General features: G+C 46.4%; 2 protein-coding genes and 3 long non-coding RNA genes across 9 annotated transcripts; 1 reads left to right on the forward strand and 4 right to left on the reverse strand.

The window, feature by feature from the left end:
- Positions 1-149,744: 149,744 nt before the first annotated feature.
- On the forward strand, positions 149,745-429,536 carry LOC140205052 (tetraspanin-18-like). Of its 5 annotated transcripts, none has more exons than XM_072272171.1 (10): positions 149,745-149,912; positions 374,361-374,410; positions 377,572-377,640; positions 379,332-379,438; positions 399,948-400,142; positions 405,100-405,174; positions 409,526-409,624; positions 420,280-420,459; positions 422,566-422,649; positions 428,840-429,536. In XM_072272171.1, exons 4-10 carry the CDS (start codon positions 379,370-379,372, stop codon positions 428,882-428,884), a joined length of 747 nt encoding a protein of 248 aa, XP_072128272.1. In that variant the 5' UTR covers positions 149,745-149,912; positions 374,361-374,410; positions 377,572-377,640; positions 379,332-379,369; the 3' UTR covers positions 428,885-429,536. The 5 variants fall into 5 exon arrangements, with proteins under 5 accessions (XP_072128272.1, XP_072128274.1, XP_072128276.1 ...); XM_072272173.1 differs by lacking the exon at positions 149,745-149,912 and adding an exon at positions 238,761-239,343; XM_072272174.1 differs by lacking the exon at positions 149,745-149,912 and adding an exon at positions 371,109-371,129.
- LOC140205053 (uncharacterized) lies at positions 380,584-392,511 on the reverse strand. Its single transcript, XR_011887738.1, has 3 exons — positions 392,409-392,511; positions 392,048-392,187; positions 380,584-385,124 (listed from the first exon to the last, which is right to left on the reverse strand). It is a non-coding gene; the product is annotated as an uncharacterized lncRNA (long non-coding RNA).
- A 16,714-nt stretch (positions 429,537-446,250) lies between the features above and the next one.
- Positions 446,251-699,033, reverse strand: tp53i11b (tumor protein p53 inducible protein 11b). The gene is made up of 7 exons (XM_072272176.1): positions 698,882-699,033; positions 635,790-635,956; positions 523,246-523,304; positions 519,456-519,504; positions 517,217-517,313; positions 454,250-454,351; positions 446,251-447,428 (listed from the first exon to the last, which is right to left on the reverse strand). Exons 2-7 carry the CDS (start codon positions 635,916-635,918, stop codon positions 447,295-447,297), a joined length of 570 nt encoding a protein of 189 aa, XP_072128277.1. The 5' UTR covers positions 635,919-635,956; positions 698,882-699,033; the 3' UTR covers positions 446,251-447,294.
- LOC140205056 (uncharacterized) lies at positions 615,418-620,499 on the reverse strand. The gene is made up of 2 exons (XR_011887739.1): positions 620,324-620,499; positions 615,418-616,944 (listed from the first exon to the last, which is right to left on the reverse strand). It is a non-coding gene; the product is annotated as an uncharacterized lncRNA (long non-coding RNA).
- A 142,508-nt stretch (positions 699,034-841,541) lies between the features above and the next one.
- On the reverse strand, positions 841,542-854,091 carry LOC140205494 (uncharacterized). Its single transcript, XR_011887857.1, has 3 exons — positions 854,038-854,091; positions 846,487-846,661; positions 841,542-841,733 (listed from the first exon to the last, which is right to left on the reverse strand). It is a non-coding gene; the product is annotated as an uncharacterized lncRNA (long non-coding RNA).
- Positions 854,092-1,153,433: the final 299,342 nt, after the last annotated feature.

Genomic DNA, 1,153,433 nt, shown 5'->3' on the forward strand with positions numbered 1-1,153,433 from the left:
GTACGGTGCAGGTACACCGTGGGTACAGATACAGAATGCAGACTGTAGTCTCACAGTTACAGAGTGTGTACGGTGCAGGTACACCGTGGGTACAGATACAGAATACAGACTGTATTCTCGCAGTTACAGAGTGTGTACGGTGCAGGTACACCGTGGGTACAGATACAGAATACAGACTGTAGTCTCGCAGTTACAGAGTGTGTACGGTGCAGGTACACCGTGGGTACAGATACAGAATACAGACTGTAGTCTCGCAGTTACAGAGTGTGTACGGTGCAGGTACACCGTGGGTACAAATACAGAATACGGACTGTAGTCTCGCAGTTACGGAGTGTGTACGGTGCAGGTACACCGTGGGTACAGATACAGAATGCAGACTGTAGTCTCACAGTTACAGAGTGTGTACGGTGCAGGTACACTGTGGGTACAGATACAGAATACGGACTGTATTCTCACAGTTACAGAGTGTGTACGGTGCAGGTACACCGTGGGTACAGATACAGAATACGGACTGTAGTCTCACAGTTACAGAGTGTGTACGGTGCAGGTACACTGTGGGTACAAATACAGAATACGGACTGTAGTCTCGCAGTTACAGAGTGTGTACGGTGCAGGTACACCGTGGGTACAAATACAGAATGCGGACTGTAGTCTCGCAGTTACAGAGTGTGTACGGTGCAGGTACACCGTGGGTACAAATACAGAATGCAGACTGTAGTCTCGCAGTTACAGAGTGTGTACGGTGCAGGTACACTGTGGGTACAGATACAGAATACGGACTGTAGTCTCGCAGTTACAGAGTGTGTACGGTGCAGGTACACTGTGGGTACAGATACAGAATACGGACTGTAGTCTCGCAGTTACAGAGTGTGTACGGTGCAGGTACACTGTGGGAACAAATACAGAATGCAGACTGTAGTCTCGCAGTTACAGAGTGTGTACGGTGCAGGTACACCGTGGGTACAGATACAGAATACGGACTGTAGTCTCGCAGTTACAGAGTGTGTACGGTGCAGGTACACCGTGGGTACAGATACAGAATACAGACTGTAGTCTCGCAGTTACAGAGTGTGTACGGTGCAGGTACACTGTGGGTACAAATACAGAATACGGACTGTAGTCTCACAGTTACAGAGTGTGTACGGTGCAGGTACACCGTGGGTACAGATACAGAATACGGACTGTAGTCTCGCAGTTACAGAGTGTGTACGGTGCAGGTACACCGTGGGTACAGATACAGAATACAGACTGTAGTCTCACAGTTACAGAGTGTGTACGGTGCAGGTACACTGTGGGTACAGATACAGAATACGGACTGTAGTCTCACAGTTACAGAGTGTGTACGGTGCAGGTACACCGTGGGTACAGATACAGAATGCGGACTGTAGTCTCGTAGTTACAGAGTGTGTACGGTGCAGGTACACTGTGGGTACAGATACAGAATGCGGACTGTAGTCTCGCAGTTACAGAGTGTGTACGGTGCAGGTACACTGTGGGTACAGATACAGAATACAGACTGTAGTCTCACAGTTACGGAGTGTGTACGGTGCAGGTACACTGTGGGTACAGATACAGAATGCAGACTGTAGTCTCGCAGTTACAGAGTGTGTACGGTGCAGGTACACTGTGGGTACAGATACAGAATGCAGACTGTAGTCTCGCAGTTACAGAGTGTGTACGGTGCAGGTACACTGTGGGTACAGATACAGAATACAGACTGTAGTCTCGCAGTTACAGAGTGTGTACGGTGCAGGTACACCGTGGGTACAGATACAGAATACAGACTGTAGTCTCGCAGTTACAGAGTGTGTACGGTGCAGGTACACCGTGGGTACAGATACAGAATACAGACTGTAGTCTCGCAGTTACAGAGTGTGTACGGTGCAGGTACACCGTGGGTACAGATACAGAATACAGACTGTAGTCTCGCAGTTACAGAGTGTGTACGGTGCAGGTACACTGTGGGTACAGATACAGAATACGGACTGTAGTCTCGCAGTTACAGAGTGTGTACGGTGCAGGTACTCTGTGGGTACAGATACAGAATACAGACTGTATTCTCGCAGTTACAGAGTGTGTACGGTGCAGGTACACTGTGGGTACAGATACAGAATGCAGACTGTAGTCTCGCAGTTACAGAGTGTGTACGGTGCAGGTACACTGTGGGTACAGATACAGAATACAGACTGTAGTCTCGCAGTTACAGAGTGTGTACGGTGCAGGTACACCGTGGGTACAGATACAGAATACAGACTGTAGTCTCGCAGTTACAGAGTGTGTACGGTGCAGGTACACCGTGGGTACAGATACAGAATACAGACTGTAGTCTCGCAGTTACAGAGTGTGTACGGTGCAGGTACACCGTGGGTACAGATACAGAATACAGACTGTAGTCTCACAGTTACAGAGTGTGTACGGTGCAGGTACACCGTGGGTACAGATACAGAATACGGACTGTAGTCTCGCAGTTACAGAGTGTGTACGGTGCAGGTACTCTGTGGGTACAGATACAGAATGCAGACTGTAGTCTCACAGTTACAGAGTGTGTACGGTGCAGGTACACTGTGGGTACAGATAAAGAATACAGACTGTAGTCTCGCAGTTACAGAGTGTGTACGGTGCAGGTACACTGTGGGTACAGATACAGAATACGGACTGTAGTCTCGCAGTTACAGAGTGTGTACGGTGCAGGTACACCGTGGGTACAGATAAAGAATACAGACTGTATTCTCACAGTTACAGAGTGTGTACGGTGCAGGTACACCGTGGGTACAGATACAGAATACGGACTGTAGTCTCGCAGTTACAGAGTGTGTACGGTGCAGGTACACCGTGGGTACAGATACAGAATACAGACTGTATTCTCACAGTTACAGAGTGTGTACGGTGCAGGTACACTGTGGGTACAGATACAGAATGCAGACTGTAGTCTCACAGTTACAGAGTGTGTACGGTGCAGGTACACTGTGGGTACAAATACAGAATACGGACTGTAGTCTCGCAGTTACAGAGTGTGTACGGTGCAGGTACACTGTGGGTACAAATACAGAATGCAGACTGTAGTCTCACAGTTACAGAGTGTGTACGGTGCAGGTACACCGTGGGTACAGATACAGAATACGGACTGTAGTCTCACAGTTACAGAGTGTGTACGGTGCAGGTACACTGTGGGTACAAATACAGAATACGGACTGTAGTCTCGCAGTTACAGAGTGTGTACGGTGCAGGTACACTGTGGGTACAAATACAGAATACGGACTGTAGTCTCGCAGTTACAGAGTGTGTACGGTGCAGGTACACTGTGGGTACAAATACAGAATACAGACTGTAGTCTCGCAGTTACAGAGTGTGTACGGTGCAGGTACACTGTGGGTACAGATACAGAATACGGACTGTAGTCTCGCAGTTACAGAGTGTGTACGGTGCAGGTACTCTGTGGGTACAGATACAGAATACAGACTGTAGTCTCACAGTTACAGAGTGTGTACGGTGCAGGTACACTGTGGGTACAGATACAGAATGCAGACTGTAGTCTCACAGTTACAGAGTGTGTACGGTGCAGGTACACTGTGGGTACAGATACAGAATACAGACTGTAGTCTCGCAGTTACAGAGTGTGTACGGTGCAGGTACACCGTGGGTACAAATACAGAATACGGACTGTAGTCTCACAGTTACAGAGTGTGTACGGTGCAGGTACACTGTGGGTACAGATACAGAATACGGACTGTAGTCTCGCAGTTACAGAGTGTGTACGGTGCAGGTCACCGTGGGTACAGATACAGAATGCAGACTGTAGTCTCACAGTTACAGAGTGTGTACGGTGCAGGTACACTGTGGGTACAGATAAAGAATACAGACTGTAGTCTCACAGTTACAGAGTGTGTACGGTGCAGGTACACTGTGGGTACAAATACAGAATACGGACTGTAGTCTCACAGTTACAGAGTGTGTACGGTGCAGGTACACCGTGGGTACAAATACAGAATACAGACTGTAGTCTCGCAGTTACAGAGTGTGTACGGTGCAGGTACACTGTGGGTACAGATACAGAATGCAGACTGTAGTCTCACAGTTACAGAGTGTGTACGGTGCAGGTACACCGTGGGTACAGATACAGAATACGGACTGTAGTCTCACAGTTACGGAGTGTGTACGGTGCAGGTACACTGTGGGTACAGATACAGAATACGGACTGTAGTCTCGCAGTTACAGAGTGTGTACGGTGCAGGTACTCTGTGGGTACAGATACAGAATACAGACTGTATTCTCGCAGTTACAGAGTGTGTACGGTGCAGGTACACTGTGGGTACAGATACAGAATACGGACTGTAGTCTCACAGTTACAGAGTGTGTATGGTGCAGGTACACTGTGGGTACAGATACAGAATACGGACTGTAGTCTCACAGTTACAGAGTGTGTACGGTGCAGGTACACTGTGGGTACAGATACAGAATACGGACTGTAGTTTCGCAGTTACAGAGTGTGTACGGTGCAGGTACACTGTGGGTACAGATACAGAATGCAGACTGTAGTCTCACAGTTACAGAGTGTGTACGGTGCAGGTACACCGTGGGTACAGATACAGAATGCAGACTGTAGTCTCACAGTTACAGAGTGTGTACGGTGCAGGTACTCTGTGGGTACAGATACAGAATACGGACTGTATTCTCACAGTTACAGAGTGTGTACGGTGCAGGTACACCGTGGGTACAGATACAGAATACAGACTGTATTCTCGCAGTTACAGAGTGTGTACGGTGCAGGTACACCGTGGGTACAGATACAGAATACAGACTGTAGTCTCGCAGTTACAGAGTGTGTACGGTGCAGGTACACTGTGGGTACAAATACAGAATGCAGACTGTAGTCTCACAGTTACAGAGTGTGTACGGTGCAGGTACACTGTGGGTACAGATACAGAATACGGACTGTAGTCTCACAGTTACAGAGTGTGTACGGTGCAGGTACTCTGTGGGTACAGATACAGAATGCAGACTGTAGTCTCGCAGTTACAGAGTGTGTACGGTGCAGGTACACTGTGGGTACAGATACAGAATGCAGACTGTAGTCTCGCAGTTACAGAGTGTGTACGGTGCAGGTACACCGTGGGTACAGATACAGAATACGGACTGTAGTCTCACAGTTACAGAGTGTGTACGGTGCAGGTACACCGTGGGTACAGATACAGAATACGGACTGTAGTCTCACAGTTACAGAGTGTGTACGGTGCAGGTACACCGTGGGTACAAATACAGAATACGGACTGTAGTCTCACAGTTACAGAGTGTGTACGGTGCAGGTACACTGTGGGTACAAATACAGAATACGGACTGTAGTCTCGCAGTTACAGAGTGTGTACGGTGCAGGTACACCGTGGGTACAGATACAGAATACGGACTGTAGTCTCGCAGTTACAGAGTGTGTACGGTGCAGGTACACCGTGGGTACAGATACAGAATACAGACTGTATTCTCGCAGTTACAGAGTGTGTACGGTGCAGGTACACCGTGGGTACAGATACAGAATACAGACTGTAGTCTCGCAGTTACAGAGTGTGTACGGTGCAGGTACACTGTGGGTACAAATACAGAATGCAGACTGTAGTCTCACAGTTACAGAGTGTGTACGGTGCAGGTACACCGTGGGTACAGATACAGTATACAGACTGTATTCTCGCAGTTACAGAGTGTGTACGGTGCAGGTACACCGTGGGTACAGATACAGAATGCAGACTGTAGTCTCACAGTTACAGAGTGTGTACGGTGCAGGTACACCGTGGGTACAGATACAGAATACAGACTGTATTCTCGCAGTTACAGAGTGTGTACGGTGCAGGTACACCGTGGGTACAGATACAGAATACAGACTGTAGTCTCGCAGTTACAGAGTGTGTACGGTGCAGGTACACCGTGGGTACAGATACAGAATACAGACTGTAGTCTCGCAGTTACGGAGTGTGTACGGTGCAGGTACACCGTGGGTACAAATACAGAATACGGACTGTAGTCTCGCAGTTACGGAGTGTGTACGGTGCAGGTACACCGTGGGTACAGATACAGAATGCAGACTGTAGTCTCACAGTTACAGAGTGTGTACGGTGCAGGTACACTGTGGGTACAGATACAGAATACGGACTGTATTCTCACAGTTACAGAGTGTGTACGGTGCAGGTACACCGTGGGTACAGATACAGAATACGGACTGTAGTCTCACAGTTACAGAGTGTGTACGGTGCAGGTACACTGTGGGTACAAATACAGAATACGGACTGTAGTCTCGCAGTTACAGAGTGTGTACGGTGCAGGTACACCGTGGGTACAAATACAGAATGCGGACTGTAGTCTCGCAGTTACAGAGTGTGTACGGTGCAGGTACACCGTGGGTACAAATACAGAATGCGGACTGTAGTCTCGCAGTTACAGAGTGTGTACGGTGCAGGTACACTGTGGGTACAGATACAGAATACGGACTGTAGTCTCGCAGTTACAGAGTGTGTATGGTGCAGGTACACTGTGGGTACAGATACAGAATACGGACTGTAGTCTCACAGTTACAGAGTGTGTACGGTGCAGGTACATTGTGGGAACAAATACAGAATGCAGACTGTAGTCTCGCAGTTACAGAGTGTGTACGGTGCAGGTACACCGTGGGTACAGATACAGAATACGGACTGTAGTCTCGCAGTTACAGAGTGTGTACGGTGCAGGTACACCGTGGGTACAGATACAGAATACAGACTGTAGTCTCACAGTTACAGAGTGTGTACGGTGCAGGTACACTGTGGGTACAGATACAGAATGCGGACTGTAGTCTCACAGTTACAGAGTGTGTACGGTGCAGGTACACCGTGGGTACAGATACAGAATGCGGACTGTAGTCTCGTAGTTACAGAGTGTGTACGGTGCAGGTACACTGTGGGTACAGATACAGAATACGGACTGTAGTCTCGCAGTTACAGAGTGTGTACGGTGCAGGTACACTGTGGGTACAGATACAGAATGCAGACTGTAGTCTCACAGTTACGGAGTGTGTACGGTGCAGGTACACTGTGGGTACAGATACAGAATGCAGACTGTAGTCTCGCAGTTACAGAGTGTGTACGGTGCAGGTACACTGTGGGTACAGATACAGAATACAGACTGTAGTCTCGCAGTTACAGAGTGTGTACGGTGCAGGTACACCGTGGGTACAGATACAGAATACAGACTGTAGTCTCGCAGTTACAGAGTGTGTACGGTGCAGGTACACCGTGGGTACAGATACAGAATACAGACTGTAGTCTCGCAGTTACAGAGTGTGTACGGTGCAGGTACACCGTGGGTACAGATACAGAATACAGACTGTAGTCTCGCAGTTACAGAGTGTGTACGGTGCAGGTACACTGTGGGTACAGATACAGAATACGGACTGTAGTCTCGCAGTTACAGAGTGTGTACGGTGCAGGTACTCTGTGGGTACAGATACAGAATACAGACTGTATTCTCGCAGTTACAGAGTGTGTACGGTGCAGGTACACTGTGGGTACAGATACAGAATGCAGACTGTAGTCTCGCAGTTACAGAGTGTGTACGGTGCAGGTACACTGTGGGTACAGATACAGAATACAGACTGTAGTCTCGCAGTTACAGAGTGTGTACGGTGCAGGTACACCGTGGGTACAGATACAGAATACAGACTGTAGTCTCGCAGTTACAGAGTGTGTACGGTGCAGGTACACCGTGGGTACAGATACAGAATACAGACTGTAGTCTCGCAGTTACAGAGTGTGTACGGTGCAGGTACACCGTGGGTACAGATACAGAATACAGACTGTAGTCTCACAGTTACAGAGTGTGTACGGTGCAGGTACACCGTGGGTACAGATACAGAATACGGACTGTAGTCTCGCAGTTACAGAGTGTGTACGGTGCAGGTACTCTGTGGGTACAGATACAGAATGCAGACTGTAGTCTCACAGTTACAGAGTGTGTACGGTGCAGGTACACTGTGGGTACAGATAAAGAATACAGACTGTAGTCTCGCAGTTACAGAGTGTGTACGGTGCAGGTACACTGTGGGTACAGATACAGAATACGGACTGTAGTCTCGCAGTTACAGAGTGTGTACGGTGCAGGTACACCGTGGGTACAGATAAAGAATACAGACTGTATTCTCACAGTTACAGAGTGTGTACGGTGCAGGTACACCGTGGGTACAGATACAGAATACGGACTGTAGTCTCGCAGTTACAGAGTGTGTACGGTGCAGGTACACCGTGGGTACAGATACAGAATACAGACTGTATTCTCACAGTTACAGAGTGTGTACGGTGCAGGTACACTGTGGGTACAGATACAGAATGCAGACTGTAGTCTCACAGTTACAGAGTGTGTACGGTGCAGGTACACTGTGGGTACAAATACAGAATACGGACTGTAGTCTCGCAGTTACAGAGTGTGTACGGTGCAGGTACACTGTGGGTACAAATACAGAATACGGACTGTAGTCTCGCAGTTACAGAGTGTGTACGGTGCAGGTACACTGTGGGTACAAATACAGAATACAGACTGTAGTCTCGCAGTTACAGAGTGTGTACGGTGCAGGTACACTGTGGGTACAGATACAGAATACGGACTGTAGTCTCGCAGTTACAGAGTGTGTACGGTGCAGGTACTCTGTGGGTACAGATACAGAATACAGACTGTAGTCTCACAGTTACAGAGTGTGTACGGTGCAGGTACACTGTGGGTACAGATACAGAATGCAGACTGTAGTCTCACAGTTACAGAGTGTGTACGGTGCAGGTACACTGTGGGTACAGATACAGAATACAGACTGTAGTCTCGCAGTTACAGAGTGTGTACGGTGCAGGTACACCGTGGGTACAAATACAGAATACGGACTGTAGTCTCACAGTTACAGAGTGTGTACGGTGCAGGTACACCGTGGGTACAGATACAGAATACGGACTGTAGTCTCGCAGTTACAGAGTGTGTACGGTGCAGGTACACCGTGGGTACAGATACAGAATACAGACTGTATTCTCGCAGTTACGGAGTGTGTACGGTGCAGGTACACTGTGGGTACAGATACAGAATACGGACTGTAGTCTCGCAGTTACAGAGTGTGTACGGTGCAGGTACACTGTGGGTACAGATACAGAATACAGACTGTATTCTCACAGTTACAGAGTGTGTACGGTGCAGGTACACTGTGGGTACAGATACAGAATACAGACTGTATTCTCACAGTTACAGAGTGTGTACGGTGCAGGTACACCGTGGGTACAAATACAGAATGCAGACTGTAGTCTCGCAGTTACAGAGTGTGTACGGTGCAGGTACACTGTGGGTACAGATACAGAATACGGACTGTAGTCTCGCAGTTACAGAGTGTGTACGGTGCAGGTACACTGTGGGTACAGATACAGAATACGGACTGTAGTCTCGCAGTTACAGAGTGTGTACGGTGCAGGTACACTGTGGGTACAGATACAGAATACGGACTGTAGTCTCGCAGTTACAGAGTGTGTACGGTGCAGGTACACTGTGGGTACAGATACAGAATACAGACTGTATTCTCACAGTTACAGAGTGTGTACGGTGCAGGTACACCGTGGGTACAAATACAGAATGCAGACTGTAGTCTCGCAGTTACAGAGTGTGTACGGTGCAGGTACACTGTGGGTACAGATACAGAATACGGACTGTAGTCTCGCAGTTACAGAGTGTGTACGGTGCAGGTACACTGTGGGTACAGATACAGAATACAGACTGTAGTCTCGCAGTTACAGAGTGTGTACGGTGCAGGTACACCGTGGGTACAGATACAGAATACAGACTGTAGTCTCGCAGTTACAGAGTGTGTACGGTGCAGGTACACCGTGGGTACAGATACAGAATACAGACTGTAGTCTCGCAGTTACAGAGTGTGTACGGTGCAGGTACACCGTGGGTACAAATACAGAATACAGACTGTAGTCTCACAGTTACAGAGTGTGTACGGTGCAGGTACACCGTGGGTACAGATACAGAATACAGACTGTAGTCTCGCAGTTACAGAGTGTGTACGGTGCAGGTACACCGTGGGTACAGATACAGAATACAGACTGTAGTCTCGCAGTTACAGAGTGTGTACGGTGCAGGTACACTGTGGGTACAGATACAGAATACAGACTGTAGTCTCACAGTTACAGAGTGTGTACGGTGCAGGTACACTGTGGGTACAAATACAGAATACAGACTGTAGTCTCGCAGTTACAGAGTGTGTACGGTGCAGGTACACTGTGGGTACAGATACAGAATACAGACTGTAGTCTCGCAGTTACAGAGTGTGTACGGTGCAGGTACACCGTGGGTACAGATACAGAATACGGACTGTAGTCTCACAGTTACAGAGTGTGTACGGTGCAGGTACACTGTGGGTACAAATACAGAATACGGACTGTAGTCTCGCAGTTACAGAGTGTGTACGGTGCAGGTACACCGTGGGTACAGATACAGAATGCAGACTGTAGTCTCGCAGTTACAGAGTGTGTACGGTGCAGGTACACCGTGGGTACAGATACAGAATACAGACTGTAGTCTCGCAGTTACAGAGTGTGTACGGTGCAGGTACACCGTGGGTACAGATACAGAATACAGACTGTAGTCTCGCAGTTACAGAGTGTGTACGGTGCAGGTACACCGTGGGTACAGATACAGAATACGGACTGTATTCTCACAGTTACAGAGTGTGTACGGTGCAGGTACACCGTGGGTACAGATACAGAATACGGACTGTAGTCTCGCAGTTACAGAGTGTGTACGGTGCAGGTACACCGTGGGTACAGATACAGAATACAGACTGTAGTCTCACAGTTACAGAGTGTGTACGGTGCAGGTACACTGTGGGTAGAGATACAGAATACAGACTGTATTCTCGCAGTTACAGAGTGTGTACGGTGCAGGTACACTGTGGGTACAAATACAGAATACAGAATGTAGTCTCACAGTTACAGAGTGTGTACGGTGCAGGTACACTGTGGGTACAGATACAGAATGCAGACTGTAGTCTCACAGTTACAGAGTGTGTACGGTGCAGGTACACCGTGGGTACAGATACAGAATGCAGACTGTATTCTCGCAGTTACAGAGTGTGTACGGTGCAGGTACACTGTGGGTACAGATACAGAATGCAGACTGTAGTCTCGCAGTTACAGAGTGTGTACGGTGCAGGTACACCGTGGGTACAGATACAGAATACGGACTGTAGTCTCACAGTTACAGAGTGTGTATGGTGCAGGTACACTGTGGGTACAAATACAGAATACGGACTGTAGTCTCACAGTTACAGAGTGTGTACGGTGCAGGTACACTGTGGGTACAGATACAGAATACGGACTGTAGTCTCACAGTTACAGAGTGTGTACGGTGCAGGTACACTGTGGGTACAGATACAGAATACAGACTGTAGTCTCGCAGTTACAGAGTGTGTACGGTGCAGGTACACTGTGGGTACAGATACAGAATACAGACTGTAGTCTCACAGTTACAGAGTGTGTACGGTGCAGGTACACCGTGGGTACAAATACAGAATGCAGACTGTAGTCTCGCAGTTACAGAGTGTGTACGGTGCAGGTACACTGTGGGTACAGATACAGAATACGGACTGTAGTCTCGCAGTTACAGAGTGTGTACGGTGCAGGTACACTGTGGGTACAGATACAGAATACGGACTGTAGTCTCGCAGTTACAGAGTGTGTACGGTGCAGGTACACTGTGGGTACAGATACAGAATACAGACTGTAGTCTCGCAGTTACAGAGTGTGTACGGTGCAGGTACACCGTGGGTACAAATACAGAATACAGACTGTAGTCTCACAGTTACAGAGTGTGTACGGTGCAGGTACACCGTGGGTACAGATACAGAATACAGACTGTAGTCTCGCAGTTACAGAGTGTGTACGGTGCAGGTACACTGTGGGTACAGATACAGAATACAGACTGTAGTCTCACAGTTACAGAGTGTGTACGGTGCAGGTACACTGTGGGTACAGATACAGAATACAGACTGTAGTCTCACAGTTACAGAGTGTGTACGGTGCAGGTACACTGTGGGTACAAATACAGAATGCAGACTGTAGTCTCGCAGTTACAGAGTGTGTACGGTGCAGGTACACTGTGGGTACAGATACAGAATACAGACTGTAGTCTCGCAGTTACAGAGTGTGTACGGTGCAGGTACACCGTGGGTACAGATACAGAATACGGACTGTAGTCTCACAGTTACAGAGTGTGTACGGTGCAGGTACACTGTGGGTACAAATACAGAATACAGACTGTAGTCTCGCAGTTACAGAGTGTGTACGGTGCAGGTACACTGTGGGTACAAATACAGAATACGGACTGTAGTCTCGCAGTTACAGAGTGTGTACGGTGCAGGTACACCGTGGGTACAGATACAGAATGCAGACTGTAGTCTCACAGTTACAGAGTGTGTACGGTGCAGGTACACCGTGGGTACAGATACAGAATACAGACTGCATCCTCGCAGTTACAGAGTGTGTACGGTGCAGGTACACCGTGGGTACAGATACAGAATACAGACTGTAGTCTCGCAGTTACAGAGTGTGTACGGTGCAGGTACACCGTGGGTACAGATACAGAATACGGACTGTATTCTCACAGTTACAGAGTGTGTACGGTGCAGGTACACTGTGGGTACAGATACAGAATACGGACTGTAGTCTCACAGTTACAGAGTGTGTACGGTGCAGGTACACCGTGGGTACAAATACAGAATACGGACTGTAGTCTCACAGTTACAGAGTGTGTACGGTGCAGGTACACCGTGGGTACAGATACAGAATACGGACTGTAGTCTCGCAGTTACAGTGTGTGTAAGGTGCAGGTACACCGTGGGTACAAATACAGAATACGGACTGTAGTCTCACAGTTACAGAGTGTGTACGGTGCAGGTACACCGTGGGTACAAATACAGAATACGGACTGTAGTCTCACAGTTACAGAGTGTGTACGGTGCAGGTACACTGTGGGTACAAATACAGAATACAGACTGTAGTCTCACAGTTACAGAGTGTGTACGGTGCAGGTACACCGTGGGTACAGATACAGAATACAGACTGTAGTCTCGCAGTTACAGAGTGTGTACGGTGCAGGTACACTGTGGGTACAAATACAGAATGCAGACTGTAGTCTCGCAGTTACAGAGTGTGTACGGTGCAGGTACACTGTGGGTACAGATACAGAATACAGACTGTAGTCTCACAGTTACAGAGTGTGTACGGTGCAGGTACACTGTGGGTACAAATACAGAATACGGACTGTAGTCTCACAGTTACAGAGTGTGTACGGTGCAGGTACACTGTGGGTACAGATACAGAATACGGACTGTAGTCTCGCAGTTACAGAGTGTGTACGGTGCAGGTACACCGTGGGTACAGATACAGAATACAGACTGTAGTCTCACAGTTACAGAGTGTGTACGGTGCAGGTACACTGTGGGTAGAGATACAGAATACAGACTGTATTCTCGCAGTTACAGAGTGTGTACGGTGCAGGTACACCGTGGGTACAAATACAGAATACAGACTGTAGTCTCACAGTTACAGAGTGTGTACGGTGCAGGTACACTGTGGGTACAGATACAGAATGCAGACTGTAGTCTCACAGTTACAGAGTGTGTACGGTGCAGGTACACCGTGGGTACAAATACAGAATACGGACTGTAGTCTCGCAGTTACAGAGTGTGTACGGTGCAGGTACACCGTGGGTACAGATACAGAATACGGACTGTAGTCTCACAGTTACAGAGTGTGTATGGTGCAGGTACACTGTGGGTACAAATACAGAATACGGACTGTAGTCTCACAGTTACAGAGTGTGTACGGTGCAGGTACACTGTGGGTACAGATACAGAATACGGACTGTAGTCTCACAGTTACAGAGTGTGTACGGTGCAGGTACACTGTGGGTACAGATACAGAATACAGACTGTAGTCTCGCAGTTACAGAGTGTGTACGGTGCAGGTACACTGTGGGTACAGATACAGAATACAGACTGTAGTCTTACAGTTACAGAGTGTGTACGGTGCAGGTACACTGTGGGTACAGATACAGAATGCAGACTGTAGTCTCGCAGTTACAGAGTGTGTACGGTGCAGGTACACTGTGGGTACAGATACAGAATACGGACTGTAGTCTCACAGTTACAGAGTGTGTACGGTGCAGGTACACTGTGGGTACAGATACAGAATACGGACTGTAGTCTCGCAGTTACAGAGTGTGTACGGTGCAGGTACACTGTGGGTACAGATACAGAATACAGACTGTAGTCTCATAGTTACAGAGTGTGTACGGTGCAGGTACACTGTGGGTACAAATACAGAATGCAGACTGTAGTCTCATAGTTACAGAGTGTGTACGGTGCAGGTACACCGTGGGTACAAATACAGAATACGGACTGTAGTCTCACAGTTACAGAGTGTGTACGGTGCAGGTACACTGTGGGTACAGATACAGAATACGGACTGTAGTCTCACAGTTACAGAGTGTGTACGGTGCAGGTACACTGTGGGTACAGATACAGAATACGGACTGTAGTCTCACAGTTACAGAGTGTGTATGGTGCAGGTACACTGTGGGTACAAATACAGAATACGGACTGTAGTATCGCAGTTACAGAGTGTGTACGGTGCAGGTACACTCTGGGTACAGATACAGAATACAGACTGTAGTCTCGCAGTTACAGAGTGTGTACGGTGCAGGTACACTGTGGGTACAGATACAGAATACGGACTGTAGTCTCACAGTTACGGAGTGTGTACGGTGCAGGTACACTGTGGGTACAAATACAGAATACGGACTGTAGTCTCACAGTTACAGAGTGTGTATGGTGCAGGTACACCGTGGGTACAGATACAGAATACGGACTGTAGTCTCACAGTTACAGAGTGTGTACGGTGCAGGTACACCGTGGGTACAGATACAGAATACAGACTGTAGTCTCACAGTTACAGAGTGTGTACGGTGCAGGTACACTGTGGGTACAGATACAGAATACAGACTGTAGTCTCGCAGTTACAGAGTGTGTACGGTGCAGGTACACCGTGGGTACAGATACAGAATGCAGACTGTAGTCTCACAGTTACAGAGTGTGTACGGTGCAGGTACACTGTGGGTACAGATACAGAATGCAGACTGTAGTCTCACAGTTACAGAGTGTGTACGGTGCAGGTACACTGTGGGTACAGATACAGAATACAGACTGTAGTCTCACAGTTACAGAGTGTGTACGGTGCAGGTACACCGTGGGTACAGATACAGAATACGGACTGTATTCTCACAGTTACAGAGTGTGTACGGTGCAGGTACACCGTGGGTACAAATACAGAATACGGACTGTAGTCTCACAGTTACAGAGTGTGTACGGTGCAGGTACACCGTGGGTACAGATACAGAATACGGACTGTAGTCTCGCAGTTACAGAGTGTCTAAGGTGCAGGTACACCGTGGGTACAAATACAGAATACGGACTGTAGTCTCACAGTTACAGAGTGTGTACGGTGCAGGTACACCGTGGGTACAAATACAGAATACGGACTGTAGTCTCACAGTTACAGAGTGTGTACGGTGCAGGTACACTGTGGGTACAAATACAGAATACAGACTGTAGTCTCACAGTTACAGAGTGTGTACGGTGCAGGTACACCGTGGGTACAGATACAGAATACAGACTGTAGTCTCGCAGTTACAGAGTGTGTACGGTGCAGGTACACTGTGGGTACAAATACAGAATGCAGACTGTAGTCTCGCAGTTACAGAGTGTGTACGGTGCAGGTACACTGTGGGTACAGATACAGAATACAGACTGTAGTCTCACAGTTACAGAGTGTGTACGGTGCAGGTACACTGTGGGTACAAATACAGAATACGGACTGTAGTCTCACAGTTACAGAGTGTGTACGGTGCAGGTACACTGTGGGTACAGATACAGAATACGGACTGTAGTCTCGCAGTTACAGAGTGTGTACGGTGCAGGTACACCGTGGGTACAGATACAGAATACAGACTGTAGTCTCACAGTTACAGAGTGTGTACGGTGCAGGTACACTGTGGGTAGAGATACAGAATACAGACTGTATTCTCGCAGTTACAGAGTGTGTACGGTGCAGGTACACCGTGGGTACAAATACAGAATACAGACTGTAGTCTCACAGTTACAGAGTGTGTACGGTGCAGGTACACTGTGGGTACAGATACAGAATGCAGACTGTAGTCTCACAGTTACAGAGTGTGTACGGTGCAGGTACACCGTGGGTACAAATACAGAATACGGACTGTAGTCTCGCAGTTACAGAGTGTGTACGGTGCAGGTACACCGTGGGTACAGATACAGAATACGGACTGTAGTCTCACAGTTACAGAGTGTGTATGGTGCAGGTACACTGTGGGTACAAATACAGAATACGGACTGTAGTCTCACAGTTACAGAGTGTGTACGGTGCAGGTACACTGTGGGTACAGATACAGAATACGGACTGTAGTCTCACAGTTACAGAGTGTGTACGGTGCAGGTACACTGTGGGTACAGATACAGAATACAGACTGTAGTCTCGCAGTTACAGAGTGTGTACGGTGCAGGTACACTGTGGGTACAGATACAGAATACAGACTGTAGTCTCACAGTTACAGAGTGTGTACGGTGCAGGTACACTGTGGGTACAGATACAGAATGCAGACTGTAGTCTCGCAGTTACAGAGTGTGTACGGTGCAGGTACACCGTGGGTACAAATACAGAATACAGACTGTATTCTCACAGTTACAGAGTGTGTACGGTGCAGGTACACTGTGGGTACAGATACAGAATACAGACTGTAGTCTCACAGTTACAGAGTGTGTACGGTGCAGGTACACTGTGGGTACAGATACAGAATACGGACTGTAGTCTCACAGTTACAGAGTGTGTACGGTGCAGGTACACTGTGGGTACAGATACAGAATACGGACTGTAGTCTCGCAGTTACAGAGTGTGTACGGTGCAGGTACACTGTGGGTACAGATACAGAATACAGACTGTAGTCTCATAGTTACAGAGTGTGTACGGTGCAGGTACACTGTGGGTACAAATACAGAATGCAGACTGTAGTCTCATAGTTACAGAGTGTGTACGGTGCAGGTACACCGTGGGTACAGATACAGAATACGGACTGTAGTCTCACAGTTACAGAGTGTGTATGGTGCAGGTACACTGTGGGTACAAATACAGAATACGGACTGTAGTATCGCAGTTACAGAGTGTGTACGGTGCAGGTACACTGTGGGTACAAATACAGAATACGGACTGTAGTCTCGCAGTTACAGAGTGTGTATGGTGCAGGTACACCGTGGGTACAAATACAGAATACGGACTGTAGTATCGCAGTTACAGAGTGTGTACGGTGCAGGTACACTCTGGGTACAGATACAGAATACGGACTGTAGTCTCACAGTTACAGAGTGTGTACGGTGCAGGTACACTGTGGGTACAGATACAGAATGCAGACTGTAGTCTCGCAGTTACAGAGTGTGTACGGTGCAGGTACACCGTGGGTACAGATACAGAATACAGACTGTAGTCTCGCAGTTACAGAGTGTGTACGGTGCAGGTACACTGTGGGTACAAATACAGAATACGGACTGTAGTCTCACAGTTACAGAGTGTGTACGGTGCAGGTACACTGTGGGTACAGATACAGAATGCAGACTGTAGTCTCACAGTTACAGAGTGTGTACGGTGCAGGTACACTGTGGGTACAGATACAGAATACAGACTGTAGTCTCACAGTTACAGAGTGTGTACGGTGCAGGTACACCGTGGGTACAGATACAGAATACGGACTGTATTCTCGCAGTTACAGAGTGTGTACGGTGCAGGTACACCGTGGGTACAGATACAGAATACGGACTGTATTCTCGCAGTTACAGAGTGTGTACGGTGCAAGTACACTGTGGGTACAGATACAGAATACAGACTGTATTCTCACAGTTACAGAGTGTGTACGGTGCAGGTACACTGTGGGTACAGATACAGAATACAGACTGTAGTCTCACAGTTACAGAGTGTGTACGGTGCAGGTACACTGTGGGTACAGATACAGAATACGGACTGTAGTCTCACAGTTACAGAGTGTGTACGGTGCAGGTACACCGTGGGTACAGATACAGAATACAGACTGTATTCTCACAGTTACAGAGTGTGTACGGTGCAGGTACACTGTGGGTACAGATACAGAATACGGACTGTAGTCTCGCAGTTACAGAGTGTGTACGGTGCAGGTACACCGTGGGTACAGATACAGAATACAGACTGTATTCTCACAGTTACAGAGTGTGTACGGTGCAGGTACACTGTGGGTACAAATACAGAATACGGACTGTAGTCTCACAGTTACAGAGTGTGTACGGTGCAGGTACACTGTGGGTACAGATACAGAATACAGACTGTAGTCTCACAGTTACAGAGTGTGTACGGTGCAGGTACACTGTGGGTACAGATACAGAATACAGACTGTAGTCTCACAGTTACAGAGTGTGTACGGTGCAGGTACACTGTGGGTACAGATACAGAATACGGACTGTAGTCTCGCAGTTACAGAGTGTGTACGGTGCAGGTACACCGTGGGTACAAATACAGAATGCAGACTGTAGTCTCGCAGTTACAGAGTGTGTACGGTGCAGGTACACCGTGGGTACAAATACAGAATGCAGACTGTAGTCTCGCAGTTACAGAGTGTGTACGGTGCAGGTACACCGTGGGTACAGATACAGAATGCAGACTGTAGTCTCACAGTTACGGAGTGTGTACGGTGCAGGTACACCGTGGGTACAGATACAGAATACGGACTGTAGTCTCACAGTTACAGAGTGTGTACGGTGCAGGTACACTGTGGGTACAAATACAGAATACGGACTGTAGTCTCGCAGTTACAGAGTGTGTACGGTGCAGGTACACTGTGGGTACAAATACAGAATACGGACTGTAGTCTCACAGTTACAGAGTGTGTACGGTGCAGGTACACTGTGGGTACAAATACAGAATGCAGACTGTAGTATCGCAGTTACAGAGTGTGTACGGTGCAGGTACACTGTGGGTACAGATACAGAATGCAGACTGTAGTCTCATAGTTACAGAGTGTGTACGGTGCAGGTACACTGTGGGTACAGATACAGAATACGGACTGTAGTCTCGCAGTTACAGAGTGTGTACGGTGCAGGTACACCGTGGGTACAAATACAGAATGCAGACTGTAGTCTCGCAGTTACAGAGTGTGTACGGTGCAGGTACACCGTGGGTACAAATACAGAATGCAGACTGTAGTCTCGCAGTTACAGAGTGTGTACGGTGCAGGTACACCGTGGGTACAGATACAGAATGCAGACTGTAGTCTCACAGTTACAGAGTGTGTACGGTGCAGGTACACTGTGGGTACAAATACAGAATACGGACTGTAGTCTCACAGTTACAGAGTGTGTACGGTGCAGGTACACTGTGGGTACAGATACAGAATACGGACTGTAGTCTCACAGTTACAGAGTGTGTACGGTGCAGGTACACTGTGGGTACAGATACAGAATACAGACTGTAGTCTCACAGTTACAGAGTGTGTACGGTGCAGGTACACTGTGGGTACAGATACAGAATACAGACTGTAGTCTCACAGTTACAGAGTGTGTACGGTGCAGGTACACTGTGGGTACAGATACAGAATACGGACTGTAGTCTCGCAGTTACAGAGTGTGTATGGTGCAGGTACACCGTGGGTACAGATACAGAATACGGACTGTAGTCTCGCAGTTACAGAGTGTGTACGGTGCAGGTACACTGTGGGTACAGATACAGAATACGGACTGTAGTCTCACAGTTACAGAGTGTGTACGGTGCAGGTACACTGTGGGTACAAATACAGAATACAGACTGTAGTCTCACAGTTACAGAGTGTGTACGGTGCAGGTACACTGTGGGTACAGATACAGAATACGGACTGTATTCTCACAGTTACAGAGTGTGTACGGTGCAGGTACACTGTGGGTACAGATACAGAATGCAGACTGTAGTCTCACAGTTACAGAGTGTGTACGGTGCAGGTACACCGTGGGTACAGATACAGAATACGGACTGTAGTCTCGCAGTTACAGAGTGTGTACGGTGCAGGTACACTGTGGGTACAGATACAGAATACAGACTGTAGTCTCACAGTTACAGAGTGTGTACGGTGCAGGTACACTGTGGGTACAGATACAGAATACAGACTGTAGTCTCGCAGTTACAGAGTGTGTACGGTGCAGGTACACCGTGGGTACAAATACAGAATGCAGACTGTAGTCTCGCAGTTACAGAGTGTGTACGGTGCAGGTACACCGTGGGTACAGATACAGAATACAGACTGTAGTCTCGCAGTTACAGAGTGTGTACGGTGCAGGTACACTGTGGGTACAGATACAGAATACAGACTGTAGTCTCGCAGTTACAGAGTGTGTACGGTGCAGGTACACTGTGGGAACAAATACAGAATGCAGACTGTAGTCTCGCAGTTACAGAGTGTGTACGGTGCAGGTACACCGTGGGTACAGATACAGAATACGGACTGTAGTCTCGCAGTTACAGAGTGTGTACGGTGCAGGTACACCGTGGGTACAAATACAGAATACGGACTGTAGTCTCACAGTTACAGAGTGTGTACGGTGCAGGTACTCTGTGGGTACAGATACAGAATACAGACTGTAGTCTCGCAGTTACAGAGTGTGTACGGTGCAGGTACACTGTGGGTACAGATACAGAATACAGACTGTAGTCTCACAGTTACAGAGTGTGTACGGTGCAGGTACACCGTGGGTACAGATACAGAATACGGACTGTATTCTCACAGTTACAGAGTGTGTACGGTGCAGGTACACTGTGGGTACAAATACAGAATACAGACTGTAGTCTCACAGTTACAGAGTGTGTACGGTGCAGGTACACTGTGGGTACAGATACAGAATGCAGACTGTAGTCTCACAGTTACAGAGTGTGTACGGTGCAGGTACACTGTGGGTACAAATACAGAATACGGACTGTAGTCTCGCAGTTACAGAGTGTGTACGGTGCAGGTACACTGTGGGTACAGATACAGAATACAGACTGTAGTCTCACAGTTACAGAGTGTGTACGGTGCAGGTACACTGTGGGTACAGATACAGAATACAGACTGTAGTCTCGCAGTTACAGAGTGTGTACGGTGCAGGTACACCGTGGGTACAAATACAGAATGCAGACTGTAGTCTCGCAGTTACAGAGTGTGTACGGTGCAGGTACACTGTGGGTACAGATACAGAATACGGACTGTAGTCTCACAGTTACAGAGTGTGTACGGTGCAGGTACACCGTGGGTACAAATACAGAATGCAGACTGTAGTCTCGCAGTTACAGAGTGTGTACGGTGCAGGTACACTGTGGGTACAGATACAGAATACGGACTGTAGTCTCACAGTTACAGAGTGTGTACGGTGCAGGTACACTGTGGGTACAGATACAGAATACGGACTGTAGTCTCGCAGTTACAGAGTGTGTACGGTGCAGGTACACCGTGGGTACAAATACAGAATACAGACTGTAGTCTCGCAGTTACAGAGTGTGTACGGTGCAGGTACACCGTGGGTACAGATACAGAATACGGACTGTAGTCTCACAGTTACAGAGTGTGTACGGTGCAGGTACACTGTGGGTACAAATACAGAATACAGACTGTAGTCTCACAGTTACAGAGTGTGTACGGTGCAGGTACACTGTGGGTACAGATACAGAATACAGACTGTAGTCTCGCAGTTACAGAGTGTGTACGGTGCAGGTACACTGTGGGTACAGATACAGAATACGGACTGTAGTCTCGCAGTTACAGAGTGTGTACGGTGCAGGTACACTGTGGGTACAGATACAGAATACAGACTGTATTCTCGCAGTTACAGAGTGTGTACGGTGCAGGTACATTGACAGTCTATGACGTGTTTGATTGGAAGATCAATTTTTCATCTTCATTGTACAAGAGATCTGTTCAAGAAACTTATTTTACAGTGGGGTAGATGCCTGGCCGTATATGTTTTCAAGGTTTTGTACCTTTTGCCTGATTAGGAGGGGACAGATGAGAGAATGGCTGGTGTGGGAGGCTCTTTGGTTATGGTGGCTTCTTACCTGAGGCAACGGGAACTATGAACTGGGCTGCATTGGCTTTTCTCTACAATTTCTTGAGGCTTTGGGCAGAGCTATTGCCATACCTACTGGCTATGAGTTCAGATAGGATGCTTTCTATTAGAGCTTTTGTGATGTTTAAGCTGGTGAAACTGCCTTAAACATAAAGAACTACCTACTAACTCTAGTCATGTGTCAATGTGTTCTGCACCGAATGGCTGGGAACGGCAGCACAGAAGTTCCAAATGCTTTACATTGCTGATGCATTTGCATTTGATCTCTTGCTCACACCTGAATTTACTGATGTAGCTACAGTACATCGAGACAGTAGACATAACTTGCTTTACCCCCCCCCCCAACCTTCATGCTAGCTGAGAGTGGTGTATCTCTGATCATCTGCAGCATCTGGAAACAGTGAGGTCCTAACTTCAGAGGCTTTAGCTATTGGTGCTGTCATGGTTGCAAACAGATTGGACAGCACAGGGCAGGCCCATTGATTCCACAGCTAGAAGCATCTTGGATGAGCTCTGCAAAATTCCACCAAAGAGGTTCAAAATTTATGGCGGAGGTGAGATCACAGATGTATTTTCAACATGCTCGGAGAGATTTGTCCTCTGTGGAACCACTGCAACATCAGTAATGTAACTGAAAGTAGAATTGCTAGGTTACTGTGAGGTCCTTCATGGCCCTCTGAGCATTGGTATCCTGGGCCAAGGTGGCAGAACAGAAGAATAAACATTTACAGCAGCACCCAGATGGTCCTGGGAGTTTATGAGTCTTGTGCCAGTGGAAGCTAATTGATAGGCAATCGCACCTTCCCCAGTGGCTGGGGGTCTGCAAGTGTCAAACTAGACTTAGCACATCATTCTATAATTGAAAGGACAGTCATAGAAACATAGAAACATAGAAAATAGGTGCAGGAGTAGGCCATTCGGCCCTTCGAGCCTGCACCGCCATTTATTATGATCATGGCTGACCATCCAACTCAGAACCCCGCCCCAGCCTTCCCTCCATACCCCCTGACCCCCGTAGCCACAAGGGCCATATCTAACTCCCTCTTAAATATAGCCAATGAACTGGCCTCAACTGTTTCCTGTGACAGAGAATTCCACAGATTCACCACTCTCTGTGTGAAGAAGTTTTTCCTAATCCCGGTCCTAAAAGGCTTACCCTTTATCCTCAAACTGTGGCCCCTTGTTCTGGACTTCCCCAACATCGGGAACAATCTTCCTGCATCTAGCCTGTCCAATCCCTTTAGGATTTTATACGTTTCAATCAGATCGCCCCTCAATCTTCTAAATTCCAACGAGTACAAGCCCAGTTCATCCAGTCTTTCTTCATATGAAAGTCCTGCCATCCCAGGAATCAATCTGGTGAACCTTCTTTGTACTCCCTCTATGGCAAGGATGTCTTTCCTCAGATTAGGGGACCAAAACTGCACACAATACTCCAGGTGTGGTCTCACCAAGGCCTTGTACAACTGCAGTAGTACCTCCTTGCTCCTGTACTCAAATCCTCTCGCTATAAATGCCAGCATACCATTCGCCTTTTTCACCGCCTGCTGTACCTGCATGCCCACTTTCAATGACTGGTGTATAATGACACCCAGGTCTCGTTGCACCTCCCCTTTTCCTAATCGGCCACCATTCAGATAATAATCTGTTTTCCTATTTTTGCCACCAAAGTGGATAAATTCACATTTATCCACATTAAATTGCATCTGCCATGAATTTGCCCACTCACCCAACCTATCCAAGTCACTCTGCATCCTCTTAGCATCCTCCTCACAGCTAACACTGCCACCCAGCTTCGTGTCATCTGCAAACTTGGAGATGCTGCATTTAATTCCCTCATCCAAGTCATTAATATATATTGTAAACAACTGGGGTCCCAGCACTGAGCCTTGCGGTACCCCACTAGTCACCGCCTGCCATTCTGAAAAGGTCCCGTTTATTCCCACTCTTTGCTTCCTGTCTGCTAACCAATTCTCCATCCACATCAATACCTTACCCCCAATACCATGTGCTTTAAGTTTGCACACTGATCTCCTGTGTGGGACCTTGTCAAAAGCCTTTTGAAAATCCAAATATACCACATCCACTGGTTCTCCCCTATCCACTCTACTAGTTACATCCTCAAAAAATTCTATGAGATTTGTCAGACATGATTTTCCTTTCACAAATCCATGCTGACTTTGTCCGATGATTTCACCGCTTTCCAAATGTGCTGTTATCACATCTTTTTTAACTGACTCCAGCAGTTTCCCCACCACCGACGTTAGGCTAACCGGTCTATAATTCCCCAGTTTCTCTCTCCCTCCGTTTTTAAAAAGTGGGGTTACATTAGCCACCCTCCAATCCTCAGGAACTAGTCCAGAATCTAACGAGTTTTGAAAAATTATCACTAATGCATCCACTATTTCTTGGGCTACTTCCTTAAGCACTCTAGGATGCAGACCATCTGGCCCTGGGGATTTATCTGCTTTCAATCCCTTCAATTTACCTAACACCACTTCCCTACTAACATGTATTTCGCTCAGTTCCTCCATCTCACTGGACCCTCTGTCCCCTACTATTTCTGGAAGATTATTTATGTCCTCCTTAGTGAAGACAGAACCAAAGTAATTATTCAATTGGTCTGCCATGTCCTTGCTCCCCATAATCAATTCACCTGTTTCTGTCTGTAGGGGACCTACATTTGTCTTTACCAGTCTTTTCCTTTTTACATATCTATAAAAGCTTTTACAGTCAGTTTTTATGTTCCCTGCCAGTTTTCTCTCATAATCTTTTTTCCCCTTCCTAATTAAGCCCTTTGTCCTCCTCTGCTGAACTCTGAATTTCTCCCAGTCCTCAGGTGAGCCACTTTCTCTGGCTAATTTGTATGCTTCTTCTTTGAAATTGATACTATCCCTAATTTCTCTTGTCAGCCACGGGTGCACTACCTTCCTTGATTTATTCTTTTGCCAAACTGGGATGAACAATTGTTGTAGTTCATCCATGCAACCTTTAAATGCTTGCCATTGCATATCCACCGTCAATCCTTTAAGTGTCATTTGCCAATCTATCTTAGCTAATTCACGTCTCATACCTTCAAAGTTACCCCTCTTTAAGTTCAGAACCTTTGTTTCTGAATTAACTATGTCACTCTCCATCTTAATGAAGAATTCCACCATATTATGGTCACGCTTACCCAAGGGGCCTCTCACAACAAGATTGCTAATTAACCCTTCCTCATTGCTCAAAACCCAGTCCAGAATAGCCTGCTCTCTAGTTGGTTCCTCGACATGTTGGTTCAAAAAACCATCCCGCATACATTCCAAGAAATCCTCTTCCTCAGCACCTTTACCAATTTGGTTCACCCAATCTACATGTAGATTGAAGTCACCCATTATAACTGCTGTTCCTTTATTGCACACATTTCTAATTTTCTGTTTAATACCACCTCCGACCTCACTACTACTGTTAGGTGGCCTGTACACAACTCCCACCAGCGTCTTTTGCCCCTTAGTGTTACGCAGCTCTACCCATATCGATTCCACATCTTCCCGGCTTATGTCCTTCCTTTCTACTGCATTAATCTCTTCTTTAACCAGCAACGCCACCCCACCTCCCCTTCCTTCATGTCTATCCCTCCTGAATATTGAATATCCCTGAACGTTGAGCTCCCATCCTTGGTCACCCTGGAGCCATGTCTCTGTGATCCCAACTATATCATAATCATTAATAACAATCTGCACTTTCAATTCATCCACCTTATTACGAATGCTCCTTGCATTGACACACAAAGCCTTCAGGCGCTGTTTTACAACTCTCTTAGCCCTTATACAATTATGTTGAAAAGTGGCCCTTTTTAATGCTTGCCCTGGATTTGTCGGCCTGCCACTTTTACTTTTCTCCTTGGTACTTTTTGCTTCTACCCTCACTTTACACCCCTCTGTCTCTCTGCACTGGTTCCCATCCCCCTGTTGTGAACTAACTTCCTCTCGCCTAGCCTCTTTAATTTGATTCCCACCCCCCAACCATTCTAGTTTAAAGTCACCTCAGTAGCCCTCGCTAATCTCCCTGCCAGGATATTGGTCCCCCTAGGATTCAAGTGTAACCCGTCCTTTTTGTACAGGTCATGCCTGCGCCAAAAGAGGTCCCAATGATCCAAAAACTTGAATCCCTGCCCCCTGCTCCAATCCCTCAGCCACGCATTTATCCTCCACCTCATCGCATTCCTACTCTCACTGTCGCGTGGCAGTAATCCCGAGATTACTTTGCGGTCCTTTTTCTCAACTCCCTTCCTAGCTCCCTATATTCTCCTTTCAGGACCTCATCCCTTTTCCTACCTATGTCATTGGTACCTATATGTACCACGGCCTCTGGCTCCTCACCCTCCCACTTCAGGATATCTTGGACACGATCAGAAATATCCCGGACCCTGGCACCAGGGAGGCAAACTGCCATCTGGGTCTCTGGACTGCGTCCACAGAATCGCCTATCTGACCCCCTTACTATCGTCTCTCAACTATGTACTGTCTGTCCCATGTTAAGTTGGTGATGGACTCTAGATATTGTATATAAGATTTCTGGGTGATCTGTAATGCAACAAACACTGTTATGTGTCTCAGCAAAGTCATATGATACGCTGAGTCCTCTTGTGTAGAACCAGTGTGCGCTCTCTCATAGTGACGGCCGGTTACTCAAGCCTAGTTCCTCACCTTGAGCAGGTACACCTTTAAGCCAAATTCTATTGCACACAAAGTGTACATCATCTTCACAGCCATCCATTATGGTTTGTTGAGATTAAATTTTTAGTTCTCTGAAAGATAATAGACAAGTTGTTATGTTTGCAGTGAGGGAAATGGGTGAGATTAAGAGATGTTTGCTTCCATTATTTCATCATATAAACACCAAGGAGATTGTGGGATTGGGAACAATGGAATATGTCAAAGAGACATAGGTTTGTGCTAACTCCACCTCCAATCAGTGGTATTGAATTATTCTGTCTCCCAGCAGAATTAGTTTAGACCAGTGGACCATGTGGTCTTGTCATGATGATACAACAGGACAGGTGTGTTGCCAAACTGCTCACAAAGGCTATGCCAATCTGATGTTAGACTCCTCCTTGATCTGTGAGCTTTTCAATTCTCCAACCATTTGGTTTTGTCCATCCATCAACTTTTTTTTGCCAAAGCCTGATCTATCAAAGCCTTCTACATTGTGTAGTTTTAGTCACCCTGTCATACGAAAGACACCACTAACTGGAAAGAGCACAAGGATGAGTTACAGGGGTGTTTCTGGGACTCGAGGACCTGAACGATGGGGAGAGGTGTGCAGTTACTGGAACTTCATTTCTTGGAACATAGGAGACTAAGAGAGATACACCTAGAGGCTTAGGAAGTTGTGAAGGGCGCAGGATGCATGCACACAGTCTTTCTTCCAGGGGAAGGGAACAGATAACTAGATGGCATGTGCCTAAGATGAGAGGGGAAAAGTTAAATAGGACCCGAGGGGCGATGGCTTCACACAGAGTGAATTATGAATGTGGAACAAACTTCCAGGGAAGTGGCTGAGATCAGTAAAATAACAAGATTTGGACAAGTCCATGGATATGAAAGGTTTAGAGGAATGCAGGGAAAACATGGACAAGTGGGACTAGCATGGTCCTGATGGAATGAAGGACCTGTTTCTGTGCTGCATAACTCTTTAACTAGTTGTGTCTCCTGCAAAGTGAACTAGTCTGAGAACCTCATGCTGTGAAGATCTGGAATCTTCTGTCCTCCACATACCAATGCATGTTTAAATTGCTTTGATATGTGTGAGGGCTGCAAACATCGGCCTGCAGTATGTTCAGGTACACGGAGTAACCCACTTGACATTGATCTTCAAAACCATCTGCTCCAACTGGCTGTGTGAAGGACTTCCACTCCTCGAGAAAATTGGGAGCTTCAATCCAGCATCTGGAAGCCTTTGTATCATTCTCAATCTTGTTGAATCCTTCACAGGATACTCGAAATGATTTTAGCAGTGATCTCCCACATGTTACCTTGAAGAAGTTCCAGTCTCTCCCAGTGCTGGAGTGTCACCACAGCCAGTTCACTGAACTACAACTGCAGGCTGCACAGAGAAGTTGTACACGTAATGTAAGGTTTCTCTGCCTTCAGTGTAGTGGGTGGTTGTGTTGTTGGAATTGACTAACAGTCCCACAGAACTGACTATTCAAAGGGACATGGTGGTGGTTGTTTTGTTCAGAAGTCCAGCAAAGAGTAATGGGCTTTGTTCGACAGATCTCATTGAGTATAAAAGTGCACTAATACAGGCAGGAAAATGTCTGCTCAGTGAACAGGGGGTGCTGTTCATACGTCAGAGTCAACACATTCCAAATCACTGACTGAACCACACAAACTTATGTGATGAGGCAGCCTTTGCTCTTTTAAAGCAATGCTGTGCTGTGGAGTATGAATCATTTCCACCGAGGTAAAGCAACATTTTAGATAAAGTTTCAGTTTTATATATTTCAACCCATCAAGCTTATGAATATGAATATGTTCCTCAATGTACTGAATTCCAGAGCATCATGTCAACACAAGTGTGTAGGATAATAAACTTCCCCTATCAGGTACTCACTTATTGGAGGGATGAGAATGTTGATCTGCTGAAGAGAAAGTTGTAGTTTTATTCTTTTGCACCTGATCATTGTGTTCTTATATCCCCAATTCAACCTCTGCCCCAAAACCTACATACACACACATAAAACACACATAGACACTCAAACATACACACGTGCGCACACACACATAAAACATACATAGACACTCAAACACACACACACACACACACTCAAACACAAACACACACACACTCAAACACAAACACACACACACTCAAACACAAACACATACACACGAAACACACATAGACACTCAAACACACACACATAGAACATACATAGACACTCAAACACACACACAAAACACATATAGACACTCAAACACACACACAGACACTCAAACACACACACACATACACACACACACACACACACACACACACACACACACACACACACACACACACACACACACACACACACACACACCAGATGCTGAGCTAACATTCAGGAATGAAGCAATCATAAATGAATTAATGTGTTTATGGCAGAACACAGTGAAATAGATTGGAATGAGGAATTCGCCTCCCCGATCCAATAAAGTGCCCTATGCTTCAGAATAGACAGTTAAGATCTTCAGACTTGCCCTAATAAGGCTGCCAGCTATAACTGGGTTAAGACTGAGGCATAGAAATATTTCCATTGTTGCCTGCTGCAGTCAGAGCTGAGGTTAATAGGTTGATTGCTCCTTACAATTCCTTCTTTGGAACGGACCTGGATTGTTCTTTATTAAACCGTTTACACAAAGTCTCTGGTTAATTTCATTTCATTTTATTATGTAATTTCTCAGAGCATGTACTGGAACTAGAAGAGTTGTTATAATTATCTCAGAAAACACACACTTCCTACTACAGCACACCAAAATGCTGAAGGAACTCAGCAGACCAGGCAGCATCCATGGAAATGAGTACAGTCGACCTTTCCGGCCGAGACCCTTCATCAGGACCCTTCCTACTTTAGCAGTTACTGCCATGGTGAAGACTGTCGATCCATTTTCAACAACTGACAAAAGATTTATGCTCAGGAAACATGGTTTACATATACCCACTGGCCTCCTGTATCCAATAAAGTGGCCACTGAGTGTATCCTCGGTGTGTTTGTGGTCTGCTGCCATAGCTCACCCACTTACAAGTTTGACGTGTTGTACAACCAGAGATGGTTTTCTGCACACCACTGTTGCAACAAATGATTACTTGAGTTACTGTCACCTTCCTATCAGTCTGAACAAGTCTGGTCGTTCTCTACTGAACACTCTCATATTAACAAGGCATCTTCACCCACAGAGCTGCTGCTCACTGGATGCTCTTGTTTTTTATACCATTCTCTTTAAACTCTAGAGACTGTTGTGTATGAAAATCCCAGGAGAGCAGCAGTTTCTGAAATACTCAAACCACCCTGTCTGGCACCAGCAATTGTTCCACGGTCAAAAGTCACTTAGATCACATTTCTTCCCAATTCTGGTGTTTGGTCTGAACAAAAACTGAACCTCTTGACCTCTGTCTGCATACTTTTGTGCATTGAGTTGCTGCCACATGATTGGTCGGTTAAGTATTGGCATTAATGGGCAGGTGTACAGATGTACTGAATAAAGTGGTTACTGAGTGTAGAAGCTTTTTGACAAAACATTTACTTGGGATTGATAAATTAAATGAATCTGATAGCTATGTAATATTTTACAATTTCCAGACACCATGAGTCTCTTACTATGGTCTTTCACTGTCCCATTTGAGTTTATATGTTAGATTATTAAATATAATCGTAAAGAAAGCAGCAACTGGATGGAACAAGCCAAGGGAATTACTGGAAATTTCCTTGGTTCACAACTCCAACAAAATTATCAATTCAAAGCAGTGTCAACAACAATCCTCTTCCAACATTGCTTTATATATTTTACCAATCTGAATAATTGCCCTACACCCTTGTCCAGTTTTACTTTTATAATGTTTCAAAGTAACAGACCAATGCAATTCAGAGTACTCCTTGTCTGGTCCAGTGACCAGTTCAGAATCAACTGTATTTTGATGGGTATGGAGAGATTTCCTTCCTGAAAGGGCACACGTAAAGTAGCTGTGAGTTAAGAAACTGATGTTTTCGTGGTCTCCATTGTTTATTAATAGATTTTTTTCTGCTTAATTGAATATTAATTCTGCAGTGGATAAAGCGGTAATTTGAATCCATGGCTCTGTTCACTCATCCAGGCCTCTGGATTAATAGTCTAGCAGTTTAACCATTATGCTGTCGTTCTGTAAGATTACATGGCATCCTTGCAGCAAGGAGTCAGAATTGAGCTTAATACCATCGGTATATGTCGTGAAAAAAAGTACATATATTAAATAAGTAGTGCAAAAATAAAAATTAAAAGATGTAGTGAGGTAGTGTTCATGGGTTCACTGTCCATTCAGAAATCAGATGTCAGAGGGGTAGAAGTTGCTCCAGAATCATTGTGTGTGTCTTCAGGATCCTGTGCCTCCTTCCTGATGGTAACAATGAGAAGAGGGCATGTCCTGGGTGATGGAGGTCCGGACTGATGATGCCACCCTTTTGAGGCATCCATCATTAAGGATGCCCATCACCCAACTTGAGGTGCTGGGTGCTAATATCTCAGATGACCTGGATTCAGTATGCTTATACATTCATGAAGGAAGCACACAACTACCGCTACTTTCTTAGAAACTTAATGAGAGTTGGCATGCCACTAAACACAAGCTAACTTCTACAGATGTGCTGGTAACGGTATCCCGAATGCAGGCATCATGCCTTGAAATGGCAATTTCAACGCACAGGGATACAAGAGGCCGCAGAGAGGTGTGGTCACAGCCCGATCCATCATAGCACAGCCCAGCCCTCCCCATGACTGACAACTTACAACAAGAGCTGCAGCTCAGAACAACAGTGTCTATCATCAAAGATCTCCACCATCCGGCTCATGAACTCGTCTTGCTGCTACCATCTGGCAGCAGATTCAGAAGCCTGAGGTCCCACATCAACAGGTTTTGTAATAGCTACACTCCTGAGTCCTTCAGATCTTGAACTGGTCAGCACAACCCCAGCCCTACCTCAGTAATGGACCACTATGGACCACCTCTTATACAACCACGGACTTGTCTCCGTCTGTGCCTTTGCTTATTTTTTATTATTATTATTTCAATGTTTCCCATCCACTACATAATGTACTGGGTGGGCACAGGAGTACATTCAGCCAGAGACTCATTCCACCGAGATGCAGCACAGAGCGTCATAGGAAGTCATTCCTGCCTGTGGCCATCAAACTTTACAACTCCTCTCTTGGAGGGTCAGACACCCTGAGCCGATAGGCTGGTCCTGGACTTATTTCATAATTTTACTGGCATAATTTACATATTACTATTTAACTATTTATGGTTCCATTACTATTTATTATTTATGGTGCAACTGTAACAAAAAACAATTTCCCCCGGCTTCAATAAAGTATGACTATGACTATGACTTTTGTATAAAAGTCTTGCTTTCTCATAGTCCTTTTTCAATATTTGGTATAATTCATATTCTATGTATTCTCTGTACCTATGTAGATGCAAGCAAGTTTTTCATTGTACCTGCAGCTCACCATACTTGTGTATAGGACAATAAACCCACCTTGGCCTGACTTGCTATTTCTGCATTTCTTATAGCCTTTCACTGAGAGTTGATATGTAGGAATCTGGTGCATTATCCACACTCAGTGGCCACTTTATTAGATACATTTAAACACCGGCTTATTAATGCAAATATCTAATCAGCAAGTCATGTGGCAGCAACTCAATGCATAAAAGCATGCAGACATGGTCAATAAGTCCAGTTCTTGTTCAGACCAAACATCAGAATGGGGAAGAAATGTGACCTCAGTGACTTTGACTGATTTGGAATTACTGTTCACGCCGTACAGGGTGGTTTGAGTATCTCAGAAACTGCTGATCTTCTAGGATTTTCTCGCACAGCAGTCTCTAGAGCTTACAGAGAATGGTGCAAAAAACAAAGAACATCCAGTGAGCGACAGTTCTGTGAGTGAAAAGGCCTTGATAATGAGAGAGGTCAGAGGAGAATGGCCAGGCTGGTTCAAGCTGACAGGAAGGTGACAGTAACTCAAATAATCACCTGTTGCAATAGTGGTGTGCAGACGAGCATCTCTGATTGTATAACCTGTTGAACCTTATAGTGGATGGGCTGCAGCAACAGAAGACCATGAACATATGCTCAGCGGTCACTTTATTACGTACAGGATGTAATACACTGAGTGTCTAAATCTTGGAAAGGCAAAATAACTAATTAAGCAACAAAGTTTTTTTTTAACTCCTTAATGTTTTGTTCTCATCTGCCTGCAGGGTCAATGCTTCCAGAATCCACCGATGGTCAAGATCTTGGTCAGATCCCATTCTCAGTCAAAGCTGCCTTGGTGGCCACTTCCTCCTCAACTCAGAATCTACTTCTTCATCTAATGCTTTGACCAAGACTACATTGTGGTCTAGGGCCAAACTGTACTGGCAGAGCCCAAACTGGGCAGTAACGATTCTTACTTGCTGTTTGGATAGTTATCCCTTGCTCTTGAGAACAAAGATTGTTTGTAAAGATGAATTCTTGTCTTTCTATTAAGGACAATGAATATATTGTCAACAAAATAGTTAAAGTGATCTTATCAGAATCAGAATCAAGTTTAATATCTTCAGCATATGTTGATAAATTTATTAAATCTGTTAGCTTATTTAACTGTTTAATCTATATATTGAATAGATAAATTGAATAAGTAGTGCAAAAAAATAGAAAATAAAAAAGTAGTAAGGTAGTGTTCATGGGTTCAAGCAACACTCACAACACGCTGGAGGAACTCAGCAGGTCGGGCAGCATCTGTGGAAACCAACAGTCAACGTTTCAGGCCGGAACCCTTCGTCAGGACTGTAGGGGGAGGGGGCAGAGGCCCTATAAAGAAAGTGGGGGGAGGGTGGGAAGGAGAAGGCAGGTAGGTTCCAGGTGAAAAACCAGTAAGGGGAAGGATCAAGGTGTGGGGGAGGGGAAGCAGGGAGGAGATAGGCAGGAAGGTTGAAGAAGGAATACGGGAAAGCACAATGGATAGTAGAAGGAGGCGGAACCATGAGGGAGGTGATAGGCAGCTGGGGGAGGGGGCAGAGTGAAAATGGGATGGGGGAAGGGAGGGGGAGGGAATTACCGGAAGTTGGAGAATTCAATGTTCATACCAAGGGGCCGGAGACTACCCAGTCGTTATATGAGGTGTTGCTCCTCCAACCTGAGTTTGGCCTCATCATGGCAGTAGGGGAGGCCATGTATGGACATATCCGAATGGGAATGGGAAGCAGAGTTGAAGTGGGTGGCAACCAGGAGATCCTGTCTGTTGTGGCAGACGGAGCAGAGGTGCTTGACGAAGCGATCCCCCAATCTGTGTTGGGACTCACCGATGTAGAGGAGGCTGCACTGGGAGCACCGGATGCAATAGATGACCCCAACAGACTCACAAGTGAAGTGTTGCCTCACTTGGAAGGACTGTTTGGGGCCCTGAATGGTGGTGAGAGAGAAAGTGTAGGGACAGGTGTAGCACTTACGCTTACAGGGATAAATGCCGGGTGGAAGATCCGTGGGGAGAGATGTGTGGACCAGGGAGTTGCGGAGGGAATGATCCCTGCGGAAAGCAGAGAGGGGTGGAGAGGGAAAGATGTGCTTAGTGGTGGGGTCCTGTTGAAGGTGGCAGAAGTTGCGGAGGATAATGTGCTGGATCCGAAGGCTGGTGGGGTGGTGGGTGAGGACAAGGAGAACTCTGTCCCTGTTGTGGTGACGGGAGGATGGGGTGAGGGCATCATTGATGACGGCAGAAGGGAAACCACGATCTTTAAAGAAAGAGGATATTCGTGGGAGTTGTGTACAGGCCACCTAACAGTAGTAGTGAGGTTGGGGATGGTATTAAACAGGAAATTAGAAATGTGTACAATAAAGGAACAACAGTTATAATGGGTGACTTCAATCTACATGTAGATTGGGTGAACCAAATTGGTAAGGGTGCTGAGGAAGAGGATTTCTTGGAATGTATGCGGGATGGTTTTTTGAACCAACATGTCGAGGAACCAACTAGACAGCAGGCTATTCTAGACTGGGTATTGAGCAATGAGGAAGAGTTAATTAGCAATCTTGTCGTGAGAGGCCCCTTGGGTAAGAGTGACCATAATATGGTGGAATTCTTCATTAAGATGGAGAGTGACATAGTTAATTCAGAAACAAAGGTTCTGAACTTAAAGAAGGGTAACCTTGAAGGTATGAGACGTGAATTAGCTAAGATAGACTGGCAAATGACACTTAAAGAATTGATGGTGGATATGCAATGGCAAGCATTTAAAGATTGCATGGATGAACTACAACAATTGTTCATCCCAGTTTGGCAAAAGAATAAATCAAGGAAGGTAGTGCACCCGTGGCTGACAAGGGAAATATTAGGATAGTATCAATTCCAAAGAAGAAGCATACAAATTAGCCAGAAAAAGTGGCTCACCTGAGGATTGGGAGAAATTCAGAGTTCAGCAGAGGAGGACAAAGGGCTTAATTAGGAAGGGGAAAAAAAATTATGAGAGAATACTGGCGGGGAACATAAAAACTGACTGTAAAAGCTTTTATAGATATGTGAAAAGAAAAAGATTGGTTAAGACAAATGTAGGTCCCCTACAGACAGGAACAGGTGAATTGATTATGGGGAGCAAGGACATGGCAGACCAATTGAATAATTATTTTGGTTCTGTCTTCACTAAGGAGGACATAAATAATCTTCCAGAAATAGTAGGGGACAGAGGGTCCAGTGAGATGGAGAAACTGAGGGAAATACATGTTAGTAGGGAAGTGGTGTTAGGTAAATTGAAGGGATTAAAGGCAGATAAATCCCCAGGGCCAGATGGTCTGCATCCCAGAGTGTTTAAGGAAGTAGCCCAAGAAATAATGGGTGCATTAGTGATAATTTTTCAAAACTCGTTAGATTCTGGACTAGTTCCTGAGGATTGGAGGGTGGCTAATGTAACCCCACTTTTTAAAAAAGAAGGAGAAAGAAACCAGGGAATTATAGACCAGTTAGCCTAACATCGGTGGTGGGGAAACTGCTAGAGTCAGTTATCAAAGATGTGATAACTGCACATTTGGAAAGTGGTGAAATCATCGGACAAAGTCAGAATGAATTTGTGAAAGGAAAATCATGTCTGACAAATCTCATAGAATTTTTTGAGGATGTAACTAGTAGAGTGGATAGGGGAGAACCAGTGGATGTGGTACATTTGGAGTTTCAAAAGGCTTTTGACAAGGTCCCACAAAGGAGATTAGTGTGCAAACTTAAAGCACACAGTATTGGGGGTAAGGTGTTGATGTGGATAGAGAATTGGTTGGCAGACAGGAAGCAAAGAGTGGGAATAAACGGGACCTTTTCAGAATGGCAGGCAGTGACTAGTGGGGTACCGCAAGGCTCAGTGCTGGGACCCCAGTTGTTTACAATATATATTAATGACTTGGATGAGGGAATTAAATGCAGCATCTCCAAGTTTGCGAATGACACGAAGCTGGGCGGCAGTGTTAGCTGTGAGGAGGATGCTAAGAGGATGCAGGGTGACTTGGATAGGTTAGGTGAGTGGGCAAATTCATGGCAGATGAAATTTAATTTGGATAAATGTGAAGTTATCCACTTTGGTGGCAAAAACAGGAAAACAGATTATTATCTGAATGGTGGCCGATTAAGAAAAGGGGAGGTGCAACGAGACCTGGGTGTCATTATACACCAGTCATTGAAAGTGGGCATGCAGGTACAGCAGGCGGTGAAAAAGGCGAATGGTATGCTGGCATTTATAGCAAGAGGATTCGAGTACAGGAGCAGGGAGGTACTACTGCAGTTGTACAAGGCCTTGGTGAGACCACACCTGGAGTATTGTGTGCAGTTTTCGTCCCCTAATCTGAGGAAAGACATCCTTGCCATAGAGGGAGTACAAAGAAGGTTCACCAGATTGATTCCTGGGATGGCAGGACTTTCATATGATGAAAGACTGGATGAACTAGGCTTATACTCGTTGGAATTTAGAAGATTGAGGGGGGGATCTGATTGAAACGTATAAAATCCTCAAGGGATTGGACAGGTTAGATGCAGGAAGATTGTTCCCAATGTTGGGGAAGTCCAGAACGAGGGGTCACGGTTTGAGGATAAAGGGGAAGCCTTTTAGGACCGAGATTAGGAAAAACTTCTTCACACAGAGAGTGGTGAATCTGTGGAATTCTCTGCCACAGGAAACAGTTGAGGCCAGTTCATTGGCTATATTTAAGAGGGAGTTAGATGTGGCCCTATTGGCTAAAGGGATCAGCGGGTATGGAGGGAAGGCTGGTGCAGGGTTCTGAGTTGGATGATCAGCCATGATCATACTGAATGGCGGTGCAGGCTCGAAGGGCCGAATGACCTACTCCTGCGCCTAATTTCTACGTTTCTATGTCTCTATTTGAGATGTCCTGGAATGGAAAGCCTCATCCTGGGAGCAGATGCTGTGGAGACAGAGGAACTGGGAATAGGGAATGGCATGTTTGCATGTGGCAGGGTGGGAAGAAGTATAGTCGAGGTAGTGATGAGAGTCAGTGGGTTTATAGAAGATGTCAGTGGACAGTCTGTCTCCAGAGATGGAGACCGAGAGATTGAGAAAGAGGAGAGAAGTGTCCGAGATGGACCAAGTGAATTTGAGGGCTGGGTGGAAGTTTGAAGTAAAGTCGATGAAATTGATGAGCTCAGCATGGGTGCAGGAAGCAGCACCAATGTAGTCGTCAATGTAGCGAAGGAGAAGTTGGGGAGCAGTACGAGAATAGGTTTGGAGCACAGACTGTTCCACATAACCAATGAAGAGGCAGGCATAGCTGGGGCCCATGTGAATGCCCATAGCTACACCATGGTCTGAAGAAAGTGGGAAGAGCCAAAAGAGAAGTTATTAAGTGTGAGTACCAGTTCCGCCAACCGGAGGAGGGTGGTGGTGGTGGAGAACTGGTGAGGTCTATTGTCCAGAAAGTGGCGGAGGGCTTTGAGGCCTTCTTGATGGGGAATGGAAGTTGTTGTAACGTGGATGAAATTACTTGAGAGACAGTCACTGGTAGATACAAAGCAGCTTCTTTACTCGACGCAACAAGGTACAGCAGGCATCTTATGGACGGAGACGCTTTCTGCAGAAACGTCTGCTAGCTCAATGTGGGCTCGATATTTATATGTAAACACAAAGGCAATTGCTACTTAAAAAGTTATAGACAATGCATAGACAATGCTTCCTTTTGAAGCTACATGCAAAATATCACACCATCCTTTCCTTCTGACGCCAACGTGTCTGAGTTGGTATCCACAGCCTTTAGAAATGTAAGTTAAATCTACAACACGTTTATTTGGCATTTCCCGTGCTAACATAGAAGACAATTAATATTTATAATGTATAGATAACACTGTCTTCGAAACTACAGCATCAGGTCAAACTACCAGAAGCATCTGGTATTTACACCTTTTAGGGAGCCCATTGTGGTGGACTCAATCCACAGTCCTTTGTCAAACAGTTAAAATAGAAGTCTGGTGGCCAAAGTCATTTAAGTGTAAACAAATCATCTACCCAAAAAGAAATCCACTCTAACAGAGGTGTATAAGGATTGGACATCCACAGTGAAAATGAAGCGGTTGGGACCGGGGGACTGGAGTTATTGAAGGGCTGGAGGGCATGGGATGTATCCCGGATGTAGGTGGGGAGGGACTGAACTATGGGTGACAAAATGGAGTCCAAGTAGGCAGTTACAAGTTCGGTGGGGCAGGAGCAGGCAGAAACTATGGGTCTACCGGGACAGTCAGGCTTGTGGGTCTTGGGGAGGAGGTAAAACCGAGCAGTGCGGGGTGTGGGAATTATGAGTTTTGTGGCTGAGGATGGAAGGTCTCCGTAGTTGATAAGGGTGGTGATGGCATGGGAGACAATGGTTTGATGTTTTTTGGTGGGGTCCTGTTCCAGGGGTAAGTAAGAGGAGGTGTCAGAGAGCTGCTGTTTGGCCTCATTGAGGTAGAGGTCTCTCCACCAGACTACTACGGCACCACCTTTGTCTGCGGGTTTGATGGTAAGGTTAGGATTAGCGCGGAGAGAGTGGAGGGCAGTGCGTTCAGAGGGAGTGAGGTTGGAACAGGAGAGAGGAGTGGTGAAGTTGAGAAGGTTGATGTCTGGGCGATAGTTCAATGTCCATTCAGAAATAGGATGGTAGAGGGGAAGAAGCTGTTCCTGAATTGTTGAGTGTGTGCCTTCAGGCTTCTGTACGTCCTTTCTGATGGTGACAATGAGAAGAGGGCATGTCCTGGGTGGTGGGAGTCCTTAATGATGGACGCACCTTTCTGAGGCACCGCTCTTTGAAGATGTCCTGGATACTACAGAGGCTAGTGCCCATGATTGCAAGACTTGTTGTGAAGTAATCCACCAAGGCATTGTGTAATGGTGGTGTTCCTGGCTGCTGAGATATGGATCTCAGGGCCGGTGTGGTAAGTGCAACCGATTACTTGGAAGCAGAAACACGTGCTTCATGCATTATCAGATTGCCTATCGCCTCCTATCGGAAGTGACAGAGAGAAGCTGAATCCATACACAACTTTGTTTGTCTGCACAGCTCTAACCATCCCGGTGAGTTCCCCGTGGTAACAAGCTAAGTAGCCAATGATCATAATTGAACATATGGTGTTGAAACCGCCGTTTTGTTACTGCAGAAGAGCCAGGTTCTCAGATTGTAATATAAAGCAGCAGCAGATGCCTTTCGTAAACATAGAAACATAGAAACATAGAAAATAGGTGCAGGAGTAGGCCATTCGGCCCTTCGAGCCTGCACCGCCATTTATTATGATCATGGCTGATCATCCAACTCAGAACCTCGCCCCAGCCTTCCCTCCATACCCCCTGATCCCTGTAGCCACAAGGGCCATATCTAACTCCCTCTTAAATATAGCCAATGAACTGGTCTCAACTGTTTCCTGTGGCAGAGAATTCCGCAGATTCACCACTCTCTGTGTGAAGAAGTTTTTCCTAATCTCGGTCCTAAAAGGCTTCCCCTTTATCCTCAAACTGTGACCCCTTGTTCTGGACTTCCCCAACCTCGGGAACAATCTTCCTGCATCTAGCCTGTCCAATCCCTTTAGGATCTTATACGTTTCAATCAGATCCCCCCTCAATCTTCTAAATTCCAACGAGTACATGCCCAGTTCATCCAGTCTTTCTTCATATGAAAGTCCTGCCATCCCAGGAATCAATCTGGTGAACCTTCTTTGTACTCCCTCTATGGCAAGGATGTCTTTCCTCAGATTAGGGGACGAAAACTGCACACAATACTCCAGGTGTGGTCTCACCAAGGCCTTGTACAACTGCAGTAGTACCTCCCTGCTCCTGTACTCGAATCCTCTCGCTATAAATGCCAGCATACCATTCGCCTTTTTCACCGCCTGCTGTACCTGCATGCCCACTTTCAATGACTGGTGTATAATGATAACCAGGTCTCATTGCACCTCCCCTTTTCCTAATCGGCCACCATTCAGATAATAATCTGTTTTCCTATTTTTGCCACCAAAGTGGATGACTTCACATTTATCCACATTAAATTGCATCTGCCATGAATTTTCCCACTCACCCAACCTATCCAAGTCACTCTGCATCCTCTTAGCATCCTCCTCACAGCTAACACTGCCACCCAGCTTCGTGTCATCTGCAAACTTGGAGATGCTGCATTTAATTCCCTCATCCAAGTCATTAATATATATTGTAAACAACTGGGGTCCCAGCACTGAGCCTTGCGGTACCCCACTAGTCACTGCCTGCCATTCTAAAAAGGTCCCGTTTATTCCCACTCTTTGCTTCCTGTCTGTTAACCAATTCTCCATCCACATCAATACCTTACCCCAAATACCGTGTGATTTAAGTTTGCACACTAATCTCCTGTGTGGGACCTTGTCAAAAGCCTTTTGAAAATCCAAATATACCACATCCACTGGTTCTCCCCTATCCACTCTACTAGTTACATCCTCAAAAAATTCTATGAGATTCGTCAGACATGATTTTCCTTTCACAAATCCATGCTGACTTTGTCCGATGATTTCACCGCTTTCCAAATGTGCTGTTATCACATCTTTGATAACTGACTCCAGCAGTTTCCCCACCACCGGCGTTAGGCTAACTGGTCTATAATTCTCCGATTTCTCTCTCCCTCCTTTTTTAAAAAGTGGGTTACATTAGCCACCCTCCAATCCTCAGGAACTAGTCCAGAATCTAACGAGTTTTGAAAAATTATCACTAATGCATCCACTATTTCTTGGGCTACTTCCTTAAGCACTCTAGGATGCAGACCATCTGGCCCTGGGGATTTATTTGCCTTCAATCCCTTCAATTTACCTAACACCACTTCCCTACTAGCATGTATTTCGCTCAGTTCCTCCATCTCACTGGACCCTCTGTCCCCTACTATTTCTGGAAGATTATTTATGTCCTCCTTAGTGAAGACAGAACCAAAGTAATTATTCAATTGGTCTGCCATGTCCTTGCTCCCCATAATCAATTCACCTGTTTCTGTCTGTAGGGGACCTACATTTGTCTTTACCAGTCTTTTCCTTTTTACATATCTATAAAAGCTTTTACAGTCAGTTTTTATGTTCCCTGCCAGTTTTCTCTCATAATCTTTTTTCCCCTTCCTAATTAATCCCTTTGTCCTGCTCTGCTGAACTCTGAATTTCCCCTAGTCCTCAGGTGAGCCACTTTTTCTGGCTAATTTGTATGCTTCTTCTTTGGAATTGATACTATCCCTAATTTCTCTTGTCAGCCACAGGTGCACTACCTTCCTTGATTTATTCTTTTGCCAAACTGGGATGAACAATTGTTGTAGTTCATCCATGCAACCTTTAAATGCTTGCCATTGCATATCCACCGTCAACCCTTTAAGTGTCATTTGCCAATCTATCTTAGCTAATTCACCTCTCATACCTTCAAAGTTACCCCTCTTTAAGTTCAGAACCTTTGTTTCTGAATTAACTATGTCACTCTCCATCTTAATGAAGAATTCCACCATATTATGGTCACTCTTACCCAAGGGGCCTCTCACGACAAGATTGCTAATTAACCCTTCCTCATTGCTCAATACCCAGTCCAGAATAGCCTGCTGTCTCGTTGGTTCCTCGACATGTTGGTTCAAAAAACCATCCCGCATACATTCCAAGAAATCCTCTTCCTCAGCACCTTTACCAATTTGGTTCACCCAATCTACATGTAGATTGAAGTCACCCATTATAACTGCTGTTCCTTTATTGCACACATTTCTAATTTCCTGTTTAATACCATCTCCGACCTCACTACTACTGTTAGGTGGCCTGTACACAACTCCCACCAGCGTCTTCTGCCCCTTAGTGTTACGCAGTTCTACCCATATCGATTCCACATCTTCCCGGCTTATGTCCTTCCTTTCTATTGCGTTAATCTCTTCTTTAACCAGCAACGCCACCCCACCTCCCCTTCCTTCATGTCTATCCCTCCTGAATATTGAATATCCCTGAACGTTGAGCTCCCATCCTTGGTCACCCTGGAGCCATGTCTCTGTGATCCCAACTATATCATAATCATTAATAACAATCTGCACTTTCAATTCATCCACCTTATTACGAATGCTCCTTGCATTGACACACAAAGCCTTCAGGCGCTGTTTTACAACTCTCTTAGCCCTTATACAATTATGTTGAAAAGTGGCCCTTTTTAATGCTTGCCCTGAATTTGTCGGCCTGCCACTTTTACTTTTCTCCTTAGTACTTTTTGCTTCTACCCTCACTTTACACCCCTCTGTCTCTCTGCACTGGTTCCCATCCCCCTGTTGTGAACTAACTTCCTCTCGCCTAGCCTCTTTAATTTGATTCCCACCCCCCCGAACCAGTGGTCTACAGTGTCTGGATCTCAGGTCTTAGAGCGCTCTATTGAATCGTCACTCTGTCCAGTTACCGCAGTAATTTCTGTTGCAGGCTTCCAGTTTTATTTGTTTCTTTTAATTTCTTTATGTTATTTCAGTTCTCACCATGCAGCTCCAATTCACCACTTTTCCATCAGCTTCTGTTTCCGGAAAGCTTATTTTTAGTTTGAATAGAACAATTAGAGTTGCTGTCCAAAAGTACAAAGAAAACAAAACAATGTTCTGTGGCTCTCCATTTAATCAAAACTTCAAATTTCAAAGTAAATTATCAAAGTCCATATTCTGTAGGTCGCCATGTACAATGCTGAGATTAGTTTTTCTGCAGGCAATCACAGTAAATACAAGAAAGACAGTAGAATCAGTGAGACTGAACACAACAGGACGGACAACAGTCAATGTCCAAAAAAATCCAACAAAACCGGCAAATTCAAATCGAAAGAGAGAAAAGTGATAATAATACTAAATATTGAAAACATGAGATGAAGAGTCTTTTGAAAGTGAGTCTAGTTCAGTGGGACAAGCTCAGTGATGGTATGAGAGAAGTTGAGTGAAGTTATTCTGTCTGGTTCAAGAGCCTGATGGTTGAGGGGTAATAACTGTTTCTGAAATTGGTGGTGTAAGTCCCGAGGCTCCTGTACCTTCTTCCTGATGGCAACAGTGAGAAGAGGGCATCAGAATCAGGTGTCCTGAAATTTAAAAACGCAAACACGAGGAAATCCTGAAATTTGTTGCCTTTGTGGCAGCAGTTCAATGCAATACACAATAATAGAAAAATCAGCATGGCTTGGGTGGTGGGTCCATGGTGATGGCCACCTCTTTCCTGCAACAGGATTTTGTGTAGATGTGCTCGATGAATTGATGGGCTTTACCCGTGACGGACTGGAGCGTATCCACTTTTTGTAGGATTTTACATTCAAGGGCATTGCTGTTTCCATATTAGGCTGTGAAGCAATCAGTCAATATACTCTCCACCACACATCAATCGAAGTTTGTCAAAGTTTTAGATGACATGCTGAACCTTTGCAAACTTTCCAAGAATTAGAAGTGATGTTGTGCGTTCTTTGTAGTTGTACTTAAGTGCTGGACCCAGGACAGATCCTCTGAACGATAACACTGACAAGTTTAAAGCTGCTGACCCTCTCCACATACCTTTGACCATCTGATAAAGATTGGGTCATGGACCCCTGGTTTCCTTCTCCTAAAGTCAATAATCATCTGCTTGGTCTTGATGACATTGAGTGAGAGGTTCAATATGTCATTTCAAGCATTTCATTGCGATTTTCTCTATTTCTAGTCAGCTCAGTGATTAGTCAGACTATAGCCAGCCATATTTTTAATATAAATTCAGAAGAAAGCAAATCAACTCAACTAGTGTCCAGACATTAATGTCTAACTTACAAGACTGGCCATTTAAATCTCTGTGACATAATTAAATCGCTCAACTGAGTGTAGTATTTGTGAGATTATTATTTATTTAGTTGTACAATGTGGAATAGCCTCCTTTAGCCCTCTAAGCTGCATTGCACAGCCCAGCTATCCTGGGCAATGCAGCTTAAAGGAATGGAGGGTTATGGGTTGAGTGCAGGTCAGTGGGACTAGGTGAGAGTAAGCGTTCGGCACGGACTGGAAGGGCCGAGATGGCCTGTTTCTGTGCTGTAATTGTTATATGGTTACAGTATATGGTGATATACCCTGATCATCCTGATTTAATAGGATATAGCAAAACACTACTACTTTTTTGTAACTAGGCAAACTCACCTTATTTACCAATACCATCTTCAACAAAGCCAATTCATTATGAAAGGATTGGAAAGGTATTTGCAGGAAGGTGATTTTTATTAAATCAACCTCTGTAATTGTGTTGATAAATGTAAATTAAAGAATAACATTTTCAGCCTTTCACATTTTCATTTTAATTTGAATGCTAGGTAATATCTGAACTGACACTTAAAATTTGTTCTTCCCTTTGAAATGTGTCATTTTTGATTAAATCTGCATATTTTCTTAAGACTTTGCAATTACTTCAAGCTGTGGATGTGAGACTTGTGTCATTTCTTACTTACCCTGTGTGATCTGAGCTGTATGTTACCTAAACTTCCTGACTCTGTTTGAGATGAAATCTGGTTGGTGATCCCTCTGTGGTTACCATGACTGCTTTGAATGAGCTTTTATTATTCTTTCACATTTTTATCCATCCCACTTCTTCTCCCTTCAATCGTTCCATTACTTCCTGGCATATAGTTACACCTTCTAACCCCATAGGCCATCTGTGAGCCTTGATGGAGAAGACTGCACAGTATTAGAATTTTCAATCCCTCGATGATTCATAAGTGATCAGTTCAGGCTGCCTCCATGGATCCACTCCGACTGTTTCTGGAGGTTGGTCTCACGTTGGGAGTGGGGGATTTGGGTATGGTGCATATTGAATTGATCAAGTCCAGCTGCTTTTCTCCTCTATCACCAAGGGATTCTGAGGCTGAGTGTGGAGCCATAATGAGCCCAGTGAACAGGTGGTAGTGACGTACTCATTTGGGTTTGCAGCTGAGGTTTTAAACATAGACCAGTCTACTGACTGACTCCAAGCAATTGCATAGTAGCTCATCTGTTTTCTCAGACCAGTACTGTGTGGCATTCTGTACTGGATCTCAACATTTCAGCTTCAGTTTGCATGCAGGGTGTTGGAGATCTGATTTGCCAAACTGTGGACGGTGGGAGTTTGGGGAGGAGGCTCGGTGGATATCTTTGATGGTTGCAGAGCAATTCCAATTTCAATAACCAGATTAATTGGTTACTAGTCAGCAAATCGGTGATTAAAACTAAAACATTTAGTGCAATGTTAGATTCAGCTTCAGATTAATTTTTCACATGTACACTAAAGCATGCAGTGAAATGCATCACCAACTATGGATGTCATGGTCCCGACCGTTAATTCCTCTTATTATCCTAATTCCCTTTTCTCCGTGTTCTCCTGGACTCCTCGATTGCGACACCTGCTTCCTTTCTAAACCTGCTGCATAATAACCCCGGCTTTGCATCCACTCGTTGCCAGATCGTTGCTTCAGCCAGTGTGGTAATTCACGTTCCCAGACGCTTGGAATAGTGTATCCTAAGTTATACTTCAGCACCAAGGTTCCATGTGAAATTCTGTCTCTCCATGTCAAGATACGTATTCTAAGTTTTACTTCAGTACCGAGGTTTACCTATGTAACTCCATCTCACCGTGTTAAGAAAAGTATTATCTGCCACTTGCCATTCTACGCAAGATAAGTGTTGCCTGCTGCCTGTCTCCTGTTTGCCGTTCAACTCCAGCAACGCCCTGTGTCACGAAAAGTATTGTCTCCCGTTTGCCTTTCCATGTAACGCTCCATGTCAAGATTAGTGTTGCCTGCTGCCCGTCTCCTGTTTGCCGTTCAGCTCCAGCAATGCCCTGTGTCTCGAAAAGTTTTGCCTGCCTCCTGCTCCTCTGTCCACCCGTGCTGATTGCCTGTGTTAATTCTGTCTCTCGGCCGCTTAGAATTGTGTATTCTAAGTTTTCTTTCCGCGCTGTTTGCCTGTGTTAACTCTGTCTCTCCGTGTTAATAGGAGCATTGCATGCCGCCTGTCTTCCCGTTCTTCCTTCCGCCTGCTGTTCTCCTCAAGCCACCCTCGCACCCTGGTCTGCATCGCTGCTCTACCTCGTTCCGCCGCCTGTCTACACTCTCTGTTGACTTGGTGGTTAAATGCTGCGTTCCCACCGTAGCGACCCAGGTTCGATCCCCAGCCAAGCCTTCCTCACTCCTCAGCTTTCCTCTGTCTAATCCTCGCTCCCCGGCCTTCCCTGTGACCGTTAATAAACACTTTAGATTACTCTATCTCTGTTTCTGTGTCCTGCATTGGGGTTTGCCCCGTTCCATTGCAACAAAGGATGTGCTGGGGGCAGCCGCAAGTATCGCCACACATTGCTTACACCTCCTACCGTCCATCTCTCAGAGCAGCTGGAATGGAACCTTAGCTGTGGTATGCAAGAGTCACTGTAGGAAGTAGAAGAGAGGAGGTGAGAAAAACATGGACAAACTTCTGTTCGAGTCTGTTCCTGCAAAGCTCAGGCTCAGGTCATGACCCATGAGGCAGAGGGCATGTGAGGTGAGATGGGGAACCAGGCGAAAGGAGCCAAAGGAAATCTGGTGTGCAAATTCTCTGTGAGGCTCAGGTGAAGTCCACAATATGGAAGTCTCCAGTAAAGATTCACCACAATGCACACCATGCTTGTTTGTAACTTCTGGTGTGTTTGACTATAATGCAGGAAATGGCAAGGAATATGGAGAAACCTGTCCCCAGTTTCACACACCAAGTAATGTAGAATGGGGAAAGTATCACATCAATTCAGGAGATGATATGTTCTCTCTGCCAGTTAGTGTCAACACCTCTCCACTGCATTGTCTGTTCAGTCAAATGAGTACTTCCACAAGGGCACAGGTGGAAGCCACATAGATCCTCCATCTCATTGTGGAATCTGACTGACCCCTTAGAGCCCGGCTCTCTGTCTTGACTCATGATAATTGCATAAATCACTGCTATGAAGAATAGAGAGCTGGTCCCTAGCAAACACTGCAGACAACAGTAAGCATGCAGTAATTTGGCACTAATTAGTGTCTGGGTTTTGCACGGGACTGCGGTGCAAACTAGGTTGCTGTTACAGGTACACATTCCTGAGCCTTTCTGTCCCTGTGAGTGTCCTGTGGATTTAGGGGGAAATGAACGTGCTTTTGTCCATCAAGAGATCAGTATTTCAACACATACCACTGTTTCTGTGGCTGTGTCCCCCAGTCTGTGTGCCATCCTGAAACTATCTGTGGTGGAGTACAATTAGTCCAAAGCTGTACTTTCTTGAGTAAGAGTTAACCATGGTCATGGTAGGGTAATGTAATTGGTGGAAATATACATAATGCACGACCACCACCATTAAATTGGAGTTGCATTTTAAGCGGCTGGTTTTGATAGTCAATAAGTTTCAATAAGTGAGTTGCTACAGTTTTTCTGAAACATAAAATGTTTCAGACTGAAATGTTAACTGTTCACCCTTTTCCATAGATTCTGCCTAGCCTGCTGAGTTCCTCCAGCATTTTGTGTGTGTTGCATAAAATGTTCTCACTGTTCTATTTGCAAAAACCTATGCTCTAGGACAATTCCAGAGTTATTGAACATGTCGGTCAAGTTTTGAAACTGCTGGAGTTTTGGGAGCAAAATGCCGTCGGTTGGTTCGTTGAAGTGGAGGCTCGATTTGTGCTTTGGGAAATCTCCACTGACAACACCAAATATTTCTATGTAGTACTGTCACTCAGTAATTCCACTGCTGTGAGAATGGGGAGTCTATAGCTGACGTACCTGAACACGATAAATGTTGATCACTTAAAACCCCCATTTTACAGACTTTTGGACGATTGGAGTCTGAGCGTGCCAAACAGTTGCTTTCCTTGCTCGTCCTCTGCGATGGATCACAAAGCTAATGGACCACATGCTGTCCCTCCTGGAAAATACCCATCCTTGTTTTATTTTTAAAGAACTCTTCAAGGAGAAAATGCCTAATCAAGTTCATATAGCCCGTGCTAATGCACCTGTGAAAAACTATAGAGAGCTTGCTAAAATGGCTGATAGTCTACACTCAGCCAGGCAGCGGTGCATTATTCCTCCTCTTTTCCCTACCTCAATAAACCGGGTCAGCAAGGCTCTCAAGGTAAGGGAGCCTGTGACATGGATGGGAGGCATATGGAGGAATATGGTCCAGGCGCAGGTCAGTGGGACGAGACAGAAAAATAGTTCGGCACAGCCAAGAAGGGCCAAAAGGCCTGTTTCTGTGCTGTAATGTTCTATGATTCTAATCCACTCCTCAACCTTGGTCTAAGAAGGATATCTTTCTGTGATAGACAACTTGCTCATCTGCAACTTATTGGTATGCTGTCCTAGTCTTTAGGAATTACACTAGTGTTTTGGAAATCATTTGAGGAATTATAATCTTTGTTGGAATTTAATTTGCAAAATAAACTAACTCCATTTAAAATAACTGTGTTTAATCTGCTTCTTTAGTTGGAAGTACCCCATCCTTGGTTAGTAGGAGAAACCCACTATTGAAATAATGATTATTGACAGCTACAGCCCCGTAAGAAAGAGATTAAAGTAGTTTAGTGTTTCAAGTTCAAGTTTATTGTCACTTGACTCTACATATATACAACCAAACAAAACAAAATTTTTGTCAGGACTGCACAGGTAGGCATCTCTCAGTTCCACCCTGCTAGCATTGTAATGCCTGCACTCTTCTGTGCACTTTATGCAGTCCTGTGTAGGTCTGTAGTCTAGTGTAGTTTTGTGTTGTTTTACGTAGTTCAGTGTAGTTTTTGTATTATTCATGTCACACCATGGTCCTGAAAAACGTTGTCTTGTTTTTACTGTGTACTGTGTTAGAGTGGATTTCTTTTTGGGTAGATGATTTGTTAACACTTAAATGACTTTGGCCGCTAGACTTCTATTTTAACTGTTTGACAAAGGACTGTGGATTGAGTCCACCACAATGGGCTTCCTAAAAGGTGTAAATACCAGATGCTTCTGGTGCCTGATGCTGTAGTTTCGAAGACAGTCTTATCTATACATTATAAATATTAATTGTCTTCTATGTTAGCACGTAAAATGCCAAATAAATGTATTGTGGATTGAACGAAAGGCTGTGGATACCAACACAGGCATGTTGGCATCAGAAGGAAAGGATGAAATCCGAAGTTGTGATGTTTGTATGTAACTTCAAAAGGAAGCATTGTCTAAGCATTGTCTGTAACTTTTTAAGTAGCGATTGCCTTTGTGTTTAGCATATAAATATCAAGCCCACATTGAGCTAGCAGACCTTTCTACGGAAAGCGTCTCCGTCCGTATGATGCCTGCTGTACCTTGTTGTGTCGAATAAAGAAGCTGCTTTGTATCTACCAGTGACTCTGTCTCTCCGGTAATTTCATCCACGCTACAACATACTGTACCAGCAGTTATGGTCGAAATGACAATAAAAAGTGACTTAACTAGACTTGACCTGGCTCATTTCCAACTCATCACTTGAAGCCGTTTAAACCCAGCTCACATCCAAAGATCGTGACCCCACTAAGGAGCACCAGACCATTGTCTCCCACACCATCACTGACTTTATCCACTCAGGGGATCTCCCATCCACTGCTACCAACCTTATAGTTCCCACACCCCGCACTTCCCGTTTCTACCTCCTACCCAAGATCCACAAACCTGCCTGTCCTGGCAGATCTATTGTCTCAGCTTGCTCCTGCCCCACTGAACTCGTTTCTGCATACCTCGACACGGTTTTATCCTCCCTTGTTCAATCCCTTCCTACCTATGTTCGTGACACTTCTCACGCTCTTAAACTTTTCGATGATTTTAAGTTCCCTGGCCCCCACCGCTTTATTTTCACCATGGATGTCCAGTCCCTATATACTTCCATCCCCCACCAGGAAGGTCTCAAAGCTCTCCGCTTCCTTTTGGATTCCAGACCTAATCAGTTCCCCTCTACCACCACTCTGCTCCGTCTAGCGGAATTAGTCCTTACTCTTAATAATTTCTCCTTTGGGTCCTCCCACTTCCTCCAAACTAAAGGTGTAGCTATGGGCACCCGTATGGGTCCTAGCTATGCCTGCCTTTTTGTTGGGTTTGTGGAACAATCTATGTTCCGTGCCTATTCTGGTATCTGTCCCCCACTTTTCCTTCGCTACATCGACGACTGCATTGGCGCTGCTTCCTGCACGCATGCTGAGCTCGTTGACTTTATTAACTTTGCCTCTAACTTTCACCCTGCCCTCAAGTTTACCTGGTCCATTTCTGACACCTCTCTCTCCTTTCTAGATCTTTCTGTCTCTGTCTCTGGAGACAGCTTATCCACTGATGTCTACTATAAGCCTACTGACTCTCACAGCTACCTGGACTATTCCTCTTCTCACCCTGTCTCTTGCAAAAATGCCAACCCCTTCTCGCAATTCCTCTGTCTCCGCCGTATCTGCTCTCAGGATAAGGCTTTTCATTCCAGGACGAAGGAGATATCCTCCTTTTTTAAAGAAAGGGGCTTCCCTTCCTCCACCATCAACTCTGCTCTCAAACGCATCTCCCCCATTTCACGCACATCTGCTCTCACTCCATCCTCCCACCACCCCACTAGGAATAGGGTTCCCCTTGTCCTCACCTACCATCCCACCAGCCTCCGGGTCCAACATATTATTCTCCGTAACTTCCGCCACCTCCAATGGGATCCCACCACGAAGCACATCTTTCCCTTCCCGCCTCTCTCTGCTTTCCGCAGGGATCGCTCCCTACGCGACTCCCTTATCCATTCGTCCCCCCCATCCCTCCCCACTGATCTCCCTCCTGGCACTTATCCTTGTAAGCGGAACAAGTGCTACAGATGCCCTTATACTTCCTCCCTTACCACCATTCAGGGCCCCAGACAGTCCTTCCAGGTGAGGCGACACTTCACCTGTGAGTCGGCTGGGGTGATATACTGTGTCCGGTGCTCCCAATGTGGCCTTCTATATACTGGCGAGACCCGACGCAGACTGGGAGACCGCTTTGCTGAACACCTACGCTCTGTCCGCCAGAGAAAGCAGGATCTCCCAGTGGTCACACGTTAATTCCACATCCCATTCCCATTCTGACATGTCTATCCATGGCCTCCTCTACTGTAAAGATGAAGCCACACTCAGGTTGGAGGAACAACACCTTATATTCCGTCTGGGTAGCCTCCAACCTGATGGCATGAACATCGACTTCTCTAATTTCCGCTAATGCCCCACCTCCCCCTCGTACCCCATCCGTTATTTATTTTTATACACACATTCTTTCTCTCACTCTCCTTTTTCTCCCTCTGTCACTCTGACTATACTCCTTGCCCATCCTCTGGGTTTTCCCCCCCTCCCCCTTTTCCTTCTCCCTGGGCCTCCTGTCCCATGATCCTCTCATATCCCTTTTTGCCTATCACCTGTCCAGCTCTTGGCTCCATCCCTCCCCCTCTTGTCTTCTCCTATCATTTTGGATCTCCCCCTCCCCCTCCCATTTTCAAATCCCTTACTAGCTCTTCCTTCAGTTAGTCCTGACGAAGGGTCTCGGCCCGAAATGTCAACTGTACCTCTTCCTAGAGATGTTGCCTGGCCTGCTGCGTTCACCAGCAACTTTGATGTGTGTTGCTCGCATCCAAAGTCCTTGTTCACCCATCGAACCAGCCAGCCTCAACTAGTTGCTCTTAGCCTCCAGTTACTTTGCTGCCTTGTTATGTTAAGTACCCATTCTCTCTTGTTTTGTGATCTCTTATGGCTTGTTATTTTATGGTTTATTATCAAAGTGATTACTCATCATTAAATCATCTCTGCTGTTCTGAGTTTGGATCAAGCCTTCTCTACATTTCTTGACAGTTCCTCTGGGCCATGGTTCGGCCACAATGCATATACATCACACACAGCACATCAAACAAAATATTACCACACATAAGTTAATAAAATATAATTCAAAATGCATGTGAGATGCACAGCACAGGTAAACAGTAAGCAGCTCACTATCCTTGTGTTGAGAACTTGGTGATGGCAGGTATTCATTAGTCTCACAGCCTGAGGAAAGAAGCTGTTACCCAGTCTGACAGTCCTAGTCCTAATGCTCCTGTACCTCCTCCCTGATGGTAGTGGGTCAGAAAGATTCAGGCCCTTCATATACAATGCTCTCACTAAATGTCGCAAATAGTGGGGAGGGAGACTCCAGTGATCCTCTCCTCATGAGAATGCACATGATATGGCCTTGTGGTCCAATGCCTTGCAGCTTCCATACCACACAATGATGCAGCCTTATGGGATACTCTCGATGGTGCTCCTGTAGAAAGTTGTTAGAATGGGGACTAGGTGCCTTGCAGAGCTCAATCTTGTATTTGAAATATTACTTGATATAGCATAATTTCCCTGAGGTGAGGATACTAGTGGACACTTATAACAGATAAGGCTTTAGGTCTTCAAAAACTGATGCCTCAAAAAGATGGCATCCATCTTTAAGGACCCCCATCACCCAGGACATGCCTTCTTCTCATTGTTGTCATCGCAGAGGCGGTACATTGTCAACATTTTAGAAACAGCTTCCTCACCTCCACCATCAGATTTCTGAACAGACAATGAATCCATGTATGCTCCCTTATTACTTCTTTCCATCTATTGACATTACTTCCTTAACTTTACATATACAGTGGATTCTGGTTAATTGGGATACATTGTTTCCAGTACATTTTGACCCAATTAAGCGGCTGACCCAATTAGCCAAAGCATCACTGAAATAGTTAAAAAATATATAAAAAGGCACACTACCATTTAACTGAGGAACAAATTATGTATTTAAATGAAATACAGAATAAATTAGAACACTATCAATACTACTACAATACTATTACACTCTATATTAGTTCCTAATAATTATCAGTGGAAGAATTCATCCAGTGTATGCTGCCATGTTCTTTTGATTGACTGTAAATGGACAAAATCAGCAGAGGCACCTAGTTCAGATAATGGACTGGCTTTATTCAACGCTTTCAATGATTGCATCCTCCAATCTTCATTTTCATTGAAACATTCAAGATAATTGTTGATACCTTCAAATTCTTCATAGTTCCTAACTTGTTGAAGTAGTGAAATCATTTCATTTTCACTCCTGGTCATTTCTGCGTGAATTCACAGTGAGCAAAACAGTTCTGAATTGTCATTGCTTATTTCTCACCGGCTAAATCACTGTTTTTTGAATGCAAGCATACACAACTGATGTTGTTTAACAATCGTTCTCTCTAATCATGGTGTAATGTCAGTCACTTGCCCCAAAAGAGTGGCAGAGTGTCCCAAATAAACAAAGGGAACCTTGGCTATTTTCTCAATTAGATTTTGTTCTTTCAGCTGCTACTTAACTAATTAACTAATGACCCAGTTAACTGGAATCCAGACTTTATTTATTCATCCATTCATTCATGTAACTATTCATTTATTTACTTATGTTTTATATACATATTTTACATATAGAATAAATTATAATAAGAAATATATTTATAATTATGCATCATACTGTACTGCTGCTACAAAAAAACAAATTTCACGTCAGTGATATTAAACCTGATTCTGATTCTGATTCTGAGCTCCTGACTTAAGTTTAGGGCTCTAGAACAGGTACACTGAATATCTTTTTAGTTTCAAATTGAAGACCCTCTCTGTTGTGACAAAGATGTTTGACATAAAACAGTAAATCTGTTTCTGTTCCCACAGGAAATACCCAGCCTGACCTGTAGATTTTGCTCTTACTGTATGCAAAGCTCTGTCACAGGAAGACATTATCAAGTGGACATGGGAAAAGACAAAGTTAAACTCAAAAACCTCTTGAAAAATGCAGCATTTCAGCTGGTGCCTGGGAATGGCTGGCCACCGCCACTCATGCTGCGGAAGGATCATTTGGGAAGGTAGTGAACATTGGGTCCACGCATCAGAATGCACAGAAGTCCAGCGTATGAGGCAAATCAAAGTTACTGTTTGCCATCTCCTGCTCCATTTTCCAGAGGCTGCACATCCCACAGTGGCCTCATCAGCCACCTTAGCACCCACAAAACCACAGTAGAACCAGGTCATCCTTAATCCCAAGGGAACAGCTAAGAAAAAGAGTGCTCCCGCACATTGCCCAGATTTCCTTCACTATTGCAGGACTGCATTAATTCATTGCCAATTTGCAAGAAGCAAGCAATAATCCAAACTGAAGATAGAAGATAAAGGAGATGGAAGAGAGAAAGAAGTAAAATTAAACCGGCCAATTGGATTCAGGGCAAATAAAACAAATAAACTCAACAAAATCCCTCTGCTGGCTACAATTACCAGTAATGCTTTTGGTTTAAAATTATGGTTAAGCTGCTGACATTTTTAGTTGTTTTTTTTTCCCTTTTGGACCTGAAACCTCACAGCTGGAGCCACAGAAACAAGTTCATGAGAAATAAGCTGATTGCACTGAACAGTAGCCAGATTTTTAAAAAACCTGTCGCCAGCACTGATTGCAGTATCCATAGAAACTAGGAATTCACAACGACAAAGCATAATTGAATGAGTTCCTGCTTCCGCACTGAGACTCTGCAGGAATTCGAGCGTTTGTATAAGATGGGAGGAAATAGCTACACCAGGGTTTTGCTTTAAGTGGTGAATTGCAAGAAGATCGGCAACTCTGACACACTATGCTACTTTTAAATCAAGAACTTGTTTCTTGATGTAGTGGCATACTACACTGCTTGAAATTTTTGGTTGGTAATTGCATTGAAAATTATTTTACATACGGTTTGGATTCATAGCTAGCACAGTCAGATATGACGCAGGGCAACGTATGCAGCCGTAAAATATCATTGGATGAGATCCTCGGTGTAGTGTCCTTAGGTCACAGTACAACTGCTTCTTCAGTAACTGTGCTTAGGAGATTTTACAGATTATTGCACAGTGTTAAATGCAATTTGCAACTGCTCAGATAACCAAATAGTTTTGTGCAAAGCAACAGGAGTCAAATTATGACAGCTTCCAACTAGAGGAAGTGCAATCGCTTCCCTTTGACATAAAAATTGCACTGTCATGGTTGAACCCTGCTTTGCTAAGACCCAAAGAATCATTATTGACCAGAAGTGCAATCAGATCACTTACAAAGTATTGTGGTTACAGGAATAGGTCAGGGACTATGCAGTCTGCAGTAAGGTACTTAATTTTTCACTTTCCAAAACCATTCCACAACCTACAATGCACACGCCAAGAGCCTGGTTGAATGTCCTGCCTTTGTCTGGATGATGATGAGACCCTCTTTATCGAGTGTCTCTAGAGTTAGGGCTCTTTAGCCCCTTGCTAGCAACCATCGGACTCAGCATTGAGAAAACCACCTTTCCCATCTAGGGTACATATGACTTAGGTCCCACCAAAACTGGGAAGTTGGGATGTCTGGACCACTCAAACCTGTGTGAATACTAAAATCAGCCTGGACAACAATTACCACCTAATTAAATTTTAACAAACCAATCATGGATTACATAATCGGTAACCAATGGAAATGGCACATATACCCACAAACTCACACACTCACCAATCACAAGACACATAAAAGATAAACAATGTAGATCACCAACATTTCATTCATAGGTACACTGATGATGTTGCCTAGCTGGGTAATGAAACATCTGCAAGCTAACAAGCCAGCTCGGCGAGCCATTCAACCCGAGCTACTAATCTTTTCCAACATCTTAAAGAGAGTATATTTACAGATTTCAACTTTGTCGAATAGTTAGTAGGAAAAAGAAAAGAAAACAAATTAAAAGGCCCATTACAGTTAACAAATTCCAAATGTGCACATAAGTTAGAGTCATGTTGAAGTTGTCTTTAACTCATGTACTGGACCCATGGTCTGCGTGAAAACACACACCACCTTCCGAACCTCACTTGAAATCCATCACGAACAAACGGGTTCCACCATGGGAGTATTGGCCCTTCTTCCTCCAAACCATTCATCTGCACAAAGCACCCTGTGTAAGAGGGACAGCAACTTCAGCCATCTTCCCTCCTGTCTTCTCCCGGCTCCCGCCAAGGAGACCTTGACCCACCTCAGTGTCCGTCACAAAAACCTCTCCACCCAGCGTTCTCTAGAACCTTCTCTCAGTTCCACCCTCCTGATTGGATTTCACAACATTCCTAAGCATCCCTTATCTTTAATGGTAACCATACTACAGAAAACCATAACATGAAATACTCTACAACATTAGCAGTAAAATTTTCACCGGGGCATTACAACTACAAGAACCACCAAGCACCAGACTATCTCGGAAAGAGCTCCCCAATTGACTTTCAAATCTGTAAAGCTTTACTATATTGAGGCATGCATATATGACATGGTGAATTAATGACATATGCCATTCATGTACTTGTATATAAAACCCTTAATGAATTATGTAAACAAACAATGAATGCTTAATCAAACAATATATTTACAATATTACTCAAAAATATTACTGAAATATTAAATATGCTACACTCTTCCCTGCTTATTTTGACTGGTTTGGTTAAAGCAGTTAAACTACTAAGAAAACTATCTGTTTTTCCACCTATTGCACTCAATAACACTAGCACTCGCTTTTTATTGGCTTCAAAATACTGCTCAATTCGCTCAATATACATCATCCAGTTATCGCTTATGCAATTGAACGCGCCTATCTTTCTGATGTAGCCAGCCAGTTCTGCTGATTTTTATTTATGATTATTATCACCTGATACTCACTGTTTATGAACCAGCGTATTCCACCTGTATTCTGCCTTTTTTAAAATCGATTGTCCTCCCGTTCTGAAGAATCACATGTTGCACTTGTTTTAAATTGAAACATCTCTCCCCCTTTGCAAAGAGAAAAACATGCTGTACGACAACAGGTAGGTAGTCATCTTGGGTTCATCTTAAAACTACCTCTTCACCACTGTTATGTTTTGTAACTCCAGAGGTCAATTGAAAGGAAAACATGCCTACTTCGTTTCAGTTTAGTGAGGGGCGTCACATACGATGCAGAGCCATAATGACGTATGCCCTTCATGTAGTTCTTACATACAACACATAATGCATTATGTAACCAATCAAGAATGCTTAATTAAACAATATGTTCACAACATTACTCAAATAGTAAATACACTACAAGACCATTCTCCATTGGAAACTTAATTGCCTTTACCATATGTCTGCAAAATGCAGTGCCTGCTTCATGAAAGGTCTTTCATCTCCTGAGACCACAAACTCTACTGTCTAGATAGACACCAGCAGCATGGTGTCTGCATGGGAAGTCTATCACCTGAAAGTTTCCTCAAAGTTGCACACTAACCTGACTTCAGAAATTTGTTATCACTCTTTCATTTAGCTGGGTCACAGTCTGGAACAATAGGACAGTACAACAGCAGTAGCTTCAGCGCATAAACTGCAGAGACTCAAGATGGTGGCTCCACTCCAGTGAGGGATGTACAACAATTTAACCTCACAACCCACCTCATTATGAACTTGCACCTTGTTGTTTAATTGTACTGCATTTTCTCTGTATCTGTTACACCTTAATCTGCATTCTGTTACTGTTTTACCCTTTTCTACCTGAATGCACTCTGGAATGTATGAATAGTATGCAATCCAAGCTTTTTACTGTACCTTGCTACTTGTGACAATGCCAATTCCAACTTCAATCAATAAACATTGCCCCAAATCTCCTATGTGAAAGCTCAGAATTTTTTAGCGTAAGCTGAAGAGCAGCCTTCTGTTGAGATAACCAGACACATGCTGAGCTTGTGGGTTCTCAGTGGAGTTCAGCAGAACAGCATAGACTTCTGCAGAAACACTAGCTGTTGGGCTGGGAAATTTGTCCCCTAAGTGTGACCAGCCTAGACCAAAAGAAAGATGCACTCATCCACGGAATGATAAGTAGACCCTGTTTTTCAATGTATTTGTACGTTTAAATAATTTTAGATGAATTTTAATGTTTAATTAAAAAATAATTAACAATTTTAAATATTTTGTTTTTACCAATCCTCAGGTCTTTTTGCATGTTTGTGAAAATCAGAGACATTCTCACCAATCTCAGTGTCCAGCAGAGGATCTCACCGGCTAGCAGTGCCACTGGCCACCTGTGTAGAGAAACCCTTGGTGCTGTGCTGTGCTGTGTTTTGTTGGGATGCTCCTGTCAGTGAGGAGCTGTCCTCCCAGGGGCCTGTGCTGCAAAAGACAGCGACCCAAAGCGGGGTGCAAACCGTCTCAGGGTCAGCCAATTTTCCACCCAGTTAAAACAAAACGCTACAAGTCAGCTTGAGAGCTGTCTGCACCAAAGTCATAGTTCTCAAGATATATTTGCAATAGATACACAGCAACTCTTAATGAGACAGTGTCAGCCAGGGACTGAAGATAAGAGAGACTATTAATTGCAGTTTAAACAACTGAAAAGAAAATGCAGATATTTTAAAATGGATTGTCACCAGGATCGTGATTAAAAGAAATCAGACCCTTTCTGTGACCTCACTGCTGTTTTCTGCTGTCTACAGCTTTAAAACTGCTGGAAGTCAGGAAGTTACTTGTCGTTATTTTTTATGATATAACTGTATAGGAAAATTATAGGTTTGTGGCGACCCACTTTCTGGCACCCACGAACCGGCTCACAACAGCGCGCGCAGGCAGAGGGCCGGCCCCAAAAAGGGCGCCAGGCCATCTTCACCAGCGGGGGAAAATCCCGCGCTCAGAAAGGGTCTGGGAATATGCATTCCCCACAGCAGTCTCTCCCCAGGGAGGGCAGGAACGGGAAGGCTTTAAAGCAGGCCGCAAAGTTTGAATAAATCTCTTTCATCGCAACCCTAACTCATCGACTCCGTGTGGTTATTATAGCGCTGTGTGTAGCACACCGCTACAATTGGTGACCCCGACAGCCCAAACGATATTTGGACCAGAGATGACCGACACTGCATCTGTTCACACAGTTTCGTTAAAACTGCCAAGCTTCTGGACACTGCGACCCCAATTATGGTTTGAACAAGCAGAAGCACAATTCCACATTCGGCAGATAATCTCGGAGTCCACTCGCTTCTACTGCGTGCTGAACTCCCTCGACCAGGAGACAGCTGCACAAGTTGAGGAGTTTATACAGTTGCCCCCGGAGGACGGCAAATACACAGCATTCAAAGCCCTGCTCATAAGGACTTTTGGACTCTCACGGCGCGAACGAGCACGCTGCTTACTGCACCTGGATGGTTTGGGAGACAGGCCGCCGTCGGCATTAATGAACGAGATGCTGGCCCTGGCTGAAGGACACAAACCCTGCCTCATGTTTGAGCAGGCGTTCCTAGAGCAACTGCCCGAGGACATATGCCTGCTGCTGTCCGACGCAGATTTCAGCAACCCCCGGGAGGTGGCGGCCCGAGCAGATGTGCTGTGGAATGCCAGGAAAGAGAGAAGGGCATCCGTTGCACAGATCACCAAGCCACGTGCCCAACGACAGAGCAGGCCAGGCCCGGCAGCAGAGCCTACAAAACCCGGCGACGGGAGTGAGGAGCCCAACGAACAATGGTGCTTCTACCACCAGCGGTGGGGCACAGAGGCCCGCCGCTGCAGACCACCCTGCAAATTCCCGGGAAACGCCAGGGCCAGCCGCCGCTGATGGCTACGGCGGCTGGCCATCAGGACAGCCTCTTGTACGTCTGGGACAAGCAGTCGGGACGCCGCTTTTTGGTCGACACCGGAGCGGAGATCAGCGTCTTACCTCCAACGAGTTACGACACCCGCAACAGAGAACCGGGAACCACCCTGAGGGCCGCAAATGGCAGCACAATACGAACCTATGGCACCCGCACGGTACGGCTACAGTTCAGCTCCAGCCGGTTCACGTGGGACTTCACACTGGCCGCCGTGGCCCAACCACTCCTGGGGGCGGATTTTCTACGAGCCCACAGCCTGCTGGTCGACCTGCAAGGGAAGCGATTAGTCCACGCCAAGACTTTTCATACGTTCTCCCTGGGTGAAGCACAGTTGCCAGCCCCACACCTGGACTCCATTACGCTGTCCGACGACGAATTCACCAGGGTCCTGGCAGATTTCCCATCAGTACTGACACCGCAGTTCACGGCAGCCATGCCCAGACACGGAGTACAGTACCACATCCCGACCCAGGGACCACCCCTCCACGCCCGTGCTCGAAGGCTTCCCCCGGACAAGCTCCGACTGGCGAAGGAGGAGTTCAAGAAGATAGAGGAATTGGGGATCATACGGCGGTCCAACAGCCCATGGGCCTCCCCCCTTCACATGGTGCCCAAGGTAACGGGGGGCTGGAGACCATGCGGTGACTACCGCAGACTGAACAAGGCTACAACACCAGACCGCTACCCTGTGCCGCACATTCAAGACTTCGCAGCAAACCTACACGGCGCAAGGATCTTTTCCAAGGTAGACCTCGTCCGGGGATACCATCAAATCCCTGTACATCCGGACGACATCCCCAAAACAGCACTTATCACCCCGTTCGGACTTTTCGAATTCCTCCGAATGCCGTTTGGTCTAAAGAATGCCGCACAGACGTTCCAGCAGCTAATGGACGCAGTGGGATGCGACCTGGACTTTGCATTCATCTATTTGGACGACATCCTCATAGCCAGCAGTAGTCGGCAGGAGCATCTGTCCCACCTCCGCCAGCTCTACTCCCGCCTGAGCGAATTCAGCCTTACAATCAACCCAGCCAAATGCCAGTTCAGACTCGACACCATCGACTTCCTGGGCCACAGGATTACTAAAGACGGGGCAACCCCGCGGCCCGCCAAGGTATACGCGGTCCGCAACTTCCCCCGACCCAACACAATCAAAGGCCTGCAGGAATTCGTGGGTATGGTGAATTTCTATCATCGTTTCCTCCCCTCAGCAGCCCGAACCATGTGACCCCTGTTCACTCTAATGTCAGATAAGGGCAAGGACATTACCTGGGACGAAGAGGCTGCAACCGCTTTCGTTAAAACCAAAGAAGCCTTGGCAAACACCGCGACGCTAGTGCACCCCAGAACAGACGTTCCTACTGCCCTCACGGTGGACACATCCAACACAGCAGTCGGTGGAGTGCTGGAACAACTCATCGAGGGTCGCTGGCAACCCCTGGCATTCTTCAGCAAGCACCTACGACCACCTGAACTCAAATACAGTGCTTTCGACTGGGAGCTATTGGCACTATACCTGGTAATCTGGCATTTCAGATACTTCTTAGAAGGTAGGCCCTTCACCGCGTTCACAGACCACAGACCGCTTACCTTTGCGTTCATGAAGGTGTCCGACCCCTGGTCGTCCCGCCAGCAGCGACATCTGTCCTACATCTCTGAGTACACGACGGACATCCGGCGTGTCTCTGGAAAGGACAACGTCGTGGCGGACGCACTATCCAGACCTACCATACAGGTCCTGTCCCAGGGGGCAGAGGCACAGCAGGCAGACGCTGAGATCCCCAGTTACAGGACTGCAGTCTCCGGTTTACAGCTCCAAGACCTCCCCGTAGGCCCAGGTGAGAGGACCTTACTATGTGATGTAGCTACTGGCCAACCTCGCCCCGTCGTCCCAGCAGCCTGGCGCCGACGGGTTTTCGACTCCATTCACAACTTAGCGCACCCCTCCATCAGGACAACCGTCCGGCTGGTCGCCAACAGGTTCGTGTGGCATGGACTGCGTAAGCAGGTCAGTGAATGGGCCAAAACGTGCATGCAGTGCCAAACGGCCGAGGTGCAGCGGCACACCAAGGCTCCGCCGCAGCAGTTCGAACCCACCAGCTGGAGGTTCGACCACATCCATGTGGATATCGTGGGGCCCCTGCCAGTGTCAAGAGGAGTGCGGTACCTCCTAGCTATGATAGACCGGTTCACCAGATGGCCAGAGGCAGTCCCGCTCACCGACACCACCTCCGAATCCTGTGCCCGAGCACTGATCGCAACCTGGGTAGCCCGCTTCGGGGTACCGGCCCACATTACCTCCGACAGGGGCGCCCAGTTCACCTCCAGCCTGTGGTCGGCTATGGCCAACCTTTTAGGAACACAGCTACACCACACAACTGCCTACCACCCACAGTCGAACGGACTAGTGGAGCGCTTCCACCGTCACCTGAAATTGGCTCTCATGGCCCACCTGGAGGGGCCTAACTGGGTGGACGAGCTTCCCTGGGTCCTGCTCGGAATCCGCGCAACGTCGAAAGGGGATCTGCACACCTCGTCGGCCGAGTTGGTGTACGGCGCACCCCTGGTAGTCCCAGGAGAGTTCATACCAGCCCCAAGGGGGCAAGAGGAAGAACCCACAGCAGTCCTGGACAGACTATGTGAGAGGCTCGGTAACCTGGCCCCCATCCCCACTTCACAGCACGGACAGAGCCCGACCTGCGTACCCAAAGACCTGCAGAACTGTAAGTTTCTTTTTGTACGACGGGGTGGACACTGGGCACCGCTACAGCGGCCCTACGAGGGGCCGTTTAAGGTGATCAGGAACAACGGGTCCACGTTCGTGCTGGACATTGGGGGGAGAGAGGAGGTTTTCACGGTGGACCGACTCAAACCGGCCCATGTGGGCTTGGCGCAGCCGGTCCAGGCTCAGGCGCCGCGGCGCAGGGGCAGACCTCCCAAACAGAGGCCGATCCAGACTGTGGACATTGGGGGATGCATCGCCAGTTCTGGGGGGGGGTGCTATGTGGCGACCCACTTTCTGGCACCCACGAACCCGCTCACAACAGCGCGCGCAGGCAGAGGGCCGGCCCCAAAAAGGGCGCCAGGCCATCTTCACCAGCAGGGGGAAAATCCCGCGCGCAGAAAGGGTCTGGGAATATGCATTCCCCACAGCAGTCCCGCCCCAGGGAGGACGGGAACGGGAAGGCTTTAAAGCAGGCCGCGAAGTTTGAATAAATCTCTTTATCGCAAATCTAACTCACCGACTCCGTGTGGTTATTCTAGCGCTGTGTGTAGCACACCGCTACAGGTTGTTATATCAGTCTGGATCAAAGAGTCATGGGGGAATTGCATAGGCAGTTTATGTATCTTCAGAGAATGGCATCTCTTTAGATTCAGATTCAGATTTGCCACTTGCGTTAACAACCAACACACCCAAGGATGTGCTGGGGGCAGCCCACAAGTGTAGCCACGCGTTCTGACACCAACATAGCATGTCCACGATGCTCGGCAGAATAACACAAAACACACCAAGCAACAAACCAATGACAGTGAAGCAAGTCCTGTTCCTCCCTCCCACCCACTCACACATATACACGGTCCTCTAACCCCAGCATTAGGGGTAATTTACAAAGTGACTGCATAGTGACATTGCATGTAAGAGAATATAGGAGTTGTGCAGTAAAGTATTTTGTATTTAGGACATATTCTGGAGTTAGGGTATACAGCAAATATTAACTTCACCAGCAACCATCCTTCAGACATGAATATGGATTGTAGATGAAAGTTAAAATGCAGCCCTGACCAATAGCTTTCCTGGAGCTGTGGGTTGGAGTTGATAACAAACCAGACAATGCTGATTAACATTCTTTTTGGGTGCGAAGGCGCAGGTGTGTGAAAACTATATGTAGTTCAAAAGAAGGACTGTAGAAGCATTGTAGCTATAGAACTGTCCTGTTGTTCTCTTTGATCTTTAGCATATAGAAATATCATGTAATATTGGGTTGGGAGGCCTCTTCCTCCAAGACAGTCTCAATATGATGCCAATTTGTGTTGGCTAATACACTCTTATGCTCATTAGCTTCAGTGTCTCTCTGGTGATTTTGTTCATGTTACAACAGAGGACATAGCACTAGAAGAGAAGAACAATTTGTACTGAAATGTTGTATGCCAATGTAATGAAGAGCATGTCGCACAGAGTGGAACATTGTGAGACCATAGTGACAACTACATTTATTATGATAAAAGGAGAACAACGAGGAAGATACTTACATGAAATGGTGATATTGGAGAATGCTGAGAGTGAAACATGGGACATACTACAGATTTTATGGGAATAAGATATAAGCCTCAAGCCACATGGAAATAGGAGTGTAAATTGTAGAAGAGTGACAGTGGAAATTCAAAGGTTCATTTATTATAATGTATGTATGCAGTATACAACTCAGAAATTGTCTTTTCCAGGTAGGACATAGAACATAGAAATCTACAGCACATTACAGGCCCTTTGGCCCACAACGTTGTGCCGACCATGTGACCTACTCTAAAAACTGTCTAAAATTTCCCTACTGCATAGCCCTCTATTTTCCTAAGCCTCATGTGCCTATCTAAGAGTCTCTTAGAAGATCGTATTGTATCCACCTCTATCACCATTGCTGGCAGTGCATTTCACACATCCACCACTCTCTGTGTGAAAAATTTACCTCTGAAATCTCCCCTATACAATTCCAAGCACCTTAAAACTATGCTCCCTGGTGTTGGCAATTTCAGCCCTGGGAAAAAGTCTCTGACTATCCACACAATCAATGCCTCTCATCATCTTATACACCTCTGTCAGGTCACCTCTCAATCTCCGTCGCTCCAAGGAGAAAAGGCCAAGTTCACTCAACCTATTCTCATAAGGTACACCCTCCAATCCAGGCAACATCCTCGTAAATCTCCTCTGTAGTCTTTCTATAGTATCCACATCCTTCCTGTAGTGAGGTGGTCAGAACTGAACACAATACTCCAAGTGGGGTTTGACCAAGATTTTATATAGCCGTATTGTTACCTCACGGCTGTGGAACACAGTCCCATGGTTGATGAATACCAACAACACCATATGCCTTCTTAACAAAAACGTCAACCTGTGCAGCAGCTTTGAGTGTCCTATGGACACGGACCCTAAGATCTCTCAGATCCTCCACACTGCTAAGAGTCTTACCATTAATATTATACTCTGTCTTCAAATTTGACCTACCAAAATGAACCACTTCACACTTATCTGGGTAGAACTCCATCTACCACTTCTCAGCCCAGTTCTGCATCCTATTAATGTCCCACTGTAACCTCTGACAACCCTCCAGACTATCCACAACACCCCCAACCTTTGTGTCAACAGCAAACTTACTAGCCCAACCTTCTACTTCTTCATCCAGGTCATTTATAAACGTGACAAAGAGGAGGGGTCCCAGAACAGATCCCTGCAGAACACCACTGGTCACCAACCTCCATGTAGAATATAAACCATCTACAACCACCGTTTGTCTTCTGTGGCAAGCCAATTTTGGATCCAAAAAGCAAGGTCTCCTTGGATCCCATGCCTCCTTACTTTCTGAATGAGCCTTGCAAGGGGAACCTTATCAAGTGCCTTACTGAAATCCATATACACTACATCCACTGCTCTACCTTCATCAATGTGTTTTGTTACATATTCAAAGAATTCAATCAGGCTTGTAAGGCCATGCTGACTATCCCTAATCAGATTATGTCTCTCCAAATGCTTCTAAATCCTGCCTCTCAGGATCTTCTCCAACAACTTGCCCACCACTGAAGTAAGACTCACTGGTCCGGAATTTCCTGGGTTATTTCTACTCCCTTTCTTGAACATTTGTAACCCTCCAATCCTCTGGTATTTCTTCTGTCCCTATTGATGATGCAAAGATCATTGCCCGAGGCTCAGCAATCTCCTCCCTCACTTCTCACAGTAGCCTGGGAAATAGCTTGTCCAGATCCGGCGACTTATCTTACTTAATGCTTTTCAAAAGTTCCAGCACATCCTCTTTCTTAATGTCTATATGCTCAAGCATTCTGTCCATTGTAAGTCATCCCCATAAACACCAAGTTCCTTTTCCCTGGTGAATACTTAAGCAAAGTATTAATTAAGTACCTCCGCTACCTCCTCTGACTCCATGCACATGTTTCCACTGTTGCACCTGATTGTTCCTATTTTCACACTGTTCATCAGGTTTTCCTTAATCCTGCTCACCAAGTCCTTCTAGTTGCCCCTTCTAGCTCTCCTAATTTAAATCTTAAACTCCTTCCGTATAACCTTGTAATTTTCTAGAGTTCTGACAGTACCTAGTTTCTTGAACCTTTTGTAGGCTTTTATTTTCTTCTTAACTAGATTTTCTACATCCTTTGTACACCATGGTTCTTTTACCCTACCATTCTATCTCTGCCTTGTTGGAACATACCTATGCAGAACGCCATGCAAATGTTCCCTGAACATTTGCCACATTTCTGCTGTGCATTTCCCTGAGAACATCTACTCCCAAGTTCCTACCTGATAGCATAATATTTCTCCCTACCCCAATTAAATGTTTTCCCAAATTGTCTGCTCCTATCCCTCTCCAGCGCTATGGTAAAGGAGATAGAGTTGTGATCACTACCTCCAAAATGCTCTCCCACCAAGAAACCTGACACCTGACCAGGTTTATTCCCAATACCAAATGGAGTACAGCTTCTCCTCTTGTAGGTGTATCTACATATTGTGTCAAGAAACCTTTCTGAACACACCTAACAAACTCCACCTCATCTAAACTCCTTGCACTAAGGAGATGCCAGCCAATACTAAGAAAGTTAAAATCACCCATCCCAACAACCCTATAATTATTGCACCATTCCAGATTCTGCTTCACTATCTGCTCCTCGATGTCCCTGTTACTATTGGGTGGTCTATAAAAACACCCAGTAGAGTTATTGTTCCCTTCTTCTTTCTGACTTCCACCCACAGAGACTCAGTAGACAATCCCTCCATGACTTCCTCCTTTGCTGCAGCTGTGACACTATCCCTGATCAGCAACGTCACACCCCCTCCTCTTTTACCTCCCTCCTTGTCCTTTTTGAAATATCTAAAGCCTGGCACACTCAGCAGCCATTCCTGCCCCTGAGACATCCAAGTCTCTGTAACGGCCACAACATTATAGTTCCATGTATTGATCCACACTCTAAGTTCATCTGCCTTGTTTATGATACTTCTTGCATTAAAATAGACACATCTTAAACCATCACGCTGAGTGCATCTTTGCTCTATCATCTGCCTACCCTTCCTCACAAACTCATTACAAGCTGTCTCTCCTTGTGCACCAATCACCCCATCCTCTGCCTCTTCACTTCGATTCCCACCCCATCTGCAAATCTATTTTAACCCTCCCCAACAGCATTAGCAAACCTCCCTCCCAAGATATTGGTTCCTGTCATGTTCAGGTGCAACCTGTCTCACTTGTACAGGTCACTCCAGAAAAGGCTCCAATGATCGAAGAACTTGAAACCCTGCCCCTGCAGCATCTCCTCAGTCACTCAGTCATCTGCACTATCTTCCTGTTCTGACCTTCCCCAGCTCATGGCACCAGGAGTAATCCGGAGATTACCACCTTAGATATCCTGCTGTTCAGCCTCTTTCCTAACTCCCTAAACTTACAGTGCAAGATCTCTACCCCTCTCCTGCCTTTGCCATTGGTACCAACTCGTAGCACGACCTCCAGCTATACACCTTCCCCTTCAAGAATATTCTGCAACTGCTCAGAGACATCCTGGACCCTAGCACCCAGGAGGCGACAGAATATCATGGGATCTCTTTTGTTGCTGCAGAATTTCCTATCTGTCCCCAGACTATCGAGTTCCCTATGACTATTGCTCCATCTGACTTCACCCTGGCATTCTGAGGCTCAGAGACAACCATGGTCTGGCTGCTGCTGCCTTGCCCAGATAGTTCATCCCCCTCAGCAGTATCCACAGGGGTATACCTGTTGCTGAGAGGGACTTATCTATTAATTGCTCTGCCTCCTGATGATCCCTAGTTCATCCAACTCCAGCTCCAGCTCCTTAATGCGGTCTTTCATGAGCGGGAGTTGGCTGCACTTCCCGCAGGGGTAGACATCAGGGAGGCTATCAGGTTCCATGAATTCCCACATCCTGCAGAAGGAGCAGTCCATTGTCATAACTCCATTCTGCCTGCACGGTACAATGGGCAACCAAGACCAAATCAGCAATAACAGAAGGAAAAACCTACCCTTCTTACCTGTTTCTTTGGCCTCAGCCTCTTCTCGTCAAAGCCTCTAAGTTCCCACTCTGATGGTAGCCACTCGCTAGACCCTATCTCTTTTTTATCATTTAGAAAAACCCCCACGCAAGGGAAAAAGACTCGCCACATTTGGTGATTCTTCGCCTGCCTTCCGTTGCTACCAAACAAAGAAAACCATGGGAGTTGGTCAAAGAAAAGCATCAAACACCCCTCACACAAAAAAACTAACGAACCAAACAGCAACACGATCATCAAACCCCCCCACACACAAAAAATTCTGCAATAGCAACAAGAGCATCAAACTCCATCCACCGCAGAAAAACAAATCTTACGAACCCCCCACACAAAAAAAAACTAACAAATTGCACCAAATGGCAACGAGAAAGGACGAGTGAAAGCACAGAATATAAAAGACATAAAAATGAAAGAGTCCAGTCCGATCCATAAATCATAGAACTTCAGCAACATCCTCCAGCAGCCTCGAGGAAGAGGGAGACCATTTGAACACAGCAACAGAGATCCAAATTCTGCAGAAACTGACCATAGTATTCCATTCTCCCTCAGATAGGGGTCTGGTAGGACACCGATACAGGGAATGGGGTGGGGGTGGTAGTGGTCATACCAAAATTAGATTAGATTAGATTAGATTAGATTAGATTAGATTATGAGGACACGCAGTCCTCGTTTATTGTCATTTAGTAATGCATGCATTAAGAAATGATACAATGTTCCTCCAGAATGATATCACAGAAACGCAAGACAAACCAAGACTGAAAAACTGACAAAAAACACATAATTATAACATATAGTTACAACAGTGCAAAGCAATACCGTAATTTGATAAAGAACAGACCATGGGCACGGTGAAAAAAGGGTCTCAAAGTCTTGAAAGTCCCATCATCTCACGCTGACGGTAGAAGGAAGAAAACTCTGTCTGCCATGAACCTTCAGTGCCGCAAACTTGCCGATGCAGCACCCTGGAAGCACCCGACCACAGCCGACTCTGAGTCCGTCCGAAAACTTCGAGCCTCCAACCAGCCCTCCAACACTGAGCACCGAGTGCCATCTCTGCCGAGTGCTTCGACTCCGGCCCTGGCTGCCACGCAATAGGCAAAGCCGAGGATCTGGGGCCTTCCTCTCCGGAGATTCTCGATCACACAGTAGCAGCAGCAGCGAAGTGGGCATTTCAGAAGTTTCTCCAGATGTTCCTCCGTGCTTCTCATGTCTGTCTCCATCAAATCAGAATTCTGCACAACATCTTACTTACAAATACAGATATCTTTCACCGGAGAGGCCATGCGCGCTGCGTCGTGCCGCCATCTTCTCCCCCCTCCTGGAGGAATGCAAATTGTTCGAACAGAGGACATAAATATCGATCATTCAAAGTACATTGATTATCAAAGTATGTAATCAGAATACAACTCTGAGATTCATTTTCCCATGGACAGCTACAAAACAAAGAAATGTCATGGAACCCGTTCAAGAAAATATAAAATACCCAATGTGCAAAAAAAGAACAAATTGTGGTGATGGCAAAATGTGAGTGAATAACACATGGGATATCAAACATCAAGCCAGGATGCAGTAGTATTCAGTTTAGTTCAGTTCAGCACTCTGTCACTAGCCCACTAGCGGGCCACAGGGCCATTCGCCGCAGAAGCACGCCAATATGCATCGATCACCCCGATCAAACCGCTCAAAAACAGCAGAAAAGAAGTAGCCGGAATCCAGGAACACATGGAGCATGAACCTCAAAGTGTCCCAAAATGAGTCCACAGCTGCACTGATCAATCCTGCACTTTCCTCAGACAGCAGCTAGTGAAAAGGAGAGGAAGATCAGTCAAGCACAACAGACGGTACTGAACACCCGCCTGTCCTCCGTCTCGTCTTTGTCAACTTCAACCTTGCTTGACGCCTCAAAGGGCGAGAAACAATACAGTTGATAGGCTTATGCCCCATCTCCAGGCTGCACCCTCAGCTCCAAACCTCACCAAACTCCCTCAGAGACAGCAAAGCACCAGTTTGCTGAATCAGCACAGAAACATAGAACATAGTATAGTACAGCACAGTACAGGCCCTTTGGCCCACAATGTTGTGCCAACACTTAAACCCTGCTTCCCATATACCCCCCCACCTTAAATTCCTCATATACCTGTCTAGTAGTCTCTTAAATTTCACTAGTGTATCTGCCTCCACCACTGACTCAGGCAGTGCATTCCACACACCAACCATTCTCTGAGTAAAAAACCTTCCTCTAATATCTCCCTTGAACTTCCTGCCCCTTCCTTAAAGCCATGTCCTCTTATATTGAGCAGTGGTACCCTGGGGAAGAGGCGCTGGTTATCCACTCTTTCTATTCCTCTTAATATCTTGATACCTCTATCATGTCTCCTCTCATCCTCCTTCTCTCCAAAGAGTAAAGCCCTAGCTCTCTATCAAAAACTCACCATCAAAATGTAAATTACAGGTTCCCACAACACGCAGCTTTGTAGCAGAATCGTATTTGATAGAAGAAGTAAAAGAAGTCATTTTGTGAACTGTCTGCAGCGATTCACCATTAGTTACGTTGTTTGCTAGCGACATCCTGAAAAAAAATCACTGCAGCAACAACGGACCAATTGGACCAGCTGAGCCATTGAGTCATAGATCAATTCAGCATGAATACTCTCCCTTCGACCTAATCACCCAGCTAACCAATCCCAATGTCCTGCATTTGGCCCATATCCCTCCAAGACCCATTCCTCAATTTATCTATGGAACTGCTTCTTCAATAATTGGTTTGTTATTTATTTGGGCATATGGAGGCGTAGAGATTAGTGCAACACTATGATGGAGTTTGAAGTTCAACCCTGGGACCCCCTGTAAGGAGTGTCAGTTCGTCTTCCTTGTGGAATGCCGTGTGTTCTCCAAATGCTCCAGTTTCCTTCCACGGTCTAAAGGTATACTGGGTAGGTTAATTGCTCATTGTAAGTTGTCCCGTGATTAGGCTAGGATTAAATCAAGGTCGTCAGGGGCTGCTGGGTGGTGCGGCTTGAAAGGCCAGAAGGTTCTATTTTGTGCTGTATCTCTAAATAAAATTAAAAATAACTAAAAATAAATAATTAATATCACGTGTACTGAGATTACTTGATCCTGATGTAGTTCATACAGATCATTTCATTGCAAATGTGCACTAGGGAGTATAAGAGAAAACTAACAGAATTCAGAATATAGTTTAACAAAGTGCAGTGGAGATACACAATAAGGTGCAAGGCCAATATGAGGTGGATTGCGAGGTCAAGATTCCATCTTATCATTCTAGGACACCGTTCAATAGTCTTATAACAGCAGGATAGAAGCTGTCTTTGAGCCCGGCTGAACGTGCTTTCAAGCTTTTGTATCTTCTTCCCAATGAGAAGGGGGAGAGGAGATAATGCCTGGGATGTGTGGGTCTTTGACGCTGGACAGCAAGTTGTTGCTTCCTCATAAATTCTTTATGGTTATGGTAGTCAGCTTGTTGTTTTAGTTTAGTGCAACCAGGCTAAAAATATTTTGCTGATGATTTTCATTTCTAGTTAGTGTCTGAGGCTTCTCATTTAAGTGTCCAACAATAATCAGCCGGCATTGACAGATTCTAGTTGCTCTGATACCGTTTCTCCATGACCGCAATGTCCTGGTGACACTTTCACCTTGTTCGTCACTGACAGTGCCAAGATTTGCAGGGAAGAAGTCTAAATGGGAAAATGAATTTTAGTGACATGTTGCACTTCAGGATTTCGTATGCTTGACACATGTTGTCAACAGTTGCACGTAGTTCGGTGCTCTGTAGTTGCCAAGAAAATTCTTAACAACACTGTTGAATGCCTTCCAAGTGATTTTCTCGTGTCCCACTAGAAGTTCTTTGAATAGCCTGGCATTGATGATCACTGATGCGGTTCTTTATAGCCATTGCTCCTGCTCTTGGAGCTCACCGACCGGCCATTTTTCAATATCACAAGGATGTGGTTTGGAAGATGCGTGCCTTAAGGGTGAGACCTGGTGGGCGAGCCAATTCCACACTGGTGTAGCCAACGGAGGCACTGCAGGAGAAACAGAACATTGCGAACAGTGGATTGGTTGTTGGAGGCTTATGTCCTCGAGTGATCTCTCTCTCCCAAACAAGAGAAAATCTGCAGATGCTGGCAATCCAAGCAACGCACACAAAATGCTGGAGGAACTCAGCAGGCCAGGCAGCAACTATGGAAAGAAGTACAGTTGACATTTCGGGCCAAGATCCTTTCTCTCGATGGTGGGGGAGAGCTTGCTACTGATTCTCTAGTCGGAGAAGCTCAGAATAAATGTAACGTGGCGGTCTGTAACATCACAACAGTGACTGCTTTGTTGTTCTTCCGTTTTGCTGTGTTGGCACCTCTGTGTCCCTTGTTAGTCAGAGAGAGAGAGCCTGTGGCATGTCGAATTGTCAGGTGAACAATAGATTTTGTTGGACTGCAGATCATGGTCTCTTTTTGGGGGTCTTGCTATTTCTTGCTTGGTGGGTGGTGGATACTAATGCTTCCAGCTGTAGTAAGAGGGGGAGAGGCAGGGGGTAGCGTTAATGCTTTGCTGCTGCTTGTGCATGAGAGAGGGGAGAGGCAGCTTTGTGGCTCTAACATTTTTCTGTCATTCATTTTTTTGGGGTTCTGTTTCATGGATGTCTGTGGAGAGTAAGAATTTTAGGTTGTATATTGTAAACATTCTCTGAAAGTAAATGTAACCATTGAACTTTTGAACCTGTTTGATTTGTGGACCAACAAGAATGTCTTCCTTAATTTTGGCATCAATTATTCTGGGAAACATCTGTCTCAAGTATCAAGATCCTTCACAGAAATTTTTGTGCCTGGTTACAGCAGATTCCATCCTTGGAGTATGGGACCTAGGAATTCTGCTTTAACCTTTGACAAACCCAAGTCTCTGACCAGGTCATTTAACTCAGATTGAGTTATCAGATGAGGCTCACTTGACATAAGGGGTTCAAAATCTGTATCAGTATCAGCGTTGTTTTGCATTCCTGGCTCGTGCATCATGATATCTTTGTCTGCCTCCTCCAGACTTCATCTCTCTGTTGGCTTTGATACTGGAAGATTATCGTCATGTGGCACAGGTCTCATGGCTGAAGGGAGATTTGGGTATTCAATGGATTTTTTGTTTTTAGCAGAGAAACCAGACGCACTGGTCAGACATGAGTAGCAGTCTGCCACATGATTCTTCTGCTCTTGCCATATCATCGGGACAGGGAACGGCAATGACTTCAAAGTATCTCTGAGCCAATCTCTCAGGTCGACAGAGCATATTGCACAACAAATATGAGAAGTGCAGTCTTTGCCTTAGTCACCAATTTTACATCCAAAGTCGAGGTCATAGGCTTTCTGAATAAGAGGGATTATGCTCTGTCTTTGAGATTTAAGTGTGTACTTGCCACAAATATATTGTGGCTTTTGCAACATTGGCAATGCATTTAGCTATCACAAATACTCCTGAAAATACAACTCCTTTACTATAATGAGTACATACAATGTGCTATATGCGAAGAGCACACACGTCAATGTGATTGCAAACCAATATACATGTGAATGCAATGCATAGAACATTGTCCTTGTCTTGCTTTTATAGCCTTTCTAAAATCTGTCATGCCTTGCAGAATCCACCCTGCTCAGGTATGCCTGGACAAGATAGAAAACCTTTCAGCTTACATTGTGGGCAACATTTTAATTGACTTGAATTATGAATTGAAATAACAAATCTAGGCAAATTCAAAAACAATGGGGCATGATGGGGAAATTTCATGGTGATTTTCATAATCAGCAGCCCCAAATGCATGAGATAGACCCAAAAGTATTCAGGAAGGAAAATCTTTGTTGTCCAGTGTTGTGTTGTCTGTTTTGCCAAGGCAGTGAGAAGTGTAAACAGAGTCCGTGGAGGAGCGGTTGGTTTCTGTGATGTGCTGAGCTATGTACACAAACCTCTGCTTTTCCTTACAGTCACTTACAGAGCAGTTGTCACACCAAGCCACGATGCATCTGAATACAATGCTTTCTAAGGCGCCTCTATAAACATTGGGGAGGGTGAGAGGGGACATGCCAAATTTCCTTACCCCCCTGAGGAAGGAGAGCCACTGGTGAGATTCAGAATCAGAATCAAGTTTAATATCACTGGCATAGGTTGTACATTATTTTGTGTCAGCAGTACATAATAAAATAACTATAATTACAACAAGAAATTTATAATTAAATAGACAGTACCAAAAGAGAGAGAAAAAAAGTACGGTAGTGCGCATGGGTACATTGTTCATTCAGAAATGTGATGTCAGTCGGGAAGAAGCTGTTTTAGAAACATTGAGTGTGTGGCTTCAGGCTCCTGTCCCTCCTCCTTGATGGTAGCAATGAGAAGAGGGCATGTCCTGAGTGATGGAGGTCCTCAATGACCTATGCCACCTTTCTGAGACATTGCCTTTTGATGATGTCCTTGATGCTGGAGGGACGGGTATCCATGATGGTGCTGGCAGAGTTGCAACTTTCTGCAGCTTTTTCTGATCCTGTGCAGTGGACCTTCCATGACAGATGGTGCTGCAACCAGTTAGAATGCTCTCCACACGACATCTGTAGTAATTTGCAAGGGTCTTTGGTGACATACCATGTCTCCTCAAACTCCTAATGGAATATAGCCTCTGTTGTGCCTTCTTTGTCATTGTATCAGTACGCTTAGCCCAGGATAGATCCTCGGAGATGTTAATACCTAAGAACTTGAAACTGCTCACCTTCTCAATCTCTCACTGCTATGGTGGAAGTTACCATTTGCTTCAAAACAGCAGCAAGTATACCAGTGCCTAAGAAGAATAACGTGAACTGCCTTAATGATTATCACCCGGTAGCACTCTAATCGACAGTGATGAAATGCTTTGAGAGGTTGGTCATGACTAGACTGAACTCCTGCCTCAGCAAGGACCTGGACCCACTGCAGTTTGCCTATCGCTACAATAGGTCAATGGCAGACACAATCTCAATGGCTATTCACACAGCTATAGACCACCTGGACAACACAAATACCTATGATGCTGTTCAGCAACTATAGCTCAGCGTTCAACACCATCATTCCCACATTCCCACAATTGAGATGTTACAGAACCTGGACCTCTGTATCTCTCTCTGCAATTGGATCCTCAACTTCCTAGCCAGAAGACCACAATCTGTGTGGATTGGTGATAATATCTCCTCCTCGCTGACGATCAGCACTAGTGCACCTCAGGGGTTTGTGCTTAACCCACTGCTCTAGTCTCTCTATACCCATGACTGTGTGGCTAGGCATAGCTCAAATACCATCTATAAATTTGCTGTTGATGCAACAGTTGTTGGTAGAATCTCAGATGGTGACGAGAAGGTGTATAGGAGTGAGATATACCAACTAGCGGAGTGGTGCCGCAGCAACAACCTGACACTCAACATCAGTTAGACGAAAGAGCTGATTGTGGACTTCAGGAAGGGTAAGACGAAGGAACACATACCAATCCTCATAGAGGGATCAGGAGTGGAGAGAGTGAGCAGTTTCAAGTTCCTGGGTGTCAAGATCTCTGAGGATCTAACCAGGTCCCAACATATCGATGCAGTTATAAACAAGGCAAGGCAGCAACTATACTTCATAAGGAGTTTGAAGAGAGTTGGCATATCAACAAATACACTCAAAAACATCTATAGTTGTATCGTGGAGAGCATTCTGACAGGCTGCATCACTGTCTGGTATGGGGGGGGGCGGCTACTGCACAGGACTAAAAGAAGCTACAGAGGGTTGAAAATTTAGTCAGCTCCATCTTGGGCACTAGCCGACAAGGTACCCAGGACAACATCAAGGAGAGGTGTCTCAGGAAGGCAGTGTCCATTATTAAGGACCTCCAGCACCTAGGCGTGCCCTTTTCTCACTGTTACCATCAGGTAGGAGGTACAGAAACATGGAAAACCTACAGCACAATACAGGCCCTTCGGCCCACAATGCTCTGCCAAACATGTACTTTCTTTAGAAGTTACCTAGGGTTACCCATGGCCCTCTATTTTTCTAAGCTCTATGTACCTATCCAGGAGTCTCTTAAAAAACCCTATCGTATCTGTCTCCACCACCATCACTGGCAGCCCATTCCCCGCACTCACCACTCTCTGTGTAAAAGACTTACCCTTGACATCTCCTCTGTACCTGCTTCCAAGCATCTTAAAACTGTGTCCTCTCGTGTCAGCCATTTCAGCCCTGAGAAAAAGCCTATGACTATCCACACGATCAATGCTTCTCATCATCTTATACACCTCCATCAGGTCACCTCTCATCCTCCATCGCTCCAAGGAGAAAAGGCCGAGCTCACTCAACGTATTTTCATAAGGCATACTCCCCAATCCAGGCAACATCCTTGTAAATCTCCTCTGCACCCTTTCTATGGCTTCCACATCCTGGGGTCTGACCAGGGTCCTATATAGCTGTAACATTACCTCTCGGCTCTTAAACCCAATTCCACAGTTGATGAAGGCCAATGCACCATATGCATTCTTAACCATAGAGTCAACCTGCACAGCAGCTTTGAGTGTCTTATGGACTCAGACCCCAAGGTCCCTCTGTTCCTCCACACTGCCAAGAGTCTTACCATTAATACTATATTCTGCCAACATTTTTGACCTACCAAAATGAATCACCTCACACTTATCTGGGTTGAACTCCATCTGCCACTTCTCAGCCCAGTTTTGCATCCTATCGATGTCCCACTGTTACCTCTGACAGTCCTCCACGCTATCCACAACACCCCCAACCTTTGTGTCATCAGCAAATTTACTAACTCATCCCTCCACTTCCTCATCCAGGTCATTTATAAAAATCACAAACAGAAGAGGGCCCTGAGGCACACTGCTGGTCACCGACCTCCATACAGAATATGACCCATCTACAACCACTCTTTGACTTCTGTGGGCAAGCCAAATCTGGATCCACAAAGCAATGTCCCCTTGGATCCCATGCCTCCTTACTTGCTCAATAAGCCTTGCATGGGACACCTTATCAAATGCCTTGCTGAAATCCATACACACTACATCTACGGCTCTACCTTCAGTAATGTGTTTCGTCACATCCTCAAAAAATTCAATCAGGCTATTAAAGCACAGCCTGCCCTTGATAAACCATGCTGACTATTCCTAATCATAAACACAAAATACTCTGCAGATGCTGGGGTCAAAGCAACACTCACAACACGCTGGAGGAACTCAGCAGCTCAGGCAGCATCCGTGCAAACGATCAGTCAACGTTTCGGGCCGGAACCCTTCGTCAGGACTGAAGAGGGAAGGGGCAGAGGCCCTATAAGGAAGGTGGGGGGAGGGTGGGAAGGAGAAGTCTAGTAGGTTCCAGGTGAAAAACCAATAAGGGGAAAGATCAAGGGGTGGGGGGAGGGAAGAAGGGAGGGGATAGGCAGGAAAGGTGAAGAAGGAATAAGGGAAAACACAATGGGTAGTAGAAGGACGCGGAACCATGAGGAAGGTGATAGGCAGCTGGGGAAGGGGGCAGAGTGAAATAGGGATAGGGGAAGGGAGGGGGAGGGAATTACCAGAAGTTGGAGAATTCTATGTTCATACCAAGGGACTGGAGACTACCTAGACGGTATATGAGGTGTTACTCCTCCAACCTGCGTTTAGCCTCATCATGGCAGAAGAGGAGGCCATGTATGGACATGTCCGAATGGGAATGTGAAGCAAAGCTGAAGTGAGTGGCAACCAGGAGATCCCATCTGTTGTGGCAGATGGAGCGGAGATTCCTGTCATTTTATGCCTTTCCAAATGTTCATAAGTCCTGCCTCTCATGATCTTCTCCATCAACTTACCAACCACTAAAGTAAGACTCATTGGTCTATAATTTCCTGAGCTATCTCTACTCCCTTTCTTGAATAAGGGAACAACATCAGCAACCCTCTAATCCTCTGGAACCTCTCCCGTCCCCACTGATGATGCAAAGATCATTGTCAGAGGCTCAGCAATCTCCTCCCCCATCTCCCAGAGGAGCTTAGGGTACATCTCGTCCAGCCCGGAGACGTATCCAATTTGATGCTTTCCAAAAGCTCCAGCACATCCTCTTTCTTAATGTCCATATGCTCAAGCTTTTCAGTCCGCTGTAAGTCATCCCTACAATTGCCAAAATCCTTTTCCGTAGTGAATACCGAAGCAAAGTTTTCATTAAGTACATCTGCTGTACCCTGCAGTTCCATACACACTTTCCCAGTGTCACACTTGATTGGTCCTATTCTTTCACGTCTTATCCTCTTGGTCTTCACATACTTAAAGAATTTTTTGGGGTTTTCCTTAATCCTGTCTACCAAGACCTTCTCATGGCCCCTTCTGGCTCTCCTAATTTCATTCTTTAGCTCCTTCCTGCTAGCCTTATAATCTTCTAGATCTCTATCATAACCTTTTTTTCTGAATCTAGTTTTTTGAAGGATGAAGGCACACTCTCAGCGATTCAAGAACAACTTCTCCCCCTCTGCCACCCGATTCCCAAATGGACATTGAACCTGTGAACACTTCCAAACTTTTTTAATGCATATTATTTCTGGGGTTTTTTGCACGATTTTTAACCTGTTAAAATATTAGTCTACTGAAATTGATTTACTTATTTATTATTTTTTCCTCTTCTTCTATATTACATATTGCATTGAACTGCTGCTGCTAAGTTAACAAATTTCATGACACATGCCAGTGATTATAAACCCGATTCAGGTTCTGATATCCTCTTCTGATCCTGTGATGTGTACTGGTGTGTGTTCCCTTGACTTTCCCTTCCTGAAGTCCACAATCAATTAATGGTCTTACTGCCGTTGAGTGCAAGATTGTTGCTGCGACTCCACCCAACCAGCTGATCTATCTTGCTCCTGTACGTCTCCTCATCACCATCTGAAATTCTGCCAACGATAGTTGTGTCATCGGCAAATTTATCGATGGTGTTTTAGCTGTGCCTAGGCACACAGTCATGGGCATAGAGCGGGATTGCCGACCTTTTTTATGCCATGGACCGCTACCATTAACTGAGGGGTCCATGGACCCCAGGTTGGACAACCATGGTAGACCAGTGGGCTAAGCATGCATCACTGAGTGTGCTACTGTTGACTGCCAGCAGGGAGATGTAATTTCCAATCTGCACCGATTGTGATCCCCCAGTGAGGACGTCAAGGATCCAGAGGATGCAGAGGGATGTACAGAGGCCTAAGTTTTGGAGCTTGTTGATTAATACTGAACATTCAAAGTTCAAAGTAAATTTACTATTAAAGTGCATATATGCCACCATGTGCAACACTAAGGTTCATTTTCTTGTGGGCATTGTCAATAAATCCATAATAGAATAATAACCATAACAAATGATGGGGAAAGTGAAGCTGAGTGAAGTTATTCCAGTGATCTCAGTGAACACACCAGTCAGTTGATCAGCACAGGTTTTTAGCACTTGGCCAGATACCCCATCTGGGCCAGATGCATTTGGTGGATTCACCTTCCTGAAGGCTACTCACACGTTGGCCTCACATCACAGGATCATCAGGTATTATGGGTGTTCGTGATGGTTCTTCTGTGTTTTGATGGTCAAAGCAAACAAAGAAGGCATTGAGCTCATCTGGAAGCGAAGCTCTGTTGTCACCTATGTTGCTTACTTAACTTTATAAAAAGTGATAGTATTCAAATCCTACCACAACTGTTAAGTACTCTTTGTTGATTCAAGTTTAGTCCAGAATTGCTACTTCACCCGTGAGATGGCTTTCCAGAAATTGTACCTGGCCCTCTTGTAACTTCCTTGATCACCAGACCTGATTGCCTCTGATCTGGCCCTTGGTAGATTATGGTTCATGCAGGGCTTCTGGATGGAGGAGACTCTGAATGATTTTGTGGGAATACACTCATCTACGACTGTTTTACTAAGGTCCGTGACAACCATGATGTGTTCATTCAGATCCACAGATGAGTCCTTGAATGTCAGCCTAGTCCATCGACTCGAAGCAGTCCCGTAGCCATTCCTCTGCCTCCCTCAACCAGCTCTTTGTTGTTCTCATCCTCAATGAGGATCAAGAAACTGTAACCTGATGTAGATATTGCTGTTGTCCAAGCCGAGTGGAGAACCAGTGAGATTGCAAGCACTGTAGATCTGTTGTGGTGACAGGCAAATTGCAGCAGGTCCATTTCCTTGCTTAGACAGGCGTTGATTCTGGCCACAACCAACCTCTCAAAGCACTTCATCACAGCATTTGTGAGTGCAACTGAGTGATAGTTACATGAGGCAGCTCACCCTGTGTTAGAGTGATTTTTGGGTTTAGGTCATTTACATTTAGCAAATGGCTTTGGCTACCAGTCTTCTGTTCCTTGAAAATGTATTGTGGATTTAATTTGGAACAATGGATTCCAAAAAGCTGTGAATCCCAGTCCAGACAATGCTGCTGTCTGTGGGGTGGATGCAAATCAGAAGGTGCAAAGTTTATATGTGGTTTCAAAAGAAAGCATTGTCTATACTTTGTAAATATGGATCTGTCCTTTGTGCTTGACACATAAAATATTGAGCCCCACATTGAGCCAGCAGACCTTTCCACCAAAACATCTCTGTATGATGCCAGCTGTACCTTGTTTTGTCGAATAGAGAAGCTGCTTTGTACCTACCGGTAATTTTCTCTGGTGATTTCATTTCACCCAACACCACCCTGCTCTTGGGCACTGGTATGATTGCTGCCCTTTTGAAACAGTTGTGGACCTCTGACTGCAGCAGTGAGAGATTGATAATGTCCATGAGCATTCTACCAGTTGGTTGGCAGAAATTTTCGGTGCCCTACCAGGTATACCAATAGGGCCTGATGCCTTGTGAGGGTTCACCCTCATGAAAGATGTTCTGATGATGGCCTCTGAGACAGAGGTTACAGGGTAACCACATGTTGCAGGGATTTGCACTAGTGCTAGTTTCTTGGTCATGGTGTCTACATGATTGGACCAGGACAGGACTTTGGTGAAGTTCACTCTTAGGACTTTGAAGTTATTAATCCCCTTGACCTCAGCACCATTGATATATATAGGAGCACGTGCACCGCCTCCTTCCTGAAGTCAATGACCAGCTCTTTTGTTTTGTTGAGATAATAATATCAATATAAGTAATGAAGGAGCCATCAGAAAAGGATATTCAAGGATTAAAAATCATCTCTTGGACGAGTGTAGATTCATAAAGGAAAGTCAGTATGAATTTGTTAAAAGCAAATCAAGTTTTGCTTAAATGAGTTTTTGAAGAGGACAATGTGATTGATATTGTGCAAATGTATTTTCAAAAAGAACAAAGTGCCATAAAGTAACTGTTAGCAAAACTAACAAGTATGAAATAAAAGGTGCAGTTGCAGGATTAATGTGTCTACAGCACACAAATTCACAATTTGGAGATGGCACATTCAGAAGAGTGAGAAACAATGAGGTGGGGAATGACAATTCAGAGGGAATAAGTCAGGATGGTGGAGCTAGCAGACACCTGACAGTGAAGTCTCATGCCTGAAAGTGTGAACTGTTACACTTTGGGTGGAGGAATGAGCAGATGCAATATGATTAGAAGGGTAGAATTCAGAAGGAGGTGCACTAATGAAAGAACGGGGGATTTATGTGCAGTAGGACAATTTGAGAAAACAGCTAAAAACGCACCTGGGATTTATGAATAGAAACGAAGAATATAAAAACAAGTAAGTTCTCTCCCAACTTAATAAAACACTGGTTTGGCTGCTACTGGAGTATTGTGTTGATTCTGAGCACTGCACTATCGGAAGGGTGTGATCGCCTGAGAGGAGTTATGAAAAGATTTGCCGAAATGATTCAGAAGTTGTTGACCATTTGTCAACGGAACAAGGTTAGGAAATTCACAACACAAATCGTAATTAATCAAAGATCGCACTTTATTGTCTCTGTACAAACAATAACATAACTATGTTGACCCTGGGCCAACAGCTTAGACATGAATTCCACTGTTTACTCTCCACCCATACACATTCAGACCACTTTTTCAACTTATATCACTGAAATAGGGGATCTCCATTGACCAGATGATTCACCCTTTCTTCACCCAGCCCCTGGGTCTCTTGAGAGAGTTGTCACTGATAGCACACTCGAAGTGTCCACTTTTATACTCGTTCCTTACCAATTCAAATATTGCGTTCCAGTGTCACTGGCGGTAGGTCGTCTGATTGACCTTTAACACCTTGTTATTGGCTCTGCTCCTGCCCAGCATCCATTTATTGCCCTCTTCCCAGCAAGTAACAGTCGGTAACTTATGACTCTTCATTCTCTTCAGTAACCAGAACAGATCAAATCACTCCAGGCAGGCACCAACCCAATATTCACAAACCAGCATGTTATGTTATATCAAAGACACCTCACAAGTAACTTCTCATTTGGAAATGATCTCCAGACCAGCAGATTACCTGAAACATCACTATGTCCACACAGAAAGCAAAGTAATTCCACCTGACAAAATAGAGGATGTAAAACAGTTCCACAAAATGGCAGCCTCCATTTCCAAGCACATGGCAGAAACAAAGACAATTGATCTGTCTGCTTCCATTGTCTTTGACCCAATCGAGTTCAATGTTTAATTTAAATCCACCCTGACCAAAAGTAAGACTTTCAGTTACATGGGAAGATTAAATAGGCTGAAGGAGGAAAGATTGAGAGGAGCTTTTGTCAAAGTGCACGAGACTATGAAGTGTTCTTGAAGGATTCCTCTTGGTAAAGGGTCAAGATAACATAGAACATACAATAGTACAGCACAGTACAGGCCCTTCGGCCCACAATGTTGTGCTGACCCTCAAACCCTGCCTCCCATATAAGCCCCCACCTTAGATTCCTCCATATACCTGTCTAGTAGTCTCTTAAACCTCACTAGTGTATCTGCCTCCACCACTGACTCAGACAGTGCATTCCACACACCAACCACTCTCTGAGTAAAAAACCTTCCTCTAATATCCCCCTTGAACTTCCTACCCCTTACCTTAAAGCCATGTCCTCTTGTATTGAGCAGTGGTGCCCTGGGGAAGAGGCGCTGGCTATCCACTCTATCTATTCCTCTTATTATCTTGTACACCTCTATCATGTCTCCTCTCATCCTCCTTCTCTCCAAAGAGTAAAGCCCTAGCTCCCTTAATCTCTGATCATAATGCATACTCTCTAAACCAGGCAGCATCCTGGTAAATCTCCACTGCACCCTTTCCAATGCTTCCACATCCTTTCTATAGTGAGGTGACCAGAACTGGACACAGTACTCCAAGTGTGGCCTAACCAGAGTTTTATAGAGCTGCATCATTACATCGCGACTCTTAAACTCTATCCCTCGACTTATGAAAGCTAACACCCCATAAGCTTTCTTAACTACCCTATCCACCTGTGAGGCAACTTTCAGGGATCTGTGGACATGTACCCCGAGATCCCTCTGCTCCTCCACACTACCAAGCATCCTGCCATTTACTTTGTACTCTGCCTTGGAGTTTGTCCTTCCAAAGTGTACCACCTCACACTTCTCCGGGTTGAACTCCATCTGCCACTTCTCAGCCCACTTCTGCATCCTATCAATGTCTCTCTGCAATCTTTGACAATCCCCTACACTATCTACAACACCACCAACCTTTGTGTTGTCTGCAAACTTGCCAACTCACCTTTCTATCCCCACATCCAGGTCGTTAATAAAAATCACGAAAAGTAGAGGTCCCAGAACAGATCCTTGTGGGACACCACTAGTCACAATCCTCCAATCTGAATGTACTCCCTCCACCACCACCCTCTGCCTTCTGCAGGCAAGCCAATTCTGAATCCACCTGGCCAAACTTCCCTGGATCCCATGCCTTCTGACTTTCTGAATAAGCCTACCGTGTGGAACCGTGTCAAATGCCTTACTAAAATCCATATAGATCACATCCACTGCACTACCCTCATCTATATGCCTGGTCACCTCCTCAAAGAACTCTATCAGGCTTATTAGACACGATCTGTCCTTCACAAAGCCATGCTGACTGTCCCTGATCAGACCATGATTCTCTAAATGCCTATAGATCCTATCTCTAAGAATCTTTTCCAACAGCTTTCCCACCACAGACGTAAGGCTCACTGGTCTATAATTACCCGGACTATCCTTACTACCTTTTTTGAACAAGGGAACAACATTCGCCTCCCTCCAATCCTCCGGTACCATTCCCGTGGACAACGAGGACATAAAGATCCTAGCCAGAAGCTCAGCAATCTCTTCTCTCGTCTCGTGGGGTAGCCTGGAGAATATTCCGTCAGGTCCTGGGGACTTATCTGTCCTAATGTATTTTAACAACTCCAACACCTCCTCTCCTTTAATATCAGCATGCTCCAGAACATCAACCTCACTCATATTGTCCTCACCATCATCAAGTTCCCTCAACTTGGTGAATACCGAAGAGAAGTATTCATTGAGGACCTCGCTCACTTCCACAGCCTCCAGGCACATCTTCCCACCTTTATCTCTAATCGGTCCTACCTTCACTCCTGTCATCCTTTTGTTCTTCACATAATTGAAGAATGCCTTGGGGTTTTCCTTTACCCTACTCGCCAAGGCCTCCTCATGTCCCCTTCTTGCTCTTCTTAGCCCCTTCTTAAGCTCCTTTCTTGCTTCCCTATATTCCTCAATAGACCCATCTGATCCTTGCTTCCTAAGCCTCATGTATGCTGCCTTCTTCCACCTGTCTAGATTTTCCACCTCACTTGTCACCCATGGTTCCTTCACCCTACCATTCTTTTTCTTCCTCACTGGGACAGATTTATCCCTAACATCCTGCAAGAGATCTCTAAACGTCGACCACATGTCCATAGTACATTTCCCTGCAAAAACATCATCCCAATTCACACCTGCAAGTTCTAGCCCTATAGCCTCATAATTTGCCCTTCCCCAATTAAAAATTTTCCTGTCCTCTCTGATTCTATCCTGTTCCATGATAATGCTGAAGGCCAGGGAGCGGTGGTCACTGTCCCCCAGATGCTCACCCACTGAGAGATCTGTGACCTGATCCGGTTCATTACCTAGTACTAGATCTAGTATGGCATTCCCCCTAGTCGGCCTGTCCACATACTGTGACAGGAATCCATCCTGGACACACTTAACAAACTCTGCCCCATCTGAACCCTTGGAACTAATCAGGAGCCAATCAATATTAGGGAAGTTAAAGTCACCCATGATAACAACCCTGTTATTTTTGCACCTTTCCAAAATCCGCCTCCCAATCTGCTCCTCTGTATCTCTGCTGCTACCAGGGGGCCTATAGAATAACTGCTCCCTTCCTGTTCCTGACTTTCACCCATACCGACTCAAAAGAGGATCCTGCTACATTACCCACCCTTTCTGTGGCTGTAATAAAACAAAGTTCAAAGGCAACACGTGAAGAACCATTTTCACACAACAAGTAGAACAGATCTGAAATGCAATGCCTGATGGGATGAATGGAAGCTCTCAAAACAGGACTAGTTAAGTATTTGAAAGGAAGTAATTTGTTGGGCTACTGGGAGAGAGCTGGGGAAGTGGATAGTTTGAAGCTTATAAAAGCTGTCAAGGACTTGGCAGAGGAATGGGGTTGATGCTGCATTGATTCTATGATTTGGGAAATAATGCAACCCATTGGAATGAATAACATGATATCACTGGACGGTCTGAATATTATTTTATTATTGATTTATTTGTTGAGATACAGCATGAAATGGGCCCTCCAGACCTTCAAGCCACACTGCCCAGCAATCCCCACCGATTTAATGCTAGCCTAATCATGAGTCAATGTACAATGATCAATTAACCTGCTACCCTCTACGTCTTTGGACTGTGGGAGGAAGCTGGAGCACGTAGGACAGGAAACCCACATGGTCACGGGGAGGACGTACGAACATCTTCCAGGCAACAGTGAGAATAGAAATGCAATATGAAAAAATACATGCATGTTGATTAACATCAGGAAAAAAGCTTAGCAAGGAATGTAGCTGAACTGCACAGTGTGATAGTGGCAGTACTGAACAGACTGGATAAAGAAAATACCATCAGGATTAAGGCATTCTAACCCCAAAGTCTACAGTCCCATTCAGTCAGAATGCTGAAGTGAAACTCATCCCCATTTACCTTTGCTTCATATCCGGGAAGTCCTTATCTAACAAAAAAATTATGAGTCTAAAGTTAGGAAAATTCAGCTAATCCAACTCCTAGAACCTTTTGCGAGAGAGTTCCAAATTTGTAATACATATTGTGTGGAAAAAATGCTTCCAAGACAATTTCGGTCAAGATGGCACTGAATTGCTCTTGACATTTCAGACTTTTTATAGCGCAACCTCTAAGCCTGCCTCCAGCCTAGACCTTGATCGACAGCACCTCCAGGCTGAAACTTTTTGTGCTGCCAGTAGAGCCCCAGTCTCCCCTTCCTTTAACACCACTCTTCAATCCCACGTCTCTCAAATCCCACTATCAACCCTTGGGTCCTTGGAGACGCCATCTTCCTCCAAGTCCACCTTCTCTGAATACCCCAACTGTCCTCTCTCTTCAGACACTACCAACTGTTGTAATGCGAGCATTATTAAAAGTAAGTTAATACAAATTAGGAATGGGGGGGCGTGGGTTTACTTCCATTCTTTTTACTTCTGGTGTGTTTTGTATATAGTGTCCCTGCCATGCTCTACGGGTTGTGAAAGCCTCTGTATATACATAACAGTTTTTGACGTTCGAGATAAAATTGTTTCTTTGGGCATGAAGTTGTCAAGTGTGCCTTTTTCAAAGTAGAAGTTACCACACATTTTTGGCGACGAGGTGAACTGGTTTTGTGGATGTGTCGGCATGTTTCAAACTGGAGCAGCAGCGCTGATAAAGGGCCTCATGTTCAGATGGCTATGTTTGGGACTATCGTTGAATTTGTAGAGTTAACGGAGGACTGGTTGGATTCTGAGGAAAGGTTGGGACTCTTTTTCTGTGCTAATGGAATTACTGAGGAGGCTAAGAAGCGCTCTATTCTCCTGAGTGTGTGTGAGGCGACGACTTACAAGCTAATAAGGAATTTAGCCACACCGCGGAAACCAGGGGACATTCCGTTTGACGAACTGGTCAAGCTCGTTGGGAACCACTACAGTCCGAAACCTTCTGTGATAGTCCAACAGTGTAAGTTTCACAGCCGTTTCAGGAAGCCAGGTCAGTCTGTGGCCAATTTTGTGGCTGAGCTTCGGCAGCTGTCAGAGCATTGTGATTTTGGAGCGGTGTTGGATGACATGTCCTGTGATTGATTGGTATGCAGCATTAATAATGACGGCATACAATGCCGCCTGTTAGGGGAAACCCCACCGCTGACTTTCAAGAAAGCCTTAGAGATTGCCCAAGGCATGGAGGTGGCTGCTAATAATGTCAAGGATATCCGGAAAGGACATAGTGGGGGGGGGGGGGGGTCACAGTTGGCAGCAGTGCACCAAGTCAGGAGGGAGACTGGCAAACAGGCAAAGCGGGTGGAATGTTTCTGGTGTGGAGGGACGCACTATGCAAATGATTGCAAATTCAAAGACACTGTCTGCCATGCTTGTAGCAAAAAGGGACATTTAGCTAAAAAGTCCAGAAGTTCAAAGGGTAAGATTAAGCCTTGGGAAAGCTCAACAGGCTCAAGCAGCCACACACCATCTAGAAGATGCAGATGAAGAAGCAGCATGTGCCTACAACATGTTTGGAGTGGAAGCAGATGAGGAACCACCTGAACCATCTTATGTGACAGTCACTGTCAGGGGAAAGGACATTAAGTTTGAGATTGACTCAGGGGCAACTGCATCGGTCATTAGTGAGGGGACCTACAGGAGGACATGGGGGTCCAACCTGCCTCCCATTAGACCATCAAAGCTCAAACTTAGGACCTATACGGGGCAGCCCATACCTCATTTAGGGGTGTTATATGTCAACACTTCAGCTGGGGTTCAGAAGGCTGAAGCCAGGCTAGTGATAGCTAAGGGCAGGGGGCCCAGTCTTCTGGGTCGCGATTGGCTTCACAAAATCTGGCTAAACTGGCATGAAATTAAGTATGCACACACGACGGAGGACATTCTGCAGCGGTACAGTGACGTTTTCAGGGATGAGCTGGGCACACTGAAGGGCATGACAGTGAAACTCCATGTCGACCCTGAGGCTACACCACGTTTTTTTAAGCCCAGGTCGGTGCCCTATGCCATGAAAGGCAAAGTTGAGGAGGGGCTGGAACGTTTACAGAGGCTGGGCATTATTGAGCCTGTCCAGTTTTCAAGGTGGGCGGCTCCCATTGTTCCAGTTTTGAAGGCAGACAAAATGGTGAGGGTATGTGGGGATTATAAGCTTACGGTAAATCAGGTTTCTAGGCTGGAGGAGTACCCATTGCCACGGGTGGATGAACTGTTTGTGACTTTGTCAGGGGGTAAGCTGTTCACAAAGCTGGACATGAGCCATGCCTACCAACAGCTGCTGCTCGACGAGGATTCAAAGGAGTACGTCACAATTAATACGCACAAGAGATTATTCAAGTACCATCGCCTGGTGTTTGGAGTGGCGTCCAGCCCTGCCATTTTCCAAAGGACAATGGACACTTTGCTGCAGGGGATTCTGCATGGAGCAGTGTACCCTGATAATATTTTGATCACAGGGGCTACGGAAGTGGAGCATCTGGCTAATTTAGAACGGGTGCTGAAGAGGCTCTCAGACGCAGGGCAGCGGTTGAAACATGGAAAATGTATGTTCCTGACATTGAGTGTGACTTACCTGGGACACAAGATCACAGCTGAGGGACTTTTTCCTGTGGAGGACAAAGTGAGAGCTATTAAGGAGGCCCCAAGCCCTAAGACTGTCATGGAACTCAGATCATTTTTGGGCATGATGAATTATTATGGCAAGTTTCTTCCTGACCTCTCAAGGGTTTAGACCCCACTGTATAAGCTGCTTCACAATGACACTAAGTGGCAGTGGGGTGAAGAGCAGGAGAAAGCTTTCAAGGAAGTGAAAGAACTCCTCCACTCAGCAAAGCTGCTTGTTCACTATGACCCAGACAAGGAGGTCACTCTTGCATGCGATGCCTCACCCTATGGATTTGGGCCAATTCTCTCACATGTAATGGAGGACCGCTCAGAGAGGCCTATAACTGGTTTTGGTTCACGTACCCTGACAGCTGCTGAGAAGGGATATTCACAGCTAGACAAAGAAGGTCTGGCCATTGTTTCTGTGATCAAACGCTTTCATCAGTACCTTTATGGATGTGTATTTACAATTTATACAGACCATAAACCACTGATGAGCCTGTTCAATGAGACTAGATGCATCCCACTGCTACCCTCAGCCAGGATACAGCATTGGGCTCTTACGTTGTCAGCCTACCGGTACATTATAGTGTACAGAGCGGGTGGGAATAATGCAAATGCCGATGCACTGAGTCGACTACCTTTACCTGAGACATCTGCTACTACATATGTGCCTCCAGAGACTGTGTTTTCATTGGAGAGGCTGTCAGAGACACCTGTAAAGGCGACCCAGATCAAGCAGTGGACAGAGAGGGACCCAGTCCTGTCCCAAGTCAAGACTTTTCCTTTACAAGGTTGGCCCAGAGTCGTGGAAGGAGAAGAACTGAGGCCTTATGCCAAACACAAGACAGAACTCAGTCTGCAGGATGGCTGCATTTTCTGGGGGGCGAGGATCATCGTGCCTCCCCCGGCCGTTCACAGATTGTGAAGGAAATTCATGAGACTCACCCAAGAGTGTCTCGAATGAAAAGCCTTGCATGATCCTACGTCTGGTGGCCAAGAATGGATCAGGATCTGGAGAACAAGGTAAAATCATGCACGCAATGTCAGACTAATCAGAATATGCCACCACCAGCTCCTTTGCACCCATGGGAGTGGCCAGACCACCCCTGGTCTAGGCTACATTTGGATTTTGCTGGCCCTTTTATGGGGCAGATGTTTCTTGTAATGGTAGATGTGCATTCTAAATGGATCGAAGCTCACATCATGAGCAACATCACTGCCCCCTGAACCATAGACAAACTCAGGCAAGTGTTTGCAGTCCACGGGTTGCCTGACACTCTGGTCACTGATAATGGCCCAACGTTCACCAGTGAACTGTTCAGTGAGTTCATGCAGCAGAATGGCATTCATCATATTCTGATGGCCCCTTTCCACCCAGCCTCAAATGGTTTGGCTGAGCGGGCTGTTCAGACAGTGAAGGAAGGCCTGAGGCGGATGACAGGGGACTCTCTTAGCATTCGGCTTTCGTGTTTCCTGTTTAAATACCGCCTCACGCCACAGACTACGACTGCCTGCACGCCAGCAGAGATGCTGATAGGGCATAGGCTCAAGTCAAGATTGGACCTGCTACACCTGGACATGAAGGCAAAAGTGAGACAGACTACTGCGGAAGCATGTTCACCAGTGACTTTGCCAGAGGGCGAGACGATGGCAGAGGGGTCGGGGTTCCCTGAAGAGGATGGACATTCTCACGCAGACACACAGACCTCTCTCATGCCCCCAGAACCAGATCCACCCAAAACACCCTCACCAGCGGGGCCTGCTGGGTCACCGGGGATAGTGCGCAGATCATGGCGCACTCGTAAACCTCCTGACAGACTGAATCTTTGACGGGACAGTTTTTTTTTGTTGTTGTTAGATTGAATGTTGAATCTGTCATGTTTTCCAGATACTTTGTATTGATAAACTGTTGTAGAGATACAAGTATAAGTTTTCAGGGGTACGCAAGTTAGTAGCACCACTGTTTTTATTTCCTAGTTTTTTACATTTGGGGAATGTTGGATTTTAAAGGGGAAGAAGTGTTGTAATGTGAGCATTATTAAAAGTAAGTTAATACTAAATAGGAAATGGGGCGGGGGGTGTTTACTTCTGTTCTTTTTGCTTCTGGTGTGCTTTGTATATAGCATTCCTGCCATGCTCTACGGGTTGTGAAAGCCTTTGTATGTACATAACGGTTTTGACGTTCGAGATAAAGTTGTTTCTTTGGGCATGAAGTTGTCGAGTGTGCCTTTTTCAAAGTAGAATTTACCACACCAACCCTCTTCCCCCCTCTGATTCCAGCTCTCATCCGTGCTGTGTCTTCACAATTCCCTTCCCCTCTCTGAGGCAGACCGTTCTGTCTTCAGCAGCTGCCTCGTCTTTGTACCCCTGTGCCCACTCCTCAGTAAATTCTGTGACCACCATGCTGAGCACTTCTTCTGCTGTCTGTCTCTGTTCCTTCTTCTTTGGCAAGGACTTTCTAGCCCACACCGATGACCCCTTCTCCTGTCTTCAACCCCTTCCTCTTCCTGAACACCCGGCTCTACTGCCTCCTCTGGATATTTTCATTGCTAACTGCAGCCTTAACACTCCTTGCTCCAATTCTAAACTCACTCCCTCCAAACACGCTGCTCTCCCCCTCTCCGCACTAATCCTAACCTCATCATAATCATCAAACCCGCAGATGAGGAGCGGGGGAGGTGCTGTATTGTCTGTGTACTGACCTCTATCTTGCTGAGGCCAGGCAACAACTCTCAGACACCTCCTCTTACTTACCTCTCGAACTGGACTCCACTAAGGAGCACCAGGCCATTGTCACCTGCACCATCACCAACCTATTGACTCCCATCCACTGCCACCAATCTCATAGTTCTCTCACCCAGCACTTCCCGTTTCTATTTCCTACCCAAGATCCACAAACCTGGCTGTCCAGGTAGACCCATTGTTTCTGCATATGCCTGTCCCATCGAACTTGTATCTGCATACCTCAACTCTGTTTTATCCCCTCTGGCCCAGTCCCTTCCTACCTACATCCATGTTGCTTCACACACTCTTGATTTTTTCAATGAATTCAAGTTCCCTGGCCTTGATCACTTCACTTTCACAATGGAATTTCCAGTCCATATCAACACCGTCATCAGTGATTCACTTGTAGTGGAGTATGATTCTTCTCCTGGTGGTTGATCTGGTCCCTTGTGGGTCTTGAGATCACTGAAGAGGCTGATCCATGATCCACAAGTTTTTTTGCAGGGTTGGCAGGTGTAGGTCATTGAATTGGTGGTGGATGTAGCTGATTGGACTTTCCCTGTCTCTCCTTATGTTGAAGCTATTTGTTCTTAGTGGCACACCGGAGGTATTCTTCGAGCTATGCGGTCCCCTCGTTGACAATCCTTCTCCAGCTTTTCCTAAGCTGTGCTAATTTCTCCCATCTATTCAGGTTGATGTGGCACTTCCTCAGGTGTGTCTTAATATTGTCCTTGAACCGCTTTTTCTGCCCTCCAGGAGCGTGCTTTGCATCCTTGAGTTTGCTGAACAGAATTGTTTACGGAGGTGGGAGGCAGGAGTCAGGCATATGGATGATGTGGCCGAGCCATCGCGATTGGAGTTAAGTCACAACTGTGGCTATAGAGTTAATGTTGGCAGGAGTTAGTGTGCCTATTCTTTCAGCTCATTCTCAGAATCTTTTGGAGGCATTTTTTATGGTAAGTTTCTAGGGACTTTATGTGCCCTCTGTATGTTGTCCATGTCTCTGCTCCATATAGCAAAGAAGGGAGGACTTTAGCTTTATAGACCAGAAGCTTAGTGTTGGTCTTGATACCCCGATCATCAAAAACCCTCGTTCTCAGCCTGGCAAAAGCTCCACTCAAACAGCCCTTTCTGTGATTTACTTCAAGGTCAGAGTTGGCTCCTGAAGGAAGGCTGCCAAGATATGGGAAATGATCAGTGTTCTCCAGAGAGATGTTGTCAACTTTGATGGTTGGAGGTTTAGGAGCTTGATCTGAGCAGGACTTGGGTTTTCTTGATGTTTAGATCAAGTCCCAGGAGCCTGTATGGTCGGGCAAAAGAACCCACAATGCACTGCAGATCCTCCTCGGAGTGAGCTGCGATGGCATTGTCATCTGCAGATTGGAGATTCGTGGTGGAAGTACATGGCACCTTGCTCTTTGCCTTGAACCTGTTAAGGTTAAGAGCCCCCCATCTGTCCTAGAGAGAATCTAGACTCCTTTGTGGGAGGTCTTGACCTGTGAAGTGAAGAATGGCTTCAAAGAAAAGGGCAAACAGAGTTGGGGCAATGATGCACACGTGTTTGACCCTAATCTCAACCTTAAAAGGTGCTGTTTCAGAGTCTCTGTTGCTCATATCATTGTTTTTAGAGCTTCAGGATCACACAGGACCTCTATCCTCCATCAGGCTCTGGGCTTCTTTCTAGACAACAGACCCAACCAATTCCTCTCCACCACCACTCGCTATTGTCTGGCAGAACTGGTCCTCATTCTCAATTATTTCTCTTTGGCTCCTCCCACTTCCCTCAAAAACAAAAGCTGTAGTCATGGGCATTCACATGGGTCCCAGCTATGCCCACCTTTTGTCAGCTACATGGCACAGTCCAGGATCCAGTATCACTCCCAAATCTTCCTACACTACATTGACGACTGCACTGGTGCTGCTTCCTGCACCCATGCTGAGCTCATTGACTTCATCAACTTTGCCTCCAATTTTCAACCTGCCCTCAAATTTACCTGGTCCATTTCCAACACCTCCCTCCTTTTTCTCAATCGCTCTGTCTCTATCTCTGTAGAGAGTTTATCTGCTGATATTTTATCAACCTACGGACTCTCACAGCTACCTAAACTACACCTGTTTCCACCTTGTCACTTGTAAAAATGCCATCCCTTCTCTCAATTCCTCTGTCTCCACTACATCTGCTCTCAGGATGAGGCTTGTCATTCCAGAACTAAAGAGGTGCCCTCCGTCAAAGAAGGCATTTCCCTTCCTCCACCATAAATGCTGCCTTCAAATCAAGTTTATTGTCATTTACCAACATACTGTACATGTATAGAGCATATATAACCATAGGGTGTATATAGAAATGAGACAACAGTTCTTTGAAACAGGATGTAAAGCGCACATAACACATGATTACTATTGTGTCATCCACAAATTTGATGGCACGATTTGAGCTGGATCCTGTAACACAGTTGTGCTTCAGCAGTGTGAACACAGTCGTGCTTCAGCAGTGTGAACATAGTCGTGCTTCAGCAGTGTGAACACAGCTATGCATCAGCAGTGTGAACAGGAGTGCCTCAGCAGTGTGAACACAGCCGTGCATCAGCAGTGTGAACACAGTCGTGCTTCAGCAGTGTGAACACAGTCGTGCTTCAGCAGAGTGAACACAGCCGTGCATCAGCAGTGTGAACACAGTCGTACATCAGCAGTGTGAACACAGTCGTGCTTCAGCAGTGTGAACACAGTCGTGCTTCAGCAGAGTGAACACAGCCGTGCATCAGCAGTGTGAACACAGCCGTGCATCAGCAGTGTGAACAGGAGTGCATCAGCAGTGTGAACACAGTCGTACATCAGCAGTGTGAACACAGCCGTGCATCAGCAGTGTGAACAGGAGTGCATCCGCAGTGTGAACACAGTCGTACATCAGCAGTGTGAACACAGCCGTGCATCAGCAGTGTGAACAGGAGTGCATCAGCAGTGTGAACACAGTCGTACATCAGCAGTGTGAACACAGCCGTGCATCAGCAGTGTGAACAGGAGTGCATCAGCAGTGTGAACAGGAGTGCATCCGCAGTGTGAACACAGTCGTACTTCAGCAGTGTGAACACAGCCGTGCATCAGCAGTGTGAACAGGAGTGCATCCGCAGTGTGAACACAGCCGTACTTCAGCAGTGTGAACACAGCCGTGCATCAGCAGTGTGAACACAGTCGTACTTCAGCAGTGTGAACACAGCCGTGCATCAGCAGTGTGAACACAGTCGTACTTCAGCAGTGTGAACACAGCCGTGCATCAGCAGTGTGAACAGGAGTGCATCAGCAGTGTGAACACAGCCGTGCATCAGCAGTGTGAACAGGAGTGCATCAGCAGTGTGAACACAGCCGTGCATCAGCAGTGTGAACAGGAGTGCGTCAGCAGTGTGAATAGTTGTGTGTCAGCAGTGTGAACACAGTCGTGCATCAGCAGTGTGAATAGTCGTGCATCAGCAGTGTGAACAGGAGTGGGCTGAGCACACAGCCTTGGGGAGTGCCAGTTCTCAGCATAATGGCATGAGGGACATAGGTGTACACACAGACTGACTGTGGCCTTATTGTTAAGAAGTCCAGTATCCAGTTCCAAAGGGAGGTTTTGAGACCCAGTGAGGACAGTTTCCCCACCAGCTTCTAGGGCATGGTGTTGAATGGCAAACTGAAGTCTGTAAACAGCGGTCTGGAACATAAGACCCCAATTTCCAGGTGGGACAGGGCAGAGTGGAGGGCAGAGGCTATTGCACATCAGGGGATTGATTTGAGCGATAAGCGAACTGGAAAGGGTCCAGCGTAGCCGGGAGAAAGGCTTTAATGTACTCCATGACCAGCCACTCAAAGCATTTCATAATGGTTAAGGTTAATATCACTGCTTGGTAGTCATTAAGGCAGGTGCCTATTGCCTTCTTTGGCACTGGAATGATGGTTGCCACCTTGAAAACCGAGGGGACAATGGATTGTTCCAGAGAGACATTCAAAATATCCATTGGCACCTCCATCAGCTGGGTTGAGCAGTTTTTCAGAAGGTGGCCTTATCAGGCCCCGCAGCTTTGCGTGGGTTGACTCCGGCCAGGGTCTTGCTCACCTCAGCTTCAGCCAGACGGAGTGTCTGCTCCCCTGGGGGGAGGGGTGCCTTCCTCTCCAGCACCTTGTTCTATTCATTAAACTGGGTGTAGAAGGCATTCAGCCTGTCAGGGAATGAAGCATCTCTTCCATCTAGCACACGTCTTCCCTCACTCCACACTCCCTGGGACAGGGTTTCTCTTGTCCACACCTACCACCCCACCAGCCTCTGCATCCAGAACATAATTCTCTTCAACTTCCACCATCTCCAAGGGGATCCCCCCCCTGCACCTACTTTCTGCTTTCCACGACTCTCTGGTCCATTCGTTCCTCCCCATTGATCCCCATTTACCCTTGCAAGCAGAACAAGTGCCACACCTGCCCCTACACATCCTCCTTCACTACCATTCAGGCCGCCAAACAGTCCTTCCAGATAAGACGACTCTGCACCTGCGAGGCTGTTGGGGACAGCTACTGCATCCGGTGAGACCTGACGTAGACTGGGAGACCGCTTCGCTGAGCACCAATGCTCTGTCTGCCAGAAAACGTGTGACCATCCGGTGGCCACCAATTTTAATTCCACTTGCCATTCCCACTCTGACATGTCCATCCACGGCCTCCTCTACTGTCGCGAAGAGGCTACGCTCAGGTTGGAGGAACAACACCTAATCTTCCGTCTGGATAGCCTCCAACCTGATGGCATGAACATCGATTTCTTGAATTTCTGTTATTGCCCTCCCCTTCACCATTCCCCATTCCTGTTTCCCCCTTTCATCTTACCTGCCCATCTCCTCTGTCTTCTCTTTCTTCCATGGTGTGGCTCAGGCACACAGCACTATGCAAAAATCTTAGGCACATACATACATATACTGTATATAGCTAGAGTGCCTAAGGCTTTTGAACAGTACTGTAGTGATTTTATGCATTGCACTGTATGCTATTGCTGTAAAAAAAACAAATTTCATGACATATGTGAGGGATGATAAACTGATTCTGATATGGGTCTCTATTGTGGACTGAGTGTAGGAAAGAAGAGGTGAGAGGGGGTTCTTTTAATGCTGCTTGGAAGAGATCTTTGGCAAGTCCATAAAATCTGAAGTATTAAAGTCAAGGTTGAATTTATTGTCAGATACACAAGGCATATTGTCAGATGCACACAAACCCCCATTTCCACTCTGGTCTCTCAAATAAAGGCTTGTTGGCCCTCGCTGGCAGTCTCCCAACTCGGCACCGAAAGACCTGCTGTTCTCGGGCTGTGTATGTCTAGAGAATATACACTCTGGTCCCACCAAATCCGTGAGATTGGGATGTCTCTCCCACCCAAGCCCCGGTTTGTGTCAATGCTTTCTGATTTGCTGCCCTGTTACAGCTTGTTGCCAGAAAATAGAAAGTTTGTAATTAAAGGAAGTATATTTATGAATCTTAACTTAACTAAAGAAAAGAAAACAACAAAAAGGGCTCATTATAATTAAACAGTCAAATGTGTACAGGCTGGAGCTCAACTCTTCCAAAAATCATACTCTCCGATCCTCAGTAGACTCCCGCACCGTGCTCCATTGAAACATGATCCCCACCGGTTCTCTCCAGCGTCTCCTCTCTTCAGCTCCCACTGAACGAAACGAAGGCTCAAACCAGTGTCAGGCACAAAAACAAAACCCGCTCTCCCAGCCTTCTCTCCTGACTGGACGGCTCACATTCCTCAGAACCCATTATCTCCAACCATAACCCAAACACTGCTTCTACAGAAAGACCATTACCTGAACCACCCTACAGTGTCAGCAGTGAAACCTGTACCACTCTCCCCCCACCAAAAATAGTCATGTCTTCATGATTCTGGGATAATTTATCATCCCTTCATAAATAACACCTATTTTCAAAGGAACTTTGTGATAACAGGACGTCTGATGCAGGTGTAAATGGCAGTGACACATCTCACCAAGGGGATAGGCATCACACTCTGCTCCTCTGACACAACACAGGCCAGTCTATCTGGGGGTTTCCTGACTCTTTGTGACCTCCTTACCCCATCATTGACTTCAGTTTTAAACACTACCTGGGCTCTTTCCTGTCTACAATGGGAGGCCTCTCCCCATCCATTACTCATGCCTCTTGACAACTCAGGTCCCCTTGTCACTTGGCTGAGCTCGGCTTCTTGCCCAGTTACTTCAGAGTCCAATCTCCTGTCATTGTCAAACCGCAAGCCTGCCTGCCCATTGCTATTTCACCCACATCGGTGTGGGGAGGGTGGGGAATCTTCTTGTCAGTTATTGGGGAGTTTGCAAAGGTCAGCATATACCACACCACCACTTCCTCATCCTCTGAGTCGATATCACATTCAGTGGTCAGGTCCTGTCCAGTCCTTTCTGCTGCTTGTCCTTCGCTTCTTCCACACAACTGCAGAGTCCCCTTACTGGGTGTAGGGTCCAGGTCAGGCTCTGGGTCAACACGTACCCTTTGCCCCAGAGCTAGAAGGTGGTTCTGATGGAGAATTTTGACAGGTCCATTCCCACCCTCTGGTTTCACCCAGAAAAATGGTATGTTTGGCATCTAGCCCTCCGCTACATCGGACGTAGCCGCCCAGCGGTAGGCCAACTTGTGCTTCCCAGGTAGACCCAAATTCTTTATGAGAACTTTGTTTCCAGACCTTAGTCGTGAGAACCTAATCTTTTGATCATACCGCCTCTTATTTCCTTGATTTTGCTTGGTAACTGAGGCTTTAGCTTGCTCATAAGCTCTTTGCAGTTCCCTCCTCATATCAGACACATACTTCAGGTAAGTTTTCTATGGCAAATCTTCCCCGCCAATGTCAAAGCAAAGGTCAACGGGCAACCTCACTTTGTGCCCAAACATCAGATAATACAGCGAGTACCCGGTAGCTTCATTCTGTGTACAGTTGTAGCAGTGGACCAGATGTCCAATACGTTGACTCCACTTGTTGGTATCCAGGGTTCCGAGCATGTCTACCAATGTCTGATTGAGCCTCTCATGCTGGAAATTACCCTGAGGGTGATAAGGCATAGTCCTTAACTTCTCCATTTCAAGCATGGTCAGCAACTCATGTATGAGACTACCCTCGAAATCCCTTCCCTGATCACTATGTATCCATTTGCAGAGACCATAATGAACAAAATACTTTACAATTAACATTTTGGCCAAGATAGACACCCTCTAATGTTTTGTAGGGAAGACTTGCACAGATGTGGTGTAGTGATCTGTAATAACCAAGACATTCGCGGTGTTGCTGGAATCAGGCTCTACTGATAGGATCACATCAGTTCAAGGTACCCCGCGCTCTGCAAGTGGGATAACAGAGCAGCCCGCATAGGCAGCGTCTTCCACCCAATGCACAATTTTCAATACTCTTCGACCTCCAACTTCATTCAGGGCCAGTGGAACTGGTCTCTGAGCATTCCATAGGTCTTTTCAACCCCCAAGTGTCCTGAATCATCATGAAGTGACTTCAACACAATCTTCTGACACCTCACAGGCAGAACAATTGGGAACGCTGAGGCCTGTCGGGAGGAGATGTGACCCGGTATAGAATCTGGTTCCTCAACTCCAGTCTGGACCATTCTCTCCGTAGTAGAGACACCGCAGAGTGTTTCACCTTGTCCATTTGGACCCTAATCCCCCTTTTGCAGCTGCTGACCAAATGATACCAATGCAAGGGTCATCTCACTGAGCGGCAGCCACTTTCCCTGGGCTCAACTCTGGCAACTGCTTTGTATTCAGAGTGGCCAGGTTGTGGTAAGCTTGTGGAATGGCACAACCAGAAGCTCCCAAATGACCCATCGCTCAATCCTGCCCTTGCTTTGCCTCTGACTTCCTCGTGATGGAAAACTGGCACATTGCTTTAACTCTGGGTGCAGGAACGCTCTCCCATTCTTCGCCCCTGCCCAGCTCTTCATGAACACATCGGGACAACGCATCGGCATCAATGTTCTGGCTCCCCGGCCGGTACTTCAGGCAGACAACACTGCCAACCATCAATAGCCTGTGCGATCTAATCACCAAGGTCAGGATACAAGTTACTAGATTGTTGTCTGTCCTCACCTCGAATTAGATAGTCACTCAACTTATCCACCACAGCCCACTTCAATGCCAGAAACTCCAACTTGTGCGTGGGGTAGTTTCACTCAGAGGATGAGAGACGCTGGCTGACAAATGCAACAGGTCTCAACCCTGTGCCCTGACCCTGATACAGAACACCCTCTAAGCCCTCTTGGCTGACATCAGTAAGCAATACATACAGCAACTGGGGGTCTGCAAAGGCCAGCACAGGTGCTTTCAGCAGCAGCTCCTTCAGCAACTGAAAGTCCTCTTCACACTTTGCATCCCATCTTGCTCCAAAAGGCTCTGAAGGGCGAAGATAATGTTTAGCATCTTCTGCTTTTCTTTCCTAAGGGAGAGTAACCGACCAGAAGCTGATTCAAAGGGTGACTCACTTTAGAGTAGTCCTTCACGAACCTCCGATAGAACCCACTGAACCATAGAACACTACAGCACAGAAAACAGACCATTCAGCCCTTCTAGTCTGTGCCAAAACATTACTCCGCTAGTCCCATTGACCTGCATTCAGTCCATAACCCTCCAGACCTCTCCCATCCATGTATCTATCCAATTTATTCTTAGAACTTAAGAGTGAGCCCACATTTACCATGTCAGATGGCAGCTCGTTCTACACTCCCACCACTCTCTGAATGAAGAAGTTCCCCCTAATCTTCCCCCTTTCCCCTTTCACCCTAAAGCCATGTCCTCTCGTATTTATCTCTCTTAATCTAAGTGGAAAGAGCCTATTCACATTTACTCTGTCTATATTCCTCATAATTTTGTAAACCTCTATCAAATCTCCCTTCATTCTTCTACGCTCAAGGAATAAAGTCCCAACCTATTAAATCTTTCCCTGTAACTCAACTCCTGAAGACCCGGCAACATCCTAGTAAATCTTCTCTGCACTCTTTCAATCTTACTGATATCCTTCCTATAGTTAGGTGACCAGAACTGTACACAATACTCCAAATTTGGCCTCACCAGTGTCTTATATAACCTCCCCATAACATCCCAACTCCTATACTCAATACTTTGATTTATGAATGCCAGGATGCCAAAAGCCTTCTTTACAGCCCTGTCTACCTGTGACGCCACTTTCAGGGAATTATGTATCTGAACTCCTAGATCTCTTTGTTCCTCCGCACTCCTCAGTGCCCTACCATTTACTGTGTATGTCCTACCTTGATTTGTCCTTCCAAAATGCAACACCTCACACTTGTCTGCATTAAATTCCATCTGCCATTTTCTGGCCCATTTTTCCAGTTGGTCCAGATCTCTCTGCAAGCTTTGAAAGCCTTCCTCACCATCCACAACGCCTCCAATCTTAGTGTCGTCAGCAAACTTGCTGATCCAATTTACCACATTATTATCTAGATGATTGATATGGACAACAAATAACAATGGTCCCAGCACAGATCCTTGAGGCACACCACTAGTCACAGGCCTCCAGCCTGACAAGCAATCATCCACTACCACTCTCTGTCTTCTCCCACACAGCCAATTTCAAATCCAGTTTACAACCTCTCCATGGATACCTAGTGTCTGAACCTTCTGAACTAACCTCCCATGTGAGACCTTGGCAAAGGCCTTACTAAAGTCCATGTAGACAACATCCACAGCCTTTCCTTTGTCTACTTTGTTGGTAACTTCCTCGAAAAACTCTACAAGATTCGTTAAACACGATCTACCACGCACAAAGCCATGCTGACTATCCTTAATTAGTCCTTGGCTGTCCAAACACTTGTGTATCCAATCTCTCAGAACACCTTCCAATAATTTACCTGCTACTGATGTCAGACTCACCGGCCTGTAATTACCTGGTTTACTTTTGGAGCCTTTTTTAAATAATGGAACAACATGAGCTACCCTCCAATCCTCCGGCACCATACCCGTGGCTAAGGACATTTTAAATTTTTCTGCCAGGGCCCCTGCGATTTCTACACTAGTCTCTCTCAAAGTCCGAGGAAATATCATGTCAGACCCGGGGAACTTATCTACTTTTATTCACTGTGAAGCAACAAGCACCTTCTCCTCTTTAATCTCTATATGTTTCATGACACTACTGCTTGTTTCCCTTCCTTCCATATATGCTATGCCAGTTTCCTGAGTAAATACTGATGCAAAAAAATTGTTTAAGATCACCCCCATCTCGTGAGGCTCCACACATAGACAACTACTTTGATCTTCTAGGGGACCAATTTTGTCCCTTACTATCCTTTGACTCTTAATACACTTGTAGAAACCCTTCGGGTTTACCTTCACATAATCTGCCAAAGCAACCTCATGTCTTCTTTTTGTCTTCCTGATTTCCTTCTTCAGTATTTTCTTACATTTTCTATACTCTTCAAGTACCTCATTTGTTCCTTGTTGCCTATACCTGCTATACACCTCTCTCTTTTCCTTAACCAGATCGCCAATATCCCTTGAAAACCAAGGTTCCCTATGCCTGTTAACTTTGCCTTTAATCCTGGCAGGAACATGCAAACTCTACACTCTCAAAATTTTGCCTTTGAATGCCTTCCACATACTCAACACATCCTTGCCAGAAAACAACTTATCCACTCTTCCCAGATTCTTTCTCATTTCTTCAAAATTGGCCTTTCTTCAATTTAGAACCTTACCTCAAGGACCAGATGCATTCTTATCCATAATTAACTTGAAACTAATGACATTGTGGTCACTGGACCCAAAATGTACGCCTACACATACCCACAGAATCCAAGGAACAAGCATAGGATGCTCACAGTCTGGGGCCTTGGCCATGTTGTCACCACCTTTATCTTTGACAAATCTGTAGCTACTCCAGACTGTGAGACTATGTGCCCAACATAGTCGACACACATTTTGCAGAACTGGCACCTGTTCAGCTTTCTGGTGGTCTAACACCTGCAGTAGCCTCACTTCATGTTCCTCCAAGGTGAACCTGAACAATATGAGATCATTCAGGTACACCAATACCTCAAGCAAATTCATATCCCCCACTGTTTTCTCCATGACACACTGGAAAGTAGCCAGGGTTCCTGATATTCCTTGGGGCATCCTTTCAAACTGGAAGAACCCAAGTGGATATATGAATGCAGTCTTCTCTTTGTTGGCCTCACTCATGGGGATCTGATAATACCCACTCCTCACGTCCAACACACTGAACAACTTTGCACCACTCAGACAGGTCAGCGCATCCTCAATTCTCAGGACTGTATGCCTGTTCAGAGTCTGATAGTCAACACACATTTGTACCTTCTCATTCTTCTTCCTGGTCACCACTATAGAAGATGCACAAGGGCTTCTGAACCTTGTGACGATCCCAGCTGCTGCAGATGCTGCCGAACATCGTCCACCTCGGCGGGTGTCAGTCGCAGCAACCTTTATCTGAACGAGAGGTCCTCTGTCACCCAGATGGTGTGGCACATGCTCTTGAAACAACCCATATCAAATTCATCAGTAGAAAAGACGTCTTCCAGCTTCAACATCTTCTCCATCAATCTCCTCTTCCAACCTTCAGGTACCAAGGAGTCAAAGTTGAATGGCTTGTCTGCCAACTTTCCCTTGCCCGGAGACAGTTTCTCCCCTGCTTGTCTCACAGCGATGCCAGGCATTACCTTCACCGGAAAAAGTTGTGCCATTGCAATTCCACACCTGAGAGGGAGCTCCCTCTCCAAGGTGCTCCTGACAATCACTGTCATCCTGCTTACCCATACAACCAAGCGCTTCTGCAGTTCGGGCCTCACCAGTACCCCAGCAGGTAAGCATGACTCCTCTTCATGGTCTTCCAGAGCACCCACCAAGAAGGCCTCTGCATCAGGCACTCCATGAAATTTGGGGCTTCCTGTTTGTCATAGTCATGGTCATAGTCATAGTCATACTTTATTGATCCTGAGGGAAATTGGTTTTCGTTACAGTTGCACCATAAATAATTAAACCATAAATAATTAAATAGTAATATGTAAATTATGCCAGGATATAAGTTGATTCTGTTGGTGTCTGCTACCCTCAGCCTGCTGCCCCAGCGCACAACAGTGAGTCTCTCCAGGGTCTTCATGATGTGGGAGGTCATTGCCACCAGTCTGTAGTCATTGAGGTCGCTGTGGCGTGGCGTCTTCGGCACAGGGACGAGGCAGGACATCTTCCACAGCACAAGAACCCTCCAGAGCCTCTGGCTCAGGTTGAAGACATGGCAAAGTACTCCACATAGCTGAGGGGCACAGGCTTTGAGCACCCTGGTACTGACACCATCCGGTCCTGCAGCCTTGCTTGGGTTGAGACGTTTCAGCCGTCTTCTCACCTGTAGAGCTGTGAAGCCCACTGTGGTGGTTTCCTGTGGGGAAGGGGTATAGTCATGAGAGCAGGGTGGGGGACTGTGAGGAGGGGTAGGAGAGAAGAGTGGGATATGTGTTGTTTGAGGGCCGACAACAGATAACTCATGTCGGGGATGGGCAGGGGCCACAATGTCAAATCTGTTAAAGAACAGGTTAAGTTTGTTGGCGCTGTCAACACTGCCTTCAGCTCCTCTGTTGCTAGTTTGCCGGAACCCAGTGATGGTCCTCATCCGACTCCAGACCTCTCTCATGTTGTTCTGCTGGAGTTTCCACTCAAGCTTCCTCCTATACCTGTCTTTAGCCTTCCTGATCCTGGCTTTCAGGTCCCTCTGTATTTCCTTCAGCTCCTCCTTACTTCCATCTTCCATTTAGCTAAGATAGACCGGCAAATGACACTTAAAGGATTGACGGTGGATATGCAATGGCAAGCATTTAAAGGTTGCATGGACGAACTACAACAATTGTTCATCCCAGTTTGGCAAAAGAATAAATCAAGGAAGGTAGTGCACCCGTGGCTGACAAGAGAAATTAGGGATAGTATCAATTCCAAAGAAGAAGCATACAAATTAGCCAGAGAAAGTGGCTCACCTGAGGACTGGGAGAAATTCAGAGTTCAGCAGAGGAGGACAAAGGGCTTAATTAGGAAGGGGAAAAAAGATTATGAGAGAAAACTGGCAGGGAACATAAAAGCGGACTGTAAAAGCTTTTATAGATATGTAAAAAGGAAAAGACTGGTAAGGACAAATGTAGGTCCCCTACAGACAGAAACAGGTGAATTGATTATGGGGAGCAAGGACATGGCAGACCAATTGAATAATTACTTTGGTTCTGTCTTCACTAAGGAGGACATAAATAATCTTCCAGAAATAGTAGGGGACAGAGGGTCCAGTGAGATGGAGGAACTGAGAGAAATACATGTTAGTAGGGAAGTGGTGTTATGTAAATTGAAGGGATTGAAGGCAGATGAATCCCCAGGGCCAGATGGTCTGCATCCTAGAGTGCTTAAGGAAGTAACCCAAGAAATAGTGGATGCATTAGTGATAATTTTTCAAAACTCGTTAGATTCTGGACTAGTTCCTGAGGATTTGAGGGTGGCTAATGTAACTCCACTTTTTAAAAAAGGAGGGAGAGAGAAACCGGGGAATTATAGACCGGTTAGCCTAACGTCGGTGGTGGGGAAACTGCTGGAGTCAGTTATCAAGGATGTGATAACAGCACATTTGGAAAGCGGTGAAATCATCGGACAAAGTCAGCATGGATTTGTGAAAGGAAAATCATGTCTGACGAATCTCATAGAATTTTTTGAGGATGTAACTAGTAGAGTGGATAGGGGAGAACCAGTGGGTGTGGTATATTTGGATTTTCAAAAGGCTTTTGACAAGGTCCCACACAGGAGATTAGTGTGCAAACTGAAAGTACACGGTATTGGGGGTAAGGTATTGGTGTGGGTGGAGAATTGGTTAGCAGACAGGAAGCAAAGAGTGGGAATAAACGGGACCTTTTCAGAATGGCAGGCAGTGACTAGTGGGGTACCGCAAGGCTCAGTGCTGGGACCCCAGTTGTTTACAATATATATTAATGACTTGGATGAGGGAATTAAATGCAGCATCTCCAAGTTTGCGGATGACACGAAGCTGGGTGGCAGTGTCAGCTGTGAGGAGGATGCTAAGAGGATGCAGGGTGACTTGGATAGGTTGGGTGAGTGGGCAAATTCATGGCAGATGCAATTTAATGTGGATAAATGTGAAGTTATCCACTTTGGTGGCAAAAATAGGAAAACAGATTATTATCTGAATGGTGGCCGATTAGGAAAAGGGGAGGTGCAACGAGACCTGGGTGTCATTATACACCAGTCATTGAAAGTGGGCATGCAGGTACAGCAGGCGGTGAAAAAGGCGAATGGTATGCTGGCATTTATAGTGAGAGGATTTGAGTACAGGAGCAGGGAGGTATTACTGCAGTTGTACAAGGCCTTGGTGAGACCACACCTGGAGTATTGTGTGCAGTTTTGGTCCCCTAATCTGAGGAAAGACATCCTTGCCATAGAGGGAGTACAAAGAAGGTTCACCAGATTGATTCCTGGGATGGCAGGACTTTCATATGAAGAAAGACTGGATGAACTGGGCTTGTACTCGTTGGAATTTAGAAGATTGAGGGCGGATCTGATTGAAACGTATAAGATCCTAAAGGGATTGGACAGGCTAGATGCAGGAAGATTGTTCCCGATGTTGGGGAAGTCCAGAACGAGGGGTCACAGTTTGAGGATAGAGGGGAAGCCTTTTAGGACCGAGATTAGGAAAAACTTCTTCACACAGAGAGTGGTGAATCTGTGGAATTCTCTGCCACAGGAAACAGTTGAGGCCAGTTCATTGGCATATTTAAGAGGGAGTTAGATATGGCCCTTGTGGCTACGGGGGTCAGGGGGTATGGAGGGAAGGCTGGGGCGGGGTTCTGAGTTGGATGATCAGCCATGATCATAATAAATGGCGGTGCAGGCTTGAAGGGCCGAATGGCCTACTCCTGCACCTATTTTCTACGTTTCAATGTTTCTATCTCTAAACACCCTCTTTTTAGCGTTCAGGATGTCCTTAATGTCCTTTGTTACCCATGGCTTGTTATTTGAATAACAAAGGACAGTTCTTGTCGGAACATTGCAGTCCACACAGAAGTTGATGTAATCAGTGATGCACTCTGTGAGCCCATCAATATCCTCCCCATGTGGCTCACAGACTGCCTGCCAGAAACATTTTCTAGTGCTTGCATGTAGCCTGCGGGAAGTAGCCAAAGGGTCCTAGGTCTTTAAAAAATCTCACTACTTCAGCAGCAGGCCCTCTCAGACTCTCTACCAGTCATTGTCTTTTCACATTATCATTATCTCATCCAGCATCTCCACCCAAGCCTCATATTCCTCCTTCTCCATGGGAGTGAGCTTTGCCCCCAAGATCATTTTCAGTTTATGATAATGAGGACTCTCTGCCAGGGCATTTGACTATCTATTTGCCAGAGATGCAAGGGCTGATACCAACTCAGAATTCTCACCCCTCACTGGAGGACTCATCAGACCTTCCAGATCAGACCACTCCTTCCCCTCACTCCGCAGAAACGAGAGCAACTTGTCTCTAAATTCTGAGCCCCCAGCTACGGGAAAACTCTGCTTCTGAATTGGCACCCTCGCCTACACTCTCCTCCTCTCGAAAAGTATGGACACCCCATGGCCCCCTCTCCTGGGCCCCCAATACTACCAGGCAGATTCATTGCTGTTATGTCAGTGCTAGTCTGAACTAAAACAAAGTCTTTTCCCTCCACGTTATCAAACCTCCACACCATGATCGTAGCCATTCTTAGTGCTTTAACAATACTTAACACCCAAATCAACAATTTATCTGGGCTACGAATATCCACGCCACTCAATACAGACACATTTGCTACCGGTAATCCCATTGATTTGCACCGCTGCTCAACCCCTGCGGCATCCATAATCACGTGTCCTAACCACTTTACTGGACAATAGTTTAACACAGGCTTAGACACACAACCCACTCGATCATTGCTCAGGGCAATCACACAGCATCCAATGAAATCCTTCTGGGACGATAACCCCAAAATAGTCCCCTTTCTTCTTGGGCATCTCAGGAAATGGCTTGTTGGCCCTCGCTGGCAGTGTCCCAACTCAGCACCAAGAAGCCCGCTGTTCTCGGACTGAGTATGTTGAGGGTATACACACTCCAGTCCTGCCAAATCCGTGAGATTGGGATGTCTCTCCTGCTGTGTGATTTGCTGCCCTGTTACAGCTCGTTGCCAGGACACTGAATATAATTAAAGGAAGTACATTTATAAATATTAACTTAACTAAAATTTTTATGTTTCTATGTTTCGAAGGGTTAGTAAAGAAAAGAAACAAACAATAACAGTCCATTACAATTAAACAGTCAAAAGATACACAGGTTGGAGCTCAATTCTTCCAAAAGTCATACTCATCAATCCCCAGTAAACTCTTGCACCTTGCTCCATCGAAACACAGTCCCCACCCGATTGAATCCTACCACCAGTTCTCTCCAGCATCTCCTCTTTTCATCTCCCACCGAACAAAGACAAAGGCTCACACAGGTGTCAGGCATGAAGACCCTGCTCCCCCAGCCTTCTCTCCTGATTGGATGGTTCACAAACTGCAGAAGCTCACAAGCTGCAGAAGGTTGTAAATCCAGACAGTTTCATTTTGGACACTAGCCTACAAAGTACCCAGGACATCTTCAGGGATAGATAGATAGACATACTTTATTGATCTCGAGGGAATTTGGGTTTCCTTACAGTTGCACCAACCAAGAATAGAGTATAAATATAGCGATATAAAACCATAAATAATTAAATGATAATATGTAAATTATGCCAGATGGAAATAAGTCCAGGACCAGCCTATTGGCTCAGGGTGCCTGACCCTCCAAGGGAGGAGTTGTGAAGTTTGATGGCCACAGGCAGGAATGACTTCCTATGACGCTCTGTGTTGCATCTTGGTGGAATGAGTCTCTGGCTGAATGTACTCCTGTGCCCACCCAGTACATTATGTAGTGGATGGGAGACATTGACCAAGATGGCATGCAACTTGGACAGCATCCTCTTTTCAGACACCACCGTCAGAGAGTCCAGTTCCATCCCCACAATATCACTGGCCTTACGAATGTCTCAGCAGTGTCTCAGAAAGGCAGCGTCCATTATTAAGGACCTCCAGCACCCAGGGCATGCCCTTTTCTCACTGTTACCATCAGGTAGGAGGTACAGAATCCTGAAGGCACACACTCAGTGATTCAGGAACAGCTTCTTCCCCTCTGCCATCCGATTCCTAAATGGGCATTGAACCCTTGGACACTACCTCACTTTTTAAAAAAATATACAGTATTTCTGTTTTTGCACGTTTTTTAATCTATTCAATATACATAATTGATTTACTTGTTTATTATTTTTTTCTCTCTCTGCTAGATTATGTGCTGCATTGAACTGCTGCTGCTAAGTTAACAAATTTCACATCACATGCCGGTGATAATAAACCCGATTCTGATTCTGGTTCTTCAACACCGGTTATCTCTCACAATAACCCTAGCACAGCTTCTACAGAAATCTAGGGGTGGTATGATTTGAAGGTCGACCAAGCAGGAACATTGTGGTGTTCTAATAAAGAAACCTCAATTTAAGCGAATGCTGTGTAAATACTGTCCATACATAATTATTGGTTGACAAAAAATAACAGATCATACACCACATAAAATTATAAAGGAAGTCCATTTACTAATTTCAGCTTTATTGAACATTTAAGAGAAAGAAAATAATATTTTTTCAAAAAAGGGCCATTACAGCTAGACGAATCTAAATGTACACATGCCATAGGAGTTTGTCTCTTCCAAAAGCTGGGTATAACTGTTACTCAAGGCGCTGATCCCATGCTTTGCGTGAAAGGACCCACCACAATCCAAACTTCCCTTGAAGTCAATTTCAAACTGGCTCTCTCTCTCTGGACTACTAGCCTTCCTCCTTGGAGCCATTCATCTGCACAAACTACTTCTTGCAACCAGGACTCTCCTTCCAACAGCATTCTGCTGCATCTTCCCTTGTGCCCCATTCTGCAGAACCTGCTAAAAAGACCCCAAACCAGACTACTGTCCATCTGACCTCCCACATCATGAAGACCCTGGAGAGACTTGTTCTGGAGCTGCTCCAGCCTATGGTCAAGCCACACTTAGATCCCCTCCAGTTCGCCTACCAGCCCCGACTAGGAGTTGAGGATGCCATCGCCTACCTGCTGAACCGTGACTACGCCCACCTGGACAAGCCAGCGAGCACCGTGAAGGTCATGGATTCTTGATTACCTGACTGGCAGACCACAGTACGTGTGCTTGCAACACTGTGTGTCCGACAGAGTGATCAGCAGCACAGGGGCTCCACAGGGAACTGTCTTGTCTCCCTTTCTCTTCACAAGTTACACCTCGGACTTCAACTACTGCACAGAGTCTTGTCATCTTCAGAAGTTTTCTTATGACTCTGCCATAGTTGGATGCATCAGCAAGGGAGATGAGGCTGAGTACAGGGCTACGGTACGAAACTTTGACACAAGATGTGAGCAGAATTATCTGCAGCTTAATGTGAAAAAGACTAAGGAGCTGGTGGTAGCCCTGAGGGGATCTAAGGTACCGGTGACCCCTGTTTCCATCCAGGGGGTCAGTGTGGACATGGTGGAGGATTACAAATACCTGGGTTTACGAATTGACAATAAACTGGACTGGTCAAAGAACACTGAGGCTGTCTACAAGAAGGGTCAGAGCCGTCTCTATTTCCTGAGGAGACTGAGGTCCTTTAACATCTGTCAGACAATGCTGAGGATGTTCTACAAGTCTGTGGTGGCCAGTGTGATCATGTTTGCTGATGTGTGCTGGGGCAGCAGACACCAACAGAATCAACAAACTCATTCGTAAGGCCAGTGATGTGGGGATGGATCTGGACTCTCTCACAGTGGTGTCTGAAAAGAGGATGCTGTCTAAGTTGCATGCCATCTTGGTCAATGTCTCCCATCCACTACATAATGTACTGGGTGGGCACAGGAGTACATTCAGCCAGAGACTCATTCCACCGAGATGCAGCACAGAGCGTCATAGGAAATCATTCCTGCCTGTGGCCATCAAACTTTACAACTGCTTGCTTGGAGGGTCAGACACCTTGAGCTAATAGGCTGGTCCTGGACTTATTTCATAATTTATTGGCACAATTTACATATTACTATTTAACTATTTATGGTTCCATTACTATTTATTATTTATGGTGCAACTGTGACGAAAACCAATTTCCCCCGAGATCAATAAAGTATGACTATGACTACGACTATCACAAATCTCTCTACATCCTGCTGTCTAGAACTTTCTCCAAATCCCACCATCCTGGCTGGAATGTTGCGTCAGCCAAAGTTGATCAGCAGGGTTTCTTATCTTAGCTGAAACCAAAACATATCCCAGCACAGCAGACTCCTTTTACAGAAAACTACTAATAGAAACCACCTCACAGCATGGCAGTAGAACTCTTAACCAAGGCCGTGACGAGAGTCCTTGATAAGGATGGCTTGCACCCAAATTCTGAAGTCTATGGGGTAGGAATCGAGACACTGTCTCAAATGGGATCAAGAAACTGAATACAAAACAAATGCTAGCGGAAATCACTGGTAGGCTAACGATTGAGCACTGAACCCATATTCTGGTGTTCCTTAAATAACCAATTCTTGGCACCCAAAACATAATTATCAATTAACAGGAACATCTTAAGCCCTTAAAGAGGCTGTGCCAGCTATCTGTATGCTGGAGAGTTAGTGTTTAAATCTTGGAAGCTGACATGGTTGGGAGCATCTTGTGACAGGACCGCCTTCTCTACGGCCAACTCCTGATGGTCCTGTTGCTTGGAGAGGTGGTGATGGTAATTGTGGATGACAGTTGGATCCAGGCTTCCAGAAAGAGACCCTTCTCCTGGTCCAAATCCCTCCCAGTACACTAGGCATTGCTGAACACCACCAACAGTATGTGAGTCCAAAAGTCTTTTCACCGTGAAGACCTGTTCCCCCTCGATGAACCTAGGTGACGGCAGGGTCAATGGTGGTGTGGCTAAGGGGCTGGTGCAGACAGGTTTTAATTTAGAGATGTGGAAGATGGGGTTGGTCTTTAGGGTCTTGGGGAGCTGCAAGGTGTAAGCCAGCGGGTTTACTTTCCTCAGGTTCTTGAAGAGACCAATGAACTTGGGCACCAACTTTCTAGATTCCATTCAGAGAGGAAAATGATGAGTGGACAGCCAGATCTGTTGCCCAGACTGTAACAGGGTCTCAGACTTCTCCTTCAGTTTGCCTTGGTCTCCATTCTCCGGGTAGAAGCCAGCAAAATCTCTCTTGCCCTCGCCCATTTCTCCTTGCAGTTTTGGACAATATCTTCTGCTGCAGGGACCACAACCTTGGCTTTTTGTTCCGGAAAGAAAGAGAACCAAACTGACAATCGAATGGTGACATCCCATGTGCCGAGTGCTGCAAGGTGTTGTGGGCGATCTCTGCCCACATCAAATGGTCACAGCACTCATCTGAGGCCAGGCAGCTCAGAGTATTTTTAAATCTTGGTTGGTCCACTCCATCTGGCCATTGGACTGCGGGCAAAATCCAGGAAAGGCTTGCTGTTGCCCCTATCAGCTTACAGAAAGCCTTCCAGAAATGTGATGAGAATTGTGGACCACGATCTGAGACAATGTCCACTGGAAATCAGTGGGCCCTGAAGTCCTGGTCCAGGACAATCTCAGCCATTTCCACCACAGAAGTTAGCTTCTACGAGGCAATGAACTTGCAGGCTTTTGAATACTGATTGACAACCACCATGATGACCAACTTTTCTTTGGATAGCAGGAGAGCCATGACAAAGTCCATAGAGATGTGTGCCTAAGGCCTTTTAGGAACGGCTAGTGGGTGCAGGAGCCCTCGAGGTTTGGTACGGGGCTGCATGAGTCAGGCGCACACCTTGCATTTACTGCCGAACTTCTCGTCCTTCCAGGCCACCAATACCACCTCTTGATAAACTCGAGGGTCCTGGCAATCCCTGGGTGTGCAGTCGTTCTTGACGAATGTCCCCATTGCAGTACCTGGGACTGGATGGAACTTGGGACTAACAGCTGACCCAGAATCATTCTCAGGGATCTCTCCTTGTGTTTGGGCCTTGTGAACAAGAATGTCAATTCCCCAGTGAGTTGGCAGTACCATCCTGCTTGGGGCAAAATGGTGGTAGGCTGCTCCTCTCGTTTCGGTTCATCAAACTGAGGGGACAGGGCATCCGGCTTCTTGTTCTTAGACCCTGGTCGATGGGTCAGAATGAAATTAAACCCATTAAAGAACAAAGACCACCTAGCCTGCCTGAAATTCAGCTCCTGGCCTCCTGAATATCGACCAGATTCTTATGATCAGTCCAAACAATAAAAGGGTTCTTGGTCCCCTCCAGCCAGTGACACCATTCCTCCAAAGCTATCTTAACCTTCAGAAGCTCCCGATTCCCGATGTCGTAGTTCCTCGCTGGCGGGGATAGCCATCTGGAGAAGAAAGCACACGGGCGCAGTTTACTGTCTGGAGGTGATCATTGAGACGAGGCTGCACCAACTCAGATGTCTGAGGTGTCTATCTCCTCTGTGAAGGGAAGGTCTAGTTTAGGAGAAACCAAGATGGGAGCTGTAGTAAGCCATTGTTTAAGCTCCATCAAGGCAGACTCCACTTCAGTAGTCCAGACAAAAGGACCTGTGGATTTCTTAGTTAGGGCCATCAGTGGAGCTGCCACCGAGCTGAGGTTCCTGATAAACTTCTGGTAGAAGTTAGCAAACCCCAGGAAAGGTTGGACCTGTTTGATATTGGATGGTGGTGGCCGGTCTGACTGCCTGGGTCTTGGTAGGGTCCATCTCAAGATTACTATTAGAGATAAAATCCAAAAATGAAACAGTCATTACATGAAGTTCAGACTTTCCCAACTTGATGTAAAGTCTATGGTCCAGTAGCCTCTCTAAAACGTCCCTGACGTAGGCAACGTGTTCCTCCACAGACTTCAAGAAGATTAGAATATTATCCAGTAGACAAAGGAAAACTATGGACAGTATCCTAGATCATGTTGTTTATAAAGGCTTGGAAAATGGCCGGGGTGTTTGTAAGGCCAAATGGCATAACCTGGTCCTCATAGTGCCCTGTCTGTGAATTGGATGAGGTCACCCTCCTCGATACAGACTAGATTGTAGGCACCATGGAGGTCTAATTTTGTGAATACCCTCTCCCCTTAGAGCATCTCAAAAGCCGTATCCACAAGAGAAAGGGGGTAGCAGCTCTTGGTCATTATGCAGTTTCATCCCCTGTAATCAATGCACGGCTGCAGGCTCCCATCTTTCTTTTGAATGAAGAACCCTGTGCTGGCGGGTGAGGTGGAGGGCTGAGTGAAGCTCATGGCAAGAGCTTCCTTTATGTACTCCTCCATGGTGTTTCTCTCTGGGCCTGAGAGCACGTACAAACAGCCCCATGGAGGACAAGTGCCAGGCAGCAGGTCTAAGGCACAGTCGTAGGGTCAGTGCGGTGGAGGAGTCGAGGCATCTCCCTTGCTGATGACCTCCTCCATGTCCTTGTAAACAGAGGTGATTTTGACTGGTTTGGGTGTTGCCATCTCCTCCGAACCTTCGTTCGAGGACGGCTCCTGTGATTTCTTTGGTGACAGGGGTGATTCAATGGGCTTCAAAGTCTGCTCTCTGAGCTCACAAAGACCATCCATGCAAACAGCGGCTAAATCAGAGCCCGACGACCTGTTTGTACCCACAGGCAATGGCAGTGAGGCACCACAGAGGGTTCTCACATCCCCGGAACAGGCTTCGAGGATCAGCGTGAAGAAGCCTTTTCCATCCTTGAGACCTGGCAGCTGGTCCCCTTCAGCTTAGCTGCAAGTCTCCCAGACTGCTCAGGCATCTCCTTGGTCTTCTCCTGACCCAGGAATTCCTCTCTAGTTCCTGTGGATTCCAACTGGACTGTGTCGGCCTCGCAATGTCTCGTTGGTCAGAACCGGCTTGTCCGCTCGAGGACTGGTCTAGGTCTCAGTTTCCCTTGAACTGAAGCCTGACCCTTATAGGTCATTGGTCACTAGAGAGTCTGTGTGTCAGAACACCATGCTGTAAACAAAGCCTCATACAATGACCGGACCGAGCAATGATTCTCCCCTCTCTCCAGTCCACCGATGGGTTATACTGGGACAGCCAAGGGTACCCGAGGATCAGGGGTATGAACGGAGAGTCAATAATGTACACTCTCAATGAATGAGGAAGCTGCGGCAAGAACCTGGGTTACCGTCGAATCTCTCCGGGGTTGGACGATGTACTGACCCCAGAGATGATGTACTGACCCTAGAGACGGTGTACTGACCCCGGAGACGGTGTGCTGACCCCGGAGACGGTATGCTGACCCCGGAGACGGTGTACTGACCCTGGAGCAGCAATAACCGGTTCTCCTGACCGACTCTGTCTTCCTCCTTGCAAAATCTCCAGGCTCTGTCCGGAAATATCTTCTCTGTGGCTGGCCACAGCAGACGATAGACTCTGATACCCCGCTGGGTCCATGTTAGTGATGTGCTGAGAATGTGATGAGAATCTGACAAGGATTGGTTAGACCCAAATGCTGGAGTCTCTGAGCCTGCGATCGGGACACGATCTCAAATGGGATCGAGAAACTGAGCACAACGCAAATGCTAGACAAAGTCACTGGTAGACTTACGATTGAGCACTGAACCTCTGTTCAGGTGTTCCTTAAATACTCAATTTCTGGGACCCAAAACATAATTATCAACTAACGGGACCGTCCTAAGCCCTTAAAGAGGCTGTGCCAGTACTCTGGAGAGCTAGAGTATTTACATCTCGGAAGCAGTTGCAAGAGTCTCCTAACACAGGGCTTTACATACTTTTTCTAAGCTATTAATGATCTCAGCATGAATGTATAGACATGTTTTCCAGATGTGTTGATAGAAGAAAAATGTTTTGCTTTGTTGACAAACATTTTGTTTGGGCTGATTGGTTGCAACAGATTATTGAATTAAATGCTTTGAGATGCCCGCAAACACAAAGAAGTTTTGTTGACAGGGAATGCATCTCTTCCTTTCTCTGTCTTTTAAGATCAGTTAAGCTCATAACATTAGCAAAATGATGCAAAGACATGAAAACACAGCATTCTGTTTTGTGCCTTCTGTCTGATATTGACATAGAAACACAAAAAAGACACGTACATTTGAATGCTATTCATAGACTTCACTTCAGCATTCAACACAATCATTCCTCAGAAACTGATTGGAAAGCTGAGCCTACTGGGCCTGAACACCTCCCTCTGCAACTGGATCCTAGACTTCCCGACTGGGAGACCCTAGTCAGTCCGGATTGGAAGCAGCATGTCCAACACCACCACACTGAGCACGGGCCCCCCCAGGGCTGTGTGCTCAGTCCACTGCTGTTCACTCTGCCGACCCACAGCTGTGCTGCAACACACAACTTGAACCACAACACCAAGTTCGCCGATGACATGACCGTGGTGGGTCTCATCAGCAAGAACGATGAGTCAGCATACAGAGAGGAGGTGCAGCGGCTAACGGACTGGTGCAGAGCCAACAACCTGTCTCTGAATGTGAACAAAACAAAAGAGATGGTTGTTGACTTCAGGAGAACACAGAGCGACCAATCTCCGCTGAACATCAACGACTCCGTTAAGAGCTCCAAATTTCTTGGTGTTCACCTGGCGGAGAATTTCACCTGGTTCCTCAACACCAGCTCCATAGCAAAGAAAGCCCAGCAGCGTCTCTACTTTCTGTGAAGGCTGAGAGAAGTCCATCTCCCACTCCCCCATCCTCACCACGTTCTACAGAGGTTGTATTGAGAGCATCCTGAGCAGCTGCATCACTACCTGGTTCGGAAATTGCACCATCTCGGATCGCAAGATCCTGCGGCGGATAGTGAGGTCAGCAGAGAAGATCATCAGGGTCTCTCTTCCCGCCAGTACAGACATTTACACCACACGCTGCATCCATAAAGCAAACAGCATTATGAAGGACCCCACGCACCCCTCACACAAACTCTTCTCCCTCCTGCCATCTGGCAAAAGGCACCGAAGCATTCGGGTGCTCACGACCAGACTATGTAACAGTTTCTTCCCCCAAGCCATCAGACTCCTCAATACCCAGAGCCTGGACTGACACCAACCTACTGCCCTCTACTGTGCCTATTGTCTTGTTTATTATTTATTGTAATGCCTGCACTGTTTTGTGCACTTTATGCAGTCCTGGGTAGGTCTGTAGTCTAGTGTAGTTTTTGTGTTGTTTTACGTAGTTCAGTGTAGTTTTTGTATTTTTTTATGTGCACCATGGTCCTGAAAAACGTCTCGTTTTTACTGTGTACTGTACCAGCAGTTATGGTTGAAATGACGATAAAAAGTGACTTGACTTGACGACTTGACTTGACTTGAACTCACTGAGCACAAAGTGTGAATTTTGTTCGGGTGGGATTCCACATTTCTGGGTTACATTGCCATCTCTGGGTAATGAATACACGACTTATGGATGAATGAAATGCATACTATTGTCAGTTTTAAAAATCTGATGTCCATTGTGACAAACGGCAGATTTAATTTCTCTCCTTTATCTTTAGCGCTTTGTGTTTCTTAGCAGCCTATGTGTTTTGGAGGCTGCTCAACGGAACAATGTGGGGGTATGGTTACCATACTGTGCAATTTTTGTGCACTTTCTGACCTATGGACAAAATTGACTTACAGGGCATCTGTAAAAATACCCAGGATTGGCCTGTGTGTGTATAAATAAAACTAAGTGTTGTCATATAAAAACACAGGATGCTCTGCAGAAGTCTCAGCGATGGAAACCTTGATTTTCTCAGAACTTCAAATCAGAAATTAATATGTAAACACCTTTTCAAGCGAATTAAACTTGCAACAAAATAGGAAACAAGTCCTTGTTACTCTGTGGGCTTGATCACCCTTTTTTGGCTAAGTTAATTTTTAAGCAGTAGTATTTGTTGCAATGCCAGGGCATTGACAGATATCCTACATGCGGCAATAATTGCTACATTATTTCACAGCCTACCTCAGGGGATTGCTTGCAGGTGGGGAAGGCCAGTGGTTTGTTACTATTGATGCATTGATCCTGGAGTCTTCACTGGGTTCATTGCAAGAGCTGAAACAACACAATGGCCAAGCAACAAAGGAGAAGGGATGGGAAGAACCAGGACAGCTTTATCAGCCGAGCACAATGTACTTACCATAGCACAATCAATCACTCTTTAATATCCAGTCAAGTTCAAAGTTCGAAGTACGTTTATATCAAACTATACAACCTTGATGTTTGTCTCCTTACAGACAGCCACAAAACAAAGAAACTCAATAGAACCCGTTAAAAGGAAGACCATCAAACACACTATGTGCAGGAGAAAACCACACGTGTAAACAACAAAAGCAAGCAAACAACTGAAGTTCACAAAAGTGCGTTCACAGTCGCCAAGCCGTTCATCATTGTAGCCGATCCTGTAGCCCGTTAGATGCAGGCCACAGCCTCAGTTCAGTGCAGAGACCAGTAAATCTCACGGTGCACTGGCCCATCCCTTGCCTCCGGTCCCAACACCCTGACCTTTTCCATCTGCCCAGCGCTGAAATCGTCCAAACCTTGGGTCGTTCCTCGCTTTCGGACTTGGGCCCTGCCACCTCGATTTGGCCCACACTGGACCTTTCCAATTTAGCCCAGTGCTTAAATCTATCAAACCTTGGGTCACTTCCTACTCCTAGGCCCGGGCCCGGAACCTTCTGCCTCAACTTTGCCTCGTCTCAGCTCTGCCACATCAAATAGCCTCCACCAAGTCCATTCCAGCAATGGCCAAACATTGGCTTATTCCCTATTCTTGGGCCTGAGCCCTGTCCTGATTCAGCTCATACACATCAAACTGCAATCATCCTGCACCTTCGAGGCTTCAGTTCACACTGCAAAAATGGCAGGTTGTCCAGGCAGTTCAAAAGCTCATCTCTGAAAGGGAAGTTGCACACAATTGATTGCTGTAAGTGCTTACCAAAAAAAATATGTTTTACAAAGTGGTTAGTATTTTATTTGTTTAGTTTGTTACCAACAAGTAGTTGCTGTGCTTTACCAGTGCCAGCTTAAACGGCTGTAAAAAATGTAAAAATGCATGGTGCCCTCTTCCAGAAAACGTAACATATTTCTGTCCTGTTGAAAGGTCATCAATCTGAATGTTAACTCTATTTCCCTCTCCACAGAAACTACTTGACCTGCTGAGTGCTTCCAACTGTCTGCTTTCATGATGCCGTGTACACGGCACTAGTGGGCAGTATCTCAAACAACAATGAGTTGGAGTATGGGAGGAAGATAGGGAGCCCAGTGATATGGTGTCATTGACAACAATCTTTCCTTCAATGTCAGCAAAATAGAGCTGGTCATTGACTTCAGGATGGGGATCAGTTCACATTGCTTCTATTTACATCAATGGTGCTGAGGTCAAGAAGGTCAAAAGCTTCAAGTCCCTAAGAGTGAAAATTATCAATAACCTGTCCTGAAAGCTTTCTAACACCACTACTCCCTCAGGAGGCCGAAGAAGTTTGATGTTTCCTCTTTGGCCCTCACCATTTTCATTGAGGCACCATAGAAAACATCCTATCTGGATATATTGTGGCTTCATATAGTAACGACTCTGCCCTTGACTGCAAGGAACTGCAGAAAGCTGTGGACATAGTTCAGCACATCACAGAAACCAGTCTCCCCTCCATCGACTCTGTCTGCTCTTCCCTCTGCCTCAGTAAAGCAGACAACCTGATCAAAGACCCCACCCACCCTGGATATCCTCCCTTCTGTTCCTTCCATCAGCCAGAAGATACAAGAACCTGAAAACGAACCACTGGGCTCAATGACAGCTTCCATTCCATTGTTATAACATGACACTTGACCTAACAATCTATGTAACTCATTCTGATCTTGCACCTCATTGTTTACCTGCACTGCACTTTCTCTGTACCTGCTGCACTTTATTCTGCACTCTGTTATTGCTTTCCTTTGTACTACCTCAACACAATATGTAATGAAGTGATCTGCATGAACAATATGGAGACAAATTTTTCACTGTACTGGTGTTGTGCGATATAAGCCTTCTATACCTTTTGCCTGACGATAGCACCGAGGGGAGAGCACGGCTCTATGATGGGAGCCCTCGATGAAGGATGCTGCTTTCTTCAACACACTTACAAGGATGCAATGTTAAGGAGGACTTTTCCTGTGATAGACTGGACTGTATACAGCTTTTTCTGTGATGTAACCAGTCAGGATACTCGCCACTGTGCATCTGTAGAGGTTTGTCAAAGTTTTAGATGACATGCTGAATTCTGTTTGTGAAGAAGATTGGAAAGATTGGCCACTTTAAGGGACAAAGTAAAGGCATCCGTTAGTCTTGCGAGACCATGGATCTGTGCCTGGAAAGTCTTCACTCTCCAGGGCGCAGGCCTGGGCAAGGTTGTATGGAAGACCAGCAGTTGCCCATGCTGCAAGTCTCTCCTCTCCACGACACCAATGTTGTCCAAGGGAAGGGCATTAGGACCCATAAAGCTTGGCACCAGTGTCGTCGCAGAGCAATGTGTGATTAAGTACCTTGCTCAAGGACACAACACGTTGCTTCGGCTGGGGCTCGAACTCATGACCTTCAGGTCGCTAGTCCAGTGCCTTAACCACTTGGCCATGTGTCCACCACTTTAAGGGATATGCTGTTTGAAAACACCTCAGGTTGAAACAGGCAAGATCCAGTGTTGTGAATGTCTCCCATTGGCACAGGTTGACAACAGGAGGGGCAGCTGATCCACAACCTGCTCCATAACGGAAGCTGGAGGGAGATATCTCTTTTGACTCTGGGAAAAAGATACCAGCTCTCTTCTTTATCTCATAATGATATCAACCTCTATGAGATCTCCCCTCAGCCTCTACTGCTCCACTGAAAACTTGTCCAACCCTTCCTTACAGCACATGCTCTCTAATCCTGGTAAACCTCTTCCGCACCCTCTCCAAACCCTACACATCTTTCCTATAAGAGGTGGCCAGAATTGTATGCAATACCCCAGATGTGGACTAACCAGGGCTTTATAAAGCTGCAACATAACTTCCTGACCTTTAAATACAAGGTCTGGACTAATAAAAGTAAGCATGCCAAACACCCTCTTTACCATCCTATTAACTTTTGAGGCTCCTTCAGGGAGCTGTGAATTCGGACCCCAAAACCCTTCATTTGGACTGAAAGAATAGAGGAGATAAAGCCAGTATAATGAGGTGAGCAGAAAGAGTGGAACGAGAGCTGGGAGGAGATAGGTGGATCCAGGTGAGGATGAGTTATGGGTAGGTGAGGACAGAAGGTATGAGAGTGAATCTTTTTGAGTAGATGATTTGTTTACACTTAAATGACTTTGGCCTCCAGACTTCTATTTGACAAAGTACTGTGGATTGAGTCCACGACAATGCGCTTCCTAAAAAGGTGTGAATACCAGATGCTTCTGGCACCGTAGTTTGACCTGATGCTGTAGTTTTGGAGACAGTATTATCTATACATTATAAATATTAATTGTCTTCTATGTTAGCACGTAAAATGCCAGATAAATGTATTGTGGATTTAACTTGCAACCCAGACACATTGGCTTCGGAAGGATAGTGTGATATTTTGCATGCAGCTTCAATAGGAAGCATTGTCTATGCATTGTCTATAACGTTTTAAGTAGCGATTGCCTTTGTGTTTAGCATATAAATATCGAGCCCACATTGAGCTAGCAGACCTTTCTACGGAAAGCATCTCCGTCTGTACGATGCCTGCTTGTTGTGTCGAATAAAGAAGCTGCTTTGTATCTACCAGTGACTCTGTCTCTCTGGTAAGTTCATCCACACTACAACAAAGGGATGGAGCAAGAGCTGGGAGGAGATAGGTGGGTCCAGGTGAGGAAGAGTATTGGGTAGGTGAGGAGGGAAGGAATGGAACAAGAGCTGGGAGGAGATAGGTGATCCAGGTGAGGACGAGTTATGGGTAGGTGAGGACAGAAAGGATGGAGCAAAAGCTGGGCGGAGATAGGTGGAGGAAACAAAGGGAAGCAAATAGTGGAGTCTTTTAGGAAAGGAAGGTAGTGCATAGAAGCAAATAGAAGTTCAGAGAACAGATGGGAACAGTGGGGGAGGTGGGGGGAGAGAACCCAGTTCATACGTGTAGGTGATGGACAGATGGAGTGGCTAAGAGAGGGGAAAGGAACTGGGTGAAGGGAAATGTGGGGGTAGTTATACCGAGATCCATTTAGGAGAGAGAAAGGGACAGAGTAGAAGCATATTACCTGAAAGTGGAGATCAAGCATCTACTAACTTTTAATCTGCCCTCAAACGAACATGGGCCCCCAGCTACATCTGCTTTTGTGTTGGTCACATGGAGCAGCCTTTGCTTCAACTCTATTCTGTTGTTGCTCTGCAAATCTTAGTCTGTTATATTGATGACTGTATTTCTGCTGCCTCCTATGCCCATGTGGAGTTTGTTGATGTCACCCTGCCCTCAAAATAAACTCCCAACAATTAATACTTAATGGGTAGAGCACACAAAGTGCTGGAGGAACTCAGCAGATCATGTAGCAGCTATGGAGAGGAATAAAGAGTTAACGTTTTGGGCCAAGAGCCTTCTGATGCACTCTAATTGGTTGCATCACTGGAGGCGTCAATGCACAGGATTGTAAAAAGCTCGCAGAGGGTTACAAACTCAACCAGCTCCATCATGGGCACCAGCCTCCCCAGCACAGAGAAAATCTTCATAAGGGAGTGCCTCAAAAAGGCAGCAAACGTCAATAAGGACCTCCACCACCCAGGACATGCCCTCTTCTCATTGCTTCCATCAGGGAGGAGATACAGGATCCTGACAACATAAGTCAACATTTTAGGAGCAGCTTCTTCATCTCTGCCATCAGATTTCTGAATTGTCTATGAACCCAAAGTCCCTGCTTCACTATTTTGGTCTTGTTTTTCATTACTTATTTACATTTTTATATTTTATTGTAACTTACGGTAATTTTTTAATGCCTTACACTGCACTGTTGCTGTAAAACAACACACTTCATGACATCGGTCAGTGACAATAAATCTGATCCTGAGTTTAGGTCCACAGGCTCCTGCAGCTCCTGTGCTGCTAGCAATGAGAAGAGGACATGCCCCAGATGTGAGGGTCCTTAACCATGGATGAATCTTTTTTGGTGTGCTCCCTCTTGAAGTCGTCATCGATGGTGGGGATGCTTGTGCCCCTGATGGAGCTGTCTGAATCTACAACCCTCTGCAGCCTCTTTTGATCGTGTGCACTGGAACCCCCATAATGGAAGTTCACTTTACACTGAAATTATTAGAACTTGCTGAAAGTTGTAAAACTGGGACAAGAAGCAGGAAACAGTTAAGACAATTAGAGAGTACGCTGCTTATTAATACAGAAAGGCAAATAGGACCATTAGAGCGTGAGTGGGCCAGTGAAGGAGTGGAGCTTTGAGGCTTTGACTCGAGAGATTCTGGCAGTTTTGGCAGTTGGTCTGTGCAATCAAGTCAATCAAGATTTGAATAGATCAGCAGTAAGCCGTTAATTAGACAATCAAGATTTGAATAGCTCAGACTCAGCAGAAAGCAGCTGATTGGGCAGTCGAGGTCAGGTGACTAAACATTTGGAAAAGCTCAAACAGATAACTAGAGGGATATCTCAAGCGAAGCGGCCAGTGCGTGAGTGGGCCAGTGAAGGAGTGGAGCTTTGAGGCTTTGACTCGAGAGGCTTCGACGAGAAGAGGCGGAGGACAAGCTAGCTCGCAATTAGTTTTTACAATGTCTCCTGAGACAGTGATGTGCCTCTCATGTGAGATGTGGCAGTCTTGGGGGAATGCCCCTCTTCCGCAGAGTCACATCTGCCAGAAGTGCATACGGCTGGGCGATCTGGAAGACCGTGTAAGGAATCTGGAGCAGCAGCTGGATGACCTTTGACTCATAAGGGAGAATGAGGCAGTCATAGATGAGAGCTACAGGGAGGTAGTCACACCTAGGCTGTCGGAAGCAGGTCGTTGGGTGACAGTCAGAGGGGGGAAAGTGAAGGTGAGCAGACAGGTAGTGCAGAACACCCCTGTAGCCATTCCCCTGAATAATAAGTTTACCGTCCTGGATACTGTTGGCGGGGACGACCGACCAGGTGTGAGCCACGGTGGCAGGGCCTCCGGCACTGAGTCTGACCCTGTGGTGCAGTAGCATGGGACGGAGAAGAGGAGAGCTGTCGTCATTGGAGACTCTATAGTCAGGGGAGCAGACAGGAGATTTTGTGGACGTGAGAAGGACACCCGCATGGTTTGTTGCCTCCCGGGTGCCAGGGTCCAGGGTGTCTCTGACCGGGTGCACGACATCCTGGTACGAGAGGGAAAGCAACCAGAAGTCGTGATACATGTTGGGACCAACGACATAGGCAGGAAGAGGGATGAGGCCCTGAAGTGTGAGTTTCGGGAATTAGGCAGAAGGCTGAAGAACAGGACCTCAAGGGTGACGTTCTCAGGATTGCTGCCAGAGCTACGTGACAGAGATGGTAAGAATTGGAGGAGATGGCAGTGGAATGCGTGGCTGAGAAGTTGGTGCAGAGAGCAGGGTTTTAGATTTTTAGATCATTGGGATCTCTTCTGGGGAAGGTGGGACCTGTACAGATTGGATGGGTTGCACCTGAAATCGAGGGGGAGCAATATCCTTGCAGGTAGGTTTGTTAGCATGGTTCGGGAGGGTTTAAACTAATTTACGAGGGAGATGGGACCCAGAGCGATAGAGCAGTGAAAGAAGTGCATGGAGTAAAGCCAGATCTAACATACAGAGAGGCTTTGAGGAAAGAGAAGCAGAATAAACAGTGTAAAGACAGTAAGGTAGAAGGGCTGAAATGTGTGTACCTCAATGCAAGAAGCATCAGGAACAAAGGTGATGAACTGAGAGCTTGGATACATACATGGAATTATGATGTAGTGGCCATTACAGAGACTTGGCTGGCACCAGGGCAGGAATGGATTCTCAATATTCCTGGATTTCAGTGCTTTAAAGGGGATAGAGAGGGGTGGAAGGGGAGGAGGGGTGGCATTACTGGTCAGGGATACTATTACAGCTACAGAAAGGGTGGGTAATGTAGCAGGATCCTCTTTTGAGTCAATATGGGTGGAAGTCAGGAACTGGAAGAGAGCAGTTACTCTACTGGGGGTATTCTATAGGCCCCCTGGTAGCAGCAGAGATACAGAGGAGCAGATTGGGAGGCAGATTTTGGAAAGGTGCAAAAATAACAGGGTTGTTATCATGGGTGACTTTAACTTCCCTAATATTGATTGGCTCCTGATTAGTTCCAAGGGTTTAGATGGGGCAGAATTTGTTAAGTGTGTCCAGGATGGATTCCTGTCACAGTATGTGGACAGGCCGACCAGGGGGAATGCCATACTAGATCTAGTACTAGGTAATGAACCGGATCAGGTCACAGATCTCTCAGTGGCTGAGCATCTGGGGGACAGTGACCACCACTCCCTGGCCTTTAGCATTATCATGGAAAAGGATAGAATCAAAGAGGACAGGAAAATTTTTAACTGGGGAAAGGCAAATTATGAGGCTATAAGGCTAGAACTTGCGGGTGTGAATTGGGATGATGTTTTTGCAGGGAAATGTACTGTGGACATGTGGTCGATGTTTAGAGATCTCTTGCGGGACGTAAGGGATAAATTTGTCCCGGTGAGGAAGATAAAGAATGGTAGGGTGAAGGAACCATGGGTGACAAGTGAGGTGAAAAATCTAGTCAGGAGGAAGACGGCAGCATACATGAGGTTTAGGAAGCAAGGATCAGACGGGTCTATTGAGGAATATAGGGAAGCAAGAAAGGAGCTTAAGAAGGGGCTGAGAAGAGCAAGAAGGGGGCACGAGAAGGCCTTGGCGAGTAGGGTAAAGGAAAACCCCAAGGCATTCTTCAATTATGTGAAGAAAAAAAGGATGACAGGAGTGAAGGTAGGACCGATTAGAGATAAAGGTGGGAAGATGTGCCTGGAGGCTGTGGAAGTGAGCGAGGTTCTCAATGAATACTTCTCTTCAGTATTCACCAAGTTGAGGGAACTTGATGATGGTGAGGACAATATGAGTGAGGTTGATGTTCTGGAGCATGCTGATATTAAGGGAGAGGAGGTGTTGGAGTTGTTAAAATACATTAGGACAGATAAGTCCCCGGGGCCTGACGGAATATTCCCCAGGCTGCTCCATGAGGCGGGAGAAGAGATTGCTGAGCCTCTGGCTAGGATCTTTATGTCCTCGTTGTCCACGGGAATGGTACCGGAGGATTGGAGGGAGGTGAATATTGTTCCCTTGTTCAAAAAAGGTAGTAGGGATAGTCCGGGTAATTATAGACCAGTGAGCCTTACGTCTGTGGTGGGAAAGCTGTTGGAAAAGATTCTTAGAGGTAAGATCTATAGGCATTTAGAGAATCATGGTCTGATCAGAGACAGTCAGCATGGCTTTGTGCAGGGCAGATCGTGTCTAACAAGCCTGATAAGGTTCTTTGAGGAGGTGACCAGGCATATAGATGAGGGTAGTGCAGTGGATGTGATCTATATGGATTTTAGTAAGGCATTTGACAAGGTTCCACACGGTAGGCTTATTCAGAAAGTCAGAAGGCATGGGATCCAGGGAAGTTTGGCCAGGTGGATTCAGAATTGGCTTGCCTGCAGAAGGCAGAGGGTGGTGGTGGAGGGAGTACATTCAGATTGGAGGATTGTGACTAGTGGTGTCCCACAAGGTTCTGTTCTGGGACCTCTACTTTTTGTGATTTTTATTAACGACCTGGTTGTGGGGGTAGAAGGGTGGGTTGGCAAGTTTGCAGACGACATAAAGGTTGGTGGTGTTGTAGATAGTGTAGAGGATTATCAAAGATTGCAGAGAGACATTGATAGGATGCAGAAGTGGGCTGAGAAGTGGCAGATGGAGTTCAACCCGGAGAAGTGTGAGGTGGTACACTTTGGAAGGACAAACTCCAAGGCAGAGTACAAAGTAAATGGCAGGATACTTGGTAGTGTGGAGGAGCAGAGGGATTTCGGGGTACATGTCCACAGATCCCTGAAAGTTGCCTCACAGGTGGATAGGGTAGTTAAGAAAGCTTATGGGGTGTTAGCTTTCATAAGACGAGGGATAGAGTTTAAGAGTCGCGATGTAATGATGCAGCTCTATAAAACTCTGGTTAGGCCACACTTGGAGTATTGTGTCCAGTTCTGGTCACCTCACTATAGGAAGGATGTGGAAGCATTGGAAAGGGTACAGTGGAGATTTACCAGGATGCTGCCTGGTTTAGAAAGTATGCATTATGATCAGAGATTAAGGGAGCTAGGGCTTTACTCTTTGGAGAGAAGGAGGATGAGAGGAGACATGATAGAGGTGTACAAGATAATAAGAGGAATAGATAGAGTGGATAGCCAACGCCTCTTCCCCAGGGCACCACTGCTCAATACAAGAGGACATGGCTTTAAGGTAAGGGTTGGGAAGTTCAAGGGGGGGATATTAGAGGAAGGTTTTTCACTCAGAGTGGTTGGTGCGTGGAATGCACTGCTTGAGTCAGTGGTGGAGGCAGATACACTAGTGAAGTTTAAGAGACTACTAGACAGGTATATGGAGGAATCTAAGGTGGGGGCTTATATGGGAGGCAGGGTTTGAGGGTCGGCACAACATTGTGGGCCGAAGGGCCTGTACTGTGTATACTATTCTATGTTCTATGTTCTATTAGTCCCATTTTGAATTCTTTGTACTAATGGTTTAGTTACTTCTCTGTATTGACTAACATTAATGAGAGGACAATTGGACTGTCAAAAGCAGTGAGTTCTGAGCATATCCATTGACCCAAAGCAGTCAGCAGTAACATTCATGCCTCCCTGTATAACTTCGAGAACATGAGAGTGTCTTCCTTGTAACTGCAGTAATGACTGAATCTGACATCCGGTAATAGCTCGGTTACATGCACTCTTTAGGAACATCTGCAAATGTGTATACTATTGAGACACAGGAGCATAATATGCTAGGGTTTACTGACAAGAGGGTGCTGATAATTTGAAATTGCTTCCTTAATATTTTTGATATTAATAAAATGTTCCTTGATATTTTTGATGACTGATAAACGTTCTAAAATACAAAGACAGAAAATGCTGGTTGCATTCAGTAGGTCAAACAGCATCTGGGGGGTGGGAAGGAAGATAAAGTTAATGGCTCATATCGAGGACTCTGCTGAACTGATTAAATGCGTCCTGAGAGAGAGAACTTGTCCCAAAATATTGGCTCATTTTCTCTCTGATCGATCTGCTGAGCGACACCAGCATTTTCAGTTCTGCGTCGGTCTTCTAGGACCCTCTGATTTTTACTCCAAACATTCAACACTGCTCAATTTCAAAAAGCTTTAAAGTGAAGTAAGCTGTTCCAACAACAAGTCTCTTTCATTTATGGATACTAAAAAAGGATTGAGCTTGTCTGGGTTGATCTGCTTTCATACAATCAAAGACTTGTTTTCTGTGCTTCTTGGTATCTTTGAGCCTTGGGGCAGTGATCACTGATGGTATACCAGGGCCAGCTTGACCTAAAGAACTCAATGATGCTTTTGTACTGTCCAAAACCTTGATAGAGCAAAAAGTGAAAACTATTGGGGAATCTAAGTTCTTGAACTCAACCAACACTTGTTTTCAAAGGATTTTCTATCACAAGAAAATATTTTCCTTCTCCAAAATTCCATTTTCTAGCAAAATAGTGAGTTCATAAGGGTATTCATTCTACTTTTATGAGTTTCATAGTTCAGCTCTTCCCATAAGCATCATTCCCAGCACATGATTACTTGTGATTGCAATTGTGTCTGTTGCAAATCCACTTTCCATTTATCAAGATCGTGACAGAATAAAAGAAGGAACTACCTTGGACGCACAGACAATCTTTAATGATGTCAAGTCTTTAGAAACAGTATTGCAGACACCGAGATGGTTTGGAGTATGTGACTGCGGAGGACAGTTAAACTTTAAAATACACATGCATTGTTAAAATTGACTCAAACCAACCGAAGTAACTAGATCCTCTGCACTTTCCTAAGAGGTTGAGAAATTAAACATGTAATGTTTGCAGCAGTCTATGTTGGGGGATCAGTGATGGAGATAGTCATCCACCATCAAAAATCCCCACCATCTGGGCCATGCCATCTTTCCCCAGCTGCCATCAAGCAGAAGGTGCAGAAGCCAGAGGTCCGACACCACCAGGCTCAGGAGCAGCGACTTCCCTTCAACCATTCAGTTCTTGAACCAACTGGCACAACCACAGTCACTACAGTTTAGTAACACTATGACCACTTTGATCATCTTGCACTAAAATTGGTCCTTTTATGCCTAATTCTGTTCTTTGTAAAAGTTGCATAATTTACGTTTGGCTTATGTTTTTCTTGTTAGTGCTGTTTATATGATGCTATGTACAGTACCTCCTGCAAACAAGTTTTTTGTTGCCCTTGTGCAAACACGTACTTGCGCACATGACAATAAACCCGACTTTGACTTTGTGACTCAGACTTATAAATTCATACAGCACAGAAGGGGCCCTTCAGCTCAACAGGTCAGTGTCAAGCTAATCCAATAATGCTTGAGCAACTCAGCAGGCCAGGCAGCATCCATGGAAAAAAGTACAGTGGAAGTTTAGGACTGAACTGAACCAAGGCGGGAGGAGAAGATGGCGGCGTGACACAGCGTGTGCAGCTCTCCGGTGAAGTGATATTGTATTTGTTAAATAGGGTACTGTGCACAATTCTGATTTGATGGAGACAGCTGTGAGAAGCACGGAGGAACATCTGGAGAAACTTCTGAAATGCCCGGTTCCCTGCCGTTGCTACTGTGTGATCGAGAATCTCCGGAGGGAAGGCCTCAAAATCCTCGGCTTTGCCTGCTGCTGGCAGCCGGGGCTGGGGTCAAAGCACTCGGCAGAGATGGTGCTTGGTACTCGGTGTCGGAGAGCTGATCAGAACTCGAAGTTTTCGGACGATTCGGAGTCGGACTGTGGTCGGGCATGGCAGGGAGAGTTTTCTTCCTTCTCCCGTCTGCGTGAGATGTGGGACTTTCGAGAGACTTTGAACTTTTTTTACCATGCCCATGACCTGTTCGTCATCAAGTTATGGTATTGTTGCACTGTTGTAACTATACGTTATAATTATGTGGGTTTTGTCAGTTTTTCCGTCTTGGTCTGTCCTGTGGTTCTGTGATATCACACCGGAGGAATATTGTATCATTTCTTAATGCATGCATTACTAAATGACAATAAAAGAGGACTGCGTGTCCTAATAATCTAAAAAAAACTTTGGCGGGACTGGAGAAAAAAAAGCTGAGGAGCAGATTTGAAAGTTGGGGGAGGGGAAAGAGAAACACTCGGTGGTGGGTGAAACCTGGAGTGGAAGGATGAAGTAAAGAGCTGGGAAGTTGAAGGAGATAGGTGGCCATGGAAGAAAGAAAAAGGGGGAAGGAGCACCAGAGGGAGACAATGGGAGGGCAAGGAGATAAGGAGAGAGAGGGAACAGGATTGGGAAATAATGAAGGGGGAGGTGGTTGGGGGACATTACTGGAACTTTGAGAAATCTATGTTCATGCCATCAGGTTGGAGGCTACCCAAACGGAGTGTACAGTGATTTTCTTCAAAACCTAAGCGTGGCTTTATCACGACAGTGGAGGATGCCAGGGATGGACATATTGGAATGGGAATGGGAAGTGGAATTAAAATGGGGGGCTACTTGGAGATCCCGCTCGTTCTGGCAGATGGAGCATATGTGCCTGGCGAAGCAGTCTCCCAATCTACGTCGGGTCTCACCGATGTACAGGAGGCCACACCAGGTGTACTAGACACAGTAAATGACCCCAAAAGACTCATAAAGGAAGTGTCGCCTGGCCTGGAAGGACCGTTTGTGGCCCTGAATGGTAGTGAAGTAGGAGGTGTTGTGGCAGGTGTAGCTCTTGTTCCACTTGCAAGGATAAGTGCCAGGAGGGAGATCAGTGGGGAGGGACCAATGGACAATGGAGTCGCGTAGGGAGAAATCCCTGTGGAAAGCAGAAAGTGGGGGACGGGAGGGAAAGATGCACTTGGTGGTGGCATCCTGTTGGAAGTGGCGGAAGTTTTGGAGAATTATGAGCAGGACGTGGAGGTTGGTGGGGTGGTAGGTGAGTGTTGTAGCATGGATGAAATCACTGGAGAGACAGAGTCACTGGTAGATACAAAGCAGCTTCTTTATTCGACACAACAAGGTACAGCAGGCATCATACGGACGGAGACGCTTTCCGTAGAAAGGTCTGCTAGCTCAATGTGGGCTCGATATTTATATGCTAAACACAAAGGCAATCACTGCTTAAAAAGTTATAGACAATGTTTCCTATTGAAGCTACATACAAAATATCACACCATCCTTTCCTTCTGACACCAACATGTCTGGGTTGCAGGTTAAATCCACAATACATTTATTTGGCATTTTACATGCTAACATAGAAGACAATTAATATCTATAATGTATAGATAATACTGTCTCCGAAACTACAGCATCAGGTCAAACTATGGTGCCAGAAGCATCTGGTATTCACACCTTTTTAGGAAGCACGTTGTTGTGGACTCAATCCACAGTACTTTGTCAAACAGTTAAAATAGAAGTCTGGTGGCCAAAGTCATTTAAGTGTAAACAAATCATCTACCCAAAGAAATTCACTCTAACATGAGGACAAGAGGAACCCTATCCCTGGTAGTGTGGCGGGAGGATGGGGTAAGAGCAGACGTGCATGAAATGAAAGAGATGCGGTTGAGGGCAGTGTTGATGGTGGAGGAAGGGAAGCCCATTTCTTTCAAAAAGGAGGACATCTCCTTCATCCTGAGAACAGATGCAGTGGAGACAAAGGAATTGAGAAAAGGGGATGGTGTTTTTGCAAGTAGTAGGGTGGGACGAGCTGTAGTCCAGGTAGCTGTGAGAGTCCTCGGGTTTGTAATAGATGTCAGTGGATAAGCTGTCTCCGGAGTTAGCGACAGTGAGATCGAGAAAGGGGAGGGAGGTGTCGGAAATGGATCCAGGTAAACTTGAGGACAGGATGGAAGTTGGAGGCAAAGTGGATGAAGTTGACGAGTTCAGAATGGGTGCAGTAAGCAACACCAATGCAGTCATTGATGTAGCGAAGGAAAAGTGTGGAATGGTCATCAGTGTAGCTTGGAACACAGACGGTTCCACGTAGCCGACAAACAGGCAGGCATAGCTGGTACCCATGCGAGTGCCCATGGCTACACCTTCTGTTTGAAGGAAGTGGGATGAGCCAAAGGAGAAATTATTGAGAGTGAGGACAAGGTCCAATAGGGGGCAGAGAGTGGTGGTGGAGGGGAACTGGTTAGGTCTAGTGTCCAGAAAAAATGGAGAGCTTTGAGGCTTTCCTGGTGGGGGAATGGAGGTGTATAGGGACTGGACATTCATGATAAAAATAAGATGATGGGGGCCAAGGAACTCAAAATCCTTGTAAAGATCAAGAGCATGTGAGGTGTCACGGATATAGGTAGGAAGGAACTGAGCTAGGTAGTATAAAACAGTTAAGGTATGCAGATGTAAGTTCAGTGGGGCAGGAACAAGCTAAAACAATGGGTCTACCTGGGCAAGCAGGTTTGTGGATTTTCGGTAGGAGGTAGAAATAGGAGGTGAGGGGTGCCGGAACTAGGAGGTTGATGGTGGTGGATGGGAGGTCCCCAGAGTCAATAAAGTTGGTGATGGTGTGGGAATAATGGCCTGGTATTCCCTAGTGGGGTCCTGTTTGAGGAGTAAGTAAGAGGAGGTGTCTGTGTCAGTGTTGGCACTGGACCTCAGCAAGGTAGAGGTCAGTACACCAGACTACCACAGCACCCCCTTAATCTGCAGGTTTGATGGTGAAACTAGTCTGTGTTTGACCCATAATCCTCTAAACTAGGGGTTCTCAACCTGGTCTCCACGGATCCCTCGCTTAATGGTATTGGTTCATGGCATTAAAAAAAGGTTGGGAACCACTGCTCTAAACCTTTTCTATCCATGTACCTGCCCAAATACCTTTCAAATGTTGTTAATGTACCTGCCTCAACCACTGCCTCTGGCAGCTCGTTCCATATACTGACTGCTGTCTGGGTGAAAACTTTATCCCTCAGGTTCCTATTAAACATCTACCAGGTAGACAGAGGAAAAGATTTAAAAATGGTCTCTGTTTGAACAAGTGCCATATCCTCTCTGACTCCTGGGCATCTTTGGCCATGACCACACTGAGCGGAGAAAGAGCATTTGTGATGGTATTAGAACCCTGGGTCTAGGATCAGCAGCACACAGAAGTCCTGCATACACAGTCAAAAGAGTGCATCACCTTGCAAACCATCCACCTGACTGTTCCGTCAGGCACCTCCTGCCCCATCTATGGAAGAGTCTGGTGTTCCTATGTGGGATCATTCAGTTGGCTGAGAAACTTCAAAACTAGAGAGGAAGCAAGTCACTTTTGATTCTGAGGGATTGCCATAGAAGAAGAGTAACAGAATGGCTGTCAGTTTATGGGAAGGAAAGTTTTGAAAAAAATAACTATATCACCAGAATATTACAGAGAATATTATTATTCTATGTAAATCATAATTGTGAAACATGATTTGACTGTGCGGAATTACTAAGTGTATAAGGTATAAAATTATATATGGACTAACTAACTATATCAACTACCAGCTGACTTATACCCTCTACACTGTTAAACATCATGACCTAACTTGCCAAAGCTTGACTGGGATGTTTGACCAGATTAAGTGATTCAGGAGGTCAAGGAGAAGGGAGCCATGAGCTCAATGCTGACTAACTCTACCAGACTGCCCAAGGACATTCAGATAACAACATCAGGCACATGAATGCCACTTACTTTGTTACCATTGGGAATGAGGAGATAGGTTAAAGAGAGGACTCCACAGGTGTCTTGAGGGTGGGATCCAATTGAAAGGCAAAGAGCTGATCTCCTGAAAATGTTCTAGTCTATACACAGGATATTGAGACAATGTGGTATAACCAGTTAGGTGGGTAAAGAGGTTCTACATCTACTAGCAATACTCATGAATCATTACATCTGCTAATCATTCTCTTTGTCTCAATGTGTGTTCAAACCAGTGTATCCTAATAATCTGAAGAGACCCTCTTGTCATAGATAGTCCTTTGCATGCTTGTATTGATGCGTAAAGACTTGTAGCTGCTGTTCCTCTGGACTGCCAGTGGTGATTAACCCACAACTGGCAGGTAACCAAAAGCCTGGTCAAGAGGCAGGCATTCAGAGTTTTAAGCACTGTCTCAGAGGAAGAGCAGCAGTCACTGAAGGTAGCTTTGAGAAGGAACTTGGTAGCGTAGTGGTTAATGCAACATTTTACAGTGCCAGTGATCAGTGATCAGGATTCAATGCCCATCTTTGTATGTAAGGAGTTTGTATGCTCTTCCTTTGAATATGTGGTGCTCAAGTGTCCTCCACATTCTAAGGACATATGGATTAGAGTTAGGGTTGGTACTGTAAGTTGTGGGCATGTAATGTTGGCACCAGAAAGATGTCAACACTTTGCAGGTTGTCTCCAACACTGCAATTCTCAGACTGTGTTGGTTGGTGAAGCAAACGATGCATTTCACTATATGTTTTGATGCTTCAGTGTACATTGACAAATAATGCTAGTCTTTGATCTTTAGCATAGGGTCAGCAGAATAGTTAGAGAGTCATACAGAGTTGGAACTGCACTGAGTTCACGGCACCTGTCTGCCCTAATCCCACCTACCTGTATTACATCCATTGCTCTCTATTCTCAATGACTTAAGGACTTCTCTAGATGCATAACAACATCGCAAAGTGGTGATGGCATCTCACTCAGTGGCCTTGTGCAGCCATCATTTTATGCCAGTGGATGGCATTTGTGGAAGCAAGAGATTCGTCCTGTGGCTCCCTATGCAGTCTCCAGCAAGTGCAGAAATCAGAATGAGAATCATTGAGTCCAGTGCAACACGGAGGCCTTAAACAGATACAGAGGTGGTAAGGGATGGTCAGATGATGTGATCTGCACAATATTGTTGTTATGTGGAGTCAGCCACTGACTGAGGAGAAGAAAGAACGAGAATAATTAAGACAAGTGTTGACAATGAGAGGTTCACTTAGAACTTGCCACATGGGTGCAGGTAATCTCCTTTCAGTGGGTCTAAGCAGACACTTCACCATCATTATGGTTGAGTCAATGAAGAAGTCCTTGCCTGCAGGAAGCAGGCTCTGGATAATCTTTCTGTTTGGAAAGATAATTAGTAAGTGGCATTTGTGGCCTAAAGAGGAACAATAACAGTTTGCCTTGTCATTCAATGAAACCTTCCATAGCCTGGTTCCTCACCATCAACATGTTGAGTGTCATCAAAAACCTCACTTGGACCAAAAAATTATTGTACTGTGAGACCATATTAGAGGCTGGGAATTCTGCAGTGTAAGACTCAGATAATGCCTTTGCAAAACCCTTCCAACAACTGGCAAAGTTATGCCACGAAGGGAAATTCTCCACTGCAAAAATAGTGAAATATTTGATATCTTCTAGCATTAAGGAACCTCATTACTGAACAATTCTGAATATTAATTGCTCTGAAGCTCTGATATACAGTGGCTGCAGTGTACATTGCCTACACACCGAGGCGATTTCAACAGCCTTGGAAAATATTCAAGGACAATGTCAACAAATGTATTGGAATCGGAGTTGTGGAATCATAAACACATCTGTGTTCAGTTCTCCAAATCTACACAGGTTACCTTTTTGCACTCTTATCCAATCCTCAGTGCTGGAAGTGGAATTGGAATTGGTTTATTATTGTCTCATCTACTGAGATACAGTGAAAATGTATCTTGTATGTTGTTCAATCAGATCAGATCATTACACAGTGCATTGAGACTGAACAAGGCAAAACAATAATTGAATGCAGAGTGCAGTGTAACAGCTACAGGTGAACAATAAGGGGCAAGATTATAACAAGGTAGATTGTGAAGTCAAGAGAAGAACCTATTGTACCAGAGAATCTTAAAATAGCAGGGTAGAACTGGCATACCCAACTATCTGCCAACTTTACTTCCACATTTTAAGGCAGAGGTGAATTTGCTATTTGTCCCTCTCTTGAGGCTCAAAAGCTGAACACATGGGAACTTTTGGCTGCCTGACAGAAGTTCAGTATGCCTAGGAATTGATAGGAATTGGCACATTGGGATACGAGTATGGTCACTGCTAAGGAGGAGAAGTAGGAGGTGCATACTTACACCGTTTGCACAGCAGGTGAATGTGTGAAGATACTGTCAGGTGAAGGAATGTGAGGAGGAAGATTTGACCTAAATGAAATGAACAGGAGATTAAGGTTCATCATTGAGCATCTTGAATCATTAACCACCCTTACCCACTCCAACTTCAATCCTTCTGAACGTGCAGCAGTCTGCTTACTCAGCACCAATCCTGACCAAATCCAGATACAGGGTCATGAACTGAAACATTTTTCTCCATAGATTCTGCTCGTCCCATTGAGTTCCAGAAGCAGATTTTATGTTGCTCCAGTTTCCAGCATCTGCAATCTCGAGTGTCTCCACGAATAGGAGATGTTGAGAAACACAAGTCACAGCTAAGGGTCTGATGTAAATCAATGAGCTATCTTATTTCAAGTTATTACAAAAAAACAATGACGAATGAAAAATTGGATTTGTTTTTGTAAGCACTATCTTATGCAATAAAGACTGAAGAAATGCAGTGCTTGGCCTTGTGATCACTGTAATCTGGCCCCCAACTATAACATTCTACTGATCCAATATTTAAGACTATTTTACTATCCAGTGCCCATGTTGCTCAATATTCAATAAATGAGTACCCACAGTCTGTAAGAAAATTCTAACTGTAGCCCCCCTGGCAAGCCTCAGGGTTGCTCAACTCGCTGTCGTCGAGGGAAATAGCTCTCGGCCTCGCCAAACTGGGTAATTAAGTTTGTGTGGATGCCAAATAACAGAGAATACACCATATACGATTGAATGAATTACAGTTTATAGATATTACTGGAACTATATGATTAATAGAGATAAAATATAAAAGGAAAATAAAAGGCACCACACTTATCAAAGTTCAATCTCTTCATGCACAAACAGTTGGAGCTCTAGTAACGGTCCTCTCTTCATCATTCGATCCCCTCTGACCACCTCGACCTGCTGCCTGGGACCAACCACAGTGGTCGATCAGATGCTCCACACAAGTCTGTCTCCATCTCCTCTCCTTGCCGAAGGCTCTGGACCTCGGACTTCGGCTCGGGGTCCGACCCCATTAGCCAGCTCACAGCACCTTGTCCATTCTCTCTCTGTCCATCGCGACTTCTGCCCAAAAACCCGCGCATCACAATAGCTTACAGACACTCTAGAAAGAATAACATGGACACCCATTGGCTCATTCACTCTATTATGTGTGCATGCGCCAGTCGTGCATGCAGCCTGTTCCAGCCGTTCCAGACCAGTATCCTTACTTTTTTCTTCTTACTTTTTAACTTACGTTATGTTTTATATTTTTTTTTTGCACGGTAACTCAAGTTGCACCCTCTCTAACATGCTGGTAGAGAGAGTTTTATTTGGGTTTTTAGCGCTGGAGATAGTTACATTCCGACATGTCTCATTAGCAGGACAGAAGCATGGTTGCATTGTTTATTCCAGGGACCAGCTGACTGAACTTATGCCGGTCGGTTTAGCGAGCAGAGCGGCGGACACCCCTGCTGAAATCTGGAGGACAACACACAGAGGATGCATAGGGGGATCACAAAGTCGAGGAAGGAGGACCGGGTCGAGACAACAGAGACTTATGGAGAAGAGGAGTTTGGTGGGTAATAAAATGGATGAGTTCACGGCGCTAGCCAGGCGTCAGAGAACATTTCGGGAGTGCAGTGTTATGTGTTACACTGGAACGGGGCTGCACGAGGACATACCCGATCAAAACTTCTCCATGGACGGCTTCCAGACCATTCGGGCTGACCAGAAGTGCACTGAGAGCGGTAAGCGTAAAGGAGTTGGGTGCTTACTGTTCTGGTTAACAGCAGATGGTGCAATCCTGGTCATATTACGATCGAGGAACGTGTTTGCAGAGTGGATATCGAACTTTTTACTGTTGGACTTCGGCCATATTCCACCGTGATACAACACTTGGCGGCACGGGAGGTCGTTCCTGCCTGTGGCCATCGAACTTGCAGCTCCTCCCGTGGAGGGTCAGACACCCTGAGCCAATAGGCTGGTCCTGGACTTATTTTCCATCTGGCATAGTTTGCATTTTGTTGTTTGATTGTTTGTGGTTTTTGTATTGCTATATTTACGCTCTATTCTTGGTTGGTGCGGCTGTAACGAAACCCAATTTCTCTCGGGATCAATAAAGTATATCTATCTATCTATCTATTATCAATAATATAACCCAAACAAGCTGCTAGTGAGAGAACTTTCTCAGCATTTATCATAACAAAGAAGTCATTTTAATTATAACATAACAAGAAGCCATTTTAATTAGCCTACGCAGTAACATAAAAGAAGAAACCCCTTACACTCTCCCCCCACCAAATAAAGTCATGTCGTCATGACTTCTAAATAACTCGCCAACCATTCCTGCAGACTCAAAAACCCAATCCAGGTACACACAGTGACATTGCTCCCCAAACAGTGGACCTTACGCCAGTCTCACAGGTGCTACACAGGCCAACCTATCTGGGAGTTTCCTGATCCTCCGAGACCTCCGTACCCCCTCACCTAAACCCTTAAGGCTCGGACACTATGGGAGATACCACGGGTCTGCTTGCCAACTCCTCAATCTCTCACTCATGCCTCCACTGTAACTCGGAGCCCCATGTCCCGTGTCCGGCGTCTCGCTTCTTTTCCTTCCTGGTCCTACTGTACTCAGACTGCCCACAGCCAGCCCTCCCCACTACACTTGACTCAGTGGGAGAAGGGTCAAAGTTCTCTTCCTCAATCACGGGGAAGTTAGCGAAAGGCAGCATGTACCACATGCCCAGCACATCATCCTTCGAATCTGTATTCTTCATCATTTCCTTGATCGATAGCTGCTGTTTGATTTTCTCCAACTCAGCAGTTCTGACTCACGCTTCTTGACCATCGCAATCTGGGAAGCAGTTACCCCACCAATTTCTTCCACCCTGACCTGAAAAGCAGCAGTTAAAGGATGTTCAGTCTCCAGTTTTTCCTTCCTGATGACTTCTTCCAGGTCAACTTTCAGTTTTTCCACTTCATTTAAACTGTTGATAGTCACCTTCAGGTTCCTTTCAAGCGTCCGCTTCCCTTTTCCAAGATCTGTCATCAATTGCTTCACCTCCTCAGAAGTGTAGTCAAACTCCCCACTCTGGGCTCACGGTTTTCTGTTGGCCTTAGTCAGACAGCTTCCTTGGTCTTCCCCAACTTGTAAGTCTTCCAATCTTTTCTGGATTGATGTCTTGAGTTTCTGCTGATCCTTTCGAAGGTGGGTCATTGTTTCATCTCTCTGGATTAATTCCTCAGTGCATGACCGCAGTGTCGGCTTGGAATTCCGTTTGACAACCTGGGTTTCCATCCCCAGGTCCACCACTGTCTGTTCAACTGGTATGTTGGGTCATTTTTCTCAGATTGCACCAAACTCTGCCGGCCAAAAACTCCTCCACATTTTACACTTCGCTTCGGTCGCTTTTCTCCGAACTGCCTCTTTCTCCAGACCTGACACTCGTCCAAAGAAGGTTTTAATTCTTTAACTCTTTGTCGCCCGGGCTCAGCCACTCGCCTCGCATCATAGTCCCCCCAGGCGAATTCAAGCTCTAGGCAGTCATCCACATATGCCAAAACTCCATACACCTTCACTTCCCCCAAGGTCTTCCTCATGCCCCGCAGGAAGGTTGCAGGGCTCCAGATATGCCCTTTGGCATCTTTACGGATCGGACGAATCCTAGGGAATCAATAATGGCTGTCTCCTCCTCATCGGCCTCACTCCTCGGGACCTGGCAACATCTACACCTCAGATCCAGCACATTAAACCACGTCCTATAATACACACACACGCTGCCTATGTCTTCCACGGCTCCAGGGTCCAGTTGCCGCGACCTCTCTCTCACTGAGGTGTCTTCAGTGGTCAACTCCCCTCCCTTGTGGTATTTCAGAGCATCTACTAAGAGGGTCTCACCCTCAGATACTTCCCCCAGGCCGTACCACAGTTGGGTCTCATTCAAATTCGGTACCGCCTTAAGGCTGCTACACACGTCCCCACAAGCAGCTCGACATGCTGGGTGCCCAGAAAATGCCCACATGAACTCCAGGGTCACTAACCAATCATTGTCTCTTGGATAATTACTGGCACTGATACCCCAAATCTCCGGTGCCCTTACAGTTTTCATGGGTAAATGCTTCAGACACTGGTTGTAAAATGAAATGTACAACAATTTGACCTGCGCCCCGGTGTCGAGGATGGCTTTAGCATCGCTTCCCTCTATCCATAATGACACCCTGGGGCGTGGTCCCTCTAAGCCTTCAGGAATAGGGTCTTCCCCTTTCGGAAGTTTCTTGGTACATTGCTGGGAACGTGCTTCCTCAGAGACCCCAAGCCGTTCCCCCACTGGGCCTTCACTAAGTTTCCCAACACCTCTCTGATCAGCTGAACAACTGATCCCCTGAAATGATCCCCCTGGCACTGCAAGCAATTTAGCTGCCCTCCTAGCCAGAGAAGATACACTGAAAACTTTGCCCCCTCTTTCAGATAACTGACAGCTGTCACTACGGTGTAAGTGAACCTGACAGTTCTAACACCATCACCAGACCGCCTACTCAAACTTCCAACTAATCCCTGTCACTCTCCCTCAACCAAGCACTGCCACTCATCTAACAACTGAGAGATCAGCTCCGCCCACGTCTTGCAAGCCTCCGCCCCTTTTGGGGTGGGCAATATCCCAAAAGCCAGGCGGAGCCTGCCATAGCTGGAACATTTATTCGCAGACACTATCTCCAAATCAGACCACTCTTTCCTCTCTCTCCCAACAGTATGTACAGCCCGGAGTCCCACCCCCAACTCGTCAGCACTAGTCTGAACTTGAACAGTGACCTCACCCAACGTGCATGCAGCAATAACCAGCAAAAACCCACAGAGACGCACATTACTGATTTAAATAGGGCAACCACACAGCATACCAGTAGATCCAATCCCAGACGAGCCCCCAAATGTAGCCCCCCCCGGCAAGCCTCAGGGTCACTCGACTCGCTGTCGTCTAGGGAAACAGCCCTCGGCCCCGCAAAACTGGGTAATTAAGTTTGTGTGGATGCTGTGTGATGTACCCTACCCCGACAAATAACAGACAATACACCAGATACGATTAAATGAATTACAGTTTATAGATATTACTGGAACTATATAATTAATAGAGATAAAATATAAAAGGAAAATAAAAGGTGCCACACTTGTCAAAGTTCAATTTCTTCATGCACAAACAGTTGGAGCTCTAGTAACGATCCTCTCTTCACCATTCGATCCCCTCTGACCACCTCGACCTGCCGCCTGGGACCAACCACGGTGGTCAACCAGATGCTCCACACGAGTCTGTCTCCGTCTCCTCTCCTTGCCGAAGACTCTGGACCTCGGACTCCTGCTCGCAGTCTGACCCTGTTAGCCAGCTCACAGCACCTTGTCCATCCTCTCTCTCTCTGTTCAACGCACCTTCTGCCCAAAAACCTGCACATCACAATAGCTTACAGACACTCTAGAAAGAATAACCTGGACACCCATTGGCTCATTCACTCTATTATCAATAATATAACCCAAGCAAGCCGCTAGCGGGACAACTTTCTCAGCATTTATCATGACAAAGAAGTCATTTTAATTATAGCATAATAAAGAAACCATTTTAATTAGCCTACGCAGTAACATAAAAGAAGAAACCCCTTACATAACAATTTACCAGGACTTGCTCAAAGAATGTTATCCCTTATCCTGAGACTATGCACACGTGTTCTAGGTCCTTGAGGTTGAAGAAGCAACATATCCTTGAAGAGATCAATTTTCATTCTCCTGAACTCCACTGAGTAAAGGAAATCTTTGGACAAACCCCTTCCCTGCTCCCATGCTTCTCATGCAAGGTACCAGGTCTAAAGCAAGAGGGTTTCTGAAGAACTACATCTGTACACAGGCGATACAAGATAGAGCAGATGCTGGAATCTGGAGTAAGATGAAACAGCAGGTCAGGCAGCATCTATGAACGGAAGTGGGCAGTCCAGCCCTTCATCTGGATTGGTCTGGATGATCAGTAGTCCACAGTTCCCTCACAGGTCCTCATCAAAACGTTGTACAATTACAGCAAGGGTTCCAGCCTCCTGCTATCATGACCAACACTCCACTGAATTCCCAACAATTATGCAAATAAAGGAAGATGCAATGCTAACCAAATTAGTGGGTCGTGTTACTTGAATTAAATCAGATTATTTCAGAGAGCGTTCCAGCATTTTTAATCTTATAGTTTCCTCACTGATAATCATTTATTTCATTAACGGGCTTGCTACATTCTGTTACAAACAACTAATTTTTACAAACACGACACAATCTGCAGACGCTGGAAATACAAGGCAACACAAAATCAAGACGAAGGGTCTTGGCCCCAAACATCAACAGTTTATTCCTTTCCAGAGATGCTGCTTGGCCTGCTGAGTTCCACCAGTATTTTGTGTGTGTTGCAACTAATTTTTAGCTGTGCTTTCCAACATGTATTTTTCCATATATGTAACACCAGAAATTGATTTATAATTTTTCAGCCTATTGGATGATTTAGGTACTTTCTTTTGATTGCCAATACAGAAAGATACTAGCTGGTTTGTTACACTTTATATGAAAGCTTATTAGTGCTTTGTCTCGTGAGCACTAACTTTGTCAGCTATTATCTCTTGGCCAGTAGGATTGTAAAGGTCAGATGTGATAAGGCCCTGACAGATATTCATGTGTATTCCTGCTGCTCTTGTACTGATCAGAGTGTCTCAAGATCTGGTCAGTTGAAGTGCCAGGATATTAAAGCCAGAAAGACAGTTATATCTAAATTGGAGCCCAGAGCCTTCTTAGTAATTAATCACACACCAATATCCTTAGGTCCTATGATGTTGGAAGAGTTGGTTAAAAATTCTGGGCATGGCTTCAGAGATACGAGCCTCATAACTCTTTTTGGCAGTGGATGAATACCCTTCATTTGCCAACATCACTTTTCATACTGTAAAATGTTCATAGCAAGCTCCTCTGCTTACACAATGTTCATATTGCCTTGGATTCTGTGTGCCTACCCTAGGTTTTGAAACTACTAATGAGTGCCCTGATAGTTAGATGCTGGCTGGAAAAACACTAGGAACATATGTTAGCATGGAGATTCCAGGAAATCCTTGCATTGTAATCTAATGTCTTGGAGATTAAGTATGGGCACACCCAGAAACACTGCCAGATAAGACCATACACATACATACTCTACTGGGGAATTCCATCTGTTCCAACAGCTCTAATCCATTTAATGATGTACCTTCTGCTGGGTTTTTCATGCATGGTCTAAGATTTGGGAATAGTTGATAAGTAACCTAGAGGTTACCCCAGTTTAGATAATGCTGGGAATATGCACGCCTATCCCGCAGTTTTCATTTAAATGTGGTGGGTTATTTTGTGCGTAACGTTTGGGAGTTGGAGTGAGAAGAAGGATGGGGTTGATATAAATTGGTGTGTATCACAGAAAATGGTCCAATTAGTGGTGAAGTGTTTGGAGTATCCAAATATTTTGTGCTTTTTCTAATCATCCTGTTTCAAGGTTACTGCTGCAGAGAAGCCTGCCCTCATTTGTTCTCTGTTAACCATTCAACAGCTCCTCTGTTTGTAAATCAGTTGTGACACTCTGCTGTTTGCTCACTAGATCTTCGGTTAAATAGAACACACTTAATGAGTCTGAAGGTTTTCAGTGATTCCTAGTTAACCCTCCAATACCATCCATGGCAAATTCTTGTGTTTTTTTAATCTTCCTTATTATGAGAAGATCATACAATATGTCACATTAATGTTATACCAAACGCATTGACGGTGAACATAAAACTGTGTTTGCCACCTGCTTTTATTAGTGTGACATCCACATTTATGGTATTTCATGGTGTCACCATCGCCCCTTCATGCTCTGAGGTTGTGTGTACCCAGAGCCCTTTTCATTGTGAGCCATTACATTACAATACCAGGCTACTGTGGTATTAACCATCCCGGATGAAAATAAGTTTAGAAAGAGTTCTGCAAAACCATTATAACTTCAAGGACCCATAAAATGATGCAGCATAGGAATAAGTTTGCTGCATTTCTTTGACAGGGCTCTCTCGTTGCTCCCAACCCTCTACTTAATCCAATAGAACTCAAGTGCTTTTATTATAAAACCTGTTTTTAGAAGCTACAGTTCAGTCTGCTGCCATGATCCTTCCAGACAATGTAACCTGATTACATTGGCACTAGGGTAGTAGAGCGTTTAGGACGATGCTATTACAGCCTGGGGCGTGGAATTCGGAACTTAATCGTGGTGTTCTCTGTAGGGAGTTTGTATGTTCCCCCCGCCCCCACCACCACCCGTGGAGTTCATGCAATTCTCCAATCTGCTCTGGTTTCCTCTACAGTCCAAGGACCTGCCGGTTAGTAGGTTGTGAATTGTCCTGTGATTAGGCTAGGATTAAATCAATGGGATGCTAGCAGTGCAGCTCAAAGGGCCGGAAGGACTTTGCTGTGTCTGCGCAACTGCATATCAATTAAATAAAAGCACGCACGCGGGAGATAGCTTTCACATTGCTGTGAGGGAGCGAGAAAGTGCAGAACAATGCACATGCATAGACAACAGAAAAATGTGCATGCGTAGACAGCAGTCCATACGTAGTGCTAAAGGGAGTCATTGGTCTAAAAGAAATCGATCCAACATTATCAGAATCAGAATCAGGTTTATTATCACCACCATGTGACGTGAAATTTGTTAACTTAGCAGCAGCAGTTCAATGCAAAACATAATATAAAAGAAAAAAATAATAATAAATAAATCAGTAAATCGTATTCAGTGTACTTTATACGGTATAAATACATTGAACAGATAAAAATCATGCAAAAACAGAAATATTATATATTTTTAAAAAGTGAGGTAGAGTCCAAGGATTCAATGTCCATTCAGGAATTGGATGGCAGAGGGGAAGAAGCTGTTCCTGAATTGCTGAGTGTGTGCCTTCAGGCTTCTGTACCTCCTACCTGATGGTAACAGTGAGAAAAAGGCATGTCCTGAGTGCTGGAGATCTTTAATAATGGATGCTGCCTTTCTGAGACACCATTCCTTGAAGATGTCCTGGGTACCTTGTAGGCTAGTACCCAAGATGGAGCTGACAAAATTTACAACCCTCTGCAGCTTCTCTCGGTCCTGTGCAGTAGCCCCTCCATACCAGACAGTACTGCAGCCTGTCAGAATGCTCTCCACGGTACATCTATAGAGTGTATTTGTTGACATACCAAATCTCTTCAAACTCCTAATGAAATATAGCTGCTGTCTTGCCTTCTTTATAACTGCATCGATATGTTGGGACCAGGTTAGATCCTCAGAGATCTTGACACCCAGGAACTTGAAACTGCTCACTCTCTCCACTTCTGATCCCTCTATGAGGACTGATATATGTTCCTTTGTCTTACCCTTCCTGAAGCCCACAATCAGCTCTTCCATCTTAATGACGTTGGGTGCCAGATTGTTGCTGTGACACCACTCCACTAGTTGGCATATCTTACTCCTGTACGTCCTCTCGTCACCACCTGAGATTCTATCAACAATGGTTGTATCCTCAGCAAATTTATAGATGGTATTTGAGCTATGTCTAGCCACACGGTCATGGGTATATAGAGAATAGAGCAGAGGGCTAAACACAGTCCCCTGAGGTGCGCCAGTGTTGATCGTCAGTGCAGAGGATATGTTATTACCAATCCGCACAGATTGTGGTCGAGGATTGCAGAGGGGGGTACAGAGGCACAGGTTCTGCAACTTCTCAATCAGGATTGTGGAAATAATGATATTAAATGCTGAGCTATAGTCGATGAACAGTATCCTGACGTAGGTGTTTGTGTTGTCCAGGTGGTCTAAGGCCGTGTGGAGAGCCATTGAGATTGCACCTGCCATTGACCTATTGTGGCGATAGGCAAATTGCAGTGGGTCCAGGTCCTTGCTGAGGCAGGAGTTCAGTCTAGTCATGACCAACCTCTCAAAGCATTTCATCACTGTTGATGTGAGTGCAATAGTCATTAAGGCCTACTTAACGTTTTATCCCTGAACAAATAAGTAAATTCCATCAGTACTTCTTTTTGCCAATTAATGTCAGTCTGTGACTTTAAGCAACTTTATTAAGTTGCCCTTTATTCTTCTCTTCTGTGTGATGAATCCGTCCCCATGACTGGAGGTTCTGGTACCATTGTGGTAAGCCTTTTCTACATACTCTTTGAAGACTTGGCATCTTTCCTCAACTGCTCCTAGAGTTTGTCACCTTGGTCTAGCAGGTATTCTATATAATTTTTAGCAAATCTGAAAAGAAAGGCCTGTCAATAAGGAACAAGTTTTAGAATTCTCTACCGTGGAGTGTTGTGAATACTCAATCTTTGTGTTTCATTGAAACAAAAATTGATGGATTGTTGGTTATTAGAGGAGTTAAGGGAATCGGGATAGGGCAGATAATGGTGACTGACGTAAAAGATTAGCCATATAATCTTGTAGGCCAAGGGAACACATTGCCAACTCCTACTTCTCCGTTCTTAATTTCTGTTGTTTTACGTCATAAATGGGAATCTTAACCCTTATAAGTGAACGGAGGTGACAGAAACCAGTCAATTTCTGAATTTAAATCAATTTCATAGGGCTGTGGGTAAACAATCCTTCGGAAGGTGCCAGGATCGGGATTGAACCTGGGCTGCTGGATTGGAGAAGCTGCAGTACTATCCAACTGATGGGACCATTTTGACTGACATCCAAAGTGGCTCCAAGTTTATAAAGGCCCTACCATGGACTATACCATCTTCACCCGAGCACTGTCAGATCATGAAGCAGCCTGTGGGATGGAATCTGGGGATGAGGGGTAGCAATATGTGATGTGAAAACTCATTGATTAGAGTCCCCAATTCCATGTCTACTCTCACAGCTCTCCGTCTCATGACCATCCCTTGGAAAACACAAAGCACCGCAGAGGCCACTAAACTGAGAGAGGTGAAGAAAATGCTGGAAATGTTCTTCATCAGATATGGCAACATCTGTGGGGAGAGAAACAGGTTTCAGGTTAATGACCTTTACATCTGAATTGGAAAAGTGAAAAAGAGAGTACACTTTAAGAGAGACAGAGAGAATGCCTGTGGTCAGGTGAAGACAAGTATTATCCAGGTAGCACAGTTCTTTCAGTGGTGCCCAGTGAAATCATGACTGATCTGAGAGGGAGGCACAGAGTAGAGGGAAATGAACATGGGCATCCTTTATATTTCTGCAAGGCACGAACTCCTGAGCACTTTGTTGCAAATCATTGGACTGATGAATGGCCTTAATACCTTATTAAAAGCAATGCCTGAAATTTGCAGACCATAGCATAGAACTCATGTGAGTGGACACCCCATCGGTATCCCAGCCTTTCTGGAGCAAAGACCTCATTGTAAAAGCTGGTGATGCTCCTTTGCTTATACTTGTGATGAAAACCACCAACAAAGCCCTTTAGCACATTTGCAGAGAGTGAGGCCAGTTCTCCTTGCTGTTCTGCAACATTTACTGAGCTCTGTGCTGAATCAAGGCTGAGGCTTCCTACTTCCTACTTCCGCTGCGCCATCCAGGCTCCGTGACATTTACTTGACTCTGCACTGAGCTGAGGCTGACGCTGTGGCCTTCACTGGCTGCTCTGCCCTTTGTGTCTATGGGCTCACTTTTGTTCGACATGTTATTTGCTTACTTTTGTTGTTTGCACAATTTGTTTTTTTCTCTCTCCCTGCACATTGGGTGCTTGATAGTCTTTTTTCATGGGTTCTTTCTGGTTTCTTTGTTTTGTGGCTGCCAGTAAGGAGATGAATCTCAAGGTTGTATAAAGTACGAGGGGTGATAGATAAGTTTGTCGCCTAAGGTAGAAGGAGTCAATTTTAGAAAACCTGGCACATTTATTTTTCCTATATTTACACACTTAGTCCAGCAGTCATGGAGCATAAGGATCCCTTCTTTGTAGAAGTCCAGAACCTCCAGAAGTGGTCGACAGCAGGGGTGATTGATAAGTTTGTGGCCTAGGGTAGAAGGAGATGAGTTATTAACTTCAAACTTTCTGCATAATCACTCAAAGAGTTGAACTGCATGTGCATGTAACGAGAGCTGTATAACTCACCTCCTTCTACCTTGGGTCACAAACTTATCAATCACCCCTCATAAACATACTTTGATAATAACTGTATTTTGAACTTTGTCTTTTGACTCGATCGTAACGGTAGAATGAATGATATGACCAATTATAAATACAAGTCTGCTGCCTCGATCCTCAGGAATGCCTGTTTTGAGGAGGTTTATGTTATTAAGAATCTATGTCACTCAACACGGACAGATAACATACTGAACCAGCTTCTTCCCTTCGGCTACTTGATTCTTGCACCAACCTGCAAGGTCCTATTCACCTCCTCAATTTCAAACTATGACTGCTTTGCACTACAATGGACATTTTTGTTGTAATTTTATGTAAGAATTGTGTAGGATTTATGTTTATTCGTGAATGCTGTTTATCTGGTGCTATGCTCCTGTGATGCCGCTGCAAATCAGCTTTTCACTGCACCTGTACATACATGTACTAGTGCAGATGACAATAAACTCATCTTTGACTCTGAAGAGTTCTCCCATCAGGAGAGAAAACTTGCTTGCTCTGCACTGTGTACTCTACCAGCAGTTATGGTCGAAATGACAATAAAAAGTGACTTGACTTGACAAAGACCGAGTGGTGCCTCCTCCTGAGATACTCTTAGCACAAACACCCTTGCAACAGATAAAGTGGGTGAAGATAAGACTAATTACATCGTTTCCCTGTGGTTGTTCTCCATTTGAGGTTGACTTCTGCCCCCGTCTATAGGAAAAGGAGAAATGAAGAAGATGAGATTGGATTCATACCATAGTATCCAGTTCTTGATGTAGGTTTCCTGCAAACCAGAAAAGCTGGAAATACTCAACAGGTGAGTCAGCAACCGCAGTGAAAGACATAACATTGGTGATTCCAATTAATGATCTTTCACTCGAATTTTTACAAATAATATGTGTTGGTAATATTATATTATACCGCTTGACTAATAGGCAAACATATTGGCTTGGCAGCCAAAACATATTTCAATTTGTGCCACTGAATCAATTTGCATCATAAATTCAGCTCAGCCTGGACTCCATCCTAAATTTTAAACTCCCATGATTGCATTGACCCCTCAGGATATTTAAAAGTAGACAGTTGGCCTGTTCTTTGGCTGGAATTTATAAAGGCGCAGTGACTGGGCCAACAGTGCTAGACCACAGGAAGTCTGTAATTAAATGATCTTGTCTCTGTCACCCGCACACAAACTGTGATTGTTCTGACAGCCGTATGGTTTTGGAAAGGCGTGCTGTTTTTATGAGTCTGGAGGCTTCCTTCCACTCCTTCATGTTTGTCTGAGCTCTAGTCCACTCTTTCTCTCAGGCAGTCATGTGAGATTAGTTAGAAATCTTGACATACAGCTTCCTGCCAGGAGGTAGGGCTACTGCTCAAGCTGCTGGACTCGTAGTGTGTGAATGAGCTGAGCTGTCAGTGCACAGAACGGCTGAATCCTGTGTGACTGCAAGTAAAGGACACAGACTTTCACACCAGGGCTAACAATCCACTGTTGCTTCTGCCTCAGCACAGTGCACTGGGAGCTGCTGACCCACCTTCGTTGTAACTGCTGGCAGCAAGAATTGAGACTTCACCGTGACTCCCAAGTGCTGGAGTAATTCTGACATTGGTAAGTGCAAATGACAACAGGATCATGGCTTCATTTCTTGTAGTTAGAATTTTCACACTGATGTAGCCCAGTGTGTGTGCGAATTGTCTGGTAGCTCTGTTTACAGAGGCGTGTTCTCCTGCCGTACTTGTAGGTGTAAAGATTTGTGCTTAATTTTCTTGAAAAATTAATCTGGCAGAAGAAATTATTTGAATAATACAGTCTTGAGACTTAAATGCAGATCCTCTAGATGTGGTGTAGCTCCACAATGTCTAAACGAAGCCTTTATGTTTTTATTTCAAATGCAGAATTAGGGAGATCATACTTGCAAATTTAGTGAAACCTCTTTAAGTTCTATCTGAACCACATTGTAAACATGGTGGGCTGTTGACAGCTTTGTACAGGAGGGAAACGTTATCAGCCTGTTGAGTGAGACAGATTACAAAATCATTTATACATTATGAGCACTGCTTGGTTTGAAGAGGTAACAAAAACTGTTCTGAATATAAATGCTTTGTCCGTAAGAGGTGTACAAACTGAAGTATTGCACCCAAGGTGTAAGGAGGAAAAAGCTGAGGAGCTTTACCTTACTGTGGCTCAGTCAAGACAGTTGGAGCCTCAGTTGCTTAGTTCTATCTCCTAGTGGCTTTATGTCTAGTTCTGGTGCTGATGGAGCTTATCAGGGCTCACTATAAATAGGAGGATGTTAGCAGCTACATACCAGAAATTCATTCTTAATTGATGAATTAAAGGTAATTGCATTGTCTTAACAAAATTCACTTTCATAGCTCCTATTTCAGTAAAGCAGGATGGCCCACAACTGCTACCGAGCTTGTGTGTTTTGTGTGAGCCACTTGCTCAAATTTCTGCCCAGGTTTGGATTCTGATAGAACTCGAGCAGACTGATTTCAGTTCTAATTTACACATTACTATTACTGCTTGTAAAGAGCCCGTGCTGGTGAAACTGTGCTGGGAAAGCTGGAACTGTGATGTACAAGGACCCTACCTAGGTCAAGCCCAGCACAGGTTACTGCTGGAACTTGTGTGGTTTCCTCAATGACATGAGCGTAAGGTTTATTCCAGTGTCAATTACGCTGTTTGGTGTTTTAGTGTTCACTTAGGGGTTGTGGTTTCAGGAATTTGTATCACCATCTGAAAGTTAGTGGTTCAGAACAAACTTTTAACTTCACCACATAAGGGGAAGGCTTCTTGTCCTCAACTGCTCCAAGGTGTCAGTGTCTGGTTTTGGGAAGATTAACATAATTCATAGCAGCAGATGAGGGAACAAACCCTCTTAATGTTTGGATGGTGTTCTTAATGTATTAGTAGAAGGCGTGAAGAGGCTTTTTCCCTCAAGCAGGATCCAAGGATAGATATCCCTGATATCAGTGGAAGAACATAGCCAAGGAAGTCAATGCTAGGTGTGAACCATCAAGAACCTGGAGGCAGGAAACAAGTTTAATAATCTGACCCACATGGTCTAGCTCAGTAAACTTTTCAACAAATCCCATCTCCTGCCAAGTTTCAATAGGTTCAACAGGTACATTTAGTGTCAGGGAAATGTATACAATATACTGTCATAAGGGGGTGGCTTCGAACGGACCCAAGTGCAAGACACAGACACTGAAGTACTAGGGGCAGGGCTAGGATACAGGCTGAGGACAAGGACATGGACACGAAAATCGGGAACCCGGAACAGGACTGGACAAGAGAGCTAGGAGCCTGGGCTTGGACTCCGAGCCAGAGACTGGACGAGGACCCAGTATCTGGGTCTTGCCTCTGGCTCGGACCCCAGAACTAGGCAAGGACGAGGTTTGGCAGGCAGGCAGGACGAGGCTGGAGTCTTCAGGCTAGAGACTTGAGGCGAGGCTTGGCAGGAGGCAGGAGTCTTCAGGCTTGAGGTTAGGCAGGCTCCTCCTGGGCAGGGCGCAGTACTCCTGGGCAAGGCGCGGTACTCCTGGGCAAGGCGCGGATCACCACCCGACGGGGGCATGGGACAGGAAGGGGCAGAACCAACCACAGGTAACGGCAAGACGGCCTGGCTTACCCGACGGAGGCAAGGGACAGGAAGGGACAGAACCAAACGCAGGTAATGGCAAGACGGCCTGGCTTACCTGGGCGGAGGCAAGGGACAGGAAGGGAGCTAGGTACAGGTTGGCTCCGGGACAAGACTGCAGGCGAGATGAGGTGAGAGTTACCAGCAAGACAAGGCAAGGCTTCAGGCAATGCAAGGCGAGGCGAGAACTTCAGGTGAGGCGAGAGTTACCGGTAAGACAAGGCAAGGCTTCTGGCAAAGCAAGGAGAGACGAGAACTTCAGGCGAGTCGAGAGTTACCGGCAAGACAAGGCAGGGCTTCAGGCGAGGAAACAGGAGGCAGGGTAAGGGATACAAGGAGTAGGGACAAGAACAATCCAGCAGCCATAACCTGGTCTCTAAAGGTATTTATGCAGCCAGCCCCAACGAGCATCAGCTGGCTCAATTAGAGCTCAACAAGAACAGAAACAGGGTAGACAGGAAAACCTGGAACAAGGGTCAATAGACTGGACCGTGAACCGGAATATGGACTTCATGGACTGGACCATGACATATACATCCTGAAATTCTTTTTCTTTGCAAACATCCACAAAAATGGAGGAGTGCCCCAAAGAATGAATGACAGTTAATGACAGATTCCTCCCAGCTCCCCCCTCCCATGCACAAGCAGCAACCAGGCAATGAGCCCCCACCAGCAAAAAAGCATCGGCACCCCCACCTAACACTCAACTGTGCAGCAAAGCATCAATAAAGACACAAACTTGCAGTACCCCAAAGACTATTTGTACTCTGCATACCACAGGCTCTCTCCCCCCTTAATTAGGGAAAGAGAGATGTCCTGGTTTCACAGAGAGAGGGGAGATATAACAAACAACTCGTTGATTTATGGTATTAAAAGTCTGTTGCGTCGCTTTTTCCGAGCCCTGTGCCTCTGGGCACACGGCCAACAGAAAACCTGCCACTTCTGATCTTCCTTGTTCTCCCGCGTTGCATCAGTCAGTGGCGGTGACACCACCCCTGAACCAGTGCGCCTCCAGAGCCACGGAAATCCAAACCCTGAAGGCGCACTCGCCTTCCAGACCGTGTCCTTGGCATAGCGAAAAGCAGCCGGTCGTGAGGCCCTGAGAGTGGGTCCCATTCCCGCAGAGAGTGTAACTCCAGGTCAGGGTCTTCAAAAGAAAGTTGAAAAGGTAAAAAAGAGATATCAAAGATAAAAATAAAAATACAGGCAAAGGAATCGCCGTTTATTGCTATCATCACTAAGCTCCACCCTCTTTGCACCATCTTTTACTATAAACGGAAAATACCGGAAATGTAAATCAGTTCAGGCAGCGTCTGTAGAGATGGATGAATGGAGTTAATATTTCATGTTGTCAAATTCTCATCAGAAAAGCCTGATGAAAGGACGTAGACTTGAAACACTAACTCTGTATCTCTCTTCACAGTTGCACAGAATACTTCCAGCATTTTACCCGTTTTAGTATAGATTTAAGCTTCTGTAGATTTTTCTTTCTGGTAGTTGGCATACTGGCCCTCATCAGTCAGGGGACTGTGTATAGCAGCTGGAGTGTAGTGTTCGGTAGCTGTGGCTGAAGACATTGGTGAGGCTGCATTTGGAATAATGTTTACAGTTCTGGTCACCATGTTAGAAGAACAATGTCTTTAAGCTGGAAAGAGTGCAGGGGAAATTACAAGGATGTTGCTGAGACTCAGGGGAGAGCATTTCAGTGGACTTTATTTATTCAAGCATTGGAACGTGAGGAGTGATCTTATAGAAGAGTATAAAATCACGATGGGGCTTAGATAGAATTGACACGTGCAGTCTTTTTTCCAGGGCTGGGAAATCAAGAACCTGAGGGGCAACTTTTTCAACGGGAAGGTACATGGATCAGAAAGGTTCAGAGAAATAGTGGCCCAACATGATCAAATGGGCCTGGTTTAGATGGGAATCATGGTTGGCATGAACCAGATGGGCTGAAGGGCACATTTCCATACTCTGCTCAGACATCACTCATGCACCAAATCTCCACAAGTTAATTACTAACAACTGTTGTCAATCATCGTTCCTATCGTACGCATTCAGCAGCACATCCTTACCCGTGTACCACTGCTCCAACCATCACGCTTTCATCTCTCTGCTTGCTCATGCTCCCAGCTCTCTTAGGTTGCTCAAGCACTGCAGGCAGAACACAAGGGCACAGCACCATGCTTGCTGGTGTTGTCCACTCTCCTGCAGGAGAAGGTGACATACACATCACTTGGTACTGGCGACAGTCAGTGATGTGCCAAACCGCGGGCAAATACCACTCCCTCAGGCCATTGCAGATGATGGCAACCACTACCATTGCTAATCCACCACACAGCCCCTTGTCCCACTGTCACTGCTCATCTTGAAGAAGCAGGTAGTATGTCCCTTCGAATTGCATACTTCCATCAACAAGACCAGGTATTTGTGGCCTTCTCCTTCTGAATGCTTAAGAACGCCTGTTGGTGTACATGGCACTATGACATTGTGTCCATTACGGGGATCTGGCTGTCTCAAGTGTAGGAAAGCCGGCTAATCTTTGTGGGGTTTAAATAGTTCAAAAAGGACAGGGAGGGAGGTAAAAGAGGTGGGGAAATGGCATTGCAAATCAGGGATCATATCACAGCTACAGAACATGAGGAAGTCGTGGGGGGGTGGGATTGTCTACTGAGTCAGTGCGGAGGGGAGTCAGAAACAGGAAGGGAGCAATCACTCTATTAGGAGTATTCTATAGACCTGCCCCACCCGCCAATAACAACAGAGACACTGAGGAACAGATTAAGAGGCAGATTTTGGAAAGGTGAAAAAGTAACAGGGTTGTTGTCATGAGTGATTCCAACTTTCTTAATATTGATCCTTAGTGCAAAAGATTTGGATAGATCGGAATTTGCGATGCAACATGTGGACAAGCTGACGAGAAGAGAGCCCATACTGGATCTGGTACCAGGTAATAGAAAACATAGAAAACATAGAAAATAGGTGCAGGAGTAGGCCATTCGGCCCTTCGAGCCTGCATCGCCATTTATTATGATCATGGCTGATCATCCAACTCAGAACCCCGCCCCAGCCTTCCCCCCACACCCCCGACCCCCGTAGCCACAAGGGCCATATCTAACTCCCTCTTAAATATAGCCAATGAACTGGCCTCAACTGTTTCCTGTGGCAGAGAATTCCACAGATTCACCACTCTCTGTGTGAAGAAGTTTTTCCTAATCTCTGTCCTAAAAGGCTTCCCCTCTATTCTCAAACTGTGGCCCCTCGTTCTGGACTTCCCCAACATCGGGAACAATCTTCCTGCATCTAGCCTGTCCAAACCCTTTAGGATCTTATACGTTTCAATCAAATCCCCCCTCAATCTTCTAAATTCCAACGAGTACAAGCCCAGTTCATCCAGTCTTTCTTCATATGAAAGTCCTGCCATCCCAGGAATCAATCTGGTGAACCTTCTTTGTACTCCCTCTATGGCAAGGATGTCTTTCCTCAGATTAGGGGACCAAAACTGCACACGATACTCCAGGTGTGGTCTCACCAAGGCCTTGTACAACTGCAGTAATACCTCCCTGCTCCTGTACTCAAATCCTCTCACTATAAATGCCAGCATACCATTCGCCTTTTTCACCACCTGCTGTACCTGCATGCCCACTTTCAATGACTGGTGTATAATGACACCCAGGTCTCGTTGCACCTCCCCTTTTCCTAATCGGCCACCATTCAGATAATAATCTGTTTTCCTATTTTTGCCACCAAAGTGGATAACTTCACATTTATCCACATTAAATTGCATCTGCCATAAATTTGCCCACTCACCCAACCTATCCAAGTCACCCTGCATCCTCTTAGCATCCTCCTCACAGCTAACACTGCCACCCAGCTTCGTGTCATCCGCAAACTTGGAGATGCTGCATTTAATTCCCTCATCCAAGTCATTAATATATATTGTAAACAACTGGGGTCCCAGCACTGAGCCTTGCGGTACCCCACTAGTCACCGCCTGCCATTCTGAAAAGGTCCCGTTTATTCCCACTCTTTGCTTCCTGTCTGCTAACCAATTCTCCACCCACACCAATACCTTACCCCCAATACCGTGTGCTTTAAGTTTGCACACTAATCTCCTGTGTGGGACCTTGTCAAAAGCCTTCTGAAAATCCAAATATACCACATCCACTGGTTCGCCCCTATCCACTCTACTAGTTACATCCTCAAAAAATTCTATGAGATTCGTCAGACATGATTTTCCTTTCACAAATCCATGCTGACTTTGTCCGATCATTTCAACGCTTTCCAAATGTGCTGTTATCACATCCTTGATAACTGACTCCAGCAGTTTCCCCACCACTGACGTTAGGCTAACCGGTCTATAATTCCCCGGTTTCTCTCTCCCTCCTTTTTTAAAAAGTGGAGTTACATTAGCCACCCTCCAATCCTCAGGAACTAGTCCAGAATCTAACGAGTTTTGAAAAATTATCACTAATGCATCCACTATTTCTTGGGCTACTTCCTTAAGCACCCTGGGATGCAGACCATCTGGCCCTGGGGATTTATCTGCCTTAAATCCCTTCAATTTACCTAACACCACTTCCCTACTAACATGTATTTCACTCAGTTCCTCCATCTCACTGGACCCTCTGTCCCCTACTATTTCTGGAAGATTATTTATGTCCTCCTTAGTGAAGACAGAACCAAAGTAATTATTCAATTGGTCTGCCATGTCCTTGCTCCCCATAATCAATTCACCTGTTTCTGTCTGCAGGGGACCTACATTTGTCTTTACCAGTCTTTTCCTTTTTACATATCTATTAAAGCTTTTACAGTCCGTTTTTATGTTTCCTGCCAGTTTTCTCTCATAATCTTTTTTCCCTTTCCTAATTAAGCCCTTTGTCCTGCTCTGCTGAACTCTGAATTTCTCCCAGTCCTCAGGTGAGCCACTTTCTCTGGCTAATTTGTATGCTTCTTCTTTGGAATTGATACTATCCCTAATTTCTCTTGTCAGCCACGGGTGCACTACCTTTCTTGATTTATTCTTTTGCCAAACTGGGATGAACAATTGTTGTAGTTCATCCATGCAACCTTTAAATGCTTGCCATTGCATATCCACCGTCAATCCTTTAAGTGTCATTTGCCAGTCTATCTTAGCTAATTCACGTCTCATACCTTCAAAGTTACCCCTCTTTAAGTTCAGAACCTTTGTTTCTGAATTAACTATGTCACTCTCCATCTTAATGAAGAATTCCACTATATTATGGTCACTCTTACCCAAGGGGCCTCTCACGACAAGATTGCTAATTAACCCTTCCTCATTGCTCAAAACCCAGTCCAGAATAGCCTGCTCTCTGGTTGGTTCCTCGACATGTTGGTTCAAAAAACCATCCCGCATACATTCCCAGAAATCCTCTTCCTCAGCACCTTTACCAATTTGGTTCACCCAATCTACATGTAGATTGAAGTCACCCATTATAACTGTTGTTCTTTTATTGCACACATTTCTAATTTCCTGTTTAATACCATCTCCGACCTCACTACTACTGTTAGTACACAACTCCCTGTACACAACTCCCACCAGCGTCTTCTGCCCCTTAGTGTCACGCAGCTCTACCCATATCAATTCCACATCTTCCCGGCTTATGTCCTTCCTTTCTATTGCGTTAATCTCTTCTTTAACCAGCAACCAGGTCAGATGAACCAGGTCAGGTGTCAGATCTCTCCTAGTGACCACAACTCCCTGACTTCTACCACCTATTAGGCAGCAACTTCGGAGCATAAATTGGCAACAGATGTACTCAGGGAAATGCACAATGGAAATGTAGAGATTGTTTAGGGACACTTGCATGGGGTTCTGGATAGGTTCATCCAATGAGGCAGTGTGAAGGAACCATGGTTACCAAGAGATGTGGAACATCCAGTCAAGGGAAGCTGTTTAATGTCTAGGAAGCAAGGATCAGACAGGGTACTTGAGAATTACAAGACAGCCAGGAAGGACCTGAAGAATGGCTTTAGGAGAGCTAGAAAGAGGCACGAGAAGACCTTGGTGAGTAGGATTAGGAGAAAGCTCAAGGTGTTCTACATGTATGTGAAGAACAGGAGGATGACTTCAATGAGGGTAGGACCAATTGGGCATAGAAAAGGAAATACGTGCCTGCAGTTGAAGGATGTAGCTGAGGTCCTTAGTGAATACTTTGTAGATATTTACAAGTATAGTCTGACTAGAGGTATTCAGTGTGGCTTTCTGAGGGACAGTTCATGCCTCATGAGCCTGACTGAATTCTCTGAGAATGTGACAAAGCACATTGATGATCTCAGAGCAGTGAATGTGGTGTATATGGAGTATATGGTGTACATGTGGCAGTTTGATAAGGTTCCCCATGGTAGGATCATTCAGAAAGTCAGAAGACATGGGATGCAGAGAAACTTGACTGTGTGGATTCTGAATTGGCTCACCATAGAAGGCAGAGGGCGGTTGTAGATGAAGCATATTCTGCCTGGAGGTTGATGACCAGTGGTGGACTTGTTCTGGGACCCCTGTTTTTTGTGATTTCATAAATGACTTGGATGAGGAAGTGGAAGGGTGGGTTAGTAAATTTGCAGAAAACATAGAGGTTGGCGGAGTTGTGGACAGTGTAGAAGGTTGTCGTAGGTTACAGTGGGATATTGACTGGTTGCAGATCTGGGCTGAGAAGTGGCAGATGGACATTAACCCTGAGAAGTATGGAAGGTTGAATTTGAAGGCTGAATGGAGGGTTAATGGCATTGTTCTTTGCAGTGCGGAGGAACAGAGGATTTTGGGGTTTATGTCCACTGATCCCTCAAGGTTGCCTCACAGATTAATAGGGTTGTTAAGAAGGTGTATGGTGTGTTGGCTTTCATTAGTCGGTGGACTGAGTTCAGGAGTTGCAATGTAGTGTTGCAGCTCTATAAAACTCTGGTTAGAGCACGCTTGGAATATTGTGTTCAGTTCTGGTCGCCTCATTATAGGAAGGTTATGGAAGCTTTAGAGAGGGCGCAGAAGAGATTTACCAGGATGCTACCTGAATTAGAGAACATGTCTTATAAAAATAGGATGAGTGAGCTGGACTTTTCATCTTTGGAGCAAAGGAGGATGAGAGATGACTTGATAGAGGTGTACAAGATGACGAGACATAGATCGATTGGCTAGCCAGAAACTCTCCACAAGATCGGAAATGACTAACACCCGGGGGGAGGGGGCGTGGGGCATAATTTGAAGGGTGCTGAAGAAGGGTCTTAGCCCAAGATGTCAACTGTTTATTCATTTTCATTTTCATACAGCATTGTGTGTGTGTGTTGCTCTGGATTTCCAGCATCCCATATTTATAATTTTAAGGTGATTGGAGGAAGGTATAGATAGGATGTCAGAGGTAAGTTCTTTACACAGAGAGTTGTGAATGCATGGACTGCCCTGCCAGTGGTTGTGGTTGAGGCAGATACATTAGGGGCATTAAAGAAAAAATTAAAAATAGGCACATGGACCATAGAGAATTGGAGGGATATATATGAGAGAAGGGTTAGATTGTTCTTAGATAGATTAAAAGGTTGGCACAACATTATGGGCCATAAGACCCATACTATGTGTGGTGTTCTATGTTCTACGCTCAGGCTGGACTTGCCAGGAAGGCTGAGGGAGATATCAGAGAGCATGGGGGGGAGACAGTTCTAACCTCACACTTGGCACTAGAACTTGTCCATTCAGTTCCATGTTGGCCCAAGTGGCCTTTGCTTCCATTGCAATGAGCACCTGAATGTGGCAGTGGAGATCCCAACCTCCGCCGAAGGAAGCTTGGTGAACTGCTTTCACCATGGCTCAATAGTTCAGGGTTCAAGTAGCCCGGAACAGAGCTGTGGTCTCTAGCAATCCGGGCTCTGGCCTTCTGCTTGGATGTTTAACAGTCCAGTGTGGACTGACAATGATCCCTGCTATTTACAAACATCTGTGCTCCCTCAGGATGTGACCATTTGTTCGAGTGTGAGTTCAAGTTTATTGTCATGTCCACAAGTACAATGAAAAACTTGTTTGCCACAGTATCATGGGCACATAGGTACGGACAACATGTGGAATATAAATTATACATAAAAGATGCTAAAAAGAGAGGAAAAAACTGCAATGACAGGAACTTAGTGCAAAAAAAGACATAATCAGAGTCAAGTCCATGGTAATGCGAAAGGAGATTTGTAGCGTTCTGTTGCTGAGGTAGGATTAGAGTTGAGCAGGTTATTTCAAGAACCTGTTGGTTGTAGGAATGTAGCTGTTCCTGAGTCTGATGGTGTGGGACTTCAGGATCCTGTACCTCCTGGCTAATGGTAGCAATGAGAAGAGGGCATGGCCCGAATGATGGGGACCCTTGATTTATAGATGCTACCTTCTTGAGGCAGCACCCCCTGCAGGTACTGGGGAGGGCTGTGCCTGTGATGTATACTACTCTCCTCTTGCGTTGGCTGTGTTAGAACTGTCGTACCAGGGCGTGAAGCAACCTGTCTTGATACTTCCAACACTGCGTCTGCAGCAGTTTATGAGGCTGTTTGATGATATGCAGAAAAGCCACTGGCTCACCTACCTTCTGATTGCATCCATATGCTGGGGCCAGCGCAGGTCATTCACTCTTGGATTTAAAGCTGTTTGCAGTCTCCATCTCTGACCCTCCAAGGCGATGCTGGTGTTCGTAGCAGCTCATGCAGACTCCAGGGATGAGAAGTGATCCAAGAGGATCAGAGCTGTCTAAGGCTGTCCCTCACCTCTGCTGTGACAGTGAACAAGTAACAGGGGAGGCTGGAAGTTACTTCATACTGCTTGAAAGTCCCATGTGAACAGATTTTTGTTTGAAGACCGGCTTGTGTTTGTATCAATGGCTGCTATCCACATCTACTGCTGAAAAATTTCTTCAATACCCAGCAACCACCAGCCGCAGACTCTTCCTTTGCAAGTCAGTAGCCTCTGCCAGCAGATCACAGGAGATATAACGTCACAGAATCACACAGCACAGGACCAGGCCATTTGGCCTATCACATCCATGCTAACCCTTCTGCCTGTCGGCACGAATCCCATTTGCCATTGAGAATTGGGATCAGGTTTCATATCACTGACGTACAGTATGTCATGAAGTTTATTCTTCTGTGGCAGTACAGTGCAATGGATAAAAATACCAGAAGTTACAATAAGAGTGTATAATAAATAAACATATTATGCAAAAAGAGGGCAATAGAGTGAGGCAGTGTTTGTAGATTGCTGACCGTTCGGACATCTGATGGCAGAGGGGGAAAGTGTTGAGTGGGTCACCAGGCCTCCCCAGTGGGTGAAGGGCATGTGCTGGATGGTGAGGGGAAGCAGCAGATCATGAAACTTCATATGGAGGTAACAGGGGACTGGCCTTCTGCTGCTACCCTGCTGCACGGGGGAGGGGAGGGGTTTAAACTTGAGTTCCAGGGGGATGGGAACCAGGGCGCCAGAACAGGTAGAGGAGTGGTTGTAGAGAAAGATGTAGATTGACATTCATACAAAGTCAGAAATTAAAAGGTTGAACAAATTTGTAGGAAGACCACAGACTGTTCCAAGAAACATAAGGTTGTTCTAGTAGGTGATTTTAACTTTCCACATATTAGACATCCCACCCTGCAAAAACTCATTTCAGGGAGGTAGCACCATCAATTTGCGGGAGATTCCCAGAACTTCCGGGAGAGGTGGGATGTCTGCAATAGAGTAGCTCCTTAGCAGCTGGCCAGCTAGTTTAAATACTGTTAGCTACGCTATTGAACGAATGACATCTGTTAAACTCACCTGAACATGTCTTTTACATTTTAACCCACCATGGGCAATAGAAAAGTCACTGTTGCAAACAATGCAGTGAGCAACACTGTCATCATTTTTGACCCCTATTAGGCAGGGGTACACTTTAGTGTAGTCTGGGATGATGTATGTTTTATATTTGCTTTTTTTGGAACACTCTGCCACGGCGCGCTCTCACTCTCTCTCTCTCTCTCTCTCTCTCTCTCTCTCTCTCTTGCTCGCTCTCATTCTCTCTCGCTCTCCCCCCTCGCTCGCTCGCTCTCAAAAAAATCCACTTTCGGGATATTGTATATAATTTGCGGGTATCAGGGAGCCACTATCAATATGTGGAAGACTCCCGGAACTTCCGGGAGAGGTGGGATGTCTGACATATTGACTGGGATACCTGCACTGTAAAAGGGCTGGATGGGATAGTTTGTCAAATGTGTTCAGGGAAGTTTCCTTAATCAGTACATAGAAATCCCAGCTAGAGAGAATGTGATACTAGGTCTCATATCATATTAGTTTCAAGGTAATTATGGAAAAGGATAGGTCTGGTGCTTGAGTTGACATTCCAAATTGGAGAAAGGCAATCTTGATGGTAGCAGAAAGGATCTGGCAAAGTGTGGATTGGGACAGGTTGTTTTCTGGCAAAGGTGTAGTGATAAGTGGGAGGCCTTCAGAAGTGAAATATTGTGTGTACAAAATGTGTATGCTCCTGTCAGAATGAAGGGTAAGGATAACAGGCTGCGGGAGACTTAGTTTTCAAGAGATATTGAGGTCCTGAAGTAGGCAGTGCTTAGCAGATATAGGCAGATAGGAACAAATGAGGTACTTGAGTATAAGAAATGCAAGAGAATAAAAGGGCTGAAATAAGGCTTGAGGTTGCTCTAGTAGACGAGATGAAGGAGAATCCTAAGGGCTTCTATCGATATATTAAGAGCAAAAGGATAGTAAGGGACAAAATTGGCCTGCTAGAAGATCCAAATGGTAATCTGTGTGTGGAGTTGAAAGAGGTGGGGCAGATCTTAAATGGGTTTTTTGCATCTGCATTTACTTGGGAGACAGATACAGAGTCTATAGAAGTGAGACAAAGCGGCAGCAAGGCCGTAGACCCTATACAGATTACAGAGGAGGAGGTGTTTGCTGATTTGAGGCAAATTAAGGTTGATAAATCCCCAGGGCCTGACAAGTGTTCCCTCAGACCCTGTGAGAAGCTAGTGAAGGAATTGTAGGGCCCCTAACAGAGATATTTAAAATATTCTTAGCCATGGGTGAGGTGACAGGAGATTGGGAATAGTCATTGTTTAAGAAAGGCTCTAAGAATAAACCAGAAAATTATAGGCCAGTGAGCCTGACATCAGTCTTGGGAAAGTTATTGAAAGGTATTCTAAGGGACCAGATATATAAATATTTGGATAGATAAGGACTGATTAGAAATAGTCAATGTGGCTTTGTGCATGGTAGGTCATGTCTAACCAATCTTATAGAGACTTTCAAGGAAGTTACCAGGAAAGTTGATGAAGACAAGGCAGTGGATGATGTCTACATAGACTTTAGCAAGGCATTTGACAAGGTCCCACGTGGGAGGCTGGTCAAGAGGGTTCAGTCGCTTGGTGTTCAAGATGAGGTAGTGAATTGGATTAGACATTGGTTTTGCAGGAGAAGCCAGAGAGTGGTAGCAGATGGTTGTCTCTCGTACTAGAGGCCTGTGACTGCAAGGATCAATGTTGGGTGCTGCAAGGATCAGTACTGGGTCTGTTGTTGTCATCTATATCAAAGAATTTGATGATAATGTGGTTAACTGGATCAGCAGATTTGCGAATGACCCTAAGATTGGGGGTGTAGTGGACAATGAGGAAGACTATCAGAGCTTGCAACAAGATCTGGACCAACTAGAAAAATGGACTGATATATGTCAGATGGAATTTAATATAGACAAGTGTGAAGTGAGGTTGGATGAGACTACAACTAGAAGTCACGGGTGAAAGGTGAAAGGTGAAAGGTGAAATGTTTAAGGGGAACACAAGGGGGAACTTCTTCACTCAGAGGTTGGTGACAGTGTGGAATGAGCTGCCAGTGAAAGTAGTAGATGCGGGTTCAATTTCAACATGTAAGAGAAGTGTTGATAGGTACTTGGATGAGCGGAGTATGAAGAGCTATGGTCTGGGTGCAGGTTGAAGGGATGAAGTAGGTTAATAGCTCATCAAGGACTGGATGGGCTAGAGGGCTTGTTTTGAGCGGTAGTGCTCTATGGCTCAATGCCATAGAGTGAGATTCCCAGACACCTGGAGAGGAACAGGCTCTTTGACCATAGTCCTTCTCTTGACCTTCTTTGGCCTCCACTGACAATAGGCTTTGAAAGTGATCTCCCACTTCCAATCATTCTGGAGGCCCAGCGAGATTGCAGCTAGATTTCTGTAAATTTGTGAGATACCACAACTCCAACAAAATCCAACCAACTCATCAGTTCAACAGAATGTAACCAATTCAATTCCCGCCACTGTCATAAACCTGCAACCAATCAGTAACAATTCTTTCAGAGATGTGAGTCATCTTTCTTTTGTTTGGATTTGACTTCCCATGCATTGGATACATGAAAGTTCTGTGACTTGCTAACAAGTGTTGTCAGGTTGAAGCAATATGAGGACTGATGTCAACAAATGCCTACTCCTGATGGTTAGTTTGAAGGACAGCACCGGGCAATATGTTATCTGAAACGAGAACACACAGCACTGGAAAAATAGTGGAACAAAGTTGGTTAGAGATTAACTTTATTTGTCACATGTACATCAAAACATACAGTACTTTTTGTGTTAATGACCAACACAGAGTGAGGATATGCTGGGGGCCAGTCTACAAGTATTGCCTCACTTCCAACATCAACATAGCACGTCCACCACTTAGTAACCCTAACACGTATGTCTTTGTAATGTGCTGGGGGGGGGGGGGATCCAGAGCACCCACAGGAAACCTACACAGCCAAGGGGACAATGTTCAAACTCCTTACAGACAGAATTTAACCCTATCACTGGCACTGGCTGGTGTTCCACTAACCACTATGCTCGTGTGCCACCTCTATTGTAGCTAGGTGCACAGGGTCCTATCAAAAACTACAAAGATGGTTAAAGACACAAGAGGCTGCAGATGCTGAAATCTGGGGCATATTACAAGCTGCTGGGGGAGCCAGAGTATCAGGCAGCATCTGGAGAGGTAAATGAGCAGTCGTTGTTTTAAGTTGAGAGCCTTCTTATGGACTGTGACAAATTGCCATGCTGCCTGCTCTTTCCACTTCCTCTTAGCTCTAATATTTCATTAGAGAGCAGTGATATCAGGGTCATCTTCTGCTTCACACCAGCCGCCAGTCTTCCATTGATTCAGTGAGCCAGAACACACACTACCGGCTTACGATGGAGCTGCTGAGGGGAAGCAACTACTTACTGGCAGTTTTGAAAGCAAGACATACAACTAAATACTTTACTAATAACACTTTTCTGTATGGTAAATCAGACATCCCACCTCTCCCGGAGGTTTCGGGAGTCTCCCGCATATTAATAGAGGCTCCCTGATGCCCGCAATTTAAATACGATACCCCGGAAATTGATTTTTATTTAGAGCAAGAGAGCGCGAGAACGAGAGAGAGAGAGAGAGAGAGTGCGCGAGACAGCGCCATGGCAGAGTGTTCCAAAAAAAGAAAATATAAAACGTACGTCACCCCAGACTACACTAAAGTGTACCCCTGCCTAATAGGGGTCAAAAATAATGACAGTGTTGCTCACTGCACTGTTTGCAACAGTGACTTTTCTATTGCCCGTGATGGGTTAGGACCGTAAAAGACATGTTGAGGTGAGTTTAACAGGTGTCATTCGTTCAATAGTGTAGCTAACGTTATTTAAACTAGCTGGCTGGCTGCTAAGGAGCTACTCTACTGCAGACATTCCACCTCTCCCTGCAGTTCCAGGAGTCTCCCGCAAATTGATGGTGCTGCCTCCCTGAAATGAGTTTTTGCAGGGTGGGATGTCTGGTAAATGATCAACACACACAATGAAGAGATGGGTGAAGGTGAGACTGAGTCGAGATCGAAGAGTGCAGGTGTGAGAAGTTGGAGCAAGGTCGAGGCATTTTTGAGACAGGGCCCTGGGGCCTGCTGAGTAGGGAAAAGTTGTAGCATAGGACAGGCAGCTTCGAGGCCTGTCCACCTAAGCCAAGGGCGATGTTTGATTGATTAATGTGCCAGGCTGACTTAGAAAGGTCGGGGCAGGCTGAAGTGTGGCAGATGGGTCCAGGCCCAGAGCGTATCGGCATGACAGGGCCCAGGCCTTAGTGCGAGGAATGACCTGATGTTTGGATGATTTAAATGCCGGGTCCAGATGGATTGAAAAGGCAGGGTGTCAGCACCAGAAGTGAGGCCAATTTTGCTCGCTGCACCGTGATATTTACGTGGCTCTTCGTGCACTGAGGCTGAGGCTGTTGGCCTTCTCTGGCTGCTCCGAGATTCACGTCTGCGGGCTCTGCGACACTTTGTTCTTCTGTGTGAAGAACTGAGGGCTGAGGCTGTCGGCCTTCTCTGGCTGCTCCGAGATTCATGTCAGCGGGCTCTGCGACACTTTGTTCTTCTGTGTGAAGAACTGAGGGCTGAGGCTGTCGGCCTTCCCTGGCTGCTCTGAGATTCATGTCAGCGGGCTCTGCGACACTTTGTTCTTCTGTGTGAAGAACTGAGGCTGAGGCTGTCGGCCTGCTCTGGCTGCTCCGTCTTTGTGTCTGCGGGCTCCGCGACATTATGTGATGAACTGTGGGTTCTTCTAGGATTTTTGTTCTGTCTTGATGAATCTCAAGGTTGTATAATGTATGCATACTTTGATAATAAATGTACTTTGGGCTTTGTAGGGAGCTAACAACCCTACACCCTTTGAATAGTCCTGAAATACTGTCACGGTTATGTCACCTTAAATATTCTTGGACATCCCAAATTCACTCACCTTTTGAACTGGAATCCTTTTTTGCCATTAAACCAGGCCCATAAACAATAAAATTGAGATTGAATGAAGAAAAAAGAAGACTCAGCAAGCATTTTTAAAATATATTGAGGGCAAAAGGGATCTATCAAATAAAATGCTCTCAATTAATTTAATATTCTATTGCTAACAGTTGCTATCAATCAAAATTTTGCCTCCAAGATGACAGAACCAATTGGAGTCCTAAACATTAGACAGAATTTAACAACATAATTGGATATAATTGAAATTCCTGATTGGATGGGGCCTGGTCACATGCAAACATTAAACACACCCATTCGCTTCAGGGAGCTTCTACATCGGATATCTTCAGAAGCACAGTCCTGTTTTATGTGTAAATCTGACTGTTCTGCTATGACACCCCTCTTGTCTTTTAAGCCATTTTTAAAATGTTAATTTTTGTCCGGGCTTTGGACACAAGCTGTGATATCTGCTTCTAATAGGGTTGGTGTCACTTTGTCTTTGATAACATTGTTTTGAGGCACCTAGCAGCCTATTACTATATTAAAGGCCTGACAGAAAACGTGGTTTTAAGATGAAACAATTAAGTGTCAGATCTCACACTAATCGGAGAGAAATCTCACCATTCATTTCTTGTGACCCCGCAAGTGGAACAGATTTATCAGCCTTCAACTGCGAGAGCTGAGCAAAGGAGACAGCTTTCAAAGGGCAGAATTTCCAATGAACAGACCTGTCTGTCACATTTGAAAGGTTTTTAATGGGTAAATTCCTGCAACAGCCAGTCCATGAAAGAAGTGATTGTATGTGTTGTGAAAGGTGGGGCAGTGGCAACTGCTGCAGAAAAGCTTTATAGGTTCCTGGCAGGGTTGGGAGCTGTCTCAGCACATGGCTACGGAGTCTGCTGAAAACCCTCATTAGTCCAGGCTGGCTAAGTTCATTGGAACAAACTCTGAGCTGATTGTGGACTTCAGGAAGGGTAAGACGAAGGAACACATACCAATCCTCGTAGAGGGGTCAGAAGTGGAGAGAGTGAGCAGCTTCAAGTTCCTGGGTGTCAAGATCTCTGAGGACTTAACTGTCCCAACATATTGATATAGTCATAAAGAAGGCAAGACAGCGACTATACTTTATTAGGAGGTTGAAGAGATTTGGCATGTCAACAAATACCCTCAAAAACTTCTATAGTTGTACCGTGAAGAGCATTCTGACAGGCTGCATCACTGTCCGGTACAGAGGGGCTACTGCACAGGACCGAAAGAAGCTGCAGAAGGTTGTAAATCTAATCAGCTCCATCTTGGCTACTAGCTTACAAAGTACCCAGGACATCTTTAGGGAGCGGTGTCTCAGAAAGGCAGCATCCATTATTAAGGGCCTCCAGCACCCAGGGCATGCCCTTTTCTCACTGTTACCATCAGGTAGGAGGTACAGAAGCCTGAAGGCACACACTCAGCAATTCAGGAACAGCTTCTTCCCCTCTGCCATCCGATTCCTAAATGGACTTTGAAGCTTTGGACACTACCTCACTTTTTTTAATATACAGTATTTCTGTTTTTGCACATTTTTAAAATAATTATTCAATATACATAATTGATTTACTTGTTTATTTATTATGTTCTATTTTATTTTTTTTCTCTCTTTCTTTCTGCTAATTATTTATTGCGCTGAACTGCTGCTGCTAAGTTAGCAAATTTCACATCACGTGTCAGTGATAATAAACCTGTTTCTGATTCTGATTCTGAGTGTTTGAGATATCCTATCATTTCCTGCAATGAAGCATTTTCTCAAGGGCACTCTGTCCTGCAGACACAGGAATACTGTGTCCAAATCAAAGCCTCAGCCACAAAACTCTCCACTCACAGAGAGTCTGTGCTAATCCATAGGGCGCCAGGTAGCGTAGCGTGACTATTCCAGCTCAGGGCGTTGGAGTTTGGAGTTCAATCCCAGTATCCTGTAAGGAGTTTGTATGTCCTCCCTGTGGGTTTTCTCGGGGTGCTCCACTTTCCTTCCACAGTTCAAGGATTGATAGATTAATAGGTCATTGTAAATTGTCCTGTGATTTGGTTGGGGTTAAGTCGGGAGTTGCTGGCCGTATAGCTCAAAGACCTGGAAGACCCTATTCCATCCTGTACTTCTAAATAAAATCACCACCAGACATTCCCATCAATCTTCTCTGCCAGAGACACAGAAGAGTCTGCAGATGCTGGAAATCTGCAGCATCACACACAAAACGCTGGGAGATCTCAGCGGGTCAGGCAGTATCTATGGAGGGAAATAAACAGTTGTCAGGACTGGAAAGGGGAGGGGCAAGGGGAGGAGTTCACCCTGGTAAAAAGCTTGAGAGCATCAGAAATGACAGAGGGGGAGCAGTGAGACAGTTTCTTATAGGACTCTCAGTGAGAAGAGGAAGAAAACTTCTTCGGGGTTGGCATACCTGGAAAAAACTTCACAGTGGAGCAGCAAATCAGAGACACAAGCTGTTGTGGTGTGGGCGAAATCACCAGAGAGACAGAGTAAACCCTCGGGATTAATAAAGTATATCTATCTACGTTACTGGTAGATACAAAGCAGCTTCTTTATTCGACACAACAATATACAACAGGCATCATACGGACGGAGACGCTTTTGGTAGAAAGATCTGCTGGCCCTGTGATGGGGCTCGATATTTATTTGCTAAACACAAAGGACAATTCCTATTTGCCAAGTATAGACAATGCATAAACAGTGCTTCCTTTTGAAGCTATATACAAAACATCACACCTTCTGACTTCATTCTTTCCTCCTGACACCCGCATGTCTGGGTTGGTACTCAGCCTTTAGGAATGCAAGTTAAATCCACAATACATTTATTTGGTATTTTACTTGCTAACATAGAGGACAGTTCATATTTATAAAGTATAGACAACATTGTCTTCGAAACTACAGCATCTGGTCAAACTACGGCATGAGCAGCATCTGGTATTCACAGCTTTTAGGAAATGCATTGTTGTGAACTCAATCCACGGTACTTTGTCAAAAGGAAGACTGGTGGCAAGCCATGTAAGTGTAAATGAATCATCTACCCAAAAACTCACTCCAACTCAAGCGACCCTGCAGATACTGGAAATCTTGTGCAACACACACAAAATGCTGGAGGTCCGGCAGCATCCCCCTCCCCAGATGTTCTACTAATTAACAGTGTGCATCAATCTGTAACCACGTGTAGCTGGTCCGAGAATTGTGACAATTCTCCACCCACAAAATCTATTACAGACTGCAACAATGCAACATCAACAGTGGTGCTGGATGTTCTGCACAGAACACCTTACATCAGTCTTGAACCCATTGGAGGCTTATGGCCACAGGGGCTGAGTCGGTGCTGGTAACTTTGTTATTTGTGATTTATATAAGTGATTTGGATGTGAATGTACAAGACATGTTTGGTAAGTTTGTGAGTGATAATAAAATGAGCAATATTGTGGACAGTGAAGGTCATGAAAAACTTCAGTGAGTAATCAACCCAATAAGTGGGCCAAGGGAAGGCAAATGGCTTTCAGTTTGGGTAAGTGCCAGGTAGTACATTTTGGTAAGTCAAACCAGGGGAGCGTTACTCAGTGAACAGTTAGGCTTTAGGGAATGCTGTAGAACAGAGGCACCAGGAGTTAAAGTGAGCAGTTCACTGAAAGCAGCTTCATAGGTAGACAGGTTAATGAAGATGCCCTTTGGCACACTGACCTTCAGCACTGATTGCAGGAGATGGGACATTATGTTGCAGGTGTACAGGATGTTGGTGTCCCCTTATAGGAAATATGGAGTCAACCTGAAGAGTGTAGAGCAGATTTAGGAGGATGCTGCAGAACATGAGGCCTGATTTACAGGGAGAAGCTAGGTTTTTTCATTGGAGCACAGGAGAGTGAGGGGTGACCTTACAGAGGCATATAAGATCATGAAAAGTACTCTTAAGGCTTGTACCTTCAAAACATTAAATTAATTCAAAGGAAGGCACAGGAGTCCAGGAATGTGGGTCTAACTTTGAATTTACTTTAAGTGAGGCATGTATGTATCACATGGTAGTGTGATGACATATGCAATTAATGTATTTTTACATAGAACTTGTAATTTTTTAAAGGAGTAAGAATGCTTAATCAAACAATATATATTCAAGATTAATCAAATATTAATGAAATATTAAATATACAGCACTTCTCCCTGCTTAGCCATAACTCTAACTCAATATAAACACAGTATACTATATAATACAGCTTGGGTATTAAAAACACAGCAGCCTCTCTTCCACCTCAGGTGACTGAAGCCCCCAAATCCTCAAGACCTTCTACATGGGCACCATTGAGAGCATCCTGACTGGCTGTATCACCACCTGGTATGGGACTGCACCAACCTTGATCACTGGGCATTGTAGAGAATGGTATGGACAGCTCAGTGCCTCTGTAAATCTTAAATTGTTCCATTCAGGCCTAAAGATTTGATCACTGTGGAGGATTTCTTACTCTTGTAGGATAATGTCTTACTGCTTGGCAAGTAAGACTTGTGGCTGTTCAACAATTTAAGGTTCTGTGGTCTCCTCCATAGTGATTGCAGGAGTTAACGCTGAAACTACGGGAAATGGCACTGACAGCTTTGGCCACCTTTCTTCTCCTTCCTTTTCCTTCTTGTGGTTTGTGCATCTTGATCTTAGGAAGATACATTTAGTTCACTGGAATATTATCTTACTCATTCTTATATTGCTCTCTTTATGATCTGATATCTCCTGTTCCCTCATCCGTAACATCATCTGATGAATCCTCTGTTTTCGTGTCTCCATTGACTCCTTTCTTTTGACCTTCCATTCATCCAGCTGGGCTTTGGTCTTTGCATCCACTTTTACAAGCAGCTTTTTGTCTCCCACTTGAAACTCATTTAATAACATTAATACACACAGAGTAGATTCTGGTTGTTTATACTCTCAAAAGCTGAATGCTTGCAACTTTCCTGAAGCTCCCTGAACTCTCTCCCAACTTAAAACCAAGCCACATTTCACAAGTAAATGTCTGATTAACATATCAGAAACTTTCTCAGATATGTTGCCAGCAAGAACTGTGGTAGTGGGACTACTGCTTTCATCACCACCACAATTTCTCTGAGCAGCATGGTCCTTCCTTGGTCCAAAATGCTTTCCATCCAGACACACAGAGGGTGGAACCAACACATGTTTATTCTCAGTTAGGAAACGATTCATGGTGACCAGCATAGAGACAGTTGTGGCATCATCCAGTACCATTCTGAATTTGCTTTCAGTTGCTGCATTGCAGGAGATGTAGCATGCAATTGGTGGATGGATCTCCAATCAAGTTGTAGTTGTTTCAGCCAATCACATCCCCACAATGCTGGCCCTACTGTTTTTACCATGTATAAGCTCAATGTGGTTTGTGGGTTGTTGTATTTCACTGTTATGAATGTTATTCCCACAGGAGTTATCTTTTCTCCAGTATAAGTTTTTAATTGATATCTGCAGGATTCAGTTTGGTGTCTTTGAAATGCCGTTCAAGCTCATTTTGTGGAATGTCTGAAACTGCAGAACCAGTGTCCAATTCCATTTCAATTAATCTGCTGTTTACTTCTGGTGTAAATCATATTGCTTGTACTGTGAATCTCAACTGTACCCAGTCCTGTTTCACTCTCATCAGTATCAGACTTTTCATCAGCTGCATGCAGATAATGTTCTTTTTGAAACTGCAACTTAACTTTTTATCTTTTTCTCATTCCTGTGCAGTCCATTTATTTCTGTCTGCTCAACTTGCTTTTTGTATGTGTCCTAGTTTATTGCATTTTCTGCAAGTTTTACCTTTAAATCTGCAATTGTTTGGTGTATGTGAGCCCCTGCCACAATTGTAACACAATTTGTTTGGCCAGGCAGGTTTCTGTTTAGATGCTGCAATTTTATTCTTGCTCACTTTCATTCCTGACTGCAACTCAATTGTGTCTCTGCGGTTTCTATTGAAACAGTGATTTCAACTGTTCTTTTGAATGTAAGTTGTTCTTCAGTTAGGAACAGTTTTTGAATGCTTTCTTATAAGATTCCAACAAACCAAACAATTTCTCACTGTATCATTAAGCCCATTACTGAGGTAGTCAGCTATTTCTGCTTTTTTAATAATGATTATTATCACCTGGTACTTACCCTTTATGAACCCAGAAGTTATCTATTTGCAGCATTTTTTTTAAAGCTCAATAGTGTCTTCCCTTCTGGAGAAAATGTGCTGCTCTGTTTCAATGTTCCTTGCTGCCTTTTTATTCAGTTTGAATGTCTCACTGCACTTGAGGTAGCTGCCTTGGATTTGTTTTAAAAATATCTTCTCACCAGTGTTATGTTTTCTAAATTCAAAACATTAAACTAACTCAAAGGAAGATAAGGAGTCTGAAATGCAGTCTAATTTACTTTAAGTGAGGTATGTACGTATGACTTGGTGTTGTGATGACATATGCAATTAACATATTTTTACATATAACCTGTAATTAATTATTAGCAAACAAGAATTCTTAATCAAACAATATATACTCAAGATCACTCATATATAATTGAAGTATTAATACACAAGTACAGACAGGGTGAATAGACGTTAGTTTTTTGTTCCCCTTCCCACCGAGGATTCAGATTTAAGGTGAGAGGAGAAAGATTTAAAAGGAACCTATGGGGCATTTTCATTATAGAGGCTGGTGTGTATGGAATGAGCTGCAAGAGAAAGTGGTTGTGACACAAACAGGAATAACATCTGAATGTTTGCATAAATAGGAAAGATTTAATGGGGTATGGGTCAAATACATGAACTTAGTGGACACCGTGGTCAGCATGGGTGAGTTGGGCTGACTCTGACTGTATGACAGCTTGTAATCTACCTTTAGTTATCCTCACAAACAAAGAGCTCTGTACATCTACAGTAACACGTATCCCACTGAGTAAACAGAGGCTTTGCACTGATTGCAAGATGGCAAGAATCCAGGACTTTGCAGTTACTTAAGGGACATTCCAAGTTTCAGTGTCAAATACCAAAAATAGTTCAGGTTTGACCTGCAGTGGCTGATGGTCTAGTATGCTGAAGTGAAGCTTCCTCTTGTCAAGAAGGCTGCAGCAGTCCACTGCACACACTGCCCAGGATACAGAATCAGAATCAGAATCAGGTTTATTATCACCGGCATGTGACATGAAATTTGTTAACTTAGCAGCAGCAGTTCAATGCAATACATAATCTAGCAGAGAGAAAGAAAAAATAATAATAATAAATAAATTTTAAAAAATAAACAAGTAAGTCAATTACGTGTAGTGACTAGTTTAAAAAATATGCAAAAACAGAAATACTGTTTATTAAAAAAAAGTGAGGTCGTGTCCAAAGATTCAATGTCCATTTAAGAATTGGATGGCAGAGGGGAAGAAGCTGTTCCTGAATCACTGAGTGTGTGCCTTCAGGCTTCTGTACCTCCCACTGATGGTAACAGTGAGAAAAGGGCATGCCCTGGGTGCTGGAGGTTCTTAATAATGGATGCTGCCTTTCTGGGACACCACTCCCTGAAGATGTCCTGGGCAGGATGGACATTTTGACAAACTCCTACCCTTGCAGAAGGATTGAGTTTCAGAGTTGTGGAGAGGTAGATCATAGAAACAGATTCTTCATCCTAACATTTCTTTGTCAACTCATTTACACAGATATGCCAACTGATTTAATTACTCCATCGATTTAACCCCCCCCCCCCCCGATTCTATCACTCACCTGTAGACTGGTGGTAATTCACAGTAGCCAAATAACTCACAGTAGCCAGTTAGCACGTGGAGTGGCTGGGGAACAAATAGCAGAGGGGAGAAACTGGAAGGGGAAAGGAACCTATGGGAGTCAGACGGTGACCTGAGGTTTGAAAATGTGATTGGGGGAGTGAGTGGGGAAGAAATGAGTCAGTAATTAGAGGGTTTCGCTGATGATCATGGAAAGATGACTGGGAAGTGGTGGGCAGGAGGAGAGTTGATGGGCTGAATGGTGGTGAAGCAGGGAAAGGCTCTCTGTGGGTGGTGAGGGGAAATGAATTGGTAGAGGGTATGAATGGGATACTGGTTGTGAGATGTGTAACATTAGGAAGCTAAGGAAGCTATCTCAGTGGGCTAAGTGTGGTGTTAATGACATGCCAGTGGTGACCCAGGTCAGGCTGGGCCCCTGGTTAAGGCCAGCGCCAATGTCTCACCACCTTGCATGTGTGGAAGATTCTTCTGCAAATGGTGTCAGATGGGTGCCACACATCATCTGACATCATTGAGTTTCGGCAGTGGTCACTGTATGTGATGTACACAGAAGTACTGAGAACTACTGTGTTCTACAGTCGTCTTTGATTCAAACATGGCCCAACTATTTGGGCACCTATGAGTTACTTGGCTACTTAGCCTTGTTGAATAAACGAGAACTGTTGCAATGTCACTTTAAATAAGCAAAGAGCATCAACAATTGCATCCATTAAAATAGTTTTAAACTGGCAGTGTGCAGAGATGCAACAGCTTCTTCAGCTTCCACTAATAGTGTTAGTTCCAATGCTTAAATAGTGTTTCAAAGCTTCTAGTCAGAGATTTCAGTCAAGCAAGGCTCTGCAAATACAGCACCACAAATTATTTTTAATCCACTGGCAGCAGAGTTAATAATGACGCTCAGTAGACTCAGGGTTCTCCAGGGACCAGACCCAGCAGCAGCAAACTGGCCTCGGCGGCTCAGCCGAGGGAGAGGCAGATGCAGACAGTATGAGAGGAAGCAAACGCACAGCAAACGGGCCAGGGCATTATCCAGGGTGAGAGCTAACCCAACTATCCCAGCTGGTGGTTCCATCACTTTTTCTGGCCAACGTCCACTCACTAGAAAATAAAATGTACTCACTGAGACCGAGAATGAACACACAGAGAGAGATGAGAAACTACTGCATTCTGGTTTTCACTGAAACGTGGTTAAACAGCAACTCAGTGTTTCAAACTGACAGGATGTCCCTGTTCTGTGTGGATAAGAACTCCCTATCAGGAAAATCCAACGGAGTTGACTCTACATTAACAAAGGTTGGTGCACAAACTCAACTGTATTTAGCAGTCATTGTTCTGTGGCAATTAAACACCTTACAATTAAAAGCCAGCCACATTACCCGCTCAGGGAGTTTACTGTTGTGCCCTGAGCAACAATGACAAGGATGCACTGGGAGAACTTTACCACATTCTGACGGTCACTTCATAATTGCAGGAGACTTTAATCAGGTTAACTGACAGGACATTTTACCCAAATTGCGCCAACATGTCATCATGACCACCAGGAGAACAAACAGACTGGACCATGTTTATACAAACAGACATGGTACAGACATTGACATCCCAAGCGCTCATCTTGGCCTTTTCGACCACAACTCCATATGTTAACCCCAGTGTACCAGCTGCTGCTGAAAAAGAAGAAACCAGTTACGAGGATCATCACTGCATGGCCTAATGAGGCAGTCTCTATGCTTTAGGTCTGTTTTGAACCTCTTCATTCGGCCAGGGTTTCTGGCTGGGCATGAGATGACCATTCTGAAGTTGTCCAAACACTTACAGATGTAGCTGGTGACAGCTGATGCTTTTTCCTCAAAGTCTGTGTCTTCTCCATTTATGGCGGCTTTCTTAAACATCTCCTGGCAGATGGAGAAGGCACAGACCCTGAGGAGTATGTCTCATTGTCAATGGCTACATCTGTAAGTGCATGGATGATAACAGTACCTCAGGTAGGATCATCTCATAGCCCAACCAGAAGCCCTGTCTGAATGCAGATGTGCACTGCTTACCAAAAGCCCGGGGCACTGCCTTCAAGTCTGGAGACAGAATAGCTCTCAGAGCAGTCATGATGCTCTTATCTTGGGCATTAAGAGGGCAAAGACCGCCTAGGCAGCAAAATCAGGAACACCTGACCGATAATGATTTGTAGCATATGTGGCTGGGTATCAGGATCATTACTGACTACACAAGGAAAACAGTGTGGACTGTAGCAGTGATACCTCTCTCCCCGATGCTCTAAGTAACTTTGAGGCATGTAACACAATGCCAGTCACAAAAGCTACCCCGCTTCCTGGTGTGCGCACGTCTGTAACAGCAGCAGACGTGAGAAGGACTCTGCAGAGGATCAGAGGCTGTTGGGCCAGACAGCATCCCATACTGAGTACTCAGGGAGTGCTTCACTGACATCTTCAACATTCACTCAGCCAGACTGCTGTCTCTTTATGCTTCAAATCAATTGCCGTCATCCCTGTACCAAAGAACTCAACGCCTTCGGAACTGACCGATTGCTGCCCAGTGGCACTGACACCGATCATTATGAAGGGGTTTGAATGACTGGTAATGGCACACGTCAAAAACTCCATTCCTTCCACACTGGGCACTCACCAATATATTTACCAACAGAACCGCTTTACAACAGATACCATAGCATCTGTCATGCACCTGGCCCTGACACACCCAGAAAACAAGGACACTTATGTCAGAATGCTGCTTCTGGATTTCAGTTCGGCATTCAACATTGTCCCTTAGACTTTGGTGAGCAAACTCCTACTCATTGATCTAAATACACCACTGTGCCTAACCCGCAGACCTCAGAGTCAGGATGCCCAACTGCTCCTCCCTACCCATCGTCCTCAACACGAGAGCCCCCCAGGGCTGTGTGCTGAGCCCATTGCTGCACACTCCGCTCACACACGACTACATGGCCAAACACCCCAGTAATCACATTGTTAAGTTCACCGATGACACGACAGTGGTGGGGTTCATCACCAACAACGATGAGATGTCCTACATTGAGGAGGTGGAAGAGCTCGAGGCCTTGTTCCAAGCAAGTAGCCTCTTCCTCGATGTCAACAAGGCAAAGGAGATGGTTATAGACTTCAGGAGAACTCACACCACTCGCACCCTTCTTTACACCAGCGCTTCTCATGGTCACAGAACACATCCTACACAATCAAGAGAGCTCACCAATGCCTCTTCTTTCTGAGGAAGCTGAAGAGAGCCGGGCTTTGCACAATATACTCATTCTACATCTACGCAGTAGGGAACATCCTATCCTGTTGCATCACTGTATGGTACGGAAACTGCACTGCAGCGAACAGGCAGGTTCTACAACAGGTAGTCAAAACTGCCCAACACATCACAGGCACCATCGACAAATACACAGAGAGGTGTTGGAAAAGGGTTGACTATATTTATTTCTTCATTTAGAGATACAAGGCAGAATGGGCCCTTCCGGTCCAAAGAGCCACACTGCCCGGCAACCCACTAGCCTAATCACAGGACAGTTTACAATGTCCTACTAACCTACTAACCAGTACGTCTTTGGACTGCGAGAGGAAACCAGAGTACCTGGAGGTAACCCGCACACTTATAGGCAGTGCGGAACTGAACTCCTAGCTCTGGAGCGCTGCGAGCTGTAATAGTTTAATGAAAACCACTATGCTATCCTGGAGCATCCCACCCACCCTGCTCATGGACTACCATCACGATGCTGGGAATCTGAGCATCTGCCAGAAAAAGCAGGATCTCCCAGTGGCCACCCATTTTAATTCCATTTCCCAATCCCATTCCGATATGCCCATCCATGGCCTCCTCCGCTGTTGTGATCAGACCACACCTAGGTTGGAGGAACACCTTCTATTCTGTTTGGGTAGTCTCCAACCTGATGGCATGATGGCATGAACATCGATTTCTCAAACTTCTGGTAATGCCTCCCACGCCCCTTCATCATTTCCCATCCTCTTTCCCCTTCCTCACCTTATCTCCTTGTCCGGCCATTGCCTTCCTCTGGTGTTCCTCCTACACCCCCCCGCCACATTTTCTTTCTTCCATGGCTTTCTGTCTCTCTCACCAATCATCTTCCCAGCTCTTTACATCATCCCTCCCCCTCCAAGTTTCTCCTGTCACCTCGTGGTTCTCTCTCCCCTCCCCTAATCTTTTAAATCTCCTCCTCAGCTTTTATTCTTCAGTGCAAACAAAGGGTTTCAGCCTGAAACATTGACTATACCTTTTTCCATCGATGCTGCCTGGCCTGCTGGGTCCCTCCAGCATCTTGTGCGTGTTGCTGCTGGTGGACTGTCTGCCCCACTCCCACTGGGAGAGAGGGTACTTGTAAAGTTTAAGGGAATGGTGAATTCTCAGATCCCTGTAAACAATGGATTCAATACTGACTATGTCTGGGACTGCAGTGCGTTTAAATAATGTCTCACAGCTGCCTTCTTTGGAGCAAGATAAGGGTTAAAGTTCGCCCAGATCCACATAAGATGTCTCTGGGTTTTTCACACCTTTTGATTTTGACAAAAAGCAGTACCTGATGGAAATTAGACAGAACATTCCTTTTTATATAAAGCATAAATTTGACAGATGTTCTTATCTTTGTAATTAAGTGTGGCTCCAGAAAACCAGGTAGGACATTCTTTTCTTTAATTAAGGTGGCTGGAGTGTCTAACAAATTGATTGTACTTTTGTATCAGTAGTCCATTGATTTGGCTGGAATAGTTATCAAACTGATTGTTCTTTTGTATCGGTGGCCTTATAACTTCTGACAATTCTGACATCGGGCAGTGAACTTGTAGAGCCGACGGGGAGATGAGAAAGGGTCTCTCCCTGATGTCGGGTCCAAGTTCACTCACCAGCTGAGCTCGAAGAAATAAACGGGTGAAAAAATAAGTAACAATCTTTTTGTACTGTCATTATTTGATCCAGCAAAGTTATGTTTACAGTACAATGGGACCACCAGACTCAAAAATAGTTACTTTCCCCAAGCAGTAAGGCTGATCAACACCTCCACCCAGTAACCCACCATACCACCACTTCTTTATTATTTCCTCTCAGTCATCTTATGTTCAGACACTCCTGTACCTAACATCTCTTTAAGTGTATACAATCAATTGATGTATATAAGCTATCTCTTTACATGCAATCAGTCCATGTATAGAAACAATCTTATTGTGGATTTTATATTGGTTCTTTATCTTATTGTGTTTTTGTGCTGTGTCGGATGTGGATTAGCAATTATTTTATTCTGCTTTACACTTGTGTACTGGAAATGGCATTAAACAATTTGAATCTGATTCTGAATCTTGCATCATTAACCAAAGTCTCTGACCATCTGGAACATGCCCCCTTCTCTTTCTCACCTTCAGGGAGGACATTCAGGAGTCCAAACACCCACACTCAATGCTTCCGAAGCAGTTCCTTCCCCTCCACCATCAGATTCATGGTCCAGGAACACTAGCTTTTTTTTTGTACTATTTATTTATTTTATTTTTATTGTAGTTTACAGTAATGTTTATGTCTTGCACTGTACTGCTTGGAGTATACAACCCTGAGATACATCTTTCCACAGACAGTCATGAATCAAAGAAAATGCTGGAGCCCATTCAAAGAAATACATCAAACCTATCCCTCACATGAAATATACAAATCGCACAAATGGTGGTATGGGCGAGAAATACAGAATATAGAACACAACATTGAAAGAGTTCAGGCATATTCAGTTCAGTTCAGTCTAGCTCTGTGTCTACGGCTGCCACAAAACAACAAATTGCATGGCATATGTCAGTAATAATAATCCTGGTTCTGAAGAGTGAGCAATTTATTTTGCACAGAGATGAATCAACCAATCTGAGTTCCTGAGTACCTTCATTTCCCCTCCCCTTTCAATACTATTGGATTTTACTGTACAGAGTTCACAGAGAATCTTGACTGAAAAGATATTCCTGTGCATTTTACATGATAAAAAAACATGATTATTGAATGCTGCAGAGGGTGTTCTGTAATCAAAGCTTAGATGCTGTTTAAAAGCAGGATGCAGTAGAGTGGAAGCAGCTTGGCTTTAATCAGGTTGTGTTTTGAAATGTTTCAGGGAGATTTCAGCTGCTTTCTATTCCTGTTTAAGGATCTGACACCTTTGAAACTGCCTGAGCTGGGATCCCACTGTGAGGGACCAGGCAGGAATGTGTAGATTAACATGTTCTTTGACTTTACTTGTCAGTCATTAAAGCAGAGTGATCAGAGCACTGTATAAAAGGTGAACAAGATTACACCACTGAAAATAGACAGGATCAAGGAAAACTGAATGGTGAACCAAAAACAGTGCTTCTTTTATTCAGTAGTGTCAGATCCAATATCAAGATTTTTTCCATTCAATATTTTTGACAATACTCAGTAGCAAAAGTCATCTTAAATTCTGTGGTCCTTAAATAAGGCAGGAAGTTGTTCATGTGTGTGTGTGCGTGTGTGTGTTTTTGTGTCTGTGTATATATGTGTGTGTGTGTGTGTGTGTGTGTGTGTGTGTGTGTGTGTATGTGTGTGAGTGTGTGTGCGTGTGTGAGTGTGTGTGTGTGTGTGTATATGTGTGTGAGTGTGTGTGTGTGTGTGTGTGAGTGTGTGTGTGTGTGAGTGTGTGTGTGTGTATGTGTGTGTGTGTGTAAGTGTGTGTGTGTGTGTGTGTGTGAGTGTGTATGTGTGTGAGTGTGTGTGTGTGAGTGTGTGTGTGTGTGTGTGTATGTGTGTGAGTGTGTGTGAGTGTGTGTGTGTGTGTGTGTGTATGTGTGTGAGTGTGTGTGTGTGTGTGTGTGTGTGTGTGTGAGTGTGTGTGTGTGTGTATATGTGTGTGTGTGTGTGTGTGTGTGTGTGTGTGTGTGTGTGTGTGTGTGTGTGTGTGTGTGTTGCTCTACACCAGGTTCCCCACAGGCTCGACAGAGTGACGGGGGGCTCCACTGAATGGATTTAAAATATGCTGATGCAGGGACATACACACCGTGCATGCACACAAGTACATGTGCTCCACAAATGTACACAAAGGCACAGACTATAGCATACGCAGACACCCTGTTCCCACACACGTAGTTGGAAACAAACATGTTATACTTTTGCCTACCCCTCTAATCTAGGTATACACACTCCGTCTTCTCTTCATGATAAGCACTTCTTATTTTTGGTCAGGGAGCTAACATAACCCCTCCTCCCAACATGTTTCCCCCTCCTTGAGAATCTCATTTAAATCAACTTTTAAAAGAATAACAACTTTTCAAAGACAGTTGATGGGCAGATGGATAGGAAAGGTTTAGAAGCTTATAGACTCAATACAAACAAATGGTAGTAGCTTGGAAGGTCATCTTAGGCTTCCCTCTTTTCCACCTCACTTTAAGATGGAAGGAAGGTTCCTGATGACGTGAAAGATACTTGGGCAGAGAACATTGCCTTAAAAACATGAGAAATATGAAAAGACTATTTGGCTGTTCGAATCTATTCTACCAACCTTCAACAATTTCTTAAACCAGAGGGTAGTGAATCTGCAGAATTTTGTTGCCACAGATGACTGTGCAGATCAAGTCACTGAGTATATTTAAGGCAGATGTTGATAGATTCTTGATTACTCGGGGCTTAAAGGTTATGGGGAGAAAGCATGAGAATGAGGTTGAGAGAGATGATGGATCAGGCATGACGGAGTGGTAGAACATACTTGATGGGCTGAATGGCTTAATTCTGCTCCAATGTCATGGTCTTATGATCTGAATGCTGTTTTCTTGCAATATCTCCAAATCTTCACTTTCAGAAATCTATCAATCTCTTTGAATGAATCCACAACCACAATTCTCAACCTAGAGAACTACAAAGAGTTGCTATTGTCTGAGTTTAGAGGTTTCTGATCATCTCAGTTTCACATGATGCCCCACTGTTGTGAGGTTGAGTCACCTGGTTGTGAGTTTCCAGCCAGGGGAAATACACTTCCTTCACCTACCCTGTCAAACTTGTAAGAGTTTTGTGAGCATCAATCAGATCTGTGCTTATTCTCCTGAACTCTAATTTTAGATTAGATTAGATTATGAGGACACGCAGTCCTCTTTTATTGTCATTCAGTAATGCATGCATTAAGAAATGATACAATGTTCCTCCGGTGTGACATCACAGAAACACAAGACAGACCAAGACTGAAAAACTGACAAAAACCACATAATTATAACATATAGTTACTTTTCAAATCTTTTTATTGTTATATTATACAAAAGAAATAACATGAGTACATTGAAGTAACAATACTTACAACGTCTCAAAAAAGACATTATCTTAAAGATTGAAAAAAAATTTTGTGATAACAAAAAAAACCTACAAAGCAGAAGAAGTGAGAAAAAAAAGAACCCATTAGATGCACAACCTCGGAGCCATGCATCATACAAAAAGCTTCTAAAAATAAACATCAAACCGCCAGCAAGAAAAGAAAATATACTAGAAGATTTACAATTAGGTCGTGGAAACAATCTACCAATTAGCTTAAATGATAATAACGAGCAAACGAGCCCCATCTTTTCTCAAAATCAAATAAAGGTTCAAAGGTTCGACTTCTAATTTTCTCCAAACTAAGACATGGCATCACTTGATAGAACCATTGTGACAAAGTGGGAGCTGATGTATCCTTCCACTTCAACAAAATGGCCCTCCTAGCTATCAATGTAACAAATTCAATAACATGTTGGTCAGACACAGAAATACCATGAATATTTTGAGGAATTATTCCAAAAAGCACAGTTAATTTATTAGGTTGTAGATTAATTTTAAGTGCTTTAGGAATTGTTGAAAAAACCAACTTCCAGAACTGTTCCAATATAGAATAAGACCAAAACATATGTGTCAGTGTAGCTATCTCAGTTTTACATCTATCACAATGACTATCAACATTAGAAAAGATTTTAGAAAGTCTCTCCTTCGTCAAATGATAACAATTTTAAATTGAATCAATGAATGGCTAGCACAAATTGAAGAAGAGTTAACCAACTTCAAAATCTGCATCCAATCCTCCATCATAAAAGTCAAATTGAGTTCCTTTTCCCAATCCTGTTTAATCTTAGATAAAGGACGCTTATCCCACTGTAATAATAAATTATAAATTCTTCCAATAGAACCCTTGATCGAAGGATTCATACTCATAATAGTATCTAACAGGTCAGCCTCCAATATGTAAGGAAAATTACTTAAATATTTTTGTAAATAATGTCTAACTTGAAGGTATTGCAGAAAGTGTGAGTATGAAAGAGAATATTTATCAATTAATTGTTCAAAAGACATCAATCTATCTTCTTTAAATAAATCCAAAAAAGAATTAAAACCTTTATTTTTCCAAAGTAAAAAAATTGGATCACTCAAAGAAGGCTTAAAAAAGTAATTTTGATAAATTAAACCACAAAGTTTAAATTTTTTAAGATTAAAAATATTGTGGAACTGGAGCCAAATTTGTAAAGAATACTTAATTACAGGATATAGGTTTAAATTAACAACTTTAGCTAATTGCATAGGTAAAGCAGCTCCCAGTAACAAGGTTAAATAAAACTGTTTTACAACTTTCAGTTCCAGGTCTACCCAAATTGGCTGATCGCTCTTATCAACCCAATATAACCAAAAGGACATGTATCGCACATTAACAGTCCAATAATACATTCCTAGATTAGGCAAAGCGAGACCTCCATCCTTTTTCAATTTCTGTAAGTGACATTTACTAGTTCTTGGTTTTTTATTATTCCAAATAAAAGATAAAATAATAGAATCAATTCGATCAAAAAACTTCCTAGTCAAAGAAACAGGAATATTCTGAAATATAACATATAGTTACAACAGAGCAAGCAATACCGTAACTTGATGAAGAACAGGCCGTGGGCACGATAAAAAAAGTACAAAGACTCTCGAAAGTCCCATGATCTCACGCAGACGGGAGAAGGAAGAACACTCTCCCTGCCATGCTTCTAGTGCCGCAAACTTGCCGATGCAGCATCCTGGAAGCACCCGACCCCAGTCCGACTCTGAGTCATCCGAAAACTTTGAGCCTCCGACCAGCCCTCCGACACCGAGCACTAAGCACCATCTCTGCCGAGCGCTTCAACCCCATCCCCAGCCGCCAGCAACAGGAAAAGCCGAGGATTTGGGGCCTACCCTCCGGAGATTCTCGGTCGCACAGTAGCAGCGGCAGCGAACCGGGCATTTCAGAAATTTCTCCAGATGTTCCTCCATACTTCTCACGTCTGTCTCCATCAAATCAGAATTGTGCACGGCCCCCTATTTAACACATACGATATAATTTCACCGGAGAGGCCGCGCGCACTGCGTCGCACCGCCATCTTCTCCTCCCACCTCCCAATATGATGATACACATCCAGCATATTCAGTTTATCCTCAAAAGGCTAACTTAACATCCAGGAAACAATGCAATGAATCTTGCCTATGTTCCCCTAATGCAACTTTTTCGTAGTAAGGAGACTTAAACTGGACAAAGTATTCCTTACGCAAACACAAGGAAATCTGCAGATGCTGGAAATTCAAGCAAGACACACAAAATGCTGGTGGAATGCAGCAGACCAGACAGCATCCATAGGAAGAAGCACAGTTGACGTTTTGGGCCGGTATTCCTTATACAGATTCATCCACTGCAGTAAGATATCTTTGTTCCTGTACTTGAACCTCGTTTAATTAAGGCAAACACATCATTTATATTCACAACTGATTCTGGCACCTGGAATCTTGTCACAGTGTGCACCCCTTTGAATAGCACCTTACCCACTGTCCTCCCATTGAAAAAATACTCTGCAGTACTCTACTGTGATAGCCATCGTTGTCATGATTTTTAGGTGAATCAGGATGGTTTTGGGGGTAGTGCTGGGAGGTAGGGGTCTAATTAGGCTTTTGGGACGAGATGAGGGGGAGTTAGAGGTCGGGGGCAGTAAATGAAGAGAAAGGGTAGGAGACGGTGTGCGGGTCAAGGAGATGCCAAGCTGCAATGCCCATTGATATCGTGGTTCAGACAATTTTTTACAATTTTTAGGGATGGTTTGGGGGTCAGTGCAGGGGATTAGGATTTAAGGACAAGGATGAAAGAAAATGAAGAGTCAGGAACAGGTAGCGGTCTGCACGGACTGATGGTTGAAGGTCAGCAATCCCAAAGATCAGGATAGCAGGCAATGGGGAAGCCAGCAGTTCCCCGGGTGGGTGAGTCCCGAGTCAATGATCTATCCAGGCAGGAGTCATGAGGGTGGGTGAAATCTCATGTCACCTGGGTCAGAGGTCCATTAAGTCAGGAAGTCAAAGCCCAAATATTAAACTAACATTTGGCGAAGTCTGTAGGTCAGGCCCATCATCAGCAGATCCAGGGGTCAATATCCAGAGGTCAGTGAAATCTGGAGGGCATAGCTGAAGGTGAAAGTCCAGAGCTTTGTGTGCCCAGAGGGAAGAAAACTCAAAGGTGGAGGACCAAAACCGGCGAGTCTGGAGGTAGAAGCTGAGAATTCGGGGCCAAGGACTGGAGGCCTGGAGGCTGTGTGGGAAAGGGACTTGTTGTGCTGTTGTTGTTTTGTTCGTGCTGATGAACATGGTGAGCATGCTGTGTTTGGCGCTGGAATGTGTGGCGACACTTGATGCTGCCCCCAGCACATCCATGAGCGTTGGCCGGTTATTAACATAAAGGATGCATTTCACTGGATGTTTCGAAGGACATGTGATAAATAAATCTGAATCTGAAACTGGAAATATGAAATTAGATTCCATCTGCCATGTCTTTGCCCACTCACTCAGCTTGTCCTTATCTCCTTCTCCCTTCTGACAATCCCACCTTGTTGGTGTCACTAGTAAACAGGGTCCCTTCAGCTAAATGTTTGAAATAGATTGTCAATAGCAGGAGCCCAGGAACTGGTCCTTTACTACCTCTGATGTAGCCCACCAGCCTGAGAAAGATTATTTAATCCCACTTTTTGCTTTCTGTCCAATGATTAATCCTCAGTCCATGTCAGCGTATCATCCTTGTCCCATGTAGATGGACCTTCTGTGTGGAACATTATTGAGAACTTCCTGAAAACCCAAATGCACTGCCCTCCCTAGTTTCCCCTATCTCCCTATTTATCTATTCAATGTTGTATCTTCAAAGAACACCAGTGAATCAACCAAGACACAAGAGATTCTGCAAATACTGGAAATTGTGAGAAACACGCATAAAATGTTGGAGGAACTCAGCAGGTCAGCCAGTATCTATGGAGAGAAATAACCAGTTTTCTGTGGAGTGAAATAATTACTGTTGCGACTGTCTAAACCTGAGTCACACTGTAGCTGGAACTGGCAAATATAAACATCTCTATTCACACAGCACACCACCAGGGGAGAGGTTGTCCAGGAGAATCCTGAGAAATTGTTTTATACTTCAACATAATGAACGATTAACTACAGTTTCAATTACTATAATCACCTACTTAACTTTAACATTGGGAATATATTCAGGTAAAATTACTGAATTACATATTTACAATGGCAGCACTTCCCAATGAGAGAATATTCAATACTGGTGTCTGTTCCAAAGCATAAGGGATTCTGCAGAGACTGGAAATCTAGAGGAACTCACACAAAATACTAGAAGAACTCAGCAGGTCAGGCAGCATCAATGGAAAGGGATAAAGAATTGACATTTTGGGCTGAGACATTTTAAGACCGTAAGACATAGAAGCAGTATTAGACAATCAGACCATCAATTCTTCTCCGCCATTCCATCATGGCTGATTTATTATCCTTATCAATCCCATTTTCTTGCCTTCTCCCCACAACCTTTGACACTCTGATTAATCAAGAACCTATTAACTTTCACCTTAAATATATCCAATGACTTGGCCAGCACAGCCATCTGTGGTGATGAATTCCACAGATTCAGCACCCTCTGAATTCTCAGGATCTTGGTCCAAAAGTCATACACCCAGAATATAGACCGTTAGAGTAGAATTAGGCCATTTGGCCCATCGAGTCTGCTGCACCATTTAATCATGGCTGATCCTTTTTCCCCTCCTCAACCCCATTCCCCGGCTTTCTCCCTCTGCTGCCATGTCCAATCAAGACCCTATCAAGTTCTGTCTTAAATACACCCAATGACCTGGGCTCCACAGCTGCCTGTGGTAACAAATTCACCACCCTCTGGTGAAAGAAATTTCTCTGCATCTCTGTTTTATATGGATGCCCCTCTATCCTGAGGCTGTGCCCTCTTGTCCTAGACTCTCCCACCATGGGAAACATCCTTTCCACATCTACTCTGTCTAGGCCTTTCAACATTCAAAATGTTTCAATGAGATCCCCCCTCATCTTCTAAATTCCATTGAGTGCAGACCCAGACCTATAAGTGTTCCTCGTTTGATAACCCTTTCATTCCCAGAATCATCCTTGTGACACATCTCTGCCCCAAGCTGTCCTTCCAGGTGAGATAACACTTCACCTGCAAATCCGTTGGGGTCTTCTATGATATCCAGTGCTTCTGATGTGGCTTCCTCTATCTTGGTGAGACCCAATGTAAATTAGGGACCACTATATTGAGCACCTCCACGCCATCGGCAAAAGCGGAATTTCCCGGTCGCCAACCATTTTAATACCTATCCCCATTCCTGTTCCAACATATTGGTCCATTGCCTCCTCTTTGACCACGATGAGGCCACTCTCAAGGTGGAGGAAAAACACATCATATTCCGTCTGGGTAGCTTCCAACCTGATGATATGAAAATCAATTTCTCTTTCCAATAATTTTTATTTCCCTCCCCTTTCCCACTTCTTCCATTCCCCATTCTGCCCTCTCAACTCCCCTCCTCACCTGCCTATCACCTCCCCAGGTACTCCTCCTTCTTCCCTTTCTCCTATGGTCCACACCCCTCTCTTATCAGTTTACTTCTTCTCCAGCCCTTTACCTTTCTCACCCACCTGGCTTCACCTGTCACTGAATTGAATTGACTTTATTTTATTTCGTATATCTTTCACACACATGAGGAGTAAAAATTTTTATGTTACATCTCTGTCTAAATGTGCAAAGTGCAATCATAGTAATTTATAATCGTTTAACATAAATAGAACACTCAATGTAACATAAAAGTACACTCAAATCAGGCCCTTTTCTCACACCTGTCTTTGTAACTGTCCTGAATCATGGGAAGTTCACATCTACAGATGCTCTGGGCTGTCCGCACCACTCTCTGCAGAGCCCTGCGATTGAGGGAAATACAGTTCCCATACCAGGCAGTGATGCAGCCAGTCAGGATGCTCTCAATTGTGCCCCTGTAGAAAGTTCTTAGGATTTGGGTGGCCGTACCACACTCTAACAACCATCTGAGGTGAAAGAGGCGCTGTTGCGTCTTTTTCAACGCACAGCTGCTGTGTACAGACCACGTGAAGTCCTCGGTGATGTGGATGCTGAGGAACTTAAAGCTGTTTACCCTCTCAACCCCAGATCCATTGATGTCAATAGGCGTTAGCCTGTCTCCATTCTTCCTGTAATCCACAACCAGTTCCTTTGTTTTTGCAACATTGAGGGAGAGGTTGTTTTCTTGACACCACTGTGTCAGAGAGATGGCTTCTTCCCCGTAGGCTACCTCATTATTGTTTGAGATTAGGCCAATCAATGTAGTGTCATCGGCAAATTTAATTAGCAGATTACAGCTGTGGGTGGCAACACAGTCAAGGGAATACAGGGAGTAAAAGAGGGGACTTAGGACATAGCCCTGAGGGGCTCCTGTTTTGAGAGTCAGAGGGGTAGAGGTGAGGGAAACCACTTTACCATCTGTCGGCGAAATGACAGGAAGTCCAGGATCCAGCTGCACAAGATAGAGTCAAAGCCGAGGTCTCTGGGCTTCCTGTCAAGCCTGGAGGGAATTATGATGTTGAACGCTGAACCGTAGTCCAAGAACAGTATTCTCAAATAAGCATCCTTCTTCTCCAGATGTGTAAGGTCGTTGTGTAGAGCAGTGGCTATTGCGTCATCAGTTGTATCAGTAGGCAAATTGTAGGGGGTCCAGTGTGGATGGTAGCATGCTGCAGATGTAGTCCTTGACCAGCCTCTCAAACCATTTGCTTATTATTGAGGTGCGTACGACAGGACACCAATTGTTCAGACATGTTACCTTGGTCTTTTTTGGTACAGGGACAATGGTGGATCATTTGAAGCAGGAGGGCACTCTACATTGGGAGGGGGAGAGATTAAAAATGTCTGTAAACACACTTGCCAGTTGTCCTGCTCACATCCTGAGTACTCACCCTGGGATGCCATCCAGTCCCGCAGCCTTGTGACTGTCCACCCGTTGGAAACATCTGTGTACCTCAGTCTCAGAGATGACCAGGTTGCAGGTTGTAGCGGTGGCTTTCCTCAGAGGCTCAGAGTTAGCGACATCGAACTGAGTGTAAAAACGATTGAGCTCATCTGGGAGACAGGCCACGATGTTGGCGGCACCACAATGTTTGGCTTTGAAGTCTGCGATGGTATGTGAAGCCACCACTCGCCACCATTCACGTGTGCCATTTGTAGTGTATCTTGACTCATTCTTCTCCCTGTATTGTAGTTTTGCAGCCTTGATAGCTTTGCACAGTTCATAGCTGCTTTTCTTGAGCTCCTGCTGATTGCTGTGTCGCGCAGTAAGTGTTGCTCGAATGGACCATTGATCCACAGTTTCTGGTCCGGGAAGACCCTGACCGACTTCTTCAGGACCACATGGTCAATGCAATTCCAGATGAAGCACGTGACTCCATCCGTGAACTTGGAGACATCCTCATCACGGAAGACATTCCAGTCGACGTCATCGAAGCAGTCCTGCAGCATGGAGACTGATTGTCGGACCATCAATGGATGGTTTTATCTATGGCCGCCTCTTGTTTCAGCTTTTGCCCGTACATTGGCAAAAGCAGGATCGACGAGTGATCTGATTTTCCAAAAGCTGGGCAAAGGAGAGCTTTGTAGCTATCATTTTCTAGTTATCCTTCTTCCTCTCACTCTACCTTATTATTCTGGCCTCTTCCCCCTTCCTTTCCAGTCAAGAAAGGTCTCAGTCCGAAATGTCAACTATTTATTCATTTCCAAAGGTGCTGCTGAGTTCCTCCAGCATTCTGTGTCTGTTGCTAAGTGCATTTTGCTCAGGAAACACCTTTAACAAAGTGCACATAGCGTGAACATTTATCCATTGTTTTCTCCGATGTATATCCGATTGTTTCACAGTGAAACAATGAGAGTGATGGCTTCACTCAACACCAAGTCTCAGTTGGAAGTTAAACTGTATTTCCTGAAGACTGGTTCTCATTTTTGTTCATCCATAATTATGTTTAAATAAATTTCATAACTGGAGAATAATCCTATCAATTCCCCTTTATAGATGCTGCCTGACTTACTGAGCTCCTTCAGCATTTTGTGTGTACAGATGCCCCCCCCCCGCTTTTCGAACGTTTGCTTTACGATACCTTGCTCTTACGAAAGACCTACATTAGTTACCCGTATTTGCTAACAGAAGGTGTTTTCACCGTTACGAAAAAAGGCAGCACGCGAAAAAAGGCAGTGTGCGCCCCGAGCAGCCAAGCTCCTCCCCCGGAACTGCATTCTAGCCAGCATTGCTTAAACACGTGCCTGTGAGCATCTGTGCTTTATGTCGATTTATTTTGAGCATCCGTTTGCAAGATGAGCTCTAAGGTGTCGGAAAAGCCTAAAAGAGCTCGTAAGGGTGTTACACTTAGCGTAAAACTAGACATAATTAAGCATTTCGATCCTGGTGACCGAAATAAGGACAAAGTGAGTTTGGCTTGTGGAAGTTGACGAAGATGATGTTGAAGAGGTTTTGACATCCCATGACCAAGATCTGATAGATGAAGAACTGATGCAATTGGAAGAGGCAAGTGTTAGAGTGGATTTCTTTTTGGGTAGATGATTTGTTTACACTTAAATGACTTTGGCCACCAGATTTCTATTTTAACTGTTTGACAAAGGACTGTAGATTGAGTCCACCACAATGGGCTTCCTAAAAGGTGTAAATACCAGATGCTTCTGGTGCCTGATGCTGTAGTTTCAAAGACAGTATTATCTATACATTATAAATATTAATTGTCTTCTATGTTAGCACGTAAAATGCCAAATAAATGTATTGTGGATTTAACTTGCATTCCTAAAGGCTGTGGATACCAACCCAGACATGATGGCGTCAGAAGGAAAGGATGAAATCCAAAGGTGTAATGTTTGTATGTAACTTCAAAAGGAAGCATTGTCTGTAAATTTTTAAGTAGTGATTGCCTTTGTGTTTAGCATGTAAATGTCGACCCCACATTTCGCTAGCAATCCTTTCTGTGGAAAGCGTCTCCATCCATTAAGATGCTTGCTGTACCTTGTTGTGTCGAATAAAGAAGCTGCTTTGTATTTGCCAGTAACTGTCTCTCCGGTAATTTCATCCACGCTACAACAGCAAGGATAACAATCAAAACCGAATGCAGTAGCGAAAGACTAAAAGTGAAGTCGTCCAGGAACTGAACGTGAAGCAACTGTGTGAGATTTTTGCTGCAATGATAAAGTATGAATTTTGAATTTTGAAAAGGTACGTAGGTTTAGGGCATATTTGCAGGATGGTTTGAGTGCTTACAAGTAGTATATGATAGAAAAATGCGCGAGGCTCAGCAGTCAAGCATACTGTCGTATTTCAAGCCTTTCACATCACCCACAGCAGACGACGAGCGTCGACCTTCGACATTGAAGCAGGCAGACATAGAAGAAGATGACCTGCCTGCCCTGATGGAAACAGACAACGATGAGATGACACCTCAGAGTCCCACCACCCCAGTGGTCCCATCCTCCGGGCCGCGGACCAATACATTGCCGCGAAGCATGCAGCGGTAGCCGGGACGCACCCAGCACATCTTTAAGAAAAAAGCCGAAAAAGACATGCTAATTAATTAGGTGTCGCCTGGCACGTAAATGTCGGCCCAGATCAGAGGTGATTGCCGATTGCGTCGCCTCTGATCTGGGCCGACATTTACGTGCCGGGTGGCACCTAATTAATTAGCTTGTTTATTTCCGCTTTTTTCTTAAAGATGTGCTGAGTGCATCCCGGCTACCGCTGCACGCCTGCATGCTTCACGGATCGGTATCGATCCGCGGCGTGGAAGTTGGGGACCACTGCACCACCCCAACCTCCGACGACTCAGCCTAACACACCATCATCAGTGTGCTCTGCGCTGTCTTCCCGATTCCCTTAAGTGACACTACACTGTAGATACATTATTTCTACTTTATATAGGCTGTGTATTTTTATGTGTTATTTGGTATGATTTGGCAACTTCATAGCTTAAAGGTTACTGGAGAGAGTGTTTCTGCCGAGAGTGCTTACGCCGTGTTTCTGCCAAGAGACTTTCGCTACGGTGGACAATGTAGCAATGATTGTAGAAAAGTATTTCTACTTTATATAGACAGTGTATTTATCATATAATTCCTGCTTTTACTATATGTTACTGTTATTTTAGGTTTTATGTGTTATTTGGCATGATTTTGTAGGCTATTTTTGGGTCTGCGAATGCTCACAAATTTTTCCCATATAAATAAATGGTAATTGCTTCTTCACTTTACGACATTCCGGCTTATGAACCGTTTCATAGGAACGCTCTACCTTTGGATGGTGGGAGAAACCTGTATACCCTTCAAAAACCCTTGCTGAGTCTGCTCAATCATGCTATTCCTTTTAGTTACATCCTGGGACTGGGATAACTGACCTCCAGCAATCTTCATTTGTTGCGTGCATGACTCCAATTACCTCTGCTTTAGGTCTATTGACATTTTATTTTACTGAGATACAATGGCCCTTCAACCCACACCGCCCAGCAACCCCCGATTTAATCTTAGTCTAATCATGGGACCATTTATTATGACCAGTTAACCTACCAACTGGTACATCTTTGGACTGTCACACCCAGAAGAAACTCACGCGGGAATTGAACCCATTCACTTGTACTGTAAAGTGTTGTACTAACCACTACGCTACCACACCATTTAGTCTGGGGCAGTCACTCTCACCTCTGGAGTTAGTCCGAGTTGGGGCCAAGGTTGTGACAGGGGTCTGAAGCTGGATGATCCTAGTAAAACCTAAACCAGCAGTCAGTGACTTGGTTATTGGAGAGTAGGTGGTGGTGGATAGCATTCATTAATACTTTCGTTGCTTTGCTGACGGCTAAGAGTAGACTGATTGGCTGGTAATTGAACAGATGTGTTTGTCCTGCTTTTGTGAACAGGTCGGACCAGGGAAATATTTACAACGTTAGGTGGAAGCTCGTGTTACATGTTAATGAGATTGTGTGTCTAGGGATGCAGTTAATTCCCGAGTTCAAGTTTTCATTTTTACAGCTGGCCTTTATCCTGTATCTGCTACCTACAACTGTTTATTAATATCATAGAACATAGAATACAGCACAGAGCAGGAACAAACCCTCTGGCCCATGGTGTTCTGCTAAAATAATTATCAATATCACAATCAGGTTTAATATCTCCAGCATATGTTGTGAAATTTGTTGTCTTTGTGGCAGCAGTACAATGTAATACACAACAATGCAGACAAATGTGAATTACAGTATATAAATATTAAATTAAACAGTGCAAAAATAAAAATAGAAAAGCAATGAGGCAGTGTTCATAGGCTAATAAAGCTAATGATGCTGAATTTCACTAATCCCTTTGCCTGCATATGCTCCATATCCCTCCATTCTCAGCACAATCATGTACCTATCTAAGAGTCTCTTAAAACCCTCTATTGTATTTGCCCCTACGACTTCTCCTGACATTGCAGTCCAGGCACCCAGTCTCTATGTAAAACAAAACTTGCCCTGCACATCTCCTTTGAACTTTTCCCTGGGAAAAAGATACCAGGCGTTTACTGTATCTATGAGTTTAAGAGCCGAGAGGTAATATTACAGCTATATAGGACCCTGGTCAGACCCCACTTGGAGGACGGTGCTCAGTTCTGGTCACCTCACTACAGGAAGGATGTAGAAACTATAGAAAGGGTGCAGAGGAGATTTACAAGGATGTTGCCTGGATTGGGGAGCATGACTTGCGAAAATATGTTGAATGAGTTGGACCTTTTCTCCTTGGAGTGATGGAGGATGAGAGGTGACCTGTATAAGATGATGAGAGGCATTGATCATGTGGATAGTCAGAGGCTTTTTCCGAGGTCTGAGATGGCTAACACGAGAGGGCACAGTTTTAAGGTGCTTGGAAGAAAGTACAGAGGAGATGTCAGGGATAATTTTTTTATGTAGAGAGTGGTGAGTGTGTGGAATGGGCTGCCGGCGACGAAGGTGGAGGTGGATACAATAGGGTCTTTTTAGAGACTTCTGGACAGGTACATAGATGTTAGAAAAATAGAGGGTTGTGGGTAACCCTCGGTAATTTCTAAAGTAAGTACATGTTCAGCACAGCATTGCGGGCTGAAGGGCCTGTATTGTGCCGTAGGTTTTCTATGCTTCTATAATCTTGTAAAGTCAAAGTCAAGTTCAAAGTACATTTATTATCAAACTATGAATGCTTTGAAATTCATCTCCTTAGAGGCAGCCACAAAACAATGAAAGCTGGGATGGCAAAATGATTAAAAGCTCCAATATGACTTGTGTGTTTAATTTAATGGGAAGATGTATTCATTTTCTAAGTCCATTCTGCATCAAAGACTGGACTTAGTGGCTTATTACTTCAAGCATGGATCACAATCAAAAGAATTTATAACAAGAACAAAATGTGCTGAATCTGCAGGTCAGGCAGCAACTATGGAAAGAGAGGCAGATTTAGCATTTTAAGTCAAAGACCTAAAACTGCAAAGGAGATATTTTAAAATAAAATTTAATTTTAATGGAAGTTTATTTCTTTTCCCCAGCTCTGATGCAGGATCCTTAACCAGATACATTAACACTTTTTCCCTTTCCACAACCGTTGCCCGACTTGTTGAGTATTTAAGGTATTTCACATCTCCAGCATTTTTTTCTTTATGATAAAGGAGTTATTGTTATATTTTGTCACTCCAAAACACAAATCTAATTGAAAGAAAAACATGGAGCTGGGAGATGCATGTCTACTTCTTTTTTCTCACTTTAGAGAACCGCCGCAGATGAGGGGTGGCATGACGATGTATGCCATAACTGATGCTTGGTTTAAAGAGTCCACACGTGTCCTGCTATGAGCCCATAATCTTCTAAATTTTTTTATCACTGTCTTGAGATTTTGGAAATGCTCCTTGTCATCCTTACTGGTAACAATGATGTCATCCAGGTAACACTGAGTGTCTGGGCAGCCTTGCGGTACCTGGTCCATAGCTTTCTGCCAGAGTGCAGATGCAGATGCTGTTCCAAAAATAAGCCTATGTTAGCGATAAAGCCCTTTGTGAGTGTTTATGGTGAGAAACACTTTGAACACTTCTATCTTCATCTGTAGGTAAGCTTCATAATTTTGTATACCTCGATCAAATCTCCTCTCAGTCGTCTATGTTCCAAGGAATAAAGTCCTGACCAATTCAATCTTTCCATATAACTCAGGTCCTTCAGAAACATCCTTGTAAATGTTCGCTGTACTCTTTCAATCAATCAAGTTGCAGTTGTCTCAGCCAATCACACCCCACTATGCTGGCCCTCCTGCTTTTACCTCATAGAAACCCATTGTGGCTTGTTGGTTATATTTCACTGTTATGAATGTCAGTCCCACAAAAGTTATCTTTTTTCCAGTTTAAGTTCTTAGTTGGGTACCTGCAGGCTTCAGTTCAGTATCTTTGAAATGCTGTTCAAACTGAAATTGTGGAATGTCTGAAACAGCTGAGCTAGTATCCAATTCCATTTTAATTAACTTGCCATTTATTTCTGGTGTACACTATGGTGCTTATCTATTGTTAGTTTTCATAATGTGAATCTCAAGGCTATGCAGTCCTGTGTCACGCTCATCATTATCAGATTTTTTAGCAACAGCATGCAGATTAGTGCTCTTTTTGAAACTGCAACCTGATTTTTAAAATCTTTTTCTCTTCCCTGTGCAATCCATCAACTTCTGTCTGCCCAACATGCTCTTTGTATGTGACCTACTCTGTTGCATTTTCTGCAAGTTTTGATTTTATTTTATTTTCGAGTTGCACTGCCCGGCAACCTTTGACTTAACCCTAGCCTAAAGACAGGGCAATTTAAAATGAGTAATTAACCTACTAACTGGTACATCTTAATCAAACAATACATTTGCAATATTAATCAGATAGTATTGAAATATTAAATACACAACATTTATGCCCTGTCTTAGAGAAGAAATACACAAATATTGAAAAATGGAAGCAGGAGTAGCTGATTTAGCTCTAAGCCTGTTGAATTGTGTTGGGCACGTGGTTAAGACATTTTTCTAGTGATCTCAAGGTCGCTAGTTCGAGCCTCAGCTGTGGCAGTGTGCTTGTGCCCTTGAGCAAGGCACTTAATCACACATTGCTCTAGTGTCTGTGCGAGGAGTGGCGCCCCACACAGACTTCCAACCTGCACCTTGTAAGGCATGAAAATGCCTGACGCAGGCCTCTCATGGTCTGAGTCGATGTTCCCTCCCCTCCCCTCCCTGTTGAATTGAATTGACTTTATTACTTACATTATCAATATACATGAAGGGTAAAAATCTTTACGTTACATCTCCGTCTAAATGTGCGATTTATAGTAATTTATAATAAATATTATGTACAACAGGATAGTCAAAATAACATAGAAATACATCTTTATCAGCATGAATTAATCAGTCTGATGGCCTGGTGGAAGAATTTGTCCTGGAGCCTGTTGGTCCTGGCTTTTATGCTGCGGTACTATTTCCCGGATGGTAACAGCTGGAACAGTTTGTGGTTGGGGTGACTCGGGTCCCCAATGAGCCTTCGGGCCCTTTTTACACACCCGTCTTTATAAATGTCCTGAATAGTGGGAAGTTCACATCTACAGATGTGCTGGGCTATCCGCACCACTCTCTGCAGAGTCCTGTGATTGAGGGAAGTACAGTTCCCATACCAGGCAGTGATGCAGCCAGTCAGGATGCTCTCAATTGTGTCCCTGTAGAAAGTCCTTAGAACTTGGGGGCTCATCAAGTCAAGTCAAGTCAAGTCAAGTCACTTTTTATTGTCATTTCGACCATAACTGCTGGTACAGTACACAGTAAAAACGAGACAATGTTTTTCAGGACCATGGTGCTACATGAAACAATACAAAAACTACACTGAGCTACTTAAAACAACACAAAAACTACACTAGACTACAGACCTACCCAGGACTGCATAAAGTGCACAAAACAGTGCAGTCATTACAATAAATAATAAACAAGACCAAACTTCTTCAACGTCTGAGGTGAAAGAGACACTATTGTGCCTTTTTCACCACACAGCCGGTACGTACAGACCACATGAGATCCTTGGTGATGTTTATGCCGAGGAACTTAAAGCTGTTCACTCTCTCAACCCCAGATCCATTGATGTTAATGGGGGTTAGCCTGTCTCCATTCCTCCTGTAGTCCACAACCAACTCCTTTGTTTTTGCGACATTGAGGGAGAGGTTGTTTTCTTGACACTACTGTGTCAGGGTGATGACTTCCACTCTGTAGGCTGCCTCATTATTATTTGAGATTAGGCTAATCAGTGTAGGATCATCAGCAAATTTAATAAGCAGATTGGAGCTGTGGGTGGCGAAACAGTCATGGGTATACAGAGGGTAAAGGAAGGGGCTTAGTACACAGCCCTGAGGGGCACCTGTGTTGAGGGTCAGAGGGGCAGAGGTGAGGGAGCCCACTCTTACCACCTGCCGGCAATCCGACAGGAAGTCCAGGAACCAGCTACACAAGGCAGGGTTAAGGCCGAAGTCTCTGATCTTCTTTTCAAGCCTAGAGGGAATTATGGTTTTGAATGCTGAAATATAGTCCAAGAACAGCATTCTCACATAAGCATCCTTCTTTTCCAGGTGTGTAAAGACGGAGTGTAGAGGTGTGGCTATTGCATCATCTGTTGATCAGTTGTGTTGGTAGTTTTAGCTGGATGGTGGCACAGTGGCATCAGTGCCGGACTTTGGAGCAAAGGCTCCCGAGTTCGAATCCAACATCCCTTTCCATCCGTGCCAGGTTGAGCATCGAGCTAGCCACTTGGCCTTGTAAAAAACAAGGGTTGAGTCAGGAACATTCATACAGTGACCTGGTTAATCCGAAAGGAGACCAATCCTGACACTACGTGCCAGACAAGAATGGCTGACTGTCTGGTGCGACATGCTAAGAAGGAAGTTGTGTCGGTAGGTGGATTGTAAGGGGTCCAGTGTGGGTGGTAGCATGCTGCAGATGTAGTCCCTGACCAGCCTCTCAAAGCATTTGCTTATTATTGAGGTGAGTGCAACAGGACGCCGATCGTTCAGGCATGTGACCTTGGTCTTTTAAGGTTCAAGAACAATGGTGGATGTTTTGAAGTAGGAGGGCACTCTACACTGGGAGAGGGAGAGGCTAAAAATGTCTGTAAACACACCTGCCAGTTGTGCCGCGCACACTCCGAGTACCTGCCCTGGGATGCCGTCCGATCCCGCTGCCTTGCGACTGTCCACTCGCTGGAAACACCTGCTTACTTCATCCTCAGAGGTGACCAAGCTGCTGGTCGCATCATCTGCAGGTCTCCTCACGGGCTTAGTACTGGTGACATCGAATTGAGTGTATAAAAGATTTAGCTCATCTGGGAGAGAGGCATCGATGTTGGAAACTCCATTGCGTTTATCTTTGAAGTCTGCCATGGTGTGCAGACCTTGCCATAAACTGCGTGTATTGTTGGTGGAGAGTCGAGTCTGAGTTTTGTCACTGTATTGTTGTTTTGAACAATCTATAAGATTTTGGGAGTTGGCTTCCAGCAAAATGGCGGCATGACTGGTTGCAGCAGCTTCTATGGGGTCAACAAAAGGTGCTATTGTTTTACCTAAACGTACACCTAATGAGCGCAAGGTCCTGCTACACGTTAAGAACTCAAAGCCCTGTAGAGTTGCTCACTGGTGGAGGTAACAAAGGAGCTGTGCAGTGTACTGCTGCCTGAGCTGATGGAGGCTTACAGTGGCCGTCGTGGTCACTTGTCTTGTGATTGCAGGACCCCTTTGGACATTGGTCATCTAGTACGGTGCAAGTTCGATTCGCTGATTAATAGGATGTGAGCAGGGTGGATGGAGGGGTCCTGGTCCTCGATCGCAGAGATGACTGGGTCTGAAGCTATAGTGTCGCAAGTTTGCAGTCACCTGGAGTGAGGGTCAAAGCCATGAGACATTAAGACATAGCAGCAGAATTTGGCTATTTAGCCCATCGAGTCTGTTCCGCCATTCAATCATGGCTGATCCTTTTATCCTCTCCTCAGCCCCACTCCCCAGCCTTCTCCCGAAACCTTTGCTGCTGTGTCCAATCAAGAACCTATTAAGCTCTGCATTAAATGCACCCAACGACCTGGCCTCCACAGCTGCCTCTGGCAACAAATTCTGCAAATTCACCACCATCTGGTGAAAGAAATTTCTCTGCATCTCTGTTTGAAATGGACGCCCCTCTATCCTGAGGCTGTGCCCTCTTGTCCTAGACTTTCCCACCATGGGCAATATCTTTTCCACGTCTACTCTATCTAAGCCATTCAACAATTGAAAGATTTCAGTGAGATCCCCCCACCAAACCCATCCTTCCAAATTCCAGCTATCAAACGTTCCTCGTATGATAACCCTTTCATTCCAGAATCATCCTTGTGAACCACCTAGACCCTCTCCAATGCCAGCACATCTTTTCTCAGATGAGGAGCCCAAAATTGTTCACAATACTCAAGGTGAGGCCTCACCAGTGTCTTACAAAGCCTCAGCATCAAATCTCTGCTTTTGTGTTCTAGACCTCTAGAAATGATTGCTAACATTGCATTTGCCTTCCTCACCACCTGCAAGTTAACTTTTAGGGTGTTCTGCACAAGGACTCCCAAGACACTATGCATCTCAGATTTTTGGATTTTCTCCCTATTTAGAAAATAGTCTGCACATTTATTTCTACTACCAAAGTGCATAACCATGCATTTTCCAATATTGTATTTCATTTACCACTCTCTTGCCCATTCTCCTAAACTGTCTGTCCTTCTGCAGCCTATCTGTTTCCTCAACACTACCTGTCCCTCCACCACTCTTCAAATTTGGCAACAAAGCCATCTATTCCAGGATTCTAATCATTGATATACAGCATAAAAAGTGGTCCCTACACCAACCCCTGCGGAGAACCACTAGTCACTGGCAGCCAACCAGAAACGGATCCTTTTATTCCCACTCTCTGCCTTCTACCAATCAGCCAATGCTCTAAACATGCCAGCAACTTTCCATGGGCTCTTAACTTGGTAAGTAGCCTCATGTGTGGCACCTTGTCAAAGTCCTTCTGAAAGTTCAAACTTACAACATCCACTGCATCCCCTTTATCTATCCTACATGTAATCTCCTCAAAGAATTCCAACAGGTTTGTCAGGCAAGATTTTCCTGAAAGAAACCATGCAGACTTTGTCCTATTTTGTCCTGTGTCACCAAGTACTCCATAACCTCGTCCTTACCTGGCATATGGTTATATGGTTATATACATCTTCTTAACATCTTCTCAACCACTGAGGTCAGGCTAACTGGTCTATAATTTCCTTTCTGTTGCCCTCTCCTTTCTTAAGGAGTGGAGTGACCTTTGTAATTTTCCAGTCCTCTGGCACCATGCCAGAGTCCAATGATTTTTGAAAGATAATTTCTAATGCCTCCACAATCTCTACCACTACCTCTCTCAGAACCCTACGGTGCAGTTCATCTGGTCCAGGTGACTATACACTCTTGCCTTTCAGCTTTTTGAGGACCTTCTCCCTTGTGATAATAACTGTAGTCACTTCTCTTCCCTCACACCCATCAACACCTGGCACACTACCACAGCTTTCCACAGTGAAGACTGATGCAAAATACTCAGTTAGTTCGTCTGCCATCTCCTTGGCCACTGCTATTATTTCTGCAGCCTCTTTTTCTAATGATCCTATATCCACTCTCCTCTCTCTTTTATTTTTTACATACCAGTACTTGAAAAAGCTTTTACTATCCACTTTGATATTGTTTGCTAGCTTGCTTTCATATTTCATCTTTTCCCTCCCAATGATTCTTTTAGTTGCTCTCTGTAGATTTTTAAAAGCTTCCCAATCCTCTATTTTCCAACTATTTTTTGCTTTGTTGCATGCCCTTTCTTTCGCTTCTACATTAGCTTTGACTTCCCTTGTCAGCCATGGTTGTACTATTTTGCCATTTGAGTATTTCCTTGTTTTTGGAATACACCTATCCTGCACCTTCCTCATTTCCCCTAGAAACTCACCTCATTGCTGCTCTGCTATCATCCCTGCCAGCATCCCCTTCCAATTTACTTTGCGCTTCTCCGGGGGTGGTGAGGTACAGTGTCCAGAACAGAGTCTGAGCCGCCCTCCAGGGTTTCTCACGGCAGGGGAGAAGTTCTCTCGTGCCTGACTGCAGATTTTTTAGCGGCACACAACGGACTCAGGCCTCACGCTGTGGGGCCGCTTGCTTTTCAGCTGCCAGAGGGGAGGCCTCTGAGCCATTGTGCTCTACCAAGGGCAGTGTCACGCAGTTCTGATGCCTGAAGATTTCAAATGAACTGAGGGATCTGGACTATATGCAACACACATCAAAGTTGCTGGTGAACGCAGCAGGCCAGGCAGCATCTGTAGGAAGAGGTGCAGTCGACGTTTCAGGCCGAGACCCTTCGTCAGAACTATATGCATATACATTTGTCTGGCTGTGTTTTTACTAGTAGTCTATCTGGACTTGTATACAGGTTTCCCCCACCATCCGAAGGTAGAGCATTCCTGTGAAACGGTTCATAAGCCGAAATGTCGTAAAGTGAAGAAGCAATTACCATTTATTTATATGGGAAAATTTTGTGAGCGTTCACAGACCCAAAAATAACCTACCAAATCATGCCAAATAACACATAAAACCTAAAATAACAGTAACATATAGTAAAAGCAGGAATGATATGATAAATACACAGCCTATATAAAGTAGAAATACTTTTCCACAATCATTACTGCACTGTTCTCCGTAGCAAAAATCTCAGCAAGTGTTGTTGGCAGAAAATCTCACGCAAGTGCTCTCCAGTAACCTTTAAGCTATGAAGCTGCCAAATCATACCAAATAACACATAAAAATACACAGCTGATGTAAAGTAGAAATACTTTTCCACAATCATTACTGCACTGTTCTCTGTAGTGAAAATCTCACACAAGCACCGTCGGCAGAAAATCCCACAAAAGCGCCGTTGGCAGAAACACTCTCTCCAGTAACCTTTAGGCTATGAAACTGCCGCTGTGTACATACATCTACTGATGCTTCTGGACACATCTTCAGTGATGTTCCTGGAATCATCGGGTGTTTCGGGTCTTTCAACATCATACAACCTCCTCCAGCTGACCCAGTCGGGGCTGATCAGACCCCAGCTTGTGTCCAGATGGCTAGCTACTTATGACTCCATGGCTCCCCTCTTTTGAGCCACAGCCATCTTGAGGCCCTCTCTGCCGCATCAGTGGTACTGCAGATGGCTCTCCTCTTCCTCTCTCCCTCAATGCCCAAAATGCTGAAGGATCTAGCTAAGGAACGGGCTATGAATCCCCTACAACCAACCTCCACTGGGAGAGACTCGCTCTCCCATCCAGCCTGCTGGCAGTTGCTGACCGTTCCTGTGTACTTGGAGAGCTTCCTTTCAAAGGCCTCTTCCAAGCTATCTTCCCATGGGACTGTCAGCTCCAGCAGCACCACTTGCTTCATCAACTCAGACACTAGGACAATGTCTGGTCACAGGGTGGTGGCTGCGATATGGTTGGGGAACTTCAGCTGCCCTTCGAGGTCCACCAACAGCTGCCAGTCCCTTGCGGAGGTCAGAATGCCTGCAGATGTTCTTTTGGCAGGTATTGGCTGCTCACCAGCTCTGACAAAGGCAATGGTCTGCTTGGAGGGTCGGGACCGCTTCGCCCACTCAACTCCTGCGCTGACGGCTTTAGCGATGGTCTTCAGGACCTGATCATCCCTCCACCTGTACCGTCCCTCACCAAGTGCCCTTGCATAGCCGCTGAGGATGTGCTCCAGGGTTCCTCGCTTGCCAAATCATACCAAATAACACGTAAAAATACACAGCCAATATAAAGTAGAAATAATGTATGTACAGTGCAGTATCACTTACCGGAATTGGTTCAGCGCCGAGCACACTGATGATGGTGTGTTAGACTGAGTTGTCGCAGGTTGGGTGGTGCAGTGGCCCCCACTCTCCAGGCCGCCAACCGATACCGAACTGCGAAGCATGCAGGGGTCCAGCGGTAGCCGGGAGGTACACAGCACATCTTTAAGAAAAAAGACGAAATAAACATGCTAATTAATTAGGTGCCGCCCGGCACGTAAATGTCGGCCCAGATCATTGCCGATTTCCGATTGCGTCGCCTCTGATCTGCATTCTCCGTGAATTGGTATCTGTCCATGGCCCGGGGGTTGGGGTAGTGGGACACTGGAGTGTCATCTCGTCGTCTGTTTCCATTAGAGCATGCAGGTCATCTTCTTCCATCTCTGCCTGCCTCGATGTCGAAGGTCGAGGTTCGTCGTCTGCTGTGGCTGATGTGGAAGGCTTGCTTGACTCCTGAGCCTTGCGCATTCTTCTATCATACGGTTCTTTGTAAGGACTCAAACCATCTTGCAAATATCCCCTAAACCTATGTACCCTTTCAAAATTAAAGTCGTACTTTATCATTGCAGCGAAAATCTCACGCAGTTGCTTCAGTTCGCTACTGCATTCGGTTTTGATTGTTATCCTTTCTTCTTCCAATTGCATCAGCTCTTCATCTATCAGTTCTTGGTCATGCGATGCCAAAACCTCTTCAACATCATGTTCGTCAGTTCCACAAGCCAAACTCACTTTGTCCTTACTTCGTTCACCACAATCAAAACGCTTAATTATGTCTAGTTTTACACTAAGTGTAACACCCTTACGAGCTCTTTCAGGCTTTTCCGATACCATAGAACTCATCTTGCTAACGGCTGCTCACAGGCATGTGTTTAAGCAATGCCAGCGAGAATGCTTTTCCTAATCCGCGAGAGAGCGGCTGCTCGGGGCACGCGCTGCCTTTCTTCGTAACAGTGAAAACACCTTCTGAAAGTGAAAACAGGGAACTAATGTAGGTCTTTCAAAGCAGTGAGGTTTCATAAAGTGCACGTTCGAAAAGCGGGAGACACCTGGACTGAGCCTCAAAACCATGGATTCAATGAACTGGAGTTGGGAATTGAGGCAATGATTGGGCCTCAAAGCCATGGTATCACCTAGAGGGCCAGGCTGACAGATGATATCGGTGGTCTGGCGGAGGGTCTGGACTGTGTACATGTGTGTGTAGGTATGAGACGTGAATTAGCTAAGATAGACTGGCAAATGACACTTAAAGGATTGACGGTGGATATGCAATGGCAAGCATTTAAAGATTGCATCGATGAACTACAACAATTGTTCATCCCAGTTTGGCAAAAGAATAAATCAAAGAAGGTAGTGCACCCGTGGCTGACAAGAGAAATTAGGGATAGTATCAATTCCAAAGAAGAAGCGTACAAATTAGCCAGAAAAAGTGGCTCACCTGAGGACTGGGAGAAATTCAGAGTTCAACAGAGGAGGACAAAGGGCTTAATTAGGAAGGGGAAAAAAGATTATGAGAGAAAACTGGCAGGGAACATAAAAACTGACTGTAAAAGCGTTTATAGATATGTAAAAAGGAAAAGACTGGTAAAGGCAAATGTAGGTCCCCTACAGACAGAAACAGGTTAATTGATTATGGCGATCAAGGACATGGCAGACCAATTGAATAGTTACTTTGGTTCTGTCTTCACTAAGGAGGACATAAATAATCTTCCAGAAGTAGTAGGGGACAGAGGGTCCAGTGAGATGGAGGAACTGAGCGAAATACATGTTAGTAGGGAAGTGGTGTTAGGTAAATTGAAGGGATTAAAGGCAGATAAATCCCCAGGGCCAGATGGTCTGCATCCCAAAGTGCTTAAGGAAGTAGCCCAAGAAATAGTGGATGCATTAGTGATAATTTTTCAAAACTCGTTAGATTCTGGACTAGTTCCTGAGGATTGGAGAGTAGCTAATGTAACCCCTCTTTTTAAAAAAGGAGGGAGAGAGAAACCGGGGAATTATAGACCGGTTAGCCTAATGTCGGTGGTGGGGAAACTGCTGGAGTCAGTTATCAAAGATGTGATAACAGCACATTTGGAAAGCAGTGAAATCATTGGACAAAGTCAGCATGGATTTGTGAAAGGAAAATCGTGTGTGACGAATCTCATAGAATTTTTTGAGGATGTAACTAGTAGAGTGGATAGGGGAGAACCAGTGGATGTGGTATATTTGGATTTTCACAGGAGATTAGTGTGCAAACTTAAAGCACACGGTATTGGGGGTAAGGTATTGATGTGGATAGAGAATTGGTTAGCAGACAGGAAGCAAAGAGTGGGAATAAATGGGACCTTTTCAGAATGGCAGGCAGTGACTAGTGGGGTACCGCAAGGCTCAGTGCTGGGACCCCAGTTGTTTACAATATATATTAATGATTTGGATGAGGGAATTAAATGCAGCATCTCCAAGTTTGCGGATGACACGAAGCTGGGTGGCAGTGTTAGCTGTGAGGAGGATGCTAAGAGGATGCAGGGTGACTTGGATAGGTTGGGTGAGTGGGCAAATTCATGGCAGATGCAATTTAACGTGGATAAATGTGAAGTTATCCACTTTGGTGGCAAAAATAGGAAAACAGATTATTATCTGAATGGTGGCCGATTAGGAAAAGGGGAGGTGCAACGAGACCTGGGTGTCATTATACACCAGTCATTGAAAGTGGGCATGCAGGTACAGCAGGCGGTGAAAAAGGCGAATGGTATGCTGGCATTTATAGCGAGAGGGTTCGAGTACAGGAGCAGGGAGGTACTACTGCAGTTGTACAATGCCTTGGTGAGACCACACCTGGAGTATTGTGTGCAGTTTTGGTCCCCTAATCTGAGGAAAGACATCCTTGCCATAGAGGGAGTACAAAGAAGGTTCACCAGATTGATTCCTGGGATGGCAGGACTTTCATATGAAGAAAGACTGGATGAACTAGGCTTGTATTCATTGGAATTTAGAAGATTGAGGGGGGATCTGATTGAAACGTATAAAATCCTAAAGGGATTGGACAGGCTAGATGCAGGAAGATTATTCCCGGTGTTGGGGAAGTCCAGAACGAGGGGTCACAGTTTGAGGATAAGGGGGAAGCCTTTTAGGACTGAGATGAGGAAAAACTTCTTCACACAGAGATTGGTAAATCTGTGGAATTCTCTGCCACAGGAAACAGTTGAGGCCAGTTCATTGGCTATATTTAAGAGGGAGTTAGATATGGCCCTTGTGGCTACGGGGGTCAGGGGGTATGGAGGGAAGGCTGGGGTGGGGTTCTGAGTTGGATGATCAGCCATGATCATAATAAATGGCGGTGCAGGCTCGAAGGGCCGAATGGCCTACTCCTGCACCTATTTTCTATGTTTCTATGTTTCTATATATATATTCTACCTCCTTGTATTTTTAATGATATTCTAGATGGGATTGTTGACTTGTATGCATCGAGCCATGGCGTCACAGGGGTGGGGGGAGTTGGGTCTCTTGGCTCATATTATGTGATTGTGATCTTGTGTGTGATTGTTGGTAATGTGTCTTTGCACCTTGACCCCATAGTAAGGCTGTATTGTTTGGCTGTCGACATGAGTATTCATATCTGGTTCAATGACAATTCAGCTTGAATTGAATTGAATGAGATTTTCTTCCTCAATATCATGTTCCCACTTCCTACTCATACAGTATACTCCATCTCCTTCTTAAGTATATGCAGTGACTTTGCCTTTACCATCTTCTATAGTAGAGAGACTTGCAGAATTTATCATCCTCTGAATGAAGACATTTCTCCTAATTTCAGTTCTGAATACTTTACTCCTTTTCTTTGAATTGTTACTGCTGATTCTAGAGATTTCCAGCCAGAGCAAACATCCTCTCCACATCCCAGACTGTTGAACCTTGTCAGAATTTTGTATGTTTTAGTGAGATGCTTGGAAGTAGGTATAGAGGAGATGTTGGGGTAAGTTTTTTATGCAGTGAGTGGTGAGTGAGTGGAATGGGCTGCCGGCGGCGGTGGTGGAGGCAGAAACGATAGAGTCTTTTAAGAGTCTCCTAGATGGCTCCATGGAGCTTAGAAAAATAGAAAGCTATGGTAATGCCTAGGTAGTTCTAAGGTAGGGACATGTTCGGCACTGCTTTGTGGGCCAAAGGGCCTGTATTGTGCTGTATGTTTTCTATGTTTCTGTAGTTGACACAATCTCTTCCTATACTCAGTCCCCCATCCTAAGGTACTCAACAGGGGCGCTAGCTATCAGGGTTCAACACTCAGTCTTGAGACTTGGTTTTTACACTGTTCACTCTGCTGACCCACGACTGTACAGCAGCACACAGCTCGAACCACATCATCAAGTTCGCTGATGACACAATCTTGGTGGGTCTCATCAGCAAGAACGACGAGTCAGCATACAGAGAGGAGGTGCAGCGGCTAACGGACTGGTGCAGAGCCAACAACCTGTCTCTGAATATGAACAAAACAAAAGAGATGGCTGTTGACTTCAGGAGAGCATGGAGCGACCACTCTCCGCTGAACATCGACGACTCCTCCGTAGAGATTGTTAAGAGCACCAGATTTCTTGGTGTTCACCTGGCGGAGAGTCTCACCTGGTCCCTCAACACCAGCTCCATAGCAAAGAAAGCCCAGCAGCATCTCTACTGTCTGTGAAGGCTGAGAAAAGTCCATCTCCCACCCCCCATCCTCACCACGTTCTACAGAGGATGTATCGAGAGCATCCTGAGCAGATACGTCACTGCCTGGTTCAGGAGTTGCATCATCTCGGATCGCAAGACCCTGCAGTGGATAGTGAGGTCAGTTGAGAAGATCATCGGGGTCTCTCTTCCCGCCATTACAGACATTTACACTACACGCTGCACCCATAAAGCCAAAAGCATTGTGAAGGACCCCACTCACCCCTCATACAAACTCTTCTCCCTCCTGCCATCTGACAAAAGGCATCGAAGTATTCGGGCTCTCACGACCAGACTGTGTAACAGTTTCTTCTCCCAAGCCACCAGACTCCTCAATACTCAGAGTCTAGACTGACATCTACATCATTTATTATTACATTGTAATTTGTCCTCAATTGTGCCTATTGTCTTGTTGATTATTTATTGTACTGCCCTGCACTGTTTTGTGCACTTTATCTAGTCCTGTGTGGGTCTGTGGTCTAGTGTAGTTTTTGTGTTGTCTTCCATAGTCTGGTGTAGCCTTGTGTTGTCTCACTTAATCTAGTGTAGTTTTGCGTTGTTTCATGTAGCACCATGGTCCTGGAGGAACGTTGTTTCGTTTTTACTGTGTACTGTACCAGCAGTTTATGGTCGAAATGACAATAAAAAGCGACTTGACTTGACTTGACTTGACTTGAAGGGCGCAAGTCTAGAGGAACAAGTCAAAGGACGATGGAGAGGTAGAAAGGTGGGTTAAGGTCCAGAGTTTGGGGTCCAAACTATTGATGGCAGAGCTGTCTAAGGTGGAGTTATTCAATATGAGAATGATCAAACCGTAAGAATTAGCACAATGTCAAAATTTCAGGAAGTACAGAACCAAAGAATCAGAATCAGAATCAGATTTATTATCACCGGCATGTGACGTGAAATTTGTTAACTTAGCAGCAGCAGTTCAATGCAATACATAGTCTAGCAGAGAAAAAGATAAATAAATAAATAACAGTATATGTATATTGAATAGGTTAAAAATTGTGCAAATACCAGAAATAATACATATTTTAAAAAGTGAGGTAGTGTCCAAAGCTTCAATGTCCATTTAGGAATCGGATGGCAGAGGGGATGAAGCTGTTCCTGAATCGCTGAGTGTGTGCCTTCAGGCTTCTGTACCTCCTACCTGATGGTAACAGTGAGAAAAGGGCATGTCCTGGGTGCTGGAGGTCCTTAATAATGGATGCTGCCTTTCAGAGACACCACTCCTTGAAGATGTCCTGGGTACTTTGTAGACTAGTACCCAGGACGGAGCTGATTAAATTTATGACCCTCTGCAGCTTCTATTGTGACAGACCTCCTGGTTCATCCATGGCTTTTGGTTTGGGAATGTACAGCAAGTCTTTGTAGGCACACACTCATCCGAGCAGCTTTTACTGAAGTTGGTAACAACTGCAGCATACTCATCCAGATTCGAAAGATGAATCCCTGAATATGGTCCAGACCACCGATTCAAAGTCCTCCTATGCTTCCCTCGACCTCACCTTCTTGGTGTTGCAGTCTCCAGTCTCCGCTCGGGGAGTAGAAGTACATCCAGGTGATCAGATTTCCCGAAGTGTGGGTGTGGAATAGCACGGTAGGCATTCTTGATGGTGGTGTAACAATGGTTCAGTGTGTTGTTTCCTCTGGTATTGCAAGTGATCCATTGATGGTAATTGTTTAATGATTTTTTATCAGTCTGGCCTGGTTAAAATCCCCCAAAATGATGGTGAAGGTGTTAGGGTGCGCTGTTTCGAGCATGTTGATTACAGCTAAGAGAAACTGCAGAGAAAGGAAGGGAAAAGTCAGTAAACCGTTTAAAAACAAGAAAACAGGGATGAGAATGTTAAAACTGTGGAACTGCTGGAACAACCAGTGATTATAGAGGCAACATGTACGTAACTAAAACATGAAGCAAGTTATCAAATGGGTTGCAAAATTTTAGACAACCTCAGAAATGAGATATAGAATAGTCTGCAATGACGTTATCCCATTTAGGTGCAGGATTATGTTTTCCATCTCTGGAAGAGAGGAGAGATATAGCCATCACTATTCAATGGGTTGGGTGCTATAACTATGATCTTTGCTTCGTATCCTCAGATCTGGCATATAGTGCCTCCTTTATGCAAAGTTAAATATGCCTTGTTGGTCTTATTTGCCTTTTGTATGGCAAAGTTAAAATGAAAGTTGAGTTTGTCATAGACACAAGTACATGAAAGTCTCACTTGCAACAACATCACAGCATATAGCGTTATAGACAATGCACAGAGAAGAAAAACACAAACAAAACATAAATCACACAAAATTATATAAGCAAGAACAGAATTTGGGTCCATTATGTTGAAAAATGGTTATGGTCTTGCTATACTGATGTAGTGATTAGGGTTATGCCAATTGGTTCAGGATCCAGATGGTTGAAGGGAATAACTGTTTTGGGTCCTGGTGGTGTGGAACTTCGGGCTTCTGTGCCTCCTACCCAATGGTAGCTGTGAGAATATGGGATGGCCTGGATAGTGGGGAATCTTTGTTGATAGATGTTGATTTTTTAGGGTAGAGCATGGTGCAGATACCACTGATAGTGAGAGGGATGTGCCCGTGATATATTGGACTTAGTCCACTACTCTCTGCAGCATATTATCTTCCTGTGCATTCGAAATACCATGCAGTTTCTTATAGTTTATTCCATAGCAGAGAGTGGGTATCAAGATCTCCTTGTCCAACAAGCTGGGGGTGGTGGGGGAGGGGGAGGGATGAAAATTGGATTAAAGTTCAATCCTTTTCTCTGAGGCAGACGAAAGAATAGAAAAATATTCTGGTAGAGACTTTTATTTTTAGTTTATTGTATTGAGATACAGAGTGGGATAATCCCTTCTGGCCCCTCGAGTCACGCCACCCAGCAGTGTCCTGATTTAATCCTGGCCTAATCACAGGACAATTTACAATGACCAATTAACCTCGCAACTGTTACGTCTTTGGACTTTGGGAGGAAACCCATACAGTCTTGGGGAGAACGTACAGGCAGCAGTGAGAATTGAACCCTGGTCTCCTGTGCTATAAAGTGTGGTGCTAACCACTATACTGCTGTGCTCGAAGGGTCTCGGCCCGAAACGTTGATTGTACCTCTTCCTATAGATGCTGCCTGGCCTGCTGCGTTCACCAGCAACTTTTATGTGTACTGTTGTGCTGCCCCTTTTGATTCAAGGTGCAGGAATGTCTTTGTTTGATGTCTAATGTAAACATTGGGAATAGTTTGTTTCTCTGATAACATTTAGCATCAGCAGTCTGAGATATAAATCCCAATTCAAATATTTGTAGATGTTTGAAGAATGAAGACTCTCTGATGTCTCTACCAAAGGTCTCAAAGAAACCTTGAACTGCATTAATTCCCTGTAAGACTTTCAATGAGTTCTAATGAGGTTGGTGATTAAAAGTGTAAATTTGAAAATCAGTGTAATTTGGGTAATTTGCTCACCCTTTGAGGAGATAGGTTAGTGCCAAGATGCCAGACTGCACAAACACATTGCAAATTAGACAGAGGCTTAGAAGTGGAGAAAGGAATTACCCCCCCCCCCCACACACACACCATGATCTCTCACCACTCCCAAAACTCCCAACAGAGTGAGTGATAACTGGATATCCAATTGTGGGAAGAGCAGAGAGATTCGTATTATTGGTGAGCATGTTGCCAGACATCAGAAAAAAAAGTTGCAACAACTCTTGAATACAGAGGCGAACCAGTTGTGAGTTATGAGTTATTCCAGAACAAGTAATTCAGGAAAACAACATTCAGATTCTAGGAAGAGACTTCCAGTGCACAGTTTAAAAGAGGGCCGTCTCATAATCACTCCCAGCCTTGTATGTTAAACAGACCAACAAAAGCCAGATCAGGGATTTAAACATGTGCAATATGCAGGAGGGAATGGTTCAGGTTCCTGGACCAGGTCGGATTAATAATGTTGGGATAAAATCAAAAATTTGCCAGTATGAAATTAATTATTACTGTACTTGTAATAATGAGCAAATAATATCAAAGGAATTGAAACAACCATTTTAGCCCTAAAAGTCTTTTTCTATTACAGATAGTTCAGCTGTGGAGTATCTATTGATATGCACCTTCATTTTGAACAGAGCAGCTCCTTTTATAGAATTTTGAGTGGCTTACTGGTAACATCCGAATCTCAGAATTAAATTATAGGTTTAAAGGGCTCTGGTTGTTTGCACCAAAAAGAACTGCATTTCTAGTAAATAAAACATTGCAATTGACAGTTAAAACGGAGTAGAAATTTGCTGGGAGCATTTGGCAAATGAGCAGAATGTTAAAAAGGAGCATAAGTCGGTGCTTGGGATAGAAATTGCATCAAAGGTCTGCATTCGGTACACTGGGTTGAAGCTTGCCGTCGGAGCGCTCATAGTGTCTGATTTTAGCTTGACTGGCTTGTACCTTCTCTGGTAAGTTAACTGACTATGTGATGTGATAGCAATGTGAGCAGGGTTGCAGAACAGCTGGGACGTGAATACTGGAGAGCAGGGTATCTCTGTAATCAATCAGAGTTGAGGAAATAGTGATGCAATTGAGTAAGTTAGTGGACTAATAATTAGAGATTTGGAGCAATAACTTTTTTCAAGTCCAGACACAGCAGCTGTCGGATTTAAATTCAGTTAATTTAATAATCCGGATCTAAGTTTTTAATAAAATCATCTGGTTCCTGCTTATAGAGGAAATGATCTGTTCTGCAGGGAGGAAATACGTTGGGCTGAGGTTCTAGGGTAGCTCCAGGTGCTCCCTCATTGTCACCAGAAGACTATGCAAACTGATGAGTGCACATTGGACAGTTGCAATGAAGTTCACTCATAAACCTTCAGAGCCTTTGTTTCTGGCAGTGATTTCTGGTACTTTTGCTCTATAAAAACAATCTGACCTGCTGAGATTTTACTGTTTTTCTTGCATTTGTTTCAGCTTTCCAGGACCTCAAAGGCGTTCTTTATTTACCTCATTCTTTGACATTACGTTGTACATAATGTAATCAGCATAATATAGGAGACAATTCTAGACTGAAATGCTCTGTTTAGTCAACAGACCATGAGACCATTAGACTAGAGTAAATACTGATCATATTCCTTGGTGTGAGCAGTTAAAAGAACTTGCTATCCCTGTCTGGTTGGCCCAGAGATGTGTGGTATGAAATCAGCATGATCAAAATGGAATTTCCTGTTCAATCAGTTGAGTGAAGCATCAGTGTTTTGACTTTGGGAGGGGCCACACCCCTCAAGCTGCAGCCCTTTAAGAAGGGGTAACTACGAAGGGCACCTGCTAATGTCTGAAGTATGTAGTGTAGTGGTCAACAGTATGTAGCATAGTGGTTAGCAGGATGCAATTCTCTTCACTGCCTAGAAGGAGTTTGTATGTTCTCCTCGTGGCGATGTGGGTTTCCCCCAGGTGCTCTAGTTTCCTCCCACAGTCCAAAGATGCACTGTTAATTGGTCCTTGTAAATTGTCCTATGATTAGGCTGGGATTAATTCGGGGGATTGATGGGGGACAGACAGGCTTGTGTCACACTGTATCTCAATAAATAAATAAATAAATACATAGTTTACTGAAGTTCCAAACTTCCTATGGAAATTCCTCCCAGCTGAAAGCTGTGACTACCAGCCAACTCCCTCTCTACGTGACTACAAGGGTGAGGATTGGAAGGGCTTGTGTGAAGCCAAAACAAAAAGGAGAAAAAACTTTCATAGCAGGCTAAGAAAGTCAAAGCTGCCAAGTTCCTTAAGTGCTCAGAATGACTCTTTCAAATGTTAAAAATGTTAAAATATTTTGCAATTTATTTATTTTGTAATTTATAGTAATTATGTTTTTGCACTGTGCTGCAAAACTAAAACAATGATAATAACCTGATTCTGATTAATGTTGTCAAAGCTACATTATAACGTGATTTAAATTGTTTCAAAATATTTTAAAACACCCTTAAAAGCTTTAAGATATCCAAAGTAAAAATCCATTAGAGATACTTCTGTTAAAATTTAGAAAGTGCATTATTGCTCAAAAAACCTTGCTAAAAGTCGGAACATTATTGGATATTTACCTGAGGTTCTGGCTGCCATTCTCATCCAGTAAATTCATGGGGAAAATGTGAGTTGCTCTTGCCTAGAAAGGGAAGCTTCAGAGTTTGCAATGTGATCAATTTTGCTGAGGTTCCCTTTTCCATTCTGTAGTCCATGTTGAGCCTAACACTGGAGGAAGGACTGGGCCCCTCTACTGCCATAATGAGCCCAAACACAGGGTGGAGGAGCAACAACTTATTTTTCATTTGGGTAGCCTCCAACCTGGCAGTATGAACATTGATTTCTCTGTCTTCCAGAACCATTTCCCTCTGTTTCTCGGCTCTGATCCATTTTTGATTTTTCCTCCATTCTTGTGGCCTTCTCAATCCTTCTCTTTCTTCCATGATCCACCACTCTCTTCTATCAGATGCCTCCTCCAGACCTTTAGTTCTGCTACCTGTCACTTCCCAGCTTCTGATATTCCCGCCCCTCTCCCACTCCTCATCTTCCCCCTCACCTAGTCTCACCTATCAGTTGCCAGATTGTATTCCTCCCCCTCCTCCTACCTTCTTATTCTGGCTTCTGCCCCCTTCCTTCCCAGACCTGATGAAGGATCATGGCCCGAGATGTCAACTCTGTCGATGCCCCCTCACTTGCTGAGTTCCTTCGGCATTCTGTGTGTGTGGCTCAAGATTTCTAGCATCTGCAGAACCTCTTGTGTGCCAAGTGCAAGTTGTTGACAATAATGTCTAGATTTTGGAATCAGCTGTGTTTGCATGGACATGCGGGAGGTGCTGACCACAGCATGTGGTGTTTTCTTATTCAGTTGCAGCATCTGATGTCATTGATAAGACAGCACGTTGTTCATCTGTAATTGCTCTGGCAGATAATGGAATTGATTTGAAGTGTCAACAGGTGAGCCACTCTCCACAGTCTCTTGTTCTTGTAGCTACCGTATTCACTGTTTGTCACAGGCCCTGCTGAACTTGTGGTCAGTGGTGACATCCTCGTTTACCCCCTCACCCCAGGATATTCATGGGGGACTGGGCAGTGGTAATGTCATAGGTCATTTGTTGGAATCTAAGTTGTTTTATTAATGTAATCCCACACTATTTAGGCCAGTGCAAAAGAGGAGGCTATGATTAGAAGTTGACATCGGTGTCACTGAAGGTTAAGGCCAATGTTCAATCAAGTATCGGGAAGTTCCACACGATATATTGATACCACTTAGTTCTCATTCACTGGTGCAGACTGACACTGTCTGACCTGAACTATGGTTAATATCTAATAAAACAGGTGTAGCCAAAATATTTGTGTCTCATTTTTGACTTCTGAAGAACCTTCTAGACAACATCATCTCCAGATCTAGCAATATATTCAGGTGAGTAATTTGACTTTGTGAATCCACCATCACTGAACCTTGGCCAGATTTGTTTTCAAGTACAGCCCAATCCCTTATTGTTCTGACTTTGCACTGAAGTGCCCTCTCACTTTATTAAGTGACACTCAGCCGAATCCTGGAAATGGCCATGTTGACGTAAAAGGGATTATTGAACTGGACTGCTGCAGTAAGGATCTCTCCAAGTTCCACTAGCACTAGCCATTGCCAAATTACCGAAGCATCTTTTGGAAGCTGGGGCCACGGAGCTGAATTTGGGCTGGAGTTGGGAGAACGGGTACAAGCTCAGTTGGGAAATGACTGTGAAGAAGGAGGAGAAAGTGATAGGAGTATAAGCTGGCAGTTGATATGAGAAACCAGGTGAGGGGAAGGTAGTTGGCACCTTTGCTTTGTCCTTGCTAAGGAAGAATCTCCTTTTCAATTTGACCTTCCATTCCCATTCTGACATGTCTGTCCATGGTTGGGGAAGCAACAGGCCATATTCCATCTGAGTATCCTTCTACACAATGGCATGAACATCAATTTCTCTAACTTCCAGGAATTTCTTCCCTTCCACCCCCTTCTCTTTCCATTCCACATTATGATTCCTCTCTCATGTCTTCTCCTCTGCTCAGCTGCCCATCACCACCTTTTGGTTCCCCTCCTCCTTGCCTTTCTTCCATGGTTCATTGTCCTCTGCCATCTGATTACTTCTTCAATCCTTTGACTTTTCCACCTATCCCCTTCCAGCTTATTGCTGCTTCTCCCCTCTCCCACCCACTTACCCCTCACCTGGTCTCACCTGTCACCTGCCAGCTTGTGCTCCTCCCCCTTTCCCCACCTTCTTGTTCTGGCTTCCGCCCCCTTCCTGGTCCTCATGAAGAACCTCAGCCTGGAACGCCCCTCTATTTATGCTGCCTGATTTGTGTGTGTTTCTCAGGATTTCCAGCATTTGCAGAAACTCCTTGTGGTTAAAAGTTAGTGGAGGTGAGCATATCATCCAGTGTTAATGAATGACCCTATCTCTCAAGGAAATCTGTGGTTGAAGTTCAGTGATGTCAAAAAGGACTAAAGTATCGCATCTTTTGTAATCACTGCATGAACTTGGCCTCAAGCAGTTCTTAATTGGCCTGACAACTCCATAAAAAGATGCCTTTGGAGTTCTTCAAACCTTGGCAATTCTCCCTCTTTTCAATTACAGGTGAAAAGAGTGCGAAGCTTAAGGTACCTGTTATATTTCATTTTAGTTTCCATCATTTCCATACGGGAGACATTCGTTTAAATCACAGCTCCATTAAATTAGCCTTGATCCTGACCTCTGGCACTGTCTACAGGGAACTTACACATTTTTTCTGTAAAAAGCATCCATCAGACAGTTTCTTGCCGTGTACCGAAGTGTGCTGGTTGGTTGGTTGATCAACCCCTGTTACATTACCCTCAGTGCAGCTCAGTAGCAGGAAAGCATCAAATGGGCAGATGTGAGAGAGGGTAAGTCACAGGAATATGGGGAGAAAGGAGAGGGTGGTGTGGGACTGATGGAATTATTCTCCTGGGAGTTGTATCGAACTAATGAGTTGAATGGCCTCCTTCTATATCATTATTAGAATTTTTTTCAGAATTATTTTATTTTGCAATGAGATTCCAGCAACGGATTTAATTGCTTAAGTACCTTGGTGTGTCACCTGATCCATACTAAGCTGCAGAGAGAATCAAAGGCACAATATTGAAAAAAAAACAAGCTGAGATTACTTTGTATGTGGCACTTTCCTTGAGAGTTGCTGTTGCAACAGCCTAGCTTGTTAGGCTGCTTGCATGTGTCACCCACCATGGGAAAACTGTCAAAGCTTGCCAGCCGTAGGGTCACTGCCAATGTTTACAGCTGCATGAATCAACCATTGCTCTGAGCAGGAAATTTTTAAATGGCCTGAAAACTACACAGCACGGCACTTTCAGTGACACAAACAAAATGCTGGAGGAACTCAGCAGTCCAGGCAGCAACTATGGAAAAAAGTACAGTCGGCGTTTCGGGCCCAGACCCTTCGGCAGGACTGGAGAGAAAAAGGTGAGGAGTAGATATATCCTTTTTCCTTCAGCCCTGCCAAAAGGTCTCACCACAAAATGCCGACAGTACTTTTTTCCATAGATGCCGCCAGCCTGCTGAGTTCCTTCAGCATATTGTGTGTGTTGCTTGGCTTTCCAGCATCTGCAGAATTTCTCTTGTTTTTGGCTCTTTAGTTGATTTTTTTTGGAATACGCATACCATAAATATTTAGATTGAAAATTGAAAAATTGTATACTTTTGATTTTATCTGTTGATTGGAGGGTATAACTGAAGGGAAGTCAGTGGCAAGGAAGGTAAATGCAATGTTAGCATTCATTTCAAGAGGACTAGAATATAAAAGCAAGGATGTAATGTTAAGGCTTTATAAAGCAATGGCGAAGCCTCATTTGGAGTACTGTGAACAGTTTTAGGACTCTTATCAAAGAAAGGATGTGCTAAAACTGGAGAGGGTTCAAAGGATATTCATGAAAATGATTCCAGAATTGAAATGCTTGTCATATGAAGAGCATATGGTTCTGGGCCTGTACTCACTGGAATTCAGAGGAATGAGATGTGATCTCATTGAAACCTATCAAATGTTGAAGAGTCTCGATAGAGTTGATGTGGAGCAGATATTTCCTATGTTGGAGGAGTCTAGGACCAGAGGACAGGTATCCTTTTACAATGGAGATGAGGAGGAATTTCTTTAGCCAGAGAACGGTGAAGCCATGGAATTTATTGCCACAGGCGGCTGTGGAGGTCAAGTCAGTGGATATATTTAAGGCAGAGATTGATAGGTTCTTGATTACTCAGGGCATGAAGGTTACGGTGAGAAGGCAAGAGATTGGGGGTGAGTGTGAAAAAGGATCAGCCATGATGAAATGGCGGAGCAGACTCAATGGGCCAAATGGCCTGATTCTGCTCCTATATCTTGTAATGAAATACAACAATGGAAATCTTACAAGTCTCATAAACGTTTTCTCACCTGTCTTTATTCCAGCTGTGCAGCAGCAAAGGCTATGTGCTCAGGAGCATTTCATTAACTGTGCAGCCGTGCGCCCTAACTGTTTAGAGGCAACAGTGGTACCATTTGGTTGAAGGAGGAAGGGCAGTCTTGCCTCTGATTTAGAATGCTGCAAAGACTATAGCAACTATATTGAGATGCGAGTTCCACAAGAGCAACCCTGTTGCGAAGTGTTGTGGTAATGATCCACATACCGTGCTGTAGTTGAGTTGGATGGTGTTGATGAGACAGGGCTATGTGTGTGACTGAGCTGTGTTAGGAACCATACCACTTCAAGGAATTGACTAGTGAACTTACTAAAGTCCAAGTTGAGTTTATTGACCTATATGCAAGGACATGTATAGACAGGTAGAATGGAAAACTTACTAACAGCAGCATCACAGGCACATGGAATCATGCAAGCAGCTCTCACAAGACAAACAGAAACTGCACAGCTTTTCCAAGAAGGCCCCAACAAGAACAAAAAAAATCAAAGTCTATTTTAGTGCAAAGTGATGAAAGAGGTCATAGTGCCGGTAAACTGTAGTGACTAGGATTGTGCTGGTTAGTTCAACAACTGAATGGTTGAAAGGAAGCAGCAGTTCTTGAAGCTGGTGGTGTGGGACCTCTGGTTTCTGCACCTCCTGCTTGATGGTAGCTGCAAGGAGATAGCCTGGCCCAGATGGTGGGGATCTCTGATGTTGAATGTTGCATTGTGACGCACTGCCTCCTCATGAAACTATGACAGTGGGGTTGCAGAGGGGTTGTGGAATGTGCCTGTGATATACTACAGCAATAAACTTGGATTATATAGGATATATGTATGTTTATCCTTTCCAGCTTTATAATAACAGCATCATCCTTCTAAATCTTTTCTTCCCTCTCTATTCAATTATTTTTGTTTTAATAGAGTGACAAGAAATGTATAGCATTCCCAAGTACAGTTTAAACAATGTTCAAGGCAGGATTGTTAGGATTCCACTACAATTCTGTCCCTGATAATTGGTGTACTATCTTTATAGCCTTAGCAGAGGCCGTTCAAAAATGAAATAATGAAGTTTCATGGAAAACGTATTTCTATATTCGTGGGAGGTAAGGTCAAACAAGTTCAAAGAGCCCTGAATGCCAAGGGCAATCACAGAAACCAGCTTCTCCTCCACAGACTCTGACAGAATCAGAATCAGAATCAGGTTTATTATCACCGGCATGTGACCTGGAATTTGTTAACTTAACAGCAGCAGTTCAATGCGATACATAATCTATCAGAGAGAAAAAAAATAAATAAAATAAAACATAATAGTAAATAAACGAGTAAATCAATTATGTATATTGAATAGATTTTAAAAATGTGCAAAAACAGAAATACTGTATATTAAAAAATAGTGAAGTCGTGTCCAAAGATTCAATGTCATTTAGAAATCGGATGGCAGAGGGGAAGAAGCTGTTCCTGAATCGCTGAGTGTGTGCCTTCAGGCTTCTGTACCTCCTTCCTGATGGTAACAGTGAGAAAAGGGCATGCCCTGGGTGCTGGAGGTCTTTAATAATGGATGAGACACAGCTCCCTGAAGATGTCCTGGATGCTTTGTAGGCTAGTGCCCAAGATGGAGCTGACTAGATTTACAACCTTCTGCAGCTTCTTTCGGTCCTGTGCAGTAGCCCCTCCATACCAGACAGTGATGCAGCCTGTCAGAATGCTCTCCACAGTACAACTATAGAAGGTTTTGAGTGTATTTGTTGGCATGCCAAATCTCCAACTCCTAATAAAGTATAGGAACTGTCTTGCCTTCTTTATGACTACATCAATATGTTGGGACCAGTTTAGATCTTCAGAGATCTTGACACCCAGGAAATTGAAGCTGCTGACTCTCTCCACTTCTGATCCCTCTATGAGGATTGGTATGTGTTCCTTCGTCTAACCCTTCCTGAAGTTCACAATCAGTTCATTCGTCTTACTGACGTTGAGTGCCAGGTTGTTGCTACGGCACCACTCCACTAGTTGGTATATCTCACTTCAGTACATAGAAATATAGAAACGTAGAAAACCTACAGCACAATACAGGCCCTTCAGCCCACAAAGCTGTGCCGAACATGTCCTTACCTTAGAACTACCTAGGCTTACCCATAACCCTCTATTTTTCTAAGCTCCATGTACCTATCAAGGAGTCTCTTAAAAGAACCTATTGTTTCCGCCTCCACCATCGCTGCCAGCAGCCCATTCTACACACTTACCACTCTCTGCGTAAAAAACTTACCCCTGACATCTCCTCTGTACCTACTTCCAAGCACCTTAAAACTGTGCCCTCTCATGCTAGCCATTTCAGCCATGGGAAAAAGCCTCTGACTGTCCACATGATCAATGCCTCTCATTATCTTGTACACCCCTACCAGGTCACCTCTCACCCTCTGTCACTCCAAGGAGAAAAGGCCAGGTTCACTCAACCCATTCTCGTAAGATATGCTCCCCAATCCAGGCAACATCCTTGTAAATCTCCTCTGCACCCGTTTCCACGTCCTTCCTGTAGTGAGGCGACTAGAATTGAGCACAGTACTCTAAGTGAGGTCTGACTAGGGTCCTATATAGCTGAAACATTATCTCTTAGCTCTTAAACTCAATTCCACGGTTGGTGAAGGCCAATGCACCATATGCCGTCTTAACCACAGAGTCAACCTGCGTAACAGCTTTGAGTGTCCTATGGGCTCGGACCCCAAGATCCCTCTGGTCCTCCACACTGCCATTAATGCTGTATTCTGCCATCATATTTGACCTGCCAAAATGAACCCCCTACATTTATCTGGGTTGAACTCCATCTGCCACTTCTCAGCCCAGTTTTGCATCCTATCAATGTCCCACTGTAACCCTGCATGTCCTGTATGTCCTGGGTACTTTGTAGGCTAGTGCCCAAGATGGAGCTGACTAGATTTACAACCCTCTGCAGCTTCTTTCAGTCCTGTACAGTAGCCCCTCCATACCAGACAGTGATGCAGTGATGTCTACACTTCTCTTTCTTTTAAATCTTTTTATTGAATTAATACACAAAAGGTAAACCATATAGGCACTAATACACTGTTGCAATATAACTTTACAAGAGGTATTAATACACAAAAAAAGGTTAGTACAAACAGTGCAGTTTAGATATAAAATAACAAGGTAATATAATAGTATACTAATTATCATACATATCAATAAGGAAAAGAAAAAAAACCCAAAAAAAACCCACTGTGCAACTAATTTAAAAAGCAAAGCAAAGCAAAGCAATGGGCTAACTAGGTATCAAGTAGAGTTAAACAACTTAAAACAATCACGTCCTCAAACCCAACCTCCATTAAAAACAGTTAAAAAGCAAGAAGGGAATGTAAATATGGACAGAGAGAGAAAAAAAGTTACATTAAATGAAAATATTGAATAAAAGATCTCCAGGTCTGTTCAAATTTAGCTGAAGAATCATAGAGATTACTTCTAATTTTCTCCAAATTTAAACATAGTATCGTATGGGAAAACCAAAAGAACGTAGTTGGAGCATTAGTCTCCTTCCACTGTTGTAAAATACATCTTCTCATTGCCTCAGGAAAGCAGCCAGTGTAATCAAAGACCTCGCCCCAGCCTGGATATTCTCCTTTCTCCTTTCTTCCCTCTCCCATTGGGCAAACGATAGAAAAGCCTGAAAGCTTCGACAGTCAGGCTCAGAGTTAGCTCCTACCCTGCTGTTATAAACGAGTGACAGGGCATGGAAAGCCATCCCATGGACTAAACTTGAATCACTGAAGGATACTCGACAGTTGTGGCAGGACTTGAATGCAACAGTAAATTAAGCAACATAGGTGACAGCAGGGCTTCACTTACAGAAGGTCCAATGCCTTCTATGCTTGCTTGACTGGAAAACATGGAGGAACCATCACGACCTCCCACAGTCCCGATGATCCTTTGTTTTCAGTCTCTGAGGACAATGTGTGATCAACCTTCAGGAGGGTGAACCCACGAAAAATATCCAGCCCAGAAAGGGTACCTGACCAAGTACTAAGAGTCTGTGTTGATCAACTGGCTGGAATGTTCACTGAAATTTTTAACCTCTCACTTTGGCAGTCTGAGGTACCCACCTGCTTCAAGGTTTCGATTACATCAGTGCCCATGAAGATTGTCTCAATGACTATCATCCAGTAGCACGTACATCTAGAATGATGAAGTGTTTTGACAGGGGGTGTTGAAATATATCAACTTCTGCCTGTGAGGCGACTTGGATCCACTCCAAATTGCCTACTGGAGCAACCAGTCCACAGCAGATGCCTTCTCATCGGCTCTTCACTCAAACCTGGAATACCTGGACAACACGATGCATACATCAAGATGTTCTTTGTTGGCTACAGCTTGGCATTTAATACTATTATCCCCTCAAAACTAATCAATAAGCTTCAAGAGATTGGCCTCAATACCTCCTTGTTCAATTGGATCATCGATTTCCTCACTTGTAGACCCCAGTCAGTGCAGATTGGCAACAGCATCTCCTCCATGATCTCCATCAGGACAGGGGCACCACAAGGCTGTGTGCTTAGCCCCCTGCTCAATTCACTTTACATATGACTGTGTGACTAAGCACAGCTCCAGTGCCACATTCAAGTATACCCCACTGTTGTCGGCCAAATCAAAGTGGTGAATCAGCAGATAGGAGGGAGACTGAAAATCTGGCTGAGTGGTGCCACAACAACAACCTCTCACTCAATGTCAACAAGACCAAGAAGCTAATTATCAACTTCAAGAGGAGGAAACTGGAGGACCATGAGCCAGTCCTCATCGAAGGATCAGAGGTGGAGAAGGTCAACAACTTTAAATTTCTTGGTGTTATTATTTTGGAGGACCTGCCCTGGGCCCAGCATGTAAGTGCAATGATGAAGAAAGCATTGCAGTGCCTCTACTTCCTTAGGAGTTTGCAAAGGTTCAGCATGATATCTAAAACTTTGAAAAACCATGACAGATGTTCAGTGGAGAGTATATTGACTGGTTATATCATGGTCTGGTATGGAAACATCAATTCCCTTGAACATAAAATCCTGCAAAAATGAGTAGATACGGCCCTGTCCATCACAGGTAAAGCCCTTCCCACCACTGAACACGTCTACACAAAGCATTCAAGGATTCCTTCTCTCATGTTCTCGGTATTTATTGCTTATTTATTTATTATTATTATGTTTGTTGTCTTTTTTCCAACTGGTTGAATGCCCAAGTTGGTGCGGTCTTTCCTTGATTTTATTATAGTTATTATTCTCTTCTGGATTTATTGCGTATGCCTGCAAGAAAATGAATCTCAGGGTTGTATACATTGGCATATATGTACTTTGATAATTTACTTGGAACTTTCAACTTTGGTTCTTAGTACCAAAAGCTGGACTCTTGATCTCATGATCTACCTTGTTATGATCTTGCACCTTGCACTGCACTTTCTCTTGGCTGTTAACATTTTTCTGCATTGGCTCTTGTTTTGCCTTGTTCTACCTCAATGCACTAGGCAATGCTCTGATCTGTGTGAACATCATGCAAGAAAAGCTTTACATAGTGCCTCAGTATCTGTGACAATAATAAAGCAGTTCCATTCCAGTATTGAGGGTTGGATGATGGTATAAAAAAGGTCACTGTGCATGTTTAGAGAAATGAATGCAGGTGAGTCCCAAGAGGAGCTTGGAAATTGCAAAAAAAGTGGAACTAAAAGGGTGAAATGAAATATTACTAGTAGGCAATATTAAGGAAAATTCCAAAGCATGTTACGTACAGTACCTTAATGCAATAGGGCCTGTGATTTGTGAGTGGAACTGGAGGAGAAGAGGTGTATTAAATTAATACTCCTCACCTGTAGACGCTATGGTAGAGGCACATATGGAGAATCACTATGGAAAATTCAGGGACGTTGATAGTATAGTTTGTGAACCAATTCTGGAACCTGAAACAGAAATTAAAGTGATGGAGGAACTCAGACAGTATCAGTGGAGAGAGAAACCAGGCTGATGATCTTTCATCAGAACCATTGAAGGACTATGTATTGGATATACGGTGGATACTGGTTAACTGGGGCACGTCGGGACCAGTACATTTTAGCTCAATGAAGTAGCTGTACCAATTAACCAAAGTGTCATGGAAACAATTAAAAATGATATTAAACAAGATAAGATGCTGTTTAACTGAATAGCAAATTATGTATTCAAATAAAATACAGAAGAAATTGTACCAATACTGCTACAGGTCCATGAAACTGTGTACTAGTTCCTAATAGTTATTAACAGAGGAATTTCTCCAGTATACATTGCCATGTTCTTAAGACTGATTGTAAATGAATAAAATCAGCTATTGCAGTAGTGAAATCATTTCATTTTCACTCCTGACCACTTCTGGCATTTCCAAGCTTGAATGCTTGAAACTGAAGTGAGCAGGACAGTCACGGCTTATTTCTCGCCAACGATCAGTGACAAAATCACTGCCTTTTGAACTCAAACGCATGCAAGTAATGCTATTTAAAAACCGTTTGCTTTAGGTACAGTGTATTGTCTAACACCCACACGTGTTTGCGACTGACGTTAGTTAGAAGCTGTTCATCCACAATGTCCTGTCCCAATTAAGTGGCATATTGATCCAAATAAAAGAAGAGAACCCTGGCTCTTTTTGTTCTTTAGAGTTGTCCCAAATAAGTGGCTGACCTGATTAAGTGATGGCCCAGTTAACCTCAATCCATTGTATATAAAAATTAATAAGCCCCAGAGGCTAATGAGACCTATCCTACATTGCTGTGCTAGGCAAGAGAAGAAATCACTAAGGATCCAACAATAATTTTCAGATTTACTCCAGTTATAGAAGTCATCTCTGATGACTGGAGAACAATAAATGTGGTACTTGTATTCAAGAAGGGCGGCAGGGTCATACAAGGTAATTACAATCTGGTGTGTCTAATGTCAGTGGCAAGGTAATTACTGGAAAAGCTTTCAGAGATAGGATTAATCTACATTTGGAGAGGCAATGATTGATCAAGAGTCATCAGCATGGCTTTGATCCTGTCTGACACTGAATTACTCTGACTGCTTTAACTCCATCTGTAAGTTTGCAGATGACACTGTGGGCTGTGTAACAATGAATCAGAGTACAGGTAGGAGATAGAGAGCTAAGTGACTTGATGTCATGACAACAACCTTTCACTTCATGTCAACAAAACTAAGGAACTGGTCATTGACTTCAGGGAAGGGAGCAGTGTAGATGCTCCTGTCCACGTTAATGGCATTGATGTTGAGGTTCAGGTTCCTGGGAATGGGCATCACTAATAGCCTGCCCTGGTTAAGGCCAAGAAAGTTCACCAATGCCTCTGCTTTCTCAGGAGGCTAAAGCAACTGTTATGTTTTTTAAATCCCGTTATGGCATTTTTTGGGGTTAACACCTATAGCAAATAACTTCAGCCACCAATCTTTAAATCTGAATATAGATTGTAGATTAAATTTGAAATGCACCTCTGAACAAAAGGTCCGTAAAAGCTGTGAATCACAGACAATGCTGATTAAAATTCATTTAGATGGCTGTGATGTGTGTGTGAAGTGGAAAGTGTGAAGTTTGTCTGTAGTGGCTGCACTGTAAATATGGAATTGTCCTTTGATCTATAGCACATAAAATGTCATGCACTGTTGGGTCAGGCAGAGAAAGCCATGAATAGCGTGTTAGATAGATAGATACCTTATTGATCCCAAAGGAAATTACAGTGTCACAGTAGCATTACAAGTGCACAGATATACAAGCATTAGAAGAGAAGTAAGAAAGAATTAGAAAAAAGTTACTTCAAACAGTCTAACAGAAGGGGGTCATCACTTCCCTGACTATAGGCTGACTCATTATAGAGCCGAATGACCTCATTATAGAACCACATCTATGGAGCAGTTGTTTTAGCCTATTACCAAAAGTGCTCCTCTGTTCAGCCAAGGTGGCATACAGAGGGTGAGAAACACTGTCCAGAATTGCCAGGATTTTCCACAGGGTCCTTTGTTCTACCACAGCCTCCAGTGTGTCTTGTTTGACTCCTATAATGGAGCCAGCCTTTCTAATCAGTTTACTGATCCTGTTGCTATCACCAGCGTTGCTGCCATTGCCCCAGCAAGACACTGCATAGAAGATTGTACTGGTTACGACAGACTGGTACAACATATGAAGGAGGGGCCTGCATACTCCAAAGGGTCACAGACTCCTCAGGAAGTAGAGGTGACTCTGGCTCTTCTTGTACACAGCCTCTGTGTTGGTGCTCCACTCAAGTCTCTCATCCAGGTGCGCCCCCAGGTACTTGTAGGTCCTCACCACATCCACATCCTCACCAACAGTAGTAACAGGGAGCAATGCAGGTTTAGTCTTCCTAAAGTCCATCACCATCTCCTTTGTCTTACTGATGCTGAGCCGCAGATGATCCAGCTTGTACCATTAAGTTGTTATGGTAATGGTACTCTGTAATGAAGGCTGGTTGTTGAAGGTAGATGATTAGTTGTATAACATAGAATAGAAAAAGTATTGGGGAAAATTGATCGAAGGGATCCGAGTTACAGCACAGACATCAGTCCCTGTCGACCCTTCCCAAACTTTTATTGATGCACCAGGGAAAGCACCCAAACTGGAATCAGTTCAACATTCAACACCATCATTCCCTCCAGGCTTGACAAGAAGCTCAGGCACCTCAGCCTTCACCCTGCCTTGTGTAGCTGGATCCTGGACTTCCTGTCAGATCACTGGCAGGTGGTAAGAGTGGGCTCCCTCACCTCTGCTCCTCTGACCCTTAACACAGGTGCCCCTCAGGGCTGTGCCCTAAGCCCCCTCCTTTACTCTCTGTATACCCATGACTCTGTCTTCACCCACAGCTCCAATCTGCTAATTAAATTTGCCAACAACACTATACTGATTGGCCTAATCTCAAATAATAATGAGTTGGAGGAATGGAGACAGGCTAGCCCCTGTTAACATCAATGGATCTGGGGTTGAGAGGGTGATCAGCTTTAAGTTCCTCGGCATACACATCACCAAGGATCTCACATGATCTGTACATACCGGCTGTGTGGTGAAAAAGCCACAACAGCACCTCTTTCACCTCAGATGGCTGAAGAAGTTTGGCATGGGCCCCAAAATCCTAAGAACTTTCTATAGGGGCACAATTGAGAGCATCCTGACTGGCTGCATCTCTGCCTGGTATGGGAACTGTACTTCACTCAATCACAGGGCTATGCAGAGATTGGTGAGGACAGCCAGCGCATCTGTAAATGTGAACTTCCCACTGTTCAGGACATTTACAAAGAAAGATGCGTAAAAAGGGCCTGAAGGATCATTGCGGACCCGAGTCACCCCAACCACAAACTGTTCCAGCTGCTCCCATCTGGGAAATAGAACCACAACATAAAAACCAGGACCAACAGGCTCCGGGACGGCTTCTTCCACCAGGCCATCGGACTGATTAATTCATGATAACACAACTGTATTTCTATGTTATATTGGCTATCCTGTTGTACATCATATCTATTATAAATTACTATAATTGCACATTGCACATTTAGATGGAGAAGTAATGTAAAGATTTTTATTCATGTATATGAAGGATGTAAGTACAGGTTTCCCCCACCATCCGAAGGTAGAGCATTCCTATGCCAAATAACACATAAAACCTAAAATAACAGTAACATATAGTAAAAGCAGGAATGATATGATAAATACACAGCCTATATAAAGTAGAAATACTTTTTCACAATCATTACTGCAGTGTTCTCCATAGTGAAAATCTCACGCAAGCACTGTTGGCAGAAACATGGAGCAAGCGCTCTCCAGTAACCTTTAAGCTATGAAGCTGCCAAATCATACCAAATAACACGTAAAAATACACAGCTTATATAAAGTAGAAATAATGTATGTACAATGTAGTATCACTTACTGGAATCGGGAAGACAGCGCCGAGCACACTGATGATGGTGCGTTAGACTGAGTCGTCGCAGGCTGGGTGGTGCAGTGGCCCCCCACCCTCCAGGCCGCTGAGCGATACATTGCCGCGAAGAACACAGGGGTCCAGCGGTAGCCAGGAGGTACACAGAATATCTTTAAGAAAAAAGCCAAGACAAACATGCTAATTAATTAGGTGCCGCCCGTAATTGTAAGCCCAGATCAGTGCCGATTTCCGATTGCGTCGTCTCTGATCTGGGCCGACAAATACGTGTCGGCAGCACCTAATTAATTAGCATGTTTATTTCGGCTTTTTTCTTAAACATGTGCTGTGTGCCTCCCGACTACCTTTGCATTCTCCGCGAGTTGGTATCTGTCTGGGGGTTGGGGTGGTGGGACACCGGGGTGTCATCTCGTCGTCTGTTTCCATTAGAGCTGGCAGCTCATCTTCTTCTATCTCTGCCCGCCTCGATGTCGAAGATTGAGGTTCGTCGTCTGCTGTGGCTGATGTGGAAGGCTTGCTTGACTGCTGAGCCTCGCGCATTTTCCTATCACACAGTTCTTTAATAAGGACTCAAACCATCCTGCAAATATCCCCTAAACCGACGTACCCTTTCAAAATTAAAGTCGTACTTTATCATTACTCATTTGGTTTCGATTGTTATCCTTTTTTCTTCCAATTGCATCAGCTCTTCATCTATCAGTTCTTGGTGATGGGATGCCAAAACCTCTTCAACATCATGTCCGTCAGCTTCCACAAGCCAAACTCACGTTGTCCTTACTTCGTTCACCATGATCGAAACACTTAATTATGTCTAGTTTTACCATAAGTGTAACACCCTTATGAGCTCTTTCAGGCTTTTCCGATACCATAGAACTCATCTTGCAAACAGCTGCTCACAGGCTCGTGTTTAAGCAAAGCAGTTCCGAATCCAAGGGAGAGCAGCTGCTCGGGGCGCGCTGCCTTTTATCGCGCACTGATTTTTTCGTGTGCTGAACTTCTTTTTCGTAACAGTGAAAACACCTTCTGAAAGCGAAAACAGGGTACTAATGTAGGTCTTTCGTAACAGTGAGGTTTTGTAAAGCGAACGTTCGAAAAGCAGGGGACACCTGTAATAAAGTCAATTCAATTCATTTCAATTCATGGCTTGGTATGACATCTGGTGTGCAAAACAAACCTTTCACTGTACATATGACAATAGTAAACCAGTAACAGTACCAGTTTTTGAGGTGGTGTCTAGCTGTGTCAATTAAAGTGATTGTAGATTTTCTGTTATGTGGACCTCATTCAGTGCTTTGGAAAGGTTGGAACCCATGAAATCCGAGCAATTTATCAGACTCCATCATCAACTGGCTTGGTAATAAGAGGGAGAGATGTTCTTCCGAGGAGACCTATCTACAGTTGGAGGGCACGGGACTAAGGGGGTAGGAGTTCGGAGGGAATTTGAGGTGGAAGATTTTTTACCCAGAGGATGGTTCCAATCTGATGCTACATGTAGAGGTGATGGAGGCTGGTACTCCTAATACTTCAAAAAGCACTTTAAATAGTAAGTAGTCTATGAGTTGTTTATTGGAAAATGAGTTTAATGTAGATGGATACCTGGAGTTCAGAAAGGATGATGGTTAGAATGGTCTGTTTCACCTCCCCCCGGCTCCCCCTCACCACCATTTAGGGCTCCAAGCAGCCTCCTCTATACTGATGAGACCGGACGTAGATTAGGGGACCCATTCGTCAAGCACCTGCACTCCATCCACCACAACAGCCAGGATTTCCTGGAGGCGACCCGTTTTAATTTCATTTTCCATTCCCGTTCCGATATGTTGGCCCACGTTCCCCTATGCTGCTCTGGTGACACCACACCAGGTTGGTGGAACAACACCTCATTATCTGTCTGGGAAGCCTCCAAGCTGATGGCATTAAGATTGAGTTCTCTAACTTATGGTAATTTCTCAATCCTCTCCTTTCTTTATTTATCAATTCCCCATTCTGATGCCCCTCTAAGTCTTTCTCTTCTTCTCACCTGCATATCACCTCCCTCTGGTGCTCTTCCTCCTTCCCTTACGCCCATGGTCCAATCTCTGCTCCTATCAAATCCCTTCTTCTTCAACCCTTTACCTCTGTCACCTATCACTTACCAGCTTTTTCTGTCATCCCCCACCCCCTCATCTTTCCCCCTCACCTGGCTGCTTCACCTCTGACCTACCAACTTGTACTCTCTCCTCCCACCTTCTTGTTCTGGTTTCCTCCCCCTTCCTCTGCAGTCCCGACAAAACGTCTTGGTCTGAAATGTAGACTGTATATTTCTCTGCATTGATGCTGCTTGGCCCACTGAGTTCCTCCAGCTTTCTGCAGAACCTTTTGTGTTTAGCACCTGATTCAATACTGTGCAGCTACATAAATCAAAATGAATCAGCTGTCTGCTTTGTACTTCATGTGTTTCTTCGGGAGTTATCTGAATATAGCAGATATTAATTCAAGCAAGAACCAGAATTCAGTTCTTATTGTAAAATGCAAGCAGTAAATTGAAATTAAATGCACTGGCTGGCCCGCAGATATGGTTTGTAAGATGGTGACCATGAGATTTTTGCATGGGTATGAGTCAAACGTTAGAAGAACGGGGTTGTGTTAATTGGCCCACATTAAACCAGGCAATATGTCACTTGAGTTCAGGCTGGTAGACCAGACAGATGTTATCAATTAGCACATCAAAGATGGTCATAGGTATCGGCAATCAATAGTTTTTGTGTACTTAGAGACAGTCCTGACAACATTAATTTTGGTGTCTGGCTCTCTGTCATCAGAAGTTTCAGAATATTTTTCTTCCAATAAAGGTGTCTGAACCTTCGGAGATGTCTTATCAATTACAATGTGCTTTCACTGGAAATATGTCCCTCAAAGGAACCATTTGACAACACAAGGTATGGAAGTAAACAATGTCATTGTATCTATTGAAATTGTATTGATTCACCTACCTTTCATCTTAAAGTATAAATATGTGATGTACCTTTAGGTCTATGAGCCTCTACAAAGAGTGTCTTCAGGATGATGCCTGCTTGTGGTTGTAGCCCCCCTGGCCACCCTCCGGGTCGCTCGGCTCGCTGTCATGTAGGGAAACAGCCTCGGCCCCGCCAAACTGGGTAATTAGTTTGTGTGGATGCTGTGTGAGGTACCCCACCCCGCCCAAATAACAGACAATACACCAGATGCAATTAAATGATTTACAGTTTATAGATATTACTGGAACTATATAATTAAAAGAGAATGAAGTATAAAAGGAAAATAAAAGGCGCCACACTTATCAAAGTTCAATCTCGTGCACAAAAACTGTTGGAGCTCAAGGACCTTCTTCTTCACCCTGCGACCCCCTCAGACCACCTCGACCGGCCGCCTGGGACCAACAACGGTGGTCGACCAGATGCTCCACACGAGTCCGTCTCCATCTCATCGCCGAACGTCCCGCTCGGGGTCCGACCCCGTTAGCGGACTCACAGCACCTCGTCCATCCTCTGTCTCGCACTCCCGCCTTCTGCCCCAAAACCCTGCGCAAACAGTATCTTCAAATACACCAACACCATAACAAGTATCCCAATTGGTTAATAGCACTCTCTTATCAGACTCTAAAGCAAAACAAGCTGCTAGCGCAAACTTTCTCAGTGTTTAACACAACAAAGCCGCATTCCCCAGATTAACATAACAAAGACGCCATTTTAATTAGCCTCCGCAGTAACATAAAAATCGAAACCCCCTTACATGGTGCTGAATAAAGAGTTCTACATCTCCAGCTTCAGTGTCTCTCTGGTGACTTTGATCACAGTCCAACAGTGCTAATTATTTGCCTAGTCAGCAATGGATGACAGCAATGGTCTGGGTGTGGGTTGGTACTGCAACATAAACTCGTAAAGGTACTGTACAGTAGAGGTTAGAGAGTGTGAGACTGTCCTTCTCGCAATAATCTACACTCCAGTGGATATGGTAATGTACCCAGCTGGTGTGGGGTTCTACTGCAGTAATTTGTTGGGCACTATGCTGTGATGTTTTTTAAAAATTTTATATCGAGATACAGTGCCGACAAGCCCTTCCAGCCCAATAAGCTGTGCTGCCCAGCAAACCACCTGTTTAACACAAGCCTAGTCACAGGGTAAATTACAATTAGCCTACTAACCGATACATGTGTTGTGGGGGGAGCCCGAGCACCCAGAGGAAACCCATATGGTAGTGGGGAGAACACACAAACTCCTTACAGATGGCGCTGGAATTGAACTCCGAACTTCGAAGCCCCAAGCTGTAATAGTGTCATGCCAGCCGCTACACTACTACTGAGCTGTGAGCTTTGGTCGTGGTATTGTACACAGTGCTGAACTGGCTGAGTATTACAGTGGTGAGCCGGAGGTAGGAAGCTACCAAAGCAGACTGCTGTGCTTGGAATTGCATTGCCATAACAATCTATATGTGGGACTAAATTGATGCAGGGCATCTTTTGTTGAGCATAAAGTGAATTGAAAATGGGTTTGTCTTTTAAAAGAAGAATGATTTTTTGTATTTTTCTGCGGAATGTGTCAGTCCAATATTACAGAAGCCAAGTAGCTACCAAACTCTGGCCACCCGTGAGAACTGGCTCCTCCGGGAGTGTACAGAATGGCTGTTGTCAAAGGAGAAGAGAAAGGGCCCCAATGAGAGAAATAATCAGCATACATTGGATTAACTTATTCAACCTGGGATGTTATCAAAATGGTTCCCATGCATCAGAGACTTTTGTATATCAAGCAGCTTGTTTTTGCTGTTCAATTTTTTTCCATAATACACTCAAGATGTTTAACAATAATCGTTTGCAGACACGGTGAAAGGTTGTCTCCAGTAACCAACCAATGAGACTGTCAGTCCCCACTAATAATTGAATAAAGCACTAAATGTAATAATTGAATAAAGCAGTTGTATCTTCAATGAGTCTGCCAGATCTAAACTGTTCACTTATCCCTATTGATTAATATGTTTTGTCTCCACTCTGGTGCCTGACCTTGGCTCTGTTTTACAGATGTAAGCATTGATGTTTAAATGGACTTTAACTGAGGTTGTGGCATTCAGTTGCTTCAGCAGATGCATGCGGTGATATACTTTCTCGATCACTGTATTAGTGTGAAGGGATTGCGTGAGGTTGCTGATGATGTGGATGTAAATGAACTTGAAGCTGGTAACTATCATTACCGCAGCTCCATTGATGACAGAGATGTGTTCACCATCCCACCCTGCCCCTCCCCTCCCCCACTCACTCCCTTAGGTCAACAACCAGTCCTTTGGCCTTGCTGATGTTTTTGTCTTGACACCACGACACAAGGGTCAGGTAGCCATTGTGTGGGCCACACAGTAAAGATGCGCAGAGTGCAGAACAGGGGACTAACCACACAACCGCTGGGAGCACCTGCACTGTGGGTGAGGGTGGATGGAGGGACTGACTGAGGCCAGCTGTTCAGGATGTCTAGAAGCCAGTTACAGGTTGAAGCCCTGAGGCTCAGTGGCTGAATTTGGAGATGAGTTTATTTGGTATTATGGTGTTGAAGGCTGACTTGCGATCAATAAATACTAACCTAACATTTGTATTTTTATTGTTGAGTTAAGAGAGATGCTGCCCTCCGTAGACCTATTTTTCATGTGTATCTGGGAGATTCGCACAGATGTAGGCCATTACTCATCCTTTGAAGCACTTTACTCTAATCATTATTGCAGGTACTGGTCATTAGTAATTGAAACAAGACATTTTACTGTTCTTAGGGCGGTTTCTTTGTGGTCTTTGTTTTTGACTGCAGCTTTCCAAACTTGCCCCTCTCCCAACTGCCCTATCCATCCCCCCCCCCCTTCATCCCCTCTCCCTGTCACTCACCCCTCCCCTCCCCTCCCTTCTTCACACTTTCAGAGCCCGGTATAATGTTTCTCCAAAGAACCTGCTGTGAGATTCTTTCAAGAACATTGCCCTAATGCAGAATATGCCCACAGGCCAAATGCTGAGGAGATTCTAAATTTAAAGTTCAAAGTTCAAAGTAAATATATGTTACCATATATAACCCTGATTCATTTTCTTACAGGCATACCAAATAAATCCATAACAGAATAATAACGTTCAGAGAGTCAATGAAAGACCTCACCAACGTGGGCATTCAACCAGTGTGCAAATACAAAAAATAGAAATAATAATAACTAAATAAGTTATAAACATTGAGAACGTGAGACGAAGAGTCCTTGAAAGTGAGTCCATTGGTTGTGGGAACAGTTCAGTAATGGGGTCAATGAAGTTATCCCCTTTGGTTCAAAAGCCTGATGGTTGAGGGGTGAGAACTGTTCCCGACTGAACCTGGCGCTGTGAATCCTGGGGCTTCTGTACCTCCTTTCTGGTGGCAGCAGTGTGAAGAGAGCAGGTCTCCGCTGATGGGTGCTGCTTTTCTGTGACAGTGTTTTGTGTAGATGTGCTCAGTGGTGGGAGGGCTTTATCCACGATGGACTGGGCCGTATCCACTACTTTTGGTAGAAATTTCCATTCAAGGGCATTGGTGTTTCCATACCAGGCTGTGATGCAACCAGTCAATATACTCTCCACCACACGGCTATAGACATCTGTTAAAGTTTTAGATACCATGCCGAATCTTGGCAAATTCCTAAGCCGCCATGCTTTCTTCGTTAGTGCACTTACGTGGTAGGTCCAGGACAAGTTCTCTGAAACAATAGCACCAGGTGCTGACCCTCTCCACCTCTGATCCTCCGATGAGGACGGGTTCATGGACCTCTGGCTTCCTTCTCCTGAAGCCTATGATTAGCTCCTTGGTCTGTCTAACATTGAGTAACAGCTTGTGGTTATGTCTCCACTCAGCCAGATTTCCATCCCCCTCCAATACGCTGATTCATCACCACCTCCAATTCGACCTACGCTGGCGGTGTCATCAGCAAACTTGAAAATGGCTGGAGGAGCCGAGTGGCAAACATTTGCTCCTCATTTGTATCACCAGCTTTTAAAGTCTGTCTATCAACTCTTATTTAATTGCTAACCTGGGCTTGCCTCTTCCTGCCAGTTTACCTTGCCATTTGTAACATCTACCGGGCAGCATTGTAGTGACCATAGTTACTGCATGGAGTCTATGGAGGTCTGCGACGGGCTGAGGTGTGTGCAGAGCTCTCTGAGGTTTTTCGTGTACATCCTATACTGCCCACCGTTGCAGTGATGATGCTTTCCATTTCCCACATATGTAGCTGATTAGAGAGCGAGGCTGAAACTACACCAGCACCACCTCACAAAGCCTGCCCAAGCACATACCAAAGGCTGAAAATGTCAACTCTCAGCCCGAATAAATGGGCCTAGTTTATTTGAAGTATTCTGAATTGGATTTGCTTCAGGAAAATGAATTCCAAGGTTAAATTGGCATTGTCTCATATCTGAAATGACCAGAGGCAGAAGTCAGATTGCACAACCTGTGATTTCATTGCCATCTGGTTTTTCTTTCATTAAATTTCAACTTCAGTATGCATTGCAACATTAATGGGAAATTACAGCTAAAGTATTTGTAAATTTTACACTGATACATTGACATCATTGCATCAACCACTTCTTAAGGTGATACTGGGCTGATCTCTCATCGTCACCTAACACACATTAAGTCAGCCCTTTTCAAAGCTACTTGACATTGGGTAGACTCACTGGATCTCTCACCATCATCCTGCTGATCCAGTCCTTTTCCTGTCCCGCTTGTCACAACCAATGCTTTCTGTGCCTACTCCTGCCTTGATCTAACGTTGTCCCCTCTTATTCCCCATCTGTATAAGCTGTTCCTAGGTGACATCTGTTACAAGACGCACCCAAGTGCACCAGCTTCTGGGATTCAGACGCTCTAACTCTCCAGAGTATGGACAGCTGGCATGGCCCCTTTAAAGGTTCAGGATGGTCCCACTGATTGGCAAACATGTTTTGGGCATCAAGAATTGAATACTTAAAGAGCACCTGAACTGAGGTTCAGTGCTCAATCGTAAGTCTAACTAGAGATATCGCATCGTACTTGCCTTTGCTCAGTTCTCGATCCAGTTTTATTCCGATCCTAGCCTCGGATGCTCCAGCATTTGGGTCCAAGCCATCCTCGTCAAGGACTCTTGTCACAACATCCCATTTAGTTTCTGATGTGCACTCCTGGTACCAGCTCTATTTCAGTTCCTGAGAAGGCTCAGGAAACTTGGCATGTCCACAATGACGCTCAATAACTTTTACAGATGCACCATTGAAAGCATTCTTTCTGAATGCATCACATATGCTGCTCATCTCAAGACTGCAGAAACTGCAGAGAGTTGTGGATGCAGATCAGTATGTCACAGGAATCAGCCTCCCCTCCATGGACTCTGCCTACACTTCACAGCCATTCAGGAAAGCAGCCAGCATAATCTAACACTCTACTTACTCCTATCATTTTCTCTTCTCCACCCCCTACCCCACCTACCATTGGGCAGAAGATAAAAAAGCCTGAGAACATGTGCTTCCAGCCTCAAGGGCAGCTTCTATCCCACCGTTATAAGACTCCTATACAACAAAGATGCATTCTTGATCTCTTAATTGAACTTTATTTGTGTACCCTCACTGCAGTTTTGGTGGAACTGTAAAATTATATTCTGCATTCCTTGTTGTTTCCCTTCTGTACTATCTCAGTACACTTCTCGATGGAATGATATGTCTGGATAGCTCACAAACAAAGCTTCTACAATATCTTGGTACATGCGACAATAGTAAACTATTTACCCATTACCAACTCTCCAATGGTCTCTGAGCTGCCACATTGATGGGTAAGCTGCATTTCCCCCCAAGCAAAGCAATTGTTTCCAGATCCCATCACAAATTCTACGTCCAGCAATTACATCCTTTTCCTTGGCACTTGACTGAGGCTACACCTCAACGTTCACAGTCTTTTAACACAAGCATAAGAAAATCTGCAGATGCTGGAAATCCAAGCAATGCACCAAAATGCTGGAGGAACTCAACAAGCCAGGCAGCATCTATGGAAAAGAGTAAACAGTCGACATTTCATCAGGACTCAAGACAGAGGTGTATTTCTGACCATAAACCTCCTCCACAAACAATACTATCTCCTTCCATTTCCATAACATCACCTGATTCTTTCATACCTTATCTAATCCACCACTAAAACCTATATCCATGACATCCTGAATGTCTCCCATCTTTATCCATGGAGAAACAAATTCAAAACTTCAGCACCCAGATCCTAACTCTCAGCCAGTTTTCCTCAGTCATCACTTATGGACCCATAGCTGGTTCCAGAGCACCAATGCATTGATCTTAAAACTCGAATCACCTTGTTCAGTCTTTCTGGTTCAATAGCTCAATGGTTCCATTTAGTATCAGGGAATATCAGTACACAAGCTGAAATTCCTACTCTCTACAGACATCCACAAAACAGAAGAACAACTCCAAAGAATGAATGACAGGAAAAAAAATGTAAAAATCCCATGCACAGGCAGCAGCATAAGCATGAACCCTACTCCTCCATCTCCCCGCACCGACTCCAGCAGAAATCATCAGCGTCCAGCACCCATCATCCCTCTTAACTTCCTCCAGCTCATCATCGTTGAAAAATCTGTGAACCTCCAATTCACATTTGTGGCATATTCCAATCTTACTTGTGTTTGCATTGTGAGATGCCTTGAGCTGGCACAGCTAAGGTTCAAGGAGATAGAATGCAGGAAATGGCTACCTAGTTAATTTAGCAACAGTCAATAGGAAATTGTTTGAAGTACAGGTGTCCCCTGCTTTTCGAACGTTCGCTTTACAGAACCTCATTGTTACGAAAGACCTACATTAGTTCCCTGTTTTCGCTAACAGAAGGTGTTTTCACTGTTATAAAAAAAGGCAGCGCACAGGAAAAGCAGACGCGAAAAAAAACCAGAACACCCTGAGCAGCAGCTCTCCCCGAGAACGGCATTCTCGCCGGCATTGCTTAAACACGTGCCTGTGAGCAGCCGTTAGCAAGATGGTATCGGAAAAGCCTAAAAGAGCTCGTAAGGGTGTTACGTAAAACTAGACATAATTAAGAGTTTCGATCGTGGTGAACAAAGTAAGGACAAAGTGAGTTTGGCTTGTGGAAGATGACGAAGATGATGTTGAAGAGGTTTTGGCATCCCATGACCAAGAACTGATAGATGAAGAGCTGATGCAATTGGAAGAGGAAAGGATAACAATCGAAACCAAATGCAGTAGTGAACGGGCTGCAGACAGATAACGATTCACGGAGAATGCAGCAGTAACCGGGAGGCACACAGTACATCTTTAAGGGGCGACGCAATTGGCAATCAGCTCTGATCTGGGCCGACATTTACGTGCCGGGCAGCACCTAATTAATTAGCTTGTTTATTTCGGCTTTTTTCTTAAAGATGTGCCGGGTGCCTCCCGGCTACCGCTGTACCCCTGCATTCTTCGCGGATCGGTATTGGTTCACTGCCCAGAGGGTGGGAGCCATTGCACCACCCAAACTCCGACTCAGCCTAACACACCATCATCAGTGTGCTCAGCGCTGTCCCAATTCCGGTAAGTGATACTACACTGTAGATACATTATTTCTACTTTATATAGGCTGTGTATTTTTACGTGTTATTTGGTATGATTTGGCAGCTTCATAGGTTAAAGGTTACTGAAGAGAGTGGTTTTGCCAACAGCGCTTGCGTGAGATTTTCGCTATGGTGGGCAGTGCAGTAATGATTGTGGAAAAGTATTTCTACTTTATATAGGCTGTGTATTTATCATATCATTCCTGCTTTTACTATATGTTACTGTTATTTTAGGTTTTATGTGTTATTTGGCATGATTTGGTAGGTTATTTTTGGGTCTGCGAATGCTCATGTATTTTTCCCATATAAATAAATGGTAATAGCTTCTTCACTTTACGACATTCTGGCTTAAGAACTGTTTCATAGGAACGTTCTACCTTCAGATGGTGGGGGAAACCAATAATTGTCATCATAGGACACATAGAAAAATTAGAAGCTATCAAACAAAATTGGCATGTTTTGTGGAAGGAACTCCCTTCTGCAATACTACAAGGTCACTCTTCTTCATTGAATCACCTCTTCGCAGGTTGGTCAACAACTTCAATAGTTCAATATTTCTATAGTTCCATTTAATATCAGAATGTATGCAATATACAACCTGAAATTCTTGTTCTTCACAGACATCCATAAAAATGAAGAGAGCCCCAAAGAATGAGTGACAGTAAAAACGTTAGCATCCCAAAGACTCCCAAATCCCCCCTCCGCTGCACAAGTAGCAGCAAAACAATGACCCTCCCCCTCTCCTACTTACTTCAGCACAAAAAGCATCAGCATCTTCCACCCACCAAGCAAGCAACAGCCAAGCCCCCAAGAAACACCATGATCTGCAGTACAACAAAAACTAATCGTTCACCTGACAATTTGACATACCACAGGCTCTCTTTCTCCCTAATAAAGGGACAGAGAGGTGTCACACAGAGAGGGGGAGACATAAACAAAACAACTTGCTGATTTGCAGTGTTAAACTTTGTTGCATCGCTTTTTTCCCCAAGTTCTCCGACTCAAGAATCAGCAAGAAACTCTCCCCCACCAATGACAGAAGGAGAGGGAGTGTGTGCTTCACTGAGTACTGAGCCCCCGACAGCCAATCTGCTTTTCTCAATGCTCCGTTTTCTCCTGTGACCCTTCAGCCGGCGGCACCGGCATAGAATCGTTTTGTCCCCAGGGCTGCAAAGACGTGGAAACCCGAAGGCACGCTCCACTTCTAGGCCACGTCCTTGGGATTTTGAAAAATGGCTGGCTGTTGAATCCCAGGAGTGGGTCCCATCACCACAAAGAACCAACGTTTTGAGTGTAGCTCCAGGTCAGGGTCTTTGACAGAACCCCATCCACCTCAAAAAGGAAAAAGAGAAGCATTAAAGATAGAAATTCAGCTGTTTCCGCAGATGAACTTGAAGAAGTGGCTGTCAATCATCATTGTAGCTCTGCCTACATCTTCTCAGTAAGGCGATTGATAAGATCATCTATAAGGCTTTTTATTGAATTCATTTAGGGGTTCAATACGAACATTCCTCAGAAGCTAGTAAGTAAACTATCCCCATTCATTCTCAACACCTCCCTCTGTAACTAGATCTTGAACTTGTTGACAGAGAGACCTCAGACAGTCTGTCTGTGTTGGCAGCAACAGGCCACTGCTGTTCACACTGCTGTTCACACTGCTGTTCACACTGCTGTTCACACTGCTCTCCACACTGCTGTTCACACTGCTTTTCACACTGCTCTCCACACTGCTGTTCACACTACTGTTCACACTGCTGTTCACACTGCTATTCACACTGCTCTCCACACTGCTGTTCACACTGCTGTTCACACTGCTCTCCACACTGCTGTTCACACTGCTGTTCACACTGCTGTCCACACTGCTGTCCACACTGCTGTTCACACTGCTCTTCACACTGCTCTTCACACTGCTCTTCACACTGCTGTTCACACTACTGTCCACACTGCTGTTCACACTGCTGTTCACACTGCTCTCCACACTGCTGTTCACACTGCTCTTCACACTGATGGTCACACTGCTCTTCACACTGCTGTTCACACTGCTGTTCACACTGCTCTTCACACTGCTGTTCACACTGCTGTTCACACTACTGTTCACACTGCTGTTCACACTGCTCTTCACACTGCTGTTCACACTGCTGTTCACACTACTGTTCACACTGCTCTTCACACTGCTGTTCACACTGCTCTTCACACTGCTGTTCACACTGCTGTTCACACTACTGTTCACACTGCTCTTCACACTGCTGTTCACACTGCTCTTCACACTGCTGTTCACACTGCTGTTCACACTGCTCTCCACACTGCTCTTCACACTGCTGTTCACACTACTGTTCACACTGCTCTTCACACTGCTGTTCACACTACTGTTCACGCTGCTCTTCACACTACTGTTCACACTGCTGTTCACACTACTGTTCACACTGATTGCCACACTGCTCGTCACACTGCTTTTCACACTGCTGTTCACACTGCTGTTCACACTGCTGTTCACACTGCTGTTCACACTGCTCTCCACACTGCTCTTCACACTGCTGTTCACACTGCTGTTCACGTTGCTCTTCACACTGCTGTTCACACTACTGTTCACACTGCTCTTCACACTGCTGTTCACACTACTGTTCACGCTGCTCTTCACACTACTGTTCACGCTGCTCTTCACACTACTGTTCACACTGCTGTTCACACTACTGTTCACACTGATTGCCACACTGCTCGTCACACTGCTCTTCACACTGCTGTTCACACTACTGTTCACACTGTTGTTCACACTGCTGTTCACACTGCTCTTCACACTGCTGTTCACACTGCTGTTCACACTGATGGTCACACTGCTGTTCACACCGATGTTCACACTACTGATGCACACTCTAATGGTAGATCCACTTCTAACTACATCATTGCGTATGCTGACAAAATGACAGTCGTTGGCCTCATCAGCAACAGTGATGGGTCAGCATGAAGAGAAGAGGTAGTGCGGCTTGTGGACTGGTGTGAACAGAGCAACTTGAGTCTCAACGTGGACAAGACTAAAGACATGATTGAGGACTTTAGGAAGGTGCAGGCGAAACACACCCTACTCTACATCAACAGTTCATCCATGGAGAGGGTCTGGAGCACGACGTTTCGTGGAGTAAACATCATGGATGATCTTACCTGGTCCCTCAATGCCACTTACTTATTCAAGAAAGCATAGCAATGCTTCCACTTTCTGAGAAGGTTGAGGCGACAGAAGCTCCCTCCCCAATTCTACCCACATTCTACCAGAGCATCAGTGTCCTGACCAGCGTATCACTTTCTGGTATGGGAATTGCAAGGCATCTGACTGTTAGAGCCTGCAAAGGATTGTGAAGACTGCTGTGAGAGTTCGTCTCCCTCCCCATCCAGCGCAGAAGCACTGCATCTGCAGAGCCCTCAGCCCTCCCATCCATCTCACAATCTCTTTGATCTACCATCAGGCAGAAGGTACTGCAGTGCAAGAACAGGACTTTTAGGCTGGATTACAGCTGCTTCGCCCAGGCTGTGAGACATGAAACCCTACTCTCACCCAGTGTACAATTTTATCACAGCACCAGTAGCCGTAATACTGCTGTATATTTAACTTTATGTTGCAAATACACTTTATGCCTACTTCTACATCCGCAGAATACCTTTTCTTTATCTGCTCATATATTATTTTATGTGTTATACGTGATGCATGCTCTGCGTTTTGCACCTTGGTCTCAGAGAAAAGTTATTTTGTTTAACTATTGGGGAGGCTTTAAACTAGATTTGCAGGGGGATGGGAACCAGAGTGCCAGAGCTGACAGTGTGCCTGGGGTGAAAATAAATGATGTTAAAAGTTCAAGCAAATCCGCTAATAGAAAGGTTGTGAGTGGTGGTAAAAATCTTCTGAGGTGTATATATTTCAATGCTAGGAGTATTGCGGGGAAGGCGGATGAGTTGAGGGCGTGGATTGACACGTGGAATTATGACGTTGTAGCAATTAGTGAAACTTGGCTACAGGAGGGGCAAGACTGGCAGCTTAATATTTCAGGGTTCCGATGTTTCAGATGTGATCGAGGCAGGGGAATGAAAGGTGGGGGAGTAGCATTGCTTGTTAGGGAAAATATTACAGCAGTGCTCAGGCAGGACAGATTAGAGGGCTTGTCTACTGAGTCCTTATGGGTGGAGCTGAGAAACAGGAAAGGTATGGCCACATTAGTGGGATTGTATTACAGACCACCCAATAGTCAACGAGAATTGGAAGAGAAAATCTGCAGAGGGATAGCAGGCAACTGCAGGAAACATAAAGTTGTGATGGTAGGGGATTTTAATTTTCCATATATTGATTGGGACTCCCATACTGTTAGGGGTCTAGATGGTTTAGAGTTTGTAAAATGTGTTCAGGAAAGTTTTCTAAATCAATATATAGAGGGACCAACTAGAGGGGATGCAATATTGGATCTCCTGTTAGGAAATGAGTTAGGACAAGTGACGGAAGTCTGTGTAGGGGAGCACTTTGGTTCCAGTGATCATAATGCCATTAGTTTCAACTTGATCATGGACAAGGATAGATCTGGTCCTAGGGTTGAGGTTCTGAACTGGACGAAGGCCAAATTTGAAGAAATGAGAAAGGATCTAAAAAGCGTGGATTGGGACAGGTTGTTCTCTGGCAAAGATGTGATTGGTAGATGGGAAGCCTTCAAAGGAGAAATTTTGAGAGTGCAGAGTTTGTATGTTCCTGTCAGGATTAAAGGCAAAGTGAATAGGAATAAGGAACCTTGGTTCTCAAGGGATATTGCAACTCTGATAAAGAAGAAGAGGGAGTTGTATGACATGTATAGGAAACAGGGAGTAAATCAGGTGCTTGAGGAGTATAAGAAGTGCAAGAAAATACTTAAGAAAGAAATCAGGAGGGCTAAAAGAAGACAGTCAAAGTGAAGAATAATCCAAAGAGCTTTTACAGGTACATTAAGAGCAAAAGGATTGTAAGGGATAAAATTGGTCTTCTTGAAGATCAGAGTGGTCAGCTATGTGTGGAACCAAAGGAAGTGGGGGGAGATCTTAAATAGGTTTTTTGCGTCTGTATTTACTAAGGAAACTGGCATGAAGTCTATGGAATTAAAGGAATCAAGTAGTGAAATCATGGAAACTGTACAGATTGAAAAGGAGGAGGTGCTTGCTGTCTTGAGGAAAATTAAGTGGATAAATCCCCGGGACCTGACAGGGTGTTCCATCGGACCTTGAAGGAGACTAGTGTTGAAATTGTGGGGACCCTGACAGAAATATTTAAAATGTCGCTGTCTACGGGTGAGGTGCCGGAGGATTGGAGAGTGGCTTATGTTGCTCTGTTGCTTAAAAAAGGATCGAAAAGTAATCCGGGAAATTATAGGCCGGTAAGTTTAATGTCGGTAGTAGGTAAGTTATTGGAGGGAGTACTAAGAGACAGAATCTACAAGCATTTGGATAGACAGGGACTTATTAGGGAAAGTCAACATGGCTTTGGGTGTGGTAGGTCATGTTTGACCAATCTATTGGAGTTTTTCGAGGAGGTTACCAGGAAAGTGGATGAAAGGAAGGCAGTGGATATTGTCTACATGGATTTCAGTAAGGCCTTTGACAAGGTCTCGCATGGGAGGTTAGTTAGGAAAATTCAGTCGCTAGGTATACTTGGAGAGGTGGTAAATTGGATTAGACATTGCCTCAATGGAAGAAGCCAAAGAGTGGTAGTAGAGAATTGCTTCTCTGAGTGGAGGCCTGTGACTAGTGGTGTGCCACAGGGATCAGTGCTGGGTCCATTCTTATTTGTCATCTATATCAATGATCTGGATGATAATGTGGTAAATTGGATCAGCAAATTTGCTGATGATACAAAGATTGGAGGTGTAGTAGACAGCGAGGAAGGTTTTCACAGCCTGCAGAGGGACTTGGACCAGCTGGAAAAATGGGCTGAAAAATGGCAGATGGAGTTTAATACAGACAAGTGTGAGGTATTGCACGTTGGAAGGACAAACCAAGGTAGAACATACAGGGTTAACGGTAAGGCACTGAGGAGTGCAGTAGAACAGAGGGATCTGGGAATATAGATACAAAATTCCCTAAAAGTGGCGTCACAGGTAGGTAGGGTCGTAAAGAGAGCTTTTGGTACATTGGCCTTTATTAATCAAAGTATTAAGTATAAGAGCTGGAATGTTATGATGAGGTTGTATAAGGCATTGGTAAGGCCGAATCTGGAGTATTGTGTTCAGTTTTTATCACCAAATTACAGGAAGGATATAAATAAGGTTGAAAGAGTGCAGAGAAGGTTTACAAGGATGTTGTCAGGACTTGAGAAACTCAGTTACAGAGAAAGGTATTCCCTGGAGCATAGAAGAATGAGGGGAGATTTGATAGAGGTATATAAAATTATGATGGGTATAGATAGAGTGAATGCAAGCAGGCTTTTTCCACTGAGGCAAGGGGAGAAAAAAACCAGAGGACATGGGTTAAGGGTGAGGGGGGAAAAGTTTAAAGGGAACATTAGGGCGGGCTTCTTCACACAGAGAGTGGTGGGAGTATGGAATGAGCTGCCAAATGCGGGCTCTTTTTTAACAGTTAAGAATAAATTGGACAGATACATGGATGGGAGGTGTTTGGAGGGATATGGTCCATGTGCAGATCAGTGGGACTAGGCAGAAAATGGTTCGGCACAGCCAAGAAGGGCCAAAAGGCCTGTTTCTGTGCTGTAGTTTCTATGGTTCTATGTATACATACATGTGTATGGTTGAATGGCTTTAAACTTGAACTTAAAGATTCACATGGAAGGCTGGTCTGAAAGCCTTGAGCCTATCGGATCAAAGGCAAATTGACAAATTGGACCCAAAGTTGGCTTGCTAATAGAAACAATGGGTACGCGATTGGTGGAGCACTGCTTTTGTGATTGAGGTCCGTGACTAGACACGCCCACAGGGTTCAGTGCTGGGACCCTAGCGGATTGTTATATGTACTGTATATAATAATGATTTAGGTATGAACATAGGAGGTAAGTTTAGTAGCTGACACAAAAACTGGTCGTGCTTTTGATAGTGCAGAGGATAGTCTCCGGTTACAGAATGATGTTGATGCAGTGCATGGCAGATGGAATTTTATTTATTTTTTAATATATATTTTGTTGAGATACAGTGCAAAACATGCCCTTCTGTCCCTTCGAGCCACGCTGCCCACCAATCCCCTGATACAATGCCCAACTAACCTACCAGCCTGTATGTCTTTGGACTGTGGGAGGAAACCAGGGTACCTGGAGGAAACCCACACAGTCATGGGGAGATCGTACAAACTCCACACAGACAATGGCGTGACATGAACCCGTGTTGCTGATACTGTAAAGCGTTGTGTTAAATACTACACTACTGCGATGCCCAATGACTGTGAGATGATGCACTTTGGGAAGTCTATTAATGGTAGGACATATAGAATGAATTATAGAGACATAGGAAGTATTGAGAGATGGGGTAGCTTGGTCTATAGGTCCCTAATGGTGGCAGCAGATGTTCTGTAGATAACATGATGAAAAATGTAAATATGATGCTTGATTCATTAGCCAAGACATAGAATTAAAGAACATGGAGTTAATTCTATGACTATATAAAATGAAATGTAGGCTCCAGCAGAGGTATTATTTACCATTCTGGTCAGCACACTGTAAAGAGAATGTGCAAGCGCCAGACTGGACGCTGTGAAGATTTACCAGAGCATTGTCTGCGATGGAACATTACAGTTGTGAGGAAAGATTGGATAAGTTGGGTTTTTTTGTATGGTGCAGAGGAGGTTTTGAGAACCTGAGAGGGGAATGAAAACTGATGCAAGACATAGATGCACGGGTACAGTGGATAGAAAACATAGAAAATAAATGCAGGAGTAGGCTATTCGGCCCTTCGAGCCTGCACCACCATTCAGTATGATCATGGCTGATCATCCAACTCAGAACCCTGTATCTGCCTTCTCTCCATACCTGCTGATCCCTTTAGCCACAAGGGCCAAAGGGGTGCATGGGTGCCAAGGTAACGAAGCAGTTAGTGCAATCACTTTGCAGCGTCTGCAATCGCCAGTCAGGTTCTTTACCCACTGCTGCCTTTAAGGAGTTTGCATGTTCTCCCTGAGACCATATAGATTTCCTCCAGGTGCTCCGGTTTCATCCCACATTCCGAAGATGTATGGTTACGGTTAGTGAGTTGTGGGAGTGCTGGAAGCGTGGTGACACTTGCAGGCCATTCCCAGTACAATCCTCGGACTGTATTGGTTATTGACGCAAAGCAATGCATTCCATTGTATAGTTGACATACATGTGACAAATAAGGCTAATCTTTAGATAGAATGAATGGTGAGAAACTACTCTGCATAACGGAATCTAGAATCAGAAAATATTATTTTAAGGTGAGGAGTTCTGAAGCATTTTCCACCTGAGACGTTATCTGTTTCCCTTTCCACAGATACTGCTGGACCTGCTGAGTGTTTCCAGCATTTTGTTTGAATGTATTCTTCCTTTATATACAACATAACTGCAGTACTTAACTCAAGGAAGAATGTAAATGTGTTGGCAGCAGTTTTGTGATAGTTACCAGACTAATACTTGGACCGGGCAGGGTGCCTTTTGACGAACGGTTGAATAGGCCTTTAATATCAATTTAATACTGAGACAAGCTGTAAGTTTTTCTTACAGAAGGTCTTGAGTATTTGGAATTCTCTCTCTCAAGGTGTGGAGGAAGTTGACTCTGAATATTTTTAAGGCAGAAATAGGTTCTGCCTTATTGATAAGAGCAATGGGAATAGGCAGGCAACAGGAATTCTGCAGATACTGGAAATTCAAGCAACACACATCAAAATTGCTGGTAAATGCAGCAGGCCAGGCAGCATCTCTAGGAAGAGGTACAGTCGACGTTTCAGGCCGAGACCCTTCGTCAGGACTAACTGAAGGAAGAGTGAGTAAGAGATTTGAAAGTGGGGTGGGGGGGGAGATCCAAAATGATAGGAGAAGACAGGAGGGGGAGGGATGGAGCCAAGAGCTGGACAGGTGATTCGCAAAAGTGATATGGGAGGATCATGGGACAGGAGGTCCGGGAAGAAAGACACGGCGGGGGGGGGGAAACCAGAGGATGGGCAAGGGGTATAGTCAGAGGGACAGAGGGAGAAAAAGGAGAGTGAGAGAAAGGATGTGCGTATAAAAATAAATAACGGATGGGGTACGAGGGGGAGGTGGGGCATTAGCGGAAGTTAGAGATGTCGATGTTCATGCCATCAGATTGGAGGCTACCCAGACGGAATATAAGGTGTTGTTCCTCCAACCTGAGTGTGGTTTCATCTTTACAGTAGAGGAGGCCGTGGATAGACATGTCAGAATGGGAATGGGATGTGGAAATAAAATGTGTGGCCACTGGGGGATCCTGCTTTCTCTGGCGGACACAGCGTAGATGTTCAGCAAAGCGGTCTCCCAGTCTGCGTCGGGTCTCGCCAATATATAGAAGGCCACATCGGGAGCACCGGACGCAGTATATCACCCCAGCCGACTCACAGGTGAAGTGTCACCTCACCTGGAAGGACTGCTTGGGGCCCTGAATGGTGGTAAGGGAGGAAGTGTAAGGGCATGTGTAGCACTTGTTCCACTTACAAGGATAAGTGCCAGGAGGGAGATCAGTGGGGAGGGATGGGGGGGACAAATGGACAAAAGAGTCACATAGCGAGCGATCCTTGCGGAAAGCAGAGAGGGGGGGGAGGGAAAGATGTGCTTAGTGGTGGGATCCCGTTGGAGGTGACGGAAGTTACGGAGAATAATATGTTGGACCCGGAGGCTGGTGGGGTGGTAGGTGAGGACTAGGGGAACCCTATTCCTAGTGGGGTGGCGGGAGGATGGAGTGAGAGCAGATGTACGTGAAATGGGGGAGATGCGTTTGAGAGCAGAGTTGATAGTGGAGGAAGGGAAGCCCCTTTCTTTAAAAAAGGAAGACATCTCCCTTGTCCTGGAATGAAAAGCCTCATCCTGAGAGCAGATGCGGCGGAGACGGAGGAATTGCGAGAAGGGGATGGCATTTTTGCAAGAGACGGGGTGAGGAGACGAATAGTCCAGATAGCTGTGAGAGTCAATAGGCTTATAGTAGACATCAGTGGATAAGCTGTCTCCAGAGACAGAGATAGAAAGATCTAGAAAGGAGAGGGAGGTGTCGGAAATGGACCAGGTAAACTTGAGGGCAGGGTGAAAGTTGGAGGCAAAGTGAATAAAGTCAACGAGCTCAGCATGCATGCAGGAAGCAGCACCAATGCAGTTGTCGATGTAGTGAAGGAAAAGTGGGGGACAGATACCAGAATAGGCACGGAACATAGATTGTTCCAGAAAGCCAACAAAAAGACAGGCATAGCTGGGACCCATACGGGTGCCCATGGCTACACCTTTAGTTTGGAAGAAGTGGGAGGAGCCAAAGGAGAAATTATTAAGAGTAAGGACTAATTCCGCTAGACGGAGCAGAGTGGTGGTAGAGGGGTATAGGTCTGGAATCCAAAAAGAAGCGTAGAGCTTTGAGACCTTCCTGATGGGGGATGGAAGTATATAGGGACTGGACATCCATGGTGAAAATAAAGCGGTGGGGGCCAGGGAACTTAAAATTATTGAAAAGTTTAAGAGCGTTAGGAGTGTCACGAACATAGGTAGGAAAGGATTGAACAAGGGGGGAATAGGCAGGAACGCAGTGCTGAGGTTACAAGCAGATTAGCCGTGATCTTATTAACAGGTACAGTAAGCTCGAGGGGTCAAATGGCCCACTCCTGCTCCTGATTCATATGTGTGCTTGATTAGCTGCTGGCTTTCTGAATCACTGATCCAGTGACATAAGTTCAAATCTCACCATAGCAGCTGAGTGAGTTTAAGATCAAGTAATTGAATACAATTTGGGATTTTCACAAACAGAAATAGGTTGGCCTTAGTAATTGGAACAAAAAGCCTGCAGATACTGGAAATTGAAAAGAAAACAGTAGTACGTGCTGCTTGCGTTCAGCAGGTCGGGCGGTATCAAGCAGGAAGAGGAACAGAGTCTTGTTTTGAAGCTACCAGAAGGTGTCAAAGCCCATCTGCTTCGCTAGTTGTCCTTCAGGCAAAAAGTCTGCCATTATTACTGCTTAAGCTGCAGATGTCTCCAGACCCACCAAATGTGTTTGACTCTAAACTGCTCCCTCAGTTCAGGGGCAATTGGAGCTGGGCAATAAATATAGCCGTTGCCCGCGACAAACACAGCCAAGTAAAAAGAAATAAACTGTGCTTGTGGGAATATAAAACAAGGGAGATGGATATTCAGAATCCCTGGGACGCCGGGAATGCTTTTGGAAAAAGTATGTATGTGTTATTTTATGTTTTTGTTTGGTTGTTTTGAGGATTTCAAACTACAGGTGTGATGTAATGGCTGGCTGCTCACTCACATGATTCACACTACAGAACAAAATCAGCCGATTTCCTTCATTTATTTGTTTCTATCATATTTCCAGTGTATTAGTTATTTAAAATTTTATTTACTTATGATCACACAGATTCTCAAGTGACTTTTAACCTCATCTGGCAGTAGTGAGTCTCACTCTCTACTATGTGTCTTGGTAACTCCACACATCTACAGTGAATATATTCAAGGCACGGAGCAATGTGATTCAAGAGGGTTGCTGTGTGATGTTTGTGTGTTCATCACAGCTGAACATTTGGAGATTTTTCTTTAACGCGAGGGTGGGAAACCAAACTATTCCTGCCCTATTTTACAACACAATCCTCCTTGCTTGGGAAGTCAATCAGAATTTAGAATCGTAAAATGAAAGTGCTTTATATGAGGTTGTTCTGTGTTGATAGATGATTTTCTTATTCTGTTAAGGTATTTAATTTATCATAAGATTTTGATATTTCACTTCACCAGAGAAAGTCACACTCAGTCAATCAAATCAGACATCAAAATTCACACAAAGAAATGTCAGTCTGCTGTATTTAAGGGGAAACCACAATTAATATCCTATTCAAGGTTGCTAGGCAACTAAAATACATGAAAAGAGACAGCATAAATATTCACACATTACAATTTGATACACAGCGTGTCTCCTGCCTGAGTAGACTACCAAACAGAGGCAGCTGCCCACTGGGATCGACTGAAAGTGGGAGAAAGAAACCAGTCCACATATGTCAAAATGTCTGATAGTCTCTCAGCATGAGGAGATGGAGTAGAGACCATATGGGGCTGTGTGCTCTGAGAAACAGTGAAGAGTAGGAAAAAGTTTTTGAATCAAACAGTGATGCTGTAGTGATATCAATGACCAGCCTCTGGGAAATTAATCCCAGCTCCTTACCCCACCCTCCATCTCCCATTGATTGGTAACTGAATGGAGCTGGGGAGAAGCTCTTCATGTCTAGGATCTAGTATTCACATAGACTGACATTTTGGGAAGACACAGTCAGTGTATAATTTCAAAAGGAGGACATGGGGGGAAGGTAGTTCAGCATTACCACTGGCAGCAGTTCAGCAGAGGAGATGGATTACTGGAGTTCGTTGCAAAACAAGTCACCGTATTAGTACAACAGTTATTAATCAAAGTAAAAAGGCAGAAAGAGGCAATAAGTACATCAAATCTCCAAGCCATCAAAATATTATAGGACAGAAGGTAGACTTGCAGCACATTGGGGTCCTAATTAAAGCAATGTCAGGCCCATTTCTCAGCTCTTTTCCTATGTGTCTGTTTATTATTCTTCCCCAAGTGCTGGTCACACATTCTTACGAAAGCACTGTATGGCTGTGTTGCCACCATTCCTCCATCCCTGGAATTCCAGATCAAAATGGCTTTTGGAAAGAAGTTTTTCTCACTTGTGGCTTTTGCCAAAAATTTTAAACCTGTGGCTTATCATTGGTGAATGGGAACCGCTTTCCTTTATCTATACTGCATGGCACACCTCTCTCAAATCTCCCCTAAACTTTCTTTGCTTCCTAGAAAACAACCCCAGCTTTTGCAGTCTGACCTTACAGCTGAAATCTCCCACCCTTAGAACCTCTCTGGTAAACCTGTTCAGTGCCCTCTCTACAACTTTCCTGATGAGTGGTGAGCCTGTTGTAGCGTGGATGAAATCACTGGAGAGACAGAGTCACTGGTAGATACAAAGCAGCTTCTTTATTCGACACAACAAGGTAAAGCAGGCATCATATGGATGGAGATGCTTTCGGTAGAAAGGTCTGCTAGCCCAATGTGGGCTTGATATTTTACCTGCTAAACACAAAGGGCAATCGCTATTTAAAAAGTTATAGACAATGCAAAGACAATGCTTCCTTTTGAAGCTACATACAAAACATCACACCTTCTGACTTCATCCTTTCCTTCCGACACCAACATGTCTGGGTTGGAACTCACAGCCTTTAGGAGTGCAAATCAAATCCACAATACATTTATTTGGTATTTTACATGCTAACATAGAGGACAATTAATATTATAAAGTATAGATAATACTGTCTTCGAAACTACCTGTAAACTTCTGGTATTCACAGCTTTTAGGAAATGCATTGTTGTGAACTCATTCCACAGTACTTTGTCAAACAGAAGACTGGTGGCCAAATTCACTTAAGTGTAAATGAATCATCTACCCAAAAACTCACTCTAACAGAGCCCACTCTAATTGTGGCTTGACCAGCACTTTATACAACCTCAGCACCTCCATCCTTCCTTTGGACAAGACGTTTTGATCTTTGAATCCCAAGATCCCCTGCTTTATTGAATTGAATTGAATTGACTTTATTTCTTAGATCCTTCAGGTACATGAGGAGTAAAAATCTTTACGTTACGTCTCCGTCTCCCCCCTGCTTTACCAACAGCTCTCAACATGTGATGCCTCTTTCAAGGATTTACACAATGCTCTCCTTTACAATGGTATCATTTGGTCAATATTGCCTCCCTAATTCTTTGCCCAAAATGTATCCTTCATATTCCTGTATTAAATATCACCTGATGCACCTCTGCCTATTCAGCCAGTCAACATTTTCTTGCAACACACACAAAATGCTGGAGCAACTCAGCAGGTCAGGCAGCATCTATGGAAATGAATAAACTGTTGACATTTTGGGCTTCTTCAGGACTGAGAACAAAGGGGGAAGCTGCCAGTATAAAAGGTGGGGTGGAAGGGAAAGGGGCTAGCTAGAAGGTGATGGGTGGGTGGGAAAGGTCAAGGCCTGGATAAGAAGGAATCTGATAGGAGAGAAGAGTGGACCAGAGGAGAAAGGGAAGCAGGAGGTGACCCAAGGAAAAGTGATAGGCAGGTGAGAAGTAAATGATCAGAGTGGGAAATAGAGAATGGGAGGGAGAATTAGTTTACCGGAAGGAGAATGCTATCAGGTTGCAGAGTACCCAGATGGGATATATGGTGTTACTCATCCACCTTGAGGGTGCCCTCGTCTTGGCAGAAAAGGAGACCATGGACTGACACATTGGAATTGGAATTAAAATGTTTGACCACTGGGAAGTCCCATTTGTGGTGGAAGGTGCAGAGGTGCTTGACGAAGCAGTGCCCCAGATTATGACGGGTCTCTCCAATTGGGAGCACCGGACACAAAGGAACATCTTCTTGCAATCCGATTACTATGAAGCGTATACTATATCTCTATATATTGTGTTGTCCATTTACTTGAAGTTGTTACTTTACACACCCATACCTAACTCATTTTATTTATATATATAAAACCTAAAAGCATTCTGCTAGTTCTGTGGCCTACCTTCTCCATGAATGATTTCCATTCCATTCCTCTTTGCATTCTGCTGAGAATGACCCTTTGATTCCATGTTATTGAGAATTAGTGTGGGGCTTCATCAGGCTCTTTCTGAAAATCAGGTAGGTGACATTACTGTTGCTTCATCAAACAATCCATTGAAGCAGTTCACGTAGTCTTTGGAAAATTGGTTAAGTTAGTAAATTGGTTTCTTACTATCACAGGAACGGAGGTACAGCAAAATAAACCTGGTTTTGCATGCCGGTCATTTCGTTACAACAGTGCACTGGTAGTACAAAGGGAAAGCAAGAACAGAAAGCAGAATAAGGTGTAACGGTAACAGAGAAAGTGCAGTGCCAGCAGACCGGCCCGTAATGGACCAACTTTAATCAGCTTGTAGCTCCTCCCCGATGATGGGTTCTGAAAGGCACAACAGAGATTACATTTACTGGGCTGGGCAACGCACACAAAATGCTGGAGGAACTCAGCAGGTCAGGCAGCATCCATGGAAATGAATAAACGGTCGACATTTCGGGCGGAGAGCCTTCTTCAGAACTGAAAAGGAAGGGGGAAGATGCCAGAATAAAAAATGTGGTGGGGGGGAAGGGAAGGAGAACTGGCTAGAAGGTGATAAGTGAAGCCAGGAGGGAGGGACAGGTAAAGGGCTGAAGAAGAAGGTATCTGATAGGATAAAGGGAAGGAGGATCTTAATAGAAACATACAAAATTTTGAAAGGGATAGATAAGATAGAAGTAGGAAAATTGTTTCCATTGGTAGGTGAGACTAGAACTAGGGGACATTGTCTCAAGATTCAGGGGAGAAAATTTAGGATGGAGATGAGGAGAAACTGTTTTTCCCAGAGAGTGGTGAATCTGTGGAATTTTCTGGCCAGGGAAGCAGTTGAGGCTTCTTCATTAAATATGTTTAAGATACAGTTAGATAGGTTTTTACATAGTAAGGGAATTAAGGGTTATGGGGAAAAGGCAGGTAGATAGAGCTGAGTTTATGGTCAGATCAGCCATGATCTTATTGAATGGCGGGGCAGACCTCGATGGGCCGGATGGCCTACTCCTGCTCTTACTTCTTATGTTCTTATGAGGAGGTGCACCGGGGTAAGTGATGTGAAGAGAGAAGAGGCAAGAGTGGGGAATGGAAGAGGGGAAAGGGGGAGGGAAATAAAAATTACCCGAAGGAGAAATTGATGTTCATATCATCAGGTTGGAGGCTACCTGATCAGAAGATAAGGTGCTGCTCCTCAGGACAAAAGAAGAGGCCATGTCAAAACAGGAATGGGAATAGGAATGAAAATGGTTGGCCAACAGGAAGTTCTACTTTTGGCGAATGGAGTGGCGGTGCTTGACAGAGCACTCCTCCAGACTACATCAGGTCTCATCAACGTAGAGGAGGCTGCATCGGGATTTGCTGGTGAAGTGTTGCCTCACTTGGAAGGACTGTTTAGGGCTCCGAATGGAGGTGAGGGAGGAAATGAATAGGTAGGTGTAGCATTACTGTTGCTTTAGGAATATGTGCCGGGAGGGATATTACTGGCCAAGGGAATCATGGAGGGAGTAATCTCTGAAAAATGGAGAGTGGAGAAGGTAAGGATGTGTTTGGTGGTAGGATCCTGTTGAAAATGACAGAACTTGTGGAGAATGATGTGTTGAATGTGGAAGCTCATGGTGATAATATGAGGAACCCTGTCCCTGTTAAGGTGGCAGGAAGATGGGGTGAACGTGGATGTCCAGGAAATGGACGAGATGAGGATGAGGGCAACATCAATGGTGGAGGAAGGGAAACCCTCTTCTTTGAAGAAGGACATCTCTGATGTCCTGGAAAGGGACGTCTTATCCTGGGAATAGATGCGGCAAAAACAAAGGAATTGAGAAAAACAAATAGCATTTTTACAGGAGATAGGGAGGGTAGAGGTATAGTCAAGATAGCCGTGGAAATTGGTAGGTTTATAAAAAATGTCAGTTGACAGTTTCAAACAACAGGAATTCTGCAGATGCTGGAAATTCAAGCAACACACATCAAAGTTGCTGGTGAACGCAGCAGGCCAGGCAGCATCTCTAGGAAGAAGTACAGTCGACGTTTCAGGCTGAGACCCTTCGTCAGGACTAATGGAGTCCTGACGAAGGGTCTTAGCCTGAAACGTTGACTGTACCCCTTCCTAGAGATGCTGCCTGGCCTGCTGCGTTCACCAGCAACTTTGATGTGTGTCAGTTGACAGTTTATCTCCAGAGATTGAGAAAAGGGAGAGAGGTGTCAGAGATGGGTCAAGTGAACTTAGGGGCAGTTCGGAAGTCGGAGGCAAGTTGATGAAATTGACAAGTGCAGCACGGGTGCATGAAGCAGCACCAAGGCAGTCACCAATGTCACAGAGGAAGAGATAGGGAGTGTTACCAGGGAAGGCTTGGAACATGGACTGTTCCACGTACTCAGTGAAAGGGCAGGCATAACTGGGGGCTATACAGGTGAACATGGCTCACTCCTGAGTCTGAAAGAAGTGCAAAGAGCCAGATGAGAAATTGTTGAGGGTAAGGACCAGTTCTGCCAGATGGAGGAGAGTGATGGTGGAGGAGAACTGCTTGGGGCTTTTGTTGAGGAAGAAGCGGAGAGCTTTAAAGCCTTCTTGACGGGGATAGAAGTGTATAGGGACTGGACATCCATGGTGAAAATAAAGTGGTCAGGGCCAGGGAATTGGTCATTAGTGAGGAGATCGAGAGCATGAGAAGTGTTGCGGATGTCGGTGGGAAGGGACTGAACCGAGGGGGATAGAATGGAGTTGAGGTATGTGGATACAAGTTCAGTAGTGCTGGAGCAGGCAGAGTCAAGGGGCCTTCCCAGGCAGTCAATTTGTGGTTCTTTGATAGGAAGCTGAAATAAAAAGATCTAGAGCAGCTGGCAAACCAGAGTGATGTGTCCACGAAGGGTAGGAGGGTTGGAGCTGGGATAAGGAGTCATCAGTGTGGGCTTCGGAATTCGTGCCAAGGAAGAGGGCTCGGAGACGGAGGTGATGGAAGAAGAGCTTAGCATCATAGTGGGTACGGAACTCACTGAGGTGCAGGCAAAGGGCGACTAAGATAAGGCCCTTACTGAGGATAGAATGCTCCGCCTCAGAGAGGGGAAGGTCAGAAGGAATGGTGAGGATACGGCAAGGATTAGAGCAGGGTTCAGAGGGGGGGCAGAGAGTTGGAGGGGTGAGGATTGGGGTGTTCAGCGAAGGCAGGGTGGCAGGAAGATGGCAACTCAGAGGACCTCCATCTATTGTGCTGAAGTTCAGTAGAGGAGATGGATTACTAGAGAATAAGTAGACAGATTGTGTCACCTTAACAAGAAAACCTGTCTGTGTACCCCTTTGTTGATCAATAGTGTCACATTTCCAATCCCGTGCATCCTCCCTTGCACCTGGGGAGGACTGAAAGAGGATTGCAAGCCCTCACACATCCTCCCCACCCACATCCCTTAGTAATCTTGGCTGCACCCCAACTGGAATAGATCTTTTGTTTACTTTTAACATAATGAGCTTTTCTAGCATGCCTTCCTCATCAGTTTTGACCCATTGTCTTGACTACCTTTCCCTTGGCTGAGGTTTTGGCAGCAGCTTTTTCTTTGGAGCAATACACAGCTCTTGATCAGCTTTCTGTTGTGCATTCCACCTCCAGGTATGGATTTGATCTGGCACCACTTCTTCTTATTTACTTGCCATCCAAGACTTTTAGATTCCCTGCTATGTTAATTGCCATTTCTTACTCTTTTGCCCATTTTCTCTTTCCTTTCCCCTCTTTTACATCATTGCCCTCAGCCTCTCTCACTCAATATTTATCATCCATCTGCTTTTTCCTATTTTCATTTTCTTGCCTCCTTTCTTCATCCAAGGAACTCTGGCCCATGTCCATCTGCCTTTCCTTGTGGGAATGTACTAGGCTTGTGCCTGAAACGTCTGCACCTTAAAAGTCACCCAATATTCCACTCATGAGAGAGATTGTAGATGTCGGAAAGTTGGATCAACCCACCAAAAATACTGGAGAAACTCAGCAGGTCGGGCAGCATCAATGGAGGTATTTCTTGATCTGCTAAGTTCCTGCAGCATTTGCTGTGTGTTGACCCATTCATTCATTACTTCATTACTCTTCTTTTTCCTTCCATTGTCTGGTTCTAATGGTTTACTCCTTTCTCACCCTTTTGATGGTATTTCTCCTCTAACCTGAAGGGCTTACATTAGCTCTCTATAGAAATTAACCTGATCTTATGATCAAATAATTCCAATAAATGACCCAAGTGTTCTTCCACTGGAACTTCATTCCTGGAACCAGATGCCTTCCGTCCACCTATGGAGTAAAACGGATAGTCAATGTTTTTAGTCAAGACTTCATGTCCTGTTGCCTTCATGCCTCAATCCATTTCCCTGTGTAGATGCTGCATGACCTGCTTCTTGTGTTTTGCTCCAGATTCCAGCACCTGCAGTCTTCTCTGTGACCCATTTTCCTTCTTTGATGGTTTCCCATCTTTTATGATTGAATTTATTGTTTTCAGCAGATCTGTTGACAGTCTTGCTTCATGTCCCTGCATTTGGTTGAAACGTAGATGTCCATATGCAAATGTTTCTTAAACTACACTCCTATAGAGTAATTCTAATAATTTCCAATCTTATTATAGATTGGAATACTCTTATTAAAAGTTAAAAAGGGAAATTGTTATTAGTAAGGAGTCATGGATTAGGAAGTGAATATCAGAGCAATGAAGGCAGACCATTTGCCTTCCCCCCCCCCCCCACCTTGATTCATGAGCCTATTCTGGTTGTAATGTGTCATAGACAATCTGTACCGAAAATCCAGTTGCTCCTCTTATTGTTGCACCACTTTTCAGTTCACAGTTGAAAATATGAACTAATTTACCAGAACACAACACACTTGGAAGCCATTTGTCCTGTCCCATGCTAGCTCACAGCAGAACAATCCCATCAATTCCTTCCCTCCTCCTCATTTCCCTGTACTTCTGTAATCCGTTCTCTCCCACGCACTCATCGTTCGATTTCATCTTTGCCACTTACCTACACTAAGGCTAATGTGCATGGTCAGATAACCTACCAGCAATTCTTTAGGTTGCGCTAGGAGACTGGAAGAAGCCCACACAATCATAGACAGGAAGCCCATATAATCTTGGGGAGAATATATAGATTCTACACGGACAGCACTCAAGGTCAGGATTGAACTGGGGTTCTTGGATTTCTGAGACAGCGGCCCTATCTGCTGCACCACTGCGGCACTCCATAACTGACCCATCATCTATCTCCTTTTAGGGAACCATGTTCCTGATTTCAGACACCTAGAATTAGAATCAGGTTTAATATGTTGTGAAATGTGTTAACTTCGTGGGAACAGTACAATGCAATACATAATAATACAAACAAAACTGTGAATTACAGGAAGTATAATATATATAATTGTTAAATTAAATGAATAGTGCAAAAGATAGAACAAGATGTAGTGAGGTAGTGTTCATGGATTCAATGTTCATTCACAAATCAGATGGAAGAGAAGAAGCTGTTCCTGAACTGTTGAGTGTGTACCTTCAGGCTTCTGTACCTCCTCCCTGATGATAGCAATGACAGGGGCATGACCTGGGTGGTGGGGATCTTTAAAGATGGATGCCACCTTTTGAGGCATAGCTCCTTGAAAATGTCAAAGTTAAAAGATCAACGTAAAATTTATTATCAGATGTCACCACACACAACCCTGAGATTCTTTTTCTGTGGACATACTTAGCAAATCTATAGAACAGTAACTGTAAACTGTAAACAAACTGTGCAAGTGCAGATATAAATAAATAGAAATAAATAATGAGCATGAAATAACAAGATAACAGAGTCCTTAAATGAGTGCAGCACCCCTTTTGTTCAAGAGCCTGATGGTTGAGGGGTAGTAACTGTTCTTCAACCTGGTGGTGAGTCCTGTGGCTCTTGTACTTTCTACCTGATGGCAGCAGCGTGAAAAAAGAATGGCCTGGGTGGTGAGGATCTTTGATGCTGCTATTCTACGGCAACGTTTCATGTAGATGCGCTCAGTGGTTGAGAGGGCTTTACCTGTGATGTACTGGGCCAAATCCACTACTTTTTGTAGGATTTTCTGCTCCAAGGCCGTAATGCAGCCAGTCAGCACACTTTCCACCACACATCTATAGAAGTTTGCCAAGGTTTTCGATGACATGCCAAATCTCCACAGACTCCCAAGGAAGTAGAGACACTGTTGTGCTTTCTTTGCACATATTTATATGATGAGTCCAGGACAGGTCCTCTGAGATAGTGACAACTGACCCTCTCCATCTCTGGTCCTCTGATGATTACTGGTTCAATGACCTCTGGTTTCCCTCTCCTGAAGTCCAGTGTCCATGATGGAGCTGACTAAGTTTACAACTCGCTGCAGCTTACTTCGATCCTGTGCAGTAGCCTCTCCCCCCAATACCAGATGGTGAGGCAGCCTGTCAGAATGTTCTCCATGGTACATCTGTAGAAATTTGTGTGTCTTTTAGGTGACATACCAAATCTCCTCAAACTCCTAATGAAATGTAGTTGCTGTAGCTGCATCAATATGTATTTGAGAGCCTCCATGGGTCAAGGCAGACTCTGTGATCTTGCTCTGCTGAGTGTAGAAAGAGAAGAAACTGAAAAAACTGACTTTGGTCACATCATAGACCGATTTGCATCAGTGAAAGCAAGAAAGGTGCAGTTATAATTTTCATGTAGTGCCATAATTTGTGAATTAAAAGATTAATGAGCTTCACTTGTATTTTTGAGCTGATACTATGATAAAGTTACCTAAAAGATGGGTGTCAGATGTTTGGACAGGGATGCAATTTCAGTGCTTGCCATAGGCGCTATTTCCCGGGATGAATCCCAGAATACAGTCCAGTCCACCGATTCAAAGCAGTCTTGTAAGCACTCCTGTGCCTCCATTGTCCATACCTTCTTGGTCCTCACTACTGGTGCTGCAGTTCCTGCCTACACTAAAGAAGTAGAAGTATTGCCAGGTGATCCAAAATTTCCAAAGTGTGGGCATAGGATAGCATGGTAAGTGCTTATAGAGGGAAAGCAAAATATTCCATCTTGGATCTTGTCAATGCTCCAATGTACTTTAAAGTCTGCTCCTCCTGCTTCATCTACTCCTCTTTCTCTGCCTTGCAAAATTCCTTTATCATTTTAAAGATATCATTTAGATCTTTCTCATATTCAATCTCTGCTGTCACAGTCTGTGAATCCAGGGGATCCCAGCCAGACGCAGGCAAATGGGACTGTCAACAAGGAGTTCAGTGAAGAGGGTGCTGAGTCACTGGGTGACTCACAGCAGGTTTCTGCCAAGTTGTTGTCACCTATTTTACACCATCACAGAAAGTTAGCTTTCGCTTCTCTTCCAGTAAACTGTCCCGAGTTCATTCTCAAAATGGCAAAAATCTACAATGCTGGTATAACCACGACAGCCCAGAACAGTCAGGACTGTTGATTTACAAGCTGCAAACAGTAGGAAATTGTCCCCAATCCTTTGTCCGATCAATTTTGCTGTCTCAGCTGGTCAGTTTAATCAGCACATTTCCTTCCCTTCCCTTTGTTAGGATCTGAATCTTTTCTAAACTGGTTAATAATTGCAGAACTGCAATGTCAGCACCCAGGAGACACATTAATTCAGCAAGTACTAAGTCGCCAATGACATGTAAATAATTATGAGATCAGCGCATAGCATGCCTGCTTCCCGTACAGTGAGCCCTCTGCCAGCATATTTGTGAAACCGTGAAGGGCCGAAATGGGGCCTGAGGCCCACCACATCCGTGCGGACTATCGTGCCTATCTGCACGAATCCCATTTGCCTACTCTGGGACCATATCCTTCTATGCCTTGTCTATTCATGGTCATCTAAATGTATTGATTGTACCTGCTTTTAAGAGTTCCCTCTGACAGCACATTTCAGATATCAATCACTCTCTGTGTGAGACATTTCATCACTGATCTCTTCTAAACCTCGTCCCTCTCATGTTAAAACAACAGCCCTTTGTTTTAGACAACCCCTACTGTGGAAAAAAAATTCTGTCCGTCTATCCCATCTGTGCCTGTCATAATTTTATATACTTCTCTCGGGTCACCTCCCAGCCTCCTTCTCTCCAGGGGAGACTAACCAGCCTGATCTATTCCTGCTTATAATTAAAGCCCTTCAATCGAGTCAACGAGCTGGTGATTTTCATTTATACCCTCTCCAGAGTCATAACTATTTTCATGTCCTTTGCAAAAGAGTTTGAGTCCAGAATCAGAGACACTGAAAATCTAAAATTAAAAAGCAAGCTGATGCTGGGAATACTCAATGGGTTAGGCTGCATCTGTAAGAAGGAAATCAGGGTCAGTGTCCATACCACCGACTCAACCTACAAATTAACCTTTAGGGAATCCTGCACAAGGACTCACAAATCCCTATGCATCTCTGATTTTTCAATTTTCTGCTCATTTAGAAAATAGTCTGCACCTTATTCCTTCTGCCAAAGTGCATGACTGTATACTTCCCTACATTTTATTCCATCTGCCAGTTTTTTGCCCATTCTAAGTCCTTCTACAGACACCCTGCTTCCTCAACACTACCTGCCCTTTCACCTATCTTCGTATCATCCTCAGACCTGGCCACAAAGCCAGCAAATCTTTCACCCACATCATTGATATATATAATCACTGAAAAGAAGCAGTCCCAACACAAACCCTTGTGGAACACCACTCGTCACCGGTAGCCAACCAGAATTTAATTTATTCCCACACCTGGTCTCCTGCCAGTCAGACGATGCCCTACCCATGCTAGTATCTTTCCTGTAAGACCAGGGGCTCTTATCTTGCTAAGCAGCTTCACGTACAGCACCTACTGTCAAAGGTCTTCTGAAAATCCAGATAAACAACATCCACTGATTCTCCTTTGTCTACCCGACTGTTATTTCTTCAAGGAATTCCAACAGATTTGTCAGGCAAGAATTACCTTTAGGAAACCATGCTGGCTTTGATCTAGCTTGTCATGTTTCCAAGTACCCTGAAACCTCATCCTTAATATTAAACTCCAACATCTTCCCAACCATTGAGGTCAGGCTAACTGCCCTCTAATCTCCTTTCTTCTGTCTCCCTCCTTTCTTAAAGAGTGGAGTGACATTTGCAATTTTCCAGTCCTCCAGAACCATGTTGAAAGATCATTACTAATGTCTCCACAATGTCTTCAGCTGCCCCTTTCAAAACCCTGGGTATAGTCCATCTAGTCCAGGTGACTTATCTACCCTCAGACTTTCCAACTTCCTAAACATCTTCTCAGTAATAGCAGCACCACTCACTTTTGCCCCAACACCCTCACACTGCTATTGTCTTCTTCAGCGACGACTGATGCAAAACAGGTTTTTCTTCTATTTCTTTGTCCCACATTATTTCCTTTCCAGTGTCGTTTTCCAGCGGTCCACTCTCGCCTCTCTTCTGCTCTATCGCAGTATATGTGATAAAACATTTGGTATCCTCTTTTATATTATTGGCTAGCTTACCTTCATATTTCATCTTTTCTCTCTCTATGACATTTTTAGTTGCCTTCTTTTTGTTTTTAAAGGTTTTCAAAATCCTCTACCTTCCCACTAATATTTGCTTTATTATATGCCCTTTCTTTTGCATTTATGATGTCCTTGACCTTCCCTGTCAGCAGCGGTTGCCCCATCCTCCCTCTAGAATACTTCTTCATCTTTCCTTCGTTCTACTGAGAAGTTGGACAAGCTCTGAAGGGTCAACCTGCTGGAAGTATATAACATCTTGAGGGGCACAGACAGGGTAAACAGTCAGTCTTTTTCCCAGGGTGGAAATGATGAATACTAAATGATAAATCTTTAAGATGAGGGGCAACGTTTAAAGGGGATTTACAAGCAAAGTTTTACAAAGGGTGTTAACCAGAGAGTGACAGGTATCTGGATTGTACTTCCAGGGGAAGTGGTGGAAGAAGATTTCATTGGTGTGTTTAAGAGATATTCAGACAGGAACATCAATGGGCGGGAACAGAGGGATAAAGACAATGTACAATTAGATTAAATATGCATCACAGCCAACAAAGTTATTATGGGCTTAGGGGTTTGCTGTTTGTGTTGTACTGTTCTGTGTTCCCTGTTCTGAGCTTCATTTTCAACTCATGATGATGATGGTCAAAAATCTTCATGCAGGTTTTCACCAAATCTCATGTGCCTGCTGTATTATGGAAGAAAGACAGGCACTTCAAATACTAAACAGGTCAGGCAGCATCTGTGGAGCAAGGAGCAGGCACGGGACCTTCATTGGAACTCCTTATATTCAACAGGGCTTCCTTACAAGTTTCATTTTGTTGACATAGGAGGTTTTATAACTGCCTTTGACACTCCTTGTAAGATGTTTTTCATATTTCTCTTTCGCCGACCTTAATATGGTCTTTGCATCATTTGATTTCTATCGTTCTCCCACAGTCCTGGATTTAGATTAGATTAACATTAGATGGTGCGTATTACAAGACCTGGTTATGTGGCCACTGACGCCAGGCAGACAATCTCTGAAGAATATTGATAATAGCTGGGGTCACTGTCCTATAAAGACACTACCCAGAAGAAGGCAATGCAAACTACCTCTGAAGAAAAAATTGCCAAGAAAAATCATGGTCATGAGAGCAAGATTGCCTACATCATACGACATGGCACACAATGACGGTGATGATGAGCCCTCATTTTGTTTGTTAATCTAATCTAGTGTGATTTGCAGCATTTTGTTTGTTAATCTAATCTAGTGTGACTTGCTGCATTTTGTTTGTTAATCTAATCTAGTGTGATTTGCAGCATTTTGTTTGTTAATCTAATCTAGTGTGATTTGCAGCATTTTGTTTGTTAATCTAATCTAGTGTGACTTGCTGCATTTTGTTTGTTAATCTAATCTAGTGTGATTTGCAGCATTTTGTTTGTTAATCTAATCTAGTGTGATTTGCAGCATTTTGTTTGTTAATCTAATCTAGTGTGATTTGCAGCATTTTGTTTGTTGCTGCTGATTCCAGCATCTGCAGCCTCCTGTGTCTCCTTCAGATTTGATTAGATTAGTTTATTGTCATATTCACTGGAGTGCAATGAAATTTGTTGTTTGCATGAAGCTGACTGACAGAGGAAGTACTATGCAGGGTAATAATAATAAATACAATGGGTAGGAAAGCTGAATGGTGCAAAGGTTGCAGTGCAGTTTGAAGTCATGAAAAGCAAAAATAAAGAGATACTTTATGATGTAATTTACTTAGTTATTGACCAGAAGTGGACCCTTCATCTATTTGGGATAAATACTGACCTATATCATCCCATTAAGATATCAGCACCCATTTCTGAAGAAGGTTCCAGGACCCGAAACATGATCATTGTTTTCTCTCCCCACAGATGCTACCTGACCAGCATTTTCTCTTCAAATTCCAGACTTTCAGCAGCTGCAATCTTTTTTGATATACTTACTGCTGCTTACTTGACCAGATGCCCTGGCATCTGGCACTTGCATTAGGGACAAGGTGATTGTTAGCGGACAGCAGAAGGCGTCCGGATTCAGACACTGGGAAGGCACTGGGTGTAAAAATTTCATGACTCCTGCTTTCTCTGAGATCCTGCTGAAGCTCACCATGGGAGCTGACCCTCAGGTGTAGCCCCCAGAATTAAAGCAGACTGCCTCACCATTTTGCACTGTGCTGTTTGCGGGATCTTGCTGTCTAAAGACTGATTGCTGCACTTGCTGGTTCTACACACATTTGTTGGCTGTGGAGTCTTTGAGTAATACTCATAAAATTGCAGAGAGATACAACATGGAAACAGGTCCTTCCCCCCCACCACCTACCCAGTCTGTGCTGACCACCCTGCACCTGTTTTCACCGTGATCCATCACTAATCCACCCAAATTCTACACTTAACTACACATGGGAGGCCAGCTAACCTACCAGCCCACACCTCTTTGGGACGTGGGGGGGACCCGAAGCCCTCGGAGGATGAGGGAATGGAGCTGTCGGAGAGAGAACGTGCAAACTCCACAGACAGTACCCGAGGTCAGGATTGAAACTGAGTCTCCAGAGCTGTGAGTCAACTGATCTTCCAGCTTCTCCACTCTGCGGCCCAGCCTGTCCTCACTCTACCAGGATCAGCATAGCTGAGCCATTAACCGGTGCTCCAAGCAGCAACTAGTATCCTGCTCTGCGTAACCTTCAGGAGATCTGTACAGTGGAAACCCATTGATGGTTCTGCAGCCCTGTTCTGAGAACCCATAACATTAAACCTCCACTCATGTTCTTGGAAAATGATCTGACTTCTACATAAAGATATTGAGTTACATTGATCAGATTGCTGAAGGCTGTTTGGTATAGTTATCTTGAGGAAAATATATTTTCTAATTAGCAAACCATTTAGCAGGGACAAAAGGAATTTAAATATGTATTATTACATTAGTTTATCTTCTTCAATATTCCTCATGGGAACTCTGGACCAAAGCAGCTTGATTGTAATCTCACTGAAACATGCAGGATTCATACACTGTCTAATGGGGTTGGGAGGATTTGAGTTATAACTAGAGGCTAGATAGGCATGGTCTGGTTTCCCTGGAGTGAGTGAAGCTGAGAAGTGACATAATTGAAGTATAGAGAACTAGGAGAAGTGTAGATCAGGGCAAATAGACAGAGCCTGTTTCTTATGGTAGGGTTTCCTATCTAATACTAGACAGCATAGACTTTAGGTGAGAAGGAGGATGTGTAATGGACACTTGAGGGGTAATTTTTTCTTAGAAAGAATAGCTGGTATCTGGAATGAGTTGTCAGAGGAGACAGGAACTGTAACAACATTTAAGAGGTATCTTTTGTTTAAGATTTGCACTAAAATGGATTGGCATTTTACTTTGTTCTAAATGTGTTTTCTTTACGTTCAAATAGTTTTTCTTGTAAAAGCTGCTTATCTGAAGTGATGTGTCTGTGACACTGCTGCAAGTGAACTTTTCATTGTACTTGCGTATACACATGCTTGTGCATTTGACGATAAGCTCCACTTTGGCTTTGACTTGAGAGGTCCTTGGATGGTCAAAGCATAGAGAGATATGGAATTAGTGGAAGCGAGAGAGATTAATGTAGATAGGGATGCTAGTCGGAATAGATGCAATAGGCTGAAGGAACTGGCTCTGCGCTATGCAGCTAAACAACTCTCTAACCCCAGGGATGATGTTTCCCTTGGCTGCATGTTCTGGAGTTAGAGGTCACACCCTCAAAATAAAAGGACACAGAAGACATCAGATGCTGGAATCTGGAGCAACAATTGAGATGCTGGAGGAACTCAGTGAGTCAGTTAGCATCTGTGGAAGCAAATGGACAAGTTCCTAGTGAAGACAAGGCCCTGATCTCATTTTGAAGTTTTCAATGATTGGTGAAGCTTTCACTGATTAACATGAATATTAATCTATTGTCTGCCCCTTTTAGAATCAAAATGTCCCACACCAAATTTAAAATCAGATTGGTTTCGCTAGCCACTAAGTGTCAGTTGGAAGTTAAATTGTATATCGGTTTTATTTCCTGAAGATCAGTTCTCATTTCTGTTAACCCATTGTTATGTTCTCCCTAATTTCATATATCAAGAGGACTTCCTAACAGTGTAAGCAAAACTGAAGCACTGAAGGAACCAATAGATACCCATAGTAGTGAAATGTAGGGCAAGTTAATATACCCATCCCAATCAGTGCATTGTAGCCATTCCTCTCAGCAACATGTGTACCACTTTGGATACTGCTGAAGAGGGTGATCTATCAGGGCACATCAGCAGCAGCCACTCCACTGGCATTGTGGCTGGCTTTGAGGATCAGCAGGGAAGGGTAAGGTCAGGCAGAGGTCAGAAAGTGATAGGAGACTCAGTAGTGGGGGAACAAACCGGAGATTCTGTGGCTGTGAAAAAGAAGCCAGGATAGTGTGTTACCTCCCAGGTGCTAGGTCCAGGATGTTTCAGAGTGACTGCAGAGTATTCTCAAGGGCTCATAGTGTCATAGTGGTCATAGTGTACTTTGGCACCAATGACATCTGTAGGTAGGAAGAGGGAAGAGGTCCTGCACAGTGAGTAGAGAGAGTTCAGAAAGATGTTGAAGAGCAGGACCTCCAAGGTAGTAATCTCTGAATTACCCCGCTGCCATGTGCAAGTCATGACAGGAATAGGATGACAGTACAGATGAATGAGTGGCTGAGGAACTGGTGTAGGGGACACAGTTTCAGCTTCTTGGCTCGTTAGAACCTTTTCTGGGCCATGGGGTGAGCTGTACAAGAGGGACAGGTTGTATCTTAATGGAGGAGAAACAATATCCTGCAGGGGTGGGGGGGGGGGGGTTCACTAGTGCTACTCAGGAGGCTTTAAACTAGTTTGGCAGCAGGTTTGGGAACAGAGCACCAGGTCAGAAAGTGGAGGGATGGAGAGAAAGATAGATGGCAGGGCTGGTAAAAACAGGTAGGAGCAAAGTAATAGATATGATGGGGCAGATACTGAATGTGTGTACAGGGTATTTTATTGCTAGGAGTATTATGGGTAAAGACAATGAACTTAGAGCAGGGATGGGTACATGGAACTGCAATGATGTGGCCATTACAGAGACTTAGAACCATAGAAACCATAGAAAAAACTACAGCACAGAAACAGGCCTTTTGGCCCTTCTTGGCTGTGCCGAACCATTTTCTGCCTAGTCCCACTGACCTGCACATGGACCATATCCCTCCATACACCTCCCATCCATGTATCTGTCCAATTTATTCTTAAATGTTAAAAAAGAACCCGCATTTACCACCTCGTCTGGCAGCTCATTCCATACTCCCACCACTCTCTGTGTGAAGAAGCCCACCCTAATATTCCCTTTAAACTTTTCCCCCCTCACCCTTAACCCATGTCCTCTGGCTTTTTTTCTCTCCTTGCCTCAGTGGAAAAAGCCTGCTTGCATTCACCCTATCTATACCCATCATAATTTTATATACCTCTATCAAATCTCCCCTCATTCTTCTACGCTCCAGGGAATAAAGTCCTAACCTATTCAACCTTTCTCTGTAACTGAGTTTCTCAAGTCCCGGCAACATCCTTGTAAACCTTCTCTGCACTCTTTCAACCTTATTTATATCCTTCCTGTAATCTGGTGACCAAAACTGAACACAATACTCCAGATTCGGCCTCACCAATGCCTTATACAACCTCATCATAACATTCCAGCTCTTATACTCAATACTTTGATTAATAAAGGCCAATGTACCAAAAGCTCTCTTTACAACCCTATCCACCTGTGACGCCACTTTTAGGGAACTTTGTATCTGTATTCCCAGATCCCTCTGTTCTACTGCACTCTTCAGTGCCTTACCATTAACCCTGTATGTTCTACCTTGGTTTGTCCTTCCAACTTGGTAGAGAGGGGAACAGGAACGGGTGTTTAATGTCCCAGGGTTTTGATGTTTTAGAAAAGACAGAGAGAGAGACAAGAGAGGAGGGGGGAGTTGCACTACTAATCAGAAACAAGATCGCAGCAGCACCCAGAGGGAAGATAATGGAGAGCTCATCCACTGAGTGTACGAGTGGAACTCAAAAATAGGGAGAGTGCAGTCACTCATTGTATAAGTGTACCTACCAATAGCCACCGGGACACTGAGGAACAGATTTGCAAGCAGATTAAAGAAAGATGTAAAAGCAATACAGTTGCTGTTATAGGGATTTCAACCTACTTGATATAAGCTACAACCTTCTTCGAGCAAATGTTTTAGATGGGACAGAATTCGTTAGGTGAATCCAGGAAGGGTTCTTAAATCAACATGTAGATAGTCTAACAAGAGGACCTGGTCTTGGGTAATGAGCCTGGCCAGGTGATCAACATCACAGTAGGTGAGCAGTTAGCGAACAGTGACAACAACTCTTGAAGTTTTTAGATAAGGATAAGTATTGACCTCTTGGGAGAATAATAGATTGAAGCGGAGCAAATTGCAAGAGCGTTAGGCAAGAACTAGGGATATTCAATAGGGAACAGTTGTTTTTGGGCAAGTCCACATCTGGCATATAAAGGATGTTTAAAGACCGACTGCGTAGGGTACAGGACAGGTATGAGCCAGTAAGAAGAAAGGACAAGGATGACAAGATAAGAGAATTTGGATGTTGAGAGAGGTAATGAATTTAATCAAGAAGAGAAAGTCTAGTCAAGTAAATGTTATTGTAATTTAAATATATGCATGTATATAACATATATAACCATATAATGTATATAGAAGTGATACAACATTTCTCCAAACCAGGGTGTAAAGCACATTCGCACACATGACACACAATAACTTATGAAGGTAAGGTTAAAAAAAGAAAAGCATGTAAAGTTTTGGAACCTGGAATAAAGTGGAGTCTGTGAGGGTTAAAAAGAAGCCAGAATAGAACTCAGGAAGGGAATGTGCAAAGCCAGGAGGGACCATAACGAGTCCTTGGCAAGTAGGATTTAAAAGAATCCCAAGGCATTCTATACATTCTATACATAAAGAACAAGAGCATATCTCTAGCACTCACATGGCAGATGGAGTTTAACCCAGCCAAATGTGAAGTCTTGGTAGGTCAAATGCAAAGAGACAGTGCACTGTTAAGGACAAGACCCTTCACGGTGTTGATGAGCAGAGGGATCTGGAGGCCCAAGTTCATAGCTCCCTGAAAGTGGCTACACAGGTTGATAGGGTGGCTGAGAGGGCACATGACATGCTTGCCTTTACTAGTCAAGACATTGAGTTCAAAAGTTGGGAAGTTATGTTGCATCTTTATAAAGCTTTAGAAACATAGAAACATAGAAAACCTACAGCAAAATACAGGGTCTTCAGCCCACAATGCTGTGCCGAACATGTCCTTACTTTTGAAATTACCTAGGCTTTACCCATAGCCCTCTATTTTTCTAAGCTCCACATACCTATCCAGGAGTCCCTTAAAAGCCCCTATCGTTTCCGCCTCCATCGCCGCCGCCAGCAGTCCATTCCACGCACTCACCAATCTCTGCGTAAAAAACTTACCCCTGACATCTCCTCTGTACCTACTTCCAAGCACCTTAAAACTGTGCCCTCTCGTGCTAGCCATTTCAGCCCTGGGAAGAAGCCTCTGACTATCCACATGATCAATGCCTCTCATCATCTTATACATCACGATCAGGTCACCTCTCATCCTCCGTCGCTCCAAGGAGAAAAGGCCAAGTTCATTCAACCTATTCTCGTAAGACATGCTCCCCAATCTAGGCAACATCCTTGTAAATCTCCTCTGCACCATTTCTATAGTTTCCACATCCTTCCTGTAGTGAGGTGACCAGAACTGAGCACAGTCCTCCAAGTGGGGTCTGACCAGGGTCCTATATGGCTGCAACATTACCCCTCAGCTCTTAAACTCAATCCCACGGTTGATGAAGGCCAATACACTGTATGCCCTCTTAACCACAGAGTCAACCTGCGCAGCAGCTTTGAGTGTCCTATGGACTCGGACTGCAAGATCCCTCTGATACTCCACACTGCCAAGAGACTTACCATTAATACTATATTCTGCCATCATATTTGACCTACCAAAATGAATCACCTCACACTTATCTAGGTTGAACTCCAACTGCCACTTCTCAGCCCAGTTTTGCATCCTATCGATGTCCTGCTGCAACCTCTGACAGCCCTCCACACCATCCACAACACCCCCAACCTTTGTGTCATCAGCAAATTTACTAGTCCATCCCTCCACTTCCTCATCCAGGTCATTTATAAAAATCATGAACAGAAAGAGTCTGAGAACAGATCCCTGAGGCACACCACTGGTCACTGACCCCCATGCAGAATATGACCCATCTACAGCCACTCTTTGCCTTCTGTGTACAAACCCATTCTGGATCCACAAAGCAATGTCCACTTGAATCCCATGGCTTCTTACTTTCTCAATAAGCCTTGCATGGGGTATGTTATCAAATGCCTTGCTGAAATCCATATACACTACATCTCTACCCTCATCAATCTGTTTAGTCACATCCTCAAAAAATTCAATCAGGCTTGTAAGACACGACCTGCCTTTGACAAAGCCATGCTGACTATTCCTAACCATATTATGCCTCTCTAAATGTTCATAAATCCTGCCTCTCAGGATCTTCTCTATCAACCTACCAACCACTGAAGTAAGACTCACTGGTCTATAATTTCCTGGGCTATCTCTACTCCTTTTCTTGAATAAGGGAACAACATTTGCAACCCTCCAATCCTCTGGAACCTCTCCCGTCCCCATTGATGACACAAAGATCATTGCCAGAGGCTCAGCAATTTCCTCCCTTGTCTCCCACGGTAACCTGGAGTATATCTCGTCCGGTCTCGGTGACTTATCCAACTTGATGCTTTGCAAAAGCTCCAGCACATCCTCTTTCTCAAGCTTTTCAGTCCGCTGTAAATCACCCCTACAATCACCAAGGTCCTTTTCCGTAGTGAATACTGAAGCAAAGTATTCATTAAGTACCTCTGCCATCTCCTCTGATTACATACACACTTTCCCAGTGTCACACTTCATTAGTCCTATTCTCTCACATCTTATCCTCTTGCTCTTCACATACTTGTAGAATGCCCTGGGATTTTCCTTGATCCTGCTCACCAAGGCCTTCTCATGGCCCCTTCTGGCTCTCATAATTTCTTTCTTAAGCTCCTTCCTGCTTATAATCTTCTAGATCTCTATCATAACCTAGTTTTTTGAACCTTTTGTAAGCTTTTTTTTCTTTTTGACTATATTTTCAATAGCCTTTGTACACCATGGTTCCTACACCCTATCATCCTTTCCCTGTCCCATTGGAACGTACTTATGCAGAATGCCATGCAAATATCCCCCTTGAAAATTTGCCACATTTCCATCGTACATTTCCCTGAGAACATCTGTTCCCAATTTATGCTTCCAAGTTCCTGCCTGATAGCTTTATATTTCCCCTTACTCCAATTAAATGCTTTCCTAACTTGTCCGCTCCTTTCCCTCTGACATTGAGCACATCTACATGGAGCGCTGTTGCAGAAAAGCAGCAGCCATCATCAAGGATCCCCACTGCCCAGGTCATGCTCTCTTCTCACTGCTGTCATCAGGAAGGTGGTACAGGAGCCTCAGGACTCTCAGCACCAGGTTCAGGAACAGTTATTACCCCTCAACCATCTTGCTGTTGAACCAGTAGGGATAATTTCACTTGCCCTATCACTGAAATGTTCCTTCCCTCTCACCATATCCCTTGATGCCCTGACCAAACAGGTATCTATCAACTTCTGCTTTGAATACACTCACAGACTTGGCCTCCACCACAGTTTGTGGCAGAGCATTGCACTGATTCACCACTCTTTGGCTAAAAAGATTCCCTCTAAATGATTACCCTTCACTTCTGAGGCTGTGCCCTCTAGTTCTGGATACCACCATCAGAGGAAAATATCCTCTCCACAACCACCTTATCTAGTCTTTTCAACATTCAGTAGGTTTCAATGAGATCCCCATGCATTCTTCTAAATTCCAGTGAGTACAGGCCCAGAGCTGCCAAATGCTCCTCATATGTAATCCCTTCATCTCCGGAATCATCCTCGTAAGCTTCCTCTGGACTCTCCAATGACAATGCATTCTTTTAAGTGTGGCCTGACTACTGTCTTATAAAGCTTTAGTATTATCTCCTTGTTTTTTTTTTATATTCTATTCCCCTTAAACTAAATGCCCACATTGCATTTGCCTTCCTTACCACAGACTCAACCTGTGAATTAACCTTCTGGGAGTCTTGGACAAGGACTCCTAAGTCCCTCTGCACCTCTGATGTTTGAACCTTCTCCTCATTTAGACAATAGTCTGCACTATTGATCCTTTTACCGAAATGCATTTCCCAACACTGTATTCCATCTGCCACTTTTTTGCACATTCTTCCAATTCGTTTAAGTCCTGCTGCAATCGCATTGCTTCCTCAGCACTACCTACCACTCCACCTATCTTTGTATCATCCACAAATGTTACCACAAAGCCATTGATTCCACTGTCTAAATCACTGACAAACAATGAGAAGTAGCGGTCCCAATACTGACCCCTGAAGAACACCACTTGTCACCGGCAGCGAACCAGAAAAGGCTCCCTTTATTCCCACTCGCAGCCTCCTGCCTGTCAGCCATTCCTCTATCCATGCCAGTATATTTCTTGTAACACCACAGGATTTTATTTTGTTAAGCAGCCTCATGTGAGGCATCTTATCAAATGCTTCCCACTCAATTTTGCCACCTTACATGCCCTTTCCCTGGCTTTTATGCAGTCCTTAACTTCATTTGTCAGCCACGGTTGCCTACTCCTGCCATTTGAGAACAGCTTCTACTATGGGACATATCTATCCTGCATTTTGTGAATTATTCCCAGAAACTTCAGCCACCTCTGCTCTGCCGTCATCCCCACCAGTATCCTCCTCCAATCCACCTGGACAAGCTCCTCTCTCATGTCTCTGTAATTCCCTTTATTCCATTGCGATACTGATACATCTGACTTATGCTTCTCCCTCTCAAATTGCAGTATGAATTCAAGCATATTATGATCACTGCCTCCTAAGGGCTCTTTTACATTATTACACAACACCCAATCTAAGATCGCCTTTCTCCCAGTAGGCTCAAGCACAAGCTGCTCTATAGAACCATCTTGTTGGCTTATCAACCATGGTTGGAAGTTCATCAAAGAGAAGAAAATCTTTGATCTCAAACCTCCACTGCCTTGTGGCTATACCCACTTACAAACAAGAGAACATCTGCAGATGCTGGAAATCCAAGCAACACACACAAAATGGTAAAGGAACTCAGCAGGCCAGGCAGCATCTATGGAAAAGAGTACAGTCGACGTTTTGGGCCAGGATCTTTCATCTTGAAAGAAGAAGAAGAGATGAGGAGTAGATTTAAAAGGTGGGGGATGGGAGGAAGAAACACATGGTAATAGGCAATAGGTGATAAACCGGGGGGGGGGGGGGGGGCGCGGTGGAGGGGTGGAGTACAGAGCTGGGAAGCTGATTGATGAAAGATATAAAGGGCTGGAGAAGGGAGAGGGAGTATCTGATAAGAGAGGACAGAAGGCCATGGAAGAAAGAAAAGGGGGAGGAGCACCAGAGGGAGGGGTGATGAGCAGGTAAGGAGATAAGGTGAGCGAGGGAGAGGGGGCAGGTTGTATTACCAGAAGTTTGAGAAATCGATGTTCATGCCATTAGGTTGGAGACTACCCAGATGGAATATAAGGAGTTGCTCCTCTAACCTGAGTGTGGTCTCATTGGGACAGTAGAGGAGGCCATGGACGGACATTTCAGAATGGGAATGGGAAATGGAATTAAAATGGGTGATCCCACTTTTTCTGGCAGACGGAGTGCAGGTGCTCAGCAAAGTAATCTCCCAATCTATGTTGGGTCTCACTGATGTACAGGAGGCCACACAGGGAGCACACCCTGTACAGTAGATGACCCCAGGTGAAGTGGCGCCTCACCTGGAAGGGCTTTTTGGGGCCCTGAATGGTAGTTAGGGAGAAGGTGTAGCACTTGTTCCACATGCAAGTATAAGTGTCAGGAAGGAGATCTGTGGAGAGGGACAAATGGACAAGGGAGTTGTGTAGGGAGTGATCCCTGCAGAAAGCAGAAAGTTGGGGGAGAGAGAAAAATGTGCTTGGTAGTGGGATCCCCTTGGAGATGGCGGAAGCTATGGAAGAATCATGTGCTGGAGGTAGAGATGGTGCGGTGGTAGGTGCGGCAGCAGGAGGATGGGGTGTGGGCAGAAGTACTTGAAATAGAAGAGATGCAGTTGAGGGCAGCATTGATGATGCAGGAAGGAATGCCCCTTTCTTCGAGGAAGGAGGACAGCTCCTTAGTTCTGGAATGAAAAGTCTCATCCTGAGAGTAGGTGTGACAGAGGTGGAGGCATTGAGAGGAAGGGAAGGCATTTTGACGGAGGAATTGAAAGAAGGGGATGGCATTTTGATGGAGGGACGGAGGAATTGAGAGGTGGGAATGGCACTCATTGTGAAGGCTTCAGGAATAAACCCTGAAGGAAAAATCCGGAGCTGGAGTCCCTAAAGCAGTCCTGCATTGAGTTGAATGCTGACTGCCACGCTGCAGATGCCAAACCGTACCAGTCTCTGACGTTCCTTTGGGTTCATCAGCTGTGTGGAGAGGGGGAGCCTGTGGGCAACAGCTTGCTCTCCGCATTGTACTACCCCAGATTGCATATCACGTTGACAGCTAGGGCGCAGCATCCATGGTCGACCTGACCAGTGGATAGAATCTGGAATAGATTGTTTGAAAGGCTGATGGATGCAGGTACATTTATGAAGCACTGGGATCACCAAGGTACAGCAGGCAACAGAACAAGTGCTTGTCAATGGGGTTAGTTTAGATTGGCACTTGAGAGTCAGCATGGAGATGATGGGCTGAAGGGTCTGATGCAGTGCACTTTGACCTTGACTCTGTGACACTCAACATAGAGTCATAGAAGCGTACAGCATGGAAGCATGGGACTCTTCCATTGTGGCCAAGGTGCCTTCCTCTGAACCTTTGTAAACATTGTAATTGTACCGACCTCTTCCATTTCCTCTTTATACCCACCACCATCTGTAAGGACGTCTCGTCTCTCAGGCCCCTTTTTAGATCTTTCCTTTCTCACCTTTAATCCATGTCCTCTCATTCTGGGCACCCCGTCTTGGGAAAAAGACTATTACCATTTTACAGCGTGGCAAAGCCATCAGTGTGTGTGTGTGTGTGTGGACTATGTAAATTGCACTCTGGAACTCTGATTTTGAAGCTGGTCTGCTTGTTCCCTATTTCTGAAATCTTGGCGGTTTAGTGCCGCCTAAGGCTTCCTGGTGTTTTACCATTGCTACATGGAGTGTTTAGTTTCTTGGAGTTGAAAGCCCAGTTTGTATCTGCACATTGTGGGCAGAACAAATCAAAGAGGAAAGAAAAGTCATTGTGCTCCTTGCCTCATTGTGAAAATCCTACATCTGCTGTGCTTGCGGAGTGGTTCCACATAACCAGCTTTATCTGTGGTTCTGAGCTTTGGGTGTCTGTCACTGAGTGCTCAGGCAGTGGCTTTTGGCAGCTGGCTTGTCATCCTGCTCCGATAATCCTTTGCGAGGTGCTTGCATAAGCCTGGTTGAAAAGCGAACCTCCTGAGCCCCAGCCTTTCCTCTGGTATCTCACTGTTTTACAAGAGTAGGCTGCAGAGCTGTCCTTGCGCCAGGTCATGATGGACTGCTCCTGTCGGAGCTGGCCATTGTGGTGATTTGCCATTGTCTCTACAAGAGGTTGCGGCTGCTTCGCCATGTGTTTGCTGTTAGTGGAGAGGTAGACTGACTCGGAACAATGTTGTGATTAATCTTCGCTGTTTCCTGCAGGCCTTTTTGCTAACATTAACACACTCCATTAGGCAAGTCCACTAGTTTTCCCTGCCAGCTTTCATTTCCCTTCTCTGACTGACGGAAAATTAAATTCTACTGGATACCCCTGTGCAAAATTGCCTTTTTCCTCCATTAAAGTCATTTTGTATCCCCTGCATAATGGCTGCACTTGGAGTACTATATACAGTTTTGGTCACCCTGTTAATACAAAGGATACCATTCTAATTGGCTGCATCACCACCTGCTACTGCACAGGATTGAAATAAACTAGAGAGCTGTAAACTCAGTCACTTCCATCATGGGACCCCCATGCCCACCCAGGACATGCCTTTGTCTCATTGCTACCATCAGGAAGGAAGTACAGGAACCTGAAGGCACACACTCAATGATTCAGGAGCAGCTTCTTCCCCTCTGCCATCCAACTTCTAATGAACCCATGAACACTACCTCACTAATTTTTAAAATTTTTATTTTTGCATTATTTTTTAATTTAACCATTTAATATATTATTATTCTTATAGGCATCCGTTAGTCTCATGAGACTATGGATTTGCGCCTTGGAAGGTTTCCAGGGCGCAGGCCTGGGCAAGGTTGTATGGAAGACTGGCAGTTGTCCATGCTGCAAATCTCCCCTCTCCACGCCACCGATGTTGTCCAAGGGAAGGGCACTAGTCAACACTTAAATATATACTGTACATATATTAATATATAATATTAATATATAATATATATACACTGTAATTCACATTTTTTGACTATTATGTATTGCATCATACTGTTGCTGCAAAGACAACAAATTTCATGACATATATTTCAATGGTTCCATTTAATATCAGAGAATGTATACAATATACAACCTGAATATTTTGTTTTTCACAGACATCCAAGAAAATAGAAGAGTCCTAAAGAATGAGTGACAGTAAAGATGTTAGAACCCCAAAGCCCCCAAGACTCCCCCTCTCCCTCACAAGCAACAACAAAGCAAAGACCCTCTCCCACCCCCACTTACTTCAGCAAAAGCTAATCGTTCACCTGACAATTTGACATACCACAGGCTCTCTCTCTCTCCCTAATAAAGGGACAGAGAGGTGTCACACAGGTGTCACACTGCAACAAGGGAGACTAACAAGACAAAAAAATACACTCGCTGATTTATGGTGTTAAAGTTTGCCATGTCGCTTTTTTCCCCCCAAGTTCTCCCACTAGAGAATCGGCAACAAACCCTCCCCCACCAATGAACGAGAGGGAGCACACGATTTTCCAAGAAAAGAGCCCCCAGCAGCTGATCTGCTGTTTTGTTTTCTCCTGTGAGGCTTCAATCAGTGGCACTGGCTTAGAATCAGTTTGTACCCAGGGCCGTAAGGCTTCAGAACACCAAATGTACGCTCGTCTCTCAACCAAATTTTAGTAATGGTCACAACATCATAGTTTCACGTACTGATCCTTGCTTTAAATTCATCACCCTTTCCCATAATACCCCACGCTTTAAAATATAATGCAAACTACCCAACCCATCATACCTGTTAATTTGATTTTGCCTTTCACTATTTTCCCTAACATTTACCTTCTGGTCCAATCCTTCCCTTATTGACCTGGGGCTCCAGTACCCAGCCCTCTGCAAAGCAAGTTTAAACTGTCGCGAATAGCATGAGGAAACATCCCGGTCAGGATATTGGTTCCCCCCACCCCCCAGTTCAGGTGCTCCCCATTCCTCTTCTACAGGTTACCCCTTCCCCAGAAAATGTTCCAATGATCCAAGAACTTGAAACCCTGTCCCTGCACCATCTCCACAGCTACTCATTCACCAGTGCTATCACCCCATTCCTACCCGCACTAGCCCACGGCACCAGGAGTAATCCAGAGATTACTACCTTGGAGGTTCTTCTCTTCAGCCTCTTTCCTAACTCTATATACTCACTGTGTAGGACCTCTTCCTCTTTTCTGCCTATGTCATTGGTGCCAATATGCACCAAGACCTCTGGCTGTTCATCCTCTCCTTGGAGAATATCCTGTAGCCGCTCCAATACATTCTGGACCCTAGCATCGAGGAGGCAACACACCATCCTAGTGTCTCTCTTGTGGCCAGAGAATCTCCTTTCTGTCCCCTTAATTTTTGAGTTCTCTATAACTGCTGGCTGCTGCTGCCGTGCTCTGATAGGTCATCACCCCAGCAGCATGGAAAATGGTATACTGAGGGGATGACCCACATGGGAACCCTGTACTGACTACTTATCCCTTGATCACTCCTGGTGTTCACCTATCTGCTGCCGGAAACCTGTAGTCTGGGTGTGACCATCTCATCTTCACCCTTCTGAATGATCCTGAGCACATCCGTCTCCAGCTCCTGCTTCTTCACTCGGTCAGTCAGGTGTTGAAGTTGGGTTTACTTTCTACAGACGCAGTCATCGGGCTTACCTCTTCTGAGCTGTGGCTCTGCCTCGTCTCGCTGAAGCCTGTTCAGCCAAGGCCTTCCCACTCTATCAATGGCACACTCTGACAATGGCCGCTCCACTTGAGCCAACCTTCCTTTTATTTGCAGCTGAGTTTAGGCCTCTGACGCTGACACTTCTGGCGCCTGTGCAGTGCACTAAGACTGGCCTTAACCGAACCTACTCCTTTTATACTCTCTCTCCTGACTTCTATACAGCACTGGCAATGACACTCACACTGCACATGAGTCGCTGAAAAAAGTATTGTGAAGACTGACTCTGAGTACACAAATATCCCAACTATTGATAGTATCAGCTATGCCTGTGGCCATGTTTGATGTGTGAAGTGAAAATTTCAGTCTGATCTGCAAGCTTTCTTGAACATTGTTGCAATGGTGCAAATAAAGTAAACTGTAGTTGCCAGGTTGGATGCAGGCTGTTTAACATAACCCCATCATCTAATGTCTGGCTGATGCATAAGAGCATCTCATGGTCACTTCACATTGCAAACCATAACTTTAAGCAGCCAGCCCCCATTGAGGGCCAGCAGCCTGTGCTCTGTGTAATCTAACTGACTACTGTTCGCAACTTACATTAAGAAGCAAAGACAGGTTCTTGTTTGAAGTAATATATGATATCTTAACATAATTCCATATCTCCAGAATGATACCTAGTACTTGAATTATTTTCTCTGGAGTGGCTGAGGCTGAAGGGGAACGTGGTGAAGGTTTGTACAATTACGAGGGTTTAATTAGAATGGAGAATTAGTATCTTTTAACCAGGATTGAAACGTCTAACACCAGAGTGTGTGCCGTTAAAGTGAGAGGGGGGTAACTTCAAAGAAAGTGTGTGGGGCAATTTATTTCTGCAGGGAATGGTGAGTGCCTGGAATGCACTGCCCGGGTTGACTGATGCATTATGTAGGCAGGTGAATATGAAGCAAATGGGGTTGGGGGTTGAAGTGAATATTGTGCACACAGAAGGGACTGGTTCAATTAGGCATTTAATTACTAATTTAATTAGTTTGGCATAACATTGTCTGCTGAAGAGCCTGTTTCTGTGCTATACTGGGCTACGTTTTATTTTCAGTGTTCTGGACTCTATGGTGTTGTTGCACACTGATTAGTGAAGCAGCTGGTAAGGGACCCCTTTCTGAAAGGCGGCTCACTTTTCCACTCAGCTCCTTCGCCGGATGTTTGCCACAAGGACACACAGTCCGGGAATATGCCACGTCTGCATCACTTGGTGCTTCCTAGCTACTGTTGGAGTTGGAGAGCCAATTGGATTAGTAAGTGAGAGACTGCACTGATAGTCATAGTCATACTTTATTGATCCCGGGGGAAACTGGTTTTCGTTACAGTTGCACCATAAATAATAAATAGTAATAAAACCATAAATAGTTAAATAGTAATATGTAAATTATGCCAGTAAATTATGAAATAAGTCCAGGACCAACCTATCGGCTCAGGGTGTCCGACCCTCCAAGGGAGGAGTTGTAAAGTCTGATGGCCACAGGCAGGAATGACTTCCTATGACGCTCTGTGTTGCATCTCGGTGGAATGAGTCTCTGGCTGAATGTACTCCTCTGCCCACCCAGTACATTATGTAGTGGATGGGAGACATTGACCAAGATGGCATGCAACTTAGACAGCATCCTCTTTTCAGATACCACCGTCAGAGAGTCCAGTTCCATCCCCACAACATCACTGGCCTTACGAATGAGTTTGTTGATTCTGTTGGTGTCTGCTACCCTCAGCCTGCTGCCCCAGCACAAAACAGCAAACATGATAGCACTGGCCACCATAGACTCGTAGAACATCCTTAGCATCGTCCGGCAGATGTTAAAGGACCTCAGTCTCCTCAGGAAATAGAGACGGCTCTGACCCTTCTTGTAGACAGCCTCAGTGTTCTTTGACCAGTCCAGTTTATTGTCAATTTGTATCCCCAGGTATTTGTAATCCTCCACCATGTCCACACTGACCCCCTGGATGGAAACAGGGGTCACCGGTACTTTAGCTCTCCTCAGGTCTACCACCAGTTCCTTAGTCTTTTTCACATTAAGCTGCAGATAATTCTGCTCACACCATGTGACAAAGTTTCCTACCGTAGCCCTGTACTCAGCCTCATCTCCCCTGCTGATGCATCCAACTATGGCAGAGTCATCCGAAAACTTCTGAAGATGACAAGACCCTGTGCAGTAGTTGAAGTCCGAGGTGTAAATGGTGAAGAGAAAGGGAGACAAGACAGTCCCCTGTGGAGCCCCAGTGCTCTGATCACTCTGTCGGACATACAATGTTGCAAGCACATGTACTGTGGTCTGCCAGTCAGGTAATCAAGAATCCATGACACCAGGGAAGCATCCATCTGCATCGTCGTCAGCTTCTCCCCCAGCAGAGCAGGGCGGGTGGTGTTGAACGCACTGGAGAAGTAAAAAAACATGACTCTCACAGTGCTCGCTGGCTTGTCCAGGTGGGTGTAGACACAGTTCAGCAGGTAGACGATGGCATCCTCAACTCCTAGTCGGGGCTGGTAGGCGAACTGGAGGGGATCTAAGTGTGGCCTGACCATAGGCCGGAGCAGCTCCAGAACAAATCTCTCCAGGGTCTTCATGATGTGGGAGGTCAATGCCACCGGTCTGTAGTCATTGAGGCCGCTGGGGCGCGGCGTCTTCGGCACAGGGACGAGGCAGGACGTCTTCCACAATACAGGAACCCTCTAGAGCCTCAGGCTCAGGTTGAAGACATGTACTCCACATAGCTGAGGGGCACAGGCTTTGAGCACTCTGGTACTGACACCATCCGGTCCTGCAGCCTTGCTTGGGTTGAGACGTTTCAGCTGTCTTCTCACCTGTAGAGCTGTGAAGCCCACCATGGTGGTTTCGTGTGGGGAAGGGGTATAGTCATGAGAGCAGGGTGGGGGACTGTGAGGAGGGGTAGGAGGGGAGAGTGGAATATGTGTTGGCGGGGGGCCGACAACAGATGGCTCATGTGTGGGATGGGCAGGGGCCACAATGTCAAATCTGTTACAGAACAGGTTAAGTTCATTGGCCCTGTCCACACTGCCTTCAGCTCCTCTGTTGCTAGTTTGCCGGAACCCAGTGATGGTCCTCATCCCCCTCCAGACCTCTCTCATGTTGTTCTGCTGGAGTTTCCACTCAAGCTTCCTCCTGTACCTGTCTTTAGCCTCCCTGATCCTGGCTTTCAGGTCCCTCTGTATTGCCCTCAGCTCCTCCCTATTTCCATCTCTAAACGCCCTCTTTTTAGCGTTCAGGATGTCCTTTGTCACCCATGGCTTGTTATTTGAATAACAAAGGACAGTTCTTGTCGGAACATTGCAGTCCACACAGAAGTTGATGCATCAATATCCTCTCCATGTGGCTCACAGAGTGCCTGCCAGCTGAGGGAGAGATGGATGCAGCTGGGGAGTGAGGGACACAGCTGAGGGAGTGAGGGACACAGCTGAGGTGTGAGGGACACAACTGAGGGAGAGATGGACGCAGCTGGGGAGTGAAGGACACAGCTAAGGGAGTGAAGGACACAGCGCTGGAGAGTGAGGGACACAGCTGGGGAGTGAGGGACACAGCTGGGGTGTGAGGGATACAACTGGCGAGTGAAGGACACAGCTGAGGAGTGAAGGACACAGCTGGGGAGTGAGGGACACAGCTGGGGAGTGAGGGCACAGCTGAGGTGTGAGGGACACAACTGAGGGAGAGATGGACGCAGCTGGGGAGTGAAGGACGCAGCTGAAGAGTGAGGGACACAGCTGGGGAATAAGGGACACAGCTGAAGGAGTGAAGGATGCAGCGCTGGAGAGTGATGGACACAGCTGGGGAGTGAGGGACACAGCTGGAGTGTGAGGGACACAACTGGTGAATGAAGGACACAGCTGAGGAGTGAAGGACACAGCTGGGGAGTGAGGGACACAGCTGGAGTGTGAGGGACACAACTGGTGAATGAAGGACACAGCTGAGGAGTGAAGGACACAGCTGGGGAGTGATGGACACAGCTGGGGAGTGAGGGACACAACTGGCAAGTGAAGGACACAGCTGAGGAGTGAAGGACACAGCTGGGGAGCGAGGGCACAGCTGGGGAGTGAGGGACACAACTGGTGAGTGAAGGACACAGCTGAGGAGTGAAGGACACAGCTGAGGAGTGAAGGACACAGCTGGGGAGTGAGGGACACAGCTGGGGGAATGAAGGACACAGCTGGGGAGTGAGGGCACAGCTGAGGGAGAGATGGACACAGCTGAGGGGGTGCGGGACACAGCTGGGGGAACAATGGAACCAACCTGGGGAAGGGAGAGTAATAGACAGCAGTGAGTGTTACTGACATGATTGGAGAGTGTCACTAGTAATGACAGGGGAAGGTGTTGTGATAAAGAGAACTTGCTGAATGAGACTGAAATAGAAAAGGAAAATTGTAGTAGGTTTATGAGTACAGAAGCAATAGACTCAGTTTGGAGAATGATGCTTCTGGAAGGATTGGGGACATTTGGAGAGATGTACATAAGAAATACAAGCAAGGGGAGACAATTCACTCCATTTTGCCTCTTCTCCCATTCAATTGCTGATCTTTGACCTCAGTGATTCTTTGCTGCAATAACCCCATATCCCTTGGTTCCTTAAATATACAGAAATCTATTGCTCCGTCTTAAATATAGTCAGCAACAAAGTCTCCACAGTTAATTTTTGTGTACAATTCCGAAGTTTCACCATAATTCTGGTTAATGTCTCTTCCTAATTGTGTGCTCTATCTGCACATTGACATTAAACAATTTATGCACACAAATAGCCAGGCCCCTCTATGCTCTTCAATCTCACACCATTGAAAAGGGTTGTTAGGTTAACACCCAATGCTGATCCTGCTGTCACACCACTAGTTACAGCATCATAAAAGAACAAGTAATTCTCATCCTGTTTCTGTCCCTTATGTTCCTACATTCTTAATCACTTCGTGTCGTATCGTATCAAAGACCTTCTGAGGATCTACTGTGCCCACATTAGCCAGTTTAATTCAAAAGGCACAATGATATTCGGGAAGTAACTCAGACAAATTCAAAAGCCATTAATTTGTGACACTGATTTAATTGGTGTGTTTATGTCCGAAGAAAGAATAGGATATGAGGGCTTTTGCAGAGGAGACCAGGGTGTTGTCCGAATTAGAATGTGCAATTCAGAGGGATAGATTTTACAAATTTTGATTGTTTTGTCTGGAGCACTGGAGGCTGAGGGAAGCTGATCAAATTATGAAAGGCAGAGACATGACAGATAATATTATTTTTTTCCTCAGTGTGGAAATGTCAAAAACAAGAGCCCATAGCTTTAAAGTGAAAAGGGGAATATTTAAAGGAGATTTATGAAGTAAATAATTAATACCTGGCAGATACATTTAAAACATTTAATATATTCTTGGATAGGCACATGGATGATAGAAAAATGGAGGGCTATGTGGGAGGGAAGGGATAGATTGATCTTAGAGTGTAGAAGGTTGGCACAATATTGTGGGCTGAAGGGCCTGTACTATGCTGTGGTGTTCTAGGGAAATGCTGCCAGGGTAGGTGATGGAGAAAGATGTGATAGTACTGTTTGCAGCATGTGAACAGGAAGAGAATTGAAGGAAAAGACCACATGCAGGCGGATAAGTGAGCTAAATTAGCATCATGGTCAGCAGAGACATTGTGGACCGAATAGCTTTTTGCTGTGCTGTACTGTTCTGTGTTCTCTGTACTGTCTTGTGTTCTCTGTACTGTCCTGTGTTCTCTGTAGTGTCCTGTGTTCTCTGTACTGTTCTGTGCTCTCTGTACTGTCCTGTGCTCTCTGTACTGTTCTGTGCTCTCCATACCGTTCTGTGTTCTCTGTACTGTCCTGTGTTCTCTGTACTGTTCTGTGTTCCCTGTACTGTCCTGTGCTCTCCATACCGTTCTGTGTTCTCTGTACTGTCCTGTGCTCTCTGGACTGTTCTGTGTTCTCTGTACTGTCCTGTGCTTTCTGTACCGTTCTGTGTTCTCTATACCGTTCCGTGTTCTCTGTACTGTCCTGTGTTCTCTATACCGTTCTGTGTTCTCTGTACTGTCCTGTGTTCTCTATACCGTTCTGTGTTCTCTGTACTGTCCTGTGTTCTCTGTACTGTCCTGTGTTCTCTATCCTGTCCTGTGTTCTCTGTACTGTTGTGTGTTCTATGCATCTACAGACCAGCCATTGATTCCCCCTTATCTACTCTGCTAGTGACAATCTCAAACTGTTTCCCTGTCATCTTCAGCTGTAGATTCTACCTGCAACCAAGCTACTGATATCAGGCCCACTTTCAGAATGTTCTTGTTTTCTCTCCTGAAATTCAGTTGTTTGTTACATTTCAGGATATTTTTTAAATATGTTAAATTTTGTAAGTTTACAGCCATTTGCTGGTTATGCACACCTTTCAAAAGCTTGGAAGTAAATTACCTGAGCACCAGGTAGTTATTGGCCTTCAGTTCTATTAACACCACTAATATTATTTTCTCAACTCGGTTAAACTCATTACTTATTCCAGGAATCTAAAATCTCTGTATCTTCTTCCATGACGACAGACACAAAGTACTTGTTTAAGTTCCCTGAAATTTTCTTGCAGCCCAATATATTTTCTCCTGTTGTTGTCTCTGAGAAATTTGGATGAACATTACTGACATTTTCCTATGTAGCTCTCACATTTTCTCACCAGATTACTGTCCCATTCCTTGCTGTAACTGGAAATATTTCCAGTCCTCAAGATTACTGTTCTTCCTGTCTTCCATAATCATCTTCAACAATCCACAATTGAAACAAATTCCACATCTTTGCAAGTGAGACGGACAGACATATCTAGCAATGGGACTGACACACAGCTGGGACAGGAAGCCTGACAGACAAATCAGGAGTGAGACATTAATTTAAACAGCTGGAAGAGTGAAACTGACAAAAGTGGAATAGTGTGGTTGACAAATACACTTAGTGTGAACCAAACAGGAACAGCAGGGCAGAGGGAGATGGAAGTATACACTGAGGTGAAGGAGTCTGCTAGGCAGCTGAGTTAGAGATAGGCAGATACATCCAGGAGAGATAGACTGACAAAAACATCTGGAAAGATTAAAGGTTCAAAGCTTCAAAGGTACAATTTAACGTCAGGGAAATGTATACAATATACATCCTGAAATGCTTTTACTTCGCAAACAGAGGAATGTTCTAAAGAATGAACAACAGTTAAATGTTAGATCCCCAAAGTCGCCCCCAGCTCCCCCCTTCCATACGTAAGCGGCAGTGAGCAACAGTCCCCTCCCTCCACCGGCAAAAAGCAAGCATCAGCACTGCCACCCAGCACTCAGCGTGAGCAAAGCAACAGCAAAGACACAGACTTGCAGTTACCCCAAAGACTTTGTGTTCCACCCGGTATTCAACATACCACTGGCTCTCTCTCTCCCTAATAAGGGAGAAGAGGTGTCTCCGTTTTCCCAGCAAGCGGGGAGACATAACAAACAACTCACTGGTTCACAATGTTAGAAGTCCCTTACTTCGCTTTTTTAGAATGGCAGCCTTCTGTGAGAGTTAGACTGAGAGACACGTCTGGGAGAGTTAGACTGAGAGACACGTCTGGGAGAGTTAGACTGACAGACACGTCTGGGAGAGTTAGACTGACAGACACGTCTGTGAGAGTTAGACTGACAGACACGTCTTTGAGAGTTAGACTGACAGGCAAGTCTGGGAGAGTTAGACTGACAGACAAGTCTGGGAGAGTTAGACTGAGAGACACGTCTGGGAGAGTTAGACTGACAGACACGTCTGGGAGAGTTAGACTGACAGACACGTCTTTGAGAGTTAGACTGACAGGCAAGTCTGGGAGAGTTAGACTGACAGACAAGTCTGGGAGAGTTAGACTGACAGACAAGTCTGGGAGAGTTAGACTGAGAGACACGTCTGGGAGAGTTAGACTGAGAGACACGTCTGGGAGAGTTAGACTGACAGACACGTCTGTGAGAGTTAGACTGACAGACACGTCTTTGAGAGTTAGACTGACAGGCAAGTCTGGGAGAGTTAGACTGACAGACAAGTCTGGGAGAGTTAGACTGACAGACAAGTCTGGGAGAGTTAGACTGAGAGACACATCAGGGAGAGTTAGACTGACAGACAACTGGGAGAGCTAGACTGAGAGACAAGTCTGGGAGAGTTAGACTGACAGATACATCTGGGAGAGTTAGACTGAGAGACAAGTCTGGGAGAGTTAGACTGACAGACACGTCTGGGAGAGTTAGACTGAGAGACACGTATGGGAGAGTTAGACTGACAGACAAGTCTGGGAGAGTTAGACTGACAGACACGTCTGGGAGAGATAGACTGACAGACAACTGGGAGAGTTAGACTGAGAGACACATCTGGGAGAGTTAGACTGACAGACACATCTGTGAGAGTTAGACTGACAGACACGTCTTTGAGAGTTAGACTGACAGACACATCTGTGAGAGTTAGACTGACAGACACGTCTGGGAGAGTTAGACTGACAGACAAGTCTGTGAGAGTTAGACTGACAGACAAGTCTGGGAGAGTTAGACTGACAGACAGCTGGGAGATGGACCAATCAATGTAAGTTTAGGACTAATTGTCACAACTGGGGATTTGAGTTTGACTCACAACCAGGACAGTGGGACTGACCACATTTGGGAGACTGATTTTGACACACATGGAGTCTGAGACTAGCACACAGCTGGAAGAGTGAGACTAATTCACAGCTGTAGATGTGAGACTGACACAGAGCTGGGGATGTGAGACTGACACAAACAGTGATGGGGAGGGTGGGCCTGACAAATTGCTGGGTGTCTAAGACTGACACAGAGAAGGGATGTGAGACTGACATGCAGCTGGGTGAGTGATGTTGTTTTCACAGTGAGATTAACTGTCTTGGCTGCGTGAATGAGACTGACACCAATGGCTATAGGAGAGAAAGTGACAGAGGCAGCTGAAGATCAAAGGTGTTAACAGCTAAAGCTGAGAATTTGATTTATATAGAGCAGTGACATATCTGAGGGGGAGGCTGGAGAAACCGATGAAGATGAGATCAGTGATGCACAGAGCCTACCGAAGGTTGAGAGACGAATATTGTGTGAAGCGAGAAAGTGACAGCAAAGAGGGACAGTGTGACAGACTGTTAAAAGTGTATGAGTTGATAGATTGAACAGACAGCCAGAAATGGCAAAAATGAGAGGGCATACACTGATGGTGATTGGAGGAAAATAGAGGGGAGTGTCAGAGGTAGTTTTTCTACAGAGAGTTTGTGGAATGTGTTACCGGGGTGGTGATGGAGGCAGATACATAAGGGACATTTAAAAGACTCTTGGGTAGGCACAAGGATGAAAGGAAAATGGACTACTATATGAGAGGGAGCGATTGAATTGATCTTAGAGCATTTTAAAAGCTCGACACATAGCTAAAGGGCCTAAACAGCCTAAACACTAAACAGTGCTGTACTGTTCCATATTTATGTTCTAAGTGTAGAGGTGCCTGTGAGGATGCTTCCTAACGGAGTGTAGATGTGCAAGTGTGGTGGCCAATAGAACAGAAATTCGAATGGGCAGGGAAGAATGCGACTGCAATAAAAATGTGTGCAGGGATTGACATTGCAATAGTGATGAGGATGAAGGAGATGTATTTGCCAGAATATAGATTTACTATATATAAATATATAAGAAGATTGATGTTGGAATAAAATATATTTTATGACTGATATGGGAATAGAAATGCTTTTGCAAGAAGCATTGGTACTGGAAGAGTGAGAAGGATTGATTTTTGTGAGGGAGACTTGTAGTAAAGAATGTGGTTGGATCTGATTGAACTTAGACTGTTGTGAGGGGAACTGCTACTTGGGTAGCCTTGTGTCTGACAAGGGAATTAATAATCTGATAGAAATATGAATGAGAAGGAGAGACAATGGAATTGACATTCAGGTATGAGGGAGAATGGTAAAGTTGTGCTGGATCATGACAATGAAATGAAGATATGTGTGACAGACAGTGACGCAAACATTGTTTGGATGAGGAAGACTGATATTGGAGTAGAGATACTGTGTGTGCAAGAGAATACTGACATAGGTATGTGGAGAGATGTGTGTGCATGTGTGTGTGTGTGATGGACATAGACACCGAGACAGAGATAGACTCACAATCAAGAGAAAATCTGCAGATGCTGGAAATCTGAGCAACACACACAAAATGTTGGAGGAACTCAGCAGGCCAGGCAGCATCTAGGAAAAGAGTACAGACAATGATTCAGACCGAGACTCTTTGGCAGGACTGGAGAAAGAAAGCTGAGGAGTAGATTTAAAAGGTGGAGGAGTGGGAGAGAGATACACAAGGTGATAGGTGAAACTTGAAGGGGGAGGGGATGAAGTAAAGGGCTGGGAAGTTAAAATAATAACAGAATAATAATAATAGAACTGTGGGTATCAGGGAGACTGGCGTTTGATATGATTTGGATATGAGGTTTGGAATGTATTATTGGAATAGTGATATAAGTGAGGTCTGCTGAAAAATAGTGCATGAGGGAGACATGTTGGAAGAGATCTGAGGCTAGTCTCGGCTGGACTTTGAATGCTTTGGGCTGTTGTTCCAATGTAGTGTTGAGTGGTGCTCAGGGCTATCCTGACGATGGTACAGCCTTTGAAATGAGATGCTGCCGAGGTACAAGGGAATTTGTGACACTGTTATGATGACAGCTGCAAGGGTTACTGAAGGGAATTGGTGACCATCTACTCAACGCTGAACGCTGCTGGAAAAGCTAGGAGACCCATGAAAGAAATGTGGAATCAATTCTCAGTTTAGAAAGGGGCAAAGCCCCTTTGTCCTTTTCACTTTCCCCATCACTTCCTTCTTCAGCCTCTGACTTGCCCGGGGTTGCCAGTGAGTGGCACCGGACTGTTGCTCTCACCGGAGGCTCTGCCATCAGCAGAGTGGCTGCTGTGGGAGAAAGGGAAAGCTTCTATCTCTCCCTGAGATGAACTTGTGCTGTGAACAATGAAGATTAGGCATTTCTGTTATCTGTCAGATACCTGCACGACACCTGGCCTTTATCTAATAACCTCTACTCCATCCCACTGGGGCCTGTTGCAGTGATCCAAAGTGTTATGGCAACCAGCCGTCTGGGGATGCGGTTGCTATGGGAACCTCTCTGATAAACAGATGAGGCTGGGAGTGCTGGAGCAGGGAGATGAGAAAGTGCCCATGACTGTGTGTGTGAGGGAAAGCCAATGCACTATCAATAAATTCATTTCCATTTTGAAATGAAATGTCTGCCACTCCAGGCTTACACCTCTGCAGCTGTAAATTGGAACGTCGGTGAGGAGTTGATTAAAGGAGTTGAAAAGTCTGTACTTTGTTCAATAGCAAGTTGATTGTGAAAAGACCAATGCTGAGAGCTTGTTAGTGTTAAGGACAGGAATTAGTTGTTGCATGCCTGGGTGAAACAGAGCAGGACGGAGTTGGAATATATTTTCCTCGGATTGTGAATTGCCTTTCACTGAGCATGAACATTAGTTGGACCAATAATATGTTCCCATTTTCAAAAATACCAAAAGAAAATTAACAAAAGAAAAAGATTAGCTGCATGCCAAAGACTTGCAAAATTACGTGGGAGTAAAAAATACAATGCTCCTGCATCCTTCCCATTACAGGTGCCTTGTGAAGCCAGCTCAGAAAGGAGACATCTTACTACAGCTGGGCACTACTGTTGAAAAATAATCAGTGGCTGGCCACAGCACCTACAGTAATCAAACTGCTTTTGACCTGAGTCTCACATACTCAACACAATGAACATATAATTAACAAGTCACAGTGGTGGTGGTGGTGGTGGGGGGGGGCAGGTTAAAGAAAGAGGTTAATCAGAATTGGTCCGTATTGCATTCTAAAAATTTCAATGCCACCGTACTTTTCTCAGAAGTTATGGTCGCACCACTTTCTGCGTTGAAGTTACTTAGGTTATTTCCATATTTTGGAAGGTATTTCCACCACTTCACAATTCTCTCTATAGCAATAAAGGACCACATTCAGTCCCCTTCTGGTTCTACACATATAACATAGAAAAGTGCAGAACAGGGACTGGCCCTTCAGCGCACAATATCCTGCTGAACCAATTAAATTAGTGATCAAGTGGCTAACTAAATTAATCACTTCTGCCTGCACAATGACCATATAGTTCCATTTGCCTCACATTCATGTGCCTATCTAAATGTATCTTAAAAGTCCCTAATATCTCTGCCTCTACCATCACCCCAGCGAGTGTATTCCAGACACCCACCACTCTCCACGTAAAAAACTTGCCCCTCACATCTCCTTTGAACTTACTTCCTCTCACATCCGGCATTAGACAATTCAGCCCTGGGAAAACGATACTCTCTCTCTGACTCTGTCAACTCTGTCTATGCCTCTCATAATCTTGTAAATCTCTATCAGATCTCCCCTCTGCCACTCCAGAGAAAACAAGCCAAGTTTGTCCAAATTCTCACTATATATAGCATGCACCCTCTAATCCAGGCAGCATCCTGGTAAACCTCTTCTGCACCTTCTCTAAAACCTCAACACCCTTCTGATAATAGGGAAACCAGAACTGTTTGCAATACCCCAGATGCAGCCTAACCAGAGTTATATAAAACCGCAACATAATTTTCTGACTTCTGAATCGATGCCTCACTTAATAAAAATAAGCAGGATTTCTTAACCATCCTATCAAACTGTGTGGTCATTTTCAGGGAGCTATGAACTTGGAACTCAAGATCCTCCTACTCATCAACGCTGTTAAGGGGTTTGCTAACCCACCTATCTACATTTTCATCCAGGTCATTTACATACATCACAAACAGCAGATCTCTGAGAAACACCGCTAATCACAGACCTCCAGCTAGAACAAATCCCATTGACCTCTGACCACTGACTTCTATGAGCAAGCCATTTCTGAATCCAAATGACCAATTCACCATGGATCCCATGCATAACCTTTTGGGTGTATCTCCTCTGAGGGACCTAGTCAAACACCTTACTAAAATCTATGTAGACGATATCCACAGCTCTACCATCGTCAATTACCCTTGTCACCTTGTCAAATCTCTATCCAGTTAGTAAGACTCAACTTGCCCTGCAAAAAGCCATGCTGGTTCTTCCTAATTAGGCCGTGGTTTTGCTCATAAAAGTTATCTCTATGAATTCTTTCCAGTAACTTCTCTATCACTGATGTGAGACTCACCAATCTATAGGTTATAGGATTATCCTTGCTTCACTTCATGACTAATTGAACAACATTAGTACTGGCCAGTCCACTGAGACCTCACCGTGGCTAGAAAGAACACAGTAATGGTCAAGGCCCAATAATCTCATCTCTTGCCTCTCTGAATAACCTGGTGTATATCCCATCAGGACATCTGTGTATCTCTGAGTTTAACCCCACTACCTTTGCCATATAGAATCCATTGACATGTAGTAATTTTCCCTGAGACCTCACCATAGTACTCAGCGTTAGAGTTTGCTAGATGCCTCTCATGTAACGTCACTTGGGACACTTTAACATCAAACACATCATAGACATATGTTGATGTTGTTGTGGTTGCAGTCTCTGTGTTTGTTCTTGCTGTTCATTCTTAAGGCTGATATATACTTCTGCGTCAACTCAACGCTGTAGGTATGGCATAGCTGCGAACCCTTCACAGTGCCCACGCAGATCCCTACTCCGTAGCCTGACACGCACCTCTCCCAAAATGTAACTACGCGTCGTGGCAACACAACAACTGTGATTGGTCCGTGTGGTAGCATCGTATTTCCTCCTACGCTGCAATAGCTTCCCATTGGCCGACTGAAGGGCAGAGAAGGAACTCTGGCTGCAATGCTTTCCATAAAGCTTTACAGACCTCCGAAATTATGGAGGAAACATTTCGCTTTTACGAAAAAAGATGCTCACCTCTTGTTTACCCTGAGAAAGACTACCATGACAATGAAGCCTTGCACGGGCAGGTGTGTGCACATGCGTGACACACCAGCGCACAAGTATAAATGCTCACAACACGCGTAGGTCACTTGTGTGGGTTACGGCGTCCAGTTGACGCAGAAGTATAAATCAGCCTTTAAGAATATACAAAGGAAGAAGCAAGAACCTCTGCGCCATTCAGTAAGATCATGGCTGATCTTTTACCTCTATGCCAGCACTAAGCCCACACAACATACATAAGAATGTGAGAACGAAGATAAGGTGTTGGCCATTCAGCTCTTCAAGCCTTCTCTGCCCATTAAGTAAGATTATAGCCAATCCAGTCTTGAAATTCAAATCACTTCGCCACACTCTCCCAACTCCTTTGACTCCCTCATAATACAAGTTCTGTGTATCTCTTCAATGAATATACACAATGACTCCAGCTCTACAGATCCTTGGGCAGAGAAGAACATCCTCGCCATGTGTGTTTGAAATCAGCAATGGGTTATTATGAAGTGTACCCAGCTGTGACTGTGATCGAAGTTAATGGCAGATACTCTTAGTAAAGGCTCCTGATCCAACATTACAGAAGGGCCAAAAGGCCTGTTTCTGTGCTGTAGTTTCTATGGTTCTATGTATGGTACGTGACATTGTTATATGCTAGAGATCAAAGGTAACAGTAGGACAAATCTATAGATACAATGTATCTACAGCATTTCCTTTGAATTACATACAGTTTTCATCACACCAACACTCCAGACACCTTAAATAAATGATAATCACTGTTGTCTCTGAGCTGCATGAGTATCTCTTGGTTTGAATAGATCCCAGGCTGCAGACCAGGAAACTGCAGGTCAATCTACAATCCATACTCAGATCTGAAGACTGGTTGCTGTTAAATTTAATATTTGGTAAATTCCATAACTCCAAAATATGCCTGAACGTACCCAAGTTTCAGATACCACACACCAAAGGAAACATTTCTCAGCACCCATCCTCTCAGTCTTGTCTCCCGTCCCGCAAAATGTTACGTGTTTCATAATACCTCCTCTCATTCTTCTAACCTCATGGTAAGGATTTACAGACCTTCTCTTCTTCATGCTGGCAGTCCTGAGGCAGGATCTTAACACTCCATCTACCTCCAAAGATGCTGTCTGACCTGCTGTCTGTTTATTCCCTAAAGCTGTTCAGCCATACCTTCATCCATAAGACACTTCCTCCTATGGACAGACTCGTTGTGAACATTACCTGCACTGCTTGCACTTGGAATGCATCCTTTCTTCAAAATAGAGACTAAAACTGGATATAGTCACAATCTGTACACAGTATTACAGGTGTGAACATCCACAGTCAGTACACAGTATTACAGGTGTGAACATCCCACAGTCTGTGCACAGTATTACAGGTGTGAACATCCACAGTCAGTACACAGCATTACAGGTGTGAACATCCACAGTCAGTACACAGTATTACAGGTGTGACTGTCCCACAGTCTGTACACAGTATTACAGGTGTGAACATCCCACAGTCTGTACACAGTATTACAAGTGTGAACATCCCACAGTCTGTACACAGTATTACAGGTGTGAACATCCCACAGTCTGTACACAGTATTACAAGTGTGAACATCCCACAGTCTGTACACAGTATTACAGGTGTGAACATCCACAGTCTGTACACAGTATTACAGGTGTGACTGTCCCACAGTCTGTACACAGTATTACAGGTGTGAACATCCCACAGTCTGTACACAGTATTACAAGTGTGAACATCCCACAGTCTGTACACAGTATTACAGGTGTGAACATCCACAGTCTGTACACAGTATTACAGGTGTGAACATCCCACAGTCTGTACACAGTATTACAGGTGTGAACATCCCACAGTCTGTACAGAGTATTACAGGAGTGAACATCCCACAGTCAGTACACAGTATTACAGGTGTGAACATCCACAGTCTGTACACAGTATTACAGGTGTGAACATCCCACAGTCAGTACACAGTATTACAGGTGTGAACATCCCACAGTCTGTACACAGTATTACAAGTGTGAACATCCCACAGTCTGTACACAGTATTACAGGTGTGAACATCCCACAGTCTGTACACAGTATTACAGGTGTGAACATCCCACAGTCTGTACACAGTATTACAAGTGTGAACATCCCACAGTCTGTACACAGTATTACAGGTGTGAACATCCCACAGTCTGTACACAGTATTACAAGTGTGAACATCCCACAGTCTGTACACAGTATTACAGGTGTGAACACCCACAGTCTGTACACAGTATTACAGGTGTGACTGTCCCACAGTCTGTACACAGTATTACAGGTGTGAACATCCCACAGTCTGTACACAGTATTACAAGTGTGAACATCCCACAGTCTGTACACAGTATTACAGGTGTGAACATCCACAGTCTGTACACAGTATTACAGGTGTGAACATCCCACAGTCTGTACACAGTATTACAGGTGTGAACATCCACAGTCTGTACACAGTATTACAGGTGTGAACATCCCACAGTCTGTACACAGTATTACAGGTGTGAACATCCCACAGTCTGTACAGAGTATTACAGGAGTGAATATCCCACAGTCAGTACACAGTATTACAGGTGTGAACATCCACAGTCTGTACACAGTATTACAGGTGTGAACATCCCACAGTCAGTACACAGTATTACAGGTGTGAACATCCCACAGTCTGTACACAGTATTACAGGTATGAACATCCCACAGTCAGTACACAGTATTACAGATGTGAACATCCACAGTCAGTACACAGTATTACAGGTATGAACATCCACAGTCTGTACACAGTATTACAGGTGTGACTGTCCCACAGTCTGTACACAGTATTACAGGTGTGAACATCCCACAGTTGTACACAGTATTGGGGTTGTGATGTCCCACAGTCTGTATACAGTACTACAAATGTGGAGTCACCACTGCTTGTGCACAATATCATAGGTAATGACTGACCTCTGCCTGTACACAATATATAGGTATTGACTCAATACTCTTTGTACGCAATACTGCTGGTATTGACTTGTCACTGCCTGTACACAGTACTACAGGTATGGCCTCACCAGTGATTTTTCAGTTCCAGTCTAGTCTTACCACCACCTGTATATTGTTCTCCAGGTGTTGTCACCCCACTATCTGTGCCCAGTTTGGCAGGTGTTGTCTCACTGCCATCTGTACAGATTTTTACAGGTGTCATCTCAGCACTGTGTACATGGTTCTACAGCTGTAGTCTCATCAGCACCACAGTTGTATACGTATGCTCTCACCACTTCCTGTATAAAGTCCTATGGCTGTAGCACCACCATTACCTGTACCTTGTACTCAATACTCTAGACATAAGATTCACCAAGTCAGTACTGAAAAGCAGATATTATTTCAGGTCTGGGACTCTCATGGATTCATGTTCAAGGTGAAGTTTATTGTCATCTGATTGTATATATATACAACCAAACAAAACACCATTCCCCAGCCTATGGTGCACGCATAATACATACAGTATTTCACACACAGCACATAAAACTAAATATTACTGCAAATATGCTAATAAAATATAATTCGAAATGCATGTGAAGTGTGCAGCACTGATAAGCAGTAAGCAGTAGACAGCATGCGGTCTAGTTGTGAGACCTTGCTGCTGTTAGGGTATTCAATAGTCTCACAGCCTGAGGGGAGTCTGGCAGTCCTTGTCCTGATGCTCCTGTGCAACACACACAAAATGCTGGAGGAACTCAGCAGGTCAGGCAGCATCCATGGAAATGAATAAACCATCAATGATTTGGGCCGAGACCCTTCTTCAAGACTGGAAAGGAAAAGGGAAGATGCCAGAATAAAAAAGTTGGGGAGAGGGAAGGAGGACTAGCTGGAAGGTGATAGCTGAAGCCAGGTGAGTAGGAAAGTTAAAGGACTGATGTAGAAGAGGGAGAGGAGAGCGGACTATGGGAGAGAGTGAAGAAGGAGGGGCACCAGGGGGAGTTGATAGACATGTGAGGAGAAGCGGTAAGGGGACAGGGTGGGGAACAGAAGAAAATGAAAGAGGGTGGGAAATAAAAGTGATTGGAAGAAGAAATTGATATTTAAATCATCATGTTGGAGGATACCAAAGCGAAATATGAGATGTTGTTCCTCCACCCTGAGAGCGGTCTCATGGTGGTGAAAGAGGAGCTATAGACTGGCATGCCAGAACTGGAATGGCTGGCCACCAGGAAATTCCACTCTTGACATTTGGAGTGGAGGTGCTTGACAAAGTGGCCCCCAATTTACGTTGGGTTTCACCACTGTAAAGGAGGCCACATCAGGGGTAATGGATAGATGGCACTGAACAGATTCGCAGGTGAAGTGTTGCCTCATCAGGAAGGACTCATTAGGCCCCTGAATGGAGGTGAGGGAGGAGGTGAATGGGTAGGTGTGGCACTTAGGTTTCTTGGAGGGATAAGCGCCAGGAGGGAGATCAGTGGGTAGCGACAAATGGACAAGGGAATCATGAAGGGAGCGATCCCTGTGGAAAGCGGAGAGTGGGTAGAGATAAAGATGTAGGGGGAGGTAACGATCCCATTGAAGATGGCGGAAGTTGTGGAGAATGATGTGTTGAATGCGGAAGCTTGTGGTGTGGTAGGTGAGGACAAGAGGAACTCGATCCCTGTTAAGGTGGTGGGAAGATGGGGAGAGTGCAGATGTCCAGGAAATGGAGGAGATATGGGTGAGGGCTGCATTAATGGTGGAGGAAGGGGAAACCCCGTCCTTTGAAGAAAGCTTTTTGATACTCCGGAAAGGAAATCCTTGTACTGGAAACAGATGGTGTGGAAAAGAAGGAACTGAGAAAAGGGAACAGCATTTTTACCGGAGACAGAGTGGGAAGAGGTATAATCAAGTTAGCCATGACAATTAGTCAATTTATAGAAGTTGTTGGTAGACAGCTTGTCCCTTTGCTGGACAGATCAAGGGAGGGGAGAGAGGTGTCAGAAATGGACCAAGCGAATTTAAGGCAGGGTGGAAGTTGGAGGCAAAGCTGACTAAATTGATGAGCTCAGCATGAAGCAGCACCACTGCATATGTCATGCAGCACAGGAAGAGCTGGGGAGCATTACCGTGGAATCTTGGAACATGGACAGCTCTACATACCCAGCAAAAAGGGAGGCATATCTGGGGCCTATGCAGGTGCCCATGGCCATCTCCAGAGTCCAGAGAAAGTGGCAGGAGCTGCAGGAGAAACTGCTGAGTGACGGTGAGCACCAGTTCTGTCAGATGGCGGAGGGTGTGGTGGAGGGGAACTTAATTTCTGCCTGTTACGTCATTGGTGTGTTGGGCAACAGTGAAGGTCTTCCATCTCTGGCAATGTTCAGGGCTTCTCCTCCTAGTTTTCACTACTGTCACTCATGCAGATCCTGGGTGGAGACTCAGGAGTACCATCATACTCTGATGTAGAAGGATTCCTCATTGCTGTTTCAGTTTTGTTTTACCAGTCAGGATTATTAGCCCTGAGCTGAACCCCCGAATCTGTTGACCTGTTTGCCAAGTGACCTTACCATGAGTTCAAGCATTTAATTCCTGATTCCAGCCAACATAGCTCTCTGAGTCATTAAGGCATGCAAGCCTCCAAGCCATGACAAGGATGTGGTCCTTTTGGAAAGGAGGGAAACTGGCTGGATATTTTGTTGAGGAAGAAGTGGAGAGCTTTAAAGCCTTCTGATGGGGGAATAGAAGTGCATAGGGACTGAACATCCATGGTGAAAATGAGGCAGTCAGGGCCAGGGAATTAAAAGTTAGTGAGAAGATTGAGAGCATGTCAAATGTCTTGGAAGTAGGCAGGAAGGGACTGAACCAAGGGGATAGAATGGAGTTGAGATATGCAGAGCCGAGTTGAGTGGGGCAGGAGCACGCAGAGACAATGGGCTTATCCAGACAGTCATGTTTTGTGCGTCTTGGGTAGGAGGTAGAAATGATCAGAGCAGGGTAAGGGAACTCTGGGTTTGGTGGCAGTGGATGGGAGTTCTCCAGAGTTTGTGTCGCAGACAATTTTCTGATGGTCCGGAGTGAGGCTGTTTTCATGGGGAATAAGAGGGGTTGTTTGAGAGTTGCTGTCTGGGCTCAGCAAGGTAGAGGTCATTCCACTACAACAGCACCACCTTTGTTCTGATGATTTGGAGTAGGGCTGTTGTGTTTTGTATGTGTGGATTTCCAGCACCTGGAGAATCTCTTGTGTTCCTGATTGTCCTGTGCCCCCTTCCTGATGGCAGTGGGTCAAAGAGATAGTGGGGTAGATGGTAGTGATCCTCCACAATGCTTCAGGTCCTTTGTTTACAACGCACCAGGTAAATGTCACAAAACGGGAGAGAGAACCCCCCCCCCCCCAGTGTTTGCCATCCACCCAAGTGACTAATAATCCAATGCCTTGCAGTTTCCGTAACACACAATGAAGAAACCAGGCAGGACACTCTCAAAGATGCTTCTTTAGAGAATTTTTACAATTCAGGTGAGGAGCCTTTCATGTCTCAATCTCTTCTGCAATTGTAGACGCTGCTGTGCCTCCTTGACTAGTAAAGAGGTGTTGTGAGTCCAGGTTAGACCGTCTGTTATGTGCACACCAAGGAACTTCGTGCTCTTCACTCTTTCCATGGCAGAGACTTCGATTTTGAATGGAGAATGGTTGACCTGTACCCTCCTGAAGTCCTCAAGCATCTCTTTCGTCTAGTCCACGTTGAGTCTCAGTTGTTGTTCACACACCATTTGTCAGGCCTCTCTGTCTCCTCTCTGTATGCCCACTGTGGTAAACCATGTATATATGTTGTAACTGGGTTACCTGTCTGGACACACCCCTCTGCTGACTGCCCCTGTGGCTCCTCCCACAGAGTCCTGTATAAAGTTGTTCGCCTTGCCCCTCCCCCTCAGTCCGGGGGCAGACACTCACTGTGGAGGTCGTATAAAAGCTTTTCAGTATTTTACCAAACCTCAGTCTTTTGGAGTAATTGAAGGTGCTTCACCCACTCATCAATTTTTGCCAACGAAGCCAACCACTGTTATGCCATTGGCAAACTTGATGACGTGGTGTGAGCTGGAAATAGCAGTGCAGAATTGAGAAAGTGAATAATTAGCCCTGCAGCAGCGAAGGTGGGGGAGGCGAGGGGTGGAACGGGAGGAACTCCTCTGTCAGGGTGAAACAGTGTGGCCTTTGAGGGCATTTAAGCTCCTTTGTCTGCGTACTGTATTGTCAATGCTGTGAATCTGTATAATGTTGATTGTTGAGTAATGAGTTGTTGGGACATGTTCAGCTGCCTTAATGATACAAATGAAAAGAATAGGCAGGAAAGATACTACCAGAAAGAAAGTAGTGGGTTGAAGGAAATGGCATAATTGCTACTCTGAAGTAAATCTGCTCTATATCCAGGGCCCCTACAGAACTGCACTCCCAGCAAGTGTACATATTTGGCACTTTTTTTGCTTTTATTTAGCACTTTACTGCAGAGTGTTACCTTTGAATCCACTACACCACAAATTATAGTGTGGCACTATTTGCATATTGCACTTGACTGACAAATTCCTTTATGAGTTTCAGTGGCTTTGCATTCAAATACTGTGAAATAGCAGTAAATCCTTCTCAACTCTATTAGACTGTCAAAATTTCCATCTCGTCTATGACAGAATCATTAATTCTATGTGAATTATCACTCTAAGGGAAGGAAAGGCCTGCATTTACACGTCACCTTTTGCACTCTCAGGTCAGTTCCAAAACACTTTACATGTATTTACTGACGTGCAATTACTGTTGCAGAGTGCAGTGGCCAATGCACAGCAAGACTCCACAAACAGTAAAGAAGTAACCATTTGATCATTTACTTCAGCTTCTTCCTTCGACTGATAACTATTAGCCAGGATTTGAGGACTTCTTTTGCCTCAACTGTAAAGGGGTAAATTATCTTGATAATGTGTGTAAACTGAGAGACAGTAACTGACTTATTATGCCTCAGAAAAAAGTCAGACAGGCAATCAAGTCCCAACAGAGCATTATTAGACTGTCAAAATTGTTTTTCTTAGGTATAACAGAATTATTAAATCTCATTCTCCTTATCAAAGACAACATCCGGTGTATTGTCATCTGCACAAGTATATGAACGTGCAGGTGCCTGGACTGTTTCGATCAAACTTTCTTGCAGGTGCACCACAAGCACAAAGTAAAGTGATTCTCAGAGTCTGTGTACATCACCATATACTACTCTGAAACGCACTTCCGTGCGGACGTTCACAGGAAATTAGAGAAACACATTACAATTTATGAAGAACTATACTTAAGCAAAGACTGACAAACAACCAAAGTACCAAAGAAAACAAATTGTGCAAATAATTAAGAGATAATAAGAGTGAACAAGTAAGTAAACAATAAGACCATAAGACCATGAGACATAGGAGCAGAATTAGGCCATCTGGCCCATCGAGTCTGCTCTGCCATTCAACCATGGTCGATCCTTTTTTTTAACTCCTCCTCAACCCAAGTTCCTGGCCTTCTTCCTGGAATCTTTGATGCCGTGTCCAATCAAGAACCTGTCAATCTCTGTCTTAAATACACCCAGCAACCTGGCCTCCACAGCTGCACATGGCAGCAAGTTCCACCAATTCCACACCCTCTGTCTAAAGAAATGTCTCTGCATCTCTGTTTTAAAAGGGCTGTGCCCTCTTGTCCCAGACTCTCCCACCATGGGAAACATCCTTTCGCATCCACTCTGTCTAGGCCTTTCAACATTCAAAAGGATTCAGTGAGATCCCCCCTCATCCTTCTGAAATCCAGCGATTACAGACCCAGAACTATCAAACGTTCCTTGTATGAGAACCCTTTCATTTCCAGAATCATCCTTGTGAACATATACTGAGTACTCAGAATATGAATTGAAGAGTTCTTGAAAGCCAGCTGAATGGAACAAGCCTGGACCGTTTCAATGATGTGTGGCTTGGTATTTTATATTCTGTGTCTTTTGCTCTTCTTTGCCATTTGTGTGACTTGTTCTTTTTTTGTGCATTGGGGATTTGGTGCTTTTCTTTGAACAGGTTCTATGGTTTTCTTTCTTTGTTTTGTGGCTGTCTGTAAGAAAGAAATCCCCAGGTGGTATACTGCATACACAAGTTGATAATAAATGTACTTTGAATCTTTTAATCTTTGAAGTGAGTCTACAGGCTGTGGAGCCAGTTCAGTGTTGAGATGAGTGAAGCAATCCAGACTGGATCAGGAGCCTGATGGCTGTAGAGCATTAACTGTTCCTATACTTCAATGACAGGCCCCTGCACCTCCTGTTTGATGGTAGAAGCAAGAAGAGAACATGGCCTGGGTAACTGCAGTCCTCGATGATGATCCTTGTGGCAGTGCTCCCTGTAAATGTGCTCAATGCCGGTGAGGGTTTTGCCTGTGATGGACTGGGCTGTATTGATCACTTTGTTTAGACTTTTCCATTCCTGCGCATTGGTGTTTCCATACCAGGCTGTGATGCTCCAGCCAGGATATTCCTCTGTGCACCTATAGAAGATTATTAAAGTTTTAGATGACATACCAAACCCACACAAACTTCTAAGAAAGTAGAGCCACCGTCGTTTCTTCTTTGTGAAGGCACTTAGGTGCTGATCCCCGGACTGACCCTCTGATATGATAAAGGTGAGGAAATGAAAGTTACTTACCCACTCCACCTCTGATCCCCTAACGAGAGCTGACTAATAGACCTCCGGATTCTTCCTTCTCCAGTCAATAACCAGCTCTTGGTTTTGCTAACATTGAGTGAGAAGTTGTTGTGGCATCATAGCATCATAGAAGCAGCATTCAAAAGAAAAAAAACATAAATGTAAATTACATACATTGTTTTACAATAAATAACACAATTAAAACAAAAGAAGCCCGTGATCCATTTGAGAGCAAAGTGATCGTAGTGTTGCCAACTATAATGATTAGGGTTGTGCCAGTTTGTTCAAGGCATGAACGGTTGAAGGGACATAGCTGTTCTTGAACCTGGTGGTGTGGGTCTTCAAGCTTCTGTACCTCCTGCTCAATGGGAGATGGGAGAAGAGGACATGGCCCGACTGGCCGAATTCTGCTCCTATATTCTTCAGTCTTATGTGGCAGCTTGTGGAGATGGAAAAACACAAGGTTAATCACAATCCTCACCTTAAACCCATTAAAGCCAGCCAGCCATTTGTGCCACCCTCCCAATACTTCCCAAGACAAGGAACCCTGTACATTGCAGAGAACTTCAATCAACCAATTTAAAAAGGGCATCAGATTTCCTTTGGGAGACTTTCAGTGCCAAATACTTTTGTTTTCTGTTAGTGTGGAGAACATAAACCAGATGTAAAATGGACTCAGACAAGTCAACAGAACTTGATAAGAGAGAGGATTGTAATGTAAATAGAAGTGGTGAAGGTTTTAACATCAGCAGAAAATTTATCGCTATTAGCAGTAAGAATGTGTAATGATATCTTTTGAAATTAGTTGTATGAAACCAGAAAGAATTCTTATGGGATCTGTAGGTTAAAGACCGAATTAAGTCTAATGATCAGGCACGTAACTAACGGTAAGTGTTCAGTGAAAGAGGGCTTTAAACTATGCAATAGGGAGGGGGTTGGGGAAACAGGATTGCTTTCATGTTGTGAAAGTGCTACTAGAGGTCAGGTTTGCCTCTGTTTAATAAACTGTACTTTCAGTAATCTTGCTTGAAAGTTAGAAGTAACTTCGTTGTTTTTTTCTATAGACAGCATATAAAACATGATCTCTGCTTCACTGTTCACTCAGAAACTGATTCCAAATTAGTTTCTGATCATCTAGATGAGAAGCTTTAAGTTCCTCTGGGTCAATATCACAAATGACCTGACTTGGTCCAACCAAGCAGAGTCCACTGCCAAGAAGGCCCAGCAGCACCTCTACTTCATGAGAAAACTAAAGAAATTTGGCCTGTCCCCTAAAACCCTCACTAATTTTTATAGATGCACCGTAGAAAGCATTCTTCTAGGGTGCATCACAACCTGGAATGGAAGTTGTCCTGTCCAAGACCGGAAGAAGCTGCAGAAGATCGTGAATACAGCCCAGCACATCACACAAACCAATCTTCCGTCCCTGGACTCACTTTACACCACACGCTGTCGGATCAGTGCTGCCAGGATAATCAAGGACACACTTTTCATCCCTCTTCCCTCTGGGAGAAGGCTCAGGAGCTTGAAGATTCGTACGGCCAGATTTGGGAACAGCTTCATTCCAACTGTGATAAGACTGCTGAACGGATCCTGACCTGGATCTGGGCCGTACCCTCCAAATATCCGGACCTGCCTCTCGGTTTTTTTGCGCTACCTTACATTCCATTTTTCTATTTTCTATTTATGATTTATAATTTAAGTTTTTACTATTTACTATCAATTTGTACTCCAGGGAGCGCGAAGCGCAAAAATCAAATATTGTTGTGATGATTGTTTTCTCTAGTATCAATTGTTTGGTGACAATAAAGTAAAGTAAAGTAGATGTTTCTATTTTGTATAATTGCAGACCCCTTCTTGATTCCCTGACTATTTTATGAAGCTCCCTGGTCTGCGGATGGGATTGTGAAGGGCAGGGACAATGTATGGCAAAATTCTTTGGGTCAGTGTGTTTGGATCTAATAGTTCCAGCTCTACAAACATCCCTCAGTCCTGGGTCTGATATATGATAGGGTGTAGTATATCCCCTTCGAAAAATGCAAGATGAGCAGAAGTCAAAGGAGATTGGAGAAATCTGCAAACGTGAGGAAATCTGCAGAGGCTGGAATTTCAAGCAACACAGATAAAAATTGCTTGTGAACGCAGCAGGCCAGGCAGCATCTCTAGGAAGAGGTACAGTTGACGTTTCGGGCCGAGACCCTTCGTCGGGACTAACTGAGAGAAGAGGTAGTAAGAAATTTGGAAGTGGGAGGGGGAGGGGAGATCCAAAATGACAGGAGAAGACAGAAGTGGGAGGGATGGAGCTAAGAGCTGGACAGTTGATTGGCAAAAGGGATATGAAAGGATCATGGGACGGGAGGCCTAGGGAGAAAGAAGGGGGGATGGGGGAAGCCCAGAGGATGGGCAAGGGGTATAGTGAGAGGGACAGAGGGAGAAAAAGTAAAGAGAGAAAAAAAATTAATAACAAATTAATAAATAAATAAATAAACAAATAACGGCTGGGGTTCGAGGGAGAGGTGGGGCATTAGCGGAAGTTAGAGAAGTCAATGTTCATGCCATCAGGTTGGAGGCTACCCAGACGGAATATAAGGTGTTGTTCCTCCAACCTGAGTGTGGCTTCATCTTTACAGTAGAGGAGGCCGTGGATAGACATGTCAGAATGGGAATGGGACGTGGAATTAAAATGTGTGACCACTGGGAGGTCCTGCCTTCTCTGGCGCACAAAGTGTAGGTGTTCAGCAAAACGGTCTCCCAGCCTGCGTCGGGTCTCGCCAATATATAGAAGGCTGTATCGGAAACACTGGACGCAGTATATCACTCCAGTCAACTCACAGGTGAAGTGTCGCCTCACCTGGAAGGACTGTCTGGGGCCCTGAATGGTGGTAAGGGGGGAAGTGTAAGGGCATGTGTAGCACTTGTTCCGCTTACAAAGATAAGTGCCAGGAAGGAGATCGGTGGGAATGGATTGGGGGAGGACGAATGGACAAGGGAGTCGTGTAGGGAGTGATCCCTGCAGAAATCGGGGGGGGGGGGGGGGAGGGAAAGATGTGCTTAGTGGTGGGATCCCGTTGGAGGTAGCAGAAGTTACGGAGAATTATATGTTGGACCCAGAGGCTGGTGGGGTGGTAGGTGAGGACAAGGGGAACCCTATTCCTAGTAGGGTGGTGGGAAGATGGGGTGAGAGCAGATGTGCGTGAAATGGGAGAGATGCATTTGAGAGCAGAGTTGATGGGGGAGGAAGGGAAGCCCCTTTCTTTAAAAAAGGAAGACATCTCCCTCGTCCTGGAATGAAAAGCCTCATCCTGAGAGCAGATGCAGTGGAGACGGAGGAATTGCGAGAAGGGGATGGCATTTTTGCAAGAGACAGGGTGAGAAGAGGAGTAGTCCAGGTAGCTGTGAGAATCTGTAGGCTTATAGTAGACATCAGTAGATGAGCTGTGGCCAGAGACAGAGACAGAAAGATCTAGAAAGGGGAGGAAGGTGTCGGAAATGGACCAGGTAAACTTGAGGGCAGGGTGAAAGTTGGAGGCAAAGTTAATGAAGTCAACGAGCTCAGCATGCGTGCAGGAAGCAGCGCCAATGCAGTCGTCGATGTAGCGAAGGAAAAGTGGGTGACAGGCACCAGTTTAGGCTTGGAACATGGATTGTTCCACAAAGCCAACCAAAAGGCAGGCATAGCTGGGACCCATACGGGTGCCCATAGCTACACCTTTAGTTTGGAGGAAGTGGGAGGAGCCAATGGAGGAATTATTAAGGGTGTATCATCCTAAAATTCCTATTGGTTAACTGTAATCAACTCTGTGCAGGGGTTTCCAGGAGACCACTTTCATGTCCCTGCTTCATAGAAAATGAGGGATACAAGTTTTCCTTGATAGATAAAGCCATAGTCAGAGAGCATGGAAGCTAACCCATCAAGTTTTCACACTCAGTCATAGAGAGAACACCCGGGACCAGGATTGAACCTTGGTGCTCTTAAGGCAGTGTTAGGAGTTTAGATCTGGTGTAAAGATTCTCTAACTTCAGTAGGCATCGGTCACCTGATAGCTTACCCACTGCACAGTTACTTGAATATAACAAAATAACTGTGTGCTTCATAGGAGTATGATCAAACCAAGGCGAACACAAGAACATTGGGCAGGTAACCAGAAATTAGGTCAAAAAGGGCAAGTTTAAAGAGCATTTTCAGGAGGACAGGCAGGATTAGAGAGGGGATTCCTAAACTTGGCAGCTAAAGGCCCCTATTGAAGGGAGATCAATAAAATTAAAAAATGATTTTGAGCACAGATATCTCAGAGGATTGCAAAGTGGGGGTAATTGTACCCAGCTTTTCCCCTTCTGTATTGTGCTCTGTTCTAGTCTTTGATGTCCAAAGACAAAGACTCAACTGACATTCATTGAGTTTGGGCATTTGTTTAATCTCTGAATATCTGTGGACGGTGTGCTTCCATCCACACCTCCACTGCCAGCAGCAACAAACCTGGACAATTCTGCTTCCCTGCCGTCAGACAAATAACAGCGGCAAGCAGTTGTATACATTATCCCAACTTTCTGACTCCTACAGCACAACCAGTTTCCTAACAAGGTCACCAATTCGATGAGCGTTCACTGAGCTGCAAGCCGTTTCTTTCGGGCATTCTGACAGCCTGTTTGAAAAATGGAACACCATTGCTTCTTGTTTTCTGTGACCTGGTTACGGTGTTTTTCACTGACGATCAGTGAACCGGGTCCTGCGTGTTTTTTTTCCTGATCATCAATACATGGTTGCCTTTATTGATGGTCTCTGCGGTTCGTTAGTGCAATCATTATCTGCTCCTTCAGTCAGAGACATGGCTATGTGAAAGTCAAATATATGAACTTTTGACAGTGAAGGTTATAATTACTGACTAGTATATACATTATTACTTATTAATGTGTTCCTAAATGGCCTCTTCAGTGTTTTCCTGGGACTACTGGATAATTGGAGCCTTTATGAATTATGTCAGGCTGTACCAGAGTTTCACAATAACTGTAATTGGACAGGAGACAGTGCCCTGCTAGACAGCAGCAAGGTAGAGCATTTAGGAACATTTCAACATGCTGTGACAAGTTGTTATTGTACGTATACATCTGGGACAGAGTCTCAATCTGTTCAGTAGATATCCCGGTTGCCATAGAAATAGAAATTCTGCAACAATGTACAATATGCTCCATAAACCAAAGTGTTCAATGTGGGAATACACAAATACCTGCACTATAAATGTTCACAACAAACTAATCCTATGCAGGCTCTACAATAGGCAGTCAAAAATGCCCAGCGCTGGATCAGCACCAGCCTACCTGCCATCAAGGACATATATACAGAAAGGTGCCGGAAGAGGGCCTGAGATATCATGAAGGATCTCACACACCCTGCTCATGGACTGTTTGTCCCACTCCCATCAGGGAGGAGGCTACGTAGCATCCATGTCAGGACCACCAGACTCAAAAGCTGTTAGATTCCCCAAGCTGTAAGGCTGATAGACACTAACCCCCACCACCACTACTTTATTATTTACTGTCAGTCACCTTATTTACAGATACTCCTATACAGTGTGTCAATTTATGGACATACAATCAACCTGTGTTTATAAACTAGCTTATATTATCTTTACTTTTTTATTATTATTATTGTGGTCTTTACCTTATTGTGTTTTTTTGTACTGAATCCACTCCGGAGTAACAATTATTTTGTTTTCCTTTACACTTGTATACTGGACATGAAATTAAATAATCCTGAACAAATATAGCTATTGATTTAAATCCAACTGTAACAATACACAGCCATCGGTTTGTATGGAGTTAGGTGCATCTCAGGCCTAATCTGAATGCTCAAACTGATTTTATTGACTTACAATACTTCTATTGCATTAAATGTGATTGTTTATCTTAACTATGGCCTTTTACCCCTAAAAATAGATTAGCTTCAATAGAAAATTGAAATATTCTTTAGATATATTTATTCAAAGATCAATGAGTGATTGAGAATTAGTAAATGCATCTTGTGAAGTCAGTAAATTAAAAACAATGGCGAGGCTCTGCACATGGACCATTCTCTCACTGTCGGTGGCTGGCTCAAACCTTTTAATTGTGAGTCAGAGCCTGGTGGCTGGTGTGTCAAATTCAAGCAAGGTAAAACCTGGTGTTTATGGGGTCACTCAGAGTTTGCACTCCCCCCTCCATTCTATCCGAAGCATAAGTTGCACAGTGCACCAGTGGTGGCAGAGTGTTACAATGACATAGCTTGCAAGCGGCCCATAACTTGTGCTAAAGCAGGCTTCCCAACCTGCGGTCCACAGAGCCCTTGTTTGATTGTATTAGCCCACAGCATACAAAAGGATGGGAACCCCTGAGCTAAGGAAAGGCCACTTTTCATGAAATATAGAGCAAATGATACTGTCGGATTCCATTGTGAGAAGAATATCCTTTTTTTTCATTATGTGAGTGCCTTAAACCTTGAAACGTCTTTATGGGGATGGTTCTCCAAAGTCATGCACTAACCCAAAGCCAAAATCTGAAATGAAACAGACAGCAGTTGGCTGTATTCAACAGGCCAGGCAGCTTTGTGGAAAGAGAAACAGCTCATGGCTCAAGTCCATTATTCTCATGCTCTTATTTCTGTAATACCGTCCTTTAGAAGGTTTGCTCACAGATAAAGGAAAATAGGGATCAGTGAGAGGCCACATGAGGGAGGTAGTTAGTGAGAGCAACTTGTTGGAAGGGCAAAGTATAGAAACTGGAAAAAGACAATCAGCAGAACACGTTCATCATGTTCAATCCAATATAGCAGGAGAATTAATATTTATGGAGGTATGAATGCAGCATAACTGATTACAAATTCATCCTCAGGGAAAACTTATCATATTATCCTGCATAAACCTTCATGTCTTCATTATAAGCACCACTTCTCAGAGATTTCTCAGCAAGGTATGTAATGAACTGTTGTTAGCTAGTGGTCCAGGACTGACAGGTTTGATCTAATTACGGCAGTGACTGTGAGGTGGGTGTGGCTTAGAACTATGACTATCCCGGTTATGTTCTGTGCAAATCCCCTCATGATGCATTATGATGGAGTAAAATTAATGACAACTCACATTTGCACAGATAAGCATCCACAGGGTTTTGCAGAGATAGAAAGGGAGATATATGTTAGAGTGGTGACCAAAAACTTGACCAGAACATGGGCCGTAAGGAGGGTAATGTACAACAAAATTTAGTGGGAAGTTAGAGGATTGGGAAGCTTTGAAAATACAAAAAAAAAGCCATAAGGAGAGAAAAGATGGAACATGAATTAGCTAGCCAATAATATTAAAGAGAAAAGCTTTTTCAAATGTATGAAGAGTAAAAGAGAGGCAAGAGTGGATATAAGGCCATTGAAAATGACACTGGAGGCAAGGTAATGGGAGGACAAAGAAATGGCAGATGGACTTTAAAAATATTTTGTGTCAGTCTTCACTGTGGAAGACGATAACAGTAGGCCAGAAATTCAAGAGTGTCTGGGGGCAGAAGTCAGAACCACAATCAGCTTTAACATCACTGAAATATGTCATGAAATTTGCTGTTTTGCAGCAGAAGTACATTGCAATACATAATAATGCAAACTTTAAATTACAATAAGAATACGAAGAAGAAAATTAAATTACATAAATAGTGTAAAAAAAGAGGAAAAAATAGTGAGGTAGTATTTATGGGTTCGTTGTCTATTCAGAAACCTGATGGTGGAGGGGCAGAACATTGAGTGTGTGACTTCAGGCTCCTGTACCTCTTCCTTCATGGCATGTCCTATGTGATGGGGGTCCTTAGTGACAGATGCCATCTTTTTGAGATATCACTGTTTGAAGGTGTCCTGGATGCTGGTGAGGCTAATGTCCATGATGGAGCTGTCTGAGTGTACAACTTTCTGCGGCTTTTTCCAGTCCTGTGCAGTGGCCTCCCTTTACCAGACGGTGATGCAGCCAGATAGAATGTCCTTCCTGGTACACCTGTAGAAATCTGTGAGTGTTTATGGTGGCATACTAAATCTCCCTATGCTCTTAATGAAATGTAGCCACTGTTGTGCCTTCTTTGTGATTGCACCAGTATGTCGGGCCTGGGATAGGTCCTCAGAGATGTTGCAACCAGGAGCCTGAGAGTGCTCACCTTTCCACTGCTGATCCCTCGATGCCTGTGTTCCCTCAATTTCCCCTTCCTGAAGCCCACAATCAATTCCTTCATCTTACTGATGTTGGGTGCAAGGTTGCTGCAACAACACTCAGCTAGCTGATCTATCTCACTCCTGTGCGCCCCCGATCACCATCTGAAATTCTGCCAGTGATAGTTGGCATTTGAGCTGTGCCTAGGTTTTGCTATTGTCCACATGATCCAAGGCCGAGTGGAAAGCAAGTGAGATTGCACCTGCGGTAGACCTCTTGTGGCGATAGGCAAATTGCTGCAGGTCCAATCCTTGCTGAGGTAAGAGTAAATCCTAGTCATGACAAACCTTTCAAAACACTTCATCACAGTAGATGAGTGTGGCATTGGGCGATAGTCGTTGAGGCGGCTCTTCTTGGGCACCAATATGATTGTTGCCCTTTTGAAGCAGGTGGAACCTCTGACTGCAGCAGAGAGAGATTGGAGACGCCTTTGAACACTCTCACCAGTTGGTTGGCACAGGTTTTCGGAGCCCTACCTTGCCATCCTGACATTGGCCTCTGAGACAGAAATCTCAGGGTCACTAGTTGATGCAGGGATTCACACAGGTGCAATTTTATTCTCCCTTTCAAAGTGTGCACCAAAGGCATTGAGGTCATCAGGGAGTGAGGCTTTACTGCCATTCATGATGTTAGGTTCACTTTGTGGAAAGTAGTGGCCTACAAACCCTGCCAGAGTTGGTGTGCATCCAGTTCTGTCTCTATCCTCAATTGGAATTAATTGTTCTTGCCATTAAAAAAGCCTTACATAGGTCGCACCTGGACTCACAGTATAGTTCTTGATTAGTGGGATTGAATGCCACGGATTTCGCCCTCAGCAGACTATGGATCTCCTAATTCATCCACGGCATTTGTTTTGGATATGTCTGAAGGCACACAATCATTCAAGTAGATCTTGCTGAAGTTGATGACAACTGTGTTGTATTCATTAAGTCTCAAAGATGAGTCCCAGAGTATTGTCCAGACCACCAAATCAAGGCAATTCTGCAAGTACTCTTCTGTATCTTCTTTGTCCTCAGCACTCATGCTATAGTCTTTAGTCTCTGCCTATACACTGGCAGTAGAAGTACAGCCAGGCGATCGGACTTTCCGAAGTGTGGGTGTGGGCCAGGGATGGCATGGTCAGCATTCTTGATGTTGGTAGAACAGTCACCGAGCATGTTGGGTCCTCTAGTTCCAAAGCTGATATGTTGGTGATAATTGTCCAGAGACTCCTTCAAGCTGGCCAGGTTGAAATCTCCCACAATAACGGGGAAGGCATCAGGAGGCACAGTTCATGCCTACTGACTATGTTGCTGTTATGTAAACGGCAACAATGAAAGAGGCTTTATAAGGAATTGGTTAGACTGCACTTGGAGTATTGTGAACAGTTTTAGGCCCCTTATCTATGAAAGATATGCTGGCATTGGAGAGGGTGCAGAGAATGTTCATGAGGATGATTCCAGGAATGAAAGGGTTAATGTTTGCTGGTTCTGGGCCTGTACTCGCTGGAGTTTAGAAGAGTGAGGGTGGTGGGTGGAATCTCATTGAAACCTATCAGATATTGAAAGGTCTGTATAGAGTGGTTGTGAAGAGAATGTTTCATATAGTGATAGAATCTAGGGCCAGAGAACACAGCCTCAGAATAAAGGAACGTCCATTTCAAACAGAAATGAGGAGGAATTTCTTTAGCCAGAGAGCAGTGAATCTGTGGAATTCATTGTCAGGGACTCCTGTGGAGGCTAAGCCATTGGGTACATGTAAAGCAGAGGTTGAATGGTTCTTGATTAGTCAGAGTATCAAAGGTTACAGGGAAAAGGCAGGAGAATGGGATTGAGAGGGATAGTAAATCAGCCATGATGGAACGGCAACACACATCAAAGTTGCTGGTGAACGCAGGGTCTCGGCCTGAAACGTCAACTGTACCTCTTCCTAGAGATGCTGCCTGGCCTGCTGCGTTCACCAGCAACTTTGATGTGTGTTGCTTGAATTTCCAGCATCTGCAGATTTCCTGTTGTTTGGAGGCTACCCAGATGGAATATAAGGTGTTGTTGCTCCAACCTGAGTGTGGCTTCATCTTTACAGTAGAGGAGGCCGTGGATAGACATGTCAGAATGGGAATAGGATGTGGAATTAAAATGTGTGGCCACTGGGAGATCCTGCTTTCTCTGGCGGACAGAGCGTAGGTGTTCAGCAAAGCGGTCTCCCAGTCTGTGTCGGGTCTCGTCAATATATAGAAGGCCACATCAGGAGCACCAGACGCAGTATATCACCCCAGCCGACTCACAGGTGAAGCGTCGCCTCACCTGGAAGGACTGTCTGGGGCCCTGAATGGTGGTAAGGGAGGAAGTGTAAGGGCATGTGTAGCACTTGTTCCGCTTACAAGGATAAGTGCCAGGAGGGAGCTCAGTAGGGAGGGATGGGGGGGACGAATGGACAAGGGAGTTGCGTAGGGAGCGATCCCTGCGGAAAGCAGAGAGGGGGGGAGGGAAAGATGTGCTTAGTGGTGGGATCCTGTTGGAGCTGACAGAAGTTACGGAGAATAATATGTTGCACCCGGAGGCTGGTGGGGTAGTAGGTGAGGACAAGGGGAACCCTATTCCTAGTGGGGTGGCGGGAGGATGGAGTGACAGCAGAAGTGCGTGAAATGGGAAAGATGCGTTTGAGAGCAGAGTTGATGGTGGAGGAAGGGAAGCCCTTTTCTTTAAAAAAGGAGGACATCTCCCTCATCCTGGAATGAAAAGCCTCATCCTGAGAGCAGATGTGGCGGAGACGGAGGAATTGCGAGAAGGGGATGGCATTTTTGCAAGAGACAGGCTTCTCCCTGGTCCTCCTGTCCCATGATCCTCTCATATCCCCTTTGCCAATCTCCTGTCCAGCTCTTGGCTCCATCCCTCCCACTCCTGTCTTCTCCTATCATTTCGGATCTCCCCCTCCCCCTCCCACTTTCAAATCTCTTACCAACTCTTCCTTCAGTTAGTCCTGACGAAGGGTCTCGGCCTGAAACGTTGACTGTACCTCTTCCTAGAGATGCTGCCTGGCCTGCTGCGTTCACCAGCAACTTTGATGTGTGTTGCTTGAAATTCCAGTGTCTGCAGAATTCCTGTTGTTCATGATGGAATGGTAGAACAGACTCGAAGGCCGAATGGCCCAATTCCGTTCCGATGTCTTATAATCTATGGTCTCATGACTTGAAAAGAGAGATAGAGTAGAACATCTCTGAATCTCTCCAAGATTAATCTAACCTTCCCCTCCTACACAGCCCATAACCTTAGGTTTTCCTTTCATCCATGTGTCTATCTAAATAACCCTAATGTATCAGCTTCTGGCAATATGTTCATAAATCAGACATGATGAAATGGTAGAGCAGACACAATGGGCTGGACGGCTTAATTCTGCTTCTTTGTCTTATGGTTTTACGGTTTTATGGTCTTATGCAAGGGGTGATTGATAAGTTTATGGCCTAAGGTAGAAGGAGTCAATTTTACAAAACCTAGCACATTTATTTTTCAACATAGTCCCCTCCTACATTTACACACTTAGTCCAGCAGTCGTGAAGCATACAGATCTTGGATCTCCAGAAAGTGCCCACTGACGGGTGATTGATAAGTTTGTGGCCTGGGGTAGAAGGAGATGAGTTATACAGCTCTCATTACATGCACATGCAGGTCAACATTTTTAGTGATTATGCAGAAAGTTTGAAGTTAACTTATCTCCTTCTGCCTTAGGCCATGAACTTATCAATCACCCCTGATGAGTTATTGACTTCAAACTGAATGTTTCTACCAGTTACATTACCCTGCACAGGCCCAAGCAGAATTCACTAAAACCGGCACTGTGAGCCTGTCCGGAGCAAACGAGCTATCCGGCTCAGGTCCGATGCTCCATGGACGCAGGAACAGCTGGTGTCTCTGGCTTTATCAGAGGTGCTCATAATCACGCCGTGATGCCAGGAGAGTGATAGCAAAATCCTCCTAATCTTGGTAGGCCACTTTAAGGCAATTTACCCAAATACGTTTACCCCTCTTATCTGTTTCAAAATGTAAGGGCGCCGAAGGGGATGTTGGTGCGCATCATGGCGATGAAAACAAACAGGGCGGAATGAAGATCAAAAGAGTACACCATGATGGGAGGTAGGAATAGAGGAAAAAGAATTGAATTTACTGATGAGGGTGGAACGCAAATGAGAGGCTGGCAAGGTGGTCGTGGCATCAGGAATAAGATCACCTGGCACTCGTAATGCCTGCCTGTGTATCAACTCAGCTGGGCATGACTGCAGGTCCTCCTTAGGAGCAGGACCATCCTCTCCTGTGTTTCTACACAGTCTCGTGTATTGGCAATTGGTGTGAGAGAAATGCTAGCAGTAACTCAGTTCTCTTCTCTCTGTCCTCTCTGCTGGGAGTCAGAATCAGGATCAGATTTAATATCTTCAGCATAACGTTGTGAAATTTGTTAACTTTGCAGCAGTAATGCAATGCAATACATGATAATAGAGAAAATAACTGTGAATTACTGTAAGTATATATGAATATTACATAGTTAAATTGCATAAATAGTGCAAAATAAAAATTAAACAAGTAATGAGGTGGTGTTCTTGGGTTCAAAGTCCATTCAGAAAAAGGATGGCAGAGGGGAAGAAGCTGTTCCTGGATTGTTGAGTGTGTGCCTTCAGGCTCCTGTACTTCTCTACTGATGGAAGCAGTAAGAAGAGGGCATTTCCTGGGTGATGGGGTTTCTTGATGATGGACGCCACCTTTTTGAGACATTGCTCCTTGACGATATCCTGGATGCTGGGGAGGCTGGTGTCCATGATGGAGCTGGCTGAGTTTACAACTCTCTGCAGCTTATTTCAATCCTGTGCAGTAGCATCCCCCCAAACCAGACAGTGATGTAGCCAGTTATAATACTCCCCATGGTATGAGCGTGTTTGGTGACATACCAAATCTCCTCAAGCTCCTGAAGGAATATAGCTGCTTTACAGCTAATGAGACCCATGTAATGCTGGGCACACTGCAAGGCCTTACAATTCTGTGTGAATGACATTGACTGAGTGGCATTGATTCTCTGTTCCCAGAACTCTGAATATTGCTGCTACTCTGTTTCAGATGTGGGATTCTATGCATCCAATCAGTGAACTGAAAACTCCTCAGCTTAACATCTGTTAAATTATGACATCTGTATCAAAGCAGCCCCATCTCTGCCCTGCACCAGCCCAGAGTGGCATTTGACCCCTCGCTGTTCCAATGCAGTGACAGGTGTGCTCCAAGTAAACCACAACTGAAATATTTTATACTTCATGCTTTATTGTCGCCAAACAAATTGATACTAGAATGTACAATCATCACAGCGATATTTGATTCTGTGCTTCCCGCTCCCTGGTGTACAAATTGATAGTAAATATTATAAATTTAAATTATAAAATCATAAATAGAAAATAGAAAATGGAAAGTAAGGTAGTGCAAAAAAACCGAGAGGCAAGTCCCGGTATCTGGAGGGTACGGCCCATATCCGGGTCACCTTTAACATTTAACCCACTTAATTTCATCTAATTTCAATCTCCAGCTACTTCTCTGATGCTTTACCATTGCTTTACCATTGCTCCTGCATTTCATTTACTTCTCCTTCCCTTGCCGGATTGATTAACATGTGTGAGAATAATTCAATAGAAGTCATTGGTGAATCTTGACGTAACAGTGGTGCTGTTAACCTAGAGCTGGAGGATCAGAATCAGCTTTGTTATCACTGACCTGTGTTTTGGAATCTGTTATTTTGTGCCAGCAGTGCAGTGCAATACCTATTGAATTACAATAGGTTTCAAAGGTACATTTAATGTCAGAGAAATGTATACAATATTCATCCTGAAATGTTTTTTCTTCGCAACCATCCACAAAAACAGAGGAGTGCCCCAAAGAATGAATGACAGTTAAATGTTAGAACCCCAAAGCCCCCCCAGCTCCCCCCTCCCATGTGCAAGCAATGATCCCCCCACCGGCAAAAAAAAAGCATCTGCACTTGCCACCGAGCACTCAAGTGTGAGCAAAGCAACAGCAAAGACACAGACTTGCAGTTACCCCAAAGACTTTGCATTTCACCCAGTATTCGACATACCACTGGCGCTCTCTCTCCCTAATAAGGGAGAAAGAGGTGTCTCTGTTTTCACAGTAAGCGGGGAGACATAACAAACAACTTGCTAGTTTACAATGTTAAAAGTCCATAACTTCTCTTTTTTCGAGCTCTGTGCCCAAAGATCTAGGCACACAGCCGTAGATATTCCAACTCCCCCGACGACACACAGGTCTTCTGCCGTGTCACCGACCTTCAATCCACCCGTCTCCAGAGGCCTGAAATCCTAGGCCTCCAAAGCCAAGCCGGACTCTTAGGCCGAGCCCTTGGTGTGCTGAACAACAACGGCCAGTTACGAAACCCTGAAACGGGTCCCATTTCCGCAAAGAACTGTAGTCAGCGTGTAACTCCAAGTCAGGGTCTTCAAAAGAACCCTGAAAGGGAAAAATAAAGGTATTAAAGGTGGAAATAGAGCTGTTTCCAAAGATGCAAGCGAACGAGTTGCCATGTAGTGTCATCATTACTCCGCTCCGCCTCTTAGTTGCAACGTATCAAAATAAAATAATACAGGTGTCGCCCTCTTTTCAAAGGTTCGCTTTACGAAACCTCGCTGTTACGAAAGACCTACATTAGTTACCTGTTTTCGCTAACAGAAGGTGTTTTCACTATTACCAAAAAAGGCAGCACGCACCCCGAGCAACCAACCTCCTCCCCGGAACTGCATTCTAGCTGGCATTGCTTAAACACCTGCCTGTGAGCATCTGTGCATTATGTAGCTTTATTTTGAGCATCCGTCAGCAAGATGAGTTCTAAGGTATCGGAAAAACCTAAAAGAGCTCATAAGGGTGTTACACTTAGCGTAAAACTAGACATAATTAACCGTTTGGATCTTGGTGAACAAAGTAAGGACAAAGTGAGTTTGGCTTGTGGAAGTTGACGAAGATGATGTTGAAGAGGTTTTGGCATCTCATGACCAAGAACTGACAGATGAAGAGCTGATGCAATTAGAAGAGGAAAGGATAACAATCAAAACCAAATGCAGTAGCGAACGGACCGAAAGTGAAATCATCCTGGAACTGAATGTGAAGCAACTGCGTGGGATTTTCGCTGCAATTATTGCAGAAAAGTACGACTTTAATTTTGAAAGGGTACGTAGATTTAGGGCATAGTTGCAAGATGGTTTGAGTGTTTACAAAGAACTGTATGATAGAAAAGTGCGTGAGACTAGCAGTCAAGTATACTGTCGTTTTTCAAGCCTTCCACATCAGCCACAGCAGACGGCGAACCTCGACCTTCGACATCGAGGCAGGCAGACATAAAAGAAGATGACCTGCCTGCCCTGATCGATGAGATGACACCCCAGTGTCCCACCACCCCAACCCCCGGGCCGCGGACCAATGCATTGCCGCAGAGAATGCAGCGGTAGCCGGGATGCACCCAGCACATCTTTAAGAAAAAAGCTGAAATAAACAAGCTAATTAATGCGGCACCTAATTAATTAGCTTGTTTATTTCAGTTTTTTTCTTAAAGATGTGCTGGGTGCGTTCCGGCTACCACTGCATGCTTCGCGGATCGGTATCGGCCAGCAGCCTGGAGGTTGGGGACCACTGCACCACCCCAACCTCCGACGATTCAGCCTAACACACCATCGTCAGTGTGCTCAGCACTGTCTTCCCGATTCCCGTAAGTGATACTACACTGTACATACATTATTTCTACTTTATATAGGCTGTGTATTTTTATGTGTTATTTGGTATGATTTGGCAGCTTCATAGCTTAAAGGTTACTGGAGAGAGTGTTTCTGCCGAGAGCGCTTGCAGAGAGATTTTCGCTACGGAGAACAGTGTGGCAATGATTGTCGAAAAGTATTTCTACTTTATATAGGCTGTGTATTTATCATATTCCTGCTCTTACTATACGTTACTGTTATTTTATGTTTTATGTGTTATTTGGCATGATTTGATAGGGTTTTTTTGGGTCTGCGAACGCTCACAAATTTTTCCCATATAAATAAATGGTAATTGCTTCTTCACTTTATGACATTCCGGCTTACGAACCATTTCAGAGGAATGCTCTACCTTTGGATGGCGGGGGAAACCTGTATAATTAAAACATATTATTATAAATATATTAATATATTTAAAATATTGCAAACGAGGAAAAGTGAGGTGCGGTTTGTGGGTTCATGAACTATCCAGAAATCTTATAGCAGAGATCAACCCACTCCAGAGACTTGTGCAGATGATGTCAGGTGACTGATGACGTACCATCCTTGAGATGAAATGTTAATACCAAGAAACAAAGAGTTGTTCAAACACAAATATCTTGTCTGTCATTTAGCTCATAGTTTGTGTATGATTTTACACCAGTCTTAATGTGCACTTCACAATATTTCACTGCTCACCGTTTGCTTAACACAGCCCGTGACTTGTGAGAGTTGGCATCATACAGCAATCCTGTATGCATGCTTGGGCCAGAACACTGAATTGCTTCCGATGCCTCGCAACAATTTAGTGCACTGTATTTCTGCCGCAAAATAACAAATTTCATGGCGGATGTCAGTGATAACAAACCCGATTCTGATTCTCTGACGCACATCAGGTCCCCACTTTGAGGCGATCAACTCACATTCGTGTGGCCTGAGGATTTTATGAGGAATTCGCGCAGCAGCAATCTACATGAATGATACTGCTCTTGCTTCAGCCATTCTTAAAGGGACCACTCTCCGGGCAGGTCCAAGGCTGCAGAGTCCACCATCTGGAACCACCTTCAAGCAGGTGCCCTTTAAATCATGAGCACACAAGGCTCTGCACCAATAACGTGGCTTGATTGCCTTGCTAGTTAAAAATACAAACCTTTACTTTGCCGAACTAAGAGTAGCTGTTGGAAAAGACATAAAAATCAGGTGCAGCTTGTTCACATCATGCACATATTTGCTGGTCCCGACGTGAGGCAGCATGGGAGGGTGGAGGTGAGCCCATTGTTTTACAGAACCAGCCATCACTGATCAGGGTTCAATTCCCACTACTGCTTGTAAGGAGTTTGTACAGTACTTGTCCTAATGCCATGGTACTACCTGTATGATAGTAGGGGGTCAAAGAGATTGTTGGATGGATGGCATGGATCAGTGACAATGCTAAGGGTCCCTCCGCGCATGTAGTGCTCCTCATCGATATCTGGGATGGGTGGAAGAGAGACTGCGATGAACCTGTCAGCAGTCCTCATGATCCTGCAGTGAGATGCTTTGCAGTTCTCATACCAGACGGTGAAGGAATTGGTCAGTGTACTCTCAATGGCACTCTTGTAAAAATCTGTTAGACTGGGAGGGTGGGGGGGGTGCCTTGCTTGCCTCAGTCTCCTCAGGAAGGGGAGACACTGCTGTGCTTTCTTGCTGAATAGGTGCCATTGATGGATCAGGTGAGATTGTCCATTATGTACACTCCCAGAAACTTGGTGCTCCTAACTCTCTCCAGGGAGGAGCCATTTATGTGCAGTGAGGAGTGGTTAGCCTGCACCTTCCTGATGTCCACGATCTATGTTCCCTAGTTCTGGATTCCTGCAACCCAGGGAAAAGAATGTTATTGTCTAGCTTATCCATATCTCTCATAATATAAACAAAATGTATAGAGTGACACCTCATTCTCCTACATACCAAGGAATAAATACTTAGCCTAGCCAACCTTTCCCTCTGAGTAAGGCTTTAAAGATTCTCTTTGGTTAGATATGGTTCCAGAGTAAGCACAAACTAACACTAGGGAGGAATCTGGACAAAAGAATATGAAATGTAAAACTGGCGCTACTTAACTGACAGTGTTGCTCAGAAAACACAACAATGATGAGGAATGGCAAGTGTTGTGCCCAGAGTTTAATATTTCTTGGTCGAAGAAATTATAAAGTTGTGCTTTTACTTTTCTTGTTTATTTATCTTGGACATCAGGGCTTTACAGGCAAACCCAACATTGCCCACTAAATTGTTATGGGGTCATAGGGTCATACAATTCAGGAAAAGACCCTTTGGCACAACTCATTCAGGCCGATGAAGATGCCTGTCTGAGCAAGTCCCACTATCAACAGCTGGCCCATATGCCTCTAAACCTTTGCTAGCCGTGTCCAGGTGCCTCCCGGCTGCCACTCATTGAGAAGGTTATGGTGAACTGCCTTCTTCAACTGCCGCAGTCACGCTGATGGAGTATTTCCATAGTGCTGATTTAGACCTGTTGATGATGCTGCACCAATTAAACCTTTCCAGGTCCGGATGGTGCATGATTTGGAGTGGAACCTCCAGGTGGAGGTGTCCTCATTCTCCAGCTGTCTTTATGGCAAAAGCTAAGGGTTCGGAAAGTACTGCTGGAATAGCCTGAAATCCAATGTGTGCATTCCCAAGGACGTACACACTGTGATCTCTCTGAGGTAGTAGTGAAGAGAAAGGGAGTTTAGGGTGCTGGATGGGGGCTAATCAAGCAGTCTGCTTTGTTCGGTATGGTGTTGAACTCGAGTTGTTGGCACAATTTTCATCAAAGAAAGCAAAGAGCATTTCATCACTCTCCTGATCTGTGGCTTGTGAGCGATGCTGTGAGGCGTCTGGAGATGAATCACCTGGTGGAGAATATCCAGCCTTTGATCTACTCTGTAACCATAGAATATATAAAGTTGGTGCACCTGGTTTTCTGGCCTCTGTGTCGGCTGATTTCTGATGGAAGCTCATAGAGTCACAGAACTTAGAAACGGGTCCATTGGCTCAACTGCTCCATGCTGACTAAGAGGTCTGTCTAAACTAGCCCCATTTGCTTGTGTTTCATCCATAACCTTCTGACCATTTACCTTTTAAATATTCTAATGTATCTGCCTCAACACTCCCTCTGGCAGCTCATTCCATATTCTGACCACCCTCTGGGTGAAAAGTTGCCCCTCAGGATCCAATTGAAGTCTCTCCCCTCTCACCTTAAACCTGTGCCCTCTAGTTCTTGGTTCTCCAACTCAGGGAAACAGACGGTGTGCATTCACTCTATATTCCTCTCATAATTTTACACACCTCTGTAAAATAGCCCCTCATTTTTCTTGTGCTCTATTCATAAATAGTTCTAATCTGCTCAATTCAGTCCCTCACCTTTGGGCAACATCCTCCTAATTCTCCTTTGTGCTCATCTATGCTCTTCAGTGTGCAATGTTCTGTATTGTTTGGTATTTGGAAGGTGTTTACTTGTAAATCCTTTCGAAAAGTTGTTAGCAACTTCAATTTCGCCAATGTGTGCAATGTATCTATCTATATACTACTTAAACTCTCTTGCTCTGTCTGTCTGTTTGTCTGTTTGTGACCTCCAATTAGCGCAAACGATGCATTACAGCGGAACTTTTTTTTGGCTAAATCAAATTAAAATGCGCTAACTTACAGAATGCAGGCAAAGCTCAGGGTTATATATTCGTATAAAATTGCTCATTCGCCAAGAATCAACAGGCTAGCTTTCACCCGAGACCTGATCGGCCATCATGGAACTCGGGATGGCACAGCCCGACGCATGCACACGGCCAGCCTCAGCAGTGACACCTACCGGAGCAAAAAGGTAGGACAACTTTATTTTGAGGAGTCACATCTTGCTTATCACCATCAGCATGTGCAGAATTGGGACAGATCTAACTGCCACCCATCAATAAGAGATAATTAAATCTTATTGTAATGACGTACTTCGAGACACCCATAAAACCCTTTGCTGCATGTCAAAGGACAGCGGTGACTATATCGCATCCATTTAGGACAGCGTCAACCACACTCATCAAGAATAATCAGCATCCTTTGGTGTTAGTGCTTCCTATCTTCTATCCAGCATTAGGGTTAAAAAAAATGGTCAGCCTAACTATGCCGCATGGATAGGGAAGAGGGACATTATGGTCAAGAGATGTCGCCAAACGTCGTCGGGAATCGGCAAGGAGAGGGAAAGTACAAGAATCGGATGAGGCCAGGGCTGCATGACTCCAGGATCAAAGAGTCAGGACAAAAAAAGATCAGAGGAGGAGAGGCATGCACATCTCCAGGATCAGAGACAAACAACAAACAGCAGAAGAGATGAAGAGACGGGGATGAAAGGACTGCACGTCTCCAGAACATCAACGAGAGGCACAAGGGTGGCAGATAAACCAGAAATGATGCCATCAAAAGTGTCCTTTGTTAAATGAGGAGCAGCTATATTTGCTTTGCTGCGCGTTGTTCTTCTTTAATAAACTGAGGTTTTCTACTTCAGTTTCCAAAGCAAAGCGAAACCAATAGCATTCAGAAAAATTCCATGTTCATTCTGGTCACATCAGACTGCATTACCCTTCTCCCAAATGGTGCCCCAGCGGGTCACCCCGTTGTCTGTTATACTATAAAAACTCTCAAGCTCTGTTTGTGACCTCCAATTAGCGCAAATGCTGCATTACAGCGGCATTATTTTTGGCTAAATCGACTTAAAATGCGCAAACTTACAGAATGCATGCAAAGTTCAGGGTTATATATTCATATAAAATTGCTCACTCACCAAAATCAACAGCCCCGCGTTCATCCGAGAGCCGATGTCAGCCATGATAGAAACCGCGATGTGACACCACGACGCATGCGCACGGCCAGCCTCAGAAGCGACTCACGATGCTCACAGCAGTGACGCCAACCGGAGCAAAAGGGCAGGGCAGCTGTATTTCGAGCGGTCACATTCTGCTTATCACCATCAGCATGTGCAGGATTGGGACAGATCTAAGTGGGACCCCTCAATAAGAGATAATTAAATCTTATTGTAATGACGTACTTCGAGACACCCATCAAACCCTTTACTGCAGTCAAAGGACACGGTGACTATACCACGTCCATTTAGGAGAGTGCCAACCACTTCATCAAGAATAATCAGCATCCTGGAGGCTTTGGTGTTACTGCTTCGTATCTTCTATCCAGCGTTAGGGTAAAAAAGATATGGTCAGCCTAATTATGCAGCGTGGAAAGAGAAGGGGGATAATATGGGTCAAGAGATGACGCCAAGCATTGTGGAGAAGCGGTAAGGAGAGGGAGAGAACAGGAATCAGATGAGGCCAGGGCCGTACGACTCCAGGATGAAAGAGTCAGGACAAAAAAAATGAGAGAAGAGACAGAGGAGGAGAGGCATGCATGTCTCCAAAATGACAACAACTGGCATAGAAGGAGGAGAGATGAAGAGACAAAGGAGCTGAGAAATGCACCTCCCCGGGATCAGAGGCAAAGAACAAACAACAGAAGAGATGAAGAGACGGGGGATGAAAGGTCTGCACGTCTCCAGAATGACAACAAGAGGCACAAGGGTGGCAGATCAACCAGAAATGATGCCATCAAAAGTGTCCTTCGTTAAACGAGGAGGAGCTATATTTGCCTTGCTATGCATCATTCTTCTTTAATAAACTGAGGTTTTCTACTTCAGTTTCCAAAGCAAGGTGATACGAATAGCATTCAGAAAAATTTAATGTTCATTCCGGTCACATCAGACTGCACTACCCTTCTCTCAAAGGGTGCCCCAACAGGTCACCTCACCCCGTTGTCTAGTTATTCTGTTAGAATCAAGCAGTGCAGGAAAGTAGCATCCATCATCAGGGACTTCCACCACCCATGACATGATCTCTTCTCATTGCTGCCATCAGGAAGAAGGTCCGAGACCCTCAGGACCCACACCACCAGGTTCAGGAACTGTTACTACCCCTCAACCATCAGGCTCTTGAATGAGAGATGATAACGTCATTCAACTTCACTCACCCCAGCACTGAAATATTTCTATAACATAGACACACTTTCAAGGACTCTTCACCTCATGTTCTGGATAGTTATTGTTTCTTTCTTTATTATTATTACTTTGTTTGTTTCATTTTGTTTCTTTATATTTACTATGAATGCCCACAAGGAAATGACCCTCAGGGATGAATATGGAGACATCACTGTTCTTTGGTAATAGATTTACTTTGAACTTTGTAATACATAAATAGTGCGAGAAGAAGCAAAATAATGAGGAAGTGTTCATGGGTTTGTGGACCGTTCAGAAATCAGATAGCAGAGGGTACGAAGCTGTTCCTAAAACGTTGAGTGTGTGCCTTCAGGCTTCTGTGCCTCTTCCCCGATTATAGCAATGGGGAGAGGGCACATCCTGGGTGGCGAGGGGCTTAGCGATGGTGACACTGCCTTTTGAAGATGTCCTTGTAGTGCTCCGATGGAGCTGGATGATTCCACAATGCTCTGCAGCTTTTTTTATCCTGTGCATTGGAGTATAATCTGTACACACTTGCCGGCGTCTTTGTTGACATACCAAATCTCCTCAAACTCCTAATGAAGTATATCCTCTGGCATGCTTCTTTGTAATTGCATCTGGGATAGATCCTCAGAGATGTTGGCACCCAGGGACTTAAAACTGCTCACCCTTTCCACTGCTGACCCCTCGGTGAGGAACGGTGCTCTCCCGACTTCCTTTTCCCTTGGCCTTACTGCTGTTGAGAGCACGTTTGTTGTTGTGACACCACTCAACTAGCTGATCTATCTCACTTCTGTACGCCTCCTCGTCACCGTCTGAGATTCTGCAACTAACAGTTGTGTCATCAGTTAATTTGCAATGCATTTATTTTTGCTATCGCTGGACTGGAATTAGCAGTTTCAATGTATTCTGCTCAGTGAATGCTGACTGTGACATCTGACTGGCACATTATGCACGCTGATGGTGACAGCCAGGCCCTCCTCACAGGTTTGCCAAGTAATTCCTGCGCTTGTTATGGAATGTCACAGCACACCAAGCCCACGGCAACTACCAATTGATTACACTAGTCCCATTTTATTCTCCATCAACACCCCCCCATATTCTAATGCACACCTACACAATGGGGGTAATTTACAGCTGCCAATTAACCTACTGACCCACATCTCTTTGGGATGTGGGAGAAGACCAAAACGCCCAAAGGAAAGTCATAAAATCACACATGCAAATTCTGCACTGGCAGCTCCTGAGTTCAAGATTGTACCCAGGTCTCTGGAGTTTTGAGTTAATTCAGCTTGTGTATCTCCACTTCAGAGAAAATGTGTTCTTAGGACTCTTGTAATTTCTCTTAAAATTAACTTTTGCCAATAGCTATGACCTCAACTAGATCAACCGCATTTGTGTCAACAGCGAAACATCCTCTGATAATGTAACAGAGCTGATGGATACTTTGGGAGGGCTCTGGAAGGACTGTATATGTCTACAAAGTATTATCAGGTTCTGAGTAAATACGGGAGCAGGGGACAACAGTTAATCAACACCGAGAAAGGAATCAGACCTTTTATTCCAATAATGCAATTAAGAAGGAGGAAGCCAAAGAAAGAAGACAAGGCAAGGTAAGTTAGTTGTACAACGCACACGATGCTGGAGGAATTCAGTGGGTCGGGCAGCACCTGTGGAGGGAAATGGACAGTTGATACGTCAGGTTGAGACCCTTCATCTGGACTAAGGTATCAGAATTCCTCCAGCATTTTGCTTGTTGCTCCAGATTCCAGCATCTGAATTCCCCTGTGTCTCAGGCTGTCAAACGATAGACTGATTAGATTAAATGGAGAATTCTGAGTACCATACCAAACACACGGTGTTGTTGATCTGGAAAAGCTTCAGAGAAGTGCCCTCCTATTGACTTTCAATGGAAGATGAAAACATTGCAGCAAAACCATAGATATCTGAGAACTTAGAGCAGAGTAACACAGGAACAGGCCTTTCAAACCACGATGTGATGCCCTGCACAAGGACTGCCAAGTCCCTTTGCAAATATAATCCACGTGGTTACCACACTGGGCCTTCTTTCATCAATAAAGTGATGGAAGGTGTTCGTGGCAGTGCCTTCAAACCGTGCTTCCAGCACCACTTGGCTCCTGACCTCTTCCCATTTTAAAGAAAGATCTACACTCCGGAGGTGAGCTGACAGAGACTGTCTTTGATCCCAAGGCAGCCCTTAAACCAGTAATTTCACTTAGTAGGTTTGAAGCAGTTGAGAAATAAAGGGGAAACCTTTCCACTTGCTGTCGATATACCCACCACAAAGCATGCTTTGTTGTAGGGGTTTCATCTCAACCCCAGTGACATTACTGGCATAGTCGCAGTCTTCGCTCCTCAGGTGCTTCTTCAATAATTTTCCTTCTTACCTAGAGATGTTTGGTGATGGTTATACAATTCCGTTCCATTAGCAACTCCAGAGCAGAATTGTACCCAGCTGTTTGCCATTTGCATCACAGTGGGTACAAACAAATAAACAATCTGCTGGAGGTATTCAGCAGGTCGAGCAGCATCTGTAGAACTGTTGATGTTCTGGGTTGAAACCCTGAATCAGAACTGAGACCAGAGAAGGGAGATGGCAATATAAAGTGGAGATGGCAAGTGGTGAGACAGGAGTCCGAGGCAATTAGTGAACTGAGGAGGGATGTAAGAGGACAGGTGGGTAGAGGAGGTGAGGGGGCTGGAGTTGTAACAAACAAATGCGAGATGGAGACAAAGAGAGAAATATGAGAGGCAAATGGGGCGAGGAGGGGAGAGGAGAGAGGAAGGTGAAGGTGGCTACATCGTAACAGCTTTCTCCATGGTAACACTCATGCTATTCAATCAGAAAGTTGTGGATTCTGTCTCCATCCAACTGATAATTTAAGCCAATAGTTCAGTCAAGTATTTTGTTTCATTTCAGATGTGTCAGTTAAGTATTATACTCTACCCACCCTGATCAGGAGTCACCAGATGTGAGGAAACTAAGGAATTGCTGGGATGCGGGATAATTTATTTCCGTGAGCCATTGAGCTTTATCTTGGCAGCAAGTAACATAGAGAACATAGAAAATAGGTGCAGGAGTAGGCCATTCGGCCCTTCGAGCCTGCACCGCCATTTATTATGATCATGGCTGATCATCCAACTCAGAACCCCGCCCCAGCCTTCCCTCCATACCCCCTGATCCCCGTAGCCACAAGGGCCATATCTAACTCCCTCTTAAATATAGCCAGTGAACTGGCCTCAACTGTTTCCTGTGGCCCCTTGTTCTGGACTTCCCCAACATCGGGAACAATCTTCCTGCATCTAGCCTGTCCAATCCCTTTAGGATTTTATACGTTTCAATCAGATCCCCCCTCAATCTTCTAAATTCCAACGAGTACAAGCCCAGTTCATCCAGTCTTTCTTCATATGAAAGTCCTGCCGTCCCAGGAATCAATCTGGTGAACCTTCTTTGTACTCCCTCTATGGCAAGGATGTCTTTCCTCAGATTAGGGGACCAAAACTGCACACAATACTCCAGGTGTGGTCTCACCAAGGCCTTGTACAACTGCGGTAGTACCTCCCTGCTCCTGTACTCAAATCCTCTTGCTATAAATGCCAGCATACCATTTGCCTTTTTCACTGCCTGCTGTACCTGCATGCCCACTTTCAATGACTGGTGTATAATGACACCCAGGTCTCGTTGCACCTCCCCTTTTCCTAATCGGCCACCATTCAGATAATAATCTGTTTTCCTATTTTTGTCACCAAAGTGGATAACTTCACATTTATCCACATTAAATTGCATCTGCCATGAATTTGCCCACTCACCCAACTTATCCAAGTCACTCTGCATCCTCTTAGCATCCTCCTCACAGCTAACACTGCCACCCAGCTTCGTGTCATCTGCAAACTTGGAGATGCTGCATTTAATTCCCTCATCCAAGTCATTAATATATATTGTAAACAACTGGGGTCCCAGCACTGAGCCTTGCGGTACCCCACTAGTCACTGCCTGCCATTCTAAAAAGGTCCTGTTTATTCCCACTCTTTGCTTCCTGTCTGCTAACCAATTCTCCATCCACATCAATACCTTACCCCCAATACCGTGTGCTTTAAGTTTGCACACTAATCTCCTGTGTGGGACCTTGTCAAAAGCCTTTTGAAAATCCAAATATACCACATCCACTGGTTCTCCCCTATCCACTCTACTAGTTACATCCTCAAAAAATTCTATGAGGTTCGTCAGACACGATTTTCCTTTCACAAATCCATGCTGACTTTGTCCAATGATTTCACTGCTTTCCAAATGTGCTGTTATCACATCTTTGATAACTGACTCCAGCAGTTTCCCCACCACCAACGTTAGGCTAACCAGTCTATAATTCCCCGGTTTCTCTCTCCCTCCTTTTTTAAAAAGTGGGGTTACATTAGCCACCCTCCAATCCTCAGGAAATAGTCCAGAATCTAACGAGTTTTGAAAAATTATCACTAATGCATCCACTATTTCTTGGGTTACTTCCTTAAGAACTCTAGGATGCAGACCATCTGGCCTGGGGATTTATCTGCCTTAAATCCCTTCAATTTACCTAACACCACTTCCCTACTAACATGTATTTCGCTCAGTTCCTCCATCTCACTGGACCCTCTGTCCCCTACTATTTCTGGAAGATTATTTATGTCCTCCTTAGTGAAGACAGAACCAAAGTAATTATTCCATTGGTCTGCCATGTCCTTGCTCCCCATAATCAATTCACTTGTTTCTGTCTGTAGGGGGCCTACATTTGTCTTTACCAGTCTTTTCCTTTTTACATATCTATAAAAGCTTTTACAGTCAGTTTTTATGTTCCCTGCCAGTTTTCTCTCATAATCTTTTTTCCCCTTCCTAATTAAGCCCTTTGTCCTCCTCTGCTGAACTCTGAATTTCTCCCAGTCCTCAGGTGAGCCACTTTTTCTGGCTAATTTGTATGCTTCTTCTTTGGAATTGATACTATCCCTAATTTCTCTTGTCAGCCACAGGTGCACTACCTTCCTTGATTTATTCTTTTGCCAAACTGGGATGAACAATTGTTGTAGTTCATCCATGCAACCTTTAAATGCTTGCCATTGCATATCCACCGTCAATCCTTTAAGTGTCATTTGCCAGTCTATCTTAGCTAATTCATGTCTCATACCTTCAAAGTTACCCCTCTTTAAGTTCAGAACCTTTGTTTCTGAATTAACTATGTCACTCTCCACCTTAATGAAGAATTCCACCATATTATGGTCACTCTTACCCAAGGGGCCTCTCACGACAAGATTGCTAATTAACCCTTCCTCATTGCTCAAAACCCAGTCCAGAATAGCCTGCTCTCTAGTTGGTTCCTCGACATGTTGGTTCAAAAAACCATCCCGCATACATTCCAAGAAATCCTCTTCCTCAGCACCTTTACCAATTTGGTTCACCCAATCTACATGTAGATTGAAGTCACCCATTATAACTGCTGTTCCTTTATTGTACACATTTCTAATTTCCTGTTTAATACCATCTCCGACCTCACTGCTACTGTTAGGTGGCCTGTACACAACTCCCACCAGCGTCTTCTGCCCCTTAGTGTTACGCAGCTCTATCCATATCGATTCCACATCTTCCCGGCTTATGTCCTTCCTTTCTATTGCGTTAATCTCTTCTTTAACCAGCAACGCCACCCTACCTCCCCTTCCTTCATGTCTATCCCTCCTGAATATTGAATATCCCTGAACGTTGAGCTCCCATCTTTGGTCACCCTGGAGCCATGTCTCTGTGATCCCAACTATATCATAATCATTAATAACAATCTGCACTTTCAATTCATCCACTTTATTACAAATGCTCCTTGCATTGACACACAAAGCCTTCAGGCGCTCTTTTACAACTCTCTTAGCCCTCATACAATTATGTTGAAAAGTGGCCCTTTTTAATGCTTGCCCTGGATTTGTCGGTCTGCCACTTTCACTTTTCTCCATAGTACTTTTTGTTTCTACCCTCGCTTTACACCCCTCTGTCTCTCTGCACTGGTTCCCATCCCCCTGTTGTGAACTAACCTCCTCACGCCTAGCCTCTTTAATTTGATTCCCACCCCCCAACCATTCTAGTTTAAAGTCACCTCAGTAGCCCTCACTAATCTCTCTGCCAGGATATTGGTCCCCCTAGGATTCAAGTGTAACCCATCCTTTTTGTACAGGTCACACCTGCGCCAAAAGAGGTCCCAATGATCCAAAAACTTGAATCCCTGCCTCCTGCTCGAATCCCTCAGCCACGCATTTATCCTCCACCTCATCGCATTCCTACTCTCACTGTCGATATGGATGTGGGTGCAAAAGAGAGCAGGAGATCTCACTGATAACAATAGCATGGGTGAGTTCTTCAGTATAGTCAAAATCACATGACCCAAACACCCAAGTCCAATACTTTGAAAGCCAAGAATGGAAGAGAGCTTACCAGAGACAGAGAGGTAACCTGTACCTGCGAGAAGAACTCCTTGACTGAGTCACAACTCTTGATTCCACTCCTCTGTACCTTAAAGGCGGCAGTGAGACTGCACCAGATATTGCGTAGTGAAGCGGAGCTGAGGGTTGTAAAGGCAGTTTGCCCTTAATATTAAATCCTCTGGAGTATGGGGCTGAAGTTCTAAAGCTTGGTGGACAGGAACTCAGACATCTTCCCTCTCATATGAGAAAAAGGGAGACAAGCCGGGTAACCTGTGATCGTGGCCAGCTTCAAACATGGACTCAGATCCAGTTGTGGTTATTACGGATGGATTTCCATGAGGAAGGGTGTTACCATGGACCACACCATCCAGGACACACTCCTTTTTCATTGCTGCCTTCGGGCAGGAGGTACAGTGGCCTGAGAACCCACAAATGAAGGCTGAACAGCAGCTTCTCTCTCTCTCTCTCTCTCTCTCTCTCTCTCTCTCTCTCTCTCTCTGCATTACTTGCATTACTGCATTATGTTTATAGTGTTGTTTAAGTTATGTATAATTTATGGTGATTTAAGATTATGTTAATTTGTGTTTGTCATGTACTATACTGCTGCAAGAAGCTAATTTTCATGATATTTACCCATCGTGTATGTCTTTCTACAATAAACTTGAACCTGATCAACCATTACACGTGATCTTTCCAACTTTACCAAAGCCCGTAATTCCATCAACCATGAGTGCTTCTGCAGAATCTTCCTTTTATTGCCAGCCACATTCTCGACACTTGCAAGCCATAGCTGTGAGCAGCAGCACACCGCAGAGCTGATCCTGCTGCAGACGGGGGTCAGGCAGGGATGTGACATTATGCTAACCCTCCTCACACCCTTCCTTATGCCAATATTCCACCCCACCTCAAGCAGCCTTCCCTCAGGAATGGAGCTGATCCATAGACTGTTCACTCTCCATTTGTTCCAGTCCAAAACAAAGAACATGCCAACCGCAGTCACTGAGGTGCTCGGCAAGAAAAACTTGTTTACAGACACGTAGATACATACAACATATAGAATATAAATCATATTATATTTGTCAGAGAGAAAAAGACTGTGTAAAGAAAGACATCAATGCAAATAAAAACACAATCGATCCCACGATCTCACCTAACTTCGCTCTGTCCTTATTAATTCTACACAGAAATATATATGTTTGAAGAAAACAAGCTGTAAATCATAAAGAACCCACAAAACTAACATAAGAAGAAATTGGAGGCATGAAACACCTCTCCCTTGCTCCCTGCCCAGTGACTGGTTTCAGGTAGCAGTAAATCTCATTCTAAGTTACCCATAAATTGTCTCGTGTAAGAAACTTCATAAATGCAGCAGTGAAAATCTCCAAGGTCTCACATAAGCCTCAAAGGTCCACTTTATTACCAATGGTAGTTTAACCTGTGAACCCTGTGTGAATTTACCACTGAAAGCTCTTTGAGGATTGATGGAATTTAGCTGTGCCGACATTGCCCATGTGTTACGAAGCCTCTGCGGTGTGCTAAAGGATCTGTGCTGTGATGTAACGTGATTTGTAGAAGCCATATGGCAGACACATGGCTTTCCCTCAGGGGGCATCAGCAAGAACTAACCTCACTATTGACAACATCAGCTGCTTTAACACTTCAAATGTGCCCACAGACTGCCTGTCTGTCATCTTACAGCTGTCACTTCTGCAGAATTCAACTCAGCCACATAGAGCATATTGATCTCAGTTAAATGGGACATTAACTAAGGAGGGAGCTTATGCTCCATGTAAAGTTCACATCATCAGTTTTTACTTAATGCATCTATTAAAACCCACTCCTAATTGTTAAAGGAAGTCTGTTTTGGATTTTCTGTTCCACTGCTTTGAGGAGATCTAACATTTAGCATCTGCATGGCTGTGAGACCTCATTGTTTGCTGTGAATCCTGACTCAACTGGTGAGCAGGGATCGGCGCTATTTCAGTCCTAGAAGGTGATTTGAAGGCTTCAGTGATTTTAAAATTAATTACCTGATTTTCAATAAACAGAAAGTTATGAAAACAAAGGACAATTCAAGTATACATTTGGGGTTTATAGTAATCTGTTTGTTCAGTTAATAGGTAGTTCTGATTTATAAATGGTGGATTTATGAATTTTTGCTATAATGTATTGTGGAAGTCATAGTAAGATAAGGATAGCCTGGGGCAGTTGTACTCAGGCGAGACCTCTGAAGTGGAACTGCTGGGGACACCTTTGTTTACAAGATGAGATAGGTTGGCAGTGTGTACTCAAGCCAGCTGAGTGAGGTGAGGTGAGGTCTTCCTAAAATGTGGATCCTGTTACACAACAGGGGGTGCCAGACACAGACGAGATAACAGAGTGATGCAAAACATACCCAAAAACCCAGTCTCTATTATCTTTACTCTCTTCAAACTATCATTGGCTGTCTGCTGGAAGTTTTGATTGACTTTATTTAACATCTCTATTGTGAATGGCAATTGATCTTGCGAGTATGGAATTCAAACATGTACAATTAAAAATGATCAATATCCATAACTCATAAGCCAATGCTGTATAAGGATACACATCAAAGTTGCTGGTGACGCAGCAGGCCAGGCAGCATCCCTAGGCAGAGGTACAATCGACTGTACCTCTTCCTGGAGATGCTGCCTGACCTGCTGCGTTCACCAGCAACTTTGATGTGTGTTGCTTGAATTTCCAGCATCTGCAGATTCCTCGTGTTTGCTGTATAAAGGTAGCAGTTTTCTGTTTGGGCTTCAGAACAGTGTGGGTGACAGGGCCCATGTGGTTCTGCTTGTGCACAAGTGAAATAAGAAGGAATCCTTGAGTCATATGTGTGCGTGTGCTCTGGACCCAGTTGTTTTCGTTATTTTATTATCTGTGACATCAGATACTTCGATAATATTGATGACATTATACAAACCAATCTTTTGCTGTAATGTTTAGCTTGCCACTCTCGATCCATTGGAATACATAGTATCAAATCACCTTCGCACATTTTACCCAGCCTTAATGATTTTACACAACATTTACTCAGAATGTGCCCATTTTCGCATTGAGGAATGGCAGTCGTAGGGTATAAACCCATTACAAACAGTGACACAGGATAAACTGTACTTTTGAATAGCAAAAACTTCTTCAGTCAAGTGCAGATGCAAAGCTTTTTTCCATCCGTTGTTTTAGTCAAGACTATAAAATATGAGCAATAATATAACCCCTCCATACTGAGGTATGAACAGACTATTGACTACGTGGTTACTGTAATATGTAACCTTATGTGACTCCAAAAGTTAGTGTAATTGTAAAACTGACCATTAAAGCTCAAAGTAAATTTATTATCAAAGTACATATACAGTATGTCACCCTGTATATACAACCCTGAGATTCGCTTTCTTGCAGGCATTCACAGTAAGTACAAGAAACGCAGTAGACTCCTTGAAAGACCGCACCTAACAGGCTGGGCAAAGAGCCAATGCGCAAAAGACAACAAACTGCAAATAAAATATGAAAAAGAGGGTAAAACCCATCTCTTACTTAAAATCACAGTTGATCCATCAACACATCATCTTATTACTTATTTACAAAATATATATAAAATTATAACATGAAGCATCTTGCAACTAATCTCCACTCACTTAGGTAACCACAATATACTTACCGCAGAGCAGAAAGGATGCCGTTAGCATACGAAAGGATGTAAAGAACAACTGATATTAGACTCTGTAATTGTAAATCAAGTTCAGCAATAAAGCAGAAATCTTTCATATTGTTCTATTGACTACCAAAAAGCATTTGATTCTGCCCTAAGCTCATGGTTAATAGAAGTTTTTAATATATATAAACTATACCCAATACTTGTGAAATCTCTACAAATTCTGATGAAGTATTGGCATACTATAATCACCCTATTTATTAAGAAACTAAAAAGAAGAACCACCGTTATCAAAATAAACTGAGGCATTTTTCAGGTTGGCTCTTTAAGTCCACTATGGTTTTGTCTAGTTTTAAACCCACTCTCTAATTTACTGATTCAGAGAAAAATTGGGTATCAACCAGAAACAATCAAACAAATTAGACAGGATAGACAGGGGCTATAGGCAGGTAGTCACCCAGGGGCCACAGGAGACAGATAAGTGGGTGACCGTCAGGAGAGGGAAGGGAGAGCACCCCTGTGGCTGTCCCCCTGAACAATAAGTACTCATTTTTTGAGTGCTGTTGAGGGCGACGACCTACCTGAGGGAAGCAACAGCAGCCGTGCCTCTGACACTGAGTCTGGCCCTGTGGCTCAGAATGGTAGGGAAGAGAAGAGGGCGGCAGCAGTGATATGGGTCTCAAAGGTTAGGGGGACAGAGAGGTGATTCTGTGGGTGTGAAAAAGAAACAAGGATGGTAGTTTGCCTCCCAGGTGCCAGGGTTCATGATGTGTCTGAACGCGTCCATGATATCCTGAAATGGGAAGGAGAATAGCCAGAGGTTGTGGTACATAGGTAGAGAAAGAGTGGAGGTCCTGAAAGCAGATTACAGGGAGTTAGGAAGGAAGCTGAGAAGCAAGACCTCAAAGGTAGTAATCTCGGGATTGTTGCCTGTGCCATGTGAATAGAATGAGGTGGCAGATAAATGCACGGCTGAAGGATTGGAGAAAGGGACAGGGATTCAGATTTTTGAATCATTGGGACCTCTTCTGGGGCAGGTGTGACCTGTATAAAAAGGATGGGTTGCACTTGAAACCAAGGGGGACCAATATCCTCGTGAGGAGGTTTGCTAATGCTGTTGGGGAGAGTTTAAACTAGATTTGCATGGGTGGTGGGAACCGAAGTGAAGAGGCAGAAGATGGGGAGGTTGGAGCACAGGTAGAGACAGATTGTAGGGAGTTTGTGAGGAAGGATAGGCAGATTTTAGGGCAATGACGCACTCAGCTTGATGGTTTGATATGTGTCTATTTTAACATAAGGAGTATCATAAACAAGGCATATGGATCAATACGTGGAACTGTGACGTTGTGGCCATTACAAGTGTTATGGAAACGGCACAACGAATATCAATCGAGACAGGTTATATGAAAATAACCAAACACCGATAAACGATATGGGAAAAAAGAAAACAAATGAAAAATTTAGCGGGAAGTTAACAGATATGCAGTCATTCACCAACTCGCCACTCGGCTCTGGTTCTTAAAGTGTTAAATGCGAAAACAGTTCATAAAGCGATACAGTCAGATATAGTTCTTAAAGCAATAACTTCGAAAGTCCAACAGTTTTACACATTCAATTGGGGAAGACTTCTCTGGAGAAGGATTTCTTCACAGACGCACCTTTACTGCTGATTTTGTCCACAGGATTCACGATGCTGAAAATAAACAGTTTAAATCAACTGACCTTAAATTCCTTTAGAGAGAGCACCTTTTTGCATGAACCCTTTGCTCTTTCTGGCAAGAGTTATCTCGATGTAGGTACTCCTCCAGCGAAGACTCAATAAGATCGATTCTTTATTAAGCTGCCAAACGATGCCAACTTCTCTCGATCCTTCGATAAATTCTTCACTCTCCCTTCAACTGCTGAAATTGAGTAAATAGGCACATCCAGCCACAAATTTCCAGTCCAAGTAATATGGAATCTTTCAACAGAACGCACAACCATTTTAAAAATGAAACTGCGTCACAAAAACAAACGCAACAGAAACGGAGGCACAGCACATTCTACCTGGAAATCTACAAACTTAAAAACCAACTGCGTCACCTGGGTCAACCCTTATATAGTCACAGGGCACATGTTACCACGTAACCTCACATCGGCGGGAAAATCACATCAGGTGACCTCCAAAAGACCATTACATCATTCTCACAAAAAAAAACAGATCTCCTTGAGCATGTAACACAGGCCCTTGGATGTCTCAGGAGCAGGAATGGCTGCTGAGTGTGCCAGGCTTTAGATGTTTCAAAAAGAACAGAGACGGAGGCAAAAGAGGAGGGGGTGTGATGTTGTTGATCAGGGATAGTGTCACAGCTGCAGAAAAGGAGGAAGTCATGGAGCGATGGTCTACTGAGTCAGTGTAGGTGGAAGTCAGAAACAGGAAAGGGGCAATAACTCTACTGGGTGTTTATTATAGACCTCCCCCCGCCAATAGTAACAGGGATGTCGAGGAGCAGATAGTGAGGCAGATTCTGGAATGGCGCAATTATTATAGGATTGCTGTGGTGGGAGATTTTAACTTTCCTAAGATTGCTTGGCATCTCCTTAGAGCAAGGAATTTAGATGGGATGGAATTTGTTAGGTGTGTTCAGGAAGGTTTCCTGACACAATATGTAGATAAGCCAACTAGAGGAGAGGCTGTACTTGATCTGGTATTGGGAAATGAATCTGGTCGGGTGTCAGATCTCTCGGTGGGAAAGCATTTTGGAGGTAGTGATCACAACTCTATTTCCTTTACCATAGTGCTGGAGAGGGAAATGCTATTTGCTTGTGGTTACTGTTTGCATGATGTTTTTTTCATTGCACATTGGGTGTTCAATAGTCTTTTTTATGGATTATTTTATTTTTTTATGGGTTTTTTTTTGTGGGCACGATGAGGTTTTTATTCTTTGCACAGTGGGTGTTAGACAGTCTTCTTTTCTTTGAATACATATATTTTTTGTATGTGGGTGCCTTTGTTTTGTGGTTGGCTGTTAGGAGACTGTTAAAGCATCTGGGCCGGATGCTTACTGTGGGTTCACCCTCCTGAAGGATGGTCTACCAACAGATTCGGAGACTGAAATCACAGGGTCAATGGGGGCTGTGGGAGCTTGTGAAAGTGCCTGCATGTTTTGATGAACAGAGAGAGCATAAGAGGCACTGTGCTCATCAGGGAGTGGAACCTTGTTCTCACCTACGTCGCTTGGTTTCACTTTATAGGAGCTGATAGTATTGAAGCCCAGCCACGGTGTCGAGCATCCTTCAGTGACTCAAGTTTGGTCCAGAATTGCTACTTTTAATGTGAGATTGTATCTGGACCCCCTGTATTTTAAACACAAAATACTCTGCAGATGCTGGGGTCAAAGCAACACTCACAACACGCTGGAGGAACTCACCAGGTCGGGCAGCATCCATGGAAAAGAACAGTCGACGTTTCGGGCCGGAACCCTTCATCAGGACTGTAGGGGGAGGGGGCAGAGGCCCTATAAAGAAGGTGGGGAGAGGGTGGGAAGGGGAAGGCTGGTAGGTTCCAGGTGAAAAACCAGTAAGGGGAAAGATCAAGGTGTGGGGGAGGGAAGCAGGGAGGAGATAGGCAGGAAGGGTGAAGAAGGAATACGGGAAAGCACAATGGATAGTAGAAGGACGCGGAACCATGAGGGAGGTGATAGGCATCTGGGGGAGGGAGCAGAGTGACATAGGGATAGGGGAAGGGAGGGGGAGGGAATTACTGGAAGTTGGAGAATTCTATGTTCATACCAAGGGGCTGGAGACTACCTAGCCGGTATATGAGATGTTGCTTCTCCAACCTGAGTTGAGCCTCCTGTATTTTACTTGGTTGTCAGATCTGAATGCCACTAATGTGGCTCAGCAGACTGTGGATCTCAGGGTTCATCCAGGGCTTCCGGTCAGGGAAGACTCTGAATAATTTTGTGTGAACAAACTCGCCTATGACTGTTTTTATAAATTCACGTCAACCGTGGTGTATTCATTGAGGTCCTCTGATGAGTTCGTGAACATGGCCCAGTCCAACGACTTGAAGCAACCCCAATGCCGTTCCTCTGCCTCCCATCTAGCTCTTTGTTGTCCTTACCTCTGGAGCCTTGCTCTTCAGCCTCTGCCTGTGTGCAGGCAGGAGGGGGACAGCCAAATGATCAGATTTCACAAAATGCAATCTAGGGTAGGCAGTCCTTATGGTGGTATCGCAGTGGTCAAGTATGTTGGGACCCCTGGTGCTGCATATGATATGTTGATGATAATTAAGCAGAGACTTCTTCAAACAAGCCAAACTGAAGGCCCCAACAAAGATTTAAAAGGCATCAAAGTAGGCTGGTTCAAAGTGCATTACTTAAAGGAAAATTGCAGGGTGCAGACTTCAGAGAGAGTAGATCAGAAGAAGTATATTTAGAAGTTTTGTCAGCTGCCTGCAAAGCATGCTGGGTTTCACCGGCACGATCTTGCATATACTGAGTATGTATTGGTATTGGCTTGGTTTGGTTTATGCCTGTCACATGTACCAAGATACTGTGAAAAGCTGCTCTTATATACTGTTTCTACATATCAAATGCACACGCAGCTAGAACAAGATAAGATAACAATTGAGCTAGAACAAGATAAGATAACAATTAGATTAGATTAGATTAGATTATGAGGACACTCAGTCCTCTTTTATTGTCATTTAGGAATGCATATATTAAGAAATGATACAATGTTTCTCCAGTATGATATCACAGAAACACATGACAAACCGACTTAAAAACTGACAAAAATCACATAATTATAACATATAGTTACAACAGCGCAAAGCAATACCGTAATTTGATAAAGAACAGACCATGGGCACGGTAAAAGTCTCAAAGTCTCTCGAAAGTCCCATCATCTCACGCAGACGATGAACCTCCAGCGCCGCAAACTTGCCGATGCAGCATCCTGGAAGCATCCAACCACAGGCCTACTCCGAGTCCGCCTGAAAACTCCGAGCCTCCGACCAACTCTCCGACAACGAGCACCGAGCACCATCTCTGCCGAACGCTTCGACCCCGGTCCCGGCAACAGGCAATAGGCAAAGCCGAGGATTTGGGGCCTTCCCCTCCGGAGATTCTCGATCGCACAGTAGCAGAAGATTCTCGATCAGAAGCAGGCATTTCAGAAGTTTCTCCAGGTGTTCCTCCGTGCTTCTCACGGCTGTCTCCATCAAATCAGGATTGTGTTAACACATATCGATACCATTTGGAACGGCCGTGCGCACTGTGTCGCGTCACCATCTTCTCCTCCCTTCTACTCCTAAAATAGAATAAAATGTAAAAACTACCAAAAGAGTGCAGTGCAGGTAATGATAAAATGCAAGGTCATATTTCTTAGGGACAGAAACATTGAATTTCAAGGAGCAGAACAACTATAATAGAGGTACTGTGTATCCACAGGGAGCAGCTTGCAATGAGTTGTCAATTCTGGCACATTTTGGAATAAATGTATAACACCAGCATTGCCTGCAAGCATTACCCCACTTCGTCTGTCCCTGCATTGCTTATATATGCAGTCATAACATCGTCTGTGATAACACTGGTACGAGCTCTTTCCCATTTTACGACACGATGCCCAGCACTGGATTTGGGGGTAGGGGAATGGTAGGTGGCGGTGTGTGGCGTAGAGCCACATGGGAAAGGCACTTAATTCTTCATTCATAAATTAAGCAGTGAGGGACTGTGCAGGGAGGGTCGATGTGCACTACTCTCACTAATTAGTGAAAGTTCAGAAACAGAATCGGGTTTATTATCACCGGCATGTGACATGAAATTTGTTAACTTAGCAGCAGCAGTTCAATGCAATACAAAATCTAGAAGAGAAAAAGATAAATATGATAATAAATAAACAAGTAAATCAATTATGTATATTGAACAGATTTTTAAAAAACATGCAAAAAACAGAAATACTGTATATTAAAAAAAACTGAGGTGGAGTCCAAGGATTCAATGTCCATTTAGGATTCGGATGGCAGAGGGGAAGAAGCTGTTCCTGAATCCCGAGTATGTCCCTTCACTGGAGGCACTGGAGGTACTGGAGGTCCTTAATAATGGACGCTGCCTTTCTGAGACGCCGCTCCCTGATGATGTCCTGGATGCTTTGTAGGCTAGTTCCCAAGATGGAGCTGACTAGATTTACAACCCCCTGCAGCTTCTTTCAGTCCTGTGCAGTAGCCCCTCCATACCAGACAGTGATGCAGCCTGTCAGAATCCTCCCCACGATATAACTATAGAAGCTTTTGAGTGAATTTGTTGACATGCCAACTCTCGTCGAACTCCTAATGAAGTATAGCCACTGTCTTGCTTTCTTCATAACTACATCAATATGTTGAAACCAGGTTAGATCCTCAAAGATCTTGACAACCAGGAACTTGAAATGGCTCACTCTCTCCACCTCTGATCCCTCTGTGATGATTGGTATGTGTTCCTTCGTCTTACACACTTCCTGAAGTCCACAATCAGCTCTTTCATCTTACTGCCGTTAATTGCCAGATTGTTGCTGTGGCACCATTCCACTAGTTGGCATATCTCACTCCTGTACGCCCTCTCGTCACCACCCGAGATTCTACCAACAGTGGTTGTATCATCAGCAAATTTATAGATGGTACTTGAGCTATGCCTAGCCACACAGTCATGTGTATACAGAGAGTAGAGCAGTGGGCTAAGCACACGCCCCTGAGGTGCACCAGTGTTGATCATCAACGAGGAGGATATGTTATCACCAATCCGCACAGTTTGAGTCTTCTGGTTAGGAAATCGAGGATCCAATTACAGAGGGAGGTACAGAGGCCCAGGTTCTGCAACTTCTCAATCAGGATTGCAGGAATGATAGTATTAATGCTGAGTTACAGTCGCTGAACAGCATCCTGACATAAGTGTTTGTATTGTCCAGGTGGTCTAAAACCGTGTGGAGAGCCATTGAGATTGTGTCTGCTGTTGACCTATTGTGGCGATAGGCAAATTGCAATGGGTCCAGGTCCTTGCTGAGGCAGGAGTTCAGTCTAGTCATGACCAACCTCTCAAAGCATTTCATCACTGTCGATGTGAGTGCTACTGGGTGATAGTCATTCAGGCAGTTCACGTTATTCTTCTTAGGCACTGGTATAATTGTTGCCTTTTTGAAACAAATGGGAACTTCTGCCCGTGGCAGTGAGAGGCTGGAAATGTCCTTGAATACTCCCGCTAGTTGGTTGGCACAGGTTTTCAGAGCCTTACCAGGTACTCCATCGGGACCTTCCACCTTGCGAGGGTTCACTCTCTTTAAGGACAGCCTAATATCGGTCTCTGAGACAGAGATCTCAGGGATCTTCACAGCTGTAGTTATGTTCTCCCTTTCAAAGTGGGCATAGAGAGCGTTGAGTTCACCTGGTAGTGAAGCATCGCTGCCATTGGGTTTCACTTTGTAGGAAGTAATGTCTTGCAGATCCCACCAGAGTTGCCGTGCGTCTGACGTCACCTCAAAAACATTGTTCAAAATCAACCTTGATGTGTGTTGCTTGAATTTCCAGCATCTGCAGAATTCCTCGTCTCCACAAATCCTACCTGGTTTTTTGGTACAGGCCTGCGTAGCCAGACCTGAATGCCACAGATCTAGCCGTCAGCAGACGACGCACCTCCTGGCTCATCCACAGCTTTGGTTTGGGAACGTACAGTAAATCTCTGTGGGCACACACTCATCTACACAGGTTTTAATGAAGTTGGTAACAACTGCAGCATACTCATCTAGGTTCGAAGGCGTCCAGTCCACAGATTGAAAGCAATCCTGTAGGCGCTCCTGTGCTTCCCTGTTCGTACCTTCTTGGTCCTCACTACTGGTGCTGCAGTCTTCAGTCGCTGCCTAGACTCCCCCTTTCTTTCTCCCTAGGCCTCCCGTCCCATGATCGTCTCCCCTCTCCAGCCTCATATCCCTTTTGCCAATCAACTTTCCAGCTCTTGGCTACATCCCTCCCTCTCCTGTCGTCTCCTATCATTTCAGATCTCCCCCTCCCCCTCCCACTTTCAAATCTCTTACTAGCTCTTCCTTCAGTTAGTCCTGACGAAGGGTCTCGGCCCGAAACGTCGACTGTACCTCTTCCTAGAGATGCTGCCTGGCCTGCTGCGTTCACTAGCATTTTTTGTGTGTGTTACCAAGTAAATTAATTACAGTAAGTAATATGTATATTGACTAGGTTATTTAAAAAATGGCAAAGGCAACTCCTTTTGAGTGGGAGCAACAATCTCCGTACAGCAGACATTGATCAAATGGAAATTTAACTGAAACGATGAATGAATGATTAATAAATGGACTGAAAAATAATATAGTGCTGACAGATGAGAAAGAACAGGCAGTGAATGAGGGAGTGGATGATAGTGAGTGATTCATACACCACTGGAAGGACGGAGAGCTATCAGATAGAGGCTGTGTGGTCGACACTTGACAACATTATAAAGATTAATAAACTCTGACAAATATTGCGTGAATGGCCAGATAACAGGGTTCTACTAGTGAGGAATGTTGGCTAGGTGACAAGTGGAGCTCAGCACTGTTGTTGGGATACAGCAGCTAAAATGTTTCACACCCATCTGTCTGGGATTGATTTGCTTCATCTGAAGGACAGCACCCTTCAGCATCAATAGGACACTTTAACATTTATGCATAGCAAATTGCCTCAGTCAGCAATAAACTTCATGGACATAAGAACATAATACAAGAACTAAGAGAATGAGTATGCTTTCCACAAATCTAACTATATCATTTGTGCTACATCCTCCCTCATCTACTCCACTAGATGCACCCTTGAAGAATGCAATAGATTTAGTCAAGTGTTATCTCTCTTTCATAACTTGACCCTGTTCAGTGGAGCAGCTGATAGAGCTGATGCCTCAATGGGCCGGAAACCCGGGTTCAATCCTGATCTTGGGAGCGGTCTGCACGTTCTTCCTGTGACCACCCATATTTCCCCGGGTGCTTTGGGTTCCTCCAGTATCCCAAAGATGTGCAAATAGGTGGCTGCCGTAAATTATCCTTCATGTGTAGATGAGGGGCAGAATGTGATGGGAACCTGAGGAGAATAAAATGGAATATTAATATTTCATGCAGGCTGTGTCGAAATAGTTGCCTGCTGGTCAACGTAGACTCAGTAGCCAAAGGGTCTGTATCTGTGCTATATGTCTCTCTATATGTCTCCAGTCATCTGTGCTATATGTCTCAGTAGCCAAAGGGTCTGTATCTGTGCTATATGTCTCTATATATGTCTCCAATCATCTGTGCTATGTCTCAGTGGCCAAGGGGTCTGTATCTGTGCTATATGTCTCTCTATCACGTTACTATTTGAAGTGTGTGGAAATCACTTCCTTTATTCCAGATTCCAGCATCGACCCAGCTGCCAATAGTGGGCTAACATGGTGGTGGTTCCACTCCCCCTCCCTCCTTTCCTAAAGAGGGTTTTTCTTTCCCTCACCAACCTGCAGAAACCATTCTAGAATCAATACAACCAGAGCATAGCCACCTCTTTCAAAACTCTGGCAGTACAGCAACACAGTTGGAAAGAGTATGGGAAGTAAAAAGTTTAAAAGTTATGGCCAAGTGGGGCTAGCTTGGATGGCTATCTTGATTTATCAGTTGTCTAGTCCATAAATCTTTTCTGCACAATTTCTTTCCTGGTGTCGATTCCTTCTAATTCCCTGTTTAGATTGGAATTTTGTTCCTCTAATATTTCTGGGAGTTTTGCTGTGCTGTCTACAGACACAAATTAAATTAGTATGGGGTAAGTTGGTTTATTTTTGTCACCGATACGGTGGTACAGTAGAAAAGTTTGTTTCTTGTGCCATCTGTACAGATCATCTCATCACATCAGGTAGCATAGGGGAAAACGAGAACAGAAAGCAGAATACAGTGTTCCACTTACAGAGAAAATGCAGCGCAGTCAGCTTCTTTTGCATTCATTTCACTTTTTTATCATGTAGTACACCCCGTCCCCAAAAACTGAGTTGAGTTGAGCTGTGAATGGGCAAAAACTAAAGCTATCCAATAACTGTGGAGCATCATGGTAGCCTAGTGGTTATTACAGCTCAGGGTGTCGGAGTTTGCAGTTCAAATCTGCAATATGCTCTCTCTGTGACTGCATGGATTTCCTCCAGGTGCTCCGGTTTCCGTCAATAGAAACATAGAAAACAGACAGCACAATACAGGCCCTTTGGCCCACAAAGCTGTGCCAAACACCTCCCTACCTTAGAAGTACCTAGACTTTACCTATAGCCGTCTCTTTTTCTAAGCTCCATGTACCTATCCAGGAGTCTCTTAAAAGACCGTATCGTTTCCACCTCCGGCAGCCTATTCCATGCACTCACCACTCTCTGCGTAAAAAACTTACCCCTGACATCTCCTCTGTACCTGCTTCCAAGCACCTTAAAACTGTGCCCTCTCGTCCCTGGGAAAAAGCCTCTGACTATCCACACGATCAATGCCTTTCACCATCCTACACACCTGCTTCAGGTCACCTCTCATCCTCCGTCACTCCAAAGAGAGAAGGCCAAGTTCACTCACCCTATCCTCATAAGGCATGCTCCCCAATCCTGGCAACGTCCTTGTAAATCTCCTCTGTACCCTTTCTGTGGTTTCCACATCCTCCCTGTAGTGAGGTGACCAGAACTGAGCACAGTACTCCAAGTGGGGTGTGACCAGTGTTCTATATAGCTGTAACATTAGCTCTCAGATCTTAAACTCAATCCCATGATTGATGAAGGCTAATGCACTGTATGCCTTCTTAACCACAGTCCAAAGATGTAGCAGTTGGTAGGTTAATTGGTGTTTGTAAATTGTCCCGTGATTAGGCTAGGGTTAAATAATTAGGTTGCTCATTGGGTCAGAAAGGCCTGATCCATGCTGTATCTTGAAAGAAAGTAACCCAGGGAGGGAGCAGAGGGGGGCCAGGCAACATGCAGGCTATGTTTTAGATAACAGCGAAATGGGGTTAGATAGCATGTGGTGGTTTCAGGGAAGAGTTAGTGGGTAGTAGAGGGGAAAATACTTGACTTAAATCTTTAATAGTGCATGCATTGAGTTAACTGTGGAAGAGAAAAATCAAGAGGGATTTGATTTATTTTTCCAGTGTCAGATTTTCATGCTGTCCTGTGAATATGAGGGGTTAGCCTATTAGTTTACTGACAAAAAGAAAAGACAGAATACTAAAGCTTCAGAGAGCCAGGCAGATGGATAGATTTAACTGTTATAGTCAGATAGCAACTTCAATGTTAGCATCTGGGAAATGTTCAGAGGGAGATTTATGATCAAAGGGAATGCTATCTCGTGCAGTATGTACATGGGCTATGCTTGTTTTCAAAGTGATATATATCAAAGCAGCTTATTGTTTTAAACTACATAAAAACATGAGAGAGAGAGAGAGAAGAGAGATTCTTACAGCATTTTGTGTGTGTTGCTAACAGTCTCTAAGATTTTGTTTGGGATGATTGTCAAGCAGCTGTGACTGGCAGTGCGACAGTAAGACAACAAAGAAGGATTAAGACAGATACTTGAAGCAGAGAATTACTAAAGGAAGGGCAGGACAGCAAAATTTGACCAAACAGCAGTATTGTGAGGCAGGTAAAGATGAGAGAAATGGCCTTTCTTTCTGTTTGAAGGCTAATTCCATAACTTTAATGAATTCTGCGAATTCATGTTCAAAGAAAAGACCATGTTTATAGGAAAGTGAATGCGTGATTCTGACTGCACTCCTTGCAAGAATAATTTTGTCATTGGAAATGTGAGCCTGTGGTAAACGGTGCTCAAGGTGAATTCAAACCAACACACGAACGTTGCACGGTCCATCCAATCCAACCTTGCAACATTTGGTGTCATGTCAGGACAGACTTTGCATTTTTAAAAGCATTAAAGCTCATACTGTTGCTTACTATAATAAAAGTGTGACACGGCCTCCATTCTGGGCAATTTCAATGTCCACACTCAGCAATGGCATTCTGTGGTTCAAGTGGGAAATCCTGAAAGACAAGACTGCCAGACTGTGGCAGGTGGAGATGAATCAACCTGAGAGATAAACTTAGTTGACCCTCATCCTCAGCTGTTTACTGTTTGTTCACTAATACTAGAATAAATGGATTCCTTCGAAGTTCTGCAGACCTGCCAACATCCAGTCATGAATGGCGGTGGTCAGTTAGCCATGTAGCTGGTTTCACTACGTCTACACTGACCAATGGACACCTGTCAGTATTAATCACCTGACTGAGGCACTGAAGAAAGAACTGCCGAACTAGCTGTGTGTCCAGACACTCCGTTCCAGTAGTTTTTGTTTTTGTTTTTGTTTGATTCTGGTCATTTTTATTGAGATACAATGAAGAACTTGTCTTGCATTCTGTTCATACAGATCAAATCATTAAACAGAGCGTTGATTTAGGACAAGGCGAAGTAATAACAATGTCGTACTGAAGTGTAACAGCTACAGAGAGGGGCACTGCAGTTAAACAGTGAGCTGCAGTATTACAACAAGGTAGATTGTGAAGTCCAGTCAAATTTATCTCACTAGGGAAGCATTTTGTAGTCTTATAACAGTGGGATAGAAGCTGTCCTTGAACTTTGTAGTATGCATTTTCAGGTTTTTCTACTTTCTCGCCAATGGAAGAGGGGAGAAGAGAGAATATTCAGGAAGGGAGGGGTGCTTGATGACACCAGCTGCTTTACTGAGGCAGTAAGAAGTATATTTATCTGACACCATGGAAAACTGCCAGGACGCAACTCATGCATAGTGAACAGGACAAGTCGTGTCCTGCTGACTATAACCCAATCAATTCACTCTCAATCATTAGCATGGAGCTGGAAGCAGTGACCAGCAGTGTTCAGTTGGAGGCAGTGGTCAGCAGTGTTCAGTTGGAGGCAGTGGTCAGCAGTGTTCTCAGTGGAAGCAGTGGTCAGCAGTGTTCTTAGTTGGAGGCAGTGGTCAGCAGTGTTCTCAGTTGGAGGCAGTGGTCAGCAGTGTTCTCAGTTGGAGGCAGTGGTCAGCAGTGTTCTCAGTTGGAAGCAGTGGTCAGCAGTGTTCTCAGTGAGAAGCAGTGGTCAGCAGTGTTCTCAGTGGAAGCAGTGGTCAGCAGTGTTCTCAGTGAGAAGCAGTGGTCAGCATTGTTCTCAGTTGGAGGCAGTGGTCAGCAGTGTTCTTAGTTGGAGGCAGTGGTCAGCAGTGTTCTTAGTTGGAGGCAGTGGTCAGCAGTGTTCTCAGTTGGAGGCAGTGGTCAGCAGTGTTCTCAGTTGGAGGCAGTGGTCAGCAGTGTTCGCAGTGGAAGCAGTGGTCAGCAGTGTTCTCAGTTGGAAGCAGTGGTCAGCAGTGTTCTCAGTGAGAAGCAGTGGTCAGCAGTGTTCAGTTGGAAGCAGTGGTCAGCAGTGTTCTCAGTGGAAGCAGTGGTCAGCAGTGTTCTTAGTTGGAGGCAGTGGTCAGCAGTGTTCTCAGTTGGAGGCAGTGGTCAGCAGTGTTCTCAGTTGGAGGCAGTGGTCAGCAGTGTTCTCAGTTGGAAGCAGTGGTCAGCAGTGTTCTCAGTGAGAAGCAGTGGTCAGCAGTGTTCTCAGTGGAAGCAGTGGTCAGCAGTGTTCTCAGTGAGAAGCAGTGGTCAGCATTGTTCTCAGTTGGAGGCAGTGGTCAGCAGTGTTCTTAGTTGGAGGCAGTGGTCAGCAGTGTTCTTAGTTGGAGGCAGTGGTCAGCAGTGTTCTCAGTTGGAGGCAGTGGTCAGCAGTGTTCTCAGTTGGAGGCAGTGGTCAGCAGTGTTCTCAGTTGGAAGCAGTGGTCAGCAGTGTTCTCAGTGAGAAGCAGTGGTCAGCAGTGTTCTCAGTGGAAGCAGTGGTCAGCAGTGTTCTCAGTGAGAAGCAGTGGTCAGCATTGTTCTCAGTTGGAGGCAGTGGTCAGCAGTGTTCTCAGTTGGAGGCAGTGGTCAGCAGTGTTCTCAGTGGAAGCAGTGGTCAGCAGTGTTCTCAGTTGGAAGCAGTGGTCAGCAGTGTTCGCAGTGGAAGCAGTGGTCAGCAGTGTTCTCAGTTGGAGGCAGTGGTCAGCAGTGTTCTCAGTGAGAAGCAGTGGTCAGCAGTGTTCTCAGTGAGAAGCAGTGTTCTCAGTGGTCAGCACTATTCTCAGTTGGAGGCAGTGGTCAGCGTGTTCTCAGCTGGCACTTACTATGCACCTGCCCCTTAATGTCCAGCAAAACATAAACACAAGAGTTTCTGCAGATGTTGGAAATCCAGAGGAACACATAGAAAATATTCAAGGAACTCAACAGGTCAGGCTGTTGAAGAGGAAAGACCAGGAAATGAGATCTTTAGAAAGGGGGGGTGGGGAAATTTACTGGAAGTTACATAAATCAATTTTTCATGCTATCAAGTTGGAGGCTACCCAGACAGAATATGAATATGCTCCTCCAACCTGTGAGAAACCTCATTGTGGCGGCGGAGGAGGTCATGGACCGACATGTCAGAATGGGAATGGGGATTGGAATTAATATAGTTAGCCACCAGGAAATCCCGCTTTTCACGGATGGAGCAAAGGTGCTCGACAAAGTGGTCCCCAAACTATGCTGGGATCACATAGGAAACCGCATCAGGAGCGCTAGACACCAATGTAGAAGAGGTCGTGTCAGGAGAGTCTTTCCCACCTATCACCTCCCAGCTTCTTAATTCACCCCTCCCCCACCCACCTGGCCTCACCTGTCACTTTCTAGCTTCTTCCCCTTTCCTCACCTGCCTCATCTCCCTTCATTTCCGGTCCTGATGAAGGATCTCGCTTTGAAAGGCCAATTGCTTTCATTTCTGTAGATGCTGAGTTACTCCAGCACTTTGTGTGTCTTAGTTTAATGCCCAGTTTGGGTTTCTCCATGACCTCATTTCCTGGTCCAGTCCACAGCTTCAGGTGTCATCAATACCATGATCCAAACGTCTTGGATCAAAGAAATGAATTCCAGGGGAAGAAGAGAGTGCCATTGAGTGTGACAGGAAGGAGCCCTGTAAAAAATAATGAATAGGCATCAAGGGGAATGCACTCCCGAGACTTGTATAGAGGAAGGTGACATGCTTGAACAGAGGAAATAGAAAGAAAGGATATATTTTCCATAGAGTGATCACAACTGTGGTCGTCAGATTGCTATATGAGGAGAGGTGAGGCTGGGTTTCCATTCAGTTTAGAAGCATGAGGAGTGATTTAATTGAAACTTACAAAATTCTGGTACAGTCAGACACCCGGCTGGGGCATCTAGAAACGAGAGTTACATTCTTCACTCAGAGAGTGCTGTACTTATGGAATTCTGCAGCATAGAAGACAAGTGCCTTGATATACTGTTTTTAAGAAGGAAATAGAGAAACAACTTTGAGCACCTCCTCATCAGTTCAACTGTTACTCAACAATCCCAGAATCGGTGGATTCATTCAAAGTTCTGCAGTCATGCCACAGCCCGTCATGAATGGTTCAATAGGGTCAATAGGTCATTTAATGTCAGAGAAATGCATACAATATGCATCCTGAAATTCTTTTTCTTTGCAAACATCCACAAAAACAGAGGAGTGCCCCAAAGAATGAATGACAGATAAGTGTTAGAATCCCAAAGATCCTCCAGCTCCCCCTCCCACACACAAGCAGCAAGGCAACGAGTCCCCCTCCCATCCCCACCAGCAAAACAGCATCGGCACCCTCCACTGAGCACTCAAGTGTGCAGCAAAGCATCAATATTGTCACAGACTTGCAGTACCCCAAAGACTACACGTTCACCTGGTATTCGACATGCCACAAGCTCTCTCCCCCCCTAATAAGGGAAAAAGAGGTGTCCCCATTTCACAGCAAGGGGGGAGACATAACAAGCGACTCACTGATTTATATTGTTAAAAGTCTGTTGTGTTGCTTTTTCCAAGCTCTGTGCCCAGAGAGTCGGCCCCAGAAAGGCTCAGGTCTCTGGACACACAACCCCCAGCAGCTAATCCGTTGCTCCTGATGTTCCATGTTCTCCCGCAACACCTCAGTCACGGGCACCGGCCTAGAATCAGCCAGTGTCCAGAGCTACGGAGTTCCGACACCCCAAAGGTGCACTTATCTTCCAGGCTGCATCCTTGGCCAGTCATGAGGCCCAGAGAGTGAGTCCCATTCCTGCAAAGAACCGAAATCAGAGTGTAACTCTAGGTCAAGGTCTTCAAAAGAACTTTGAAAAGGAAAAAGAAGAGATATCAAAGATAGAAATAGAGCTGTTTCCGAAGATGCAAGCGAAGGAGTTATCGTTAGCACCATCTTGACTTTGCTCCGCCTCTGACGTGGACAATTAAACAGCTAATGGGAAGGGAAGGTTCCAAGTACGTGCAGGTGATATACCTAATATGGCATGGACCTTCGCATAAAGGAAGGATGACTGTGATTGTTGGAGCCTGATTCTAGGCTATCTTTGAAGACCTTCCTTCCACCACAAGGACAGACTGGGGTGGGTGTAGCATATAAACTTCTGGCAAGGTCAGAGAGACAGGATTCAGAGATGATGTACAATGTTCAATTCCATTGTAATACCTGTTCTCTCTCCATACCCCTTAATGCCTTTTGTCTCTAAAAACTTACTGTGTCTATCTCTTTTTTAAATATATCAAGACACTAGATCTGCTGTGGTCTAGAATTCAACAAATCCACCGCCCTCTGAGTGAAGAAACTTCTCTCCATCTGAGTTAGAAATATCTTATCTTGCATTGTGACAGTGTAACTCCAGGTTCTGGATTTGCCAGAGCAAACATCATCTCTCAATCCTGTCTCTCTGACCTTGCTACACCCGCCCCAGACGTACTCTATTCTCCCCTCTCCCGACAGGCAGAACATACAGAAGCCTGAAAACACGTACCACCAGGCTCACAGACAGCTTTTATCTCACTGATATTAGACTTGAATGGATCTCTTGTACAATGAATTGGACTATCTACCTTGTTATGACGTCACACTTTATCATTCACCTGCACTGTGCTTTTTCTGTAGGTTTTACACTTTATTCTGCATTATGTTTTTGTTTTGCCTTGTTCTATAGCGAAACTTTTCACTGTGTCGTTGTACACTTGACATTTATTTATTTATGTACTTATTGAGATACAGTGCAAAAAAGGCCCTTCTGGCCCTTCAAACCATGTTGCCCAGCAATCCCTCAATTTAATGCTAGCCTAATCATGGGACAATTTACAATGACCAACTAACCTACCAACCGGTAGGTCTTTGGAGTGTGGGAGGAAACTGGAGCACCCGGAGGAAACCCACACGGTCACAGGGAGAACGTACAAACTCCTTACAGGCAGCAGTGGGAATCGAAACCGAATCGCCTGTACAGTACAGCATTGTCCTAACCACTACGCTACCTTGCGTAGTAAACCAATACCAATGTCAAGTTTGTAAGTTTAATTTCGATCACCCCTCATTCTTCGATGATGAATACATAACAAGTCATACAGTAGTCCCACCATCCCAGGATTCGATCTGGTGAACTACTGTTGTCTTCCATCTATGGAGAGTGTATCCATTCTCTATGCTTCCCTTGTTTTCAAACCTTATATCTTTATCTGGCTTATTTCTTCAGAGAGCTACTAGTCTGTACGATCAACCTCCACTTTGCCGTAAATTGCTAACCATTGAACTTTCCAATTTGTTTTCCAGAGCTGCCTGGTATTGTTAATATTTACTTCTCCCCATCTGTTGTCTTCTGTGCTTCTTTAAATCTAACATCATCCTCATCACTCTAAAAAGCACAACTCCTAAAAAGTATAACCTCTGCATTTATTCCATTTCCAGTGATCGGCTCCAAATTTGCTGTTGGTTCACCCAGAAGTCTTCTTTCACCTCAAACCTCTGCCCATCTTTCCCATGTTTTGGATGGGCTTTCACTAAAGTCACTAATGTAGTGCTATGTGGCTGGGCATTGGTGATCTATCCCACCCCTGTCTGTTTGCATGATTGACCACACCATTCTCCCTTAACCTTCTCCACAATTATCCAGCTGGACAGAAGAACTTCCGGCACACAGTTACCATCATTTCCAACCACAGCTTAACAAGCATGCAATCAGGTCCAGCCATTGCGCTGGTTATTGTCGCAATTCAATTACTCAGTCAGCAGCTTCATCACTTTCCCTGGCACCAGGTGAAAGTATATGCGTCCTCAGTGGTGTGGTGTGTGTGGCAGCAGGGATCCACACCTCCCTCAGTCTACTTTGCCTCTGTAAAAATGTCGTTCACTCAACTCATCAACCTTAGTCTTTTGGATCTGACAGAACTGAATGGCTGCCCCTCTTTCTATTCCTTGCACACTAAATAACGTTGAAACCTCTGCTACCTATGCACAGGTTCACTCTTTTTCATCTCCACACAACAGTATTATACTGCCGTTCACATCCCCAAGATCTCTGCATTTCATTTCAGCCTGAGTTTTACCCATTTGTCTCAATCAGAATAGCTATCAGGTGTGAAATCCTTAAACCCTCTTTAAATCCCCCAATCTTTCTCTCCTTTTGACCAAACTTTTGGCCATTTGACTCAATTTGCGTCAGTGACAAATGTTGTTAGGCTATACTCCTATGGATTGATCAAGTGTTTTGGGAAAGTCTTTGGGCTAAAGTTGCACACATTGCTGTTCAAACCTTGTTCAATTTCTAAACTATTTGCTGCAACACTGATTTTATACATCTGTGATATTTTCCTGATTTACTTAACATATGGAATGCCAGTTCTCAGATCAATTCACTGCATGTTGCCATCAATACTTACAGATTTTAGAACATTACAACCTACCAACCAGCATGTCTTTGGGATGTGGGAGGAAGCCCAGACAGTCCCAGGAAGAATGTACAAATGGCAGACAGCATGTGACGTTGGGGTCAAACCCAAGTCACTGAAGCCGTGAGCTAGCAGGCCTGGTAATGGTGTTACTACTCTGCTCTCAGATCTCCGGTTTGACAAACCCTAATGGACAAACAAATTTGGTTGAATTTTTTTTTACTAGTTGGCTTCTCTCTGAAGTGTTATTTATTCACATTCTGGTAAAACTCCCTCAACTTTCTTTTCTGACCAGAAACATATTCCCAAAGAGATAGGAGAGACTGCAGATGCTGGAATCTGGTGCTACAATCTGTTGAATGAACAGCATCTGTGGGAGGAAAGGGACAGTCCCCTAGTATGACCTCACAACTCACCTCATTGTGGTTGTGCACCTTATTGACTGACTGCAATGTCCCCTGGTATGACCTCATAATTCACCTCATCATGGCCGTGCAGCTTACTGACTGACTGCAATGTGATTCCTCTGTAACCGTACATTTGTTTCTGCATTCTGCTATTACTTTTCCCTTGTACAGCCTCAGTGTTCTGATGTGATGAAATGATCAGTATGGAGAGTTATGCAAAACAAAGTTTTTCACTGTATCTCAGTACACGTGACAGCAATAAACCAGTTTACCAATTTAAGAACTTTGAGCAGAAATTTTTATCAGGACTAAGAGTGGAAAGTGGAGACGGGAGATGGGCAACTTACTTCCAAAGCCTGATGAATGAACAAATGAGAGACGTGTTTTTCTGTTGAGCTTGCCCTCCATAATTCCATTAATCTCTTCATAGATTCACAGAGTACAGACCAACAGGCCCTTCGGCCTATCAATTCCATGCTAGCTAATGTATACTAATTGTTTAGTAAACATGAAACTTTTAAATGAATTAAACGGTTTTTACTTTGATTTATTTTCCAAATGACAATTGTTTCTAGTTGGGCATAACTTCCAGAATGCAAACTGACAAAATATTTCTGGGCGGTCCTAAAAGTTCCCCCAGGATTCAAGCCACTCCAGGAATCCCAAGCAGCAGTTAGATGCAATGTCACAATGGGGGTGGGGTAGGAGGGGGCTGCTCCAATTATTTTCTACTGGAAGAAATAGATTTCCATTCCTCCACACACTGCCAGCATCGTCTCCTCTGCTGGCCTGTTGCCAGGTAACGCACCATCACAAGTTCAGCAGCATTTGTGTTGCCCCTTGTCGCTGATCCTGATGATGTCACATTGCATTATTTATGTCTGATTTACTGACTAGCAAACAGACATGAAACTTAAAAAAAACTTGAGCCATATGTTTCTGCCTTCCTTCCTTGTTCCCCTCCCACCAACATCCCTTCCCCTACAGCATAGAATGATTGAAAAGGTCACCGAAGCTCTGATCACCGTCAAACTGCTGTACTCGGAGAATTGGAGTGAGGAATGGCTGCTCCAGATTCAGTCTGGTGTAGTGCCCAGGTCTGTCATGACATAACCCGTGCAGGGCTTGTTTAGACGTGTGGTAGGACAAGATCATTTCAATCTTCTCTCTCAGTACTATCACTATTGAGGAGGTAAGATGGCTCTACTGGTAAAAAATTAAATCAAATTCTTAGAGAGGAGGGAAAGAAATGTCAACTCAGAGCATGAGAGGCCTGCGTCGGGCATTTTCATGCCTTACAAGGCACATATTAGAAGTCTGTGTGGGGTGCCACTCCTCGCGCAGACTAGAGCAATGTGTGGTTAAGTGCCTTGTTCAAGGACACAAACACGCTGCCACAGCTGAGGCTCGAACTAGCCACCTTGAGGTAACTAGACGAACGCCTTAACCACTTGGCCACATGCCCAAATTCTTAGAAAGATGTGACATAGGCTTGTAAGATGTAGAACCCTTGTGGGCAGAGTTAAGAAACTACAAGGGTAAAAAGACCCTGATAGGGGATTTCAGTATGCAGATAGATTGAGAAAATTGAGTTGGTGCTGGATTCCAAGAGAGGGAATTTGTAGAATGTCTATGAGGTGGCCTTTTGGAGTAATGTGTGGATGAGTCGACTAGGGAAAAGGCAATTCTGGATTAGATGTGGTGTAATGAACTAGATTTAATTAGGGAGCTTAATGTAAAGGAACAATTATGAGACAGTGATCATAATATGTTAGAATTCATCCTGCAGTTTGAAAGGCAGATGATAAAGTCAAATGTATCAGTATTACAGTGGAGTAAAAGGAGGAGCTAGCCAAAGTTGATTGGAAAGGAAAACTAGCAGGGATGATGGTAGAATAGCAAAGGCTGGAATTTCTGGGAGCAATTCAGAAGTTGCAGGACAGGTACATCTCAAAGATGAATAAGTATTCTAAAGGGAGGATGAGGCAGCCATGCTGACAAGGGAAGTCAAAGACAGTGTAAAAGGAAAAGAGAGGGCATATAATATAGCAAAAATTAGTGTGAAGTTAGAAGATTGAGAAACTTTAAAAACCAATAGAAGGCAACTAAAAAAAGCCATAAGGAGAGTAAAGATGAAATATGAAGGTTAAGTTAACCAATAATATAAAAGAGGGATATCAAAAGATTCTTCAGATATATAGAGAGTAAAAGAGAGTTGAGAGTATGTTGGACTGCTGGAAAATGATGCTGGAGAGGTAGTAATGGGAGACAAAAAAAGATGAATAAACTTAATAAATATTTTGCATCATTGGTCACTGTGGAAGACATTAACCGAATGCCAGAAATTTGGGAGTGTCAGCAGGCAGAAGTGAGTATAGTTGCTACTTCTAAGGAGAAAGTGCTTGGAACTGAAAAGTCTGAAGGTTGGTAAATCATCTGGACCAGATGGATTCTAAAGGAGGTAGCTGAAGAGACTGTGGAGGCATTAGTATGATACTTCAGTAATTACCAGATTCTGAAGTGGTTCCGGAGGACTAGAAAATTGCAAATGTCACTCCACTCTTCAAGAAGGGAGGGAGGCAGAAGAAAGGAGATTACAGCACAGTTAGCCTGACTTTAGTGGTTGGAAAGATGTTGAAGTCCATTATTAAGCATGATATTTCGGGTTACTAGGAGGCACATGATTCAGTAGACCAAAGTCAACAGGGGAAATCTTGCCTGACAAATCTGTTGGAATTGCTGCTAGCGAGTGCAAGAATAGCATGATCAGGCATATTAATATGTGGCTGAGAGACTGGTGTAGGGGCAAGGGATTTCGATTCCTATATCACTGGGGCCTCTTCTGGGGGAGGTACAACCTGTGCAAAAAGGACGGGTTACACCTGAACCCAAAGGAGTCCAATATCCTGGCGGGCACAGGTAATAGAGTTGTTAGGGAGGGTTTAAACTAATTTGGCAGGTGGATGGGAACCGGAATGATAGGGCTGAGGAAGTGGAAAACAGAAATAAATCAAAGATAGTGTGCAACAGAGATTATAGAAAGAACAGGCAGGAGATGAGGCATAATCACAGCCAGTGGCATGAGCTACAGGGCAATAGAGACGTGGTGCAGTTAAAACAGAAAGCAACAAATACTGGACTGAGAGTGTTGCATTTGAATGCACACAGCATGAGAAATAAAATGGACAATTTTGAAGTTCAGCTACAGATTGGCAAGTATGACGTTGTGGCCATCTCTGAAACTTGGCTAAAGGATGGCTGCCATTGGGAGCTGAACGTCCAAGGGTATACCGTGTATCGGAAAGATAGGTTAGTAGGCAGAGGGATGGTGTCGCTCTGTGTATAAGAAATAATATTAAATCATTGGAAAGAGATGATATAGGATTGGAAGGTGTCGAGTCTCTATGGGTTGAGTTAAGAAATGGCAAGGGTAAAAGAACCGTAATGGCAGTTGTATACAGGCCTCCAAAAAGCAGCTGGGATGTGGATTACAAATTACAGCAGGAGATAGAAAAGGCATGTCAGAAGGACAGTGACATGATAATTGTTGGGGATTTTAACATGAAAGTGGATTGAGAAAACCAGGTCAGTGCTGGGTGTTATGCCATGATCTGGAGGTGATATGAGAGCTTAAGGTTAAGGAATCCTTAGGGAGCAGTGATCACAATATGATCGAGTTCACTTTGAAATTTGAGGGGGGAAAAAAATCAAATCCAATGTGTTGGTATTTCAGTGGAATAAAGGAAATTACAACGGCATGAGGGGGGAACTGGTCGTAGTTGACTGGAAAGGGACATTTGCAGGAAAGACAGCAGAGCAGCAATGGCTGCGAAAAATGAGGGAAGTGCAAGACAGGTATATTCCAAATAAGAAGAAATATTCAAAGGGAAGAAGGACACTACTGTGGCTGACAAGTGAAGTCAGAGCCAAAGTAAAAGCAAAAGAGAGGGCATACAAGGAAGCCACAGCTAGTGGGAAGATAGAGGATTGGGAGGCTTTTAAAAACTTGCAGAAGGAAACTAAGGGGGTCATTCGGAAGGAAAATATGAATTATGAAAGGAAACTGGTGACTAATATCAAAGAAATTTGGATAAAGATGACACTCTCAAAACGCTAGAGGAACTCAGCAGGTCATCCATGGAATGGCATCTATGGAAACGATCAGTCAACGTGTCCTGATGAAGGGTTCCAGCCCGAAACATTGACTGATCATTTCCACGGATGCTGCCCAACCTGCCGAGTTCCTCCAGCGTGTTGTGAGTATTGCTTTGACCCCAGCATCTGCAGAGCATTTTGTGTTTTGGATAAAGATGAATGGTGTAGTGGATTTTATTTGTCATATTTGCCATGTGTTTTCTAATTGGTTTCTATCTTGTTTTTAATCTAATTGCTGTGCTATTTTGCAATAGATATCGATCTGTTTTCAGGTTGGGAAGCTGGGTTGAAATGGTTTTCAGGGTGCATCTGACTTATTTTAGTTAAGTGGATGTTCTGGATTCAGTTAACATGGGTTGTGAAGCCTGAAAGTTGATCACTACATGAACATTTGAAGATAGAAATTAAAAAGCACATTTTGAGCCTTCTCAGTTGAAATTAAGATCATTAAAATCATGGATAGTCAGAGGCTTTTTCCCAGGGTTGAAATGGCTAGCACGAGAGGGCACAGTTTTAAGGTGCTTGGAAGTAGGTACGGAGGAGATGTCAGGGGTGAGTTTTTAACGCAGAGAGTGATGAGTGTGTGGAATAGGCTGTGGTGGAGGCGGAAACGATAGGGTCTTTTTAAAAAAAAATAGAGAGCAATGGGTGAAGCCTAAGGACATGTTCGGCACAGCTTTGTGGGCTGAAGGGCCTGTATTGTGCTGAAGGTTTTCTATGTTTCTATAAGATACTAAAAGCATTTTTAAGTATATAAAGGGGAAAAGAGAGTCGAGGGCAGATATAGGACCAATACAAAATGACACTGGAGATATTGTAATGAGAGATGCAGAGATGGCAGAGGAACTGAATGCGTATTTTGCATCAGTCTTCACAGTGGAAGATGCCTGCAGTATACCGGACATTCAAGAGTGTCAGGGAAGTGAAGTTTGTGCAGTGAAAATTAATACTGAGAAGGTACCCAGGAAGTTTAATGGTCTGAGGGTGAATAAATCTCTTGGATCTGATGGAATGCACCCTCGGGTTCTGAAGGAAGTAGCTGGAGAGATTGCGGAGGCATTAACAGTAATCTGTCAAGAATCGATAGATTCTGGCATTGTACCAGATGACTGGAAATTTAAAAAGGGTGGGAGGCAGCAGAAAGGAAACTGTAGACCTGTTATCCTGACAGCAGTGGTTGGGAAGTTGTTGGGATCGAGTGTTAGGGATGAGATTATGGAGTACCTGGAGGCACATGACAAGATGGACCAAAGCCAGCATGGTTTCCTGAAAGGAAAATCCTGCCTGACACACCTACTGCAATTCTTTGAGGAAATTACAAGCAGGGTAGACAAAGGACATGCAGTAGACGTGGAGTACTTGGATTTGCAGAAGGCCTTTGACAAGGTGCCGCACATGAGGCTGCTTAGCAAGATAAGAGCCCATGGAATTACAGAGAAGTTACTAGCATGGGTGGAGCATTGGCTGGTCAGCAGAAAACAAAGATCCTATTCTGGCTGGCTGCCGGTTACCAGTGGAGTTCCATAGGGGTAGGTGTAGAGATCGCTGATTTTTATGATGTATGTCAATGATTTGGACTATGGTATTAAGGGATTTGTGTTTAAATTTGCCGATGATACAAAAATAGGTGGAGGAGCAGGTAGCATTGAGGAAACAGAGAGTCTGCATAGAGACTTAAAATAGTTTAGGAGAATGGGCAAAGAAATGGCAAATGAAATAAAATGTTGGAAAGGGAATGGTCATGCACTTTGGTGGAAGAAATAAATGGGCAGACTATTATTTAGGTGGGGAGAGAATTCAAAATGCAGAGATACCCTACAGGTTAACCTCCAGGTTGAGTCAGTTGTGAAGAAGGCAAATGCAATGTTGTCATTCATTTCTAGAGGTATAGAATACAAGAGCAGGGATGTGATGTTGAGGCTCTTTAAGGCACTCATGAGACCACACGGAGTATTGTGTGCAGTTTTGGGCTCCTTATTTCAGGAAGAATATACTGACATTGGAGACGGTTCAGAGAAGGCTCACGAGAATGATTCCAGGAATGAAAGGGTTACCGTATGAGGAACATCTGACAGCTCTTGGGCTGTATTCCCTGGAGTTCAGGAGAATGAGGGGGGATTTTATAGAAACATTCCATATGTTAAAAGTCCTGAACAGATTAGATATGGCAAAGTTATTTCCCATGGTAGGGGATTCTAGGACAAGAAGGCACAACTTCAGAATTGAAGGATGTCCTTTAAGAACTGAAATGCAGAGAAATTACTTTAGTCAGAGGGTGGTAAATCTGTGGAATTTGTGTGGCTGAGTGGCTGTGGAGGCCAAGTCATTGGGTGTATTTAAGGTAGAGATAGATAGGCTCTTTATTAGCCAAGGTATCAAAGGCTATAGGGTGAAAGCAGGGGAGTGGGGATGACTGGAATAATTGGATCAGCCATGATTGAATGGCAGATCAGGTTCGATGGGCTGAATGGCCTACTTCTGCCCCTATATCTTGTGGTCTTATGGAATTCTTTGAGGAAATAACAGGTAGGGTAGACAACGAGAATCAGGGGATGTTGTTTATTTGGATTTTCAGAAAGCCTTTGACAATAGGTGCCACACATGAGGCTGCCGAAGAATATAAGAGCCCATGAATAGAAAAATGGCTGTCTGCAGGAGGCAAGGAGTGGGAATAAAGGGGTCTTTTCTGCTTGGCTGCTGATAACTAGTTGTGTTCTGCAGGGGTCGATTTTTGGAAATTATTTTTTTCATGTTATGTGTTTTGGATGATGGAATTGATGGCTTTGTGACCAATTTGCAGATGCTACAAAGATAGGTGGAGGAGCAGGTAGTGTTGAAGAATCAGGCATCCTGCAGAAGGTCTAAACAGATTAGGAGAATGGACAAAGAAGTGACAGATGAAATAGTGTAGGGTAATGTAATGGGTGACAGGTAACATATTGTTCACAATTGAATCTATTCAACATAACTCATAAACACCATCATTGAGTTGTGTTCACTGAGACGGTGTCTGATGTAATAGCGTCCGTGTAAAGTGAATGTTTTTGGTTTGTTCAAAATGGGAGTAAAGAGCTGAGGCTTCTGTTAAGCACTTTAAGTGACTCTCACATGTTTTATTCACAAAACCATACATTGGTGATCCTGACGTTCTCCGACAATTCCAGAGTTACTCAACGACACGTCGACCAACTTTGCAGCTGCCGGAGTTTCGGGAGCTGCATGATACTGTGTGGTTTACACAAGCAGAAGCCCAGTTCATGCCACAAGAAATTACCGCCGACAATACTAAATTTTACTGTGTCATAGCATCGTTAGGTAGTTCCACTATAGCCAGAGAGACGAGTCAATCAGAAGACACCACTGCAGGGGATAAATATGTCACTCTGAAAACTCACCTACTACAGACTTTTGGATTGTCTGACTCTTTGTGGGTCAAACAGTTGCTCTCCTTGTCAGGCCTGGGTGACACTAGACCTTCAGAAGTAATGAACCACATGCTGTCTCTCCTGGGAAATCATTATCCTTGTTCTATTTTTGAAGAATTCTTCATGCAGCAAATGCCTGATCCAGTTCACACAGCCCTCATTAATGACCCGTAAAGGACTCCAAGGAGTTTGCTAAAATGGCCGATAGTCTACACACATCTAGGCAGAAGTGCATTGTTCCTCTTCCTTTCTGTATCTGAATAAGCCCTGCCAGCAGAGCCCTCAGCAGACTCACGCCCATGGCTCCGAACCAGACAATGCCCAGTCTAAGTTTTTACCACGCACACTTCAGCATGAACGCCAAAAACTGCTGACCGCCATGCATATTTGACGGTTCTAGAGCATCAGGACATCAGAGGTCTGTGAACACTGCGGGTTCCAGCTGCCAGGGTCATCTACTGGTCATTATGGACACCCTTTCAGGGCGATACTTTGTGTGTTGCACGGGCACTCAAGTGAGTGTGCTGCTGGCATCACCCATTGCCGGATCCTTGCTGGAGGCCAGCAAAGGCAACAGGATGGGACTTTTGGGACACGACACATGACGTTCTGCTTCAGTGGTCAACACTACACTTGAAACTTTGTCTTCACTAGAGTTGCTAGACCTCTTCTAGGTGTGGATTTTCTATGTCGGTTAGTCGATCTTAAGAACTGCCAGTTTGTAGATGCAAAGAACTTTGGTCGTTACCCTGTACCCCCAGTAAATTCCCCACGATGACTATCTAGCGCATGCACCACCACATGTGAATTCACTCGCCTTCTGGGTGAATCCCCAAACCTCACCAAGCCCACATGTTCCACTACAGTCACAAAGCAGGAGGTTGAGCACCACACTTCCACAAGTGGCTCACTGGTCAGTGCCCAGACCGCACTCAGAAAAGCTGGCCAGTGAAAAGGCTAAGTTTGCCCTCAAGGAAAGGATTGGCATCGTATGCAGGTTGGGCTTTACCCCTCCAACGGTGGTTGCCATCCACGCAGGGATTACTGCCACCTTAATGAGGGCACCATGCCGGATCATTACCTGGTCCCACACATCCAAGACGTTTTGGCAAGGTAATTTTTTCCAAAGTGGACTTGGTCGGGGTCAAGAGTCCCTGCATGGAGGTCATTCCCAAAACTGCTGTTATAACCTCAAACTACTTGAGTTTGAGTGCATGCCGTTTGGGGTGAAAAATGCAACACAGACTTTCCAGCGACTAATGGACTCCCTTAAACCATTCAGATTTTCTTTCTGTTTACCTGGATGACATACGTCACCAGTGCATCCAAAACTGAGCACTTATCACATTCCACATACTTTTCAAGCACTTAAGCCAACATTGCCTGATTATTAACTCGAGTTACCTGTGATTGACTTTCTCCGTCGCTGCATCTCTGCAGAAGGGGTGTCACTGTTGCTGTCAAGAGTTGCAGCCATTCTGGACTTCCCACTGCCTCGCACGACCAGAGCATTGCTAGGGATTTTAGGTATGGTGAATTTCTATCACTGCGTCATTCCACCGGATTTGTGGTCCCCTCGTATAGTGCCCTCAAAGGCTGTGCCCCTAATCACAGGCTTGAGTCGCCAGCAGACATGACCAGGGCATTTGACGACACCAAACAAGCAATTTTGAAGATGACCCTGCAGGCGCACCCACTCCCCAACACACCTATAGCCATCACTGCTGACCCCTCCAACCATGAACAGCTGGTTGGAGGCGTGTGGCAGCCGCTTGCATTCTTCAGCTGGCAGCTCACCACCCCCACAGTGTGCCTCACAGCAAGCTTCTCGGTCTCTATGGGCCATCTGCCATTTTTGGGTTTCTACTGGAGGGTCAGAATTTCACAGCGCTCGTTGACTACAAACTCCTCGTGGATGTGATGGTCAATGTGTCAGACCCTTGTTCTGCACGGCAGCATCACCACCTGGCCTACATTTTGGAATTCACAACTGACATACAGCACATCAAAGGGAAAAATAATGCTGTTACTGATTGGCCTCTCTACCAACGCAGAGACCAGCAGACACGCACTTGCTTTTGGCTGATGTCAAGTTCAGGAATGCAGAAGTTTCTTTTCTGTGTGACGTCTCAATTAGTCGTCCTTGCCCCATAGTGCCTACAAGCCGGAGGCATACTGATTTTAACTGCATTCTCAGCCACTCAGAAGGCTTCACAGAAATTGGTTGCTTTAAAGTTTATGTCGCAGGGCCTTAGGAAGGGCGTGCAAGTTTGGAGTGGGGCCTGTGTTGTGTGTCTATGGGCAAAAATTAACTGTCAAGTTCGGGCACCATTGGCACCTTGTGAGGTTCCTGAGCAATAGTTCAACAACGTCAATGTGGACCTGGTTGGTCCCCTCACCACCAACCCCCACCGCAGTTTCACACACCAAGGTGGAGTTTGTCCCTGAGACGTTGGCTCAGGCGTTCATCAACATATGGGTCACTTGGTTTGGCACTCCATCTGATATTTCTTCTGACCGTGGTCCTCAACTTATGTCAGACTTTTGGGCTGCAATGGTCCAGGACCTTGGCACTAAGCTGTATCACCACGGTGTATCACCCGCAGTCCAAAGACCTGAGCAGGTGGTTTCACCCTTCCTTAAAGGCTGCTCTGAGAGCCTCTCTGACGGATGAGTGTTGGCATTATCGTCTCCCATGGGTCCCGCTGGGGCACAGAATGGTTCCAAAGGAGAATCTGCAGTCTTCTGCAGCTAAATTAGTGTACAGCCAGCCACTACAGTTACTGGGTGATTTTATTCCTGACACCACAACTGCCAGATCATGCCCCCGCAATATTCTGCCCTCCTTGCTATCTCAATTCGCTTACACCTATTTCTACCTACCATCATGGCGTACAGTCTCTTGGGTTCCAGTTGACCCACGTTCTACCTCGTTTCTTTTGTCTGCCATGATGCACATCAACTCTGTACAATGGCCCGTTCTGCGTTTTAGAACGGGGCAAATAAACTTTTATTGTAGATGGGAAGGGTAAACCTGTTGTGTTTCTGTAGATTGCTTTAAACCAAGCCGCCAAGACCTGGATGGCTCCACAACCGTACCCCCTACATCATGACATGACCACGTGGTGTCAGCACACCCCTGGGTGAGCCACAGTCACCTGCTGTTACCCCAAACAAGGCACGTAGGACCCAAGCCGGGTGACTTCTACGAGCTCCAGGCAGACTCTCAATGCCAGTTTTGGTGCGCTCTGGGGCGTGGGTGGGGGGAGGGCTTTGAAAGGTAATGTAATGGGTGACAGATGATACATATTGTTCATTATAGAAACTGCTCTGTATAATTCACACAACACCATCATTGAGTTGTTGAGTGCAGTTTAACAGACAGTCCAATGTATTGACAGCAGTGCATTGTGACTGTTCTACTTTGTTGGGAATGGAAGTAAAGGACTGTGGCTTTTATTAATCACATAAAATGACTCTCGAGTGCTTTATTCACAAAATTTTATAACAGTGTAGGGTAGTGTAAGGTCATGAACTTTTGGCATAGACTTTTTAAACAGGGAGCAAATTCTGAAATCATAGGTGCAAGGGTACTTTGGAGTCCTAGTGCAGGATTCCCTAAAGGTTAATTTGCTTTTTCAGTCAGTGGTGTGGAAGGCAAATCCAATGCTAGTATTAATTTTGAGAGGACTCGAGTATAAAAACAGGGATGTAATGGTGAGACATTATAAGGCATCGGTCAGGTCACTCTTGAAATATTGCGAGCAGTTTCATAAGAATGATCCTGGGAATGGAAGGGTTAATATATGAGGAGTGTTTGATGAATTTGAGCCTGTACTTGCTGGAGTTTATTGAAACTTATCAAATGTTGAAAGGCCAAGACAGAGTGGACATGGAGAAGATAGTGAGCGAGTCCAAGACCAGAAGACACAGCCTCAAAAGACACAGGCATCCCTTTCAAACAGAAATGAGGAAGAATTTCTTTAAGCCAGAGGGTACTGAATCTGTGGAATTTATTGACGCAGATTGATGTTGAGGCCAAGTCACTGAATAAAGATAAAGTGAAGATTAATTAGTAAGGATGTCAAAGATTACAAAGAGAAGGCAGGAGAATGGAGGGAATAATAAATCAACCAAGAATGGCAGGATAGACTTGATGGGCTGAATAGCCAAATTCACTGCTATCTCTTATGGTCTCTGGGTCTTATCCCCATATCCCCCTGGAACTCTTATGTCCAGAAACCTATCCATCTACCCTTGGATATTCCTGTCTGGGATGAAGCATTCACTGCATGGGAGACGAACCTCTGCAGTTTCATGTTTATTAACTAATATTACTGCCAATCCTTGAATTTTACTTCAGCAGGGGTCCTTAATGAGAACCAAACTGAGAGCTGTGATGAAGTTAAGTTCTTGAGAAACCTTCATGGTTCGGCAGTACAGGAAATATGTGCAGGATACCTTAAAGATTTGTCTGCTCTGAATTCATCCCTAACTCCATCTGCATTTGCTGATGAAACCACCACACTGCGTCATGTTTCAAGTAACCAAGAGTTGTAGTACAGGAAGGAGACAGAGAGCTCAGTGACAACATCCTTTCCGTCAATGTCAACAAAAGAGCTAGTTATTGATTTCAGGAAAGGTATTGGTGCACGTGCTCCTGCCTACATCAATGCCGTGGAGTTTGGGAGGGCTGGCTGCTTCATGTTCCTAGGAGAGAATAGCACCTGTCCCTCTCCTATTAGGCTGGAGATCTAAACACCTGGAAGCACGTACACCAAGCTCAAGGACAGCTTCTACCCCACTGTAGTAAGAATAATATATGACAAGATGAATTCTTGCCCTCACGATCAACAGTACCTTATTCTATCTTTTGCTGTTTACCTGCACTGCTCTTTCTTTGTTGCTGTTACACTTTACAGTCAGAGTGATACAGTTCTGTTCCTGCCCACTCCCACCAGCCTGCACTTGGTTCATAACCCTCTAAACCTCTCCATCATCTGATCAAAATGGCTTTTAACACTTTGCTAATGTGCCCAGCTGTTTTGTTATGTGCAGTGAACTGACCTGTAAAAACAAAGTAAGCTTTTCATTGAATCTTGCTACATGTGACAATTATATTTTAATTCGAAACTCTCTGAAGAAAAGAATGCTATTGTTGTGGCAATCTCTTAAGTGTCACAACTGTAGTTTGTTGATGTTTATTTATATTTTGATTGAAAGATAGATTTTGTGACCTGCACTATTTAATCCGTAATGGCTAGTTGGAAGAACAAACACATGGTGAAGTGGGTGATATAAAATTTTGCTGACTACCAGAATGATTTTATTGCTGTGGAAGCATTCAGACATTTATAAAGCAGAAGTCAGAGCACCACTGGTCAAATGGGAATTCCAGGGACAATCACCCTTTCCTGCTCTTGCTCTTTTCTGTTTTTGAGCTTGATGTTCTGTTGTAAATTCAGGGAAGAGACAGAACTCTTTTGCAATAGTGCATGAATCTGGTGGGCTGTTGCAAGTGAAGATCGATGAAGATTCGAAGTACTGTCTCTTCAAAATACCCTAAGATATAACTTCCTCTGTCTTCCCCCGGAGTTGTCTGTATAGCGAGGACAGGCATGAATTATAGGCAGGCAGTGAAACAACTCTGGGCTCTAAGTGTTCTCACTTGTTTTGATTGATTTTAAGAGTCACAGTTACTGATATCCTTATTTAGTGTTGCCTCACACAGAAGTTACTTCTAATCTGCCGAAAGGCAGGCTTTTAAATGTTAAAATATCACTGATAGATCCTGGCAGGGTTTTGCCTGCTGTGATCTTATTTGAAGATTTATTTTCGTCTCAATTGGCTGCCACTGCTGGTTCCTGGTGATAAGCAGGAAGTCTCTGATGTTCGCACATTAGTGGCTTTCGATCTGTCACTGATCTGTCAAAGCAGCTGGGTGCGAAGTTGAAAGCAAGATTGGAGTGACAGTGAAAATTTGCCAGGATTCAAGATGCATCGGGGCACACTTGCCTTGTTTGTTGATCTGGCTATGAGTGAGCTGTACTCACAGACAATGGCCAAGGAGCACTTCACCAATAGATGAGTCCAACAACATTAAACACATGAATGAAAATGTTAAAAATACTGCAGATGCTGGAGATAAGATCTAAAGCTGAAAAATATTTGAATCTTTAGGAGGCCAGGCAACATCTGTGGAGAAAGAAACTGTTAAAAATAATTGGTAAATTATTCATCAAATGTTCTGAGGTACAGTGAAAAGCAATGTTTCTCATACCATTCATACAGATCATTTCATCACATCAGTACATCAAGGTAGTGCAAGGGATGAGCAATCACAGAATGCAGAATAAAATTTAACAGCTGCAGAGAAAATACAAATGCAGGGAGACAATAATGTGCAAGGCTACAAGAAGGTAGATTGCGAGGTCAAAAGTCTATTTTTGTACAAGGGGACCATTCAGTAGAGTTAGAACAGTGGGATAGAAGTGTTCTCAAAGAGTTTTGGTCAAAACTGGAAACATTAAACACGTAATGGTTAATAACTCTGTGACGAGAGGTAGTTTCCCCAAAATCTCCGAATGCAACTAGTCTCTTCATGTGCAAACTGAATTCAGGTATTTTTGTTTTCTGTGTGTGGGATTAAAATCAAAGATTGTACATAATATTGTTGAACAAAAAAGCTTTAAGCTCATAATATTAGAGCAGTACTGTTCACGCAAGGAAAAACAGCGTTGACTACCAGTGACACCTCCCTTCCTGATGCTCTAAACAATGATGAGATGACCTACAGAGGGGAGGAGGAAGGTTTTACCGGGAAAATTACCTCTTCCACAATGTCAACAAGACAAAGGAGATGGTTATCTACTTCAGGAGAACTCGCACCACTCACACCCCTCTTTACATTGGCAGCACAGTGGTAGAAATTATGAGCAGCTTCAGACTCCTAGGAATGCACATCTCTCACAGTCTGAGACAATCAAGAAGGTTCACCAACTTTCTGATGAGGCTGCAGAGAGCTGGAGTATACACATCAATGCAACCTTCTACAGATGTGCTGTAGAGAGCATTCAAACATGCTGCATCATTGCATGGTACGGGAACTGCAGTGTAGTTGCTGCACTCATCTGAGAACCCAAACCAGGGTCATTTCAAACTTCATTAAAATAGCTGAAGATGATTGTGTCCCCACAAAATTGTTCAGGGTTTTCCCCAATGAGAAGCCCTGGATGAACAATGAAATCTGGAATCTGCTGAGAGCCAGACCAGAGGTCTTCAAGTCTGGAGATCGAGATTGCTACAAGAGGTGCAGGTATGGTCTCCAGAAAGCATCTCTCAGGTAAAGTGGAGATTCCGGAATAGACTGGACTCAATGAGGGATGCTCAACAGCTATGGCAGGGTTTGAATGCCACAACCTCCTACAAAGCTAAATCTTGCGACAAAGGGGGCAGCAAAGCTTCGCTTCCAGATGAGCTCACTTTGACCACCAGATCAGGGAGGAACCATCACGCACCCCCATGTCTCCCGATGATCCTTTGGTCTCAGTATCTGAAGATGACGTGTGGGCTGCCTTCAAGAGAGTGAACCCAAGGAAAGCATCCAGTCCGGATGGAGTACCCGTCCAAGTACTGAAGATCTGTGCTGATCAGCTGGCTGGTGTGTTCATGGATATCTTCAACCCCTCGCTCCAGCAGTGTATGGTACCCACCTGCTTCAGGCAGGCTTCAATCGTACTGGTGCCCAAGAAAACCATGGTAACCTGTCCAAATGACTATCGCCCAGTGGCAATTACATCCACAGTGATGAAATGTTTTGAGAGGCTGGTTTTGAAGCAGATCAGCTCCTGTCTGAATGGTGACTTGGATCCACTCGGATTCCCCTACTGAAGCAACAGGTCTACAGCAGATGCTATCTCGTTGGCTCTTCACACAACCCTGGAACATCTGGACAATGAAAGTGCATATATCAGGATGCTCTTCATCGATTACAGCTTGGTATTTAACACCATCATCTCCTCAAAACTAATCAGTGAACTCCAAGACCTAGGCCTCAATACCCTTTGTGCAATTGGATCCTGGATTTCCTCACTTTCTGATCCCAGTCAGTTAGGATTGGCAAGAGCATCTCCACAATCTCCATCAGCACAGGAGCACCACAAGGATGTGAACTTATCCCCCTGCTCTACTGGCTTTACACCTATGACTGTGTGGCTAAGTACAGCTCCAACACCATATACAAGTTTGCTGACAACACCACTGTTGTGGGCTGTATCAAAGGGGGTGATGAATCAGCATACAGAAGGGAGATTGATAAACTTGTCTGAGTGGTGTAATAACAACAACCTCTCACTCAACATCAATAAGACCAAGGGACTGATTGTAGACTTCAGGAGAGGGAAACCAAAGGTCCATGAGCCAGTAATCATTGGAGGGTCAGAGGTGGAGAGAGTCAGTAACTTTAAATTCCTGGTTTTCACTATCTCAGAGGACCTGTCCTGGACCCAGCATATAAATACGATTGTGAAGAAACCACAACAGTGTCTCTACTTCCTCAGGATTCAGCGGAGGTTCAGCATGTCATCGAAATCTTTGGCAAACTTCGATAGGTGTGTGGTGGAAAGTGTGCTGCCTGGCTGCATTACGGCCTGGTATGGGAACACCAATGCCTTGGAGTGGAAAATCCTGCCGTGGATTCAGCCCGGTACATCACAGGTAAAAGCTTCCCAACCACTGAGCACACCTACATGAAACGTTTCCATAGAAAAGCAGCATCCATCATCAAAGACCCTCACCACCCAGGCCAGGCTCTTTTCTCACTGCTGCCATCAGGTGGAAGGTACAGGTACCTCAGGACTCACACCGCTGGGTCCAAGAACAGTTACTACCCCTCAAACATCAGGCTCTTGTACGAAAGGGGATAACGACACTTACTTAAGGATTCTGTTATATTGTTATTTCATGCTCGTTATTTATCATTATTCATTTATATCTACATTTGCACAGTTTGTTTACAGTTTACAGTTCCTGATGTTTACAGCTTACAGTTACTGTTCTATAGATTTGCTAAGTATGCCCATAGAAAAATTTTACTTTGAACTTAGAGTAGACAGGAAGGCTTTACAATGGGTAGTCAAAACTGTCCAATGCATCGCGGGCAGCAGCCTACCCACCATCAAGGACATAGATACAGGAAGGGGCCAGAAAAGGGTCAGTAACATCATGAAGGAACCCACCCACCCTGCTGCTGGACTCTTTGTCCCATTCCCATCAGGGAGGAGGTTACATAGCACCCACGCCAGGACCACCAGACTCAAAAACAATTATTTTCCCCAAGCAGTAAGGCTGATCAACACCTCCACCCATTAACCCATCCCTCCACATTCCCACACTACCACCAATATCATTTCCTGTCAATGTCACCTTATGTACTCCTAAAGCTGGTGTCGCTCTGGACATACAATCAATCGATGTGTATAAGCTATCTTATATATTTATATTTTTTGTGTTTTTATTATTATATTCTTTATCATACTCTATCATACTTTTTTGTGCTGCGTCATATCTGGAGTAACAATTATTCTGTTCTCCTTTATACGTGTGTACTGGAAATGGCATTAAGCAATCTTGAACTGGATTTGACAAGTTTGACAAGTTGTAATGTATTTGTTGGAGAAATTAGAACCTGTGGCCAATGTTGCTGAATTATGTGCAATAAGAGTTTTGTGACCTTTTCAAAACATTACTGAATATTTAGTACTTGGAACGTAGCATACAGCAGTTTGTTTTGTTTAACTTTAGGGAGAGTGTTGGGTTTTAATTCTGTGGGAAATACACCAGATCAAATTGGATGTGAAATCTGCTCATGGGAGTGGGTGGATAATGCACAAGTAAATCTTTTGCATTATAATCCAAAGGTGTGACAATGTGTGAATTTATTTCTGGTGTAAGAAAATAAAACCTTTAAACAGGATTTAAGAATAACAAAGGGCAAAGGCAAATTTGGGAAGATTCAGAGTGGATCAGTTAATTTCTCAGATGACCTTTTCCTCTGATATCAATGATGGTGACCTTTAAAGGAAGTGTGTTGCAATGTCTGTTCCTTCTGTGGGGCCTTACTGCAATAATGTGCCGAATGCTCAGAGCACTGCCCGGAAAACACAGAGGGGCTCCTCAGGGTGTGACTCATTTGCTCACCATTCAGAAACGAGGCCACAGTGACAGGTACACATGTGTGCATACACACACACACACAGGAGCACACGTGTGCGCACGCACACACACACACACACACACACACACACACACACGAGTGTGTGCACACATACACTCACACCCACACATGCACACTCACACACACACAAGGGTGCGCACACATACACACATGCACACTCATACACATTCACACACACACGCACACACGCACATTCACACACACACATGCACACTCACACACACACAAGAGTGCGCACACATACACATGCACACTCATACACATTCACACACACACGCACACACGCACATTCACACACACACACACATGCACACTCACACATGCATACACACATACACACACACACACACACACACACACACACACACACACACAAACACTCACACACATCGTTTTTTTACCTGAATCACATTAAATTTTCCTTCATTTGACAATATTTCTCCCTCACTTTTGCCAGTTTTCAGACCCTGTTAACACTGATGCAGTGGACAGAGAAACGTTGTGATTGAGGATCGGATGATCTGCACTGAACCTGAGTGGTTTTATTTCTGTTCAAGTGAACTAGAGACAAACAAAAGACAGCGGTTTAGGTCAAGGAGCCTTCATCAAAATGATGATAACCTCAGTAATCCACCTGTTAAAACAGCAGATGACAGTTAAAGGTCAGGATGTCCCAGTCCTCCTACCTGCCACCAACCATGAGTGCTTACAGCAGGCATCTCAAGGCAGGGGGAAAATGAAACCGACAGTCTTTCTGCAAGCTTTTCAGCTATAATGTAGCACTTTGAGATGTGTAATCCACGCACTGTTGTTGGGAAAGAAGCAGCAATTTTGTGCACAGCAAGGTCTCATGAACACTGAAGTGATTGAAAATGCAGGTGCTGGAAATCCAGTGTGCTAACTGAAGAAACTGCTGGGTAAACTCGGTAGGCCAGGCCTTATCTTTGGAAAGGGAAAGAGTCAGTGTTTCGGGTCAAGGACCCTTTATCACCAGTAAGATACGGTCAGTTTGTTGGATGTATTAAGTTTAGTCGAGGAATAAGTGTTGGCTAGTGCTGGGAGAACTTCCCTGCCCTTTTGCAAACAGTTCAATGCAAATTGCTTATTTATGTTATTTAGAGATACAGCATAGAACAGGCTCTTCCAGCCATTTGAGCCAAACCAACCAGCAAACCACTGATTTAACCCGAGAATCATCACAGGTCAAATTATATTAACCAATGAACCTACTAACTGGTCTTTCTTTGGACTGCGGGAGAAACCCATTCACACATGAGAAAGGAACATGCAGACCTGCTTACAGCGGAAGCCGGAATTGAGCTCTGAGCTCCAATGGCCCGAGCCATAACAGCGTCACACGAAGCGCTACGCTACGAGGGCAACCCCATTTTGCATTGTCCGCACAAAGCAGATGGGTGTGGTTTGACTGCGACAACTTCCCATCCAAAAGGCAAGGATGGTGCAATACTCCCTTAATTTTTCACCGGAAAGTCGGCTGAGATTCATAGTCACACCTCTAGTTAGATGCTTGAGTTATGCTTCAGAAGGCCTTTGATAACCATAATGATGTTGGTTCCATGCATCTGAGCTTATGGATTTCATGTATGATAAAGCTGTGCTGTATTCAATCACCTCAGGATGGTGTTACAGTGGGTTTCTTATCTGAGCATTATATGAAATTCTAATGCTTTGACAATCTGTTTAATCCCTAGGAACTAAATTTTAAGAAATTAATGCAGTACTGTGATTGGATCTACACAAGGTAGGACTTTGTGGAGTTTGGAGGAGGATGTAGAAGGTAACGTGTTTTTTTCTGCTGTTCTCCCTACAGCATTCAACTACTAAAGGAAAACAAACTCAGTCAAGCTAGAAACAAATTAACTCCAAGTGATTCTGATAAGCCAAGTACAAATGTCAAGTGAATAAAGAGTGAATCGCACACCATTTCCTTTTCATTGTGAAAACCCAACTTGTAGAAAAGTGAACAGCTTAAGCCCAGATAAGGCAGGTACTCTAGACCATAGACTAAAATCTGAGTGTGACCGTGTTCACCAGCTGTTAACCAGTCTGAATTCTTTCAAGTGCTATCAATGCTCCCCAAATAAGCAATGTAACAGTCACAGCAAGATGCATGTCACAACTGCTTGTACACAAAAAGATAAAAGAGATATACAGATATACAGTATATATACAGGCTGCATCCCTGTCTGGTATGGGGCGGGGGGGGGGCGCTACTGCACAAGATCGGAATAACTTGCAGAAACTTGTAAAATTAGTTAGCTCTATCATGGGTACTAGCCTCCCAAGCATCCAAGATGTCTTCAAGGAGCGCTGCCTTAGGAAGGTGGCGCCCGTCATTAGGATCCCCGCCACCCAGAACATGCCCCCTCACACTGTTACCATCAGGGAGGAGGTCCAGAAGCCTGAAAGCATTACACTCAGCAATTCAAGAACAGCTTCTTCCCCTCAGCCATCCGATCTGTAAGTGAACATTGAACTCATGAACACTACCTCACTACATTTTTATTTCTGCTATTTTTGTACTACTAATTTTAATTTAGCTATTTAGTAGACATATATACACTTAATGTAATTCAGGTTTTTTTCAGAGTCATACAGCACAGTTATACAGCCTCTGGACCCTCAATATCCACTGTACTCCTCCATACTAATTCTATTTACCAGCACTTGATAATGGCCTTCTATACCTTGGCAAGTGATGGGCTCATCCAGGTACTTGTTAAATACTGTGAAAGCCTCTGCCTCTGCCACCTCTCAGACATGAACCACCCTCTGGGTGAGAACAATCTTCTCAGTTCCCCTCTCTCTCTTACCCCTTCCCTTAAAACTATGCCTTTTAGCTTTATAAAGGTCTGTTATAAAACAAAGGTTTCCCACTATGCGCCCTTTCTTCGCTCTTCATTATGTTATACATCTGCTTCAAGCCACCCCCTTTGCCCTCTCAGCCCCCACTAGTTCAAGGAAAACAGACACAGCCTCTCCAGTCTCTCCTCGTACAGTAAGTGAAATGTTCCACCCAAGGTAACAGCCTGGTGAATCTCCTTTGCACTTTCCTCTGGTGCGGTGACCACTGCACACAAACCTTCAGCTGTGGCCTAACTAACATTTTAAAGCCACACTAAATGCACAAAGCGCGCAGCAAGTCACAGAATAATGAGGGAGAAGGGGAAGAAGTACACGCTGATGGGTGATGGACAGGATCTCCTTGTGCCCACCCCTTTCAATTTGACTTCCTATTCCCATTCTGGTATGTCTGTCCATGGCTTCCTCTACTCTGTCATGATGAGGCCAAACTCAGGTTGGAGGAGCAACAAACACCTCATTTGGGTACCCTCCAATCTGAAGGCATGAGCATTTCTAACCTCTGATAATTTCTCCCTTTCCACGCTTCTTTCTTTTCCATTCCCCATTCTGGTACCCTTCTCAACCCTTCTCTTTTCACTTGCCCGTCACCACCTACTGGTTCCCCTCTCCCTTCCTTGGTCCACTGTCCTCTCCTATTAGATTCCTCCTTCTTCAGCCCTTTACCATTTCCAGCTGTATCCCCTCCCAGCTTCTCAAATCATACCCTCTTCCCCACCACCCACCAACCTCCCCACAGCTGTTTTACCTGTCATCTGCCAACTTGTGCCTCTTCCCCTTCCCCTACTTCCTTATACTGGCTCCTGTCCCCTTCCTTTCCAGTCCTGATGAAGGGTCTCAGCCCGAAACGTTGACTGTTTCTTCCCCTCCATAGATGCTGCCTGACCTGCTGAGTTGCTCAAGATTTCCAGCTTATCCACAAGCAGACGGTTTGACCGTATTTTGCATTGTTGATGCAAGAAACAGAAGCAACATGGGCAGATTGTATTGTGTGCAGCAGATATAAGGACTGGGAGTCTATGTATTGCTGGTGTTGCTGGTGGAAAATGCTTGAAAACAAAATGCTGCAGGGCTCTGGGTTTAGAGTAGGAGAGAGGGGCCAGTTGGATGGTGCTACCAAAGAGCTTCTGCTCAATGCATTTAATGTGGAATTCATGTACACAGACAATCAGTGAAACTGCCCTGAATGGTTTCTTCAGCGCAATTGATGCTACAATGATCTAGGAATGATAAAGAACTGATAATATATTTATAAAAATAGAGATTAGTCACATGTACATGAAAACATACAGTGAAATGCATTAACAACAAACACAGTCCAAGGATATGCTGGGGGCAGCCTGCAAGTGTCATCATTCTTCCAGCGCCACACTGTTTCCAAGTCAAAAAGGTGTGCAAGTTACGAGTGAGCCTGTAGATGATGGTGTTTTCAAGCACTTAGCATTTGTTGTTGCCAGAATAGATTTGCAAGCTATGAGAGTGTAATTAGGATAGCCTAGGTGCATAACTGCAGTGCATTTTGTAAATAGCATCCACTGCACTCATTTTGGAAAGAATGAACGGTTACTGCGAGCTATTGTATGCCGATCAAAACAGTTGATCTCTCGAATCCTGGCTGATGTTTTTATTGTTGTTGAGGCTGCTCTCAGCTAGGGAATTGGAGAATTTTCCTGATGATCATTTTACCTGGAAAAGCTTTGGAGTATCAGGAAATAAGGCACCTGCCTTAGTACATCCAGCCATATACCTGCTCTTGTAGTAGTAATTGGCTGGTTCACCTGAGATACTGAGCAATGGTGACCTCCCCCACCGCCACCCCAGAAAGCATGATGCAGCAATAAGTAATGGATGTGTCATTGAATGTTGAGAATAAATACATAGACTCTCTCTTATTGGAGATGGTAATTTCTTGATGCACGAATATTTCTGGCTGCCTATTGGCCCATGCCTGGATGCTCCCTTGTTTTTGCATATGAATAGGTAAAAGTCCAGTAAATGAAAATGTAACATAGGAAAAAATGGTATTGTCTATCTTGGCAGGAAAAGTAAGTGGTGACGGACTACAGCAGTGCAGAGTGATCTGAGCTCTCTGCAGACGATCTACACAAGGTTAGTATGTCGGCACTGCAATTAATTTGGAATGTTAACAAGATGTCAGAGTAAATTGCAAGGGAAATTGAATGCAAAAGTGGGTGGTTATGGCTTAGTTACAGAGCACATTGATGAGACAATATTTAGAGTACTATGTACAGCGTTTGTCAACTTAACTAATGAGGTATTTAGATCCAGACAGCTCAGAGATGGTTTACTGGACAGGAACCAGAATGCAAGAGTGTCCTCATGCTAGCAGGTTCTCCCATATACACAGTACAACAGATAGTGTAGACTGTAGAGCGAGATGTCCATGTCAAAGTCATATACATAAGTACACTTGAATACAGGTGCAAATGAAAAATGTATTTGCAGCAGCACCACACATCATGGAAGCTACATTCACAAGTAAAACATAAATTAAACATAAATTGTACACAATTTCTACTTGAAAGATCACAATTAGAATAAATTAAAACAAACTCCATTTTAGTGCCAATTGATCAAAGTTGTTGTCGGATTGCTATTGTAGTAGATTAGATGTTACATTCCAGGTAGTGATTAGAGTTGTACAGGCTGGTTCACAAACTGAATGGTTCAAGGTCAGTAGATGTTCTGGAACCTGGTAATATGGCTCCTTAAGCCTCTGTACCTCCTGCCAATGGTAGCTGTGAGAGATGGCATGGGCTGGACAGTGGGGATCTCTAATATAATAAATGTTGCCTTTTTGAGACCAGAACATCATAAGACTTAGAAGCAGAACTACGACATTTGGCCGAACAAGTCCACACCATCATTTGATCACGGCTGATTTGTTTACCCTTTCAACCCATTCTCCTGCCTCCTTCTCATGACCTTTGATGCCTTTACTAACCTAGAACCTTTGCTTTAAATATACTCAATGACGTGGCCTCCACAGCCAAATGTTGCAATGAATTCCACAGATTCACCACCCTCTGGCTAAAGAAAATCCTTCTCATCTCTGCTCTAAAGGGATGTCCTTATATTCCGAGACTGTGCCCTCCTACTATTAGAAACATCCTCTTCATGCCCACTCTATCTGGTCCTTTCAGTGCCTCATGTACAGTAGATACATGATACGAAAGGAAGTTCTGGTGGATCCTTGACTATTGATTTGGTCTAGACTTAAACAGCATTCCCATGATCTTCTTGCTCACGTTAGCTGTTTCAACGCTGAGGATAAGCAGCTCCAATTCAGGATGCCCTTCCTGCCCGTGGCCACAGAACATCACAGACTGTCATCCGCTACGGAGAAAGCAGTCTCTGCCCCTTTACAATGCTGTAACTTGTCTGTAAGTGACAACCCCTCAGAACCAGTGTAAACTATCTCCAGGGAGCACATTCTACATTTGAATCAGGCCACGTAAGTGCAAATCATCTGCTTAGTTTTGGCAAAGTTAAGATGAAATTAAAACTGAGAAAGTGCAGATGTTGAGAAAGTAAAACACAACCAGAAACTGCTGGAAATGCCCAGCAGGTCAGGCAGCATCTGCAGGGAAATAAGCAGTGCCAGCATTCCAGGTCAAAGTCCCTTCATCAGGATGCGTGGTTTGCTTCACCTGAAACGTTAACTTTGCAGACTAAACTGCTGAGTGTTTCTGGCATTTTCTGTTTTTACTGAGGTGAAGTTGTGGTTTCAACTTCTGATACTCGAAGGATAATCGTGCTTCTGTTTGCTTTTCCAACAGGTCCAGACGTTCTTTACAGTGACTAAAGGCATCAGCCAATGACTATTAAGATGGGTCGCTTTGAACGTGTGAGAAACGTGACAATCGCTTTTAGCATTCTGATTTCTGTAAGTACACTTGTGAGAAAGTACCCACTACAGAGCAGACAGCAAGCCTTGTGTCAGCGAGGTGATAGGTCTGGGCAGTGTGGAGTCAGGTTTAAACTCAAAATTTATCTGCTCTATCTAGCCAGCCAGCTCTTGGTCTAACTAACACTGAAAAAGCAGCTATTGTCGATCTAAAGCTTTAAGCGTAAGAGTCAAGAGTATAGTTGTAAGTGTCAGCCTGACTTCCCCAGTTCAGAGTGCACTGGTGCGGTCTCTGCAGATAACAAGAGTCAGCAGCTTACAGCCATCCAGGACTGAAAGATGCTGTCCCCACGGAACAGTGGATTCACTCACTGACCATTTACATTAGACTATGCCTGCTATCCATACTGGAATTGGAGTTGGTATATTATTAACACGCACTGAGATACAGTGAAAAGCTTGTCTTGCATACTATTCATACAGATCGGATCATTACACAGTATATCGAGGTAGACCAAGGTAAAAAATAACAGAATGCAGAATAAAATGTAACAGCTACAGAGAAAGTGCAGTACAGGTGAACAATAAGGTCATAATAAGGCAGATTGTGAGGTCAAGAACCCATCTTATCACACTAGAGAAGCATTTAATAGTTTTATTACAGTGGGTTAGAAACTGTCCTTGAACCTGTTGAAGGAAAGGAGACACAGAATGAAGTTTGGTTGGAGATTCAACTTCTATTTAGGACTGACTGCGCAGGTGAACCATGTAGGGTAGAACTGCCAGCTGATGCCTGTGTCAGTTCTCGTATTGTCATGACTCTAGCTGAGGAAGATAGCCCTGTCTGTAGCTGTATGGGTGTGGATGACCATTTCCCCACGATTAGAGAATCAAGAACTATAGAGACAGGCTTAAGGTGAGCAGAGGGATCCAATAGGAACTCAAGGAGCAGCTTCTTCACCTAGCAGGTGGTCAGTATATGGGATGAGACGCCAGAGCGAGTGGTCCAGGCAGGTACGATAACAACATTTAAAAGACACTTAGACAGGTATATGGCCAGGAAAGTCTCAGAGGAATATTAGCCAAATGCTGTAAATGGGGCTGGCTTATATGGGAATTGTTGTAACGTGGATGAAATCACCAGAGAGACAGAGTCACCGGTAGATGCAAAGCAGCTTCTTTATTCGACACAACAAGGTACAGCAGGCATTATACGAACGGAGACGCTTTCCGTAGAAAGGTCTGCTAGCCCAGTGTGAGCTTGATATTTATATGCTAAACACAAAGGCAATCGCTACTTAAAAAGTTATAGACAATGCATAGACAATGTTTCCTATTGAAGCTACATACAAAACATCACACCTCCTAACTTCATCCTTTCCTTCCAACGCCAACATATCTGGGTAGGTACTCACAGTCTTTAGGAAGGAAGCACGTTGTTGTGGACTCAATCCACAGTACTTTGTCAAATAGAAGTCTGGTGGCCAAAGTCATTTAAGTGTAAATGAATCATCTACCCAAAAACTCACTCTAACAGGAATCTTGGTCAGCTGGGACCAGTTGGGCTGAAGGGCTTGCTTTTGTGCTGTATAACTCTTTGACCATGTAGAGTTCTCATGGAGTCTGCCCATCCTTTCCATTAAGGACTCATTCCACTATGCCACAGGGCAAGATCACAAGGATAAGTAACATGGTCTAGCATTAATGCAAGTAAAATGGAGGTACCACAAGCATCTTTTACTACAGTCTACAACACCATCATGCAGCATACCCCTCTGATTGCCATTATCAGTAGACCACAGTCTACCAGCTACCTGTTGAAGAGTGTTGAGGGTTAGTTCAGATGCAGTGCCAGACACAGCTGGATATGAGATGCCATTTGGTCCATGCCAACCAAGATTCCCATCTAATGTTATCCCATATTCCTCTAATTCTAACAGTGGAGGTAGTAAACTGCAGTCACTGGTAAATGATCCTGTTAGACAATAATGCTAATCAAAGGGATCCAGCTTTCTCATATTCAAAGCCAGCCAGTGCTCTTTCAAGTACAATCTGCTGGAGGAACTCAGTGGGTCAAGCAGTATCTGTAAGAGGTAATTAATCGATGCAGGGCTTCAGCCTGAAATGGTGACAGTTCCTTTCATCCTGAACGTACCTCTTAACCTGCTGAGCTCCCCAGAAGTACTGCAGGGGATGAATATTGCTGTGGTGCCAGTCAGTCCGGTTGCTTTGTCCTGGATGTTATTTGACACTCCATCTTCCGGCATCTGCAGACCCTTGTATCTCCAGCTAGGTGCCATGGGTGAGAGCTGGGGCCGAAAGCACTCACACACAGGCAGGGTCAACACCCGATCGCTGGGCAGTCGTTCAAGCCTGGCTTCTGGCATGACCTGCCTCAAAGTCTTTCAGCCTGTGTGGGAATTCTTTCTTTTATCTGTCACTTACAGGAACTGTACATATGTGGTGAGGCCAGCATTTATCGCTGGTCCCTGCAAGGTGAAGTTGAGCAGCCTTCATGAACTACTGGAGTCCTTCTTGAGAAGGTGCTCCCACGGGGCTGCTGGGGAGGGAGCCCCTGGATTTAGGTCCTATGATGCTGAAGAAACAATGATATGCTGTGCTTCCGAAGCAGGGTGACGTAGTGCTTGGAGAGGGACCTGCAGCTGAAGGTGTTCCTTGACACCTTGCTGCTCTTGTCCTTCTTGGTGGTAGTGCTGCAAATCCAAGAAGTGCTGTCGGGGGAGTCTTGGTGAATAACTGCTGTGCATTTTGTAAATACCACACGCTGTGGCAACCATGTGCCCGTACAGCAGGGAATGAATATTCGAGGTGGTGGACAAGGGAATGTAGTGAGCAATCCCTACAGAAAGTGCAAAGTTGGGGGGTGGGGTGGGGAGGGAAAGGGGTGCTTAGTGGCAGAATCCCTTTGATGTTGGTAGAAGTTACGGAGAATGCTGGGCTCAATTCGAAGGCTTGTGGTAAAGTCGAGGGGTCATTGTTAGATTCTGATATTTTAATCCAAGGTTCTTTCAGAAGTCAGAAAAGAGGCACAAAACTTGTTGCTTCACGGTTGTTTTATTAAGCCTTGATAGAACAAAGGAAACAGGAGCAGAAGCTTATAGACAAAGAGACCAGGGTGTTAAGAAGATGGCGTCCAGCATGGAACACCTCTTTTATACTACATTTGTTGTTCCTTCTCATGCCTTGTGGCACATTGGGCAGCATTTTTGAAATCTCCGTAGTATTTGACCTTTTTTTTTATGAGGCCAAGTTACTAACTCGAAGCTCAACCTAGCATGTTGGAAAATGGAAGTGTGCAAGGAGCTGGCCGGATTTGAACTCCGGACCACTTGCCTTGAAGTCCAGTGCTGATTGCGACAAAACCACTGGCTGGTATCTTATACTACACTGATAAGGAAACTTCCACTCAAATTTGTAGATAAGAATTAACTAATAAGATAGCTCTTATTCAAACAATTTGAGGATCATACCAGTATTATATCAATATAACCACTAGGAAGCATAATAAATTGTTATATAAGTAATGAAATAAAATACAAGCAGATAAGTGGTGGCATCCGTTAGTCTCGCGAGACCGTGGATCTGCACCTGGAAAGGAGTGTCCTCTCCACGGTGCAGGCCTGGGCAAGGTTGTATGGAAGACCGGCAGTTGCCCATGCAGCAAGTCTCCCCTCTCCTCGACACCGATGTTGTCCAAGGGAAGGGCAAGGGCCGATACGGCTTGGCACCAGTGTTGTCGCAGGAGTTGCCAGAACGAGGTTGAAGGCAACGTCGGACTGCCTTAGGGACTCCAGCTCCGGATTTGTCCTCAGGGTTTACTCCCAAAGCCTTTCCCATGAGTGGGTATGGCCACAAGGCAGCGGAGGGTTGAAATCAGAGTTTTCCCTCTCTTAGGCTACATCCACACTACGCCGGATAATTTTGAAAACGCCGGTTTCGAGTAAAAACGATAGGCGTCCACACTAAGCGTTTTTCAAAATATCTCAGTCCACATTAGACGGATATTTGAGCGAATCTCCTCCTACTGGGCATGCGCAGGACACACAGAAAACAAGCGAAGAGGAAACGATATATTGGTGTGCGTCTGTCCAGTTACAGAGCAGAAAAACTTAAAAAGGAATTGCTCTTGGCTCTCGCGCAGGTGGACTTAGAACTAAAAAAAAACACAAATACTGGAGGGTATGGAGGCAACCGACAGGGAGTTCACAGACAGTATGACCCGGCTGACGACGAACATTGAAAAACTGACTAACTCTGTTGCATTAATAAAGCACCTTGTTAAATGTATAAAACGTCTGCATCAGCATTATCTTGTATTTCCATACCATGTTACATTAGGCTGTTACACATCTATTGTCAGAGAAGTACTTGCATAAATAGGTAAACCACCTTCATACAAGCAAGGACAGAAAACAGGGCAAAGTGTGTATACTTATTTATTCAGTAAGCTATGGGTCAAAGTATTTGGTCCCCTTGGCTTCAGTTTCGTTGCCGTCTGTTCTGAAATTGTTAGGTTATGTGGGGGGCTGCGTTCAAGAAAACAACGAAATGCCACACTGCGGCCATCTGTTCCAGCACGTCATGACAGCATTTTCAAATAGTCAAAAATGCTCACTTTACAATTTAACTCTCACGCCATTCACACCGACTGCGTGATATAACAGCCGTATGGCAGTGCTTGCGCAGTACCAAGCAGAAGCAGAAAAAGCATTGTTGTTGTGGTGTTGTCATGACAGCGTTTTTAAATCTCTCCGGTTACCCTGTACACACTACAACGGATATTAGGCGTTTTCAGATTTATTCACTCTGGAGATCGTTTCTGAAAATCTCCGTTTTTGGGAGATGAAAACACCGTTTCAGTGTGGACAGAAGGTCAAAATGAAGAGAAAAAGCTTCGTTTTCAAAATTATCCGGCGTAGTGTGGATATAGCCTTAGATGGACTGCCTTCCCAGGCTGACGAGCTCCACCTATCCGAAGCACTGGTTTTAAGGTGCCAGGACCCACCTCAACAAGTAGATAATTAATTGTTAAACTGCAAAGAAAATAACAAGCAGTCTAATCCAACAATGTCCACTTTGATTCTAAATCACACATGTAGAATTGTTACACCTGCAAAATCAGAGGTAGAAAAACGTGTGGGATGTACGTTAAGTATAAAATAATCAAAAAACAACTTAGTTTAGAAGGTATCAATGGGTATATATTTTTCGTAGTATTCATAGGCTATGTCATGGTTAGGCAGATTAGTAGGCACACAGTAGAGTTTGAACTACTCTATTGATGACACAAATAAAAAAGATATAAGCTATGATTATCAGTATGATCATTAGTACTTGCTGTAAGTCGGAAAATTGGTAAAATATAACAACTAATGTTAGTATATACTTCATAATGTCTGGTAGTTATTGACTTGGTTGAAGAGTTCTGGTTGGTTAGTGATTTGTTCACTGTAGCCCAGCAGTGTAGACACTGAGTCAGAGGTTACTAGCACATTAACCACAGTGCTTGTTGTCTTCGTCGGGTGCCACTTTAGCTCACTTGCAGTGGCTGGCGTGTATCCACTTACTTCTGCCTTCTGCTTTCACCACTGGGTTGGTAATTAACAGCATTTGGCAAGCCTTTCCACCCAGCCTCCCAGTGGACCCACTGGCTAGGAATCAGGGTGTGCCCGCCTTCTGTCGGGTCACTCCAAGCAGCAGAATCCTGTTGAGAAGCAGACTGTATCTCAGCACGTAATAAATCTCACAGAATAGTCAACTAAACTGTCTATCAGCCGCTCTGAGATCGAGAGCTCCTGGCAGTGGCGTAGGATGCCCTGTTACCACCTTGAATGGACGTACACACGTCATTCCTCGTTTGGGGCTCCTCTGATGCTACATAAGACCATAGGAAGTGCCATAGCAAACATGAGAAAATCTGCAGATGCTGGAAATCCAAGCAACCCACAAAATGCTGAAGGAACTCAGCAGGCCAGGCAGCATCCATGGAAAAGAGTACAGTCGATGTTTTGGGCCGAGATCCTTCAGCAGGACTGGAGAAGAAATGCTGAGGAGTAGATTTAAAAGGTGGGGGGAGGGGAGAGAGAATCACCAGGTGATGGGTGAAACCAGGAGAGGGAAAGATGAAGTTGATTGGTGAAAGAGATACAGAGCTGGAGAAGGAGGAGTCTGATAGAAGAGGACAGAAGGCCAGGGAAGAAAGAAAAGGGGGAAGAGCACCAGAGGGAGGCAATGGGCGGGCAAGGAGATAAGGCGAGAGAGGGAAAAGGGAATGGGGAATGGTGAAGGGCTGGGGGAGAGGCATTACCAGAAGTTCGAGAAATCGATGTTCATGCCATCAGGTTGGAGGCTAACCAGATGGAATATAAGGTGTTGCTCCTCCAACCAAAGTGTGGCCTCATCACGAGGCCGTGGAGAAAGATGCAGGTAGACATATTGGAATGGGAATAGGAAGTGGAATTAAAATGGGGAGCCACTGAGAGATCCTGTGTTTTCTGCTGGACAGAGCATAGGTGCTCAGCGAAGTGGTCTCCCAATCTATGTCGGGTCAAACCGACATACAGGAGGCCACAACGGGAGCACCGGATACAGTCGATGACTCCAACAGACTCACAGGTGAAGTGTCACCTCAACTGGAAGGACTGTTTGGGGCCACGAATAGTAGTGAGGGAGGAGATGTAGCTCTTGTTCTATTTGTAAGGATAAGTGCCAGGAGGGAGATCAGTGGGAAGGGATGGGGGGGACGAACGGACAAGGGAGTCGCGTAGGGAGCGATCGCAGCGGAAAACAGAAAGTGGGGGGATAGATGTGCTTCATAGTGGGATCCCGCTGGAGATGGGAGAAGTTGTGGAGGATTATGTGCTGGACACAAAGGCTGGTGGGGTGGTAGGTGTGGGCGAGAGGAACCCTATCCCTGGTAGGGTGGCGGGAGGATGAGGTGAGAGCAGATGTGCATGAAATGGAAGAGATGTGGATGAGGGCAGAGTTGATGGTGGAGGAAGGGAAGCCCCTTTCTTTGAAGAAGGAGAACATCTCCTTTGCTCTGGAATGAAAAGCCTTAACCTAAGACCAAATGCGTTGGAGACAGAGGAATTGGGAGAAGGGGGTGGCGTTTTTACGAGTAGCAGTGTGGAATGAGGTGTAGTCCATGTAGCTCTGAGAGTCCATGGGTTTGTAATAGCCATCAGTAGGTAAGCTGTCTCCAGAGTTAGAGACAGGGAGATCATGAAAGGGGAGGGAGGTGTTGGAAATGGACCAGGTAAATTTTAGGGCAGGGTGGAAGTTGGAGGCAAAGTGGATGAAGTTGACGAGTTCAGCATCTTCCACCTAGCGGAACTTGTCCTCACTCAAAATAATTTCTCCTTTGGTTCCTCCCACTTCCTTCAAACAAAAGGTGTGGCCATGGGCACTTGTATGGGTCCCAGCTATGCCTGCCTGTTTGTCGGCTCCATGGAACAGTCTGTGTTCCAAGCCTGCATTGGTGACCGTCTCGCACCTTTCCTTCGCTACAGTGACATCTGCATTGGTGCTGCTTCCTGCACTCGTGCTGAACTTGCCTACATTCACTTTGCCTCCAACTTCCACCCTGCCCTCAAATTTACCAGAAACTCCGTACAATGCTCTTCAATAGAATTACCATGTTGTTCATTCGTTTGTCCAGTTAATGCAAAGATTTGCTCTTTTGCCTTCTTACTGTCTCTATCATGCTCCCTTGCAGCTCACTGCAACAAGTAAAAGTCTTTAATTGTCCCATGAACTCTTTCATTCACTCACACATTCGATCAGACTGACCATGCTGTCTTATTTCTAAATCACTAGCAGCCATTTTCTGGATATTGATAAAGTTACATTGTTGATGAACTTTGGACTTTTTAAATTAATTTTATCAAACTGTGAAGTTTGATTTAGTTAAGAGCTCTTAGTGGGTTTCACAGCTTTGGCCATTGTTTTGATTTAATACAAATGCACTTTTACTGCTTTGACTGCAATCTCAAAGTATTAATAGATTGCAACCGAAATTTAAAGTTTTCTCACGCACTCCACTAGTGCATGTATTGTGGTACTGTTTGTACGTATTTAAATCTGTGCTCCACTAGCTTGAACATATTTAATTATTCTCACTTGCAACATTTAATATTTTTATCCGTGCTTTGCTGCTTGTTCGATTTTTTTTACCCTCTACCAGCTTGCCTATTTAATCTGCACTCTACAGGCTAGTGTTTCTTTTTACAAATCCTGTCTTTTTTTTCCAAAATAGTAACTTAGCAGTTCCTTACTTCTAACTCCCACCTAATGATATTGAAGCGAGAACTAATTTCCTCTCAGACAGTTTGGAACAGGGGAAATTCTTAACCCATTTGTTGCGTGCTAAAAAATCATCTTTGTCTGCAACTGTTCCAAGTACTTAAGCTTCGTAACCATCCTTTGCTGATTCTCCAACTGTTGGATTCTAATGTTTTAATCCAGGGTTAGAAAACCATAGAACCATAGAAAACCATAGAAAAACTACAGCACAGAAACAGGCCTTTTGGCCCTTCTTGGCTGTGTCGAACCATTTTCTGCCTAGTCCCACTGACCTGCACACGGACCATATCCCTCCATACACCTCCCATCCATGTATCTGTCCAATTTATTCTTAAATGTTAAAAAAGAACCCGCATTTACCACCTCGTCTGGCAGCTCATTCCATACTCCCACCACTCTCTGTGTGAAGAAGCCCCCCCTAATGTTCCCTTTAAACTTTTCCCCCCTCACCCTTAACTCATGTCCTCTGGTTTTTTTCTCCCCTTGCCTCAGTGGAAAAAGCCTGCTTGCATTCACTGTATCTATACCCATCATAATTTTATTTACCTCTATCAAATCTCCCTCATTCTTCTACGCTCCAGGGAATAAAGTCCTAACCTACTCAGACTTTCTCTGTAACTGAGTTTCTCAAGTCCCGGCAACATTCTTGTAAACCTTCTCTGCACTCTTTCAACCTTATTAATATCCTTCCTATAACTTGGTGACCAAAACTGCACACAATACTCCAAATTCGGCCTCACCAATGCCTTATACAACCTCATCATAACATTCCAGCTCTTATACTCAATACTTTGATTAATAAGGGTCAATGTACCAAAAGCTCTCTTTACGACCCTATCTACCTGTGACACCGCTTTTACGGAATTTTGTATCTGTATTCCCAGATCCCTTTGTTCTACTGCACTCCTCAGTGCCTTACCATTAACCCTGTATGTTCTACCTTGGTTTGTCCTTCCAACGTGCAATACCTCACACTTGTCTGTATTAAACTCCATCTGCCATTTTTCAGCCCATTTTTCCAGCTGGTCCAAGTCCCTCTGCAGGCTCTGAAAACCTTCCTCACTGTCTACTACATCTCCAATCTTTGTATCATCAGCAAATTTGCTGATCCAATTTACCACATTATCATCCAGATCATTGATATAGATGACAAATAACAATGGACCCAGCACTGATCCCTGTGGTACACCACTAGTCACAGGCCTCCACTCAGAGAAGCAATTCTCTACTACCACTCTTTGGCTTCTACCATTGAGGCAATGTCTAATCCAATTTACCACCTCTCCATGTATACCTAGCGACTGTATTTTCCTAACTAACCTCCCATGCAGGACCTTGTCAAAGGCCTTACTGAAGTCCATGTAGACAATATCCACTGCCTTCCCTTCATCCACTTTCCTGGTAATCTCGTCGAAAAACTCCAAGAGATTGGTCAAACATGACCTACCACGCACAAAGCCATGTTGACTCTCCCTAATAAGTCCCTGTCTATCCAAACGCTTGTAGATTCTGTCTCTTATTACTCCCTCCAATAACTTGCCTACTACTGACATTAAACTTACCGGCCTATAATTTCCCGGATTACTTTTTGATCCTTTTTTAAACAACGGAACAACATGAGCCACTCTCCAATCCTCCGGCACTTCACCCGTAGACAGTGACATTTTAAATATTTCTGCCAGGGCCCCTGCAATTTCAACACTAGTCTCCTTCAAGGTCCGATGGAACACCCTGTCAGGTCCCGGGGATTTATCCACTTTAATTTTCCTCAAGACAGCAAGCACCTCCTCCTTTTCAATCTGTACAGTTTCCATGATCTCACTACTTGTTTCCCTTAACTCCATAGACTTCATGCCAGTTTCCTTAGTAAATACAGAGGCAAAAAACCTATTTAAGATCTCCCCCATTTCCTTTGGTTCCGCACATAGCCGACCATTCTGATCTTCAAGAGGACCAATTTTATCCCTTACAATCCTTTTGCTCTTAATATACCTGTAAAAGCTCTTTGGCTTATCCTTCACTTTGACTGCCAAGGCAACCTCATGTCTTCTTTTAGCCCTCCTGATTTCTTTCTTAAGTATTTTCTTGCACTTCTTATACTCCTCAAGCACCTTATTTACTCCCTGTTTCCTATACATGTCATACAACTCCCTCTTCTTCTTTATCAGAGTTGCAATATCCCTTGAGAACCAAGGTTCCTTATTCCTTTCAGAATCAGGAAAGAGGCACAAAACTTGTCGCTTCACAATTGTTTTATTAAGCCTTGATAGAACAAAGGAAACAGGAGCAGAAGCTTATAGACAAAGTTGCGTAGAAGATGGCATTCGCAGGGAACAGTTCTTTTCTACTGCATAGATATGGAAAATTCCATTCAAATTTATAGATAAGTGTTAACCAATGAAATAGCTCTTATTCAAATAATGTAAAGAAGCTTCCAGATCCATAGCAGTGTTATGTAAATTTAGCCACTAGAAAGCATAATAAATAGTTGCTTGTATATAAACAATAATATAAAATACAAGCAGATAATAAATTGTAATACTGCAAAGAAAATAACAAACAGAGTCTAGTCTAAGAATTGAACAGTCGGATCCAACACCCTGTTGCCATGAAGGATGGGGTGAGAGCGGCTGTGCAGGAAATGGAGGAAATTAGGGTGAGGCTAGCATCAATGGTGGTGGAAGGGAAGCACCATTATTTGGAAAAGGAGGATATCTCTGATGTTTTGGAAAGGAAGGCCTCATCCTGAGAGCAGATGCAGCAGAGATGGAGAAACTGACAAAAGAGAATGGCATTTTTACGAGTTGGGAAGAATATTGGGAAGAAGTATAGTCAAAATCACTGGGAGAGTCAGTAGGTTTGTAAAAAGTAGATAGCTTTCTCAAGAGATGGAGTTAGAGAGATCAAGGAAGGGGAAAGAGTTTTCAGAGTTTGTTCAAGTAAATTTGAGTACAGGGTGAAAGTTGCAGGCAAAGTTGCTGAAATTGATGAACTCAGCATGGGTACAGGAAGCAGCACCAATACAGTCATCAATGTACTACAGAAAAAGTTGGGGTGCCTTTCCACAGTAGGCTTGGAACATTGACTGTTCCATGTAGCCGACAAAAAGGCAGGCAAAGCTGTGGCCCATGGGTACACCTGGGCATTGGAGTAAGTGGGAGAAGCCAAAAGAGAAATCGATGAGGGTGAGAACCAGCTCTGCCCAACAGAGGAGGGTGGAAGTGAAGGGCTATTGGTTGAGTTTGCTTCCTGGAACAAAGTTAAAAACTTTAAGGCCTTCTTGATGGGGGTAGAAGTGCATAGGGACTGGATTTTTATAGTGAAAATGAGGGAATCAGAGCCATAGTTACTATATTCCCAACGTTTCACTTTTGAAAGCCTCCCCATTTACCAACCATCACTTTGCCAGAAAAGGACCTTTCCCAATCCAAACCTGCCAGTTCCCTTCAGAATTGGCCTTCGTCCAATATAGAATCTCAATCCGAGGACCAGTCCAACCCCCCTCCATAATTATTTGGAAACTAATGGAATTATTATTAGTTTCTCCAAAGTGTCCTGCTACCTACACTACTGTCACATGCCCTTTTTCATTCCTGAGGAATGGAACTGGACAACCAGTGAGCCTGCTACCAATGCTTACTGATTGAAGTTTGCTGATGAGGAAGGTGATTATCCAATTACGGAGCTAGGTACAGTGGCTCTGGTCTTGAAGGTTGGTGATGAGTTTGGATGGAATCATCGTGTTGAACACCAAGCTCTGGTTGCTGATTTTCATTACTTACTTTATTTCACTTGATTGAAAGCCTTGCAAAAATCTAAATACATCACATCCACTTCGCTCCTTCATCTACAGGTTTCCCCTGCCATCCAAAGGTAGAGCGTTCCTACGAAACAGTTCTTAAGCCGGAATGTCGTAAAGCGAAGAAGCAATTACCATTTATTTATATGGGAAAAATTTGTGAGCGTTCACAGACCCAAAAATAACCTACCAAATCATGCCAAATAACACATAAAACCTAAAATAACAGTAACCTATAGTAAAAGCAGGAATGATATGATAAATACACAGCCTATATAAAGTAGAAATACTTTTCCACAATCATTGCCGGCACTGTTCTCCATAGTGAAAATCTCACGCAAGCGCTCTTGGCAAAACACGGGGCAAGCAATCTCGGCAGAAAATCTCACACAAGCGCTCTTGGCAGAAACACTCTCTCCAGTAACCTTTAAGCTATGAAGCTGCCAAATCATACCAAATAACACATAAAAATACACAGCCTATATAAAGTAGAAATAATGTATATACAGTGTAGTATCACTTACGGGAATCGGGAAGACAGTACCAAGCACACTGGTGATGGTGTGTTAGGCTAAGTCATCGGAGTTTGGGTGGTGCAGTGGCCCCCACCCTCTGAGCCGCCGACCGATACCGATCCGCGAAGAATGCAGGGGTACAGCTGTAGCTGGAACACACACAGCACAACTTTAAGAAAAAAGCTGACATAAACATGCAAATTAATTAGGTGCTGCCCGGCACATAAATGTCGGCCCAGATCAGAGGTGATGCAATTGGCATTCAGTCAGGCTCGTGAGGCACAATTAAACTATACTTCTCCTAATGTTCATAAATTCTGTCTCTAAGAATCCTCTCCAATAGTTTAACTACCACTGATTAAAGACTCACTGGTCCATAATTCCCAGGATTATCCATATTATCCTTCTTGAACAAAGGAATAACATTTGCCACCCTCCAACTTCTGGTACTGTTCCTGTGGCTGGTGGCAAAGATCATTGCCAAAGGCACAACAATCTCTTTCCTCATTTCCTGTAGTAACCTGAGGTATATCCAATCCAGCCCTGTTCGGGGAATTATCTACTCTAATGTTCTTCAAAAGTTCCAACACATCCTGTTTCTTAATGGTAACATGATTCAGCACATTAGACCATTCTACATTCTCCTCACGTTTACCAAGGTCGCTCTCACTGGTGAATACTGAAGCAAAGTATTCAGTAAGGGCCTCCCCTACATCCTGGTTCCTCTTTTATCTTTGATTGGTCCTATTTTCACAGTATTTGTCCTCCTGCTCTTCATGTACAGGTAGAACACCTTGGGGTTTTCCTTAATTCTACTTGCCAATGTCTTCTTAAGCTCCTTCCCAGCTACCTTGTAACTCTTTGGAACCCTATCTGATCCTTGTTCCTAAAACTTAAGTACATCATTTGCTTCCACTTGATTAGATGTTCTATATCTCATGTCAACCATGATTATTTCACCCTACCATCCATTTCCTGTCTCAATGGGACAAACCTGTCCAGACCCCCTATGCAAGTGCTCCCTAAACAACCTGCATATTTCCATTGTGCATTTGACTGTGTGTATCTACTCCTTATTTATGCTGCCAAATTCCTGCTTAATAGCTTCATAATTTTCCCTCCCTCATTGAAAATGTTTCCATATTGTCTGCTCCTATCCCTCTCCAAGGCTGTGGTAAAGGTCAGGGTCACTGTCTCCAAAGCGCTTTTCCCCCAAGAGATCTGTCACCTGAAGTGGCTCAATGCTTTGTTGAGTTACCTTTCCAGATTTATTTCTGAGGAAGCACAAATGTTGTAATTCATCCATGAGTGCTTTAATTACTTGCCATTCTCTGTCCACTGTCAAACTCTTAAGTAACTTCTCCCAGTCATGATGCATCATACATTCCTAGTTTCTATTATTTGGATTCAGGATTATTTTTCAATCCTCATTACACAATAGCTATCTAGGATGCTCGAAACTCGTTCTCTAGATGGACCTCTTCATGACTCAGCTCCGATGTACTTCAGGAATACCTCTCATGCATTATCATGGTTTAGAAATGAACTTGTAGTCATATCAACTTGTACTAATTATGGTTGTACTCTTACTGTAATTTAATGTGGATAAATGTGAAGTTATCCACTTTGGTGGCAAAAACAGGAAAACAGATTATTATCTGAATGGTGGCCGATTAGGAAAAGGGGAGGTGCAACGAGACCTGGGTGTCATTATACACCAGTCATTGAAAGTGGGCATGCAGGTACAGCAGGCGGTGAAAAAGGCGAATGGTATGCTGGCATTTATAGCAAGAGGATTTGAGTACAGGAGCAGGGAGGTACTACTGCAGTTGTACAAGGCCTTGGTGAGACCACACTTGGAGTATTGTGTGCAGTTTTGGTCGCCTAATCTGAGGAAAGACATTCTTGCCATAGAGGGAGTACAAAGAAGGTTCACCAGATTGATTCCTGGGATGGCAGGACTTTCATATGATGAAAGACTGGATGAACTGGGCTTGTACTCATTGGAATTTAGAAGATTGAGGGGGGATCTGATTGAAACGTATAAAATCCTAAAGGGGTTGGACAGGCTAGATGCAGGAAGATTGTTCCCAATGCTGGGGAAGTCCAGAACGAGGGGTCACAGCTTGAGGATAAAGGGGAAGCCTTTTAGGACCAAGATTAGGAAAAACTTCTTCACACAGAGAGTGGTGATCCTGTGGAATTCTCTGCCACAGGAAACAGTTGAGGCCAGTTCATTGGCTATATTTAAGAGGGAGTTAGATATGGCCCTTGTGACTAAAGGGATCAGGGGGTATGGAGGGAAGGCTGGTACAGGGTTCTGAGTTGGATGATCAGCCATGATCATACTGAATGGCGGTGCAGGCTCGAAGGGCCAAATGGTCTACTCCTGCACCTATTTTCTATGTTTCTATGTATGCATAGTATCCTGTAAATTACTGTATTCTATATAATCATCACTGTTTGGGGAACTATATACCACCCCCACCAATGTTTCTACCCCTTTCTTATCTTCACCCATACAGATGCTTGGTGCAAACTGACCTTCCTCACCATTGTATTGATTTCCTCTTTTACTAACAATACCACACCACATTCTTTCCCTTATCACCTTTCCTGTTGGATGTTCAGTTCCCATTTTTGATTGCCCTCCAGCCATTTCTCCATAATCAAAAGAGTATTGTCTGCATTTACAACTAATTGCACAGTTATTTCCTCAGTTTTACTCTGAATGCAACATGCATTGAGACATTGCGCCTCAGGCTTGTCTTTTGAATATTCTCAGTCACCATACCATTGTTTGCAGTTTGGGCCTATTTATTTCTTCCTCTTGGTCTCTACACCTTCAGCTTGTACTTCCCGTCTTTCATTTCTATTCCTGTTTCCTCTTCCTCGGTCTCCCTGCTTGGTTTAGCATTCCCCACTCTAGTTTACATCTATCTCGACAATGGCACCCTAGCCATTTTAAAGATAAGCCTCCAGTCACGCCTGGCTGTGACCCATCCTGCCTTACAGCTCCCACCTTTCCAAGGGCTGGACCCAGTGCACTAACAATGCCACCCTCCTGTGTAAATCCAGCAAGAATGCAGCTATTTATTCTCTTTTTCCTGTATTGTTTGGTACAAGGCACAGAAAATAATCCCAAAAGTACTTAATTTAAAGATCGGCTTTTTATTTTAGCTGTGAACGCCTTAAATTTATGTTGACTATATTGCAAGGTGAATGTGAGGTTCTTATTGAATTACAGGATGAGATGAGGTTATTTACTGTGCACTGGACAGTTGAGGTTACAGAAGAGGGTGAAGTCGTGATCCTCTCCCTTCTCCAGCCTGGTATCCCTTTTGCCAATCAACTTCCCAGCTCTTAGATCCACCCCTCCCCTTCCTGTCTTCTCCTATCATTTTAGATCTCCCCCCCCCCCACTTTCAACTCTCCAACTATCTCTTCTTTCAGTTAAGGCTGATTTATACTTGTGCGTACCAGCTTACGCCGTAGCCTACGCAAGTGGGCTACGCTGTTGTGAGCATTTATACTTGTGCGTTGGTGTGTCTGCGTTGCTCTGCAATTCGTGTACGCCACACATGCGTACACACCTGCCCATGCAAGGTTTCATGGCCATGGTAGTTTTTCTCGGGATAAACAAGTTTAAAGCGAGCGTCTTTTTTCGTAAAGGCGAAATGTGTCCTCCGTAATTTCGGAGGTCAGTAAAGCTTTATGGAAAGCATTGCAGCCAGAGTTCCTTCCCTGCCCTTCAGTCGCCCAATGGGAAGCTATCGCAGCTTGGGAGGAAATGCGATGCTACCAAACAGACCAATCACAGTTGTTGCGATCTGCATTGCCGTGACGCGCAGTTACATTTTGGGAGAGGTGCGCATCAGGCTATGGCATAGGGATCCATGTAGACACTGCGTAGGGTTCGTGGCTACGCCGTACCTATGGCGTCAATTTGACGCACAAGTATAAATCAGCCTTTCGTCCTGACGAAGTGTCCCAGCCTGAAACGTCGACTGTACCTCTTCCTATAGATGCTGCCTGGCCTGCTGCGTTCACCAGCATTTTTTGATGTGTTTTGCTTGAATTTCCAGCATCTGCAGATTTCCTCGTGTCTGCGTGAAGTTATTTATTGTTTTACAGGACATGGGGGACGATATTTATTGTCATAGTCAAGTTATAGGGAGATACAGCATGGATGAGTCCATGCTGAAAATCAAGTATTATCTACACCAATCCTACCCTCATCCCATTTTAAACTAGAAAAAAAAAGCTTTGTTTGTCAGATGTACATTGAAACATCGAATCATATTGTGAAATGGATCCAAGACTAAAGCAGTCCCCATATTGAGGTGGCACTGTAGTGTACTGGTGAACACACATCTTACAGTACCCCCGACTTGGGTTCAATTCCCACTGCTCTCTATAAGGAGTTTGTTCGTTCTCCCCGTGACTGTGTGGTTTCCCCGGGGTGCTCCAGTTTCCTTCCAGAGACGTACCAGTTGGTAGGTTAATCGGGCATTGTAATTAAGCTGGGATTGCTGGGTAGCATGGCTTGAAGGGGATACTCCACGCTGTATCACAAGAAAACAAATAAAATTAAGAATATTCCCGTCCGCTGTTCTGTGCTGTATCTCTAAATAACCCAATCTACCTGTGACACCACTTTTTAATTGATTATAGACCTGTATTCCCAGACCCCTTTGTCCTACCACACTTCTCAGTCTCCAACCATTCACTGCGTAAGACCTACCCTGGTTGGTCCTACTGAAGTGTAAAACCTCACACTTCTCTGCATTAAATTCCATCTGCCATTTTTCAGCCTTTTTCTCCAGCTGGTCCAGATCGTGCTGCAAGCTTTGATAGACTTCCTCTCTGTCCAGCCCACCACAAGCTTGCTGTCATCTGCAAACTTGCTGATTCATTTAACCACATTATCATCCAGATCATTGACATAGATGAGAAGCAACAGCAAATCCAGCACCAGTCTCTGCTGCACTCCACTAGTCACAGGCCTCCAGTCAGAGAGGCAACCATCTACTGCCACTGTCTGGCTTCTCCCACGAAGGCAATGTCTAATCCAATTTACCACATCATCTTGAATGCCAAGCGACTGAGCCATCTTGATTAACTTCCCATGTGGGACCTTGTCAAATGCCTTGCTGAAATCAATGCAGACAACATCTTGCCTTCATCAGCTTTCTTGGTAACATCCTCTTAGACATGACCTACAAAACACAAAGCCATGTTGATTATCTGTAATCAATATCTGTCTATCCAAATACTCATATATCCGGTCTCTTAGAATATCTTCCAATAACTTTCCCACAACTGATGTCAGACTCACTGGCCTATAATTTTCTGGTTTATGTTTAGAGCCTTTCTTGAACAGTGGAACAACATTGGCTATCCTCCAATCCTCTAGTACTTCACCTGTCACAAAGGATGATTTCAATATCTCTACTAGGGCCCTGGCAATTTTTGCACTTGCCACCCACAGGGTCTGTGGGAACACTTTATCAGGCCCTGGGGAACTGTCCACCCTGATCTGTCAAAAGGCAGCAGACACCTCATCCTCTGTGTTCTGTACTGGGTCCATGACCTCGCTGTTACTTTGCCTCACTTCTATAGACTCTGTGTCCATCTCTTGAGTAAATACAGATACAAAAAATCCATTTAAGATCTCCCTCACCTCTTTTGGCTGCACAGCTAGATTACTTTTCTGATCTTCGAGAGGATCATCTTTTTCTGTAGAAACCCTTCGGATTCTCCTTTACCTTGTCTGCTAGGGCAACCTCATGCCTTCTTTTAGCTCTCTGATTTCTTTCTTAAATGTCCTCTTGCATTTCTTATGTTCCTGAATTAACTCATTTGTTCTTATCTGACTCTACCTGCTACACACCCTTTTTTCTTAACCAGGGCATCAATATCTCTTCAAGAGTAGGGATCCCTAAATCTGATGTCCTTTCCTTTTATTCCGACAGGCACATACAAGCAAACACAGACACGCGGCTCACAAGAGACGGTTGTTGCTGTGCCCATCTTGTGTGGTGGGGGCCAACTGTCAAAGCCGATTCTCAAAGTTTCTAAATATCAATGATAACTACATCAATTTGAAGCAGAATGAAAGTCCAAATTTGAAGCATTATTCATGAAAAATTAAAAATTAATAAATTCACTTGAAAGCAGGGCTGAGATGAGAAGAAATTTCTTCACCCAGAGAGTGGTGAATCTATGGAATTTTCTACGCAAGAGGGCTTCAGAGGCTCAGCTGCAGACAACATTCAATATGGGGATCAATGGATTTTTGGATATTAAAGGACGCAAGTCATGTAGCGTTATTGCAGGGGAGTGGTACCATTGTAAGAGGTCTGCTATGATCTTATTGCATGAGGGAACAGACATATGTGGTTGAATAGCCTAACCCTTTTTCTTACATGCTGTGGGCCTAGTGCAATTATCTGAAGTAAAATAATTTAAAGCATAATAATAATGGTTGTGGTTCATAGTGGAATCAATGTCACAGGTGGAAACAGGACTGAGCTTCTGCTGGCAGACGTTAGTGCTAAACTAATGCTATTTATATGCTAATGATGAAGTCTTGTACTTTAAATCATCATTGCTCTCGCATCTCATTGGTCTACCTGTACTGCACTTTCTCTGTAACTGTAACACTATTCTGCATTTACCTGTGTGCTACCTTGATGTACTTCAGTATAGAACAGTGTGTCTGGATGAACACAAACAAAGGCTTTTCATAGTATCTTGGTAACATTGATGGTAATGAACCAGTTATCAATTGTGATGTGAGGAGAAAGGGTTAGAAGCAGGACCTCCAGTGTCGTTACCTCCAAATTATTCCTCATGCCATATGTTGTGAGTGTGGAGTTAGGAGGGTACCACAGATCAGTGTGAGGAAGGAGGGAAGGGCACGAGCAGGGCTTTAACCTTTCATGGCAGTGAGACCACGTCAGCTTTTCCGAACCCAATCCGGCTTCTCCTGTGGCCGTTGGCTTGAAACCCCCGGCCCGACGGCCCGACTCAAATCCTCTGCCCTGATGGCCCGACTAGACAACACCGGCCTGATGGCTCAATTCAATATCCCCAGCCCGACAGCCCAATTTGACATCCTCAGCCCAATTTGACATCCCTAGCCCGACGGCCTAATTCAACATCCTCGGCCCGACAGCCTGATTCAACATCCCCGGCCTGACGGGCCGACTTGCCTTCTCTGAACTGTCGGCTGGCTACTCCAAACAATGAGCAGCTCACTGAAGCAATGGACCTGTTGTACATAGTTATTGGGGAAAAGAATAGTCTTACTATGTATAAAAAGACACTTAACAAGGGAAAAAGCACCTTCGGTTGGTCCCTGAGAGGCACTGCATGTATACACACTGCCATCTTACCAGAAGAAGATCAAGGCCAAAATGGTAATTTGGAGACAGGCCAGTTTCAATGGGATAAGAACAAATCTCATTCTGGAAAATTGGAATCAAAACATGGCAGGTAAAATTGTAATTAGGAGTCTTTTTAAAGTGGAGCTTGGGAAAAGTCTAACCGGTAAAGTAAAAAGAAAATCATAAAAGTTCTTTAGAGAAGTGATCAGGGAAATGGTTGTAAGAGGAGGGGGTAGCAATTAGGGGCTGATGAACTAATGTGGTTTGAGAAAGCCAGTGCAGATTTATTAAAGGTAAATTGTGCCCAGATAACTTGATGGACATTTTCAGTGAATAACCTCTCGGTCTTATCACCTGCCCTCTCATTTTTAACTACCCATTTCATACACAATTAATACATCCGGTGATCAATGTTCTGATGAAACTGGAAAACGTGGGTGATGCTGGTGTTGTGTGATGGGGGTGTGATGCTTGCTTTACAGGGTCGGACTGATAATCCTTGTTTTATTGTGTTGCAGATGAGTGGATGCGCCCTGCTTGCAATGGCATGCTTGTTATTGTTTTACCCTGCAGGACCGGGAAACATTATCTCAATCAGCAATGCGATTTTTATTGGAACAGTCTATGCCATAGCCCTGTCTATCGTGTTGCTTGTTCTTGGAATACTCGGGAGCGTTGCCGCATTCCGGGAAAGCAGATGCCTCCTCATGGTTGTAAGTGCACCTTTTCCATTCTGTTCCAGTTTCCAAATCTGTCGCTTTCAAGGCTTAGTGAAATTCAGCTCACCGTAGGCTCGCTGCCTACAGGTGCTGTTGAATATCAATCTCAGACTTGGCTTCTCCATGATATATATGGGGAATAGGAGCATCCTGGCCTCCTGCTGATAGAAGTAGCGGTACGGTATAAAACTGGGATGAAGCTGGGCATCACTGTGATGCTCTTGGCCAGTAGAATGGAGCACCTGGTGGAACAGCTGCCTCATAGCCTTTGCATTCTGTGGCAACCAAGGAAAAGTTTGGAAATTAAGTAGATAAGGACCTTACTGGAATGCCAGGTCTATTATCCATCCCACGTTACCTGTGATCAGCAGATGTAGAGCCAGCTTATACAGAGTCCATTGATATCAAGCACATCCTGAAGGAGAACTCCAATGTATCCTGAACACTTTTGCAAGTGCCCTGAATCTTGTCTTGAGTATTAAAAAAAAGTCATAGATACTTTATCACCAAAGCCCAACCACCCATTTATCCAGCCCTCCATAACAGTTGACAATATCGCCCTTGAAAATGTAGACCACTTTCAAAAGCAGACATCAACTCAGAAATCAATCACTGCCTGAGCTGTGCCAGAGGAGCCTATGCAAGATTAAGGAAAAGAGTCTTTGAAGGCTGCGACTTAAAGGTCCAAACAAAACCTTTGGTCGATAAAGCAGTCATTCATCCTACATTATTGTATGGAGCTGAATCATTGATTACCTACTGTAAGGAATCTGAAAGCCATAAGACCATAAAACCACAAGATATAGGAGCAGAATAAGGCCATTTGGCCCATCGAGTCTGCTCTGTCATTTCATCATAGCAGATCCAATTTTCCTCCCAGCCCCAATCTCCTGCCTTCTCCCTGCATCGCTTCATGCCCTGACTAATTGAGAATCTATCAGTATACACAGAGATTTTGTCTTCACAGCTGCCTGTTGCAATGAATTCCACAGATTCACCACTCTCTGGTTAAAGAAATTCCTCTTCATCTCCATTCGAAAAGGACACCCCTCTATTCTGACGCTGTGTCCTCTGGTCTTAGACTCTCCCACCATAGGAAACATCCTCTTCACATCCACTCTATCAAGGCCTTTCACCATTTGATAGGTTTCAATGAGCTCACCACTCATTCTTCTGAATTCTAGTGAATACAGGCCCAGAGCCATCAGATGCTCTTCATATGACAAGCCATTCAATCCTGGAATCATTTTTGTGAACCTCCTTTGAACCCTCTCTAGTTTCAGCATATCCTCCCGTAGGTGAGGGGCCCAAAACTGCTCACAAAACTCCAAGTGAGGCCTCACCAGTGCTTTATACAGTCTCAACATTACATCCTCGCTTTTATATTCTAGTCCTCTTGAAACGAGTACTAACATCCCGCTTGCCTTCTTCACCACAGACTCAACCTGCAAATTAACCTTTAGAGAATCCTGCACAAGGACTTACAAGTTCCTATGTGCCTCAGTTTTTTAAATTTTCTCTCCATTTATAAAATAGTCAACCCTTTCATTTCTTCTATCAAAGTGCATGACCATACACTTCCCTACACTATATTCCATCTGCCATTTCTTTGCCCATTCTCTTAATCTGTCTAAGTCCTTCTGTAGGCTCTCTACTTCCTCAGAACTACCAGCCCCTCCACCTATCTTCATATCATCTGCAAACTTCGCAACAAAGCCATTAATTCCATCATCCAAATCATTGACATATGACATAAAAAGAAGCTGTCCCAACATAGACCCCTTTGGAACACCACAAGTCACCAGCAGCCAACCAGGAAAGGCTCCCTTTATTCCCACTTTTTGCCTCCTGCCAATCAGCCACTGCTTTATCCATGCCAGAATCTTTCCTGTAACACCATGGGATTATAGTTTGTTAAGCAGCCTCATGTGTGGCACCTTGTCAAAGGCCTTCTGAAAATCAAAACATCAACCAATTCTCCTTTGCCAATCCTGCTTACTATTTCTTCAAAAAATTCCAACAGAGTTGTCAGGCAAGATTTTCTCTTGAGGAAACCATGCTGACTACAACTTATTTTATCATGTGCTTCCAGGTATCCTGAGACCTGTTCCTTAATAATCGACTCCAACACCTTCCCAACCACTGAGGTCAGAATAATTGGCCTGTTGTTTCATTTCTTCTGCCTCTCTCCCTTCTTGATGAGTGGAGTGACATTTGCAATTTTCCTGTCTTCCGGAACCATTCCAGAATCTAGTGATTCTTGAAAGATCATTACTAATGCCTCCACAATCTCTTCAGCCACCTCTTTTAGAACCCTGGGGTGTACACCATCTGGTCCAGGTGATTTAGCTATCTTTAAACCTTTTAATTTTCCTAGAACCTTCTCTCTAGTTATGGCAACTTCACACACTTCATGACCTCTGACACCTGGAATTCCACCATACTACTAGTGTCTGCCACAGTGAAGACTCATGCAAAATACTATTCTGTTTGTCCTCCATTTCCTTGTCCCCCATTACTACCTCTTCAGCATTGTTTTCCAGCAGTCCAATATCTGCTCTAGGCTCTCTTTTATACTTTTTGTATCTGAAGAAACCTTTAGTGTCATCTTTAATATTATTGGTTAGCTTACTTTCATATCCCATCTTTACATTTTTAATTACTTTTTTAGTTGTCTTCTGTTGGTCTTTTAAAGCTTCCCAATCCTCTCCCTTCCCACTGATGTTTGCTCTATTATATGCCCTCTCTTTGGTTTTGACTTCTTTTGTTATCCACTGCTGTGTCATCTTGCCTTGAGAATACTTGTTCCTCTTTGGAATGTATATATCCTGTGGCTTCCAAATTGCTTCTGGAAATCCTAGCCATTGCTGCTCTGCTGTCATCCCTGCCAGTGTTCTTTTCCAATCATTTCTGGCCAGCTCCTCTCTCATGACTCTGTAATTGCCTCTACTCACTGTAATACTGATACATCTGACTTCAGCTTTTCCTTCTCAAATTGAAGGGTGAATTTGATCATATTATGATCACTTTCCCCTAAGGGTTCTTTCATCTTGAGCTCTCTAATCAATTCCAGTTCATTGCACAATCAATTCCAGTTCAAGCTCCGGAACGATATCACCAAAGATTCTTATGAAATATTTTGAGGATCAGCTGGAAGGACAGACGCACTAACACCAGCGTACTGGAGGAGGCCAAAATCACCACGATAAAGCATTCACGTTTCCCCAAACAGCTTCTTTAGTCCCAGTTGAAGGAAAGTCAATGGGCCCCTGGTGGGCAAAGGAAACACTTAAAATATAACTTTAAAAGTATCCTCAAAAAATGTGGTATTACATCTAAAAGCTGGGAAGACATTGCACTCAATAGATACATCTGGGGGCAATCTGTTCAAGAGAGAGCTGTACTACATGAAAGCCACCTCTGCTGTGCCACAGAGAACAAGTGGCAGCTGTGAAAGTACAGACTGAATATCAAAAAGACCCAACCACTAACCACAACCACCACTTACTCTTGCCCACACTGCACCACAATCTGTGGATCCAGGATTGACGTCAACAGCCATCAATGGACAACTGCTTAGTCCATTGATACTCAACGTGAGTGATCATACTACTTTGATTGATCTGTAGTCATACATAGGTCAGGCTGGCTGAAATGACTGATATCACTCCCTGACAGGCTTTACAATGTTGCTGGTTTCCTCATTATTACACTGGGTGTAGCTTCGAGATTTAATACCTTGGATTTAAATTCCCTGGTTGCCAAGGTGGGATTAGAACCAATGTCTCCAGATCAGAGATCCAGAACTCAGCTGTTAGTCCAGGAATTTAGCTGCAACACCACTGTATCTCTAATATTCTTATACCTTATCCAGGAGGTTGAAACGAGGGAGGCTGTGGTTTCCTTTTAACATACTGAACATGGCTGTTGTACAAACCCCTCACCAACAGTGCTGTTATTCAACCACTGAATTCCCAGTCTCCTCTTTATAATGAAGATCTTCTATTGAGTAAGTTTCTGTCCAACTTTTATTTATTCTTGTCCTGGCTCTAAGCATCACTGGCAAGACCAGAACCTACTACCCATCCTGAATTTCTTTCAGCAGGAGGCGGGTAACTGCCATTTTCAACCACTGCAGTCCTTATTGTGAAATGCTCATATGGTGATGCTGGGGGGGTAGTTCCAGGATTCAGATCCAGAGCTTGGAGGGGAACCTATAGGTGGTGGTGTTCCCATGTGCACTAATTTCTTGGTGGTTAAGGTCAGGGTTTTGGGAGAAGCTGTCAGACTGAGAAAGCTGCTGCAATGCATTATGTAAGTGGTACACAATTCTGACACTGAGTGGCAGCAGTGGAAAGAATGATTGTTTAACATGGCTGACGAGTTCCAAATAATTGGACTGTTTTGTCCTCGTGGTATGAAATATCTTGATATGCTATGGCAAATATCCATCATATACTTTACCTAAGCTCTGTAGGGTGTCAAAACATGAATCTGTCAGCTCAGGATTCCCAATCTCTGACCTGCTCCTGGAGTGGTGCTGTTTATGTGTCTGGTCAGGCTGAACTGATCAGTCTATATTGATGGTGAGAACGAGGTGATGGTAATGCTATCAGTTGGTAAGGATAGATAGATAGACTCTCTCGTGCAGAAGTTATCGACTGAACCTGTTGCGGCACAAATGTTACTTGTTACCGAGTGTAGTTAATGCTGCTTCATTCGCTGAGGAGTTGAGTCTGCATTTGAATGCTGTGTAATTACCAGTGAAAATGCAACAATGTGCAGACAAAGAGAGAGTTACCATGCTGAGTCTGTGGATCAACTCCATTTCTATAACAGAAGAGATGGTGAAGGCATTAACATGAAGATCTTTATTTAGAGTTTCTTGTTTTTGTTGTTTCCTTGTTGCCTTGTTGAAGGTGCCTCATGCCCTTGTCTTTTCCTGTTTCAGTGCTTCTTACTGATTCTGCTGATGTGTACGGTCGAGCTCACTGCTGGAATAGTTGCCTTTCTCTTCAGAAATCATGTAAGTGCCCTTCAGATTAGCTAGCCGACACTAAGATCCCAACATGCAGTTGAGCAGAATGCATGGAGAATAACATTGGAATGAATGTAAGTGGGAGGTTGAAGATCAGAATTGACGATGGCCTGAAGGGTCTGCCTCTGTGATGGATCTCTCTCTGAGGCTCTTTTTGATCAGCATGTACAACGTTAGCCAAAGGGCCCCTTTCTGTGCTTGCATAACTCTTTGAATCTGCGATTCCATAATATCCCTGGGACTATGCTTTGAATTTTCTGTTCCAAACACATTTGTGTCTATCAATATGAAATGGGTTTTATTTATCCTGTCACGTACTCCGTAACAGGTTAAAAGAACCAGCAGAAATGGAACACACCTGGAGTCTGGTTTTGCTGTTAATTAACTCTACTTTATTAGTAACTACGTAATGAATTAATATAAAACTAGATAAATCAAACAGGTTAGCAGAGTTTATGCATATATAGGTGTGGAAATATAAAACCCAAGCTTCTTCAAGCTTAGGCAGTAAGGAATACAGTCTTACGATGGTCGGTAAGAAAAGCTCAGTTCAGATGCACTGGTTAATTAATGTGAGATGTTTGTAATCCAAAGGCGAATGTTATGAGAAGGCAATTACGTCGACATTCCACAGATTCCATGACAGCAATACAAGCTAACAATAGTAGTAGGTTTTATCTCCGAAGCTGTTGCACTCCACACACGAAATATCACCGACTGTGATCTTCAGTGAATATCCTTTCAACACAAGTGGTACCACACCCGAATTCAGCTACGGGTTATCCCAAAGTGGTGGCCACAGGATTGTCAAACGGAATCCACGTATGGATTATCACCAACAGTAGCTTATCACAAAGGGGACGCTCTTCAAGGGAACCACCACCCAGACAAGGGTTGACACACCGGTAGATTCCACAAGGTTACCCCAAACACATAACGTGATAGCCACTTATCCAGTTCTACAACGTATGAAATGACTCCAACAGTGATTTGCCACAGGGGTGCCTTTCTTCAGTGAACTACCACACCCAGACAAAGGGTAAATACACACGTGGTAATCACCGAGGTTTTCCCCTCACCAGAGAACCCACTCCCGTGGATTAACTAACTGACAATCACACTTCCGTATTCGAATGGTAACAAACTCACCCTCACGGGCTACTTAGAGAGAGAGTCCAAACGGCAATCTCTTTGTCACTAGGTTTCTTCTGTTTCAAACCTATCTCTCCTATTTTCTCTTCCTGCAAACTTGTTCTAGTTACAGAAAACTTGTGAGCGTCATTTATCAATACTCAGGATCGATCTCAATTCACCCCTTTTGGGCTACTGAAAGTTTAAACCAGCGACTGACTCACTGGTGTCTTCCATTGACCGAATCCATCTTGACTCTAACTGTGTGTGTCTGTGTGTCCTTCTAAATTCAAAACAAGCTGCAGAGAAACCACAACATTGATTGTCCATCAAATAACTCAACCTCTCTCTTTCTGGAGCAGCTCAAACAGTGTCCAAAAGTCAGTCTCATTCTCCTGGCATTTTAAAGTGACAGTCCACAGAGAATATGAACCCTAGGGGTACATAACAATCCACAATATTAAGATACTATCTGTTTCATAGATGTTAAGCAACAGTTGCAGTACCATTGTTTAATGAGCAGCTGGTCTAGTGATTGTAAACAGTTTCATTATTTCTTACGCGACTACAATACTGATTAAACCATTGGCATTGTTTCGTGTTGAATTTGGTACCTCAGGCAGCTATGGAGGCCAGGTCATTGGAGTGTGTTTAAGGTATTTAAAGTGGAGATTGGTAGGTTCTTGATTGGCCATGGTATCAAAGGTTAGAGGGAGAAGGCCGGTGAGTTGGGCTGAGGAGTTGTAAAAAGGATTAGTCATGATTGAATGGTGGACCAGACTCAATGAGCCAAATAGCTTAATTCTGCTGTTATGTCTTATGGTCTTGTGGTATTATCAATGAGGCAATACTGGGAATAACTGGCAGTACTCAACTTCACTTGTCCCATCACTGAAATGTTCTCACAACCTATGGACTCACTTTCATGGACACTTCATCTGATGGTCTCAATATTTTTTGCTTATTTATTTATTACTATTATTACTTCTATGTTTTCTCTTCATATTTGCACAGCTTGTTGTCTTTTGCACGTTAGTTGTTTGTCTGTCCTGTTGGGTGCGGGCTTTCATTAGTTCTTTCTTTTCTTTTTCAATCTTTTTATTGGTTTCATAATGATAAACATACCATAGTATTGATACAAAGTTATTGGGATTACATTGTTATAATTAACATAGTTAAATATAAACCCAGTTGACACATGGGTATTAAACATCCCAATCATACAGGATACAAATATAATATACAAAAAAATAGAAAAAAATCATGAAGAAGGGAAAAAAATATAAAAATATACCCCAAAAGAAAAACTAACTTAAACAGTGTTAATCAACTAAACCAAGAGAAAAAAGACATGGGCTGTTACGTAACATCAAAAAAAAGGAACCATTAGTGTCATTGACTCCGCTCCTCTCAACATATATTGAAAAGAAATAGAATAAGTTTGGAAAAGGTCAAATTACATCATATGGAAGTGTTGAATAAATGGCCTCCAAGTCTTTTCAAATTTAACAGAGGGATCATAAATAACACTTCTAACTTTTTCTAAGTTTAAACACAACATAGTTTGAGAGAACCAATGAAATGTGGTGGGAGGATTAGTTCTATTATGTTTCTTGTGTTTACTGTGAACGCCTGCAAGAAAATGTACCTCAAGGTTGTATATGATGACATATGTGTACTTTGATATAAAGTTACTTTGAACTTTAATTATCATGATACTTTGATAACATGTGACACAATGTTTGCATGACAGTTGCTTCAGCATTCTTTCACTTAATTTCTATTCCATATATTCCCTGGTTCCTTACAACATAGAATGGGATCATTCAGCCCATTGAGTCTGTGCTAGCCTCTCATGAGTGCCTTTCTCCAATGTGTTCCCTGAAACCTGTTCTCTCATTCGTTCCCACCACCATCCCTGATCCTACCACGAGACATCTACGCTAGGGGAATTTACACTTGTGAATTAACCCAACAGCACTGACAACTTTGGAATGTGGGAGGAAATCAGAGCGCCAGGGGAGAAACCATTGCGGTCAAAAGGAGAACGTGCAAACTGCACCGGAGGTAGAATTGAACCTGGGCTTTACCTGCATTGCTCCCCACTAATTGCATTAGCATTTTCCCCCAATATATGGCTCCGTTTAGGGGCCAAAGCTGCAAATATGTATTTGGTACACAAGAGAGATTATGAGAGCAATAGACAAAATGCTGCAGAACCTGAGCAAGTCAGGCAGCATCTATGGAGGGGAATAAACAGCTGAAGTTTTGCGTGAAACCCTCCATCAATACTCTGTAGCTGGTGCCTGCTTCTTTGGTGTCAAGCACTGAAGCCTCTGTTCTAGTGGCTATTCTGTGTGAGCAGGTGTAGCTCTGGGTCTGTGCATGGACAATGGCAAGGGTTTTCACAATTACCTAGTAATGGTTGCTCCTTGCAAAGTATAGTGAAGTTGTCAGCCGTCCCTTATAGGTTTAGCACCAATATCAAATCATTCTTATGACTGTCCGCTGGACCATTTAGATGAGCATTAATGAGCATCATCTGGGGGACCTAATCTGGGCCCAGGCATCCAGCTATGGCCTGACCATCACACAATATAATATTCTCCCTTTAGGGTTCTATTAATATTACTATTACCTTGTTGGCTTAGCCACAGTCTGCATTGATTCTGAATCTTTTTCTGTTACTGTATGTTGTGTGTTACCTTCCTGAATCACATTCAGCATTTTGTTTTGGCAAACGATGCACAGCAGTTCAGGGCTCCAGTGACCTGGGTCCAATGCTGACTCTGTGTGGAGACTGGCCGCTCCCCTGTCACCGCATGGGTTTTCTCTGGGTGTTCCAACTTCTTCCCACGTTCCAAAGACGCGCAGGTCGGTAGGTTATTTAGCTGCTGTAAACTGACACTAGCGAGGAGGTGAGTGGCAGAACCTGGGGGGAGAGAATTATGAGAATACAGGGAGAAAATGAAATGGGATATTGAGTGGGACTGTGAGTGGTTGATGGTCAGTGTGGGCCTGTTTTTCACTGTATCTTCCTATGACTATGACTCTATTCAAAATTAATCCTAACAATCCCTAAGGTTCAAGGTTTATTAGAATACTATTTGCTGCCTGGCATATTTGCATCTTTTTAAAAATTAATTCTGTTGATGTGAATCTCAGGCTGCGATTATTCACTCCATCCTGACGCCATTTTGCTTTCTAGTTAACAAAGAGGTATTTTGAGGACGATCTGGGAGCTCACTACACAGGAGACAATGGGACAAATGCCTACACCAAAAGCAGCAATTCCATCATGATCAGGGTAAGTTCACCTTGCACAGATATATCCAAGTAGGCAATCCCTCTTGCGGATTCGAAGGGTGAATAGTGGGCCCTGGACAATAATGTACTGGTTATGTGACTAGATGGTCAATTGGAGTTCTGGACCATTGTCCGAATCCCAGTATCTCTGCTGGGAAATTTTAAATGATTAGGTAGAAGTGGAGAAGTGGGAATGTGTGAATGACGAAGACAAGGTCCTTGGTTTGTAAAACACCAGAAGCTCTGGCAATTTGATCTCCTGTAGGTGGTGACTCAGGCTTTAGACTGATGGTAATAGCTTACTTTCTGCTTTACACAGATGGACTTAAATCTGCTGAAAGATTTTCCACAACCAGTCAGGCATGTTTTCTCCAATGCCAGGAGAAGGCTGGTCATCAGTCTTTTCACTAACTGCACAAAAACTAACCCAGTTCAACGTTGGGGAAACACTGAAGGAGGTTCACTAGACCATGCTGAGAGAAAGCCCAGGTTGACACAGATAAATTAGCATATCTGACATAGTGGCATCTGTTGCATCCAGAATGTGGCTGAAGATGTTTTCTAGCGCGTGGTCCACTGTGCCTTCTGAGGCCAGCATCTAGTGGACTTGAGCTTTGCTCCAGAGGGCAGAACCCAATGCTACAGTTGACATTTGTATACAAATAGCCCACAAACTGACCCGTTGAAAAAGCACATCCACCTCCTCGTAATGACTGAGAATCATAACTGCAAGAATCTCCATCATGGCCAAGTTCAAGTTCATTGTCATTTGACTGTACATATATATAACCAAATGAAACAACATTCCTCCAGACCACAGTGCACCCACAGAACATATATCACACACACAGCACATAAAACAAACTATTACCACAAATAAGTGAACAAAATATAATTCAAAATGCAGCACAGGTAAACAGTGAATATCTCGCTATCCTAGTGATGAGGCCTTGGTGTGGCAGGGTGCTCATTAGCCTCACAGCCTGGGGGAAGATGCTGTTACCTGGTTTGACAATCCCACTTGTTGTTAGTGTCTCAAAGGGATTGTTGAGTGGGTGGTCAGGATCCTCAACAACGCTTTGGGCCCTTCGTATACAGCACTCCTGGTAACTGTTACAAATAAAGGAGAGGGAGATCCTGCTGATCCTCTTGGTGGTTTTTACTGTCTTCTGCAGGGTCTTACAATTCGATGCCATGCAGCTTCCATACCACACAATGATGCAGCCAGACAGGATACTCTGGATGGTGCTCCTGTAGGAAGTCGTTAGAATTGGAGTGGGGAGCCTCAATCTCCTCAAAGTGTAGATGCTGCTGTGCCTTCTAGACTAATGAGGAGGTGTTGTGGGTCCAGGTTTGACTGTCCGTTATGAGCACACCAAGGAACTTAGTGCTGCTCACTCTTCCCACAGCAGAGACATCGATGTGCAATGAAAAGTGGTCGATCTGAGCCTTCCTGAAGGTCACAATCATCTCTTCTGGCTTGTCCATGCAGGTTGTTGTTTACACACCATTTGACAAGCCCCTCTACCTCCTCACTGTATGCTGACGAGGCTAACCACTGTTGTATCATCACTTGCTCCATCCTTATTTCTCAAAAGTGACCAGGCATGGACCTCCTCCAGCTCTGGACGGGTCCTGTCATCTCTGCCACCTCCACTTCTTGATCACTGATCTGCTCCAGATGATCCAGATCCATCCCTAAACTCGCTTTCCTTCATGCCCTTCTTGGTGGATACAGATGGGAAATATTTACTTAGGACCCTGGCTCCACACATGGATTACCTCCTTAGTCTTTAAGGGGACCCATCCCTTTACCTGGCTACACTCTTGCATCTCACACACTTACAGAATGACTGGGATTCTCCTTAATCGTACTTGCCAAGGATATTTCATAGCTCCTTTTTGCCCTCCTAATTTGTCTGTTGTTCACTCTTACACACGCCATCTTCTTTAAGGCAGTGGTCCCCAACCACCGGGCTGCAAAGCATGTGCTACTGGGCCGCGAGGAAACGATATGATTTGGTGATATGAAACAATACGAGTCAGCTGCACCTTTCCTCATTCCCTGTCATGCACAGTTGAACTTGAACACCCCCCACCCCGTTGGCCGGTCCACAAGAATATTGTCAATATTAAACTAGTCCGCGGTACAAAAAAAGTTGGGGACCCCTGCTTTAAGAGACTGCTTTGATCTGAGTTCCTAAACCTGGCAGTGGGCTTCATTTTATTTCTGATCAAACCATCAGTATCACATGTTATCCAAGGTTCTCTAATCTTGCTGTCTTGTTTTTCACCCTTATCAGATTATCTTAGTCATGAACTTTTACTAATTCTCTTTTCCTAAATAGCAATCTTTTACTAACACATGTCAGCTATCATTTTCCCCATAAGCATCTGCTCCCAGGTCCTCTCTTGCATTACTAAAATCAGCCTATCCCCGATTCAAGAGATTAAACAGAGGGCCAACCTTATCGCTTTCCTTAACTATCTTCAAATTTACAGACTAATGGTGAATCTATCCTAGGTATTCACCACCTGCCCAGTTTTGTTTCCCAAGATCAGCTTGAGTACTGTTCCACCTCAAGTAGGACTATCCACATGTTGTCATGGAAAATGTCCTTAGATACACTTAACAAGTTCCACCCCATTTAAGCCCTTTGCAATACGGCAATCCCAGTAGGCATCAGGAAGGTTAAAATCCTCCACTGCTGTTATACTTTTCTGTGACTTCTTTACATATCCTCTAACTCTTGCCGACAATTCTTAGAGGTCTGGAGTATAACTTCAACAAAGTGATCTCATTTCTTCCAACCCATCTGGCCTCAATGGATGATCCCTCTAGGGATTCCTTTCTAAGTACAGTCATGTTCTCCGTAATCAATAGTGCGACTCCTGCTCATTTCTTTTGAATTTTGAATTGGTCAATGTGTGTCGCTACTTCCATGTGTTGGCACAGGAACTCCTGTGAAGCAAAACTTTTCAAATTTAAGACTATATACAACTAGTGAGATGTGCAGGCAGTTGCAGTTACAGTGCAGGAAAGCATTCCTCTTGCTTGTTAAATTAAACAAGAAAGCAGATGCATAATTTCATCATTGACCCTGTCACCTAAGATAAAATTTAATTATAATTCCAAAAGCATGTCACAGATGATCAAAGATGAACGCTTGACCTGCCAATGTACCTTGTCATTGCTCTTGCATCTTGTTACCTCCCTGCCTTGTACTTGCACTGTAACTATAACATTTTATTCTACGTTGTGTTAGTGCTTTCCCCTTGTACTACCTCAAATGAATTAAGTTTTGAAATGATCTATATGGATGCCATGCTGAAGCAATGTTCTTCACTGTACCTTGGTTCACGTGACAATAATAAACCAACTTTCTAGATTAGATCATGTCTGCAAGCATTTCTGGGTGGGATTGTATCCGTTGGGAAATTAGTCTGGATGTTCCTGTCCCAGTTCACTAGCGTGTGGCAGAATTATCCCAGCATCAGTCCTACACCCTTGCTTGCAGCAGAAATTGGAAATTTTAGATGCAAACTTTGACCCTTATTAAAAGATCACAATAATGCGAAGAGAGTACTTTTAAGGTCTGAAGCACTTCCTGGTTATCGTTGTAATAAAGGCACGTCAGTGGGATTTCTAAATGGGAACCACATCTCTTCCTGTGCAAATCATTTTGTTGCAGCTTTTAACAACGTATTGGGTCAGTTCGCCATTTTCTACTGATTGGTTCAGAAAAGGGTGAAATCCAATTTATGTATCCTCTGCATGTGGGTCTTTGACAGAAGAGAAAATGTAACATTTCTTTTTGAACGTAGTTATTGAAATAGGTAAGACTACTTAACCCCTTGAACTTGTAGTATCAAGGCTAATCTGTGGTCTAAACTGATGTCCTGCCTTTTAGAAACATAGAAACACAGAAAACCTACAGCACAATACAGGCCCTTTGGCCCACAAAGCTGTGCTGAACATGTCCTTATCTTAGAACTACCTAGGCTTTACCCATAGCCCTCTATTTTTCTAAGCTCCATGTACCTATCCAGGAGTCTCTTAAAAGACCCTATCGTTTCTGCCTCCACCACAGCCGCCGGCAGCCCATTCCCCGCACTCACCACTCTCTGCATAAAAAACTTCTCCCTGACATCTCCTCTGTACCCTTCCAAGCACCTTAAAACTATGCCCTCTCATGCTAGCCATTTCAGCCCTGGGAAAAAGCCTCTGACTATCCTTTTCCCCATATCCCCTTAATAAAACTGAATCAAATGGGTTTAAAATAAAGAATTTTCCCAGCATCAACATAATTTCCTGAAGTTTCCAAAATGTCCACCACTCTCTCAGTGCATTACCTCTCCTACTTGTGTTTTTTGCCTCATCGTTGATTCATCAAGCAGCTGCAGAATGAGCTTCTCTCTGTTTACACTGTAAATTCCCATTATTGTCTTGAAATTTACAATAAAATCTGTCCTTAATTATCTAAATTTGCACAATTTTAGTTTTGATAAAGCCCAGCTGTCATGTTGGTGCCTTTGTGTTGTTTTCCATTGACTTGTTCTTTTCATCGATCATGAATCTGATGGAATTTAGTGCTTCCATCTACAATGCTAAGAATGCCATAGGCTTCTGTGCCATCAGCAAACTTGAAAATGTGACTTTCAAAATCATTCATAAATGCAGGGATTTGTTGAGATTCCATAGGTGAACTCCTGCCCACAACAGTGGTGACACAGGTAGGCGGGGGAGTGAAGAAGACTTTTGGTGCGCTGACCTTCAGCAGTCAGGAAACTGAGAATCGGAGTAAGGACACAAAATGCTGGAGGAATCGGCAGGTCATGCAGCATCTACGGACAGGTATAAAGAGGTGACATTTTTGGCCGAGACCCTTCATCAGGAATGGAAAAGAGGGGGAACAAAGCCTTCATTAGAAGAAGATGGGGAAGGGAAGAAGTACAAGCTGGCAGGTGATAGGTGAAGTCAGGTGGGGGAGGGGAATGAGGTGAGGAGCTGAGAGTGAAGAGTTGAAGAAGAATGAATTGGATAGGAAAGAGGAGTAGACCATGGAAGAAAAGGAAGGAGAATGAGCATCAGAGAGAGATGATAGGCAGGTGAATGGAAGAGGTAAGAGGGCAGTTAGAATGGGGAATGGAAAAAGAAGTGGGGGGAATTACAGAAATTACTGTACATGCCATCAGGTTGGAGGCTACCCAGATGAAGTGTGAGGTGTTGCTCCTCCAACTTGAGTGTGGCCTCATTGTGGCAATAGACCAGCATGTCAGAATGGGAATGGGAAGTGTAATTAAAATGGATGGCCACTGGGAAATCCTACCTGTAGAGGCAGATGGAGTCAAGGTGCTCGACAAAGTAGCCCCCAGTCTACATTGGGTCTCAAGGTAGAGGAGGCCGCAATAGGAGCACCAGATAGAGTAGATCAGTGGTCCCCAATCAATCCGTGAAGCATGCAGGGGTGCAGCGGTAGCCGGAATGCACCCAGCACATCTTTAAGAAAAAAGCTGAAATAAACAAGCTAATTAATTAGGAGCCACCCGGCACGTAAGTGTCGGCCCAGTCCATCACAAGGAAAGCTCTCTCCACCATTGAGCACATCTACAAGGAGCACTCCCACAAGAAAGCAGCATCTATCATCAGGGACCCCCACCATCCAGGCCGTGCTCTTTTCTCACTGCTGGCACTGGGAACAGTGTACAGGAGTCTTAAGTTGCACACCAGCAGGTTCAGGGACAGTTATTACCCTTCAATGACCAGGCTCCTGAACCAGCATGGATAACTTCACTCACCTCAACTCTGAACTGATCCCACAACCCACAGACTCAGTCTAGAACTCATGGGCTCAATATTATTTATTTATTTATTGTATTTGCCACAGTAATTTTCTTCTGTACATTGGCTGTGTGTCAGCCTTTGTGTGTAGTTTTTCAATGATTCTATTGTATTTCTCTGCTCTACTGTGAATGCCTGCAAAGAAATGTATCTCAGAGGTGTACATAGTGACATATACGTACTTTGATAAAAAATTTACTTTGTACTTTTGAACTTTGGATGGACAAGGGTGTCACAGAGATAGTGACCCCTACAGAAAGCAGAGAGTGGGCAGAGAGTGGAAGATGTGTTTAATGGTAAGATCTTGTTGAAGATGATGGAAGTTTTGGAAGTTATAGAAGTTATGAATGATGTTCTGTGGAGAACATCAGCATGGCATTGTAGGTAAGGACAAGGGGAACTCTATCCCCGTTATGGTGGTGGGAAGATGAGGTGTGGGCAGATGTCCGGGTAATTGAGCGGATGAGGATGAGGGCAGCATCAACGGTGAAGGAAGGGAAACCCCGTTCTTTGAAGGAGGATACCCCAGATGTCCTGGAATGGCATATCTCATCTTGAACACAGATGCTGCTGAGAAGGAGGAATTCAGCATTTTGTTTGTGTCACTCTGGATTTCCAGAAACTGGAGAATGTTTTGTCATAGTCATAGTCATACTTTATTGATCCCGGGAGAAATTGGTTTTCGTTACAGTTGCACCATAAATAATAAATATGCAGCCCCCCTGGCCACCCTCAGGGTCGCTGGGCTCGCTGTCGTCTAGGGAAACAGCCTCGGCCCCGCCAAACTGGGTAATTCGTTTGTGTGGATGCTGTGTCAGGTACCCCACCCCGCCCAAATAACAGACAATACACCAGATGCAATTAAATGATTTACAGTTTATAGATATTACTGGAACTATATAATTAAAAGAGAATAAAATACAAAAGGAAAATAAAAGGTGCCACACTTATCAAAGTTCAATCTCTTCGTGCACAAAAATCGTTGGAGCTCAAGGACCTTCTTCTTCACCCTGCGACCCCCTCGGACCACCTCGACCGGCCGCCTGGGACCAACAACGGTGGTCGACCAGACGCTCCACACGAGTCCGTCTCCGTCTCCTCGCCGAACGTCCCGCTCGGGGTCCGACCTCGTTAGCGGACTCACAGCACCTCGTCCATCCTCTGTCTGTCTTCTGCCCCCAAACCCCCTCGCAAACAGTATCTTCAAATACACCAAAACCATAACAACCATCCCAATTGGTTAATAGCACTCTCTTATCACCCTCTAAACCACAATAAGCTGCTAGCGCAAACTTTCTCAGCATTTAACACAACAAAGCCACATTCCCCAGATTAACATAACAAAAACGCCATTTTAATTAGCCTCCGCAGTAACATAAAAATCGAAACCCCATTACAAATAGTAATAGAACCATAAATAGTTAAATAGTAATATGTAAATTATGCCAGTAAATTATGAAATAAATCCAGGACCAGCCTATCAGCTCAGGGTGTCTGACCCTCCAGGGGAGGAGTTGTAAAGTCTGATGGCCACAGGCAGGAATGACTTCCTATGACGCTCTGTGCTCCATCTCGGAGGAATGAGTCTCTGGCTGAATGTACTCCTGTGCCCACCTAGTACATTATGTAGTGGATGGGAGACATTGACCAAGATGGCATGCAACTTAGACAGCATCCTCTTTTCAGACACCACCGTGAGAGAGTCCAGTTCTATCCCCACAACATCACTGGCCTTACGAATGAGTTTGTTGATTCTGTTGGTGTCTGCTACCCTCAGCCTGCTGCCCCAGCACACAACAGCAAACATGAAAGCACTGGCCACCACAGACTCATAGAACATCCTCAGCATCATCCGGCAGATGTTTAAGGACCTCAGTCTCCTCAGGAAATAGAGACAGCTCTGACCTTTCTTGTAGACAGCCTCAGTGTTCTTAGATCAGTCCAGTTTATTGTCAATTTGTATCCCCAGGTATTTGTAATCCTCCACCATGTCCACACTGACCCCCTGGATGGAAACAGAGGTCATCGGTACCTTAACTCTCCTTAGGTCTACCACCAGCTCCTTAGTCTTTATCACATTAAGCTGCAGGTAACTCTGCTCACACGATGTGACAAAGTTTCCTACCGTAGCCCTGTACTCAACCTCATCTCCCTTGCCGATGCATCCAACTATGGCAGAGTCATCCGAAAACTTCTGAAGATGACAAGACTCTGTGCAGTAGTTGAAGTCCAAGGTGTAAATGGTGAAGAGAAAGGGAGACAAGACAGTCCCCTGTGGAGCCCCAGTGCTGCTGATCACTCTGTCGGACACACAGTGTTGCAAGCACACGTACTGTGGTCTGCCAGTAAGGTAATCAAGAATCCATGATACCAGGGAAGCATCCACCTACATCGCTGTCAGCTTCTCCCCCAGCAGAGCAGGGCGGGTAGTGTTGAACTCCCTGGAGAAGTCAAAAAACATGACCCTCACAGTGCTGGCTGGCTTGTCCAGGTGGGCACAGACACGGTTCAGCAGTGTTACTGAGGATAAGAGTTGCATAAAGCATTGACAAAGCCACACTTGCAGAATTGTGCATAGTTTAAAGTTGCTGCTAACGTGTGGGTGAGGAAAATGTGGGGAGAAAACAAAAGTGGATTTAATGGTTAGCATGGACTGATGTCCGTAGGGCCTGTGGCTCTACAGGAAATTTACCAGCAGCGAGCCTGTAGGTAGTTAATGGTGGGACTATCCTTCCTGCAGCATTGCGTGCAGTGGCAAGAGAGGCATAGACATAGAACAGTACAGCATAGTACAGGCCCTTCGGCCCACAGTGTTGTGCTGACCTTTTAACCTATTCCATGATCAATCTCCTACACTGCCCAATAACCTTGCGTTTTTCTTTAATCCACATGCCCGTCTAAAAGTCTCTGAGGTGCCGCTAATGTATTGGCCTCCACCTCCACCGCCACCTCCCCCCAGCATGTTCCACGCACCCACCACTCTCTGTAAAAAAAACCTACCCTCACCAAACTTTTTTCACTCTCCTTAAAAGGATGTCTTCTGGTATCCTAGCTTTGTTGTTTTGGCAAATAGGTGCTGGCTATCCTCTTATAACCTTGTACATCTCTATCAAGTAACCTCTGTCACTCTCCTTCACTGTAAGGAGAAAGCCATAGCTCGCTCAACCTTTAGACTGGTGTGCTAAGCTCCAAGGTAGGGGTACGGCAGTCCAAGCTGTGTGACACTGCTTTTTAATACAGCAAAAAGCTTTTGTTTTTTTGTGCCATCCAGACAGATCACTCCATACTTAAGTGTTTTGAGGTAGTAAAAAGAAAGCCAGAGTAGTGTGCCACACACAGTGCTGTGTTCTCAACCCCTCCATTGTTCCCCATGTATTCATGGCAGTGTGGTCAGGTTCCGCTGTCACCCCGCCTACAAGTTTGCAGGAGCCACCACTGTGGAGGCTGGATCTCAAATAACAATGTGGTGGAGCACAGAAAAGAGATACAGAGCCCAATAGTATGGTGTCAGGATCACAATCTTTCCCTCAATGTCAGTGAAACAACAAAGTTCATAAGAGGGCAGAATACTTTTTCCTGTGCGTGTCAATGGTGCAGAGGTGAAGATGGTTGAGAGCTTCAAGTTCTGGAGTGTAAATATCACCAATAATTTGTCCTGATCAAGTCACATAGATGCTATGGCCAAGAAGGCACTTCAGAAAGCTTGGGAAATTGACCATGTGTCCGAGAACTCTCACTATTTTTCACAGAAGCACCACCGACAGCATTCTAACCAAATACATCGCAACTTGATATGGCAACAGTTTTACTTGAGATGGCAGGAAGTTGCAGAGAGTTGTGAACACAGCCCAGTTTCTCATGGAAACCAGTCTCCCTTCCATGGACTCTGCGCTTCCACTTCCCACTGCCTTGGTAAAGCAGTCAATGTAATCAAAGCCTCATTCCCTCCCCCCTGCCCCCCCCCCACCGCCCCCGGCCATTCTCTCTTCTCTCCCTCTCTATCAGTCAGAAGATACAACAACTTGAAAACAAGCACCGCCCGGCACAAGGACAGCTTCTATCCCACTGCTATAAGGTTCCTGAGAGGCCACTTGTGCAACAAAGGTGAACACTTGATCTGTCAGTCTACTTTGTCATGGCATTTGCACCTTACTGTCTACCGGCAGTGCAGTTTCTCTACAACTGTAACATTTATTCTGTTTATTCTATTCCCTCAATGTACTGTGCCTCAGTACCTGTGAAAATAATGAACCGGTATAGTGTTACAGTTACAGAGATGGTTGGCACAGTAGCATAGTGGTTAAAACAGTGCTTTACAGTTCAATTCCTGGTGCTTCCTGCAAGGTGTTTGTACGTTCTCCCTGTGACCGCGTGGGTTTCCTCTGGGAGCTCTGGTTTCCTCCCACACTCCAAAGGCAGAGCATTTGGGAGGCTAATTGGCCATTGTAAATTGTCCCATGATTAGGCTGGGAGATAGTTGAGTGACACGCTGTGAAGGGGTGGAAAGGCTAACGCCACACTTTATCTCAATAAATAAATTACAGTTCAGGTAGACAAAGTAGGTGCAAGGGCCACAGTGAGATAACTTGAGCGGTCAAGAGCTGAAGACTGCATCTTTTTGATAAAGGGAGATCCATTCAGGAGGATAGAATCTGTCCTTGAGTCTTGCTGGTTCGCATTCTCAGACTTCTGTAACTTCTGCCATCATGGCCTAGTTTCTCTGTAAAGGCACCATCTGCAGATGCCCAGACACCTTCAATGAATGCCCTGCTATTTGTTCTGTGAAACTAATTCTCACGTTTGTTTTATTTTAGTTTAAATGCTGTGGACTGAGTGGGCCAAATGATTTCCCTAATGCGGTAAATTTCGTTTTATTGAACCCTACATTCAATGTGCCAGTGGCTTGTTGCAAAAGGAATGAGTCCACACAGAATAGGGAGATACTCAATGTAGTTCGCTGCGTCTCTGGTGATATCAAATTCGTCAACACTCAGGTATGGAAAACACTTATTCCGATCCTTACCAATTGAAAACACTACAGTATATTTTTGCACTACAGTATGTCGTCTGCTTATAAACAAGCTATGTTCCTGATATGTATGTGTAAATGAATGTATTTATGGATAGGAAAGGTTTTAGAGCAATAGGGTCCAAATATGGGGCAATGGGACTACTTGAGGTCACCCTGGTCGGCAGGGTCAAATTGGGCCCAAGTGTCTTTCTGTGATGTATAACTTTATGAATTGCAAATATTCTTAAAGTCAATGCTCACCAACGAAGTTAGAACTGAAGAAATATTGAAAGTCTAAGTGCAAACGAAACATAAAATGAATAATATAGTTCTGTTACAGCACAATAGTCAATTTTCCTAAAAATGTTTACAGTCATAGAAAGTCCCATTATAGCAGAACAAGCTGTAGTTGCCTTTAAGGCACAGATTTAAACATGCTTAGATTATGAGAACACTCAGTCCTCTTTTATTGTCATTTAGAAATGCATGCATGCATTAAGAAATGATACAATGTTTCTCCGGAGTGATATGACAGAAAATGGGACAAACCAAAGACTAACATTGACAGAACCACATTATTATAACATATAGTTACAGCAGTGCAAAGCAATACCATAATTTGATGACGAACAAACCATGGGCACGGTAAATAAAGTCTCAAAAGTCCCCCAGTCAATCGACTCCCGAGTCCCTGATAGCAGCAGCAAAAGGGAGAAACTCCCTGCCATAAACCTCCAGGCACCGACAACTTGCCGATGCCTTGGAAGCAGCCGACCCCAGCCGACCCTGAGTCCATCTGTCTGAAAACTTCAAGCTTCCGACCAGCACCTCCGATACAGCCTCCCGAGCGCCTTCGACCTCGCCCCGGCTGCTGAAACACGCAAATCCAAGGATTTCGGGGCTTTCTGCTCCGGAGATTCCGGTTACTACACAGTAGCAGCAGCAGCGAAGCAGGCATTTCAGAAGTTTTCCATATGTTCCTCTGTACTCTCACGGCCGTCTCCGTCAAATCAGAATTGTGCACAGTCCCCTACTTGACAGAGAACAGATATTCGTCACCGGAGAGGCCGCACACGCTGCCGTCGTGTGGCCATCTTCTCCTCCTCAGTTTATAAATTTATAATCTCAATATGCTCCGATGAATGCAGCCTGCATAGTGAAGTAGTAGTCTTCCCTAATGCATCAGTTGTAAAATCATAGGGTAATCCATGGAGAGCAGAAAGCTGAGGGAGTGCTTGATTGAGGCAAACAAAATTAGTAAAGGTGTAAATAGAGCAGATAGAGAGTAACCTTTCCCTGGAACAGTGATATCTGACCTGAGGGCTTAGGGTTAAGATGGGGGTTGGGGGAGGGTAGGAAATTTAAATGGAATTTGTGCAAGATTTTCCTCCAGCCAGAGGTTGGGCAGCCCAGAAGTGTTACCATGCTCCTGGCATCATCAGAGCATGCTCACAACACACTACCCCATCTTTGGAATCTGGGAGGAAAGCAGAGCACCTAGAGGAAAGCCACGTGTCAGGGGAAGAATGTACAAACTCCTTACGGCCAGTGGCAGGAATCGAACCCCAATCCTACAGTCTATGCTGTAAAGCAAGGCACAAACTGCTAAGCTACCATTCCACCTCTGATTATGAGGGGCAAGAACAGGTTGAATGTACATAGTCTTTTTCCCGAGGGCAGGACATTAAAAACAAGAGGGCATGGGTCTAATATCAGAGGTGAGAGATCTGAAACACCTTCTTCACACAATGGGAGGTGATTATTTGGAATGAGCTGCTGGGAATAGTGGTTGACACCAGCACTTTGGCAACATTTAAAAGCCATTCAGGTAACTCCAGAGAGAGGAGAGGTTTAGAGGGCTTTGGGCAGACAGGACTAGCTCGCTGGGCAGCAGAGTTGGCACGGATGTATGAGGCAGATGGGCGTGTTTCCATGCTTTATTACTCCACAGCCGATTACTGTGGTGAATCCATCCCCTGTCTAGAACTCTCACATTCTGCCCAGGTGGGCATCAATGCCAAGGAATAATAGCCAGAACTGTTGTGACACAACTAACCTTGAAACACCTTTTCTCTTCCCTTTCTCTCAGGGCTGCTTTGATCTACTTTTGCCCAAAGTGGAGCAAACTCTTTACCTGGCAGGAGCTCTGTCCATTTGGATTTTAATAATTGAGGTAATTCTTAAGCAGCGATTGATCCCGGCAATACGTTAGCATATAGTAACCTGAGGACCCACAGCTCAATGTTCAATTCCAGCTTCCCCTCTGATGTCAGCTTCTTGGACTGACCTGAAAATCTCCAACATTACCTCACACTGTATTTCTCTATCTCTCCCTCAATGTGTGCCAGTGCCTTTATGGTTACTTTGTTGTTTATCTTTGTACGTGTCTAAGTTATGTATCACTTATGTTCATGCTAGCTGAAGTCTGTCATGTTTTAATGTACTGTACTGCTGATGCTAATTTTTATCACATTTCTACCCATATGTATGGTTGTGACAATAAATTTGACTTTGACATCAAACGTGCATAATTGTCCCAAGTAACCATCCACAGAGACTCAAGGGATTCTGCAGATACTAGAAGTCTTCAATAGTAGACATTCAAATTGCTGGAGGAACTCAGCAGGTCAGACAACAGTGTCAGCCCAAAACATCAACTGTTTATTTCTCTCCATAGGTGCTGCCTGATCTGCTGAATTCCTCCAGCATTTTGAGTGAGTTTCCAAGTAATCTTATTTTCTCTTTCTGACCTCTCACCTTCATCCCCTCACTTACCAGTGATATGCAGAGAATTTAGACCAAGCCCGGGAAATGAAAATGTCCAGAGGCAATGAATCTTCTCTTCACCTTATTTATTACCTCATCCCCTATCCTCAGCTTATGCAGAGTCTGGACCTGAAACATCAGCCATCCCCAAACCCCTCGAGATGCTGCCTGACCTGCTGAGTTCCTTCAGCAGTTTGTTTCCAGCCTATCCCCTCGTCCTTCTCTAACGAACTATGAATCTACTTAGCTTGTGCAGTCCTTTATGAAGCGGTGACCATCTATCCTCAGCCTTGTCTAAAGGGTAACGTACATCCTGTGAACTCCCTTCCCGCCCTTTATATTTTTAGTTATCAGCCATTTTTACTTCAACTATGATTCTCCTTGTTCTGTGCAATATTAAACTGTGATCATCCCTCTACCCAACTTATACATTGACATACTGTACATCAATGTGCCCTGGCCCTGGTTAACACACCCTGACCGTTGCATTAAAGATGGGTGATCTGACTATGACTTCAACTCCGCATTTTTGTCTACATGTGGTAACCTTTCACTTCCGTGGTTACTAAGTATTCATCTCCATCTACCTTAAAAATATTCTAAGAACCTGCTTCCACTGCTTGCTGAACAGATCCCCAAAGTCTCACACCCTCTGAGAGAAAACCCTCACCTCATCTCCATTTTTAATGGCTGATCCTTTATTTTAAATAGTGACCTCTAATTCCAGGTTTTCCCACACCCAGCCTGTCAACATCACTCAGGATCTTTTACGTTTCCATCAAGGCTTCTCTAATCCAAATGGGTATGAGCCTACCCTGCGTAACCCTTCTTCTTAAGGCAATCTCCCTCTGGCAAACTGCCTCCAAATCATCTCCGTCGCTTCAAGGAGACCAGTGCTAATCCAGATGTAGTTCCAACAGTTTTCTATAACTGACATGTGCCCTCGTACTTTTGCAGTTAATTCCTGTTGCAATGAGCTAGCGTATTGTTCGTCATCATTACGTGCCATGCTGTATGACGTGGGCAATCATGGTCTTCCGCCTGTCTTAAACTAAGTTCGAATAAACTCTTCAAACCTTTTGCCTGTCCATCCCTTGATGTAACTCATGAATGCCATGCGCTACCAACCATGACTGTTTCTTACATCAATTTTTCTCATCACTGCAAAATGTTCAAGCTTCTCTTCCCTCAGTACATGTCCCAGAAATTCCAGCTTCTATTTCCTGATTGATATCAACTCTCTTCTTATTCCGGCTTTACACAACATTCCTTATTTGTTACTCTGCCCTTCCACGATTTTTTCATCATTCTTCTCAAAAACCACATTTCTGCCACTTCAAGTGTTCCCTCATGTTGCTTTGATAATCTCTAGCATTCCTTTCCATGTGTTAGTGGGGAATTAATGTAACACCACAACACTGTTTTGTACCCATAGAAATTATATTATTCTTTAGTATCTTGCTCTAGTACTTGAGTGTGCAATTGGCAATCCCAATCCTTCTAATCTGAACATCAGCCCTACTGTCAGATGCTATCGTGCTCCCTACGTCACTGAACCTCCATGTTTGCTTAATTGTTTTGTTGCCCACTTTCAGCTTGCTTCTCTGTATTTCTTTCTTCTTTGTGATAATCATGCATTCGGTCTTCTTGCAGTTGACAACAAATCCTCTCTTTGCGCTTTCTTCGATGACCTTATCTCATATTTCTTGGAGTTTCTCTTTGGAAGTAGCTCTCAGCATTGTGTTGTCTGTGTATTGTAGGTTGTTCAGATTGTATCATGGCTGGAGTGCTGCTCATTTCTCTTAGAATCTTCTCACTTAAAGGTGGAATAGGTCAGGTGGGAGAACACAATCATGTCTGACTCTCCTTTTAATCTGGACAAAATGACTTCTCTTATTTTCAACATTCTGTTAGCTTTCCAAATTAGATGCAGTACTTGCATAGCAACATGGAAAACCTACAGCACAATACAGGCCCTTCGGCCCACAAAGCTGTGCCCAACATGTCCTTACCTCAGAACTATCTAGGGTTCCATAGTCCTCTATATTCCTAAGCTCCATGTAGCCATCCAGGAGTCTCTTAAAAGACCCTATCATTTTCACCTCCACCTGTTGCTGGCAGCCCATTCCACGCACTCACCACTCTCTGTGTAAAAAACTTACCCCTGACATCTCCTCTGTACCTACTTCCAAGCACCTTAAAACTATGCCCTCTCATGCTAGCCATTTCAGCCATGGGAAAAAGCCTCTGACTATCCACATGATCAATGCCTCTCATTATCTTATACACCTCTACCAGGGCACCTCTCATCCTCTCATCCTCTGTCGCTCCAAGGAGAAAAGGCCGAGTTCACTCAAACTATTCTCATAAGGCATGCTCCCCAATCCAGGCAACATCCTCGTAAATCTCCTCTGCACCCTTTTTATGATTTCCACGTCCTTCCTGTAGTGAGGCGACCAGAATTGAGCACAGTACCCCAAGTGGGGTCTAACCAGGTTAGTGTCCTATATAGCTGCAACATTACCTCTTGGCTCTTAAACTTAATCCCATGATTGATGAAGGCCAATGTACCATATGTCTTCTTAACCACAGAGTCAACTTGCTTAGCAGCTTTGAGTGTCCTATGGACTCGGACCCCAAGATCCCTCTGATCCTTCACACTGCCAAGAGTCTTACCACTAATGCTATATTCTGCCATCATATTCGACCTACCAAAATGAACCACCTCACACTTATTTGGGTTGAGCTCTATCTGTCACTTCTCAGTCCTGTTTTGCATCCTATCAATGTCCCGCTGTAACCTCTGACAGCCCTCCACACTATCCACAACACCCCCAACCTTTGTGTCATCAGCAAATTTACTAACCCATCCCTCCACTTCCTCATCCAGGTCATTTATAAAAATCACAAAGAGTAGGGGTCCCAGAACAGATCTCTGAGGCACCCCACTGGTCACCGACCTCCATGCAGAATATGACCCGTCTACAACCACCCTTTGCCTTCTGTGGGCAAGCTAGTTCTGGTACCACAAAACAATGTCACCTTGGATGCCATGCCTCCTTACTTTCTCAATAAGCCTTGCATGAGGTACCTTGTCAAATGCCTTGCTAAAATCCATATACAGTACATCTACTGCTCTACCTTCATCAATGTGTTTAGTCACATCCTCAAAAAATTCAATAGGCTCGTAAGGCACGACCTGCCTTTGACAAAGCCGTGCTGACTATTCCTAATCATATTACGCCTCTCCAAATGTTCATAAATCTTGCCTCTCAGGATCTTCTCTATCAACTTACCAACCACTGAAGTAAGACTCTTACTGATCTATAATTTCCTGGGCTATCCCTACTCCATTTCTTGAGTAAAGGAACAACATCCGCAACCCTCCAATCCTCTGGAACATCTCCTGTCCTTATTGATGATGTAAAGATCATCGCAAGAGGCTCAGCAATCTCCTCCCTTGCTTCCCACAGTAGCCTGGGGTACATCTCGTCTGGTCCTGGTGACTTATCCAACTTGATGCTTTCCAAAAGTTCCAGCACATCCTCCTCCATGCTCAAGCTTTTCAGTCCGCTGCAAGTCATCCCTACAATCGCCAAGATCCTTTTGCGTAGTGAATACTGAAGCAAAATATTCATCAAGTACCTCTGCTATCTCCTCTGGTTCCATACACACTTTTCCACTGTCACACTTGATTGGTCCTATTCTCTAAAGTCTTATCCTCTTGCTCTTCACATACTTATAGAACGCCTTGGGGTTTTCTTTAATCCTGCCCGCCAAAGCCTTCTCATGGCCCCTTCTGACTCTTCTAATTTCATTCCTAAGCTCCTTCCCGCTAGCCTTATAATCTTCTAGATCTCTATCATTACCTAGTTTTTTTGAAACTTTCCTAAGCTCTTCTTTTCTTCTTGACTACATTTACAACAGCCTTTGTACACCACAGTTCCTGAACCCTACCATCCTTCCCCTGTCTCATTGGAACGTATCTACACAGAACCGCATGCAAATATCCTCTGAACATTTGCCACATTTCTTCCATACATTTCCCTGTAGGACATCTGTTTCCAATTTATGTTTCCAAGTTCCTGCCTGACAGCCTCATATTTCCCCTTTACTCCAATTAAACGTTTTCCTAACTTGTCTGTTCCTATCCCTCTCCAACGCCATGGTAAAGGAGATAGAATTGTGATCACTATCTCCAAAATGCTCTCCCACTGATAGACCTGACACCTCACCAGGTTCATTGCCAGCCTCTTGTTAACCAGGATGCTCACATCCGTCTGTATCTCAGGGCCATGCATTCTTTTACTATTCAGAACAACATAAAGGTTTTTCATTCAAACTTTCTCATTTTACCAGGTTAGACTCCATTTTACCATAAGACATAGGAGCAGAATTAGGCCATTTGACCCATCAAGTCTATGGTCAATTTATTTTCCTTCCCAACTCCATTCTCCAGTCTTTTCCCCTTGATGCCCTTTCTAATCAAGAACCAATCAACCTCCGCTTTAAATATACCCAATGACTTGGATTCCACAGCCCTCTGTGGCAATGAATTCCACAGATTTACTGTCCTCTGGCTGAAGAACCTCATCCTCATCTCTGTTCTAAAGGGACACCCTGCTATTCTGAGGTTGTGCCCTCTGGTTCTAGACTCTCTCATTATTCGAAACACCCTCTCCATGTCCACTCTATCTAGGTCTTTCAATACTAGGTCTATGTCCAGTCATAATTTAGCTCTCTCGCTCTTTGTAGCCTCCCCCAATCCTCACGATTTATATTCTGACTTGTCTTTGTGACATCAGAAAATTCAGCTACAGTACCCCTGGTGCCACCATCCAAGCCATTAATAGTTTGAAAGCATGCACCACTATGCTCAAGGGCAGCTGTACCCCTCTGTTAGAGACCTTCCTCGGACCTCTTGTATGATAAAGGAGAACTCTGGACCTCACAATGTACCTTGTCATGGCCTTTGTACCTCATTAGTCCACCTGCACCGAACTTACTCTGCAAATGTCGTGCTACATTCTGCACTCTGTTATTGTGTTTCACTTCTTACTACTTTGATATACTTGTCTCTTGAAATGATCTATGTGGATGGCATGCAAAATAAGTTTATTCACTGTATTTTGGTACACAATAACTCAATTTTAATTATAACTCAATTAATTACAAACTATGAATATTGAGGCCCCAACACCAATCCCTCTGTGATACAGCACCAGAAACACAATTATGCTTCCCAATAGCCAGCCAATCTTCTAACCAGTCTACTGAGTTGTTTCCTACACCATTATTTTCAGTCATTTTTGACATGATACTTCATAAAAGACCTAAATAAAGTATGTTTAGCAGCTGTGATCCATTTCCCCCCAACTCTACCTGATTAGCCAATGGATTTTCTTTAACACACATCTGGCAGGGATGAACTAGTTCCCAGTTAGCACCCCTTACCTGAAAGGCTGTGCCTCCAACTGTCCTGCACTGCATTGGACAGCATCAGCCTTGACCTTGCCCTTAGATCTGAGCCTCGGAGATCTGACAATTGATGAGCACGCCTCTACTGCAAAAGTAACCCATTTCCTCTCTGTTTTCAGATATGTGTGATGATCTTCACAATCTGGCTGTTCCAACGAGCGTAGATGAGCTTCCCTGGCCCGGCTGTGCTGAGTGAGACCCTTGGACTGTGTTACATGTTTTGATGCTGATGGAGACCGGCAGCAAGCTTGCTTCCCCCTCAGGGACTGGATTCCCTGGGTGGCAGCACTCCAGTGGGATGGGGCATTTCAACTACATAATTGTGAGATTATTAACTGAGAGCACAAACTGAGAGGCTGGACTGGGAACCTCACTGGAAGCAGTGAACAGCCTTTCCTTGTGGGACTAATCGAAAAGGGATAGAGGGGGGCGGTGGGGTAGGCTTGGTGTTAACTTGGTATGTAGCTGACCTGATTTGCTCACAATATTGACTCTCGATTAATATACGAGAGGAAAATCCGATCTCTCTTACAGTATCTATTCTTGACATCTCTCTGAATTTCTGTGAGTTGCTTATAATTTTCTTTTGTAATTTGGCTTATAATTTATAACTTGATGCATTATGTGAAGTATTGCTCCTCCTTTATGACCGACTTTACCTTGAGATGAGAGGGAGAGGATTGCCCACTGCAATATTTCTTTCAGTTTTCCACACGGCCACACAGGAGATCAGTGTGAGTCCTCTTGGACTGGTAGCCAGACCACAATGGGATAGGTGTGGGAGAGAGGGTAGGGTTTTTAGTGTAGGTGTGAGGGAGCAGTCAGATTTTCACTTTGCTGGGATGGGGTGTAAGAGACCAGATAGTTTCCTTCAGGGTGGACGGTGGGAGAAAGGAAGCAAACAACATACAGAGAGCCCTTGTCTGGTGAAGTACACCAGACAGACATAGGGACCAGACAGGGATTCCGCAGTCCGGTGCTTGTGGATTGGGGAGGAGCGGACAGTGCACCCATATTGCTGGGAGAGCAGGCTGAAGATCCTGAGCTTGGACGAGCTGACCGGTACCCTTGGTCTAAGAGGGAAGACGGAGAATGATGAGGAGGGGGAGGGGGAAACAGAAAGGGGATCCTGCCTCTGGAGAGGGGATGTGGACGTGGGAGTCTTTAGACTGGGGGGAGAGGGGAGGGCACACAGAGGTCCCAGTGTCTGATGAATTGGATGGGATTGAGGAAGGGGGCAGAATGAGAGTCTTTGGTCTAGGCAAAGGGCAGAATGGGGGTCTGGTAAGGGGTCAAACATGGTCATCTTCTATGTGAAGCAACAGGTAGAGGAGTTCATGGTCCAGTAGAGGCTATGAAATGCCAAAGTGCTTGGACTGAGGGGCAGATGGGGTTTTTGGTCTGGAGAGGAAAAATTCTCTATGTACATACAGGATACGATATGGAGAAAGTCTCATTAGCATATAGGGTATGACATGGAGAATCAGTCTCAATAGCACAGGGTATGACAGAGTCTCATTAGCAAACAGGGTATGAGTCTCATTAGCAAACAGGGTATGAGTCTCATTAGCAAACAGGGTATGAGACTTTCTCTATAAGTCTCATTAGCATATAGGGTATGACATGGAGAATCAGTCTCATTAGCATACAGGATATGACAAAGAGAATTAGTTTCATTAGGATATAGGGTATGGCGGAGAATTTTTCCCTTTTCCTTGAACAACAAGGAAAATTTTGTTGAGGCAGTATATGAATCCTTCTTCCCAGCCTTTCAAAGACAGTATCGACAACCAGTGCAACAAATAGCATGCTGCACCATGAACTCTCCGGGTCATCAGCCAGGCTCAGCACTCTGAGGTTTCAGTACCATTGGAAGGCCAGTCTCAATTTATTGCCTCTTCGTGCTCCTCTGTCACAGATGATGATGAGTGACGGGCTTCTAACCACTGAAACAACCCTCTACCCTTACTCTCTGACTCTTACTCCAAGGCTAATTTGGATCCAGTTTTCTCAGGATCCCATGGGCCAGAACCTGTTGGACCAGTCTCCCATGTGGGACCCTGCCAAAGGTTTGATTGAGCCCAATTTGGAACTCAAACCTCAAGCAGACGCCCCTCCTTACAGTCGTGTGGAGTCTATGTAAAACAGTGGGCAGGGTGCCCTGGCACCTGCAATGTTGCAGGCACTGTCAAGGCCATTTGCAAGCAGAGTTTTTCTGGAGGTTACCGTAATCCTGCAAGTAATACCTTCCTGTCACATTGATTTATTGAGAGCAATGTGGCAAGGGTTAAAGCAGCAGCTGACTTTGAGGTGCAGAGGGGTCTTGTTCTCTCCAGGTACAGAGTGCATCGTCTTTGTCAGCATCCTGATACTCTCGGCTTTGGCACCATTGCATATTTGCGCTGATCCGGGAGCGAACTGGGATGGAAGGAAATGCATTGATGGGCAGCCATTCCGGTGGGCCAGGTTTGGGAGAAGTCACTGACATCTGACTCACTGTGGGAAGTCACAACAGAGCACTGTGTCCCTGAGTAACACAGTGCCTCAACAACTGGAACCCATCTTGAAAACCGTACAATGCAAACCACTCTTCCAGGGGAGATTGCAAGGAAATGCTTCCATAGTTGCCCATCTCACAGGTGGCTATGTAACCTGCCAGCCCCATGGCAGCCCACCAACAGTTGCGAGGAAGTGGCTCTGTCAGCTGGGCCACCCTGCCTGTGGTTCGGTTCTTTGGCCAAGCCCTGAAATGAACACAGTCCATCCATCAGGATGTTACCAAATGAGGAGGCAGCCCACTCTCTAACCATACAGCTTGATAGCAGGAACAGATTGTTTACCAAGTGCTTCAACAAGAGCTATGACCACACTCCTAATTCCATTGGGTGACACAGTGGGGCACCTGGTAAAGGTGCTACCTCACGGGGCCAGACACCCGGGTTCAGTCCTGACCTTGGCCACTGCCTGTTGTGTGGTTGGCACATCCTCCCTGTTAGCCCTCGGACTTCCTCTCCCTTTTCTGCCAGTATCCCAGTGCCGTGTGGGCCAGTAGGTTAGGTAGATTACCTCGAGTATGTAGGTGGATGGTAGAATCTGGAGAGGGCAGAGCTGATAAGGATGTGGCAAGAATAATAGATAGATAGATAGATATACTTTATTAATCCCGAGGGAAATTTAGTTTCGTTACTTTATTAATCCCGAGGGAAATTTAGTTCTCCTTGACCTCTTTAATCCAGGTCAGCAGAGGATTCTCGTACAAATGGGTGCCTGAGGGATAGGTTGGCTCAATGGGCTTCCAAGGCCTGTTTCTGCTCTCTATCTCTCTGTGACCATACAACTACTTCCCCATTCCACAGCCCTAAGCCTCGTCATCCCCGACTGTCACAATGACCATATTGCAGTAACGAAACATTCTGGCCAAATCCTTAAATGAAACTGTGAGATGTAGCAGACAAATAAATGAACTCACTCTTGTGCTTGCTTTCCACATCCCTTTGCTGTCTCAGTGCTCCACAGAGTATTCCCCTTGGATGGGGAACAGGCCACTTACTCAGTCAGAGGAGATCTCAGGGCGGCTGGGAGGCAGTGCCCCTGATGCAGACACCCCACTCCACACTGTGGCTGAGATAGTGCAATGTGGGGCACCCCACCACGGTCATCCTGAGAGAAGGCTGCCCTGTCCCATCAGCAGACCCAGGGGACCCATCGGGGAGGGCAGGTGGCTGCAGTGTCAAGGGAGGTTTATTCTATGCTGCGACAAGCCAAACCTCCTTCGGCTTCTAAGAAAGTAAAGACACTGACATGCCATCTTTATGATTGCTTCTGCATGCTGGGTCTAGGCGAGGTCATCCAAAAGTTAAATGCTAGGAATCTAAGGTTTTCCACTGCAAATGCAAAGCTGTGCCCTTGACCTTTGAGTGGTGCCTGGTGTTTGGGGCCGCAGTCAAGTGACCATCCCCTCATATGGATCGATCCCTCCGCTGTCCACTGTAGTTCGGGGAACCTTATCCTTTTACTGAAAAGGCTTAGTGCCTTGTGCCAGTGAGAGAGGAAGAAGTACATAGGTGCATGGCCTTTGAGAAAAGTGAGGCTCTGTTGACACTACTGCACTTACTGTCATGTTGTGGAGGCTTCTACGTGTTGGGTATGAGTCCTGGGTAGACCATAAATCCATAAGATTTAGTAGCAGAATCAGGCCATTCAACCAATCTAGTCTTCTCCACTGTTTTTGGAAGCCTCTCAACTCCTATCCTGGCGTGAGTGGACTGCGCATTGGCTGGATTTCTGGCTGATATCTCAGTGCATTAACCTTCGCTCACCTTCCCCATCTGAGCTGGAACAGCTGGGCCACCTTCCTCACCTGGGTATCTCACACTCTCTCCCCCTTTGACCTATTGCCCGATTCCAGGCACAGATCCCCGACAGGCTGTATTGCTGGGGCTTCTGCAACCTACTGTATGTCCTTGCCAGTTCCAGCTGCAGGGATACCTGGCAGGAGAAGACCTTGAGGGGAGGGAGGGCGGTTTGAGTGGTGGGGGAGGAAACGTGCAGTTTGAAAGATTTGGGATGTCAAGGAAGCAAAATGTGAGAAGGTCAAGAGGTCAGTGTTCCCAATCCCAGGAACAGGCCATTCAGCCCATTATATTATGCCAGGCTATTTAATGCCTCCTATTCTCGTCTACCCACACATGGTTCATATCCCCCCATTCTCTGCATATTCATGTACCTGTCTAAAAGTGTCTTAAACACCTTTATTGTATTTGTCTCCACCACTACCCCTGATACTACAATCCAGGCACCCACCACTCTCTGTGTTAAAAAAAAACCTGTTCCACACATCTTCTTGGAACTTTCCCACTCTCGCTTTAAATGCATGCCTTTTAGTACTTGACATTTCAACCCTGAGAAAAGGGTTTACTCCATCAATACCACTCATAATTTTAGAATCTTCTCTCAGCCACTCCAGAAAAAAGCAGGCCGGGTTTGTCCAGCCTCTACTTTTAGCACATGCTCTCTAATCCAGATAAACCTATTCTGCACCCTCTCCAAAGCTTCCACATTCTGTAACAGGGCAAACAGAACTAAATGCAGTACTCCAGGTGCAGCTGAAGCAGAGATTCTTATAAATCGGCAACATAATTTCCCAACTCTCAAACTCAAAGTCTCAACCTATAAAGGTAAGTATGCCGGATACCTTCTTTCCCACCTTATTGATTTGTGGCCAACTTCAGGCACTTGGACCCCGAAATCCCTCTGTACATCAATAGAGTGAGGTGTCATGACATTAACTGAGCACCATCCCACCGCTCTCCAATTAGTTTAGGGAATCCTCTCCTTTTGTGGGAAAAGTTGTGAGCTCTTCTGCCAGTGAGAGAGAGAGTGAGAAATGCATCTGTGACTGCCATTCAGGAAATGTTGGGGTCAAGAGTCAGCACCGGGGTCCTATGCTCAGGTTGACAATGTCAGCATCTAATATGAGGGTGTGGTGGCCAGTATGACACCTGGATAGACCAAAGACCATAATATATAGGAGTGGAATAAGGCCATTCAACTTATCGAGTCTGCTCTGTTATTCAATCATGACAGATATTTTTCAATGTAATTCTTCTGCCTTCTCCCAACAATCCATAACCACTTTACTAATTAAGTACCTACCAATCTCCTTAAGTATACTTAATGACTTGGCTTCCACAGCACTCTGTGGCAATGAATTCCACCAATCCATCACTCTCTGGCTAAAGAAATTCCTCCTGAACTTAGTGCTAAAAGGACTTTACCTAATTCAGAGGCTTTGCCCTGGGATCCTAGACTCCCCTACAATTGAGAACATCTTCCCCAGGTCCACCCTCTCCAAGTCATGCAGTTGTGGACCGCAGAGAAGGACTGGCTGGAAGCTGCTGTTGGCTGGTGACTGAGTGACGACAGAGGGTGAGGTTGACTCAGCACTACATACACATTATGGCCACAAAATGGGATTGGGATTGCTGCATCAATTCCACAAATATCAGGGATGCAGACCCCTCCCCCAGGAACTCCAGAATGCTGGAATGTGTGCAGCTGTTGTAAATACTGAGACACCTGGTTGCCTATGGGCCCACCTCCAGTGCCATGAAATGACCCACTCCCACATTCCAGAATGGAATGCTGGTGGGGGGGGGCACAATTCACCTCCCCCACCCCTGCAGAAGTGTGTGTGCATGTGATAGAGAGAGGGGCATTGTTGGACATGTGTGAGTGTGTGTTTGTGTGTGTGTGTGTGTGATAGAGAGAGGAGCATTGTTGGACATGTGTGTGTGTGTATGTGTGTGCATGTGATAGAGAGAGGGGCATTGTTGGACATGTGTGTGTGTGTGTGTGTGTGTGTGTGTGAGATAGAGAGAGGGGCATTGTTGGACGTGTGTGTGTGAGAGTGTGTGTGTCATAGTCATACTTTATTGATTCTGGGGGAAATTGGTTTTCGTTACAGTTGCACCATAAATAATTAAATAGTAATAAAACCATAAATAATTAAATAGTAATATGTAAATTATGCCAGGAAATAAGTCCAGGACCAGCCTATTGGCTCAGGGTGTCTGAGCCTCCAAGGGAGGAGTTGTAAAGTTTGATGGCCACAGGCAGGAATGACTTCCTATGATGCTCTGTGCTGCATCTCGGTGGAATGAGTCTCTGGCTGAATGTACTCCTGTGCCCAACCAGTACATTATGTAGTGGATGGGAGACATTGTCCAAGATGGCATGCAACTTGGACAGCATCCTCTTTTCAGACACCACTGTCAAGAGAGTCCAGTTCCACCCCAACAACATCACTGGCCTTACGAATGAGTTTGTTGATTCTGTTGGTGTCTGCTACCCTCAGCCTGCTGCCCCAGCACACATCAGCAAACATGATCGCACTGGCCACCACAGACTCATAGAACATCCTCAGCATCATCTAACAGATGTTAAAGGACCTCAGTCTCCTCAGGAAATAGAGATGGCTCTGACCCTTCTTGTAGACAGCCTCAGTGTTCTTTGGCCAGTCCAGTTTATTGTCAATTCATATCCCCAGGTATTTGTCCACCATGTCCACACGGACCCCCTGGATGGAAACGGGGGTCACCGGTACCTTAGCTCTCCTCAGGTCTACCACCAGCTCCTTAGTCTTTTTCACATTAAGCTGCAGGTAATTCTGCTCACACCATGTGACAAAGTTTCCTACCGTAGCCCTGTACTCAGCCTCATCTCCCCTGCTGACGCATCCAACTATGGCAGAGTCATCAGAAAACTTCTGAAGATGACAAGACTCTGTGCAGTAGTTGAAGTCCGAGGTGTAAATGGTGAAGAGAAAGGGAGACAAGGCTCCCTGTGGAGCCCCAGTGCTGCTGATCAATCTGTCGGACACACAGTGTGTGTGTGTGTGTGTGTGTGTGATAGAGAGAGGTGTTGTTGGATATGTGTGTGATAGAGAGAGGTCTGTTGTCGGATGTGTGTGTGATAGAGAGAGGTGTTGTTGGATGTGTGTGTGTGATAGAGAGAGGTGTTGTTGGATATGTGTGTGATAGAGAGAGGTCCGTTGTCAGATGTGTGTGTGTGTGTGTGTGTGGTGTTGTTGGATGTGTGTGTTTGTGTGTGATAGAGAGAGGGCTGTTGTCAGATGTGTGTGTGTGGACCGAGTTGGGGACAGAGAGAGGGGTCACACGTTTTGGGTACGAGGGTGTTGGTGCACGCACACCGCCTGGCACTGAGATCTGTGGGACTGATACTAAGGAGGTGAGAACCATCTCTGACTGGACGTCTTTGCACCCCGGGTCATTGGATATGGCCATCAGTTGTCACTGGTTCTCTCTCCTCCTCTCACTGGTGATATGAAAAAGGCACAACACACATGCACATGTAGCAAATACAGAAAAGAAATCCTGAGGGGCCGTGGGTTTATGTGGAGTACTGTCTAATCTGTGACAAGTGTGGAGTGGTTTCCTGCATCGATGTGATGTGAAAGTAGTCTGTACATGTGAAGCTGTTTTATATATGAGGTGTATGTGCGGCAAGAACTTTGTGGAAGTACAGGCAGTATCCACTCCACTGGTCTCAGTCCTGTACTCAACTCGTGTACTTCAGGGTGGATATGTAGAGCTGATCTCATTATCGTCTGTGTCTGATTGCCTTGTGAAACATTTACAATAAAAAAAGTTATACTGAAGCAAAGTGTCTGGAGCTGGAGTGGTCAAACGTTGAACAGGAACAGGAAGATCCGACTTGCCCCGCCTTTCAACGTGATCACGGCTGTTCTGGCCCCAGGCTCTTCTCCTGTTCTGAGACATCCCCATAACCCCCACTTCCCTGGTAGATTAAAGAACATAGAACAGCTCAGGAACGGAAACTCTGGCCCATGATGTTGTACCAAGCTACTTAAATTGGTAATTAAATGACCAAGTAAACTCATCTCTTCTGCCTACACAATATACATATCCCTCCGTTCTCTGTACATCACGTACTGATCTAAAAGCTTCTATTGTATGTACCTCCACCAGCACCCTGGAATAACATTCCTGTCATCCACCATGTCTGTTTAAAACAAAACTTTCCCCACACAGTTCCTTTGAGATATCTCCTCTCATTTTAAATACATACCTTGTAGTATTAGACATTTTGAACTTGGGTAAAAGATACTGCTGCCTACCCTATCTATGGCTCTAATAATGTAAAAAACTTCTATTGGATCTCTCCTCAACCTTCCCCACTTCAGAGAAAACACCCCTCTCCTTACAGCATGTCCTCTAAGCCAGAGGCATCCTGCTAAGTTCTACAACCTCTCCAAAGCCTCAGTACCCTTCCTATACTCCAGATGCAGCCTAACTGAACTTTTATAAAGCTGCAATGTAACTTTCTGACTCCTGAACTCATTGCCATTTCTGATAATAGCAAGCATGCCATACTCCTTCTTTATCATCCTACCAACTTGTGCAGCCACTTTCAGAGTCATAGACTTGATCTTACTGTACATAAATATATCTAGTCCTCTCTCAGTTCCTGCCTCAACATCTTCTGGGACAGGGAATTCCAGAGATTCACCATCCTCTGCAAGAAGAACTTCCCACATACCTCATTTCAGAATAACCCCCTCCACCCTTGTAGTAGATTCACTCACCAGTGAAAACATCTCAACATCAACCATGTGGAATCCATCAGGAAGTTAAATGTTTTGAGATTATCCTTTATTGTCCTTGGCATTACCCTAATTTCTTCAGCTCCTCATGAAAGGACAATCTTTTCATCCTATGAATTATCCTGGTGTGGCTCTTTTCACTGTCTTTCTAAGGTTATTCCTTCTTAAATAAGGAGACCAAAATTGTGCACCGTAGCCCTGTATGCCCTCACCCTGTAAAATTGTAAACATATTTCCCTATTACTGAACTCCAACCCTCTTGCAATAAAGGCCTAGATGCCATTTGCCTTCCAAATTCTTTGCTGTACCTGGCAAAAAATACTTGGTGATTCATGTACGGGAACATTTCTGCAAAAATTCACCATTTAGACAAAGATCTTCTTTCAGTTTCCTTTAACCCAAGTTCATGATCTGACACTTTCCTAAGTTAAGTTCCATTTGCCAAGATTTCACTCACTCACTCACTCACTCACTCAATCTAACCCTGTTGCAGCCACCAGATATTCTCATTACAACGTGTCTTCCCACCTGTCACAGGTATCACTGACTAGATCCTCAACTGCTGGCGTGAGACACTGCTTATTATGGTACCACTTTCAGAAAATCGTGGACCCATATTCCAGAGATCCTCTGTTCCACTACAAATCTCAGGGCCCTGCCATTCACTGTGTAAGTCCTGTCCTGGTCAAACTTCCCAAAATATATCACCTCACATTTGTATGAGCGAAATCTCTACCTGTCATTGCTTTGCCTTCTTTCCCAGTCCATCTATACCCTACTGTAATCTTAGCCTTAGAATCATAAAAAAATACAGCTTGAAACAGGTTTTTTTTGGCCTATCTAGTCCATCTGACCTACTGAGAATGCCCACTCTCATTGACCCTAGCCACCCATATGCCTACTATCCATATACCCATCTAAACTTCTCTTAAATGTTGAAATTGAGCACACATGATCATTCCACACTCTCACTGCCCCTTGGGTGAAGATGTTTCCCCTCATGTTCCCCTTGAACTTTTCACCTTTCATCCTGCACATATGACCTCTAGTTGTAGTCTCACCCAACCCCAATGGAAAAAGCCTGCTTGCATTTACTGTATCTATACCACTTATAATTTTGTATACTTCTATTAAATCTCCCCTAAATCTTCTACATTCCAAGAAACAAAACCCTAACCTATTCAATCTTTCCTTATAACTCAGGTTCCAGTCCCGGCAACATCCTTGTAAACTTTCTCTGTACTCTTTCAAACTTATTTACATCTTTCCTGCAAGTAGGTGTCTAAAACTTCACACAATACTCCACATTAGTGCTCTCCAAAGTCTTATACAATTTCAACATAACACCCCATGTTCTGTACTCAACACTCTAATTTATGAAGGCCAATGTGCTTTCTTTATGACCTTATCTACTTCAATGAATTAAGGACCTGTATTCCCAGAACCTTTTGTTCTACAATACTCCTCAGTGCCCTACCATTCACTGTGTAAGACCTACCCTGGTTGGTCCTACCAAAAAGGAATATCTCACTTGTCTGCATTAAATTCCATCTGCCATTTTTCAGCCCATTTTTCCAACAGGTCCAGATCCCTCTGCAAACCATGATAGTCTTCTTTGCTGTCCTCTACACCCTCAATCATGGTGTCATCTGCAAATTTGCTGATCCAGTTAACCACATTATTGTTATAGATGACAAACAACAATGGACCCAGCACCAGTCCCTGCAGCACTTCACCAGTCACAGGCTTCCAGTCAGAGAGGCAACTCTCTACTACCGCTCTCTGGCTTTTCCCATGAAGCCAATGTCTAATCCAATTTACTACCTCATCTTGAATACTGAGTGACTGAATCTTCTTAACCAACCTCCCATGCATGACCTTGTCAAATGCCTTGCTGAAGTCCATGTAGACATCATCCACCGCCTTGCTTATCAACTTTCCTGTTAACTTCTTCAGCAAAACTCCTTCAGTTTGGTTAGACAGAACCTACCACACACAAAGCTGACTCTCCCTAATCAACCCATCTATCCAACCCCTGTCTACCCTGACTATCATGTATCCGGTCCCTTAGAATACCTTCCAATAACTTTCCCACAACTGATGTCAGGCTCACCAGCCTATAATTTCCTGGTTTACTTTTAAAGTACTTCTTAAACAGCGGAACAACATTGGCTATCCTCCAATCCTCCAATATCTCACCTATTGCTAAGGATGATTTAAATATCACAGCTCAGGCCCCTGCAATTTCTGTACTTGCCTCCCTCAAGGTCCACTGGAACACCTTGTCAGGCCCTGGGGATTTATCCACCTTAATTTGTCTCAAGATACCAACACCTCCTCTTCTGTAATCTGTATAGAGTTCATGTTGCTTGCCTCACTTCCATAGAGTCTGTGGCCATCTCCAGGGTAAATACAGATCCAAAGAATCCATTGAAGATCTCCCCCGTTCCTTTTGGCTCCATGCACAGATACCATTCTGATCTCCTTGAGGACCAATTTTGTCCCTTGCAATCCTTTTGCTCTTAACATATCTGTAGAATTCCTTCGGATTCTCCTTCACCTTGTCTGCTAGGGCAACTTCATGCCTTCTTTTAGCCCTCCTGATTTCTTTCCTAAGCGTCCTCTTGCATTTCTTATACTCCAGAAGCACCTCATTTGATCCTACCTGCCTATATCTGGTAGGCACCTCCTTTTTTTTAACTAGAGCCTCAATATCTGTTGAAAGCCAAGGTTCCCTAAATCTGTTATCCTTACCTTTTATTCTGACAGGCACATACAAACTTTGTTGTGACATTTTCTCTGACTAGTAATGCCAGCCGCCCCCCTCTTAAATCCATCCTGCATCTAAAAGAATGAAGTCCCGGAATATTGAGCTGCCAGTCCTTCTCCTCCTGCAACCAAGTCTCACTAATGTCTACAATATCATAATTCATAATTCATAATTCCATGTGTTGATCCATGCCCTGAGCTCATCTGCCTTTCCTACAATACTTCTTGAATTGAAATACACACAGCTCAGAATATTAGTCTCAGCATACTCAACCTTTTGATTCTTGACTTTCTCTGAGGTCTTAACAACATCTGTGTCCACAACCTCTCCACTATCTGTCTGGCACTCTGGTTTCCATCCTCCTGTAACTCTAGTTTAAACCCCATCACACAGCATTAACAAACTTTCCCACTAGGATATTAGACCCCTTCTAGTTCAGGTGCAAACCATCCCTTCTGTACAGGTCTGAGCTCCTCTGGAAGGGAGATCAATGATCCAAAATCTGATGCCCTCCCTCCTACACCAATTCCTTAGCAACATATTAAAATGTATGCTCTTCCCCTTTCTGGGCTCACTAGCACGTGGCATGCTAGCAATCCTGAGATCACATCCCTGGAGGTTCTGGCCTTTTAACTCCCTGAACTCACTTTGCAGAACCTCCTCACTCTTCCTACCTATGTCATTGGTACTGACGTGGACAACTATCTCTGTCGGCTCACCCTCCCATTAAAACATACTGAGGACTTGATCTGAGATGTTCCAGATCCTTGAACCGGTGAAGCAACATACCATCTGGGATCCTGGTTCTTGCCCACAGAACCTCCTTCCTGTTCCCTCGACCAATGAATCCCCAGTCACGACAGCTCTTCTCTTATACCCACTTCCTTTCTGAGCCACAGAGCCGGACTCAGTGCCAGAGACCTGACCGCTGTAATTTTCCTCTGCTAGGTCTCCGCTTCGTCGAGCACCTCCGCTCCGTCCGCCAAAACAGACAGGATCTCCCAGTAGCCACCCACTTCAACTCTGCTTCCCATTCCCATTCAGATATGTCCATACATGGCCTCCTCTACTGCCATGATGAGGCTAAACTCAGGTTGGAGGAGCAACACCTCATATAATGACTGGGTAGTCTCCGGCCCCTTGGTATGAACATAGAATTCTCCAACTTCCGGTAATTCCCTCCCCCTCCCTTCCCCTATCCCTATTTCACTCTGCCCCTCCTCCAGCTGCCTATCACCTCCCTCATGGTTCCGCCTCCTTCTACTACCCATTGTGCTTTCCCGTATTCCTTCTTCACCTTTCCTGCCTATCACCTCCCTGCTTCCCCTCCCCCACCCCTTGATCTTTCCCCTTACTGGTTTTTCACCTGAAACCTACCAGCCTTCTCCTTCCCACCCTCCCCCCACCTTCTTTATAGGGCCTCTGCCCCTTCCCCCAACAGTCTGACGAAGGGTTCCGGCCCGAAACGTCGACTCATCGTTTCCACGGATGCTGCCCCACCTGCTGAGTTCCTCCAGCGTGTTGTGAGTGTCACCCCACAAACAAGTGGTATACTTATTATTGAGGGGGATGGCCACAGGTACTCTGCACTGGCTGTTTAACTCCTTTCCCCATCCTGACTGTCGGCCGTTCGCCTTTGTCCTGCACCTTGGATGTAACATCCTCTCTATATGTTCTAGCACCCCCTCAACCTCCCGAATGACCTAAAGTTCATCCAGTTCCAGCTCCAAGTCCTTAACGCAGAGTGTTAGAAGCTGCAGCTGGATGCGCTTCTCGCAAGTGTAGTCTTCGGAGACGCTGGAGGTCTCCCTTCCTTTCCACATCCTACAGGAGCATTATTCAACTATCCTCCCTGGCATCCGTACTGTTCTAACTGTGAAAATATAAAGAAGGAAACAACAAAAAGACAGGGAAATAATTTACCTACAGCTTTTTCATCTTTTCTCAATTAAGACTCTCACCGCTGAAGCCTCATATAAACACTCTTAACACTGTTCACTGTAACAAAGGCTGCTCCGCTTACCCCGCCTTATTTTATTTGTTCTTGCCAATTGCTTCTGATCCTGACTGACTAATGCTCAAGACACCGTACTGCCGCGAATTAATGCCTTATGTACTCAATCGGCAAACCAGTGAGCTACGTCTTCACACGCTTCCGATCGCTGATTGGCTGCTCAGAGTTCTTCACTGACCACTTTAGTGTCATCTGCAGAGTTAATAATCCTACCATTCACACTCTCATCCAAATCGGCATGACACATGACACAAATACGCTGTCATTGAAGTTGGGTGGTTGAGGCCGTGAGGCAGTGACTCCACCAGCTGGTCACTGTGCTGCTCCCTGATTTTATTCCTCATCGTCTTATTGAAATGAAGGATTTCTTGGAAGCAGAGCAAACTATGAGGAGGATGCTAATAAATTTTTAAGGAGAAGATGGAGAGGCTGTTGGAAGTGAAGGAGAGGTGACTGATGTTTTAAGCCAAAGAGATGTAAACTGCAGGGGTGAATTCTAAGAGGAAGTGAAAGTGAACTGTGGGCCTGTGCAAGGTTTGTTGAAAACAGCAGAGCAGTTTAAGAAAGTGGTTCCCCAAACACAGAGGACAGAGGCACACCTGCTCTTACATCAACACAGGGAACAGAGAACATTTACCCAAGCACAGAGAACTGAATTTGTTTCTCCGGTTAGCGGGCGATTTCCCTCCACGCCTCTCTGACGTAGTGGGGAACCGCGTACAAAGCAAGTTACAACAGTGGTTTGCCATTGCCTTCTGCCGGGTGAGTTTCCAAAGAGATCACCAGCTCGTAACCCAGCACGGATGGAAAGCGTGCAGGGGAGCCGGCTGGATTGGAACTCGGGAACTCGGGACCTTTCGTCCCGAAGTCCGACACTGATGCCACTATGCCACCAGCTAGGTCACAGGAAACAGAGAGCTTTTACCCAGGCACAGAGAACCGAGGGCTCTTACACCAGCACAGGGAACAAAATATGTTTACCCAAGCAGAGAGGACCGAGAGCTTTTACACCAACACGAGCAACAGAGAGCTTTTACCCAAGCAGAGAGGACCGAGAGCTTTTACACCAACACGAGCAACAGAGAGCTTTTACCCAAGCAGAGAGGACCGAGAGCTTTTACACCAACACGAGCAACAGAGAGCTTTTACCCAAGTATACAGGGTCAAGGGCTTTTACCCAAGCACAGGAGACAGAGAGTTTTTATTCAAATACATGGGATTGAGGGTTTTTAGCCAAGTAGTACTGAGGACTTTACCCAAGCACAGGTGGCCAAGGGCTTTTCCACAGAGTTGTGGAGTTCAGGAGCAAGGAGAGTCTTTCTAAAACACCAGCCAGAGTACAGTGGGCACTATACTGCAGGGAAGACGTGAGTCAGCTGGTGTGATATACTGCGTCCGGTGCTCCCAATGCAGCCTTCTATATATTGGCGAGACCCGACGCAGACTGGGAGACCGTTTTGCTGAACACCTACGCTCTGTCCGCCAGAGAAAGCAGGATCTCCCAGTGGCCACACATTTTAATTCCACCTCCCATTCCCATTCTGATATGTCTATCCATGGGCTCCTCTACTGTCAAGATGAAGCCACACTCAGGTTGGAGGAACAACACCTTATATTCCGTCTGGGTAGCCTCCAACCTGATGGCATGAACATTGACTTAGAGCTCTAACTTCCGATAATGCCCCTCCTCCTCTTCATACCCCATCCCTTATTTATCTTTTATTATTAATAATTTTTTCTCTCTCTCCTTTTTCTCCCTCTGTCCCTCTCACTCTACTCCTTGTCCATCCTCTGGGCTTCCCCCCTCCCCCTTCCTTTCTCCCTAGGCCTCCCATCCCATGATCCTCTCCCTTCTCCAGCCTGGTATCCCTTTTGCTGATCAACTTTCCAGCTCTTAGATCCACCCTCCCCCTCCTGTCTTCTCCTATCATTTGGGGTCTCCCCCTCCCCCTCCCACTTTCAAATCTCTTACTATCTCTTCTTTCAGTTAGTCCTGACAAAGGGCCCCGGCCCGAAACGTCGACTGTACCTTTTCCTAGAGATGCTGCCTGGCCTACTGCGTTCACCAGCATCTTTTATGTGTGTTGCGATTAATTCACCAGATTGATTCCTCTATTGGGGGACTTCAGTTCACTGGGCAGACTGGAGCAGGGGTCACCAACCTGCCACGGACCAATATCATTAAGCAAGGGGTCTGTGGACCCTGAACTAGAGAATGGGCTGGAACAATGATGTCACTGGGAGGTCTGAGTGAGGCATTTAAAACCGTGAGGGGGAGAGACAAGAGAGAAACTGTTCTCATTGACAGAAGGGGACAAATACTGAGGAACATGGCATGAAAGAGGTTGCTGGAGAGCCCAGAGGTGAGGTGAGGAATGATTCTTTGATGTAGTGAAAAAGTGGTCTGTCAGGTAGACTCGTGTAGGTTTAGAACATGAGAGCGAGGTGCATTAAGACTGGAGGGATTTAATTTACAGGGCAGAGGGGAGGCCAGGGAACAGGAGTGGCTAGATAGGTCTATAACGCACTCAATGGGCTGAATGGCCTGACACTCAGTGGACATTGTGCTCTGTGACCACCGGTGAGGAGTGACTGTCCCGGCTGAGTTGTTTCCGTGGCAACAAAGGAAAGTGAGAGGCGATTTAACTGAGACACAGAAGTTCTGCAGATCCAGACCCCAAACATTGGCTGCTTCTTTCCCTCATTGACGCCGAGCTCCTCCGGCAATCTGAGCGTGTTGCTGGACAGTGTGAACGGGAGGGAAGCCACTGTGGGCAGCGACTGAAAGTTCATTGGTAGTGGGAGCTGTGCAGGAATGGTCTCCACGGTGATGGGGTGGGACTTGGAAAATAAGAAATAGGAGCAGGATTAGGCCATCTGGCCCACTGAACCTGCTCCACCATTCAATAAGACCATGGCTGATCTGGCCATTGTCTCATCTCCACCTACCGGCCTTTTCCCCATAACCTTTAATTCTCCTATTATGCAAAAATCTATCCAACCTTGCCTTAGGGATTTCCTGAGGTAGCCTCCGCTGCTTCATTGGGCAGGGAATTCCACAGATTTGCCACGCTCTGGGAAAAGCAGTTCCTCCTCATCTCCGTCCTAAATCTGCTCCCCCCGAATCGTGAGGCTATGTCCCCTAGTTCTAGTTGCTGCTTGCTGTGGAGGGAGAGACCTCCTTATGTTTAAACAGGAGCCCCAAAAACATAAATGAAGAGCCGAAACCTGCAGGGCTGCCCCCGCAAGTGCTGGGAACTAGGATTCACCGACGTCCCGCCTTGGCTGGCAGGGTCTGGAAGGTCTGAACGGCCTGCCGGCGTGCCGCGAATTTCCATGGCACATTCCTAGTTGTCCACGCAGCTGTCCGGTGGTCTCACACACACACCTGGATAACGCACAGAATATAAGTTCTGTTTTTGCAGAATTTGAATCAGAATGGGTACTAGAGCCAGTGGATCTTAGCAACATTTCTCTCCCAGCGTGAATGGTGTCCCCTACCTCCTGGCGATGCCCTGGGGACGATCCTGCAGTCGGTGGCTCCCTGGCTCCTTCTGATGGAGGGCGAGGGAATTGCAGGTCTCACTGACCAAACCATCCATCGGGTCACATCACAGATTTATTGATCATTTTTGAGGTAAATAAGTCAACACTGTCCATCTACTGCTGCACTTACAGTGGGTAGAACACACACACACACACACAGACACGCGCGCGCGCACACACACACGCACACACACAGACACACGCACACAGACACGCACACACACAGACACACACACTCGCACACAGACACACACATACGCACACACACACACACAGACACACACGCACACACACACACATACGCATTCATGGAATCAAGAAGCGAGAGAGAGAGAGAGAGACGAATACACAATCACACAGACATATACAGGTAAATAGATACACGGCGGTATATGTCCGTTACCGTGTTCGACGATGACAGGGACCCTGGGCGGGAGAGTTTTAAAGTGGAAAAGCCGTTGCACTGGGGCAGTTCCACTCAGAAGTCCGGGTTCACAACTGAGTTGCCGTGTTTGCGACATTGATCGGTATAAACACACACACCAACACAAGCACGCGTTCACAAACATTCAGAATGAAGGCTCACATATAAATACACACACACACACTTGCAAATACACAGGCACCCACGCAGACAGACATATGGCCTTACACACATTTCCACAGACGCGCGCGTGCACACCCACAAACTTACGTGGAATTACACAGTCACGCACGCACGCTTATATGGAATGACATATTTACACAGTCACAAACACACAGACACACTTAAATGGACTTTCACAGACGCGCATACAAACGCACGCACACAGCCAGATCTCTTTCACTCTCTCTCACACACCCACACAGACAGATCTCTCTCCTTCACACACCTGCACAGACAGATCTCTCCCCCACACACGCAGACAGATCTCCTTTACTCTCTCCCCCACCCCCCCTCCACACACACACACTCGAGCGCGCGGAATACACAGTTTCTTAATACAATAGTACGGTACTAGAAAGGCACAAATCCAAGCGAGAGAAACAGAACATGATGCAGAAATTACAAAATAAATCCCCTGACGCGGGGTTCAGAGTTCGCATGGCCAGCGGCTCTTCACACCTTCTTCGGCTTGAGACCCACTTGGTAATAGTAATAGATGCTGATGATGATGAAGAGACCCCGACTGAACAGAAGTAGTGACGCTCCCCAGGCCAGTGCTCCCACTTCAAACAGCGTGATGCTCGTAACTGGAACAGAATAAAAGATCCCAGTGTAAACCTGCGGTGTAGGGTTTCTGGAGCTGGAGTGCCTGCGCCGATCACAATCCAACTTATCAATGAAAGCCGGGTCAAGATGCGTTATTGATAATTACAGTCAAATATACAGCGGTGACATTTTTAAACGTAAATCACACCGTGCTTTAATATCGTGGTCACATAGCGGGTCTTCACATACAATATTGTCTTCATACACGTATTACGAGGATCTTGATTAGCTGGGTAAATAGGCCAGCAATACCAAATGGAGATTTATTCAAATTAGTGCGAGATACACTGAAGGGTAGCACGCCATTGCGTAGTGCTCAGCACAACGCTGTTACAGTGCCAGCGATTTGGATTCAGTTTTGCCAATCTGTGACCAATTTGTACGTCCTCTCCGTAACCATGTGGGTTTGCTCTGGGTGCTCCGGTTTCCTCCCACATTAATTGGTCACGTGTATAATTGGGCAATGTGGGCTCGTAACCATGCTGTATCTCTAAATAAAAACGTTAAAAAACGTTGCATTTTGTAAAGTCAAATCAAGCTGGGACTTTCACAGTGAATGGCGAAGCCCAAGGGAGTTCAGATAAATGGTTCCCTGAAAGTGGAGTTGCAGGGTGATGAAGGCGGCTTAGGCACACTGGTCTTCGCACAGGTTGCAGCGGACAGGACACTGGGGTGGGGGCAGTGGACAAGACACTGGGGTGCATTAGGAGTACCGTGAACAGTTTTTGTCACCATGTTGTAGGGAAGACGTCGTTCAGCTGGAAAAAGTGCAAAGGTTTATGGGAATGCTACCAGGACTTGAAGGCGCGAGCAAAAAGAAGAGGTTGGTCAGTCTAGATTTTACGTAGAGTCTGAGAGGTGATCTTATTTGGGTGTATACAATCATTAGGGGCATAGATAGGATGAATGCACATGGTCTTTTGCAAAAGTTGGAGAATCAAAAACATAGATTTAAGATGAAGGGACAAAAATATTAATAGGAACTCTAGGGGCAACTTTTTAACTTTTTTTTTCATAGTGGGTGGTACATATATGGAACGAATTGCCAGGGGAAGTGAATGGTGAAGTCAGCTACTGTAAACTGTGGTTCTGAAGCGATGGGGCTCTGGCCTGTGGACTTGTGAACTGGAAGGGATTATGTTCAGCAGTGCATCATACCAGAAGTGCACTTCACGCAGACATCTGGATCTGGTGTTGTGACCGGTGACCAGGTCATTGTGTATGGAAGTCATAGCACTGAACTGGTTTTGACACACCTGCTCTACCCAGCATGCACTGATTTACACACATAAAGTGCTGGAGGCAGCATCTATGGAGAGACATGGATAGCTGGCATGTCAAGGCCAAGACCCTTCATCACCGGCTGGTTTACACCCAGTGCACTGGCATCTGGAGCGAGAGACCTGCAGGAAAAGTTGTCCAGCACTGCCATCTGGTGGTCTGATCCTGCCACTTCAGGGAGGGTCCCTCACTGACTCTTCAGAGACTGTGTCACTGTGGTGTGGAAACCCTGTCCAGAGAACAGTCTGAGATCCTGCCTGTATGTTGTACCTGTGTGTACCCTCTCCCAGCTTATCATTACGTTGACTTCCTCTGCATTTTCTTCTGCATTTTTTTACCTTATTCTTCCTCAATTCATTGGGTAAATGATTTGATCTGTGTGAACAGTATTCAAGACAGGCTTTCCACTGTAATAAACCAATTCCAATTCCAAGTCCAGATTGCTGTCTTGATAAATCCAGATAAGCCTACGGACTCTCACAGCTATCTGGACTATTCCTCTTCCCACCCTGTCTCTTGCAAAAATGCCATCCCCTTCTCGCAATTCCTCCGTCTCCGCCGCATCTGCTCTCGGGATGAGGCTTTTCATTCTAGGACGAGGGAGATGTCCTCCTTTTTTAAATAAAGGGGCTTCCCTTCCTTCACCATCAACTCTGCTCTCAAACGCATCTCCCCCATTTCACGCACATCTGCTCTCACCCCATCCTCCCGCCACCCCACTAGGAATAGGGTTCCCCTGGTCCTCACCTACCACCCCACCAGCCTCTGGGTCCAACATATTATTCTCCGTAACTTCCGCCACCTCCAATGGGATCCCACCAGTAAGCACATCTTTCCCTCCCCCCCCCTCTGCTTTCCGCAGGGATCGCTCCCTACATGACTCCCTTGTCCATTCGTCACCCCTATCCCTCCCCACTGATCTCCCTCCTGGCACTTATCCTTGTAAGCGGAACAAGTGCTACACATGCCCTTACACTTCCTCCCTTACCAACATTCAGGGCCCCAGACAATCCTTCCAGGTGAGGCGGCACTTCACCTTGAGTCGGCTGGGGTGATATACTGTGTCCGGTGCTCCCGATGTGGCCTTCTATACATTGGCGAGACCCGATGCAGACCGGGAGACCGTTTCGCTGAACACCTACGCTCTGTCCGCCAGAGAAAGCAGGATCTTCCAGTGGTCACACATTTTAATTCCACATCCCATTCCCATTCTAACATGTCTATCCACGGCCTCCTCTACTGTAAAGATGAAGCCACACTCAGGTTGGAGAAACAACACCTTATATTCCGTCTGGGTAGCCTCCAACTTGATGACATGAACATTGACTTCTCTAACTTCCGTTAATGCCCCACCTCCCCTTTGTACCCTATCTGTTATTTATTTATTTATTTTATTTTATTTTTTTTCTCCCTTTGTCCCTCTCACTATAACTCCTTGCCCATCCTCTGGGTCCCCCCCGCCCCCTTTCTTTCTCCCTCGGCCTCCCGTCCCATGATCCTCTCCCTTCTCCAGCCTCATATCCCTTTTGCCAATCAACTTTCCAGCTCTTGGCTCCATCCCTCCCCCTCCTGTCTTCTCCTATCGTTTCGGATCTCCCCCTCCCCCTCCCACTTCCTAATCTCTTACTATCTCTTCTTTCAGTTAGTCCTGACGAAGGGTCTCGGCTCGAAAAGTCGACTGTACCTCTTCCTACAGATGCTGCCTGGTCTGCTGCGTTCACCAGCATTTTGTATGTGTGTTGCTGTCTTGAAGCCAGCTTTGCTTCCACTCCCCACTCCCCTTCCCTTGTGGTGGAGGCCAGTCGGGAACAGCCTCCTGCCCAGAGTCCCCACACTCCCACGCTAATGAGAGGAGAGAGGATGGGGGAGCACAAGCGATGCTCAGTATCCATACTCAAGGAGACACAAGAGACTTCAGACCCTGGATCGGGACTGAGAGTGTAAAGGAGAAAGAGCCTGCATAGAGAGGTGAGGGGGGAGGGCCGAGACAAAGCTGGCAGGTGTCGGTGAAGACACAAGGGATTTTGAAGATGAAGCTGTCGCTCACAGACTGCTAGAGGGTTGCAGCAGGTCAGGCAGCATCGATGGAGGGGAACGAACCATGGATATTTTGGGCTCAGAATCTTGGTCAGGACTCGGTGCAGATGATGGAGAGGTAGAGGAGGGAAGAGTGGGAGTAATTGCAGAGGTAATAGATGGAGGTTTCAAAGAGCTGCAGGAGATGGAATCTGATCAGAGAGCAAGGTAGAGCATGACAGCAGGTAAGAGAGGGATGCTGGGCAAAGGTGAACAGGGGTGCTGTGGATGGGATGGGGACTCACGTGAGAGGCGGTTGGAAGCAGTTAGGGAGGGGGAAGAGATTGGGAGATGAGCACTGGAGGGGTGGGGTGGGCAAAGTGGGGCAGAAAGAAGTAGTGTGCAAGAGGTCTTGGGTGGATCAGAAGTGAGTGTGCAAGAGGACTTGGGTGGATCAGAAGTGAGTGTGCAAGAGGACTTGAGCGGATCAGAAGGGAAAGAAAGGGATGGGGATGGGGTGTCAGGGAGCTGGTTACATGCATCTGAAGTGTTGGATGTTCATGCTGTTGGACCTTAGACTGCCCAAGCATAATGACTGGGCAGTGGAACACCAGTGTAGAGATGAGGTGTGGGAGGAACACCTCTACACTGAGACTGCTGTCGAGTAGGTTGACTTTATTTTGACAAAGTGGTAGCACTGCCCAGTGTGACATTGGGTTGTCCTTGAATGGAGGGTGGTCAGTTCAGGTGTGATTGGAGTCATGTATTGGCCAGACCAGACCATTTCCTCCTTTCAGTGAAGTTGGTGGGGTTTTTGATCATAAACCACTGGGTTTGCGATCAGTATTAAAATAGGCTAGCTTTATCTTGAGAGAAAAAGAAACAAGATTGTTTGAGATTGGACTGTGCTGCTTCAGTGATCCAGGTTCGATTGCAGCCTTGGGCGTTGTCTGTGTGGTGCTTGCACATTCTCCCAGTGACTGTGAGGATTTGCTCCCAAATCCCAGAAATGTACAGGTGAATTGATTATGGTAAACTCAGATCCTGGAGTCTGGGAAAGGATGGAAAATAAGGTTCGTTGATGGGACTGCTAGGGAAATACAGCAAGTTGAATGCAGAACCAATGCCTCTATCTGTTCACTGAATCCAAATCTTATAACTACATCCATTGTGAGACTGGAGCTTGTCAGAACAGGTCACTGGGTTGCTGGTTAAGTACACCAGTGACAGGCGTTGCTGACAATGGTACAGGCAAAGGGAGCAGAGCAGGAGGGAAGAGACCTGGTTGGCATTCATTAGAGCAGAACGTGGATCCAGTGTGAAAAACAAAGGATTTCTGCTGGAATCCGGATACAATGTGCATGTGCACAAGTTGACTTCTCCACAGGGCAAGGGTGGATTGAATAACTACCTGCCCCACAAGCTCGATGATAATCACCGGCTCATGCATGGTGAGAGTTACCAGAGGAGAACACCTGGTCAGAAGAGTGACTGGGATACGGTGGGAATGGAATACAGGAGACTAGAGTACAGATGTGGTCAGGTACAGGAAACTCGACACACAGAGGGACTGGGGTACCAAAGCCCTCAGGAAAATGGAACTGGGATATATCAGTACTTGGGAACAGGGCACTGGGGTACTGGAATACTCGGGAACAGGGGACTCGGGTATGGGAGTACTTGGGAACAGGGGACTGGGGTATGAGTGTACTCAGAAACAGGGCACTGGGATACATCAGTACTCAGGAACAGGGTACTGGGGTATGAGTGTACCTGGGTACTGGGGACTGGGGTATAGGACTACTTGGATACAGGGCGCTGGGGTACAAGAGCCCTTGTGTACAGGGGACTGGGGTATGGGAGTACTCAGGTACCAGCATCTGGGGTATGGTGGTACTTGTGTGTAGGGAACTAGTGTACGGGAGTACTCGAGTACAGGAGACTGGGGTACAGGATTACTAGGGTACAGTGACTGGGGTATGGGAGTACTCGGGTACTGGGACTGGGTATGGGAGTACTCAGGTACAGGGACAGAGTACGGGAGTACTCGGGTACATGGACTGGGTATGGGAGTACTCGGGTACTGGGACTGGGTATGGGAGTACTCGGGTACTGGGGACTGGGTATGGGAGTACTCGGGTACAGGGACTGGGTATGGGAGTACTCAGGTACATGGACTGGGTATGGGAGTACTCGGGTACATGGACTGGGTATGGGAGTACTAGGGTACAGGGACCGGGGTATGGGAGTACTCGGGTACATGGACTGGGTATGGGAGTACTCGGGTACATGGACTGGGTATGGGAGTACTAGGGTACAGGGACCGGGGTATGGGAGTACTCGGGTACTGGGGACTGGGTACGGGAGTACTCGGGTACTGGGACTGGGTATGGGAGTACTCGGGTACTGGGGACTGGGTACGGGAGTACTCGGGTACATGGACTGGGTATGGGAGTACTCGGGTACATGGACTGGGTATGGGAGTACTCGGGTACATGGACTGGGTATGGGAGTACTCGGGTACTGGGGACTGGGTATGGGAGTACTCGGGTACTGGGGACTGGGTATGGGAGTACTCGGGTACAGGGACTGGGTATGGGAGTACTCAGGTACATGGACTGGGTATGGGAGTACTCGGGTACATGGACCGGGGTATGGGAGTACTCGGGTACAGGGACCGGGGTATGGGAGTACTCGGGTACATGGACTGGGTATGGGAGTACTCGGGTACAGGGACTGGGTATGGGAGTACTCAGGTACATGGACTGGGTATGGGAGTACTAGGGTACAGGGACCGGGGTATGGGAGTACTCGGGTACAGGGGACTGGGTATGGAAGTTCGAGGGTATAGGGGACGGGGAGTACGGGAGTACTTGGATACAGGGGACAGGGTACGGGAGTACTAGAGTACAGGGACCGGGGTACAGGGACTGGAGTATGGGAATACTAGGGTACAGGGGACGGGGTATGGGTATACTAGGATACGGGGGATGGGATATGGGAGTACTCGGGTATAAGGACAGGGTACGGGAGTACTCGGGTACAGGCACTGTATGGGAGTACTAGGGTACAGGGACTGGGTATGGAAGTTCGAGGGTATAGGGGACGGGGAGTTCGGGAGTACTTGGATACAGGGGACGGGGTACGGGAGTACTTGGATACAGGGGACGAGGTACAGGAGTACTAGAGTACAGGGACCGGGGTATGGGAATACTAGGGTACAGGGGACGAGGTACGGGAGTACTAGAGTACAGGGACCGGGGTATGGGAGTATTCGATTACAGGGGACTGGGTATGGGCATGTTCGATTACTGGGTTACTATGATGCAGGGATACTGGGTAAAGGGTGTTAGGATCCAGGTGTACTCTGTTATGGGGTCTGGGGTACAGGGTGACTGGACTATGGGGAGCAGGTGATACAGGTGACCGACTATGTGGGGACAGGGGCGTTGGATTCGAGGTACAAGTGGTGTGAGTGATCTCAGTCGGTTTTTTGTGAACCCACCGATAAGCTGCACGGTGAAGTAACAGGCCTCCGAGAGCAGCGTCCACCGGATCACGACCTTCTCGGCTGTGTACAACGCATTCCACATGATGAGCGACAGGCCTGCAGGACCACACAAGAGGGAGGAGCTGGTGAGACCTATACTCGGGACCCCGCCGTCCACTCCTAACCCCACGTCTGACTCGTGCTTAGCATCGAGACCAATGCTGCTTTCGGTTAACAGTCGGACAGGAAGGCTGGAACACTCAGTGAGAAGTGCGAGGCAAATGGACAGAGTTTGGGAGAGGGGAGCCCAGTTGAAGGCATGGCTGACACCAGATGGGTGAAGGGTTGGAAATGGGGAGTCACTGCTGGAACAGAGAGGACGGGGCGATTGTGGGTGGGTTTGCTACCTGACAGGATGCTGAGATTGGAGGTCCTGAGCACCAGGGACGTTGGCGCTGCAGAAGACACAGCCATTGGTTCACTGACCATGCTGATGGGACCAGTGGGAGCAGGGACGTAGCGGACGGAGGGTGAGAAAGGGGATTCACCCGTGTCAGTCTCTGTGAATGTGAATGCCTCTGCATCCGTGAGAAAGAACCAAAGACCAGCTGAAGCCACTGACTCTGCTCTGGAGAGGGGATGGGCGTTGAGGAGAGGGCAGAGCTGGCCCTGGTTCTAAAGTGGTGAGAGGGACTGCAACAGAGGGTGTGCCTTCGTATTTGTGGGCCCTGAGGGATGTCTGATGTCAGGGTACAGGCTGTTGTGAAATCAGCCCAATCCCCCATCCCCCATCCACCAGAATGGTAGGGTGTGTGTGGAGGGATCAGGGAAAGACTCAGGGTAGGGCAGAGGCCTCCAGGCCATGCTTGGCAACAGCCAGGGGCTCCATGAAAAGAGAGGACCACCTCACGTACAATACCCATTCACCGACCGCCCCTGTTTGAGAGGCTTTGCCGTTCCCACACTGGGACATCAGGCGCCCCAGGACCTGGTGGATGGAAGTCACCCTGCATTCTAACTGGCCATCCCAGAAGGAGATGGAGACCTGTGCTGAATGTGCAGAGAGTGGGTTTATGTGCAGTGGGAATCCCTTCGTAGTGATGAGTGCGCATTATGCAAAGGGAACTGATTTCTGCAACACGTGCAGTCTGCGTAAGGTGCAATGCCCTCTGTCCAGATCAGCATGCAGTGGCATGTGTTTTGTCCACAGGAGAGGGTAGTCAGTTTACACGAAGATAGTGAGGAAGAGTATAGTATCTTTACATTAAAGACGAGTGAATGTTCGGTGTAGAGGGGTTGTGTTAAGGTGGATTGGTCCCTGGACATGGGGTATAGCAGGGCTGTGTTAAGGAGGATCGGACGAGGGGTGTGAAGGGGTTGTGTTATAGAGGAGTGGTTTCTGGACGTGGGGTGTAGAGGGGTTGTGTTATGGAGGAGTAATTTATGGACGTGTGGTATAGAGGGGTTGTGTTATGGAGGAATCGTTCGTGGACGTGGGTTATAGAGGGGTTGTGTTATGGAGGAGTGGTTTGTGGACGTGGGGTATAGAGTGGTAGTGTTATGGAGGAGTGGTTTGTGCACGTGGGGTGTAGAGGGGTTGTGTTATGGAGGAGTGGTTTGTGGACGTGGAGTATAGAGGGGATCTGTTATGGAGAAGTGGTTTGCAGACGGGTGTAGAGGGGTTGTGTTATGGAGGAGTGATTTGTGGTTATGGGTGTAGAGGGGTTGTGTTATGGAGGAGTGATTTGTGGTTATGGGTGCAGAGGGGTTGTGTTATGGAGGAGTGGTTTATGGATGTGGGGTATAGAGGGGTTGTGTTATGGAGGAGTGGTTTATGGATGTGGGGTATAGAGTGGTTGTGTTATGGAGGAGTGGGTTTGTGGACGTGGGGTATAGAGGGGTTGTGTTATGGAGGAGTGGATTGTGGACTTGGGGTATAGAGGGGATGTGATATGGAGGAGTGGTTTGTGGACGTGTGGTATAGAGGGGTTGTGTTATGGAAGAGTGGTTTGTGGACGTGGGGTGTAGAGTGATTGTGTTATGGAGGAATCGTTTGTGAACGTGGGGTATAGAGGGGTGTTGTTATGGAGGTGTGGTTTGTGGACGTGGGGTATAGAGGGGTTGTGTTATGGAGGGGTGGTTTGTGGACGTGGGGTGTAGAGGGGTGTGTTATGGAGGAGTGGTTTGTGGACTTGGGGTGTAGAGGGGTGTGTTATGGAGGAGTGGTTTGTGGACTTGGGGTATAGAGGGGTTGTGTTATGGAGGAGTGGTTTGTGGTTATGGGTGTAGAGGGGTTGTGTTATGGAGGAGTGATTTGTGGTCATGGGTGTAGAGGGGTCGTATTATGGAGGAGTGGTTTATGGATGTGGGGTGCAGAGGGGTTGTGTTATGGAGGAGTGGTTTGTAGAAGTGGTGTAGAGGGGTTGTGTTATGGAGGAGTGGTTTGTGAACGTGGGCTGTAGAGGGGTTGTGTTATGGAGGAGTGGTTTGTGGACGTGGGCTATAGAGGGCTTGTGTTATGGAGGAGTGGTTTGTGGACGTGGGGTATAGAGGGGTTGTGTTATGGAGGAGTGGTTTGTGGACGTGGGGTATAGAGGGGTTGTGTTAAGGAGGAGTGGGTTGTGGACGTGGGGTATAGAGGGTGTTGTTATGGAGGAGTGGTTTGTGGACGTGGGGTATAGAGGGGTTGTGTTATGGAGGAGTGGGTTGTGGACGTGGTGTATAGAGGGGTAGTGTTATGGAGGAGTGGTTTGTGGACTTGGGGTATAGAGGGGTTGCGATATGGAGGAGTGGTTTGTGGTTATGGGTGTAGAGGGGTTGTGTTATGGAGGAGTGGGTTGTGGACGTGGGTTATAGAGGGGCTGTGTTATGGAGGAGTGGCTTGAGGACGTTGCGTATAGAGGGGTTGTGATATGGAGGAGTGATTTGTGGACGTGGGGTATAGAGGGGTTGTGTTACGGAGGAGTAGATTGTGGACGTGGGGTACAGAGGGGTTGTGTTATGGAGGAGTGGTTTGTGGACGTGGGGTATAGAGGGGTTGTGTTATGGAGGAGTGGTTTGTGGACGTGGGGTATAGAGGGGTTGTGTTATGGAGGAGTGGTTTGTGGACGTGGGGTATAGAGGGGTTGTGTTATGGAGGCGTGGTTTGTGGACGTGGTGTATAGAAAGGTTGTGTTATGGAGGAATCGTTTGTGAACGTGGGGTATAGAGGGTGTTGTTATGGAGGAGTGGTTTGTGGACGTGGGGTATAGAGGGGTTGTGTTATGGAGGATTGATTTGTGGACGTGTAGTATAGAGGGGTTGTGTTATGGAGGAGTGGTTTGTGGACGTGGGCTATAGAGGGGTTGTGTTATGGAGGAGTGGTTTGTGGACGTGGGCTATAGAGGGCTTGTGTTATGGAGGAGTGGTTTGTGGACGTGGGGTATAGAGGGGTTGTGTTATGGAGGAGTGGTTTGTGGACGTGGGCTATAGAGGGCTTGTGTTATGGAGGAGTGGTTTGTGGACGTGAGGTATAGAGGGGTTGTGTTATGGAGGAGTGGTTTGTGGACTTGGGGTATAGACGGGTTGCGATATGGAGGAGTGGTTTGTGGTTAAGGGTGTAGAGGGGTTGTGTTATGGAGGAGTGGGTTGTGGACGTGGGTTATAGAGGGGCTGTGTTATGGAGGAGTGGTTTGAGGACGTGGCGTATAGAGGGGTTGTGATATGGAGGAGTGATTTGTGGACGTGGGGTATAGAGGAGTTGTGTTATGGAGGAGTGGTTTGTGGACGTGTGGTATAGAGGGGTTCTGTTATGGAGGAGTGGTTTGTGGATGTGGGCTATAGAGGGCTTGTGTTATGGAAGAGTGGTTTGTGGACGTGGGGTATAGAGCGGTTGTGTTATGGAGGAATGGTTTGTGGACATGTGGTATAGAGGGGTTGTGTTATGGAGGAATCGTTTGTGGACATGTGGTATAGACGGGTTGTGTTATGGAGGAGTGGTTTGTGGACATGGGGTATAGAGGGGTTGTGTTATGGAGGAGTGGTTTGTGGACGTGGGGATAGAGGGGTTGTGTTATGGAGGAGTGGTTTGTGGACGTGGGGTATAGAGGGGTTGTGTTATGGAGGATTGATTTGTGGACGTGTGGTATAGAGGGGTTGTGTTATGGAGGAGTGGTTTGTGTACGTGGGGTATAGAGGGGTTGTGTTTTGGAGGAGTGGTTTGTGGACGTGGGCTATAGAGGGCTTGTGTTATGGAGGAGTGGTTTGTGGACGTGGGGTGTAGAGGGGTTGTGTTATGGAGGAGTGGTTTGTGGACTTGGGGTATAGAGGGGTTGTGTTATGGAGGAGTGATTTGTGGTTATGGGTGTAGAGGGGTTGTGTTATGGAGGAGTGATTTGTGGTCATGGGTTTAGAGGGGTCGTGTTATGGAGGAGAGGTTTGTGGACGTGGGGTATAGAGGGGTTGTGTTATGGAGGAGTGGTTTGTGGAAGTGGTGTAGAGGGGTTGTGTTATGGAGGAGTGGGTTGTGGACATGGGGTATAGAGCGGTTGTGTTATGGAGGAGTGGTTTGTGGACGTGGGGTATAGAGGGGTTGTGTTATGGAGGAGTGGGTTGTGGACGTGGGGTATAGAGCGGTTGTGTTATGGAGGAGTGGTTTGTGGACGTGGGGTATAGAGGGGTTGTGTTATGGAGGATTGATTTGTGGACGTGTGGTATAGAGGGGTTGTGTTATGGAGGAGTGGTTTGTGTACGTGGGGTATAGAGGGGTTGTGTTATGGAGGAGTGGTTTGTGGACGTGGGCTATAGAGGGCTTGTGTTATGGAGGAGTGGTTTGTGTACGTGGGGTATAGAGGGGTTGTGTTATGGAGGAGTGGTTTGTGGACTTGGGGTATAGAGGGGTTGTGTTATGGAGGAATGGTTTGTGGACATGAGGTCTAGAGGGCTTGCGCTATGGAGGAGTGGTTTGTGGACGTGGGGTATAGAGGGGTTGTGTTATGGAGGAGTGGTTTGTGGACTTGGGGTATAGAGGGGATGTGATATGGAGGAGTGGTTTGTGGACGTGGGGTATAGAGGGGTTGTGTTATGGAAGAGTGGTTTGTGGACGAGGGGTGTAGAGGGGCTGTGTTATGGAGGAATCGTTTGTGAACGTGGGGTATAGAGGGGTGTTGTTATGGAGGAGTGGTTTGTGGACGTGGGGTATAGAGGGGTTGTGTTATGGAGGAGTGGGTTGTGGACGTGTGGTATAGAGGGGTTGTGTTATGGAGGATTGATTTGTGGACGTGTGGTATAGAGGGGTTGTGTTATGGAGGAGTGGTTTGTGTACGTGGGGTATAGAGGGGTTGTGTTTTGGAGGAGTGGTTTGTGGACGTGGGCTATAGAGGGCTTGTGTTATGGAGGAGTGGTTTGTGGACGTGGTGTATAGAAAGGTTGTGTTATGGAGGAATCGTTTGTGAACGTGGGGTATAGAGGGTGTTGTTATGGAGGAGTGGTTTGTGGACGTGGGGTATAGAGGGGTTGTGTTATGGAGGATTGATTTGTGGACGTGTAGTATAGAGGGGTTGTGTTATGGAGGAGTGGGTTGTGGACGTGGGGTATAGAGGGGTTCCTTTATGGAGGAGTGGTTTGTGGACGTGGGCTATAGAGGGCTTGTGTTATGGAGGAGTGGTTTGTGGACGTGTGGTACAGAGGGGTTGTGTTATGGAAGAGTGGTTTGTGGACGTGTGGTATAGAGGGGTTGTGTTATGGAGGAGTGGTTTGTGGACGTGGGGTATAGAGCTGTTGTGTTATGGAGGAATCGTTTGTGAACGTGGGGTATACAGGGGTTGTGTTATGGAGGAATCGTTTGTGAACGTGGGGTATAGAGGGTGTTGTTATGGAGGAGTGGTTTGTGGACGTGGGGTATAGAGGGGTTGTGTTATGGAGGAGTGGTTTGAGAACATGGGGTATAGAGGGGTTGTGTTATGCAGGAGTAGTTTGTGGTTACGGGTGTAGAGGGGTTGTGTTATGAAGGAGTTGTTTGGGGATGTGGGTTATAGCGGGGCTGTCATATGGATGAGTGGTTTTTGTCGCGGGCTGTAGAGGGGTTGTGTTATGGAGGAGTTATTTGTGGACGTGGGGTATAGAGGGGTTGTGTTAAGGAGGAGTGGGTTGTGGACGTGGGGTATAGAGGGGTTCTGTTATGGAGGAGTGGTTTGTGGACGTGGGCTATAGAGGGCTTGCGCTATGGAGGAGTGGTTTGTGGACGTGGGGTATAGAGGGGTTGTGTTATGGAGGAGTGGTTTGTGGACTTGGGGTATAGAGGGGATGTGATATGGAGGAGTGGTTTGTGGACGTGGGGTATAGAGGGGTTGTGTTATGGAAGAGTGGTTTGTGGACGTGGGGTGTAGAGGGGTTGTGTTATGGAGGAATCGTTTGTGAACGTGGGGTATAGAGGGGTGTTGTTATGGAGGAGTGGTTTGTGGACTTGGGGTATAGAGGGGTTGTTTTATGGAGGAGTGGTTTGTGGACGTGGCATATAGAGGGGTTGTGTTATGGAGGACTGGTTTGTGGACTTCGGGTATACAGGGGTAGTGTTATGGAGGAGTGGTTTGTGGACGTGGGGTATAGAGGGGTTGTGTTATGGAGGAGTGGTTTGTGGACGTGGGGTGTAGAGGGGTTGTGTTATGGAGGAGTGGTTTGTGGACGTGGGGTGTAGAGGGGTGTGGTATGGAGGAGTGGTTTGTGGACTTGGGGTATAGAGGGGTTGTGTTATGGAGGAGCGATTTGTGGTTATGGGTGTAGAGGGGTTGTGTTATGGAGGAGTGATTTGTGGTCATGGGTTTAGAGGGGTCGTGTTATGGAGGAGTGGTTTGTGGACGTGGGGTATAGAGGGGTTGTGTTATGGAGGAGTGGTTTGTAGAAGTGGTGTAGAGGGGTTGTGTTATGGAGGAGTGGTTTGTGGACGTGGGGTATAGAGGGTGTTGTTATGGAGGAGTGGTTTGTGGACGTGGGGTATAGAGGGTGTTGTTATGGAGGAGTGGTTTGTGGACGTGGGGTACAGAGGGGTTGTGTTATGGAGGAGTGGTTTGTGGACTTGGGGTATAGACGGGTTGCGATATGGAGGAGTGGTTTGTGGTTAAGGGTGTAGAGGGGTTGTGTTATGGAGGAGTGGGTTGTGGACGTGGGTTATAGAGGGGCTGTGTTATGGAGGAGTGGTTTGAGGACGTGGCGTATAGAGGGGTTGTGATATGGAGGAGTGATTTGTGGACGTGGGGTATAGAGGAGTTGTGTTATGGAGGAGTGGTTTGTGGACGTGTGGTATAGAGGGGTTCTGTTATGGAGGAGTGGTTTGTGGATGTGGGCTATAGAGGGCTTGTGTTATGGAAGAGTGGTTTGTGGACGTGGGGTATAGAGCGGTTGTGTTATGGAGGAATGGTTTGTGGACATGTGGTATAGAGGGGTTGTGTTATGGAGGAATCGTTTGTGGACATGTGGTATAGACGGGTTGTGTTATGGAGGAGTGGTTTGTGGACATGGGGTATAGAGGGGTTGTGTTATGGAGGAGTGGTTTGTGGACGTGGGGATAGAGGGGTTGTGTTATGGAGGAGTGGGCGATGGACGTGGGTTATAGAGAGGTTGTGTTATGGAGGAGTGGTTTGTGGACGTGGGCTATAGAGGGCTTGTGTTATGGAGGAGTGGTTTGTGGACGTGGGGTATAGAGGGGTTGTGTTATGGAGGGTTGGGTTGTGGACGTGGGGTATAGAGGGGTTGTGTTATGGAGGAGTGGTTTGTGGTTACGGGTGTAGAGGGGTTGTGTTATGAAGGAGTGGTTTGGGGACGTGGGTTATAGAGGGGCTGTCATATGGATGAGTGGTTTTTGACGTGGGCTGTAGAGGGGTTGTGTTATGGAGGAGTGATTTGTGGACGTGGGGTATAGAAGGGTTGTGTTATGGAGGAGTGGTTTGTGGACGTGGGCTATAGAGGGCTTCTGCTATGGAGGAGTGGTTTGTGGACGTGGGGTGTAGAGGGGTTGTGTTATGGAGGAGTGGTTTGTGGACGTGCGGTATAGAGGGGTTGTGTTATGCAGGAGTGGTTTGTGGACGTGGGGTATGGAGGGGTTGTGTTATGGAGGAATAGATTGTGGATGTGTGGTATAGATGCGTTGTGTTATGGAGGAGTGGTTTGTGGACGAGAGGTATAGAGGGGTTGTGTTATGGAGGAGTGGTTTGTGGACGTGGGGTATAGAGGGGTTGTGTTATGGAGGAGTGGTTTGTGGACGTGTGGTACAGAGGGGTTGTGTTATGGAAGAGTGGTTTGTGGACGTAGGGTATAGAGGGGTTGTGTTATGGAGGAGTGGTTTGCGGACGTGGGGTATAGAGCTGTTGTGTTATGGAGGAATCGTTTGTGAACGTGGGGTATACAGGGGTTGTGTTATGGAAGAGTGGTTTGTGGACGAGGGGTGTAGAGGGGCTGTGTTATGGAGGAATCGTTTGTGAACGTGGGGTATAGAGGGGTGTTGTTATGGAGGAGTGGTTTGTGGACGTGGGGTATAGAGGGTGTTGTTATGGAGGAGTGGTTTGTGGACGTGGGGTATAGAGGGGTTGTGTTATGGAGGAGTGGTTTGTGTACGTGGGGTATAGAGGGGTTGTGTTTTGGAGGAGTGGTTTGTGGACGTGGGCTATAGAGGGCTTGTGTTATGGAGGAGTGGTTTGTGGACGTGGGGTGTAGAGGGGTTGTGTTATGGAGGAGTGGTTTGTGGACTTGGGGTATAGAGGGGTTGTGTTATGGAGGAGTGATTTGTGGTTATGGGTGTAGAGGGGTTGTGTTATGGAGGAGTGATTTGTGGTCATGGGTTTAGAGGGGTCGTGTTATGGAGGAGAGGTTTGTGGACGTGGGGTATAGAGGGGTTGTGTTATGGACGAGTGGTTTGTGGAAGTGGTGTAGAGGGGTTGTGTTATGGAGGATTGATTTGTGGACGTGTGGTATAGAGGGGTTGTGTTATGGAGGAGTGGTTTGTGTACGTGGGGTATAGAGGGGTTGTGTTATGGAGGAGTGGTTTGTGGACGTGGGCTATAGAGGGCTTGTGTTATGGAGGAGTGGTTTGTGTACGTGGGGTATAGAGGGGTTGTGTTATGGAGGAGTGGTTTGTGGACTTGGGGTATAGAGGGGTTGTGTTATGGAGGAATGGTTTGTGGACATGAGGTCTAGAGGGCTTGCGCTATGGAGGAGTGGTTTGTGGACGTGGGGTATAGAGGGGTTGTGTTATGGAGGAGTGGTTTGTGGACTTGGGGTATAGAGGGGATGTGATATGGAGGAGTGGTTTGTGGACGTGGGGTATAGAGGGGTTGTGTTATGGAAGAGTGGTTTGTGGACGAGGGGTGTAGAGGGGCTGTGTTATGGAGGAATCGTTTGTGAACGTGGGGTATAGAGGGGTGTTGTTATGGAGGAGTGGTTTGTGGACGTGGGGTATAGAGGGGTTGTGTTATGGAGGAGTGGGTTGTGGACGTGTGGTATAGAGGGGTTGTGTTACGGAGGATTGATTTGTGGACGTGTGGTATAGAGGGGTTGTGTTATGGAGGAGTGGTTTGTGTACGTGGGGTATAGAGGGGTTGTGTTTTGGAGGAGTGGTTTGTGGACGTGGGCTATAGAGGGCTTGTGTTATGGAGGAGTGGTTTGTGGACGTGGTGTATAGAAAGGTTGTGTTATGGAGGAATCGTTTGTGAACGTGGGGTATAGAGGGTGTTGTTATGGAGGAGTGGTTTGTGGACGTGGGGTATAGAGGGGTTGTGTTATGGAGGATTGATTTGTGGACGTGTAGTATAGAGGGGTTGTGTTATGGAGGAGTGGGTTGTGGACGTGGGGTATAGAGGGGTTCCTTTATGGAGGAGTGGTTTGTGGACGTGGGCTATAGAGGGCTTGTGTTATGGAGGAGTGGTTTGTGGACGTGTGGTACAGAGGGGTTGTGTTATGGAAGAGTGGTTTGTGGACGTGTGGTATAGAGGGGTTGTGTTATGGAGGAGTGGTTTGTGGACGTGGGGTATAGAGCTGTTGTGTTATGGAGGAATCGTTTGTGAACGTGGGGTATACAGGGGTTGTGTTATGGAGGAATCGTTTGTGAACGTGGGGTATAGAGGGTGTTGTTATGGAGGAGTGGTTTGTGGACGTGGGGTATAGAGGGGTTGTGTTATGGAGGAGTGGTTTGAGAACATGGGGTATAGAGGGGTTGTGTTATGCAGGAGTAGTTTGTGGTTACGGGTGTAGAGGGGTTGTGTTATGAAGGAGTTGTTTGGGGATGTGGGTTATAGCGGGGCTGTCATATGGATGAGTGGTTTTTGTCGCGGGCTGTAGAGGGGTTGTGTTATGGAGGAGTTATTTGTGGACGTGGGGTATAGAGGGGTTGTGTTAAGGAGGAGTGGGTTGTGGACGTGGGGTATAGAGGGGTTCTGTTATGGAGGAGTGGTTTGTGGACGTGGGCTATAGAGGGCTTGCGCTATGGAGGAGTGGTTTGTGGACGTGGGGTATAGAGGGGTTGTGTTATGGAGGAGTGGTTTGTGGACTTGGGGTATAGAGGGGATGTGATATGGAGGAGTGGTTTGTGGACGTGGGGTATAGAGGGGTTGTGTTATGGAAGAGTGGTTTGTGGACGTGGGGTGTAGAGGGGTTGTGTTATGGAGGAATCGTTTGTGAACGTGGGGTATAGAGGGGTGTTGTTATGGAGGAGTGGTTTGTGGACTTGGGGTATAGAGGGGTTGTTTTATGGAGGAGTGGTTTGTGGACGTGGCATATAGAGGGGTTGTGTTATGGAGGACTGGTTTGTGGACTTCGGGTATACAGGGGTAGTGTTATGGAGGAGTGGTTTGTGGACGTGGGGTATAGAGGGGTTGTGTTATGGAGGAGTGGTTTGTGGACGTGGGGTGTAGAGGGGTTGTGTTATGGAGGAGTGGTTTGTGGACGTGGGGTGTAGAGGGGTGTGGTATGGAGGAGTGGTTTGTGGACGGGGTATAGAGGGGTTGTGTTATGGAGGAGCGATTTGTGGTTATGGGTGTAGAGGGGTTGTGTTATGGAGGAGTGATTTGTGGTCATGGGTTTAGAGGGGTCGTGTTATGGAGGAGTGGTTTGTGGACGTGGGGTATAGAGGGGTTGTGTTATGGAGGAGTGGTTTGTAGAAGTGGTGTAGAGGGGTTGTGTTATGGAGGAGTGGTTTGTGGACGTGGGGTATAGAGGGTGTTGTTATGGAGGAGTGGTTTGTGGACGTGGGGTATAGAGGGTGTTGTTATGGAGGAGTGGTTTGTGGACGTGGGGTACAGAGGGGTTGTGTTATGGAGGAGTGGTTTGTGGACGTGTGGTATAGAGGGGTTGTGTTATGGAGGAGTGGGTTGTGGACGTGGGCTATAGAGGGCTTGTGTTATGGAGGAGTGGTTTGTGTACGTGGGGTACAGAGGGGTTGTGTTATGGAGGAGTGGTTTGTGGACGTGGGCTATAGAGGGCTTGTGTTATGGAGGAGTGGTTTGTGTACGTGGGGTATAGAGGGGTTGTGTTATGGAGGAGTGGTTTGTGGACTTGGGGTATAGAAGGGTTGTGTTATGGAGGAATGGTTTGTGGACATGAGGTCTAGAGGGGTTGTGTTATGCAGGAGTGGGTTGTGGACGTGGGGTATAGAGGGGTTCTGTTATGGAGGAGTGGTTTGTAGACGTGGGCTATAGAGGGCTTGTGTTATGGAGGAGTGGTTCGTGGACGTGGGTTATAGAGGGGCTGTGTTATGGAGGTGTGGTTTGTGGACGTGGGGTATAGAGGGGTTGTGTTATGGAGGAGTGGTTTGTGGACGTGGGGTATAGAGGGGTTGTGTAATGGAGGAGTGGTTTGTGGACGTGGGGTATAGAGGGGTTGTGTTATGCAGGAGTGGTTCGTGGACTTGGGGTATAGAGGGTTGTGATATGGAGGAGTGGTTTGTGGACGTGTGGTATGGAGGGGTTGTGTTATGGAAGAGTGGTTTGTGGACGTGGGGTGTAGAGGGATTGTGTTATGGAGGAGTGGGTTGTGGACGTGGGGTATAGAGCGGTTGTGTTATGGAGGAGTGGTTTGTGGACGTGGGCTATAGAGGGCTTGTGTTATGGAGGAGTGGTTTGTGGACGTGGGGTATAGAGGGGTTGTTGTATGGAGGAGTGGTTTGTGGACTTGGGGTATAGAGGGGTTGTGTTATGGAGGAGTGGTTTGTGGACTTGGGGTATAGAGGGGTTGCGATATGGAGGAGTGGTTTGTGGTTATGGGTGTAGAGGGTTGTGTTATGGAGGAGTGGGTTGTGGACGTGGGTTATAGAGGGGCTGTGTTATGGAGGAGTGGTTTGAGGACGTGGCGTACAGAGGGGTTGTGTTATGGAGGAGTGGTTTGTGGACGTGGGGTATAGATGGGTTGTGTTATGGAGGAGTGGTTTGTGGACGTGGGGTATAGAGGGGTTGTGTTATGGAGGAGTGGTTTGTGGACGTGGGGTGTAGAGGGATTGTGTTATGGAGGTGTGGTTTGTGGACGCGGTGTATAGAAAGGTTGTGTTATGGAGGAATCGTTTGTGAACGTGGGGTATAGAGGGTGTTGTTATGGAGGAGTGGTTTGTGGACGTGGGGTATAGAGGGGTTGTGTTATGGAGGATTGATTTGTGGACGTGTAGTATAGAGGGGTTGTGTTATGGAGGAGTGGGTTGTGGACGTGGGGTATAGAGGGGTTCCTTTATGGAGGAGTGGTTTGTGGACGTGGGCTATAGAGGGCTTGTGTTATGGAGGAGTGGTTTGTGGACGTGTGGTACAGAGGGGTTGTGTTATGGAAGAGTGGTTTCTGGACGTGGGGTATAGAGGGGTTGTGTTATGGAGGAGTGGTTTGTGGACGTGGGGTATAGAGCTGTTGTGTTATGGAGGAATCGTTTGTGAACGTGGGGTATACAGGGGTTGTGTTATGGAGGAATCGTTTGTGAACGTGGGGTATAGAGGGTGTTGTTATGGAGGAGTGGTTTGTGGATGTGGGGTATAGAGGGGTTGTGTTATGGAGGAGTGGTTTGAGAACGTGGGGTATACAGGGGTTGTGTTCTGGAGGAATCGTTTGTGGACGTGGGGTATAGAGGGGTTGTGTTATGGAGGAATCGTTTGTGGACGTGGGGTATAGAGGGGTTGTGTTATGGAGGAGTGGTTTGTGGACGTGGGGTATAGAGGGGTTGTGTTATGGAGGAGTAGTTTGTGGTTACGGGTGTAGAGGGGTTGTGTTATGAAGGAATTGTTTGGGGACGTGGGTTATAGAGGGGTTGTCATATGGATGAGTGGTTTTTGTCGCGGGCTGTAGAGGGGTTGTGTTATGGAGGAGTGATTTGTGGACGTGGGGTATAGAGGGGTTGTGTTAAGGAGGAGTGGGTTGTGGACGTGGGGTATAGAGGGGTTCTGTTATGGAGGAGTGGTTTGTGGACGTGGGCAATAGAGGGCTTGCGCTATGGAGGAGTGGTTTGTGGACGTGGAGTATAGAGGGGTTGTGTTATGGAGGAGTGGTTTGTGGACTTGGGGTATAGAGGGGATGTGATATGGAGGAGTGGTTTGTGGACGTGGGGTATAGAGGGGTTGTGTTATGGAAGAGTGGTTTGTGGACGTGGGGTGTAGAGGGGTTGTGTTATGGAGGAATCGTTTGTGAACGTGGGGTATAGAGGGGTGTTGTTATGGAGGAGTGGTTTGTGGACGTGGGGTATAGAGGGGTTGTGTTATGGAGGAGTGGGTTGTGGACGTGTGGTATAGAGGGGTTGTGTTATGGAGGAATCATTTGTGGACTTGGGGTATAGAGGGGTTGTTTTATGGAGGAGTGGTTTGTGGACGTGGGGTGTAGAGGGGTTGTGTTATGGAGGAGTGGTTTGTGGACGTGTGGTGTAGAGGGGTGTGGTATGGAGGAGTGGTTTGTGGACTTGGGGTATAGAGGGGTTGTGTTATGGAGGAGTGATTTGTGGTTATGGGTGTAGAGGGGTTGTGTTATGCAGGAGTGATTTGTGGTCATGGGTTTAGAGGGGTCGTGTTATGGAGGAGTGGTTTGTGGACGTGGGGTATAGAGGGGTTGTGTTATGGAGGAGTGGTTTGTAGAAGTGGTGTAGAGGGGTTGTGTTATGGAGGAGTGGTTTGTGGACGTGGGGTATAGAGGGTGTTGTTATGGAGGAGTTGTTTGTGGACGTGGGGTATAGAGGGTGTTGTTATGGAGGAGTGGTTTGTGGACGTGGGGTATAGAGGGGCTGTGTTATGGAGGATTGATTTGTGGACGTGTGGTATAGAGGGGTTGTGTTATGGAGGAGTGGGTTGTGGACGTGGGCTATAGAGGGCTTGTGTTATGGAGGAGTGGTTTGTGTACGTGGGGTATAGAGGGGTTGTGTTATGGAGGAGTGGTTTGTGGACGTGGGCTATAGAGGGCTTGTGTTATGGAGGAGTGGTTTGTGTACGTGGGGTATAGAGGGGTTGTGTTATGGAGGAGTGGTTTGTGGACTTGGGGTATAGAGGGGTTGTGTTATGGAGGAATGGTTTGTGGACATGAGGTCTAGAGGGGTTGTGTTATGCAGGAGTGGGTTGTGGACGTGGGGTATAGAGGGGTTCTGTTATGGAGGAGTGGTTTGTAGACGTGGGCTATAGAGGGCTTGTGTTATGGAGGAGTGGTTCGTGGACGTGGGTTATAGAGGGGCTGTGTTATGGAGGTGTGGTTTGTGGACGTGGGGTATAGAGGGGTTGTGTTATGGAGGAGTGGTTTGTGGACGTGGGGTATAGTGGGGTTGTGTAATGGAGGAGTGGTTTGTGGACGTTGGGTATAGAGGGGTTGTGTTATGGAGGAGTGGTTCGTGGACTTGGGGTATAGAGGGGTTGTGATATGGAGGAGTGGTTTGTGGACGTGTGGTATGGAGGGGTTGTGTTATGGAAGAGTGGTTTGTGGACGTGGGGTGTAGAGGGATTGTGTTATGGAGGAGTGGTTTGTGGACGTTGTGTATAGAAAGGTTGTGTTATGGAGGAATCGTTTGTGAACGTGGGGTATAGAGGGTGTTGTTATGGAGGAGTGGTTTGTGGTTGTGGGTGTAGAGGGGTTGTGTTATGGAGGAGTGGTTTGTGGACGTGGGGTATAGAGGGGTTGTGTTATGGAGGAGTGGGTTGTGGATGTGGGGTATAGAGTGGTTGTGTTATGGAGGAGTGGTTTGTGGACGTGGGCTATAGAGGGCTTGTGTTATGGAGGAGTGGTTTGTGGACGTGGGGTATAGAGGGGTTGTTGTATGGAGGAGTGGTTTGTGGACTTGGGGTATAGAGGGGTTGTGTTATGGAGGAGTGGTTTGTGGACTTGGGGTATAGAGGGGTTGCAATATGGAGGAGTGGTTTGTGGTTATGGGTGTAGAGGGGTTGTGTTATGGAGGAGTGGGTTGTGGACGTGGGTTATAGAGGGGCTGTGTTATGAAGGAGTGGTTTGAGGACGTGGCGTATAGAGGGGTTGTGTTATGGAGGAGTGGTTTGTGGACGTGGGGTATAGAGGGGTTGTGTTATGGAGGAGTGGTTTGTGGACGTGGGGTATAGAGGGGCTGTGTTATGGAGGAGTGGTTTGTGGACGTGGGCTATAGAGGGCTTGTGTTATGGAGGAGTGGTTTGTGGATGTGGGGTATAGAGGGGTTGTGTTATGGAGGCGTGGTTTGTGGATGTGGTGTATAGAAAGGTTGTGTTATGGAGGAATCGTTTGTGGATGTGGGGTATAGAGGGGTTCTGTTATGGAGGAGTGGTTTGTAGACGTGGGCTATAGAGGGCTTGTGTTATGGAGGAGTGGTTCGTGGACGTGGGTTATAGAGGGGCTGTGTTATGGAGGTGTGGTTTGTGGACGTGGTGTATAGAGGGGTTGTGTTATGGAGGAGTGGTTTGTGGACGTGGGGTATAGAGGGGTTGTGTTATGGAGGAGTGGTTTGTGGACGTGGGATATAGAGGGGTTGTGTTATGGAGGAGTGGTTCGTGGACTTGGGGTATAGAGGGGTTGTGTTATGGAGGAGTGGCTTTAGAACGTGTGGTATAGAGGGGTTGTGTTATGGAGGATTCGTTTGTGAACGTGGGGTATAGAGGGGTTGTGATATGGAGGAGTGGTTTGTGGACGTGTGGTATAGAGGGGTTGTGTTATGGAGGAGTGGCTTTAGAACGTGGGGTATAGAGGGGTTGTGTTATGGAGGAGTGGTTTGTGGACGTGGGGTATAGAGGGGTTTTGTGTTATGCAGGAGTACTTTGTGGACGTGGGGTATAGAGGGGTTGTGTTATGGAGGAGTGGTTTGAGAACGTGGGGTATAGAGGGGTTGTGTTATGGAGGAGTGGTTTGTGGACGTGGGGTATAGAGGGGTTGTGTTATGCAGGAGTACTTTGTGGACGTGGGGTATAGAGGGGTTGTGTTATGGAGGAGTGGTTTGAGAACGTGGGGTATAGAGGGGTTGTGTTATGGAGGAATCGGTTGTGGACGTGGGGTATAGAGGGGTTGTGTTATGGAGGAGTGGTTTGTGGACGTGGGGTATAGAGGGGTTGTGTTATGGAGGAGTGGTTTGTGGTTACGGGTGTAGAGGGGTTGTGTTATGAAGGAGTGGTTTGGGGACGTGGGTTATAGCGGGGCTGTCATATGGATGAGTGGTTTTTGTCGTGGGCTGTAGAGGGGTTGTGTTATGGAGGAGTGGGTTGTGGACGTGGGGTATAGAGGGGTTCTGTTATGGAGGAGTGGTTTGTGGACGTTGGCTATAGAGGGCTTGTGCTATGGAGGAGTGGTTTGTGGACGTGGCGTATAGAGGGGTTGTGTTATGGAGGAGTGGTTTGTGGACGTGGGCTGTAGAGGGTTTGTGTTATGGAGGATTGATTTGTGGACGTGTGGTATAGAGGGGTTGTGTTATGGAGGAGTGGTTTGTGGACGTGGGCTATAGAGGGCTTGTGTTATGGAGGAGTGGTTTGTGGACTTGGGGTATAGAGGGGTTGTGTTATGGAGGATTGGTTTGTGGACGTGTGGTATAGACAGGTTGTGTTATGGAGGAGTGGTTTGTGGACATGAGGTCTAGAGGGGTTGTGTTATGCAGGAGTGGGTTGTGGACGTGGGGTATAGAGGGGTTCTGTTATGGAGGATTGTTTTGTGGACGTGGGGTATAGAGGGCTTGTGTTATAGAGGCGTGGCTCGTGGACGTGGGCTATAGAGGGCTTGTGTTATGGAGGAGTGGTTTGTGGACGTGGTATATAGAAGGGTTGTGTTAAGGAGGAATCGTTTGTGAACGTGGGGTATAGAGGGTGTTGTTATGGAGGAGTGGTTTGTGGACGTGGTGTATAGAGGGGTTGTGTTATGGAGGAGTGGTTTGTGGACGTGGGGTATAGAGGGGTTGTGTTATGGAGGAGGTGTTTGTGGACGTGGGGTATAGAGGGGTTGTGTTATGGAGGATTGGTTTGTGGACGGGTGGTATAGACAGGTTGTGTTATGGAGAAGTGGTTTGTGGACGTGGGTTATAGAGGGGTTGTGTTATGGAGGAGTGGTTTGTGGACGTGTGGTATAGAGGGGTTGTGATATGGAGGATTGGGTTGCGGACGTGGGGTATAGAGGGGTTGTGTTATGGAGGAGTGGTTTGTGGATGTGGTGAATACAGGGGTTGTGTTACGGAGGAGTGGTTTATAGAGGTGGGTATAGAGCGGTTATGTTATGAAGGACTAGTTTGTAGATGTGGGGTATAGAGGGGTTATGTTATGGAGAAGTGGTTTGTAGACGGGTGTAGAGGGGTTGTGGTATGGAGGAGTGATTTGTTGTTATGGGTGTAGAGGGGTTGTGTTATGGAGGAGTGACTTGTGGACGTTGGGTATAGAGTGGTTGTGTTATGGAGGAGTGGGTTGTGGACGTTGGGTATAGAGGGTGTTGTTATGGAGGAGTGGTTTGTGGACGTGGGTTATAGAGGGGTTGTGTTATGGAGGAGTGGTTTGTAGACGTGGGTGTAGAGGGGTTGTGTTATGGAGGAGTGGTTTGTGGATGTGGAGTGTAGAGGGGTTGTGTTATTGAGGAGTGATTTGTGGACGTTGGGTATAGAGTGGTTGTGTTATGGAGGAGTGGCTTGTGGACATTGGGTATAGAGGGGTTGTGTTATGGAGGTGTGGTTTGTGGGTTATAGAGGGGCTGTGTTATGGAGGAGTGGTTTGAGGACGTGGGGTATAGAGGGGTTCTGTTATGGAGGACTGATTTGTGGACGTGGGGTATAGAGGGGTTGTGTTATGGAGGAGTGGGTTGTGGATGTGTGGTATAGAGGGGTTGTGTTATGGAGGAGTGGTTCGTGGACTTGGGGTATAGAGGGGTTGTGATATGGAGGAGTGGTTTGTGGACGTGTAGTATAGAGAGTGTTGTTATGGAGGAGTGGTTTGTGGACGTGGGGTATAGAGGGGTTGTGTTATGGAGGAGTGGTTCGTGGACGTGGGTTATAGAGGGGCTGTGTTATGGAGGAGTGGTTTGTGGACGTGGGGTATAGAGGGGTTGTGTTATGGAGGAGTGGTTTGTGGACGTGGGGTATAGAGGGCTTGTGTTATGGAGGAGTGGTTTGTGGACGTGGCGTATAGAGGGGTTGTGTTACGGAGGAATCGTTTGTGGACGTGGGGTATAGGGGGTTGTGTTATGGAGGAATCGGTTGTGGACGTGGGGTATAGAGGGGTTGTGTTATGGAGGAGTGGTTTGTGGACGTGGGGTATAGAGGGGTTGTGTTATGGAGGAGTGGTTTGTGGACGTGGGGTATAGAGGGGTTGTCTTATGGAGGAGTGGTTTGTGGACGTGGGGTATAGAGGAGTTATGTTATGGAGGGGTGGTTTGTGAACGTGGGGAATAGAGGGGTTGTGTTATGCAGGAGTGGGTTGTGGACGTGGGATATAGAGGCCTGCTGGTATGGAGGAGTGGTTTCTGGACGTGGAGTATAGAGGGGTTGTGTTATGGAGGAGTGGTTTGGGACGTGTGGTATAGAGGGGTTGTGATGTGGAGGATTGGGTTGCGGACGTGGGGTATAGAGGGGTTGTGTTATGGAGGAGTGGTTTGTGGATGTGGTGTATACAGGGGTTGTGTTACGGAGGAGTGGTTTATAGAGGTGGGTATAGAGCGGTTATGTTATGAAGGACTAGTTTGTAGATGTGGGGTATAGAGGGGTTATGTTATGGAGAAGTGGTTTGTAGACGGGTGTAGAGGGGTTGTGGTATGGAGGAGTGATTTGTGGTTTTGGGTGTAGAGGGGTTGTGTTATGGAGGAGTGACTTGTGGACGTTGGGTATAGAGTGGTTGTGTTATGGAGGAGTGGGTTTGTGGACGTGGGGTATAGAGGGGTTGTGTTATGGAGGAGTGGGTTTGTGGATGTGGGGTATAGAGGGGTTGTGTTATGGAGGAGTGGTTTGTAGACGTGGGTGTAGAGGGGTTGTGTTATGGAGGAGTGGTTTGTGGATGTGGAGTGTAGAGGGGTTGTGTTATTGAGGAGTGATTTGTGGACGTTGGGTATAGAGGGGTTGTGTTATGGAGGTGTGGTTTGTGGGTTATGGAGGGGCTGTGTTATGGAGGAGTGGTTTGTGGACGTGGGGTATAGAGGGGTTGTGTTATGGAGGAGTGGGTTGTGGACGTGTGGTATAGAGGGGTTGTGTTATGGAGGAGTGGTTTGTGGACTTGGGGTATAGAGGGGTTGTGATATGTTGGAGTGGTTTGTGGACGTGTAGTATAGAGAGTGTTGTTATGGAGGAGTGGTTTGTGGACGTGGGGTATAGAGGGGTTGTGTTATGGAGGAGTGGTTCGTGGACGTGGGTTATAGAGGGGCTGTGTTATGGAGGAGTGGTTTGTGGACGTGGGGTATAGAGGGGTTGTGTTATGGAGGAGTGGTTTGTGGACGTGGGGTATAGAGGGCTTGTGTTATGGAGGAGTGGTTTGTGGACGTGGCGTATAGAGGGGTTGTGTTACGGAGGAATCGTTTGTGGACGTGGGGTATAGGGGGTTGTGTTATGGAGGAGTGGTTTTAGAACGTGGGGTATAGAGGGGTTGTGTTATGGAGGAATCGGTTGTGGACGTGGGGTATAGAGGGGTTGTGTTATGGAGGAGTGGTTTGTGGACGTGGGGTATAGAGGGGTTGTGTTATGGAGGAGTGGTTTGTGGACGTGGGGTATAGAGGGGTTGTCTTATGGAGGAGTGGTTTGTGGACGTGGGGTATAGAGGAGTTATGTTATGGAGGGGTGGTTTGTGAACGTGGGGAATAGAGGGGTTGTGTTATGCAGGAGTGGGTTGTGGACATGGGATATAGAGGCCTGCTGGTATGGAGGAGTGGTTTCTGGACGTGGAGTATAGAGGGGTTGTGTTCTGGAGGAATCGTTTGTGGACGTGGGGTATAGAGGGGTTGTGTTATGGAGGAGTGGTTTGGGACGTGTGGTATAGAGGGGTTGTGATGTGGAGGATTGGGTTGCGGACGTGGGGTATAGAGGGGTTGTGTTATGGAGGAGTGGTTTGTGGATGTGGTGTATACAGGGGTTGTGTTACGGAGGAGTGGTTTATAGAGGTGGGTATAGAGCGGTTATGTTATGGAGAAGTGGTTTGTAGACGGGTGTAGAGGGGTTGTGGTATGGAGGAGTGATTTGTGGTTATGGGTGTAGAGGGGTTGTGTTATGGAGGAGTGACTTGTGGACGTGGGGTATAGAGGGGTTGTGTTATGGAGGAGTGGGTTTGTGGACGTGGGGTATAGAGGGGTTGTGTTATGGAGGAGTGGTTTGTGGATGTGGAGTGTAGAGGGGTTGTGTTATTGAGGAGTGATTTGTGGACGTTGGGTATAGAGTGGTTGTGTTATGGAGGAGTGGTTTGTGGACGTGGGCTATAGAGGGCTTGTGTTATGGAGGAGTGGTTTGTGGACGTGGGGTATAGAGGGGTTGTGTTATGGAGGAGTGGTTTGTGGACGTGGGCTATAGAGGGCTTGTGTTATGGAGGATTGATTTGTGGACGTGTGGTATAGAGGGGTTGTGTTATGGAAGAGTGGTTTGTGTACGTGGGGTATAGAGGGGTTGTGTTATGGAGGAGTGGTTTGTGGACTTGGGGTATAGAGGGGTTGTGTTATGGAGGAATGGTTTGTGGACATGAGGTCTAGAGGGGTTGTGTTATGCAGGAGTGGGTTGTGGACGTGGGGTATAGAGGGGTTCTGTTATGGAGGAGTGGTTTGTAGACGTGGGCTATAGAGGGCTTGTGTTATGGAGGAGTGGTTCGTGGACGTGGGTTATAGAGGGGCTGTGTTATGGAGGTGTGGTTTGTGGACGTGGGGTATAGAGGGGTTGTGTTATGGAGGAGTGGTTTGTGGACGTGGGGTATAGTGGGGTTGTGTAATGGAGGAGTGGTTTGTGGACGTTGGGTATAGAGGGGTTGTGTTATGGAGGAGTGGTTCGTGGACTTGGGGTATAGAGGGGTTGTGATATGGAGGAGTGGTTTGTGGACGTGTGGTATGGAGGGGTTGTGTTATGGAAGAGTGGTTTTTGGACGTGGGGTGTAGAGGGATTGTGTTATGGAGGAGTGGTTTGTGGACGTTGTGTATAGAAAGGTTGTGTTATGGAGGAATCGTTTGTGAACGTGGGGTATAGAGGGTGTTGTTATGGAGGAGTGGTTTGTGGTTGTGGGTGTAGAGGGGTTGTGTTATGGAGGAGTGGTTTGTGGACGTGGGGTATAGAGGGGTTGTGTTATGGAGGAGTGGGTTGTGGATGTGGGGTATAGAGCGGTTGTGTTATGGAGGAGTGGTTTGTGGACGTGGGCTATAGAGGGCTTGTGTTATGGAGGAGTGGTTTGTGGACGTGGGGTATAGAGGGGTTGTTGTATGGAGGAGTGGTTTGTGGACTTGGGGTATAGAGGGGTTGTGTTATGGAGGAGTGGTTTGTGGACTTGGGGTATAGAGGGGTTGCAATATGGAGGAGTGGTTTGTGGTTATGGGTGTAGAGGGGTTGTGTTATGGAGGAGTGGGTTGTGGACGTGGGTTATAGAGGGGCTGTGTTATGAAGGAGTGGTTTGAGGACGTGGCGTATAGAGGGGTTGTGTTATGGAGGAGTGGTTTGTGGACGTGGGGTATAGAGGGGTTGTGTTATGGAGGAGTGGTTTGTGGACGTGGGGTATAGAGGGGCTGTGTTATGGAGGAGTGGTTTGTGGACGTGGGCTATAGAGGGCTTGTGTTATGGAGGAGTGGTTTGTGGATGTGGGGTATAGAGGGGTTGTGTTATGGAGGCGTGGTTTGTGGATGTGGTGTATAGAAAGGTTGTGTTATGGAGGAATCGTTTGTGGATGTGGGGTATAGAGGGGTTCTGTTATGGAGGAGTGGTTTGTAGACGTGGGCTATAGAGGGCTTGTGTTATGGAGGAGTGGTTCGTGGACGTGGGTTATAGAGGGGCTGTGTTATGGAGGTGTGGTTTGTGGACGTGGTGTATAGAGGGGTTGTGTTATGGAGGAGTGGTTTGTGGACGTGGGGTATAGAGGGGTTGTGTGATGGAGGAGTGGTTTGTGGACGTGGGATATAGAGGGGTTGTGTTATGGAGGAGTGGTTCGTGGACTTGGGGTATAGAGGGGTTGTGTTATGGAGGAGTGGCTTTAGAACGTGTGGTATAGAGGGGTTGTGTTATGGAGGAATCGTTTGTGAACGTGGGGTATAGAGGGGTTGTGATATGGAGGAGTGGTTTGTGGACGTGTGGTATAGAGGGGTTGTGTTATGGAGGAGTGGCTTTAGAACGTGGGGTATAGAGGGGTTGTGTTATGGAGGAGTGGTTTGTGGACGTGGGGTATAGAGGGGTTTTGTGTTATGCAGGAGTACTTTGTGGACGTGGGGTATAGAGGGGTTGTGTTATGGAGGAGTGGTTTGAGAACGTGGGGTATAGAGGGGTTGTGTTATGGAGGAGTGGTTTGTGGACGTGGGGTATAGAGGGGTTGTGTTATGCAGGAGTACTTTGTGGACGTGGGGTATAGAGGGGTTGTGTTATGGAGGAGTGGTTTGAGAACGTGGGGTATAGAGGGGTTGTGTTATGGAGGAATCGGTTGTGGACGTGGGGTATAGAGGGGTTGTGTTATGGAGGAGTGGTTTGTGGACGTGGGGTATAGAGGGGTTGTGTTATGGAGGAGTGGTTTGTGGTTACGGGTGTAGAGGGGTTGTGTTATGAAGGAGTGGTTTGGGGACGTGGGTTATAGAGGGGCTGTCATATGGATGAGTGGTTTTTGTCGTGGGCTGTAGAGGGGTTGTGTTATGGAGGAGTGATTTGTGGACGTGGGGTATAGAGGGGTTGTGTTAAGGAGGAGTGGGTTGTGGACGTGGGGTATAGAGGGGTTCTGTTATGGAGGAGTGGTTTGTGGACGTTGGCTATAGAGGGCTTGTGCTATGGAGGAGTGGTTTGTGGACGTGGCGTATAGAGGGGTTGTGTTATGGAGGAGTGGTTTGTGGACGTGGGCTGTAGAGGGTTTGTGTTATGGAGGATTGATTTGTGGACGTGTGGTATAGAGGGGTTGTGTTATGGAGGAGTGGTTTGTGGACGTGGGCTATAGAGGGCTTGTGTTATGGAGGAGTGGTTTGTGTACATGGGGTATAGAGGGGTTGTGTTATGGAGGAGTGGTTTGTGGACTTGGGGTATAGAGGGGTTGTGTTATGGAGGATTGGTTTGTGGACGTGTGGTATAGACAGGTTGTGTTATGGAGGAGTGGTTTGTGGACATGAGGTCTAGAGGGGTTGTGTTATGCAGGAGTGGGTTGTGGACGTGGGGTATAGAGGGGTTCTGTTATGGAGGATTGTTTTGTGGACGTGGGGTATAGAGGGCTTGTGTTATAGAGGCGTGGCTCGTGGACGTGGGCTATAGAGGGCTTGTGTTATGGAGGAGTGGTTTGTGGACGTGGTATATAGAAGGGTTGTGTTAAGGAGGAATCGTTTGTGAACGTGGGGTATAGAGGGTGTTGTTATGGAGGAGTGGTTTGTGGACGTGGTGTATAGAGGGGTTGTGTTATGGAGGAGTGGTTTGTGGACGTGGGGTATAGAGGGGTTGTGTTATGGAGGAGGTGTTTGTGGACGTGGGGTATAGAGGGGTTGTGTTATGGAGGATTGGTTTGTGGACGGGTGGTATAGACAGGTTGTGTTATGGAGAAGTGGTTTGTGGACGTGGGTTATAGAGGGGTTGTGTTATGGAGGAGTGGTTTGTGGACGTGTGGTATAGAGGGGTTGTGATATGGAGGATTGGGTTGCGGACGTGGGGTATAGAGGGGTTGTGTTATGGAGGAGTGGTTTGTGGATGTGGTGAATACAGGGATTGTGTTACGGAGGAGTGGTTTATAGAGGTGGGTATAGAGCGGTTATGTTATGAAGGACTAGTTTGTAGATGTGGGGTATAGAGGGGTTATGTTATGGAGAAGTGGTTTGTAGACGGGTGTAGAGGGGTTGTGGTATGGAGGAGTGATTTGTTGTTATGGGTGTAGAGGGGTTGTGTTATGGAGGAGTGACTTGTGGACGTTGGGTATAGAGTGGTTGTGTTATGGAGGAGTGGTTTGTGGACGTTGGGTATAGAGGGTGTTGTTATGGAGGAGTGGTTTGTGGACGTGGGTTATAGAGGGGTTGTGTTATGGAGGAGTGGTTTGTAGACGTGGGTGTAGAGGGGTTGTGTTATGGAGGAGTGGTTTGTGGATGTGGAGTGTAGAGGGGTTGTGTTATTGAGGAGTGATTTGTGGACGTTGGGTATAGAGTGGTTGTGTTATGGAGGAGTGGCTTGTGGACATTGGGTATAGAGGGGTTGTGTTATGGAGGTGTGGTTTGTGGGTTATAGAGGGGCTGTGTTATGGAGGAGTGGTTTGAGGACGTGGGGTATAGAGGGGTTCTGTTATGGAGGACTGATTTGTGGACGTGGGGTATAGAGGGGTTGTGTTATGGAGGAGTGGGTTGTGGACGTGTGGTATAGAGGGGTTGTGTTATGGAGGAGTGGTTCGTGGACTTGGGGTATAGAGGGGTTGTGATATGGAGGAGTGGTTTGTGGACGTGTAGTATAGAGAGTGTTGTTATGGAGGAGTGGTTTGTGGACGTGGGGTATAGAGGGGTTGTGTTATGGAGGAGTGGTTCGTGGACGTGGGTTATAGAGGGGCTGTGTTATGGAGGAGTGGTTTGTGGACGTGGGGTATAGAGGGGTTGTGTTATGGAGGAGTGGTTTGTGGACGTGGGGTATAGAGGGCTTGTGTTATGGAGGAGTGGTTTGTGGACGTGGCGTATAGAGGGGTTGTGTTACGGAGGAATCGTTTGTGGACGTGGGGTATAGGGGGTTGTGTTATGGAGGAGTGGTTTTAGAACGTGGGGTATAGAGGGGTTGTGTTATGGAGGAATTGGTTGTGGACGTGGGGTATAGAGGGGTTGTGTTATGGAGGAGTGGTTTGTGGACGTGGGGTATAGAGGGGTTGTGTTATGGAGGAGTGGTTTGTGGACGTGGGGTATAGAGGGGTTGTCTTATGGAGGAGTGGTTTGTGGACGTGGGGTATAGAGGAGTTATGTTATGGAGGGGTGGTTTGTGAACGTGGGGAATAGAGGGGTTGTGTTATGCAGGAGTGGGTTGTGGACGTGGGATATAGAGGCCTGCTGGTATGGAGGAGTGGTTTCTGGACGTGGAGTATAGAGGGGTTGTGTTCTGGAGGAATCGTTTGTGGACGTGGGGTATAGAGGGGTTGTGTTATGGAGGAGTGGTTTGGGACGTGTGGTATAGAGGGGTTGTGATGTGGAGGATTGGGTTGCGGACGTGGGGTATAGAGGGGTTGTGTTATGGAGGAGTGGTTTGTGGATGTGGTGTATACAGGGGTTGTGTTACGGAGGAGTGGTTTATAGAGGTGGGTATAGAGCGGTTATGTTATGAAGGACTAGTTTGTAGATGTGGGGTATAGAGGGGTTATGTTATGGAGAAGTGGTTTGTAGACGGGTGTAGAGGGGTTGTGATATGGAGGAGTGGTTTGTGGACGTTGGGTACAGAGGGGTTGTGTTATGGAGGAGTGGGTTTGTGGACGTGGGGTATAGAGGGGTTGTGTTATGGAGGAGTGGGTTTGTGGATGTGGGGTATAGAGGGGTTGTGTTATGGAGGAGTGGTTTGTAGACGTGGGTGTAGAGGGGTTGTGTTATGGAGGAGTGGTTTGTGGATGTGGAGTGTAGAGGGGTTGTGTTATTGAGGAGTGATTTGTGGACGTTGGGTATAGAGGGGTTGTGTTATGGAGGTGTGGTTTGTGGGTTATGGAGGGGCTGTGTTATGGAGGAGTGGTTTGTGGACGTGGGGTATAGAGGGGTTGTGTTATGGAGGAGTGGGTTGTGGACGTGTGGTATAGAGGGGTTGTGTTATGGAGGAGTGGTTTGTGGACTTGGGGTATAGAGGGGTTGTGATATGTTGGAGTGGTTTGTGGACGTGTAGTATAGAGAGTGTTGTTATGGAGGAGTGGTTTGTGGACGTGGGGTATAGAGGGGTTGTGTTATGGAGGAGTGGTTCGTGGACGTGGGTTATAGAGGGGCTGTGTTATGGAGGAGTGGTTTGTGGACGTGGGGTATAGAGGGGTTGTGTTATGGAGGAGTGGTTTGTGGACGTGGGGTATAGAGGGCTTGTGTTATGGAGGAGTGGTTTGTGGACGTGGCGTATAGAGGGGTTGTGTTACGGAGGAATCGTTTGTGGACGTGGGGTATAGGGGGTTGTGTTATGGAGGAGTGGTTTTAGAACGTGGGGTATAGAGGGGTTGTGTTAGGGAGGAATCGGTTGTGGACGTGGGGTATAGAGGGGTTGTGTTATGGAGGAGTGGTTTGTGGACGTGGGGTATAGAGGGGTTGTGTTATGGAGGAGTGGTTTGTGGACGTGGGGTATAGAGGGGTTGTCTTATGGAGGAGTGGTTTGTGGACGTGGGGTATAGAGGAGTTATGTTATGGAGGGGTGGTTTGTGAACGTGGGGAATAGAGGGGTTGTGTTATGCAGGAGTGGGTTGTGGACATGGGATATAGAGGCCTGCTGGTATGGAGGAGTGGTTTCTGGACGTGGAGTATAGAGGGGTTGTGTTCTGGAGGAATCGTTTGTGGACGTGGGGTATAGAGGGGTTGTGTTATGGAGGAGTGGTTTGGGACGTGTGGTATAGAGGGGTTGTGATGTGGAGGATTGGGTTGCGGACGTGGGGTATAGAGGGGTTGTGTTATGGAGGAGTGGTTTGTGGATGTGGTGTATACAGGGGTTGTGTTACGGAGGAGTGGTTTATAGAGGTGGGTATAGAGCGGTTATGTTATGGAGAAGTGGTTTGTAGACGGGTGTAGAGGGGTTGTGGTATGGAGGAGTGATTTGTGGTTATGGGTGTAGAGGGGTTGTGTTATGGAGGAGTGGTTTGGGACGTGTGGTATAGAGGGGTTGTGATATGGAGGATTGGGTTGCGGACGTGGGGTATAGAGGGGTTGTGTTATGGAGGAGTGGTTTGTGGATGTGGTGTATACAGGGGTTGTGTTACGGAGGAGTGGTTTATAGAGGTGGGTATAGAGCGGTTATGTTATGAAGGACTGGTTTGTAGATGTGGGGTATAGAGGGGTTATGTTATGGAGAAGTGGTTTGTAGACGGGTGTAGAGGGGTTGTGGTATGGAGGAGTGATTTGTGGTTATGGGTGTAGAGGGGTTGTGTTATGGAGGAGTGACTTGTGGACGTTGGGTATAGAGTGGTTGTGTTATGGAGGAGTGGGTTTGTGGACGTGGGGTATAGAGGGGTTGTGTTATGGAGGAGTGGTTTGTGGATGTGGAGTGTAGAGGGGTTGTGTTATTGAGGAGTGATTTGTGGACGTTGGGTATAGAGTGGTTGTGTTATGGAGGAGTGGTTTGTGGACATTGGGTATAGAGGGGTTGTGTTATGGAGGTGTGATTTGTGGGTTATGGAGGGGCTGTGTTATGGAGGAGTGGTTTGTGGACGTGTGGTATAGAGGGGTTGTGTTATGGAGGAGTGGTTCGTGGACTTGGGGTATAGAGGGGTTGTGATATGGAGGAGTGGTTTGTGGACGTGTAGTATAGAGAGTGTTGTTATGGAGGAGTGGTTTGTGGACGTGGGGTATAGAGGGTGTTGTTATGGAGGAGTGGTTTGTGGACGTGGGGTATAGAGGGGTTGTGTTATGGAGGAGTGGTTTGTGGACGTGGGGTATAGAGGGGTTGTGTTATGGAGGAGTGGTTTGTGGACGTGGGGTATAGAGGGCTTGTGTTATGGAGGAGTGGTTTGTGGACGTGGCGTATAGACGGGTTCTGTTATGGAGGAGTGGTTTGTGGACGTGGGGTATAGAGGGGTTGTGTTATGGAGGAGTGGTTTTAGAACGTGGGGTATAGAGGGGTTGTGTTATGGAGGAGTGGTTTGTGGACGTGGGGTATAGAGGGGTTGTGTTATGGAGGAGTGGTTTGTGGTTACGGGTGTAGAGGGGTTGTGTTATGAAGGAGTGGTTTGGGGACGTGGGTTATAGAGGGGCTGTCATATGGATGAGTGGTTTTTGTCGTGGGCTGTAGAGGGGTTGTGTTATGGAGGAGTGGTTTGTGGACGTGGGGTATAGAGGGGTTGTGTTATGGAGGAGTGGTTTGTGGACTTGGGGTATTGAGGGGTTGCGATATGGAGGAGTGGTTTGTGGTTATGGGTGTAGAGGGGTTGTGTTATGTAGGAGTGGTTTGTGGACGTGGGTTATAGAGGGGCTGTGTCATGGAGGAGTGGTTTGTAGACGTGGGTGTAGAGGGGTTGTGTCATGGAGGAGTGGTTTGTGGACTTGGGATCTTGAGGGGTTGTGTGATGGAAGAGTGGTTTGTGGACGTGGGGTGTAGAGGGGTTGTGTTATGGAGGAGTGGTTTGAGGACGTGGGGTATAGAGGGGTTGTGTTATGGAGGAGTGGTTTGTGGACGTGGGGTATAGAGGGGTTGTGATATAGAGGAGTGGTTTCTGGACGTGGAGTATAGAGGGGTTGTGTTCTGGAGGAATCGTTTGTGGACGTGGGGTATAGAGGGGTTGTGTTATGGAGGAGTGGTTTGTGGACGTGTGGTAGAGAGGGGTTGTGTTACGGAGGGTTGGGTTGCGGACGTGGGGTATAGAGGGGTTGTGTTATGGAGGAATGGTTTGTGGATGTGGTGTATACAGGGGTTGTGTTACGGAGGAGTGGTTTATAGAGGTGGGTATAGAGCGGTTATGTTATGAAGGACTGGTTTGTAGATGTGGGGTATAGAGGGGTTATGTTATGGAGAAGTGGTTTGTAGACGGGTGTAGAGGGGTTGTGGTATGGAGGAGTGATTTGTGGTTATGGATGTAGAGGGGTTGTGTTATGGAGGAGTGACTTGTGGACGTTGGGTATAGAGTGGTTGTGTTATGGAGGAGTGGTTTGTGGACGTTGGGTACAGAGGGGTTGTGTTATGGAGGAGTGGGTTTGTGGACGTGGGGTATAGAGGGGTTGTGTTATGGAGGAGTGGTTTGTAGACGTGGGTGTAGCGGGGTTGTGTTATGGAGGAGTGGTTTGTGGATGCGGGGTGTAGAGGGGTTGTGTTATTGAGGAGTGATTTGTGGACGTTGGGTATAGAGTGGTTGTGTTATGGAGGAGTGGTTCGTGGACTTGGGGTATAGAGGGGTTGTGATATGGAGGAGTGGTTTGTGGACGTGTAGTATAGAGGGTGTTGTTATGGAGGAGTGGTTTGTGGACGTGGGGTATAGAGGGGTTGTGTTATGGAGGATTGATTTGTGGACGTGTGGTATAGAGGGGTTGTGTTATGGAGGAGTGGGTTGTGGACATGGGGTATAGAGCGGTTGTGTTATGGAGGAGTGGTTTGTGGACGTGGGGTATAGAGGGGTTGTGTTATGGAGGAGTGGGTTGTGGACGTGGGGTATAGAGCGGTTGTGTTATGGAGGAGTGGTTTGTGGACGTGGGCTATAGAGGGCTTGTGTTATGGAGGAGTGGTTTGTGGACGTGGGGTATAGAGGGGTTGTGTTATGGAGGAGTGGTTTGTGGACTTGGGGTATAGAGGGGTTGCGATATGGAGGAGTGGTTTGTGGTTATGGGTGTAGAGGGGTTGTGTTATGGAGGAGTGGTTTGTGGACGTGGGGTATAGAGGGGTTGTGTTATGGAGGAGTGGTTTGTAGACGTGGGTGTAGAGGGGTTGTGTTATGGAGGAGTTGTTTGTGGACGTGGGGTATAGAGGAGTTATGTTATGCAGGAGTGGGTTGTGGACGTGGGATATAGAGGCCTGCTGATATGGAGGAGTGGTTTCTGGACGTGGAGTATAGAGGGGTTGTGTTCTGGAGGAATCGTTTGTGGACGTGGGGTATAGAGGCGTTGTGTTATGGAGAGTGGTTTATAGAGGTGGGTATAGAGCGGTTATGTTATGAAGGACTAGTTTGTAGATGTGGGGTATAGAGGGGTTATGTTATGGAGAAGTGGTTTGTAGACGGGTGTAGAGGGGTTGTGGTATGGAGGAGTGGTTTGTGGTTATGGGTGTAGAGGGGTTGTGTTATGGAGGAGTGGTTTGTGGACGTTGGGTACAGAGTGGATGTGTTATGGAGGAGTGGTTTGTGGACCTTGGGTATAGAGGGGTTGTGTTATGGAGGAGTGGGTTTGTGGACGTGGGGTATAGAGGGGTTGTGTTATGGAGAAGTGGTTTGTAGACGTGGGTGTAGCGGGGTTGTGTTATGGAGGAGTGGTTTGTGGATGTGGGGTGTAGAGGGGTTCTGTTATTGAGGAGTGATTTGTGGACGTTGGGTATAGAGTGGTTGTGTTATGGAGGAGTGGTTTGTGGACGTGATGTTATAGAGGGGCTGTGTTATGGAGGAGTGGTTTGAGGACGTGGCGTATAGAGGGGTTGTGATATGGAGGAGTGATTTGTGGACGTGGGGTATAGAGGGGTTGTGTTATGGAGGAGTGGTTTGTGGACGTGGGGTATAGAGGGGTTGTGTTATGGAGGAGTGGTTTGTAGACGTGGGTGTAGAGGGGTTGTGTTATGGAGGAGTTGTTTGTGGACGTGGGGTATAGAGGAGTTATGTTATGCAGGAGTGGGTTGTGGACGTGGGATATAGAGGCCTGCTGATATGGAGGAGTGGTTTCTGGACGTGGAGTATAGAGGGGTTGTGTTCTGGAGGAATCGTTTGTGGACGTGGGGTATAGAGGCGTTGTGTTATGGAGAGTGGTTTATAGAGGTGGGTATAGAGCGGTTATGTTATGAAGGACTAGTTTGTAGATGTGGGGTATAGAGGGGTTATGTTATGGAGAAGTGGTTTGTAGACGGGTGTAGAGGGGTTGTGGTATGGAGGAGTGGTTTGTGGTTATGGGTGTAGAGGGGTTGTGTTATGGAGGAGTGACTTGTGGACGTTGGGTATAGAGTGGATGTGTTATGGAGGAGTGGTTTGTGGACCTTGGGTATAGAGGGGTTGTGTTATGGAGGAGTGGGTTTGTGGACGTGGGGTATAGAGGGGTTGTGTTATGGAGAAGTGGTTTGTAGACGTGGGTGTAGCGGGGTTGTGTTATGGAGGAGTGGTTTGTGGATGTGGGGTGTAGAGGGGTTCTGTTATTGAGGAGTGATTTGTGGACGTTGGGTATAGAGTGGTTGTGTTATGGAGGAGTGGTTTGTGGACGTGATGTTATAGAGGGGCTGTGTTATGGAGGAGTGGTTTGAGGACGTGGCGTATAGAGGGGTTGTGATATGGAGGAGTGATTTGTGGACGTGGGGTATAGAGGGGTTGTGTTATGGAGGAGTGGTTTGTGGACGTGGGGTATAGAGGGGTTGTGTTATGGAGGAGTGGTTTGTGCACGTGGGGTATACAGGGGTTGTGTTATGGAGGAGTGGTTTGTAGACGTGGGGTATAGAGGGGTTGTGTTATGGAGGAGTGGTTTGTAGACGTGGGTGTAGAGGGGTTGTGTTATGGAGGAGTGGTTTGTGGATGTGGAGTGTAGAGGGGTTGTGTTATTGAGGAGTGATTTGTGGACGTTGGGTAAAGAGTGGTTGTGTTATGGAGGAGTGGCTTGTGGACATTGGGTATAGAGGGGTTGTGTTATGGAGGTGTGGTTTGTGGGTTATAGAGGGGCTGTGTTATGGAGGAGTGGTTTGAGGACGTGGGGTATAGAGGGGTTCTGTTATGGAGGAGTGATTTGTGGACGTGGGGTATAGAGGGGTTGTGTTATGGAGGAGTGGGTTGTGGACATGTGGTATAGAGGGGTTGTGTTATGGAGGAGTGGTTCGTGGACTTGGGGTATAGAGGGGTTGTGATATGGAGGAGTGGTTTGTGGACGTGTAGTATAGAGAGTGTTGTTATGGAGGAGTGGTTTGTGGACGTGGGGTATAGAGGGGTTGTGTTATGGAGGAGTGGTTCGTGGACGTGGGTTATAGAGGGTCTGTGTTATGGAGGAGTGGTTTGTGGACGTGGGGTATAGAGGGGTTGTGTTATGGAGGAGTGGTTTGTGGACGTGGGGTATAGAGGGCTTGTGTTATGGAGGAGTGGTTTGTGGACGTGGCGTATAGAGGGGTTGTGTTACGGAGGAATCGTTTGTGGACGTGGGGTATAGGGGGTTGTGTTATGGAGGAGTGGTTTTAGAACGTGGGGTATAGAGGGGTTGTGTTCTGGAGGAATCGGTTGTGGACGTGGGGTATAGAGGGGTTGTGTTATGGAGGAGTGGTTTGTGGACGTGGGGTATAGAGGGGTTGTGTTATGGAGGAGTGGTTTGTGGACGTGGGGTATAGAGGGGTTGTCTTATGGAGGAGTGGTTTGTGGACGTGGGGTATAGAGGAGTTATGTTATGGAGGGGTGGTTTGTGAACGTGGGGAATAGAGGGGTTGTGTTATGCAGGAGTGGGTTGTGGACGTGGGATATAGAGGCCTGCTGGTAGGGAGGAGTGGTTTCTGGACGTGGAGTATAGAGGGGTTGTGTTCTGGAGGAATCGTTTGTGGACGTGGGGTATAGAGGGGTTGTGTTATGGAGGAGTGGTTTGGGACGTGTGGTATAGAGGGGTTGTGATGTGGAGGATTGGGTTGCGGACGTGGGGTATAGAGGGGTTGTGTTATGGAGGAGTGGTTTGTGGATGTGGTGTATACAGGGGTTGTGTTACGGAGGAGTGGTTTATAGAGGTGGGTATAGAGCGGTTATGTTATGAAGGACTGGTTTGTAGATGTGGGGTATAGAGGGGTTATGTTATGGAGAAGTGGTTTGTAGACGGGTGTAGAGGGGTTGTGGTATGGAGGAGTGATTTGTGGTTATGGGTGTAGAGGGGTTGTGTTATGGAGGAGTGACTTGTGGACGTTGGGTATAGAGTGGTTGTGTTATGGAGGAGTGGGTTTGTGGACGTGGGGTATAGAGGGGTTGTGTTATGGAGGAGTGGGTTTGTGGACGTGGGGTATAGAGGGGTTGTGTTATGGAGGAGTGGTTTGTAGACGTGGGTGTAGAGGGGTTGTGTTATGGTGGAGTGGTTTGTGGATGTGGAGTGTAGAGGGGTTGTGTTATTGAGGAGTGATTTGTGGACGTTGGGTATAGAGTGGTTGTGTTATGGAGGAGTGGTTTGTGGACATTGGGTATAGAGGGGTTGTGTTATGGAGGTGTGGTTTGTGGGTTATGGAGGGGCTGTGTTATGGAGGAGTGGTTTGTGGACGTGGGGTATAGAGGGGTTGTGTTATGGAGGAGTGGGTTGTGGACGTGTGGTATAGAGGGGTTGTGTTATGGAGGAGTGGTTTGTGGACTTGGGGTATAGAGGGGTTGTGATATGGTGGAGTGGTTTGTGGACGTGTAGTATAGAGAGTGTTGTTATGGAGGAGTGGTTCGTGGACGTGGGTTATAGAGGGGCTGTGTTATGGAGGAGTGGTTTGTGGACGTGGGGTATAGAGGGGTTGTGTTATGGAGGAGTGGTTTGTGGACGTGGGGTATAGAGGGCTTGTGTTATGGAGGAGTGGTTTGTGGACGTGGCGTATAGAGGGGTTGTGTTACGGAGGAATCGTTTGTGGACGTGGGGTATAGGGGGTTGTGTTATGGAGGAGTGGTTTTAGAACGTGGGGTATAGAGGGGTTGTGTTATGGAGGAATCGGTTGTGGACGTGGGGTATAGAGGGGTTGTGTTATGGAGGAGTGGTTTGTGGACGTGGGGTATAGAGGGGTTGTGTTATGGAGGAATGGTTTGTGGACGTGGGGTATAGAGGGGTTGTCTTATGGAGGAGTGGTTTGTGGACGTGGGGTATAGAGGAGTTATGTTATGGAGGGGTGGTTTGTGAACGTGGGGAATAGAGGGGTTGTGTTATGCAGGAGTGGGTTCTGGACATGGGATATAGAGGCCTGCTGGTATGGAGGAGTGGTTTCTGGACGTGGAGTATAGAGGGGTTGTGTTCTGGAGGAATCGTTTGTGGACGTGGGGTATAGAGGGGTTGTGTTATGGAGGAGTGGTTTGGGACGTGTGGTATAGAGGGGTTGTGATGTGGAGGATTGGGTTGCGGACGTGGGGTATAGAGGGGTTGTGTTATGGAGGAGTGGTTTGTGGATGTGGTGTATACAGGGGTTGTGTTACGGAGGAGTGGTTTATAGAGGTGGGTATAGAGCGGTTATGTTATGAAGGACTAGTTTGTAGATGTGGGGTATAGAGGGGTTATGTTATGGAGAAGTGGTTTGTAGACGGGTGTAGAGGGGTTGTGGTATGGAGGAGTGATTTGTGGTTATGGGTGTAGAGGGGTTGTGTTATGGAGGAGTGACTTGTGGACGTTGGGTATAGAGTGGTTGTGTTATGGAGGAGTGGGTTTGTGGACGTGGGGTATAGAGGGGTTGTGTTATGGAGGAGTGGTTTGTGGATGTGGAGTGTAGAGGGGTTGTGTTATTGAGGAGTGATTTGTGGACGTTGGGTATAGAGTGGTTGTGTTATGGAGGAGTGGTTTGTGGACATTGGGTATAGAGGGGTTGTGTTATGGAGGTGTGATTTGTGGGTTATGGAGGGGCTGTGTTATGGAGGAGTGGTTTGTGGACGTGTGGTATAGAGGGGTTGTGTTATGGAGGAGTGGTTCGTGGACTTGGGGTATAGAGGGGTTGTGATATGGAGGAGTGGTTTGTGGACGTGTAGTATAGAGAGTGTTGTTATGGAGGAGTGGTTTGTGGACGTGGGGTATAGAGGGTGTTGTTATGGAGGAGTGGTTTGTGGACGTGGGGTATAGAGGGGTTGTGTTATGGAGGAGTGGTTTGTGGACGTGGGGTATAGAGGGGTTGTGTTATGGAGGAGTGGTTTGTGGACGTGGGGTATAGAGGGCTTGTGTTATGGAGGAGTGGTTTGTGGACGTGGCGTATAGACGGGTTCTGTTATGGAGGAGTGGTTTGTGGACGTGGGGTATAGAGGGGTTGTGTTATGGAGGAGTGGTTTTAGAACGTGGGGTATAGAGGGGTTGTGTTATGGAGGAGTGGTTTGTGGACGTGGGGTATAGAGGGGTTGTGTTATGGAGGAGTGGTTTGTGGTTACGGGTGTAGAGGGGTTGTGTTATGAAGGAGTGGTTTGGGGACGTGGGTTATAGAGGGGCTGTCATATGGATGAGTGGTTTTTGTCGTGGGCTGTAGAGGGGTTGTGTTATGGAGGAGTGGTTTGTGGACGTGGGGTATAGAGGGTTTGTGTTATGGAGGAGTGGTTTGTGGACTTGGGGTATTGAGGGGTTGCGATATGGAGGAGTGGTTTGTGGTTATGGGTGTAGAGGGGTTGTGTTATGTAGGAGTGGTTTGTGGACGTGGGTTATAGAGGGGCTGTGTCATGGAGGAGTGGTTTGTAGACGTGGGTGTAGAGGGGTTGTGTCATGGAGGAGTGGTTTGTGGACTTGGGATCTTGAGGGGTTGTGTTATGGAAGAGTGGTTTGTGGACGTGGGGTGTAGAGGGGTTGTGTTATGGAGGAGTGGTTTGTGGACGTGGGGTATAGAGGGGTTGTGTTATGGAGGAGTGGTTTGTGGACGTGGGGTATAGAGGGGTTGTGTTACGGAGGGTTGGGTTGCGGACGTGGGGTATAGAGGGGTTGTGTTATGGAGGAATGGTTTGTGGATGTGGTGTATACAGGGGTTGTGTTACGGAGGAGTGGTTTATAGAGGTGGGTATAGAGCGGTTATGTTATGAAGGACTGGTTTGTAGATGTGGGGTATAGAGGGGTTATGTTATGGAGAAGTGGTTTGTAGACGGGTGTAGAGGGGTTGTGGTATGGTGGAGTGATTTGTGGTTATGGATGTAGAGGGGTTGTGTTATGGAGGAGTGACTTGTGGACGTTGGGTATAGAGTGGTTGTGTTATGGAGGAGTGGTTTGTGGACGTTGGGTACAGAGGGGTTGTGTTATGGAGGAGTGGGTTTGTGGACGTGGGGTATAGAGGGGTTGTGTTATGGAGGAGTGGTTTGTAGACGTGGGTGTAGCGGGGTTGTGTTATGGAGGAGTGGTTTGTGGATGCGGGGTGTAGAGGCTTTGTGTTATTGAGGAGTGATTTGTGGACGTTGGGTATAGAGTGGTTGTGTTATGGAGGAGTGGTTCGTGGACTTGGGGTATAGAGGGGTTGTGATATGGAGGAGTGGTTTGTGGACGTGTAGTATAGAGGGTGTTGTTATGGAGGAGTGGTTTGTGGACGTGGGGTATAGAGGGGTTGTGTTATGGAGGAGTGGGTTGTGGACATGGGGTATAGAGCGGTTGTGTTATGGAGGAGTGGTTTGTGGACGTGGGGTATAGAGGGGTTATGTTATGGAGGAGTGGGTTGTGGACGTGGGGTATAGAGCGGTTGTGTTATGGAGGAGTGGTTTGTGGACGTGGGCTATAGAGGGCTTGTGTTATGGAGGAGTGGTTTGTGGACGTGGGGTATAGAGGGGTTGTGTTATGGAGGAGTGGTTTGTGGACTTGGGGTATTGAGGGGTTGCGATATGGAGGAGTGGTTTGTGGTTATGGGTGTAGAGGGGTTGTGTTATGGAGGAGTGGTTTGTGGACGTGGGGTATAGAGGGGTTGTGTTATGGAGGAGTGGTTTGTAGACGTGGGTGTAGAGGGGTTGTGTTATGGAGGAGTTGTTTGTGGACGTGGGGTATAGAGGAGTTATGTTATGCAGGAGTGGGTTGTGGACGTGGGATATAGAGGACTGCTGATATGGAGGAGTGGTTTCTGGACGTGGAGTATAGAGGGGTTGTGTTCTGGAGGAATCGTTTGTGGACGTGGGGTATAGAGGCGTTGTGTTATGGAGAGTGGTTTATAGAGGTGGGTATAGAGCGGTTATGTTATGAAGGACTGGTTTGTAGATGTGGGGTATAGAGGGGTTATGTTATGGAGAAGTGGTTTGTAGACGGGTGTAGAGGGGTTGTGGTATGGAGGAGTGGTTTGTGGTTATGGGTGTAGAGGGGTTGTGTTATGGAGGAGTGGTTTGTGGATGCGGGGTGTAGAGGGGTTGTGTTATTGAGGAGTGATTTGTGGACGTTGGGTATAGAGTGGTTGTGTTATGGAGGAGTGGTTCGTGGACTTGGGGTATAGAGGGGTTGTGATATGGAGGAGTGGTTTGTGGACGTGTAGTATAGAGGGTGTTGTTATGGAGGAGTGGTTTGTGGACGTGGGGTATAGAGGGGTTGTGTTATGGAGGATTGATTTGTGGACGTGTGGTATAGAGGGGTTGTGTTATGGAGGAGTGGGTTGTGGACATGGGGTATAGAGCGGTTGTGTTATGGAGGAGTGGTTTGTGGACGTGGGGTATAGAGGGGTTGTGTTATGGAGGAGTGGGTTGTGGACGTGGGGTATAGAGCGGTTGTGTTATGGAGGAGTGGTTTGTGGACGTGGGCTATAGAGGGCTTGTGTTATGGAGGAGTGGTTTGTGGACGTGGGGTATAGAGGGGTTGTGTTATGGAGGAGTGGTTTGTGGACTTGGGGTATTGAGGGGTTGCGATATGGAGGAGTGGTTTGTGGTTATGGGTGTAGAGGGGTTGTGTTATGGAGGAGTGGTTTGTGGACGTGGGGTATAGAGGGGTTGTGTTATGGAGGAGTGGTTTGTAGACGTGGGTGTAGAGGGGTTGTGTTATGGAGGAGTTGTTTGTGGACGTGGGGTATAGAGGAGTTATGTTATGCAGGAGTGGGTTGTGGACGTGGGATATAGAGGCCTGCTGATATGGAGGAGTGGTTTCTGGACGTGGAGTATAGAGGGGTTGTGTTCTGGAGGAATCGTTTGTGGACGTGGGGTATAGAGGCGTTGTGTTATGGAGAGTGGTTTATAGAGGTGGGTATAGAGCGGTTATGTTATGAAGGACTGGTTTGTAGATGTGGGGTATAGAGGGGTTATGTTATGGAGAAGTGGTTTGTAGACGGGTGTAGAGGGGTTGTGGTATGGAGGAGTGGTTTGTGGTTATGGGTGTAGAGGGGTTGTGTTATGGAGGAGTGACTTGTGGACGTTGGGTATAGAGTGGATGTGTTATGGAGGAGTGGGTTTGTGGACGTGGGGCATAGAGGGGTTGTGTTATGGAGAAGTGGTTTGTAGACGTGGGTGTAGCGGGGTTGTGTTATGGAGGAGTGGTTTGTGGATGTGGGGTGTAGAGGGGTTCTGTTATTGAGGAGTGATTTGTGGACGTGGGGTATAGAGGGGTTGTGTTATGGAGGAGTGGTTTGTGGACGTGGGGTATAGAGGGGTTGTGATATAGAGGAGTGGTTTCTGGACGTGGAGTATAGAGGGGTTGTGTTCTGGAGGAATCGTTTGTGGACGTGGGGTATAGAGGGGTTGTGTTATGGAGGAGTGGTTTGTGGACGTGTGGTAGAGAGGGGTTGTGTTACGGAGGGTTGGGTTGCGGACGTGGGGTATAGAGGGGTTGTGTTATGGAGGAATGGTTTGTGGATGTGGTGTATACAGGGGTTGTGTTACGGAGGAGTGGTTTATAGAGGTGGGTATAGAGCGGTTATGTTATGAAGGACTGGTTTGTAGATGTGGGGTATAGAGGGGTTATGTTATGGAGAAGTGGTTTGTAGACGGGTGTAGAGGGGTTGTGGTATGGAGGAGTGATTTGTGGTTATGGATGTAGAGGGGTTGTGTTATGGAGGAGTGACTTGTGGACGTTGGGTATAGAGTGGTTGTGTTATGGAGGAGTGGTTTGTGGACGTTGGGTACAGAGGGGTTGTGTTATGGAGGAGTGGGTTTGTGGACGTGGGGTATAGAGGGGTTGTGTTATGGAGGAGTGGTTTGTAGACGTGGGTGTAGCGGGGTTGTGTTATGGAGGAGTGGTTTGTGGACGTGGGGTATAGAGGGGTTGTGTTATTGAGGAGTGATTTGTGGACGTTGGGTATAGAGTGGTTGTGTTATGGAGGAGTGGTTCGTGGACTTGGGGTATAGAGGGGTTGTGATATGGAGGAGTGGTTTGTGGACGTGTAGTATAGAGGGTGTTGTTATGGAGGAGTGGTTTGTGGACGTGGGGTACAGAGGGGTTGTGTTATGGAGGATTGATTTGTGGACGTGTGGTATAGAGGGGTTGTGTTATGGAGGAGTGGGTTGTGGACATGGGGTATAGAGCGGTTGTGTTATGGAGGAGTGGTTTGTGGACGTGGGGTATAGAGGGGTTGTGTTATGGAGGAGTGGGTTGTGGACGTGGGGTATAGAGCGGTTGTGTTATGGAGGAGTGGTTTGTGGACGTGGGCTATAGAGGGCTTGTGTTATGGAGGAGTGGTTTGTGGACGTGGGGTATAGAGGGGTTGTGTTATGGAGGAGTGGTTTGTGGACTTGGGGTATTGAGGGGTTGCGATATGGAGGAGTGGTTTGTGGTTATGGGTGTAGAGGGGTTGTGTTATGGAGGAGTGGTTTGTGGACGTGGGGTATAGAGGGGTTGTGTTATGGAGGAGTGGTTTGTAGACGTGGGTGTAGAGGGGTTGTGTTATGGAGGAGTTGTTTGTGGACGTGGGGTATAGAGGAGTTATGTTATGCAGGAGTGGGTTGTGGACGTGGGATATAGAGGCCTGCTGATATGGAGGAGTGGTTTCTGGACGTGGAGTATAGAGGGGTTGTGTTCTGGAGGAATCGTTTGTGGACGTGGGGTATAGAGGCGTTGTGTTATGGAGAGTGGTTTATAGAGGTGGGTATAGAGCGGTTATGTTATGAAGGACTGGTTTGTAGATGTGGGGTATAGAGGGGTTATGTTATGGAGAAGTGGTTTGTAGACGGGTGTAGAGGGGTTGTGGTATGGAGGAGTGGTTTGTGGTTATGGGTGTAGAGGGGTTGTGTTATGGAGGAGTGGTTTGTGGATGCGGGGTGTAGAGGGGTTGTGTTATGGAGGAGTGGGTTGTGGACATGGGGTATAGAGCGGTTGTGTTATGGAGGAGTGGTTTGTGGACGTGGGGTATAGAGGGGTTGTGTTATGGAGGAGTGGGTTGTGGACGTGGGGTATAGAGCGGTTGTGTTATGGAGGAGTGGTTTGTGGACGTGGGCTATAGAGGGCTTGTGTTATGGAGGAGTGGTTTGTGGACGTGGGGTATAGAGGGGTTGTGTTATGGAGGAGTGGTTTGTGGACTTGGGGTATTGAGGGGTTGCGATATGGAGGAGTGGTTTGTGGTTATGGGTGTAGAGGGGTTGTGTTATGGAGGAGTGGTTTGTGGACGTGGGGTATAGAGGGGTTGTGTTATGGAGGAGTGGTTTGTAGATGTGGGGTATAGAGGGGTTATGTTATGGAGAAGTGGTTTGTAGACGGGTGTAGAGGGGTTGTGGTATGGAGGAGTGGTTTGTGGTTATGGGTGTAGAGGGGTTGTGTTATGGAGGAGTGACTTGTGGACGTTGGGTATAGAGTGGATGTGTTATGGAGGAGTGGTTTGTGGACCTTGGGTATAGAGGGGTTGTGTTATGGAGGAGTGGGTTTGTGGACGTGGGGTATAGAGGGGTTGTGTTATGGAGAAGTGGTTTGTAGACGTGGGTGTAGCGGGGTTGTGTTATGGAGGAGTGGTTTGTGGATGTGGGGTGTAGAGGGGTTCTGTTATTGAGGAGTGATTTGTGGACGTTGGGTATAGAGTGGTTGTGTTATGGAGGAGTGGTTTGTGGACGTGATGTTATAGAGGGGCTGTGTTATGGAGGAGTGGATTGAGGACGTGGCGTATAGAGGGGTTGTGATATGGAGGAGTGATTTGTGGACGTGGGGTATAGAGGGGTTGTGTTATGGAGGAGTGGTTTGTGGACGTGGGGTATAGAGGGGTTGTGTTATGGAGGAGTGGTTTGTGGACGTGGGGTATAGAGGGGTTGTGTTATGGAGGAGTGGTTCGTGGACTTGGGGTATAGAGGGGTTGTAGTATGGAGGAGTGGTTTGTAGACGTGGGGTATAGAGGGGTTGTGTTATGGAGGAGTGGTTTGTGGACGTGGGGTATAGAGGGGTTGTGTTATGGAGGAGAGTTTCGTGGACTTGGGGTATAGAGGGGTTGTAGTATGGAGGAGTGGTTTGTAGACGTGGGGTATAGACGGGTTGTGTTATGGAGGAGTGGTTTGTGGACGTGGGGTATAGAGGCGTTGTGTTATGGAAGAGTGGTTTGTGGACGTGGGGTGTAGAGGGTTTGTGTTATGGAGGAGTGGTTTGTGGACGTGGGGTATAGAGGTGCTGTGTTATGGAGGAATCGTTTGTGAACATGCGGTATAGAGGGTGTTGTTATGGAGGAGTGGTTTGTGGACGTGGGGTATAGAGCGGTTGTGATATGGAGGAGTGGTTTGTGGACGTGGGGTATAGAGGGGTTGTGTTATGGAGGAGTGGTTTGTAGACATGAGGTATAGAGGGGTTGTGTTATGGAGGAATCATTTGTGGATGTGGGGTATAGAGGGGTTGTGTTATGGAGGAATCGTTTGTGGACGTGGGGTATAGAGGGGCTGTGTTATGGAGGAATCGTTTGTGGACGTGGGGTATAGAGGGGTTGTGTTATGGAGGAGTGGTTTGTGGACGTGGGGTATAGAGGGGTTGTGTTATGGAGGAGTTGTTTGTGGTTACGGGTGTAGAGGGGTTGTGTTCTGAAGGAGTGGTTTGGGGACGTGGGTTATAGAGGGGCTGTCATATGGATGAGTGGTTTTTGTCGTGGGCTGCAGAGGGGTTGTGTTATGGAGGAGTGATTTGTGGACGTGGGGTATAGAGGGGTTGTGTTAAGGAGGAGTGGGATGTGGACGTGGGGTATAGAGGAGTTCTGTTATGGAGGAGTGGTTTTTGTCGTAGGCTGTAGAGGGGTTGTGTTATGGAGGAGTGATTTGTGGACGTAGGGTATAGAGGGGTTGTGTTAAGGAGGAGTGTGTTGTGGACGTGGGGTATAGAGGGGTTCTGTTATGGAGGAGTGGTTTGTGGACGTGGGGTATAGAGTGGTTGTGTTATGGAGGAGTGGTTTGTGGACGTGGGCTATAGAGGGCTTGTGTTATGGAGGAGTGGTTTGTGGACGTGGGGTATAGAGGGGTTGTGTTATGGAGGAGTGGTTTGTGGACTTGGGGTATTGAGGGGTTGCGATATGGAGGAGTGGTTTGTGGTTATGGGTGTAGAGGGGTTGTGTTATGGAGGAGTGGTTTGTGGACGTGGGGTATAGAGGGGTTGTGTTATGGAGGAGTGGTTTGTAGACGTGGGTGTAGAGGGGTTGTGTTATGGAGGAGTTGTTTGTGGACGTGGGGTATAGAGGAGTTATGTTATGCAGGAGTGGGTTGTGGACGTGGGATATAGAGGCCTGCTGATATGGAGGAGTGGTTTCTGGACGTGGAGTATAGAGGGGTTGTGTTCTGGAGGAATCGTTTGTGGACGTGGGGTATAGAGGCGTTGTGTTATGGAGAGTGGTTTATAGAGGTGGGTATAGAGCGGTTATGTTATGAAGGACTGGTTTGTAGATGTGGGGTATAGAGGGGTTATGTTATGGAGAAGTGGTTTGTAGACGGGTGTAGAGGGGTTGTGGTATGGAGGAGTGGTTTGTGGTTATGGGTGTAGAGGGGTTGTGTTATGGAGGAGTGGTTTGTGGATGCGGGGTGTAGAGGGGTTGTGTTATTGAGGAGTGATTTGTGGACGTTGGGTATAGAGTGGTTGTGTTATGGAGGAGTGGTTCGTGGACTTGGGGTATAGAGGGGTTGTGATATGGAGGAGTGGTTTGTGGACGTGTAGTATAGAGGGTGTTGTTATGGAGGAGTGGTTTGTGGACGTGGGGTATAGAGGGGTTGTGTTATGGAGGATTGATTTGTGGACGTGTGGTATAGAGGGGTTGTGTTATGGAGGAGTGGTTTGTGGACGTGGGGTATAGAGGGGTTGTGTTATGGAGGAGTGGTTTGTAGATGTGGGGTATAGAGGGGTTATGTTATGGAGGAGTGACTTGTGGACGTTGGGTATAGAGTGGATGTGTTATGGAGGAGTGGTTTGTGGACCTTGGGTATAGAGGGGTTGTGTTATGGAGGAGTGGGTTTGTGGACGTGGGGTATAGAGGGGTTGTGTTATGGAGAAGTGGTTTGTAGACGTGGGTGTAGCGGGGTTGTGTTATGGAGGAGTGGTTTGTGGATGTGGGGTGTAGAGGGGTTCTGTTATTGAGGAGTGATTTGTGGACGTTGGGTATAGAGTGGTTGTGTTATGGAGGAGTGGTTTGTGGACGTGATGTTATAGAGGGGCTGTGTTATGGAGGAGTGGTTTGAGGACGTGGCGTATAGAGGGGTTGTGATATGGAGGAGTGATTTGTGGACGTGGGGTATAGAGGGGTTGTGTTATGGAGGAGTGGTTTGTGGACGTGGGGTATAGAGGGGTTGTGTTATGGAGGAGTGGTTTGTGGACGTGGGGTATAGAGGGGTTGTGTTATGGAGGAGTGGTTCGTGGACTTGGGGTATAGAGGGGTTGTAGTATGGAGGAGTGGTTTGTAGACGTGGGGTATAGAGGGGTTGTGTTATGGAGGAGTGGTTTGTGGACGTGGGGTATAGAGGGGTTGTGTTATGGAGGAGAGTTTCGTGGACTTGGGGTATAGAGGGGTTGTAGTATGGAGGAGTGGTTTGTAGACGTGGGGTATAGACGGGTTGTGTTATGGAGGAGTGGTTTGTGGACGTGGGGTATAGAGGCGTTGTGTTATGGAAGAGTGGTTTGTGGACGTGGGGTGTAGAGGGTTTGTGTTATGGAGGAGTGGTTTGTGGACGTGGGGTATAGAGGTGCTGTGTTATGGAGGAATCGTTTGTGAACATGCGGTATAGAGGGTGTTGTTATGGAGGAGTGGTTTGTGGACGTGGGGTATAGAGCGGTTGTGATATGGAGGAGTGGTTTGTGGACGTGGGGTATAGAGGGGTTGTGTTATGGAGGAGTGGTTTGTAGACATGAGGTATAGAGGGGTTGTGTTATGGAGGAATCATTTGTGGACGTGGGGTATAGAGGGGTTGTGTTATGGAGGAATCGTTTGTGGACGTGGGGTATAGAGGGGCTGTGTTATGGAGGAATCGTTTGTGGACGTGGGGTATAGAGGGGTTGTGTTATGGAGGAGTGGTTTGTGGACGTGGGGTATAGAGGGGTTGTGTTATGGAGGAGTTGTTTGTGGTTACGGGTGTAGAGGGGTTGTGTTCTGAAGGAGTGGTTTGGGGACGTGGGTTATAGAGGGGCTGTCATATGGATGAGTGGTTTTTGTCGTGGGCTGCAGAGGGGTTGTGTTATGGAGGAGTGATTTGTGGACGTGGGGTATAGAGGGGTTGTGTTAAGGAGGAGTGGGATGTGGACGTGGGGTATAGAGGAGTTCTGTTATGGAGGAGTGGTTTTTGTCGTAGGCTGTAGAGGGGTTGTGTTATGGAGGAGTGATTTGTGGACGTAGGGTATAGAGGGGTTGTGTTAAGGAGGAGTGTGTTGTGGACGTGGGGTATAGAGGGGTTCTGTTATGGAGGAGTGGTTTGTGGACGTGGGGTATAGAGTGGTTGTGTTATGGAGGAGTGGTTTGTGGACGTGGGCTATAGAGGGCTTGTGTTATGGAGGAGTGGTTTGTGGACGTGGGGTATAGAGGGGTTGTGTTATGGAGGAGTGGTTTGTGGACTTGGGGTATTGAGGGGTTGCGATATGGAGGAGTGGTTTGTGGTTATGGGTGTAGAGGGGTTGTGTTATGGAGGAGTGGTTTGTGGACGTGGGGTATAGAGGGGTTGTGTTATGGAGGAGTGGTTTGTAGACGTGGGTGTAGAGGGGTTGTGTTATGGAGGAGTTGTTTGTGGACGTGGGGTATAGAGGAGTTATGTTATGCAGGAGTGGGTTGTGGACGTGGGATATAGAGGCCTGCTGATATGGAGGAGTGGTTTCTGGACGTGGAGTATAGAGGGGTTGTGTTCTGGAGGAATCGTTTGTGGACGTGGGGTATAGAGGCGTTGTGTTATGGAGAGTGGTTTATAGAGGTGGGTATAGAGCGGTTATGTTATGAAGGACTGGTTTGTAGATGTGGGGTATAGAGGGGTTATGTTATGGAGAAGTGGTTTGTAGACGGGTGTAGAGGGGTTGTGGTATGGAGGAGTGGTTTGTGGTTATGGGTGTAGAGGGGTTGTGTTATGGAGGAGTGACTTGTGGACGTTGGGTACAGAGTGGATGTGTTATGGAGGAGTGGTTTGTGGACCTTGGGTATAGAGGGGTTGTGTTATGGAGGAGTGGGTTTGTGGACGTGGGGTATAGAGGGGTTGTGTTATGGAGAAGTGGTTTGTAGACGTGGGTGTAGCGGGGTTGTGTTATGGAGGAGTGGTTTGTGGATGTGGGGTGTAGAGGGGTTCTGTTATTGAGGAGTGATTTGTGGACGTTGGGTATAGAGTGGTTGTGTTATGGAGGAGTGGTTTGTGGACGTGATGTTATAGAGGGGCTGTGTTATGGAGGAGTGGTTTGAGGACGTGGCGTATAGAGGGGTTGTGATATGGAGGAGTGATTTGTGGACGTGGGGTATAGAGGGCTTGTGTTATGGAGGAGTGGTTTGTGGACGTGGGGTATAGAGGGGTTGTGTTATGGAGGAGTGGTTCGTGGACTTGGGGTATAGAGGGGTTGTAGTATGGAGGAGTGGTTTGTAGACGTGGGGTATAGAGGGGTTGTGTTATGGAGGAGTGGTTTGTGGACGTGGGGTATAGAGGGGTTGTGTTATGGAGGAGTGGTTCGTGGACTTGGGGTATAGAGGGGTTGTGTTATGGAGGAGTTGTTTGTGGTTACGGGTGTAGAGGGGTTGTGTTCTGAAGGAGTGGTTTGGGGACGTGGGTTATAGAGGGGCTGTCATATGGATGAGTGGTTTTTGTCGTGGGCTGCAGAGGGGTTGTGTTATGGAGGAGTGATTTGTGGACGTGGGGTATAGAGGGGTTGTGTTAAGGAGGAGTGGGATGTGGACGTGGGGTATAGAGGAGTTCTGTTATGGAGGAGTGGTTTTTGTCGTAGGCTGTAGAGGGGTTGTGTTATGGAGGAGTGGTTTGTGGACGTGGGGTATAGAGTGGTTGTGTTATGGAGGAGTGGTTTGTGGACGTGGGCTATAGAGGGCTTGTGTTATGGAGGAGTGGTTTGTGGACGTGGGGTATAGAGGGGTTGTGTTATGGAGGAGTGGTTTGTGGACTTGGGGTATTGAGGGGTTGCGATATGGAGGAGTGGTTTGTGGTTATGGGTGTAGAGGGGTTGTGTTATGGAGGAGTGGTTTGTGGACGTGGGGTATAGAGGGGTTGTGTTATGGAGGAGTGGTTTGTAGACGTGGGTGTAGAGGGGTTGTGTTATGGAGGAGTTGTTTGTGGACGTGGGGTATAGAGGAGTTATGTTATGCAGGAGTGGGTTGTGGACGTGGGATATAGAGGCCTGCTGATATGGAGGAGTGGTTTCTGGACGTGGAGTATAGAGGGGTTGTGTTCTGGAGGAATCGTTTGTGGACGTGGGGTATAGAGGCGTTGTGTTATGGAGAGTGGTTTATAGAGGTGGGTATAGAGCGGTTATGTTATGAAGGACTGGTTTGTAGATGTGGGGTATAGAGGGGTTATGTTATGGAGAAGTGGTTTGTAGACGGGTGTAGAGGGGTTGTGGTATGGAGGAGTGGTTTGTGGTTATGGGTGTAGAGGGGTTGTGTTATGGAGGAGTGGGTTTGTGGACGTGGGGTATAGAGGGGTTGTGTTATGGAGAAGTGGTTTGTAGACGTGGGTGTAGCGGGGTTGTGTTATGGAGGAGTGGTTTGTGGATGTGGGGTGTAGAGGGGTTCTGTTATTGAGGAGTGATTTGTGGACGTTGGGTATAGAGTGGTTGTGTTATGGAGGAGTGGTTTGTGGACGTGATGTTATAGAGGGGCTGTGTTATGGAGGAGTGGTTTGAGGACGTGGGGTATAGAGGGGTTGTGTTATGGAGGAGTGGTTTGTGGACGTGGGGTATAGAGGGGTTGTGTTATGGAGGAGTGGTTTGTGGACGTGGGGTATAGAGGGGTTGTGTTATGGAGGAGTGGTTTGTGGACGTGGGGTATAGAGGGGTTGTGTTATGGAGGAGTGGTTCGTGGACTTGGGGTATAGAGGGGTTGTAGTATGGAGGAGTGGTTTGTAGACGTGGGGTATAGAGGGGTTGTGTTATGGAGGAGTGGTTTGTGGACGTGGGGTATAGAGGGGTTGTGTTATGGAGGAGTGGTTCGTGGAGTTGGGGTATAGAGGGGTTGTGTTATGGAGGAGTGGTTTGTGGACGTGGGGTATAGAGGTGCTGTGTTATGGAGGAATCGTTTGTGAACATGCGGTATAGAGGGTGTTGTTATGGAGGAGTGGTTTGTGGACGTGGGGTATAGAGCGGTTGTGATATGGAGGAGTGGTTTGTGGACGTGGGGTATAGAGGGGTTGTGTTATGGAGGAGTGGTTTGTAGACATGAGGTATAGAGGGGTTGTGTTATGGAGGAATCGTTTGTGGACGTGGGGTATAGAGGGGTTGTGTTATGGAGGAATCGTTTGTGGACGTGGGGTATAGAGGGGCTGTGTTATGGAGGAATCGTTTGTGGACGTGGGGTATAGAGGGGTTGTGTTATGGAGGAGTGGTTTGTGGACGTGGGGTATAGAGGGGTTGTGTTATGGAGGAGTTGTTTGTGGTTACGGGTGTAGAGGGGTTGTGTTCTGAAGGAGTGGTTTGGGGACGTGGGTTATAGAGGGGCTGTCATATGGATGAGTGGTTTTTGTCGTGGGCTGCAGAGGGGTTGTGTTATGGAGGAGTGATTTGTGGACGTGGGGTATAGAGGGGTTGTGTTAAGGAGGAGTGGGATGTGGACGTGGGGTATAGAGGAGTTCTGTTATGGAGGAGTGGTTTTTGTCGTAGGCTGTAGAGGGGTTGTGTTATGGAGGAGTGATTTGTGGACGTAGGGTATAGAGGGGTTGTGTTAAGGAGGAGTGTGTTGTGGACGTGGGGTATAGAGGGGTTCTGTTATGGAGGAGTGGTTTGTGGACGTGGGGTATAGAGTGGTTGTGTTATGGAAGAGTGGTTTGTGAACGTGGGGTATAGAGGGGTTGTGTTATGGAGGAGTGGTTTGTGGACGTGGGGTATAGAGGGGTTGTGTTATGGAGGAGTGGTTCGTGGACTTGGGGTATAGAGGGGATGTGATATGGAGGAGTGGTTTGTGGACGTGGGCTATAGAGGGCTTGTGCTATGGAGGAGTGGTTTGTGGACGTGGGGTGTAGAGGGGTTGTGTTATGGAGGAGTGGTTTGTGGACGTGGGGTATAGAGGGGTTGTGTTATGGAGGAGTGGGTTGTGGACGTGGCATATAGGGGGAATGTGTTATGGAGGAGTGGTTTGTGGATGTGGGGTATACAGGGGTTGTGTTACGGAGGAGTGGTTTATAGATGTGGGTATAGAGCGGTAATGTTATGAAGGACTGGTTTGCAGACGTGGGGTATAGAGGGGTTATGTTATGGAGGAGTGGTTTGTGGACGTGGGGTATAGAAGTGTTGTGTTATGGAGGGGTGGTTTGTGGACGTGGGGTATAGAGGGGTTGTGTTATGGAGGGCTGGTTTGTGGATGTGGGGTATACTGGGGTTGTGTAATGGAGGAGTGGGTTGTGGACGTGGGGCATAGAGGGGTTGTGTTATGGAGGAATAGATTGTGGATGTGTGGTATAGACAGGGTGTGTTATGGAGGAGTGGTTTGTGGACGTGAGGTATAGAGGGGTTGTGTTATGGAGGAGTGGTTTGTGGTTATGGGTGTAGAGGGGTTGTGTTATGGAGGAGTGGTTTGTGGACGTGGGTTATAGAGGGGCTGTGTTATGGAAGAGTGGTTTGTGGACGTGGGGTATAGACGGGTTGTGTTATGGAGGAGTGGTTTGTGGACGTGGGGTATAGAGGCGTTGTGTTATGGAAGAGTGGTTTGTGGACGTGGGGTGTAGAGGGTTTGTGTTATGGAGGAGTGGTTTGTGGACGTGGGGTATAGAGGTGCTGTGTTATGGAGGAATCGTTTGTGAACATGCGGTATAGAGGGTGTTGTTATGGAGGAGTGGTTTGTGGACGTGGGGTATAGAGGGGTTGTGTTATGGAGGATTGATTTGTGGACGTGGGGTATAGAGGGGTTGTGATATGGAGGAGTGGTTTGTGGACGTGGGGTATAGAGGGGTTGTGTTATGGAGGAGTGGTTTGTAGACATGAGGTATAGAGGGGTTGTGTTATGGAGGAATCGTTTGTGGACGTGGGGTATAGAGGGGTTGTGTTATGGAGGAATCGTTTGTGGACGTGGGGTATAGAGGGGCTGTGTTATGGAGGAATCGTTTGTGGACGTGGGGTATAGAGGGGTTGTGTTATGGAGGAGTGGTTTGTGGACGTGGGGTATAGAGGGATTGTGTTATGGAGGAGTTGTTTGTGGTTACGGGTGTAGAGGGGTTGTGTTCTGAAGGAGTGGTTTGGGGACGTGGGTTATAGAGGGGCTGTCATATGGATGAGTGGTTTTTGTCGTGGGCTGCAGAGGGGTTGTGTTATGGAGGAGTGGTTTGTGGACGTGGGGTATAGAGGGGTTGTGTTATGGAGGAGTGGTTCGTGGACTTGGGGTATAGAGGAGCTGTGATATGGAGGAGTCGTTTGTGGACGTGTGGTTTCGAAGGGTTGTGTTATGGAAGAGTGGTTTGTGGACGTGGGGTATAGAGGGGTTGTGTTATGCAGGAATCGTTTGTGGACGTGGGGTATAGAGGGGTTGTGTTATGGAGGAATCGTTTGTGGACGTGGGGTATAGAGGGGTTGTGTTATGGAGGAGTGGTTTGTGGAGGTGGGGTATAGAGGGGTTGTGTTATGCAGGAGTGGTTTGTGGTTATGGGTGTAGAGGGGTTGTGTTCTAAAGGAGTGGTTTGTGGACGTGGTTTATAGAGGGGCTGTCATATGGATGAGTGGTTTTTGTCGTGGGCTGTAGAGGGGTTGTGTTATGGAGGAGTGATTTGTGGACATGGGGTATAGAGGGGTTGTGTTAAGGAGGAGTGGGTTGTGGACGTGGGGTATATTGGGGTTCTGTTATGGAGGAGTGGTTTGTGGACGTGGGCTATAGAGGGCTTGTGCTATGGAGGAGAGGTTTGTGGACATGGGGTATAGAGTGGTTGTGTTATGGAGGAGTGGTTTGTGGACTTGGGGTATAGAGGGGATGTGATATGGAGGAGTGGTTTGTGGATGTGTGGTATAGAGGGGTTGTGTTATGGAAGAGTGGTTTGTGGACGAGGGGTGTAGAGGGATTGTGTTATGGAGGAATCGTTTGTGAACGTGGGGTATAGAGGGGTGTTGTTATGGAGGTGTGGTTTGTGGACGTGGGGTATAGAGGGGTTGTGTTATGGAGGAGTGGGTTGTGGACGTGTGGTGTAGAGGGGTTGTGTTATGGAGGAATCGTTTGTGGACGTGGGGTATAAAGGGGTTGTTTTATGGAGGAGTGGTTTGTGGACGTGGCATACAGAGGGAATGTGTTATGGAGGAGTGGTTTGTGGACTTGGGGTATACAGGGGTTGTGTTATGGAGGAGTGGTTTGTGGACGTGGGGTATAGAGGGGTTGTGTTATGGAGGAGTGGTTTGTGGACCTGGGGTGTAGAGGGGTTGTGTTATGATGGAGTGGTTTGTGGACTTGGGGTATAGAGGTGTTGTGTTATGGAGGAGTGATTTGTGGTTATGGGTGTAGAGGGGTCGTGTTATGGAGGAGTGGTTTATGGATGTGGGGTGCAGAGGGGTTGTGTTACGGAGGAGTGGTTTATAGATGTGGGTATAGAGCGGTAATGTTATGAAGGACTGGTTTGCAGACGTGGGGTATAGAGGGGTTGTGTTATGGAGGAGTGCTTTTGGGACGTGCGTTATAGAGGGGTTGTGTTATGGAGGAATCGTTTGTGGACGTGGGGTATAGAGGGGTTGTGTTATGCAGGAATCGTTTGTGGACGTGGGGTATAGAGGGGTTGTGTTATGGAGGAATCGTTTGTGGAGGTGGGGTATAGAGGGGTTGTGTTATGGAAGAGTGGTTTGTGGTTATGGGTGTAGAGGGGTTGTGTTCTAAAGGAGTGGTTTGTGGACGTGGGTTATAGAGGGGCTGTCATATGGATGAGAGGTTTGTGGACATGGGCTATAGAGGGCTTGTGCTATGGAGGAGAGGTTTGTGGACATGGGGTATAGAGTGGTTGTGTTATGGAGGAGTGGTTTGTGGACGTGTGGTATAGAGGGGTTGTGTTATGGAAGAGTGGTTTGTGGACGAGGGGTGTAGAGGGATTGTGTTATGGAGGAATCGTTTGTGAACGTGGGGTATAGAGGGGTGTTGTTATGGAGGTGTGGTTTGTGGACGTGGGGTATAGAGGGGTTGTCTTATGGAGCAGTGGTTTGTGGACGTGGGGTAAAGAGGGGTTGTGTTATGGAGGAGTGGTTTGTGGTTACGGGTGTAGAGGGGTTGTGTTCTAAAGGAGTGGTTTGTGGACGTGGGTTATAGAGGGGCTGTCATATGGATGAGTGGTTTTTGTCGTGGGCTGTAGAGGGGTTGTGTTATGGAGGAGTGATTTGTGGACGTGGGGTATAGAGGGGTTGTGTTATGGAGCAGTGATTTGTGGACGTGGGGTATAGAGGGGTTGTGTTAAGGAGGAGTGGGTTGTGGACGTGGGGTATAAAGGGGTTCTGTTATGGAGGAGTGGTTTGTGGACGTGGGCTAAAGAGGGCTTGTGCTATGGAGGAGTGGTTTGTGGACATGGGGTATAGAGCGGTAATGTTATGAAGGACTGGTTTGCAGACGTGGGGTTTAGAGGGGTTGTGTTATGGAGGAGTGGTTTTGGGACGTGCGTTATAGAGGGGTTGTGTTATGGAGGAATCGTTTGTGGACGTGTGGTATAGAGGGGTTGTGTTATGCAGGAATCGTTTGTGGACGTGGGGTATAGAGGGGTTGTGTTATGGAGGAATCGTTTGTGGACGTGGGGTATAGAGGGGTTGTGTTATGGAGGAGTGGTTTGTGGAGGTGGGGTATAGAGGGGTTGTGTTATGCAGGAGTGGTTTGTGGTTATGGGTGTAGAGGGGTTGTGTTCTAAAGGAGTGGTTTGTGGACGTGGGTTATAGAGGGGCTGTCATATGGATGAGTGGTTTTTGTCGTGGGCTGTAGAGGGGTTGTGTTATGGAGGAGTGATTTGTGGACATGGGGTATAGAGGGGTTGTGTTAAGGAGGAGTGGGTTGTGGACGTGGGGTATATAGGGGTTCTGTTATGGAGGAGTGGTTTGTGCACGTGGGCTATAGAGGGCTTGTGCTATGGAGGAGAGGTTTGTGGACATGGGGTATAGAGTGGTTGTGTTATGGAGGAGTGGTTTGTGGACTTGGGGTATAGAGGGGATGTGATATGGAGGAGTGGTTTGTGGACGTGTGGTATAGAGGGGTTGTGTTATGGAAGAGTGGTTTGTGGACGAGGGGTGTAGAGGGATTGTGTTATGGAGGAATCGTTTGTGAACGTGGGGTATAGAGGGGTGTTGTTATGGAGGTGTGGTTTGTAGACGTGGGGTATAGAGGGGTTGTCTTATGGAGGAGTGGTTTGTGGACGTGGGGTAAAGAGGGGTTGTGTTATGGAGGAGTGGTTTGTGGTTACGGGTGCAGAGGGGTTGTGTTCTAAAGGAGTGGTTTGTGGACGTGGGTTATAGAGGGGCTGTCATATGGATGAGTGGTTTTTGTCGTGGGCTGTAGAGGGGTTGTGTTATGGAGGAGTGATTTGTGGACGTGGGGTATAGAGGGGTTGTGTTAAGGAGGAGTGGGTTGTGGACGTGGGGTATAGAGGGGTTCTGTTATGGAGGAGTGGTTTGTGGACGTGGGCTATAGAGGGCTTGTGCTATGGAGGAGTGGTTTGTGGACATGGGGTATAGAGTGGTTGTGTTATGGAGGAGTGGTTTGTGGACTTGGGGTATAGAGGGGATGTGATATGGAGGAGTGGTTTGTGGACGTGTGGTATAGAGGGGTTGTGTTATGGAAGAGTGGTTTGTGGACGAGGGGTGTAGAGGGATTGTGTTATGGAGGAATCGTTTGTGAACGTGGGGTATAGAGGGGTGTTGTTATGGAGGTGTGGTTTGTCGACGTGGGGTATAGAGGGGTTGTGTTATGGAGGAATCGTTTGTGGATGTGGGGTATAGAGGGGTTGTTTTATGGAGGAGTGGTTTGTGGACGTGGCATATAGAGGGGTTGTGTTATGGAGGAGTGGTTTGTGGACGTGGCATACAGAGGGAATGTGTTATGGAGGAGTGGTTTGTGGACTTGGGGTATACAGGGGTTGTGTTATGGAGGAGTGGTTTGTGGACGTGGGGTATAGAGGGGTTGTGTTATGGAGGAATGGTTTGTGGACGTGGGGTGTAGAGGGGTTGTGTTGTGATGGAGTGGTTTGTGGACTTGGGGTATAGAGGTGTTGTGTTATGGAGGAGTGATTTGTGGTTATGGGTGTAGAGGGGTCGTGTTATGGAGGAGTGGTTTATGGATGTCGGGTGCAGAGGGATTGTGTTATGGAGGAGTGGTTTGTAGAAGTGGTGTAGAGGGGCTGTGTTATGGAGGAGTGGTTTGTGGATGTGGGGTATACAGGGGTTGTGTTACGGAGGAGTGCTTTATAGATGTGGGTATAGAGCGGTAATGTTATGAAGGACTGGTTTGCAGACGTGGCGTATAGAGGGGTTATGTTATGGAGGAGTGGTTCGTGGACGTGGGGTATAGAGGGCTTGTGTTATGGAGGGGTGGTTTGTGGACGTGGGGTATAGAGGGGTTGTGTTATGGAGGGCTGGTTTGTGGACGTGGGGTATACTGGGGTTGTGTAATGGAGGAGTGGGTTGTGGACGTGGGGCATAGCGGGGTTATGTTATGGAGAGGTAGTTTGTGGACGTGGGGTATAGAGGGGTTGTGTTATGGTTTGTGGACTTGGGGTATAGAAGTGCGTTGTTATGGAGGAGTGGTTTCTGGACGTGGGGTATACAGGGGTTGTGTTATAGAGGAGTGGTTTGTGGACGTGGGATATAGAGGGGTTGTGTTATGGAGGAGTGGTTTGTGGACGTGGGGTATAGAGGGGTTGTTTTATGGAGGAGTGGTTTGTAGACGTGGGGTATAGAGGGGTTGTGTTATGGAGGAGTGGTTTGTGGATGTGGGGTATAGAGGGGTTGTGTTATGGAGGAGTGGTTCGTGGACTTGGGGTATAGAGGGGTTGTGATATGGAGGAGTGGTTTGTGGACGTGTGGTATAGAGGGGTTGTGTTATGGAAGAGTGGTTTGTGGACGTGGGGTATAGAGGGTGTTGTTATGGAGGAGTGGTTTGTGGACGTGGGGTATAGAGGGGTTGTGTTATGGAGGAGTGGTTTGTAGACGTGGGGTATAGAGGGGTTGTGTTATGGAGGAATCGTTTGTGGAAGTGGGGTATAGAGGGGCTGTGTTATGGAGGAATCGTTTGTGGACGTGGGGTATAGAAGGATTGTGTTATGGAGGAGTGGTTTGTGGACGTGGGGTATAGAGGGGTTGTGTTATGGAGGAGTTGTTTGTGGTTACGGGTGTAGAGGGGTTGTGTTCTGAAGGAGTGGTTTGGGGATGTGGGTTATAGAGGGGCTGTCATATGGATGAGTGGTTTTTGTCGTGGGCTGTAGAGGGGTTGTGTTATGGAGGAGTGATTTGTGGACGTGGGGTATAGAGGGGTTGTGTTAAGGAGGAGTGGTTTGTGGACGTGGGGTATAGAGGGGTTCTGTTATGGAGGAGTGGTTTGTGGACGTGGGCTATAGAGGGCTTGTGCTATGGAGGAGTGGTTTGTGGACATGGGGTATAGAGTGGTTGTGTTATGTAGGAGGGGTTTGTGGACGTGGGGTATAGAGGGGATGTGATATGGAGGAGTGGTTTGTGGATGTGTGGTATAGAGGGGTTTTGTTATGGAAGAGAGGTTTGTGGACGTGGGGTGTAGAGGGATTGTGTTATGGAGGAATCGTTTGTGAACGTGGGGTATAGAGGGGTGTTGTTATGGAGGAGTGGTTTGTGGACGTGGGGTATAGAGGGGTTGTTTTATGGAGGAGTGGTTTGTGGACGTGGGGTATAGAGGGCTTGTGTTATGGAGGAGTGGTTTGTGGACGTGGCATATAGAGGGAATGTGTTATGGAGGAGTGGTTTGTGGACTTGGGGTATACAGGGGTTGTGTTATGGAGGAGTGGTTTGTGGACGTGGGGTATAGAGGGGTTGTGTTATGGAGGAGTGGTTTGTGGACATGGGGTGTAGAGGGGTTGTGTTATGGAGGAGTGGTTTGTGGACTTGGGGTATAGAGGGGTTGTGTTATGGAGGAGTGATTTGTGGTTATGGGTGTAGAGGGGTTGTGTTATGGAGGAGTGGTTTGTGGACTTGGGGTATAGAGGGGATGTGATATGGAGGAGTGGTTTGTGGACGTGTGGTATAGAGGGGTTGTGTTATGGAAGAGTGGTTTGTGGACGAGGGGTGTAGAGGGATTGTGTTATGGAGGAATCGTTTGTGAATGTAGGGTATAGAGGGGTGTTGTTATGGAGGTGTGGTTTGTGGACGTGGGGTATAGAGGGGTTGTGTTATGGAGGAGTGGTTTGTGGACTTGGGGTATAGAGGGGTTGCGATATGGAAGAGTGGTTTGTGGTTATGGGTGTAGAGGGGTTGTGTTAAGGAGGAGTGGTTTCTGGACGTGGGTTATAGAGGGGCTGTGTTATGGAGGAGTGGTTTGAGGACGTGGCGTATAGAGGGCTTGTGTTATGGAGGAGTGGTTTGTGGACGTGTGGTATAGAGGGGTTGTGTTATGGAAGAGTGGTTTGCGGACGTGGGGTGTAGAGGGATTGTGTTATGGAGGAGTGGTTTGTGGACGTGGGGTATAGAGGGGTTGTGTTATGGAGGAGTGGTTTGTGGACGTGGGGATTGAGGGGTTGTGTTATGGAGGAGTGGGCGATGGACGTGGGTTATAGAGGGGTTGTGTTATGGAGGGTTGGCTTGTGGACGTGGGGTATAGAGGGGTTGTGTTATGGAGGAGTGGTTTGTGGACGTGGGGTATAGAGGAGTTGTGTTATGGAGGAATGGTTTGTGAATGTGGGGTATAGATGGTGTTGTTATGGAGGAGTGGTTTGTGGACGTGGGGTATAGAGGGGTTGTGTTATGGAGGAATCGTTTGTGGACGTGGGGTATAGAGGGGTTGTGTTATGTAGGAGTGGTTTGTGGACGTGGGGATAGAGGGATTGTGTTATGGAGGAGTGGGCGATGGACGTGGGTTATAGAGGGGTTGTGTTATGGAGGAGTGGTTTGTGGACGTGGGATATAGAGGGGCTGTGTTATGGAGGGTTGGGTTGTGGACGTGGGGTATAGAGGGGTTGTGTTATGGAGGAGTGGTTTGTGAACGTGGGGGAAAAGGGGTTATGTTATGGAGGAATGGTTTGTGAACGTGGGATATAGAGGGGTTGTGTTATGGAGGAGTGGTTTGTGGACGTGGGGTATAGAGGGGTTGTGTTATGGAGGAGTGGTCTATAGACGTGGGGTATAGAGGGGTTGTGTTATGCAGGAGTGGTTTGTGGACGTGGGGTATAGAGGGGTTGTGTTATGGAGGAATAGATTGTGGATGTGTGGTATAGACGGGTTGTGTTATGGAGGAATCGTTTGTGGACGTGGGGTATAGAGGGGTTGTGTTATGGAGGAGTGATTTGTGGTTATGGGTGTAGAGGGGTTGTGTTATGGAGGAGTGGTTTGTGGTTATGGGTGTAGAGGGGTTGTGTTATGGAGGAGTGGGTTGTGAACGTGGGGTATAGAGGGGTTGTGTTATGGAGGAGTGGTTTGTGGACGTGGGCTATAGAGGGCTTGTGTTATGGAAGAGTGGTTTGTGGACGTGGAGTGTAGAGGGATTGTGTTATGGAGGAGTGGTTTGTGGACGTGGTGTATAGAGGGGTTGTGTTATGGAAAAATCGTTTGTGAACGTGGGGTATAGAGGGTGTTGTTATGGAGGAGTGGTTTGTGGACGTGGGGTATAGAGCGGTTGTGTTATGGAGGAATGGTTTGTGGACATGTGGTATAGAGGGGTTGTGTTATGGAGGAATCGTTTGTGGACGAGGGGTATAGAGGGGTTGTGTTATGGAGGAGTGGTTTGTGGACGTGGGGTATAGAGGGGTTGTGTTATGGAGGAGTGGTTTGTGGACGTGGGGTATAGAGGGGTTGTGTTATGGAGGAGTGGTCTGTAGACGTGGGGTATAGAGGTGTTGTGTTATGGAGGAGTGGTTTGTGGACGTGGGGTATAGAGGGGTTGTGTTATGCAGGAGTGGTTTGTGGACGTGGGGTATAGAGGGGTTGTGTTATGGAGGAATAGATTGTGGATGTGCGGTATAGACGGGTTGTGTTATGGAGGAGTGGTTTGTGGACGTGAGGTATAGAGGGGTTGTGTTATGGAGGAGTGGTTTGTGGTTGTGGGTGTAGAGTGGTTGCGTTATGCAGGAGTGGTTTGTGGACGTGGGGTATAGAGGGGTTGTGTTATGGAGGAGTGGGTTGTGGACGTGGGGTATAGAGGGGTTGTGTTATGGAGGAGTGGTTTGTGGACGTGGGGTATAGAGGGGTTGTGTTATGGAGGAGTGGGTTGTGGACGTGGGGTATAGAGGGGTTGTGTTATGGAGGAGTGGTTTGTGGACGTGGGCTATAGAGGGCTTGTGTTATGGAGGAGTGGTTCGTGGACTTGGGGTATAGAGGGGTTGTGATATGGAGGAGTGGTTTGTGGACATGGGGTATAGAGGGGTTGTTTTATGGAAGAGTGGTTTGTGGACGTGGTGTATAGAGGTGTTGTGTTATGGAGGAATCGTTTGTGGACGTGGGGTATAGAGGGGCTGTGTTATGGAGGAATCGTTTGTGGACGTGGGGTATAGAGGGGTTGTGTTATGGAGGAGTGGTTTGTGGACGTGGGGTATAGAGGGGTTGTGTTATGGAGGAGTTGTTTGTGGTTACGGGTGTAGAGGGGTTGTGTTATGGAGGAGTGGTTTATGGATGTGGGGTATAGAGGGGTTGTGTTATGGAGGAGTGGTTTATGGATGTGGGGTATAGAGGGGTTGTTTTATGGAGGAGTGGTTTGTGGATGTGGGGTATAGAGGGGTTGTTTTATGGAGGAGTGGGTTGTGGACGTGGGGTATAGAGGGGTTGTGTTATGGAGGAGTGGTTTGTGGACTTGGGGTATAGAGGGGTTGTGTTATGGAGGAGTGGGTTGTGGACGTGGGGTATAGAGGGGTTGTGTTATGGAGGAGTGGTTTGTGGACGTGGGCTATAGAGGGCTTGTGTTATGGAGGAGTGGTTCGTGGACTTGGGGTATAGAGGGGTTGTGATATGGAGGAGTGGTTTGTGGACGTGGGGTATAGAGGGGTTGTTTTATGGAAGAGTGGTTTGTGGACGTGGTGTATAGAGGTGTTGTGTTATGGAGGAATCGTTTGTGGACGTGGGGTATAGAGGGGCTGTGTTATGGAGGAATCGTTTGTGGATGTTGGGTATAGAGGGGTTGTGTTATGGAGGAGTGATTTGTGGTTATGGGTGTAGAGGGGTTGTGTTATGGAGGAGTGGTTTGTGGACGTGGGGTGTAGAGGGGTGTGGTATGGAGGAGTGGTTTGTGGACTTGGGGTATAGAGGGGTTGTGTTATGGAGGAGTGATTTGTGGTTATGGGTGTAGAGGGGTTGTGTTATGGAGGAGTGATTTGTGGTTATGGGTGTCGAGGGGTCGTGTTATGGAGGAGTGGTTTATGGATGTGGGGTGCAGAGGGGTTGTGTTATGGAGGAGTGGTTTGTAGAAGTGGTGTAGAGGGATTGTGTTATGGAGGAGTGGTTTGTGGATGTGGGGTATACAGGGGTTGTGTTACGGAGGAGTGGTTTATGAATGTGGGTATAGAGCGGTAATGTTATGAAGGGCTGGTTTGCAGACGTGGTGTATAGAGGGGTTATGTTATGGAGGAGTGGTTTGTGGACGTGGGGTATAGAGGGCTTGTGTTATGGAGGGGTGGTTTGTGGACGTGGGGTATAGAGGGGTTGTGTTATGGAGGGTCGATTTGTGGACGTGGGGTATACTGGGGTTGTGTAATGGAGGAGTGGGTTGTGGACGTGGGGTATAGAGGGGTTCTGTTATGGAGGAGTGGTTTGTGGACGTGGGGTATAGAGGGGTTCTGTTATGGAGGAGTGGTTTGTGGACGTGGGCTATAGAGGGCTTGTGTTATGGAGGAGTGGTTCGTGGACGTGGGGTGTAGAGGGGCTGTGTTATGGAAGAGTGGTTTGTGGATGTGGGGTGTAGAGGGATTGTGTTATGGAGGAGTGGTTTGTGGACGTGGTGTATAGAAGGGTTGTGTTATGGAGGAATCGTTTGTGAACGTGGGGTATAGAGGGGTTGTGTTATGGAGGAGTGGTTTGTGGATGTGGGGTATAGAGGGGTTGTGTTATGGAGGAGTGGTCTGTAGACGTGGCGTATAGAGGGGTTGTGTTATGGAGGAGTGGTTTGTGGACGTGGGGTATAGGGGGTTGTGTTATGGAGGAGTGGTTTGTGGACGTGTGCTGTAGAGGGGTTGTGTTATGGAGGATTGATTTGTGGACGTGTGGTATGGAGGGCTTGTGTTATGGAGGAGTGGTTTGTGGATGTGGGATATAGAGGGGTTGTGTTATGGAGGAGTGGTTTGTGGACTTGGGGTATAGAGGGGTTGTGTTATGGAGGAGTGGTTTGTGGACGTGGGGTATAGGGGGTTGTGTTATGGAGGAGTGGTTTGTGGACGTGGTGTATAGAAGGGTTGTGTTATGGAGGAATCGTTTGTGAACGTGGGGTATAGAGGGGTTGTGTTATGGAGGAGTGGTTTGTGGACGTGGGGTATAGAGGGGTTGTGTTATGGAGGAGTGGTCTGTAGACGTGGCGTATAGAGGGGTTGTGTTATGGAGGAGTGGTTTGTGGACGTGGGGTATAGGGGGTTGTGTTATGGAGGAGTGGTTTGTGGACGTGGGGTATAGGGGGTTGTGTTATGGAGGAGTGGTTTGTGGACGTGTGCTGTAGAGGGGTTGTGTTATGGAGGAGTGGTTTGTGGACGTGGGGTATAGGCGGTTGTGTTATGGAGGAGTGGTTTGAGGACATGGCGTATAGAGGGGTTGTGATATGGAGGAGTGATTTGTGGACGTGGGGTATAGAGGGGTTGTGTTATGGAGGAGTGGTTTGTGGACGTGGTGTATAGAGGGGTTGTGTTATGGAGGAATCGTTTGTGAACGTGGGGTATAGAGGGTGTTGTTATGGAGGAGTGGTTTGTGGACGTGGGGTATAGAGCGGTTGTGTTATGGAGGAATGGTTTGTGGACGTGGGGTATAGAGGGGTTGTGTTATGGAGGAGTGGTTTGTGGACGTGGGGTATAGAGGGTGTTGTTATGGAGGAGTGGTTTGTGGACGTGGGGTATAGAGCGGTTGTGTTATGGAGGAATGGTTTGTGGACGTGGGGTATAGAGGGGTTGTGTTATGGAGGAGTGGTTTGTGGACGTGGGGTATAGAGGGGTCGTGTTATGGAGGAGTGGTCTGTAGACGTGGGGTATAGAGGGGTTGTGTTATGGAGGAGTGGTTTGTGGATGTGGGGATAGAGGGGTTGTGTTATGGAGGAGTGGGCGATGGACGTGGGTTATAGAGGGGTTGTGTTATGGAGGAGTGGTTTGTGGACGTGGGATATAGAGGGGTTGTGTTATGGAGGGTTGGGTTGTGGACGTGGGGTATAGAGGGGTTGTGTTATGGAGGAGTGGTTTGTGGACGTGGGGTATAGAGGGGTCATGTTATGGAGGAATGGTTTGTGGACGTGGCGTATAGAGGGGTTGTGTTATGGAGGAGTGGTTTGTGGACGTGGGGTATAGAGGGGTTGTGTTATGGAGCAGTGGTTTGTAGACGTGTGGTGTAGAGGGGTTGTGTTATGGAGGATTGGGTTGTGGTCGTGGGGTATTGAGGGGTTGTGTTATGGAGGAGTGGTTTGTGGATGTGGGGTATAGAGGGGTTATGTTATGGAGGAATTGTTTGCGGACGTGGGGTGTAACGTGGGCTGTAGAGTGGTTGTGTTATGGAGGAGGCGTTTGTGGTTATGGGTGTATAGGTTTTGTGTTATGGAGGGGTGGTTTGTGGATGTTGGGTATAGAGGGGTTGTGTTATGGAGGAGTGGTTTGTGGACATGTGGTATAGAGGAGTTGTGTTATGGAGGAGTGGTTTGTGGACTTGGGGTATAGAGGGGTTGTGATATGGAGGAGTGGTTTGTGGACGTGGGGTATAGAGGGGTTGTGTTATCCAGGAGTGGTTTGTAGACGTGGGTGTAGGGGGGTTGTGTTATGGAGGAGTGGTTTGTGGACATGGGGAGTAGAGGGGTTGTGTTATGGAGGAGTGGTTTGTGGACGTGGGGTATAGAGGGGTTGTGTTATGGAGGAGTGGTTTGTAGACGTGGGGTGTAGAGGGGTTGTGTTATGGAGGAATTGTTTGTGGACGTGGGGTATAGAGGGGTTATGTTATGGAGGAATTGTTTGTGGACGTGGGGTGTAACGTGGGCTGTAGAGTGGTTGTGTTATGGAGGAGGCGTTTGTGGTTATGGGTGTATAGGGTTTGTGTTATGGAGGGGTGGTTTGTGGACGTTGGGTATAGAGGGGCTGTGTTATGGAGGAGTGATTTGTGGACGTGGGGTATAGAGGGGTTGTGTTATGCAGGAGTGGGTTGTGGACGTGGGGTATAGAGGAGTTGTGTTATCCAGGAGTGGTGTGTAGACGTGGGTGTAGAGGGGTTGTGTTATGGAGGAGTGGTTTGTGGACATGGGGTGTAGAGGGGTTGTGTTATGGAGGAGTGCTTTGTGGACGTGGGATATAGAGGGGTTGTGATATGGAGGGGTGGGTTGTAGACGTGGGGTATAGAGGGGTTGTGTTATGGAGGAATCGTTTGTGGACGTGGGGTATAGAGGGGTTGTGTTATGGAGGAGTGGTTTGTGGACGTGGGGTATAGAGGGGTTGTGTTATGGAGGAGTGGTTTGTAGACGTGGGGTATAGAGGGGTTGTGTTATGGAGGAGTAGGTTGTGGTCGTGGGGTATTGAGGGGTTCTGTTATGGAGGGGTGTTTTGTGGACGTCGGGTATAGAGGGGTTGTGTTATGGAGGGCTGGTTTGTGGTCGTGGGGTATACAGGGGTTGTGTTATGGAGGAGTGGGTTGTGTACGTGGGGCATAGCGGGGTTGTGTTATGGAGAGATAGTTTGTGGACATGGTGTATAGAGGGGTGTTGTTATGGAGGAGTGGTTTGTGGACGTGGGGTATAGAGGTGTTGTGTTATGGAGTAGTGGCTTGTAGACGTGGGGTATAGAGGGGTTGTGTTATGGAGGAGTGGTTTGTGGACGTGGGGTATAGAGGAGTTGTGTTATGGAGGAGTGGTTTGTGGATGTGGGTATAGAGCGGTTATGTTATGGAGGAGTGGTTTGGAGACGTGGGGTATAGAGGGGTTGTGTTATGGAGGAGTGGTTTGTGGTCGTGAGGTATAGAGGGGTTGTGTTATGGAGGAGTGGTTTGTGGACGTGTGGTATAGAGGGGTTGTGTTATGGAGGAGTGGTTTGTGGACGTGGGGTATAGAGGGGTTGTGTTATGGAGGAATGGTTTGTGGACGTAGGGTACAGAACGGTTGTGTTACGGAGGAGTGGTCCCTGGACATTGGGTCTGGTGGGGTTGTGTTGAAGTGTGTGTCCCGGGAGTATTAAGAAAGGGTTCTTGGAGTAGAGCTTTGTAGATGATACTTACTGAGCAGGGCTCCTCCATACAGTCTCACAGATATCTTACTGCCTGAACCACCGTCATCAAAGACTGCATCATACAGCCGGTCGGGGAAGATTAGCGCCTGGCAAAAAGACAGGAACATTCTTTCTGACAATGTCCCCGAACAGATGCTCCGGTCTCAGCACAACGAACAGACGATGCCCGTGTTACGAGGACTGTGTATTTCCTAGGTGCTGTAATTAAGAAGCTTAGGGAAAAGACAAGGCACCCCCCATGACCCCAGCTCAGGGAGACCTGAACCCCTCCCAACCTCAGGGAGATAGGCCCACTGGCCACAGGCCATGTGTCGGAGATGGGCTCACACCTCACACGGTCATCACCTTCTCACTGAGTTCCCACAGAAAAGTGCCAACGTAGAGTTGTACCAAGGCTGAAAATGGAAAATGGTTGCACAGCCCTTGGGGACAGACCGGAGGAAGGGAGGAAAATTAGGAAGGAGTTGGGGAATTGGAGAATGAGGGATGTGGGAGTGAGGAGTGGGGAAATCAGGAGGAAGGGGTATTGAGAGTGACGGAGGTAGCCTGCAAGGGAGACTGGGAGTGAGGGATTGAGGTTTAGAGTGAGTGTGGGACACCAGGTATGAGAGAGGGGTGATCAGTGGAGTATGAGAAGCTGTAAGTGGGAGAGGCCATGCCAGATAAAACTGCACATCATGTCCCATAACACTGAGTTTACTACCTCTGAAACAATTAGCTCTCTCAATGAGGAGCATGCAATGTTGTTGAGGCAGGGAGCGTTTTTCTCCTGTTTGTTTCACTTATTTCCCAGAGCTGAGATTTTTAGCGCTGGTGTTTCTGGTTTAAAACTGCCAAAGCATTACAGAACAATATCCAGGTCCCTTTCACTTTGGTGCAGAACACAGCAAAACATGATATTTTAAAAAATGTTGATAAAAGGCGAAATAATACTATTCATTGTGACCTGGATGTCCTTTTGAAAACTCATTGGTGCTGTAAACAGTCAGAAAGGTAGTGAGAGGGGTCAGTTGTAAAGAGTACAAGGAGTGTGTATACACTGGGATTATCTGGACTGTGAGTGTGTGCACACCAGGATTGTCACACTGGGAATCTGTGCACACCAGGATTGTCACACTGGAAGTAGGTGAGCACTACGATTCCGGCATTGGGAGTGGGTGCGTACAGGGATATCCCTCACTGGCACACTGGGACTCCCCGCACACTGAGTGGTCACACTTGCATTCCCCAGAACTGCAGTGGGTGTGCATCTGAATACCCACTTTGCAAGTTGGTGTACACTGGGATTTCCTGCACTGGGAGTGGTATATACTGGTATTTTCCACATAGGGAGTGTGTATACTGGGATTCCTTGATCTGGGAGTGATATATACTGGGATTTTCCACACTGGGAGTGGTATATACTGGGATTTTCCACACTGGGAGTGGTATATACCGGGATTTCACACACTGGGAGTAGTGTCTACTAGGATTTCCTGCACTGGGAGTGGTATATACTGTGGTTTTCCGCACTGGGAGAGTTTTCTACTGAGATTTCTTGCACTAGGAGTGTTATATAGTGGGATTTTCTGCACTGGCAGTGGTATATACTGGGATTTCCTGCAGTGGGAGTGGTATATACGGGTACTTTCCACATTGGGAGTGGTGTATACTGAGATTTTCTGCACTGGGAATGGTACATATTGGAATTTCCCTCACTGGGAGTGGTATACACTGGGATTTCCCTCACTGGGAGTGGTATATACTGGGGTTTTCTGCCCTGGGAGTGGTATATACCAAAATATTCAGCACTGGGTGTGGTACATATAGAGATATCCTGCTCTGGAGGTGGTATATACAGGGATTTCCTGCACTGGGAGTGGTATATACTGTGTGACAGTGTGGACTGACTGTCAGTACACTGTGTCATTTGTGCCAAATGTGAATGTTTGAGCTGATAAAGTCTTCATGATGTGGAATATTTCCCACCCATCAAAAAGTGCTGGAGGAACTCAGCAGGCCCGGCAGCACAGATGCAGCTTTTGGCTCATGAAGTTCAGGATATATTTGGTAATAAGATGACTGCCCTAAATCTCTCTGTATTGGCAGAGTGAATGGACAGAATGGATACAGCTTCCCCACCCACACTGCCACGTGAGACTGCATTCACAGTAATGTCCTGTCCCTGTCGGACAGATCCTTTATCCAGCCTGCGAATAGAGCAGTGGTGACACAGTCACTGTACTCACCATGATGGCAACAACACTGAACATGACGGCTGACACCACCTGCCACAACCTAAATGGAGTTAAACAGACTGATTAGTGCATGCAGTGTGTGACACACACACACACACACACACACACACACACACACACACACACACACTCACACTCACACACACACTCAGGCAATTATATTCATAAGGAAGTTTAGAAGCACAGAAACACATTCAAAGTAACTTTGATACAGATACACGCAAATACATGCACAAACATTAATAAACAAAAATACTCACGAGTACATTTTGGAAAACACAAACAAACACACAAACATTTGTTTCCCATGTGTTTTGGAGTGTTACTATGGTGACTGGTCCCCTCCAATGGAGGAGCAGTCAGTAAGAATGAACTCCGCTATGTGAGTCATCTGGCTCCCGTTCTCATGCTCAGAGCTGGGCTGCCACCAAGCAGCAGGTACCAGCCAGTGCCTGCAGGGGGCAGCAGAGTACACAGCATTCTCCAGCCCAGGCTCAAACTTTCCAACTGATTTGTCACACTGATCAATATCTGGACATTGGATTATGTGAAAGCCTTCTTTATGACAGTAATCGCAGAAAACTTTGCCTTATGACTTCTGGCCAATGGGAAATCATACCAAGCTCCGCACAGACACAACACTGCAGGAGCGCTGCAGGTCAGGCGGCCACCGATGGAAAAGATCACAGTTGACGTTTTGGACCGAAACCCTCCATCGGGACTGGGGAAAAAAATGAGGAGTCAGAGTTAGAAGGTGCGGGGAGGGGAGGAAGAACCACACGGTGATAGGTGAAACCGGGAAGTTGCGGGGGGGGGTTGTGAAGCAAAGAGCCAGGAAGTTGATTAGTGAAAGAGATACAGGCCTGGAGTAGGGGGAATATGATAGCAGAGGACATAAGGCCGTGGAAGTAAGAAAAAGGGAGGAGCCCCAGAGGTGAGAGGGGGAAATAGTAATGAGGAATGGTGAAGGAGAGCTGGCGGGGGGTTATGCTGGGGGCATTACCAGAAGTTTGAGAAATCGATGTTCATGCCATCAGGCCGGAGGCGACCCAGATGAAATACAAGGTGCTGCTTCTCCAACCTGAGTGTGGACTCATCACGACAGTAGAGGAGACCATGGAATGATATGTCAGAATGGAAATGGGAAGTGGAATTAAAATGGGCGGCCACTGGGAGATCCCTTCTGTCTGGATGGCATGAACATCGATTTCTTGAACTTCCCAACCACACTTTGATGAGGCCACACTCAAACTGGAGGAGAAACATCTTATATTCCATCTGGGTAGCCTCCAGCCTTGTGGAATGAACATCGATTGCTTGAACTTCCGGTAATGATCCCCTCCTCACCATTCCCCATCCCCTTTTCCCTCTCTCACCTTATCTCTTTACCTGTCGATCACCTCCCTCTGGTGCTCTTTCCCCTTTTCTTTCTTCCATGGTCTTCTGTCCTCTCCTATCAGACTCCCCCTTCTCCAGCCCTGTATCTCCTTCACCAATTAACTTCCCAGCTCTTTACTTCACCCCTTCCCCACTGCTCCCTCCTGGTTTCACCTACCACCTTGTGGTTCTTCCTGCCCTCCCACCACTTTCTTACTCTAACTCCTCACCCATTTTTCTCCAGTCCTGATGAAAGGTCTTGGTCCAAAACATCGACTGTACTCTTTTCCATAGATGCTGCCTGGTCTGCTGAGTTCCTCCAGCACTTTGTGTGTGTTGCTTGGTTTCCAGCATTTGCAGGTTTTCTCATCCCAGATGGTTCCTCTGCCAAATGGCAGAGCAGTTCGAATAATTTAATTGTGGAGCAGATGCGATGGACTGAATGCCCAACCCTGCTCTACGTCTAATGGCAGGGATGTTCTTTGCCAGATATTCTCCCAGTGACCTCATGATTTGCATGGCCACCATTTCTACGAAGCTGCTGTGAGTCCGGGCTCCAAGCCCTAACCCTAGCATGGAAGAGCACCAGTGGACAGAAAGCACCTTGTGCTACTGTGCTGCGTTTACAGTCACAGAGTTACTGAGTAAGCCCTTCAGCTCATCTCATCCTGCCTGAGATAGTCCCATTTCTCTCCATCTGATCTATTTCCCTCCAAATCTTTCCTGCCCATCTACCTGTCCAAATGTCTTGTAAATGTTGTAATTGCACCATGTCTACCATTCCCTCTGGCAGCACGTTCCACATACACATCGCCCTCTGTGTGAAGAACTGCTTTGGAAAGAAACCCTCCGAATCCTGTATTTTCCTGGTCTCTCACTCCTACTTGAGAGGATGGTGGGATGAGGCAATCTCACGTTTGAGAAGCAGCTGGATGAACACCTGAATCCCAAGTCTCTGAGGACTATGGATAACAGGATGAAGTACGGACAGGTGTTTGCCGATCAGCATGGCAGGATCTGCTTCTGTGCAGTACTAACCCGATGATTCCAACTCACAGAATCATTAAACACAGCAGTTAAAGAGTAAGCCTGCCCAACCTCACCTGATATCAAAATAGCAAACCTCCAAACTCTTCCAATGTATAATATCCTTCCTTTATTAAGGAGACCAATCTGGTACACAGACGTCTGGGTCTGGTCTCGGGTCTCAGCCCGAAACATCAACTGTGCTCTTTTCCATACATGCTGTCTGGCCTGCAGAGTTCGTCCAGCATTTTGTGTGTGTTGCTCGGATTGCCAGCATCTGCAGATTTTCTCTTGCTTGTCTCACCTAATCATTGTTCCAAATGTCTTCTTGGCTAATTTCAGGACTTTTTTTTTTTAATTCAGTTTCTAGGCTTGTTTCTAAGTGTTTCGCTTCAAGTTTCAAATGCACAGCCAGATTTGGCCTGCATGCCTCACATAATTTTGGAATAGGAACTGATTTATTGTTGTACAGTGAAAAGGTCGTCTTGGATACTGCTCATACAGATCAATCGGTACACATTGCATTAAAAGATGCAGAATAAACTGTAACAGCTACAGAGAAAGTGCAGTGCAGGCAAGCCGTAAGGTGCAGGTTCGTAATGAGGTAGATTGTCGGAGTTTGTAGAACTTTAAGCAGAGAGCTGGTGGGATTGACAGCATCTCACTTGGGCTGGTGTAGTGGGAGGAGTAGCCCCTTCACCATTACCTCCATCCAGAGGTCACCGGCAGGCAGTGTTTTGAGGCCTGGGCTGGAAGCAAACAGGGCTAGGAAGTGCCGATCCCGTGGTGAGGTGGAACAATGTGAATGGGGCGGAGGGCAGCTCCTACTCAATTCAGTGTGAACAGCCCCAGCGTAGGAGAGGGAAACAAATCCCACCGTTCTGGCAACACTTACCGAGCGATCACACTAAATGCATTCGGAGATTGAGAAGGTATGGTATGTCACCAAAGACAAATTACTAATATGTAGTGGAGAGCATTCTTACTGATTACATCACTGCCTAATGTGGAGGCTGCAATGCACAGGAGACTGAGCAAGCTCTGTCACAGGCACACTATCGAGGACATCTTCAAGAAAGAGGCATCCAGCATTAAGCTCTGTCACCATCTGGGGCTTCTCATTTCTATCAAGCAGGAGCCTGATCAGCTACACTTAATGATTCTTCCCCTCTGCCGTCAGATTTTTGAATAATCCATCAACTCCGAATATACCTCAAATTCCTTTATTTTATTGCACTATTTATGTTTGTAACTGATAGTCATTTTATACCTTTGGACTTTATTGCTGTTGCAAAACAACAAATCTCACATCATCTAAGTCAGTGATGATACATCTGATCCTGAGTCTGACATTGCATCTGAATAGTGAACATAGTACCTGAGTCCCAAAGGCTCTCGCATAGCAAATTTCATTTCATTACCCAGGACTTGACTGATCTGAAAAAGAAAAGAAATGCAGTAAACAATTTTTGTCTCTTCTTCTGTCACCCAGACCGAATTCCCAGAGTTTAAGGACACTCTGCATTCCCGATCCCTCCACACAAAAGGAGAGTTAGTATCTGACCCCCAAATCCCTGCTGACACTCTCCGGTTTCACATCCCGCTACTGCCTAGTGCTGGACCCTGCTGTTGTTTGCTGAAATGACCTGGTTCCACATTTCTGATATTTCTGATGACAATCTTTTAGATGATCTTTCTGATAGGCGGTTACCCCAGTCATCCATTGAAGTTCTACACAGCTCAGAATCAATGGGCTTTTAATGAGGAAATCTAGGTGCCTGTGTCCTGCTGATACAGTCATTCAGCCTACTCGACATTGAACTCTCAGCTAACCCGCTATAAGCTCCAGTCGGGAAGAGCTCATTTATCCTTCTTGTCTATTAACGTCCATATTGCTTGAGATGATTTTTGATACTGATTGTCACCATGCTTCAATTTTGATATGGTTTTTATTATTACATTAATGCGTTTGAGTTTCTCTTTGACTTCTGGAATAGAGGCTGGTGCTTAGCAGACCCTGTAATAGTGTTTAGTGTTTATTAAGTAAAGTGAGCAACAGTAGTGTAGCAGTTAGTGTGACACTATTACCACTTGGGGCGTTGGGAAGTTTGGTGTTCAGTCCTGGCGTCCTCTGTAAGAGTCTCAGTAGTGTGTATTTTCTCTGGGTCCTTCAGTTTCCTACCACAGTCCAAAGTCATACCAGGTAGGTTTATTGGTCATTGTAAATTGTCCCACAATTAGGTGAGGGCTAAATCCGGGTTGTCAGGTGTTGTAGGGGCGGTGTGGCTCAAAAGACCAGAAGGGCTTCCTCGGCACTGTATCACCAAATAAAAACAATAATAGTTAGTGTCTACAGGGCTTCCTGTGATGAACTGGTAATGTTAATTGCAGTTATGTTGTTGAACAATAATTCTGAATTAAGTTACATAATGGACCATTATGGAGTTATAACATGGCTGCTGATGTAGACTAGCACAGTGTGTGGCATTCTTATCGTTTGTTTCAGACAAATGGACTACTGTCGCAGTCCATTATTCAGATTGTCTAATTGATCAATAATGTTTTATATAATTTGTTAAATAAAGTGTTCCTTGTAAAATAAACCATCGGAAAGATCCTTACCAGGAAATGGTTATCACAGGACAGCCCAACTTTAAACGCATGGACGGAAATTACAATGGACATTTACAAAATGGAGAAGATAACAGCATCTGTTAATCATAGGTTGGAACAATTTTATTCTTACTGGAAAAAACGGTCTAACTACATAACACCTCATAGGCCTGATTTTACTCCCATAATCAATGAATATGTTGTAAAAAAAAATCACTCCCTACTCTGAACATAGTTTTCTTCTTTCGATTGTTCTTTCTTTCCTCTCCTTTCTATAAGTGTATACCTCAGATAAATAGTATGTGGAGATTTGTGACAAATATGATTATATGATACATATGTACAGTATCTGAAATTCATCTTATGGAAATGTTTGTTTGATGATGAAATTCAATAAAAAATAAATTACAAAAAAAAGAAAAGACCATTGGTGTTTATTGGGGTCGTGTGAAAGACCATCGGTGTTTATTGGGGTCATGTGAAAGACCATCGGTGTTTATTGGGGTCATGTGAAGACAATCGGTGTTTATTGGGGTCGTGTGAAAAACCATCGGTGTTTATTGGGGTCGTGTGAAAGACCATCGGTGTTTATTGGGGTCGTGTGAAAAACCATCGGTGTTTATTGGGGTCGTGTGAAAAACCATCGGTGTTTATTGGGGTCGTGTGAAAGACCATCGGTGTTTATTGAGGTTGTGTGGATAGACTTGAGTGGAACACAAACACAGAGGCTGTTTACAAGAAGGGCCAGAGTCACCTCTACTTCCTGAGGAGAATGAGCTCCTTTGAAGTATGCAGGCCTCTCCTTCACGTTCTACCAGTCTGTTGTCGCCAGTACAATATTCTGTGTGATGGTGTGCTGGGACAATGGCATTAACATGGTTAATGTCATCAGGCTCAGTAAAGTGATTAGAAAGGCAGGTCTGTTGTAGGAGTCAAACTGGACACACTGGAGGCTGTGGTAGAACAAAGGACCCTACGGAAAATCCTGGCAATTCTGGACAGTGTTTCTCACCCTCTGCATGCCACCTTGGCTGAACAGAGGAGCACTCTTAGTAATAGACTAAGACAACTGTACAGAGCTCTATACAGGCCATCCTTACCCTTGGCCATTAGACTCTATAATGAGACAACCTATAGCTGGGGAAGTGATGACCCCCTTTCTGGTAATTATTTTTTATTCTTTCTTACTTCTCTTCCAATATTTGTATATTTGTATATCGGTGCAATTGTAATGCTACTGTGACACTGCAATTCCCTTTGGAATCAATAAAGTATCTGTCTATTTATCTATCTAACCAACAGTGCAACTGTTTGCTTCCTGAGGTAATGCAAGGAATCATTGGTTGTTATTGATTGGAAAATTGCAAATGTCACTTCACTCTTCAAGAGAGCGGCAGAAAAAAGGAAATTACAGGGCAGTTAGTCTGACCTCTGTGAGAAAATAGGCCAAATTCAGCATGGTTTCCAGAAGGGAAAATCTTGCCTGACAAATCTGTTGGAATTCTTCGAAGAAATAACAAACAGGATAGACAAAGGGGAATCAGTGGATGTTGTACACTTGGATTTTCAGAAGGCCTTTGACAAGGTGCCACACGAAGCTGCATAACAAGTTAAGAAACCATGGTATTACAGGAAAGATACTAGCATGGATAGACCATTGGCTGATTGGCAGGAGGCAAAGAGTGGGAATAAAGGGTGCCTTTTCTGGTTGGCTACCGGTGGCTAGCATTATTTCATAGGGGTCTGTGCTGGGACCACTTCTCTTTACTTTATATGTCAATGATTTGGATGAAGGAATTGATGGCTTTGTTGCCAAGTTTGCAGATGGTACAAAGATAGGTGGAGGGGCAGGTAGTGTTGAGGGAGCAGAGAAGCTACAGAAGGACTTAGACAGATTAGAAGAATGGGCAGATTGAATTCAGTGTCGGGAAGTGTATGGTTATGTACTTTGGTAGAAGAAATAAAAGCGTAGACTATTTTCTAAGTGAGGAGAAAATTCAAAAATCTGAGGTACGAAAGGACTTGGGAATCCACACGCAGGATTCCCTAAAGGTTAATGTGCAGGTTGAGTCGGTGGTGAGGAAGGCAAACACATTGTTGCATTCATTTCAAGAGAATTAGAACATAAAAGCAAGGATGTAATGTTAAGACTTTATAAGGCACTGGTGAGGCCGCACTTGGAGTATTGTGAGCAATTTGAGGGTCTTATCTAAGAAAGGCTGTGCTTACATTGGAGAGAGTGGAAATTAGGTTCACGAGGGTGATTCTGGGATTGAAAGGCTTGTCATATGAAGAGCACTTGATGGCTCTGGGCTTCTACTCACTGGATTTTGAAGAATGATGGAGGGTCTCATTGAAACCTATCGAATGTTGAAATGCCTCGACACAGTAGATTTGGAAAGGATGTTTCCAATGGTGGGATAGTCTGAGACCAGAGGACACAGCCTTAGAATAGAGGGAAGTCCATTTAGAATGGAAATGAGGAGGGATTTCTTTAGTTAGAGAGCGTTGAACCTCTAGCTAAAGAGGTCTTTGTCACAGGTGGCTGTGGAGGCCAAGTCATTTAGAGTATTTAAGGCTGAGGTTGATAGATTCTTGATTACTCAGGGCATGAAGGGATAAGGGGAGAAGGCAGGAGATTGGGGCTGAGAGGGAAAATGGATCAGCCATGATGAAATGGCGGAGCGGACTCGATAGGCCAAATGTCCTAATTCTGCCCCTATATCTTATGGTCTTAAATCAAGCAAACAGCAAAACTGTAAAGGATGAATTCACTACTCAGTATGTTGAGAGATCAAGCTTTATTAGATCCAAAGATTAGGCAAGGCCAGTATTCTCCAGAGTTTTAAAGCAGAAGAGATGTATTTATCGAAAGATGCAAAATCACTCAGGGGATTCAGGGATAATATTTTCTCTGGCTCGGGTGTCTGAAACTAGTTTCAGAACTGGCCATTTAGGACTACGATAAGAAGAAACTGGTGGCCTACCTGTGGACCTGTCCCCAGAAGCAGGTTTTAAAGGCTGGGTCACTGTTTATTTGGGAGAAAGGCTGAATGTATGTTGGATTTTAAGGGAATCAATAAATGTGGCATTCTTGAAGAAAAGTGGCATTGTGGTAAAAATTCAAGAGATTTTGAAACAAAGCAGTTTGCAAGAGGGACCACAAGTTCAACTCTTGTTTCTGTCTGATATTCTTTATTACACTTTTTGCATTTATCAGGCTCTGTGGTTGACAGTTGGTGTTCAATGGGCTGTTTGTCTTTGTTGTGAAATTGATCTGGCTTGTCTTGGGCCGGTCTTGCTTACTGCCATTGTGAAATAAACCACCCTTGTTCAGTGATGTGTATAGAAAGTAAGTGTTTCATGATGTTGTGAATGGGACTGCTCACGTTTATTGGGGTTGTTTATTTGCTTTCTGCTAGTGTTTAACTTGTCTGTGAAACGGGTCATTAGTATTTATTAGTGTTGTTTAGTGTGGATGTATAATGAACCACTAGTACTTATTTACTACTTTAGCATAGTGTTGGTGTTCAACAGGGTTTCTGAAATGGGCTACTGGTGATTCCGGAAGTTGTGAAGTCAGTATCTAATGATAAAATTCTGTAATTGCTGGAAACCTGATATAAAATGAGTGAGTCAGCAACTCTGGAGCAGTGGGGGAGCCGGCAATAATATCTCAGGTCAAAGACCTTTCATCAGAACCGTTTACCGTTTCCACTGAAAGGTCACCGACCTGACTTTGTTCTCCCTTTCACAAGTGCTGTCTGGCTTGCTGAGTCCTTCTAGCAATCTTCGTTTCATTAATGAACAGAGTGGTCCTAATCAATCTGTAACATGCCTTGAATTACTGGATGTAAGATGCTGCCATGTGGGTTTTCATTTGCTGTGATATTTACATGTTTTGTCATTCACTGTACTTTTACAGCAGGAAGTATTTATTGATCTCCTCGGGCTGATGCAGTTGGTATTTGGAAGGGGCAGTTTGGGAGGTGCCAGCAGCGTGTCCCTGCTGGGCCGTGAAGTGTGGTTATTCAACATCACTCTGTCTGTGCACTGCCTGAGTCACCGCTCGAAATGCAAAGGGCACACTTGCTGTTACCCGTTCACACCATGTCCAACAGAATAACAAGCTCTGAAAATTAACAGTTCAGTTAAATTGTCAATCATGACATTTCAGCTATTGGGTGTACGAGAAGTACACAAAATTATAAGGCATAGAGACAGGGTGAATGGAATGCTTGCAGAGATTTTCTCCTCAGATCATGTGAGCTGGAACTCGAAGTCATAGGTTTAGAGCAGAGGAGTGAAATATTCAAGGGGCACTGAGGGAGATTATCTTCAATTGAGGCTGGTGCGAGTATGGATTGGGCTGTGACCGCAAGTAGCAGACGTGGATTCAATTGAAATATTTAAGAGAAGCTTGGATAGCTACATGGATGAGAGGGGAATGAAGGGCTATGATCCAGGTGCAGATAGCTGGCATCGGGCAGACCAGGCTGGCATGAACTAAATGGGCTGAAGGGCCTGTTTCTGTGCTGTAGAGATTTTCGTGCCATACTCTAACACTAACTCCAAATTAAACACAGTCACGGGCAGTGCAGTAAAAGCTCAGGTGTGGAGATATGGTCCACTCTTTAACTCTCGACTCCCTTCACATAACGAAGCTGCAGCCTGGAAAAGAAACTGGATTTCCCTTTGACCAATTCCATTTAAGTGGAGGCTTCAGAAGAACGTTTTAATCTTTCGAGGTCTGGGTGTCACTGGAAAGGCTGACATTTATAGCCCACCCCACATTGCCATTGGAGGTGTGGAGATTTACAGCACAAAACAAGGCCTGCAGCCCATTGAGTTCATGACAACCCATTTTCACCTATCCTACACCAATCCCATTCCATTCTCCTCAGATTCCCATCAACTCCCACAAGATTCTACCACTCACCTACACATCAGGTACAATTTACAGTGGGTAATTAACCTACCTGCCCTCACACCCGAGGGATGTGGAAGGAAAACCCATGCAGTCACAGGCAGAATACAGACCCCACAGAGCCCAAGATTGAACCTATGCCACTCCAGCCATGAACAACAGCTCTACCAGCCTCTTTTGAAAAGGTGTGGTGGTGGGTGAGGGTGAGCTGGCTTCTTGAAACATTGCAGACTTTCTGGTGAAGTTGCAGAGGAAGGAGTCCCCAAATGTCGACCCAGGAACGATGAAGGACTGGCAATAGATTTTCAGGTCGAGGCAGTGTGCTGACTGGGAAAGGGCCCGCAAGTACTGGTCAAGAGCTATGAGAAAGCATTGTTGTGAGACAACGGGCAAGTGTTTCTGCCCTCTGATTTCCTCAAATAGAAACGAGAGGGGAAGTCGTGACTCAGGAGAAACTTCTTGGTGTGAAACAGCAAAAGGTCTGGAGCTTTATAAAGTGGGATAAAAGTGGCTAAACTCTTGCATGTGAGAAAAAAATTAGAATCAAAATATCATAAGACAAATTTTCCCTGCAAATCGGAAATATAAAAGCTGTTAGAAACGCCCATCAGCAGAGAAGAAGAGGTAACATTTCAGGTCAATAACTCTGAAAGCTAACCCTGCCTCTCTCCCCACAGATGCTTCCTGACCCCACTGTGTATTTCTAGCATTTTCTCCTTTTATTTATAAGTATACCATTTAGAATCAGAATCCGGTTTAATATCACCAACATATGTCATGAAATTTGTTTACCCACGACTGTGTGGCTAGGCACAGCTCAAATGCCATCTATATGGTTGCTGATGATACAACCATGGCTGGCAGACTCTCAGATGGAGACAAGAGGGCGTACAGGAGCGAGATATACCAGTTAGTGGAGTGGTATCGCAACAACAACCTTGCACTCAATGACAGAAGACCCAAGAGCTGACTGTGGACTTCAGAAGGGGTAAGACGACGGAACCCAAACCAATCCTCTTAGAGGGATCAGAAGAGGAGAGAGTGAGCAGCTTCTAACTCCTGGGTGTCAATATCTCTGAGGACATAACCTGGTCCCAACATATCAATGCAGCAATAAAGAAGGCAAGTCAGCAGCTATACTTCATTAGGAGTTTAAGGAGATTTGGTTTGTCTACTAAAACACTCGAAAGCTTCTACAAATGTACCACAGAGCACATTCTGACAGGCTGCATCACTGTCTGGTATGGGGGGGTTACTGCACAAGATCAAAGTAAGTCGCAGAAACTAGTAAAATTAATCATCTCCGTCATGGGTACTAGCCTCTGTAGTATCCAAGACACCTTCAAGGAGTGGCGCCTTAGGGAGGCGGCCTCCATCAATCTGAGAGTTGTATGAATATTTCTGAATATCCTGTGTAACATTTTTACACAGATAGTGGTGGGTGCCTGGAATGCACTGCAGGTGGTAATGGTGGAGGCAGATATGAAAGAGGTGTTTAAGAGGCTCTTGGATAGGCATCTGGATGTACAGAGAATGGCAGTAGATGGACGATGTGTGCACAGGAGGGATCAGTTTAGTCAGGCATTTAAGTACCAGCTTAATCACTTCAGCACAACATCAAGGGTCAAAGGGTGCGGTGTGTATGTTTACACTGTATGTATATGAGCAAGAATTATACAAACTGTCATTTCTCGTGTGGATAATCAAAAGTTATTGCTTATGGGAAAGAGAGGAATAAAGGAATGCAGGGCTGTGGAAGAATTTTGGGCTTCCATGGACACAGAAGGATTGAATGAAATTAACCTGAAGAAAACTGATGTGGATTAATGAATGACAAATATCCTGTACCCAAGCCATCAAGGTAGTCACTAACTCGGTGGATCAGGAAGTCTTTACAGATCTTTCAGAAGGATTTTAATAAGACTCCTCCCAGGAAACCACGTATAGTAAACTACACTGCATGGGTGCTGAGCCTGTGACATTGATTGGAAATTAGGCGAGAGAAGGAGGGAGAAAGATAAGGGATTTATTCCGTGAATGGCAAAATGTGGTGCAATGTTGCTCAAAGGGCTTAGGTGGAACCTCACCTCAAACCTGAAGGTGGAAAGTAGAGTATATCTAAATCTGTCTGATTATTATTGCATGAATGGAGCAGAACACTGTATCCGAATCAGAATCAGGCTTATTATCGCTGAACCGGGAGCGAGGGTGGATCCATCTAAGTGTTGCGCCAATTTAGGAAGGCTGAGTACGGGCTGGGAGTGGCCCAGAGCATATCGCTGCGGTCGGGTCAGGCTTGAGTGTGGGGGTCAGCCCGGAGCCTGGACAATTTAAACCCTGAGGTGAGGGTCGGGACCGGAGGCGAGGGTCTGCTCTGTGACGATTTACTCCGTTCTCCCCGACACCGACACCGAGGCTGTGCCGTGCCACGGCTGCTGCGGGCTTAGTGTCTGCCAGCTTTCTGGCAACTTGCCTCTGTCTGATGGACTGGGACTGAGACTGAGACTACGGGCCCACTCCGGCTGCTCTGCGCTTCAGATTTATGACTCAATTTTGTTCTGAATGCTAATGGTCACTTCATTGTTTGCACAATTCTGTTTTTTTCTCTCTCTCTCCGTGCATTGGATGTTGGTCTTTTTTTTCAGATTGGGTTCTTTCAGGTTTCTTGTTTTGTGGTTGCCTGTTAAGCAGAAGAATCTCAAGGTTCTATAATTTACAGGTACTTTGACAATAAAGGTACTTTGAACTTTGGATATATGTTGTGAAATTAGTTGTTTTGTTGGCAAGAGACAGTACAAGACACAAATGATTACTTTAAAGCCACAATTAAAGAAAAGTAATGTAAAGGAAGAACAGAGAGTTAGTGTTCGTGGGGTCATGGACTCTTCAGAAATCTGCTGCAGAGGGGAATTCTGTAGTAAATTATGGGATGTATGACAATATATCTGAGGAAGAAAACTTGGTCAGCATAGACAAGCTGGGCTGACGAAGTGATTCTGTGCTTTATAACTCAATAATGAAGAAAAATTATACCATACCCCTAATGGTGAAAGATTTGGATTTAGATTCCTATTGCATGATATGTAGGTGTCATCACGAGAGAGTAGCAGATAGAGCAGAGGGCAGTCAGGGAGACAGGGCAGAGGGTATTCAGGGAGATAGGACAGAGGGTATTCAGGGAGACAGGGCAGAGGGTATTCAGGGAGATAGGGCAGTGAGTATTCAGGGAGATAGGGCAGTGAGTATTCAGGGAGATAGGTACAGAGGGTATTCAGGAAGATAGGGCAGAGGGTATTCAGGGAGATAGGGCAGAGGGTATTCAGGGAGATAAGTACAGAGTGAATTCAGGAAGATAGGTGCAGAGGATATTCAGGGAGATAGGTACACAGGGTATTCAGGAAGATAGGGCAGTGGGTATTCAGGAAGATAGGGCAGTGGGTATTCAGGGAGATAGAGCAGAGGGTATTCAGGGAGATAGGGCAGAGGGTATTCAGGGAGATAGGGCAGAGGGTATTCAGGGAGATAGGTACAGAGGGTATTCAGGGTGATAGGTACAGAGGGTATTCAGGGAGATAGGGCAGTGGGTATTCAGGGTGATAGGTACAGAGGGTATTCTGGGAGATATGTACAGAGGGTATTCAGGGACATAGGTGCAGAGGGTATTCAGGGAGATAGGTACAGAGGGTATTCAGGGAGATAGGGCATAGGGTATTCAGGGAAATAGGCACAGAGGGTATTCAGGGAGATAGGCACAGAGGGTATTCAGGGAGATAGGTACAATGGGTATTCAGGGAGATAGGTACAGAGTGTATTCAGGGAGATAGGCACAGAGGGTATTCAGAGAGATAGGCACAGAGGGTATTCAGGGAGATAAGTACAGAGGGTACTCAGGGAGATAGGTACAGAGGTTATTAAGGGAGATAGGTACAGAAGTTATACAGGGAGATAGGTACAGAGGGTATTCAGGGAGATAGGTACAGAGGGTATTCAGGGAGATAGGTGCAGAGGGATTCAGAGTGATAGGGCAGAGGGTATTCAGGGAAATAAGTACAGAGGGTATTCAGGGAGATAGGGCAGTGGGTATTCAGGGAGATAGGTACAGAGGGTATTCAGGGAGATAGGGCAGAGGGTATTCAGGGAGATAGGGCAGAGGGCAGTCAGGGAGATAGGTACAGAGGGTATTCAGGGAGATAGGTGCAGAGGGTTTCAGAGTGATAGGGCAGAGGGTATTCAGGGAGATAAGTACAGAGGGTATTCAGGGAGATAGGGCAGTGGGTATTCAGGGAGATAGGTACAATGGGTATTCAGGGTGATAGGTACAGAGGGTATTCAGGGAGATAGGGCAGTGGGTATTCACGGTGATAGGTACAGAGGGTATCCTGGGAGATAGGTACAGAGGGTATTCAGGGACATAGGTGCAGAGGGTATTCAGGGAGATAGGTACAGAGGGTATTCAGGGAGATAGGTACAGAGGGTATTCAGAGAGATAGGCACAGAGGGTATTCAGGGAGATAAGTACAGAGGGTACTCAGGGAGATAGGTACAGAGGTTATTCAGGGAGATAAGTACAGAAGTTATACAGGGAGATACGTACAGAGGGTATTCAGGGAGATAGGTACAGAGGGTATTCAGGGAGATAGGTGCAGAGGGTTTCAGAGTGATAGGGCAGAGGGTATTCAAGGAGATAAGTACAGAGGGTATTCAGGCAGATAGGGCAGTGGGTATTCAGGGAGATAGGTACAATGGGTATTCAGGGTGATAGGTACAGAGGGTATTCAGGGAGATAGGGCAGTGGGTATTCAGGGTGATAGGTCCAGAGGGTACTCTGGGAGATAGGTACAGAGGGTATTCAGGGACATAGGTGCAGAGGGTATTCAGGGAGATAGGTACAATGGGTATTCAGGGATATAGGTACAGTGGGTATTCAGGGAGATAGGTACAGATTGCACTCAGGGAGATAGGTACAGAGGGTATTCAGGGAGATAGGTACAGAGGGTATTCAGGGAGATAGGTACAGAGGGTATTCAGGGAGATAGGTACAATGGGTATTCAGGGTGATAGGTACAGAGGGTATTCAGGGAGATAGGGCAGTGGGTATTCAGGGAGATAGGTACAGAGGGTATTCAGGGAGTTATGTATAGAGGGTATTCAGGGAGATAGGGCAGAGGGTATTCAGGTAGATAGGGCAGAGGGCAGTCAGGGAGATAGGTATAGAGGGTATTCAGGGAGATAGGTACAATGGGTATTCAGGGAGATAGGTGCAGAGGGTTTCAGAGTGATAGGGCAGAGGGTATTCAGGGAGATAGGTACAGAGGGTATTCAGGGAGATAGGTGCAGAGGGTATTCAGGGAGAAGGGCAGTGGGTATTCAGGGTGATAGGTACAGAAGGTATTCTGGGAGATAGGTACAGAGGGTATTCAGGGACATAGGTGCAGAGGGTATTCAGGGAGATAGGTACAATGGGTATTCAGGGAGATAGGGCAGTGAGTATTCAGGGAGATAGGGCAGTGAGTATTCAGGGAGATAGGTACAGAGTGAATTCAGGGAGATAGGGCAGTGAGTATTCAGGGAGATATGTACAGTGGGTATTCAGGGAGATAGGTACAAAGGGTATTCAGGGAGATAGGGCAGAGGGAATTCAGGGAGATAGGTACAGAGGGTATTCAGGGAGATAGGTACAGTGGGTATTCAGGGAGATAGGGCAGTGAGTATTCAGGGAGATAGGGCAGTGAGTATTCAGGGAGATAGGTACAGAGCGTATTCTGGGAGATAGGTACAGAGGGTATTCAAGGACATAGGGACAGAGGGTATTCAGGGAGATAGGTGCAGAGGGTTTCAGAGTGATAGGGCAGAGGGTATTCAGGGAGATAGGTACAGAGGGTATTCAGGGAGATAGGTGCAGAGGGTTTCAGAGCGATAGGGCAGAGGGTATTCAGGGAGATAGGTACAGAGGATATTCAGGGAGATAGGTGCAGAGGGTTTCAGAGTGATAGGGCAGAGGGTATTCAGGGAGATAGGTAGAAAGGGTATTCAGGGAGATAGGTACAGAGGGTATTCAGGGAGATAGGTGCAGAGGGAATTCAGGGAGATAGGTACAGAGTGAATTCAGGGAGATCGAGCAGTGGGTATTCAGGGAGATAGCTATAGAGGGTATTCAGGGAGTTAGGTCCAGAGGGTATTCAGGGAGATAGAGCATTGGGTATTCAGGGAAATAGGCACAGAGGGTAGTCAGGGAGATAGGCACAGAGGGTATTCAGGGAGATAGGCATAGAGGGTATTCAGGGAGATAAGTACAGAGGATACTCAGGGAGATAGGTACAGAGGTTATTCAGGGAGATAGGTACAGTGGGTATTCAGGGAGATAGGTACAGAGGGTATTCAGGGAGATAGGGCAGTGGGTATTCAGGGTGATAGGTACAGAGGGTATTCAGGAGGATAGGTACAGAGGGTATTCAGGGACATAGGGACAGAGGGTATTCAGGGACATAGGTACAGTGGGTATTCAGGGAGATAGGTACAGAGGGTATTCAGGGAGATAGGTACAGAGGGTATTCAGGGAGATAGGGCAGAGGGTATTCAGGGAGATAGGTACAGAGGGTATTCAGGGAGATAGGTACAGAGGGTATCCAGGGAGATAGGTACAGAGGGTATTCAGGGAGATAGGTACAGAAGTTATACAGGGAGATAGGTACAGAGGGTATTCACGGAGATAAGTAGAGAGGGTATTCAGGGAGATAGGGCAGTGGGTAATCAGGGAGATAGGGCAGTGGGTATTCAGGGAGGTTGGTACAATGGGTATTCAGGGTGATAGGTACAGAGGGTGTTCAGGGAGAAGGGCAGTGGGTATTCAGGGTGATAGGTACAGAGGGTATTCTGGGAGATAGGTACAGAGGGTACTCAGGGACATAGGTGCAGAGGGCATTCAGGGAGATAGGTACAATGGGTATTCATGGAGATAGGTACAGAGGTTATTCAGGGAGATAGGTACAGTGGGTATTCAGGGAGATAGGTACAGAGGGCACTCAGGGAGATAGGGCAGAGGGTATTCAGGGAGATAGGTACAAAGGGTATTTAGGGAGATAGGTGCAGAGGGTTTCATGTGATAGGGCAGAGGGTATTCAGGGAGATAAGTACAGAGGTTTTTCAGGGAGATAGTGCAGTGGGTAATCAGGGAGATAGTGCAGTGGGTAATCAGGGAGATAGGGCAGTGGGTATTCAGGGAGGTAGGTACAATGGGTATTCAGAGTGATAGGTACAGAGGGTATACAGGGAGAAGGGCAGTGGGTATTCAGGGTGATAGGTACAGAGGGTATTCTGGGAGATAGGTACAAAGGGTATTCAGGGAGATAGGTACAATGGGTATTCAGGGAGATAGGGCAGTGAGTATTCAGGGAGATAGGGCAGTGAGTATTCAGGGAGATAGGTACAGAGTGAATTCAGGGAGAAGGGCAGTGGGTATTCAGGGTGACAGGTACAGTGGGTATTCAGGGAGATAGGTACAGTGGGTATTCCGGGAGATAGGTACAGAGGGTATTCAGGGAGATAGGGCAGAGGGAATTCAGGGAGATAGGTACAGAGGGTATTCAGGGAGATAGGTACAGTGGGTATTCAGGGTGATAGGTACATAAGGTATTCAGGGAGATAGGTACAGTGGGTATTCAGGGAGATAGGTACAGAGGGTATTCAGGGAGATAGGTACAGTGTGTATTCAGGGAGATAGGGCAGTGAGTATTCAGGGAGATAGGGCAGTGAGTATTCAGGGAGATAGGTACAGAGTGTATTCTGGGAGATAGGTACAGAGGGTATTCAAGGACATAGGGACAGAGGGTATTCAGGGAGATAGGTGCAGAGGGTTTCAGAGCGATAGGGCAGAGGGTATTCAGGGAGATAGGGCAGAGGGTATTCAGAGAGATAGGTACAGAGGGTATTCAGGGAGATAGGTGCAGAGGGTTTCAGAGCGATAGGGCAGAGGGTATTCAGGGAGATAGGGCAGAGGGAATTCAGGGAGATAGATACAGAGTGAATTCAGGGAGATAGGGCAGTGGGTATTTAGGGAGATAGGTACAGAGGGTATTCAGGGAGTTAGGTACAGAGGGTATTCAGGGAGATAGGGCATTGGGTATTCAGGGAAATAGGCACAGACGGTATTCAGGGAGATAGGCAGAGAGGGTATTCAGGGAGATAGGCACAGAGGGTATTCAAGGAGATAGGCACAGAGGGTATTCAGGGAGATAAGTACAGAGGGTACTCAGGGAGATAGATACAGAGGTTATTCAGGGAGATAGGTACAGAAGTTATACAGGGAGATAGGTACAGAGGGTATTCAGGATGATAGGTGCAGTGGGTATTCAGGGAGATAGGTACAGAGGGTATTCAAGGAGATAGGTACAGTGGGTATTCAGGGAGATAGGGCAGTGAGTATTCAGGGAGATAGGGCAGTGAGTATTCAGGGAAATAGGTACAGAGGGTATTCAGGGAGATACGGTAGCGGGAATTCAGGGAGATAGGTACAGAGTGAATTCAGGGAGATAGGGCAGTGGGTATTCATGGAGATAGGTACAGAGGGTATTCAGGGAGATAGGTACAGAGGGTATTCAGGGAGATAGGGCAGAGGGTATTCAGGGAGATAGGGTAGAGGGCAGTCAGGGAGATAGGTACAGAGGGTATTCAGGGAGATAGGTACAGAGGGTATTCAGGCAGATAGGTACAAAGGGTATTCAGGGAGATAGGTGCAGAGGGTTTCAGGTGATAGGGCAGAGGGTATTCAGGGAGATAAGTACAGAGGTTATTCAGGGAGATAGTGCAGTGGGTAATCAGGGAGATAGGGCAGTGGGTATTCAGGGAGGTAGGTACAATGGGTATTCAGGGTGATAGGTACAGAGGGTATTCTGGGAGATAGGTACAGAGGGTATTCAGGGAGATAGGTACAATGGGTATTCAGGGAGATAGGGCAGTGAGTATTCAGGGAGATAGGGCAGTGAGTATTCAGGGAGATAGGTACAGAGTGAATTCAGGGAGATAGGGCAGTGAGTATTCAGGGAGATATGTACAGTGGGTATTCAGGGAGATAGGTACAGTGGGTATTCCGGGAGATAGGTACAGAGGGTATTCAGGGAGATAGGGCAGAGGGAATTCAGGGAGATAGGTACAGAGGGTATTCAGGGAGATATGTACAGTGGGTATTCAGGGAGATAGGTACAGAGGGTATTCAGGGACATAGGTGCAGAGGGTATTCAGGGAGATAGGTACAATGGGTATTCAGGGAGATAGGGCAGTGAGTATTCTGGGAGATAGGGCAGTGAGTATTCAGGGAGATAGGTACAGAGTGAATTCAGGGAGATAGGGCAGTGAGTATTCAGGGAGATATGTACGGTGGGTATTCAGGGAGATAGGTACAAAGGGTATTCAGGGAGATAGGGCAGAGGGAATTCAGGGAGATAGGTACAGAGGGTATTCAGGGAGATAGGTACAGTGGGTATTCAGGGAGATAGGTACAGAGGGTATTCAGGGAGATAGGGCAGAGGGAATTCAGGGAGATAGGTACAGAGGGTATTCAGGGAGATAGGTACAGTGGGTATTCAGGGAGATAGGGCAGAGGGTATTCAGGGAGATAGGTACAGAGGGTATTCAGGGAGATAGGTACAGAGGGTATCCAGGGAGATAGGTACAGAGGGTATTCAGGGAGATAGGTACAGAAGTTATACAGGGAGATAGGTACAGAGGGTATTCACGGAGATAAGTAGAGAGGGTATTCAGGGAGATAGGGCAGTGGGTAATCAGGGAGATAGGGCAGTGGGTATTCAGGGAGGTTGGTAGAATGGGTATTCAGGGTGATAGGTACAGAGGGTGTTCAGGGAGAAGGGCAGTGGGTATTCAGGGTGATAGGTACAGAGGGTATTCTGGGAGATAGGTACAGAGGGTACTCAGGGACATAGGTGCAGAGGGCATTCAGGGAGATAGGTACAATGGGTATTCATGGAGATAGGTACAGAGGTTATTCAGGGAGATAGGGCAGAGGGTATTCAGGGAGATAGGTACAAAGGGTATTTAGGGAGATAGGTGCAGAGGGTTTCATGTGATAGGGCAGAGGGTATTCAGGGAGATAAGTACAGAGGTTTTTCAGGGAGATAGTGCAGTGGGTAATCAGGGAGATAGTGCAGTGGGTAATCAGGGAGATAGGGCAGTGGGTATTCAGGGAGGTAGGTACAATGGGTATTCAGAGTGATAGGTACAGAGGGTATACAGGGAGAAGGGCAGTGGGTATTCAGGGTGATAGGTACAGAGGGTATTCTGGGAGATAGGTACAAAGGGTATTCAGGGAGATAGGTACAATGGGTATTCAGGGAGATAGGGCAGTGAGTATTCAGGGAGATAGGGCAGTGAGTATTCAGGGAGATAGGTACAGAGTGAATTCCAGGGAGATAGGGCAGTGAGTATTCAGGGAGATATGTACAGTGGGTATTCAGGGAGATAGGTACAGTGGGTATTCTGGGAGATAGGTACAGAGGGTATTCAGGGAGATAGGGCAGAGGGAATTCAGGGAGATAGGTACAGAGGGTATTCAGGGAGATAGGTACAGTGGGTATTCAGGGTGATAGGTACATAAGGTATTCAGGGAGATAGGTACAGTGGGTATTCAGGGAGATAGGTACAGAGGGTATTCAGGGAGATAGGTACAGTGTGTATTCAGGGAGATAGGGCCGTGAGTATTCAGGGAGATAGGGCAGTGAGTATTCAGGGAGATAGGTACAGAGTGTATTCTGGGAGATAGGTACAGAGGGTATTCAAGGACATAGGGACAGAGGGTATTCAGGGAGATAGGTGCAGAGGGTTTCAGAGCGATAGGGCAGAGGGTATTCAGGGAGATAGGGCAGAGGGAATTCAGGGAGATAGGTACAGAGTGAATTCAGGGAGATAGGGCAGTGGGTATTTAGGGAGATAGGTACAGAGGGTATTCAGGGAGTTAGGTACAGAGGGTATTCAGGGAGATAGGGCATTGGGTATTCAGGGAAATAGGCACAGACGGTATTCAGGGAGATAGGCAGAGAGGGTATTCAGGGAGATAGGCACAGAGGGTATTCAAGGAGATTGGCACAGAGGGTATTCAGGGAGATAAGTACAGAGGGTACTCAGGGAGATAGATACAGAGGTTATTCAGGGAGATAGGTACAGAGGGTATTCAGGGTGATAGGTGCAGTGGGTATTCAGGGAGATAGGTACAGAGGGTATTCAAGGAGATAGGTACAGTGGGTATTCAGGGAGATAGGGCAGTGAGTATTCAGGGAGATAGGGCAGTGAGAATTCAGGGAGATAGGTACAGAGTGAATTCAGGGAGATAGGGCAGAGGGTATTCAGGGAGATAGGTACAGAGGGTATTCAGGGAGATAGGTGCAGAGGGTTTCAGAGCGATAGGGCAGAGGGTATTCAGGGAGATAGGGCAGAGGGAATTCAGGGAGATAGATACAGAGTGAATTCAGGGAGATAGGGCAGTGGGTATTTAGGGAGATAGGTACAGAGGGTATTCAGGGAGTTAGGTACAGAGGGTATTCAGGGAGATAGGGCATTGGGTATTCAGGGAAATAGGCACAGACGGTATTCAGGGAGATAGGCAGAGAGGGTATTCAGGGAGATAGGCACAGAGGGTATTCAAGGAGATAGGCACAGAGGGTATTCAGGGAGATAAGTACAGAGGGTACTCAGGGAGATAGATACAGAGGTTATTCAGGGAGATAGGTACAGAAGTTATACAGGGAGATAGGTACAGAGGGTATTCAGGGTGATAGGTGCAGTGGGTATTCAGGGAGATAGGTACAGAGGGTATTCAAGGAGATAGGTACAGTGGGTATTCAGGGAGATAGGGCAGTGAGTATTCAGGGAGATAGGGCAGTGAGTATTCAGGGAAATAGGTACAGAGGGTATTCAGGGAGATAGGGTAGCGGGAATTCAGGGAGATAGGTACAGAGTGAATTCAGGGAGATAGGGCAGTGGGTATTCATGGAGATAGGTACAGAGGGTATTCAGGGAGATAGGTACAGAGGGTATTCAGGGAGATAGGGCAGAGGGTATTCAGGGAGATAGGGTAGAGGGCAGTCAGGGAGATAGGTACAGAGGGTATTCAGGGAGATAGGTACAGAGGGTATTCAGGGAGATAGGTACAATGGGTATTCCGGGAGATAGGGCAAAGGGCAGTCAGGGAGATAGGTACAGAGGGTATTCAGGGAGATAGGTACAAAGGGTATTCAGTGAGATAGGTGCAGAGGGTTTCAGGTGATAGGGCAGAGGGTATTCAGGGAGATAAGTACAGAGGTTATTCAGGGAGATTGTGCAGTGGGTAATCAGGGAGATAGCGCAGTGGGTATTCAGGGAGGTAGGTACAATGGGTATTCAGGGTGATAGGTACAGAGGGTATTCTGGGAGATAGGTACAGAGGGTATTCAGGGAGATAGGTACAATGGGTATTCAGGGAGATAGGGCAGTGAGTATTCAGGGAGATAGGGCAGTGAGTATTCAGGGAGATAGGTACAGAGTGAATTCAGGGAGATAGGGCAGTGAGTATTCAGGGAGATATGTACAGTGGGTATTCAGGGAGATAGGTACAGTGGGTATTCCGGGAGATAGGTACAGAGGGTATTCAGGGAGATAGGGCAGAGGGAATTCAGGGAGATAGGTACAGAGGGTATTCAGGGAGATATGTACAGTGGGTATTCAGGGAGATAGGTACAGAGGGTATTCAGGGACATAGGTGCAGAGGGTATTCAGGGAGATAGGTACAATGGGTATTCAGGGAGATAGGGCAGTGAGTATTCAGGGAGATAGGGCAGTGAGTATTCAGGGAGATAGGGCAGTGAGTATTCAGGGAGATAGGTACAGAGTGAATTCAGGGAGATAGGGCAGTGAGTATTCAGGGAGATATGTACAGTGGGTATTCAGGGAGATAGGTACAGTGGGTATTCCGGGAGATAGGTACAGAGTGTATTCAGGGAGATAGGGCAGAGGGAATTCAGGGAGATAGGTACAGAGGGTATTCAGGGAGATATGTACAGTGGGTATTCAGGGAGATAGGTACAGAGGGTATTCAGGGAGATAGGGCAGTGAGTATTGAGGGAGATAGGGCAGTGAGTATTCAGGGAGATAGGTACAGAGGGTATTCAGGGACATAGGGACAGAGGGTATTCAGGGAGATAGGTGCAGAGGGTTCCAGAGTGATAGGGCAGAGGGTATTCAGGGAGATAGGTACAGAGGGTATTCAGGGAGATAGGTGCAGAGGGTTTCAGAGTGATAGGGCAGAGGGTATTCAGGGAGATAGGGCAGAGGGTATTCAGGGAGATAGGTACAGAGGGTATTCAGGGAGATAGGTGCAGAGGGTTTCAGAGTGATAGGGCAGAGTGTATTCAGGGAGATAGGTACAGAGGGTATTCAGGGAGATAGGTACAGAGGGTATTCAGGGAGATAGGTGCAGAGGGTTTCAGAGTGATAGGGCAGAGGGTATTCAGGGAGATAGGGCAGTGGGTATTCAGGGAGATAGGTACATAGGGTATTCAGGGAGATAAGTACAGAGTGTATTCAGGGAGATAGGTGCAGAGGGTTTCAGAGTGATAGGGCAGAGGGTATTCAGGGTGATAGGTACAGAGGGTATTCAGGGACATAGGGACAGAGGGTATTCAGGGAGATAGGTGCAGAGGGTTTCAGAGTGATAGGGCAGAGGGTATTCCGGGAGATACGTGCAGAGGGTTTCAGAGTGATAGGTGCAGAGGGTTTCAGAGTGATAGGGCAGAGGATATTCAGGGAGATAGGGCAGTGGGTATTCAGGGAGATAGGTACAGGGGGTATTCAGGGAGATAGGTACAGAGGGTATTCAGGGAGATAGGTACAATGTGTATTCAGGGAGATAGGTACAGAGGTTATTCAGGGAGATAGGTACAGTGGGTATTCAGGGAGATAGGCGCAGAGGGTATTCAGAGACATAGGTGCAGAGGGTATTCAGGGAGATAGGTACAGAGGGTATTCAGGGAGATAGGCGCAGTGGGTATTCAGGGAGATAGGGCAGTGAGTATTCAGGGAGATAGGGCAGTGAGTATTCAGGGAGATAGGTACAGAGGGTATTCAGGGACATAGGGACAGAGGGTATTCAGGGAGATAGTTGCAGAGGGTTTCAGAGTGATAGGGCAGAGGGTATTCAGGGAGATAGGTACAGAGGGTATTAAGGGAGATAGGTGCAGAGGGTTTCAGAGTGATAGGGCAGAGGGTATTCAGGGAGATAGGGCAGAGGGTATTCAGGGAGATAGGTACAGAGGGTATTCAGGGAGATAGGTGCAGAGGGTTTCAGAGTGATAGGGCAGAGTGTATTCAGGGAGATAGGTACAGAGGGTATTCAGGGAGATAGGTACAGAGGGTATTCAGGGAGATAGGTACAGTGGGTATTCAGGGAGATAGGTACAGAGGGTATTCAGGGAGATAGGGCAGAGGGAATTCAGGGAGATAGGTACAGAGGGTATTCAGGGAGATAGGTACAGTGGGTATTCAGGGAGATAGGGCAGAGGGTATTCAGGGAGATAGGTACAGAGGGTATTCAGGGAGATAGGTACAGAGGGTATCCAGGGAGATAGGTACAGAGGGTATTCAGGGAGATAGGTACAGAAGTTATACAGGGAGATAGGTACAGAGGGTATTCACGGAGATAAGTAGAGAGGGTATTCAGGGAGATAGGGCAGTGGGTAATCAGGGAGATAGGGCAGTGGGTATTCAGGGAGGTTGGTAGAATGGGTATTCAGGGTGATAGGTACAGAGGGTGTTCAGGGAGAAGGGCAGTGGGTATTCAGGGTGATAGGTACAGAGGGTATTCTGGGAGATAGGTACAGAGGGTACTCAGGGACATAGGTGCAGAGGGCATTCAGGGAGATAGGTACAATGGGTATTCATGGAGATAGGTACAGAGGTTATTCAGGGAGATAGGGCAGAGGGTATTCAGGGAGATAGGTACAAAGGGTATTTAGGGAGATAGGTGCAGAGGGTTTCATGTGATAGGGCAGAGGGTATTCAGGGAGATAAGTACAGAGGTTTTTCAGGGAGATAGTGCAGTGGGTAATCAGGGAGATAGTGCAGTGGGTAATCAGGGAGATAGGGCAGTGGGTATTCAGGGAGGTAGGTACAATGGGTATTCAGAGTGATAGGTACAGAGGGTATACAGGGAGAAGGGCAGTGGGTATTCAGGGTGATAGGTACAGAGGGTATTCTGGGAGATAGGTACAAAGGGTATTCAGGGAGATAGGTACAATGGGTATTCAGGGAGATAGGGCAGTGAGTATTCAGGGAGATAGGGCAGTGAGTATTCAGGGAGATAGGTACAGAGTGAATTCCAGGGAGATAGGGCAGTGAGTATTCAGGGAGATATGTACAGTGGGTATTCAGGGAGATAGGTACAGTGGGTATTCTGGGAGATAGGTACAGAGGGTATTCAGGGAGATAGGGCAGAGGGAATTCAGGGAGATAGGTACAGAGGGTATTCAGGGAGATAGGTACAGTGGGTATTCAGGGTGATAGGTACATAAGGTATTCAGGGAGATAGGTACAGTGGGTATTCAGGGAGATAGGTACAGAGGGTATTCAGGGAGATAGGTACAGTGTGTATTCAGGGAGATAGGGCCGTGAGTATTCAGGGAGATAGGGCAGTGAGTATTCAGGGAGATAGGTACAGAGTGTATTCTGGGAGATAGGTACAGAGGGTATTCAAGGACATAGGGACAGAGGGTATTCAGGGAGATAGGTGCAGAGGGTTTCAGAGCGATAGGGCAGAGGGTATTCAGGGAGATAGGGCAGAGGGAATTCAGGGAGATAGGTACAGAGTGAATTCAGGGAGATAGGGCAGTGGGTATTTAGGGAGATAGGTACAGAGGGTATTCAGGGAGTTAGGTACAGAGGGTATTCAGGGAGATAGGGCATTGGGTATTCAGGGAAATAGGCACAGACGGTATTCAGGGAGATAGGCAGAGAGGGTATTCAGGGAGATAGGCACAGAGGGTATTCAAGGAGATTGGCACAGAGGGTATTCAGGGAGATAAGTACAGAGGGTACTCAGGGAGATAGATACAGAGGTTATTCAGGGAGATAGGTACAGAGGGTATTCAGGGTGATAGGTGCAGTGGGTATTCAGGGAGATAGGTACAGAGGGTATTCAAGGAGATAGGTACAGTGGGTATTCAGGGAGATAGGGCAGTGAGTATTCAGGGAGATAGGGCAGTGAGAATTCAGGGAGATAGGTACAGAGTGAATTCAGGGAGATAGGGCAGAGGGTATTCAGGGAGATAGGTACAGAGGGTATTCAGGGAGATAGGTGCAGAGGGTTTCAGAGCGATAGGGCAGAGGGTATTCAGGGAGATAGGGCAGAGGGAATTCAGGGAGATAGATACAGAGTGAATTCAGGGAGATAGGGCAGTGGGTATTTAGGGAGATAGGTACAGAGGGTATTCAGGGAGTTAGGTACAGAGGGTATTCAGGGAGATAGGGCATTGGGTATTCAGGGAAATAGGCACAGACGGTATTCAGGGAGATAGGCAGAGAGGGTATTCAGGGAGATAGGCACAGAGGGTATTCAAGGAGATAGGCACAGAGGGTATTCAGGGAGATAAGTACAGAGGGTACTCAGGGAGATAGATACAGAGGTTATTCAGGGAGATAGGTACAGAAGTTATACAGGGAGATAGGTACAGAGGGTATTCAGGGTGATAGGTGCAGTGGGTATTCAGGGAGATAGGTACAGAGGGTATTCAAGGAGATAGGTACAGTGGGTATTCAGGGAGATAGGGCAGTGAGTATTCAGGGAGATAGGGCAGTGAGTATTCAGGGAAATAGGTACAGAGGGTATTCAGGGAGATAGGGTAGCGGGAATTCAGGGAGATAGGTACAGAGTGAATTCAGGGAGATAGGGCAGTGGGTATTCATGGAGATAGGTACAGAGGGTATTCAGGGAGATAGGTACAGAGGGTATTCAGGGAGATAGGGCAGAGGGTATTCAGGGAGATAGGGTAGAGGGCAGTCAGGGAGATAGGTACAGAGGGTATTCAGGGAGATAGGTACAGAGGGTATTCAGGGAGATAGGTACAATGGGTATTCCGGGAGATAGGGCAAAGGGCAGTCAGGGAGATAGGTACAGAGGGTATTCAGGGAGATAGGTACAAAGGGTATTCAGTGAGATAGGTGCAGAGGGTTTCAGGTGATAGGGCAGAGGGTATTCAGGGAGATAAGTACAGAGGTTATTCAGGGAGATTGTGCAGTGGGTAATCAGGGAGATAGCGCAGTGGGTATTCAGGGAGGTAGGTACAATGGGTATTCAGGGTGATAGGTACAGAGGGTATTCTGGGAGATAGGTACAGAGGGTATTCAGGGAGATAGGTACAATGGGTATTCAGGGAGATAGGGCAGTGAGTATTCAGGGAGATAGGGCAGTGAGTATTCAGGGAGATAGGTACAGAGTGAATTCAGGGAGATAGGGCAGTGAGTATTCAGGGAGATATGTACAGTGGGTATTCAGGGAGATAGGTACAGTGGGTATTCCGGGAGATAGGTACAGAGGGTATTCAGGGAGATAGGGCAGAGGGAATTCAGGGAGATAGGTACAGAGGGTATTCAGGGAGATATGTACAGTGGGTATTCAGGGAGATAGGTACAGAGGGTATTCAGGGACATAGGTGCAGAGGGTATTCAGGGAGATAGGTACAATGGGTATTCAGGGAGATAGGGCAGTGAGTATTCAGGGAGATAGGGCAGTGAGTATTCAGGGAGATAGGGCAGTGAGTATTCAGGGAGATAGGTACAGAGTGAATTCAGGGAGATAGGGCAGTGAGTATTCAGGGAGATATGTACAGTGGGTATTCAGGGAGATAGGTACAGTGGGTATTCCGGGAGATAGGTACAGAGTGTATTCAGGGAGATAGGGCAGAGGGAATTCAGGGAGATAGGTACAGAGGGTATTCAGGGAGATATGTACAGTGGGTATTCAGGGAGATAGGTACAGAGGGTATTCAGGGAGATAGGGCAGTGAGTATTGAGGGAGATAGGGCAGTGAGTATTCAGGGAGATAGGTACAGAGGGTATTCAGGGACATAGGGACAGAGGGTATTCAGGGAGATAGGTGCAGAGGGTTCCAGAGTGATAGGGCAGAGGGTATTCAGGGAGATAGGTACAGAGGGTATTCAGGGAGATAGGTGCAGAGGGTTTCAGAGTGATAGGGCAGAGGGTATTCAGGGAGATAGGGCAGAGGGTATTCAGGGAGATAGGTACAGAGGGTATTCAGGGAGATAGGTGCAGAGGGTTTCAGAGTGATAGGGCAGAGTGTATTCAGGGAGATAGGTACAGAGGGTATTCAGGGAGATAGGTACAGAGGGTATTCAGGGAGATAGGTGCAGAGGGTTTCAGAGTGATAGGGCAGAGGGTATTCAGGGAGATAGGGCAGTGGGTATTCAGGGAGATAGGTACATAGGGTATTCAGGGAGATAAGTACAGAGTGTATTCAGGGAGATAGGTGCAGAGGGTTTCAGAGTGATAGGGCAGAGGGTATTCAGGGTGATAGGTACAGAGGGTATTCAGGGACATAGGGACAGAGGGTATTCAGGGAGATAGGTGCAGAGGGTTTCAGAGTGATAGGGCAGAGGGTATTCCGGGAGATACGTGCAGAGGGTTTCAGAGTGATAGGTGCAGAGGGTTTCAGAGTGATAGGGCAGAGGATATTCAGGGAGATAGGGCAGTGGGTATTCAGGGAGATAGGTACAGGGGGTATTCAGGGAGATAGGTACAGAGGGTATTCAGGGAGATAGGTACAATGTGTATTCAGGGAGATAGGTACAGAGGTTATTCAGGGAGATAGGTACAGTGGGTATTCAGGGAGATAGGCGCAGAGGGTATTCAGAGACATAGGTGCAGAGGGTATTCAGGGAGATAGGTACAGAGGGTATTCAGGGAGATAGGCGCAGTGGGTATTCAGGGAGATAGGGCAGTGAGTATTCAGGGAGATAGGGCAGTGAGTATTCAGGGAGATAGGTACAGAGGGTATTCAGGGACATAGGGACAGAGGGTATTCAGGGAGATAGTTGCAGAGGGTTTCAGAGTGATAGGGCAGAGGGTATTCAGGGAGATAGGTACAGAGGGTATTAAGGGAGATAGGTGCAGAGGGTTTCAGAGTGATAGGGCAGAGGGTATTCAGGGAGATAGGGCAGAGGGTATTCAGGGAGATAGGTACAGAGGGTATTCAGGGAGATAGGTGCAGAGGATTTCAGAGTGATAGGGCAGAGGGTATTCAGGGAGATAGGTACAGAGGGTATTCAGGGAGATAGGTACAGAGGTTATTCAGGGAGATAGGTGCAGAGGGTTTCAGAGTGATAGGGCAGAGGGTATTCAGGGAGATAGGGCAGTGGGTATTCAGGGAGATAGGTACAGAGGGTATTCAGGGAGATAGGTACAGTGGATATTCAGGGTGATAGGTACATAGGGTATTCAGGGAGATAGGTACAGTGGGTATTCAGGGAGATAGGTACAGAGGGTATTCAGGGAGATAGGTGCAGAGGGTTTCAGAGTGATAGGGCAGAGGGTATTCAGGGAGATAGGGCAGAGGGTATTCAGGGAGATAGGTACAGAAGGTATTCAGGGAGATAGGTGCAGAGGGTTTCAGAGTGATAGAGCAGAGTGTATTCAGGGAGATAGGTACAGAGGGTATTCTGGGAGATAGGTACAGAGGGTATTCAGGGAGATATGTGCAGAGGGTTTCAGAGTGATAGGGCAGAGGGTATTCAGGGAGATAGGGCAGTGGGTATTCAGGGAGATAGGTACAAAGGGTATTCAGGGAGATAAGTACAGAGGGTATTCAGGGAGATAGGTGCAGAGGGTTTCAGAGTGATAGGGCAGAGGGTATTCAGGGAGATAGGTACAGAGGTTATTCAGGGACATAGGGACAGAGGGTATTCAGGGAGATAGGTGCAGAGGGTTTCAGAGTGATAGGGCAGAGGGTATTCAGGGAGATAGGTGCAGAGGGTTTCAGAGTGATGGGTGCAGAGGGTTTCAGAGTGATAGGGCAGAGGGTATTCAGGGAGATAGGGCATTGGGTATTCAGGGAGATAGGTACAGAGGGTATTCAGGGAGATAGGCGCAGAGGGTATTCAGGGAGATAGGCGCAGTGGGTATTCATGGAGATAGGTACAGAGTGTATTCAGGGAGATAGGTACAGAGGGTATTCAGGGAGATAGGGCTGAGGGTATTCAGGGAGATAGGGCAGAGGGTATTCAGGGAGATAGGTACAGAGGGTATTCAGGGAGATAGGTACAGAGGGTATTCAGGGAGATAGGTACAATGGGTATTCCGGGAGATAGGGCAAAGGGCAGTCAGGGAGATAGGTACAGAGGGTATTCAGGGAGATAGGTACAAAGGGTATTCAGTGAGATAGGTGCAGAGGGTTTCAGGTGATAGGGCAGAGGGTATTCAGGGAGATAAGTACAGAGGTTATTCAGGGAGATTGTGCAGTGGGTAATCAGGGAGATAGCGCAGTGGGTATTCAGGGAGGTAGGTACAATGGGTATTCAGGGTGATAGGTACAGAGGGTATTCTGGGAGATAGGTACAGAGGGTATTCAGGGAGATAGGTACAATGGGTATTCAGGGAGATAGGGCAGTGAGTATTCAGGGAGATAGGGCAGTGAGTATTCAGGGAGATAGGTACAGAGTGAATTCAGGGAGATAGGGCAGTGAGTATTCAGGGAGATATGTACAGTGGGTATTCAGGGAGATAGGTACAGTGGGTATTCCGGGAGATAGGTACAGAGGGTATTCAGGGAGATAGGGCAGAGGGAATTCAGGGAGATAGGTACAGAGGGTATTCAGGGAGATATGTACAGTGGGTATTCAGGGAGATAGGTACAGAGGGTATTCAGGGACATAGGTGCAGAGGGTATTCAGGGAGATAGGTACAATGGGTATTCAGGGAGATAGGGCAGTGAGTATTCAGGGAGATAGGGCAGTGAGTATTCAGGGAGATAGGTACAGAGTGAATTCAGGGAGATAGGGCAGTGAGTATTCAGGGAGATATGTACAGTGGGTATTCAGGGAGATAGGTACAAAGGGTATTCAGGGAGATAGGGCAGAGGGAATTCAGGGAGATAGGTACAGAGGGTATTCAGGGAGATAGGTACAGTGGGTATTCAGGGAGATAGGTACAGAGGGTATTCAGGGAGATAGGGCAGAGGGAATTCAGGGAGATAGGTACAATGGGTATTCAGGGTGATAGGTACAGAGGGTGTCCTGGGAGATAGGTACAGAGGGTATTCAGGGAGATAGGTACAATGGGTATTCAGGGAGATAGGGCAGTGAGTATTCAGGGAGATAGGGCAGTGAGTATTCAGGGAGATAGGTACAGAGTGAATTCAGGGAGATAGGGCAGTGAGTATTCAGGGAGATATGTACAGTGGGTATTCAGGGAGATAGGTACAGTGGGTATTCCGGGAGATAGGTACAGAGGGTATTCAGGGAGATAGGGCAGAGGGAATTCAGGGAGATAGGTACAGAGGGTATTCAGGGAGATATGTACAGTGGGTATTCAGGGAGATAGGTACAGAGGGTATTCAGGGAGATAGGGCAGTGAGTATTGAGGGAGATAGGGCAGTGAGTATTCAGGGAGATAGGTACAGAGGGTATTCAGGGACATAGGGACAGAGGGTATTCAGGGAGATAGGTGCAGAGGGTTCCAGAGTGATAGGGCAGAGGGTATTCAGGGAGATAGGTACAGAGGGTATTCAGGGAGATAGGTGCAGAGGGTTTCAGAGTGATAGGGCAGAGGGTATTCAGGGAGATAGGGCAGAGGGTATTCAGGGAGATAGGTACAGAGGGTATTCAGGGAGATAGGTGCAGAGGGTTTCAGAGTGATAGGGCAGAGTGTATTCAGGGAGATAGGTACAGAGGGTATTCAGGGAGATAGGTACAGAGGGTATTCAGGGAGATAGGTGCAGAGGGTTTCAGAGTGATAGGGCAGAGGGTATTCAGGGAGATAGGGCAGTGGGTATTCAGGGAGATAGGTACATAGGGTATTCAGGGAGATAAGTACAGAGTGTATTCAGGGAGATAGGTGCAGAGGGTTTCAGAGTGATAGGGCAGAGGGTATTCAGGGTGATAGGTACAGAGGGTATTCAGGGACATAGGGACAGAGGGTATTCAGGGAGATAGGTGCAGAGGGTTTCAGAGTGATAGGGCAGAGGGTATTCCGGGAGATACGTGCAGAGGGTTTCAGAGTGATAGGTGCAGAGGGTTTCAGAGTGATAGGGCAGAGGATATTCAGGGAGATAGGGCAGTGGGTATTCAGGGAGATAGGTACAGGGGGTATTCAGGGAGATAGGTACAGAGGGTATTCAGGGAGATAGGTACAATGTGTATTCAGGGAGATAGGTACAGAGGTTATTCAGGGAGATAGGTACAGTGGGTATTCAGGGAGATAGGCGCAGAGGGTATTCAGAGACATAGGTGCAGAGGGTATTCAGGGAGATAGGTACAGAGGGTATTCAGGGAGATAGGCGCAGTGGGTATTCAGGGAGATAGGGCAGTGAGTATTCAGGGAGATAGGGCAGTGAGTATTCAGGGAGATAGGTACAGAGGGTATTCAGGGACATAGGGACAGAGGGTATTCAGGGAGATAGTTGCAGAGGGTTTCAGAGTGATAGGGCAGAGGGTATTCAGGGAGATAGGTACAGAGGGTATTAAGGGAGATAGGTGCAGAGGGTTTCAGAGTGATAGGGCAGAGGGTATTCAGGGAGATAGGGCAGAGGGTATTCAGGGAGATAGGTACAGAGGGTATTCAGGGAGATAGGTGCAGAGGATTTCAGAGTGATAGGGCAGAGGGTATTCAGGGAGATAGGTACAGAGGGTATTCAGGGAGATAGGTACAGAGGTTATTCAGGGAGATAGGTGCAGAGGGTTTCAGAGTGATAGGGCAGAGGGTATTCAGGGAGATAGGGCAGTGGGTATTCAGGGAGATAGGTACAGAGGGTATTCAGGGAGATAGGTACAGTGGATATTCAGGGTGATAGGTACATAGGGTATTCAGGGAGATAGGTACAGTGGGTATTCAGGGAGATAGGTACAGAGGGTATTCAGGGAGATAGGTGCAGAGGGTTTCAGAGTGATAGGGCAGAGGGTATTCAGGGAGATAGGGCAGAGGGTATTCAGGGAGATAGGTACAGAAGGTATTCAGGGAGATAGGTGCAGAGGGTTTCAGAGTGATAGGGCAGAGTGTATTCAGGGAGATAGGTACAGAGGGTATTCAGGGAGATAGGTACAGAGGGTATTCAGGGAGATAGGTACAGTGGGTATTCAGGGAGATAGGTACAGAGGGTATTCAGGGAGATAGGGCAGAGGGAATTCAGGGAGATAGGTACAGAGGGTATTCAGGGAGATAGGTACAGTGGGTATTCAGGGAGATAGGGCAGAGGGTATTCAGGGAGATAGGTACAGAGGGTATTCAGGGAGATAGGTACAGAGGGTATCCAGGGAGATAGGTACAGAGGGTATTCAGGGAGATAGGTACAGAAGTTATACAGGGAGATAGGTACAGAGGGTATTCACGGAGATAAGTAGAGAGGGTATTCAGGGAGATAGGGCAGTGGGTAATCAGGGAGATAGGGCAGTGGGTATTCAGGGAGGTTGGTAGAATGGGTATTCAGGGTGATAGGTACAGAGGGTGTTCAGGGAGAAGGGCAGTGGGTATTCAGGGTGATAGGTACAGAGGGTATTCTGGGAGATAGGTACAGAGGGTACTCAGGGACATAGGTGCAGAGGGCATTCAGGGAGATAGGTACAATGGGTATTCATGGAGATAGGTACAGAGGTTATTCAGGGAGATAGGGCAGAGGGTATTCAGGGAGATAGGTACAAAGGGTATTTAGGGAGATAGGTGCAGAGGGTTTCATGTGATAGGGCAGAGGGTATTCAGGGAGATAAGTACAGAGGTTTTTCAGGGAGATAGTGCAGTGGGTAATCAGGGAGATAGTGCAGTGGGTAATCAGGGAGATAGGGCAGTGGGTATTCAGGGAGGTAGGTACAATGGGTATTCAGAGTGATAGGTACAGAGGGTATACAGGGAGAAGGGCAGTGGGTATTCAGGGTGATAGGTACAGAGGGTATTCTGGGAGATAGGTACAAAGGGTATTCAGGGAGATAGGTACAATGGGTATTCAGGGAGATAGGGCAGTGAGTATTCAGGGAGATAGGGCAGTGAGTATTCAGGGAGATAGGTACAGAGTGAATTCCAGGGAGATAGGGCAGTGAGTATTCAGGGAGATATGTACAGTGGGTATTCAGGGAGATAGGTACAGTGGGTATTCTGGGAGATAGGTACAGAGGGTATTCAGGGAGATAGGGCAGAGGGAATTCAGGGAGATAGGTACAGAGGGTATTCAGGGAGATAGGTACAGTGGGTATGCAGGGTGATAGGTACATAAGGTATTCAGGGAGATAGGTACAGTGGGTATTCAGGGAGATAGGTACAGAGGGTATTCAGGGAGATAGGTACAGTGTGTATTCAGGGAGATAGGGCCGTGAGTATTCAGGGAGATAGGGCAGTGAGTATTCAGGGAGATAGGTACAGAGTGTATTCTGGGAGATAGGTACAGAGGGTATTCAAGGACATAGGGACAGAGGGTATTCAGGGAGATAGGTGCAGAGGGTTTCAGAGCGATAGGGCAGAGGGTATTCAGGGAGATAGGGCAGAGGGAATTCAGGGAGATAGGTACAGAGTGAATTCAGGGAGATAGGGCAGTGGGTATTTAGGGAGATAGGTACAGAGGGTATTCAGGGAGTTAGGTACAGAGGGTATTCAGGGAGATAGGGCATTGGGTATTCAGGGAAATAGGCACAGACGGTATTCAGGGAGATAGGCAGAGAGGGTATTCAGGGAGATAGGCACAGAGGGTATTCAAGGAGATTGGCACAGAGGGTATTCAGGGAGATAAGTACAGAGGGTACTCAGGGAGATAGATACAGAGGTTATTCAGGGAGATAGGTACAGAGGGTATTCAGGGTGATAGGTGCAGTGGGTATTCAGGGAGATAGGTACAGAGGGTATTCAAGGAGATAGGTACAGTGGGTATTCAGGGAGATAGGGCAGTGAGTATTCAGGGAGATAGGGCAGTGAGAATTCAGGGAGATAGGTACAGAGTGAATTCAGGGAGATAGGGCAGAGGGTATTCAGGGAGATAGGTACAGAGGGTATTCAGGGAGATAGGTGCAGAGGGTTTCAGAGCGATAGGGCAGAGGGTATTCAGGGAGATAGGGCAGAGGGAATTCAGGGAGATAGATACAGAGTGAATTCAGGGAGATAGGGCAGTGGGTATTTAGGGAGATAGGTACAGAGGGTATTCAGGGAGTTAGGTACAGAGGGTATTCAGGGAGATAGGGCATTGGGTATTCAGGGAAATAGGCACAGACGGTATTCAGGGAGATAGGCAGAGAGGGTATTCAGGGAGATAGGCACAGAGGGTATTCAAGGAGATAGGCACAGAGGGTATTCAGGGAGATAAGTACAGAGGGTACTCAGGGAGATAGATACAGAGGTTATTCAGGGAGATAGGTACAGAAGTTATACAGGGAGATAGGTACAGAGGGTATTCAGGGTGATAGGTGCAGTGGGTATTCAGGGAGATAGGTACAGAGGGTATTCAAGGAGATAGGTACAGTGGGTATTCAGGGAGATAGGGCAGTGAGTATTCAGGGAGATAGGGCAGTGAGTATTCAGGGAAATAGGTACAGAGGGTATTCAGGGAGATAGGGTAGCGGGAATTCAGGGAGATAGGTACAGAGTGAATTCAGGGAGATAGGGCAGTGGGTATTCATGGAGATAGGTACAGAGGGTATTCAGGGAGATAGGTACAGAGGGTATTCAGGGAGATAGGGCAGAGGGTATTCAGGGAGATAGGGTAGAGGGCAGTCAGGGAGATAGGTACAGAGGGTATTCAGGGAGATAGGTACAGAGGGTATTCAGGGAGATAGGTACAATGGGTATTCCGGGAGATAGGGCAAAGGGCAGTCAGGGAGATAGGTACAGAGGGTATTCAGGGAGATAGGTACAAAGGGTATTCAGTGAGATAGGTGCAGAGGGTTTCAGGTGATAGGGCAGAGGGTATTCAGGGAGATAAGTACAGAGGTTATTCAGGGAGATTGTGCAGTGGGTAATCAGGGAGATAGCGCAGTGGGTATTCAGGGAGGTAGGTACAATGGGTATTCAGGGTGATAGGTACAGAGGGTATTCTGGGAGATAGGTACAGAGGGTATTCAGGGAGATAGGTACAATGGGTATTCAGGGAGATAGGGCAGTGAGTATTCAGGGAGATAGGGCAGTGAGTATTCAGGGAGATAGGTACAGAGTGAATTCAGGGAGATAGGGCAGTGAGTATTCAGGGAGATATGTACAGTGGGTATTCAGGGAGATAGGTACAGTGGGTATTCCGGGAGATAGGTACAGAGGGTATTCAGGGAGATAGGGCAGAGGGAATTCAGGGAGATAGGTACAGAGGGTATTCAGGGAGATATGTACAGTGGGTATTCAGGGAGATAGGTACAGAGGGTATTCAGGGACATAGGTGCAGAGGGTATTCAGGGAGATAGGTACAATGGGTATTCAGGGAGATAGGGCAGTGAGTATTCAGGGAGATAGGGCAGTGAGTATTCAGGGAGATAGGGCAGTGAGTATTCAGGGAGATAGGTACAGAGTGAATTCAGGGAGATAGGGCAGAGGGAATTCAGGGAGATATGTACAGAGGGTATTCAGGGAGATATGTACAGTGGGTATTCAGGGAGATAGGTACAGAGGGTATTCAGGGAGATAGGGCAGTGAGTATTGAGGGAGATAGGGCAGTGAGTATTCAGGGAGATAGGTACAGAGGGTATTCAGGGACATAGGGACAGAGGGTATTCAGGGAGATAGGTGCAGAGGGTTCCAGAGTGATAGGGCAGAGGGTATTCAGGGAGATAGGTACAGAGGGTATTCAGGGAGATAGGTGCAGAGGGTTTCAGAGTGATAGGGCAGAGGGTATTCAGGGAGATAGGGCAGAGGGTATTCAGGGAGATAGGTACAGAGGGTATTCAGGGAGATAGGTGCAGAGGGTTTCAGAGTGATAGGGCAGAGTGTATTCAGGGAGATAGGTACAGAGGGTATTCAGGGAGATAGGTACAGAGGGTATTCAGGGAGATAGGTGCAGAGGGTTTCAGAGTGATAGGGCAGAGGGTATTCAGGGAGATAGGGCAGTGGGTATTCAGGGAGATAGGTACATAGGGTATTCAGGGAGATAAGTACAGAGTGTATTCAGGGAGATAGGTGCAGAGGGTTTCAGAGTGATAGGGCAGAGGGTATTCAGGGTGATAGGTACAGAGGGTATTCAGGGACATAGGGACAGAGGGTATTCAGGGAGATAGGTGCAGAGGGTTTCAGAGTGATAGGGCAGAGGGTATTCCGGGAGATACGTGCAGAGGGTTTCAGAGTGATAGGTGCAGAGGGTTTCAGAGTGATAGGGCAGAGGATATTCAGGGAGATAGGGCAGTGGGTATTCAGGGAGATAGGTACAGGGGGTATTCAGGGAGATAGGTACAGAGGGTATTCAGGGAGATAGGTACAATGTGTATTCAGGGAGATAGGTACAGAGGTTATTCAGGGAGATAGGTACAGTGGGTATTCAGGGAGATAGGCGCAGAGGGTATTCAGAGACATAGGTGCAGAGGGTATTCAGGGAGATAGGTACAGAGGGTATTCAGGGAGATAGGCGCAGTGGGTATTCAGGGAGATAGGGCAGTGAGTATTCAGGGAGATAGGGCAGTGAGTATTCAGGGAGATAGGTACAGAGGGTATTCAGGGACATAGGGACAGAGGGTATTCAGGGAGATAGTTGCAGAGGGTTTCAGAGTGATAGGGCAGAGGGTATTCAGGGAGATAGGTACAGAGGGTATTAAGGGAGATAGGTGCAGAGGGTTTCAGAGTGATAGGGCAGAGGGTATTCAGGGAGATAGGGCAGAGGGTATTCAGGGAGATAGGTACAGAGGGTATTCAGGGAGATAGGTGCAGAGGATTTCAGAGTGATAGGGCAGAGGGTATTCAGGGAGATAGGTACAGAGGGTATTCAGGGAGATAGGTACAGAGGTTATTCAGGGAGATAGGTGCAGAGGGTTTCAGAGTGATAGGGCAGAGGGTATTCAGGGAGATAGGGCAGTGGGTATTCAGGGAGATAGGTACAGAGGGTATTCAGGGAGATAGGTACAGTGGATATTCAGGGTGATAGGTACATAGGGTATTCAGGGAGATAGGTACAGTGGGTATTCAGGGAGATAGGTACAGAGGGTATTCAGGGAGATAGGTGCAGAGGGTTTCAGAGTGATAGGGCAGAGGGTATTCAGGGAGATAGGGCAGAGGGTATTCAGGGAGATAGGTACAGAAGGTATTCAGGGAGATAGGTGCAGAGGGTTTCAGAGTGATAGAGCAGAGTGTATTCAGGGAGATAGGTACAGAGGGTATTCAGGGAGATAGGTACAGAGGGTATTCAGGGAGATATGTGCAGAGGGTTTCAGAGTGATAGGGCAGAGGGTATTCAGGGAGATAGGGCAGTGGGTATTCAGGGAGATAGGTACAAAGGGTATTCAGGGAGATAAGTACAGAGGGTATTCAGGGAGATAGGTGCAGAGGGTTTCAGAGTGATAGGGCAGAGGGTATTCAGGGAGATAGGTACAGAGGTTATTCAGGGACATAGGGACAGAGGGTATTCAGGGAGATAGGTGCAGAGGGTTTCAGAGTGATAGGGCAGAGGGTATTCAGGGAGATAGGTGCAGAGGGTTTCAGAGTGATGGGTGCAGAGGGTTTCAGAGTGATAGGGCAGAGGGTATTCAGGGAGATAGGGCATTGGGTATTCAGGGAGATAGGTACAGAGGGTATTCAGGGAGATAGGCGCAGAGGGTATTCAGGGAGATAGGCGCAGTGGGTATTCATGGAGATAGGTACAGAGTGTATTCAGGGAGATAGGTACAGAGGGTATTCAGGGAGATAGGGCTGAGGGTATTCAGGGAGATAGGGCAGAGGGTATTCAGGGAGATAGGTACAGAGGGTATTCAGGGAGATAGGTACAGAGGGTATTCAGGGAGATAGGTACAATGGGTATTCCGGGAGATAGGGCAAAGGGCAGTCAGGGAGATAGGTACAGAGGGTATTCAGGGAGATAGGTACAAAGGGTATTCAGTGAGATAGGTGCAGAGGGTTTCAGGTGATAGGGCAGAGGGTATTCAGGGAGATAAGTACAGAGGTTATTCAGGGAGATTGTGCAGTGGGTAATCAGGGAGATAGCGCAGTGGGTATTCAGGGAGGTAGGTACAATGGGTATTCAGGGTGATAGGTACAGAGGGTATTCTGGGAGATAGGTACAGAGGGTATTCAGGGAGATAGGTACAATGGGTATTCAGGGAGATAGGGCAGTGAGTATTCAGGGAGATAGGGCAGTGAGTATTCAGGGAGATAGGTACAGAGTGAATTCAGGGAGATAGGGCAGTGAGTATTCAGGGAGATATGTACAGTGGGTATTCAGGGAGATAGGTACAGTGGGTATTCCGGGAGATAGGTACAGAGGGTATTCAGGGAGATAGGGCAGAGGGAATTCAGGGAGATAGGTACAGAGGGTATTCAGGGAGATATGTACAGTGGGTATTCAGGGAGATAGGTACAGAGGGTATTCAGGGACATAGGTGCAGAGGGTATTCAGGGAGATAGGTACAATGGGTATTCAGGGAGATAGGGCAGTGAGTATTCAGGGAGATAGGGCAGTGAGTATTCAGGGAGATAGGTACAGAGTGAATTCAGGGAGATAGGGCAGTGAGTATTCAGGGAGATATGTACAGTGGGTATTCAGGGAGATAGGTACAAAGGGTATTCAGGGAGATAGGGCAGAGGGAATTCAGGGAGATAGGTACAGAGGGTATTCAGGGAGATAGGTACAGTGGGTATTCAGGGAGATAGGTACAGAGGGTATTCAGGGAGATAGGGCAGAGGGAATTCAGGGAGATAGGTACAATGGGTATTCAGGGTGATAGGTACAGAGGGTGTCCTGGGAGATAGGTACAGAGGGTATTCAGGGAGATAGGTACAATGGGTATTCAGGGAGATAGGGCAGTGAGTATTCAGGGAGATAGGGCAGTGAGTATTCAGGGAGATAGGTACAGAGTGAATTCAGGGAGATAGGGCAGTGAGTATTCAGGGAGATATGTACAGTGGGTATTCAGGGAGATAGGTACAGTGGGTATTCCGGGAGATAGGTACAGAGGGTATTCAGGGAGATAGGGCAGAGGGAATTCAGGGAGATAGGTACAGAGGGTATTCAGGGAGATATGTACAGTGGGTATTCAGGGAGATAGGTACAGAGGGTATTCAGGGAGATAGGGCAGTGAGTATTGAGGGAGATAGGGCAGTGAGTATTCAGGGAGATAGGTACAGAGGGTATTCAGGGACATAGGGACAGAGGGTATTCAGGGAGATAGGTGCAGAGGGTTCCAGAGTGATAGGGCAGAGGGTATTCAGGGAGATAGGTACAGAGGGTATTCAGGGAGATAGGTGCAGAGGGTTTCAGAGTGATAGGGCAGAGGGTATTCAGGGAGATAGGGCAGAGGGTATTCAGGGAGATAGGTACAGAGGGTATTCAGGGAGATAGGTGCAGAGGGTTTCAGAGTGATAGGGCAGAGTGTATTCAGGGAGATAGGTACAGAGGGTATTCAGGGAGATAGGTACAGAGGGTATTCAGGGAGATAGGTGCAGAGGGTTTCAGAGTGATAGGGCAGAGGGTATTCAGGGAGATAGGGCAGTGGGTATTCAGGGAGATAGGTACATAGGGTATTCAGGGAGATAAGTACAGAGTGTATTCAGGGAGATAGGTGCAGAGGGTTTCAGAGTGATAGGGCAGAGGGTATTCAGGGTGATAGGTACAGAGGGTATTCAGGGACATAGGGACAGAGGGTATTCAGGGAGATAGGTGCAGAGGGTTTCAGAGTGATAGGGCAGAGGGTATTCCGGGAGATACGTGCAGAGGGTTTCAGAGTGATAGGTGCAGAGGGTTTCAGAGTGATAGGGCAGAGGATATTCAGGGAGATAGGGCAGTGGGTATTCAGGGAGATAGGTACAGGGGGTATTCAGGGAGATAGGTACAGAGGATATTCAGGGAGATAGGTACAATGTGTATTCAGGGAGATAGGTACAGAGGTTATTCAGGGAGATAGGTACAGTGGGTATTCAGGGAGATAGGCGCAGAGGGTATTCAGAGACATAGGTGCAGAGGGTATTCAGGGAGATAGGTACAGAGGGTATTCAGGGAGATAGGCGCAGTGGGTATTCAGGGAGATAGGGCAGTGAGTATTCAGGGAGATAGGGCAGTGAGTATTCAGGGAGATAGGTACAGAGGGTATTCAGGGACATAGGGACAGAGGGTATTCAGGGAGATAGTTGCAGAGGGTTTCAGAGTGATAGGGCAGAGGGTATTCAGGGAGATAGGTACAGAGGGTATTAAGGGAGATAGGTGCAGAGGGTTTCAGAGTGATAGGGCAGAGGGTATTCAGGGAGATAGGGCAGAGGGTATTCAGGGAGATAGGTACAGAGGGTATTCAGGGAGATAGGTGCAGAGGATTTCAGAGTGATAGGGCAGAGGGTATTCAGGGAGATAGGTACAGAGGGTATTCAGGGAGATAGGTACAGAGGTTATTCAGGGAGATAGGTGCAGAGGGTTTCAGAGTGATAGGGCAGAGGGTATTCAGGGAGATAGGGCAGTGGGTATTCAGGGAGATAGGTACAGAGGGTATTCAGTGAGATAGGTACAGTGGATATTCAGGGTGATAGGTACATAGGGTATTCAGGGAGATAGGTACAGTGGGTATTCAGGGAGATAGGTACAGAGGGTATTCAGGGAGATAGGTGCAGAGGGTTTCAGAGTGATAGGGCAGAGGGTATTCAGGGAGATAGGGCAGAGGGTATTCAGGGAGATAGGTACAGAAGGTATTCAGGGAGATAGGTGCAGAGGGTTTCAGAGTGATAGGGCAGAGTGTATTCAGGGAGATAGGTACAGAGGGTATTCAGGGAGATAGGTACAGAGGGTATTCAGGGAGATATGTGCAGAGGGTTTCAGAGTGATAGGGCAGAGGGTATTCAGGGAGATAGGGCAGTGGGTATTCAGGGAGATAGGTACAAAGGGTATTCAGGGAGATAAGTACAGAGGGTATTCAGGGAGATAGGTGCAGAGGGTTTCAGAGTGATAGGGCAGAGGGTATTCAGGGAGATAGGTACAGAGGTTATTCAGGGACATAGGGACAGAGGGTATTCAGGGAGATAGGTGCAGAGGGTTTCAGAGTGATAGGGCAGAGGGTATTCAGGGAGATAGGTGCAGAGGGTTTCAGAGTGATGGGTGCAGAGGGTTTCAGAGTGATAGGGCAGAGGGTATTCAGGGAGATAGGGCATTGGGTATTCAGGGAGATAGGGCAGTGGGTATTCAGGGAGGTTGGTACAATGGGTATTCAGGGTGATAGGTACAGAGAGTGTTCAGGGAGAAGGGCAGTGGGTATTCAGGGTGATAGGTGCAGAGGGTATTCTGGGAGATAGGTACAGAGGGTACTCAGGGACATAGGTGCAGAGGGTATTCAGGGAGATAGGTACAATGGGTATTCATGGAGATAGGTACAGAGGTTATTCAGGGAGATAGGTACAGTGGGTATTCAGGGAGATAGGTACAGAGGGCACTCAGGGAGATAGGGCAGAGGGTATTCAGGGAGATAGGTACAAAGGGTATTCAGGGAGATAGGTGCAGAGGGTTTCAGGTGATAGGGCAGAGGGTATTCAGGGAGATAAGTACAGAGGTTTTTCAGGGAGATAATGCAGTGGGTAATCAGGGAGATTGTGCAGTGGGTAATCAGGGAGATAGGGCAGTGGGTATTCAGGGAGGTAGGTACAATGGGTATTCAGGGTGATAGGTACAGAGGGTATACAGGGAGAAGGGCAGTGGGTATTCAGGGTGATAGGTACAGAGGGTATTCTGGGAGATAGGTACAAAGGGTATTCAGGGAGATAGGTACAATGGGTATTCAGGGAGATAGGGCAGTGAGTATTCTGGGAGATAGGTACAAAGGGTATTCAGGGAGATAGGTACAATGGGTATTCAGGGAGATAGGGCAGTGAGTATTCAGGGAGATAGTGCAGTGAGTATTCAGGGAGATAGGTACAGAGTGAATTCAGGGAGATAGGGCAGTGAGTATTCAGGGAGATATGTACAGTGGGTATTCAGGGAGATAGGTACAGTGGGTATTCCGGGAGATAGGTACAGAGGGTATTCAGGGAGATAGGGCAGAGGAAATTCAGGGAGATAGGTACAGAGGGTATTCAGGGAGATAGGTACAGCGGGTATTCAGGGTGATAGGTACATAGGGTATTCAGGGAGATAGGTACAGTGGGTATTTAGGGAGATAGGTACAGAGGGTATTCAGGGAGATAGGTACAGTGGGTATTCAGGGAGATAGGGCAGTGAGTATTCAGGGAGATAGGTACAGAGTGTATTCTGGGAGATAGGTACAGAGGGTATTCAAGGACATAGGGACAGAGGGTATTCAGGGAGATAGGTGCAGAGGGTTTCAGAGCGATAGGGCAGAGGGTATTCAGGGAGATAGGGCAGAGGGTATTCAGGGAGATAGGTACAGAGGGTATTCAGGGAGATAGGTGCAGAGGGTTTCAGAGCGATAGGGCAGAGGGTATTCAGGGAGATAGGGCAGAGGGAATTCAGGGAGATAGGTACAGAGTGAATTCAGGGAGATAGGGCAGTGGGTATTTAGGGAGATAGGTACAGAGGGTATTCAGGGAGTTAGGTACAGAGGGTATTCAGGGAGATAGGGCATTGGGTATTCAGGAAAATAGGCACAGACGGTATTCAGGGAGATAGGCAGAGAGGGTATTCAGGGAGATAGGCACAGAGGGTATTCAAGGAGATAGGCACAGAGGGTATTCAGGGAGATAAGTACAGAGGGTACTCAGGGAGATAGATACAGAGGTTATTCAGGGAGATAGGTACAGAAGTTATACAGGGAGATAGGTACAGAGGGTATTCAGGGTGATAGGTGCAGTGGGTATTCAGGGAGATAGGTACAGAGGGTATTCAAGGAGATAGGTACAGTGGGTATTCAGGGAAATAGGGCAGTGAGTATTCAGGGAGATAGGGCAGTGAGTATTCAGGGAAATAGGTACAGAGGGTATTCAGGGAGATAGGGTAGCGGGAATTCAGGGAGATAGGTACAGAGTGAATTCAGGGAGATAGGGCAGTGGGTATTCATGGAGATAGGTACAGAGGGTATTCAGGGAGATAGGTACAGAGGGTATTCAGGGAGATAGGGCAGAGGGTATTCAGGGAGATAGGGTAGAGGGCAGTCAGGGAGATAGGTACAGAGGGTATTCAGGGAGATAGGTACAGAGGGTATTCAAGGAGATAGGTACAGTGGGTATTCAGGGAGATAGGGCAGTGAGTATTCAGGGAGATAGGGCAGTGAGTATTCAGGGAAGTAGGTACAGAGGGTATTCAGGGAGATAGGGTTGCGGGAATTCAGGGAGATAGGTACAGAGTGAATTCAGGGAGATAGGGCAGTGGGTATTCATGGAGATAGGTACAGAGGGTATTCAGGGAGATAGGTACAGAGGGTATTCAGGGAGATAGGGCAGAGGGTATTCAGGGAGATAGGGTAGAGGGCAGTCAGGGAGATAGGTACAGAGGGTATTCAGGGAGATAGGTACAGAGGGTATTCAGGGAGATAGGTTCAATGGGTATTCAGGGAGATAGGGCAAAGGGCAGTCAGGGAGATAGGTACAGAGGGTATTCAGGGAGATAGGTACAAAGGGTATTCAGGGAGATAGGTGCAGAGGGTTTCAGGTGATAGGGCAGAGGGTATTCAGGGAGATAAGTACAGATGTTATTCAGGGAGATAGCGCAGTGGGTAATCAGGGAGATAGGGCAGTGGGTATTCAGGGAGGTAGGTACAATGGGTATTCAGGGTGATAGGTACAGAGGTTATTCTGGGAGATAGGTACAGAGGCTATTCAGGGAGATAGGTACAATGGGTATTCAGGGAGATAGGGCAGAGAGTATTCAGGGAGATAGGTACAGAGTGAATTCAGGGAGATAGGGCAGTGAGTATTCAGGGAGATATCTACAGTGGGTATTCAGGGAGATAGGTACAGTGGGTATTCCGGGAGATAGGTACAGAGGGTATTCAGGGAGATAGGGCAGAGGGAATTCAGGGAGATAGGTACAGAGGGTATTCAGGGAGATATGTACAGTGGGTATTCAGGGAGATAGGTGCAGAGGGTTTCAGAGTGATAGGGCAGAGGGTATTCAGGGAGATAGGGCAGTGGGTATTCAGGGAGATAGGTACAGAGGGTATTCAGGGAGATAAGTACATAGTGTATTCAGGGAGATAGGTGCAGAGGGTTTCAGAGTGATAGGGCAGAGGGTATTCAGAGTGATAGGGCAGAGGGTATTCAGGGAGATAGGGCAGTGGGTATTCAGGGAGATAGGTACAGAGGGTATTCAGGGAGATAAGTACATAGTGTATTCAGGGAGATAGGTGCAGAGGGTTTCAGAGTGATAGGGCAGAGGGTATTCAGGGTGATAGGTACAGAGGGTATTCAGGGACATAGGGACAGAGGGTATTCAGGGAGATAGGTGCAGAGGGTTTCAGAGTGATAGGGCAGAGGGTATTCCGGGAGATACGTGCAGAGGGTTTCAGAGTGATAGGTGCAGAGGGTTTCAGAGTGATAGGGCAGAGGATATTCAGGGAGATAGGGCAGTGGGTATTCAGGGAGATAGGTACAGAGGGTATTCAGGGAGATAGGTACAGTGGGCATTCAGGGAGATAGGTACAGGGGGTATTCAGGGAGATAGGTACAGAGGGTATTCAGGGAGATAGGTACAATGTGTATTCAGGGAGATAGGTACAGAGGTTATTCAGGGAGATAGGTACAGTGGGTATTCAGGGAGATAGGCGCAGAGGGTATTCAGAGAGATAGGTGCAGAGAGTATTCAGGGAGATAGGTACAGAGGGTATTCAGGGAGATAGGCGCAGTGGGTATTCAGGGAGATAGGGCAGTGAGTATTCAGGGAGATAGGGCAGTGAGTATTCAGGGAGATAGGTACAGAGGGTATTCAGGGACATAGGGACAGAGGGTATTCAGGGAGATAGGTGCAGAGGGTATTCAGGGAGATAGGTACAGTGGGTATTCAGGGAGATAGGGCAGTGAGTATTCAGGGAGATAGGTACAGAGTGTATTCTGGGAGATAGGTACAGAGGGTATTCAAGGACATAGGGACAGAGGGTATTCAGGGAGATAGGTGCAGAGGGTTTCAGAGCGATAGGGCAGAGGGTATTCAGGGAGATAGGGCAGAGGGTATTCAGGGAGATAGGTACAGAGGGTATTCAGGGAGATAGGTGCAGAGGGTTTCAGAGCGATAGGGCAGAGGGTATTCAGGGAGATAGGGCAGAGGGAATTCAGGGAGATAGGTACAGAGTGAATTCAGGGAGATAGGGCAGTGGGTATTTAGGGAGATAGGTACAGAGGGTATTCAGGGAGTTAGGTACAGAGGGTATTCAGGGAGATAGGGCATTGGGTATTCAGGGAAATAGGCACAGACGGTATTCAGGGAGATAGGCAGAGAGGGTATTCAGGGAGATAGGCACAGAGGGTATTCAAGGAGATAGGCACAGAGGGTATTCAGGGAGATAAGTACAGAGGGTACTCAGGGAGATAGATACAGAGGTTATTCAGGGAGATAGGTACAGAAGTTATACAGGGAGATAGGTACAGAGGGTATTCAGGGTGATAGGTGCAGTGGGTATTCAGGGAGATAGGTACAGAGGGTATTCAAGGAGATAGGTACAGTGGGTATTCAGGGAGATAGGGCAGTGAGTATTCAGGGAGATAGGGCAGTGAGTATTCAGGGAAATAGGTACAGAGGGTATTCAGGGAGATAGGGTAGCGGGAATTCAGGGAGATAGGTACAGAGTGAATTCAGGGAGATAGGGCAGTGGGTATTCATGGAGATAGGTACAGAGGGTATTCAGGGAGATAGGTACAGAGGGTATTCAGGGAGATAGGGCAGTGAGTATTGAGGGAGATAGGGCAGTGAGTATTCAGGGAGATAGGTACAGAGGGTATTCAGGGACATAGGGACAGAGGGTATTCAGGGAGATAGGTGCAGAGGGTTCCAGAGTGATAGGGCAGAGGGTATTCAGGGAGATAGGTACAGAGGGTATTCAGGGAGATAGGTGCAGAGGGTTTCAGAGTGATAGGGCAGAGGGTATTCAGGGAGATAGGGCAGAGGGTATTCAGGGAGATAGGTACAGAGGGTATTCAGGGAGATAGGTGCAGAGGGTTTCAGAGTGATAGGGCAGAGTGTATTCAGGGAGATAGGTACAGAGGGTATTCAGGGAGATAGGGCAGTGGGTATTCAGGGAGATAGGTACAGGGGGTATTCAGGGAGATAGGTACAGAGGGTATTCAGGGAGATAGGTACAATGTGTATTCAGGGAGATAGGTACAGAGGTTATTCAGGGAGATAGGTACAGTGGGTATTCAGGGAGATAGGCGCAGAGGGTATTCAGAGACATAGGTGCAGAGGGTATTCAGGGAGATAGGTACAGAGGGTATTCAGGGAGATAGGCGCAGTGGGTATTCAGGGAGATAGGGCAGTGAGTATTCAGGGAGATAGGGCAGTGAGTATTCAGGGAGATAGGTACAGAGGGTATTCAGGGACATAGGGACAGAGGGTATTCAGGGAGATAGTTGCAGAGGGTTTCAGAGTGATAGGGCAGAGGGTATTCAGGGAGATAGGTACAGAGGGTATTAAGGGAGATAGGTGCAGAGGGTTTCAGAGTGATAGGGCAGAGGGTATTCAGGGAGATAGGGCAGAGGGTATTCAGGGAGATAGGTACAGAGGGTATTCAGGGAGATAGGTGCAGAGGATTTCAGAGTGATAGGGCAGAGGGTATTCAGGGAGATAGGTACAGAGGGTATTCAGGGAGATAGGTACAGAGGTTATTCAGGGCGATAGGTGCAGAGGGTTTCAGAGTGATAGGGCAGAGGGTATTCAGGGAGATAGGGCAGTGGGTATTCAGGGAGATAGGTACAGAGGGTATTCAGGGAGATAGGTACAGTGGATATTCAGGGTGATAGGTACATAGGGTATTCAGGGAGATAGGTACAGTGGGTATTCAGGGAGATAGGTACAGAGGGTATTCAGGGAGATAGGTGCAGAGGGTTTCAGAGTGATAGGGCAGAGGGTATTCAGGGAGATAGGGCAGAGGGTATTCAGGGAGATAGGTACAGAAGGTATTCAGGGAGATAGGTGCAGAGGGTTTCAGAGTGATAGGGCAGAGTGTATTCAGGGAGATAGGTACAGAGGGTATTCAGGGAGATAGGTACAGAGGGTATTCAGGGAGATATGTGCAGAGGGTTTCAGAGTGATAGGGCAGAGGGTATTCAGGGAGATAGGGCAGTGGGTATTCAGGGAGATAGGTACAAAGGGTATTCAGGGAGATAAGTACAGAGGGTATTCAGGGAGATAGGTGCAGAGGGTTTCAGAGTGATAGGGCAGAGGGTATTCAGGGAGATAGGTACAGAGGTTATTCAGGGACATAGGGACAGAGGGTATTCAGGGAGATAGGTGCAGAGGGTTTCAGAGTGATAGGGCAGAGGGTATTCAGGGAGATAGGTGCAGAGGGTTTCAGAGTGATGGGTGCAGAGGGTTTCAGAGTGATAGGGCAGAGGGTATTCAGGGAGATAGGGCATTGGGTATTCAGGGAGATAGGTACAGAGGGTATTCAGGGAGATAGGCGCAGAGGGTATTCAGGGAGATAGGCGCAGTGGGTATTCATGGAGATAGGTACAGAGTGTATTCAGGGAGATAGGTACAGAGGGTATTCAGGGAGATAGGTACAGAGGGTATTCAGGGAGATAGGGCAGAGGGTATTCAGGGAGATAGGTACAGAGGGTATTCAGGGAGATAGGTGCAGAGGGTTTCAGAGTGAGAGGGCAGAGTGTATTCAGGGAGATAGGTACAGAGGGTATTCAGGGAGATAGGTACAGAGGGTATTCAGGGAGATAGGTACAGAGGGTATTCAGGGAGATAGGGCAGAGGGTATTCAGGGAGATAGGTACAGAGGGTATTCAGGGAGATAGGTACAGAGGGTATCCAGGGAGATAGGTACAGAGGGTATTCAGGGAGATAGGTACAGAAGTTATACAGGGAGATAGGTACAGAGGGTATTCACGGAGATAAGTAGAGAGGGTATTCACGGAGATAGGGCAGTGGGTAATCAGGGAGATAGGGCAGTGGGTATTCAGGGAGGTTGGTACAATGGGTATTCAGGGTGATAGGTACAGAGAGTGTTCAGGGAGAAGGGCAGTGGGTATTCAGGGTGATAGGTGCAGAGGGTATTCTGGGAGATAGGTACAGAGGGTACTCAGGGACATAGGTGCAGAGGGTATTCAGGGAGATAGGTACAATGGGTATTCATGGAGATAGGTACAGAGGTTATTCAGGGAGATAGGTACAGTGGGTATTCAGGGAGATAGGTACAGAGGGCACTCAGGGAGATAGGGCAGAGGGTATTCAGGGAGATAGGTACAAAGGGTATTCAGGGAGATAGGTGCAGAGGGTTTCAGGTGATAGGGCAGAGGGTATTCAGGGAGATAAGTACAGAGGTTTTTCAGGGAGATAATGCAGTGGGTAATCAGGGAGATTGTGCAGTGGGTAATCAGGGAGATAGGGCAGTGGGTATTCAGGGAGGTAGGTACAATGGGTATTCAGGGTGATAGGTACAGAGGGTATACAGGGAGAAGGGCAGTGGGTATTCAGGGTGATAGGTACAGAGGGTATTCTGGGAGATAGGTACAAAGGGTATTCAGGGAGATAGGTACAATGGGTATTCAGGGAGATAGGGCAGTGAGTATTCTGGGAGATAGGTACAAAGGGTATTCAGGGAGATAGGTACAATGGGTATTCAGGGAGATAGGGCAGTGAGTATTCAGGGAGATAGTGCAGTGAGTATTCAGGGAGATAGGTACAGAGTGAATTCAGGGAGATAGGGCAGTGAGTATTCAGGGAGATATGTACAGTGGGTATTCAGGGAGATAGGTACAGTGGGTATTCCGGGAGATAGGTACAGAGGGTATTCAGGGAGATAGGGCAGAGGAAATTCAGGGAGATAGGTACAGAGGGTATTCAGGGAGATAGGTACAGCGGGTATTCAGGGTGATAGGTACATAGGGTATTCAGGGAGATAGGTACAGTGGGTATTTAGGGAGATAGGTACAGAGGGTATTCAGGGAGATAGGTACAGTGGGTATTCAGGGAGATAGGGCAGTGAGTATTCAGGGAGATAGGTACAGAGTGTATTCTGGGAGATAGGTACAGAGGGTATTCAAGGACATAGGGACAGAGGGTATTCAGGGAGATAGGTGCAGAGGGTTTCAGAGCGATAGGGCAGAGGGTATTCAGGGAGATAGGGCAGAGGGTATTCAGGGAGATAGGTACAGAGGGTATTCAGGGAGATAGGTGCAGAGGGTTTCAGAGCGATAGGGCAGAGGGTATTCAGGGAGATAGGGCAGAGGGAATTCAGGGAGATAGGTACAGAGTGAATTCAGGGAGATAGGGCAGTGGGTATTTAGGGAGATAGGTACAGAGGGTATTCAGGGAGTTAGGTACAGAGGGTATTCAGGGAGATAGGGCATTGGGTATTCAGGAAAATAGGCACAGACGGTATTCAGGGAGATAGGCAGAGAGGGTATTCAGGGAGATAGGCACAGAGGGTATTCAAGGAGATAGGCACAGAGGGTATTCAGGGAGATAAGTACAGAGGGTACTCAGGGAGATAGATACAGAGGTTATTCAGGGAGATAGGTACAGAAGTTATACAGGGAGATAGGTACAGAGGGTATTCAGGGTGATAGGTGCAGTGGGTATTCAGGGAGATAGGTACAGAGGGTATTCAAGGAGATAGGTACAGTGGGTATTCAGGGAAATAGGGCAGTGAGTATTCAGGGAGATAGGGCAGTGAGTATTCAGGGAAATAGGTACAGAGGGTATTCAGGGAGATAGGGTAGCGGGAATTCAGGGAGATAGGTACAGAGTGAATTCAGGGAGATAGGGCAGTGGGTATTCATGGAGATAGGTACAGAGGGTATTCAGGGAGATAGGTACAGAGGGTATTCAGGGAGATAGGGCAGAGGGTATTCAGGGAGATAGGGTAGAGGGCAGTCAGGGAGATAGGTACAGAGGGTATTCAGGGAGATAGGTACAGAGGGTATTCAAGGAGATAGGTACAGTGGGTATTCAGGGAGATAGGGCAGTGAGTATTCAGGGAGATAGGGCAGTGAGTATTCAGGGAAGTAGGTACAGAGGGTATTCAGGGAGATAGGGTTGCGGGAATTCAGGGAGATAGGTACAGAGTGAATTCAGGGAGATAGGGCAGTGGGTATTCATGGAGATAGGTACAGAGGGTATTCAGGGAGATAGGTACAGAGGGTATTCAGGGAGATAGGGCAGAGGGTATTCAGGGAGATAGGGTAGAGGGCAGTCAGGGAGATAGGTACAGAGGGTATTCAGGGAGATAGGTACAGAGGGTATTCAGGGAGATAGGTTCAATGGGTATTCAGGGAGATAGGGCAAAGGGCAGTCAGGGAGATAGGTACAGAGGGTATTCAGGGAGATAGGTACAAAGGGTATTCAGGGAGATAGGTGCAGAGGGTTTCAGGTGATAGGGCAGAGGGTATTCAGGGAGATAAGTACAGATGTTATTCAGGGAGATAGCGCAGTGGGTAATCAGGGAGATAGGGCAGTGGGTATTCAGGGAGGTAGGTACAATGGGTATTCAGGGTGATAGGTACAGAGGTTATTCTGGGAGATAGGTACAGAGGCTATTCAGGGAGATAGGTACAATGGGTATTCAGGGAGATAGGGCAGAGAGTATTCAGGGAGATAGGTACAGAGTGAATTCAGGGAGATAGGGCAGTGAGTATTCAGGGAGATATCTACAGTGGGTATTCAGGGAGATAGGTACAGTGGGTATTCCGGGAGATAGGTACAGAGGGTATTCAGGGAGATAGGGCAGAGGGAATTCAGGGAGATAGGTACAGAGGGTATTCAGGGAGATATGTACAGTGGGTATTCAGGGAGATAGGTGCAGAGGGTTTCAGAGTGATAGGGCAGAGGGTATTCAGGGAGATAGGGCAGTGGGTATTCAGGGAGATAGGTACAGAGGGTATTCAGGGAGATAAGTACATAGTGTATTCCGGGAGATAGGTACAGAGGGTATTCAGGGAGATAGGGCAGAGGAAATTCAGGGAGATAGGTACAGAGGGTATTCAGGGAGATAGGTACAGCGGGTATTCAGGGTGATAGGTACATAGGGTATTCAGGGAGATAGGTACAGTGGGTATTTAGGGAGATAGGTACAGAGGGTATTCAGGGAGATAGGTACAGTGGGTATTCAGGGAGATAGGGCAGTGAGTATTCAGGGAGATAGGTACAGAGTGTATTCTGGGAGATAGGTACAGAGGGTATTCAAGGACATAGGGACAGAGGGTATTCAGGGAGATAGGTGCAGAGGGTTTCAGAGCGATAGGGCAGAGGGTATTCAGGGAGATAGGGCAGAGGGTATTCAGGGAGATAGGTACAGAGGGTATTCAGGGAGATAGGTGCAGAGGGTTTCAGAGCGATAGGGCAGAGGGTATTCAGGGAGATAGGGCAGAGGGAATTCAGGGAGATAGGTACAGAGTGAATTCAGGGAGATAGGGCAGTGGGTATTTAGGGAGATAGGTACAGAGGGTATTCAGGGAGTTAGGTACAGAGGGTATTCAGGGAGATAGGGCATTGGGTATTCAGGAAAATAGGCACAGACGGTATTCAGGGAGATAGGCAGAGAGGGTATTCAGGGAGATAGGCACAGAGGGTATTCAAGGAGATAGGCACAGAGGGTATTCAGGGAGATAAGTACAGAGGGTACTCAGGGAGATAGATACAGAGGTTATTCAGGGAGATAGGTACAGAAGTTATACAGGGAGATAGGTACAGAGGGTATTCAGGGTGATAGGTGCAGTGGGTATTCAGGGAGATAGGTACAGAGGGTATTCAAGGAGATAGGTACAGTGGGTATTCAGGGAAATAGGGCAGTGAGTATTCAGGGAGATAGGGCAGTGAGTATTCAGGGAAATAGGTACAGAGGGTATTCAGGGACATAGGGTAGCGGGAATTCAGGGAGATAGGTACAGAGTGAATTCAGGGAGATAGGGCAGTGGGTATTCATGGAGATAGGTACAGAGGGTATTCAGGGAGATAGGTACAGAGGGTATTCAGGGAGATAGGGCAGAGGGTATTCAGGGAGATAGGGTAGAGGGCAGTCAGGGAGATAGGTACAGAGGGTATTCAGGGAGATAGGTACAGAGGGTATTCAAGGAGATAGGTACAGTGGGTATTCAGGGAGATAGGGCAGTGAGTATTCAGGGAGATAGGGCAGTGAGTATTCAGGGAAGTAGGTACAGAGGGTATTCAGGGAGATAGGGTTGCGGGAATTCAGGGAGATAGGTACAGAGTGAATTCAGGGAGATAGGGCAGTGGGTATTCATGGAGATAGGTACAGAGGGTATTCAGGGAGATAGGTACAGAGGGTATTCAGGGAGATAGGGCAGAGGGTATTCAGGGAGATAGGGTAGAGGGCAGTCAGGGAGATAGGTACAGAGGGTATTCAGGGAGATAGGTACAGAGGGTATTCAGGGAGATAGGTTCAATGGGTATTCAGGGAGATAGGGCAAAGGGCAGTCAGGGAGATAGGTACAGAGGGTATTCAGGGAGATAGGTACAAAGGGTATTCAGGGAGATAGGTGCAGAGGGTTTCAGGTGATAGGGCAGAGGGTATTCAGGGAGATAAGTACAGATGTTATTCAGGGAGATAGCGCAGTGGGTAATCAGGGAGATAGGGCAGTGGGTATTCAGGGAGGTAGGTACAATGGGTATTCAGGGTGATAGGTACAGAGGTTATTCTGGGAGATAGGTACAGAGGCTATTCAGGGAGATAGGTACAATGGGTATTCAGGGAGATAGGGCAGAGAGTATTCAGGGAGATAGGTACAGAGTGAATTCAGGGAGATAGGGCAGTGAGTATTCAGGGAGATATCTACAGTGGGTATTCAGGGAGATAGGTACAGTGGGTATTCCGGGAGATAGGTACAGAGGGTATTCAGGGAGATAGGGCAGAGGGAATTCAGGGAGATAGGTACAGAGGGTATTCAGGGAGATATGTACAGTGGGTATTCAGGGAGATAGGTGCAGAGGGTTTCAGAGTGATAGGGCAGAGGGTATTCAGGGAGATAGGGCAGTGGGTATTCAGGGAGATAGGTACAGAGGGTATTCAGGGAGATAAGTACATAGTGTATTCAGGGAGATAGGTGCAGAGGGTTTCAGAGTGATAGGGCAGAGGGTATTCAGAGTGATAGGGCAGAGGGTATTCAGGGAGATAGGGCAGTGGGTATTCAGGGAGATAGGTACAGAGGGTATTCAGGGAGATAAGTACATAGTGTATTCAGGGAGATAGGTGCAGAGGGTTTCAGAGTGATAGGGCAGAGGGTATTCAGGGTGATAGGTACAGAGGGTATTCAGGGACATAGGGACAGAGGGTATTCAGGGAGATAGGTGCAGAGGGTTTCAGAGTGATAGGGCAGAGGGTATTCCGGGAGATACGTGCAGAGGGTTTCAGAGTGATAGGTGCAGAGGGTTTCAGAGTGATAGGGCAGAGGATATTCAGGGAGATAGGGCAGTGGGTATTCAGGGAGATAGGTACAGAGGGTATTCAGGGAGATAGGTACAGTGGGCATTCAGGGAGATAGGTACAGGGGGTATTCAGGGAGATAGGTACAGAGGGTATTCAGGGAGATAGGTACAATGTGTATTCAGGGAGATAGGTACAGAGGTTATTCAGGGAGATAGGTACAGTGGGTATTCAGGGAGATAGGCGCAGAGGGTATTCAGAGAGATAGGTGCAGAGAGTATTCAGGGAGATAGGTACAGAGGGTATTCAGGGAGATAGGCGCAGTGGGTATTCAGGGAGATAGGGCAGTGAGTATTCAGGGAGATAGGGCAGTGAGTATTCAGGGAGATAGGTACAGAGGGTATTCAGGGACATAGGGACAGAGTGTATTCAGGGAGATAGGTGCAGAGGGTATTCAGGGAGATAGGTACAGTGGGTATTCAGGGAGATAGGGCAGTGAGTATTCAGGGAGATAGGTACAGAGTGTATTCTGGGAGATAGGTACAGAGGGTATTCAAGGACATAGGGACAGAGGGTATTCAGGGAGATAGGTGCAGAGGGTTTCAGAGCGATAGGGCAGAGGGTATTCAGGGAGATAGGGCAGAGGGTATTCAGGGAGATAGGTACAGAGGGTATTCAGGGAGATAGGTGCAGAGGGTTTCAGAGCGATAGGGCAGAGGGTATTCAGGGAGATAGGGCAGAGGGAATTCAGGGAGATAGGTACAGAGTGAATTCAGGGAGATAGGGCAGTGGGTATTTAGGGAGATAGGTACAGAGGGTATTCAGGGAGTTAGGTACAGAGGGTATTCAGGGAGATAGGGCATTGGGTATTCAGGGAAATAGGCACAGACGGTATTCAGGGAGATAGGCAGAGAGGGTATTCAGGGAGATAGGCACAGAGGGTATTCAAGGAGATAGGCACAGAGGGTATTCAGGGAGATAAGTACAGAGGGTACTCAGGGAGATAGATACAGAGGTTATTCAGGGAGATAGGTACAGAAGTTATACAGGGAGATAGGTACAGAGGGTATTCAGGGTGATAGGTGCAGTGGGTATTCAGGGAGATAGGTACAGAGGGTATTCAAGGAGATAGGTACAGTGGGTATTCAGGGAGATAGGGCAGTGAGTATTCAGGGAGATAGGGCAGTGAGTATTCAGGGAAATAGGTACAGAGGGTATTCAGGGAGATAGGGTAGCGGGAATTCAGGGAGATAGGTACAGAGTGAATTCAGGGAGATAGGGCAGTGGGTATTCATGGAGATAGGTACAGAGGGTATTCAGGGAGATAGGTACAGAGGGTATTCAGGGAGATAGGGCAGAGGGTATTCAGGGAGATAGGGTAGAGGGCAGTCAGGGAGATAGGTACAGAGGGTATTCAGGGAGATAGGTACAGAGGGTATTCAGGGAGATAGGTTCAATGGGTATTCAGGGAGATAGGGCAAAGGGCAGTCAGGGAGATAGGTACAGAGGGTATTCAGGGAGATAGGTACAAAGGGTATTCAGGGAGATAGGTGCAGAGGGTTTCAGGTGATAGGGCAGAGGGTATTCAGGGAGATAAGTACAGATGTTATTCAGGGAGATAGCGCAGTGGGTAATCAGGGAGATAGGGCAGTGGGTATTCAGGGAGGTAGGTACAATGGGTATTCAGGGTGATAGGTACAGAGGGTATTCTGGGAGATAGGTACAGAGGCTATTCAGGGAGATAGGGCAGTGGGTATTCATGGAGATAGGTACAGAGGGTATTCAGGGAGATAGGTACAGAGGGTATTCAGGGAGATAGGGCAGAGGGTATTCAGGGAGATAGGGTAGAGGGCAGTCAGGGAGATAGGTACAGAGGGTATTCAGGGAGATAGGTACAGAGGGTATTCAAGGAGATAGGTACAGTGGGTATTCAGGGAGATAGGGCAGTGAGTATTCAGGGAGATAGGGCAGTGAGTATTCAGGGAAGTAGGTACAGAGGGTATTCAGGGAGATAGGGTTGCGGGAATTCAGGGAGATAGGTACAGAGTGAATTCAGGGAGATAGGGCAGTGGGTATTCATGGAGATAGGTACAGAGGGTATTCAGGGAGATAGGTACAGAGGGTATTCAGGGAGATAGGGCAGAGGGTATTCAGGGAGATAGGGTAGAGGGCAGTCAGGGAGATAGGTACAGAGGGTATTCAGGGAGATAGGTACAGAGGGTATTCAGGGAGATAGGTTCAATGGGTATTCAGGGAGATAGGGCAAAGGGCAGTCAGGGAGATAGGTACAGAGGGTATTCAGGGAGATAGGTACAAAGGGTATTCAGGGAGATAGGTGCAGAGGGTTTCAGGTGATAGGGCAGAGGGTATTCAGGGAGATAAGTACAGATGTTATTCAGGGAGATAGCGCAGTGGGTAATCAGGGAGATAGGGCAGTGGGTATTCAGGGAGGTAGGTACAATGGGTATTCAGGGTGATAGGTACAGAGGTTATTCTGGGAGATAGGTACAGAGGCTATTCAGGGAGATAGGTACAATGGGTATTCAGGGAGATAGGGCAGAGAGTATTCAGGGAGATAGGTACAGAGTGAATTCAGGGAGATAGGGCAGTGAGTATTCAGGGAGATATCTACAGTGGGTATTCAGGGAGATAGGTACAGTGGGTATTCCGGGAGATAGGTACAGAGGGTATTCAGGGAGATAGGGCAGAGGGAATTCAGGGAGATAGGTACAGAGGGTATTCAGGGAGATATGTACAGTGGGTATTCAGGGAGATAGGTGCAGAGGGTTTCAGAGTGATAGGGCAGAGGGTATTCAGGGAGATAGGGCAGTGGGTATTCAGGGAGATAGGTACAGAGGGTATTCAGGGAGATAAGTACATAGTGTATTCAGGGAGATAGGTGCAGAGGGTTTCAGAGTGATAGGGCAGAGGGTATTCAGAGTGATAGGGCAGAGGGTATTCAGGGAGATAGGGCAGTGGGTATTCAGGGAGATAGGTACAGAGGGTATTCAGGGAGATAAGTACATAGTGTATTCAGGGAGATAGGTGCAGAGGGTTTCAGAGTGATAGGGCAGAGGGTATTCAGGGTGATAGGTACAGAGGGTATTCAGGGACATAGGGACAGAGGGTATTCAGGGAGATAGGTGCAGAGGGTTTCAGAGTGATAGGGCAGAGGGTATTCCGGGAGATACGTGCAGAGGGTTTCAGAGTGATAGGTGCAGAGGGTTTCAGAGTGATAGGGCAGAGGATATTCAGGGAGATAGGGCAGTGGGTATTCAGGGAGATAGGTACAGAGGGTATTCAGGGAGATAGGTACAGTGGGCATTCAGGGAGATAGGTACAGGGGGTATTCAGGGAGATAGGTACAGAGGGTATTCAGGGAGATAGGTACAATGTGTATTCAGGGAGATAGGTACAGAGGTTATTCAGGGAGATAGGTACAGTGGGTATTCAGGGAGATAGGCGCAGAGGGTATTCAGAGAGATAGGTGCAGAGAGTATTCAGGGAGATAGGTACAGAGGGTATTCAGGGAGATAGGCGCAGTGGGTATTCAGGGAGATAGGGCAGTGAGTATTCAGGGAGATAGGGCAGTGAGTATTCAGGGAGATAGGTACAGAGGGTATTCAGGGACATAGGGACAGAGGGTATTCAGGGAGATAGGTGCAGAGGGTATTCAGGGAGATAGGTACAGTGGGTATTCAGGGAGATAGGGCAGTGAGTATTCAGGGAGATAGGTACAGAGTGTATTCTGGGAGATAGGTACAGAGGGTATTCAAGGACATAGGGACAGAGGGTATTCAGGGAGATAGGTGCAGAGGGTTTCAGAGCGATAGGGCAGAGGGTATTCAGGGAGATAGGGCAGAGGGTATTCAGGGAGATAGGTACAGAGGGTATTCAGGGAGATAGGTGCAGAGGGTTTCAGAGCGATAGGGCAGAGGGTATTCAGGGAGATAGGGCAGAGGGAATTCAGGGAGATAGGTACAGAGTGAATTCAGGGAGATAGGGCAGTGGGTATTTAGGGAGATAGGTACAGAGGGTATTCAGGGAGTTAGGTACAGAGGGTATTCAGGGAGATAGGGCATTGGGTATTCAGGGAAATAGGCACAGACGGTATTCAGGGAGATAGGCAGAGAGGGTATTCAGGGAGATAGGCACAGAGGGTATTCAAGGAGATAGGCACAGAGGGTATTCAGGGAGATAAGTACAGAGGGTACTCAGGGAGATAGATACAGAGGTTATTCAGGGAGATAGGTACAGAAGTTATACAGGGAGATAGGTACAGAGGGTATTCAGGGTGATAGGTGCAGTGGGTATTCAGGGAGATAGGTACAGAGGGTATTCAAGGAGATAGGTACAGTGGGTATTCAGGGAGATAGGGCAGTGAGTATTCAGGGAGATAGGGCAGTGAGTATTCAGGGAAATAGGTACAGAGGGTATTCAGGGAGATAGGGTAGCGGGAATTCAGGGAGATAGGTACAGAGTGATTTCAGGGAGATAGGGCAGTGGGTATTCATGGAGATAGGTACAGAGGGTATTCAGGGAGATAGGTACAGAGGGTATTCAGGGAGATAGGGCAGAGGGTATTCAGGGAGATAGGGTAGAGGGCAGTCAGGGAGATAGGTACAGAGGGTATTCAGGGAGATAGGTACAGAGGGTATTCAGGGAGATAGGTTCAATGGGTATTCAGGGAGATAGGGCAAAGGGCAGTCAGGGAGATAGGTACAGAGGGTATTCAGGGAGATAGGTACAAAGGGTATTCAGGGAGATAGGTGCAGAGGGTTTCAGGTGATAGGGCAGAGGGTATTCAGGGAGATAAGTACAGATGTTATTCAGGGAGATAGCGCAGTGGGTAATCAGGGAGATAGGGCAGTGGGTATTCAGGGAGGTAGGTACAATGGGTATTCAGGGTGATAGGTACAGAGGGTATTCTGGGAGATAGGTACAGAGGGTATTCAGGGAGATAGGGCAGAGGGTATTCAGGGAGATAGGGTAGAGGGCAGTCAGGGAGATAGGTACAGAGGGTATTCAGGGAGATAGGTACAGAGGGTATTCAGGGAGATAGGTTCAATGGGTATTCAGGGAGATAGGGCAAAGGGCAGTCAGGGAGATAGGTACAGAGGGTATTCAGGGAGATAGGTACAAAGGGTATTCAGGGAGATAGGTGCAGAGGGTTTCAGGTGATAGGGCAGAGGGTATTCAGGGAGATAAGTACAGATGTTATTCAGGGAGATAGCGCAGTGGGTAATCAGGGAGATAGGGCAGTGGGTATTCAGGGAGGTAGGTACAATGGGTATTCAGGGTGATAGGTACAGAGGGTATTCTGGGAGATAGGTACAGAGGCTATTCAGGGAGATAGGGCAGTGGGTATTCATGGAGATAGGTACAGAGGGTATTCAGGGAGAGAGGTACAGAGGGTATTCAGGGAGATAGGGCAGAGGGTATTCAGGGAGATAGGGTAGAGGGCAGTCAGGGAGATAGGTACAGAGGGTATTCAGGGAGATAGGTACAGAGGGTATTCAAGGAGATAGGTACAGTGGGTATTCAGGGAGATAGGGCAGTGAGTATTCAGGGAGATAGGGCAGTGAGTATTCAGGGAAGTAGGTACAGAGGGTATTCAGGGAGATAGGGTTGCGGGAATTCAGGGAGATAGGTACAGAGTGAATTCAGGGAGATAGGGCAGTGGGTATTCATGGAGATAGGTACAGAGGGTATTCAGGGAGATAGGTACAGAGGGTATTCAGGGAGATAGGGCAGAGGGTATTCAGGGAGATAGGGTAGAGGGCAGTCAGGGAGATAGGTACAGAGGGTATTCAGGGAGATAGGTACAGAGGGTATTCAGGGAGATAGGTTCAATGGGTATTCAGGGAGATAGGGCAAAGGGCAGTCAGGGAGATAGGTACAGAGGGTATTCAGGGAGATAGGTACAAAGGGTATTCAGGGAGATAGGTGCAGAGGGTTTCAGGTGATAGGGCAGAGGGTATTCAGGGAGATAAGTACAGATGTTATTCAGGGAGATAGCGCAGTGGGTAATCAGGGAGATAGGGCAGTGGGTATTCAGGGAGGTAGGTACAATGGGTATTCAGGGTGATAGGTACAGAGGTTATTCTGGGAGATAGGTACAGAGGCTATTCAGGGAGATAGGTACAATGGGTATTCAGGGAGATAGGGCAGAGAGTATTCAGGGAGATAGGTACAGAGTGAATTCAGGGAGATAGGGCAGTGAGTATTCAGGGAGATATCTACAGTGGGTATTCAGGGAGATAGGTACAGTGGGTATTCCGGGAGATAGGTACAGAGGGTATTCAGGGAGATAGGGCAGAGGGAATTCAGGGAGATAGGTACAGAGGGTATTCAGGGAGATATGTACAGTGGGTATTCAGGGAGATAGGTGCAGAGGGTTTCAGAGTGATAGGGCAGAGGGTATTCAGGGAGATAGGGCAGTGGGTATTCAGGGAGATAGGTACAGTGGGTATTCAGGGAGATAGGGCAGTGAGTATTCAGGGAGATAGGTACAGAGTGTATTCTGGGAGATAGGTACAGAGGGTATTCAAGGACATAGGGACAGAGGGTATTCAGGGAGATAGGTGCAGAGGGTTTCAGAGCGATAGGGCAGAGGGTATTCAGGGAGATAGGGCAGAGGGTATTCAGGGAGATAGGTACAGAGGGTATTCAGGGAGATAGGTGCAGAGGGTTTCAGAGCGATAGGGCAGAGGGTATTCAGGGTGATAGGGCAGAGGGAATTCAGGGAGATAGGTACAGAGTGAATTCAGGGAGATAGGGCAGTGGGTATTTAGGGAGATAGGTACAGAGGGTATTCAGGGAGTTAGGTACAGAGGGTATTCAGGGAGATAGGGCATTGGGTATTCAGGGAAATAGGCACAGACGGTATTCAGGGAGATAGGCAGAGAGGGTATTCAGGGAGATAGGCACAGAGGGTATTCAAGGAGATAGGCACAGAGGGTATTCAGGGAGATAAGTACAGAGGGTACTCAGGGAGATAGATACAGAGGTTATTCAGGGAGATAGGTACAGAAGTTATACAGGGAGATAGGTACAGAGGGTATTCAGGGTGATAGGTGCAGTGGGTATTCAGGGAGATAGGTACAGAGGGTATTCAAGGAGATAGGTACAGTGGGTATTCAGGGAGATAGGGCAGTGAGTATTCAGGGAGATAGGGCAGTGAGTATTCAGGGAAATAGGTACAGAGGGTATTCAGGGAGATAGGGTAGCGGGAATTCAGGGAGATAGGTACAGAGTGAATTCAGGGAGATAGGGCAGTGGGTATTCATGGAGATAGGTACAGAGGGTATTCAGGGAGATAGGTACAGAGGGTATTCAGGGAGATAGGGCAGAGGGTATTCAGGGAGATAGGGTAGAGGGCAGTCAGGGAGATAGGTACAGAGGGTATTCAGGGAGATAGGTACAGAGGGTATTCAGGGAGATAGGTTCAATGGGTATTCAGGGAGATAGGGCAAAGGGCAGTCAGGGAGATAGGTACAGAGGGTATTCAGGGAGATAGGTACAAAGGGTATTCAGGGAGATAGGTGCAGAGGGTTTCAGGTGATAGGGCAGAGGGTATTCAGGGAGATAAGTACAGATGTTATTCAGGGAGATAGCGCAGTGGGTAATCAGGGAGATAGGGCAGTGGGTATTCAGGGAGGTAGGTACAATGGGTATTCAGGGTGATAGGTACAGAGGGTATTCAGGGAGAGAGGTACAGAGGGTATTCAGGGAGATAGGGCAGAGGGTATTCAGGGAGATAGGGTAGAGGGCAGTCAGGGAGATAGGTACAGAGGGTATTCAGGGAGATAGGTACAGAGGGTATTCAAGGAGATAGGTACAGTGGGTATTCAGGGAGATAGGGCAGTGAGTATTCAGGGAGATAGGGCAGTGAGTATTCAGGGAAGTAGGTACAGAGGGTATTCAGGGAGATAGGGTTGCGGGAATTCAGGGAGATAGGTACAGAGTGAATTCAGGGAGATAGGGCAGTGGGTATTCATGGAGATAGGTACAGAGGGTATTCAGGGAGATAGGTACAGAGGGTATTCAGGAGATAGGGCAGAGGGTATTCAGGGAGATAGGGTAGAGGGCAGTCAGGGAGATAGGTACAGAGGGTATTCAGGGAGATAGGTACAGAGGGTATTCAGGGAGATAGGTTCAATGGGTATTCAGGGAGATAGGGCAAAGGGCAGTCAGGGAGATAGGTACAGAGGGTATTCAGGGAGATAGGTACAAAGGGTATTCAGGGAGATAGGTGCAGAGGGTTTCAGGTGATAGGGCAGAGGGTATTCAGGGAGATAAGTACAGATGTTATTCAGGGAGATAGCGCAGTGGGTAATCAGGGAGATAGGGCAGTGGGTATTCAGGGAGGTAGGTACAATGGGTATTCAGGGTGATAGGTACAGAGGTTATTCTGGGAGATAGGTACAGAGGCTATTCAGGGAGATAGGTACAATGGGTATTCAGGGAGATAGGGCAGAGAGTATTCAGGGAGATAGGTACAGAGTGAATTCAGGGAGATAGGGCAGTGAGTATTCAGGGAGATATCTACAGTGGGTATTCAGGGAGATAGGTACAGTGGGTATTCCGGGAGATAGGTACAGAGGGTATTCAGGGAGATAGGGCAGAGGGAATTCAGGGAGATAGGTACAGAGGGTATTCAGGGAGATATGTACAGTGGGTATTCAGGGAGATAGGTGCAGAGGGTTTCAGAGTGATAGGGCAGAGGGTATTCAGGGAGATAGGGCAGTGGGTATTCAGGGAGATAGGTACAGAGGGTATTCAGGGAGATAAGTACATAGTGTATTCAGGGAGATAGGTGCAGAGGGTTTCAGAGTGATAGGGCAGAGGGTATTCAGAGTGATAGGGCAGAGGGTATTCAGGGAGATAGGGCAGTGGGTATTCAGGGAGATAGGTACAGAGGGTATTCAGGGAGATAAGTACATAGTGTATTCAGGGAGATAGGTGCAGAGGGTTTCAGAGTGATAGGGCAGAGGGTATTCAGGGTGATAGGTACAGAGGGTATTCAGGGACATAGGGACAGAGGGTATTCAGGGAGATAGGTGCAGAGGGTTTCAGAGTGATAGGGCAGAGGGTATTCCGGGAGATACGTGCAGAGGGTTTCAGAGTGATAGGTGCAGAGGGTTTCAGAGTGATAGGGCAGAGGATATTCAGGGAGATAGGGCAGTGGGTATTCAGGGAGATAGGTACAGAGGGTATTCAGGGAGATAGGTACAGTGGGCATTCAGGGAGATAGGTACAGGGGGGTATTCAGGGAGATAGGTACAGAGGGTATTCAGGGAGATAGGTACAATGTGTATTCAGGGAGATAGGTACAGAGGTTATTCAGGGAGATAGGTACAGTGGGTATTCAGGGAGATAGGCGCAGAGGGTATTCAGAGAGATAGGTGCAGAGAGTATTCAGGGAGATAGGTACAGAGGGTATTCAGGGAGATAGGCGCAGTGGGTATTCAGGGAGATAGGGCAGTGAGTATTCAGGGAGATAGGGCAGTGAGTATTCAGGGAGATAGGTACAGAGGGTATTCAGGACATAGGGACAGAGGGTATTCAGGGAGATAGGTGCAGAGGGTATTCAGGGAGATAGGTACAGTGGGTATTCAGGGAGATAGGGCAGTGAGTATTCAGGGAGATAGGTACAGAGTGTATTCTGGGAGATAGGTACAGAGGGTATTCAAGGACATAGGGACAGAGGGTATTCAGGGAGATAGGTGCAGAGGGTTTCAGAGCGATAGGGCAGAGGGTATTCAGGGAGATAGGGCAGAGGGTATTCAGGGAGATAGGTACAGAGGGTATTCAGGGAGATAGGTGCAGAGGGTTTCAGAGCGATAGGGCAGAGGGTATTCAGGGAGATAGGGCAGAGGGAATTCAGGGAGATAGGTACAGAGTGAATTCAGGGAGATAGGGCAGTGGGTATTTAGGGAGATAGGTACAGAGGGTATTCAGGGAGTTAGGTACAGAGGGTATTCAGGGAGATAGGGCATTGGGTATTCAGGGAAATAGGCACAGACGGTATTCAGGGAGATAGGCAGAGAGGGTATTCAGGGAGATAGGCACAGAGGGTATTCAGGGAGATAGGTACAGAGGGTATTCAGGGAGATAGGTTCAATGGGTATTCAGGGAGATAGGGCAAAGGGCAGTCAGGGAGATAGGTACAGAGGGTATTCAGGGAGATAGGTACAAAGGGTATTCAGGGAGATAGGTGCAGAGGGTTTCAGGTGATAGGGCAGAGGGTATTCAGGGAGATAAGTACAGATGTTATTCAGGGAGATAGCGCAGTGGGTAATCAGGGAGATAGGGCAGTGGGTATTCAGGGAGGTAGGTACAATGGGTATTCAGGGTGATAGGTACAGAGGGTATTCAGGGAGAGAGGTACAGAGGGTATTCAGGGAGATAGGGCAGAGGGTATTCAGGGAGATAGGGTAGAGGGCAGTCAGGGAGATAGGTACAGAGGGTATTCAGGGAGATAGGTACAGAGGGTATTCAAGGAGATAGGTACAGTGGGTATTCAGGGAGATAGGGCAGTGAGTATTCAGGGAGATAGGGCAGTGAGTATTCAGGGAAGTAGGTACAGAGGGTATTCAGGGAGATAGGGTTGCGGGAATTCAGGGAGATAGGTACAGAGTGAATTCAGGGAGATAGGGCAGTGGGTATTCATGGAGATAGGTACAGAGGGTATTCAGGGAGATAGGTACAGAGGGTATTCAGGGAGATAGGGCAGAGGGTATTCAGGGAGATAGGGTAGAGGGCAGTCAGGGAGATAGGTACAGAGGGTATTCAGGGAGATAGGTACAGAGGGTATTCAGGGAGATAGGTTCAATGGGTATTCAGGGAGATAGGGCAAAGGGCAGTCAGGGAGATAGGTACAGAGGGTATTCAGGGAGATAGGTACAAAGGGTATTCAGGGAGATAGGTGCAGAGGGTTTCAGGTGATAGGGCAGAGGGTATTCAGGGAGATAAGTACAGATGTTATTCAGGGAGATAGCGCAGTGGGTAATCAGGGAGATAGGGCAGTGGGTATTCAGGGAGGTAGGTACAATGGGTATTCAGGGTGATAGGTACAGAGGTTATTCTGGGAGATAGGTACAGAGGCTATTCAGGGAGATAGGTACAATGGGTATTCAGGGAGATAGGGCAGAGAGTATTCAGGGAGATAGGTACAGAGTGAATTCAGGGAGATAGGGCAGTGAGTATTCAGGGAGATATCTACAGTGGGTATTCAGGGAGATAGGTACAGTGGGTATTCCGGGAGATAGGTACAGAGGGTATTCAGGGAGATAGGGCAGAGGGAATTCAGGGAGATAGGTACAGAGGGTATTCAGGGAGATATGTACAGTGGGTATTCAGGGAGATAGGTGCAGAGGGTTTCAGAGTGATAGGGCAGAGGGTATTCAGGGAGATAGGGCAGTGGGTATTCAGGGAGATAGGTACAGAGGGTATTCAGGGAGATAAGTACATAGTGTATTCAGGGAGATAGGTGCAGAGGGTTTCAGAGTGATAGGGCAGAGGGTATTCAGAGTGATAGGGCAGAGGGTATTCAGGGAGATAGGGCAGTGGGTATTCAGGGAGATAGGTACAGAGGGTATTCAGGGAGATAAGTACATAGTGTATTCAGGGAGATAGGTGCAGAGGGTTTCAGAGTGATAGGGCAGAGGGTATTCAGGGTGATAGGTACAGAGGGTATTCAGGGACATAGGGACAGAGGGTATTCAGGGAGATAGGTGCAGAGGGTTTCAGAGTGATAGGGCAGAGGGTATTCCGGGAGATACGTGCAGAGGGTTTCAGAGTGATAGGTGCAGAGGGTTTCAGAGTGATAGGGCAGAGGATATTCAGGGAGATAGGGCAGTGGGTATTCAGGGAGATAGGTACAGAGGGTATTCAGGGAGATAGGTACAGTGGGCATTCAGGGAGATAGGTACAGGGGGTATTCAGGGAGATAGGTACAGAGGGTATTCAGGGAGATAGGTACAATGTGTATTCAGGGAGATAGGTACAGAGGTTATTCAGGGAGATAGGTACAGTGGGTATTCAGGGAGATAGGCGCAGAGGGTATTCAGAGAGATAGGTGCAGAGAGTATTCAGGGAGATAGGTACAGAGGGTATTCAGGGAGATAGGCGCAGTGGGTATTCAGGAGATAGGGCAGTGAGTATTCAGGGAGATAGGGCAGTGAGTATTCAGGGAGATAGGTACAGAGGGTATTCAGGGACATAGGGACAGAGGGTATTCAGGGAGATAGGTGCAGAGGGTATTCAGGGAGATAGGTACAGTGGGTATTCAGGGAGATAGGGCAGTGAGTATTCAGGGAGATAGGTACAGAGTGTATTCTGGGAGATAGGTACAGAGGGTATTCAAGGACATAGGGACAGAGGGTATTCAGGGAGATAGGTGCAGAGGGTTTCAGAGCGATAGGGCAGAGGGTATTCAGGGAGATAGGGCAGAGGGTATTCAGGGAGATAGGTACAGAGGGTATTCAGGGAGATAGGTGCAGAGGGTTTCAGAGCGATAGGGCAGAGGGTATTCAGGGAGATAGGGCAGAGGGAATTCAGGGAGATAGGTACAGAGTGAATTCAGGGAGATAGGGCAGTGGGTATTTAGGGAGATAGGTACAGAGGGTATTCAGGGAGTTAGGTACAGAGGGTATTCAGGGAGATAGGGCATTGGGTATTCAGGGAAATAGGCACAGACGGTATTCAGGGAGATAGGCAGAGAGGGTATTCAGGGAGATAGGCACAGAGGGTATTCAAGGAGATAGGCACAGAGGGTATTCAGGGAGATAAGTACAGAGGGTACTCAGGGAGATAGATACAGAGGTTATTCAGGGAGATAGGTACAGAAGTTATACAGGGAGATAGGTACAGAGGGTATTCAGGGTGATAGGTGCAGTGGGTATTCAGGGAGATAGGCACAGAGGGTATTCAAGGAGATAGGTACAGTGGGTATTCAGGGAGATAGGGCAGTGAGTATTCAGGGAGATAGGGCAGTGAGTATTCAGGGAAATAGGTACAGAGGGTATTCAGGGAGATAGGGTAGCGGGAATTCAGGGAGATAGGTACAGAGTGAATTCAGGGAGATAGGGCAGTGGGTATTCATGGAGATAGGTACAGAGGGTATTCAGGGAGATAGGTACAGAGGGTATTCAGGGAGATAGGGCAGAGGGTATTCAGGGAGATAGGGTAGAGGGCAGTCAGGGAGATAGGTACAGAGGGTATTCAGGGAGATAGGTACAGAGGGTATTCAGGGAGATAGGTTCAATGGGTATTCAGGGAGATAGGGCAAAGGGCAGTCAGGGAGATAGGTACAGAGGGTATTCAGGGAGATAGGTACAAAGGGTATTCAGGGAGATAGGTGCAGAGGGTTTCAGGTGATAGGGCAGAGGGTATTCAGGGAGATAAGTACAGATGTTATTCAGGGAGATAGCGCAGTGGGTAATCAGGGAGATAGGGCAGTGGGTATTCAGGGAGGTAGGTACAATGGGTATTCAGGGTGATAGGTACAGAGGGTATTCTGGGAGATAGGTACAGAGGCTATTCAGGGAGATAGGTACAATGGGTATTCAGGGAGATAGGGCAGTGAGTATTCAGGGAGATAGGGCAGTGAGTATTCAGGGAGATAGGTACAGAGTGAATTCAGGGAGATAGGGCAGTGAGTATTCAGGGAGATATGTACAGTGGGTATTCAGGGAGATAGGGCAGAGGGAATTCAGGGAGATAGGTACAGAGGGTATTCAGGGAGATATGTACAGTGGGTATTCAGGGAGATAGGTGCAGAGGGTTTCAGAGTGATAGGGCAGAGGGTATTCAGGGAGATAGGGCAGTGGGTATTCAGGGAGATAGGTACAGAGGGTATTCAGGGAGATAAGTACATAGTGTATTCAGGGAGATAGGTGCAGAGGGTTTCAGAGTGATAGGGCAGAGGGTATTCAGGGTGATAGGTACAGAGGGTATTCAGGGACATAGGGACAGAGGGTATTCAGGGAGATAGGTGCAGAGGGTTTCAGAGTGATAGGGCAGAGGGTATTCCGGGAGATACGTGCAGAGGGTTTCAGAGTGATAGGTGCAGAGGGTTTCAGAGTGATAGGGCAGAGGATATTCAGGGAGATAGGGCAGTGGGTATTCAGGGAGATAGGTACAGAGGGTATTCAGGGAGATAGGTACAGTGGGCATTCAGGGAGATAGGTACAGGGGGTATTCAGGGAGATAGGTACAGAGGGTATTCAGGGAGATAGGTACAATGTGTATTCAGGGAGATAGGTACAGAGGTTATTCAGGGAGATAGGTACAGTGGGTATTCAGGGAGATAGGCGCAGAGGGTATTCAGAGAGATAGGTGCAGAGAGTATTCAGGGAGATAGGTACAGAGGGTATTCAGGGAGATAGGTATAGAGGGTATTCAGGGACATAGGGACAGAGGGTATTCAGGGAGATAGGTGCAGAGGGTTTCAGAGTGATAGGGCAGAGGGTATTCAGGGAGATAGGTACAGAGGGTATTCAGGGAGATAGGTGCAGAGGGTTTCAGAGTGATAGGGCAGAGGGTATTCAGGGAGATAAGTACAGATGTTATTCAGGGAGATAGCGCAGTGGGTAATCAGGGAGATAGGGCAGTGGGTATTCAGGGAGGTAGGTACAATGGGTATTCAGGGTGATAGGTACAGAGGGTATTCTGGGAGATAGGTACAGAGGCTATTCAGGGAGATAGGTACAATGGGTATTCAGGGAGATAGGGCAGTGAGTATTCAGGGAGATAGGGCAGTGAGTATTCAGGGAGATAGGTACAGAGTGAATTCAGGGAGATAGGGCAGTGAGTATTCAGGGAGATATGTACAGTGGGTATTCAGGGAGATAGGGCAGAGGGAATTCAGGGAGATAGGTACAGAGGGTATTCAGGGAGATATGTACAGTGGGTATTCAGGGAGATAGGTGCAGAGGGTTTCAGAGTGATAGGGCAGAGGGTATTCAGGGAGATAGGGCAGTGGGTATTCAGGGAGATAGGTACAGAGGGTATTCAGGGAGATAAGTACATAGTGTATTCAGGGAGATAGGTGCAGAGGGTTTCAGAGTGATAGGGCAGAGGGTATTCAGGGTGATAGGTACAGAGGGTATTCAGGGACATAGGGACAGAGGGTATTCAGGGAGATAGGTGCAGAGGGTTTCAGAGTGATAGGGCAGAGGGTATTCCGGGAGATACGTGCAGAGGGTTTCAGAGTGATAGGTGCAGAGGGTTTCAGAGTGATAGGGCAGAGGATATTCAGGGAGATAGGGCAGTGGGTATTCAGGGAGATAGGTACAGAGGGTATTCAGGGAGATAGGTACAGTGGGCATTCAGGGAGATAGGTACAGGGGGTATTCAGGGAGATAGGTACAGAGGGTATTCAGGGAGATAGGTACAATGTGTATTCAGGGAGATAGGTACAGAGGTTATTCAGGGAGATAGGTACAGTGGGTATTCAGGGAGATAGGCGCAGAGGGTATTCAGAGAGATAGGTGCAGAGAGTATTCAGGGAGATAGGTACAGAGGGTATTCAGGGAGATAGGTATAGAGGGTATTCAGGGACATAGGGACAGAGGGTATTCAGGGAGATAGGTGCAGAGGGTTTCAGAGTGATAGGGCAGAGGGTATTCAGGGAGATAGGTACAGAGGGTATTCAGGGAGATAGGTGCAGAGGGTTTCAGAGTGATAGGGCAGAGGGTATTCAGGGAGATAGGGCAGAGTGTATTCAGGGAGATAGGTACAGAGGGTATTCAGGGAGATAGGTACAGAGGGTATTCAGGGAGATAGGTACAGAGGGTATTCAGGGAGATAGGTGCAGAGGGTTTCAGAGTGATAGGGCAGAGGGTATTCGGGGAGATAGTGCAGTGGGTATTCAGGGAGATAGGTACAGAGGGTATTCAAGGAGATAGGTACAGTGGATATTCAGGGTGATAGGTACATAGGGTATTCAGGGAGATAGGTACAGTGGGTATTCAGGGAGATAGGTACAGAGGGTATTCAGGGAGATAGGTGCAGAGGGTTTCAGAGTGATAGGGCAGAGGGTATTCAGGGAGATAGGGCAGAGGGTATTCAGGGGATAGGTACAGAGGGTATTCAGGGAGATAGGTGCAGAGGGTTTCAGAGTGATAGGGCAGAGTGTATTCAGGGAGATAGGTACAGAGGGTATTCAGGGAGATAGGTACAGAGGGTATTCAGGGAGATAGGTGCAGAGGGTTTCAGAGTGATAGGGCAGAGGGTATTCAGGGAGATAGGGCAGTGGGTATTCAGAGAGATAGGTACAGAGGGTATTCAGGGAGATAAGTACAGAGGGTATGCAGGGAGATAGGTGCAGAGGGATTCAGAGTGATAGGGCAGAGGGTATTCAGGGAGATAGGTACAGAGGTTATTCAGGGACATAGGGACAGAGGGTATTCAGGGAGATAGGTGCAGAGGGTTTCAGAATGATAGGGCAGAGGGTATTCAGGGAGATAGGTGCAGAGGGTTTCAGAGTGATGGGTGCAGAGGGTTTCAGAGTGATAGGGCAGAGGGTATTCAGGGAGATAGCGCATTGGGTATTCAGGGAGATAGGTACAGAGGGTATTTAGGGAGATAGGCGCAGAGGGTATTCAGGGAGATAGGCGCAGTGGGTATTCATGGAGATAGGTACAGAGTGTATTCAGGGAGATAGGTACAGAGGGTATTCAGGGAGATAGGTACAGTGGGTATTCAGGGAGATAGGGCAGAGGGTATTCAGGGAGATAGGGTAGAGGGCAGTCAGGGAGATAGGTACAGAGGGTATTCAGGGAGATAGGTACAGAGGGTATTCAGGGAGATAGATACAATGGGTATTCAGGGAGATAGCGCAAAGGGCAGTCAGGGAGATAGGTACAGAGTGTATTCAGGGAGATAGGTACAAAGGGTATTCAGGGAGATAGGTGCAGAGGGTTTCAGGTGATAGGGCAGAGGGTATTCAGGGAGATAAGTACAGAGGTTATTCATGGAGATAGTGCAGTGGGTAATCAGGGAGATAGGGCAGTGAGTATTCAGGGAGATAGGGCAGTGAGTATTCAGGGAGATAGGTACAGAGTGAATTCAGGGAGATAGGGCAGTGAGTATTCAGGGAGATATGTACAGTGGGTATTCAGGGAGATAGGTACAGTGGGTATTCCGGCAGATAGGTACAGAGGGTATTCAGGGAGATAGGGCAGAGGGAATTCACGGAGATAGGTACAGAGGGTATTCAGGGAGATAGGTACAGTGGATATTCAGGGTGATAGGTACATAGGGTATTCAGGGAGATAGGTACAGTGGGTATTCAGGGAGATAGGTACAGAGGGTATTCAGGGAGATAGGTACAGTGGGTATTCAGGGAGATAGGGCAGTGAGTATTCAGGGAGATAGGGCAGTGAGTATTCAGGGAGATAGGTACAGAGCGTATTCTGGGAGATAGGTACCGAGGGTATTCAGGGACATACGGACAGAGGGTATTCAGGGAGATAGGTGCAGAGGTTTTCAGAGTGATAGGGCAGAGGGTATTCAGGGAGATAGGTACAGAGGGTATTCAGGGAGATAGGTGCAGAGGGTTTCAGAGTGATAGGGCAGAGGGTATTCAGGGAGATAGGGCAGAGGGTATTCAGGGAGATAGGTACAGAGGGTATTCAGGGAGATAGGTGCAGAGGGTTTCAGAGTGAGAGGGCAGAGTGTATTCAGGGAGATAGGTACAGAGGGTATTCAGGGAGATAGGTACAGAGGGTATTCAGGGAGATAGGTGCAGAGGGTTTCAGAGTGATAGGGCAGAGGGTATTCAGGGAGATAGGGCAGTGGGTATTCAGGGAGATAGGTACAGAGGGTATTCAGGGAGATAAGTGCAGAGGGTATTCAGGGAGATAGGTGCAGAGGGTTTCAGAGTGATAGGGCAGAGGGTATTCAGGGAGATAGGTACAGAGGGTATTCAGGGACATAGGGACAGAGGGTATTCAGGGAGATAGGTGCAGAGGGTTTCAGAGTGATAGGGCAGAGGGTATTCAGGGAGATAGGTACAGAGGGTATTCAGGGAGATAGGGCAGAGGGTATTCAGGGAGATAGGTACAGAGGGTATTCAGGGAGATAGGTACAGAGGGTATTCAGCGAGATAGGTACGACAGAAAGTATTCAGGGAGATAGGTACAGAGGGTATTCAGGGAGATAGGCGCAGAGGGTATTCAAGGAGATAGGTACAGAGGGTATTCAGGGAGATAGGTGCAGAGGGTTTTCAAGACGATAGGTACAGAGGGTATTCAGGGAGATAGGTACAGAGGGTATTCAGGGAGATAGGTACAGAGGGTATTCAGGGAGATAGGTGCAGAGGGTTTCAGAGTAATAGGGCAGAGGGTATTCAGGGAGATAGGTACAGAGGGAATTCAGGGAGATAGGTGCAGAGGGTTTCAGAGTGATAGGGCAGAGGGTATTCCGGGAGATACGTGCAGAGGGTTTCAGAGTGATAGGGCAGAGGATATTCAGGGAGATAGGGCAGTGGGTATTCAGGGAGATAGGTACAGAGGGTATTCAGGGAGATAGGTACATTGGGCATTCAGGGAGATAGGTACAGGGGGTATTCAGGGAGATAGGTACAGAGGGTATTCAGGGAGATAGGTACAATGTGTATTCAGGGAGATAGGTACAGAGGTTATTCAGGGAGATAGGTACAGTGGGTATTCAGGGAGATAGGCGCAGAGGGTATTCAGAGAGATAGGTGCAGAGAGTATTCAGGGAGATAGGTACAGAGGGTATTCAGGGAGATAGGCGCAGTGGGTATTCAGGGAGATAGGGCAGTGAGTATTCAGGGAGATAGGGCAGTGAGTATTCAGGGAGATAGGTACAGAGGGTATTCAGGGACATAGGGACAGAGGGTATTCAGGGAGATAGGTGCAGAGGGTTTCAGAGTGATAGGGCAGAGGGTATTCAGGGAGATAGGTACAGAGGGTATTCAGGGAGATAGGTGCAGAGGGTTTCAGAGTGATAGGGCAGAGGGTATTCAGGGAGATAGGGCAGAGTGTATTCAGGGAGATAGGTACAGAGGGTATTCAGGGAGATAGGTACAGAGGGTATTCAGGGAGATAGGTACAGAGGGTATTCAGGGAGATAGGTGCAGAGGGTTTCAGAGTGATAGGGCAGAGGGTATTCAGGGAGATAGGGCAGTGGGTATTCAGAGAGATAGGTACAGAGGGTATTCAAGGAGATAGGTACAGTGGATATTCAGGGTGATAGGTACATAGGGTATTCAGGGAGATAGGTACAGTGGGTATTCAGGGAGATAGGTACAGAGGGTATTCAGGGAGATAGGTGCAGAGGGTTTCAGAGTGATAGGGCAGAGGGTATTCAGGGAGATAGGGCAGAGGGTATTCAGGGGATAGGTACAGAGGGTATTCAGGGAGATAGGTGCAGAGGGTTTCAGAGTGATAGGGCAGAGTGTATTCAGGGAGATAGGTACAGAGGGTATTCAGGGAGATAGGTACAGAGGGTATTCAGGGAGATAGGTGCAGAGGGTTTCAGAGTGATAGGGCAGAGGGTATTCAGGGAGATAGGGCAGTGGGTATTCAGGGAGATAGGTACGGAGGGTATTCAGGGAGATAAGTACAGAGGGTATGCAGGGAGATAGGTGCAGAGGGATTCAGAGTGATAGGGCAGAGGGTATTCAGGGAGATAGGTACAGAGGTTATTCAGGGACATAGGGACAGAGGGTATTCAGGGAGATAGGTGCAGAGGGTTTCAGAGTGATGGGTGCAGAGGGTTTCAGAGTGATAGGGCAGAGGGTATTCAGGGAGATAGCGCATTGGGTATTCAGGGAGATAGGTACAGAGGGTATTTAGGGAGATAGGCGCAGAGGGTATTCAGGGAGATAGGCGCAGTGGGTATTCATGGAGATAGGTACAGAGTGTATTCAGGGAGATAGGTACAGAGGGTATTCAGGGAGATAGGTACAGTGGGTATTCAGGGAGATAGGGCAGAGGGTATTCAGGGAGATAGGGTAGAGGGCAGTCAGGGAGATAGGTACAGAGGGTATTCAGGGAGATAGGTACAGAGGGTATTCAGGGAGATAGATACAATGGGTATTCAGGGAGATAGCGCAAAGGGCAGTCAGGGAGATAGGTACAGAGTGTATTCAGGGAGATAGGTACAAAGGGTATTCAGGGAGATAGGTGCAGAGGGTTTCAGGTGATAGGGCAGAGGGTATTCAGGGAGATAAGTACAGAGGTTATTCATGGAGATAGTGCAGTGGGTAATCAGGGAGATAGGGCAGTGAGTATTCAGGGAGATAGGGCAGTGAGTATTCAGGGAGATAGGTACAGAGTGAATTCAGGGAGATAGGGCAGTGAGTATTCAGGGAGATATGTACAGTGGGTATTCAGGGAGATAGGTACAGTGGGTATTCCGGGAGATAGGTACAGAGGGTATTCAGGGAGATAGGGCAGAGGGAATTCACGGAGATAGGTACAGAGGGTATTCAGGGAGATAGGTACAGTGGATATTCAGGGTGATAGGTACATAGGGTATTCAGGGAGATAGGTACAGTGGGTATTCAGGGAGATAGGTACAGAGGGTATTCAGGGAGATAGGTACAGAGGGTATTCAGGGAGATAGGTACAGTGGGTATTCAGGGAGATAGGGCAGTGAGTATTCAGGGAGATAGGGCAGTGAGTATTCAGGGAGATAGGTACAGAGCGTATTCTGGGAGATAGGTACCGAGGGTATTCAGGGACATACGGACAGAGGGTATTCAGGGAGATAGGTGCAGAGGTTTTCAGAGTGATAGGGCAGAGGGTATTCAGGGAGATAGGTACAGAGGGTATTCAGGGAGATAGGTGCAGAGGGTTTCAGAGTGATAGGGCAGAGGGTATTCAGGGAGATAGGGCAGAGGGTATTCAGGGAGATAGGTACAGAGGGTATTCAGGGAGATAGGTGCAGAGGGTTTCAGAGTGAGAGGGCAGAGTGTATTCAGGGAGATAGGTACAGAGGGTATTCAGGGAGATAGGTACAGAGGGTATTCAGGGAGATTGGTGCAGAGGGTTTCAGAGTGATAGGGCAGAGGGTATTCAGGGAGATAGGGCAGTGGGTATTCAGGGAGATAGGTACAGAGGGTATTCAGGGAGATAAGTGCAGAGGGTATTCAGGGAGATAGGTACAGAGGGTATTCAGGGACATAGGGACAGAGGGTATTCAGGGAGATAGGTGCAGAGGGTTTCAGAGTGATAGGGCAGAGGGTATTCAGGGAGATAGGTACAGAGGGTATTCAGGGAGATAGGGCAGAGGGTATTCAGGGAGATAGGTACAGAGGGTATTCAGGGAGATAGGTACAGAGGGTATTCAGCGAGATAGGTACGACAGAAAGTATTCAGGGAGATAGGTACAGAGGGTATTCAGGGAGATAGGCGCAGAGGGTATTCAAGGAGATAGGTACAGAGGGTATTCAGGGAGATAGGTGCAGAGGGTATTCAAGGAGATAGGTACAGAGGGTATTCAGGGAGATAGGTACAGAGGGTATTCAGGGAGATAGGTACAGAGGGTATACAGGGAGATAGGTGCAGAGGGTTTCAGAGTAATAGGGCAGAGGGTATTCAGGGAGATAGGTACAGAGGGAATTCAGGGAGATAGGTGCAGAGGGTTTCAGAGTGATAGGGCAGAGGGTATTCCGGGAGATACGTGCAGAGGGTTTCAGAGTGATAGGGCAGAGGATATTCAGGGAGATAGGGCAGTGGGTATTCAGGGAGATAGGTACAGAGGGTATTCAAGGAGATAGGTACAGTGGGCATTCAGGGAGATAGGTACAGGGGGTATTCAGGGAGATAGGTACAGAGGGTATTCAGGGAGATAGGTACAATGTGTATTCAGGGAGATAGGTACAGAGGTTATTCAGGGAGATAGGTACAGTGGGTATTCAGGGAGATAGGCGCAGAGGGTATTCAGGGAGATAGGCGCAGTGGGTATTCAGGGAGATAGGGCAGTGAGTATTCAGGGAGATAGGGCAGTGAGTATTCAGGGAGATAGGTACAGAGGGTATTCAGGGACATAGGGACAGAGGGTATTCAGGGAGATAGGTGCAGAGGGTTTCAGAGTGATAGGGCAGAGGGTATTCAGGGAGATAGGTACAGAGGGTATTCAGGGAGATAGGTGCAGAGGGTTTCAGAGTGATAGGGCAGAGGGTATTCAGGGAGATAGGGCAGAGTGTATTCAGGGAGATAGGTACAGAGGGTATTCAGGGAGATAGGTACAGAGGGTATTCAGGGAGATAGGTACAGAGGGTATTCAGGGAGATAGGTGCAGAGGGTTTCAGAGTGATAGGGCAGAGGGTATTCAGGGAGATAGGGCAGTGGGTATTCAGGGAGATAGGTACAGAGGGTATTCAAGGAGATAGGGACAGTGGATATTCAGGGTGATAGGTACATAGGGTATTCAGGGAGATAGGTACAGTGGGTATTCAGGGAGATAGGTACAGAGGGTATTCAGGGAGATAGGTGCAGAGGGTTTCAGAGTGATAGGGCAGAGGGTATTCAGGGAGATAGGGCAGAGGGTATTCAGGGGATAGGTACAGAGGGTATTCAGGGAGATAGGTGCAGAGGGTTTCAGAGTGATAGGGCAGAGTGTATTCAGGGAGATAGGTACAGAGGGTATTCAGGGAGATAGGTACAGAGGGTATTCAGGGAGATAGGTGCAGAGGGTTTCAGAGTGATAGGGCAGAGGGTATTCAGGGAGATAGGGCAGTGGGTATTCAGGGAGATAGGTACAGAGGGTATTCAGGGAGATAAGTACAGAGGGTATGCAGGGAGATAGGTGCAGAGGGATTCAGAGTGATAGGGCAGAGGGTATTCAGGGAGATAGGTACAGAGGTTATTCAGGGACATAGGGACAGAGGGTATTCAGGGAGATAGGTGCAGAGGGTTTCAGAATGATAGGGCAGAGGGTATTCAGGGAGATAGGTGCAGAGGGTTTCAGAGTGATGGGTGCAGAGGGTTTCAGAGTGATAGGGCAGAGGGTATTCAGGGAGATAGCGCATTGGGTATTCAGGGAGATAGGTACAGAGGGTATTTAGGGAGATAGGCGCAGAGGGTATTCAGGGAGATAGGCGCAGTGGGTATTCATGGAGATAGGTACAGAGTGTATTCAGGGAGATAGGTACAGAGGGTATTCAGGGAGATAGGTACAGTGGGTATTCAGGGAGATAGGGCAGAGGGTATTCAGGGAGATAGGGTAGAGGGCAGTCAGGGAGATAGGTACAGAGGGTATTCAGGGAGATAGGTACAGAGGGTATTCAGGGAGATAGATACAATGGGTATTCAGGGAGATAGCGCAAAGGGCAGTCAGGGAGATAGGTACAGAGTGTATTCAGGGAGATAGGTACAAAGGGTATTCAGGGAGATAGGTGCAGAGGGTTTCAGGTGATAGGGCAGAGGGTATTCAGGGAGATAAGTACAGAGGTTATTCATGGAGATAGTGCAGTGGGTAATCAGGGAGATAGGGCAGTGAGTATTCAGGGAGATAGGGCAGTGAGTATTCAGGGAGATAGGTACAGAGTGAATTCAGGGAGATAGGGCAGTGAGTATTCAGGGAGATATGTACAGTGGGTATTCAGGGAGATAGGTACAGTGGGTATTCCGGGAGATAGGTACAGAGGGTATTCAGGGAGATAGGGCAGAGGGAATTCACGGAGATAGGTACAGCGGGTATTCAGGGAGATAGGTACAGTGGATATTCAGGGTGATAGGTACATAGGGTATTCAGGGAGATAGGTACAGAGGGTATTCAGGGAGATAGGTACAGTGGGTATTCAGGGAGATAGGGCAGTGAGTATTCAGGGAGATAGGGCAGTGAGTATTCAGGGAGATAGGTACAGAGCGTATTCTGGGAGATAGGTACCGAGGGTATTCAGGGACATACGGACAGAGGGTATTCAGGGAGATAGGTGCAGAGGTTTTCAGAGTGATAGGGCAGAGGGTATTCAGGGAGATAGGTACAGAGGGTATTCAGGGAGATAGGTGCAGAGGGTTTCAGAGTGATAGGGCAGAGGGTATTCAGGGAGATAGGGCAGAGGGTATTCAGGGAGATAGGTACAGAGGGTATTCAGGGAGATAGGTGCAGAGGGTTTCAGAGTGAGAGGGCAGAGTGTATTCAGGGAGATAGGTACAGAGGGTATTCAGGGAGATAGGTACAGAGGGTATTCAGGGAGATAGGTACAGAGGGTATTCAGGGAGATAGGTGCAGAGGGTTTCAGAGTGATAGGGCAGAGGGTATTCAGGGAGATAGGGCAGTGGGTATTCAGGGAGATAGGTACAGAGGGTATTCAGGGAGATAAGTGCAGAGGGTATTCAGGGAGATAGGTGCAGAGGGTTTCAGAGTGATAGGGCAGAGGGTATTCAGGGAGATAGGTACAGAGGGTATTCAGGGACATAGGGACAGAGGGTATTCAGGGAGATAGGTGCAGAGGGTTTCAGAGTGATAGGGCAGAGGGTATTCAGGGAGATAGGTACAGAGGGTATTCAGGGAGATAGGGCAGAGGGTATTCAGGGAGATAGGTACAGAGGGTATTCAGGGAGATAGGTACAGAGGGTATTCAGCGAGATAGGTACGACAGAAAGTATTCAGGGAGATAGGTACAGAGGGTATTCAGGGAGATAGGCGCAGAGGGTATTCAAGGAGATAGGTACAGAGGGTATTCAGGGAGATAGGTGCAGAGGGTATTCAAGGAGATAGGTACAGAGGGTATTCAGGGAGATAGGTACAGAGGGTATTCAGGGAGATAGGTACAGAGGGTATTCAGGGAGATAGGTGCAGAGGGTTTCAGAGTAATAGGGCAGAGGGTATTCAGGGAGATAGGGCAGTGGGTATTCAGGGAGATAGGTACAGAGGGTATTCAGGGAGATAAGTACAGAGGGTATTCAGGGAGATAGGTGCAGAGGGTTTCAGAGTGATAGGGCAGAGGGTATTCAGGGAGATAGGTACAGAGGGTATTCAGGGACATAGGGACAGAGGGAATTCAGGGAGATAGGTGCAGAGGGTTTCAGAGTGATAGGGCAGAGGGTATTCAGGGAGATAGGTACAGAGGGTATTCAGGGAGATAGGGCAGAGGGTATTCAGGGAGATAGGTACAGAGGGTATTCAGGGAGATAGGTACAGAGGGTATTCAGCGAGATAGGTACGACAGAAGGTATTCAGGGAGATAGGTACAGAGGGTATTCAGGGAGATAGGCGCAGAGGGTATTCAAGGAGATAGGTACAGAGGGTATTCAGGGAGATAGGTGCAGAGGGTATTCAAGGAGATAGGTACAGAGGGTATTCAGGGAGATAGGTACAGAGGGTATTCAGGGAGATAGGTACAGAGGGTATTCAGGGAGATAGGTACAGAGGGTATTCAGGGAGATAGGCGCAGAGGGTTTCAGAGTGATAGGGCAGAGGGTATTCAGGGAGATAGGGCAGTGGGTATTCAGGGAGATAGGTACAGAGGGTATTCAGGGAGATAAGTACAGAGGGTATTCAGGGAGATAGGTGCAGAGGGTTTCAGACTGATAGGGCAGAGGGTATTCAGGGAGATAGGTACAGAGGGTATTCAGGGACATAGGGACAGAGGGTATTCAGGGAGATAGGTGCAGAGGGTTTCAGAGTGATAGGGCAGAGGGTATTCAGGGAGATAGGTACAGAGGGTATTCAGGGAGATAGGGCAGAGAGTATTCAGGGAGATAGGTACAGAGGGTATTCAGGGAGATAGGTACAGAGGGTATTCAGCGAGATAGGTACGACAGAAGGTATTCAGGGAGATAGGTACAGTGGATATTCAGGGTGATAGGTACATAGGGTATTCAGGGAGATAGGTACAGTGGGTATTCAGGGAGATAGGTACAGAGGGTATTCAGGGAGATAGGTACAGTGGGTATTCAGGGAGATAGGGCAGTGAGTATTCAGGGAGATAGGGCAGTGAGTATTCAGGGAGATAGGTACAGAGCGTATTCTGGGAGATAGGTACAGAGGGTATTCAGGGACATAGGGACAGAGGGTATTCAGGGAGATAGGTGCAGAGGGTTTCAGAGTGATAGGGCAGAGGGTATTCAGGGAGATAGGTACAGAAGGTATTCAGGGAGATAGGTGCAGAGGGTTTCAGAGTGATAGGGCAGAGGGTATTCAGGGAGATAGGGCAGAGGGTATTCAGGGAGATAGGTACAGAGGGTATTCAGGGAGATAGGTGCAGAGGGTTTCAGAGTGAGAGGGCAGAGTGTATTCAGGGAGATAGGTACAGAAGGTATTCAGGGAGATAGGTACAGAGGGTATTCAGGGAGATAGGTACAGAGGGTATTCAGGGAGATAGGTGCAGAGGGTTTCAGAGTGATAGGGCAGAGGGTATTCAGGGAGATAGGGCAGTGGGTATTCAGGGAGATAGGTACAGAGGGTATTCAGGGAGATAAGTACAGAGGGTATTCAGGGAGATAGGTGCAGAGGGTTTCAGAGTGATAGGGCAGAGGGTATTCAGGGAGATAGGTACAGAGGGTATTCAGGGACATAGGGACAGAGGGTATTCAGGGAGATAAGTGCAGGGGGTATTCAGGGAGATAGGTGCAGAGGGTTTCAGAGTGATAGGGCAGAGGGTATTCAGGGAGATAGATACAGAGGGTATTCAGGGAGATAGGTACAGAGGGTATTCAGCGAGATAGGTATAAAGGGTATTCAGGGAGATAGGTACAGAGGGTATTCAGGGAGATAGGTACAGTGGGTATTCAGGGAGATAGGTACAGAGGGTATTCAAGGAGATAGGTACAGTGGGTATTCAGGGAGATAGGGCAGTGAGTATTCAGGGAGATAGGGCAGTGAGTATTCAGGGAAATAGGTACAGAGGGTATTCAGGGAGATAGGGTGGCGGGAATTCAGTGAGATAGGTACAGAGTGAATTCAGGGAGATAGGGCAGTGGGTATTCATGGAGATAGGTACAGAGTGTATTCAGGGAGATAGGTACAGAGGGTATTCAGGGAGATAGGGCAGAGGGTATTCAGGGAGATAGGGTAGAGGGCAGTCAGGGAGATAGGTACAGACGGTATTCAGGGAGATAGGTACAGAGGGTATTCAGGGAGATAGGTACAATGGGTATTCAGGGAGATAGGGCAAAGGGCAGTCAGGGATATAGGTACAGAGGGTATTCAGGGAGATAGGTACAAAGGGTATTCAGGGAGATAGGTGCAGAGGGTTTCAGGTGATAGGGCAGAGGGTATTCAGGGAGATAAGTACAGAGGTTATTCAGGGAGATAGTGCAGTGGGTAATCAGGGAGATAGGGCAGTGGGTATTCAGGGAGGTAGGTACAATGGGTATTCAGGGTGATAGGTACAGAGGGTATTCTGGGAGATAGGTACAGAGGGTATTCAGGGAGATAGGTACAATGGGTATTCAGGGAGATAGGGCAGTGAGTATTCAGGGAGATAGGGCAGTGAGTATTCAGGGAGATAGGTACAGAGTGAATTCAGGGAGATAGGGCAGTGAGTATTCAGGGAGATATGTACAGTGGGTATTCAGGGAGATAGGTACAGTGGGTATTCCGGGAGATAGGTACAGAGGGTATTCAGGGAGCTAAGGCAGAGGGAATTCAGGGAGGTAGGTACAGAGGGTATTCAGGGAGATATATACAGTGGGTAATCAGGGAGATAGGTACAGAGGGTATTCAGGGAGATAGGGCAGAGGGAATTCACGGAGATAGGTACAGAGGGTATTCAGGGAGATAGGTACAGTGGATATTCAGGGTGATAGGTACATAGGGTATTCAGGGAGATAGGTACAGTGGGTATTCAGGGAGATAGGTACAGAGGGTATTCAGGGACATAGGGACAGAGGGTATTGAGGGATATAGGTGCAGAGGGTTTCAGAGTGATAGGGCAGAGGGTATTCAGGGAGATAGGTACAGAGGGTATTCAGGGAGATAGGTGCAGAGGGTTTCAGAGTGATAGGGCAGAAGGTATTCAGGGAGATAGGTACGGAGGGTATTCAGGGAGATAGGTACAGAGGGTATTCAGGGAGATAGGCACAGAGGGTATTCAGGGAGATAGGTACAGAGGGTATTCAGGGAGATAGGTGCAGAGGGTTTCAGAGTGATAGGGCAGAGGGTATTCAGGGAGATAGGGCAGTGGGTATTTAGGGAGATAGGTACAGAGGGTATTCAGGGAGATAGGTACAGAGGGTATTCAGGGAGATAGGTGCAGAGGGTTTCAAAGTGATAGGGCAGAGGGTATTCAGGGAGATAGGTACAGAGGGTATTCAGGGACATAGGGACAGAGGGTATTCAGGGAGATAGGTGCAGAGGGTTTCAGAGTGATAGGGCAGAGGGTATTCAGGGAGATAGGTGCAGAGGGTTTCAGAGTGATAGGGCAGAGGGTATTCAGGGAGATAGGGCAGTGGGTATTCAGGGAGATAGGTACAGAGGGTATTCAGGGAGATAGGTACAGTGGGCATTCAGGGAGATAGGTACAGTGGGTATTCAGGGAGATAGGTACAGAGGGTATTCAGGGAGATAGGTACAATGTGTATTCAGGGAGATAGGTACAGAGGTTATTCAGGGAGATAGGTACAGTGGGTATTCAGGGAGATAGGTGCAGAGGGTATTCAGGGAGATAGGTGCAGAGGGTATTCAGGGAGATAGGTACAGAGTGTATTCAGGGAGATAGGGCAGAGGGAATTCAGGGAGATAGGTACAGAAGGTATTCAGGGAGATATGTACAGTGGGTATTCAGGGAGATAGGTACAGAGGGTATTCAGGGAGATAGGGCAGAGGGAATTCACGGAGATAGGTACAGAGGGTATTCAGGGAGATAGGTACAGTGGATATTCAGGGTGATAGGTACATAGGGTATTCAGGGAGATAGGTACAGTTCGTATTCAGGGAGATAGGTACAGAGGGTATTCAGGGAGATAGGTACAGTGGGTATTCAGGGAGTTAGGGCAGTGAGTATCCAGGGAGATAGGGCAGTGAGTATTCAGGGAGATAGGTACAGAGCGAATTCTGGGAGATAGGTACAGAGGGTATTCAGGGACATAGGGACAGAGGGTATTCAGGGAGATAGGTGCAGAGGGTTTCAGAGTAATAGGGCAGAGGGTATTCAGGGAGATAGGTACAGAGGGTATTCAGGGAGATAGGTGCAGAGGGTTTCAGAGTGATAGGGCAGAGGGTATTCAGGGAGATAGGTACAGAGGGTATTCAGGGACATAGGGACAGAGGGTATTCAGGGAGATAGGTGCAGAGGGTTTCAGAGTGATAGGGCAGAGGGTATTCAGGGAGATAGGTGCAGAGGGTTTCAGAGTGATAGGGCAGAGGGCATTGAGGGAGATAGGGCAGTGGGTATTCAGGGAGATAGGTACAGAGGTTATTCAGGGAGATAGGTACAGTGGGCATTCAGGGAGATAGGTACAGTGGGTATTCAGGGAGATAGGTACACAGGGTATTCAGGGAGATAGGTACAATGTGTATTCAGGGAGATAGGTACAGAGGTTATTCAGGGAGATAGGTACAGTGGGTATTCAGGGAGATAGGCGCAGAGGGTATTCAGAGAGATAGGTGCAGAGGGTATTCAGGGAGATAGGGTAGAGGGCAGTCAGGGAGATAGGTACAGACGGTATTCAGGGAGATAGGTACAGAGGGTATTCAGGGAGATAGGTACAATGGGTATTCAGGGAGATAGGGCAAAGGGCAGTCAGGGATATAGGTACAGAGGGTATTCAGGGAGATAGGTACAAAGGGTATTCAGGGAGATAGGTGCAGAGGGTTTCAGGTGATAGGGCAGAGGGTATTCAGGGAGATAAGTACAGAGTGAATTCAGGGAGATAGGGCAGTGAGTATTCAGGGAGATATGTACAGTGGGTATTCAGGGAGATAGGTACAGTGGGTATTCCGGGAGATAGGTACAGAGGGTATTCAGGGAGCTAAGGCAGAGGGAATTCAGGGAGGTAGGTACAGAGGGTATTCAGGGAGATATATACAGTGGGTAATCAGGGAGATAGGTACAGAGGGTATTCAGGGAGATAGGGCAGAGGGAATTCACGGAGATAGGTACAGAGGGTATTCAGGGAGATAGGTACAGTGGATATTCAGGGTGATAGGTACATAGGGTATTCAGGGAGATAGGTACAGTGGGTATTCAGGGAGATAGGTACAGAGGGTATTCAGGGACATAGGGACAGAGGGTATTGAGGGATATAGGTGCAGAGGGTTTCAGAGTGATAGGGCAGAGGGTATTCAGGGAGATAGGTACAGAGGGTATTCAGGGAGATAGGTGCAGAGGGTTTCAGAGTGATAGGGCAGAAGGTATTCAGGGAGATAGGTACAGAGGGTATTCAGGGAGATAGGTACAGAGGGTATTCAGGGAGATAGGCACAGAGGGTATTCAGGGAGATAGGTACAGAGGGTATTCAGGGAGATAGGTGCAGAGGGTTTCAGAGTGATAGGGCAGAGGGTATTCAGGGAGATAGGGCAGTGGGTATTTAGGGAGATAGGTACAGAGGGTATTCAGGGAGATAGGTACAGAGGGTATTCAGGGAGATAGGTGCAGAGGGTTTCAAAGTGATAGGGCAGAGGGTATTCAGGGAGATAGGTACAGAGGGTATTCAGGGACATAGGGACAGAGGGTATTCAGGGAGATAGGTGCAGAGGGTTTCAGAGTGATAGGGCAGAGGGTATTCAGGGAGATAGGTGCAGAGGGTTTCAGAGTGATAGGGCAGAGGGTATTCAGGGAGATAGGGCAGTGGGTATTCAGGGAGATAGGTACAGAGGGTATTCAGGGAGATAGGTACAGTGGGCATTCAGGGAGATAGGTACAGTGGGTATTCAGGGAGATAGGTACAGAGGGTATTCAGGGAGATAGGTACAATGTGTATTCAGGGAGATAGGTACAGAGGTTATTCAGGGAGATAGGTACAGTGGGTATTCAGGGAGATAGGTGCAGAGGGTATTCAGGGAGATAGGTGCAGAGGGTATTCAGGGAGATAGGTACAGAGTGTATTTAGGGAGATAGGGCAGAGGGAATTCAGGGAGATAGGTACAGAAGGTATTCAGGGAGATATGTACAGTGGGTATTCAGGGAGATCGGTACAGAGGGTATTCAGGGAGATAGGGCAGAGGGAATTCACGGAGATAGGTACAGAGGGTATTCAGGGAGATAGGTACAGTGGATATTCAGGGTGATAGGTACATAGGGTATTCAGGGAGATAGGTACAGTTCGTATTCAGGGAGATAGGTACAGAGGGTATTCAGGGAGATAGGTACAGTGGGTATTCAGGGAGTTAGGGCAGTGAGTATCCAGGGAGATAGGGCAGTGAGTATTCAGGGAGATAGGTACAGAGCGAATTCTGGGAGATAGGTACAGAGGGTATTCAGGGACATAGGGACAGAGGGTATTCAGGGAGATAGGTGCAGAGGGTTTCAGAGTAATAGGGCAGAGGGTATTCAGGGAGATAGGTACAGAGGGTATTCAGGGAGATAGGTGCAGAGGGTTTCAGAGTGATAGGGCAGAGGGTATTCAGGGAGATAGGTACAGAGGGTATTCAGGGACATAGGGACAGAGGGTATTCAGGGAGATAGGTGCAGAGGGTTTCAGAGTGATAGGGCAGAGGGTATTCAGGGAGATAGGTGCAGAGGGTTTCAGAGTGATAGGGCAGAGGGCATTGAGGGAGATAGGGCAGTGGGTATTCAGGGAGTTAGGTACAGAGGTTATTCAGGGAGATAGGTACAGTGGGCATTCAGGGAGATAGGTACAGAGGGTATTCAGGGAGATAGGTGCAGAGGGTTTCAGAGTGATAGGGCAGAAGGTATTCAGGGAGATAGGTACAGAGGGTATTCAGGGAGATAGGTACAGAGGGTATTCAGGGAGATAGGCACAGAGGGTATTCAGGGAGATAGGTACAGAGGGTATTCAGGGAGATAGGTGCAGAGGGTTTCAGAGTGATAGGGCAGAGGGTATTCAGGGAGATAGGGCAGTGGGTATTTAGGGAGATAGGTACAGAGGGTATTCAGGGAGATAGGTACAGAGGGTATTCAGGGAGATAGGTGCAGAGGGTTTCAAAGTGATAGGGCAGAGGGTATTCAGGGAGATAGGTACAGAGGGTATTCAGGGACATAGGGACAGAGGGTATTCAGGGAGATAGGTGCAGAGGGTTTCAGAGTGATAGGGCAGAGGGTATTCAGGGAGATAGGTACAGAGGGTATTCAGGGAGATAGGTACAGTGGGCATTCAGGGAGATAGGTACAGTGGGTATTCAGGGAGATAGGTACAGAGGGTATTCAGGGAGATAGGTACAATGTGTATTCAGGGAGATAGGTACAGAGGTTATTCAGGGAGATAGGTACAGTGGGTATTCAGGGAGATAGGTGCAGAGGGTATTCAGGGAGATAGGTGCAGAGGGTATTCAGGGAGATAGGTACAGAGTGTATTCAGGGAGATAGGGCAGAGGGAATTCAGGGAGATAGGTACAGAAGGTATTCAGGGAGATATGTACAGTGGGTATTCAGGGAGATAGGTACAGAGGGTATTCAGGGAGATAGGGCAGAGGGAATTCACGGAGATAGGTACAGAGGGTATTCAGGGAGATAGGTACAGTGGATATTCAGGGTGATAGGTACATAGGGTATTCAGGGAGATAGGTACAGTTCGTATTCAGGGAGATAGGTACAGAGGGTATTCAGGGAGATAGGTACAGTGGGTATTCAGGGAGTTAGGGCAGTGAGTATCCAGGGAGATAGGGCAGTGAGTATTCAGGGAGATAGGTACAGAGCGAATTCTGGGAGATAGGTACAGAGGGTATTCAGGGACATAGGGACAGAGGGTATTCAGGGAGATAGGTGCAGAGGGTTTCAGAGTAATAGGGCAGAGGGTATTCAGGGAGATAGGTACAGAGGGTATTCAGGGAGATAGGTGCAGAGGGTTTCAGAGTGATAGGGCAGAGGGTATTCAGGGAGATAGGTACAGAGGGTATTCAGGGACATAGGGACAGAGGGTATTCAGGGAGATAGGTGCAGAGGGTTTCAGAGTGATAGGGCAGAGGGTATTCAGGGAGATAGGTGCAGAGGGTTTCAGAGTGATAGGGCAGAGGGCATTGAGGGAGATAGGGCAGTGGGTATTCAGGGAGATAGGTACAGAGGTTATTCAGGGAGATAGGTACAGTGGGCATTCAGGGAGATAGGTACAGTGGGTATTCAGGGAGATAGGTACACAGGGTATTCAGGGAGATAGGTACAATGTGTATTCAGGGAGATAGGTACAGAGGTTATTCAGGGAGATAGGTACAGTGGGTATTCAGGGAGATAGGCGCAGAGGGTATTCAGAGAGATAGGTGCAGAGGGTATTCAGGGAGATAGGGTAGAGAGCAGTCAGGGAGATAGGTACAGACGGTATTCAGGGAGATAGGTACAGAGGGTATTCAGGGAGATAGGTACAATGGGTATTCAGGGAGATAGGGCAAAGGGCAGTCAGGGATATAGGTACAGAGGGTATTCAGGGAGATAGGTACAAAGGGTATTCAGGGAGATAGGTGCAGAGGGTTTCAGGTGATAGGGCAGAGGGTATTCAGGGAGATAAGTACAGAGGTTATTCAGGGAGATAGTGCAGTGGGTAATCAGGGAGATAGGGCAGTGGGTATTCAGGGAGGTAGGTACAATGGGTATTCAGGGTGATAGGTACAGAGGGTATTCTGGGAGATAGGTACAGAGGGTATTCAGGGAGATAGGTACAATGGGTATTCAGGGAGATAGGGCAGTGAGTATTCAGGGAGATAGGGCAGTGAGTATTCAGGGAGATAGGTACAGAGTGAATTCAGGGAGATAGGGCAGTGAGTATTCAGGGAGATATGTACAGTGGGTATTCAGGGAGATAGGTACAGTGGGTATTCCGGGAGATAGGTACAGAGGGTATTCAGGGAGCTAAGGCAGAGGGAATTCAGGGAGGTAGGTACAGAGGGTATTCAGGGAGATATATACAGTGGGTAATCAGGGAGATAGGTACAGAGGGTATTCAGGGAGATAGGGCAGAGGGAATTCACGGAGATAGGTACAGAGGGTATTCAGGGAGATAGGTACAGTGGATATTCAGGGTGATAGGTACATAGGGTATTCAGGGAGATAGGTACAGTGGGTATTCAGGGAGATAGGTACAGAGGGTATTCAGGGACATAGGGACAGAGGGTATTGAGGGATATAGGTGCAGAGGGTTTCAGAGTGATAGGGCAGAGGGTATTCAGGGAGATAGGTACAGAGGGTATTCAGGGAGATAGGTGCAGAGGGTTTCAGAGTGATAGGGCAGAAGGTATTCAGGGAGATAGGTACAGAGGGTATTCAGGGAGATAGGTACAGAGGGTATTCAGGGAGATAGGCACAGAGGGTATTCAGGGAGATAGGTACAGAGGGTATTCAGGGAGATAGGTGCAGAGGGTTTCAGAGTGATAGGGCAGAGGGTATTCAGGGAGATAGGGCAGTGGGTATTTAGGGAGATAGGTACAGAGGGTATTCAGGGAGATAGGTACAGAGGGTATTCAGGGAGATAGGTGCAGAGGGTTTCAAAGTGATAGGGCAGAGGGTATTCAGGGAGATAGGTACAGAGGGTATTCAGGGACATAGGGACAGAGGGTATTCAGGGAGATAGGTGCAGAGGGTTTCAGAGTGATAGGGCAGAGGGTATTCAGGGAGATAGGTGCAGAGGGTTTCAGAGTGATAGGGCAGAGGGTATTCAGGGAGATAGGGCAGTGGGTATTCAGGGAGATAGGTACAGAGGGTATTCAGGGAGATAGGTACAGTGGGCATTCAGGGAGATAGGTACAGTGGGTATTCAGGGAGATAGGTACAGAGGGTATTCAGGGAGATAGGTACAATGTGTATTCAGGGAGATAGGTACAGAGGTTATTCAGGGAGATAGGTACAGTGGGTATTCAGGGAGATAGGTGCAGAGGGTATTCAGGGAGATAGGTGCAGAGGGTATTCAGGGAGATAGGTACAGAGTGTATTCAGGGAGATAGGGCAGAGGGAATTCAGGGAGATAGGTACAGAAGGTATTCAGGGAGATATGTACAGTGGGTATTCAGGGAGATAGGTACAGAGGGTATTCAGGGAGATAGGGCAGAGGGAATTCACGGAGATAGGTACAGAGGGTATTCAGGGAGATAGGTACAGTGGATATTCAGGGTGATAGGTACATAGGGTATTCAGGGAGATAGGTACAGTTCGTATTCAGGGAGATAGGTACAGAGGGTATTCAGGGAGATAGGTACAGTGGGTATTCAGGGAGTTAGGGCAGTGAGTATCCAGGGAGATAGGGCAGTGAGTATTCAGGGAGATAGGTACAGAGCGAATTCTGGGAGATAGGTACAGAGGGTATTCAGGGACATAGGGACAGAGGGTATTCAGGGAGATAGGTGCAGAGGGTTTCAGAGTAATAGGGCAGAGGGTATTCAGGGAGATAGGTACAGAGGGTATTCAGGGAGATAGGTGCAGAGGGTTTCAGAGTGATAGGGCAGAGGGTATTCAGGGAGATAGGTACAGAGGGTATTCAGGGACATAGGGACAGAGGGTATTCAGGGAGATAGGTGCAGAGGGTTTCAGAGTGATAGGGCAGAGGGTATTCAGGGAGATAGGTGCAGAGGGTTTCAGAGTGATAGGGCAGAGGGCATTGAGGGAGATAGGGCAGTGGGTATTCAGGGAGATAGGTACAGAGGTTATTCAGGGAGATAGGTACAGTGGGCATTCAGGGAGATAGGTACAGTGGGTATTCAGGGAGATAGGTACACAGGGTATTCAGGGAGATAGGTACAATGTGTATTCAGGGAGATAGGTACAGAGGTTATTCAGGGAGATAGGTACAGTGGGTATTCAGGGAGATAGGCGCAGAGGGTATTCAGAGAGATAGGTGCAGAGGGTATTCAGGGAGATAGGTGCAGAGGGTATTCAGGGAGATAGGCGCAGAGGGTATTCAAGGAGATAGGTACAGAGGGTATTCAGGGAGATAGGTGCAGAGGGTATTCAGGGAGATAGGTACAGAGGGTATTCAGCGAGATAGGTACGACAGAAGGTATTCAGGGAGATAGGTATAGAGGGTATTCAGGGAGATAGGTACAGAGGGTATTCAGGGAGATAGGTGCAGAGGGTATTCAGGGAGATAGGTACAGAGGGTATTCAGGGAGATAGGGCAGAGGGTATTCAGGGAGATAGGTACAGAGGGTATTCAGGGAGATAGGTACAGAGGGTATTCAGCGAGATAGGTACGACAGAAGGTATTCAGGGAGATAGGTACAGAGGGTATTCAGGGAGATAGGTGCAGAGGGTTTCAGAGTGATAGGGCAGAGGGTATTCAGGGAGATAGGGCAGAGGGTATTCAGGGAGATAGGTACAGAGGGTATTCAGGGAGATAGGTACAGAGGGTATTCAGGGAGATAGGTGCAGAGGGTTTCAGAGTGATAGGGCAGAGGGTATTCAGGGAGATAGGGCAGTGGGTATTCAGGGAGATAGGTACAGAGGGTATTCAGGGAGATAGGTACAGAGGGTATTCAGGGAGATATGTGCAGAGGGTTTCAGAGTGATAGGGCAGAGGGTATTCAGGGAGATAGGTACAGCGGGTATTCGGGGACATAGGGACAGAGGGTATTCAGGGAGATAGGTGCAGAGGGTTTCAGAGTGATAGGGCAGAGGGTATTCAGGGAGATAGGTACAGAGGGTATTCAGGGAGATAGGTGCAGATGGTATTCAGGGAGATAGGTGCAGAGGGTTGCAGAGTGATAGGGCAGAGGGTATTCAGGGAGATAGGGCATAGGGTATGCAGGGAGATAGGTACAGAGGGTCTTCAGGGAGATAGGTACAGAGGTTATTCAGGGAGATAGGTGCAGAGGGGTTCAGAGTGATAGGGCAGAGGGTATTCAGGGAGATAGGGTAGTGGGTATTCAGGGAGATAGGTACAGAGGGTATTCAGGGAGATAGGTACAGTGGGCATTCAGGGAGATAGGTACAGTGGGTATTCAGGGAGATAGGTACAGAGGGTATTCAGGGAGATAGGTACAATGTGTATTCAGGGAGATAGGTACAGAGGTTATTCAGGGAGATAGGTACAGTGGGTATTCAGGGAGATAGGCGCAGAGGGTATTCAGAGAGATAGGTGCAGAGGGTATTCAGGGAGATAGGTACAGAGGGTATTCAGGGAGATAGGCGCAGAGGGTATTCAAGGAGATAGGTACAGAGGGTATTCAGGGAGATAGGTGCAGAGGGTATTCAGGGAGATAGGTGCAGAGGGTATTCAGGGAGATAGGTACAGAGGGTATTCAGGGAGATAGGCGCAGAGGGTATTCAAGGAGATAGGTACAGAGGGTATTCAGGGAGATAGGTGCAGAGGGTATTCAGGGAGATAGGTACAGAGGGTATTCAGGGAGATAGGGCAGAGGGTATTCAGGGAGATAGGTACAGAGGGTATTCAGGGAGATAGGGCAGAGGGTATTCAGGGAGATAGGTACAGAGGGTATTCAGGGAGATAGGTACAGAGGGTATTCAGCGAGATAGGTACGACAGAAGGTATTCAGGGAGATAGGTACAGAGGGTATTCAGGGAGATAGGTACAGTAGGGAATCAAGAAGTCTAATTGATTAATGTGCCATGTCCATGGAAGTGGACCAACACAACCATGGCTTGTCTCGATCAGAATGTTACACTCAGTTTTGTTGGGAACATACCTCAGCAAAGGTTCTTGGAGCAAGTACAAAGTAAATTCACCAAAGTGAAACCAACGTTTAGATTTGAATAGAGAGAAAATTTGCAAGCAAAGTTTCCTTTTGCTTTTGGTCAGAAGATGAGAGGGCTGTTGGTGTGGAGAGCAGAAGGTGAGATGTTTATAATTTTAGTAGTGTCACAAAGGAATACTAGACAGTAAATATAGATGAGAAAATCCAAACAAAAGGAATATAAATTTCACAAGAGCGTCAGGTCAATTTGGAGAGACATCAGGAAGCAATCTTTCAGACAAAATTGAATGAAGATCTGGTATTCTGCTGCAGCTTTTAGTATCCAGACTTACAGTGAAGGTACAGACGGAGGGAAAAAGGAACAGTAAGCAGGGTTAAAAGGAAGGTTAAGGAGGCTAACCAGCCATGATCTAGCTGAAATGGTTAAGTGGCCTTTTCTTATTCACTTACAAGCAAGAGTCAGTGTTTATTCACATCCCGAACTGCCTTTGACAAGTTGTAGTCAGCCACCTTGAACCAGTGCTGTGCTGCAGGTGAAGCTGCTCCCACCATCCTGGTGAGCAATAAGGTCCAGGATTTGGATGGAGCAACGTGTTTCCAAGAAAGAGTGGCACGAGACTTGGGGGGGTGGGGGAGGGACTGTTGGTGGTGGAATTGCCCTGTGCCTGCTGCCCTTGTTCTTCTTGGTGGCAGAGATGGCGATATTTGAGAGCTGCCGCTGAAACAGCCCGGGTGAGCATCAGCAGGGTACTTCGTTGAGGGTACGCGCTCAATGCGCTGACGCCCGAAGGAATGAACGTTTAACGTGCGTGACGGGGTGCTGGTCAAGTGGCTTCAGAGCCATTGGAGCTGTGCTCATCCAGGTGAATGGGGAGTCATCCATTGTACTGCTGATTTGCAGAATTGTGCATTTCCAGTGCATGGGAATGCAAGGGACTGCAGGAAGTTATGGCCATAGCCCTCCCCGCACTACTGAGGGCAGCTGCAAGAGGCACTGCCTCAAGCAGGCGGCATCTATCATCAAGGATGCCCACCATCTGGGTCATGTCCTCTTCTTGCTGCTACCATTGGGCAGGAGGTACCGAAGCTCGAAGTCCGATGCCCCCAGGTTCAGGAACAGCTACCTTCCTGCAACCATTAGGTTCACGAACCAACTTGCACAACCTTAACCCTACCTCAGCCATGGATCATGAAAGACAACCTCCAGCACAACCATGGCCATGTTTCTGATTTTCTTTTTCTTTCTCTCTCTCTCTCTCTCTTTCAAACTCTCTCCCTCTCTCTCTCTTCACTGCCCTGTGTTAATTCATACAGTATATCATCAGTATCATGTATGTTGTTTGGGTTTATGTGTCTGTGATGCTGCTGCAAGTAAGTTTTTAGTTGTACCTTCTAGTACTCGTGCACACAACATGGACTGGAATTGACTTGCTTTTGGGGTGTCAAGAGATTAGCCACTACCTGTGGAAACACAGCCTCTCTCTGGCCCTTGTGGCTGTGATATTCATGTGCTGCACCATTTGGGTTGAGCTTCTGGTCAGCGGTGACCCTCATGGTTTTTGATGGTGAGAGAACCCAGTGATGGTAATACAATTGACTGTCAAGGATAAGGGGTTTGATTCTTTTTTACTGGAGACAGTTGTTACTTGGCACTTCTGTTGTCCCTGATCTAGGTACACAGACTGTCTGTTTGTATGGAGTGGGAAATCAAACAGATTATCTTGTTGTGGTTCCCATGTCTGGGAACCATGGATATTTGAGTCATGTTCATATGAACCATTGCCTCCTTCAGCCTTTTGATTTGTAGTCTAAAGGTAAGAATGACAGTAGTAAACAGAGAGTCTGTAAAAGCTTCTTCATCCATTTTCTTGATAATTACTGGACCTACATTTTAACTCAGTCCTTCGAGTCCTGATAAATCTCCTCTGCACTCCTTCTAGCATCTTTCCTATAGCAGGGTGACCAAAACTGACCACGATATTCTGAAACCAGCCTCATCAATGTCCTGTACAACTGCAACATAGAAATCCATCTCTTACACTTTGAACTCTGACTTATGATGGCCAGCTTTTCCATCACTGTCCATCTGTGATGCCACTTTCAGGGAACCATGTATTTTTACTGCTTAGTCCCCATGTTCCACAGTTCTCCCCAGGACCCCACCATTCACTGTAAAATTCCTACCCCAACTTGGCTTCCCAAAGTGCAACACCTCCAACATCTGAATTAAACCCTATTTATCAATGTGCACTAATGACGAGTTCCATTTCAAGGACCCAGGAGGTTATCCTTAATGTCCCCAGTCAATACGTATCTCTCATTCAACATCACTTGAGAAGGACAACCTGGTCATCACCACGTTGCTGCTCATGGGATCTTCTGTGCTTTGCCATATGTTCCAAATAGCAACTTTCTTTCAGCTGTGTTATAGAAAACATTCTGCTGTAGCGAAAGATGCTTTGTAAATGCAACCCCTTTCATTTGGCTGGCCCACTGTGCAGATTAATGCGGCACTGTGTACTGTATGTCAAGGGAATTAAAATGATCTCGCCCCATAATAAAGGAACCATTCTGGATTGCAGTCAATAACAGAACTGCATTGTGCACACTAATACCTACACAAAGGGGCTTAAAGTGGATTGTATAGATTCATGTGCATTTTACGAGAGTAGTGGATGGAGTCATTGTGCTCTAGATGGTCATTTTACAGAAGAGTGTGTGCGTGTGTATTAAAAAGCCATTAAGTGCTAAAAAAAAGCCTTGAAATAATGTAGAATAATTTCTTCGAAAAACCTGCTGCCCAGATTCTGTGCCAATGAAACAAGAAGTTAATTTCAGCTAAGTGTCTATTTTTACTCTCTGCTTGCACTACTGCAGATTAAGACAAACTGTGTCATTGCTTTACCCTGGTTTCCAACGTGGCCTATCAACTTCCTGAGTGACAAGACAGCATCAAGGGTTTGGCTAGTGGAGTTCTGCTGCTTGAGTCCTTACAAAGGGTCTTGGCTGAAATGCTTGTTCATTTCCATAGATGCTGCCTGACCTGCTGAGTTTCTCCATCATTTTGTGTGTGTTGCTTCAGCTATTGGAGGAGGTCCTTAATACTGTGCTGTTGACAGTATGGAAGTTCAGTTTCAGGGCATGTCCTGTCAAATCTGTCAGAGAACATTGTTGTCCTTGTGTCAGCACATGAACTCAGCAAATGCAGGGTTAATGAATGGCACACAGAGGTTATGTGACAGTATTGGTTAATCAATAACTCATTACTATTTGCTCTCGGCCAAAATAAGCAGATGCAAATTATTTTAGAAAGATATCTCATTGCCTGATGGGATGGTCAAATAATTGGGTAACGGTGCTGGGAATGACTTGGAAGTGTTTGTGAGGAATGGGGTATCGTTTTTGATTTAAGGCAGGATGTTATGTCCATAGCTACTACTCTCTTGTGAGGTACTGCGTATTATACAGATATTTGCAAAATGCTGCATTTTGGAAAGTCAAAACCAGGTTCAAAGTTCAAAGTAAATTTATTACCAAAGTCACCATATACAACCCTGAGATTAATTTTCTTGCAGGCATATTCAATAAATCTATAGAATAATAACTATAATAAAATCAATGAAAGACTGCAAAACTGGGGTATTCAACCAGCGTGCAGAAGACAACGAACTGTGCAAATAAAAGAAGAAATAATAAGTAAATAAGCAATAAATATCAAGAACATGAGATGAAGAGTCTTTGAAAGTGAGTCTATTGGCTGTGGGAACATTTCAACGATGGGGGAGTGAGGGTTATCTCCTCTGGTTCAGGAGCCTGATGATTGAGGAATGATAACTGTTCTTGAACCTAGTGGTGTGACTTTCATAGTGGATGGTAGGGCCCCGAGGGGTATTACAGAGCAGAGTGACCTTGGAGATAAGGTGCATGGCTCCCTGAAAGTGGAATCACAAGTTAAGAGGGTGTTGAAGAAGGCTTTTGGCACCTAGGGTAATGAGTATAGAAGGTGATTTGTGCAAGGCCTCACTTGGACAATTGAGTTTGATTCTGGTCACCCTGGAATAGGAAAGATGTTATTAAAGTAAAAGGAGTTCAGAAAAGGTTTACAAGGATGTTGCCAGGACTTAAGGGGCTGAGTTATAGGTGAGGTTGGACAAGGAAGGACAATTTCTCCTCTTGCTTAGGACACTGAGGACACGTATTATAAAATTATCAAGTTATGAGAGCATTCAGACTTCTTCCCAGGACTGGGAAATCAAGAGCTAGCGAGAACAGGTTAAAGCTGAGAGGGGAGTGATGTAATAGAATCTCAAGGGGCAACTTTTCTTTTTCACACAGAGGATAGTGAGTATGTGGAATGAGCTGCAGAGAACGTTGCTGAGGCAGGTACAATAACAACATTTAAAAGACGTTTGGGGAGGTACACAGATTGGAAAGGTTTAGGGAGCTATGAGCCAAATACTGTACAGATGGATGCTTTGATGGGCATTTTGGTTTCCATGATCATTTTGGCTGAAGGGCCTGCCCTGTGTTGCTTGAATGTAGTATCCCATGCACTGAATGAATTGCAGGGGGAGGTTCAGTGTTCTTCCTGGGGTCCAAAACAGTGATACCAGACTGCAAGTTTGATTGTCAGCTTCTATCCTCTCAGGAAGGCACTGAAAGGACTTCTGGCAGAATAAGTTCGTATCGTCTCAAAATCAAATTAGAAGTCTCCAAAATAAAGCCACAGAAGCTGGAGCAACCCTCCTCTAGGAAATCATTATCATGGTGTTTCACCTCTTTCAGAGCACTGGAAACCTCTGTATCCAGTTGCTTCCTGCATCCTTCCTGCTCTAACCCAGGGGCTACACATGACTCTCTCTCCACACATGCAGCCAGACCCGCCTTTTCGATGTCTCTTCCCTATTAATAACAGCAGCATATCCAAAAGTAATGGTATAATAATGAGTGTTGTGTTGAGTTTGCACTGTATTGCAGATGCTGAAAATCTGAAAAAAGTCACAATGTTGGAAGCTCACGGCAGGCCAGGTAGAATCTGTGGAGAGAGAGACAGCATTACTACTTAGGTCAGGGACCCTTCATCAAAACCCAGATATTTTGATGAAAGGTTTATTTTGTATTTTTTTTTTAGGTTTTCAGAATCTTGAGCATTTTGTGCTTTTGACATGAAAATAATCCTTTTCTAACTTCAAAATCAATTTTCACTGAGCTGGCGTCAATTCACAAGTCACTAGGCCGAGTCTCACTTGCATTTTCTGGAGTGAGTGACATTACTTGGAAAACAATGAGCAAAGAATGAAGCATTGGATGAGACAGTACAGTGATCTGGTCAGAGCCTCATACAGTCTACTGTCATGATGAGGCTACTCTCAGATGGAAGGAGCAACACCTTCAACCTGGTGACATGAACATGGATTAATATTAATTCCCCCCCTTCCCTCATCTGCCTATCACCTCCCTCACTGCCTCTCCTCCTCCTTCCATTTCTCTCACAGCCCACTCTCCTCTCCTATCAGATTCCTTCTTCTTCAGCCCTTTATCTTTTCCACCTATCACCTCCCAGCTTCTCACTCCATACTCCTTCCCCCTCACCTGGCTTCACCTCTCACCTTCTAGCTTGCTGTCCTTCCACTCCACCCCCGCCTACTTACTGTGGCTTCTTCCACCTTCCTTTCACAGTCCTGAAGGATAGTCTCGGCCCAAAACATCCACTGTTTACTTCCATCATCGATGCTACATGACCTGCTGAATCCTCCAGCATTCTGTATGTGCTACTGTTCTCTGATGTAAGGATGGCAGAGCAGAAGAGCCCTGTGTAGCTTGACTCTGTCTCAAAGTAAAGGGTCAGCAGAGATGAGAAGAAAAGTCTTCATCCAAAGGATGGTGAATCTTGGGAATTTCATACTCTAGAAAGCTGTAGAGCTTGGACACTGAGTCATATATTGATAAATCTTACTCAGAGAAATACAACAATAATGAAACCAAGTTTGGGAGCACAGTGGACGGTGAGGAAAGCTATCAAAGCTTGCAGTGTGATCTGGACCAACTGGGAAAATGGGCTGAAAGATAGCAGGTTGAATCTAAGTGTGAGGTGTTGTACTTTGGCAGGACAAACTAGGGTGAGACTTACACAGTGAATGGTAGGGCACTGAGGAGTTCAGTAGAACAGAGGGATCTGAGAACACAGGTCCATTAATCCTTGAAAATGGTCTCACAGGTAGATAGGGTCATAAAGAGAGCTTTTGGCAAATTGGCCTTCATAAATCAGAGTACTGAGTACAGGAGAGGGGATGTAATGTTGAAGTTGTACGAGACATTGGTGAGACTGAATTTGGAGTATTGTGTGTAGTTCTGGTCACCTACCTACAGGAAAGATATCCATGCTTGAAAGAGTGCAGAGAAAATCTACAAGGGTGTTGTCAGGATCTGAGTATTAGGGAAAGGTTGAATAGGTTAGGTCATTATTCCCTGGAGCGCAGGAGCAGTGCAGTAGGGTAGCGGTTAGTGTAACAGTTAACTGTGCCAGCAATCAGTGACTGGGATTCAATTCCCACTGAAGTTACAAGGAGCTTGTGAAATATTTAAGGGACATCTGAGGGGAACCACCTTCTCTCATACGGTGGTGTGAGAGTAGAACGAGCTGCAGGCAGTGGTGGATTCAGGTCTGAATGCAACATTTAAGAGAAGTTTGGATAGATACATGGATGAGAGGGGTATGGAGGGCTATGGTCCCGGTGCAGCTGTTGGGACTAGGCAGAAAAACAGACCGGCACAGATTAGATGGGTCAAAGGGCCTGTTTCTCTGCCCTATGGCCCTATGATTCTTCTAACCAAGTAAACAAGTCCAATGGTTTAGAAACATTATATGGAAATATAGAAAGCAGCAGTTTTAGGTGGAACCCTGGCCACTATTGTATAGGAAACCTACAAACAGACCATCACACAGTGCACACACACTGGCATGGCTATAGTGAGCCAGGCGTGGGATCGGGGGGCCAGGGACTGGGTAATGGTGGGGTCGGGGATTGTGTATTGATAGGATGGGAGTGCAGGGATTGGGTGATGGAGGGGTTGGGACCCAGGGACTGGGTAATGGAGGGGTTGAGAGCCAGGGACTGGGTATCAGAGGGGTCGGAGGCCAGAGACTCGGTAACAGTGGGGGTCGAGGGCCAGGGACTGGGTAACGGTGGGGTCGGGGGCCAGGGACTGGGTAACGGTGGGGTCGGGAGCCAGGGACTGGGTAACAGTGGGGTCAGGGATTGTGTATTGATAGGATGGGGTGCAAGGATTGGGTGATGGAGGGGTTGGGAGCCGGGAACTGGGTAATGGAGGGGTTGGGAGCCGGGAACTGGGTAATGGAGGGGTTGGGAGCCAGGGACTACGTAACAGAGGGATCGGGGGCCAGGGACTGGGTAACAGAGGGGTCGGGGGCCAGGGACTGGGTAATGGTGGGGTCGCGGATTGTGTATTGATAGGATGGGGGTGCAGGGATTGGGTGATGGAGGGGTTGGGGGCCAGGGACTGGATAATGCAGGGGTCGGGGGCCAGGGACTGGGTAATGCAGGGGTTGGGGGCCAGGGACTGGGTAAGGGTGGGATCAGGGATTGTGTATTGATAGGATGGGGGTGCAGGGACTGGGTAATGGAGGGGTTGGGAGCCAGGGACTGGGTAATGGTCGAATTGGGGGCCAGGAACTGGGTAACTGTGGTGTCAGGGGCCAGGGACTGGGTAAGGGTGGAATCAGAGACTGTGTATTGATAAGATAGTATTGATCAGGGGTTGGGGGTCAGGGATTGTGTATTGATAGGATAGTATTGATCAGGGACAGGGTAATGGAGGGGTTGGGGGCCAGGGACTTGGTAAGGGTGGGATCAGGGATTGTGTATTGATAGGATAGTATTGATCAGGGATTGTGTATTGATAGGATGGGGATGCAGGGATTGGATGATGAGGGGATCAGGGGATTGTGTATTGATAGGATAGTATTGATCAGGGATTGGGGAATGAGGGGATCGGGGATTGTGTATTGATAGGATAGTATTGATCATGGGTTGTGTATTGATAGGATAGTATTGATCAGGGATTGGGTAATGGAGGGGTTGGGAGCCAGGGACTGGGTGATGGAGGGGTTGGGAGCCAGGGACTGGGTGATGGAGGGGTTGGGAGCCAGGGACTGGGTGATGGAGGGGTTGGGAGCCAGGGACTGGGTAATGGAGGGGTTAGGCGCTAGGGACTGGGTAAGGGTGGGATCAGAGATTGTGTATTGATAGGATGTGGGTGCAGGGATTGGGTGATGAGGGGGGTGGGGAACGCCCTCATCACCCAGTTTGCAGGTTGTAGAGCTGGTAGAATCCATTCAAATTTCACTGACAGTTTGTTGGCAGTATAACAACCTCGAAAGTAAACAAAACTACCTCAAACACAACAGCATCTTAATCTGTTGAATATGTTGCAGTGTCAAGGCCTTGCTTGTGGCTTTGAATGGATGAAAAGCTTCCGTCAACTGATTTCTTCAGAGTCTGTCTGTATTTATGTGCCGTAGTGGCGGTAGTTCGGTCAGACTGTAGAGCCAGCGTGTGCCAGGTTTAACTAGAACTGAACAACACATAAGCTGTCACCCGTCTGCTGGGGTGCGAGAAGCCCCTTTATGACTCTGCAGGAGCCCTGTGAGTAATCTACTTTGCAAGCTGAACAAACCTCTGTTCTCAGCGCTTGGCTGCACTGCATGCAAGGGATCACTCTGAAAGGTTTACAGACAAGAGTTTGGCTAGCTATCCCAGGGGAGGTTACCTTCAGAGTACTAGAGTTTAAAAGAGTGGGTAATTTCATAGAAACCCACAGAATACTAACAGGGCTGGACAGATGTTTCCAATAGCAAAGACAGGAAAGGGTTAGAAGGATATGGGAGAAATGGGACTAGATTAGATGGGCATCTCGGTTGGCATGGGCCTAGTGGCCCGAACAGCCTGTTCCCATCCTGTGTGATTCTAATCACTGCTCCGTCAATCCACCCTTAAAGTCATGGAAGGTATCAACAGCAAAGTTATCAGAAAACACCCACTCACCCATGCTCTCCTTGGCTCTCGCCGTGATATATTCCGCTCCAGACCTCCGGTGCCCAGATACGGAGCAGACTGATGGATTCCAGTGGTGAAGAGGGAGTGCATCAATGTGGCATTTGAGAGAGTGTGGCACTGACGTGTCCTTGTAAAACTTGAGTCAATGGGCATCGAGGGGAAAACACTTTGAGGGCTGAAGTCATACATCAGAGGAAGGAAGATGAATTCAGTCATCCAGCCCCATTACATCACCACAACAGGAGTTCCTCAGGGTATTGAGCTGGACCCAATAACCTTCCTTCCATCATGAAGACAGAAGTGGGGATCTCGTTCATGTTGTAGAGCCCGAGCCATAGAGCATTACAGCACGGGTCCAGGCCCTTTGGCTCAAGTAGTCCATGCCAACCATGGTGTCCACCCAGCTAACCCCAATTTCCTGCGTTTGGTTCCTCCACCCCATTCCAGTATGTTCCCATTGAAGGGCTTCTTAAAGGATGCTGTTGTACCTGCCTCAGCCACTTCTTGTAGCAGCTTGTTCCATATACTTACCATCCTCTGAGTGTAAAAGTTGCCCTTCAGATCTCTTTTACTGTGTATCTCTCCACTCTCACCCTAAACCTGTGCCCCATAGTTTTGGACTCCTTGTTCTGGGAAAAAGTCTGCTACTATCCACCTTACCTTTGCCTCTCATAACTTTCAACATTTCTGTAAGATCACTCCTCACTCTCCTCCATTCCCCAGCCTGGGCAACCTCTCCCTATAACTCGGGCCCTCTAGTGCTCCTCATTGACAATCAACACAGCCACACCTCAAGGATGCATGCCTAGCCCATTGCTCTACACTTCCTACACTTATGACTGTGTAAGCTAGGCACAGCTCACACGGCACCTATAAATTCACTGTCAACCTCACTGTTGTTGGCACAATCTCAGATTACCCAGGCCATGCTCTCTTCTCGCTGCTGCTGTCAGGAAGAAGGTACAGGAGCCTCAGGAATCACACCACTAGGTTCAGGAACAGTTACTACCCCTCAGCTACCAGGGTCTTGAACCAAAGGGGATAACCTCACTCACTTTACTTGCTCCATCAATAAAATGTTCCCACAACCAACAGACTCACTTTCAAAGACTCTTCATCTCATGTTCTCAATATTTGTTGATTATTTATTAGTCATTGTCATAGTCATACTTTATTAATCCCAGGGGAAATTGGTTATTATTATTTCTTTCTTTTTGTACTTGCACAGTTCGTTGTCTACTGCACTCTGGTTGAACACCCAAGTTGGGCAGTCTTTCATTGATCTGTTATGGTTATCATGAATGTCGGGGTTGTATATGGTGACACATATGTACGTTGATGATTGATTTATTTTGAACTTTGAATTTTGACGGTTGCAGGAAGGGAAAGTCAGGAGAACACACAAACACACACCAGGTTTCATTGAGTGGAAAAGGTGAGCAGCCTCAAATTCCTGGGAGTCAACATCTCAGGAGATCTATTCTGGTCCCCACATCAATGCAATCACGAAGAAGGCTATACTTCATTAGGTGTTTGAGGAGATTTGGCATGTCACCAAATACACTTGCAAAGTTCTACAGATACACTTCTGGCGTAAGATGGCATGGGAGAAGCACAGCAATGACTTTCTTGCAGCAAACAAAACTATTAATCACATCTTTTCTGGAAAATGATCTCTGTAATCAATAGCCTGTAACTTCACTTTTGGAGTTGAGCTTTTGAAATGCCTGTATTTTTGCGGTGTGAACCGAAACCTCGAAGGTGCAGGCTGGTGCTGGAGTGGTGTGTAAGGGTCGAGTCGAGGAGAACGGGAAATGAGTCAATCTTTGGCCATTGCTGGAGCAGACTTGGAGGCGACTTAAAGTGGCAGAGCCAAGGTAAGGCAGAGTTGAGGTGTCCGAGAGCAAGGAACAAGCCAGTGTTTGACCGATGTAAGCACTGGGCCGATTGGTAAAGGTCCAGTGTGGGCCCAATCACGGCGCTGGGGCCCATCTCCGAGAGCGAGGAATGACCCAAGGTTTGGACGATTTAAGCACTGGGCTGATTGGAAAGATCAGGGTGCTGGAGCCAGAGGAGAGGGACAGGTCAGTGTTCAGCTGGCTGCTCCACAAGGTTTACTTGTCTCTGTGCTGAACTGATGCTGTAGCCTGCAACTAATGGGCTCCCAGACCAGCTGTACCTGGCTTTATGGCTGTGAACTTCATTTCTGAATGTTATTTGCCCACTTTAATAGTGTGCACAATGCGTTTTTTTTCTGTACATTGGTCTTTTTTGAATGGGTTCTATTGGGTTTCTTTGTTTTGTGGCTGCCTATAAGGAGACAAATCTCAAGGTTGTATAAAGCATTGGCCCCCAACCTCCGGGCCGCGGACTGATACATTGCCACGAAGAATGCAGTGGTGCAGCGGTAGCCGGGGCGCACCCAGTACATCTTTAAGAAAAAAGCCGAAATAAACAAGCTAATTAATTAGGTGTCGCCTACTGTACGATTAATGTATTGCCTCCATTCTGACTGGTTCCATCACAGCCTGGTATGGAGGCTCCAAAGCACAGAGATTGCAGAGGGGTGTTGACACAGCCATCATAGGAACAATCCTCTCCACATTGACGGCATCCTCAAGAAACTGCAATCCATCATTTAGAACCCTCACTATCAGGGACATGCCCTCTTCTTGTTACTACCACCAGGGAGGAGGTATGGGAGCCTGAGGTCCCACACTCAATGATTTAGGAACAGCTCCTTCCCCTCCACCTGTTTCTGAATGGTCCATGAACCCATGAACACTACCTCATTTTTTGGCACTATTGATTTTTTTGTCATTTATAGATTCTTTTGTTTTTGCACTGCTTTTGCAGGCCAACAAATTTCACATCCTATGTCAGTAATAATCAACTTGATTCAGATTCTGACATTCTCATGAACCATTTCTGCACTCTTTCCAGTTGAACACAGTAACTAATCAGTGTACTAAATGCCATTTTCCCCACCCTGCCAACCTGTGAAACTCCTAGGTCCCTCTGTCATGCAACACTCTCTAGAGCTCTATAAATTCAGCCACCCTGGGGCAGTACAGTAGCCTGGTGGTTTGCACTATGCTGTACAGTACAGGCAACCTAGGTTCAATTCCCACCGCTACCTGTAAGGAGTTTGTACGTTCTTGTCACAACTGCATGGGTTTCCTCCAGGTGCTTTGGTTTTGCCCCACAGTCCAAAGACATACCAGTTGTTATGTTACGTAGTCATTGTAATTAACCTGAGAAATAAGCTAGGATTAAATCGGGGGAATTGCTGGCTGAAAGGGCCAGAAGGGCCAGAAGGGCCAGAAGGGCCTATTCCATGCTGTAGCTCAATCAATAAATAAATCAATAAATAAATTCATAGTTTATAATTCCTGTGCATTACCTCACATTTACCTGTATTATAATCCATTTGTTTCTCCTCAGCCCGCTTCCCGAACTGATCAAGATCTCCTGTCATCTCTTTGAACTCACTATGTTCATTTGCAACTCCTCAGCAAAACTTCCAGGGATGGATAACATCCAAGACAGAGCTTGACCTACACGTGGCATTCAATGCATTCCATCACCAAGTCCCCCATAATCAACATTTTGGGGTCACCATTGATCAGAAGCTCAACTGGAACTGCTACATCATGGCCACAAGAGCAGATTGGAGAACAGGTAGGTGTGATAACAACTCATCTTCTAATGGTCTTTCCACCATCTACAATGCACAAGTCAGGATGGTGAGGAGATACCCACTATTTTCCTGGGTGAATGCAGCTCAGTAAACTCACATGAAGATCAAACTCAGTCATAACAAACCAGGCTATTTGCTTACCTCCATACAGACCACATTAAACACTCACTCCATCCACAAGGTCACACAGTGACTGCAGTGTGTACCACCTACAAAATGCAAAGCAGGGCTTGCTCAGGCTACTCTGACAGCACCTCCCAAACCCATGACCCCTAGAAGGAAGACAGAAAAAGACGGCAGACCACCACAGCCCGCAGGTTCCCTCTCCAGTCATACACCACTCTAACATGGGCATTATGGCTGTTCTTTCATCAGTATTGGGTTTAAATCCTGGAACTCCCTCCCGATCTGCACTGTGGGAGCACTTTTATCATCATCAGAGGTTCTGCCATGGTGGCTCACCCCTAACCTTCCCGTGACAACCAAGGATTGGCAACACACGTTTGCTTTTGCCCAGATCACAACAAATTAATAAATATTATGCCTGTAAGTTGCTTTTATCTGTCTTGTTTTAATGTCTCAACACTACATATAATGTTAAACTAAACGATGTACTGTATTCTCTCTCCCTCCATTGTTAAGTACAGTAAGGTTCCATGAATCCACATGCTTGGACGTTGATGATGCTGGATGGATGTTATTCCAGTTAATATACCAACACACTTTTAGTACAACGTTTTTTCTAGATGTTACACAGAGCAGTAGTATCATAATTTTTCCAGTGAAATGTGGAAACCAGTGTCCCAGTAGGTCAAAGGGAATATGGGAAGTGGGACCCGAGTTTAATTGAGAACTTGTAGAATTAGGGCCCCAATGGAGCATGAGAGCTGCTTCTAGATTTTTCTGTTAGCATCTCAATAGCTTATTATTTTTATATCCCAACATAAGTCATTTTGAAATTTAGTTTTTACTGAGGACACTTAGGCCAAAGTCATATTTTCTATTAAAGAACCCTAATGTCCTGGTTCCCCATTAATACTTATTTCCAATTGCTTATCTAGTAAATGGATAACAATAATGAGCATATTGATCTTTATCCAGAAAGGTTAAATAAACTTTCTCCTCAGTATTTTCAATCTCTAATATCCCACAAAAAAAAAAGAAATTGGAAGAATTGTGCATTCTGGAATAGCAATGCAAACGTATCCTGTTCGTCAATCTCCCGAACTGGATATTTTTGAGGAGCATGATTTGGGAGAGTTATTTCAGACACACCTGAGCATTCTCAGCATACAAACAGAACACTTCAAGTTACAGGCTCTGCATTAAATGGAAGAATACAACTACAGATTGTAAAGATGTGCTTAACTGCTTGTTAGAAGGACCTTAAAAGATGCCATCGATTAAACTTTCAAAGCAAATAGAATTCGCGAATTTTAAAAAGGCATATTTTATTTATTGGCTCTATCATCAAACCATTGAGATTATTAAGCTGAGAATCTCCCACTTTCCCCCATTGCTGGGATCTACCTCTTCCTGAAGCCACCTTTCGAATTGTTGTTCAGAGTGAAGGTCTATCAGAAACACTGTTAGATACACCCGACACTCTCACAAGACCCTCCCAAAAGCTTACTTCCACTGCCAGACCTTGGACTCATCCAATAACATCACATGTATGATATAATATTCCTGCTGCTTCTACAACATCTTGCCTGTCAGCCATGGGAGAGCTACCAGCCAACATCTAGATCAGAGAAGACCAACAATGCCAGAACTGTACAGAATAGGGGGCCGTGCACAATCCTGATTTGATGGAGACAGCCGTGAGAAGCACAGAGGAACACCTGGAGAAACTTCTGAAATGCCTGCTTCGCTGCCGCTGCTACTGTGCGATCGAGAATCTCCAGAGGGGAAGGCCCCAAATCCTTGGCTTTGCCTATTGCCTGTTGCCGGGGCCGGGGTCAAAACGCTCGGCAGAGATGGTGCTCGGTGTCAGACAGCTGGTCGGAGGCTCGGAGTTTTCGGATGGACTCGGAGTAAGCCTGTGGTCGGATGCTTCCAGGATGCTGCATCGGCAAGTTTGCGGCGCTGGAGGTTCATCGTCTGCGTGAGATGATGAGACTTTCCAGAGACTTTGAGACTTTTACCGTGTCCATGGTCTGTTCTTTTCAAATTACGGTACTGCTTTGCACTGTTGTAACTATATGTTATAATTATGTGGTTTTTGTCAGTTTTTCAGTCGGTTTGTCATGTGTTTCTGTGATATCATTCTGGAGAAACATTGTATCATTTCTTAATGTATGCATTACTAAGTGCCAATAATCTAAAAAAATACAGGCCTGGATAGAGCAGACAGAAAAGGATGTTTCCATTAGCAGGAGAGGTCACAATGTGGGAGCACAGCCCCAGAATAAAGGGACTCCCTTTAGAATTGAGATGAAGGGGTATTTCTTCGGCTTTAAGGGAATTAGATTAAGATTAATCTGTCTGTCGCGAGCCTTGTGGCCCATCAGGCCGGTGCTTATGCCGGTTTCCATGCCGTGAAGTGACTGAGAGTACGAGACTCCCCCCGGATAGGACGCCTGTCTATCGCGAGGTTAACCCCCAGCATTTTTGCCGGTACCCATTCTCAGCTGGGTAGACTGGAGCATACTGTGATTAAGTGCCTTGCTCAAGGACACACACTCTGCCTCAGCCAAGGCTTGAACCCACAACCTTCAGATCGCTAGTCCAATGCTCTAACCACTTGGCCCCATGCCACACCTTTAAGGGGATAATTCTGTGGAATTCATTGCCACAGACAGCTGTGGTGACAAGCCATTGAGTGTATTTAAGGCAGAGATTGAAAGGTTCTTGATTGGTAGGGGGTTAAGGGTTACATGGGGAAGGCAGGGTCATGGTGTTGGGAAAAAGAATCAGCCATGATTAAATGGCCGAGCAGGCTTGGTGACCCAAAGGGCCTAATTCTGCTCCTATATCCTCAGCTCAAGGCAATGAGAACAGGGAAGATATTGCAGAGTAACTCCACTTCCCATCACTGAGAGATAAAGCTAGAACGTGTGGGTTATTGTTAAGTATTTGCAAGGACGAATGGTCAGCTCAGATGAACTGAGTTGACCCATCTTCCGCTTGTGGTCGCTCTGTTGTTCAGGAAGCCTCACAGCTGACGGGAAGTCTCCGTCAGTCATAGGAAGTTATGTCACCATCCCAGCAACTTAAGCCAACGAGTAGCTGGGGTATTGTTTTCAATCAGGATGGACCCTAATGGCTTCACAAAACTTAAGGCAAAGACCCCACAACCCTCTGCAGCTACTAGCATAGACTGAGGGAGGACATTGAAAAGTGTGGCACAGACGTGAACCGATAAGGCAGCGGCCTCAGAGCTCCGCAAACCCAAGATCAATCCTGATCTGTGATGCTGTCTGTGTGGGGTTTGCACGTTCTCCCTGGGGAACACAAGATGCTCTCGCTACCTCCCATGTCTTAAAAACATGCAGGTTGGGAATTGTAAAATGAAGGTGAGTGTTAGAATTGGGGCAGGGTCAATAGGAACGTGGACAGGATTAAAGATGGAATTTAGTGTTGTATTGACCTCTAAACCTTCATTCACATCCTTCCTAAAGAGTGTAGCCCAACAGTGTACTGAGTCACCACTTGTGGCCAAATCAGTTCGAGATTTGATCACACAGTCATTATCCTTATAAATCCACACTTATTTCAGAGCCATCTACTATTCAGTCTCCTTTAAGGATTGGTATAAATATACCCAGAAGTCTCTGATTCTGCAAGATTTTCAAGTTGAGATCAGATCAGTTTATTGTCCTAAACACCAGGGAGCAATGAAATTGCTTGTTTGTATACATTTCACAGTGTAAACAGTACGGATGATGACAATCAATACAGTGACGTGTGTGAAACAAAGGAATTGTGCAGAGTACAGTAGTGCATACCGACAAAGTGCAAAAACAAACGGTGAAGTGACAACTTAAAAAACGCTCCATTGCTGCTGCCTGTTCTTCCAAAGCAGATCACTTCACACCTCGGGAGTGTTCCTCCATCACGCCAGCTTCTTTAGAGCTTCCAGGACGCCTTGTTGATTCACTTCACAGCTGCTGCCTTTCCACGCTGGTGGCATATTACAAACTTTGAAGTTCCATTTTGAGAACACAACCTCAGGGCACTATCCTGCTGTCTCCTTATTCCTCCCAGTGAAACCTCCGGGCATTATCCTGCTGTCTCCTTATTCCTCCCAGTGAAACCTCCGGGCATTATCCTGCTGTCTCCTGATTCCTCCCTGTGAAACTCTGGGCATTATCCTGCTTTCTCCTTATTCCTCCCAGTGAAACCTCAGGGCATTATCCTGCTGTCTCCTTATTCCTCCCAGTGAAACTCCGGACATTATCCGACTGTCTCCTTATTCCTCCCAGTGAAACCTCCAGGCATTATCCTGCTTTCTCCTTATTCCTCCCAGTGAAACCTCCAGGCATTATCCTGCTTTCTCCTTATTCCTCCCAGTGAAACTCCGGGCATTATCCTACTGTCTCCTTATTCCTCCCAGTGAAACCTCCGGGCATTATCCTGTTGTCTCCTGATTCCTCCCTGTGAAACTCTGGGCATTACCCTGCTTTCTCCTTATTCCTCCCAGTGAAACCTCAGGGCATTACCCTGCTTTCTCCTTATTCCTCCCAGTGAAACCTCAGGGCATTATCCTGCTTTCTCCTTATTCCTCGCTGTGAAACCTCAGGGCATTATCCTGATTTCTCCTTATTCCTCGCTGTGAAACCTCAGGGCATTATCCTGCTTTCTCCTTATTCCTCCCTTTAAAACCTCAGGGCATTATCCTACTGTCTCCTTATTCCTCCCAGTGAAACCTCAGGGCATTATCCTACTGTCTCCTTATTCCTTGCTGTGAAGAATTAATGAGCACAATTCTGAATTCTGATGATAAACTATTTAACTCACTGCTCTGCTTCTTGTCGATACCAATTTTGCAACAATTCAATCAACGTATCTTAATGTGCTTTAAAAGTTCCATTCTACAGTACAGCCTTTTGAAATTACATACATATTACCCCCATTAACTAATCTATGCTGGCCATCATCAATTCATGAATTCAAGTGGCAATATGCTTTAGTTGCAGTTACTGACTTTGTAGAATTGAGTCATACTGTACAAAAAAGACACACGCCATTTTGCCCAACTCACCCAGGCCCCCAGTATGTCTATCCAAGCTGGTCATGTTTTAACTAGGATTTGCCTACATTGCTTTGAGCCTTTTCTAACCATGTACCTGACGCTTTGATATTTTTAAAACATTATAATTGTACCCCACCTCTACCACTTCCTCTGGCAGGTCGCTCCAACCACCCACTCAAATGTTATCGCTCTCACCTTAAACCTATACCCTTCAGTTTTGGACTCCCCGTACTCTGGGAAAAAGACTGCGACCATACAACTTATCTGTGTCCCTTCATGATTCTATAAACAGTTATAAAGACACCCTCTGCCTCCAGGGAAAACAGTCCCAGCCAATGTAATCTCTCCCTATAACTCAAACCTTCAGGTCTCATGGACATCTTTACAGAGGGGTGATTAATGTACGTAAATGACCATCAATAGGAAGAGACTCCCACTTCCCTGAGGAAAACTGAATAGGCAGGGAGTGGGAAGGACTCTGGAAACTCAGAGATGTTCTGGGGAATATCAAAATGACTACAGTGTAACATGGAATCTGATTCTGGAGGGTGAAGTAGAGATTGAAGTAAAACAAAGTCTAAAGCTGTTGTGAAGAGGGCTGAGAACTGACAAAGGTTGAAACACAGCCGGTGATGTTACACACCCGTTTGCTATTAAGCGTACTTTGAATCTTTGAGGAACACAAAAGAGACTGGAAATGCTGGAATCTGCAGCAAAACACAATGTGCTGGAGGAAAAGCATCCATGAATGGAAAAGGATGGTGGACATTCAGATCGATGAGCCTTGATTCAGGATGTCAATTCAAAATGTTGTTCAGCCCTTTTCCTCCACAGATGCTGCCTGACCTGCTGTGTCCCTCCAGCAGTTTGTTTCTTAGTCCAGATGCAAGGGAGATGGATTTACCCATTTGAGAAAAAAATCAAGAGGGCGAGGATGGAGTCAAAGATGTTTCAGGGCTGCAGAGGCAGTTATCATTGACAAGGGGGACCACTCTAGTTAGCTGCATTGGTATCTACGTACAGTCATTCCCCCATCATTAGGGGTTAAAGGTAGGAGTTTCTGAACTGCTCACATTGCTAAAGCTGTCTAAAACTCAAAATCATCAATTAAAGGATCTGTAGGCTGACTTTCCAAAAAGAGTAACACATCAAAATCAGAATGAGAAAAAGATCCTGGATTTACAGACATCCCACTTATGAATTTTCAATGCTGTGCCACTGACATGCTGGCCTTTTGATTTGCAGAGCAACAAACAATCTGCTGGAGCAACTCAACAGATCCCAGCTAGCCTCTGTGGGGGAAAGGACCTGTTGACGCTTTGACTCTTAAGTGTTGACAATTTCTTTCTCCCCATCAGATTGTTTGATGCTCCAGATTCCAGCATCTGCAGTCCCTCGTGTCTCCCTCAGAATCAGGTTGATTATCACCAGCATGTCATGTGAAATTTGTTAACCTAGCAGCAATACATAATCTAGCACAGAGAGAGAAAAAAATAAATAAACAAATAAATCAATTACGTAAATTGAATAGATTAAAAAAAAACAGAAATACTGTATATTAAAAAAAAGTGAGGTAGTGTCCAAAGATTCAATGTCCATTTAGGAATCAGATGGCAGAGGGGAAGAAGCTGTTCCTGAATCACTGAGTGTGTGCCTTCAGGCTTCTGTACCTCCTACCTGATGGTAACGTGAGAAAAGGGCATGCTCTGGGTGCTGGAGGTCCTTAATAATGGACACTGCCTTTCTGAGATACTGCTCCTTGAAGATGTCCTGGGTACTTTGTAGGCTAGTACCCAAGATGGAGCTGACTAGATTTACAACCTTCTGCAGCTTCTTTTGGTCCTGTGCAGTAGCCTCTCCATACCAGTGATGTAGCCTGTCAGAATGCTCTCCACAGTACAACTGTAGAAGTTTTTGAGTGTATTTGTTGACATGCCCTTGATTTACAAATGCACTTTGTGCCCTAACAAACACACACCAGTTTTTGCCCATATGAAGTACATGTTCAGTACAACACATGTATTGTGGGCTGAAGGGCCTGTATTGTGCTGTAGGTTTTCTATGTTTTCTATGAATACATTGCAGTAAATTCACACAACAAGTTTCGATTTATGAAACAGCACTTAACGAAACGTTTTGTGGGAACTCATCCTTCTCATAAGCTGAGGAATGACTGTGGTTTGGGTACAAACCAAAAGCAAAGTACAGATGCGGAAAAGCTAGGATGAAACCACAGGGTTGGAGGTACTCGGCAGGTCGATGAGTTTTCACTGACACATTGACCCTGCTCAGATCTCCTCTCTCCTGAGATGTTGCCTGATCTCCTGAGTACCTTTAGCATTTTGCATTTCCATATTTGGTACTAACCAAGTGTACTCCAATAGGCATTGATAAATCAGGCTCTCGGGACACCAAGTAAAACAGAGCCCAACACAACTAGAAAGAGGAGTGATAAGCAAATACATCTGAAGAGCAGGCAGTGTACAGAGGCTGCACGGAGAAACTGAAACTGTATGCAAAGAGAAAATATCAGCAGGTGCATAAAAGGGAATGCAAAATTATTTTCTGAACACACAAAAAGTGAAAGGATGTGTAAAGGGTCATTGGGGTTAATTAGACACGAAAGGGAATCGGCAAGCTCAGCAAATGACAGAATGGAAAGAAGGTGGTGCTCTGTCAGAGGAAGAGGGCCACTGGCTTGGCATATTGTCTGGTCTAAGGGTGGTGAGAAGGTACTACCCCAGTCTGACGACTGGCAGAGATGCCCAGGTTATTCAGCACTGTTTATGTTATGAACGAGCTGTTGCCACTACGTATGCAGTGGAACAGCTGGCACAGCTGTCGACTGCCAGCTCCTGTGACCCGGGTGCCATCCTGAATTTGGGTGATGTCTGTGTGGAGTCCGCACGTTCTGCCTCCGATTGTGTCTCTTTCGAATGCTGCGGTTTCCTCCCACATCCCAAAGACGTGCAGGTTAATAGGTCACTGTAAATTGTCTCTCCTCTAAGAGAACCGCAACCTTGTTATGGCTTGGAGGCTTGAAAGACTCAGCAATGCAGAGGGCTATGTTGGCTGAAGTCAGGGCTTTGTGCTTTGGCTCTTGTTAGGGTCACTCATGCTAAACAGGTCAAAGGGTAGAGGCCAAACTAAGAGTGGTCCACCAGTTCTCCAGGCTCAGGGGTTCATCTCAGGGCTAACAACCCTGACTGGTCAAATAAAACTTCCAAAAACAGCAATGAAGAATCTTTCTACATATGAGTGTGATGTATTCCCGAGTCCTTACCCAGAACTTGCATGACTGACAGCAGTGAAAACCGAGAGGAAGCTACCACTGGACAGAGATGGAGGACCCTTCACTGCTGCCCTAAATGCCCGCCAGCGGTGTAACGGGCAGCGAGTAAGTTAATTGTCTCTGGTATGTAGGAGGATGGTAAAACCAGGGGGAGTTGACGGCCAATGAGGAGAAAAATAACGGGATCAATTTGATACAAGCATAAATGAGGGGGCTGGGAGTCAGAAAGGACTTGTTGACTGAAGGACCTGTTTCATTTCATATAATTCTATAACTTGATGACACTTTTAAACGTCTTTGGTTATTGGAACAGTGCCAGGGATTGGATGTTTACAAATGTTAGATCCCTTTTTGATATGGGAGAGACTGACAGACACATCAGTTTTAATGTCGGTAAACTACTAGTGACCAGTGCAGGGATAAAATCCATTCTGATCTGAGAAATGAGGGCCAGCTTAATTGAGTTGTTACAGGCGATTTGCATTAGACTAATTGTATACTTTGGTAGGGGTGGAGAGCTGATCAAGAGAAATTTAGAATGTTCAATGGGACTTTCAAATAACTTTTCACAATGAGGACCAATCATAAACAGGAAAAAATCTGCAGATGCTGGAAATCCAAAGCAACACACACAAAATGCTGGAGGAACTCAGCAGGCCAGGCAGCATCTATGGAAAAGAGTACAATCGATGTTTTGGGCCGAGACCCTTCATCAGGACTCCCTGAAATGGCAGCAAAGTGTCAAAGGAATTGCAGAAGTGCTCGTCCAGCTACTTGGTAAATGTGGTGTGAGTGTGGGGTCCTGATGGGCAAGTGAGAGGGATAGGCTACAGGGGGGTAAGTGTTTGAGTCGGGTTGATGGGATTGTTCTGGAAGCCAGCACAGACCCAATGCACCACATGGCTTAGTTCTGCGTTGTTCAGGAAAAATGACATACAATAAATAAACATGAAATTATGAAAGGATTTGGGCAACAATGACTAATGTCTGTTTTTTTGTGTAAGTGTATGAGGAGCATATGATACCTCTGTACCTGCGCCTGATGGATTCAGAAGAATGACAGAGATCTCATTAAAACTACTGAATAATTAATGGACTGTTTAGATGGATGTGGAGAGGATGTGTCTATTAGTGGAAGAATCTAGAATTCAAGGACACAGTCTCAGAATAATGAGATGTGACTTTTGAACTGAAAAGAGAAGTAATTTCACCGAGAGGATAGTGAATCTGTGGAATTTGATACTGTAGAGAGCTGCGAAGGCCAAGTTATTGGGTGTACTTAAGACAGGGATCGACAGGCTCTTGATTGGTAAGAGAGTTAAGGATTATGGGGGAGAAGGTGGAAGAATATAACCATATAACAATTACAGCACGGAAACAGGCCATCTCGGCCCTTCTAGTCCATGCCAAACGCTTACTCTAACCTAATCCCACCGACCTGCACACAGCCCATAACCCTCCATTCCTTTCCGGTCCAAGTAGGGATTAGAAATAAAAATCAGCCATGGCAGAGCAGACCTGATGGCCTAATTTAGCTCTTATACCTTATGGTCTTAGAAAGGGTTCTTAAAAGGGGAAAATGAGGACCAGAAAGGAACTCCTTCCCACTTTAGGGTTGTGGAACAAGGAATGTGAATGACAAGGGAAGGGCACTATGGATTCTGTGGGTTTGAGCAAATGGTTCAAACTATACAGCCCAGCACCCCTTCAGCAGATCTGACCAACAAGCACCATGTCCTCACTTGGATGGCGGTGAGAAGGGCTCTCGCTGTCAGAGCCTGTGTGTACAGATGACATAGCACCCCCCCCCCCCCCAGTGCATGCCGCCTTTGGGATGGCTGCAGTGGGGGAGACACAGTTACCTATTTCTTTGTTGACTGTGGATTTACTAAGAGGGTGTGGGGAAGGATGGAAGTGTCAGAACCCCGGTTCATCCCTAGAGGTTGCATAGCAGATATTCCAGGGGACACACACTGAGACAGACATCAAGGGCTGCTGGAAGATCATCAGCTCAGCGAAGGACACCCTTTGGCCTGTCTGAAACTTGGTCTTCCAGCACACTGTCAGGGAATGCTACTGACTGGCACTGTTCAGGCTGCAGGAGTCCATGCTGAGGGATGCATGGAAGCCTAGTGCACCCAACGCGACGGCTCTGTGGAGAAGGACCATGGTCGAGGCTCCTTCTGCTACTGTACATAGGGGCGGTGTTCTACGGGGAAATGTTTTGAAAAATGGAAGGGAATTTCACCCCAGGTAAATGATAATTGTGTTTCTTTACAATCTTTTTAAAAAGTTTACACTACTGAATGCACTGAATATAATTGTATAAGTTGTTTGCAGTTTCTTCCTTTGTATATATGCATATAAAGAGTATGCTTTTATTACAAATAAAGAATATTTTCAAAAATTCAAAAAGCAGTTTATATTAATGTGTAAGAGAGAAGATTGGGTAGTTCAGTCATCAGGGCAAGAAGAGCAATGGTTTATAAGTCTGACTTGTGCAAGAAATCCTTATCGCTTTACCGCCCAAGGTGTGCCTGTTGTGAAATAAACAGAATCTGTCAGAGTGAGGGATGTCAGTGCGTACCTTTGGAAATGGTGTAGAGGTCCTTACCTTCGACCTGTGAATCTCTCCATCGTCATCTTCTCCGCCCACACCGAGTATCTTCCGCGACTTCAGGCGGCTCACCAGGTCTGTCTGACTGTGCTTCTTCATCAGGGGTGGGTGTGCTTTGTTGGCCATGGTTGCCTGCAACAGCCACACCTGGTCGTACCCTGGAACTGAGGGACAGAGAGGCCGTGAGGCAGTGGAACTCCGTGCAACCCGCGCTCCGTTATCACTGACTGCTGGGGCGAGGTGACACGCACGTGGTCGGCTGGGTCAGAGGGTAGTTGTATCCTGCAGGAAAATGTCAGGAAATATTAATAACGATGGAGTGTAGTTTCTAGTACTGGTTGCCACACACAGGAAGATTATGACTGCACTAGAGAGGGTTAGGGGCTGCACAGGCAACATTCACTGGGATGAGGCTCTAAAGCGAGACTGGGTTTGTTTCCCTTGGAGCGGAGCAGGCTGAGATCAGACCTGCCAGACATTGACAAGGCTATGAGTTGCACAACGGAAAACATTCTCCAATAGCAGTGATGTCCAAAATCAAAGGATGGAAGGTTTGAGGCCTTTAGATCAGGAGATGCCAACAGCTCTTAGGGAAGCAAGAACTGTGCTTTCCTGCTCCATCGGGAAGGTGAAATGGGAGCATTTTCAGAGAATTTACAGCCGCTTCTGTGATACCAGAGACACGAGGTGCACATGGCAGGGAATTCAGACTACAAATCTACCCTGCGCGTCAGAGACTAGGATGTTTCACTCCCTGAGAGGATGAATGCCTTCTACACCCAGTTTGATACACAGAACAAAGTGTTGGCGAGGAAGGCACCTTCACCCCCAGGGGAGCAGACACTCCGTCTGGCTGAAGCTGAGGTGAGCAAGACCCTGGCCAGAGTCAACCCACGCAAATCCGTGGGGCCCGACAATATACCAGGTCAGCTTCTGAAAAACTGCGCAGCCCAGCCGACGGCGGTTCCGACGGATATTTTCAACATCTCTCTGGAACAGTCCATTGTCCTCTCAGTTTTCAAGGTGGCAACCATCATTCCAGTGCCAAAGAAGGCAACAGTCACCTGCCTAAATCACTATTGTCCAGTGGCATTAACATCAACCATTATGAAATGATTTGAGCGGCTGGTCATGGAGCACATTAAAGCCTTTATCCCGGCTTGCTGGACCCTTTCCAGTTCGCTTATCGCTCAAATCAATCCACTGATAATGCAATAGCCTCTGACCTCCACTCTGTCCTGTCCCACCTGGAAAATGGTGTCTTATCTCTGCTGTTTATAGACTTCAGTTCAGCGTTCAACACCATCATACCCTAGAAACTGGTGGGGAAATTGTCCTCACTGGGTCTCAACACCTCCCTCTGGAACTGGATACTAGAATTCTGAACAGTAAGGCCACAGTCAATCTTTGTGGGCAGCAACATCTCTTGCCCCATTACACTGAGCACTGGTGCTCCCCAAGGTTGTGTGCTCAGCCCGCTGATGTTCACACAAGACTGTGTCACAGGACCCAGCTCAAACCCTGTCATCGAGTTTGCAGATGACAGTGGATGGCCTTATCAAGAACAGTGACGAGACGGAGTATAGAGAGGAAGTGGAATGGCTGGTGGACTGGTGTGAGAAGAACAGCCTGAGACTGAATGTGGAGAAGACCAAGGAAATCATTAGGGACTTCAGGAAGGTGCAGATGAACCACCCCCCTCATCTGCAAATACATGTCTCCTTCCTAGAGGGAGTTCGGTGCACCAAGTTCCTGGGAGTTCACATCACGGATGACCTCACCTGATCCCTTAATATCACCTCCCTGAACAAGAAGGCACAGCAGCGTCTCACCTTCCTAAGAAGATTGAGGGAAGCAAGGCTACGCTCCCCCAACCCCCACCACAATCTTAACTGCTTGTTACAGGAGCATCATTGAGAGTGTCCTGATTAGTTGAATCCTCATCTGGTGTGGGAACAATTGAGCAACAGACCAGAAATCCCTCCTAAGGGCTGTGAGAACAGCTGAGAGGGTCATAGGGGTCTCCCTACCATTCATCGGGGACATTTATTCGCAGCACTGTGTGTGCAGGGCCCTTAGTATTAAGGATCCCACCCATCCATCCAGCATCCTCTTTGACTTTCTACCATCAGCAGGAGATTACGATGCATAACAACAAAAATATTCAGGATGTGAAACAGCTTTGTCCCCAGGCCATTGGGCTTCTGAACTCACTGCCGCATCGCATTTGGAGTGTCACTGGTTAACCTGTTCCATACCTTACAATACTTAATTTATGCCCTTCAGTTTGTTACGTATGTGTCAATCATCCGTAGACTTTATTCTTGCCTTCATAAGTTATCATGTGTTATGTGTACAACTGTGCTTCACACCCTGTTTCGGAGAAACATTGTCTCATTTGTACATACCTTATATGGTTATATACATTATATATGTGTATATAGTTAAATGACAATGAACTTGATTTGGGTAAGGGGCAGAGGGGATCAAAGGGGGAATATTTTCCTCATCTAGACAGTGCTTGGAGCTTGCAGCTTGGAACTGGAAGGCACTGGCATCAGAGTCAGAATATCACTGACATATGCCGTGAAGTGTATTGTTTTGCAGCAACAAATTTCACAGCATTTAAAGAAATATCAAAATAAACTAGAGCAAAAAGAGAGCTACATAGTGAAATGGTGTTCATGGGCCGTTCAGAAATGTGATGGCAGAGGGGAAGAAGCTGTTTCTAACACTTTGAACTATATTGTGCTCTCCTGTACCCCCTCCCTGATTGAAGCAAGGAGAAGAAGGCATGTCTTGGATGGTAAAGGTCCTTAAAGATGAATGCCACCTTCCTGAGGCATCGCTTTTTGAATATGTCTTTGATGGTGGGAAGGCTAGTACTCATGTTAGAGCTGACTGAGTTTGCAACCCCTGACAGCTTTTTCCAGTACTGTCCACGGCAGCTCCATACCTGACAGAGATGAAGCCAATCAGAATGCTCTCCATGGTACATCTGTAGAAATACATTAGAGTCTTTGGTGACATACCAAATCTCCATGAACTCCTAATGAAATATAGCCACTGGCATGCCTTCTTCTTAATTGCATGTATATATTAGGCCCAAGATAGAACTTGAGAGATGTTGATACCAAGGCATTTGAAATTATTCACTCTTTCCACTAAAAACCCTCAGTGAGACTGGTGTGTGTCTCTGAACTTCCCTTTCCTGAAATCCACAATCAATTCCTTGGTTTTACTGACGTTGAGTGCAAGGTTGTTGTGACACCACTCAACAAGCTGATCTATCTCATTCCTGTACGCCTTCTCATCACCATTTGGGATTCTGCCGACAGCATCTGTGTCACTGGCCAATTCATTGAAGCAAGTCCCCTCACAAAATTCAAGGAATATTTAGAAGGGTGTGGCCCAAATGTTGGAGAATGGGATCAGCATAGTATTGATACCTAATGGCCAGTATGGGCCAAGCGGACTGAGGCCACACACAATGCTGCAGGGACTCAGCAGGCCTGAGTAAACGGAGAAAAGGAGTGAACAGTCAACATTTCAGGCTGAGACCCTTTATCAGCATCTTGTGTGTGTTGCTTTAGATTTCCAGCATTTCCAGATTTTAATGTGTAAGTGGACTGGGGGCTGGTTTCCACATTATTTCTCCAGGATCAGGGAAACTTAGTCAGGTTGAGTCTTGGAGTCAGCTGAATGGCTCAACTGGTGATCCTCCTGAGTCAACAGCCTCACTCCCGGGATGGAAACATCTAAAATTTCAGAGGATGATTCTGTGATATTCTGATTCCATGCTACTGTAAGACGAGGCATGAAGTGAGCCCCACTTCCCCTCTCAGAAAATAACCCCTGCATTGGTTTCAAAGAAGAGCAGGCACCATCTCCCTAGACAGGATCTACCCCATAACCACAAGCAGAACTGTCATAGTGTTACAAACAATCTACTGGAGGAATTCAGCAAGTCAAGTTGCAATTGTTGGTGGTGGGCCGGTGGGGGGGAGGAATTGCCAATGCTTCATGTTGAAACCCTGCATCAGGACCCCAAACACTGATTCTCGCCCTCCCTCCCAGATCCAGCTCGACCCTCTGAGTTCCTCCTGCACATTACTTGTTGCTCCAGGTTGCAGCATCTGCAGTCTCTCGTGACTCCTGCTGTTCCTAATTTTAAACTGCTTGCTAAGTTTGCTATGTTGCAGCAATAGCTACATTTCAAAAATACTTCACTGTTGTTGAGCCTTTTTAAGTTACTATTTTAAGCAGTTACTAAAGGGCATCAATTTTCCCTGGAATATTCCCTTGAATGGCTATTACAAACAGATCTAAAGAGCATCTGTGCAACGCTCTGTTGAAGAAATAGCTTCCTACCAAGCTGCCCGGTAATCATTCTCAGCAGAGTCACTTTTTTAAATGAAATTAGTGTTCAACAAGATTTTGTAAAACAAACAGTACAATGATCCATGTAGTTCCACTTTCTTTAGTTAAAGGGACAAAGCAGATCCCAATGAATTCAGCAGATGTGTTGGCATTGAACTGGTTTTGATCTTGAGAGAAGACATCCAAATAGTAACCCTAGAGGTTTCATACAATATGTTGAGGAAGTCAAAATATTAATCTAACTGGAATTATAATTTGGTTCAAAGCTACAATAATTTTGATATTATAATTGTTCCTTTTGGTTTGAAGAGTCCAGGTTCCAGAATGTCTCAAAGGGACTGAAGCTGATTTTTTGGACGATTTAAGTGCCCAGCCAGATTGAAAAGGTCAGGGTGTTGAGGCCTGAGGTGAGGGAAGGGCTCGTTCAACTCACACTGCTCCCCTCTGCACTGAACCTAGGGTCAATGGACAGGACTGTCTTTGTGGACTTCAGTTCAGAATGGTATTGGCACGCGTTTTGCATTTGGCATGATTTGTTTCTTTTCTCTCTGCTCATTGGGTATATGACGGTCTTCTTTTATGTTTTATTGAGTTTCTTTGTTTCATGGCTGCCTGTTAGGTGACAAAACTCAAGGCTGCATAACATATACATACTTTGATAATAAATGTACTTTGAAATTTTGAACTCTGTAATCAATTGATGGAAGAGTCCCAGGGAATAGGGGATGCAGAAGTCTCGAGACAGGGCCACTTCTGGAGTGGGTTGTCATTGGGAGCTCTGCACTTACTCTGTGCACGCAACAGTACATTTTCTGAGCTACAGCCAGAGGACAAATATTCTTTGGACATTGAATATCAGGGTACACTGAAAATTGGATAATCTTCACATAGGAGAGGTGTTGTTATTCTCGATCAGTCTATAGCCCCCCTCCCCCACCAGGTTTGGGATGCTCGTGAGATTTATTCCGTCAGGACTGGAATAATGGGATTGTCGTTGTGTTGACTGTAGGAAATGATCTGGAGAAAAGGTAGAACAACTTAACTAAGATACAATTCTGTGGAATTAATTGCCACAGGCAGCTGTGGAGGCCAAGTCTTTGGGTATATTTAAGGCAGAGTTTGATAGATTCTTGATTAGTCAAGGAATGAAGGGTGATGGGGAGAACACAAGAGATTGAAGCTGAGAGGGAAAATGGATCAGCCAAGATGAAATGGAAAAGCAGGCTCGATGGGCCAAAAGGCCTAATTCTGCTCCTATGTCTTATGGTCTTATAAGAGCCATGGTCCATTGGAATGATGCAGACTAGATGGTGCATGTAACAACCCTACATTGTGGTCAATATCTAACCCCACTCAACAGTACCCATTTATGGGATCTTGCTGTGCATGAATTAGCCTCTCCATTTCCTGTGTACTCTGTGGTTTGCCAGATTCTTTCCAGCTTTCCTAGATGGAGAAAGATGCAACGTAAATCTAAGACTACCCTTTCTTGCTCTTGGAGACTGTCTGTGATCATTGCTAAAGAGTGCTTATAAACACAGAAGTAGCTGCATGGGGCCTGGTCTTGCAATGCAGTTATGGGTATCTCACCCCCAGCATAAGCTTATGGATGACAATAGAAAAACTGGGGAATTGCCAGCCTTTTCTTCCCAACTCTCAGCTGTAGCCCAGTTGCCAAGACAGGATCCTTTAAATCTCTGAAGCTATCCCCTCTCACATTAAACTTGCACCCACTTGTTTTCTATCCACCTACCAAGGGTGGAGGGGAGGGTGAGAAAGATTTTGACCTACCTATGCCTCATAATCATTGGGAATTTGCTCAGGCCACCACTCAGCATCCTTCAAATGGAATTAGCACCGATAGGGAGCTGATGGCCTTTTGACTCCCTGACATCAGCTATGTCCAACAAGACATTATGCCTGGTGATGCAGGAAGCAGTGATGTGCAGGCCTCAGGCATACTTCCAAATTGACTCCAATATTTAAAGGTCTGGCCTCTCGTGAGTGAGAAAGAAACTTAGTGTTCGGATCATATTTAAATTGGAACAACAAACCATCTACCCTTCTCCTCCCGTACAGCTTGCCTTTGTCTCTGTTCTAATTGCATTCACCAGAAAAGAACAGGAAATCATCAGCTTTAGAAAACCAGAACAGGAGGTTTTCCGAGCATATGCAGGGCAAGTTTTTTTTAAAACGCAGAGTGGTGGGTATCTAGGACCCACTGCCAGGAGTGGTGATAAAAGCAAATAGTACAGTGACGTCCAGTAGGCATTTAAAATGTGCAGGGAATGGCGGGGTATGGACCTCATGCAAGCAGAGGGATAGTTTAATTTGGCTGGCACAGACGTCGCTGAAGGGCCGAATGCTCTGCTGTACTGCTTTGTACTCTGACCGTACCAGAGGCTTACCGAACGCTGTCAGCAGTGTTCAACTTCCTGAGGTCCCCTGGGCACCTAAAATTTCAATCTTTCTTCACGTGATCAATTTTGTCAAATGAATCACCAAAACATTTCACTGGAATACTCTGGGCTCTTCCAAAGGCTTTGCTTGCCAGCCCAGAGAAGGATAACACGAAGTAAGTGCCCAAGCCCCAGATGTACACATTCCTCATTGAATTTGCTAGACAAATGTTACCTCAGTTGTTCAACTAAGCAAAAGCAAACATGAACTAACATGGTCAATGCTGGTATATTCATTAGGTCAAACAGCATCCGTGCAGAGAGAAAAAGAGTCATTGTCTCAGGTCAGTAACCTTTTCTCATTGGTGTAGGGGAAGTGAGGGAAACAAAAAAGAGAAACAAAAGAGAAAATGGTTTGGGTGGGTTTAGGTGACCAAAGGGACGGTATTCGGTGTGTTGTATATGCCCACCTTCCCGCCTATGCCATCTGGCAGGAGGTCCCACATCATCAGGTTCAAGAATTGCTACTTCCTTTCAACCATTCAGCTCTTGAATCAATCTAGTCACTACAGTTTAGCAACACTATGACCACTTTGATCACTTTGCACTAAAGCAGGCTTGGACTTTTCTTTCTAATGTTGCTCTTTCCTGTTAAACTTCTGTATAATTTATGTTTAACTCATGCTTTTCTTGTGAGTACTGTTTATATGATGCTTGGCACTTGTGATGCTGCCACAAGTAAGTATTTCATATGACTGTGCATATCAAAATTCAAGATTCAAGATTGTTTAATGTTATTTCTAGTACACAAGTGTAAAGGAGAATGAAATAATTGTTACTCTGGATCTGAAGCAGCTCACCGAAAGCCACAATAAGATAATGAACACAATAAATACATAAGATAGCTTCTATACATAGATTGACAGCACGTCCATAAAGTGACGCCAGGCACAGGTTGGCTGTACATAATGCAACTATGACAGAAAATGATAAAGTAGTGGTGGTGGGGTGGGTCAGTGGGAGGTGTTGATCAGGCTTACTACTTGGTGAAAGTAACTGCTTTTGAGTCTGGTGGTCCTAATGTGGATGCTATGCAGCCTCCTCCTTTTGGGACAAACAGTCCTCGACTTTGACTTTCTCCTTTCCTCATTCATGGCGTCCTGTCCATCACAGTTGGCAGGGTTCTCAACTGCAGCTCCCCACCTTCTTGCTTCTTCCCCAGTACTCAACCTCTTCTCTCCAACCCCCTCAACACTCCTCCCACAGTTAATTGCTCACTGTCATTTTTGGCACGTCTCACATAAACCCAGCCCCAAAGTCACCCATCCCCTCCTCTTCCACCTTTCCAAAGGAATTAGTCATAGAGAAGGGGTGTATTCCTTTATCATGAGGGGAATAGATAGGGTGAATTCAGTCAGTCTTTTCCCAGGGTTGGAAAAATCGATAGCTAGACGACATAGGTTTAAGCTGAGAGAGGTGAGGATTAACAGGAACCTAAGGGGCAACAATTTTATCAATAGAACTTTGCCAAAGTTTCAGATGACATGCCGATTCTTCGCAAATTTTGAAGAAAGTAGAGGCACTGCTGTGTTTTCTTTGTAATGGCACTTGTGTACTGGACCAGGAAAGATCCTCTGAAATTATAACGCTGAGGAATTTAAAGTCACTGACCCTCTCCACCTCTGATCCCCTGATGAGGACTGGCTCATGGACCTCCGATTTCCTACTCCTCTAGTCAATAATCAGTTCCTTGCACTTGCTGACATTGAGCGAGATCTTGTTGTTGTGGCACCACTCAGTCAGATTTTCAATCTCTCTCCTAAATGCTGATTTGTCACACTAAACTTAAATGTGGCATTGGAGCTGTGCTTATAGTTTCCCGCAAACAAAACAAAGGGAAGTGTCTTACCTTTAACGAAGCCTGTAACATATTTTATTGAATTCCAAAACCTACACAACAAAAGCATGCTAAAAACCTTTTACATAGTAAGGTCATGACGAAACCCCAACTCAGTGTCTGTGGTTGTGAATTACGTACATATTCTCCCAATTACATGACCCTACATAGGCCCCCCCCTCCCCCAGAATTCACCAGAACTGGCATTGTGAACCCGCCTGGAGCTCTCCCAGCCCGGGTCCTATGTTCCAGGGGTGGAGGAATAGTAGGTGCCTTTGGCGCGTCCTGAGGTGAGTTGGCATGCAGATGGTCATGCTGTGATGTCAGGGGCACAGCAATGGAATCCTCCAAATCTTGGTGGGCCAATTTAAGGTGATCTACCGAAATATCTTTAGGTTTACCCCCATTATCTACAACAAAAGTCTTTTCTCCCCATTCCAAAACGCGGAAGGGGCCACTGTAAGGGGATTAAGGGGATGTTGGTGTGCGTCGTACTGGACAAAAACAAACGAGGCAGAATGTAGTTCATAATGGGAGGTAGGAATAGGTGAGAAGGAACTGAATTTACTGAGGAGGGTGGAAAGCTCACAAGAGGCTGACCGGGTTGTTGTGGCATCAGGAATGAAATCATTTGGCACTCATAACGGCTGCCCGTATACCAACTGAGCTACGGACGACTGCAGGTGCTCCTTTGAAGCAGTCCTGAGCCCCAACAGCACCCATGGGAGCAGATCAAGCCGACACTCATCAGTCAGGGAAGCCCTCAGAGCAGCTTTTAAGGAGCGGTGAAACCACTTGCACTGCGGGTGAACTGCTGTGGTGTGATGTACCCTAACGCGGAGGTTCTGAGTCATTGCAGCCCAGGGGTCTGATATGAATTGTGGACTGCAGAGAGACAAAATATCAGCTGGGTGCCAAACTGAGTAAGCCAGGTGCTGATGAACTCCTGAGCCATATCTGCAGCCGTTGCTGACGCTAGAGGGACGACCACTGGCCACCTGGTGGTACAGTCCACCATGGCAATGCAGGAAATAGTGGTAGGACCAACAAGGTCCACATTGACATGGTCAAACCATTACTCAGGGACCTCAAAGGTGCCAATGGCTCCTGAATGTGAAGGTTAACTTTTGCCCGTTGGCCCTCCACACAAGCTGCAGTCCAATCACGCACATCCTTTCTGAGGCCATGCCAGACAAACTTTAGTGCAACCAATTTCTGTGAGGCTTTCCGACCGGATGAGAGAGGCCATGTAGGGAGTTGAAAACAGTCCATCTCAAGTATTCAGGCACTATGGGGTTAGGGTGACTGGTTGAGACATCTCACTGGAGAGAAACTCCAGCTTACCTGAACTCAACCACAGGCCCATAACTGCTGTACTGTAAGCCTGGACCTCTGGGACTAGTAACTTGGTCAGCTGCCATGTCAGCATAATCAATCCCTATGTGTACGGCCTCAATGGCTGGCCATAAGAGGCGATCGGCCACTGCATTACTTTCCCCCTTGTTATGTTGTATATCTGTTGTGAACTCAGATATATAGGCCAGGTGGTGTTGCTTCTGTGCAGACCAAAGGTCTGATATTTTGGCCATCGTGTGTATGAAGGGTTTGTGGTCAATGAACGCTGTGAGATGGCGACTCCCCAGAAGAAAACGAAAATGTCGGACAGCCAGATAGAGACCAAGAAGCTCATGGTCAAACGTGCTGTGCTTCCTTTCGGGGAGACAGAGCTGCCGGCTGAAGAAGGTGAGCGGCTGCCACACGCCTCTGACCAATTGTTCGTGCACAGTGGTCTGAAGCATCAGTAGTAATGGCTACCGGTGCACCAGTAGGCTCACACTGAAAGAGCTCATTGGATAACATCAAATGCTCTGGTCACGTCCACTGACCAGTCAAGCTCGTGGTTAGGGGTATTGCCTTTAAGCGCACTATAGAAGGGAAGCAAAGGTTCAGCAGCTCATGGAATGAAGCAGTGATAGACATTCATTATGTCTAAGAACTCCTGTAGCTTTTTAGTAGAGCAGGATGGTGGGAAATCCATAATAGCGACTACTTTTGATGGGAGGGGTTTCACACCTCTGCAGAGATGTGATGGTTGAGAAAGTCAATGGTTGACAATCCAAACTGGCACTTAGCAGGGTTAGTAATCAACCTGTGTTGGCTTAGGGGCTCGAAAAGTGTGTGGAGATGAGATAGGTGTTCGGATTTGGACGCAGTGGTGACAAGTATGCCAACCAGGTAAACAAAAAGAAAATCTAAGTCTTTTAATACAGAGTCCATCAGCTGTTGGAAAGTCTGTGCTGCATTTTTCCATTCAAACGGCATGCTCAGAAACTCAAAAAAGGGCAAACAGGGTTGTCGCAGCTGTTTCGGGAATGTCCTCTGAGCATAGAGGCACCTGATAGTAGCCTCTAACTAGATCGACTTTGTACAAAATTAACTTGTGCCAAGAAGTCCTAGATGTGTGTGACCAGGTAATGACTGGGGCGGGGGGGGGGGGGGGGTGACCTGGTTAGGGCATTATTAATTGCCACGTGGGCAGCAACCATCGGACTCGGGGACCATATGCAGGGGTGAAGCCCAGAGGCTTTTCAATCGGCATACAATTCCGGGTCTTTCCATGTCTGCAAACTCAGCCTTTGTGGTTGCCAGCTTTCCTGGGTCCAGTCTACGTGCATGGGCATGGACTGGCGGTCCAGTTGTGGGAATGTGGTGCTCGACTCCCTGTTTTGGGACTGTCGTGGAGAATGTGGTTTTGGTGAGGTTTGGGAATTCACCCAGCAGTCGAGTAAACTCACATGCAGTGGTGTAGGCACTTGATAGAGTCGAGGCAGGGAACATACTGGGGGAGCAGGATCCAAAGTGCTTGACAACCACAAGCCAGAAGTTGTTAAGATTGACTAACAGTCCTTGGGCACACAGGAAATCTGCACCAAGCAGGTGTAGCCACTTTAGCCAGGACGAAGTCCCATATGTAATGTTGCCCCCTGAAGCAGAGCATCACCTGTCATGTCCCTCAAGTCTGAATCCTGCTTTCAATGTCAGCCTCCAGCGAGGTTTCATCACTCTTTGCCTTCTCATCAACAGGCAATGCCAGCGGCACACTCACTTGAGCACCCGTGTCACACAGGAAATGTTGCCCTGAAAGGGTGTCTGTGATGAACAGTAGACCAGCCTGGCAGCTGGAACCCATGGCGTAAGCAGACCCCTGACGTCCTGATGCACTGGCACAGTCAAGGCTGCCAGGCAGTCAGCACTTCCTAGCGTTCCTACCAAAGTGAGTGTGGTAAAAACACAGGCCCGGCATTGTCTGTTTAGCAGCTGTGGGCATCCTTACATTGGGAGCCTTGCTGACCAGGTTTATGAGGCAGGGGAAGGAGGAGAAATGATGAATGTAGACTATCAGCCATTTAGCAAGCTCCCTATAGCCCTTCACAGTTGCATTAGTGAGGGCTGTGCGGACTGGATCAGGCATTTGCTGCATGAAGAGTTCTTTAAAGATAAAACAAGGATGGTGATTTCCCAGGAGAAGTCCATTAGCTCTGAGGCTTGCTATCATTGAGACTGTTTGGCGTGCTTTGACTCTGACTGTCCAAAAATCTGTAAAAGGTGAGCTTTCAGCAGTCAGTATTTATCGTGTTCAAGCAGACTTACCACTTTTCCCATGGAATTGCTGAGCAATGTCACTACATAGAAATATTTGGTGTTGTTGGCGGAGATTTCTCACAGGGTGAAATGGGCCTCAGCTTCTACAAACCAGGCGACGGAATTTTGCTCCCAAATCTCCAGCAGTTTCAAAGCGACTGCGTTGGCCGACATGTTCAATAACTTTGGAATCATCCTGGAGCATTGGGGTCACCCATGTAGGTTTCCACAAATAAAATGAAGTGAGGAGTTTTATGTTTAATGACACCCGTAACACATTTTATTGAACTCCAAAACCTACACCGCAAAGGCACGTAATAAAACCTTTTACATAACATCATCACGTCAGACAATCCTCTTAAAGTGAACCCCAACTCAATGTTGGTGCTTGTGAATTATGTACATTTCTCCCAATTGCATTGCCTTACATGCTTAGCCTCACAGTCGTGGGTATAAAGTGAGCAGATCGGGGCCTACGCACACAGCCTGACGGTGCCCCTGTGCTGATGGAGATACTGGAGCTTTTGTTGCCAGTCCAAATTGACTGGGGTCTGCAAGTGAGGAAATTAAAGATCCAATTTCACAAGGAGCTACTGAGGCTAAAGTCTTGGAGCTTATTGATTAGTTTTGAGAGGATGATAGTATTGAATGCTGAGCTGTGGTCAATGAAGAGCATCCTGATGTAGCACTTTTGCTGCCCAGATGTTCCAGGTTGACTGAAGAGCAAATGAAATGGCATCTGCTGTCAACCTGCTGTGATGGTAGGGAAAGCGCAGTGGGTCCAGATCTTTTCTTAGGCAGGAGTTGATTCTGGCCATGTCCAACCTCTCAAAGCATTTCAATACAGTGGATGTAAGTGCTACTAGATGACAGTCATTGAGACAGGTCACCACGTTCTTCTTAGGCACTGGTATAATTGAAGCCTGCTTGAAGCAGGTGGGTACCTCAGACTGCCGAAGCCAGAGGTTAAATATCTCGGTGAACATTCCAGCCAGTTGATCAGCGCAGGTTTTTAGTACTTGGCCATGTACCCCTACTGGGCCAGGTACTTTCTGTGGGTTCACCTTCCTGAAGGATGCTCTCACGTCGGCCTCAGAGACTGAGATCACAGTGTCACTGGGGGCTGTGGGACTTTGTGAAGGTTCCTCTATGTTTTGAATGTCAAAATGAGCATAAAAGTCTTTGAGCTTATTTGGGAGTGAAATCTTGTTGCCTCCTACGTTGCTTGGTGGAGTTAGCGTACAAGCCACACTACAGCTATTAAGCATCCTTAAGGCTTTCAAGTTTGGTCTGGATTTGCCATTTCACACATGAGAAATCTGTCTGGAAATTGTACCTGGACCTCTTGTATTGTATCTGGCACAAGACCTGAACGCCAGAGAGTTGGCCCTCAGGAGATTGCGGATCTCATAGTTCATCCAAGGCTTTTGATGGGAAGACTCTGAATGACCTTTGACAGTTTTTATAATATCAGCAGCAAATAGGACAAACCTGCCAACTCAGAGAAACTCATTAAGTTGCATAGTTTAGAAAGAGACCCTTTGCTTTGTGTTATCCTTAAGGGTGGCCTCCATACCAATTCCATCCACTAACACTAGATCTGTAGCCTTGGCTTTTCAAGTGGTTGTATAGAAACTTCTTGAACGCTCTGACAGTCTCTGCTTCCAATACCTACTCGGGTATTGTGTTCTGGGGTTCTAACGTTTTGCTGTCAATCAATACTTGGGATATTTTCTCTCTGTTTTGTGGATGTCTGCGAAAAGTAAGAATTCCTGTATACATTCTCTGCTATTAAACTGAACCATGAAACCATTGAAAATCTCCACCACTTGCATGGACAAATACTTCTTCAAATCCCCTCTAAACCCTCTTCCCCTTATCTTAAATCGACACCCTCTAGCTTTATATATCTCTGCACCAAGGAAAATATCCCTACTATCTACATCCCTATCAGCATCTTTTGTAACTTTTGTACATCATGATCAGGTCATCATAGACTCTAGCTACCCCACCCCATCTAAAGGTGATGCCTCAGGAAGATAGCATCCATTGTGAAGAACCCTCACCGTGCCCTCTTCTCATCACTACCATTAGGGAGAATGCACAGGAGCCTGCAGACCGACACTCAATGCAACACTCACAACACGCTGGAGGAACTCAACAGGTCAGGCAGCATCCGTGGAAAAGATCAGTCGACGTTTCGGACCGGAACCCTTTGTCAGGACTCAATCAATGTTTTAAGAACAGCTTCTTCTCCACTGCCATCAGATTTCTGGACAGTCCATGAACCATGAATGCTACCTTGCTATTTTGCTTGTGTAACACTCTGGTTAAGATTTTACTGCTAATGCTGTAGGATGTTTCATTCAATAGTTTTCTGTAGAAGCAGTGTGTTCTGCTGATTGTTTGTGCTTCAGTTAGAGATAACGGGATGTCGGGTCAGCCAGTCAGGATGGTGGAATTGAGAGGAGGTTCCAGAGAAAGCTGGGTGGAGAGGTTTTTGTGAGGGGCACTGGTGTGGCTCGGGGTCGTTTTGGCGGGAGTTGGCAGAAGCCCGGAGGGAAGATGGCTGAGGATCTGTACAGGGTGCTTTGTGCAGGTGAGTGGTTTCCAGGAGGAAGGGACAACACTCCCGTGGGAGAGCCCGTTTGATCAAGACGGTTTTTGAGCAGCATTCAGAAGATGGTGTGGGCTTTCATGCAGACTGTGGGTCCAGCCCGTGAGTTACAGACAACTTCCAGTTGAGCTCCAATTTCATATGCACATTTGGATTGGATTAGCTCTAATGGGCCCTTTTATTCTTTTTTCTTTTATTTCTTCCTACCAACTGTTCAATAAAGCAGACATTTGTAAATACACTTTCTGTACGCAGTGTATGATCTGTTACTTCTTGCCAGTGGATAATTGCTTTGGGGCAGTAACTACAGAGTACTTGCACAGATTGGGGTTCGGGTGGTCAAAACTTCTTGGTCTAAGTAGCACTCAAATCATGTTGACAGAGTTCGATAAAGGTGGCTTTCTCAGCACTGAGTCCAGTGGCTGTTAACGAGGGGATAACCAGCTGTGTTTCTATAGATACCTGGTAAAAAGGGGTTTCACTCACTTTTTGCACCATTCAATTCAATTTTTAGCTACATTTCTTATTGTAACAGAGTACATTTTTTATGTATTGCACTGTTCTGCCACAGAACAACAGTTTTCACGACATACGTCAGTGATAATAAAGTTGATTCTGACTCAGCCCCATCTACTCTATTGAAAACAAATCCAGCCGATCCTGCCTTTCCTGAAGTGCTCCACCCACTGAAGGTCGCCTCTGCACCACCCCCCTCAGTGCAGACACATCCTTCCTGCAGTGTAACAACCAGAACTGCACACAGCATTCCAGCTGTGCCATCAACAGTGCTATTAATATTTCAGAATATTGTGCTGCAGTTGACAACTTTCCTTTCACCAGTCAAGCATGTGGCCATTATTTATATCATTTGGCAGCAACATTTACCACTACATCATTAATATTTATTCGACAAAAGTGAGGGACCGAGTACTGAATCCTATGGGATCCCACTGCTAATGACCTTTAGATCACAATAAACATTCATCTAAAATTCGGGACACTGAGGCAATGTTGGATCTGGTTTTCTGCTCTCATCTGATTCTCAGCCTGTGATATAGGATCTGGCTAAATTCCAGAAACTACACCACAATTTCTTACAGATGTAATTGATATTCATATTATAAACCACAGCAATGCCTATAAAGTGTCATAGACTGAGCAAGAAATCTCTGCAGACACTCAGAATCAGAGTCAGAATCAGGCTTAATGTCACTGGCATATCTTGTAAAATTTGTTGTTTTGTGGTAGTAGAACAGTGCAATACTTATAATAATAAAAAATCTATCAATTACAATAAGAGAAATATATATATAAAATTTAAATTAAGTAGTACGAAAGGGAATCTAAAAATAGTGGGTTCATTGCCCATTCAGAAATCTGTTGGCGAGGGAAAGAAGCTGTTCTGAAATGTGGAGTGTTGTTGCTACACCACTCAACCAGCTGATTTATCTCACTCCTTTATGCCTCCCCATCACCACCTGAAAATCTGCCAACAACACTGTCACTGGCAAATGTATAAATGACATTTAAGCTGTGCCTGGCCGCACAATTGTGGGTGTCGAGCGAACACAGCAGTGGGCTAACCACGTATCCTTGAGGTGTGCCAGTGTTGATCGTCATCAAGGAGAAGATGTTATTTTTGATCCACACAGGCTCTGGTCTCCTGATGAGGAAGCTGAGGATCCAGATGCTGAAGGAGGTACAGAGGCCCAGGTTTTGGAGCTTGTTGATTAGAGCTGAGGGTGTAATAATGTTGATGCTGAACTGTAATCAGTAGACTGACATAGGTTATAGGCTATTGTCCAGATGATCCAAGGCCCAGCGGAGAAACAGTGAGATTGATCTGCTGTAGACCTATTGTCACGACAGGGAAATTGCAGTGGTTCTGTGCTTCGGCAGAAATTATTCTGGCCATGAGCAACCTCTCAAAACACTTCATCCCAGTGGGTGTGAGTGCAGCTGTGCGATTGTCATTGAGGCAGCTCACCCTGTCTTCTTGGGCTATGGTACGATAGTCACCATTTTGAAGAAGATGGGAATCTCTGACTGCAAAGTGAGAGACTGAAGTGTCCTTAGCTGTCCCACCAGTTGGTTTTCAGTGCCCTACCAGGAACACCGTCAGGGCCTGATGCCTTGCGAGGGTTGACCCTCTCGAAAGATGATCTGACACTGGCCGCTAAAGCAGAGATCACAGGGTCACCAGATGCTGCAGGGATTTGCACAGGTGTAGCTTTATTCTCCCTTACAAAGTGTGCTTAAAAGGCATTAAGCATTATGATGTTAAGTTTCACCTTGTAGGAAGTAATGGCCTTCAAACACTGCCAGAGCTGACATGCATCTGATTCCATCTGTAACTTCAACTGGAATTGCTCTTTGCTCTTAAAATAGCCTTCTGTAGCATTCCACTGGAGGTTCAGTTTCAGTCCGCAGGTCAGGACCAAACAAGTGTTGCCAAAGCATGTGAGTGAGGGGTGAATTATAAAGATGCACAAAATCACGTGGGGCATAGGTGGGGTGAATACACACAGTCCTTCCCCCAGGGCAGGGGAATCGAGGGCATAGGTTTAAGGTAAGAGGGGAGAGATTTAATTGGAACCTGAGGGATAACTTTCTCACCCAGAGGGTGCTCTGTATATGGAATATGGAATGAGCTGCCAGATGATGTGGCTGTACTACATGTCCAAGAATAAGAAAGGTTTTGAGGGATATGAAGCAAATGACACTAGTTTAACCAGGCATCTTGGTCAGAACGGTCTGATTGGTCTGAAGGGCCTATTTCTATGCTATGACTCTCTACCAGTCAGTCTAATCTCCACAAAATTGCCACACAGTTGGAATCTGAACCATTAGTCCAACTCATCCATGCCAAGTGTGGTGTCTAGTGAACAGACCCATCTGAACATGTTTGACTTATACCCCTCTGAACCTCTCCCATCCATCAACTTGTCCAGGAGGACTTAAGTGTTGCTAATGCGCCCACTTCAAGCACTATTTCTGGCAGCTCACTCCAAATATGTCCTATCCTTTGCATGAAGAAGCTGCCCCTAATGTCCCCAGTAAATCTCTTCCCTCTCACCTTAAACATATGCCCTCTTGCTGTTAGCACCCTTTAGCTAGGGAAAAGACCACATGTATTCACCCTGTCTCTGCCCTCATGGTCTTTTATACCTTAAATTGGATGCACAACGTTTATTGCAGAGTCAAAGAAAGCAGCCAGGCCAAGAGCCTTGTAATGTGGCCAACGGACTGAGGGCAAAGCTGTTGACACATTCTATTTTAAGGGCACAAATATCAAGAAATATAATCTGCAAACCACAAACTCTGACTGCAAATAAAGAAAGATAGAAGATACATTTACTTTAAAAGAATGCCTGAATAATTTTGATTCCCTTTCATTGCTAATGAAGCAGCAAACCTGTACTATGGACTGACTGTGTCGTTGCTCATGGGGAAATGAAAGGAATAACTGTCTGGAGTCCTGAAAAAGCACCTCTGCATGAAACACGACTGTTTACTCTTTTCCATTGATGCTGCCTGACTTGCTGAGTTCCTCCAGCATTTTGTGTGTGTTGCTCTGGATTTCCAGTATCTCATTTTAGGAATAACTGTCTGCCAAATTCTGTGCTATCAACTAAGCCTGGCCAAGGTTATGGTCTGTCAGTGAGAGGTTTGGTCCCCTGGTATATACCGCCAATCATCTGTGGAGCGAGTGGCACAAAGTATCGAATGGCAAATGTCGGGCAGGTGCTTGGGTGGTTTGGGCTGGCCCCTCTCTGACAGATCATCTGCAGACACAACCTGATATAGGTGATGACTGTCAAATCAGCAGCCCATGCCATGAGTTTAGCATCTCCCCAAGTCTGTTATGAATGAAAGACTAATCTCTGGATACGGTTCACATACCAGGGAAGGAAACACTCTATTTTGAGAGAATAAAAAGGAATGTGGTCTTTAATAACTATGGAAATGGGGCTGGGGGTGGGGAAGAGAGATATGGCTTTTGGCTGGTTGAGGAGGGCTGAAAATAATTTTCTCTTTCCAAATACACAGTTCTGAATTAGGGACATACAGTGCAGATTTGGCCCACTGAGTCAACATCGACAGAATCCATCCATTAATCCCATTAATGTAATCCCATTAATCCCATTAAGTCTATACCATTTTCCAAACAGCAACGCACTTCAGGCTCTATCACCCACCCATGTCTTAGGCGCAATTCACAGCGGCCAATTAACCTACTAACCCACACAAATGTGATGTAGGATGTAACTGGAGCACCCACAGAAAACACACACAGTCACAGTGAAAACGTGCAAACTCCACTCAGGCAGCACCCAAGGTCAGGATTGACTCTGGACTGCTGAAGTTGTGAGGTAGCAGCCCTAACTGTGGTGCCACTGCGCTGAGGATTGCTTTGACAACTAGGTAATCTACAGTTTCAAAGGCCTTTGACTACACGGTTCCATTTTTAATGAGGCTTCCTTTCCCAGGCTTTAATCTCATCCCCAAAGTTGGAAACACATACTTCTTTCATTGCCGGTTTCACAAGTTTCTCTGTTCTAACTTGCCCTCCCTTCAACCTTCATTACTGTCTGAATTTGTCACGAGTTTACTCAATTTCTAACAATCATGATGTTTTTCTTTCACTATTTATATAAATATACATAAAACAGCCTCAACAGAAAACCTCTCCTTTCACCACTCTTTCCAGCCCAATGTAGCTTCTACATTCTTTTCAATTATGAGACTGTGACAGCTTTAAACCCTAGTACCACCACCTTTGACTTAAGATTTGCTAATATTGTTCCTTGCCAAACACTTCTTGAGGATTCAAACGCCACAAATTCTTCTCACCAATTCCCTCCTCAATATTCTTATAATTGACTTCTGCCATTATAGAGGCGACCTTTTGTTCTTGTGCCTGAACCTAGGGATTTGCGACTTGAATGGAGGCTGTGGCTGATGTTATGCTGGGAAATCAAAACAAACTCTAACACAAATGCAATCCTTAATAGTTTATGAAATCTAGCCAAGAAACATTGTTTCTCAGCTAGAGCACTGCTAATGTTATATATAGTTGTTATCTCTATTTAATCACAGGATATCTGGTTATTGTCAGTTCAAACTATAGTTTGAAACTACAATTCCCACAATCCCCATCTTTTGTACAAATTCAGTGGGTCCTGGAACTCGAGAGTTCCAGACAGACTGTCTACCTTGCCATCTTAAATACCTACCGCAAATATAGTTGAGGAAGATGACAGGAGGAGAAGATGCGTCGCGCCGCCTCTCCAATGAAATGATATCGTATTTTTTAAATAGTGGCCATGCACAATTCTGATTTGATGAAGACAGACGTGAGAAGTACGGAGGAACATCTGGAGAAACTTCTGAAATGCCTGGATCGCTGCCGCTGCTACTGTGCAATCAAGAATCTCTGGAGGGAAGGCCCCAAATCCTTGGCTTTTCCTGTTGCTGGCGGCTGGGGCTGGGGTTGAGGTGCTCGGCAGAGATGGTGCTCGGTGTCGGAGGCTCGAAGTTTTCGGACGACTGAGAGTCGGACTGTGGTCGGGTGCTTCCAGGATGCTGCATCGGCAAGTTTGCGGCACTGGTAGCTCATGGTAGGAAGAGAGTTTTCTTCCTTCTCCCATCTGTGTGAGATGATGAGACTTTCGAGAGACTTTGAACTTTTTTTTACTGTGCCCCTGGCCTGTTCTTCATCAAGTTATGGTATTGCTTGCACTGTTGTAACTATATGTTATAATTATGTGGTTTTTGTCAGTTTTTCAGTCTTGGTCTATCTTGTGTTTCTGTGATATCACACCAGAGGAACATTGTATCATTTCTTAATGCATGCATTACTAAATGACAATAAAAGAGGACTGCGTGTCCTCATATTCTAATCTAAAGCTGCTTCTGGGTTAATTTACATCACTTTTCATTCACAAAGCTCAATGCTGTTCAATAGTACCTCAAGAAAAACTTCCTTTGTTCTGAATGAAATAGCTACATATAAAAAATATTGATGCAAGATGGATATGTGTTTTAAGAATAACAGCTCAGAACCAACCTCAACAACAGCTGCATTATAGTTTGCCTTGTGTTCTCAGTCCATTTAGATCACTATTTAGATAACAAGATCAGGAAGAGACTGGAGATACTACTGCTCACTAACACCTATTTGATTTGGAAGAAATCAATGGACTGACCAGAACAAATTTCAGTGCCACAAGGCACAAGAAAGCAAGCAGAATGTGGCTGACAGTGAATGCATGCATGACACAAGAATTTTACATAATAGCCAATCTCCCAGAGCAATGCACAACAGCTCAGAATTGTTATGGTCTAGTCTTGACAGTTACAATTTGTTTCTGTATCTTTCTCCACCAGTTGGCAGGGGTAATCACTCTTCTGTGGACAATGGTGCCAGCATGATGCAGGCTTTTCTGATGGATTGTAGGAAAATATTGAGCCAGTGTGTAGAAACATACTCTGAAGATTTGATTAATACACAGTGAGTGGAGAATTATATTTTGTGCAGTGCATCGGATAAATTGACCCAATTAATCATTTGACATATGAAATACACAGATATTTTTTGATGGATTATAATTCAAATCGGACATTGTTTAATGTCTATTTCTAATTGCCCTTGAGAATCAAGTAGTGATCACTTTCTTGAATTACAGCAGTCTTTCGAGTGAAGGAACCTACACTGGTGCCAATGGGAAGTGAGATTCAAGATTTAAATCCAGTGATGATGAAGAATTTGAGATAAACCAAATCAGGATTGTGAGAAACTGCAGCTGGTACTGCCCTTGTTTTTCTTGGTGGTTTGAATTTGGAAAGTGCTGTTACAATTTAATTTAATTCTCTCCTTTTTTTAACTGAATAGAGATAGGAAACCTGGAGGGCTTTCCAAATGTACTTTGAACGTGACAGGCTGTGGATGAGAGATGATTTGCTTTTATTTCTTATATAGCACTGATTTGTTGTTTTACAGGGGATGTGAATTATCTCAAAGGCTCACATTTCCCTAAATAGGTTTATCGGCACCAGATGAAGGACGATTAATTAATTTATACAGTTATAAATGTGCACATTGGAATTTATCATGGAAAATTGACAGCAAGTGTATCTAATAAGATATAAGATTTGTAATACATAAATACAAATCAATTATTAGCTTTAGGGAGTTGGGAACACAACTAACCGAAGGAGAAAGATTGAAATAAAGAGATTGAGGCAGAGAAAAGGGGATTGGAATAAGAGAGAGGAAGGGTGAAAGAAGTGGAAAAAAGAGCAAAGCAGGGGAGACAAAGAGGAAAAGAGAGACAAATGGGAATATATTTCAGAAAGGGGAGTCAGAGAAAAAGAGAGTGAGAGAGAAACAGTGTTTGAAAATGTAACAGAGACAGAGAGAGAGATACAATGAGAATGAGAGAGAGAGATCACACAGAGCGTGGGAATAAGACACGGTGCAAGGTGCAAATTTCATTGCACTCTGGTCTAATGTATATGACAATAAACACACCAACCATCGACTATAATAATGTACTCAGCCACCCAGAACATCACTCAGCTTCAATACTACTTTAATTAAAAAGAACCGCCCTACATTTTCCTTCCATTCCAATTTCTGACCACCAATGAGCAGATCTTCATTCCCTAATAACTAAGGTTAACAAGAGGACCAAGTTTCTAAGTCCCAGGCAAGAAGTTCATGACTGAATTCCATTGCCAGGGGGACACTCACTACACTTCTCCCAAACTTCAGTATGATCTAACTGGCAGAAACTTCCTCGTGGGCAGGCCTGGGAAATTCCAGCTAGTTCCTTATCAGTGATCGCACTCTATACTCCACGTTTGAATCATCTCAACTCCGCAAAAGTGAGAGTGTTGTAAAGCCACAATATCAGCTGTCTCCAGTGTGTAGAATCTAGAGGGGCGTGGATGAAAATGTGAAGAGGAAAAAACACAGAGGATTAGTGTAAATAGCACAGGCTCAGGGAGCCAATGGGCCTGTTTGTGTGTTGTATCTCTTGATAACTTTGGATTTTACTGAAGGGAGTAATACAGACACTTTCCACTTATTTTCATAATCTATTTTCACGCCTTTGTGTAGCCTAATAACGGAAATATATTTGTTGCTAAGCTACAAGGGATGTGAAGATAGATTGGGTTGAAGACTTGTGAGGAAGTGCCTAGAAACCTACCCCACCAGAGGGAGCATACTTGCATGACATTATGAGTCACCTCTGATGGTCAAAGCTGCTCAGCAGTAAGATGCTGCATACACTGCATTCCGGCTGCCATCCATAATGAAGGCTCTGCTGCAGCAGGAATCGTGATGTGCTCTCTTACCAGCAGCACAGAACTCATTGGTGAGATTGGCCCCCACCTCCCATTATATACACACACACACACACACTCACTCACTCACTCTTCTCTGGTTGTCCGATGACCATGTCCACTCCTCTAACAGTGAGATCTTTGATGACTCTACAGTCCTATCCTGAACCCACAAGCTCTATTGCAGGTGGGACCATGGCTGCATTTCTCCTGGCTCTCTTCTGCTGTCTTCTGGTTGTTCTTTCCATCTCCAGAATAGGAGCCCCGTCCCTACACAGCTGTCGCCAAGTGGTACAGACAACAGCAACATCCTCCAGGTCCTCAGGTCTGATCTTGCACTTCCTTAAAGCATTCTTCATCTGATCCTTCTTCGGCCTTCCAGCTGAGCGTCGACCATGATGTAGCTGGCTGTATAACACTCTGCGGGGTAGCCGACATGGGGGCATCTTTATCACGTGCACACCCACACACACACACTCACTCACACAGTGCATGATGTAGGAGCTGGGATCTAGCTGAGGAACATGCACTACTATGCTGACCAGAAATGTCTGAATGGATCACTGGACCAGCATATGGCAGTAGACATCTGGCACAACCTCTGCACTGTCTGTTGGCATGTGGAGCTCAGATCAGACTTACTTACTTAGTTAGTGATACAGCACAGAATAGGCCCTGGAAGTTCTTCGAGCCGTGCCGTCTCAGTAACCCCTGACAATCCTGATCTAACCCTAACCCAGCCATGGGACAATTTACAATGACCAATTAACCTACCCAGAATGTCCTTGGACTGTGGAAGGAAACCAGAGCACTCGGGGAAAATCCACACATTCCACGGGGAGGACGTACAGACACTCCTTACAGAACACTGCCGGAATTGAACTCTGAACTCTGAATGACCCGAGCTGTAATAGCAACGCGCTAACCTCTGCACTACCCTGGTGCCCAAGGTACAGGGTAAAGGTCCCAGTGAGTGAAGTGACTCGTTAATCACGGGTCACCACATCAGCAGGCTGGTGTGACAAGGAGGCGAGGGGCAGTGGGTGCCTCAGGCCTGGGAATCGCCAGAGTTTATTACCTTAAAAAGGAAGAATTGAAAAGGTTTGGATTTACTGTATATCCCAACTCCAGATGGACTAAAGCTCTTTCTCCATGTGGGCGAGTCAGCTGGCCAGATGCTACTTTGAGCCTGCTGCACCATTCGTCAAGTTCACAGCTGACCTTGTGCTCAATGTCATATTCCTGTCCTGTGTCCAAATCCTCCCATTCCTTTGGCGTCCAAAAATCTACTGACCTCTGTTTTGAACAAACTCGAGGGATTGAGCCTCCACAACAGAAAATTCTGAAGGTTTACAGTCCTCTGAGTGAAGGCATTTCTCCTCAACTTAGTTCTTCCTTAGCCTGAGTTTATTCTGGGGTTGGTTTTAGACATCACAGCCAGGGACACATCTACCCTGCGGTCACCCTGTCAAGCACTGTAAGAACTCTGCACAATTCAACATGATTCCCTCTCACTCTTCTAAACTCTGGAGTTTACAGGCTGCGTCTCCACAGTCTCTGCACATAAAGCATGACTGACAATAACAGTAGTTGAAACTTTCTTACACTCCCTTGCTGGCAGGCATATTTTTAAATAAATGCACAAAACAATGCACAATACTCCTGGCACAGTCTCACCAAGGCCCTATACAATTACACAAAGGCATCTTTTGTACTCAAATCCTCTCATGATAAAGGCCACTACACTACTTTCCTCCCTGTTTCTACATGCTGGCTGTTAGTAATTGGTTCAAAGGCACCCGAACCACTTTGAACATCAATACTTGGTCACCGGTGTCATATTGGAAACGTAGCAGGGAGATTGCAAGTTATCTTTAACGGCAATGTGAAAATAACCAGACAATTTCTTTTGTTCTGACAATACTGGAGTGTTAAACAATGATCAGGCCATCAGTGTGAGCTCCCCCGCATTTCTCTGAAGCAGTGCCGTGAGATTTGACACATTAGCCGGAGGGCAGATGTTTAATAACTCAGCCGACAATACAGTTCCACGCCACAGTCTAGGGCCAAGATGTCAACCTAGATTTCGTGCTTAAGTTACTGGAGCAGAACTTAACTTGACAACATCCTGCTTCTAAAGTGAGAGAACAGCCAACAGCTGACACCCAGGACAGTCTGCAGTCTTTTGCTTTTGACTTCAGCCTTAATATTCTACGCATGAGGGTCTCCTCAGCAGTCTGATGTTAGACCTGTTAATTTGTCTGACAGCATTGCCACACAATGTGTCTGAAGCATTAATTACTAATGAGATGTCAGGCACTGAGAGGCAGTGGGGGTGTGGGATCGAAACAGCACTGATTGAATTATGAAAGCGCGGAGTGGTTGATTTGTGTAAGCCTGTGGTAGCTTCACAAAAGGCAAAACCTGAAAAGGTTTGGACGAAGATGTTATGCTTTCTGGATAAAATCAAATACAGGAAGGTAGTACAGAAGCACAGCTAAAAGAGCAGCTTCCTCACAGCTTCAGTGAGCTAGACTCTGATGCTGTCTATGTGGAGTTCCCCTGTTCTCTCTGTGAAGGTGTGGGTTTACTCAGACTGGGCCACATGCTAAACAAGTGCAGGGTTGTAGGTTAACTGACCACTGTAAGTGACTCCTGCAGCCACGGAGAAGTGGTGGAATCCAGCAGGAAGTTTATGGAATGTGGAGAGAAGACAATTGGTTGGGGTCGAGTTCGAATGAGAATGCAGCTTGATGCTACTTTCCAGTCCATCAGGAAAATCAGCCTCCCTTCCACTGACTCTGTCTATACTTCCAGTTGGCTCGGGAAAGCACGGATCCTTCCTGCCCCAGCCATTCTGTCTTCTGCCCCACCCTATCCCTTCTACGCCGCTGTTTTATGACTTGAGTGATACAATAAAGATGAACCCTTGATCTCTCAATCTACCTCATGGCTCTTGCACTTTATTTATCTACCTGTACTGCACTTTGAATGCAATATTCTGCATTCTGTTTGGTCTTCCCTTTGGAGTACCTTGACATACTTACGTATTGAACAATCTCTCTGGATGGCATGCAAACCAACAAACCAATTACCAGGGTCGGTATGGACACTGTGGGCTGATTGGCCTTTCCTATGCAGTATTCCTCTATATGACTGACTCTATCCAAAATATGCAACAACCTCTTGAACTTAAGCACTGAATCACCAAGGCAAAGAAGGCAGATTGCATGGTGAGAAACAGAGTTAACAACGCCATTCAAAGATTTTTCCTCCAAAAATGGGAGTGGTGGAGAGAACAGGGGATATATATGACAAGACAGAGACTGAGCTTGTCTCTGTAATATAAATGCTGTTGGTGTTATCTAAGAGATGGAAATTAATGTTTATAGACTACAGCCTCTCACTGTAGGAGGTACAGAGAGAGGTTTTAGAGAGGGAACTGTGAGTTGCAGAACACCACAGCTACTGGGAATGTGAAATAGAAAGGAGTGCTGGAAATGCCCAGGAGGTCAGGCAGCAGAGGTGGAGAAAGAAACATTCAACTAATATTGCAAACAGATAACTTTGGATCAAAGTAGGCCAGTTTCGAAACAAACTGGAAAGGCTGGTTACCTGAAGATTTTTACAGATTGAGTCCCAAAGGTTCCAATGTGCTAACACAGAAGATATATCGAGCTTTATTGGCCAGAAGCAGGAGTGGGGTGGAGGATTACAGTGATACCTAACTGGAGCTCAGAGTCACCCTGCTGACAGGAGGGAGACAGCCACCAATTGGTTACCCAATCTACATTTAGTTCTCTGAGTGTAGAAACCACATCATGAGCACTGACTGAACAAAAGGTCAGAAGATGTGCAAATGACAAGCACTACAATGCCAGGAAAGGCACTCGCACTCAGTGTTCACTTCCACACTGTAGCACTAAGCCAAGGATCTGCGGCCCTTGACTTGGCGAGCAGGAACTAAACTGGTCAGCGTTGTAAGACCAAGCAAGAGAGGGCAGTTAATGCCAAGCCTCGGTCCTAATGAACTGCCTACATAACAGGCATTTGGTTCTTTTGAAGGCAGACCCCTAGCAGAGTCTATGTTATCTCATCGGCTGACAAGTCTATTCCATGCGTGATGTGCGAAGTTCACATCACAGCCAACCTGACTCTGCTCTCCAAGGCTTGGACACCCAGACTGACTCACCTACTCAGTCACATTCTTCTTGTGGAATGTGGTTCAGAGGGATGTGGGCCAAACAGGGGTAACTGGGACTAACTTGGATGGGCACTTTGGTTGGCATGACTGGTTAGACTGAAGGGACTGCCTCTGAGCTCTATTATCCCATGACATTTCAATTTGGGCTTGAATCACCTTGAACAAATTCTCTTCAAGGGGAGTAACGTGAATAAGTATGGAATGAGACAGGTAGATCATCAAACCTGGAATAGTGGACTCAGCCTAATGCATCCCTCACCACCATCGGTAGGACAGAATTGACAGGAGCCACAGCCCCAAGGAGACAACGCCCATCATCGAAGATCCAGGCCACACCATCTTCTTGCTGCCACCATTGTGCAGGAGATACAGAAGCCCGAAGTCCCATGCCACCAAGTTCAAGAACAGCTACATTGGGTTCTTGAACCAATCTGCGCATCCATAGTCACTACTTCAGTATAGAAACACTATGATCAATGAACTTTTTTGTTCTAATTGTGTTCCTTCTTGCAATATCTGTGTATAACTTATGTTTAACACAACTTTTCTTGTGAATGCTGGTTATCAAATGCTGGCTGTAAGTAACTTTTACATTACACCCGTGCATATGACAATAAACTCAACTTTGAAAGCTTTCCTTCTGCACCTTATAAACTGCCGGTCCTGCGATCAAGACTTCACCATAATCACCGTGCTTTATTTCATTGGCTGCCGGCTGCTCCTCTGCCCTTGAATTTTAAAATCCTGAGCTGGTCTTTCCCCACTGTTCCTCACTGATCTTCTTGTATCCCACACCAGCTCACCTGCCTCTGACTGTTTACTGTGTAGGTGATGTTCCTCCTGCCCTGTGCGTTGGAGTTCTATCTCCAGCTAACTTAAGCACATGAAATTTGCCCGCACTGGTGCTGCCTCCTCCATCATTAAGCCGTCTTTTGCAGAGTGAAGTGCTCAGTGCCATACAGGACAATTCCCGCCCGATGGACACACCTACAACCACTCATCCTTTCTGCCACTGACTGGCTCACAACGACTGCAGTGCAAGCACTCTCTACAAAACCCAAAGTTGCTCGCCCAAGCTTATCTAACACCACCTCCCAAAGTCGTGACCTCTACTGCCACGGACACGGGAGGCAGCAGGCAGTTGAGTGTTCTGTCCTCAATTTCTCACCCATCTCCCTTCCACACAGGTAGATAGGTGGTGAAGGTGTATGGCGTGCCTGACTGAGTTTGGGAACAGGAAGTTCTGCTGCAGCTTTATAAAACTCTGGATAGGCAGCATCTGGAGTATTACATTCGCTTCTGGTCACCCCATCATAGGAAAAATATGGAGACCTTTAAGAGGGTGAAGAAGAGGTTTAACCAAGATGCTGCCTGGATTAAGAGGACAGGTGCTACAAAGCGAGGTTGTGATGCACCCTAGAAGAACCCTCTATTTTTCTTTCATCCATGTGTCTGTCCAAGAGGCTCTTAAATACCCCTAATGTTTTAGCCTCCACCACCATCCCTGGCAAGTCATTCCAGGCACCCACAACACTCTGTGTAAAAAACTTACCCCTGATGTCTCCCCTAAACTTCCCTCCCTTAACTTTGTACATATGCCCTCTGGTGTTTGCTATTCGTGCCCTGGGAAACAGGTACTGGCTATCCACCCTGTCTATGCCCCTCATAATCTTGCAGACCTCTATCAAGTCCCCTCTCATCCTTCTACGCTCCAAAGAGAAAAGTTCCAGCTCTGCTAACCTTGCCTCATAAGACTTGTTTTCCAATCCAGGCAACATTCTGGTAAATCTCCTCTGCACCCTCTCCATAGCTTCCACATCCTTCCTATAATGAGGTGACCAGAACTGAACACAATACTCTAGGTGTGGTCTCACTAGAGATTTGTAGAGTTGCAACATGAACTCAATCCCCCTATTAATGAAGCCTAGCATTCCATGGGCCATCTTAACTATCCTATCATCCTGTGCAGCGACCTTGAGGGATGTGTGGATTTGAACCCCAAGGTCCCTCTGTTCATCCATACTCTTAAGTAACCAACCATTAACCCTGTACTCAGCCTTCTGGTTTGTCTTCCCAAAATGCATCACCTCACACTTATCCGGATTGAACTCCATCTGCCACTTTTCTGCCCTACTCTGCATCCTGTCTATATCCTCTTGTAAGCTTTGACAACCTACAGCTCCATCCACAACTCCTCCAATCTTTGTGTCATCTGCAAACTTACTCATCCATCCTTCTACCTCTTCATCCAGGTCATTTATAAAAATCACAAAGAGTAGAGGTCCCAGGACAGATCCTTGCGGCACTCCACTAGTCACCGACCTCCAGGCAGAATACTTTCCTTCCACTACTACACTCTGCTTTCTTCCTGACAAGCCAATTTTCTTTTTTTATCCAAACAGCCAAGGTTCCATTGATCCCATGCCTCATGACTTTCTGGATGAGTCTCTTGTGGGGGACCTTGTCAAATGTCTTGCTAAAATCCATGTAGACCAGATCTACTGCCCTACCCCCATCAATTTCTTTTGTTACCTCTTCAAAAAACTCAATTAGGCTCGTGAGGCATGACCCTCCCTTCACAAAGCCATGTTGAGTAGACTGTACTCCGAATGCTAGTAGATCCTATCCTTAAGAATCCTTTCCCATAGTCTGCAGACCACCGACGTAAGACTCACCGGTCTATAGTTCCCAGGATTCTCCCTATTAGCTTTTTTAAACAAGGAAACTACATTTGCCATTCTCCAATCCTCCGGCACCTCCCCTGCAGCCAAAGAGGATTCAAAGATCATAGCTACTGCTCCAGCGATCGCTTCCCTCACTTCCCGCAGCAACCTGGGGTATATCACGTCCGGCCCGGGAGATTTATCAATCTTGATGTTTTTAAGAAGATCTAACACTTCTTCTTCCTTAATCTCCACATTGTCCAGCACACAGCCCTGTTCTATTTCGACCTCACCCTGATCAAGGTCCTTTTCACTTGTGAATACTGAAGCAAAGTATTCATTTAGGGCCTCCCCAACCTCCTCCGCCTCCAGGCACATGTTGCCTTCTTTATCCTTTAGCGGCCCCACCTTCATTCTTGTCATCCTTCTGTTCTTCACATACGCATAGAACACCTTGGGGTTCTCCTCAATCCTACATGCCAAGGCCTTCTCATGCCCCCTTCAAGCTCTCCTAAGTCCTTTCTTAAGCTCCTTCCTGGCTACCCTGTATTTCTCATGAGCCCCTCCTGCTTCCTGCTTCTTATATCTAACATATGCTTCCTTCTTCTTCTTGACGAGTTGCCTCATGTGTTTCGTCAGCCATGGTTCTCTTTTCCGACCATTTTTTCCTTGTCTCAGTGGGACAAACCTATCCTGAACCCAGCACAAGTGGTCCCTACACTTCCTCCACATTACTTCTGTGCTTTCACCCTTGAACATCTGTTTCCAATTTACTCTCGCTAGTTCCTGCCTCATCCCTTCATAGTTAGCCCTTCCCCAGTTAAGCACTTTCCCATTTTGTCTGTTTTTATCCTTTTCCATAGCTATGCTGAAGCTAAGGGAGTTGTGGTCACTCTCACCAAAATACTCCCCCACCAAGAGGTCTGCCACCTGACCAGGTTCATTACCCAGAACTAGATCCAATATGGCCTCTCCTCTCCACATACCGTGTCAGGAATCCTTCTTGAACACACCTGACAAATTCAGCCCCATCTATCCTCTTTGCAGTCAGGAGGTGCCAGTCAATATGAGGGAAGTTGAAATCACCCATAATTACAACCCTGTATTTCCTGCACCATTCTAAAATCTGCCTGCTTATCTTGCTCCTTGGTGTTCCGAGGGCTATTTGGGGCCTATAGACTACTTGCAACACAGTGATTGATCTCTTCCTATTTCTGACTTCCACCCACACTGACTCAGTGGACACTCCCTCTGCAGCGTCCTTCCTTACTATAGCCGCGATACTATCCCTGACCAGTAATGCTACTTCCCTACTTCTCCCCCCTCTTCCTTTTTCTACCTCCCATGCTATTCCTTTTAAAACACCTAAACCCCGGTACCTGCATCAGCCAATCCTACCCTTCCTCCAGCCAAGTTTCAGTAATGGCTACAACATCGTAGTTCAACGTACTGATCCATGCTCTAAGTTCATCCCCTTTATTCCTAATACTCCTAGTGTTGAAATAGACACAGTTCAACCCCTCTAATTGGCTACATTTATGTTTTGTCCCCTGCCTGTCCTTCCTCACCAACTCAGAACACATAGCATCATTCCCTTGTCCATCTACCCTAATCTCTGCACTCACATTCTGATTCTCACCCCCCTGCCAAACTAGTCTAAACCCTCCCCAACAGCTCTAGCAAACCTGCCCGCCAGGATATTGGTCCCTTTCCAGCTCAGGTGCAGCCTGTCCTTTTTGTACAGGTCAGACATTCCCCAGAAGAGATCCCAAAGATCCGGAAATCTGAACCCCTGCCCCCTGCACCAATTCTTCAGCCACGCATTCATCTGCCATAACTTCCTGTTCCTACCCTCTCTGTCTCGTGGCACAGGCAGCAATCCTGAGATTACCACCCTTGAGGTCCTGCTTTTTAACTTCTTTCCTAACTCCCTATATTCCTTCTTCAGGACCTCATCCCTACTCTTATTTATGTCATTGGTCCCCACGTGGACCACAACATCTTTATACTTTATACTTTATTGTCGCCAAACAATTGGTACTAGAACATACAATCATCACAGTGATATTTGATTCTGCGCTTCACACTCCCTGGATTACAAATATTAAATATTAAAATATTAAAAATACTTAAAATTAGTAAATATTAAAAATTTAAATTATAAATCATAAATAGAAAATAGAAAAATGGGAAGTAAGGTAGTGCAAAAAAACTGAGAGGCAGGTCCGGATATTTGGAGGGTACGGCCCAGATCCGGGTCAGGATCCGTTCAGCAGTCTTATCACAGTTCGAAAGAAGCTGTTCCCAAATCTGGCTGTACGACTCTTCAAGCGCCTGAACCTTCTCCTGGAGGGAAGAGGGATAAAAAGTGTGTTGGTTGGGTGGGTCGTGTCCTTGATTATCCTGGTAGCACTGCTCCGACGGCGTGCGGTGTAAAGTGAGTCCACGGACAGAAGATTGGTTTGTGTGATGTGCTGCGCCGTGTTCACGATCTTCTGCAGCTTCTTTCGGTCTTGGACAGGACAACTTCCATACCAGGTTGTGATGCACCCTAGAAGAAAACTTGCTACGGTGCATCTATAAAAATTAGTGAGGGTTTTAGACCAAATTTCTTTAGTTTTCTCAGGAAGTAAAGGCACTGGTGGGCCTTCTTGGCAGTGGACTCTGCTTGGTTGGACCAAGTCAGGTCATTTGTGATATTGACCCCGAGGAACTTAAAGCTTTTGACCTGTTCCACTTGAACACCACCGAAGTAAATTGGGTCGTGCAGTCCGCTACTCCTTCTGAAGTCAACAACCAATTCCTTCGTCTTGCTGATGTTGAGGGATAGGTTATTGCCTTCGCACCATGCCACCAGCTTCTTAATTTCCTCTCTGTACTCAAACTCATCATTACCCGAGATACGGCCTACAATTGTGTCATCAGCAAACTTATATCTTGAGTTTGATGGAAACTTGGCTACACAGCAGGGGGCTGAGTACACAGCCTTGTGGGGCACCGGTGCTCAGAGTGATTGTAGAGGAGAGCTTGTCCCCTATTTTTATGGCCTGGGTCCTGTCTGTGAGGAAGTTGAAGATCCAGCTGCAGATCTGAGTGCTAAGGCCCAGGTTCCAGAGCTTAGGAATCAGTTTCTTTGGAATGATGGTATCAAAGGCAGAGCTGTGGTCAATGAAAAGGACCCTACATATGCGTCTTTATTCTCCAGGTGTTCTAAGGAGGAACGTAGGGCCAGAGAGATGGCATCTGCCGTTGACCTGTTGCTCTGGTAGGCAAATTGCAAAGCTGACCGGTAGGCTGTGGTTGATGTGTGCCATAACCAATCTCTCGAAGCACTTCATAGCAATTGATGTCAGAGCCAAAGGTCGATAGTCATTCAGGCATGCCACCTTGCTCTCCTTCGGCACTGGGATTATCGTTGCCTTCTTAAAACATGAGGGGATCTTAGACTGAAGCAAGGAGCAGTTGAAGATGTCAGCAAACACTCCAGCTGGCTCGCTTGCACAGGCCTGGAGAACCCGTCCCGGGACGCCATCTGGGCCCGTCGCCTTCCTTGGATTTACCTTCAGGAAGACCCTTCTAACGTCCTCCTCGGTGACGATGAATCTCGATGCCACCAGGTCCGGTTCATCCGGTGGGAGCGGGACGCTCCTCTTCTGTTCGAATCTTGCGTAGAATATATTAAGTTCGTCAGGAAGACAAGCGCCACAGTTATTGATATTCCCAGCCTTTTCTTTGCGCCCAGTGATCTGGCTGCTCACCCTCTCTCCTGAGAATGCCGAGAACTCGATCTGAGATATCGCAGAGCCTGGCACCAGGGAGGCAACAGACCATCCGGGATTCTCGATCTCTCCCACAGAACCTCTTATCTGTCCCCCTAACTATCAAATCCCCTATCACTATTGCTCTCCTCTTTTCCCTCCTTCCTTTCTGAGCTGAGGGTCCAGTGTCGGTGCCAGAGACGCGACCACTACAACTCGTCCCTGGTAGGTCGTCCCCACCAACAGTATCCAAAACGGTATACTTATTGTTGATGGGAACGGCCACAGGGGTGCTCTGCTCTTTCTGTCTATTCCCCTTCCCTCTCCTGACAGTCACCCTGACTTTTAGGGGTGACTATCTTCCTGAAACTCCGATCTATTACTGTCTCTGCCTCCCGAATGATCCGAAGTTCATCCAGCTCCAGCTCTAGTTCCCTAACTCAGTTTAACAGGGGCTGCAGCTGGATGCACCTTTTGCAGGTGTAGTCATCAGAGACAATTGTGCTGTCCCTGACTTCCCATATCTTACAATCACATTACACTTTTCCTCTGAAGTTGCGAGGAAGATTAGGTACTCAGGGATGAAGCCCACTGTGTAAAGGCAGATGAGCACAGTGGCCCTTGTCTGTCAGTTTGCAGCCTGATCCCTGTCTATCGAGCACAAAGGGAATGGTGAAATTCATGAAGATAACATGCTGCACATTTAACACGTAGAATTAACATCCTTGTTGCAGCTTGGCCAACCACCCAGTGAGCAAAACCTCCTGCTACTTGCAAAATTCATACTGATATTCAACACTCTCCCACATTCCACCAATAAAGATTAAGTGATTAGCTTTATTTATCACATGCACATCAAAACATTCAGTGAAATGTGTCAATGACCCACACATTCTGAGGATTCTCCCCGCAGTGTCACCATGTTTCCAATGCTAACATAGCATGCCCACAGCTCTTTAAGCCTAACCCCAAGTGCACATCTTTGGAATGTGGGAGTAAGCTGGAGGAAATCTATGCGGACACAGGGAGAACAAATGGCAGTGGTAAGTGGTGGTCACTGGTGCTGTAAAACTTGTGCTAACTGTGACACTACCGTGTCACCCACAGAATAGCCATATCCTTCTGCATCCTGGTCAGAGCCATAAGCTAACTGATAACTAGCTTGTACTGACAATCGCAAGTTTATAAATTGGTCATTGCCTCCAAAGAAAGGTGTCAATTATGCAAGGAGCAAGGCAGACAGTTGCTAAAGCAACACAGTAGGAAGGACCACATAATTCTCCTGCTGAAATGTACAGCCCTATCCTGTAGGTATCACTCATTTTGCTTTAGGCATTTTGGGATTGCCAATGAAGAATTGCCATGAGCTGGGATTAGTGAATGAAGATGGCGAACTCAGGGCAAACACCTCAGGCGGTGAGCTGGAGGTAGGCCAGACTTAGTGAAAGAACAGGAAATTGTATCTGTTTCACAGGAAAAAGCGTCTATTTAAGAACCCTGTCTTCAAGCCATAGCATCAGAAATTGCTAACTGAAACTATAGCAATGACTCACAAATTGCTCAAATTTTCCACACAAGCTGATAGGTATGATGAGTTTGCCTCCATTCACCAGGGGATAGAGTTCAAACACCGTAAGGTAATGTTGCAGCTCTATAAAACTCTGGTTACACCACACTTGGAGTATTCTGTTCAGTTCTGGTCACCACATTATAGGAAGGGTGTGGGATCTTTACAGAAGATGAAGAGATTTACTACGATACTGCCCAGATTGAAGAACTTGTCTTTTGAAGAAAGCCTCAACAAGCTGGGCTTTTCTCTTTGGAGCAAAGGAGGACTTATAGAGGCGTATAAAATAAGAGGTATTGATAAGAGTGGACAACCAGTGCCCTTTTCCCAGACCGGCAATGGTTAATACCAGAGGAAATGCTTTTAAGGTGAATGGAGGAAAGTTTGTGCAGATGTCAGAAGTTTGTTCTTTTTTTAACCAAAGAGTATAGTGGGAATACACTGCCAGAGATGGTGGTAAAAGCTGATACAATAAGAAGTCTTAAATAGGGACATGGATATAAGGGAAATGGGCTGGGGTGATCGTGGAGTAGGTTTATGTAGGTCAAACAACGTTATGAACCAAAGGGCCTATACTGCACTGCATGCTTTCTGTTCTATGTTCCACATTTTCTGACCAAGGTAACTGTTTAAAAATAAGAAGTTATCTGTTCAAAAGACAGAATGAACATTTTTATTCTCAGAGGATCAGAAAGTAATTTGGCACAGAAACAAGCTCTTTGGTGCACTAAATCCATAATAAACATCATTTGTCGACTCACACTAATTCCATTTTATTGTCTTCACAATCCCATCAGCTCATCACCCCCCCCCCCCCCAGATTTTAATAATCACCTACACACTAGGAGCAATTTACAGTGGCTAATTAACGTTCCAACCCACATGTCATTGTGATGTAGGAAGAGAAGAGTCCCCACCGTCACAGAGAGAACAAATGCTGCACAGATAGCACCCGATGTCAGCATCGAACCTGAATGACTGGAGATGGGAGGAAGCAGTTATATCAGCTGAGTGAGTCTTTGGAAACTTTCATCCTCAAGGCACACTGAAAGCAGTGTTATTTGAGTATTTTCCAGACAGATAGAGTTAGATTCATAATAAGTGTGGGGATGAGACATGGATGGGAATGTGAAACAGAAGTTACAATCAAATCAGCTGTAACCTTGCTTGTTGCTTGAATAGGCTGCAGGGTGAGTGGGTGATTCTGCTCCCAACTTGTGAACATACAAATATAATTTCTTCACAAAGTAGTGAAGGATAGGATAATTCTTGAAGGAAATCAGCTCCAATCACTTGCAGCATGATTGATGGGGGGAAATGGACATTATCTCCATTTAACATGCCAGAAACTACAGGGCTATTCTCCTGCATTAGTTTATGAAACTGGCAGAAACTATGAGATTTCAACATGAACACAGTTTGATGTGAAATTCTGCTGCTGGCAGGTGAAGCTGTTTTATTGCTTCCCCTTCCAGCTCTTCTTCCCTGATCTCAAGGGGAGTCACCTGAAATGGAGACCCTGGAGGGCGCAGATGCTGGAAATCGGGAGCAGTGCACAAAGGCGCTGGAGAAACTCAGTGAGTCGGGTAGCATCTTTGGAGGGAGATGTGCAGGTTGTCCATTTCCTTCCATAGTTGCTGCCCAATCAGCTAGTTTCCCCCAGGGCTGGTGTGTTGCTCACAGTAACTTAAAATAATGAGGAGTTTAAGCCAGTCACAATCTTTTCCTTGCATTAGATCTATGGGTTCTAACAATGCATTAACCGATAATTACTACTGTCAAGCCCGAAGAGCAATTATTTTGTTCTCATGAAAAATGTACTTAAATGAATATTTCAAGATGCAAGTGATTTTAACTCAAAAAATTTAAAATATTTTATAACCGTATCTGCACATTCTAATCTTTATTTAGCAGCTCACATAGATTCACACCTACTAGGCTCCTCAGTCTGTGCCAACCATCCAGGGATTTTGTGCGGGAGGGGAGACTTGTGCCTGCTCTATTTTTGTTTGTTTTTTTTCACAGGGGGAGGTGGAATTTGTGATTGATGATTGTGATGCCTTTCTTTTCTTTCTTGGTTTCATGGCTACCAGGAAAATTGAAGTATTTCAGAGTTGCATACTTTAAACCATCAAATATCCCTCTATATTCTCCCCTCTTTCCGATCATCTCCCCTCCAGATACATCATGCTTTTTGCTCCTTGATTGACAGTAAAGGGAAAGGCGTTGCCACAGGGTAGTCGGATGCTAAGAGAGGAAATTCCTTCCAGGTTAGATGCATGCAGTCTTGCTTAAAGGCTGACCGCAGATTCTGGTCAACAGCACCACTGTATACAGACAATGAAACTCTCACTGTTTCAGCTGGGAGAGAAGGAAGTGTTCTTCCCCCAACGCACAATCACATTTGAATTTATCAAAGAACAATAGTGTGGTTAATTTCTATTTAAATCTTAGCTTTAGTCCTCACCATCAAATACCAGAGCCATATTGAGTGCAGTCTGGATCGTACTGGAGTCTTACTCCAGCAGGGAGCAGATTTATCTCCAGCACGGATTCCCATTTGAAGGTCTTCCCAGAGCCCACTCCAAATCCAAACCCATCCAGGTCATCACCAAGATACAAAACTATTAATTCCCATAACAGGAGTACACAAAAGTTTCAACTCAGTGACCAGAATCTGTGAAACTACTAATCCCAATGGGAATGCTGCACAGTTTGTCTGGTGAACAGTCAGTGAAACCATAAGTTCCAGTGATAAAAGTTACAAAATCACTGATCCTGGTGGCTACAATCTCAGCCACCACTTCCCCGCTGGAGCAGGCAACCCCCAAAAGCAGAGTGGTTTAAAAAGCACTGTTGAGAAACAAAGCGACTGTCTTCACACTGATTGAGGGAACCGATCTCCCGCGGGATTCCAAGTGGAACAGATTCCAGCTGTCAACACTGATAATTGGAACCTGCAGTTCTAGCAGACATGAAGCAGCTCTGAAAAATGAAAAATTGAAAATTTCAAGTTAACCATTTAACTGAGGAGCTGTCAAGTAGTTCTGCTCCTTGTCAAGAGGAATTGTTAATGAAGAAGATACCAGCCTAAACTTTTTAAACTTTTATTGGTCTCCTGGTTATATAGAATTCAACTGTTTAGAAAAGAGAAAACAAGATGAAGAATGCTGCAGAGCTACAGAAACCAGTTCTTCCTTGGTCCTGTCCTGTTCTGCATCCACTGATGCTGCCTGACTTGCTGATCATCTGCTGCTTTCTCTACTGATCAGTATTTCCTAATCATTTGATGTTCTTGTGCGATGGGAAAGCAATGATACAATACCATACTGGCTATCAGGATTCCCAGTATCTTTATCACAGAGGTGGGGGGGGAGAGAGCGAGGACAGAGGGGGGAGGGGGAGAGAGAGGGGGGAGAGGGGGAGAGGGGAGGGGGGGAGAGGGGGAGAGGGGGAGAGGGGAGGGGGGAGAGAGGAGGGGGGAGAGAGGAGGGGGGAGAGAGGAGGGGGGGAGAGGGGGGAGAGGGAGGAGAGAGGGGGGGGAGAGAGCTGGGGGAGGAGAGAGGTGGGTCCTGAGCCAAATAACAGCCTGGGACACAGGCCCGAAGAGAGAGGTGACACACTAGGAAAGTTAATAGTAAGTGCTGCCAGCACAGATCCAGCTAAATACGCATGGATTGATTGTCTGCTCCTCATCTGTGGTTTGGGACATCACTACGATATGTTCGACCTTGCTCAGTGGATTGTTTCCAGATTTCAGTCCTCCGGAGCTACTAATCTGCAGCTGTTGAGACTGTTCTGATGCAAGGTTTAGCCTGAAAATATTTCCAGAATTTACGAAGCAGCCATCAAAACCAGGTATGTACACACGTGCATATGGCTTTTGAAAGCCAAGTTCATGCGCATCCTGCAGTTTGAGAGACTACTGGCAATTCGACACTCACTCCACTGATGTGCCTGGTACTGATCCCAACACAGGCACTTTGGAAAAGATGCCACTCTCTACAGTGATGTGAACATTTCTCTTTAATTTTCAGAGGGGCTGATCTCCTGTCTCCCCTTTCCTTCACCCTTTTCCCACCCCCACTCCCACCACAAACTATTTTTAATTCCTTCCACCTTTCTGCCTTCAATCTTCTCGCTCCCTCATCCCTCCACTCAATCTCCTGCCCGCTGTCTTCCAACACGCCTCCCACCCCGTCTGCTATCCAACCCTCCTTCCACTTTTTCCCCCTTCCATCTTCCAACAGTCCTTTCCTCATTCATCCTCCTTGCCTCTTCCAACTTCCACCTAACTTGCCTGTCCTCCCTCCTCCTTTCTCTATGCCTTCTCGCATCCATCCACAATACCTTCCATTTCCCTTTATCACCATCCTTCAATTCCTCTCATTCTCCCATCCTATCTCCCCTCTTACTTCACTCACGCCCTTTTTGAATCTTCTCTCCCCTCGCCGATATTAATCACAAGTGCACGCAGGGAAGCATGGTACTCACTCCCTGACTGAGGGTTATTTTTCCCTTCTGGTCCAGTTCTCAGAGATAGCCCCGTGCCTTTGGTTGGAGAGTAGGATTAGCTAGATTCCTCTTACTTAGAGATGGTGTAGAAGTGAGGCCACTTGGGCAAGGAGGGCTGGTGAATCAGTACTGTGCTTTGAGATGCCTTTTTGGATCCCACCGCCAGCAGGCCACACAATCCCACAGGTAGAGCCGCTGCCTTGGCTCCAGTGACCCGGGCTCGACTCTGACCCCTGGTGCTGCATTGGTGGAGTTTTCACATCCTCCCTCTGACTGCATGGGCTTCCTCCCATGATGCAAAGCCATACGGGTTGGTTGGTCAGGGGGCCACTGTAAAATTGCCCGTCACGTGTGGGTGAGGGATGGAATCTGGGAGTGGAGAGTGAAATGGGATCGGGGTAGCCTCAGTGTAAATGGGTGGCTGATGACTGCGGTGATAAGCACACAAGAGATTCTGCAGATGCTGGAAATCCTGAGCAACACACACAAAATACTGGAGGAACTCAGCAGGTCAGGCGGCATCTATGGAGGGGAATAAACAGTCGATGTTTCAGAACATTGACTGACAACTTGTGGGGGACTAAAGGGCCTGTTTCTGCATGTGAGCCAATTCAGAATGGGACATGTTTGCCAGTCATCCGTGTGCAATGGAAGCTCAGTCTACACTCTCCATTTATACAGCCCATGCATGTCATGCATGTCTCTCTGTCTTGCCTAATACATCACAGGCACATCTCTCCCCATCTGCCGTAGCAGCAACAGGAGGCTCTACTTGAAAAAGGCAACATCCAAAAATCCCCACCATCCTGGTGAGCCCACCCTCTTGCAGCTACCATGGGACAGGAGATACCGAGATCCTGAAATCCCACACCACCAGCTATTTCCCTTCAACCATTCAGTTCATAAACCAGCCAGCATAACCCTAACCACTGGGTCAGTTTTGCAACACTACAATCACTTTGATCACTTTGCATTAAAATAGTTCACTTCTTTTAATTGTGTTCTTCCTTGTAAAAATTGTGTATAACTGATGTTATATCATGATACATAACATTATGCTATATAATGCTACGTTGCACCTGTGCATACATGTACACGTGCATATGATATAAACTCAATTTTGACTTTGCTATTAGCATCATATAACACAAAGAAAGAAACATAATCTTCCTCTGAATGCCACATGTCATTTGGTCTCTCCCTATCCCACATACTTCCTTTGCACTCAACATGCCCACCCCACTGTACACACCTGCTTCTAAAAGCAAAAGAGTTTCTCTCTTTCCCAGTTTAATGAAGGTTCTCAGATTTGAAACGTTAACTCTGATTCTTTCTCCACAGATGCAGACTGACCTGCTGAGAGTTTGCAGCACTCCATGTTTTTGTTTACAATGAGGGCTGGCCATTGAGAGTGAACCTGCTGACAAGGGCAACCTCGACAAGCCTGGAAACCACAACAACCCCTCGGCTATTTAAGGTTCCCATATTCAGCAGTGTTAACCTATCAATAGCACTGCTGCACATCGCTGTCAGCACACCACTGGTGCCAGCCACCCATCTCAATGATGGCAGAATGTCAGAGCAAGACCTCAGCTCCATAGGCAGCACAGGAAATGGGCACAGCAGGGCATCGGGAATGGCCTATTGTGGGCTGAATTAGTCACAGCACAACTTGGCAGTCAAGATTGTGTGTGTGTGCGTGTGTGTGTGTGTGATGTGTGTGTGTGTGTGTGTGTGTGTGTCTGTGTGTGTGGTGTGTGTGGGGTGTGTGTGTGTGTGGTGTGTGTGTCTGTGTGTGTCTGTGTGTGTCTGTGTGTGTGTGTGTCTGTGTGTGTGTGTGTGGTGTCTCTGTGACTGTGGGTGTACCACTCCACTTTAAGTGCTCATCACTAACCCATGAGTTCGCAAGATGCCGAGAGGACTTTCCACTGACACCTGTGACTGAGGAACACTCTTCCAATGCAAGGGGGTTCTTGTACAAGACAGAGAGGAGGAAGTATTTCTGCTCTCAGAGAATTTACGAAGAACTGTGGAGAAGAAGTCATCGAATATGTTCATGGTGGACATTGGCAGACCTTTGAACATCCAGGGAGATCAGTGTATGTGTGGGGCAGAATGGGAACGAGGTCTTGACGCCAAGAGTGGATCAGCCCTGAATTTATTGAATGTTGGGACAGGAGTGAGGGACTGAACGATCCATTCCTGCTCTAATTTTTCACGGTTTTATGAATACAGGTGGTTTTCAGGAGCTCATGACCAAAATCACACATCGCCAGATAATGTAGCAATGAAATCAAGGCTCTGCCTTCTCAGCATCGTGTTTCCTATAAAGAACAGTTAGCTGCAGAAGGGTGCAATGAAGCTGAGAAACCAGGGCCTTGGCACTTGCTTTTGACCCTGCAAGTTCCAGACAGGCACATTCCTGCTTCCATACAAAGCTAGGAGAGAGATCCAATTTAAATGCATCGTGAGAGGGAGGGGTAGGGAAGGGAACAATCCCAAGGACAGGGTGGCAATTTCTCCTTTGACTAAAGACGCTCCCAAATTCTGATTGTTTGCCAAAACATAATCAGTATAAATTTACCACCGAGAGCACTTTAAAAGTTAAATGCAGCTGCTGGTGCCTGTTGACAGTAAGATGGACATCAGCCACTCCAGGGCCTGTTCTCAACAACAACTGCACCTTGTTGCACCAATCGAATGGACGTTGAGCAGAGATTGTTAGGAGATTGATTATCTCTGGATTACTTAGTTCAGTGGCCTTCGGACACCTCAACAAAGAGTACACTCACAGATATACAGAGATTCTGCGAATGCTGGAAATATTGAGCAACACACACAAAATGCTGGAGGAACTCAGCAGGTTGGGAAACATCTGGGAAGGGAAATAAACAGTCTTATGTTTCTGCCAAAGACTCTTGGCCAAAATGTCGACAGCTTACTTCCCTCATAAATGCTGTCTGAGCTGCTAAATTCCTCCAGTATTTTCCTGCACTGTTAAGGAGTGGACTCAGCTGCGGTTTTATGGAAGAATTGGACTATAACAATGCACAGTGCAGACTGTACAGTTGACCCTGCCAGGCAGCAGCTGCTCTAACCTGTTTTGCCATTTATTGCTTTCCCTGTCACTGTTATCATCTATGAGCCCATGAGAGATAGGAACAGAATTAGGCCATTTGGCCCATCGAGTCTGCTGCACCATTTCATCATGACTGATCCACTTCCCTCTCAATCACATTCTCCTACTTCCTCCCTGTAACATTTCATGCCCTGACTCATCAAGAAACTATCAACTTTTTCCTAAAATACACCCAATGACCCAGTCTCCACAGCCGCCTGTGGCAACAAGTACCACAGAGTCACCAGCCTCAGGCTAAAGATATATTCCACTCCTCTTGAAATGAATGCTATCATTGCATTTACCTTCCTCACCACTGACTCAACCTGCAAATTTAACTTTAGGGAATCATGCACAAGGCCTCCCAAGTCCGTTTTGCATCTTGAATTTTGGAATTTTCATCCCATTTAGAAAATAATCCACACTTTTATTCCTTCTACCAAAGTAAATAAAAACCATAGAAAAACTACAGCACAGAAACAGGCCTTTTGGCCCTTCTTGTCTGTGCCAAACTATTTTCTGCCTAGTCCCACTGACCTGCACACGGACCATATCCCTCCATACACCTCCCATCCATGTATCTGCCCAATTTATTCTTAAATGTTAAAAAAGAACCCGCATTTACCACCTCGTCTGGCAGCTCATTCCATACTTCCACCACTCTCTGTGTGAAGAAGCCCCCCCTAATGTTCCCTTTAAATTCTTCCCCCCTCACCCTTAACCCATGTCCTCTGTTTTTTTTTCTCCCCTTGCCTCAATGGAAAAAACCTGCTTACATTCACTGTATCTATACCCATCATAATTTTATATACCTCTATCAAATCTCCCCTCATTCTTCTACGCTCCAGGGAATAAAGTCCTAACCTATTCAACTTTTCTCTGTAACTGAGTTTCTCAAGTCCCGGCAACATCCTTGTAAACCTTCTCTGCACTCTTTCAACCTTATTAATATCCTCCCTGTAATTTGGTGACCAAAACTGAACACAATACTCCAGATTCAGCCTCACCAATGCCTTATACAACCTCATCATAACATTCCAGCTCTTATACTCAATACTTTGATTAATAAAGGCCAATGTACCAAAAGCTCTCTTTACGACCCTATCTACCTGTGACACCACTTTTAGGGAATTTTGTATCTGTATTCCCAGATTCCTCTGTTCTACTGCACTCCTCAGTGCCTTACCATTTACCCTGTATGTCCTATCTTGGTTTGTCCTTCCAAAGTGCAATACCTCACACTTGTCTGTATTAAACTCCATCTGCCATTTTTCAGCCCATTTTTCCAGCTGGTCCAAGTCCCTCTGCAGGCTCTGAAAACCTTCCTCACTGTCCAATACACCTCCAATCTTTGTATCATCAGCAAATTTGCTGATCTGATTTACCACATTATCATCCAGATCATTGATATAGATGACAAATAACAATGGACCCAGCGCTGATCCCTGTGGCACACCACTAGTCACAGGCCTCCACTCTGAGAAGCAATTCTCTTCTACCACTCTTTGGCTTCCATGTATACCGAGCGACTGAATTTTCCTAACTAACCTCCCATGCAGGACCTTGTCAAAGGCCTTACTGAAGTCCATGTAGACAACATCCACTGCCTTCCCTTCATCCACTTTCCTGGTAACCTCCTCGAAAAACTCCAATAGATTGGTCAAACATGACCTATCACGCATAAAGCCATGTTGACTCTCCCTAATAAGTCCCTGTCTATCCAAATGCTTGTAGATTCTGTCTGTTAGTACTCCCTCCAATAACTTACCCACTACCGACGTCAAACTTACTGGCCTATAATTTCCCGGATTACTTTTCAATCCCTTTTTAAACAACGGAACAACATGAGCCACTCTCCAATCCTCCGGCACCTCACCCATAGACACCGACATTTTAAATATATCTGCCAGGGCCCCTGCATTTTCAACACTAATCTCCTTCAAAGTCCGAGGGAATACCCTGCCAGGTCCTGGGGATTTATCCACTTTAATTTGCCTCAAGATAGCAAGCACCTCCTCTTTTTCAATCTGTATAGGTTCCACAATCTCACTACTTGTTTCCCTTAATTCCATTGACTTCATGCCAGTTTCCTTAGTAAATACAGATGCAAAAAAACCATTTAAGATCTCCCCCATTTCTTTTGGTTCCGCATATAGCCGACCACTCTGATCTTCAAGAGGACCAATTTTATCCCTTACAATCCTTTTACTCTTAATATACCTGTAAAAGCTCTGTACATGACCATACACTTCCCAACACTATTCCATCTCCCACTTCTTTGCCCATTCTCTGAATTTGTAGCCTTCCTGCTTCCTCAAAACTACCTGCCCCTCCACCTATCTTTGTATCATCCACAAACCTGGCCACAAAGCTGTCAATTGCACCATCCAAATCACTGAAATATAACATAAAAAGAAGTGGTCCCAACACTGACCCCTGTGGAACACCACTCATCACCAGCAGCCAATCAGAAAAGACTTCCTTTATTCCTATTCTGTGCCTCCTGCTAATCAGCCAACTCTCTATCCATGGTAGTAACTTTCATGTAATACCATAAGCAACCTCATATGTGGCACCTTGTCAAAGGCCTTCTGAAAATCCAAATAAACATTATCCACTGACTCTACTGTGTCTATCCTTTGTTGTTTCCTCAAAGAATTCCAGCCAATGATTTTCCCTTATGGAAAGCATGCTGACTTTGGTCTATTTTATCATGTGCTTTCATAGACCTGAAACCTCGTGCTTAACAATGGGCTCCAACTCCTTCCCATCCACTGAGGTCAGACTAACTGGCCTACTAGTTCCTTTCTCCTGCCTCTCTCCTTTTTTGTAACGTGGAGTGACATCTGCAATTTTTTAGTCCTTGGAACCACACCAGAATCTAGTGATTCTTGAAAGATCATCATTAATGCCTCCACAATCTCTTCAGCCACCTCTCTCAGGATCCTGTGGTGTAGTCCATCTGGTCCAGGTGACTTATCTATTTTCATATAACAACTGCACTCACTTGTGCTCTCTGACACTCTCGAACTCCTGGCGTACTGCTAGTGTCTTCCACTAAAGATTGATGCAAAATAGTTATTGAGCTCATCCAACATTTCCTTGACCCCACCACTACCTCTCCAGCGTCATTTATCAGGGGCCTGACATCTACTCCTGCCTCTCTTTTACTCTATATAATTGAAAAACTGTTGGTATTCCCCTTTGATATTATTAGCTAGCTTACCTTCATCTTTCATCTTCTCTCTCCTTATGGCTTTTTTTTTAGCTGCCTTGTGTTGTTTTTTTTAAGATCTTCACAATCCTCTAACTTCTCACTAATTTTTGCTATATTATATGCCCTCTCTTTTCCCCATGTCTGGCAGTGGATTCTGGATCAGAACAGCTCATTGGACTGAATTGTGACCATGGGTCATTCCTGTTTCTGCTCCCAACCATCTTTAGTCTGTATCCATGAAGCAGCAGTCCTGTCAGCAGCATCTAGGTTTCCTTTGTTCTCTGTACACCCTGTAGAAGTGATTTGCCAAAATTAGACATTTGAGTTCATAGAAGCATAGATTTCAGCTGAATGCAGCAATTTAGAAGTTGTTTCTTCTCCTCTGAAGGTTGAGAAGTGATGCATCAACTCCCCTTTGAATCTCTTTGCAGGGCAGATGTTGGGTAACACTAAGGCCCAACCCTGACCATGCCCCTGACCCCGCCCGGCTACAGCATGCATGATGTTTTGCAAATTCTTCCTGCTGTGCTGTGAGTTTCTAGTGGCCACTCCGGTTTCTTCCCCCACTGTAAATTACGCCTTAGTGCAAGAATCAAAGGAGAGTCCCACCTCAACCTCCTCTGTTCTGATGAGCAACTCAATTGCTGCACTCAGCTGAAATGTCTCAACTCTTAATTTTCATAAAACCCAAGATCTAATTTTGGTAAACCACTTCTGCATTTGAAAGCTCTGAGATCCTTCCTAAATGCACTGCTCCAAACCAAAGGCATTACTCCAGCTGAGGCCATTCCAGCACTGCATGAAGATTGCTATAACTTGGTATTGGTATATTATTGTCACATGTACCAAGATACGGTGAAAAGCTTGTCTTGCATACTGTTCACACAGATCAGATCATTACACAGTGCATTGAGGCAAAACAAGGTAAAACAGCAAAAATGCAGAAAAAGTGTAGAAGCCACAGAAAAAGTGCAGAGCAGGTAGGCAATCAAGTGCAAGATCATTATGAGGTCGATTGTCAGGCCAAAAGTCTATCTTTTCATACAAGAGGTCAGTTCAAGAGACTGATAGCAGCAGGATAGAAGATGGTATGTACTTTTGGGCTTTTGTACCTTCTGCTCAATGGGAGAGAGGGAGAAGAGAGAATGTCTGGGATGGGTGATGTATCTGATTACGCTGGCTGTTTACTGTGGCCCTAAGACTTCCTTCCATTTCTACTTCAGACCCCTTTTACGGAATGATGTTGCAGCATTTTTAACAAGTTCCTCATCTTCAAAGATTTTGCACGTACTTCTCTTCTTGCTCCTGCACAAACTTTGTTCAGTTTATATTAATCGGTTCTCATCGCTCTCCCAAAGAAAAATGTATTACTTCACTGAATTACGTTTCATCTGTCGTGTTTTTTTCAAATTTTAGAACTTACCAAGATTGGGGAAGTCTAGATGATGAAACATGAGCTAAATCTAACTTAAATCAACTTGGTTTGACCAGCTGCCTCAGAAATTAAGAATATAAGAACCAAGGTATTTGAGCAAATTAGAATTATCTCCTATCAGTACAAAAGTTTTGGTGGTGGGGATGCGGTTGGAGGGGAGGGTGGGGATGGGGTTGGGGGGGAGGGTGGGATTGTGGTGGTGGGGGAAGATGGCAGCCAGAGAGAGGATGCCAGACAAAGGTTCCAGGAGAGGAATGGACAGGGAGACGCTAAGCTGGGGGAGGTCAGATATCAGTCGGGTTTGTGGTGGGGGGGGGGTGTTCCTGATTACCTTGTCAGCAAAGAGGGTGGTTGTGTGAAAAGAGACATTTTGAGAGAGGAAAAGAGAGCTTTTGAAGAGAACACCCACATAGTCATCACAAACTCCCCAGCAGCAGTCTGCACAGAGTCAGGACTTTTGTCTCATGTTAACTCAGGCTTCAACTCTCCATCCAAAACCAGCTTCGGTGATCCCTCAAATACATACAGTACTCCGTGTGACATACAAGCAATTCGTGTGCATGGGTACACCAGCCACTCTGGTTCCTGGTCTTCTACAGGGATCTGAAAACAGCCCTCACTGCACAAAGTTGTGGCAACTCTGGCCTCTGTCATTTGGAAGTTTGACACCCTACTCATTGTTGACACTTCCTTGTTCGCTTTGATGACCAGATGTAAAGTAACTTCCTGTTTGCCCACACGTCTGTCATTGATAGAGATCAGAAAGAGTAGGGTCTAAATTACCAGTCCTTGCTGGGACATCCACCATAAATGTCTTGTGAGCAGAGAATTTATGCATTACTTGTCTCTTAGCCAGTATTTGTACATGGTGCTTCTAAACACCGACTAACTCTCTTCGGGAGTTTCATCTCCGAGATTTTCTACCATTTTCGTTATTCTGAGAGATCTGTGAATTCACATGCAAAATACTGGGGGATATCCAAAGATTAGATAGTATCTACAGTCCTGATGGCCTTGGCCCAAAAATTGGGCTGTTTATTCCCTTCTATAGATGCTGCCTGACTTTCTGAATTTCCCCAGCATTTTCTTTCTCAAGTTTCCCAGCACCCGCAGAATCTTGCGTCTTTTGTTGGATTTATTCCACTCTCTTTTTGTAAACACTGATGTAATATTTCAATCTTCCAGTCTTCTGGCATCACCCTGGTATCTATGGAGAAGTTAGTTTGTGTCCAGACACTACAATTTTCCATCTTTACTTTCACATTAAGTGTTCTCTGTGATCCTGACTACAGTTTACATACTGCGAACAAGCATTTGATGATTTGAATGCTGTGATTAGCGAATGTGAAACAGCCTACCCACCCCCCCAATGATTGTAATCATCGTCAGGGACTTCAATCAAGCTTGTTTGAGGAAATCTCAGCCCAATTTCATCAATTTATCACCTGCAGTACCAGGGGTCCCAACACAATCGACCACTGTTACACTACAATTAGGAGTAGCTACTGTCTCATGCCTAGGTGACATTTCAGGAAATCTGAACACTTCGCAGTCTTCCTCCTACCAGCAAAAATGCAGAGGCTAAAGAGCAAAGCTCCAGAGATGAGGACAACAAAGACGTGGCTGTGGGAGGCAGAGGAATGGAGATAGGATTGCTCTGAGTTAGTGGACCAGGCCATGTTCAAGGATCTGAACGAATGCATTATGTTGTCAGATAAAAACAGTCATAGGTGAGTGCGCCCCCACAAAATCATTCACAGTCTTTCCCAACCCGAAGCCCTGAATGAACCAAGAGATTCACAATCTGCTGAGGGCCAAATCAGTGGTATTCAGGTCTGGCCTTGAATGACCAAGTTATATACAAGTCCAAGTACGATCTCCAGAAAGCCAACTCACATGTGAAGTGGAAATTCGGAACCAAACTTGAATCTCTGAATGATGTTTGACAGCTGTGGCAGGGCCTGAACGCCATCATCTCTTATAAAATTAAAACAATTGACATAGGTGACAACAAAGCACTCCCAGATCAACTCGATGCCTTTTATGCCCGCTTTGACCATCAAAACTTTCAGAAACTCCACAGCGCCCAATGGCCCTGTGATTTCAGTCTCTGAGGCCAACTTGAGAGCATCCTTCAGGAGGGTGAACCTACAGAAATCATCCAGCCCATTCAGGGTACATGGTCAAGTCCTAAAGACTTGTGTTGATCAACTGGCTGGAGTATTCACCAACATCCTTAACCTCTCGCTTTGGCAGTCTGAGGTTTCAAACTTGCTTCAATAAGGCTTCGATTATACCAGTGCCTAAGAAGTATGTGGTAACGTATCATTCAGTAACACTTGCATTCACTGTGAGGAAGTGTTTTGAGAGGTTAGTGATGAAACATATCAACTCCTGTCAGAAGTGATTTGGATCCACTCCAGTTTGCCTACTGTCACAACAGATCAACAGCAGATGACATTTCAATGGCTCTTCAATTAATCTTGAAACATCTGGACAGCAAAGATGCATAGATCAGAATGTTCTTCATTAACTTCAGTTTGGCATTCAATACTATCATCCTCTCAAAACTAATCATAAAGCTTTAGGTGCTGGGCCTCAATACCTCTTTGTGCAACTAGATCCTCGATTTCCTCACTTGCAGACCATGATCAGTGCGGATTGGCAACAGTACCTCCTCCACAATCACCATCAGCACAGCTACACCACAAGGCTATGAACTTAGAGATTGAAAATCTGGCTGAGTGGTGTCACAACAACAACCTCTCACTCAACGTCAGCAAGGCAAGGAATTATTATTGACTTCAGAAGGAGGAAACCAGAGGTCCATGAACCATCAGGGGATCAGAGGAAGAGAGGGTCAGCAACTTTAAATTCCTCAGTGTTAATATTTCACAGGACCTGTCTTGGGTCTGGCAGGTAAGTGCCATTACAGAAGCAAGCATGGCAGCGCTTCTACTTTCTTACAGGTTTGTGAAGATTTGGCATGTCATCTAAAACTTTGACAAACTTTTATAGGTGTGTGGTGGAGAGTACATTGACTGGCTGCATCACAGCCTGGTATGGAAATGCCAATGTTCTTGAATGGAAAAGCCTACAAAAAGTAGTTTATACACTCAGTCCATCATGGGTAAAGCCCTCCCCATCATTGAGCACATCTACGTGAAGTGCTGTCACAGGGAAGCAGCATCCATCATCAAAGACCTCCAGCGTTCAGGCCATGCTCTCTTCTTGCTGCTGCCACCAGGAAGAAGGTACAGGTGCCTCAGGATCCCACACCACTAGGTTCAGGAATAGTTATTACCCCTCAACCATCAGCTCTTGAACCAGAGGGAATAACTTCACTCACCCCATCACTGAACTGTCCCCACAACGTATGGGCTCACCTTCAAGGATTCTTCATCTCATGTTCTCAATATTCATTGCTTATTTATTATTATTATTACTATTTTTCTCTTTCTTTTTGTATTTGTACAATTTGTTGTTTTTTCACATTGGTTGTTGTCTGTCCTTTTGGGCGTGGGTCTTTCTTGATTCTATTGTGTTTCTTGTATTTACTATTGCCTGCAAGAAAATGAATTTCAGGGTTGTTTATAGTGACAATATATGTACTTTGATGATATACTTACTTTGAACTTTGAACATTAACCTAAGATACAGACCTTCAAACCCTACCATTTAATGAACTACTTTCTAATTATTGCACCTTCCTTTATCTGTTTTTATCTGACATACAAATATCTCAATTACATCCTCCATTATACACAACCAGTACCAATCTTCCTGCCATGAAGAAAGATACAACATAAGCAATTTGTGCCTTAGCAATAATCCCTCTCTCCCACGACAATCCATCCTTAACCACCCCTGTCACCAGAAGATTATCTCCATTTTGGCTCCTCTTTTGACCATTTCCATGTAACTTTCACCAGCAGCTTGTCCTGGTCCAACCATGGCCAAGAAAGCACACAGACTTCCTAAGGAAATCTGGCATGTCCCCTAGGAACTGCACCAAGTTTTATGGATGCGCCATACACAGTATTCTATCCAGATGCATTACAGCTTGGCATGGCAACCATTCTACCCCAAACCACAAAATATTGCAGAGAATCGCAACAACAGCCCTATCTATCATGGAACTCAATCTCCCCTCCTGTTAATAGCAGGAAAGCGTAGGATCTGAGGGCACAGCCTCAGAACAAAGGGATGCCCCATTAGAACGAAGACGAGGAGGAATATCTTTAGCCAGAGGGTAGTGAATATGTAGAATCCATTGCCACAGAGGGCTGCGGAGGCAAAGATTTACAGGTTCTTGAATGGCCAAGAGATAGCTCAAGAATGGGCTTGAGCCCAGCCACCCCAGAATCTCACTCTTCTTCTTTTTCTCACCAGGCAGAAGATACAAAAGCTTGAAAACAAGCACCACCGGGCTCAATGACAGCTGCAATCCCACTGTTAGAAGAGCTGTGAATGACTTCTTCTATGATAAAGATGAATCTTGATTTTACAATTTACTTCATTGTGGCCCTTGTATCTATTTGCCTGCCTACACTGCATTTTCTCTGTCACTGCAACATTATATTCTGAACTCTGTTATTCCTTTTCCTCTGTACCACTTTGATGTATTTATTTTTTGCAATGGTCCGACCAGCTGGCATATAAACAAAAGCTTATCATTGAATATCGGCACGTGATAATAATAAACTATTGACCACATACTTATAATTCAAATGCTTATTCAAAACCCTCTGGCTTGCCTTTTCTGTTAGTGTCCAGTCAGTTTCCTTACTCTTTATCACACCTCTACTTTCTATATTCAACCTCAGAGTTTTAATAGAGCTTATATTTGATATATGCCCTTTTTATGCCTTATTTTGTACTTTCTTGTCATAGAGGAGGAGGTATACTTTCCTTGTTTTCCTCATTGGATTGCATCAGTTTCTGCATCCGGCTCGCTCTTCATTTTTATCTCACAACTTTTGATTCCAACCTGCATGGACAGTTTCTTTCTCTCCTCTTTTAGTTAATTATTATTCTATGTTTGATTATTCTTTGATTTTTTTCAATAATTATTTTAAGTAGGACAATATTATGATCACTAATCCCACATATACTTCTCCCTCTGAAGCATGCTCCATTTACTTTTTAATTCCTTCTCAGTTGATTTGGACACACGCTATAACAAAGCTTTTCTTGCAGATATTGCTTTACATGGTTTAGCTTTGTCTAACAGCTACAGGTGCAAACTTCCAGGGCTCTTCACTCAACAGTGATGTTCAAAGTTCAAAGTAAATTTATTACCAAAGTATGTATATGTCACCATATACAATCCTGAGTCTCATTTTCTTGTGAGCATTCACAGTAGATTAATGAACCATTGAAAAACTACATAGAAAAACTGACAAACAACCAATGTGCAACAGAAGACAAACTGTGTAAATACAAAAAAAAAGGAAATAATAAATAATTAATATTGAGAACATGAGTAGTAGGGTTCTTGAAAGTGAGTACATAGGTTATGGAATCAGTTCCTTGTTGGTCGGCTGGTGGTGCAGTGACATCAGCGTTGGACTCCGGAACGGAGATTCCAGAGTTCGAATCCAGTCGGGCCACTCCCGAGTAAGCTTTCCATCAGTGCCGGGTTGAGTGTTGAGCTCGCAACTCGACCTCGTAAAATAAAGAAAAATGCTGCGAAATGTCTGTGCGAGGAGTGGCGCCCTGCACAGCCTTCCGATCCGCGCCTTGTAAAGCATGAAAGTGCCTGACACTGGCCTCTCAGGCCTGAGTCGACGTCACCATCATCATCCTTGTTGAGGTGAGTGAAGTTATCCACACTGGTTCAGCAGCCTGATGGCTGAAGGGTAATAACTGTTCCTGAACCTGGTGGTGTGGGACCCAAGGCTCCTACACCTCCTTCCTGATGGCTGCAGCCAGAAGACAGCATGGCCTGGTGTTTGGGGCCCTTGATGATTTACACTGCTTTTTGTGGCAGCGCTCCTCGAGGGTGGGGAGGGCTTTTCCTGTGACGGATTGAGCTGCCTTATTTTTTGTAGGCTTTTCCATTCTTGGGCATTGGTCTTTCCATGTAGATATTCATGGTCATTTTTTTCTGCTTGCATTATCTCATTGCTGACCAGGTTTCCTGTCCCCTTAAAACTGACTCCAGGAGAAATCGGTGTTAGTTTTTGGCAAAGTGCCAATATTATGATGAGCTGCGCATACTGCCCACTTGCAATGAGTTCAACACAAATAAAAAAAAGGAAGGAGGAGGAGGAGCGGTATGACGGACTTTGAAACCAATACACAAGTTGGGATGCACCTATGGAAAAAGATGACATTGGCTCTCAAGGTCAACCTGTAATGGTCCACACTGTGACAGCTAGTCAGTCACTCTTGTGCTGACTCTCTCTTGCCACTCTACCCAATGTTAAACCTCATCTCTTTCAACCTAGAGCTTCTTAAATCAGCTACCAGTAACAGGGACTAAAGGGCTGCTACCACCTAACCTCACGACATTCTGAACAAAATAGAAGCCCGATACTAGGCTAATAATAAAGAGGACTGGAACATATCTCTTAAACATGAGAAAGACAATGCTGGAAGTCCAAAGCAACACACACAAAAAGCTAGAGGAACTCAGCAGGCCAGGCAACATCTGTAGAACAGTTGATGTTTTGGCTGAAACCCTTCTTCAGGACTAAAGAAGGGTCATGAAGAATAGTCTCGGCCTGAAACGTCAACTGTTTATTCATTTCTATAAATGCTGCCTGACCTACTGAGATCCTCCAGCATTTTGTGTACGTTGCTTAGGAACACACCTCTGCCCTGATGTATATTAAGGCACCACACATGCACCAACTAATATCTTGGCTATTTTTGAATTCTGTCACTGTAAAACGGTTGTGTCATTCCAAGTTCTTGTCACTAGAACCCACTAGAGTGTTTATATATCTTACCCTTACTTGGAACACCTTAACTAACAGTGTGGAATGAGGTTGACTCAGATCAGGCAATTGAGAGATAACCAAATGTCGCCATTGAGCTCCTCGCCACTTGGTTAAAGCATTTGTAAGTGCACCAGTATCCAAACTTAATCCTTCACTGACAGGATGAATAACCCCATTCACACAGCTCCTCTCACTACAACTTGGCACTTGTGGAGCAACCTTGACTCCTACTCACTGATCCACGAACAGAGCACTTGTGCACACCTAAGGCAATGTGGAGATAATCACCAGCCAACAGTTTAGGAGACACTGCTACACTGAGTGGAACATTAAAGTGTCAGAATCAATCATTAGCTCATGTTTGATTTGGAACCAGATGTCACCAGGTTCGGATATGGCCCAAGTGCAGAGTGAGAGACACTGAAGCGGTTCGACATTTCACAGACTTTAATGCGAACAGTGTTAAAAGGAAAAGAAAACAATAAACACTAGGCCAAACAGGGCCGTTAACTAAGCTCGCCAATGGAAAATGAAGCCTACACTGTGGCTGAAAAGAACAACTAAGAATAAAACGAATACCGTTAGTCTTTAGAGTCATTTGACTCGACAGTCCAATTTCTCAGGCAAGGCCGCATGCAAACAGGCAGCAAAGCGTTACTGTGCTGTGTCCAAGTCTTGACAAATACTACGACGGAATGAATGGAGTTAAATACTATCACAATGAAATAATTAGCTGACACATGTATATTCACTAGCCCAACTGCTGTATCTGTTGCGCTTCCGAATCCGTGGTTGTGTCACCAGAATTTGGACCGTGGCTCACCCTTCTTCTACTCGTTGGAAAGGTGGCGGGGAGTTCAAAAGCAGCTAGTGGAGCTGCTGGCTGCCGATGGCTCCTCCATCACTGACCCTGATGGAATTAACAATGAAGTCCGTTCATTCTATCGGTCCTTATTCTCACCTGATCCGTCAAATGCGGAGGCGTGTAATGAGGTCTGGAAGGATTTGCCTAAGGTCAGCCCAGAGGACGCAGTTCGTCTGGATGCCCTCCTGACTCGGGAGGAGCTGTCCACTGCCCTTCGGCAACTCCGGAGGGGCAAGTCCCCTGGTTTGGATGGACTGAGTGTTGAGTTTTATCAGGCTTTTTGGGATGTCCTGGGGGATGATTACAGCCTTGTCCTAGGGGAGAGCCTAGCCACCGGAGAAATGCCCCTCTCATGGCGAAGAGCTGTTGTAGTCCTACTGCCCAAGAAGGGAGACCTCCGCCTGCTAAAGAACTGGCGGCCGGTCTCCCTCTTGTGCGCAGACTACAAGATCTTCGCCCGGGCAATGGCCAACCGTCTGGGTTCGGTAATTGGACAGGTGGTCCATCCTGACCAATCTTACACAGTCCCGGGCCGCTCCATCCAGGACAATGTCCACCTAGTACGGGACCTGATCCACCTACTCCAGGAGACTGGGACCCCGGCAGTGTTTCTTTCTCTTGACCAGGAGAAGGCTTTTGACCGGATGGACCACAGTTTCCTGGTGGGCACCCTGCAGGCTTTTGGGCTCGGACCACACTTTGTGGCCCGAGTTCGGCTCCTGTACTCTGCCGCAGAGTGCCTAGTTAAGATTAACGGATCATTGACAGGACCTACCCACTTCCAAAGAGGAGTGCGTCAAGGGTGCCCCATGTCCGGTCAACTGTATGCGATCTGTGTCGAGCCATTCCTCAGCCTTCTTCGGCGAAGGCTGACAGGTCTGGTTCTGCGCGAACCGGACATGGGGGTCGTCCTCTCAGCCTACGCCGATGACGTACTCCTCATGATGACAGACCCCTGTGACCTGCGGAGGATGCGCGAGTGCCAAGATATTTTCTTGGCGGCATCCTCCGCCAGGATCAACTGGGCGAAATGTTCTGGACTCTTAGTAGGCCAGTGGCAGGTGGACTCCCTGCCGGAGGAGATGGGAGCTTTTGAGTGGAGCACCAGACGTCTTCTCTATCTGGGAGTCTACCTGAGTCCTTCTGGGGAGACCTGGCTGGCGAACTGGCAGGACCTGGAGACAAAGGTCATGGCCCGGCTAGGGCGCTGGTCAGGCCTTCTCAGGGTGCTTTCCTATCGAGGCAGGTTGGTGGTCATAAACCAGCTGGTGGCCTCCATGTTGTGGTACCGGATGGTCACCTTGGCCCCTCCCCGCCCCTTTTGTCGCGAGAATGCAGAGGAAGCTAGTGGACTTCTTCTGGGGAAACAGGAAACACTGGGTCTCTGCAGCGGTTCTGAGTCTCCCAGTAGGAGAGGGCGGACAGTCGCTGATGTGTGTACGCACATGACTGGCGGCTCTCCGCCTCAGGACTCTGCAGAGATTCCTGTACGCCGAGCACCCTCCCAGGTGGCACGTGTTGGCGACTTTCTTCCTCCGGAGGGGCTGCTGTCTTGCCGAAGATATGCAGCTACCGCCGGCGGGCGTCTGCCGTGCTGCTTTGCAGAGGCTGCCAGGCTTCTATCAGGACCTACTGAGAGTCTGGAACATGGTTGCCTCAGGCCGGGAATCCCCTCCTCTGGCAGAGGGTGGGGTCCTGGCCGACCCTTGCCCTGCCCCAACGGATGTCGGTGCGGCTCAGGTATGTGGAACGACTCAAGCTGAGCTGCTCATCGGGCCTAGGCCCCGCAGCCTTACCCAACAGACGAATCCACACAACTTGAGCCATGTCTCATCGACACCCACAATCCCATTCAGGGATGTAGGCAGGAGGTACCTTTATGGGCTGTTGCTCCACACCCTCCACTTCCTAGCCCTTGTCCACTGTCCCGACACGCCATGGCGGTCGGTCTTCCCACCTGGAGGTGAGGGGGATCCCCAATGGAAGTCCCTTTACAAGGGAGTCCTCCCCACGCACCTTGGGGATCTCGGCTGGAGGGTGCTGCACAAAGCGGTGCCCTGCAATAAGTTCTTTAGTCTGTACACGGATCTCCCAGCCGCGTGTCACTTCTGCGGGCTGGAGGAGACCGTGTACCATATGTACGTGGAGTGTGTGAGGCTGCAGCCCCTTTTGGCGTATTTGCGTGGGCTGCTTCTCGCCTTCTGGTTGCATTTCAGTCCCACCCTATTCATATATGGTCATCCAGTAAGGAGGGGGGCACAGAGGGATGAGGATGTCCTTGTCAACTTGCTCCTGGGGCTGGCGAAAATTGCCATCCGTGGCTCCTGGAAAAGGGTGGCAGGAGGTTTTCCCCGGGCGGACTGTCTGGCTATGTTTAGGGGGTATGTTCGTGCCCGGGTGAACATTGAAAAGGAATACGCACAGTCCACGGCGACCGTAGAGGTGTTCCGGGACCGTTGGGCTCCGCAGGGTGTAAATGCCATCATTGATGAGGATGGCAATATATTGGTTTAACATGTATTGTCTGTTTGTAGTGTAGTAAATATGTTAGTCACTGCTTTTGTAAATATTGTATAGCACCGACATTTGTAATAAAGAATTTTGTAAAAAAAAGAAAAAAAAAGCGTTATCAAAAACACATCATACAGTTAGTGGCCAGTTAAATAGGTACCCCTGTACACCTGCTCATTAATGTAAATACCTAATCAGCCAATCATATGGCAACTTAAAAGCATACAGACATGGCCAAGGGGTTCAGCTGTTGTTCAGACCAAACATCGGAATGAGGAAGAAATGTAATCTAAGTGACTTTGACCATGGAGTAATTGTTGACGCTAGACCAAGTGGTTTGAGTATCTCAGAAACTGCTGATCTCCTGGGATTTTCACACATAACAGTCTCTGGAATTTGCAGAGAATGGTGCAAAAAATGGAAAAAAAAAGACATCTTGTGAGCAGCAATTCTGTGGGTCAAAATGTCTTGTTCATGAGAGAGGCCAGAGGAGAATGGTCAGACTGAATCAAGTTGACAGGAACTCAAATAACCATGCTTTAGAATAGTGGTGTGCAGGAGCATATCTGAATGGTCCTTAAAATGGATGGGCTACAGCAGCAGAAGATCACTAACACACACTCCACGACCACTTTACTAGGTACATGAGGTACCTAAAAAGTGGCCACTGAATGTACATTATGCAGAATATCTATATAACTACAGGCAATAATAAACTCCATAGGCAGTCACATTACAGGTAAGTGAACTGAGCAAGTGAAATCTGTGTATTGCTGGACTTCCTGGCTTGGAACTGTACAGCTGATTGCCCATACAAGTTAGCTGTTAGATTTCAGAGAGCATGGGCAGGGTTTGTGGAGTCGCACAGAGGCAAGGTTCAGGCAGTCAGTCACTGTCACACCGACTGTTGCAGAGACCACTCCATGCCTGTCTGTTCATTGTACGAGATTCTCAGCTCTCAATCCACAGAACGGCTTGTGAAGCAACATGGCTACTCAATGAGAGGTGGGGCTTTAGGGAGGGCTGAGGGACAGAGGGAGCTCAGGGCACAAGTCTGGCGGTGGATAAAGTGGTGAGGAAGCCATACGGGATACTTGCCTTCATTAGCTGGGACACCTAATATAAAACATTAATTGGACCACAGTTGCGATATTGAGAACACACTGTAGGAAGGATGTGATTGCACTGGAGAGGATGGGGAGGAAATTGACTCGGATGTTGCCTGGGTTGGAATGGGTTTTAAAAAAGGAGGGAGAGAGAAACCGGGGAATTATAGACCGGTTAGCCTAACGTCGGTGGTGGGGAAACTGCTGGAGTCAGTTATCAAAGATGTGATAACAGCACATTTGGAAAGCGGTGAAATCATCGGACAAAGTCAGCATGGATTTGTGAAAGGAAAATCATGTCTGACGAATCTCATAGAATTTTTTGAGAATGTAACTAGTAGAGTGGATAGGGGAGAACCAGTGGATGTGGTATATTTGGATTTTCAAAAGGCTATTGACAAGGTCCCACACAGGAGATTAGTGTGCAAACTTAAAGCACACAGTATTGGGGGTAAGGTATTGATGTGGATGGAGAATTGGTTAGAAGACAGGAAGCAAAGAGTGGGAATAAATGGGACCTTTTCAGAATGGCAGGCGGTGACTAGTGGGGTACCGCAAGGCTCAGTGCTGGGACCTCAGTTGTTTACAATATATATTAATGACTTGGATGAGGGAATTAAATGCAGCATCTCCAAGTTTGCAGATGACACGAAGCTGGGTGGCAGTGTTAGCTGTGAGGAGGATGCTAAGAGGATGCAGAGTGACTTGGATAGGTTGGGTGAGTGGGCAAATTCATGGCAGATGCAATTTAATGTGGATAAATGTGAAGTTATCCACTTTGGTGGCAAAAATAGGAAAACAGATTATTATCTGAATGGTGGCCGATTAGGAAAAGGGGAGATGCAACGAGACCTGGGTGTCATTATACACCAGTCATTGAAAGTGGGCATGCAGGTACAGCAGGCGGTGAAAAAGGCGAATGGTATGCTGGCATTTATAGCGAGAGGATTCGAGTACAGGAGCAGGGAGGTACTACTGCAGTTATACAAGGCCTTGGTGAGACCACACCTGGAGTATTGTGTGCAGTTTTGGTCCCCTAATCTGAGGAAAGACATCCTTGCAATAGAGGGAGTACAAAGAAGGTTCACCAGATTGATTCCTGGGATGGCAGGACTTTCATATGAAGAAAGACTGGATAAACTGGGCTTGTACTCGTTGGAATTTAGAAGATTGAGGGGGGATCTGATTGAAACATATAAAATCCTAAAGGGATTGGACAGGCTAGATGCAGGAAGATTGTTCCCGATGTTGGGGAAGTCCAGAACAAGGGGTCACAGTTTGAGGATAAAGGGGAAGCCTTTTAGGACCGAGATGAGGAAAAACTTCTTTACACAGAGAGTGGTGAATCTGCGGAATTCTCTGCCACAGGAAACAGTGGAGGCCAGTTCATTGGCTATATTTAAGAGAGAGTTAGATATGGCCCTTGTGGCTACGGGGATCAGGGGGTACGGAGGGAAGGCTGGGGTGGGGTTCTGAGTTGGATGATCAGCCATGATCATAATAAATGGCGGTGCAGGCTCGAAGGGCCGAATGGCCTACTCCTGCACCTATTTTCTATGTTTTCTATGTTTCTATGTTGTGAAGAGGGGTTGGATAGACAGAATTTGTTTACCTTTCAGTGGAAGAGGCTACGAGGGATATGAAGTTATAAGAACATAGATAGTTTAAAAAATCTCCTTAGTAATCTCTGACTGAGGAACAGTAGGCCAGGGATATAGGACAGATTTGAGGGAAATTCTTTCAGCCAGGGGATGGTATTTTGACCAACCCTGACATACCCTGCTCTTGAGGGTTGGAATGTTGTCACTTTGGAGTGCCATGCCATCACCCAGAACACAAACCTTCCTTTGCCCCTCCCCCATTGCATGCTGCGGGGGGGGGGGAGGGAGGGAGTTCCAGTAGGGTAGGGGAATTCACCAAGGGACGACCTACAGCGAGCCTTGGCCTCAGCTGGCACCCTCAACTGTGAGGGCTCAGTGGAATGAGAGTTCATTCAGCTTCACCTCTAACCCACCAACAGTCAAAGCTAAGATGGTCAATCATGGCCTGTTTCCGTGCTGTAATTGTTATATGGTTATAAAATCCGTTACCTCCTGTCACCATGCAGATGACATCACTACTGTTTCATTCGATTTTATGAACCCACTTTTGCCTTAATTTAGAAATCGTGGTCAATACAAGATTTTAAAGTTTCCCCAATCCATTATACTTAAACCGCAGTCCGTTCATTCACAACATATCGCCAAGCCCAACCCAGCAGGTTCATCCAACTCGGTTTCTCATTCATTCTGAAGTGCGCGGAGGAAACTGCAGACCAGACAAGGGGCTCCAAACAGGCACACAATTCTCCTCACAAATACCGCCTATCCCGCCGAACGTTTACTGCCTCTCTCTCCACTCCGGGCATCCCTACCGACCTCAGAGACCCTGACTCATTTTCAGAAATTAAATCTTCAACTGAGAGCGGGCGGATCGTTCGCCGTGCGTGTGCTAGGTTACACCAGTTAGCGAGAGATCGGACCGGTTGTTCTGAAACATTTTGCGGAGTAATGTGGGGAGTTTGTAGTGTTGTCCTGGGCCCGGAAGGAGTGGGACCGCTGCCCCGTGAGGATCCTCGGGCTTGTTGTCTTTAGAGTGTCAGAATAGAGTGTTCTACTTGGGGGACGGCCTGCTCCTGCAGGGAACTCCGGGGCAAGACCCCAGTGGAAACAGCCCATTCGTTACTCCATTAGCGAGGAGCCCCCCAACCGCCCCAGGCGGGCTCTGAGGTGCCGAGCCTCTTCACACAGGTAGCCTTGGGACACATCGGGAGAGATGGGATTCTCAGTCAGGTGGGACATTTCCACGCTCACACGGAGCTACGGGTTTCTAGCACCCGGGCCACACGTCACTCTTTTCTGTGCATCTTGGGCTAAAGGTATACTGATCCTCTGCCCTGCAGTCAGTTGCCTTCTCCGTTACCGTGCGTATCACTTTGCATCCTATAGTCAGTCCCCGTCCACCCTGATCAGAGAGTCACCGAAGTATCGGCCCGATTCCTCCACGCCGACAGCAACGTCCACCTGAACAGGACCCATTCAACCTCATTCGGTGTTCGTCCAATCTTTCCTATCTGGGTACTTATCCAAAAGTTTTTTTTAATCATTGTAATTGTAGCCGTCGCTGCCACTTCCTCTGGCCGCTCGTTCACATTCTGCGTGACAATTTACCCCTCCGATCATTTTTAAATCACCCACTCACCTTAAACTTCTGCTGTCTAGTTTTAGACTCACTGACTCTGGGGAAAAGATTGTGGCAACCTATCATATTTTTGTCCTTCATAACGTTTTAAACTTCTATAACCGCTGGGCAGAAGTTCATCTCTCTTCGCCTCTTTGGAAGTCTATCATTCCTTGTCCTGGAGATGTTATTCTTTATCCGGGAGTTACTCGCTGTTATTTAGGAAACCCTAACTCTCTGTCCTGAAGTCATTCGCTCTTTGTCTCGAAGTCCGTCACTCTCCATCTAGCAATCCGTCACTGTCCGTTCTGCAGTCAGTCGCTGTCCATTGCGGAGTTGCTCACTGTCTTGTCCGTGATCCATTGGTCCCTGTCCGTTTGTCTGCCACTCTCCCTTCCCGGATCCCTTTATCACGTATGCGGTCACTCACTCTCTCTCTCCCACCTCCCTCTCAGAGTCTCTATCTCTCTGTCCCGGAGCCAGTCCACTCTCCTTTCTACAGTTCCTCTCTGAGCGGGAGTTAACGCTACGCTCAGAGCTAGCCATTCACCTTCGTCCTGACCGTCAAACCCCACTCGGTCCCGGTCGCGATCACCAAACTTCGCAACACTTTGCACAAAGCGAAATCCCCGCGCCGGGGTCAGGCTGCACCCACTTTAGCAGCAGAGCTCACTCACCTGGGGAGTGTGGGCACTGGCATACACCCTGCTGCCACTCAGGATCCCGCGACTGCCCACTGCCAGCGCTCAGCTCTGCCTCGCCGCCCACGGCGTCCCGGTGCAATACCCTGTGCCGAGAACAGCGCCCAGCGCACTGAACCGGGGCCGGCGCCAGCGCCGGCGTATTACCTGCAATAGACGCGCACCATAATACCGTAATACCTCCAGTACAAGGGCATTCCAGGGGTGTTCACCTAATAGATGCGCACTCCACTGCTGTATTACTTCCAGGGGCGGGAGGCGAAGAGGACAGAGTAATTCACCCACTAGATGTTCATCGTTGTACCATACCCTTCGATGGAAGGTGGTGGGATGGGGTGCAGATAGTTCAATGATCTGTTTCCCTATGACTCACTATACCTTCGGAACTAGAACAAGATGGCAAAATAATGCATCAAAATCAGGTTTAACATCACCGGCATATTCGTGAAATGTATTAAATTTGCGGTGCAGTATAGTGCAGTACATAATAATAGAAAAAAAGAAAACTGAATTACAGTAAGTATATGTGCATAAAATAGTTAAATTGAATAAGTAGTGCAAAAATAGGACATAAAAAAGTAGTGAGGTAGTGTTCATAAGTTCAATGTCCATTCAGAAAAAGAATGGTGGAGGGGAAAAAGATGTTCCTGAATTGTTGAGTGTGTGCCTTCAAGTTGCTGTACCTCCTTCCTGATGGTAGCAATGAGAAGAGGGCATGCCCTGCGTGGTGGGAGTCCTTAATGATAGACCTCGTATTTTTGAGGTACCACTCCTTGAAGATGTTCTGAATACTATGGAGGCTGGTGCCCATGATGGAGCTGACTAATTTTACATCTCTCTGCAGCTTACTTTGATCCTATGTAGTAGCCCCACCTCCCACCCTGTGTCATGGTCCGGTCTGTGAAGTCCGCATTCTGGTTCACGGTCCGGTCTGTGGACTCAGGACTCTGGGTCTTCCAGCTGTCCCTCGTTTGGTTGAGTTAATCATAGGCACCTGATTCCCATCTTTGGGCTTGGAATATAAGTAGCCTTGGGGTTGAGTGTGGGCTGCTGATTTGTCTTGTCAAGATTCCTTGGGAGCAACCTGCTGGTGGAATGCTAGAGTGGCCACTTGTCATCTTTAGGCCGTGTTGGAGAACCATCACTTCATGAAGCCTTACTGTCAGATTCGGCTGTTTCCTGGGCCAGCTGAGTGGCTGCTAGCCACTCTGAGCTAGGTAGGGATCTGGCTGTTTCCGTAGCCAGCTGAGGTTGCTGGCTGAACTGAGACTCTGAGCTACCCTGGAGCAGAGATTAAACTGTCTGTTGTTTTTTGGTGTTTGTCTCTTCTTGTCCTCCCCTCCATGGGGTAAGTCAGGCTGTTTTGCTGTTGCCCTGTGGGGGAACCTGTCTTGTCTTGTCTTTGCCTCTGTTGGGTAAGTCTGGCCATTCTGCCGTTACCCAACAGGTGGACCTCTCCCACCTTGGTGTGGAGATAAAGTTGAGTCCTGGCTTTTCGAAGGATAAGTCCCAGTTCTATGTTAATGTACAGTTCCCAGTCTGTCTCTGAGTTCCAGCCTCCGAGTTATCAGCCCGCAGCCAGGCCCAAGACCCAAGACCCAAGACCCAAGACCCAAGACCCAAGACCCAAGACCCAAGACCCAAGACCCAAGACCCAAGACCCAAGACCCAAGACCCAAGACCCAAGACCCAAGACCCAAGACCCAAGACCCAAGACCCAAGACCCCAGCCCACAGCCAGGCCCAAGACCCAAGACCCAAGACCCAAGACCCCAGCCCGCAGCCAGGCCCAAGGCCCAAGACCCAAGACGCCAGCCCGCAGCCAGGCCCAAGACCCAAGACGCCAGCCCGCAGCCAGGCCCAAGACCCAAGACGCCAGCCCGCAGCCAGGCCCAAGACCCAAGACGCCAGCCCGCAGCCAGACCCAAGGCCCAAGACGCCAGCCCGCAGCCAGGCCCAAGGCCCAAGACGCCAGCCCGCAGCCAGGCCCAAGGCCCAAGACGCCAGCCCGCAGCCAGGCCCAAGGCCCAAGACGCCAGCCCGCAGCCAGGCCCAAGACCCAAGACGCCAGCCCGCAGCCAGGCCCAAGACCCAAGACCCAAGACCCAAGACGCCAGCCCGCAGCCAGGCCCAAGACCCAAGACCCAAGACCCAAGACCCCAGCCCGCAGCCAGGCCCAAGACCCAAGACCCCAGCCCCCAGCCCGCAGCCAGGCCCAAGCCTCTAGACCCCAACCACGTCCTGTAGCCATGTCATGTCCTTGCCTGGTACCGGGGTCCGAGCCCGAGGCAAGACCCAGGTTCCAGGTCCTTGTCCAGTCTCTGGCTCGGACTCCAAGCACAGGCTGCTGGTTCTTAGCTCCTTGTCTGTGTACCCTGTCTAGTCCATGTCCTGGCCCTAGTCTGCGTTCTTGTCCCTGCTCCTTGTCTGTATCCTGTCACGTCCCCACTCTAGTCAAGTCCTGTTCCTTGTACTTCAGTGTCTGTGTCTTGCTCAGACAGTGATGCAGCCAGTTCGAATGCTCTCCACAGTACATCTGTAGAAATCTGCGAGTGTTTTTGGTGACATTCCAAATCCTCTCAAATTCCTAATGAAGTATAGTCGTTGTCTTGTCTTTGTAGATGCATTCTTACATTGGGTCCAGGTTAGGTCCTCAGAGATATTGACACCCAGGAACTTGAAATTGCTCACTCTTTCCTCTTCTAATCCCTCAGGTCTGGTGTGGGTTCCCTCATCTTACCCATTCTGAAGTCGACAGTCAGTTCTTTGGTCTTACTGACATTGAGTGCAAGGTTGTTGCTGTGACACCACTCAACCAGCTGGTGTATCTCGCTCCTGTATGTCCTCTTGTCATCATCTGAGATTCTACCAACAATGGCTGTATCGTCAGCAAAAGTGTGTGTGTGTGTGTGTGTGTGTGTGAGTGATATTATAGCCCTGCCTAGTGACCGACACAGTCATGGGTGATGAGAAAGTAGAGCAGTGGGCTAAGCACACATCCCTGTAGTGGGCCAATGTTGATTGTCAGCGAGGTGGAGATGTTACTCCCGATTCACACAGACTGTGGTCTTCTGGTTAGGAAGTCGGGATACAGTTGCAGAGGCCCAGGTTCTGGAGATTTTTGATCAGAACTGTAGGAATGATTGTGTTAAACACTGAGATGTTGTCAATAAACAGCATCCTGGCATTCGTGCTGAGGCTAATAGACTCTCACTTTTCTTCCATAAATACCCCCAGTAATTTTCATCTATGGTAGTGCTCCGAGATGGAAGAGCCCTGGTTCATGGGTTCTGCAGTGAATAATGTACAGACTAGGGAATGTTCTGCAGACAGGACATGGGTAGGTCAATGGAGTGTCTGAATAGGAAGTCTGTAAGGTGCTTCTCTCTCTCTGCAGTTTAACTTAGCCTTTGTACCACCCGAGTGCAGTGGAGGATTTGAGCGTTGCGATAAATAGGCACACCCCAATGACCACCCCCATCGTTCGCACAGGACTTGAATCACGCTAGCTTGAAGATGCCTCTGCTGAACCACTACCAGCATATTATCTATAACACCAGAGTAGCCAGCGCACACCTCCATCAAGGGGCCGTGGACAATTCTGATTTGATGGAGAATGGACGTGAAATCACAGAGGAACATCTGGAGAAATTTCAGAAACTCTCGTTTGCTGCTGTCGTTACTGCGTGGTTGGGAATCTTTCGGAGGGTAGGCCTCAAAATCCCCAGCCTTGCCTACTTTTGGCGACCGAGAAGGAGGTCGAATTGTTCGGATAGAGATGGCGCTAGGTACTTGGTGTCGGAGAGCTGATCAGAGCTTGAAGTTTTCGGATGACTCAGAGTTGGATTGTGGTCAGCATGGCAGGGAAAGTTTTTCCTCCTTCTCCCGTCTCGCGTGAGATGTGGGACATTTGAGAGACTTTAAACTTTACTGTGCTCATGGACTCCTTCATTAAGTTATGGTATTGTTGCACTGTTGTAACTATATGTTATAATTATGTGGTTTTGTCAGTTTTTTCAGTCTTGGTCTGTCCTGTGTTTTGTGATATCACACCGGAGGAAATATTGTATTATTTCTTAATGCATGCATTCCTAAATGACAATAAAAGAGGACTGCGTGTCGTCATAATCTAAAAAAGGGCGCCTGTTGAGCCACCCCACTCCCATCCGACTACCTGGCGGTACTTCCACTTCGAGAGCACAGACAGCCTCAAGAGCATTCAGCACTGACAACCTAGCGACCCGTAGAAGTCAGGTACGACCTTTGGAAGGCAACCCTGAGCATGAAGATACAATACTGGATGAAGCTGGACAGATAAGCAGATGCTGTTACTGCAAAAAGCAAATTTTCATTACATTTATACCCTGACTATGTATGTCTATCGTCCAAGGGGACCACAATCTTGTTGTGCTTTGGAGGCCTGCATGCCTCAATGACTGAGAGAGTTGTGCTGGTTGGAGTCAGGGCATTGTGCTTTGGCTCTTCCTAGGGTCACCCATGCCGAACAGGTCCAAGGGTAGGGGCTAGATTAAGTCCTCCAGGTTTGGAGGAGGGGGGTGTTCAACTCAAGGCAAACAACCCTAACCAGTAAAACCGAATTGTAATGGAAACAGCAATGAAGAATCCTACATCTGAGTGTGATGGTATTGCTGAGTCTCTGCCTGGAACTTGCAGAAGTGACAGTGGTGAAAAGTGAGCTACTGACACACTGAAGGAACCACTGAGCATTGCCAGAGATGGAGGACCTCCATGGCTGCCCCGAACGCCAACAGTGTAATGGGCAGTGAGTAAGAAAGCATTTGTCTCTGACAACAGAAATCAATTTGCTCCCTTACCAATCTGAGTGCTCATGGGGCAGAGACCTCCACAAGTACTTCTGGTAGGAGCTCAAAATCAACATAATGGTCTCATATCTGGCATAAAAGCCATGGTCTACCAGGCAGCAAGAATCTTTGCTTTTCTATATACAGGTACTTCTGAGCCCTGGACTACCTACAGTGGGCACCTGTTGGAGAGAGGTCACCAAGGCTGTACACAAAATCCTCCAAACTTGCGGGTAAACAAGCCAATGTCAATTTCAGCACCTAGATCAACTTCTCCACTGCTGAACCAACACTAGTCACAATGATACAGCCAAATCATTCATCTAATTGAGCCAAACCTTCCTGTAATTCCTTGAGAAATGGGGAAATAATAACTATAATATACTCCCACCAGACCAGTATAATTGTTCCAGGATTTATCGTAGAGTCATAGAATCAGAATCAGGTTGTTCATATGACATAAAAAGTGTTGTTTTGCCACAGCAGTATTGTGCAAAAGCATTAAATTGTTATAAACTGCAAAATAAATAAATACAACAAAAAAGGAACAATGAGGTCATGAAATTAAAGATTAGCTTTATTTGTCACATGTACATTGAAACATTGAGTGAAATGTGTCATTTGCATCAATGACTAACAGAGCCCAAAAATGTGCTTGGAGCAGCCTGCAAGAGCCAACATGCTTTTGGCATCAACATACCCCTAATTCATATGTCTTTTTGCAATGTGGGAGGAGACAAGAGTAAATGGAGGAAGCCTATGCAGTCACAGGGTGAATGTACAAGTTCCTTACAGACTACAGTGAGAATTGAACCCCAGTTTTCCAATCGTTGGCATTGTGAAGCATTACACTAATAACTACGCTACAGTGCTGCCATATGATAGACCATTCAGAAATCTGGTCACAGTCGGGAAGTAGCTGTCCAGGAAGGTTGAGTGTGGGTTTTCAGGCTCATGTACCTCCTCCTCAATGGGTAGTAACACAAAGAGGGCATGTCCTGGATGGTGATGGTCCTTAAAGATGGATGCTGCCTCTTGAAGATGCCCTTAATGGGGAGGGTTGTGCTCACGATGGAGCTAGCTGAGTTCCCCAACCCTCTGCAGCCTCTTGCAATCCTGTGCATTGGAGCAAAGTAGCAATGAAACAGGCCTTCCGCTCCATTTGTACAGGCCTATCAATGTGCCCATCAAGCTAGTCCCATTTGCCCACATTTGGCCTGTATCCCTTTAAACCTTTCCTATCCATATACTTATCCAAATTGTCTTTTAATTGTACCTGCCCAACTACTTTCTCAGGCAGCTCATTTCACACATGCACTCCCTCTGCATGATTCAGTTCCCCACAAGTTCCTTTTAAGTAATATCCCTCTCACAGGGCATATATTAGAGCAAAAATTAGTGGGAAGTCAGAGGATTGGAAAGCTTTTAAAAACCAACAGAAGGCAACTAAAAAAGCCATAAGGGGTGTAAAGATGACATATGAAGGTAAGCTAGCCAATAATATCAAAGAGGATACCAAAAGCTTTGTCAGATATATAAACAGTAAAATACAGGTGGGAGTAAATATTGGACTACTGGAAAATGACACTGGAGAAGTAGTAATGGGGGTCAAAGAAATGATGGACAAACTCAATAAGTATTTTGCATCAGTCTTCATTGTGGAAGACACTAGCAGTATGCCAGAAGTTCAAAAGTGTCAGGGGGCAGAAGTGAGTGCAGTTGCTATTTCCAGGGAGAAGGTCCTTGGGAATCTGAAAGGTCTGAAGGTAGATAAGTCACCTGGACAAGATGGACTACACCCCAGGGTTCTGAAAGAGGTGGCTGAAGAGCTTGTGGAGACATTAGTAATGATCTTTAAAGAATCACTTGATGCTGGAATGGTTCTGGAGCACTGGAAATTTGCAAACGTCACTCCACTCTTCAACAACGGAGGAAGGCAGAAGAAAGAAAATTATAGACCAGTTGGTCTGACCTCAGATGTTGGAGTCAATTGTGAAGGATGACATTTCTGGGTACTTAGAGGCACATGGTAAAATAGGCCAAAGTCAGCACGTTTCTTCTAAGGGAAAATCTTGCCTGACAAATCTTTTTGAATTCTTTCAGGAAATAACAAGCAGGACAGACAAAGGAGAAACAGTAGATATTGTGTACTTAGGTTTTCAGAAGGCCTTTGATAAAAGGCTGCTTAACAAGAAAAGATCCCAACATATTATAAGAAAGATACCAACATGGATAGAGCATTGGCTGATTGGCAGGAGGTAAAGAGTGGGAATAAATGGAGCCTTTTCTGATCGGCTGCTGGTGACTAAAGGTGTTCCACAGGGGTCTGTGTTGGGATCGATTCTGTTTACAATATATGTCAATGACGGAATTGATGATGGTTGCGAGGGGAATGGATCAGCCTTGAAGAAATGGCAGAGCAGGCTTGATGGGCCAAGTAGCCTAATTCTGTTCCTGAGTCTTATGGTCTTATGTGCTAATTAACCTCCTAACTATATAATCTTTGGACTGTGGGGGGAAACCAGAGCACCTGGAGGAAATCCCCACTATTACAGGGAGAATGTACATACACCTGACAGACAGTAGCAGGAATTGAACCTGGGTCACTTGTGCTGTAACAGTGTAATGCTAACCGTTATGTTACTGTGCCGTCTGACTGTTGTCCCTGGCATGGTAGAATCTGGAAGCAATTTATGAGAACGTTTAGAAAACAGAATAGTTTAGAGTAGTCCCTTCCTGTTTACCCTGTATACCTCGGATTTTAGACACAACACTGAGTCATGTCACCTGCAGAAATTCTTTAAAGACTCAGCAATCGTTGGATGTATAAAGGGAGGACAGGAGGATGAATACAGAGCCCTGATGCAGGACTTGTCAAATGATGCAAGCTGAATCATCTGCAGCTCAAAAGTAGTAAGACAAAGGAGATGGTGATGGACTTTAGGAAGACTAAGTCTGCACTGCTCCCTGTTACTACTGATGGTGAGGATGTGGATGTGGTGAGGACCTAAAAGTACCTGGGGCTGCACCTGGATGACAGACTTGAGTGAAGCACCAACACACAGCCTGTGTGTAAGAAGGCCAGAGTAGATTGAGGAGATTGAGGTCCTTTGGAGTATGCAGGCTTCTCCTTCACACGTTCTACCAGTCTGTTGTCACCAGTACAATCGTCTATGTGATGTTGTGCTGGGCAATGGCATCAACACAGGTGATGCCAACAGGCTCAGTAAACTGATTAGAAAGGCTGGCTCTGTTATAGGAGTCAAACCAGACACACTGGAGCCTGTGGTAGAACAAAGGATCCTGTGGAAAATCCTGGCAATTCTGGACAATGTTTCTCACCCTCTGCATGCCACCTTGGCTGAACAGAGGACTAGTCTTTTAGTAATAGACTAAGACAACCGCGCTGCTCCAAAGAGTACTACATGAGGTCATTCTTACCCTCGGCCATTAGGCTCTATAATGAGTCAGCCTACAGCCGGGAAAGTGATGACTCCCTTCTGTTAGGCTGTTTGTGGTAACTTATTTTTTATCCTTTCTATTTCTCTTCTAATATTTATATCTGTGCACTTGTAATGCTACTGTGACACTGCAATTTCCTTTGGGATCAACAAAGTATCCTTCTTTCTATCCACAATTAGTGTAAAGAGGTGGCTGATGGCCAGCAGGAAGTCACTGAGCTGAATGGCCTGCTTCTATGCTTTACCTTTGTGTTTCTACAACTATGGTTAAAATATGAAACACTTAAAAATCAATGTCAATATAACAGCACATATTTAATGTGTTGACATTTTAGTGAGTGTAAGTTGTAAATGTAATTATTTCACTCTGCTCCACAGGACTTTATTTCTTTTGAAGAGGAACGGGTGTGGTATGTGTGTATTGGTGTGTAGTTTGTGAGTTGATACTGTGGCATCTGGTTAGCCTGGGAACATGCCTCAGCTATACCCAAGCTCATGACAGCATCAAGCAAACATGTCTTCACTGCATCAACAGCCACGGTTAAGACGTGTTTGCCTGATGCTCATGTGAGCTTGTTGTTCTACACAATACATTGCAGTAAGGACCCAGCATTTCACAGTACTTAGCATATCCATGCCAGGCATTACTTTATGACCTGTCTCTGGGCAGCTGAGAAACGACCAACAGGAGGAAGAGTTTTGGAACTGCAGCTCGTGATACATTCATTCAACCTACATGCTAACTACGTCCATCATACTGAAAACAGCTAGAACGTAAAGCAGGAGACAATGGAGATACTCATCAGATAGGTGTCAGCTGTGCAGAAAGAAGCTAACTTTATACTTTCAAGCTGATGACAATTCCCTCTACAAAAGCTGCCTGACCTGCTGAATGATCTTGATATTTTGTAGTTCTTTGTATCAAAATTTTCATACTCAGCTTTCTGGTGTATTTGTCTGGATTGACTATATTGGATAAATTAAATGTTGCACCCCATGAGGTGTTGCTGAACTGTGGTAAACCATGTATATATGTTGTAACTCGGTTACCTGTCTGGACACACCCCTCTGCTGACTGCCCCTGTGGCTCCTCCCACAGAGTCCTGTATAAAGGTGTTCGTCTTGCCCCTCCCCCTCAGTCCGGGGGCAGACACTCACTGTGGAGGTCGTATTGTACAGCGAATAAAAGCCTTTCAGTATTTTACCAAACCTCAGTCTTTTGGAGTAATTGAAGGTGCTTCATGAACGAATTAAGTACTTGTCAGAGAGCAAGGTGTTGCCAGCATGTATCCTCAAGAAAGACCAATGTTGCCCCAATCTCTCCTGTGCTTGCTAACACATACATCATGTTCAGATTTTCCTTGCTTTTAAACTTCTTTGTAACTTTGCTTCGCCCTGTCTCTGCAAGTTCTCCAACTCCACTGTAGCACTGGTATTCTGACACCGAAAGTGTCCCAGATTGTCATTACTCCAATCCAATGCCATCTATTTGAGATGCATTTTAGCTCTAGATCTCCCCCGGGAAAGAAACTATGTTCCTCTCCACTTGGTAATGAAATAAGTGGATCTGTTGGAGCTATCTCACAAAAAAAATTGCCACGCTCTGATACCAGTTCTCTGGGATATCATGAAATCAATCTTGGTGCCTTTTTGTTCCTCTGCCCTGTTGTCACATTTCAGAGTTGCAGAAAGATACTGAATATTAACAGGCTGCTCTGACACTAATTCTACGTTAATCCTCTGTTATTCCACTCCCCCCATTCCCGTTCACACAAATTCTGTCACTTACTCACACACGAGGGACAATTTTATTTTTGTGCGCCATACTCTGCTAGAGCCTCTGTGACCACTTTTTTTTTCAAGTGGTTGTCTTGGAGGAAAGATTCTGTGAGTGGTCCCCCACGTCCTTCCCACAGCACAGTTTTTTTTTAACGAGGCCAAGTTGCAAGCTTGACACTCAACCCGACACGGATGGAAAGAGTGCCTGGGAGCGGCCTGACTCGATTTGAACTCGGGAACTTTTGCTCCGGAGTCTGGCGCTGATGTCACTGCGCCACCAGCCAGCCAGGGACAATTTACACTGGTCAATTAACCTACTGATCTGCATGCTTTTGGAATGAGGGAGAAATCTGAAGCACCTGGAGTAACCCAAGTATTTGAAGGAAGAACATGAAGACTCCATACAGACAGCACCAGAGGTCATGGCTGAACATGGGTCTGAAAGGTAACAGCTCTGCCAACAGTGCCCTCATTTGCTTGTTAATCCCTTTTTGAAGAAACACTATTTTGAATGCATTGCATGATTGCAACTTGCTTTGTTGCTCTGCAAGGAGCTGGTATGGACTCGCTGGGTTCAGTGGCCTCGTGCTGAACCCTAACAAGCCTATCATTCCTTTCCAGGTATTTCAGGAACCCTGTCATAGAAAACCTTTCATCTCATTGGAACCAAATCCAGCCACACTGAGTTTAGGCTTGAAAATAATGCAACAGGTAATACCTTATTGAAATTGAACCTCCTAATACCACCACAGAACACTGAAGGAACTCAGAAGGCCTGGCAGAATCTACAGATAGAAATGAATAGTTGACGTCTTGGAAAGAGACCCTACATTAGAATAATTCATTCACTTGGGTCATGATGAAGGGTCTCAGCCCAAAAATTAGACTGTTTATTTCCTTCCATAAATGTTGCCTGACCTGCTGAGTTCCTCCAGCATTTTATGTGTGTTGCTGAAGATTTCCAGCATCTGCAGAACCTCGTCACCTAATGTTCTGATGTTCTTCACAAAGGGCAAGATTCAAGTGAGGAGTGAAACACGTGGACAAGGAAGGGGTTCAGTTAGGGTGACTGAGGAATGGATGTAAAGTTGGGATTTTGGACTTGTTCCCCATTGTGTAACCCTACTTAAAGTCTTTGTTTGTACACATGAGCTTAGTAGTATTGCCCTGGTGACTTACTGGCTTCCAGTGCTTCGTGAGCAGACTCACTCATTGGGAATACCATTTAAACCAGGTGCAGGACAGTGATGGTTGTTTGGGAATTTGAGCCCAATTGTACCCAATGTACCAATTATGTTTCAGAACCAGAATCAGGTTTACTATCACCAACTGATGTGATGTAAAATGGGTTGTTTTGTGGCAGTTGTACCATGCAAAGATATAATATCGCTATAAGTTACAAAAATAAAAAAGGAATAACAATGTAGTAATCGTGGATTCATGAACCGTTCAGAAATCTGATGGCAGTGAAATCAGAATCAGGTTTAGTATCATTGGCATGTGTTGTGAAATTTAACTTAGCGGCAGCAGTTCAATGGAATACATGATCACATAGAAAGAAAAAATAAGTACATATATGTATATTAAATGGTTAGGTTAAAATAGTGCAAAACAGAAATAATATTTAAAAAGTGTGAGGTAGGATTCATGAGTTCCATGTCCATTTAGGAATGGGATGGCAGAGGGGAAAAAGCTGTTCCTGAATCACTGAGTGTGTGCCTTTAGGTTTCTGTACCTCCTCCCTGGCAGTCACATTGAGAACAGGGCATGTCCTGAGTGATGTGGTCCTTAATAATGGACGCTGCACTTCTGAGGGATCTCTCCTTGAAGATGTCCTGGATCCAATGGAGCTGACTGATTTTACAACTTTCTGCAGCTTCTTTTGATCCTGTGCAGTAGCACCCCCCCCCCATACTAGACAGTGATGCAGCCTGTCAGAATGCTCTCTACGGTATATCTGTATACGTTTTCGAGTGGCTTAGGCTTCATACCAAACCTCTTCAGACTCCTAGTAAAATATAGCCACTGTCTTATCTTCTTTATAGCTACATCAATATGTTGGGACCAGGCTAGGTCCTCAGAGAGAGTGACACCCAGGAACTTGAAACTGCTCACTCTCTCCACTTCTGATCCCTCTGTGAGGATTGGTTTGTGTTCCCTCATCTTACTCTTTCTGAAATCCACAACTAGCTCTTTGCTTTTACCGACGTTGAGTGCAAGGTTGTTGCTCAATTACCTGATAAATCTTACTCCTGTACGCCCCCTCATCTCCAACTGAGATTCTACCAACAATGGTTGTATCATCAGCATCAAATTTATAGATAGCATTTAAGCTATGCCTAGCCACACAGTCATGGATATAGAAGCAGTAGAACATTGGGCTAAGCACACACCCCTGAGGTGTGTCAGTGTTGTTTCCCAGTGAGGAGGAGGTATTACCACCAACCCGCACAGACTGTGGTCTTCCAGTCAGGAAGCTGAGAATCCTGTTGCAGAGGGAGGTACAGAGGCCCAGGTTCTGTAGCTTATTGATCAGGACTGTGAAAATGATGGTGTTAAACACGGAGCTATAGTCAACGAACAGCATCCTCACATAGGTGTTTGTATTGTCCAGGTGACCTAAGGCCATGTGAAGAGCCATTGTGGTTGCATCTGCCATAGATCTATTGTGGTGACAGGCAAATTGCAATGGGTCCAAGTCCTTGCTGAGGCAGGAGTTCATTCTAGCCATGATCAGCCTCTCAAAGCACTTCAGCATCATAGATGTGAGTGCAGAGGAGAAGAAGCTGCCACTGTTTAAAAAAGGAAGTAGGCAAAAGGCAGATAACCATGGGCTGGTTAGCTTAATCTATCGTTAATGAAGAAATAGTGAGACATCTGGTTACAAGTGATTCCATCAGGCACACGTAGCATAGATTCAGGAAGGGCAGGTCCTGTTTGACAAGCTTACTGGAATTCTTTGAGGATATAATGCATGCATTGAATAGAGGGGAATGGTGGATATTGTATACTTGGATTTCCAGAAGACATTTGATAAGGTGCCTCATCGAAGATTTATCCATAAGAATGCAAGGAGTTGGAGATAATTTATAACCTAGAGAGAGGGCTAGTTAATTATTAGAAGGCAAAGATTCAGGATAAATTTGTATTTGGTATGGTTGGTGGGGTGAGCTACTGCATAAGATCAAAATAAGGTGCAGAAACTTGTAAAATTAATCAGCTTCATCATAGATACCAGCCTCCATAGTATCGAAGACACCCTCAAAGAGTAGTGCCTTAGGAAGGTGGTGTCCATCATTAAGGATCTCCACCACCTAGGACGTTCCCTCTTCACACTGTTACTGTCGGGAAGGAGGTACAGAAGCCTAAAGGCTTCTCAATAATTCAGGAACAGCTTCTTCCCCTCTGTCACCTGATTTCTAAATGGACATTGAACCCAAGAATACTTCCTCACTACTTTTAATTTCTGTTTTTTTTGCACTGCTTATTTTAACTTAACTCTTTAATAGACACACATAGACTTCTTTATCTATACTTATTTATCATGCATTTCATTGTACCGTTAACACATTTCCTGGCATATACCAGTGATAAATAAACCTGATTCTGATTCTCTGGTTGGCTGTCAGGGGCAAGCAAAGTCCCTCAGGGATCAGGTCTGGATCTGCAACTACCCATGATATACCAGACATTAATGATTAGGAAGAGGGGACCATTGTACCGTATCTAGGCCTGTTGATGACAGTAAATTGAGTGGAAAATCAAATTGTGCAGAGGGTAGGGGGAGGCTGCAGAGGATACAGAAGTTCCAGTGAGTGGGTAAGAGTCTGGCAGATAAAATACAATGTTGGTAAATGCATTGTCATCAAGTTTGGAAGGAAAGTTAGAAGATCAGATTATTTAAATGGTGAAAGATTGGAGCATGTTGTACAGAATGACTTGGGTGTGTTTGGGCATGAATCACATAAAGTTGGTTTGCAGATGCAACAATGCTGGCCTTCATTGTTGGAGGGATTGAATTGAAGAGAAGGGAAGTTGACTATACAAGGCTGCTCCTGGACTACTGCATGTGTTTCTTGACTCCTTACTTGAAGAAAGATATACTGCCTTTGGAGGTGGTGCAGAGGAGGTTCACCAGGAGATTCAGGAGATGAGTAGGTTCATCTATGAGGAGAGACTGAGTTACCTGGGAATTTATTTGCTGGAATTCAGAACAATGAGAGGGTATCCTATAGAAACATATAAAATTATGAAATGGATAGATAGGATAAAAGTAGGAAAGTTGTTTCTACTGGTAAGTGAAACTAGAACTAAGGGGCTTAGCCTCGAGATTTGGGGGAACAGATTTAGGATGGAAATGAGAAGAAACTGCTTTTCTCAGGGAGCATTGAATCTATCGAACTTTCTGCCCAGAACAGTAATAGAAGCTACCTCAATAAATATATCTAAGACACAGCTGGATAGATTTTTGCATAGCAGGGAAATTCAGGGTTATGGGGAAAAGGCAGGCAGGTGGAGCTGAGTCCACAGCCAGATCAGCCATGATGTTATTGAAAGGCAGAGCAGACTCATTGGACCTGATGACCGACTCCTGCTCATGTGTTCCTGAATAGTGAATTTTCAGTCTCCTGTAGTGGTGGCTGTCGGCTATATCTGACAACAACAGGAAACCTGTATGGGAGAGTTTTTAAAGTGGAAAAGCTTTTGCACTCTCTTGACTGCAGAGGTCCGAGTCCAGTGGTGGAAACAGCCACCACATCTGTGGTTTTACTTGGTTGCAATGGGTGGCCATGATTTCTTCTGTGCCTTGTTATGCCCTTCGCTCTGCACAGAACTTTGCAGCGCCACCTTCCAGTTGAATGTCACTGTAGATCTCATCCGCCCGGTCCGCCAGAGCTGACTTTACATGCTGGGACAGGCATGTCCCTATCTCACCGGAGCATGAGGCTGGCTACCCTCATCTGGTTTAGCCTGCCTGTGAGGCAGTGTGCGGTAGTGTGGCCACTGTTGCATGCAAACAGCTACTTGGAGCCACAGCTGTGTGTCTGGTGGGGACCAAAGGTGAGTGAGCTGCCCCAGATTGGGCCCGATAAGCTTCTACCCTCCCTGCACATTCATACATCTCAATATCCTGTACCTCCTCCCCAACGGTAGTAGCAAGAAGAGAACATGTCTCGGATGGTGAGCTCTTAGTGCTGGATGCCGCTTCCTGAGGAACGGCGTCTTGAAGTTGTCCTTGATGATGAAAAGGGTTGTTCCTGTGATGCTGCCTGAGTCTACAGCCCTCTGCATCCTTTTCAATCCTGGGCATTGAAGCCTTCACACCGGGCAGCAATGCAAACAGTCAGAAAACTCTCCGCAGTACATCTATAGGAATTTGTACTGAATCTCCTCAAACTCCTAATGAAGTAGAGCTGCTATTGAGCAGTATTTGTAATTGTTTTTGGTGCATTTTGTATGTAATAACTGGCAAGGGGACTGAGTGGGATGCAACAAGCAATGCTTATGCAATGCCTCACAGTGAACCTGAATATACTAACTGAGAAGGTGATGGAAGCCGATTCAAGATTCTGGTATGTTTCACATTCTGGCAATAAAGTGATTCTGATTCTGATGATCAGACAGAATCAACTGAATATCACTAATTATTAATAAAGAAGGTTTTCATTTGCAACAGACAAAGAATATCAGACTGGATATATGGGCACTTCTTGACAGCTCTGATAAAATATGCCTAATGGTTTCCTCTTGTGCTATGAGATGTTGTGATTTTGTGTATTAGGTGATACCTAGTATCCAGACTGATAGGTTTGAATTACAGGACTTAGTCTCACACTATAGAACCTAGTCTCACCTTAGTTGCAGGAGGCAAGTAGCTAGGTGACTGACAGGAGAGGGAAATAGAATAGGCAGATGGTGCAGAGTAGCCCTGTGGCCGTCCCCCTCAATAACAAGAATTCCACTTTAGATACTGTAAGGGGTATAACCTACCAGGGGAAACCCACAGCGCCTAGGTTTCTGGCATTGAATCTGGCTCTGTAACTCAGAGCAGAAGAGAAGAATGGCGGTGATAGGGGATTCAATAGTTAGGAAAACAGAGGAGAGTTTGTGGATGTGAAAGAGCCTCTTGGATGGTATGCTGCCCTCAGGTGGTACAGTCAGGGACATCTCAGACTGGGTCCATAGGGAGAGGGTGAGCAGCCAGAAGTGTTAGCACATATTGGTACCAATAATGTAGGTAGGTAGGAAAAGGGACAAGGTCCTGAGGAAAGAGTATAGGGAGCTAGGTAAGAAGCTGAAAAGCAGTACCTCAAGGGGGATAATCTCTCGAATGCTGGCTGAGGGTAGGAATAGGATGATTTGGCAGATGAATGTGAGACTGAAGAATTTGTGTTGGGGCAGGGTTTCAGATTTGTGAATCATTGCGGGGGAAGACATGACTCAAACAAAAGGGATGTGTTACACCCTGAATACGAGGGGACCAATATCATTGTGGGCAGGTTGCGAGAGGTGCTGGGGAGAGCTTAAACTAGATTGGCAGGATAATGGGAACCAGAGAGGGCAGAAGATGAGGCAGTTGGTGTAAGACTGTCATAGCACATAGACAGACTGTGAAGAAGGACAGGCAGTGGAAGGGCTTAATTTCAGTCAGTCAGATGGATTGAATTGCACCTATTTTATTGTAAGAAGTACGGGAATACAAGTGATGAACACAGAGCATGAGTCAGTACATGGAACTACAGTATTGTGGCCAATACAGAGACTTGGCTGTCACAAAGGCAGGAATGGTTGCTGGATGTTCTGGGGTCTAGCTGTTTTAAAAAGGACAGAAAGAGTGGCATTGCTAATCAGGGATAGTACCACATCTGCAGAAAGGAAGGACGTCTTCGAAGGATCATCTACTGGATCGTGTAGGTGAAAGTAAGAAACAAGAACTGAGCAATCACTCTATTTGGAGTATTCTATAGCAACAGAGTCGCTGTGCCTCATATTGAGAGGCAGATTTTGGAAAGGTTCAAAAATAATAAGGTTGATGCCATGGGTGACTTCTATTTCCATAATATTGATTTGCCCCTCTTCAGTGCATGAGATTTAGTTGAGGTGGAATTTGTTAGGTGTATCCAGGGAGTATGTAGACAGGCCGACTAAAGGAGAGGCCATGCTGGATCTAGTACTAGGCAATGAACCAGGTCAGGTGACAGATCTCTCAGTGGGACAGCATTTCAGAGACAGTGACCACAACTCTCTGACCTTTACTATAGCTTGGACATGGACAGTAGCAAACATTATAGTTAAGTATTTAATTGGGGGAGGGCGAATTATGATGCTAGTAGGCAGGAACTTGAGAGCATGTATCTGCGAAATTCACAATGGAAATGTGGAGATAGTTTAAGGAGCTCCTGCATGGCGTTCTGGATAAGTTTCTCCTTTAGAGGCAGGGAAAGAATGGTAGGGTGAAGGAACCATGACAAGAGAGGTGGAAAATTTAGACAAGAGGAAGAATGAAGCATTCTTTCGAGAAACAAAAGAGGTTTAGAAAGCAAGATTATATAGGGCTCTTCAGAATTACAGGATAGCCCGGAAGGAACTTAAGAATGAACTTATGAGGGTTAGAAAGGGTCATGAGAAGGCCTTGGTGACTAGGGTTAAGGAAAACCATAAGGCATTCCACATGTATGTGAAGAACAGGGGAATGACTTGAGTGAGGGTAGGGCTGATCAGGGATAGGAGAGGAAATATGTGCCAGGAGTTGGAGGAGGTAGGGGAGGTTCTTAATGAATATTTTACTTCAGTATTCATCACTGAAAGGGACCTAGAGGTTTTTGAGGACAAAGTAAACAAGCTAATATGCTAGAACATCATTAGTCAGGGTATTGAGTTCAAGAGCCTTGAGGTAATATTGCAGCTCTATAAAACCTTAGTTAGACCACACTTGGAGTATTGTCACAAACTAGGGAAAATCTGTAGGTGCTGGGAATCCAGGCAACACACACAAAATGCTGGAGGAACTCAGCAGTTCAGGTAGCATCTATGGAAGGGAATAAACAATTGACATTTTAGGCAAGATCCTTCGTCAGCGCTGGAAAGAAGCCAGGATGGGCTTTGTTTGTGAGGAGATTACTAGGCGGATGGAGAAAAAAAAAGTTTCAAAAATATGCTCAAGGCTTCCTTGAAGAAATGCAATGTCCCCACCTGGAAATCTCTGGCCCCCCCGCCTTCTTCTATAGAGCCGGTCGGAGTCCCATTGGTCTAGTGTCTGATTCATAGGCGATGTCAACTGCCCTCCATCTACTTTCACTGGATCCCAGTTCCTACACTCCTTTTAAACTTACCCGGTCCAATGGAAAATTGGAACTGGAACTGAATTGCTTTTATTTTGTCATGGGTACTGAGATACAGTGAAAAGCCTGTCTTGCGTACTGTTCATACAGATCAGACCGTTACACAGGGCATTGAGGTACGACAAGGTAAAACAGTGGCATCACCATCTGGTGAGGAGGCACCAATGCACAGGATTGGAAAAAGCTGCAGAGAGTTGTAAACTCAGCCAGCTGCATCACAGGCACTAGCCTCCCCACGATCAAGGACGTCTTGAAAAGGTGACACCTCAGCAAGGCAGCAGCCATCATTGAGGGGCCACGCCATCCATCTCCATCGTGCCACTGGGCCATCCTCTTTGTTCAAGTCCTCAGTGTGATTTCTATAGCTCTTTGCTTCAGGGGCAAAAGGTCTCACTGGCCCACAGCTGACACCTTTTAACTTCTAATGCAGATTTCCATAATTCATTAATCTTTACTTGCCTTTCTATATTTTAATGCTTCTGTCATTTCTCTGCCTGATCACTCACCCTTTTTGCATCCCCTTTTAACCATCTGCCTTCTTTCTGGCAGCTTGTCGCGACTCTTGTTACAGTGTCACCAAACATTGACACTCATCGTTTACGTTCAGCGCTCCAGATGGGGCGTATGGAAAAGCTAGTGTTGTGACCTGAGCTGCTCATGTCACATCCTTGCAGCTGAACACCAGACCGCAGGGAACTTCACGTCGGCAAAGTGGAGAGTCATTTGATTAAAAATAAGGTTTTCATGCAAGAAAGGTTGACAGGATCAGAGCATTTTCTTGTAAAAGTATACACACTCTGCTTCTCAAACTAGGAATTAAGCTTCTGTGCACAATTACAAATTTTGTCTGGCAGCGTACAAAAGGCATCAAAAAGGCGGAGGTGGCGATGACAATACTGTCACTCCAGGAAGATGACTAAAGAGATTAAGAGAGTTCTGAAGGGAGAGCGGGGAAAAGTGAATTCAATTTTGTTAAGCCGTGGCTGGGCAGGCAAGAGAAAATCAGTCACTACTACAAGAAGGAGAGCAAATGATAGGGAGGCCAAGTCTGGTTAATGCACACAGTTCATTCAAAAATACAAGGCAAAGCAAGGAACAGACACAGAAATCTGATTCCCACAATACTCATGGCATACTCTCCCTCATTGGGGGAGGGATTTGCAAAGTGGAAGCGATAGATAAATAAGTCCTAAAAGAAACTATTGAGCCCTGGTCTCCATACTGACCTCCCCTTCCCAAATCTTCAAGGCAGATTCCCAGAGACAAGTTAAAAATATCTCTCACCAGCCTCATTTGATGATAGTAGGGCAGCAGACAGAACTCGAAGCTATTTAGGTAAGGCAACAGCACAGGATTTCATTTTGGAAAAAGCAAAACTGAATGCCCTTGTGATTAAACCATGGATAATGTTCAGCTGTCAGTGAGGTTGCCAACTGCAAAGTGATATTACAGACGGGCAATAAACTTCTTTTATACACCAAGCTTCAAACTGAGTTCTTAAACCTAATGGGCTAAAATTATGATAATCACTAGATCAACATTTAGCTTGTCATCTTTCTGCAGGTAATCATCTTTTCCTGATTGTGCTACATCTGTCCTTGGGTTGAATCAGTTTAATTATTTTCTAGGTTTTTAAAAAGTGTCTAGATGCTGGAGCTGTAGATTACATCCTTGTTACTAGTGTAATCTAGATGCTATATGGTTTCAAGTGTGTAACATGTTGTGCGTTTAATATTTCAGTAATATTTAAATAATATTGTAAATATATTCTTTGATTAAATATTCTTTATTTACATAATTTCATTATGTTTATACGTATGAAGTATGTGAATGTCATAGGTCATCATGCCACTCCATCATACGTTTGCACTTTGCTCAAAGCAAAAACTAAGTTAGACTCACTTTGTGACCTCCATTGTTTGACCAGTGGCCAGGTGAAGTGTATGACTGGACTAGTATCATCAGAGTTATCAACAATACAGGGATGCATCAAATGGCGACTGGGAGTTATCAACCCAGCTGTACTGGGGAGACAGATTCAGGAGGAGTGTCACTCTGAACATCCTGGGACCATGAGCAGGGTTACAGCAGACAAACGTTTGCTTCACTGGCTGGAATTAGATAAAGACAGTGAAATGGTACACGGATGAGGGCACCATTGGTCAAGATTGTAAAGTGAAGCCAACAAAGTGGCCAATGAGACTTTTCCAAAGGGTACAAGTTGACTAATGTGAAAAAGAGGTTGGTATCAAGCAACCTCATCAATAGTTGCTTGAAATTGGCCAAAATGAAACACGTTGGATCTAATGCTACAACGGAGCTTCAAGTGTACTGGAGAAACTAACCACAGATCAGGGCTTTAATGTAATTTATTTCTGTTTGAGACCTTTATGAAACAGAATGGCAATGGCCACACCATTCTGTTGTCATCTTAACGAGAGTTAAATGGTGCTATGGAGGTAAGTGAAAACTATTGAGCAGTGTTGAAGGAAAATGCACTACAGGACTGTCCAGATATAACAAGAAGATATTGATTGGTAAATCCTTGTCGAACTATAGAATGATGTTACATTTCGTAAACAGTTGCACTCGTGTGGACTTATCAACTTAGGAGTGTTAGAACATAGAACATAGAACAGTACAGTTCAAGAACAGGCCCTTTAGCCCATAATATTGTGCTAAACAAATTAAACTAGTTATTAAGCACCCAACTAAACAAATCCCTTCTGCCTACACAAGGTACATATCCTCCGTTCTCAGCATGTTCTCTGTCGAGTCTGTCACCACTCTAACATCGCATTCCAGGCACCTGTTTTGTATTTAATATTTCAGTAATATTTGAATAATATTGAAAATATATTTGATTAAGCATCTTTGTTCACTTAAATAATTCAGTACGGGATATATGCAAACATATGTCAATTGCGTTCATCATGATGCTATCATCTGATACTTGCACACTTTGCTTAAAGTAAACATAGAACATAGAACATAGAAATCTACAGCACATTACAGGCCCTTCGGCCCACAATGTTGTGCCGACCATGTAACCTACTTGAGAGAATGCCTAGAATTTCCCTACTGCACAGCCCTCTATTTTTCTAAGCTCCATGTACCTATCCAAGAGTCCCTTAAAAGACCCAATTGTATCTGTTTCCATGCACCCACCACTCTCTGGTGAAAAACTTAGCCCTGAATTCACCTCAGTACCTACTTCCAAGCACCTTAAAACTATGCCTCTTGTGCTAGCTATTTCAGCCCTGGGAAAAAGCCTCTGACTATCCACACCATCAATGCCTCTCATCATCTTATACACCTCTATCAGGTCACTTCTCATCCTCCATCGCTCCAAGGAGAAAAAGCCAAGTTCATTCAACCTATTCTCATAAGGTACACCCTCCCATCCAGGCAACATCCTTGTAAATCTCCTCTGCATTTTCTCTATAGTGTCCACATCCTTCCTGTAGTGAGGTGACCAGAACTGAACACAGTACTCCAAGTGGGGTCTGACCAAGGTCTTATAGAGCTGTAACATTACCTCATGGCTCTTGAACTCAATCCCACGGCTGATGAGTGACATCACACCATACGCCTTCTTAACAACACTGTCAACCTACGCAGCTGCTTTGAGTGTCCTATGGACACGGACCCCAAGGTCTCTCTGATCCTCTACACTGCCAAGAGTCTTACCATTAATATTATATTCTGTCTTCAAACTTGACCTACCGAAATGAACCACTTCACACTTACCTGGGTTGAAGTCCATCTGCCACTTCTCAGCCCAGTTCTGCATCCTATCAATGTCCCGCTGTAACATAGAAACATAGAAAACCTACAGCACAATACAGGCCTTTTGGCCCACAAAGTTGTGCTGAACATGTCCTTACCTTAGAAATTACTAGGGTTACTCATAGCCCTCTATTTTTCTAAGCTCCATGTACCTATCCAGGAGTCTCTTAAAAGACCCTATCATATCTGCCTCTACCACCGTTGCCAGCAGCCCATCCCACACACCCACCACTCTCTGCGTAAAAAACTTACCCCTGACATCTCCTCTGTACTTATTCCCAAGCACCTTAATCCTGTGCTCTCCTGTGGCAGCTATTTCAGCCCTGGGAAAAAGCCTCTGACTATCCACACAATCAATGCCTCTCATCATCTTATACACCTCTATCAGGTCACCTCTCATCCTCCATCGCTCCAAGGGAAAAAGGCTGAGTTTACTCAACCTGTTCTCATAAGGCATGCTCCCCAATCCAGGCAACATCCTTGCAAATCTCCTCTGCACCCTTTCTACAGTTTCCACATCCTTCCTGTAGTTGAACCTCTGTCAACCCTCAGACTATTCACAACACCCCCAACCTTTGTATCATCAGCAAACTTACTCACTCACCCTTCTACTTCTTCATCCAGGTCATTTATAAAAATCACAAAGAGGAGGGGTCCCAGAATAGATCCCTGCAGAATGCCACTGGTCACCAACCTCCATGCAGAATACAAACCATCTACAACCACCCTTTGTCTTCTGTGGGCAAACGAATTCTGGATCCACAAAGCAAGGTCTCCTTGGACCCAATGCCTCCTTACTTTCTGAAGCAGCCTTGCACGGGGAACCTTAACAAATGCCTTACTGATATCCATATACACTATATTCACTGCTCTACCTTCAAACACAAAGTTAGACTCACATTCTCACCTCTGGTTTTCCTTTTAATTAGTTTAATGTTTTGGACTTATAAACATAATGGTGATGACAAGGTATTTTTAAAATGAACCTAAGGTGGAATCGTACAAGAAGGCATTCAGAAATGGCTTCTAACTGAAGCACGACTTAGATTGAAAAGAACAGTTGAGATTGCTGTATCAATGGAAACAGCAGACATAAATGCAACTGAGCTGCAGTCAGGAATGAAAGTGAACATGAACAGAAGACAGATGGGCTGAACAAATTGTGTTACCTTTGTGGTAAGGCTCACCTACACCAGACCAATGTAGGTTGAAAGGTGAAACTTGCAGAAAATGCAACAAAGTTTGACACATACAAAAAGCATGCAGATCAGGCAGATAAAATAAAAGCACTGCACAGGAAAGAGAAAAAGGTAAAAAGTCAAGCTGCAGTTTCAACAACAGCACTAATCTGCATGCCGTTGATAAAAAAAAATCTGATGAAATTGACACAGGAATGAGGGCCATTGAGATTTATAATCTGAAACCTAACAGGCCAGCATTGAGGGGACATGATTGACTGAGACAACTACAACTTAATTGGAGATCCATTCACCCATTTGCATGCCACACCCCCTGGAATAGATTCAACTGAAAGCAAATTAAGAAGGGTACTGGATGATGCCACAACTATCTCCATGTTGTACACCATGAACCATTGGCGAGCAGAGGGCAAACGGGTGTTGGTGGCAACCTCTGTACCTTTGGTTGGAAAGCATATTGGACCAAGGAAGGACCATGCTGCTCAGAGGAAGCGTCAAAGTGAGGAAAGCAGTGGTTTGAGTATAACAAATTTTGTAGGCAATATATCTGAGAAAGCTTCTGATATGTTTATCAGGCAGGTACTTGCAAAATGTGGCTTGGTTTTAAGCTGGAAGAGAGTTCAAGGAGCTTCAGGAAAGCTGCAAACATTCTACTTTTGTGAGTATAATGTGCACATTAAGACCTGTGCTGGAGTATTCACTGAGATATTTAACCTTTTGCTTTTGCAGTCTGGGGTACCCAGCTGCTTCAATTAGATTGGTTATACCAGTGCCTAAGTAGAATATGGCAACCTGCTTCAATGACTATCATCCACAGTGATGAAGTGTTTTGAGAGGTTGGTGATGAAACATATCAATTCCTGCATGAGAAGTTACTTGGATCCGCTCGAATTTGCCTACTGGAGCAACAGGTCCACAGCAGATGCCTTCTCATTGGCTCATTGGCTCCTCACTAAACCCTGGATACATCAGCATGCTCTTTATTGATTACAGCTTAGCATTCAATGTCATCATCCCTTCAAAACCAATCAATAAGCTCCAAGACCTCAGCCTTGATAGATCCTTGTGCAATTGGATCCTCAATTTCCTCATTCGCAGATCCCAGTCAGTTCAGATTGACAGCAATATCTCCTTCACAATCTCAATCAGCACAGGTATACCACAAGGCTGTGTGCTTAGCTCCCGGCTCTACTCGCTTTACACTTATGACCGTGTGTCTAAGCACAGCTCCAATGCTATATTCAAGTTTGCTGATGACACCACTGACATAGGCCACATCAAAAGTAGTGATGAATTAGCATATAGGAGGGAGATCGAGAATCTGGTGGAGTGGTGCCACAACAACAACCTCTCACTCAATGTCAGCAAAAGCAAGTAGCTGATTATTGACTTTGAGAGAAGAAAACCAGAGGTCCGTGAACTAGGTCTCATCGGAGGATTAGCAGTGGAGAGGACCAACTTTAAATTCCTTGCAACACATGTAAAATGCTGGAGGAACTCAGCAGGCAAGGCAGCATCCATGGAAAAGAGTATAGTTGATGTTTCGGGCCGAGAAGCTTCGGAAAGACTGGATTCCTCGGTGATTTTATTTTGGATAACCTATCTTGGGCCTAGCATGAAAGTGCAATTATGAAGAAAGCATAGCAGCACCTCTACTTCCTTAAGAGTTTGGCAAGACATCTAAAACTTTGACACATTTCTATAGGTGTCTTGTGAAGAGCAAATTGACTGGCTATATCACAGGCTGGTACAGAAACACCAATGCCCTTGAATGGCAACTCCTACAAAAAGTAGTGGATAAGGCTCAGTCCATCATGGTTAAAGTCCTTTCCACCATTCTGCATAGCTCCATGAGATATTGCAGGAAAGTAGCATACATCATGTAGCATACAGCACCTTGGCTGGCACCAGGGCAGAAATGGATTCTCAATATTCCTGGATTTCAGTGCTTTAAATGGGATGGAGAGGGCAGAAAAAGGGGAGGAGGGCTGGCATTACTGGTCAGGGATAATATTACAGCTACAGAAAGGGTGGGTAATGTAGCAGGATCCTCTTTTGAGTCAATATGAGTGGAAGTCAGGAACAGGAAGGGAGCAGTTACTCTATTGGGAGTATTCTATAGGCCTCCTGGTAGTAGCAGAGATACAGAGGAGCAGATTGGGAGGCAGATTTTGGAAAGGTGCAAAAATAACAAGGTTGTTATCATGGGTGACTTTAACTTCCCTAATATTGATTGGCACCTGATTAGTTCCAAGGGTTTAGATAGGGCAGAGTTTGTTAAGTGTGTCCAGGACGGATTCCTGTCCCAGTAGGTGGACAGACCGACTAGGGAGAATGCCATATTAGATCTAGTACTAGGTAATGAACCGGGTCAGGTCACAGATCTCTCAGTGGGTGAGCATCTGGGGGACAGTGACCACCGCTCCTTGGCCTTTAGCATTATCATGGAAAAGGATAGAATCAGAGAGGACAGGAAAATTATTAATTGGGGAAGGGCAAATTATGAGGCTATAAGGCCAGAACTTGCGGGTGTGAATTGGGATGATGTTTTTGCAGGGAAATGTACTATGGACATGTGGTCGATGTTTAGAGATCTCTTGCAGGATGTTAGGGATAAATTTGTCCCAGTGAGGAAGAAAAAGAATGGTAGGGTGAAGGAACCATGGGTGACAAGTGAGGTGGAAAATCTAGTCAGGTGGAAGAAGGCAGCATACATGAGGTTCAGGAAGCAAGGATCAGACAGGTCTATTAAGGAATATAGGGAAGCAAGAAAGCAGCTTAAGAAGGGGCTGAGAAGAGCAAGAAGGGGGCACGAGAAGGCCTTGGCATGTAAGGTAATGGAAAACCCCAAGGCATTCTTCAGTTATGTGAAGAAAAAAAGGATGACAGGAGTGAAGGTAGGATCAATTAGAGATAAAGGTGTGAAGATGTGCCTGGAGGCTGTGGAAGTGAGCGAGGTCCTCAATGAATACTTCTCTTCGGTATTCAGCAATGAGAGGGAACTTGATGATGGTGAGGACAATATGAGTGAAGTTGATGTTCTGGAGCATGTTGGTATTAAGGGAGAGGAGGTGTTGGAGTTGTTAAAATACATTAGGATGGATAAGTCCCCGGGGCCTGACGGAATATTCCCCAGGCTGCTCCACGAGGCAAGGGAAGAAATTGCTGAGCCTCTGGCTAGGATCTTTATGTCCTCGTTGCCCATGAGAATGGTACCGGAGGATTGGAGGGAGGCGAATGTTGTCCCCTTGTTCAAAAAGGGTAGTAGGGATAGTCCGGGTAATTATAGACCAGTGAGCCTTACGTCTGTGGTGGGAAAGCTGTTGGAAAAGATTCTTAGAGATAGGATCTATGGGCATTTAGAGAATCATGGTCTGATCAGGGACAGTCAGCATGGCTTTGTGAAGGGCAGATCGTGTCTGACAAGCCTGATAGAGTTCTTTGAGGAGGTGACCAGGCATATAGATGAGGGTAGTGCAGTGGATGTGATCTACATGGATTTTAGTAAGGCATTTGACAAGGTTCCACACGGTAGGCTTATTCAGAGTGTCAGAAGGCATGGGATCCAGGGAAGTTTGGCCAGGTGGATTCAGAATTGGTTTGCCTGCAGAAGGCAGAGGGTGGTGGTGGAGGGAGTACATTCAGATTCGAGGATTGTGACTAGTGGTGTCCCACAAGGATCGGATTTGGGACCTCTACTTTTCGTGAATTTTATTAATGACCTGGATGTCGGGGTAGAAGGGTGGGTTGGCAAGTTTGCAGACTACACAAAGGTTGGTGGTGTTGTAGATAGTGTAGAGGATTGTCAAAGATTGCAGAGAGACATTGATAGGATGCAGAAGTGGGCTGAGAAGTGGCAGATGGAGTTCAACCCGGAGAAGTGTGAGGTGGTACACTTTGGAAGGACAAATTCCAAGGCAGAGTACAAAGTAAATGGCAGGATACTTGGAAGTGTGGAGGAGCAGAGGGATCTGGGTGTATATGTCCACAGATCCCTGAAAGTTGCCTCACAGGTGGATAGGGTAGTTAAGAAAGCTTATGGGGTGTAAGCTTTCATAAGTCGAGGGATAGAGTTTAAGAGTCGCGATGTAATGATGCAGCTGTATAAAACTCTGGTTACGCCACACTTGGAGTACTGTGTCCAGTTCTGGTCACCTCACTATAGGAAGGATGTGGAAGCATTGGAAAGGGTACAGAGGAGATTTACCAGGATGCTGCCTGGTTTAGAGAGTATGCATTATGATCAGAGATTAAGGGAGATAGGGCTTTACTCTTTGGAGAGAAGGAGAATGAGAGGAGACATGATAGAGGTATACAAGATAATAAGAGGAATAGATAGAGTGGATAGCCAGCGCCTCTTCCCCAGGACATCACTGCTCAATACAAGAGGACATGGCTTTAAGGTAAGGGATAGGAAGTTCAAGAAGGATATTAGAGGAAGATTTTTTACTCAGAGAGCGGTTGGTGCGTGGAATGCACTGCCTGAGTCAGTGGTGGAGGCAGATACACTAGTGAAATTTAAGAGACTACTAGACAGATATATAGAGGAATTTAAGGTGGGGGCTTATATGGTAGGCAGGGTTTGAGTGTTGGCACAACATTGTGGGCCGAGGGGCCTGTACTGTGCTGTACTATTCTATGTTCTATGTTCTATCATCAGGGACCCCCACCAATCAGAAGATGCTCTCTTCTTGGTTCTCCCATCAGGAAGAAAGTACAAGAGCCTCAGGACTCACACCACCAGGTTCAGGGACAGTTATTACACTTCAACCATCAGGATCTTGAACCAAAGGGGATACCTTCACTTGCTCTATCATTGAAATATCCCACAACCTATGGATTCCTTTTAAGGACTCTTCATCTCATGTTCTTGATATTTATTGCTTATTTAATTATTATTATTCGTAGTAGTATTTGCACAGTTTGTTGTCTTTTGCACACTGGTTGAACGCTCACTTGGTGTGGTCTGTGATAGATTTTATCACGGTTATTATTCTATTGTGGATTTGTAGAGTATGCCTGGAACAAAATGAATCTCAGGGTTCTATATGGTGATATATATGTACTTTGAAATAAATTTACTTTGAATATTGAACTGTGAAAGTTATTGCATGAACTTCAGGTAGAAGGCAAAAAGCTGCTTGTAAAAGTAAATGCAAAGACCAAAGCCTAGATGAATGAATGGAAGGCCAGAAAGAAAGGAGTCAATGGAGATACAAAACCAGAGGATTCGTCAGAGGATGTTGTGGATGAGGAAACCAAGAGGAGATATCAGATCCTCAAGGGAGCAATAGAAGGTTTAGTAAAAGAATACTCAGATAGATTGCTCCTCCAACCTGAGTGTGGCCTCATCTCAGCAGTAGAAACCGTGGATACTTTATACTTTATACTTTATTGTCGCCAAACAATTTATACTAGAACGTACAATCATCACAGCGATATTTAATTCTGCGCTTCCCGCTCCCTGGATTACAGATTGATAGTAAATATTAAAAATTTAAATTGTAAATCATAAATAGAAAATAGAAAAATGGACAGTAAGGTAGGCAGGTCTGGATATTTGGAGGGTACGGCCCAGATCCGGGTCAGGATCCATTCAGCAGTCTTAACACAGTTGGAAAGAAGCTGCTCCCAAATCTGGCCGTACGAGTCTTCAAGCTCCTGAGCCTTCTCCCAGAGGGAAGAGGGACGAAAAATGTGTTGGCTGGGTGGGTCATGTCCTTGATTATCCTGGCAGCACTGCTCCGACAGCGTGCGGTGAAAAGTGAGTCCAAGGACGGAAGATTGGTTTGTGTGATGTGCTGCGCTGTGTTCACGATCTTCTGCAGCTTCTTCCGGTCTTGGATAGGACAACTTCCATGACATCGGAATGGGAGTGGGAAGTGGAACTGAAATAGGTGGCTACGGGGAGATACCACTTTTTCTGGTGGATGGACTGCGGATGGTTGGTGAAAACACAGAAACATAGAAAATAGGTGCAGGAGTAGGCCATTCAACCCTTCGAGCCTGCACCACCATTCAGTATGATCATGGCTGATCATCCAACTCAGAACCCTGTACCTGCTTTCTCTCCATACCCCCTGATCCCTTTAGTTACAAGGGCCATATCTAACTCCCTCTTAAGTGTAGCCAATGAACTGGCCTCAACTGTTTCCTGTGGCAGAGAATTCCACAGATTCACCACTCTCTGTGTGAAGAAGTTTTTCCTCATCTCGGTCCTAAAAGGCTTCCCCTTTATCCTTAACAGAGGTGCAGTCGACGTTTCAGGCCGAGACCCTTCATCAGGACTAACTGAAGGAAGTCTCTTCCTTCAGTTAGTCCTGACGAAGGGTCTTGGCCTGAAACGTTGACTGCACCTCTTCCTAGAGATGCTGCCTGGCCTGCTGCGTTCACCAGCAAGTTTTATGTGTGTTGCTTGAATTTCCAGCATCTGCAGAATTCCTGTTGTTTGCCCTTTATCATTAAACTGTGACCCCTGGTTCTGGACTTCCCCAACATTGGGAACAATCTTCCTACATCTAGCCTGTCCAATACCCTTAGAATTTTATAAGTTTCAATAAGATCCCCCCTCAATCTTCTAAATTCCAGCAAGTATAAGCCTAGTCGATCCAATCTTTCTTCATATGAAAGCCCTGCCATCCCAGCAATCAATCTGGTGAACCTTCTTTTGTACTCCCTCTATGGCAAGAATGTCTTTCCTCGGATTAGGGGACCAAAACTGCACACAATACTCCAGGTGTGGTCTCACCAAGGCCTTGTACAACTGCAGTAGTACCTCCCTGCTCCTGTACTCGAATCCTCTTGCTATAAATGCCAGCATACCATTCGCCTTTTTCACCGCCTGCTGTACCTGCATGCCCACTTTCAATGACTGGTGTACCATGATACCCAGGTCTTGTTGCACTTCCCCTTTTCCTAATTGGCCACCATTCAGATAATAATCTGTTTTCCTGTTCTTGCCACCAAAGTGGATAACCTCACATTTATCCACGTTAAATTGCATCTGCCATGAATTTGCCCACTCTCCTAATCTATCCAAGTCACCCTGCATCCTCTTAGCATCCTCCTCACAGCTAACGCTGCCGCCCAGCTTCGTGTCATCCGCAAACTTGGAGGTGCTGCATTTAATTCCCTCATCTAAATCGTTAATATATATTGTAAACAACTGGGGTCCCAGCACTGAGCCTTGCGGTACCCCACTAGTCACTGCCTACCATTCTGAAAAGGTCCCGTTTATTCCCACTCTTTGCTTCCTGTCTGCCAACCAATTCTCCATCCACATCAATACCTTACCCCCAATACCATGCGCTTTAAGTTTGCACACTAATCTCCCGTGTGGGATGTTGTCAAAAGCCTTTTGAAAATCCAAATATACCACATCCACTGGTTCTCCCCTATCCACTCTACTAGTTACATCCTCAAAAAATTCTATAAGATTCGTCAGACATGATTTTCCTTTCACAAATCCATGCTGACTTTGTCCGATGATTTCACCGCTTTCCAAATGTGCTGTTATCACACCTTTGATAACTGACTCTAGCATTTTCCCCACCACTGATGTCAGGCTAACCAGTCTATAATTCCCCAGTTTCTCTCGCTCTCCTTTTTTAAAAAGCGGGGTTATATTAGCCACCCTCCAATCCTCAGGAATTAATCCAGAACCTAGAGTTTTGAAAAATTATCACTAATGCATCCACTATTTCTTGGGCTACTTCCTTAAGCACTCCGGGATGCAGACCATCTGGCCCTGGGGATTTATCTGCCTTTAATCCCTTCAATTTACCTAACACCACTTCCCTACTAACATGTATTTCCCTCAGTTCCTCCCTCTCACTAGACCCTCGGTCCTCTACTATTTCCAGAAGATTATTTATGTCGTCCTTAGTGAAGACAGAACCAAAGTAGTTATTCAATTGGTCAGTCATGTCCTTGTTCCCCATGATCAATTCACCTGTTTCTGACTGTAAGAGTCCTACATTTATCTTAACCAATCTTTTTCTTTTCACATATCTATAAAAGCTTTTACAGTCAGTTTTTATGTTCCCTGCTAGCTTTCTCTCATAATCTTTTTTCCCTTTCCTAATTAAGCCCTTTGTCCTTCTCTGCTGGACTCTGAATTTCTCCCAGTCCTCAGGTGAGCCGCTTTTTCTGGCTAATTTGTATGTTTCTTCTTTCGAATTGATACTATCCCTAATTTCCCTTGTCAGCCATGGGTGCACTATCTTCCCTGGTTTATTCTTTTGCCAAACTGGGATGAACAATTGTTGTAGTCATCCATGCAACCTTTAAATGCTTGCCGTTGCATATCCACCGTCAACCCTTTAAGTGTCATTTGCCAGTCTATCTTAGCTAATTCACGTCTCATACCTTGAAAAAGGTCTCACAATCTATGTCGGGTCTTACCAATACACAGGAGGACACACCGGAAACACGGGATACAGCAAATGACCCCAAAAGACTCACAGGTGAAGGGTCTCTTCACCTGGAAGGACTATTTGGGGGCACTTGTTCCGCTTGCAAGGATAGGTACCAGGAGGGAGATGGGTGGGGAGGGACGAGTGGATAAGGGAGTCGCATAGGGAGCGATGGAAAGATGTGCTTTGTGTTAGCCTCCGTGTCCAGCACATAATTTTCCATAACTTCTGCATCTCCAAGGGCATTCACCACCAAGCACATCCCCCCTAAACCCCAACTTTCTGCTTTCCATGTAGGGTAATGTAATTGGGAGAAAAGTACATAATTCACAACCACCGACATTGGGTTGGGGTTCACTTTAAGATGCTGGTCTGACGTGATGAGGTGACATGACACTTTTCATCCCTCTTCCCTCTGGGAGAAGGTTCAGGAGCTTGAAGATTCGTACGGCCAGATTTGGGAACAGCTTCTTTCCAACTGTGATAAGACTGTTGAACGGATTCTGACCCGGATCTGGGTCGTACCCTCCAAATATCCTGACCTGCCTCTCGGTTTTTTTTGCACTACCTTACTTTCCATTTTTCTATTTTCTATTTATGATTTATAATTTAAATTTTTAATATTTACTAATTTTTACTAATTTAATATTTGTAATCCAGGGAGCGGGAAGCGCAGAATCAAATAGCGCTGTGATGATTGTACATTCCAGTATCAATTGTTTGGTGACAATAAAGTATAAAGTATAACGTAATCATGTAAAGGACTTTAAATTTGTGTTCCGTTTGCTGGTGTTCAATAACTAAGTTGCTACAGTTTTTCTTAAACATAAAAGCCTCTGCAGATGTTACTTGCGAAAACCTACACTGGTGACCCCAATACCCTAGGGCAATTCCAGAGTTATTGAACGTGATGGCTTTAAAACTGCCGTAGAATTCCATCGCTTGGCTTGTACAAGCTGAACCCTATTCGCGCTATGAGAAATCACACCAAATATCCCCATGTGGTAGCGTCGCTCAGTAATTCCGCGGCTGTGAGAGTGGTGTGTCCTCCCAGAACACGATAAATACTGGTCGCTGAAAACCCACCTTTAACAGACTTTTGGACTATCGGAGTCTCAGTTGTGTCCTTACCGGCCCCGGCGATGCTAAGCCATTGGAGCTAATGGACACAACATGTTGTCTATCCTAGGAAATCACCATCCTTGTTTTATTTCTTAAAGAACTCTTTCATGCAGCAAATGCTTGATCCAGTTCGCTGAGCCCTCAGTAATACACCTGTGAAGGACTATAGGGAGCTTGCTAAAATGGCTGATAGTCTACACTCAGCCAGGCAGCAATGTATCATTCCTTCTTCTTTCTCTACCTCAATAAACCTGGCCAGCAAGGCTCCCAGCGTAAGGGCACCAGCCACTGTGAAATAGACGATGCTGGGCCTGTGTTTTTACCACCCTCGCTTTGGTACGAACGCTAGGAAGTGCTGACCGCCTTGCAGCTTCGAGAGTACCAGCGCGCCGGGACACCAGAGGTCTGTGAACAGCGTGGGTTCATCTACTGTCATTACAGACACCCTTTCAGGGCGATGCTTCCTGTGTGACCCGGGTGCTCGAGCGAGTGTGCTGCCTGCATCGCCTATTGATGTATTGATGAGAAGGGTGAGTGAGGAAAACTCGCCAGGATCCGGACCTTCGGGACGCGACGGGTGATGCTCTTCTTCAGAAGGCGACGTTACACGTGGGACTTCGTCCTGGCTAAAGTGGCTAGACCTCTACTCGGTGCAGATTTCCTGTATGCCCAAGGCCTGTCAATCGATCTGAAGAACTGCTGGCTTGTGGATGTCAAGGATTTTACTCTGCTCCCCAGTAAGTTTCCCACAACGACTCTGTCAAGCACATGCACCACGGCATGTGAGTTCACTTGACTGCTGGACCAATTCCCAAACCTCACCAAGCCCACATTCTCCATGACAGACCCTAAACATGAGATGGAGCACCACGTTCCCACAACTGGCCCGCCGGTCCATGCCCGTGCATGTAGACTGGACCCAGAAAAGCTGGCAACCACAAAGATTGAGTTTGCCAACATGGAAAGACTTGGCATTGCAAACCAGTCGAATATCCCCTGTGTCTCACCCTTCCATATGGCCCCTAAGTGTGATGGCGGTTGCCATCCACATACTGATTACCAATGCCTTAACATGGTCACCAACTCCGATTGTTACCTGATCCCAAGCATCCAGGACTTTTCGGCACATTTAGTTGGAAAGTTAATATTTTCCAAAGTCGATCTAGTTAGAGGCTACCATCAAGTGCCTGTAAGCTTGGATGACATTCCTAAAATTGCTGTGATAACCTCATTTGGCTGTTGGGATTGTCTACTGTATCCAGTGCTCCCAATGTGGCCTCCTGTGTATATCAGTGAGACCCGATATAGATTGGGAGACCGCTTTGCCGAGCACCTACGCCAGAAAAAGTGGGATCTCCCTCTAGCCACTCTTTTCAATTCCACTCCCATTCCCATTCCGACATGTCAGTCCATGGACTCCTCTACTGTCGTGATGAGGCCACACTCAGATTGGAGGAGCAACACTTTATTTTCCATCTGGGTAGCCTCCAACCTGTTGGCAGGGACAGCGATTTCTCTAACTTCTTGTAATTGCCCCCCCTTCCCTTCACTATCCCCATTCCTGTTTCCCTCTCTCATCTCTCTACTTACCTGCCCATCACCTCCCTCTGGTGTTCCTCCCCCTTCCCTTTCTTCCGTGGTCTTCTGTCCTCTCCTATCAGATTCCCCCTTCTCCAGCCCTTTATCTTTCACCAATCACCTTCCAGCTCTTTACCCCTCTCCCTGTCCCTGGTTTCACCTATCACCTGCACCTTGTAGTTCTTTCTCCCCTATCCCACCTTCTTATTCTGACTTCTCCCCTTCCTTTCCAGTCCTGATGAAGGGCCTCAGCTCAAAATGTTGACTATTCACTCTTTTCCTTCGATGCTGTCCGTTCTGCTGAGTTCCTCCAGCATTTTGGGTGTATTGCTTTGGACCTATTGCATCTGCTGATTTTGTCATGTTTGTAAATATGTTGCTTGATTCAACATTCTTGTTTGTTTAAATAATTACCTGCAGGTTATGTGTAAAAATACATGAATTGCTACCATGTGAGACGCGTGGGCCTCGCTTAAAGTAAATACAAAGTCAGACTTGCATTAACGTCTCTCTTGTTTTCATTTTAATTAGCTTTTATGTTTTGAGTTACAAAAGAAAACAGCAGCCACTACTCTCTGTGCACGTCTCCTTTGAAATTAATCACTGACATCTTAAGTGCATGCCCTCTAATATTAGGTATTCTGACCCTGGGAAAAGATATCTGGTATTTACAAAACTTGCCTCTCATAATTTTAAAGATTTCTACCAAGTTCCCCTTCCCCTCTCCTGAGAAAACAACCCAAGTTTGTCTAACTTCTCTTTATTGCATGTGCTTTATAATCTAGACAGCGTCTGGTAAAACTGTTTGCACGATTACCAAAGCTTCCACTTCCTTCCTATATTGAGGAAACCAGAACTGAATTTTTATTTATCTTAGTTTTATTTGGAAATACAACAAAGTAACAGGCCCTTCCAGTCCAACAAGTCTGCACCACCCAGTTGCACCCATGTGACCAATTAACCTTCAAACTCGTATGTTTTGTGACTGTGGAATGTGGAGGGAACCGGAGCACCATGAGAAAGCGCAAGCGGTCACGGCTAGAGAGTACAGACACCTTACAGGCAGTGGCACGAAATGAACCTGGATGGCTGGCACTCCATCAGCACCATGCTAACTGCTAAGCTGCTCCAGTCCTCCAGAGGCAGCCAAAGCAGAGATTTATAAAGCTTCAGCTTGGTTGTGTAGTAAGTGGCACAACGCTTTACAGTACAGGCGACCCAGATTCACCTCCTGCCGCTGCCTGTAAGAGTTTGTACAGTCTCCCCGTGACCATGTGGGTTTCCTCAGGGTGATCTAGTTTCCTCCCACAGTCCAAAGGCGTACTGGTTGGTAGGCTAATTAGTTACTGTGAATTGTCCCATGAGTGGTCTAGGATTAAATCGGGGGGTTGCTGGGACGCGGCTCGAAGGGCTGTAAAGGCCTATATTCCGCACTGCATCTCAATAAATAAATAGTTAACAATAAAAAATTTCCTGACTCTTGAATTCAATGCCTCGCCGACTGAGGGCAAGCATAGCATAGGCCCTAATGTTCCAATTATTTCTCTCTCTCCATCTTAAGTATACTTAATGATTATGTCTTCACCACCTTCCGGAGGGAGTGGGGGTGGGGGAAGGCAGGGAGCTCCAGAGACTTACTACTCTGAGAGAAGAAGCTTCATTGTTCGAAATGACCAGCCCTTATTCCCTCGCTCATAACACTCCTACTGGTGGAAACACTTCAACAATTTCCCTGTCAAATCTTGTATTATACATTATTAAGGACTCCTGACCCTTCTCATTGGTACCATCAGGAAGGAGCTACAGGAACCTAATGACACCCAGTCAATGATCTTGGAACCCCTTCTTCCTCTCTACCATCCAATTTCTGAATAGACAACGAACCCATGAACACTACCTATTATTTTTTCTTTCTTTTTGCACTACTTTTATATGTAATTTTATGATAACATATCATTTATTATTATTATTACATTGTACCGCTGCCATAAAAAACAGCAAATTTCACAACATATGCCAATGATATTAAACCTGGTTCTGATTCTGATCTTGTCCAGTGTGGTTTGAAGATGTTCAGTGATAATTTAACATGAGAATGTAGTTTTGCCTGAGAATACACATCCCAATTAGTGAAAAAGTCTTCAATGATGGGACATAGTTACAATCTAAGGGGTGGTCATTTAAAACTGCGGTACCTCGGGATTTCTTCTCACAGACAGTGATGAGTTCCTGGAATTCCCTAGCCCAGAGAGTTGTGTCTGGATCGCTGGGAGCACTGAACAGGAGGTAGGTACATTTTTGAAGGATCAGAGAACTGAGAGTTATGAGAAGAGGAAATAAGGCTTGAGAAAGACCAGCCAGGATGATACTGAATGCAGAGACAGGTCTGAAAGAGTCAAGTGATCTACTCATTCCTATTTTCATGTGTTTTCATAGGGGGTGGCATGTCCTTGGAATTCTCTACCCCAGAGTCTAGTGGCTGGAATATTAAGAGACAAGGTAAATACATTTGGAACTGCACTGTGACAGACAGGAAGGCTCTGCAATCGGTAATCAAAACTGCCCAACACATCACTGGCAGCAGCCTATCCACCATCAAGAACAGATATACAGAAAGGTTCCAGAAAAGGGCCGGTAACATCCCAATAGGGAGGAGGCTGCATAGCTTCCATGTTCAAAAACAGTTACTTTCCCCAAGCAGTAAGGATGATCAACACCTCCGCCCACTAACCCATCCCTCCACAACCCCAACTACGATGACATTAATATTTTCTGTCACTCACATTATATACAGACACTCCTGTGTCTAACGTCACTTTATGGACATACAATCCATCTAGGTATATAAACTATCTTAAGTATTCATATTGATTCTGTTTTTTATTATTGTGTTCTTTATCTTATGTTTTTTTTGTGCTGCATTGGATCCGGAGCAGCAATTATTTTGTCTCCTTTACACTTGTGTACTGAAAATGAAATTAAACAATCTTGAATCTCAAAAGATTGGTGAACTGAGGGTCTTAAGGAATAGACACAGAAGAGCCTGGGATTGACCAGCCAGGACTCTATTTGGCGGGGGGGGGGGGGGTGCGGGGGGGCAAGTGGTTTATTCCTGTTCTTATTATTTCCTTGCATTTTGATGCTCCCAAATATTATTGTCCCTCCTTGCCCACCTTCAACTGAGCCAACATGTGTGAGGGATCCATTCTGGTGAAAACTTCAGCTCTGTGAGGTGGGCAGTGGGTACTGCTTATGGTCACCCCCCCCCCCACCCAGGTCAATATCACCTTGTGCTCACCATATCGTCAAACCGTTTATGCCCACTCTAGGCACAACTGCATCCAGTGACACTGCACCGCTGAGCGTCTTTGCCGGAGCTCCATTTTGTCCTAAACAACCCAGCTTTCCCTCCATCTGGTTCTTCCCTGCATGTGGAATGAAGCTTGCGGATGGGATGTGCATTTTAACCTGCAGTAGCCATGACTGCTGTCAGCTTTCCCTGTAGTCAGTCTAAGGGTGAAGCATCCAAACGAAACACCTCCTAGGAGCCAATCCATGCTCATTGTTGCTAGTTAATTAGAAAGTCCAGTGACAATCATTGGTTGACTGTTATCCTACACTGACCATAATGAATAAACCTTCCATACTTTGCTTGTACAGTATATGTCCTGATTCAGTTTACCCTTCAACCGTGGTGCAGGATTGAACCAGCTGACATCTCTGACCTTGCCTGCCACTGAACAGCTTTGCACTGACCATTTAATCGGACTTCTGCCTGGATGTTGTGCTGCTTTCTTGAGATGTTGCTGGTATAAATGCCACAAAGGTCCAACTTTCCATTCTTCCCAATCACTTTCATACTAATATAGCTTCTTTCTGTGAAAATTTCCCCTCTGTGTTGAGTTGCTTTGGTTTCAGACTTGCTTGCTGAGGGTATGAGTCCTTCTCTCAGAACTGCAACATTTTGCACTTTAAATTATCACACATGTGGTGAATGACTTCCATTCCATCTATAGCCAAAACTCTCACCCGTCCCACTTAACTCCGGACTCTCCTCCTGCTCTCTGGCTGTATTGTTCTTGGGTCCTTAGCTCCCAGCGGAGCTTAAGCCATTGATGATCTCCTGTCTCCATTGTGCAAAGTCCACGGTATGGTTGGAGTTCATCAATGTTTCTGTAATCCATTGTATCCCCTGTACAGATGAGTGACTGATACTCCCTGACTGTATCAGTGTTTCTGTAATCCATTGTATTCCCTGTACAGGGTATTGACTGATACTCCCTGACTGTATCAGTGTTTCTGTAATCCATTGTATTCCCTGTACAGATGAGTGACTGATACTCCCTGACTGTATCAGTGTTTCTGTAATCCATTTTATTCCCTGTACAGGGTATTGACTGATACTCCCTGACTGTATCAGTGTTTCTGTAATCCATTGTATTCCCTGTACAGGGTATTGACTGATACTCCCTGATTGTATCAGTGTTTCTGTAATCCATTGTATCCCCTGTACAGATGAGTGACTGATACTCCCTGACTGTATCAGTGTTTCTGTAATCCATTGTATTCCCTGTACAGGGTATTGACTGATACTCCCTGACTGTATCAATGTTTCTGTAATCCATTGTATCCCCTGTACAGGTGAGTGACTGATACTCCCTGATTGCATGGTTGGAGTTCAATGTTTCTGTAATCTATTGTATCCCCTGTACAGGTGATTGACTGATACTGCCTGACTGTATGCTGCTCTCATATTGCCCTCACACATCATGAAGACTCTAGAGAGGTTGGTCCTGGCTCACCTCCGACCCCTGGTCAGATCAGCCCTCGATCCCCCATAGTTTGCCTACCAGGAGAATATTGGAGTCGACGATGCTGTCAAATACCTGCTGAACAGAGCCTACTCCCATTTGGATAAGCTGGACAGCTCCGGGAGGACCACGTTTTCTGATTTCTCAAGTGCCTTCAATACCATACAGCTCTCATTGCTGGGGGAAAAGCTCTGTTCAGTGAAGGCTGGCACTTCCATTGTATCCTGGATAATGGACTACCTGACTGGCAGACCAGTTTATGCAGCTTCAGAGCTGTGTGTCAGACATGGCTATATGCAGCACCGGGGCCCCACAGGGAACTGTATTGGTTCCCTTCCTGTTTACCCTGTATACCTCAGGCTTTAGATACAACACTGAGTCATGTCATCTGCAGAAATTCCATGACAACTCAGCAATAGTTGGGTGTATAAAGAGAGGATGTGAGGATGAATACAGGGCCCTGGTGGAGGACTTTGTCAAATGGTGCAAGCTGAATCATCTGCAGCTCAACATCAGTCAGACAAAGGAGATGGTGATGGACTTTAGGAAGACTAAACCTGCTGTGCTCCCTGTTACTATTGATGGTGAGGACGTGGATGTGGTGAGGACCTACAAGTACCCAGGGGTACACCATATGATTGACTTGAGGGGAGCACCAACACATTCTTGAGGAGACTGAGGTCCTTTGGAGTATGTGGGCACCTCCTTCACATGTTCTACAGTCTGTTGTCGTCAGTACAATTGCCTATGCGCTGGTGTGCTGGGGCAATGGCATCAACATGGGTGATGCCAAAAGGATCAATAAACTGATTAGAAAGGCCGGCTCTGTTATAGGAGTCAAACTGGACACACTGGGGGCAGTGGTAGAACAAAAGACCCTGTGGAAAATCCTGGCAATTCTGGACAATGTTTCTCACCTGCATGCCACCTTGGCTGAACAGAGGAGCACTCTTAATAATAGTCGAAGACAACTGCACTGCTCCATAGAGCACTATATGAGGTCATTCTTACCCTTGGCCATGAGTCAACCTATAGCTGGGAAAATGATGACCCCCTCCTGTTAGGCTGTTTGTGGTAACTTATTTTTTTGTTCTTTCTACTTCTCTTCTAAGATTTATGTGTGCGCTTGTAATGCTACTTGTGACACTGTAATTTCCTTTGGGATCAATAAAGTATCTATCTATCTATTGTATCTTGCACTGGACAAAATTTCTTAGCATTGAAGCATCTCAACCCACAACATCACTGTCCATTCTTCCAGAGATGCTGCCTGACCCTTTGAGTTCCTCTAATTTTTTGTGCAAAGCTGCATAGTGAGTGCTAAAAGATGTAAAGCAAATGCATAATCAATAGATCACAGTAACCGCTGTAGATCTACCTTTTGTTTCCTAAAGAGTTATCATTAATGTGAGGCAGAGGTGGTCTTAACCATCGCAGACCTCAGCAGATGAGTTTGACTTTCCTCCTAAACATCCTGCTGATCCTTCCACCTTAGCCTCTCTCAGAATTCCGGAGTTGCCAGTTTCCTGTGTTCTCTGTTCACTCCACCATCAAATACATTGGAGACAACAAACATGGGTGATTGCCATGGATCCCAGTCGTAGAGCTGAAGCTCCAGTTCATTCACCAGGGAAGCAGATGGCATTTGCTGTTGTCAGTAAGAACTTCCTTGCTGCTTAGAAGGTTAAGTCAAATCCTCCAGAGGCTGTGGGAGTGGATTCTTTATTTTGCTTGGTGGTTTTGTTTTGACTGAGAGCTCTGGGTCTTGAGTAGCCTCAGTGAGGGGTCTCTGATTGATTGAGTCCCCTATTATACTCCTGTGAAAGGTGAATAATTCATACCTCCTGGATGTATACTCCAGCAGCACCAATTCATTTGCTGGAAACTTTTCAACACTTGCTTCGTACGTGGGTGAATACGTAAAGGGGCTTCAAATGATTGTCGAAAATGTCCTCACTATGACAGTCCGTCAGGTAAATAAACTGCAGTTTTATAGTGGGTGAAGAAATCGAACCTTCCTCAATGTGAAACAGAAATAGATTTATCTTTCTTTAGAAATATTTCTTACATCTCAGCACAGTCCAATAACAGAATATCATGGTTATTGATTGGCTCCAAAGACATTCTACAAAATGCCTGATATGACCCGTTTCTGCAAGTTCCTGATGAAAGAACATAGACAAAGAACAAAACAATGAGTGAATAATCACAAAGTACAATAGATAGGGCAAACACTGACACAGCAGGGTGGGCCGAACCCGGAGGGGAATACTGACATGGTAGAGAAGAGGTAAACGATCACGACAAACAAGGAAAAGGCAAGTGAAGTTGGGGCTGAGTCGAGGGTCAAAGCGTGAGTGTATGAGAAGGAATTCGAGCAAGGTTGAGGCATTTTCAAGATGGAGTGGGAGCGTGTGGATCAGAGAGAAGGAGGAGAGGTGGATTTGGCCTGTCCACCTAAACTGAGAGTGAGGTTGGATTGATCTAAGCAGCGGGTGGATTTGGAACAGTCAGGTACGGACCGAAATGTGTTAGCGGGGTTCAGGCCTAGTGCATGTCGATGAAACAGCACCAGGGTCCTACAGGGAGGAATGGCCCGATGTTTGGATGATTTATACGCTGGGCCAAATGGATTGAAAAGGCAGAGTGCTGGGACCAGAGGCGAGGTGTTTGCCCAGTTCTGCTCACTGCTCTGTGACGTTAACTCTGCTCTTCACTGCACTGAGGCTGTTCCAAATGCTATTTGCTTACTTTTAGTGCCTGCATGATTTGTTCTTCTTTTCTCTGGGTGTTGGTCAGCTTTTTTTAATGGGTTCTTTTGTGTTTCTTTGCTTTGTGGCTGCTTGTAAGCAGATAATCTCAAGGTTGTAAAATGTACATGTACATACTTTTGTAATAAAAATACTTTGAACTTTGAAGAGAGAACTGTATCAAGGTTAGTTGCCAGCCGGGGTTGTAATGGTGATGTTCCAAATCTTCAACCAGTGGACCACCGGGAGAGGCTTAGGCCATGTGAACCCAAGTGCAGAGGAGTCCGGAGACGTGGATGTAGCTGAACAAAGAATTGTGACTTGTTGATCAGTTTGTAGAGAGCACATGATAGGATAGCAGAATCACTACACACAATGCAGGTACATTCAAGACTGAGCAAAGACCACAAGGGAGAGGGTCCCACATAATGCAAACCGTCTTGCAGGAATGTCCACCATGCCATTCCATAATGCTCTGAAGCATTTCTTGTACAGACTACTCATAGAAACATAGAAAACCTACAGCACAATACAGGCCCTTTGGACCACAGAGTTATGCCGAACATGTCCCCACCTTAGAAATTACTAAGTTTACCCATAGCCCTCTATTTTTCTAAGCTCCATGTACCTATCCAAAAGTCTCTTAAAAGACCCTATCGTATCCGACTCCACCACCGTTGCCGGCAGCCCATTCCACACACTCACCACCCTCTGCATAAAGGACTTAGCTCTGACATTTCCTCTGTACCTACTCCCCAGCACCTTAAACCTGTGTCCTCTTGTGGCAATCATTTCAGTCCCGAGAAAAAGCCTCTCGCTATCCACATGATCAATGCCTCTCATCATCTTATACACCTCTATCAGGTCACCTCTCATCCTCTGTCGCTCCAAGGAGAAAAGGCCGAGTTCACTCAACCTGCTTTCGTAAGGCATGCTCCCCAATCCAGCCAACATCCTTGTAAATCTCCTCTGCACCCTTTCATGGCTTCCATATCTTTCCTGTAGTGAGGCGACCAGAAATGAGCCCGGTACTCCAAGTGGGGTCTGACCAGGGTCCTATATAGCTGCAACATTACCTCTCAGCTCTTAAATTCAATTCCACGATTAATGAAGGCCAATACACTGTAGGCCTTCTTAACCACAGAGTCAACCTGAGCAGCTGCTTTGAGCGTCCTATGGACTTGGACCCCAAGATCCCTCTGATGCGCCACACTGCCAAGAGTCTTACCATTAATGCTATATTCTGCCATCATATTTGACCTACCAAAATGAACCACCTCACACTTATCTAGGTTGAACTCCATCTGTCACTTCTCAGCCCAGTTTTGCATCCTATCAATGTCCCGCTGTAACCTCTGACAGCCCTCCATACTATCCACAACACTCCCAACCTTTGTGTCATCAGCAAACTTACTAACTCATCCCTCCACTCCCTCATCCAGGTCATTTATAAAGATCATGAAAAGTAAGGGTCCCTGCACATCTTTCACTTCCTTGCATTCGGGAGGGTTTAAACTAATTTGCGAGGGGGATGGGACCCAGAGCGATAGAACAGTGAAAGAAGTGCATGGAGTAAAGCCAGATTTAACATACAGAGAGGCTTTGAGGAAAGAGAAGCAGAATAAATGGTGTAAAGACAGTAAGGTAGGAGGGCTAAAGTGTGTGTACTTTAATGCAAGAAGCATCAGGAACAAAGCTGATGAACTGAGAGCTTGGATACATACATGGAATTATGATGTAGTGGCCATTACAGAGACTTGGCTGGCATCAGGGCAGGAATGGATTCTCAATATTCCTGGATTTCAGTGCTTTAAAAGGGATAGAGACGGGGTAAAAGGGGAGGAGGGGTGGCATTACTGGTCAGGGATACTATTACAGCTACAGAAAGGGTGGGTAATGTAGCAGGATCTTCTTTTGAGTCAGTATGGGTGGGAGTCAGGAACAGGAAGGGAGCAGTTACTCTATTGGGGGTATTCTATAGGCCCCCTGATAGCAGCAGAGATGCTGAGGAGCAGATTGGGAGGCAGATTTTGGAAAGGTGTAAAAATAATAGAGTTGTTATCATGGGTGACTTTAACTTCCCTAATATTGATTGGCACCTGATTAGTTCCAAGGGTTTAGACGGGGCAGAGTTTGTTAAGTGTGTCCAGGACGGATTCCTGTCACAGCATGTTGACAGGCCGACTAGGGAGAATGCCATACTAGATCTAGTATTAGGTAACGAACTGGGTCAGGTCACAGATCTCTGAGTGGGTGAGCATCTGGGGGACATTGACCACCGCTCCCTGGCCTTTAGCATTATCATGGAAAAGGATAGAATCAGAGAGGACAGGAAAATTTTTAATTGGGGAAGGGCAAATTATGAGGCTATAAGGCTAGAACTTGCGGGTGTGAACTGGGATGATGTTTTTGCAGGGAAATGTACTATGGACATGTGGTCAATGTTTAGAGATCTCTTGCAGGATGTTAGGGATAAATTTGTCCCGGTGAGGAAGATAAAGAATGGTAGGGTGAAGGAACCATGGGTGACAAGTGAGGTGGAAAATCTAGTCAGGTGGAAGAAGGCAGCATACATGAGGTTCAGGAAGCAAGGATCAGATGGGGCTTTTGAGGAATATAGGGTAGCAAGAAAGGGGCTTAAGAAGGGGCTGAGAAGAGCAAGAAGGGGGCATGAGAAGGCCTTGGTGAGTAGAGTAAAGGAAAACCCCAAGGCATTCTTCAATTATGTGAAGAACAAAAGGATGACAGGAGTGAAGGTAGGACCGATTAGAGATAAAGGTGGGAAGATGTGCCTGGAGGCTGTGGAAGTGAGCGAGGTCCTCAATGAATACTTCTTTTCGGTATTCACCAATGAGAGGGAACTTGATGATGGTGAGGACAATATGAATGAGGTTGATGTTCTGGAGCATGTTGATATTAAGGGAGAGGAGGTGTTGGAGTTGTTAAAATACATTAGACGGATAAGTCCCCGGGGCCTGACGGAATATTCCCCAGGCTGCTCCATGAGGTGAGGGAAGAGATTACTGAGCCTCTGGCTAGGATCTTTATGTCCTCGTTGTCCACGGGAATGGTACCAGAGGATTGGAGGGAGGCGAATGTTGTCCCGTTGTTCAGAAAAGGTAGTAGGGATAGTCCAGGTAATGATAGACCAGTAAGTCTTACATCTGTGGTGGGAAAGCTGTTGGAAAAGATTCTTAGAGATGGGATCTATGGGCATTTAGAGAATCATGGTCTGATCAGGGACAATCAGCATGGCTTTGTGAAGGGCAAATCGTGTCTAACAAGCCTGATAGAGTTCTTCGAGGAGGTGACCAGGCATATAGATGAGGGTAGTGCAGTGGATGTGATCGACATGGACTTTAGTAAGGCGTTTGACTAGGTTCCACATGGTAGGCTTATTCAGAAAGTCAGAAGGCATAGGATCCAGAGAAGTTTGGCCAGGTGGATTCAGAATTGGCTTGCCTGCAGAAGGCAGAGGGTCCTGGTGGAGGGAGTACATTCAAATTGGAGAGTTGCGACTAGTGGTGTCCCACAAGGATCGGTTCTGGGATCTCTACTTTTCGTGATTTTTATTAACAACCTGGATGTCGGGGTAGAAGGTGGGTTGGGAAGTTTGCAGATGACACAAAGGTTGGTGGTGTTGTAGATAGTGTAGAGGATTGTTGAAGATTGCAGAGAAACATTGATAGGATGCAGAAGTGGGCTGAGAAGTGGCAGATGGAGTTCAACCCGGAGAAGTGTGAGGTGGTACACTTTGGAAGGACAAACTCCAAGGCAGAGTACAAAGTAAATGGCAGGATACTTGGTAGTGTGGAGCAGCAGAAGGATCTGGGGGTACATGTCCACAGATCCCTGCAAGTTGCCTCACAGGTAGATAAGGAAGTTAAGAAAGCTTATGGGGTGTTAGCTTTCATAAGTCGAGGGATAGAGTTTAAGAGTCATGAGGTAATGATGCAGTTCTATAAAACTCTGGTTAGGCCACACTTGGATTACTGTGTCCAGTTCTGGTTGCCTCACTATAGGAAGGATGTGGAAGCATTGGAAAGGGTACAGAGGAGACTTACCAGGATATTGCCTGGTTTAGAGAGTATGTGTAGCCCCCGTGGCCAACCTCAGGGTTGCTCGGCCACTGTTGTCTAGGGAAACAGCCCTCGGCCCCGCCAAACTGTGTAGTTAGTTTGTGTGGATGATGTGTGATGTACTCCACCCCGCCAAATAGCAAGACAATACACCAGATACGATTAAATGATTTACAGTTTATAGATATTACTGGAACTATATAATTAAAAGAGAATAAAATATAAAAGGCAAATAAAAGGCGCCACACTTATCAAAGTTCAATCTCTTCGTGCACAAACAGTTGGAGCTCAGGACCCTTCTTCTTCACCCTGCGACCCCTCGGACCACCTCGACCGGCCGCCTGGGACAAACAATGGTGGTCGACCAGATGATCCACAAGAGTCCGTCTCTGTCTCCTCTCCTTACCCCGGACCTCGGACTCCTGCTTGGGGCCCGACCCCGATAGCGGACTCACGGCACCTGGTCCATCCTCTGTCCCTCTCTCCCAAAACCCCGCGCATACCATACCTTACAGACACAACAAAAGCATAACAACTATCCCAATTGGTTCATAACACCTTCTTATCAGTAACGTGATCCAAACAAACTGCTAGCGGGAGGACTTTCTCAGCAGTTAACATAACAAAGAAGCCCTTTCAATTATAACATAACAAAGAAACCATTTTAATTAGACTACGCAGCGACATATAAAAAAAGAAACCCCTTACATATGCATTATGATCAGAGATTAAGGGAGCTAGGGCTTTACTCTTTGGAGAGAAGGAGGATGAGAGGAGACATGATAGAGGTGTACAAGATAATAAGAGGAATAGATAGAGTGGATAGCCAGCACCCCTTCCCCAGGACATCACTGCTCAATAGAAGAGGATATGGCTTTAAGGTAAGGGTTAGGAAGTTCAAGGGTGATATTAGAGGAAGGTTTTTTATTCAGAGAGTGGTTGGTGCGTGGAATGCACTGCCTGAGTCAGTGGTGGAGGCAGATACACTAGTGAAATTTAAGAGACTACTAGACACGTATATGAAGGAATTTAAGGTGGGAGGTTGTATGAGAGGCAGGGTTTGAGGGTGCTTCCCCTTTACACTGGGGAACTGGGATGGAAGGTGTTGCATTAGGCAGTCCCGTACAGCAGGTTCTTGAGCAGGTTCACTGACACCCTGTCCACCTGTCCATTCTATGGGCGGGAGGAGGCAGTGCACCATGCTTCAACGGAATGTCAGAGGTTGCAGCCCGTTTGAGTTTCTGAAGGGGCTGCTGTTGCGGTTCTGGTTGCATTTCAGTCCCACACTCCTCATTTACGGGCACCCAGTTCAGAAGGGGGCAGGTCATGAGGAGGGTCTCCTGGTGGGCTTGGTCCTGGGCCTGGCCAAGATGGCCATTCATTGTCTAGGGAGTGGAACGTGGAGGGCGCTGTCCTGGCTGACCACCTGCCCCTTTTCCGAGGGTATGTCCGTACCCCGCTGCCCTCAAAGAGGGAGCATGCAGTGCAGAAGTCATCACCCTAACATGGCGGTGTCAAGAAAACAACCTCTCCCTCGATATCGCAAAAACAAAGGAGCTGGTTGTGTACTACAGGAGGAATGGAGACAGGTTAACTCCCATTGACATCAGTGGATCTGGGGTTGAGAGGGTGAAGAGCTTTAAGTTCCACAACATAAATAGCACCAAGGATCTCACATGGTCTGTACATACTGGCTGTGTGGTGGGGGAGGGGAACATCGACTCAGACCATGAGAGGCCTGTGTCGGGCATTTTTATGCTTTACAAGGCGCAAGTTGGAAGTCCGTGTGGGGCACCACTCCTCACACAGACACTAGAGCAATGTGTGGTTAGGTGCCTCGCTCAAGGACACAAACACGCTGCCACAGCTGAGGCTCAAACTAGTGACCTTCCAATCACTAGACGAACGCTTTAACCACTTGGCCACGTGTACAACAGCACCTCTTTCACCTCAGATGGTTGAGGAAGTTTGGTATGGGCCCCCAAATTCTAAGAACTTTTGATAGGGGCACAATTGAGAGCATCCTGACTGGCTGCATCACTGCCTGGTATGGGAACTGTACTTCTCTTAATCACAGGTACCTGCAGAGAGTGGTGCGGATAGCCCAGCGACTCTGTAGATGTGAACTTCCCACTATTCAGGACATTTATAAAGACGGGTGTGTAAGAAGGGCCCAAAGGATCACTGGGGACCCGAGTCATCCCAACCACAAACTGTTCCAGCTGTTACCATCCGGGAAACGGTACCACAGCATAAAAGCCAGGAGGCTCCGGGACAGCTTCTTCCACCAGGCCATCAGACTGATTAATTCATGAAGATGCTACTGTATTTCTGTGTTATATTGACTATCCTGTTGTACATACTATTTATTATAAATTACTATAATTGCACATTCGAACAGAGACGTAACAAACATTTTACTCCTCGTGTTTGAAGGAGGTAAGTAATAAAGTCAATTCAATTCAGTCGCAATGGGGGAGTTCCAGAAGCAGTGGGCCCCCCGGGGTATTGACTGTTTTATAGACAGTAGTAACCATAGTGTAATCTGAGTGTCTTGTAAATATTGAATGTCTGTACCTTGTGTATATGTGATGCAAATAAACTTTTATAGTTTTGTAAAAAAAGACAAACAAACAGAGGGAACTTAAACAGAGAAACAAAACAAGGCACAGGTGTACTGATGATTAAAACAAGACAGAGTGAAAATAATCAGGGGAGGAGGAGTGTTGGAAACTGGAAGATCCTGGCAACCCTGGTGATCAGAACAAAGCAAAACAGGAACACTGACAATATACAGCAGAGGGAACACTGACAATGCACTGCAGGGAATACCAACAATGCACTGTTTTTTTTCCCATATAAAATATCTTTATTACAAGTTCACTGCTACAATATATACAAACCAGTTACTAACTACTAAACAAACAAAATTAAGCTGAAGTATTTCCATCTCTGTCAATGATGGTGCTAACCTCCCCCACGCCCCCGCCCCCACCGAGCCCAATGGTCCCGGAACGCCTCAGTGGTCACTGTGGACAGCGCGTGTTCCCTCGCAGTATTTACCTGGGCATGAACATACCCCCTAAACATTGCCAGGCAGTCTGCCCAGTCAGACCGACAATGCACAGTAGGGAACACTGTCAGTAAACCACAGAGAAGTTTGAGAAACTGCTCCCGATATGAATTCCTTATGGAGACATTTCTAAATACAAGAGATTCTGCAGATGTCAGATATCCAGAGTAAAACACACAAAATGATGGCGAAGTTCATCAGGTCCTGCAGCATCTACGGAGAGGAATAAAGAGCTGGCGTTTTCCGGCTGACACCCTTTCTCAGGACTGGAAAATGAGTTGGAAAACAACAGCATAGAAAGGTTATGGGAAGGTGAAGGAGTACCAATTAGTAGGTGATAGGTGAGGTAATACACAAGATGCTGGAGGAACTCAGCAGGCCAGGCAGCATTGATGGAAAAGAGTAAAGAGTCACTGATTTGGGCCAAGCCCCTTCATCAGAGCTGGGATGAAGGAGGAGAGGTCAGTGTAAGAGTGTGGAGGGGAGGGGAGGAAGAGTTGCAAGGTGGTAGGTGATAGGTGCAACTGAGAGAGGGGAGGGCGTGAAGCAAAGAGCTGGGATTTTGACTGGTGAAGGAGATACGGGGCTGGAGAACAGGGACTCTGATAGGAGAGGAGAGAAGACCATGGAAGAAAGGAAAGGGTGAGCAGCACCAGTGGGAGGTGATGGGCAGGTAAGGAGATAAGGTGAGAGAAGGGAACACAAATAGAGAATGGGGAATGGCGGAGGGGGGTGAAGCTGGCAATTACTGGAAGTTCAAGAAATCGATGTTCATGCTATCAGGTTGGAGATTACCCAGGCAGAATATGGAGTGTTGCTCCTTTAACCTGAGTGTGGCCCCATTGAGTCAGTAGAGGAGACCATGGACTGAAAAGTCAGAACGGGAATGGGCAGTGGAATTAAAATGGATGGTCACCAGGAAATCCTGCTTTTTGTGGATCGAGCCAAGGTGCTCAACAAAGCGGTCCCCAATCTATATGGGTCTCACCTATGCAGAAGAGGCTGCACCAGGAGCACTGGATACAGTAGATGACACTGACAGAGTCAAAAGTGAAGTGTGGCCTCACCTGGATGGACTGTTTGGGGCTGTGAGGAAGGAGAAGAATGGGCAGGTGTAATACTTCTTCCACTTGCAGGGATAATTGTCAGTAGGGATATCATATCAGTGGGGAGGGATGACTGGCTAAGAGAATCACAAAGAGAGCAATCCCTGGTGGAAAGCAGAGAGTGCAGAGGAGGTAAGGATGTGCTGGGTGGTAGGATCGTGTTGAAGTTCACAGAGGTTGTGGAGAATGATGTGCTGTATGTGAGACTCATGGGATGGTAGGTAAGGACAGGAGGAACTCCATCACTGTTAAGGTAGTGAGAAGGTGGGGTGAGGGTGGATATCCTGGAAATGGAGGAGATGCAGGTGAGGGCAGCATCAATGGCGGAGGAAGGGAAACCCTCTTCTTTGAAGAAGAAGACGTCTCTGATGTTTTGGTAAGGAAAGCTTCATCCTGGGCAGGTGCGACAGAGGCGGGGGAGCACAGAAAAGGAAAATGGAGATATTTTTGATTTGATAAAAATCATGCAGCTATGTATATTTTTATCAAATCAATAGTATCCTTTCGTTGTCAGTTTCAGGATGTTTCCTCTCTCCTTGAACTTGAGGTATTTCTGATCAAACTATGATTGACTGTTGGCCAATAACCATATCATTAAATTACTGGATTTTGTTCTCCTGTGATCCAGTGTCTATCTCAATATGCCTGTGGTCCTGTGTCTATCACGATATGCCTGTGATTCCGTGTCTATCTCAATATGCCTGTGGTCCTACGTCTATCACAATATACCTGTGGTCTCCTGTCTATCTCGATATGCATGTGGTCACATGTCTACCTCAATAAGCCTGTGGTCCTGCGTCTATCTCGATATGCCTGTGGTTCCGTGTCTATCTCGATATGCCTGTAGTTCCGTGTCTATCACGATATACCTGTGGTTCCGTGTCTATCTCGATATGCCTGTGGTTCCGTGTCTATCTCGATATGCCTGTAGTTCCGTGTCTATCACGATATACCTGTGGTTCCGTGTCTATCTCGATATGCCTGTGGTTCCGTGTCTATCTCGATATGCATGTGGTCACATGTCTATCTCGATAAGCCTGAGGTCCTGTGTCTATCTCGATAAGCCTGTGGTCCTGTGTCTATCACGATATGCCTGTGATTCCATGTCTATCTCAATATGCCTGTGGTCACATGTCTATCTCGGTAAGCCTGAGGTCCTGTGTCTACCTCGATATGCCTGTGGTTCTGGTCTATCTTGATATACGTGTGGCCTTTACCATGTAACTCCTTCATGAAACAATTCACTCTGAGCCTCTAAGATCAGGACATAGTGGTTCTCTGTGTACCACCGATGTCTCAGGTTGCTCTGTGAAATGTCCTTCAACCACTTACATTTTTAACTGGCAGGTGACTGATTAATATCTACTGCATTTACTCAGCAGGAGGCTATTCCGTCTGTCCCGCCTCTGCCAGATCTCAGACCAAAGTCATGAATTATATTCCCCCACTCAGATCCCAGTAACCTACTCCATTTCACATGCCTGTTAGGTTCCACTGCAGTCCCTCACCATCCAGCTACGCTATGGGGAACTAACCAGTCTATCCCCTAAGTTTCAGAGTAGCAGGAGGGAAATGAAACACCCGCTGAAACACATAGTGACGGGGGGAATGTGTAAACTCCGTGCAGACAGCATCGGAGGTTGGCATTGAACCTGGCTCACTGGAGTCTGAGACAGTAGTCCTGCCTGCAGCACCACTGTGCCCCTCACAATCCCCAGCTGGCTCTTGGTTACCCACCTCTCTGATAGAACATAGAACACATAGCAGTACAAGTTCTTCGACCCCTAATTTTGTCCCAACTTGTATAAACCTACTTCATGATCAATCTAACCCTCCCCACCTACACAGCCCATAACCCTCCAATTTTCTTACATCCGTGTGCCTACCTCAGAATCAGAATCAGCTTTAATATCGCCAGTATACGGTGTGAAATTTGTTAACTTTGCAGCAGCAGTACAATACAATACATAATAATAGAGAAAAAACTCTGATTTACAGTAAGTATATATATATTTATCGACTACACAAAAGCATTTGATAAAGTGAAGCACAATAAGTTATTTGAAATATTACAGAAAACTCTAGATCTAGATTCGAAAGACCTCCGCCTAATCAGAAATCTGTACTGGGAACAAACTGCCGCTGTAAGAATAGATGGAGAAGTGAGTCAGTTTATGAAAATCAAGAGAGGCATTAGACAAGGGTGTGTTTTCTCCCCTGATTTATTTAATGTCTACAGTGAAACAATATTACAAAAAATAAGAGACATCTTGGGAACCAAAGTTGGCGGTGAAAACATCAATAATTTCAGATATGCAGATGACACTGTGTTAATTGCAAGTACGGAGGAAGAACTACAAAACTTAATTGATATAATTGTTGAAAAAAGTGCAAAAATGGGTCTATCTATCAATTACAAAAAGACAGAATGTATGGTCATATCCAAAAAGAAGGAGAATCCTATCTGCAGGCTGAGAATAAACGGGAAAGACATAAAACAAGTACAGAACTTTTGCTACTTAGGAAGCTGGGTGAAATCAGATGGCAGGTGCGACATGGACATCAAAAGAAGAATAGGGATGGCAAAAGACACCTTTACGAGAATGAAGAGTATACTGACCAACACTAAACTAGGCATGACACCCCGTCTCAGAGTACTGAAATGTTATGTTTATCCAGTTATGTTATATGGCTCAGAATGTTGGACAATATCTAGTAACATGAGGAAACGAATTGTAGCAGCAGGGACGTGGTTTTTGAGGAGGATACAAAGAATATCATGGACGAAATAAATATCTAATGAGGATGTCATGAACAGAGCAAACACAAAAAGAGAAATAATGTATGAGATCATGAAAAGGCAATGTGACTTCATTGGACATGTGATTAGGAAAGAGGAGTTAGAATGCATGGTAATTATGGGAAAGATTGAAGGGAAGAAAGCAAGAGAAAGACAAAGACAAATGATGATGCAGACAGCAGCCAGAGAACTAGAAATGAATACCAATGAATTGATCCACTTGACTCGAAACAAGAGTGTGTGGGCCATGGCAGTCAAAGCTCAAACTGGGCATGGCACCTGATGATGATGATGATGATGATATATATATATTAAATAGTTAAGATAAGTAAGTAGTGTAAAAATAAAAAATAAAGAAGTCATTCAGGCTCCCATACGTCCTTATTAATTGTAGCAATGTAGGAAGAAGATCAACTTCTTGAGCTTGCAAGTGATGGCGGGCTGAAAAGTATGTTTGACATAACATCTCTGCCAGCATTCTGGATCAAAGTCAAGGCTAAATATCCTGAGATAGCCACGAAAGCACTGAAAACGTTGCTTCCATTTCCAACATATCTCTGCGATGAATTGCGGAATAGACTGGACATAAGGAACCCCGTTCGAGTATCGCTGTCTCCCATCACCCCCTCGATGGGACCGTCTCATTGCAGGGAACAAGTATTCAACCCAGGGCTCCCACTGATTCAGCGATACTGGTGTGTTGTAATGATTTTATATGTTCCTACGGGGAAAATATGTGCTCTGTGTTTAATATCCAAACGTTACTTAAAATGTTATGATGCTATTGACTTATAAATGACTTATATAACCATATAACAATTACAGCACGGAAATAGGCGATCTCGACCCTTCTAGTCCATGCCGAACGCTATTCTCACCTAGTCCCACCGACCTGCACTCAGCCCATAACCCTCCATTCCTTTCCTGTCCATATACCTATCCAATTTTTCTATAAATGGTAATATCGAACCTGCCTCTACCACTTCTACTGTTCGTTCAATACTTACTTCAAGCTCCCCTGTCCTCCCCTGATAATTGATTTATCACTATATTCATGCGAGGAAAATATGCACTGTGTGTTTAATATTAAATTCGTTAGATAAACCCTTTTAGAAATGAAATTGAGTGTATTAGCCACTAATCACCTATATTCCAGTCGTGATTAACACCCCCCCGAACAGAATCGCCAAAAACGATTAGTAGAAAAAAATCGGCACGTACACGCTTGCGCACACAGGTGCCCACGCAAGGCTTCATGGTCATGGTAGTCTTTTTCAGGGTAAGCACAACGTATTTGACTGCTACTCTTGTCCGTTGGCAACCCTACCTCCCCCCCCCAGCCCGTCCACAAGAATATTGTCAATAATAAACCGGTCCATGTGGCAAAAAAGGTTGGGGATCCCTGTCCTATGGGATGGATAGCCAGAGAATACTATGGAGGCTGATGGCCATGATGGAGCTGACTGTTTACAACTCTCTGCAGCTTATTTTGATCCTGTTCCGTAGTGCCCCCCCCCCCACCATACCGGACGAGATGCAACCAGTTAGAAAGCTTGCAATGATACATCTGTAGGAATATGCGAGTGTCTTTGGTGACATATCAAATGTCCTTAAACTCCTAATGGAATAAAGCCACTGTCGTGTCTTCTTTGTAGCTGCATTAATATGGGCCTGGAATATTGACAACCAGTCAATTGAAATTGCTCACTCTTACCATTTCTTCTCCCTCTATAAGTACTGGTGTGTGTATCTTAAATGTCCCAATTGTACCAACCTTCACCACTGCCCCCGAGAGTGTAAACCACTCTGTATAAAATAAAATTTACCTCTGACATCTCCCCTGAACTTTCCACCACTCACCTGAAACAGATGTCCTCTGCTAGTAGACATTGCTGCACCGGAAGAAAGGTGCTGGCTGTCTACTCACCCATGCCTCTCATAATGTTATACATCTCTATCACATCATCTCTCATCTTCCATTGCTCCAAAGAAAAAAGCCCGAGCTCACTCAACCTTTTCTCACAAGACAGGTTCTCTAGTCCATACAGTATCCTGGTAAATGTTAAAATGTGGCATGGGATTCTAAACTACATACTCCCATGATCACTCAAACATTCGAGAGCAACAGAGTCACATAGTTTTTGTCAAATCAGAAATGTCTGTATAGCACACTCATTCTCACACTGCTGGAGAAGTCACTTACTCAAGCAGATACATACACCTAGAGGCAGTACTCACTTATCAATAATGAAATGTGTATTCTAACCAGCCACACAGAGCCTGTTAAACATTGAGCAAAACCTTCTAAATGTTGGTATCTTTGAAAATGGCTTCTTAAGACTGAGCCTCAAAGGTAACAATAGATTTCTTCTATCTGACTCAGAGAAAACATACCCCCATTTTATGCCCTTTTATCTCAAGCTCTTCTTCCTACTGGATGTGAGACCATCCCATGAGCAGTGGATTCCAATTAATTGACAAACAGCGGGAGCAGTTTAACCCAGTTAAGCAGCTGCCCCAATTAGCTGAAGTTTCATGGAAATAGTTAAAAAGCACAATAAAGACAAGTTGCAATTTAACCGAGTAAGAAATTACATGTATTTAAATAAAATACAGAACAAATTAGTACACTATCAATATTACTACATTATTACAACTGTGTATTAGTTCCTAATAGTAATTCACAGAAGAATCATCACTACCATGTTTTTTCTGATTAACCGTAAATGAAGAAAATCAGTGCAGAGACCAAGTGCAAATTATAGAACGTAGAATAGTACAGCACAGTACAGGCCCTTCGGCCCACAATGTTATGCCAACCCTTAAACTCTGCTTTCACTGACTACCTTGACTACAAATAATAGACTACCTTCATTGCCTTTCTGTATAAAGACAAAATAAAAATCAAAATGATTAAAAATCGCTACAACTTGTATTGATGTCTGTCAGTCCAAATGGATAACATAACATAAGCACAAGAAACTGATGCTATTTTAAAACTGTTCACTCGGTAATGTCTAATGGCCATTTCTGGCATCTCCAAGCCTGAATGCTTGAAACCACAGTGAGCAAAACGGTTCTGAATTGTCTTAATGCTTATTTCTCACCAACGATCAGTGGTAAAATCACTGCTTTTTGAACACAAACACACACAACTGACCCTGTTTAAAAACTGCTCGCTCTAAGCACGGTGAAGAGTTGAACGGCCGCACAAGTACACACGACTGACGCTAGTTAGAAACTGTTCACCAACGATCTTCTGTCCCAATTTAAGTGGCATAGTGTCCCAAATAAACAAAAGAAATCCAAGCTCTTTTCTCAATTAGTTTCTATTCTTTAAGAGTTGTCCCAAATAGGCGGCTGCCCAATTAACTGCAATCCATATTGGTTTTTAGCCAGCCAAATGTTCTAGGGAGAAGCACCATAGCTTTTTATACTGTACCTCCTTGTTACTTTATGTCTCTCCTTCTCCTCCAAGACATAATCTTATCAAAAATAACTTTTGATGCTCAACCTTATAGCAAACAATTGCGTTTTATCTTGGCCTTACATTATCTCCTGCAGTGATGAAAAGCATCTTTAAAAATTAATACATTTCAGTTTTAATAGTACAAAAGGTAAACATTTCTCCATTCTGCAATAAAATACAATTACGGTGTAATATGCCTCTCCAGTATTAAACAATATTAACAAAGGCAAATAATTTAAATCGATATAGAAAATACAGTAAACACTTAGCAAGTCAGGCAGAGTCTGTCAAAAGGCAAACACAATTAACGTTCAGGTCAAAAACCCTTCGTAGGAACTTTATTTCAAATTTCGGGCATCTGCAGATTTGTGATATTAATGTTCATTTAAGTCAATTCTATCTATTTTACTGTTTTGGTTTTGTTAGCAGGTCGGGCTGCATCCGTGGAGAAGATCAGTCAATGTTTCGGGCCAGAACCCTTCGTCAGGACTGTAGGGGGAGGGGGCAGAGGCCCTATAAAGAAGGTGGGGGGAGGGTGGGAAGGAGAAAGCTGGTAGGTTCCAGGTGAAAAAACAGTAAGGGGAAAGATAAAGGGGTTGGGGAGGGGAAGCAGGGAGGTGATAGGCAGGAAAGGTGAAGAAGGAATAGGGGAAAATTGGTTTTTCACCTGGAACCTACCAGCCTTCTCCTTCCCACCCTCCCCCCCACCTTCTTTATAGGGCCTCTGCCCCCTCCCTCTTCAGTCCTGACGAAGGGTTCCAGCCCAAAACATTGACCGATCATTTCCACGGATGCTGCCCGACCTGCTGAGTTCCTCCAGCGTGTTGTGTGTGTTGCTTAGACCCCAGTATCTTGTGCTTTCATGGGGGTGATTGGGAGGTGGAGTGGTGAGGTTAAATTTCTGGATTGGAAATCCAAAAGTCTCAAAGAGCACACTCATTTGACATGAGTTCAAATCCACAAAAACATCCGGAGAATTCAAATTAAGTGAATCGATCCGGCATTTTACAAAAATTGGTCTCGCAGATGGTGACCATGAAGCTACCATTAAAACTTCATTGGGTTTACTAATTTCCTTCAGCAGTATAGAGTGAAGCAGGCCTTTTGGCCCATCTGGTCTGTGCATCAACCACCGATTTACACCAGTGCAAACCTAACCTATTTTATTCTAACAACAGGAATTCTACAGATGCTAGAAATTCAAGCAACACACATCAGGGTCTCTGGAGACAGCTTATCCACTGATGTCTACTATAAGCCTACTGACTCTCACAGCTATCTGGACTATTCCTCTTCTCACCCTGTTTCTTGCAAAAATGCCATCCCCTTCTCGCAATTCCTCCGTCTCCGCCGCATCTGCTCTCAGGATGAGGCTTTTCATTCCAGGACGAGGGAGATGTCCTCCTTTTTTAAAGAAAGGGGCTTCCCTTCCTCCACTATCAACTCTGCTCTCAAACGCATCTCCCTCATTTCACGCACATCTGCTCTCTCTCCATCCTCCCGCCACCCCACTAGGAATAGGGTTCCCCTGGTGCTCACCTACCACCCCACCAGCCTTCGGGTCCAACATATTATTCTCCGTAACTTCCGCCACTTCCAACGGGATCCCACCACTAAGCACATCTTTTCCTCCCCCCATCTCTCTGCTTTCCGCAGGGATCGCTCCCTACGCGACTCCCTTGTCCATTCGTCCCCCCATCCCTCCCCACTGATTTACCTCCTGGCACTTACCCTTGTAAGTGGAACAAGTGCTACACATGCCCTTACACTTCCTCCCTTACCACCATTCAGGGCCCCAAACAGTCCTTCCAGGTGAGGCGACACTTCACCTGTGAGTCGGCTGGGGTGATATACTGCGTCTGGTGCTCTGGATGTGGCCTTCTATATATTGGCGAGACCCGATGCAGACTGGGAGACCGCTTTGCTGAACATCTACGCTCTGTCCGCCAGAGAAAGCAGGATCTCCCAGTGGCCACACATTTTAATTCCACATCCCATTCCCATTCTGACATGTCTATCCACGGCCTCCTCTACTGTAAAGATGAAGCCACACTCAGGTTGGAGGAACAACATCTTATATTCCGTCTGGGTAGCCTCCAACCTGATGGCATGAACATTGACTTCTCTAACTTCTGGTAATGCCCCACCTCCCCCTCATGCCCCATCCGTTATTTATTTTTATACACACATTCTTTCTCTCACTCTCCTTTTTCTCCCTCTGTCCCTCTGACTATACCCCTTGCCCATCCTCTGGGTTCCCCCCCCCTTTGTCTTTCTCCCTGGGCATCCTGTCCCATGATCCTTTCATATCCCCTTTGCCAATCACCTGTCCAGCTCTTGGCTCCATCCCTCCCCCTCCTGTCTTCTTCTATCATTTTGGATCTCCCCCTCCCCCCTCCCACTTTCAAATCTCTTCCTAACTCTTCCTTCAGTTAGTCCTGACGAAGGGTCTCGGCCTGTAACGTCAACTGTACCTCTTCCTAGAGATGCTGCCTGGCCTATTTTATTCTACCCAGTTTCCAATTAACTCCCCTTGGACTCTACCACTTACCTACACACCCGGGATAATTTACAATGGCCGATTAACCCATTGACCCATACAACCTTGGAATGTGAGAGGAAATCAAAACCCATGGAGGAAATCCACACAGTCACAGAGAACATGTAGAGGTCAGGGTTGAACCTGGGTCACTGGCACTGCCAGGCAACAAGCTCTCTTTCTCCTCCCTGTGCCTCTGTGCCACCTCGAGGGAAGAAGACTCCAGACCGAGAGCAGATTGATCAATTCAGTTGCACAAGACCACTGTTTCACAGTAGCTAATTAAAAAGGAAAGAGCAGTGGGTGTTGACTTTGCCACCAGATTTTAAGTTGATTCTGCTCAGTTTAATGAACCAAACTTCAATCGAACCTCAAATGCTGCATCTGACACTGAAGGGAAGTAAAGGTGCCAATCTGACATAATATAAATGTTCAATGCCAACAACCAAAGGCATGGTGTCATTATAGCACTATCTACCTGTCTCTGGATTGTTTCAGTAATAGCTATTATAATGCAATGCCCAATATATGAACCTAAATGAAAGATAAATCAGATTACTCAGGCCACCTTAGTGATGATTAATTAACTTGAAGCATGTGAAGCTCGAAGCGTAGATGGTTAATTCCTGAAGCAAAAGGCTAATGATATCATGACAATTGCTACAGTGATTTCAACATGTGTTTGCACTTGTTTGAACTCCTGTACACATATTGATTCATGTCTGTGCATGTAGATGTGTGCACATTGATGTGCGTTTTGCACTTTAGTTTTTCTCTTGATATACTGTCTGGAATGTATTTTCTCCGGGATATCCATCTATAGTTTCCCTTTTTTTTTGTTTAATTAACTGCTGGTTTACTTTATGACGATTTTTCTGTCCTTCACAATCTTGCTTGAAATGTCCTTCTTCTCCACATTTGTAACAGAGAATACCAGGCCTATCCTCAGCCAATTCCAAGCCTACTGTCCCGGGGAGAATGTACAGATAACTTTTAATTAGCTAGTTATCACATGGCCTTGGAGAATGTTCGAAGCCTTGTCCTTGGACACGATGTGGATACTTATTCATATTTAATTTGGACTGTGTTTTCAGGCAGAATTGTTTGGTACCATGAGTAAATGAAGTGAAGCACACCGGATTGATTATGCAACAATAAGCTCCGATGATTCTGTGCACATTATAAGCTAATATCTATGTAATGGGCCATTTTCTTTATTTTGTTTGTTCTAGTTTAAAGTATTTTATCAACACATGTGTATGAGCTAAATTATTGTTTCCTGGTGAGTGTTCATATAAATCATAGCCTAATTTTCTCTTAAAGAACATTCAAATTTTAATGTTTATGTTTACCCAAATCATATTTAGCCCAGACATGTTTATTTATTGGAAATGGCCTTTTCATATGTTATTCCCCATGCATTGAAGAGTTATGTTGCTGTTAGATTGTATGCACTGTAATCGCTAACTCACTATAAGCCTACAGTGGATTTTGGTATAAGGTCGGTGTTTGTGCTGGACATAGCTCCCCCAGCATGGCTCAGAAAGGACAGCTCAACCTTTCTATCTCTTGCCTCCCTCTCTTTGCCATTCCACGATACTGAACAGCACTGATGTGGATTTATTTAGTGACATCCATCAGTCGCTTTTGCTTCCCAGAAGGTCAATAGGAATCACTTCCATTTATCGGTCTGTGGCAGGTAGTGGAGCCGGCAGAAAGCTCTTTTCATCCTGGATTGCATGACATACAAAGTCTGTATCTTCAGCTAATGTACAGATACCAGCAAACTGTCTCCCTTCTTCCTTATTTTTGAGTTAATTTTCTTATTTTGGCTTCCAAACGTTAACTCTTTATTTTGAACCCAAGTCATCCGCTTCTAAAGTCCCATTCTGTGAGCACCTGTTCTGACTAAAGTAGCACAACCTTATTTGTTCTTCAGTATTGAGTAGTACATGGTGTCACTGAACTTGACAATAAAAGCAGTGTGTGCTTCTCTGAGTCTCCAGCTCCTTGCTTGCATGGTGCTCAAGTTTCCATTACTTACATCTCATCCAGTGGCTTCTGTATCACAGGAGGATAACTGACTAAACTGAAATCAACGTGTTCCCAAACATCAGATATATCATGTCACCACTGTGTCAGCCACAGCCTGGAATGCATTGGCAAATTGGTAGCCGGGAATGCATTGGTAAACTGGTAACCGGGAATACATTGGTAAACTGGTAACCGGGAATGCATTGGTAAACTGGTAGCCGGGAATGCATTGGCAAATTGGTAGCCAGGAATACATTGGTAAACTGGTAACCGGGAATGCATTGGTAAACTGGTAGCCGGGAATGCATTGGCAAATTGGTAGCCAGGAATACATTGGTAAACTGGTAGCTGGGAATACACTGGTAAACTTGTAGCCGGGAATGCATTGGCAAATTGGTAGCTGGGAATACATTGGTAAACTGGTAGTTGGGAATACATTGGTAAACTTGTAGCCGGGAATGCATTGGCAAATTGGTAGCTGGGAATACATTGGTAAACTGGTAGTTGGGAATACATTGGTAAACTGGTAGCCAGGAATACATTGGTAAACTTGTAGCCGGGAATGCATTGGTAAATTGGTAGCCAGGAATGCATTGGTAAACTTGTAGCGAGGAATGCATTAGTAAACCGCAAGCCAGGAATGCATTGGTAAACTTGTAGCCAGGAATGCATTGGTAAACTGGTAGCCAGGAATGCATTGGTAAATTGGTAGCCGGGAATGCACTGGTAAATTGGTAGCCGGGAATACATTGGTAAACTGGTAGCCGGGAATGCATTGCTAAATTGGTAGCCTGGAGTGCATTGTGCATTGGTAAACTGGTAGCCGGGAATGCATTGGTAAACTGGTAGCCGGGAATGCATTCGCAAATTGGTAGCCGGGAATACATTGGTAAACTGGTAGCCGGGAATGCATTGCTAAATTGGTAGCCTGGAGTGCATTGTGCATTGGTAAACTGGTAGCCGGGAATGCATTGGTAAACTGGTAGCTGGGAATGCATTCGCAAATTGGTAGCCGGGAATACATTGGTAAACTGGTAGCTGGGAATACATTGGTAAACTGGTAGCCGGGAATACATTGGTAAACTGGTAGCCGGGAATGCATTGCTAAATTGGTAGCCTGGAGTGCATTGTGCATTGGTAAACTGGTAGCCGGGAATGCATTCGCAAATTGGTAGCCGGGAATACATTGGTAAACTGGTAGCCGGGAATGCATTGCTAAATTGGTAGCCTGGAGTGCATTGTGCATTGGTAAACTGGTAGCCGGGAATGCATTGGTAAACTGGTAGCCGGGAATGCATTGGCAAATTGGTAGCCGGGAATACATTGGTAAATCGGTAGTTGGGAATACATTGGTAAACTGGTAGCCGGGAATACATTGGTAAACTTGTAGCGAGGAATGCATTAGTAAACCGCAAGCCAGGAATGCATTGGTAAACTTGTAGCCAGGAATGCATTGGTAAACTGGTAGCTGGGAATGCATTGGTAAATTGGTAGCCGGGAATGCATTGATAAACTGGTAGCCGGGAATACATTGGTAAACTGGTAGCCGGGAACGCATTGATAAACTGGTAGCCGGGAATGCATTGATAAACTGGTAGCCGGGAATACATTGGTAAACTGGTAGCCGGGAATGCATTGCTAAATTGGTAGTCGGGAATACATTGGTAATTTGGTAGATTGGTTTATTATCATCCGAAGTACTGAGTACTGTGAAAAATTTGGTTTTGCATGCCATCCATACAGATCATTTCATGACATTAATAACTTCATTCTGCATTCTGCTATTGCTTGTACTAGGTGGTATAGGGGAAATACAATAACAGAATGCAGAATAAAATTTTATAGTTACAGAAAAAATGCAGTGTCTAGCCATGACAAAGATGATTGTAAGGTCAAGAGTCCATTCCATCTTACCGTACAAGGAGACCACTCAATAGCCTTATAACAGTGAGGGAGGAATTGTTCTTGAGCCTGGTGATATGTTCTTTCATTGCACAGTCTACACACCATCTCAGTCACACTACTTAATTAAGCTCCTGAGAAAATTCACCGCTCTTCGACTTCCGGATTGCTTCTCACAAATGTATTCAATTCAATTCACCCAGATTTAGACATCCCAATGATTCAGCTTGCACTAACAAATCCCCTGACAACTTTGAGGTCATTGAGATAGGCAGTGCAAATATGTCGGTTCCAAGCATGGAAAGTGAATTCCGAAACCAGAATGTTACTGAGGGCTTTTCTCTCAACTATTCTGCATTATCCCTCCTCTGATTAAATCTTTGAGCGCTAACCTTCCTTCAGGGCCGTTCCTGCTAAAATGAACACTAAACGAGTTACTGTGCTAATAACTGCAATTTGTTGCATTGCACTCAACACACAATCCTTTTACCTAATGCAACCATTACCCTTCAAGAACTATAATCTGACCTTATGAGCGTGATGTCCTGGCCAGTGTGTCTCCAGGTTAATAAAGAAACCTTCTGTTTTGAGATAATACTGGAAGCATTGAGAGATATCATGAAGCATGTAATTTAAATGCCATGCAGATGGATCACATGACTTGGAATCTACATATTAACTTGCTGTAGTTGCTGAAGAATGTTAAGGGCAATGAATGCAGCAGATTTAAGAAGATTGCAGCATTATTTTTCTAATTTATTCGAGGTTATGTAAGGCAATGAAACTACTAAACCTCAAAATTCCTTTGAAGTGGCGGCTGTACTGTGATGAACAGGCAAAGCTCCAATGACCTCTGAACTCAGGAGTTCGCTCATTCTCATACACACACATCCACTTCAAGGTTCAGAGATTCTCTTCTGCACACCACTGTTGTAATTTGAGTTACTGTTGCCTTCCTGTCAGCTTGAACCAGTCCGGCCATTCTCCTCTGACCTCTCTCATTAGCAAGAAGGCATTTGCACCCATAGAACTGTTGCTGTTTTTTTGTGCACCATTCTCTGTAAACCATAAAGACTGTTATGCATGAAAATCCCCACAGATCAGCAGTTTCTGAGGTACTCAAACACCTCGCCTGGCACCAATAATCACTCCACGGTCAAAGTCACTTCAGTCACATTTTTTCCCCATTCTGATGTTTGGTCTGAACAATAACTGAACCTCTTGACCTGGTCTGCATGCTTTCACTCTCTGTCACAACATGCATACCCCTCCCCTGCTGTCCTTTCCCTTCACAACATTAACTCACTACTGCTCATAGAGGGTGAGGCCAGGTTATCCCATCTGATGCGCTCTGCAAGACTTGGCCAGGTATGCAGTGCACCAATGGGTTAATTTGAGAGGTTGGCTTTGCATGTGCCTTGAGTGCAAAGGGTTAGACAGTGAACTAATCAATGTGCTTAAGATGATAAAAGACTGATAAGATTGAAAGCCGAGACGTTATTTTCTTTGGAGATCTGTGGACAACTTTTGTTCCACAGTGATCAGTGCTGTGACTTCTGCTGTTTGTGATGCATACAGTATAAATGAATGAAAATATAGATGGATTGGTTCATACATTTTGCAGATGACACAAAAATTGTTGGAGTTGGTTACAGTGAAGAAGGTTGTCGAAAGATACAGCAGGATATAGATCAATGGTAGATATGGGCAAAAAAGTGGCAGATAGATCAAGCAGGAAATGTTGCACTTTAGGAGGTCAAAAAAAAGTGGAAAGTATATAGTAAATAGTATTGGTATACAGAGGGATTTTAAGGTCTAAGTCCATAGCTCACTGAAAGTGGCAACCCAAGCAGATAGGGTGGTAAAGAAGGTGAATGGCATGCTCGAGTATAAGAATCAAGAGGCCATGTTGTAACTGCGTAAATGTATGCTTAGGTGGCACTTGGCATCCTGTGTACAATTCTGGTTCCCCCATTACAGGAAGGATGTGGAGGCTTTGGACATTATATAAGAGGTTCACCAGGTTGCTGCCCGGATTAGAGAGTACTGCATTAGTTACGAGGAGGACCTGGAAAATCTTGGAGTATTTTCACTGGTGTTGGAGGCTGACAGGCAACCTGAAAGAAGCTTATAAAATTATGAAGGGCATTGATAGGGTAACTGTCAGAATCCTTTTCCTAGGGTAGAAGTGTTAAAATCTCAAGGGTGTTGGTTTAAAGTGAGAGAGGGAAAGTTGAAAGGATATGTATGGTGTAAATCTTTTTTTACAGAGATTGGCAGGTGGTGGAAGCAGATAGAGGCACTTAGGAGGCTTTTGGATAGGTACATGACTGTGTACCGAATGGAGGGATCTAGATCGTGTAAAGCAGAAAGGATTAGTTTAATCACCATGTATTCCAAAGACATCATATTCAAAAGGTCTGTTGCTAAACTTTTCTATGGTCTATTATCTTAAACTTGAAGTTAGCCACTTGAGAAAAGAAACCAGGAGTCATCACTTCATTCTAAAGTTGAAAATATGAGCCTAGCTCCACCAAAGTCTACAGATAGAGGAAACATCCAACTTATGAACTTCAGCTGCAAAGGCATAATTCTTTGATTTGGGAGGCTACTTTGACTGTAATGAAAAGTCTGGCACTGTCCACCGCAACATCCCATATGCTATACCAAAATGTATTTTGCCCAGTCCTTTCGATTTGTGAAATTCAGCTTCATCAAACTTTTTCCAACAAATCCTGTTTGTAATTTGAGGAAGGGCTGCATTGAGGTCAGTAGTAATCATTAGTATTCAACATCCTGAATGCTAGCAGTGACATAAGAGCCTAATCTGCATACCTTTTCCTCTCCCTGTAGCAGCTGCTTTACTTGTGTGTTTCCCAGAGTTTACTCGCAACCCATTTCTAGTAAATGTGTCATTTTCCTTTCATCTTCCTGAGAGTAACACAGAAAATTGCGTAGAAACAGGCAAGTTTGGTGTGCTCCAATTTCAGTGAGCATTGGACTTAGACCTCAAAATCCTTCCGTACATCAATGCTCCTAAGAATCCTGCAGCTTACTGTATACTCTCCCTTTATTTTTGACCTCCTAAAGTGCAACACATTCTATTTGCTCCAGCTGCTACTTTTTTGCCAAAATCTATTATTGATCTATATCTTGCTGCATCCTTTGACAATCTTCTTCAACGTAACATCTCCACCAACTTTTGTGTTATCTGAAAAACTTACGAACTGACCCATCTATGTCTTTATTCTCTGCTGGCTCAGTCAGCATCTGGGGAGGGAAACGCTTCACTCAACACGTCAGGTCATAACACTTCATCTGAACTGAAAGAGCTAAGGTTTTTCGGAATGGCAGAAGAAGCTCAGCGGAAATTGAATGCCAGCTCATATTCAACTGCTTGGTAATAACAGTATTAATATCTTGAGAATGATAGTCCTTTCCGGGCTTGGAAACAACAAAACTGATTTTGTTAGTTCAATCACTAGAAATAACCATAATATCTTCCCAATTAAGCATTTAGTTAAAGACACCCTTGGCACACTCTCAGTAATCAGGTAAACAACTGATCAGCAATTGCATGTTTCCCAAACAGCCTCTCATAAGGCGTCCAATTAACACAAACAAACCTCAGTGGAGCCATTGACATCAGTTGTCCTGTTAGGCAGGGGAGCAGGGACAAAAGAAAACTCTCCCAGAAAGGCTGAGCAGGTGATCATAGTTTTTCATTTTATCTCCATACTCGAAGATGGTTTACATTTTCGGTCATCCAGATTTTCCTGGCACACACTCCAATTACTGGTTGCAGGAAACAAAGCTGGGAAGTTGTGCCAAGAGTATATCTCTGCTAAATTCCATGCCTAGGACATGATGAAATAGTCTGTGAAATCAGGAATCCATCTTTATCATATAAGAGGCTGTGAAGGAGTCGAACAGCAAGACAGAAGTTGTCCTTATACATGCCCTTACACTTCCTCCCTTACCACCATTCAGGGCCCCAAACAGTCCTTCCAGGTGAGGCAACACTTCACCTGTGAGTCGGCTGGGGTGATATACTGCGTCCGGTGCTCCCGATGTGGCCTTTTATATATTGGCGAGACCCGACGCAGACTGGGAGACCGCTTTGCTGAACATCTATGCTCTGTCCGCCAGAGAAAGCAGGATCTCCCAGTGGCCACACATTTTAATTCCACATCCCATTCCCATTCTGACATGTCTATCCACGGCCTCCTCCACTGTAAAGATGAAGCCACACTCAGGTTGGAGGAACAACACCTTATATTCCGTCTGGGTAGCCTCCAACCTGATGGCATGAACATCGACTTCTCTAACTTCCGCTAATGCCCCACCTCCCCCTCGTACCCCATCTGTTACTTATTTTTATACACACATTCTTTCTCTCACTCTCCTTTTTCTCCCTCTGTCCCTCTGAATATACCCCTTGCCCATCCTCTGGGTCCCCCCCCACCTCCTTGTCTTTCTTCCCAGACCTCCTGTCCCATGATCCTCTCGTATCCCTTTTGCCTATCACCTGTCCAGCTCTTGGCTCCATCCCTCCCCCTCCTGTCTTCTCCTATCATTTTTGATCTCCCCCTCCCCCTCCAACTTTCAAATCCCTTACTCACTCTTCCTTCAGTTAGTCCTGACGAAGGGTCTCGGCCTGAACCGTCGACTGTACCTCTTCCTAGAGATGCTGCCTGGCCTGCTGCGTTCGCCAGCAACTTTTATGAGTGTTGCTTGAATTTCCAGCATCTGCAGAATTCCTGTTGTCTGCTCCTATGTGCCTATCTAAGAACCTCTTAAAAATGTCCCTAATCTACCTGTCTCTACCATATTCCCTGACAGCATGTTCCACACACCCACCACCCTCTGTGTGTATAAAAATACTCCCTCCAATCATCTTAAAATTATGCCCTCTCATATTAGCTATTTACATGTAGCCCCCCAGCCAACTTCAGAGTCGCTTGGCTCACTGTCGTCTAGGGAAATAGCCCTCGGCCCCGCCAAACTGGGTAATTAGTTTGTGTGGATGCTGTGTGATGTACTCCACCCCGCCCAAATAACAGACAATACACCAGATACGATTAAATAATTTACAGTTTATAGATATTACTGGAACTATATAATTAATAGAAAAAAAACTATGAAAGGAAAATAAAAGGTGCCACACTTATCAAAGTTCAATGTCTTCGTGCACAAACAGTTGGAGCTCAGGACCCTTATTCTTCACCCTGCGACCCCTCGGACCACCTCGACTGGCTGCCTGGGACCAACAACGGTGGTCGACCAGACACTCCACACGAGTCCGTCTCCATCTCCTCTCCTCGCCGAATGCCCCACTCAGGGTCCAACCGTGTTAGCGGACTCACAGCACCTGGTCCATCCTCTGTCTCTCTCTCCCGCCTTCTGCCCCAAAACCCCACGCATACAATATCTTACAGACACATCAAAAGCATAACAACTTTCCCAATTGGTTCGTAACATCTTCTTATCAGTAACGTGGTCCAAACAAACTGCTAGTGGGAGGACTTTCTCAGCAGTTAACATAACAAAGAAGCCATTTTAATTAGACTACGCAGTGACATAAAAAAAGAAACCCCTTACACTCTCCCCCCACCAAATAAAGTCATGTCCTCATGACTTCTAAATAACTCGCCAACCAGTCCTACAGACACAGAAACCCATCCAGATACACACAGCGACATTGCTCCCCAAACAGTGGACCTTCCGCCCGTCCACGGGTGCTACCTAGGCCAACCTATCTGAGAGCTTCCTAATCCTCCGAGACCTCCGTACCCTCTCACCTAAACCCTAAAGGCTCAGACACTACTAAGGATACCTCGGGCCTGCTTGCCAACTCCCCTCTCACTCAGGGCACCATTACAGCTCGGAGCCCCCTATCCCGTGCCTGGGGCCCCACTTCTTTTCCTTCCTGGTCGTACTGTACTCAGACTGCCCACAGCCAGCCCTCCCCACTACACCTGACTCAGTGGGAGAAGGGCCAAAGGTTTCTTCCTCAATCACGGGGAAGTTAGCGAAAGGCAGCATGTACCACATGTCTAGCACATCATCCTTCGAATCCGTATTCTTCCTCATTCCCTCGATTGGTAGCTGCTGTTTGAGTTTCTCCACACTGAAGCACTTAGCCGGGGCTACCCCTTCAGCCTCCTGCAGTTGAGACGTCAGCTTCTTCGGGGACTCCTTCAACCATGGTTCTTAGCCATCTCAATCTGGGACGCAGTTACCCCACCAGCTTCTTCCACCCTAACCTGAAAAGCAGCAGTTACAGGATGTTCAGCCTCCAGTCTTTTTTTCCTGATGGCATCTTCCAGGTCAACTTTCAGTTTTTCCACTTCATTCCCGGGAGGGAGGAGAAGATGGCGGCGCAATGGCAGCGCGCGCGGCCACCTCAGTGATGATGTCTGTTATCTGTCAAGTAGGGGACCGTGCACAATTCTGATTTGATGGAGACAGATGTGAGAACACAGTGGAACATCTGGAAAACTTCTGAAATGCCCGCTTCGCTGCCGCTGCTACTGTGTGGTAACCAGAATCTCCGGAACTGAAGGCCCCGAAATCCTCGGCTTTGCGTGTTTCAGCGGCCGGGGAGAGGTCGAAGGCGCTCGGCAGAGGATGGCGCTCGGGAGGCTGTATTGGAGGGGCTGGTCAGAGGCTCGAAGTTTTCGGACGGATGGACTCAGCGTCGGTTGTGGTCGGTTGCTTCCAAGGTATCGGCAAGTTGATGGTGCCTGGAGGTTTATGGCAGGAAGTTTCTCCCTTTTGCCGCCTGCTATCGGGGACTCGGGAGTCGATCGACTCGGGACTTTGAGAGTATTTTTCTTACTGTGCCCATGGTTTGTTCTTCATCAAATTATGGTATTGCTTTGCACTGCTGTAACTATATGTTATAATTATGTGGTTCTGTCAGTGTTAGTCTTTGGTCTGTCTTGTTTTCTGTGATATCACTCCGGAGAAAAATTGTATCATTTCTTAATGCATGTATGCATTTCTAAATGACAATAAAAGAGGACTGAGTGTTCTCATAATCTAATCTAATCATTTAAACTGTTGATAGTCATCTTCAGGTTCCTTTCAAGCGTCCGCCTCCCTTTTCCGAGATCTGTCCTCCATTTCTTCACCTCCTAGGGAGTGTAGTCAAACTCCCCTCCCTGGGCTCTTGGTTTTCTGTTGGCCTTAGTCAGAACATTCCTTGATCTTCCCCAACTTTTAAGTCTTCCAATCTTTCCTGAATCGACGTCTTGAGTTTCTGCTAATCCCTTTGAAGGTGGGTCATTGTTTCTTCTCGCTGGATTAATTCATCAGTACATGACCACAGTGTCGGCTCGGAATTCTGTTGCTCCTTCTCCACGTTGACGAGCGTGCAATCCAAGTCTGCAATGCTTGTCCCACAAGTGCGGCACTCAGTCTCCGGCCGGCATTTCTGAGCACTCAGTCCAGCGGTGCCAATCCCCTCTCTCTCCTGTGTCTCATTCAGATTGATGACCTAGGTTTCCATCTCCAGGTCCACCACCATCTGTTCCAGCACCAGGAAGTTCAACTGGTATGTTGGGTCATTTTTCTCACATTGCACCAAACTCCTCTGGCCAAAAACTCCTCCACATTTGACACTTCGCTTCGGTCAGCCGGGCTCAGCCACTCGCCTCGCCTCATAGTCCCCCTAGGCGAATCCAAGCTCTAGGCGGTCATCCACATACGTCAAAACTCCACACACCTTCACTTCTCCCATGGTCTTCCTCATGCCCCGTGGGAAGGATGCAGGGGCTCCGGATATGCCCTTGGGCATCTTTTTGGATCAGAAGAATCCCAGGGAACTAATAACGGCGGTCTTCGGCTCGACAGCCGCACTCCTCGGGATCTGGCAACATCCACTCCTCAGATCCAGCACATTAAACCACGTCGTATCATCCACACACACGCTGCCAACATCTTCCACGGACCAGGGTCCAGTTGAATGTTTACAAAATACAATTAAGTTGGTCAGTAAAACCATTGAAAATCTTTTCTTTGTACTTTTGTCAGTTAAGTAAAGGTTCACGTGAATTAACATATCACAGATTTTTGTTTTTATTGCATTTTGGAAAATATCCCAACTTTTCTGGAAATGGGGTTTGTACGTACATACGCGCGTGCGTGTGTGTGTGTGTGTGTGTGTTACCCTCCCTCGCCGAGTTTGTATGCAAACTTGACTCTGGCCGACTCTGCTAACAGCCACAGGGACGCAGCAGTGAGAAGGCCACCTTTCACCTTTCTTAAACAATATATGTCTAGGGTTGGTATGATTAGGGTTCAACCAAACAGGAAAGTTGGGATGTTTTGATTAACAGAACCACAGGTTGAGCGAATGTTGTGTAAATACTGCCCATACAGAATTATCAGTCGGCAAGAAATAGCAGATCATATACTGTATACAATTATTGTAACCGGGTGACCATCAGACCTTACTCAGTATCGTTAAAAGTGTACTTAGGCATCCATCCGGGTAATGCTAGAATAGTTGTCTGTGCCTTTAAGGGAGACGGTGATGTCATTACGCACGTGCGGGATAGTGGGGAGACCATTTTGCTTCTGCTGAAGATACTGGTGGGGCGTTGGAATTGAGTTCCTCCCGGAGACTGGGCATGGTGAGGAAAGGTGAGCATTAATTGACAATATCCATGTGAATCCATTTATGCTTGTTGGCAAATCGAGAATATTGGTAATTTGACATGTTTTACATGTGGATGCTTTAGATTTTCACGAGTAAAGGTGTGAATGCTGGATAGCGTGGCTTGTGCAAAGTTCCTCACCATCCAAGGAGGTCAGTATTCCTGTAATTTAACTACCAGGCATTACCTTGTAAAAGTTGTGCCAAAATGTACCTTTTGTCTAACTCTATTGTATCAGGACTGATTGTGCATGTAACCGCGTAACGTGAATGTTTAGTCTCTGTTCAGCATGTGTGTACATCTAAGATGAGATGTATTCGCTTACATTTTTTGCTGTCATGTATAAGATGCAAAGTGGGTGGGATTCTACTGTTGTTTGTATTGTGTTCCTTTAGAATTGCCACTACCATATGAGTACTGTACCATATTAGTTCTGGTATTTTTTATACTGCATACACAATTCTGTCCATATTCAAGAGCCTGGATCGAAAGATAAACTGAGATTGTAAGGCAAGAACTGGTTGTAAATTCATTCGCTTTGTTTCGCGACCCTCTTCTGGCACTTAAACATCTACAACAGATAAAGGAATTAAAACCCGAAAAAGTATTTGTTGTCCTGAGTGTGTACTTTTCCCTAGGCTACAAAATTATGAAGTGTCTATTTCAAGTCTTTCTGCTGATTGCCTTTCTGTTCTCCTACTTCTGTGCAGACTCCTCATACTAGGTGTAGGTTCCACGTCGGCCTCTGGGCCAATACATACCTCCTGTCCTAGGAGTAAAAGGTGATTCTGATAAAGAATTTTGACAGGGTCATTTCCATCTTCTGCTTCACCCAGAAAACTAGCACATTATTATTAAGGATGAGGTCTCAGGGTACTTGGAGAAAAAAAAGGAAATTGCCTTTTAAACCGAGAGAGCCTAGGCCAACAACTTTTTTTGCTGTTGATGTTTCTGTAGCAAGCAATTTCTTTTTTACAAGTTCGAGTTGCTCGCTCAATGCTCAACCCAGCGCTGATGGAAAGTGAACCAGGGGAGCCGGCTGGATTTGAACTCCGGAGCCTTCGCTTCGAAGTCTGGCACTAATGGCACTACGCCACCTGCTGGCTAGGGTACTTGGAGGCACATGATGAAACCATGGTTTCCTCATGAGAAAATCTTGCCTGACTAATCTGCTGGAATTCTAAAAAGAAATAACAAACAGATAGACAAAGGAGTTTCGGTTGATGTTGTGTATTTGGATTTTCAGAAGGCCTTTGACAAGGTGCCACACATGAGGCTGCTTAACAAGCTATGAGACCATGGTGTTACAGGGAAGATTCTAGCATGGATAAAGCAGTGGCTGATTGGCAGGAGGTAAAGAGTGGGAACAAAGGGAATCTTTTCTGACTGGCTACCAGTGACTCGTGGTGTTCCACAGGAGTCTGTGTTGGAATTGATTCTTTTTACATTATATGACAATGATTTGGATGATGGAGGTGGAGGGGCAGATAGTTCTGAGAAAGTAGAGAGGCTACAGAAGGCCTTAGACAGATTAGGAGAATGGGCAAAGAAATGGTAGGAGGAATACAGTGTCGAGAAGTGTATAGTCATGCACTTAGGAAGAAGAAATGAAAGGGTTTGATTATTTTCTAGATGGAGAGGAAATATAAAAAACAATGAGGCACAAGTGGAACTTGGGAGTCCTCGTGCAGGATTCCCTGAAGGTTAGTTTGCAGGCTGAGTCTGTGGTGAAGATGGCGAATGCAATGTTAGCATTCATTTCAAGAGGACTAGAATATAAAAACAAGAATGTAATGTTGAGACTTTTTAAAGCACTGGTGAGGCCTCACTTGGAGTATTGTGAGCAGTTTTGGGCCTGTTATCTGAGCAAAAATGGACTGAAACTGGAAGAGGTTCAAAGGAGGTTCATGAAAATGATTCCAGGATTGAATGGCTTGTCATATGAAGAGTGTTTGATGGCTCTGGGGCTATCAGAATGAGGGATGACCTCATTGAAACCTATCGAATGGTGGAAGGCCTTGATAGAGTGGATGTGGAGAGGATGTTTCCAATGTTGGGAGAGTCTAAGACCAGAGGACACAGCCTCAAAATAGAGGGGTGTCCTTTTAGAATGGAGATAGGGAGGAATTTCTTTAGCGAGGGAGTGGTGAATCTGTGGAATTCACTGCAACAGGCAGCTGTGAAGGCAAAGTCTTTATGTATTTTTAAGGTAGAGGTTGCTAGATTCTTAATTGGTCAGGGCATGAAGGGATACAGGGAGAAGACAGGAGGCTGAGGCTGAGAGGAAAATTGGATCAACCATGAAGAAAAGGTGGAGCAGACTCGATGGGCCAAATGACCTAATTCTGCTCCTATATCTTATGGTCTTATTTGGCATCTGGCTCTCCACTACGTAAGGTGTAGCCACCCAACGGTCAGCCAACTATGCTTCCCTGGTAGGTCCAAATTTCGTATTAAAGCTCTGTCTCCAGGCATCAGTTGAGAGAACCTAATCTTTTGATCATATCTCTTTGTTCCCTGATTTTTCTTGGTAACAGAGACCGCTACTAGCTCATAAATCTCTGCAGTTCTTTCTTCATGTCAGACACATACTTGAGATATGTCTTCTGTGGCAAGTCTTCACCACCACTTCCAAAACAAAGATCTACAGGCAGCCTCGCTTCACGCCTCAACATCAAAGAGTATAAGAAGCAGGAAGCAGGAGGGGCTCATGAGAAATGCAGGGTAGCCAGGAAGGAGCTTAAGAAAGGACTTAGGCGAGCTCGAAGAGGGCATGAGAAGGCCTTGGCATGTAGGATTGAGGAGAACCCCAAGGTGTTCTATGCGTATGTGAAGAACAGAAGGATGACAAGAATGAAGGTGGGGCCGCTAAAGGATAAAGAAGGCAACATGTGCCTGGAGGCAGAGGAGGTTGGGGAGGTCCTAAGTGAATACTTTGCTTCAGTATTCACAAGCAAAAAGGACCTTCATCAGAGTGAGGTCGAAATAGGACAGGCCTGTGTGCCGGACAATGTGGAGATTAAGGAAGAAGTAGTATTGGATCTTCTTAAAAATGTCAAGATTGATAAGTCCCCAGGGCCGGACATGATATACCCCAGGTTGCTGTGGGAAATGAGAGAAGAGGTCACTGGAGCAGTAGCTATGATCTTTGAATCCTCCTTGGCTGCAGGGGAGGTGCCGGAGGATTGGAGAATGGCAAATGTAGTTCCCTTGTTTAAAAAAGGTAATAGGGAGAATCCTGGGAACTATAGACCGGTGAGTCTTACGTCGGTGGTCTGCAAACTATTGGAAAAGATTCTTAAGGATAGGATCTACTAGCATTTGGAGTACAGTCTACTCAAGGATAGTCAACATGGCTTTGTGAAGGGAATGTCATGCCTCACGAGCCTAATTGAGTTTTTTGAAGAGGTAACAAAAGAAATTAATGAGGGTAGGGCGGTAGATGTGGTCTACGTAGATTTTAGCAAGGCATTTGACAAGGTCCCCCACGAGAGACTCATTCAGAAAGTCTTGAGGCATGGGATCAGTGGAACCTTGGCTGTTTGGATAAAAAAAATGGCTTATTGGAAGAATGCAGAGGTAATAGTGGAAGGAAAGTATTCTGCCTGGAGGTCGGTGACTAGTGGAGTGCCGCAGGGATCTGTCCTGGGACTCCTGCTCTTTGCGATTTTTATAAATGACCTGGATGAAGAGGCGGAAGGATGGGTGAGGTAGTTTGCGGATGACACGAAGATTGGAGGAGTTGTGGATGGAGCTGTAGGTTGTCAAAGGTTACAAGAGGATATAGACAGGATGCAGAATTGGGCTGAAAAATGGCAGATGGAGTTCAATCCGTATAAGTGTGAGATGATGCATTTTGGAAGGACAAACCAAAAAGCTGATTACAGGGTTAACGGTTGGTTACTTAAGAGTGTGGATGAACAGAGGGACCTTGGGGCTCAAATCCATACATCCCTCAAGGTCGCTGCACAGGTTGATAGGACAGTTAAGACGGACCATGGAATGTTAGGCTTCATTAATAAGGGGATTGAGTTCAAGAGTAGAGAGGTCATGTTGCAACTCTACAAATCTCTGGTGAGACCACACCTAGAGTATTGTGTTCAGTTCTGGTTACCTCATTATAGGAAGGATGTGGAAGCTATGGAGAGGGTGCAGAGGAGTTTTACCAGGATGTTTCCTGGATTGGAAAACAAGTCCTATGAGACAAGGTTAGCAGAGCTGGGACTTTTCTCTTTGGAGCGTAGAAGGATGAGAGGGGACCTGATAGAGGTCTACAAGATTATGAGAGGCATAGATAGGATGGATAGCCAGTACCTGTTTCCCAGGGCACGAATGGCAAACACCAGAGGGCATATGTACAAAGTTAAGGGAGGGAAGTTTAGGGGAGACATCAGGGGTAAGTTTTTTTACGCAGAGGGTTGTGGGTGCCTGGAATGACTTGCCAAGGATGGTGGTGGAGGCTAAAATATTAAGGGTATTTAAGAGCCTCTTGGACAGGCACATGGATGAAAGAAAAATAGAGGGTTATGGGGTAGTGTGGGCTTAGTACTTTTTTTTAAGGAATATATGGGTCGGCACAACATCGAGGGCCAAAGGGCCTGTACTGTGCTGTGGTACGTTAGTGTCTAGTGTCTAGTATGGCAAGTATCCAGTAGCTTCACTCTCTGTACAGTTGTAGCAGTGGGCCAAATGGCAAATAGCCTAACTCTAATTTTCTTTTTGCTGATATCCAAGGTTCGAACCATGTTTAACAATGTCTGGTAGAACTTTTCAGGCTGGGGAGCACTCTGGGGTTGATAGGGCATGGTCCTCGACTTTTTGACTCCAAGCATGCTCAGTAACTCTTATTTGAGCTGACTCTCAAACTCTCTTCCTTGAGCACTGCGTGCCCCTCTTCGGAGGCTATAATGAACCAAATATTTCTCCCATCACACTTTGGCAACTGTAGACTCCCTTTGATCCTTTGTGGGGAAGCTTGGGCACATCAGGTGAAGTGATCAGTGATGACCAAGACATTTACAGCATTGCTGGGATCAGGCTCTATGGAAAGGAAATTCATTTACAGTAAATCAAGTGGCCCTGCACACTGTAAATGAGGTAATGGAGCAACTCTTGTAGGTAATGTCTTCCTCCAAGTACGTTGGATGCATGATTTAGAGAACACCTCAGGCTTCATTCGGGGCCAACAGAACCGAGTTCAGACCAATCCATAGGTCTTATCAAACCCCAAATAGTCTGAACCATCATGAACCCGCTTCAACACAATCCTCTGATGCTTCTCAGGCAGAGCCAACTTGGAATACCAAGGCCTGTCTGCAGGAAGCGTGACCCTGTATAAAACCTGGTTCCTCAGCTCCAGTTTGTCCCATTCTCTCATCAGTAGGGGTATAACAGGGTGTTTCATCTTTTCATCTTGGGCCACATCCCCTTCGGCAAAAGCTGGCCAAGTGGCACCTATACAAGAGTCATCTGGCTGGGCGGCTACTCATTCTGCGAGACTCGAGGCAACTGCTTTGTATCCAGAGCAATCAAGTTACAATATGCTGTGGAAAGGCACAACCAGAAGCTCCCAAATGATCCACAGCTCTATCATGCCATAGCCTGCGTCTGATGTCCCCGCTGCAGAAAACTGGCACATTACTTCAACACCAGAGGCAGGAAAGCCCTCCCACTCTCCATCCATTTCCAACATCCCATGTAAACATCAGGAGAACACATCCACATCAATGTTCTGGCTTCCTGGCTGATATTTCAGGCTGAAGTCATAAGCAAACAACATCATCAACCAAAGATGACCTGTGGCTTCCAACTTCGCCAAGGTCAGAATATAAGTCAGTGGATTGTTGTAAGTCCTCACCTCAAACTTGGCACCATATAGATCATCAATTAACTTATCCACCACAGCCCATTTCAATGCCAGAAATGCAATTTGTGCATAGGGCAGCTTGGTTCGGAGGGTGACAAAGTCCAGCTGACGAAAGCAGCAGGTATCAACCCCTTGCCCTGGTCCTAATATAGAACCACCCCCTAAACCCTCACGGCTGGTGTTGGTATACAGTACACAGGGTAACTGGGGGTTTGCAGAGGCCAACATAGGTGCTTTAGTTGGCAACACTTCCAGCAGCTGAAAGGCCTGTTCACATTTTGCCTCTCAACTTTCTCTGAAAGGCTTCAAAGCGCTAAGATAAACTTCACATTTTTCTCCTTTTGTTCTCCTTGCTTTCTTCCCCAATGGAGGGTAAGCATAGAGAGGCTGATTCAAAGGGTAGCTTCTCTGAAGTAGTCCTTTACAAATCTCCCATAGTACCCACAGATTCCACAGAATGAACATAGGGCACTCACATTCCTGGGCCTTGGCCATGTGGTCACTGCCTCTATCTTGGACCGATCCATAGCTACTCCATCCTGTGAGACTTTATGCCTGACATGGTTGACTGACATCTTACAGAACTGGCACTTGTTCAATGACAGTTTTAACACTTCAGCTTTCAGGTGGTCTAGCACCTTTAGTAGCCTCGTCTCTTGCTTCTCCAGTGTAGACCCAAACACTATGAGATCATTCAAGTACACTAGTACCTCAAGCAGGTTCATGTCCCCAACAGTCTTCTCCATGACATGCTGGAAAGTTGTCGGTGCCCCTGATGTGTCCTGGAACATTCTTTCAAACTGGAAGTATCCAAGTGGACATGTAAATGCCATCTTCTCTTTGTCAGCTTTACTCATGGATATCTGATAATACCCACTCCTTAGGACCAGTACACTGAACCATTTTGCTCCACTCAGGCAGGCCAGAGCATCATCAATCCATGGAAAAGTATATTGGTTGGGACTGTACGTCAGTTCAGTATCCGATAGTCCACAGGCATTCGTACTTTCCCATTCTTCTTCCTCTCCATCACTATGGGAGATGTATAGGGATGTATAGATGTATTATTCAGTGATAATTCCAATTTCCTTCAGATTCAGCAGGTGCTGCCAAACACCTTCCACCTCTGCTCGTGCTAACTGTCGAGACCTTTCTCTGAAAGGGGTGTCCTCTATCATTCATATAGTGTGGTGTTAACTCTTGGAGCAACCCACATCAAACTTGCCAGTAGAAAAGACATCTTTTAACTTCAACATTTTCTCCATTTGTCTCCTTTTCGATCGATCGGGTACTGGGGAGTCACCAAAGTTGAAAGACTTTGCTGTTAATTTTACCCAATACTTTTGCAGAACTCAGCACTCTAATTAGCAATTCATCAGGGCTTCGGATGTCCACCCTGCTCAGAACACAAGCATTAGTTGTGGATAATCTCTTTGAATCGCACCAAAGTTTAATCCCTGTGGTGTCGGTAATAGAGTATCTTAATCACTTTCCCCGACACTAGTTTAAGCACATACAAACCGCTTCATCAATTCTTAACAGTAATTACATGCCTTTCAGTGCAACCCGGATGAGCATCCCACAATTGTAACCTCCCCACTGAGATCATATGCAAATTTGATGCGTTAGCTGGCTCTGCTACCAGCCGTGTGACTCAGCGGTGAACAGGCCACCTTTCTTAAAAAATACACGTCTAGGGTCGGTATGATCTGGGTTCAAACAAACAGGGAAGTTGGGATTTTTTGAATAACCAAACTCCAATTTAAGCGAATGCCGTGTAAATATTGCCCATTCAGAATTATCATTTGGTGAGAAATAACAGATCGTACACTGCATACAATTATAAAGAAAGTGTGTTTACTAATCTCAGCTTTATCCAACAGTAATTAAGAAAAGAAAAAAAATAAAAGGGCCCATTACAATTAAACCAGTCTAAATGTGCACGTCGTTGGAGCTCGTTTCGTCCAAAAGCTGGGTATGACTGTTACTCATCACCAATCACTGGTAGAACTTCCCATCTTGCACTCCTTCATTTCCTGAAGCACACCTTGTGATTGTATCTTCCCATCAGATCAAACCCTACGGCCATCTCTCCTGATCTCTTCTCCACACCTTCCGCCAAAAGACCACGAACCCCCGTCCCTCCAGTGTTTGTCACAAATTTCTCTTTACTTAACTCTCTGGAGAACTTTCTCCCAGTTGCACCATCCTGGTTAACTGACACAACATTCCCAAGTTGAACACCATAATCTTTAGCTGAAGCCAAAATATTCTACTAGTAGGACACACTGCTTTTACAGAAAGTTACTAAGTGAAATTTGATAAGTTCCCCATGTAAGGCTTAAACCCTCACTCCACTCAGCCACATTTTCATTTTGTCACAAAGGGGAGATGATGTTGGTGCTAGAGGCATTGAGGATTGCAAAATATTCCATCAAGAAAGAGCAGTAAAGTCAGACCTCCTCATACAATCTCAGTGACAGGTAACTTACAGAATCAGAGTCAGGTTCAATATCACTGGCATATGTCGTGAAATTTGTTATCTTTGTAGCAGCAGTACAAAGCAATACATAATAATACAAAAAACAGTGACTTACAGTAAGTATATGTGGATAGGGTGGTGAACAAGGTTTTTGGTATGCTGGCCTTTATAAATCAGAGCATTGAGTATAGGAGTTGGGATGTAATGTTAAAATTGTATAAGGCATTGGTAAGGCCAAATTTGGAGTATTGTGTACAGTTCTGGTCACCGAATTATAGGAAAGATGTCAACAAAATAGAGAGAGTACGGAGAAGATTTACCAGAATGTTACCTGGGTTTCAGCACCTAAGTTACAGGGAAAGGTTGAACAAGTTGTGTCTTTATTCTTTGGAGCTTAGAAGGTTGAGAGGGGACTTGATAGAAGTATTTAAAATTATGAGGGGGTTGGACAGAGTTGACATGGATAGGCTTTTTCCATTGAGAGTTAAAGGGCAAAAGTTTAGGGGTAACAAGAGGGGGAACTTCTTTACTCAGAGAGTGGTAGCTGTGTGGAACGAGCTTCCAGCAGAAGTGGTAGAGGCAGGTTCGATATTGTCATTTAAGGTAAAATTGGATAGCTATATGGACAGGAAAAGAATGGAGGTTATGGGCTGAGTGCAGGTCAGTGGGACTAGGTGAGAGTAAGCATTCAGCATGGACTAGGAGGGCCGAGATGGCCTGTTTCCGTGCTGTAATTGTTATATGGTTATTATATTAAATAGTTAAATTAAATAAGTACTGCAAAAATAGAAATAAATAAAGTAATGAGATAGCATTCATGGGTTCAATGTCCATTCAGAAATCGGATGGCAGAGGGGGTCGTTGAATGTGTGCCTTCAGGCTTCTGTTTCTCCTTCCTGATGATAGCAATGAGAAGAAGCCATTACCTGGGTGATAGGGATCATGCCACGTTTTTGAGATATCTCTCCTTGAAGATGTCCTGAATACTAGAGGCAAATGCTCATAATGGAGCTGACTAAGTTTACAACTCTCTGCAGTTTACTTTAATCCTGTGCAGTAGCATCCCCCCCCCCCCCCCCCATACCAGTCAGTGATGCAGCCTGTCAGAATGCTCTCCACGGTACATCTGTAGAAATTTGTGAGTGTCTTTGGTGACATACCAAATCTCCTCAAACTCCTAATGAAATATAGCTGCTGTTGTGCCTTTCTTGTAGCAGCACTGATATGTTAATGCTGAGAGATAAATTAAACTGGGATAAATGGTATTTCAGAAACTGAGTACTATACTGACAAAAGAAGGGATTTATCAAAGGATAATTGTTTTGAACCAACTCGATTGAGCTCCTGGAAATAACAGCAGTAGTTAATGAAAGCTGTAATGTTGACCCAGTGCAGGTGGATTCTAGAAAGGTTTTCCAGCTAGGTATTGCATAATACCTTCGGTCATTTTGACTTTAAAGTAAAAACCATTAGATTAAAGCAACAACGAGGGCATGGATATTATATTGAAGAGCGAGGCTAGCGGAGAATAACTTGTACTCATAGAGAGATGCAGCAAGGCAAAAGACTCTTTGGCCCATCAAGTCCGTGCTGAACATCGAGCAAGCATTTACAGCAATCCTACACTAATCCCATTTCATTCTCCCCATGTTCCTATCAATCTCCCCCTGAGATTCCACACTCACCCACACACTAGGAACTAATTAACCAAGCAGTCTGCACATCCCTGGATGTGGGAGGGCACAGGAGACACCTGGGTGAAACCCACATGGTGGCAGGGAGAACATGCAAACTCTGAATGGACCACATTGATTTTCATACTGAACCTTCACTTCTTCAAGAGGCTAAAGAAAGGCGCCATGTCCCTGTTGACGCTTACTAATTTTTATCAATGCATCACAGCTTGGTATGGCAATTGCTCAGCACATGATCGCAGAGAAATGCAGAGAGTTGTGAACACAGCTCAGCACATCACAGAAACCTGTCTCCCCTCCATGGACTCTACCAGTGCTTCTCATTGTCTCAGGAAAGCATGATAAAAGACCCCATCCACCCTGGACATTCTTTCTTCTCCCTCTTCTATTGGACAGAAAGTACAAAAGTCTGGAAACATGTACCAAGATGAGCAGACTGGTAGGTTATAAGACTATTAAATGGTTCCCCATATGATAAGATGGACTCTTGACCTCACAATCTACCTTGTTCTGATTTTACACCAGCACTGCACTTTCTCTGTAGCTGTTACACTTTATTTTGCAATGTTATTGTTGTACCTTGTTCTACCTCAAAGCACTGTGGAATGATCTGATCTGTATGAACAATATGAAAAACAAGCTTTTCACTTTATCTTGGAACATGGGACCCTAAAAAATTAATTCCAATTCCAAATTCTAACAACCTTAGAATCTAGCACAGTTCCCACTGATTGTAAGTAAAGGAAGGAAATTACAAACTACTTAGCTGATACCTTGTCTCAATGGAGAAGTGGCAACAGGGAACTTAGGCAATTAATAATTGGATTGGGCAGAGTAAATATGGAAAGGAAAGTCATATTTGATAAACCTGTTAGAACTTTTCGTGGTTCTAACTAGCAGAGTTTTGTGGTTGCACAGTACTAATTTGTAGTGCTGGCTGTCACAGAGCTCCAGTAACCCCAGGGTATCCTGGCTTCGGATGCTGTCTGCGTGGAATTTATATGTTCTTCCTGTGCCCATGTGGGGTCTGGTATCCTCCCACATCCCAAAGGTACGTGGGTCATTAAGTGAATTGTAGGATCTGGGTTGAATTTTTTGGAATGAAGGGAGAGTAAAAGTGAAATTAAAGTAGGATTGGCATGGATGAGTGGTTGATAGTTGGCACAGACTCAGTGGATTGAAGCAGTGTATGATTCTCTGAAAGTAGAAAAGGGTGAATTTATTGACTTTTAGAAAGCTTTCGATAATGTATCATGAAAAGGTCAAAGTGAGAGTATTTATAACTGGGAGTAATATACCAGGTGGATAGGGAACAGTTGGGTTGGGAGAGCGTCAATAGTGGGATGGTGTAGAGCTGTATGCTGTTCAATTTACCTCACTGATTGGGATGACACTAATGGATGGTGCAAGAGTGAGATATGGGAAAGATTTAACGATGCAGCCTACCAAGTCAGTGGATAATGGAATATAATAACAAAAACAGCATCAGCATCAGCATCTTAGAGGATCTATCCTGGACCAAACAATCATAATGATACAATCATAAAGAGGACACACCAGCAGCTCTGTGCCATTTGGAGTTTGAGGAGATATGGTATATCACCATGGACTTACAGATTTCTGGAGACACATGGTGGACAGCACGCTGACTGGTTGCACCACTGCCTGGAATGGAGGCTGAATTCGCAGGATCTCAAGAGGATGCCAAGATTTGCTCCCGCTCCTTCATGGGCGCAATCCTCTCCATCATCGAGTAAATCTTCAAAAGGTGGTGCTTCAAGAATTGGGATGCTCACTATCCGGTACATGCCAGGCAGGAGTTACCGGAGCCCGAACACTACCTCACTGAGCACTTGCTTTGGTACGATTTAGGTTTTGTAACTTAGAGTAATTTTTATGACTTGCAGTGTACTGTTGTCACAAAGGAACACATTTCATGACATATATCAGTGAAAATCAGCCTGATTCTTTACGTAGTGAGAGATTGCGAAGTGTTAGTGTTCAGAGTTATTCTTGGATACAAGCCACTGTAAATCAGAGCAAGCAGATAGAAATTCAAACAATCTTGTTTTTGCAAGAAGACTTGAGAATGAGTAAAGACACTGACTGTAACTACACAGGGCCCTGGTGAGAGCCCAGCTCAACTGCTGTTCGTTTTGTTTCCTCATGTCCCCTTATGACAGAGAAAGAGGCCATTTGACCCAGTGAGTCCAAGCAGTCTCCTCAGAGCAAGCCTATTCCACCATTACCACCCTGTAAGCTACTCATCTTGCCTGTCCACCAACTCCTCAACCACCTTTTTTGGGGTGAATTTACTGTGACTAATTATACTTCCAACCTGCAAATTGTTGTGATGTGGGTGGAGAACAGAGCAGCTGGGGGAACCTTGATGAGGACAGGGAAGTTCTCGATCCTCCTCCCTCGAACTAATTAACCACCCTGCACCATGACTACGTTATAGTAGTGATCGGGGTCTCCATAGTGAGGGGGACAGACAGGAGATGCAGTGGCCAGGCTGTTGTGCTGCCTCCTGGGTGCTAGGGTCCAGGATGTATCAGAGCGACTGCAGGAGGACAGTGAACAGCCAGAAGACATTGTACAGAAAAGGGAAGAGGTCCTACGTAGTGAGTATATAGAGTTAGAAAAGAGGCTGAAGAGAAGAACTTCCAAGATAGCAATCTCTGGATTTCTCCCGGTGCCATGGGCTATTGCAGGTAGGAATTGAGTGATAGCACAGATGAATGATTGACCGAGAATATGGTGCAGGGGACTGGATTTCAAGTCCTTGGATCATTGGAACCTTTCCTGGGGAAGGGGTGACTTGTACAAGAGGGACAGGTTGCATCTGAACTGGAGAGGTACCAATATCCTGGCCAGGGGGTTTGCTAATACCACATGGGAGAGTTTAAACTAGTTTTGCAGGGAGTTGGTTCCAGAGCACCAGGTCAGTAAGTGAAGAATCGGTCAGGAAGGCAAATGTCAGGGAAAGTGTTGACAGGCAAAATCAAAATAACAGGTATGATAGGTTGGATAGTTTGAAGTGTGTAGATTTTAATGCTGGAATATTATGGGTAAGGGTGATGAACTTACAGCATGGATCAGTACATGGAGCTATGGTGTTGTAGCCATTACTGAAAATTGGAAGACTTGACTTGCCTTTGTGAGAAGGAAAAGATGACTGCCCAAATCCCACATCCATATCTGTTTCTGCCTTACTACAGGAAGGATGTGGAAACCATAGACAGGATGCAGAGGAGATTTACAAGGATGTTGCCTGGATTGGGGAGCATGCCTTATGAGAATAGGTTGAGTGAGCTCGGCCTTTTCTCCTTGGAGAGACAAGGGATGAGAGGTGACCTGATAGAGGTGTATAAGATGATGAGAGGCATTGATCATGTGGATAGTCAGAGGCTTTTTCCACAGGCCGAATTGGCTAGCACAAGAGGGCACAGTTTTAAGGTGCTTGGAAGTAGGTACAGAGGAGATGTCAGGGGTAAGTTTTTTATGCAGGGTAGTGAGTGCACAGAATGGGCTGCCAGTGACGGTGGTGGAGGCAGATACGATAGGGTCTTTTAAGAGACTCCTCGACAGGTATATCGAGCTCAAAAAAATATAGGGCTATGGGTAATCCTAGGTAACTTCTCAGGTAAGTACATGTTCAGCACAGCTTTGTGGGATGAAGGGCCTGTATTGTGCTGTAGGTTTTCTATGTTTTTATGTTCTATGTTAAGCGGAATTGTTCTTAAACACTGCAACAAAACACAAATCCATCCATTGTCAAAGCACTAAGAATAAAATTCCACTAATTATTACATAATATAAGCTTGATAATTGAATCTAACATACGACAATACTTACAACTAAGCAGCTGTAACTCTTAAGTAAGGGTGCACCCCCTTGTTATTACAAAATGCAAGTTATATTTATGCCTTGAATTTTTATGGCCCATCTAGTCCATGCTAAAACCTTTTAAACTGCCTATTATTGTTGCACCCGGACTATAGCCCTCCATTCCCCTACCATGTACCTATCCAAACTTCTCTTAAACGTTGAAATCGAGCTTACATGCATCACTTGAGCTAGCAGCTCATTCCACACTCTCACAGCCCTCTGAGTAAAGAAGGTTCCCCTCACGTTCCTCTTAAACTTTACACCTTTCACCCTTAACCCATGACCCCTGATTGTAGTCCCACCCAACCTCAGTGGGAAAAGCCTGCTTGCATTACCCTATCAACACCCTTCATAATTTTGTATACCTCTATCACATCTTCTCAATCTTCTGTGTTCTATGAAATACACTCCTAACCTATTCGATCTTTCCTTTTAACTCAGGTTCTCCAAGCCCAGCAACATGCTAGTAAATTTTGTCTGTATTCTTTCAACCTTGTTTCCATCTTTCCAGTAGGTAGGTAGGAGCTGGAGTCGGCTGCGCTCAGGATCAGCCAGGAGGCTGAAGATCTTACAGATGGGACTTTTGAGGAGGTGGTCACCCTCGGAGTACAGGCTTCGGACAGTAGATGGGTGACCAGGACAGGTAAAGAGAGAAAGCAGTCCATGCAGGGTTTCCTTGTGGTCATTCCCCTCAACAATGAGTATGCCTCCTTGTGCTGGGGAGGGGATGACCTATCAGGGCGAAGCAGCAGCAGCCACTGTGGCAGGCTCTGAGGCTCAGCAGGGAAGGGTAAAATTAGGCGGTGCGGTAGTGATAGGGGACTTAATAATTAGGGGAGTCAGAAAGGAGATTCTGTGGCTGCAAAAGAGATGGTGCGTTGCCTTCTGGGTGCTAGAGTACAGGATGTATCGGAACTGAGGAGATGGTGCTTGGGTCATTCGAACCTTTTCTGGGGAAGAGGTGACCTGTAGAAGACCTGCACCCTGCCCCCATCATAACCTCAGCCACTCATCTGTGCTATCACCCTATTGCCACCCCCATTAGCCCATGGCACTGGGAGTAATCTGGAGATTACAACCTTGGAGGTCCTTCTTCGCAGCCTCTTTCCTAACTCTATATACTGTACTCACTGCGTAGGACTGCTTCCTCTTTTCTTCCTGTCATTGGTGCCAATATACTCCATGACCTTTGGCTGTTAACCCTTCCCCTTGAGAATATCCTGCATCTGTTCTGATACATCCTGTACCTAGGCATCTAGAAGGCAATACACCATCCTGGTGTCTCTTTTGCAGCCACAGAATCTCCTGTCTTATCTCCTAATTAACGAGCCCCTATCACTTTACCCTTCCCTACTGAGCCTCAGAGGGATGGGTTGCACCTGAACAGGAGGAGAACCAATATCCTGGCCAGGAGGTTTGCTAATGCTACTTGGGAGGATTTAAACTAGTTTTGCAGAGGCCTGGGAACTGGAGCCCCAGGTGAGTAAGTGAAAGATCAGACAGGAAGGTAGATGTCAGGGAAAGTATTAAAAGGCAACATTGAAATTACAGGTATGATAGGTTGGATGGTTTGAAGTGTGTGTATTTTAATACTAGAAGTATTATGGGTAAGGGTGATGAACTTAGAGCCTGGATTGGAATATGGAACTACGATGTTGTAGCCATTACAAAAACATGGTCAAGAGAGTGGCAGGAATGGGTGATTAATGTACCAGGTTTTTGAAGTTTTAGAAAAGATAGAGAAGGAGGTAAAAGAGATGGGTGGGGTGGGGAGAGGAGACATTGCACTACTAATCAGGGACAATATTACAGCTGCTCTCAGGACAGACATAATGGAGGGTCCAGACACTGAGTCCATTTGGGTAGAACTCAGGAATAGGAAGGTTCAATCACACTAATTTAATTGTAGTACAGACCCTCTCAATAGCCACTGGGACATAGAGGAGCGAATATGTAATCAGATTAGGGAAATGTATAAAATTAATAGGGTTGTTGTCAGGTGGGATTTCAACTTCCCTATTGCAAACTGGGATCTTCTTAGTGCAAGAAGTTTAGATGGGACAGAATATGCTTAGTGTACCCAGGAAGGTTTCTTAAAACAATATGTAGTCAGACCAGTGAGTGGAGGGGCTGTACTAGACCTGATGTTGCCTAATGAGTCTGGCCAGGTAACTGGTGTTTCAGTGGGTAGACAGTTAGGTGACAGTGACCACAACTCCTTAATGTTCAGAATAGCTATAGATAAGGATAGGTATATTCATTGCAAGAGAGTTTTAAATTGGAGTAGGGCAAATTACGAGAGCATGAGCCAGGAAATGAGAAGAGTTAATTGGGAACACCGTTTTTTCTGGCAAGTCGACATCAGACATGTGGAGTGCGTTTAAGGATCAATTGCACAGAGTACAGGAAAGGTAGGTTCCAGTTAGAAGGAAGGACAGGGATGGAAAGATAAGAGAACCTTGGGTAACAAGAGAGATGAAGAATTTAGTCAAGAAGAGAAAGGAAAAGTATGTAAAGCTTTGGAAGTTAGGATTAAACAGAGCACATGATGAGCATAAAGAAGCCAGTAAAGAACTAAAGAATGGAATTAGGAAACCCAGAAGGGGCCATGAAAGGTCCTTGGCAAGTAGGCTTAAGGCATTCTCTACATACATCAAGAGCAAGAGGATAACTAGGGAGAGGGTGGGACCACTCAAAGAAAAAGAAGAAAACATTTGCTTGGATGCAGAGTATGTGAGTGAGGCCTTAATAAGTACTTTGCTTCAGTGCTTACCAAGGAAATGGACATGGAGGAGCAGGAGAGTGGCAGTAGAAGACAGAAGGTAGTGGTTGAAGGGCCTTATTCGATATAGATATAGTGCAATATAGATCAGTTTCAGATATGGGCAGGGAAATGGCAGATGAAGTTTAACTCAGAAAAATGTGAGGTCTTGCACCTTGGTAGGAGAAATGCAAGAAGACAGTACATTGTTAAGGGCAAGATCCTTAACATTGTTGCTGAGCAGAGAGTTCTTGAGATCCAATTTCATAGCTCATTGAAAGTAGCTACACTAGTCGATAAGGTGGTTAAGAAGACTTATGGACTGCTTGGTCTTATTAGTCGAGGCATTGAGTCAAATGTTAAGAAGCTACGTTGCAACTTTATAATATTCTGGTTGGAGAACATCTGGAGTATTGCGTACAGTTCTGGTCGCCTCACTATAGGAAGGATGTTGAGGCTTTGGAGAGGGTGCAGAAGTTGTTTATCAGGATGCTGCCTGGTTTAGAGAGCATTTGTTATCATAAGAGGTTGGACAAACTTGGGCTACTTTCTTTAGAGCAGAGGAGGTTGAGGGGAGATCTGATAGAGTCTTATAAGATTATGAGAGACATAGATAGAGTAAACAGGGAGTATCTTTTTCCAAGAGTAGAAATGATTAATACCAGGGGGCATGCATTGAAGGTGAGAGGAGGTAGTCAGGGAATGTGAAGGGTAAGTTTTTTACTCGAGAGTCATGGATGCCTTGTATGGTGAAAGAGGCAAACACATTGGAGGCTTTTGAGAGATGTGTAGATAGGCACATGATTGTGAGGAAGATAGAAGGATATGGACATTGTGACAGTAGGAGGGATTTGCTTTTTAGCTGACCTGGGCCAACATTGTGGGTCAAAAGGACTGTTTCTGTGCTGAACTGTTTTACGTTCCCTTTCAGCCCCGAGGGAGGGTCTCAACTTGAGATGTCGGTTGCACCTCCACAAATGCAGCTTGACTCCTGACTTCTTGTGGTGTTTGTTACATAAATTAAAATAAACTTAATTGTGGAAACACTTGGTGGATGTGTTAGGATTAAAAGGTTTAATGGATTGGTTGTGGAGGGTGGGGGTTGGGGAAATGTGTGTTGCCAGGTGTACACAAGATGAACTCAACTGCCTTTGCCAGATGAGCATTCCAACACAATTCCATCACTCTTGTGGAAGATATTGGTTCACATTTTAGGAAATAGTCCATTCCTGTTAGATATCAGGCGGTGATAGTTGGCTTTGCATTTGTCTAATCATGACAAAAATAATTCTTGTGTTGAAACATGGGTGGTAGTTCTTATTTGGAAAGTGGAAAGGCTGCTTTGTAAGCAGCCTCCTTCAGTAAATCTTATTCAATTTGTTCTGTGCATTCAAAGGCCAGTTTCACAGATCCAGTAACTCACTGCTATCGGGAAAAACATTCTCGGCTCATACGAAATTCTCTTCACTAATTTCTCCAGAGGCAGCAGAGATATCTTTGTGTCCAACACAACAACATTTCTCTGAGCCTTTCTGCTAAATTTTCTCAACTGCTGTGGATTTGCAATGCTTGGGTCAACTTTCACCGTAGTCTCTGCTGAAATACTGAAGGATCGTTTTTTTGTTTATAGCCAAAGGCAAGTTGCAGTTTGGTGCCAAGGGTCATTGAATATCTTTTCCCACAGTTTGGGGCACATTCTTTCAGATGGAAAATATGCTTTAATCCTGCAAAAATCAACAAGATTCTGTCCAGAGATAGTCAAAAAGATGGGAATTCTTTGTCCCCGCTTTCCAGCAACTTAGAACACTCAAGGACAGCAGATTGGTAGGAAATGCATCAGTGTTCCCCAGGCAGTATAACTATGAGAGTATTCTTAAACATTCACTACAGGACACTCCGGGTCAAGTGGAAATTAGCCATCTGCTATTTGTAGACAGTTATGAACAATGTGAGGACTACCACCAATAACAAATAATACACTCACTTGTGTAATCTTTGAGCAGTGGACAATCAGCAATCCGAAGTGTAAGAAGACATATTTCACTCAGGTTCACTGACTGAGTACATAAAGTATCGATTCGCGGCAGTTTAGTGTTTTGAGGAGTGGCAAATCAACAATCGGGATTGATTGGCAAGAACAAATGAACAATAAGGCAGGAGCAAGCAAATCGGCCATTGTTGGAGTGCACAGTGTTAGAGTGGGGCTTCAGCTTTGAGGCTTGAATCAGTGAAGGTGAAAAAGCTGCAGAGAGATTTTCTCCCCCCCCCCCAGTTTATTTGTTTTCCTTCTTTATAACTGTACAGTGGGGATGCCAGGCAGGATAGTTGAATGCTCCTTTTGTGGGATGTGGGAAGGCAGGGAGACCTCTAGTGTCCCTGATGACTTTATCTGTGAGAAGTGCATCCAGCACAATTTTTAACACTCCATGTTAAGGAGTTGGAGCTGGAACTGGATGAACTCTGGATCATTTGGGAGGCTGAGATGGGGTGGTAGGACATACAGAGAGGTAGTTACACTCACGGTGCAGGACACAGGAGACTGGGTGACAGTCAAGATGGAGAAAGGGGTTAAACCCTAATGTAAAGTACCCCTGTTGTCATCCCCCTCAACAACAGGCTCCCACTTTTGATACCGTTATGGGGGGGGGGGTGACTTGGCAGAGGAAAGTCACACTGGCCAGGTCTCTGGCACTGAGTGTGGGTCTGTGACTCAGAAGGGAAGAGGGAGAAGAAGTGAACTGTGGTAATAGGTGAGTTGTTAGCTAGGGGAACAGGAAGGAGGTTCTGTGAACGAGAATGAGATTCCTAGATGGTATGTTGCTTCTTGGGTGCTAGGGTCGAGGACATCTCAGGTTGAGTCCTCAACATTCTTAAGTGGGAGGGTGAGCAGCCAGAAATCATGGTCCATGGTACCAATGAGATAGATAGGATGGGTGACGAGTTTCTGCATAGGGAGTTCAGGGAGTTAGGTGCTAGGACCTCCAGGGTTGCTACCCATGCCACGTGCTAGAGAGGCCAGAAGTAGGAGGATCATACAGTTTAACACATGACTAAGGATTTAGTGCAATAAGGAGGACATTAGATTAACCAAATTAATGAGGTTATATTACAGACTGCCCAACAGTCTGCAGGATTTAGAGGAAAAAATTTGTAGAGAAATTGCGGGCTGTTGCAAGAAACACCAGGTTATTATAGTAGGTGATTTTAACTTTCCACATATTATCTGGGATTCCCATATTGTAAATGTACTAGATGGGATAGCATTTGTAAAATGTGTTCAGCAAAGTTTCCATAATTGGTACATAGAAGTCCCAATGAGAGAGCATGTAATATGTAATCTATATGGAAATGAGAAAGGGCCGGTGACAGAAACTTGTGCAGGTGAACACTTTGCATCTAGTAATCATAATCTATTAGTTTCAAAGTAAGTATGGAAATGATATATCTGGTCCTTGTGTTGAGATTCGAAATAGGAGTAGGGCCAATTTTGGTGGTGTCAGAAATGAACAGGCAAGCGTGGATAGGGACAGGTTGTTTTCTAGCAAAGGTGTACTTGGTAAATGGGAGGCCTTCAAAAGTGAAATTTTGAGAGTATAAAGATTGTATATGCCCGTCAGCTTACAGGTTTAGGGAACCTTGGTTTGCAAGAGATATTAAGGCCCTGGTTAAAAAAAAGGGCATGCATAGCAGGTATCGGCAGGTAGGTACAAATGAGGTACCTGAGGAGTATAAGAAATGTAAGAGAACACTTAAGGAAGAAAGCAGGAGGGCTAAAAGGCATGAAGTTTCCCTAGCAGACAGGGTTAAAGCAAATCCAAAAGGGATTTTTACAGATATGTTAAGAGTGAAAGGATTGCTAGGCACAAAATTGGTCTTCTGGAAGGTCAGAATAGAGCTAAAAGACCTTAAATGGATTGTTTCACATCTGTATGTACTTGGGAGATGGACGCAGAGTCTATAAAAATGAGGCAAAGCAGGAGGAGGTCATGGACGCTATACAGATTACAGAGGAGGAGTGCTTGCTGTCTTGAGGTAAATTAGGGTGGATAAATCCCCAGGATCTGACTGGAAGGTATTCTAAGCAACTAGATATATGAGTATTTGGATAGAAGTTGACTGATTAGAGATAGTCAGCATGACTTTGTGCGTAGTAGGTCATGTGTAACTAAACTTATAGAGTTTTGTGAAGATGTTATCAGGAAAGTTGATTAAGATAAGGCAGTAGATGTTATCTACATGGACTTTAGCAAGGCATTTGACAAAGTCCCACATAGGAGGTTAGTCAAGAAGGTTCAGTCATTTGGTATTGAAGATGAGGTAGTAAATTGGATTAGACATTAGCTTTATGGGGAAGCCAAAGACTAGTGGAGTGCTGCAGGGATCGGTGCTGGATCCATTGTTGTTTGTCATCTGTATCAATAATCTGGATGATAATGTGGTTAACCGGATCAGCAAATTTGCAGATGTCACCAGGATTGGGGGTGCAGTGCACAGTGAGGAAGACTATCATGACTTGCAGCCGGATCTGAACCAGCTGGAAAAATGGGCTGAAAAATGGCAGGTGGAATTTAATGCAGATAAATGCCAGGTGTTGCACTTCAGTAGGATCATCCAGGGTCAGTCTTACACAGTGAAAGACTGGGCACTGAGGAGCACTGTAGAACAAAGGGATCTGGGAGTACAAGTCCATAATTCATTCGAAAGTGGCATCACAGGCAGATAGGGTTGTAAAGAAAGCTTTTACCACATTGGACTTCAAAAATCAATGTATTGGGTACAGGAGATGGGATGTTATGTTGAAGTTGTATAAGGCATTGGTGAGGCCTAATATGGAATACCATGTGCAGATTTGGTCACCTCCCTACAGGAAAGATGTAGTTAAGATTCAGAGTACAGAGAAAATTTACAAGGATGTTGTCAGGACTGGAGGACCTGAGTTATAAGGCAAGATTGAATAGGTTAGGATTTTTTTTTCTTGGAACATAAAAGATCAAGTGGAGATTTGATAGAGATATACAAAATTATGAGGGATTCCTTAAGGTTGTTATAGCCGGGGATGGTAATGGGGACAAGCTTCCACAACCTATTAAATGCTCCCAATGGCGTGCATCTCAAATAGACTCTGACAACTGTTTCTGCTGAGGCAGTCCTAAATTGAGTTCAATATTGTCTGGCAATTCCTGCGATACTGCTGATACCAAACTGTATTGGTCTCTGCCATTCCTTTGGGTTCACCAGATGAGTGGAGAGGAGGAGTTTGCTACATGGGCAACAGCATGCACTCCATATTGTCCTGCCCAGGCTTTTGTATCTAGACAGCTAGGATGCATATCCATGGTTAACCCAGACTGACGGAGGCTTCAGATTAGTAGGGTAAATTCAAGTAGGCCTTTTGCACTGAGGTTGGATGAGACTACAATTAGACATCATGGGTTAAGGGTGAAAGGTGAAAAGATTAGAGGGAACATGAGGGGAAACTTCTTCACTCAGAGGGTCATGATAGTGTGGAATCAGCTGCCAGTGTGAATAGTGCATGCGAGTTCGATTTCAAGCTTTAAGAGAAGTTTGGATAAGTACATAGTGGCATGGAAGGCTATGGTCTCAGTGTAGGTTGATGGGACGAGGCAGTTTAAGTGGTTTGGCATGGTCTAGATGGGATGAAGGGCCTGTTTTGGTACTGTATTTTTCTATGACTCTATAACCTGCTGTTTTCATTACCATTATTTTTTCTCTGCTTGTTTAACAACATCAGAATTTGTATTCATATCATCTGTAATGTCCAACAAGCTTTACTCTGAGATGATTCTTCTTGACTAGTTAATGAAGAAAATTGCATTCCAAGTCCAATATTTTTCCTGGAAGGGAAACAAGTCTTTGTTTTCACTTTAGTCCGAAGGAAATGGGATGTGTTTGTTTAGATGACTTGGTTGGCATGGACAAGTTTGTCACTCTAAGAAAGTAACACAGTAGAACTACATACAGTTTGGGCCCTATTTCTGTTGGAAGCACTTAAGCTAAGTAAAGTGAAGGGGCACTTTGTTGGATAGGTAGATAGATAGCTTCTCCTTGGATTGTCACCTTGTCGTGGTGGAGAAGCTTGTGTGGTCCTGTGATCCCGAGAGCAATGCCATCTGGAGTTACGCTCCTGGTAGGGTCACCCCTGCGGTAAGGTCGAGGGTGAGGTCCCTGACAAAGAACAATCCAACCAAGACCTCAACGGTGGAACAGATGGATGAAGTTACTTCAAACTCAAAGGCTGTGAAGGCGGATGAAGGCTGCAACAAATCCATCAGCTCTAATTGTTGTGGTTTCCATGCCATTGGAATCAGTTGGTTGATTTGTGAAGTATCGTGTGCTTCTTGGAGTGCAACATCAAGTACACGTTAAACAAATACACGCACAGGTGTCTTCACTCTGTGGGCCACTTCTTCAGAACGAAGACCATCATCCTCGACCCTGAGGGATAGCCACGATGATGAGATAGATACAAACTTTATTGATCCCAAAATATATTACAGTGTCACGGAAGCATTACAAGTGCACAGATATAAACATTAGAAGAGAAGTAAGAATGAACAAAAAAAAGTCAAACTGGATGGGTCATCACTTCCCGGGTATAGGTTGACTCATTATGGAGGGTAATGGCTGAGGGTAAGAATGAACTCACATAGCACTCTTTGGGTTTAAATCACCTGGTCTTTCTCAGTTGACAACATACCACATGATTGGCTCAGATTTATTTCCACAGGAACAAACATTTCAGTTGGTAAAGTTATGGCCCTTCAGCCCACCAAAACCATGCCGACCATCAACCATTCATTTTACACTAATTTTATTTTACTCTGTCCACATTTCAGAATCAGAGTCAGAATTGGATTAAATATGATTGACATCTGTCTTGAAATTTATTGTTTTGTGGCAGCAATGCAGTATAAGACATAAAAAGACCAAGTCACAATAATAAATAAATAGACAGACAAGTAGATAGATAAATAGTAAATAAATAAACAAATGCATAAAAGAGTGAATGCATAGTGCAAAAGAAGAATAATGAGGTGCTGTTCATGGGTTCAAGGACCATTCAGAAATCTGATGATGGAGAGGAGGGAGTTGCTCCTGAAACAGTGAGTGATTCCTGCACCTCCTCTTCCCTAATGGCAGTGCGTAGAAGAGGAGATATCCTGGAATACGAGAGTCCTTAATGATGATTGCCACCTCATTGAGGCACTGCCCTTGAAGCTGTGCTTGACGATGGGGAGGCTTGTGCCCATCAAGCAGTTGGCTGAGTCTGCAGCCTCTGCCATCCTGTGCACTGGAGTGTCCATACCAGGGTGTGACGCAGCTAGTCAGAATGTTCTCCACTGTACAACAAACGAATTTTGGTGACATAACAAATCACCTCATACTCCTAATGAGATTAACTTCCATTAACTTCCTCAAGATTTTACCACTCACCCGCTCATGAAGAACAACTTCCAGCAGCCAATTAACTGATAGACCCTGCATATCTTTGGGATATGGTAGGAAACCAGAGCACCCAGAGGAAACCCACACAGTCACAGGGAGAATACCCAAATTCTTTTACTGTCTTGTATAGTTAATGTATAATTTATACTCTGTGTATTGTTTGGACCTACATGCTTATGATGCTGTTGCAAGCAAGGTTTTCATTTTACTTCTATCTCAATTATTTGTGCACAGGACAATAGGCTCAACTAGACCTGACATAAAACTGCATTCACTTAACCTGAAACACCGGCACCCAGTCTGCGTGTGTTACTGGATGAATGGTGATGCTGCTTTACATGATGTGAAGCTGGGTAGGGACTCCATGGCTCGTGTTACATTAGGCTGTTACACATCTATTGTCAGAGAAGTACTTGCATAAATAGGTAAACCACCTTCATACAAGCAAGGACAGAAAATAGGGCAAAGCGAGTATACTTATTTATTCAGTAAACTATGAGTCAAAGTATTTGGTGAGTACATTTCTAACTCTTCTGGCTTCAGTCTCGTTGCCGTCTGTTCTGAAATTGTTAGGTTCTGTGAAGCGCAGAATCAAATATCGCTGTGATGATTGTACGCTCTAGTATCAATTCTTTGGCGACAATAAAATAGTAATAATAATAATAATAAGAAGAAGAAGAAGAAGAAGAAGAAGAAAACAATGAAATGCTGGGCTGCTGCCACTGTTCTGGCACATCATGACAGCAGTTTTAAAAAGCTCCGGTTACCCTGTACACACTGCAACGGATATTGGGCGTTTTCAGATTTATTCATTCTGGAGACCGTTTCTGAAAATCTCCATTTGCGGGGGATGAAAATGCTGTTTTAGTGTGGATAGAGAGTCAAAACGAAGAGAAAAAGCTTTGTTTTCAAATTTATCCGGTGTAGTGTGGATGTAGCCTAAATCATCTTCAACTTCAAATCTCTCCTAGTTGTGATGAAAGAACATCAGTTTAAACTATCTACTCTCTTCCATCAGGGAGGGTGTTGCTTTCTGAGAAATTGGCTCATATTACTATTTTCTATAATGTGAGTTTGTGTCAGTTGTGCAAGAAATGTAAGCTCTGACTAGGTAGTCCCCAACCTGATGACACGGACGTTGATTTCTCCTACTGCTAACCCCACTCTTCTGTTTCCCTACCTCTTTATTTTTCCCCCATTCTTGTCACCCTCACATCCTTCCTCTTCTCATCTCCAGCTCATCATTTCTCACTGATTCCCAACCTCCTCTCCTTCTTCCATGGTCCACTATCCTCCATTCTTGTATTTCGTCTTCTTAGACCATAAGACTTAAAGACATAGAAGCAGAATTAGGCCATTCAGCCCAGCAAGTCTGCTCCAGTTTTACATCATGGTTGATCCCGGATCCCACTTAACCCCATACACCTGCCTCCTTGCCATAACCTTTGATGTCCTGACCAATCAGGAAACTAGCAATTTTCACCCACGGACTTAGCTTCCACAGCTGTTTCCACAGATTCACTACTCTTTGGTTAAAAAAAAAATCCTCCATACCTCTGTTCTAAAAGGTCACCCCTCAATGTAACAGGACTCCAGTCCTGACGAAGGGTCTCGGCCTGAAACATCGACTGTACCTCTTCCTAGAGATGCTGCCTGGCCTACTGTGTTCACCAGCAACTTTGATGTGTGTTGCTTGAATTTCCAGCATCTGCAGAATTCCTGTTGTTTGTGATGTCAGAGGTAAGTTTTTTTACACAGAGAGTGGTGAGTGTGTGGAATGCACTGCCAGCAACGGCGGGTGGAGACAGATACAATACGGTCCTTTAAGAGACTCTTAGATGGGAACATGGAGCTTAGAAAAGTAGAGGGCCATGATGTAGGGCAGCGGTCCCCAACCACCGGGCCGCGGACCGGTACTGGGCCGCAGAGCATGCGCTACCGGGCCGCGAGGAAGCGATATGATTTGGCGATAGGAGTCGGCTGCACCTTTCTTCATTCCCTGTCACGGCCACTGATCAGCTATTACGCATGCGAGGTCATGACCCGCGCATCATCCGTGTCAGGGTGGGAAGGAGATCAACTCCTCGAGCTTGCAAGTGATGGCGGGCTGAAAAGTATGTTTGACATAACATCTCTGTTGGCATTTTGGATCAAAGTCAAGGCTAAATATCCTGAGATAGCCACGAAAGCGCTGAAAACATTGCTTTCATTTCCAACATTTTTCTGCGAAGCGGAGTTTTCTGCAATGAATGCAACGAAAACTAAACTGCAGAATAGACTGGACATAAGGAACCCCCTTCGATTATCGCTGTCTCCCATCACCCCTCGATGGCAATGTCTTATTGCAGGAAAACAAGCCCAGGGCTCCCACTGATTCAGCAATATTGGTGTGTTGCAATGATTTTATATATTTATACGGGGAAAATATGTGCTGTGTGTTTAATATCCAAATGTTACTTAAAATGTTATGATGCTATTGACTTATAAGTGACCATATAACAATTACAGCACGGAAACAGGCCATCTCGGCCCTTCTAGTCCGTGCCGAATGCTACTCTCAACTAGCCCCACCGACCTGCACACAGCCCATAACCTTCCATTCCTTTCCTGTCCATATACCTATCCAATTTTTCCTTAAATGATAATATCAAACCTGCCTCTACCACTTCTACTGGAAGTTCATTCAACACTTATTTCAAGCTCCCCTGTCCTCCCCTGATAATTGACTTATTACTGTATTCATGTGAGGAAAATATGCGCTGTATGTTTAATATTAAATTCGTTAGATAAACCCTTTTAGATACAAAATTGAGTGTATTACCCACTTATCGCCTATATTCCAGTAGTGATTAACACCCACCCCAACGAACAGAATCGCCAAAAAGGATTTGCAGGGTGGGGTGGGGGGGGGGAATCGACAGGTCACGATACGCATGCGCACTGGTGCCCGTGCAAGGCTTCATGGTCATTGTAGTCTTTCTGTGTAAACAACGCATTTGACTGCTACTCTCGTCCGTTGGCAACCCTACCCCCACCCCCCCACCCTGCCCTCGGGTCGGCCGGTCCGCAAGAATATTGTCAATATTAAACCGGTCCGCAAGCCAAAAAGGTTGGGGACCTCTGGTTTAGGGCCCTGAATAGTAGTGAGGGAGGAGGTGTAGGGGCAGGTGTAGCATTTGTTCTGCTTGCGAGGAAGATCAGTGGGTAGGGACAAATGGACAAGGGAGTCACGTAGGGAGTGATCCCTGTGGAAAGCATAAAGTGGGGAGGGAGGGAAAGATGTACTTGGTGGTGGGATCCCGTTGGAGATGGTGGAAGTTTCAGAGAATTTTCTGCTGGACGCAGAGGCTGGTGGGGTGGTAGCCGATAGGCAGGCAGGCATAGCTGGGACCCATGTGAGTGTCCATGGCTAAAACTTTTGTTTGAAGGAAGTGGGAGGAGCCAAAGGAGAAATTATTTACTGTGAGAACAATTCTGCAAGGCGGATGAGAGTGGTGGTGGAGGGGAACTGGTTAGGTCTGGTGTCCAGAGAAAAATGGGCAGCCTTAATGCTTTCTTGGTGGGGGATGGAGGTGTATAGGGACTGGACATCCATAGTAAAAAATAGGATGATGGGGGCCAGGGAACCTGAAATCATTGAAAAGATCCAGTGTGTGAAATGGCGTGGATATAGGGAGGAAGGGACTGAACTGGGGGAATAAAACAGAGTTGAGCTATGCCAATATGGGTTCAACAGATCAGGACAAACTAAAACAATGGGTCTACTTGGAAAAATGGGTTTGCGGATCTTGGGTCGAAGGAAGAAATGGAAGGTGTGGGAACTATGAGGTTGGTGGCGGTGGATGGGAGATTCTCAGAGTCAATATGTTTAATTAAGGCTTCTCCCCCCTTGCCCCTCAATCCTGAAGCAGGGTCTCAGCCCGAAATCTCCACTGTTTTGCGTAAACACAAAATACTCTGCAGATGCTGGGGTAAAAGCAACACACAGAACACGCTGGAGGAACTCAGCAGGTCGGGCAGCATCCATGGAAACAAACAGTCAACGTTTAGGGCTGAGACCCTTCGTCAGGACTGAAGAGGGAGGGGGTAGGGGCCATGTAAAGAAGGTAGGGGAGAGGATGGGAGGGAGAAGGCGGGTAGGTACCAGGAGAAAAACCAGTAAGGGGAAAGATAAAGGGGTGGGGGAGGGGAAGCAGGGAGGGGATAGGCAGGAAAAGTGAAGAAGGAATAAGGGAAAGCACAATGGGTAGTAGAAGGAGGCGGAACCAAGAGGGAGGTGATAGGCAGCTGGAGGAGGGGGCAGAGTGAAACTGGGATGAGGGAAGGAAATTACCGAAAGTTGGAGAGATGTAGAGGAGGCCACACAGGGAACACCAAATGCAATAGATGACCCCAACAAACTCACAAGTGAAGTGTTGCCTCACTGGAAGGACTGTTTGGGGCCCTGAATGGTGACAAGAGAGGAGGTGTAGGGACAGGTGTAGCACTTACACTTACAGGGATAAGTGCCAGGTGGGAGATCCGTGCGGAGGGACGTGTGGACCAGGGAGTCACGGAGGGAATGATCCCTGCGGAAAGTGGAGAAGGGTAGAGAGGGAAAGATGTGCTTAGTGGTGGGGTCCTGTCGAAGGTGGCGGAAGTTGCGGAGGATAATGTGCTGGATCCGGACGCTGGTGAGGTGGTAGGTGAGGACAAGGGAACTCTGTCCCTGTGGTGGTGACGGGAGGATGGGGTGAGGACATCATTGATGACGGCAGAAGGGAAACTATGATCCTTAAAGAAAAAGGACATTTCAGATGTCCTAGAACGGAAAGCCTCATCCTGGGAGCAGATGTGGCAGAGACGGAGGAACTGGGAATATGGAATAGCATTTTTGAAATTGACGAGCTCAACATGGCTGCAGGAAGCAGCACCAATATAGTCATCAATGTAGCGAAAGGAAAGTTGGGAAGCAGTACCAGTATAGGTTTGGAGCATAGATTGTCCACATAACCAACAAAGAGGCAGGCATAGCTGGGGCCTATGCGAGTACCCATAGCTACATCCTTGGGCTGAACAAAGTGGGAAGAGCCAAAAGAGAAGCTAGAATGTGTGAGTACCAGTTCCACCAACCAGAGGAGGGTGGTGCTGGGGAACTGGTGAGGGCTATTGTCCAGAAAGTAATGGAGGGCTTTAAGGCCTTCTTGATGAGGAATGGAGGTGTATAAGGCTTGGACATCCATAGTGAAAATGAAGCGGTCGGGACTGGGGAACTGGAAGTCATGGAAAAGGTGGAGGACATGGGATGTATCCCGGATGTAGTTGGGGAGGAACTGAACAATGGGTGACAAAATGGAGTCCAGGTAGGCAGTTACAAGATTGGTGGGGCAGGAGCAGGCAGAAACTATGGGTCTACCCGGACAGTCAGACTTGTGGGTCTTGGGGAGGAGGTAAAACTGAGTAGTGCGGGTGTGGGAATTATGAGTTTTGTGGCTGAGGATGGAAGGTCTCCAGAGTTGATAAGGGTGGTGATGGTACGGGAGACAATGGTTTGATTTCCTTCTTCACCTTTCCTGCCTATCCCCTCTCTGCTTCCCCTCCACCACCCCTTGATCTTTCCCCTTACTGGTTTTTCACCTGGAACCTACCAGCTTTCTCCTTCCCACCCTCCCCCCACCTTCTTTATAGGGCCCCTGCCCCCTCCCTCTTCAGTCCTGATGAAGGGTCTCAGCCCGAAACTTTGACTGTTCATTTCCACGGATGCTGCCCGAACTGTTGAGTTCCTCCAGCGTGTTGTTTTGACCCCAGCATCTGCAGAGAATTTTGTGTTTCCAATGAAGTTACATTGCCTTTTCATGATCTCATACATTATTTCTCTTTTTGTGCTTGCTCTGCTCATGACATCCTCGTTAGATATTCGTTTCATCCATGATATTCTTTGCATCCTCCTCAAAAACCACATCTCTTCTGCTTCAATTCATTCCCTCATTTTACTAGATATTGTCCAACATTCTGAGCCATATAACATAACTGGATAAACATAACATTTCAGTACTCTGAGGCGGGGTGTCATGCCTAGTTTAGTGTTGGTCAGTATACTTCTCATTCTCGTAAAGGTGTCTTTTGCCATCCCTATTCTTCTTTTGATGTCCATGTCACACCTGCCATCTGATTTCACCCAGCTTCCTAAGCAGCAAAAGTTCTGTACTTGTTTTATGTCTTCCCCGTTTATTCTCAGCCTTCAGATAGGATTCTCCTTCTTTTTGGATATCACCATATATTCTGTCTTTTTGCAATTGATAGATAGACAAAGGTGTGTTTTCTCCCCTGATTTGTTCAATGTGTACAGTGAAACAATATTACAAAAAATAAGAGACATCTTGGGAACCAAAGTTGGCGGTGAAAACATCAATAATTTCAGATATGCAGATGACACTGTGTTAATTGCAAGTATGGAGGAAGAACTACAAAACTTAATTGATATATTTGTTGAAGAAAGTGCAAAATGGGGCTATCTATCAATTGCAAAAAGACAGAATGTATGGTGATATCCAGTAGAACAAGGAATTCCATTATCAGCATTGGCTCAGAGTCATGGTCAAGGGAGAGTGAGTCCAAGGAGGAGGGGATGTTTTCTGTGTCCATAACAACCTGTATTTTCCTGCAGTCACATGCTTGATCATGATGAGGTAGATTATGAAGTCATTATGATCCTGAACCTGACCACGAGAAACTGCCGGCTGAGGCCAGTACATCTGAGTGCTCAAGGAGAGGCTAGTCCCCGTGATTCGGTAGGCTACTTCCACGACATTTTCTTGCAATCACGAACGAAACCAATGGAATTCAGCGAACTATTCCGGCTGGTGGTCCTTGGTCTATTGCTGGGCATTTCTCTCACCATCATCGGCTGGTGGGCCTACGAGAAGTTCATCAAGAAGCGCCCCCGCACTGTGAAAGTCAAGCGGGTACTCGGCACAGCAGAGCCGGTAGTCAGCAAAATAAAGACCAACGCTGAAGAACTGAAGCCAGGGGGCTTTGCTGCACGGTCTGGACCACCGGTCAACAGAATCAGCACCGTGTATCTAGAGGTTAGAAGCCAGAATATGGAGGAGGCGAGTATAGAGTCAGGGGATGGAGGAAAGGAGCAGGGGATCTCGTCACAGGGACTGGCTGATCGAAGGCAAAGTCCTCAACTGGCTCCGGAAGATCTGAGGTTACGTCTTGTACAGGCTCTTAGGCAAACAGAGGCGACTGAACTGGAGCTAAGTCCAGTGGATGAACACTGGGATGGAGAGGGTAAGAGGGAGGAAAATGGATGCGAGGGCAAAGCAACTATCGGAGCTCAGCAGCAGCAGAATGACAAAGAGCGGCTGTGGTGTGGGTGGAGTAACTTCACCAATGTGCAAGTGGTCAAGAGAAGGGTGCGACAGAGCAGGCGAGTAAAATCTGTGGGCAAGAGAAAGAGATCTCTGGAGAAGTTGGCTAGAGAGAGGAAGCGAGTGAGAAAGTGGCAGACAAAACTCCAAAGAGAACTGTCAATAGTAGGGGCGAGAAGTGAAAGGAAGCAACGCAGAGCCTGCAGAAGAGCTCTCCAATGTAGGGAACCGGTGCCTGAAGATGGGTCAATGAAAGTAGGGAAATGGAAAGAGGAATCATTTGGTCCTGGAGGAAACACAGAAGGCTGGAATCCACAATCGTGCGAAGTGGATGAAGGTAAAAATAAATGTACAGGCACAATTGCTGCATTGTTTTTTTACTTAAAGGGGGCTGTGTTCCAAAGACTTTGGGGCACTGGAATATCCAAGTTGTAGAAGGCTACTGATCAAATGCTGATTTCTGGGGCTAGTACAGATGACATCACTGAAATGATGGGTCGAAGGGCCTGTTTCTGTGCAGATCTCTCGATGACATGTCATGACCTCACAGATCCTTTATTTACCTGCAGTCTCCCGCCCACATTAATTATCTCACTCCCCTTGCCACTGGTATGGCACAGTGGCAAGACACCATGGATTTCCTACAAGTTCAACTGAAAGCTTCCAGTCTCCCCCCTTCCTCATATCGATTGTGCAGAGGAGATTCACCAGGATGCTGCCTGGACTAGTTTAACCCATCCTCATGTAGTCTTATGAGGACAGGATGAGCACGCGAGGGCTTTTCTCTTTGGAGTGAAGGAGGGTGAGAGGGGACCTGAGGGAGGTGTACGAGGTCATAACAAACATAGATCGAGTGGACAGCCAGAGATATTTTCCCAGGGTGGGAATGGCAAATAGCAGGGAGTGTACACAGAGAGTGGTGTGTGTGTGTGGAACCACCGCAGGGGTGGTGGTAGAGGCAGATATATTGGGGATGTTTAAGAAAGACCTGTACAGAGCACATGAATGATAGAAAAAGGGAGTGCTCTATCTGGGGAAAGGGTTATGTTGATCTTAGAACAGGTTAAAAGTTTGACACAATACTGTGGTCTGAAGGCCTGTAGTGTGCTCTGGTGTTCTATCCCACTCATTGCAATAGCTTCCCCTCTCCTACCCATTAACACCCTTCCTCTGTCCTCCACTGCTCTCCCCTACCTTCCTAACTCCTGACTACTTACCCCTGCCTCACCAGATCCTCACTCTCCACTTGTCTGTTCCATCACTCCATCCCTCCCTTCCATTCCCCCCTTCACTACCCACTCCTCCCACCCTCCACTTCCCTTCTGCCATCACTCCATCTGATGTGTCCTCTCTGTCTTCCTCCCAAGGCCTCATCAACGATGACGATATTGCAGCCATTCTCAAGGGTAGTCACATGCTGAAGATCAGATCTGCCTCATGGATGAAGTCACGATTTTACAAACTACAAGAAGACTGTTGCACGGTGTGGTGCAGTTCCAACAAGATCCTGAAGTCAGCCAGGAGCCAAATGTGTGAGTGTTGACAAGTCTTGGAGGGATGGTGTGGCAGCAAACATATATTTTTAAAAAGTTTTTACGAAATTGTCTTGGCCACCAACAAGTGCAGGGATTAGTCCTTGATTCCTGGTATGGCACCACGCTGAGGCCAGTAGAGCTACTGCTTCATTGCGTCAGTGACCTGGATTCTATCTTTTATTGATTCTGTTTTATTTGGAGATGGAGTGCAGACAGGTCCTTCTGGCCCAATAGGCCACACCACCCAGCGGCCCACCTGTTTAACACCAGACAAATCACAGGACAATTCACCGGCCCTGCTGTGTTCCTCCAGCATTGTGTGTGCGTGTGTGTGTGTGTGTGTGTGTGTGTGTGTGTGTGTGTGTGTGTGTGTGTGTGTGATATGCAATATGCTCCTCCTAACCCCCTGTGTCTCTCGCCTCCTGGTCCATTTCCATTTCTCTGTTCATCCAGGTTTCCCATAAACATGACATGAGTCATATCCATCAAGCAGGAGCTACAGAAACCTGAAGCCCCACACCTCACAATCCTAATTTCTACAGTTTAGCAACACAATGATGCCTTTCCACAAGAGATTCTGCAGATGGTAGAACAACACACACAAAATGCAGAATGGACTCAGCACGTCAGGCAGCATCCATAACTGTTTATACACACACACACACACACACACACACACACACACACACACACACACACGAGGATGTTGGCCTGAAGTGTTGACTCTTTATTCCTGTCCATAGATGCTGCCTGACCTGCAGAGTTCCTCCAGCATTTTAGGGCACCACAATAGCAGAGTGGTTCGTGTGATGTTGTTGCTGCTCGGTCAGGGATGGGGGGCAGGGAGTGGGCGGGTAACAATTCAAAGTTCAGTACCAGTGTCGTGTGTAAGGAGTTTGTATAGTCTCCCTGTGACCATGTGGGTTTCCTTCTGCTGTTCAAAGAAGGCTGATTGGTCATTGTAAATTCTCCTGTGATTAGGCTGCTGTTAAATAGGTGGGGTGTTTGGCGATGTGGCTTTTTGGGGCAGAGGGCCAGTCCCACAGTGTATCTCTAAATAGGTAAAGTGGGGTGAATAAATAACTTTGTGTGTGTGTGTTACTCTGAATTCCCAGCTTCTGCAGAATCTATTGTGCTTGTGAATCTGTGACTGAATCTCTTGTTCTGATCTCTGCTGCTGTTTTACTCTCTACCCCCACCTGACCCCTTGCAGTCTCGATCGACGACATCAAAGAGTTAAGACCAGGACACCAGACGGAGGGAATGCAGCAGTACGCCATGGAAACACCCAGCGACTGCTGTTTCACAGTTGTATTTAAAGGCAAGAGGAAGAACTTGGATCTGGTGGCCTCCGACGCCAACGAGGCCTGGCATTGGATCCTGGGCCTCTCCAAATTACAGCAGAGACGCTGTAGCAGTAACAAGAGAGAGTGGCTGGTCCAGTATCCATCTGGGAATCTGTCACGGCAGAGCGCCAGGGAGAGAGGGTGCCACTTCCCTCATGGTCTTCAACAGCAGCCCCCAAGTCCACCCCTAGCCCATGCCAAAGGTCAAAGGCACCTCCCCTTGTTCGAACTTTTTGCTGCTTGTTTCCCCTATGTGAGCTGCATTTCCCTCAGGCCCTCAGACTCCTTAGATTCCATTAGTTACTAATGTTTTCAGTATTAGTTTAATAGATAGTCAACCTTTAGGTTTCAACATGTTATAGGTATTATAGGCTAAACTTAATGTTACAGGTGTTTATGAAAAATAAAGTTACTTTAAAGCTCTGAATGAGATACTTTATTGATATAATATTCTTCCAATCAGCAACAAAAATACAATTATTATTTTGTTTTTACAACCAATGCTGATGGTGGATGAAACCCTGTTTGCATTTTAAATGAGTAATGAATCTTCTATTTTGTCCTACCATCAAAGAAGGATGCTTCGTTACACAAGCCACAATATTTCCCGGCGGAATTTTTTTTTCAAAAATACTTTCACCTTTTGTATCTGTCTGCAACTTTCAGGATAAAAGCATTTCCTCACTGGTGTAATCTCACGTGAAAAAGTATGAATATTGAATATACATGTAAAAATAAAATCAGCATTTCCGGCAGGTTCTCAGATAGTGTCACAGAGTCTGAGCAAAGTACAGCACAGAAACAGGCCCTTCAGCCCATCAAGTCCATGCCAATCTATTTAAGCAGTCTTTTCCCATCTATCAGAGAAGATTCACGAGAATGATTCCAGGAATGAAAGGGTTACCGTTTGAGGAACATGTGGCCGCTCTTGGGCTGTATTCCCCGGGGTTCAGGAGAATGACGGGGGGATCTCACTGAAACATTCCAAATGTTAAAAGGCCTGAACAGACTAGATATGGCAAAGTTATTTCCCATGGTAGGGGAGCCTAGGAAAAGAGAGCAGGACTTAAAGATTGAAGGAACAGAGATGTGGAGAAACAACATTAGTCAAAGGGTGGTATGTCTGTAGAATTTGTTGCCGCGAGTGGCTGTGGAGGCCAAGTCATTGGATGCATTTAAGGCCTTTGCTGAGGACAGAATGTTCTGCCTCAGAGAGGGGAAGGTCAGAGGGGATGGTGAAGACACGGCAAGGGTTGGGGCTGGGGTCAGAGGAGGGTAAAGATTGGGAGGTCTCAGGAGGGAGACTGGGGGTTGGGATGTTCAGGGAGAGTGGAGTTAGGGGAGGATGAGGGATCAGAGGAATGGAGGGGCGATGAGGGGTAGAGGGAAGGTTGGGAGTCATGGGGAGAATAGAGGGTGGTGGAGGAATAAGATGAGCGGTAGGACCCAGCAGCAGTAAGAGTGGTCCTGGTCTGGAGAGGGTCAGGACACGGTCCGAGCTGGATCTAGAGCTGGGGCTGGCGGAGCCTGTGGGCTGTAGGGCGTCAGAACTGAGGTCGGAGTCAGAAGCGAGCGAGTCCATGGCCCGCCGGGGGCTGGTGCCCATGTCCAGGAGGCTGTAGTTCCAGCTGGGGTCAGAGTCAGAGGCGGATGGGTCTTCAGCCTGCTGAAGGCCTGAGAAGTCGAGGTCCGAGGGGTCGGGGTCCAGGCTGGAGGAGCTCGTCGTCGTGGGCTTGTGGTCCTTCTTGGACGCGAGGAAGGAGAAGAAATGGCGGTTGGAGGCGTAAATCTGACGGAGAATGAAGTGTAGGAGAGGTCCATGGCAGATGGTTGAAAACGAGGCCCGGAGTGCTGGCAGAGAGAGGGACAGGGCCCGTAGGTATCTCCGCATGGCAGTGAGCGTGGTGTGGAGAATCCAGCGGGAGCAGCAGTCAATAAAATGGAGGTACCCGTGACCCTCGCTGGGCCCAAACTGAGAGGCCTGGAACCAGAGCTGGTATCCCTGCGGTACAAGATGGCGGCGGAGACACATTCCCAGGAAGGAGACTTGGCTGTGGTGGAGAGTCTGGGTCAGGATGTGGTCGAAGAGTTGGAGAGAGACGGAGATCACAGAGGGGGAACAGTGAGAGAGGGTGTCACTGAACTCCCGTCGAAGGGAAGTTTTAAACTTCAGGGTAGGCATACCTCAGACAGACTTCGCAACAGAGCAGCGAATTGTAAACAGAAAATGCTCTGCAGATGCTGGGGTCTAAGCAACACGCACAACATGCTGGAGGAACTCAGCAGGTCAGGCAGCATCCATGGAAACGAACAGTCAACGTTTCGGGCTGAGACCCTTCGTCAGGACTGAAGAGGGAGGGGGCAGGAGCCCTATAAAGAAGGTGGGGAGAGGGTGCGAAGGAGAAGGCTGGTAGGTTCCAGGTGAAAAACCAGTAAGGGGAAAGATCAAGGGGTGAGGGAGGGGAAGCAGAGAGGGGATAGGCAGGAAAGGTGAAGAAGGAAATCAAACCATTGTTTCCCGTACCATCACCGCCCTTATCAACTCCGGAGACCTTCCATGCTCAGCCACAAAACTCATAATTCCCACACCCCGCACTGCTTGGTTTTACCTCCTCCCCAAGATCCACAAGCCTGACTGTCCCGGTAGACCCATAGTTTCTGCCTGCTCCTGCCCCACCGAACTTGTAACTGCCTACCTGGACTCTATTTTGTCACCCATCGTTCAGTCCCTCCCTACCTACATCCGGGATACATCCCATGCCCTCCACCTCTTCCATGACTCCAGTTTCCCGGTCCCGACTGCTTCATTTTCACTATGGATGTCCAATTCTTTACACCTCCATTCCCCATCAGGAAGACCTCAAAGCCCTCCACTACTTTCTGGACAATAGACCTCACCAGTTCCCCATCACCACCACCCTCCTCCAGTTGGCAGAACTGGTACTCACACTTAATAACTTCTCTTTTGGCTCTTCCCACTTTCTTCAGACCAAGGGTGTAGCTATGGGAACTCGCGTGGGCCCCAGCTATGCCTGCCTCTTCGTTGGTTATGTGGAACAGTCTGTGCTCCAAACTTATACTGGTACTGCTCCCCAACTTTTCCTTCGCTACATTGATGACTACATAGGTGCTGCTTCCTGCACCCATGCTGAGCTCATCAATTTCATCGACTTTACTTCAAACTTCAACCCAGCCTTCAAGTTCACTTGGTCCATCTCGGACACTTCCCTACCCTTTCTCGATCTCTCCGTCTCCATCTCTGGAGACAGACTGTCCACTGACATCTTCTATAAACCCACTGACTCTCATAACTACCTCAACTATACCTCTTCCCACCCTGCCACATGCAAAAATACCGTTCCCTATTCCCAGTTCCTCCTTCTCCTCCGCATCTGCTCCCAGGATGAGGCTTTCCGTTCCAGGACATCTCAAATGTCCTCTTTCTTTAAGGATCGTGGTTTCCCTTCTGCCATCATCAATAACGCCCTCACCCGCATCTCCTCCATTTCCCGCACTCCAGCCCTCACCTCATCCTCCCGTCAGCACAACAGGGACAGGGTTCCCCTTGTCCTCACCTACCACCTCACCAGCCTCCGGATCCAGCACATTATCTTCCACAACTTCCGCCACCTTCAACAGGACCCCACCACTAAGCACACCTTTCCCTCTCCACCCCTCTTTGCTTTCCGCAGGGATTGGTCCCTCCGCGACTCCCTGGTCCACACATCCCTCCCCACGGATCTCCCACCCGGCACTTATCCCTGCAAGCCTAAGTGCTACACCTGTCCCTACACCTCCTCTCTCACCATCATTCAGGGCCGCAAACAGTCCTTCCAGGTGAGGCAACACTTCACTTGAGTCTGTTGGGGTCATCTATTGCATCCGGTGCTCCCGGTGCGGCCTCCTCTACATCGGTGAAACCCGACGCAGATTGGGGAATTGCTTCGTCGAGCATCTCCACCCCATCCGCCACAACAGACAGGATCTTCTGGTTGCCACCTACTTCAACTCTGCTTCCCATTCCCATTCGGATATGTCCATACATGGCCTCCTCTACTGCCATGATGAGGCTAAACTCAGGTTGGAGGAGCAACACCTCATATACCGTCTAGGGAGTCTCCAGCCTCTTGGTATGAACATTGAATCCAACTTCCGTTAATTTCCTTCCCCTCCCTTCCCCCAGCACAGTTTCACTCTGCCCCCTCCCCCAGCTGCCTATCACCTCCCTCATGGTTCCGCCTCCTTCTACTACCTATTGTGTTTTCCCGTATTCCTTCTTCACCTTTCCTGCCTATCCCCTCCCTCCTTCCCTCCCCCCACCCCTTGATCTTTCCCCTTACTGGTTTTTCACCTGGAACCTACCAGACTTCTCCTTCCCACCCTCCCCCCACCTTCTTTATAGGGTCTCTGCCCCTGCCCTCTTCAGTCCTGACGAATGCTTTCGGCCCGAAACGTTGACTGTTCGTTTCCACGGATGCTGCCCGAACCGCTGAGTTCCTCCAGCGTGTTGTGAGTGTTGTTTTGGCCCCAGCATCTGCAGAGAATTTTGTCTTTACGATTGCTTAACCCATGCTTGGACTTTGGACAGATTGGCTGTGTGCAGAAATACCAGTACCAGAAAATACCAGTCAGATTATGTTTAGTGCAATGAAAGGCGCAGAATCAAAAATGGTTTTCAATGTTCAAAGTAAAAGTTATGATCAGAGTACATAGAACCCTGAGGTTCTTTTTCCTGGGGGCATACTCAGAAATGTGCAGAACAGTAACAGTAAACAGGACCAATGAAAGAGCAAGAGCATAGAAGGGACAACAGACTACACAAAAGTGATTGCTTTACCCTTCTTCGTAAATGCTCCCTGATCTGCTGAGTTCCGCCAGCATTTCGTGTGTGTTGCTACTTAAAAATATTTGTTCCGTTAATGTCGAACAGTTATTTCTAGCATCTCCAAGGCTGAATATTTGAAACCATAATGAGCAACACAGTTATAAATTTTCTTGCTGTTTATTTCTCGCCAGCTATCAGTGATAAAAATCACTGCTTTTTGAATTAGCATTCTTTGGCCAAATGGACAAAATAACATGAGCAGGTGAAATTGATGCTGTTTAAAAACTGTTCATTCTGTAATGTCAAACGACAATTTCTGCATCTTCAAGACTGAAAGCTTGACACCGCTGTGAGCAAAACCGTTCTGAATTGTCTTACTGCTTATTTCTCGACAACTGCGACAAAAAAACACTGTTTTTTTGAAAAAGAACTCATGCAACTGACGCTATTTAAAATCTGTGTGCTCTAAGTTCAGCGTGGTGTCTAACAGCCACGCATGTGCACTCGACTGATACTAGTTAGAAATTGGCAACCTGTCTTCTGTCCCAGTTAAGCGACATAGTGTCCTAACTAAACGAGGAGAATCCCGGCAATTTTCTCGATTAGTTTATGTTCTTTAAGAGTTGTTCCAGATAAGCAGCTGCCTTGATTAATCGATGGCCCAGCTGACCAGAATCCACTGTATATAAAAACTAAAGAAGAATACAGCCGGGGTTTCTTTTGTTTATTTGGGAGTAATTGGGACGGAAAATTCTTACTGAAGTTTCTAACTAGCGTCAGTCACATGCATTTGCATGGCCATTAGGCTACACCGTACTTAGACCAAACAGTTTACAAATCTCTTCTTTACATTAGTCCTGGTGAAGGGTCTCGGCCCGAAACGTCGACTGCACTTCTTCCAATAGATGCTGCCTGGCCTGCTGCGTTCACCAGCATTGTGTGTGTGTGGCTTGAATTTCCAGCATCTGCAGATTTTCTCTTGTTTGAGTTTTTAAGTTGTATGTGTTTGTGTTCAAAAGGCAGTGATTTTTGTCACTGATAGTTGGCACAAAATAAGCAGTTAAGACAATTCAGAACTGTTTTGCCCACTATGGTTTCAAGTATTCAGACCTGGAGATGCCAGAACTGGCTGTTAGACTAGGAACAGTTTTTAAATAGCGCCTTTTGCATGTGCGTATGTTGTGTTATCTTTTGGATTGATGGATGCCAATTCAAAAAACAGTGATATTTAATAATTTTGTTTTAACTTTATGCAGGAAGAAAATGAAGGTAATCCATTATCTGCAGTAGGTGTCTGCGTTGATTTTGTTTATTTACAGTCAAATTAAATAAGTTGTGTAAGAAAGAGAGCAAAAATAGTGAGGTAGTGTTCATTGTCTATTTAGAAATCTGATGGTGGAGGGGTAGATGCTATTCCTAAAACATTGAGTGCTGGAGGAACTCATTCTTTCAGCATTTTATGTGTGATCTTCTTCCTAGGTGAAGGCTGATGTAAAGTATTCCATTGTTACCTCTATCTCCTGGAGTAAATATCCCTTTCATTCTCTGAACACTCCTACTGCTGCTCTCACAAACCTTTTCCTGCTCCCATGTTGAACAATGCTTTTACATTTAATTTACAGATACAGTGCTGAATAGGCATAGAATAGAATCCCTTTGGGTCTGCAATGTCCTTGCTTATGTTCGCTCTCATTTTCTTTCTTGCTTTCCATCTGAATGTTCCTGGTTCTCACTTATGTTAACAATCTAGTGTCAGTCCTAACCTTTACGTGTGTCTGTCCTTACCTAGAGATAATGCACAGCCAGAGCTTTCTGTACCAGTGAGCAGCCCCGTCCCGCAACTCGCCTATTTAACCCTATCCTCATCACAATAACTAATTAACCTACTATGGAAGGAAACTGGAGCACCCTGAGGAAACCCATGAATTCACAGGAAGAACATGCAAGCTTTTTACAGAGGACACCAGAATTGAACTTGGAACTCTGATGCTCTGAGATGTAATAGATTTGCACTAACCACTATATAATTGTTACTTTTTTGCTGTATTATACGTAGCTTTTCCATTATCCATGAAGCTCTGGATTTAATTTCGTTGCATTTCCCCCTCAATGGGTATTATATAAAGGGTCTGCTGGAAACATCTTCACTGGAAAGGATTCCCAATGTTTCATTACAGTCTCCCCTGCCAAATTTTGGTTCCATTTCAGGTAAGGTAGATTTGTTATCACAATATTGAAACTGGCCCTTTTCCAATTGACTATTTCTACTTTGGAGGGGTCTACCGTACATCTATTTCCACTGTTATGATGTTATGATTGATGTTAACTTGATGTTCCCTCACTGGTACTTGTTTCATTCAGCCTGGCTCAACTCCTGGAACTAAACTCATTGGGTCAGAAATGTACCGACCATGAGTTTTCCTGAACAAAATTCTTCCTCCTTTTGGAATGGCTGTCGTCTCCCATTATCTCTACTGTGTGTTTTTTTTTGTACATCTTTGTAAAACTCCTGAAACCTTAGTCCTGTATATTCATCCCACTCATTTACATCTTATAGAACAGTCCCACTTGTAGAATCTCCCCCACCGTTGCTATTTAACTGTTAAGCAGAGGTCCGGTCTTTGACCATTCCAGCTCAATGAAGTTCTCTCTAATTAATAATGCCACTTCCCTTGCTTCCTTCTCTTTCCTGAACTCCTCATATCTCAACATGTTCTGCCACAACACTGCAATCCCATCTGTTTAATGAAGTCTTGAGCTTCGCAGTCTTGTTCAAAAGTTTTCTTGTGTTTACACTTGAATACTGTTGTCCTACCTTTCATCTTCTTATCTGGTGGTGTCTAAAATTCTTTCTTATACTAGTGACAGGTGTATTCCTCAATCTTTTTCTTCTCCAGTTACTTTCATCTTTCCAGTTCTACCTTTACCCTAAGCATCAGCCAGATTACTTTTACCCTTCCCCACAGCATCAGTGAACTTTCCTGAAGGACTCTGGTTGGTCCTAGCTCCTTTGAAGGGCATTCATTCATTTATCTCATCCCATTTTTCCCCTCATCAGTTCCAATGTCCTAGGTATCTGAAGCCCTTCCTTCTGCACCTCTCTGCAGCCATGAATTTCTATATGCATGTGTACACCAAGTCGTGTATTGGAGGCTCCAATGCATGAGATCACAAGAAGCTGCAGGGGTTGGCAGATGTAGCCCACTGATTCTTGAGAGTTCGGCAAAAACATGTGCCACAAAGAAAAGTGCTAATTCCGTTGAAGATGAATAACATTTTCTTATTTAAAATGATCAGGTTGATCATCTGAGGGTCTTTTGCACAAATGCAACATTTTTTCAGATGTTTGTTTTTAATTTTATAGATTATATGATGGCCCAGTACCCACAAAATCAGTTGTCCTCAGACAAGAGATTATCATTTCAATTTGATAAAAAAGCGTGAAAAAAAATTTAAGATGTATAATATATATGCCAGATGAAAGAGTAGAGTACAAAACCTCTTTAAAACTAAAAGCAGAGAATTTTCAACAATATTTACTCTTATTTTGTGGTTGCTCAAAATGTGTCCCAAGTTTTTGTCAGCACTGTCAGATATTTATAAAAAAGCAATAAATTCAGGCAACCACATGGTCAACTGCATTCCTGAGGACCCCCTTTCCACCCTCCACATCTGCTAAACGCAACAAGGTCAAACAAGCTCCTGTAAGTTTGCTATTTTTTCAATAATTTTTACGTATGTATTGATGGTGCTACTGTCACAACCATGATGCGTCAACACTGTCTCTTTTGTATAGAAAGAATTATTTTAAATTATGTCACAAATTTATGCATTTTTAGAGGCCAGAGGCAGCTGGCAAAAGGGGGAAAACAAGATGGCTCCTGTATACAACTCATGCGTATCATGTAAAGAAGTGTGTTTTTGTCACTACCGTCGGATGTCAACGCCGTCAGGTTTTCTCTCTGACAGTGGTGACATGTGGTTTGACGGTGTTGACAAAAACATCCAAATCATCCTCAATGGAGGCCTATAATTTATGATCACAATAAATAGTAATATGGCTTGTAATGTTTCATTAACCTCTTTATTTATAATATACATAATTTCCCCTTTATTTCTTCCGCACACAGATCTACAATATATCCTTACTATATGTATCCCCAATGACTAAAACCATAAATGAATTTAGTTGCACCATTTCATAATCATTTTATAAAATTTCACCAAATTAAACATCATTAAATTCATAGTAATTTTGCACAATTTCATAGTAATTCCATTAAATTCTGACCTTCCTTTTATGTATTTTAGGAAGTTATGGCTAGGCAGCAGCTATCAGTGGAGGAGTGAAGGAGAAGAAACAGGGAATACCAAAAAAAAAGGAGAGAGAAAATATACAGTGAGCCAGAGTTAAAGGAGGAATACCTGAGAAAGGAAAAGCAAAGATGGAAGAAGAGAGTAGAGGATGGGAAGATAAAAACTCTGATTTGAATAAGAGGGAAAAGAGGAGTAAGAGAAAGGCATGGAAACGTAGACAGCAAGAGTCAAGAGAGCATAAGAGAAAGGGCCCAGAAACTGCCCCAGATAGTCCATTGGATCAGACTATACAGGAGCCAGCTCGCAGTAGGCAGTCTATAGCAGGGGAAAGGGAAAAGAAGAAAACAAGAGCAAGGTACTTGAGAGAGGTGAAAGCTTTGAAAAATAAACTTCAAGAGATAATAAAAGATAGGAACAAACTGAAAAAGTGCTGGCGATGAGAGCAAACTAGAAATACGAAAGATATATCTGCTGGTGTCATTAATTGTGGAGGTTGGCTTGCAGTCATTTATGACCAAAATTGGTGATTAGCAAAGGCTGTCACTGTGGATGCTCATCATCAAGATGTTCAAGTGGAGTTTTTCCACCCTCGTGGGCCCAACACACGCTTCCATCCAAAACCAGGTGGAGAGGATATGTACTCCGTACCAGTTGAAGATATTCTGGTCAAACTGATGGAGCCATCATCACCGGGTCGTGCAAGCAGGACGAGGGAGACCTAACACCTGTCTGCTGAAGTCATGGACTTCATAGAAGAGGAGCATATTAATCATCTAGTTCCTGATAAAGCTGACTGGACGTTTTCAAAGATTTTCAAGCCCAGAAATGGATGGAATTTTTTTTTAAGTTCCTGGTGTGTTTTCTGATAATTATTCTTAAACATTGCAGTTGTACTGTAGTTTTTATTTTGCTGTTTACCATTGTTGTTAATATTTACGGAAGGATAAAATGTGCATTGACAAATTGTTATTTGTTGTACCAAATTGTTAAGTAAAGTTGTTAAGCAAGGAAGCATTGACTTGAGTGGTGAAAAGGTTGGAATTGTTGTAATTGGGCCACTGCCATCACCGTCAGGTCGCGGTCACCACCATCAGGTTGCGGTCACCACCGTCAGATGGGACTTCCTTTGTTTTAAATTGATATGCTTACAATCTGTTGATTTATTAAAGTAATTGTCTCTTTAAAATTAAAAATGTGTTTATGTCCAAAATTGTTATTTTGTTTATTTACTGCTAATGATAAAAGTTGCATGATGTAAGAGTTCTTAAAGGAGTATACGTGAAATAGTATAAAAAATGAAGAAAAGTGAATATTCAACATTTAACTGCATATATGTGTATCTATGGTGTAGACACAATGATTTAAAAGCTCTAAGTCTATATAAGACCAAATAAATAGGAATAATTAGCTTTTTATTGTGTCTGACTGTGTTCACAAAAACTAAGTAATGACAGGAAAAAGACATTTTATGAAAAAATTACAGAATCAGGAGGTTGCACCGAAATATTGCTTGATTGCTGAGACCTTGTTCTATAAACATATAAGTTTAGATTTCTTGACATTTAAAATTTTTTCTTTTCAAAATTAAAACCTGTTTTATCCAAATTCTCAAGAATGAGTGAGCCAGCTCCATCACAGGCATGAGTCCTCAGCATCCGGGACATGAGCTCTTCAGGTGAGCGGTCCAGAGGCCTGATGTCACGAAACAACAAATTTCATGACCTATGTCAGTGATAATAAACGTGATTCCAATTCTGAGCAGAATGCTAAATGACTGTTTTTGAACAATTGTTGGACACCAGCAGAGTGAGTGCACACAAGTGAGCCCATGTGCCAGCAATCCCTTGATGTAAATACCTTTATTCAAAGCTCTTGGAGCAATACGACTTGGATGGAAGCCCTTTGGCCCGGCCACTGCAGGCCAACCATCCATGCTCTTGTGACGTCATTTTCATGAGAACTTGCTACCACACAGACATAGAAATCAGGAGCAGATTTTCCTGGAGCACAGGAAATTGCAAATGTCACTCCACTCTTTAAGAAGGGAGGAAGACAAAATGGAGGAAATTATAGGCCAGTTAGCCTCACCTTGGAGGTTGGCAGTCTATTATTATTAGGTTTCAGGGTACTTGGAGACTAATGATAAAATAAGCCAAAGTCAGCATAGTTTCTGTAAAGGAAAATCTTGCCTGACAAAACTGTTACAATTCTTCGAGAAAGTAACAAGCAGGGTGGACAAAGGAGAGGTAGTGGATGTCATTAACTTGGATTTTCAGACGTCATTTTGATAAAGTGCCTCACATGAGGCTGATTAACAAGATAAAATCCTCTGGCATTACAGGAAAGATAACGGCATGGATAGAGAAATGGCTGACAGGCAGGTGGCAGCGAGGAGGAATGAAGGCGGCTTTTTCTGGTTGGCTGCCACTGACTAGTGGTGTTCCTCAGGGGTCAGTATTGGGACTGCTGCTTTTCACATTATTTGTCAATGATTTAGACAGTGGAATTAATGGCTTTGTGGCAAAGTTTACAGATGATCAATCATAGTAATTTATAATAATTTCTCATAAATGGAACAGTCAATGTAACATCGAAGTACACTCAAATCGGATGGCCTGGTAGAAGAGACCATCCTGGAGACTGTTGACGCTGGATTCGATGCTGTGGTACTGTTTCCCGGATTGTCGCAGCTGGAATCGCTCCGTTCTGGTCGCCTCGCTGTGGAAGGGATGTGGAGGCTGTGCAGAGGAGAGTTACAGGGATGTTTCCCGGATTGGGGAGCATGCCTTGTGAGGGTAGGTTGAGTGAACTCGGCCTATTTTCCTTGAAGCGACAGAGGATGAGAGGTGACCTGATGGAAGTGTGTAGGATGGTGAGAGGCATTGATCGTGTGGATAGTCAGAGGCTTTTTCCCAGGGCTGAAGTGGCTAGCACGAGAGGGCACAGTTTTAAAGTGATTGGAAGTAGGTACACCCTATCCTCGTTATATGCAAGGGATACATTTCTCGAAGTTGACCTATAATGTGAAAACGCATACTGTGAATAATTATTTAAATAGAGAAAATAGGGCTTCCTAAATATGTTTTATCTGTAACTAATTCACATTTTATACCAATATGACACAAAAGTAGTACTACAAGACAAGATTTGTATTATATTTAATCAATTTAAGGTAATATTCAATGTAATAAATCATAGGAAGTTAACATCCGAGGGAGTAGAGTACTCACTAACAGTGGCAGGTGTGTTCGCTCCGGGAGATGAGTGGTTGTTGTGGTGTCGGGCAGCTTTACACCGGTAAGATGGATGGTTGTGGTCCTCAGGATAATATCAAGCCCAGCAAGGGGTGAAGGAAGACTCACAGAACTCTTATGACTGCTGCTAGCAGAAAGATTACAGCGATTTGCATAAAGTGATGAGGGTTGTATGCTTAGCAGCATTTTGTTTTTCAGCATAAATTTGCTTGTAGGGAAGAAGGGTTGACGGCAGGGAACGACTGAAATTCTGACTCCGTTCTAAACGTGGGTCCAAGTCCATCGCCATTTGTGCCAAGTGTTCTGACTTCCAGCATTCCCTCACCATTGGTAAACTCCCGGGATTTTCAAGATCGTCTGTTGTTTGCAGCATCTGAGAGAGAGTTCGCTGTAAGAACATATGCACGCCTTGAATGTGGATTACACCGATCAAGTGGTTGAATCAGCGATGTTGTGTTAAGTGGCAGGAAATGCATTGTTATGTTAGGATGAATGCTGTCCAAATGTTTAGAATGGGCTGGCGCATTGTCAAGCAACAAAAGAACTTTAAAGGCAAGATTCTGTTCCCGACAGTAGCGTCCCACATGCCGCGCTGTTTATAATTTCCAACTTTTTTTCCACTGTTGAAGCGGTTTACTGCCGTTCGGCTGACGGCCCAGGACCTGACATCGGACGCTTAGGAGGAATAGTTAATTAATTCAAGCACAAAATCACTGCGCCGTAGGTAAAACCAACAGAAATTTAAGATCACGCATCCACACTTTGCAAAACCAATGCGAGAGTGGAGGGAGCGAGACCGTGAGGCGCGCGCACGTGACTTGTATTGGCGGGATAGTGGCGCTTCTCATCCCAACGGTGAGACCGTGAGGCGCGCGCACGTGACTTGTATTGATGTGTGAGGCAGTGCTCACGTGACTTGTATTGGCAGGTGAGGCAGTGCGCACGTGACTTGTATTGGTGGGTGGGGCATGCACACGTGACTTGTATTGGCGGGTGAGGCAGTGCGCACGTGACTTGTATTGGCAGGTGAGGCAGTGCGCATGTGACTTGTATTGGCGGGTGCGGCGTTCGCACGTGACTTGTATTGGCAGGTGAGGCAGTGCGCACGTGACTTGTATTGGCGGGTGGGACGTGCACACGTGACTTGTATTGGCGAGTGAGGCAGTGCGCATGTGACTTGTATTGGCGGGAAGGCGGTGCTCCTCGCATTACTGTGAATCCGTACAGTCTGAAGACGCATATAACAAGGATAGGGTGTATGGAGGAGATGTCAGGGATAAGTTATTTACTCAGAGAGTGGTGAGTGCATGGAATGGGCTGCCGGCAACGGTGGTGGAGGCGGATACGATAGGGTCTTTTAAGAGACTCCCGGAGAGGTACATGGAGCTTAGAAAAATAGACGGCTATGGGTAACCCTAGGTAATTTCTAAGGTAAGGACATGTTCGGTACAGCTTTGTGGACTGAAGGGCCTGTATTGTGCTGTAGGTTTTCTGTGTTTCTAGGATACAAAGATAGGTGGATGGGTAGATAGTGCTGAGGAAGCAGGACTTAGACAAGTAGGAAGAATGGGCAAAAAAGTGTTGGGAAATGAATGATAATACATTTTGCAGATAGGAACAATAGTGCAGAGTATTATCTAAATGGGCAGAAAATTCAAACATCAGAGGTGCAAAGGGACTTAGGAGTCCTCATGCAGGACCCCCAGAAGGTTACTTCATTGGTTGAGTCTGTGGTCAAGAAGGCAAATGCAAAGTTGGCATTTATTCAAGGTGAATAGATTATAAAAAACAAGGAGATAATGCTAAAGCTTTATAGGACACTAGTCAGCAGTCAACAATTTTGGGTTCCTTATCTCAGAAAGGATGTGTTGTCATTGGAGAGAGTCCAGAGGAGGTTCACGACAATTATACCCGGAATGAAGGAGTTAACATATGAGGGGTGTTTGGCATCTTTGGGCCTGTACTCACTGGAATTTAGAAGAATGCTGGGGGATCTCATTGAAATCTACTGAATGTTGAAAGGACTAGATAGGGTGGATGTGGAGAGGATGTTTCCTATGGTGGGGGTATCCAGAACTAGAGGGCACAGCCTCAAAATTGAGGGGTGACCTTTTAGAACAGAGGTAAGGAGCAATTTTTTTTACTCAAAGAGTGGTGAACCTGTGGAATGTTCTGCCACAGTCTGTGGGTATGTTAAAGTGGAAGTTGATAGATTCCTGATCGGTCAGGGCATCAAGGGATATGGCAGGCGAATGGGGTTGATTGGGATCAGGGATCAGCCATGATGAAATGCTGGAGCAGATCAATGGGCTGAATGGCCTAATTCTGCTACTATGTCTTATGGTCTTATAGTCTTATTTTGGTCTTGTGTAGACCACACAGAGACACAACAGAGACTGCAGCTGCTAGTCACCTAGAGTAACACCCTGGAGCAACTCAACAGGTCAGGCAGTGTCTATGGATGGAAATGGACAGTTGACATTTTGTGTCAAGATCCTTCTTCAGGAATGGGCCACTCAGTTCCTTGGGCCTGCTCCACCATGCAGTAAGACCATCGCTCATCTAGTGGTACCTCTGTAATGCCACACACCCCTTAATCTTTCACTGCCCCTCTTGAATCTGAAGATGTCCAGGAGAGTCTTGGCTCAACCTAGGGATTCAGTCTATACCCATCCACTAACCTCCCTCCCCTCACCACCCACACCTCCCTACCCCACCTGCCCATCATTCTTCACCTCACCTGGTTCTACCTATTACCTGCAACTACCTTTCTCAAACCTCCCTCTCATCTCTTTTATTCTTCCTTTATGCTCTCATCCCTGACAGGGGGCTTCCAGGTTTAAAAATAAATTTAGTATCAAAGTACATATATGTATGTAACCATATACAACCCTGTGGTTCATTTTCTTGCAGGCATACACAGTAAATCCAAGAACCATAAGAGAATCGATGAAAGACTGCACCCAACAGGGCGGAAAACAATGAGCAAAAGATCACAAACTGCAAATACAAAATAGAAAAAGGAAGAAAAGTATATAAGCGATAAACATCGAGAACATGAGATGACATGTCCTTGGAAGTGAATCCATAGGTTATAGGAACTGTTGAGTGATGGGCAGGTGCACTTTGACTGTCCCTTTGCTGTCTCTACAGAAACTACTGAGATCCCCCAGCAGTTTGCTTTTGGCACTCTCCCAACACATTCAGCTGACAAGTTGAACTCCCTGTGGATGGGTTAGGGTTTATTTATACAATATGAGGAAGAATGTATTGAGATAATGTTAGATGCTCCTCAATCCTGACACACCAGGATCCACACTAAGAGGCATTAACTTGCTCTCATTGAGACCACAGTTGGAGTGGCTGTAATGAGATGATTAGGTTCCAACGGATTGGGAAGAGTATTTCAAGTCTGCTCTTTCTTGTGCGCTGATTTTTTGAGTTTAACTCACTGGCAACCATCTACAATTGTACCAAAAACAATCTGCAGATACTGGAAATCCAACGAAACACATACACAATGCTGGAGGAACTCAGCAGGCCAGGCAGCATCGAAGGAAAAGAGTACAGTCGACAATTTTGGCCGAGACCCTTCAGCAGGGCTGGAGCAAAAAAGATGAGGAGTCAGAGTCAGATGGGTTGGTGGGGGGGAAGAGGAGAAAGAAACACAAAGTGACAGGTGAAACGGGGGGGGGTGAAATAAGGAGCTGGGAAGTTGATTGGTGGAAGTGATACAGGGCTGGAGAAGGGGGAATCTGTTAGCAGAGGACAGAAGGCCTTGGGATAAAGAAAGAGGGAAAGCAGCACCAGAGGGAGGAGATGGTCAGGCAAGGTGAGAGAGGGAAAAAGGGATGGAGAATAGAGAAGGTGGGGGGGCATTACTGGAAGATCGAGAAATTGACGTTCACGCCATCAAGTTGGAGGCTACCCAGATGGGATATAAGCAGTTGTTCCTCCAACCTGACTGTGGCCTCTGCGCGACAGTCGAGGAGGGCATGGATAGACATGTTGGAATGTGAATGAGAAGTGGAATTAAAATAGGTGGCCACTGGGAGATCCTGCTTTATCTGGTGGACAGAGCGTAGATGATTGGCAAAACAGTCTCCCAATCAAAGATGGGTCTCACTGATGGACAGAAGCCATGCTGGGAGCACTGGATACAATAGTTGACCCCAACATACACACAAATGAAGTGTTGCCTCAACTGGAAGGACTGTTTGAGGCCCTAAAGGTAGTGAAGGAGAGGGTGTAGGGGCAGGTGTAGCACTTGTTCAGCTTGCAAGGATAAGTGCCAGGAAGGAGATCAGTGGGGAGGGACGAAAGGACAAGGGAGTCACATAGGGAGCAATCTATGTGGAAAGTGGAAAGTGGGGGAGGGAGATATGTGCTTGGTGGTGGGATATAGTTGGAGATGGCGGAAGTTACGGAGAATTATGTGCTGGATGCGGAGGCTGGTGGGGTGGTAGGTGAGGATAAGAGTAACCCTTCACTGGTGGGGTTGAGGGAAGATGGGGTGAGGGCAGAAGTGTGCGAAATAGAAGAGATGTGGTTGTGGGCAGCATTGATGGTGGAGGAAAGGCAGCCTCATTCTGAGAGCAGATGTGGCAGAGACACAGGAATTGAGAGAAGGGAATGGCGTTTTTACAAGTAACAGGGCGGGAGGAGGTATAGTCCAAGTACTGTAGCTGGGAGAGTCAGTGAGTTTGTAATAGCTGCCTCCAGAGATTGCGATAGAAAGATCGAGAAAGGGGAGGGAGGTGTCAGAAATGGCCCAGGTAAATTTGAGGGCAGGGTGGAAGTTGGAGGCAAAGTAGATGAAGTAGACGAGCTTGGCGTGGGTGCAGGAAGCAGCACCAATGCAGTTGTTGATGAAGTGTAGGAAAAGTGGGGGAGTGACACAAGTGTAGGCTTGGAACATGGACTGTTCCACTTAGCTGACAAAAAAACAGACATAGCTGGGACTTATACAAGTGCCCATGGCCACAGCTTTTGTTTGAAGGAAGTGGGAAGAGCCAAAGAAGAAATTATGAGTGAGGACAAGTTCTGCTAGATGGAAGAGAACTGGTTGGGTCTGGTGTCCAGAAAGAAACGGAGAGCTTTGAGACCTTCCTGATGGGGAATGGAGCTGTATAGCGACTGGACATCCATGGTGAAAATAAGATGCTCGGGGCCAGGAAACTTGAAATCATTAAAAAGATCAAGAGCGTGTGAAGCGTTACACACATCGGTAGGAAGGGACTGGACCAGAGGGCATAAAACTGAGTCGAGGTATGCAGATATGAGTTCATTCAGGCAGGAACAAGCTGAAACAATGGGTCTACCTGGACAGGCAGGTTTGTGGATCTTGAGTAGGAGGTAGAAATGAGAGGTGTGGGATGAGGGAACTACCAGTAGATCCCTGAGCAACCTAAGCTCCTCTGAACTGGGTAGGTCACAGGAAGAACAGGTGGATGGGGTGTCAGTGAACTGGTTCAATGATCTGTTGCCCAGCACTGCTCTGTGAAACATCTTCCGCCCAAGGTCCCCAGTGTACAGGGTGAAGGACCCCTGTAATATGTGACTTCTAATGGGGACCTCCCCCATTGCTGGGTGGTAAAACAGGCCACCATATCATGCCCAGTCAGCATATGAGGGCAAGGAAGTGAAATGTGTGCAGGGGCAGCCCTTACAAGGAACCGCTCTATGTGTTGTGAAATGTTACTGTGGACATATCTGCAAGACCATTCATGTTATGGGGGACCCTTTTTTGAGAGAAAACTTGGACCTTGGGTCCTGTGAGTAATTCCAGCGGAGTAGGGGTGAGCACAGCTAAGGTGCTCCCACATTCCAGATCCCCGCCGATACCCACCGTGACCTCGTTGACCAGCATCTCTCAGAACCAGGGCTCCAGACCCTGCTGGTGCAGGGGCAGCGTGACCGGATGCAACTGAACTCCAGACTTACAACAACTCCCGATAAAACTAGGGCAGTTCCCACAGAGTGGCATGGCTGACGTTTAGCGTGGGGAGGCAATGGTCCGGCAGGGAAAGTGTGTTGGCAGTACTTGTCATTTCAGAGAGTGCTCAGTGTACAGGTTTCTCCACAGGATCCTAACACCCACAGATGCTGCTTGACCTACTGAGGTTCAGCATCTGCAGAAACTCATAGATAGGTACATGAATGTGAGAGAAATGGAGGGTCATGAGCTGTGTATGAGGACAGGGTTATTATCCCTCAGTCATCATGCTCTTAAACCAAAGGGGATAACTTCATTCAACTTCACTTACCCTATCTTTGAAATGTTCCCGCAACCTGTGGACTCACTTTCAAAGATTCTTCATCTCATGTTCTTGATATTTATTAGTATTATCATTTCTTTCTTTTTGTATTTGTACGGTTTGTTTCAGCATTGACTGAGCACCTAACTTGGTGTGGTCTTTCATTGATTATATTATAGCTATTATTCTATTCTGGATTTATTGAGTGTGCCTGTGAGAAAATTAACCCCAGGGTTCTGTATGGTAACATACAGGAGATGTACTTTGATAATAAATTTATTTTGAGCTTAGACTGAGTGTAGAGCATGTTTATATGGGTCAGCACAACTTTGAAGCCGCAGTGTGCTGTACTGTTCTATGTTCAATGAGAGGCATGGATAGACAGCCAGTATATTTCTCCCTGGCCAAAATGGCTAATATTAAAGGGTAGGCATTTAAGTTGAGGAAATTGTGATGTTTTGTAATTCCAAAACATAAAACTAATCAAAAAAAAAGATGGAACTGGGAATAATATGTTCACTCTTTGTTTTTACTTTAGTGAAGCACTCACTTGTGATGTGGTGGTGTGATAACGTATACCATTGATTTGATTAAATTAGATTAGAATAGATTCAACTTTATTGTCATTGTGCCGAGTACAGATACAAAGCCAATGAAATTCAATTAGCATCTGATCAGAAGAGCAAAAGAATAGTATTACTTACAAAATAACTGCGAATAAAAAGTGCTACAGTACACAAATATAAAAGTACTGATACAGTACAATATGGGTGCAATACTGCTTAGCGCTGTGATGTGAGGTTCAGCAGGGTCACAGCCTCAGGGAAGAAGCTCTTCCTATGCCTGCTGGAGCGGGAGCGGAGGCTCCTATAGCGCCTACCAGATGGGAGGAGAGTAAAAAGTCCATGGTTAGGGTGAGATGCATCCTTGATAATGCTTTTCGCCCTGCCCAGGCAGCGTTTATGGTAGATGTTCTCAATGGTGGGCAATTGGGTGCCGATAATCCGCTGAGCAGCTTTCACCACACGCTGGAGTGCTTTGTGGTCCAATATGGGATAATTGCCATACCACACTGAGATGCAGTTGGTGAGTATGCTCTCAATGGTACAGCAGTAAAAGTCCGTCAGTATCCTGGGACAGAGGTGAGCTTTCTTGATGCTCCGCAGGAAATAAAGGCGCTGTTGTGCCTTTTTGATCAGCATGGGGGAGTTCAGGGACCAGGTGAGATCATCGGAAATGTGGACACCAAGGAATTTGAAGCTTGATACACGCTCCACTACAGCTCCGTTGATGTAGATGGGGACATGAGTTTGGCTCCTAGCATGCCTGAAGTCCACAATAATCTCCTTGGTCTTCTGGGTGTTAAGGGCCAGGTTGTTGTCGGCACACCACGTGGCCAGGTGCTGGACTTCGTCCCTGTAGGCCGTCTCGTCATCCCCTCTGATCAGGCCAACCACCATAGTGTCGTCTGCAAACTTGATTATGGAATTAGAACCATGTGCAGGAACGCAGTCATAGGTGAAAAGGGAGTACAGAAGAGGGCTCAGCACACAGCCTTCAGGCACGCTGGTGTTCAAGGTGAGAGTGGAGGAGGAGAGGTTGTCTAACTTAACTGATTGGGGTCTGTTAGTCAGAAAGTCCAAGGTCCAATTGCAGAGGGATGAGTTGATACCAAGCTGGCGAAGTTTGGGGATCAGCTTGGAGGGGATCACAGTATTGAATGCTGAACTAAAGACAATGAACAGCATTCTGACGTAAGAGTTGGAGCTGTCCAGGTGGGTCAGGGCAGAGTGAAGTGCCGTGGAGATGGCATCCTCTGTTGACCTGTTGGTGCGATAAGCAAATTGATGGGGGCCCAGGGTAGTGGGCAGACAGGATTTCAGATGTGATAGAACCAGTCTCTCAAAGCACTTTGCAATGATGAGGGTGAGTGCAACTGGACGGAAGTCATTCAGGCCTGTGGCAGTGGAATGCTTCGGCACTGGCACGATGGTGGCAATCTTGAAGCTTGTGGGGACAACTGCCTGTGCCAGGGACTGATTAACAATGTCCGTGAAGACCCTGGATGTACTTTTACTTGTTTATATGTAAATAACTAAAATGGTTGAGCAAACAATATATTTATAATATTGCTCAAATATTACTGAAATATTAAATACACATCACTCCTTCCTGCTTAGCTATAAATTGCAACTCAATATAGAATGCATTTCAACTATATAACTAATACAACTACTATATAAACATCTATTGTTGCACTCAGGCCTAAAGAGTTAATTGCTGTGGAGGATTTCTTAGTCTTGTGGGATAACGTTTTTCCTCATGGGGTATGGAGATGGGCCACTCTGCTTGGCAGGTGAGACTTGTGACTGTGAAACAATCTCAGGTTCTGGGGTATCCTCCATGGTGGTTGTAGGAGTTGACTTTAGAACTACAGGAAGTACTTCTGACAGTGCTGGACAACTTTCTACTCTAACAATTTACTCTGCTGTTGTCAACTGATTGATGTGTCATCTCCAGATGCCATCAGACGCAATCTCCACTGTGTAGAAATGTAGTCCATTTCTGTCCTTAATCTTTCCAGCTACCTACCTTTAATCACCTGCGTAATCCCTCACTAGGACTGCTTGTCCAGGAGCGAAGCATCAAACCTTGTTTGAGGAGCCCTCAATTTGTCTCAGCTGTTTGTTGTGCATACTCCTGAGACTGGGTTTGAGGAGATCCAAGTGTGAACACAAGGGACAGCATAGCTGGTGAGCTGTTGGTCGTGGAGTGTGCTGCATTGTGATAAGAAAGGAGAAAATTGGTGAGCTTTGGATTCAGTGTAGTGTGTTCTGCTGACATTGCTTGCAGTGTGTTCTTCAGACTCTGGATATATCTTTCAGCCAAACCGTTTGTAGCTGAATGGTATGATGCAGTTGTAATACATACTCTTTTATTTACTCAATTTATTTTCAGGAATGACTGAAACTGTCTGCTACAAACTGTCTGACAAACAGATGCTGAAAATCCAAGCAACACACACAAAATGTTGGAGGAAATCAGTAGGCCAGTCAGCATCTATGGAAAAGAGTCCTGGCCTGAAACGTCAACAGTTCTCTTTTCCATAGATGTTGCCTGGCCTGCTGTGTTCCTCCAGCATTTTATCTGTATCCATTGTCACTGACTAAGTGTTCTGGAACACCAGTTGTTGAGAAGAGGCTTCTCAACACATCAACAGTGTGCGAGACTGTAGCAGAGGCTATTGGGAACACTGAATTCCACTTTGAAGCTGCATCTACTACTAACCAAGAAATTTGTGCCCATGAATAGTCTGGCAAGATCTACATGTATCTTATGCCAGGGCAAAGCAGGTCATTCTCAAGGATGGAGAGGTGTTGCTCTTGGTATCACCTGGCTGTGCTCATATCCCAAACTGTGTATGGTAAGCTGCTGTCCTAGGCCACCAGACAAAGCTTTAAGCCAACAGCTTCATTTTGACCATACTAGATGACTGGTATGTAGCTCCTCCAACATTTCAGCTCTCTGTCACCACAGAAAACTAAAATTAATAGTATCACAGACATGCAATATTACTGAACCATGAGGTGAAGCTTTTAGTTCAAGAAAAGCCTTCTCCATTGAAAAGTAAGATTAAGTTAAAGTTTATTGAGACATTGGGGACCAGTAAAGATGTGAGGGTGAAATTAAGGATGAGGGAGCATATGGCAGTACATACCATGAAGTTAGAATGGAAGGGAGTAGGATAGAAGTCTAAAAATAATCAGGTGTAATATCACTGGCATAATTGGGAATTCATATCTGAACATTTATTCATGTAACAAGTCAGATCAGAAAATAAGGTTGGACTAGGCTGTTGAGAGTGGGAAATGACTCACAAAGTAATACAGAACAGACTCAGTCCCTCCTGGTCATCTGCTCCATGCTGATTAAGGTGCCAGCTATGCTGGTTCTATTTGCCTGTATCCCTCCGAAATAAGACCCAGGCAGCAGATGGAATGATCTGAAGAATGGATGGGGAATTTACAGGAATGCTTGGAGATTTTATGGGGACAGCAAGCATAGATTTTGGGGAGAGAAGCACTTCACGGTCACCACACGTTGATGATCTCAAACACAACAATAATATATTGAATTTCACTGCACTCTTCTACTTGAACATTTTTCATCTTCGCATTCCTTAAAGTTGACCAAGGGCTGTTAACTAGTCAGAAATCATCCTCCTTAATATCATCAATAGTACAGGGTAGGGGTGGTGCGGGAACAGATACACCCAGCCCTAAGGTACCAGGCAAGGTCATTTGAATCCAAACAATTGGCTTATTAATCATTACAGAATGTCTATCTAGTGCTTCCCCTCCCTCCCTCTCCTTTCCATTTTTCCCAACCATGATTGCACTCTCAGTCTACTGTAGAGACACATATCAGAATCGGATTTATCATGGCTCGCATATGTCATGATTATGTTTTGTGGCAGCTGTACATGCAATAGGACCCTAGCTATATACAGTGTATGAGTCTAAGGTTTTTGCACAGTACTGTAAATGCGGTGAGTGGAAGATGGTTACATATGTCTATAAAATCAATCACAGCAACAATCAGGCAGTGAACAGCCCAGTCATTTCCTTTGCTGTGGTATTGTGGGTATATACACACCCACCATTGAAAAAATACATCACAGGTGAGTACTACAGACTGAGCTACCGTGTTTAGGATGGTGCTGGTGAATCTCAGCAGCTTCTGGCCAGTGGCTAACGAAACGAGGAAAACAAATAAATACTTTGTTAATCACACCTTTTCTGGTAAATGATCATCACAAACAATAGCCTGCAACTTCCCTTTGGTCTTGGATGCAGTCTGATGTGCTAGAGGCAGTGGGCCCATCGCCGAGAGTGAGGAACCTAAGGTTCAATTGATTTAAGCGCTGGGCCGATTCGGAAAGGGTGGGTATAGGCCAAATCGAGGCGACAGGATTCAGGGCCCAGGGCATATTAAAGTGACAGAACTGGAGCTTTTGATGATTTAAAGGCTGGGCCACATTGAAAAGGTCAGGGTGTTGGGGCCTGAGGCAAGGGGACGGGCAGGTTCAGCTGGCTGCTCCACAAGGCTTACTCGGCTCTGAGCTGAACTAAACAACAGGGGACAGACTATCTCTGTGGGCTTCAGTTCAGAATGCTATTTGCTTGCGTTTAATGTTTGCGTGTTTGTCGGGTTTTTTTTGCTCATTGGGTATTTGACCGTCTTTTGGGTTTCTTTGTTTTAAGGATACGAATTTCAAAGTTGTATAAAGTATACATACTTTGAACTTTGAACTCATTGCTTACACTTGTCGTACTTTACATTTCTTCTGATTAATCTTTTATTCATTGAAGTACCTTCAGCCAGAGACACCAGATACCAGAAGGGCTTTCTCTGCCCTTCCAGGCCTCGGGGACAGAATTGTGGCAAAGTCCAAAGACCAGAGCCTGGAACATCTTGCTCTTAAATGTCTCAGCTAGTTACTGCAAGGAAATCTCCCTGAACCACATAATCTGCTCTGCCTGCCTTTGATAGAATATGGTGCTTTGTTCTGTATCCAGATGGCCCACTACACACAGGCCGATCAATGGAATATGTGTTCGTCGAAGTTGCAGTAACTGAGTCATGCTTTGCCAATTAGCTTTGGAACAGCCTTAATTGCCTGAGATCCTGCAGATAATAAGCTTACATATCAACAAAATCTGTGGCGCTCTAAAGTCTTTTGATTGCTGCTTGTGCAGAACAGTGTAATACTGATCCTGAGGAAGAATCCAAGTGGCTCCGGGCAGCAGCATGTTTAAGTATTATCCCTTGTTCTCTATTGGTTAGACTTGCTTTGTGTGGGGAGGATTTACTGGTCCAGTTGGGGGATGGTGTTGAATTTCCTCACAGATTTGTCTGCTTATCTTCTGTAACTATAAGAGAGCACAACCTCTGGGGAAACTCTGTAAATGGGAATTACCACAGACAAATGATGAGCTTCCATTGCTTATTACAAATGCAAGAAAATCTGTAGATGCTGGAAATCCAAGGCAAAACACACAAAATGCTGGAGGAACTCAGCAGGACAGACAGCATCTATGGAAATGACATTTTTTTCCAGTGCTGAAGAAGGGCCTCGGCCTGAAATACTATGTTTATTCATTTCCATTGACGTTGCCCGACCTGCTGAGTTTCTCCAGCATCTTGTGTGTGTTGCCTTCCATAGTTTATTTTTTAGTCAGATTAGACTCTGAAGGAAAGAATGATTGAATAGCCTTTCTGCCAGTTAATGTTGGTTTACAACACTCCTGAATGGCCTTGCTCTCATTTCAAGCAACGCACACAAAAAATGCTGGCGAACGCAGCAGGCCAGGCAGCATCTATAGGAAGAGGTATAGTCAACATTTCGGGCCTGGACCCTTCGTCAGGACTAACTGAAAGGAGAGATAGTAGGAGGGAGAGGGTGAGATCTGAAGTGATAAGAGAAGACAGGAGGGGAGGGGTGGATCTAAGAGCTGGAAAGTTGATTGGCAAAAGGGGATTCCAGGCTGGAGAAAGGAGAGGATCATGGGATGGGAAGCCTGGGGAGAGAGAGAGAGAGAGAGAGAGAGAGAAGGGGGGAGGGGAGCCCAGAGGGTGGAGAGCAGGCAAGGAGTTATAGTGAGTGGGACAGAGGGAGAAAAAAGAGAGAGAGAAGAAAAGGGAGAAAAAATGAAAAATATATTTAAAAAATATTAAATAAACAAATAAGGGATGGGGTGTGAAGGGGAGGTGGGGCATTAGCGGAAGTTAGAGAAGTCAATATTCATGCCATCAGGTTGGAGGCTACCCAGACGGAATATAAGGTGTTGTTCCTCTAACCTGAGTGTGGCTTCATCTTGACAGTAGAGGTGGCTGTGGATAGACCTATCAGAATGGGAATGGTACGTGGAATTAAAATGTGTGGCCACTGGGAGATCTTGATTTCTCTGGCAGACAGAGCATAGGTGTTCAGTGAAATGGTCTCCCAGTCTGCGTCGGGTCTCGCCAATATATAAAAGGCCGCACCAGGAGCACCAGATGCAGTATATCACCCCAGCAGACTCACAGCTTTCTCATTTCAGCTCATTTTGTGGTAGGAGATGGTGTCAGGAATAATTCTCGAATTCTGTGCTGGGATTAGCTCTGGATTAACAACACAAAATAAGTGCAGAGGAACTCAGCAGGTCGGGCAGCATCTGTGGAGGGAAATGGACCTTTCATCTGTACTGACAGCTAGAAGGCAGATAAACAGTATAAAGAGGTGGAAGCAAGGCGTAGAGCAAGAGGTTGCAAGTGATAGGTGATAGACACCCTATCCTTTTCCCTCCATAGATGCAGCCTGACCTCTAGCATTTTGCGTGTGTTTCTCTGCATTTCCAGCATCTCAATGCCGGGGATGGAGAATTTCAGTCATGAAGAGAGACTAGATGGGCTGAATTTGTCTAACTTGGAGCAGAGGACACTAAATGGGGGTTTCTGAAAGAGATGCATAAAATTATGAGGGGCACAGATGGTAATCTGTAGGAAAAAACAAAGGCATCAATAACCGGAGGATATTGTTTAGGATAACGGTGAAGAGTTTAGAGGGGATTTGTGGAAGAGATTTTTCACCCAGAGCATGGAAGGAATGTGGAATCCACCAACTGAGAGGGTGGTGGTACAAAAGTATGCAGATAAGCACTAGAATTGTCTGAGTGTAAAACCTAATGGACCAAGTTCTGGTACATAAGTACTTCAGGGTCAGCGTGGAAATAGAGGGACAGAAAGCCAGTTTCTGTACTATATAACTTTATGAGTATATGAGAAGGGATGTCTTCTCTAGTCTCCCCAGTCTTTTGAACACAGTGTATTTTTTCTTCATAACCCTTCATAGACTTAAACACCTCTATCTCCGTAACTAGCAGAGGTAAACTTCATTGTTGAACCACATCTGTCCCCAGTAACTTGTTTGGTTTCTGCTTTGTTTTCTAATGACCCTGCTGTTTTCGGTTCCATTGAGGTGAGATTCCACTCTGTGGGTTGCAATATTAGACTCAAAACCACTTACCAAAAAAAGTCAACCAATATTTATATCAGTCTGCCAGTCAGACTTTTAAATCTGCTGACAGACCTTGTTATCTCCATGCTTCCTTGCAGAGATTCCCACTGGATTTGTTGTCATGTTCACTCTGAGCTGTTGTGTTGGCCGGAGCGCACACCCCTCACTGTCAGTTCATCTGCCATGGTCCCAACTAAACAGTGGCAGGCATCCAAGTTTCAGCGATCCAATTCCCCAGAGTATGGTTAGCTGCTGCTGTCCCTCTAAGACTCAGAATACCAATTATTGCCCAGTAGAGTCCTTCATGGAAAGTCTGTATTTAAAGGCCCTGTGTTGAGCACTCAGTGCTCAATCATAGGTGTTTCTTTTCTAGTACCACTGTCCGTGGTTTCGACTTTGATTTCATTTGTATCGACTTGTTTATTTCGAATCTGAGTTAATTCTAGACATACTCTGCACTTGCGTTCACCATCATCCATAGCTCTTGCGTAATAGCACAATTGAACCATCGTGAGCCAAGCAGGGTATGAATGCTTGTGAACCACATTGGCATACAAGGGAGCATCTGTAGGCAGACATGACACTGTGCTTTCGGAGATCCTTACCACTTTCCTGAATTCTCTAACTCCAGTAGGCAGGATCAGGTTTTGGCTGAAGTGGCTGCCAGCTCTGGGAATGTTCAAGCTGGAGAATTTGTCAATACTCATGAAGGATTGATGCACCAACTGGCTCCCGTGTGGTGCAATGGTAACCCTGATGTATGCTGAAGATCCCTGTTTCAGTGTTCCTTGGCTTTCCAGTTACAGCCATCTGAGTTCTACCGTAAGGTAGCCTGTATCATCTTGTTCCTTTCTGGAAGAACCCTCACCTGGGCCACTGCTCTCTAGGAGAAGGATTCATCCATCTGTTCCAGTGCAGACCTCTTTTCAGAGACTTTGTGGAGGGTGTTCTATCACCCTGCCGGAGGACGTGGGTCTGTGATAAAGCTCCTAACCTGCTGGGGGAATCTGTCTGTGGCCGATTATTCCATAGAATTTCGTACCTTGGCCACAGAGAGCATTTGGAATATGGAAGCACCAACCACTCTATTCCGCATGGGATTGAGTGATGAGCTAAAGGATGCCCTTGCAGCTGAGACCCAGTGGAGGATCTAGAGAGTCTTATGGACCTGGCGATTCGACTAGATAACTGATTAGCGGAAAGGAGGAGGGATAAACGAAGGGGATTATTCCGAAGAGACTCTCCCCACGATTAGCCTCTGTCCTCTCCTATTCTCTGGGCTAGGACTCCTCCTTGACTGCTGTTGATCCTAACCTCTGAGGAGCTTATACAAATAAGCTGGACCAGATTGTCTCAGGCCAAAAGAAAGGGAGGGTACTACATTTACTGTGGAGAGGCTGGGCATTATCAGACTTCTTGTCCCAAGCTGCTGGGAAACTCCAGGGACCATCCAGTGTAGAGAGGGCTGCTAGATAGATGGTTGCTAGCCTCACTCCCGGCTCAGGTCCCGCAAGAGTGATGTTCTCCATGTTGCATTCATGGGGAGACCAACAACATTCCCTAAATGCCTCTATTGACTCAGGTGCAGTGGAAATTTTGTTTTGAATCTCAGAAGATTGAAAATTCCCTTTTCCTGTCTCAACTAGCAGCTTGTTGCCATGGCCCTGATGGGGAGACCTTCGGTGCCAGGTCAAAACAACTACCAAACATCCCCACTCAAGCTCAAGATTGGCCTGCTGTGGAATCAATCCAGCTCCATCTCATTTGCTCCCTAGAAATACCACTCATTCTGGGTCATCCCTGGCTGTTGCCTCGCAACCCGACAGTTAATTGGGCTACTGGTGTCATTCTGGACTGCTCAAACCAATGCAAAAGTAAAATGCCTGAAAAAGAGGCCTAAGACACTTTCTGACTTAGCTCTGCGACAACCCTCCAACAACCTCTGACTATTCTGACATGCCTCTTGAGCTACCTGTTGAACCTTCCCCTTGCTAGAGATGTTCAGCAAGCAAAAGGCCATCACTGTACCACCTCACCAGGACTAAATACCATGGAAAAGCCATGGACGAATACATTCAAGAAGCTCTGGCATCTGGGTTCATTCAAACATCCACATCCCCCGCTGGAGCCAGGGTTTTCTTCGTCACCAGGAAGGATGGTGGACCAAGGCCCTGCAGGGTCCATAGGGGGCTAAGTAAGATCACTGTTAAAAACTGGTACCCTCTCCCTCTCACGAACAGAGCCTTTGAAATTCTCCAGGGAGCTACTTTGCCAACTTCGATCTTTGTATCACCAACATCCTAATCCGCATTTATGTGGGAGATGAATTGAAAATGGCTTTCAACACACTAATGGGCCACTACAAACACTGAGTGATGCCTTTTGCGTTGGCAAACACTTCAGTGGAATTCAAACCTTCATCAATGACGTGCTCTGGGAGATGCTACACCGCTTCGTCTTTGCCTACCTAGACAATATACTCATTTTCCACTGGTTCAGTCAAGAACCCGTCCAGCACATCTGGTAGGCTGTAGGTTCTGAACCTGGGTGGGCATCCAGGGGTAGCTCGCACCCTAGGGTTTGTCAATAGATGTTACTGGTGGCCAGGCCTGACTAAAGACGTTTGGGAATGTGACTTAGCATGTGATGTCTGTGCATAAAATAAAGAAAGTGAGCACAACATCAAGACTCTCCCTATTTCCACTCGCCCTTGGTCCCATATTTCTATGGATTTTGTTACTGGTCTTCCGGGCATTTCGGAGCAATACTGTAATCATGCTGGTCATAGACCGATTCTCTCTTGCTTTGTGCCCCTTCTCAAACCTCCTCTGCTTCCCAGAATTGCTGAGGGACACCTGTCTACACAGTCCAGTGACTTTTGGATGCCCGCATAGTTTGAGGGAAAAAGACAGTACCTCATGAATTGGGAGATGAAGCTGAATTCCTTCATAGGACATCGAGACCTTGAGAGAGGACTTTCACCAGCACCATTCTGATTGCCCTGGGCCATCAGGAGCTAGCTGTAGGAGGGGTTTTATGTCATAGTTCTGGCTGAACAGTGGCAGGCATCCAAATTTCAGTGCTCCAATTCTCCAGGGTATGGTTACCTGCCAAACACAAGAAAGTCAACAGATGCTGGAAATCCAAAGCAACACACACAGAACACTGGAGTGACTCAACGGGCCAGGCAGCATCTACTGAAATGAGTAGACAGTTGACATTTCGGGCCAAGACTCTTCTTCAGGACCAAAAAGGAAAGGGGAAGATACCAGAATAAAAAGGTGGGGGGAGGGGAAAGAGGCGAGCTGGAAAGTGATAGGTGAAGCCAGGTGAGTGGGAAAAGACAAGAACTGGAGAATAAAGAATCTGATCGGAGTGGAGAGTGGACAGTGGGAGAAAGGGAAGACCTCATGCCAAATATCAATTTCTCCTTCTGGTGAACAGATTCTCCCTTCCCCCCCACCCCAGCTTTTCCACGCTGACCTTTCATTTCTACTCACCTGCCTTTCTTTCCTTCCCCTGGGCCCCCTCCTCCGTCTCTTTCTCCTATCCTGCTGAATTTCTCCAGCAGTATGCTTGTTGCTCCAGATTCCAGCATCTGCACACTCTTGTGCCTTGTTCTTAAATGCTTGTGGCACCCGCATGTTAGCTCTCAGTATTTTGTGTATATCAGGCATCATTGAATATCAACATTTCTTTTAAAAACACTCAGTCTTTCTGTGTTTTGTTGTTCTATTGAAGTGGATAACCTTACCTTTTCCATATTAAATTCCATCTGCCCTTTTGTAGCTCACTCACTCATCTTGTTCTCATCTCTAATTTCACTCATTCCCTGTATCACTCATCCCCATTTCACTCATCCCTCATTTCACTCATCCCTCATTTCACTCATTCCCCATTTCACTCATCCTGCATTTCACTCATCATCCCTATTTCATTCATCCCTCATTTTACTCATCACTCATTTCACTCATCCCTCATTTCACTCATCACTCATTTCACTTATCCCCCATTTCACTCATCCCTATTTCACTCATTCTCCATTTCACTCATTCCCCCATTTCACTCATCATCCCCCATTTCACTCTTTTGATTCCATCTCCATTTAACTCACCCCATTTTGCTTTCCTCCATTTCATTCATCACCCCCATTTCACTCATCTTCTTCCCATCTCCTAGAAAGTCTTGTTGCATCTTCTTCATTTCTCATATTTCCACCTAGATTCAAGATGTCTGCAAACTTAGAAATATTACACTAGGAACCCTCTATCAAATTGTCAACATGAATAATGGAGGCTGAAACAGTGATGTCCAGTGTACCCCATTAAATAAATTGCAGGTGACCAATTTGTTCCCTCACTTTACTTTACTGTAAACACAACCAACTCTCAATCCAAGCTGTTACCCTCTAAACTTTTGATAGTTTCAATGGGTCAACTCTCATTTTTCTAAAGTTACACTCTAATATTGTTCGTGAAACTCTTGTGAGGAACTCTGTCAAAGCTTTTTGAAAATTCAAGTACATGAAGCAGTAGAGGTCTCCTCAGTATATATGTAAGACAAAGTTGGATAAATTTTTGCGCAGTAGGAAAATTAGTGTTATGGGGAAAATGCAGGTCAGTCAGATCAGCCATGATCTTATTGGAATGGTGGAGCAGGCTTGACGGGCCAGATGGCCAACTCCTGCTCCTATTTCTTATGTTCTTATATTCTCCCCGGGGCAATGTGAAGGTTCCATTTTTACATGCTCATAAGTCAATTTTGTCTGTAAGTTGTAAAACACATAAAAATCATTTGATATGGTATCAATACCTTCATATATTGAAATAAATGGCATCGGAGGTACACAATGCTGATAAGAAAGAACAGTTACTAAAATGTGGAGAGAGAGAGAGAAAAAAAAGAGTTCTTCCATTCATATGTTAGAAGTCTGAATTTAATAATCTTATGGGACCTCGATTATATGTCAAGGTATCTGTAAATTGTGCGTTCATAACCCAGGGACAACCTGTGCGCTGTTTCTAAACCACCAGCCAGCTATGACACAGACTGCAGTAGATCAGTCAAACATTGCTTTCCTTCAATTAATTGCTAACTGATAAGTGGAAGCCTCCTCAGGATACTTTACTGAGAGCTACAAATCAAAGCTAAGAGGGTGTAACTTTAAATGTAAATTAGTTAAATTTAACTACAAAGTTTAACATAAAACAAGTTCACCCTCTTACTCATTAAAGGCCACTCTGAGGACAGGAATACTCAATTATTGCCCACACTGATAGGGTACAGTTGGACAGGTATACATTGGCAGGGTCTCTGAATCATGAAGGTGGAGTGATACCAGGTGTGTTGTACTGCTGAGCATGTGTCCTGGAAAACCCAGATTAGACAGAAAGCAAAGGTGTGTGTGTGCACAGGAGCTGTGAAGAGATTTGATATTTTTTTCAGTTCTCAGACACCAGGAGACTTTCGAAATATCTTTATTATTATTGCATAGTACAATTTGTCATGCACCAATACAGCGAAAATGAGTTTGCAACTCCCATACTCAATGCTATAAAACAACAAATAAAATAAATAAACAATAAATAAAATCAAGTAACCAGCCAGTACAAGCAATGTGCAGCAGTACAAGAGCGCAACTCAGATGCAGGACAGCCATAAAACCAGTATTAAAGTAGCAATATAACAAATTTATGGATGATGCTTAATCGATTGGTTCAGAGCAATTATAGCTCTGGGGAAAAAGCTGTTTTTCAGTCTGGAGGTGCAGGCATAGAAAATCTTATAACGTCTGCCAGATGGAAGAAGTTCAAACAGATGATTGCATGGGTGTGTATTGTCCTTACAGATGCTTGTAGCTTTCCTTAGGCAGCGAGAGCTGTAGGTGTCCTCCAGGGCTGGGAGATGTGTCCCAATGATCTTCTGTTCCCTAGAGATGACCTGCTGAAGTACTTTCCTATCAGCTGCTGTACAACTGAGATACCACACAGAGATACAGTATATTAAGATGCTCTCGACTTTACTTTATACTTTATTGTCGCCAAACAATTGATACTAGAGCGTACAATCATCACAGCAATATTTGATTCTGCTCTTCGCGCTCCCTGGAGTACAAATCGATAGTAAATATTAAAAATTTAAATTATAAATCATGAATAGAAAATAGAAAAGGGAAAGTAAGGTAGTGCAAAAAAACCGAGAGGCAGGTCCAGATATTTGGAGGGTACGGCCCAGATCCGGGTCAGGACCCGTTCAGCAGTCTTATCACAGTTGGAAAGAAGCTGTTCCCAAATCTGGTCGTATGAGTTTTCAAGCTCCTGAGCCTTCTCCCGGAGGGAAGAGGGACGAAAAGTTGGCTGGGTGCGTCGTGTCCTTAATTATCCTGGAAGCACTGCTCCGACAGCGTGCGGTGTAAAGTGAGTCCTTAGAAGATTGGTTTGTGTGATGTGCTAGGCTGTGTTCACGATCTTCTGCAGCTTCTTCCGGTCTTGGACAGGATCTGTTCAGGTAGACCAGCTTTCTTCAGTGTCCTGAGGAAAAATAAATGTTGCTGTGCTTTCTTAACTATTGTAGTGATGTTAGTGGACCATGTAAGGTCTTCTGAGATATGTATTCCCAGAAACCTGAAACTGGACACTCTCTCCATTATGTCTCCGTTAATGTAGACTGGAGCATACTCATCATCCCGTGACTTTCCAAAATTGATAATTAGCTCCTCAGTCTTTGCTGTATTAAGAGACATTAAGATTGAAGTAAATGATTACTAAAGATGAAAAAAACATATTAACATAGCATAAAATGTAAGTTTGCAGACAGTATGAAGATAGGTGGAGGTGCATGTGTTGTTGCAGAAGCAAGGAGTCTGCCAGAAGGACTTAGACGGATTAGCAGAATGGACAAGGAAGTGACAGGTGGTCAGGAAGTTTATGGTCATGCACTTTAGTAGAAGGAATAAAAGCATAGAGAAAATTCAAAAATCAGACTTGGGATCCTTATGCAAGATTGAATTAACTTGCAGATTGAGTCGGTGGTAAGGAAGGCAAAAGCAATGTTAGCATTCATTTTGAGAGGACTAGAATATAAGAGCAAGGATGTGATGCTAAGGCTTTATAAGGCACTGGTCAGACCACACTTCGGATATCATGAGCAGATGTGGAGACAATGTTTCCTGTAGTGGGGAGGGGGTGCCTGTGAACAGAGGGCATGGCCGCAGAATAGAGGGACGTCCATTTAGACCAGAGGTGAGGAGGTATTTCTTTAGCCAGAGGGTAGTGAATCTGTGGAATTAATTGCCACAGACAAATGAGGTAGCCAAGTCATTGGGTATATTTAAAGCAGAGGTTGACAGGTTCTTTAATTAGCCAATGAGTGAAAGTTTATGGGGAGAAGGCAGGAGAATGAGATTGAGAGGGATAATAAATCAGCCATGATGGATGACGGAGCTGACTCAATGGGCCAAATGGCCTAATTCTTCTCTTAAAGTGGTCTTAAAATCATGTACTACTAATAAAACATTTAAGCAAAGTAAAACATTTTATGTAGTCAATTAGAACATAGAGCAGAATGGCAGAGTACGGACTCCTTGTTCCATGATGTTCTGCTGACCTATTCCGCGATCAGTCTAACCATTCCCTCCTAATTCTCCATCTTTCTTTCATCCACGTGCCTGTCTAAGTGTCTCTTAAATGTCCTTTACATATCAGCCTCATCCACCATCCCAGACAGTATGTTCCAAGCATGCTAACGTAAATCTGTCTTAAAAGAAAACCTTTAACATCTATCTCTCCTGAACTTCCTCCACTCACTTTAAAAGCACAGCATCTGGTAATAGCTGTGGCAGTCCTGAGAAAGTTTCTTGCCCATTCGGCAGGCAGGAAATTCTTACTGGAATGAGTGGGGCTGTCTGAGAGTTCGAATGAAGGTTACTGACCTCAACCATTGATTCTACTTCTCTCCCCACATATGCTGCTCTCTCTTTTGATGTCTGATCTGGCATAAATTGGGATGGTGTTTGCCATGTGTAAGTTCAGCTCATCTAAGGTGCACTGGTGGTCTGATACCAGCTCTGTCATGAGTACAACCCTCCCTACCGTCAAGGAATATTTCGAGAGATGGAGCCTCAGGAAGGCAGCATCCATCACTAAAGACCCTCACTATCCAGGATATGCCCTCTTCTCATTATTACCAGCTAGGAGGAAGTCAAGAGCCTGAGGACCCTCACACAATGATTTAGAAACATTATTCTCCTCCACCATCAGATTTCTGAACATAATTATTCCTCTTCACATTTTATCTATTTTGTAACCTACAATGATCCTTCTGTCGTGCGCGGTACAGCTGCCACAAAACAACAAATTTTGTGGTATATGTCAGTGATAATAAACCTGATTCTGATTCTCATTTCATGACAGAGCACCTGTTGCTCAGAAAGAGGAGTCAGAAGGCCAGTATTAATTAATCCCCAAATGGTGATTCCAGGATGGTCTAGTGGTCAGCACCCCTCAAGACAATGCAACCTCAGTTACCATGCAAAAGCTCTAAAAGAGTTATAGTCTGGGGAATGATTTCCATCTGATGTGGTAGGAGGGAGGGCCTCACGAGGGAGTGACAAGGTTGACTTGTGACAAGGTTGACTTGTGCCCAGTCAATTTCCTCTTTTAGAAGGACTGACGCTGAAATGGTCACTAATGTTCTCTCTGCTCCATGTTGGAAAAACCTACACAGTGAGATCTAATTTAAGTAATCCCAACTCTTGGAGAGAGCAATTGAATCCCACTCCTTCACTTCCTCCCAGCTGCAAATTCTGCCTTTTGGTAGATTTCACCAGTTTTCTTTGCAATATTGTTTTACCATTGTGTGAATAATAACCAGCTTTCTCTCAAGTGAACTTCAAAGTGGAGACAAGAATAGAGTCATTTTAACGGGGAGAATGGTGAGAGATGTTATGAATTAAATGAATTTTAAGAGAATGCAGTGTGAGAGCTAGGAGGGTCTGTGCATAAATCTTTAAATTTATTTATTTAGAGATACAGTGTGGAACAGCCCCTTCCGGTCCAACAAGCCACCGATTTAACCCCAGCCTAATCACAGGACAATTACAGTGGCATATTAACCTACAAACCAATATGTCTTTGGGAAGTGGGGGGAAACTGGAGCACCTGCAGGAAACCCACGATGTACAAACTCCTTACGTGCGACATCGGGATTAAACTCAGAACTCAGCACTCCGATGCCCTGAACAGTAATAGTGTCACACTAACCGTTACACTACCGTGGCGTGCCAAATTCAATGATTCAAGTATTTTTATACATGATCAAGGATGGGGGGAGGGGTGCTGCATATCATATCAAATCTACACTAGTTTACTGAGCAATTCCATTCCCCTCCCAAGTAACTTACCTGTAGCCGAGTGTCCCCACATCCACAACATCTACTCCCAGATTCCATCTCACCTGCTCACAGGGAGCAATCTACAATGGCCAATTAACCTACCAACTTGCACGTCTTTGGAGCATCACGTGAGAGTGTGAGAAGTGCACACGGACAGTACCCAAGATCAGGATTGAACTGGCATCACTGGCATTGTGAAGCAACGCTCCTACTACCTGTGCTGCAGTGCTGCAATTAATAAACCTGTCTAAAAGTCCTGAGGTGTCTTTGGTTTTATAAAAAGCGACAGAGGATGTAAAAACATGGAGGACTTGCTAGACCTTGAAAAATATGAATGGTTGGCTGCCGGCTTAAGTATTGTGTCTAATTTTGGCTCTGCTTGTGGAAAGGAGGTCAATGTCTGTAAGAGGATGCTGAGGAAATTCAATAGGATTTGACCAGGAACTTTACTTCTGTGGAAGCAGCAGAGGCATGTTTAAGCAACACACATCAAAGTTGCTGATGAACGCAGCAGGCCAGGCAGCATCTCTAGGAAGAGGTACAGTCGACGTTTCAGGCCGAGACCCTTCGTCAGGACTCATGTTTACTCTGGGAATCTGAAATGACAGCAAATACCTAGTAAGGAAGGGAAACAGAGCTGACGTTTCTGCTTAATAGGACAAATTAGAACTCATAAAAAAGCAAAGAGACAAAAGGTAGGGAGGGGAAAGGGGCAAGGGAGACGATGAAAAGGAAAGGATGCTTGCCTGTAAGAAAAGAGAACTTGTAACACAGTGGAACAAGAATAGACCAGGTGTCCTCATGAGACCATTCACATTCAATTACATTTTAGCTTCCGATGTACAATTTTAGAAATGCGGAAAAATCCAATGAAACAATGAACTATTGGACCAGGTCGCCAGGTTAATTGGCCAGTATAAATTGCCCCGAGTGAGAGGCAAAACCTGAGGGATGTCGATAAGAATGCACAGGGAATATGTTACAGGGAAAGTTATTCAGGAATGGGACTGTTCTGAAAGCCAGCGTAAACACTATGGGACAAAATTGCCTCCTTCTATGTGGTACGTAAAAACACTAATGTTTGGAGAATTAATCGGAGTTCATGCAGAATTTGGGTAAATCTGCAGTTGATTGTTAGTGATGACCCATTGGCCCAAAGGGCCTGTTTCTATGTTCTATTACTCTGCTTCTCTAGTGAAACGTAGCTAATTGTGGAAAGAATGCCTCCTGCTGTTTTGTCAGAAGCTGCTGGCCAGAGCGCTGGCATCACTACAGCAGGTGAAAGTACCTGAGGCTGCTGAACTTGGGGGATATGGACTACAAACCATTGGCTCAGGATAGCACAGGGGTTCCTCACAGACTAATTGTACTGAGGTAGAGGGAAAAATTTTGTTTTGCATTTTGTCCATGTCTTTCATTTCATTGAGGTGGTACAAGGGAAAAAACAACAGAACGCAGAATAAAGTGTTACAAGGAAAGTGCAGTGCAGGCATGCAGTAAGGTGCAAGGCTGTAACAAGGTAGGTTTTAAGTTCAAGAGTGCATTTTATTGCAGGAGGAGCAGTTCATTAGTCTTACAACAGCAGGTTAGAAGCTACAATTGAACATGATGATGCATTATTCCTGACATTTCCATCTTCTGCCCGCTGTTGGGAGGAGAGAGAAGAGAGAATGTCCAGGATGGAAAGGGTCTTTGGTTATGTTGACAGTGTTTACTGGGGCAGCAGAAAATGTCAACAGAGAGCATGGAGGGGAAGCTGGTTTCCATGATGTGCTCAGCTAAGTTCACAACTCTCTTGGTGATGACCACTTTTCTTGCCTTCATGGGCAGAGCATTGCCATATCAAGTTGCGATGTGTCCGTATAGGATGCTTTAGAGTCAGAGAAAAGTACAGCACAGAAATGGGCCCTTTGGCCCATCATTTAAATGCCAACCATTTAAACTGCCTGCTCCCACCAACCTGCACTGGGATCATCACCCTCCTTATCCCTACCATCCATGTGCCTATCCAAACTATGCTTAAACATTGAAATTGAGCTTGCATGCACCACTTGCTCTGGCAGCTCATTCTACACTCTCACAATCCTCTGAGTGAAGAAGTTTCCCCTCATGTTCCCCTTAAACTTCTTACCTTTCACTCTTAACCCATGACCTCTGATTGTAGTCCCACCCAACCTCAATGGAAAAAGCCTGCTTGCATTTATCCTAGCTATACCCCACATAATTTTGTCTACCTCCATCGAATCTCCTCTCGATCTTCTATGTTCCAAGGAATAACATCCTAACCTATTCAATCGTTGCTTATAACTCAAGTCTTCCAGACCCGGCAACATCCTTGTAAAATTTCTGTGTACTCTTTCAACCTTAGTTACATTTTCTTGTAGGTAGGTGACCAAAACTTCACACAATACTCCAAATTACACCTCACCAATGTCTTATCCGGTCCACCAGAATACCTTCCAATAACTTTCCCACTACTGATGTCAGGCTCACCGGCCTATTAACTCCCTGGTTTACTTTTAGAGCCTTTCTTGAACAGTGGAACAGCATTGGCTGTGGTGCACAAATAAAAATTATTGAAGGCCAGTTTTCTTTGCTATGTCATCTACGTGGTTGTACCTACTCTCTACCCATCTCCAGTCTTGGAGCTCCAACATCAGGTTTCAACTGTAGCTTGTGGCTCTGTAGAGCCAGTTGGCCCCAGTCGAGGGTACATTCCCAAAAGTGAATGAGGAGGGGTAGCAGAAGACACCCAGCCCAATGCAAGCTGCGGGGATGTGCGGTGTGCTGGTGGGCAGCACTAAGTGCCTGTGCTGAACGCATTCATGACTTGCCACCACCTTTGCATGCCTTGGGCATCAGTTTAGAACAAAAGCACCTCTCAAAACCTCTGCTACACAAATGACTTCTACATTAATTAAGTTAAAATTTTTTGAATGTATTTTGTTTTTATGTTTCAGTGGTATTTTCTTATCCTGTAAGTGGTTTACTTTTTGATGTTTATCTTTCATTGTCATTCTTGCCGCGCAACTTCCATTAATAGCGCTTTCATTTGTATGAAGTGTTTTCACGGTGAAACAGCTAATATACTTCACACAATAAATTATGTTTGAAATGCAAAGCTTGTTCTTTTGAAAGAGGACAAAAATGGATTCAGCTTTAAAGTACGATTTTATGACTTCCACTGTGCCAGAGGTAATTACAGCACTAACACTTTCTTCCTTCATGTAATTCAGGCCTTACTTCCAATCAGTACAGCATCAGATAAGATAACAAAAAATGGGCCTCAATCATAGATCCTCTCGCTGAAGATTTTTGCTTAAGGTAGAATTATATCAAGGAAACTTGGATTTTTTGAATGCCTTGAGGTTTCCAATTAATTTCAGTGGGTGTCCTGCCTTAGGTAACCTTAAATACATGCTGCCTCGATATTGATCAGCGAAGACGCTGGCACTAGATGTGTTGGGTGGGAGAAGCTGTGGTGGATGTGGGAGGTTAATCATGAGTCCGAGCCTGGAAATATCGTGGGTTTGCAAGCAGAAGATGAGACCTGAGGAAGAAGCTAGATTGGGGGTTGTGCTGAGTGCTAGGCGGAGGGTTTATGAGGTGGATGAACCCTTCCTACTGTCCATGAACCACAGTCACTGCTGTAAAGACCATTCTTCCTGGGCTTGGCACCTTTGACTGCTTTCATCTGTTGGATTTGATGCTAGCACTCCTATCTCTCTGGATTAGCATTGCCAACACTGACTTCATAACCAGTTCCTAAGGTCTGGGAATCCAAATAGAATCTGTACTGAGCAAACTCAACACCCAAAACAAACCACATGATTACGGGAAGAACATGCAAACTCCACCACTGACAGCATCAGATTTCAGAGCTGAAAGTTGAAAGTTGAGTTCATAGTCATATACACAAATGCATGTATGCACAGGTGCAACAAAAAAAATCTTGCAGCTGCATCAAAGGCACATAGAATCAGATAAACAGCATTCAGAAAAAAAATCAAATTAAACATAAATTACACAAAATTATTACAAGAAAGAATACAATTACAACAAAAGAAACTAGTTTTATTGTAGTACAAAGCCGTCACACTGTTGCTGTACTGAGCAAGGTGGTTCAAGAACTGAATGAGCCGAAGTAGCTCTTCTTAAACCCGATACTTGGGACTTTAGAATTTGGTACCTCTTTTAGGGAATGAGCATCTTGTTGTGAAGTAACAGCTCTGTTATCTGTGGCATTATCCATTGTGGAGGTGGGCAAGATTGTTGATTAGGGCTGCTCCTGTTGGTCCCAGTCACTGGAGAAGTATAGTTTGTGGCGAACAGTTTCCTCTCAGGAGAGTTGGTTCTAAATGGTGTGTGGCACTAGTATAGTTGTGAGATCACAAACAACAGGAATTCTGCAGATGCTGGAAATTCAAGCAACACACATCAAAGTTGCTGGTGAACGCAGCAGGCCAGGCAGCATCTCTAGGAAGAGGTGCAGTCGACGTTTCAGGCCGAGACCCTTCGTCAGGACTAACTGAAGGAAGAGTGAGTAAGAGATTTGAAAGTAGTTAGTCCTGACGAAGGGTCTCGGCCTGAACCGTCGACTGCACCTCTTCCTAGAGATGCTGCCTGGCCTGCTGCGTTCACCAGCAACTTTGATGTGGTTAGTTGTGAGATCAGGTTGGATGGGACAATATTCACAAAGTTAGGAAATCGGGTGATGGTCATGAGAGAAAGAACAGTCAGCGCTGTTAAGGATGGGCACTAAATGTTGCCTTTGCCATGCCCTCCACATTATCTGAACTAATTTTAAAAAGTAGTTCATTATTTCTTATTATTTTTCTAATCTCAAAACTGCAAAATATGCTGCATCAAAACCAGTGCCGACTTTGATCCTTCTCACACAGTTAAACTAGTTCTGGATAGCTGACTGTACAAGGACGTTTCACTTAAAATAAGGCTATAAACCTCATGCTGTTACCCTGTCATGTGGATTTGGTACAGAGAGTGTGTGTGGGGGGTGCAGGGGGTGGTGGGGGTGGTGGAGTTGGTGGTGTTGGCAAGATGATCAGCCTTGTATCTGTTCCTATGACTCAATGTGTAATTGCTTAGGGAGGCAAGGAGTTGGGGGTGATTAGTGTTCTGAGTGAAAACAGTTGATGGGACATGACTAACAGACAATGTTTAAAAGTTTAATATAACCAGTCTGGGAAAGCATTTGCAGAATTGTGTGAAGCTGAGGAGCCGAGTTTAGGAATTTGCGCAATGAAATATAGAACACTTGATCTTAAACTACTTGACAAATCCAGTTTCACTGCCACTTTGTGATGCCTTCTCGAGTTATACATCACAAACCTGAGCAGTTTGTAGGACAAGTGATTCCCTCCTGGAACTGCAGAGATTAGTGAGGTTATCCAGTTGCTTTCCTTTGTGAGGTGCCCAGGTCTTCATTGTGTTGCTCTGTTTGTGTCCCCGCCACAGTCTTCCCTTCTTAGCTTGAGGCTGCTGGACCCACACTTCCCCTAGCTGCCTGTAGGCAAGAAGATAAACAATTGACAACAAACTTGACTTTGCCTTTCACTTTACTCCTGGTGCCCCTATTGGTAAATGTCAGAGTCACTGCATGTGCGTAGGAAATGAGAGAACAGTGCTCCAGGAAGGATCAGTTACGTAGGTAGATTACAGTGGAGATGAAGAAGAGAAACTGACCTTTGGTTCAACTGCTTGGTGTTGGCGTTTGTGCCTCACACAAGCCTCTTCGCAATCCTTCACAGAAAACTCATTTAACATAGACTTCCAGATCTTTCTTCCTCAATAGCTTCCCCAAAAATGTCACTCACATCATCAGAGACTTACAGCGCTGCATTCCGACCACTAGCATGGTAAGCACATGTCTCTCCAATCCTCCACACCTACTTCCCTTCGACCTCTTAGTTCTTGAACCAAATGGCAAAATCTGAATCGTTTCAGTTTAGCATCGCCTGTACTTGTGAATGAGGTAGTAACCTTGACATTGACTTGCCACTGCCTCCTGCAGTCCCTGACCACTGGAGTTACTAGCCCATGGGGACTTCAGAAGGCAGTGGTAGGTTCAAGTCTAGTTTATCATCATCGTCACAAGTACTTCGATACCCAGATGCAATGAAAAGCTGACTTGCAGCTACATCATAGGCACTCTGCCACAGGAAAACAGCATTCACAAGAAAAATTTTGTTCTCCTTTACATTTGCTTACTAGAAATGACATAAAACAATCTAGAATTTTGTAAATAAAGTTCGTTCATTTTAGTGCAAAGTGCCAAAGTGTTGCAAAGTTGTAGAAATCAGTTTGTACTGGTTGGTTCAAGAACTAAATGGTTGAAGGGAAATAGTTGTTTTTGACCTGGTGGTATGGGACTTCTGGCTTCTGTACCTTCTGTCTGATTGGAGCTGCAAGAAAATGGGACGGCCCAGATGGTGGAGACTTTTGATGAAGTGTGGTGAAATCTCCTCCATTTGCACTCCTGATGAGCAGCATAAAAATAATTTAATTGGAGGAAATTAAAGGGACCAAGGCCATTATCACAAAATACCTATCTTGTCAGTGCCAAGGATAAGATTTAGATGTTTAGGATTTACACAGGATGACTCCTGTGACTCCTTGATTTTCAAACTGAGAGGGGTGTGGTGATGGTAGGGTCCCAGCGAGGATTAAAGTGGGGGGGGGCAGAGTAGGGTGTATTACCATCAGGCAGGAGGTACAACAACTGTTAGGATGGGAAACAGCTTCTTCCCACAGAACATAAGATTGCTGAACTCTCTGCCACCGCATATGAATCTCATTTCACAGTCTCATCACATACAAAGCTCCAGTAGCATTAGACTGTTCACTTTTTAGCTTGTATCGTGTATGCACCTTATTATTGGAAATGACTTGGAAAATGTGTAGCTTGGGTGGTTGATGGTTAGGCTGATTTGTTCTCCAATCTTGGCAATCCACTTGCAAACATTTTGTTACCATACATGGAAACATCATCAGTGCACTGTTCATTAGAGGTGTGTCCTCTGAGTGTGTGCCCTCTGAATGACGACATACCACAAGTGAACAGTGCACTGATGATGTCTCCTCACATGTTGACAAAACGTTTGCAAATGGATTGCCAAGATCAGAGATGAACTCAACTCAACCTTACTATTTGTTAATTTATTTGTGGTAATATTACTTTATGTGTGCGTTATGTGCACAGTTGTGCACCCTGGTCTGGAGGAATGTTGTTTCCTTTGGCAGTTTGCATGAGTACAGTTGAATGTCAATAAACTGAACTTGAACTTGTTGGAAGGAACACAAGTAATTTTCATTCAAGTATTTGTCTTTGATCAGTCATCTAGTGAATGGAAGAGCAGGTTTGAAACTGAAACGGTAAGAAGGCCTCCAGTCAACCTTGGGTTTAATCTATGGGCAGTGTTCTGGGCTTTGCACACAACATCCAAGCAAAATCATTTTGCATTTTAATGAATCTTAAAATATTAGAAGCAACATTCTTATCTTAACTTTAACCATCAGATAATGAAAAAGGTGCTTGTTGCCATGGTAATTTGGAATGTTAATTGGTATCCACAGAGGCATTCATTGTGTATAATATTAAACATGACACACACTGTGTGAAAGCAAAATGTCTGTGGGCTCAAAGTACTAGCAGGCTTTTATCTGAACAGGGATTTGGGAGAATTAGAGCAGAGTGCTAGCGTTGATCAAACAAGCCTCCTCCATGCCCCTAACCCTTCCATAGAGTGGTTCAGTTTGTTTCCCTCAGGAAGAATACAGTAGTCAGGGGACATTGAATGTGTTGGCGTAATTTAAGATTGCTTGGCTTGAAACTTTCAAATGACGTCTTAGGCTCTGTGTCAGGAGGAGGGCAAAAGATCCAAAGACATCACTTCAAACAAGTTCGGCAGAGATTCTTCCAACATCATTAACTGATGGTTATCACTAAGTGAGGATTCTCAAACAGGTCACAAGGCCGTGTCTGGAAGAGCTGAGCACACTTTGGTTACCGTATGATTCAACTATGCTTACATCTCAAAATTACTTTATTGGCTGCAGAGTACTTTGCTATATTCTCTTGTGTATAATGCTTACATGTTATATTACAGAAGCTGGTGTAAGTAGCAAGATTTGATGTTAGTTGATCTGAAAAGGAGTCGTTCCATATATTGGGGATATTAAATATAGTCAGTGTTCAAAGTACATTTATTATCAAAGTAAGTGTAAATTATACAACCTTGAGATTCCTCCACTAAACAGGCAGCCACAAAACAAGAAACCTGAAAGAACCCAGGAATAGAGTGAGGTGGAGAATAAATACGTGGCTGAGGGATAGGAGCAGGGGGCAGGGATTCAGATTTCTGGATCACTGGGACCTCTTTTGGGGCAGGGGCGACCTGTACAAAAAGGACGGGTTACACTTGAATCCCAGGGGGACCAATATCCTGGTGGGGAGGTTTGCTAAGGCTACTGGGGAGAGTTCAAACTAAGATTGCTGGGGGGTGGGAACCAAACTGAAGAGACAGAGGAAGAGGCAGTTAGCTCACAAATAGAGAAAGCTTGGAGACAGTGCAAGAGGGAGGATAAGCAGGTTATAGAGAAGGGACGCACTCAGACTGATGATTTGAGATGTGTCTATGTTAATGCAAGGAGTATTATGAAAAAAGCAGATGAGCTTAAAGCATGGATCAGTACTTGGAGCTATGATGTTGTGGCCATTACAGAGACTTAGATGGCTCAGGGACAGGAATGGTTACTTCGAGTGTCAGGCTTTAGATGTTTCAGAAAGGACAGGGAGGGAAGCAAAAGAGGTGGGGGCGTAGAACTGTTGATCAGAGATAGTGTCAAGGCTGCAGAGAAGGAGGAAGACATGGAGGGATTGTCTACGGAGTCTCTGTGGGTGGAAGTTCGGAACAAGAAAGGGTCAATAACTCTACTGGGTGTTTTTTTATAGACAACAGGGACATCGAGGAGCAGATAGGGAGACAGATTCTGGAAAGGAGTAATAATAGCAGGGTTGTCATGGTGGGAGATTTAAATTTCCCAAATATCAATTGGCATGTCCCTAGAGCAAGGGGTTTAGATGTGGTGGAGTTTGTTAAGTGTGTTCAGGAAGGTTTCTTGACACAATGTGTACTTAAGCTTACAAGAGGAGAGGCTGTACTTGATCTGGTATTGGGAAATGAACCTAATCAGGTGTCAGATCTCTCAGTGGAGAAGCATTTTGGAGATAGTGATCACAATTCTTTCTCCTTTACAATAGCATTGGAGATGGATAGGAACAGACAAGTTAGGAAAGCATTTAATTGGAGTAAGGGGAAATATGAGGTTATCAGGCAAGAACTTGGAAGCATAAATTGGGAACAGATGTTCTCAGGGAAATGTACGGAAGAAATGTGGCAAATGTTCAAGGGATATTTGCATGTGGAGGAATGGGTTAGTAAATTTGCTGATGACACAAAGGATGGGGGTGTTGTGATAGTGTGGAGGGATGTCAGAGGTTACAGTAAGACATCAATAGGATGCAAAACTGAGCTCAGAAGAAGCAGATGGAGTTCAACCCAGATATGTGTGAGGTAGTTCATTTTGGTAGGTCAAATATGATCACAGAATATAGTATTAATGGTAAGATTCTTGGCAGTGTGGAGGATCAGAGGGATCTTGGGGTCCAAGTCCAGAGGACACTCAAAGCTGCTGTGCAGGTTGACTCTGTGGATAAGAAGGCATACGGTGCATTAGCCTTCATCAATCGTGGGATTGAGTTTCGGAGCTGAGAGGTAATGTTGCAGCTATACAGGACCCTGGTCAGACCCCACTTGGAGTACTCCGCTCAGTTCTGGTCGCCTCACTATAGAAAGGATGTGGAAACTATAGAAATGGTGCAGAGGAGATTTACAAGGATGTTGCCTGGATTGGGGAGCATGCCTTATGAGAATGGGTTGAGTGAACTTGGCCTTTTTTCCTTGGAGTAATGGAGGATGAGAGGTGACCTGATAGAGGTGTATAAAATAATGAGAGGCATTGATTGTATGGATAGTCAGAGTCTTTTCTCTAGGGCTGAAATGGCTAACATGAGAGGGCACAGTTTTAAGGTGCTTGGAAGTAGGTACAGAGGAGATGTCAGGGGTAAGCTTTTTATGCAGAGAGTAGTGAGTGCGTGGAATGGGCTGCCGGCGATGGTGGTGGAGGCGGATACGATAGGATCTTTTAAGAGACTCCTGGACAGGTACATGGAGCTTAGAAAAATAGAGGGCTATGGGTAACCCTAGATAATTTCTAAGGTAGGAACATGTTCGGCACAGCTTTGTGGGCCAAAGGGCCTGTGTTGTGCTGTAGGTTTTCTATGTTTCTATGTTTCTAATGGTCAAAAGAGAGAATAAAAACAAATCAAATCAGATCGTGCAAACAATAAAGCAAACATCAGCATTCAGAATGAAATTGAGTCCATAAATCCGAAGCCGGTCTGACTCTCGTCTCCAGGCATGACAGCTTGCCTCATCAGTCTATCTGGCCCAGTGTTTAAATTGTCCAAGCAGCAGGTTGTCCCCCGACCTTGTGCCCGAGCCCCAGCCCTGCCGCGCCAATACAGTCTGGGTCATTTCGGGCTCTTACTTGACCTTTCAATCCGTGACCAATGTCATCACCATACCAGTTTTGCATTCAAAGGATGTCGGCTTTGCAGGCAAAACTGTTTAATTGCCCTTCCTTAAGGGCCTTGGGAAGGTGGTGGTGAACTGCCTTCTCAAACCACTGCAGTCCTTGGGATGTGGGTATATCTACATCGTTGTTAGGGAGGAATTCCCAGGACTAAGAGCCAGCAAAAGGTGAAAAAATGCTGATGACATATTTCCAAGTCAGCATGGTGTGTGGCTTGGAGGGCAATTTCCAGGTTCTTCTGTTGCTCCTGTCCTTCTAAGTGGTCGGTGGTGGGCTTGGAAGGTGCTGCAGTGCAAAGTGCTGCTACTGTGTGTCGGCAGTTGTGGCGGGGGTGCCCATCGAGTGGGCCGCTCTGGCCTGTATGATGAAATCGATCTCTCATTCCCTCTGTTAGACAATGACACCTTCGGAGTGCAAAAAAATCCAGCATCCAATTGTTCAGAAATCAGTAGTCTAGAATGTGAGCCGGGGGTCCAAAGTCAACTGGGGTGTGTGGGCAGAACTAAAGTTCAAGGTCAGAGTCAGAGCTGCGAATGCTGGGGTCAGGAACTGGAATTGGTTTATTATTGTCACATATATCGAGGTAGAATGAAAAGCTTACCTTGCACACTGTACACACATCATTACACGGTGCATTGAAGTAGAACAAGGCTGAACAATAATATTGCAGAATAAAGTGTAGCTGTCATAGAGAAAATGCAGTGTAGGCAAGCAGTAAGGTGCAAGATCAAAACACGGTAGATTGTGAGGTCAAGAGTCCATCTTATTGTTGAGTGGGGGAGAAGCTGTCCTTGAGCCTAGAGATACATGATTCCCTGATGGGAGAGGGGAGAAGCAAGCGCTCCTGGGGCGGCTGTGGTCTTTCATTATGCTGGCTACTATACCGAGGCAGCAAGAAGTGTGGCTAGCTTTGTAGCTGTGATCAGGTCCTACTCTCTTTAAGCAGACTGCGTTTACAGGTAGGTCAGCTACACCGTTGTGCAATTTGCAAAAAGTGAAATAAAAGTGTGTTGGCATTAATAGGAGTAACATCCAATAATCTGAAAGACGTGCTTGTTGACTACTACCTTAAAAATGTTGAATTATCAGAGTTTACTTCACTGTGTAATTCAGCACAAATTATGAAGGATGTGTTGGCAGAACTGAGCTGCAGGCCAGGGTCAGAGCTGTGACTGGATTTGGGAATGCTGGGATCAGGAATTGGAACTGAAATCCATTCCTGTATTCATTTACGGGATGTGGGTGGGCTTCCTGTTTTAGATACAAAATATTGTGAATTTGTTTATAAGTAACAATGAGTAATTTTATATTTAAAATGGTCACTTCCTGGACTTTGTCCTGGGGTGGAAGTCCTGTTGAGGAAGAAGGTTCTATAATTCACGGGCAGGATGGCATGTGTTGGCTGTCACAGGAGCCCGGTGCTTCCAAAGTTGCTCAGCTTTGCTGCCGGGCTTGTGCTGTTTACATGTAATCTGTCTGAACAGATGGCTCAGTCCAAGCACGGATGGACTTCCTGCCTGTGTCCCAGACAGTCAGGGTCAGACCCATTGATGGAATGTGTTCTGCCCTGAGCACTGCCTCCTGCTGGCTCTCTGTAACTTGCAAGAAGGCCAGGTGGCTGGCAGGGGCAATATGGAGCTTGAATGATGAACTGCCGACCCCAGAATACGTGGGAGAACTGACATTTGATTATGCAGATTGTGGAAATATGGAACCCCTGTTTGACCCCCTGATGCACTGGAAACAATTAAGAGGTTCTTCATCCTCAAAGATGCTCAGAAATGGAGGGAAATTACATCTATGATTCTTACCAATTGTGAGATTCCGATTCAGATTTATGTATCACATGAACATCAAAACAGAGCCAACACACCCAAGGATCTTCTGGGGGCAGCCTGCAAGTGTTGTCACGCATCCCGACTCCAACATTGCATGCCCGCAATGTTCAGCAGAACAACAAAACAAAACATGACAACTGGAAAACAAGCCCTTTCCCCACCCAGCCACCCATTCACACACACACACACACACACACACACACACACACACACACACACACACACACACACACACACACACACACACATATCTCCATCCCCAGGATAGGCTGCCACAGGCCCTGAACTGTTGACATCAGGCATCCAATCATCCAATCTCCAGTCCCTGGCCTGGACTCGGAGACACACAGACAGCAGCCTCTGATCTCCTCCCACAGACAGGCATTACCTGATGTACAACGGCCCATCTTGTTCAGAGGAGACAGTGCATCCAGCGGAATGGTTCCCAGAACAGACAGTCAAAGTGATTGGGCAGAGTGCCTCATTGCCAGAGCTCACAAACACAAAGACCTCGCTTGGCTGACAGTGTGAGGGGTTATCCTCACCAAATCTTCCCTGCACGGTTGAAATACAATTCCACCACACTGCCTTTGATCGATGACGATGAGAATGTTGTCCACTTCTTTGTGGATTGTGTGTTTGCCAGGAAATTCTGGGAAAGGATCAGAGATCTTTATCACTGTCCATCCCGAGCAGCTGTGTTACACAGTGCTCTGTGCTCCATGGGCTGTTTGCAGGCTCACTCATTGCTAACAGTTCCTACATTTGTGCAAGCACACTTCTTCTGAAGTGCATAGGATTTATGAGCGTTTAGGTCATCATGGTCTAATTAGGGAGAGAGAGCATGGCCTTGTACAAGACAAGTCATGTTTTACTAACTTCACTGAGTTTTTGACAGGGTGACAAAGGTGATTGGTGAAAGCAGAGCTGTGGATGTTGTGTACATGGAATTTAGATCAGCCGTTTGACAAGTACCTCATTGAAGGCTTATCTAGAAAATAAAGGTGCATTCAATCAATGGTGAATTGGCCATTTGGATTCCGAACTGGTTTGCCCAGAGAAGACAGAGGGTAGTAGTTGAAGGGACTTACTTTAGCTGGAGGTCAGTGATTAGTGGTGTTCCAGAGATTTGTGCTGGGACCTCTGCTGTTTGTAATGTATGTAAATAACCTGGATGAAAATGTAGATGGGTGGGCTAGGAAATTTGCAGACGATACAAACAGTGGTGGTGTTGTAGATGGCATAGAAAACTGGTAAAGAGATCAGTTACAGATATGGGCAGAGAAATGGCAGATGGAGTTTAACCCAGTCAAATATGAAGTGTTGCATCTTGGTATGCAAGACCCTCAACAGTGTTGATGAGCAGAGGGATCTTGGGGTTCAAGTTCAGAACTCCCAGAAAGGGGCTACACGGGATGATGGGCGGTTAAGAAGGCATAGGGCATGCTTGCCTTTATTAGTTGAGGAGTTGAGTTCAAAAGTCAGTAAGTTATGTTGCAGCTTCATAGAACTCCACAACTGGAGTACTGCATACTGTTCCGGTCGTCCCATTAAAGGAAGATGTTGAGCCCTTGGAGAGGGTGCAGAAGAGGTTTACTGGGATGCTGCTTGGATTAGAGGGCATGTGTTATAATGAGAGACTGGACAAACGAGCTGTTTTCTCTGGAACAGTGGAGGCTAAGGGAAGATCTGGTGGAGATTTATAAGACTGTAAGAGGCATAGATAGAGTAGACAGTATCTTTCTCCCAGGGTTGAAATTTGTAATACCAGAGAACATATATTTATGGTGAGAGGAGTTAAGTACATGGTAGATATCAGGGAAGTTTTTTACACAGCAATAGTGGGTGCTGGAATGTGCTGCCTAGGGTGGAATTAGAGGCAGATACATCAGGCACTTCTAAGAAACATTTAGACAGACGTGAAAGTGAGGGAAATGGAAGGATGTGGACAATGTGTAGCAGAAGGGATTAATTCAGTTGTCCATTTGATTACTAATTTATTTGGTTTGGCACAGCGTTGTTGATTGAAGAGCCTGTCCCTGCTATACTGTTCTGAATCCCTAGCTCTATGCAGACACGAACCATCAGACCGCAGACTGGTGGGTGAAACCTAGTGCAGGCGGAGACAGTCCCTTCTGTCAACTACTAAATGATGCGTCAGTTCCAAACAAGCCAAGTGCGTGGACTAGCAGGTAAGGTTCCCAGGGCCCACACCCACCGTGCACAGTGAGACCCAGAAATGTAACTGAATCTGAATTCTCTGTACATGAGAGAAACTCTGACTAAGTGAGAACAAAGTAAAGTTAAACTGGTTGTGATGTGAGCAAGCCCAGCCTGGTCTCTCTGGCTATGGCAAAGTAACACAGTTAGACAGCTCTCAGCCCTCTGCCTTGACATTTCAAATGAAGGCTTGGTCAGCTTTTGATCTCTGCAGACTGGGGTCACCCTGATTGTGTCCTGACCAGTACCTGGTCCACTTCAAGCTGAGACTGTCAACCGTTGCAGGATCCAGAGTGAAGCGCATCCTGCCTTAAAATTCACGCAGTAGCAGCATTTCCACCCATAGTGCCCAGTTTCCTCTCTGGGTGCGCACCGCTGGCCCCGTCAGCAGCCCAGGTGCCTGCTTCACAGGCACTTTTAAAATACTCTGTCAGACAGACGTCGGGAGGAGGGAGGAGAGAGGAGGGGAGGAAGGTTAGAGGGAAGGACGACAGGAGGGGAGGAAAGGAGAGGGAGGAGGAGAGGAGGAAAGGAGGGGTGTGGGGAGGAGGTGAGGAGATGATTAATGGAAGATGGAGAAGAGGGGTGGAGAGGATTGAGGGGTGGAAGAGAGGAGGGGAGCAGGGTTGAAGGGGAGGAGGGAGAAAGAAGGTGGGAAGGAGAGGAGGAGGGACATGGGGTGATAGGGTGGAGGGAGGAGGGGAGGAGTGGGGGAGGTGATTGAGGGGAAGAGGGGAGAGATGGAGCAGAGTACATGATTGAGGGAAGGGAAGAGGAGAGGAGGAGGTGATTGTGGGAAGGAGGAGAAGAGGGGAGGAGGAGATTGAAGGAAGGAGGGAATGATGTGAGGAGGGAAAGATGTGGGAGAGAGAGCAGAAAGGAGGAGGAGGGTTGGAGAGGAACAGCAAAGGGGGAGGAAGTTGGGAGAAAAAGGGGAGGAGGGGAGATCGCAGGAGGGGGGTTGGAGTGGAGGAGTGAGAAGGGGAAGAGGGTTGGAGGGTAGGAGTGAGGAGGGAGGTGGGGTGGAGAAGAGGTGGAGGGAGGAGAGGAGGTTTGGAGAGCAGGGTATAGATGGAATGAGGGGAGGAGGGGAGGAGGTGACTGAGGGAAAGAGGAGAAGAGGGGATTTAAGGAAGGAAGGGAGGAGGAGAGGAGAGGAGGGAGGAGGGGATTGAGGGTAAGAGGGTTGTAGAGGAGCCGAGGTGGGGGAGGGGAGGTGGAGGGAGTGGGGAGGAGGCTTGTAGAGGAGGTGAGGGGAGGGTTGGAGAGATGGAGGGGAGGAGGGAGGAGGGCATGAGGAGAAGAGTGGAGGATGACTGGAGGTTTGGAAGGGAGGAGTGGGGTAAGGGTGGAGGGAGTTGGGGAGGAGGGATAGGGTAGAGGGGAGGGCAGGTGGAGGAGAGGAAATTTGGAGGGGAGGAGGGATGAGGGAAGTACCGGGGAGAAGAGGAGAGGGGGGAGAAGGGGAGAAAGAAAGGGGTGAAGGGATAGGGGAAGAGGTTAAGGGAGAAGGAGGGAAGTTGGGGAGGGTGGAAAGGTAGGAAAGGAGGAGGGAGGAAGGGAAGAGGTGGGAGAGAAGGGAGGAGGGGAGGAGAAGAGGTGAGGAGCAGGGTGGAAGGTGGGGAGGGGAGGAGGGTAGGAAGGGTGTAGGGAGGAAGGATGAGGAAAGGAGAGGAAGAGGAGGGGAGTGGAGGAAGAGGGGAGGTGGGAATTGAGGGAAGTGAGTGGAAGGAAGGATGTGAGGGGATTCAGGGAAGACTTGGGGGAACTGTGAAGGAGGCAGGAGGGGATGACAGGGGAATGGATTGCAGGAACTAGAGGAGGAGAGGATGAGGGGAGGAGGGATGTGGGTAGGAGTGTGGTGGGGAGGAGAGGAGGAAGGTGTGGAGGAGGGAAGGATGAGAAGGAGGAGTTGAGCCATGCAGAAGGGGAGCTGGAGAGGAGGATGGTAGGGGGGTGTAGATGGAACAATGGGAGGAGGTGATTGAGGGAAGGAAAAGAAGAGGGGAGGAGTGAGGAGGGGAGGAGGGAGGTGGCGAGGAGTTGAAGAGAGCAGGAGGGAGGAGTTGAGGATTTGAGGAGTTGAAATTTTGATGAGGGGAGGAGTTGAGAAGGGGAGGAGGACAGGAAGGAAAGTAGGAGGATGGGTGTAGTGGAGGAGGGAGGGGAGGAGGGGGAGGAGTTGAGGAGGGAGGAGGTAGTAGAGGAGGAGGGCAGAGGAAAGTATGAGGGGAGGTGTGAAGAAGGAAAGTGGAGTGGAGGGTCAAGGGTGGAGGGGAGGAGGGAGGAGGGGAGGAAGGAGGGGAAGAGGGAGGAGGGGAGGATTAGGGGTGGTGGTGAGGTGGTGTGGTCGGGAATGTGGTGTATTTAATATTTCTATATTATTTGGGAAATCTGGATTTCTGGTGAAGAGGGCACCAGCAAACAAGATTCCTTAGGCAACATCTTCCAAATAGCAAGTCTTTTCAATTACAGTATTTCACTCTCTCTGCATCTTCTGCTTATTCTTTTTGTTTTAATTGTGTTTTGGAAACTGCAGGAGCGTGTGACATACAGTTTGGAATTTGATTAGATGATCTAGCGCTCTGCTGTCCCCGGAGAGGACTGAGAGCACAAGGAGACCAGAGACGTGTCTCAGGACCATGGTCGACGCCATCTTGTAGCGTCGAGATGAATGTGTAGGAAGTCTCTGGTTGCTCTCCATGGAGACCTCGAGGTCAATGGCGGTTGGTAGCCAGGTTAGCACAGCACCCGGTCCGCGTGGCGGTTGGTCCTCACAGAAGGACTGCGTTTTTGTGGCCATTCTCCTCAACGCTTACTGAGGATGTTTTCAAAATTCTGAGATTTATGTGATTAATGAACTGTTGTTTATATTTGTCTCCTGCGGTTTTCTTTGTTTTCTTTCCTGTTTCTGATTGGCGGGTGGGCAATATGTTACTTTTAGTGCGAGGGAGGAGTTGGGAATTTGGGTCTGCTGTTCTTATAGGTGTTTTTCTGTGTGGCAATCTGTTAGTTTTAGTGTGTAAGAGAGACAGGTAGGGGTTTGATGTTATTGTTTTTTTTATGAGGGAGGGGTTTGGGGGTTTGATGATATTGTTTTTTTACGAGGGAGGGGTTTGGGGGTTTGATGATATTGTTTTTTATGAGGGAGGGGTTTGGGGGTTTGATGTTATTGTTGTTTTTTACGAGGGAGGGGTTTGGGGGTTTGATGATATTGTTTTTTATGAGGGAGGGGTTTGGGGGTTTGATGTTATTGTTGTTTTTTATGAGGGAGGGGTTTGGGGGTTTGATGTTATTGTAGCTTTTTTATGAGGGAGGGAGTTGGGCTTTTGGGTTTTTCGATGTTCTAGCTGTTTCTGAATGGGTACTCTTGTGGTGACCCACTTTCCAGAGCACTCGAACCGGCTCACGAAACAGTGCGCACTGGCAGAGAGGCCGGCTCCAAAAAGGGCGCCAGGCTATCTTCACCAGCGGGGGGAAAAACCCGCGCGTGGGAAGGGTCTGCGAATAGCATTCCCCACAGCAGTCCCGCCCTGGGGGGGGGGGCCGGGAACGGGAAGGCTTTAAAGGAGGCCACGAAGTTTGAATAAATCTCTTTTTTCACAACTACAACTCATCGACTATGTGTCGTTATTATAGCGCTGTGTGTAGCACACCGCTACGTTTGGTGACCCCAACGGCCCAAACGATATTTGGACCAGAGATGACCGATGCCGCATCTGTTCATACAGTTTCATTACAACTGCCAAGCTTCTGGACGCTGCGACCTCGCCTATGGTTCGAACAAGCAGAAGCCCAATTCCACATTCGGCAGATAATCTCGGATTCCACTCGTTACTACTACGTGCTGAGCTCACTCGACCAGGAGACTGCTGCACAAGTTGAGGAGTTCATACAGTTGCCCCCAGAGGACGGCAAATACACAGCATTCAAAGCCCTGCTCATAAGGACTTTTGGACTCTCACGGCGTGAGCGAGCCGCCCGCTTACTGCACCTGGATGGTTTGGGAGACAGGCCGCCGTCAGCATTAATGAACGAGATGCTGGCCCTGGCTGAAGGACACAAACCCTGCCTCATGTTTGAGCAGGCGTTCCTAGAGCAACTGCCCGAGGACATATGCCTGCTGCTGTCTGACGCAGATTTCAGCAACCCCCGGGAGGTGGCAGCCCGAGCAGATGTGCTGTGGAATGTCAAAAAGGAGAGAGGGGCATCCGTCTCACAGATCACCAAGCCGCGTGCCCAACGGCAGACCAGACCAGGCCCGGTAGCAGAGCCTACAAAACCCGGCGACGGGAGTGAGGAGCCCAATGAACAATGGTGCTTCTACCACCAGCGGTGGGGCACAGAGGCCCGCCGCTGCAGACCACCCTGCAAATTCCCCGGAAACGCCAGGGCCAGCCGCCACTGATGGCTACGGCGGCTGGCCATCAGGACAGCCTCCTGTGCGTCTGGGACAAGCAGTCAGGACGCCGCTGTTTGGTCGACACCGGAGCGGAGATCAGCGTTTTACCTCCAAAGAGTTACGACACCCGCAACAGAGAACCGGGACCCACCCTGAGGGCCGCAAATGGCAGCACAATACGAACCTACGGCACCCGCACGGTGCGGCTACAGTTCAGCTCCAGCCGGTTCACGTGGGACTTCACACTGGCCGCCGTGGCCCAACCACTCCTGGGGGCGGATTTTCTGCGAGCTCACCTGCAAGGGAAGCAACTTGTCCACGCCAAGACTTTTCAAACGTTCTCCCTGGGTGAAGCCAAGTTGCCAGCCCCACACCTGGACTCCATCACGCTGTCCAACGATGAATTCACCAGGGTCCTGGCGGATTTCCCATCAGTACTGACACCGCAGTTCACGGCAGCCATGCCCAGACACGGAGTACAGCACCACATCCCAACCCAGGGACCACCCCTCCACGCCTGTGCTCGAAGGCTTCCCCCGGACAAGCTCCGACTGGCGAAGGAGGAGTTCAAGAAGATGGAGGAATTGGGGATCATATGACGGTCTGACAGCCCATGGGCCTCCCCACTGCACATGGTGCCCAAGGCAACGGGGGGCTGGAGACCATACGGCGACTACCGCAGACTGAACGAGGCTACAACGCCAGACCGCTACCCTGTGCCACACATTCAAGACTTTGCGGCAAACCCTCTTGGAAAAGGATCTTTTCCAAGGTAGACATCGTCCGGGGATACCATCAAATCCCGGTACATCCGGACGACATCCCCAAAACAGCACTCATCACCCCATTCGGCCTTTTCGAATTCCTCTGAATGCCGTTCGGCCTAAAGAATGCTGCACAGATTTTCCGGCGGCTAATGGACGCGGTGGGATGCGACCTGGACTTTGCATTCATCTATTTGGACGACATCCTCATAGCCAGCAGTAGTCATCTTTTTTTTTACAAAATTCTTTATTACAAATGTCGGTGCTATACAATATTTACAAACCCAGTGACTAACACATTTACTACACTACAAACAGACAATACATGTTAAACCAATATATTGCCATCCTCATCAATGATGGTATTTACACCCCACGGAGCCCAACGGTCCCGGAACACCTCTACGGTCGCCGTGGACTGTGCGTATTCCTTTTCAATGTTCACCCGGGCATGAACATACCCCCTAAACATAGCCAGGCAGTCCGCCCGGGGAGAACCTCCTGCCACCCTTTTCCAGGAGCCACGGATGGCAATTTTTGCCAGCCCCAGGAGCAAGTTGACAAGGACATCCTCATCCCTCTGTCACTTTCCCACTTTCCAGCGCACTCGAACCGGCTCACAAAACGGTGCACGCCGGCCCCAAAAAGGACACCAGGCCATCTTCACCAGCGGGGGGAAAAACCCGCGCGCGGGAAGGGTCTGCATTCCCCACAGAAGTCCCGCCCGGGGAGGCCGGGAACGGGAAGCTTTAAAGGAGGCCGCGAAGTTTGAATAAATCTCTTTTTTCGCAACTACAACTCACCGACTACGTGTCGTTATTCTAGCGCTGTGTGTAGCACACCGCTACACTCTGTTGGTATCTTTGAGAAAGAGGGGTTGGGGAGTTTGGGGTTTGATGTTTCAGCTACCCTTTTCGGTATGGACAATCTGTCAGTTTTTTGTGTGAGGGAGGGCTTGTGAGGTTTGGGGTTTGTGAGATCTGTTTCTTTATCTTTCTCGTGCGGGTGGGTTGTGGTGGGATTGATGTCTTTCCTTTCAACAACCCCCATGGTTGTCCTCTATCTCAGAGTTGTATTGTACATGTATACTTTGTCAGTAAAATGAACTTTTGAACCTTTATATACATTGTTTAATTAAGCATTCTTGTTTGTTTAAATTGTTGGGTTATATGTATAAATACATTAACTGCATATGTCATCATGCTACCATGTGATACGTACATGTCTCGCTTAAAAGTAAACTTGAAATCAGATCTGCATTTCAGACTCCTGTGTCTTCCTTTGAATTAGTTTAATGCTTTGAAGTTACAAATTATTACATTGGCCATGAGGTATTTTTATAATTAACCTGAGACAGTTCCTGACCCGTTAAAGTGCAGTAAGGCATTCGTTGAAAGAAAAGTGCTTTGAAGAGTGGTCGTGTTTGAAAAAGGAACAGGAGCAGCTTGTGTTCTTCAGAAGGGAAGGCACAATCAAGTTTTTAAAAAAAGGCCATAAATGGAAGAATTCAGGCTTTATAAACAGTGAGTACTGGGTGATAATAATCATAAAAAAAGAGCAATAATGGCTAGCTATATCAGAAAGATTGTTATGTTTGATTACATAAAATATAACTAGAATATGTATACTGAGCTAATTCTGCAATATTTTGAAACACATGAAATTGTCAGTGAGAAACAAGTACCACTTTTGCTGAGTGTATTGGGTTTAAAGGCATACAGTTTGCTTTGAAGTTTGATGGCTCCAAACAAACCAACAAAAATGAGCTTTGCTGATATTGTCAAAGTAATGCAGGGACGTTTGGAACAAAAGCTATTGTTGATTGCAGAATACTTTAGGTTTCATAAGTGGAACCAAAAGAATGGGGAGTCCAAGTCAGCATGTGTGGCTGAATTGAAGAGATTTTCTGAACATTGTTAGCTTGGCAATGAGCTTAATGGTACACTAAATGATCATATAGTTTGTGGAATCTTGCAAGGAGAGATTCAAAAACGTCTCTTAACTGAAGTACAACATACTGTACATTAAAAGAACAGTGGAAATTGCTGTTTCAATGGAAACAGCAGACAGAGACACAATTCAGATACAATCAGGAATGAAATTGAGCATGAACAAGATTGCAGCATCTAAGCAGGAAACAGCCTGGCAGTACAAATTGTGTTCCCATTGTGGCAGGGGCTCACGCTCACCAAACAAATGCAGATTTAAAGGCGGAACTGGCAGAAAATTCAACGAAGTACTCCACTTACAAAGAGCATGCTGGGCAGACAAAAATAAATGGGCTGCACAGGGGAGAACAAAGGATTAAAAGTCAAGTTGCAGTTTCAAAAAGAGCCAGAATCTGCACATTGTTGATGAGAAATCTGATAATGATAAGAGTAACACAGGACTGTGGAGCCTTGAGATTTTCAATGTGAAAAGTAACAAAAGACAAGCAATATGGCTTACACCAGAAGTGAGTGGCAAATTAATTAAAATAGAATTGGACACTGGCTTGGCTGTTTCAGTCAACCACAATATGAGTTTGAAAGGCATTTCAAAGATACTGAACAGAAACTTGCAGATATCCAATGGCGAATTTACACTGGAGAACAGATAACTCCTGTGGGAATGACATTTATGACAGTGAAATACAACAAACAAGCCACCTGGGCTTATACTTGGTAAAAACAGGAGGGCTGGCATTGTGAAAACGTGACTGGCTGAGACAACTACAACTTGACTGGAGATCCACCACCATCTGCATGCCACATCCCCTACAATAAAGCCAACTGAAAGCGAGTTAAGAAAGGTACTGGATGATGCCACTCCTGTTTCCATGCCAAACACCATGAACCGTTGCTCAACAAAGGGCAAACAGATGTTGATGCCAACCCCTGTGCCTTTGGTTGGAATGCATATTGGACCAAGGCAGGACCATGCTGCTCAGAGGAATCACGGTGGTAACGAAAGCAGTGGTCCGATTACCACAGTTTTTGCTGGCAGCATATCTGAGAAAGCTTTTGGTATGTTACCGAGACAGTTACTTGTGAAATATGGCTTGGTTCTAAGCTGGGAGAGAGTTCAAAGAGTTTCAGGAAAGTTGCAAGGATTCAGCTTTTGGGAGTGTAAACAACCAGAATCTACTCTGCGTGCATTAAAGTTATTACAGAAGTTTCAAGCGGGAGACAAAAAGCTGCTTGTAAAAGTGGATGCAAAGACCAAAGCCCAGCTGGATGAATGGAAGGCCAAAAAGAAAGGAGTCAGTGGAGATATGAAAACAGCATTTGTCAGATGTTGTGGATGAGGAAACAAAGAGGAGATATCAGATCATAAAGAAAGCAATATAAGAATTAGTAAGAGAATACTTCCGTGAACTAAATGGACCTTCCAAAAATCAAGGTGCCCATAATAGAAGAAGAAGAAGGAAGGAGAAAGGCTACTGCTGTCAGAAACACTTCCTGCAGTCTCAGAGTCACTCCTACAAGCACTACAGAGGAGGCCCAGAACCTGAGATTGTTTCACAGCCACAAGTCTCATCTGACATGCAGAGTAACCCCCCCCCCCACCCCCACCACCCAGCCACCCCGTCAGGAAAGACAATGTCCCACAGGGAAAGAAATCCTCCACAGCAATTAAATCTTCAAGCCTTTATGGGACAATTTAAACTTGACAATGCTGTGGAAGTCTGTATAGTAGTTGTATTATATAGTACGTTGTGTAAATAGCTGATGCATTCTCTATTGACGGAGTTTATAGCTAAGCAGGGAGGAGGGTTATATATTTAATATTTCAATAATATTTGAGTAATGTTATATATAAGTTGGCTGGAAGTGTAGTGGCATTCACACCGGACTTCGAGGCGAGTGGTCCTGGGATCGAATCTGGCCGGCTCCTTGCACGCATTCCATCCATTAAACATCGAGCTAGCAAAGTCAGCTTCATAAAAACAGACAAATGCTAAAGGAACGGCAAGGTTGCCACCTGATGCGCCACAAGGTGCAGAGGGGAAAGTTAGAACCCTCATTTTGGATCCCAATCTCTTCCTTTGTCTTAGTTTAATGTTTTAAAGTTACAAAACATAACAGGGAGGAGGGAGGAGGATAGAAGGGGAGGTGGGAAGGTGGGCAAGTTGGGAAGAGCAGAATACAGGAGGATGAGGGGAGGTAGATAGGATTAGGCAGAATATTAGTTTGGCATGGACTAGATGGGCTGAAGGGCCTGTTTCTGTGCTGTAGTACTCTATGACTCCATGTTAATGATAATAAACCTGATTCTGATCTCCAATGAGAGAAAGTTGAACCACCTTTACTTGGTATTACCATTGCCAATTTCCCACATTATTATCCTGGGGACGGGGTTCCCATTGAGCAGAAACTCAAATGGAGCAACAACAATAATACTGTGGCTACAACAGCAGGTCAGACGCTGAGTATTCATCTTGATTGACACATCTCCTGATGTTCCAAAGATATCACCATCCACAAAACATGTCAGGAGCAGGATGCTTGGGTGAGTTTAGTTTTAGCAAGACTCAAGAAACTCAAACCACCAGGACAAAGTAGTCCACTTGAATGGGAACCCCTACATCCTCAATATTCAGTCCTTCCACCAGCAGCGCACGGTGTCTACAGTGTGTACCACCAACAAAGTGCACCATAGTTACTCATTGTAGTACTCCCGCAGTCCCACCTCCACCACCAGGAAGGGCAAGAGCAGGAGGCACATGGGATCACCCCCACCTGCAGGCTCCCCTCCAGGTCTCACACCAGCCTGATTTGGAAATGTATTCACGAGGAATTCTGCAGATGCTGGCAATTGAAGCAACACACATCAAAGTTGCTGGTGAACGCAGCAGGCCAGGCAGCATCTTTAGGAAGAGGTACAGTCGACGTTTCGGGCTGAGACCCTTCGTCAGGACTGGAAATGTATTGCTAGTTATTCTTTATCACTGACACTCTATCCTGGATCTTCCTGCTCAACAACACTGTGGGTTCACCTTTACCAGAAGGGGGATTGAGAGGGGCCTCATCCCACCTCCTCCAGCTCACTTAAGGGTGGGCAGCAAACACAGCCTTGATCCCAAAAATAAATTATTTAAAGTGGTCTTTAACACTCATTGATTTAATCATTGTTGTTCACACACGCTTATTTTATATATACTTGTTCGGGTGTGTTTTCATTTTGCCTTTCCATTGATTTTGTTGTTCAGCTCCACACCAGGAGTGATCATCAGGCTTCTGTTCAATTAACACCTACATTCTCATTATTAGCCATTAACATTTGGAAAGATTACAACAAGAAAGGTTAAAGTCATTCATCGACCTCTTCAGTTCTTATTTTCTTCTGATAGGCATATGAAAATGAATTTTACTGTTGTTCCAGAGAAATAGAATCTGTTCTCTATTTCCTATTTCAATGAGACTTTCAAAATATTTCTGCTTTGTGAGTAATTCTGAAGGTACTCTTTAAAGGTATATTTCTGCAATTAGTGTTTTGCCACACGTTATTCAAGCACCAATGTGGTTAACCTTGGTGGAAAGATCACTTAAGGACAGAATTAGGGTTTGCAACAATTACTGGCACCAGAGTGAGACGCACCCTAGAGAAAATTCCACAATGTTTTAAACCACGGGAAGGGGACCCAGAAATATAAATACTGTACGTCTGGATGTGGCATTGTCAGTAAACAGGATTGTGAAGAAGGCTTTTGGCATGCTGGCCTTCATCAGTCAGGGTACCGAGTATCAAAGTTGTGACGTTATTTTTTTAGTTATAGAAAATATTGATGAGGTCACATTGGAATATTGTTTTCAGTTTTAGTTTCCCTGTTACAGGAAAGATGCCATTAAGGTAGAAAGAATGCAAAGGAGATTTATGTGAATGTCACTGGGTCTTAAGGGACTGAGTTATGGAGAGAGGTTGAGCACGTCAGGATTTTTCTCATTAGAGTGCAGAAGAATGAATGATGATCTTATAAAGATGTATAAGATCATGAGGGGCATAGACAGTCTTCTCCCCAGAACTGGGGACAAGTTTAAAGTGAGAAGGGAGAGAATTAGTACAAACAGGCAGGACAACTTTTACACCCAGCGGATTGGAATGAGGGCCAGAGGAAGTGGTTAAGGCAGGTACAATGAACAACATTTAAAAGGCATTTGGACAGGTACGTGAATAGGAAAAGTTTAGAGGTTGAGGGCCAAATATGGGCCAATGGGATCAGCTTAGATGGGAACTTGTTTGGCATGGATCAGTTAGGACGCAGGACCTGTTTCCAAGCTCTACGACTCTCTGATTCTGAGTGCTCTGGTATGTGCACAACTGTGTCGCTGAGCTAAATTTCTGTCATCAAATGTGCTGGCTATTTAGCACTTCTTTTGGCCTCTTTCTCAGTCCTTTACACTTCCTTGGCCTGACTGCTCCCTCAACCCCTGGTCCATCCTGGTCATTCTTTCAACATAGACCTTCCTTCAGTCCAGCTGTCCCATGGGACCAACTCCTTTGCCAGTCAGGGTGTGGCCCCTCTCTCAGTCTGCCCAGCCTTTCAGCCTTGGCCCGGATCTTCGTCGGGCCCAATCCCTGGAGCTGGTCACTGCCTCCCACAGCCTGGTCAATCCTTCAGCTTGCAAATCCCTCTCTCTGGACTGTTGATCGCTATAACATGCTGAATTTTAATATGGCAGATAATTTAACTTTTAGGGTAACAGTCATTTAACTTGGAGGCATAGAGCCATACAGCACTACAGTCCAGAAACAGGCCCTTCAGCCCATCTAGTCCATGCTGACCTAGTCTTATGCCTCATCTCATCTATCTGCACCCAAACTAAAGCCCTCCATGTACTCTAAACCTCTCTCATTCATGTCCCATCCAAACTTCTCTTAACAGCTTTAATTGAATCCACATCTACCACTCCTCCGCCTGCAGCTCATTCCACACTCACATAACCCCCTGAGTGAAGGAGTTCCCTCTCAGATTCCCCTTAAATATTTAATCTTTCACCCTAAACCTATGACCTCTAGTCTCACCCAACTTTAGAGGGAAAAGCCTGCATACATTCACCCTGTCTATACCCTCATAATTTTTAATACCGCTATAAAATCGCCCTTCCTCTTCCTGTGCTGCAGGGAGTAAAGTCGTAACTTATTCAACTTTTCTCAGTAACTCAGGTTCTCGTCCCAGCGACATTCTTGTAAATTTTACTGGCACTCTTTCAAACTTATTGGTAGGTAGTAGCTAGGTTCAATGTTCAAAGTACATACATGTCACCATACACAACCCTGAGATTCCTTTTCTTGCAGGAATATTCATTAAATCCAGGAACCTTAATAGAAACAATGAAAGACTACACCCAACAGGGCAAACAACCAATGTGTAAAGGATACAAAATTGTTCAACTACAAAAGAGAAAATAATAATAATAATAGTAAGAAGAAGAAGCAGAAAAAAATTAACCATGGAAGACTTCCTCACCATCTGAGTAGACTAGATGTCGACAAGAAAGCATCGAACGACTGGCTCAGAGTTGGAGACTTCTTCACAGAAACAGAGGGGTTCTTTGTGGAAATACAGAACCAGGTGGTTAACACAAAATGTAATCAAAATATATAATAAAAGGTAAATAAATTCAGGACAATAATATTGAAAATGCCAAGAGAAACCAGAAACAATCCAGCACATTATAGGATCCTGCAGCAGTTTAACTCAATCTGATTATTTACACAGGCACAATCAAGTGGCAAACATCATTCACCAAAGTCTTGCTTCAGAACTCATAAAAAACAATTCCTTACTATAAGTATTAGCCTGATCTAGTTTTAGAGTTGTTATAACCAGGGGTGATAATGGGGACAGGCTCCCACTACCTATTAAATGCTCCCAATGGCATGCGCCTTAAATAGCCTCTGACAATCAAGTCAGGCTCCTGGCTTTCATATGTGGCTCAGCCTTTAAGCCTAGCAGAACTGTTTCTACCGACAGGAGAAGGGGCAAAGGTGGGTTACTAGTACCTTAAAACCAATCACTTTGGGCAGTTGGGGCTCATCAGCCGTTGTTGGCAGCTCAGCCAGGAGAAGGAAAACTCTGATCTCAACCCTCCGCTCACTTACAGCAATACTCACTCATGGTGAAGGCTTCGGGAGTAAACCTGGGGGAAACGTCAAGAGCTGGAACCCCTAAGGCAGTCCTACAATGAGTTCAATGTTGACTGGCAACTCCGGCAACACTGCTGGTACCAAACTGTATCAGTCCTTTGGGTTCATCAGATGTGTGGATGGGGGAGCTTGCTACATGGGCAACAGCTTGCTTCCACATCATACCCAGGCTTGCGTATCTAGACAACTAGGACACAATATCCATGGTTAACTCTGACTGACGGAGGCCCTCACTTCACCTACAAATTATACTATGACCGATCCATTATTACAGATAGGAAAATTCATAACAACCATCCAGATATAATAATACAGGATAAACAAGCAAAAACAACTTGCTTTACAGATATAGCCTTTCCAAACACACATAACTTACAGAAATCAATCAGTGAAAAACACCAGAAATATGTTCAATTAAAAGAGGAAATTAAAAGTCTTTGGAACATGAACAGGGTATACATTGTGCCAATCTACAACTGGTATCATCCCAAAGTCACTACACAATTAGGCCAACACAACATTATTTAAGTAAATATCCAGGAAGCCACAATACTAAACACCACTAGAATAGTCTGAAAATTCCGAGCAATTGAGAAATGAGCGTACCTCAGGTTTTACCAGCTTGAGGTGAGAAAAAAATGCAATAATAATAATAATAATAATAATAATAGTAATAAATAAGCAATAAATATTGAGAACATGAGATGAACAGTTTTTCAAAGTAAGTCCATAAATTGTGGGAACAGTTCAGTGATGGGGCAAGTGAACTTGAATGAAGTTATCCCTACTGATTAAAGAGCGTGAAGGTTAAGGGGTAATTACATGTTCCTGATCTTGGTAGTGTGCGTTTCAAGGCTCCTGTGCTTTCTTCCTGATGGCAGCAGTGAGAAGAGAGCATGGCCTGGATGGTGGGGGTCCCTGATGATGGATGATGCTTTCCTGCAACAACACTCCGTGTAGATGTGCTCAGTGGTGGAGAGGGCTTTACCCGTGATGGACTGGACCGTATCCACTACTTTTTTGTAGAATTTTCTGCTGAAGCACATTGGTATTTCCATATCAATCTGTGATGCAGTCTGTCAATGTACTCTCCACTGCACTAGAAATGTGTCAAAGTTCTAGCAGTCATACCAACTCTGAAGGAAGTACTACTCTGCCTTCTTTATAATGGTATTTATGTGCTGGGCCCAGAACAGATTGTCTGAAATGATAACACTGAGGAACTTAAAGTTGCTGATCCTCTCCACCTTTGGTCTGCCGATGAGGACTGGCTCATACACCTCCAGTTTCCTCCTCCTGAAGTCAATAATCAGCTCCTCGGTCTTGCTGACGTTGAGTGAGAGGTTGTTGTTGTGGCACCACTCAGCCAGATTTTCAATCTCCCTCCTATACGCTGATTCGTCACCACCTTTTATTCAGCCAATGGCAGTGGTGTCATCGGCAAAGTTAAATATGGCAACTTGCTTAACCACACAGTTACAAGTGTAAAGCAAGCAGGGCAGGGGCTAAGCACACAGCCTTGCGGTGCACCTGTGCTGTCAGAGATTGTGCAGGAGATGTTGTTGCCAATCTGAACTGGCCAGGGTGTGCAAGTAAGGAAACTAAGGATCCAATTGCACAAGGAGCTATTGAGACCAAGATCTTGACTAGTTTGAGGGGATGATAGTATTTCAATGCCTCACGATAGTCGATAAAGAGCACTGTGATGTATGCACATTTGGTGTCCAGATGTTCCTGGGTTGAGTGAAGAGCCAATTAAATGGCATCTGCTGTGGACCCGTTGTGCAGGTAGACAAACTGGAGCAGATCCAAGTCATTTATCAGGCAGGAGTTGATGTGTTTCATCACCAACCTCTCAAAACACTTTATCACAATGGAAGACTGTCTGTCCTCTGCTTGTTCTGAGACTATAGAAGGCACTAGAATTTCTCTCACTTTTCTCACAGGCTCAGCCACCCTTCCACACAGAAGAACAGTGATAGTCATCTAGATAGGGTCAACGTGTACAGGTTTCCTTACAGGGTTGGTGAATGAAGAATTAGAGGCTATAGGCTTAGGGTAAGAAGCAAGAAATTTAATAGGAACCTGAGGGGTAACATTTTCACCCAAATGTTGATCAGTATAAGGAACAAGCTGCCAGAGGAAGTGGTCGAGACAGGTACATTAACAATATTGAAAAGACAGCCGGGCAGGTACACTGATAGGAAAGAGTTAAAAGGAAATGGCCCAAACATGGTAAAATGCGGCTGCCTTAGACGTGATCTTGGTTGGCCAAAGAGTAATAGAGTCTTACAGCACATCTCTGTGTTGTATAGCTCTGTGACTCTTAAGTACGTGGTCCATCAGCTCAGCCTCTATAAAGTCTTACCCAGTTGATTGATTTTAGATTTTTGTTGTCCAAAGTATAATTAGAAACCTGTCTTTGGCATGTTCTCAGAAGACTGCAAAGTCAGAGGTATAGGAGTTCGAGTTAACGGAAAATGTTCACCACAAATTGACAAAGAGAAAAGCGATGCATCTGCCTGAGAAAGTATCGGAGGGGATGATATGAAAAAGCAGAAGAAGAAGAAAGCCCTTAACTCTGGGTGGAGTCATCTGGAATGGCTTTTTTTTAGCAGGCTTTCTTATTTTTACGAGGCCGAGTTGTTAGCTTGATGCTCAACCCGGCACGGATGGAAAGCGTGCAAGGGAGCCGGCTGAATTCGAACTCAGGAGCCTTCGCTCCCAAGTCCAGTGCTGATGCCACTGCGGCACCAGCCAGCACAGGGGATGATATAGGGTGGGGGAAATTGATTCCAAGAGCAGGCCAGCACAGGATACAAAAATCACAGTTAAAGCTTCTACAGATATATGAAAAAAAAATCAGTTAAGGGACATGCTGGGCCCTCAGAGAATGAGGCTGGCAAGTTAGCAATTGACAGAAGTATCAAATAAATATTTTATTCAAACTTGAAGATCAATTGTGAGCTTTGTGAGGACTAGGTAGCCTTCTTCTGCTTCAGTTTCTTATTTCTTATTTGATTCTGTTTCAGTTTCTAACATAATGGTCTACTATTAACAGAGTAAGGTAATCGTTCTAAATATGGAGGTACTGTCATGGTCCGGATCAGGTTCCCTTTAATTTTCCTTTGTTTGTGTTACGATCAGGACCATTGACTCCTTGTTTCCCTTTAATTCCCTGTTTTCCCGTGTCCCTTGGGCTTGGTGATTAAAGGCAATTTACTCTTGACTGAACTGGCAGTTTATAAGTCTCTGGCTTTCAGCCGTTCAGCGCGAGAGCGTTATGGAGCGTTAATGAAGTCACCGAAGCTAGTGCAAGCCAATGTCATCTGGCCGGAGCCAACTAAGTTTCTTGCCGGAGCAAGCCTAGTTTCCTCCCGAAGCAAGCATTTAATTCTGGTCAGCCTAAGAATGATATCAAAGCTTTGGAAAGGTTTACCAGGACTGCCTGGATTAGAGGGCATGCGCTATAAGGAGGGGTTAGACAAACTGGGGTGGTTTTCTCTGGAGTGACAGAAGCTGAGGGGAGATCTGACAGAAGTTTATAAAATATGTGTGAGGCAAAGATAGAGTAGACAATGGGTATCTTTTTCCCAGGGTTGAAATGGCTAATAGTAAAGGCTACACATTTGAGGTGAGAGAAGCTAAGTTCAAAGGAGATGTGGAGGGCAAGGATTTTGACACAAAGAGTGATGGGTGCTTGGAGTGGTCATCAGAGAATATATGACAAGAGATGTTTAAAAGGCACATGTGCAAAGAGAATGATGGGAGGTGGTATAGACCCTACGTAAACAAAGAAATTAATTTAGTTATTACCAGTAATTACTAGTTAAATTAGTTCAGCACAACATTGTGGGTGGAAGGGTCTGCCACTATACTGTATTGTTCTATGTCTTCTGAACTAAATTGTAAGATAGATAATTTAAAACTGCTATAACTGAATGCCTGTTTGACTGTTGTGTTGTTGAGAAACAGGGCTTCTTGCTAAGAGAAAACAATATGAACCCATTTATAGAAGCAAGAACAGAATGTTCCTCCTTTTCAAATCCTTTTTTTTAATAACAGTAAGCTATAAGTAATTAATCAAAACACATACATTTTAATGAACAACAGCTAGTAACTTTTTTTTACAAAACTTCCTGATCTCCATCCAAGTTTTGATGTTGAATCCACTTTTGTCTCATAGATGCTTGGAACCTTACAACACAGAAACAAGCCCTTCGATGCAGGTCACTCATGCTGACTAAGGTGCCTATCTAAAGTCATCTAATTTGCCTGAGATTGATCCCTCTAGACCTTTCCTATCCGTATACCTATCCAAATGTTTCCTAAACACTGTAACTGTACTCATCTCTATCAGCTCCTCAGTTCCATACCCACCACCCTCTGAGTGAAAAAAATTCCACTCTTACTTGCCCTTGAGTTTTAGACTCCCCAAGCAGATGAAAAAAAAATCTGCAACTATCTACCCAATCCATAATTTTACAAACCTCCATGAAATGATTTCTTAACCTCCTTCACTCCAGGGAAAATGATTCAGCTTTCCTATCAATCCTAATAACTCAGGCCTGTCTTTTCAGGCAACATCTATGTGAATCTTTCCTGCACCCTCACTAGCTTAATCACATTCTTCCTGTAGAGTGGTGATCAATACTTCAGGTACAGAATGTTGGAGGAACCCAGCAGTCCAAGTAGCATCTATAGCAAAAAGTAAACAATCAATGAGGAACTTCCGATAACTGACCCCTCTCCTTCACCATTCCAAGTGTTACAAGTGGTTTCTATAGACACACTTAGTTCATGTCCAACAGAAATGATTGTATCTACAGAAACACCAGACTTTCAACCAAACATCACTTGATTCTGCAGATTCCACTGTGGTTCCCACCTGCCACCTGTTTGAGCTTAGCTTGTCGGAGAGCTAACTCATCACAGAGACATCTCTGGTTCAGGAAGGCAGCTCCACGGCACGTTCAGGCATTATCCACACATACACAAAGCAGTAGAAAGCTCCCTCAATCTGCCCTTTAAACTTTAAATTTGGTTACATTACAACTTAGAAACAAAGTACATTTCTGATGTAGAACCTTGACCTGAAATGTTAACATTGTTTCTCCTTCTATAGATGCTGCCTAACCTGCTGAGTAGTTCTGGCAATGTCAGCTTTTACTTCAAATTCCGCTATTCGCAGTTTTGTTTTGATTTTTTCCAGGGAAAATAGGAAGTAAGCATGTTAGCCCCTCTATGTTGCCTGTTCAAAGCCTCCCTGGGCAAATACAATACCTTTTACACTGAATATTCAGAGACTCCTATGGCAGGTGCAACAAAGACACAGGGTGAATTTTCCTCTATTCTGTCTGTTCAGAGTGTTCTGGGGCAGGTAAAACACAGGATAGAATCAGGGTGGTTTTCACTATACTGTCAATCCAGAGAGTCTTAGGGCAGGTGCAATACAGGTTAGATACAGGGTGAATTTTCCTCTGTACTGTCTATTCAGAGACTCCTGGGGCAGATAAAATACTGGTTAAATACAGGATGAATTTTCCTTGGTACCATCTGTTCAGAGACTCCGAGGGCAGGTAAAACACAGTTTAGATACAGGATGAAATTTTCACTATACTGCCTGTTCAGAGGGTCCCAGGGCAAGTTCAATGCAGTTTAGATACAAGGTGAAACTCCCTCTACACTGTCCCATCAAATATGCGCAGGGCAGGTACAAAATGAGTTAGATCCGTGGTGAAGCTTTTACTACACTGCCTGTTTAAAGGCACCCTGAGTAGGTACAGGGCAGATTAGATGCAGAGTAAAGCTCTCTCTACACCGACCAAACAATTTACCCAGGACAGACACGCCAATGTGACAGATGCAAGAAAAATCTGCTGGAACTTTGAAATGAAGAACATGACACTTGCTGGAAATCTGACTATAAGGATGATGCTGGGAAAGCCCAGTAGGTCAGGCAGCCTCTGTGGAGAGAGAAACACTGAGTTGCAACAGGGTGGTAAAAGACTGACGTCTCCTCCTGAGGTTCATAATCAGTTCCTTGAACTTTTATTGAGATACAGCACAGGACAGGTGCATTCAGCCCTTTGAGCTATGCTAGCCATCAACCCCTGATTTAACCCTAGCCTAATCGAGAATAATTTACAATGACCAATTAACTTACCAACCAATATGTCTTTGGACTGTGGGAGGAAATCCATGTAGCCATGGGAGGATGTATAAATTCCTTCCAGGCAGCGGAGGGAATTGAACCCAGGTCGCTGGTACTATAAACCTTTGTGCTAACCACTATGCTACTGTGGCACCTCAAATAATGCTAATTAAATTCAATATGTAGTGCAAAAACAGAACAAAAGCAGAAAAATAGAAGTGAGGTAGTGTATATTATTTTTGTAACTTCAAAACATTAAACTAGTTGGAAGGAAAACAAGGGAGCCGGAATGCAAATCTAACTCGTTCTTTACTTTAAGTGAGGAGCACCACATCATGTGGCAGTGTCAGGATGTATGCAAATCACATATTGCTACATGTAACCGTAATGAATTACACAAACAACCAAGAATAATTAACAACAATATATTTACAAGGTTATTCAAATGTTGCTGCTTTCTGTGCCTTGTAGTATTTTGTCTGTTTTTTTACAAGGCCAAGTTGCTAGCTCGATGCTCAACCCAGCACGGATGGGAAGCATGCAAGGAGCTGGCTGGATTTGAACCCGGGACTGCTTGCTTTGAAGTCTGATGTGGATACCGCTACACTATTGATCAGCATATTCAAATATTACTGACAAATTAAATACTCAACAGTGTATATGGGTTCATTTTCCAACAGAAATCTGCTGATCCCTCAGTGAGGACTGATGTGAGATCCTTTGAATTTCCCTTCCTGAAGTTCACAATTAATTCCTTGATCTTACTAATTGTAAGTGCAATATTGTTGTAGCAACGCCACTCAACCAGCTGATCTATCCCACTCCTGTACACCCCCTCATCACCATCTGAAATTCTGCCAACAATAGTTGTGTCATTGGCAAATTTATAGGTGGCGTTTAAGCTGTGCCTAGCCACACAGTTGTGAGTGCAGGGAGAGTAGAGCAGTGGGCTAAGCATGCATCCTTGAGGTGTGTCAGTGTTGATTGTCAGCAAGTAGGAGATGTTATTTCCAATCCACACTGACTGTGCTCTCCTGATGAGGAAGTGAAGAATCCAGTTGCAGAGAGAGGTACAGAGGCCCAGGTTTTGGAGCTTGTTGATTAGTATGATGGTATTGCACACTGAGCTGTAATCAGTAAACAGTAGATATTGCTATAGTCCAGGTGATTCACTGCCGAGGGTAGAGACAGTGAGCTTGCATCCACTAGAGACCTATTGTGGCAATTGGTAACTTGCAGTGGGTCCAGGTCCTTGCTTAGGATGGAGCTGTTTCTGGCCATGACCAACCTCTCAAAGCACTTCATCACAGCAGATGTGAATGCTACTGGGCAATAGTCATTGAGGCAGATCATCCTGTTCTCCTTGGGCACTGGTATAATTTTTACCCTTTTGAAGTAGGTGGAAACCTCTGACTGCAGCAGTGAGAGATTGAACACTCCCACCAGTTGGTTAGCACAAGTTTTCAGAGCCCAACCAGGTACATCATCAGGGCCTGATGCCTTGCAAGAATTCACTGTCTTGAAAGATGGTCTGACGTCAGCCTCTGAGACAGAGATCACAGGGTGAAGATTTCCTGCAGGTCTTCGCACAAGTTTATTTTTATTATTCCTTTCAATGCTTGCATAAATGGCACTGAGCTCACCTGGGAGTGAAGCATCACATCCATTCATGATGCTAGGTTTATGCTTTGTAGGAAATAATGACCAGCAAAACCTGCCAGAACTGATGCACATTCAATTCCATCTCGAAAGCTAATTGGAATTGTCTTCTTACTCGTAAAGTAGCCTTCCATAGGCTATATTTGGACGTCTTGAACAGCTCTGGATCACTGGACTTGAATGCCTTCAGCAGACGATTTTCTTGGTTTATCCACAGCTTTTGGTTTGGTTATGTCCAGTATGTTCTTGAAGACAAACACTCATCCATACAGGCTTTGATGAAATTGGTGATAATTATGACATGTTCATTCAGAAATTGAATATGAATCCCTGAATATAGTCCAGTCCACCGACTTAAAGCAGTCCTTCTCTGCCTCCCTTGACCATACCTTCTTGGTCCTCACCACTGGTGCTGCTGTGTTTAGTGTCTGCCTTTACACTGGGAGTAGAAGTACAGCCAGGTGATAGGACTTTCCAAAGTGCAGACGTGGGATGGCTTGGCTAGCGTTCTTGATGGTGGTATAACAGCAGTCAAGTGTGTTAGCTCCTTTGGTTCCACAGGTGATATGTTGGTGGTAGTTGGTCAACTGGTCTGGTTGAGATCCCCTGCAATAAATTGGAAAGCATCAAGATGCACTGTTTTGTGACTGCTGACCATGGTGTTCTGCTCTTCCGGTGCCTAGCTGACATTGGCCAGGGGTAGAGTGTACACCGCTACAAGGATGCTGGCAGAAAGCACCCTCAGCAGGTAAAGTGGATGACATTTGACTGCTAGATGTTTCAGGTCAGGTGAGCAGGACTGAGACAGAACTGCCACGTCCGTGCACTAAGATGAATTAATCATGAAGCCTATTCTGCCTCCTCTACCTTTAAAAAACTCAATTGACCTGTCTTTGCAGTGGATGGTGAAGCCCTTAACTGTAGTGCCATGTCTGAAATGGTGGGAGTGAGCCACTTTTCCATGAAGCAAAGTGCACTGCAGTCCCTGATGTCCCTATGGCACTGCAATCTTGATTTGAGGTCTTCAGTTTTATTTCTAGAGACTATTTTTAGCCACAGTATAATGGGGAGTTGGGGTCTAAGGCTCTGCGTTTCAAACTCACATGCAGACCAGCACACTTTCTGTGCTTCCTTTTTCTTAAAGGGAAACTGCACTTGGGTCTAAATCTGCAGTCCAGGGGGCTGCTGATTTTAAGAATCAATAGATCACATTAATACTTTAAAATGATGTTGTTTATTGAAGTACCCATGGCTGTGACTGTGGATTTCAGCTGTAGTTGTCCAAAATGGGAATATTTAATGACTCGCTTTGGAGCTGCACGTGTAGTCACCGCTTATCGGCACCATTTTGAGGATGAGACTCTGCAGCTCCTTGCAGTCTCAGACGGGGTGGGTTGCCACACCAAGCTGTGATGCACCCAGGTTGGATGCTTTCTATGATGCAGCACAAAAAACTGGTGAAAGTCAACAGGGACATGTTAAAGTCCTTTAGCCCCCTGAGAAAGCAAAGGCACAAGTAAGCTTTTTTGACCAGGCCATTAACACAGTTGGACTAGGGCAGGCTATTGATAATGTTCACTCCTCACACTCTGAGCACCGTTGACTTAAGCAGAAGCACGCGCGCCATCTCTTCCTGAGGTCAATGACCGGCTCTTTTGTTTTGCTGACACTGTCGTCAGCATGCCACATCACTAGGCCCGTGTAGATAGCAATGGAGTTACACTCTGCCACTCAGTCATATCGAACTCCTCAGCGCACTGTCGATCAGGTGGTACAGAGCACATCTGGTAGAGATGCTGCCTCACAACTCCAGTGACTCAGGTTCCCGACCCCGGGCGCTGCCCATGTGAGCTTAATTGGCTGGTGCAATATGGTAAAGGGATACAGTGAGGGAGTCAGTGGGCTTGTGGGGAGAATCAGGCAGGATTCAAGCTGGATTGGTGTAGGTGGGAGGAAGTTGACTGGCACAGACTTGGTGACTTGTGCTATGTCAGGTGAAAACCATGAGGAGCTGAGGAAGAAGGTGAGGGCCGTGAGGGCCTCAGCAGGTGTTAAGGAAGAGTGGGCCTCTCCTTTCAACTACCTCATCACAGATTTGAAATGATCCCTTCCCCGCCTGTACAGGGCCAGGCATTTGGCCTGCTATAATGGATTAATGGGGAAAGCTTAGTCAGTATGGATAAGCTGAGCCGAAGGACCTATTTCCATGCCTGTCATGGTCTGGATCGGGGTCCCTTTAAATTTACCTTGTTTATATTACGATCCAGACTGTTGATTCCCTGTTTTCCTGTGTCCCTCGGCTTTGGTGATTAGAGGCAATTAACTCTCGGCTGAGCCGGTAGTTTATAGTCTCTGGCTTTCAGCCGTTCAGCACAGGAGCGTCGTCAAGTCATCAAAGGTACGGTGTGCCGATGCCATCTAGCCGGAGCAAGCCTAGTCTCTGCCGAAGTGAGTGCCGGTAATTTGCCCTTCCTCACCGGAGCAACCCTGTCCAGTTACCTCGCCGAAGCGACCTGCAAAGTTTCCTCACCGAGGTGGGTCTGTCAGTTAACCCGCCGGAGGGAATCAAGAACCGCTTTCTACTGTTCCCGGGCCTAGTCGAGAGCTCGCCACTACCCGGAGGCTCCAAGTCAAGTCCTGGCTCCGGGGGCATTCAAGTACCAAGTCAAGTCCTGACCCTGGCGGTCTGTGATTCCTGCCCTACCACCCTGACTGAATCCCTTCTCTGCCCCTCTCACCTCTAGCCCTCATCTGCAGCACTCGCCTGCACCTCGGTCTAGTTCTATCGCCGGAGCTAGATAGGTTCTGTCTGGTGTTCTTTCGTGTTGGTCTTGTCTTGCCCTCGCCTCCGTGGGGTAAGTCAGGCCGTCTTGCCGTTGCCCCGTGGGGGGGGGATCATGTCTTGTCTTGTCCTGTCCTCGGCTCCGTGGGGTAAACCAGGCTGTCTTGCCGTTGCCCCGCGGGAGTGTTATGAGTCCCGGCCCTATGTTCTGTACCCAAGGACGGGTTCCAACTCTGTGTTCTGTGTATGTGTTCATGGTTCCATGTACCTGCTCTCCTGAGACCAAGGCTCTGTTTTTCCATGTTCCTCCTCTCCCTAGCCCACGTCATGTCCATGCCTGGTTCTGGGGTCCGAGCCCGAGGCAAGACCCATATACTAGGTCCTTGCCCAGTCTCTGGCTCGGAGTCCGTACTGTAGCCTCTTCATGTCGCCGCTAGTTCTGGGATCCGATTCCGAGTCCTAGCCCAGACCCCTAGTCCCATCCTAGTCGTAGTCCTAAGTCCTTGTCCAGTTCGCTATTCCTGCTTCTGCTTTGCTCTCCTGGTATCAAACAATAAACCAAGTTTAATTAACCTCACAAGATGTGTCTTGCATTTGGGTCCACCCTTGCTCCCGATGCCCCACTATTGTGACAGTGCTAGATTACTCAACTGGATCCTCTAGTCTCAAAGCTTGTGCATGGTTCCATGAGATAAGTCCACCGTCCCATACTCTTGAATATCATGATGCCCGACTCCACACAGCATTATAACTGAGCTTAATCGAAACACAAGGGATTCTGCTGATGCTGGAAATCTTAAGCAATACATACAAAATGCTGCAGGAACATGCCCTCTGGTTCACCACCTCCTTCCCTTTGTTCCATGGTCCACTATTCTCTCCTATCAGGCTCCTTCTTCTTCACTCCTTTACCTATTTCACCTATCACCTCCTAGCTTTTCACTCGATTCCCTTTCATTCCCCCACTTCCTTACCCACCACTCACCCACCTTCTCCCTCACCCGGACTCACCCATCACCTGCCGGCTTGTACTCGTCCCCGTTCCCTCACCTTCTTGTTCAAGCTTCTGCCCCCTTCTTTTATAACCCCAAAGAAGAGTCCCGGCACAAAACATCGATTGTTCATTGCCCTCTGTGGATACCACCTGACCCGCTGAATTCTTACGGCATTTTGTGTGTGTTTTTAATTTAAATGTAAATGTACTTCCCTGACAATGTGAGCCCAGATTAAGAATGGATTCAGCAAGTCCCCGTGGAATGCTTCATATTGAGCATTACCCTGGTTTATTCGGACTAATGATTTCCAAGACTCTTTTCCTCTTTTGTTAAGCAGTGTACCACATATCTGACAGATTAGTATTCAGCATTCTGATGTTCTGAGTGCTTTGCGGTGATCTGCTTTATTTTCTGATTAATCTAATCACTTCTCTCAGGCACCAGCTCCAATTCCTTCATCATTATTGTTTCAGAGCCAATTTTCTGTTCACTAATTGGTTGTTGGTTATGTTTGGCTCCATGCATTTCACCCACAAGCTGTCAGACTGATGTGAAATGTTAATACTGGAATTAATTGAAGGTGCAACATCAAAAAAATATAGTGCCAGAACTATTTCTGCAGCTGTCTCCATTTACACTAGGATGGAATGGTTTCCCTCCTGACTTTGAATTTTCTTAAATCAAGAATTGAAATGCCTTGAGTAAAAGAAAATTAAAGAACTGCAGATGCTGAAATTCTGAAATAAAGAAAAAGCCAGAAGGCTTTTGGCATGCTGGCTTGAGAAATTGGGACACCATGTCGCAGTTCTACATGACATTGCATTTGGAATATTATGTTCAGCTTTCAAGTTCAGATTTAACTATTATTCAACGATTCATGAAAATAGGGGATTGAAATAGAGTTCCTCCGTTGCCAGGGTGCAAAATGCATTACCTACAGCACATAGCTCATAACACAAATACCACAATGAATTCAGAAAAACAACAGTCAAAGAGAAAAAAAATACACTAGTCCCTGAGTGTACAACTTGTTCTTCCACCAACCAAACACCAGAGAGCAGCACTGAGTGAACACTGGAAGGGGCAGCCCCCAACCCAGAATGGATTCCGGTGTTCCCACAGAGATCTCTCCCCCTGCTGTAGGAAAGATGTCCTTAAGCTGGAAAAAGTGCAGAGATTTATGTGAACGTTGCTGGGACTTGGAGGACTAAGTTATGGAGAGAGGTTGCGCAGATTGGGACATTTTTTAATAAAACCATAATACCATCGATTTAGGAGCAAAATTAGGCTATTTAGACCACTGATTTTGCTCCGCCATTCAATCATGGCTAAGTTATCTTCTCCCTCAACCATGTTCTCCTACCTGCCCTCTGTTACCAAGTTGAAGTTAATTGTCAGTCAACCATATACTGTACACCTCCAAATGAAGCAATATCCCCCCAGACCAAGGAGCACAACGCAGTACATAGAACTCACACACAACAGATTAAGTAAAATTGCCAGGAGAGAATGAATAAATCATATACTTATCAAGGGCAGTTTATCCACCTGTTTCTGAAGATTGATCATACTGAACAATATGTGAACGACAGATGATGTAATTATGGTAACATTTCTGTGAAAGAACGAATCTGCAGTCCGGATATTGAAGTGTTTGATGTGAGTTTGTGTCCGTATTATCTACCGTGTGAGTTCAGCCGTGCCCTATCACTCATTGTCCACTCTCCACCTTCCCAATGCAATCCCGATGCTGCGTGACGTCACGCACACTGCCGTCGCAAGACTCCAGACTCAACACCCCAGTGCATTCATCGCAGTATCAGGAGACTTCAATCATGTTTCTCTCTTGACAACCCTGCCCACCTTTAATCCGTTTGTCAAGTAGCACCCAAGAGAAGATAAAACACTGGATCTCTTGTATGCGAATATGGACACTGTAATACCATCAAGGACGATTTGCTGCTTCTAAAAGAGCAAAACATGGGTCACCAGTGATCTAAAGGCTCTTCTCAACCACAAAGAGAGCCTTTAGATCAGGAGACAGGGAGGAATTGAAACATGTACAGAAGTTGCTAAAGGAGAAGATCAAAGTGGCTAAGAGGAACTCAGGAGAGAGCTTAAGAACAAGCTTGGGCAGAGTAGCACACAGGAGGTGTGGAGAGGCATGAAGAACTTCACTGACTTCAATCAGCCTAGCTGTGGAGCCTCAAAATGCAACCGCGAATTGGAAAATTAGTTAAACCAATTCTTCAGTCGGTTTGACAATTACCCTCCTGTTCACACCCCCCTCAGAACTTCAACCCAGTTGCCAAGGCACCCAATACTCCCTCAGCACCAACTCATCCCCTCCTCCCTCCACCCCCCCAATTCAACACGTAGATGAACAACACAGTCTACCACTGTCTACATTCCCTCCTTGCCCTGCACCTACCATCCACACTTCCACATACCAACTGTTATCACACCAATCCTCACCTCCCCCCACCCCCACCTTCCACCAACTCCCCCACATAACAACTGCTATCATCCCAATCTTCATCTTCCACCAACTCCCCAGTCATCATCGACTCGCCTTCACTGCTGAGCAGGTGAGAAGGGCTCTGGGGAAACTCAGACACGGCAAAGCATTGGGACCGGATGGTGTGAACCCCAAGGTCCTGAAGGAGTGTGCTGAGCAGTTGTGTGGAGTTCTCCGGCGCATTTTCATTCTGAGTCTCAGCCTGGAAAGGGTCCTGTGTGTGTAATAAACATCACATGTGGTCCCAGTACCCAAGAAGGGCCAACCAAAAGTCTTGAATGACTTCTGACATCACACATCATGAAGACCCTAGAGAGGTTGGTCCTGGCTCACCTCCGACCCCTGGTCGAATCAGCCCTCGGTTCCCTGCAGTTTGCCTACCAGGAGAACAATGGAGTCATTAATGCTGTCATCTACCTGTTGAATAGAACCAACTCCCATTTGGATCAGCAGGGCAGCACTGTGAGGATCATGTTTTTTCATTTCTCAAGTGCCTTCAATACCATACAGCCCTCATTGCTGGCAGAAAAGCTCTGTTCAATGCAGGTTGGCACTTCCATTGTATCCTGGATAATGGACTACTTGACTGGCAGACCACAGTTCGTGCAGCTTCAGAGCTGTGTGTCAGACATGGCTATACGCAGCACTGGGACCCCACAGGAGACTGTATTGTTTCCCTTCCTGTTTACCCTGTATACCTCAGACTTTAGATACAACACTGAGTCATGTAACCTGTAGAAATTCCCTGATGACTCAGCAATAGTTGAGAGTAGGCAGGCCTCTCCTTCACATGTTCTATCAATCTGTTGACACAAGTACAATCTTCCATGCATGTTGTGCTGAGGCAATGGCATCAACACAGGTGGTGCCAATAGGCTCAATAAACTGATTCTGTTATAGGAGTCAAACTGGACACACCGGAGGCTGTGGAAGAACAAAGGACCCTATGGAAAATCCTGGCAATTCTGGACAATGTTTCCAACCTTCTGCATGCCACCTTGGCTGAACAGAGGAGCACTTTCAGTAATAGACTAAGACAACTGCACTGCTCCAAAGAGTGCTGTATGAGGTCATTGTTACCCTCGGCCATTAGGCTTTATAATGATTCAACCTATACCCAGGAAGTGATGACCCCAACCAGTTAGACTGTTTGTGGTAAGTTTCTTTTATTCTTTCTTACTTCTCTTCTAATATTTGTATATCAGTGCACTTGTAATGCCTCTGTGGCACTGTAATTTCCCTTGGGATCAATAAAGTATCCATCTATCTTAAATGCCGAACAGAAGTCAATAACAACATCCTGGCACATGAGGCACCATTTTCTGGAGGATGAAGTAGAGGGCAAAGGCTATGACATCATCAGTGGATCAATCTGAGCGATAAGCAGACTGGAGAGGATCGAATGTAGCAGGAAGATGAGACTTTATGCGATTTATAACCAGCTGCTCAAAGCACTTCACCTTTAACGCCCTTACAAATCAAGAACCTTTCAGCCTCTGCTTTAAGCATATCCAATGACTTGGCCCCCACGGCTTTTTGTGGCAATTCATTCCACATATTCATCATCCCTGGTTAAAGAAATTGCCCCTCATCTCTGTTCGAAAGGAACGTCCTTCTATTCTGATGCTCTGCCCCCTGGTCCTAGAATCTCCCATAATTGGAAACATCTTCTCCATATCCACTCTATCCAGGCCTTCCACTACTTTATAAGTTTCAATAAGGTACCCTGTCATTCTTCCAAACTGCAGCAAGCACGTCCAGAACCATCAAATGCTCCTCATCCATTAACCCTTTCATTCCTGGGATCATTCTTTTGAACCTCTTCTAGACCCTTTCCAAGGCCACCACATCCTTTCTTAGATAAGGGACCCAAAACTGCACACATTACTCCAAGTGCCCTCTGACCAATGCCATATAAAGACCTAACATTTCACCCATGCTTTCATATTCTAGTCCTCTCAAAATGAAAGCTAACATTGCATTTATCTTCCTCACCACTGTCTCAACCTGAGAAAGGAGCATCGGTTGATGTTTTGTACATGGATTTTCAGAAGGCCTTTGGCAAGGTGTCACACATGAGGTTACTTAAGGAGCTACGAGCTCATGGTATTACAGGAAAGGTTCTAGCATGGTTAAAACAGTGGCTGATTGGCAGGAGGCAGGCAATGCGAATGAGGGGAGCCTTTTCTGGTTGGCTGCCAGTGACTTGTGGTGTTCCACAGGGGTTTGTGTTGGGACTGATTCTTTTTTATGTTATATATCCATGATTTGGATGATGGAATTGATGGCTTTGCCGCAAAATTTGAAGACAATATGAAGATAGGTGGAGGGGCAGGTAGTTCTGAGGAAGTAGAGTGGCTACAGAAGGACTTAGACAGATTAGGAGAATGGGCAAAGAAATGGCAGGTGGAATACTGTGCCAGGAAGTGTATGGTCATGCACTTTCATAGAAGAAATGTAAGAAGTGACTTTTTTTTACATGAAGAGGAAATACAAGAAACGAAGGTGCAAAGGGACTTGGGAGTCCTTGTGCAGGATTCCTTGAAGATTAAATAGCAGGCTGAGTCAGTGGTGAGGAAGGTAAATGCAATGTTTGCATTCATTTCAAGAAGACCAGAATATAAAAGCAAGGATGCAATGTTGAGACTTTATACAGTACTGGTGAGGCCTCACTTGGAGCATTGTGAGCAGTTTTAGGCCCCTTATCTTAGAAAGGCTGTACTGAAACTGGAGAGTGTTCAAAAGAGGCTTATGAAAATGATTCCAGGATTGAAAGACTTGTCATATAGAAACATAGAAAATAGGTGCAGGAGTAGGCCATTCGGCCCTTCAAGCCTGCACCGCCATTTATTATGATCATGGCTGATCATCCAACTCAGAACACCGCCCCAGCCTTCCCTCCATACCCCCTGACCCCCGTAGCCACAAGGGCCATATCTAACTCCCTCTTAAATAGAGCCAATGAACTGGCCTCAACTGTTTCCTGTGGCAGAGAATTCCACAGATTCACCACACTCTGTGTGAAGAAGTTTTTCCTAATCTCGGTCCTAAAAGGCTTCCCCTCTATCCTCAAATTGTGACCCCTCGTTCTGGACTTCCCCAACATCGGGAACAATCTTCCTGCATCTAGCCTGTCCAATCCCTTTAGGATCTTATACGTTTCAATCAGATCCCCCCTCAATCTTCTAAATTCCAACGAGTACAAGCCCAGTTCATCCAGTCTTTCTTCATATGAAAGTCCTGCCATCCCAGGAATCAATCTGGTGAACCTACTCTGTACTCCCTCTATGGCAAGGATGTCTTTCCTCAGATTAGGGGACCAAAACTGCACACAATACTCCAGGTGTGGTCTCACCAAGGCCTTGTACAACTGCAGTAGTACCTCCCTGCTCCTGTACTCAAATCCTCTCGCTATAAATGCCAGCATACCATTCGCCTTTTTCACCGCCTGCTGTACCTGCATGCCCACTTTCAATGACTGGTGTATAATGACACCCAGGTCTCGTTGCACCTCCCCTTTTCGTAATTGGCCACCACTCAGATAATAATCTGTTTTCCTATTTTTGCCACCAAGAAGAGTGTCTGATGGCTCTGGACCTGTAATCACTAGAATTCAGAAGAATGAGAGGCAATCTCATTGAAACCCTTCAAATGGTGAAAGGCCTTGATAGAGTGGATGTGGAGAGGATGTTTCCTATGGTGGGAGAGTCTTAGACTCTAAGACCAGAAGACACAGCCTCAGAATGGGGGGGGGGGGGTGTCTTTTCCTACTTTACGACCTTTTTAGTTGCCATCTGTTGGTTTTTTAAAGCTCCCCAATTCTCTAACTTCCCACCAATTTTTACTCCATTATATTCCGCCCTTTGGCTTTTTTGTTGGTTTTGATTTCTGTGGTCAGCAACAGTTGAATCACCTGACTTTCGAATACTTCTTCTTTGGGATTTATCTATCCTGTGCCTTCTTGTCTCTGTTCTGTGATCCTGGAAGCTCCAGCCATTGCTGTTCTGCTGTCATCTCTGAAACAACTTTAGCCAGCTCCTCTCTCATGCCTCTGTAATTCCCTTTATTCCACTGTAATATAGAGACATCTGGGTTTAGCTTCTCCCTTTCAAACTGCAGGGTGAATTCCATCATATTATGATCACTGTCTCCTTAGGGTTCCTATTCTTTAAGCTCCCTAATCAAATATGATTCATGGCACAGCATCCAGCACGGGATTGTCTTTTCTCTAGTGGCTGAACAATAAGCTGCCCTAAAGAGCACAGGCATTCTATAAATTTTTTCACTTGTGATCGAACACCAATCCGATTCTGCCAATCTACCAGCATATTGAAATCCCCCATGATTGTCCTAATATTGACATTTTTACGTGACTTTTCTACCTCCTGTTATACCCCACATCCTTGGTACTGTTGGGAGCCTGTATGTAACTCCCAACAGGGTACTTTTAACCTTGCGGTTTCTTAACTCTACGCACAAGGATTCTACATCTTCCAATCTTATGTCACCTCTTTCTAAGCATTTGATATCATTTTTTACCGACAGAGCTACCTCTGCCTACCTAACTGTTCTTTAGATGCAATGCATATATTTGGATGTTAAGATCCCAACCGCTATCTTTCAGCCATGACTCAGTGGTGCCAATAATGTCATAACTGCCAACTTCCAACTGCTCTCCAAGATCATTTACCTATTTGCATAAACTGCATGCATTCAAATATAACACCTTCAGTCCTGTATTCATCACACATTTCAATTTTGTCTCCATGTTACTAAAAGTTAAAATCTTATCTCTTTCTATACTTTTTGTCTTTCCTTTTATTCTGGTGACTTCCATAAAATTCCTGCACTCTCCTTCCCTTTTACTTTATCCTTACCTTTCCAAGCTGTTGAACTATCCCTACCTCCCAATATTTAATCTGAAGCCCTATCCACAGACCTAGTTATGTAATTCACCAGGATCCTGGTCCCAGCATGGTTGTGGTGGAGCCCATCCTATGAGAACAGCTCCCTCCTTCCCCAATACTGATGCCAGTGTCGTGCAAATTCAAACTCCCATCTCTTACACCAATCCTGCAGCCGCACATTTTGTTCTTTGATCATATTCACTTTGTGCCAATTTGCACAGAGCATAGGACAATGAGGGGTAACCTTATAGCTGAGTATAAAATCATCAGAGGCATAGACAGGGCAAATGCATACAGTCTTTTCTTCAGGGATGGTGAATCAGAAATTGGAAGGCATGATTATAAGGTGCGAGGGGAAAAATTTAACAGGAACCTTGGGGAAAATATTTTCATCTACAGAGTGGAGTGTATATGAATGAGGTGCTGGGGAAGTGATTGAGTCAGGTACATTAATAACATTAAAAAGGCTCTTGGACAAGTACATGGGTAGGAAATAACTAGAATGTGACGGGACAAACACGGACAAAATATGAAAGCTTATATGAGAATCTTGTTCAACATGTAGCTGTTGGGCCAAAAGACCTGTTTCTCTGTTATATGATCCTATGTCACTCAGCAACAATATGGTTGGTCCTACCGAGTTTTTCCTGTCTTTTCTGTTTTTGTTAACATCAAATAAGAAATGACAGTCTGGACTTATGAACTGCATCTGGATAGCAATTAATTGGCTTGACTGGAAGCTGGCTGTGTTTTGCTTGATGCGTGAGTGTGTTTTGGAACCTGTTGAGGGAAAGAGAGTGGGGAAGGAACGGAAATTGCTGGGAGGGGGTCGTGTGGGTCCGGTAATGGCGGACAAGATAAGAGGCGGGGTTGAGGGAAAGAAACTGGAGAAGGAGAGGGATAGAAACTTGGGACCAGAGGTAGGCAGCTGGGGAGAGATGGATTATTGTGAAGGGAGAAATAAAGGGAATGAGGAGGTAGTGAGGGGTCGGATGAATAAAAACCAAGACAAAGGGAATAAAAGAATAAGAAATGATAGTGGAGAAAGGTCTGAAAGTGAGGAAGATGAACAAGCTCAGAGAGGAGGTGTTGTCATAATTAGGTTTAATGAGAAGGCTCAGGGACATATGAAGAAAATTAACCAGTTGTGCTAACAACAACTCTGACAAATAAGATAGGGGAAATAGTATTTGCAAAAGTCCTTAATGATGGCAACTTATTGGTAAGATGTGCGAATGAGGAACAACTTGAGAAAGCACTCAAGCTAAAAGAGATAGGAAAATGCAAGGTGGAATACACTGGGAGAGTGGGAGCACAAAACAGTGGTTGTAAAGGAGTGATCACGGGGATACCAATGAGTATAAATATGGAGGAGATAAAGAGGAATATCAAAGGAGGGAAAGTAATGAATGTTCAAAGACTGAAAACAACAAAGGAGGGAGTGAAAAAGGAAAGTGAATCAGTATTGATTGAATTTGAAGAAGAAAGAGTACTGGTGAAGGTGTTCCTGGGTTTCATGAGTTACCCAGTAAGGGTGTATGTGCCAAAGCCACTGAGGTGCTATAATTGTCAAAGGTTTGGACATGTGGCTAAAAACTGTAAAAGGCAGAGGAGATGTGCTAGATGTGGGAGTGATCATGAATATGGAAAGTGCGGAACAGGAGTTCAACCAAAATGCTGCAATTGTGGAGGAGCTCATAATGTTGCATATAGTGGGTGTGAGGTTGTGAGACGGGAGACTAAAATTCAAGAAATAAGAGTGAAAAGAAAGATCACTTATGCAGAAGCTGTAAGAATGTCAAGAGAACAGAATAATGTTCCTAATGAACAGGGAGCAATAGGGATACGAGAGATGCAGCAAAGAACAAATGACAGGATTTATGTAGACAAAAAGGCTCTAGTAACATTCATTGCAGGAGTGATTAATAGTACTGCTGAGGAAAAGTCAAAAAGTGACAAAATTCAGCTGGTGGTAAAAGCAGCAGTAAACCATTTAGGGTTAGTAGGACTGACATGGGAGGAAGTGAGGGAGAACCTCAGTAATCAGTCAAGCCAGGAAGTGTCATGTGTTGGTTAATACTAATTATGGTGATTCTTTTACAATGGAATGCAAGGAGCTTACTGGCCAATAGCCAGGAATTCAAGCACTTTATTAAAGAAATGGTTGTAAAACCGGATGTAGTGTGTATTCAGGAAACTTGGTTGAAACCAACTTTAGACTTTGTGGTATATGGGTATACAATGATAAGGAAAGATAGAAATCTAGGGGGAGGAGGGGGCTGTGCTATGTTAATCAAGCAAGGTATACCATATAGGGTACTGGAAAAAGGAGATGATCAGGAATACATAGTGGTGGAAGTGTGGGAGAGAGGGGAGGGAGTGGTTATAATTAACTACTACAATCCATGTAAAAGGTTGGATTTGGACAGCCTATTAAAGATACAAGGGCAAAACAGACATAAAGTAGTGTGGTGTGCAGATTTCAATGCTCAGAGCACAATATGGGGGGATCAGATTACAGATCCAAATGGAAAGGTAATTGAAGATTTGATGGAAGAAAGGGGTTTGGTGTGTATGAATGATGGTAGCGGCACAAGGATAGATATAACAACAGGAACTGAGCCAGTGTTAGATATTATGTTAGTGTCTAATACTTGGCTGGCGTTAGTAACTGGGGAGTTTGGACTGCTTCAACAGTAGGCAGTGATCACTACCCAGTTTTGTGTTCAGTGGGTGAAAGAGTTGAAGTACGACCAGGTGGCGGAACCCCAAAGTGGGTGTTTGAAAAAGCAGATTGGGGTAAGTTCCAGAAGTTGAATGAAGGAGGGTTGACAAAGATTGATATTTCTGGAAATGTAGATGAATTAAACAGTCAGGTGACTTCAGCAATTATCATGGCAGCAGAAGGATCTATACCTAGGAGTAAAAATAGGATGAATAGAAAACTGGTACCATGGTGGACAGAGGAATGTTGTCAGGCTGTAAAAAACAGAAATAGAGCATTCAGGCTAGTTAAAAGAACCCATAATATGCAGCATTTGGTTCAATATAAGAAAGCACAGGCAGTGGTGAGAAGAACTATACGTCAAGCTAAAAGGGCAAGTTGGAGGAGTTTTTGCGACAAGGTAGGAAGAACAACACCTGTGGGAGAGATATGGGGAATGATTAAGAGGATGGGAGGAGATAGAAGGGAATGGGAATATCCAGTAATGATATCTGAGGAGGAAACTGCAGTCTCCAGTAGGGATAAGGCTGAGGTCATGGCCAAGTCATTTGTACTAATACGCAGTTCAGAAAATTTGTCTGAAGAAGGGAGAAGAAGAAGGGAAAGAATAATGAGCCAACACCCAGGTGTGTTAAGCAGGAGGGAAGGAACAGATGATATAATTGATGATCCATTTACATTAGCAGAAATGGTGAGAGCAATAAAGAGATCGAGACCAACCTCCCCAGGGAAAGATCTGATATGCTCTGTGATGCTAAAAAATCTAGGAGAAGGAGCGCTCTTGAAGTTGCTGCATTTTTATAACAGAGTGTGTGAGGAGGGAAGATTACCAAGTGCATGGAAAGAAGCAGCAGTAATTCCAATAAGGAAGCCTGGCAAGGATCTGTCAAAACCCACTAGCTACAGACCAATTGCATTAACATCAAGTATATGTAAGATAATGGAAAGGATGATAACAGAAAGGTTATCATATGAGCTTGAGAAAAGGGGAATACTGGCAAGTTATCAGAGTGGTTTTAGAAAGGGAAGGAATTCCATGGACTCAGTGATTATGTTAGAGACTGAAATAAGGAAGGCCCAGGCAAATAGAGAGTCAGTTGTGGCAGTGTTCTTTGACATTGAAAAAACCTATGATATGACGTGGAAGGAAGGATTATTAATTAAACTGCACAAGATGGGGGTTGGTGGGAGAGTTTTTAATTGGATTAAAGATTTTTTGTTTGGTAGAAAAATTCAAGTTCAGATTGGATCAGAATTATCAAAACAGTACATAGTGGAAAATGGCAGACCTCAAGGTAGTGTGATTAGCCCGTTACTTTTCATCATTATGATCAATGATGTCTTCACAAAGGTACCAGTGGATATAGGTAGGTCACTGTTTGCGGATGATGGGGCCTTGTGGAAAAGAGGCAGGAACATGGACCATATAATCAGGAAACTACAAGAAGCAATTGATGAAGTGGTGGAGTGGGGTTATGATTGGGGATGTAGATTTTCAGTAGACAAAACTCAAACTGTATTTTTTACCAGGAAAAGGGTTGAGGTAGGGAAGAAGTTAAGGATGTATGGGGTTGAATTAGAAAGGGTTGCATCATTTAAATTTCTGGGAGTTATATTTGATTCACGATTAACATGGGCAGACCATATCAGGAAAGTTGAGGAGAAATGTAAAAAAGTAATAAGTGTGATGAGATGTTTGACTGGTAGGGAATGGGGAGCAAGTTGTTCAGCTTTGAAGAGAATGTATGTGGCTTTAGTAAGATCTGTACTGGATTATGGAAATATAGTATATGGATCAGCAGCTAGGTCTCTTATAAGGAACCTGGATGTGATTCAGGCTCAGGCCTTGAGAGTGTGCAGTGGGGCTTTTAAAACGTCACCAGTGTCAACCCTACAGGTAGAAATGGGAATAATGCCTTTGGAACTAAGAAGGATGCAAATGATGTCAAACTACTGGGCTAACTTGCAGGGACACAATGATTCTCACCCTACTAAAGGAGTGTTGCAGGAGTGCTGGGAAAATGGGAGGTTTCAGAGGGATACCTTTAGTCGGGTAGGGAATGATATCGCGAAAGAATGTGGAGTATTTGATCTGAGGATAAGTCCTTCAGTAGTTTATCCGGTTGTAGCTCCATGGAAGCTTGTATGGCCTGACATAGACTGGCATTTGTTAGAGGTAAAAAGGAAAGAAAGATATAAAACAGATTTGGTAAATGCATTTAACTGTCATGTGATGGAAAAGTATAGTGATTATACTCACATTTATACGGATGGTGCGAAGGAACCTGAAACAGGAGTGACAGGGTTTGGGGTGGTAATACCAGCAAAAGAAATTGGAATCAGCAGAAGAACATCTAATAAGGTAGAGGTGTTTACAGTGGAAATGCTGGCAGTGTTGGTTGCGTTGCAATGGGTGCAGAAAGCCAGACAAGCCAAAGCATTGATATGTTCAGATTCATCCTCAGTTCTAGCAAGTTTAAGCTCTTTTCATGCAAACAGTCGGCAAGATGTACTTTATGAAGTCCTTCAGTTAGTTACAAGAATTGCAAATCAGGGAGGTCAGGTAAAATTTCTATGGGTTCCAGCACATGTAGGGGTGAAGTGGAATGAGAGGGTGGATGAGTTGGCAAAGAGGGCGTTAAAGAAAGAAAATGTGGAAATGCACATTAGTATCAGTAAAGCAGAGGTTAAGTGTGTAATCTGGGAAAAAGTCAACCGAATGTGGCAAGAAAGATGGGACAGGGAGGGGAAAGGGAGGCATTTATATCAAATACAAAAGAGTGTTGCAGGTACTAGGGTAGGTAATGGAAACAGAAGAGAGGAAATTGTGTGGAAGGTTAAGGCTGGGGCATTGTGCATTAAACAAAACATTGAAAATGATAGGGAAACACCAGACAGGATTGTGTGAGGAATGTCAGGAAGAGGAGTCAGTAGAACATGTAGTTTTGTGTTGCAGGAAGTATGGGATACAGAGAGAGATGATGAGAAATAAATTAAGGGAGTTGGGGATGCAGGAATTCACATTAAAAGGGTTGCTGGGCATGGGTGAGAGAGCACAAGTCCGGGTATTTTTAGCGTTTTTAAGGGGTACAGGGGTTTTTTATAGAATATGATGAATAAACAGGAATAGGATACTAGAATGGTCAAAGATGGGAGGGTGAAGTGTAGGTTTGTGTGTGTGTGTGTGTGTGTGTGTGTGTGTGTGTGTGTGTGTGTGTGTGTGTGTTTGTGTGTGTGTGTGTGTGTGTGTGTGTGTGTGTGTGTGTGTGCGCGCGTGTGTGTGCGTGTGTGTGTGTGTGTGAGATTGGGTGAAGGGATTTAGAATGTATGTCTGGTGCACATTCCGGAGCAGAGGGTGGCGGTAATGCACCATTAAGCTGGATGCCAACCGCCGTAAAACAAGATACAGACAGACAGACAATTCCAGTGGGTTCCAGATTTACTGGAGCTTTGGCTATAGATAAAATCATTGAATAACCCTTTCAGTTTCCTCCTGGTGCTCTGATTTTATCCCACATATCTAAGTGATGTGGTTAATTGACTGCTGCAAATTACTGTAGGCGATTGCTTAAAAAAAAGGACATCGGTCGAATGGCTTCTATCTGTATTGTTATAAGAGTTAAAGTAAATTTATTATTAAAGTACATATATAATATTTAATTTATCTTCTTGTGGGCATACTCAATAAATCCAATAACCATAATAGAATCAAAGAGAGACTGCACCAACCAGCGTGCAAAAGAGAAAAAAACTGTGCAAACACAATAAGAAAGAAAAAAAGAAATAATGATGATAATAATAATAAATAAATAAGCAATAAATATCGAGAACATGAGGTAAAGAGTCATTAAAAGTGAGTCCATAGGCTGTGGGAGCAGTTCAGTGATGGGGCAAGTGAAGTTGAGTGTAGTTATCCCCACTCATTCAAGAGCTTGAAGTTTGAGGGGTAATAACTGTTCCTGAACCTGGTGGTGTGAATCCTGAGGCTCCTGTATTTTCTTCTTGATGGCAGCAGTGAGAAGAGAGCATGACCTGGGTAGTGAGCAACCCTGATGATGGATGCTGCTTTCCTATGACAGTGTTTCGTGTAGGTGTGCTCATTGGTGCAGAAGGTTTTACCCATGATGGACTGGATAGGTCCTTTGAAATGATACCACTGAGGAGTTTAAAATTGCTGACCCACTTCACCTTTGATCCCCTAATGAGGACTGGCTCATGGACCTCTGGTTTCTTCATCCTGAAATCAATAATCTGCTCCTTGGTCCTGCTGACATTGAGTGAAATGTTGATGTTGTGTCACCATTCAGCTAGGTTTTCAATCTCCCTCCTATATGCTGATTCAGCACCACATTTAATTTGGCCAATAAGGGTGATGCTGTCAGCAAATTTAAATATGGCATTAGCCACACAGTCATATGCGTAAACTGAGTAGAACAGGGGCTAATTACACCGCCTCGTGGTGTACCTGTGCTGATAGAGATCATGGAGGAGATGTTGTTGGCAGTCTGAACTGACTGGGGTCTGCAAGTAAGGACATTGAGGATCCAGTTGCCCAAGGGGGTATTGAGGACAAGGTTTTGAAGTTTATTGATTAGTCTTGGGGGTATGATAGTATTGAATGCTGAGCTGTAGTTGATAAAGAGTACCCTCCCTCCGAAGGTGCAAACTCCTTCCGCCTTTCCAGGCTCTAATCACAGCCTCGTGAGCACCTTCTTCCAAAGTTGTTTGATTTTCCACTGTTTGAATTCTATGCTCTGCAATTTCCTGATGATGCGCTTCCATACTTCCCTCTCTTCATTGAGGGCTCTATGTATATGAAAAGAGTTGTATGTATATGAAAGGAGTTGTTCTGACAGCAAAAGTTAGTGTCAGAAACTAAGTCATGTGTTGCTTCGAGCTTAAGGGTTCTTTGATTCATAGAACCAGGGTATTCCAAAACTGGGAGTTATTTCTCAGGTTTGTTGTCGCAGTGACTGATCACACCCTGTAGCATTCACACTGAGGTGGTACAGGAAACACAAATAAAACTGCAGATGCTAGAAACCTGCAACAAAAGCTGAAAATGCTGGAAACACTCAGCAGGTGAGGCAGCATCTCTGGAAAGAGAAGCTGAACTAACATCTTGGGGTTTTCTGCTGTCATCTCACATTGGGGCAAATCTTTAATGTCCAGCAAACTGATTAAACACTAGCATTACTATAGCTTAGAACTTCCCTCCCATTGAGCATCAATCATTCTCTGCTTCTGCTTTCCTCCAGCGAGTTAAATCCAAATAAATATTTATTTGGTGCAACATAGTATGAATACATGGCGTGCATTTTAAAGGGAGATTTGCCCATGTCCTAACGAAGGAAACTGGAATTTCACAATACTGCTGCCCCACTTTTGAGAATTGAAATTGGAATTGATTTATTACCATCACACGTACTGAGATACTGTAAAAAACTTGTCTTGCATACTGTTCATACAGACCACATCATTACACAATGCACTGAGCTAGAAGAAAGTAAAACAATAACAACAAAGTATAAAGTGTAACAGCTACAGTGAAAGTGCAGTGCAGGTAGACAATAAGGCGTAAGATCACGACACAGAGGGTTATGAGGTCAAGAGTCTATCTTATTGCACTGGGAAGTATTTAATAGCCTTATAACAATGGGATAGAAGCGGACTTTCAACGTGCTGATACATACTTTCAGGCTTTTGTGCCTTTGGTCTGATGGAGGGGAGAAGACAGAATGTCTTTGGTGGCTGGGATCTTTAATTATGTTGGCTACTTTACTGGCGCAGCATGAAGTATATAAAGAGCCAATAAGAGGGGAGGTTGGTTTCTTTGTCATGCTGAGCTGTGTCCACAACTCTGCTGATTTTTGCAGTCACATGCAAAGCAGTTGCCATTTCACACTGTGATGCTTCCAGAGAGCATACTTTCCATGGTGCATCGATATAGTCTTCCAGTACTGAAGCCTCCAGAAAGATGGAGTCCGGAGGCAACAGACAAAGATATCAGCATGCATGAGCCAGGAATGGAAAGCAACACTGATACTGATACAGATTTTGAACCCTTTGTGTTTATTGAACCTCATCTGATAACTCAATCTGAGTTAAATGACCCGTCAGAGACTTGGTTCAATATGTACAATAGGTACATTTAATGTCAGCGAAATGTATACAATATACATCCTGAAAATTCTTTTCTTTGTAAACATCCACAAAAACAGAGGAATGAATGACAGTTAAACATGAGAACACCAAAGACCACCCCCAGCTCCCCCTCCCATGCATTAACAGCAGCAAAGCAACAACCCCCACACCCCTACCAGCAAAAAAAACATCAGCACCCTTCACCAGCACTTAAGCGTGCAGCAAAGCATCAATAAAGACACAGTCTTGCAGTAGCCCAAAGACTACTCATTCACTCGGTAATTCAACACACCACAGCCTCTCTCTTTTCTTAATAAGGGAAAAAGAGGTGCCCCCGTTTCACAGAGAGAGGGGAGACATGACAAACAGCTCGCTGATTTATGGTGTTGGAAGTCTGTTGCGTCGCTTTTTCTGAGCTCTGTGCCCAGAGAGCTCAGGTCTCTGGACATACAGACAGTAGTCAGTCTGCTGCTCCCGATGTTCCGTATTCTTCTGTGGCGCCTCAGTCAGGGCCATTGACCTTGAATCAGCCCGTCTCCAGAGCCACAGAAATCTGGCACTCTGAAGGCACGCTAGTTTTCCAGACCACATCCTCGGGATGTCAAAAAACATCTGGTGGTGAGGCCTTGAGAGCGGGTCCCACTCCCGCAAAGAACCAAAGTCAAACTCCAGTTAGGGTCTTCAAAGAACGTTGAAAAGGGAAAAGAACATTGAACATAATCTTCCTGGGTTTGTCAAAGGCAAAATCAGAATTATTGGGTTCAAGACTGCAAGGATGGAAGCTGCTGTCACCAGGCACAAAAATTTCCATGAAGGATTTCGATATCTGTGACAGATGTTTTCCAGAATAACTGTGCCAAGATTAAGGAAGCATTTTTGTTCGTCCACAAATCAAACAGGTCATCAATGACAGGAAATTTGAAGAACTTCTTGAGACACTGGAGAAAATCACATGGAAGACATTCAAGGACATTGTTGAAAATTTTCTTGGCGACTACAGAGCACCAAACTATATGAAGCTCGTTGACAACATGCTTCAAGCATATACAACGATGAAATACAACATGTCACTAAAGATTCATTTTCTGCACTCCCATTTAGACTTCTTCCCTGCAAATACTGGTGCTTTCTGTGACAACCATGGTGAAAGATTTCACCAGGACATTGCAGTCACGGAGAAATGGTATCAGGGCAACTGGAATCTTTCAATACTGGCTGATTATTGTTGGACAAGCAAGAAGCCTCAGACACTGAGTAGAAATGAAAAACATCAACAAAGTATCTTTAGCTGAGTTGAACTATTGTGAAATTTCAGCACTGTTATCCATTTAAACACATTATATTCAATAAAAGTTAATGTTTTGTTTCTCCAAATTGCTACGTAATAGAAGTAGTCTGAAATTATATTTGTGTTGAGCTTGAGGAGTTCTATCATAACCACAGGACATTTCTGTGGAAGCAACACTTTTGAAAAAATGTGCTATCTAGTGTAACAATCAAAGAGGGCATACTAAATGTGTTTTGCCTCCTGAGAAGCTAGGTTGTGACGTCTATGTGGTTGGGCCAGGACGGGTTGCAGGTGACATTCACTCCTGGGAACTTGAAGCTCTCAACCCTCTCAACTTCAACACCGTTGATTGACAGGAGAGCGTGTACCTAGATTCAGCTCAGTTGACTTAGTCAACTTCCTCTGTGTATCTTGTCCAACAATATTTGTCCTCTGTAGTGATGTTGATAGCTTTGTCTTCCTTTGGTATCAGAGTCTGTAATATATTGCAGTTGTATCCCACCCTATCCTTGAAGTTCATGTTAGACCGATGCATTAGCATCAGGATGTGATGTGAGTGAGCCTTTCTGAAGGTATATGACTCTCCAGAAACCATTGTGTGTGACCAGGTGAAGGAGCAGCAAGTGTGGATAAAGGTGGGCAGATGTTATGTGTGTCACGGTGGGTGTCACGTGAAAACCAAGAGCTTTTAGAGTCACGACCAAAGCATATTATGTAAATGATGAGAGACTACAGAGGCATTTAAGTGTTCTGGTGCACAATTTTCTGAAGGCTCGGATGTGGATGTGGTGAGGAATCAGTAATTTGCTGAGTGTTATTAGTTATTGCTAGGTGAATTGAATACAAAAGTAAGAAGGAGGGTTTACTTCAGTTATGTGCAGGTCCTCTCCAAGTTGCATCTGTTCTATTCCTCTGAATTGTGCATAACTTGAACTATTCACAAGTCAGAAATGTGGCAAAGAACCAGAATCGAAATCAAAGTCACATTTATTATCATTGATGTACTGTACGTAACTGGGTGACCGTCGAATCTATTCAGTATCGTTAAAAGTGTACTTAGGCATCCATTCGGGTAATGCTAGAATAGTTGTCTGTGCCTTTAAGGGAGACGGTGTCATTAAGCACGTGCAGGATAGTGGGGAGACCATTTTGTTTCTGCTGAAGATGCTGGTGGGGCGTTGGAATTGAGTACCTCCCCGAGACTGGGCATGGTGAGGAAAGGTGAGCATTAATTGGCGATATCCATGTGAATTCGTTTATGCTCATTGGCAAATTGAGAATATCAGCAATTTGACATGTTTTGCATGTGGATAGTTTAGGTTTTCACCAGTGAAGGCATCGGCGCTGGATCATGTGGCTTGTGCAAAGTTCCTCACCATCCAAGTAGGTCAGTCTTCCTGTAATTTAGCTACCAGGCAATATTTTGCAAAAGTTGTGCCAAAGTGTATCTTTTGTCTAACTTTATTGTATCATAACTGATTGTGCATGTAACCGTGTAACGTGAATGTTTAGTCTCTGTTCGGAAGTTCAGCACATGTGTACTAAAAAGTAGTAGATGCCTTAGATGAGATATATTGGCTTACATTTTTCGCTGTGATGTATAAGATGCAGGATGGGTAGGATTCTAATGTTGTTTGTATTGTGTTCCTTCAGAATTGTCACTACCGTATTAGTACTGTATTAGTTCTGGTATTTTTTACACTGCATATGCAATTCTGTCCATACACAAGGGCGTGGATTGAAAGTTAAACTGAGATTGTGATGGCAAGAACTGGTTGTAAATTCGTTCATTTTGTTTTGCAATCCTCTTCTGGCACTTAAACATCTAAAACAGATAAAGGAATTAAAACCCAAAAAAGTATTTGTTGTCCTGAGTGTGTACTTTTCCCCGGGCTACAAAATGTATATTGTGAAATTTATTGGTTTTTGTGGCAGCACTACAGTACAAGGCATAAAAATTACTATGTGCTACAATAACAAAACAAATTGATGAATAGTACCAAAGAGGAACATTCAGAAACCTGACGGTGGAGGGGAAGAAGCTTGTTCCTTCATATGTTGAGTGGGGGCCTTCAGGTCCCTAATGGTAGTAATGAGAAGAGGACATGAGCTATATGATGAGCGTTCTGAATGATGGATGTTGCCTTCTTGGTGCATCACCTTTTGAAAATGTCCTCGGTGGTGGGGAGGATTGTGCCTACAATGGAGCTGGCTGAGGGTACAACCCTCTTTCAATCATTCACACTGGGTCCTCCATACCTGGCAGTCAGAATGCTCCCCACTCTACATTGGTAATTCCCTCTCAGCAGAAGATGCCTGCAGAGGTAAATTATCCATTGCAGTACATCATCTGGAAAAGCATTTTAAATCTTGCTTTGCCATTTTTAATAATAAAGATGAAACTAACAAATTTAACCCAAACCAATTCTTTTAGCAGGCTTTACTGTCGGTGAGGTAAATGCTTTTGACTGTTTTGAAAAGACTGCTGCAGATGGCCTTGCTGATGTGTATCCAGAAATGTACATCAACAAGCTAACTCGAATGCGCTTGCTTTGTTTGATGCGACAAAATTCTAGCTTGGTTTTAGAATACAAACATGAGAAAACCTACAGATGCTGGAAATTCAAAGCGACACACACAAAATGCTGGAGGAACTCAGCAGGTCAGGCAACATTATTGGCAATGAATAAACAGTTAAAGTTTTTTTCGGGACTGGAAAAAAAATGAGGTCAGAGTAAGAAGGTGGTGGGGAGAAGAAGTAAAAGGTGGTAGGTGGTGAGTGAAAGTCGGAGATGGGGGGGTGAAGTAAAGAACTGGGAAGTTGATTGGTGAAAAATTCTCTTCACCCCCTCCACCTCTCTCAGTTTCACCTGTCACTTCCCACCTTGAACTTTTTCCTCCCCTCCTCCAACTTCTTACTCTGACATCTCATCTTTTTTTCCCAGTCCTGATGAAGGGTCTTGGCTCAAAATGTTGACTTTTACTCTTTTCCACAGATGCTGCCTGATCTGCTGAGTTCTTCCAGCATTTTGTGAGTGTTGCCTTATTTCAAGAACAGTTAGCTGCAGCCAGCAAATCCATCCCACCAATCTCCCAAACAGCCCATCGTATGGACAGGCCGTATATGGGAGAGCGTTCGTAAGATGGGCAGGACCTGTAGTGCACTCGTCAGGCCACATAATAATAATAATAATAATAAGTACTTTATTGATCTTGAATAGGAAATTATTTTGTTACAGCAGTAACATTTAAAAATACATTTAGCAATAATAATAAATATACTAATTATATTAACTAATAGTAATATACACAATAATACTTTACCAATGTGCAAGAATGTACAATACTGTGCAATAATAATGTACAAAATAATAAAGCAGAGGCTATTGTACTATGATGTGTATTGTATATGCTTATTGCACTTGGTAGGAAAGATTTTCTGTAACGATCTTTGTGACAGCGGAACTGAATGAGTCTGTTTGAAAAGGTGCTCAGCTGCTTATTCAGTAGGTCATGGAGAGGATGTGCCTGATTGTCCATAATGGATAACAATTTGTTAAGTGACCTCCTCTCCACCACTAACTCAAAAGAGTCTGGGTTGTAGCCAAGGACAGATCCAGCCTTTCTGATGAGCTTATTTAGTATTTTTGCATCATCAGCACCGATGCTGCTCCCCCAACATAAAGCCACAAAGAAGAGCACACTCGCTAAAACAGACTGGTAAAAGATCTCCAACATCCTGCTGCACACATTGAAGGATCTCAGCTTCCTTTGAAAATAAACTCTGCTCATCCCCTTCTCATAAACAGCCCTGGTGTTGGTTTTCCAGTCAAGTCCGTTGTCGAGGTGAACACCCAAGTATTTGTACTCCTCCACCACTGCAACTTCTCCCAGAATGTATACAGGACTCGTCACAGTCCTCTTACTCCTGAAACCAATCGCTATCTCCCTGGCCTTGGCCATATTCAGGAGCAGGTGATTCCTCCGCTCCACTCCACAAACTTGTCCACCTGTCCTCTGTACTCTGACACCTGCCCATCTCTGATGCACTGAACCCACTGCAGAGTCATAGAAACATAGAAACATAGAAAATAGGTGCAGGAGTAGGCCATTCGGCCCTTCAAGCCTGCACCGCCATTTATTATGATCATGGCTGATCATCCAACTCAGAACCCCGCCCCAGCCTTCCCTCCATACCCCCTGATCCCCGTAGCCACAAGGGCCATATCTAACTCCCTCTTAAATATAGCCAATGAACTGGCGTCAACTGTTTCCTGTGGCAGAGAATTCCACAGATTCACCACTCTCTGTGTGAAGAAGTTTTTCCTAATCTCGGTCCTAAAAGGCTTTCCCTCTATCCTCAAACTGTGGCCCCTCGTTCTGGACTTCCCCAACATCGGGAACAATCTTCCTGCATCTAGCCTGTCCAATCCCTTTAGGATCTTATACGTTTCAATCAGATCCCCCCTCAATCTTCTAAATTCCAACGAGTACAAGCCCAGTTCATCCAGTCTTTCTTCATATGAAAGTCCTGCCATCCCAGGAATCAATCTGGTGAACCTTCTTTGTACTCCCTCTATGGCAAGGATGTCTTTCCTCAGATTAGGAGACCAAAACTGCACACAATACTCCAGGTGTGGTCTCACCAAGGCCTTGTACAACTGCAGTAGTACCTCCCTGCTCCTGTACTCGAATCCTCTCGCTATAAATGCCAGCATACCATTCGCCTTTTTCACCGCCTGCAGTACTTGCATGCCCACTTTCAATGACTGGTGTATAATGACACCCAGATCTCGTTGCACCTCTCCTTTTCCTAATCGGCCACCATTCAGATAATAATCTGTTTTCCTATTTTTGCCACCAAAGTGGATAACTTCACATTTATCCACATTAAATTGCATCTACCATGAATTTGCCCACTCACCCAACCTATCCAAGTCACCCTGCATCCTCTTAGCATCCTCCTCACAGCTAACATTGCCACCCAGCTTCGTGTCATCCGCAAACTTGGAGATGCTGCATTTAATTCCCTCATCCAAGTCATTAATATATATTGTAAACAACTGGGGTCCCAGCACTGAGCCTTGCAGTACCCCACTAGTCACCGCCTGCCATTCTGAAAAGGTCCCGTTTATTCCCACTCTTTGCTTCCTGTCTGCTAACCAATTCTCCACCCACACCAATACCTTACCCCCAATACCATGTGCTTTAAGTTTGCACACTAATCTCCTGTGTGGGACCTTGTCAAAAGCCTTCTGAAAATCCAAATATACCACATCCACTGGTTCTCCCCTATCCACTCTATTAGTTACATCCTCAAAAAATTCTATGAGGTTCGTCAGACACGATTTTCCTTTCACAAATCCATGCTGACTTTGTCCAATGATTTCACTGCTTTCCAAATGTGCTGTTATCACATCTTTGATAACTGACTCCAGCAGTTTCCCCACCACCGACGTTAGGCTAACCAGTCTATAATTCCCCGGTTTCTCTCTCCCTCCTTTTTTAAAAAGTGGGGTTACATTAGCCACCGTCCAATCCTCAGGAACTAGTCCAGAATCTAACGAGTTTTGAAAAATTATCACTAATGCATCCACTATTTCTTGGGCTACTTCCTTAAGCACTCTAGGATGCAGACCATCTGGCCCTGGGGATTTATCTGCCTTCAATCCCTTCAATTTACCTAACACCACTTCCCTACTAACATGTATTTCGCTCAGTTCCTCCATCTCACTGGACCCTCTGTCCCCTACTATTTCTGGAAGATTATTTATGTCCTCCTTAGTACTCGAATTACAGAACCAAAGTAATTATTCAATTGGTCTGCCATGTCCTCGCTCCCCATAATCAATTCACCTGTTTCTGTCTGCAGGGGACTTACATTTGTCTTTACCAGTCTTTTCCTTTTTACATATCTATAAAAGCTTTTACAGTCCGTTTTTATGTTCCCTGCCTGTTTTCTCTCATAATCTTTTTTGCCCTTCCTAATTAAGCCCTTTGCCCTCCTCTGCTGAACTCTGAATTTCTCCCAGTCCTCAGGTGAGCCACTTTCTCTGGCTAATTTGTATGCTTCTTCTTTGGAATTGATACAATCCCTAATTTCTCTTGTCAGCCACGGGTGCACTACCTTCCTTGATTTATTCTTTTGCCAAACTGGGATGAACAATTGTTGTAGTTCATCCATGCAACCTTTAAATGCTTGCCATTGCATATCCACCGTCAATCCTTTAAGTGTCATTTGCCAGTCTATCTTAGCTAATTCACGTCTCATACCTTCAAAGTTACCCCTTTTTAAGTTCAGAACCTTTGTTTCTGAATTAACTATGTCACTCTCAGAGTCGTCAGAGAATTTCTGCAAGTGACAAGACTCAGAGTTGTACTGAAAGTTTGAGGTGTACAGTGTGAACAGAAACGGAGACAGGACAGTCCCTTGTGGGGCTTCAGTGCCACTCACCACCATCTCAGACAGAGAGCTACCCAGCCGTACAAACTGAGCTCTATCTGTCAGATAGCGGGCTTGTCTATGTCCATCCTTTGCAGCTTCTCACTCAGAAGACGCACTAACTGAAGAGATGATACTAACATTAGCTCAACAATATCTGACAATTACATTTTGTAGAAAAGATTTATTTCTTTGATAATGTGATCCAACTGTAATGAGGTGAGGGAGAGGTTTCATGAAAGAAAATATTTCAAAGAGAATATCCCAGAAGGACACTAGATGGAGAAAGCTCCAACCTATGGCTCCCAGGCGAGGTCAGGAGTCCTTGAACAGAAGCCCTATAGTGAAAGCTTATCTCTGCATCTGTAGCCTGTAGAGCAGATGTCGAAAAATTAGCTGCATCCCTTTACACATGCCCACTGGCTTTTGGCTCTGTGTTTGTTGGGTACACAAATGTCCTGGAAAAATATACCTGCAGATGGCCCAGTCTGAGTACCCAGTTCACAGGATTCTGGTGAAAATGCTGCAGTGCACTAAGGTACTTCTGAGGCAGTTGAAATCTGCCGAGAGTTGAAATATAAAAATGAAATCAAGAAGTGCTGTTGATGGCCTCCCTTACTGCCATGTTGAGGCCAAACTCAGGCTGGAGGAGCAACACTCATATTCCATCTGCCTAGGTCTCCAATGAACGTCGATTTCTCTGACTTCCAGTCATCACTTCCCCCACCCCCCCTTCCTTCTCTCTTTCCCCATTCCCCATTCTGGTTATCCTCTCACCCCGTCTCCTCTTCCCAGCTGCCCATCACCTCCCTCCAGTCACTCTCCTCTTCCTTTTCTTCCATGGTCCAATGTCCTCTCTTATTAGATTTCTTCTTCAGCCCTTTACCTCTTTCCACCTGTCTCTTCTCAGCTTCTTATCTCACCCCTCCCCAACTCACCTACCTTATCCCTTCACCTGGACTCACCTATCTCATTTCAGCTGGTGCTTCTTCCCCTCTGCCCACCTTCTTATTCTGGCTTCCACCCCATTGCTTTCTAATCCTGAAGGGTCATGACCCAAAATGTCAACCTTCAGTACCTCCAGTTGATCTCTGCCTTCTTGTGTGCTTCCCCCAGCTGTCAGTCTGTGGTTTTGTATTGCCGTGTGCTCCTGTCCCCTCTCCTGCTCTACTCCGTCTCTCATCTGTTTCTCATTATTACCTGTATTACTGTCATTGTGCTCCACTTATCATCTGCCTCTCTGTTTATTGCTCAGAGTATTCCAGTCCTGTGTTTTCACCTGTTTGTTGCCAGATTGTGCCCGTCAATTTTCCTGAGCCTTTCCAGCACTTGTATCTGTACTCTGTCTGTCTGAATATCGACTCTGCCTGTTTCTAATTCTGGGTTTTTAGATTTCTCTGGATGTTTTGATCTCTGCCTGAACTTTGACGCCAACTTTCTTTGCATGTCAGGATTTGTTACTCAATTAGTATCACTGTGTGCACAGTACTGGGTCTGTGATTGGATCCCTACTCCAGCGCCCTGACACTTGCATGCATACTGCCTGATTTGCTGAGTGCCTCCAGCATTTTGTGTGCGTTGCTCAAGATTTTCAGCATCTGCAGAATCTCTTGTGAATAAAGAAAGTGATAGATCTTATGTTTTTGCTGTTCTTATTTAATAAGCTGGTTGAAGTTCTTTTTTGTTTTTGGTACCATGGATATATTTTGAGGTTTGCTTTATGAATTACAGTCGACTTTCCTGAGTGTTTGAAGCTCTTGTTTTAAAAAAGAAAGGATTGATGATAATATATTTATAATAATCTTTATATAAAGAGGTGATAAAATGTCACAGCCTTTATTTACACTGATATATCACACCTATTGCTATAACTAAAAGATCACACTGATATACCACACTGTAATGCCAAGCTAAAGTGAGCAGGGGATAGTGGAAGCAAAGGGACAATCATTCACAGCACCTAGATTTTCAGAGTTATAATCCTTTGTCTCATTTCATTTATCCCAATATAAGAATAAAATTATGAATATGACTTTGAAATTGAACTAAATTGTTACATTAATTATGTGCTCAACAGCATTTTTGAAGATGTCTGTGCCTTGTTCAATGCATTGATGTTGTTGTAATGTTTTATTCAGCAAAAATAAGCAACAGAATTCCAATTGAAAAACGCAAACACAAGGAAATGACGAAGGGTCTCGGCCCACAACGTCGACTGTACCTCTTCCTAGAGATGCTGCCTGGCCTGCTGCGTTCACCAGCATTTTGTGTGTTGCTCAGAATTCCAATTGAGACACTTTTTGTAAGAAGAGGCCTCCCAACACAATATTAGATGACATTTTTATATGCTAAAGGTCAAAGGGAACAGCAGGACAATTCTATAATTACAATGAGTCGACAATGCTTCCTTTGAATTGTATATAGTTTTTACATACCTACTTCGCACCCACACTCCAGACACTGAAAATGAATGTTGACCTCCACTGACTAGGCCACATTCATGCAGGCTTCTGAGGTCTCATTGTTCTGAGCTACATTTTAAATCCAATCTACAATCCACATTCCAATCTGAAAATTGGTTGCTGGTGAAATTAATATTTGCTCTATACCCTAACTCCAGAATATGTGGTTCTTGGGAGCTCTCATTCAGAGAGGTGTTGATGTAACACTACTGTATATCTAGTAATGGACCAAGATAAACAATGGCGTATATTCTCACATGTATTGTTCATATTGTCAGCAGACCATAAAGATGAATAAAGGCTGGACTTTACTTCCTTCACGTCTTAAATTGTTTAACTCTACACCTTAGTAACATTTTCTCATATTTAGTTATTCCCCATCTGTAACAGGGCCAGAGCAGAACAAAGCTTAGGTTCAGAACCATCCCACCATTGAAGGTGGAACAAAATTGTGTTGGGTGGGGATGAGACCCATTCATTACCCATTTATCTCTGCCGCTGAGAGATGATACCGGCAGTGACTGACTGTGCCTGCCCACCCTCAGGGCCATTAAATAATACAGTAACATGTTTCTGGGAAAGTACAAGACAACTATTACAATAAGGCCCAACACATGTTGAGGAGCACCACCTCACCTTCTGAGTGGGCTTATCTGGAATCAGTACTGAATTCTGTAATGTCTGGTTACTTGATTTCTCAGTCTATGTCATTTATTTCCATCTGTGATATTGGCATAGATTATTGCTAACTTACCCCCTTTTTACTTTGCAAAAGGTGAATGTACCCAGCCTGACCTGCCAGGTAAATCTTCCTGCTCTGCATTTTGCAGCTCCTGCATTCTCCTGTCTATGCTTTCACTCTCTAACTGCTCCGATTCACTTACAGACGATGTTAACCCTGTGTACAGGTTGTTCCCATAATTATCCTGGCTTTACTCTGTCCGAGACATTCCCCTTCCCCACGCTTCCTGCAGACTTGACTCCTTTCCAGTCCCAGTGATCTGAAACATTAGCTCTGTTTCCCTTCCCATAGATGTGACCTGACTTCGCGAGAACTTTCAACATTTTCTGTTGGTGTTCAAAGAGCAGGTCCCTCTCTTTAGCATCACTGTGTAAGCATCACTTTCACAATTATTCCTTCATGGATTGCACACACACACACAGCTTGAACCACATCATCAAGTTCGCCGATGACACGACCGTGCTGGGTCTTATCAGCAAGAATGATGAGTCAGCATACAGAGAGGAGGTGCAGTGGCTAATGGACTGGTGCAGAGCCAACAACCTGTCTCTGAATGTGAACAAAACAAAGGAGATGGTTGTTGACTTATGAGGACACGGAACGACCACTCTCCCCTGAACATCGATGACTCCTCCATAGAGACCGTTAAGAGCACCAAATTTCTTGGTGTTCACCTGGCGGAGAATCTCACCTGGTCCCTCAACACCAGCTCCATAGCAAAGAAAGCCCAGCAGCGTCTCTACTTTCTGCGAAGGCTGAGAAAAGTCCAGCTCCCACTCCCCATCCTCACCACATTCTACAGTGGTTGTATTGAGAGCATCCTGAGCAGCTGCATCACTGCCTGGTTCAGAAATTACACCATCTCGGATCGCAAGATCCTGCAGTGGATAGTGAGGTCAGTTGAGAAGATCATCGGGGTCTCTCTTCCCGCCATTTGAAACATTTACACCACAAGCTGCATACACAAAACAATCAGCATTATGAAGGACCTCATGCACCCCTCATACAAACTCTTCTCCCTCCTCCCATCTGGCAAAAGGCACCGAGGTATTCGGGCTCTCATGACCAGACTATGTAATAGTTTCTTCCCCTAAGCCATCAGACTTCTCAATTCCCACAACCTGGACTGACACCAACCTACTGCCCTCTACTGTGCATATTGTCTTGTTCATTATTTATTGTAATGCCTGCACTGTTTTGTGCACTTTATGCACTCCTGAGTAGGTCTGTAGTCTAGTGTAGTTTTGTCTAGTTCTGTGTAGTTTTTGTATTGTTCGTGTAGCACCATGGTCCTGAAAAAAGTTGTCTCCTTTTTACTGTGTACTGCACCAGCAGTTATGGTCGAAATGACAATAAAAAGTGACTTGACTCAACTTGACTTGGGACCTGTGTACCAATATAAACACAGCTACCCCCGGTTTAGAGAGTATCAGCTATAACGAGAAGTTAGACAAGCTTCCCTGGAGTGTTGGAAGTCAAAAAGAGAGTTGATAGAATTTTATAAAATTATGAGAGTCTTAGGTAGGGTAGAAAGTTAGTCATTTTTCTAGGATGGAAATGTCAAATACTAGAGGACACTGCTTTAAATTGAGAAGAGACAAGTTTAGAGAGAGAGCGGTAGGTTCCTGAAATGTACTGCCAGGGGAAATAACAATGTTTAAAAGGCACTTGGACACATGCTCGGACAGGGAATGGATAGATATTGGCCACATGCAGATACATGGATTAGTTTAGATTAGTGTCATGGTTAACACAAGCTATGTGGGCCAAACGGCCTTTTGCTGTGTTCAATGTACATTCCACCTGGGGAATACCAAATAGCCTCCTCCATCCTGACGTCATGGATGGTATCAAGCTCTTTGACTGGGTTGGAGTTTTGCTCATAAGGACATGGAGAGTATTCCACCGTATCCAGACTTTTGCCCTGTCTTGGTAGAAAGTGGTTGTGGTGCCAATCAGCCTCTGCTCCATTCATCTGGCTTGTCTGGTGAATACCTGGTCAGTGGTGATTCTCAGAATGCTGCTGATGAGGGACATAGTGAAAATAGTGAAACTGAATATGTTTGGTAGGTGGTTAGGCTTGGTTGGTGGAGATTATCATTGCCTGATACCTGATGGGTACAAATCAACAGCATGTTGCCAGGGATGAAGCAGTTCAGTAACGAGGGATGGAAGAAGTTAGATCTGTTCTCTGTGAAGCTGAGCAGGATAAAAGAGGATGTAATTATAAATTGGAAGGAGATGCTGGCAGGGATGACAGCAGAACCGCAATGGTCTGAGTTTCTGGGAAAAATGAGGAAGGTGCAGGATAGATGTATTCCAAAAACAAAGAATTACTCAGATGGCAAAATAGTACAACAAGGGAAGTCAAATCTAATGTAAAAGCAAAAAAGAGGGCATGCAACAAAGCAAAAATTAGCCTGAAAACAGAGGATTGGGAAGCTTTTAAAACTCTACAGAGCGCTACTAAAAGAAGCATGAGGAAGGAAAAAATGAAATAAAAAGACAAGCTAGCAAACAATATCAAAAAGCTAGTAAAAGCTTTTTCAAGTATGTAAAAAATAAAAGAGAGGTGAGACTGGATATAGGCCCACTAGAAAATCAGGCCAGAGAAATAATAACAGAGGACGAAGAGACGGCAGATGAACGAAATGAAAAGAGTTTTGGCCTGAAACATTATCTTTTCCTAGATGCTGTCTGGCCTGCTGAGTTCCTCCAGCATTTTGTGTGTGTTGAGAGTGTTTTGCATCAGTCTTCACTGTGGAAGACACTAGGAGTGTGCCAGATGTTGAAGGGTGTGAGGAAGAGAAGTGGGTCAAGTTACTATTTCAAGGGAGAATGTGCTCAAAAAGCTGAAAGAGCGATGAGTACATAGTCACCCTAGCCAGATTATCTGCACCCTAGGGTTCTGAAAGACGTAGTGATAGAAACTGCGGAGGCATTAGTAATGATCTTTCAAAAATCATTGGACTCTGGCATGGTGCCAGAGGACTGGAAAATTGCAAATGTCACTCCACTTCTTCAGAATGGAGGAAGACAGCAAAAAGGAAATTATAGACCAGTTAGCCCGACCTCAGTGGCTGGGAAGATGATGGAGTCAACTGTTAAGGATGAGGTGATGGAGTACTTGGTGACACAGGACAAGATAGGACAAAGTCAGCATGGTTTCCTTAAGGGGAAATCTTGCCTGACAAACCTGTTGGAATTCATCGAGGGCATTACATGTAGGATAGATAAAGGGGATGCAGTGGATGTTGTATATTTGGACTTTCAGAAGGCCTTTGACAAGGTGCCACATGTGAGTCTGCTTACCAAGTTAAGAGCCTATGGTATTACAGGAAAATTACTGGCCTGGTTAGAGCATTGGCTGGTTGTTAGGAGGCAGTGAGTGGGAATAAAAGGCTCCTTTCTGGTTGGCTGCCAGTGACTAGTGGTGTTCCACAGAGGGTGATGTTGGGACCACTTCTTTTTATGCTGTATATAAATGATTTAGATGGTGAAATAAATGGCTTATTTGCCAAGTTTGCAGATGATACAAAGTTTAGTGCAGGAGCAGGTAGTGTTGAGGAAACAGGTAAGATGCAGAAGGACTTAGACAGATTAGGAAGGTGGGCAAGAAAGTGTGCAAATGAAATACAATGTTGGAAAATGCACGGTCATGCACTTTGGTAGTAGAAATAAATATGCAGACTATTCTCTAAACAGGGAGAAAATCCAAAAATCTGAGCTGCAAAGGGACTTGGGAGTCGTTGTTCAGAACACTCTAAAGGCTAACTTGCAGGTTCAGTGATAAGGAAGGCAAATGCAATGTTGGTATTCATTTCAAGAGGTCTAGAATACAAGAGCAGGGATGTAATGCTGATAATTTATAAAGCAACGGTGAGGCCTCACCTTGAGTATTCTGAACAGTTTTGGGCTCCTCATCTTAGAAAAGATGAGCTGGTATTGGTGAGGGTTCAGAGGAGGTTCACAAGGATGATTCTGGGAATGAAAGGGTTATCATATGAGGAACGTTTGATGGCTCTGGGTCTGTTCTTGCTGGAATTTAGAAGGATGAGGGGGGGATCTCATTGAAACCTTTTGAATGTTGAAAGGCCTAGGCAGAGTAGATGTGGAAAGGATATTTCTCATGGTGGGAGAGTCTAGGACAAGAGGCCACAGCCTCAGGATAGAGAGGTGTCCAATTAAAACAGAGATGTGGAGAATTTTTTTTAGCCAGAGGATGGTGAATTTGTGGAATTTATTACCACAGACAGCTGTGGAGGCCAGATCATTGGATGTATTTAAGGCCGAGCTTGATAGGTTCTTGATTGGACACAGCATCAAAGGTTATGGGGAGAACACTGGGGAGCAGGGCTGAGGACGGGGAAAGGATCAGTCAGATAGAATGGCCGAGCAGACTTGATGGGCCAAATGGCCTAATTCTACTCCTATGTCTTATGGTCTTGTAATCTGAGGTGTATAAAATTATGAAGGGTGTAATTGCAACTCGGTATGGCGTCTTTAATGTGCAGGATGGAAAGAGGCTGTAGACGGAGCCAATTCGATCCCAGACGGAACCTTCCCTACCATCAAGGACATCTTCAAAAGGCAATGCTTCAAGATGGCAGCATTCATCACTAAGGAGTATCACTATTCAGGAGATGCTCCTTTTCATTCTTACCATTGGGGAGGAAGTCAGGAGCCGGAAGACCCATACACAATGTGCTCGGAACAGCTTCTTCCCTGCCCCCGGCCCCCAAACCCATGAACACTACCTTATTAGTATTCTTTAACACTATTTTTTTGCTTTTGTAACTTATTTTAATTTTTATGTCTTGCAAGGTACTGCTGCCACAACACAAATTTCACAACATATCAGTGATAATAAACCTGAATCTGAATCTGAATCTGATATAGATAAGGCCAACCGCAGGAAACTATTCCCCACGTTGGAGGTAGATAAACATAAAAACATAAGAAATAGGAGCAGGAATCAGAAAACTGGTGTTTCAACCCTGCTCAGCCATTTAATCAGCTCCACCTACCTGCCTTTTGACCATAAGCCTTAATTCCGCTGCTGTGAAAAAACCTAAATGTATCTTAAGGACAGTTAATGAGGTTGCCTTTATAGCTTCCCTGGGCAGAGAATTCTATAGATTCACTGCTCCTTGGGAAGAGCAGTTTCTCTTTACCTCTGTCCTAAATCTATTCCCCCAAATTTTCAGGCTATGTTCCCTAGTTCTAGTCTCACTTACCAGTGGAAACAACTTTCCTGACTATATGTTTTATATCCCTTTCATTATTTTATATATTTCTATAAGCCCTCCTCTCATTCTTTTGAATTGCAGTGAATATAATCCCAAGCAATTCAATCTTTCCTCATAAGTTAAACCCCCTCATCTGCAGAATTAACCTGGTGAACCTTCTCTGCACCGCTTCCAAAGATAGTATATCTTTCCTCAAGCAAGGAGACCAAAGCCTCATGCAATACTGTAGGTGTGGCCTCACCAGTACCCTGCACAATTGTAGCATAACTTGTCAGTTCTTAATTCAATCTCTCTAGCAATGACAACTAATATTCCATTTGCCTTCTTAACAACCTGTTGCACCTGCAAACCAACCTTTTGTGATTCATGCAAAAGCACCCAACAAGCCCTTCTGCACAACAACATGGTGCAATCTTTCACTATTTGATTATTAATCTGATCTTCTGTATTTACCTTCCAAAGTGGATGACCTTGCATTTACCAGCATTGTATTCTACCTGACAGACTTTGCCTACTCATTTAACATATCTATATCACTCTCCAGACTCTGTATGAGTTGCTTTTCCACTCAATTTAGTGTCATCAGTAAACATAGATATTGTACACTTAGTCCCCTCTCTCAAAACATTAATGTATATCATGAAGAATTGCAGGCCCAAGTAAGACTAGAGCATATAGATACAGGAGAAGGGGGAAAAATTCAGAGGGGATCTGACGGGGAACTTCTTCACCCAAAGAGTGGTGAGTGTCTGGAATAACCTGCCTGACTGAGTGGTGAGGCAGAGACCCTTACAACATTCAAGAGTTGAGATCTCTAGGGATTGTGGGCTCGGGGCCAAGTGCTGGAAGATATAATCGATTACAAATGGATGCCTGCTGGTCAGTGTGGACTTGGTGGATGAATGGCCTGTTTCCACACAGGATATAGAACATAGAACATAGAACATAGAACATAGAACAGCACAGGGACACTGTTTTTTAAAATAATACTTTTTATAACACTTGTACTTTTTAATAAACACATGTACTTTTCACACTCACTGGCAGAAAATGGCATAGCAGCTGAATGCATGGTTTATCACCTTTCACATTCTTCGTTGGCTAAGCATTAGTACATTACCCACATCATGGAATTGTTTCAATTATGGAGCTATTAACTAATTCTTTCCGATCTAAGCAATTTCTCTTATCTTATCCATAAAACTGGCAGAGTTTTCAGAGGTACTATCTTCGCTTCTTCCTCATTTCTTTGTCTTACTCCCCTTAATATCATTTCCCAGTTCTTAATTTAGTTTGCTTTGTACTTGTATGTGTGTTTGTACTCTAAAATAAACTAAAATTTTGGAATTAAGACTACTCAGCTTTGGGCAGGTCATGGGAGTGGGGAAGGGTAGGAGAAGGGTTGAAACTTTCACTAGAATGAGGGAAACCTAAAAGATGAGGGGGAGAGGAAACAGAGGGGAGTGGTTACCAGAAGCAAGAGAAATCAATGTTTATGCCATCAGATTAGAGATTATCAAGACAGAACATGAGATGTTGTTCCTCCAACCTGTGCTTGACATCATAGTGACAGAGTACTGGTGACCAAGTGGGGTAGGAGTGCTGGTGAAACCCACTGGGATGATTAGCCCAGAGAAAGGAGGCAGAGGGCTCTTGGAAGTGAGCAGGGCAGTGGAGAGATCAATACGCGTTTGTCAGCAGAGTATAAACACAAGAAATTCTGCAGATGCTGGAAATCCAAAGCAACACACACAAACTGCTGGAGGAACTCAGCAGGCCAGGCAGCATCTATGGAAAAGAATAAACAGTCGACGTTTGCCACCAGAGGCCATGTTGGGGAGGAAAGTGAACTTACAGGCTCTCCCAGCAATTTGCTGTATCCATAGACAAAAGAACAACTGGCAAACTTCGGTATTTATTCAAATCAGACATTAGAAATGATCTAACCTCTGAGTAAATGAGTTCCCACTTAATCAGGCAGAATCTTTGGCCTCCGCTGCCTGACTTTGTTTGTTTCCATGGCAACAGGACCTGCAGTTTTCCAAAACGTTTTTACAAACTGCAGATTAAGATTTGATATTTTTCTAGTTGTCACACTCCATTTATGATCTGAGGCAAACAAGTGGAAGTGCATTAGGAGTGGAGACAGACATCTGATGCCAGGCAGCCTCCACATATCATTACTGCATTGATGTAGGCTCATGCTCCCAACACTCCTGTACACATCAGAAACCTGGACAACATACCGACGACATCTGAAGGCACTTGAAAAGTTCCATCAATGCCGTCTTTGAAACATCTTAAGTATCAACTGGGAAGATAGAAGAACCAACGTCAGTGTACTAAATGAAGCAAAAACAAGAAGCATTGAAGCCTACATCATCAAGAACCAACTAAGATGGAGCGGTCATGTTGTTCGGATGAAAGACGAACGTCTGCCGAAACAAATCTTCTACTCCTAGCTTAAAGAAGGCAAATGCCAAAGAGGCGGACAACAGGAGAGATTCAAAAACATCTTAAGAGCCAACATGAAGAAATGCAACATCGACATCAACAATTGGGAAACCAATGCCAAGGACAGGAAACTCTGGCAAACCATCATCTGAGAAGGAACAGAAACATTTGAAGCCAACAGATGTGCAGAATTAGAAGAAAAGAGAAGAAAATGGAAAGAGAGGCAGCAACAACCAAAGCACGATCTGCCATCTGGAACTACCTGTCCTGAATGCGGAAGAACTTTCAAAGCCAAGATTGGACTCATAAGCCACTTGAGAGCCCATAAGTAGATCAACAGAACAAAGACCATCGTCCTCGACCTCGAGTGATAGCCTCGACGACGACCCCACAGAATCCATGTTGTGATCATAGCAACTCTGATCACTCTTAATCCATTCTGTGACCTGTGACCTCTGACCTTCTGCAGGACAATACCCTGAAGGACCTGGGGCATTGGAATTGTGCCCCAGCCCCCACAAAATGTTCAGTGCTCAAGGTCCCATCAATGGTCAGATTGCAGGATGCAACCCAGGAGAACAAATCCACTGGATCGCAGGACCTGAGGTCAAAGCCCGTTTTCCCAGCTGTGGCATGCACTTGGGGATTATTCCGTTCTCCCCAAGCAGCAACTTGAGCCCCAGTTCTAAATCCAGCATCCATCTCAACCGCTTAGCAAGATGTGAGCACTACCCCGATTTCACAGACACCATTGGCTTCTTGAATCAAACAGAGCAACCGTAATCTCCATCTCAGTAGAACAATATTTCTTTGCACTACAACAGACTTTGTACTTTTTTTTGTTCTAACTACATTCTTTCTTATAAAAATCATTTATGTTTTTGCTTAATTTAAGTTTGTCTTGTGGAAGTTGTGTCTTTGCTATGCACCTGTGATATTGCTGCAGGTAAGCTTTTCACTGGACTGGTGCGTACATGTACTTGACAATAAATTGAAGCAAAGCAAGCAACATATGGCAGAATCCTAGTGCCAACCATTTAAACCACTGAACATCGGGAACATCACCCTCCCTACACCTACCATCCATGTACCTATCCAAACTTTGCTTAAACATTGAAATTGAGCTCTCTTGCATCACTTACACTGGCAGCTTATTCCATATTCTCATGACTCTCTGAATGAAGTTTCCTCGCGTGTTCTGCTTAAACTCTTTACTTTTCACCCTTAACCCATGACCCCTGGAAAAAAGCCAGGAAAAAGCCTGCTTGCATTTACCTTATCTATACCCTTTATAATTTTGTATATCTCTACCAAATCTCCTCTCAATCTTCTACGTTCTAAGGAATAAAGTACTAACCTATTCAATCTTTCTTTATAACTCAGGTTGTCCAGGCCTGACAACATTCTTATTATTTTCTCTATACCCTTTCCACCTTATATTGCAATAAGGTGACCAAAACTGCACACAGTACTCCAAATTAGGCTTCACAATTATACAATTATACAACATACAATATCAACATAACATCCCATTTCCTGTAATCAATACTTTAATCTATGAAGGCCCATATGCCAAAAGCTTTCTTTATGACCCTATCTACCCGTGATGCCACTTTCAATTAAATTATAGACCTGTATTCCAAGATTCCTTTACTCCACCGCACTCCTCAGTACTGCACGATTCACTGAGTAAGACCTACCCTGGTTGGTCCTGCCAAAGAGCAGGACCTCACACTTGTCTGCATTGAATTCCATCTGCCATTTTTCAGTCCATTTCTCCAGCTGGTCCAGATCCTTCTGCAAACCATGATACCATCCCTCACTGTGCATTATACCCCCAATCTTTGTGTCATCTACAAATTTGCTGATCCAGTTAACCACATTATAATCCAGATCATTGATATAGACGACAAAAAAGAGCAGACCCAGCACCAAGCCTGCCACACTCCACTAGTCCCAGGCCTCCAGTCAGACAGGAAACCATCTATCACCCCTCTCTGGCTTCTCTCACAAAGCCAATGTCTAATCCATTTTACTACCCCATCTTGAATGCTGAGCAACCAAGCCTTCTTGACCAACCTCACCTGTGAGACCTCCAAAATGCCTTGCTAAAATCCATGTTGACAACATCCACTGTCTTGTCTTCATTCATTTTCCTGGTAACTTCCACAAAAAACTCTGTAAGACTGATTAGACATGATCTACCATGCACGAAGCCAAGTTGAATTTCCTTTTTCAGTCCATGTCTATCCAAATATTTTTTATCCGGTCCCTTAGAATACCTTCCAATAACTTTCCTAATACAGATATCAGACTCACTAGTCTATAATTTCCTGGTTTACATATAGAGCCTTTCTTAAACAGCAGAATAACATTTACTATCATCCAATCCTCTGGTACCTCTCCTGTTTCGAAGGATGATTTAAATATTTCTGCCGGGGCCCTGGAAATTTCTGCACTTGCCTCCAGCAGGGTCCGAGGGAACACCCTTGTCAGTCTCTGGGGATTTGTCCACCCTGATTTGCCTCAGAACAGAAAATCCATCCACCTCTGTAAACTGTACAGTGTCCATGAAATGGATGCCACTTTACCTCACTTCTATAGACTCTGTGTCTGTCTCCTGAGTAAATAAAGATGCAAAAAATTCACTTAAGGTCTCCCCCATCTCTTTTGGCTCCACATATGGATTACCATTCTGATCTTCCAGAGGATCAATTTTGTCCCTTACAATTCTTTTGCTCGTAGGATTCTCCTTCACTGTGTCTGCTCGGGCAAAATCTCACCCTGTTTTAGCTCTCCTGATTTCTTTTTTCAGTGATCTCTTGCTTTTCTTATCAGAATCAGAATCAGGTTTAACATTACCGGCATATGTCGTGAAATTTGCTAACTTTGCGGCAGCGGTACAATGCAGTACATGATGAATATAGAAAAAATCTGAATTACAGTAAGTATATCTAAATACTGTACATTAAATAATTAAATTAAAACAAATAGTGCAAAAACAGAAACTAAAAAAACTAGTGAGGTAACGTTCATGAGTTCACTGTCCATTTAGGAATCGGATGGCAGAGGGGAAGAAGCTGTTCTGGAATCTCTGAGTGTGTGCCTTCAGGCTCCTGTACCTCCTACCTGATGGTAACAGTGAGACTGGGTGCTGGGGGTCCTTAATGATGGAGACCGCCTTTCTGAAGCATCACTCCTTGGAGATGTCTTGGATACTATGGAGGCTAGTACCCACGATGCAGCTGACTAATTTTACAACTCTCTGAAGCTTACTTTGATCCTGTGCAGTAGCACCCCCCCTCCCCCCACCCCATACCATACAGTGATGCAGCCGGTCAGAATGCTCTCCATGGTTCATTTATGGAAGGATTTGAGTGTTTTAGGTGACACACCAAATCACCTCAAACTCCAGATGAAATATAGCCACTGTCTTGCTTTCTTTATACTTGCATTGATATGTTGGGACCAGGTTATATCCTCAGTGATATTGACACCCAGGAACTTGAAATTGCTCACTCTCTCCACTTCTGATCTCATTACGAGGGTTGGTTGGTGTTGCCTTGTCTTACCCTTTCTGAAGTCCACAGTCAGTTCTTTGGTCTTACTGACGTTGAGTGAAAGGTGGTTGCTGCAACATCACTCAACTAGCTGGTGTATCTCAACACTCACAATGCGCTGGAGGAACTCAGCAGGTCAGGCAGCATCTGTGGAAACGATCAGTCAATGTTTCAGGCCGGAACCCTTCGTCAGGACTGTAGAGGGAAGGAGCAGAGGCCCTATATATATCTCGCTTATGCACTCCATCTCATCACCATCTGAGATTCTGCCAACAATGGTTGTATTATCAACAAATTTATAGATGGTATTTGAGCTATGCATAGCCACACAGTCATGGACGTAGAGAGGCTAGAGCAGTGGGCTAAACATACATTCCTGAGGCGCGCCAATGTTGATCGACGTGAGGTGGAGATGTTATGACCAATTCACACAGATTGTGGTTTCCTGATTAAGAAATCAAAGATCCAGTTGCAGAGGGAGGTACAGAAACTCAGGTTCTGTAGATTTTCAATCAGGACTGTAGAAACGATGGTGTTAAGTGCTGAGCTATAGCCAATGAACAGCATCCTGACATGGTGGAGAGCCTTTAAGATTACATCTGCCATAGACCTATTGTACTGACAGGCAAATTGCAGTGAGTCCAGGTCCTTGCTGAGGCGGGAGTTGATTCTGACCCTGACCAACCTCTCAAAGCACTTCGTCACTGTAGATGTGAGTGCTACTGAACAACAGTCATTAAGGCAGCTCACACTGCTCTTCTTGGCACTGGTATAATTGTAGCCCTTTTGAAGCAGGTGGGAAATTCTGACCACAGTAGTGAGAGATTGAAAATATCTTTGAGCTCCCCCACCAGAAGTGGAAATCAGGAGAACACACACCATCTTCATTGAGAGGAGACTGGTGAAATGGGTAAGCAGTTTCAAGTTCCTGTGCCTCAACAGTACTTAGGGCACCATGGAAGTGTAGTGGTTGGTGCAACAATATTACGATGTGAGCTGCTCTGGGGTTCTGAGCTCAAATCTGGTGCTGCTCTGTAAGGAGTCTCTGTGTGCTCTCCCCGTGGTATGTGTGGATTTTCTCTAGGTTCTCTGGTTTCCTCCCACAGTCCAAATATGTACTGGGTAGGTTAATTGGTCATTGTGAATTGTCCCCTGGTTGGGTTAGAGTTAATCAAGGGTTGCTGGGACAGCATGGCTGAAAGGGTCAGAAGGGCCTACCCTGTGCAGTATTACTAAATAAATCAATCAACCAATCATCTCAGAGGATCTATCCGGGCCCAACACATTGATGCAGTCACAAAGAAGCTATAGCAGTAGGTATACTTCATTGGGACCTTGAGGAGATTTGCTGTGACACCAAAACCTCGAGAAAATTCCTAAACATGTACGGTGGAGAGCATTCTGACTGGTTGAGTCACAGTCAGGAATGCAGGCTCCAATACACAAGTTTGAAAAAGGTTTCAGAGAGTTGTAGACTCAGGCAGCTTTGTAATGTTTTGAAACTACAAAACATAAAAACAAGGGAGTCTGGAGTAACATATCCAACTTGGTGTTTACTTTAAGTGAGAGAACGTTGTAGCATGTTGACGTATGCAATTCACGTAAGATAACACTTAATGAATTATTTAATGAACAAGAATACTTAATCAAACAATGTATAAACAAGATCTCTCAGATATTACTGAAATATTAAACACTTCTCCCTGCTTAGCTTTAAACTCTAGCTCAATAGAGAATGAATTAACTATATAGACAGTATATTATATAATACAACTACAACATGCAGATATCCACTGCGTAGTAAATTTTATATTGTCTCAGTCAGGGCTAAAGATTTAATCACTGTGGTGGATTTCAAATCCATTCTTTTTCTTTTTCTTTCTCACGTTCCCTCTCTTTCACACTTTTCACTTTCTCATTCACATTCTTTCTCTCCATCTCTATCCTCCTTTTTCTTTTTCTAGTTTGTACATCTTGATCTTGGGAAGGTGCATTTAATTCACTGGAGCATTCTCTTATTACTCCCTTCGTGATCTGTTCTTTCCTCTTGATTTCCTCATCCACAACATCATCTGATGAATCTTCTATTTTTATGTCTCCATTAACTTCTTTCGTTTAACCTTCCATTCATCCAGTGGGGCGTTGGTCTTCGTTTCTACTTTTACAGGCACCTTTTTGTCTCCTACTTAAGAATCATGCAACAACCTTAATGCATACAGAGTAGATTCTGGTTCTTTATACTCACAAAAGTCAAAGGCTTGCAACTTTCCTGAAGCTCTTTGATTTCTCTTCCAACTTAAAACCAAGCTACATTTCACAAGTGATTAACATATCAGAACTTTTCTCAGATAAGTCGCTACAAAAACTGTTACAGTTGAATCCACTGCTTTCATCGCTTTCACGATCCTCTGAGCAGTACCATCCTTCTGTGGTCCAATATGCTGTCACCAGAGGCACAGAGGTTGGCACCAACGCCTGGCTTCCATTTGTTGGGTGATGGTTCATGGTGTACAGCATAGAGATAGTTGTGGCACCATCCAGTACCTTTCTTAATTGGATTTTTGTTCACTCTATTGCAGGTAATATGGCATGCATGAGGTGGATAGATCTCCTTTCAAGCTGCAGTTGTCTCAGCCAATCACGGGCCCACAAAAATGGCCCTCCTGTTTTTACCACATACAAGCACAATGTGGCTTGTTGGTTGTTGTATTTCACTGTCATAAATGTCATTCCCACAAGAATTTTTTTTTCCAGTGTAAGTTCTTAGTTGGATATCCGCAGGCTTCAGTTCAATATCCTTGAAATGTCATTCAAGCTCATTTTATGAAATAACTGAAACAGCCGAACAAGTGTCCAATTCCATTTTAATTAATTTGCCATTTACTTCTGGTAAGAACCGTATGGTTTGTCTATTGTTTGTTTTCATGTTGTAAGTCTCAAGGCTATTCAGTCCTTTGTCACTGTCATCATTATCAGATTCTTCATCAACAGAATGCAGATTAATGTTTTTTGTCTGCCTGACATGCTCTTTGTATGTGTCCTACTTTGTTGCATTTTCCACACATATTGCCTTTAAACCTGCATTGCTCTGGTATATATGAGCTCCTGCCACAACAGTAACACAACTCGTTCAGCCAGGCCGATTTCTGTTCAGACTTTACAATTTTTTACATGCTTGCTTTCACTCCTGACTACAACTCAATTGTGTTTCCTTCTGCTGTTTCCATTGAAACTGCTATTTCAACTACTCTTTTAAATCTAAGCTGTGCTTCAGTTTGGAGCTGGTTTTGAACGCTTTCTTGTAAGATTCCACAAACTAAACAATCTCTTGGTGAATCATTAAGCCCTTTATCGAATTGACAATGCTCAGACAATTTCTTCAGTTCAGCCACGTGCGCTGAAATAGACACCCCCTTCCTTTTCATTCTGGTTATGAGACCTAAACCATTCTGCAATCAGCAATTGTTTTGGTTCCAAATGTTCCTGCATTACTTTCACAATATCAACAAAGCTCATTTTGCCTGGTTTGGCTGGAGCAATTAAACTTCGAAGCAAACTGTATGCTTTTAAACCCAATGCACTCAGCAAAAAGTGGTACTTGTTTCTCATTGGCTATTTAATTTTCTTCAAAATACTGTTGAATTATCTCAGTATGAGCCAGTTTGACACTAATCAATGAAACACATCTATCTTTCTGATGTAGTCAGCCATTTTTGCTTTTTGATTATTGTCACCCTGTACTCACTGCTAATGATCCCATGAATTCTTCCATTTTCTGCCTTTTTTAATAACTCCATTGTGTCTGCCCTTCTGAAGAAGCATGTGTTATGCTGTTTTTTTAACTCAACTATTCCTCGCTATGCTTTTTTAAAAATCAAACGTTCAGTGAAGAATTTGTCTTGCATACTGTTCATACAGATCAATCCATTACATCACCTTTCCATGATGCATTAATAAAAATCAGTGAGGGTCGAAGGGGACATCCCAAATTTCTTTTGCCTCCTATGTGGCATCAATGTGATTGGCGCAGGACAAGTCTAAGTGGTGTCAATGTGATTGGCGCAGGACAAGTCTAAGTAGCGTCAATGTGATTGGCTCAGGACAAATCTAAGTAGCGTCAATGTGATTGGCTCAGGCCAAATCTAAGTAGCGTCAATGTGATTGGCTCAGGACAAGTCTAAGTAGTATCAATATGGACAAGCCATCGGTTGATGTTCACTCTTTTGACCTTGAAGCTCTCACCCCTCTTGTTCTCAGCACCAGCACATAAACAGGAACATGCTTGCTGTCCCGCTTCATGAAGTCAATGACCAATATTTTATTTTGTTTTGATGACACTGAGGGAACTGACACTGAGAGAAAGATCGTTCTCATGACATCATATTACTGAAGTCTCCCTGTGCTCTGTCTCATCATTATTTGAAATATGGCCCACTACTGTGTATCAACTGCATATTTGTAGATGGAATTTGAGCAGAATCTGGCCACACAGTTATGTGTGACCAGTGAACAGAGCAAGGGACTGAGGACACACTCAGGGATAGTTTCTTCCCCTCCATCACCACATTTATGAACCCATGAATAGTACCACATTATTCCTTTTTTTCTGAACAATTTATTTATTGTAATTTATCATAACTTTCTGTCTTTGCACTGTATTGCTACTGCATAACAACAAATTTCATGTCAAATAAGACAGGAGCAATAAAGCTGATTCTGATTCTGACTGTCATAAACAGTCGGTGATATCTTGCTCGTGCACAGATAAACACCACGCACTAATTTGGGACAAACGCCTGCAAGTCCTTGACAAAAAGAAGACCGAGGTCACCAGAAGACCATAAGACATAGAAGTAGAATTAGGTTCGGCCCATTGAGTCTGGTCCTCCATTCCATCATGGCTGATATACTATTCCTCTCAACCCCATTCCCCCGCCTTCTTCCCGTAATCTTTGATGCCCTAACTAAGAACCTACCAAGCTCTGCTTTAAATACAATCAATGACAGCCTCCACAGCCATCCGTGGGAATGAATTCCACTGATTCACCACCTTCTGGCTAAAGAAATTCCTTCTCATCAATGTTCTAAATGGATGTCCTTCTATTCTGAGCTGTACCTGCTGGTCCTAGACTCCTCCACAGCAGGAAACATCCTCTCCACATCTACTCTATCTAGGCCTTTAATATTCAATAGGTTTCGATGGGATTCCTTTCTCATTCTTCTAAACTCTAGTGAGTACAGCCCCAAAGCCATCAAGTGCTCCTCGTACAATTACCCCTTTTATTCCTGTAATCATTCTTCTGAACCTCCTCTGGCCCCTCTCCAATGTCAGCACATCTTTTCTTTAATAAGGGATCCAAACTGCTCACAATACTCCAACTGTGGTCAGACCAATACCTCGTAAAGCCTTAGCATCATATCCTTGCTCTTATATTCAAGTCTTCTCAAAGTCAATGCTAACATTACATTTATAATTTGACTTCCTTATTACTGACTGAACCTGTAAGTTAAACTTTGGGGAACCCTGCACGAGGACTCCCAAGTCCCTTTGAACCTCTGTTTTTTCAATTTTCTCCCCATTTACGTTTCTCTACGTTCTCTCCTCTCTACGTTTTTATTCTTTCCACCAAAGTGAATGACTATACACTTCTCTACACTATATTCCATTTTTGCCCAGTCCCCTAATCTGTGCAAGTATTTCTGCAGACTCCCTGCTTTTTCAACACTACCTGTCCCACCACTTATTTGTGTTATCATCTGTAAACTTGGCCACAAAGCCTTCAATTCCATCATCAAGACGTTGATATAAAATGTGAAAAGAAACAGTCCTAATTTTGACCTCGACGGAACACTACCAGTCACGAGCAGCCAAACAGAATAGGCCCCCTTTATCTTGACTCTTTGCCTCCTGTCAGTCAGATACTCCTGTATCCATGCTACTATCTTCCCTGTGAAACCACGGACTCTTAACTAGTTAAGCAGCCTCATGTTAGTGCCTTAGCAAAGGCCTTCTGAAAATGCAAGTGAACAACATCCACTGACTCTCTTTTGTCTACTGTTTATTTCCTCAAAGAATTCTAACAGATTTGTCAAGCAAGATTTCCCCATAGGGAAACCATGCTGACTTTGGCTTACTTTAACATATACTTCCAAGTATCTAGAAACCTCATCTTTAATAATAGACTCCAACACCTTCCCAACCATTGAAGTCAGGCAAACTGGCTTATAATTTCCTTTCTTCTGCCTCCTTCCCTTTTTAAGGAGTGGAGTGACATTTGTAATTTTCCAGTCCTCTGGAACCATTCCAGAATCAGGTTATTCTTGAAAGATCATTACTAATGCCTTTACAATCTCTTCTGCCTCCTCTTTCAGAGACATGTGGTGTAGTCCATCTGTCTGAAGTGACTAATCTACCTTCAGGGCCTTTCAGCTTCCCAAGCACCTTCTCCTAATAATAGCAATTGCACTTACTTCTGCCCCCAACACTCTCAAATTTCTAACTTACTGCTAGTGTCTACCACATTGAAGACTGATGCAAAATACTTAATAAGTTCATCTGCCATTTCATTGGACACTCAAAGCTGCTACGCAGATTAACTCTGTGGTTAAGAAGGCATACGGTGCATTGACCTTCATCAACCATGGGATTGAGTTTAAGAGCCAAGAGGTAATGTTGCAGCTATATAGGACCTTGGTCAGATCTCACTTGGAGTACTGTACTCAATTCTGGTCGCCTCACTACAGAAAGGATGTGGAAAACATAGAAAGGATGCAGAGGAGATTTACAAGGATGTTGCCTGGATTGGGGAGCATGCCTTATGAGAATAGGTTGAATGAACTCAGCCTTTTCTCCTTGGAGCGATGGAGGATGAGCGATGACCTGATAGAGGTGTACAAGATGATGAGAGGCATTGATTACATGGATAGTCAGAGGCTTTTTCCCAGGGATGAAATGGCTAGCACAAGAGGACACAGTCTTAGGTGCTTGGAAGTAGGTATAGAGGAGATGTCAGGGGTATGTTTTTTACGCAGAGAGTGGTAAATGCGTGGAATGGGCTGTCGGTGGCGGTGGTGGAGGTGGAAACGATAGGGTCTTTTAAGATACTCCTAGACAGGTACATGGAGCCTAGAAAATTAGAGGGCTATGGGTAAGCCTAGGTAGTTCTAGGGTAAGGACATGTTCAGCACAGCCTTGTGGGCCGAAGGGCCTGTATTGTGCTGTAGATTTTCTCCGTTCTATGTTCTATGGTCTATGTTCTACCTCTCCAACATCATTTTCCAGTGGTCTGATTTCCACTCTCACCTCTCTTTTACTCTTCATGCAGTATATCTGAAAAGAAAACTTTTGGTGTCTTATTTGACATTATTGACTAGCTCCCCTTCATATTTCAACTCTTCTCTCTTTATAGTTTTTCAGTTGCTTTCTGTTAGTGTCTAAAAGCTTCCAAATCCTCTAATTTCACACTAATTTTTGCTATATTTTGCTCTTTTGATTTCCATTGTCAGCCATAGTTCTTTCATCCTCCCTTTAGAATACTGCTTCATCTTTGGGATGTATCTGTTCAGCACCTTACAAATTGCTTCCAGAAACTTCAGCCATTGCTGTTCTAACATCATCAAGGTAGTTAATACCAAACAGTACAGGATCTCAAGAGGCACCAAGGAGATTGGGAAAACTGTGAAGGCCCTGTTGCAGGAGTGGGTCATCCTCCCGACAGTAGTTTGGTGTCGTCGGAATGGAAGGGGACTGGCATGTGGCCCACGACCACTGACTACAGACGGCTGAATAAGTACGCAGCCCCCTCACAGTGGCTGTTCCGGATATGCTACCCTTTCTTGAGGACATAGGGGAATGGGAGGGGAAGTGTTGGTACTCAGTAGCGGACCTGGCCAATGCCTTCTTCTCCATTCTCCCACAGCCCAGAGTCACATGCCACTTCTCTCTAAGCAATGTACTTTTAAATCAACTGATTACTCTTCAGATCTCTCGATCATCTGAAGGACTCGGCAGACCATTCAGGCACTGCACCTTTAAAAGACAGTTCATCACCATGACCGGAAGGGGGGACTACAAGCCAGGCTGAAATGCAGAGGGGTGAGGCTTCCCCAGCATCTTGTCGGCAAATTTGCAGCCACTGGGGAACAAAACCAAGGGCTAGAGGACAAGATTGCTGTATTGGAGAGAAATGAGATCCTGTTGTATTTTATGTCTGAGTGAGACACAGCCCTCTCCGAGCACACCAGATACAGCGATTGAACCCGAAGGCTTCTCCGCTTACAGAATGGACCTAACTGCTGATTCAGAGAAGGCAAAAAGGGGAGGTGTGTGTCTTATGATAAACTCTCATTGGTACTCTGGTGTGGTGGTATTGTCAAACTCGAGTTTCCCAGACATTGAACACCCAATGCTCAAAAGCCATGAGATTCCAAAATCTTCTGAGGGCCAGATCAGAGGCATTCAAGTCTAGTGATTAAGAAAGTCACAAAAGATCCAGGTACAAACTTCGGATAGCCACCTCACAGGTGATGTGGAAATTCGGGACCAAACTTGAACCTATGAAGGATGCTCGGCAGCTGTGGCAGGGTTTGAATGCCGTCACCTCTTATGACGTTAAATAAAGTGAGGAGGAAACAGAGGGGCTTCGCTTCCAGATGAGCTCAATGCCTTCTCAGCTTTCTTTGACCGTCGAAACATGAAGGAACATCATGAACTCCCACATCACCCCATAATCCTGTGATCTCAGTCTCTGAAGGCAATGTGTGAGTTCCTTCAGGAGGGTGACCCCACAAAAAGCATCCGGCCCAGGTGGGCTACGTAGCCAAGTACTAAAGACCTGTGCTGATCGGTGGCTGGTGTGTTCACTGAGATCTTTAATCTCTCGCTTCGACAGCGTGTGGTACCCACCTGCTTCAAGCAGGATTCAACTATACCGGTGCTCAAGAAGAGTAAGGTGACCTGCCTCGATGATTATCACCCAGTAGCACTTACATTCACACTGATGAATTGTTTTGAGAGGTTGGTGAGAAACATATCAACTCCTGCCTGAGAAGCAACTTATTGGCTCTTATTGGAACATCCAGACAGTAAAGATGCTCTTTGTCAACCACAGCTCAGCATTCAATACCATCGTCCTCTCAAAGCTAATCAAGAAGCTCCAAGACCTTGGCGTCAATACCCCCTTGTTCACTTGGATCCCAGATTTCCTCACTTGCAGACCCCAGTCAGTTCAGGTTGTCAACATCTCCTCCATGATCTCCATCAGCACGGGGGCACCACAAGGCTGTGTGCTTAGCCCCCTGCTCTACTCACTTTACACATGACTGTGTGGCTAAGCACAGCTCCAGTGCCATATTCAAGTTTGCTGATGACACCACTGTCATAGGCCAAATCAAAGGTGGTGATGAATCAGTGTATAGGAGGGAGATTGAAAATCTGGCTGAGTGGTGTCATAACAGCAACCTCATACTCAATGTCAACAAGATGATTATTGACTTCAGGAGAAAGAAACAAGAGGTCCATGAGTCAGTCTCCATCAGAGATCAGAGGCGGAGAGGGTCAGCAACTTTAAAGTCCTCGGTGTTTTGTTATTTCAGACGACCTGTCCTGGGCCCAGCACGTGGGTGCAATTACAAGGCGCCTCTAATTTCTTAAGTGTTTGTGGAGATTTGGCATGACATCTAAAACTATCACTAAGTTTGGATTTATGAGTGCAATTGTCCCATCTGCTGCACTGCTGAATCTGTGGATGTGACAGGGACCCCTTCTGTAGGCAGAGCCCCTGAGGTGCCACAGACCCATGTCTGCTGGAAGTCCCGGATGAGCAACTTGTCCAAGATGTCCTTAGGTGGGATCTAAGAACATTCTTCTGGGCCATACCCTTCCCATCCACAAGGTACTGGACCTTACCATGTACCCAGTGAGACGTCAGGAGGAGCCGTATCATATAGACAAGGGAACCATCTACCAGGTGGGGAGGAGGGGGAGGTGGGGTGACTGGGGCCAAGGGAGAGGTAGTAACCGGCTTGAGCTGGGAAACATGGAATACTGAGTGGATCTTCAGTGATGCTGGTAGACACAATCTATAGGACACCTTGTTGACAGCCTTTTCTACTACAAACGGTCCCACGTAGCTTGATGTCAATTTGCAGCTCTCAACTTTCAGGGGAGCTCCTTTGATGCCAACCAGACCTCCTCTCCTCGATTGAATGGGCTTACCTGTCGGCAGAACTGATCAGCCTACTGGAATATTATTTCTGGGCACACAGCAGAGAAGCCCTGACTCGTCTCCAAGTGTGCATGTTCTGTCTGCCAGGGAGACAGATTCTGCAAAGGTGTAATAATAACAGGGTTGTTGTAGTGGGTGATTTTAATTTCCCAAATATTGATTGGCATCTCCCTAGAGTGAAGGGTTTAGATGGGGTGGAGTTTGTTAGGTGTGTTCAGGAAGGTTTCTTGACACAATATGCAGAAAAGGCTACAAAGAGGAGAGGCTATTCTTGATCTGGTATTGGGAAATGAACCTGGCCAGGTGTCAGGTCTCTCAGTGTGAGAGCATTTTGGAGATAGTGATCACAATTCTATCTCCTTTACCATAGCATTAGACAGGGATAGGAATAGACAAGTTCGGAAAACGTTTAATTGGAATAAGGGAAAATATGAAGCTATCAGGCAAGAACTTGGAAGCATAAATTGGGAGCAGATGTTCTCAGGAAAATGTACGGAAGAAATATGGCAAATGTTCAGGGGATATTTGCGTGGAGTTCTGCATAGATACATTCCAATGAGACAGGGAAAGGATGGTAGGGTACAGGAACCATGGTGTAGAAAGGCTGTTGTAAATCTAGTCAAGAAGAAAAGAAGAGCTTATGAAAGGTTCAAAAAACTAGGTAATGATAGAGATCTAGAGTGAGCTTAAGAATGAAATTAGGAGAGCCAGAAGGGACCATGAGAAGTTTTTTACAGAAAGGATTAAGAAAAATCCCAAGGCATTCTACAAGTATGTGAAAAGCAAGAGGATAAGACATGAGGGAATAGGACTAATTAAGTGTGACAGTGGAAAAGTGTGTATGGAACCGGAGGAGACAGCAGAGAACCTTAATGAATTCTTTGCTTCAGTATTCACTACGGAAAAAAATCTTGGTGATTGTAGGGATGACTTGCAGCAGACTGAAAAGCCTGAGGGAAGAGGATATGCTGGAGCTTTTGGAAAGCATCAAGTTAGATAACTCACCGGGGCCTGATGGAATGTACCTCAGGCTACTGTGGGAAGTGAGGAAGGAGATTGCTGAGCTTCTGGTAATGATCTTTGCATTATCAATGAGGATGGGAGAGGTTCCGGAGGATTGGAGGGTTGTGGATGTTGTTCCTTTATTCAAGAAAGGGAATAGAGATAGCCCAGGAAATTATAGACCTGTGAGTCTTACTTCAGTGCTTGGTAGGTTGATGGAGAAGATCCTGAGAGGCAGGATTTATGAACATTTGGAGAGGCATAAACTGATTTGGAATAGTCTGCATGGCTTTGTGAAAGGTAGGTCGTGCCTTAAGAAGCTGATTGAATTTATTGAGGATATGACTAAGCACATTGATGAAGGCAGAGCAGTATATGGATTTCAGCAAGGCATTTGACAAGGTACCCCATGCAAGGCTTATTGAGAAAGTAAGGAAGCATGGGATCCAAGGGGACTTTGCTTAGTGGATCCAGAACTGGCTTGCCCACAGAAGGCAAAGAGTGGTTGTAGATGGGTCATATTCTGCATTGAGGTCGGTGACCAGTGGTGTGCCTCAGGGGTTTGTTCTGGGACCCCTACTCTTCGTGATTTTTATAAATGGCCTGGATGAGGAAGTGGAGGGTTGGGTTAGTAAATTTGCTGATGACACAAAGGTTGGGGGTGTTGTGAACAGTGTGGACGGTTGTCAGCGGTTACAGCGGGATATTGATAGGATGCAAAACTGGGTTGAGAAGTGGCAGGTGGAGTTCAACCCAGGTAAGTGTGAGGTGGTTCATTTTTGTAGGTCAAATATGATGGCAGCATATAGCATTAATGGTAAGACTCTTGGCAGTGTGGAGGATCAGGGGGATCTTGGGTTCCCAGTCCATAGGACACTCAAAGCTGCTACACAGAATGACTCTGTGGTTAAAAAGGCATATGGTGCATTGGCCTTCATCAACCATAGGATTGAGTTTAAGAGCCGAGAGGTAATGTTGCAGCTAAATAGGACACTGGTCAGACCCCACTTGGAGTACTGTGCTCAGTTCTGGTTGCTTCACTACAGGAAGGATGTGGAAACCATAAAAAGGGTGCAGAGGAGATTTACAAGGATGTTGCCTGGATTGGGGAGCATGCCTTATGAGAATAGGTTGAGTGAACTCAGCCTTTTCTCCTTGGAGTGACGGAGGATGAGAGGTGACCTGATAAAGGTGTATAAGATGATGAGAGACATTGATCGTGTGGGTAGTCAGAGGCTTTTCCCCAGGGCTGAAATGGCTAGCATGAAAGGGCATAGTTTTAAGGTGCTTGGAGGTAGGTACAGAGGAGATGTCAGGGGTACGTTTTTACGCAGAGAGTGGTGGTTATGTGGAATGGGCTGCCGGTAGTGGTGGTGGAGGCAGAAATGATAGGGTCTTTTGAGAGACTCCTGAATAGGTACATGGAGCTTAGAAAAATAGAGAGCTATGTGTAAGCCTAGGTAGTTCTAAGGTAGGGACATGTTTGGCACAGCTATGTGGGCCGAAGGGCCTATATTGTGCTGTAGGTTTTCTGTGTTTCTATGTTTCTATGCTTGTAGCCCTGTATCAGCTGTTTAGCAGCAGGAAATCCTACATTAATCTCCTGATCAGGGAGAGCAAGGGCTGGAATCCCTTCTGGCATTCAAAGGGAGACGTACCTGCGGAGGACAACTGGAGGTTATTGTGGGTGTCTCTTCCCAAACCAATTGAGAGCTCCAGGATGTGGGTTTGGAAGAAGCAAGGCAGCTCAGGGTTGTCTCCAACTCCTGGTTCACTCTGTCTGTCTATAGCCTGGAGTGTTAACCAGATGAGAGGCTGGCTGTGGATCCTACAAGAGAGAAGAAAGCCTTACAAAATCGGGAAGTGCATGATCAGACACTCTGTCTTGAGGAAAGATGTGAAGCCAGAACACATGTTGAACCATAAGTTTGGCAGTCTCACGAACCGATGCGAGCTTGGGGAGGGCAATGAAGTGGGCAGCCTTGGAAAATTGATCCACAATGACCAAAATGTTGGTGTTCCCATTAGACGGGGGCAGACCAGTGATGAAATCTACTGAGAGGTGGGACCAGAGGCAGTGGGGCACAGGCAGTGGGCATAGGAGACCCACAGGATGCTGGTGTGATGTCTTGTTCTGAGCGTAGGTGGAATAGGCAGATACAAAGTCGTGGACATCCTGGGACAAAGATGGCCACTTTATAAATTCCTGGGTCCGTTGAATTCCTGGATGTCCGAGCAGACAGGAGGAGTGACCACATTCCAACACTTTGGAACGCACCACAGCAGGAACAAACAGCCCCACCTGGGCTTGGGTCTGTTTGCTGGATGGTCCTCACCTCTGATCTGTTCTCTACATCACTGGAGCAGTAATACATGAGTGAGGGAGAACGGGCTCTGGATCGGCAATGTCCTCAGATCCATTGAACAGCCGAAAAAGAGCGTCGGCCTTTGTATTCTTGCTGCCGGGAAGATAGGTGAGGATGAAATTGAACCATGTGAAGAAGAGAGCCCACCGGGCTTGATGAAAGTTGAGTCTCTTTGCATCCTGAATGTAGGAGAGGTTCTTGTGATCTGTCCAGACCAAGAAAGGATGCTCTGCCCCCTCCAGCCAGTGTCGCTATTCCTCCAGGGCCTGCCTGACAGCCGGAAGTCCCTGGTTCCCAACATTGTAACTCCTCTCCGCCAGAGTCAAGTGATGGGAATGAAAGGCACAAGGGTGCAGCCGGCTATCCGCAGACGGGCTCTGAGAGAGGACAGCTTCAATGCCTACATCGGATGCATCCACCTTGACAATGAACGGCTGAGATGGGTCTGGGTGTTGCAGCAGCAGGCAGCGGGGCAGTGGTGAAATGTCGCTTTAAATCTGAAAATGTTTGGTCAGCAACATTTGTCCAATGGAATGCTGCCGCGGTCTTCTTGGTGAATCCATAGGAGTGATGATAGAGCTAAAATTCCAAATGAAGTCGTGATAAAAGTTCACAAACCCCATGAAGCACCATACTTGTTTAACTGTAGATGGTTTGGTCCACACTGTAACCGCCTGAACTTTATTAGGGTCCATTTGAGCACTAGATAGAGTTAAGTATATAGCCCAAAAACGAAATCTGGTCTTTATGGAACTCACACTTTCAGGCTTGGCATACGGACTATTTTCAAGAAGCCTTCGGAGAACTCTTCAGACACGCTGGACGTGCTCCTGATGAGAGTGAGAATGGATAAGGATGTCATCTGAATATACAATAAAGGCATCCGTTAGTCTTGCGAGACCATGGATCTGCGCCTGGAAAATCTTCATTCTCCAGGGCGCAGGCCTGAGCAAGGTTGCATGGAAGACCAGCAGTTGCCCATGCTGCGAGTCTCCCTTCTCCATGACACTGATGTTGTCCAAGGGAAGGGCATTAGGACTCATACAGCTTGGCACCAGTGTCTCCGCAGAGCAATGTGTGATTAAGTGCCTTGCTCAAGGAAACAACACATGTTGCCTCGGCTGGGGCTCGAACTCACGACCTTCAGGTCGCTAGTCCAATGCCTTAACCACTTGGCCACGTGCCCACACAATATACAAATATAAACTGATTCAACGTGTCCCTGAGCACATCGTTAACCAAGGTCTGGAATATAGGGGGGGTATCAGCCAGAGCAAAAGGCATCACCAGGTACTCATAGTGGCCACTAGAGTGTTGAAAGCTGTCTTCCATTCATCCCCTTCTCTTATGGAAACCAGATTGGAAGTATTGCACAGATCAATTTTGGAAAACATGTCTGCTCCCCGAAGATGTTCGAACACGGAAGCCAACAAGGGAAGAGAGTAGCAGTTCTTCACAGTGATGTTGTTCAGGGGCTGATAATCGATGCAAGGACGGAGCTTGCCATCTTTCTTGCTCACAAAAAAGAAGCCCGCTCCTGCCGGTGAGGTTGACGGAGGGATAAACCCCATGCTCAATGCCTCCTTGATGTATTCCTCCATGGCCACCCTTTCAAGATGAGAGAGGGAAAAGAGCCGGCCCCGGGGAGGACCAGTGCCAGGTAAGAGGTCTATGGCACGGTCCTATGGGGGCAGGGTGGTGGTCTTCCTTTTACTGAAGACCTCAAGGAGATCCACATATTCAACTGGAATCTTAGAGAGGTCTATATCCTCAGCTGACACAGGAGGGGATTCATGGAATGGAGCTTGAGCTGGACACAGATAGGTAGACAGGAATGTCAGTCCCCACCCTTAGGGTTCTTCCAGACACCAGTCGATCAATGGGTTATGTCGTGATAACTGGGGAGACCAGTGGCAGTTCAGATGAATCAACCAGATAGAAAGATATTTCTTCATGATGGTTGCCTTCGAGTACCAGTTGGAGGGGTTGGGTGGAAGGGTGGATCTGGCCAGTTCCCAGAGGTCAACCATCCAGCACCTTGATGTTGATCTTTTCTCTTAATTCCTGAGTTGGAACTCCCCATCTTTGAGCGAGAGAGATGTCCATAAGATTCCCGGCTGCACCAGAGTCAATAAACGTCTTAAGTTCATGGGTCTGAGACCTCCACGACAAGGAAGCTGTGAGCATTACACAATTAGGGGAAGCTGACTGAAGAGAGAACTGAGCCGTCAGGACTCCCCTCCCTGCTGACGGGTGTTCTCTTTTACCGGATGCTTGGAACATGCCGCCTGGAAGTGTCCTGGATCATCACAATAGAGACAGGAACCTGTTCTCCTCCGCCATGCCCGTTCTTCCCGAGGCAGGCGCATGCGCCCTACTTGCATAGACTTCTCCATAGACTGGGTGCTGAGCGGTGAGGGAGGGGGAGAGAGTGAGGAAAGATGGTATCAGGTGGCATGTAGGAAGCTTGGAACATTCTTTCCCTGCAAGACTCAGTTACCCAGTCGTCAACTCGAATAGCCAGATTAATCAGGTCATCCAGACTATCCTGCTCGTCCCGGACAGCGATCTCATGCCGGATCCCCGCATTCAGTCCAGTGATGAGAGATCTCTCATTCCATCCGGTCTCTACTACAAGCATACTGAATTTAACTGCGTAGGCCTGCACCGTTCCTCTGCCTTGACGCAGGTCCGAGAGTCGGTGGGCAGCCTCCTGACCCCAAAGTGGAAGATCAAAACTCCTCCTTAACTCCGCCTTGAAATATTGGAACAACTGGGCTGTGGGGTATCCTTGCTCCCTTAACGTGTTGAACAGGCTGAGTGGAAGTCCGTTTGGAAGTTGACCATGCATCATCACCAAAACGACCAGGCTGTGCTTAGAATGTCAGCTCGCATCGGATAATAAAATTCCTGCAACCAGCGGGATCACCAGGATATGTGCCTGGAGGTGGAATACTTGGTTCCTGTTGTCGTCGTCGTCGTGGCTATCCCTCGAGGTCGAGGATGATGGTCTTCGTTCTGAAGAAGTGGCCCACAGAGTGAAGACTCCTGTGCGTGTATTTGTTTAACGTGTACTTGATGTTGTACTCCAAGAAGCACACGATACTTCACAAATCAACCAACTGATTCCAATGGCCTGGAAACCACGACGATTGGAGCTGATGGATTTGTTGCAGCCTCCATCCGCCTTCACAGCCGTTGAGTTTGAAGTAACTTCATCCACCTGTTCCACCGCTGAGGTCTTGGTTGGATTGTTCTTTGTCAGGGACCTCACCCTCGACCCTACCAGGAGCGTAACTCCAGACGGTATTGCTCTCGGGATCACAGGACCACACAAGCTTCTCCACCACGACAAGGTGACAATCCACAGAGAAGTTGGTTCCTGTACAGATGTGGGAGTCTGTGGGGGTCTGAAGGTAAGAGTCAGTTCTGGTTTGGGCATGGGAATGGGAGTGGGAGCGGGAGAATTAGTAGCAACGATTTTCAGGGCAGCAAGAAAGGGAGACCTGCAAGATGTTGGGAGTGGGACTGACACAGCTAGAGGCTGCTGAATTGCATTGGTGAGAACATTAATGGCTGTCGGCTGATGGGGGCTGTCCACAGTGAGCTTATGGACAGCGAACGTGAGAGCAGAAATCACAGGCACCTGAGTCCGATTGTCTGTGGTGAAATTTTCAACCATGGCGGCTAGGGATGATACCTGTTCCTCCAGATGAGACTGGGCTTGTTGGCACGAGATTATCTGCCTCATTGCTTCCATAAGCTCACTCAAAACAAATTCAATTGCCTGTAGCTTATCTCCTACCTGACCAATGAATCTCAGGGCCAAGGTCAGCAGCTTTTTATCTGCTGGGTCCATCTTTGTGTGGTCGAGTCTTGCTCCACTGTGTTTAGATATGCTCCAAGTGCAGAGTGAGAGACACCGAAGTGGGTCGATCGTTCACAGACTTTAATGCGAACAGAGTTAGAGAGAAAAGAAAACAATAAACGTTAGGCCAAACAGGGCTGTTAACTAAAACTCTCAAATGGAAAACAAAACCAACACTCCAGCTGAAAGGAATAACTAAATAGAAAACAAATACCGCTCGTCTTCAGAGTCAGTTGACTCGACAGTTGAATTTCTCAGGTAAGGTCGAATGCAAGCAGGCAGTGGAACGTTGCTGTGCTTTGCTCAAGTCTCGACAGGCACCTTGATGAAAAGAATGGAGTTAAATCTATCACAATGAAATAATAATTAGCTGACACGTGCATATTCACAAGCACAATTGCCGAATCAGCTGCGCTGCCAAAAACTTGGACAAACTTCAATATATGTGGAGGGTATATTGACTGGCTGCATCACAGCCTGGTATGGAACACTGATGCCCTTGAACAGAAAACCCTATAAAGGTAATGGATATGGCCCAGCCCATCTTGGGTAAAGCCCTCCCAACCAGCAGATCTACGTGAAACGCTGTCACAGGAAAGCAGCATCCATCATCAGCGAGCCCCATCATCCAGGCCATGCTCTCTTTTCGCTGCTGCAATTCGGAAGATGGCAGAAGGAGATACCATATCAAACCAAGTACAAGGTCTTGGGTGCTGTGCTTCTTACCTAAAAAGGTGCTCCTGGGATATTGGCATTGGCACATCCCCCAGCTGGTGATGATGCCGCGCCTCCTCTTCCAGGTCTCCTGAAAAAAGACCACCTTCCACTGGGGTCCTGAGCTGTAGAATCCGTCAAGCAGGCCCTCCCTTGGTGTCTAGGCAGAGTGGGGTGATAATCGAGCTGCAGGTTTCAGCTCTCTCCAGGGTGGCTGAGTGAAGCCGATGTCAGGCATTGAAGGGCTGTTATGTTCCCTTGGGGTTTTGGACAAAAACCCTTCCCTTTGTGAGGCAGCTGTTGGCTTGTTACTAGGCTCTCTTGGCCACAGGACATCAGACTGCTTCTGAATCAGTTGTGCTATGGGCATACCTCCCAATCATGCCGTGGGTTAAGTCCGACAAGGTAACCTACTCAGAGGGCTGGGCCTAGTATTCTTCCATTGCCAGCTGGACGTGGTACATTGCATATCGGGCAGAGAAGGGTTCCAGTGGGGTGAGCCTTCTGCAGGTCACGGCTCTCCCTGATAACGATCGCTACACCTCTGATGAAGTTCCCACCGTCAGCCCCTTGCCCAGACAGTGTGATAAACCCTAAGATGACCCAACCACTGAGTAGAAGCAGTAGACCATTGGTGAAGCGGTAAAATGTGCTGAAAGGCTGCTGTTCTCCACCCTACATCAAGGAGAGTCGTTACCCAGGAGGACGAGGGGATACCGAGACAATTGACTGAGCTGGTGTCCACGACCCTGACCATCAGGGAGATGACGGAGACTATAAGGATCTGCACCAAGTCCTGAGCAGTGGCTAATGACATGGTGGTGTAAATGCCTCATGGACGTGGGCAGAACAGGAGGGTGCCCAGGCGACCCCGCAGGGGGAACTCATATTGAGAATGCATCTGTGAGGATGCACATCGTCACCCAATCAGTCTTCTATGTAGATGCCCACACCCCTTGGCATACTGAGGAGGCAGCTGACGATCAAGTGGCACAGAATGTGATGGCCACAGTGTTTTCCGAGGAGGAGGACCGCGGGGGCCTGGTGGTATGGGCACAGCAGGAGAGCAGGCATTTGGGGAGGGGGTGGAAGGAGCAAGGAAATAAGCAGAAGCTCGAGGTTGCCACTGACGTTTGATGAGGCCAGGACAGAGGCTGCAATCTGCCTGCCAGCTGGCTGAGCCCACGGGGTGGGTGGGCAGTGGGTCCCTCGAGACACATCCAAAGGGGCACGGGGTTGTATTGGTATGGCCAGCAGATTACTTGGGGCCTCTGCTGCTACAGAACAGGAAAGGATATGTGCTCACGGCAGTGGACACATATTCTGGGGTGCTGGTGGTGGTGCCTTACGGCCATGCTGACTAGGAAAACACAAGAGAAGGTTAGAGCCATTTGTCATAGATGTATGGGATCCCCTGGAAGATCCAATCAGACAAAGGCTCACATTACACAGGGGCCACAGTCCAGAGGTAGGCTGTGGAGTCTGGCATCTTATGGATGTTCCACATCCCGTACTACCCACAGGCAGCAGGGCCGATTGAAGGGGCTGTTAAAACATTAAGTTATTGACCGCAGCTCGCACATTTCAGGGGTGGCTGAGCGCACTGTAAGAGACAGTAGACAACCTGAACTCCTGGCTGGTGGGCCCGGGAAGGTCCCCGACATCCCAGCACCTTCCCAGTTGGAAGGGGTGGAGTTGGAGGAGGAATCAGGGAAGGCTTGGTTGCAGCAGACGAAGGGGCCACCAGAGCAGGAGGAGATTGTGGTGCACAGACTGGGCAATATGTGATGGATGGCATTATCAGGTAAACAGAGGATAGCCTGTCTAATTACCAGGAGGGAGTGAGTGTGTGTCTCCCTACATTACAGAATGGCAAAGTGGTGCATGCGAAGGCAGTGGTAATAATGGTGGTCGGGGTGAGATCCTATAACACATTCCTGTGGACGGCATATGAGTAGGTGAACCATACCAATGCTTTGGACTGTTAGATCTGCATGAGGCACCAACCCACTCTGCAGAAGGGGTGCCACTGATACCGATCCCCTTTAACAAAGAAGAACAGGACTGCTGACGGAACCCGTCCAGCTCCTCCAGCTTTGGTATTCTGTTCTGGGGGAGCTGTGAGGGAGTAGACCAGTGGTCCCCAACCACCGGGCCGCGAGGAAAGGATATAATTTGGCGATATGAAACGATACGAGTCAGCTGCACCTTTCCTCATTCTCTGTCACGCACTGTTGAACTTGAACACCACTCTCCCCGCGCACCCCCCCCCCCCCGTCGGCCGGACTGCAAGAATATCACCAATATTAAACTAGTCCGCAGTGCATAAAAGGTTGGGGACCCCTGGAGCAGACCATTCTGGCCAACCTTGCTCCATTGTATAGCAATGGCCTTTAAGAACATGAATCTCAGTCACCCGCGGTGGAATGTGTTGCGAATTTAATATTTCAGTAGTGTTTGAGTACTATTATAAATTTATTGTTTGATTAAGCATTCTTGATCATTTAAGTAATACATTATGGGTTATATGGGAAAATTAATTGAATTGCATAGGTAATGATGCTACCATGTAATATGTACACGCCTTGCATAAAGTAAATGTGAAGTTAGATATATTTTTCCGGACTGCCCTACATTTATTTCGATTAGCAATTATGTTTTGGAGTTGCAAAACATAACAGTGGTGAAGAGGTAATTTTTAAAGGAAACTGAAGCGATTACCCACCTGTTGAAATGCATTGAGATGTTTGAGTTTAATCAAAGCACTGCTAGAAAAGGTCAAGTAAAACAAAAAAAGAGCAGCACTTTTACTTTCTTTTGAGCAGCACGTTTTCCTCACAACAGTGAAGACAATTAAGTTATAAAAGGCAGAAAATGGACCAAATTCATGCGTTCATAAACAGTGAGTACCAGATGAAAATAATCATAAATTTTAAAAGATCAGAAATGTCTGGCTACATCGGAATCATACATGTGTTTCGTTATACAACAGATAACTGGGTTTTGTATACTGAACAGATTGAGCAATATTTTAAAACAAATACAAAAGCCATTGGGAGACAAGTGCCGATTTTGCTGAGTGCAATGCATTTGAAAGTATACAGTTTGCTTTGAAGTTTGACAGTTCTAATCAAATCAGCCTAAATGAGATATGCTTCCCTCTTTTACTTGCCCATTTCTCACTGTTTTTTTTAAACTCAAATGTCTCGCTGCATTTCAACAGGTAGGTAATCGTTTTGGGCTCATTTAAAAAAATACCTCCTCAGCACTGTTACATTTTGTAAATCCAAGGCATTGTAGTTGATTGAAATAAATGCAGGGGAGTCCAGGAAAACATACCTTACTTCTGGCAAGATGGCAGTGGCCTCTGATGGGGGGGGGGGGGGGGCGGCAAAGGTGCTTTTTCCTTCGTAAAGTTTGTTTTTATGATCCAAAGACAATTTTACTCTCAGAACTTTGAGTACCTCAGGGCTGCTCAGGCAGCTGGACTGGTGTCGGTGGTCGAGCCAGCCGAGGTGATGTAGGGGCTGCTCGTGGTGTTGGAGAGAAAGCTGGCCAAGATATCATAGAGGTATTGAAAGGGCCAGCCGAGGTGTCAAAAGAGCCGGTTGGTATATCGGAGGAACCTGTTGGAATATTGGAGGAACTTGCCATGATGTTGGAGGACTTGGTTAGGATTTTGGGGCATCTGGTCGGGATATCAGAGGAGCTGGTTGGGATATCAGAAAAACCTGCCGGGGTATTGGAAGAGCCAATTGGGATATCAGATGAACTGGTTTGGGTGCAGAGGAGCCCACCGGGATATTGGAGGAAAATGTCGGGATATCAGAGGTGCCGGTTTGGGTGTGCAGGAGCTGACCTGGCTATAGACCGTGTTGCTGCTGCTACTCAGAAGCATTGGAGCTGGTGCGCTAACACTGTGGGAGATATTGGTCATTTCACCTGTGATTGCAAGACTGTGTTGGACAGTGCTAACGTAAGTTGCTGAAGACCTGTTACCCTTGTCTGGTGGAGGAACAGACGATATGGGAGATGTGTAGCCTCAGTTAAGGTGTCGACTAGTCCTCGAGCTTCAGGTTTGCCTGCTACAGACCAGGTGAGAGATGCAGAAGCATTTACAGGTTGATGTCCGAGCTCAGCTGGCGCCTGGCCTCTCCCGTCAGTGCTGCCCTCCCTTGTTTGAGTTGTGGAATGACAGGCTGGATTGCATGCGTTTGCACACTGCTGAGACAATGTACCGTCAATTGCTGGACATTGTTGCTTAGGGTCTTGGACCATATATATGTTTTATTTTCAAGTGAATATGCTTCTTTGCTCACCATTTTGAATTATGTTTCTTGCTATTTTGGAACGTTTGCATGTTATTTTGAATGTTTTGTACCTTCTCCCCAGAGGAATGCTGTCTCATTCAGCTGTACCTATGTGTGGTTTGAATGATAATTAAACTTGATTTGATTTGATGAACTTTGTTGATATTGTGAACATAATGTAGAAACCATTGTTAATTGTAGAATGCCTTAGGTTTTATAAGAGAAATCAAAAGGAAGGGGAGTTCATTTTATCATACATGGCTGAATTGAAGAAATTGTTTGAACATTATCAGTTCAGTGATGGGCTTAATGATGCAGTGAAAGATCATTTAGTTTGTGGAATCTTAGAAGAAAGTATTCAAAAATGGCTTCTAACTGAAGCACAACTTACATTTAAAAGAGCTGTTGAAATAGCTATATCAATGGAAACAGTAGGCAGCGATGCAACTGAGTTATAGTCAGGGACCCTGAAGACAGGCCTAGCCAAACATATTATGTTATCATTGTGGCAGAGGCTCACATAAACCAGACCAATGCAGATTTAAAGGTGAAACTTGCAGAAAATACAAGAAAATAGGACAAATACAAAGAACGTGTCAGATAAGCAAAAAGAAATGGACGATGCAGGGAAGAGAAAAAGATAAAATGTCAAATTGCAGTTTCAACAAGAGCACTAATTTATGTGCAGTTGATGAAAAATCTGAACATGATAAGTTTACTTACTTTCACCAGAAGTAAACGGCAAATTAATTAAAATGGAATTGGACACTAGCTTGGCTGCTTCAGTCATTCCACAGAGCAGCATTTCAAAGATACTGAAATAAAGCCTGCAGTTATCCAACTAAGAACTTATACTGGATTGACATTCCTAACAGTGAGACACAACACTAACAAACTACACTGATCTTGTATTTCTAATCACAAACGAAAGAAATCCGAGCAACACGCATAAAATGCTGGAGGAGCTTAGCAGGCCAGGCAGCATCTATTACCCTAGATGCTACCTGACCTGCTGAGTTCTTCCAGCATTTTGTGTGTTGATCTTCGTTGTGTTAAAAACAGGACGGCCAGCAATGCGAGGACATGATTGGCTGAGATAACTACAACTTGACTGGAGATCCATATGCATGCCACATCCCCTGCAGCAGAGTCAACAGAAAGTAAATCAAGAAAGGTACTGGATGATGCCACAACAGTTTTCAGGCAAGGCACTGGAAACCTCAAACATATCAAGGGTAAAATAGTGCTAATTGAAAATGCTACATCTAAGTTTTGCAAAGCCCGTCTTGTTCCTCATACCCTCTGTGGTAATGTAACCAGTAAGGTAGATCACATGGAGGCTGAAGGAATTCTTTCCAAGGTTGAGTGGAGCCCATGGGCAATGCCAGTGGTCCCAGTAGCCATGAAGAATGGTTTTGCAGGATCTGTGGTGATTTTAAGGTCATCATCAGCCCAGTACTGAAAGGAAGTCAATACCTTTTGCTCAGGATACAGGATATTTTTGCAAATCTTTCTAAAGGAAAACACTTCAGCAAAGTGGAATTAGTTGAAGCCTACCTACAGATGGAGATGGAAGAAGGGTCCAAAGTATTTCTTACCATAAACACTCACAAACAGCTTTTTCTCTACAATAGGCTTATTTTTGGAGTAGCATTGTCACCTGAATTCTGGCAGAAAACTATGGACCAGGTGCAGCAAGGCTGCTTAGGCACTCAGTCTTACTTGGATGACATCATTGTTACTCAGGAGGTTGACAAGGAACTTCTCCAAAATCTCAAAACAGTATTAAAAAGTTTAGAAGATTACAGGCTCAGAGCTCAATGCAACAACTGTGAATTCTTAAAACCAAGCATCACTTACTGTGGTCACACCATCAACACACAAGCACTACACAAATATGCTGAGAAAATTCAAGTGGTGGTAGGTGCCCCAAGACCAAAGGACGTGTCTCTATTTTGGTCCTCAATGGATTTGTCAATTACTAAAATAGGCTCCTGCAAAACCTGGCTATCATGGACCACCCATTGAACTCATTACTAGAGATTGGGAAGAAATGCCCATGGACAAAGCAGTATGAGTTGGCTTTCCAAAAGGTAAAGGAAGTGGGGGCATCAGACTCTGTACTCACATATTATGATCCATATCATCTAGTGAAGCTTGCTTGTGATGCCTTGCCTTATGGTAGAGTTGCAGTCATGTCACATGTTATGAGTGATGGAAGTGAACACCCCATAGCCTTTGCATCACATTTGCTTAATGCTGCAGAGAAAAATTACGCTCAGATTGATGGAAAGGCCTTCAGTCTGGCTTGGGGTGTAAAATATTTCAACCAGTATGGGAGAGAGTTTACCCTCATTACTGATGCAGTGATGCAGTAAGAGGCATATCACATCAATTACTAGTCTCCGTTTTCAATCCACGGAAGGGTATTCCACTAACGGCGGCAGTATGAATTCAGAGATGGGCTCTGTTTCTTGGAGAACACAATTACAAGCCTGAATTCAAGAGGACCACTAAGCATGGTGTGACGAGATTACACATAGATTAAGATGTTAGCTGGCCTGGGCTGGCACCAGTGGGATCAGCAGTTGGTCTGCCACCTGTCTTCAGAAAGAGAGATAAGGAAAACAATGGAGCAGCATTTGGAGATGTTAATGAAGGGACGGAAGGAGAGCTGTCAAGATCGGCTTCCCTTTGAACCCTGAACTGTTTGAAGTGATGGACAGGCGATACCCCAGCAGGGGATAAAAAGGGACAGGTTCGCTAAGGCAACACACACACGACACCACGAGGTAACGAGACCCTGGAAGCGGTGCGCCTCCCACAAGTCGGTTGGAGTTTTGGAGGGCAGGCCGCGGGACCAAGCCATAGACGCGCAGGGTGGAAAGGTACGATCAGCGGGAACCTGGTGTGTGTCTGCCCTTGCCTGAGTGCCAGGTTCACCGCAGAGAAACGATCATATCTGGAAACAGAGGGGTCACAGTCGGTGACCTCAGAAGACATCACAAAGGGCTCGCCCGAAAGCTGACTGCGAAGAATATCGAAGGTCTGTGTGGAAGCCGTTTGAATATTCATTCGTTTTTGCTCTCTCTCTCCTTCCCCCCACTGTCCATCGCCACGGCAGTGATTACTGTGAACTGAACTGAACTCAATTGAACTGAACTTTGCGTCACTTTGAAACTGGTCATTTACCCCTAGACGACGATAGAGCTTGATTGATCCTGTTATCCTAATTCTGTGTACATGTGTGTTTATCATTGCTGAACTGTTGCATTTATTATCCTTTTGATTAGAGTACTGTGTTGCTTGTTTCTTTAATAAAACTTTCTTAGTTCCAGTAATCCAGACTCCAACTGAGTGATCCATTTCTGCTGGTTTGGCAACCCAGTTACGGGGTACGTAACAATGGAAATGCTGATGGATTGTCCAATTTATCCTTGGGAAAGGAAGTAACTGAAAAATTTATTAAACAGGACACTCCTCTTGACATATTCTCCCTAATGCAAACTAAAATTCTCTTTATTACAGCAAAGATGATCCAAAGGGAAACCAGGAAAGATCATTCACTGTCCCAGGTCACATGGCCACCCAAAATAACTGGAATGTGTAGCAGAATCTCTAGTTCCCACATTTTTACCAGTGCTGGGATGAACTTGCCCTTAATGGAGGCTGTCTTATGGGGGGATTGAGAGCTGTACCACCCAAACTGAGCTCTAAGGTGTTGAAGGAGCTACCTCTACGTGGCGTCAAAATGAAAGCATTGGCTCTAAGCCTTGTCTGGTGGCCTGGGATAGATCAGTAGATTCAGCAGCTTGTCATGCCCTGTTCAGGATGCCAGCACATCCAGAAGATACCAAGATCAGTGATCCTGGGTCGGCCCTTGACTTCATGCTTGGATCTCCTCAAACCCAATCTCAGAAAAATTATGCTGGGCAAACAGCTGAGACAAATTGAGTGTTCCTGAAACAAGGCTGTCGACCATGACCCCCCCCCCCCCCCCAGAGTGTCACAAGATAAAAATAAGTGAATTGCATAGTCATGACGCTAATACATGATACGTACACAACTTGTTTAAAATATACACAAAGTTAGATAAGTTATTCCAGACCCCCTGGTTTTTAGTTCAATTAGTTTTTATGCTTTGAAGTGACAAAAAATAAAATAATAGCTGGTACTTATGATTTTTCTAATGCCAAGCTCCCGTTTCTGTGAGTAATCCCTGCGCCAACAGAGAAGGGGAAGGATTGGTGGTGCAGATGATATGTCAGTAGGGCACAGCGACCGTGAGCAGGAGCAGTATCCTGGGACGACTGTGTCTATACCGAATGGTGTAGCGAAGGTGAGCACTGCCTGGATGCTAAGCAGTAGATACTGGACGCGTGGCTGCGGGCCTAACCATGGCTACCCACGGGATGGTATAGCTGCTGCTATCTGGGTATGTGGTACCATACACACACCACCTTAATACCCTGGCCATGAGGGCCAGTGCAGTAACAGGCATATCACAGAGGCAGAAAGGTTCTTGGTGATAGCCTTTCCCCGTAGGCTCTGTGAAGGAGACACTGGTCAACAAGACAGCTGCAATGCTCAAGCATATAGAGGAGGCACTGACCTGAGTGTCTGCTGAGATAATGGCTATTTGGCCGTGGACTACCTGTTCATGGAGAAAGGTGGCACCTGTGCTGTGATTGCTCAGGACTGCTGCACCTACATCCCCAACTAGTCATCTGGTGCTTTGGGGCATTGGGAGGTTGGTGGACTACTGCAGTATACTGGTTAGCAACTGGTGGGCTGAGAACTCTGGGTGTCATAGTGTTATGGTCTGCGTGTAGTATAGTGAGACATCCAGGGGGTTTTACAGCCTTCGGGCTAAATGTCATGGTGTTGCGTCTTTCGAGGGTTGGTATGTTGCAGTACTTGTCATATTACCTGCTTATCAGGAACCGCGCCCCATGCGGTTTACAGAGAACTGCAGCTCTTCTGCTAGATGCTGTTTGGCACCATGGCCGCTGCTGATGACATCATTATGCCAGTGGAGTATAAATCTAGTGTACTACAAACACCCAGTCTCTTTGGGTCAGGGACATGCCAACGTACTGAGTCACAACAAGGGCCACAGGAACGGCGTGCTGCTGTGAGGGAGGGCCCAAGTGCATGCTTTAGACAAGTGGTGTAACTGGGTGTAACTTGGAAGGTTTAATAAATATTTAATGTCTGTCTTGCCCTGTAAATAAATAGTTAACCTACTTACCAGTAGTGAGTGTCCTTTGCCCCACTCACCGAACCTGTGAACTTGATTTCAACATCGACTTTTGAGGAGGAGAAAGTGGCCTACATTTTCAAGGGCAATATTGTCAACTTTTAGAGAGGACTGGATCAATGGCTGGCTGTGTGGGTGGCTGATGGAAGACCTGTGTCTTTATCTCAATTCAAGACAAGACCCAGGACCCAGTATGCATTGGCAAAGGCATTTAGGATGCATAGGATGTGTTCCTTATGGCATGCTTCGATGGCATTGTCATCCACAGACTGAAGCTCCATGATAGCTGTGGCCTTGAACTGGTTGAGGTTGAAAGGTCAGCTGTCCATTCTCTACAGGACTGGGTTTCCCTGTGGCTGGTCTTTGCCAATGAGATGAAGGTTGGCGACAGGAAAGATGGCAAATAGAGTGGGCACAATGATACAGCCCTGTTTGACTCCTCTCGTCACGGTGAAGGGTTCTGATTCAGTATTGCTGTGGCTGAGTACTGTGACTGAGCAGTAGCCTCTGTATTTGTTAGTACTTGTCAGGGTAGCCATGTCTTCATAGTACAGGACTTTGTGAATAATCCATGAGGGAGTCATTTTAAATGCTTAATAAAAGCTGTAACCCTTTACTTCCATTAGCAACAAACCAAACACAGTCACCTTACACTGACGCCATTACACCAATCACCATCTCTTACAGTGAACACGACTCACATAACTTGTGAATTATGTAGAACAGTTTCTATTATGAACAATATCTATCATCTGTCACTCATTACATTAACCTAAACAAATTCAGCACCACCCTCACTCCAGAATTCACCAAAGCCTGCATTGTGAGTCGGTGTAAGCCACCCGACTTGGGTCCTACGTGCCTTGGTTAGGGGAACAGCGGGTGCCTCTGGCTCGCCCAGGGGTGTGGTGACACCACATTGTCATGTCAGTAGGTAGTGGAACCATCCAGGTTTAGGTGGGCCAGTTTAAAGCGATCTACAGAAATACATCCTGTTTACCCTTCATGTCTACCATAAAAGCCTTTTCACCACATTCCAAAGTACACAAAGGGCCATTGTAAGGGGACTTAATGGGGTGTTAGAGTGCATCATGGCAGACAAAAATGAAACATAGGTCAAATGGAACCCAAGAGTGCTGTACATTATGGTGGGAGTTAGGAATAGGTGTAAAAGAATTGAATTTACTGAGGAGGGTGGAACGCTGCTGAGATGCCAGCCAGGCAGTCTTGGTGTCAGGAATAAAATAACCCAGCACCCGTCGTGGATGCCTGTACACCAACTCAACTGCAGAGGACTGCAGATCCTCTTTTGGAACCATTCTGTGCCCCAGCGGGACCCATGGGAGACAATTGTGCCAACACATATCCGTCAGGGAGGCCCTCAGAACCGCCATTAAGGAAGGGTGAAACCACTCGCACAGACCATTGGACTGCGGGTGATACGCTGTAGTGTGATGTAATTTACTGCCGAGGTTCTGGGATACTGTGGCCCAGGTGACTGACACCGATTAAAACTTCCATTATTCACTGTTTAAAATGATGAGGGAAATTGAATCATGGGGGCACATGCGGAAGATGAACATCGGCTCCCTATCTTTTTATCGCTCTGTTGCTGGAGGGGGAGAGCCAGCCACTGTGCCCAGAGAATGTTACCCAGGTTTTCTGCATTTTGGATATGGACTTGGACTATAGACCTTATTTAGTCTTACAGTTTTTTTATATTCTGTGGTTTTTGCCCGATCTTTCTTGATTTTTTGAGCATGAGGAGGGATAGAAACATAGAAACATAGAAAACCTACAACACAATACAGACCCTTCGGTCCTCAAAGTTGAGCCGAATATGTCCTTACCTTAGAAATGACTAGGTTTACCCAGAGCCCTCTATTTTTCTAAGTTCCATGTACCTATTCAAAAGTCTCTTAAAATACCCTATCGTATCCGCCTCCACCACTGTTGCTGGCAGCCCATTTCACGCACTCACCACTCTCTGAGTAAAAAATTTGGGGTTGATGTGACTGTTCTTTTTGTTTGTCATTTTTTTGTGTGGGGAGGTGGGAATTGGGTTTGATGATTGTGCTGCCATTCTTTTCCTTGTTGGTTTCATGGCTACCTAGAGAAGACGAATTTTAGGGTTGTATACTTTGATAATAAATGAACTTTTCAACTTTTGAACCTTTGAACAAGTGAGCCAGGTGCTGATTTATACCTGAAGCACGTCCGCAGTTATCATCGATGCTGGAGGGACAACCTGTGGCCACCTGGTATACAGTCCCACATGATAAGGAGATTCATGAAACCGCGGGAAGCAGGAAGAGGTCAACATTGATGTGGTGCAACCATCACCCGGGAGCCTGAAAAGGTGCTGATGGTGCCCGAACATGATGGTTAATTTTTGCCCACTGCCGCATTCCAGTCTCGCATATCCCTCATAAGGCCATGCCACGCAAACTTGAAAGCAACCAGTCTCTATTAAGCCTTCCCACTGGATACAAGAGGCTGTGAATGGAGTTAAAGTCAGTACGCTTCCAGCTTTCAGGCACTATGTGCCGAGGGTGACCAGTTGAGATATTGCCCAGGACAGACACTCCTGTGACTCCGAACTTGACGTCAGCCAACTGTAGACCCATGACAGCTGTCCTGAGAGCCCAGACCTCCGGGTCAGTAGCTTTGTCGGCTCCTATGCCAGCATAGTCAACCCCGATGTGTCTGTCTGGCATCGATGGCGGTCATGAGAATCAATCAGCCACAGCATTAGTTTTCCCTTCGATGTGCTGTATGTCCATCGTGAATTCTGAAATGTAGGCCAGGTTGGTGCTGCAGCCGTGCAGAATAAGGGTCTGATGCCTTGGTCATCGTGTGCATGAGGGGCTTGTTGGTTAACGAACACTGAAATGCCGACCCTCCAGTAGAAAACAAAAATGGTGGACAGTTCGATAGAGACTGACAAGCTCACAATTAAGCATGCTGTGCTTCCCCTTGGGGTGAAGCGGGGTGGTGCGGGGGAGACGGAGATGCCATCTGAAGAAGGGGAGCGGCTGCCACATGCCTCCAAACAGCTGTATGCGCCCGGCACCCACAGCGTAATCTGAAGTATCAGCCGTGATGGCTCTAGGTGCACTGGGGAGCGGGTGTGCCTGTAGGGTTGTGTTTGAATGAGCTCGTTTGGTGTTGTCAAGTGCTCTGCTCATTCAATCACGCGACTGGGGGAAGCAAGAAAAAATCTGCAGATGCTAGAACATACACAAGCAACACGCACAACAGGAACTCAGCCGGCCAGGCAGCATTTATGGAGAGAGTCCACGTTTCGGGCCGAGACCCTTCAGCAGGACTGGAGAAAAAAAGACGAGGTATAGAGTTAAAAGGTGGGATGAGAGGAGGGAGAAACACGAGGTAACCTCAAGGGCACTAAATAGGGAGCATATGTTCAGCAGGTCACGGAACGAAGCAGTGATAGAAAATCAGCATGTCTAAAAACTCGTGCAGTGCTTTGGTAGTGCGGACAGTGGGAAGTCCAGAATAGCAGTGACTTTTGCCAGCAGGGTTGTTGCACCTTCTGTTGCACAGAAACTCAAGTAGGCCATACAGGATTATAACAGCAGTTTGGGGAACTTCCTTAGCACACAGACACCTGATTAGCCCTGACTAAGTCCACTTTAGAAAAAATCACCTTTCTGGCTAAACATACCGAAAAGTCTTGAGTATGTGGGACCAGGTAATGGCTGGGGGGTGGGGGGGTTGTGGGAGATTTGTGGCCTCGGTAAGGTGACAGCAATTGCCACATGGACCAGCAGCCACCATCCGGCTCAGCGGAGCGGTCACGTGGAAGGGTAAGCCCAAGTGCTATTCGACCTGCGTACAAAGCCATGCATATTCAATATCAGCAAACTCAGCCAGCATGGCTGGCCAGCATCTCTGAGTCCAGTCTACGTGCGTGGCTGTGAACCGGTGAGCTAGCTGTGGAAACGTGGCGCTCAACCCCACGCTTTGTGACTGTAGGGAAAATACGGGCTTGCTGAGGTTCATGTGGTGATGCACGCACTTAGACAGAGTCGTCATGGGGAACTTACTGTGCGTACAAGATAATGACCTTTGTGTCCTCAGACCAGCAGTTCTTAAAGTCTACTGACAGTCCTTTGGCACATCATTTCTGAGCAGAGGTCAAGCATTGAAAATAACTAAGACAAGGCCCCACGTGTAGCATCATGCACTGAAGCAGCGCACCAGGCCTCGTGTCCGGATCCTGCTGCCATTGGCAGCCTCCAGTGAGGGTTGGTGATACTGGTGGGGTACTGGGTCACACAGGAAGCCTTCCCCCAAAAGGGTGTCTGTAATGAACAATAGATTTCCCTGGCAGTTGGAACCCACGGTGTTCACAGACCTCGACGTCCCGATGCGCTGGCACCAACGAAGCTGCAAGGCAGTCGGTACTTCTCAGCATTCATGCCAAAGCGTGCCTAGTAGAAGTGTAGACCCAGTGTTGTCTGGTTTGGGGTCTGCATGAGTCTGCTGACAGGGCTCACTGAGACAGGGAAAGGAAGAGGAACGATGCACTTCTGCCGGGCTGAGTGCAGACTATCTGCCATTTCAGGAAGCTCCCTATAGTCCTTCACTGTGAATAGCAACGGCTATGCAAACTTAATCAGGCATGTGTTGCATAACGAGTTCTTTAAAAATAAAACAAGGACGGTGTTTGCCCAGGAGCGATAACATGTGATCCATTAGTTCTGAAGTTCCCAGGCCAGGCAAGGAGAATAACTGTTTGGCTGGCTCAGACTTGCAGTCCTAAAGTCTGTAACAGGTGAGTTTTCAGATTGACATATTTACCAAGTGCAGGCAGGTCTTCTAGTAGATTCAGCACTGTGGCTACAGTGAAACTACTTAGCAGTGCCACAACGTAGTAAAATTCGTTATTGACCACAATGATTTCTCACAGCACAAACTGGGTTTCTGCTTGTGCAAACCAAGCGGAGCGTGCTGCTCCCAAAACTCCAGTAGCTGCAAAGTAACTGCATTGTTTGCTCTGGAATTGTCCAAGAGCTTCAGGATTACCAATGTATGATTTTGTGACTAAAGCATGTGAGAGCTGTTTTATCAACACACATTAAAGTTGCTGGTGAACGCAGCAGGCGAGGCAGCATCTCTAGGAAGAGGTACAGTTGACGTTTCGGGCCGAGACCCTTCGTCAGGACTAACTGAAGGAAAAGCGAGTAAGAGATTTGAAAGTTGGAGGGGGAGGGGGAGATACAAAATGATAGGAGAAGACAGGAGGGGGAGGGATGGAGCCAAGAGCTGGACAGGTGATAGGCAAAAGGGATATGAGAGGATCATGGGACAGGAGGCCCAGGGAGAAAGACGGGGGGGGGGAACCCAGAGGATGGGCAAGGGGTATAGTCAGAGGGACAGAGGGAGAAAAAGGAGATTGAGAGAAAGAATGTGTGTATAAAAATAAATAATGGATGGGGTACGAGGGGGAGATGGGGCATTAGTGAAAGTTAGAGAAGTCAATGTTCATGCCATCAGGTTGGAGGCTACCCAGACGGAATATAAGGTGTTGTTCCTCCAACCTCAGTGTGGCTTCATCTTTACAGTAGAGGAGGCCGTGGATAGACATGTCAGAATGGGAATGGGATGTGGAATTAAAATGTGTGGCCACTGGGAGGTCCTGCTTTCTCTGGCAGACAGAGCGTAGGTGTTCAGCAAAACGATCTCCCAGTCTGCGTCGGGTTTCGCCAATATATAGAAGGCCACATCGGGAGCACCGGACGCAGTATATCAGCCCAGCTGACTCACAAGTGAAGTGTCGCCTCACCTGAAAGGACTGACTGGGGCCCTGAAAGGTGGTAAGGGAGGAAGTGTAAGGGCATGTGTAGCACTTGTTCCACTTACAAGGATAAGTGCCAGGAGGGAGATCAGTGGGGAGGGATGGGGGATACGAATGGACAAGGGAGTCGTGTAGGGAGCGATCCCTGTGGAAAGCAGAGAGATGGGGGGAGGGAAAGATGTGCGTAGTGGTGGGATCCCGTTGGAGGTGGAGGAAATTACGGAGAATAATATGTTAGACCCGGAGGCTGGTGGGGTGGTAGGTGAGGACCAGGGGAACCCTATTCCTAGTGGGGTGGCGGGAGGATGGAGTGAGAGCAGATGTACGTGAAATGGGGGAGATGCGTTTAAGAGCAGAGTTGATGGTGGAGGAGGGAAGCCCCTTTCTTTAAAAAAGGAGGACATCTCCCTCGTCCTGGAATGAAAAGCCTCATCCTGAGAGCAGATGTGGTGGAGACAGAGGAATTGCGAGAAGAGGACGGCATTTTTGCAAGAGACAGGGTGAGAAGAGGAATAGTCCAGATAGCTGTGAGAGTCAGTAGGCTTATAGTAGACATCAGTGGATAAGCTGTCTCCAGAGATAGAGACAGAAAGATCTAGAAAGGGGAGGGAGGTGTCGGAAATGGACCAGGTAAACTTGAGGGCAGGGTGAAAGTTGGAGGCAAAGTTAATAAAGTCAACGAGCTCAGCATGCGTGCAGGAAGCAGCGCCAATGCAGTCGTCGATGTAGTGAAGGAAAAGTGGGGGACAGATACCAGAATAGGCACGGAACATAGATTGTTCCACAAACCCAACAAAAAGGCAGGCATAGCTAGGACCCATACGGGTGCCCATAGCTACACCTTTAGTTTGGAGGAAGTGGGAGGAGCCAAAGGAGAAATTATTAAGAGTAAGGACTAATTCCGCTAGACGGAGCAGAGGGTGGTAGAGGGGAACTGATTAGGTCTGGAATCCAAAAAGAAGCGTAGAGCTTTGAGACCTTCCTGATGGGGGATGGAAGTATATAGGGACTGGACATCCATGATGAAAACAAAGCGGTGGGGCCAGGGAACTTAAAATCATCGAAAAGTTTAAGAGCGTGAGAACGTAGGTAGGAAGGGATTGAACAAGGGGGGATAAAATCTGTTTGAGAGTTGTTTTATATGCTTACCAAAAACTGCAGCCCTTTACTTCCATTACCAACACACCTGAAACAGTGACCTTACACTGGTGCTATTACATCAGAACTGTTAAACTGAGCACAACGACTCAATAGCAGTGTTTGTGAATTATGTAGAACAGTTTCTATAATGAACAACAGGTGTCAACTTTCACCCATTACATTACCCTACGCCAGAGAGTTTGGCAGTCTACTGTATCTAATGCCTTTGTCAGATCTATGAAAGCCAAGTACAAGGGTTACCTTTGTTCACAGCATTTGTCACGGGACACTACGGTAGCCTCGTAGTTATCGTGACATTATTACAGCTTGGGACATCGGAGTTCAATTCCAGTGTCTTCTGTAAGAAGTTAGTACGTCCCTCCCGTGAGTGTGTGGGTTTCCTCTGGGTGCTCTGGTTTCCTCCCACAGTCCAAAATCACAGTAGGTTAATTGGTCATTGTAAATTGCCCTGTGATTTGTCCTCCACTGTGCCTATTGTCTTGTTTATTAGTTATTGTACTGCCCTGCACTGTTTTGTGCACTTTATGTAGTCCCGTGCAGGTCTGTAGTCTAGTGCAGTTTTTATGTTGTTTTACGTAGTCTAGTGTAGCCTTGTGCTGTCTCACATAGTCTAGTGTAGTTTTGTGTTGTTTCATGTAGCACCATGGTCCTGGAGGAACGCTGTTTAGTTTTTACTGTGTACTGTACCAGCAGCTTATGGTTGAAATGACATTAAACTTGACTTGACTTGACTTGATTAGATGAGTGCTAAACCAATGGGCTGAAGGACGGTGGGGTTCATTGGGCTGGAAGGGGCTCTTCCGTGCCTTATCTCTAAATAAAAAAAATAAAATTATCCCATAATTGGCATGCTGGGAGAATCATATCTGTGGTACCTCTAGATGGGTGGAAAGCACGCTGCGATTCAGGGAGTACTTCTTCAGAAGGCAGAATGAGTTGGTTAATAAGGATCTTGTGTTGTTGACAGGAGAGAGTGCTGCTGCAATCGGCCGTGTTTCCCTTCTTGAATGTGGTCATCTCTGAGCTCTGAGGGAAGGCGTTCCTTCTCTCAGACCTTCAGGAGTAGGCTGTGTATATGGCGCCGGAGTTCCAGTCCACCTTCCTGAGGATCTCTGCTGGGATACCGTCAGGACCAGTGGCTTCGTAGCTTTTCAGGCTCCTGATGACATCGTAGATATATTTCATTCTGAGAGGTCACTGCTTACAACAAGCCCCACCCACAGTAAACCACATCCACAATCCCACCCACAGTAAACCACATCCACAATCACACCCACAGTAAACCACATCCACAATCCCACCCACAGTAAACCTCATCCACAATCCCACCCACAGTAAACCACATCCACAATCCCACCCACAGTAAACCTCATCCACAATCCCACCCACAGTAAACCACATCCACAATCCCACCCACAGTAAACCACATCCACAATCCCACCCACAGTAAACCACATCCACAAGCTTGGCCCACAACAGGTTCTGCACATAATTACACACATTCACATCCCTACCCAGTGCAAGCCTTACCCACAGCGAGTTTTATTTCAGTTTATTGAGATACAGTGTGGAATAGGCCCTCCTGGCCCTTTGAACGATGCCACCCAACAATCCCCCAATCACAGGACAATTTACAATGACCAGTGAGCCTTTTGCCCACAATAAGCCCTGCCTTTTTTAAAGGAACACAGTCTTTGCATCCCTACTCTCCCATCCAACCAACTCCCTAAAAGTGCCATTGCAATCCCTCACGTTTTCTGCCTATCTTCTGCTGCTACCCAGTGTCTTTCTTACCCCTCAGTGAAAATTTGCCTCTGGCACCTTTGACAAAACTCTCAGGTATCTCCATTACATGTACATCCTGATGTTCCTCCACTCTGCCCTGTCTCCTCTCTCCCCGAATCCTGGCAGCAGGTGTCTCCTCATTACTTCCCACTCACCTATCCCTCCTCCCCACTGCCCTACCCCTATCCTGCACGTCTGATGAATCACCCCCCCGATGCCTCTCTGCCAAGCACGCTTCTCACTCTCCTCAGTGTGCGAATAGATTATTCTGCAGTTAACACAACACCGCGTCTCCTTCCTGCTGCACTGCACCTCACAAGCAGAGGATATCTGCTTTTAACATTCTCCTGCCCACCATTCAGAACTTGCGTTGCTGACTCTGCAGGCTCCTTCACAGTGGGAGACATTTTGAGCAGGATAGTTGACCATCATTCCAAACACCTCTCTTACCGGGAGTATCAACTGAGTCTCTGTCTCCTGCACTCCGCTGCCTCCAGTGACCCAGTTTCAATCCTGTGCAGAGTTTACCCATTCTCCTTGTGACGACATGGGTGTGCCCAGGTGCTCCAGGTAACACCCACCCCCCAGAGACAGGAAGTGAGTTGGTTGGTCTAAGTTGCCCCTGTTGTAGGTGAGGATCTCAGGGGACCCTGCTGGCGATGCGGGGAGAATGACATAGAATTCGTGGAACTCTCTGGAGGGACTCAGTGGGTCACGCAGCCTCTATGGAAGGAAATGTTTTGACATTTTGGACTGAGACCCTTCACCAGGACTAGAAAGGAAGAGGACAGAAGACAGAATGAATTTAAATGGTGTTTGACGCTATCATTTATGTTAATTAAAATTTCTGTTAACTTATGCTTATAATACAGGTGAAGGAAATGCAGGAGACCAAAGAGAATTTGGGGCTCTACTGTAGAGGCAAAAAGTAAGGACACTGAACCACAACTGAGGCACAATAGAGAAGATGGCTGAGGCCAGAGGAAGATGGAGGACCTTCATTGCTGCCCTAAACGCCAGCGGTGTAACGGGCTGCGAGTAAGTCATGCTGCTGTTGCAAAAAGATTATTTTTGTGTCATTTATACTTGGTGTATCTATGCTGTTAGCTACATGGGTTATGGCCATAGAAAAGACAACTGGAGTAGTTTAGCGCTTTAGCAGCTTAGCAAGGATGTTTATTAGATGTATCAAAAATCAAACTTCCAACAATTACTGAAAATAGTGAAAAGCAAAATGCCAATATTTACAAAATGATATCTATAAAAACACAGTAATAGTTCTACACTTATTCTTGTCCACAAAGTTAACTTAAGGCTACTTTATAAACTTTATACTTTATAAAGTTTATAACTTTATAAACTTTTTAACTTTATAAACATGAATCAGAATATGATGCATCCCACAATGTAGTTACAATCATATTACGAAATAAGCAGAACTATCTACCTTAAATACAGTACATAAAACAATATATACACATGGGGTATACATTATACAATATATACCCCATTACTAAAGAAATAGAATATTACACTGTGTATGGCGGGAAAGGCACAATAAAGAAAACCCAAGCACATCAGCTCAGTTTAGGACCCAGAAGTGAAACAGCAGATGCTCAACACAATCGCACACTTACTGTTAAGTACAAATAAAGATTAAAATTAAACTAAACTTTGGTGTTTGATTGTGAATGTCTGTGGCAATGCGGAGGGAAACCAGTGACAATATATGGGGAAAGACAATGAAGTGTGTACCCTCACCACACAGACAGCCGAGTGACAAGGCAATGTTTGTGTGTGAGTGAGCGTGCGTTTGCAAGGTGTGTGTTTACTCTGTCACATACGCCCATGATAATGAATGTGAACTTGAACTTCTTGCAATGGTCAAAGGGAATTTTTGCATGGAGTTGTGTTCAGCAGTTTCAGATCATCATCGTGCTGTTCCCAGTGCTATCTTGCCTCACCTGCACAGCCACCCCTTTTGCCACGTAACCTCACCTGCCTCCCCCTCCCCACAGCACATATTCCCTCCAGTGTCCTCTACCTACCCCACCCACCTTCCTCTGCATTTTAAAACTTCACAACAGAGCCCAGTCCTCACCACACATCGTCTTCTTGAAAGGTCAACTCATGCTCTTCCTCATCACAGCCACTGCCTGACTTGCTGACCATTTCTGCAGTTTTCAACAAGCTGGCCGCCTCATTGAGGAGGTTGGTGAATCCCGCAGCTCCCAGGCTCTTCTCAATCTGACCTGTCTCTGGATTTAGAGTAATAGAGATGTAGAAAAAAGTCAGGCTGTGCTGACTTTATACATGAGTCTCATTTGCCTGCAGTACAGTATCGTTGAATACCTAGCCATCTGTCTGAAGGCCTCCTAAATGTAACAATTACATCTGATTTCACTGCCTTCTCTGAAGAACCATTCCCTGTGTAAAAACTTCCCCCTCAAACCCTTTTAAAATTTCCACCTCCCACAATAAACCTTTGCCCTTTTTTTACTGGTACCACTCCTATGGGAAATAATGATTCTCCACATCTCTCCCAGTGTTACATGAGCAACGTCCAATGTACCATACATTTCATGGATTAACCTCGAAGATAACAATTCTTGCTGTTTCTTTTTATTTACCAGCTGTGAATGATGTTTCTGTTCATTATTTGTACAAAGCAGTGAATCACTTCCCCGATTCAATAACTGATTAAGCTAGTTTAAACAACACTGATTGAGCTTATTTACTGTCCCTACGGATTGTGGAACAGTTGTTTCTCCTGAGGCAAGGCTCAGGTGCTTAATTGGAAATTGTACAAAGTGAGTTTCATTTAATATCAACCCACTCTATTCCTGATCTGGGCATCCTCAGTACTAGGTTGCAAGAATTTCATGGGGAAGCAAAAAAAAAACATACATGCCGAAATTCTGAAATTAAAGCAGAATAAAATCATCATATTTTCCTACAGCACCAAAACAGGCCATTTGGCCCATCTAGTATGTGCTAGCCTGGTCTTCTATCTTGTCCCATCTACCCAAACCTAGACCATAGCTCTCCATACCCTTCTCATTCATGTTCCTATCCAAAACTTGTCTTATATGTTGCAATTGAGCCCAATTCCAGCACTTCCACTGGCAACTTATTCCACACTTGCTCCACCCTCTGAGTGAAGAGGCTTCCCCTTAAATATTTCACCTTTCACTAAGCCTCTAACTCTAGACTCACCGAACCTGAGGGGAGAAAGTTTGCATTCCTTCTCCCTATCTCTATACCCCTTGTATACCCCTGAAGTACTCCCCCCCCACAATTTTCCTGTCCTGGAGGGAATAAAATCCTAACCTTTTCAACCCTTTCCTTGTAACTCCGGTCTCGGTTCTGGCAACATCCTTGTAAATTTTCTCTGTACTCTCTCAAGCTCATTAATATCTTTCCAGTACGTAGGTGACCAGAACTGAAAACAAGGCTCCAAATTTGACCCACCAACATCTTATGCAATTTCAACGTACATCTCTACTTCTCTACTCAATACCCTGATTAATCAATGTGCCAAGAACTCTCTTTATGAGCTTCTCTACCTGTGATGCCACCGGAAACACTTGGAAGCCAGGCAGCATCTGTAGAGAGAGAAACAGTCAGATCAGTAATCAAAACCAGATCCGTGATCAAAAGACATTGATCAATGACATTTTATCGAGCTAAGATTAGTTTTAAAATAAACTATCAAGAGTGCATATTGTCCAAGTTATCAGCTCAGGTGTACAGCAGTAAAGGTGCTGCCCCACAGTTTCAGTGACTCAGGTTCAATCCTGACCTCAGGTGTGTGGAGTTTGCACGTTCACCCTGTGAATATGCGGATTTCCTGCTGCTGGCTCTCCTGTTTCCTCCCATAAAGACCTGTGGGTTGGAGGGTTAGTTGGTCACTGTAAATTGCCCCTGGAAAGTGGATGAAGGGTAGAATCTGGGGGGAATTGATGGGAATGTGGGGAGAATGAATAAATGTAATATTAGTGCAAATAGGAGGTAGATGGTTTGTGGGGACTTGATGGAAAAAAGGATTTGCTTCCATCTGTATGACTCTATGCTTCCAGTTCCCAGTATTCCTTGGTAATGGAGTACAGGAATGCCCAGCCACAAGGAAAGGGAGCTGTATGAGCTTCTGTTGGTTGGAAACATGCACATTGACCATTCGGAGGTGCTGACTGAGATGGTCTACCCTCTGCCTCAGTCCTGGCCGTCCAACAACTCAGGCAAATGGGAGGGACGCTAGAGTCCTGAAGGACCATGGCACAGTCATTATGAAAAATAATTTAAAAAAAATAGCAAATGTGATGAAAGCTAAAACAACAGGCGCTACGTCTACTGCGTGCTTAGATTCAGAGCTGTGAGGGTCGTTTATGATATCACTGGCCTGTTCAGTCATTCTCTCTTCTCCCTCTCCCTTTGGGCAGAAGGTACATTAACCTGAAAGTGTATATCACCAGACTCAAGGACAGCTCTAAGCCGTGGGTTTAACACTGTATTCTGCATTGTTATTATTTTACCTTGTCTGCCTGAATGCACTGTGTATTGAATTGATCTGTAAGAACAGTAGGCAAGGCAAGCTTTTCACTGCATTTTGGTACTCATGAAAATAAAAAATCAATATCAAAACCAGTCAGCTAGATCCCCTTTCAAGGATTTCAGCCAGAGCTAGTGAAACTGAACCACCAGGGTCCAATTTTCATCCCAGTCCATCACTAAAGAATAGCAGAATTAAGCAGATGAATGTGTGGCTAAGTAACTGGTGCAGGAGGCAGGGCTTCAAATTCTTGAATCATTGGGATCTATTTTAGGGAAGGTATGACTTATACAAAAAAGATGGATTACACCTGAACTCAAAAGGTACTAATATCCTGGCGGGATTGTTTAATATAGCTGTTAGGGAGGGTTTAAACTAAGTTGGCAAGGGGAAGGAAACCAAGGTGTTAGGATCGAAGAAGAGGAAAATAGAAATAAGTCAAAAAGATGGCAAGAAGGACAGGCCGGTGAATATACAGGATAATTTGCTGCAAAATAGAAATATGGCAAAATCGGCAACAGATACTAATCTAAATGTACTGTACTTAAATGCACGCAGCATTAGAAATAAAGTGGATGACCTTGCTGCACAGCTGCAGGTTAAAAGATATGACATTGTGGTCATCACTGAGTCATGGCTAAATGATGGATGTGATTGGGAGCTGAATATCCAAGGATACACAGTGTACAGGAAGGATAGGAAGGTAGGTAAAGGGGGTGGCGTGGCCCTGGTGGTAAGTAACGACATCAAATCAATAGAAAGAAGGGACATAGGATCAGAAGAGGTAGAATCCTTATGGGTAGAATTAAGAAATGGCAAGGGTAAAAAGACACTAATAGCAGTTATATATAGGCCTCCAAACAGCAGCCGGGATGTGGACTACAAGTTGCAGCTGGAAATAGAAAAAGTGTGTCAGAAGGAAAATGTCAAGATAATTATGGGGGATTTTAATATGAAAGTGGATTGGGAAAGTCGGGAAGGTAATGGATCTCAGGAGAGGGAGTTTGTAGAATGCCTACAGGATGGCCTTTTGGAGCAGCTTGTCCAGAAGCCCACCAGGGGACCGGCTGTTTTGGATCGGGTGCTGTGTAACGAACCTGAGGCGATCAGGGAGCTGGAGGTAAAGGAACCCCTTGGAAGTAGTGATCATAATATGATTGAGTTCAGTTTCAAATTTGAAAAGGAGAAGCTGGTATCAGGTGTATCGATATTTCAGTGGAACAGGGGAAATTACAGTGGTATGAGAGAGGAACTGGCCCAAGTCGATTGGAAAAGTAAGCTAAATGGAGGGACGGCAGAGCAGAATTGGATGAAATTCCTACAAGAAATAAGGAAAATGCAGGAAAAATATATTCCAAGAAACAAGAAAATCATGAATGGAAAAATGGCACAAATGTGGCTAACGAGAGAGGTTAAGGCAAAAATAAAAGCAAAAGAAACGGCGTACAAGGAAGCAAAAATTAGTGGGGAAAATGAGGACTGGAAGACTTTTAAAAACTTACAGAAGGAAACTAAGAAAGTTATTAGGAAAGAAAAGATGAATTATGAAAGGAAGTTGGCGATCAACATAAAAAAGGATAATAAGAGTTTTTTAAAATATATGAAGAGTAAAAGAGTGACAAGGGTAGATACGGGACCGATTGAAAATGATGCTGGAGTAATTATAATGGATAACAAAGAGATGGCGGAGGAACTGAATGAGCATTTTGCATCAGTTTTCACAGTGGAAGAAATGAGCAATATACCTGATAGCTAGAGGTATCAGGGAATAGAATTAGGTACAGTCAAGATTACCAGAGAGAAAGTGCTTGGGAAGCTAAGTGGACTAAGAATAGATAAGTCTCCCGGTCTGGATGAGGTGCACCCAAGGGTTCTGAAGGAGGTGGCTTTGGAGATTGTGGAAGCATTAGAAATGATCTTCCAGGAATCAATAGACTCTGGCATGGTTCCGGAGGACTGGAAGGTCGCAAATGTAGTTCCGCTATTTAAGAAAGGAACGAGGCAGCAAAAAGAAAATTACAGACCTATTAGTCTGACATCGGTAGTTGGAAAGATATTGGAGTCAATTCTCAAGGACGAGGTTATGAAATACCTCGAGGTGCATGACAAGATAGGCCGAAGCCAGCATGGTTTCATGAAGGGAAGATCCTGCCTCACCAACCTATTGGAATTTTTTGCGGTAATCTCGAATAAGATTGACAAGGGAGAGGCTGTGGCTGTTGTGTATTTGGATTTTCAAAAGGCCTTCGATAAGGTGCCGCATATGAGGCTGCTTAATAAGATGAGAGCCCATGGAATTATAGGAAAGATATTGAAATGGGTGGAGCATTGGCTGATAGGCAGAAAGCAAAGGGTGGGAATAAAGGGATCCTATTCTGATTGGTTGCCGGTTACTAGTGGTGCTCCACAGGGGTCGGTGTTGGGGCCGCTTCTTTCTACGATGTGTATGTTGATGATTTGGATTATGGATTAAGTTTGTGGCTAAGTTTGCGGATGACACCAAGATAGGTGGAGGAGCAGGAAATGTTGAAGAAACGGAAAGAGAGAGACTTAGTCAGTTTAGGAAAGTGGGCAAAGAAATGACAGATGAGATACAACATTGACAAATGTACGGTTGTACATTTTGGAATAAGAAATAATCGGGCAGTTTATTACTTAGATGGGGAGAAAATTCAAAAATCGGAAGTGCAAAGGGACTTGGGGGTCCTCGTGCAGGATACCCTAAAGGTTAACCACCAAGTTGGCTCGGCAGTAAGGAAAGCGAGTGCTATGTTGGCATTCATTTCAAGAGGAATAGCGTATAAGAGTAAGGAGGTGTTGATGAGGCTCTATGGGGCATTAGTGAGACCTCATTTGGAATACTGTGTGCAGTTTTGGGCGCCCTATCTTAGAAAGGATATACTGACGTTGGAGAGAGTTCAGAGAAGATTTACGAGGATGATTCCTGGAATGCAGGGGCTAACATATGAGGAGCGTTTATCAGCTCTTGGACTGTATTTGTTAGAGTATAGAAGAATGAGAGGGAATCTCAGAGAAACATTTCGAATGTTGAAAGGGTTGGACAGAGTAGATGTGGAAAGGTTGTTTCCCTTGGTGGGTGAGTCCAGGACAAGAGGCCATAGTCTTAGAATTAGAGGGTACCCAGTTAAAACAGAGATGAGGAGAAATTTTTTTAGCCAGAGGGTCGTGGATTTGTGGAATTCGTTGCCACATACAGCTGTGGAGGCCCGATCATTGAGGGTGTTTAAGGAGGAGATTGACAGGTATCTAATTAGTCAGGGTATCAAGGGATATGGGGAAAAAGCCGGAAATTGGAACTAGATGGGTGAATAGTTTAGCTCATGGGGGAGCTGCGGAGCCGACTCGATAGGCCGAATGGCCAACTTCTGCTCCTTTATCTTGTGAATTTGCCTTGTCTTGTAAAGCCAAGTAACAAGTGCTGCCCCATCTACAGAATGAGAAACTGTTAACACCTCAGGTCTGAGACCATTGATCTGAGCTGAAAGCTCCACAGATGCTGCCTGACCCACTAAGAGTTTAAGGCAGCAACACACCAAATGCTGGGGGAACTTCAACAGTAATCTGATTCTTAAATGTTATATTATATTCGGTCATCAGAGACAAAAGAGATACTGGATCCTGGAGCAACACACAAAGTACTCGATGGGTCAGGCAGCATCTGTGAAGGGAAATGGACGATCAATATTTTAGGCCAAGACCCTTCATCTGGATTGAAAGATAGAGGGGAGGTAGTTAATGTAAAAAATGAGGTGAGAAGGGGTGGAGCAGGGTGATAGGTGGATCCAGGGATGGGTGATAGGCAGATGGGGAGGAGAGTGTGGGAAAAGTGCTTCAGAAACTTCTGCTTTTATTTCAGATTCCCAGCATCCACCAGTCCTTTGGCTTTTCTCTCCCTGTCTCTTCCACCTTCCCCTTTCCTTTCCCTTCTGCTTTGCTATTTGCCGAGAGTGAACGATGAAATGCAGTGGAAAGGCCCAAGGAGGTCCTTTGTGAGCATCTTCTCATTGTCTTGGACCGACTGCAGCCTGTTCCACTGTCAATGTCTCTGACAGCTCAAACCCTCCGGGTGACCAGGAGTCCATTTTATCACACCAGGGAACCCGTTCAATTGTCTTCTAACAGTGGGATAGATGCTGTCCTTGAACCTGGTGGCACACGCTCTCAGACTTCTGTATCTTCTGCGTGATGGGGGAGGGGAAGAGAGAACGCCTGGGATGGCTGGGGCCATTAATGGTTTTCAGGCATCCCCACACAGAGAGATTTCTAATCACGTGCAGCAGAGAATTGTTTGCAAACTGACCTGCAAAGTACAGGGAAAGAAGAGAAAAGCCTGCAGAGACGGAGGCATTCATCCAGCAGGGAAAGATCAACTGACAGCCCCGTCAGTGTTCATCCCCACCCAGCACGGGATAAGGGGAGCGGGGAGGGGTGAGGATCAACTGACAGACCCGTCAGTGTTCATCCCCACCCAGCACGGGATAAGGGGAGCGGGGAGGGGTGAGGATCAACTGACAGACCCGTCAGTGTTCATCCCCACCCAGCACGGGATAAGGGGAGCGGGGAGGGGTGAGGAAAGGTGCTGTTGGAATCTGAAATACAAAAGATAAACTGCTGCCAGGGAATGTAGGGGAGGCTTGACCATAACGCTGAGCAAAAGAGATGATTTAGCTGTAAACAATATTTTATAATTAAACTGCAAAATAACAAGCCACAGGGAGCCACAAAATAACAAAGAACAGATACTTAACACAACAAGGCAACAATGGCAGTGAAGGCCAGGAATAAATGTTTGAGACTGGCTGGTTCATTTGAGTGAACAAGGATTGTGGATGAGAGCTGGCTTTAAATGGGTGATCATTTGGAAATGAGTGATGGATGACTCCTGTTAGCTGACTGGAGTCTGGGAGGTGCCTGCCTGTGCAGGCCTAACCTCTCCTATGGCCAGCACCCAACAGCCCAGGGTGATCCGGTTGGGTCTGATGGATCTCTTCACTGACCGATGGATCCAAGGTCAAACTGGTTGGCCTCCAAGACCTCTCCTTCAGACCTAACCCTTCTCAGTCGGCCAGGTACAGCACACTCTGTCTGCAATGTGAATCCATCAACCGGCAAACTGCATACACTGGACCACCTTCCACCATTCTTGGTTCCGCAGATGCAGGCTCTGCTTGGTTGAGTGGTCCGTGGACAATGGCTGGAGGTAGGACACGTGGAAGGTAGATGTGATCCTGAGAGGTGGTGGCAGCTGAAAATGGTAGGTAACTAGGTTGATGTGATAGCTAAACTTCAATGAACTGGGGCAGGAGCACAGGGCAGATCTCAAGTTGACAGCCAGATGTGGTCCCAGGCAGGTGTAGTCTAGCCCGCTGCCAACAATGGTTAGCCAGACGGCAGCAGGCACTGTTGGTAGCTAGGATGACCATCTGTGCCCTCTTCCAAGCATCCTGGCATGAGCAAACCAGGGCCCTGGTGATGGCACCTCACCGCTGGGTCCTCCACGGAGAACAACAGAGGTTGGTAGCCACGAAGCACTAACGTGGGGCAGAGGGTGTGTGTAGATTGTGGGACAGCTCGATCTACAGCAGATAATTTTTCCATGTTGAAGGGTTAGAGGTGATGAACAAACATCGCAGAAACTTCTGCACTTTCTGCTTGGCTCTTTCTGGCTGACCATTAGTCCGCGAATGATGGTCAGAGGACAAAGTCTCTGAGGTGTGGAGAAGGGAGCAGAAGGCTTGCCAGAAGCAGGAGATGAATTGTGGGCCCCAGTCTGACACAACGTCCTGGTAGAAGCAGTGGAGGGGAACTACATGTTGAGGAACCAGGTCCGTCACTGTTCTGTTCACTGTGGCTTCATTGGAAGGTGGCAAATCTATGATGTTGTCCCACATTGCCATGGACTACATCATAGATTTGCCACCTTCCAATGAAATCCTGGATTTTCTGTGCTGCTGATTCTGGTGCCCACTATGGTCACAGATGTACGTCAGTTCATCACTGCCTGCCCTTAATGTGCCCAGTCCAATTCCTCCAACCGGCTTCCCTCTCAGGTCTTATGATCCCTGCTGATCTTTATAAATCATAAATAGAAAATAGAAAAGGGAAAGTAAGGTAGTGCAAACATTTTTACTATTTACTATCGATTTGTACTCCAGGGAGCATGAAGCGCAGAATCAAATATCACTGTGATGATCGTACGCTCTAGTATCAATTGTTTGGCGACAATGAAGTAAAATAAAGTAAAGGTGTGTTGGCTGAAGCAGGCTCATGCTCTATGGTCTGGTGGAGCTGGTTGTCAAGATCCCGGAGGATATGGGCAAGGTTTGGGACGATGGAATAATGGGCTGAAGATAGATGTCCATTTCAGCTTGGTCAAACTGTTGTGACAGTGCATCCACCTTTGTGTTCTTGGAGCCAGGTCGGTAGAAGATGGTAGACATTGAATTGATTGAATACTTCAATGCAAGAAGTATTGTAGGAAAGGCAGATGAGCTCAGGGCATAGATCAACACGTGGCATTATGATATTGTAGCCATTAGTGACACTTGGCTGCAGGACGGGCAGGACTGGCAGCTCAGTATTCTGGGGTTCCATTGTTGTAGATGTGACAGAGCAGGAGGGATTAATGGGGATGAGTGGCGTTACTAGTCAGGGAATATGTCACGGCAGTGCTCCATCACAACAGACTGGAGAACTCCTCAAGTGAGGCTTTATGGATGGAACTGAGAAATAAGAAAGGTATGACTACATTAATGAAGTAATATTACAGACCACCCAACAGCCTGCAGGGTTTAGAAGAATAACCTTATAGAGAAATCATAGACTGTTGCAAGAAACAGTTGTTAGAGTGGGTGATCTTAACTTTCCACATATTGATTGGGACTCCATACAGTAAAAGTACGAGAGGGGATAGAGTTTGTCAAATATGTTAGGGAAGGTTCTTTAATCACTGTGTAGAAGTCCCAATTAGAGAGTAAAACAGGGCAGGTGTCAGAGGTTTTTGCAGGGGAACATTTTGCATCCAGTGACCGCAATGCCATTAGTTTCAAAGTAAATATGCAAAAAGATAGGTCTGGTCCACAGGTTGAGATCCTAAATTGAAGAAAGACCAATTTTAATGGTATTTGAAAGGATCTGGCAAATGTGGATTGGAACAGGCTATTTTCTGGCAAAGGTGTGCTTAGTAAGTCTTCAAGTGTGAATTTTTGAGAGTACGAAACTTATATATGCCTGTCAGAATTAAAGACAAGGGTAAGAGGTTTAGGGAACCTTGGTTTTTGAGAGATATTGAGGCCCTGGTTAAGAAGAAATGGAGGTGCTTTGCAGGTATATGTAGGTAGGAGCAAATGAGGTACTTGAGGAGTAAAAGAATTGCAAGAGAACACTAGGAAAGAAATCAGGAGGGCTAAAAGAAGGCATGAGGTTTCCCTAGCAGACAAGGTGAAGGAAAATTCTAAGGGCTTCAACAGATTCAAAAGAGATGGTGGAGATTTTAAACGGATTTTTTGCATCTGTATTTACTCAGGAGATGGACACAGAGTCTATAGAAGTGAGGCAAAGCAGCAACAAGATCATGGACCCTTTACAAATTACAGAGGAGGTGGTATTTGCTGTCTTGAGACAAATCAGTGTGGACAAATCTCCAGGGCCTGAGGAAGTGTTCCTTCAAACCCTGCAGGAGGCTAGTGCAAAAATTGCAATGGCCATAGCAGAGATATTTAAATCAGCTTTAGTGACAGGTGAGATACCAGAAGATTGGAGGATTTCTAATATTGTTCTGCTGTTTACGAAAGGCTCTAAGAATAAGCCCGGAAATTATAGGCCAATGTCAGTAGTGGGAAAGTTATTGGAAGGCATTCTAAGAGACTGGATATATGAGTATTTGGATAGATAGGGATTGATTAGAGATAGTTAGCATGGCTTTGTATGTGGTAGGTCATGTCTATCCAATCTCATTGAGGTTTTTGAGGAAGTTACCAGGATTGTTCATGAAGGCAAAGCAGTAGATGTTGCCTACATGGACTTCAGCAAGTTATCTGGCAATGTCTCACATGGGAGGTTGGTCAAGAAGGTTCAGTCACTTGGCATTCAAGATGAGGTAGTAAATTGAATTGGATTAGATACAGTATTGGCTTTGCAGGGGAAGTCAGAGAGTGGTAATAGATGGCTGTCTCTCTGACTGGAGGCCTGTGACTAATGGAGTGTTGCAGGGATTGGTGCTGGGTCCATTGTTGTTTGTCATCTGTATCAATGATCTGTGTAATAATGTGGTTAACACGATCAGCAATTTTGTGGATGACACCAAGTTTGGGGATGTAGTGGTCAGTGAGGAAGACTATCGAAGCTTGCAGTGGGATTGGAACCAGGTGGAAAAATGAGATGAAAAATAGCAGATGGAATTTAATGCAGACAAGTGTGAGGTCTTGCACCTTGGGAGGACAAACCAGTGTAGGTCTTACACAGTGAGCGGTAGAGCACTGAGGAGTGTTGTAGAACAAGGGGATCTAGGAATACAGGTCCATAATTAATTGAAGGTGGTATCACAGGTAGATAGGGTCATTAAGAAAGCTTTTGGCACATTGATCTTCATAGATCAAAGTATTGAGTACAGGAGTTGAGATGCTAGGTTGAAGTTATATAAGATGTTGGGGTGAAGTTTAATTTTGATCATTATGTGCAGATTTCATCCTATCTACAGGAAAGATGAAAGTAAGTTTGAAAGAGTACAGAGAAAATATACAAGGATGTCGCCAGGACTAGAGGACCTGAGTTATAAAGAATGATTGAATAGATTAGAATTGTATTCCTTGGAACGTGAAAGATTGAGGGGAGATTTGATAGGGGTATACAAAATTATGAGGGATACAGATAGGGTAAATGTAAGCAAGATTTTTCCATTGAGGTTGGGTAAGAATACAACTAGAGGTCATAGGTTAAGGGTGAAAGATAAAATATTTAAGGAGAACATGAGGGGAATTTCTTCACTCAGAGAATGGTGAGAGTGGGGAGCCAGCTACCAGTGCAAGTGATGGATACAATATTGGTTTTAATGTTCAAGAGAAGTTTGGATAAATACATGAATGGGGGAGGTATAGAGATCTATGGTCTGGGTGCAGGTCAATGGTACTAGCAGTTTAAATAGTTCAGCATAGACTGGATGGGCCAAAGGGCCTGTTTATGTACTGTAGTTTTCCATGACTCTGTGACTCTCAGAGGGCTCAGCAAGCTTGACATGGGTCAAGTTGGCTGGTCTGTTGAATAGTTATGAGGTTCTGGTGGTCAGTCCAGATTGGAAATGGCTCCGTGGTTCCCATTAGCCAATGCCTCCAGTCCTTCAAGGTGCATTTGATGGCGAGTAGCTCCTTGTTATCTTCTCCATAACAGCATTGTGTAGAGTTGAACTTGCATAAGAAAAATTCACAAGGCTCTATTTTCCCATTAGTCCTCTCTGGGAGAGCGTGGCCCGTCGCCCACATCAGATGCACCCACCTCTGCCTAGTAAGGCCCAGAGGAGAATGGGGGTGGTTGTGAAGCATTTCTTGAGCTCTTCAAAAGCATGGTCCACGGCAACAGACCAGGTTATCAGTGAGAGAGGTGAGAGGAGCAGTGATTTGGCTATAGTTTCTGATGAAACAGTGGTAGAGGTTGGACAAGCCCAAGAAGCAGTGTAGCTATTTGAGGGGACATGGTCAGGGCCATTCAGTGACAGTGTGCTCTTCACTAGGTCCATGGTTATGCCTTGAGGTGAAAGGACATAACCCAGGACAGAAGTGACTCGAGTGTGGAATTAGTCTTTCTCTAACTTGCAATAGAGTTGGTTTTCAAGGAGGTTCTGAAGGACTGAACAGATATGACAGATGTAGTCTTGGGGGTTCTTGTAGAAGATGAGGATGTCATTGAGGTAGAAAAACATATACCTACGTTGGAGGATCATCCTGGAGGATCTTGTGATGAAGGCTTGGAAAACAGCTGGACTGTTGGAAATCCAAAAGCCGTCGCCAGGTATTCGTAGTGGCCAATGGGTGTTATGAATGGTGTCTTCCACTTATTCCATTCTCGGATGCATTTTAAGTTGTACATGCTCCATAGATCCAGTTAGATGAATATCTGGGCCTGTCAGATTGCTTTGAATGCATTATCCATCAAGGAGACAAGGTACTGGTACTCCATGGTGAGTTTGTTGAGTCCATGGTAGTTGAAGCAGAGACGAGAACCCCCCATTGCTCTTTTTGACGAAGAAAAATCCTGTAATGGCAGGGGATTGGGACAATTAAATGAAGCGTGCTGTATTGTTTTGGCGATGTAGACATTCATGGCTTGGGTCTCAGGAGGGTTGAGGGAGAACAATAGCCTCAGTAAATGGTTATGCCCAGGAGGAGGTTGATTACGCAGTTGTGTGGTCTATGAGGTAGCAGGGTGCTGGCTTTCCTTTTACTGAAAGCAAGATTAAATCATAGCATTCCTGCGGGAGTTTCCTCGGCTCTGGAGGCACCGAATGTGTCTCTGTGAAAGAGCTCACGTGATTGTGAGAGAGGGTCTTGAGAGACTCTGGAAGTGTGAGGATAACTGAGAGTTGCTACTGCAGCATTTTTATGTAAAATGCTGACCATTCCTTCCCCCCAAAGATGCTGCTTAACACTCTGAGTTCCTGCAGCTTTCTTGTTGCTCCATATTCCAGCTTCAGCAGTGCCTGTGTCTCTAGCTGAACAGAGACAGTGTCGGGGAATATGACGAGTGTTAATACAGCCTTGCAGGAGACAGGATGGTCATTTGGCTAAAGTGCTTCTGAGTGTTTAGATACATACTCATTGCTGAAGGAGGCCATTTGGCCCATTCGGACCATGATGGCTCCCTTTGCCTCCTTATTTCTCAGTAGCGTGTTCTCACCCACATGCCTGGTAACTCTCCATTGAATCAGAATTGGAAATGGTTTATTATTGTACTGTACTGAAATACAGTAAAAAGCTTGTCTTGCACTCTGTTCATACAGATCAATTCATTACACAGTGCATTGAGGTAGAGTAAGATAAAACAATAAAAATGCAGAATAAAGTGTAACAGCTACAGAGAAAGTTCAGTGCTGATAAACAATAAGGTGCAAGATTATGATGAGGTAGGTTGTCAGGTTACTCTATTAGGGAACCATTTAATAATATTACAGCAGGACAGCAGCTGCCCTTGTGTCTGATGGTACATGACTTCAGGCATCTTCTATCCAATGGGAGGGAGGCAGAAGAGAGCAAGTTCATGGAAGGTGAGGGCTATGATTATCTTGGCTGCTTTACTGAGGCAGCAGGAAATGTAGACAGAGTCCATAGAGGGGAAGTTGGCTTCCATGATATGCTGAGCTATAGAGGAGAGGCTGGAACCTGTCACTTATATAGGCAGCAACTAATTAACCTACCAGCGTGTCTCTAGCATGTGGGAGGAAACTGGAGCACCCAAAGGGAAGACACACCATGGTGACCTGCAAACTCCACATAGATATCATTGGACATTGCAAGATAGCAGGACTAACTTCAGTGCCACTGAGCTGTGCGGCACAGAAGTTAGAACTGCATGGTCCTGTTCATTTTCTGTTCAATGGTGATCCTGCCCGGTTGATAGAAGGCGAAGAGACAGGTTCTCAAGGATTTATGATTGAAGTTTCTCTTGTTGGAGATGGTTATTGCCTGACGTTTGTGTGACACAACTATTCCTCCCTACCTATCATTTCATTCCGGAATGTCGTCTAGTCTTGGATTTGCTGAGGGTTTGTGGATGGAATTGAACACTGTGTAATTATCAGTAATCATCTGACCTTATAACTGAAGGAAGGTCATTGACAAAGCAACTACAGATGGTTGAACCTTGGATTCTGCCCCGAGCAGCTCCTGCAGAAATGCCTAGGGGATGGGAGGACTGATCTCCAACAGCCACAAACTTTCTTCGGGTGAGGTCCAAGTCCAATGTTTGAAGAGCTCTCCCTTTTGCTAGAGCTGTTGATGAGAGTTTAAACTAATTTGGCAGTGGCTGGAAACCAAAGTGACAGAGGTGAGGATGGGGCATTAGATGCAATGTTTAGTGAGACTGTTAGGAAAGACAGGCAGATAACAGGGCAAAACTGCAGTCCGTGGGATGAGATGAAATGTAACATGGGGGCAAAGTTGAAAAGTGTGTTGAATACAGGACTGAAGGTGTTATACTTCAATGCACCCTGCACGCAGAATAAGGTAGATGATCTTGTAGCGCAGTTAGAGATTGGCAAGCATTATGTTGTAGGTATTACTGAACTGTGGCTGGAAGAAGATCATAGTTGATAGCTTAACATCCAAGGATACGCATCATATTGAAAGGACAGGCAGGTAGGCAGAGACAAACGGGTGAATCCGTTGATCAAAAATGAAATCAAATCTATAGAAAGAGGTGACATAGGATTATAAAATTACCCTGATGGGAGTTTATACGGGTCTCCGAACAGTAGCCAGGAAGTGGGATACAAATTACAATGGGAGGTAAAAAAGACATTTAAGAAGGGCAATGTTACAATAGTCATGGGGGATTTCAATTTGCAGGTAGATTAGGAAAATCAGGTTGGTGCTAGATTCCAAGAGAGGGAATTTGTAGAATTCCTATGAGAAGGCTTTTTAGAGCAGCTTGTAATGGAGCCCACTAAAGGAAAGGCAATTCTGTGTTGGGTGTTGTGTAATGGTTTGATTAGGGAGCTTAAGGTGAAGAAATCCTTATAAGGCAGTGATCATAGTACAATAAAATTCACCCTGCGGTTTGTGAAGGAGAAGATAAAGTCAGATATATCAGTATTACAGTGAAGTAAAGAGAATTTCAGAGACATGAAAGAGCAGTTGGCTAAAGTTGATTGGAAGGAGGCACAAGCACAGATGACAGCAGAAGAGCAATGACTAAACAGGAATGGCTGGAGGCTATTCAGAAGGTGCAAGATAGATACATGAAGATGAAGAAGGATTCTAAAGGGAAGATGAGGCAATTGTGACTGATAGGGGAAGTCAAAGACAGAATAGAAAGTAAAAAGAGGGCATATAATATGACAAAAATAAGCAGGAAGTTAAAGGATTAGGAAGATTTTAAAAACCAAGAGAAGGCAACTAAAAAGCCATAAAGAGAGAAAAGATGAAATATGAAGGGAAACAAGCCAATAATATAAAAGAGGGTACCACAAGTTTTATTCATATATATAAAAAGTAAAAGAGAGATGAGAATGGATATTGGATCACAGGAAAATGACACTGGAGAGGCAGTAATGGGAGATAGAGAAATGGTGGATGAAATTAAGAAGTATTTTGTGCCAGTCTGCAATGTGGAAGACAGGAACAGTATGCCAGGAATGCAGGAGTGTCAGGGGGTAGAAGCGAGTGCAGTTGCTAATGCTGAGGAAAAGATGCTTAGGAAGCTGAAAGGTCTAAAGGTACTTTCACCAAATGGACCAGGTGGACCAAACCCCAGGTTTCTAAAGGAGGTAGCTGAGGAGATTGTGGAGGCATTAATAATGATCTTTCAAGAATCACTAAATTCTGGGATGGTTCTGGAGGACAGGAAAATTGCAAATGTCACTCTACTCTTTAAAAAGAGAGGGAGGCAGAGAAAAGGAAATTATTTGTCAGTTAGCCTGACTTCAATGGTTAGCAAGATGTTGGAGTCCATTATAAAGGATGAGGTTTCAGGGTACACGCACGCACGTGATCAAATAGGCCGTAGCCAGCATGGTTTCCATAAGGAGAAATTATGCCTGACAAATTTTATTTGGAATTCTTAGAGAAAATAACTGGCAAGATAGACAAAGGAGAGTCAATTCATGTCGTTTGCTTGGATTTTCAGAAGGCCTTTGACAAGGTGCTGGACATGACACTGCTTAACAAGGTAAGATGCCCTTGGCATTACAGTCAGAGTGGGAATAAAGGGGGCTTTCCTGGTTTGCTGCCGATGACTTCTATCAAAGTTTGTCAAAGTTTTAACTGTCATACCAGATCTATGCAAACTTGTCAGGAAGTAGAAGCACTGGCTTTCTTTCTTCATAATTGCCCAGGGCAGTCTCTCTAAAATAATAATACCTCTCCTCCTGCAATGAGGACGATTTTCTTTTGACCTGCATCGTAGCAAAGCTATACAATCGTATGATCTTGAACAGGATTCGCACCACCATTGACCCTAAGCTAAGATTCAGTCAGAATGGTTTTCGGCAGAAGCGTACAACAGTAATGCAAATACCTGCTCTCCATAGAATCATCAAGGAAGTTAAGAAGAACAACCTACCAGCCGTGCTTACTTACATCGATTTTCGCAAAGCTTTTGACTCCATTCACCGAGGTAAAATGCTGAAGATCCTGAAAGCTTATGGAGTGCCAGACCATCTACTGAGAGCAATAGAGTCCAGCTGTAGCAAAACCATGGCGAAAGTTGTATCACCAGACGGAGAATCAGCAGTGTTCGAACTCCGAGCTGGTGTGCTGCACCCTACACTCTGCACTCTGGCACCCTATATCTTTATAATCGCCCTTGATTACGCTCTGTGTCAAGCTACCAAAGATCATGGCAAGCTTGGTTTTACCATAAAACCAGGGCGAACCAAAAGGGTCAGACCAGTTACGCTCACAGATCTGGATTTTGCAGATGACATAGTCCTGCTCTCTGACCAGATGGAGGAAGCACAGCAGCTACTGACTAAAGTGGAAATTGAGTGCAATAAAGTTGGACTTCACCTAAACGCTAAAAAGACAGAGTACATGGCGTTTAACTGTGACGAAGGTACTCTCAAAACCGTAAAGAATGATACCATTAAGAAAGTCTTTGACTACAAGTACCTCGGGTCAAGAATGATGAGTTCGGAGAAGGACATAAAGATATGGAAGGTGCTGGCGTGGAGGGCTATGAACAACATGAAGGAAATCTGGAAGTCAAATCTGACCAGAGGGCTTAAAAAGAGGATTTTCATAGCAGTCATAGAGTCCATTCTCATGTACGGATGAGAGATGTGGACACTCACCGATACTATGCGAAAGTCTCTAGATGGTTGCTATACACGAATGCTCCGGATGGCTCTTGATGTGAGTTGGCAACAGCACAAGACGAAGGTTGAGCTCTATAATAACCTACTGATGTTCTCCACTAAAATCGAGGCAGGAAGACTGCAACTAGCAGGGCACTGTCTACGCCACCCCGAGCTACCTGCCAGCCTAGTCATCATATGGGAGCCCAAGCACGGGAGGATGAACCCTGGGCGCCCTCCCAAGACTATGGTCAACACGCTCCTAGAAGACAGTGGCGCGGCTAATGTAGATGAACTGAACACACTGATGAGGGAGAGGGAGAAGTGGAGAGTCTGTCATCGTGCCTGACGCCGGCCCCCTAGGCCTGAGTCAACGTAGTAGTAGTAGTAGTAGTTCAATGAGGACTGACTCACAGCCCACTGATTTCCTCGTCTGAGTCAATAATCAGCTCCCTGGTCTTACTGCAATTGAATAAGAGGTTCTCCAGAACAATACGCAGCCTGGAATATCCTTATTGTGCTATCATTATCAAGCCAAGGGGTCAGCAATGAGTTCAGAGGGCATGCCGGGCATTACTGAGGATTACATGCCAATCTGTTTTCTGTCGAAGCTGTAACACAGAACGATAGGAAAGAAGAAAGCAGGGAGGTGGGGGGAGAAGGAAAGATGTGCTTGGTGGTGGGATTCTGTTGGAGGTGGCGGAAGTTTCGCAGAATTATGTGCTGAACGTGGAGGCTGGTGGGTGGTAGGTGAGGACAAGAGGAACCCTATCCCTGGTAGGGTGGCAGGAGGATAGGGTGAGAGCAGACGTGCGTGAAATGGAAGAAATTTGTTTGAGGGTAGTGTTGATAGAGGAAAGGAAGCCCCTTTCTTTGAAAAAGGACATCTCCTTCATTCTAGAATGAAAAGCCTTATCCTGAGAGCAGATGTGGCTGAGACAGAGGAATTGAGAAAAGAGGAATGTGCTTTTACAAGTAGTAGGGTGGGACAAGGTGTAGTCTAGGTAGCTGTGAGAGTCCATGGGTCCGTGGGTCCATACTCTCCCTACGCAACTCCCTTATCTGTTCATCCCTCCCCACTGATCTCCCTCCTGGCACTTATCCTTGCAGGAGGAACAAGTGCTACACCTGCCCCTACACCTCCTCCCCTACCCACCATCCAGGGCCCTAAAAAGTCCTTCCAGGTGAGGCAACACTTCACCTGTGAGTCCGTTGGGGGTCACTTACTGTGTTCGGTGCTCCCGCTGTGGCCTCCTATAGATCAGTGAGACACGACATAGATTAGGAGACTGCTTCATTGAGTATCTACGCTCCATCCACCAGAACAAGTGGGATCTCCCAATGGCCATCCATCTTAATTCCACTTCCCACTTCCATTCTGACATGTCCATCTGTGGCCTCCTCCATTGTCATGATGAGGCCACACTCAGGTTGGAGGAACAGCACCTTATATTCTGCTTGGGTAGCTTTCAACCTGATGGCATGAACATTGATTACCTATCATCTGGTGATTCTCTCTCCCCTCCCCCCAACTTTTAAATCAACTCCTCAGCTTTTTTTCTCCAGTCTTCTGAAGGAACTGTATTCTTTCCCATAGATGCTCCCTGGCCTGCTGAGTTCCTCCAGCATTTTGTGTGTGTTGTTCGGATTTCCAGCAACTGCAGATTTTATCTTGCTGATGAATTTAACAATGATGAATTCAGAGATTTGGCAGAGAACTTTAACATTGAAACAAAGACAACAGCAGCATAGAGTCCTTCGAGTAATGGAATTCTGGAGGGACAGAATCAAACACTTACTGAAATAATGCTGAAGGTAAAGAAAAGCAAAGACTGTGATTGGAACAGTCCTGGACTGTGCCCTTTTGGTGAAGAATACCATGCACAATGTTCATGTCTATAGCCCATATCAACTGGTGTTCGGCCAGAATCCAAACCTTCCCTCTGTACTGGTTGACAGACCACCTGCTCATATTTCAGCTCTGCTTGCATCAAGGAAGGGTTTCACTGAAGCCGAGTGTTCAGAGAGAATTCGAAGAGCACTGAGGGCACAGATCCGTCCTACAAATGACAAATTTGACACAGGGGACAAAGTGTCTCACAAAAGAGCAGACTGTACAGAATAGAAAGGCCCTGGAGTTGTCTTTGGTCGGGATGGAGCTGCGGTGTTGGTGAGACATGGAGGTACATATGTGAGAGTGCATCATAAAGCACAAACTGAAGGCCATCAGAACGACATGGAGAATAACACAAAAAATGAAAAGCATTTACCTGATACACGGTCACACAGCACAGACAGGGATGAGGAGAGTGCAGCTAAGGACCCAACAGAGTTGCCCAACAGTGGCACAGACAGTGTGGAAGAGAGTGCAGCTGAGAACTCAACAGTCTTGCCTAAACAGAAATTACCGCATGTGCAAAGGCAACATGGAAGTTTCACTCTTAAAACAGGACAAACTGAGATTTGTAGACCAAGACATTGGTCTGCTTACTGTCCACAGGGTCAAAACTAAACTTGGTGAAGCAGCATTGGGTTACTATGCCATACATATCTGGAATAACCATCCAGAGGATTTGAAGTCTGCCCCAACTTTATGCTCTTTTAAATTAAGGCTTGAAAACTTTTCTTTTCACTGTAGCTTTTAATTAGAATCTTCTGCACTGTAACTTCTATTTATCATATATATTTTTTGTGTGATTTTATTCTCTTATATATTGTCTGAAACATGACGTATAGAAACATAGAAACATAGAAAATAGGTGCAGGAGTAGACCATTTGGCCCTTCGAGCCTGCACCGCCATTTATTATGATCATGGCTGATCATCCAACTCAGAACCCTGCACCAGCCTTCCCTCCATACCCCCTGATCCCTTTAGCCACAAGGGCCATATCTAACTCCCTCTTAAATATAGCCAATGAACTGGCCTCAACTGTTTCCTGTGGCAGAGAATTCCACAGATTCACCACTCTCTGTGTGAAGAAGTTTTTCCAAATCTCAGTCCTAAAAGGCTTCCCCTTTATCCTCAAACTGTGACCCCTCATTCTGGACTTCCTCAACATCGGGAACAATCTTCCTGCATCTAGCCTGTCCAATCCCTTTAGGATTTTATATGTATCAATCAGATCCCCCCTCAGTCTTCTAAATTCCAATGAGTACAAGCCTAGTTCATCCAGTCTTTCTTCATATGAAAGTCCTGCCATCCCAGGAATCAATCTGGTGAACCTTCTTTGTACTCCCTCTATGGCAAGGATGTCTTTCCTCAGATTAGGGGACCAAAACTGCACACAATACTCCAGGTGTGGTCTCACCAAGGCCTTGTACAACTGCAGTAGTACCTCCCTGCTCCTGTACTCGAATCCTCTTGCTATAAATGCCAGCATACCATTCGCCTTTTTCACCGCCTGCTGTACCTGCATGCCCACTTTCAATGACTGGTGTATAATGACACCCAGATCTCGTTGCACCTCTCCTTTTCCTAATCGGCCACCATTCAGATAATAATCTGTTTTCCTATTTTTGCCACCAAAGTGGATAACTTCACATTTATCCACATTAAATTGCATCTGCCATGAATTTGCCCACTCACCCAACCTATCCAAGTCACCCTGCATCCTCTTAGCATTCTCCTCACAGCTAACACTGCCGCCCAGCTTCGTGTCATCTGCAAACTTGGAGATGCTGCATTTAATTCCCTCATCCAAGTCATTAATATATATTGTAAACAACTGGGGTCCCAGCACTGAGCCTTGCGGTACCCCACTAGTCACTGCCTGCCATTCTGAAAAGGTCCCGTTTATTCCCACTCTTTGCTTCCTGTCTGCCAACCAATTCTCTATCCACATCAATACCTTACTCCCAATACCGTGTGCTTTAAGTTTGCACACTAATCTCCTGTGTGGGACCTTGTCAAAAGCCTTTTGAAAATCCAAATATACCACATCCACTGGTTCTCCCCTATCCACTTTACTAGTTACATCCTCAAAAAATTCTATGACATTCGTCAGACATGATTTTCCTTTCACAAATCCATGCTGACTTTGTCTGATGATTTCACCGCTTTCCAAATGCGCTGTTATCACATCCTTGATAACTGACTCCAGCAGTTTCCCCACCACCGACGTTAGGCTAACCAGTCTATAATTCCCTGGTTTCTCTCTCCCTCCTTTTTTAAAAAGTGGAGTTACATTAGCCACCCTCCAATCCTCAGGAACTAGTCCAGAATCTAAAGAGTTTTGAAAAATTATCACTAATGCATCCACTATTTCTTGGGCTACTTCCTTAAGCACTCTGGGATGCAGACCATCTGGCCCTGGGGATTTATCTGCCTTTAATCCCTTCAATTTACCTAACACCACTTCCCTACTAACATGTATTTCGCTCAGTTCCTCCATCTCACTGGACCCTCTGTCCCCTACTATTTCTGGAAGATTATTTATGTCCTCCTTAGTACTCGAATTACAGAACCAAAGTAATTATTCAATTGGTCTGCCATGTCCTCGCTCCCCATAATCAATTCACCTGTTTCTGTCTGCAGGGGACCTACATTTGTCTTTACCAGTCTTTTCCTTTTTACATATCTATAAAAGCTTTTACAGTCAGTTTTTATGTTCCCTGCCAGTTTTCTCTCATAATCTTTTTTCCCCTTCCTAACTAAGCTCTTTGTCCTCCTTTGCTGAACTCTGAATTTCTCCCAGTCCTCAGGTGAGCCACTTTTTCTGGCTAATTTGTATGCTTCTTCTTTGGAATTGATACTATCCCTAATTTCTCTTGTCAGCCACGGGTGCACTACCTTCCTTGATTTATTCTTTTGCCAAACTGGGATGAACAATTGTTGTAGTTCATCCATGCAACCTTTAAATGCTTGCCATTGCATATCCACCGTCAATCCTTTAAGTGTCATTTGCCAGTCTATCTTAGCTAATTCATGTCTCATACCTTCAAAGTTACCCCTCTTTAAGTTCAGAACCCTTGTTTCTGAATTAACTATGTCACTCTCCATCTTAATGAAGAATTCCACCATATTATGGTCACTCTTACCCAAGGGGCCTCTCACGACAAGATTGCTAATTAACCCTTCCTCATTGCTCAAAACCCAGTCCAGAATAGCCTGCTCTCTAGTTGGTTCCTCGACATGTTGGTTCAAAAAACCATCCCGCATACATTCCAAGAAATCCTCTTCCTCAGCACCTTTACCAATTTGGTTCACCCAATCTACATGTAGATTGAAGTCACCCATTATAACTGCTGTTCCTTTATTGCACACATTTCTAATTTCCTGTTTAATACCATCTCCGACCTCACTACTACTGTTAGGTGGCCTGTACACAACTCCCACCAGCGTCTTCTGCCCCTTAGTGTTACGCAGCTCTACCCATATCGATTCCATATCTTCCCGGCTTATGTCCTTCCTTTCTATTGCATTAATCTCATCTTTAACCAGCAACGCCACCCCACCTCCTTTTCTTTCATGTCTATCCCTCCTGAATATTGAATATCCTTGAACGTTGAGCTCCCATCCTTGGTCACCCTGGAGCCATGTCTCTGTGATCCCAACTATATCATAATCATTAATAACAATCTGCACTTTCAATTCATCCACCTTGTTACGAATGCTCCTTGCATTGACACACAAAGCCTTCAGGCGCTCTTTTACAACTCTCTTAGCCCTTATACAATTATGCTGAAAAGTGGCCCTTTTTAATGCTTGCCCTGGATTTGTCGGCCTGCCACTTTTACTTTTCTCCTTAGTACTTTTTGCTTCTACCCTCACTTTACACCCCTCTGTCTCTCTGCACTGGTTCCCATCCCCCTGTTGTGAACTAACCTCCTCTCACCTAGCCTCTTTGATTTTTATGTTTTGTTCCACGTAAAGCACTTTGAACTGCCTTATGTTTGAAAAGTGGTATACAAATAAATTCACTTAGTTACAAAGCTGAAGTCTTAAGAAGAGCAGGCAAAGCCACTGGGAGAAACAAAAGTTGGTACAACTTGAATGACCTAGAACCAGACACAGTCACTGGCACTGCAGGGCCAGTCGACATGTCATGTGTAGACAGATTTCATATTCAATCAAGTATAGATGAGGCTGGACCATCTGAGAAATGTCAAGATGAAGATGCCCTAGTAACTAAGGAGGTGTCGTTTGAATCTGCAAAACAGAATGAAATCAGTAGTTGAAGATATAATGGAGTGTTTGAGGATGCCAGAGATATTGGCCAAAAGACTGTGTCCACAAGTTGGGTGTGCACCCTGAAAGAAACCCTGACAGGAATTACATCAAAAGCATATCTGGTAGGCAGAGGTTTTGAGGAACGGAACATAAAAGAACTCCAAAAACACTCACCAACTGGTGCATCAGAGTCTCTCCGACTAGTTCTCACAGTGATTTGTCAGAAGCATTGGCAACTCCATTGCATGGACATAAAATTTACATTCTTACAGGGAATGGAGCTGTCATGTGACATTTACATTGAACTGGCCTGAAGCCAGAAGGGAAGGAACACAGTGGAAACCAAAAAGTGTGTGTATGGTCTAGCAGATGCATGACTCTACTGGTATAAAAAGATCAAGGAAATGACGTTGGAAATGGGTGGAAAGATATGACAAGTGGATCAAACTGCTTCTTACTGGCAAGAGTCAGAATGTCATCTGATTGGAAGACTTGCCGGTCATGTAGATGCCTTCATATGGGGAGGCTCACAAAACTTTGTCAGAACAGTTATCCCTCAGCTGAGGTCAGCCTTTCAGGTTAGATGTGAGGAACATGACAGGTTCTGCTATGTAGGATTAGACATCCTTGCTGTTGATGGAACAATACAACTGCATCAAGAAAACTACATCAGGAATCTTCATCTGCCATACAGCAGGATGCACTCCTCAGTGAAGCTGAAGCTGAACAACTCCGGTCAAGGTTAGGTCAGATTCTATGTGTGGTAAGACAGAGCAGACCTGACATCATAATAGATACCTGCTACTTGGCATCCCGCATGAAAAATGCCACAGTACGAACTTTACATGAGACAGACAAGATTGTGTACAGAATTCAATCTGATAAAGTAGTCTTGAAGTTTGAGCTGCTTGGAAAAGATGGCACATTATGGCTTGTTGTGATGCCTCACTTGGAAATCTCCCTGATGGAGGGACTCAAGGGGGACATCTTATTGTACTGTGGGAGAAAAGGGAAGATTTTCACCTCTCTATTGACAATCAAAAATGATCTGAGGAGTTGTACGGAGTACGCTGGCAGGAGAAACCCTTGCAATGTCTGACGGTACTGATAATGCTGTTTATCTGACCACCCTCTATTCTGAGCTTCTCCATGGTGACCCAAAGAAGTATGGTTTACAAATAACTTGTGTCGCAGACTCTTTGTTTGATGCCATCAAATCCACCATGTCAGTTACAGAGAAGAGGCTTCACCTAGAGATAAGCAGCATCAAGGAACTTGTTCAAGCACTGAGATACATCACATGCTATGGTCAACCACTAAGGAACAACGAGCTGACTGTTTCACAAAGAAGAGAGCTCCAGCTCTTGTGCTGCTAAAGGCATGCAGGGAAGGCATTTGATACCTTCAGAACTGTATCAGCATAAAGGGTTAGAACTAATTCCCATAGCCTAATGGACATATGAATTGTTTTTAATTTTTCTTTTTTTAAAATGCACAAAAGGATGGGAGATTGTTCAGCTCAGTTCATTTGGACTATGTACTGTACATATTTAGTAGACATGTGCACTTTCCATGTTATGGGCATGCGTGCAAGGGGGGAAGGCGATTTTGTGGGTTAAAGAAGGCAGCTCTCTTATCATATCAGCCATGATCTTATTGAATGGCGGAGCAGGCTCAATGGGTCAGATGGCCGACTCCTGCTCCTATTTTTTATGTTCTCATGTATTGAAGGTTGGCAATATAAGTAAAATTGTTTAAACAAACAGAAACTTGTCTTTGTTGTTTGAACATTAACAAGGAGAAGGCAGGAGAATGAGATTGAGAGGGATAATGAATCATCCATAGTGGAAGGCCAGAGTAGGCTCAATGGGCCGAATGGCCTAATTCTGCTCCTACATATATCTTATGGTCTTTGAGACACATCACCAAGGTGTGTTTGGTGCATGGATGTCAAGGGCATTCATTCTGCCATGACTCTCTGGAATTCTGCACTCTAGTCCATGTTTGGATCAAGGTTGTGATGAAGTCCCCTGGAAATCTGAAATGGGCATCAGAGGGCCGACTACACACAAAGTGCTGAAGGAACTCAGTGCACCAGACAGCACCTATGGAGAGAAGTGGACAGTCGATGCTTTGGGCCCTTCGTCAGGACAGCACCTTCAATGTCGCTCCAAGGGTCCTGCATTTTCTGCAGACTGTACTATCAGTGATACCCTCCATCATTTTTGAAAGAATTTTCTTGAATTCTGTGATGTTACAATTTTTCATTTAAATAATTCATTTCAGGTTATATACGAAAGTATGTGACTGGCATATGTCATCACGCCATCACATCATACGTGCATGAAAACAAGACACGCTTTCATGGCTCTGTGTTTTTGCTTTCAATTAGTTTTATGTTTTGGAGTTACAAAACACAACACCGTTCAAGTTATAGAGAGATACAACACAGAGAAAGGTCCTTTGGTAAAAAAGTCCGAACCATCCACCACCCATTTACTTTAATCCTGGATAACCCGTTTGTTATTTTGTCCACATCCACATCAATTCCCTACAGTTTCTAACATTCACCTACACTCAGGGCGCAATTCACAGTGGCCAGGTACCCTACCCAACTCCATGTCTTTGGGATGTGTGAAGAATCCCACACAGCCACAGGGAGGGGAGAACACTCAACTCTACGCAGACAGCCCCAGTGGTCAGGATTGAACCTAATGCTGAGAGGCAGTGTCATTCCTACCTGCACCAGTGTACCTCATGATCTTTATTACTCCAGTAAAGAAGAAAACTAACTGAAGTATTATAACTTTATTTTGACTTGCTTAAGGGGAGCTATAGAATGCATAATGTTTGTGAGCCAGTCTGAAAGTTGTTAAAGTCTTTAGAATTGCTTGTCAGAATGCCCCAGTAACATAGGGAGGATGAGCACTACTGAGCATGAGGATGTTGGTGAAGCTCTTTTCTTCTGCCACTGCTTAATTATCCACCACTGGTCACAGCCAGATTAGGCAGGGCTGCACAGCTTTGAGCTAACCTGGTATTTGAAAGATCATTTAGCTTTGCTCTTTGCACACTGTTCAACATGCAGCTCCGTGTTACAGCTTCGACAGATAACAGATTGGCATGTAATCCTCAGTAATGCCCGGCATGCCCTCTGAACTCATTGCTGACCCCCTGGCTTGATAATGATAGTACAATAAGGATATTCCAGGCTGCGTATTGTTCTGGAGAACCTCTTATTCAATTTCAGCAAGACCAGGAAGCTGGTTATTGATTCAGAGGAGGAGACCAGTGGTCCATAAATCAGTCCTCATTGCAGGATGAGCGGTATTGTTATCTTGGAGGACCTGCCCTGGGCCCAGCAGGTAAGTGCAATTATGAAGAAAGAAAGCCAGTGCTTCTACTTCCTGAGGAGTTTGAATAGATTCAGTATGACAGCTAAAACTTTGACAAACTTCGACAGATGTATGGTGGAGAGTATATTGACTGACTGCATCACACCATTGCCCTTGAACGGAAAACCCTACAAAGAGTAGATGTGGCCCAGTGTATCACAGGTAAAGCACTCCTCGTCACTGAGCACATCTATATGCAGCATTGTTGCAGGAAAGCAGCACCCAACTTCAGGGGTCCCTACTACCCAGGACATGCTCTCTTCTAGCTGTTGCCAATAGGACCAAGATACAGATACAGGAACAATACAGGTAAAATGCTGGAGGAGCTCAGCAGGCAGCATCTATGGGGAAAAGTACAGTCGAAGTTTTGGGCCAAGACCTTTCATCAGGATCTCGACCCAAAACATTGACTGTATTCTCTTCCATAGATGCTGCCTGGCCTACTGAGTTCCTCCAGCATTTTGTATGTGTTGCTTGGATTTCCACCATCTGCAGATTTTCTCTTGTTTGTGAATGTACAGGAGCCTCAGGTCTCATACTACTAGGTTCAGGAACATTTATTACCCCTTAACCATCAAGCTCTTGAACTAAAGGGGATAACTTCACCTGTTCCATCATTGAAAAGTTCCCACAATCTATCGACTCACTTTCAAAGACACTTCATCTCAGGTTATTGATATTTATTGCTTATTTACTATTAGTAGTAGTAGTATTATTATTACTATTTTATTTTGTATTTGCACAGTTTGTTGTCTTTTACACACTGGTTAAGTGCCCAAGTTGGTGTGGCCTTTCATTGATTCTACTATGATTCTTACTCTTTTCTAGATTTATTGAGTATGCCCGCAAGAAAATGAATCTCGGGGTTGTACGTGGTGACATCTATGTACTTTGATAATAAATTTACTTTGAACAAATTTCTCTCTTCTGACCATCCAAAATCTGTTCCAAATTTATCTTAGAAACTGTTGACCTGGCAAAAATAGTGGAAATTGTTCATGATGCGACAGGGTGTAACCTTAACAAAGACCATGTCCTTCACTCTGCTGATGCAATGCAACATGTTATAAAGAACATAGCACATGAACAGCCCCTTCAGCTAACAGTGTCAGTGAACATGATGTCAATTAAAATGAATCCCTTCTGCACATGATCGATATCTCTGCATTGCCTCCATATTCATGTGCCTACTTAAGATCCACTTTAATGCTATTTAAAAGCCACCATCACCACTGGCAGCCCATTCCAGGCACCTACTATTTTCTGCGTAGTAACCTTACTCTGTATATCTCCTTTAAACTTCCCCCTCTCATACTAAATCTGTTCCCTCTTGTCCAATGATGGCTCATTCGTAAGGCCAGTGATGTTGTGGGGATGGAACTGGACTCTCTCATGTTGGTGTCTGAAAAGAGGATGCTGTCCAAGTTGCATGTCATCTTGGTCAATGTCTCCCATCCACTACATAACGTACTGGGTGGGCACAGGAGTACATTCAGCCAGAGACTCATTCCTCCGAGATGGAGCACAGAGCGTCATAGGAAGTCATTCCTGCCTGTGGCCATCAAACTTTATAACTCCTCCCTTGGAGGGTCAGACACCCTGAGCCAATAGGCTGGTCCTGGACTTATTTCATAATTTACTGACATAAGTTACATATTACTATTTAACTATTTATGGTTCTATTACTATTTATTATTTATGGAGCAACTGTAACGAAAATCAATTTCCCCCGGGATTAATAAAGTATGACTATGACTATGACTATCATCCCGAAACAGTTTATTTCCCTCCACTGATGCTGCCTGACCTGCTGAGTTCCCTAAGCAGTCTGGGTATGTCCCTCTAGTATATGACATTTCTACTTTTGAGTTCAACTTGAAATTTGAGAGGGAGAAAGTAAAGTCTGATGTAGCAATATTTCAGTGGAGTAAGGGAAATTACAGTGGTATGAGAGTGTCATAAGGTGGTGGCTGAAGGTGGACCCAAGTGCAAGACACAGACACTGAAGTACTAGGGACAGGACTAGGATACAGGGTGAGGGCTAGGACATGGACACGAAAACCGGGAACCCGGAACAGAACTGGACAAGAGAGCTAGGATCCCGGGCTTGGACTCCGAGCCAGAGACTGGACAAGGACTTAGAACCTGGGTTTTGCCTCTGGCTTGGACCCCAGAACTAGGCAAGGACGTGACTTGGCTGGCAGGCTGGATGAGGCTGGAGTCTTCAGGCTTGAGGCGCGGCTGGAGACCAGAGACTTGAGGCGAAGCCGAGGACCAGAGACTTGGGGCGAAGCCGAGGACCAGAGACTTGGGGCAAGGCCGGGAACCAGAAACTTGAGGTGAGGCTTGGCTAGAGACTTGAGGCTTGGGGTCTTGAAGCTCCTCCTGGGCAGGGTGCGGTACTCCTGGGCAGGGCATGGATCACCTGGCTAGGGCGCGGATCACCTGGGCAGGGCGCGGTACTCCACCCGACGGAGGCAAGGGACAGGAAGGGAGCTAGGTACAGGGTGGCTCCAGGACAAGACTGCAGGCGAGACAAGGCGACAGTTACCAACAAGACAGGGCAAGTGTTCAGGCAATGCAAGGCGAGACAAGAACTTCAGGCGAGGCGAGAGTTACCGGCAAGACAAGGCAGGGCTTCAGGCAAGGAAACAGAAGGCAAGGGAAGGGATACAAGGAGTAAGGACAAGAACAACCCGGCAGCCACGCCCTGGTCTCTGGAGGTATTTATGCAGCCAGACCCAATGAGCATCAGCTGCCTCAATTAGTGCTTAACAGGAACAGAAACAGGGTAGACAGGAAAACCTGGAGCAAGGGTCGATGGACCAGACCGTGAACTGGAAAGCGGACTTTATGGACTGGACCATGACAGTGAAAGGAGTTGGCTAAAGTAAATTGGAAGGAGCTGCTGTCAGGGATGACAGCAGAGCAGCAATGGCGTGCGTGCGTTTCTGAGAAAAATGAGGAAGATGCAGGACATGCGTATTCCAACAATGAAGAAATACTCAAGTGGTAAAATAATACAACTGTGGCTGACAAGAGAAGTCAAAGCTAATGTGAAAACAAATAGGGGAAGACAGAGATTTTGAAGCTTATAAAACCTACAGAGAACAACTAAAATAATCATTAGGAGGGAAAAGATGAAATATGATAGCAAGCCGGCAAACAATATCAAAGTGGATAGTAAAAGCTTCTTCAAGAACATACAAAATAAAAGAGAGATGAGAGTGGATATAGGACTGCTAGAAAATGAGGCCAGAGAAATAATAACAGGGGACAAGGAGACGGCAGATGAACTAAATGAGTACTTTGCATCAGTCTTCACTGTGGAAGACATTAGCAGTGTGCCAGATGTTGTAGTGTGTGAGGGAAGAGAAGTGAGTACAGTTACAAGGGAGAAGGTGCTCAAGAAGCTGAAAGACCCAAGGGTACATAAGTCACCCGGACCAGAGGAACTTACCCTAGGGTTCTGAAAGAGGTAGCGGTAGAGATTGTAGTGGCATTTTAATGGTCTTTCAAAAATCACTGGACTCTGGTAGGGTGCCAGAAGACTGGAAAATTGCAAATGTCACTTCACTCCTTAAGAAAGGAGGAAGGCAGCAGGAACGAAATTATAGACCGGTTAGCCTGACCTCAGTGGTTGGAAAGATGTTAGAGTAAATTGTTAAGGACGAAGTGATGGAGTACTTGGTGACACAGGACAAGATAGTAAGAAGTCAGCATGGTTTCCTTCAGGGAAAATCCTGCCTGATAAACAGGTTGGAATTCTTTGAGGAGATTACACGTAGGATAGATAAAGAGAATGCAGTGGATGTTGTATATTTGGACTATCAGAAGGCCTTTGACAAGATGCCACACATGAAACTGCTTACCAAGTTAAGAGCCTGTGATATGACAGGAAAGTTACTAACATGGTTAGAGCATTGGCTGATTGGAAGAAGGCAGTGAGTGAGAATAAAAGGATCCTTTTCTGGTTGGCTGCCGGTGACTAGTGGTGTTCCGCAGGGGCTGGTGCTCTTTTTATGCTGTATATCAATGATTTAGATAATGAAATAGATGGCTTTGTTGCCAAGTTTGCAGATGATATAAAGATTGGTGGAGGGAAAGGCAGTGTTGAGGAAACAGGATGCAGAAGAATTCAGACAGATTAGGAGAATGGGCAAGAAAGCAGCAAATGAAATATAATGTGGGAAAATGCATTGTCATGCACTTTGGTAGTAGAAATATATGTGCGGACTATTTTCTAACTAGGGAGAAAATCCAGAAGTCTGAGATGCATAGGGACTTGCAAGGGGTCCAGAATACAAGAGCAGGGATGTGATGCTGAGGCTTAATAAGGCACTGGTGAGGCCTCACCTTGAGTATTGTGAACAGTTTTGGGCTCCACATCTTAGAAGAGATGTGCTGGCATTGGAGATGGTCCAGAGGAGATTCACAAGGATGATTCCAGGAGTGAAAGGGTTATCATATGAGGAACGTTTGATGGCTACGGGTCTGTACTTGCCAGAATTTAGAAGGATGAGGGGGAGATTTCATTGAAACCTTTCGAATGTTGAAAGGCTTAGACAGTGTAGATGTGGAAAGGGTGTTTCTCATGGTAGGAGAGTCTAGGAAAAGAGGGCACAGCCTCAGGACAGAGGGGTGTCCATTCAAAACAGAGATGCGGAGAAATGTTTTCAGCCAGAGGATGGTGAATTTGTGGAATTTGTTACCACATGCAGCTGGAGGCCAGGTTGTTGGGTGTACTTAAGGCAGAAACCGATAGGTTTGTGATTGGACATGGTATCAAAGGTTACAGGGAGAAGGCCGAGAAATGGGGCGAAGGAGGAAAAAAACGACCAGCCATGATTGAATAGCAGAGCAGACTAGATGGGCCAACCGGCCTAATTCTGCTCCAATGTTTTATGGTCTTATGGTCTAGTCAGGGATAAAGATTTTGACTGTCCACTCTGTCTGCGGTTTCCCACAACATCTTAATGAACTTCTATCAGGTCCCCCTCAATCTCTTACACTCAAGAGGGAAAAAAAAGTCTGTCCAACCTCTCATTATAGCTCATACTCTCCAATCTAGGCAGCAACCTGGTAAACTCCTCTGTTGTTGTGGGTGCATCCCTCACATCTGATGCACCATTCAGAGGATGGAGTCATGCTGATTGACTCCTCTGTTTGCTTCTCTTACTCTGTGTCCTGCAAGCCTCCTGCCAGCAAACTACCTGAAGGAGCCCTTGATGTTCTCAGTGTTTCCAGCCCACCTCACCATCCAGTATCCCAAAGAGTGTAATGCCATAAGTGGGGTACAGATATCCCCAGCCACTGCGCAATGTCTCAAGGAAAGGATTGGCAATTGAAGATTTGATGCAGGTGACCTACTGAAAGGAGGGTAAGATGTGAGGCCATCTTAAATCACACCAGCATTCTTTATCCATGCACTATGGTGCTAACATTTTATAGTCTCTATAATGTTTTATTCCTATGCTCAAAAGGCTAAATATAGAAAGATTGGAAAAGGTTCAAAGACTCAAAGTACATTCATTATCAAAGTACATATGAGGTTACAAGCCTGAGGTTTGTCTCCCCACAGACAGACACAAAACAAAGAAAAACCATGGAACCCGTTCAAAGAAAAACATTGACTCCACCCTCCCAACCCATTTAGAAAAACAAATCAGACATACGGCAACAAAAAAAGAGAGAAAAATGCAGAACAGAAAACACAAAATTGAAAGAGTCCAGACATATTCAGTTCAGCTCAGTGTTCATTATCTGCAGGCCGACCTGATACAAGATCACCCAAAACAGCAACAAAAAAAGGAACGACCAGAAACCAGGAACGTGAAATACAGAGTCCAATCCACAAACCACATCGATTAAACTTTGCCGAAGACCCAGACCTCTAACAGCATCAAGGGAGAGAAGGATCATTGGAATGCAGACACCTTCTTTTGGGAGCAGCAAGTGAGAGGGAGAGAGAGACACCTTCTTCCAGTGGCAGTCATCGAGAGGCCAGTAGACGGAGCTGGACACCCGCTCACTCTTTGATGATTTCAATCTTCTTCGGTGCTTTAATCAGTGAGATCGATGGGAAATGGAGTCAATCATGGGCCCGTACCTTGTCTCCAGGCTTCTTGGACTCAAGGCCGCATACTTCGCTCAAAGCCTGATGGAACACACTCAGAGATAGCAAAGCGCCAGATTGCTCAATTGGCCCAAAGACATGTTGTTATAACTTGAACAAAATCACTGGAGAGACACTGAAGCTAATGGATTAAAAAGTGTTTTATTCAACAAAATGAGACACTCTTGGAGGAAGAAGCTTCTTGACCCAATATTACATGACATTTTTATATGCTAAAGATCAAAGGTAACAGCAGGGTAATGCTATAGTTACAATGTATCTACAATGCTTCCTTTGAATTATATACAGTTTCACACCTCCTTCTTCACACCCTCACTCCAGACACCGTAAATGAATGCTAATCAGCAATGTCTGGGTTGATATCATCTCCAGTCCACAGCTGCAGGAGAACTGCTGTTCAGGGCTACATTTTAAATTCAATCTGCAATCTATATTCAGATCTGAGGAATGGCTGCTGTTGAATTTAATATTTGTTATATACCCAAACTTCAGAATACTCCTTAATGCACACCAACAAAAATGCAGAGCATAGGCTTCAAAAGTAGCAGAACCAAATTTGAACAAACAAGAAGACGTAAAAGAAGTGACAAAAGTAGGTTTGTGAACACTCTGGGGATATCCCCCTTAGTCGCATTGTTTACTGGCACCACCATTTCAAGATCCAACAGCTGAGAGAGCAAAGAAAGCCATGGTAAATTAGGAATCACCTTGCACCTTTAAGATTCCTTCTCTGTAGATTTCACAGAGGCATTCACTCTCCTTCATTCAAACGGGTCACACACACGATTCAGCCAAAGTGATAACATTCTCCATGCCTCCCAGTCCCTGTTGGGAGGGGAGGTTGGTATAGGAGCGAACCCAGCAACCTCTACCCATGACTTGCTCCCAAAGTGTGACGCTTAAGTGGTCACCTTGCACTGGGTCAAGGGTGCAGCTGCTATTATGACCCAACAGTCTGTTTTTTGAATCCCACTGTTCAGCCAGCATGGGGAAGGAGTGGGGTTGCAGAGCTGCCCAGATCTGAGCTGTCTCCTGGACTCAGGCGAATAGTCACATATCGTGGGATCACACAGTCTCTCTCTGGCATTCAGAATGAGGTTTGTTACCACTGATACTGTCATGAAATTTGTTGTTTTGTGGCAGCAGTACTACGCATAACATAAACTTCCATAAGCTATAATAAAATTCTATCTCGTTATGGTCTTGCAATTTATTGTCTACCTGCACTGGACCTTCCCAGTGGCCTTTACACTTTATTCTTTATTGTTCTTGTTTGACCTTGTTCTACCTCAACGCACTGTGTAATAATCTGATCGGTATGAGCAGTGTGCAAGATAAGCTTTTCACTTTATCTTGATGCATGTGTCAATAAAATAAAAATTCAACACCAATAAATAGTGCAAAAGATGAATACTGAGATAGTGTCCATGGACTACTCAGAGATCTGACAGTGGAGGGGAAGAAGCAGTTCCTAATACATTGATTTCAGGTCTTCAGACCCCTATAGCTCCTCCTGATGGCAGTAATGAGAAGACAGCATGTCACAAGTGGTGAGGGTCTGTACAGTGGGTAGAACCTTCTTCAGGCACTGCCTTTTGAGGATGTCCTCGATGGTGGGGAGGGTTGTGATGTGACAGAGTTGGTTGAATCTACACCCGTCTGCAGCCTCTTGCAATCGTGCATATTGGAGCCTCCAAATCTGCTTGCAATGCAACCAGTCAAAGTGCTTTCTGCCATACATCGGTGTAAATTTGGAAGATGCTTTCAAACAATCTCCTCAAATTCCTAAAGAAGTAGAGCCACTGTGCTGCCTCCTTTGATGTTGCATCAATATGTTGGTCCCAGGATAGATCCCTGGGACTGAGGTAGTGATATCTAGGAACTTGAAGCTGCTAACCCCTCCGTGAGGAATGGTGTGTGTTCTCCCAACTTCCCATTCCTGAAATGTACAATCAATTTCCTGGTCTTGCTGAACTTGAGTGTGGGTTTGTTGTTGTGACACCACTCAAGTAGCCTACTCTCCGTCTCTCCTGTATACCTCCTCGTCACCATCTGAGTTTCCCCCGCCACTCTACAACATGTAATGTTTGCACCATGAGCGGAGAGAAGAATGGTATAGTTGTCAGGGATCTGTGGAGGGTAACAATGCCATCATTCTGCTGAGCTTGCAAGGTGCCCAGGTAAGAGAAGAAGGTGAAAGCTGTGCCTTCTTCCAGAGAAGAAATCCACAGTGGATATACACATCCACGCTATCAACTCTAGAGGAAGATCATTAGTCAGCTCACAGAGGTTCCTGTAGGAGTCAGTAATGTCTTCTGTATGCTGATTACAAGTTCAGCAAGTGTCTGATGCACCTGGTGACCTCTGGTAAGATGGCGGTGTGTGCGAATGCAGCAGCCTCTCAGGGGCCAACCAAAGGTGCTTGTTCCTTTGTAATTTTTTTTATGATTACAAGACAATTCCACTCCATGAACTTCAAGTATTGCAGGGATTTTCCATCAGTGAGCTGCTCATTGATCAAGGTAACTAGGATGGTGTTGGCAATGGAGCGGGCCAAGGTGTTGGAGGGGCCAGCTGAGATGTCAAAGGAGCTGGTCAGGATATCAGAGGAGCCAGTCGGGATGTCAGGGGAGCCAGTTTGGATTTGGAGAAGCTGACCCAGCTGTAGATTGCTGCCTGCTACTCGGAAACATCGGAATTAGGCCTGTATAACTGTGAGAGATTGTCTGGGATATTTTACTTGCGATCACAAGACTATGTTGGACAGAGATAATGTAAGTTGCCTCAAGCCTGATATCCTTATCTGGTGGCGGGGGAGCTGTGTAGCCTCAGTTGTAGCGAAATCTAGGCCTCAAGCCTTGGGCTTGCCTGCTGCTGCAGACCAGGTGAGAGACGCAGGACTACAGCGTGGATGACCTGGGCTGTGGCCTGGCCTCACCTCCTGGTGCTGCCCTCCCATGTTCGAGCGATGGAATGACAGGCTGGATTGCGTGCATCTGTACACTGCCAGGAGACTGTACCATCGATTGCTGGATATTGTCTTGGACCATATATATATATATGTTTTTTTATGAGTGAATATGCTTCTTTTCTAGATATTTTGAATGATGTTACTCACTATTTTGAATATTTGCTTGCTATTTTGAATGTTTTGTACCCTGGCCCCAGAAGAATGCAAGAATGCAGTCTTGTCCAGCTGTATCTATATATGGTTTGAATGATAATTAAACTTGATTTGATCAGTGCTCATTCTTCGCTGTGTGCCTGCCCTAGGGCTCAGTGACAAAGGTCTAAAGAATAATTCTGCATTATATATTTGCCAAATCCTGACCAGCATTCCCAGTGCCTTCAGGTAACTGGGACTGGACCAAGGATGAGGGGGGTCACTTGCTGAAAAACACACCTTTGCTTTTGCTGTGATTGACTCTACCCACCGCTCCACCCCCATCCAAGGTCTGTTCAAGCTGGATACAGTTGCTGGCGAGTGCAGTGACTGGGAGCTCAAGCAATAGGTAGCAATTCCATTAAGACCTACACCCTAGGGTGCTGAAGGAGGTAGCTAGAGACATTATGGAGGCCTTAGCAGTGACATTTCAAGAGTCACTATATCCTTGACTGGATCCAGAGTACTGGAAAATTGCAAATGTCACTCCACTCTTCAAGAAGGGAGAGGGGCAAATGACAGGAAATTATAGGCCAGTTAGCCTGACTTCAAAGATTAGCAAGATGTTAGAATCCGTTATTAAGGCTGAGGTTTCAGGGAATTTGGAGACAAATGATAAAATAGGCAAAAGTCAGCATGGTTTCGGTAAGAGGAAATCATGCTTGGCGAATCTTTTGGAATTCTTAGCGAGGGGGAGAAAGAGGGGAGGGGATCTCATTGAAAGCTAACAAATATTGAAAAACCTAGATCGAGTGGACGTGGAGAGGATGTTTCCTATAGTCTAGGGCCAGAGGGCACAGCCTCAGAACACAGGGATGTCCCTTTGGAACAGAGATGAGGAAGACTTTCCTTAGCGATAGGGTGGTGAATCTGTGGAATTCATTGTCATGATGAACGCCAAGTGATTGGGTATATTTAAGGCAGAGGTTGATAGGTTCTTGATTAGTAATGGTGTCAAAGGTTACAGGGAATGGGATTGAGAGAAATAGTAAATCAGCCATGTTGGAACGGGTTGAAAGGCCTAATTATGTGCCTATGTTTTATGTCTTAGCACAGGGAGACCAAACATCCTGACTGCCAACATCATCACCCTTCTTTGTCATGCATTCGTCCTTGTAGACTTGTCAAAGAGACGGCTCTATAGAGAAGAATGTGTAGTCTTTTTGAGTCCTTCCCATTGCTTGGAGACTGATTTGGACTTTTCAGTAGGTGGCTGCAGTCCACTCTGCCTGCTCGTTTCCCAGGCTTCTGAAATTGGCCCGACGCCAATCTGGAACAATTGCAGGGTTGGACCTTTCCTGTACTTGTAAATCTAACTGAGTTATGATCATGGTCATAAAATGCTCACGCACTGATACATCATCCAGAAGCCTAGTTTAATTCCTTAAACATGACTCAGAAGTGCCGCGTAGACTCAGACAGCTGCATCTGGAGCACAAGCCTTCCCGCCATAAAAGGTAGCGTTTCTGGAAGGCGGCATCCATTATTAGGAATGCTCGCCATTCAGGACATGCCCTCTTCTCGTTCTGCCATCAGGAGGGAGGCACAAGAGCCCTAAAGCTCAAAGCATGTATATGTCACCATATATCACTCTGAGATTCATTTTCTTCCAGACATTCTCAGTAGAACAAAGGAATACAATAGAATCAGTGAAGAGCTACGCATGAAGACTGACAAGCAACCAATAGGCTGAAGAAGACAAATTGTTTAAATGCAAAAAAAATCAAATAATAGTAATGATAAATAAGCACAGTGGCGAAGCAGTTAGTGTGATGTTATTACAGCTTGGGGCACCAAACTTCAGAGTTCAGTTCTGGCACGGTTCTGTAAGTCCTCCCTGTGGAATACGTGGGTCCTCCGGTTTCCTTTCACAGTTCACAGACATACCGAGTACATTAACTGGTCATTGTGAGTTGTCCTGTGATTAGCTTATGATGAATTGGGGTTGTGGGGTTGCTGGGGTGGTGTGGCTCGCAGGGCAGGAAGAGCTTAATCCACACTCTATCACCAAATAAATAGGTAAGTAAGTGAATAAATAAATAGTTTGGGAAAACAATAGAGACATATCTTGCTGATAGACGGTAAAGATTGTTGAAGCTCAGTCATCCCTGTTCCAGCACAACAAGGCAGGAATTCTTCAGGACAGTGTCCTAGGTTCAACCATCCATAGTTGCTTCATCAATAACCTCTCTTCTCTTAAGATCCAAAGTGCAATATCCACAATTGATTACAGAGTCATGGGAAACCCAAGATCAATGTTTCCTCTAAAGTGTGCCCCTGCACGCGTGCACACATTTTTTCCTACTAGTGTACAAAGGAAACTACACAGCAAAGGTTGTTGCCCTTTACCCATTGGCTTGTTAAGTATACTTCGCAATTGTACACAATCACAATTCCTTTTCCAGTTTTTGATACGGTTGTTGTTGACAATGTGGAGTTTGCGATGATTTGTCTGCAGATTTTAGAAATGGTTTATTTATTCTGTTTTTGTTAAAGAATTTATTGATTCACCGTGTCAAATTGCAGAGAAGCAAAGGATGTGAAGTACAAAAGAACTGTTAGTTCACTTAAAGCGGAATGGCTTAATGAAACGGTAGAAACTGCTACACAGAAAGCTCCTGAGGTCAGGCCTATACGGGTATGAGAAATATTTATGTACAATACAGAAACCGGTGTTACCTGTGTATATTGTCACAATGCAAAAGTTGTTGGAGAATTTGCAACTGGGAAGAAGTGGAGTGATTTTGGAAATGAGTTTTTTAATTGTCATTTGGGAAACAAATCACACATAGACAGTGTGCAAAAGCTCCAGCGAGGAAATCCTTCATTACCCACTACAGGCCTGCTGTGTATGTTTTGTGAGAGTGCATATAATGATCAAATCTAGAGGAGATTAAAGTTCTTATTGACAGTGTTTTACTAGCTGTTAAAATTAATACCTCTGTATATAAAATTCAGTGCACACATGTTGTAGTCACTGAGCAAAAAATTGCACAGCAAGGACAATTGCGCACACCGGTCATTACAAATTAGAGGGAGCATTGCCCAAGACACTCAGTAGGCATCCACGTGGAGCTTCTATCTTCAGAAACTCAATGTGTCTCACTACCCTGCCTTCAGAATATCACCTTCCACATTACAATCAATCATAACGTTTCTTCCCCCCACCCCCAATGACTTTTTCTGACTATTCCACTGCGGCAGTAATTGGTTCAAACAGAAATGAAAACCAAAATGTTAGGATTAGTATAATAATATTAATGTTGGATTTACTCTTATGAATGCCTATAACTTGATATGCACACTCCACGAGGCAGACCTCATCGGAGAATCACAGGTGAAGAGGGATAGCAACTTTAAATTCTTCAGTGCTACTCTTTCAGAGGATCTGTCCTGGGCCCAGCAGGTAAGTGAAATTGCAAAGTAAGCATGTCATCACCTCTTCTTCCTCAGGGGTCTGCAGAGATTTGGCACGACATCTAAAACGTGGACAAACCTCTATAGAAGTGTAGTGGAGACTGTATTGACTGGCTACATCACAGCCTGGTTTGGAAACACCAATGCCTTTGAATGGAAAATCCCACAAAAAGTAGTGGATTCAGTCTAGTCCATCACTCCCAACCATTGAGTAATTCTACACCAAACACTGTTGTAGGAACCAGCATCCATCATCAGGAGCCACCGCCACCCAGACCATGCTCTCTTCTCACTGCTGCCGCCAGGTAGAAGGAACCAGAGCCTCAGAACTCGCAGTGCCAGGTTCAAGAACAGTTACTACCTCTCAACCATCAGGCTCTTGAATAAAAGGTCTGCTCACACTGGATAATAACATCCTTACAGCTGTTGGGGTCGCCAGAGCATCTGCCCAGAGGAGGAATACTTTGTTCTGGTCCACACACACTTACCCATCATTTGAATGTTCTTACAGCCAATGATCTCACTTAAAGGACTTTTTATCTCATTAACCCAGGTTTATTGCTATTTATTTATATTTGTATTTTGCACAATTTGTTATCTTTTGTGCTCTGGTTAATCTTTCATTAATCCTGTTATAATTATTATTGATTTGTTGAGTATGCCCACAAGAAAATGAATCACACACAAAAAAACCATGGGGAACAGAACGCTACGCTGATCAATGACTCTTTCTTGCAGAATAATCAGAGGCTACACTGGGTTGGAAGCAGCATAAGACGTTGGTCAGAATGTGCTGTGTGCAGAAAGTGTGGACAACAGTATGTTCTGTACTGGACAAGACAGAGGCTGTGGTGTGTTATATGCAGGGAAGGACATGGGTCACAGTGTGTTCTCTGCAGGTTACATGCAGGACAGAGCATGGGCTTCAGTGTGTCAAATGCACGATACAACATGGAGCCCAATGTGTTATAGAGTCAGAATCATAGAGCAATACAGTACAGATACAGGCCCTTCAGCCCAATTACCATGGTGCTCACCCAGCTAGTCTTAATTTCCTGCTGCTGAAGCTTCATTGGGAGAAGTGACTGTAGCTCTGTGACAAATACTCTCAGAATAACAAACTCAGTCCTGACCAAAGTTCATGGAGCAGAAACTAAAATCAGTAGAAGCTGGATTAGTTGAAACTTCTTGCACAGCTCCTTTCAGAGCAGCAAGCCCAGTCCCAACTGGAAGAACCTTGCAGCGACTGTTTGGCAACTCACTGCTGACAGCCAGAATCAGGTGGCAGCGATTACTGCTCTCACTGCTACAAATCAGCAGTCTTTGGCCACTCCCATCATCTCCCAGATCCTCCTCTTCAATAGCCTCAACGACCTCGGCCACTAATGCCTCGACTCCATAACCGCGTCTGGACCAGAACAAAGTATTCCTCCTCCAGGCAGATGCTCTGGCGACCCCAACAGCTGTAAAGATGTTATTATCCAGTGTGAGCAGACCTCCACTCAGCTTGTTCAATGCTCTATGGGAACAAGCAGCCCGATAGTTTCAGCAATTTGTGAAATCTGATCTTCATTATGGGGTCGGGAAGCTGCCCACCAACTCCTGGACCTGCCCTAAGATAGAGGGACGGCAAGGGACTATGCAGTAAAGTTCTGCACTCTTGCAGTGGAGACAGAGTGGAACGAGGTTTCCCTCATGGCTGCCTTCCAGTGGGGACTGACCGTAGGGGTCCGGCATGAGATCACAGTGGGTGACGAGCAGGACAGCTTGGATGACCTGATTAATCTGACCATTCAAATTGAGAACTGGGCGCTGGAGTGGCACAGGGAAAGAATGTGCTGAGTTACCTACTCCTTAAATCTCCATTTGTCCATGCACTCTCCTGCATCACCCCGTACCCAGTCCATGGAGGAGCCTGTGCAGGTGGCGCACTTGCATCTATCACAGGGGGGATGTGATTGGCACAGGGAAACAGGTTCCTGCCTTTGTCATGGTGATCCAGGACACATCCTGGCTTCATGTCCCATGTGCCCAATTAAAGAGGATACCTGACAGCAGGAAGGGGAGTTCTGACAGGTTGGTTCTCCCTGCAGAAATCTTTCCCTAGTTGTGCAATGATCCCAGCTTCCTTGTCATGGGGATCTCAGAGTCATAAGCTTCAGACATTTATAGATTCTGGGGCAGCTGGGAACCTCCTGTACACCTCTCCAGCTCAAAAGCGGAGAGCTCCGACTCAGCAATTGAGAGAAAATATCGACATCAAGGTTCTGGATGGCCGGTTTCTGGGCCCCGGCAAGATCCACTTTTCCACAGAACCCTACAGCGTGTGCTATAAGGCAACCGTAGGGAAAACCTCTCCTATGTTATCGATTCACCAGAACTGCCACTGGTGCTTGGATTTCCCTGATTATCTCAACACAACCCACCAATTGATTGGTCCCTAAAAGTGCTCCAAAAGTGGGAACCAGCATGCCTGTCTACCTTTCCTGGGTTCAGTTCAAGCTGCGGTCTGTGAATCACCTTCTGTGTCAGCTACCGTCTGGACCCGTCTGGCACTCTGGCTGAACGTGTTGGACATCTGGACGCCATCTCTCTGCCTCCACACCGGCCATACGACTGCAGCGTTGATCTCTTACACGATACTAATCTTCCCTGGGGTTGACTCTTCTCCCTCTCTCATTCTGAAACGGTGACCATAGAAGAGTACATTAAGGAGGTGTTGGCCTTGGCATTTATCTGTCAGTCAGCCTTGCTGGCAGGGACAGGCTCCTTTTTCGAGAGGAAGACGGATGGCAAGCTCTGTCTCTGCATTGATTATCAGCCCCCAAACAACATCACTGTGTAGAACTGTTATCCTCTTTTCCTGCTTGCCTCTGTGTTTGAAGATCTCCAGGGAGCAAACATACTTCAAAAATAGAACTGCACAATGCTTATAACCTGGTTCATATCAGAGAAGGGGACGAGTGGAAAACAGCATTCAACACCTCCACTCGCCTCTATGAGTACATCATGATGCCTTTTGGTCTGGCCGACACCCCTGCTGTTTCTCAGGCCCTGGTCAACAATGTGTTCAGGGACTTGTTGAATCAGTTTGTTTTCATGTATTTAGACGACATTCTTTTCTATTCCAGCTTTCACCCAGCGTGTCCGGAGGCTTCTCAGATGCTTCTTCAAGAACAACCTTTCATGCCAAGCCAGAGAAGTGTGAGTTCCGCAAGGAACAGTGCCATTCCTGGGCGATGTCCTCATCCTTTCCACCGTTCAAATGGACCCGTATAAAGTTCAGGCAGTTACAGAGTGGCCCAAGCCATTTCTGGTCAAACAGGTGAGGCGTTTCATGGGGTTTGCAAACTCTCATTGCCGCTTCATCAGAAACTTCGGTTCCACCATGGCCCCCAAAAAGAGCTCTGCAGCATTCCACCGGACAAGCAAAGCGGACCAAGTGTTCTCGGAATGAAAGTGATGCTTCACCACTGTCCCCAGTGCCGTAACACCCAGACCCATTGTGACCATTCATCATCGAGGAGGGTGACATTGGAGCTGTACTCTCCCAGCACGCTTCTGCAGGTAATTGGCTGCACCCCTACGTCTTTCTTTCCCGTCACTTGGTTTTTGCTGAGTGTAACTACAATGTCAGGAACTAAGAAATTCCGGCTGTCAAGGAGGCCCTGGAAGCATGGCAGCACTGGCTGGAGGAGGCAGAGCACCCATTCTTGGCATGGACAGATCACAAGAACCTCTCCTACATTTGGAAATCCATGAGACTTAACTCCTGTCAAACTTCTTCACCCAGTTTAATTTCACCTTTACCTTCCAACCAACAACTGTAATACCAAGGCTGATGCTCTCTCCCAGCAGTTCGACATGTCTGAAGACAACAGCAATCCAGAGCCAATCCTTCCTCACTTGCGCATTACTGTTCCAGTGATCTGGGGAACAGAGGTGGAGGTGAGGGCCACCCAACAGTTAGATCCAGGCCCAGTTGGGGACCTCCCAACCAGTTGCTTGTCCATGCCACGGTGTGCCCAAGAGTGTTGGAATGGGATTGCCTAGGATGGAGGTCCAGTTAAGGACAGCGGCCACTGCTTGATGCTCAGTACCTGCACCGAGAACCTCCCTGGCTGGAGATGGAGGTCTTACTTGCCATGCAGGGGTGACCTTGATCTGAGAAGTGGGGAACAAGGGAGAATGACTTCATGGTTTCCTAGTGCTGAAGCCGGGTCCTGTTAGCGGGGGATGGAGGGATGAGGAGGTACCAGGTATCCAGTAACGATAATGAGTTTCTTCCAACCCGTCACAGTGGGCAACAGGAACAGATGGCAATAGAGAGCTACAGTACAGATACAAGCCACTGTGTCCACACCACCTACCCATTCACAATAATCCACACAAAAGTACTGGTGCAACTCAGCAGGTCAGGCAGCATCCATGAAGGGAAATAAACCATCGCTGTTTCAAGTTAAGACATTTCATCAGGACAGGAATGGAAAGAAGGCAGAAACCAGAATAAGAAGATGGGGGTAAGGGAAAACTACAAGTAAGCAGGTGATAGGTGAGACCAAGAGAAAGGGAAGGTGGGTGGGTGGGGAAGGGTGGATGATGTAAAAAGCAGGAAGGGGATAAGTGGAAAAGATAAAGTGCTGAAGAAGAAGGAATCGAATAGGAGAGGATATGGACCATGGAAGAAAAGTCAAGGGGAGGGGAAACAGAGAGAGTTAACAGGCAAGTTGTCATGGTCCGGTCCGTGAAGTCCGCATTCTGGTTCACGGTCTGGTCCGTGGACTCAGGACTCCGGGTCTTCCAGCTGTCCCTTGTTTGAGCTAATCATTGGCACCTGATTCCCATCTTTAGGCTTGCAATATAAGTAGTCTTGGGATTGAGTGTGGGCTGCTGGTTTGTCTTGTCAGTCTCCATTGGAGCAACCTGCTGATGGAAGGCTAGTGAAACCATTTGTGATCTCCAGACCTGGTTGGAGGAGCACTGCTTGATGCAGCCTTGTTGCCACTTGTTAGAGTGGTCTTTGTGGTATGGATTTGGTGGTCTCCTGGGCCAGCTGAGTGGCTGCTAGCCACTCCAAGCTAGGTAGGGATCTGGCTGTTTCCTTAGCCAGCTGAGGTTGCTGGCCAAACTGAGACTTGAAACTTCCCTGGAGCAGAGATGGAACTGTCTGTTGTTCTTTGGTGTTTGTCTCTTCTTGTCCTGGCCTCTGGGGGTAAGCCAGGTTGTTTTGCTGTTGCCCTGTGGGGGGACCTGTCTTGTCTTGTCCTTACCTCTGTTGGGTAAGTCTGGCTGTTCTGCTGTTACCTGATGGAGAGACCTGTCCCACCTTGGTGTGGAGATGAAATTGAGTCCTGGCTTGTTGTAGGATAAGTCCTGGCTCTGTCTATGTTCTGTCCTGACTGATGTTTATGTTGTGTTAAAGATGAGTCCTGGCTTGTTGAAGGATAAGTCCTGGCTCTATGTTGATGTTCAGTTCCCAATCTGTCTCTCAGCTCCAGTCTCTGAGTTATCAGCCTCTGCATTTCAAGACAAAGATCCTGCAGCCAAGGCTCGAGGATCCCCAGCCAAGCTCCAGACCCAAGAACCTGGGCCTTGAGGATCCCTGGCCAAGCTCCAGACCCAAGAACCTGGGCCTCAAGCCATGTCATGTCCTTGCCTGGTTCTGGGGTCCAAGCCTGAGGTAAGACTGAGGTTTTGGGTCCTTGTCCAGTCTCGGGCTCGGAGTCCAAGCCTTGTCTCCTAGTCCATGGTTCCTAGTCCTGGTCCCGCTTTCCCTAGCCCAAGTCTGCATTCTTGTTCCTGCTCCTTGCCCGAATCCTGTCATGTCCCTACTCTAGTCGAGTCCTGTTCCTTGTACTACAGTATCTGTGTCTCGCACTTGGGTCTGTTCCCAGCACCCCATTGTGACACAAGTGAGGAGAAAGGAAAGAGTAAGGGTAACTTGTACTCCTTCCCATCCTCCCACCTTCCTATTCTGGCTGCTGCCTTCCTTTCCAGTTCTGAAGGAGGGTCTTAGCCCAAAACCTCACCTATTTATTACACTCCATGGATGTTGCCTGACTTGCTAAGTTCCTGCAGAACATTGTGTGTATTACTCAAGGTTTTCTGTATCTGCAGAATCTCATGTTTATTCATATGAATCCTATTTTTTCTTACTGCGTTCCTATCAGTTCTCCCAGATTACACTACGAGGGATAATTTACAGTGGCTAGTTAACCTACCAACTAACAGAATGCTAGACTCACCTAGTCAGGTAGCATCTATGGAGGGAAATCGATAGTTCAAATTTCAAGTCAAAATCCTTCTGCACTGATGAAGGGTCTCGATCTGAAATTTCAACTACTTCCCTCCGTAGGTGCTGCCTGGTCTGCCAGTGTGTCGTGTGTCTCTCCAGATCCACAGCATCTGCATTCTCTTGTGCCTACTAACTGGAGGAAAGTGAGTGCTAACAACCTACTTGTCTTTGGGATGTGGAACGAAGCTGGGGTGCTGAAGATTCTGCCTTGAGTGTAGAAGGCACCAGAGGATGTCAACTCTGCAACCTGACCCCACCAGAGTCTTCACATATATTTATTAGAATTATTCCACTCTTAAATCTCAGTTACCAGGAAAGTGGATGAAGGGAAGGCAGTGGATATTGTCTACATGGACTTCAATAAGGCCTTTGACAAGGTCCCGCATGGGAGGTTAGTTAGGAAAATTCAGTCGCTAGGTATACATGGAGAGGTGGTAAATTGGATTAGACATTGGCTCGATGGAAGAAGCCAGAGAGTGGTGGTAGAGAATTGCTTCTCTGAGTGGAGGCCTGTGACTAGTGGTGTGCCACAGGGATCAGTGCTGGGTCCATTGTTATTTGTCATCTATTATCAATGATCTGGATAATAATGTGGTAAATTGGATCAGCAAGTTTGCTGATGATACAAAGATTGGAGGTGTAGTAGACAGTGAGGAAGGTTTTCAGAGCCTGCAGAGGGACTTGGACCAGCTGGAAAAATGGGCTAAAAAATGGCAGATGGAGTTTAATACTGACAAGTGTGAGATATTGCACGTTGGAAGGACAAACCAATGTAGAACATACAGGGTTAATGGTAAGGCACTGAGGAGTGCAGTAGAACAGAGGGATCTGGGAATACAGATACAAAATTTCCTAAAAGTGGCGTCACAGGTAGATAGGGTCGTAAAGAGAGCTTTTGGTACATCGGCCTTTATTAATCAAAGTATTGAGTATAAGAGCTGGAATGTTATGATGAGGTTGTATAAGGCATTGGTGAGGCCGAATCTGGAGTATTGTGTTCAGTTTTGGTCACCAAATTACAGGAAGGATATAAATAAGGATGAAAGAGTGCAGAGAAGGTTTACAAGGATGTTGCCGGGACTTGAGAAACTCAGTTACGGAGAAAGCTTGAATAGGTTAGGACTTTATTCCCTGGAGTGTAGAAGAATGAGGGGAGATTTGATAGAGGTATATAAAATTATGATGGGTATAGATAGAGTGAATGCAAGCAGGCTTTTTCCACTGAGGCAAGGGGAGAAAAAAACCAGAGGACATGGGTTAAGGGTGAAGGGGGAAAAGTTTAAAAGGAACATTAGGGGGGGCTTCTTCACACAGAGAGTGGTGGGAGTATGGAATGAGCTGCCAGACGAGGTGGTAAATGCGGGTTCTTTTTTAACATTTAAGAATAAATTGGACAGATACATGGATGGGAGGTGTATGGAGGGATATGGTCCGTGTGCAGGTCAGTGGGACTAGGCAGAAAATGGTTCGGCACAGCCATGAAGGGCTAAAAGGCCTGTTTCTGTGCTGTAGTTTCTATGGTTTCTAAGATGATGAGAATTACTAAGTGCTCTGACTTTCTCTGTACTGTAATACTACAGTCTATCCTCCATTCTGCTTACAGGAACAGTCTGCCTGAATGTCATACGAAGAAAGGATTTTCACTCTGTCTCAGTACTTGTGACAATAACAAACAAATTCTTCCCTAAGGAAGCCCATGCAGACTTTGGGAGAGTGTGGAAATACCACGCAGCCAACACCAGAGGAGGTCAGGATTGAACTGGCATCTCCTAATTTCTCAACAGTACAGACCTTGTGGATTGGTGAACTGTTTGTCAAACAGGATGGGAGGACTGAAGGGGCTGGGTTATGTGGGGACTCAGAGATTAGAGCCCACCTTTTCCAGCAGTCAACAGGTGGCCAGCTCCAAGTGGATAGGGGTGGTGGGGTGGGGGGGGGGGGTGTAAAGAAGGCATACAGGTTACCTCAATCACAAACAAGAGGAAATCTGCACTTGCTGGAAATCCAAGCCACACAAAGTGCTGGAGGAACTCAGCAGGCCAGGCAGCATTTTGGGCCAAAATGTCAATTGTACTTTTCTCTATAGATGCTGCCTGGCCTGCTGAGTTCCTTCAGCATTTTGTGTGTTGCATACAGTTTACTTGCCTTTATTGGTTGGGGTGTTGAGTTTATACAGTAGGAAGTCCTATTGCAGCTGTGCAAAATGTTGGTTTGGCTGCATTTGGATTATCCTGTGTCGGTCTTGTGTTCCCATTACAGGAAGGATGTGGAGGATTTGGAAAGGGTGCAGAAGCAGACCATCGGGGTGTTTCCTGGATTGGACAGTATTAACTCTAAGGACCGGGTGGGGACACGTGGATTGTTTTCTCTGGAGACCCTGGAGGTTGAGGGGAATTGCCAATAGTATATCAAACTGTGAGAGGCTTCAACAGGACAGCAGAGTCGGTCTTTTTCCAGTGCAGAAATGTCAAGGACTAGAAGACATGGGAAGACCAGAGGGGAAGTGAAAAGAAGATTTACAAGGTATGTTTGTCACGTAGCCTGGAATGTGCTGCTGGGGAGATGCTGGAAGAATATACAATAGCACTATTTAAAAAGTATTTCGACAGACTCGTGGAACAGGCAGATAATGGAAATGGGCTGAAGGGGCTGTTTTGTGTTCCAGAAACTGGCAGCAGCTTTGGTGCAGCTGAAGCAGGAGGTTGCTCAGGTCTCCAGATGGTCATGAGAGACCAACTTAATGGTGGTGGAAGGCTAGATAAAGCTTGTGGGCATGTGTTCAAAAGAGGATGCACAGGGTGGGGCAATCTGTCCTTCAATAGATTCCCCCTGCTGCTATTGTACCCTCGCAGGGGTGTGGCCAGGGTCCAGAGCTGGCAATCTGCTCTCATCCCTCAGGATTCATGACCCCATCTCTGCCACTCCACCACAGAGCCCTGGCTGCTGAGCCAGACAGTCTAGTCTTCCCCCATTCATGGCAAAACGAGGGCAAAGAGCTCATCTTCCCCCTCATTGAATTTCCCTCTGCTTTTTGCAGGGCATATTGCATTGGGACACCGAGACAAGGTAGGACACATGGAAGAGAGGGGCAAATAGAAGGCATTGGGATAATTTGATTCCATTTTAGGTAGGAACACTTCATCCCAACCCTCTGTATCTCTAGACTCAACTTCAACCAAACTATCTAGCTGGAGTCATAGAGAACAGCACAGAAACAGGCCCTTTGGCCCATCTAGTCCGTGCTGAAACCATTTGAACTGCCTACCCCATTGACCTGTACCGGAACCATACCCTCCATATCCTTACTATCTGTGTGCCTATCCAAACTTCTCTTAAATGTTGAAATCAAGCTTGCATGCACCACTTGTACTGGCAGCTCATTCCACACTCTCACGACCCTCTGAATGAAGAAGTTTCACCTCATGTTCCCCTTAAACCTCACCTTTCTCCCTTAACCCATGACCTCTGATTGTAGTCCCACCCAACCTCAGTGGAAAAGACCAGCTTGCATTTACCCTATCTATATCTCTCAAAATTTTGTGTACCTCTATCAAATCTCCTCTCAAACTTCTATGTTATAAAGAATACAGTCCTAACCTATTCAGTCTTTCTTATAACTCAGGTCCTCATGATCCAGCAACATATTTGAAAATTTTCTTTGTACTCTTTCAATTTTATTTACATCTTTTCTGCAGGCAGGTGACCAAAACTACACACAATACTCCAAATTAGGCCTCACCAATGTCTTGTACAACTTCAACATAACATCCCATCTCCTGTACTCAATACTTCGATTTATGAAGGCCAATGTGCCAAAAGCTTTCTTTATGAATTACCCAGATCCCTTTGTTCTACCACACTCCTCAGTGCCCTACCATTCACTGTGTAAGACCTACCCTGGTTGGTCCTACCAAAAAGTAATATCTCACACTTGTCTGCATTAAATTCCATCTGCCATTTTTCAGCCTATTTCTCCAGCTGGTCCAGATCCCTCTGCAAACCATGATAGCCCTCCTCACTGTCCACTACACCCCCAATCTTAGTATCATTCATAAATTTGCTAATCAGTTAACAACATTATAATCCAGATCATTGATGTAAATGACAAGTATCAAAGGTCCCAGCACAGATCCCTGCAGCCCACCAGTCACAGGTCTCCAGTCAAAGAGGCAACCCTCTACTACCCCTCTCTGGCTTCTCCCACATAGCCAATGTCTAATCTGATTTCCACACAGAATGCTGAAGGAACTCAGCAGGCCAGGCGGCATCTACAGAAAAAAGTACAGTCAGGCAGGACAGGAGAAGGGACTCAGCCTGAAACACTGTCTGTACTTTTTTTCCATAGATGCTGCCTGGCCTGCTGAGTTCATCCAGCATTCTGTGTTGCTTGGATTTTCAGCATCTACAGATTTTCTCCTGTTTGTGATCTAATCCAATTTTCCAGCTCATCCTGAATTCCAAGTGACTGATCCTTCTTGACCAGCCTCTCATGTGAGACCTTGTCAAATGCCTTGCTAAAGTCTATGTGGACAACATCCACTGCCTTGCCTTCATCTACTCTTCTTCAAACGAAATTAAAAACTGAAAAAAACTAAAGTTGGGGTAAAACTAATCCAGTCTGTTTTCTCTTCATAATTTATTGCATTTAAAATCATTATGCAACTCTACAAAGTAAATACAATTGGGTGAACACAGCAGATGCAATTTAAAAGTATAGAAACACGATGGGTGTTGTATGGAGTTTACAAAATGAAAATTAAAAGTACAAGTGTCATTCTTTTGACGAATTATACTTATTACATATGGACATATTTGAAATATATTCTCCAAATATACTCATGTAATTCTGTCCACATTACTTAACAGAGAATGCAACTCAATCATGTAATCACACAATTTCATTTTCATTAGTGAAGGCAATTGTGCTGCTCCACATCTCCCTTGCAAGATGACAAAGTTTGGCCACAAACTCCTTTTTTAATAAAACAGGACTCATATCAGTGACAATGTGATTGACGCAAACTCCAGTTTTGTGCCTGAGCCATCTGTGTCCAGCCTGTTCATTAAAAGCCTATGAATTGCTTTAGTTACTTAGACTTTGTCCTCAACTTTCACAAAAGTTACTTTAACAGAGAAAGAGCATGCAGCTTATCAGCAGTTTGAGAAGTTCCTACTATTTTAACTATGGACAGTCAAACCAGTGATCTGTGGAGAAAGTAGATAAAAAAAATTTACATCCTTGTCTTCACTGTTTGTATCTCTCTATATACTGTATATAAGTGATTCCTTCCACAGCTTCCAGTGATGCCCAGCCATTACTTATTGGCGCCAAAAACAAAACAATGAAAACTTCTAAATACTTTATTACTATCACTTTAGTAGTAACAATTGCTGCTTACAATGGAGAGGAGAGCAGTGGTGGTGGTGGAGGAGGAGGGGCAGGTGAGAAATGGTCGAGCAAAGCAGAGGCAGGTGAAGATGGAGGCTGGGTCAATGCAGAGTCAGGCAGAGTCCTGCCATCCCCGCATACCTGATCGATTTAAATGCAGGCTGAATTGGAAAGTTGGGTACGCTTCATGTCTTTTGTAAAATCTCAGTTCTAAAGCAATTTGATAACTTTTATCATTTGCATGATTTTTTTCTCACTGTTGATTGGGTGTTTGACTTTTTTTTACCGGGTTCTTTTGAGCTTTGTTGATTTCATGGCAGCTTGTAAAGAAATGAATCTCAAGGTTGTATAAAGTATACATACTTTGAGAATAAATGTACTTTGAAATTTGAGATTATTCATTTTACAGCTTGTACTAAAACTTTCTTCAAAACTATTGTGGCTCATTTTGGCGATCTGAATGAGGAAATGTGTGTCAGGAGTTGGAGTTGAGACCACTGGGGCAGCAACTTAGTGGGTTCTCAGTCTGTGGTCTTCACTGAGGTTCTATCACTGCACTCTCCCATTCACTTCAAAACTTCTTCCCCTTTGGAGCACTTGGATGATAATAGCATGATTGGGCAGGGCTAACATGTATCTGTGAGAAGGAAACTGTTTGACAAAGGGATTGTTAAGATTATAAGAAGTAGGAGAGATGAGAAGCCAATGTAAATAGTGTGTTTGGGATGATGCAGGTGGATAGCAAGGATTGAGGACAGGCTATTCAACAGAAAATTTTAATAAACAAGGGATTTTGTGGTTCAGAGTCTGTACCTAGTTGGGTACTTATGAGATTAATATTGGGTCTCAGCTGTTCATAATGGAAATCAATAACTTGGCTGAAGAAATCAGGTGGAGTATATCCAATCACCCCGTGAGCTTTCACATCTAACACAACATTCCTTGCAACCCAGCTATGCCTTTTCGTTAGCTCTGTAGAACTATCCATGATTTAAGCCTTCCCTATAATGCTTCCCATCTTTTCCTGTGCTACATTGATGACTGTATCGGTGCTGTTTCATGCACCCATGTTAGAGCTCATCAGTTTCATCAATTTTACCTCCAATGCACTGGGTCCATTGCGGCCATCTTCCTCCCCTTTCTCAATCTCTCTCTGTTCTCTGGAGATAGTGTCTACTGACGTCTTTTATAAACATATGGATTCCCATGACTATCTTCACTAAACCTCTTCCAAACTTGTCTCCTGCAAAAATGCAGTTCCCTTTTCTTCGTTCCTTCATCTCTGTTGTATTTGTTCCCAAGAAGGTGCCTTTCCTTTCCAGGGCATCAGAGATGTCCTCCTTCGTCAACGAACAGGGTTTCACTTCCTCCTTTATTGATGCTTCTCTCACCTGCATGTCCTCTATTTCCCAGACATCTGCACTCACCCCATCTTCCCACCACCTGAACAGGGATATAGTTCCTCTGGTCCTCACCTACCACTCCATGAGTCTTTGCATTCAACACAGCATTCTCCGTAACTTACGCCATCTCCAGAGGGATCGTAACACCAAGCACATCTTTACCTCCCCCCCCCACTCTCCACTTTCCATAGACCATAAGGCCATAAGACATAGGAGCAGAATTAGGCCATTTGGCCCATCGAGTCTGCTCTGGCATTCAATCATGTCTGATCCTTTTTTAGCCTCAGCCCCACACCCCAGACTTCTCCCTGTAACCTTTGATGCCATGTCCAATAAAGAACCAATTAAGCTCCCCCTTAAATACACCCAACAACCTGATCTCCACAGCTGCCTGAGGTTATAAATTCCACAAATTCACCACCCTCCAGCTGAAGAAATTTCTCCACATCTGTTTTGAATGGACATTCCTCTATCCTGGGGCTGTGCCCTTTTGTCCTAGACTGTCCCACCACGGGAAATATCCTTTCCACATCTACTCTGTCTAGGCCTTTCAACATTTGAAAGGTTTCAATAAGATCCCTCCTCTTCTTTCTAAATTCCAGCGAGTACTGAATCAGAGCCATCAAATGTTCCTCGTATGATAACCCTTTCATTCCCGGAATCATCCTTGTGACCCTCCTCTGAACCCTCACCAATGCCAGCACACCTTTTCTTAGATGAGGAGTATCCACAATACTCAAGGTGAGGCCTCACCTGTGCCTTATAAAGCCTCAGCATCACATCCCTGCTCTTGTATTCTAGACCTCTTGAAATGAATGCTAACATGGCATTTGCCGCCTTCACCACCAGCTCTACTTGCAAATTAACCTTTAGGGTGTTCTGCACAAGGACTCCCAAATCCCTTTGCATCTCAGATTTTTAGAAAACAGTTCACACATTTATGTTTACTACCAAAGTGCCCAATCATGCATTTTCCAACATTGTATTTAATTTGCCACTCTCTTGCCCATTCTCCTTATTTGTCTAAGTCCTTCTGCAGCCTATCTGTTTCCTCAACACTACCTGCCCCTCCACCAATCTTTGTATCATCTGTAAACTTAGCAACAAAGCCATCTATTCCATCATCTAAATCATTTACATACAGCGTAAAGAGAAGCAGCCCCAACACAGACTCCTGCAGAACACCACTAGTCACTGGCAGCCAACTAGAAAAGAATCTTTTTATTCCCACTCCCTGCCTTATACCAATCAGCCATTGCTCAAACCATGTTAGTAACGTTCCTGTAATGCCATGGGCTCTTAACTTGGTAAGCAGCCTCATGTGTGGCACCTTGTCAAAGGCCTTCTGAAAGTCCAAATATACAACATCTATTACATCCCCTTTATCTATCCTACATGTAATCTCCTCAAAGAATTCCAACAGGTCTGTCAGGCAAGATTTTCCCTTAAGGAAATCATACTGACTTTGTCCTATCTTGTCCTGTGTCACCAAGTATTCCATCACCTCATCCTTAACAATTGACTCCAAAACCTACCCAATCACTGAGGTCAGGCTAACTGGTCTACGATTTCCTTTCTGCTGTCTTCCTCCTTTCTTAAAGAGTGGAGTGACATTTGCAATTTTCCAGTCTTGCATCATGCCAGAGTCCAATGATTTTTGAAAGTTCATTACTAATGCCACTACAATCTCTACCTCTTTCAGAACCCTAGGGTGCAGTTCATCTGGCCTTGCATCTTTCAGTTTTTTGAGCACCATCTTCCTTGTAATAGTAACTGCAATCATTTTTCTTTCCTCATATTCTTCAATATCTGACACACTGCTAGTGTCTTCCACACTGAAGACTGATACAGAATACTCGTTTAGTACATCTGCCATCTCGGCCCCTGTTATTATTACTCTGGCCTCATTTTCTAGCAGTCCTATATCCACTCACATCTGTCTTTTACTTTTTACATATTTGAAAAAGTTTTTACTATCCACTTTGATGTTGTTTGGTAGCTTGCTGTCATATTTCATCTTTTCCCTCCTAATGATTCTTTTAGTTGCTCTCTGTACGCTTTTAAAAGCTTTCCAATCCTGTCTTCCTACTAATTTTTAGGGATGCAGCCAATAGAGATTCACAGGGACTACCCCATCTGTGATTCCTTCCCACTAATCTCCTTCCTGGCACATATCCCTGAAATTATCGGAAATGCTACACCTACCCATTTATCTCCTACCTTACCTCCATTCAGGGCACCAAATAGTCCTTCCAGGTGAGATAATATTTCACCTGTAGATCTGTTTGGGTCATCTATTGTATCTGGTGTTCCTGATCTGGCCACTATGTTGGTGAGACATGTAGTAAATTGGGGGTCTGCTCCATCCACCAAGTAGAATTTCATGATGTCCAACCATTTTAATCCCTATCCCCACTCCCATTCTGACATGTCAGTCCATGGTCTTCTCTTCTGCTCTGATGAGACCTCTCAGTCTGGAAGAGCAACACTTCATATTCCAACCAGGTAGCGTCCAACCTGATGATATGAACATCGATTTCTCCTTCTGATAATTTTTTTCCCTCCCCCTTCCCTCTTCTATTCCCCAATCTACCCTCTTAGCTATCCTCCTCACCTGTCTGTCACCTCCCCCAGGTGTCTCCTCTTCTCCTGTAGTCCACTCTCCTCTCCTATCAGATTCCTTCTCCAGCCCCTCACTTTTCCCCATCCACCAGGGTTCACTTACTACCTTCTATTCAGTCCTCCTCCTCCTCCTCCTCCTCTGTCGATCTTTTTATTCTGGCGTCTTCCCCTGATCTCTCCAGCCCTGAGGAAGGGTCACAGCTGACAACATTGTCTGTTTGCTCATTTCTGTAGATGCTGCCTGACCTGAGTTCCTCCAGCATTTTGTGTGTGGTGCTAGGGTTTCCAGCTTCTGCTGAATCTGTTGTGTTTTGAGTACATGGTGACAGTGTAAAGCTGTTGCCGCAGAGAGTTTCAAGGCAGATGCAATGAAGCTTCAGGAGGTATAATTGGGTTAAGAGCATGGGTGTGTATGTGGTTTATGGAATAAAATGTGGCAGAAAATATGACCTTGTTCATACTGGTGGAAAATAGAGACACTGAATATTTTTAACAGCTCAGAGGACAAGAATTGTTGATTCTTGAAGGGTGACAGAATGGATTAAGAGAGGGGAGTGGAGGTGGACAAAGATTTGTGTTCCTGCTTATCTTCCTCCAGCAGCTGTCTCAAATCTTCACACATCCCTCCTCCCCAACCCCCACCACCTTACTATCAATGTCTTCTTTCTCTGTTTCTTTGTTGTCCTGGCTCTGTGTACATATCACTGCCTCAATACGTGCTGCCTTCAGCCCTCTGTCTCAACGGCCACCCACTTACACTATTCCTGCATTAATTCTATGTTTATTTTCCACACGTTCTCAGCTACTCCCTTCCCTCCCAGATTCTCCCACTCACCTTCACATTAGAGCCAGTTTACAGTGGCCAATTAGCCTTCCAACCCCCATGTCTGTGGGAGGTGGGAGGAGATCGGAGCATCTGTAAGAAGCCTACGTGGTCACAGGGAGAACATGCAGACTGCACACAGACAGTAAACCAAGGCCAGAATGAACCTGGGCCTCCAGTGCCCTGAGACAGCTGCAGTACCTGCTGTGACACCCTATTCTGCCTGGTCAGCACTGTTCTGATTTGAGTCACCGCTTCCTGCAAAGGCAAGACCACAATCTGGTGCCCAAACAACATTAGCAGTGCACAAATAGCAGCAGTTGCCAACCCAGTTTGCCACCTTAGTTCCTCAGTAACTCCATTCTGTGACAGTAGGAGGCATAGACAGATACACAGAAGGAAGTGTGTATGGGTGGAAGTCAGGAACAAGAAGGGAGCAGTTACTTTGTTGGGTGTATTCTATAGGCCCCCTGGTAGCAGCAGAGATACCGAGGAGCGGATTGGGAGGCAGATTTTGGAAAGATGCAAAAAATAAGAGTTGTTAACATGGGTGACTTTAACTTCCCTAATATTGATTGGCACCTGATTAGTTCCAATGGCTTAGATGGGGCAGAGTTTGTTAAGTGTGTCCAGGATGGATTCCTGTCACAGTATGTTGACAGGCTGATGGGGGGAGTGCCATACTAGATCTAGTATTAGGTAACGAACCGGGTCAGGTCACAGATCTGAGGGTGAGCATCTGGGGGACAGTGACCACCACTCCCTGGCCTTCAACATTATCATGGGAAAGGATAGAATCAGAGGGGACAGGAAAATTTTTAATTGAGGAAGGGCAAATTATGAGGCTATAAGGCTAGAACTTGCGGGTGTGAATTGGGATGATGTTTTTGCAGGGAAATGTACTATGGACATGTGGTCGATGTTTAGAGATCTCTTGCAGGATGTTAGGGATAAATTTGTCCCGGTGAGGAAGGTAAAGAATGGTAGGGTGAAGGAACCATGGGTGACAAGTGAGGTGGAAAATCTAGTCAGGTGGAAGAAGGCAGTGTACATGAGGTTTAGGAAGCAAGGATCAGATGGGTCTATTGAGGAATATAGGGTAGGAAGAAAGGAGCTTAAGAAGGGGCTGAGGAGAGCAAGAAGGGGGCATGAGGAGGCTTTGGCGAGTAGGGTAAAGGAAAACCCCAAGGCATTCTTCAATTATGTGAAGAAAAAAAGGATGACAGGAGTGAAGGTAGGACTGATTAGAGATAAAGGTGGGAAGATGTGCCTGGAGGCTGTGGAAGTGAGCGAGGTCCTCAATGAATACTTCTCTTCGGTATTCACCAATGAGAGGGAACTTGATGAAGGTGAGGACAATATGAGTGAGGTTGATGTTCTGGAGCATGTTGATATTAAGGGAGAGGTGGTGTTGGAGTTGTTAAAATACATTAGGACGGGTAAGTCCTTGCAGCCTGGTAGAATATTCCCCAGGCTGCTTCACGAGGCGAGGGAAGAGATCATTGAGCCTCTGGCTAGGATCTTTATGTCCTCGTTGTCCACGGGAATGGTACCGGAGGATTGGAGGGAGGCGAATGTTGTCCCCTTGTTCAAAAAAGGTAGTAGGGATAGTCTGGGTAATTATAGACCATTGAGCCTTACGTCTGTGGTGGGAAAGCTGTTGGAAAAGATTCTTACAGACAGGATCTACGGACATTTACAGAATCATGGTCTGATCAGGGACAGTCAGCATGGCTTTGTGAAGGGCAGATTGTGTTTAACAAGCCTGATAGAATTCTTTGAGGAGGTGACCAGGCATATAGATGAGGGTAGTGTAGTGGATGTGATCTACATGGATTTTAGTAAGGCATTTGACAAGGTTCCACATGGTAGGCTTATTCAGAAGGTCAGAAGGCATGAGATCAAGGGAAGTTTGGCCAGGTGGATTCAGAATTGGCTTGCCTGCAGGAAGCAGAGGATCGTGGTGGAGGGAGTACATTTGGATTGGAGGGTTGTGACTAGTGGTGTCCCACAAGGATTTGTTCTGGGACCTCTACTTTTCGTGATTTTTACTAACAACCTGGATGTTGGGGTAGAAGGGTGGGTTGGTTGGCAAGTTTGCAGATGACACAAAGGTTGGTGGTGTGGATAGTGTAAAGGATTGTCGAAGATTGCAGAAAGACATTGATAGGATGCAGAAGTGGGCTGAGAAGTGGCAGATGGAGTTCAACATGGAGAAGTGAGGTGGTACACTTTGGAAGCACAAAACTCCAAGGCAGAGTACAAAGTAAATGGCAGGATACTTGGAAGTGTGGAGGAGCAGAGGGATCTGGGGGTACATGTCCACAGATCCCTGAAAGTTGCCTCACAAGTAGATAGGGTAGTTATGAAAGCTTATGGAGTGTTAGCTTTCATAAGTCGAGTGATAGAGTTTGAGTTGCGGGGTAATAATGCAGCTCTATAAAACTCTGGTTAGGCCATGCTTGGAGTACTGTGTCCAGTTCTGGTCGCCTCTCTTTAGGAAGGATGTGGAGGCACTGGAAAGGGTACAGAGGAGATTTATCAAGATACTGCCTGGTTTAGAGAGTATGCATTATGATCAGATTAAGGGAGCTAGGGCTTTACTCTCTAGAAAGAAGGAGGGTGAGAGGAGACATGATAGAGGTATACAAGATATTAAGAGGAATAGATAGAGTGGACAGCCAGCACCTCTTCCCCAGGGCACCACTGCTCAATACAGGAGGACATGGAGGACAGGGGGTGGGAAGTTCAAGGGGGATATTAGAGGAAGGTTTTTTACGCAGAGTGGTTGGTGTGTGGAATGCACTGCCTGAGTCAGTGGTGGAGGCAGATACACTAGTGAAGTTTAAGAGACTACTAGATGTATATGGAGGAATTTAAGGTGTGGGGTTATATGGGAGGCAGGGTTTTAGGGTCGGCAAAACAATGTGGGCCGAAGGGCCTGTGCTGTGCTGTTCTATGTTCTATAAGTGTGGATAGATGGAGGGGTGGGGATTTTCAAGACATTTCTTCCTACAAAGTGAACCCCAATGGCATGAATGGCAGCAGTGCTCCACTACCAGATGAACTCAATGCCTTTTATGCCTGCTTTGAAAGGGAGAATATAACTACAGCTGTGAAGATCCCTGTTGCACCCAGTGACCCTGTGATCTGTCTTTAAAGAGGGTGAACCCTCAAGGTGGAAGGCCCCAAAAGAGTACCTGGCAAGGCTGTGAAAACCTGTGCCAACTGACTGGCGGAAGCATTCAAGGACATTTTCAACCTCACTGCTACGGGCGGAAGTTCCCACTTGCTTCAAAAAGGCAATAATTATACCAGTGCCTAAGAAGAATATTGTGAGCTGCCTTAATGACTATCACCCAGTAGCACTCACATTGACAGTGATGGAATGCTTTGAGAGGTTGGTCATAACTAGACTGAACTCCTGTCTCAGCAAGGATCTGGACCCATTGATATTTGCCTATGGCCACAATAGTTCTACGGCAGATGCAATCTCAATGGCTCTTCACATGACTTTAGACCACCTGGACAACACAAACACCTATGTCAGGATGCTGTTCATTGACTATAGCTCAGCATTTAATATCATCATTCCCACAATCCTGATTGAGAAGTTACAGGACCTGGGCCTCAGTACCTCCTTCTGCAATTGGATCCCCGATTTCCTAACCGGAAGTCCATAATCTGTGTGGATTGGTGATAATATCGCCCCCTCATTGGCAATCAACACAGGCACATGCCAAGGGTGTGTGCTTAGCCCACTGCTCTACTCTCTCTATACCCATGACTGTGTGGCTAGGCATAGCTCAATACCACCCATAAATTTGCTGATCTAAAACCATTGTTTGTAGAATCACAGATGGAGATGAGAGGGCATTCGGGAGCAAGATACTCCAACTGATGGAGTGGTGTCGCAGCAACAACCTTGCATTCAATGTCAGGAAGACGAAAGGGCTGATTGTAGACATCAGGAAGGGTAAGATGAAGGAACACATATCAATCCTCATGGAGGGATCAGAAGTGGAGAGAATGTGCAGTTTCAAGTTCCTGGGTGTCAAGATCTTGGAGAACCTAACCTGGTCCCAACATATTGATGCAGCTACAAAGAAGGCTGAACAGTGACTGTACTTCATTAGAAGTTTGAAGATACTTGGTATGTCAACAAAAACACTCAAGGTGCAAACACAAATAAGGATGTACCTTGGTAGCTCAAAGGTCTAGTTTGTTGTGCCAGCTGGTGAGCGATTGTCCTCCAACCCAATGTCTCTTGATTCTCCCCACTGTAGCGGTCACTCTGCGGGAGTAGGGGTCACTGGAAAAGTGCTGGAGGGGCATCAGATGAAGGGCAGGTCAGACAACAGAAGATGGGCCCAGAGGGTCAGGAAACCAAGAACTGCCACTGATCATTTTTGCTAGTTTGGGTTGAGGTCAATACATTAGTTTTCAAACGGATGCAGTGAATTATGAAAAGACTGGCTTCATTTCCTTTTCCATCCTGTAAGTGAAAATTGTATTTCTTTTGTGAGTGACTAGAATAGTAAATTGACCACTTTATATAAGTTCTCAGTCAAAATTAAAGTGTCATAATTTTAGTTCAAGAAGGATTACAGTTTTTTTTAGATAAACCCAAATTCAAGAACTATTCAGTTGTAACAAGTTATATTCAGTTTTCATTGATGAAGAATTGTAGTACACTTGGTAAAAATATTTATCATTGAAAATTTGTTAAAATCTGTTTTTTCCAATGACTTTTTCTCCCTCCAATGACTCAGACATCTTCTATTTATTCTGGATATACAGATTCTTGCTATGTTTATGCCTGTGTGTACATAGTCTCTCAAATAAAGTCCACAGTTTCTGGTCGGTAGTGGTTATGTTTGCACAGCATGCCACTCATTATCAGGAAACAGTCAGGGCTGGATTTATAACCCTGGTTTCCAGCACCTGCAGATGTTCTCTTGTTTGTGTTTTAGAGTTCCTTCAGTCCTTTGCTGGCATCATCATTCTCAAACTGAAGGTGAATCAAATGAATGCAGTGGGGCTAGGACTAGCTAACCAGCAGCAGCACAAAACTCCCGTTAGGCTGCACTTGGAGTATCGTGTGCAGTTCTGGTTGTCCCCAATATAGGAAGGTCGTGGAGGCTGCAACGGTTGCAGAAGAGATTTGCCAGGATGCTGCCTGGATTATAGCAAACAGAAGTTGGATAAACTTTTTGTTGTTTTCTCAGAAGCTGTGGACACTGGACACTGATAGAAATGTATAAACTTATGGGAGGTATAGATAGAGTAGATCTTTTCTCCTGTCAAAATATCTAATACTAGAAGGCATGCAGTTAAGGTGAGAAGGGCAATGTTCAAAGGAGATATGCAGGTCAAGTTTATTTTAGAGTGGTGGGTATCTGGAATGCATTGCCTGGGTGGTGGTGGAGACACATACAGTAGGGGTTTTTCATAGGCCCTTAGATTAGCAGAGAATATGCAGAGAATGGAAGGATATGGACATTGTGTAGGCAGAAGTAATTATACACCAAACTGAACTAATCCCTAGTTTAAATAGGTTGGCACAACATGATGGGCTGAAAGGCTGTTCCTGTGATGTACTGTTCTAAGTTCTATGTTCCTAATGGTGCATCTAGCTAAATACCTAATCACAATAACAAACTCCAAAGACTTTTGGACTTTCCTGAGTTCCCTGACAGCAATGGCATCAGCATTCACTGTGAAATCTGTGGAACAGAAATGATCCATAAACTGTCAGAAGATGGGTAAACATCAGGGGAAGATTGACGCATTGCTCTTCCTGAGCTGGGAGAACCTGCCCACAACCCCAGCTGCTTCTGATGTGTAAAGACTGGCCTTCTCTGCAAATACAACCACAGCAAAACACATCACTGAGAAACAAAGTAATATCAGAGCATTTCAGCATTATACATGGGAAGCGTATTTAATACAATGAAATTCACTGACTTAGGCTGTGGTGAGATATGAAAATGGTGCCTTTTGCAGTCTCAGCTGCATGCCAGGGAGATTCGAACAGCACGGCTCCATGTTGTACTGGGAGGAGAGTGCTGATATATTTAGTAGCTCAGTGGATGTTTCAGTGGGAGGAACTACACAGTTAATCAAATGTCAAAGGGAGATCTCTGACCCAAGCTCTGAAGCAATGAATTCCAACCAATTAGAAATCTGACAGCTGCTACATGCAGATAAAAATGTCAGCAATTCCACATTTCAATGAGCCTGCTGTGAGCTTTCCTCTTGTTCCATGTTTGATTTGATGCCTCGGTGCTTACTGTGTATTTGATTCTTCATATCCAAGTCCAACTGAAAATAAGTGTCTGTCTTGGCAAACATTTCATAATTGAACACTGGCTGACCTTCAGTGAGAGCAGGTGCACAGCGAGAAATTATTTCGCAAAGAATACTCCAAGCAGGATCATTGTTATCACCGAAGAAAAGCAATTCCTGACATGACAGACCGACAATAAAATCACATTTGAGTAACTGCACAAGCTTCACTGTTTCGTTGGGCAAACCCCCACATATACTGGATCCCCATCTGGTATGGGAACTGCAAGGTATCTGACCACAAGGACCTACAAAGGATTGCAAGGGCTGATGATCAGGGTTTCTCTTCCACCCTTCCCAGATATTTATCAGGAGCAGGGCCTTTAGTATCATCTGTGATCCCTCCCATCCATCCAACAATCCTTTTAACTCCTCACCATCAGGCAGATGGTGCCATAGCATTAGGACAAATACTGTTAGGATGAGGAACAGCTTCTTCCCCCAGGGAATTCAGTTCCCTGTCACCAGCCAGGTCTCATCAACTATGAAGCACCAGAAGTACTATCTCATTTACTTTTTAACTTGGTCATAAATGCACTGTATTATTTGTTAACTTGTTTGTGATAATACTACATTTTGATTTATTCCACAGGATCCCCACATGGCACTTCGGGAAATCTGATTATTTGGCTATCCTCCTCCTACCTGCATACAAGCAGAGGCTAAAGAGCAAAGCTTCAGAAGGGAAGTCATTAAAGTGGTGGTCGTGAGAGGAGGAGGAACAGCTACGAGATTGCTTTGAGTCGGTGGGCTGGGCCGTGTTCAAGAATTCTTCAGAGGATCTGAAATGATACACCACAGTTGTCACAGACTCTATAAAAACAGTCGTAGACGAGTGTGTCCCCACAAAATCATTCAGCGTCTTTCCCAACCAGAAGCCCTGCATGAACCACAAGATCCACTATCTGCTGAGGGCCACATCAGGGGCGTTCAGGTTTGGGGATGAAGTGAAATACAAGATCCTGGTATGATATCCAGAAAGGCATCTCACATGGGAAGTGGTAATTTCAGACCAAACTTGCATCACTGAAGGACGATCGACAGCTGTGGCAGGTCTTGAATGCTATCTCCCACATCAGAGTGAAGCCAAGAGACATACGAGGGGTGATTGATAAGTTCGTGGCCTAGGGTAGAAGGAGTCAGTTTTAGAAAACTTAACACATTTATTTTTCAACATAGTCCCCTCTTACATTTACACACTTAGTCCAGTAGTCATGGAGCATACAGATCTTGGACCTCCAGAAAGTGTTCACAGCAGGGGTGATTGATAAGTAAAGATGAAGGAGATGAGTTATACAGCTCTCGTTACATGCACATGCAGTTCAGCTCTGAGTGATTATGCAGAAAGTTTGGTTAGTAACTCATCTCCTTCTACCTTAGGCCACGAGGGGACTATGTTGAAAAATAAATGTGCTAGGTTTTCTAAAAGTTGACTCCTACCTTAGGCCATGGACATATCAATCACCCCTTGTAGTTTTCACTCAATATTTTGTTCCTTGAATGAGTCCAATTCATTTTTTTCCTTCACTTTGACCATCAAGACATGGCAGCACCTTCATGAGCTCCCATAGCCTATGATGACCCTGTGATTTTAGTCTCTGAGGTTGACATAAGAGCAGCCTTCAGGGGGGGTAAACCCATGAAAAGCTTCCGGCCCACATAGGGTACCTGGCCGAGTAATAAAGACTTGTACTGATCAACTGGCTGGAGTGTTCACTGAGATCTTTAACCTCTCACTTCGGCAGTCTGAGGTACCCCTCTACTTAAAACAGGCTTCAATTATACCAGTGCCTAAGAAGAACGTGGTAACCTGCCTTAATGACTATCATCCAGTTGCATTTATAACACTGTGTTGAAGTGGTTTGAGAGGTAGTGATGAAACATATCAACTCCTGGTTGAGAAGTGGATTAGCTCCATTATAATTTGTCTACCATCACAAGAGGTCAACAACAGATGCTATTTCATTGGCTCTTCACTCAACCATGGAACATTTGGACAGTGAAGATGCATACATCAGGATGCCCCTCAACATCTATAGTTCAGCATTCAATATTATCATCCCCTCAAAACAAACTAATAACCTTCAAGACCTTGCTCTCTTGGTTCTCAAATTCCTCGCTTGGCGACCTCAGTCAGCTTGGATAGCCAATGACATCTCCTCCACAATCTCCATCAGCACAAGCCTGCGTGCTTAGACCCTGGTCTACTGGCTTTACACTTATGACTGGGAGGCTAAGCACAGCTCCAATGACATATTTAGGTTTGCTGATGACACCACTATCATTGGCAGAATCATAGGTGGTGGCAAATCAGCATTTAGGAGGGAGATTGAAAATCTGGCTGAGTGGTGCCACAACAACAACCTCTCACTCAATACAGTACCAGAAAGACCAAGGAGATTATTATTGACTTCAGGAAGTGGAAACTGGAGGTCCATGAACCATCGGGGGATCGGGGCAGAGGGGGCTGGCAACTTTAAATTCCTCAGTGTTATCATGTCCTGGGCCCAGTCTGTAAGCCAGGGGTGTCAAACTCATTTTAGGTCACGGGCCGGATTGGGCAAAATGCGACTTCATGCAGGCCGGATCAGCTGTGCATGCGTGAATGCACGCACGTGTGCTCCCACAGCTTTTGTTACCTTTGTTTTTTCAACCTGCTCTCATGTGTCTGAGTCTCTGCTATAACTATAAAGTGTTTCACTTTATGAATTTCATTTCTTATGAAGAAGGATGCCTAGCAAGCATTTTTATGATTGGTATTAACTTACAGTCATAGGCTACAAGAAAGTTGTGATGAGAGAGAAAAAACGATGCTATTTTGGCTAAGATTGTTTTGGGAGCCACACCCTTTCCATTAGTAAACAATTTAAAATCGAACATTAGCAGTCACAAATGTAGACCTAACAAAACAAAGTGTAAACGTAGGCTACACTACTGCACCTAATTTTTATTAGCCTGCTTCCAGCAATCAAACTCAGACAATGAACATAGTTAGCCTCTAATTTTTATTGAAGTGATCACATTTACAATAATAGAATAGTCAGAAAATGAATGACTCACAATATTATGACACTCAATATTTCATAATGCATTTTGCTTACATGTCGCAGTGCATCGAACAGTGTCAGTCATTTTTCACTTGCTTCTTCCAGACACCTTACATCTCTTGGCCTGTCAACATCAGGGACCAGTTTCTGGGTAGTTGTGATTTTCATAATGTCATTTAGATGTCTGTGTGTCAGCTGTGAGCGCAGTTTGGATTTGTTAATGTTCATTATGGAGAACGCCTGCTCACAGAGATACGTTGTCCTGAACATGCAAAGGATCTTTGAGGCAAAGTCTGTCATCTTGGGATACATCGGTCCCAGGTATTGATAGAATGAGTCAAGACCCACAGTCTCAAATTTATATTTCAAAGCCGAGTTACACTGAATTTCAATTAGTTCCATTTGGAGTTCCTCTGGCACATTTGATGCTGCGTTAACGGCAAACAGCGAGCAAAATAGTGAGAGCTCCTTCTCGAGCTGAGTGAAGACTTGGAAACGATTCTGAAACTCATTTTTCAGCCGTGATATTTGTCCTTGTACCTGTCCATGTTGTCATTATTCCCATGAGTGACACGCACAGACTGCAAAGAGGGGAAATGAGCTGAGTTGCTCTGGGATAGTTGCATCTCCCACAGGCCTAATTTAATTTGAAAGGCACGAATGCTGTCGTAGCATTCCGTAACAAGTTTGTTGTGGCCTAGCATGTTAACATTAAGCACATTTAAGTGCTCTGTTATAAAAATGCAAGATCATGAAGCTCTGGGTCATCCAGCTCTGCCACTGGCTTCCCTTTCTCGTTCATGAATAGTTCAATTTCGGCACGTAATTGAAAAAAACGTTTGAGCACAACCCCTCTGCTCAACCAGCAGACTTCAGTGTGGTAGGGTGGGCCGAGTCCAATATTACCTTCAGACAAAAGAGTGTCAAATTGCCAATGGTTCAGTCTCTTGGCTCTAATAAAATTAACCATTTTGATGACTACATCCATGACATTGTCTATTTTCAGGCTCCTGCTACATAACGCCTCTTGGTGTGTAATACAATGAAAATTCCAGAGTTCCTGCTCCGGATTCCCTGTCTGAACTTTCTCTCTGAGTTTCGCAACAACACCTGCCTTTTCCCCGACCATGGACGGTGCGCCATCTGTTACCACGCCGACAGCGTGACTCCAGTCAACACTCAGTCTGTCCAAGGCCTCGACAAGGCTGGAGAAAACGTTATTCGCCATTGTGGTGTTTGTCATGGGCACCATCTCCACAAACTCCTCAGCAACCATCAAAGATCTCTCTCTCTCTGTATCTTGTTTTACGGCGGTTGGCATCCAGCTTAATGGTGCATTACCACCACCTTCTGCTCCAGAATGTGCACTAGACATACATTCTAAATCCCTTCACCCAATCACACACACACACACACACACAAACCTACACTTCACCCTCCCATCTTTGACCATCCTAGTATCCTATTCCTGTTTATTCGTCATATTCTATAAAAAACCCCTGTACCCCTTAAAAACGCTAAAAATACCCGGACTTGTGCTCTCTCACCCATGCCCAGCAACCCTTTTCATGTGAATTCCTGCATCCCCAACTCCCTTAATTTATTTCTCATCATCTCTCTCTGTATCCCATACTCCCTGCAACACAAAACTACATGTTCTACTAACTCCTCTTCCTGACATTCCTCACACAATCCTGTCTGGTATTTCCCTATCATTTTCAATGTTTTGTTTAATGCACAATGCCCCAGCCTTAACCTTCCACACAATTTCCTCTCTTCTGTTTCCATTACCTACCCTAGTAACTGCAACACTCTTTTGTATTTGATATAAATGCCTCCCTTTCCCCGACCATCAAAGATGCACCAACACCACGAATAAATATTCCCAATTGAGCTACATCAGTCACGTCGGTGCTCTCATCAATTGCAATAAAGGCGGCAATAAATGACTTCACTTTGTCCTTTAGTTGACTGTTCAAATCTCCTGCAAAGTCTCCCATTCTCTCTGCCACAGTATTTCTTGAAAAGCCTGTCTGTTCTCAGGACACACCAGCTCAGCCGCCGTCAGCATGCATGCTTTGATGAATTCCCCCTCTGCGTATGGCTTCGACGCAGCAGCTATATTGTTGGCAATAATACAGCTGGCCTTGACAACTCCATCATGAGTATCTCGACTTTTGGTGAACACTGATTGCTGTTTTTTCAGAGCTGCTTCAAGCTCATTTAACTTCTGCGTTCTGAGTCGTCCTGTGTCACACTTCTCTCCGTGTGACGTCTCATAATATAGTTTGATATTGTACTCTTTTGCCACAGACACCTGTTGCGAGCAAAGCAGACACACGGATTTGCCGTTGACCTCACAGAAGAAAAAACGATCTTTCCAATTATGGTTGAATATCCGACCTTCGATGCCAACTTTTCTTTTCTTGGAAAGCATTTTGAACCGCAGCAGCAAACAGCCTCAGCCTTGCTACAGGTGTTACTGACCTGAGTACTCTGTGTGTTTATACTGTGTCTGACGACGTAAGTGGGGCCCTAGTGGTCTTCAGTGCAGGCTGGTAGGTGTTTACGCACAGCGGGTGGTTAACTGCCGCCGTTTGTTTTCTAAGTACTCACAACGAGCTGCCGGCGCAGCAGGCGGCACAGACAGCGGTGGGAGAGAGCGGCTGCCGTACAGATACATAATAAATGGTCGTGAATATACTTCTTCCCCAAATCATCCCGCGGGCCGGATTGGACCCCTTCGCGGGCTGGATACGGCCCGTGGGCCGGTAGTTTAACACCCCTGCTGTAAGCCCTATTACGAAGAAAGCATGGCAGCACCTCCACTTTATGAGAAGTTTGCAAGGATTTGGCATGTCATCTAAAACTTTGACAAACTTCTGTAGATGTGTAGTGGAGAGCATATTGACTGGCTGCATCACAGCCTGGTATGGAAACACCGATGTCCTTGAATAGAAAATCCTACAAAAAGTAGTGGATATGGCCCATTCAATCATAGGTAAAGCCCTCTCCACCACTGAGTACATCTACAAGGAGTACTGTGAGAGGAGAGCAGCATCCATCATCAGAGACCCCCACCACCCAAAGCATGCTGTCTTCTCACTGCTGCTGTCAGGAAGGAGTACAGGAGCCTCAGGGCATGACACCACCAGCTTCAGGAGCAGTTATTACCCCTCAACCATCAAACTCAGAGTTGAGGGGCTGAACTCAACTCACCCACCCCACCACTGAACTGCTCCCACAATCTATGGAGTCACTTTCAAGGTCTCTTCATCTCATGTCTATATATATATATTGCTTATTTATTATTAATATTCACTGCTTATTTAGAAACATTGAAAACCTACAGCACAATACAGGCCCTCCAGCCCACAAAGCTGTGCTGAACATGTCCTTACCTTAGAAATTACCTAGGGTTACCCATGGCCCCATGAAACTGTCCAGGAATTTTAAAAGACCCTATCGTATCCGCCTCCACCACCGTCACCGACAGCCCATTCCACACACTCACCACTCTCTGCATAAAAACGTATCCCTGACAGAATAATTATTGTTATTAATTTTTTTTGTGTTTGCACAGTTTGTTGACTGTTGCATTTTGGTTGTATGTCTATCCTGTATGATACAGTCTTTCATTGATTCTAGTGTTTTTCTTGTACTTACTATGAATGCCCACAATAAATGAATCTTAGAGTTGTAAGGTGACATACAGTGTGTGTTCTTTGATAAATTTATTTCGAACTTTGAAATTTATGTGGTTATGTATGAGTTATACGTACTGTGTTGTGCACTTTGGTCCAGAGGAATATTGTTTCATTTGGTGGTACACATGTACACGGTTGGATGTCAATAATCTTGAACCTCAACTTCAACTTGAACAGAGCCTATCATCATCTTCGGTAGGTAAGTTAATGGAGGGGATTCTGAGGGACAAGATGTATATACACTTGGAAAGGTTTAAGTCAGCACTGTCAGCATGACTTTGTGCATGGGAGATTATGTCTCACATGTTTTTTTAAGAAGTAACTAAGGTCAATGAGGGCAGGATGGTAGATGTAGTCTATGCAGAATTCAGAAAGGCCTTTGAGAAGGTTTAGCATTGTAGGCTGTTATGGAAGATCACATTGAATGCAGGGAGAGCTCGCTAATGGGACACACAATTGGCCTGATGGTAGGAAGCAGAGAGGGTGATGATGGAAGTTTTTGTCAGACTTCAGTCTCCAGTTAGTCATTTTTCCAAGGGATTGATGCTGAGCCTTTTCTTATCTGTCATCTATATTAATGATTTAAATAAGAATGTACAAGGCATGATTAATAAGTTTGCACATGGAACTATGATAAGTGGTACTGAAGACAATGAAAATGGTTAACAGGAATTACAGTAGGACCGTGTTCAGCTGAGCAAGTAGATTGAGGAATGGCAAATGGATTTTAATTTTGACAAATACAAAGTAGGACTTTCACAGTGAATGGTAGAGCCCTGGGGAGTGTTGTAGGGCAAGTCATAAATACACTCAGTAGTAACTATATTGGGAGCTTCCTGTACCTAATAAAGTGCCCACTGAGTATATGTCCGTGGTCTTCTGCTGCTGTAGCCCATCCACCAAGGTTTAATGTATTGTGCATTTATAGATACTCACTACTGTTATAACACATGGTTATTTGAGTTACTGTTGCCTTCATGTCATCTTGAACCAGTCTGGCCATTCTCTACTGACCTCTTTCATTAACAAAGCATTTACACCCACAGAACTGCTGCTCACAGGATGTTTTTGTTTTGCTTTTTGCACCATTTTCTGTAATCTATAGAGACAGTTGTGTTTGAAAATCCCAGGAGGTCAGCAATTTCTGAGATACTCAAAGCACCCCATCTGGCACCAACAATTAGTCCACGGCCAAAGTCACTTAGGTCACATCTCTTTCCCAGTCAGATGTTTGATCTAAACAACAACTGAACCTTGACCATGTTTGCATGTTTTTATGCATTAAGTTGCTGCCACCTGATTGGCTGATTAGATATTTGCATTATTGAGCAGGTGTACCTAATAAAGTGGCCACTGAGTGTGTATAGGAGAGGTAAAACACACACATTCCAGTAAAGGTGATCCAAAGTTTTGTTACCCTGACTTCATGGCTGTGGAAGTTCCTAATGTCAATCCTACAACTATTGTAAAGGTGGTGTTTTGATGAATGACAGACACGCCTGTTTTCCCAAATTAAAAAAAAACTCGCCCTTTTAAGTAATCAAAAAGAAAAACTAGGCAGTTTTCAGCTTTTCTGCCTCTGTCTTTTGATCAGAGAAAGTGAGGAAAAACAGGCCAATAAAATGTTTGCAGTGTAGAAGCCGCAAACGACAGTCAGCACTGAATCACTGTACAAACCCACTGCTGGCAGCTGCTACTTCTGGGCACTACGTCAAATGTTATAAATTGTTTGACAATTCACACTCCAGCAAAAGTTAACAGCACATTACTTGACCAGGGCTTTGTTCCAACGTGCCACGATGACTAATGAAAGGAGGTAGAAAGAAATGCGTTCTCCAGAGTCGAACAACTCCAATTAGTCAGGCCAGATTTTATGCAAGGCACAAGCCTGTTAATGTAGCAACCAGACTGCTAATAAACATATCCAATCAGTAACTGCACAGCTTTTGGTTCAGAATTAATAAAGTTCATTACATTAAATGAGCTAACCAATTGGAATCACATTGGCAATTAAAGGTGTTATTTACACAATGTGCAGCAATATCATCAAGTGCTGAGAATGGGAATAACATCTCTTTGGTTTGCTTGTTGTCATTCTCCCTTTGGGCAACAAAACATTCAAATCATTCTGGAATTTTCTATGTTGAAACTACTTGGCGTCAATTCTTCTGGCTATATAGAGTCTGTCTGAAAATGGGATCTTGTTAATAAGTGTTAATCCGACAAAATGAGGTTCTTCTAGGAATAATTCTGAATTCCAAATGTCTATATTCATCTACATGAGGTGTAATTTACAGGGTTCAGTTATCTACCAGAGACAAAAGAGATTCTGCAGATGCTGGAAATCTGGAGCAACACACACGAAATGCTGGAAAAGCTCAGCAGGCCAGGCAGCATCAGTGGAGGTAAGGTAACAGTTGACATTTCGGGCCAAGACCCCTCCTTTCCAGGACTGGAAAGGAAGGGGAGAGAAGCCAGAATAAGAAGGTAGGGGAGGGGGGAGGAGCACAAGCTGGCAGGTGGGTGTGAGTGGGAAGGGAGATGAAAGGAAATGATGTAAGAAGCTGGGAGGTGATAGGTGGAAGAGGCCAAAGGCTTTAGGAAGAAGGAATCTGATAGGAGAGGACAGTAGACCATGAAAGTGTACCACCTGTTGGAAGCCGCCACTGTCACAGGGTGAATATGTAAATTCCACAAAGGTACAAAATCAGAAGTGAGCTAGGTCTCAGGGACCGTGAGACAGCTGCGCTGCTAACCGTACCAAGTACCTCACCAGTTGATATTATGACATTTCAGAAAATGCCATGATCACCTCAGTCTCAAATCTAGTCAATCAAGAAGTTCTTCATCAACAAAAGGGTTCAAAAAGTAAGCCAGGGCCTGAGGGAACTATCAGAACTCCAGACAGAGTTGCAGCGACTTCTTCTGTAGTCGAGGGGAATTGGTGCAAGGGAAGAGTTATGAGAGGTGAAGGACCACATGCCCAGCTCTTCCCTCCAAAGCTCCTAAGATCATCTTCTGATCCAGGGTCCACTCCATGGGGCAAGATGAGACGTGCTCAAACTTCTTCCTCCAAAAGGTTGACAGGGGCCTCTGTGATCACAGCCTTAAGGAAGAGGGTGTCTCAGTGACAAGATCATAGACAGACATATTGAAATCCTCCTAAACCTGTCAGTACAATGGAAAGACCACAGACAACACAGCTTTTCAGAACTTCCTGTTCTCTATCACAAAGGTGCTAGACAACAGCAAGTGGGAGAGTCTGACCCTGGAAGAACTGACTGGTTCATTTGATTCAAACAAAACACCCGGAAATGACAACCTACTGGCTGACTTATAGTTGGCTCTGTGGGACTAGATGGGCCCAGACCTGCTGGAAGTGTACTATGCTATGCTCCTAGCTGGTAGCATGTTGGATTCCATGAGAAGGGCATCATTACTCTCAACTCTCATCTAAAAGCAGAAAGGGGTCAGGGATGACATCAGGAATTGGAGACCTATTTTGTTGTTGAATGTAGACTACAAGATCCTGTCCAAGGCCTTTGTTTGACAGGGTCAAGACTGCTCTAGAATGGGTGATCCACCAGACTAAACCTGTGCTGTGCCTGGCAGGAAGGTAATTGAGAGTGGGGGTGAGCGGGAGTGGATGCCTGCCTGGTCACCTTACAGGAGAAAGCCTTCAAAAGGATATTTTTATATATTTACTTATTTATTTAGTGATACAGTGTGGAACAGGACCTTCTGGCCGAATGAACCACACTGTCCAGCAATCCACCTGTTTAATCCTTAACCAATCACAGAACAATTTATAATAACAATCTATTAACCGGTATGTCCTTGGATTGTGAGAGGAGGCCCGGGTACTCAGAGTAAATCCACACACACAGGAAGAAAATACAAACTTTCTTACAGAGGATGCTGGATTTCAACTCCAAGCTGGAATAATCACTATGCTACATCACACACACATAGGTGATGGATGTGGCCTGCAGAATAGGCTTTGGGGAAGAAATCAGGAATTGGGTCGAGAAGCTCTGTACAGACATCTGTGGTGCAGTCCAAATCAGTGGGTGGGAAATAGATAGCTTCCTGATCAAGTCTGGATTCTGATAGAGTTGCACACTCTCCCCTGACTTGTCTGTGTGCGGTAGAGAACCCTTTCCCAAAGGCATGAAGAAGAATTAGAGTATAAGAGGGGTGAAGTTGCCAGACAGTCAAGGGGCCCAGATGAAAACCTTCCTATATATGGATGATGCCTTCTGTTCAGATTTGAGGTCACTTCACAGATTGATCAGCAGCTGCGACCAGCTTAATTTGGCATCAAGGGCCAGACTTAACCGCACAGACAGAGAGTCCATGCTCTTTGGCAACGGGCCCAACCAATCCAGTGTCCCCGTCACCATCAGGTCTGATTGATCTAAGGTACTGTGGATTTGCATTGGAGAGGCTCAAACATGTAACAAGTATTGGCTGGAATGGATTGGGAAGGTAAAACAGATGTTGAGACTGTGGAAAGGATGTTGCCTCTAAATCACTAAGAAGAACCTGGTCACCAGGTATGAGGTGCTGTCAGGGCTGTTGTACTTGGTGCAGGTGTGGCCCATCCCCCACTCCTCCAGCTTGTAAATCACCTGGGCCGTCTTCAGGTTCATCTGGGGATCCAGGATAGAGCAAGGCAAATGGGACATGATGCACAAGTCCCTGGACAACAGGGGGGAAAATGTACCCAGTGTTGCTCCCACTCTGATGACCACCTTCATATGTGGCTGCATCAGGCTGTGTGGAAACAAAGTATGTAGGCACCAAGTATCATTATGTGTCGAGGTCCTATCTGTCCCAAGTGTTGCGAAGGATAGGTCTGGCTCCAATGCTATGCAATAGATTACAGTAACATAGATGTTGCCTTACTTCCTGTCGTTGGTGGATATGTTCTTCCAATCCAACACCTTAGACTACAAGTCCATTGGGCAGTGGTTAGCACAGAACGTCCTGCAGACACTGCAGGAGAAGAACTCGATAGACACAGTAAGGTGTTTCCCTGAGCACACTGTCCAGACCATCATCATCAGATCTTACCAATGGGCACCAAGATCTTGCTTGCTGGTGACAAGAGGGGCACTCCCAGTCAGAGCCCACCTGCATGCCGGAACATCACTTCCACTGTGTGCTTCTCCTGAGATGTCTGCAGTGGGGACAAGATAATCGCTCACCACTTTGAGGACTGTGCGTTTGAAAAGGGGGTGTGGAGAAAGATGCAAGGCCTCTGCCATGGTTCGGCTGAAGCAGCTGCCGAATAGAGGGCACTGCTGTTCCCAGAGACAGACGGAGAGATGGACGTCAAGTGCTGCTGGAAAACCAACAACTTGGTGAAGGATGACCTTTGGCTGCTTGAAACTTGTTGGTCTGCCCACACACCAAGACATCTGTAGAGGAATGCTGCTGACTGACACATTTCAGGCTGCAGGAGTACCTGCTGATGGATGAACAGAAGTTTGCTGGACCAGCACAATAGTTCAGTGGCAGAGGATGACAACATAGGGTTCTTCCACTGCTGGCCGGGTTGGGAGAGGAGGCTCCTCAGTTGTTGTAGTAGTGCACCAGCCCAGGAGGCTGCGTGAGTGGGCATGGTGCTATTGGTTTCAATAAAATGTAATTTATCACCAAATGCATTGTCTACGAATGTAGGAATGAAAAGGTATTCCACAGTTTACTCTTGTAAATATTTTTTAAGTTATGGATAAAGCTTATTTTGTTTAAAAAATATGGTCATCCGCACAAGTACGTGTATACACAGGAACAATGAAACACAAGCTTGTGGCAGCATCACAGGCTCATAGCATCAAAGGCAAGAAACATAGTTAAATGTACACTGTTCTGCAAGAGAAGACAAAAGTAGAAGAAATAGAGTCCACTGCAGTGTGGTGGTGAAACAGATCTGATCATTACTTGCCCTCAGTGGAAACCTCTTATCCAAATGTCTGTCTACCTAAAGCAACATGAACTGCAACTCAAACTTTGAACTGTAGTCAAGGTAAAGCTGGGAGCAATTCATGCTGGGCTGTTGTTTTACTATCTGTCGCGTGCTCTGCCGACATCATAAGACCAGACTGGGCAACTTCGGGACTGACCACAGGCTGCTTAGCCTCTGTTTAACTCCCCCCTGAGTATGTGCTTCCACTAAAAGGTTTACTCCAGAATGGAGAGAGATTATGGATCAAATTCGGGCAAAATGGGACTATCTTAGGTGGGCACCTCAGAAGCCATGGACAAGAAGTGCTGAAGGGCCTACAACCCTCTATATTACTCAATGACTCTAATCATTCACAGGCTGGAGTTGACGTCACTGGGGTACATGTCACCCTGCCAGAAGACCTCCACCAAGCTCCACTGCTGGCAGTGATCTTCCTTGAAGCCCTCACTCCTCACCGAGGGACCATTCCTACATTCCTGTCATCAGCTACTGCGGATGATGCCTTAGAGTTATACTGTGTAGAAACAGGCCCTTCGGCCTATTGTTTGCCTCATTATCTCCAATTATTTCCAAAGAAGCAAAAGGAGTAGTCCATTCAGTCTACTGTTCCTGATATTATGGCTGTTCCATCATACTTTGGCCTTTGCTCCAACTTCTTGTCTGGCCCTAGACTCTGAATGCTCTCTATCTCTGGGTGGACAATACTTAATAGATCCACAGCACTCTGGGGTCCAGAGGCCTCCAAGTGGCCTCCAAGGATGTATGTTACCCAGGGAAAACAATCCTGCTCACGCTGTCTTAAATAGCTATCTCTTTATTCTGAGGGTCTGGCTACTTGTTCTAGACTCTGGGAGTGGGAGGAGGACATGATCTCACCATCTCCTCTATTAAGCCTCCTCACAACTTGATTAGGTTACCTCAGGTTATTCTGCACTCCAAGGGTACAGGCCTAATCTATCTAATCCCACTTTAGACAATTCCTCTACCAATTAGTTATCCTTCCCTGAACTGCTGTCAGTGTAAGTACAATATATACCTCTTTAAATAGCAAGTAATATACGTGGGTGTCTGAACATTACCTGGCATAATTGCACCAAAATGTCCTGTCTTTAAGCTCCTTTTTGCAATAAATATCAAAGCCATTTTGTTTACATTGTACTTTCAGGATGACTTTCTATGCTTTGTATACAAGGATGGCTGTATTCCTCCACACAGCACCATTCCATAGATTCTATTTAAACAACATCCTGTGTGCTTGTTCTTCACAGTATAGGCCAGGCACTGAAAACAGCAGAGTTAACTGAAATCCAGCTCCCCGATTAAAATATCTAATCTCACCCTGTTACTCCCCACTCATCTAATTTCACTTAAACTGAAGCCCAACACCTTGGCATGCATTCCCTTCTCACTTGCAAAACCACAGTATTTTTGGCAATTATTTTCTCCCTTCAGTCTCTTCCAATCCTCATGCAGTCTCTGTTTTTAAGGACCAATCTATGTCCAGACATCCAGACAGTGTGATAGATCCATCTTGTTACTGTGTACCCACTGGAATCCGCTCCTCGTGTAAATACTACATTCTCTCCAGCTCGGCCAAAACATTCTTTCCATTCTCTTCGTTGCCTTCAGCTATCTCCTATGGGCTGCTTCCTCTCTTGCTCTCGATTACTGAGGCAAATTGAGAGATGCACACAACCCCCTTAGTTCGCACTCCTCTTGTGTAATATCGTTGTTCCGTGCTTGCTGCATGCCCAGACACGTGGGGAGCCAAAGCAAGTGGAGCCAGAAACAGATGGAAGGAGTGTGATGAGCACGCACCCACTGCGTTTAATGCAGACGGCTTGCCAACTTGAGTTGTTCAGTTATTAATTGAACAATCCCAGGATTAACAATGCTGTTTATTGGCAGCATATGTCACCAGCAAGGGGCCTGTCCCACAACTTGCTAGTACCAATTCAATCCACCCTCAAGTGCTTAAGCTGGCCAGGGCTTCTTAAAGGGGAACTATGATGTGGCTGCTAAGAGGTTTCAACATCAGTGAAGAAAGTGAGTTTGGCTCACTAAACGTAGGAATGACTCGTCGAGGAAATGTGAACTACAGAGTTTCCTCGGGGATGTTGGGCAATAGGTCTTGCATATTAAAGTGGTCCAGTTGCTCTCCTGGTCGAGACGGCAAGGCAGAAGAAGCAGATGGCTGTGGAGGTCAATGAATGTATGACAGCCTCAAGGACTTGGATGCAGAACAGCAAGACCATAATTCAGTGCGCTTAGCAGGAATAAATACGCTGGGAATGGAGGGATATGGTTCATGTCCAAGCAGCAGGGATATGGTTTAGTTTGGTACTGTGGGGCCTGTATCTGGGCTGTACTGTGCTGTGATCCAACTCTATGTCAGTAAGTCCATCAGAGTCAGTGCTTTGTACAATATATCTCAATGGGTTTGATGACAGGACTGAGTTTAGTGTTGAGATGAAGGGTGCACAAGGCTGAGAGAAGGATATCAAATGCACAAAGGGGTGAGGTGATATTGAGGTGATGGAATTAGAGAGATCATAAAAATGTAAATGTGGCTAGAAACATGCTCAGTGCTCAGTCTGTCTAACCTCACGGCTGATCGCAGGACCCAGGAACTCTTTGGATGGCTCCAACTGCTGAAAAGGTAACAGCACGAGGTATCATCAGGAATTTGGAGGGATGGGCGGAGGGCAGAATTATTTAACTGAACATGAATAGAACCTTCACTGCAAAAGATGGGAAACCACTGGCATATAACATTGACCTGTGCTGCCTTACTGCACTGTCACTGTTGTAATAATCTACTGCAGAAAGTATCCTGACCAGTTACATCATGGTCTAGTACGGTAATTCGAATACACGGGAATGGAGTAAGTTGTGGAGAGTAGAGGAATGCGCCCAGCACACCATGAGCATGTCCCTCTAGACCAGAGCTAGTACCTACAAGAGAAATTGTCTCAAGAAGGCTACATCAATCATCTATTCTCATGTTTATGATCTACCATCAATGAATCCTACCATACGGGCTAAGCTATTTTCTATTTTCTCCCATCGGGCAAGTGATGCAGAGGCCTGAAGTCCACACCACCAGGTTCAAGAATAGTTACTCCCCCACAACCATAGGTGCTTGAAGCAACCGGCACACTCTAATCACTACTGTTTAGCGACACGATGACTTGATCAACTTGCACTAAAATGGACACCTTTTCAATTCGCTACACACAACTCCCATGTCCACTTGCCACTTCCCACTAGTCTACTGCCTGGCATTTATCCCTACAGGTTTGACAGGTTCTACACCAACCACTGCTCCTCCTCCCTCACCACTACACCTCCTCCCTCACCACTACACATCCTCACTCACCACTACACCTCCTCCCTCGTCACTACACCTCCTCCCTCACCACTGCACCTCCTCCCTCGTCACTACACCTCCTCCCTCACCACTACACATCCTCACTCACCACTACACCTCCTCCCTCGTCACTACACCTCCTCCCTCACCACTGCACCTCCTCCCTCGTCACTACACCTCCTCCCTCACCACTACACATCCTCACCCACCACTACACATCCTCCCTGACCAGTGTACATCCTCCCTTACAACTACACCTCGCCCCTCACTACTATACCTCCTCCCTCACCACTGTACCTCCTCACCTACCACTACACATCCTCGCTCTCCACTGTACCTTCTCCCTCACCACTACAACTTCTCCCTCATCACTGTACCTTCTCCCTCACCACTACACCTCCTGACTCACCACTGTACCTCCTCACTCACCACTACACTTCCTCCCTCACCACTGTACCACCTCCCTCAAAACTACACATTCTCCCTCACCACTGTACCTCCTCTATCACCACTACACCTCGCCCCTCACCACTGTACCTCCTCCCTGACCACTGTACGTCCTCCCTCACCACTGTACTTACTCCCTCAAAACTACACATCCTCCATCACCACTGTACCTCCTCCCTCACCACTACACCTCATCCCTCACCACTGTACCTCCTCCCTCACCGCTGTACCTACTCCCTCACCACTGTACCAACTCCTTCAAAACTACACCTCCTCCATCAACACTTCACTTCCTCCCTCACCACTACACCTCTTCCATCACTACATCTCCACCATCACCATTACACCTCCTCCATCACCACAGTACCTCCTCCCGCAACACTACACCTCCTCCCTCACCACTCCAACTCCTCCCTCACCACTCTACCTCCTCCCTCACCACGACACTTCCTCCGTGAACAATACACCAACTCCTTCACCACTGTACTTCCTTCCTCACCACTACACCTCCTCCCTCACCACTACACCTCCTCCCTCACCACTACATCTCCTCCCTCAACACTACATCTCCTCCCTCAACACTGTACCTCCTCCCTCACCACTGTACCTCCACCCTTATCACTGCAATACCTCCCTCACCACTGTACCTCGTTCCTCACAACGATACCTCCTCCCTCACCATTACAACTCCTCCCTCACCACTACACCTCCTCCCTCACCACAACACCTCCTCCCTCAGCACTGTACCACCTCCCTCACCACAACATCTCCTCCATCACCACTACACCTCTTCCATCACCACTACATCTCCACCATCACCATTACACCTCCTCCATCACCACAGTACCTCCTCCCTCACCACTGTCACTCCACCTCATCACAAAAACATCTCCCTCACCACTGTACCTCGTTCCTCACAACAACACCTCCTCCCTCACCATTCCACCTCCTCCATCAACACTTCACTTCCTCCCTCAGCACTGTACCACCTCCCTCAAAAATACACATCCTCCCTCACCACTGTACCTCCTCCCTCACCACTCCTCCTCCCTCACCACTGTACATCCACCCTCACAACTAAATCTTCTCCCTCACCACTGCATCTCCTCCCTCACCACTACACCTCCTCCCTCAACACTGTACCTCCTCCCTCACCACTACTCATCCTCCCTCAACACTGTAACTCCTCCCTCACCACTACTCATCCTCCCTAACCACTGTACCTCCTCCCTCAAAACTACACCTCCTCCCTCAAAACTACACCTCCTCCCTCACGCCTACACCTCCTCCAACATCACTAAACCTCCTCCATCAGCAGTACACCTGCTCCCTCACCACTGTACCTCCTCCCTCACCACTACACCTCCTCCCTCACCACTACACCACCTCTCCCAACACTGAACCTCCTCCCTCACCACTACACCTCCTCCCTCACCAGTAAAACCTCCTCCCTAAACACTGTACCTCCACCCTCACAGCTACACCTCACCCCTCACCACTGTACCTCCTCCCTCACACTGTACCTCCTGCCTCATCACTACAACACCTCCCTCACGACACCTCCTCCCTCACCATTACACCTCCTCCATCAACACTTCACTTCCTCACTCACCACTATACCACCTCCCTCACCACTGTACCACCTCCCTCAAAATTAAACATCCTCCCTCACTACTGTACCTCCTCCCTCACCACTACACCTCATCCCTCACCACTGTACCTCCTCCCTCACCACTACACCTTCTCTCTCAACACTGTACCACCTCCCTTACTACTGTACATCATCCCTCACCACTACACCTCCTCCCTGACAACTGTACCTCCTCCCTCACAACTAAACCTCCTCCCTCACCACTGTACCTCCTCCCTCACCACTGTACCTCCTCCCTCACTACTACACCTCCTCCCTCACCACTACACCTCCTCCCTCACCACTGTACCTCCTCACTCACCACTACAACTCCTCCCTCACCACTACACCTCCTCCCTCACCATTGTACCTCCTCACTCACCACTACAACTCCTCCCTCACAACAGTACATCCTCCCTCAACACTGTACCTCCACCCTCACCACTGTATCTCCTCCGTCACCACTAAACCTCCTCAATCGCCACTGTACCTCCTCACACACCACTACACATTCTCCCTCACCACTGTACCTGCTCCCTCACCACTACACCTCCTCTCTCAACACTGTACCACCTCCCTTACTACTGTACATCATCCGTCACCACTACACCACCTCCCTGACCACTGTACCTCCTCCCTCACCACTACATCTCCTCCCTCAACATTACATCTCCTCCCTCAACACTGTACCTCCTCCCTCACCACTGTACCTCCACCCTCATCACTGCAATACCTCCCTCACCACTGTACCTTCGTTCCTCACAACGATACCTCCTCCCTCACCATTAAAACACCTCCCTCACCACAACACCTCCTCCCTCAGCACTGTACCACCTCCCTCACCACAACATCTCCTCCATCACAACTACACCTCCTCCAACACCACTAAACCTCCTCCATCACCAGTACACCTGCTCCCTCACCACTGTACCTCCTCCCTCACCACTACACCTCATCCCTCACCACTGTACCTCCTCCCTCACAACACCTCCTCCCTCACCGCTGTACCTACTCCCTCACCACTGTACCAACTCCCTCAAAACTACACCTCCTCCATCAACACTTCACTTCCTCCCTCACCACTACACCTGTTCCATCACTACATCTCCACCATCACCATTACACCTCCTCCATCACCACAGTACCTCCTCCCGCAACACTACACCTCCTCCTTCACCACTCCAACTCCTCCCTCACCACTGTACCTCCTCCCTCACCACGACACTTCCTCCGTGAACACTACACCAACTCCTTCACCACTGTACTTCCTTCCTCACCACTAAACCTCCTCCATCACCACTGCATTCCTCCCTCATAACTACACCTCCTCCCTCAACACTGTACCACCTCCCTCAAAACTACACATCTTCCCTCACCACTGTACCTCCTCCCTCACCACTACACTTCAACCCTCACCACTGTACCTCCTCCCTGACCACTGTACCTCCTCCCTCATCACTACATGTCCTCCCTCACCACTGTACCTCCTCCCTAACCACTATACCTCCACCCTCACCACTACACCTCCTCCCTCGCAACGACACCTCCTCCCTCACCACTACACCTCCTCCCTCACCACTGTACCTCCTCCCTAACCACTATACCTTCTCCCTCAGCACTACATCTCCTCCCTCACCACTACATCTCCTCCCTCACCACTCCAACTCCTCCCTCACCACTGTACATCCTCCCTCACCACTACACTTCCTCCGTGAACACTACACAAACTCCTTCACCACTGTACTTCCTTCCTCACCACTAAACCTCCTCCATCACCACTGCATTCCTCCCTCATAACTATACTTCCTCCCTCACCTATACACCTCCTCCCTCACCACTACATCTCCTCCCTCAAGACTACATCTCCTCCCTCACCACGACACCTCCTCCCTCACCACTGTACCTTCTCCCTCACCACTGTACCTCCTCCCTCAGCACTACATCTCTTCCCTCAACGCTGTACCTCCTCACTAAACACTACACCTCCTCCCTCACAACTGCACCTCCTCCCTCAATACTGTCCCTCCCCCTCATCACGACTCCTCCTCCCTCACCACTACACCTCCTCCCTCCCCACTGTACCTCCTCCCTCACCACTGTACCTCCTCACTCACCAATGTACCTCTTCCCTCAACACTGTACCTCCTCCCTCACCACTGTACCGCCTCCCTAACCACTGTACCTCTTCCCTCATCACTACACCTCCTCGCTCACTACTGTACCTTCTCCCTAACAACCGTACCTCCTCCCTCACCACTACACCTCTTCCCTTACCACTGTACCTGTTCTCTCACAACTACACCTCCCTCACCACTCTACCTCCTCCCTCATCACTACACCTCCTCGCTCACCACTGTACTTCCTCCTTCACCATTACACCTCCTCCCTCACCACTGTACATCCTCCCTCACAACTACACCTCCCTCACCACTCTACCTCCTCCCTCATCACTACACCTCCTCCCTTACCTCTATACCTCCCTCACCACTGTACTTCCTCCCTCAGCACTACACCTCCTCCCTCACCACTACACCTCCTCACTCACCACTACATCTCCTCCCTCACCACTACACCTCCTCCTTCACCATTAAACCTCCTTCATCTCCACTGTACCTCCTCCTTCACCACTACACCTCCTCCCTCACCACTGTACCTCCTCCCTCACCACTGTACCACCTCCCTCACCACTGTACCTCCTCCTTCACAACTGTACCAACCTACTCACCACTGTACCACCTCCCTCACCACTGTACCTCATCCCTCACCACTACAACTCCTCCCTCACAACCGTACCTTCTCCCTCAGCACTATACCTCCTCCCTCACCACTGTACCTCCTCCCTCACCACTACACCTCCTCCATCACCACTACACTTCCTCCGTGAACACTACACCAACTCCTTCACCACTGTACCTCCTCCCTCACCACGACACGTCCTCCCTCACCACTGTACCTCCTCCCTCACCACTACACGTCCTCCCTCAACACTGTATGACCTCCCTCACCACTACAACTCGTCCCTCACCACATCACCTCCTCCCTCAACACTACACTTCCTCCCTCACCACTGTACCTCCACCCTTAGCACTACACCTCCTCCCTCAGCACCGTACCTCCTCCCGCACCACTACACCTCCTCCCTCACCACTTCAACGCCTCCCTCACCACTGTACCTTGTCCCTCAGCACTACCCCTCCTCCCTCACCACTACACCTCCTCCATCACTAGTACACTTCCTCCGTGAACACTACACCATCTCCTTCACCACCGTACATCCTCCCTCACCACTGTACCTCCTCCATCACCACTACTCCTCATCCATCACCACTGCATTCCTCCCTCATACCTACACCTCCTTCCTCACCACTACACCTCCTCCCTCACAACTGTACCTTCTCCCTCACCACTGTATCACCTCCCTCACCACTGTACCTCCTCCCTCACCACTGTACCTCCTCCCGCACCACTACACCTCCTCCCTCACCACTGTACCTCCACCCGCACCACTACACCTCTTCCCTCACCACGACACCTCCTCCCTCACCACTGTACCTCCTCACTCACCACTACAACTCCTCCCTCACAACAGTACATCCTCCCTCACCACTGTACCACCTCCATCACCACTGTACCTCCTCCCTTACCACTACACGTCCACCCTCACCACTACACCTCCCCCTCACCACTGTACCTCCTCCCTCACCACTGTACCTCCTCCCTCAACACTACACCTCATCCCTCACCACTACTCATCCTCCCTCACCACTGTACTTCCTCCCTCAATACTGTACCTCCTCCCTCACCACTAAACCTCCTCCATCACCACTACACCTCCTCCCTCACCACTAAACCTCCTCCATCACCAATACACCTCCTCACTCACCACTACACCTCCTCACTCACCACTAAACCTCCTCCCTCACCACTACACCTCCTCACTCACCACTGTACCTCCTCACGCACCACTACACATCCTCGCTCACCACTGTAACTTCTCTGGCAAAACTGTACATCCTCCCTCTCCACTACACCTTCTCCCTCACCACTACACCTCCAAAATCACCACTACACCTCCTCCCTCACAACTGTACCTCCTCCCTCAACACTACACCTCCTCCCTCACTACTACACATCCTCCCTGACCAGTGTACATCCTCTCTTACCACTAGACCTCCTCACTGACCACTACACCTACTCCATCACCACTGCACCTCCTCCCTCACAACTACACCTCCTGCCTCACCACTGTACCACCTCCCTCACCACTACAACTCCTCCCTCACAACTACACCTACTCGCTCACCACTGTACCTCCTCCCTCACCACTGTACCTCCTCCCTCTCCACTACACATCCTCGCTCACCACTGTACCTACTCTCTCACCACGACACATTCTCCCTCAACACTGTATCTCCTCCCTCCCCACTGTAACTCCTCCCTCACCACTGTACCTCCTCCCTCACCACTACACCTCCTCCCACACCACTGTACCTCCTCACTCACAACTATAACTCCTCCCTCATGATACCTCCTCCCTCACCAGTACACCTCCTCCCTGACCACTGTACCTCCTCCCTCACAACTAAACCTCCTCCCTCACCACTGTACCTCCTCCCTCACTACTACACCTCCTCCCTCACCTCTACACCTCCTCCCTCACAACTACACCTCCTCCCTCACCACTAAACCTCCTCCCTCACCACTGCACATGCTCCCTCACAACTGTTCCTTCTCCCTCACCACTACACCTACTCCATCACCACTGTATCTCCTTCCTCACCACGACACATCGCCCACACCACTGTACCTCCTCCCTAACAACTACATCTTCTCACTCTCCACTGTACCTTCTCCCTCACCACTACAACTCCTCCCTAACCACTGCACCTCTTCCCTCGCCACTACAACTCCTCCTTCACCACTGTACCTCCTCCCTCACCACAGTACCTCCTCCCTCACCACGACACCTCCTCCCTCACCACTGTACCTCCTCACTCACCACTACAACTCCTCCCTCACAACAGTACCTCCTCCCTCACCACTACACCTTGTCCCTCACCACTACTCATTCTCCTTCACCACTGTACCTCCTCCCTCACCACTACACCTCCTCCCACACCACTGTACCTCCTCACTCACAACTATAACTCCTCCCTCATGATACCTCCTCCCTCACCAGTACACCTCCTCCCTGACCACTGTACCTCCTCCCTCACAACTAAACCTCCTCCCTCACCACTGTACCTCCTCCCTCACTACTACACCTCCTCCCTCACCTCTACACCTCCTCCCTCACAACTACACCTCCTCCCTCACCACTAAACCTCCTCCCTCACCACTACACATGCTCCCTCACAACTGTTCCTTCTCCCTCACCACTACACCTACTCCATCACCACTGTATCTCCTTCCTCACCACGACACATCGCCCACACCACTGTACCTCCTCCCTAAGAACTAAATCTTCTCACTCTCCACTGTACCTTCTCCCTCACCACTACAACTCCTCCCTAACCACTGCACCTCTTCCCTCGCCACTACAACTCCTCCCTCACCACTGTACCTCCTCCCTCACCACAGTACTTCCTCCCTCACCACGACACCTCCTCCCTCACCACTGTACCTCCTCACTCACCACTACAACTCCTCCCTCACAACAGTACATCCTCCCTCACCACTGTACAACCTCCATCACCACTGTACCTCCTCCCTCACCACTACACCTTGTCCCTCACCACTACTCATTCTCCTTCACCACTGTACCTCCTCCCTCACTACTACACCTCCTCCTTCACGTCTATACCTCCTCCCTCACCACTAAACCTCCCCCATCAACACTACACCTCCTCCCTCACAAGTAAACCTCCTCCATCACCACTGTTCCTGCTCCCTCACCACTACACCTCCTCCCTCACCACAGTACCTCCTCACTCACCACTGTACCACCTCCCTCACCACTGTACCTCCTCCTTCACAACTGTACCAACCTACTCACCACTGTACCACCTCCCTCACCACTGTACCTCCTCCCTCACCACTACAACTCCTTCCTCACAACCGTACCTTCTCCCTCAGCACTATACCTCCTCCCTCACCACTGTACCTCCTCCCTCACCACTACACCTCCTCCATCACCACTACACTTCCTCCGTGAACACTACACCAACTCCTTCACCACTGTACCTCCTCCCTCACCACGACACGTCCTCCCTCAACACTGTACCTCCTCCCTCACCACTACAACTCGTCCCTCACCACATCACCTCCTCCCTCAACACTACACTTCCTCCCTCACCACTGTACCTCCACCCTTAGCAGTACACCTCCTCCCTCAGCACTGTACCTCCTCCCGCACCACTACACCTCCTCCCTCACCACTTCAACGCCTCCCTCACCACTGTACCTTGTCCCTCAGTACTACCCCTCCTCCCTCACCACTACACCTCCTCCATGACTACTACACTTCCTCCGTGAACACTACACCATCTCCTTCACCACCGTACATCCTCCCTCACCACTGTACCTCCTCCATCACCACTACTCCTCATCCATCACCACTGCATTCCTCCCTCATACCTACACCTCCTTCCTCACCACTACACCTCCTCCCTCACAACTGTACCTTCTCCCTCACCACTGTATCACCTCCCTCACCACTGTACCTCCTCCCTCACCACTGTACCTCTTCCCGCACCACTACACCTCCTCCCTCACCACTGTACCTCCTCCCTCACCACTGTACCTCCTCCCGCACCACTACACCTCCTCCCTCACCACTGTACCTCCACCCGCACCACTGTACCTCCTCCCGCACCACTACACCTCTTCCTTCACCACGATACCTCCTCCCTCACCACTGTACCTCCTCACTCACCACTACAACTCCTCCCTCACAACAGTACATCCTCCCTCACCACTGTACCACCTCCATCACCACTGTACCTCCTCCCTTACCACTACACGTCCTCCCTCACCACTACTCATCCTCCCTCACCACTGTACTTCCTCCCTCAATACTGTACCTCCTCCCTCACCACTAAACCTCCTCCATCACCAATACACCTCCTCACTCACCACTACACCTCCTCACTCACCACTAAACCTCCTCCCTCACCACTACACTTCCTCACTCACCACTGTACCTCCTCCCTCACCTCTACAGATCCTCCCTGACCAGTGTACGTCCTCCCTTACCACTACACCTCGTCCCTCACCACTGTACCTCATCCCTCACCACTGTAACTCCTCACCCACCACTACACATCCTCGCTCACCACTGTAACTTCTCTGGCACAACTGTACATCCTCCCTCTCCACTACACCTTCTCCCTCACCACTACACCTCCAAAATCACCACTACACCTCCTCCCTCACAACTGTACCTCCTCCCTCAACACTACACCTCCTCCCTCACTACTACACATCCTCCCTGACCAGTGTACGTCCTCCCTTACCACTACACCTCCTCCCTCTCCACTACACCTACTCCATCACCACTACACCTCCTCCCTCACCACTACACCTACTCCATCACCACTGCACCTCCTCCCTCACCACTACACCTCCTGCCTCACCACTGTACCGCCTCCATCACCACTACAACTCCTTCCTCACAACTACACCTACTCGCTCACCACTGTACCTCCTCCCTCACCACTGTACCTCCTCCCTCTCCACTACACATCCTCGCTCACCACTGTACCTACTCTCTCACCACGACACATTCTCCCTCACCACTGTAACTCCTCCCTCCCCACTGTAACTCCTCCCTCACCACTGTACCTCCTCCCTCACCACTACACCTCCTCCCACACCACTGTACCTCCTCACTCACAACTATAACTCCTCCCTCATGATACCTCCTCCCTCACCAGTACACCTCCTCCCTGACCACTGTACCTCCTCCCTCACAACTAAACCTCCTCCCTCACCACTGTACCTCCTCCCTCACCACTGTACCTCCTCACTCACTACTACACCTCCTCCCTCACCTCTACACCTCCTCCCTCACAACTACACCTCCTCCCTCACCACTAAACCTCCTCCCTCACCACTACACATGCTCCCTCACAACTGTTCCTTCTCCCTCACCACTACACTTACTCCATTACCACTGTATCTCCTTCCTCACCACGACACATCGCCCACACCACTGTACCTCCTCCCTAAGAACTAAATCTTCTCACTCTCCACTGTACCTTCTCCCTCACCACTACAACTCCTCCCTCACAACTACACCTACTCGCTCACCACTGTAACTCCTCCCTCTCCACTACACATCCTCGCTCACCACTGTACCTACTCTCTCACCACGACACATTCTCCCTCAACACTGTATCTCCTCCCTCCCCACTGTAACTCCTCCCTCACCACTGTACCTCCTCCCTCACCACTACACCTCCTCCCACACCACTGTACCTCCTCACTCACAACTATAACTCCTCCCTCATGATACCTCCTCTCTCACCAGTACACCTCCTCCCTGACCACTGTACCTCCTCCCTCACAACTAAACCTCCTCCCTCACCACTGTACCTCCTCCCTCACTACTACACCTCCTCCCTCACCTCTACACCTCCTCCCTCACAACTACACCTCCTCCCTCACCACTAAACCTCCTCCCTCACCACTACACATGCTCCCTCACAACTGTTCCTTCTCCCTCACCTCTACACCTACTCCATCACCAGTGTATCTCCTTCCTCACCACGACACATCGCCCACACCACTGTACCTCCTCCCTAACAACTACATCTTCTCACTCTCCACTGTACCTTCTCCCTCACCACTACAACTTCTCCCTAACCACTACACCTCCTCCCTCACCACTACAACACCTCCCTCACCACTGTCCCTTCTCCTTCACCACTACACCTCCTCCCTCACCACTGTACCTCCACCCGCACCACTACACCTCTTCCCTCACCACGACACCTCCTCCCTCACCACTGTACCTCCTCACTCACCACTACAACTCCTCCCTCACAACAGTACATCCTCCCTCACCACTGTTCCACCTCCATCACCACTGTACCTCCTCCCTCACCACTACACCTTGTCCCTCACCACTACTCATTCTCCTTCACCACTGTACCTCCTCCCTCACTTCTACACCTCCTCCTTCACGTCTATACCTCCTCCCTCACCACTAAACCTCCTCCATCAACACTACACCTCCTCCCTCACAAGTAAACCTCCTCCATCCCCACTGTTCCTGCTCCCTCACCAGGACACCTCCTCCCTCACCACAGTACCTCCTCCCTCACCGCTGTACCTCCTCCCTAATCAATACAACACCTCACTCACCACTGTACCTCCTCCCTCACAACGATACCTCCTCCCTCACCATTACACCTCCTCCATCAGCACTTCACTTCCTCCCTCACCACTACACCTCATCCCTCACCACTGTACCACCTCCCTCAAAACTACACATCCTCCCTCACCACTGTACCTCCTCCATCACCACTACACCTCGCCCCTCACCACTGTACCTCCTCCCTGACCACTGTACGTCCTCCCTCACAACAACTCCTCCCTCACCACTGTACTTACTCCCTCAAAACTACACATCCTCCATCACCACTGTACCTCTTCGCTAACTACTGTACCTCCTCCCTCACCATTACACTTCGTCCCTCACCACAGTACCTCCTCCCTCACAACAACTCCTCCCTCACCACTACTCATCCTCCCTCACCACTTTACCTCCTCCCTCACTACTACACCTCCTACCTCACGTCTACATCTCCTCCCTTGTTACTAAACCTCCTCCCTCACCACTGTATCTCTTCCCTCACCATAGAACCTGCTCCCTCACCACTACACCTCCTCCCTCACCACTACGCCTCCTCCATCACCACTGTACCTTCTCCCTCACCACTTTACCTCCTCCCTCACCACTGTACCTCGTTCCTCACAACGGTACCTCCTCCCTCACCATTACAACTCCTCTCTCACCACTACACCTCCTCCCTCAGCACAACATTTCCTCCATCACCACTACACCTCTTCCATCACCACTACATCTCCACCATCACCATTATACCTCCTCCATCACCACAGTACCTTCTCCCTCACCACTGTAACTCCACCTCATCACTACAACACTTCCCTCACCACCTTAACTCGTTCCTCACAACAACACCTCCTCCCTCACCATTCCACCTCCTCCATCAACACTTCACTTCCTCCCTCAGCACTGTACCACCTCCCTCACCACTGTACCACCTCCCTCAAAACTACACATCCTCCCTCACCACTCTACTTCCTCCCTCACCACTACAACACGTCCCTCACCACTGTACCTCCTCCCTGACCACAGTACCTTCTCCCTCACCACTACACCTTGTCCCTCACCACTACTCATTCTCCTTCACCACTGTACCTCCTCCCTCACTACTACACCTCCTCCCTCACGTCTATACCTCCTCCCTCACCACTAAACCTCCTCCATCAACACTACACCACCTCCCTCACAAGTAAACCTCCTCCATCACTACTGTTCCTGCTCCCTCACCAGGACACCTCCTCCCTCACCAAAGTACCTCCTCCCTCACCTCAGTACCTCCTCCCTCACCGCTGTACCTCCTCCCTAATCAATACAACACCTCACTCACCACTGTACCTCCTCCCTCACAATGATACCTCCTCCCTCACCATTACACCTCCTCCATCAGCACTTCACTTCCTCCCTCACCACTACACCTCATCCCTCACCACTGTACCACCTCCCTCAAAACTACACATCCTCCCTCACCACTGTACCTCCTCCATCACCACTACACCTCTTCCATCACCACTATATCTCCACCATCACCATTAAACCTCCTCCATCACCACAGTACCTCCTCCCTCACCACTGTAACTCCACCTCATCACTACAACACCTCCCTCACCACTGTACCTCGTTCCTCACAACAACACCTCCTCCCTCACCATTCCACCTCCTCCATCAACACTTCACTTCCTCCCTCATCACTGTACCACCTCCCTTACCACTGTACCACCTCCCTCAAAACTACACATCCTCCCTCACCACTCTACCTCCTCCCTCACCACTACAACACGTCCCTCACCACTGTACCTCCTCCCTGACCACAGTACCTCCTCCCTCACCACTACACCTTGTCAATCACCACTACTCATTCTCCTTCACCACTGTACCTCCTCCCTCACTACTACACCTCCTCCCTCACGTCTATACCTCCTCCCTCACCACTAAACCTCCTCCATCAACACTACACCTCCTCCCTCACAAGTAAACCTCCTCCATCACCACTGTTCCTGCTCCCTCACCAGGACACCTCCTCCCTCACCAAAGTACCTCCTCCCTCACCACAGTACCTCCTCCCTCACCGCTGTACCTCCTCCCTAATCAATACAACACCTCACTCACCACTGTACCTCCTCCCTCACAATGATACCTCCTCCCTCACCATTACACCTCCTCCATCAGCACTTCACTTCCTCCCTCACCACTACACCTCATCCCTCACCACTGTACCACCTCCCTCAAAACTACACATCCTCCCTCACCACTGTACCTCCTCTATCACCACTACACCTCGCCCCTCACCACTGTACCTCCTCCCTGACCACTGTACGTCCTCCCTCACCACTGTACTTACTCCCTCAAAACTACACATTCTCCATCACCACTGTATTCTTCGCTAACTACTGTACCTCCTCCCTCACCACTACACTTCGTCCCTCACCACAGTACCTCCTCCCTCACAACACCTCCTCCCTCACCACTACTCATCCTCCCTCACCACTTTACCTCCTCCCTCACTACTACACCTCCTACCTCACGTCTACATCTCCTCCCTCGTTACTAAACCTCCTCCCTCACCACTGTACCTCTTCCCTCACCATAGAACCTGCTCCCTCACCACTACACTTCCTCCCTCACCACTACGCCTCCTCCATCACCACTGTACATTCTCCCTCACCACTACACCTCCTCCCTCAACACTGTACCACCTCCCTCAAAACTACACATCCTCCCTCACCACTGTACCTCCTCCCTCACCACTACACCTCAACCCTCACCACTGTACCTCCTCCCTGACCACTGTACCTCCTCCCTCACCGCTGTACCTACTCCCTCACCACTGTACAAACTCCCTCAAAACTACACCTCCTCCTTCAACACTTCACTTCCTCCCTCACCACTACACCTCTTCCATCACTACATCTCCACCATCACCATTACACCTCCTCCATCACCACAGTACCTCCTCCCGCGCCACTACACCTCCTCCCTTACCACTGTACCTGTTCTCTCACAACTACACCTCCCTCACCACTCACCCTCCTCCCTCAACACTACACCTCCTCGCTCACCACTGTACCTTCTCCCTAACCACCGTACCACCTCCCTCACCACTACACCTCCTCCCTTACCACTACACCTCCTCCCTCACCTCTAAACCTCCCTCACAACTGTACATCCTTCCTCAGCACTACACTTCCTCCCTCACCACGCTACCTCCTCCCTCATTACTACACCTCCTCGCTCACCACTGTACTTCCTCCTTCACCATTACACCTGCTCCCTCACCACTGTACCTCCTCCCTCACATCTACAAGTCCCTCACCACAGTACCTCCTCCCTTAGCACTACACTTCGTCCCTCACCACTACACCTCCTCCCTCACCTGTACACCTCCCTCACAAATGTACACCCTCCCTCAGCACTACACTTCCTCCCTCACCACTACACCTCCTCATTCACCTCTACACCTCCCTCACAACTGTACATCCTCCTTCACCATTACACCTCCTCCCTCACCACTACACCTCCTCCTTCACCACTACATCTCTTTAATCACTACGACACCAACTTCCTCACCACTAAACATCCTCCATTACAACTGCACCTCCTCCTTCACCACTACACCTCCTCCATCACCATTACACCTTCTTCATCTCCACTGTACCTCCTCCCTCACCACTACACCTCCTCCCTACCACTGTACCTCCTCACTCACCACTACACCTCCTCCCTCACCACTGTACCTCCTCCCTCACCACTGTAACTTCTCCCTCACCACTGTACCACCTCCCTCACCACTGTACCCCCTCCTTCACAACTGTACCTACTCCCTCACCACTGTACCACCTCCCTCAAAAATACACATCCTCCCTCACCACTGTACCTCCTCCCTCACCACTGTACCTCCTCCCTCACCACTCCTCCTCCCTCACCACTGTACATTCACCCTCACAACTAAACCTTCTCCCTCACCACTGCATCTCCTCCCTCACCAATACACCTCCTCCAACACCACTAAACCTCCTCCATCACCAGTACACCTGCTCCCTCACCACTGTACCTCCTCCCTCACCATTACACCGCCTCCCTCACCACTACACCACCTCTCCCAACACTGAACCTCCTCCCTCACCACTACACCTCATCCCTCACCACTGTACCTCCTCCCTCACAACAACTCCTCCCTCACCGCTGTACCTACTCCCTCACCACTGTACCAACTCCCTCAAAACTACACCTCCTCCATCAACACTTCACTTCCTCCCTCACCACTACACCTGTTCCATCACTACATCTCCACCATCACCATTACACCTCCTCCATCACCACAGTACCTCCTCCCGCAACACTACACCTCCTCCTTCACCACTCCAACTCCTCCCTCACCACGACACTTCCTCCGTGAACACTACACCAACTCCTTCACCACTGTACTTCCTTCCTCACCACTAAACCTCCTCCATCACCACTGCATTCCTCCCTCATAACTATACTTCCTCCCTCACCTATACACCTCCTCCCTCACCACTACATCTCCTCCCTCAAGACTACATCTCCTCCCTCACCACGACACCTCCTCCCTCACCACTGTACCTCCTCCCTCAGCACTACATCTCTTCCCTCAACGCTGTACCTCCTCACTAAACACTACACCTCCTCCCTCACAACTGCACCTCCTCCCTCAATACTGTCCCTCCTCCCTCATCACGACTCCTCCTCCCTCACCACTACACCTCCTCCCTCCCCACTGTACCTCCTCCCTCACCACTGTACCTCCTCACTCACCAATGTACCTCTTCCCTCAACACTGTACCTCCTCCCTCACCACTGTACCGCCTCCCTAACCACTGTACCTCTTCCCTCATCACGACACCTCCTCGCTCACTACTGTACCTTCTCCCTAACAACCGTACCTCCTCCCTCACCACTACACCTCTTCCCTTACCACTGTACCTGTTCTCTCACAACTACACCTCCCTCACCACTCTACCTCCTCCCTCATCACTACACCTCCTCGCTCACCACTGTACTTCCTCCCTCACCATTACACCTCCTCCCTCACCACTGTACATCCTCCCTCACAACTACACCTCCCTCATCACTACACCTCCTCCCTCACCTCTATACCTCCCTCACCACTGTACTTCCTCCCTCAGCACTACACCTCCTCCCTCACCACTACACCTCCTCACTCACCACTACATCTCCTCCCTCACCACGACACCTCCTCCTTCACCATTAAACCTCCTTCATCTCCACTGTACCTCCTCCCTCACCACTGTACCACCTCCCTAACCACTGTACCTCCTCCTTCACAACTGTACCAACCTACTCACCACTGTACCACCTCCCTCACCACTGTACCTCCTCCCTCACCACTACAACTCCTCCCTCACAACCGTACCTTCTCCCTCAGCACTATACCTCCTCCCTCACTACTACACCTCCTCCATCACCACTACACTTCCTCCGTGAACACTACACCAACTCCTTCACCACTGTACCTCCTCCTTCACCACGACACGTCCTCCCTCAACACTGTATGACCTCCCTCACCACTACAACTCGTCCCTCACCACATCACCTCCTCCCTCAACACTACACTTCCTCCCTCACCACTGTACCACCTCCATCACCACTGTACCTCCTCCCTTACCACTACACGTCCTCCCTCACCACTACTCATCCTCCCTCACCACTGTACCTCCTCCCTTACCACTACACGTCCTCCCTCACCACTACACCTCCCCCTCACCACTGTACCTCCTCCCTCACCACTACACCTCATCCCTCACAACTACTCATCCTCCCTCACCACTGTACCTCCTCCCTCACCACTGTACCTCCTCCCTCAACACTACACCTCATCCCTCACCACTACTCATGCTCCCTCACCACTGTACTTCCTCCCTCAATACTGTACCTCCTCCCTCACCACTAAACCTCCTCCATCACCACGACACTTCCTCCGTGAACACTACACCAACTCCTTCACCACTGTACCTCCTCCCTCACCACGACACGTCCTCCCTCAACACTGTATGACCTCCCTCACCACTACAACTCGTCCCTCACCACATCACCTCCTCCCTCAACACTACACTTCCTCCCTCACCACTGTACCTCCACCCTTAGCACTACACCTCCTCCCTCAGCACCGTACCTCCTCCCGCACCACTACACCTCCTCCCTCACCACTTCAACGCCTCCCTCACCACTGTACCTTGTCCCTCAGCACTACCCCTCCTCCCTCACCACTACACCTCCTCCATCACTAGTACACTTCCTCCGTGAACACTACACCATCTCCTTCACCACCGTACATCCTCCCTCACCACTGTACCTCCTCCATCACCACTACTCCTCATCCATCACCACTGCATTCCTCCCTCATAACTATACTTCCTCCCTCACCTATACACCTCTTCCCTCACCACTACATCTCCTCCCTCAACACTACATCTCCTCCCTCACCACGACACCTCCTCCCTCACCACTGTACCTTCTCCCTCACCACTGTACCTCCTCCCTTACCACTACACCTCCTCCCTCACCACTACACCACCTCTCCCAACACTGAACCTCCTCCCTCACCACTACACCTCATCCCTCACCACTGTACCTCCTCCCTCACAACACCTCCTCCCTCACCGCTGTACCTACTCCCTCACTACTGTACCAACTCCCTCAAAACTACACCTCCTCCATCAACACTTCACTTCCTCCCTCACCACTACACCTGTTCCATCACTACATCTCCACCATCACCATTACACCTCCTCCATCACCACAGTACCTCCTCCCGCAACACTACACCTCCTCCTTCACCACTCCAACTCCTCCCTCACCACTGTACCTCCTCCCTCACCACGACACTTCCTCCGTGAACACTACACCAACTCCTTCACCACTGTACTTCCTTCCTCACCACTAAACCTCCTCCATCACCACTGTACCTCCTCCCTCATAACTACACCTCCTCCCTCAACACTGTACCACCTCCCTCAAAACTACACATCTTCCCTCACCACTGTACCTCCTCCCTCACCACTACACTTCAACCCTCACCACTGTACCTCCTCCCTCATCACTACACCTCAACCCTCACCACTACAACTCCTACCTCACCAATGTAACTCCTCCCTCACCACTGTACCTCCTCCCTCACCACTACACCTCCTGCCTCACCACTGTACGTCCTCCCTCAGGACTGCACCTCCTCCCTCACCACCGTACCTTCTCCTTCAGCACTACACCTCCTCCCTCGCCACTCTACTTCATCCCTCAGAAGTAAACCTCCTCCCTCACAACTGTACCTCATCCCTCACCAGTAGACCTCCTCCATCACCACTACTTCTCATCCATCACCACTGCATTCCTGCCTCATAACTATACCTCCTCCCTCACCACTACACCTCCTCCCTCACCACTGCACCTCATCCATCACCACTGTACCTCCTCCCTCATCACTACCCCTCCTCGCTCACCAGTGTACCTTCTCCCTAACAACCGTACCTCCTCCCTCACCACTACACCTCCTCGCTTACCACTGTACCTCTTCCTCACAACTACACCTTCCTCACCACTCTACCTCCTCCCTCATCACTACACCTCCTCACTCACAACTGTACCTTCTCCCTAAACACCGTACCTCGTCCCTCACCACTACACCTCCTCCCTTAACACTGTACCTCTTCCCTCACAACTACACCTCCCTCACCACTCTACCTCCTCCCTCATCACCACACCTCCTCATTCACCACTGTACTTCTTCATTCACCATTACACTTCCTCCCTCACCACTGTACCTCCTCCATCACCACTACAACTCGTCCCTCACCACTGTACCTCCACTCTCAGCACTACATCTCCTACCTCACAACTACACCTCCTGCCTCACCACTACACCTCCTTCACCACAGTACTTCCTCCCTCATCACTACACCTCCTCCCTCACCACTGTACATCCTCATTCACCATTACACCTCCTCGCTCACCACCGTACCTCCTCCCTCACCACTGTACCTCCTCCCTCACCACTACACCTCCTCCCTCACCACTGTACCTCCTCCCTCACCACTGTACTACCTCCCTCACCACTGCACCTCCTCCCTCACCACTGTACCTCCTCCCTCACCACTACAACTCCTCCCTCACCACTACACCTCCTCCCTCACCACTGTACTACCTCCCTCACCACTGTACTACCTCCCTCACCACTGCACCTCCTCCCTCACCACTGTACCTCCTCCCTCACCACTACAACTCCTCCCTCACCACTGTACCTCCTCCCTCACCACTGTACCTCCTCCCTCACCACTACAACTCCTCCCTCACCACTGTACCTCCTCCCTCACCACTGTACCTCCTCCCTCACCACTGCACCTCCTCCCTCATCACTACACCTCAACCCTCACCACTACAACTCCTACCTCACCAATGTAACTCCTCCCTCACCACTGTACCTCCTCCCTCACCACTACACCTCCTGCCTCACCACTGTACGTCCTCCCTCAGGACAGCACCTCCTCCCTCACCACCGTACCTTCTCCTTCAGCACTACACCTCCTCCCTCACCACTCTACTTCATCCCTCAGAAGTAAACCTCCTCCCTCACAACTGTACCTCATCCCTCACCAGTAGACCTCCTCCATCACCACTACTTCTCATCCATCACCACTGCATTCCTGCCTCATAACTATACCTCCTCCCTCACCACTACACCTCCTCCCTCACCACTGCACCTCATCCATCACCACTGTACCTCCTCCCTCATCACTACCCCTCCTCGCTCACCAGTGTACCTTCTCCCTAACAACCGTACCTCCTCCCTCACCACTACACCTCCTCGCTTACCACTGTACCTCTTCCACACAACTACACCTTCCTCACCACTCTACCTCCTCCCTCATCACTACACCTCCTCACTCACAACTGTACCTTCTCCCTAAACACCGTACCTCGTCCCTCACCACTACACCTCCTCCCTTAACACTGTACCTCTTCCCTCACAACTACACCTCCCTCACCACTCTACCTCCTCCCTCATCACTACACCTCCTCATTCACCACTGTACTTCTTCATTCACCATTACACTTCCTCCCTCACCACTGTACCTCCTCCATCACCACTACAACTCGTCCCTCACCACTGTACCTCCACTCTCAGCACTACATCTCCTACCTCACAACTGCACCTCCTGCCTCACCACTACACCTCCTTCACCACAGTACTTCCTCCCTCATCACTACACCTCCTCCCTCACCACTGTACATCCTCATTCACCATTACACCTCCTCGCTCACCACCGTACCTCCTCCCTCACCACTGTACCTCCTCCCTCACCACTACACCTCCTCCCTCACCACTGTACTACCTCCCTCACCACTGTACTACCTCCCTCACCACTGCACCTCCTCCCTCACCACTGTACCTCCTCCCTCACCACTACAACTCCTCCCTCACCACTGTACCTCCTCCCTCACCACTACAACTCCTCCCTCACCACTGTACCTCCTCCCCACCACTGTACAACGTCCCTCACCACTACACCACCTCCCTCATCACTACACCTCCTGCCTCACCACTACACCTCCTCCCTTAAAAACAGCACCCCCTTCATCACCACTACATCTCCTCCCTCACCACTACAACTCCTCACTCACCAATACACCTCCTCACTCTCCACTGTACGTCTTCCCTCACGACTACAGCTCCTCCCTCACCACTGTACCGCCTCCCTAACCACTGTACCTCCTCCCTCATCACTACACCTCCACCCTCACCACTACAACTCCTCCCTCACCAATGTAACTCCTCCCTCACCACTGTACCTCCTCCCTCACCACTACACCTCCTGCCTCACCACTGTACGTCCTCCCTCAGGACAGCACCTCCTCCCTCACCACCGTACCTTCTCCTCCAGCACTACACCTCCTCCCTCACCACTCTACTTCATCCCTCAGAAGTAAACCTCCTCCCTCACAACTGTACCTCATCCCTCACCAGTAGACCTCCTCCATCACCACTACTTCTCATCCATCACCACTGCATTCCTGCCTCATAACTATACCTCCTCCCTCACCACTACACCTCCTCCCTCACCACTGCACCTCATCCATCACCACTGTACCTCCTCCCTCATCACTACCCCTCCTCGCTCACCAGTGTACCTTCTCCCTAACAACCGTACCTCCTCCCTCACCACTACACCTCCTCGCTTACCACTGTACCTCTTCTTCACAACTACACCTTCCTCACCACTCTACCTCCTCCCTCATCACTACACCTCCTCACTCACAACTGTACTTCCTCCTTCACCACTACACCTCCTGCCTCACCTCTACACCTCCATCACCACTGTACTTCCTCCTTAACCATTACACCTCCTCCCTCACCAATACATCTCCTCACCCACTACTACATCTACTCCCTCACCTCTAGACCTCCACCTTCACCACTACACCTCCCGCACCACTGTACTTCCTCCCTCATCACTACACCTCCTCCCTCACTACTGTACATCCTCCTTCAACATTCCACCTCCTCGCTCACCACCGTACCTCCTTCCTCACCACTGTACCACCTCCCTCACCACTACAACACCTCCCTCACCACTGTACTTCCTGCCTCACCACTGTACCACCTCCGTCACCACTGTACCTCCTCCCTCACCACTGTACCACCTCCCTCAACACTGCACCTCCTCCCTCAACACTGCACCTCCTCCCTCACCACTAAACCTCCTCCCTCACCACAACTCCTCCCTCACCACTGTACCTCCTCCCTCACCACTACACCTCCTCCCTCACCACTGTACATACTCCCTCACCACAGCACCTCCTCCCTCAACACTGTACCTCCTCCCTCACCACTGTACCGGATCCCTAAGCACTGTACCACCACCCTCACCACTGTACATCCTCCCACACCACTGTACCTCCTCCCTCATCACTACACCCCCTCGCTCACCACTGTACCTTCTCCCTAACCACCGTACCTCGTCCCTCACCACTACACCTCCTCCCTTAACACTGTACCTCTTCCCTCACAACTACACCTCCCTCACCACTCTACCTCCCCCTCATCACTACACCTCCTCCCTCACAACTACACATCCTGCCTCACAACTACACCTCCCTCACCACTGCACTTCCTCCCTCATCACTACACCTCCTCCCTCACCACTGTACATCCTCCTTCACCATTACACTTCCTCGCTCACCACCGTACCTCCTCCCTCACCACTACAACTCTTCACTCAGCACTGTACCTCATCCCTCACCACTGTACCACCTCCCTCACCACTGTCCCTCCTTCTTCACCATTACACATCGTCCCTCACCACTCTACCTCCTCTCTAAACACTACACCTCCTCCCTCACCACTAAAACTCCGCCCTGATAACTGCACCTCCTCCCTCAACAATAAACCTCCTCCCTCACCACTATACCTCCTCCCTCACCACTACGCCTCCTCCCTCACCACTAAACCTCCTCACTCACCATTACATCTCCTCCCTCACCACTAAACCTCCTCCTTCACCATTACAACTCCTCGCTCACAACTGTACCACCTCCCTCACCACTGTACATCCTCCTTCACCACTACAACTCCTCCCTCACCACTGCTCCTCCTCCCGCACCACTGTACCACCTCCCTCACCACTGCACCTCCTCCTTCACCATTACACATCCTCCCTCACCACTGCACATCCTCCCTCAACACTGTACCTCCTCCCTCACCACTGTACCGCCTCCCTCACCACTATACCTCCTCCCTCATCACCACACCTCCTCGCTCACCACTGTAGATTCTCCCTAACAACCGTACCTTCTCCCTCACCACTGCACCTCCTCCCTTACCACTGCACCTCTTCCCTCACCAATACACCTCCCTCACCACTCTACCTCCTCCCTCATCACTACACCTCCTCCCTCACCACTGTACTTCCTCCTTCACCATTACACATCCTCACTCACCACTGTACCGCCTCCCTAACCACTGTTCCACCACCCTCACCACTGTACATCCTCCCTCACCACTACAACTCGTCCCTCATCACAGTACCTCCTCCCACACCACTGTACCTCCTCCCTCATCACTACACCCCCTCGCTCACCACTGTACCTTCTCCCTAACCACCGTACCTCCTCCCTCACCACTGTACCTCTTCCCTCACAACTACACCTCCCTCACCACCCTACCTCCTCCCTCATCACTACACCTCCTCGTTCAACACTGTACTTCCTCCTTCACCATTACACCTCCTCCCTCACCACAACAACTCGTCCCTCATCACTGTACCTCCTCCCTCAGCACTACACCTTCTCCCTCACAACTACACATCCTGCCTCACAACTACACCTCCCTCACCACTGCACTTCCTCCCTCATCACTAAACCTCCGCCCTCACCACTGTACATCCTCCTTCACCATTACACTTCCTCGCTCACCACCGTACCTCCTCCCTCACCACTGTACTTCCTCCCTCATCACTACACCTCCTCCCTCACCACTGTACCTCCTCCCTCACCACTACAACTCTTCACTCAGCACTGTACCTCATCCCTCACCACTGTACCACCTCCCTCACCACTGTCCCTTCTTCTTCACCATTACACATCGTCCCTCACCACTCTACCTCCTCTCTAAACACTACACCTCCTCCCTCACCACTACAACTCCTCCCTCACCACTGTACCTCCTCCCACACCAATACACCTCCTCCCTCACAACTACAACTCCTCCCTCACCACTGTACCTCCTCCCTCAGCTGTACACCTCCTCCCTCACCACTGTACATCCTCCTTCACCACTGTACCTCCTCCCTCAGCACTGTATCTCCTCCCTCAGAACTATACCTCCTCTCTCACCACTACAGCTCCTCCCTCACTACCGTACCTCCTCCCTCACCACTGCACTTCCTCCCTCATCACTACACCTCCTCCCTCACCACTGTACTTCCTCCCTCATCACTACACCTCCTCCCTCACCACTGTACATCCTCCTTCACCACTGTACCTCCTCCCTCAACACTGTACTTCCTGCCTCACCACTGTACCGCCTCCCTCACCACTATACCTCCTCCTTCATCATCACACCTCCTCGCTCACCACTGTACATTCTCCCTAACAACCGTACCTTCTCCCTCACCACTGCACCTCCTCCCTCACCAATACACCTCCCTCACCACTCTACCTCCTCCCTCATCAGTACACCTCCTGCCTCACCACTACACCTCCTTCCTTAAAAACTGTACCTCCTCCATCACAACTACACTTCCTGCCTCACCACTCTACCTCCTCCCTCACCACTGCACCTCCTCCCTCAACAGTGTACCTCCTCCCTCACCACTGTACCGCCTCCCTCACCACTATACCTCCTCCCTCATCACCACACCGCCTCGCTCACCACTGTACATTCTCCCTAACAACCGTACCTTCTCCCTCACCACTACACCTCCTCCCTTACCACTGCACCTCTTCCCTCACCAATACACCTCCCTCACCACTCTACTACCTCCCTCATCACTACACCTCCTGGCTCACCACTGTACTTCCTCCTTCACCATTACACCTCCTCACTCACCACTGTACCTCCTACCTCAACACTACAACACGTCCCTCACCACTGTACCTCCTCCTTCAGCACTACACCTCCTCCCTCACCACTGCAACTCATCCCTCACCACTGTACCTCCTCCCTCAGCACTACACCTGCTGCCTCACCACTACACCTCCCTCACCACTGTACTTTCTCCCTCATCACTACACCTCCTTCCTCACCACTGTACATCCTCCTTCAACATTACACCTCCTCCCTCACCACTACACCTCCTCACTCACCACTACATCCCCTCCCTCACCACAACTCCTCCTTCATCACTACACCTCCTCCTTCCCCACTACATCTCTTTAATCACAACGACACCAGCTCCCTCACCACCAAACCTCCTCCCTGACAACTGCACCTCCTCCCTCACCTCTAAACCTCCTTCCTCACCACTAAACCTCCTCACTCACCACTACATCTCCTCACTCATCACTACACCTCCTCCCTTACCACTGTACATACTCCCTCTCCACTGCACCTCCTCCCTCAACACTGTACCTCCTCCCTCACCACTATACCGCCTCCCTAACCACTGTACCACCACCCTCACCACTGTACTCCTCCTACACCACTGTACCTCCTCCCTCATCACTACACCCCCTCACTCACCATTGTACCTTCTCCCTAACCACCTTACATCCTCCCACACCACTACTCCTCCTCCATCACCACTGCATTTCTCCCTCATAATTAACCTCCTCCTTCACCACTACACCTCCTCCCTCACCACTGTACCTTCTCCCTCACTACTGCACCTCTTCACTCACCAATACAACTCCTCCCTATCCACTGTAAATCCACCCTCACCACTGTACCTCCTCCCTCACCACTACTCCTCCTGCCTCACCACTGTACCTCCTCCCTCAACACTGTACCTCCTCCCTCACCACTACAACACGTCCCTCACCACTGTAACTCCTCCCTCAGCACTAACCTCTTCCCTCACCACTACACCTCCTCCCTTAAAAACTGTACCTCCTCCATCACCACTACACCTCCTGCCTCACCACTGTACCTCCTCCCTCACCACTGCACCTCCTCCCTCAACACTACAGCTGTTCACTCACCACTGTACCTCCTCCCTCACCACTGTACCACCTCCCTCACCACTACACCTTCTCCCTCACCACTACACCTCCTGCCTCACCACTACACCTTCTCCCTTAAAAACTGTACCTCCTCCATCACCACTACACCTCCTGCCTCACCACTCTACCTCCTCCCTCACCACTGCACTTCCTCCCTCAACACTGTACCTCCTCCCTCACCACTGTACCGCCACCCTCACCACTATTCCTCCTCCCTCATCACCACACCTCCTTGCTCACCACTGTACTTCCTCCCTCACCACTACACCTCCTCACTCACCACTACATCTCCTCCCTCACCACTACAACTCCTCCTTCACCACTACACCTCCTCCTTCACCACTACATCTCTTTAATCACTACGGCACCAACTGCCTCACCACTAAACCTCCTCCCTGACAACTGCACCTCCTCCCTCAACACTAAACCTCCTTCCTCACCACTAAACCTCCTCACTCACCACTACATCTCCTCCCTCACCACTACACCTCCACCCTCACCACTGTATATACTCCCTCTCCACTGCACCTCCTCCCTCAACACTGTACATCCTCTCTCACCACTGTACCTCCTCCCACACCACTGTACCTCCTCCCTCATCACTGCACCCCCTCGCTCATCACTGTACCTTTTCCCTAACCACCATTACTCCTCCCTCACCACTGTATATACTCCCTCTCCACTGCACCTCCTCCCTCAACACTGTACATCCTCTCTCACCACTGTACCTCCTCCCACACCACTGTACCTCCTCCCTCATCACTGCACCCCCTCGCTCATCACTGTACCTTTTCCCTAACCACCATTACTCCTCCCTCACCACTGTACCTCTTCCCTCACAACTACACCACCCTCACCACACTACCTCCTCCCTCACCACTACAACTCGTCCCTCACCACTGTACCTCCTCCCTCAGCACGACACCTCCTTCCTCACCACTACACATCCTGCCTCACAACTACACCTCCCTCACCACTGTACTTCCTCCCTCATCACTACACCTCCTCCCTCACCACTGTACATCCTCCTTCACCATTACACTTCCTCGCTCACCACCGTACCTCCTCCCTCACCACTGTACTTCCTCCCTCATCACTACACCTCCTCCCTCACCACTGTACATTCTCCTTCGCCATTACACTTCCTTGCTCACCACCGTAACTCCTCCCTCAGCACTGTACCTCCTCCCTCACCACTACAACTCTTCACTCAGCACTGTACCTCCTCCCTTACCACTGTACCACCTCCCTCACCACTACACCTCCTCCCTCCCCACTACATCTCCTGCCTCACCACCACACCTCCTCCCTTAAAAACTGTACCTCCTCCATCACCACTACACCTCCTGCCTCACCACTCTACCTCCTCCCTCACCACTGCACTTCCTCCCTCAACACTGTACCTCCTCCCTCACCACTGTACCGCCTCCCTCACCACTGTACCGCCTCCCTCACCACAATTCCTCCTCCCTCTTCACCACACCTCCTCGCTCACCACTGTACATTCCCCCTAACAACCGTACCTTCTCCCTCACCACTACACCTCCTCCCTTACCACTGCACCTCTTCCCTCAACAATACACCTCCCCCACCAATACACCTCCCTCACCACTCTACCTCCTCCCTCATCACTACACCGCCTGGCTCACCACTGTACTTCCTCCTTCACCAGTACACCTCCTCACTCACCACTACATCTCCTCCCTCACCACTACAACTCCTCCTTCACAAGTACACCTCCTCCTTCACCACTACATCTCTTTAATCACTACGACACCAACTCCCTCACCACTAAATCTCCTCCCTGACAACTGCACCTCCTCCCTCACCAGTAAACCTCCTTCCTCACCACTAAACCTCCTCACTCACCACTACATCTCCTCCCTCACCACTACACCTCCTCCCTCACCACTCCACATACTCCCTCTCCACTGCACCTCCTCCCTCAACACTGTACCTCCTCCCTCACCACTATACCGCCTCCCTAACCACTATACCACCACCCTCACCACTGTACCTCCTCCCACACCACTGTACCTCCTCCCTCATCACTGCACCCCCTCACTCACCACTGTACCTTCTCCCTAACCAGCGTACCTCCTCCCTCACCACTGTACTTCTCCCCTCACAACTACACCTCCCTCAACACTACAACTCCTCGTTCAACACTGTACTTCCTCCTTCACCATTACACCTCCTCCCTCACCACTACAACTGGTCCCTCATCACTGTACCTCCTCCCTCAGCACTACACCTCCTCCCTCACCACTACACATCCTGCCTCACAACTACACCTCCCTCACCACTGCACTTCCTCCCTCATCACTACACCTCCTCCCTCACCACTGTACATCCTCCTTCACCATTACACTTCCTCGCTCACCACTGTACCTCCTCCCTCACCACTACAACTTTTCACTCAGCACTGTACCTCATCCCTCACCACTGTACCTCCTCCTTCACCATTACACATTGTCCCTCACCACTCTACCTCCTCTCTAAACACTACACCTCCTCCTTCACCACTACAACTCCTCCCTCACCACTGTACCTCCTCCCTCACCAGTACACCTCCTCCCTCACCACTGTACCTCCTCCCTCAGCAGTACACCTCCTCCCTCACCACTGTACATCCTCCTTCACCACTGTACCTCCTCCCTCATCACTGTACCTCCTCCCTCAGCACTACACCTTCTCCCTCACAACTACACATCCTGCCTCACAACTACACCTCCCTCACCACTGCACTTCCTCCCTCATCACTAAACCTCCGCCCTCACCACTGTACATCCTCCTTCACCATTACACTTCCTCGCTCACCACCGTACCTCCTCCCTCACCACTGTACCTCCTCCCTCACCACTACAACTCTTCACTCAGCACTGTACCTCATCCCTCACCACTGTACCACCTCCCTCACCACTGTCCCTCCTTCTTCACCATTACACATCGTCCCTCACCACTCTACCTCCTCTCTAAACTCCTACACCTCCTCCCTCACCACTACAACTCCTCCCTCACCACTGTACCTCCTCCCACACCAATACACCTCCTCCCTCACAACTACAACTCCTCCCTCACCACTGTACCTCCTCCCTCAGCTGTACACCTCCTCCCTCACCACTGTACATCCTCCTTCACCACTGTACCTCCTCCCTCAGCACTGTACCTCCTCCCTCAGAACTGCACCTCCTCTCTCACAACTACAGCTCCTCCCTCACTACCGTACCTTCTCCCTGACCACTACACCTCCTCCATCACAACTAAACTCCCTCCGTGAACAGTACACCAACTCCTTGATCACTGTACTTCCTCCCTCACTACTACACCCGCTCCATCACCTCTGCATTCCTCCCTCATAACTACACTTCCTCCTTCACCACTACACCTCCTCCCTCTCCACTACACCCCCTCCTTCACCACTACATCTCCTCCCTAACCACTTTACCTACTCCCTCACCACTACACCACCTCCCTCACCACTACAACTCCTCCCTAAACACTGTAACTCCTCCCTCACCACTGTACCTCCTCCCTCACCACTACAACTCTTCACTCAGCACTGTACCTCATCCCTCACCACTGTACCACCTCCCTCACCACTGTCCCTCCTTCTTCACCATTACACATCGTCCCTCACCACTCTACCTCCTCTCTAAACTCCTACACCTCCTCCCTCACCACTACAACTCCTCCCTCACCACTGTACCTCCTCCCACACCAATACACCTCCTCCCTCACAACTACAACTCCTCCCTCACCACTGTACCTCCTCCCTCAGCTGTACACCTCCTCCCTCACCACTGTACATCCTCCTTCACCACTGTACCTCCTCCCTCAGCACTGTATCTCCTCCCTCAGAACTATACCTCCTCTCTCACCACTACAGCTCCTCCCTCACTACCGTACCTCCTCCCTCACCACTGCACTTCCTCCCTCATCACTACACCTCCTCCCTCACCACTGTACTTCCTCCCTCATCACTACACCTCCTCCCTCACCACTGTACATCCTCCTTCACCACTGTACCTCCTCCCTCAACACTGTACTTCCTGCCTCACCACTGTACCGCCTCCCTGACCACTATACCTCCTCCTTCATCATCACACCTCCTCGCTCACCACTGTACATTCTCCCTAACAACCGTACCTTCTCCCTCACCACTGCACCTCCTCCCTCACCAATACACCTCCCTCACCACTCTACCTCCTCCCTCATCAGTACACCTCCTGCCTCACCACTACACCTCCTCCCTTAAAAACTGTACCTCCTCCATCACAACTACACTTCCTGCCTCACCACTCTACCTCCTCCCTCACCACTGCACCTCCTCCCTCAACAGTGTACCTCCTCCCTCACCACTGTACCGCCTCCCTCACCACTATACCTCCTCCCTCATCACCACACCTCCTCGCTCACCACTGTACATTCTCCCTAACAACCGTACCTTCTCCCTCACCACTACACCTCCTCCCTTACCACTGCACCTCTTCCCTCACCAATACACCTCCCTCACCACTCTACTACCTCCCTCATCACTACACCTCCTGGCTCACCACTGTACTTCCTCCTTCACCATTACACCTCCTCACTCACCACCGTACCTCCTACCTCACCACTACAACACGTCCCTCACCACTGTACCTCCTCCTTCAGCACTACACCTCCTCCCTCACCACTGCAACTCATCCCTCACCTCTGTACCTCCTCCCTCAGCACTACACCTGCTGCCTCACCACTACACCTCCCTCACCACTGTACTTTCTCCCTCATCACTACACCTCCTTCCTCACCACTGTAATCCTCCTTCAACATTACACCTCCTCCCTCACCACTACACCTCCTCACTCACCACTACATCCCCTCCCTCACCACAACTCCTCCTTCATCACTGCACCTCCTCCTTCCCCACTACATCTCTTTAATCACAACGACACCAGCTCCCTCACCACCAAACCTCCTCCCTGACAACTGCACCTCCTCCCTTACCTCTAAACCTCCTTCCTCACCACTAAACCTCCTCACTCACCACTACATCTCCTCCCTCATCAGTACACCTCCTCCCTTACCACTGTACATACTCCCTCTCCACTGCACCTCCTCCCTCAACACTGTACCTCCTCCCTCACCACTATACCGCCTCCCTAACCACTGTACCACCACCCTCACCACTGTACTCCTCCTACACCACTGTACCTCCTCCCTCATCACTACACCCCCTCACTCACCATTGTACCTTCTCCCTAACCACCTTACATCCTCCCACACCACTACTCCTCCTCCATCACCACTGCATTTCTCCCTCATAATTAACCTCCTCCTTCACCACTACACCTCCTCCCTCACCACTGTACCTTCTCCCTCACTACTGCACCTCTTCACTCACCAATACAACTCCTCCCTATCCACTGTAAATCCACCCTCACCACTGTACCTCCTCCCTCACCACTACTCCTCCTGCCTCACCACTGTACCTCCTCCCTCAACACTGTACCTCCTCCCTCACCACTACAACACGTCCCTCACCACTGTAACTCCTCCCTCAGCACTAACCTCCTCCCTCAGCACTACACCTCCTCCCTTAAAAACTGTACCTCCTCCATCACCACTACACCTCCTGCCTCACCACTGTACCTCCTCCCTCACCACTGCACCTCCTCCCTCAACACTACAGCTGTTCACTCACCACTGTACCTCCTCCCTCACCACTGTACCACCTCCCTCACCACTACACCTCCTCCCTCACCACTACACCTCCTGCCTCACCACTACACCTTCTCCCTTAAAAACTGTACCTCCTCCATCACCACTACACCTCCTGCCTCACCACTCTACCTCCTCCCTCACCACTGCACTTCCTCCCTCAACACTGTACCTCCTCCCTCACCACTGTACCGCCACCCTCACCACTATTCCTCCTCCCTCATCACCACACCTCCTTGCTCACCACTGTACTTCCTCCCTCACCACTACACCTCCTCACTCACCACTACATCTCCTCCCTCACCACTACAACTCCTCCTTCACCACTACACCTCCTCCTTCACCACTACATCTCTTTAATCACTACGGCACCAACTGCCTCACCACTAAACCTCCTCCCTGACAACTGCACCTCCTCCCTCAACACTAAACCTCCTTCCTCACCACTAAACCTCCTCACTCACCACTACATCTCCTCCCTCACCACTACACATCCACCCTCACCACTGTATATACTCCCTCTCCACTGCACCTCCTCCCTCAACACTGTACCTCCTCTCTCACCACTGTACCTCCTCCCACACCACTGTACCTCCTCCCTCATCACTGCACCCCCTCGCTCATCACTGTACCTTCTCCCTAACCACCATACCTCCTCCCTCACCACTGTACCTCTTCCCTCACAACTACACCACCCTCACCACACTACCTCCTCCCTCACCACTACAACTCGTCCCTCACCACTGTGCCTCCTCCCTCAGCACTACACCTCCTTCCTCACCACTACACATCCTGCCTCACAACTACACCTCCCTCACCACTGTACTTCCTCCCTCATCACTACACCTCCTCCCTCACCACTGTACATTCTCCTTCGCCATTACACTTCCTCGCTCACCACCGTACCTCCTCCCTCAGCACTGTACCTCCCCCCTCACCACTACAACTCTTCACTCATCACTGTACCTCCTCCCTTACCACTGTACCACCTCCCTCACCACTACACCTCCTCCCTCACCACTACATCTCCTGCCTCACCACCACACCTCCTCCCTTAAAAACTGTACCTCCTCCATCACCACTACACCTCCTGCCTCACCACTCTACCTCCTCCCTCACCACTGTACCGCCTCCCTCACCACTATTCCTCCTCCCTCTTCACCACACCTCCTCGCTCACCACTGTACATTCCCCCTAACAACCGTACCTTCTCCCTCACCACTACACCTCCTCCCTTACCACTGCACCTCTTCCCTCAACAATACACCTCCCCCACCAATACACCTCCCTCACCACTCTACCTCCTCCCTCATCACTACACCGCCTGGCTCACCACTGTACTTCCTCCTTCACCAGTACACCTCCTCACTCACCACTACATCTCCTCCCTCACCACTACAACTCCTCCTTCACAAGTACACCTCCTCCTTCACCACTACATCTCTTTAATCACTACGACACCAACTCCCTCACCACTAAATCTCCTCCCTGACAACTGCACCTCCTCCCTCACCAGTAAACCTCCTTCCTCACCACTAAACCTCCTCACTCACCACTACATCTCCTCCCTCACCACTACACCTCCTCCCTCACCACTCTACATACTCCCTCTCCACTGCACCTCCTCCCTCAACACTGTACCTCCTCCCTCACCACTATACCGCCTCCCTAACCACTATACCACCACCCTCACCACTGTACCTCCTCCCACACCACTGTACCTCCTCCCTCATCACTGCACCCCCTCACTCACCACTGTACCTTCTCCCTAACCAGCGTACCTCCTCCCTCACCACTGTACTTCTCCCCTCACAACTACACCTCCCTCACCACCCTACCTCCTCCCTCACCACTACAACTCCTCGTTCAACACTGTACTTCCTCCTTCACCATTACACCTCCTCCCTCACCACTACAACTGGTCCCTCACCACTGCACTTCCTCCCTCATCACTACACCTCCTCCCTCACCACTGTACATCCTCCTTTACCATTACACTTCCTCGCTCACCACCGTACCTCCTCCCTCACCACTGTACCTCCTCCCTCACCACTACAACTTTTCACTCAGCACTGTACCTCATCCCTCACCACTGTACCTCCTCCTTCACCATTACACATTGTCCCTCACCACTCTACCTCCTCTCTAAACACTACACCTCCTCCCTCACCACTACAACTCCTCCCTCACCACTGTACCTCCTCCCTCACCAGTACACCTCCTCCCTCACCACTGTACCTCCTACCTCAGCAGTACACCTCCTCCCTCACCACTGTACATCCTCCTTCACCACTGTACCTCCTCCCTCAGCACTGTACCTCCTTCCTCAGAACTACACCTCCTCTCTCACCACTACAGCTCCTCCATCACATCTAAACTTCCTCCGTGAACAGTACACCAACTCCTTGATCACTGTACTTCCTCCCTCACTACTACACCCCCTCCATCAACTCTGCATTCCTCCCTCATAACTACACTTCCTCCTTCACCACTACACCTCCTCCCTCACCACTACACCCCCTCCTTCACCACTACATCTCCTCCCTAACCACTTTACCTCCTCCCTCACCACTACACCACCTCCCTCACCACTACAACTCCTCCCTAACCACTGTAACTCCTCCCTCACCACTGTACCACCTCCCTCACCACTGTACCACCGCCCTCACCACTGTACCGCCTCCCTCACCACTGCACCTCATCCCTGACCACGACACCTCCTCCTTCACCACTGTACTTCCTCCCTCATCACTTACACCTAACTCCTCACCCCTGTACATCCTCCTTCACCATTACACATCCTCCTTCACCACAACACCTCCATACTCACCACTGTACATCCTCCATCACCACTACATCTCTCCCCTCACCACAACACCTCCTCTTTCACCATTACATCTCTTTAATCACTACGACACCAACTCCCTCACCACTAAACATCCTCCCTGACAACTGCACCTCCTCCCTCACCACTAAACCTCTTTCCTCACAACTACAACTCCTCCAGCACCACTGTACCTCCTCCCTAACCACTACACCTCCTCCCTAACCACTGTACCACCACCCTCACCACTGTACCTCCTCCCACACCACTGTACCTCCTCCCTCATCACTGCACCCCCTCACTCACCACTGTACCTTCTCCCTAACCACCGTACCTCCTCCCTCACCACTGTACCTCTTCCCTCACAACTACACCTCCCTCACCACCCTACCTCTTCCCTCATAACTACACCTCCCTCACCACCCTTCCTCCTCCCTTACCACTACAACTCGTCCCTCACCACTGTACCTCCTCCCTCAGCACTACACCTCCTTCCTCACCACTACACATCCTGCCTCACAACTACACCTCCCTCACCACTGTACTTCCTCCCTCATCACTACACCTCCTCCCTCACCACTGTACATCCTCCTTCACCATTATACTTCCTCGCTCACCACCGTACCTCCTCCCTCACCACTGTACCTCCTCCCTCACCACTACAACTCTTCACTCATCACTGTACCTCCTCCCTCACCACTACACCTCCCTCACCACTACACCTCCTGTCTCACCACTACACCTCCTCCCTCAAAAACTGTACCTCCTCCATCACCACTACACCTCCTGCCTCACCACTCTACCTCCTCCCTCACCACTGTACCGCCTCCCTCACCACTATTCCTCCTCCCTCTTCACCACACCTCCTCGCTCACTACTGTATATTCCCCCTAACAACCGTACCTTCTTCCTCACCACTACACCTCCTCCCTTACCACAGCACCTCTTCCCTCACCAAAACACCTCCCTCACCACTCTACATCCTCCCTCATCACTACACCTCCTCCCTCACCACTACAACTCCTCCCTCACCACTACACATCCTGCCTCACAACTACACCTCCCTCACCACTGTACCAACTCCCTCACCACTACACCTCCTCCCTCACCACTGTACCGCCTCCCTCACCACTGCACCTCATCCCTGACCACTACACCTCCTCCCTCACCACTGTACCACCTCCCTCAACACTGTACCTCCTCCCTCACAACTGTGCCGCCTCCCTAACCACTGTACAAGCACCCTCACCACAGTACCTCCTCCCTAACCACAATACCTCCTGCCTCATCACTACACAGCCTCACTCACCACTGTACCTTCTCTATAACAACCGTACCTCCTGCCTCACCACTACACCTCCTTCACCACTGTACTTCCTCCCTCATCACTTACACCTAACTCCTCACCCCTGTACATCCTCCTTCACCATTACACCTCCTCCTTCACCACAACACCTCCGCACTCACCACTGTACCTCCTCCATCACCACTACATCTCCTCCCTCACCACAACACCTCCTCTTTCACCATTACATCTCTTTCATCACTACGACACCAACTCCCTCACCACTAAACATTCTCCCTGACAACTGCACCTCCTCCAGCACCATCGTACCTCCTCCCTCACCACTACACCTCCTCCCTAACCACTGTACCACCACACTCACCACTGTACCTCCTCCCTCATCACTGTACCTCGTCCCTCACCACTACACCTCCTCCCTCACCACTGTACTTCCTCCCTCACCACTACACCTCCTCCCACACCACTACTCCTCCTCCATCACCACTGCATTTCTCTCTCATAAATACACCTCCTCCTTCTCCACTACACTTCCTCCCTCACCACTGTACCTTCTCCCTCACTACTGCACCTCTTCACTCAAATATACAACTCCTCCCTATCCACAGTAACTCCACTCTCACCACTGTACCTCCTCCCTCACCACTACACCTCCTCCCTCACCACTGTACTTCCACCCTCACCACTGTACCTCCTCCCTCACCACTACACCTACACCCTCACCACTGTACCTCCTCCTTCAACACTACACCTCCTCCCTCACCATTACACCTCCTCCATTACCACTATACCTCCTCCTTCACCACTGTACCTCCTCTCTCAGCAATACATGTCCTCCCTCACCACTGTACCTCCTCCCTCACCACTACACCTGCTCCCACACCACTACACCTCCTCCCTCACCACTACAACTCCTCCTTCACCACTACACCTCCTCCTTCACCACTACATCTCTTTAATCACTATGACACCAACTACCTCACCACTAAACCTCCTCTCTGACAACTGCACCTCCTCCCTCACCAGTAAACCTCCTTCCTCACCACTAAACCTCCTCACTTACCACTACATCTCCTCCCTCACCACTACACCTCCTCCCTCATCACTGTACATACTCCCTCTCCACTGCACCTCCTCCCTCAACTCTGTACCTCCTCCCTTACCACTATACCGCCTCCCTAACCACTGTACCACCACCCTTACCACTGTACCTCCTCCCACACCACTGTACCTCCTCCCTCATCACTACACCCCCTCACTCACCACTGTACCTTCTCCCTAACCACCGTACCTCCTCCCTCACCACTGTACCTCCTCCCACACCACTGTACCTCCTCCCTCATCACTGCACCCCCTCGCTCACCACTGTACCTTCACCCTAACCACCGTACCTCCTCCCTCACCACTGTACCTCTCCCCTCACAACTACACCTCCCTCACCACCCTACCTCCTCCCTCATCACTACACCTCCTCGTTCAACACTGTACTTCCTCCTTCACCATTACACCTCCTCCCTCACCACTACAACTCGTCCCTCATCACTGTACCTCCTCACTCACCACTACATTTCCTCCCTCACCACTACACCTCCTCCCTCACCACTGTACATACTCCCTCTCCACTGCACCTCCTCCCTCACCACTGTACATCCTCCTTCACCATTACACTTCCTCCCTCACCACCGTACCTCCTCCCTCACCACTGTACCTCCTCCCTCACCACTACAACTCTTCACTCATCACTGTACCATCTCCCTCACCACTGCACCTCCTCCATCAACACTGTACCTCCTCCCTCACCACTATACCGCCTCCCTAACCACTGTACCACCACCCTCACCACTGTACATCCTCCCACACCACTGTACCTCCTCCCTCATCACTGCACCCCCTCACTCACCACTGTACCATCTCCCTAACCACTGTACCTCCTCCCTCACCACTGTACCTCTTCCCTCACAACTACACCTCCCTCACCACTGTACTTCCTCCCTCATCACTACACCTCCTCCCTCACCACTGTACATCCTCCTTCACCATTATACTTCCTCGCTCACCACCGTACCTCCTCCCTCACCACTGTACCTCCTCCCTCACCACTACAACTCTTTACTCATCACTGTACCTCCTCCCTCACCACTACACCTCTTCCCTCACCACTACACCTCCTCCCTCACCACTACACCTCCTGCCTCACCACTACACCTCCTCCCTTAAAAACTGTACCTCCTCCATCACCACTACACCTCCTGCCTCACCACTCTACCTCCTCCCTCACCACTGTACAGTCTCCCTCACCACTATTCCTCCTCCCTCTTCACCACACCTCCTCGCTCACTACTGTACATTCCCCCTAACAACCGTACCTTCTCCCTCACCACTCTACCTCCTCCCTCATCACTACACCTCCTGGCTCACCACTGTACTTCCTCCTTCACCACTACACCTCCTCACTCACCACTACATCTCCTCCCTCACCACTACAACTCCTCCTTCACAACTACACCTCCTCCTTCACCACTACATCTCTTTAATCACTACGACACCAACTCCCTCACCACTAAATCTCCTCCCTGACAACTGCACCTCCTCCCTCAGCACTACACTTCCTCCCTAACCACTGTACCACAACCCTCACCGCTGTACCTTCTCCCTCATCACTGTACCTCGTCCCTCACCACTACACATCCTCCATTACCACTATACCTCCTACTTCACCACTATACCTCCTCCCTTAACACTACACCTCCTCCCGCACCACTGTACCTCCTCACTCACCACTAAACCTCCCCCCTCACCACTGTACCTCCTTCCTAACCACTATACCTCCTCCCTCATCACTACATGTCCTCCCTCACCACTGTACCTCCTCCCTAACCACTACACCTCCTCCCTCACCACTGCACCTACTCCCTAACCACTATACCTCCTCTCTCAGCACTACATCTCCTCCCTCAGCACTGTGCTGCCACCCTCACCACTACACCTCCTCCCACACCACTACTCCTCCTCCATCACCACTGCATTTCTCTCTCATAAATACACCTCCTCCTTCTCCACTACACTTCCTCCCTCACCACTGTACCTTCTCCCTCACTACTGCACCTCTTTACTCAAAAATACAACTCCTCCCTATCCACTGTAACTCCACCCTCACCACTGTACCTCCTCCTTCACCACTGTACCTCCTCCCTCACCACTACACCTCCTCCCTCACTACTGTACCTCCACCCTCACCACTGTACCTCCTCCCTCACCACTACACCTGCTCCCACACCACTACATCTCCTCGCACACCACTACACCTCCTCCCTCACCACTACAACTCCTCCTTCACCACTACACCTCCTCCTTCACCACTACATCTCTTTAATCACTACGACACCAACTGCCTCACCACTAAACCTCCGCCCTGACAACTGCACCTCCTCCCTCACCACTAAACCTCCTTCCTCACCGCTAAACCTCCTCACTCACCACTACATCTCCTCCCTCACCACTACACCTCCTCCCTCACCACTGTACATACTCTTTCTCCACTGCACCTCCTCCCTCAACACTGTACCTCCTTCCTCACCACTATACCGCCTCCCTAACCACTGTACCACCACACTTACCACTGTACCTCCTCCCACACCACTGTACCTCCTCCCTCATCACTACACCCCCTCACTCACCACTGTACCTTCTCCCTAACCACCGTACCTCCTCCCTCCCCACTGTATCTCCTCCCACACCACTGTACCTCCTCCCTCATCACTGCAACACCTCGCTCACCACTGTACATTCTCCCTAACCACCGTACCTCCTCCCTCACCACTGTATCTCCTCCCACACCACTGTACCTCCTCCCTCATCACTGCAACACCTCGCTCACCACTGTACATTCTCCTTAACCACCATACCTCCTCCCTCACCACTGTACCTCTTCCCTCACAACTACACCTCCCTCACCACCCTACCTCCTCCCTCACCACTACAACTCGTCCCTCACCACTGTACCTCCTCCCTCAGCACTACACCTCCTTCCTCACCACTACACATCCTGCCTCACAACTACACCTCCCTCATCACTGTACTTCCTCCCTCATCACTACACCTCCTCCCTCACCACTGTACATCCTCCTTCACCATTACACTTCCTCGCTCACCACCGTACCTCCTCCCTCACCACTACAACTCTTCACTCAGCACTGTACCGCATCCCACACCACCGTACCGCCTCCCTCACCACTGTACCTCCTCCCTCACCACTGTACCTCCTTCTTCACCATTACACATCGTCCCTCACCACTCTACCACCTCTCTAAACACAACACATCCTCCCTCACCACTACAACTCCTCCCTCACCACTGTACCTCCTCCCTCACCACTACACCTCCTCCCTCACAACTACAACTCCTCCCTCACCACTGTACCTCCTCCCTCAGCAGTACACCTCCTCCCTCACCACTGTACATCCTCCTTCACCACAACACCTCCGCACTCACCACTGTACCTCCTCCATCACCACTACATCTCTCCCCTCACCACAACACCTCCTCTTTCACCATTACATCTCTTTAATCACTACGACACCAACTCCCTCACCACTAAACATCCTCCCTGACAACTGCACCACCTGCCTCACCACTAAACCTCCTCCCTCACAACTACAACTCCTCCCTCACCACTGTACCTCCTCCCTCACCACTACACCTCCTCCCTAACCACTGTACCACCACCCTCACCACTGTACCACCTCCCTCATCACTGTACCTCGTCCCTCACCACTACACCTCCTCCCTCACCACTAAACCTCCTCCTTCAACACTACACCTCCTCCCTCACCATTACACATCCTCCATTACCACTATACCTCCTCCATCACCACGATACCTCCTCCCTTAGCACTACACCTCCTCCCTCACCACTGTACCTCCTCACTCACCACTACACCTCCCCCCTCACCACTGTACCTCCTTCCTAACCACTATACCTCCTCCCTCACCACTGTACCTCCACCCTCACCACTGTACCTCCTCCCTAACCACTACATCTCCTCCCTCATCACTGCACCTACACCCTAACCACTATACCTCCTCTCTCAGCACTACACCTCCTCCCTCACCACTGTACTTCCTCCCTCACCACTACACCTCCTCCCACACCACTACTCCTCCTCCATCACCACTGCATTTCTCTCTCATAAATACACCTCCTCCTTCTCCACTACACTTCCTCCCTCACCACTGTACCTTCTCCCTCACTACTGCACCTCTTCACTCAAAAATACAACTCCTCCCTATCCACAGTAACTCCACCCTCACCACTGTACCTCCTCCTTCACCACTGTACCTCCTCCCTCACCACTACACCTACTCCCTCACCACTAAACCTCCTCCCTCACCACTACACCTCCTCCCTCACCACTACACCTCCTCCCTCACCACTACAACTCCTCCTTCACCACTACACCTCCTCCTTCACCACTACATCTCTTTAATCACTACGACACCAACTGCCTCACCACTAAACCTCCTCTCTGACAACTGCACCTCCTCCCTCACTACTAAACCTCCTTCCTCACCGCTAAACCTCCTCACTCACCACTACATCTCCTCCCTCACCACTACACCTCCACCCTCACCACTGTATATACTCCCTCTCCACTGCACCTCCTCCCTCAACACTGTACCTCCTCCCTCACCACTGTACCTCCTCCCACACCACTGTACCTCCTCCCTCATCACTGCACCCCCTCACTCACCACTGTACCTTCTCCCTAACCAGCGTACCTCCTCCCTCACCACTGTACTTCTCCCCTCACAACTACACCTCCCTCACCACCCTACCTCCTCCCTCACCACTACAACTCCTCGTTCAACACTGTACTTCCTCCTTCACCATTACACTTCCTCCCTCACCACTACAACTGGTCCCTCATCACTGTACCTCCTCCCTCAGCACTACACCTCCTCCCTCACCACTACACATCCTGCCTCACAACTACACCTCCCTCACCACTGCACTTCCTCCCTCATCACTACACCTCCTCCCTCACCACTGTACATCCTCCTTTACCATTACACTTCCTCGCTCACCACCGTACCTCCTCCCTCACCACTACAACTTTTCACTCAGCACTGTACCTCATCCCTCACCACTGTACCTCCTCCTTCACCATTACACATTGTCCCTCACCACTCTACCTCCTCTCTAAACACTACACCTCCTCCCTCACCACTACAACTCCTCCCTCACCACTGTACCTCCTCCCTCACCAGTACACCTCCTCCCTCACCACTGTACCTCCTCCCTCAGCAGTACACCTCCTCCCTCACCACTGTACATCCTCCTTCACCACTGTACCTCCTCCCTCATCACTGTACCTCCTCCCTCAGCACTACACCTTCTCCCTCACAACTACACATCCTGCCTCACAACTACACCTCCCTCACCACTGCACTTCCTCCCTCATCACTAAACCTCCGCCCTCACCACTGTACATCCTCCTTCACCATTACACTTCCTCGCTCACCACCGTACCTCCTCCCTCACCACTGTACCTCCTCCCTCACCACTACAACTCTTCACTCAGCACTGTACCTCATCCCTCACCACTGTACCACCTCCCTCACCACTGTCCCTCCTTCTTCACCATTACACATCGTCCCTCACCACTCTACCTCCTCTCTAAACTCCTACACCTCCTCCCTCACCACTACAACTCCTCCCTCACCACTGTACCTCCTCCCACACCAATACACCTCCTCCCTCACAACTACAACTCCTCCCTCACCACTGTACCTCCTCCCTCAGCTGTACACCTCCTCCCTCACCACTGTACATCCTCCTTCACCACTGTACCTCCTCCCTCAGCACTGTATCTCCTCCCTCAGAACTATACCTCCTCTCTCACCACTACAGCTCCTCCCTCACTACCGTACCTCCTCCCTCACCACTGCACTTCCTCCCTCATCACTACACCACCTCCCTCACCACTGTACTTCCTCCCTCATCACTACACCTCCTCCCTCACCACTGTACATCCTCCTTCACCACTGTACCTCCTCCCTCAACACTGTACTTCCTGCCTCACCACTGTACCGCCTCCCTCAGCACTATACCTCCTCCTTCATCATCACACCTCCTCGCTCACCACTGTACATTCTCCCTAACAACCGTACCTTCTCCCTCACCACTGCACCTCTTCCCTCACCAATACACCTCCCTCACCACTCTACCTCCTCCCTCATCAGTACACCTCCTGCCTCACCACTACACCTCCTCCCTTAAAAACAGTACCTCCTCCATCACAACTACACTTCCTGCCTCACCACTCTACCTCCTCCCTCACCACTGCTCCTCCTCCCTCAACAGTGTACCTCCTCCCTCACCACTGTACCGCCTCCCTCACCACTATACCTCCTCCCTCATCACCACACCGCCTCGCTCACCACTGTACATTCTCCCTAACAACCGTACCTTCTCCCTCACCACTACACCTCCTCCCTTACCACTGCACCTCTTCCCTCACCAATACACCTCCCTCACCACTCTACTACCTCCCTCATCACTACACCTCCTGGCTCACCACTGTACTTCCTCCTTCACCATTACACCTCCTCACTCACCACTGTAACTCCTACCTCACCACTACAACACGTCCCTCACCACAGTACCTCCTCCTTCAGCACTACACCTCCTCCCTCACCACTGCAACTCATCCCTCACCACTGTACCTCCTCCCTCAGCACTACACCTGCTGCCTCACCACTACACCTCCCTCACCACTGTACTTTCTCCCTCATCACTACACCTCCTTCCTCACCACTGTAATCCTCCTTCAACATTACACCTCCTCCCTCACCACTACACCTCCTCACTCACCACTACATCCCCTCCCTCACCACAACTCCTCCTTCATCACTACACCTCCTCCTTCCCCACTACATCTCTTTAATCACAACGACACCAGCTCCCTCACCACCAAACCTCCTCCCTGACAACTGCACCTCCTCCCTTACCTCTAAACCTCCTTCCTCACCACTAAACCTCCTCACTCACCACTACATCTCCTCCCTCATCACTACACCTCCTCCCTTACCACTGTACATACTCCCTCTCCACTGCACCTCCTCCCTCAACACTGTACCTCCTCCCTCACCACTATACCGCCTCCCTAACCACTGTACCACCACCCTCACCACTGTACTCCTCCTACACCACTGTACCTCCTCCCTCATCACTACACCCCCTCACTCACCATTGTACCTTCTCCCTAACCACCTTACATCCTCCCACACCACTACTCCTCCTCCATCACCACTGCATTTCTCCCTCATAATTAACCTCCTCCTTCACCACTACACCTCCTCCCTCACCACTGTACCTTCTCCCTCACTACTGCACCTCTTCACTCACCAATACAACTCCTCCCTATCCACTGTAAATCCACCCTCACCACTGTACCTCCTCCCTCACCACTGTACCTCCTCCCGCACCACTACAACACGTCCCTCACCACTGTAACTCCTCCCTCAGCACTAACCTCCTCCCTCAGCACTACACCTCCTCCCTTAAAAACTGTACCTCCTCCATCACCACTACACCTCCTGCCTCACCACTGTACCTCCTCCCTCACCACTGCACCTCCTCCCTCAACACTACAGCTGTTCACTCACCACTGTACCTCCTCCCTCACCACTGTACCACCTCCCTCACCACTACACCTCCTCCCTCACCACTACACCTCCTGCCTCACCACTACACCTTCTCCCTTAAAAACTGTACCTCCTCCATCACCACTACACCTCCTGCCTCACCACTCTACCTCCTCCCTCACCACTGCACTTCCTCCCTCAACACTGTACCTCCTCCCTCACCACTGTACCGCCACCCTCACCACTATTCCTCCTCCCTCATCACCACACCTCCTTGCTCACCACTGTACTTCCTCCCTCACCACTACACCTCCTCACTCACCACTACATCTCCTCCCTCACCACTACAACTCCTCCTTCACCACTACACCTCCTCCTTCACCACTACATCTCTTTAATCACTACGGCACCAACTGCCTCACCACTAAACCTCCTCCCTGACAACTGCACCTCCTCCCTCAACACTAAACCTCCTTCCTCACCACTAAACCTCCTCACTCACCACTACATCTCCTCCCTCACCACTACACCTCCACCCTCACCACTGTATATACTCCCTCTCCACTGCACCTCCTCCCTCAACACTGTACCTCCTCCCTCACCACTGTACCTCCTCCCACACCACTGTACCTCCTCCCTCATCACTGCACCCCCTCGCTCATCACTGTACCTTCTCCCTAACCACCATACCTCCTCCCTCACCACTGTACCTCTTCCCTCACAACTACACCACCCTCACCACACTACCTCCTCCCTCACCACTACAACTCCTGCCTCACCACTACACCTCCTCCCTTAAAAACTGTACCTCCTCCATCACCACTACACCTCCTGCCTCACCACTCTACCTCCTCCCTCACCACTGTACAGTCTCCCTCACCACTATTCCTCCTCCCTCTTCACCACACCTCCTCGCTCACTACTGTACATTCCCCCTAACAACCGTACCTTCTCCCTCACCACTCTACCTCCTCCCTCATCACTACACCTCCTGGCTCACCACTGTACTTCCTCCTTCACCACTACACCTCCTCACTCACCACTACATCTCCTCACTCACCACTACAACTCCTCCTTCACAACTACACCTCCTCCTTCACCACTACATCTCTTTAATCACTACGACACCAACTCCCTCACCACTAAATCTCCTCCCTGACAACTGCACCTCCTCCCTCAGCACTGTACCTCCTCCCTCACCACTACACCTCCTCCCTAACCACTGTACCACAACCCTCACCACTGTACCTTCTCCCTCATCACTGTACCTCGTCCCTCACCACTACACATCCTCCCTCACCACTAAACCTCCTCCCTCACCACTGAACCTCCTCCTTCAACACTACACCTCCTCCCTCACCATTACACATCCTCCATTACCACTATACCCCCTCCTTCACCACTATACCTCCTCCCTTAACACTACACCTCCTCCCGCACCACTGTACCTCCTCACTCACCACTAAACCTCCCCCCTCACCACTGTACCTCCTTCCTAACCACTATACCTCCTCCCTCATCACGACATGTCCTCCCTCACCACTGTACCTCCTCCCTAACCACTACACCTCCTCCCTCACCACTGCACCTACTCCCTAACCACTATACCTCCTCTCTCAGCACTACATCTCCTCCCTCAGCACTGTGCTGCCACCCTCACCACTACACCTCCTCCCACACCACTACTCCTCCTCCATCACCACTGCATTTCTCTCTCATAAATACACCTCCTCCTTCACCACTAAACTTCCTCCCTCACCACTGTACCTTCTCCCTCACTACTGCACCTCTTCACTCAAAAATGCAACTCCTCCCTATCCACTGTAACTCCACCCTCACCACTGTACCTCCTCCTTCACCACTGTACCTCCTCCCTCACCACTACACCTCCTCCCTCACCACTGTACCTCCACCCTCACCACTGTACCTCCTCCCTCACCACTACACCTGCTCCCACACCACTACATCTCCTCGCACACCACTACACCTCCTCCCTCACCACTACAACTCCTCCTTCACCACTACACCTCCTCCTTCACCACTACATCTCTTTAATCACTACGACACCAACTGCCTCACCACTAAACCTCCGCCCTGACAACTGCACCTCCTCCCTCACCACTAAACCTCCTTCCTCACCGCTAAACCTCCTCACTCACCACTACATCTCCTCCCTCACCACTACACCTCCTCCCTCACCACTGTACATACTCCTTCTCCACTGCACCTCCTCCCTCAACACTGTACCTCCTTCCTCACCACTATACCGCCTCCCTAACCACTGTACCACCACCCTCACCACTGTACCTCCTCCCACACCACTGTACCTCCTCCCTCATCACTACACCCCCTCACTCACCACTGTACCTTCTCCCTAACCACCGTACCTCCTCCCTCACCACTGTATCTCCTCCCACACCACTGTACCTCCTCCCTCATCACTGCAACACCTCGCTCACCACTGTACATTCTCCCTAACCACCATACCTCCTCCCTCACCACTGTACCTCTTCCCTCACAACTACACCTCCCTCACCACCCTACCTCCTCCCTCACCACTACAACTCGTCCCTCACCACTGTACCTCCTCCCTCAGCACTACACCTCCTTCCTCACCACTACACATCCTGCCTCACAACTACACCTCCCTCATCACTGTACTTCCTCCCTCATCACTACACCTCCTCCCTCACCACTGTACATCCTCCTTCACCATTACACTTCCTCGCTCACCACCGTACCTCCTCCCTCACCACTACAACTCTTCACTCAGCACTGTACCGCATCCCACACCACCGTACTGCCTCCCTCACCACTGTACCTCCTCCCTCACCACTGTACCTCCTACTTCACCATTACACATCGTCCCTCACCACTCTACCACCTCTCTAAACACTACACATCCTCCCTCACCACTACAACTCCTCCCTCACCACTGTACCTCCTCCCTCACCACTACACCTCCTCCCTCACAACTACAACTCCTCCCTCACCACTGTACCTCCTCCCTCAGCAGTACACCTCCTCCCTCACCACTGTACATCCTCCTTCACCACAACACCTCCGCACTCACCACTGTACCTCCTCCATCACCACTACATCTCTCCCCTCACCACAACACCTCCTCTTTCACCATTACATCTCTTTAATCACTACGACACCAACTCCCTCACCACTAAACATCCTCCCTGACAACTGCACCACCTCCCTCACCACTAAACCTCCTCCCTCACAACTACAACTCCTCCCTCACCACTGTACCTCCTCCCTCACCACTACACCTCCTCCCTAACCACTGTACCACCACCCTCACCACTGTACCTCCTCCCTCATCACTGTACCTCGTCCCTCACCACTACACCTCCTCCCTCACCACTAAACCTCCTCCTTCAACACTACACCTCCTCCCTCACCATTACACATCCTCCATTACCACTATACCTCCTCCATCACCACTATACCTCCTCCCTTAGCACTACACCTCCTCCCTCACCACTGTACCTCCTCACTCACCACTACACCTCCCCCCTCACCACTGTACCTCCTTCCTAACCACTATACCTCCTCCCTCAGCACTACATGTCCTCCCTCACCACTGTACCTCCTCCCTAACCACTACATCTCCTCCCTCATCACTGCACCTACACCCTAACCACTATACCTCCTCTCTCAGCACTACACCTCCTCCCTCACCACTGTACTTCCTCCCTCACCACTACACCTCCTCCCACACCACTACTCCTCCTCCATCACCACTGCATTTCTCTCTCATAAATACACCTCCTCCTTCTCCACTACACTTCCTCCCTCACCACTGTACCTTCTCCCTCACTACTGCACCTCTTCACTCAAAAATACAACGCCTCCCTATCCACTGTAACTCCACCCTCACCACTGTACCTCCTCCTTCACCACTGTACCTCCTCCCTTAGCACTGTACCTCCTCACTCACCACTACACCTCCCCCCTCACCACTGTACCTCCTTCCTAACCACTACACCTCCTCTCTCACCACTGTACCTCCACCCTCACCACTGTACCTCCTCCCTCACCACTACGCCTCCTGCCTCACCACTGTACCTCCTCCTTCACCACTGTACCTCCTCCCTCACCACTACACCTACTCCCTCACCACTAAACCTCCTCCCTCACCACTACAACTCCTCCTTCACCACTACACCTCCTCCTTCACCACTACATCTCTTTAATCACTACGACACCAACTGCCTCACCAGTAAACCTCCTCTCTGACAACTGCACCTCCTCCCTCACTACTAAACCTCCTTCCTCACCGCTAAACCTCCTCACTTACCACTACATCTCCTCCCTCACCACTACACCTCCTCCCTCACCACTGTACATACTCCCTCTCCACGGCACCTCCTCCATCAACACTGTACCTCCTCCCTCACCACTATACCGCCTCCCTAACCACTGTACCACCACCCTTACCACTGTACCTCCTCCCACACCACTGTACCTCCTCCCTCATCACTGCACCCCCTCACTCACCACTGTACCTTCTCCCTAACCACTGTACCTCCTCCCTCACCACAGTACATCCTCCTTCACCATTATACTTCCTCGCTCACCACCGTACCTCCTCCCTCACCACTGTACCTCCTCCCTCACCACTACAACTCTTCACTCATCACTGTACCTCCTCCCTCACCACTACACCTCCTCCCTCACCACTACACCTCCTGCCTCACCACTACACCTCCTCCCTTAAAAACTGTACCTCCTCCATCACCACTACACCTCCTGCCTCACCACTCTACCTCCTCCCTCACCACTGTACCGCCTCCCTCACCACTATTCCTCCTCCCTCTTCACCACACCTCCTCGCTCACCACTGTATATTCCCCCTAACAACCGTACCTTCTCCCTCACCACTACACCTCCTCCCTTACCACTGCACCTCTTCCCTCACCAAAACACCTCCCTCACCACTCTACCTCCTCCCTCATCACTACACCTCCTGGCTCACCATTGTACTTCCTCCTTCACCACTACACCTCCTCACTCACCACTACATCTCCTTCCTCACCACTACAACTCCTCCTTCACAACTACACCTCCTCCTTCACCACTACATCTCTTTAATCACTACGACACCAACTCCCTCACCACTAAATCTCCTCCCTGACAACTGCACCTCCTCCCTCACCACTGTATCTCCTCCCTCACCACTACACCTCCTCCCTAACAACTGTACCACCACCCTCACCACTGTACCTCCTCCCTCATCACTGTACCTCGTCCCTCACCACTACACATCCTCCCTCACCACTAAACCTCCTCCCTCACCACTGAACCTCCTCCTTCAACACTACACCTCCTCCCTCACCATTACACATCCTCCATTACCACTATACCTCCTCCTTCACCACTATACCTCCTCCCTTAGCACTACACCTCCTCCCGCACCACTGTACCTCCTCACTCACCACTACACCTCCCCCCTCACCACTGTACCTCCTTCCTAACCACTATACCTCCTCCCTCAGCACTATTCCTCCTCCCTCTTCACCACACCTCCTCGCTCACCACTGTATATTCCCCCTAACAACCATACCTTCTCCCTCACCACTACACCTCCTCCCTTACCACTGCACCACTTCCCTCACCAAAACACCTCCCTCACCACTCTACCTCCTCCCTCATCACTACACCTCCTGGCTCACCATTGTACTTCCTCCTTCACCACTACACCTCCTCACTCACCACTACATCTCCTTCCTCACCACTACAACTCCTCCTTCACAACTACACCTCCTCCTTCACCACTACATCTCTTTAATCACTACGACACCAACTCCCTCACCACTAAACCTCCTCCCTGACAACTGCACCTCCTCCCTCACCACTGTATCTCCTCCCTCACCACTACACCTCCTCCCTAACCACTGTACCACCACCCTCACCACTGTACCTCCTCCCTCATCACTGTACCTCGTCCTTCACCACTACACATCCTCCCTCACCACTAAACCTCCTCCCTCACCACTGAACCTCCTCCTTCAACACTACACCTCCTCCCTCACCATTACACATCCTCCATTACCACTATAACTCCTCTTTCACCACTATACCTCCTCCCTTAGCACTACACCTCCTCCCGCACCACTGTACCTCCTCACTCACCACTACACCTCCCCCCTCACCACTGTACCTCCTTCCTAACCACTATACCTCCTCCCTCAGCACTACATGTCCTCCCTCACCACTGTACCTCCTCCCTAACCACTACACCTCCTCTCTCAGCACTACACCTCCTCCCTCAGCACTGTGCTGCCTCCCTCACCACTACACCTCCTCCCACACCACTACTCCTCCTCCATCACCACTGTACATACTCTTTCTCCACTGCACCTCCTCCCTCACTACTAAACCTCCTTCCTCACCGCTAAACCTCCTCACTCACCACTACATCTCCTCCCTCACCACTGCACCTCCTCCCTCACCACTGTACATACTCTTTCTCCACTGCACCTCCTCCCTCACCACTGTACCTCCACCCTCACCACTGTACCTCCTCCCTAACCACTACATCTCCTCCCTCATCACTGCACCTACACCCTAACCACTATACCTCCTCTCTCAGCACTACACCTCCTCCCTCACCACTGTACTTCCTCCCTCACCACTACACCTCCTCCCACACCACTACTCCTCCTCCATCACCACTGCATTTCTCTCTCATAAATACACCTCCTCCTTCTCCACTACACTTCCTCCCTCACCACTGTACCTTCTCCCTCACTACTGCACCTCTTCACTCAAGAATACAACTCCTCCCTATCCACTGTAACTCCACCCTCACCACTGTACCTCCTCCTTCACCACTGTACCTCCTCCCTCACCACTACACCTCCTCCCTCACCACTGTACCTCCACCCTCACCACTGTAACTCCTCCCTCACCACTACACCTACTCCCTCACCACTACACCTCCTCCCTCACCACTACAACTCCTCCTTCACCACTGTACCTCCTCCCTCACCACTACACCTGCTCCCACACCACTACATCTCCTCCCACACCACTACACCTCCTCCCTCACCACTACAACTCCTCCTTCACCACTACACCTCCTCCTTCACCACTACATCTCTTTAATCACTACGACACCAACTGCCTCACCACTAAACCTCCTCTCTGACAACTGCACCTCCTCCCTCACTACTAAACCTTCTTCCTCACCGCTAAACCTCCTCACTCACCACTACATCTCCTCCCTCACCACTACACCTCCTCCCTCACCACTGTACATACTCTTTCTCCACTGCACCTCCTCCCTCAACACTGTACCTCCTTCCTCACCACTATACCGCCTCCCTAACCACTGTACCACCACCCTCACCACTGTACCTCCTCCCACACCACTGTACCTCCTCCCTCATCACTGCAACCCCTCGCTCACCACTGTACCTTCTCCCTAACCACCATACCTCCTCCGTCACCACTGTACCTCTTCCCTCACAACTACACCTCCCTCACCACCCTACCTCCTCCCTCACCACTACAACTCGTCCTTCACCACTGTACCTCCTCCCTCAGCACCACACCTCCTTCCTCACCACTACACATCCTGCCTCACAACTACACCTCCCTCACCACTGTACTTCCTCCCTCATCACTACACCTCCTCCCTCACCACTGTACATCCTCCTTCACCATTACACTTCCTCGCTCACCACCGTACCTCCTCCCTCACCACTACAACTCTTCACTCAGCACTGTACCTCATCCCTCACCACTGTACCGCCTCCCTCACCACTGTACCTCCTTCTTCACCATTACACATCGTCCCTCACCACTCTACCTCCTCTCTAAACACTACACCTCCTCCCTCACCACTACAACTCCTCCCTCACCACTGTACCTCCTCCCTCACCACTACAGCTCCTCCCTCACAACTACAACTCCTCCCTCACAACTGTACCTCCTCCCTCAGCAGTACACCTCCTCCCTCACCACTGTACATCCTCCTTCACCACAACACCTCCGCACTCACCACTGTACCTCCTCCATCACCACTACATCTCTCCCCTCACCACAACACCTCCTCTTTCACCATTACATCTCTTTAATCACTACGACACCAACTCCCTCACCACTAAACATCCTCCCTGACAACTGCACCACCTCCCTCACCACTAAACCTCCTTCCTCACAACTACAACTCCTCCAGCACCACTGTACCTCCTCCCTCACCACTACACCTCCTCCCTAACCACTGTACCACCACCCTCACCACTGTACCTCCTCCCTCATCACTGTACCTCGTCCCTCACCACTACACCTCCTCCCTCACCTCTAAACCTCCTCCTTCAACACTAAACCTCCTCCCTCACCATTACACATCCTCCATTACCACTGTACCTCCTCCATCACCACTATACCTCCTCCCTAAGCACTACACCTCCTCCCTCACCACTGTACCTCCTCACTCACCACTAAACCTCCCCCCTCACCACTGTACCTCCTTCCTAACCACTATACCTCCTCCCTCATCACTACATGTCCTCCCTCACCACTGTACCTCCTCCCTAACCACTACACCTCCTCCCTCACCACTGCACCTACTCCCTAACCACTATACCTCCTCTCTCAGCACTACATCTCCTCCCTCAGCACTGTGCTGCCACCCTCACCACTACACCTCCTCCCACACCACTACTCCTCCTCCATCACCACTGCATTTCTCTCTCATAAATACACCTCCTCCTTCACCACAACACTTCCTCCCTCACCACTGTACCTTCTCCCTCAGTACTGCACCTCTTCACTCAAAAATGCAACTCCTCCCTATCCACTGTAACTCCACCCTCACCACTGTACCTCCTCCTTCACCACTGTACCTCCTCCCTCACCACTACACCTCCTCCCTCACCACTGTACCTCCACCCTCACCACTGTACCTCCTCCCTCACCACTACACCTGCTCCCACACCACTACATCTCCTCGCACACCACTACACCTCCTCCCTCACCACTACAACTCCTCCTTCACCACTACACCTCCTCCTTCACCACTACATCTCTTTAATCACTACGACACCAACTGCCTCACCACTAAACCTCCGCCCTGACAACTGCACCTCCTCCCTCACCACTAAACCTCCTTCCTCACCGCTAAACCTCCTCACTCACCACTACATCTCCTCCCTTACCACTACACCTCCTCCCTCACCACTACAACTCCTCCTTCACCACTACACCTCCTCCTTCACCACTACATCTCTTTAATCACTACGACACCAACTGCCTCACCACTAAACCTCCGCCCTGACAACTGCACCTCCTCCCTCACCACTAAACCTCCTTCCTCACCGCTAAACCTCCTCACTCACCACTACATCTCCTCCCTCACCACTACACCTCCTCCCTCACCACTGTACATACTCCTTCTCCACTGCACCTCCTCCCTCAACACTGTACCTCCTTCCTCACCACTATACCGCCTCCCTAACCACTGTACCACCACCCTCACCACTGTACCTCCTCCCACACCACTGTACCTCCTCCCTCATCACTACACCCCCTCACTCACCACTGTACCTTCTCCCTAACCACCGTACCTCCTCCCTCACCACTGTATCTCCTCCCACACCACTGTACCTCCTCCCTCATCACTGCAACACCTCGCTCACCACTGTACATTCTCCCTAACCACCGTACCTCCTCCCTCACCACTGTATCTCCTCCCACACCACTGTACCTCCTCCCTCATCACTGCAACACCTCACTCAGCACTGTACATTCTCCCTAACCACCATACCTCCTCCCTCAGCACTGTACCTCTTCCCTCACAACTACACCTCCCTCACCACCCTACCTCCTCCCTCACCACTACAACTCGTCCCTCACCACTGTACCTCCTCCCTCAGCACTACACCTCCTTCCTCACCACTACACATCCTGCCTCACAACTACACCTCCCTCATCACTGTACTTCCTCCCTCATCACTACACCTCCTCCCTCACCACTGTACATCCTCCTTCACCATTACACTTCCTCGCTCACCACCGTACCTCCTCCCTCACCACTACAACTCTTCACTCAGCACTGTACCGCATCCCACACCACCGTACCGCCTCCCTCACCACTGTACCTCCTCCCTCACCACTGTACCTCCTTCTTCACCATTACACATCGTCCCTCACCACTCTACCACCTCTCTAAACACTACACATCCTCCCTCACCACTACAACTCCTCCCTCACCACTACACCTCCTCCCTCACCACTACACCTCCTCCCTCACAACTACAACTCCTCCCTCACCACTGTACCTCCTCCCTCAGCAGTACACCTCCTCCCTCACCACTGTACATCCTTCTTCACCACAACACCTCCGCACTCACCACTGTACCTCCTCCATCACCACTACATCTCTCCCCTCACCACAACACCTCCTCTTTCACCATTACATCTCTTTAATCACTACGACACCAACTCCCTCACCACTAAACCTCCTCCCTCACAACTACAACTCCTCCCTCACCACTGTACCTCCTCCCTCACCACTACACCTCCTCCCTAACCACTGTACCACCACCCTCACCACTGTACCTCCTCACTCATCACTGTACCTCGTCCCTCACCACTACACCTCCTCCCTCACCACTAAACCTCCTCCTTCAACACTACACCTCCTCCCTCACCATTACACATCCTCCATTACCACTATACCTCCTCCATCACCACTATACCTCCTCCCTTAGCACTACACCTCCTCCCTCACCACTGTACCTCCTCACTCACCACTACACTCCCCCCTCACCACTGTACCTCCTTCCTAACCACTACACCTCCTCCCTCAGCACTGTACCTCCACCCTCACACTGTACCCTCCCTCACCACTACAACTCCTCCTTCACCACTACACCTCCTCCTTCACCACTACATCTCTTTAATCACTACGACACCAACTGCCTCACCAGTAAACCTCCTCTCTGACAACTGCACCTCCTCCCTCACTACTAAACCTCCTTCCTCACCGCTAAACCTCCTCACTTACCACTACATCTCCTCCCTCACCACTACACCTCCTCCCTCACCACTGTACATACTCCCTCTCCACGGCACCTCCTCCATCAACACTGTACCTCCTCCCTCACCACTATACCGCCTCCCTAACCACTGTACCACCACCCTTACCACTGTACCTCCTCCCACACCACTGTACCTCCTCCCTCATCACTACACCCCCTCACTCACCACTGTACCTTCTCCCTAACCACTGTACCTCCTCCCTCACCACTGTACCTCCTCCTTCACCATTATACTTCCTCGCTCACCACCGTACCTCCTCCCTCACCACTGTACCTCCTCCCTCACCACTACAACTCTTCACTCATCCACTGTACCTCCTCCCTCACCACTACACCTCCGCCCTCACCACTACACCTCCTGCCTCACCACTACACCTCCTCCCTTAAAAACTGTACCTCCTCCATCACCACTACACCTCCTGCCTCACCACTCTACCTCCTCCCTCACCACTGTACCGCCTCCCTCACCACTATTCCTCCTCCCTCTCACCACACCTCCTCGCTCACCACTGTATATTCCCCCTAACAACCGTACCTTCTTCCTCACCACTACACCTCCTCCCTTACCACAGCACCTCTTCCCTCACCAAAACACCTCCCTCACCACTCTACCTCCTCCCTCATCACTACACCTCCTGGCTCACCATTGTACTTCCTCCTTCACCACTACACCTCCTCACTCACCACTACATCTCCTTCCTCACCACTACAACTCCTCCTTCACAACTACACCTCCTCCTTCACCACTACATCTCTTTAATCACTAAGACACCAACTCCCTCACCACTAAATCTCCTCCCTGACAACTGCACCTCCTCCCTCACCACTGTATCTCCTCCCTCACCACTACACCTCCTCCCTAACCACTGTACCACCACCCTCACCACTGTACCTCCTCCCTCATCACTGTACCTCGTCCCTCACCACTACACATCCTCCCTCACCACTAAACCTCCTCCCTCACCACTGAACCTCCTCCTTCAACACTACACCTCCTCCCTCACCATTACACATCCTCCATTACCACTATACCTCTTCCTTCACCACTATACCTCCTCCCTTAGCACTACACCTCCTCCCTCACCACTGTACCTCCTCACTCACCACTACACCTCCCCCCTCACCACTGTACATCCTCCCTAACCACTATACCTCCTCCCTCAGCACTACATGTCCTCCCTCACCACTATACCTCCTCCATCACCACTATACCTCCTCCCTTAGCACTACACCTCCTCCCGCACCACTGTACCTCCTCACTCACCACTACACCTCCCCCCTCACCACTGTACCTCCTTCCTAATCACTATACCTCCTCCCTCAGCACTACATGTCCTCCCTCAGCACTGTGCTGCCTCCCTCACCACTACACCTCCTCGCACACCACTACTCCTCCTCCATCACCACTGCATTTCTCTCTCATAAATACACCTCCTCCTTCTCCACTACACTTCCTCCCTCACCACTGTACCTTCTCCCTCACTACTGCACCTCTTCACTCAAAAATACAACTCCTCCCTATCCACTGTACCTCCTCCTTCACCACTGTACCTCCTCCCTCACCACTACACCTCCTCCCTCACCACTGTACCTCCACCCTCACCACTGTAACTCCTCTCTCACCACTACACCTACTCCCTCACCACTGCACCTCCTCCCTCACCACTACAACTCCTCCTTCACCACTGTACCTCCTCCCTCACCACTACACCTGCTCCCACACCACTACATCTCCTCCCACACCACTACACCTCCTCCCTCACCACTACAACTCCTCCTTCACCACTACACCTCCTCCTTCACCACTACATCTCTTTAATCACTATGACACCAACTGCCTCACCACTAAACCTCCTCTCTGACAACTGCACCTCCTCCCTCACTACTAAACCTCCTTCCTCACCGCTAAACCTCCTCACTCACCACTACATCTCCTCCCTCACCACTACACCTCCTCCCTCACCACTGTACATACTCTTTCTCCACTGCACCTCCTCCCTCACCACTGTACCTCCACCCTCACCACTGTACCTCCTCCCTAACCACTACATCTCCTCCCTCATCACTGCACCTACACCCTAACCACTATACCTCCTCTCTCAGCACTACACCTCCTCCCTCACCACTGTACTTCCTCCCTCACCCACTACACCTCCTCCCACACCACTACTCCTCCTCCATCACCACTGCATTTCTCTCTCATAAATACACCTCCTCCTTCTCCACTACACTTCCTCCCTCACCACTGTACCTTCTCCCTCACTACTGCACCTCTTCACTCAAAAATACAACTCCTCCCTATCCACAGTAACTCCACTCTCACCACTGTACCTCCTCCTTCACCACTGTAACTCCTCCCTCACCACTACACCTACTCCCTCACCACTAAACCTCCTCCCTCACCACTACAACTCCTCCTTCACCACTACACCTCCTCCTTCACCACTACATCTCTTTAATCACTACGACACCAACTGCCTCACCACTAAACCTCCTCTCTGACAACTGCACCTCCTCCCTCACTACTAAACCTCCTTCCTCACCGCTAAACCTCCTCACTTACCACTACATCTCCTCCCTCACCACTACACCTCCTCCCTCACCACTGTACATACTCCCTCTCCACTGCACCTCCTCCATCAACACTGTACCTCCTCCCTCACCACTATACCGCCTCCCTAACCACTGTACCACCACCCTTACCACTGTACCTCCTCCCACACCACTGTACCTCCTCCCTCATCACTGCACCCCCTCACTCACCACTGTACCTTCACCCTAACCACCGTACCTCCTCCCTCAGCACTGTACCTCTTCCCTCACAACTACACCTCCCTCACCACCCTACCTCCTCCCTCATCACTACACCTCCTCCCTCACCACTGTACATCCTCCTTCACCATTATACTTCCTCGCTCACCACCGTACCTCCTCCCTCACCACTGTACCTCCTCCCTCACCACTACAACTCTTCACTCATCACTGTACCTCCTCCCTCACCACTACACCTCCTGGCTCACCATTGTACTTCCTCCTTCACCACTACACCTCCTCACTCACCACTACATCTCCTTCCTCACCACTACAACTCCTCCTTCACAACTACACCTCCTCCTTCACCACTACATCTCTTTAATCACTACGACACCAACTCCCTCACCACTAAATCTCCTCCCTGACAACTGCACCTCCTCCCTCACCACTGTATCTCCTCCCTCACCACTACACCTCCTCCCTAACCACTGTACCACCACCCTCACCACTACACATCCTCCCTCACCACTAAACCTCCTCCCTCACCACTGAACCTCCTCCTTCAACACTACACCTCCTCCCTCACCATTACACATCCTCCATTACCACTATACCTCCTCCTTCACCACTATACCTCCTCCCTTAGCACTACACCTCCTCCCGCACCACTGTACCTCCTCACTCACCACTACACCTCCCCCCTCACCACTGTACCTCCTTCCTAACCACTATACCTCCTCCCTCAGCACTACATGTCCTCCCTCACCACTGTACCTCCTCCCTAACCACCACACCTCCTCTCTCAGCACTACACCTCCTCCCTCAGCACTGTGCTGCCTCCCTCACCACTACACCTCCTCCCACACCACTACTCCTCCTCCATCACCACTGCATTTCTCTCTCATAAATACACCTCCTCCTTCTCCACTACACTTCCTCCCTCACCACTGTACCTTCTCCCTCACTACTGCACCTCTTCACTCAAAAATACAACTCCTCCCTATCCACTGTAACTCCACCCTCACCACTGTACCTCCTCCTTCACCACTGTACCTCCACCCTCACCACTGTAACTCCTCCCTCACCACTACACCTACTCCCTCACCACTACACCTCCTCCCTCACCACTACAACTCCTCCTTCACCACTGTACCTCCTCCCTCACCACTACACCTGCTCCCACACCACTACATCTCCTCACACACCACTACACCTCCTCCCTCACCACTACAACTCCTCCTTCACCACTACACCTCCTCCTTCACCACTACATCTCTTTAATCACTACGACACCAACTGCCTCACCACTAAACCTCCTCTCTGACAACTGCACCTCCTCCCTCACTACTAAACCTTCTTCCTCACCGCTAAACCTCCTCACTCACCACTACATCTCCTCCCTCACCACTACACCTCCTCCCTCACCACTGTACATACTCTTTCTCCACTGCACCTCCTCCCTCAACACTGTACCTCCTTCCTCACCACTATACCGCCTCCCTAACCACTGTACCACCACCCTCACCACTGTACCTCCTCCCACACCACTGTACCTCCTCCCTCATCACTGCAACCCCTCGCTCACCACTGTACCTTCTCCCTAACCACCATACCTCCTCCGTCACCACTGTACCTCTTCCCTCACAACTACACCTCCCTCACCACCCTACCTCCTCCCTCACCACTACAACTCGTCCTTCACCACTGTACCTCCTCCCTCAGCACCACACCTCCTTCCTCACCATTACACATCCTGCCTCACAACTACACCTCCCTCACCACTGTACTTCCTCCCTCATCACTACACCTCCTCCCTCACCACTGTACATCCTCCTTCACCATTACACTTCCTCGCTCACCACCGTACCTCCTCCCTCACCACTACAACTCTTCACTCAGCACTGTACCTCATCCCTCACCACTGTACCGCCTCCCTCACCACTGTACCTCCTCCCTCACCACTGTACCTCCTACTTCACCATTACACATCGTCCCTCACCACTCTACCTCCTCTCTAAACACTACACCTCCTCCCTCACCACTACAACTCCTCCCTCACCACTGTACCTCCTCCCTCACCACTACAGCTCCTCCCTCACAACTACAACTCCTCCCTCACCACTGTACCTCCTCCCTCAGCAGTACACCTCCTCCCTCACCACTGTACATCCTCCTTCACCACAACACCTCCGCACTCACCACTGTACCTCCTCCATCACCACTACATCTCTCCCCTCACCACAACACCTCCTCTTTCACCATTACATCTCTTTAATCACTACGACACCAACTCCCTCACCACTAAACATCCTCCCTGACAACTGCACCACCTCCCTCACCACTAAACCTCCTTCCTCACAACTACAACTCCTCCAGCACCACTGTACCTCCTCCCTAACCACTACACCTCCTCCCTAACCACTGTACCACCACACTCACCACTGTACCTCCTCCCACACCACTGTACCTCGTCCCTCACCACTACACCTCCTCCCTCACCTCCAAACCTCCACCTTCAACACTACACCTCCTCCCTCACCATTACACATCCTCCATTACCACTATACCTCCTCCATCACCACTATACCTCCTCCCTTAGCACTACACCTCCTCCCTCACCACTGTACCTCCTCACTCACCACTACACCTCCCCCCTCACCACTGTACCTCCTTCCTAACCACTATACCTCCTCCCTAACCACTACATCTCCTCCCTCATCACTGCACCTACACCCTAACCACTATACCTCCTCTCTCAGCACTACACCTCCTCCCTCACCACTGTACCTCCTCCCTCACCACTACACCTCCTCCCACACCACTACTCCTCCTCCATCACCACTGCATTTCTCTCTCATAAATACACCTCCTCCTTCTCCACTACACTTCCTCCCTCACCACTGTACCTTCTCCCTCACTACTGCACTTCTTCACTCAAAAATACAACTCCTCCCTATCCACAGTAACTCCACCGTCACCACTGTACCTCCTCCTTCACCACTGTACCTCCTCCCTCACCACGACACCTCCTCCCTCACCACTACAACTCCTCCTTCACCACTGCACCTCCTCCTTCACCACTACATCTCTTTAATCACTACGACACCAACTGCCTCACCACTAAACCTCCTCTCTGACAACTGCACCTCCTCCCTCACTACTAAACCTCCTTCCTCACCGCTAAACCTCCTCACTTACCACTACATCTCCTCCCTCACCACTACACCTCCTCCCTCACCACTGTACATACTCCCTCTCTACTGCACCTCCTCCATCAACACTGTACCTCCTCCCTCACCACTATACCGCCTCCCTAACCACTGTACCACCACCCTTACCACTGTACCTCCTCCCACACCACTGTACCTCCTCCCTCATCACTGCAACCCCTCACTCACCACTGTACCTTCTCCCTAACCACTGTACCTCCTCCCTCACCACAGTACATCCTCCCACACCACTGTACCTCCTCCCTCATCACTGCACCCCCTCACTCACCACTGTACCTTCTCCCTAACCACCGTACCTCCTCCCTCACCACAGTACATCCTCCTTCACCATTATACTTCCTCGCTCACCACCGTACCTCCTCCCTCACCACTGTACCTCCTCCCTCACCACTACAACTCTTCACTCATCACTGTACCTCCTCCCTCACCACTACACCTCCTCCCTCACCACTGTACCTCCTCCCTCACCACTACACCTCCTGCCTCACCACTACACCTCCTCCCTTAAAAACTGTACCTCCTCCCTCATCACTGCACCCCCTCACTCACCACTGTACCTTCTCCCTAACCACTGTACCTCCTCCCTCACCACTGTACCTCTTCCCTCACAACTACACCTCCCTCACCACTGTACTTCCTCCCTCATCACTACACCTCCTCCCTCACCTCTGTACATCCTCCTTCACCATTATACTTCCTCGTTCACCACTGTACCTCCTCCCTCACCACTGTACCTCCTCCCTCACCACTACAACTCTTCACTCATCACTGTACCTCCTCCCTCACCACTACACCTCCTGCCTCACCACTACACCTCCTCCCTTAAAAACTGTACCTCCTCCATCACCACTACACCTCCTGCCTCACCACTCTACCTCCTCCCTCACCACTGTACCGTCTCCCTCACCACTATTCCTCCTCCCTCTTCACCACACCTCCTCGCTCACCACTGTACATTCCCCCTAACAACCGTACCTTCTCCCTCACCACTACACCTCCTCCCTTACCACTACACCTCTTCCCTCACCAAAACACCTCCCTCACCACTCTACCTCCTCCCTCACCACTGTACCTCCTCCCTCACCACTGTACCACCACCCTCACCACTGTACCTCCTCCCTCATCACTGTACCTCGTCCCTCACCACTACACATCCTCCCTCACCACTAAACCTCCTCCCTCACCACTGAACCTCCTCCTTCAACACTACACCTCCTCCCTCACCATTACACATCCTCCATTACCACTATACCTCCTCCTTCACCACTATACCTCCTCCCTTAGCACTACACTTCCTCCTGCACCACTGTACCTCCTCACTCACCACTACACCTCCCCCCTCACCACTGTACCTCCTCCCTAACCACTATACCTCCTCCCTCAGCACTACATGTCCTCCCTCACCACTGTACCTCCTCCCTAACCACTACACCTCCTCTCTCAGCACTACACCTCCTCCCTCAGCACTGCTGCCTCCCTCACCACTACACCTCCTCCCACACCACTACTCCTCCTCCATCACCACTGCATTTCTCTCTCATAAATACACCTCCTCCTTCTCCACTACACTTCCTCCTTCACCACTGTACCTTCTCCCTCACTACTGCACCTCTTCACTCAAAAATACAACTCCTCCCTATCCACTGTAACTCCACCCTCACCACTGTACCTCCTCCTTCACCACTGTACCTCCTCCCTCACCACTACACCTCCTCCCTCACCACTACACCTGCTCCCACACCACTACAACTCCTCCCTCACCACTACAACTCCTCCTTCACCACTACACCTCCTCCTTCACCACTACATCTCTTTAATCACTACGACACCAACTACCTCACCACTAAACCTCCTCTCTGACAACTGCACCTCCTCCCTCACCAGTAAACCTCCTTCCTCACCGCTAAACCTCCTCACTCACCACTACATCTCCTCCCTCACCACTACACCTCCTCCCTCACCACTGTACATACTCTTTCTCCACTACACCTCCTCCCTCAACACTGTACCTCCTTCCTCACCACTATACCGCCTCCCTAACCACTGTACCTCCACCCTCACCACTGTACCTCCTCCCACACCACTGTACCTCCTCCCTCATCACTACACCCCCTCACTCACCACTGTACCTTCTCCCTAACCACCGTACCTCCTCCCTCACCACTGTATCTCCTCCCACACCACTGTACCTCCTCCCTCATCACTGCAACACCTCGCTCACCACTGTACCTTCTCCCTAACCACCGTACCTCCTCCCTCACCACTGTATCTCCTCCCACACCACTGTACCTCCTCCCTCATCACTGCAACCCCTCGCTCACCACTGTACCTTCTCCCTAACCACCATACGTCCTCCGTCACCACTGTACCTCTTCCCTCACAACTACACCTCCCTCACCACCCTCCCTCCTCCCTCACCACTACAACTCGCCCCTCACCACTGTACCTCCTCCCACACCACTGTACCTCCTCCCTCATCACTGCAACCCCTCGCTCACCACTGTACCTTCTCCCTAACCACCATACGTCCTCCGTCACCACTGTACCTCTTCCCTCACAACTACACCTCCCTCACCACCCTCCCTCCTCCCTCACCACTACAACTCGCCCCTCACCACTGTACCTCCTCCCTCAGCACTACACCTCCTTCCTCACCACTACACATCCTGCCTCACAACTACACCTCCCTCACCACTGTACTTCCTCCCTCATCACTACACCTCCTCCCTCACCACTGTACATCCTGCTTCACCATTACACTTCCTCGCTCACCACCGTACCCCCTCCCTCACCACTACAACTCTTCACTCAGCACTGTACCTCATCCCTCACCACTGTACCGCCTCCCTCACCACTGTACCTCCTTCTTCACCATTACACATCGTCCCTCACCACTCTACTTCCTCTCTAAACACTACACCTCCTCCCTCACCACTACAACTCCTCCCTCACCACTACACCTCCTCCCTCACAACTACAACTCCTCCCTCACCACTGTACCTCCTCCCTCAGCAGTACACCTCCTCCCTCACCACTGTACATCCTCCTTCACCACTGTACCTCCTCCCTCAGCACTGTGCCTCCTCCCTCAGAACTGTACCTCCTCTCTCACAACTACAGCTCCTCCCTCACTACCGTACCTTCTCCCTCACCACTACACCTCCTCCATCACAACTAAACTTCCTCCGTGAACAGTACACCAACTCCTTGATCACTGTACTTCCTCCCTCACTACTACACCCGCTCCATCACCTCTGCATTCCTCCCTCATAACTACACTTCCTCCTTCACCACTACACCTCCTCCCTCTCCACTACACCCCCTCCTTCACCACTACATCTCCTCCCTAACCACTTTACCTACTCCCTCACCACTACACCACCTCCCTCACCACTACAACTCCTCCCTAAACACTGTAACTCCTCCCTCACCACTGTAACTCCTCCCTCACCACTGTACCACCTCCCTCACCACGACACCTCCTGCCTCACCACTGTACCTCCTCCCTCACAACTGTGCCGCCTCCCTAACCACTGTACCAGCACCCTCACCACTGTACCTCCTCCCTAACCACAGTACCTCCTGCCTCATCACTACACAGCCTCACTCACCACTGTACCTTCTCTATAACAACCGTACCTCCTGCCTCACCACTAAACCACCTTCACCACTGTACTTCCTCCCTCATCACTTACACCTAACTCCTCACCCCTGTACATCCTCCTTCACCATTACACCTCCTCCTTCACCACAACACCTCCGCATTCACCACTGTACCGCCTCCATCACCACTACATCTCCTCCCTCACCACAACACCTCCTCTTTCACCATTACATCTCTTTAATCACTACGACACCAACTCCCTCACAACTAAACATCCTCCCTGACAACTGCACCTCCTCCCTCACCACTAAACCTCCTCCCTCACCACTACACCTCCTCCCTCACCACTGTACCTCCTCCCTCAACACTACACCTCCTCCCTAACCACTGTACCACTACCCTCACCACTGTACATCCTCCCTCATCACTGTACCTCGTCCCTCACCACTACACCTCCTCCCTCACCACTAAACCTCCTCCCTCACCACTGAACCTCCTCCTTCAACACTACACCTCCTCCCTCACCATTACACATCCTCCATTACCACTATACCTCCTCCTTCACCACTATACCTCCTCCCTTAGCACTACACCTCCTCCCTCACCACTGTACCTCCTCACTCACCACTACACCTCCCCCCTCATCACTGTACCTCCTTCCTAACCACTATACCTCCTCCCTCAGCACTGCATGTCCTCCCTCACCACTGTACATCCTCCCTGAACACTGTACCTACTCTCTGAGCACTACACCTCCTCCCTCACCACTGTACCCCCTCCCTCACCACTACACCTCCTTCCTCACCACTGTACATACTCCCTCTCCACTACACCTCCTCCCTCAACACTGTACCTCCTCCCTTACCACTATACCGCCTCCCTAACCACTGTACCACCACCCTTACCACTGTACCTCCTCCCACATCACTGTACCTCCTCCCTCATCACTACACCCCCTCACTCACCACTGTACCTTCTCCCTAACCACTGTACCTCCTCCCTCACCACTGTACCTCCTCCCACACCACTGTACCTCCTCCCTCATCACGACACCCCCTCGCTCACCACTGTACCTTCTCCCTAACCACCGTACCTCCTCCCTCACCACTGTACCTCTCCCCTCACAACTACACCTCCCTCACCACCCTACCTCCTCCCTCATCACTACAGCTCCTCGTTCAACACTGTATTTCCTCCTTCACCATTACACCTCCTCCCTCAGCACTACAACGTCCCTCATCACTGTACCTCCTCACTCACCACTACATCTCCTCCCTCACCACTGCACCTCCTCCCTCACCACTGTACATACTCCCTCTCCACTGCACCTCCTCCCTCACCACTGTACCTCCTCCCTCACCACTACACCTCCTCCCTAACCACTGTACCACCACCCTCACCACTGAACCTCCTCCCTCACCACTGTACCTCTTCCCTCACAACTACACCTCCCTCACCACTACACCTCCTCCCTGACCACTGAACCTCCTCCTTCAACACTACACCTCCTCCCTCACCATTACACATCCTCCATTACCACTATACCTCTTCCTTCACCACTATACCTCCTCCCTTAGCACTACACCTCCTCCCTCACCACTGTACCTCCTCACTCACCACTACACCTCCCCCCTCACCACTGTATATCCTCCCTAACCACTACACCTCCTCCCTCACCACTGCACCTACTCCCTAACCACTATACCTCCTCCCTCAGCACTATCTCTCCTCCCTCACCACTGTACCTTCTCCCTCACCACTACAACTCTTCACTCATCACTGTACCACCTCCCTCACCACTGTACCTCCTCCCTCACCACTACAACTCTTCACTCAGCACTGTACCTCATCCCTCACCACTGTACCGCCTCCCTCACCACTGTACCTCCTCCCTCACCACTACAACTCCTCCCTCACCACTGTACCTCCACCCTCACCACTACACCTCCTCCCTCACAACTACAACTCCTCCCTCACCACAGTACCTCCTCCCTCAGCAGTACACCTCCTCCCTCACCACTGTACATCCTCCTTCACCACTGTACCTCCTCCCTCAGCACTGTACCTCCTCCCTCAGAACTGCACCTCCTTTCTCACAACTACAGCTCCTCCCTCACTACCGTACCTTCTCCCTGACCACGACACCTCCTCCATCACAACTAAACTCCCTCCGTGAACAGTACACCAACTCCTTGATCACTGTACTTCCTCCCTCACTACTACACCCCCTCCATCACCTCTGCATTCCTCCCTCATAACTACACCTCCTCCCTCACCACTACACATCCTGCCTCACAACTACACCTCCCTCACCACTGCACTTCCTCCCTCATCACTACACCTCCTCCCTCACCACTGTACATCCTCCTTTACCATTACACTTCCTCGCTCACCACCGTACCTCCTCCCTCACCACTACAACTTTTCACTCAGCACTGTACCTCATCCCTCACCACTGTACCTCCTCCTTCACCATTACACATTGTCCCTCACCACTCTACCTCCTCTCTAAACACTACACCTCCTCCCTCACCACTACAACTCCTCCCTCACCACTGTACCTCCTCCCTCACCAGTACACCTCCTCCCTCACCACTGTACCTCCTCCCTCAGCAGTACACCTCCTCCCTCACCACTGTACATCCTCCTTCACCACTGTACCTCCTCCCTCATCACTGTACCTCCTCCCTCAGCACTACACCTTCTCCCTCACAACTACACATCCTGCCTCACAACTACACCTCCCTCACCACTGCACTTCCTCCCTCATCACTAAACCTCCGCCCTCACCACTGTACATCCTCCTTCACCATTACACTTCCTCGCTCACCACCGTACCTCCTCCCTCACCACTGTACCTCCTCCCTCACCACTACAACTCTTCACTCAGCACTGTACCTCATCCCTCACCACTGTACCACCTCCCTCACCACTGTCCCTCCTTCTTCACCATTACACATCGTCCCTCACCACTCTACCTCCTCTCTAAACTCCTACACCTCCTCCCTCACCACTACAACTCCTCCCTCACCACTGTACCTCCTCCCACACCAATACACCTCCTCCCTCACAACTACAACTCCTCCCTCACCACTGTACCTCCTCCCTCAGCTGTACACCTCCTCCCTCACCACTGTACATCCTCCTTCACCACTGTACCTCCTCCCTCAGCACTGTATCTCCTCCCTCAGAACTATACCTCCTCTCTCACCACTACAGCTCCTCCCTCACTACCGTACCTCCTCCCTCACCACTGCACTTCCTCCCTCATCACTACACCTCCTCCCTCACCACTGTACTTCCTCCCTCATCACTACACCTCCTCCCTCACCACTGTACATCCTCCTTCACCACTGTACCTCCTCCCTCAACACTGTACTTCCTGCCTCACCACTGTACCGCCTCCCTCAGCACTATACCTCCTCCTTCATCATCACACCTCCTCGCTCACCACTGTACATTCTCCCTAACAACCGTACCTTCTCCCTCACCACTGCACCTCTTCCCTCACCAATACACCTCCCTCACCACTCTACCTCCTCCCTCATCAGTACACCTCCTGCCTCACCACTACACCTCCTCCCTTAAAAACAGTACCTCCTCCATCACAACTACACTTCCTGCCTCACCACTCTACCTCCTCCCTCACCACTGCTCCTCCTCCCTCAACAGTGTACCTCCTCCCTCACCACTGTACCGCCTCCCTCACCACTATACCTCCTCCCTCATCACCACACCTCCTCGCTCACCACTGTACATTCTCCCTAACAACCGTACCTTCTCCCTCACCACTACACCTCCTCCCTTACCACTGCACCTCTTCCCTCACCAATACACCTCCCTCACCACTCTACTACCTCCCTCATCACTACACCTCCTGGCTCACCACTGTACTTCCTCCTTCACCATTACACCTCCTCACTCACCACTGTAACTCCTACCTCACCACTACAACACGTCCCTCACCACAGTACCTCCTCCTTCAGCACTACACCTCCTCCCTCACCACTGCAACTCATCCCTCACCACTGTACCTCCTCCCTCAGCACTACACCTGCTGCCTCACCACTACACCTCCCTCACCACTGTACTTTCTCCCTCATCACTACACCTCCTTCCTCACCACTGTAATCCTCCTTCAACATTACACCTCCTCCCTCACCACTACACCTCCTCACTCACCACTACATCCCCTCCCTCACCACAACTCCTCCTTCATCACTACACCTCCTCCTTCCCCACTACATCTCTTTAATCACAACGACACCAGCTCCCTCACCACCAAACCTCCTCCCTGACAACTGCACCTCCTCCCTTACCTCTAAACCTCCTTCCTCACCACTAAACCTCCTCACTCACCACTACATCTCCTCCCTCATCACTACACCTCCTCCCTTACCACTGTACATACTCCCTCTCCACTGCACCTCCTCCCTCAACACTGTACCTCCTCCCTCACCACTATACCGCCTCCCTAACCACTGTACCACCACCCTCACCACTGTACTCCTCCTACACCACTGTACCTCCTCCCTCATCACTACACCCCCTCACTCACCATTGTACCTTCTCCCTAACCACCTTACATCCTCCCACACCACTACTCCTCCTCCATCACCACTGCATTTCTCCCTCATAATTAACCTCCTCCTTCACCACTACACCTCCTCCCTCACCACTGTACCTTCTCCCTCACTACTGCACCTCTTCACTCACCAATACAACTCCTCCCTATCCACTGTAAATCCACCCTCACCACTGTACCTCCTCCCTCACCACTGTACCTCCTCCCGCACCACTACAACACGTCCCTCACCACTGTAACTCCTCCCTCAGCACTAACCTCCTCCCTCAGCACTACACCTCCTCCCTTAAAAACTGTACCTCCTCCATCACCACTACACCTCCTGCCTCACCACTGTACCTCCTCCCTCACCACTGCACCTCCTCCCTCAACACTACAGCTGTTCACTCACCACTGTACCTCCTCCCTCACCACTGTACCACCTCCCTCACCACTACACCTCCTCCCTCACCACTACACCTCCTGCCTCACCACTACACCTTCTCCCTTAAAAACTGTACCTCCTCCATCACCACTACACCTCCTGCCTCACCACTCTACCTCCTCCCTCACCACTGCACTTCCTCCCTCAACACTGTACCTCCTCCCTCACCACTGTACCGCCACCCTCACCACTATTCCTCCTCCCTCATCACCACACCTCCTTGCTCACCACTGTACTTCCTCCCTCACCACTACACCTCCTCACTCACCACTACATCTCCTCCCTCACCACTACAACTCCTCCTTCACCACTACACCTCCTCCTTCACCACTACATCTCTTTAATCACTACGGCACCAACTGCCTCACCACTAAACCTCCTCCCTGACAACTGCACCTCCTCCCTCAACACTAAACCTCCTTCCTCACCACTAAACCTCCTCACTCACCACTACATCTCCTCCCTCAACACTACACCTCCACCCTCACCACTGTATATACTCCCTCTCCACTGCACCTCCTCCCTCAACACTGTACCTCCTCCCTCACCACTGTACCTCCTCCCACACCACTGTACCTCCTCCCTCATCACTGCACCCCCTCGCTCATCACTGTACCTTCTCCCTAACCACCATACCTCCTCCCTCACCACTGTACCTCTTCCCTCACAACTACACCACCCTCACCACACTACCTCCTCCCTCACCACTACAACTCCTGCCTCACCACTACACCTCCTCCCTTAAAAACTGTACCTCCTCCATCACCACTACACCTCCTGCCTCACCACTCTACCTCCTCCCTCACCACTGTACAGTCTCCCTCACCACTATTCCTCCTCCCTCTTCACCACACCTCCTCGCTCACTACTGTACATTCCCCCTAACAACCGTACCTTCTCCCTCACCACTCTACCTCCTCCCTCATCACTACACCTCCTGGCTCACCACTGTACTTCCTCCTTCACCACTACACCTCCTCACTCACCACTACATCTCCTCACTCACCACTACAACTCCTCCTTCACAACTACACCTCCTCCTTCACCACTACATCTCTTTAATCACTACGACACCAACTCCCTCACCACTAAATCTCCTCCCTGACAACTGCACCTCCTCCCTCAGCACTGTACCTCCTCCCTCACCACTACACCTCCTCCCTAACCACTGTACCACAACCCTCACCACTGTACCTTCTCCCTCATCACTGTACCTCGTCCCTCACCACTACACATCCTCCCTCACCACTAAACCTCCTCCCTCACCACTGAACCTCCTCCTTCAACACTACACCTCCTCCCTCACCATTACACATCCTCCATTACCACTATACCCCCTCCTTCACCACTATACCTCCTCCCTTAACACTACACCTCCTCCCGCACCACTGTACCTCCTCACTCACCACTAAACCTCCCCCCTCACCACTGTACCTCCTTCCTAACCACTATACCTCCTCCCTCATCACGACATGTCCTCCCTCACCACTGTACCTCCTCCCTAACCACTACACCTCCTCCCTCACCACTGCACCTACTCCCTAACCACTATACCTCCTCTCTCAGCACTACATCTCCTCCCTCAGCACTGTGCTGCCACCCTCACCACTACACCTCCTCCCACACCACTACTCCTCCTCCATCACCACTGCATTTCTCTCTCATAAATACACCTCCTCCTTCACCACTAAACTTCCTCCCTCACCACTGTACCTTCTCCCTCACTACTGCACCTCTTCACTCAAAAATGCAACTCCTCCCTATCCACTGTAACTCCACCCTCACCACTGTACCTCCTCCTTCACCACTGTACCTCCTCCCTCACCACTACACCTCCTCCCTCACCACTGTACCTCCACCCTCACCACTGTACCTCCTCCCTCACCACTACACCTGCTCCCACACCACTACATCTCCTCGCACACCACTACACCTCCTCCCTCACCACTACATCTCTTTAATCACTACGACACCAACTGCCTCACCACTAAACCTCCGCCCTGACAACTGCACCTCCTCCCTCACCACTAAACCTCCTTCCTCACCGCTAAACCTCCTCACTCACCACTACATCTCCTCCCTCACCACTACACCTCCTCCCTCACCACTGTACATACTCCTTCTCCACTGCACCTCCTCCCTCAACACTGTACCTCCTTCCTCACCACTATACCGCCTCCCTAACCACTGTACCACCACCCTCACCACTGTACCTCCTCCCACACCACTGTACCTCCTCCCTCATCACTACACCCCCTCACTCACCACTGTACCTTCTCCCTAACCACCGTACCTCCTCCCTCACCACTGTATCTCCTCCCACACCACTGTACCTCCTCCCTCATCACTGCAACACCTCGCTCACCACTGTACATTCTCCCTAACCACCATACCTCCTCCCTCACCACTGTACCTCTTCCCTCACAACTACACCTCCCTCACCACCCTACCTCCTCCCTCACCACTACAACTCGTCCCTCACCACTGTACCTCCTCCCTCAGCACTACACCTCCTTCCTCACCACTACACATCCTGCCTCACAACTACACCTCCCTCATCACTGTACTTCCTCCCTCATCACTACACCTCCTCCCTCACCACTGTACATCCTCCTTCACCATTACACTTCCTCGCTCACCACCGTACCTCCTCCCTCACCACTACAACTCTTCACTCAGCACTGTACCGCATCCCACACCACCGTACTGCCTCCCTCACCACTGTACCTCCTCCCTCACCACTGTACCTCCTACTTCACCATTACACATCGTCCCTCACCACTCTACCACCTCTCTAAACACTACACATCCTCCCTCACCACTACAACTCCTCCCTCACCACTGTACCTCCTCCCTCACCACTACACCTCCTCCCTCACAACTACAACTCCTCCCTCACCACTGTACCTCCTCCCTCAGCAGTACACCTCCTCCCTCACCACTGTACATCCTCCTTCACCACAACACCTCCGCACTCACCACTGTACCTCCTCCATCACCACTACATCTCTCCCCTCACCACAACACCTCCTCTTTCACCATTACATCTCTTTAATCACTACGACACCAACTCCCTCACCACTAAACATCCTCCCTGACAACTGCACCACCTCCCTCACCACTAAACCTCCTCCCTCACAACTACAACTCCTCCCTCACCACTGTACCTCCTCCCTCACCACTACACCTCCTCCCTAACCACTGTACCACCACCCTCACCACTGTACCTCCTCCCTCATCACTGTACCTCGTCCCTCACCACTACACCTCCTCCCTCACCACTAAACCTCCTCCTTCAACACTACACCTCCTCCCTCACCATTACACATCCTCCATTACCACTATACCTCCTCCATCACCACTATACCTCCTCCCTTAGCACTACACCTCCTCCCTCACCACTGTACCTCCTCACTCACCACTACACCTCCCCCCTCACCACTGTACCTCCTTCCTAACCACTATACCTCCTCCCTCACCACTGTACCTCCACCCTCACCACTGTACCTCCTCCCTAACCACTACATCTCCTCCCTCATCACTGCAACTACACCCTAACCACTATACCTCCTCTCTCAGCACTACACCTCCTCCCTCACCACTGTACTTCCTCCCTCACCACTACACCTCCTCCCACACCACTACTCCTCCTCCATCACCACTGCATTTCTCTCTCATAAATACACCTCCTCCTTCTCCACTACACTTCCTCCCTCACCACTGTACCTTCTCCCTCACTACTGCACCTCTTCACTCAAAAATACAACGCCTCCCTATCCACTGTAACTCCACCCTCACCACTGTACCTCCTCCTTCACCACTGTACCTCCTCCCTTAGCACTGTACCTCCTCACTCACCACTACACCTCCCCCCTCACCACTGTACCTCCTTCCTAACCACTACACCTCCTCTCTCACCACTGTACCTCCACCCTCACCACTGTACCTCCTCCCTCACCACTACGCCTCCTGCCTCACCACTGTACCTCCTCCTTCACCACTGTACCTCCTCCCTCACCACTACACCTACTCCCTCACCACTAAACCTCCTCCCTCACCACTACAACTCCTCCTTCACCACTACACCTCCTCCTTCACCACTACATCTCTTTAATCACTACGACACCAACTGCCTCACCAGTAAACCTCCTCTCTGACAACTGCACCTCCTCCCTCACTACTAAACCTCCTTCCTCACCGCTAAACCTCCTCACTTACCACTACATCTCCTCCCTCACCACTACACCTCCTCCCTCACCACTGTACATACTCCCTCTCCACGGCACCTCCTCCATCAACACTGTACCTCCTCCCTCACCACTATACCGCCTCCCTAACCACTGTACCACCACCCTTACCACTGTACCTCCTCCCACACCACTGTACCTCCTCCCTCATCACTGCACCCCCTCACTCACCACTGTACCTTCTCCCTAACCACTGTACCTCCTCCCTCACCACAGTACATCCTCCTTCACCATTATACTTCCTCGCTCACCACCGTACCTCCTCCCTCACCACTGTACCTCCTCCCTCACCACTACAACTCTTCACTCATCACTGTACCTCCTCCCTCACCACTACACCTCCTCCCTCACCACTACACCTCCTGCCTCACCACTACACCTCCTCCCTTAAAAACTGTACCTCCTCCATCACCACTACACCTCCTGCCTCACCACTCTACCTCCTCCCTCACCACTGTACCGCCTCCCTCACCACTATTCCTCCTCCCTCTTCACCACACCTCCTCGCTCACCACTGTATATTCCCCCTAACAACCGTACCTTCTCCCTCACCACTACACCTCCTCCCTTACCACTGCACCTCTTCCCTCACCAAAACACCTCCCTCACCACTCTACCTCCTCCCTCATCACTACACCTCCTGGCTCACCATTGTACTTCCTCCTTCACCACTACACCTCCTCACTCACCACTACATCTCCTTCCTCACCACTACAACTCCTCCTTCACAACTACACCTCCTCCTTCACCACTACATCTCTTTAATCACTACGACACCAACTCCCTCACCACTAAATCTCCTCCCTGACAACTGCACCTCCTCCCTCACCACTGTATCTCCTCCCTCACCACTACACCTCCTCCCTAACAACTGTACCACCACCCTCACCACTGTACCTCCTCCCTCATCACTGTACCTCGTCCCTCACCACTACACATCCTCCCTCACCACTAAACCTCCTCCCTCACCACTGAACCTCCTCCTTCAACACTACACCTCCTCCCTCACCATTACACATCCTCCATTACCACTATACCTCCTCCTTCACCACTATACCTCCTCCCTTAGCACTACACCTCCTCCCGCACCACTGTACCTCCTCACTCACCACTACACCTCCCCCCTCACCACTGTACCTCCTTCCTAACCACTATACCTCCTCCCTCAGCACTATTCCTCCTCCCTCTTCACCACACCTCCTCGCTCACCACTGTATATTCCCCCTAACAACCATACCTTCTCCCTCACCACTACACCTCCTCCCTTACCACTGCACCACTTCCCTCACCAAAACACCTCCCTCACCACTCTACCTCCTCCCTCATCACTACACCTCCTGGCTCACCATTGTACTTCCTCCTTCACCACTACACCTCCTCACTCACCACTACATCTCCTTCCTCACCACTACAACTCCTCCTTCACAACTACACCTCCTCCTTCACCACTACATCTCTTTAATCACTACGACACCAACTCCCTCACCACTAAACCTCCTCCCTGACAACTGCACCTCCTCCCTCACCACTGTATCTCCTCCCTCACCACTACACCTCCTCCCTAACCACTGTACCACCACCCTCACCACTGTACCTCCTCCCTCATCACTGTACCTCGTCCTTCACCACTACACATCCTCCCTCACCACTAAACCTCCTCCCTCACCACTGAACCTCCTCCTTCAACACTACACCTCCTCCCTCACCATTACACATCCTCCATTACCACTATAACTCCTCTTTCACCACTATACCTCCTCCCTTAGCACTACACCTCCTCCCGCACCACTGTACCTCCTCACTCACCACTACACCTCCCCCCTCACCACTGTACCTCCTTCCTAACCACTATACCTCCTCCCTCAGCACTACATGTCCTCCCTCACCACTGTACCTCCTCCCTAACCACTACACCTCCTCTCTCAGCACTACACCTCCTCCCTCAGCACTGTGCTGCCTCCCTCACCACTACACCTCCTCCCACACCACTACTCCTCCTCCATCACCACTGTACATACTCTTTCTCCACTGCACCTCCTCCCTCACTACTAAACCTCCTTCCTCACCGCTAAACCTCCTCACTCACCACTACATCTCCTCCCTCACCACTGCACCTCCTCCCTCACCACTGTACATACTCTTTCTCCACTGCACCTCCTCCCTCACCACTGTACCTCCACCCTCACCACTGTACCTCCTCCCTAACCACTACATCTCCTCCCTCATCACTGCACCTACACCCTAACCACTATACCTCCTCTCTCAGCACTACACCTCCTCCCTCACCACTGTACTTCCTCCCTCACCACTACACCTCCTCCCACACCACTACTCCTCCTCCATCACCACTGCATTTCTCTCTCATAAATACACCTCCTCCTTCTCCACTACACTTCCTCCCTCACCACTGTACCTTCTCCCTCACTACTGCACCTCTTCACTCAAGAATACAACTCCTCCCTATCCACTGTAACTCCACCCTCACCACTGTACCTCCTCCTTCACCACTGTACCTCCTCCCTCACCACTACACCTCCTCCCTCACCACTGTACCTCCACCCTCACCACTGTAACTCCTCCCTCACCACTACACCTACTCCCTCACCACTACACCTCCTCCCTCACCACTACAACTCCTCCTTCACCACTGTACCTCCTCCCTCACCACTACACCTGCTCCCACACCACTACATCTCCTCCCACACCACTACACCTCCTCCCTCACCACTACAACTCCTCCTTCACCACTACACCTCCTCCTTCACCACTACATCTCTTTAATCACTACGACACCAACTGCCTCACCACTAAACCTCCTCTCTGACAACTGCACCTCCTCCCTCACTACTAAACCTTCTTCCTCACCGCTAAACCTCCTCACTCACCACTACATCTCCTCCCTCACCACTACACCTCCTCCCTCACCACTGTACATACTCTTTCTCCACTGCACCTCCTCCCTCAACACTGTACCTCCTTCCTCACCACTATACCGCCTCCCTAACCACTGTACCACCACCCTCACCACTGTACCTCCTCCCACACCACTGTACCTCCTCCCTCATCACTGCAACCCCTCGCTCACCACTGTACCTTCTCCCTAACCACCATACCTCCTCCGTCACCACTGTACCTCTTCCCTCACAACTACACCTCCCTCACCACCCTACCTCCTCCCTCACCACTACAACTCGTCCTTCACCACTGTACCTCCTCCCTCAGCACCACACCTCCTTCCTCACCACTACACATCCTGCCTCACAACTACACCTCCCTCACCACTGTACTTCCTCCCTCATCACTACACCTCCTCCCTCACCACTGTACATCCTCCTTCACCATTACACTTCCTCGCTCACCACCGTACCTCCTCCCTCACCACTACAACTCTTCACTCAGCACTGTACCTCATCCCTCACCACTGTACCGCCTCCCTCACCACTGTACCTCCTTCTTCACCATTACACATCGTCCCTCACCACTCTACCTCCTCTCTAAACACTACACCTCCTCCCTCACCACTACAACTCCTCCCTCACCACTGTACCTCCTCCCTCACCACTACAGCTCCTCCCTCACAACTACAACTCCTCCCTCACAACTGTACCTCCTCCCTCAGCAGTACACCTCCTCCCTCACCACTGTACATCCTCCTTCACCACAACACCTCCGCACTCACCACTGTACCTCCTCCATCACCACTACATCTCTCCCCTCACCACAACACCTCCTCTTTCACCATTACATCTCTTTAATCACTACGACACCAACTCCCTCACCACTAAACATCCTCCCTGACAACTGCACCACCTCCCTCACCACTAAACCTCCTTCCTCACAACTACAACTCCTCCAGCACCACTGTACCTCCTCCCTCACCACTACACCTCCTCCCTAACCACTGTACCACCACCCTCACCACTGTACCTCCTCCCTCATCACTGTACCTCGTCCCTCACCACTACACCTCCTCCCTCACCTCTAAACCTCCTCCTTCAACACTAAACCTCCTCCCTCACCATTACACATCCTCCATTACCACTGTACCTCCTCCATCACCACTATACCTCCTCCCTAAGCACTACACCTCCTCCCTCACCACTGTACCTCCTCACTCACCACTAAACCTCCCCCCTCACCACTGTACCTCCTTCCTAACCACTATACCTCCTCCCTCATCACTACATGTCCTCCCTCACCACTGTACCTCCTCCCTAACCACTACACCTCCTCCCTCACCACTGCACCTACTCCCTAACCACTATACCTCCTCTCTCAGCACTACATCTCCTCCCTCAGCACTGTGCTGCCACCCTCACCACTACACCTCCTCCCACACCACTACTCCTCCTCCATCACCACTGCATTTCTCTCTCATAAATACACCTCCTCCTTCACCACAACACTTCCTCCCTCACCACTGTACCTTCTCCCTCAGTACTGCACCTCTTCACTCAAAAATGCAACTCCTCCCTATCCACTGTAACTCCACCCTCACCACTGTACCTCCTCCTTCACCACTGTACCTCCTCCCTCACCACTACACCTCCTCCCTCACCACTGTACCTCCACCCTCACCACTGTACCTCCTCCCTCACCACTACACCTGCTCCCACACCACTACATCTCCTCGCACACCACTACACCTCCTCCCTCACCACTACAACTCCTCCTTCACCACTACACCTCCTCCTTCACCACTACATCTCTTTAATCACTACGACACCAACTGCCTCACCACTAAACCTCCGCCCTGACAACTGCACCTCCTCCCTCACCACTAAACCTCCTTCCTCACCGCTAAACCTCCTCACTCACCACTACATCTCCTCCCTTACCACTACACCTCCTCCCTCACCACTACAACTCCTCCTTCACCACTACACCTCCTCCTTCACCACTACATCTCTTTAATCACTACGACACCAACTGCCTCACCACTAAACCTCCGCCCTGACAACTGCACCTCCTCCCTCACCACTAAACCTCCTTCCTCACCGCTAAACCTCCTCACTCACCACTACATCTCCTCCCTCACCACTACACCTCCTCCCTCACCACTGTACATACTCCTTCTCCACTGCACCTCCTCCCTCAACACTGTACCTCCTTCCTCACCACTATACCGCCTCCCTAACCACTGTACCACCACCCTCACCACTGTACCTCCTCCCACACCACTGTACCTCCTCCCTCATCACTACACCCCCTCACTCACCACTGTACCTTCTCCCTAACCACCGTACCTCCTCCCTCACCACTGTATCTCCTCCCACACCACTGTACCTCCTCCCTCATCACTGCAACACCTCGCTCACCACTGTACATTCTCCCTAACCACCGTACCTCCTCCCTCACCACTGTATCTCCTCCCACACCACTGTACCTCCTCCCTCATCACTGCAACACCTCACTCAGCACTGTACATTCTCCCTAACCACCATACCTCCTCCCTCAGCACTGTACCTCTTCCCTCACAACTACACCTCCCTCACCACCCTACCTCCTCCCTCACCACTACAACTCGTCCCTCACCACTGTACCTCCTCCCTCAGCACTACACCTCCTTCCTCACCACTACACATCCTGCCTCACAACTACACCTCCCTCATCACTGTACTTCCTCCCTCATCACTACACCTCCTCCCTCACCACTGTACATCCTCCTTCACCATTACACTTCCTCGCTCACCACCGTACCTCCTCCCTCACCACTACAACTCTTCACTCAGCACTGTACCGCATCCCACACCACCGTACCGCCTCCCTCACCACTGTACCTCCTCCCTCACCACTGTACCTCCTTCTTCACCATTACACATCGTCCCTCACCACTCTACCACCTCTCTAAACACTACACATCCTCCCTCACCACTACAACTCCTCCCTCACCACTACACCTCCTCCCTCACCACTACAACCTCCTCCCTCACAACTACAACTCCTCCCTCACCACTGTACCTCCTCCCTCAGCAGTACACCTCCTCCCTCACCACTGTACATCCTTCTTCACCACAACACCTCCGCACTCACCACTGTACCTCCTCCATCACCACTACATCTCTCCCTCACCACAACACCTCCTCTTTCACCATTACATCTCTTTAATCACTACGACACCAACTCCCTCACCACTAAACCTCCTCCCTCACAACTACAACTCCTCCCTCACCACTGTACCTCCTCCCTCACCACTACACCTCCTCCCTAACCACTGTACCACCACCCTCACCACTGTACCTCCTCACTCATCACTGTACCTCGTCCCTCACCACTACACCTCCTCCCTCACCACTAAACCTCCTCCTTCAACACTACACCTCCTCCCTCACCATTACACATCCTCCATTACCACTATACCTCCTCCATCACCACTATACCTCCTCCCTTAGCACTACACCTCCTCCCTCACCACTGTACCTCCTCACTCACCACTACACCTCCCCCCTCACCACTGTACCTCCTTCCTAACCACTACACCTCCTCCCTCAGCACTGTACCTCCACCCTCACCACTGTACCTCCTCCCTCACCACTACAACTCCTCCTTCACCACTACACCTCCTCCTTCACCACTACATCTCTTTAATCACTACGACACCAACTGCCTCACCAGTAAACCTCCTCTCTGACAACTGCACCTCCTCCCTCACTACTAAACCTCCTTCCTCACCGCTAAACCTCCTCACTTACCACTACATCTCCTCCCTCACCACTACACCTCCTCCCTCACCACTGTACATACTCCCTCTCCACGGCACCTCCTCCATCAACACTGTACCTCCTCCCTCACCACTATACCGCCTCCCTAACCACTGTACCACCACCCTTACCACTGTACCTCCTCCCACACCACTGTACCTCCTCCCTCATCACTGCACCCCCTCACTCACCACTGTACCTTCTCCCTAACCACTGTACCACCACCCTCACCACTGTACCTCCTCCCACACCACTGTACCTCCTCCCTCATCACTACACCCCCTCACTCACCACTGTACCTTCTCCCTAACCACTGTACCTCCTCCCTCACCACTGTACCTCCTCCCACACCACTGTACCTCCTCCCTCATCACTGCACCCCCTCACTCACCACTGTACCTTCTCCCTAACCACTGTACCTCCTCCCTCACCACTGTACATCCTCCTTCACCATTATACTTCCTCGCTCACCACCGTACCTCCTCCCTCACCACTGTACCTCCTCCCTCACCACTACAACTCTTCACTCATCACTGTACCTCCTCCCTCACCACTGCACCTCCTCCATCAACACTGTACCTCCTCCCTCACCACTATACCGCCTCCCTAACCACTGTACCACCACCCTTACCACTGTACCTCCTCCCACACCACTGTACCTCCTCCCTCATCACTGCACCCCCTCACTCACCACTGTACCTTCTCCCTAACCACCGTACCTCCTCCCTCACCACTGTACCTCTTCCCTCACAACTACACCTCCCTCACCACCCTACCTCCTCCCTCATCACTACACCTCCTCCCTCACCACTGTACATCCTCCTTCACCATTATACTTCCTCGCTCACCACCGTACCTCCTCCCTCACCACTGTACCTCCTCCCTCACCACTACAACTCTTCACTCATCACTGTACCTCCTCCCTCACCACTACACCTCCTGGCTCACCATTGTACTTCCTCCTTCACCACTACACCTCCTCACTCACCACTACATCTCCTCCCTCACCACTACAACTCCTCCTTCACAACTACACCTCCTCCTTCACCACTACATCTCTTAATCACTACGACACCAACTCCCTCACCACTAAATCTCCTCCCTGACAACTGCACCTCCTCCCTCACCACTGTATCTCCTCCTCACCACTACACCTCCTCCCTAACCACTGTACCACCACCCTCACCACTACACATCCTCCCTCACCACTAAACCTCCTCCCTCACCACTGAACCTCCTCCTTCAACACTACACCTCCTCCCTCACCATTACACATCCTCCATTACCACTATACCTCCTCCTTCACCACTATACCTCCTCCCTTAGCACTACACCTCCTCCCGCACCACTGTACCTCCTCACTCACCACTACACCTCCCCCCTCACCACTGTACCTCCTTCCTAACCACTATACCTCCTCCCTCAGCACTACATGTCCTCCCTCACCACTGTACCTCCTCCCTAACCACCACACCTCCTCTCTCAGCACTACACCTCCTCCCTCAGCACTGTGCTGCCTCCCTCACCACTACACCTCCTCCCACACCACTACTCCTCCTCCATCACCACTGCATTTCTCTCTCATAAATACACCTCCTCCTTCTCCACTACACTTCCTCCCTCACCACTGTACCTTCTCCCTCACTACTGCACCTCTTCACTCAAAAATACAACTCCTCCCTATCCACTGTAACTCCACCCTCACCACTGTACCTCCTCCTTCACCACTGTACCTCCCACCCTCACCACTGTAACTCCTCCCTCACCACTACACCTACTCCCTCACCACTACACCTCCTCCCTCACCACTACAACTCCTCCTTCACCACTGTACCTCCTCCCTCACCACTACACCTGCTCCCACACCACTACATCTCCTCCCACACCACTACACCTCCTCCCTCACCACTACAACTCCTCCTTCACCACTACACCTCCTCCTTCACCACTACATCTCTTTAATCACTACGACACCAACTGCCTCACCACTAAACCTCCTCTCTGACAACTGCACCTCCTCCCTCACTACTAAACCTTCTTCCCTCACCGCTAAACCTCCTCACTCACCACTACATCTCCTCCTCACCACTACACCTCCTCCCTCACCACTGTACATACTCTTTCTCCACTGCACCTCCTCCCTCAACACTGTACCTCCTTCCTCACCACTATACCGCCTCCCTAACCCACTGTACCACCACCCTCACCACTGTACCTCCTCCCACACCACTGTACCTCCTCCCTCATCACTGCAACCCCTCGCTCACCACTGTACCTTCTCCCTAACCACCATACCTCCTCCGTCACCACTGTACCTCTTCCCTCACAACTACACCTCCCTCACCACCCTACCTCCTCCCCTCACCACTACAACTCGTCCTTCACCACTGTACCTCCTCCCTCAGCACCACACCTCCTTCCTCACCATTACACATCCTGCCTCACAACTACACCTCCCTCACCACTGTACTTCCTCCCTCATCACTACACCTCCTCCCTCACCACTGTACATCCTCCTTCACCATTACACTTCCTCGCTCACCACCGTACCTCCTCCCTCACCACTACAACTCTTCACTCAGCACTGTACCTCATCCCTCACCACTGTACCGCCTCCCTCACCACTGTACCTCCTCCCTCACCACTGTACCTCCTTCTTCACCATTACACATCGTCCCTCACCACTCTACCTCCTCTCTAAACACTACACCTCCTCCCTCACCACTACAACTCCTCCCTCACCACTGTACCTCCTCCCTCACCACTACAGCTCCTCCCTCACAACTACAACTCCTCCCTCACCACTGTACCTCCTCCCTCAGCAGTACACCTCCTCCCTCACCACTGTACAGTCCTCCTTCACCACAACACCTCCGCACTCACCACTGTACCTCCTCCATCACCACTACATCTCTCCCCTCACCACAACACCTCCTCTTTCACCATTACATCTCTTTAATCACTACGACACCAACTCCCTCACCACTAAACATCCTCCCTGACAACTGCACCACCTCCCTCACCACTAAACCTCCTTCCTCACAACTACAACTCCTCCAGCACCACTGTACCTCCTCCCTAACCACTACACCTCCTCCCTAACCACTGTACCACCACACTCACCACTGTACCTCCTCCCACACCACTGTACCTCGTCCCTCACCACTACACCTCCTCCCTCACCTCCAAACCTCCACCTTCAACACTACACCTCCTCCCTCACCATTACACATCCTCCATTACCACTATACCTCCTCCATCACCACTATACCTCCTCCCTTAGCACTACACCTCCTCCCTCACCACTGTACCTCCTCACTCACCACTACACCTCCCCCCTCACCACTGTACCTCCTTCCTAACCACTATACCTCCTCCCTAACCACTACATCTCCTCCCTCATCACTGCACCTACACCCTAACCACTATACCTCCTCTCTCAGCACTACACCTCCTCCCTCACCACTGTACCTCCTCCCTCACCACTACACCTCCTCCCACACCACTACTCCTCCTCCATCACCACTGCATTTCTCTCTCATAAATACACCTCCTCCTTCTCCACTACACTTCCTCCCTCACCACTGTACCTTCTCCCTCACTACTGCACTTCTTCACTCAAAAATACAACTCCTCCCTATCCACAGTAACTCCACCCTCACCACTGTACCTCCTCCCTCACCACTGTACCTCCTCCCTCACCACGACACCTCCTCCCTCACCACTACAACTCCTCCTTCACCACTGCACCTCCTCCTTCACCACTACATCTCTTTAATCACTACGACACCAACTGCCTCACCACTAAACCTCCTCTCTGACAACTGCACCTCCTCCCTCACTACTAAACCTCCTTCCTCACCGCTAAACCTCCTCACTTACCACTACATCTCCTCCCTCACCACTACACCTCCTCCCTCACCACTGTACATACTCCCTCTCTACTGCACCTCCTCCATCAACACTGTACCTCCTCCCTCACCACTATACCGCCTCCCTAACCACTGTACCACCACCCTTACCACTGTACCTCCTCCCACACCACTGTACCTCCTCCCTCATCACTGCACCCCCTCACTCACCACTGTACCTTCTCCCTAACCACTGTACCTCCTCCCACACCACTGTACCTCCTCCCTCATCACTGCACCCCCTCACTCACCACTGTACCTTCTCCCTAACCACTGTACCTCCTCCCTCACCACTGTACCTCTTCCCTCACAACTACACCTCCCTCACCACTGTACTTCCTCCCTCATCACTACACCTCCTCCCTCACCTCTGTACATCCTCCTTCACCATTATACTTCCTCGTTCACCACTGTACCTCCTCCCTCACCACTGTACCTCCTCCCTCACCACTACAACTCTTCACTCATCACTGTACCTCCTCCCTCACCACTACACCTCCTGCCTCACCACTACACCTCCTCCCTTAAAAACTGTACCTCCTCCATCACCACTACACCTCCTGCCTCACCACTCTACCTCCTCCCTCACCACTGTACCGTCTCCCTCACCACTATTCCTCCTCCCTCTTCACCACACCTCCTCGCTCACCACTGTACATTCCCCCTAACAACCGTACCTTCTCCCTCACCACTACACCTCCTCCCTTACCACTACACCTCTTCCCTCACCAAAACACCTCCCTCACCACTCTACCTCCTCCCTCACCACTGTACCTCCTCCCTCACCACTGTACCACCACCCTCACCACTGTACCTCCTCCCTCATCACTGTACCTCGTCCCTCACCACTACACATCCTCCCTCACCACTAAACCTCCTCCCTCACCACTGAACCTCCTCCTTCAACACTACACCTCCTCCCTCACCATTACACATCCTCCATTACCACTATACCTCCTCCTTCACCACTATACCTCCTCCCTTAGCACTACACTTCCTCCTGCACCACTGTACCTCCTCACTCACCACTACACCTCCCCCCTCACCACTGTACCTCCTCCCTAACCACTATACCTCCTCCCTCAGCACTACATGTCCTCCCTCACCACTGTACCTCCTCCCTAACCACTACACCTCCTCTCTCAGCACTACACCTCCTCCCTCAGCACTGCTGCCTCCCTCACCACTACACCTCCTCCCACACCACTACTCCTCCTCCATCACCACTGCATTTCTCTCTCATAAATACACCTCCTCCTTCTCCACTACACTTCCTCCTTCACCACTGTACCTTCTCCCTCACTACTGCACCTCTTCACTCAAAAATACAACTCCTCCCTATCCACTGTAACTCCACCCTCACCACTGTACCTCCTCCTTCACCACTGTACCTCCTCCCTCACCACTACACCTCCTCCCTCACCACTACACCTGCTCCCACACCACTACAACTCCTCCCTCACCACTACAACTCCTCCTTCACCACTACACCTCCTCCTTCACCACTACATCTCTTTAATCACTACGACACCAACTACCTCACCACTAAACCTCCTCTCTGACAACTGCACCTCCTCCCTCACAACTAAACCTCCTTCCTCACCGCTAAACCTCCTCACTCACCACTACATCTCCTCCCTCACCACTACACCTCCTCCCTCACCACTGTACATACTCTTTCTCCACTACACCTCCTCCCTCAACACTGTACCTCCTTCCTCACCACTATACCGCCTCCCTAACCACTGTACCTCCACCCTCACCACTGTACCTCCTCCCACACCACTGTACCTCCTCCCTCATCACTGCAACCCCTCGCTCACCACTGTACCTTCTCCCTAACCACCATACGTCCTCCGTCACCACTGTACCTCTTCCCTCACAACTACACCTCCCTCACCACCCTCCCTCCTCCCTCACCACTACAACTCGCCCCTCACCACTGTACCTCCTCCCTCAGCACTACACCTCCTTCCTCACCACTACACATCCTGCCTCACAACTACACCTCCCTCACCACTGTACTTCCTCCCTCATCACTACACCTCCTCCCTCACCACTGTACATCCTGCTTCACCATTACACTTCCTCGCTCACCACCGTACCCCCTCCCTCACCACTACAACTCTTCACTCAGCACTGTACCTCATCCCTCACCACTGTACCGCCTCCCTCACCACTGTACCTCCTCCCTCACCACTGTACCTCCTTCTTCACCATTACACATCGTCCCTCACCACTCTACTTCCTCTCTAAACACTACACCTCCTCCCTCACCACTACAACTCCTCCCTCACCACTACACCTCCTCCCTCACAACTACAACTCCTCCCTCACCACTGTACCTCCTCCCTCAGCAGTACACCTCCTCCCTCACCACTGTACATCCTCCTTCACCACTGTACCTCCTCCCTCAGCACTGTGCCTCCTCCCTCAGAACTGTACCTCCTCTCTCACAACTACAGCTCTCCCTCACTACCGTACCTTCTCCCTCACCACTACACCTCCTCCATCACAACTAAACTTCCTCCGTGAACAGTACACCAACTCCTTGATCACTGTACTTCCTCCCTCACTACTACACCCGCTCCATCACCTCTGCATTCCTCCCTCATAACTACACTTCCTCCTTCACCACTACACCTCCTCCCTCTCCACTACACCCCCTCCTTCACCACTACATCTCCTCCCTAACCACTTTACCTACTCCCTCACCACTACACCACCTCCCTCACCACTACAACTCCTCCCTAAACACTGTAACTCCTCCCTCACCACTGTAACTCCTCCCTCACCACTGTACCACCTCCCTCACAACGACACCTCCTGCCTCACCACTGTACCTCCTCCCTCACAACTGTGCCGCCTCCCTAACCACTGTACCAGCACCCTCACCACTGTACCTCCTCCCTAACCACAGTACCTCCTGCCTCATCACTACACAGCCTCACTCACCACTGTACCTTCTCTATAACAACCGTACCTCCTGCCTCACCACTAAACCACCTTCACCACTGTACTTCCTCCCTCATCACTTACACCTAACTCCTCACCCCTGTACATCCTCCTTCACCATTACACCTCCTCCTTCACCACAAACACCTCCGCATTCACCACTGTACCGCCTCCATCACCACTACATCTCCTCCCTCACCACAACACCTCCTCTTTCACCATTACATCTCTTTAATCACTACGACACCAACTCCCTCACAACTAAACATCCTCCCTGACAACTGCACCTCCTCCCTCACCACTAAACCTCCTCCCTCACCACTACACCTCCTCCCTCACCACTGTACCTCCTCCCTCAACACTACACCTCCTCCCTAACCACTGTACCACTACCCTCACCACTGTACATCCTCCCTCATCACTGTACCTCGTCCCTCACCACTACACCTCCTCCCTCACCACTAAACCTCCTCCCTCACCACTGAACCTCCTCCTTCAACACTACACCTCCTCCCTCACCATTACACATCCTCCATTACCACTATACCTCCTCCTTCACCACTATACCTCCTCCCTTAGCACTACACCTCCTCCCTCACCACTGTACCTCCTCACTCACCACTACACCTCCCCCCTCATCACTGTACCTCCTTCCTAACCACTATACCTCCTCCCTCAGCACTGCATGTCCTCCCTCACCACTGTACATCCTCCCTGAACACTGTACCTACTCTCTGAGCACTACACCTCCTCCCTCACCACTGTACCCCCTCCCTCACCACTACACCTCCTTCCTCACCACTGTACATACTCCCTCTCCACTACACCTCCTCCCTCAACACTGTACCTCCTCCCTTACCACTATACCGCCTCCCTAACCACTGTACCACCACCCTTACCACTGTACCTCCTCCCACATCACTGTACCTCCTCCCTCATCACTGCACCCCCTCACTCACCACTGTACCTTCTCCCTAACCACTGTACCACCACCCTCACCACTGTACCTCCTCCCACACCACTGTACCTCCTCCCTCATCACTACACCCCCTCGCTCACCACTGTACCTTCACCCTAACCACCGTACCTCCTCCCTCACCACTGTACCTCTCCCCTCACAACTACACCTCCCTCACCACCCTACCTCCTCCCTCATCACTACACCTCCTCGATCAACACTGTACTTCCTCCTTCACCATTACACCTCCTCCCTCACCACTACAACTCGTCCCTCATCACTGTACCTCCTCCCTCATCACTACACCCCCTCGCTCACCACTGTACCTTCTCCCTAACCACCGTACCTCCTCCCTCACCACTGTACCTCCTCCCACACCACTGTACCTCCTCCCTCATCACTACACCCACTCACTCACCACTGTACCTTCTCCCTAACCACTGTACCTCCTCCCTCACCACTGTACCTCCTCCCACACCACTGTACCTCCTCCCTCATCACGACACCCCCTCGCTCACCACTGTACCTTCTCCCTAACCACCGTACCTCCTCCCTCACCACTGTACCTCTCCCCTCACAACTACACCTCCCTCACCACCCTACCTCCTCCCTCATCACTACAGCTCCTCGTTCAACACTGTATTTCCTCCTTCACCATTACACCTCCTCCCTCAGCACTACAACGTCCCTCATCACTGTACCTCCTCACTCACCACTACATCTCCTCCCTCACCACTGCACCTCCTCCCTCACCACTGTACATACTCCCTCTCCACTGCACCTCCTCCCTCACCACTGTACCTCCTCCCTCACCACTACACCTCCTCCCTAACCACTGTACCACCACCCTCACCACTGAACCTCCTCCCTCACCACTGTACCTCTTCCCTCACAACTACACCTCCCTCACCACTACACCTCCTCCCTGACCACTGAACCTCCTCCTTCAACACTACACCTCCTCCCTCACCATTACACATCCTCCATTACCACTATACCTCTTCCTTCACCACTATACCTCCTCCCTTAGCACTACACCTCCTCCCTCACCACTGTACCTCCTCACTCACCACTACACCTCCCCCCTCACCACTGTACATCCTCCCTAACCACTACACCTCCTCCCTCACCACTGCACCTACTCCCTAACCACTATACCTCCTCCCTCAGCACTATCTCTCCTCCCTCACCACTGTACCTTCTCCCTCACCACTACAACTCTTCACTCATCACTGTACCACCTCCCTCACCACTGTACCTCCTCCCTCACCACTACAACTCTTCACTCAGCACTGTACCTCATCCCTCACCACTGTACCGCCTCCCTCACCACTGTACCTCCTCCCTCACCACTACAACTCCTCCCTCACCACTGTACCTCCACCCTCACCACTACACCTCCTCCCTCACAACTACAACTCCTCCCTCACCACAGTACCTCCTCCCTCAGCAGTACACCTCCTCCCTCACCACTGTACATCCTCCTTCACCACTGTACCTCCTCCCTCAGCACTGTACCTCCTCCCTCAGAACTGCACCTCCTTTCTCACAACTACAGCTCCTCCCTCACTACCGTACCTTCTCCCTGACCACGACACCTCCTCCATCACAACTAAACTCCCTCCGTGAACAGTACACCAACTCCTTGATCACTGTACTTCCTCCCTCACTACTACACCCCCTCCATCACCTCTGCATTCCTCCCTCATAACTACACTTCCTCCTTCACCACTACACCTCCTCCCTCTCCACTACACCCCCTCCTTCACTACTACATCTCCTCCCTAACCACTTTACCTTCTCCCTCACCACTACACCACCTCCCTCACCACTACAACTCCTCCCTAAACACTGTAACTCCTCCCTCACCACTGTAACTCCTCCCTCACCACTGTACCACCTCCCTCACCACTGCACCTCATCCCTGACCACGACACCTCCTGCCTCACCACTGTACCTCCTCCCTCACAACTGTGCCGCCTCCCTAACCACTGTACCAGCACCCTCACCACTGTACCTCCTCCCTCATCACTGTACCTCCTGCCTCATCACTACACAGCCTCACTCACCACTGTACCTTCTCTATAACAACCGTACCTCCTGCCTCACCACTACACCTCCTTCACCACTGTACTTCCTCCCTCATCACTTACACCTAACTCCTCACCCCTGTACCTCGTCCCTCACCACTACACCTCCTCCCTCACCACTAAACCTCCTCCCTCACCACTGAACCTCCTCCTTCAACACTACACCTCCTCCCTCACCATTACACATCCTCCATTACCACTATACCTTCTCCTTCACCACTATACATCCTCCCTTAGCACTACACCTCCTCCCTCACCACTGTACCTCCTCACTCACCACTACACCTCCCCCCTCACCACTGTACCTCCTTCCTAACCACTATACCTCCTCCGTCAGCACTACATGTCCTCCCTCACAACTGTACATCCTCCCTGAACACTGTACCTACTCTCTCAGCTCTACACCTCCTCCCTCACCACTGTACCCCCTCCCTCACCACTACACCTCCTCCCTCACCACTACACCTACTCCCTCACCACTGTACCTCCTCCCTCACCACTACACCTCCTCCCTCACCACTGTACTTCCTCCCTCACCACTACACCTCCTCCCACACCACTACTCCTCCTCCATCACCACTGCATTTCTCTCTCATAAATACACCTCCTCCTTCTCCACTACACTTCCTCCCTCACCACTGTACCTTCTCCCTCACTACTGCACCTCTTCACTCAAAAATGCAACTCCTCCCTATCCACTGTAACTCCACCCTCACCACTGTACCTCCTCCTTCACCACTGTACCTCCTCCCTTAGCACTGTACCACCTCACTCACCACTACACCTCCCCCCTCACCACTGTACCTCCTTCCTAACCACTACACCTCCTCCCTCACCACTGTACCTCCACCCTCACCACTGTACCTCCTCCCTCACCACTACACCTACACCCTCACCACTGTACCTCCTCCTTCAACACTACACCTCCTCCCTCACCATTACACCTCCTCCATTACCACTATACCTCCTCCCTTAGCACTACACCTCCTCCCTCACCACTGTACCTCCTCACTCACCACAACACCTCCCCCCTCACCACTGTACATCCTCCCTAACCACTAAACCTCCTCCCTCACCACTACACCTCCCCGCTCACCACTGTACATCCTCCCTAACCACTACACCTCCTCCCTCACCACTACACCTCCGCCCTCACCACTACACCGCCTCCCACACCACTACTCCTCCTCCATCACCACTGCATTTCTCCCTCATAAATAACCTCCTCCTTCACCACTACACCTCCTCCCTCACCACTGTACCTTCTCCCTCAGTACTGCACCTCTTCACTCACCAATATAACTCCTCCCTATCCACAGTAACTCCACCCTCACCACTGTACCTCCTCCCTCACCACTGTACCTCTTCCCTCACCACTACACCTCCTGCCTCACCACTGTACCTCCTCCCTCAACACTGTACCTCCTCCCTCACCAATACAACACGTCCCTCACCACTGTAACACCTCCCTCAGCACTACACCTCTTCCCTCACCACTACAACTCTTCCCTCACCACTGTACCTCCTCCCTCAGCATTACACCTCCTGTCTCACCACTACACCTCCTTCACCACTGTACTTCCTCCCTCATCACTACAGCTAATTCCTCACCACGGTACTACCTCCTTCACCATTACACCTCCTCCCTCATCACCACACCTCCTCACTCACCACTACATCTCCTCCCTCACCACTACACCTCCTCCTTCACCACTACATCTCTTTAATCACTACGACACCAACTCCCTCACCACTAAACCTCCGCCCTGACAACTGCACATCCTCCCTCAACACTAAACCTCCTCCCTCACCACTACAACTCCTCCCTCACCACTATACCTCCTCCCTCACCACTACGCCTCCTGCCTCACCACTAAACCTCCTCCCTCACCATTACACCTCCTCCCTCACCACTAAACCTCCTCCTGCACCATTACACCTCCTCCTTCACCACTACATTTCTTTAATCACTACGACACCAACACACCTCACCACTAAACCTCCTCCCTGACAACTGCACCTCCTCCCTCACCACTAAACCTCCTTCCTCACCACTAAACCTCCTCACTCACCACTACATCTCCTCCCTCACCACTACACATCCTCCCTCACCACTGTAAATACTCCCTCTCCACTGCACCTCCTCCCTCAACACTGTACCTCCTCCCTCACCACTATACCGCCTCCCGAACCACTGTACCACCACCCTCACCACTGTACATCCTCCCACACCACTGTACCTCCTCCCTCATCACTACACCCCCTCGCTCACCACTGTTGTTCCTCCCTCATCACTACACCTCCTCGTTCAACACTGTACTTCCTCCTTCACCATTACACCTCCTCCCTCACCACTACAACTTGTCCCTCATCACTGTACCTCCTCACTCACCACTACAGCTCCTCCCTGACCACTACACCTCCTCCCTCACCACTGTACATACTCCCTCTCCACTGCACCTCCTCCCTCACCACTGTACATCCTCCTTCACCATTACACTTCCTCCCTCACCACTGTACCTTCTCCCTCACTACTGCACCTCTTCACTCACCAATACAACTCCTCCCTATCCACAGTAACTCCACCCTCACAACTGTAACTCCACCCTCACCACTGTACCTCTTCCCTCACCACTAAACCTCCTGCCTCACCACTGTACCTCCTCCCTCAACACTGTACATCCTCCATCACCACTATACCTCCTCCCTTAGCACTGTACCTCCTCACTCACCACTACACCTCCCCCCTCACTACTGTACCTCCTTCCTAACCACTACACCTCCTCCCTCACCACTGTACCTCCACCCTCACCACTGTACCTCCTCCCTCACCACTACACCTACTCCCTCACAACTGTACCTCCTCCTTCAACACTACACCTCCTCCCTCACCATTACACCTCCTCCATTACCACTATACCTCCTCCCTTAGCACTACACCTCCTCCCTCACCACTGTACCTCCACCCTCACCACTGTACCTCCTCCCTCACCACTACACCTCCCCCCTCACCACTGTACATCCTCCCTAACCACTGTACCTCCTCCCTCAGCACTACATGTCCTCCCTCACCACTGTACCTCCTCCCTAACCACTATACCTCCACCCTCACCACTACACCTCCTCCCTCGCAATGACACCTCCTCCCTCACCACTACACCTCCTCCCTCACCACTGTACCTCCTCCCTAACCACTATACCTCCTCCCTCAGCACTACATCTCCCCCCTCACCACTGTACCTCCTCCCTGAACACTGTACCTACTCTCTCAGCACTACACCTCCTCCCTCACCACTACACCGCCTCCCACACCACTACACCTCCTCCCACACCACTACTCCTCCTCCATCACCACTGCATTTCTCTCTCATAAATACACCTCCTTCTTCTCCACTACACTTCCTCCCTCACCACTGTACCTTCTCCCTCACTACTGCACCTCTTCACTTACCAATACAACTCCTCCCTATCCACTGTAACTCCACCCTCACCACTGTAACTCCACCCTCACCACTGTACCTCTTCCCTCACCACTACACCTCCTGCCTCACCACTGTACCTCCTCCCTCACCACTGTACCTCCTCCCTCACCACTACACCTACTCCCTCACCACTGTACCTCCTCCTTCAACACTACACCTCCTCCCTCACCATTACACCTCCTCCATTACCACTATACCTCCTCCCTTAGCACTACACCTCCTCCCTCACCACTGTACCTCCTCACTCACCACTACACCTCCCCACTCACCACTGTACATCCTCCCTCACCACTACATGTCCTCCCTCACCACTGTACCTCCTCCCTAACCACTATACCTCCACCCTCACCACTACACCTCCTCCCTCGCAACGACACCTCCTCCCTCACCACTACACCTCCTCCCTCACCACTGTACCTCCTCCCTAACCACTATACCTTCTCCCTCAGCACTACATCTCCCCCCTCACCACTGTACATCCTCCCTAACCACTATACCTCCTCCCTCAGCACTACATGTCCTCCCTCACCACTGTACCACCTCCCTAACCACTATACCTCCTCCCTCACCACTACACCTCCTCCCTCGCCACGACACCTCCTCCCTCACCACTACACCTCCTCCCTCACCACTGTACCTCCTCCCTAACCACTATACCTCCTCCCTCAGCACTACATCTCCTCCCACACCACTGTATCTCCTCCCTGAACACTGTACCTACTCTCTCAGCACTACACCTCCTCCCTCACCACTACACCGCCTCCCACACCACTACTCCTCCTCCATCACCACTGCATTTCTCCCTCATAAATAACCTCCTCTTTCACCACCACACCTCCTCCCTCACCACTGTACCTTCTCCCTCAGTACTGCACCTCTTCACTCACCAATACAACTCCTCCCTATCCACTGTAACTCCACCCTCACCACTGTACATCCTCCTTCACCATTACACTTCCTCGCTCACCACCGTACCTCCTCCCTCACCACTGTACCTCCTCCCTCACCACTACAACTCTTCACTCAGCACTGTAGCACCTCCCTCACCACTGTACCTCCTCCTTCACCACTACACCTCCTCCCTCACCACTGTACCACCTCCCTCACCACTACAACTCTTCACTCAGCACTGTACCTCATCCCTCACCACTGTACCGCCTCCCTCACCACTGTACCTCCTTCTTCACCATTACACATCGTCCCTCACCACTCTACCTCCTCTCTAAACACTACACCTCCTCCCTCACCACTACAACTCCTCCCTTACCACTGTACCTCCACCCTCACCACTACACCTCCTCCCTCACAACTACAACCCCTCCCTCACCACTGTACCTCCTCCCTCAGCAGTACACCTCCTCCCTCACCACTGTACATCCTCCTTCACCACTGTACCTCCTCCCTCAGCACTGTACCTCCTCCCTCAGAACTGCACCTCCTCTCTCACAACTACAGCTCCTCCCTCACTACCGTACCTTCTCCCTGACCACTACACCTCCTCCATCACAACTAAACTCCCTCCGTGAACAGTACACCAACTCCTTGATCACTGTACTTCCTCCCTCACTACTACACCCCCTCCATCACCTCTGCATTCCTCCCTCATAACTACACTTCCTCCTTCACCACTACACCTCCTCCCTCTCCACTACACCCCCTCCTTCACCACTACATCTCCTCCCTAACCACTTTACCTACTCCCTCACCACTACACCACCTCCCTCACCACTACCACTCCTCCCTAAACACTGTAACTCCTCCCTCACCACTGTAACTCCTCCCTTACCACTGTACCACCTCCCTCACCACTACACCTTCTCCCTCACCACTGTACCGCCTCCCTCACCACTGCACCTCATCCCTGACCACGACACCTCCTGCCTCACCACTGTACCTCCTCCCTCACAACTGTGCCGCCTCCCTAACCACTGTACCAGCACCCTCACCACTGTACCTCCTCCCTCATCACTGTACCTCCTGCCTCATCACTACACAGCCTCGCTCACCACTGTACCTTCTCTATAACAACCGTACCTCCTGCCTCACCACTAAACCACCTTCACCACTGTACTTCCTCCCTCATCACTTACACCTAACTCCTCACCCCTGTACATCCTCCTTCACCATTACACCTCCTCCTTCACCACAACACCTCCGCACTCACCACTGTACCTCCTCCATCACCACTACATCTCCTCCCTCACCACAACACCTCCTCTTTCACCATTACATCTCTTTAATCACTACGACACCAACTCCCTCACAACTAAACATCCTCCCTGACAACTGCACCTCCTCCCTCACCACTAAACCTCCTCCCTCACCACTACAACTCCTCCAGCACCACTGTACCTCCTCCCTCACCACTACACCTCCTCCCTAACCACTGTACCACCACACTCACCACTGTACCTCCTCCCACACCACTGTACCTCATCCCTCACCACTACACCTCCTCCCTCACCACTACAGCTCCTCCCTAACCACTGTACCACCACACACACCACTGTACCTCCTCCCTCATCACTGTACCTCATCCCTCACCACTACACCTCCTCCCTCACCACTAAACCTCCTCCCTCACCACTGAACCTCCTCCTTCAACACTACACCTCCTCCCTCACCATTACACATCCTCCATTACCACTATACCTCCTCCTTCACCACTATACCTCCTCCCTTAGCACTACACCTCCTCCCTCACCACTGTACCTCCTCACTCATCACTACACCTCCCCCCTCACCACTGTACCTCCTTCCTAACCACTATACCTCCTCCCTCAGCACTGCATGTCCTCCTCACCACTGTACATCCTCCCTGAAAACTGTACCTACTCGCTGAGCACTACACCTCCTTCCTCACCACTGTACCCCCTCCCTCACCACTACACCTCCTCCCTCACCACTGTACTTCCTCCCTCACCACTACACCTCCTCCCTCACCACTGTACTTCCTCCCTCACCACTACACCTCCTCCCACACCACTACTCCTCCTCCATCACCACTGCATTTCTCTCTCATAAATACACCTCCTCCATCTCCACTACACTTCCTCCCTCACCACTGTACCTTCTCCCTCACTACTGAACCTCTTCACTCAAAAATACAACTCCTCCCTATCCACTGTAACTGCACCCTCACCACTGTACCTCCTCCTTCACCACTGTACCTCCTCCCTCACCACTACACCTCCTCCCTCACCACTGTACCTCCACCCTCACCACTGTACCCCCTTCCTAACCACTACACCTCCTCCCTCACCACTGTACCTCCACCCTCACCACTGTACCTCCTCCCTCACCACTACACCTACTCCCTCACCACTGTACCTCCTCCTTCAACACTACACCTCCTCCCTCACCACTGTACCTCCTCACTCACCACTACACCTCCCCCCTCACCACTGTACATCCTCCCTAACCACTGTACCTCCTCCCTCAGCACTACATGTCCTCCCTCACCACTGTACCTCCTCCATAACCACTATACCTCCTCCCTTAGCACTACACCTCCTCCCTCACCACTGTACCTCCTCACTCACCACTACACCTCCCCCCTCACCACTGTACATCCTCCCTAACCACTGTACCTCCTCCCTCAGCACTACATGTCCTCCCTCACCACTGTACCTCCTCCATAACCACTATACCTCCTCCCTCACCACTACACCTCCTCTCTCGCCACGACACCTCCTCCCTCACCACTACACCTCCTCCCTCACCACTGTACCTCCTCCCTAACCACTATTCCTCCTCCCTCAGCACTACATCTCCTCCCTCACCACTGTACCTCCTCCCTGAACACTGTACCTACTCTCAGTACTACACCTCCGCCCTCACCACTACACCACCTCCCACACCACTACTCCTCCTCCATCACCACTGCATTTCTCCCTCATAAATAACCTCCTCCTTCACCACTACACCTCCTCCCTCACCACTGTACCTTCTCCCTCACTACTGCACCTCTTCACTCACCAATACAACTCCTCACTATCCACTGTAACTCCACCCTCACCACTGTACCTCCTCCCTCACCACTGTACCTCCTCCCTCACCACTACAACACGTCCCTCACCACTGTAACTCCTCCCTCAGCACTACACCTCCTCCCTCACCACTACAACTCTTCCCTCACCACTGTACCTCCTCCCTCAGCATTACACCCCCTGTCTCAGCACAACACCTCCTTCACCACTACAACTCTTCCCTCACCACTGTACCTCCTCCCTCAGCATTACACCTCCTGTCTCACCACTACACCTCCTTCACCACTGCACTTCCTCCCTCATCACTACAGCTAATTCCTCACCACTGTACTTCCTCCTTCACCATTACACCTCCTCCCTCACCACTACACCTCCTCACTCACCACTACATCTCCTCCCTCACCACTACACCTCCTCCTTCACCACTACATCTCTTTAATCACTACGACACCAACTCCCTCACCACTAAACCTCTGCCCTAACAACTGCACCTCCTCCCTCAAGACTAAACCTCCTCCCTCACCACTACAACTCCTCCCTCACCACTATACCTCCTCCCTCACCACTACGCCTCCTGCCTCACCACTAAACCTCCTCCCTCACCATTACACCTCCTCCCTCACCACTAAACCTCCTCCTTCACCATTACACCTCCTCCCTCACCACTGTACATCCTCCTTCACCACTACAACTCCTCCCTCACCACTGTACCTCCTCCCGCACCACTGTAGCACCTCCCTCACCACTGCACCTCCTCCTTCACCATTACACATGCTCCCTCACCACTGTACCTTCTCCCTCACTACTGCACCTCTTCACTCACCAATACAACTCCTCCCTATCCACTGTAACTCCACCCTCACCACTGTACCTCCTCCCTCACCACTGTACCTCCTCCCTCACCACTACAACACGTCCCTCACCACTGTAACTCCTCCCTCAGCACTACACCTCCTCCCTCACCACTACAACTCTTCCCTCACCAATGTACCTCCTCCCTCAGCATTACACCTCCTGTCTCACAACTACACCTCCTTCACCACTGTATTTCCTCCCTCATCACTACAGCTAATTCCTCACCACTGTACTTCCTCCTTCACCATTACACCTCCTCCCTCACCACTACACCTCCTCACTCACCTCTACATCTCCTTCCTCACCACTACACCTCCTCCTTCACCACTACATCTCTTTAATCACTACGACACCAACTCCCTCACCACTAAACCTCCGCCCTAACAACTGCACCTCCTCCCTCAACACTAAACATCCTCCCTCACCACTACAACTCCTCCCTCACCACTATACCTCCTCCCTCACCACTACGCCTCCTGCCTCACCTCTAAACCTCCTCCCTCACCATTACACCTCCTCCCTCACCACTAAACCTCCTCCTGCACCATTACACCTCCTCCTTCACCACTACATTTCTTTAATCACTACGACACCAACACACATCACCACTAAACCTCCTCACTCACCACTACATCTCCTCCCTCACCACTACACCTCCTCCCTCACCACTGTACATACTCCCTCTCCACTGCACCTCCTCCCTCAACACTGTACCTCCTCCCTCACCACTATACCGCCTCCCTAACCACTGTACCACCACCCTCACCACTGTACATCCTCCCACACCACTGTACCTCCTCCCTCATCACTACACCCCCTCGCTCACCACTGTACATACTCCCTCTCCACTGCACCTCCTCCCTCACCACAGTACATTCTCCCTCATCACTACACCTCCTCCCTCACCACTGTACATCCTCCTTTACCATTACACTTCCTCGCTCACCACCGTACCTCCTCCCTCACCACTGTACCTTCTCCCTCACTACTGCACATCTTCACTCAAAAATACAACTCCTCCCTATCCACTGTAACTCCACCGTCACCACTGTACCTCCTCCTTCACCACTGTACCTCCTCCCTCACCACTACACCTCCTCCCACACCACTACACCTCCAACCTCACCACTGTACCTCCTCCTTCACCACTATACCTCCTCCCTTCGCACTACACCTCGTCCCTCACCACTGTACCTCCTCACTCACCACTACACCTCCCCCCTCACCACTGTACCTCCTTCCTAACCACTACACCTCCTCCCTCACCACTGTACCTCCACCCTCACCACTGTACCTCCTCCCTAACCACTGTACCTCCACCCTCACCACTACACCTCCCCTCTCACCACTGTACATCCTCCCTAACCACTATACCTCCTCCATCAGCACTACATGTCCTCCCTCACCACAGTACCACCTCCCTAACCACTATACCTCCTCCCTCACCACTACACCTCCTCCCTCACCACTGTACCTCCTCCCTAACAACTATACCTCCTCACTCAGCACTACATCTCCTCCCTCACCACTGTACCTCCTCCCTGAACACTGTACCTACTCTCTCAGCACTACACCTCCTCCCTCACCACTGTACCTCCGCCCTCACCACTGCACCGCCTCCCACACCACTACTCCTCCTCCATCAACACTGCATTTCTCCCTCATAAATAACCTCCTCCTTCACCACTACACCTCCTCCCTCACCACTGTACCTTCTCCCTCAGTACTGCACCTCTTCACTCACCAATACAACTCCTCCCTATCCACTGTAACTCCACCCTCACCACTGTACCTCCTTCCTCACCACTGTACCTCTTCCCTCACCACTACACCTCCTGCCTCACCACTGTACCTCCTCCCTCAACACTGTACCTCCTCCCTCACCACTATAACACGTCCCTCACCACTGTAACTCCTCTCTCAGCACTACACCTCTTCCCTCACCACTACAACTCTTCCCTCACCACTGTACCTCCTCCCTCAGCATTACACCTCCTGTCTCACCACTACACCTCCTTCACCACTGTATTTCCTCCCTCATCACTACAGCTAATTCCTCACCACTGTACTACCTCCTTCACCATTACACCTCCTCCCTCACCACTACACCTCCTCACTCACCACTACATCTCCTCCCTCACCACTACACCTCCTCCTTCACCACTACATCTCTTTAATCACTACGACACCAACTCCCTCACCACTAAACCTCCGCCCTGACAACTGCACCTCCTCCCTCAACACTAAACCTCCTCCCTCACCACTACAACTCCTGCCTCACCACTAAACCTCCTCCTGCACCATTACACCTCCTCCTTCACCACTACATTTCTTTAATCACTATGACACCAACACACCTCACCACTAAATCTCCTCCCTGACAACTGCACCTCCTCCCTCACCACTAAACCTCCTTCCTCACCACTAAACCTCCTCACTCACCACTACATCTCCTCCCTCACCACTACACCTCCTCCCTCACCACTGTACATACTCCCTCTCCACTGCACCTCCTCCCTCAACTCTGTACCTCCTCCCTCACCACTATACCGCCTCCCTAACATCTGTACCACCACCCTCACCACTGTACATCCTCCCACACCACTGTACCTCCTCCCTCATCACTACACCCCCTCGCTCACCACTGTACCTTCTCCCTAACCACCGTACCTCCTCCCTCACCACAGTACCTCTCCCCTCACAACTACACCTCCCTCACCACCCTACCTCCTCCCTCATCACTACACCTCCTCGATCAACACTGTACTTCCTCCTTCACCATTACACCTCCTCCCTCACCACTACAACTCGTCCCTCATCACTGTACCTCCTCACTCACCACTACATCTCCTCCCTCACCACTACACCTCCTCCCTCACCACTGTACATACTCCCTCTCCACTGCACCTCCTCCCTCAACACTGTACCTCCTCCCTCACCACTGTACCTCCTTCCTAACAACTATACCTCCTCCCTCAGCACTACATCTCCTCCCTCACCACTGTACCTCCTCCCTGAACACTGTACCTACTCTCTCAGCACTACACCTCCTCCCTCACCACTGTACCTCCGCCCTCACCCCTGCACCGCCTCCCACACCACTACTCCTCCTCCATCAACACTGCATTTCTCCCTCATAAATAACCTCCTCCTTCACCACTACACCTCCTCCCTCACCACTGTACCTTCTCCCTCAGTACTGCACCTCTTCACTCACCAATACAACTCATCCCTATCCACTGTAACTCCACCCTCACCACTGTACCTCCAACCTCACCACTGTACCTCTTCCCTCACCAATACACCTCCTGCCTCACCACTGTACCTCCTCCCTCAACACTGTACCTCCTCCCTCACCACTACAACACGTCCCTCACCACTGTAACTCCTCTCTCAGCACTACACCTCTTCCCTCACCACTACAACTCTTCCCTCACCACTGTACCTCCTCCCTCAGCATTACACCTCCTGTCTCACCACTACACCTCCTTCACCACTGTACTTCCTCCCTCATCACTACAGCTAATTCCTCACCACTGTACTTCCTCCTTCACCACTACACCTCCTCCCTCACCACTACACCTCCTCACTCACCACTACATCTCCTCCCTCACCACTACACCTCCTCCTTCACCACTACATCTCTTTAATCACTACGACACCAACTCCCTCACCACTAAACCTCCGCCCTGACAACTGCACCTCCTCCCTCAACAATAAACCTCCTCCCTCACCACTACAACTCCTGCCTCACCACTGAACCTCCTCCCTCACCATTACACCTCCTCACTCACCACTAAACCTCCCTCCCTCACCATTACACCTCCTCCCTCACCACTAAACCTCCTCCCTCACCATTACACCTCCTCCCTCACCACTAAACCTCCTCCTGCACCATTACACCTCCTCCTTCACCACTACATTTCTTTAATCACTACGACACCAACACACCTCACCACTAAATCTCCTCCCTGACAACTGCACCTCCTCCCTCACCACTAAACCTCCTACCGCACCACTAAACCTCCTCACTCACCACTACATCTCCTCCCTCACCACTACAACCTCCTCCCTCACCACTGTACATACTCCCTAACCACTGTACCACCACCCTCACCACTGTACATCCTCCCACACCACTGTACCTCCTCCCTCATCACTACACCCCCTCACTCACCACTGTACCTTCTCCCTAACCACCATACCTCCCCTCTTACCACTGTACCTCTCCCCTCACAACTACACCTCCCTCACCACCCTACCTCCTCCCTCATGACTACAGCTCCTCGTTCAACACTGTACTTCCTCCTTCACCATTACACCTCCTCCCTCACCACTACAACTCGTCCCTCATCACTGTACCTCCTCACTCACCACTACATCTCCTCCCTCACCACTACACCTCCTCCATCACCACTGTGCATACTCCCTCTCCACTGCACCTCCTCCCTCACCACTGTACATCCTCCTTCACCATTACACTTCCTCGCTCACCACCGTACCTCCTCCCTCACCACTACAACTCTTCACTCATCACTGTACCATCTCCCTCACCACTGTACCTCCTCCTTCACAACTACACCTCCTCCCTCACCACTGTACCTCCTCGCTCACCACTACAACTCTTCACTCAGCACTGTACCTCATCCCTCACCACTGTACCCGCCTCCCTCACCACTGTACCTCCTTATTCACCATTACACATCGTCCCTCACCACTCTACCTCCTCTCTAAACACTACACCTCCTCCCTCACCACTGCAACTCCTCCCTCACCACTGTACCTCCTCCCTCACCACTACACCTCCTCCCTCACAACTACAACTCCTCCCTCACCACTGTACCTCCTCCCTCAGCAGCTACACCTCCTCCCTCACCACTGTACATCCTCCTTCACCACTGTACCTCCTCCCTCAGCACTGTACCTCCTCCCTCAGAACTGCACCTCCTCTCTCACAACTACAGCTCCTCCCTCACTACCGTACCTTCTCCCTGACCACTACACCTCCTCCATCACAACTAAACTTCCTCCGTGAACAGTACACCAACTCCTTGATCACTGTACTTCCTCCCTCACTACTACACCCGCTCCATCACCTCTGCATTCCTCCCTCATAACTACACTTCCTCCTTCACCACTACACCTCCTCCCTCTCCACTACACCCCCTCCTTCACCACTACATCTCCTCCCTAACCACTTTACCTACTCCCTCACCACTACACCACCTCCCTCACCACTACAACTCCTCCCTAAACACTGTAACTCCTCCCTCACCACTGTAACTCCTCCTTCACCACTGTACCACCTCCCTCACCACTACACCTCCTCCCTCACCACTGTACCGCCTCCCTCACCACTGCACCTCATCCCTGACCACGACACCTCCTGCCTCACCACTGTACCTCCTCCCTCACAACTGTGCCGCCTCCCTCCCCTAACCACTGTACCAGCACCCTCACCACTGTACCTCCTCCCTAACCACAGTACCTCCTGCCTCATCACTACACAGCCTCACTCACCACTGTACCTTCTCTATAACAACCGTACCTCCTGCCTCACCACTAAACCACCTTCACCACTGTACTTCCTCCCTCATCACTTACACCTAACTCCTCACCCCTGTACATCCTCCTTCACCATTACACCTCCTCCTTCACCACAACACCTCCGCACTCACCACTGTACCTCCTCCATCACCACTACATCTCCTCCCTCACCACAACACCTCCTCTTTCACCATTACATCTCTTTAATCACTACGACACCAACTCCCTCACCACTAAACATCCTCCCTGACAACTGCACCTCCTCCCTCACCACTAAACCTCCTCCCTCACAACTACAACTCCACCCTCACCACTGTACCTCCTCCCTCACCACTACACCTCCTCCCTAACCACTGTACCACCACACTCACCACTGTACCTCCTCCCTCATCACTGTACCTCGTCCCTCACCACTACACCTCCTCCCTCACCACTAAACCTCCTCCCTCACCACTGAACCTCCTCCTTCAACACTACACCTCCTCCCTCACCATTACACATCCTCCATTACCACTATACCTCCTCCTTCACCACTATACCTCCTCCCTTAGCACTACACCTCCTCCCTCACCACTGTACCTCCTCACTCACCACTACACCTCCCCCCTCACCACTGTACCTCCTTCCTAACCACTATACCTCCTCCCTCAGCACTGCATGTCCTTCTCACCACTGTACATCCTCCCTGAACACTGTCCCTACTCTCTCAGCACTACACCTCCCTCCCTCACCACTGTACCTCCTCCCTCACCACTACACCTCCTCCCACACCACTACACCTCCTCCCTCACCACTGTACCTCCTCCCTCACCACTACACCTCCTGGCTCACCACTAAACCTCCTCCCTCACCATTACACCTCCTCACTCACCACTACTCCTCCTCCATCACCACTGCATTTCTCTCTCATAAATACACCTCCTCCTTCTCCACTACACTTCCTCCTTCACCACTGTACCTTCTCCCTCACTACTGCACCTCTTCACTCAAAAATACAACTCCTCCCTATCCACAGTAACTCCACCGTCACCACTGTACCTCCTCCTTCACCACTGTACCTCCTCCCTCACCACTACACCTCCTCCCTCACCACTACACCTACTCCCTCACCACTGTACCTCCTCCTTCAACACTACACCTCCTCCCTCACCATTACACCTCCTCCATTACCACTATACCTCCCTTAGCACAACACCTCCTCCCTCACCACTGTACCTCCTCACTCACCACTACACCTCCCCCCTCACCACTGTACATCCTCCCTCAGCACTACATGTCCTCCCTCACCACTGTACCTCCTCCCTAACCACTATACCTCCTCCCTCACCACTACACCTCCTCTCTCGCCACGACACCTCCTCCCTCACCACTACACCTCCTCCCTCACCACTGTACCTCCTCCCTCACCATTGTACCACCTCCCTCACCACTATACCTCCTCCCTCAGCACTACATCTCCTCCCTCACCACTGTACCTCCTCCCTGAACACTGTACCTACGCTCAGTACTACACCTCCGTCCTCACCACTACACCGCCTCCCACACCACTACTCCTCCTCCATCACCACTGCATTTCTCCCTCATAAATAACCTCCTCCTTCACCACTACACCTCCTCCCTCACCACTGTACCTTCTCCCTCAGTACTGCACCTCTTCACTCACCAATACAACTCCTCCCTATCCACTGTAACTCCACCCTCACCACTGTACCTCCTCCCTCACCACTGTACCTCCTCCCTCACCACTACAACACATTCCTCACCACTGTAACTCCTCCCTCAGCACTACGCCTCCTCCCTCACCACTACAACTCTTCCCTCACCACTGTACCTCCTCCCTCAGCATTACACCTCCTGTCTAAGCACTACACCTCCTTCACCACTACAACTCTTCCCTCGCCACTGTACCTCCTCCCTCAGCATTACACCTCCTGTCTCACCACTACACCTCCTTCACCACTGCACTTCCTCCCTCATCACTACAGCTAATTCCTCACCACTGTACTACCTCCTTCACCATTACACCTCCTCCCTCACCACTACACCTCCTCACTCACCACTACATCTCCTTCTTCACCACTACACCTCCTCCTTCACCACTACATCTCTTTAATCACTACGACACCAACTCCCTCAACACTAAACCTCTGCCCTAACAACTGCACCTCCTCCCTCAACACTAAACCTCCTCCCTCACCACTACAACTCCTCCCTCACCACTATACCTCCTCCCTCACCACTACGCCTCCTGCCTCACCACTAAACCTCCTCCCTCACCATTACACCTCCTCCCTCACCACTAAACCTCCTCCTTCACCATTACACCTCCTCCCTCACCACTGTACATCCTCCTTCACCACTACAACTCCTCCCTCACCACTGTACCTCCTCCCGCACCACTGTAGCACCTCCCTCACCACTGCACCTCCTCCTTCACCATTACACATGCTCCCTCACCACTGTACCTTCTCCCTCACTACTGCACCTCTTCACTCACCAATACAACTCCTCCCTATCCACTGTAACTCCACCCTCACCACTGTACCTCCTCCCTCACCACTGTACCTCCTTCCTCACCACTACAACACGTCCCTCACCACTGTAACACCTCCCTCAGCACTACACCTCCTCCCTCACCACTACAACTCTTCCCTCACCAATGTACCTCCTCCCTCAGCATTACACCCCCTGTCTCACCACTACACCTCCTTCACCACTGTATTTCCTCCCTCATCACTACAGCTAATTCCTCACCACTGTACTTCCTACTTCACCATTACACCTCCTCCCTCACCACTACACCTCCTCACTCACCTCTACATCTTCTTCCTCACCACTACACCTCCTCCTTCACCACTACGCCTCCTGCCTCACCACTAAACCTCCTCCCTCACCATTACACCTCCTCCCTCACCACTAAACCTCCTCCTTCACCATTACACCTCCTCGCTCACCACCGTACCTCCTCCCTCACCACTGTAGCATCTCCCTCACCACTGTACTTCCTCCTTCACCATTACACATGCTCCCTCACCAATGTACCTCCTCCCTCACCACTACACACCCTCACCACTACACATCCTCCCTCACCACTACAAATCCTCCCTCACCACTGTACCACCTCCCTCACCACTACACCTCCTCCCCCACCACTGTACCACCTCCCACACCGCTACACCTCCTCCCACACCACTACACCTCCTCCCTTAAAAACTGTACCTCCTCCATCACCACTACACTTCCTGCCTCACCACTCTACCTCCTCCCTCACCACTACACCTCCTCCCTCAACACTGTACCTCCAACCTCACCACTATACCTCCTCCCTCACCACTGTACCTCCACCCTCACCACTGTACCTCCTCCCTCACCACTACACCTACTCCCTCACCACTGTACCTCCTCCTTCAACACTACACCTCCTCCCTCACCATTACACCTCCTCCGTTACCACTATACCTCCCTTAGCACTACACCTCCTCCCTCACCACTGTACCTCCTCACTCACCACTACACCTCCCCCCTCACCACTGTACATCCTCCCTCAGCACTACATGTCCTCCCTCACCACTGTACCTCCTCCCTAACCACTATACCTCCTCCCTCACCACTACACCTCCTCTCTCGCCACGACACCTCCTCCCTCACCACTACACCTCCTCCCTCACCACTGTACCTCCTCCCTAACCACTATACCTCCTCTCTCACCACGACACCTCCTCCCTCACCACTACACCTCCTCCCTCACCACTGTACCTCCTCCCTCACCATTGTACCTCCTCCCTCACCACTATACCTCCTCCCTCAGCACTACATCTCCTCCCTCACCACTGTACCTCCTCCCTGAACACTGTACCTACTCTCAGTACTACACCTCCGTCCTCACCACTACACCGCCTCCCACACCACTACTCCTCCTCCATCACCACTGCATTTCTCCCTCATAAATAACCTCCTCCTTCACCACTACACCTCCTCCTTCACCACTGTACCTTCTCCCTCACTACTGACCTCTTCACTCAAAAATACAACTCCTCCCTATCCACAGTAACTCCACCATCACCACTGTACCTCCTCCTTCACCACTGTACCTCCTCCCTCACCACTACACCTCCTCCCTCACTACTACACCTACTCCCTCACCACTGTACCTCCTCCTTCAACACTACACCTCCTCCCTCACCATTACACCTCCTCCATTACCACTATACATCCCTTAGCACTACACCTCCTCCCTCACCACTGTACCTCCTCACTCACCACTACACCTCCCCCCTCACCACTGTACATCCTCCCTCAGCACTACATGTCCTCCCTCACCACTGTACCTCCTCCCTAACCACTATACCTCCTCCCTCACCACTACACCTCCTCTCTCGCCACGACACCTCCTCCCTCACCACTACACCTCCCTCACCACTGTACCTCCTCCCTCACCATTGTACCTCCTCCCTCACCACTATACCTCCTCCCTCAGCACTACATCTCCTCCCTCACCACTGTACCTCCTCCCTGAACACTGTACCTACGCTCAGTACTACACCTCCGTCCTCACCACTACACCGCCTCCCTCACCACTACTCCTCCTCCATCACCACTGCATTTCTCCCTCATAAATAACCTCCTCCTTCACCACTACACCTCCTCCCTCACCACTGTACCTTCTCCCTCAGTACTGCACCTCTTCACTCACCAATACAACTCCTCCCTATCCACTGTAACTCCACCCTCACCACTGTACCTCCTCCCTCACCACTACAACACATTCCTCACCACTGTAACTCCTCCCTCAGCACTACGCCTCCTCCCTCACCACTACAACTCTTCCCTCACCACTGTACCTCCTCCCTCAGCATTACACCTCCTGTCTCACCACTACACCTCCTTCACCACTGCACTTCCTCCCTCATCACTACAGCTAATTCCTCACCACTGTACTACCTCCTTCACCATTACACCTCCTCCCTCACCACTACACCTCCTCACTCACCACTACATCTCCTTCTTCACCACTACACCTCCTCCTTCACCACTACATCTCTTTAATCACTACGACACCAACTCCCTCACCACTAAACCTCTGCCCTAACAACTGCACCTCCTCCCTCAACACTAAACCTCCTCCCTCACCACTACAACTCCTCCCTCACCACTATACCTCCTCCCTCACCACTACGCCTCCTGCCTCACCACTAAACCTCCTCCCTCACCATTACACCTCCTCCCTCACCACTAAACCTCCTCCTTCACCATTACACCTCCTCCCTCACCACTGTACATCCTCCTTCACCACTACAACTCCTCCCTCACCACTGTACCTCCTCCCGCACCACTGTAGCACCTCCCTCACCACTGCACCTCCTCCTTCACCATTACACATGCTCCCTCACCACTGTACCTTCTCCCTCACTACTGCACCTCTTCACTCACCAATACAACTCCTCCCTATCCACTGTAACTCCACCCTCACCACTGTACCTCCTCCCTCACCACTGTACCTCCTTCCTCACCACTACAACACGTCCCTCACCACTGTAACTCCTCCCTCAGCACTACACCTCCTCCCTCACCACTACAACTCTTCCCTCACCAATGTACCTCCTCCCTCAGCATTACACCCCCTGTCTCACCACTACACCTCCTTCACCACTGTATTTCCTCCCTCATCACTACAGCTAATTCCTCACCACTGTACTTCCTACTTCACCATTACACCTCCTCCCTCACCACTACACCTCCTCACTCACCTCTACATCTTCTTCCTCACCACTACACCTCCTCCTTCACCACTACGCCTCCTGCCTCACCACTAAACCTCCTCCCTCACCATTACACCTCCTCCCTCACCACTAAACCTCCTCCTTCACCATTACACCTCCTCGCTCACCACCGTACCTCCTCCCTCACCACTGTAGCACCTCCCTCACCACTGTACTTCCTCCTTCACCATTACACATGCTCCCTCACCAATGTACCTCCTCCCTCACCACTACACATCCTCCCTCACCACTAAAACTCCTCCCTCACCACTGTACCACATCCCTCACCACTACACCTCCTCCCTCACCACTGTACCACCTCCCACACCACTACACCTCCTCCCACACCACTACACCTCCTGCCTCACCACTACACCTCCTCCCTTAAAAACTGTACCTCCTCCATCACCACTACACTTCCTGCCTCACCACTCTACCTCCTCCCTCACCACTACACCTCCTCCCTCAACACTGTACCTCCAACCTCACCACTATACCTCCTCCCTCACCACTGTACCTCCACCCTCACCACTGTACCTCCTCCCTCACCACTACACCTACTCCCTCACCACTGTACCTCCTCCTTCAACACTACACCTCCTCCCTCACCATTACACCTCCTCCATTACCACTATACCTCCCTTAGCACTACACCTCCTCCCTCACCACTGTACCTCCTCACTCACCACTACACCTCCCCCCTCACCACTGTACATCCTCCCTCAGCACTACATGTCCTCCCTCACCACTGTACCTCCTCCCTAACCACTATACCTCCTCCCTCACCACTACACCTCCTCTCTCGCCACGACACCTCCTCCCTCACCACTACACCTCCTCCCTCACCACTGTACCTCCTCCCTCACCATTGTACCTCCTCCCTCACCACTATACCTCCTCCCTCAGCACTACATCTCCTCCCTCACCACTGTACCTCCTCCCTGAACACTGTACCTACTCTCAGTACTACACCTCCGTCCTCACCACTACACCGCCACCCACACCACTACTCCTCCTCCATCACCACTGCATTTCTCCCTCATAAATAACCTCCTCCTTCACCACTACACCTCCTCCCTCACCACTGTACCTTCTCCCTCAGTACTGCACCTCTTCACTCACCAATACAACTCCTCCCTATCCACTGTAACTCCACCCTCACCACTGTACCTCCTCCCTCACCACTGTACCTCCTCCCTCACCACTACAACACATTCCTCACCACTGTAACTCCTCCCTCAGCACTACGCCTCCTCCCTCACCACTACAACTCTTCCCTCACCACTGTACCTCCTCCCTCAGCATTACACCTCCTGTCTAAGCACTACACCTCCTTCACCACTACAACTCTTCCCTCACCACTGTACCTCCTCCCTCAGCATTACACCTCCTGTCTCACCACTACACCTCCTTCACCACTGCACTTCCTCCCTCATCACTACAGCTAATTCCTCACCACTGTACTACCTCCTTCACCATTACACCTCCTCCCTCACCACTACACCTCCTCACTCACCACTACATCTCCTTCTTCACCACTACACCTCCTCCTTCACCACTACATCTCTTTAATCACTACGACACCAACTCCCTCACCACTAAACCTCTGCCCTAACAACTGCACATCCTCCCTCAACACTAAACCTCCTCCCTCACCCTATAACTCCTCCCTCACCACTATACCTCCTCCCTCACCACTACGCCTCCTGCCTCACCACTAAACCTCCTCCCTCACCATTACACCTCCTCCCTCACCACTAAACCTCCTCCTTCACCATTACACCTCCTCCCTCACCACTGTACATCCTCCTTCACCACTACAACTCCTCCCTCACCACTGTACCTCCTCCCGCACCACTGTAGCACCTCCCTCACCACTGCACCTCCTCCTTCACCATTACACATGCTCCCTCACCACTGTACCTTCTCCCTCACTACTGCACCTCTTCACTCACCAATACAACTCCTCCCTATCCACTGTAACTCCACCCTCACCACTGTACCTCCTCCCTCACCACTGTACCTCCTTCCTCACCACTACAACACGTCCCTCACCACTGTAACTCCTCCCTCAGCACTACACCTCCTCCCTCACCACTACAACTCTTCCCTCACCAATGTACCTCCTCCCTCAGCATTACACCCCCTGTCTCACCACTACACCTCCTTCACCACTGTATTTCCTCCCTCATCACTACAGCTAATTCCTCACCACTGTACTTCCTACTTCACCATTACACCTCCTCCCTCACCACTACACCTCCTCACTCACCTCTACATCTTCTTCCTCACCACTACACCTCCTCCTTCACCACTACGCCTCCTGCCTCACCACTAAACCTCCTCCCTCACCATTACACCTCCTCCCTCACCACTAAACCTCCTCCTTCACCATTACACCTCCTCGCTCACCACCGTACCTCCTCCCTCACCACTGTAGCACCTCCCTCACCACTGTACTTCCTCCTTCACCATTACACATGCTCCCTCACCAATGTACCTCCTCCCTCACCACTACACATCCTCCCTCACCACTAAAACTCCTCCCTCACCACTGTACCACATCCCTCACCACTACACCTCCTCCCTCACCACTGTACCACCTCCCACACCACTACACCTCCTCCCACACCACTACACCTCCTGCCTCACCACTACACCTCCTCCCTTAAAAACTGTACCTCCTCCAGCACCACTACACTTCCTGCCTCACCACTCTACCTCCTCCCTCACCACTACACCTCCTCCCTCAACACTGTACCTCCAACCTCACCACTATACCTCCTCCCTCACCACTGTACCTCCACCCTCACCACTGTACCTCCTCCCTCACCACTACACCTACTCCCTCACCACTGTACCTCCTCCTTCAACACTACACCTCCTCCCTCACCATTACACCTCCTCCATTACCACTATACCTCCCTTAGCACTACACCTCCTCCCTCACCACTGTACCTCCTCACTCACCACGACACCTCCCCCCTCACCACTGTACATCCTCCCTCAGCACTACATGTCCTCCCTCACCACTGTACCTCCTCCCTAACCACTATACCTCCTCCCTCACCACTACACCTCCTCTCTCGCCACGACACCTCCTCCCTCACCACTACACCTCCTCCCTCACCACTGTACCTCCTCCCTCACCATTGTACCTCCTCCCTCACCACTATACCTCCTCCCTCAGCACTACATCTCCTCCCTCACCACTGTACCTCCTCCCTGAACACTGTACCTACTCTCAGTACTACACCTCCGTCCTCACCACTACACCGCCACCCACACCACTACTCCTCCTCCATCACCACTGCATTTCTCCCTCATAAATAACCTCCTCCTTCACCACTACACCTCCTCCCTCACCACTGTACCTTCTCCCTCAGTACTGCACCTCTTCACTCACCAATACAACTCCTCCCTATCCACTGTAACTCCACCCTCACCACTGTACCTCCTCCCTCACCACTGTACCTCCTCCCTCACCACTACAACACATTCCTCACCACTGTAACTCCTCCCTCAGCACTACGCCTCCTCCCTCACCACTACAACTCTTCCCTCACCACTGTACCTCCTCCCTCAGCATTACACCTCCTGTCTAAGCACTACACCTCCTTCACCACTACAACTCTTCCCTCACCACTGTACCTCCTCCCTCAGCATTACACCTCCTGTCTCACCACTACACCTCCTTCACCACTGCACTTCCTCCCTCATCACTACAGCTAATTCCTCACCACTGTACTACCTCCTTCACCATTACACCTCCTCCCTCACCACTACACCTCCTCACTCACCACTACATCTCCTTCTTCACCACTACACCTCCTCCTTCACCACTACATCTCTTTAATCACTACGACACCAACTCCCTCACCACTAAACCTCTGCCCTAACAACTGCACATCCTCCCTCAACACTAAACCTCCTCCCTCACCCTATAACTCCTCCCTCACCACTATACCTCCTCCCTCACCACTACGCCTCCTGCCTCACCACTAAACCTCCTCCCTCACCATTACACCTCCTCCCTCACCACTAAACCTCCTCCTTCACCATTACACCTCCTCCCTCACCACTGTACATCCTCCTTCACCACTACAACTCCTCCCTCACCACTGTACCTCCTCCCGCACCACTGTAGCACCTCCCTCACCACTGCACCTCCTCCTTCACCATTACACATGCTCCCTCACCACTGTACCTTCTCCCTCACTACTGCACCTCTTCACTCACCAATACAACTCCTCCCTATCCACTGTAACTCCACCCTCACCACTGTACCTCCTCCCTCACCACTGTACCTCCTTCCTCACCACTACAACACGTCCCTCACCACTGTAACTCCTCCCTCAGCACTACACCTCCTCCCTCACCACTACAACTCTTCCCTCACCAATGTACCTCCTCCCTCAGCATTACACCCCCTGTCTCACCACTACACCTCCTTCACCACTGTATTTCCTCCCTCATCACTACAGCTAATTCCTCACCACTGTACTTCCTACTTCACCATTACACCTCCTCCCTCACCACTACACCTCCTCACTCACCTCTACATCTTCTTCCTCACCACTACACCTCCTCCTTCACCACTACGCCTCCTGCCTCACCACTAAACCTCCTCCCTCACCATTACACCTCCTCCCTCACCACTAAACCTCCTCCTTCACCATTACACCTCCTCGCTCACCACCGTACCTCCTCCCTCACCACTGTAGCACCTCCCTCACCACTGTACTTCCTCCTTCACCATTACACATGCTCCCTCACCAATGTACCTCCTCCCTCACCACTACACATCCTCCCTCACCACTAAAACTCCTCCCTCACCACTGTACCACATCCCTCACCACTACACCTCCTCCCTCACCACTGTACCACCTCCCACACCACTACACCTCCTCCCACACCACTACACCTCCTGCCTCACCACTACACCTCCTCCCTTAAAAACTGTACCTCCTCCATCACCACTACACTTCCTGCCTCACCACTCTACCTCCTCCCTCACCACTACACCTCCTCCCTCAACACTGTACCTCCAACCTCACCACTATACCTCCTCCCTCACCACTGTACCTCCACCCTCACCACTGTACCTCCTCCCTCACCACTACACCTACTCCCTCACCACTGTACCTCCTCCTTCAACACTACACCTCCTCCCTCACCATTACACCTCCTCCATTACCACTATACCTCCCTTAGCACTACACCTCCTCCCTCACCACTGTACCTCCTCACTCACCACGACACCTCCCCCCTCACCACTGTACATCCTCCCTCAGCACTACATGTCCTCCCTCACCACTGTACCTCCTCCCTAACCACTATACCTCCTCTCTCACCACTACACCTCCTCTCTCGCCACGACACCTCCTCCCTCACCACTACACCTCCTCCCTCACCACTGTACCTCCTCCCTCACCATTGTACCTCCTCCCTCACCACTATACCTCCTCCCTCAGCACTACATCTCCTCCCTCACCACTGTACCTCCTCCCTGAACACTGTACCTACTCTCAGTACTACACCTCCGTCCTCACCACTACACCGCCACCCACACCACTACTCCTCCTCCATCACCACTGCATTTCTCCCTCATAAATAACCTCCTCCTTCACCACTACACCTCCTCCCTCACCACTGTACCTTCTCCCTCAGTACTGCACCTCTTCACTCACCAATACAACTCCTCCCTATCCACTGTAACTCCACCCTCACCACTGTACCTCCTCCCTCACCACTGTACCTCCTCCCTCACCACTACAACACATTCCTCACCACTGTAACTCCTCCCTCAGCACTACGCCTCCTCCCTCACCACTACAACTCTTCCCTCACCACTGTACCTCCTCCCTCAGCATTACACCTCCTGTCTAAGCACTACACCTCCTTCACCACTACAACTCTTCCCTCACCACTGTACCTCCTCCCTCAGCATTACACCTCCTGTCTCACCACTACACCTCCTTCACCACTGCACTTCCTCCCTCATCACTACAGCTAATTCCTCACCACTGTACTACCTCCTTCACCATTACACCTCCTCCCTCACCACTACACCTCCTCACTCACCACTACATCTCCTTCTTCACCACTACACCTCCTCCTTCACCACTACATCTCTTTAATCACTACGACACCAAC

The sequence above is a fragment of the Mobula birostris genome, chromosome 11 (genome assembly GCF_030028105.1).
Source record: "Mobula birostris isolate sMobBir1 chromosome 11, sMobBir1.hap1, whole genome shotgun sequence".
In the NCBI taxonomy this organism is placed as follows: domain Eukaryota; kingdom Metazoa; phylum Chordata; class Chondrichthyes; order Myliobatiformes; family Myliobatidae; genus Mobula; species Mobula birostris.

What these genes read in the sequence shown, in the direction of transcription:
- LOC140205052 (XM_072272171.1), top strand. Translation starts at nt 379,370, where the DNA reads ATGACTATTAAGATGGGTCGCTTTGAACGTGTGAGAAACGTGACAATC. An exon ending in CTTTTAGCATTCTGATTTCT is followed by an intron (nt 379,439 to 399,947) that starts GTAAGTACACTT and finishes ATTGTGTTGCAG; the next exon opens with ATGAGTGGATGCGCCCTGCT. An exon ending in GCAATTCCATCATGATCAGG is followed by an intron (nt 409,625 to 420,279) that starts GTAAGTTCACCT and finishes GTTTTATTTTAG; the next exon opens with TTTAAATGCTGTGGACTGAG.
- tp53i11b (XM_072272176.1), bottom strand. Translation starts at nt 635,918, where the DNA reads ATGGCCAACAAAGCACACCCACCCCTGATGAAGAAGCACAGTCAGACA. An exon ending in CGAGAGCCTTTGGGACTCAG is followed by an intron (nt 519,505 to 523,245) that starts GTACTATGTTCA and finishes AACTCCATTTAG; the next exon opens with GTTGTGGCAGGTGGTGTCAG. An exon ending in CTTCACCGTGCAGCTTATCG is followed by an intron (nt 447,429 to 454,249) that starts GTGGGTTCACAA and finishes ATTCTGTTCCAG; the next exon opens with TTACGAGCATCACGCTGTTT.